The sequence below is a fragment of the Pelodiscus sinensis genome, chromosome 2 (genome assembly GCF_052426305.1).
Source record: "Pelodiscus sinensis isolate ZL-2025 chromosome 2, ASM5242630v1, whole genome shotgun sequence".
Classification (NCBI taxonomy): Eukaryota; Metazoa; Chordata; order Testudines; family Trionychidae; genus Pelodiscus; species Pelodiscus sinensis.
In genome coordinates this window covers 146,709,685-147,845,873 of record NC_143053.1, presented here as the reverse complement: position 1 = coordinate 147,845,873, position 1,136,189 = coordinate 146,709,685, and the positions used below count along the sequence as shown (strand labels likewise).

The 1,136,189-nt window shown below is 43.3% G+C and overlaps 10 protein-coding genes across 28 annotated transcripts; 5 read left to right on the top strand and 5 right to left on the bottom strand.

Annotated features, from left to right (window-relative positions):
- Positions 1–122,984: 122,984 nt before the first annotated feature.
- SLC9A3 (solute carrier family 9 member A3) lies at positions 122,985–204,616 on the top strand. Of its 3 annotated transcripts, XM_006113051.5 has the most exons (17): positions 122,990–123,968; positions 160,047–160,349; positions 167,063–167,223; positions 170,745–170,823; positions 172,431–172,608; positions 173,177–173,397; positions 177,505–177,707; positions 178,280–178,369; positions 179,800–179,870; positions 182,311–182,440; positions 185,730–185,845; positions 190,513–190,642; positions 191,144–191,320; positions 191,993–192,068; positions 194,424–194,531; positions 196,225–196,468; positions 199,280–199,419. In XM_006113051.5, the coding sequence occupies exons 1-17, from the start codon at positions 123,767–123,769 to the stop codon at positions 199,281–199,283; spliced, it is 2,493 nt and encodes an 830-aa protein (XP_006113113.2). In that variant the 5' UTR covers positions 122,990–123,766; the 3' UTR covers positions 199,284–199,419. The 3 variants fall into 3 exon arrangements, with proteins under 3 accessions (XP_089632590.1, XP_006113112.2, XP_006113113.2); XM_089776464.1 differs by lacking the exon at positions 196,225–196,468 and having other exon boundaries at positions 122,985–123,968; positions 199,280–204,616; XM_006113050.4 differs by lacking the exon at positions 199,280–199,419 and having other exon boundaries at positions 122,988–123,968; positions 196,225–196,472.
- A 12,032-nt stretch (positions 204,617–216,648) lies between these two features.
- Positions 216,649–279,957, bottom strand: LOC102445275 (uncharacterized). 3 transcript variants are annotated; one of them, XM_014581786.4, is made up of 17 exons: positions 279,668–279,957; positions 276,022–276,121; positions 268,402–268,470; positions 263,216–263,246; positions 259,427–259,486; positions 258,905–258,985; positions 257,275–257,411; positions 253,337–253,459; positions 246,890–246,932; positions 244,607–244,732; positions 240,353–240,482; positions 236,914–236,962; positions 235,751–235,819; positions 231,153–231,260; positions 220,103–220,199; positions 218,365–218,748; positions 216,649–217,500 (listed from the first exon to the last, which is right to left on the bottom strand). In XM_014581786.4, exons 2-17 carry the CDS (start codon positions 276,082–276,084, stop codon positions 217,421–217,423), a joined length of 1,650 nt encoding a protein of 549 aa, XP_014437272.1. In that variant the 5' UTR covers positions 276,085–276,121; positions 279,668–279,957; the 3' UTR covers positions 216,649–217,420. The 3 variants fall into 3 exon arrangements, with proteins under 3 accessions (XP_014437272.1, XP_006113115.1, XP_006113116.1); XM_006113053.5 differs by having other exon boundaries at positions 279,677–279,957; XM_006113054.5 differs by lacking the exon at positions 279,668–279,957 and adding an exon at positions 279,098–279,548.
- A 9,550-nt stretch (positions 279,958–289,507) lies between these two features.
- MSANTD3 (Myb/SANT DNA binding domain containing 3) lies at positions 289,508–322,667 on the top strand. 4 transcript variants are annotated; one of them, XR_012901822.2, is made up of 4 exons: positions 289,508–289,681; positions 299,684–300,132; positions 309,090–311,415; positions 318,117–322,667. XR_012901822.2 is itself a non-coding variant. In XM_075921553.2 (3 exons), exons 2-3 carry the CDS (start codon positions 299,715–299,717, stop codon positions 309,497–309,499), a joined length of 828 nt encoding a protein of 275 aa, XP_075777668.1. In that variant the 5' UTR covers positions 289,508–289,681; positions 299,684–299,714; the 3' UTR covers positions 309,500–313,299. The 4 variants fall into 4 exon arrangements, 2 of the variants coding, with proteins under 2 accessions (XP_075777668.1, XP_075777669.1); XR_012901821.2 differs by having other exon boundaries at positions 309,090–311,419; XM_075921553.2 differs by lacking the exon at positions 318,117–322,667 and having other exon boundaries at positions 309,090–313,299.
- Positions 322,668–330,406: 7,739 nt separating this feature from the next.
- On the top strand, positions 330,407–455,500 carry AHRR (aryl hydrocarbon receptor repressor). 2 transcript variants are annotated; one of them, XM_075921552.2, is made up of 11 exons: positions 330,407–330,563; positions 342,318–342,389; positions 350,355–350,533; positions 400,833–400,930; positions 423,991–424,080; positions 426,513–426,642; positions 433,746–433,879; positions 437,462–437,661; positions 443,101–443,210; positions 445,042–445,180; positions 450,792–455,500. In XM_075921552.2, exons 2-11 carry the CDS (start codon positions 342,328–342,330, stop codon positions 451,906–451,908), a joined length of 2,259 nt encoding a protein of 752 aa, XP_075777667.2. In that variant the 5' UTR covers positions 330,407–330,563; positions 342,318–342,327; the 3' UTR covers positions 451,909–455,500. The 2 variants fall into 2 exon arrangements, with proteins under 2 accessions (XP_075777667.2, XP_075777666.2); XM_075921551.2 differs by having other exon boundaries at positions 350,352–350,533.
- A 9,537-nt stretch (positions 455,501–465,037) lies between these two features.
- Positions 465,038–515,939, top strand: LOC102446317 (uncharacterized). Of its 9 annotated transcripts, none has more exons than XM_075921542.2 (17): positions 465,071–465,146; positions 465,374–465,453; positions 466,843–466,933; positions 469,342–469,410; positions 483,897–483,921; positions 487,517–487,555; positions 489,647–489,724; positions 493,037–493,173; positions 496,365–496,475; positions 497,977–498,007; positions 501,846–501,873; positions 502,571–502,595; positions 504,614–504,652; positions 505,589–505,690; positions 508,520–508,634; positions 512,866–513,702; positions 515,373–515,939. In XM_075921542.2, exons 3-17 carry the CDS (start codon positions 466,865–466,867, stop codon positions 515,429–515,431), a joined length of 1,764 nt encoding a protein of 587 aa, XP_075777657.1. In that variant the 5' UTR covers positions 465,071–465,146; positions 465,374–465,453; positions 466,843–466,864; the 3' UTR covers positions 515,432–515,939. The 9 variants fall into 9 exon arrangements, with proteins under 9 accessions (XP_006113121.1, XP_006113122.1, XP_006113120.1 ...); XM_075921543.2 differs by having other exon boundaries at positions 465,101–465,191; XM_075921544.2 differs by having other exon boundaries at positions 465,121–465,146; positions 465,377–465,453.
- Positions 515,940–526,100: 10,161 nt separating this feature from the next.
- Positions 526,101–549,963, bottom strand: PDCD6 (programmed cell death 6). 2 transcript variants are annotated; one of them, XM_075921550.2, is made up of 6 exons: positions 549,763–549,963; positions 540,108–540,169; positions 535,255–535,299; positions 533,153–533,305; positions 529,193–529,302; positions 526,101–526,625 (listed from the first exon to the last, which is right to left on the bottom strand). In XM_075921550.2, exons 1-6 carry the CDS (start codon positions 549,855–549,857, stop codon positions 526,527–526,529), a joined length of 564 nt encoding a protein of 187 aa, XP_075777665.1. In that variant the 5' UTR covers positions 549,858–549,963; the 3' UTR covers positions 526,101–526,526. The 2 variants fall into 2 exon arrangements, with proteins under 2 accessions (XP_075777665.1, XP_075777664.1); XM_075921549.2 differs by having other exon boundaries at positions 533,147–533,305; positions 549,763–549,957.
- A 1,554-nt stretch (positions 549,964–551,517) lies between these two features.
- EXOC3 (exocyst complex component 3) lies at positions 551,518–589,849 on the bottom strand. Of its 2 annotated transcripts, none has more exons than XM_075921541.2 (13): positions 589,707–589,849; positions 579,663–579,853; positions 577,561–577,780; positions 575,766–576,447; positions 569,003–569,120; positions 566,190–566,315; positions 561,872–561,972; positions 560,577–560,687; positions 558,743–558,893; positions 556,892–557,014; positions 554,865–555,026; positions 553,032–553,159; positions 551,518–552,236 (listed from the first exon to the last, which is right to left on the bottom strand). In XM_075921541.2, the coding sequence occupies exons 2-13, from the start codon at positions 579,804–579,806 to the stop codon at positions 552,065–552,067; spliced, it is 2,238 nt and encodes a 745-aa protein (XP_075777656.2). In that variant the 5' UTR covers positions 579,807–579,853; positions 589,707–589,849; the 3' UTR covers positions 551,518–552,064. The 2 variants fall into 2 exon arrangements, with proteins under 2 accessions (XP_075777656.2, XP_025035500.3); XM_025179715.3 differs by lacking the exon at positions 589,707–589,849 and adding an exon at positions 589,091–589,113.
- A 7,747-nt stretch (positions 589,850–597,596) lies between these two features.
- LOC102447295 (dynein axonemal heavy chain 5-like) lies at positions 597,597–888,110 on the top strand. Its single transcript, XM_014581788.4, has 77 exons — positions 597,597–598,127; positions 598,472–598,634; positions 606,259–606,347; positions 611,490–611,678; positions 611,782–611,856; positions 613,597–613,686; positions 618,325–618,396; positions 626,072–626,173; positions 630,980–631,166; positions 632,320–632,485; positions 632,581–632,674; positions 634,292–634,390; positions 634,838–635,019; positions 638,851–638,970; positions 644,342–644,543; positions 645,555–645,650; positions 653,312–653,485; positions 653,572–653,661; positions 654,268–654,423; positions 657,845–657,984; positions 662,882–663,033; positions 671,489–671,696; positions 672,512–672,599; positions 672,721–672,844; positions 672,972–673,135; positions 675,341–675,433; positions 677,366–677,569; positions 681,114–681,194; positions 681,273–681,677; positions 681,834–681,952; positions 682,592–682,728; positions 686,127–686,289; positions 687,398–687,509; positions 687,836–687,964; positions 690,201–690,400; positions 690,494–690,647; positions 694,551–694,817; positions 695,036–695,164; positions 695,575–695,790; positions 698,213–698,359; positions 701,423–701,595; positions 705,035–705,213; positions 716,619–716,806; positions 720,023–720,217; positions 732,014–732,148; positions 733,152–733,341; positions 735,783–736,000; positions 737,328–737,639; positions 746,171–746,260; positions 746,358–746,594; positions 747,097–747,264; positions 752,394–752,600; positions 755,249–755,578; positions 759,495–759,701; positions 759,800–760,042; positions 763,680–763,834; positions 765,694–766,358; positions 769,703–769,983; positions 772,048–772,263; positions 779,493–779,660; positions 792,885–793,103; positions 794,981–795,157; positions 803,078–803,272; positions 812,942–813,097; positions 813,744–813,926; positions 817,186–817,356; positions 818,340–818,718; positions 819,468–819,739; positions 822,524–822,688; positions 829,054–829,321; positions 842,196–842,317; positions 842,918–843,265; positions 848,005–848,193; positions 863,318–863,450; positions 876,211–876,419; positions 884,919–885,140; positions 887,354–888,110. The coding sequence occupies exons 2-77, from the start codon at positions 598,472–598,474 to the stop codon at positions 887,570–887,572; spliced, it is 13,962 nt and encodes a 4,653-aa protein (XP_014437274.3). The 5' UTR covers positions 597,597–598,127; the 3' UTR covers positions 887,573–888,110.
- A 4,720-nt stretch (positions 888,111–892,830) lies between these two features.
- Positions 892,831–917,097, bottom strand: CAVIN4 (caveolae associated protein 4). Its single transcript, XM_075921540.2, has 2 exons — positions 916,316–917,097; positions 892,831–895,927 (listed from the first exon to the last, which is right to left on the bottom strand). Exons 1-2 carry the CDS (start codon positions 916,721–916,723, stop codon positions 895,271–895,273), a joined length of 1,065 nt encoding a protein of 354 aa, XP_075777655.1. The 5' UTR covers positions 916,724–917,097; the 3' UTR covers positions 892,831–895,270.
- A 148-nt stretch (positions 917,098–917,245) lies between these two features.
- TMEFF1 (transmembrane protein with EGF like and two follistatin like domains 1) lies at positions 917,246–1,131,070 on the bottom strand. Its single transcript, XM_075921539.2, has 10 exons — positions 1,130,471–1,131,070; positions 1,004,259–1,004,368; positions 991,442–991,571; positions 980,026–980,052; positions 959,002–959,098; positions 936,593–936,741; positions 935,729–935,794; positions 928,864–928,987; positions 920,276–920,434; positions 917,246–918,452 (listed from the first exon to the last, which is right to left on the bottom strand). The coding sequence occupies exons 1-10, from the start codon at positions 1,130,718–1,130,720 to the stop codon at positions 918,368–918,370; spliced, it is 1,197 nt and encodes a 398-aa protein (XP_075777654.1). The 5' UTR covers positions 1,130,721–1,131,070; the 3' UTR covers positions 917,246–918,367.
- Positions 1,131,071–1,136,189: the final 5,119 nt, after the last annotated feature.

Here is a 1,136,189-nt window from a genome sequence, read left to right as displayed (position 1 = left end):
ATGAGACTCTGTGCTCCTTTCATAGCCCTGGTCTCAGGCTGTTCAAACTCAGCTTCCAGACGCTGAGCTTCAGCAGTCCAGGCCTGAGTGAAGCTTTCACCCCTCCTTTCGCAAATATTATGGAGGGTACAGCGCATGCCAATAGTCATAGAGATGTTGTCATTGTCCAGGTCCAGCTTCCTGTACAATCAACAGCAGCAGGCTTTCAAACACCCAAAAGCATACTCCACAGTCAGCCTGCTATTGAACTGCTCTTTACTGTTGTCAAGGCTCCTTGAGTATGGCTTTATGAGCTATGACACTAAGGGGTAGGCAGGGTTTCCAAGAATCACAATGGTCATTTCCACTTCCCTCACAGTGATCTTCTTGTCTGAGAAGAAAGTCCCCACTTGCTGCTTTCTGAATAGGCCAGTATTCCAAAAGATGCATGCATTATGCATCTTTCTGGGCCAGCCTGCACGAATGTCTGTGAAATGCCCACAGCGATCCACAGGTGCCTGCAGAGCCATGGAGAAATGCCCCTTGCTGTTAATGTACTTGGAGGCTTGCTGGTCTGGTGCCAGAATTGGAATATGTGTGCCATCTATTGCCCCATCACAGTTCAGGAAGCCATCCAAGCAGAGCCATCCACAATTTCATGTACATTGCCTAGAGTCACAGTCTTGCAGAGTAGGATGAGACTGATGGCCCTGCACACTTTCATTAACATGCGTCCAACAATCAACTTTCCCACTTCAAACTGATTGGCAACTGAGCAAAAGATGTCGGGAATACCCAGCTTCCACAGTGTGATCACCGCGTGCTTCTCCAGCAGCACGGCAACTCTCATTCACGTGTCCTTGTGTTGGAGGAAAGCTCAGCACACAATCCTATGAAAGTGGTTTTCCTCGTCCGAAAATTCTGCAGCTATCATTCCAGGCTTGCATGACAATGTGATCCCAACACTCGATGCTTGTTTCCTGAGCCCAAAGGTTGTGTTCCACTGTGCTCAGCACCTCTCTGAATGCCTCCTCATTGTCACTTTGCAACTTCAGGAATAACTTGGCAGAGCTCCCAGCCACTAGCCTCCCTGCCACCAAGCTCCTGGCTGGCAGGGCTTCCAGCTCCAGGATTCTCTGGTCCAAGAACATCTGTGGACCAGAGGGCATGTCTACACTACACGGAATATCGACACTGCCATGGCCAATATTCTGGGATTTGAATTAGTAGGTCTAGTGAAGACATACTAAATCGAACTCAGAGGGCACTCCTGTCAGCACTGATACTCCTGCTTCCTGCAAGGATTAAGGGAAGCTGATAAGAGTATTTGCTCCCATTGACCTCCCACTCTGTGGACAGTTATTTAAGATATGTTGACTCCAATTAACGTAGCTTGAGTTGTGTATCTTAGGTCGACCTTCTGCTCCAGTGTAAACTAGGCCAGAGAATCCTGGTTTAGGTAGTTGCAACCTGTAGTAGCAAAATGAGAAATTCTCCCAAAATAAACATCTAAAACATCTCGGCTGCGTCTAGACTGGCATGATTTTGCGGAAATACTTTTAACGGAAAAGTTTTTCTGTTAAAAGTATTTCCGCAAAAGAGCGTCTAGACATGCTTTTGCGCAAGAAAGCTCCGATGGCCATTTTAGCCATTGGGCTTTCTTGCGCAAAAAATTAAGGTGCCTGTCTACTACATTCAAGCGGCCAGTGTAGATTGCTGGCAAGCTTTTGCGCAAAATCTTGCCAGTCTAGACACACCCCTCTAGTATATTTGGAATGGCTAAAAGAATTGTCAGAATACAACTTGGATGGAGAAAAAAACTTATCATCAACAAAATGAGAAAAAATATACTAAAATTCAGTGTCATATGGATGCATTGATGTAATTGTGCAAAGTATACCTCGTGCATAATGTATTTCTAAACAAAATTAAGATTTTGCAATGAGTCTTTTATTAAATAATAAAGGAAAAGAAAACAGAAGCTAAAAGCAGAAAACAATAATCCTATCTGTTTGCTTTCTTCTGACCATACTAATGTCCTTAAATACAATGGGTTTCATTCTCCATTGGCTTACACTCTACCCTCTACATTTCTTTAATTTTAATGAGATAGTGTCAGGTGTGTATCAGAGCAGAATTTTTCCCTCTGTCTTCCTGCCTTTTGATCTGCTCTTACATTTTTTAACAATCTTGTTCACTAGCCTTTGTAAATGATTTTCCAAAAACATTTGTTCTGTTGACACTAGAAAAAGATAAGCTATCTAAGAAGTAATTAGCCATGGAATATTGCTTATGAGAGACCTATTTTAACTTTGGACTGCATTGATTTTGAACTGGATCAATATGATTCTGACTCAGCATATTTTTCTGATATATGAATTCAGCACAGACGAATGCTTATAAATCTTACTTTGTTTAATACCTCAAGTGAAGTTCAATATTAATAAATTTGAATTTGAGATAGATGAGATTTTGAAATTTTCAAAGTTGCTGCTTGATCACATTTTTTATTTCATTGTAAAAGAAAATCTGTATGTGACCATCTTGAAATGGCTAGCCTTTGCATCAGCACTCCCCTCCATCTCTTTCTAAGCAATGGTGGAAAGTGAAGTTAGACTACTGAAAATGGATTGCCACAACAGCTCTTTTATTCTTTTAGGGTACGTCTAGACTACAGGCTTCCATCGACAGAAGTTTTGTCGACAAAACTTCTGTCGACAAAGAGCATCCAGACTACTTCTGTCGACAAAGAGTATCCTGACCGCGGGACGGTCTGTCGACTGAAGAAGACACCCAGAAGTGCTTCTGGAAGGTCACAGAGGTAGCCTTAAAGCCCAGGCACTGCAGCATGCTCTCTGCAGAGACGCATGCTTAAAGTGATCCTCCTGGACAGCCGGTGCTCTGCTCCTGCTTCTGGCTTGCCTACCTCCTCGAGGGAAAGCAAAGCTGCTGCAGTTTTTTTGGCTCTGGTTGCCCTGCTTTCTCGGACACCACAGCAGTTTATTTTCTGGTTTGTTTATTTGTTTGCTTCTGTGTTTGCTTCTGTGTTTGTTTGTGTGTTTCTTTGGGTTTTGGCTTTTTTGGTTTTTTGTTTCTTTGTTTGTATTTTCGTCTATTTGTTTGTTTGTTTCTTTTGTTCTTTTGTTTGTGTGTTAACTTGGCTTTTTTAGCCATGGAGCCTGAGCTGCCCCTGGGCAGGCGATGGCCCCACACCGTGCTGCTGGAAGCTCTGCTGCATGCTCAGGAGAGCATGATGACCTTGGCGGCGAATTGGATTCTGAGCCCAGCTTTGAGCCCCCCGCTCAGGCTGCAGCCCTGCTGCCCTTGCCCCCCAACTTATTCCTGGAGAAGTGAGTTTGGAGGCTTGACACCAGTTCGGACTGGTGGAACCGGCTAGTACTGCTGCAGTGGGATGACGACCAGTGGCTCCAAAACTTCCCCATGGAAGCTCTGTGTCTGGCTCGTCCCTGCCCTGCAACACCAGGACACCCACTTGCAGCCCGCCATCCCCCTGGAGAAGTGCGTCACCATTGCGCTGTGGAAGCTGGCCACCCCTGACAGCTACCGCTCCGTGGGACATCAATTTGGGGTGGGGAAGTCTACCGTCGGGGCTGTCTTGATGGAGGTAAGGCACTTTTGGAGGACAGTCCAGGGGGGTGGGCGGAGAAGGGGGACGGTCAGGCACAGGGACCAGGGAATGGGGTGAGAGTGGTGGAAGCCTTCCTGGCCTCAGTGCAGGAACCATGGAGAGGTTGCCCGAGGGGGGGACTCTGGGAGCGGAGAGGTGGGAGGGCACCTCTCACCAGCCCATGCAGCTCCTCCCATGTCCCCTTATGTGTGCTCGTGTGTGTCTCTTTCTGCAGGTGGTGACGGCCATCAATTCCAAGCTGCTCCACAGGACCGTCCGCCTCGGAGACCACGTTTGTGACGGGTGGTCAGGCCAGGCACACGATGCCCACATGTTCAGGAATGCGTACCTGTACCGCAGGCTTCAGGCTGGGGCATTCTTCCCAGAGAGGAACCTGGCAGTCGGGGATGTGCAGATGCCTACGTGCAACGTGGCCGATGCAACCTACCCTCTCGTGCCCTGGCTCATGAAGCTCTACACCAGCCACCTGGATGCAAGCAGGGAACTGTTCAACTCCTGCCTCAATAGGGCTCGCTTCCAGGTGGAGTGCGCCTTCGGCTGTCTGAAGAACAGGTTTAGGTGCCTGCTCATGTTGCTGGACATGGGGGAACCCAACATCCCCGATGTGGTTGCAGCATGCTGTGTGCTGCACAACCTGGTGGAGAGGAAAGGAGAGGCCTTCCTCCCTGCATGGGGGACATGGGCTGATGCGGAGGGGAGGCACTTTGAGCAGCCCCAGACAGCTGCCATCCAGCAAGCCTACCAGCTGGGTGGGCTTGCAAATCCGAGAAGCCCTGAGGGAGCAATTCTCCCATAGAGACCAATGAGTTTCCCCAGAGCCTTCCAAATGTAGGATTGCCCCATGCCCCTGGTGCCTTCCTCCCCAAAACCCTTCCTGGCCCCACAGTCACACATTCTACTCCTTCCTCACACACCGAGAACAGAGACAGGTGTGAGTGAAAACATTTCAACTGTTTATTGCACTGTTGATTTTTTTGACAAAATAAAATAAGAAACGTTTTAGTGCAGAGAAAATAAATAACTCTTTTTTTCAGAGAAAATACAAAACTGTTTTGTGCAGAAAAAATAAACTGTTTGTAAACAAAAGAAAGTGCTTCCCTCAGTTACTGTCACTGGTGGGAAGGGGGAATGTCAACCAGGAAGAGGGGAGGGAAGCTCAGGGCTGAGGGGGCTGCCTGGTGGAAGAGCCCCTAGCAGATTGGCTCCAGAGGCCTTCTCGCCTCTGGCTGCATGTGCGGGCTGCCACAGCAGGGGGCTGGGCAGGAGGTGGGGCTGGACCTGGGTCTGGCATGGCAGAGGCTGAGAGGGGAGCAAGGGCTGGGGGGGGCAGGCTGAGGAGGAGGGGCAGGACCAGGCACAGGACCAGGGAAGCCCATGGCCTCCTGGATTACTGCGCAGATGTCCCTGCGCTGCTGGGCGAATTCAGCCAGCAACTGCTGGCGCCACTCGGCCTCTGCCTCCAGCCTCCTCTCCACTGAGTCCTGCATCCTTTGCAGGACTCCAATGTGCTGGCGCACCAGGTCCAGATAGGTGCGCCAGTGCCACTGGGTTCCCTGTGGCCTGTCTGGGTGGTGGGGCAGCTGTGGTGCCCCCCTCCTCGTCAGCTGGTACGGCTGTGGAGGACAAGAGGGAAAAGTCGTCAGTCATGTATGCTCACCCTTTCCTTGAGAGGGCATGCCCTCCTTCTGGTCAGCAGGCAGTGCCTGTCCTAGGGTCAGAGGCTACTCATGTGAGTCTAAGTAAGGCATGGTGTGGCCTGGCCTGCAGCCACGGCCTCCCTGGAGCCCAGGTGTGCAGGCCATCATCCTGCCCCCCCTCACACACACCCAATGGCCGAGCAGCGCAGACTAGTGTCAGGCCACGGTTGGGGTTCCTGCAGAGTACTGAGAGGCCTGCGGCTGTGAGGCAATTCCAGCGTCCCCAACTCATGCCTGCCCCTGACATCACTGTCTGCAGGAGCAGGTGGTGCCTAGCAGCTGTGAGAGTGCAGGGGTATAATGGCCCTCCATGAGGGGGGCCATGGGTGTGCCCCCCTTCCTCCCAGGCTGTGATCAGCATGACATGTCACAGTACTGTACTGTGCACTTTGCTCCCGCCTGCCCTGCCCTTTGTGTGTTGGACCCTCACAGCACTCACCTGATGTTCCCTCCCCAGTGTCCGAAGTTGCCTGGGAGGCCTCCTGCGCCTGGGCGTCTGGCTCCTGGGTGCTCCCTGCACTGTTCTCCTCCACCTCCTCCTCTAGGAACTCCGGGTTCTCAGGCTGCTGTTGCGGCCACTGCTGAGCAGGGATCTCCAGCCAAGACTCCACCAGCTGCTCAGCAGGCAAGGGTTCCCCTGGCCCCAGGATCCTGTCCAGCTCCTCAAAATATGTACAGGTGTGTGCCGTTTCCCCAGAGCAGGAGCTATGCTCACGGGCCCTGTTGTACCCCTGCTTGAGCTCCTTGACTTTGGCCCTGACCTGCAGTGCCGTGCGGGGGTGGTGGCCTTTCCTGGCCAGGCCATCAGCCATTCGACTGTAGATGTCAGCGTTCCTGTGCCTGCTCTGAGGGAGCTGAAGAGCCTCCTCCTCGGCCCACAGCTCCAGGAGGGCTTTCGTTTCTGGCCCTGACCAGGCGGGTGCCCACCGTTTGGTGCCCCTAGCTTCCCGGGGGGATGAGTCCCTGGAAGGGCCAGGGGGGTCTTGGGGAGCTTGTCCCTGGGACATGGCTCACCACACAACAGAGCTCCGCCATCAAGGTCCTCTCTGGAGGTGGCTTGTTGCCAGAGTGCCAATCCTGGGTGCCTGTGCCTTTTAAAGATGGCTGCAGGCAGGAACAATAGTGTTGATAGCTGTGGCAGGAGTGTCCACCAAGGGTTCTTCCTGGAGGCCTTTTCTGTCAACACAACTTCTCCCCTGCGTCCACACCTGCCTTTTGTCACCATAACTATGTTGACAAAGGAGTTATTCCTCGTGGAATGAGGTTTACAGCTGTCGACAAAACTGCTGAGTTATGTCAACGTTATGTTGACATAATTTGACGGCAGTGTGGATGCAGGTATAGTTTTGTCGACAAAACCCTGTAGTCTAGACACACCCTTAAAGACTGCTACCACATTTATTTGACTTACCTCTTTCTCTGTCTTTTCAAAAATAGTTGCCCAAAACCAAAGTAAGGACTTAATCTAGCCCCACTGATGTCAATAGGAGATTTTCTGCTGACTTTAATGGGTATTGGATCAGTTTCTAAATTATGGTTTAGTTCTGTTGTCTGTTGATAAAATCAAGGTAGAGAAGACAGTGCTGAACACTCAGCTTTTTCTCAGCACAAGCAGACAAATAAACTTCTGTATAGGGTTGGATCTTGCTTCTGTTAAATTCAACAGGTGCTGAATTGAGCCTGTAGGGTGAAATGTACACTGAGCTAAGTATCATGAGTAAAACTGAAATAAGCACAGGTAAGTAAGGGTGAAATAACCGTTGGTGCAGCATGTAGGCAGAGACCATGGTCAAGATACAATGGCTTAATGTGTAATTATGTTAAGGCACAAATGAATGTATAACACTCTTTTTCTTTATTTTAAGGAACTCCTGAGACATGGTTTTTTATCTGTGTGTGGAAAGCTAACCTTAGGAGAAAGTAAGAGATGAGGTTGTCAGAGGTATAGTTACAGACAAAAAAATGCTTCCAACCAGCCGCATGCAACAGTATTTTCTCACAGTCAGCTGTTCTGGCGTCAGGCATTTCTCTCACAACTCTCATTATATTCTTTCAGAATTAAGCCCTTATTCAGATAATGCCCTTATCACCCTAGAACACCTACCATTTGAAGACAGATGCCCATGTGTATGTATATATTGACTTTCTCCAGGACTTTGAATACCTGTTATCAGAGGTTTTAAAAGATCTTAGTTATTGTTCTTCCCTTGTCATTGTTCTTGTACGTTTTTTTTTTAAATAGCCCTTTTTATTTATTAACATCTACCTATGCTTTGCATATCTGTAAACTCTTCTTAAACATTTTGGGCCTGATTCTCCTTTCATTTACATTGGTTTTTGTTCCACTATAGGCAGTTATGTTTTCCCTAAGAATTGAAATCAAATTTATGGAGGGGGTTGGAAATTGGACGATTACTAAATTGACAACACTGTATGTAACTAGGTGACACAGGACATTTGGGGAGGAGGGTGCAGGCAAATCCCCTTAACTGAAATGGAGTTACTTCTGCTTTAAGTAGCGCAAGTAGAGGAGAAATCAGGCCTTTTGGCTACCACATCGGTGCTTTAAATGTGACAAAAGATCCAGAAGTCGTTTCACAGGTGCATGTACTGAAGTAAATTTGTGAAACTATGCCTTGCTTGAATATTGGGGCAGTTTGGTTGCTGACTTTCTAAGGAATATTTTGGAGAGGGGCTTTTTCTCTTACTTTTCTCCCATGACTCTGTCTTACATACTAGAAAGCAACTGACCGGCCACCAGCATTACTTAACTCTCCTAGGTAGGATGAGAGAAAACACAGAACATTACACACAAATAAAACAGAAGCACCATTGTTAGGCTTGCTACTTATAGTCTGGATCAGATTCTTTATTCTTTTCTGGCTGGCTTGTGCCACAATGGGCATTGAGCATAGCCCTAAATCAGTTTAACCAGCCATTCCCCAGCTTAGGCCCTAACCAGACTCCCACATGGAGCTGTCCCCATAAATTGAGAAAGATTGATTGGAAAGAAGCTGTCAAGGAAAAATACAGGAACTCCTGCCATAGTGAGCTGTTTACTCTTTCAGAAATATGTACATTCCATTCCATTCTGCAGATGTCAGCGGTGTTAATTAGAATATAATGTTCTCCTGCTTGATAGAACTAGTTTATTACTTTTTTTTAGTTGACATCCCTGGAGCTCTCAATGCCTTTTAAATGGGTTGGTTCTTTTTGGACAATCAGCAGGAATGCCTGCTGCACTTAAAGGCAACATACTTTATAAAGTCTGCATGACCTTAAAATAGGCTTAGAACATAAATCTGAAATCTAAAATAACCAGAAGTGTCTCTTTCCTTATCTTGGAAAAATATGTAGAAATAAATGTTCTTTATCAATTATAATGGTTAGACTGTAGGTAGGACTAGACCAGGGCTGGGCAATAATTTTTGTAGGGGGGGCACTTCACAATTTTCAGAAGTGGTTGCAGGCCAACCCAGAAGGGGCAGGGTTTCAGGTGGAAGGGGCAGGGCCTCGAGCAGAAGGAGCAGGGTTGAGAGCTACCCTGTCTGGAGCTTTGCTTGGGCTGGGGTCCCTGCCCCCTGACTTCTGGCCAATGGAAGGGACCTGGAGCAGATGGGAGGCTGCTGGGGACTAGCCTCCTCCAGGAGTTGTCTAGGGTGGATGCTTAGAATTCACATAAAAGGGCTCGCAGCTCCTGGCCCTGCTGCTAAACTGTTGACTGACAAGCGCAAGCCCTTTGAATAGAAGCAGTTGAAAGGGCTCGTGTCTCCCGGGCAGCTCCCAGGCAACACACTAGCAGCAGGGCCACGACTTGCAAGCCTTTTTAAGTGCTTCTATTTAATGGACTCGCATCTTCCCCACAACTAAATGCCGGGCAATGCATTGCCTGGCAGCCAGGGGGAAGATGCAGGCTCTTTAAATACAAGGATTTAAAAGGGCTCTGCATGTCTCTGGCCCCCAGGCAATGTGCTAGGGAGCGGGGCCAATAAATGCAATGCGGGCCGGACCAAAGACCTAGGCTGGCCAGATCTGGCCCATTAAAAGGTTTTTGCCCACCCCTTGACTAGAATGTCCTTGGTGCAAACAACACTCTCAGTGGAGGAATTATGGTTTAATGTTGGATAGTCATACAATATATAGATTTGAAAGGCTCAAAACTGATCTTTTAAAAATGATTTACAGTTACGAACAAACAGATTATACAGCTTTCTAATCAAAGGATGCAGTACTAGAATCTTAGAGATTTAGGGTCAATTCCTCAACTTTTGTACATGAGTGCAGCAAGACAGACAGCCACCACAAGCCCTGGGGCAAAGTGGGGGAGGGAGGGAGTCAGCTCCACAGCCCTGGAAGGAGCAGGGCCTCAGGCAGAAGGGGCAGGGCCAAGGGCAGTCAGCCATTAGTGCTGCCCAGACCATGGCAGCTCCCTCCAAGATCTCAGAGCTTCACAGAGCCGTGCTCTAGCAGCAGTACAAAGGGGCCAGAGCTCTGGCTGCTGCTGATGCTACAGAAGCAGCAGTGGTGGTGGCAGGGAGATCCAGGTCCTTTGAATCTCCAGGCCCTTGGGCAATTGCCCCCTTGACCGCCTCTGTCAGAGGCCTGCTTGATTGTTCAATGGAGTGATTCAAATTAATACCAGCTGAGGTTGGTGCTCACCCTTTGTTTCTCAATTATTCCATAGAAATGTTTGATTCTGGCTGATATCTTCTGTACAGCCATTGGGGTGAAAAGTTGGAGATGAATGAAGAGCCTAGAATAAAATGAAGAACAATGGGATTCTTATGAGAGAACAATATGAAAGCAGTGCCTAATTTTAAAAAGGTGCTGGGGTCAAGCAACTTTTTTACATTCATAACTGATGTAGCAAGCCCAGAGGTGCCGGGATTATGAACTGCCAAGCCTAGAGGTGCCAGGGCTCAGCCCTCGCACAAATTAAGCACTGTATGAAAACTTTACCATAGCTTTAAAATAGTGAAAAATAAACTGTTTAATTTCAGACTTTAGCTCAGAGCATATAATATTTCAGGGAAACATTCATGTAACAGGGAAAATTACAGGAGGGATATCCAACTTTTACTAGTAATATTCACAAGCAGTTTACAAGTGATGTAATGTGTGTCCTCAGGGTGTTCCTCTTTGGAATTTTGCATTTCAAGAGTTCTTGTAGGAACAAACAGAAGCTACTCCTAGGCTGACTTTTTTTGGATGGACATCTGATGTCAAAGCTTTAGTCAGCACAGAAAACAAAACATTACTGAATCTACTATTAACCACAGTCAGTTATGTTGCAATAAGGTGTTAGAAATCAAATATTTGTGGAAAAAGAATGTTTAAAATTGTTAGCAAACACAATGAATTACAAAACATTGTGAAATAGCATGCAAATCATACTCCAAATTTTCTGTCATTGATAATAATTAAAATAATCTGATAATCAATTCTGTGAATACTTGAAGTAGCCATGCACCAAACTGGATCCAAATAAATACAATCAGAAAAATGTCTTATAGATTATGAAAATGGAAATATTTTACTCCAGTATCTTCTTGTCATCAATCAATTCAAAATATAGCAGAGTATTCTGAAATTAACTCCATCCCAGGTTTTTCTGTTAGCATTTTGTAAAATGCAGCAAAGTTGACTCTGAAGGTCAAATTAGAAAGCAGCAGGCACCAAGTGAACAAAATAATATAGGACCAGATTCTGTGTCTTATTCCATGGGTAGCCCTATAGACATCAATGCAACATATCTGATAGTGGTTAACAGTAGATTTATTAGTGTTGTATTGTGTGCTGATGAAATAACTGACTTTAAATGGGACTACTCAATGAGTAAGATACTACTCAGCGTGAGAAAGGATTTTAGAATCTCTTGGGAGGCATCAATAAAGTGATTCAATTCTTTTTAAATGCATCAAAAAAGATGAGAAAAAGTCAAAATTCTTCTTGTGACTATAGTTCAGAAACACTTCATCTTAAACAATACGCCTTTGAATGTAGAGACTGAGTACACAAATTGTACATAGAAATGCCGGATAAGCAACAAAAGAATCAATTGCATCCACTGAGAACATAGAAGCCCATTTAAATCATCACCTTGATGAAATGCATATAACATTTACCAATGCCTACAAAGGGTTTTATACCATACTTTTCAATTAATTGACGATAACTCACAGGGTGAAACTTATGTTTAAGAAATAATTAAACCAAATGTGGACGAAACTGATAAGGAACTATTCAAAACTCCTATTGCATAAGACAAAATAGGAGAGTAAAGAACATGGAATCAAATAGGGCTTGATCCTGTGCAGACTGACGTCAATGACAAACCTGTCTTAGAATTCAATGATATAATGCTTAAATCTATAATGACTAGGGTGTGATAGTTTTGCTGTCTTCAAAGCATATACATATTTATTACTCCCAAATTAGCTATTTTATTTAATAAACTTATCAGGACATGAAATGGCCTATCTTGACGAATCATCTATTCCTGTATTTTAATCTCGTGTAAAAAGCCAATTCTTTCCCGTTCATTCTGCCTGAGGTTTTTTGTAATAAATATTGGTAAAAATATTTCATCTACCACAGAATTTTAGGTATTTCAATAGATAATTTACTATAAACATTAATTTATGCAGATCAATCAGGTCTTAATAGGGGATAACATACCTCACAAATGATAAGAAATATAGAAGAGACATTAAATTTCATACTGATACCTCTAAACACAGATAAAATACTTGACTGAGTTGGGTAAAGCTTCCTTGAACAAGATTTTAATTAGGCCTTGGCCCATGATCCACGATTCTCAAGGTTTGGGGTTTTTTTCATAGTACAGATGACATTTTCACTAGTATAATGGACCGCTCTCCTCCCATTCATGATTGCAGAGCTTTGCTAGAACAACTACAGAACATGTTTTAATGAAAAATTTGTGTTAGGGAAATATTTAATATATTTCTTACACTGTTTTAATACAATTCAGTGGAGATAAAGAGAAGGAGCTGGTGCTGTGTGGCCATCTATTTGCCAACAAACAGCAGTTGCTGTGGAGTCCACTATTGGAAACTCAATTTGGGAACCCCAGACCCAGGATATCAAGTGAGAGTGTATGCAGATGATATTTTCTCAATATGGAGTATGCCCGCCCGAAATTATATCTTAATTGAATGTAGTTGGTAGAGACTGAAGACTAAAAATCAATGTTGCAACATCAGGAATATTGAACATTATGTCATCCACAAAGCACCATATCCTGTTTGTTGTATTTTCTCTACAAACATAACTCCCATTGTCTTCCATGGAAGATTTTGCGTTATGAACATTTGACACAGAAAAATAAATACTCATAGATTAGATTAGTCTATCTATTTATCTATCTATATAAATATAGATTAGATATATAATTTCAGAGATTTGCATATCTGTCTGTGTGTCTGTCTGTGAGTCCGTTTGTTCATGAATGCCTAAATGATAAGAGCTAAGGCCACCCAATTCAGTATGCAGCTTCCTCTTACCTTAACTTAAATCAAGGTCAGGGTTTGGTTGTGCCAGGAAAATGGGAAGTGCCAGGAACAGGACTGATTTCCAGAGCATGGAAAAGGAGGAAGTAGAGATAGGAGGAATGTGATACTCACTGTCACCACTGCAGCAAGTGCAGGGGACAGCTATATTGCAGAGTGACCACTGAGGGTAGCCACACCAGTAGGAAACTGGCCAGCTGGGAGTGGGGCTCTGCAACTAAGCAGGTAAGTGGCTCCTCTGCCCCACAAAAAGTGCCAGGGGGAAGCACCCCCAGCTGTCCCAGCTCTAACTCCCCCCTCCAACCTTGGCTTACCCCTGGCCTGTGGAGCCATGTGATCCCCATCCCTGTGAACAGGCTGGGGGCAGAGCCAAACCCTCCCTCTCCCCCAGACCAGCTGCAGGGTAGGAGTGGAGGTCCTGGAGACTGGGGCCACCCCAGAGTCTTGCCCCATCCCCAGACTAGCTGGTGGTCCAGAGAGTGTGCTGCAAGCCACAGCCACTCCCCTGGAGCCTCCTCCTCTTCCCCCGGACAAGATGATCACAAACTTCCAATCTTAAACTATAATCAACACTCATGAGAAAATGTAGACATTGCCTAGCATTTGATTAAAGTGGTTAGTGTCTCTTTAATGCACAGTCCCACCTGCAAGGCTGAGGAAGATGCACCAGCTCCCTGAGGCATTGAGCCTAATATAGTCACCCAGAGCTCCAGCTGTTTTGTGATCCTTTGGAGGCATCCAGAACACACTACTTTCAAGGCAAAGCTCACTCTGCTGGTGGTCAGGGGCAAGAGCGGAGGGGAGGGGGGAGAGAGATGTAATCTGGTTCCCTCCCCCTGTAATTTTGGGAGGCTAATTCTAATGTTAGCTTTGTAGAGTCCTTGTCCTCAGGCAAGCACAATGAACAGATTGTGCCCTACGCTTGCATGAGGTCTACCATCTTGATCTACACACCAGGCCAATCTCTCACCACCACCACACCATCACCCCTATGGCCACACTGTGAGTTAGAGAGCCACGCCTCACTATGTGTGGCCATAGGGGCACGTCTACACAGCAGGGCTAAACTCAAAATAAGCTACGCAACTTGAGCTATACTAATTGCGCAGCTTAAGTAGAAATAGCTTATTTAGACTTTTGGTGCTGTCTACACCACAGTTATTTTGAAATAGAGCGCTCTTCCCTCGACTTCCCTTACTCCTCATGAAATGAGATTTACAGAAGTTCAAGTAAGAAGCCAGGGTATGTGTACACTACCACCCTAGTTCGAACTAGGGTGGTAATGTAGGCAACCGGAGTTGCAAATGAAGCCCGGGATTTGAATTTCCCGGGCTTCATTTGCAGCTCGCCGGGTGCCGCCATTTTTAAATGTCCACTAGTGCGGACTCCGTGCTGCGCAGCTACACGCAGCACGGACTAGGTAGTTAGGACTAGGCTTCCTATTCCGAACTACCGTTACTCCTCGTGAAACTAGGGTGGTAGTGTACACATAGCCCCTATTATTTCGACATTATTTTGAAATAATGGGCTTGCTGTGTAGATGCGCACTGCATTATAACATCAATTATTCTGAAATAACACTGCTGTGTAGTCATAGCCTTAGTAGACTTGTCTTATGTAGATTCAGAATAGAGGACATGCTCCATTACATATTCACCAGTGTGTGGTGTGATGAGTTGGATCACAGAGGTCTCTGAGACTGTCACCCAATGTGCTAATCATACCACTGACCCCAGCCTATCTGCCCTCTGGGGTGCCCCATTACTCTGTCCTGGTAGGCCAGAAGCTCTGGTCACCCCCAGTCAAAGCACAGAAGTGGGGCAGCTGTTGCCCCAACAGAATAACACAGATGCTAAAACAGCTCAGCTCTGGAAGGGTTCAGCTATAGGGATTTGACAGAACCAGGACAACAGCCCCAAAGAGACCAAAACTGCAAATAAACACATCTTAGTCTGTATAAAAGTTTTACACAGGAATTTTTAAGTATTTGCAAGTGAAAACAGACATATTAAAGTGAGTTATTAAACCAAAATAAAAAACCATGGCATTGAAGTCCAATATATTAAGGGTGCATCTACACTGCACCGTTATTTTGAGATAACTACCATTATTTCAAAATAACAATGTGAGTGCCTACACAGTCATTCCATTATTTTGAAATAATTTTGAAATAACGGAGGGCTTATTCCAAAATATGTAAACCTCATTCTACAAGGAATAAGGCCTATTCCGAAACAGCTACTTCATAATAAGGCATGTGTAGATGCTCCACTGCTGCTATTTCAAAATAGTCCCTCATCAGGGCCTTTCTAACTTATTCCTCCCTAGTGCCTCCTGGGGTTCTAATTTGAGATAGCATAGAGAAAAAACAAAACCATTTACTGATTGTTATCTTGAATGCTGGGTCCTTAAATTCTTAAGTACCACTAATGGCTCTTACTAAAAAACCTATATTACAAAACAGGTTTCCAATTAATATTTCTAACATCACATACAAGAATGATATACACACAAAAATAGAATATACACATTCAGCAGATTGTAACTTTAAAATATGTCACATGGTGCATTTTGTCTAAAACATCTTTGAGTATTGCATATACTGTATTGCAAGCTAATTTTCATAAAGCATAGGAGATATAACATGTGGCGCTAGGACATATAAATGGAGGAAGGTTTTCTGTGTCCTCACACAGAGATCTTCCAAGGGGTATGTCAACTCATCTAGAGTTCATCTACACAGCAACATTATTTTGAAATAACTTAGTCCACATCTACACAGCAGGCAGTTATTTCGAAATAATGTCGAAATTCCATCAAGCTGGAGGACTTCTTACTCTGACCCCTGTAACCCTCAATGTACGAGGAGTAAGGAAAGTCAGAGGAAAAGTCCTCTATTTCAAAATAAGTGCTATGTAGACGCTCCCAGTTTTGAAATAAGCTCTGTTGAAATAAGCTACACAATTGACATAGCTCAACTTGCATAGCTTATTTCAAGTTAAGCCCTGCTGGGTAGACACACCCCTAGATATTTGCCACATTTTACAACAGGCTACATAAAAAGCACTAATGCACTCAATACAAAATGAAATTTCAAATGAGTTGTTTATACTGCCCTGTATACTGCACACTGAAATGTATGTTCACTATTCCAGTTCTCATTTTATCATATAATTATAAAATAAATCAAAATAAACAATTTTTCATTAATATGTGCTGTGAAACTTTTTTTGTACTTTTATGTCTATTTAAGAAAGTTTTTAAGTGAAGGGAAGTTTCGGGTACACAAGGCAAATCAGATGCCTAAAAGGAGTACAGTATTTTGGAAAGGTTGAGAGCAACTGAACTACTACACCCAATAGCTTAGTCATTAAGATCTTTATCTGTGCTCTGGGAGATTTGTGTTCAGATCTCTGCTCTACCTCTTTTCAAGCAACAACTTGAACTTATAATACAGTCAGATCTTCAACACACATAGTGCAAGCATGCACACATGCACATGCAAAACACCATTAACTTAGGCTATGTCTACACTGCAGGTAAAAGTCGAAAGAAGATATGGAAATTACAGTTTGCAATTTGCATATCGTTTTCCACTTTTCTTCCGAAAGAGGCTTCTCCGATATTTGGTCTGTCTAAACGGGGCCAAATGTCAGGAAAAAACCCTCTTTCGGACCATCCCTTCTTCCTCATAGAATGAGGTTTACAGGGATGCCAAAAAACGCCTCTGCTTTTCCAAAAAGCTCTGAAGTGTAGACATTGCTATAGGCACAGGAAGATTTTAGATGGGATGTTCAGACTTGGTGGTGGACAGAAATTCACAGAAACTCATGACAGGAAGATTTTATCTGAAGTATGATTTGACTGGGGTAATAAGCTCCAAATTGAGCATATAGCCAATCTGATCTATACACATATGCATGCAAATTTCAAGCTGCTATTCCTTGCTTTATATGGTTAAATAGTCTTTTGTCCAAAGTCTTTTTTTTATGGTTCTTGGCAAAGTAACATAGTAATCATAGTTAATGCAGGTTTTGAAAGAAAGGGAGTGAATCAGAACTTTGTTATAATGTGAAGCAAGCACAGGATAAAGTATTTGGATGTTCTGCCAGTTTTATAAAGATTGTCCTTAAATTTAGTTTTAAGATAATAACAGCTTTCATAGCAGGGGTTGTTTACTCTCCTTCTATAAGGATTTTACAGCAAATGTATACAAGTGAGAAAGGCTACTCATTGAATTGAAAACCGGTATTGTAATTTCAGTGCATCAGGACTTTGGTTTTTTTATATTAACATCACTTCACAGCAACCTGCAGCTCTGGCCAAGACACACACATGTTTTTCAAGGCACTATACAAACAGTATTTCCCATAATACTTTGCAATGTCGGCCATTTGTAGTACTATTCCTTTATACAAACAGGGAAACTATGGCTATGTCTAGACTCAGAGCTTTTCCGGGATACCTCTGGTATCCCGGAAAAGCTCTGCTGCATCCAAGGAATGTGTCCACTTTTTCAGAACAGTTTCCAAAAAAGTGGATGTGTTCTTCCGGCATCCCTGTCTTCCTCTCAGTGAGAGAAATAAGGGATGTTCCAAAAGAGGACTTTTTTCCCAAATTTGGCCTCATGTAGATTTCAGAAAAGCTTTCGGATAAAAAGCAGAAAAAGATACGCAAATTGCAGTTTACAATTTGTGTATCTTTTTCCAACTTTAATCGGCAGTCTAGACATAGCCTAAGACAAAAAGAGAGAAAAAGGCCAGAGTCAATATTGCTTGAGAGTACGTCTACACAGCAGCGTTATTTCAAAATAACATAGTGCATGTCTACACAGCAAGCCATTATTTTAAAATGATATCAAGATGGAGGACTTCTTACTTTGACGCCTGTAACCGTCATTTCACGAGGAGTAAGGAAAGTCAGATGAAGAGTGTTCTTCCTTCGACTTCCTGCTATGTAGACAGCGCCAAAAGCCGAGTTAAGCTATTTCGACTTTAGCTATGCTATTAATTCAACTTTTGCCCTGCAGTGTAGACGTGCCCTGAGTGACCTAGAAGATCAACATCAGACTTAGAACTAAAAATTCCAAAATGGCCTAGGGAATAGATCAGCGAACTGGGGAACCTGGATTCTATACCCATCTCTGCCATTGTCTGCTAGGTGATCTGGGGCAAGTCACTTAATCTGTCTGTGCTTTAATTTCCCATCTGGAAAAGGAGGATAATTGTACTTTTTCAGAAAGCTCTTTGAGATTTGGTGAAGAATGTGTTATGTAAAACAGAGGTATTATTATTTTCTAATCCTGAATTTACTACATCATTAAGCCCTGATTCACAATCCCTCTTCACTTAGTGTAGTGGTTTATGCCAGGAAAAAATAGGTGAAAATGCTATATTCTGGCTTGGCCGTATTACATGCCTACTTTACACATTGCTGGGAATGACTGCACAAGGTGCTGAGTTCTAGTGAATCAGCTGCTATGCAATTTGCCTAAACAACATAGTGAATGAGCAGTAAAGCCCAGATTATCAAGTTGAAGTCCTCGTCCCATGGCCTTTGCTTGTAAACCACATTGCTTTTCAGTGAAGCCCCATTGTTGGGAAACTGACTTTCTTGGATAAGATCTTCTGTATCACCTTTTTCAGTTCATCTCAAATGTGAATAAGGAATCTGGACATTGGCTGATGAAGCTCCTTATCCTGTAACTCTCTCTCTTTCTTTAGATACTAGCTATCCAGCATCATCATCTCCCCTGAGAAGTGAGCAGTTAATTCTGTGGCATTGCTGTGCTCTCTGGGATTGGGTTGAATTCAGCTGAACAACAAATGATTATTTAGTGAATGCTGTTAATTTGTTGTAATCTGAGGGCTGCTTAGAAAAGCTATTGGGGAGACCCACCCATCCCAGAAACAACTTGAAAGGGGATTACCTAGGTCATATGTATGTGTTCTGGAAAGAGTAAAAAGAAACACTTGTAGCATATATGTAGTCCAGCATAGAAAAACTCATTCAGCCTAATTCTCTGTTTTGTGCCAGTGTATCTCCATTGACTTAGTAGAGTTTTTCCTGATTTATTCCTGATCATAAGACGTTGAGCGCGAAACTTCCATATAGCATCTATAGCAGCTTGTAATGAGCTGCATATCAACAACAGATACTGTGCAACCTCAGCACAAAATATGTCGCCAAGGATTACCATTATGCACTACGGTGCTGGTGCACTTGATACTGTTTCTTGGAATAGGAGTATACATGTTCTCTAGAAGATTGCACCCTAGCAGATTGTTGTGGTTCATAGCATAGATATAAGTAAGGATGTTAAGAGGCAGGTAATTGGCTAGTCATGTAGTCAATACAATTTGTACTGACTACATGATTAATCAATAAGGGAAGCCTCAATCTGAGTTCATGCTGGGTCCAGGACCGCTGCAGCTCTGCATTTGATATGTAGTAAGAGCCGTCCATTTAGTACTATATTTAAAATGCAGAGCTGCAGCCGGGGTAGCTCCTTCACGGCAGCAGTCCCTGTCAACAGCGGCTAGGGCTGGCTATAAAGACAGGCTGCTCTGGTAGCAGACCCTGTCTGCCAGGGGTCCCAGCTCACAGCTGAGATCCCCTGTGGACAGGGGCTGCTCCGTGGGATGTGCAGCAGCCTCTGTTCATGGTGAGCCTGGACCCACCACAAGCAGAGGCTGTTTCGCAGCAGCCTCACGTGGCCCCTGGCCCCCACTCTGCGCTGCTGCCACTGATAGAGGCAGCAGCATGGGTGGGGGTGGGGGAGGCAGGCAGCACAGCAGAGACTGGCTCCTGCTTTCCTCCCTTGCTGCCTCTGCTACAGAGTAGCAAGATGGGAGAAAAATGTGAATAATCAAGTAATTAACTTGACTAGTCACTTACATCCCTAATATAAGGAGACAGTGTTGTCCACTAGTAGGATTAGGATTCTCTTCCTGCCCCTGAGGTGCTAGGTGATAGTGGGCAAATCATTTAAGTATACAATGCTTCAGTTTCCCCATTGGCAAAATAGGGACAATACTGGCATTCTTTATAAAGCACACTGAGGTCTTTGGATGAAGAGAGCTAGAAATTATTATTAGCTACCAGCAAGAGGCCATCCCCTTAGTCATGGCTACTCCTCCTTTCCCCTCCTTCATACCTACACAATGAAAGGGAGACGTAAGCCCATAGTGGGACACTTTCAAAGTTAGGCTCCTAACTCCCACTGACTTTCCATGGGAGCTGGGCACCTAACTGCCTTTTATATCTTTGAAAATCTTCTCCATATTGTGTATAAAGGGGCTGAGGAGAAAAGATTTGAGTTTTTGAGCCACAATAAACTACACGGGGCACAGTGTGTCCAAGAGGAATGATTATATGTGGATTTGAGAGCAATGCTTAAGAAAGACTAGAAAAAAAAAACAATAAGGAAGACATTAAATTAGATCTGATTGGCTGGAAGAAATGTAATGACACTGGAATTGGAAAATATTAAACAAGATAAAACAAAGCCCATAAAATAATCCAAAAAGATAAATAAGAATAAACAGCTAAAAATATCTTACTTTAATTTCAGGGGCACTAAAATAATATTTGGAATCCTGTCAGATCATGTTCCAGGAAACAGTTATCAGTCTGGTCTAAAAAAAGAGAAGACAGGAGGAGGATTAAGGAGACCTAAAAATAGCTGACACCATAGAGCACACTGAATGATAAATAGGAGATAGGCACAGGGAAAAGTAGTAGTCCTATTGGATTGGGTAAGGGAATGGAATTTATTTCTGACTGTAAAATTGGGGTTTCAGAGTTTCGTTGTACCAAATCCATTTCTTGCTCAATAATGTTACAGATGGTCTTAGTACATTCCTTTTCTCCAATGATGGGTTTATGGTTTTGTAGGGGAGTTTCTACATAGTATGTTGAGAAATTCTGAATTGAATAGGTCTTTCACTGATGAATTGGATATTTGTCCTCAGTCACCTCTGTCTTGCACCTTGTATAGTTGTCACGTGCATGGCTATAATATGCTATCATGCCAGAACAGTAGCATTTTAATGCACTTTGCATGGGTGTTAACGATTACGTAGATGCCAGGCAATGCAGAATCAGGCCCATAGACTAGTATGAAACACCTTTTGTTTTGTTCCTGGTATCATAAGAAATGTGACCATCTCAGATATAAACTAGAAAGATATTGTAAAGGGGAGACATATTTTAAATAACTTTTTGTTCTTGGCAGATATGCAGTTTATATTATGAATTTAACATTGTGTATGCTGTTGTTTCTGATGCGTCTTTTGACTTGTATCGAAGGAACTTTGGATTTTTCATACAAAAATGAGTCAACACCTGTTGATTCAGTGGCAAGTAAAAAAGTCCCAGAATGCATCTAGCTAACTGCAATAATGTAAATTTGAGGGAAATTCCTTTCTGAGCCCTGCAATTGAACAGTTTGCCCTATAGCATGAGATCTGATTATTCTTATTTTAGTTTGCTGACAAGCATGAATGTTGTTAAATTTCATACAATAAAACTGAGTTGTATAAGGACTAATTAAAAGTATTTCACTCAGTGGCATCCTTTGCCAGTGTAGTCTTCGAACTGACTAACTACATATCCCATGGAGAATTACAGTCCACTTTAGTTCAGCATTTACAAGAATCTGTCAGTTACAATGACCAATTTCTGCAAACCCTAAACAACCGCCTTTTCATAGACTTATAGAATACTAGAACTGGAACGGACGTCAAGAAATTATCAAATCCAGTCCCCTGCCCTCATGGCAGGACTAGGCACTGTCTAGATCACCCCAATAGATGTTTATCTAACCTGTTCTTAAATATCTCCAGTGATAGGGAGTCCACAACCTCATAGGCAATTTATTTCAGTGTTTAACCTTTCTTTTTCCTAATGTCCAACCTAAACCTCCTTTGCTTCAATTTAAGCCCATTGCTTTTGGTCTGTCATCAGAGGTCAAGAACAATTTTTCTCCCTCCTCCTTGTAACTCCCTTTTAGGTACTTGAAAACTGCTATCTTGTCCCTCTCAGTCGTCTCATTTCCATACTAAACAAACCCAATTCTTTCAGTTGTCCCTCATTGGTCATGTTCTCTAGACCTTTAATCATTTTTGTTGCTCTTCTCTGGACCCTCTCCAATTTCTCCACATCTTTCTTGAAATGTGGTGCCCTAAACTACACAATACTCCAGTTGAGGGCTGATGAGTGCAGATTAGAGTAGAAGAATGACTTACTGTGTCTTTCTCACAACACTTCTGTTAATGCATCCCAGAGTGATATTTGCTTTTTTATTTAGCTTGTGGTCTACTATGACCCATAGATCCACGCATAGTATAGATGGGCTGGTTTTCGATCACTTGGTTGTCAGCAACAGGCATCAGACTGCACCATGGTGGTGCATCAGAATAGTGGCAGCACAGCCCTCTTCACTCAGCCGATTCTGAGTTTCCACAGCACCTACATGTAGTGATGCTTCAGACAATTGAAACAATGTCAAGGGGGAAAAAGCCAGAAGGAATCTATAAGGCACTTCAGAATCCCTCATTATGCTGTCATCTTGGCATTGCAAGGACCTAAATATAGCAGTATGTTGTATTATGGGATAGAGGGAAAAAATCTGTAAATATTGGAGACTGGTGCTCATTTCATAACTTGCATAGTTTGGCTTTTCATTCTGTAGAAGAAAGAAGCAAAGAAAGGTACTGGAGTTGTAGTTGAGGAGGGGGAGGAGAAGAATGAAGCTGATAATTTATGGTTTATTTTCCATGTTATGCTTTTGTTACATGCTTAATGCTGCTGCAATTTTGTAATTTGAATATTCTCTATTGGCCAAGATTTTTTTAACAAGCCAAGGAGCACTTGGTGCAGGCCTGGAGAAGGGAGTGTGGTAAAGTGATTATAAGCCACTTGTGCCTGCCAAATCCTGGGGACAGTGAGCATTCATTCAGTCCAGTTCCTAAATTAAAATAGTCTGAGGTCTCCTCTAATTAACACCAGTAGTCAATGGCCTCTAAGAGCAAGTCTAGCAGCCAGGGATCAGGGGATATCCTGGTGACACTTCCTCTCCTGGTTATGCCCCTTAAATGAGTGGGCAGGAGTGAGATGGCTTCAGGCTGCTGTAGAGGCTCTATGATACTCAAGGATTTCCCTGACCATCTTTCAGTGGGGGTTTCCACCAGATACCTTGCTGTTTTTTGCCACCACGGCAGTGTAAAGCAGAGCCAGCTCATCGGGCAATCAGGGCTTCATACTGTACCCTAAAGCATGGTGGTTGCTTGCAGTGAAAAAAGAAGACACTGTTTCTTCCTTTATTTCCATAGGGTTTGCAAGCAGAGTAGTGCAAAACATCTTGTACCCCAGAATATGGTCCAGAATCTTGAACCATATAACACAACAAAAGTCTTCACATTATACCTTATATTGCTTTAGGCTGAGCTTTACCACAGATTCTAAGAGTTAAGCACCCAACTCCCATTGAAAATCAGTGAGATTTGTATGCCTAACTCTTAGACTGTTTTGAAAATCTCGGTCTTAAACTATCACTGCAGTCGTTATAAGTTAGACACCAAGGAATCTCTTTAAGACAACAGCTTTGTAGATTTAGCTACATTCACTATTGTTCATAAACCTGAATTAATGGCTATCAAAGCAAAAAATTATCTCATATAGGCTAGTTAAAATATCCAAAGAATGATGGAAATAATTAGGAAGAGGAAAAGGGTGTATTCAGTTCTTTGGACTCAAAAACATTGTCAACACTGGGGAAAGAAAAAAAACAATATATTTAGCAAGAGTGAAGAATAGAGAACTAGGAGGTCATGAGATAACGGGAGTAATTTAATGCAAATGTCCTAAATAGTTTTACTAGATAAAAATCCCAAGGAGGGTGCTCTCTACAACAGCAGCATACCTCTGAGTCTTAGCTCCCTCCTCCACATTAGTTGGACAGAGGCTTTAGTTCATTTCAGGATATTCATAACAACAAATCTCAGCAGACTACAACAGATTTCATATTATGGTGGGTTGGGGTGTTTTTAAGAGAGGCTGGGAAAGAAGAATTTAGGTAACTGAAATTCTGAAAAATCTTTTTTAGGCACAAATATGATGCTGGAGGAAATTATCATAACACAAGATGGGTTTAGCAGGTCCAGGAATTCATTGGGTCATTCATTTATGCAACTGATTAGTAAGGAAGGGTCATTCGGGATTAACCAAATCAAATTGAGGCCTTTATTTCTAATCAAAATGTGGGTTCCTGTAGAAGAAATGACAGCTTTGCTTTTCTTCTTGTTTTTCAATGTATTGTGAATTTTATATTCCTTAGAACAGGGGTGGACAAAAGGAGCTCCATGGGCTGGATCCAGCCCGCCAAGTGGGTTGATCCAGCCCGCAGAAGCTCTGCTGCTTCTCTACCCCCAGGCCAATTTATCCGCTCTGCCAGGAGCACGTAGCACTTTGAAGTGCCTCGTGCTCCTCGCAGGGCAGAGGTAGGGTGGTGGAAACTTTGCGTGTTCCTCCCGCCCCCAGGACAATCAGGACTTGGGGCCAGCGGAGCGTGTGAAGTCTCCTCCCACCCTGCCAGGAGCATGCAGCACTTCAAAGTGCTACGTGCTCCTGGCAGGGCAGAGAAAACTTTGTGCACTTCTGCCGCCCCCAGGCCAATTAGGGCCTGGGGTGGGGGAGAGTGTGAAGCCTCTTCCCACCTGCCAGAGGCATGGGTGCTTAGTGGGAAAGGGGGGGACAAAGGGACTCCCCTATCCCCAGACCAATCATGGTCTGTGGGTGGGGAAGCCCAGAAGCATCCTGGCCCTGCCCCGCCCCTTCTGTTTTAGGCCCTGCTCCTTGCAAGGTGGCCTGGGGCCACTTCAAAAAAATTATAAGTGGCCCCCAGCCAAAAATGATTGCCCACCCCTGCCTTAGAAGATGACTTAATAACAGTCTCAGCTCTGTGTCAGCCCTTTACGGTTCACATTACCTGGGTGAGAATTCCCTCAGCACAGGCACTGAGGCAAACAGACGGCTTTCCAAGGACCCCTTGCTTAGTGATGGGCAACCTGTGGCCTGTGGGCTGTAGGGGGTTCTGTGTGTGGCTCACGAGGCATTTTGTTTACTGTTGCCCATGCTCAGGGTTGCCAGATTCCACTGGTTTCTGTCTGCGTAGTTTTTTCTTATTGGTATTACTATAGTGACATCCATGTAAAGCACGGGCACGTGAAGTGAGGTGCGTGCTGATTGCATACATCATTGACTGTAAGAACTGGGTGCTCCCTCTGCATCCAATCAAAACGCTGCTACAGTTCAGTCAGCACACTCCACAAATTCTAGGTACACAAGCACCATTAGCAAAACTACCCTATCCCGAGAGGCTGTCTTGGTTACAATAATCTTGTGGCCCACTGAGATGAAGGAGGGCCACTCATATAGCCCACTCATTAGCCTAGGTTGCCCATCTCTTCCCTTGCTAGACCAAGCGTAGGGGGAGGTACCTGAGCCGGGACAGGGTCACGGTGCTTAATGCTGAAAATCATAGAATCATAGAGTCCTAGGGCTGGAAGAGACCTCAGGAGGTCATCGAGTCCAGCCCCTGCCCAAAGCAGGACCAACCCCAGCTAAATCATCCCAGCCAGGGTTTTGTCAAGCCGAGACTTAAAAACCTCTAGGGATGGAGATTCCACCACCTCCCTAGGTAACCCATTCCAGTACTTCACCACCCTCCTAGTGAAATAGTTTTTCCTAATATCCAACCTAGACCTTCCCCACTGCAACTTGAGACCATTCCTCCTTGTTCTACCATCCGTCACTACTGAGAACAGCCTCTCTCCATCCTCTTTGGAACCTCCCTTCAGGAAGTTGAAGGCTGCTATCAAATCCCCCCTCACTGGTCTCTTCTGCAGACTAAATAAGCCCAAATCCCTCATTCTCTCCTTATAGGTCATGTGCTCCAGCCCCCTAATCATTTTGGTTACCCTCTGCTGGCCCCTCTCCTATGTGTCCACATCCTTTCTGTAGAGAGGGACCCAGAACTGGACACAATATTCCAGGTGTGGCCTCACCAGTGTCAAATAAAGGAGAAGAATAATTTTTCTAGATCTGCTGGCAATGAAAAGATTCGGGGCAGTGCCGTCATCTATAGGAGAACATTTCAGGGTGACTGGTGGAATTTAGACAGGCCCCCGGGACTACCTAAATTATTCTGGAGGCCATCTCAGTCGCCAGAGCAGCTCAGAATTTCTGTGCTACAACTTTGAAAGGCACAGCAGAGAATCTCACCCTTGGCAGACTGGTTTCCCCTCTTCAGTGCTGCCAGTTAACTTCTGTGCCAACACTCAGTAATGCTAGGTCTGCGCTCACACAGTTCTGTTGCTGCAGTTCAGGCCCAGCATTCAACACAGCTGATACTCCCATCCTGGACCTTTGAGCAGCGGCTTCCAGTCATGCTAAATTCTGCCCAAAGCTATGCCCCCTGAAATATATTAGTGCTCAAGATACCAGGCCACACCATGCACTGCATAAAGGGGGATAGGGCAGGATGGGAAAAGTATAAGTAGGTTAAAAAAAGCATTAGTTATGTTCATTAAGTATATGGTCCACCAATGGCTATTGGTCGAGATGGTCATGGAGACATACAATGGGGGGTCCCTAACCCTCTGGCTGCCCGGAGATGGGACTGGATGACAGGGGTTGCATCACTCAATAATTGCCTTTTCCTGTTCACTCTCGCTGAAGCCTCTGGGGCTGACCACTGTCGGAAGACAGGATACTGGGCGACAGGGACCATTGGTCTGACCCAGTATGGCCATTCTTAAGTCGTTCCGTGAAATCATTTTAATGTAAGGAAAGATTCTGTTTGCTACTGATTAATTATCTCACGCAGCAAGTGACTCAACTCTGCAGCCACTGAAACAAGAAAGGTGAAAGTTTTGGTACTTGATAGAGCAGGACCTATTGGTATTTGTCTTGTTTTGTTAGAACAAGTGTTCACAAAATTATGTCAGATTTACACTTGGTATAGCTAAAAGCTGTTGTGTTTTAACAGCATGTCAGCTGTTTGTGGTTAACTTTCGAATGGACCCTAGAATTAGCCATGACCCAATGACACGATGCGTAATGATGTCCATGACTGTCCTTGTCTATAGCAAATGTTTAACTAGGTTACATCTACCTTGAGCCGGAGGTGTTGATGTATTTAGCAAGAATGAAGAATAGAGAACCAGGAGGCCATGAAATAACTAGAGTAATTTAATGCAAACTTTGAATACCCACATAAGTATTTCTGAGTGGCAGCTGCTACAGGGCTTGCTGTTTCTCGCTTTGTTTTTATTTAATAGCGACACACTGACAGACACTTACTTCATCTGCCTTGCAGATATCTGCTACATCTTGCTTGTCAGACATGACCTTTGTTTGAGTGGTTTGAGATGACTTGCATCAACCCAACTTTGATACTTGCCCCCAGGCAGCGGAACAGTTAACAAAAGCAGAGCCACCTTTGACTTACGGTAACAATAAATAATTATCTCAGTGATATTTTCATTAGCCTGCCTCACACTTTAGCTCAAGCAAAATGTGAGATAAAGATGATTTTGAAATATTCTCAGCAGCATTTAAAAACCACAACACGTGCAAGTGGCCAGCCAGAAGCATGTATTTCAGCGCACTACACTCGGAGGTTTCTCTATGCATGCAAGGGTTAATAGCTCTGGACCTCCTACATGAATTAAGCTCAGTCCATTAATGGACTGTCCTTTGACCTTTACATTGGTAATATGTGAATAATTTGTGCAGGGGAACAAATCATGGTAGTTAAACAAAAGGGCCTTTCAACAAACATTTTGATTCCCGTAAATTCGGCTTGGGAAAATTAATGTTAGTCATCCGGTACACTAGTAAGTATTCTTTCAATTAAATTCTTACAGAGTTTTAGCTTTATTGCCTACTGCCTAGGGCAGAGAAAATTCAGAGCAAGGTCAAATCCAACACATACATTGATCTGAAGGTCTCCTATGCCTCCGAGCTGCCATATGTTATTTTGACAACAGGACTGCCAGAAATGCAGCTATATGCAAGGCTATGCATATCTATAAAAAGCAGATACATCACAAATCGTGTAAGATCCATAATAATGGAAAAACTATGCTATTGATTTGGTAATATGGTTGATTTAGAAAGCAAATGTTAGTTCAGAATATTTCTATTTTGATCATTTTAACTCAAGTTCTACTTGCAGCACATGGCTCTATTGGTATTAGAAAATGGCCAAACAAAGAAAAATTGCCCTTGCTGATATTATTCATGCCTTCTTTTAATGTTTGATGTTGAACAAATGAATGAGGAACTTTCAGTGGTCCAACTGGTGAATGCTGTTGTCATCCAAACAGTGATCTGTTTTTTTCTACATGAGTGTGTGGGACAATAAGAAAAATGCTGATTTTAAACATGTGCTCTTGAAGATCCTTATAAAATAGCCAACTGTAGAACACACATCATTATATAAATACATATTGGTTAGGAATATTAAAACCAGCAGAGTATGCAATCAGTTAAATCAGAACATTGTACGGCTCTTTAGCTGGTCACTTTTCCTACTATAAATTCTCAATAAATGAATGGAATTCTATGAATGTGTAATCGAGCTTTCAGGAAGCATGGAAAATTAATAGATCAATCACACTAGCATATTCATCTCTAATCTGTTTTTTATAACTGTGGACATGTTTGCGTTACAGAAGCCCACATATTTCTTTTCCCGGTGTGTATACTAAGAGTTATGATGTTGGTTCCACCATCAATTGCATTACGTGCAGTACAGTGACTCACCAATTTGTTCCAAATAGGGAGTTTTTTTATTTTTTTCCATCTCATTTCTATGGGGTAAGCCCACTGAGTTTATGCTGACTTCCATTTTTTTCCAATGTATTTTTCATTCATGATTAGAGGCTTGATTAGCTCTTTGGTCAGGCACTTACTATTAAACTACAATCACTCTTAGGAGTTTTGAAATCTGATTTCCTAATTTCCTTGTCAATGTCTTAAACTGCTGTTCCACAATTGCTAGATTATCATCCAAGGCATAAGCACTGGTTTTTTTCTCTCATGTTGTACTTAAAATGCCCTACACTTTTATGCTAGTGTGAAGACATGTTTTTCAGCATGTAAATGCAATCCTTGATAATTCTTTTTGCTCTTTATAAGGGGGATTTAGCAAGATTGTCCAATGCAATGGTTGCTTGATTGCAATTATTTGAATACATATAGTTCCTTTCAAAATAAAACTAGTATACTATGATGTTGGTCAGATAACTAAGTATTTGTGCCTAATAAAATACTTTGATTTATTGAGCACTGCTACAGTAATTTTGCAGTAGTTGCTTTGAGGGTCATGCATACATGTAATTGTCTATTAAGCATGCTTTCTGTAGGCATTGTAAAAAGTGCTTGCAAAATGAGTAATATGATAGCCTGGTAAGATACTCTTGAGAAACTGCTGCAATGATCAACTTCTAATCTCAATTTTTAGCTCTCCTTAAGCAGTGTTGTATTTGATACAGTGTGCTTTGTCACTGCTTTCACTGCATCTTTTTAACTACCATCCTTGTGATCATCTAGTTTGACCTCATGCACATCACAAATCATAGATCCTCACATTTATTCTAGTTCTTACCATCAAGTGACCTGAGCTCCATGCTGCAGAGGAAAGTGGAAAAACCCTCAGGGTACATCTAGACTACAGGCTTTTGTCGACAGAAGCTTTGTCGACAGATACTGTCGACAAAGCTTCTGTCGACAAAGAGCGTCTAGACTACATTCAGTTCTGTCGACAAAGCAAGCTGCTTTGTCGACAAAACTCTGTAGTCTAGACACAACCCTAGATGCAATAACACCTTCTGTCGACAGAACTCTGTCGACAAAAGGCGTTATGCCTCGTAAAATGAGGTATACCAGCGTCGACAAAACTGCTGAGTTCTGTCGACGTTATGTCAACAGAACTCAGCGGTAGTGTAAACGCAGGTTTAGTTTTGTCGACAAAAGTCCACTTTTGTCGACAAAACCCTGTAGTCTAGACACACCCTCAGGGTCTCTGCTAGTTTGACTTGGGGGAAAATTGCTTTCTGACCCCAAATATGGTGAGTAGTTAGACCCTGAGCACATGGACAAGACCCACAAGCCAGACACATGGAATTCACTGTAACTTCTCCATCTAGTAACACTGTAATTTCACCAACCACTGAAGATATTTGCTACTGGCAGTCACCGATGACCCATATGCCACTGAACAGACCATCCCATCTATGAATGTGTCAAGATCATTCTTAAAGCCAGTGAGGTTTTTTGCCTCCAGTATTCCCCATGAGAGGCTGCTCCAGAACATCACTCATTTGATGGTTAGATACCTTCACCTAATTTCAAGCCTAAATTTGTTTATGGACAGTTTTATCTGCATTTGTTACTGTGCCAGCATTGGCCCTTAACTGAAATAACTCCTCTCCCTCCCCAGTGTTTATCCCTCTGATCTATTTATAGAGAGCAATTCTATTTCTCCTTGAGGTGTTTGTGCTGGACTGGTTTCTGGTGACTTTGCTGTTTATGTTTTGTGTTTTGCTTCTTTAAAAATATGTGTAGAGCAAGCTAACCTCGACTACACCAACAACTGCCTTTCTATGCCCCTTCTGATCATGCTGATGGGAAAGGAATGCAGGAGACCTGGAGCAGCTGCATCCAGGGTTTGTTGCCTGAGAATGAGGGCTCCAAATGGAACATGGAATTAAATAAGCTGCCCACAGAGGCATCCTACCCTAATGTTACTTGTTCCCAAGAGGGGAAGTGGTTGTCATTGGGGAGGGGAATAGCAGAGTGGCAGCAGGTGTTGGCTAGGTACTTCCTGGCAACTGAGGGCTGTGAGGAATGTTGGAGGTGCAGGGTCTTGCTCCTTCTATGGTCATACCTGTACAAAGTGGGTGTAAAATGTTTATAGTGTGTGTAGCATTCACTACACAAGACAGTGGAGAACTGGACCAGGAGGTAGCAGTATTTGCTGCTGTACAAGGGTGGAGAAGCAATGGTAAGTGCTGCTTTCTCTGCTACTTCACCAGAGGCCTCCAGCTGGCTAAAGCAAACTGAATATCAACCCTGAGACTTCGACTTTATTTGGGACTGACAAAATGCCACAATTCATGGATTTATTCAGGTTGTACAGAACCCAAATGCCCCACCCTTTCATGGAGGTCAGCTGGTGATGTCGTTAAGTGTCCCAGCCCTGCAGAGTTTGCTTATTAAAGGTCTGATCTGTAGCCCGTTAATGGGAGCCCTTCCACCACTTCAGTGGCTTTGGACCAAGTCCTCTATGACTCGTCATTGATTAGGATCTCTTGGCCTAAGTGCATTACCTTTTCCACACTTTTAAATAGCTTTAGAATTATTGCTTAAATAAATATTTAATTTACATGTCACCGCCATTTATTAATGCCACCAATGCTGTTTTAAAACAATCCATCATATTACAACAGACTTGGAGATTGTAATTCCAAAGTACAGTCCCCACTATCAGAGTGACCTACCTATTAATTCTTGCTCTGTACCTGCCAAAGATTTCAAAAGGCTAGTAAATGTCAACCGCCGACTAAGAGGCTCTCTGGTTTTTAGCAACCTGAGGTGCCTGTTCCTGCTGAGCAGGTTGCTAGTTACATTGTATCAGCGCACAGGCAGTATTGTCGCTTGTGGTCTAAATTCTATGTGCTGTGTGTACATTTCTTTAAATACATGAAATAGATTGGCTCAAGGGACTGTTAGTTAAATACACAGGCTGGATTATACCCACACCCAACTACCAAACCTCTCTGTCATGCACCTTGTAGCAAGTGGAGAAATAGCCAGAGAACAGAACTGCCCTGACCAAATTCCTTCCTTCCCAGAATGCACTATGTGAGGAGAGGGGCAGGGGAGTGCAGAACCAGTGGCTCTTACTCCATGTCTGACAAGGAAGGCTTTCTGTGCCAGTGGCTTTTTCCATGGGGCTAATCCTGACATGGGCCCTCAACGTAGAGAAGGCCATAGTTGTATGCTCTAGGTGTGGGATGCGTCAGGTTAACAGAGCTGGCCTTGCTTAGGCACACTTCTCAAGCACTCTGCAAAGGGGCTGTACATGGGGGAATTTGACTGCAAAGGATGACATTGCTAGCTAGACTAAAAAGTTCTCTTTTTAATTGATATAAAGTTTAGCTGCACAAAGTGACCATATTGTTGCCTAAGCTCACCTGGGAACCAAGCTGAAGGAACTCTTAGTTCAGAGGGTTTGTTTCCTTAGGCCAGGGGTGGGGAATCTGTGACCTGCAGGCCAGATCCAGCTTGCAGTTTCTTTTCATCCAACTTCTGGTAAGTCCCCATGCAGCAGGCGGGAAGCCCTGAACCTCAACACCCCCCATGCAGGGCTGGAACTGTGAGCGTGTGTCCCTGCAGCTCGTAAGCAGAGGGGAGGCTCTGTGTGCTGCCCCTCAAAGCAACACAGGCACTGCAGCTCCCATTGGCCAAAAATCATGACCAATTGCTGGGGCAGTGCCTTGCATGTGCTGGCAACACATACTGTGCAGAGCTGCCTAGCTCCTCTGCCTAGGGGCCAGACTTGATTCATAGACTCATAGACTCATAGACTTTAAGGTCAGAAGGGACCATTATGATCATCTAGTCTGACCCCCTGCACAGTGCAGGCCACAAAATCTCACCTACTCCTCCTAGAATAATCCTCTCACCTATATCTCAGATATTGAAGCCTTCAAATACTTTGAAGACCCCAAGATGCAGAGAATCCTCTAGCTGTGATCTGTACCCCATGCTACAGAGGAAGGCGAAAAACCTCCAGGGCCTCTGCCAATCTACCCTGGAGGAAAATTCCTTCCCGACCCCAAATATGGCGATCAGCTAAACCCTGAGCATGTGGGCAAAACTCATCAGCCAGACACCCAGAAAGTTCTCTATAGTAACTCCTATCTTCCCTCCATTGACCTCTTTTCCACTGATAATGAATGGTCAATTAGTTACCAAGATCATGTTATCTCATCAAACCACCCCCTTCATTAACCCATCTAGTTTAATCTTGAAGCCAGATAGATCTTTTGTCCCCACTACTTCCCTTGGAAGGCCGTTCCAGAACCTCGCTCCTCTAATGGTTAGAAACCTTCGTCAAATCTCAAGTCTAAACTTCCTACTAGCCAGCTTATATCCATTTGTTCTTGTGTCCACATTGGTATTAAACTTAAATAATTCCTCTCCCTCCCTGGTATTTATCCCTCTAATATATTTAAAAAGTGCAATCATGTCCCCCCTCAGCCTTATTTTGGTTAAAGTAAACAAGCCAACCTCCTTGAGTCTCCTTTCATAAGACAGGTTTTCCATTCCTCGGATCATCCTAGTGGCCCTTCTTTGTACCTGTTCCAGTTTGAATTCATCCTTTTTAAACATGGGAGACCAGAACTGCACACAGTATTCCAACTGGGGTCTCACCAATGCCTTGTATAATGGCACTAATACCTCGCCTAATACATCCCAAGATCATATTAGCCTTTTTCACGGCCATGTCACAATGGCGGCTCATAGTCATTCTATAATCAACCAGGACTCCGAGGTCCTTCTCCTCCTCCATTACTTCCAACTGATGTGTCCCCAGCTTATAACTAAAATTCTTGTTATTAATCCCTAAATGCATAACCTTACACTTCTCACTATTAAGTTTCATCCTATTGCTATCACTCCAATTTACAAGGTCATCCAGATCTTCCTGTATGATATTCCGATCCTTTTCTGAATTGGCAATAGCTCCCAACTTCGTGTCATCCGCAAATTTTATTAGGACACTTCCACTTTTGGTGCCAAGATCAGCAATAAAAAGATTAAATAAAATTGGCCCCAAAACTGATCCCTGAGGAACTCCGCTAGTAACCTTCCTCCAACCTGACAGTTCACCTTTCAGTATGACTCGCTGTAGTCTCCCCTTTAACCAGTTGCTTATCCACCTCTCACCTTTCATATTAATCCCTATCTTTTCCTATTTAACCAATAATTCCCCATGTGGTACTGTATCAAATGCCTTACTAAAGTCAAGGTAGATCAGATCCACTGCATTTTCTTTATCTAAAAAATCTGTTACTTTCTCAAAAAAGGAGATCAGGTTGGTTTGGCACGATCTACCTTTTGTAAAACCATGTTGTAATTTGTCCCAATTGCCATTAGCCTCAATGTCTCTAACTACTTTCTCCTTCAAAATTTTTTCCAGGATCTTACATACTACAGACGTCAAACTAACAGGCCTATAGTTACCCGGGTCGCTTTTTTTCCCTTTCTTAAAAATCGGAACTATATTAGCAATTCTCCAGTCAAATGGTACAACCCCTGAGTTTAGAGATTTATTAAAAATTTTTGCTGATGGACTTGCAAGTTCACGTGTCAGCTTCTTTAATATTCTTGGATGAAGATTATCTGGGCCCCCCGATTTACTCCCATTAAGCTGTTCAAGTTGGCTTTTACTTCGGATATGGTAATATCTACCTCCTTATCTTTAGTCCCATTTGTTAACTTACCATTATCCCTAAGCTCTTCATTAGCCTCATTAAAGACTGAAGCAAAGTATTTGTTCAAATATTGGGCCATTCCTAGATTATCCTTAACCTCCACTCCATCCTTAGTAATTAGCGGTCCTACTTCTTCTTTTTTTGTTTTTTTCCCTTTGCAAGTTCTAACTCTACCTGACTTTTAGCCTTTCTCACTTTATCCCTACATGCTCTAACCTCAATAAGGTAGCTTTCTTTACTGATCCCTCCCATTTTCCACTCCTTATATGCTTTCTGCTTTTTCTTAATCACCTCTCTGAGATGCTTGCTCATCCAGCTTGGTCTAACACACCTGCCTATACATTTTTTCCCTTTTCTAGGGATACAGGCTTCTGACAGCTTCTGCAACTTTAACTGAAAATAACTCCAGGCCTCCTCCACTTTAAGATCCATAATTTCTTTAGTCCAGTCAACTTCCCTAACTAATTTCCTTAATTTACTAAAGTTAGCCCTTTTGAAATAAAAAACCCTAGTCTCAGATTTATTTTTGTTTATCCTTCCATTTAATTTAAACTGAATTAGCTCATGATCACTCGAGCCAAGGTTGTCTCCTACAACCATTTCATCTATGAGGTCCTCGCTACTCACCAAAACCAAATCTAAAATAGCATCCCCCCTTGTTGGTTCAGCAACTACTTGATGCAGGAATTCATCAGCTATCACATCTAGGAAAATCTCAGCCCTATTATTATTACTAGCACTTGTTCTCCAGTTTATATCTGGAAAGTTGAAATCTCCCATGATTACACAGTTTCCATGATGGCCACTTCAAGAACAGCACAGGGACAGGGCAGCCAGGGAACCTTGCTTAGCCCCTCTACAGCATGAACCTGGAGTGACCTGAGGTAAGTGCCACTCAAGAGGAGCTGTACCCTGAATCCCCTCCTGCACTCCAATCACCTCCTGTACCCTAACTCCCCAGCCCTGAGCCCCTTCCATGACCAAATTCCAGCCCAGAGCCAATACCCCAAACCTCTCCCACACCCAATCCTGAACCAGTTCCTGCATGCTGTGGAGACCATTGCATATTTAGCTAGAAGCCATTTTGTATAACAGAAACCATTTCAGCTTCTCACTTTAGCACATAGACCAGAGTGAACTTTCTATCACCCCCATGTTACAAGCCAGACAGATGTGCTATTGGAATGTGTTAATTGGGCTGGTTGAGAAAGGAGATTCATTCCCTAATACCTGCCCGCCATCTTGCTGAAAATGCTTTGTTTTTCTAAGTTTAATTGATGATTTCTGTAATAGGATGCCCTGACGTCAGACTGTTTGGTCAAGGGTATAAAGATACTAGGATTGATTGTATTAGCAGCCTTACTGGGCCCAGCTCTGCTGGGACCACGTTTGGCTCACTTTGCCTTATTGATCAATAAAGCTATCTGTTTAGCTGCCTAAACGGAGTGAGGCCTTTGCTTCAACAACACCAAGCCACTTGATCCAAGCCTGGAGCTCTGTCCTGCACCCGAAATCCCTCATTCCAAGTCCCATCCTAGAGAACAGCCACGGACCTCACCCCAACCACCCACCTCCAGCCCAGAGCCCTCTCCCACACTCTGAACCCCTTATTTCTGGCCCCACCCAGGAGCTTAGGGGAAGCCCTGAATCTCCATGCTCCCTTGTGAGGATGTATCTGGTTGCAACTGATTTTTTTCCAGTGAGTCAATGGCCCCCCTGACTTAGGAATATCTGGTATGTCTGAAAGTGGAATTCTAGACGATGGGTTTTGGTCCTTTATTTCCCATGACCTGGGAGCCTCTTAGGCTAGGTCTACATGGGTATGTCTACACTACAAAGTTAGTTCGAACTAACGGACGTTAGTTCGAACTAACTTTCCTAGGCGCTACACTAGCACTCCGTTAGTTCGAACTAGGTAAACCTCATTTTACGAGGATTAAGCCTAGTTCGAACTAGCTAGTTCGAATTAAGGGCTGTGTAGACCCTTAATTCGAACTAGTGGGAGGCTAATCCTTCCCAGGTTTCCCTGGTGGCCACTCTGGCCAACACCAGGGAAACTCTTCTGCCTCCCTCCCGGCCCCGGAGCCCTTAAAGGGCCATGGGCTGGCTACACAGTTTGTGCCAGTTGCAAGGCTGCCAGCACCCGTGCCAGCACACCCTGCACCTGCCACACCATGAGCCAGCCTCCCGAGGACACCCAGCCCTCCACTGCTCCCCAGGACCAGCCTGGCGGCTCCCAGGAGCCTGCCCGGGGGCGCAAAAGGCGGGCGCCCGCTTGGTCAAGTGCGGAGATCGTGGACCTCATCGAGGTTTGGGGGGAAGCCTCCAATGTCCACGATCTCCGCACTAGCCACAGGAACGCGGCCGTCTACAGCCGCATGGCTGCCAGCCTGGCCACCAGGGGCCACCAGCGCAGCCGGGAGCAGATGCGCTGCAAAATCAAAGACCTGCGGCAGTCCTACTCCCGGGCCTGCCAGCCAGGGGCCGACCCGGAGGCCTGTCCCCACTTCCACGCCCTGGACCGCCTCCTGGGGGCTCATGCCGTCCCTGCCCCCCGGGACGTGATAGACCCCGGAGCAGAGGGCCCGCTCCAGGAGACGGAGGAGGAGGAGGAGGACACCGAGAGCCAGGAGCCTGCCGCCAGCCTGCCCGGGACCCGGGACTCCCGAGGCACCCCACAGAGCCGCTCGCCTGTGTCATCCGAGGCCGGGGAGGCATCCACCTGTGAGTACCATCGTGTTCCCTTTATGTGTACGGGGGCTGGGGCGAGAGGGAGCCCCGGGACCGTGCACCTGGGCCTTGCCCACCAAGGAGCAGCAGCTGGGGATCCTGCAGGGGCCCTGGCCTTGCAGAGGGGAGCTGGGTTTCACACACCTGGGCCCCTGGGGTAATTGACCGCTGGTCTTGTTGCACCACAGCTGCAGCACCTGGGCCTGCAGGGCACACCACACCGCCTGCAGCAGCTGCCCGTGCCCGGGCAAGCAGGAGAGTCAGGAATGAGGAGGAGTACCAGAGGCGGCACCTCTGGATCATGGATCACCAGCTCCGCACCCAGGACCACTGGGTCCAGGAGGACCTCAGGCTGCGCCGGAGGAGTCTGGAGGCCCTGGAGGAGCAGGGCCGTGCCCTGCGAGGCCACCTCCAGAGCCTGCTCGACCGCTTCCCATTTCCTCCTCCCCCTGCTCCCCCTGCTCCCCCTGCTCCCTCTCCTGCTCCCTCCACACACCCCGTCCCTCCTGCCCCCCCTCCACAACCATTTCCCACCGACGCCCCCAGACCCGCAGTGTGGCGAGACGGGAGAGGCAGCCGGACTCCCACCCTTGAGCTTTCCTTTCCCTTCCTCCCTTCCCTCCCCTTCCAGCTCCCTCGTCCCAGGTTTCCCCCTCTCCTCTCCCACCCTCATTCCTCCCTTCCACCACCCAGTTCTGTGAAATAAACAGACATTTTTGTTTCAAAAACAGGTGTCTTTATTTGACAGTACGTAGGGAGGGGAAAGGGGAAGGGGGGGGAGTAGGGTGGAAGAAGGCCCCAGTGGGGCATGCAGGGAGAGGTCAGTCCTCCTCCTCCACCTGGAAGCTGTCCCGCAGGGCTTCCCGGATCCGGACGGCCCCCTGCTGGGCTTCCCGGATGGCGGCGATGCGGGGCTGACCATAGTGTCCAGCCATGCGGTCAGCCTCAGCCATCCAGGCTGGCAGGAAAGCCTCCCCCTTTTGCTCACACAAATTGTGGAGCACACAACATGCAGCCACCATGGGAGGGATGTTGTGCTCGGCCAGGTCCAGACGGGTGAGGAGGCATCAAAAGCGGGCTTTCAGTCGCCCGAAGGCCCCCTCCACCACGATGCGGGCCCTGGTCAGCCTGGCATTGAAGGCCTGGCGGGAGGGATTGAGGTGCCCCGTGTAGGGCTTCATGAGCCAGGGCTGCAGTGGGTAAGCGGCATCCCCCACCAGGCAGACGGGCATGTCCATGTCCCCGACCCTGATGTGGCGGTCGGGGAAGAAGGTCCCGGCCTGCAGCCGCTGGCACATGGAGGAGTTGCGGTACACCCGGGCGTCATGTGCTTTGCTGGACCAGCCCACATTAATGTCCGTGAACTGGCCCCGGTGGTCACACATGGCCTGCAGGAGGATGGAGAAGTACCCCTTGCGGTTGACGTAACGGGACGCCTGGTGTTCTGGGGCACGGATGGGGATGTGCATCCCGTCAATGGCCCCACCGCAGTTGGGGAAGCCGAGGGCGCCGAACCCCCGGATGACGGCGTCCGGGTCGGCGAGGCGGACCACCCTGCGGAGCAGCACCCGGTTGATGGCCTTAACCACCTGCGGAGAGAGACACAGCAAAGCGCCAATCAGTGGGGCGCCCGGGTGGCTGGAAGTGTTCGTGCCCTGGCAGTGCCCCGCGCTCCACTCCCGGTAGCAACCCCGCTGGTGGCATGTAGTACGGCCGGGACAGACCGACCCCTCCGGTGCGGGGCGCTTTCGCCTCCTCCCGCCCCCCCTTTGTCCCTGGGGCAGCCCATCCCCTCCTCGCAGACCCCCTCCCCCCTGGCTCGGTGGCCGACGAGTGCCATACCTGCATGAGCACCACTCCGACGGTGGATCTCCCCATGCCGAAGTGGTTCCCGATGGATCGGTAGCTGTCCGGCGTGGAGAGCTTCCAGAGGGCGATGGCCACCCGCTTCTGGAGGGGGATGGCGGGTCTCATGCGAGTGTCCCTTCTGCGCAGAGCAGGCGCGAGCCACTTGCAGAGCTCCAGAAAGGTGTCCCTCCTCATCCTGAAGTTCTGGGTCCAATGTCGGTCCTCCCAGCGCTCCAGGACGATGCGGTCTCACCAGTCGGTGCTGGTGTCCAGACGCCAGATGCGGCGGGGCACGCCGGTGCCGGGGCGCCGACGCGGCTCCGCCACGGCCCCCAGGGCGGCCAGGCGGAGAGGCAGGGGGCTGACGTGCACCAGGTGGTGCCAGGCAGCCTCGATCCAATGGTGGCAGGCTTGCAGCAGCAAGTCCAGAAACTGCACCAGAAGGTGCAGGGCGAGCTGTGGCTCCATGTTGCCACCTGCGGCGGCCCCTCCGAAGGGAAGCACCGACACAGACGGGCACAGAGACCGACGCTTTGCTGTCCCTCGGCGAGGTTGGTAAGCAAGCAGGAAAAGCTGAGAACCGGCTGTCCGGGGGGGGTCCCTTTAAGCTCGAGCCTCAGATAGCCTCAGACAGCAGCCACACAACGCAACTACTGACCTGATGCCCTGCCAGAACCGGTTTCAGCCGCCCTTAAATGCCCCCCTGCGTCCAATCAGTGTGGACTTGCTAGTTCGAATTAGCAAAACGCTAATTCGAACTAGTTTTTAGTTCTAGACGCGTTAGTTCGAATTAGCTTAGTTCGAATTAACTATTTCAAACTAAGTTAGTTCGAACTAGCGCTGTAGTGTAGACATACCCTATTAGGGGGCAATGTTGAACTTAAGTACACAACTCCAGATACATGAATAAAGAAGCTGGAGTTCACATACCTTAGTTCAAATAACTACAGCATCCCCACTGCAGGAGGTTGACGGGAGAAACCCTCCCATTGGCTGCCCTTTCTCCTCAGGACCTGGTGGAGTACTGGAGTCCATGGGAGTGTGATCAGTGGTTGATTTCTGATCCATGACATCAACCCCCAGGAGACTGATCCCCACAGCAGCAAACTCCTGGTATGTGTAAGCAAGGCCTTAGACTTTGCAGCTGTGGCAGTTTCTCTTTGTTAGTCATTGCTTCTCTTCCTCAAATGAACCCAAGAAATGCCCCGCTCCACTTTACACAGTAGCCTCTGCAAGTCTTCTTAGCAAGGGGGGAGTTGTAGACCATTGAGGAGCATCACCCTAGTTGCTATATGCCTGATACGCTGTCTTTGGCTAACAGGTGTGGTGAGTCAGGCAGGAAGAGGCGATGGGCTATTTGGGTATATTTACTGAAGTTTTCCTCATCTCCCTCTGGACTGATGGTAAGTGGACTGTCTCACAGCAGTAATGTAATGGGGAGTTCACCAGTCAGAGGGTATGTCTACACTACAGCACTATTTCGAATTAACTTATTTCAAATTAGTTAATTCGAAATAAGCTAATTTGAAATAATGCAGCTAAACACAAAAACTAATTCGAAATAGCATTTTTCTAATTCGAAATAGCGCATTCACATTGAGTGGACCCTGAATCGAAGGTAAGGCTGGCCAGAACCAGTGCCGGCAGGGCATCAGGGTCGGACTTAGTGTGTGGGGCTGCTGCATCAGGCTATCCGAGGTCTGTGCTTAAAGGGACCCTACCCCATCCTGGACAGACAGTTCACAGGTTTCTCTGCTTGCTGGTCTGCCTCACTGAGGGACAGCAAAGCATTTGTGTCTCAGAGTGCTCTGCTTGCTCTCACTCAGGGCACCACGGCACTCTGCAACATGGAACCAGACCTGCCCCTGGAGACTCTGCTGCGTCTCGTGGACACATTGCCAGCAGCCTGGCTGCACTGTCTGCAGGCTGCCATCCGGTAGGACCATTGAGGGGCTGTCAGGATCCAGGGGGCCCTGCAGAGAGCTTCTACCCTGAGGAGCGCTAACAGTCTCCCTGGTCTGGCCCACTGGGGGCTTGTGCCCCATTCCTCCCTCTCGGCCTCCCACTTACCCTTCTCTAGCCCCCCCTTCCTGATGTCAAATAAAATGCACTTTTGTCTCAAAAATACAAACTCTGTTTATTTAACAAAACTGGGGGGGGATGAAACTCTGGGGAGATTGGGAAGGGTGGTGGGAGAGGAGGAGAAAGGGTGGAAGAGGGGAGGGGGAAAACTTGGAGGAGGGAGCTGGAAGGGGGAAGCAAGGGGAAGAAGGGGGAGGGGAAGATTAGGGATCAGGGGTGGGGGTCTCACCGGGCCAACCGCCTCCCAGCACCGCGGGGGAGGGGGCCTTGGTGTCCCGAGGAGGGTGTGGAGGTTGAGGTGGGGGGTGTGGAGGTTGAGGACGAAAAGGTGGGGGGGCAGGAGTGGGAGGAGGGACAGTAGCTGGCGGGGCAGCAGGTGCGGGACCAGCACGGGGCAGCATGCTCTGCACCAGGGCCTGTAGATGGTGACAGATGGCACGACCCTGGGCAAGCAGCTCCTGCCGGAACTCCCGTTCTTCCTGCACCTGCTGCTCCATGATCCGGGTCTGGGCTCACAGGACCTGCAGGTGCTGCTCTCTGTACCCCTGCTGTGTGATGCTGGTCCTGCTGAGGCTGCGGGTGCGGGAGCATGTTCCGGGTGGGCTGGTGCAGCCCGGCACAAGCAGCCGGTGCGGCTGTAGAGAAAGAAGAGAAATGGTCAGGTCCCCCTGGGGACATAGTGGATGATGCCCAGCCCTCCATGCAAGGTGAGAGTGACCGTGCCCTGCACCGTCAGAGCCGATGTGCTTGCGCAGAGGCCATGGTTGGCATGTCTGGCTCTGCCTGGGAGTGGGAGCTGCCCCGAGACCACACCCATGCCCCTGTGCCGTGTACAGTGCGGCCGGGGCAGAGCGGGGGGGAGGAGATATCCCCTGCCCCTGTGTAGAGGGGACGTGTGAAGGGAGGGTGTCCTGCTGTGTCCTGCCCCGAGATCAGGAGCATGTCGGGTCTCTTCACACCCATGTATGGCTATCTGGCCACAGCCCCTGTGTGGCATGCAGCTGGACCCACCTGCCCAAGGGTGGCACGGCACGTGCCAGCACATGCACAGGTGGCTGCGTAATCCGTTGGAGGCATGGCCCACGCATGCAGTCCCTGTTCTCCCTCCCCCCCAGGTAGGGGACAGTGCTGGCACTTACCTGGTATGGCCTCCCTGGATGACCCTGCCGACTCCAGCACCAGGACAGCTGGTGGTAGCCCCTCTGCTGCGCCCGGGTCAGGGCCCTCAGCTCCTGGCTCGCTGCCTCCCGGGCTGGTGCGGACCACCCCGCCCTCCAGGATTCAGTCAAGGGTGGGGAAGTAGGGGCAGGTGCAGCCCCTGCTGCAGTGCTGCCCCTGGTGGCCCTGGCATACGCCTGCCTGAGCTCCTTTATTTTCAGGCGCACCTGCTCCTGGTTGCGCCTGTGTCCCTTGCAGGCCATGGTGGCCGCTATGTGGCATTCCTCCAACTGATGAGGAGATCATGGACATTGGGGGCCTCCCTCCACACCTCAAGGAGGTCCATGATCTCCGCAGCAGTCCAGGCGGGCGCACGCCGTCTACAGCCCCTGGCTTGCCCCGGGCACTGGGGAACTGGGTGGGGGATACTAGACTGGTGCTGGCTGCCCGGCTCATTGTCTGGCCACTGGGTGCAGAGCTGTCAGGGCTGGCTGTCTGCATGCAGGCCTCTGGCTCGCACATGCCCAGTGGCCAGACTCTACCTCTTTAAGAGCCCCGGGGCTGGAGGAGAGGAGAGGAGTTTTCCTGATTGGCCCAGAGTGGCCACCAGGGCTTCCTGGGAGGGCTGGAGGCCCCTTATTTCGAAGTAAGTATCTACACAGCACTTAATTCGAATTAGCTATTTCGAATTTAGCATTTTTCCTCATAGAATGAGGTTTACCAAATTTGAAATAAGCATGTGTAGACGCTATTGAAGTTAATAACTTTGTAGTGTAGACATACAGGCTGTGTCTACACTGGCCACATAACCCGTAATAGCTATGGAAATGAGAGAAGTCAGAATAGGGAAATGCACGGGGGATTTAAATATCCCCCGCGGGATTTAAATAAACATGGCCGCCGCTTTTTTCCAGCTTGGGGAAAAGCCGGAAAAGAGCGTCCAGACTGGCGCGATCCTCCGGAATAAAGCCCTATTCCGGAGGATCTCTTATTCCTAGGAATATTGCAAGTAGGAATAAGAGATCCTCCGGAATAGGGCTTATTCCGGAGGATCGCGCCAGTCTGGACGCTCTTTTCCGGCTTTTCCCCAAGCCGGAAAAAAGCGGCGGCCATGTTTATTTAAATCCCGCGGGGGATATTTAAATCCCCCGCGCATTTCCCTATTCTGACTTCTCTCATTTCCATAGCTATTACGGGTTATGTGGCCAGTGTAGACACAGCCACAGAGATGTATGTCTTCTTTAATTTCTGACATAAGTAATCATAGGTGGGAAGGGCTCCATCTGAAACTAATTTCTTTCTAAAGAAAAAGAAGAAGAAAATCATCCTTGTATGAGTTCATTTCTTCTTCTCCCTACTCTAGAGCTTTCTGAGGCACAAACTCCATCACATCCAGGGAGCAAGTTTTCTCTTCTGCTTTTTTTTTTTTTGAGGAAGAGCAAACATGCTCTCTCAGGGAACCCTGTATACCTCCTTCTACGAGGAATAAGGGCTTCTCGGAAGAGGAGGCTTTTCCGCCATTTGGCTCCATCTTAATGGGGCCAAGTGGCGGAAAAGCCTCTTTCAGAAAAGCAATCGGAAAAAAAAACTATAGTTTTTTCCGAAAAAAGATTATAGTGTAGACCTAGCTCTGGTTTTATGCTGCATGGGTGATTTAGCTCTGGTCTACACTAGGGAGTTATTTTGAAATAACTCGCCTTATTTTGAAATAACAAAGAAGTTACCACAACCACACTACCAAGCCTATTATTTTGAAATATAGGGCTGGTTATTCGAAATAATAACTCCTGCTTTCCTTGGGAAGTTACTATTTCAAAAGAAGTTATTTTGAAATAATTTCCTGGTGTAGACGTGCCCCCACACAACTTCCCAGTCCCAGAATAGTTCAGCACTTCCCATATGGAGGGGTGATTTTGTTTTCCTGCTAACTGAATACCTCCAAAGGCTACATATTTTTGCTAAATAGTCCCTAAAATTGATAGTGAACAACATGTTTTACTGACTGATGACTTTTTGGCCTATGTAAAATGAGCCAATGGTTCCAAATACAGCTCCCGATGGGCTGGAAATCACAAATCAATATCAGTTTCCACTGATTGTCATCTCTGTTATTTTAGACACCAAGAATTAAATGAGCTATAGAGATTGAATTATTTACTCTCCCCTACTACACGCCATGAGCATGGGCCTTCCAAAAGAGCTGACACTGCACAACTGGGACTGTGGCATATCCTGGGGATAAATACTGGATGTCAGTCAGTAGAGCTGAAGGAATCCTCAGGCCTCTTGGATTACATTTAAAAAATACTAGTGCCAACAGCATTCGTTTATTTCAGACTTTATGCAGAGAGAAAAAAGAGCATCTATTTTCTAAATTCAGATTGTGCTGCAGTGCCTTGGGATTTGATTGTGTCCTGATCTTACCTGGCTACACAGGGGAGTAACGCCCCATGCTCAAGGAACTGCCCGGCCATCTAGTTCCCTGTGGCCTGGATGTGGTGGGGGAGAATGGCAGCTGTGCACCTGATACTCCCCTTTGCCAGCAAGTGGTTGGGGGAGTGGAAAGAGTTTTGGTTCTTACCCCACTTTACATGCTGGCAGCAGGAGCGCTCTCCCTTGAGTCACTATTTATTCCTAGACTTCCTTATGGGGTGGTGCAATGACACGGGTTGAGACTAAAGGCAAAATCTAGCCCTTGATGTCATAGGTTTGTTTAGTAATCCTGGGCTTACCACTGAAAAGGCCGAGAAGGAGTTTCATCCATTGAATCAAACACAGCAGTCTTTTGTGTTTGTGTGTTTTGCACTAGAGAGAAAGCAAAGAAGTATGGCATTAAGCTGCATTCCTTTCTAACGGGTGCAAAGTCTGTGTCACATGGCTCCCACTAGCCAGCTTGCAACTCTTCACAACCCTTATGAACAGAAGTAGTAAACAGTAATCTTAACTCATACCCATTGATATATGAATAAGGGGGGAAGCAGACGTCATTAATTGTTTTGAGATCATTACTAGATACTGTAGTAACACAAGGCTTTGACAAACTCCTCCTCCACTTCAAACCCTCTCACTTATAACAGGTGTCCTGCATTCTCTCAAAGAACTTAGGACCCAGCAGTGAGGACAAGTCTGGAGACCTCCTGGAAGAGAACTCTAACCTCCCAGCGCTGCATCAGAAGCTAAGGGCTGCAGAATTAAGGAGCATACGAGACAGTGCAGCCTTATAAAAGAGAGAGCCTAGGGGAAAATAACTTCTGAAAGACAAAAAGGTTAAAAATTGAACCACAAGCAAACTAGAAGCTAAGCTGTCAAGGCTGCATAGAAGGAGAGCTTCCAATTAAGCCAATGTGGGGTTCTAGAAAAGAAGAGAACCAGTTCAAGCAAAAGACATTCCTCCCATTTCTGTTAATGGGAGCAGAGACACTTAATCTGTTTTTTTGTGTGCTCCTGGCATGGTTGGCATGTTGTCCAGGGAGTCTAGCAGAAAGTGTCATCTCTGAAACCAGCATTCCAAATATGGTGTTTGAAACCTCCCAAGAGACATTAGAGAAAGCTGTAGAAATAAGCAACAGCAGCAGTGGAAGCAGCAGCCAGGGATACCAGATAGTCACCTTCGATTGGCTTGCAGTTCATGTGCCTTTTATTATTACATTCTGGATCCTAGTGGCTGCCTCATCTCTAATTGGTAAGTACTCTTGACTAATTAAAGTGTATTTGAATATTATGCATAGATAGTCAAAAATACAGGAAAATGCAGTTTTTTCCTGATCACTTTCATGAACATTCCAGAAAAATCAGTTGCTTTATTAGCTGACTAAAAAACTACAAAAATGTATCAGAAAAAAATGCAAAAAAAAAATCATAAGACAGAGATGAAGGGTTGGAAGAAACCTCAAGAGGTCCTCTAGTTTAGCCCCTTGTGCTGAGGCAGGACCAAGTAAACTTAGACCATCCCTGACCAATGCTTGTTCAAACTGTTCTTAAAAACCTCCAGTAAGGGGGATTCCACAAACTCCTTGAATTCCTATTCCAGAGCTCAACTATCTTGATAATTAGCTTTTCCTAATATCTAGTTTAAATCTCCCTTGCTGCATATTGTCCATGAAGTAATCCACTCATAGAAAACAATTGATGACCATAATCTCCAAAATGTGTTCTTAGTTGTAGTGCCAGGCACACAAAGGAGTCATGAAGTAATGAACGGTATGAGAGCTATGCAGTTTCCCTACTCTGAAGTGCCACTGTTATTCCCCCTTTACAAGCAAAGGAAATTCCCTGTAGCTCAGGAGCCTTGAAAAGGCAGAGGGTAGAGGTTCCTCCACACCTTTCTGTTAGCCTGTGGATAGAAGAGACAATAAGAGAATCCTTCCCACCCCCAGGAGCTTGGTACGGTGAGGGAAGGGAATCCCAACAGCCGGAATGGAGGAGGAAGGGATAAATGTTGCATGATCAGGGCATGACACTGGCACCATAGGTGATCTAAGTGTAATTGGTCCTGCCTCAGCAAGGAGGACAATGATCAATGAGTCTGTGTGAGGATGGGAATTTTGTGAAACTATTTGTTTCCAATCTTTTTAAAATATATGAACTGCTTCAACAAGAAAATATGTGAATTGCTTCAACAAGCCGGTCCAAAAAATGTTTGTTTTCATTACTTGTTTTTTACATTGAATTGCATCTTGTAAAAATGGCATATAAGTAGCAGTACATGTTTTTACTCTGGTAGCACCCAGAGGCCTCAATCAGGAATAGGTCTCCTTTATGCTGCCAACTGGATAGACAGAAAAAACTAAAGATGCCAATCTAGAGAACTACATAATTTGAAGTCAGAAGTATAGTGCCAGTGTGCCACAGCCCAGTGATGTGGGTATGAGCCATTCTTGTGCACTCATGGGCCCTGGCTTTGGTGTTAGCATCTGCCAAGCTTCACCAGTGAAAATGTCCTGAATGATGGTGTACTGGTGATTTCAGTACTTGCTAACACAGTTGAGTATTTCCTGCTGTGAGGAAGTTTCAACCGATGTCATAAATAACATTGACAAAGGGTATGTCTAGACTACAGGCTTTTGTCGACAGAAGTTTTGTCAACAGATACTGTCGACAAAGCTTCTGTCGACAAAGAGCGTCTAGATTACATCCAGTTCTGTTGACAAAGCAAGACGCTTTGTCGACATGACAGTGTAGATGCAAAGGACAGTGTAGATGCAATAACACCTTCTGTCGACAGAACTCTATCGACAAAAGGCGTTATTCCTCGTAGAATGAGGTTTACCAGCATCGACAAAACTGCTGAGTTCTGTCGACATTATGTCGACAGAACTCAGTGGCAGTGTAGATGCAGGTATAGTTTTGTTGACAAAAGTCCACTTCTGTTGACAAAACCCTATAGTCTAGACTCGCCCTAGGTTACATTAGTGATGGCTGGTTTCCTGGGCTCAGTGCCAGAACAGGAAATGTCTTATTTGGTACCATCTGCCCTGGTTGAGTTTCACTTGTCTTTCCTTATTTGTGTGATTCATCTAGTGGGAGAGTAGCATCTAATGATTGTGGTTTGATCCCATGCCAAAAAACAGTTCAGAAGTGTGAGGTGCTGGGTCTCTTGTTGATGTTTATTATGTATTGTTTAATTTACTGGAGGGATTAGGTCCTGATCCCCTTGTGCTCAGTTCTTTACAAACATGGAAACTGCTTTCTTGAGGTAGACAGGATATCAACTGTTCTTCAGCAAGCAGAGATTAACCCCTTGATCAAAAACTCTTCCCTGGACTTTAACAACCCTGCCAATTATAATCCTGGATTAAACCTGCCCATTGGAGGGAAAGTTACCAAGTTGATAGTGGAGCAACAACATTTACAACTAGATTCCACAGGTTTCCTAGATTCTGGTCATGCAGAAACTGTAATGATATCAATGTCCAATGCTCCACTTCTAAGCCAAGCTTTTCAAAGCTATCTAAGAGATATGATGTCCAGCTCCCATACAAGATTAGCCTTGAAAAAACTGCTGCTAGTGCAGTTCCATTATGACAGTTAATGGAGTCATTCTCAAGTCATTTTCCCAAGTTGTGTTATGTGTATATTGTGACATTTTCTATTTGCTGGCCCATACAGAAGATTTATCGTAAGTGGTAAAAGCTTATGTTTTTAGATTCACAAGCTAGTCCCAGCTGAATGTGATTGATTGTGTGTAATACTATATATACTATTGTGTATGTGCCTTTGAATTCCCCTTTTTTAAAACAAGTTCCATCTATCACCTGGAGCATTGACCTAAGAAGAAGAAATGCTAAAGTATGTCATGAACACCAACCAGGCAGGCATTCTACTGCTTATGTAACCTCAAAACCTACCTCATAACTTGTTTCAAATATCTAAAATCAACTCTCTGTAAATATTTGTATTATGTTATCAGTATGTATACAGTTTCTCCTTCAATGTATTTCCTTATATGATAAATTAAGACAATGTATAATCACTGTTTTTGTTATCATTGCATCTAGTAATAAAAAGGAGTTAAAAGGTAACATCCTTTTTGTCTTTCCCTACACTCTAACACATAGGAATTAATGGTACAGGGACACTTTCAAATATTTCCTGTTTAAAAACATCATCAGCTTTAGAGGCGCTTTCCTGATTTAAATTAATGCTACTGATTCTCTGATACAATTTCTCCTTTGATGTAATATGTCCTACTATGAAGATTATATTTTATATTTTATTATAATCCCTCTTTATCTCTCCTCCCAAAACATTTTAATTGGCTTTATATAAGCAATTTATTACTACCTTCTCCCTCTTATATCAACTAGCCATGTCTAGGTTAATTTAGGCTACATTTATACAGGAAACTCACAATTTGTAGATTCACTATTCATGATTTTGTGTATTCATGGATCTCTCCCGTCCCCAAGCCCCACCCCTTCCTGCCACCAGCCTGCCCTGCCTCCTATTGTACCCCTTTCCCCAGTCTTGGGGGGAGCTGTCGCAGGTGGTAACAGAGGTCAGGGCTCTCCCACACACACTCAGGGTATGTCTACACTACAGCGCTAATTCAAACTAACTTAGTTTGAAATAGTTAATTCGAACTAAGCTAATTCGAACTAGCGCAGCTAGACTTAAAAACTAGTTCTAATTAGCATTTTGCTAATTCGAACTAGCGCATCCACACTGATTGGATGCAAAGGCGCATTTAAGGGCAGCTGAAACCGGTTGTGGCAGGGCATCAGGTCAGTAGTTGCTTTGTGTGGCTGCTGTCTGAGGAGGCTATATGAGGCTCGTGCTTAAAGAGACCCCCCTGGACAGCCGGTTCTCAGCTTTTCCTGCTTGCTTGCCTACCTCGCCGAGGGACAGCAAAGCGTTGATCTCTGCGCCCGTGTGTGTCGGTGCTTCCCTTCGGGGACGCCGCCACAGGTGGCAACATGGAGCCAGAGCTCCCTCTGCACTTTCTGGTGCAGTTTCTGGACTTGCTGCTGCAAGCCTGCCAGCTATGGGTGGAGGCTGCCGTGCACCACCTGGTGCACGTCAGCTCCCTGCCTCTCCGCCTGGACACCCTGGGGGCCATGGTGCAGATGTGGCAGTGCCCGGGTGCCGGCGTGCCCCGCCGCGTCTGGCGTCTGGACACCAGCAGCGACTGGTGGGACCGCATCGTCCTGGAGAGCTGGGGAGACCAACAGTGGACCCAGAACTTCAGAATGAAGAGGGACACTTTCCTGGAGCTCTGCAAGTGGCTCACCCCTGCTCTGCGCAGAAGGGACACTCACATGAGGCCCGCCATCCCCCTCCAGAAGTGTGTGGCCATCGCCCTCTGGGAGCTCCGTCGGGAACCAGTTTGGCGTTGGGAGACCCACCATCGGAGCAGTGCTCATGCAGGTACGGCACTCACCGGCCACTGGACTGGGGGCGATGGGGGGCTGCAAGGAGGGGATGGGCCACCCCAGGGAAAACGGGGGTTGGGAGGAAGGAGGCAAAAGTGCCCCGCCCCGGAGGGGCTGGTCTCTCCCGGCCGTACTACATGCCACCCGGGGGGGGGTTGCTTCCGGGAGTGGGGCGCGGGGCACTGCCAGGACACGAACACTCCCAGCCACCCGGGTGCCCCAGTGATTCATGCTTTGCTGTGTCTCTCTCCGCAGGTGGTGAAGGCCATCAACCGGGTGCTGCTCCGCAGAGTGGTCCGCCTCGCCGACCCAGACGCCGTCATCCGGGGGTTTGGCGCCCTCGGCTTCCCCAACTGCGGGGGGGCCATCGACAGGACACACATCCCCATCCGTGCCCTGGAACACCAGGCCTCCCAGTATGTGAACCGCAAGGGGTACGTCTCCGTCCCCCTGTAAGCCGTGTGTGACCACCGGGGACAGTTCACGGACATTAATGTGGGCTGGTCCAGCAAGGCACATGACGCCAGGGTGTACCGGAACTCCTCCATGTGCCAGAGGCTGCAGGCCGGGACCTTCTTCCCCGACCGCCACACCAGGGTCGGGAACGTGGACATGCCCGTCTGCCTGGTGGGGGATGCGGCCTACCCCTTACAGCCCTGGCTCATGAAGCCCTACACGGGGCACCTCAACCCCTCCCGCCAGGCCTTCAATGCGAGTCTGACCAGGGCCTGCATCGTGATAGAGGGGGGCCTTTGGGCGACTGAAAGCCCGGTTTCGATGCCTCCTCACTCATCTTGACCTCGCAGAGCACAACATCCCTCCCGTGGTGGCAGTATGTTCTGTGCTACACAATTTGTGTGAGCAAAAGGGGGAGGCTTTCCTGCCAGCCTGGATGGCTGAGGCTGACCCCATGGCTGGCCAGTACGCTCAGCCCCACACCGCCGCCGTCTGGGAAGCTTAGCGGGGGGGGCGTCCGAACCTGGGAAGCCCTGCGGGAGAGCTTCCAGGTGGAGGAGGAGAACTGAACTCTCCCTGCATGCCCCACTGGGGCCTTCTTCCACCCTCCCCCCCTTCCCCTTTCCCCTCCCTAACCTCCCCTCCTAAGTAATGTAAAATAAAGACACCTGTTTTTGGCAAACAAAATCTCTTTTTAGTGTACATAACTGGGGGGGGGGGAGGAGTGAGGGTGGGAGAGGGGAGGGGGAAACCTGGGAGGGGGAGCTGAAAGTGGGGGAGGGAGGAAGGGAAGGGAAAGCTCAGGGTTGGGGGTCAGGCTGGCTCTCCCATCTCACAGCACTGCGGGTGCGGGGGCCTCGGGGGGGAATGACTGTGGAGGGTGGGGTAGGAGGGATAGGGGGGCGGAGGAAGTGGGAGGGGGAGCAGGAGTGGGAGGGGGAGCAGGAGCAGGGAGAGTAGGGGTGGGAGGAGGAGCGAGAGCTAGGGCAGCTGCAGGAGCTGGAGCAGGAGGAGGCAGGAACCTGTCAACCAGGGTCTGGAGGTGGCCTCTGAGGTCACGGCTCTGCTCCTCCAGCACCTCCAAACTCCGCTGGCGCAGCCGAAGGTCCTCCCGGACCCAGTGCTCCTGATTGCGGAGCAGCCACTCCAGGAACCAGAGGTGCCGCCGCTGGTAGTCCCCCTGGTTCCTGGCTCTCCTGCTGGCGCGGGTGGCTGTTGTAGGCGGGGTGGTGCGCCCTGCAGTCCCAGGTGCTGCAGCTGTGGTGAAACAAGAGCAGCGGTCAATTCTCCCTGGGCCCAGGTAGGTGAAACCCAGCCCCCCTCTGCAAGGCCAGGGCCCCTGCATGACACCCAGCTGCTGCTCTGTGGTGGGCAAGGCCCAGGCGCATGGTCCCTGGGCTCCCTCTCCCCTCACCCCCTCCATACACATTAGGGGAGCATGATGGTACTCACAAGTGGAGGCCTCCCCAGCCTCGGACTACACAGGTGACGTACTCAGTGGGGTGCCTCTGGGGTCCTGGGTCCTGGGCAGGCTGCCGGCAGGCTCCTGGCTCTCAGCATCCTCTGGCTCCTCCTCCTCCGTGTCCGGGAGTGGTCCCTCTGCCCCGGGGTCAATCACCACCCGGGGGCATGGCCGGCGTGAGCTCCCAGGATGCGATCCAGAGCCTGAAAGTGAGGGCAGGCCTCCGGGTTACCCCCTGTCTGGCAGGCCCGGGAGTAGGACTGCCGCAGGTCCTTAATTTTGCAGCGGACCTGCTCTCGGCTGCGCTGGTAGCCCCTGGCGGCCAGGCTGGCAGCCATGCGGCTGTAGACGGCCGCATTCCTGTGGCTAGTGCGGAGATCGTGGACATTGGAGGCTTCCCCCCAAACCTGGATGAGGTCCACGATCTCCGCACTAGATCACGCGGGCGCCCGCCTCTTGTGGCCCCGGGCAGGCTCCTGGGAGCCGCCAGGCTGGTCCTGGGGAGCAGTGGAGGGCTGGGTGGCATCGGGTGGCTGGCTCATTTTGTGGCAGGTGCAGGGTGTGCTGGCACGGGTGCTGGCAGCCTTGCAACTGGCACAAACAGTGTAGCCAGCCCGTGGCCCTTTAAGGGCTCCGGGGCCGGGAGGGGGGCAGTAGAGTTTGCCTGGTGTTGGCCAGAGTGGCCACCAGGGCAAGCTGGGGAGGGCTAGCCTCCCACTAGTTCGAATTAAGTGGCTACGCAGCCCTTAATTCGAACTAGTTAATTCGAACTAGGCGTTAGTCCTCGTAAAATGAGGTTTACCTAGTTCGAATTAAGCACTCCGCTAGTGTAGCACCTATGAAAGTTAATTCGAACTAACGTCTGTTAGTTCGAATTAACTTTGTAGTGTAGACATACCCTCAGTGTGGGGACTGCTGCACTGCTGTAATGCTCTAGTGTAAAATTAACGAGTACCTGTGGCACCTTAGGGTATGTCTAGTCTATGTGTCTCTGCCTACCGAGACACGTAAATTAGACATACCGACATAGTCAATGAAGCGGGGATTTAAATATCCCCCGCTTCATTAGAATAAAAATGACTGCCACGTTGTTCCAGCTCAGCTATTTGTCTGCACGAAGTGGCAGTCAAGACAGGGATCGGTCGGCAAAGAAAGCCTTTGCCGACTGATGCCTTATGCCTCGTGCAACAAGGTTTACATGATCAGTTGGCAAAGGCTTTCCTTGCTGGCCAATCCTCGTCTTGACTGCCGCTTCATGCCGACAAACAGCTGAGCCAGCACAACGTGGCGGCCATTTTTATTCTAATGAAGCGGGGGATATTTAAATCCCCGCTTCATTGACTATGTCGGTATGTCTAATTTCCATGCCTTGGTCGGCAGAGGCATGTAGTCTATACATACCCTTAGAGACTAACAAATATATAGAACCCTGAGCTTTCACGGGTAAAACCCACTTCATCAGATGCATTGGAATGGAAATAACAGAAACCAAGATATTTATATAAACAGCAGAAGTACCACCTGTCAATTGTAGGACGTGTGTTAATGAGGCTAACTAATTGGGCTGGATGTGTCCCATTTATAGCTTTGGATGTGAAAATGCAGATGTTAAAGGCAGAAGAAATTGACTTTGTAATACGCCAACCAGTTAATGTCTTTATTAAAGCCCAGGGTAACAGTGCCAAATTTGTAGATAAAACTCCAGGTGGAGGAACGATGTACTTCAAGGCAGAGCAGAGAGAAAGCACAGCTATTGAGTCCAGGCACTAATCAGACTGATGAATCAAAGCCCTTGCATGGAAGGAGCTGTATCAGCTTCAGCCAAATCCTTATGGAGAAATATGGCAGGTACTATGTCGCGAGAATCACAGGTCTGATGATGCATACCCAAGGGGGGAAAGACAGAACCAGGTGGACAGTTTTAGCAAATAAAGGATATTTATTTATGACAGTGATTAATTTATAGTATTTATTCTAAGATTTTTAATAGACCGTGTTAATAATGAATTTACAGTATTTATTATATTTATTCTACGATTTCTAGTTAAATGTGTCAGAGATATAAGGATGGGAATGGCAAGGGGAATAGTCTCTATTCTAACAATATCCAGCTACACTAATTAAATAAGAGTGATAACTACAAACTCTATGTACTACCCAAAACAACTACAACACTAAGCTTATACAACAAAGAAAATCAAATCATACATTTCAACTTACACAGCACACGGAACATTTCACAGATATCGGTTCGGTTGCGAAGGCCTTGGTTACTCTCGAGAGTCGGGGGAGGTGGCTGGTCGGTTGATCAGGGCGGCAGCGCTTTGAAGTATACGGGAAGGCACACGCATGGTGGTACGTGTGTTGTGAAGACCTCCTAGAGTGAACTGTGCGATAGGTACTTATCCCCAAATCTGCACATCGCTTTCCCGCGCTTGCATATTACCATATATGGCCCAATGGTCACCAAGTAGGGGGTCTGTGTCCCAGAGGTTGAGCCGAAACTGTGCAGGTTTCCCAGGTAAACCCCGCAGTTCTCACGCCAAGGTGACGGGTGGGAGAGTCTGAGGCTATTTTCCCCTTTTCACACCTTCCCTTTTTCTAAAGGCAATGGTATGCAGGAAGGGTGCGGCCGGTTTCTCCTAAGGAGTACTGCAGCCCCCTATAGCAAGAGAGGCCTGGCCAAACTTTTTTACTGGGGGAGCAGTTTTTTTTCTAACAACTGAAGCCATTAATAAATTGAGCTTCCCAAACTTGACTCATGCTGAACCTATGAAGACACATTCTGCCAACTGGATGATCTCCTATATGCTAGTGATCATCTCCTAGTTCTACCAGCTTTAAGGCTGCTTTGTACTGATGATGTAGGGGAAAAGTGGCATAATGTATGGGAAAAGCTTGGATCCGCATATATTTTTAGGGCGTATTTTTCCTTAAAGAAAATAACTATGTTGCTACTTTTTTCTTCAGACTTGCAGAAAGAACTGAAACTGTTCCTTGCATTTGGTGACATGCCAAGCTGCAAAGAGTAACAAGGAATCTTCTTTCAAAAGCACATTGTTCACTGTCCACTGAAGTGGTTTCATTTCCCAATTAACTATTTTCTCCTGAAGCTTTTGGGAACTGCTTACTCTAAAAATTAATAATAATTATTATTATTAATAATTAATAAAGACTGGAGGGACTTTCAGGGAAGAGTCCACACCAGCAATGCCTCTTTAATAAGTTAGTGAATATCGAGATTGCTTCCTGGCAAAGGATGTTGTGTCACACTGTTCTGATTTGAGCAATATGTTCTTCAGCAAGGGATTGCTTATGCAAGCTGAGTTGCTATCAGCATTCTGGCATAGTCTCTGTAAGGAAGAAATCCTATTCTGTGTCCCACATATTTTAGGTAGCACTTAATGAAAAAGAAAGACTGTGATTTAGTGTGCAGAACTGGAGCAATTATTTGAAATTAGGGTTGGCAAACATCTTGAGGAAAAAAATGTTCTTGGGCTTGTGGTATCTGTAACAATGGCTTTTCAACTCTTGTCAAACTTCCTCCCTTCACTGAGTACTCCATTACCTGCACTTTTCCCATTTCAGTGAATTCATTGCCATTTAAACACGAGGTTAGGGGATGTGCCTAGCTCTAGTATGCAAGAACTCAGTACAAAACAGGCAATAGAGAACACTGGAAAGAGAAATTAGAACTGGCAATGCTGAATGTAACAAGTCAAATGGGTTGAATCAGGAGCCTACATGCTATGCACACCTGTGCAGTCTGGAGTTCAGTCTTTCTGATATTTTTTTTACACACAGCTGCTATGTATGAGAATTTCTTACAGTTTTCAAACTCGATTCACAAAAGGAGTCCAAGTCTCTAGCTCTCAGTCTAGGTGTCTAAGTCCAAAGTTCACATATCAAATCCCAGTTCGGTAGCCACCTAACACTGTAAGCTTTTAAAGTTTTTTTTTTATGATAAACATTAAATAAAATAGGCAATTTCAGTTAGTCTGTTATCATATGATAACTCCACCCCGGTGATTAATTGCACAAAAATTGATCTATTTACAACTTTGTTTATTAATAATATAATGATAAGAAAGGAAAAGTATTCACCTCTGCACTTCACTCTTTTCTTAATTGCTGAGGATAAGTAAGTGATCTACAGTGTCATTAGAGTTGATACTTCCTAACTAATCAATGGTTGAAAGGGCCACAGCATTTAATACATGTTCTGGTTTTCATTTCACTATCTAAGAGAAACACCTTAAGATACTAAAAACACTATGCACTCTTTTGGGTGGAATGTAGAATACATGTACTGTGCACACCCCTAACATAGGCTATAAATACCAGTGTAAATGGTGAGGCAACACTTAAGTGAATAAAAATATGCCTGAACCCTTTGGGTGTGTACCCAACCTGGCTCACTACATGCACAACCAACGTCTCCTGTGTCCATACTGCAGTTTTTAGGAAGTGTAGTATCCTTTTGATAATCCCTCCACAGTGAAAGACTCTTGACAGCTCCCTGCTGCTGATCCTTCTGCACTACAGGTGTGGACCAGAGTGTGGACACAGCATACTTTTCACTGTGGCATATAACTACACATAATCTACATGCCATTGCCAATGGGGCGCAGTATCAACTGAAGCTTTACAGATAAAATCATGTGAAACTGTTCTATGCCATTGCGCTACTTGGTGTTGCAATCCTTGCAAAACATATAAAGTAAATGAGATAAGGACCGAAAGTACTTGTAAACCAAATGGCTGACTATTTAGCATGGCGCCGGTGTTTCAGAAACCTGTGCAGGGCAAGGATCTGTGGCAGCGGGGAGAGCGCCACTCCGCTCCCACTTCTGACCTCAGCCTAGCCCACCCTCCAATTTGCCATGGCTGGGTCACCCCACCCTGATCCTACTGTGGCCACCCAAAGCTGCCACGGTGGGGAAAGAACCTTTTTTTCCTCAGAAAAATTAAAAACCGCCGATACTTTCAGCTACTAACAAACAAAATTTCAGTTGAGAAATGGCACCACCGTGCTTCATGGGAGTTGTCATTCAGATGCCTCATGACATGCATTTTCTTGTCTGAACCAGGCTTTGTGGCCAGACTTTATCCCCTCTTGGTGTCTTATTACTGATCTGCTATAGTGCATCATGGGAGTCCCTACCCCGGTGCATTATGGGACAAATAGTCTAGCTGGGGAACTCAGTCTGTAGACAACATGCGGCAGCAAACTACAGTTCTCATAAGTTACTGCAGCAACAGTTCTCTACATTTATTTATTTATTGGCTGAAATTTTTCAGTTTTTAACAACAGTGGTAAATAGTACCATTGATTCAGAGTTCATAAAGTTAGGCATGTGTGGGATTGGGAAGAGGAGGCATATGTTGTAGTCAAGATTCATGACAGGCTCTTTAACCAATGCACTATGTATTGAGGTACCTAAATATCAGTATCACTATTGGCATGAGTATCCACACATTTCTGACATTGGCCAAAATTTTCAAATGTAGATTTGAAACACAGGCACATATGTGTGAAAATCAGGCCATGTATATAGTGCCCAGCTATGGATTTAGGAGCCTAAATGCAAGCTTTTAAAAAAATATTGGTTTCCACTTTTAGCATACTTTTATATATGCAACCTATTTTATCTATGTTCAGTGTTCTTTTTACAGTTTCAAGTTACAGTTTTATTACTTGTAATATAATCATATTTTCTTTTTGCTCTGATTCTCCGAAAGCCCTTTGCAAACATTAATTAGTTAAGCCTACCAATGTCCTTATTAAGGTAGATAAGTATTATCCCTATTTTACAAATGGGAAATGGAGGCACAGAGTGGGCAAATGCCAAATTTTCAAAGGTGTTTGGGCAAATAGGAGCCCAGTGGGATTTTCAAAAGTGCCTAGCTCCCTAATGGCTGTAGTCATACTTTTGCCTAATGGGAGCTAGGCTCCTAACTCTTCTGAAAATCCCATTTGTTGTCTCTCCAAGATATTTGGCACCTAAATACTTTTATAAATATGGCCCTAAGTAACTTAACTAAGGTCACATAGCTAGTCATTGTGAGAGCTGGAAAGAAAACCCTAGTTTTTCACCCTTTTTGCTATCGTCACCATTTAGATACATGGCCTATCTTTGATTACAGCCAGTCCCTGAGTTGCGAACGGTCGATTTACGACCATTCGCAGTTACGACCAAAGCTGTCGTAAATGGCGGACCCCAAGTTACAAACGCGACCTGCACTTACGAACAGCGCAGTCGCGTGTAATTCTATGGGGTCCAACTTACAAATGAATCGAGTTATGACCAATAGCTTGGCCCATAACCGGTTCGTAAGTCGGGAAGAGGCTGTAGTCATACTTTTGCCAAAATGAACATACATTATTCCTTTCATATTTTCTCATAAATCACTTTTTTCATTCTTATTTGAACTGAAAAAACATTTCAAAATCATAAACCTGTAGGTCTGGAAGGGATGTTCAAAAGTCATGCAGTTCATGCCCCCACTTGTTGTGGTGGAACCAACTATACTTAGACCATCCCTGACAGGTGTTTGTCTAACCTGTTCCTAAAAAATACCAGTGACGGTCAGAGCCATCCCTACCCAGGCTGGTGCCCTGTGTTGGGGGAGAAGTGTCAGGGGCAGAAGTTGAGGGGTTGCCAACTGTCCTGGCCTGAACAAACTGGACACAATTAACTGCAAATGTATTCAATCCATTCGGTCCAGGAGAGTTGGCAACCCTGGAGCGGGACAGGGAGGGAAGCAGGCAGGAGTCATGGGCAGCAGTGGGCAGCCCAAGCATAGGCTGGAGGAGAAGAGAGTGGCTACACTGCTGTCTAGAGAGAAGCAGTACTTTGAAGGAGCACTGCTTCTCTCCAACCTCCAGTTGCGCAGCCACCCCCTGCTCCTCCAGAGTCCTCCACCCTGTATTTGCTGATCACTGCCTAGTGAGCAGGGGTGGGGTGCACCTGTAGGTGGCATGGGGATGGAGCTAGAGGCTGTCAGGGCCCCAGCACTGAGCTGGTGGTATAGGGGAGACTGGGAGCTGCTGGAGCCCCAGTGCTGAGCTCACAGCAGGTGGGTGGTCATCTACGTATATCTAGCCTAGGGCACCACTAAATTCGGGGCACTAGTGTGGTGTCCCAAATGTAGTGGCATCCCATGCAGCTGCATGTGCTGCCTATGCCTAAGGATGGCCCTCATGATGGGGATTCCATGACCTCTCTCATTCACCTATTACATACTTAACTATTCATATAGTTAGGGTAGAAAATTTTCCCAATCTAAGCTTCCTTTGCTGAAGGTTAAACTGAATATTCAGCTGATTACCTCTTGCAGACATGGCAAACAATTGATCACTGTCCTCTTTGGCTATGTCTAGACTGCAGGCTTCTTTCGAAAGATGCTCTTTCGAAAGCATCTTTCGAAAGAGCATCTTTCGAAAGATCGCGTCTAGACTGCACGCGGATCTTTCGAAAGAAAAATCCGCTTTTTCGAAAGAGAGCACCCAGCGAGTCTGGATGCTCTCTTTCGAAGATGGCCTCTTTACATTGAAGAACGCCTTCCTTCAAAAGAGGAGCTTTCGAAGGAAGGCGTTCTTCCTCGTGAAACGAGGTTTACCGCCATCGAAAGAAAAGCCGCGTTCTTTCGAAATAATTTCGAAAGAATGCGGCTTGAGTCTGGACGCAGGGGAAGTTTATTCGGGAAAAGGCTACTTTTCCCGAAAAAACCCCTGAGTCTGGACACGGCCTTTATAATGGCTCTTAACATACTTGAAGACTATTATCAGTTTCCCTCTCAATCTTCTTTTCTCAAGACTAAACACGCCCAGGTTTTCTAAACCTTTAGCCATTTTTGTTAACCTCCTATGGATACTCTCCAATTTGTCCTCCCTAAAATGTGGTGCCCAAAACTGGAAACAGTCATTCAGCTGAAGCCCCAGAGTGCTGAGTACAGCAGGATAATTACTTCTTGTGGCTTAAATAGAACACACCTGCTAATGGCTCAGATTCAATTTGTGATCCATTATACTGCTCAGATTCTTTTCAGCAGTACCATTTTGTAGCTGTGCATTTGATTTTTCCCTCCTAAGTATAGTACTTTGCCTCCATCTTTATGGACTTTATCATGTACACTTCAAACCAATCCTCCAATTTGTCAAGGCCTTTTTTAATTCTAATCCTATCCTTCAAAGTGCTTAGTGTAATCTACACATTTCATACGTGTGCTCTGTGTTTTCATTAATGGTTTGGATAGTGGAATAAACAGTCTAGAAAGACCTAGGAAGGACCCCTCTAGATATGACCTCCCAGTTTGATAGAGAACTATTGATGAGAACTTGAATGTGTTTTTTCCCCAACCAGTTATCTTATCCACCTTATACCCCTATGGGTACGTCTACACTGCCACCCTAGTTCGAACTAGGGTGGCTAATTTAGGCATTCGAACTTGCAAATGAAGCCTGGGATTTAAATATCCTGGGCTTCATTTGCATGTTCCCGGGCGCCGCCATTTTTAAATGCCCCATAGTTCGAACTACCTGCCCGTGGCTACACGCAGCACAGACTAGGTAGTTTAAATTAAAGCTCCTAATTCGAACTACCATTATTCCTCCTGCAAGGAGCTTCCATAATCACCCTGTACCCAGAGGTCACAAGGACAGGCTCAGGGCTTCCAACTCACAGCAGAGTCTTGCTGTGGGCTCGTTGAAATGAAGCCATGGACTGGACTGGACCTGGCCTATTGGCCATAGTGTCCCCACCCCGTTATACATTGTAACCTATTTCAGTGCTGTTTAGAGGAACTCAGATTTGAACTTTCCAAGTATTTCCATTTGAGCAGGTGCATTGGTGCATTACTGGCTTGTTCAGGCTGTACTAATGTAGCAGCCAAAGTGTGGACGTACCTTTAGATTTCATGCAGCTAGGCTACGGTGGCCAGATAGTAAGTGGGAAAAATTGGGACAGGAGACAGGGAGTAATAAGCACCTATATAGAATACTGGGATCATCCCTATAAAATTGGGACATTTGGTCACCCAAAGCTAGGCACAGGCATAGGCAAATCTAGGAGTGTTGCCACAGCAAGATGTCCTCAGCTACCCAATAACTGCGGGAATCACCAAGGAATACACACCAAACCCTGTTGTGTTTCTATTAGAACAGTAATAAGCACCCGTAGACTAGAATTAAGAAATGTTTATCTAGATAGACACATAGAAACAGATTATCTGGTGTGGCTGAGGTCTGCTTGGGAAGGGAGAAGAGGGAATATAAGGAAGGCAATTTCACCTCCTAGATTCTCTGCTTGGCTCCAGTTCTGGTATTAGTGAGAGATGCTTAGCAGCTGATCCAACCCTCCACCAGTGGGTTATGGTCACCAAGGCCACCTACCAATTGGTGGTACCGGGGGCATAGAATGTCCTGGCTATGCCACTTTCTCCCTACAAAGGCAGTGGTTGCAGAAGGGATGGCACAGGACCTACCTTGACTTTATATCCATTGGGGACTTCCCAACAAAAGATGCAGTTTCTATTCCCTTTGCACCCTTCACTCTGAGGAGCTGGCCAATGATTTGTATGTACATCATTGGGCTGGAAAATATATTTCCTGGAGCAGAAGGTGGGAGGAGGGAAGGTCTCAGAAGAGGTAGTGTCAGTGCTCTCATGCTCTCAGTGAGGAAGTTGGAGGTGAAGCAAGTTGATAACAAGTAGGTCGCTGGCGCTTCCTTGTCTCCTTTATGACCTAATCTGGCCCTAGATGGCAAATGCAGCAACAAATGAGGCTGAGCAGTGAATTCTAGTTTAAATGTGCTCTCAGTGACAAACATCCTGTTTGCGCATTCCCTGGCAGTTGCTCGATGGCAATCTTCCAACAGGCCCTTCCAGATAATCAGTGAATGACTTTATGAATGAACAGGGCTGGACAGTTCTAAAGGCAGTATTTTGCATGTGCTGTGGAGCTGAATGCAAATGTATGCAATGAAAATATCAACTGGAAACTCTTCACAAGAATCATCGTGGAGGATTGTCTCCAACAGTCACCAGTATCTGGTTGTCTCATAATACAATTTCTGGCATAAGTGTGTAAGAGGGAAACGGAAAACATATTCTCCCCCCTCAATCTCTGCCAACATTTCACTTTTCTCTTTGTCCTTCTCAATGTAAGTTTTGGCCTGTCTGCAGCCTTTTCAGACTGATGTCCAATATTAGATAATTGTCTAATATTTGTTGTATTGTACATGCACATACATGCACTGCTTCATAAGGAAGACCCTATGTCTCCCCCTTGAGAGACACAGTAAAGTACTTAGCAGAGCTGTTAATATTGCCTAGCGATTATTGTCCACGCCACCCAAGAATGCCCAGACAGTCAAAAGGAGAAACTCTGGGAGGAAAACATTCCAAAAATAATTTTGGGCTAGAGAGTCAGAGGAACTGAAATAAAAATAAACAGAATAGAGATGAGGCAAATCTCACCTCAGGCAGAAATAGAGGTGTGGATTCAGCATTAAATCTCTGGTAAGTAGTGTTAATAACTGGGAAATAAAAGATTCCGACTGCATCACAAATGTGGTGGATATAATGGTTCTTTGCTATTAGGTTATACCTTCCATCTGATAATCTCAAAATGTCTTATTAATATTAGCAAGCAAGTGTCATTTTATCCCTATGAGCGAGGCAGATAAGTAGCATTATCCACATTTTGTAGCAGGGAAAACTGAGCCAGAGGAAAGTCAGGTCATTAGCCAAACATCACAGCTACTGCATGGTTTTGTATGCTGTTGTTAGTCTTTATCCTAAGCCTGTATGTGAAACGTGGTCCAAATGGCTCATGTGATTTCATTTAAAGCACTGCCCTTTTCAGCCTCTGCTATCGGAAGTAATATAAGGCGTTGATTTCTACAAAGCAGGAGTTCCAGTTGTAAGTGTTATCACATGGTTTATATGGGCCATGCTATCTCAGGAGCAACCATTGATTTCAGAGTTTTGCATTTACTATCTCTATGTACCCAATTTTGAAGCTCCTAAAATGCAGTAGGCTGATGCTGATAGATTTCCAAACACATTGCAAAATGTATTTGCCAAAATGTTCAGGTCAGGTATAGGGCAGTTTGTTCTCTAGCAGTACATCCTCTGGGATATAGACAGTCAATGCAGCAGGGCCAACAGCCATCGTAGTCCCCAGGGCAAGGTGTGTGTGGAGGGGCCAGCTCCATGCCCCAGGAGGGGTGGGGCTAATGGAGGAAGGGGCAGGGCCGAGGGGAGTCAGCCCTTAGCAATGTCTAGACCGCGGTGTTCCCCTCCCCCTGTCTTCAGAGCTGCATGGAGCAGTGCTCCGGTGGCAATTCAAAGGGACGCAGAGCTCCCAGCTGCCACCGCTACCACAACAGAAGCAGTAGTGGCTGGGAGCTCTGGGACCCTTTAAATTGCTGGACGCTGGGGCAATTGTTCCTCCTCCCCATTGGGAGGCCTGAGTCCATGGCACTTTTTAAGGGCGCCTTGGCTCACTTAAAGCAAATGTTCAGCTCTTGAGCTAGATCCTGTGCTCCACTTAGGACTGAATCAAGAATTGCCTCTGCTTGTATGGGTTCCAGATCCAGCTGCTCCGAGAATCAGTCATTTAAGTCTCGGCTTAACAAAGCCCTGGCTGGGTTGATTTAGTTGGGGTTGGTCCTGCTTTGGGCAGGGGGCTGGACTTGGTGACCTCCTGAGGTCTCTTCCAGCCCTAGGATTCTATGATTCCATAAGGTGTCAAGAAACTTTATCTTTGCATCCCGTCCTGAGGTGACGTGTACCCAGTCAATACGGGGATAGGTGAAATCCCCCATTAAGATTTAGTTTTTTTAGTGGTATAGCCTCTCTAATCTCCTTTAGCATTTCACAATCACTATCGCTTTCGTGGTCAGGTGGTCATTAATATATCCCTATTGCTCTATTCATGTTATTAGAGCATGGAATTAGTATCCGTAAAGAGGCTGTAGAACAATTTTGTTCATTTAAGATTTTTACGTCATGGCTATGTCTACATTGAAGACTTCTTGTGCAAGAACAACTGTTCTTGCACAAAAACTTGTGGAGCGTCCACATTACAAGCCCGTTCTTGCGCAAGAATGTTTACAGTAGATCGTCAGAAGAGAGGGCTTTTTGCACAAGAGTTATTCCTCTCGCCATGAGCAATAAGCCTTTTGCACAAGAAGGCAGTGTGGATGGGAACAGGGGTTTCTTGTGCAAGAAACCCCTATGGCTCAAATGGCCATCAGAACTTTCTTGCGCAAGAGAATGTCCACGCTGCCATGGATACGCTTGTGCAAAAGTACATCTCTTGCGCAAAAGCACATGGCAGTGTGGACGCGCTCTTGCGCAAAAAGTTCTTGCACAAGAAGCCTGCAGTGTAGACATAGCCCATTTGATTCTATGCTTTCTCTCACGTATAGTGCCATTCCCCCACCAGCATGACCTGTTCTGTCCTTCCGATATAAAACCCTGGTATTACTGTGTTCCATTGATAATCCTCACTCCACCATGTTTCTGTCATGCCTGTTATATCAATATCCTCATTCAATATGAGACGCTCTAGTTCACTCATCTTATTATTGGGACTTCTAGCATTTGTATATAAGCACTTTAAAAACTTGTTAGCTATCTGCCATTACCTGATGTGATTGAACAGAGGTCTTTTTCATTTGACTGTTTCTCATGAGATATTACTCAAGTTTTATGCAAATTTGTTGTGTGACCCTGGGCAAGTTTCTTCACTTTTCTTCCCAAGTTCCCCATCTGTAAAAGGAGATAAGGATATGCACCAACCTTTGTAAAGCATGGAAAATTCCTGAGTATTGATGATGCAGAGCTAGCTGACTACAAAATAAACAGACAGTTATCTTGTGTGCCATACTTAAAAGGGCAGTTGCTAGTATTAAAACATCAGATGCGTGATTGCATTTTGGCAAGAATACATTTAGTAAGATAGCAAAAGCATTGTACTGCATCTTGGCATCTGAGCAAGGAAATGGCATATGAGGAATTATCTTTTTCTGAAGTTTCCTGTCTGAAACTTGAGTCAGGACCCTGTAGATCTCTAACTAGTGAGCTAAAGAAGGATCTGAATTAAAGGCTCCTGTTAGAAACAGTACCTCTGACATCTTATAAGAAGCCACACTGACAGCACTGCACTTGTCATTTGAGGTCTGATCCTGCTCCAGTTCAAACCAGGGACAAAATGCCCATTGATTTCAGTGGAAGCTCGATTAGTATACACAGCCCTTGTGTATACATATGTGTCTATGAGAGAGAGAGAATATTAAATCCTGAACTGCCTCATCTCTACTTTCTTTAAGTACCCATGGATTCTGTAATTATTCATTTGGGGATGCATTATGCACATATGTTTGTTCAGGTTGGTTTGACTATTAGCTTTATACCATTAAACCTCAACTGGAGTATTGTGTCCAGTTCTGGGCACCGTATTTCAGGAAAAATGTGGACAAATTGGGAGAAGGTCCAGAGGAGAGCAACAAAAATGATTAATGTTCTTGAAAGCATGACCTATGAGGGAAGAGTGAAAGAACTGGGCTTGTTTCATTTGGAAAAGAGAAGACAGAGAGGAGACATGATAGCAGTTTTCAAGTATCTAAAAGGTGGTTAAAAGGAGGAGGGAGAAAAAATGTTCTCCTTAACCACTGAAGAGAGGACAAAAAGCAATGGGCTTACATTGCAGCAAGGGAGGTTTAGGTTGGACATTAAGAAAAACTTCCTAACTGTCAAGATGGTTACTCACTGGGAAGAATTGCCTAGGGAGGTCATGGAATCTCCTTTATTGGAGTTTTTTAAGAGCAAGTTGGAGAAACATCTGTCAGGGATGATATAGATGGTGTTTGGTCCTGCCGTGAGGGCAAGGGACTGGACTTGATGGTCTCTTAAGGTCCCTTCTAGTTCTAGCATTCTATGATTATGAAGAGTAATCATAGAATGTGTTAGCTAAGGTTATTGTTGGACAAAGCATTCAGCATTGCTCACCCTGGCTAAGAGTTAGAGCTCTGCCCTAGTCGAAAAGTCTTCTTTCCTTTGTCCTCTCCAAAAGTCCCTCTCACCTGCACTCTGTGGAGCACAGGCAGCTCTGAGAGACTGCCTCAGAGATTGTGATAATGGTATGTGTTATAATGAACAGTTATTCAGATTAGGGATGTGAAAGTGTAAATGTGTACATGGTTAACCAATAGCCAGATTAGGGATGTAAAAGTGTAAACATGATTGAACATAGCCTCCTCTCCCCCACACACTGCTGCCTCTGTATCAGAGGCAGCAATGTGGGGGAACAGGCGAGAGCCAGTATGCGTAGGGGAGCCATCCTGCCACCCTCCGCCCACAGAGGCAGCAGCATGAAGGGAAGAGGCAGGCAGCTCTGCGGGAACCACCTCCCTCACACCCTGCATGTACATGTGTAATTGCTGAAAACTTCAGCAGGTACATGTTTACCTAAATAAATGCATTTTAACATTCCTAATTTAGATCCAGGGGCAAGTGTTCCATGCTGAGTTTTCTCCCAGTTCCTTCTGTTGTGGGGGAGGGATTTTACACACCCTAACATGCTGTGCCCACAAAACTGCTTGGATCCTGAGAGGATCAGATGAGGCCAAGGCCTTCAGTGTCGATATGCCTCCGTACTGGCTCTGCATTCCCTGTGTAGCAGCTCCAAGCAAACTAAACCCAGAAATCTAAGTGCACGGTGCATGCTGGAGGAATAAATGATAGCAGCCACAGTCCCATTGTCTGGATGGATGGATACCAAGTGCAGTCAGGTTCAGTGTGATAAGTGTCTAGTATTTTTTCTTCTCCCATGCATGGTCAGGAACTATGGAGCTGCTTGGGGGGGGGGGGGGGGAGGAAAGGAGGGCAAACTCATACAGGTGAGTTCCAGTCCCAAGCAGCAGTCCATGGGAGCAGACTCTATTGACACCACACTACATCAATGGGAGTTAATTCAGAATGGCGGCAGACAAATGGGGCAAAATCCCAGCCTCCATCTTTGTGTACAGGGAAGGATGAGTGACCCATGTCACAGCAGTCACTGAGGAGGGTTCTTTCCTTTCAGATAGGCATTAGGCTTCCATGGTTGTGGAGCCCAGTTTGGTTACCCAGTTCCAGATAACTGGGTATATGGAAGAGGCAGGCTAGTCTTAAGCAATTTTCTCTAGGTCACTGTCATGGCTCCTTCCCTACTCTGGCATGATAAATGCAGAAGTGGGGGGCAGCAAGTGTACCCCAAAACCTTATCTACCAGGCTTTGGTATAAAACTTCCCCCCAAAATCTTAAAACCCTAGGTTTTGGGAATAAAACTTCCGCTGCCACCACCCAAATATTAAGAACGAAATCAGGGGAAAGATCATTTGGAGAGTCTCACCCCTAAAATAAAAATCAGGGCACACAATTAACCAATGCCAGGTTAATAAAAAAAAGAGAAAACTTTTATTATTACAACAATATTCCTGTTGCAAGCATAATGACTAGACGGAAAGGTAACAAAATATACTCATGGAGAAACTCCATGGGCCTAGAACTTAGTTACAAAGAAAAGCCAAAACATCTTTTAAAAAGTGCACAGACATCAGATCCCATACCCAAACCATAACACAAGAAAACCTAACGGATGTATCTGCATTTTACCCTACTTACAGAAAGTGAAGAATTGTTCCTTGGAGAGAGAGAGACATGTTTGTCTCTCTCTGTAGCTACAGAGGAACTCACACAGATACAAAGGAGGGAACAACCCAAATTCCTCTGTCCCAGTTTGAAATTCCTACCTACATTCCTATTGGCCACTCCACCTGACTAGGTGTAGTTAACCCCTTAGTCCCCAGGCTGCTGGCTAACCCTCATAATCATGACAGTCACTTACTGAGTCATAGAATCATAGAATGCTAGGACTGGGGTAGTAGAAGTCAAGGAGGCTATGCACTAATCTTATCCATGTTCCCTCCTTTCCAGCAATAAGGAAGGAATGACTCTTCCTCATGCAAATTATAAAGTAACATTTTATAAGATCACCTACTTATATAACCCAGCTGGTGTATTAAAACAAAATCGGACCCAGTAACAACTGTGTTTAAATGACAAACTATTGCCAATGATTTTTAAAACAAGACGCACTTTTATTGGTATAATGAGACCTCAACAAGAGATTCCTGCTAAAATTCACATAAGCTGCAGAATTAATCTTTACATACCCCCTGTCAGAATGTAGACTAATGACGTATGTAAAAAGAAACAAAACAAAACACAAATGCAAAGGTGGAGCATATTTAATTTGAGGAAACAAATGTCTATGTCATTGCAATTTTCAAATACATTAATAAGTCTGTACAAGACTGATCAAATACATGAAGTAGAGCTGTCCTGAGAATGACAAATCCATTTTCCATGAACTTTAAAAGTTTCAAAATTAGGTTTTGTTCTGCATTGGAACAAAAACAAAATGTTCTGAACATTTTTGTGAAAGGATATGCTGTTTCAACAGCTGTTTTTTAATTGAAAATCTGAGCTATTCCATTAGATGTGTGTGCGTCTCTCTTTGGTCAGAAGTTACCCGAGAGCCTTGGACCAAAAACACTTTGTTGACACTAATACATCTCCATAAAGTGTTTCGCAATTTCATTTAATCAAAAATGTTCCATACAACTCTGGTGTGAAAGCATTAGACAGAGGATGTGGCAACAGCAGCTGGTAAATACTGGTGTATGTTTAGAACAATCTGTAATCTTACATTAATAAGACTTTTCTTTACTACATTGAATCTTTACTGAGTTTTATATCAGGAAATTCTCATTCCAGAATTAAAAAGCCTTTTTTACAGGTACATTGACTGGTAGTTTAGACCCAAATTAGACCTACTTTAAAATGTATTTGAAGTAATTATTTTAAAATAAGTTTTGTTTGCCAGGTACATTCCACTAATTTGTGAGTCCATGCATGGAACTGTGCAAGTCCAGCTCTGATTTATTCTGGGTCTCGGTATGACCTGCCTGGATTGTCACAAGGTGGAAGCTTGAGACTTAAAAAGCTGGTGAGGAAAGCTTTGAAATGGACATGTGCTCATGCATATGTACTCTGGCTTGAACTGCCCCCCCTCCCTTAGGTGATCATTCATTCATTGAATGAGATGGTTAGACATGATAATATGCTTAAAACAATATTCAAAATATATATTGTTAACCAAAGCAAAAACGCTAAAGTAATGCAGAAACCAAACAACAAAAGTCCACTAGCAGTGCAAATAACATTAGACAGTCTATAGCAAATCTAGAGCAGAAATCATCACATAAGATTACACAAAAATACCTCTCCCCAAACGAAGGAAAACACTCACAAACTTTTTTCTCTGTTTTCTTGACATGACATTCAATTGTGCTAGAGTGGTGGATATGGTATACAAATGCGAGAAGTATGGGAAATAAGCAGAAAGAACTGGAAGTGCTAATAAATAAGTACAATTATGACATTGTTGGCATCACAGAAACTTGGTGGGATAATACACATGATTGGAATGTTTCTATAGAAGGGTACAGCTTGCTCAGGAAGGATAGACAGGGAAAAAAGGGAGGAGGTGTTGCCTTATACATTAAAAATGAACACACTTGGAGTAAGGTAGAGGTGGGCGTAGGAGACGGGAATTTTGAGAGTCTCTGGGTTAGAGTAAAAGGGATTAAAAACAAAGGTGATGTCATGCTAGGAGTCTACTACAGGCCACCTACCAAGGTGGAAGAAGTGGATGAGGCTTTTTTTAAACAACTAACAAAATCATCCAAAGCCCAAGATTTGGTGGTGATGGGGGACTTCAACTATCTAAATATATGTTGGGAAAATAACACTGCGGGGCACAGACTATCCAATAAGTTCTTGGACTGCATTGGAGACAACTTTTTATTTCAGAAGGTTGAAAAAGCTACTGGGGGGGGAAGCTGTTCTAGATTTGATCCTAACAAATAGGGAGGAACTGGTTGAGAATTTGAAAGTGGAAGGCAGCTTGGGTGAAAGTGATCATGAAATCATAGAGTTCACTATTCTAAGGAAGGGTAGAAGGGAGAACAGCAAAATAGAGACAATGGATTTCGGGAAGGTGGATTTTGGTAAGCTCAGAGAGCTGATAGGTAAGGTCCCATGGGAACTGAGACTGAGAGGAAAAACAACTGAGGAGAGTTGGCAGTTTTTCAAAGGGACATTGTTAAGGGCCCAAAAGCAAGCTATTCCGATGTGTCGGAAAGATAGAAAATATGGCAAAAGACCGCCTTGGCTTAACCATGAGGTCTTGAATGATCTAAAAATAAAAAAGGAGTCATATAAAAAATGGAAAGTAGGACAAATTACAAAGGATGAATATAGGCAAACAGCACAGGAATGCAGGGGCAAAATTAGAAAGGCAAAGGCACAGAATGAGCTCAAACTAGCTACGGGAATAAAGGGAAACAAGAAGACGTTTTATAAATACATTAGAAGCAAGAGAAAGACCAAGGAGAGGGTAGGCCCACTGGTCAGTGAAGAGGGAGAAACAGTAACAGGAAACTTGGAAATGGCAGAGATGCTCAATGACTTCTTTGTTTCGGTCTTTACCGAGAAGTCTGTAGGAATGCCTAACATAGTGAATGCTAGTGGAAAGGGGGTAATTTTAGAAGGTAAAATAAAAAAAGAACAAGTTAAAAATCACCTAGAAAAGTTAGATGCCTGCAAGTCACCAGGGCCTGATGAAATGCATCCTAGAATACTCAAGGAGCTGATAGAGGAGGTATCTGAGCCTCTAGCTATCATCTTTGGAAAATCATGGGAGACAGGAGAGATTCCAGAGGACTGGAAAAGGGCAAATATAGTGAGTGCCCATCTATAAAAAGGAAAACAAGAACAACCCAGGAAACTACAGACCAGTTAGTTTAACTTCTGTGCCAGGGAAGATAATGGAGCAAGTAATTAAGGAAATCATCTGTAAACACTTGGAAAGTGGCAAGGTGATAGGGAACAGCCAGCATGGATTTGTAAAGAACAAATCATGTCAAACCAATCTGATAGCTTTCTTTAATAGGATAACGAGTCTTGTGGATAAGGGAGAAGCGGTGGATGTGGTATACCTAGACTTTAGTAAGTCGTTTGATACGGTCTCGCATGATATTCTTATCAATAAACTAGGTAAATACAACTTAGATGGGGCTACTATAATGTGGGTGCATAACTGGCTGGATAACCGTACTCAGAGAGTAGTTATTAATGGTTCACAATCCTGCTGGAAAGGCATAACAAGTGGGGTTCTGCAGGGGTCTGTTCTGGGACTGGCTCTGTTCAATATCTTCATCAAAGATTTAGATATTGGTATAGAAAGTACGCTTATTAAGTTTGCAGATGATACCAAGCTGGGAGGGGTTGCGACTAATCTGGAGGATAGGGTAATAATTCAAAATGATCTGGACAAATTGGAGAAATGGTCTGAGGTAAACAGGATGAAGTTTAATAAAGACAAATGTAAAGTGCTCCACTTAGGAAGGAACAATCAGTTTCACACATACAGAATGGGAAGCGACGGTCTGGGAAGGAGTACGGCAGAAAGGGATCTAGGGGTTATAGTGGACCACAAGTTAAATATGAGTCAGCAGTGTGATGCTGTTGCAAAGAAAGCAAACATGATTCTGGGATGTATTAACAGGTGTGTTGTGAGCAAGACACGAGAAGTCATTCTTCCACTCTACTCTGCGCTGGTTAGGCCTCAAGTGGAGTATTGTGTGCAGTTCTGGGCACCATATTTCAAGAAAGATGTGGAGAACTGGAGAGGGTCCAGAGAAGAGCAACGAGAATGATTAAAGGTCTAGAGAACATGACCTATGAGGGAAGGCTGAAGGAATTGGGTTTGTTTAGTTTAGAAAAGAGAAGACTGAGGGGGGACATGATAGCCGTTTTCAGGTATCTAAAAGGGTGTCATAAGGAGGAGGGAGAAAACTTGTTCATCTTGGCCTCTGAGAATAGAACAAGAAGCAATGGGCTAAAACTGGAGCAAGGGAGGTTTAGGTTGGACATTAGGAAAAAGTTCCTAACTGTCAGGGTAGTCAAACACTGGAATAAATTGCCCAGGGAGGTTGTGGAATCCCCATCTCTGAAGATATTTAAGAGTAAATTAGATAAATGTCTATCAGGGATAGTCTAGACAGTATTTGGTCCTGCTATGAGGGCAGGGGACTGGACTCGATGATCTCTCGAGGTCCCTTCCAGTCCTAGTATTCTATGATTCTAAATCATCCCTTTGCAGAGCACAATTAAGAGTTTGGCTGGCCCTTTTTACAATTCAACACTTTGTCAATTGGTTTGCTGAGGAAACCCTTTTTTCCGTGTTTACTTCACATAAGCTCAGGACTGTGATGACTTTTTAAAAATGTTTCTTATCTTTTGGAAATGTTCTTTTCAGATATTCACAATTGCCCCACTTGTCTATCAGTCACTATATTTTGTACACAAGGTTGAAAGCTCAGCTTTTCCTAGTTGTCCATAGAGTAAGAGAACTTGCGATCTTAAGATTTTCTGCTCGCTCTGGTTCAAAGCAGCTGGCCATACTCTTGCATTTCTTTCAAAAACATAATCCTTACCATGCACTCTTAAAACACAGCTTCTTTTTTTTTTTCTGATGAAGCCCCATTCATGATATAAGGGCTCTACAGGATGGCATTCTCTCCAATATACTAACATCTTGGAAACATACACTAAATACAGGCAGTCCCCGGGTTACGTACAAGATAGGGACTGTAGGTTTGTTCTTAAGTTGAATCTGTATGTAAGTCGGAACTAGCGTCCAGATTCAGCCGCTGCTGAAACTGACCGCCAGTTCTGACTTACATACAGATTCAACTTAAGAACCCCAAGCTTCCCCAAGTCAGCTGCTGCTGAAACTGATGAGCGCTGATTCCAGGAAGCCTGGGGCAGAGCAACTCTGCCTGGGGCTTCCTGTAGTCAGCGCTGGTCAGTTTCAGCAGCGGCTGACTTGGGGACGCCTGGGGCAGAGCAGCTGGGGTGCTGCTGGTTGCTACTCCTCAGCGCTACTGGACCAACCCAGCAGCACCCCAGCTGCTCTGCCCCAGGCGTCCTGATTCAGCCACTGCTGAAACTGACAAGCAGCGGCTGAATCAGGACCTGGGGCAGAGCAGCTGGGGTGCTGCCGGGTTGGTCCAGTAGTGCCCAGAGCGGGTGCTGCAGGACCAATCCGCAGCGCCCCAGCTGCTCTGCTCCAGGGTCCAAAACAAAAGCCTGGTCTGCTGGGGGGGGCACACTATCCGCGCCTCCCTCCCCCCAGCAGACCAGGGACACGGGGAGCAGAGCAGCAGCGGCAGCGGGGTGCCGCGCCTCTGAGGCTTTGCTCTGGCAAAGTCTCAGAGGTGCGGGACCCCCACCCCCAACCCCCGCGGCTGCGGCTTCAGTCCCGGTTCCTGTGGTCTGCTGGGGACGGTCCCCAGCAGACCACAGGCACCGGGTCTCAAGCGGCAGCAGCGGCGGTTCCCGCGCTTCTGAGGCTTTGCTCTGGCAAAGCCTCAGAAGCGCGGGAACCCGCCCGGTGCCCCTGGTCTGCTGGAGACGGTCTCCAGCAGACCAGGGGCACCGGAGCAGCTTACGAACGGGGCTTTCTCACCCTGCAGCTCACAGGTAGCAATCCGCTACCTCGACCTCCGGGGCGAGAAAGCCCCGTTCATAAGTAAGGATCCGACATAAGTCGGAGCCGCGTAAGTCGGGGACTGCCTGTACTGTATTTTTTGCTTATCATTTTGTACACTGCTATATAGACATATTGATTTATTTCCCTCTTTGTGTTTCATACCTGAGGTTAAACTATTTGGCTACGTCTACACTGGCATGATTTTCCAAAAATGCTTTTAACGGAAAAGTTTTCCGTTAAAAGCATTTTTGGAAAAGCACGTCTAGATTGGCAGGATGCTTTTCCTCAAAAGCACTTTTTGTGGAAAAGCGTCCGTGGCCAATCTAGACGCAGTTTTCCGCAAAAAAGCCCCAATCGCCATTTTCGCGATTTGCACAAATGGGCTTTTCCCCGAACAGGAACAGCACAGTATTTCCGCAAGAACACTGATGATCTTACATGAGATCATCAGTGTTCTTGCAGAAATTCAAATGGCCAGTGTAGATCGATTTTGCGGAAAAACTTGCCAGTCTAGACACAGCCGTTTAGTACATTTTTATTTAAAGGGATATTGACACGTGGTTTAAGCTCAACATTTACAACTTTTTCAAAAAACTGAATGGCTTAAATTTTCAAAAGTGACAGTGAATTTGGCACCGAGGGGTAGCCATATTAGTCTGTATCTGCAACAACAATGAAGGGTCCAGTGGAACCTTAAAGACTAACAGATTTATTTGGGCATAAAAATACTAACAGATGTGAATTTAGGAACCTCCATTTTTTGGAGGGGGCACCCAGCTTGACACACCTTAAAGGTAGTAATGCCTAGTGAATAGGCTTCTTGTCCTGGCTTAGCCACTGGTCTAGGATATGACTTTGATCAGTCTTTGTCTGTGCCTTGGTTTCCCAAACTGTACAATGGGGATAATGATATTGCCCTTGTTTTGTAAAGTGCTTTGAGATCAACTGGTGATAAGTGCATTGAGGAGGCAGGTATTATTATTTGATGATGATGATGATGATGATGATGATGATGAAGGGGCCCAGATTTTTAAAGGTGCTTAGCATGGTAATTTGAGAGGAAGATGAGTATCTAATCCTAGTCAACTTTGAAAATCTCAACAAAGATCTTTGCCCCAAAGGGCTTATGATCCAGCACAGATAATAATGATGGAGCTCTGTTGTTAATTAGCTGTATTGTGTCAGTAACTCACACATATTGTTTGTTTTGTTTATTAAAACTGAATGGTAAATTACAGTGTATTATAATGTGAGCTTGGCTAGCGATTTGTGATATCAGGCAAGAGACAGAGACAGGAGTGGATGATATGTGGGGGAACACTTGACTAAAAAATAATATACTCTGCCATACTAGTTTGTCAGTCATAACTTGTAACAATTGGGTTGTTTCATTTTAATTTTGAAGCACATGTTGCCAATTAGGTTTACAGAGACAGTTTCTAACTTAGGATACAGAATAGCAAACCTTTTAAGTTACATGATTAATTTGTAATGCAACTTATTATTACACCTAGGTGTAATAATACTAATACTAATAATAGTCATTCCATGCCTCTGATGAAGAGGCTTCCTGTCCACCTGGCCTTTGGGAGCCACGTTCACAACAGTGACCAGAACGGTCACAGTGGGGTATTGTGGGACAGCTTTTGGAGGTCAGTACCAGTTGCTGTAATCTACATAGTGTCTATGCTGACACTGCATCAATCTAACTACTTAGAGTGTGACTACACCACTCCAAGAGGTGATGGTAAGTCAACACAGCAGAGCATTTACGAGAGCAAATTTTAAGTGTACACACTTTCGCAGCTCGATTGATGTAAGCTGCTTTGCATCAATCTAATTGTGTAGAGTAAACGAGGCCTAGAAATTATGCAGCGCTGGAATTGCTGAAGCAATCGTTTCTTTATATCTGCTATGGGAGTGCAAGTTGAAAGGGAGCATCTTTAAGCCTTTAAAAGCAAGCACCATGTTCTGTACATAGAGATTTGATCAGTTACAATCCCCAGGAGACTCTTCTGAAAGTCATGAGACACAGGAATCCCAGACAAGGCAATGCCATTTGGGCTCTACAGAGAGAAGGAAGCTGTATTGCACACCGTGGGAAATGATGGCATTTAATAACCAGTGTCTACTGCAGAAGATTAGTATCTGGGGTATGAGAAAACCCCAGAACCAACTTTCCAGCTTCAATTTGTTTCCAAATCCTTGGTATATATGAGAAATATTAATGCTAACAGCTAATAACTAGACATAGCAGCTGATGTGTGGCCCAGGGTAACACAGGCTGGTGTTTAATTTGTCTTATGACCCTTTGGGTCAGGAAAAATGTTTAAATTGTTCTTGGTTAAAATGCTTTCTACAGTAGGTGCACCATCATCTGTAATCTGATACCTTCCTCGGCACGCTCAATAAATGGCAGATTACCAAAGACAGGCTCACCAAGACTATGGAGAAACCTTGCCCCCACTTCTGCTCCCCATCACCCTGAACTCCCTTCTGTGGCCTTATCCCTCAAGCCCACCCCATTCCTTGCCTCTTAACCACAGCGTCCTTCTCGCTAGGGTGTCCTCAGCAGTCAGCCACATCACCCACCCACAAGGCCTTGCTTTTGTATTAAGAATCTATCATGAGGCAGCTGCACTAGACTCAATCATGTAAGGAAGGAGAGAGGCTGCCGTGAACCCGAACCTTCTGCTGATACTGAAGGGTTGGGGAGGTGCCTCATGCAGGAGACAGGCACAGCTGTGCCATTTGTTTATGAACGTTTAAGAGCCAGATTGCTTGGGTGCACCCACAAATGCCTCCTCGGATGTGTGTGCATGTAAAAACCAAGCAGAGCCAACGAGCACTTTGTTTTGTGTTTATATTGAATGATGTGTCTTTGTACTGAATATGTGGTTGCTCCTGATCCTCCGTAATACAGCATCCCTTTCAATACTCATTCCTCTCATCTATCCACATAGCTGGTACAGAACCACTGTTGATTCCTTCCTATGTAATAGTTGAGATTTTACAGCAGATTTGGGGGGTGAAGGTGTCCCATGTCTAAAGTGTATTACAAAGTAGGGCTGTCAACTGTTTAATCACATGTACCAAAACACCCTTGCCCTATGCTCTGTTCTACCCCCCCTCCAAGAGGCTCCCCCCTCCCCCCACCCCCTCATTCCATTGCTCAGTCTCCTCCCACCCTCACTTGCTTTCACCAGGATGGGGCAGGGAGCTGGGGATGCAGGATGCGGGCTCTGGGGGAGGGGGGTCAAGGCTGGGGTAGGGATGCAGGGTCTGGGAGGGAATCTGAGTGCAAGAGGGGGCTCAAGGCTGGTTCAGGGGATCTGGGTGGGAGGTGGTATGGGCTCTAGGGTTGTTAGGATTAGGGAAGGAGGGCTGGGATGCAGGATGTAGTTAGAGTGCTGGCTCCAAATAAGCAGTGCTTAACTCAGGCAGTCCTATGTCCCGGTTGGTCCTGCTATAGCTTATTCCCCTTTCCATGTAGTTACAAGCTACGCAGCTCTAAGTACATTGAGCTGACTGAGGCTGCACTACAAGAGGGTGTACTGATATAACTAGATCAATAAAAAAACCCATCCCTTTAAGCATACCAATATAATGAAATCACTACAATTTTTGCATAAACAAGGCTTAACTCAACATGCTATATTTTTATGATGCACTATCCTGGCTTCTTGTATGTGCTCCATTGCTTGCTAATTGACAAAATTCAGTAGTTTGCACTTTAGACCCTGCTCATTATAAGTAATTAGCTAGTTTTTACTGTCCTTGTCCTGCTGGAGGAAAGGAACACAATGCTGCATTAGCAGAAAGTCTGTATTACCATCTGTGTCCAATGTGTATAGTGAAGTGTACTGTACAGCCATTGGCGCCATCTACTGGTGGAAAATGTGAACATGAACATCATTCTTGTGAAAAACTTAAAAAACAACAGTCTGGTAGCGCTTTAAAGACTAACAAAATATGTATATTCCCAGATATTAATAACTTTCACTTTTTTCTCCAGAAACCCTAAATATGCCCCACACTATAGAGACACATCTATGAAAATTTCTCTGCGTTGACAAATTTTTGGTTTAAAACTCCGGTGTCAAGTTCAACCAGAAAAGAAAGAAAGGAAAAATGCCTATCCACGGCCAAAAGTATGACCTGATATCCTGTGATAGGAGGACCCCGCCCTCAACATTTTTTATTGTTGCTGGAGAATTTGTAGGTTAACTCTGTGGAACTCCCAACCTCTTCTATGTGCAAACCCCACACTCCAGCAGAAGAAGAATGATCAGTAATGCTGTGTAAGCTAAACAAGAGGTGCATTGTTGAATTTGGCCCTAATGTTAGAACACTTGAGGCACTGAAAATAAGTAGCACTGATCTCATTTCTCCATAATCTGCATTGGTCGTTAAACAGGTGTTAAGAAGTCAAAACTCCAGAGTTGTAAACAATCGGACCACAAAACGCTTCCCCGTTTAACTGGTCCCTTTTCACCTTCTTTGTTATTACAGTATCAAAATTTAATTAACTTCCTGGTCACCTTTGAGTCTTCCATGCCAGATAAGACCTGGATTTCTAATGTAAAAACCACAATCAGGAAAATAAATCTTGCAAAAGACTTTCAGCCTCTCTTCACACCATAATGAAGCAAAACAAACTCCACACGCCCATTTCCACCTCATTGTGGCCTCAGATGCAAATCAAAATATACTTTCAGACCATCTTTTGTTCCATAACATTATCGTCACACCATGATTTCAACACTTAGGGCTAGATTGTGCCATTAAGTGCATGCTACACAGAGTTGTAAGGGAGGATAAGAACTTCCTTATTCTACTTGGACCTAGAGTTAGGGCAGAAATAACATGCTGTGTAACACTACTATAGAGAAGGTGGATGGAAAGGCAGCAGAACCTTGGTGTCTGCAATGTGGTGATTGGTACTGCGGATCTGGGCTGAGAGGTATCCTAATTTGCATATGGTATAGGCCAGCAGCAGATTACAATCTATCTTCTTGGAGCAAGGGGGAAACAGTGAGGGAATTGTGTCTGTGAGGAGTGTATCTGTAGCACAGTATCTTGCAGTATTCCTATTGCTTATCCAACATCTCTCACTCAGAGCTGTGCCTGAAGGCACCATTTATTGTAGTCAGATTATGGCTAGAGGCCCATACCCTGAAAAGTAGGAGTTCGGGGACTAACGCTGTGAAATATCTGTCATTCACAAAATAGGACACAATTGTCATGTACTATCTGAAGTTGCACATACAAAGAACTCTTGTGTTCTGACCATCAGTTTTTATTAAAAAGATAACTTAGGAAAAAAGAAATCATCCAAACCAAGTTACTTTATTAAACTGGTGTTCTCATCAAGTACCCGAATACTGTACATAGCAAAGACCATGAACCAAAACCAAGAATGGTAACAGGAACAAGGAAAGATAAGAGATAAAAAACAAGCAAAGCATTTATAATCCAAGCAAAACATTTCTAGGGAATTGAAAGCTTTGTATGTATCAATAACCTGAGTTGATATGGAGGGAGGCTCTCCATCCAGATGCAATATGCAAATTCAGGCATTTAGCATTTATATAGCATTAGGCAGTGATTAAAAAATCAATGGCAACATTCCCATTAATTTCAATGAGATCAGGATTTCACCCAGGGTCTGTCTACACTAGCCCCCTAGTTCAAACTAGGGTGGCTAAACTAGGCATTCGAACTTGCAAATGAAGCCCAGGATTTAAATATCCCGGGCTTCATTTGCATGTTCCCGGCAGGCGCCATTTTTAAATCCCCTTAGTTTGAACTGACTGCCCGCGGCTACACGCGGCAGTCAGAAGTTAATCCGAACTAAGTCCTTAGTTCCGAGTAACTGTTACTCCTCCTGCAATGAGGTATAACAGTTAATCTGAACTAAGGACTTAGTTCCGATAAACTTCTGACTGCTGTGTGTAGCCGCGGGCAGTCAGTTCGAACTAAGGGGATTTAAAAATGGCGCCCACCCGGGAACATGCAAATGAAGCCTGGGATATTTAAATCCTGGGCTTCATTTGCAAGTTCGAATGCCTACATTAGCCACCCTAGTTCGAACTAGGGGGCTAGTGTAGACATACCCCCACAGTGCATCTAAGAGCTGGTACATATAGAAAGAGTTCCAATTAGGATGGCATTTCAAAGTGACAGGCTTGACATGCTATAGTCAGATGCTGCTCAAAATTGGTTACATCGGTCATATTGGGAAAGGCGCAGTCCACAAAGCCTAGTTTCATGTCAATAAGCAAAACTAAAACATATTCTCCAAATAGGATTTAATCTTGGTAGATGGCATTAAATCACCAACCTGTGCTAGAAATCAGATTTAAATATAGTTTTGAGCTCTGTTCAGGACTCAGCTTTCTTAGTTGCAACAAGTCTGTAAGTCCCCAAGCTGTTTTATTGTATTCTCAAAGTTCTCAATCGCATATCATAAGAGAGGTTTTTATTACTTTGCAATAGCTACCTATTTCTAGTGATGTAGATGAAAGATGATCATTCATACTCACACATGACACTACTATAAGGCAGACACATATGAAATTACTAGACAATTGTGATCTATGGAAATGTTTCCCCACAACTTCCTACAGAGCTACAGTGAAGTGGCATACAGGGAAAAGGGCATTCTCCATTAAACTTCCGTGGGAGCCTATGCAGCCTGCAAAAATAAATGGGTGCTGTGCACCTGCTGATCTGTCACCATCCCAGAGCAGAAATGAAATGGAAAGGAGACAGAATCTTGGCTTTACCCCATCACACCCCATCATGGCAGCCAGCAGAGCATAGGATGGGCATAGAATGGTATATTGTTGCTGAGATAAAATGGAATAATACAATTGTTATCACTTGCAAGATGTGTATTATTCCTCAAAGGCATATCTCTGAATCACAGTGCCTCTCAGGATTGCTGCTGGATTGGAAGAATATACACACCATCCTTTGCTCAGGGCAGCCGAAGTACATGGGCACAACCTAACTTCAACAGCAGGTCCCAGGCTGTATTTGTGGGCTTAAGTGCATGCAGTCGGCCATGGAGAAGATAGTTTCATTTTCCAGTGGTCCTTCCCTCTGCTAGTAACCCCAGATGGTGGTTTGGGGCAATTGCTCATCTGCTGCACAATATTTCAGATGTGGGTTCCACATGTCTGTTTTATTTTTCCCTTTGTTCAAGGTTTATTTAAGGTCATGGAGTGCAATGCTGAAGTACATTGGGCTTGTGGTATTAACCTGTAGACACCATATACTTTTAGAGCCCATTTTCATCACTGTCTTTGTTTTTCCACTGCCTGGTTGAAATTTGGGTTTGGACAAGGACAAACTAGCTGGATATTAACCTGACCAAGATGAATGATGCTGGGGGGCGACGGAAAGTGGGGAGGCAGGGTGTGTGTGAAAGAGAGAGAGTAAAGCAGATTGTATCCTTCCCCCATTATTTAGAAAATTCCACCTTTTATCAAAGAAGTCTTGATTTTGGGCTGTTCTTGAACTCCTGATTCTCTTCTAGATTTGCTGGTGGCTTTGGTAGCTAATTATGTGCCTTAGTGTCTGTTCTTCTGTGATTTGGGTCTTGCCACAAATGCTGGCTAATGAGTATTTGTCAGATACATTATCCCATGCTGATACTTGCCTGACTGATTTTGTTTCTTGCAGGATTTGACCAGTTCTATCTCTACTCTAATACTATTTTGTAGTCTTATGAATACATTCTAATAGTGCTATTCTTTACATAGGTTATTCAATACATGCTTTTTTGTGACATCTGACCTGCTCTCCTTTTGCTATGATTTTTGTGGATTTTAAACTGTGGATCCCTGCAATGCAATTTACATGGAGCTCCCCATTAACAATGCAGAATGTGACTGCTGACTTGTGTGCAGCCTTTGTGGTAGGGAACATAGGCAGCCTGAACTCAACTGGACCGGTTCCCTGTTTGCTTCTGGGTGCCATTCCGTTAGGTGATTTTGATCTACAGAGCCCGGAATGGCTTGAGGCAATGTGAGAAAATGCCTCTCTCCTTACCTTCAGCAGCAGTTGTAATCAGTTGGAGCTCTTCAGCTAGACGTCACTACAGATAACTACGTGGAGGGAAGGAGTTGGCTGTGCATCCACTGGGGAGAGCCTGTGATTCTGAGGTTTACATTTCCCCACTGATGTGAAGCGGTTAGTCTACAGCTGGACAACCAAGAGACTTGCTGGGCCTCAGGGCTCTTCTTAGGGCAGAGGTGGGCAAATACTGGCCCATGGGCCAGATCCAGTCTGCCAGGGTTAACCTCTGGCGCGCCCCCACATTGCTGTATTTAGCTATGTCTCTGCAGGTACGGGGATCGCTGCTCCCATTGGCCACAGATCACTGTTCCAACCAATGGGACCTGCGATCCCCCATACCTGCAGATATAGTGGCAGCAGCCCACCAGAGGCTAATCCTGGTGAACAGCCACCATTTTATTGCCTACTCCTGCCTTAGGTGGATGTGGGGTCTAGGGCAAGTCACCTGTATGGGGTGCCCCCTTAACATTTTTTATACAGGTGAAATCAGGTGAACTTCCAGGATGAATGCTGCCTGCTAAATGTTAATAATGCCCAGCTGAATAATTATAATGTTGTATTGTAGATCTTTGTATAATAATAATGACATTCATATCATTGTAAAAACTTCACTGATCATAATCAGTGTCACACTGTTTACATTCTGAATTCCACCTTTCTGGACTTCCTTGCAGCAAACTCTGTAATCCACATTTGACGCTACTTCCTTCTGAAGTCCAACCAGCCTCTCTTGAGACATAGTTGTCTGCATTTTTAATCATTTTTAATTTGGAAAAGCTTCTTTCCCCTGAAGCCACAGCGACTGGGATTGACAGCAAACTCTTGTATGCTATTGCTGTGTTTGGGAAGACACCATCAAGATTTTTAAGAAACTGAAAGGCTTGAAGTGCAATACTTGTTCCCTCAGGGATGAATTCTTGTAGCACCCAAAGCTATATTTTCTCCATTTGACTCTGTGTTTGCTAGTGCTAGCTGTTATATGTTAGCTTGGGCTGTGCTAGAGTGCAGAGTTGGGATTCACTGGAGCCTGGAGGAGCAGCAGAGTGCAGGCATGAGAAGTGCAGGGTCTGGGGGTGCACAAAAAGAGCTGGGGGTGCAATGTCTTCTTCACCAGAACCCCCAATATTTCTCCTCTCCCTTATTACCCATTCCCACTTATCTCCCGCTCCACAATCCCCTCGCCCCACACCACTCTCCTTCTCATTTCTCCACTCCTGTGGCTTCTAATACTGGTCCCTGCCCAGGAAGCATTCACATGCCTAATTTGCCATCCCCCTCTCCCCAGGATAGATTACATTCTCATAAAAATCACCTTGCCACCACCCATGATTCACAAATTGTAGCACCCTGCAGGTATCTGTTCCAAACTCCCTTTGGGAGTTGTGATTGCCTTTTCCTTCGTTATCTTATCTGGCAGTGGGGCGAGTTAACATCGCCCATCTCAATGAACTCTGTCTGTGATTCATCCAGATAAACTCTCTGTTTATCAGAACAGAAGGAAACAGGTTTGGGGAGCAGCCTGTTACTCAGGCTTGGTCAAATGACCCCACATTTGGATCACTCGTGCTAAGCTGCATATCCAGGAGGCAGATTTCCAAGCAATCAGAGCATTCAGAAGTTAGAGCACTTGGAAAGGTCCAGTGTTAAAGCTCATAAAATGATGGGAGTCAGTGGAAACCCTCTGCTGTTTGTCTGTAATTTGCCAGTGGTGCATGGTGGTGGTGGTGTGGGTCTGCAGGCCTTGGTATTGCAGGGAGGGGAACCCCAAAGCTGGAGCCTGCTGCTGGAGAGCTGAAAAGACAAAGAGGACCCTGAGGCAGGGGGCAAGGACCCCCGACACCCAGTGCTGGGAGAGGGAAGAAAGGGCAGTAGAAGGGAGGCAGTGTGGGGCACTGGGGGACACCAGTTTTGGGCTCTGGGTGAGGGGTCCTGATGGAACCTGGCTGCTGCAGTGGGAAGGGCCCCCCTGGACTGTTGGAGGGTCCCACTATTGGAAAGAGAAGGGTGCCTCCCTCCAAGGCAAAACCCTGGAAGGCCTGGGGCAGGGGCAGGCCAGGTCAGGCTGCCTTGCACTGGCTGCTGGAGTGGCACTAGTGTGGCGGAGCACCAGGACCCCGTGGCACCCAGCAGGCAACTTCAGCTGCCCGAAAAACAGAAAAATTGCCGACTGAGCATCTTGAGCCGGGCCGGCTGAGGGCAAACAAAATAAATATATGCTGGGTGGGGATAACCACTGCTGCCGGCACCAGCCCCTTCCTAACCTCCCCCCTGAAATATGCAGCCCCCAAAACTCCAGGCCTGGAGCTGTTGCCCCACTTTGTCCTATGGTTGTGCTGGGCCTCTGGGCGAGATGGGGGTGGGGACAGCTCTAGGCCTGGAAGAGGTGAGGCCTCAGGTTCAAGGGCCAGGGTGGGGTAGGTTCCCCTAGCTAGCCCTTCAGTGCCACCTGGAGTGTGCTGCTCAGGGCTCCAGAGGAGATTTAAAGGGCCCAGGGCTCTGGTCACTGCTGCTTTCAGGATAGCAGCGTTGGAGGCCAGAAAGCCTGGGCCTTATTAAATGGCTTGGCTCTGGGGCAGCTGCCTCCTTTGTTTCCCCTCCCCCATTGATGGACTTGGTCTACAGGATACAATGTGAGAGAGATCTCTTTTCCTCAGGCTTTTACTTGAAGAGGTAGGGTGGTCAGTTGCTGTTTGTTTTATCTTTGGGAATAGCTTTTCAACTGGAGCATATTTGTATTAATGTGTATCTACTTTCAATACAGTAGCTGAGTACATTTTAGAACGCAAATAACTATTACTAATGTAAGAGTAGATGCCATAGAGCTCCCTGAAAAGGGTAATTACCTCTCCCACTCATGCATACTACTTTCAGAGATTCCCAGGGAAAAAAGCTGTAGGTTGTGAACTGGTACTTTCATCTCCCTAGTAAATAATATACTGACCTTCAATCCATGTCTCCATGAGAATAATCCATGGAAATAGCAATGTCCCTAGTTCTGGAAAATAAAAAGGTGTTAAAAGTGTTAAAATATTATGTACAATAGTGGTGGGCAAGAGGGAAGAATTATACCTTGAAACAGTTTGTGCAGATTGGTCAAAAGTATCAGTAAGCCCAACAAACAGGGGCTGTTAATTGTCTGTTAATGCATTGCTCCTTAAGATGGGGTATCTCTGTATACAACACATAAACAATTTGTTTAAAGGTGACCCATCCCACAAAAATCCTTTCTAACAAACATGAAGTAAAAGCAGTGCTTTTTTTGTGATGGTATTCCTCAGTATGTAGTACCAGCACCTCCAGATGCAGTACCGGCACCTCCAGTCAGAGCTCAACAATTTTTCGCCTGGAGTACCGGTACCTTTTTTTTTTTTTTTTTAACAAAAAAAGCACTGTGTAAACGGAATAAAAAAGATCTGCTACCTTCACTGTGAGACTAGAATATCATTGTGTCAGAAGGGTAGCCGCGTTAATCTGTATCCACAAAATCAGAAGAATTCTGTGTGGACATCTCCTGATAGTCAAACTGACAGATTAGACTTTTATATAGAATGCCTCTGCAGATATACACGGCCTGAATTTGTGAACCAACAGTACCCCTTAACCTCAGCCACACAGAACACAATGCCATCCACAACCTCAGACACAACTCTGACATTATAATCAAAGAGGCTGACAAAGGAGAAGCTGTACTCATCATGAATAAATCAGATTATGAACAGGAGGATGCTAGGCACCTATTTTCCTCTGATCCCACTGAAGTATACCAAAACAACCTACACCATCTGCTCAAGAAACTCTCTCCAAAAGCACAGGAACAAATCTGCACAGACATACCCCTAGAGCCCGGATCAGGAATATTCTATCAGCTACCCCAGCAACCCAAGATCCATAAACCTGGAAATCCTAGATGCCCCATCATCTCAGGCACTGGCACTCTTACAGCAGGGTTATCCGGCTATGTGGACTCTCTCCTCAGACCCAATGCTACCAGATAGCTCTTAGCTATCTTTGAGACACCACTGACTTCCTGAGGAAACTACAGAGCACCAGTAAACTTCCTGAAAACACCATCCTGGCCACCATACACGTAGAAACTCTCTACATCAATATACCACATGAGGTTGGACTACAAGTTGTCAGGAACAGTATCCCCAATGATGCCATGGCATACTTGGTGGCTGAGCTTTGTAGTTTTGTTCTCACCCACAGCTGTTTCCAATCTGTGTCCAGTCAGTGACACTGCTATGAGTATCTGCATGGTCCCACAACATGCCATTATTTTTATGGCTGACCTAGAATAATGTTTCCTCAACTCCCATCCTCAAGCACCCTTCCTCTACTTATGCTATATTGATGACATCTTCATCACATGGACCCATGGAAGGAGGCCTGTAGCGAGCTTCCCGCTCCGCCACAGTGCCACCTGCCGTCGGTTCGGGGAATTAGATCGGCCGGCAGGTGGCGGGATCCTTTCAGGACACTGCCCTCCGGCAATTTCCACAACAGCCTGAGCTTTTCCGCCTTCCAGGGGAATGTGGATTTGTGATAGGCCGGTAGGCCTTCGGGAGGCGGCTCCTCCGCCTCCAGTACAGTGGGGGATATGCCTGCCTTACTGGGTTACCGTGCCCTAAAATAGTCCGGGCGGGCGAGTCTCTTCCCGGCCTTGCTTCAGGTCGGGACAAGAGGTACTAGTTCGCGTGTCCGGCCTTGCTCCAGGTCCGGGCCGCAGAGGAATAAGTTCACCACCAGCAAGTCTATTATCGCACAGTTCTGGGCAGGGCACCCATTCTAGTCCTGTCCCTTTAAGAGTTCCCGCCCGGCGCGCGGTCAGTCCCAGACACACCGTAGGGATCCCACGCCCTCGAGCAGGGTGGGCAACAACTACAGTCTATAAGGCCCGGTCCTCGGGCAGGACGGGCCAACCAACACATCAAGCCAAACCCAGGCCCTAGCTCCAGGCAGGGCAGCAAACGGTGGCCAAGCCCTGAGGCAAGGCAGGGCTACAAACAAACACCAGTCTGTAGACGCTCCTCACTCAGGAGCAGGGTCGGTATGGCACCTGCAGCAGCGGTGAGGGGGGGTATGTCTACACTACCCCATAGTTCGAACTAGGGGGGGTAATGTAGTCATACAGAGTTGCAAATGAAGCCCGGGATTTGAATTTCCCGGGCTTCATTTGCATAAAGCCGGCCTGCGCCATTTTTAAATGCCGGCTAGTTCGGACCCCATGCCGCGCGGCTACACGCGGCACGGACTAGCTAGTTCGGATAGGAAGGCGTACAGCTAGTTCGGATAGGAAGGCGTACAGCTAGTTCGGATAGGAAGCCTAATCCGAACTAGCTAGTCCGTGCCGCGTGTAGCCGCGCGGCACGGGGTCCGAACTAGCCGGCATTTAAAAATGGCGCCGGCCGGCTTTATGCAAATGAAGCCCGGGAAATTCAAATCCCGGGCTTCATTTGCAACTCCGTATGACTACATTACCCCCCCTAGTTCGAACTATGGGGGTAGTGTAGACATACCTGGGGAGACTGCCACCTGGTTAGGGGCTAGTGGGGGGGGGGCGCAGGCCCACCCACCTCACTGCGCCCCGGCCCAGGGGCCCTGAATGCAGCAGTGCAGCTGCGACTGGCTCAGCAGGGCTCCAGCCCGTAACTTGCTGGCCACGGGCCATCTCGGCCCGGGCTACCCCTGGGCCACTTCTCGTCTCCCCCTTCCCAGGTACTTGTAGCTCCAGCAGGTCCGTCAGGGAGTCGAGGCACTGTCGTCCCCACAGTGTCCAGCCGGCCCAATCCAGGGGTCAAGGGGTTGGAGCTCGGCAGCGTCCGCACGCTCGTCCGGCCCGGCGTTCCAGTACCCATTGGGGGTCCAGCTGGTCCACCAGGACGGGTCCGTCCTCTGGGTCCACGGGTGGTTCTGCTGGCGGGCTTGGCCAGGCCTCAGTAGCCTGGGCAGGGAAGCCTTGGCCGGCCTCCAGGGAGGCAGCTTAGGGCGGCCTAGCCCGGGTCTTAGCCTCCCCAGGCAGGAGCCCCAGACAGGCCTCCAGCTCCTTCAGAGGCTGGGCCCTGACTGAGCTCCCCGGCAGCCTTCTTATAGTCCTAGCCCCGCCCTTTGACTTTTGGTCAGGTGAGGGGGCAGAGCTAGTCTGGGCCTAAAATGGCTCCCCGAGGAGTTCCTCTGCCTCCGGCTCAGTGGGTGGCCACTCTACCCCACTACAAGGCCCTTGAAGAATTCCACAGGGATTTCAACAACCTCCACCCCACTATCAATTCTGCCTGGACCAATCCACACAACAGATCCACTTTCTGGACACTGCAGAGCAAATAAATGATGGTCACAAACACCATCCTATACCAGAAACCTATTGACTGTTTTACTTACCCACATGCCGCTAGCTTCCAACCAGGTCACATCACATAATCCACTGTCTAAGCCCTAAGATACAACCACGTTTGTTCCAAACCCTGAGACAGAGCTCAACACCTACAAGATCTTTATCAAGCATTCTTAAAACTATAACACCCAGCTAGGGAAGTGAGGAAACAGATTGACAGAGCCAGATAGGTACCCAGAAGTAACCTACAACAGAACAGGCCCAACAAGAAAAATAACAGAACATTACTGGCTATCACTTACAGTCACCAGCTAAAACCTCTCCAGAACATCACTAAAGATCTACAACCTATCCTGGAAAACTATTCTCACTCTCGTAGGCCTTGGGAGACTGGCCAGTCCTTACTTACAGACAGGACTCGACAAACCATGGCGAAATCCACTCACCAGCCCCGCACCGCGCATGCACCAGACCCGCATTGCGCATGCGCGCACTGCCAGTGAACAGGGTGAACGGCTGAAATCTACTCGCCACGGGCGAGTAGATAAATGGATTTGTTGAGCCCTGCTTACAGGCTACCCCCCAACCTGAGGCAAATACTCACCAACAGCCCTACACCACAGAAACACTAATCCAGGAATCTATCCCTGCAACAAACACAGTTTCCAAATCTGCCCACATCTCTACTCAAGCAACACCATTATATGACCTAACCACATCAGTCATACCATCAGTATTCACCTGCACATCTACGAATGTGAAATATAATATGCCGTCATGTGTCAGCAATGCTGCTCTGTCATTGGCCTAACCAGATAGTCTCTATGCAATAGAATAAATGGCCACAAATCAGACATCAAGAATGGTAACATACAAAACCCATCAGTTGAGCACTTCAACCTCCCTGGATACTCAGTAACGGATTTAAAAGTGGCCATCCTTCAACAAAAAAACTTCAGAAACAGACATCAAAGAGAAACTGCAGAGCTGCAATTAATTTGAAAACTTGACATTGTTAATGTGGGTTTGAATAGGGACTGGGAATGGCTGGCTTACAACAAAAGCAATACTCATGCTCCAATACATCTGTTAGTCTATAAGGTGCTACAGGACTACTTGTCCCTTTTACTAAAACAATGTTCCCTTTCTTGCTATTCACACCTCTTCATCAACTGTTCAGAGAGAGCCACACCTACCGGGACTGAATTGGCCTCTTTAGCACTGGTCCTGCACCTGATAACGTAACTCCCTTATTTTCATCTACTATTTTATGCCTGTCTCTATATTTTCCACTCCATGCTCCTGACAAAGTGAAGTTTTGTCCACACAAGCTCATACCCAAATAAATCTGTTAGGGTATGTCTACACTAGCCCCCTAGTTTGAACTAGGGTGGCTAATGTAGGCATTCAAACTTGCAAATGAAGCCCAGGATTTAAATATCCCGAGCTTTATTTGCATGTTCCCGGGTGGGTGTCATTTTTAAGTCCCCTTAGTTCGAACTGACTGCCTGCGGCTACACATGGCAGTCAGAAGTTAATCCGAACTAAGTCCTTAGTTTGGATTAACTGTTGCACCTCATTGCAGGAGGAGTAACATACCCTTAGCATTTAAGATGCCTCATTGTTTATTTTACAATATCATTGTTATTAAATGATTACATGTATTTCTAGAGAATTTGCCACAGATTCTTCATCTTCATAAATCTCTATTAAACAAGTTACAGGGACTGACCCAGTTAGCGGTAGTATTTATTGCATAATTCTTTAATTGTTAAGCAATGACGGTAACCAGTTGTGCCTGTATAGCTGCAATATGGAATTTGAAAGAAGTGGGAGGTGTTGACAAATTAAAACTCTTGTACTAATAAACAAGTTTGTTTTTTAACTATTCTTATTATTGGTCAGTATCGTTTTACAATTAGATAGTATTGATTTCCACTCTGCCCAGTGAACCAGGCTGAACTCTCCTGTGTAATCTTTACACACTTTTTCTTGGAAGGACTTTGATTACCAGAAAGGAAGTCAGCACTGAGAAATTACCCTTAGGCCAAATTATTCTTCCTCTTCTCATCCAGGTGTCGAGAAATAAACTAGAGAAAACTAAAGGAAACCAAACCTGACTTCATATCTGAAACCTACTTGGCCAGTTGACCAGTGATGAAAGTTGCAAGTCATGGAAAAAAGCAAAGATTATATATCAGCTCTGCTGCAGGGACTGCCATCTCACAGCTGACAAGACAGCAACCTCAGAATGAGGACTGTGGTCATAATTTTTAGATGATGAAATTGAGACAACAATATTTCACATGGACCTTCTTTCTCTGTATCATTTTCACCCCCACTCAGGCAGGAGAAAATCAGTGTATCTGTAAGGATGTTCTTTGCTACTGCAGTATTGAATAAACTGTAGTGTATTAGGCTATGTGCTACAATCCAGTAAGGCTATTTTAGCACACTTGAGGGCGAATACTACTAAAACGTCTACAAACTCTCCAAAGAGGCAAATGAGCTTTACTGCTCCCTAATTGCCCACAAGAGTGGTATGTTAAAACAGTAAGCTATCATTGTAATTTGTAAGGAGTTTCTTGATCCTGCTTCTAGGCTAAAGGGCCCCGTAGGGAAGTCTGTGATCAGAGCCAGCTGGCAGAGAACGAGCCTAGGGTAAGAATGGTTGAATTGCACCCATCCATTTTAGGGAGTTAAAAGCTGAGTTGCCATGTCTTCATTGCTCTTTCACTCCAAGTAGCTAAGGGTATGTCTACACTACCCCGCTAGTTCGAACTAGCGGGGTAATGTATGCATACCGCACTTGCTAATGAAGCCCGGGATTTGAATTTCCCGGGCTTCATTAGCATAAGCGGGGAACCGCCATTTTTAAATCCCCGCTGCTTCGAACCCCGTGCAGCGCGGCTACACGGGGCTCGAACTAGGTAGTTCGGACTAGGTTCCTATTCCGAACTACCGTTACTCCTCGTGAAACGAGGTGTACCGGTAGTTCGGAATAGGCACCCTAGTCCGAACTACCTAGTTCGAGCCCCTTGTAGCCGCGCTGCACGGGGTTCGAAGCAGCGGGGATTTAAAAATGGCGGCTCCCCGCTTATGCTAATGAAGCCCGGGAAATTCAAATCCCGGGCTTCATTAGCAAGTGCGGTATGCATACATTACCCCGCTAGTTCGAACTAGCGGGGTAGTGTAGACATACCCTAACTCAGGTTAGCTAACCTGATAACCTTAATATCATACCCCCCTCCTTTTTTTTTTGCATCCATCCACACATAAAATTAAATGATCTAAATGAGAATTTGTCCAAACATTTAGCATCACACAAATGCAAGCAATTACTTGATGTGAGTATCAAGTACAGATGCACCAGAACATGAGCTCCAGAACACCGGGGGTACAGTATCTTGTGTATCCTACATTAGCACTATCTGCTATCCTCCCAAAACACCACAGTCTTTGCAATATAACCTAAGAACATATTTTAAAGTATTTTTTCAAAAATTTTATTTTTCTATATACATGCGAAATATCTGTCTCCTTGTTTCAATTATTTTTGCAGCTGAATGTTTTCTTGTGGTAGAATAATTTGTGTGATAAAAGATGGCACACTCCAGGGATGTATTAATACAAGGGAAAATGGAAACCAAAAAAGGCCTCAATCTACATTTTCTGTTCTCCAGCACTAAGTATCCAAAACTTCCAAATCAGACAATGTATTTTTCTGCCGCCTCCATGCATTTTTTCTAGGATTTTTACTGTTTGCTATATGTGTTATTATAATGCATATTAATAAATGCCATAGGCCATAACCTCAGAACCTTAGCATTATTTCTGTCCCTTCCTCTCACTTCTGATACCTAGGAGTATCACTAATAAATAAATGAACATGTGTCCAAATACAAGACATAATTCTGAGCTCACATACAATGATGTAAATAAAAATAATTCCAGTGAAATTAATTTGATCAAACTGGTAGGAAGACACAATCAGACTCCCACTATCCAGTTTTGCATTATCAAGTACAATTTTAGCTTTTAAAATTGCATTACTTTAGCTGACTTGACCTGATAAGAAACTGTAGAAAAAAATGTGTGCACTATGGAACTTAAGGGAGAATGGGTGGGTGGGAAGGGAGAGAGATGAGGAGTTTGAAGGGAGGAAGAGGCCATCCAGTAGTCAAAATTCACTTCTGGTGGCTCTTCAACATCATCCTTACTGAAAAAAATATGAGCTGTACACTCAGTTGCCATATGCCCTCATTCATTTCTTTAAACCTTTCCAAAGCACTTCATCCTTATCAGCACCATTGTTATCATCACAGAGGTGATTAGATGGTCTGCAACCTGACAAGGATGTGAAAAGGAGGAAAAATCTTCAAGAGCATTAACTGAGGTTTCCAGTGGGAAAAGTTGTTATGTGAGAGCCAGCTTTGAATACAGAAGAAAGTCAAAAGTCCAACCCTGCAAATATTTAGGAACTACCCAAGTGCTTTCTACTCACTGATGTCAGCGGAAGCTCTCATAGTGCAAAGCAGTGCTCCTGGTAGTGTTTTCAGGGTTTGACCTGGGCCCTCTGATGTCATTAGTTCCTAGTAAAAGAGCTTTCTTTTTAAATGAAGAGGAAAAAAGGGAGTTCAGTACTGTAAATGTAGAGTAAGCAATATTATAAGCCTTTACAACAAAGGAAAGGTGGGAAGAGAACATGACATTGATATATCTTATCTCTGAACACATTGTTTTAATTTATGTCCAAAAACAAAGAGCAAGTAGAGTGCAATTTGCAGAACACTGGCATTTAACAGAAACTGGTAGTACTGGGGACAAAATAAACTCAATAACTGTTTAATTAGTCAATTACATGTGTCAATTATATGTGAATACCTGGAGTAAAACTGCCATGATGATCCATGCGTTCCTGACTTCTAAATTGGGTCACTGCAATGTGCTTCAGATGGAGCTACCCATGAATACCCAGATGCTACAACTGATGCAGAATGTGGCTTCTCTCTGACTTGTCAGTTTTAGCTATGGGGAACATATTAGCTCTCTTCTCTGACAACTGCAACAACTCCCTACTTGCTTTCAGTGGGTACGCTGCTAGTCTAGAAAAAAACATGTATATATTCTTCCCCATTTGTTTTAACCTACACTTTTGCATCTAGTCTTACCTTTGGGTTTGTTTACATGGTATAGTTGCATCAGTTTAATTTAAATAGTTTTTTGAACTGAGGTAATTAAACTGGTGCAAACACCTTTATATTTCTTTAAGACTGGATTTATTCAGTCTAACTTAAACCACTGGGAACAAATTTAAGCTAAAGCACAAGGAGCCATTCTTCAACTACAGAGTATCCACAGAGGGATTTACAATGGCTTACCTAAACCAGTGCAAGTGTGTATGTAGACCCTGGCTTCAGATTGTAAGCTCTTTGGAACACAGACCCTCCTTAACGTATATGATTGTATGGCCTCTAGCACAATGGGGCCCTGAACTAACTGGGCTCTTCCCTGTTACGAAGAAGAAAAAAGAGCAATTTAAAGTAGTGACTATCTACTTCTCTTTCTATCCTTCCCTTTCCTTTCCACCTCCATCCCCCACCTCTTCCTCCATGAGCTCTCATAACAAGGGAGATCAGTCAGGGGCTTGAGCTAACAGTCTCCAGATTTCACACTTTGGGAATTGGTGGTTAGCTGCTCTCACGGGAGAGCCCTCAACTCTGTTCACTCCTTTTGAGGCACCAGGCATTGGCCACTGTTGGAAGACAGGATACTGGGCTAGATGGGGGATTGGCAGTTGAGAGTCATCAAGACACCCCCTGCTTACCACCAAGATGACATCTGAGACTGAATGGTGGGAAGAGTCAAGTTCAAGCTAGAAGACTGCCTAGATTGTGATCAAAGATAGTTAAAACTACTCTTAGGGTAAGGAATTTCATGTAATAAGTTTCTTAGAATATTACACTTAACTGGCACGTTTTGTTTTAGTTTAGTTTAGTAACTTACTTTGATCTGTCTGTTATCACTTGCAACCACTTAAATCCTGTTTTTATACTTAATAAAATCACATTTGTTTATTATTAAACCCACTGTAAATAATTGTTTCCTGTGGGTGGGGGAGACAGCTGTGTATCTCTCTCTTTCATTGATAAAGGGGGTGAACAAGTTATGAGCTGTGTAAAACTTTTATGCAGCCTAAGATGGACTTAGCTGTGGTTTTGGTCCAGGTTGCTGTGTCCAGTGCCTGTAATTGAGCCTTCCCAGATCTGTGTTGTCCTTTGTTGCTCTGCTGTGAGCCCAATTCTGTGACTTTACTGGGTAATACCAGAACTTCTGGCTCAGCAGGCCAAGGTGTTGGGGCACCCCAGAAGGCAGGTAGGTGGGCATCAGTGGCATGATCCGCACATGAGGGGACAGCCCCAAATGGACTTCTGTGATCTAATCCATCACGCAGCCTTTCTCCAAGGTTTTTACTGGTCATTGGTATTAAACAGGTGTTAACAAAACCAAATATTTGTAAAGAGTTTGACTAAATCAAATTCCTTCCCTTTTCATTTCTTCAGCTGTCAGTTTCTTGAGATGTCTTAATCACACTTGTTCTAATCTTTACTCAACCTAGAATGTTCCAGGGTGGACAACATTTGAATTTCTGATGTAAAAACTAGCAGGGAAAAATACTTCTTTGTTCACTGAAGAAAGGAGGTGAAGGGATGAGAAGAAGGAGCAAAAGCTAACTTTTTTTTACGCAATCTTTAATATCTAACCTGGCCAAAATATTAGCCCAACCATTAAATATGCTGCTAGCTACCTCCCTGGATATAAAACAACCACTTATTTTTTGTCATGAAATATAAACCTGTATCATTTTTTTTAAAACAGTGCTGTAACAAATATTTAAATGGCCACATTGGAAAGTATGCATATTTTTTGTCCTAAATTACATTAGTAAAGATCATTTTCAGAAAAAGATGTAGCTCTTCCGTCTAGTCAACAAATACCTTTCAGAATAAGCTATATAGTGCTTTCGTGAATGGAATCTTGCTGCTGTTGCCTGAGCATTTCAAATATGCCAGATAAAAATGTGATTACTAAATCATAATATGTAGGAGGCAAAAAATGTTTTGTACAAGTAAGGTGATCTCTTTGCCAAGTGTGCATTCCCCATTATCCTCTATTATCTTTGGATAGCTAGTCACTGTATTCAATTTCTTAAATCAATACAATTTACAAAGACCCCCCACATGGGAAAGGAATGACTGGGATTAGATTTTGCCTTGTATTTGATATCTGAGACATTACTTGTGACTTTAAGGAAGAAAAGATCTTAGCAGTGGCTTTCTTGTTGCATGTATTAGCTTATTAAGATTAGAATTTGTTGAAGTGTTATCAGCTTGCAAGATAAAGCAACATATTGGTTGATCTACAAAATAAGATAAACAACATGTAATTTCCAATGAAAATACAAATAATTTTATATAACTGAACAACTGCAGAGATTATTTTTTAATATTGCTCTGGAAATCCAAGCCTTCAGCTGGTACGGTTTCTTGATTGCAAATGATTAGGGATTTGAGTCACAACCAGTTGAATCAGTGGGAAGCAGGCCCTACTTTATTACCTTAAAATATGAGATTTTTAACGTCACTTTTTATGACATTTAAAACTTTAAACTTAAATTAACTGTGGTCTTCTTCAAACTTTGTAAGTTTCATAGTTATTGAGGTTAATCAGACTGAGAGAAGACTGAGCAACTTAATCAGTTGTGAGGGACTGTGAGGAACTGACTTAACCAAAATAATCATAGAATCACGGGGTTGGAAGAGACCTCAGGAGGTCACAGAGTCCAACCCCCTACCCACAGCAGGACCAACCCAAACTAAATCATCCCTATCAACTGGTCAATTTGATAGCAGATGAAGTTCAGTGTTGATGAATTCTAAGTAATGGATATTAGAGGGAGGGGAAAAAATCAGAACTGTCATACCCTTCACTGGGTTCTAAATTAATTCTATCACCATAGGAAAGGGAATGGAGCATCACTGTGGACAACTCAATAGGTAGCTGCAGTCAAAAAAGCAAATGATGCAAGGATGTGTAAGGAATGGCACGATGAATAGTATGGAGAGTATTATAATGGCATTGCATGAATTCAGCTTCATCTAGAATAGGGGTTCCCAACCTTTTTCGGTCCCCGTGCCCCTTTGGCTTTTAGTAAACCTTCCCGTACCCCCTATTCAATATGAAAGGAAATAAATTCTAGACTCTAGAATCCACAACATTTTTCACTAACACTACTACTTTTGGAATATTTCAATTAGGATAATCTAGTTATTTACCAAATATTCCCCATGCCCCCTTGATAAGCTTCTTGTACCCCCTGGGGGTACGCGTACCCCAGGTTGGGAACCGCTGATCTAGAATATTCTATGCAGCACTGCTCACCTCATGTCAAGAAGGATATTGCAGATTAAGAGAAAGTTCAAAGAAAGGTGAGGAGAATAACTAGAGGCCTGGAAAAACTCCCATAAGGAGAAAATGGAAAGATTGGGATTGCTTATTTTAGGAAGAAGGCAAATAAGAGGGGATGTGATAAAAGTACATACAATAATCTCTCTCCTCAAGAACATTCACTAAGCTTTTGTGCTCATTCACTCTTATAACACAAGAACAAGGGCATATTCAATGACTTTGAAAGGTGGCAAGTTCAAAGCAAATACTTTTTCCACACTGTGTATAATTAGACTATGGAACTCAAAATGCCACAGGATGTCATTTATTGAGATTCAAAAAGGGATTGGTCATTTATATAGGTAACAAGTATATTAGTTAATGCTAACATATACATGCTAATATAGACAACAAGTTTAACAAGAGTGTTAAAAGGAAGATAAATCCTCATGCTTCAGGGTTTAAACCAATCTCTAATGATTAGAAATTAGAATAAGAGTGTAATGGACATTACTCTATCCCATTTCTGCCTTCTGTGGGATTTGTAAATCTTTCCCTGATGCATATATGGACTGTGGGTCTAATCTGCTATTGCAATTTCTATATTTCTAGCTTATAAGAAATTAAGCTTTTGAAATTGTTTCCTAAACTCACAAAATGGATCACTTGAGAAAGTAGCACATTATAGCCCAGTTCCTCAGCTAAATAAGTGTCAAAATATTTGACAAAACAGTTTTAGCATAATGATTTAATCACAGAATCAGAGAAATTAGAGATGGGAATGGCACTGGGAGTCATCTTACACATCCCTCCCCAATGCTGGGTTGTTCCCAAACAATGCAATATATTCTTGAGTACTCTACTCAGGAGACCTATACACTTTTGCTTTTTAATCATGGTGTCTTTCAGAAAACACCAGCCTTGTCCTTCAATGTATCTTGCACATTTGGAGTCCAATCCCTCTAGGTGCTGAGGAACTTCAATTCCATTGTTTGTTTTTTTTAATTTCACAAAAATATACTTTCCAAAAACCTATTTTCATTGTACTACTGCAGTATAGCAACTTATTCCCCATATTACATTCAAAAAAGCTGGTGGTGTAGCACCTGGCTTGCCTGTTACTTGCTTACACTTCTGAGCTACTTTAGATATTTACATAGTTCTCATCCATATAACATCTAAGGCTATGTCTACACAGCAGCGTTATTTTGGAATAACTGATGTTATTCCAAAATAAAGTCTGTGTCTTCACTACAAGCAGTTACTTCAACATAATGTTGAAATAATGGCGAGCTGGAGGACTTCTTACTCCAACTCCTGTAACCCTCATTTTACGAGGAGTAAGGGAAGTCAGAGGAAGAGTGCTGTTTCTCGGACTCCCTGCTGTATAGACAGCACTACAAGCCGAAATAAGCTATTTTGACTTAAATGACGCAATTGAAGTAGCTCAAGTTGCATAGCTTATTTCTGCTTTAGCCCTGCTATATATACAGGTAGTCCCCGACTTACGAATGGGTTACATTCCAAACACCTGGTCATAACTCAATTTGGTCGTAAGTTGGAAATACTCTTAAACGCGCTGCCTGCACTGTTCAAAAAACTTGATGTACATGGTTCTCAACTCGAAAATATTATAATGGGGCTAATGGGAGGTTGGTTGTCAGTACAGATGGTCATAAGTCGGTGTGTTCGTAAGTCAGGGTGTGGCTGTATGTGCCCTTAGTGTTCAGTAGCTTTCTGTCTATTAATAACAAATGGACTGTAGATTGCTTCTCTCTCTGTTCTGTGGCTGGATTCTCTATTTCCTATCATAAACTTGACCTTTGTATCTCCTGTTTTTAGCTACTCCATCAAGCTGTCTGTAGCAACATTTTCAACCTGAAATTCTGCAGCCACATTCTCAGATTTATGGGGCAGCCAAGCTGAAATTCTGTCCCCTGATACCATCTTAGATGGCTATTATGTGTAATTGTGGGTTTATCCTGGGACCCAACTGTATCCTGTATACTATGTTGTAGATTTGAGTCAGTACAGGTTGAACCTCTCTAGTCCAGCACTCTCTGGTCCAGCAACATTCATGGCCTGGCATGATTTTAGTTAGCCAGATGTCCATAAACCCTTGCTCTATACGAGGTGTAGCTGTTTTCTGTAGTCCCATAAAGTTTGTTTACAGACACCAGTCCTGGTTCTCGGTGTTCTATGCTATTATTTAGCTCTAATTGGGTATGCCTACACAGCAAAGTTATTTCTAAATAACAGCCATTTTTTCGAAATAACTTAACCAGTCTCTACACAGCCAAACCGCTAATTCGAAATTAAATCGAAATAGCAGAGCGCTTATTTCAAAATTGGCAAACCTAATTCCACCAGGAATAACACCAATTTCGAAACTGCTATTTCGAAATAAGCACTGTATAGATGCTTATTTCAAAATAGGGGGCCTCCAGCCCTTCCCAGGGTGCCCTGGTGGCCACTCTAGACACAACCAGGAAAACTCCTCTCCTTCCCCCTCCCGCCCCGGAGCCCTTAAAGGGGTAGACTCTGGCCACAGTGCCTGTGACAGCTCCAAGCCTGCCAGCCCAGAGCCAGCAGTCGCTGCACCTGACCCAGTGGCCCCAGCATGAGCCAGGCAGCCAGTGCCAGTCAACCCTCCACCGCTCCCCAGGACCAGTCTGTCAGCTCCCAGGAGCCTACCAGGGGCTGGAAAAGGCAGGCGCCTGCTGGTCCAGTGCAGCGATCAGGGACCTAATTCAGGTTTGGGGGGATGCCTCCAATGTCCATGATCTCTGCACTAAATGGAGGAACGCAACCGTCTACAGGTGGATGGCTGCCAGCCTGGCCACCAAAGGCCACATGCGAACCCAGGAACAAGTTTGCATGAAAATAAAGGCTCTGCAGCAGGCCTATGCCAAGACCACAGGGGGCATCTCCCAACCAGGGGCAGACTCAGACCCCTGCCCCTATTTTGATGCCATGGACCAAATCCTGGGGGGCAGGATGGTCTGTGCCCCCCAGGTGGTCATTGACCCTGGGGCAGAGCTTGCTGCCTCCTGCTGCTCCAGCCCCTGCTGCCTCCCCAGCTACCGCTCCTTCTCCCACTTCTTCCTCCCCACATCCCCACACTCCAAGAGACTCTGAAGCCACCCACACCCGCAGTGCTGGGAGACAGTTGGGCCAGCGAGACCCCCAACCCTGAGCTTCTCTTCCCCCTTCTTCCCCTTGCCTCCCCCTGCTAGCTCCCTCCTTCCAGTTTCCCCCTCCCCTGTCCCACCCTCCCCTCCTCCCATCTCCCACCTTCTTTCCCCAGTCTCACCTCAGTTTCATTCTCCCCCCACCCCAGTTTTGTTCAATAAAGAGGCTTTGTTGTAATGAACACATGTGTCTTTTATTGTACAGCAGGAAGGGGGGATAGGGAGGGGTAAGTGGAAGGACGTGAGGGAGGAATGAGGCACAAGCCCCCAGTGGGGCACACCAGGGAGACTGTTACTGCCTGCAGAACCTGCTTCCAGGCTCACAGCAACACATCCAGGAGAAGCACCAGAATGCCCAGGGGCAGCTCTTGCTTCATGTTGCAGAGAGCTGTGGTGTCCTGAGTGAGGGCAACCAGAGCATGCAGAGAAAAAAATGCTTTGCTGTCCCTCAGCAAGGTAGGCAAGCAAGTAGGGAAATCTTAGAACAGGCTGTCTGGGAGTGTCCCTTTAAGCATAGGTCTCAAATATCCTTAGGCAGCAGCCACACAAGATAACTCCTGACCTGATGCCCTGCCAGAACTGGTTCCGGACGGCCTTACATGTGATTCAGCATCCTATCAGTGTGGATGCGCTATTTCGAAATAGCAAAATGCTATTTTGAAATGCATTTTGTGTCTAGACGCGTTTTTTTCGAAATAAGATATTTCGAAATAACGCTGTAGTGTAGACATTGTTCCTAGGTGCCCAGTAAGCAGTGGGGTGTTGGTAATGCTGCTGGACAATTTTGACCTCCTGTAGTTCGGCAAATTCTCTGGTGCGGCACCAGTTAAGGTAACAAGAGTGCCAGACTAGAGAGGTTCAACCTGTACTGTGTAGGGATTCTCTCAGTCTCAAGGTTCATCCAGTGTAGCATTCTCGTTCTTATAGGATTCTTGAAGTAGACCAGGCCCTGTGTTTTAAAAAGATGGCCTGACCTTATACTGCCTTTTCACTTTGTCAGAAGCTACTCTCAAATTTTCCCTAGCAAAAGTATGAACGTTTTCAGTGTTGGATTCTATATTAGTTGGTTTCTATATAGTCCAAATATTCAGCTCCCTTTGTTATGCTTCAGAGACTTCATACAAGGATTTGCTAGGGTCCTTAACTCAAGCCTAAGCATGAGGTTACGTCTACACTGGCCCCTTCTTCGGAATAGCCATGCTAATTTAGAACTTTGGAATAGGGAAATGCGCGGGGGATTTAAATATCCCCCGGGGGATTTAAATAAACATGGCCGCCGCTTTTTTTCCAGCTTGGGGAAAAGCCGGAAAAGAGCGTCCAGACTGGCACGATCCTCCGGAATAAAGCCCTATTTCGGAGGATCTCTTATTCCTACTTATTCCTATTCCGGAGGATTTCTTATTCCTACTTTCCCCTTGCCTCCTCCTGCTAGCTCCCTCCTTCCAGGTTTCCCCCTCCCCTGTCCCACCCTCCCTCCTCCCATCTCCCACCTTCTTTCCCCAGTCTCACCTCAGTTTCATTCTCCCCCCACCCCAGTTTTGTTCAATAAAGAGGCTTTGTTGTAATGAACACATGTAGGAATAAGAGATCCTCTGGAATAAGGCTTTATTCCGGAGGATCGCGCCAGTCTGGATGCTCTTTTCCGGCTTTTCCCCAAGCCGGAAAAAAAGTGGCGGCCATGTTTATTTAAATCCCGCGGGGGATATTTAAATCCCCCACGCATTTCCCTATTCCAAAGTTCTAAATTAGCATGGCTATTCCGAAGAAGGGGCCAGTGTAGACGTAGCCGAGGAGTAGCTATCAAAAAGAATGGGATATACTGGTCCCAGTCCCTTTGGTTCTGTTCTACAAAGGTAGCCAGCTGAACCTACATTCTGCATTTGACTGATCCCTGGTTAAGTGAGCAATCCAAAGTGTTCTAAGGTACAGTATATAGATCCAGTTAAGTAGCATCATTAGATCATACCATTTCAAGCACAGATATAAGCTTATACTGCAATACATACATTTGATAGGTCTGCTTTTCACTACCTTCATGATTATATTTCACACTCTCAAGGTAGTACAGTCCAGGCATTGTAAGTTGAACTTTCTTCTATGATTCTGAAAAATGTCGCCAATGACCCTGAGCATGATTTCTGATTTTCCAAATTTTATTTGTGACACACGGCTTTTATACACATGGACACATGCTCTATACTAGATAATGAATCCTTGGTACTCTCTGCAATATTTGTCAGACTGACATATGTATTTGTATTTAATGCAAAAATATTATGGCAATGCAGTGTCATTGTAGAGGCTTACAATACATGCAATAAGTCAGAAAATCCAAATGTCTCACATTAACTGCTAATTGGCCTTCCTGTACATAGAACTGTGCTTTATTGTACTGTATATGGCATCACATGTCAGTGTCTTATGTGCAATGTGGCTTAGTCTTACGTACAATGTGGCCACCATAAGTTAATTGCCTTATGTTAGTGCATTTAAAACGTCATCTATCACCTCACAGCAACATAGTTTATTGCATTAAATGCCACTGGCATTATTTAGGAAATTAAAACAAGGGGGAGAATTGTTGGGAAGGCAAAATAATAGACTCAGACTCATAGACTTTAAGGTCAGAAGGGACCATTATGATCATCTAGTCTGACCCCCTGCACAGTGCAGGCCACAGAATCTCACCCACCCACTCCTAGAATAATCCTCTCACCTATATCTCAGATATTGAAGCCTTCAAATACTTTGAAGACCCCAAGATGCAGACAATCCTCCAGCTGTGATCCGTGCCCCATGCTACAGAGGAAGGCGAAAAACCTCCAGGGCCTCTGCCAATCTACCCTGGAGGAAAATTCCTTCCTGACCCCAAATACGGTGATCAGCTAAACCCTGAGCACGTGGGCAAGACTCACCAGCCAGACACCCAGAAAGTTCTATATAGTAACTCCTATCATCCCACCATTGACCTATTTACCACTGATAATGATTGGTCAATTGTTACCAAGATCATGTTATCTCATCAAACCATCCCCTTCATAAACCCATCTAGTTTAATCTTGAAGCCAGATAGATCTTTTGTCCCCACTACTTCCCTTGGAAGGCCGTTCCAGAACCTCACTCCTCTAATGGTTAGAAACCTTCGTCTAATCTCAAGTCTAAACTTCCTATTAGCCAGCTTATATCCATTTGTTCTTGTGTCCACATTGGTTTTAAGCTTAAATTATTCCTCTCCCTCCCTGGTATTTATGCCTCTAATATATTTAAAGAGTGCAATCATGTCCCCCCTCAGCCTTCTTTTGGTTAAGGTAAACAAGCCAAGCTCCTTGAGTCTCCTTTCATAAGGCAGGTTTTCCATTCCTCGGATCATTCTAGTGGCCCTTCTTTGTACTTGTTCCAGTTTGAATTCATCCTTCTTAAACATGGGAAACCAGAACTGCACACAGTATTCCAAATGGGGTCTCACCAATGCCTTGTATAATGGCACTAACACCTCCTTATCCCTACTGGAAATACCTCGCCTAATACATCCCAAGACCGTATTAGCCTTTTTCACGGCCATGTCACAATGGCGGCTCATAGTCATCCTATAATCAACCAGGACTCCGAGGTCCTTCTCCTCCTCCGTTACTTCCAACTGATGTGTCCCCAGCTTATAACTAAAATTCTTGTTATTAATCCCTAAATGCATAACCTTACACTTCTCCCTATTAAATTTCATCCTATTGCTATCACTCCAATTTACAAGGTCATCCAGATCTTCCTGTATGATATCCCAATCCTTTTCTGAATTGGCAATAGCTCCCAACTTTGTGTCATCCGCAAATTTTATCAGGACACTTCCACTTTTGGTGCCAAGGTCAGCAATAAAAAGATTAAATAAAATTGGCCCAAAAACTGATCCCTGAGGAACTCCGCTAGTAACCTTCCTCCAACCTGACTGTTCCCCTTTCAGTATGACCCACTGTAGTCTCCCCTTTAACCACTTGCTTATCCACCTCTCAACTTTCATATTAATTCCTATCTTTTCCAATTTAACCAATAATTCCCCATGTGGTACTGTATCAAATGCCTTACTAAAGTCGAGGTAGATTAGATCTAGTGCATTTCCTTTATCTAAAAAATCTGTTACTTTCTCAAAAAAGGAGATCAGGTTGGTTTGGCACGATCTACCTTTTGTAAAACCATGTTGTAATTTGCCCCAATTGCCATTAGCCTCAATGTCTCTAACTACTTTCTCCTTCAAAATTTTTCCAAGACCTTGCATACTACAGATGTGAAACTAATAGGCATATAGTTACCCGAGTCATTTTTTTCCCCTTTCTTAAAAATAGGAACTATATTAGCAATTCTCCAGTCAAATGGTACAACCCCTGAGTTGGATCCTGGTGGTCTATAACACACCCCAATCACTATCGCAGGGGAGGATCTGATAGTTTTCTTTCTCAATGTGATTTTTGCCCAAACAGACTCTGTCCTCTCCATTCCATCACTTTTTATTTCTTTACAATCTACCTCATCTTTGATATACAATGCGACTCCACCACCTTTACCCTTATTTCTGTCTTTCCTAAATAGCACATACCCTTCAATACCTGTACTCCAGTCATGCCTAGTATTCCACCATGTTTCTGTTATTCCTATAATATCTGGTTTCACTTCCTGGACCAATAGCTCTAGTTCCTCCATATTGTTACCTAGGCTCATCGCATTAGTGTACAAACATCTTAATTTTTGCTGTTTGGTCTCACTTACATTCTTTACCCAATTTGGCACGGATGTTGTACTTCCAATATGACCTATTAGACTAGTATCCACCCTACCCTTTCTCATGTACATTCTTCTACCCCCAGCTATATCCTTTCCTACTTCATTTTCCTCCCTCTCAGTGTTAAAATCTGGCGTAGAGATTACCTGGCCATCTCCCAACCGTCTCCCCCAAATTCCTAGTTTAAAGCTCTCTTAATCAGTTGAGCCAGCCTCCATCCTAGAAGTCTATTTCCCTCCCTACTTAGGTGAAGTCCATCCCGAGAGAACAGTCCTCTGTCCATAAATGCCTCCCAGTGACCATACATCCCAAAGCCCTCCTTATAGCACCACTGCCTAAGCTGTCTATTGATCATCATAATCCTGTCACATCTTAGTTGCCCTTCTCTAGGAACAGGCAGAATCCCACTAAAGATCATCTGAGCCTCAATTTCCTTGAGCGTCCTCCCCAGTCTAGCATAGTCTCCCTTAATTCATTCCAGCGAGAATCTAGCCGTATCATTTGTTCCTACATGAAGGACGATCAATGGATTCCTTCCTGCTCCCTTAATAATCCTCTTCGACCTCAGTTCCTTATCCTGTATCTTAGCACCTGGCAGACAGCACACCCTTCTATTCTCTGGATCAGCTCTGGTTACAGGCCTATCTATTCTTCTCAATAAGGAGTCCCCAATCATGTAAACCTGCCTTTTCCTAGTGACAGTGAAATTCTCTGGTCTATCTCTTGCTTCCTCTGGCTGCAAGTCCTTGCCTTTCCTGTTTTCCCTTGTAATCCTCTTTAACCCATCCTGTATCCTCCTGATGCTCATTATGGGTGTTGTCTCCATTAACTCTTCCCCTTTATCTATGGGACTAGCCACTCTTCTCTTCTTCCTTACCCTTCCATCTTCATTATCTACCTGCTGTACCCCTTCTTCATTCTCCAACTCCACATATCTGTTCTTGAGCTCTATTTTTCCTTCACTTACCCATCTGTTCCTCTGCCTGGTTCTCTTAGTCACATGCTTCCACTGTCCATTTTCTTCACCCAGCAGTCCTCCCTCTGAGGCCCTTGATCCTGCTTCCATCTGCATATCTAAACTTTCCCCTTCAGCCACGTCATGCCTTTGCTCCATCATCTGCTCAAACCCTCTTCTAAACTCGACCAGAGTTTCCACCTGCATCTCCAGTCCTCGGATCTTTTCTTCCATCAGCTCTATCAGGCGGCACTTCATGCAAACCAAACTCCTTTCAGGTACCCCCTCCAGAATCATGTACATACCGCAGCTACCACATCCAATCATCCTCCTTGTGTTCTCTACTACTTGGGCCATGGCCACAACTGCCTCTGTGTTTTATCTACTTTCTCACCAAAATCCTATTAGTCCGGTGAACACAAAAACAAACCAAAACACCCCCTCCACAGCAAAAACAAACCCCAAGCAAATCCCAATATCCAAACTCCCTTTACAAACTCCCCCTCAAAGTCCCCTGTTTACAGCTCTGTTTGTTGGCTCCTGTGCCGCTGCAGCTATCTATCTAATGATAACCAATGCATTTTTTTGTGTGTACCATTAAAATGTATGTCATTGTGCAGTGTAGTGATTCTCTATATAGAATAGGTCTACTCACAAATTCACCTAGAGATACATGATAGTCACGGAATAACTAATAATTTCAGAATTTAAGCATAGGTTTTCACTACTGCTCTTTAAATGGGACACTCTTAGCTAATACCAGCTGTGCTCCTAGTAACTGATAGACTTAATGAGAATCTCAAATAAACAAGGAAACCTGTAAAGAAATCTATCTTCAGTTTTCCAGAGAACAGGAGATTGATTAAGATACTAAATTCTTATGAGTCAATGCCAGGGTCCTGGGCAAGGTGTATGTGGGGGAATGGCTCCATGTTCTTGGAAGGGGCAGAGACTTGGGTGGAAGGAGCAGGGCTAGGGACAGCCAGCCCTCAGCATGGCCTGGAGTGTGCCACACTGTACCCCACCTCTTCAGCCAGCCCCGAGAGCCTCCTGGAGCACAACATGTGGTGCTCTGGCAAAGATTTATAGGGCCCAGAGTTCTGGTACCTGCCACTCTTGAGTAGTGGTGTTAGTGGCCAGGAGCTCCAAAGCCTCTTGAATCACTGGGCCCTGGGGCAACTGCCCCCTTGCCCTCCCCTCCCTCAGTGGGCTTGGTTAGTGCCCTTAAAACAAAGAGGCAGAGTCTGTTTTCTATGCACAGCATCTTTAAATGTGGAGAAGCTCCTTACCCGATATGTGGCAGATGCCATTTTTGTTTCTTTTCAGATGCAGAATGATATAGAACAATTCTCTCTGGTTTCTGTCTTTCTCTGTCTTTCTTTCTCTCTCCCTTATTCCTGCCCGTGGAGATTACATATTTGTTTTGTTTTTTTTGTTGTTTTTCCTTAATCTGAAGCAAAGTCACCTGAGTGTAATTATATATAATTTATCTTTGTATCTGGGAAAGAACAAAGTGATAGGACAAGGCTAGGACTGTAAACTCAGAAAGAGACCAAAGAAAATGGAGAAGCACTAAGTTTTCCAGTCAAAAAGAAGAACAATAAAACAGCAAAGTAGCTCTTTTTGTTAATAGGGAACGTTTCCAGTTTAATTAAAGGGGGGAAATAGGAAGCATACAGAATGTTCAGAACTGTATTTTTATGCTAATGTTATCAAAAATAACAGCACAAGATCTTTTTTCACAGCACTAATGGGCCAAGGGACAGCTGCAGTTCTTAAAAACTGATGTTCTCTTACTGGGTGAGATAGAGTAGAAGGAATGAACCGAAGTGCCAATCAAACACGGTGTAGTAGAATAGGGGCTTGGCTCTCTACTGCCCAACAGCACATAACAGTCATTTACACACAGATTTGCAGGGAGTACACAGTGCTACCAAGGTCCAATAGTAATGTTTTACACCCAATTTGCATAGCTCAAAATGGCTACACAAAATACAAGGCAGTGAAGTTGTAAGCCCTGGTATGTTGCGTCTAAATACCAAAATAGAAGAAGAAAATGTACAATATCTGAATTTCTGCCCTGACTTGAAAAAGCTTGCCACTAGCTTATTCTTGATAACTTTTTAAACAAAATCCATCATTACTATGTCACTGTTTCTATGCTCTCTTTATTGCACCGTTACATTTCTGAGTCTTTTGTCTGATAGAGGCAGGATACCATTTATTAATTTTATTTTCAGTTGAGATGCAGGCCAATACAAAGGAACTGCATGCTGTGTTCACTCACAGAAACTTTGCTTTTGTTCCTTCTTGAAAGTATAAGATTGTTTGCTGTGTCTGCAAAACATAACAAAGAATTCTGGGAAAGAAGGGTGGGAGAAGATGAAGCGATCAAACAAAAAAAGGAAGAAAAAAAATAGAAAAGTAACATGGCCAATTGTATAAATATCAAAAGTTTACTAAAGGAGGATGAAGAATTTGGATAATATTTTGTCAGAAAATTGAGCTTTCAAATGCTTTCAAAGATTTTGGTTGTTGAGCTCTCACTGAAGCTATGTCTACATAGCAGTGTTATTTCACAATAACTGATGTTATTCTGAAATAATAAAGAGCGTGTCTACCCTGCAAGCAGGGGCGGCCCGTGAGCCTAGGCAAACTAGGCAGTTGCCTAGGGCGCTGCTGGCCCGGGTGCCCCGTGATGATGTCACGGCTATTGACGGCCGTGCACGCGGAGGCACTGATAGCTGCCACAGCCGGCCTCAGGCTGCTCCTGCCTGCAAGCCATTATCTTGAAATAGTGGCGAGCTGGAGGACTTTTAACTCCAACTCATGGTAACTCTCATTTTACGAGGATTAAGGGAAGTCAAAGGAAGAGTGCTCTTCCTTTGACTTCCTGCTGTGTAGATAACGCCAAAAAACGAATTAAGCTATTTCGACTTAAGCTAGGCAATTGATGTAGCTCAAGTTGTGTAGCTTAATTCGACTTTAGCCCTGCTGTGTAGATGTGCCCTGAGAAAAAAGAATAAGCAAAGCTCCTTAACGAAGGCTGATGCTTTTTCCAGCTGGCCAGAAGTGAGACATATGGACAAACATTCTTACTGTTAAGACAACTGAGGCATTGGGGAATATATTTTTGTTGCTTATAGATTCCCTGAAGAGACTGTTAAGTAGAATGTTTATTTCTGAGGAACTTAAAGCATTCTATAGGAGAAATTCATGAAACACACTAGACTAGCTCCTTATCTAAACTAGTGCACCCATCAGGGCTAACCATAGTGCAAGAGAATCCCCACATAAGAGGGTTTTTTGCTAAAATTCATGGATGTAGACTGGAGCTATTTGGAAAAAGAGGTTTATTTTGCAGAAAAGTAGTGAAAATGAAAAAAAAATCTAAATTTTCCATAGGACGTTTTTATTATTCAGTAGAAACTCAAATGTTGAACATCAATGCCAAAAACAAATATTTTGGCCAACATATTTCAATTTAGAAATTATGTAATACTTGTCTCGTGATCTAGTTCTTTATGGCCAAGCTTGCTGATTTTACTACCTGTCCTATGACACTTCACAAGTGATGTCAGCTTGGGACAATGGTACATAAAGAAAAATGGAGACAGGAGGCGATCAAACTAAAACTCCCATGAAGTACTCTTGTCAAACTTTCAAATAAAAATATAATATTCCAGTTTTTGGCCAAAATATTTTTGTTTTCAGGTATTTTTTAAATGCTTTTATATTTTAAACCAAAATATTCATTTAACTGAAACCTTAATTTTCCATTGGAAAACAGTTTTGATAGAAAAATGTTGACTATCTCTATATACAGATGTGATAACTGCCATTTTCACTGAATTAGGGACCTCCAGAGTTAAAACCAAATACAGCTTTAGCTAAGGAGCTGTGGCTTTCTAGCTGGAGTCTGTAACAACTCTCCGTGACCTCTATGAACCAATAATGTGGGACAGCTGTAAGAAACCCTCAGCAGTGCCTTACAAAGACACAACCTTAGTCAATTTGATTTTAATTTAAGTTATCTTGATGCAAAATTCAGAAAGGAGAGAAGTCTATGGAGTTCCAGACCGTTCAGTGGTATATAGCTATCCTAGGAGAAATCTGGACAGAAATGTCTAACATGTACAATGTGTTTGGTATGGTTTGAAACAGCTCAAAGAGCTAAATACAGCCTGTAAAGAAACAGAGTCAAACTGGGTTCTATTTGACCTCCAAATCACACAGGGCCAACTCTGTTAGAGTAACAAAATCAATGCCCTGAGATTAAGCTCAAATAAAAACCCACATATTATCACAAATATAAAAAATTCACACAAGATCACATTTTTTATAGTTTGTCCTAACCCAGCAATAGCTAGTGTGGTGGTTCCCAACCTTTTTTTTTATAAAGTACCCCTTTAAATATATATATATATATATAAGTACCCCCAGTACCTACAGTTTTCAGACACACACAAAAATGTTCTACCATTGCAACACATTTGTTTAAACAACTTAATCATAGCTGGGCAGGCGATGAACTTTTTGAGTGTAAAAAGTACAAAAATAATAAAGCGCTGTAAAACTTAAAACAAAAATTCAGTTTTCTCCAAATTTCAGTTGTGTTGACGTACCCCCTAGACTTCTCTCATGTACCCCTAAGGGTACTTGTACCACTGATTGAAAAACACTGGGCTAGTGAGTGAGCCACATGAGTGGCCCTCCTTCATCTCAGTGGGCCGCAAGATTGTCATAACCAAGACAGTCTCCTGGCACAGGATAGTTTTGCTAACTGCATTTGCACACCTAGAATTTGCAGTGTGTGCAGAGGGAGTGCACGGCTCTCAGTCATTGCTGTGTGCAATCAGCACGCACCTCACTTCACGTGCCCTTGCTTTATGTGTGTGTCACTTTAGTAATATCAGTAGGAAACAAACTGGATGTGGATGGCTGGAAACCTTTGTGTGTGGATGGAAACCTGTTGAATCTGGTAACCCTGCCTGGGGTAACAGTAAACAAAATGTCTGGCAGGCCACACATAGAACCCTGATGGGCCCACCACTCTTCTAACCCTATACTGGGTTACCAAATTGCTACGTAACCTGATTTAGCTACCCCAAAATGTAAACTATGTGTAAACATACTTTTAAACATAGTGGATAGCTCTGTATGTAGAGGGTCAAAAATGGCGGAAGTGTCAAATGTTTCTTCTATTCCTTGCTATTTGGTTGCTCAATCTGGATTATTGGCAAAAGCTCCTAAACAAACTGTTTTCTCTTACAGACAAGGAGTATTTTTTTCAGCTCCAACATCAACCGTTCTTCACAAATAACTAAGCTGCAGGAAATTCTGCTTGATTTTATTAGTTCATGTCCTACTGAGAGAACATTACAAATTCCCTTCAAAGTATGTACAATGGGAAACCAACCCGTCCAGCCTGGGCTGCATACGCAATAGAGCCGGAGGGGCAGCGATGATTTCCATGAGATAACAACTCGTGAAGACTGTTAAAAAAGATGAAATGCATCCTTACACGTAGACACCACTGCAGCCTGTACTGTCACTGTTCCGTGTGCAAATGAGTATGGCCATTTCTAAAAGACCATGACCGTCTCTTTCCATAGGTGATTTGTGGTAGCACTTTGGAGGAGTGTCGCCCCTCTGTGCCCCTGCCAAAATTGTGGTGGTTAAATAGGGTGCCCCCCCAAAACTGCTCCCTGTCCGAGGAGTGGCCTTCCCTGCTCCCCTTCCCCCACAGGTACCAGCCACTCCTGTCTCTTTCAAACATTCTCTGTATTTCTGTGTATTTTATTTCAATTTTAAGAGAAAGCAAAGTTGGAAGCATGTACAGGATAGAATTATTGCTGACTTCCTACAGACTACCCCTCTGATACTTATCCTAAAGGCAGATCCTCTTTTACCATTCTTGAGTGTGCAAGGAGCAAGGGTTGCTCAGATCTAGTGCCTACAGGAGTGCAATCATCCCAGGAGGAAGGAAAAGGTTTGCCCCCTTCACACTTGGCCATCACCTTGCGCCTCCCTGCACACTGGCCCACAAAACTGTCTCCGTATGCCTGGGAACTCAAGCTACACAAAAGGGTACAGAACATTGTTCTGGCTCCCACTGCTTTCTCCCAGAGGCATTGTTTCTGCTATACTCAGGCACCCCTCCAGCAGCTCCCACTTAGCTGCTGTATCTCACTTCCTCCCAGGACTACTGAGCTGTGCCTTGCAGGCAGGTTCCGGTCATTAAAGCTTGGAAAGAGTTTCAAAGTGGCTTACTTACTGTGTGGGTGGGTTCTTATTTTGATAGACCAGATTAAATGAATAGCTGCTCTCTGGAATTTGTGGGGGCTATGTTTTTACCACCCCCAAAATATAACTGAGCATGAGACAGCAGATTAGAAGATATTTACAAAACATAGGCTCAGTTCAGACGGGTACTGAATCCGTTTGTACTGATGTAGGGCACTAATGTTCTAATGAGTTTCAGCCTCATTTTCACCCTATAATTACTCTGCTACAATCACTGCTTTCCTTCCCTTGCTGTTATTTTGGATCTAAAAAATATATGAAGCTTTAATTTTAAATAGTAGCTCCAACCAGGGCTGGCCTCCTAGGACTGAAGTGTGTCCAGATTGTGTGTCCAGACAAACCAGATTGTTGAAGTTAATTATTAAAAAGGACACTGTGAAGCTATTCCGCTGACTTTAAGAATCTGTTTTCTCATGCTTGCTTATTACAATCCCTTGGAAACCTGAGGTTGTTTATTGGTGGGAGGCTTACTAATGGGTTAGGTCCATAATAGGTTAGGGCTTGTATCCTAGATATATGTGCTGCAGCCTGCAGTCTTTGGAACATCATGGTGACAGCAGGAACGGAAATCAGATCCTCCCAATCTCTTAGGCTATGTCTACACAGCAGCGTTATTTCGGAATAACGTGAGTGTCTACACTACAAGCCCTTATTTCGAAATAATGTCGAGTTGGAGGACGTATTATTCCTACTGATGGTAACTTTCATTTCATGAGAAGTAAGGGAAGTTGAAGGAAGAGTGTACTTCCTTTGACTTCCTGTTGTGTAGACAGCACCAAAAGCCGAATTAAGCTATTTCTACTTCAGCTACGCAATTGACATAGCGGAAGTAGCGTAGCTTAATTTGACTTTAGCCCTGCTGTATAGACGTTAAAAAAGAATCTGCAAACTCTTGAATCAGCATGAAAGATCAATCATACATTTGCACTGCTACTATCCAGTAGAGGGCAGCAGTACACATTCACATTAGTGTGTTCATTTCTATATTATGGTGAATCAGTATCCAGGTGGTATCTAGTTTCTTCAGATAAACCTAAGTCCCTATCCTGCACATAAGGACATGGTTAGCTTTACTACTGTGAGTAGCACTGTGGATTTCTATGTGGTAGAAAAGATAAGTATGTGGCAGACTGTTTGCAGGATCAAGATCTTAATTATCACATTTCATCTAGTTTCCCAAAAAAGAAACTGCTTCCCTTGAAACTTCACAAGCTACATCTCATCTTAGGGTCTGAAAACTCTGAGGGAAAACCAACAGAAAAGGAGTTTTAAAGTTATGGGCTACGTCTACACTGGCATGATTTTGCACAAATACTTTTAACAGAAGAGTTTTTCCATTAAAAGTATTTGCGCAAGAGAGCGTCTACACTGGCATGTGCTTTTGTGCAAAAGATGTGCTTTTGCGCAAAAGCATCCATGCCAGTGTAGACGCTCTCTTGCGCAAGAAAGCTCCGATGGCCATTTTAGTGATCGGGCTTTCTTGAGCAAGAAATTACCGTTGCCTGTCTACACTGGCCTCTTGCGCAAGAATACTTGCGCAAGAGGGCTTATCCCTGAGCGGGAGCATCAGAGTATTTGCGCAAGAAGCACTGATTTCATACATTAGAACGTCAGTGTTCTTGTGCAAATACTCTCGGCCAGTGTAGACAGGTGGCAAGATTTTGCGCAAAAGCAGCTGCTTTTGCACAAAATCTTGCCATTGTAGACACAGCCATGGTGTTTCCAAAAAGTCCCTGCAGGATTATTTTGAAAAATGACACGTTTTTGGGTTCATTGTCTCTCTAAAACATCTAGGCCTACAAATTCAATTTTATTTTGTTGGCCTTGCTGAGAAATGCCTTATAACTTTTGTAGGGAATGAAGTGGGGAATTACAAAGATGTATTATATAAAAATCTCATGACTGAGTACACTGGCATACACCATGCCAAGGCTAGCACAGAAGGGACTAGGCTAGAGACCTAACAAAATAGATCAATGATATAAGGAGAGTCAGAGGAGACAGTCCCTACCGGGAAGAGAGAACTCCCTTTGACTGCCCAGCCAGGAAGAAAAATCAGGAAGCAACCAAGGCAGGGACAAAAGCTGGGGAGCTGGGCATTGATCGTCTTGCTTACACTGGAACTACACCCATTCATTGTCTTTGTAAGTTAAGGGCTGTTTGTTTTTCTCATGACTAAAACAAGTCGTTGTTCATTTGCTGTTTGCTCCTTTTTCTGGCTAACCTGAAGAATACTCAGGGCCTGATTTCTTATCCATTGGGCCAGTTTGGCAAGGTACCTGCACAGAACTGGAGTGGTCTGTGAGTGGCAAGTTTCAGTATTCATTTCCCCCTGGGTTTGCAATTTTATTCTGAACCTCTGGCTATGGTTTTGGCCACATGACCACACCGTTTCTTTCTATAGAGCAACTCTTAATTTTTAAACTGTTATAAATCTAAATAGACTTGCCACGCTCTCCAGGCTATGATGCTCTCTCTGGCTAGTTTTATATAATATTCTGTTATCCTGAGCCACATACAGCCTGGGGAACATGGAAAGAGGCAGGTACTCATGGGGAAATGGAGCAAGGCAGACATTTGGAAGGGGTATGCAGGGAAGCATAGGAGAGTGTGGAGGACTAGAATGAAGATAAATTGGAGGGGCATATGGAAGAGTGGCATACGCCTGTCCTCAGTGATCTCAGAATTGATGCCAGGAACTGGGGAAGAGTGCAACGTGCTATAGGTGACCTGGGGAGGGAAACTGGAGGATGCAGGGCACCAGAAAGCATGTACTGAAGGACAGGGAAGACAAGAGAGATACTTACACTATAAGCTGTTTGGGCCCAGGATCATCTTTTTGTTCTGTTTGTACAGCACCTAGCATAATGAAGGGGTGCTAATGTTCTAATGAGTTTCAGCCTCATTTTCAGTGCAAAATTGCTCTAGACTATGACTGTGGTGCCACAATGCCACCACTACTGGTAATAATATTGTGGATGGGAGGCTAAGGAAAGATGGGTGAGTCCTTGAGTAACACTTTGTAAGCCCATATTTTTTTTTCTAAATATAAAACTTGAAGCACTTGAAGAATTTGGTGCGAACAACAGCCTCTCTTTTCTCTTCCCCATGCCCCAGATATCCCATGTGTATAATTTCTTCTGTAGGAGGGAAATCTCAGGAGGGAGACTCATATGGAAAGTAAGTGCAGGGCTTCCCTCTTGGATGACATCCTGACTTAACCATTAGTTGTTCATTTAAAACAAAATCAAACAAAACACTGCATGGAATGACCAACCACAAAGCCTCTGATTTATTAAGAAGGGGGAAAGGTTAGAACAGTGTTGCTTAAACTGTGTTCGGTGTGCCACGATGCAGTTGGAGGTGTGCTGTGGAGAACAAAATGTCAAAATGGCTGCCCTTAAAGGGGCAGGCATCTTTTTTTTTTTTTTTTTTTTTGCTCAATAATTTCCCCCATGACCCTTTTTTTTTCCTCCCCCAAAAAAAAATCCTTGGTGCGCCTCATAAAAAAAAATTATTGCTTGGTGTTCCTCGGTCTTAAAAAGTTTAAGAAACACTGGGTTAGACGTATGTTTCAGTGGAGACCAGCTAAAACTCCCCACCCCCTTCCCAGCTTTCTTTTAAAAAACAATATCTTGAAATGCACAGGTAAGGAATCCTGTCAGTTTCCCACTGTTATATCCTCTTCTACCCCCTGTCTCCCCACTTGACACACACCTCTCGACCTTAATTTTGCTCTTTAACCCTTGAGGAATAAATAGCAAAGGTCAAAATAAGACAATACTAAGATTATAAAATCCCTTTTTCATTTAAGGAAGTCATTTCCAATGCTAAAGTACAGCTAAAGTAGAGCAACAGCTCTACTATAATTAAGGTTAAGTACTGTACTGCAACATTACTCATTGCAAACTAACTGTCAAATTCTCTGCAAGTGCAAACTGATGCAACCAATGGAGCGGTGCCAATTTTAGTTTCTATTGTTTCATAATATATTATAAACTGCAAACTTGCACACTCTGCATTCACTTCTACATACCTATCCCACAGTAATGTTTCAGAACATCAAATAAATTCCAATTTTATTCTTCTATTCCATTACCTATAGTAAGAACTTTAACATAACTTAATGAATTCTGAGACTGTATTTCTTTTGAATTGTTTACCAGTTATTTGATAAACATATAAAATCATTGTATTTCCATTATGTTACATAAGGCTGGGCATAAAGTGCAAGTTATGGTTGGTAATGACAAGTGATGAAGGCTTATGTTACTGCCAGGGTCTTTAATAGTTCATTTCCAACTTCTTGTAAGTGTTGGAGGTTTTGTTTTTAATTCAGAGCATTGTCTGGACTCCAAGGCATGAAAGGGTGCATGCCCTTATCCTACCTGACACTGCCCACAGGGCCACTTCAGAGATTTATGATTGTGTGGGATTGAGCCAGATGTGGAAACTTCACCATATAATATTTGTGTAACGTCATCAGCTGTGGTTTCTCTGGATGGCACAATCATCTTCAGTAGAATAAGAATTGGATTATGATGAGAAGGACTCCACAGAAACACATTTTAACCTTAACTCATCAAAGTTTATGTGGAAATAAATATATAAAAGGTTATTAACTGTCATTTTCCAATATTATAAATGTAGTGGGGCGGACTGGCCGCTCACTGAGCCGGAGGAGGAGCAACCCCCTCCGGACGCCATGTTGGGCTGAAGCTAACCCCGCCCTGTCACCGGAAGCCAAGGGGCGGGCCCAGGACTATAAAAGCCCAGGCAGCAGCCTCAGTCAGGGCTAAGCCTGCCAAGCGGCTAGAGGCCTCTCCTGGACTCCCAGCCTGGGGAGGGGGGACTGAGGCCTGGCCGGTGCCTCCTAGCGGCCGGGGCCCAGAGGCAGACTACCGGCTCCCTGCCTGGGGAGCGGAGGCCCAGCATAGCCAGCCTACCTGCCCAGACGCAACGGCGGAACCACAGGGCCAGCCCGAGCCTGTACCCCAGCGCCTGCCACGGGACCGGGAGAAGCGGCCCCAGCCACGGCCTCGGCTACCTCGACCGAAGGCGCCACCAGGAATTTCCACGGACCCTGACCCGGAGGCCTGGCTCGACCGCCCAACCCTGCCAGCACCTGGAGCCCAGCTGAGCCCCCGTGACCTGCAAGCAGCCACGGATTGGACCAGACCGCCCCAGTGGGATGAGAGTCTCCTGGACTCCCTGCCTCCACTGCCCGACACCCAGATACCGCCCAAGGGGGAGTACGGAAGTGGCCCAGGGACAGTGGGGGCTGTTAAAGGCGCCTAGGCCAGCACGTTTCGGGCTGGAGCCCCCGCTGAGCCAAAGCAGCCTGCACTGCTGTCCTAGGGCCCTGGGCCGGGGCGCAGTGGAGTGGGTGGGCCTGCGCCCCCCTCTGCCACCCACGTATTGGGTGGCAGCCTCCCCCCTCGCCACTGCCACGGGCGATCCGCCTGCACCCCTCCTGAACAAGGAGCTCTCTGACTGTGTGTGTTGGTTGCCACGCCCTGAACTGAGGGCCTGGCCGCTCCCTACAAACTGAGTGTTTGTCGCCACGCCCTGAACTAAGGGCCTGGCCACCGGTTATAAACTGACTGTGTTGGGTTACTGCCCCACCCAGCACCAAGGGCCTGACCACCCCTTATAAACTGACAGTGGTGGTTTGTTGCTGTCATACCCTGAACTAAGGGCTGGACCACACCCGGTGAACTAACGGGGCCGGCCTTAAAGGGGCAGCGCAGTGGGGCGGACTGGCGGCCCACTGAGCCGGAGGAGGAGGAACCCCTCCGGACAGGCAAACCGACTACAGTAAAGCTATTGCTTCTAATCTTGCAAACCCATTAAACTATCAGATATTGTGTGGTAAGTTATTTTATGGCAAAGATGGAACAGAAATGCATGTTACCACCCATTGATGACAAAGAATATTATATAAAACTAGCCAGAGAGAGCTTTGCCCAAAGGGTCCCACAAGAACACATGTGCAAAGTTAACTCTGATATTTCATGATTTAATGTTGCAGTTAAACTTTCTCTTTGCATTTAACACAGATATTGTGTACATGTGTGCACACACAAGACATATGTATTGAAAGACTAATTTAGCAGGTTTACATGGGCTGTAGGTACCTACATGCTTATCAGGTAATTCCTGTACCCTGCCTGTTCCATTCTGGCTGACAAGAATGCTTATAAAATGCACAAGAATCTTGTTCTTCAGAGAGCAGCTATCTTTCCTATTTTAATATGCCTCAGTTTAGGAGAACAGTTACAGAGATGGGACCATTCTATCATAAACACACCTAACCCCTGTCTTTTGTGTTGTCAGCTGCTGTGTTGTGTATGCATTTTAATAATGCTGTAGTAGACCTTGTTTTGTGAATCTTTCATGAGCTGGCAATTACATAAAATAATAATAATAATTAACCCAGTAACTCTATGTACTTCTTGAGCAATTTACGCCAAGGAGTTCAAAGATTCTGATAAATGTTAATTTTCACAACATCCCTTCAAGGTAGCTAAGAACTATACCCATTTTATAAATAGATATATATGGGCTCTGTCTTCTATGCTATAGGAATATTTCAAACAGTTTTCCTGGCTGCTAACACTGATTCATCTCCACCAGTGTAAAACCCACTGGTACCCCTCCTGTGGATTGCCCAATGTCTGCTGCCACCATGTTCTCTAATGCTGTGGACTAATGCTGTGGACAGCAAGCCAGGATGCTTAAAACACTGGTGTCCATTTTTAAGGCGATGTTTACTCCACAGTGGCACAGCTACAACTCTACAGCTGTGCCATAGCACCATAGAAACCATGTAGCATAGACATTTGTCACAGTGATGAAGGGGAATGGAGGTTCTGTCACTATAGTTATTCACCTGTGATCAGTAGTGTCAGCAATGGAAGAACTCATTTATAGACCTAGTGCTGTCTACGCAAGGACTCAAGTTGGCTAAGCGACGTTTCTCGGGAATGAGCCATATAACTAGGAAAACATAACTTTTAGATTTAGATGGCGAACTGATGTTAACAAGTGGGAAATGCTCTGAAAAAATTTGCTTGGGCCAGATCTATGCAAAACGTTAAGTTGATGCAGATAGGTGTCTCAAGAATGTGAAAAATCCACACCCCTGAGCAATGTTCCCTCTAATCTTTTCCATCCATGTGCAGATTTTTTCCACCCATATGCAAAATAAATTTTGTTATGTACATCAAGGCATGTGTGAATGTGCACCACCAGGAGAAGTACAAACTTAGCTGTAGGCGCTCTGCAAATCAGAGAGGCAGCATCTAAATCTCTCATAAGCGGTCGCACAAGCACACAGCTTACAGGGAACACTACACCTGAGTGATACAGGTAAGCTGACCTGAGTCCTGGGGTAGAGGACATTAAGGCCATGTCTACACTACAGATAAGATTGAAGCAGCTGTAGTCAATCTTCTGGGGTTCAAATTAACATGAAAATGTTCTCGGAGAGAAATTTTTTTAGACATGCTCTAAATGGCCCCAGCCAGTCAGAGCACAGGGATTTTTTGTGCTATGGGATGTGTGAGAGGTAACTGCACAGCTGGAAGTCAGTATCCCTTCAGGATTTGTGTAGATCATTTCATTTAAGTATAATACAAATTAGAGCCTTCCATTCTAGGACATATATTACCTGGAAAAGGGGCAGGGCATACAGATTGTTTGCAAAAGGACTTTCTTACTTTGAAAATGCACCCACACTAGGGCTACATCTAGACTGGCATGATTTTCTGCAAATATTTTAACGGAAAAGTTTTCCGTTAAAAGCATTTGCGGAAAAGAGCGTCTAGATTGGCATGGACGCTTTTCCGCAAAAGCACTTTTTTGCGGAAAAGCATCCAATCCAATCTAGATGTGCTTTTGCACAAAAAAGCCCCGATTGCCATTTTCACGATCGGGGCTTTTTTATGCAAAACAAATCTGAGCTGTCTACACTGGCCCTTTTGCGCAAAAGGACTTTTGCCCGAACGGGAGCAGCATAGTATTTCCGCAAAAAGCATTGATTTCTTCCATGAGCTCGTCAGCGTTCTTGCGGAAATTCAAGCGGCCAGTGTAGACAGCTGGCAAGTTTTTCTGCAAAAGCAGCTGCTTTTGTGAAAAAACTTGCCAGTCTAGACACAGCCTAGGAGTTTTCCTTGATAGTTAGACATTGGCCTTTGTAACAAAACAACTTAGACCACAGTACTGATAGGTAGGAGTTTTTCCTTGGCTCTGGCATTGACTTTCTATATAGGCCATGTCTACACTACAGATAAGATTGAAGCAGCCGCAATCCATCTTCTGGGGTTTGAATTAACGGGTCTAGTTAAGGTAATTCAAACTGAGAGGGCGCTTCCGTCGATGCCGGTAGTCCTGCTTCCACGAGGAGTAAGGGAAGTTGATGGGAGAGTGTGCTCCTCTTGATCTCCTGCAATGTGGATGGTGCCAAAACTGGAGGTAAGCTACTTCAACTTCAGGTACGCAGTAAATGAAGCTGAAGTTGTGTATCTTAATTTGAACTTATCCTCTAGTATAGGCCAAGAATTCTTCTGCCAATTTAGCTGCCACCTCTCGGGGAGATGGATTAACTATGGTAATGGGAGAACCCCTCCCATTGCTGTAGTGAGTGGCTACACTGTAATGGCACAGCTGCAGCTGTACCAGTATAGACATCTAAATGCAGGAATAACCTTCATCTAGGCAAAGTTTAGATGTTAAAGTGACATTCCCAAACTCACACAGCTTAGGTCTACACTAGGGGATAAGTTTGAATTAAGATTCGAATTTTGGTGCCGTCCACACTGCGGGAGGTCAATGGGAACACACTGTCCCTTCGACTTCTCTTACTCCTTGTGGAAGCAGGACTACCGGCATCGACGGGAGCACCCTCTCAGTTTGAACTAGCATGTCTTCATTAGACCTGCTAATTGGAACTCTAGAAGATGGACTGCGGCTGCTTCAATCTTATGTGTAGTGTAGACATGGCCATAGTAAGTCAATGCCAGAGCCAAGGAAAAACTCCTACCTATCAGTACTGTGGTCTAAGTAGTTTTGTTACAAAGGCCAATGTCTAACTATCAAGGAAAACTCCTATGTGGGTGCATTTTTGAAGTAAGAAAGTCCTTTTGCAAACAATCTGTATGCCCTGCCCCTTTTCCAGGAAATACATGTCCTAGAATGGAAGGCTCTACTTTGTATTATACTTAAATGAAATGATCTTCACAAATCCTGAAGGGATACTGACTTCCAGCTGTGCAGTTACCTCTCACACATCCCATAGCACAAAAAATCCCTGTGCTCTGACTGGCTGGGGCCATTTAGAGCATGTCCCTGTCAAATGTGGTCTAAAAAATCTCTCTCCAAGCACATTTTCATCTTCCCACTGGCCACATTTTTCTGGTCACAGGCTTACCTGGATCTGGCCCCTGAGACTCAGGGCTCTGCCCCCAGCATTAGGGCACCCGCGCTGGAGCTCTAGTCTCCCTGCTGCCCCACCGTGGGATGGAGCACACAAAATCTACTAGCCTGAGCCCTCTTAAGCTCTGGTAAGGGGAATGTGGGGAGTGTCTTTCTCCTTCTCAGTTGGGGGCCAGTCAGTGAGGGTTTTAGGGTTTTGGTTTTTTTTGCTTCTCACTTGTGTGTGGCCCTCAAGTGATTTTTCTGTGGATCAGAGGCCCCCGACCCAAAAGAGGTTCTCCACTCCTGCTTAGCATATCTTTGAGAAGAGGCATATCATAACCAGGGCCAGACCGAGCCACTCCTGCGGGCAGACAGTTGAATTGCACCCTGGGTTGGAGGAGGGCAAATGCGTGGCCCCGCCCCCACCCAGTGCATGGGGGTGGGCGCATGCAAGGCCCTGCCCCAGCGCAGGCGTGAGGGGGAGGGCGCGTGGAGCTGGTGGCAGCAGGACGCATGTGCCAGTCCCGTCCCAGCCCAGCTACCGCCGCTGGTGCACAGTCCGGGGCCACCCGTGCGGGCCGAGCTTGGCCGTGCAGGGCCCCATGGCCACAGGGGGAAGCGCGCTGCTAGTCGGCGCTGTGGGGGTTAACGCGGCCCCCACCCCAGGCGGCTGCTGCAGGGTAGCCGCTGAGAGCTGCTGCACCCCGTGATCCGGGAACGCGACGCCTGATGTCAGCTATCCTTACAGCTGCCATCAGTCGCCCCCCATAGATTGGCGCCGTGGGCAGCTGCCTGGCTAGCCCATGCCTTAATCGGCCCTGATCATAACCACTTCAGTCCTACTCTGTCTACACTGCACTTTCCTCAGTAAAACTATCCTGCTGACGAAGCCCTACTTCTCACTGGGGTAGTTTTATTTTGTCAGCAAGAGAACGCTCCCCTGCTGTGCTGACAAAGAGCAGCTGTACTGTGTACCTGGCTCTAAAATGTGCAGTGTGTAGACAGCCTTATTCAGATTTGCTGCTTCAGAATGGTCCAGCTGTAGAGAATCCCCCATAGCTACCTCACTCAACTATTTAATAGAGAAGTGAGGAGACATCTGTAGGACTATAGCTCATACAAAATGAATGTCTCCTGGCTTGAGTTGAGGCCCTGGGCAGCAAAAAGGTAGAAAAGCAACTTCCACCATAATGCTAACTCCAGTGAGCCTTTTGTTTGAGGAAATACTGGCTAAAATCAGCCTTAATGGCCTTTGATCTCCAAGTTCTGTAGTTTAACATAAGATTATTATACCATAAAGAGAGACACCCTTAAGTTAGCATTTAATGTATTTATTTATTAATTATTGTACCATAAAGAGACACCCTTAAGTTATCATTTATTATTTTAAATCATCAATATACTGATTAACAGGGCATTTTGCTGGGCTTTTTCCTTATTTTCCTCAGTGCGTCAGTTGAACAATGAGTATTTTTAAAGCCCTTTCAAATTCTCACACTTCTTATCTCATGGGCATTTCCCGCTGCGGTGTGACAGTTGTGAGCGCAGAGCACAGACCTGCAGCACTCTCATTCGCCACGGGAAGGGACTGGCCGTGTTTCCCCCCCCCCCCCCCCCCCCCCGTTCCCGAGCAGGCGCCCCAAATACTTCAGTCGCTTCCCGGTGCCTGCGGAAGGCAGGGCGGCGCTGCTGGGAGGGAGCGCGGGGAGGGGCGCCGAGGTGAATTTGCTTGGCACATGCTGCTTTGGTTGCAATCGCTGGGAGCGCGGCGCGCTGGCTCGCCTGGCTCCGACTGCCCAGCCCAGTACGCACAGTGCGAGCCCTGCCGGGCGCGCTGGGGAGGGGATCCAGCAAAGGTTATCGGAGGGGTGACCCCAAAGGGCTTCACGATGTAATCATAAAAAAGAACAGGCAAGGGGAGGTGAAAACAACCCAAGCCCGGGCGGGATCTACCGGCAGCCCGGCCTGCGTGCGCTGCGCCCCGGCGCGCCTCTGGGGCGCAGCCGGTTCTGCCCCTAGGCGGGGGGGGGGTCCCCTGAAAGCGAAGCCAAGCCCCCTCCCCGGCAGGCTGTGTGCAGGGGGGAGGAGGCTGCGAGGACAGAGATTGGCCCGTGGGGAGCGATCCGCCCCGTGCTCTTGGGAGGGCTCGGTGATGCCCCCAGAGCGGGGGCTGCCGGGCCTCTTGCATCCCCTGCTGCCCCCGCTGCCCAGCCCCAGCCATGCCCGCTTGTGCTCGGCGCTGCCCGGGGAGTGGCCGGGCGCAGAGTCCCGGAGCGACGGGGACCCCGGCCCGCGCCGCTTCCTCCTGTCGGGCTCAGCCGCCTGCAGCCTCCGCGGGCGCGGCGCGGGAGAGAGCAGCGTAGCCCCGCCTCTGCCGGCCCGGGAACAGCCCCATAAAGGCAGCTGCCGGCGGGCAGCGGGACGGAGCCGCAGCATCTGCCCGTGCGCAGCGTGTGTCCAGAGCCCTGCCGGCTTGCAGAGGGGAGGCGGCAGCCGGCCCGGGGCGGGGGGATCACAGAGCGCCTGGCCCGGCCAGCCGAGGGTGCGCGGTGCAGATGAGCTGGGAGATGGGACAGGTGCCCCTGGCCGAGGGGCTTCTGGCTCTTCCCACAGTCCTGGCCCAGGAGAAGAGCTCGGGAGAGCATACAGCTGGCAGCGGACCCCACTCCTTTCAGATCGTCTCTTTCAAATGGCATCATGTGCAGGAGCCTTATATCATTGCTCTCTGGATATTGGTGGCCAGTCTGGCCAAAATCGGTGAGTCCGGAGCTCTGCGGACATCTGCGCTCTCTGAGCTCCCCAATTTAAGTAACAGAGGCTCGTTATCGCCTGCATTGGTCCCTTTTCAATACACAGGGGGTGCTGTGTGTCTGTCTGCTTTGCCACCTTGCTTTCTGAACAGGGTCATCCACAGCGTTCAGCAGTGGGGTTTGGGCTAGACCAGGGGATTACTAGGTCATTCTCAGCAGCTAGGACCATAGCGTTTGTATCTGATGGTTGGTTCATGAACGCAGTCTTCTTCCATTGGTCCCGGGATAACTAAGCCAAGTAGGAAATAGGAAATCGAATTTGGTTATCTATAAAATGACAACCCTACCTTAGGGTATATCTTCCACCTCCGATAACTGGCAACGATGTTATATAACGAACTTTACATAAATATTGCAAACCTGGGTATTTGGAGTGCTAGTAACTTCTGCTCTTGGACTTCAGTGTTGTATTACCTGGAGGAGAATGCAAAAGTGCAGCTCTTTAACCTATGTGGAATATGGGTCAGTTTGTATGTTTTGGTTAATTACAAGCTATTGTTTTCTGATCCATGTGACTTTTCTGAAAGTGTAACCTCTTGTCCATATTATTATCACTAATGCCTAAGTGATTTTAAGTATGTTTGCTGGTGAATGACTGGTTAGCTGAAACTTATTTAGTACCTTAGTTCTGTTTGTCCAAAATTCCTCAAAATAGATCTCCAAGTTGTGCTGTAATCTTAAATATCTTACAGTGATGATTCATGTCCAAAACCACACTGAATGTAAGGGCCATTGGCTAGTTGAAGGCCCATTGCATTTTACAGATAAATTTCCTTGTGTGAAGGTGCAAACTGCATTCAAATCCAAACAAAACTGTTTCCATTAATATTTTCTTAAATGAATGCAGGATATGAATGCCAGTTTCAGTGTCACTTTTTAATACAGACCTAAGTTGGGAGCTTCATCTACCTGACAGTGTGTATGTAAACTGAAGAGCTCTGTGAGAATAAAGTTATGAAACATATCAAGAAAATGTGTCTGGATGGTGTAATTGCCCAAAGAACAAGATACCTACATTATCTATAAAATGTAAAAGTTTTGATCTAGTTGACTTTTATTGACAAGCTGTGTCAATTTGAAGAGACATAAAACTGCACAGTGACTGTTATTCAGGAGTCTTGAGTACTTTTTGACTCTGGAGAAACAAAATCAGTGATGGGAGAAAGGGGTGTAAGCAAAAGAGGAACTACACTGGCTGCAGATAAATTCAGAAATTATAGAAATGCACTCATTGGCAGTTTGAGCCTCTTTTTTGGTGAGGAGGGTGTACTCAACTAGTAACATATTTTAGGGTTGTTGAAGTTATGATCTGGTTTCTGTGTATATGTACCTCTGCTCTCTACTGAAAGGAATCAGTGCTGTACAACTCTATCTTCTAAATCTAAGCTCTATTCCTCTAATAGCTAGTGAGGATTCTCCTTTAGCATAGTGGTAAAAGCACTTTTGTTACACTCTCATTTTCAGGCAGAGGCAAACAATTCAGGATCTGCATCGGGCTCTCTTTTTAAAAATTTTTTTGGAGCTCTCTTCACTGCTACACTGATTCAGGCTCATTGCTGGTGTCCAGTGATCCCAGATGTTTCCCTTGCCTCTCTGCCCGAATTTGTAACTGTTTCACTTGAGGTGGTCTCTGAAGAGGCTCTGAACAACAACTGTGTACTATAAAGCACTAGTAGCATATCTAGTGCAGGTTTGGCTGCTACCAACAGCCGCCAATCAGATGAGTGAAATGCGGAAGTGACCACTGCTGATTGGTGCAGACAGACTCAAGGTGTCTGTTCTGGCTCAGAAGGGAGTCGAATAAAAAGGATTAGTTTTTGTTTGTTTGTTTTCAGAGACAGGGTGAGTGAGGTAATATCTTTCATTGGCCCAATTGTTGCTGATGAGCTCTTCTTGAGGTCTGGGAAAGGCACTCAGAGTGTGACACCTGAATACAAGTTGGAACAGATTATTTTAGAGTAAGTAGTTAGCACCTACTCTAATGGACCATTCAAAGTTTGTTTGTTAGATCACCTCCAGCCCTGACTAAACAGGGCTGCTAGGAAAAAAGGGAGGTAAAAGGGTTGTGAATGTTGCTGTGCAGGGCTTAAGAGGAGGTGGGGAAGAGAGAGGAAAAAGGCTAAGGGGGAACTCCCACAAGAAGAAAGGAAAATGAAATGCAAGAGACACGGTGCAGATTTTCTGTCCTACCGTGCTTCTTTCTTCATAGCATAAAAAGGCAGCAAAGATTAACTGAAACCTCCTAGCCGAGGATACCTCAGAATGGTGGATTCTTGAGCAGACATGGAACTGGCTGTGATGCTTCCCTCCCTAGGGCTCTGGGGCAGTGGCCATGGCAGGGGAGATGGGAGAAGCATTTTGGGGGTGGATAGAAACCAGGGACATCTGGTACTGAGCATGGAGAGTATGCAGCAAGGACAACCCAGAGGAGGCATGTGGGGGCACCCCATTTAGCAAGGGGGGCACTGCATCTCCTGCTGCCACAAGTCACCTATATAGATACAGGGGCTGGAGTACAATATGCTCCAGCAAAGCTTAGATGGTGTGTGGTCCCTAGGGGCTGTTCTAAGCAGTTTGGGGCTATGGGTGGCCGGAGAAAGGGGGAGTCTTAACAGCCCCATCTGCTGTACCCAAACACAGCAGAGAATCTTGGCTTACCTTAACCACAGACAGCACAAATCTCCACTTTCTGCTCTGCAGTCTTGCACAGTGGTTTTGCAATCAGGCCTGGTCTGTACTAGAAAAGGTTTGCCGGCATAGCTAAATCGGCAAACCCTCCCAGCATAGACTCAGCCTACACCAGCCAAAAAGTGCTTTTGCTTATATACATACACTGGTTCCCTGAGCACAGTGAGTAGCCTGCCAGTGATAGCACTCTTGTGCCCGTGTAACTGCTTCTTTTACACTAGAGCTTTTGCTAGTATAGAAATGTTGCCCCCCCCAATCATATTCTTAACGGACATTGCTATACCCTGCAGACATTTCTAGTGTAGCGCTGGCCTCAATCTCCACCATTGGCAACAGGAGCAGAGGGGGAGAAAACTCTCCACCGTTTTCCCGTCACCAGCACCTTGGGGCTCTGCTCTTGGCTAGTGCCCTGGCTGGTTTGATGCCGAAGTTAAACTCAGAAATATTAATACTTTGTTTCCCACATTTTTGAACTGCCATTTGAAAGAGTTTGGGCACTCCCTGTGCAGGAAAGCTGAGATACAGTATTGTCCCAGGCATGGCCCACCTGCTGCCTGACCTTGGGACATTCAGCACCTGCCAGCAGAGGAGGAGTAAGGAAAACAGCTGTCTGTTCCTGACCTCCTCACCCTCTTTCTCCCTGGTGCCCACCCTCTGCCTCAGTTTCCCTAATGCCCTTCTGCGCCCTCAGCACATTACTTACTCCATCCCCATGCCCATCCCTCCTGTCAACCCCTCTTCTCCCAGCACCCGCTCCTCCCCTCTCCTCTTCCTCCCTCTTGCCCCCATTGTCCCTCCCCTCTTCTCTCCCAGCATCACCCTATTCCCTCCCTTCTTCCACTCCCACTGACACCTCCTCTCCCCCCTCCTGCCCTTTCCCTCATTGTTTCCTCTTGGCCACCTGGTACTTGTCTCTCCTCCACCCTGCGCATGAGTGCCTTCCCCTTTCTTCTCCTGTCCTACCCCTCCCCCCTCTCCTTAGCACAATACCCTTCCTCTTAGTTCTCCCCCTCCCCTTCTCTCAGCTTCTGCCTTTTACATGGAAAGCAGTTTGCGGTGGCTGGAGCGGGGACCATGGTGCTATTTTTATTACTGGGGTCTAGCCCCAGAAACCCCTGTGATCCCGGCCCCAGCTGCTCCCGGGGTGGAACCGGGTGCTGGGACTGGAGCAGAGGCTACTCACGGTGCTATTTTTAGTACCACGGTCCCTGTCCCTGCGGGCTGCCTGGCTCCAGCTGGAGTCAAGTGGCAGCAGCACACAGCCCATTCCAGTGAGGCTGTCCCAGCTGGAATGTGCCTTGTGAAGCTGCCGCTTGACTCCAACTGGAGCTGGGGCTGCCCGCAGGAACTGGGACCGCAGTACAGGCAGTCCCCGGGTTACGTACAAGATAGGGACTGTAGGTTTGTTAAGTTGAATTTGTATGTAAGTCGGAACTGGTACATATTGTAGGGGAAACTCTAGCCAAACATTTCTCCAGAGCTCAGTTTTATTCTCCCACACCTCACTTCCCTCAGTCCTTTATTCTCAAGCTGAGGTGTCTGCTGAGAAAAGCCGCTCCGCGTCTCCCTGGTCTGCTGGGGGGGGAGGGCGCTAGCTTTGCGTCTCCCTGGTCTGCTGGGGGGAAGCAGCTAGTGCGGGGTTGCCTCACCCCGTTTGTAATTAGGGATCCGATGTAAGTCGGATCCATGTAACCCGGGGACTGCCTGTGCTAAAAATAGCACTGTGGGCAGCCTCTTGCTCCAGTCCTGGCACCTGCTGAGCCTGAGCGCACCCCACCCTGCAGCATCCCAGCTGGGCTCCACACAGCTCCTGCTGGGGCTCCATGGCCCGGAGGAGGAGGAGGCAGTGCTGCAGGATGAGGACCCCATGCAAGAGAGGCAGTCCAGCGGGGGGAGAGAGGGGCCACACGCCACCAGAAGTCAGCCCAGATGCCTGCAAGCAAACCTCCAATGGAGCTGCCTACTGGGGGGGGAGGGAAAGGGGGAGGAGTCTGAAGCTGCTGCTCTGCGCGAGGAGCAATGGCATGGAGCCATTTCTTGGTCGCGTCTTCCTGCAAGCTGGTGTCTCCATCAAGTAGTGAAATGTCCGGTGGGGCTTTTCGGGATATTTCACTATTTGATGGGGCACCGAGACAGAGTATTTAAATTCAGGACTGTCCTGGAAAAATAGAGACGTATGGTCCACGTATCCATAGGAGCCCGCTACAGAAGACTGCCTGGCTGATGCGTTGTAAATTCGATGCATCTCTCAGCTACTCTGGCTCCATGCCCGTCCCAGCTGGTTGTGCATTTTTTGTTTTTTTGTTTTTTTCCTTTGAATGTGTCAGCCAACTTTGTGGTCTTCAGCAGAGCATGAGCTGTGAATGTAACTGTAACTTTTGTTATCAGCTAACTCACTAAGCCCTGTAGTCCTAATTGAACCAGTTACTTCCAGTTGAATCCCTTTGACCTTAAACTACAACTTCAGTTACAATACATGCAAAAAAAAAATTCAAAGTTAACTTTGGAATCTAGAATTCTGTTAAAAATGGGGGAGGAGGGAGGGAACTCATTAAGGAAGTCTTTATCCAGTTTGATTTACCCAGTTTTTTAGCTTCCCTACATAATACCCCAGTCCTGTAAACACTTAGGCTGTGTCTACACTGGCAAGCTATTCCGGAAAATCAGCCGCTTTTCTGGAAAAGCTTGCCAGCTGTCTACACTGGCCTCTTGGATTTCCGGAAAAGCACTGACGATCTAATGTAAAATCATCAGTGCTTTTCCGGAAAAACTATGCTGCTCCCGTTCAGGCAAAAGTCTTTTTCCGGAAAACTGTTCCAGAAAAGGGCCAGCGTAGACAGCACAGTAGTGTTTTCCGCAAAAAAGCCCCAGTCGCGAAAATGACAATCGGGGCTTTTTTGCGGAAAAGCGCGTCTAGATTGGCCACGGATTCTTTTCCGGAAAAAGTGCTTTTCCAGAAAAGCGTCCTGCCAATCTAGACGCGCTTTTCCGAAAATGCTTTTAACGGAAAACTTTTCCGTTAAAAGCATTTCCGAAAAATCATGCCAGTGTAGACGTAGCCTTAGGCTGTGTCTAGACTGGCAAGTTTTTCCGCAAAAGCAGTTGCTTTTGCGGAAAAACTTGCCAGCTGTCTACACTGGCCGCTTGAATTTCCGCAAGAACACTGACTTCCTACTGTCTGAAATCAGTGCTTCTTGCGGAAATACTATGCTGCTCCCGTTCGGGCAAAAGTCCTTTTGTGCAAAGCTTTTGTGCAAAAGGGCCAGTGTAGACAGCTCAGATTTGTTTTGCACAAAAGCGCGTCTAGATTGGCATGGACGCTTTTCTGCAAAAAGTGCTTTTGCAGAAAAGCATCCGTGCCAATCTAGACGCTCTTATCTGCAAATGCTTTTAACGGAAAACTTTTCCGTTAAAAGCATTTGCAGAAAATCATGCCAGTCTAGACTTAGCCTTAGTTATTTCAGGAGTTTGGTTATTTCGAAATAAATTATTTTGAAATAATATTTCAAAATAAGCTATTCCTCTTCACAAGCAGGAGTTATTATTTCGAAATAACAAGCCCATTATTTCAATATAACAGGGTTGCTACTGTGGACACTCACCTTGTTGTTTTGAAATAAGGGGATTTATTTTGAGAACTCCGAAGTGTAGACATGCCCTTAGGTACTGTCTACAATGGGGAGTTTGGAGTGATCTCCCACTATGCTGTAGCTCTTTCAGTACTAGCAAATGAACCAGCTGTGGATGTTTGTACTAACATATTGTCTAGACTTATTGTGAGGGAGAGAAAAATGCAGAGGAAGTATTCTTAAACTGAGTGGTTAAAAGTTTTAAAACCGGAGTTCCTGTGGAGAATTTCAAATATGTCAAGAGATGGGTTAGGAAAGAAGCTGTAAAATGCAAGACTCCAATAGCTCTAACTACAGTTTAAGCTCCCAGGCAATATCTTGGTCACAGGAGTAATTACCCCTCCCATCAATGTAAACAGTCAAAACAAAAATCTTTTCATTCTTAAGTTTTTTTTTTTTTCTTGGCTTTGTGGCATTGAGACCATTTAGTTTTAGTGACAGCCGTGTGTTAGTTAACTAAAGTGATTAAGTACATTGTAAAACCAAAACCCAAATACAAAAGAATAATTATGGTGGCCATTCTCTACCTTCTTCTCAGTGCCCTGTCATCAGCAGACAGTAATACTGAAGAAAAGGAGGTCACCATTAGCAGAACCAGTTTAGGATTTGGGAGTGTGCAAGTTAAACAGGGAAGAGATTAGTGAAGAGGATACTTCCAGAGGATGGCAGGGGAAAAGATACAGCATAACCATTGTGTCAGCCTTCATGTTCATTAAGTTCTGTCTGAGAAAGTGCTGAGAAGGAATATGGTTTGCATTATAGCCGGTAGGGTGTGACTTTTGCTCAAGGGCTGCGTCTACAGTGGCCCCTTTTTCGGAAGGGGCATGCTAATTTTGAAAGTGGGAATAGGGAAATCCGCGGGGGATTTAAATATCCCCCGCGGATTTAAATAAACATGTCCGCCGCTTTTTTTCCGGCTTGGGGAAAAGCCGGAAAAAAAGCATCTGGACTGGCCCGATCCTCCGGAATAAAGCCCTATTCCGGAGGATCTCTTATTCCTACTTCAAAGTACTACTTTATTCCGGAGGATCGGGCCAGTCTAGACGCTTTTTTTCCGGCTTTTCCCCAAGCCGGAAAAAAAGCGGCGGACATGTTTATTTAAATCCGCGGGGGATATTTAAATCCCCCGCGGATTTCCCTATTCCCACTTTCAAAATTAGCATGCCCCTTCCGAAAAAGGGGCCACTGTAGACGTAGCCCTGTTGGGCTGCATTGTTCCATCTCCCAATACTAACATCTGGGAAGTGGCTAACGAGAAGCAAATCTTGTAGTCTTTATTTTCCCTCCAAAAGTGATGAGCACCTGGAGCTCCCTTAACAGGGTCTGAAGTGGCTCTTCTCTTCTATAAATAAAACCATAAATGAGGTTTTGCTCTGGCAGGGTCTTCCATCAGCTCTCTAAAATAGCCACGTGGTTATCTAGAAGTACTTGAATTTGGGATTTTTTTCTTCAGTTTGGTAAGTCACTGCTAGTTTCACACAGCTTATTGTACTGTAATAATTATTTGCATTGCTATTTAGAGTAGTTGTTTTAGCCTAAAGGTAATACATATTTGGCTTTTAAAGAATTACCTTTGCACATGAGAAGTTCTGTATTTAAACTTTTTGAACTTTAGAGTAGTCGTCCAGTATTTCTAGTTCAAGGAACTGTGTTTACAAGGCCTTTGTGTTAATTTACATACTGTAAATGGATGCCCACGATCACATTTTGTTTCCATCTGACTAATTTAATACATTCAAGAAGAGGCAGTAACACCATTTCCTTTGCGTTTTTTCCCCTTCTTCCTCCTCCTCCTGTACACACCCGCCTTGCAAATTAGAAGTCTTAATTATTTACAGTAAGGAGCAGGGTATCAAGGCAGCATAGCTCTACAAGATTCAGATTACATCCCACAGATAACACAGCAGATGCAAAGTAGTAATTTGTGTGAATTAAGTAAGGTGGACCCAATGGCATTTAAAGGCCTGCTCTGAATTGAATACAATTCAGGTATGCATAACTAAGGCAGAATCTGTGCCATGAGTTATTTTCTGCTTCCTGTATATTTAAAGGGATTTGTGTCCTTTAAGGAACAATGGAATCTTTTTTTTTTTTTTTTTTTTTTTTTAATCCTGTAGTTTTGGAATTACTGAAGCCATAAACTTACTGGCTGTGTCTAGATTGGCATGATTTTGCGGAAATACTTTTAATGGGAAAGTTTTTCCGTTAAAAGTATTTCCACAAAAGCGCGTCTAGATTGGCAAGCGCGCAAAAAGTGCTTTTGCGCAAAAGAATCCGTGGCCAGTCTAGACGCGATTTTGCGCAAGAAAGCCCCAATTGCCATTTTAGCCATCGAGGCTTTTTTGCGCAAAACAGTTCTTCCCGGTCTACGCTGGCCCTCTTGCACAAGTATTCTTGCGCAAGAGGGCTTTTTCCTGAGTGAGAGCGTGAAAGTATTTGCACAAGAAGCACTGATTTTGTACATTACAAAGTCAGTGCTCTTACGCAAATTCAAGCGGCCAGTGTAGACAGCTGGCAAGTTTTTGCGCAAAAGTGGCTGCTTTTGCGCAAAATCTTGCCAGTCTAGACGCACCCACTGTGGTTAGAGCTGAAGCCACTACTTAGAATGATCTGCAGATTCACAAATTGTCCACGGGTCTCTGGCACAATAATGCAGCAGACCACAGAGCTTTGGTAACTTTTCTTCAGATACAGGAAGTCCCAGGGTTACATCAATCCGACTTACGTCGGATCCCTAGTTACGAACGGGGGGGGGGAGGGCGGCGCAGCTAGTGCGGGGTGCCTCCCCCACTGTCGCTGCCTCCGGCGGCGCGGGGGGCACTTCCCCCCAGCAGACCAGGGAGACGCGGGGGGGGCCCTTCCCCCCAGCAGACCAGGGAGATGCGGAGCGGCTTTTCTCGCTGCGGAGGACGCGGGCGGCGGGACCGCTGAGACGCACTGCGGTCCCGCCACCCGCATCCTCCGTGGCGAGAAAAGCCTCTCCGCGTCTCCCTGGTCTGCTGGGGGGAAGCGCCCCCCGTGTCGCCGGAGGTGGCGACAGTGGGGGAGGCACCCCACACTAGCTGCGTCCCGGCGGCGGCATTTCCAATCAGGCGGCGCTGAGGGAGCCCGGCGCACCCGGTGCATTGTGGGACTGGGCTGGGAGTCCCATTCCCGGGAGGAGGCGGAGGGAGGGCGAGGAGCGAGCTGGTAAGAGGGAGACCTGGGGGGGGGGGGGCAGGTGGGGAGATTTAAAGGCAGCAGCTTGAAATTTAAGTTGTCCCAGAGCCATGTCTATCCGCAGCCCTCAGCGCTACACTCAATGGAGAAATGCTCGTTGCAGTTTTTCACCCTGTAGATATCCCTCACTTGTGTTGCTATTCCCTGTCCTTGGGTTTATTTTGGGTAGGTACCTGGTCCTGTTCTGAGACGTGCCACCTGACAGGCGGTTCAACTGGCGCTGCCCAGAGCACCGCAGGGGAAGCGCCCCCCACACTGCGGGAGGCAGCGACGGTGGGGGAAGCACCCCGCCCCACCAGCTTTGGGTCCATTGGCCCCACAGACGCCCCTGGGCAGCTCCAACACCCCCCGCTGTCGGCTGGAAGGAGGGTCTTGAGAATAAAGCTTGAGAATAAAGGACTGAGGGAAGTGAGGTGTGGGAGAATAAAACTGAGCTCTGGAGAAATGTTTGGCTAGAGTTTCCCCTACAATATGTACCAGTTCCGACTTAAATACAAATTCAACTTAAGAACAAACCTACAGTCCCTATCTTGTACATAACGCGGGGACTGCCTGTATTCCTTTGGAAGCTGGGGCTTTGAGGGGGCAAAGGACAGGAATCTGTGGGGTTTCCTTTCATTGGTTAGTGTGGTGCAACGGTTCTCAAATTTTTTGAGCTCCGGAGCCCTTTACATGTGTAAAAATTTATGCGGCGCCCCAGCAGTCCACTGATTGTATGTGTTGTACCTATTCATGTTTCCAGTTTGTCAAACTCACGGAGCCTCTGGAGCTGTCCCAGGTCTCCGCGGAGCACAGTTTGAGAAACACTGGTGTAGTGATTTATCTTTGAGATTTGTTTAATAGAGGAAGTGGGTATTTGAATTTCTATACCTTAGATTGAATGCTTCATCCCTATGTCACCAAAACTGCAAAGGACCAAGAATGACAAAAGCCATTGGGTTTCACTATAAAAGTTATTTAACTGAATGGTCTGGATTTAAATTAAAATCCTTGCCCCCATTTTTACATTGCTTCACTTGGAAGCTGCTGATACCTTGATCAATGATTGCTTAGGTTTTCTGTAGTCTCTGGAAATTCCCTTCTATTTTATGCTGATGTGCGAGGCTTTAGTTTCTCGGAGGAGTATTCCTTGAGTGTCAAATATTCATTCCTTTTACCTAATACTGCAGAACTAGTGTTGGTTTGTGGACCTTTCCCCACTTCTTTGCTGTTTTGGTAGTAAACCAGTGTACCAAATGACTGTGCTGCATTGTGATGCTCATTCTTTCTAGAGATACCAAGAAGAGGCTCTGTACTAAAGGTAAAATTGATTTTCACAAATAGCAAAGCCGTGGCTGCGTGTTAAACTGTTTCTTCACTATTTTAAATCCATTTGTAGTCTGACTTGTAAAATGTTTCATGCCAGCGAAAGCAGTGACTTGATACTACAGTTTTCTGCAAAGTAAAAGCATGGTAAAGTTATAAATACTGAAGCTGTGATCTCTCAAGGATGAGCCAAGATGGAATGTAAGATATCAAGTGGAAACATTTTTAACTAAAGCCTGAATATTTAAATAATACTCAAGGAGAAGGAAAACTGGATAACTTTTAGAAGGGCAAATGCCATCAGCCAGTTTTGAAGTAGGTGGGTCTAATGCAGGGCAGGGCAAAATATGGCGTGGGGGTCAGATCTGGCCCATGGACCATGCTGCCAGGACCCTAAGGCACACAGCTGCCGTGGTTTAAAGTGCAGTCTGTGCGGCTCTCTGATCTTCAGGGAGGAGGAGGCTTCCTGAGATCTCCCCGCCCACAACCTAATCCACAGATCCTATTGGCTGGAAACAGCCAGCCAATAGGAGCTGAGAGATTGGTCTGGGGGATGGGGGCAGCACAAGCCTCTCCTCCCTCCAGGAGCTGAGAGCCACATGGAGGGAGCAGCCTGCAGTTTAAAGTGATCAGGGCTGCAGCATCTTGGGGGTGCTACAGGGCTGCTGGCTGGGAGATACTTATGTAAGTGCCTCCCAGCCAGAGCCTGCTTCTGACACCCTTGCCCCTCCCACACCCCAACTTCCTTCCCCAGGTCACCATCCAAACCGTTTGCATGCCTCAGCCCCAGTTCATAATTCCCTCCCAGACCTTATACCCCCTTCTACACCCCACCCCAGGTCAGAATCCTCTCCTGCATCCAAATACTCTCACAAACCCTGCACCCTGTTCCCCTGCCCAGGTCACCACCGAAACCTCCTGCAGTCTGCACCCCCTTTTCCCCTTCTCCCAGATCACAATTCCCTCCCAGACTTTGCACCCTCTCCTAGAGCCCCTCCCCCAGGCCAGAATCCTCTCCTGCACCCAAACTCCCTCCCTGACCCTACACTCCAATCCCCTGACCCAGGTCACAACCCCATCCTTCTCCCAAACCCCCTCCCAGACCTCACACCATCTCTTGCAATCCAGTTCCTTGCCCCATGTGCCCTTCTCATTACCTCAACTCCTTTGCTCCCTCCACTCTGCAACAGAACATGTATCTTTTAGCTCTGGTTAGCTGAAGCAATTGGAAATTGCTGAATTGCTACTGTGTTGAAGTAGACAGTGGAGTGTGCGGTGTCGATTTTTAGTAAATGGTTATCCGTTTAGAGTAGTTCTGCTAAATGATTATTAGTGAGGGGTGGGATTTTAGTAAAAGTGAGACTGGTTTGTAGCACTGGTTCTTTATTTGCAAGTTATTGCTTCTTCTGTGCACAGCTAGCCTATGCTCCATTGGAAAGAGGTAAGAATGCATGCTTATTTCAATGTACATTTATGCAATACTTTATTCCTGCCATGACAGGTGTTATAGAAAAACTGACCAGTAGATTTAGATTGACAAATACTTGTTTAAGTGGCAGGCACTGTCTTTCAAACACTGGGTGTCCACATGCACAAAATACCGTGCAATCAAATAAAACTAGTTGCATTCATTTAGCTGTGTTGATCAACAGGAAAGAAGAGGTAGGAATTAGAGGCAGGAGAGAGAAAGAAGGGATACATGAGAACTTGTTCTTGTAAATACAATGAAATGTATACACGGCAATAAAAATTGTGCTAGTGGGATGACTGAGAGATGGGAAAAGAGAGTGGAGAGCAGTATTTGAATACCAATTTCCTTAAACTTAGGACCCTTGAAAATAAATTCATTTATTCACTAAAAGATTTATTTCTTAATTTGCTAATAGAAAAAGAAGCACAAGTTGGCCTCAGTCATTAACATTTCTGTAGTTTACTCCAGGGACCTTATCATAAATCTTTCTGTGTGACATCTGTAAATATGGTTATGAATTATGAACTATTAACATGCAGCAGCATTACCGGATTTCTGCCTTGTGATCTACAGCGTATTAAGAAGTTAGGCCAGTTTCTATGCCCATTTGACTTTTCTTTGAACAGTGCCCAAGCTTGTGTGTTTTACTACGACACATGTGCTAGTCAGGAATGTTTGCTGCTACTTTTTGAAAGGAGCTGAAAAGTGAGCGTGGCATTTTGCCTTTGCCTGCAATGGGCTAGTCTTCTCTGCTCCCTAGACCACACAGGCAGTCAACAGCTCTCATTCCCTCTAATGCTATGCTAAGGATTGCTTCAAATCAGGAAGCTCCCCCCCCCCCACCCCGGTCACCTGCAGCCTTATGTTAGTTTGACATTGTTTAGGAGATTATATTATTCATCACTTATTTGTGAACATGAAGCATTTACATCACAGGAGCGAAAACAACACTCTGAGCAACTCTGAGGTATCTTCTTATGTGCTAGGAATTGAGTTTGCAGTGTGTTATTTGCTCTTACGTCTTCTGTGCATTTTGTCAGAAGCTTTTAATGCAGCACACTAAGGGCTAGTCTACCCTGAAAAGTTCCATTGGAATACTGTGTCTCTTAGAGGTGAGACAAATCCATACCCCTGAGAAACTAACCCCCATGGAGACAGCTCTAGGTTGATGGAAGAACTCTTCTATTGAACTACTTTTTGCCTCTTATGCCAATGGAACTTTTGCTACAGTTAGTGATAGGAAAACCCCTCCTGTTCCTGTAGTTAAGTGTCTACACTGAAGTGCTACAGAGGCATGCCACTGCTGCTGTGACCTGTAGCCTATCAGTACAGGCACAGCCTTATATGACCCAAGACTTTTCAAGATAATTAGGAGGGGTTTCCTATAAAACTAGAAAGGTGGCAGCTAGTCACAGATATGCTGCCACATAACAGAACCTGATTCTTGCTCCCTGGTGTTCAGAAAGCTGTACTGGTGACCAGGTATAAAAGGCTGGGTAGCGAGGATTGACCATACTACTTTCCTGTACATGGAATGATAGTGACACCTGGAGAAAGGCCTACAACCCTTCCAGTACTTTATTAGAATTACAGGCAGTCCCCGGGTTACGTACAAGATAGGGACTGTAGGTTTGTTCTTAAGTTGAATCTGTATGTAAGTCGGAACTGGCGTCCAGATTCAGCCGCTGAATCTGGACACCAGTTCTGACTTACATACAGATTCAACTTAAGAACCCCAGGCGTCCCCAAGTCAGCTGCTGCTGAAACTGATCGGCAGCTGATTCCAGGAAGCCTGGGGCAGAGCAACTCTGCCTCGGGCTTCCTGTAGTCAGCCGCTGGTCAGTTTCAGCAGCGGCTAACTTGGGGACGCCTGGGGTAGAGCAGCTCGGGTGCTGCTGGGTTGGTCCAGTAGCACGGCCACTCCTCGGCGCTACTGGACCAACCCAGCAGCACCCCAGCTGCTCTGCCCCAGGCATCCTGATTCAGCCACTGCTGAAACTGATCAGCAGCGGCTGAATCAGGACTCCTGGGGCTGAGCAGCTGGGGTGCTGCCGGGTTGGTCCAGTAGCACCAAGGAGCGGTGCTGCAGGACCAACCGGCAGCACTCCACCTGCTCTACCACAGGTCCTGGGCTTTGCTCCACATCTCCCTGGTCTGCTGGGGGGGGGGGGCACTAGCTGCGTCCCCCCCCCCCAGCAGACCAGGGAGACGGGGAGCAAAGCGGCGCAGGACCCGGGGCCGGACCCGCGGCCGCTTCCAGATCAGCTGATCTGGAAGCGGCCGCGGGTCCGGCCCCGGGTCCTGCGCCGCTTTGCTCCCCGTCTCCCTGGTCTGCTGGCTCCCGCAGCAGACCAGGGAGACGGGGAGAAGCTTTTCTCGCCCCGGAGAAGGCGGGCGGCGGGACCAGGCGTCCCGCCGCTCGAGTCCTCCGGGGCGAGAAAATCCCCGTTCGTAACTGTGGATCCGACATAAGTCGGATCCGCGTAACTTGGGGACTACCTGTACTTAAAATAACATGGCAACTCCAAAACAGGTTAGTAAACACTGAAATGAGCTTAGCAATAGATAAATATCAACTACCTGCAGTTAAATGAATAATCTTTCAACCATGCTATACTTCTGTCTTCAGATGGGAACACCGTGGCCTGATGGAAGAGGGTGTTACTTTTCAGCTCTTGCATGTATTAGTGCTGTAAAAGGGCTGCCCACATTTGCCATATCTCTTGGTTTTCATTACTACACAATAGCTGAACCCTATTTGCAATCCTTGTGTTCCCAAGCCTTTCAGAAATATAAGTACACCTTGTTTTCATACCTTGAATTTTTGTACTGTAGAAAAAAGGTAATTAAGTGAAAAGCTATAGCTTTCTCTGAGCCAAAGCTGTTCATTTTGAGCACATCAGAGCCAAGTTAAGCCGTTTTAATTCTCCAGTCTTTCCTTCAGAATATAATGTGTGGTTTTCCTCTCTCAAAAGCATTGTCTTCAGATGTGTTCTCCTTCTTAATGCTTTCTGGAGTGCCACCATGAGGGTACAAGGATTCCAAAGCCACTGGCAAAAGCCTGAAGCTTCCTTTTCTTTATGCATGCTTCAGAAAGAAGGCTTAAAAACAAGCTGAGATAAGGCTGCCACTGAACTTTGAGCCTTTGCTATGCCTAGGTACCAAAGCATAAATGTTGCCTGAGCCTGGTGTTGAAGTCAATAGAATGTTGGCTCTCGTTTCTTTTGGTAAACTCCCATCCCTGTGCAGCCCCACTGGAGCTAGCAACATTAGGAGTGCTGATCGTTTGCATAGGTGTTCTAAACACCACAACATGTAGGCCTTGCTGACTCTTCTGTTAAACGGTCCTCCAGATACTGGGAAGTATTAACGTATGCTGTATGGATTAACACAAGCATATTGTATTCCTGTCGTACAAATAAATCCAAGGGACATAGCTGTCAACAAGCTTGCCTCATATTAGTAACATATATTCCCAGTGTCATGTAACTTCACGTAAAGCCAAATTCTACATGCATTTCTGTGTATACAATTCCCACTGACTGACCTCTGTGGGCTTTGGTATTTAAGATGAAAATCTGCATCAAATACTGAAACAAGGAACCTGCCTTAAACAAGGGGGGAGAAGGAGAAGGTGGACAAGTAGATATATCTGCTTGCTTGTTGGGGTAGGCTAGGCTCTGGCAATGCAAGTGGCCTACTGAACATGCAGATTCATTGGGAAATACAGCCAAAACCTTCCAGATCTCTTGACATGCATTCGCCTTCCATTCCTCTCTGCCAGGACTGGCAGCATATTCAGGCATTAGTATTTCAAGCAAATCAGTGGAAACAGTAGTATTGTATTACGAGAAACGTGAATCCTGCAGTTGTTCAGAACATTTTCTGAAGTAGAAGAGCAAAGTTTCCTGCACATTTTTATCTAGTCAGGAGCTTGTCACAGTGTCTGAATCCAGGTCTTGCTGTTTTGGACTATGATCGTTTCCAATTTGTTCAGAACTCATTTTGCCATGCACTGAATTTAGAACTAGGACCATTTATAAACATTTCAGACCTGTCTTTTCACTCCTGATTTGTCTTGGTGTGAGTTAGTCAGCTGCCATTTGCAGAGTAATGTCATTTACCCACTGGGGCAAATAAACAGAGAATCAGCTCCTTTCTGTAATAGAATTCCTGCAAATTCAAGTTGTCCTTTGTAGTTGGAAGATCATACCAAACCCTCACGACTACGATCCTTTATTTTCATAAGTTAAAATGAAATTCTTGCATTTCCCTGAAATTGAGTGAAAACACAAACCCTCTATTTTGAGGGATGTGCTTAATGTCCCTCATCCCATATCAACACAGAATAGGGTTACCAACTCTGACTGAAGCTATTCCAGGAGATTGTTTTCCCCCCAGGATGATGTAATGTCATTTCTTAAAATATCTTACAGATTGTACCTCTATAAACAGAGGTGGGGGGAGGCAGAGAGAGGAGAGAAGCTGGGAACTGGCACATGAGGAGCCGGGAAACCCAATGGGGCTGCTGGGTAAGGGGTGTGGCTGGCAGCAGGGGGACCAGAAATGACCTCCCTTGGTCTAGCAAGATCCCTCATCCCAGATCGGTCGGGTCTTGAGGGAGGTCCAACCTGTGTTATAATCCCTGGGATTGCTTTCAGTAATGACTGGGAGATTGATGCTGATTCTGGAAGATTCCAGGCCAGTCCTGGAGAGTTGGTAACCCTAAGATAGAGTCCACTTTTCCTGTATTTAGGAAAGTATCATTATGTTTGAATATTGTACGACTTTGTGCAATTTAATAATTTTTTGTCCCTCCTCTATGAAGCATTTATGGGGTACTGTCCCTTAGAGAAGCTAAGAACTGTCTTGTATTTTTCATACACTTGTCTTTCCTTTCATTGACACAGATGATGATCCTACTCCAAATTCTTTTTAGCTGTCTCTTTCTTGAAACTAGCCAGAGCTAGAGGGTTTAATTTGTAAGCAGCTTCAAATAAAGCTTTAGTCAGTTTTTCTTTTTTTTTCTTCATGCTGGCTGATAAACTCAAGTTTAGTTCCTTGCCCGCTTCCTATTGTGTACTTTCTCATCTCCCAAATACGTATACGAGGAAATAAGTAGCAGAGCTCCAAAGCTGGGTCTGAACTACAGAGATGATACTTGCATTTATGTATGTCAGCACAGCTATGCTGGCATAGTCTTGTAGTGTAGATGCAGCCTGAACCAAGAGAAGGGTTTTTCCACAGGGTTGCATCACCACCACCTCCCTAACTGAGGGAAACTAGGTCAACGGAAGCATTCTTCCGTTGACATAGGTGTGTCTTCATTGGAGATTAGATCAGCACCGCTATGTTGGTAAAGGTGTGGTCTGAAGTGGCTATGTCAACCTAACTTTGAAGTGTAGACCAAGCCAATGTAAATAGCCACCTATCTGCCCTTCTCTCCCCTGCCGTGAAACCCCATAGCTATTGTCTGTGTACCATACTACATTTTGCAACATAATGACATTGCTGAACTTACTGTTCTTCCTGTTATTGTGTCTGCGTTCTTCACCTTTCTGTGCAAGACAATGGAGGAGATGTAAGAGTTAAGTTAATAAATTACCTCATAAGAACAGCCATAAGTAAGTAACAACACTGTTCAAGGGCATTCAAGAATAGCATTGTCTCAGAAATATTTGGAACAAGAAATTAGAAGTAAAGTGGGCCACACACTGCTCCAGCCTGCAGGAAAGTAAGACATGCAACTAGATCTCTGAATGAGAGGGTGCGGCGTTCAAGCAGTATCACCTTTTCGGGTGGGGGAGGGGGATGCAGGCCAGTCAGTTAGGGCGGCAGATCTTTAGGATAGGCAGAGACTAACTCCATGTGTTCCAGGTTATTGCCACATATCATCCTCACCTTTGCTCAGCTGCTGACCTGCTCCCTCCTAGGGCATCACAGTGGCTAAGAGTTATGGGGTTATTTGCCCTTCTCCCACATGTCTGTGCTCTGTCCCCTCCAAGAGGAATAGGATAAGGTAGGCCTTCTCACATTGTAAGCTGGGACGCCAAAGTAGGTCGCAATCCCATGTTAATGAGGTCACCAAGGCTGGTGTTAGACTGGCTGAGACCTAGAATTGAAGTAAGCCAGAATCCAAGCCCTGCTGCCCAGGGCTGAAGCCCTTGGGTTCAGCTTTGCCCCTCCACTCCTGCCCAGGACAATGGAGCTAGGGTGTGCTCAGGCTTCAGTAGCCCCCTGCCCTCTCCCTCCCCGGATTTGTAGTAATTTTCGTTGTCACAAGGGAAGTCACAGTACAATGAAATTTTGAGAGTTGCTGGTATAAGGTATAGAGGGTGAATAACTGAACTGTCCACAAGCATTAACTACAAGGAGAATGTCTACCCATCCTAATCAGGCCTGCTTCCCATCTCCTGATGCAGCTGTGAAATGCCAGCCTTTGCATGGAGCAACTTCAGTGGTCCCTTGGAGCCATGTGGGAGTGGCCCACAAAGAGTTGCACCTTGTGTGTGTGTGTGGGGGGGGAGCATTTAGTTTGTCACTCTGCACAACATGTGGTAGAGGGGAGTGTGTGGCCTAAACCTAAACACGATGAGATTGTTTCACCTCAACCATCAAAAGCAGATCAGTTGCACACTGTTGGAACACAGCTGAGGTTTCTCAAATAGTCATTCAAAAGCCTATTCATCTAATATAATGAAGGTGTACCTGATGTGGAGAAGGCACAATTTTAAATGGTCCATCAGTGATTTTTAAGGCTTGTAATTTGTTTGCTAGCACTCAGTTTAGGTAGAATCAAAGCACACACGTTTTCTTCAGCTCTCTTCTATTTGAATAATCAAAATAATTTGGGTTAGAGCTGTTGATGGGTGGACTAGAGGGTTGCTTTGAATGAGCCCACAAAAGTTTACACTGATTACCTGAACTGAAGATGCTCTTTTCAGATCTCATTGTAAAACTGAATTGGATATCTAATGAGAGGAGGCTTTCTTGCAGTATTTTTCTGCTTCTGCTTGGGTCAGAAATACCACGGGAACAGGCGAGGGTTGCCAGGTGTCCAGTATTTTCACCTCCTGTCTGGTAAAAAAAAATTTCAGAAAATACCGGACACCTAAAATGTCCAGTATTTTCTGATTTTTTTTTTCCAGCCAGGAGGCGAAAATACTGGACACCTGGCAATCCTATGACATACTCAGCAACCGGGCCCAGCCCCAGCTCCCCACCACCACCAGGGGAGCTGTCTTGTGGCTGGAGCAGAAAAACAAGATGGCCACCAGCAAAAAAGCCTCTTCTTAAAGGGGCTATGCTGATTTTTTTTTTAATTTTTTGCTCAACAACTGTGGTCTACCCCTCCCCCCTTTTTTTTTTTCTCAGAAGAATTTTGTTTTCCGGTGGCTTTTTTTTCTTTTTGTGGGGGAGGGTGTTCGGTATTTTTGGTTAAACCATCTGGCAACTCTCGGAACAACTGTTTTTGCCGTGTCTGCTTCCCATGAGATATAGGAAATCTGCAGATGTGTGGAAATGAGAAATAACTGGCAACGTTTATCTGAACTCTTTAAAAAACCTAGCAGTTTGTTTTTGATTTCGAGCAATAGCCATGCGACATTGGTCAGTTTCTCGTACTCCCCCAGCTAAACTTGATGGGCCTGATGCGTCTTTCACTGTCATGGATGTAAATTGGGAATAACTCCAATATAGTCTAAGGACTATATTGTAAAACCAGTGTATGAATTTGGCTCATGGTTTAGAAGGCAGCTTTCTCCTATTGACATTATGCTTTCTGTGCCTTCATAAGAATTACTCTGTAGAAGATCCTTGAGCTCTCTTGCCAGGAGTTGAGGTGATTTGTGAAGTAAAGTACTGTTAATACTATGAAACAATTTCATCTTTAATTATTGCACATTAACCTCATACTTATGGCTGACCAGATCTTCTCCCGCAACCAACCAGAGGAGCTGGGTTTATCTCTGGAGAGTTATACTGAGGCTGGAGTGGGCAGAAATGCTGTCCTATCCCATGCCTTGGAGCAGCATTAGGGTCAGTTGGTGGCAGTTCCTGCAGCCCTGATGCTCTAGTAGCCCTGCTGCTCCTGCACTCACAGTGGGAAATGAGCTGGAGTAGCAGCAGACCCTCATGCTGCCCTGCAAGCCCCAGGGTGTCAGGAAGAACAAGGCTGTCCCATACAGAGTTGAGATCTGTGGTACACCCGGGTGGCAGGATTTTCTGCACTGTGATTTAGGGGGTTCTCTTAGGTTGCACAACTTGCCTTTACATTAGAAAAGCTGCTTTTGTCCCTGACCTAGTAACTAGCTTCCATGCAATTCCTTATTTAAATGAGCAAAAGACATCTCGAAGTTAAAGCATACACAGGGTGGGACATCGGACACCTTTCTAAAATGTACACAGAACGGAGTGGGTTAACTCAGAATATCTTTGCATTTTTATTTTAATTGGCTCCTTAAACTATATTTCAAATCATATTAATTGTTTTTATTAAAGATAAAGCTAGAAAACTTGCTATTTAAAGTGATTCAACTAATGTACAAATTAGTTGTAATGATAATTTGAAGCCAAAAGGGTTGCTACGTATAACTTTAACAGAGAATAAATTCCACTTTGTCTTAAAGTACCTGAATGTCATTTTAATTTGTATTGTAAGATCAGCTGACGCATTTTTATGGAGACCTTAGGCAATCATTGTAGTTGAAAACTGCCTTGCTGCTGAGGCTATTACCACTAATAATGCATAGTTACTGCAGACCTTTTAACATTAATTAGAAAGGTTTGTAATAAAACCAAAGACTTTTGTTATCCACTGGCACTACAAACGAGCTATAGCACATAATGCTATTTAGCTTTTTTTCTCTCTTTCTTCCAGGAGCTTCCAGAATACAGTAAGCTTATTAACTGTCGCTGTCTCACTTATATTAACGGTCACTTAAACACTATTGAAAAGGACAAATATTATCTTGAGCAAAAAGATTTGTCTGCATTCCTAACACCTTTGTTTTGGAACTTAAAACTGGTTGTTAATGTTATGCCCATGGCCTTGAACAGGTCAGCCTAATTCCTGGTGTAACCATGATGATGTTGATGGAAGAATTCTTCCATCAACTCTAGCTACACCTCTTCGAGAGATGAGTGCTTACATCAACGGAAAAACCAGTGCGGGTGTCATCTATACTATAGCAGCACAAGTGCAGCACCATTGCTGTTCTGGTGTAGCTGGTGTAGCGACTGTTGTGTAGACAAGCCTTTCCTGTGGTATCATTACAACAGGACAACTCAGTCAGTGAAGAACTACTCACCGTAACAGTGGCAATATCTGTCCCAGACAATTTAAACCTCATCCTAATCTTAAATGTTCATAGGAGTAATGGTTGCCTAGTCCCACATCCATTGGCATTTGACTTGGGGGTAAAATGCACGTGTGGCCTTCAAAATCAATCAGATGGGACCTTGACCTGCTGATCCTAAAATGTTTGGTCACATTTTTAATTGTTAATGTATTTTGTTAATTTGTTCACCCACAGAGATCAGTGACCCAAATCTTCAGTGTAATGAGCTCATTAAAATGCTGTATGCATTTTAAATCGTGATCAAAAGCATGTGGCAAAGCATAAAGCCCTGATAAGCTGGATAAAACCAAACTCTAACCAGTTCATATAAACAAGTCTACTATAAAGGACTTCATATTTAGCTGCCATAAACCCCATGAGTGCTAAGGTAGAGAAATGCTCAAGATTTAGGATTACTATTTATTATTTGTCATTTATATTGTGGCAGTATCCAATGACCAAAATCGAAATTAGGAACTCCTTGTACTGGCTGCTGTAGAAAACTATGAGATGGCACAAATTCTGTCCCAAAGAGACATGAATATAAATATGTATTACTTTTAATAAAAGTGTGACCTGTTGATTGACACAGGGGTTGAGTACTTGTTTAAATACAATTGATTAGGATGAATCAGCAACATGATTTTTCTTCAAGGATATTGTGTCTCAGCATACAGGAAGGTCAAATTAGTTCATAGAGTTGGGGAAGTAGGAAGAAAAGATCCAAATCTACCAGCAAGATTATACTACCAACCTCCTGATCAGGAAAAAATGAGTACACAATGCTGAGAAAGATTAAAGAAGCAACTAAATCTAAGAAAGTGGTAATAATGGGTAACTTCAACTACATGTGTATAAACTGCTCAAATGTCTCCTGGGGCATAATGTATAGAAACAGTTTCCTAAAACCTTAAGTCTTTGCTTTTTTGAAACAGCTAATTCTAAGGCACACAAGAGGAGAAGCTGTTCTTGACTTCATCCTAAAGATACCACATATAAGTTGGTTCCAGGCAACTAGAATGGTTCCAGGTTCACTAGAGTTGAGCTATAATAGTGACCATGATAGAATTAAAAAGGACATCCTTGGGGGATGGGCTGCACCGAAGAGTAACACTGTGATGTTAACCTGCAGAAGAAAAGTTTAAGTCAGGAAGGAGCTAGTGAGAAAGGTCCTAATGTCAAAAATGCAAAAATTAAAATCCAGCAATCCATAGGAAATAAGACATGCTGCAGACGGAACCTCGCGATCTATGACTTTATGGCAGGCAACCCCACCATCCAGTCCTATTCATAAACTTATCAACCACCATCTTAAAACTAATTATTTTCCCTCCTTACTGTTGTTGGAAGGCTGTTCCAGAACTGCACTCCTCTCTGAGCACTGGTCTACACTAAAGGGGAAAGTCAACTTAAGATGCGCAACTTCAGCTATGTTAATTACATAGCTGGAGTCAAAGTATCTGAAATCACGTTTTGGCACTGTCCACACAGTGGGAGGTTGACAGGGGCACATGCTCCCTTTGATTTCTCTTCTCCTGTTGAACAAGATTACCAGCACTGACGGGAGCACCCTCTCAGTTCGAATTAGAGGGTCTTCACTACACCTACTAATTTGAACCCCAGAAGATCGACTGTGGCAGCTTTGATCTGCTCCGTAGCGTAGATAAGCCCTAATGGTTTTAAAATATATTCTTGACCATTTTATAGCTGTTTGTTCTTGTGCTAACACTGTCTGTTAGCTTAAATAGCTGTTCTACTCCCTTATGTTTACCCTCTCTGTGTATTTATTAAAAGCATTCTTACCTGCTCTAAGGCCTGGTCTACACTGAAAATTAGGTCAATATAAGACGCCTTGCATTGACCTAATTGTGCTTGTCTCCCACTGATGTGAGTGCCCTGTTAAAGAAACACAGCACCACTTCCCCAGTGACACTGAGCCATAGTCTACATATTGAGGTCGGTCGGGTGACCATCCATCCTGTTTTTACCACGACAGTTCCTTCTTTAAGATCTCCCAGCATCTTGACTTTTTTAAAGAAAAACGGACACGTTATCCCGTATTTCTCCTGCAGCTGGGGTGGGAAGGGAGCAAGCACTGGCAGTGCCCCTTTCCCGCTGCAGGGCTGAAGCCCCAAGTGCACACTGAGTGCATAGGTCCCCTCCCCCCACTGCAGGTGGTGCCCCGAGCACCAGAAGCCCTGCCCTTTCATGTGAAGCCCCGAGCTCTGGTAGACCCACCTGCTTGGTGTCCTGTATTCAGTGTAGGGAAATACGGTCACCCTAATACTGAGTTACTTATGTGGATTCTAACAGTCCTCCAGTAGCTGTCCTACGATGCCCAACACGGACCTCTCTGTTCACAGCCGTGACCTCTACTGCCTGAGGGTCACTCAGACGGTGGAAGGCTTATCTTTCTTTTTACAACCCCATCCATTTTTTGAAATGCCTTTTCCTGATTCTTCAGTTAGGTGTGCACACCTAGCAGCTCTCCATTGTTGTACAGAGCTGCCCACACGTTCCAGACATGCTCCAACTTGGGGCAGACAGATACTGGGTCTCCTGGCTCTGTGGGGAGAAGATGCTGTGTAAACATAGTTATGGACCAGCTGTAGAAGCAAGGTCATCTACAAGCAGGTTGCACAGGGGATGGAGGAGAAGGGGTATGAAAGGGACTAGCAGCAGTGTCACATGAAAGCGAAAGAACCGCGTCAAGTGTATCAGAAGGCCAAGGAGGCCAAGATCTGGTACTGAACCACAAAGATCTACATGCCTTACTTGGCAGAGACCCTACTACTAACCTGCAGATCACCATGAATACCTCTGTGGATCCCAAGCTGAAGGCCCTTGAAGTGAACAGTGAGGATGAGGTGTAGGAGGATGAGGAACATGCAGTCTAGGGGTTCACTGTTTGAGCCTCCATCGCCGTCTAGTCAGTCCCAGCAGTTGAACACGGGTGAGCCCGATGCAGGGGAAGGAACCTTGGGTAAGTGTAATTTTATTTCCCCTTATAGTGATGTACTGATGGTGCCCCTCCACTTATGGTGCCCCTTCATTAGTAGGACACAGCTATTGACTTTCCATTAATTTATTCTCTCTCATGAGGTTGCTGTGCCACAAAAAGAGGTAGTGTTGTTCTCTGCTTTTCATTGCACTGGAGAGTTAGGCAGGATAGATCAAGGTGCTCCTTGAATCCTTCCAAGAGAGCTCAATGAAACTCCATGGAGGTGCTCTGCAGTCCTGTCCTGGAAGCTTCTGTGGATGGCAGCCTTACTATTTCCTTCATAGTAGGGCACATTCTCAAGCTAGTCAGCAATAACTTTGGCCAGCTCCATTGCAGTACATAGGCTAGCAGTATATGGGCCTGGTCGACTTTCGGAAGTAAAACAGCTACTCTGCTGTGTTTGCCTTTGTCACCCTCAGGAGTGAGATATCAGCTAAAATCACCACATGTGGAAAATGGTGCCTGTATTCAGTGCCATTACTCATAGTTTCATGCAGCTAAGTAATTTTCAGGGCTCGACAAATTGCTGTATCTACTTGCCCGTGGCGAGTAGATTTCAGCCAGTCGCCCCATTCACCGGCGCTGCGCGCATGCACAGTGCCAATCTGGCACATGCGTGGTGCAGGACTGGCAAGTAGATCTCACCACAGTTTGTCGAGCTCTGGATAATTTCGTCCTCATTTTCCTCAAAACCTCCCTCTCCCCCATCCCTCGCCAGTCCTATTCACCATAGCTTTAGGAAAGCGAGTTCTCAATCTTTATTGTCACTTTCCATTATAACTAGACTGACAATGGTACCTTTACTTGTTTTGTCTGCAGCAGGTGTCATTGTGGCCTTAAGCAGTTCAAGTTCCACTTCCTCATCCATGGAACCCCTGAGCCAGATTGGGAGGAGAAAGAAGAGGACTCAGGATGACATTTCACTGAGATCCTGCCAGCCAGTGCTGCTGCCAACCATGAACAAAGGGCCCGGAGGGTGAACCGTGCAGGCAGCCTCGAGAAGGAAAGGAGGCCCAGGAATCCCAGCAGGAAAAGGAGAGGGAGATGCACCAGGACATAATGCTCCAGCAGCAAACACAAATGCTGCAGACTCTTGTGGACCTAAAAGTTCAGCATTCTCAAGCTCTCGTCCATCTACTGTCCCTTGAGAACTTAATCAGCTAACTAGGTGTCAGGACAGGGTGCTCCCCTTCAACATTACACGTGGCATGAGCGATTGTATCTCTGCCCCTAATACTCCATGCTGGGGGCCATTAATTACAACCACAGCTTCACATACACCGAGAGCCACAATTGCTGTATGTGTAGGTAAACTATTTTCATATTCTTTCTCCTTGTTGAATTAGGTTCAATTTCTATATAAAGTTTTTGATGTATTGGTTTTCAAATTGAACTCATTTTGTGTGTGTGTGTGTGTGTGCGCGTGTGCGCGTGCACTGGTGTTGTTACTAAATAAAATTGTGTTATTTGGGAAATAATTCATCCTATTTGCTCACAGCATATGCTGCAGAGTGTCTGTCACTTCAGAAAGCGCCTGCTTACTTGTTACTGGACCGTGTGACACCATTCACAGGATTAGTGACCCCACAGTGTAATGAACGTAAATGTACAGCAAGCACCACACAATTACTTTGCTGGTCCCAAACAGCAGGGCCAGGCAGAGCACAGTATGCCACAGTGCATTACTGCAGCTCGCTGTTCAAGTGTTCTTTCGAAGCCTGCCTGTGTTGTATCGCTCTGCATAGACCTCCTCTAATAGTACTTCTGTCTGGCTGTTCAAACTCAGCAGACAGCCACTCCAACTCAGCCCTCAATGCCAGCAGCAATCCCCCCTCTTTGCTTTGCAGCTATCATGAGGAACACAGCAGGCAGGCATAATTTTGGGGACATTTTTCTCTATGCAATCTAATCAGGACTGAAAGGGACCTCGAGAGATCATCTAGTTCAGTCTCTAGTAACTCACAGCAAGACTAAATATTATCTAGAGCAGGGGTGGGCAAAGGGACCTTCATGGGCTGGATCCGGCCCGCCAAGCCGATAGATCCAACCCGCAGCTGCCCTGCCACTCCCCCACCCCCAAGCCAATTAAGACCTGGGGACAGGAGAGTGCATGAAGTCTCTTCCCCCGCGAGGGGCACACAGCATCAGAAGGAACCATTGGCTGTTTTAAAACAGCCAGCAGCTATGTCTAGCCACCATGTGCCCTTGGCAGGGTGGGGACAGGAGACGAGAGACTTTGGGCATTCCCCCCACAGCCAGGCCTGACTGGCCTGGGGTGGGGGGAGTGCACAAGGTCTCCTTCTGCTGAAGCACCTAGAGGGAACCACTAGCTGTTTTTAAACAGCTGGCACATCTCTCTAGGGGCCGGAGAGGGGCAAAGACTTCACATGCTTTCCCACCTCCATGCCAATCAGCGTCTGTGGGTGGGGGAGCATGAGAAGTCTCCTGGCCCTGCCCCTTCTGCCTGAGGCCCCTTCAGGTGCAGCTGGGGGCCACTTGAAAAATTTGTGATGTGGCCCTCTTTAAAAAATTATTGCCCTCCCTTGATATAGACCATCCCTGATAGCTGTTTGTATAACCTGTTCTTTAAAATCTCCAGTAATGGAGATCCCACAACCTCCCTTCAGTTCTGTGATTCTATGTAGAGTGGAAATGAGACGAGCCAAAAGGGATTTAGGAAAGCAAATAGCCTAGAAGATAAAAATAAATAAGAAATTATTTAAGTATGTCAAAAGTGGGAAGCCTGAGAGAATCACTGAGTCTGCTGGGCAGCCAGGGAAGACAGGAAGCCATAGAGAATAACAATATTAAAAAGAGCCTTAATGACTATGCAGCGTCAGTCTTCACCACAAAGGAAATTGAGTGAATACTTTTTTTCCCCCAGATGATTAAAATAAGGCATGCTCAGAGTCTGAGGCTACGTCTAGACTGCAGGCTTCTTTCGGAAGAACCTTTTTTTGGAAGAGATCTTTCAAAACAATTTCTTCTGAAAGAGAGCGTCCACACACAAAAGCACATTGAAAATGCAATCTGCTTTTTCAAAAGATAGCGTCCACACTGAATGGATGCTATCTTGCATTGAAGCTGTGATTGCTATGGACAGAGTGGGCAGAGTGGCCACCTGTGCTTTTTCCTCTTTTCTCTTTTTTTGAAAGAATTCTGTCTTCCCCATCCACACATGCTTTTTTCCAAAAGAGCTCTTTCGGAAGAAGACTTCTTCCTCGTAGAAAGAGGATTACCAACGCCGGAAAACCCCCTCTGTTCTTTCAATTTACTTTCGGAAGAACACGATTGCAGTGTGAACGTAATTCAGGTTTTGTCGGAAAAACAACCATTTTTCCAACAAAACTCTGTAGTGTAGACATACCCTGAGTTGTCAGAAGAATTGTCGCTGAAACAAACGGATAAAGTAAATAGCAGCTAATACCTAGGATCAAATGATATATCTAAAACTTCTAAAGGAATTTCAGACTGAATTTACAAAGCAGCTAACAAAATTACTAATTAAAACTGATTACTACACCAGTGGGTTGGAGGGTAGCAAATATTACACCTATCTAAAACTGTTGCAAATTCTCGCTACTACTCAGAAAGCCTTATTTCAGTACTAAGTAAAATATTCTAAGCTCTGGTCTACACTAGGGAATTGTTTCAAAATACCACCCAGCCCCCTTATTTCAAAATAATAAGTGGAGGGGCCACACTGCCAAGCCCATTCTTTTGAAATAAGGGGCTGGTTATTTTGAAATCTGTTCTCCTGCTTTCCTTGGGGAATAATAGATATTTTGAAATAGCGTTAGTGTGGATGCTCCACTGCTTCTATTTCGAAGTAACTATTCCCTAGAGCAGGGGTGAGGAACCTTTTTTGGGTTGGGGGCTACTGATCCATAGAAAAAAAATCAATTGGGGGCAACACACAGGTGAGAAGCAAAAAACAAAAACAACCCAACCCCCCCAAAACCCTTCACTGATGTGGCCCCTGAATGAGACGGAGAAAGACAGTCCTCTCGCACACCAGAGACCTGGAGGACCTAGCCTTGTAGATTTTGTGTGCTCCAGCCCCATGGTGGGGTAGCCAGAGGGCTGAAACATCAGCACAGGTTCCCCAATGCTGGGGGAGCCCTGAGCATCAGGGGCCAGATCCAGGCAAGCCGGGGGCTGCATCTGGCCCTCTGGGCTTGAGGTTCTCCACCTCCGACCTAGAGTCATTCAAAGTAATTACTCCCCAGTGCATTCTGGGGCTCTAAGTCAAAGTAGCGCATCCACAATAATGGAGCCTGCCTCAGACTAATTCCAAGGCTCTTCCATAGTGGGGACACGCTATTTCAATTTTGTTACTTTGGGAGTTATTTCAAATTTGGTTATTTCAAAATAATTTTCTAATTTAGTCATTCCCTAAATGTGGATTAAAAAAAGAATGAATATGATAGAGACAGACCAGTATGGCTTCTGTAAAGAAAAACATAATCTATTTATCTATTATGATTCTACAAGCAGTTCAATAGAATAGTGGATAAAGGAGTGCTGGCTGATATTAGTGTATTTGGACTTTCAAAAAGTCCATTATAAGAGGTTATTAAAGAAGCTATGTGAATGGGCAGTGTGCTGACAACTGAAAGTCATGACAGATGAAAAGTTTGAAAAAAATAATCTGAAATGCTCACTGTAAAATTAATTCAGGAGACTCAGGAAAAAGTATCCTATGTTCACAGCTCAATGAAAATATTCATCCAGTCAATGAACAGTGGCAGGTTAAAAAAAAAGGCAAACAAGGGTTAGCACATAAAATAAACAGGACAAAAATAATACTAAAGATAATAATGGCATTATATAAATCAGTGGTGCAGCCAGAGCTGGAAAACTATTAATTTCTGGTCTCTGTATCTCAAAGATTGTTAAGGAACTGAGAGGTCCACAGTCTGTCAATAAAAAATATCAGAGTCACGGACAGATTATTATATAAAGAATGAAAATTGGAGTAGTTTAGAGAGGAGATGATTAATGGGAATCATGATAGAGCTATATGGAATCTTACAAAAAAGAGACAACAGGTGCTCCTATTTAGTGACATTTGATTTAGAATAAAAGAGCAAATGAAATTTGTGGAAGACACTGCTGCAAAACAGCATGGAGGCTAGGAGGCTTCAAAGAAGGATTTCCAGTTTATAAAGAACAACCTCACATATATTAGATGAGATAATAAAAAGAATATAAACCTCAATGCTTTGGGGGATTAGCTGTTCAATAGCTGATATTTAGGAAGAATATTTCTTCATGGAGTTTCTCTGCACCTCCTCTCAGCCATCTGCTGTTGGACACTGTCACAAGCAAAGGGTCTGATTCTCCCCTCTTTTGCACTTTGTGGAGTAATTCACATCTATGTAAAGAATTGCTAATCAGAATGGTAGCATTTGGCTCTCGCGTTGCAAAACTGTGAATGATTACACAAGCTGCAAGACAGTAGAGAATCAGGCCCAGGGTGGGCCTGATCCAGTATTGCAATTCCCGTGTAAAAATATGGAAGTCAAAGCAGAAGAGACACAGTAACTGCACACAGCTAGTGCAACGCTAGACTGACAGAACAGCAAGTTAAAAAGTTAGTAGAGGGGTGACTCGCTAAATGTTCATAAATCAATTTTATGTTCATATGAACATTCTGTGAACTACTTAAAACTTGGGCCTGAAAAATGGGGATAAATATATTGCAAAAATCAATTTTCTTATACAATTCCTAGCACTTTTACTTTTATGCAAAGATACATGAAAATAAATGGTTTTTAAACTTCAAAAAATGTTTTTTGCAGATCCAAGGTTTTGATTTTAAGTTAGTTCTTATTTTACCTGCATCAGTTTGCTTCTATCTATTGCTAACAGAATATTCTCCATCATGCTTTTGATAGATGGCTGAAATTATTATTAAATTAGTAAATATTTATATAGTACCAAAAGGCCCCAGTTGGAAACGGGGCCCCTATGTGTTAGATGTGGGACAAATGTAGAAAAGTGAGAACTTGTCCTGAAGGACATACAATTTAAAGAATATGACATGCATCCTGAAGAGAGTGCAAAGGGGAAGAATTTCTGTACTATTTTAAAAAATACTAAAAAGGGTATGAAATGGCAATATTTTGACTTTTTATATGTATTTTGGTAGTGAGGAAACCTTGTTACAATTATTTTTAGGAAAAAATAAAATGAGAAATATGACTGTGATTGTATATCCTGTAAAATCTTACTTCTATCAGGAAAACCTTCCAACTTGTGTATAACTGATATAAGATAATATTATTGAGCTATATTAAGAGATTTCATGCAAGACTTCCTCATCAATGCCTTACCAAGAAAGTAGAAGATGGTATCTGAAGAAAAGTTTGATCTCAGAATATGTAGGGCTTGATCCTTCACCCAGTGAATTTAATGTCAGTTTTGCCTGTGGCTTCAGCCAGAAACAATAGATTTAATTATAGAACCCAATCATTCAAACCTTTGTTTAATGAATGAAAACTATGGTGTTCATTAAAAGAGATCAGTTATGGCCGAAAACCTACATTGGGAAGATTGGGAAGGTTTATCCTTAAATAAACTTTTATTTGTAAGTGAAGGAAGACTAATATTAATAGGGATTGAAAAGGGCAGTCGTTGAATATCATCTCCTCTTTAGTTACTTTGTCATTTAACCATGTCCTCTGAGATATAGTTAAACCAAAGAAAAGTGCTAACAGGTTAAATTTCAAAAGATCTGTCTGAGTGATTTGCTGCAAAACCATTGCAAACTATCTTAGAAAGCAGTGAACAGTGTGTTAAAGGTTAAGTTCCTTTGCAAGTTTCCATCTGCATAATGCATTCTTAAAGTATGATTAAAATAGCAAATCAAAATATTCTTAAGAACCGTACCTCTCCATCAACTGCTGGGAGTGAGCGACCTCCCCCCTGACTGAATTGGCCTCTTTAACACTGGTCCTACACTTGATAAGTAACTCCCTTCTTTTGATATGATAGATATATAATATCCCTTCCTCTGTGATTTCCACTCCACGTACCTAATGAGGTGGTTTTGACCCACAAAAGCTTATGCCCAAATAAGTCTGTTATGCTTTGGTGTCACAGGACTCCTTGTTGTTTTTACAGCTACAGACTAACCTCTCTGAAACGTAAGAACTTAGTATTTTACTTTCTTTTTTAAGCCTGGAGACACTGGACCCACCTGGAACTTTCCACTGCTTGTTTGATTTTTGTCAACTAATTTAAATTTCACAGTCCCTTTCCACCCAAAGAAGGTGTGGGGGAAGCAGTAACCCTAATGTACTCTGTGAGATCGTCATAGATTTTTCTTTCTAGAAGGCTCCTTCTCTGATGCTCAGTGTGCATTGAAATACAGTTTAAACACTAGCCGGTCAAACCCTGTTTAAGCTGACTTAGGCCATAGTGGTTTAGAAGTGGATGTTTAACTAGTTCAGCAAATACCATTCCTAGGCAAAGTAGATAGGACCTAAATTATCACCATGAAAATTCTAGGAAATCTCAAGAGTTCCATGCATACTGTGGCATCTCCCATGCAAGGGGCACTCTTGCAATATGATTTGAATTTTTGTGCCCTAAACCTGGTTTGGTGCCAGATTTCACCACATAAAGGCCCTACCATAGTGGAGCCGGGGGCATGTTTGCATTATGGGTGCTACAATGGAACAGCTACAGCACTTGAGTTTTGCTGCTGTAGCCCTATAGTGTAGAATGTAGAGTGACAAAAGGGGGGTTTCTATTGATGTAGGTCAGTGGTCTCCAGCCTTTTTAACCATAAGATCACTTTTTCAATTTAAGTGCAATGTAATATCTACTTCAAACCCAAATGCCCTTGCCCCACTTCCTTCCCACCCCTTCTTTGAGGCCCTGCCCCTGTTCCACCGCTTCTCTGAGGCCTCACCCTACTCACTCCATCCCCCTTCCTCTCCCATCCTCACTCACTTTCACCAGTCTGGGTAGGGGCCTTGGGGTGCAGGCTCTGGTCTTGGGTCAACGGGTTTGGAGTGTGGGAGGGGCTCCAGGCTTAGCCCGGGTTGGGGTACAGGAGGGGTTTCAGGGTGCAAGCTCTGGGAAGGAGTTTGGGTTCAGGGGGACTCACGTCTGCGGCAGGATGTTGTGTGTAGGAGGAGGTTCAGGGCTGGGACAGGGGTTTGGGAAGCAAGCTCTGGCTGGGCACCATTTAACAGAGATGGCTTCCGAGTGATGGAGCAGTAGTTTAAGGCAGGCTGTCTGTGTGGAGGCAGGGTACAGAAGTGGGGGGAGAAGGGACACCCTGACATCAGCATTCCCCCTCTTCTCCCTCCCACACCCTGCACAGCAAACAGGAGGCTCCCAGGGGGCAGCTCCAAGGCAGAGGGCAGGAGCAGCATGACAATGGGTGGAGGGGCAACTGAAGTGCCAGCATTTGATAGCTTTGAGAAGGGAAGAAAGAGAATCAAACCTGATGCATTTCTGCAGTCACTGAAAGACCTAGAACAGGAATAGAAAAAGCAATGAGGCATTGTAGCTTGCTAAAGCCAGCATGGGCAAATCAGTTTTACACAGAATAGAAACAGATGCCAATGCTAGCATTTAAAGCAATACTTCAAAACAATTTGCTTTCATTTTATGATAGTCTGCTTGTGACTTTAAATCGTAATTTCTTTTTCTAGTCTCTTCCTAAGATTAAGGAGGTGCTATTCATGCTTCTTCAGAAACTGTAAGGGGATACTTGCAAAGTATATTAGCTTTATTGTGAATCTCATGGCTAAAGATCCAGGCAACATTTTTAATATTTGCTAACTAATGTTTGCTATTTTTGTTTGTTTCATTTCCAAATTTTACAGTGTCCTGGAAACTAGCACTTGTTTTGTACAACATTATGTGTTTAGAAGATTGTAATTTGGGTGTTAATATTAAAATGTGAAGCTATGATAAAAGTAATTTTTCCATCAGTTTTGGGTGACATCTAATTTACTCTAAACAGTTTTGTCAGCATAGCTGTCAGTTAGGAGTGTGAAAAAATCCCATCCCACCAATTTAGCTATACATGCAAATGCCCTAGCTGGTATAACTTATTCTATTTAGGGAAATTGTATAAGTTCTATTAGCAGGGCTTGACAAATTATGTAATCTACTTGCCCATGGCAAGTAGATGACAAGCCGGCACAGCTGGCGCCGTGCGCGATTAGTATAGCTAGGTTCCTACCAAATTTACGGTCTATTTTGGTAAATTTCACAGTCACAGGAGTTTAAAAATGGTAAATGTCATGTTTTCAGATATTTAAATCTGAAATTTCATGAAGTTGTAATTGTAGGGGTCCTGACCCAAAAAGGAGCTGTGTCGAAATCACAAGGCTATGTGGGATTGTGGTAGTGCAACACTTTTTTCTATGCAGTTGCTGGCAGCAGCTTCCCTTCAGAGCTGGGCAGCTGGAGAGCTGTGGCTGCTGGCTAAGAATCCAGCACCGAAGGCAGAGCTACTGCCAGCAGCTGTGTTGAGGAATCAATGGCATGGTATGGTGTTATCTCCCTTCAGCAGCCACCACTCTCCTGTCCCCCAGCTCTGAAAGCCATAGGGCAGAAGTAAAGGCAGCGTGGGTGCAGAATTGCCACTGCTGCTGCGGGCGGGGTGCATAGCGGAGCACATGGCCAACATTACAACCAGCCGTCTCCAGTTCCCTCGCTATGAAGCCAGCACAGAAGTAAGGGTGGCAATACTGTGATTCTTCTAAAATAAGCTTGTGATCCGCTTGCAAATCCCTATTGGGTCAGGACCCCCAATTTGAGAAACGCTGGTCTCTCCCCTGAAATCTGTATAGTACAGGGTAAAAGCTCACAAACGGCCAGATTTCATGGTGTCTGTGACATGTTTTGTATGGCTGTGAATTTGGTAGGCCCTGAGTATAGCTATAGTGGCAAACTTTTCCAAGTGTAGACAAGGCCAGAGTTTCAGAGTCCATGAAAGTGACAGAACAGAGAGGTGAACACGAAGCACAAGCTAACCTACAGAGATCCATCAATGCATCACAGTACTTTAACACAGTTGTTGAACTGCTGAATATCTATGCAGAATATTTCAGTGAATGTTCCCATTGACTTCAGAGCCCTACTTCTGAAGTGTAAGTAGAGCTGTCGGACCTTCATGCCAGGCCTTATGAAATGAGTGTATTCCCTTTATCTCAAGTTGCAGTAGATCCTGACATACTGTTAGGGGGAGATAGATTAGGTTAGTGAGCTATTAAAACGGTATGACATTTCTGGATTAAACTGGGTGATGTGAGGCATGAGGCCAACTCTATGTCTCTAATTGCCTGAAAAATGCAGTAATTGTCCAGAAATGCATAGTCTGAAGTGTGGTGTTCTCATGACATGGCATTTGGACAATTGGCCAGGGAAACAAGACTGAGACCTTCTAGGTGTGAGTATGAAGGCAGATACTGCAGCTAAGTTCCAGTCGTAAAGTCTAAAACCATTGCATGATATTGAAATACTCTTGGCATTTTTCTCCTTGGCATTGAGAAACTCATATAGGTCTTGACTTGACTCTGTCTGTCTTATTCAGATTCCATAGTATCTTCCTATGGAAGTAGACTATCGGGTTTCTTGTGTAGTTGAGTATTATTATCCATGAGTATGCGTGGTACATCTCGCTCCTTGATCATTTAGGACTATGGTGTCCTATCAGTTCTGAAATGAACTAGTCACACTCAACCATCCAAATAGCCACATCTTGCTGGTGGCTAGCGTGCTGGACATCACAGATCTAGGATTAGATTTTTTCTTGGGCTGTATATCAATGCAGGAAAATAATGGGGAGCAAGACACTTCCCTTGCCTCTCCTTCACAACTTCACTTTGGATTTGCAGCCCTCGGTTCTGTATGCACAATAACAAGTGGTCTATGTAACCACTTAACTCACAGACGAGGTGGAGGGGAATGGGAGAAGCCCTGACTCGACCTCTTATGCCAGCCAGCAGCATGGGAAGTCATGGATTCTGTGACTTGTGCAACCTCTGTGAAAAAATAATTGCCTTACATATCACCAGCTCAATTTACAAAAGGCAAAGACCTGGACTGCTCCATTTATCTTCTAAACAAACAAAATCAAGTTAATTTAGAATACTCACACATGACACTTAGCTTTAGTACATGGCTGTAAGCTATATGAGGCAGCAGCCACTCATTTGACATGTCTGCTATGTGCCTAGCACACTTTTGGATCCAATATATGGAACATTGTTGGTTTTTATATTCTTGGGGCAAACCCTGAAATTCATGTTCAGGCAAAACTCCTATTGATTAGAACTGTTGTAACAGCTGTCACTTTATGTTTGCATTTTGATCCTTTCAAGTTTTTTCTCTTTCTTTGCAGTTTTCCACTTGTCCCACAAAGTCACCCGTGTGGTTCCAGAGAGTGCTCTGCTGATTGTCCTTGGCCTCTTCCTGGGTGGTATTGTGTGGGCAGCAGACCACATTGCCTCCTTCACCCTTACACCAAACGTATTTTTCTTCTACCTGCTGCCACCTATTGTCTTAGATGCTGGATACTTCATGCCGAACAAATTGTTTTTTGGGAACCTGGGTACCATCCTTCTGTATGCTGTAATCGGGACTGTATGGAATGCTGCCACCACAGGCTTATCTCTCTATGGTGTCTACCTAAGTGGAATCATGGGTAAGCCTGATTCTCAAGAGAGTCACTGTCAATTAAAATGGGTACTGGCTGATACATTAGTGGTGCATGACAGATAATTCCTTCTCACAGAAAAACACAAAGTATTAAATAGAGCTGGTTGGATCCTTTTCAGGTGTTTGTACCCTGCTCTTCTGAACAGACAGAGCAGGATACACACGCCACCCTACCTACTGACACACCTCACTGGAATGAAAATGCACGTGTAGACATAATTCCATGTTAACAAAAATATTCCCAAAAGGTTTCTTTTTGCAGAACGAATCACAGAAGTAGAATTATAATAGAGATGTAGCCGTGTTAGTCTGGTCTTGCTGAAACAAAAGACAGGACTATGTAGCACTTTAAAGACTAAAAAGATGGTTTACTAGGTGATGAGCTTTCGTGGGCCAGACCCACTTCCTCAGATCAAATTGTGGAAGAAAATTGGCATGAAAATGTATACCAAAGGGATACAATAAAAAAAATATACCTTTTGGTATATATAGTCATGCCAATTTTCTTCCGCAATTTGATCTGAGGAAGTAGGTCTGGCCCACGAAAGCTCATCACCTAATAAACCATCTTGTTAGTCTTTGAAGTGCTGCATCATTCTGTCTTTTGTTTCAGAAGTAGAATTGTCCTTCAATCCACTCTAGTATTAATCAGCATGCGCCCTCTAGGTTCATTTGTATAATAGGTCACTGTTTCAACATTTAAAGTGAGTAACCATCCTGCTAAGGTGAGATTGAAGACCCATAGTACCAGGTGGCATTTGCAAGGGTCATTCTGCCTACATAGTACTGATGAATGTGTGAATGTTTCTGGGCTGATAGGAGAAGCATACATAGCAGCAGCTATTGCACCATTTTGTGATGGTGTGGTAGCACCGGGTTCATGCCACTAACAGCTCAACACTAGGAAATCAGACCATAAGGGGGAATGAAGCCATGGCTGCACTGCTGTTCAAATATGTCTCCTGCAGAGTGTGTAGCGCATCTACCTGTTCTCTGACTTCCTCATACCTACTACTCATGGAGCTTGACCACTGGTTTTGGATACCTTTTGCAATGGGTGGGGCAGAAATTTTCTTATCCACTCTCACAGGAGCAAACAGAGGCAATCTGGCCCAGTATTTTTACTCCACTAAATAAGGTCTAAAGTGAACTTGGATTTTAGAGAAGGGAGAACTTGGATTTTTTAAATGTAGAGGGTCACAAATAGCTCAAAGGTTGCTTCCACCAACCAGAACAGGGCAAATAACAGAATTTGGGGTTCTGCTTTTTAAAGTAGTGCCTGGGGTATAACTACTTATTTTCCATTAAATATAATGGAAAATGTAGCTTAATTCCCTGCATTGCTTTGAAAAATCACACCTCGAGGTCTAACAGATTAGGGCCACAAATTAAGTAGCTGTTGATTTTTTTAAGTTTATTGGCATGATTGAGTGAATCAATACATTTGCATCTGCAAAATTTGAGGATTTTTTTTAAATTTGGCCCAGATAGATCTGATTTTAAAAGGCAAGGCAAGTTGTGAAACCTGTGTGTCTTTCAAGGTTTTTAAAGTTGGTCAGGATCTGTTTTGTTTAGTTTCTCTAGTTAATTTAATCTAGTGTGTCTCTGGTGCTTATCACTATGGTGTCTGAGTGCCAAAAGTGATAGTTTTCTCAACAAGAAAGTCCGTCTTTAAGAACAGGTGGGGAGTTTTGATTGTTTGGAAGAATGTACTTTTGCTCACCTCAGGGCCTGAACTTTGCAAAACAGAGATAAGCAGAGGGCAAATGAACACAAGAAAACTGCCATTGTCTGAGCAACAAGAAAGAAAAACTCAAAAGCAGGTCCACAGGCCACCTGTATGGTGATCTGGCAACCTCTGAGAAAAAGATGTGCCTTGCAAAGGAGTGCTGGAAGGAAGGAATTTGTTGCCTCTAAGGATCTGGTTCCATGTATTTATTCAAAACTTGATTAGCATTCTGACAGGTTTACGCTGGCTTCTGAGGTTACAGTAAAGCTAGGCAGCCATCTTGCTAGGATTTGAAAGCCTGTTGACCATTTCTCGCTTGCCTACTATTGTTCTGGGTGTTTGTGCTAAGGTTTAGTGCTGCTACTTAAAAAACGCATTATTGTGAAGCTAAAAGGTTGAGATCGCCTTACCTTGTTTTGCAGTAGACTTCCACTCCCAGGTAAACAAAATGGGTTTATTTTTGCACTGTTTGTGGGGGTGGCTAGCGTGTGAGATACCTTATCCCTGAACTGGATAGAATGTGACTTGATCCGGTCCCATATGTATTTGTGATAGGATTACCCTTTTAGTGGCCAGAGGCCTACAAATAGACTTTAAATCAAACAGCATTGTCAGATTTAGGTTAGATCTGTTCCACTTAATGCATTTATAGGTCTTGTACTCGGCATATGTTCAGATACTAAAGAATCATAGCCTAGTACCTTTCTCTCTGCCAAGAACAGAAAGTTTTTAAACCTTCTTGATTGTGCAAGACTTATAACATCAACCAAGCATCAGCCAGGCACTGTTGGCTTCCCAAGTTTGTGGATGGCCTAAAACAATGATTCAGGAACTGTGAAATGCCCTGATGCCTTCCATGAGCTCCAGCGAGGTGTAATCATATAATGTAACAATTCTACTTTAAATGCCGCAATTAATTATTTAAATGATGCTCATTGCAGCAGCTGGAGTGGTGAAGGTGTTAGGATTTAAAGTCCACACCAAGATGGGAATGGGGAGCTACTGCAGGAAAGGAAACGCAGTGGAAAGAAAAGAAGACACACACAAGACAGTAGAGGGAATCCAAAAAAACAGCAAGAGAAGGATGGGGAAGGAAGTGAAACAAAGGGCAGCAATGGTTGTAGTCTTACTTATCAGGATATTTTCTCAATGGGTGATGCTGAATGGGACAATAAGATGATGGCTAAATGAAAGTATTATTGATAACTGGGACTAGTAATTTGTTACAAATAATTAAACATTTTGAAAATTGTTTCTGTTTTGCAGGGCTTGTAACAGAGCAGTTAAAGAAAAGGTCCTGACATTTTAAATCAAAATTTGTTTTGGAACTGTTATCAAAATGACTTGACTAATGAAGAATTTGGATACATGTTCTGCAAAGGCAGTTAAATTATGAAAAATTTGGGAGAAAAGGAAACACTTAAGACAAAAGTTTGTTTTAAATAAAAGGCCATTTTCAGAAACTTTTTCTCTCCCCCCCTTCCCCTCCCATGTTCAAAATTGTAACTATCTGCAATAACTAAAAGTTGAGTTACAATAGAAAGGCCATATTTTCCCCTTTATCTTTGTGCAAATCTCTCACTGACAGCAATGGGAATTCCACTGTGGACTGAGGGTAGGTTGTATAGTCATAAATGTTTTCCACAAACCTTAAATCACAGTTTAAAAAAAAGGGACTCAGCTCTTTCTGTTAAATAGGTTTGATTCCTACAGCCTGCAACAGCGTATGCATCACAGTCAACTGTAAATAATTGGGTCTGATTGCTTAAAACGTTTACAGTGAGGCTGCACTAAGCAATATATAATGCACTGTATGCACTATATACTTGATAGGATGATGTATTATGTATAGCCATATACTATTTGATTCTTTTTCAGTTCTAATCTCAATTATGGAAAAGGCCACAGAAGCTTATCCCTGATTCAGATTAAGTCACTCGCAAATTAGAGATAAGTGGGACAGGAAAAGCTTACATGATACAAGCTAACCAGAGGATTAAACCCAATAGCCATATACTGATACATAAGAATAGAGTGAAGACTGGATATGGAACCTACTGAGAAACCCAGCTCTCCCATTCCAGCTTCTGGGGGAGGGAGGGAACTGGATTCTTATTAGTTCTTGAAGCCAGGTTTGGGGATTTTACCTCTCATGTCATTCTCTGGAGAGTAGTTTCCGGGGGGTATTTTGGGGTTATTTTTTGTTTGTGTTTACTTCACATTTTATTATTGAGGTGAACAAAAATAAAAGTTTAATATCACTGAATGTGCGGATGTGTATCCATTGAAGAGCAACATCAGATGAACTCTAGCTCCTTTGATAGATGACACTAATAACTGATTAATTCTGATCTAGTTCCCAGTACGTGAGCAGTTCCTTTGAACCGGATTACCTAGATTTCCATTTAAATGAGTAGAAATACCTGTTAAATATCATTCAGTGTCCTTAGTTAGAAGTTGTATAGTTTGCGGAAGAAGAGTATAGAAGAAGGCAAGAAGATCAAAACAATAATAATGAAAAGTACTTTTGGAAGAAACATAACTTAAATGTTACACTAAATGCTCCCCACCAACCTTCCACACTCACAAGGGAAAACCGGAAAACCAATCCCAAGTCATGCTGACTGTTCTCGCCCCGAGTCATAAAACTATCACTCACACCCTTTGCTAGTTCTGGTTGAACTACATGGACAGTGAATTCCCACTTTTATGAATTCCAGTTATGATGTCCAGCAGTGTAGACAAGGTCTTCATTTCCAGGTGACTTCCACGGTGAAAATTGTTCTACAGTTCTTTAGTGACAATGCATTGAATTGGAACATATGGGTTGGAGGTTCGGTAGCCTAAGTAAAACTCAGGTTTAGCAATCCTACCTCGCTTGACACTATTTTGTAATAGTTGTGATGTGCCCTAATCATCCCATCAGTATTTACTCACTAGCTTTTGCAAGTTCTTAAAGAATGTAGCTGTGATCATAATTGGTAACATATAAAAAAGATAAGAGATGTAGGTGAGCCAATCCATTTTGAAGGCATTTGTCTTAAGTGCTATGATATCCATAGTTATTGCCATTGAACTATCTCTTTCTTAAACACAGCAAAGAGAGCAAGAATGTTACAGGATCTTTATATGGAGTCAGGTGCAAAGGCTGTTTCAGAATTTTCTGCCAGGCCTGAAAATATTTTGCCACTGATGCCACCCTGCTACCCAACCACTCAATCCCTCCCTCAAAAAAAACCCGATTCTAATCCCCCACACTCACCGCCGCTCTGTGTAAATATGAATGAAGATGACTCTTGCCATATTAAAATAGAGTAACTATGTGCTTCTGAAAGCCAGGAATGTCTCTATTCCCATCATCCTTATCAGCTTTACATAAAGTTATATTAGCTTGCTTGTTGGGGATTGAATGGAGAGATGGTTTCTACTCCTCTTCCACCTTATTGGCTGCTGCCAAATGGGGATAAATGTTGCTGGTACTGTACCCACCCACCAATTTGGGGTCCTACTGCTGGATGAATCTTTCCATGCATTTTGTAACAAACATTTGAAAGTCAGTTCCTCCTTCACATAGCTGCCAATGCCTGAATATTCTGGGCTTTACAAGTTACCTCCATGCATACCCCCCTAGAAGGAGCGAGCCTATGAGTCTGGATGAAAAGTGCCTGCACAGCTATGCTACACACAATGCCATGTCAAAGTCATAGCTCTTCAGTGTTCACTCCCAAACCAATATGTCAATTCTGTCCCCCTCACCTCCAAGCAAATAACTGCTGATGCACATGTACACCAATTAATAAGCTATGGTCTTCTGTACTTTGCCGTCTAGTAAACCGATTCTGGGCTCTGCTCTGATTCTCCCACAGGAATTTTGCACTCCCTGCAGTTAATACTCCCCAGATTCCAATTAATTAATGCCTCTGCCCATTTGTACAACTTCTCTGGAGTTGCAGGGTTCTGGGATATGCCAAGAGACTCTTAGCGGGAATATCAGCTTTCTCTGCTCCTCTGTCTTCTTCCTCCCTCTTTGAGGACAAATACTTCTGGCCACACTTTTTTCCTGCTCTTTTCCCACCATCTGCAAAAAGTAGTTGGCTCTGCCTCTTCATACTCTGCTTCTCCCTTCCCTCCTGAAAAAGAAGCGCACTTCATGGGGCTCCTCTGGTCCCTGTCCACCTCCTTAACTCTTACGGAAGGATCAGGGCTGCTCTGCCCCTATTGTCCTTCCTGCTCCACAGCAAAGGAGTTCTGGGCAACATTTCTAGTCTCTCAAGGCAAGCAGGCCATTTGGCTTTTTAAACAGCATGAGTCATCAAACACAACAGAACAGGGGCTTGAAGCCCTGCATGTCTGAAGTGTTAGTGATGCCATCAGTACAACTCTGATCTCACAACTTGACAAGTACGTGGAGGAGGAAATTATTTTTAAGTATTTCAATTTTAAAATGCATTTAAATGTCATTTCTAAGGGTTTCCAATATTTTGGTGACCTTCCAATATGAGAGACTTACTTCACGGTTTCCTGTCCAGCGGGTACACTCAGAGCCTATCTGCTTGCAGAGCAGACAGTGTTTCTTCAGCATGAAATTAAATTGTTTTTATAGAAGGACTAAATGAAGTTAATTTCCTAGGAGAGAACAAAAACATTAAAATAAATGTAGCATTAGTCTGATATCATAATCAATTTTCTTGAGGGTGCCCAAGCGTGCTCTGCTTACTCACACAAAATTCACTTTTGCTTCTATGGGAGTTTTGTCTGAAAAGGAGTTCAGAAAAGTGCTTTAATGGCAAATCCTGCACTTAATTACATAGATGCAACTCCCTTGAGTTGATTCTAAGTAAGTGAGAGAAGAATTTGGCCTGTAATGTAAAGAATGTGCTATTAATTTAGGGCTGATTGCTTCAGGACCATAAGGAGATCCATCTTGCTGGTGGTGTTACATATATAAGCTTTTTGCTTTGTTTCCATAGGCCATCTCAACATTGGGCTGCTAGACTTTCTTTTGTTTGGCAGTCTGATAGCGGCGGTCGACCCTGTGGCAGTCTTGGCTGTGTTTGAAGAAGTTCATGTCAATGAAGTTCTGTTTATCATCGTTTTTGGAGAATCTCTGCTCAATGATGCTGTAACTGTGGTAAGAGGATTTCATATCCAAGAGTCACCTCAATTCTGGAGGATTTATATATGGAGCTAATATATTCACCATGGAATAAAATAGCATGTTGTCTGTGGCTATCTGCTCATATGTCAGCACACAAGTTCTACTAGCCTAGCTTGTCTTCCTTGTTTGCAGACATTTTGTTGCAAGTATTTATTGCCCGAATATAAAGTGGTCACATAATATGTTGCTATTCCCTGATTGGATAGGTATAACTCTTAAAACTAGGTTTCTGATGCAAATTCTTTATTTGCCATTTATAGATATGACTACCATGATTTACTAAAATTATTTCCAGAGTCTTAGGGATATTCTCTGACAGCTCTTTGAGGTGTCATTTGTCCAACTTTGTGTGTTGGTGTTTTGTTTTGTTTTGTTTTCCCTTCCCTCCAGATCCTAACTGGTCTGGGAACGGGGAAGTGGCAGGGGCCCACTTAGTGGGCTGGATCCAGCCCACCGAGGCCCTTTTGCCCACCCCTGTTCTAAACACTTTCTTAGTTGCTTGTTCCTGTCATCTTCTCTTTTCTAACTTCCATCACTATTTATGTGATGGCTTTTATGGTTACTACTGAAAATGTTGCTTCTCAGTGGCATTCATTTATCACAGATGACAACAGTTGCAGTGCTAGCAGCTCTTCTGATTTTATTGTGAGTCTTTCAGCATGGGGGTGTGGTTTTTGTTGTGTGTGGTGTCGTGGTTTTTTTGTTTTGTTTTTTTTTAAAGCCCCAGCTTTGAGAATACCAACTGTTCCAACATCAGAACCTCCCATTTCATTTTTAAATAAGTGTCTAGACTTGATGGTTTAAGGGGAATGTCTTAAAATGTGACCCCAGTAAATCATAAAGACGTAGACATCAAAATGCAAATAAAAGGAACCTAAAATGCATTGTTTTTAAAAACTGACTATTTTTTAATATTTGGGGATGGCAATTGGGTATCTATATCTCTGAGGACTACAATGTAGAGCAGTAAGGGTATGTCTACACTACAAAGTTAATTCGAACTAACAGACGTTAGTTCGAATGAACTTTGATAGGCGCTACACTAGCGCTCCGCTAGTTCGAACTTAATTTGAACTAGCGGAGCACTTAGTTCGAACTAGGTAAACCTCATTTCACGAGGACTAACGCCTAGTTCGAACTTACTAGTTCGAATTAAGGGCTGTGTAGCCCCTTAATTTGAACTAGTGGGAGGCTAGCCCTCCTCAGCTTTCCTTGGTGGCCACTCTGGGCACCACCAGGGAAACTCGTCGGCCCCTCTCCCGGCCCCGGACCCCTTAAAAGGGCATGGGCTGGCTACGGTGCCTGTGCCAGGTGCAAGCCTGCCAGCACCCAGCCAGCAGACCCTGCACCTGGCACGCTATGAGCCAGCCACCCGATGCCCCCCAGCCCTCTGCCTCTTCCCGGGACCAGGCTGGCGGCTCCTGGGAGCCTGGCCAGGACCGCAAGAGGCGGGCACCCGCCTGGTCTAGTGCAGACATTGTGGACCTCATCTACGAACTCCGCACTAGGCACAAGAAAGTGGCCATCTAGGGCAGGAGAGCTGCCAGCCTGGCCACCCAGGAGCAGGTTTGCATGAAAATCAAGGTGGTCCACTGAGACCCCCGACCCTGAGCCCTGAGCTTACAATGGCCGTACTGGGTCAGACCAAAGGTCCATCTAGCCCAGTAGCCTGTCTGCCGACAGTGGCCAACCCTAGGGACCCTGGAGGGGATTGACCGAAGACAGTGACCAAGCCATTTGTCTCGTGCCATCCATCTCCAGCCTTCCACAAACTTTGGGCAGGGACACCACTCCTACCCCCTGGCTAATAGCACTCCATGGACCCAACCTCCATGAATTGATCTCACTTCTCTTTAAACTCTGTTCTAGTTCTAGCCTTCACAGCCTCCTGCAGCAAGGAGTTCCACAGGTTGACTCTTTGCTTTGTGAAGAAGAACTTTCTCTTATTAGTTTGAAGCCTGCTACCCATTCCTTTCCTTTGGTGTCCTCTAGTCCTTCTATTATGGGAACTAATGGAGAACTTTTCTTTATGCACCCTCTCCACCCCACTCATGCTTTTATAGACCTCTATCATATCCCCCCTCTGTCTCCTCTTCTCTAAGCTGAAAAGTCCCAGTCTCTGTAGCCTCTCTTCACATGGGACCTGTTCCAAACCCCTGATCATGTTAGTTGCCCTCCCCTCTCCCAGCCTCTCTCTTCCCCTCTCCCACTTCTTTTTCCCAGTCTCCCCCAGTTTTGTTCAATAAAGAGAGATTCTATTTTTGACCACACGTGTCCTTTATTTTGTACATCAGGAAGGGGGGCTAGGGAAGGGTAAGTGGAAGGAGGTGAGGGAGGAATGGGGTACGAGCCCCCGATGGGGAGGACTGGGCTGGCTCTGCGGGCTTCTCGGGGTGGAAGTTCTCCTGCAGCCCCCCGATTGACCCCTCTCCCCAGATGGCAGCCTGCGGCAAGTGCAGCCGGTCTGATGGCCGAGTGCTGTGATGTTCCGCGTGTGGGCACTCAGGGCACTCCAAGCCAGGACTGCTTTGCAAGTGGGGAACCCTGAGAACTGTCTGTCCGGGGTGGGGGTTGGGTCCCTTTAAGCACAGCCCTCGGCTAGCCTGAGACAGCAGCTCCACGCTCTAAGTCCTCATCTGATGCCCTGCCGGCACTGCTTCCGGCCATCCTTAACCTCGGCTCAGGGTCCACTCTGTGTGGACATGCTAGTTCGAATTAGCTAAACACTAATTCGAACTAGTTTTTAAGTCTAGCTGCGCTAAGTTAGTTCGAATTAGCGCTGTAGTGTAGACATACCCTAAGAGACTTATAATCCAACCTAGCTAGTTTAAATTATTTCTGTAACATCTCATCACTAGCCCTGTTCCTGTAGTAATTAAAAATAATTCTCCAAATATTGTCCTCAATTTCCAAAGCACAGTGTTTAATTTTTGTCTGGAGACCCATTTGGTGTTTGCCAAAGTAGAATTCTCTGCTTTGCTCCAGCCTACATTTTAATTAAATAAACGGTATTCTGAAGAGCTGAACTGATGATCAAATTATTTTGCTATTAATTTCTCAGAGATATATTGTTGGATGCACCAAACCTAAAATATTTATTTTTTAATCACACTAAAATCCCTGGCCCAAATCACCCTCTGTGCTCGAATGATAATTATAATCCATTAAATGGCAGACTTTATCATGATTAAAAGACTTTAAAAACTTCTCTTAAGTACTGAGCTGCTACACTGATAGGCTCTATGGAAGACCTTTGGATACATAGCTAGACAAAAGAGTCCAGTCTTCAGATAGCTATATTGTACAGATTTCATACTGATCATATTTTGGCCTCTTGTTGTTTGATTACGTATTCTCCAGTTGTCTGCTTCATAATAAATGGATTTTTTTATCTCAGTCTAACAATGTCAGGATTTCCCAGCCTCATACATGTGGTGATTTGGATTGGCTCGATTCAGGGAACAATTGCTAAGAGAAGCTACTTTGTCTTTTAGGTGCTGTACAATGTGTTTGACTCTTTCGTTGCAATGGGAGCTGATAACGTGACTGGGGTAGACTGCGTAAAAGGCATTGGTGCGTAGAATTTAATTATATGTTACATCATTGATAAAAGTCTGCAGGACTGTAACAATAAATCATCGTAACCCTGGCACATTATGGCTTTTTCAGAACCTTTTCCTTCCATCTCTCACCCTGTGGTTCTGTGGCACACCCTGGAAGAAGGAACCCTGTGACCCCCCTGAACGGAAGTTATGAGTGTTGGGTTTGGCCTCTGAAATCTAGGCACTGATTAGATTAGAATCAGTGAAGACTACCTGACCTGAAAACTAGGGTTATTTTCTTTAGTAGGAGGGCTATTTATATATACACACACCCCATCTGTTTTAAATAATCAGGATTGGACAACGGTTGCCAATCAATGTTGTCTACGATGTTGCCGTTCTTTCTCATTCTAAGCATAGGGAAACACTGTATCTTTGTGTTAATGGTGACCCAAGTACAGTAGACTTCCGATAATCCGGCACCCTTGGGACCCAGGTGGTGCCGGATTATCAGAAATGCCTGACTATCAGGAGGTACTCTGGCAGGGGCAGGTCTCGTCGGAGGGGAAGCGGGGGAGGGGGCGGGGGTGTGCCAAACCCTCCCTCCTGCTGCAGGGAGGCAAAGCCTGTGAGCAGCGGAAGGGGAGAGGCGGCGAGAGGCAGGCAGCTGCATTCAGGATGTTCTAATCAGTTACACTTACTCCGGCTGGATCCACAGCTGACAGGCTGTCAATCTACCTTTCCTCTCTACTGCCTGGAGGGGGGAGGGGGTGAGGCGGTGGGAACGGGTAGATCCGCAGGTGACAGGCTGCTGCTGAAACTCACAAGAGATCATCCCTAACCCCCTCCAGGCAGTAGAGAGGAAAGGTAGATTGACAGCCTGTCGGCTGTGGATCCAGCCGGAGTAAGTGTAACTGATTAGAACGTCCTGAATGCGGCTGCCTGCCTCTTGCCGCCTCTCCCCTTCCGCCGCTCGCAGGCTTTGCCTCCCTCCAGTAGGAGGGAGAGTTTGGCATACCCTCTCCCCCTCCCCTGCCGACCCCTACCTTCCCTTGCCCCCCCTCCTCCAGGCAGTAGAGAGGAAAGGTAGATTGACAGCCTGTCGGCTGTGGATCCAGCCGCAGTTAATCAATTACACTAACAACTTGAAGCAGCTGCTGGAGCACTTCCGGGTTGCAGTTGGTGCCAGACCATCAGGCGTACCGGACCACTGGATGCCGGACTACCGGAGTTTTACTGTATATCACTTTGTATGTGGTTTGAGGAAAATTTGTCTTTTACAGAATAACGGGAAAATTTGTTTGCTCAAAATTCCAGGAATTTGTCACATCTTACTGTACTGCCCTCTGACAATAAATGACCTTGTTTCCCTGAAAACAGTGAGAATGCCAAATACATATAAAGCACTCAAAAGTAGTAAAAATGTGGTTAGTGGGCTTTTTTTTTTTTTGCCAGTTAGCTGAATTAAGTCTCAGAAAGATAGGGTTCTAGCATCATCCCCCAAGATCATTAACCATTTGATAGGAAGGCCAGTAATAGTTAAGCCACTTACATGGTGTAGATTTTTTTTTTGTTTTTTTCTTTTTTTTTTTTTTTTTGGTAAGAAATCAGTATAATTTACCTTTGTCCTTGTTTCAGTGTCTTTCTTTGTGGTGAGCCTGGGTGGAACATTTGTTGGCATTGTCTTTGCGTTCCTACTGTCGCTGGTCACTCGCTTCACCAAGCATGTCAGAATCATTGAACCTGGATTTGTGTTTGTGATCTCATACCTCTCCTACCTCACAGCAGAGATGCTTTCTCTCTCTGCCATCCTGGCGTAAGTCTTGTGTTTTATTGTTTTCCCTGGCAATGCTGGAGATGGAATGTGGTGTTTAAAATCAGTGAAATGTTAGATTTAAAACAGAGGGAAATTAGAGAATACCACAAGAGGAAAACTAAAGATTTGTTCTTAAAACCATGAGAGCATAAATAAGCAATGGGTTACAGCTCTAAAATACCATTGCCAATCAGCCAAGAGCACATGAAGTGAGATGCGCAATGATTGCACACAACAGTACATGTGAGCTGTGAGCTGCCTCTGTATCCAGTCAGTGCTGCTACACGTTCATTTGGCACACACCATAAATTTTAGGTGTGCAAATGCAATGAGCAAAACTACCCTACCTCAGGAAACTGTCTTGGTTACAACAGTCTTGAGGACCAGTGAAATGATGGAGGGCCACTCATGCAGCCCGTTCACTAATCTAGGTTGTCCATCACTGCTCGACAGTATTAATTTAGATGCATTTATTTATTTCAAGAATTCTTATAAATTACTGATTAGAATGATTTTGTCTGTATGTGGCAACTATTATAACTCAAATAAATGATGAACTTCTTTTCAGGATAACTTTCTGTGGTGTCTGCTGCCAAAAATACGTCAAGGCTAATATTTGTGAGCAGTCTTCTACCACTGTGAGGTACACCATGAAAATGTTGGCAAGTGGCGCTGAGACTATTATATTCATGTTCCTGGGGATTTCAGCTGTAAATCCAGCCATCTGGACTTGGAACACAGCTTTTATACTATTGACTTTGGTCTTCATCTCAGTGTACAGAGTTATTGGTAAGAAAAACTGTCATTCGATTTTTGCAGGGTTGACAGAAAACATATTTGCATGCTATGTGGGATCATGGCACTTAGAGAATAGTACTTTTTGGCATGCGCTCATAGATTTTAGTAATCTCCAGTGACATTGTTAATCCTCCTGGTTGGTAGGGGAATAGGTTATTTAATAAGTATCATCGTTGGCTAGACAGTTTTAATCAGATGTGTGGGAAATGACACCTGAGTCACTCAAAGTCTAATTTGCTGGCACTAGTAAATCTCTACATCAGATGGACTTTATGCTAGAGCTTCTCCCTAAACAAAAGGCTGGCGCTTTTTCTCAATCATCTCTTTAGCCCTCTTCTGTTAGCCCTTTTACTTCCATAATAGATTACATTAAGCAAATGTCTCAAGCTTGAAGCCAAGCATAACATGGTGTTGTAAAAACTGTACACAATTATAGCTCCTATCCAATTGTGTACGGTACAAGTGGTTTCTAATGACTGGTGAGAGAGGAGAAGCAGCACTATTGCACCCATTCAGCATACTGCAAAGCTACCAGGATTAGCTGTCGTTTTATTGGCACGAGATAAATGATTCACTTTCAAATAGGCCAAATTGTGATTAATAATGTGCTAGGGTGTAGCTTCTGTTCAAGTCTGCACTATTTAATCCATTGTTCTGGTAAGTGGCAAAAAAGACAGCTATGTAAAAGGATAAAGTCCTCTGAAGTGGAATGTGCACGTTCACATACACTGACACCCAGGAAAGAAACATAACCTGGCTCAGGTAGGCTTCAAACACCTGAAATGAATGAAAATACAAATAAAATCCTACAGCCAGATGGCTGCTCCATTTTAGTTGGAGCGTTCTGATACGTGAGTGGGGAGGGACTAACTTTATGTCTTTCCAGACAGCATTCTGCTTAGCAAATGGATACAGTTCAATTAACTACCTCTCCTAGCAGCCATCAGGATTTGTGTGCCACTTCAGTGAACTGTTGTATCTTTGGCTGTCAGTGTTTTTGAGGTAATCCTGGGTGACTAATGCAGTTGCTGCTTTGGTGGAATAGACACAGGGTCTTTCAGTAAGAGTCATCATCAAGAGCTAAAATAACATTTTAAAAAAATCAACAATGACAATAAGAGTCAGTGAAATAAATAATGAAACTGGACAGATGATTAAAAACAGCGGGGATCTGGTGATATCGGGCCTTACATAATTACAGCTCATGTTCTCCTGGAGGAACTGCAGTGGTGACCTGAATTTCTTAACAAAGATCCCTCCCACCAGTAGGGGTAGGTCACAATCTGCACCCCTGAGTGGAGGGACTATCCCAGGGAGAAATGCACAGAAGGGGAGGGACGCCTTCTTTTGCCGGCCTACCACAGAAGGGAGCACACAGTTGGGTTGCACTGTTTGTGGGATGATGCAGCAGTCACTTTCTCTACACAGCTGGAAGCTCCATGAGGCTGAGGGATACACCTCTCCCTGGACCCCAATCTAGAGTGCTGATGTAATACCACAATTTAGCCCCTCCCCCCCCCCTCCCCAAAGCACATGGGTACACAGTCAAAAAATCTGCAGGATAAAATGTTAATGGTATCACAGTGCCTCCCCGAATATACACCGTTATAACATCACTGTCTTCTTGCAAGTAACAGAGGAAAATATCATTAGTCATTTCTTACTGCTCTGTTCTGCTCTATTCTTCCTCTGTTACATTTCAGATAGCACTGCCTAGGAGGCCAGCCCGACTAAATAATAGCAGTGCATTGCGTTCCCATGAAGGGGTGTGAAATAAGGTCCTTATGGACTGTGGCAGTAGAGAGAGTCAGAGGGTATGTCTACACTACAAAGTTAGTTCGAACTAACGGACGTTAGTTCGAACTAACTTTAATAGGCGCTACACTAGCGCTCCGCTAGTTCGAATTTGAATCGAACTAGCGGAGCGCTTAGTTCGAACTAGGAAAACCTCATTTTACGAGGACTAACGCCTAGTTCGAACTAGCTAGTTCGAACTAAGGGCTGTGTAGCCCTTTAGTTCGAACTAGTGGGAGGCTAGCCCTCCCCAGGTTTCCCTGGTGGCCACTCTGGCCAACACCAGGGAAACTCTATGCCCCCCTCCCGGCCCCGGACCCCTTAAAGGGGCACGGGCTGGCTACGGTGCCCGTGCCAGGTGCAAGCCTGCCAGCACCCAGCTAGCAGACCCTGCACCTGGCACGGCACAGAGCCACCCACCCGATGCCCCCCAGCCCACCCCCTCTTGCCGGGACCAGGCTGGCGGCTCCCGGGAGCTTGCCCTGGACCGCAAGAGGCGGGCACCTTCCTGGGCTAGTGCGGACATCGTGGACCTCGTCCACGATCTCCTCACTAGGCACAGGAAAGTGGCCGTCTAGGGCAGGAGAGCTGCCAGCCTGGCCACCCAGGACCAGGTGTGCATGAAAATCAAGGGGGTCCACTGAGACCCCCGACCCTGAGCCCTGAGCTTACAATGGCCGTACTGGGTCAGACCAAAGGTCCATCTAGCCCAGTAGCCTGTCTGCCAACAGCGGCCAACCCTAGGGACCCTGGAGGGGATGGACCGAAGACAATGACCAAGCCATTTGTCTCGTGCCATCCCTCTCCAGCCTTCCACAAACTTTGGGCAGGGACACCACTCCTACCCCCTGGCTAATAGGACTCCATGGACCCAACCTCCATCACTTTATCTCACTTCCCTTTAAACTCTGTTCTAGTTCTAGCCTTCACAGCCTCCTGCAGCAAGGAGTTCCACAGGTTAACTATTTGCTTTGTCAAGAACAACAACTTTCTCTTACTAGTTTCAAGCCTGCTACCCATTCCTTTCCTTTGGTGTCCTATAGTCCTTCTTTATGGGAACTAATGAAGAGCTTTTCTGTATGCACCCTCTCCACCCAACTCCTGCTTTTAGAGCCCTCTATCCTGTCCCCCCTCCGTCTCCTCTTTTCTAAGCTGAGAAGTCCCAGTCTCTGTAGCCTCTCTTCATATGGGACCTGTTCCCAACCCCTGATCATGTTAGTTGCCCTCCCCTCTCCCAGCCTTTCTCTTCCCCTCTCCCACCTCCTTTTCCCAGTCTCCCCCAGTTTTTTTTCAATAAAGACAGAGTCAATGTTGGAAGAAACGTTATCTTTATTTTGTACATCAATAAGAAGGGGGGCTAAGGAAGGGTAAGTGGAAGGAGGTGAGGGAGGAATGGGGTACGAGCCCCCGATGGGGAGGACTGGGCTGGCTCTGCGGGCTTCTGGGGGTGGAAGCTCTCCTGCAGCCCCCCAATTACTCCCTCTCCGCAGATGGCAGCCTGCGGCAAGTGCAGCCGGGCTGATGGCCGAGTGGTGTGATGTGCCCAGTGTGGGCACTCAGGGCACTCCAAGCCAGAACTTCTTTGCAAGCGGGGCACCCCTTAGAACTGTGTGTCCGGGGTGGGGGTCGGGACCCTTTAAGCGCAGCCCTCGGCTAGCCTGAGACAGCATCTCCATGCTCTAAGTCCTCCTTTTATGCCCTGCCGGCACTGCTTCCGGCCATCCTTAAGCCCTGTTCAGAGTCCACTCAATGTGGACTTACTAGTTCGAACTAGCAAAACGCTAGTTCGAACTAGTTTTTAGTTCTAGATGCGTTAGTTCGAACTAGCTTAGTTCGAATTAACTAATTCGAACTAAGTTAGTTCGAACTAGCGCTGTAGTGTAGACGTACCCAGAGATATGGGGTTAAAATCTTGGTCCCACAGAAGTTAGTGAGATTTTCAGTGGTTATGGGAGAGAGTACCAGAGTGCAGGCCAAAGCCAGGAAGTCTACACAGCAACGAAACAACCCTGCAGCCTGAACCCTGTGAGCCTGAGCCAGCTGCAGGTCTTCCTTTCCTGTGCAGAAATGAAAGGGGATAGCACTCCTGAATTAATCCTTCTGTGCAGCATTCTGAGCAGGGATGCTGATTGCTGGAGAGAGCTGCATCCATTTCCTCTGTTTGGAAGTGAGGGGGAAGATCGCAGGGATGTAGGACCTTAGAATGTACCGAAAGGAAGAGTAATAAATGTAACAGTTTTTAAAGGAAGGTAGTTAATCCATTCCTATTACACCTGCGTGAGCCTGTGGCCTTTGTTCGTATAGGTGTCGTGTTACAGACATGGGTTCTAAACCACTACAGAGTGGTCCAGCTGGAAATAATAGACCAAGTGGTCATGTCGTATGGTGGACTCCGGGGAGCAGTTGCTTTTGCTCTAGTTGCACTTCTGGACGAGAAAAAAGTGAAAGAGAAAAATCTATTTGTCAGCACAACTATCATCGTTGTGTTTTTCACCGTTATATTCCAGGTAATTCAATTACTTGATTCCACGTCGTAAAAAGAGAAGGGGGTCCAAAAGGTATTGAGATGCCCCTCCGTTTAAAGCAGGCGAGAGGGACTGAGCCGAAAACATAATTGGCCTTGTAATTTTAGTAATGAAGGATCCCATTTTATGTTGTCACGTGGCACCACACGGGACAAAACACAATTTGCTGTGTGCTAAAAAATGTTCAGCCTCAAACACGGCATATTAATAGAGCTCAGTTTAATATGTGAGCAGGTATCCTTCTCATCAGTTGAGTAACGAAGGGAAGCAGTTTTTTACTGGTCATTACGAATATTAAACAGCTTTGCCATAGGTACACTGACACATGCTTTTAAAGGGTCTTAAAAGGGATAGAAAAAAACAATTCTTTATGAAGTCACCATTTTGGGATAAATAAATCAATATTTACATAAGTGAAGCTAAACTGATGGATACCAGCCGAGGGTCTGGCTCAGATTTATAATTTTCTTAGCATGTCAGAATTTCACAACAGATTGAGGGTGTATTTATAGTCTTCTGAGATTTTTTTAAGTGTTTGTTTTCTTCTTATCTAGGGTTTGACGATCAAGCCTTTGGTACAGTGGTTAAAAGTAAAGAGAAGTGAGCACAGAGAGCCCAAACTGAATGAGAAACTACATGGCAGAGTAAGATTGAAACTGCACTATGCACTATCGTGGGGGGTTGGGATTTGATAGAAATGACTGGGGCTGATCAAAAACCGTAAAGAAACTTTGTGGAATGATTTCCCCTTTTGATGAAAACAAATTTCAAAATTAAAATACGTAACCAGCTTTATAAGTACTGCACTGGCTTGCCCTATTATTTATCCGTCACTTTTTGCATTGCTCTATAAGATGCCCAGCTGGCAAAATGTTTACTTCCTAAACCTTCTGGGGCTGAGAGTGCTGTGGAAACAACCTGTTCAGCCTTGTAGAGCAGAAGTACTCATCCTTCATCTGAAGGTATTAGTGGTAGGGGCTTGACTTTGGGCAGTTAGGTTGAACATATGAAAAGAAGTTTATTTTAAGAACAGAGCTCAAACTCTTTATATTGATTTATTTGGGTAAGGAACAATTATTAGGTAGGCAATTATGAGAACATATAACATGCACATTACATAAACAGTAGCATATAGGCCAGTGAACATGCTAATTTATACACCAGTAAAGATAGATTTCTAGAGAGAGTGACTGTTGTACACATCTGTATGCCTTGCACCTTTGTACTCCTAGAATTTGAAGGACTCTTCACGTTCAGATCTCTTGAAATTCACCTTTAGAATAAAGTCCTAACTCACTTTTATATAACTCCTTCCTGTACTGAATATTTTCATAGCATTCAAAGCCAGCAAGGACCATTAGATCATCTAGTCTGACCTCTGGTATTTCACAGGCCACACATTTTTCCCAGTTTAACACTGTATTGAACCCAGTACTGAATGCTGTCATGATTGCATCGTTCTGGTAGTTTAAACCTAGAAGTTACTTGATGTGAATTAGTAACTCTCAACAATGTTTATTTTGCAACAATGGACAAATTATACAACGGGGAAAGTTTACCACTTTCACATGTTAACAGACTAATTCAAGAACAACTAAGGACAAAGATTTGCCCAAAGTGAGTGTTTTACAATGATCATAAAAGAGGATTGGTACTCACACTACACTGAGGGAAATACTCTCAGAGTATGGCAAGGAGCCAGAAGCAACAATGTGAAACTCAGCTGATTTAGAGAAACATGGCTCATACACTTCTGATAGCAAAAAGGAAGGAGATGCCAAAGTGGGACAGGACAAAGAAGCAATGAAAGTGATAGTTAACAAATGAGGTCCAATTCTCCTCTTTCTTAGACTTGTGTAAATCAGAAGTAGTCAGTGGACTTCACTATTATAGAACTGGCATGGGAGGAGAATAAGGACCTGGATCTCTAGGAAATTGAGACAGGAAGTAATTCTATTGGCATTCAGAACATTGTTCTTGATAGACACCAAATCTGACCCCATATGAATTAAGCTATTTTATAATTAATGTCTTTAACTTCAACACAATATTCAATGTATGGTTATTTTCATAGGCTTTTGATCATATTCTTTCTGCTGTTGAAGACATATCTGGACAAATCGGACATAATTATCTGAGAGACAAGTAAGTGGTGTTAGCCACCCTTATTTTACTGAACTGAGATATTTAAGGCAATGGGAATGTATTAACATACCAATAGTTTTGCTTACGTCTGTCTGATCAGCAAAATGGTATTTAAGAGCTAAATAAATGGAGACTGGTTGGGTGACACTGGTCCCTTCTTCCCCTCACTTCCCACTCCCTGCATTTCTGGAATTAATCACACTAAATAAAAACTATATTGTTGCAAAAAAGTGTATTGCTTATGCAATTGGTAACAATTTAGATTATAGAACAGGATGGATTTTTAAATTCTAATGTACTTCTCAACATTGATGCAGTTTATTTACACTTTTGCATTCCATACATCCTAGAATATGAAACTACACTGGATATCTTCATTGATTTCATCACTGAGAGACGCTAAGGGTGGTTCACAGTTATAAACACCGTTGCCCTCCACTGCTCTGTTATTTCCTGGCGAACCAGTTTTGTCTATTTTGGATAGGAAATCCCCATTTGTAAACAACAATGTTTAGGTCTTTGAGGCTGTTCAGGTGAAAGGTCTGGGATGTTGCCACTATCTTTTTAGTTTGTAACACTTTAAGCAGTTGCTAATCCCCAGTGGATTCAGGGACTGTGAAAATAGTGGCTGGCCACCTCCCACCAATGGAACCTTTTCAGTGCCACACCCAAGACCTGGAATTAATGTCATTATCTGTAACTAGGCATCTGAGCCTGCATAGAATTATTCGAGGTGACCCTTTGTACAGGATTTGAACTGAACACACAATTTTTGCCCTTCTTGTACCAACATTAGGAACTATTTTGGGGTAGGAGAGAATGTTAATCTGTTCCAAATTGAAACTCATAAATGTTGCCTCGTGTCTATTGTCTTGAACAATAGGATCTTCAGTTTCCAAATATTTTCACAATTTCATTTCAATTATATGTAGTGGATTATAAAGCAGGTGCTCTGATACCATAGCGATGAGCAGACTTTGAGAACTAGAGAAGGGAAGGAGAATAAAAGGAAAAAAAAAAACAATTTAAACCTGGAAATTTAAATTGTATAGAGCTACTTGAGGATAGGAAACCCTGTCAGTCATGGGTGTAAAGCCAACTCTTTCCTTTCCCCGCTGTTCAGGTTAGCACTGCTGGAGTCGAAAAGAGAGAGACCTTGAAGAGAACGGAAGTTTGAGAAGAGCATTGTCCACACCAGTTTCTGAGGGAATCTGGAAATTCTGTAGTGAATTTGTTCCACCATAATAGATGGCAGTTGTATACCTAAGATAATATTTAACACTCCTGAGGGTAGACACATAAAGAGAGATCTATGGTCGTTTATACAATGACATTTTTATGAGGGATCTCATATATAGAAGCCATTTTCCCTTGGGTAACCAGGAATCCTGTCCTGGATTTTGGGTATTAGAAATGAAATTTGGACGCTGAGGAAATAGAACTTTTCTTCAAATTTGGCATATTGACTATGATGGTGATGAAGCTGAGGCGTTCTAACATCGCAGGCCAGACAGAGCCTGATCACTGTGATGGATCAGGGTCTCCCTGAAAAAGGAGGAAAGGCCCAACTTTAACCTAGATTCTTGAGTGAGCAAGATCTCCTCAATTAAGTGCAAGCTCAAAGATACTGAGAACAGGCACCCCCTCGATATCTGAGAATAATTCACTGGAGTATGCAGGGGCTTCTCAGTGGGGCCAACCCATAAAATATTTAGTGAAAAATCATCTATTACTGGAGGTAAATCCTTTTACATAGGAGGAAAGAGATTTTAACTTCTCCTGTGAGATTTCCTAAAAGCTCTAAGGTGAGTCTACACAGGACCTGAAACTCAAAATAGCTTATTTTGAAATTTGGTGCATCTACACAGCACCAAATTTCAAGATAATGTGCTATTTCAAGACATCACTTAACCCTTATGGAATGAAGATTACCAGGATGCTGAAATAGCGCTCCCTTTATTTAAAAAAAATATTTCAAAATGACAGGCTGCCTGTGTAGACACGGGGTAGCTATTTCAGGATACCAGAGGTATCCCAAAATAGCTGTGCAGTGTAGACATACCCTTAAAGCTAATAGGCAGAAGTAGAAAAATAATTTGGCCTTATTCCCTGGTGTATGGCATGTCCTTTTGATTTCAAAACTAAAAACATTGTGTTCTCTAATCACAAAGCTCTTACTGCTTTTGTTCTGCAGCAGCTGTGCCTCTCAAAAGATTGTTGTGAATTGTGTAACTCCATATAAGACTTTTCGAAATGTGCTTTCGCTGTTCTTTACAGATGCACTTACCAAATGCACTTCACTGTGTTTATTATCCAGCAAGGTGTCTAACAATGCTTAATTCAAAGGAATAGCTGTTCAAGCTAAACTAAAAATTGTTTAAATTGATTGCTGCTCTTAAAATTGTTTGGTTTTTTTTTTGTTTGTTTGTTTAAATCACAGATGGTCTAAGTTTGATCGAAAAATCCTCAGTAAAATACTGATGAGAAGGTCAGCTCAAAAATCAAGAGACCAGATTCTTAATATTTTCCATGAGCTCAACCTGAAGGATGCCATAAGCTATGTTGCTGAGGTACTTTTAAACATTGTATCTTATACACTGTAACATCAATATTTCTTTGTTTTAAATATTGCAGCATTTCTTAACTTTCATGTGTTAGAACCAATAGCAAATCTACTTGTGTGGTGAAATGGAATTTGAAGTACTTTGTCCCATTATCACCAGTTTATGTGATTGTAGTGCTCAGAAATCAGAGTTTGGATAGATAGTGAGGATGGCAGTTAAAGACAGAGAGACTCCCGGAACTAGCCTCAAGGTGGAATTTATTCTTGTTGCCAAATGAACAACAGGTTTGATACAGAGCTGTGTTCTGGTCTCTTTGTTCATCAGCCTCCAAAAAAACTAACACCAAAACATATAAAATAGTTTTGCCACATCAGCAAATTCAGTGTGACTCACTGGCAAAATCTGAAGTCTTTTGCAATGGTTCTCAAGCTTTTTCATTTTGTGAGCGATATCATAAGAGAACCATCTTCTCTTGGACCAATTCTTCCTGCTTTCCCACTTATTGGTTGGTTCTCTAATTGTTAATTGTTTAATTCTATGAAACACCGTATAGGACTCCAGACCCCACATCTCCAAACAATAGGACTCTCAAATTCCTGCCAGTCTCTGAATACCAGCAAGCCAGAAAATCTTCTTGTTTTCACCAGCCTACCCCTGGAATCTTGATATTGAGCAACAAGGATTTGTTGATTCACATTCCCCCTCTCCCCTTGCACATAAGCAGTCTTCAACTAATAGCTACAACCAACATTCCCTCTAATTTTTTCCATCCGTATGAGGAATAAATTTTGTTGTGTGCTGAGGCATGTGCGGATGTGAACTACCGGTAGAAACACAGGCTGCCGGCTGTGGGTGCTCTGCTAATCAGCCGAATGGCATTTGAGTCTCTCCTGGGTGGCCTCCTAACCACTCAGCTTACAGGAAACACTGTCTACAGTTGCATCTAGACAGAGCTCATGTCAAAGTGTCTCGTTCTAGTTATCACAGGCAGAAGTGGTTCCAGAAGCATGATTGTAAATGTCCACAAAGGTCATTTTTTACCTATAACCTGAAATATCTGTAGCCCCATTTCATGTGTTTCAGTGATGTGGGTGTCATTTAAAAACATTTCATGCTTCAATTAGTAATAATTCTAGCAGTAATGTCATTGTGAACCTCATATTCAGGTTCCTTAAATATCGATTTCCATTTCACTTTAATAGGTACGTAGGTTTTTTCTATTTTCAGATGTCACGGTGATTTTTCTACTGCCATGGAACTGTTACAAATTGTGCAGAAAACAGATTAATATAAAATTATGCACAGGGAGGGTATTGCATGGAATATAGGTTTTCTCCACCATTGTCACAGGCTAGCCTCCTGAGTGTGCCTGATTGTGTCTTCCTTAAGGCACCTCTAGGGATGTAAGTGACTAGTCAACTAGTTGACTATCTGATAGTCGACTATTCCCTCGACTAGTCGCTTCTTTCCTCCCCTTCCATTTCTCCCCCCCCCCACACACATACACACTACCTCTATCAGCTTTTTAAATGCCTCTATCAGAGGCAGCAAGCTAGGGCGGGGGAGAGCAGGAGCTGGTGCTGCGAGGAGCTGGCTTAAAAACTGGTTCCCCCGAGCACTGTCTCCATGCGGGGCAGGGAAAACAGGGGTAGCAGGGACTGGATGGAAGCCAGGAATCAGCTGATTCCCCGTTGGTGCACAGTCTCAAATGCTGCACTTCTGCTTTTTAAATGTATTAATCTTCCAGCATTGTGCACCAGGTGCACAGGGGAGACCCATAGTGAGCCAGGACATCTGATTCCTGGCTTGTGCCAGTTCCCCCCACACCTCTGGCTGCACTTCTGCTTTTTAAATGTATTAAGAGCTGGCAGGTTCTTAATACATTTAAAAGGCTGGTACACAGCGGGGGGACCTGCCGGCTCTTAATACATGTAAAAGGGAGAGCAACAGCGGGGTTAGCTTCTGGGGCCAGGAGCTAACCCCACTGTGGCTTCCCTGTTTATCTACTAATTGAGTAGTCGATGGAAGTTCCATCCATTAGCTGGTTAAACTAAATTTAACATCCCTAGGCACCCCCAAGGCTTCCCTCCTCTCTGCGTAGCTGCTGGGGATACCTTTTAGTCCCTCAGCTGTATTGTTAGTTAATTGGCTTCCTCTGCCAACTGGCGGTTTTTCAGTCCGAGCTCAATTAATATAAACTGGTAGAAATATGAATAACAAGATGTTGAATTAGCTTCTGACCCAGCACACACTGTTACACCCATGGTAAGCTTTCTTGATTCCATTGCTGTGCATAGACATGACAAGTGGTCCTGATAGAGCTATAGCTTACAAAATCACAATGCATTACCTTTGCTCTTAAGAATAATGTACTTCTATGAGTGTGGCAAATATTGTTCCACAGGTGTTCTCTTCACAGTTCCTTAAAACATAGAGTCCAATCCAAGTTTTCTGTGCTGCAATGCAAAGCCATTGGAGGGATTGCCCCTTATTACCTGAGAAATTCTTCTCCTTCTGGGAGCATGTCTTCACTCAACAGCTACCATCCACCAGAACAATGAAAATGTCAAATAGGGGCAGTGGTGAAAATGGGAAACAAAAGTTTGACAGGAATTCACTTTTGTATCACCACTTGAGAACTGATAGTAAAACTCACCTTTAGTTCCTCTTACATTCATGTACGTACATTTAATGATTAACCAAACATTTGACTCTTTCCTTCTGGGAAAGAAGAAAACTGTTACGGTCATATTTTGGAAGGTGTTCAGTTAGCAGAGAGGTGGGTCCCAATATAAGAACCTGGATAGGTAGATGTTTGCAGGTGACTGGCCAGGTGTTAGATGAAAAATTACATCCATTAGTGGAAGTAATCCTATATAGGGGGAAAGGGAATTCAAACTCTTGGTGACTCTCACTGAAGGCTTTTAAAGGTACAGGGATGCCATTTGCAGAAGATGAGGAGAAGGCCTATAAAATTACTTGAAGCCTTCAAATTAGGGATATTAAGTGTGACTTAAATGGAATGGCTTTGGGCTGGCCCTCTGTACTAAGCTGAATTTTGCCCCAGGAAAATAAACAGCATGGAAAAAAGAGCGAGAGAGAGACTTTATTCCTGTTATAAAAGAACTAGGGGAAAGTTGTATTTGTGTCACTTGCCTAGAGAAACTTCAAAAATGATGCTGTCTTTTCTTATATTGTTCAACTTAACCTTAGGTATATTTGTGTTAACATCATATACTCTGACTTAAAGCCCTGTTGCTAAGCTGTAGTGTACCTTATTTCTTTCTGTTAATAGGGAGAGCGTAGAGGTTCCCTGGCTTTTATTCGTTCTTCAAGTACTGACAACATGGTCAACGTGGACTTCAGCATTCCTCGACCAAGTACTGTGGAGGCCTCTGTCTCCTGTTTACTGTAAGTTACCTTTTGAGGGAAAGTTTTCATTTAATGTTTGAGTTATATATGATTAAATACCAAATATGGTGTTTACGCCAGTACAAAATGGGTGCAAAATTCTCCCACGCTGTCTTGGTGGCTTTCACTTCAGAGACTGATAGTGATTTTCAGCAGTGAGAGGTACCTCACACTATTTTGTCTTTTTTTTTTTTTTTCTATGCAGGTCTATTTTATTCTTCAGGTAAAGGCATTACAGAAAAAACATTAAGAACAATAAAAGACACTACATACATGCTAATAGGGGTTTGCCCCAAGCCTAACATGGGCTCTGACAGGAACAGTCCTTCAAACCCCCACCCCAGGGGATTTCATGTGGTTACAAGCTCACCACAGCTTCAGCTAGAACAGCCCCTTCAGGGGCTTCAGTAAATCTAGTCCTTCCTGCTCTGCCCAAAAGGGCTGGGGCCCTTGATAGACTGGGGGATCCTGTCTATGTGCTGTATTAGGAAGAAGTTTACCACCAAGTTGCTTATTCCAAAATCCTTCTTTGGGTCATGAAGAATCTAGTTGGCGCTAGGATATGCTTCCTCTCCAGCAGGTGGCTTCAAAGCCTGATAACAAAGCAATACATTAGCATCTTCCACCTACTAGAGCAGAGGGGGGCAAATTATAACCCACAGGCCACATCTGGCCTGCAGGATCCTTCTCTCTGGCCCCTTGAGCTCCTGCCTGTGGAGGAGGCTAACTCCCAGCCCTTTCCCTTTGCCCTCCTCTCCTGCAGCCTCAGCTCTCCGTGCCACCAACACCAACCCTCCAGATGGCGCGACTGTGAGCTCTGGCCAGGTGGCATAGCTGCAGTGTTGCCTGCTCAGGTGCTCCAGGTGGGAATCAGGGGAGGTTGCATGGAGGATTGCATAGGGGCGAGATGTTCTGGGGGGTGCTCAGGAACGGGGGAGCAAGGGAAGTTGCATAGGGGCAAAGGGTCCCTGGAGGGTAATCCGAGTTGGGAGCAGGGTCATTGAATAGGAGGAAAGGGTCCAGGGAGGCAGTTGGGGTGGGGAATAGGGATTTGGATAGGAGGGGGGCAGGGCCATGCCTGGCTGATTGGGGAGGCTCCCCTAGCCTTTCCTACCTAGCCCTCCATACAATTTTAGAACCTCAGTGTGGTCCTCAGGCCAAGAAGTTTGCTCACCTTTGTATTAGGGAGTATCTATAATTTATCAATCACCCATACAGAATTACATTTTTAACAAAGTGCACTTCCAAAGCGATTAACCCTAATTCTGCACAATTTAGCCTGATTCAGTAAAGTTTCTTAATTTTGTAAGGTTTGTCCAGGATATTACATGACATTCTCAGTCTGTCAAGCTAGCATATTATATTCACTATGTATTTCAAAGGATCAAAGAGGAGAATTTCATTATCTCATTCTTGAGAGTTTAATGGAATACATTTTATGACATGAACGGGAATATATAAAGTTATATCTGTAACCAGAAAAATGGGAATAGCAAGTATGGGAAGAATGTTTTTTTTTTCTTTGCAGACTTCAGAAGCAGTTAATTGATTTTACACAAACCTTCCAAACTAAAATCTCCTTTGGTTAGAGACCACGCATGAAAATTTCAGTCCTAAGGGTGAATTTTTCAGAAAGTCCCGGTGTGTAAGAATGAGAGCTTTCTCATTCATACAGCTTTGCATCCCTCTCTGAAGCCAAAGCTTTGTGTGCCGAGCCACAGAATCCACCCTTTATCATGGAATTGTTAAGGGTTCATATTTTTAAATGTAAAATTTCTTTTCCTTCTTAAAGGAATTATGAGCTCTATTCCCAGGTATGCCCAGCATCTTATTTCACTTCCATTATGTAAAACACCTGTAAACAGGCTACAGCCTGCCAGTTAAACCAGATTTATGACTGCTCTGAATTGCAGAGTGGTGCCTGGTTGGAATGTACCAATATTGCTGGCCCTGTATTTATAACAGACTGCCATTGGTAAACTGTGTTTTTTACTACATTAGCTCCTTTGTTAGTAAAACTTTTGTAGAGGAGGAAAAAACACACACCTCAATCAATGTAGGTCTCACCAACAAAAGTGCTAGTGTGGGCTGTCCCCCAGAAACATGCTGCTAATAGTGCTGGTTGAAAAAAGGTACACACATTGCTTGAAAAATGTTATTGGAAGAAAGTGTGTGGGGGAGGAGTGTGTGAGGGGAAGTTAAATGGGAAAATAGTGGTTTTTCCCTACAACTTAAAAAGCAACAGCTTCACAAAATTTCATAATTGTTGGAAATTTTCATTTTGGAAAAAAATGACAAATGGAAAATTTCCACACCCTCCCCCTCAAAAAAAATCTGATTTTTGGAATTCCGTGTTTCAGCTCAGACTCTTCACCAAAATATGCCAGACATCGCTAGCTGTTACTGTGCTTATCCCTGAATTCCAAACTGCTTATACTGTGGGCCAGGCACTTCTACCTTTACTTGCACTGAGCATTGTCACAATTTCAGAGTTAGCTGTATCTTTGATACACTCCCCCCTATGCTCTTATTCAAGGTCACTCATGTAAAGTTTCAGGCACCGATCCTCCATCCCTCGTGGGCTCACAGACCTGAGTCTCACTCACTCCAGAAGAGGCGGTTAGGCTCACTGTCCCTCTGTGCTTCGGTGTGATTTTTTTTTCCGCAGCAGATCTGACTGGGATCCAGCATCAGTGGTTCACCTGTCTTCAGGGACTACAACAGTGTATCAGGAACCAACCAGCCTTCACAAAACAAAATACATTTATTCTCAGAATAAAAGCATTACAGGGAAAACATAAAACCCACAAAAGTTCCTATGTGCATGTCAGCAGCTTACCAGAGGTCCCCCATTAATGTCGGGCCCTAGTAAGCCAAGATAATTGCTCTACCCTCCCCCTCCCTTGGACAGAGGATTGTGTCTGTTTGCTGGATGAAAAGAAGGCCCTGTGTTAGTTCCCACTCAGCCTTTTTATACCCAAAGCCCTTTCTTGGTTTGAGTCTCCAGGACACCTAGTTTGAACCAGTATATGCAAACACCCCAGGGGATGGTGTTTCTCTGGAGTTGTTTACAGTCCCAAGCATGATCACTCCATCATGTTAAGTTCCTGCAGGAGCTGTGGTAACTCTCTCTTAACTCTCCCCCACAATCAGACAAACATAACTCATAAATTTAGCACAAAGATGCTGTAAAGTCTGTCACAAGTAGGACCTTATTTTTTTATATAGATCCATTGATTTCAGTGCATCTACTCAAGGAGTACTTGATCAGAATAAGGATGGTAGTACTTAGCCTCTTCTGACCCCTCCTTACCAGCTGCCAAAACGCCCAGCTTCCCCTCTGATAGCTTCTATCCTGCAGTTATGCATTGTCAACACAAACATCTGTGACATATGAAAAACATAGAGGGCAAAAAAAGTCTAATACTATCATAAACCACACAGAAGAGACCACACCAATTATCTTTGTCATATTGAATTCCAACAAATTTCATTTTCCTGGAGTTGACACCACATTTCCCAGCTGTTGCACAGGCATGCCACAAAAGCTAATATAGAGATATGCAGCACAATATTTGTCCAGCTTGCTGCAGAATACATGGGTCGTGCCTATGGTATTTGCTAGTAGGCGACTTCCAGAGTTTTAACCTCAAGTCATCTTATAACCCTCTAGGAAAGAAAAATACACAGATTTGAGACACAAATGTTGCATAAAATGTATTGGGATAAATATGTGATGCAATTACTCATAAGGTGCAGATTGGTCTGACCACATTTCTAAATGATCAAGAAGTATCCAATTTGTGGGTAAGAAAATGAGTGTGACTAATAGCATTGTAATGCATGATCTAAATAAGTGGTTCCCAAAATTTTTCTGCCAAGAATCCCTTTGGCATCTGACTAAATGTGCTAGGACCCTTTCATTTTTTATACCTAAGTTTCATGTTGTTGTTATGCTATTAGTTTAGTTAGTTATGACACCTACAAAAATACACACACACACAGTTTAGCTCAGAGGACTCAGGATTCCGGTGCTCAGGTCCAGCTTTGCCATAGAGTTCTGAGGCCTTATCGAAGTACCTTCATCTGAATTTTTCTTTCTTCTACGTGGGGGTGTTACTTATGAATGTTACGAGTCTTGAGATGTGTGGCAGAATGTTCTGATTGAGCAAGTGCTGGTCCTACTAGAATGTACGGTCCTCTCATGCACGGTGTGTGAGAAGCATGATGTCCATGCAGCTAAAGTTCCAGACTGCTATTCTGGTGGATTCTGGTCCTGTCTCAAGAATATGGTGAACCACCCAGAGGTATGGGGACCCTACTGGTTGGGGACCACTGAGCGACACTGATAGATGTAACAGGAAATGAAGCAAACAGGCTGAAGTTTCTAAGATAAAGCAGATGATCAGTCAGTGCTAAATTGTGACAGGTTTGTCATTTAACTGCTTTTCCTGGCCAAATTACACCACCACTGACATCACTGCTGAATCTGACCGGAGGCTACCACAAGAGTTGTGCCTACTTACTCTAGATTACATTTGACCCATGATGCTTGTTTCTCATCCCATCCACAATTACCTTTGTGTTTAAATATATTGCAGTGTATACTTTTCCCCTCCAATTGGAGATTTAGAATAATATTTTTGTATTTTAATATTCTGCTTTAGGAGAGAAAAGGCCAGCTCCGTTTGTCTTGATATGCAAGCGTTAGAGCAGAGGAGAAGAAGTATACGAGACACAGAGGACACAGTCACTCACCACACCTTGCAGCAGTACCTTTACAAACCCAGACAAGAGGTGAGAGCACAGTTGTGGCTAGTACCATGTTTTCATTTGAAAGCTGGAAGAAACTAAATGCAGAAAACTGTTGCAAAACTCAAAATTAAAGGACAAATTTAACATTAACGGAAGATGGGCTCTGATCCTGCAAACAGGTTGACAGTCTTTCAAGCAGTCCTTACAGCATAAGTAGTCCTATTGACTTTGGTGGCAGTACTCCCTTGAGAGCAGATTGCAGAATTGGACCCCATATCTGTTCTGCTGATCATAGAAAGTCTGAGCTGTCTGATGCAGACCTGTTCCAGCCTGTGTGTTTAATCTGAATGATTTTCAATCAATATTTTTCAAATTACCCTGCTTGAGGGTAAGAAGGAAATAATTAACTAGCTGAGATCCTGTTAGCATGTTGACTTGTAATTAATTGGGTTTTTTTAATTGATTGGTTTTGGCAGTTGCCTTGGTGCTGGCCCCCAGTTCATTCCTGTGTACATAAATATTCTCTTCTCTTCCTGGCTACAGCACCGACATCCGTACAGTCGGCATGAGATCATTCAGAATGAAGACGAAAAACAAGATAAGGAGATTTTCCACAGGACAATGAGGAAGCGCTTAGAATCTTTCAAGAGTACCAAACTAGGAATAAACCAGCCCAAAAAGCTCAACAAAAACCACAAGAGAGACCGGGGCCAAAAAAGGGTAAGGAGCGTGCACATAGGGCCAGGTCTCATCTGTCTCTTACTCAGACAAAGAGCCTGGTGCTTTAAAGGATCCATTGCTGAGGAAGCATAGGGGAGTTTCAGCTCCCAGCATTCATCTCTTCCCTGTGGAAACTCCTTAGAGAGGATTTTTGATCAAGACCCAAACCCAGGGTGAGATGAGTCAAGGGGCAGCACTGAAGGTGTACAATCTTGTGGCATGTACTCACCAGCTCCCTCTGCCTTGTGCGCCCTTTTTTTGGATGTGAGGGGACTCCAGGCCTAACAAACATTTGTGCCAGGAGGGATGGCTTGTGTCTCCATGGAAACTCAGAGGAGCTGATGGGTTGAGAAGAGGAAACTCCAGGTTCTGCATGGAGGAAGGAGGGACAAATCCAACCTGCCCAATTGCAAAAGGAGTAGGAAACTCTGCCACATGACAGTGATGAAGATGGGTGTCTGTACTAACATCAGTGGGAGTTCTATGCAGATACTTAATGGGAAAATAAGGGATTAAAATATCTAGGCATGATCACTACAGGGCTATTCCAGTCTTATGTGGGTGAACTCCAATTCATGGGTTGAAAGCTTAGAAATCAAGCTCTCTGTAGCCACAATGGGTATTGCACAGCTCTCATTGTCTGAAGTAATTTGAAATGTTTTACTTTTTCAGAGAGCTAGTAATGCCATACCAAATGGAAAAATACCATCAGAAAATCCAGTGCAAGACTTTACTTTGAAGGACAAAGGTAATTGCATTATCAAACAACAATAGTTAACCAGGTGTTTTAATTGGCTTGTATTTTGTTGGAGTAAGAGTGTTCTTGTGAAATTTCACGACAAGAAAACAAATCAGTTGACATTAACACATTACTAGTACCCGTGTCACATTTTCCCCCTCTCTGCTGTCATGACAGTAAATCCTATCCTACTACATCAGTGACACTATTACACCTGCTTAAAACAGATGTGTTTAGAAGGAAGTCATGAGCGTTAAAAAATATATATATATATTTTCAGGGACAACTTGATGACAAGTTGAATTTGAATTATTTTATAACTAACAAAAGCAAAGTTTAATTTTAATTTTTCAATCCTAAAATTAATTGAGGCCACCCTAAAGAAGACCACAACACAGATGGAATCTCAGCTTTTGAATTATAACATTCCACAGCTAACTCTTTGTGATCCAAGGGGGTATGTTTATGCCCCATCATGACTTGCCAAAGTATCTTGTAAACATCAGTACTTTCTCTAAAAGCAGAGCAAGCAGACTGGCACAGGAGGACAGCATAACATGTACATGAATGGAAAGTCAAGCACCAAATATTGTGCTATTACCCTAAATGTAATTCCAATGACTCCAGCCCCCTAGCAAATGTAACTTTGGGCCTGCTAGCCTTGACTGTGTCCTGAACAAAAGAAGGAAAGAAAAAGCCCTGCACTTCTAATTTTTGCGTTTAAAGAAAAGCATCCTTTGATTTGAGTTTCAGCTGTCTCTTTGCAGGTGCTGTGACATTTGCTGGAGTTGGTCTGCTGCCACCTGCCATGACAAATTATTATATGTGGTTTAAAAAGCATGGAGCTAAATTCTACCCATGCAACCCTATTGATTTTAAGGAGGGCTGTGAACTATGGGAGAAGTGGGAGGTGTCAGAATTTTTCCCATACCTTTTAAAAAGGCATAGCTTAGGTATGGGAGGTAGAAACTAATGTCTGCAGGGACTCTGGGCTCGTGTATTTGTCTATCAGTTTGTTAGCATTTACTTTTATTGCCAGAAGCAATGTATTGGCTGGATAGCAATTATACTTTTGTAGCACCTTTGATCTCTAAGTGTTTCCCAAATACTAACTAATTATGCCTTCCAACACTCATAGAAGAGTTGATAAGGGATATTATGTATGGCAATCATTTCACCTGCTGCTGATATGGAGCTGCCTCTGCGGGGAAACACAGCAGCTTTACATAGTACTTTAGATTGAGAGATTGAAAAGGACGTCATATCCAAGTAAACTGCACCAGGAGTGTAGATTGGCAGGAATGAATTAACCAAGTTTAGAATTATCCAGGACATTAGTATTAATCCATTTGTGAAAATGCAATGGGATGCTTAATCACCCAAGTTGTCAGGACCTCAATTTTGTAATCCATTTAAAAGAGAGCACCTTTAGCAGCACACTGACCCCTGATACTATGCTTGGGCTTCCTGTCAGCACCAGGTAGTGAGGAAAAGGGCCACTTTCTGCAGTTTGTAGTGACCCAATAAACTATCAATTAGATATGTACAAAATTTAGTTATACAGGTACGATTGCCTTTACCCAGAGTTATGTTAAAGATTTACTATACAAATCTTTGATAACTATACTGGCATCAAGAAGCGACCAAATACAGGCAGTCCCCGACTTATGCGGATCCGACTTATGTCGGATCCGCACTTACGAACGGGGCTTTTCTCGCCCCGGAGCTCACGGGCGGCGGGTCGCCACCCGTGTCCTCCAGGGCGAGAAAAGCTTCTCCCGGTCTCCCTGGTCTGCTGGGGGGGGTCCAGCAAAGCCGCTGGACTCCCCCAGCAGACCAGGGGAACAGGAGCAAAGCCGCCCAGGCGGCGGGGGTCCTGCTGCCTGGGCGGCTTTGCTCCCGGGCAAACGAGCAAAGCCGCCCAGGCGGCGGCTTTGCTCGGGTGTCCCTGGTCTGCTGGGGGGGTCCAGCGGCTTTACTGGACCCCCCCAGCAGACCAGGGAGACAGGAGCAAAGCCGCACAGGGGTCACGCCTCGGGTAGAGCAGCTGGGGTGCTGCCGGGTTGGTCCTGTGGGAACCTACCGGGCAGCGCCCCAGCTGTTCTGTCCCAGGCTCCAGATTCAGCAGCTGTTGAAACTGATCAGGCTGATTCCAGGAAGCTGGGGGCAGAGCAACTCTGCCTCCGGCTTCCTGTAGTCAGCCCCTGGTCAGTTTCAGTGGCAGCAGCTGAATCTGGAGCCAGTTCCGACTTACATACAAATTCAGGATACGTAACCCGGGGACTGCCTGTAATGTTTGGGTCAACTCTTGTATGAATCTCTATTGCTCTTTGATTTTTTTTTTTATGTGGATTTTTCTTCCAGATGTGGAATTTTCTGATCCAGATGAAAATTATGAATCTCTGCATATGGACAAAGGAGTTGACTTCTTAGCCAATGTCACGAAGCAGAATTCCACAGATGCTATAGCTGGTAAGAAAATAGATCATAAATGCAGAAGTTTCTTCAAATACAAAGCAGTTTTGTTTAATAGTTTTCTACTGAGGATATTGACAAAGGTTGTGATCATGACTGTATAACCTGGTTGCCAAATGACTAATCCCTTCTAGAAACAGAAAATTTATTGTAGTGTTGCCCTGATTTTTCAAAGTCCTCCAATATTCAGCTTTTTTTTAATTGATTTCTGTGCTGTCAAGAATATATACATCAGTTTGACTCAGATATGTTTTCTTCACACACACTCATCATATTGAATGTCTCTCCCAAAAATTACAGTGTCCTGGAGCCCACAACAGGCAATAGTCAGTCCTGGACTAGTGTATGTTTAAGATCTAATACCATTGTAGTGACCCCGCAGAGCTAGAAGCAGGACCTTTCCATCTCTGGAAAGGGGAGATTTCCAGTGTGTAGGGGGCAGGGGGGAAAGGGCACAGCTCTTGTGTCTGTCTCTGGGGAATTCAAAGACATCAGATTTTAAAACTGACATGTTTATGTCTAGAAGAAGCTGTTTCAGGTATTGGTTAAGGTAATAATGTGTTGATTTTCCCTCTAATCCCTGTCCAGTTGGACTCATAGGGTATGTCTATACTACCACCCTAGTTCGAACTAGGGTGGTAATGTAGGCAACCGGAGTTGCAAATGAAGCCCGTGAAACAAAGAGTAACGATAGTTCGGAATAGGAAGCCTAGTCCGAACTACCTAGTCCGTGCCGCATGTAGCCGCGCGGCACGGAGTCCGCAGTAGCGGACATTTAAAAATGGCGGCACCCAGCTATATGCAAATGAAGCCCGGGAAATTCAAATCCCGGGCTTCATTTGCAACTCCGGTTGCCTACATTACCACCCTACTTCGAACTAGGGTGGTAGTGTAGACATACCCATAGATAGTAGTTTGCTTTCTGTAACATGAGTCATGTGAAGGTGTGGGGCAGTATAAATGCTTCTATTAGCATTCATTTGACTATAACCAAACACAAAGATATTTCTGATGGTTCTGACCTGCTTCTCCTCTCGCACATATTTTATACTAATGTAATTCCACTGACTTCAGTGGGATTATTGATTTGCAGTGTTGTCAGAGAAGAAGTAGATCTATCTTTTTATATACTCTTACTATCTAGATTTACACTAAAAGTTCTAGGAGACCGGGGAGGCAAATTCACCAGTATGCCCTGATTTTTTTTTTTTTTGGTGCCACTATAGTGATGCCAAAAATCCATAAAACTGTCATAATGGGCTAGTTAATCCAGGCTTGCATCTCCTTTGCATTACAGGAGTGATGCAAAACAGCCAAATCATGCTGGTGAATCAAGCCCTAAGTATCACTCTTTCAAATATGTTTCCTTTTTAAACTGATACATTTAAAATAAATTAGAACTGAGCACATTTGATGTGATTGATTTAAATCCAGCCTGTTAGTTTGGATAAATTGTGGATTTAGGTTTCTCTGTCTGCAGACCCTTCAACCATAACTGCCAATTATAGTCTTTTTGTTTTTCAATCAACCAAGACTTTTAAAGCAGCAAAATGACCAGCAGTAACCGGGCGTGTGAGCAGAAAGCTCTATTGGTTTGTTATTTCATAATGGCCATATTCCTGAGCCAAGCATCCTGTTTGCTGCCAATTATTTTATTTTCAAACTGAACTTATCACTCAAACTTTTGTAGGAATTGATAACCCAGTATTTTCAGCTGATGATGAGCAAAGTGTCTACATGAAGTTCCCGCCGTGGTTATCTAATGAAGATACTGTAGTACCGTCACAGAGGGCCCGAGTGCAGTTACCATATTCTCCAGACAACTTCAGACGGCTTGCCCCGTTTCGCCTCAGCAATAAGTCCGTAGATTCCTTTTTGCTAGCAGATGGCCCAGAGGAACGACCCAGAGCTTTCCTCCCAGAAACAACACATATGTAATATTTTAAAATTAACCTTCATATTAATTTGTAATCAATCTCTCTCTCTCTACCCATGCCACCTGACAGCTCTCCTTGTCTCTTTTTGTCTTTTCAAGTATTTTCCTATCTTCCTATTCCTTGATTTTTCTGCAGCGGAACATCTGCTGTTCGTCTCCAGTTTGAAACTGGTTCTTTAAAAGAAAGTTGCTCATTTTTAAATATTTAGGACAAAACCCCTCATTGGTGTAAATTATCGTAGCTGTCTGGTCTACACCAGACCTTTGTTTGGGTTTCAACCTTCCTTGATATTTTAAAACCAAAAACATTTCATGTACTATTTGTCTATTGGATAGGATAATCAAACTATTTATATTGTGGGCTCAATTCTGCCCTCTCCTACAGTGATGAAACATCTGATGGAGTCATTTCACATGAGACTGATTTCAGATTTAACCTGATACTTCCTATAATGATAAAGTGTTCTCTCCAGTAACTTCAAGCAAGGTTCATCTTTGTTATGTATTTGTACACTGCCTGGCTCAGTGAGAATGGGTCATTTAGGAACAACTGCAATATAACTAATAAATAGTACTAATAGCCACATCAGTGCATTGCTTTAGGTAGAGTTAAAAAATCAAGCAGTTTGCTGTGAACATTACATTTACTTTGTATAGAGATGACTTTGTAAGGGGCAACACCTTGGGGAAATTAGAGCCCAGATTTTTATTCGAACGCCAACATTAATTTCACCGTAAGAATGGCCATACTGGGTCAGATCATTGGTCCACTTAGTCCTCTCTTTTGGCAGCAGCCAATGACAGATACTCCAGAGGGAACGAACAGAACAATCATTGAGTGACCCATGCCCTGTCATCTAGTCCCAGCTTCTGGCAGTCAAAGGCTATGGACACCCAGATCATGGGGTTGCATCTCTGACCATTTTGACTAATAGCCAGTGATGGATCTATTCCCCATGAAATTACCTCATTCTTTTTTGAATCCATTTATAATTTTGGCTTTCAATATCCCTTGGCAATGAGTTCCACAGATTGACTGTGCATTGTATGAAGAGGTACCTTGTTTAGGTTTTGACATGAGTTTTATGTTGTGTAGATAGATAAAAGCCTTTCCTTTTTTTGTAAACTTCAGTATTTTGATGTAGTAGCTCAATTCAGTAAGTTGTCACCACTACAAGTTATCGCTTCAGATCTGAATTCAGTCACATGTGGAATATTTAACGTCACGTTAGTCCTCCAGCACAAAATCAGCCGCGCCGTTTGCTACATTTCTGTAATTGGCACAGCCATTGCTGTAAATGAGATGGCTCCGATGCAAAACTTAGGGCAATGCAGATAGCAACAAAACAAAATAAAAAAGTGCATGGTCTACAGTGTAAAATCATTAAACACAAAACCTAGTGTCGTCTCTGCATTAGTGATTTAATTGTTTAGATAACTTGAGGATGCTTCCAGCAGAGAAAGGGAGAACCGTATTCTCAGGATTTATTCAACTCAAGTCATGGCTGTTACAAAATGAGTAGAAAACACCTTCCTATTAGTATTGTCCTGAAAAATGTATATAAATATTTAGAACTTGATTAGCATGTGCATTCACTCTAGTTTCATGCCTTTTGAAGTGATTACTAGCCACCTGAGTTTAAAGGAAACCTTGACTGCAGGCTGTCGGAGGCTCTGAGCAGTGCAGAATCCTGACTGCAGTGGAGTTTTGTCGTCATCTGAAATGCAGTAAAAAGAGAAAGTTATAGTTCCCTTTTTTATGGCTCCTGTCTTATGAGGAAAAGTGATACATAGCCTTTAGCTAGTTCCAGATACTGAAGTATGATGTGTCATTTTCACCAGTGGAGTAGAGTTCAGCTATCTTTTGGTTGTGTGTTGTGTTTAGCCAGCTAGCACTTATAAATCTTTTTATTATTTCAAAAAATATTCGTTTGGAGTTGTTTCCAGATGAATGAAATAGTACTGGAACTACTGTGTGGATTAAGTGTATTATAAATGGAATCCCAGAATGTAAACACATCTTTAACACTCACAACACTTGTCTAAATTGACAGTATCTGCAACTTTCTTTTTCGCTGAAAATATTTACTTGCATCATATGACACTGACTTCTGTTGCTTATGACTTTCTAAACTTTTATTAACCTTTGTCTTTTCTTCCTTTCTGTCACCTTGATTGGTATGGATTTTAGCATTTAGAATAGTACAATGGTATGTAAAACAGCTTCTTGTGCAGATAAATTTGTGGGGTATGTTTTCAGTCACTGCTGGATAAAAATATCTTGTTAAATGGGTTAAAACAAGTTTTAAAAAGAGTAAGTCCAAGCAGCCTCATCTTGTTGTAAAGACCTTACAATGATCCTTTTAATTGCATTGTACACCGTAAAGCATTCCCAGGTAAAATAGCATTGGAATCCAAATTATTTAGAATTCCTTAGCTGATCCTTACAACTCAGTAGTCCAAGGCAAGATTTGCTTATGAAAACAAATACATGTAAATGGCCACATGATGGCACCATCACCTAAGAACTTGGAACATGGTGATGTACTTGACAAACTCTGGGTTAAATTCTTTCTTGGCTTCCTTCTTGGACAATTCCATAGGCTTCAGTAGGGTTATACAGGGTGGGAGTTGGGACAGAGTTAAGCCCACTGGCTCTGAGAACAGATTTACATTCCTAAAGATACATTACCTTCAGCAAAATAGCAACAGCAAAGGGATCAATCTGAAACCAATGTTTCAAATGAAAATCAAGCTTATAGAAGAAGTCGATGTTTATATACTTCTGTGTTCAATTTTGCCAATGTAGGTGACACGAGCCATAGCACTGCATTGACAGGATATTCTGATGAGAATCTGCCGCCTTGGGAACCTGACCAAGCAAAACAAAATGCCTCTCTTTCAGAGCAGTCCCTCCACTTCGTTCCTTCTTGCCTTCAAAGGCCGTGGGCACAAAGCTGTTCTTCACTGGAAAACCGAGGAAATACATTTCTTTCTACTGTTTCAGAGCACATACCATCTTATGACCCAAACCTAACAGAAGTCTCTTGGAAAGCAGTCTCAGACACAAATAACGAAGCACCTGTAAATTCAGGATATTGTTCTGAAACAAGTTATGAGCCAGTGAATTTGCAACAAGACAGTTCTGTAGATATGCAAGAGAGGCTGGTGGAATCTAACCCGAAGGAGAACCGCGAGAAGAAAACACTGTTTAACGCACAAGTCCACTATAGATCTGCTGCGGCCAGACGTGTACAAAGCCGACGCTCTTTTCATAGACCAAAATCATTGCAACATCCCAAACTTCAAAAGTTAGCATCTCTTCCGTCATCTTGCCACATCCCTCCACATTCTCTGGAACAAGAAGAAACACAGCTTTGAGCCTTGACTTACCAAAGAGAAGAAAAGTGTAGTGACAGTGGACAGCATCTTTGGAAGAAGAGAGAGCAAGAGAAACTTTTTCTAGTACTGTTTCTTGAGAGAAAGGAAAACCCATCAGAAACACAGGGGTCTACTTGTCCACTGGACACACACCAGTAATTCCTCATTCACGTTAAAGGGACTTATGTGGTTGAATCAAATTGATAACTCTGCTTCCTCCTTAGACTGTTACAAAGATTAAATTGTTTTCTGAGGGCTATTATGGAAAGATTTTCAAAATGGAAACTTGTTTGATGTTGCTTTTCAAATTAAGAATAGCTTTATTATGCCATTTAGTTCCATAAAACACCATTAAGGCAACACACTGCAGCTGTAACAGTAATAAGGCAGACCAATATTCATGCTGCGAGGAATTCCTATATATGAGGCCAATGGTTAAGTCTCTTGCTTGCTAAATCCATTCTGGTTGAAATAGTTTAGTGCCTCTTTATTACATGTGCAATCTATAGAAGAAATACTGTCCTATTGTGGAATTTTTGTATATTGTGAAACGCTAAATTAATTGTGGAATTTTGATTCTGTATTGTAAATTTTTGGGATGAGATCTTACCCCCACTGAAGTGAATAGGAGTCTAGCTGTGCATTTCAGTGGGGTAAGGATTTCAGCCAGTGGTGCTGGAGATTAAAGAAGGTACAGAGATAAAGTAGAATTCTAATTTACATGGTCCTAAACATCTCATTTATGTTCTTAATTAAGCTGCTCTTTTTCAAATAGCCACAGTCACTTAAAAGGCACAGGTGATTTATTTGGCTATTTATGCGTCTTCCAAAATATCTGTTAAATGTTCCTATTTATACATAATCCTCTCTCTGGATATTTTTGGCACAGTGATTGTCTCAACTACTGTCATCTTCTGTGTCCTTTGACACATTGCTTAGGTGCCATGATGACTCAGGATGTTGCTATTTCTAAGTACTGTATGCTGACATTTTGGCTATACTGTATGTATATATTTGTAGATGTTAGGAATTAGAGTTTTTACTTTCCATGTTTATGCTAAATGATGCTCATTGAGATTATACCAGGTCTCCTCTCCTTATAAACCTGATCCAACCCCCTCTGAAACCAGGGGAAGTTGTATTGGTCGCTGTATGAAAATGAAGTACAAGTGAAAGGCTCTGAGGACTTTATATTTCCATGCAAGACTTGAATTAACACTGCAAGTCAGGCAGCTCCCTGCTTAGTTTTGCAGCTTCGTATTTAATTTGTTCCTCTGTATGACATTATATTCGGCGTAGCCCCAACTGTGAAACTTTGAGGCAGATCCTTAGTTGGTGTAAATTGTCAAAGTCCCATGAAGTCAAGTTAGGCGTGTCGGAGCTTTTAAAAATCCCCTTAGGTATCTAGCTGCATCTTTAGGCATCTAAATACTTTTTTAAAATCTGGCCCTATGTGCCTGATTAACTTATGTAAATGGGGCTTAGTTGCCTGAATGATCACTTAGGCACTTTTTAACCTTATCGCTAGAGTTCAGATGTTACTTCAGAGTCTGACCCAAACATTCAAAAGTGGCTTCTAATTGTGGGTGCCTCCCTGCTTGGATGTCCAATTTCAGACACACTGGACACCCCAAATTTAAAATCAGTGGCCACTTGTGGAAATGCTGGCCCTGTATCTTAGGCCTTTTAGCGAAGCCTAACAATTGTGCTAGTGACAGTGCTCAGATAGTATGATGATGAACATTGTATAGAAGCCCAAATAGATCAATTACTTATTCAGTAGGGGCTGGATCCCAATTGCCAACCCATTTTACTCAAACCATCAAGTAGTTCTCTGTTTTCTTTGAGTCCTCCTCTAGCCCAGTATTGACCACCTCGCCAGCCATTCTCATTCTGAATGGGGAATAACATGTAGCTTGGAATAAAGTCCTTAGAAACCATAGGAAGTCTAGGACCTAGATGTAAGATTTGATGTCAATGTAATTTTTTGTGAATGGACTAAATAATGATGGATTTTTATTATTGTTTTGGTGAAGGGGAAAATATTTTGTAACTGTAGTTTGTGGATTATTATAATAGGAGTGATTGCTGGAATTCTGCTCATCCCTGTGATGAGACAGGTGGATGTTTTTTGAAAGCAGTGTTTAGACTGACCCATTATACAGCAGAAGAAAAACCCTTTGGACCATATTCTCCAGTGCCTTGCACTTAGAATAATTGATTACACCCACATAAAATTGAAACCCTAGTTAACCAAGTGGAGAATTTGGATCTCATAGCATTTTATACCTGCCTTGCCAAGGTGTAATTGACTATGCAAGATACTAGGCAATGGAGAATCTGTTCTTTAGTCTGAATATTTTTGAGCTGCTTAGCACTGCTCTGCTGAGACAAGAGCCACTCCAGGCTACGTCTACACTGCCGGCTTTTTGCACAAGAAGCTTTTTGTGGAAGAGATCTTCCTCAAAAAACTTCTTGCGCAAAAGTGTGTCGACACTACAAAAGTGCATTGCAAAAGCGATGTGCTTTTGTGCAAGAGCGTCCACGCTGCATGGATGCTCTTGCACAAGAAAGCTCTGTTTGCCATTAACAGAATGGCCGTCAGAGCACCTGTGCTTTTTCTGATAGGCTGTTTTTGCGCAAGAAACCCCTATTGAGCATCCACATCACATCTTTTTGCGCAAGAACTCTTGCACAAAAAGGAGTTATTCATGGTAGAAAGAGGTATACCTACATCGCAAAAAGTCCTCTGTTCTGCCATTCTATTGTAAATTGTCTTGCGCAAAAACACGCTTGAGGTGTGGACGCTCCATTTTTGTGCAAAAACCCTGTAGTGTAGACATAGCCACCAGGCTGGCTGATCTGGCCAATGAGGCTATTTGCATCACTGGAATGGAACAGAGCAGTCAGGACATTCTGGTGAATTGGGCCCCAAATTTTAGGGTATTTTTTATAGTCCTAGAAAGGCCGCAATTGTTGTGTCATATCCCAGCCTAACGCCTAGGCATGAACAACATAATAGGTCAGATTCTAGGTCCTGATGCTGGGGTCCCAGGAAAAACATCCTTTTTCTATTACCATTGTGTAGATATCCTTGCTGTGTTGTAGCAGTAAGGACTGGAGTATCGCACATTGACACTATAAGAAGGCCTGTACGATAGGCTACATTTTCAAAAGTACTCACACACGATCTATATGCATGTCAATGCATACCTACAAATCCTGATTTGCCTGTTGGTGCTTATGCAATTGTGAGCACTTTTGAATAGGCAGTCTTATAAATTCATGTTGTCATGTCCTGTTCTAACAAATTGATACTGCACACAATTAGGATGCATAAACAAAACTGCCTGTACAAAGACAAAAGTAACTGAAAAAATAGGAGTCTATAAGCTTTGAGTGGTGCAGGCGGTATCCCCAAAATAGTTTGCTGTGCTATTAAAAAAAATAGTGTCAACAGAATTTTATCAATGTTTATATAAAAAAATCTAAATTCTCCTTTCTCCTTGTGTGTACTGATAAGGGAAACCCTCTTAGTGTAGATACAGCTTATATTAGTTCCCTGAACAAATAAGCTACAAAACCAGTGCCTTTGTGAAGGCCTTTTTTCACCTACCGAATGGACATTGCTATACATACAGGAAAAGCTTTCAAGTGTAGACCAGACCTTACTCTACTGTAACTTCACTGACTTCCATGGATTTACTTCTGATTTACCACAAAATAAATGAGGAGAAATAGGCCCAAAGAGTCTATAGTCTGTCTCCTTTCAACTCCATACCTTCCTTGTGCACTTTTGAGTTATAAAATAAATCCATTTGATGCAGATATTGAACCAGATCACCAGCAGATACAAATTGGTGTAGTACCATTAATTTCAATGCAGCTACACAAATGTATACCAGCTACAGATCTGGTGCTATGCACTATGAATTGTGTTTTCCTGGCTCTTTTCACTTTAATTTCATAATTGAGCCTTCACAATTTAAGCAAATATTTAAACCATAAAGTATAAATAAGAGGTCTGATACCTTGCACCTTGTCTAGTCAGTTTCATCTGAGCAAAATGAGTGTAAAATGCTGCCAAGTCAGGGTGGATTTTGTCTAGTAATAGTGACTTCTCAAAGTGCGAAGCAGTGAAGAATCAGTCTGTAAGGACCAGCTTTTCAGGTGGTGAATCCTCCTAGCTCTATTGAGATTAGCGGAGCTGCCAGTGGTTTACACCAGTTGATAATCTGGCCTTATAAATATGTTCTGTCATAGAAAGATGGATGCTTTGTAGTCTGTGAGGAATTCCACAGATGCTATTTATTGAGTATGTATCTATGGCTTACTTTGTTGTACAAAGATAGAATCCATAAATATTTGATAACTTTTCTACAAATTTTGCTCCACAGAGAAGATTTTTTTATGTTTATTATGCTGCACTATTAAGCAATAACCTATTAATGTTAAAAATAGGAAGAGTGTAGTCTGTATTAAGATGTATTCTGTCTCTCTGAGCTGTGAAGATACTTGTATGAAATGCTATTTTACAAATATATGATCTAATCATTTTATGTAATACAAGTTGGAAAATGAGGTGCCTTAAAATGTCACTCTCCGGACAGTTTCTGTTTGGAGAGTTTGTGTGCACTTTCCAAACAGTATTCCTTCTTATATTTTTAGTAAAGTTGCTCTATTAAAATGCCTTTATAAAACTGTTTTAAAAGCACATTATGATGAGAACTTTGGCAATAAACTGTATGACTTTGGTGTAATCATGCTACAGTGGCAAAACTGATTTATTTAGCAAGTCCATCTCTGACAAATATTTACAAGGACACTCCAGCATTACAAATAATGTACTGAAACCCAGCTTCATTGTGCTGGCTATTTAAAAGCGTATACTTTGCATGCGCCACTGGTGAGAAGATTGCAGCTATTGTGATGTAGACAGATATAATCATGTAGCTGATTCTGCTCGAATCTTTTGATCAAATGCATGAGAAATAACTGATTCACATCTCTAAAAATTGTCTATTCAGTTTCAACAGGGACATGTTAAAGGCATTTAAACTTAGGTACCATTTTGACTTCTATCCTTAAATTGAAATATTTTGTTTCAAAAACCACTTACAACTTCAAAATGGGGGCAATGAGTCCGCAGTAGTCCTGTAGTGTAGAAAAGGACTTGAAGTTATAGAGGATGAGAAATGGACCCTGTGTCGATAAAGTGATGCAGTTTCAAAAAAAAAGTTAATAGCATTCTGGGCTGTAGTAACAGGAACGTCATATGTAAGACACAGCCTAGGAGCTAATGGGACGTGCCGGCCAGTTCTGAGATCAGAGTGGGGCCAGGGCAGGCAGGGAGGAAATCCTGCCTCAACTGCACTGTGCTATCAAACTCTTAGTGGCTTAAAATCTCTGGATGGCTTCAGGAGTCGCTGGGAGCCCAATTCTTGACTCCCAGTGAACCCAGAAGGGTTGGTGACCCTCTTTCCCAGTGCAAAGGTCACAAGTTTAATTCCAAATGGAGCCACTAGCATAAAAAGTGTGAGAAACAAACACTGCCGTAGTGAACAGGTACCTTGCTAACTCAGCCTCCTTGTCCGCTGCGCCTCATGCTAATTCACCCTCCTTTGCAAATAAGGGCTCACTTAGCTGAAGGGAATTTATGTCACAATAATAATTCTACATTTGTAAAGTTGCACTTTTGCCATAAAGAGATTGCACTAAAGCACTTGTATGAGGAGAAATGAAATAGTATCTTGCTTATCTTTATTTACAGTGCAAATATTTGTCATAAAAACAATATAAAGCAAGCACAATGCACTTTATGCCGTGTTGTCTTTGAACTCGATATATTTGAAAATATAGAAAACATCAAAAATATTTAAATAAGTGGTAGTCTGTTATTACGAGTGTGATTAAAACAGCAATCAATTGCAATTTTTAAAAACATAGTGATTGTGATTATTTTTTTAATTGCTTGACAGCCCTAATAAAAATCCAAGCAACTAAAAGCCGCAAAATAAATATTAAAGAACATTTATAAACTTGCATTGCCGCTATAATATGCAAACACCATAGGTGGAGTCCTGGCTCCCCTGAAATCAATGGCAACACTTCAATTGATTTTTAAGGAAGCCAGGACTTACTTCACCCCTTTTTCTTTTCAAATGCAAGAAAATTCTCTCTTGCTCCATGCTTCTGCTGTGAACCAGGGTTGGGGCACTGGGATTTCCCTCACCCTGCCCCATGGCTTCCAACAGGGACTAGGATAGAGACACTGGGTATTCCCCCATCCTGACTGACCAGCGCTCCTATTGGGGACTAGAATCAGGGTGCTGGGGGCTTCCTCTGCCCATTCCACACCTGCCAAGGCTCCAGATTTCCCATGAGCCTGCAGTGGATTTCTGCTAAGGCATCCATTTTTCTGGAGCCCCCACCTGATCAAAGCCCAATGACATGGGCTTCAGGACCCGTTGGCTAATCTGCCACTGCCTCCCTACCCTTTATGTGGAGGAGCAGAGAAGAGTGGATGGGCCAGCTTTACATCACCTGATGTGTCAGAGGAATCTTGACTTCATATGCAAAGTGCTTGTGAAGGAGGGCGTGTACTGCCCCTTTAAGGAACAGGCTGACATCTACAATAAAGCAGCCTGCATGTCATCAAGAAAACTCCTTGCCCAGCCCTGGGAGAGGGAATTTAAACAGGAAAAGGGAACTGAGCAGGACCGAGGGGGCTGGAAACCATGTAGGCAGTGGGCTCTTGGCTCTCACAGGGCTGAGTAGCTCAGAGATTTCAGCTGTTGATTTTAAGGTTGGGAGCTCTAAATCATGGCCCTAATGTAAGGGCCTTATGAATGGTTAATACTACTCCTTCCCTGAGAGTTTTTAAAAAGAGCAGGCTGGTTTTGTTAGTTTGTTTTGGCTTCTCCTCACTTGGCTGTTATAGTACGGAGCCCTTGTCAAGTCAAGTCTCTCGCTGTGTAATCTGCCCCCAATGGAAACTGGCTAAGAGAAATTCTTTGCCAGGACATTTTCATCTGGAGCCCCTGAAGCATGCTGTGAAGCTGTGGTGTTAGCCGTATTTGCCTGACGTTACAGTTGGCAAAAGTGCAAGGGGAGCATTCTGGGCCCCAGTGATGCCCATGCCACCAACTTCCTGTAATGCCTCTGCCAAAGACACTTGACTGTTACTCTTGCAGGAAATAGAACCTATACCTGCCCTTAATGGGGCATGCAGCAGGCTGGGTTGCTTAACCCAATCCTAGAGTTGCCCTTCACTTTTGATAAGTAGCCTGGGGCTGCTTGCTCATCAATTAAAATATTCTTGGATTTTTTTTTTCCATTGACTGAAAATCGTATTTGGTATTCCAGTGGTGTCAGTTTCTGAAATGATTTACTCTTCCTGGCCTTGACGGTGCATACCAAACTCACCTTGGTTTGTCTGTTGTGATCTAACATGACTTTGCAGAGCTGAATGAGAAATGCAAAGAAAAACCAGACACTTTTGATAAAATCGTCAGAAGCCATTTTCGTACATCACTGTTCAAAACCCCAGTCTGGTTGTTGATTAGATGTAATTACATTATTTTTCTTTTCTGGAGTTACAGCAGAGGATTAAAATCAGCCTTACATTTCCAAGCAAAATTCCATTATATGTGTGAAAAGGCTTCTATCCTGCTTTCCAGAAGCTAAGGATGCAGAACTAGAGCCCTGTAGCTCTTAAGACCTACAGACATCTTCCAAAGGCCTAACTCTATTAACCATCTCCTCTAAATGGCACATCATGTACTTCCTGAGATGCAGTGGACTAGAGAAAAACATGCTCACTCAGGACTGGTCTACACTGAGGCTGTGTCTACATTGGCACCCCTTTCCGGAAAAGGGATGCTAATGAGACACTTCGGAATTGCAAATTCCGTGGGGGATTTAAATATACTTTCAAGTAGGAAAAGGGCTTATTTTCCGCAAGATCCCGTCTAGACTGGCGCTTTTCTCCGGCAAAACCCCGAGCTGGAAAAAAGCGGCAGCCATGTTCATGCAAATGCCGCGGGGGATATTTAAATCCCCCGCAGAATTTGCAATTCCAAAGTGTCTCATTAGCGTCCCTTTTACGGAAAAGGGTGCCAGTGTAGAGACAGCCTGGGAGTTTAGGTGGAACTTAGCTGAATTAGGTAGATTTTCTAAACAGTGAGTCCACACCACCAAGCCCGTGTCATCGACTTAGAGTGCCATTAAAGTTGATTTCTGTGCTACTACTTTCACAAGGAGTAACCACTAAATTCGACCTTGCCTGAGCGACATTCCGATAGCGTAGACTCAGTGCTTTAAAAGTCAACATTCTTGGCCTCTGGGAGGTGTCCCACAATGCTCCGTGATGACCAGTCTGGTCAGAACTTTCAACACTACTGCACTCCAGATGAACAGGAAAAGCCCTGAGAAAATTTGAATCTTATTTCCTGTGTGGCTAGCATGGTGAGCAGACTGCAGAGCAGGCAGCACACCTGACCATGAGTTCAAGTTCCATGAGACAAACACCAGCAAGGAGTGTGCAGGAGGTCCTGGGCCTCATTTCTGTCAAGGAGAGGAATCTGTTTGCATTGAACTACAAACCAGTAAAGGGCATGCAGATGACTATGCCAAGATCGTAAGGGGCACGAAGGAGAAAGGCTACTTCAGGAATGCCCAGCAGTGCCACATGAAAATAAAGGAGCTGAGGTAGCCGTACCAAAAAAAACAAAGGAGGTAAATAGATGACCTGGAGCGTCACTGTAAACGTGCTGCTTCCACAAGTAAGTGCATGTGATCCTAGCTAGGCCATGGATTCCGCCCAAGACACTCGGGCAGCAGTGAGGAAGACAGCGTGGTGCAGGAGGAGGAGAATGGTCAGCAGTCAAGTGGGGCAATCAATGTTTTGGGACCTTTTTAAACTCTGGAGACGAAGCCCTTCTCCCGGGACATCTCACAGCTGGGCACTGATCCCAGGGAGGGCACTTCTGGTGAGTTCACATTTTTTATCTTGCTACAAGAGGGTAAATAAGGCAATTGGGTATGATCTGTGGTGGCCACTGTACCTACACTGGGGGGGTTCCCAGGATAGCTTGTTATTGTGTCTGGAGAGGGAGCGGGAAGCCTCTCTGCACGTCTCCATAAAGCTTCCATACAGAGAGTCTTTAATTCTTCTCCCCAGGTTTCTGGGGAGGCGGCCTTATTCCATCCTCCACACTAGGACACCTTCCCACATCAAGCCAGCAGTAAGTGGTCTGGCGTCATTGCAGCACAAAGCAGTGCAGAATAAAGTCCAGGTTTCTGGCCACATTCAGTCAGAATCTGTTCCCGATCACTGTGTGAGATCTGGAGACTGGTAGCTCATATGGCAACCTGGGTGAAGCAGAGGAAGCTCTCAGCTGGTATCTCTGCAGTAAATCTTCCGGCCTTTGTTTTCTCATCCCCAATGAAGCATGGTGTCAGCCTCTGCCTTGCCCTGCCACCATGCTCAGACGCCCTCTCATTTCCCGCCCGTTTGCTCGCTCCCGCAGCAAGGAAATTTGCACTCTCCTGGCAAGAGGGGGTGCCGAACACATGGGTGCCACATGAGCCCCTGCTGTGTCCTATCCCCATGCCTGGACCCTTCTCCCCTTCCTCCCACTTGCTCGGTCCTGTGGCAAGGAAAAGTTTCATTCTCCTGGCAAATGGGGCGAGGGAGGGGAGGTGCAGAACACATAGGCGCTGTGTGGGCCCCTGCCCTGCCACCATGACCAGACCTCCTCCCCCCTCCCGCCTGCAGGCTTGTGCCTTGGCCTGTCCGTTCCCATGCTTGCCACCAGTTGCTCCCCTTCGAACTCTGAGGTGTATCTGCTGCAAAGTGACTCCTTAAAAGCACAACTGTGGCCTTGTACATGACACATCCCTAGTGTCTTTAGACAGACTTGTTCTAACAGATTAGGCTTTACACTCTACAATGTAGCCCCTGTAAAGTCTGCTCCACGGAATTCATTACAGCAGGAAAAGGAGTCAGCCTGCTGCACTCTCCCCCAACCCCACCAGCTCGCCACCTGGCACAGGTGAAAATGGACTAGGGAAGAGATGCTCAAGGTGCAAATGCAATCCACCAATTTGGACGGGGCACGAGGAAGTGAGTGGAGGAATACACTGCTGGAGGTGATGTGTGCAGAGTGTCAGGAAAGGAGTGTGTTCAGGGACTAGGAAGTGAAGTACCATGGGAGAGTGTTATCCTCCATGTGATGGATTGCATGGCAGCATTCCAGGACTCCTTCCTGAACAGGTGCCCCCTCTGGCCCGTACAAACCAACATTTCCTCCTCCCCAGGTTCTATAGCCTTTTCTCCCATGGGTCTAGAACGCGGGGGTAAATGGAGGAGGGGGGCAGGAAAGGGCAGCTTCACACTCAGCTCCCAGGGATGCACTGTGAACAAAAAGGCTGTCCTCACAATTGTGAGCATCATCCCTCCAAGCTCTTGCCCTGGATTCCTGTTCTGTCACTGCTCTGTGTTCCCTTAATAAAAATGCATGATTTGTGCACAACAGTCTCTTTATTGCCTGTATTGAAAGGGCAGGGAGGGTACAGGCAAGCACACAATGCAGGGACACGTCATTGAGAGCAACACTTGTGACTCAAAACAGGCCATTCATAAAACTGTCTTTCAAAACATCTCTGATTAGTGCTGCCCCTCGCTGTACTCTCCTTATCGCCCTGGTGTTTGGCTGCTCAAAATCCCTGGCTAGGCACTGTGCCTCAGTAGTCCACCTGTACAGATACGTTTCCCCCTTGCTCTCACAAATATTATGGAGCACACAATGGGAAAGTTGTGTTTGCTGAGGTCCAACCTAACTAGCAAATTGCAAAACCTTCCCTTTAAATGCCCAAAAGCACATTATATACCACCATTCTGCTCTTGCTCAGCCTGTAGTTTAACTCCTTGCTGCGGTCCAGGCTGTCCGTGTATATTTTCACAAGCCATGGAAGCAAGGGTTAGGTTGGGTCTCCAAGGATCACTGCTGGCATTGCACCGTTTCCAATTATAATTTTCTGGTTGGGGAGAAAAGTTCCAGATTGTAGCTTGACAAAAGGGGGAGTGCCTAAAGATGTCATGCACCTTTCCCAACCATCCCACAGTGATGTCTGTGAAACAGCCCTTGTGAGCCACAGGCCCCTGCAACACCATCCAGAAGTACCCCTTGTGGTCTATGTATTTCTTAGCAAGGTGGTCGGGTGCTAAGCTGGGGGTGTGCAGTCCATTTAGCACCCCATCATAGTTAGGGACCCCATCATGGCAAAGCCCTCCATGATGTCCTCCAAGTTTCCCAGAGTCAGTACCCTCTGTAGCAGAAGGGCCATCAATTGCCTTGGCTACTGGGCTCACAACAGTACCCACTCTAGATTTCCCCAACTCCAAATTGATTCCCAACTGACCGGCATTTCAGGCTTCTACAGGGCTATTGACACTTGCTTCTCCACTCATTCTGGAATTCTTGCACTTCAGGGCAGGGGAAAGCAATCTGCAAAGTTCCATGAAAATGGCCTTACACATGCAAAAGTTTTGCAGCCACTGCTAATTGTCCCATTCCTGCATCACAATGTGGTCCCACCAGTCTGTGCTTGCCTCTCAGCACCACAATCAGCATTTCACTCTGTCTAGAGAATTGAATACAGGCAGCATTTGCAATTCTCTCAAGTGCCTTGCAGGACAGTATGTTCATGTCCTCTTAAGATTTGTCTTGATTCTGGCAAAACCTGGATATGCTCTGGGCATACCCCAGGATTAGGTGCACCCAGCTTAACCTCACCATCATAAAGTTTTGATGAGAAACAACATCCATGATGCGGTCCATGCTCATGCTGCTATGGCATCTGCACCGATAACCAGCAAGAGGAAAAAATGGCACGACTGGGCTGTTTGCCATTCAGGAAGATGGGGGAAAGAGTGCAGTAGGGGCACTGATGACGTACTCAGAAACACCTGCTGCAAAGTTTTGGTCCCAGCATGCCCTGGGAGCATAACCCAGAATGAAAAGGGGTACAGTGAATTGCTCTCAAATTCGATGGTAGCCATTGATGGGAATGCGAAATTTGGAAGTATGTTGCATTCTTGCACACACAGGGAACATGTACTTTTGACTTTACAAAACTGGGTGCTAAAAAGTCAGTCTTAATAAATTCGAACTTATCTCATAGTGTAGACATGGGCTCAAAAATATTGGGCATGATCCTGTGAGGCACTGAGTCCTCACACCCTGATCCAAAGCATAACCCTTGAGTACGTAGTCTTACTGAAGTACTTTATTGGATCAAGACTAGAGTGTTCAGCACCTTGCAGTTCATGATGTTCGCTCCTATTTCCATCAAGTCAATGGCAAAATCTCAGGTGTCTGAAACTACCACCAACAAAAAATTACATTGTGTGGTTATTACAAAATGCACAGACGAGTCAAATCACTAAACACACATTGAAAGAATAGCATTACAAGAATATATGTGCCATGAAAGAAGTACCAAATAGTAATAATGGCAACAGTACAAGTGAGATGCGTGTGAAAGCAACACTGAAGATTGTCCCAAGCTAGAGAGAGACTGATAAGTTGTGATCTGCAGGATAGAAGTATCATCCTGGGGGCAATAATCCTCTTCTAAAGCTCTGCGATCAATGACAACTATTCCTCCCTACGCACGTCTCAATTGTACCACACCTGCACCTGCCCATTGACTCTGATCTGCCTCCCTCCCCCCACAGCACATCAACTTCTGGCTCATGCCCAGGGTGTCCCAGGAGAGAGCCAGGGACATTAAGAGCAGCACAGCCCTCCTCAGATTCACCATCGCTCTCCCGGAGTTTGACATAGTCAAGGCAAGCCTCTAGTGGCTCTTTCTGGAGGGCACTTTATCACAGGGGCCATGATAGTCTGGAAGTAGATCTCGGGGGGGGGGGGTAAGTCTAAACTACTCCCCTCCCCCCCCCGAAGGAGGATATGCAAATTCATTTCCCTGCTCTTGGGCCACTAGAGGGTGATGCAATTCTAGCCGGAGGACTTGGAACATGGCTCTGAGCAATTTGCAAAAGCCGTGTGTCCTTCTGGGTTTAGGTCTTCAGAAAGTTCTTCTCTGGGAGCAGAGATTCTTCCTCTGGACGGAGCACGAGCCATCCATGACTCCCTTGCTGCATGTCAGTCAGGCTGGGCTGGTGCTCGCCTTATTTCTTCTGGGGGAAGCCCAGCAGCTGAAGGGGGACAGGTTAAGCAGTTACATTAGACTCAGGAGATGGGAGTGGAGCCCCAGGCCTCATTGCCATCCTATCACCAATCGCTGGCTTGAGAGCAAGCAGCCTGGTGGGAAATGAGGGTCCATGCAGGTGCTACTGGAAAGGGAGATGAATTCACCTCCACCGGGAGGGAGGCAGCTTGTCCCGAGATGCTCCAACCCAGCTCTTTAAAGGCTAATTAATTACAAGCATTACCTGCTCCTGGACTGAGTCTCTAACAGGTTCTCATTCCTCTGCAGCAAGAGGACATCATGGCCAACGCGATGCACCAGCTCTGCATGATCCAGCACTTGTGCCAGGTGCCTGAGGGGCTTTGTCTCATTGGATGCCCTTCCATATTCAGTAGCTCCCACTCCCTGCTGCAGTCTCTGTCAATGAGGGGCTAGAAGGAGCAGTGGAGCCTCCCAAGCACTGACAAACTCTCTCCTCTCTGTGCAGCAGGGTCTTTCCCATTGCCTCCAAAATTCCTTCATCTGGGGCATCAGCTCTTCCCCTCATCTGCACTCTCCTCTCCTCTTTCCTTGGCCCAACCTCCTCTGCACCCAGAGCTCTCCCTGCCCAGGAAACTACAGACCGGTCAGTTTAACGTCTGTCCCAGGGAAGATAATGGAGCAGGTAATTAAGGAAATCATATGCAAACACTTGGAAGGTAATAAAGTGATAGGGAATAGCCAGCATGGGTTTGTGAAGAACAAGTCATGCCAAACTAATCTGATAGCTTTGATAGGATAACGAGCCTTGTGGATAAGGGAGAAGCGGTGGATGTCATATACCTAGACTTTAGTAAGGCATTTGATACGGTCTCGCATGATATTCTTATTGATAAACTAGGCAAATATAACTTAGATAGGGCCACGATAAGGTGGGTGCATAATTGGCTGGATAACCGTAGTCAGAGAGTTGTTGTTAACGGTTCTAAATCCTGCTGGAAAGGGATAACAAGTGGAGTTCCTCAAGGGTCTGTTTTGGGACCCGTACTGTTCAATATCTTCATCAATGATGTAGATATTGGGATAGAGAGTACGCTTATTAAGTTTGCAGATGATACCAAACTGGGTGGGGTTGCAACTTCTTTGGAGGATAGGGACATAATTCAAAATGACTTTAGCAAGTTAGAGAAATGGTCATAGGTAAACAGGATGAGGTTTAATAAAGAGAAATGCAAAGTGCTCCACTTAGGAAGGAACAATCAGTTCCATACATACAAGATGGGAAGCGACTGTCTAGGAAGGAGCATGGCGGAAAGGGATCTAGGGGTCATAGTGGACCACAAGTTGAATATGAGTCAACAGTGTGATGCTGTTGCAAAAAAAGCAAATATGATTCTAGGTTGTATCAACAGGTGTGTTGTAAGCAAAACTCGTGAAGTCATTCTGCCGCTCTACTCTGCACTAGTTAGGCCTCAGCTGGAGTACTGTGTCCAGTTCTGGGCGCCACATTTCGAGAAAGATGTGGAGAAATTGGAAAGGGTACAGAGAAGAGCGACAAGAATGATTAAAGGTTTAGAGAACGTGACCTATGAAGCCAGGCTTCATGAACTGGGCTTGTTTAGTTTGGAAAAAAGAAGATTAAGGGGGGACATGATAGCGGTTTTCAAATATCTAAAAGGGTGTCACAAGGAGGAAGGAGAAAATTTGTTCCTCTTGGTTTCTGAGGACAGGACAAGGAGTAATGGGCTTAAAGTGCAGCAGGGGAGGTTTAGATTGGACATTAGGAAAAAATTCCTAACTGTCAGGGTGGTCAAATATTGGAATAAATTGCCAAGGGAGGTGATGGAATCTCCCTCTCTGGAGATATTTAAGAACAGGTTAGCTAGACATCTGTCAGGGATGGTGTAGACGGAGCTTGGTCCTGCCTTGAGGGCGGGGGGCTGGACTCGATGACCTCTCGAGGTCCCTTCCAGTCCTATTATTCTATGATTCTATAATATGGCACAGAACGGTTTTTGTGTCAGGGCCACAGCCCTAAGCCCCACTGAAGCTCAGCGATCCCCACAGATAAAGGCTCAGTGCTAGCTTCATCTTCTGTCCTTTATTCTCCCCTTGGCCCCTCTATAGAGTCTGAGTGTGAAATGAAGAGGAGCCTCCTACCCAACTGTCTTCCAGGCCCTTGGATCTGTGTCAGCTTCCCAAACAGGTGCAGTCTACAGCTGATCCACCTCAGAGCAGTAGGAACAGGCTCACCTGATCCTATCAAACCAAGCAGTGTTAGATCTCAAAGAGGCTTAGATGAAAGACTCCATTCCTTCATGGAGGGAAGAGCCATTTTATTCCTCAGGGTATGTGGGTCTGTTGGAAGAGAAATGGGATCCCTAATTCACTGTCTGGCTGGGAGTTTCCCCGCCCTCTGAATCACAGCCTTAGGATAAAGACATCTCCATCAATGTTTCAGCCTTGTTTTGTTCCTAGGAAGTAGCTTCCTAGAGATGTCCTGGCACTTGACTCCTGACAGTGTTTCTGACAGGGGTCTCCAGCCCCTCAAGCGTGAAGACAGCATCATGCAGTCTCATTCACATGGCATCTCCACTCTCCAGCTCCACTTCCCACAGCAGGACAAATGAACCCTTCAGCTCACAGAATATGGCTTCTTTGACCTCCTTCCGATCAGCATAGGGGTTTCTCCTGCCCCCTCACCTCACTTGTCAGCCTCTGAATGACGAAGGGCCTCAATGTCAGAATCACCAGAACAAGAACACTCCCAATTCCAGCCAGTGGGGCCCATGTGTACTCAGCCCCTCTGGTAACCTGTTCTGAAATGGGGAGCAAGGGCCTCAACCCAGTAACTGTAGGCCTGATCAAAGCAGGCCTATAACAGGGTGCTTTTCTCCCCCGCCCTGCACAGCCTTGGGCTTAGCAAAGCTGATTACAGAATGAGCCTTACCTGAGAAGCACCATGTACCTCCTTCTAATGGGCCACACTGAAGCACTAATAAAACCCAGCTGGGCTGAAAACTGGAACAAATCTAGCTGCTAGATACAGGGCACTGGGCTGCTATCGGTATCAGAGTGGAACTGGACTCCTCTACTGACTCCAAAGGAGGTGTTTATGTTCCCAGAGAGTGTTACCAAGCTCAGCAAGGAGGCTGGAGGGAAATCAGAAGCCCCAGTGAGGACACAAGGACTTCTTTCTGTGTAAAGTCCTCTTTGAACTTTTAGTGTGAGAGAAGCTAGGTCCCAGAAAAATGGACTAATCGTGGTGATCTGGCTGGAGGCTGAATTACCAGACAGAGAAACTGCCATGGTGCTGGAGCAGACATTAATGGGGGACACTGGCCCAGTGAAAGGGCTGTGATTTCATGCCTGGCTGCTAGGGGACACATAATGAGGAAGAGATTCATTTATGATTGGCATAGTTGGGAGGATTGAATTCCCTGTCATCTCTGAAGGAAGTCTTGGTTGCTCTATCCCTCCAATCAAATCTATCAAGGGACTGAACTGGTCACTGGCTTTCCCATTTCTGTTCTAAGGATTGGCTAAGCACCCAAACAGGCCTGGGTGTTTTTCCAGCAGCTTCAAGAAAACTAACACATATCAGCTACTTAAAATTTTTATTATAAATAAAAATGTCTTACAACTACTAAAAAGATACTGTGGTGAAAACTTTTCAGAAGCCTACATGATGTGTGGGGTTTAATAATATGGAGCCTTAACGTCAACAAAAACACTAACATTTTAGGTATTTAAACTAGTTTTGGGTTTTTTACTTAATTGTTAATGAAAGGTGCTTCCCACAGCTCCTCTTGGATAAAAATGGTGAACTGGAGCCAATGGAAGCCATGAGGTTCTGTGGCTGCAGAGCCTTTAGATAAACAAAGCGGAGCAGCCTGTTAGCAGCTTTCCTAAAGCAGACCCATGGCCCACTTTGAGAAACACTGATACAGATGCTCTTGAATCAAATTAGAATTATAATTGACCTAGAAGGGTCAAGGCTGTATATTCTACTCCACCAATGCAATTTCTCTAGTTATGTGTATGAAGAATTAAGAAAAAATATTAGCTCTCCTGTATGTAAAACCCAAAAGCTCTCTGACCAAGATCTAGCAAACCATTTTTAGGGATAGTTTTCAAAAGTGATAATCTTTAAAAAAAAAAAAAAATAAAACATGGCATCAACATTACAGTCTCTTTTCAAAAATACAGACATTCCAGCTATTGGAAGAAATAAATATCACATACAAAACTGCAAAAGCAAACTATTACTCTGGAGTTACAAGTAATATTGTAGAGAGTTTAAACACACTGAAATTAATTGCATGTAAGTGACAAATCTTCAGTTTACACATTACAATATTACTTCCCCGTATCACTGCACATTGTAGTTGTTTCGTGCTCTAATAGTCCCACTTTCAGTTAAGATCCTTATCACATTTGGAATGTCCATGCCTTTAATAAAAAAGGGAGAAGAGAAGATTATTAGCAAGTTTTCAAATCAAATTCTTCTAGTGATGATTAATTAAAAACATACATACATAAATGTACTGATTAAACAACCAGATATTTTCATTAGTTTTGGAGGATTTCATACTAAATGAAACACATTTATACATATTTTATTAGAATTGTCTCAGGAGTCTTAGTGATCAAAATGGTACCAAAATTCCAGATGCAAACAGAAATTATTTTAGGCTTGGCGATGAGAAAATCTGCTTGTGAGGGGGAAGGTAACTGAAGAATTGGATATAGAGATGTAGGAGAGTTCAGAAGCTGGGACTCTTATCAGGAATTTAGAGTAGATGAAAATACATGCCTCCTGATTCAGAGCAAATTTCTGAAAATATTACTGAGAATGAGTAGACATGTCCTTAAGAAGTCTACAAATGCTTCTTATATGCAATAAATCTCAAACCCTAAAAATAACCTATTACCACCATTCAGGTTCTCTTTTTTTAAAGAAGGCATGCTTCATTGTAGTCAACTGAACCTTCATGATAGGAAAAACTGTAAACATTAATAAGAGATTACAGGAAAATATTCAAAAGCAATAAAAACTAAGCTCCATTTAACATTTTCAAACAACAAACATTTCTTAGGGATAAAGGTTTAAATAAAAAAATAAAATAAAATAAAATAAAATAAAATAAAATAAAATAAAATAAAATAAAATAAAAAGATGACGATAGTGTTAAGACAATATTGTCTCATCAACCTCTGTCCTTATAAATCCATAAGATACCTTTTGTCTGTAGAGCCCAGCTCCACTTCACAAGAGCATTTAAAAAATTACTATAAAAAAATTAAGCAGATTACCTCTGAAGGCCGTATTTGTGGCTGCTATTTTTTGTAGAGTTGCTCTAACCTCAGTAACATCCATATTTCTTACACTATTGAAAAATTCAGTAGTGACATCATTTTCACATGATGTTCTCAAAGAGCCAGTTAGAGAGTTTTGGCGTGCGTATCTTTCAGCAGCAGATGAAAATCTTTCATTAGACGTTGTGTTTTGAGAATAGGAGGGATATGGCTCTTCAGTAGCAGAAGACCCATGTTTCCTTGTAGCATGGTTTTTTGAAATGTTCACTGACTGTGAATCCCTTTTCATGAATGTTCCAGTAACATTAGATTTTGCTGCTCTTTTGTCATATGGCTGTTGTGCAGGATGCTTCCTGCTTGACACATAATTAGATGAAAATCCTGCAAGGAAAAAATAAGTTACTTCCACTATGAAATTAGAAAGAAAGAAAGAAAGAAAGAAAGAAAGAAAGAAAGAAAGAAAGAAAGAAAGAAAGAAAGAAAGAAAGAAAGAAAGAAAGAAAGAAAGAAAGAAAGAAAGAAAGAAAGAAAGAAAGAAAGAAAGAAAGAAAGAAAGAAAGAAAGAAAGAAAGAAAGAAAGAAAGAAAGAAAGAAAGAAAGAAAGAAAGAAAGAAAGAAAGAAAGAAAGAAAGAAAGAAAGAAAGAAAGAAAGAAAGAAAGAAAGAAAGAAAGAAAGAAAGAAAGAAAGAAAGAAAGAAAGAAAGAAAGAAAGAAAGAAAGAAAGAGATCACAGTTGCAAAACTTCATACACTGCAAATAATTCCAAGTTTTACTAATGACATCTTCTTAATTGAAAATTTCAGATGCTATACTTCATAGGAAATGTCACCTGTCAAAAAGTTACATAAAAAGGAGATGCACTGGAATTTCTGGATATTTTTTACTTATTGGTATGACTGTGTGACTCCTATCAGACCAATTGGGTATGACAAAAAAAAGACCCTGTTAGTCTCAAGAACGAACTTTCCTAGAGAAACCCAATGTCTTGTATTGATATATCAGGAGGAAAACCATGGAAGCTAAGAAACTGCCGTGTTCAGCTGCTGGAAAAAGGGAGATTGAATTCATCTAACTACACTGGCTAAGAAATCAATTTAGTTAATTCTACAATTTTTGTGAGTAGACTGGATCTGAGTCTAGTCTGTTCCTGTTTGAGGGGAAGAGAAAGGGGAAGAAAAGATTATGAAACCTTCTTAAATCAGGACTATGGCATCAAATATCATGGTCTTGTTTGCTTGCATGCAATGACCCAGCCTCATCAGTCCTCCTGGAAGTGCAATCCTACTGCCTGCTCTCCAGACTAACACATTTAGATGCTGTAGATGAAGTAATTAGTCCCTATCAATTCAACAACAGTTAGGACATTTTAAGTTGCAAATGTTTAAAATGCATACATTGTTGTACATATAAAGACTAGCATGTGCTTTCAGGAAACACAGAAGTCTTCCATTCATTTCCAGTGGGTCAATATAATGACCATAAATTTAAGAAGTCTCATAAATGTCTACATTTAAATTTATTGTGTGAACAGCCTGTATTTTCTGATTGGTCAATATGCCTTCCTATATCTATGGAGAAATAGAAGCCTATTAATCTAAACTACTCAAACTCAATCATTTAGAAACTCTGCTTCAGTGAGGCAGAAAAAAAATCTAGAAGTTTTCACAAGACTCAATGTGAGGGTTAAAATATATTTAAAGAACATAAATGGAGTCTTAAATTCTTAACATTTTACCAGTGTTAGAGTCAGTAATATCCATCGAAGTCACATCAGATCGTTTTGTAGAACGTTCATTTGTTTTTTCTTGTTTTGATTCAGAATTTAGAGAGTCCTAAAAGTTTTTAAAAAATCGCACATGTAACTTCAAACTATCAACTCTTAAAATTAGGTCAACAGAACTATTCGCAAGAGAAGAAATAGGAACAATATCTTCAACAAAAAACAAATTCCACATTGACCAGTTAAATAAGTAACAGTTTACAAAAAAATACATCTAAAAAATTGTTATGCTATAGTAGAAAACATGTTTTTTAGGGACAGAACATTTGCTTTCACTATGTGCTAGTCCATGGGGGAGGGCACTTCACAAATTTTGGAAGTGGTCGCTGGCTACCTCTGAAGGAGCAAGGACTCAGCCAGGAGAGGACTTGTCCCCTCTAGAGACTTCACATGCTGCCCCATCCTGCCAGAACATGTGGGTAGAGGGAAATGCCAGCTGTTCTGAACACTGGCAGTTTTCTCTGGTGCCATGTGCTCCTCGCAGGGAAAGGAAACTTCGTGTGTTCCCTCCCCACACCCAGGCTTCGACTGGCCTGCGAGCAGAGGAGTGGCAGGGCAACTGTGGGCTGAATCAAATGGCTTGGCAGGCCACATCTGGCCCACAGACTCTAACTTCCCAACCCTTGTGCTAGTCCATAAAACCACACTAAAGCATCCATTTCTCCAAAGAGTCATGTTCATGAAAGCAAGAGCTTTCTGAAATTTGTGATTTCCAGTTGTCCAAAGTACCCTGGGGGATACCTTGGAGTAATGTATTAGGGACAAGATGGAGGCCCAAAAGATCTGTTTTATTCTTGCTTTTGACACAGAGCAGCAAATTAGGATAATATATTTACCAGACTGCTGTAATCCTGCAAATAGTTGATTACATACAGAATCATAGAATACTACAACTAGAAGTGACCTACAGAGGTCATCAAGTCCAGTCCCATGCCCTCATGGCAGGACCACATACCATCTAGATCTGTGGTGTTCAACACGCTAGCCACTAGTCACGTGTGGTGGCTATTTGGTTGGCTGAGTGTGGGCAGTTCGCTATAGTATTAACCACTGTAGTGGCTACTGCTTCAGAACTGGTTGGATACCACAGATCTAGATCATCTCCAAGAGATGTTTATCTAACCTGCTCTTAAATATTTCCAATGATGGAGATTCCACAACCTCCCTAGGCAATTTATTTCAGTGTTTAACCATTGTTAATGTCCAACCTAAACCTCCCTTGCTGCAATTTAAGCCCATTGCTTCTTGTCCAATCATCAGAGGTTAGGGAGAAAAATTTTTCTCCCTCTTTGGTACAGGCAGTCCCTGGGTTACGTACAAGATAGGGACTGCAGGTTTGTTCTTAAGTTGAATCTGTATGTAAGTCGGAACTGGCGTCCAGATTCAGCCACTGCTGAAACTGATCAGTTTCAACAGCGGCTGAATCTGGATGCCAGTTCCAACTTACATACAGATTCAACTTAAGAACCCCAGGCATCCCCAAGTCAGCTGCTGCTGAAACTGATCAGCGGCTGATTCCAGGAAGCCCAGGGGCTTCCTGTAGTCAGCAGCTGGTCAGTTTCAGCAGCGGCTGACTTGGGGACGCCTGGGGCAGAGCAGCTGGGGTGCTGCTGGGTTGGTCCAGTAGCGCCGCCGCTCCTCGGCGCTACTGGACCAACCCAGCAGTACCCCAGCTGCTCTGCCCCAGGTGTCCTGATTCAGCCGCTGCTGAAACTGATCAGCAGCAGCTGAATCAGGACTCCTGGGGCAGAGCAGCTGGGGTGCTGCCGGGTTGGTCCAGTAGCGCCAAGGAGTGGTGCTGCGGGACCAACCGGCAGCGCCCCACCTGCTCTACTACAGGCCCGGGGCTTTGCTCCAGTCTCCCTAGTCTGCTGGGGGAGGGCGCACTAGCCGCGTCCCCCCCCAGCAGACCAGGAAGATGCTGAGCAAAGCCGGAGGACCCGGGCGGGATCGCGGCGCTGATCTGGAAGCGCCGCGATCCCGCCCAGGTCCTCCGCCGCTTTGCTCAGCGTCTCTCTGGTCTGCAGACCAGGGAGACGCTGAGCAAAGCGAGGAGGACCCGGGTGGGACGCGGCGCAGATCTGGCTCCTCTCCCCCCTTCCGCCCCAGCAGACCAGGGAGAGGCAGAGCAGCTTTTCTCGCCCCGGAGGACGGGGGCGGCGGCGGGACCGGGCGTCCGCCACTCCCGTCGTCCGGGGCAAGAAAATCCCCGTTCGTATCCGCGTAACTCGGGGACTGCCTGTACTTGAAAAGGGCTATCATGTCAGGCTTCTCTTTTCCAATTAAACTAACCCAATTCTTTCAGTCTGCTCTCATAGATCAAGTTTTCTAGACCTTTAATCATTTTTGTTTTTCTTTCTCCACATCCTCCTTGAAATGTGGTGCTCCAAACTGGACGCAATACTCCAATTGAGGCCTAATCAAGTGCAGAGTAGAGAAAAGAATGACTTCTTGTTTCTCTCTCACCCTTCTGTTAATGCATCCCAGAATCATGTTTGCTTTTATTGCAACAGTTTCACACTGTTGACTGATATTTATCTTGTGGTCCACTATGACATAAGAACATAAGATCTCTAGATCCTTCTCTGCAGTACTCCTTCCTAGATAGTCATTTTCCATTTTGTGTGTGTGAAAGAAAGTGTTACTCTCATTGTGCAGTAACAGAGGTTCTTTGAGATGGTTGTCTCTGTGGGTGCTCCAGTTTAGGTGTCTGGGTGCCACTGTGCCTCTAATTGGAGATTTTAGGTAGCAGTGCCCTCAGTAACTGTGCATGCAAAGCAGACAGCACACAGAGTGACGCTACTACAAATGCAGTCAACCGTCCCTTCAGTTCCTTCTATGCCCCAGAAAAAAACATCTATGTGTAAAGCAGAGGGGAGGAAGGGCAGGTGGTTGAGCACCCACAGGGACAACCATTTCAAAGAACCTCCGTTTCCGCACAAGGTGAGTAACCCTCTCTTCTTCTTTGAGTGCCCCTGTGGGTGCTCCACCTTAGGCAACTATGGATCAGTACCCGGGATTGGAGGCGGGTGTTTCAGTATCATGCACAGTAGCTAGGATGGTATGCCCAAACTATAAGTTGAATGCTATACAACTAAGCTGTAGAAGCTGCCATGGCCCGCGTAAACTATGCATAGCTGCAATGGAGGATCTCGGCCAAAGATGGAGTGGGCTAGCCTGATGTAAGTCCACTATCCACCTGGTTAGTCTTTGGGTACAAATTGGCATGCCAAGGGATCTCTCTCTAGTGAAAATAAACAATCTTGTGACTTGTGGATTTGTTTAGTCCTGTCCAAATAAAAGGTAATAGCCCTGCAGGGATCCAAAGTGTGCCATGAAGCTTCCTTATCATCAGTGTGAGGCTTCAGAAAGAAAACAGGTAGGTTTATAGGGTCATTGCAATGAAAAGAAGTCGGGACCTTGGGAGGAACTTTGGATGTGGACAGAAAACCACTCTGTGCATGTTATAAAGAGAGGGTCTGCCATCAGTGCGCCAATTTTGCCCACCCTCCTGGCAGATGTGACAGCAACCAAGAAGGTCACCTTCATGGAAAGGTGGAGCATGTTCCATGTTGCCATGGGCTCAAATGGTTTATGAGTGAGCGCCTGAAGCACTAAATTGAAGTCTCAAGCTGGAACTGAGGTTCTCGTAGGCGGGTAGGTGTTCTATATACCCTTCAGGAAAAGCTTGGTTGTTGGGTGGGTGAAAACAGATTTGTCATTGATGGGTGGGTGAAAGGCTGTTATGGCAGTGAGGAGAACCTTTAGGGAGCTGAAGGAGAGGCTCGACTTTTTACCTTTAGCAGGTATTCCAAGATGGTAGGTGTGGTACTGCTGATGGGTTCAAGCATTTTTGTTTTGTCCAAACAGAATCTTTGCCACACGTGCAGGTAAGATTTTCTGGTTGTTAGTCTGCGACTGTTTGATAGTATTTGTTTGACCTGATTGGTGAATGTTGTTTCTACTAAGTAGAACCATAGAAGAAAAATGCCCAAAGTGAAGTTTTTGCAGGCATGGGTGATGAACTCAGTTGCCCTCTTGCATCAGGAGATGAGGGAGCAACGGGAGTCACCATGGCATTCTCTTGGACATCTGGAGCAGGTAAATGTACCATGTCTGTCTGCACCAACCTGGAGCAATAAGGATCACTGTAGCTGCATCAAATCTTATTTTGTTGACAACTTGATGAAGGAGTGGAACTTAGGGAAAAGCAAAGAGAAACAGTGTGTTCCAAGTTATTATGAACACGTCACCGAGAGAGTGCATGCCAATGCCCGCATGCAAACAATATTGTGGACATTGGCTGCAAACAAATCCACTGTTGGAAAGCCCCAGCGGGTAAATAGTTGATGGAGGACTTTGGAATCCATTTCCCATTTGTGATTAGAATTGAAATGCCTGCTGAGGTCATCCCCAGTGAGATTGTCTTTGCCTGGTAGGTATGAAGCTTTCAGATGAATGCTGTGTGCAATGCACCATGTCCAAAGTCCAACAAGCTCCCTGAATAGGAGGTAGGATCTGGCACCTCTCTGTCGGATGATTGATTGATTGATTGTCCGAAAAGATTTGTACTGTCTTGTTGTGTATGAGGAGCAGAAAATGCTAGCATGCATAAAATACCGCTCTGACCTCTAATATATTTATGTGCAGGTTGGCTTCCTGTGGAGACCACCATCCTTGAGTTTTGAGAGAGTCTGAATGTGCTCCCCAGCCAAGGAGAGGTCCATTGTGATAGTCATGGATGGGGGTTGTTTGTGAAAAGGTACTCCAATGTGCATGTTTCTTGGGACTATCCTCCAATCCAAGGATTGCTTAACCTTGACCGGGATCGACACTAGTTTGTTGATATTATGAAAACGTGGTTTGTATGTAGTTCTCAGCCACTGCTGCATAGGTCTCATGTTCAGTCTGGCATACTGTACTACTGAAGTGGCTGTTGCCATGTGCCCTAGCAACTGGAGGCACATCCTTGCAGGGATCTGTGAACTGGATCAAACCACGGAGACGAGGTCCTGTATGATCTGGAACCTTTGTTGTGGCAGAGAGACTACAGCCTCTACGCAATCAAAGTGGGCTCCAAAAAATTCTATTGTCTGAGCTGGCTGGAATTTGCACTTGAGCAAATTTATCTGTAGGCAGAGGGTCTGGAATAGTGACCTGGTCAGGAAAACTGCATCTTCTGCTTTTTGACTTGTGTATGCTCTTATCAAGCAGTCATTGAGATATGGAAAAATCAAGACCCCTTGTCTGCAGAGACAAGAAGAGACCACAGCAAGCATCTTGAAAAGACCCTTGGAGCTATGGAGAGTCTAAATGGAAGCACTGTGTATTGGAAGTGTGCTTTGCAAACTGCAAATCTAAGGAATTTCCAGTACTCCGGGTGGATTGAGCTTCCTGTGATGGAGGATCGATCTCCATCCTCCCGACTTCTTTGCTGCGAGGAAGTAGTGGGAGTAAAAACCTTTGCTTTGTAGCAGTGAGGTACAGGTTCTATATAGGGATGATAGCTATTGGGTAACAGAACAGTCAACTAACCGCATGAATTCTCAGTGTTTAGTCGACTATTCTGTAGTCCCAGGGGTGGGGCCAGCCCCACTCCTGGGGAGCCCGTGCTGCTGCCTCTGTAACAGAGACAGTAGCGCAGGGTGCCAGATGGAAGCCAGTCCGCAAGGGTAGCCAGTTTTAAAACCAGCTCCGCATTCGGATCAGCTGCCTGCCACCCCATGCTCCTACCTCTGATAGAGGCAGCAGCGTGGGGTAGCAGCAGCCCCTGTCCATGGGGGTCCAAGCTCCCCGCAGACACAGGTTGCTAGGGGAATGGAAAGCAGGAGAGGCTGCTGTGAAGCAGCCTCTGTCCACAGCAGCCAGGGCTGGCCACAGCCAGAGGCTGCTCTGGCAGCAGCCCCTGTCTACCACTTACCCCCTCCTTGATGCCTCAGTAGTCAACTAGATGAACCAATAAGCCTAGGCTTATCGGTTAGTCAACTACCTGCTTACATCTCTAGTTCTATAGCCCCACATGGAGCAGGGGAGGAGAATGCCCTGGTGAGATGGGTCCCTGAAGAGGGATGGCGAGGGAGGTTGAGAAGGGGCATAGATGAAAATGGAATACAGTATCCACCCTTTATAATGTTCACTATTCATCTGTCTGTTATGACAGAGGACCACTGGGGGCAGAGGAGTGCTAGATGTCTGTGGATTACAGGTTGGACCTCGCTGATCTGGCACCCTCATGACCTGACTGGTCCTGAACAATGGGATTTGTTTGTCTGACAAGGTCCCTCCCCTCATGGCCATGCTGCCACTGGGCTAGGGCTCCAGCCTGCCCCAGCTGCTGCCTAACCCCCCCCCCCCCCCCCCGGAGCTTTCCCTGGCCCTGCTGCTGCCAGGGCCAGTGTGTCACGGCTAGAGCTATGCAATTGGGGCAGAGCTCTGCAGCTACCTGGCTCCGCAGCTGGGGTCAGAGCTTTGTGGCCAGGGCAGAGGGATGGGAATGGAGCTCCACAGCCCAAGCCAGAGCTCCCTGTCTGCCGCTGGGACTGGAGTTCCCTAGCCGCTGGAGCCAGAACACAGCCGGAGCTATGCAGCCAGGGCTGGGGCCAGAGTTCCCTGACTACTGCTGGGGTTGGAGCTCCCTGGCTAGGGCGGGAGGTCAACAGCTACAGCCAGGCTAAAGCTCCCAGGCTTCTGGGGCAAGGGAGCTCTGCTGGGGCCAAAACTCCCTGACCTGCCATCCGTCCCACTCTCCCCCACACATACTCTGGGCTCCCAGCTGAGTCGCCAGTGCCCCTTACAGTGCTCCTGCTCCACTGCCAAACCACTCTCTTCCTGGGCTCTGTGGTCCAGGAACAAATGTGGTCCCTGCCAGACCACGGATGTTGCCAGACCAGGAAGTCCCAGTTAAGGGAGGTACAACCTGTAGTTGGTGGGGATGTGGTTGCCTTAAATGAAGGGGTGTTACCAGACGCTCAACCTGAACTTCAAAATGTTTGCCTTGAAGTTGAGAGTTGAGAAGGGGATGGTCAGGAGTTTGTCTCTTTTTGGTTTGATGTTTCCTTCTGTTGTCATAGTGCCTCTGTGGTTGACTAAAAAGTGTTGGTTTATATCTGTGAATAAAATATCTTCCCTGCTTACATTTTATTGCAAGGACATGAATGGCAAGCATCTTCAATGTGGCACAAGAGTCTTTGAGTGGAGGGATACATTGGTTGTATTCGCTAACAACCTGGAGCCTTGAAAAGGAAGATCCTCTACCAGGGCTTGTATTTTACAGGGAAACCTGGACAGATGGAGCCATGAGGACCTTGTCATCACAACAGCTGTAGCAATGGAGCAGGATGCGGTATCAAAGGTAACAAAAGCAACTTGTAGATCCACGCATGAAATTAGGGCCCTTTCATTTATGTTGGTTCTGAATTGATCACTTTTTTCATCTGGAAGGCTTTCAATAAAATGCGATAGTTGCTCGAAAATGTGGTGTGTATATTTTGCAAGCATTGTGGTATAGTTGGAAATCTGGTGCTGAAGAGAAGAAGAGGAATAGGCCTTCCTCCCCATGAAGTCAAGGTGTTTCCACTCCTTATCATAAGGTGTGGTTCTAGCAGCATTCGGTTTTCCCTTCTAGTTAACTGCATCTACCACAAGGGAATTAGGCAATGGGTGTTAGAATGAAAAGTCTGCACCCTGTGGTGCTATTTACATTTTGACCTCTTACAGACCGGTGAGAATGTTGCTGGTGTCTACTAGATCACTTTGGCAGGATCCATAAAGGCCAGGTCCATAGGTAGTGCCAGCTTAGTGGATGGGGAAGTGGTGCAGTATGCTAGTTAACTTGTACTGGGTTTCAGAGATACTCACTACAGAGACATCCACCATGACATCCACCCTCTTGTAAAGTTCTTGGAACGATTTAAAATCGTCTCCTGCTGTGAGAGGAGGAGACATCAGGGTATCATCAGAGGAAGATGCTGATATATGTGCTGGTGGAGGTGAGGAGGCAAAAGTTTTCTTGTCACTTGAACATGGTTCATCCTCCTGATATGCAGATCTATCAAGGAAGGATACAGACATAGCCCTTGATGGAACAGAGGGAGGTGCCTGAACTTCTACTTCCTGTGATTGCTGGACTCTGTAGGGTGCCCAAGGGTCTCAGTAGGGCCAGTTGGCTGGCATTGGTACTGGGGAGGACAAACCACTGAGATGTCTGACATTGAGGAAGAGCCTGCTGCTGAGCCTGTTTTGGTGACGAATGCCTTGGTGTGTGGGTACCAACCAGAGGTTCCTCCTCTTCATCACAAGATAACGGCAATGCCAAGCTGGCAGGAGTGGAAAGAGTGCTTCTGCTAGATGTGGGCATACCATTAGTGATGAATAATGGGGCTGTCAGCATGGATGTTTCTCTCAGCTCTTCTGCCATAGTGAAAAGCTACAGTGCCAGGGCACCAGTGCCAAGGGTGGCACAGATGCTACTTGTGGTGCCAATGGTGGTGCTTGTGTTATTGTCGGAGCCGCATGCTTGTGCCTCTTCGGAGTCGGAGGGGGCATAAGTGTAGAGGGTGCCAAATGGGACACCCGCTTCTTTAGCGCCAAAGTTGAGTTGGGGGTGCTGACTTGCCCTTGGTACTGACAAAGGCTTAAGCTGAGTCGGATGGTGCTGGTGGCACTGATTTTGACTTTGGGAGCTTTTGAGCTCACCATGCTAAGGTTCTTGGACCCTCGGGGGGAGTCAGTGCCTGACGGTCCCAGTACCAACCTGTCCAGTACCTTAGTTGAAGTCGGTACAGGGGGTCTCTTAGGTGTTTGACCCTGTTTTTTTTAAAGGGAATCAATTCCGCTTCAAGAATGGGATCTCTTCCTTGGCTGGTCCCTAGTGCTGGAGCTTGAAGGAGCAACTTTCTCAGACATGGCTAATGGAGAGGGCTGCCCAGGTGGAGTTGAAAGTTCCAGGTCTAAAGCTGACCTCATGGTGTTTCTGAGGGAGAGAAGTTTCAGTTGCAACTCCCTGGCTTTGCATGTGAGAGCTGCTAACTGTTTGTAGTGCTGGCAGTGGGCGTTAGAGTGTGCTTGCCCCAGGCACCAAACACACTGCAAGTGCTCTTTGGAGATGGAGATTGACAGTCTGCAAGACAGGCAATGTTTAAAGCCTGGAGCACCTGGCCTCCCAGGAAGAAAAATATTGTCAAGGCAAATGGCTTTAACAATAGAGATTTTTTTTCTAACTACCAATAACTATTTAACGGTTAAAAACTGTAAAACAATACTGTAATACACTAAACTACATTAACTATAAACAAGAAATAGGAAAAGTTTTGAAAAAGTTTAGAGGGCAACTGTCGGTTCTGACAGATGTTAGCGGTGGCAGAGAAGGAACCGAAGGGACGGTTGGCTGCACATGCATTGTAGTAACATCGTGCGTGAAATCTGCTTCATGTGTGCAGCCTACCAAGGGCACTGTTACCTGTAATCTCTGACTAGAGGTGCAACGGCGCCCAGACACCTAAGGTGGAGCACCCACAGGGACACTGCTTGAAGAACTGACTGTTCCTTCCTAAGTGTAGTACTTTGCATTTCTCCGTATTAAATGGCCTAAGGTAAATAGGATGAAGTTTCTCCAGTTTCTCCAGATAATTTTGAACAATGACCCTATCCTCCAAAGCACTTGCAACTCTTCCCAGCTTGGTATCATCTGCAAACTTTATAAGTGTACTCTCTATGCCAATATCTAAATTGTTGATGAAGATATTGAACAGAACTGGTCCCCAAACTGACCCCTGCAGAACCCCACTTGTTATGCCCTTCAAGCATGCCTGTGAAACATTAATCTGAGAATCGTTATCCTTATAGTAGCCCCATCTAGGTTGTATTCCCTAGTTTATTGATAAAGTCACGTCATGCCATATGAAATGCTTCACTAAAGTCTAGGTATCCCTGTCTACAGCTTCCCCATTATCCACAAGACTTGTTATCCTATCAAAGAGAGCTATCAGATTGGTTTGACATGATTTGTTCTTTACAAATCCATGCTGGCTGTTACCTATCACCTAATTATCATACAGATATTTGCAGATGAATTATTTAATTACTGACTCCATTATCTTTCCTGGCATGGAAGTTAAGCAGATTGGTCTGTAGTTCCCTGAGTTGTTCTTATTTCCCTTTTTATAGATGGGCACTATATTTGCCCTTTTCCAGTCTTCTGGAATCTGTTCTGACTTCTATGACTTTTCAAAGAGGAAAAGATATGTAACTTGACTCACGCAAACAGTCCCACAAAAGGAACTACTCATATGAGTAATGTTATGCACATCATTAAATGTTTGAAGGACTGGACCTTAATAGTGTGCATAAAGTACTATAAAGGGGCTGTGCCCTTTGCTCGCTAAGCTTGCCTATCCCCCTCTCCCTGGCTGCTTTTACTTCACTGAGAGCCAGTTGACACTGATGACATCATTCTGCCACCCAGCAGGAACATTCTGTCACCTGTCAGAAAAACTTTTTTTTCTATGTAGAGAGAGGTATGAGGACATTATTAATAATAAAGCCAGTCCTGGCAAAGACAGGAGCAGGATTTATGATGTTCTAGCTTTAAGCGCTACTCTTTATTTTCCAGCTCATATTGTTTTAGGCACCACCAGAGGTATCACTTACAATTATGTACTTTTAAGCCAAAATGGATTTCAAACTTTCACAAAAGATATAATAAAGAAAATGTAGCACAAAATTTCAAATACTTTTTTTTTTAAATAGCCCCCAAATCAGGTAAGCAGTCATAACATTTGTTAGAATACTTCAAGCACTTCTCTATTCAGCATTAAAACAGGAGCAAAAATTTTACATTTTACCATACTATCCTGACTACAAATCTTGATGACCAAAATCTGCAAGTTGCACCCATGCCCATTCTGTTTAAGCATGAATACCTTATCCGTACTCTTAAAAAAAATCTATTGGACAGGTTACAGAAGTCAAGATAGATTCAATCATATACTAAAATATACAAAATTACTTTTGTTGGTGTAACCTGTTGTCGATATTTCACCAATGCATTCGTAAGACTCTGTGTAACCTTTAGGATAAATGATGCATCATCTTCACTCAATATCTCAAAGCTTTTCTGGAAAAAAGGTAAAACACCAAAACATATTTTAAAGACAGAGACAATCTAATATTTCATCTATGGCATAAATAAGCTATTAAAATTTGCTATTACAAGTAAAGTGATTAGTAATCTATTTCAGTTTATATAAAAACACCTTTAAGAGTCCCTATTGGAGTTCTAATTTTTACATAGCAAAAATTTATACACAAATCAACATATTCAGCAGCTTTATCATTCTCCAACTAAAAAGCCCCACAAAGTGAACATAAAAATATTTACCCTCACCAAACATACAAGTCTCAGCCCCTTCATTAAGAACTCAAGTGTATAAAAGAGTCTTGAAGCAAACCCCAAAGGTAAACAAGTGCAGGCTATTTTCAGACCAACAGAAGTTTGAATTCCAATGTTAGTATCCCTCATAAAAATTCCCCAATCAGCATCTTCTCCTAAACTGAGAAGATTCCAGCTTGAACACCTTAAATGATCAAACTAAGGCAGTACTGCATGCAGAAAGAGGCAAGTCCCAAGATACTCGGGGGCTCCTCCAGGCTGGTCCTCTGTGGGCAGTGGGGCAGGGAGCTGTTTTGTCCGGCCGGGATTCTGCTGCACCATGGGGAGCAAGGCTTCTCTGGCCAGCCAGGGTCTGATCATGCCACAAGCAGGACGGAGGTTGCTCTCAGCCCTTCAGTTAACTGGTTACCAGGTAAACATTTCAGAAAGGTTAATGATTACCGGGTAATGGGTAATTTTTTACCTTCTTAGTGGAAATCACAAAGTTATTAATATATCAAATAATTTATCAATGGAAGTGTAACAATTGAAATTATTATAAAAACAAACAGTAGTTGTTCTACTTAAGTTTGCATCACTATTTTTCATAGAGGATCCTATAAATAAACAGCAACTAATAACAAACATACAAAATAAATATTTAGTAAAGGGAAACTAGTTGGTACAGATGACTACAATTAGTGGATTTATTTTGAGCTAATGAAATTGTGATAGTGGTGACTAAGGTTATTATAAATCATATTAAAATATAGATTGCTAGGCAGGTAAGATGGGATATGCTCCTCTAAACAGCACTGTATATTACTAAAAAACTAGAGTTTCACACAAAATTTATGCAGTCCATATTTTTCCCAAATAGATTATCTGAAAAATAAGCATACTATATTTTAATTAATGCATGTAAAGAGGTACATGAACTCAATCAAACTAAAGTGGTAAAACTCAACAATGGAGATAAGTTTATTTTTATCCCAGAAGCTAATAAACTGGAGACTAAAGAATTTGCAACTGAAAGCTAAAATCAACAAAAAAGCAAGGAAAAACATTAGTAGGTGACAAAGAAAAACAGAAATTCTGTAATGAAAGAGGCTAATTCTTAAATGAAAAAAGAGCTTCTTATTTAAACAGCAGAGTATCATGGTAAAGAATGGTTAGTGGCCATCAAGAGCAATTCCAAAGCATGAAATTCAAACTATAGAGATGCCTGATACAAGAATGGATGAGAACAATAAGGTATTGAGATCAATTCTCTCCTAGCAAAACACTAAACAGCCTACTTTCCCATTTTTTCCTGCTACTGGGCAGAGAAAGTTTTCTGCACAATCTTATGCAGGAGGTAAATTCCAAGACTGACCCTTGTGCAAAGGATTTGCTAAGCAGAAAACTACAACTGACATCAGTTCCTTTCCCACTCCATTTCCATTCACCTGACCCAGAAAGGGGAAGGGTCCTGGACCAGAAAGTGGCCAGGCTCTATTTTAAAGCAGCAGTCATATGTATCTGCTAAACCCTTAGCATATATAAGTACTGTTATTAGACCCTCCCTCAGACTTTTCTTAAGTTTAAATATACCTAGTTTTAGTGCTTGCCTTTGGACTCTCTTCACATCTATCCTAAAGTGTGTGCCCAAAACTGGGAACAGTACTCCAGTTGAAGCCTCACCAGAGTCAAGTGGAGTGCATCGTACATACTATTATACTCTTGTTAATACACCACAAATTATATTTGCTTTTTTTCACCTGCATCACATTTCTGACTCATAGTGGATCACCAAACTCATTATAATCTCAAAACTCCTTTCAGAAGTACTACTGTCTAGCCAGTTGTTCCCCATTTTGTAGTTGTACATTTAATTTTTCCTTCTTAAACAAAATTAATCTTATTGATTTCAGACTAATGCTCCAATTTATCTAGGTAATTTTGAATTCTAATCCTGTCTGGTGAAGAACTTGCAATTTCTTCCATTTTATAGTTTGTCTACACAGCAGCGTTATTTCAGAATAACTGACAATATTCTGAAATAACAAAAAGCGTGTCTACACTACAAGCCTTTATTTCAAAATAAAGTCAAGCTGGAGGACTTCTTACTCCGACTCTTATAACCCTCATTTCACGAGGAGTAAGAGAAGTTGAAGGAAGAGTGCTCTTCCTTCAACTTCCTGCCGTGCAGACAGCGCCAAAAGCCGAATTCAGCTATTTCAACATCAGCTATGCAATTAATGTTGCTCAAGTTGCATTGCTTAATTTGACTTTAGCCCTGCTGTGTAGACATGCCCTTGGTGTCTTCTGAATATTTTATAAATTTACTCTCAGACTACTCAATTACCCAAATGATTAATGGAAATATTGAATAGCACCAAACTCTGTCTTGACAGATTTCTGCAGGAACCCCTTCCTCAACATATCTTCCCACCTTGACAAGGAATTAATGGTACCTACTCTGAGCATATTAGTTGTGCACCCATCTTATAGTAATTTCATGTAGGTAACACTTTCTTAGTTTGCATGTCAGATGGGATTGTGTCAAAAGCTTTATTAAAAATCAAGATCTCACATTTAATGCTTCCCTCTATCCATTAGGGAAGTAAACCTGTACAAGAATGAACTTAGGTCAGTTTGGTATGATTTGTTTTTGACAAATCCATGTTGATTTATTATCACACTATTATCCTCTAGGTGTTTACATATTAATTACTTAATATCTTAATCCACTATCTTTCCATGTATCAAAGTTAGGTTGTCCATGTCCTCTCTTCCCTTTTTAAAGAGTTACTATATTTGCTCTTGTCCATTTCTGTGGGACTTCCCCATGAGTTCTCAAAGATGACTGTTAACAGTTGTGTGATTTTTCTAGCTAGATCCGTAAGTACCGTCCAGTTAATTTCATCATGATAATTGAGCTTACAAATGTATCTTAATTGTGAGCTCAACTATAAAAAAAATTAATAAAATGGTCACAATAATCTTTATCAATAAATTTGATAGGAAAAGGCAAAGAAGTGAGATAGACAGATCGAAATGCACCTCCCCACCCCCCTTGAAAAAAGCCGTACTGAAATAACTCAGGGTTTGTTTTAAGATCATGCCTGGAAATAAGAAAAGTATGTGACTGAAAAATCAGTGAATCAAAACTGGTGTGTCAAAAATTGAGTAAAAGAGGACAAAGAGACTTTCATCATGGCTGCCAGGTCCCACTGTGTCATCACTATCACACTCTCTCTCTCAGACACACACACTTTTAGGTTTTTAGGTTTCTCTTTAACAGCTCCCCTACAATATGTACCAGTTCCGACTTACATACAAATTCAACTTAAGAACAAACATACAGTCCCTATCTTGTACGTAACCCGAGGACTGCCTGTATATCAAATGCTGACTACTGGAACAGGGACAGGATCACATTAACACCTTTGACTCTCTTGGCCCATTTATTCAATTTAAATTAATACAACAGCCTTGCTGACTTGAATACATCAAATGTATCTAGATATTTTTAACCTGTTCTTTCCCTGTTCTGGCTTAAGATCATTTCCTCTTGTAAATATTATGTTTATCCTCATGTCACGATTAACATTTTCAGTGAAGATTAAAGCAAAATAGCAGGCATTAAACACTTCAGGCCCTCACGATGTTGTCCATTATTAGTTCTCCTTCCCTGTTAAGCAGTGAACTTATACTTTCCTTCGTCTCTCTTCCTCTTAATGTACTTTTGGATCTACTTCTTACTTCCCTTTATGACCTTTGCTAGATGTAATTCATTTTATGCCTTAACCTTCCTGATTTGTCAATACGTGCATGTACTATTCTTCTGTACTCTTTAGCAATCCATCCATGTTTTCACTTCTGTAGGATTCTTTTTTAATTTTCAGGCTATTAAAAGAGCACCTTATGCTGCCATATTGGCCTCTTACTGTTCTTCCCATCTTTCCTTGCTCTTGGGATAGAGTTTACTGTTTTACCTATGGTCTCTGAGAAACTGCCAGCACTCCTGAAGTACATTTTCCCTTCGATTTTCTTCCTATCAGAATCCCAGTTCAAATTTTTGTTCAAAGTGTAACCACCATACATAAACAATGTTTTAAATTAACAGACTACTTATATTTTACATTCAGTATATTTGCTGCTTTTCAACTATAGTCAATCAACTATTAACTATATTAAATATTTCATATAATATTCCACCAATCTTGGCACACAACAAATTTAACACCTACTAAATATCCTAGCAGCTCTTCATTGCTAGTGAATTCTTCAGAATCTTCATCATCAGTTTTCTCTTCAACCTGTAAAATCAGATTTAAAAAGAGTCTGAGGATCTCTTGTTTGTATGAGTTAGATCAGTGATGTCCACCCTTATTACACAGGAGGGCTACATAAACCTAAACAGAACCTCGTATGGGCCAAACAGATTCTACATATATTAATAAGTTTTAAAATCACCTGTACTGATTTATATTTTAAGTTCAGTTTTTTCATATGTATTTAGATAGTTTGTATGTACAGTATTGTCTATTTACACTCTTGTGTAAACTAAAATTATGTAAAATGACAATGAAATAGTAATTGGAATATTGTGTTGAAACAGGCTGCCAGCCTTATGAGATGCTCTGGTGGGCAGTGTACAGCTCACAAACCATAGATTGGCAATTAAACCCAATTTAGGCAATTAAAATGAAACCATTCTGTTTAACTATACACCGTAGCTAGAGTTTAGTGAAGCATTTTTACTATTGTGCCAGGTCAGAAGCGCCTCTTTATGGCCTCTGCAGCAAGAACAGCTGGGGTGAGGGATGCATGTCCCCCAGCTGGGGGACAGACAGAAACAGACACTCTCTCAAATATATAGTAGGTAGCAGTCCCTTTCTCCACCCATGCTCCCTGCTGCTCCAATGGGGATATAGCTGTCCCTGTTCCCATCTCTGGCACCCTTCCTGCCCTGCTGTGGTCAATATACAATATAACTGTCCCTACAACCAGAGTCCTCCCTTTGATATAAGAAACAATCACATTTCAGGCACATCCCATTGTCCTGGCACAACTAAACCCTGATCTTGCCATAAGTTATGATATGAGGAAGCTGCATTCCAAATTTGGTGGTCCCAGCTCTGATTGTTTAGAAGGAGTTCTTGAGAGACAGACTCACTCACAAACTCTCTCAAATATATAGTAGATAGGGGAAATAGTAAACCCTACTACAAAATATAAAAACAAAATGTTTTCCTATAAGAGTTATTGCCTTAATGTAACTTGCTGCTATTGCATATGCCATAATACAAGTCTGAAACATTCTTATCCATTTTAGCCAAAGAAAAAACTCAGAAAGGAAACATGGGATTATTTTTAACTGAAATGATCTTCTGATAGATCAAATACTCACCTGGTCTGTCGGGTCTTCACCTTTTGATTCTTTGCTGTCATCACACCTTCTGAAATACAGAGTGTACACATATATAAAGTTCAACTAACTAATTTACAGAAAAAGTGTAGTCAGTCAGTCAATAAAATGACTATGAACACAGTGAATACAAAAGCCTGTACTCAATCTAACACTTTCTGTCCCGTAGGCATGGCATGTTCCACTAATTACAGTAGACAAATCTAGTGCTTTCCTAATTCAAACCCTTCTTTGTGTGGCACCAGCTTTTGAATTAAATAAATAGATATTAATATTAATCTTAGTGCTTTGTACAGCAAGCATGCTAACAATACAACACAAACCAAAAAAATGAAGGAAATTCAAAACTACATCTGGTAATCATTTCTATCTTTTCTTTCCCTATCACAATTTTAGTATCTATAAGAACTTCATATTTCCTAACTTGTTATTAAAGTTATGATATGGTAGGAATTGCAAAGTTATGACAGATACCCATCTCAGAATCCCGCAATGTAAACCTAAGTCTTGGAGTAGACAGATGATTGAGTAACCTGAATTGGCAAATACTTTAGCTGAGACTGTCCATTATCAGTATATCTGTTGCTGGTATCAAAGGCCTATTTCCCTCACATGCATACTTTCTCTAACAATAGTTATAGTTTGGGCAAAAATGAGTAATTTGATTAATTATTGGGATACAATTAGAGAGAGCACATATACCTGCTAGTGGAAGACAAGATCTGGAATACACATGTCCTGACATCATTAAGAAACTGATTTATGCATATTTTTGTACAAGAATGAAATGTAATTTATAAAATAAAGGCTGAAATCTTCAATTTTAAATTCACAGGTCAATATTCTTAAATGATATCAAACAAAAATTTTCAGTGTAGCAGTAAAACTGTAAAGTTTTTATACATTTTATTACATAAAATTAAGGCCTTTCAAATAGTTTGTTTTATATAACAGCTTGTGGAGTTGAGACATTTTTTAATATAAAGTTTATGGTTATAAATTGGTACAAAATAAACGTAATATGTAGGCTACAGAGATACTGAGTATATAAGTGTAGATTTATATAGGTAAGGTTAGTTAGTATCTGTATTGCTTCTGCAAATTCACACTCTTCTAGATCAAACCCACCTTTTGCAAGTCCCGGAACCACCAAAGTTATTGTGAGGGGCCGTGCAGATATCACCCTCAGATACAAGTATTCTAGCCAGCAATATAAGAGACCCATGATTTCAATCAGTTCCTCTCCTCCCTGAGATCTAGCTAAGAGTCCAAAGAAGCATAGAAGGAAGGTGAACCAAAAAATGATGAGTTGAGGCAACACACACAGTGTACTCCAGGCTAATAAATATAAGAACATAAGAATGATCATACTGGGTCAGACCAAAGGCCAATATAATTCAGTATCCAGCTTCTGACCGTGGCCAATGCCAGGTGTTTCATAGGGAATGAAAAGTACAGGTAATCATCAAGTGATCCACCCAGTGCCTCTCATTCCCAGCTTCTAGCAAATAGAGGCTAGGAGCACCATCCCTACCCAGCCTGGCTAATAGTCATTGTTGAACCTATCCTCTATTTATTTAGTTCTTTTTTGAAGACTGTAACAGACTTTTCCATGGGTTGGCTATGTGTTATGTGAAGATATACTTTCTTTTGTTTGTTTTAAACCTGCTAGCTATTAATTTCATTTGATGACCCCCCAGTTCTTGTGTTATAACACTTCCTTATTTACTTTCTCAACACTCATCATGATTTTGTAGATCTCTATCAAATCCCCTCTTACCTGTCTCTTTTCCATACTGAAAAGTCCCAGTTTTACTAATCTTTCTTCGTACAGAAGCTATTCCATATCATTAATAATTTTTCTTGTCCTTTCTGGAACCTTTACTAATTTCAATACATCTTTTTGGAGATGGGGATTAATATAGAGGTGATATGATATTTTCTGTGTTATCTATCCCTTTCTTAATGATTTCTAACATTGTTTGTTTTTTTCTGCATGCTAAGTGGATTTTTTCACAGAACTATCCACAATGACTCCGAGATCTCTTTCTTGAGTGGTAACAGCTAATTAAACCCCAATCATTTTATATGTATAGCTGGGATGATGTTTTCCTATGTGCATTATTCTGCATTTGTTAATACTGATTTGTGTCTGCCATTTTGTTGTCCAGTCACACAGTTTTGTGAGACCCTTTTGTAGCTTTTCAGTCAGCTTTGGACTTTACTATCTTGAGTTGTTTGGTATCATCTGCAAATTTTGCCATGTCATCACTGTTTATCCCTTTTTCCAGATCTATGAAACACAGCACTTAGGAAACCATGTCATGGACCAGGACCCCATTGTGAGAGATGTACTGTATTTGTATAGTGCTGAAGTATTTGCTCTTTTACAAGACTGTCTCTAGAGAGCCACAGTAGGAGATCAGCAATCTCACTGAATGAAGGAAGTTAGAAATTCCGAAGTAGATATTGTAAGAACCTTACACCAAAAAGAGACTGAAGGTCGACCTTCCACAAATATACATCTGACTTTGCTCCAGTTTTAAGAGGACAATATTGAATGAAGATGTAAACTGAAAAGAACAGTATAGAGTCAAGCTCTGGTGATAGCTACTATGTTAACAGAATAACCTTTAAATCCTTCTGGCATTGGAGCGTTTTCAAAGCTGTCTTGGTGCTATTTATGAAATTGCTGGACTGAGATAAGTTCTCCTGAGTTTTTTTTAACGTGAGTTGAACTGGAATGATTCCCATAAGGGTTTGGTACTGCACAATAAATTGACATTTTAACATGCAACTAAGAAAGCCAGAACAGTAGAGTTCTGGTTTAGATAAAATTTGAATGCTATTCTGGATAAAAATTTGAATTGAGAATTAAGCATTGAGTAATATTTGTGAAAACACCCAAAGAGAAGATCATCAATCAGGGCCTCAATTTAGATCACCTTTCTGGCTAACATGACTGCAACAAGAAAAGTGATTTTTGGTCAATTGAAGGATCAAATAGAGGGTTCCTGACCATAATAGATAACACATTCAAATTCAATCAGCTTGATTTAACAAGTGTCAAGGATAGAAACTGCAACCCCATAAGATAAAATGTTACAGCTTGATAGGAGAAAAAACCTGATGCTCCTTTAAACCCACAGCGGTAAAAAGCAATGAGGTTGTTTTGGTTCTTAACCATTGGAAGTGTGTGTCACCAAGGGAACGAGAGGAATTAAGGACATGGACTATCTTAATTCTCAGTTCAAACATGATTGGGCCTATGAGCTGGCACACGCGTCCTTTAACAATTAAATGCTTTTAAATAGTTCCTGACCTCATAAGGCATGAGATTATTATACGGTGGATTTGCAGATGCTGGTCTTTTTGTAATTTTCTTGGAAAAGTAAAGTTTTTAGAAAAAAAATAAATTTACTCAGTCTTGTCGGCTTTGCTGTTTTCATTAGCTTTATTGCCTTTGCTGCTTTCATCAGTATCTAGCTTTTCAGCTGGTTTTAGTTCTTCTTTTTGTTTTTTTTCCTGTTCATCTTGAGTATCCTTTCTAGCTGCAAAAAATTAAAACAAGAGGATATATTTGTTAACAGTTTTCATAATCAAATTTTTAAAATAGCATTTTATTGGCATTTCCCTACATTAAAATAAAATCCAAACATCAATTCTCCACTAAAGTTTAAAATCAAGTCAAGTGCGGCAATCCAAACATTATTGTTTCTTTTTCAGCAACAACGGAGCCATGTTGCACTTCTTACATTTTATGGTATATAGCAAATACACAGTAGTACATTAAGGAGTGGAGGGGGAACAATGGGGGTAGGTTGCATGGCTCCGGCCCCCCCTTTGGTGAAACAACCAGATAACAGGAACTGAGAGATTGGCCTGTGGGATGGGGGCAACACAAGCCTCTTCCTCTTCCTGGAGCTGAGAGCCACAAGGAAGGAAAAGCCTGCAGCTCTAAGTGATGTAGGGCTGCAGCAGGCAGGGAGCCCAACCTGCGCCTTAGGGGTGCTGGCCAGAGAGGCTTGGGAGTTTCTAGGGGTCCCAGCCACAGCCTGCCTCTGGCACCCCTGCCTCTTTTGTACCCCAACTCCCTCCCCCAGGTCACCATCCAAATCCTTTGCACTCTCCTACTCTAGGTCACAACTCCCTCCCAGGCTCTGTAACCCCTCCCCCAAGCCAGAATCTTCTCCTGCACTCCAATCCCCTTACCCAGGTCAACCCAAACCCTTTGCAGTCTGCACCCCCTTTTCCCAGGTCACACCTCCTTCCTTCACCCAAACTCTCAGATCTCTCACCATCTCCTGCATCCCAGTCCTTTACCCCATGTGCCCTTCTGAACCCAGCCTCCATCCTAGACCCCACACCCTCTCCACAGAAAAGCGCAGCCCTTGACCTCTTTCCGAAATCTTGGCGTGGCCTCTTGCCAAAAATTATTGCCCACTCTTGACTTTGAGGATCATCCTTGCAAACACAATGGACAGGAATAGAGTGGAGAGGAGAAAAGCACAAGAAAAGGAGAAAGATATGCAGGAAGGCATGCAAGCGCTTCTCAAGAGGCAGACAGACACTAAGGAGACTCTTGCTGACTTTCAGATTCAACGGACCTGTGCTCAACTTCCTCTACAACCCACAGAGAACTGAATTTTAGGACCTCACTACATATCCCTTCTCTTCCCTCTCTCCCCTGTATTCCACCCAGACATTCAGGGCTGCTGCGCTATCTAGGAGGTATTCACTCCACCCCACAGGAAAGTCAAGACAATAACAGACATGTATATATCGATCCGTGAGAGAGACGGTGTCTTTGTGAAATGGAAATTATTTTTCTTTTCCCTTTCAAAGGTTCTTTTCCTTGTATTTATAAAGTTGCATTCAGTTATAAATATGTCTGTTTGCATGGGTTTGGAATAAAAGTCCATTTATGGATAATTAATTTATTTTTACAAGTTCACAGTGTATTCTGCCTGAATCTGAATCTGACTAAAAGAGAATGGCACTAACTGCATTTACAATGCTATATTAAGACACATACAAAATTCATTAACAGATTCATACTGGGCTGCAAAAAAGCAATGCCACGCAGACACACACATTACTGTAAGCTCACTATTAAAATGGCTCTTCAAAACCTCCCTGTTCCATCTAGTTCCCCACTGAGCTTTTCTTACTGCCGTAGTACCTGGCTACTCAAAATCAGCAGACACTCTACCTCTGGTCCTGCAGGCCAGTGGAAACTTTTCCACTTTTGCTTCACAGATATTAGGAAGCACATAGCCGGCACCTATAACCACTGGGATACTTTTTTCACTGAGGTCTAATCTTATGAATAAACAGCGCCAGTGGCCTTTCAAACAGCTGGAGGCACATTCAACTTTCATGCAGCTCCAGCTCAGCCTGTAGTTGAAGAACTCCTTGCTGCTGAGTTGCCTGGTGTACCACATCATGGCTGTGTCTAGACTTCAGGCTTCTTTCGAAAGAGCCTCTTTCGAAAGCATCTTTCGAAAGAGCCTCTTTCGAAAGATCGCGTCTAGACTGCAGGCGGATCTTTCGATAGAGGAAATCCGCTTTTTCGAAAGAGAGCACCCAGCGAGTCTGGATGCTCTCTTTCGAAGACGGCCTCTTTACATTGAAGAACGCCTTCCTTCGAAAGAGGAACTTTCGAAGGAAGGCGTTCTTCCTCGTGAAACGAGGTTTACCGCCATCGAAAGAAAAGCCGCGTTCTTTCGAAATAATTTCGAAAGAACGCGGCTTGAGTCTGGATCCAGGGGAAGTTCTTTCGAAAAAAGGGTACTTTTTTCGAAAGAACCCCTGAGTGTAGACACGGCCCATGAGTCACAGGGGTAAGGGATAGGCTGGGTTTCCCAAGATCACTACTGGCATTTCAATACCCCAAGAGTGACCTTCTGGCCTGGAAAGAAAGTCCTGTTTGCAGCTTTCTTAACAGGCCTGTGTTCTTAAACATGAGTCATGTATCTTCTCTGGCCATCCTACATGGATATCAGTAAAATGACAGCAGTGATCCACAAGTCCCTGCAATATCATAAAATAGTAGCCCTTTTTGTTAATGTACTCTGTATAGGGTGTTAAAACAGGGGTATGCAGACACCTATTGTCCCACTGCAATTTGGTAACCCCATTGCTGCAAAACCATCCACTATGTCCTACACATTGCCCAGAGTCATAGTTCTTCAAAGAAGAACATGATTAATGACCCTGAATACTTGCATCCCAACAATCCCCACAACTCCAGATTGTACTGGTAAGTCAGAAATCAAACTGGCATTGCAAGCTTTCACGCAGTGACTGCCACTCGCTTTTCCAATGTCACTGCAGTACTCATTTTGGTTTCTCTGCCTCAGAAGGCTGGGGCAAATTCAACAAACACTTCCAGGAACATGGCCTTGCATATCTTAAAGTTCTGCAGCCATTGCTTGTCATAACATTCCTGCATAACAATGAGATCTGACTAGTTAGTGTTTTTTTCTCAGGCCAGAACCAGCACTGCACCATCTGCAGAAGTTCCACCAATTCTAACAACCAGCATAAATCATTTATTTTCTATGTCCAACAGAAACTCTGCAAAGACTGCAGGATTAGGTGCATTGTGCTACAACACTCATCACAATAGTACAGAGCTGTGAAGAAGCCATGCTTCTCACAGAGATGACAGAAGCAAGTCTTTTGAAAAAGGCATGAAACATTATTGGATACAGATAAAATTATGGGAAGGACAAAACTGCTTTATGGGACATTGGAACTATGTTCTCAGTCATCCTGTGTAATTCGTTCGATCTATGAGGCATTGCAAATCCTGCCCAAAGCACCCTGCCAGATGGCTGCAAGCTGCACTGAGGGACAGCTATTCATGATTCACTGCTCTCTGCTTCAATGCAAGTGTTGACACTGATGCTTTGCAGCATGGATTTACAAAAACAATTTAATTACTGGGATGGCTGTAGGTCGACTTAATGTGGGTCAATTTAATTTTGTAGTGTAGACTTGCCCTACTTTTTTTTTTTAAATTTAATCCATTACTCAGTCATAAGTCCTTGAATCAAATAATTCTTACAAGTCTATCTTGTAAAACTGGGTAGAAGTACGGACAGACTAACACACAGCTGTTCTACGTATTTCTTCATATGAAGCTGTGATGGGGAGTCCAGCCCACACAAGATTGGAAGGGGATAAGATGGCCACACAGACCAATTAACTTCACAGGCTGCACCTGGAGAAAGCAGGCAAGCAGCAGGAAACTAATCAAGAGCAGGCTCAGCTATGCAAGAATATGTGGGGCCTGAATAAAGCCAGATAGCTAGCAACAGACGAGCTGCTGGGAAAGGTCACAAGAAGGTAGGCATCAGTCACTCCTCAGGACAAGAGAGGAGAGTATTGGAGCTGGTACACCCAGAAGGAGAAAGGGAACCAGATGTGGTAGGACGTAGTCCTGAAAAGGAGAAGTGAGGGCTGAGAGAAGAAGGCTCAGAACTGCTAGGCTGAGAGTCCCTGGACTGGAACTTGGAGTAGAGTCCTGGACTGAGTTCCCCTAACAGTCACTGAGGGAGTGGCACCATGGGGCAGAGAGAAGGAAGATTCACTGGGTGGTATGAATTTCCAAAGGTTAACAGTGCATTATCAAATTGAGTTTTTTTAAAAGCATGTTTAAATCTCTTACCTTCAGAAGGTAGACTTTGAGCAGATTCTTGGATCTGTTTAGGCTTATCAGCATCACCTTCTGCCTTTTCTTCTTTGCTAGTTGAAGGATCCAAAACCTGAACTTTACCTTTTGAATTGTAGGTATCTGTATAAGGAATGAAAAAAAGTTTCAAACAAGCAAACCTGTATATAATCTTAGGTTGGAATCTAGATTGATAAAATTTTGGTTTCTGCTGAATCAACTACTAGACAAAATGGACAAATTCACTAACTAGCCCACGGAACACAAGACACCAGAAACCTAAAACAGTGGTTCCCAAAACCATGGTTCCCAAATTATTATCTGTGACCAATCAATGATCTACTGAATACTTAATGGCTATATCAGTTGTTTCCCAAACAGTGCTCCATGGAATCCTGGGGTTGCGCAAGAACCCAATCACTCTCCTCCCCCTCCCCCCCCCCCCCGAGCTGCCCAGGGCCACCATTTTCAAGGGGCCAACGTGGTGTTAGCAGTGGGCCGGCATTATTGGGGGTTTTTTGGGGGGGAGGGGGGAGTTGACCAGTTTCTCCCAGCGTTTTTTTTTTAAAGGGTTCCGTGGCCAAATAAAACTGGGAAACACTGGGCTATATGAAGAACTGACTGGTCACACTTTCCTCACAGAATTCACTTATTAAATTGCAGTGAGGACAGATACAATATTATTTTGCCATGCAAGGGGGTTGCGCCACCTGCTTTCTACACTTACCAACTCCCCTCTTGGCCAGGGAAGGCCTGGGACTGAGCCCGCTCCAATTCTTTCTCCCCAGATGCCAGGGATTTCCTGGGGCCAAAGATGTCCCAGCCCCAGCTCTCTACCTCTGCCCTGCTTCCCCCCCGCCCCAGCCCCAGCTCTCTGCTCTCCCCTCCACACTCCCAGGCAGGGCTGTCTCATGACATGCCAGCCTTAGCTCTCCCCTTCTCTCCCCCCCCACCACCAGCAGTCAGGCTCAGATGGCGGAGAGGACCCAGCCCTAGTAGCTCCTCACCAGCAGCATAGCTGGAGCAGCCCACATGGAACAGCTGGCCCCAGCAAGCAACTGAGGGCAGAGGTGGGACTGTCGCATGCAGAGTGATGCGATGACTTCACATTGTCATCCCACAGGGATTTTTTTATATATATATATATATATATATATATATATATATATATATATATATATATATATTTAGAGAGAGAGAAAGAGAGAGAGAAGCAATTGCTAAAGTTGCTTCCAAGGATTTTTGCAAATGCAGTAAGAAGAAAGGTGGTCCATGATATCATTATCAGACAAGAGAATCCATAAGATTCTCTATTAAGAAGTAGCTCATGAAAGTTAAGTTTAACTGCTGTTTTTGCTCAATTGCTCTAAGGTCTGGCTGGTCTCCACACAAACTTGCATCAAAATATCTAAACTGGTTTTAATTAATATTATTTTTTTGTTATTTCTGTGCAAGCCCGTGTACGGACACTTACTTTGGAATAACAATGTCTTACTTCAATTTGGTTTATGTCAGGTTTCTACTCAGCATCTTGGAAGTCTAGACATATTGCTACGCCGACCATAAGTCCCAGATTTTCCTGGACAGTCCTGATTTCAAATATTCTGTCCTGTTGTACCCATAAACCACGGAAATGTCCCAGATATTCCATTATTTCAGCAATATTTCAGCAGGGAAGGGGAGAGAAAGCCCCAAGGCTCCCCGCTGGATGCGGCTTATGGGGAAGAAGCACAGCTAGAAGCAGCTATGCATGTGGCCACTCTCCCTTCCCCTCCTCCAGCTGAGGGACCTGCAGCGCAGGGATGTGCTTCTTGGAGGCTTTTCTCACTGCTCTGGAAACTGGCCAATAGGAGCAGTGGGAGGCAGTGCCTGGGGCATGGTGTTGTAAGCTGCATGAAAGCAAGTGGCCCCCTTTCCCCTCATGCCCAGACTTCTCACCTCCAGCCTGCTCAATCACAGCCCTGCCAAGACCCTCACACCCACAGCCCGCTCACTCATTGCCTCCACCGAGACCCTGAACTCCTAGCCTGCTCACTCACCGCCCTGCTGAGACCCTGCACCCCCTACCCGCTCACAAATCAGATCTTTGTCAGATCATGTGCCCTGCCTTTTGGTTAGGAAAATATGGCCACTGTACAGATAGCAAACAGTAACACTCCAGACTATCGACCTATTGTAGCAGTGCATGCTCAGGCAAAACTCCCTTAGATGTCAACAGACCTTGCACCCAAGTCAAGACTGCTGGATTTAATCTTATATAAACATGCAAACAACACTTACATTCTTGCCATTTTCTCTTCAAAACAGGAGGATCTGTTGCAATCTAAACATAAAGCCCATTTATATTAGCACAACTTTTTTTAAGGACACATTTGGTTAAACTTCTAACTAATCAAACTATTTATCACCTAACTAACCAAAATAATTAGTCTTAAAAAGGGACATTACCAGCGTACAAATATTATACTCACAGAAAACAACTCAGTGGATTTAAAAGTGATTTGTGCACCTAATTTGCTTCATGAAACTTATTTCCTACAAAAACAAAGTGCAGAAACTGCAGAGAATCCTGAAGGAAACACAGATATCCACAACAATACAAATAATTACTTATTGCTATGTTCAAACAGAGGAAGATTGCCTACTTTTAACCAGTTCTTAGAGACAGACTCTACTTATCCCCAATCATGGACTGCATCATTTGAACTGCATGTGGCTGGTGCAATCTACAGGTAGTCCCCGAGTTACGTGGATCCGACTTATGTCGGGTCCCTACTTACGAACGGGGCTTTTCTCGCGAGACGCGGAGCAAAGCCACGGAGGACGCGGGCGGTGGGACCGTGGCGCATCTGGGCGGTCCCGCCACCCGCATCTCCCTGGTCTGCTGGGGAAGGGGGGGGGCGCACAGCTAATGCCGCCCCCCCCCCTTCAGACCAAGCTTTTCTCGACGGGGAGGACGAGGGCGGCGGGACCGCTAAGACGCGCCGCAATCCTGCCGCCCGCGTCCTCCGCGTCGATAAAAGCCGCCCCACGTCTCCCTGGTCTGCTGGGGGGGGCCCCCCAGCAGACCAGGGAGACGCGGAGCAAAGCCGCAGAGGACGCGGGCGGCAGAACCGCGGTGCGTCTGGGCGGTCCCACCGCCTGCGTCTCCGTGGTCTGCTGGGGGGGGAGGGCGCAGCTAGTGCACCCACCCAGCAGACCAGGCTTTTCTCGACGCTGGTCAGTTTCAGCAGCGGCTGAATCAGGACGCCTGGGGCAGAGCAGCTGGGGGGCTGCTGGGTTGGTCCCACAGTGCCAAGATGCGGCGCTACTGGACCAACCCAGCAGCCCCCCAGATGCTCTGCCCCAGGCGTCCCCAAGTCAGCCGCCGCTGAAACTGACCAGCGGCTGACTACAGGAAGCCCGAGGCAGAGCTGCTCTGCCCCGGGCTTCCTGGAATCAGTCGCTGATCAGTTTCAGCAGCAGCTGACCTGGGGACACCTGGGGTAGAGCAGCTGGGGTGCTGACAGGTTGGTCCCCGCAGCGCCGAGGTGCGGCGCTGCGGGACCAACCCAGAACCCCAGCTGCTCTGCCCCAGGTGTCCCCAAGAGCAGTTGGGGTGCTGCCGGGTTGGTCCTGCCGCGCCAAGGGTCGGCGCTACCAGACCAACCCAGCAGCACTCCAGCTGCTCTGCCCCAGGAGTGTCCGATTCAGCCACTGCTGGTCAGTTTCAGCAGCGGCTGAATCGGGGACACCTGGGGTACAATATGTACCAGTTCCGACTTACATACAAATTCAACTTAAGAACAAACCTACAGTCCCTATCTTGTACGTAACCCGGGGACTGCCTGTAATTAACAGTATGCTGTGTTGTAGTGATCTTGGACCCAGGATATTAGAGACATTAGTCTACACTGCCGGTTTTGCTGGCAGTGAGTATGCAAATGAGATTCAGATTAGCATATTCCTGCACATCATTTGCATAATTTATGCACGCTGTTTTTGCAGAAAGGGTTTTTCCGGAAAAAAAGTAGCATGGACTTTTCTTTTTGCACAAAACCCCCTTTTCCTACCAGATCGGTAAACCTCCTTTTTTGGGTTTTGCCATAAGGATGTGGCAGGAAAAGGGGGTTTGGTGCAAAAAGAAAAGTCCATGCTACTTTTTTTCTGCAAAAACCCTTTGTGCAAAAACAGCGTGCATAACTTATGAAAATGAGACATGGTAATATGCTAATCTGCTCCTCATTTTGCATACTCACTGCCAGCAAAACCGGCAGTGTGGACATAGCCATGATGGGTGAAGTAGTATCTTTTGTTAAGCCAACTCATGTTCAGAGATAGGAGCTCTTGAGCTTGCACAAAGCTCTTCTTCAGAAGAACTCTGTGTAAGGTCAAAAGCTCATCTATCCCAATAACAGAAGTTCGTTCAATAATAGATATTCTCTCACTAACTTTTTCTCTCTAACTAAAAGTATCTTTTAAAGAATTCACACACTTCATCTCCTATCACCTACCCATTCATGAAGGTTCCAGGGTTCTCAGCTACTACACACAACTTGCTCCTATCTATGTTATACTTATGATTCTGAGGAAAAATGAAAAGTGAGAGGAGTGTGTAAATATTCTGAGTCTGTCTCAATGAATTCCAATTATAAGTAACCTCCATTTCTCCTTCTAGTTGCTTCTGAATATTTCCATTCACAATATAGACTAGCAAGTATAAAAGCAGGTTGGGCTAGCAGAATTAACTGAAAATTAATTGAGGAACTGCTGTGCTGAATCTGAGCATCTGATTTAGACTCTACAAAACATTACTCACTGAAGTTTCAGCCTGGAAATAATTTCTAAGATCTGTGGTTATAGAAGCTCAACAGCCACAGTCTTCAGAGAGAAAGGGAGTAAGCTTCAGTCAAGACTGCTAGAAAATGGTGACAGTGTCTCAGACATGTGGCCTAAGGTTTCACCTTGTAGTTGCCAAAGACACTTGGTTTGCCTTTAAAGCTTGTTTTGAAATTAACCCTCTTTGTTGATAAGATTTTTGAGGATATTTTAGCAGGTGATAATTTCTTTTTTGTTTTGGAAAAGAAAACAAAGAAGAAGGAAGCTGTCTTTGGTACCTAAATACTCCAGGTTTTCTGCTGGGTGACTGATAAATGCCCAAAGATCTTGCTATACACCTTATTTCTTTGCTCTTCATCTGGTACTAAGCAGATTTTCTTCCGCAAGGGGAAGGACTTTCACTTCAGTTTTAACGTCTGGGGCTACATCTGATTACTTGAGCCATGCATACCTTTGGGAAGAAGTCTAAGATGCAACAGCCCTGACCAGAGTCCAAAGCAGTGGTTTCCAACCACCAATGATGGCTCTTGAGCAGTGGCGACTGCTGGAGCTCAAACTGGTTATTTGTGGTGGCTCAGCTCCAGCAGTGACAGCGGGGCAGGAGGTGCCTCCCTCACACTGCCAACAGCCACTCCCCCTGCAAGATGGCTGATTTTGCCAGTGGTAGTGCTGGGGCTGAGGCGGTGGAAGTGGAGTAGGAGGAAACTCCCGTCTCCCCTGGGTAATGGTGACTGGCTGGGGCTCCACACTCCCCTCTCCCCACCCATAGGGGCACAAGATGCGCTTGGGGAGGTAGGAGGTGCAAAGTAGGAAGCACATGTGCAGCCAACAGCTGCTCCTCCTGACGGAGCACAGTAACAGCCACACTCCCTAAGGGGGTAGTCTTGCTCTGGGAAGTGGTGGGGTGAAGGCAAAAGAGTGCTGGATGAGGGCATGATAGGGTCACAGGGCAAGAGGGTGTTGGCATGGGCTGAAAGAGTCAGAGGTCAAAGGGCACGGGGCATAGGGATGAGGATCAAAGGATATTTAGCATTGGAGAGCAAGGGGCTGGTTGGGGCTAGGCAAAGAGGTAACATTTTATTTGTATACAGTAATTACTTGTTTAACACGTGCCCGCTTAACATGTTTTCACAATAGCATGATTTTTTTTTTAGGGAATGTTTTTCAAATAACACGACCCTCCCCAAAATAACACGAAAATAATCAAGTAGCAGACTCCTTTGCACGGCAGTATAAGTTGGGGAAAACAGTGGTAATACTCATGAGTGAATGAATACACATAGTCACAGCGCTTCTCCGCTCACTCATGTGTTTATCTTTGTGTTTTAACAAACTGTCGCTACTTGTGTTGCTAGTTATCTTGAGTTGCTAGATATCTAATGTTGACGTTGATGACCCAGCACCAACAAAAAACTGACTTTCCCACCAGTACCTGAAACGCAACCCCCACTTTTTCCAGATTCATCCTATTTTTCTGGCTCATCTTGGTTCAGACTCTTTCAACATTTGCTCAGTCCTGTCAATTTTGAGCACTGTACTTGATTTGGTGATTCTATCTCTTTTCTCTTTGGTTTTATGAGAAGCAATCCCATTCCAGGCATATCCCATTTTCCTGGCACAACCAAACTCTTACGGTGCTTCAAGTTACAAGAGGAACTGTATACTGATTTTAGTGGTCCTAGCTCTTACCATTTAAAAGTTCCTGATCACACCAACAAACTCTCTAAAACACATAGACTAGACAAGAAGACTTATCCAGTGTTGGTCGGGTCCTTCAGGGCAGGGGATGTGGTGGCGGTGGTGTTGCAGGAATCAGGATTGAGGGGTGAGTAGGGGCATAGGTCAGGGGCAGGAGGTATGGGGGGGTGAAGGAGTCAGGGTGAGGGGGGTGAGGAGGAGCTCAGGGGACTGGGTGCAGGAGTCAGAGCAAGGGGTAAGGAGGTTTGTGGGGGGGGCCTCAGGGTAAAGGGGTGGGGGCTCAGAGTAGGGGGTGGCTGCTGCCTTCTCCCAGGGGTCAGCCCAGATCAGTGGGGGTCATGCACCCAACCTTCTGTTTTTTTCTCAGGAAGGCCCAGGCTAAGGGCTGCACTGGCTGGCCAGCTGCTCTCTGTGGGCAGCCTGGGGTGGCGGGGGCCATGATGACCAGCCAGTAGCTGCCTTCTGGGACAGGCCAGAGTGATGTGGGCTATGCTGTTGGCTAATGGCTGCTCCCCACTGCAGGCCTGGGTGTTGGGGACCAAGCTGCTGGCCAGCGGCTGCTCACTGGGGCACTTGCTGCCCCCATGTGGCCATTCTGGGATATAACTGTCCCTGATATCACATCCCTCCGTTTGCTGGGAAACAATTACATTCCATGCACATCCCATTGCCCTGAAACAACCAAACCGGACCTCACTTTAAGATATGATAAGAGGAAGCAGCATACCAAATATGGTGGTCCTGTCTCTTACCAACCCCCAGCTCTTTGATTAAAAAAAAATGCAGCTCCTAGACTACTCAGACCAGCTGTTCTGCACAAGGTGCCCCAGTGCCTGCTCACAGCCGGCCGCTCTGCACACGGCATCCCAGCGCGTGCTCATGGCTGGCTGCTCAGTGCATGCGCCCCAGCTCCTGGAGGGAGAAGTGCGTGGCAGCAGCGGCTCTGGGACCCATGCATTAGGTTAGAGTCGGGGGGAGGGAGGGTCTGGCCCTGGGGGAGGGGTGGGGATTGGGTTACAGCAGGAGGGCTGGGAGGGTAAGGCGTTGGTTGGTTGGTTGGTTGGTTGGTTGGTTGGGAGAGAGGGGTCTGAAGTACCTTAAACGCAAAGTCTTCTGATACAAGTCTCTCCCTTATTGTTTTTGAACCTCTCATATTTGCAGTCTGGGACAGGCACTTCAAATTGTGCTAATTTACTTCTCAGTTCAGTTTAATTTTAAAAAACTCACAGGACATAATGGGGCAGTAGTGTTAAATTTAAAATACATGGTCGGGATGCTTTTTTTTTTTTTTAAGTGTGAGAATATTACTGTATCTTTAAAGGGTTGGGTTTTTTTATTTGATGTTTGTTCCGTATCACGTTCTCTGAAGATCTTTGGACTGGCCATACATTTTTTAAGTGACTAGAGACTTTGTTATTGTTTTTTGTCCGAAATGTCCTGTAATGTTATTTTTATCAATACATTTTGTGTACTATATCTATATCTATCTATCTATAATATGTGGCTCTTTGCACTTTATCTACCGCTATTCTGGCTTTTCCTCTCTAACTGGTTGGCCACCCCTGATTTAGGAAGAGTTCTTGAACAAACAGACTCATTGATGGACAGACTGACAGATGCACAGTTTCTAAAATATATAGTAAGATTTGCTCATGGGCATTGAATTCTTTAGAACAGTTATGAAGAATTAGGGCAAGCAATCAAAGCACCTCAACAAGAATAAACAGATTTTCTTGACATATGTAAAATACATTTTTGTATGAACAGCAGTACATGAAAAGTTATGCTACCTAATTGCGAAAGAGTGCATATGACGCAGAAATTTCAGTGCCATGAGATTCTTTTTCTTGTAATACTTATATTGTTCATGACAGCAGCATGCTTCTGACTTGCTGAAATGGAAATATCTCAGTCTCTATTTTACTGGATAGAAAAGGACTAACCAATATACATTTTTTGTTATAGTACACTACACTGTGATTAATAACACTTCTGTGGACTTTTGAAGTGTCATACACTTATATAAAAACAGATTATGCAAGCTAAACAGTAAATAACAGAATACTAGCTCCAAAAGAACATTTGAAAAATGAACAGAGCATTTGTAATGTAAGCAATGATCTACAATGTTAAGAAGAGAGTTGGCCCACCATCCCATAAATAATGACATCAGTATTTTTATAAACACATAGGCATTGAATTTTTAATTACCTTTATTTGTTTTCTTCCCTCTTTCTTTTCAATAACTGCTGCAACTTCTTTAAGCCTCCTGTTCAGTTCTGAACCTCGACCTCTAATTTCATCAGATTCTACTATCTCAGGATAATGTTGTTTCTAAAAATAAAAAGCCACCCGTTCAATAAATTCTGACTTTCTTAATGATAAAATACAATTTCAACTTTGCTTTTTTTCTCCTCTCAGGCAGTACAAGCTGTTACATAGAATATAGTTTACGTTTTTTCTATTTGGATGAAATTATAAGCAAAAATCAGAAGCAATTAACTACCAGTGAAGGAAAGCTAGACCAATAGATAAGAGTGCTAGCCTGGGAGTCAGGAGACACAAGTTCAATTCTCTACTCTCTCACATACTTTGTCTGGACCTTGAGAAAAATCACTTGATGTCTGTGCTGGTTCCCTGTCTGTAAAGTGGTGATAATAGTATTTCCCACTGTACAAGAGCATGTGAGAATAAATATATAAAAGACTGTGAGGTGCTCAGATACTACCACAATGAGTACTTTACACTGTTACATTTGACATGTTCAACAATTGTCATGAAAACCCTCTTTTTTTCAACTACAGTGAAAGCTTGGGGAATGTGAGTTGCCAGTTAATTGAGTATGCCGGATAACAAAGCTTATTGCTGTGCCCCATCTCCTATGGCCGAACTGACTCCCTGCAGATTGAGGCAGGCTGCGGGGGAAGGAGGCAGCTGATGCTGAAGTGACCTGGCAGTGCCAGCTGTCAGAAGCCCCGCAATGGCCGCTGGACAGGTTCAAGTCAGGCGCCTGCACCTGAAGATGCAGCAGTATGGTAGATTAGAACAACACCTCTTAAAGTATTCTAGTTAAAATGTGCCGGATAACAAAGCTTTCACTATACTTATAACTGACAACTTGTCTATTATTTAAATCTAAATTTTAAAAAAAATGCTTTTAGGCTAAATATTCCTCTCTTAATCACTGCCTCAGATTATTTTTAACTTTGAGCAAATACAGCAAATATGCTTTTGAAAATGAGTTCAGTAATACAGAGTTTTGCCAATCTTAAAAAAGGCCATCTTTTCAAAAAATAACTGTAGCAATTCTGAGATTTGAAAGTGGAAAAGTCCTGATGTTACAGCTGCCATTTCCCTGTGAATCTTTTCAGGTTTAGGTAAATGATAAATCAGGTTAAAAAAAAATATCACCATTTACACATATAAAAAGGGAACTTTTTAACATGATGTAAAAAAATTGGATTTAGAACTATTTTTAAAATAGTGAGATGATAAAAGCAATATTTTTCCATCATGAGAAATTAATGATTTACTGAAGCTATATCTACACTACAGAGTTTTTGCCGAAAAACAGCTGTTTTTGCGCAAAAACTCGTGAAGCGTCCACACCTCAAGCACGTTTTTGAGCTAAAAAATTGAAAGACCAGAGGGGGCTTTGCACAATAGGTAATCCTCTTTCTATGAGAAATAACTCCTTTTTGTGCAAGAGCTCTGGTATGTGAAACACAGATAGGTCACTTGATCATGTGACCAGCTCCAGCTTGGGAGACACTAGGAATATAAAAGTGCCATGAGGGTGTCTCCATCTGGTCTTCAATCTTACTCCTGTTTCCAGATGCAGCCTTGCTAGGGACAGAGAACCGGGAAGGATCACTGACCCATCCTGATACAGGATGTACACCAGAGACTTTTAAACTAGCAGTTGTGATATCTCTGCTAAAAGCCTGCATCAAGCACTTGGCGATTGATGTAGGTAATGTATTCTCCTTAACAGTCTTAGGGTACGTCTAGACTACATGCCTCTGTCGCCAGAGGCATGTAGATTAGGCTACCAGACATAGTAAAATGAAGCGGGGATTTAAATAATCGCCGCTTCATTTAAATTTACATGGCTGCCGCGCTGAGCCGACAAACAGCTGATCAGCTGTTTGTAGGCTCAGCGCGATAGTCTGGACGCGCAGGGGTCGACATCAAAGGTATTTGTCGACCACCCAGGAATGCCTCCTGGGATGAGGTTTACCTGGGTGGTCAACAAATACCTTTGATGTCGACCCCTGCGCATCCAGACTATCGCGCTGAGCCTACAAACAGCTGATCAGCTGTTTGTCGGCTCAGCGCGGCAGCCATGTAAATTTAAATGAAGCGGCGATTATTTAAATCCCCGCTTCATTTTACTATGTCTGGTAGCCTAATCTACATGCCTCTGGCAACAGAGGCATGTAGTCTAGATGTACCCTTACTCTCAACCTTTTATTTATTCTATTAAAAAACCTTTAGATTTTAGATTCTAAAAGCTTGGCTCAGCATGCTCTTGTGGGTAGGATCTAAAGTGTAAATTGACCGGGGGCTTGTGGTTGGTTCTTTGGGACCAGGAGGATCTGCTCGGAGTTGATGAGATCAGGTTTTACAGTCTCTCACGTATGTAAGGCCCGGGGCTGATTGTGGCACAGGGAAAGCTGGGGTGTCTGAAGGGTTTTGCTTGTGAGGCTTCCTGCTGGCCGGATTGGCAGCTGAAGTGCTGTGTGTGACTGGCTTGTGGCCTATTTTGGGAAAGGTCTCCAGTCTGTAAGCAGCCCTAGTTTTGAGCCATTCATCCTCAGCAGACGCCCTCAGCGGTGCCCAGACCCAGCCCAGTCCGTCACAGGCTCCCTGCTGCGTCCATGGTCCAGATCTGGCATCTTGGCAGGCCTCATCTGGCCCATGGAGGTTATTCTGTCCAAGCCTGGGATAGAGTCTTGAATCTTTTTAAAGAGCTGGCCATGGACAGGTAGAGGAACATAATTTCACGTGTGAAAAAACACACCACTAGAACATTCACACTTTCTATAAAAATATGCAAAGAGCTGATACCAATCCAAAAAGCAACATCTGAAATGGCTAGTGCTTATTCCTACCAGAAGTTCTTTAATCGACTCATCTCTTCATGACTCAGAAAAACTGAACCATGTGTTCTCTTGTAGAATCAGTTCTCATTTTGGCCATTATTGCCACCACTAAACTCATGCAAGGAAGAAGTAAACAATATGTGTTATGCAGAATTATGCTTCACACCTCTTAATTCAACTGAAAAGAGAGAGTGCTAGTTGGTCTCCTTTCACAACAGAATCTTGTAGGACCTACAGCACCAGGAACTCCATTATGTTCTTCTAGGAATTTTTCTCATTGCTATGAAGTTAAAACTCAAATCCTCTGAGAAAAATATTTCTTCCTTGACCCTTGTGAGCTTTATATTGATTACTAGAAACTACTCTTCTAGCCAGCAATGACTTGAGAACTGCATTCTTTCCCATCTTCCACTCAAAATGCTGGTGTTATACGACAATCTGCATGTGCTGATTTTTTGCTGATGTTTGTGTCAATGTCACTTACTACAAGGTCTCGTTGTACCGATGAAGAAGTTCCACCCAACAGAAGTTAAATGTTTTGAAGGAATCAAAGGCTGGACATTGCTTTAACTCCACAGATTGACTGCATGTACTAAGGATGTAAAAAAGGTTAACTGTTTACCCAGTAAGCAACAGGCTTACCAGAATGCTAACTAGGCAATCAGTTAACCAGACAGGCTGGGTGGTGGGATCCCAGACAGGTCAGGGCACAGGCAGGGCCACAGTGGCACCAAGCAGGGGTAGGTGGGACCCAAGCCCCGCTGGCAGCCATGTGCCCGCAGCATCCATCCCCACTGTGCACCAAGGAGGGGGATAGGTGGGGCCCTGGCAGCAGCAGCACCAGCCCCAACTACAGCTGCAGATCCAGCTCTGGCCATGCCAGCAGCCCTAACCACAATGGAACCCTCAGATCCAGTCCCAACTGCACTGGCCAGCACTAGCAGCCCTGACCCCAACCCCACCAGCAAGTAGGTGCAAGTAGAAAATTTTCCACCCAACCAATATTCTAAAGAACACTTACTCACTTACTCAAAAACTCCTTACCAGATATGCCAGTCTATGTTTAGAGCCATAAACATGCATGAACATGTTACACATTCCTGTTTGACAGTGACATAGCTGACACTCATAGAGAAGAATGAGATTATCTTTTGACCGGTATTCAATTATATAATCAAGTCCTGTGTACAGAAGACAGAGATATTTTACAATTTATTGTTCATCAACAGCTCACACATGAAAAACAAAACAAAACTTCAAGCAAACATTTGTACTTTACTAGGTATTAAACAAATTGGCCCAAGATTTAAAAAACTCTCTATTATAAATACCTCAAAATTTGGACACCCAGCTTAAGACATTTCAAAACCACTACCTGAAAATGTGTTCTTTTTAATTTGCCTCAAGTTGTAGGGATGTTAGATAGCATGCAATTGAGCAGTTGTGTAACCGCTTGAAATTTTAGCAGTTACATGACTATTTGATAGTCCCCAAAGGTGGGGTTGGCAGAGACAGTGTGCTCCTGGCCCCATGCCCAGGGAACCCCCTGCCATCCAGAGCTGCTGCCTCTCTATCAGAGGAAACAGTGAGGGGTGGCAGGCGGGAGCCGGTCTGTGAGGGAGCCAGTTTAAAAACCAGCTTCCCGTGCAGACTGGCCCCCACCTGCTGTCCTCCACTGCTGCCTCTGATACAGAAGCAGCAGCACAGAATGGCAGCAGCCCCTGTCCATGGGAGTCCGAGCTCCACATGGAACCAGAGGCAGTAGTCTGTCCGCAGTGGGTCCTGCCATGGAGCAGCCTTTGTCCGCAGCGAGCCCAAGCCACCGTGGACAGAGGCTGCTTTGTAGCAGCCTCCTCTGCCCCCCCTCTAGGCAGGCAGCACCATGGAGCTGGTGCTGGGGGCCAGGCTTTTAAGCCGGCTTCCCCCTTAGTACAGGTTCCTGCCTCCTCTCCTCACCATCTGTGCTGCTGCCTCTCTATCAAAGACAGTAGCACGGGATGAGGAGGCGGCAGGCGGATTTGGTGCTTGTGAGGATCTGGCTTTTAAGCCAGCTCCTCTTGAGCACTGGCTGTCACTCCCCCACTTACTGTCTCAGATACAGAGGCAGCAAGGAGGGGGAGTGTGTGAAGTTGACAATATTAACTGATAAGCCTGGGCTTATTGGTTAATCATATAGTCGTCTACATGTTGACATCCCTATTAAGTTGGGCAACAAAAACCTGAAGTATTCAAAAGTTACTAGTCACTTTTCGAAAATGTAAGACAGTCCTTTACTTTCCTCTATGTTCAGTATAAATAGATTTTTTTCCTCTCCAACAAAGGGAAACTAACAGATTTGTATAAAAATGCACTTTTCTATTAAAACTCATCAACTAGTCTAATAATAACCATAGAATCATTTAGTCAAAGAGTAGCTTCTATCATATACCCTTACTTTATTTGTAACCTGCACTCTCATCAGACACATGGCCAACCTAATCAAGAATAAATATGCAAAGCGAATTCCAAGGACTCATCAGTAAGATTCACTTACATACTGTACCAGCAAGACACCTAATGTAAAATTGCATACGGTTTACTTAATTTCATACTTACGAATGTATAAATTCACTCAATCACTCTAGAAACGTAAACATTGCTGGTATATAATTACAGCATTTAAAAAAATGCTCACCAAGTGCAGGTTCTGTTTCTTTACATGTATTAAGCTGCTCTTCCAAGGTTTGTCCATGACATTTCTCTGCTTCAGTCTGAACTATGAAACAAAATAACTTTATTAAAATGTGATTAGTTTCCTACACCAAAGCAATAATAACCACACATTGTGTACTGTTATATACTTTAATACTCCCAAGAGTTGGGCAAAATTTAGGAAATGAAGTGGTGTTCTCTACTCCATCGATGGATTTAAGTTTACTGACAAATCCAAACCCAATCCCTGCTCTGCAATGCTCTTTAGGAGGCACAACAATAAGCCATTTGATGTTTTGAAGTGTTATCCCTGAACTCCCACCCACTCACACTCTCTTCTCTTGCAAGGAAGATACTGTAAAGTATTAAAGGGGGAAAACAGCATGAAAGCAAATTCCCCAAACATCTGTTAACTTCCAGCATCATTGACTCTTAGAGGACATTAAATCTATTACATCAGGGCGCAGTGGTTTGTGCACTATAGCTAATAAGGAAATTAACTTACCATAATCAGGAAGTTTTTTAGGTGCTTTTGCTTGATCCTCTACCCCACTCACAGTTTTAACTTAAAAAAAAAAAGGGGGGGGGGGGGGAGAGCAGGGTAAAAATGTATGAACAGAGATTAGAATGTAAACTTGAGAAGACCCCAGTCAGAAAGACTGGACATGCACCATGTTTAAAGGAAGCAATGTGAGCTTCTTGTTGTTGTGTAAAGCAACAAATTATATTACTTTAATCTTTGTGTATCAATCTTTGTGTATCAAGAGTTAGATTTTGCTTGCAACAGATGACACACAAACATTAGTCCCAAAGAACTGCAATAAACCAACTTAATGCTGGACAATTTAATGAAGAGATCAAGAAATTACAACAGCTATCAAGTCACCAATTTTACAATAAATTAAACTCATACCAAAATATTAAAATTATAGCAGACCCCTTGAATAATGAAAATCTCATACACAACCCAGCCTGGATTGAGATTCTGCTACATTAAGCTTTAAGTTCAGAACTTCATACCTACTTGAAGACATTAAATGATACAGCGAGGGGATCTGGAAAGAGCTCATCTATCTATATTTTAGAGTGTCTATGAGTCCATCTGTCTGTGCCCCTGTAAGCCTGTTCGCTGAGGAATTCCTCCTGAACTGCAAGAGCTAGGACCACCAAATTTGGCACCAAAGTCAGGGTTTGGTTCTGCCTGGAAAATGGGAAGTGCTGGGTATGGGACTATTTTCGAAAACATGGAAAGGGAGGAGGCAGAGAATGAAGGGACATGAAAGGGAGGGGCACATAAAGGAGGAATGTGATATCGAGAGTGGAAACTGGGGTCAGCTACAGCATAAAAAGAGTGGTCAGGAGGGCTGGAGGCTTTGCCATTTTGTCTGCCTCCATACTGGGTAAGGAGCCCACCTGGCCCAAACTTGGAGCCTGCCCTGCTGTGGAGAGCCTCCAGGCTGGGAGGGGGCAGCCCTCAGAGCCGCACGTCCCGAGAAAAGCTTGCAGGCTGCAGGAGCGGGGCTAGAGGGGGATAGTTGGAAGGGAGAAGCCACAGAGCCTGCCCCCCCCCCGACAGTCTGCAGGCCGGGGGGGGGGGGGGCTTGAAGAGGGAGTAGCCCCCGGAACCTGGACCCACCCCAGACATCCTGTAGGACATGGACGGGGAGGGGGGCAACCCACTGGTGACTGGGGGCAGCCCCCCAGAGTCTTACCCCGCCCCAGACAGCCTGTAGGGTGCACAGGGGAAGAGTGCTAGAGGCCAGGAGCAGTCCCCCAAGCCTCATCCCGCCCCACTCCACCCCACTCCACTCCCAGATAGCCTGCAGGCTGCAGGGGAGAGGGGTTGCTGGAGGCAGCCTCTGGAACCTGTCCCTGCCAACAGCCTGTACGAGTGGGAGCAGCCTCCAGAGCCTTGCCTCTACCTCAACAGCCTGCAGGCCACTGGAGGGTGGGCAGCGGGGAAGATGAAGGCTAGGACAAGCCTTCCACCAACATGCCTGCAGCATGCCCCCTCCACCAACAGGCTGCAGGATGGGGTGGTAACTGTCCCAAGTAACGCCCCCCTAGAGCAGCTGTAGGCCACTGGGGCAGGAGCAGGCTAGGAGCTGCCCCCACAGACAGGCTGCAGGCCGGGGCCAGCTGGAGGCTGGGTCTAGACCACAGAGCCCCAACCCTCACCTGACAAGTGCTGAGAACTGGATTCCCCACTTTGGGCAGGGGCCGCCCTCCAGGGAGTGCAGCCCTGGTCCCTCAGGAGGAGCTGCTGGCAAGGGAGGACTGCTATGGTCCCCTGTAAGGAGCCTTTGGTGGACTGTGCCACCCTCACTCCCACAGGTGGCCCCGGTAAGTCCTCCCCACCTCCCAGCCTCCTGTCCTGAGCCCCCCGCCCTAAGTTCTGTACCTCCCACCTACCTTGACTTCTGCACCCCCACCTCCTCCCTGCCCTGAGGCCCTGCCCGGAGGCTCTACCCCCTTTCTTGAGCCACCACACACCTCCCTACCCTCTGTGCTAAACCACACATCCTCTGCCTTTCCTTACTCCTGAACCCTCACTCAGCCTTCATTTTCTTTTATTTTTAAAAGATAAGAATAATTAAAATAAATCATGTGCATTTTTCATTTACTTTCAAACATCCCCTCTCCCTCCAAAAAATACTTGTTAAAAGACCCAAGCAACGCCAGGTACATCTGCTAGTTAATTTAATAGAAAAGAGCTCTCTTATGGCATAAGGGTAGACCACAGTGCTCCAGGTTACCCTTCCATTCACAAGGGACTGCTTAACAAACCATGGGAATTGATTAGAATAGGTTATATAGACAAGCCCTGAAAAAACAGGCAAGATTCCAGGACAAAGAAGAAACCCTGCTGACTTCACTCCCTCTGCAAAAAGAAGCAAAGCAATGTACTAGGCCCCTCCTTCAATATAATCATACATTGCAGAAGTTTTTTCTATTAAAAATGCAATATTTAAGACGACTTATTTATTTTGCCTACATGAAAGACGACAATGGTATAGATTTAGAATATACAATGTATCATTTATTCATGGATCTTTTCAGTCAGAAAAAGGAGCAGATTGAATGGAGAGAAGCAGGGGAGTGTTAGCTTATTCAGAAATAAATTCTCAGAGACAACCAACCCCCCAGTTGGGAAGAGAATTGCCACAACTCCTCCCTGAGGTGTTCAGTGAATAAGTTCTGTGAAATATGGTAAACCAACAAGCTTTGTGATGCTTGCATCTGAAATAAGTTCTCGGCTAACATGGAATAACAGGATAAAAGAAAAAAGAATTAAAAGAAAAGAAAAAATGTCCAGTGGTGAGGGCTTTGTGCTGTGGAACTTTCTTCAAACAATGCAACAAAAGCCCAGTATATAAAAAATTAAATTGGACATTTAAATTGAGCCCAGAAAAATGCACTGGAAAATACAGGCAGTCCCCGAGTTACGCGGATCCGACTTATGTCGGATCCGCAGTTACGAACAGGGCTTTTCTCGCCCCGGAGGACGGGAGCGGTGGGACGCCCAGATGCGCCGCGGTCCGCCGCCCCCGTCCTCCAGGGCGAGAAAAGCTGCTCCCCATCTCCCTGGTCTGCAGGGAGACGGGGAGCAAAGCCTTGGAGCACGCCCGCAGAGTTGCTCTTCCCCAGGCTTCCTGGAATCAGCCACTGATCAGTTTCAGCAGCAGCTGACTTGGGGACGCCTGGGTTTCTTAAGTTGAATCTGTATGTAAGTCAGAACTGGCGTCCAGATTCAGCCGTGGTTGAAACTGATCAGTTTCAGCAGCGGCTGACGCCAGTTCCGACTTACATACAGATTCAACTTAAGAACAAACCTACAGTCCCTATCTTGTACGTAACCCGGGGACTGCCTGTACCCTGTATCAAAGTGTACAACTTTAGGGTTAAGGATATGTAAAATGACTTAGGTCCTTTCCACCTCTGAACTCTATGAAATACAACACTGTTATTTCTGTTAAAATAATCAGCAGTAGAATAGCTATCATTTGGTTTAAAAGTTAACCCTCCACAAGTAATGAATTCAAACCTCTTCTATCTATTTCTCTAGTGCAAACCAAGTCTCAAAGTCATCCCAAAATCATTAATTACAATTCTACAGCCAAATCTATACCCCCACTCCATACTAAAGCAGTTAGTTAAACTGATTTTTGCAAGACTACTGACTTCTACAGGACGTGACCTAAAATTAAAATTATTAAAAAGGCCATTCATAGTTTTGTACAGATGTTAATAAAGCACATCTACCCAAAGCAAAAAGTTAGACTTTAGCACTTACCAATGCCATGGGACTTTAGAGCTTCTTCAACCTACATTGATGAGAAAAAAACATACTTAATGTTTACTTAGAAATTCAATTGTCTGATGGACAAAAGATCATTATTTATATAATAAACCAATTAGATTAAGAGTTACACAAAAGACGATTATTCAAAATGTATAAGGAATTTTTTGCTAATAGATTAAAAAATACATCATTTTCCTATCAAGGTGAATAAAAGTCATTTAAAAAATAATAAACAGTTTTAAAATATAAATTAAATGCAGGTTTAAAAAAAAACCTATTTAAAACCGTACACCTAGGTTAAGGCCTAAACTTACTACAAGTTGGACCTCCCTGGTGCGGCTCTCTCAGAACCTGACCAGTTCCAGACAGAGGAGTTTTCTGGACCAGCCAAGGCTGGGCGTGGGGAGGGGAGCGCCAGCCTCTCTGCTGGGCTCCTCTTCCCAGCTTCCTGGTACCACTGCTCTTAGCCCCCTGGCTGTGGCAGCCCTGTAAACTCTGTGGCCCGGCGAGCTCTGCCGGCCCCAGAAACTCTGTTGGCAGCCGTGTAGGCGTTTGTGGCCCCATCAGCTGTGGACTCTGCAGCTTCCTGGTCCCGCTGGCTGTGACTCAGCAGTCTCCAGCCCTGAGGACTCCAGCAGCCCCACCAACTTTCCAGCCTGACCGGTTGCAGGCTCCGCTGCCCCACTCTGCTCCCAGACACTGGCAAACTTGTCTACTGGACTACAGAGTCCCAGAGCACAGATTTTCCTAAATGGTAGCAGCTACGATCACCAAATTTGGTATGCAGCTTCCTCTTATCCTAACTTATCTCAAGGTCAAAGGTTTATTGTGCCAGGAAAATGGGATGTGCCTAGAATTCAATAGTTTTCCACTGAAACAATAGAATGCTGGGTAAATCTAGTCGTAAAATAATATTAAGCAATACATGTTTACTAACAATTTCTAAAGAAAGATAGACTACAGGCAGTCCCCGAGTTATGCGGATCCGACTTATGTCAGAACCGCAGTTACGAACTGGGTTTTTCTTGCCCCGGAGGACGGGAGCGGTGGGATGCCCAGATGCGCCACGGTCCCGCCGCCAGCGTCCTACGGGGCGAGAAAAGCTGCTCCGTGTCTCCCTGGTCTGCTGGGGGGTTCCCCTCCCCCCCCCAGCAGACCAGGGAGACGCGGAGCAAAGCCACGGAGGACCCTGGCGGCGGGACCGCGGTGCGTCTCGGTCCGCCGCCCGCGTCTCTCTGGTCTGCTGGAGGGGAGGGGGGGGCGCAGCTAGTGCATCCCCCCCCCCCCGCCCTCCAGCAGACCAGGCTTTTCTCCGGACGCCTGTGGTACAGCAGCTGGGGCGCTGCCGGTTGGTCCCGCAGCGCCGCTCTGGGCGCTACTGGACCAACCCGGCAGCACCCCTGCTGCTCTGCCCCAGGTGTCCCCAAGTCAGCCGCTGCTGAAACTGATCAGCGCTGACTACAGGAAGCCCGAGGAAGAGTTGCTCTGTCCCGGGCTTCCTGGAATCAGCCGCTGATCAGTTTCAGCAGCAGCTGACTTGGGGACGCCTGGGGTTCTTAAGTTGAATCTCTATGTAAGTCGGAACTGGCGTCCAGATTCAGCCTGTTGAAACTGATCAGTGGCTGATTCCAGGAAGCCCGGGGCAGAGCAACTCTGCCGCGGGCTTCCTGTAGTCAGCCGCTGATCAGTTTCAGCAGCAGCTGAATCTGAACGCTAGTTCCGACTTACATAGAGATTCAACTTAAGAACAAACCTACAGTCCCTATCTTATACGTAACCCGGGGACTGCCTGTACTGAACTCTGGTGAAAGTCACCAGAGCACCTAGAACTAGAACTTGTTGCAGTACTAAGACAGCTATTCAGAATAGGAGCCTCTTCTGCAATTACAGAAAGAATATTTTCTTCATTTCAGTGTATTCAAGTAATTCAGTGCAATGTCTAGCTCATTCAAAGTCAAGAAAACATTTGGGAACTGAAAAAGCAGGGGAGCTTCTTTGCCTCTCCAAAGCCATGGATAAAAATTAGATGTAAGAAGAGAATACAAGTTCCAAAACTTTGATTGACACCTTACTAGAAACAGTCACTTCAAGTTACTAACTACAAAAAAATACCTCTTTTGTTTAATAAAACAATTAATTTAAAATGCAAGACATATTTTAATAACTTTTTCATATTTTTTCCTATGTATATAGGATGTTTAAGTTAGTTTTATTTGATTTTTTAAAGAGCTTTTTTGTACATTTTTAGGTAAACTTGCACTTCCACCCATATAGAGCTTGACACCATTTACAAGTAAATTAATCAGAAATACATAAATCACCTATTTCTTACACAGTAAAATGTAAAAATTAAGACTATATTGGGGTGGGGAACTTCTGATGCACCGGCCACATGTGATTCATCAAGGTTAGCCTGCCAGATAGTTTACCTTAACGTCCACATGTACAGAACCCCACAACTCCCAGGAGCCATGGTTTCCTGTTTCTAGCCAATAGGAGCTGTGAAAAGTTGTGCAGGCCAGGCCACAGCTTCCTGTAGCTCCCCTGAACCAGGAATAGTGAACTGCAGCCATGGAGAGCTGTGGGCAACCATGCCTGAAGGCGCTCAGGTAAACAAAGAATCTAGTGCCTCACTAGCAGCTAACCCTGATGAACCACATCCTGCCCATGGGCTGGAGGTTCCCCACCCCACTACATATACAGGCAGTCCCCGGGTTACATGGATCCAACTTACATCGGATCCCTACTTACAGACGGGGTGAGGCAACCCCGCACTAGCTGCTTCCCCCCAGCAGACCAGGGAGACGCGAAGCTAGTGCCCCCCCCAGCAGACCAGGGAGACGCGGAGCGGCTTTTCTCAGCAGATACCTCAGCTTGAGAATAAAGGACTGAGGGTATGTCTACACTACCCCCCTAGTTCGAACTAGGGGGGGTAATGTAGTCATACGGAGTTGCAAATGAAGCCCGGGATTTGAATTTCCCAGGCTTCATTTGCAAAAAGCCGGCCGGCGCCATTTTTAAATGCTGGCTAGTTCGGACCCCGTGCCGCGCGGCTACACGCGGCATGGACTAGCTAGTTCGGATTAGGCTTCCTAATCCGAACTAGCTGTACGCCTTGTGGAATGGCGCCGGCTGGCTTTATGCAAATGAAGCCCGGGAAATTCAAATCCCGGGCTTCATTTGCAACTCCGTATGACTACATTACCCCCCCAGTTCGAACTAGGGGGGTAGTGTAGACATACACTGAGGGAAGTGAGGTGTGGGAGAATAAAACTGAGCTCTGGAGAAATGTTTGGCTAGAGTTTCCCCTACAATATGTACCAGTTCCGACTTACATACAAATTCAACTTAAGAACAAACCTACAGTCCCTATCTTGTACGTAACCCGGGGACTGCCTGTATTCCTTTTAAAGCAATATTTATTTATTTAGTGTATCCTCTTGGTTAATAAAAAGAAATATTAAATTTAGATAAGGGCTATATTTAGTTGCAAAACAATGTTTCAATGGTTATCAACCAATATGAATCAACCTCTCTTTAGGAATATAGCTAAACAGTACAAATGAAAAATACAATTAAAATTGATTTTTAAATCAGTGTTTCCTGCTTGTCGATTTAAATTACTGGTAAAAGTCTGTTACTTAAATTGTTCTATTTAAACAATCCATGGCATTCTATTACGTCATCCTCATTGAGATTAATAAATATCTGCATTTATATTCGATCTTGCTTCATGCCCTTTGCTGATTCAAGCATGAAGCTCTGAAACATATTTTGGGCTAGATTTATAAAGGGAATTTGGGTACCTAAATCCAATATTTAGGTAATGACATTCACAAATCCTCATCTCAGCTACTGTAGGTGCTCAAACCCCTAAATATTTAAGATTCTGCTAATGGGTATGCACAAAGCTGTTTGGGTATGTCTACACTAGCCCCCTAGTTTGAACTAGGGAGGCTAATGCAGGCATTCGAAATTGCAAATCAAGCCCGGGATTTAAATATCCCACGCTTGATTTGCATCTTCCCGGCTGGTCGCCATTTTTGAAATTTACAAGTCCGGACTAACTGCCCACGTCTACATGCGGCAGGGACCTGGTAGTTCTAAATAAAGCCCTAATTCGAACTACCTGTTATTCCTCCTGGAACGAGGTTTAACAGGTAGTTCGATTTAGGGCTTTATTTCAAACTACCGGGTCCCTGCCACGTGTAGACACGGGCAGTTAGTCCAGACTTGTAAATTTCAAAAAATGGTGACCGGCCGGGAAGATACAAATCAAGAGCGGGATATTTAAATCCCGGGCTTGATTTGCAATTTTTAATGCCTACATTAGCCTCCCTAGTTCGAACTAGGGGCCTAGTGTAGACATACCCTTTAAGTCCAGATCCGATCCTACAGTTAAGAAGTAGTTCTGATCCTTTGCTCATATGCAAGTCCTGATAAGATACCCAAACTAGGTGTTTCCCCCCACAGGCCCTGATAAGGTGAATGCCCTTGCCTAGCCAATGGGCTATAATGGGTGGGTAGGTGAGTGGTTCTCTCTCCCTTCCCACCCCCCAAGAAAAGGCTGTTCTGGCTTATGTGCCTAACTTGAACAAAGAGTTCAGGTCTGAGAATTCCAAATGCACATAGAAACCTAAGGCCCAGATCAATGGGAGTAAAATGCCTAAGCACTGCTGTGAATCTTGGCTCTAAATCCTGCCCCTTTCCATTTGCATTTCACTTCTGGCTAGCTTATGTGGCATCCCACTCAGTTTCCTTATTTCTCAGCATCCCCATCTTAGATGCCAAGGCTCCCCATGCGTACAGGGAGAATTAAGCACCTAACTTGAGGCTCTGAATTCTACTTGTTGACAGGCATCTAGGAATTAGGCACTGCTACACTGAGTGTTACAATGTTTAAATCCCCTTTGCCCTTACTAATCCAGAGAGTGGTACAACTAGATCAACATAACCTTCTAAAAATATCATTGTTATACAAAAAAGTTCTGCTTTACTGTACGTAATAAAACAGTGAAGAAAATTCTAAACAAAATTTTAGATGCTTTGCTAATTTTACATATTTTAGAATATTTATTATTTTTAAAAGAGAAAATAGTGATTGCAATCCTACTCATCATCACTGTTTAACGTAGCTATCGACAAAATCTGACACACACAAAAAACTCAAGTCTTACCGTCTTGTGTTTGTATCCAAGGAAATGAGTCTGCAAGTTTAATGCAGAAGCACACGAGATTTTGCAAATCTAGGTTAAAAAGATTTATAATTATTTCCATAATACTATGCAAGCAACAGAAAAATACTATAATACTAGAAAATGTTACTAATGTTTAATATAATCAAAATATCTCAGTTTAATAAACTCCAGTTATACCACTAAGATTGTATAGATTGATTTCACAACTGAAACACAACTCCTCTGATGTCAGATGGAACAGCAGCCAACACTATTCACTGGATACCAAAGAGGAGGATCTAAGCACTGTCTTTCATTTAAAAGTCCCTCTCCATAGCATAAGATAGCTTTGGGTGCTCCCAAACTCTTCAAAAACATTCAGCTGTAGTGCACCAGAGTGTACAGTCTGATTAAGAGATGTATAGAAAGGTGATCTTCAAAAAGATGATCAAAATAAAGAACACAAACCTCAAGCTCTCAAGAAATTTGAAATCTCTGACCAAGAAGTGTAGTGTCTCTCTTCTGTTGTGCAAGTGATAGAAATGTAGCCGTGTTAGTGTGGTGTAGCTAAAGCAAAATACAGGACTATGTAGCACTTTAAAGACTAACAAGATGGTTTATTAGATGATGAGCTTTCGTGGGCCAGACCCACTTCCTCAGATCGGAGGTTTTTTTTAAAAAAGCGGCAGTCTAGATGCGGATCTGTTGTCAGATCCTGTAAACATCATTTTTTGAGGAATACAGGATCTGTTGAAAAAGGCTTTATTTTCGACAGATCCGCATCTAGACTGCTATTTTTTTCCGGAAAAAAACCCCTCCATTTAAAAAAAAAAAGCGGCAGCCATGTTTATGCTAATGAGGAGTGAGATATTTAAATCCCGGCTTCATTAGCAATTTCGACGTGCTTGATTTGCATCCCTCTGTCGACAGAGGGATGCAGTCTAGACGTAGCCCAAATGAGATTCCTTGGGGAGAGATATGGGGGATAAATATCTCCCTGCATCATATCTGATTCTCCATATTCCCTGCCTTAGCTCAGCTCCCCTTCTAAGCAAAATAGCCCTACACTACGCAAAGGCTTCTTATGTTCAAATTTGAAGAAATTAAGTTTAAAAAAAGATTTTATATTTGGGTTTTTTATACTTTGGCTTTGGTTCTGTGGTGAGGCGCAGAGTGCATACTCACTGCACAACTACCTTCCGTTTTACCCATGTCCCTTCCTAAATTAGAAAACCTCTCCTGTCCAAACTCACATAACACTCAGCTCCACCATTCCACAGCATTCTAATCTAAATATTCTGGAGGTGGGATTCTGTGGTGATAATTTCCCCCTATCCTGTAATATACAGTTTTCTGGAGCGTAGTTGGCTGGTTTGACACATCATCCATCTTCTTTCTCCAGGAGGCTGCCAAGGAGGGTTCACTATCCCCTGAAATCCATTTGGCAGAGAGGGCCTGCAAAGGAAGAGCCCTTTCCCACTGAGCAAAGCCGTTACTTGCAACCAGACTAAAAAGTAGGGCTATGGTTCTACCTTTTATGGGTAGACCAATGATTCTCTAACTCCCAGAGTTGGTACTTTCCCCTGATGGCAAGTCCTCACAATTCACAGGCAAGAGTTTCTCTCTCATGCTCTGCCTATTTTATTTATTTATTTATTTAAAATATTTTTACTCTGCCTCTCTATTTAAAATATCTGAGGTGATTTACAACATTTTTAAAAACACAATAAATAAAGTAAAATACAGGACCCCAAAGGGGGGGGGGGACATAAAATCTGCTGAAACACCTCAAGAGGAGGGACACACACAACTAATATCCTCACCACCTGCCTAATGCCCTCAACACTTCTGCTGACCTGACTGCATGTACTTCATACTCACAAAATCCTGCTGCCTCTCAACATTGATACTGACTTCTATTTATTAAGCCTCCCCTCTCCTACTTCCTCTCACCTCCACTGCCCCTTCACTTACCTGACCCTTTGCCCAAAACCAGTCTCTTTTCCCTCATGCTCACTTGGTGTCCACCATAGCCTTTGTCAGACAAGCACTATTTTACATAGTCTGACAATTTCTGCACTACCTTGTCATCCAATGCACTTCAGTTGCTTTATAATTCAGTTCTGTTACACCTCCCTTCTACCCCATCCACAAATCCATTTGCCCGCCAGCCACCACACATTCTCCCATCTCCTTCCTCAAGTCCTGAATGCCCATCTCCCATGTCTGCTTTCTCACTTCCACCCCACAGGAACACGAGACTCTTGCTATCTCCTTTCCTCATGCACTTTACGACTTCCATTTATCCCCATCCCTTCATGACACACACTCCCAATCATCTCTCTCCAATGTTCCCCTGGGGTATGTCTATACAAACACCAGAGATACGAACTGTCTGATCAAGCATATTATCTCGTTTGGAACTGGAAGTACGCAATCAAGTAGTATAGGCAAAAATACTGTGCAATATTGCATTAAATATAAACTATTAAAAATAAAATAAATTTAAAAAAAGATTTGACAAAATTAGAAAACTTTCTGTGCTTCTTTCATTTCAATTAAAATAATTAAAAGCAGCATTTTTCTTCTGCATAGTAAAGTTTCAAAGTTGAATTAAGTCAATGTTCAAGCTGTAAAATTTTAATGGAACCACCATAACCTTTGTTCAGATTTACAAACATTTCAGAGTTAAGAACCACCACCATTAGCAAGGTGTTTGTAACTCTGAGGTTCTACTGTACTGCAACTGGAGGTGCAATTGCAACTCTGGTATATACCTGCTTTAGCTTTAATCTAAGTTACCAACAGCAATGCCTTCAGCATGAGCTAGAAACAGTATTCCAAAACCAGGATTCCAAGTGCCCTTATAAAGTCCCACTGAAGTTCAGCACTGCAGCAGCATCATATCTACAGGCAGTCCCCGACTTACGCGGATCCGACTTATGTCGGATCCGCACTTACGAACGGGGCTTTTCTCGCCCCGGAGCTCACGGGCGGCGGGTCGCCACCCGTGTCCTCCGGGGCGAGAAAAGCTTCTCCTGGTCTCCCTGGTCTGCTGGGGGGGGGGTCCAGCAAAGCCGCTGGACCCCCCCAGCAGACCAGGGACACCAGAGCAAAGCCGCCGCCAGGGCGGGTTTGCTCGTTTGCCCGGGAGCAAAGCCGCCCAGGCGGCGGCTTTGCTCGGGTGTCCCTGGTCTGCTGGGGGGGTCCAGCAGCTTTGCTGGACCCCCCCCCCAGCAGACCAGGGGGACAGGAGCAAAGCCGCGGAGCATGCCCGCAGCGGGACAGCCCAGGCGTGCTTGGGCTGTCCCGCTGCGGGCGTGCTCTGCGGCTTTTCTCCCCGTCTCCCTGGTCTGACCAGCAGACCAGGGAGATGGGGAGCAAAGCCTTGGAGCACGTCAGCAGTGGGACAGCCAGGGAGACGGAGCAAAGCCGTGGAGGACTTGGGAGGTCCCGCCACCCCCGTCTCCCTGGTCTGCTGGGGGGGGGGGGGGGTGCAGCTAGTGCTCCCCCCCCCCGCCAGCAGACCAGGCTTTTTTTGCCTACCCTTGGGGTAGAGCAGCTGGGGGCTGCCGGGTTGGTCCCGCAGCGCTGCTCCGGACCGACCCGGCAGCACCCCAGCTGCTCTGCCCCAGGCGTCCTGATTCAGCCACGGCTGGTCAGTTTCAGCAGCGGCTGAATCAGGACGCCTGGGGCAGAGCAGCTGAGGTGCTGCTGGGTTGCTCCAGTAGCGCCGAGGACCCGTACTGTTCAATATCTTCATTAATGATGTAGATATTGGGATAGAGAGTACGCTTATTAAGTTTGCAGATGATACCAAACTGGGTGGGGTTGCAACTTCTTTGGAGGATAGGGACATAATTCAAAATGACCTTAGCAAGTTAGAGAAATGGTCAGAGGCAAACAGGATGAGGTTTAATAAAGAGAAATGCAAAGTGCTCCACTTAGGAAGGAACAATCAGTTCCATACATACAAGATGGGAAACGACTGTCTAGGAAGGAGCATGGCGGAAAGGGATCTAGGGGTCATAGTGGACCACAAGTTGAATATGAGCCAACAGTGTGATGCTGTTGCAAAAAAAGCAAATATGATTCTAGGTTGTATCAACAGGTGTGTTGTAAGCAAAACTCGTGAAGTCATTCTGCCGCTCTACTCTGCACTAGTTAGGCCTCAGCTGGAGTACTGTGTCCAGTTCTGGGCGCCACATTTCAAGAAAGATGTGGAGAAATTGGAAAGGGTACAGAGAAGAGCGACAAGAATGATTAAAGGTTTAGAGAACATGACCTATGAAGCCAGGCTTCATGAACTGGGCTTGTTTAGTTTGGAAAAAAGAAGATTAAGGGGGGACATGATAGCGGTTTTCAAATATCTAAAAGGGTGTCACAAGGAGGAAGGCGAAAATTTGTTCCTCTTGGTTTCTGAGGACAGGACAAGTAGTAATGGGCTTAAAGTGCAGCAGGGGAGGTTTAGATTGGACATTAGGAAAAAATTCCTAACTGTCAGGGTGGTCAAATATTGGAATAAATTGCCAAGGGAGGTGGTGGAATCTCCCTCTCTGGAGATATTTAAGAACAGGTTAGATAGACATCTGTCAGGGATGGTGTAGACAGAGCTTGATCCTGCCCTGAGGGCGGGGGGCTGGACTCGATGACCTCTCGAGGTCCCTTCCAGTCCTATTATTCTATGATTCTATGAGGAGCCGCGCTACTGGAGCAACCCAGCAGCACCGCCCCAGGCTTCCCCAAGTCAGCCGCTGCTGAAACTGACCAGCAGCTGACTACAGGAGCAGCTGACTTGGGGATGCCTGGGTTTCTTAAGTTGAATCTGTATGTAAGTCAGAACTGGCATCCAGATTCAGCCGCGGTTGAAACTGATCAGTTTCAGCAGCGGCTGACGCCAGTTCCGACTTACATACAGATTCAACTTAAGAACAAACCTACAGTCCCTATCTTGTACGTAACCCGAGGACTGCCTGTATACAGACTTGTGATAAACAGATGAAAGCTTGTAGCTCGGGTAGGCATGCATGATCTGCAATCTCAGATACAACTTCAGTGTAGACATATCCTTGTTTGTTTGTTTGTTGGTTTGTTTGTTTCATCCAGGGTATCATCAGAGGATAAAACTATATCTATAAAATCCTCAAAATATCCTTAAACTTGTAGGTGTATCTTAATGAAGACTTAAGACTAACAGAATTGAGCACTTCCATAATTTCCCTCTTACATCCAAACACACATGACATGCATGACCACCACACTCAACCTTAAATATTAACTAATGGTATTTGGGTATGTGTAGCAGTGTACATGTATTAAAGAAAGACTCTACAGTTAGGTATTAAATCACTGCAGATTCCAGACACATGTGGCAACTTAAAGAATCTGTAGAGATTCATTAAAACATTCATTCATTCATTCATTCAAACATTTTCCTCTCTTCTGACCTTTAGAAGCAAAAAGATATTATATCTAAAAGGAGATTATGCACAAAGTCTATAGTCAGAAATAGCTGGTCTAATAGTGTTGGATTCCCATTTTAATAGAGGGGAAAAAGTGACAAGCATCTGCACAGGAAGATCTTGTACTGGCACAAGCTAGAAATATGATAGGTAGGGTATTATCAACAACATGGCCCATTTTGGTCAGTTTCATGCCCACAAATTTTTTTTAAAAAATGGTAAATTTCATGATTTCAGGTATTTAAATCTAAAATTTCATGGTGGCATAATGACCCAAAAAAATAACTCTGTGTGTGGACAGCAGAGTGGTCACAGGGTTATTGTAAGGCATGCCTTAGCAAAACACCCTCTGTGGGCTGGATCTGGCTCGCAGACGCAGCAGGGAGACTGGGGGAGGGAGGAGTGGTGGTTCATGGGCTGGCTGCTCTTGCCCCCAGCACAATCCCATTGTCTGGTTTCTGGCCTATGGGAGCTACCTGTTTGAAAAACAGGCAGCACGTGAAGCACTACTCCCCCTTCTCCTCAGCTCTTGTTCAAAGAGCACATAGCCCTGCTGCCTGTGCAGGGGAAGGGCAAGTTCCTACCTGAGAAACGAGCTGGGCTGCTGGCCAGGAGTCTCACGGTTAAGTCTCAAAGCCAGAGCCTGCCTCTTCCTAAACCTCCTCCATTCCTACTCCTCTACCCCACATAAGTCAAACCCTCCTCCCAGACCCTGCACCCCAAACCCCTGCACTGTAATCCCCTGCCCTAAGTCACAGCCCACACCCCTGCACCCTGCTCTGCACCCCAGTCTCCTGCCCTGGGTCACAGCCCCCTCCTGCCATAGGTCACAACCCAAACCCCTGCACCCCAATCCTGTGCCCCAGGTCACAACCCTCTCTGCCCTAGATCACAACTCAAATGGCTGCATTCCAATCCCATGCCCCAGGTCACAACTGCCTCCTTCACCCAAACTCCCTCCCAGACCTCACAGGTCCTCCTGCACCTGAATCCCTTACCCCAGGGATGGGCAAGACAGTCTACATGGGCTGGATCCAGCCCGTCACGCTGGTGATCTGGCCCGTAACCTTTCTACCACTCCCCCTCCCCCAGGCCAATTGAAACCTGGAAACAAGGAAGTTGGCAGTTCTCTCTAGGCACTGAGGGGCAAGGGGCAAAGACTTCATGTGCTCCCTCTGCCCCAGGCCAATCAGAGTCTGAGCGCAGGGGAGCACAAGAAGCCACCTGATCCCACCCTTTCCGCCTAAGGTCCTGACCCTTCCAGGGCAGCCCATGACCACTTCAGAAATTTGTAAAGTGCCCCCCCTCCAAAAAAAGTATTGCCCACCCCTGTTGTAGGGAGAATTACGGTACTGCTACCCTTACTTCTGGGCTCCTGTTGGCAATGACCCTGCCTTCAGAGCTGGGCAGCTGGAGAACAGTGGATACTGGCCAGAACCACATCTCTGAAGGCAGAGTGACTGCCAGCACCAGCACAGACAGATGGCATGGTTTGATATGGACTTCTGTGCTGCTGCTTGCAGAGCTGGACCTTTAGTCAGGAGCAGCCACTTTCCAGCCACCTAGCTCTGCAGGTAGCAGCACAGAAGTTAAGGATGGCTATTGCTAGTCTTACTTCTTCACTGCGGCTGTTAGAGTGATGCTTTCAGACCTGGGCACCCAGCAAACAGTCTCCACTCTCCACCCACCCAGATCTGAAGGCAGCACAGAATTAAGATTGGTAATATTGCAACCCCCCTAAAATAACCCTTTGAGCCCCTGAAACTCCCTTTTGAGTTATGACCCCCAATTTGAGAAATACTGGTCTTCCTCATGAAATCTGTATAGTATCAGATAAAAGCACACAAAAGACTGAACACAAAAGTCCAAATTTTACTGGGGGGAGACACACCAGATTTCATGCTCCACAATGCATTTTTCATGGCTGTGAATTTGTTAGGGCTTTAATGATAGGGGTTACACCAGTAAATTACAAAATGGGGGCAAGGGAAGAGGGGTTCCCAGAACCTGGATACTAGTTGGGAAAATCACAACCCAGATGCTGCCACAAGCCATTTTAAACCTAAACTTCCAAAACTCTTTGATTTTACTCTCAAACCCTTCAATGATGGATAAAAATACATTTTGTCAAAGGCCCTTAATAATATGATGTACTCACATTGCAGTAGAAAGGATGCTGATGCTGCTTCTTCTCTTTCTTTACCTCGGGTTCGGTGTCCATGTTTAAAGTTTAAAAGAGATGAAAAGTACTAGAAATGCTACAAAAATATATATGAAGTATTACTTTAGTTGGATGCAAGACACAAGAATTCTTATTTAATTTATTGATACATGCATATTTTAAATGTTTGTGTTTTTGGTGGTTTCTTTTCAGTAATCTAGATGTTGAACTTTGAATTTCCAGGCTAATTTATTGTGTTTTCTTAAGATTAGGCTTCAATTGGGGATGGGAGAAGTGACCTTCCCCAGAGCGCTGCCACCAGGCATAAAATATACATATAAACATGCTCTGCCAGGCTTCTAAAGTTTTATCTTTTCAGATATATGTATGGACAGAGACAGATTAAAGCACAAATACAGCCATGTGTTTAGAACCCCAGCTCCAGAATCTAAAACAGCATTTAAAAAAAATGATTCTGGTCCTCACAGTTGTGAAGAAAGAGGCAAGGGGGCGGGGGGAAGCATCAGGGAGCTGGTCCTGCGGGAAACCAGCTTGTAAGCCGGCTCCTCTCACATATTAGCTCCAGCCTGCCCTCCTCATATTCCACACTGCTGCCTCCCTATCAGATATGGGGGGGGGGGGGAAGGGAGCAGATCTGGTGTGTGGAGAACCAGCTTTTAAACCAAATCCTCATGGGAACCATCTCCTGCTCTGTTACAAAGGCAAGCTGTAGGGAATGCATGTAGCTGACAATATTAACTGATATACCCAGGCTTATCGTTTAATTGTGTAGTCACCTACATAACATTACTACTCCACACCGCCTCCACAGAAGTGCAACCCTTGACCATTTGCCAAAATCTTGTAATGGCCCTCCATTAACAATTATTACTCACCCCTGTACTTGCCCAAGTATTATAATCCTGGGCTAGGAAGCTCACTCTTTCTTGCTCAAAAATGCTACATACATGCTCACATCTAACACCAGAGCAGACCAGCTCACATTATCATCAGTTCTACCAATGTTTCCAGTAATCTGTGTGCTTGTGCAGCCACTCAGGAACAATTCAAATGCTGCCCAGCTATCCAGCAGAGTGTCCACAACTAGTTTGTTTTCTCTACTCTACTGGATGGCTGTGCTCTGTCCCACCTCTTGCTGGGGTGAAGTGCGTAGTCTCCAAGAGCAGTGGGTCTGGGAGATGAACATGCATGGAGATGCCACAGTCAGTTCCCTTCTCAGAGCCATTGTCTCAGGCTGTCTGCAAACTTGAACATACCCTGCTGCAGTGATTGCCCTTAAAGCAACTCCGTACCACCACCTTGAGCTCTTGTTTCATACTGCAGGTACTACACAGCGCTAGCACTGGACTCTGTATTTCTCATGTCTCAGTGCATGTAAACAATTATTCCTCAAATAGCTAGAAAAAATCCACACATGGATGGAAAAAATTGTCCCTACCATTATGGGTATCTGGGAGGACTCAAAAGAAGTTGGTGTTATGCACTGTACCTTAAAGTAGGACTCCCATTTTAATTACTTGATTATCATACACATATTTCTTGCCTTGTAAGGTATTTATGAAGAGTCATGATCTACTGAACTCATTGTTCTGGCAAACTATGCATACTGTTAGGCTACGTCTACATTGGCCCCTTCTTCGGAAGGGGCATGCTAATTTTGAACTTGGGAATAGGGAAATCTGCGGGGGATTTAAATATCCCCTGCCGGATTTAAATAAACATGTCCGCCACTTTTTTCCCGGCTTGGGAAAAAGCCAGAAAAAAGCGTCTAGACTGGCGCGATCCTCCGGAATAAAGCCCTTTTCCGGAGGATCTCTTATTCCTACTTGAAAGAGAGGAATAAGAGATCCTCCGGAAAAGGGCTTTATTCCGGAGGATCGCACCAGTCTAGACGTTTTTTTCCGGCTTTTCCCCAAGCCGGGAAAAAAGCGGCGGCCATGTTTATTTAAATCTGGCAGGGGATATTTAAATCCCCCACGGATTTCCCTATTCCCAAGTTCAAAATTAGCATGCCCCTTCCGAAGAAGGGGCCAGTGTAGACATAGCCCTATTGTGTATGAAGTTATGAGATTTTCCTTTACTGTTACTGAAATATGTTGTGAGTTTGAGAGAGGCCCACTACCACCTTATAATTGACAACAAAGGTGACCCATATTCAAACATGCATGAAGAACCCATCATGAGCTACTGACCAGCAACAAAAATGCTGGAAAGACAAAGACTTCAAACTAAGGAGACCGGTCCCAGGCTGAGGAAATTCAGCCTGTGTATTAAAGACTGCAAAAGAATGCAACATCTAGTGGGATCAGAAAAGCTGTTTGATTCAAATCTTGCTTAGTCTGATAACATTTAGAATTTAGACTGGATTTGCTTTTATTTCTTTTGTAATCATCTTTGTCCTATATGCCTACTACTTATAATAACTTACAATCTATTTTTCTGTGACTGACACTTATTTTTATTTGAATGTTTTATCCTTAACAGTGAGTTTGTCTAAAGCGATTGAAGAATCTGCTCAGATTACATTGGCTGTTGCATGCCCACTGTTCTCTGATGAGGTGATTTGCTAGTGTTTGTCTCCATGTACCCATTTGTGGCATAGAGAGCATTTATGCAACTTAAGTGCTCCTCTCCCTGCCATGACTGAGTGATAACAGCACTTGGAGGATTTTGTTGCTTCTCACTGTCCAAGCATTATGTGAGAAAACCCAGACTGGAGTTAAAGGAGCACAGCACTCATAGTCCAGACTGTACCCAGGGACTTGTCACGCAAAGAGACAATACAAATACAGAGGTTAACTGGTAAACCAATAAGCAGTAGGCTCATCAATATGATTACCCAGTAACCAGTTAGCCAGCCAGAACAGCCCCCCTACCCACAGCTGTGGCAAGCCCCACCAGCAGGCCCCTGCCCACCATGGTTAACCAGTTAAGTGATATGATTTTAATTGTTTAACTGGTTACTATTGTACTGGGTTTTTACCAGTATCGCTTCCCCACCCCATTCTGAGCAAGGCAGGCCAAAGTGGCACCAAGAGGAGCTGTCACTCACTGCAGAGCTTCCTGTGATCCGAGCCCTGCACATCCCGACAGGCGCGGAAACCCACATCTGTGGCCAGGGGTGCAAACGTTGCACCTGCGCAGGGCGCCACCTATCGTCGGCTCCCTGCCCCGCCGGCGGCATCAGCCTCTCCCCGGGCATCGGAGCCCGCCACGCCCGAGGGAGGGGCCGGGCGATGCCGAGCGCAGGCGCGCGGGAGCGACGGGGAGCCCAGCTCCCGGGGAACGCGACAGCGACCCCTCCCCCTTAGCTGCAGGGACCGCGGGGGTCGCAGGGCAGCGCATCAGCCCCCCCGCCCCCCGCCAGGCCGGGCTCGCGGCCGCCGCCCATCACCGCGCAGACCCCGGCCCCGCGCGCGCCGCGACCCGCTCGCCCAACGGCCTCTCGCCGCCGCCGGAGTCACGTGACGGGACGCGGCCCGGGGGGGGGGGGAGGGGTCGGCGAGGCGCCGGGACTGGCCAGGATGGCTCGTTCTGTGGAAATCGCGCGGGGGAGGGGGGAGTCCAGGCGCCTCAGCCCGCCCCCAACGGCGCGTCTGTCCCGCCGAGCCCGCGCGCCCACCTGGCTCACCCCGCGCCCCTGTGACGGCTCTTCGGGCCGCCGTCGCGAGAACTCCATCCAGGACGCATGCGCCTGGCCCCTGCGTGCTGCGCGATAGGGGCCGGGTCTGGCCGTGCGGGATGGAAACTCCGGGCCGGAATCGCCCTGCCGGGCGAAGGAGCCGGATCCTCTCCTCGCGCTGCTTTGCTGGGCGGGGCTCCAGTGACTCAGGCGGCCCGGGCAGCAGCGGGCACCTCTCCCCGCCCCTGCGGCGCTGCGCAGGGATGCAGGGAAGCCAGGCAGCGCCACGGGCCTGGGATTTAAAACGTACCCTGCGTTCCTGGCCTGTGTCGTACGGGTCCTGCTGCCGCTGGGACCACGTCAGGTGCTTTCCTTCTGCCAACCGCAACTTGTCTAGCCCGGAGCAGGGGGCTGCAGAGGAAACTTTCAAAATGTGAATTCAACGTGCTCACAAATCAGGCAGCAAAGCCAAAGACCCTTTCTGTTGCCATTCACTGGGCTTTTATTAGCTGACAGTTCGTCCTTGGTTCTGAATTTTAGATAGGTAAGATGTTTTTGGCGCACAATCTTTGGTTTTTGAATGATTTTAAGGTGGCCGTTTTTTAATGATGTATAACAGCGGTTCTCAAACTTTTTGGGCTCCAGAGCCTTTTACATGTGTCGAAATTTATGCAGAGCCCCAGCGGTCCACTGATTATATGTGTTGTACCTATCGATGTTTCCAGTTTGTCAACCTCGCAGAGCCCCTGGAGTTGTCTCTCCGTGGAGCACAGTTTGAGAAATACTGATGTATAAAATGTTTTGGGTTTTGTCATTATTGTTAGTTATTTTCCTGCTTATGTTTTAACTTATCAAGATCATATTTTTAAGATTAAGGTCTTGTCTACACTATACAGTATTGTCACCAAGCTTCAGGTTTCATTAACAAAAGAGTGAAGAGATACATCCAACAGAGCTCCTCCCCTGATGTAACTTTTGCTACACCAGCATAATAAGGTCACCTTTGCGACTGGCATAGAGCTTTTGCAACAAAGCTAAAACATAGTATAGATACTGCATTTGCTTATGTCGCTTCCAGGAGGTGTCCCACAAGCCCATCATGACCACTCTGATAGGCAGTTTCCACTACTCTACTCTGCAACAATATAAATAGCAAAGTGACCATCCCCTTTAAAGCCCCAGGAATTTTTGAAATTCCACTTATTTGCTCAGAGTGGACAGCACACATTTCATCTTCCCAGCTGACCATGCTGGCTTTCCACAGCAAACAAGTTGTACAGGAAGTCCCCGGGTTACGTACAAGATAGGGACTGTAGGTTTGTTCTTAAGTTGAATTTGTACGTAAGTCGGAACTGGCGTCCAGATTCAGCCGCTGCTGAAACTGACCAGCGGCTGACTACAGGAAGCCCGAGGCAGAGTTGATCAGTGTCAACAGCAGCTGAATTTGGACGCCTGGGACAGAGCAGCTGGGGCGTTGCCGGGTAGGTCCCCGCAACTGTGCCTCGGGCTTCCTGTAGTCAGCTGCTGGTCAGTTTCAGCAGCGGCTGACTTGGGGACGCCTGGGGCAGAGCAGCTGGGGTGCTGCCGGGTTGGTCCAGTAGCGCCGAGGAGCGGCGCTGCGGGACCAACCCGGCAGCGCCCCAGCTGCTCTACCCCAGGCATCGTCAGCGAGAAAAGCGTGGTCTAGTGCGCCCCCCCCCCAGCAAACCAGGGAGACGCAGGTGGCAGGACCGCCGAGACACGCTGCGGTCCCGCCCGCATCCTCCACGTCTCCCTGGTCTTCTGGGGGGGGCTTCCCCCAGCAGACCAGGGAGACGCGGAGCAAAGCCGCGGAGCACGCGGCCAGTGGGACAGCACGCGGCCAGTGGGACAGCACGCGGCCAGTGGGACAGACCAGACCAGCAGACCAGGGAGACGTGGAGCAGCTTTTCTCACCCCGGAGGACGCGGGCGGCGGGACCACGGCGCATCTGGGCGTCCCACCGCTCCCGCCCTCCGGGGCAAGAAAAGCCCCGTTCGTAACTGCAGATCCGACATAAGTCGGATCCGCGTAACTCGGGGACTGCCTGTACATTGGAGTTGCTGGATCTGTTTCATGTGGGGAGAGGAGGCTGTTCAGTTGCAGTGTTGATCCTGTCATAGGAACTTTGATATCAATGAGCAGATTGTCCATGGCATGGAAGAGGCATACAGCAGTGCTGTACTAAGATTAAGGAACTGAGGCAGGTGTACAACAAGGCAAGGGAGGCCAGCCATCACTCTGGTACAGGGCCAAAAACATGCCACTTCTACAAGAAGTTGCATGCCATCCTTAGCAGCAACCCAACTTCCACTGCCAAAAATCCTGTGGATATTTCAGGATGACTATAATCAGCGGAGTCAACCCCAAGAACAAAGTGGTGGACAAGGAAGTCAAGTTGGAGGAGGATGTGGGACAAGTGCCTGGCTTCTCTGGTGGCATGGAGAGCCAGAACCGTTTTTTAACTCTAGGGCTACGTCTACATTGCGCTTTCTTGTGCAAGAACATATGCAAATGAGGTGCGGTGATGAATATCGCAGTGCCTCATTGGCATATTTAATGAGCTGCCATTTTTGCGCAAGGGGCTTTTGCTCTAGAAGGAGCAGTCTAAACTGCTCCTTCTTGCGCAAAAATCCCCTCTTGCGCAAGAGCCGTTCTGCTTGAAAATAAGTGGCAGAACGGCTCTTGCGCAAGAGGGGAGTTTTGCGTGCTAAGGAGCAGTGTAGACTGCTCCTTCATGTGCAAAAGCCACTTGCGCAAAACTGGCAGCTCATTAAGTATGCCAATGAGGCGTGGCAATATTCATCGCCGTGCCTCATTTGAATATGTTCTTGCGCAAGAACGCCCAATGTAGATGTAGCCTAGAAGTGTCTAGCCCAGGGATGATGCATGGGAGAGGGGCATGAAGAGTCAAGCTGTTGGTGAGTCCGTCCCGTCCATTGGATGTTTTGGGGCAACCATCCTGGGAAACCCAGTGGACTAGCAAGAGGGCTGTAGAAAAAAGGCCTGCTTCTGCACTCAGTGGCGGTGGAAAGTGAAGCAACCTGGTCCCAGCCCATTCCGCTCCCCCAGCTGTCAGTTGCATTGCTCAGGGGAGGGGGTTTGTTAATGCACACGGACATCTCCTTGGAATCTTCCTCTGGGAAACAATCCTGTAGATACTCTGCTGAAGGTTCCATAGCAAAGCTGCTTTGTTTCTTTCCTGTTGTGAGAAACATTGAGATCCTAATCCAACGATTACTTCTGGAGGAACTATAGTAGCACACAAGTGAGCAGCAGACAGACCTGTTAAAGCTGCACGTATGCAGGTGATGCATTTTTGCACCTTCGGTTACCCTCAGTAGTGTGGTTTCAGGTTTGATTACCCCTGCCTGTGGAAATCAGCGCCAGTATCCAGAGTAGCTTCTCCAGGGACTTGTGCTGATCCCCTTGTGAAACCACCCAAACCTTTTGTGCCTTTTTGCCCTCTCCCACACCAGGCCAAACTCACCAGATTTAGTGCTTTGGCCACCCTGTGTGCTTGCCTTGGGAAAGTGAGGAAGGGCTGTGTGTATTTTGTGATTCAAGGCCGAGTGCGCAAATAGTACTGACTCTGTACAGTATATTGTTTCTTTTGCTTCTTTAGGGCTGCATCTAGACTGGCATGATTTTGCGCAAAAGCGTTTGCTTTTGCGCAAAATCTTGCTGCCTGTCTACACTGGCCGTGAGTATTTGCACAAGAACACTGACTTTGTAATGTACAAAATCAGTGGTACTTGCGCAAATATTCCGACGCTCCCGCTCAGGGATAAGCCCTCTTGCGCAAGTATTCTTGCGCAAGAGGGCCAGTGTAGACAGCCACGTTCATTTCTTGCGCAAGAAAGCCCGATGGCTAAAATGGCCATCGGAGCTTTCTTGCGCAAGAGAGCGTCTACACTGGCACGGATGCTTTTGCGCAAAAGCAAATCTTTTGCGCAAAGGCACATGCCAGTATAGACGCTCTCTTGCACAAATACTTTTAACAGAAAAACTTTTCCATTAAAATTATTTGCACAAAATCATGCCAGTCTAGACGCAGCCTAGCTGTGCCCTAGAGGGATAACTCCTACCTACTGGTGGAACACCTCTATCATAATTGCTTCAAACATCAATCTGGCCAATAGTGGGCATGATGAATGGAGAGAAACAAAAAACTAGAAATGGATGGCCTGGAGATGAGACTGAGACATGAGTGGATCATAAAACTCCTGGGAGGACCAAACAGAGATGCTAAGATCCCTGATTGTGGTACAGGCAGAACACATCTGTGCTTGATTCTTCTTGAAGCAAATACAGAACTTCCCTCCTTGCCTTCTCAAACTCCCTTCCCCCTCCCTCACATGTTGTTCTCACATTCCTGGCCCATTGCAGTATCCTGCGGTCCACCCCTATGGACATTCTCCTGGACTTTCATGTAGCTATGAGATCCTTAGTTCAGAGAGTGGTGATTATGGTCATGTGCCTTGTAAGAAATGTTAATCTGTGCATTGCTGTTTCATGATAAATAAAATCATATAGAGTGGCATTCAACACATTTGCAGGCTACCATTAATGCTCAGGCCAGAATCATTATAGTGGCTCCCCAAATGGCAAGGAAAGAATGCCTTAATTACAGTAAGATATATTACTGGGACTTAGTATCAAAACGCTGCTACAAAGCCTCCCCGATTCAAATAGCCACCCCCGCTCCCCCTCCCTGAGGCCCTGTCATGGCTTTGGAGTCTGGCTGCTCAAAATTAGCTCCCAGGATACCCAGCTTAGTCCTCCATCAGTGGGAAAACATTTCCCCCTTTGCTTCCTAAATATTAGACAAAGCACAGCAGGCTGCTATCATCATATAGGCACCCAATCCATGGGTCCCCTCCAGGCCTCAAACACCCACAGAAAAAATAGAGGGTAATCAGCACCTAGGATCCAGAATTTAAGTGGAATGTTACAAGTTCTGTGCTACTAACAACTCTGCCAGTGGCGCAGGGAGTTTGTTTATAAACAGAGGCAGGATGGTTAAGATAAAATGCTTCTCATTAAATTAAGGATTATTAGATGATCCCAAAAACATTGCCAGGCATTCTAGTTAAAAGATAGGAAATGAATAAGAATTACATTGTACATATTCAGAATGGAAGGAAATAGTGGTGTCCCCAAGGTGATTTACTACCTGTGCTGTTCAACATATTCATGAATTATCTGCAGATGATACAAAACTACTCAAGATAGTCAAAACAGACTGCAAAGAGTTACAAAGGGGTCTCAAAACTGGGACATTCAGTGTTAAATGCAAAGTAATGTACCTCGCAAAATATAATCTCAATTATACATACAAAATGATGGTGCCTACATTAGCTGTTATCCATCAAGAAAAATCTTGGTGTCATTTACAGAATTCTGGAAGCACGGTTTCCCCAAATACACACACTTGTTCAAAAGCACCCATTGGCAATACAAAAGTCAGTGCCTATGGCTATGACCATGAGAATATTTTCAATGAGATCTAATGTGTCAGTGACCCTATAATCTGTCAAATATATATTCTGTGGTCATTCTGCATGTGCCAATTCTGTTGTTGATAGGGATGTCAACTTGTAGTCGAATATATGGTTAACAATAAGCCTAGTCTTATCAGTTAATCTCATTGACTACATGCATTTCTCTGTTTGAGAGACAGCAAGGAGGGGGGAAGATGGAGCTGGGGTGGGGAGCCGATTTAAAAGCCATCTCTCTCCAGCACCAGCTCCAAGGTGCCGCCTTCCCCTCACACTGTTGCTCTATCAGAGGTAACACTGTGAGGGTGGGCAAGGTAGGCTGCCGCAAAGCAGCCTCTGTCTACAGCAGGCCCAAGCTCCCCAAAGACAGAGGCTACTCTGTGGGAGATGGAACAGCCTCTGTCTATGGGAAGCTCGGGCCTGACGGGCTGCTGCTAGACCAGGCTATGTCCACAGCCATCCCAGGCTGCCACAGACAGAGGCTGCTTTACAGCAGCCTCTCCCGCCCCGCAGTAGCTCTATCCGTGGGGAGCTGATACAGAGGCAGCAGCATGGGGTGACAGCAGCCGGTCTGTTTTTTAAACTGGCTCCCCTCACAGACTGGTTCCCGCCTGGCACCACGTGCTGCTGCATGTGATACAGAGGCAGCAGTGCAGGATGGCAGGGGGTTCCCCAGGATTTGAGGCAGAGCGCACTGGCTGCCAGTCCCATGCCTGGGGACTATTGAACAGTGGTGTGACTGAAAAGAATTCATGCAGTTACACAATTATCCGATATCTAACATCTCTAGTTGTTGAAGTGGTCCTTACTGCTGTCAGGGTTTCTGGTATATGGCTTCATGAGCCATGGGAATAAGGGATGGGTGGATCTCCTGGGATCACTATGGATATTTACACTTACCCTGTTGAAATCTTCTGGTCCAGAAAGTAAATCTCTGCATGCAGCTTTCTATATAGGCCAGTGTTCCTGAAGATGTGTGGGTCATGCACCTTCCCTGACCACCCCTCATTGATGTCAGAGAAATGATTCTGGTGACCCACCAGCACCTGCAATACCTTAGAAAAATAGAAACCTCAGGGGGTAGCCGAGTTAGTCTGTTACAGAAAAAAAAAACCAAATAGTCTGGTAGCACTTTATAGACCAACAAAACATGTAATGGTATCATGAGCTTTCGTGGGCACAGCCAACTTCTTCAGATGACCAGAGTTCTTCAGGTAACTCTGGTCATCTGAAGAAGTGGGCTGTGCCCACGAAAGCTCATGATATCATCTACATGTTTTGTTAGTCTATAAAGTGCTACCAGACTATTTGTTGTTTTTTAGAGAAATAACTTTTTCTGTTGATGTACTCTGTGACAAGATTGTCTAGGTTCAAAATTGGGATATGCTTGCCATCCACTGCCCCACCACAGTTAGGAAATCCAATTTCTGCAAAGCTATTCACGATTTCCTGCACATTGCCCAGAGTCACAGTTCTTTGTAGCAGGGGGCGCTTAATGGCCCCACATGCTTGCAAAACCCCAACCTCCCACCTGTAATTGTTTGAAAGTTGTTAGCTTCCACACAGCGATCACCACTCACTTCTCCACCATTAGGAGTGCTCTGATTTTGGTGGCCTTGCACTGAATGGTGAGGACGAGCTCCGCACACAGTTCAAGGAAGGTGGCTTTGGGCATAAGAAATTCTGCAGCCGCAGATATGCTTGTCATCCCATAGCTGCATTACAATCTGATCCCACCACTCAATGTTTGTTTCTTGATCCCAATTGTGATGGACCACCATGCGCAGTGGCTTTGTGAATGTCAATATCAATCCTGAATTATTTCTTTCCACAGCAGAGCAGGCAGCACAGATTCCTGTTCAAATTTGAAGCTCATGAAAGACTGCAAGAACAATGGTGGTATGTTCATAATGCTTATCACAGTGCTGGTGAGCAGAGCAGGAGCCAAACCACAGAAAAGTTTTTAGGACAGTTGAAAAATGACATGCAATGCAGTGGGAAGCCCCTATAGTTACGGGATTAATATAACCACATCATAGAGGCAATTATCCCATTCCCATGATGCGCTGCAATCCATTCCCAGAACTCCTATCAGGAGAAAGTAGTGATTTCCACAATGGGATTGCTACCCATGGTGCACTCTTTCTGTTGGTGCTAGAGTGCCAAGAGTGGATGCGTCCTGCTAACACAAAGAGCATTGTGTGCACATGCACAAGTGATATAATTACAATGGTTTATGATTATTGACAGGGCTCAACAAAGTATTGAATCTACTCACCCGTGGTGAGTAGATTTCTGCCGGGTGCCCCGTTCATTTGCGGCGAGCGCATACGCAATGTGGGTCTTGTGCATGCGCAGTGTGGGGCTGGCGAGCGGCTTTCGCTGCCGTTCATCAAGCCCTGATTATCAACATAACTTAAGTCAACTTAACTCTGAAGAGTAGATAAGGCCTTCGTCTGTTCTTCCCTGAGTTTGCTAGAGAATCTCTTTTTAAGTTCAGATGTAGACGCATAGCTCTCCCAGCTCGATTGCAAGTTGAAAGTGGGGAATCTTTCACAAAGGTTTTCTTTTTCCAAAATATAAGGACTTGTGTAGACACAAAATGGCACCCTTTTAGACCTGTGTGTAAACATGCTAATGTGCTATAAACTATATTTAAATAACTTTAAGAGTATCCACATACAAAATCGCACCAATGTAGCAAAATTAGTTTTAAAATCACAGCTTCCATTAAACTATTCTAATCTAACATTCCCCTTATACACCAGAGCCTAGGGGGGACCACACTAGTGGATTTTGTGTACTTGAGCCCCATGGGGCGGAGGGGCGGGACTGGAGTGACAGTGTGGGTTCCCCAATGCTGGGGAAGGGTGGGAATCCCTGAGTCTCAGGGGATGGATCCAGGCAAGCCAGGGACTGCATCGGGCCCCTGGGCCTTAGCTTTCCCACAGGCATGTGGGATGTGCCAGATTGAGATGTGCCAGACAGGCATGGACTTTTGGGATAATAAGTGGGGGAAATCCCTGAGGAGTGATTAATGAAAATTGTACAACTCTGGTTACGCAAAGTGCAGCCTTTTGAAGCTATGCCATGAGAAGAAAGTTATTGACTGATGATTACCTGTTCCTGGAAACTGGAGATCAAAGGTCTGAGCTGAATAAAGAAACAGCTAAACTGTCCAGTCTAGTTTCATGTTCAATTAAGAAATTCACATAGATTGTAACCAAGAGAGCACACCTGTCCCTCATCGAGGTAGGCAAGCAAGCAGGGAAACCTGAGGACCAGCTGTCCAGGGGGAGTCCCTTTAAGCACAGGCCTTAGATAGCCTCAGGCAGCAGCCACACAAAGTAACTCCTGACCTGATGCTCTGCTGGACCTAGTTCCAGCCAGCCTTAAATGCGATTCAGCATCCACTCAGTGTGGATGCACTCTTTTGAAATGCATTTTGTGTGTAGATGTGTTATTTTGAAATAACTTATTTCAAGATAACGCTGTAGTGTAGACATACCCTATTCCTTTTACCTGAAGAAAAAGAGCAGTTTGCTTTATGAAGGACGATTGGCAATTGTTATAGCCCCTGGAGAAAGTTTAATCACGGATGCCGAACACTGGGGAAACCACAGTGAGGTGCAAAAGGACTGTAACTACAATTCTCCCTTTGTAGAGAGAACTACATGGGTGTCCTCTTCCCAAGAAGGGAAGCTGGAAACTTTAAGAGGGTGCCTTAAAGGAACATCAGGAACAGGACTAAAGGGGGAGGGCAGTCAATGCTGAAACAGACAAATCATTCTAAATAGTTTGATTAAACATCTTGTTCGCCTCCCACCTACCTTTCATTCTCCTTGGGATGTGATTTCACTACTTCTCCCATCCTCCAGGCTCAGCACCTCAGAATTTCTAGGGGAAGAGGGAGATGGTGGTAGAGGCAAGGAAATGGAAACTGCGTTTTCTTTATCTATTAAAATGTCACAAGTCCCCTCTCCCCCTTTTTCAGGTTATCTTTGAGACTCTTCTAAAATGAAGGATGTTACACCTGATATTTTAGAGTGTCCTAGAACCTGAAACTTTATTTTTCCCACATCAAACCAAATTTTCCCTCCTTTTCAAGTTTACAAGTTGGCACATGGGATACAGGTGGTCAAATCCCTAAAAATAACACTTGAAAATAACATCCACCCATCCATCCACTTTGGATCTTCCTCGAATGGAACATACATGAAATGGATTCCTTTCATTTTGTATCGCTCTGAAGGGCAGGAAAATCCAGCTCGGAGTTTGGTAGGAGCTGAAGGAGTGGTATCTGACCTGCCGGCAGGGAGGTAAAGAAGGAAAGAGGCCCATCCCCGCCACAGTAACGGAGTAGGGGGAGGGGATTAGATTGGTAATCGTGGTGCTTTGTTAAGAGTCCAGAGAAATCATTTGGGCTGTGCTTTGGTATCTAAGGGTGGGGTTATTTTTACATATACAACAGAGCGAGGCCTTCCTGGGACTTGGGGTAATAACATGAACATTTTTCATTATTTCTGCCATGGTTTATGTTCCTGTATTTGTGTATCAGACGCAGCCTGTATGCATGCATTGGGTGGTGCATTCTTCTTTGTCAGGCTAGAATCTGTTCTCCGTTTCCTTTAACTAGAAGAAAAAAGAAGGAACCAGCAAGGGAATAAGAACAAGCTCTTAGTGCTTGAGATGTCCTGATGCATGAAAGCCTGGTAGGATTTATATTTCTGTCTATCCTGAAAAGAGACGTCAGGCAAACATTAGAAATAATAACCTGCATCTGTTACCTCTTGCCTTACACAAACTGCTTTTGATATCCTCCATAACTAGTAGGTTGGGTTGCTTTAAAAAAATGCATTTTGTCAGTACAGGAATACAAACAGTTTTAGGCACTGTAACTATTTCATTATCGTCTTATATTTAACAACCCACAATAACTATTAACACTTTGTATTAAAACAGATAAGATTAGAAAAGAGATTTTTTTAAAAACGTGATTTTAATGTTAATGTTATAGTTCATGTATAGATCTCATTCTGATTAGTAATGTATGTTTAATTACCAAGTTTTTAAAGACAAGTGTGAATTCACATAGTGGAAAATCTACTTTTAGCAAAACCAGCTGTACTGTCTCACACTGTGATCTTGTTACATCTCAAACTAGACAGGGTCAGCCCTGGGTGCTAGTTGGATGGGAGATCTTTGAGAAACCCAGATGCTGTAGGAAGTGGGACAGTGGGCTGTTGGAATTTCCTTCATTTGAATTAAATGAAAGTGTAATAACCTTGCTGCTTTGGATCATTACAAATCCCATGCCATTTCCCCCCACACTCTAAAAACAATGGTTTTAGCTGTGGTGTCATGATCAATGTCTAATTCTGATAATTACACTATCTACTCTCATTTTCTGTTTAACTTAAATTGGATACATTTATTCTTTTTTCTGCTTAACTATTAATGTCTTTAATGTCGCTGTGTGGTGTTAAATGAATTTAACTTTACACCCCAGAGTTGGCTGCAGTTAAATAGTAGATGATATCCATATATAGTATAGTTTGTGGTTAATGAAAACTGAAGATAGGGTTGAGTAAAGCTTTTCATTCTAATTCACTCTTATACTGCTTATAACTTTCTCAGAAAAGTGTCTTTTGAAGCTGAAATTGTCCATCCTTGGGTTCAGCTTGAAAGTAGATTTTTTTTAAAGGTACTCATGAAATTGGTGCAGATGTTGGAGTTAGAGTACTGTGAATGTGTGCATAAAATAATACACACCTGCTTTTATCCTTCTCTCTGTGTGTAGCTTTTAAAAATATCATAATTCTCCCAACCTACTTTTGCCAGCATATAACGCAGAAACAGACAAACATAAAAAGTTGAACATTTTGTTCTTTCCAAGGTAAGTTGAATGAAAATAGCATAGTATTTGAAAATAAAGGCTTCCCCATTTGCACAGTATGTAATTCTTAATCCACTAATTTGTTTTAATGCAAAGTATGTATTGTTAGGCATACTGAAATTATTTGCTGCACATTCTTGTGACTAAGAGGAATTTGTGTGGGAACAGATAAGGGTGAGAGAATACTTTAGTTCTTTGTTTCTCAGGATTTATCATGTAACAGGTTTTTTTTGTACCTGCTTGTTCCCAGATTGATTCTGCTGGCTGCCTTGGGACATCCATAGAAAATTGCTTCCAATTCAACAAAAAAAATCCTACTTACTAAGTTACTTAGGACATGTCTACACTAGGAAATTATTTTGAAATAACATTTTTAAGTAACACCCAGAATAACTATTTCAAAATAAGCTTAGTGCCCAAGGAAAGCAGGAGTTATTATTTTGAAATAACCAGCCCCTTACACCTCAAAATAACAGGCTTGGTAATGTGACCGTATTACTTGTTATTTCATAACAACTCCCTAGCATAGACTAGGGATGCTAGCTCTTGGGTAATAGAATAGTCGACTAACCACATGAATTCTTAGCGGTTAGTTGACTGTTCTATAGTCCCCGGGGGCAGGGCCAGCAGTCAGTACAGTCCAGCCCCACTCTTGGGGACCCCTTTGTCACCCCATGCTGTTGCCACTGTATGAGAGGCAGTAGTGCGGGGTTCCAGGTGGGAACCAGTTTACAAGGGGAGCCAATTTAAAAACCAGCTCCCCATGCAGACCTGCTGCCTGTCACCCAGTGCTGCTGCCTTTGATAGAGACATCAGCCTGGAGTGGCAGCAGCTCCTGTCCGCGAGGGTCTGAGCTCCCCACGGACAGAGGCTGCTGGGTGGGGAGTAGGGGAGGCGGCCGTGAAGCAGTCTCTCTGTGGCAAGTCTGGGCCCACTGTGAGCAGAGGCTCCTCCAGCAGCAGCCCCTGTCTTCTGGGACCCCCACAGACAGGGGCTGATGCTAGAGCAGCCTCTGCCCACAGCCAGCCCAGGCCACTGCAGACACGGGCTGCTCTGCAGCAGCCTCCCCTGCCTCCTCCTCCCACGCAGCTGCATCTGACAGAGGCAGCAGCACAGGGCGGGGCAGGTGGCACTGTGGAGATGGTGCTGTGGCAGGGGAAACAAGCTTTTAAGCCAGTTTCCCCAGGCAATGACTTCTGCTTACCCTCCTTGCTGCCTCTGATACTGAGACACAAGGGGGGGAGGAAATGCATGTAGTCAATAAGAATATCCGATAAGCTTAGGTTTATTGGTTAGTTGATTACTCACTTACATCTCTAATGTAGACCAAGGCTTAGAGAGCACTTATATGGTCCATGGCCCATACACGGCCTATACATGGAAAGTATTTTTTCCATGAGATATGGGCTATGGGAGTTTTTCCGCCCATCCTATGGCCAAAGAGCTTCCAGACGTTATTCCACGCACATAAGGGACAAATGTATTGATGTGTCTCACTGCTACTTCTTCAAACATCAGATCTTTTGATATCTCAAGGCACTTCTTAATGATCTAATGGCTGGAAGTGTACCTCAGCATATTGAAGAAAGTGGATCAAGTATCTAAGAGAAGGTACTTCAGAGTTCCTTTGTGATGCATTTAGTCATTAGTGATCTCAAACATCTTTTGGCAGTCTCCTTCCTTCTTGGGGTCAGGCCATGACCCTGCCTACTCCATAGGGCCATAGGCAAACTATATGTATATGCAAAGATCTGATTATAATAGTAAGTACTAGCAGAAATACCCGGCATCAGCCAGGGAAAATATAGTAAAAGGTGTGTGAATGAATTACTTTATTTAAATTAACATAGCATATTTTACTGGAAATAGTTGTCTTATATATTACTTTAAGAAATTAACACCGCTAGTGATGTGCTTACAAAATGACAAAACCCATAGGGTCCCTTTTCTCAATCCCCACAAATCAGGAAGGCCCATCTTCTCTTAAAGACTCTATGCAAACCAATGCCTGCAGCCTCCTTGCCAGAAGCCCTGAGAAATGGAGGGGATGTCTCCTGAGCTCTGCAGCAGCAGCAAATCACTGCTCCCCAAGTAGCCACTCCCCGAGTGCCTTCAGTGCACGCTCCATGGGGCAACCTGAATGGACTTCCTAGCGGCAGCTGGACCAGTTGCATTGATCAGAGAAAGCAAAACACCTTCAGATCAGGTGCAGTTAATGGTATCTAGATGATCAGAACATACAGCAGCTGAACGTACCTGTTCTAATGAGAATAGGCTGTTCTGAGTGTACCGTGTCCTCCTCAGGGTCCACAGTGCTCATAACCTCATCCTCCTACCCACCTCCTCTGTACTGTGAGCTGAATCCTGCAAAGTGCATAATGCCTGTGGCACTTGCTGATAATGCACACAGCCCTGCCAGGAGAACGTACGCAGCCCAAAGGAGGACAAGTGGTGGGATGGCTCGTTTGGGTGTGGGGGGAGGGAAGCAACTGTAATTTCCAGAAGGGGTTCAGTCAGAGCCCGGCTGCTTGAAGATGTTAAGAGGCTGTAATAGCTGGAGGCTTCTCCCAGCCACAATTAGCAAGGTTAGACCCCAGCCAGCATCATCCACATTTGGGTCTGTCCTGGAGACCTGCTGGTGCCCTAGTATAGGGGAGGTTGCTGATTCTCTGCCCCACTGTAGCCTCTCCCCCATGGGCTTTCCCTTGATGGTGCTGCAGGTGCCCACATGCTTTATCCTCTAGGATCTCGTAGTTGCAGTTTATGTGATACACTTAACAGAAGAGTCCACCAAATGCCTATGATCAGGTGCTACTAAAAGCTAATTATCAGTGGGCCCAATTGAGGTTTGGGGGAACCAATTTCAAGATATAACCAATCCAGTGATTTAAGTTAGGAAATCAGGAGCATCCATGCAAAATGTTGTGTTTCTAGCTCTTACTGTTTCGGAGATGTTTTGGAATTATCAGTGGGCCCAACTGGGGCTCTGGGAGACCTGGAGGAATTGATTTCTAGATATAACCAATCCAGTGATTTAAGTTAGGAAATCAGTAGTACCCGTGCAAAATGTGATGTTTCTAACTCTTACCGTTTTGGAGATCTTTCGGGACAAACAAACTTTCAGAAATATTTATAAGATATGTGTGTGAGAGAGAGAATGAATATGTAAGCTCTTTGGGGCAGGGACAATCTGTCTGTTATGTATTTACACAGAGCTTAGTTTCTGGTCCACGATAAGGACTCCAAGGTGCTACCACAATGCAAATAATAATATTAGTAATATGCGGGGCTTGCCGAACTGCGGCAAGCCCCGCTTGCCAGCTGCACTGTCTGGCAATCTGCGCATGCGCAGATCGCCCGAACCCGGCTCTTCTGGGTTACAATCTACTCGTCACGGGCGAATAGATTGTATTATTTGTCGAGCCCTGGTAATATGTATTGGTATAAAAGGTTTACATGTAAGTTTTTCAGATAGTGACATTATTCATGAGTGGTTGAACCATAACATCATTTACGTTTCATATGCTGATTGTACAGTTTTAGACACCTGCAAAGTCAAGTACTTGAGTTAGAGTGAATCCAGATTTCCAGGTATCATTGGGAAAAAGAAGTTAAAACTACATTATTTAAAAGAAATTAAACACCTCTCTAAAGTGCTTAGCTTTGCAAGTTAAATGGCTTTTCTAGACATAACATTGCCATGCTTTGATCATCTGATACCTCTGACTTTTCAAGAGCTAAAAGCAAGTGCATCATGGCCCATTAGAAAATGGAAAATCTCCCTTTGTCTCTCATCCTAGTTCTTCAGGGTTGTAAGCTATTGAACTTTAAACTTGTCACACTGGTATCCCAGGTGCCAACTTCACAGGTTCTCCAGAGTTGGAGCACCCACAGAAAAAATTAGTGGGTGCTTAACATCCACCAGCAGCCAGCTCTTCCCACTCTTTCCCAGTGCTTCCCACCCACCTCAATCAGCTGTTCTGTGGAGTACAAGAGGTGCTAGGGGAAGAGGGAGGAGCAAAGTCAGGGCATGCTTGGGGGAAGGGTCAGAATTAGGGGGAGGAGCAGGGCAAGAGCAGGAAGAGGAGGGCAAGGGGTGGAGCATGGGGGAGGAAACGGAGTGAGGGGCAAGGTCTGGAACTGAGCAGGGGTTGAGCGCCCCAGGGAAAGGAAGAAGCTGGCACCTGTGAGTGGTATAGGAATGAATATTGTCCAACCCAGACCTCAGTAAAATTTTCTTGGGGGAGGAAGGGGGAGAAAAGCCACACTTTGTTGCTAAGATTTGGTTTTGATTTTGAATGCTGTTTGAAGCTGCTGAGCCTAGTACTATATTAGACTAAGTCCTAGGTAAGATGGATGAGTGGGCAGAGTGCATTGATTTTTTACCTAACAGCAATTACTAATTTCTAATGCTGTCTTATAGGAACATTGATCTACTCATTCCTAGTTTGCATCATATCATCAAGATGGCAGTTTCTTCACTTGTTCTTAAATTGTTTTTCCCCATTATATTGAAGAAACTTTTAAAGCAAATACATTTGTCTTTGTGTTCCATATAGCAATTAGAATACCTGGTTTGCTGCACTTCTTGGGTTTCTTTGTACATAGAGTATGTGCATTGCTAGGGTTACAGATGCAGAGGAATTCCTCTGTTATCAGTTGGGGAGACCAGACTTCCACAGGGAAAAAGTGTACCTCTGCCATAATGTGCGTCAGGGAGTGTCACAACAGGGCTCTTCCTCATCTGCAAGACACTCATCTCTGTCTCTTCTACTGCTTTTTTCCTCCTTACGAAATGAAAAATCAAGATGTAAATGGCCAAATAGGAGGAAGCAGTATTTTCTCCATCTGTTGTCACTGTGTTCTCTCAGCCCCAGCCTCTCCACTGTGTTCTCTCAGCCCCAACCTCTCCACTGTATCTTTATTCCCTGACATTGAGTTTATTTTATTTCCTGTTCACCTTGCTACATTTCCTAGCTCATAGTTTGTTTTTCTGTTTTGTCCCTAGGTTAGGATACAGTTCTCTTTCTAAGGTTTCTGTTCTTTTGATTTCATTGATTTTTTTTTTTGTATTTCCTCTTTGCATTTTGTATCCCTCTCTTGATATTTGCTCATTCCTCCTGTCACTCAGTCTGAAAATATGAATAAATCAGTTCTCTCTGCTGAGAAAGGAGAAAAGAATAGCTAGCTGTAAACTAGATTTGAGGGAAAGTGTTTATTTAGGGTGGGGAAATGAGGAATAACTAGGATTTAGTGGGATAAAATGAAGAAAGGAAAAATTTTAGGCTGAATGTCAGGAAACATTTTTAAGTGAAATGTATTGCATTTTGGAATGATCTCCTAAGGGAAGTAAGAGAAGCCTCACTGCACTGGACAAAATACTAGAGTGCGTGTTGCACAGACAAATACTGGGTTGGCTCAAAGACTTTAACATGAATATATTAAAATGTATTATTTTAAAACATGTATAAGGCTAGCTGCCATGAAATGACCAAAACAAAATAGTGAATATATCAAACAGTGAATTACTCAAAACTATGAAACCAGTGTCACAAAAAGAAAAAAAAAATCCCCCACTTCAGAATGTCCCCTGCCTCATATTCTTTGTTTTTCTAGTACATTTTACATGCACATGAGGTGGTTTCAGAGATGTGTGGAAAATTACATGGAATATACTTGCACAGTCCTACTAGCATTCCGTCCTGGTTGCATACACCACCCAACCACAGAATTATCCAGTGGGTTCCTGATCTGCAGGATATAGTAACAAGGAAGGGACTGCAGAAATGGTGCTGGCACAGGGGCAGTGTTCCCTGTAAGTTGTGCAGCTACTCAGGAGAGTTTCAAATGCTGCCCAGGTAATTAGCAGAGTGCCTCCAGCGAGGTGTTGTTTCTACTGGCAAGGTACATTCACATGCCACGGTGCACATAAAAATTATTCTGCATGTGGATGGAAAAAATCTGCACATGGATGGAAAATATTACAGGGAACATTGCACGGGAGGTGTAGATGGAGCAGAAGCCTGCCTTCTCCTGGCCATTACTGTAAGCAGCCTCTGAAACAGGTCTTTCTGCTGCACTCTTGTCTTCCTCCCTCAGGTGACCTTCCTGTTGAAGGAACTGCACTGCAATGAAAGTTTCTTCAGACTGTGCCTTTTAACTTGTTGTGAATCCTTCTCCCTCTGGAACAAACAACAGGACTATGTAGCACTTTAAAGACTAACAAGATGGTTTAATAGGTGATGAGCTTTCGTGGGCCAGACCCACTTCCTCAGATCAAATAGTGGAAGAAAATTGTCACAACCATATATACAAAAGGATACAATTAAAAAAAATGAACACATATGAAAAGGACAAATCAAATTTCAGAACAGAAGGGGGATGGGTACCTGCATCCTGCTTCAAAGGCCTTTTAAGACTTCACTTGAAAGAGAATCCTCTGAACTGTCATTCATGCTTAAATTCGACACTCAAGTTTGAATAAAGACGCTAATTATCTTACCCATTACAAAGATAGCTTCCCCAATTATCACCTCTAATATCATTAGCTCAAAGACATTTACCTCCCCCCCCATCCCCCTTCTGTTCTGAAATTCAAGCATTCAGTGTTCTAGAGGGCATAACACTTCTGGAGGATCCTGAATGGCGAAGGGATATTTTTGCCTCAAGTTATCAGGGGTAAGCCAGCTGTGTGTGTTAACTAGGTTTTTGAAGCTTATGGTGACTGACTGACACATCTACAAGGAGAATGAACTGGTGACCTACAGAGTAGAGCCCAGAAAGTATGCCTTGCCCAAAAATGTCTCTCTTATCTGGAGTGCCTAACATAGGAAAAGTTTGCAATGGTCAGCACCTAGGGTTGTGTGAAAATATATGAAATCAACAAGATGCTGTGCTTGCTTCCATGTGGATTACTGCTTCCCTGTGAACTACTGCATTCATGCAATTACCCTGGTGCAGCTATGGCTTAAGAGACAGCCTGCTTGGGCTACAGCTGTCTATAGACTACATGCACCCTTCCCCCCCAACAATATAGACTCTTTTTGCTGTACACGTGGATTATATCCCTATCACAGGGGAAAAAACACAACAATGCTGCCAACTTGTCCAACATTTCTTGGTCATTATGGAAGCTGAACATGGTGCCTTTGTCACACCAGAGATTTACCAGAATCTGAGTGGTAGCACTGAGCTTGGCAAAGGATTTCTTGTCAGTCACATAGCTAACACATGAGATGGTTCACTCTGTTTCTAGCTCAGAGATTGGAATAAAAGGAAGGGTTAAATAATGAACACCCAGACTTGTGCTTGAGGGATTACTTCTGTTTCCTGGGAGTTGATTGACTAGTTATGGGATAGAGAGGCCAAAAAACACTGGCCCATGGGCCAGTGGAATATAGTTTTGGTGGACTTCCAAGACATGAGTCTGGGAAACCAGACCCAAGCTCAATCTATGCTGTAAAATGATAGTTTGGACAATCTGTCTGTCTTGGACCCACCCACAGTGTGTTCTAGGTCCAGGTTCTGCTGGCTTAGTGACCTGAGTCAGACAAATTTGTGTGTGGATGGAAGAATGCTGACTTCCATTGCAGTGTAGACATATCCTAGCCCTCCCCATAAATGCATGCAAGTTTACTGGTTCAAACCCTGTGTCATCCCAACCTTGTGGTATTTTTCCAAGTATCTTTAGTCCTCCAGTATGGCTTTCTGTAGAATGGCAGAATTAACTATCCTATAATATTGCAGAATGAAATAAGACTGTGTGACTTAGAACATGTGTGTGTCGGGGTGGGGGAGATGTATTTATTAAAAGAAAATTACAATAAATGAATACATTTCAAGACGTGATCAAGTTTCAAAAAATCTTAGGACTATTTTTATAAACATTATAACAAGCCCAAACCATAAATGGGATATTAAAATGTATGCTATTATTATAAAACATTTTTACATTGGAAAGGTATGTTGAAAAGGGGAAAGAGACCAATTCTCAATCAGCAATGACAGAACAGAGACAATTTTCTTAAAGTGCTGCAGGTAAAATGTATGTTACGTTTTAGAGAAAACTTTATAGCTATTACTAGATTAAACAGCCTGAAAGAGGCTGTGTAATCCTTTCAAGACTAGATTTTAGACATTCAGCCAGCAGTTATGCAGTAATATTTTAAAACCTCATTTGCTGGAAAGGAGGGGGATGGCGTAAATATCCCTTTTCAATTAAATTATTTCTGTAGGTAAAACACTCTTATAAAGACACCTAGTTATTTGATGCTGTGGAACAGAGTGTGGCCTATGTGGCTTGCCAATCTCAGTCAAGGTGGGAAATTGATCCTGTATCACGTGCTTGTTACATAACAGTTTAGCAAGGTGTTGTTGCAGAAAAGCTGATATTTATTCTGTAGATAACTAGACAAAATATTCAGGTGTTCTCAACATCTTATTCATCTAGGGTATCCCTAAAAGAAGGCATAAGAGCATAAAGCCTTGCAGAATTTAGAAATTAAGTGAAAATATAATTTTGGAATCCTTTTCTGATATACAAGTATTTGATGTTAGAATGCACTACCAATCCTTATTTGTTTTTACATTTTGTTTTCATAGGATTTTTGGCTTCCCGGAGAAACAGTAGAAAATGCAAAACAACGAAATAATAAAACCTGCTAAATACTTCTCAGAAGTGGAAAAGAGTGTGCTGCTTGCATTAGTTGAAAAATACAAATATGTTCTTGAGTGTAAAAAAAGTGACGCAAGAACTATTGCATTGAAACAACGTACTTGGCAAGCACTGGCCCATGAATATAATTCTCAACCTAGTGTATCACTACGAGATTTCAAGCAGCTGAAGAAATGCTGGGAAAATATCAAGGCACGGACAAAAAAGATAATGGCACATGAAAGACGGGAGAAAGTAAAAAGAAGTATTAGTCCTCTTATTAATACTCACATCATAGGGAAAGAGAAGATTGCCAGCATGATGCCTGAGCAAATGTACTTTTTACAGAGTCCGCCAGAAGAAGATTCTGAATATCAACCTGATGCTTCTAACCAAGGTATAAATGCTACTATAGTGATCCAAGTAACACTGTTCTAGTTAAGGGCGTGTATGCATTTTCATTATTTATTTTAATTTTAGAGGAATTCAGTTTAGCCATGTAAGGGCATGTCTACACCAGGAAATTATTTTGAAGTAACTTATTTTGAAATAATAACTCCTGAAATAACTATTTGAAATAGTGAGTCCACACTATAGGGAAGCCTCGAAATTAGTCCGAACCAGGCTCCCCTAATATGGACTCGCTACGTCGACTTCGAGCCCCAGGAAGCACTGGGGCATAATTACTTTGAATCACCCTAGGGAGTAGTTATTTCAAATTAGCTGCTGCGGAGTGACTATTTTAAAATAAGTGTTATTCCTCATGGAAAGCAGGCATTATTATTTTGAAATGACCAGCCCCTTATTTTGAAATAACAGGCTTGGTAGTGTGGACGTTGTTTGTTATTTCAAAATAAGAGGAGTTATTTCAAAATAACTCCCTAGTGTAGACCAGGGCTCAGTCTCTCTATAAAATTGTATTGCTGACAGTTCAAAAAGTAATTTCACAGCAAAAATACTGAGAGCTCCTGTATATTTCACTAGATACACAGTAGTAAAATCTGATTATTTTACAAGTGTGAAGAAAACTATATTTTTAAGTTACGATTATCATTTAAACCAGTGGTTCCCAACTGCCAGGCTGTGGACTGCTACTGGTCCATGACCTGCTGGCTGCTGGGCCGCGGTGGCTGCCGAAGCTCAAGACGGCTGTTCATGCAGCTCAGCTCTGGCAGCCATAGTGGCTGAGGTATGGCAGGAGGAGGTGGAGCAGGAGGCCCCTTCCCCCCTCCTCCCTCTGCTGCACTTGGGGAGGAAGCAGGTGTGAAAGAGGAGGGAGCACGCACGCTGACAACGGCTGCTCCCCCTGCCTGCACAGCTGATTTTGCCACTAGGGCTGAGGTGGCAGAAAGAGGAGGCGGGGGGAAGAGGCGCCTTCTCCCCCTCAGTAATGGCAGCCTGGCTGGGGTTCTGTGCTCCCCCCTCTACCCACGGAGGTGCAAGACGTGTTTAGGGAAAGAGGGGACGTGAAGGAGGAGGGAGCATGCGTGTTGCCAACAGCCACTACCTCTTTCCGTGTGGTACTAACAGCCACGCTCCATAGGGGGGCAGCCTTGCTTCAGGGGGTATTGGGGGGCAAAGGGATGTTGGGTGAGGGCATGGTGAGGGTCACAGGTAGAGGGTATTGGCATGGGTACAGGGGTCAGAGGTTAAAAGGTCAAAGGGCATGGGGCATAGGGTTAGGGGTCAAAGGGTGTTAGGCATTGGAGAGCAAGGGGCTGGGTTGGGGCTAGGCAGTCAGGCAACATTGTATTTGCATATTTGCATATTCAGTATTTGCATAAAGAATGTGCAAATGTGAACATAAAATATTACTGGTCCACCAAAGGTTTGTGAGTGGGTTTGCCGGTCCTTGGCATAAAAAAGGTTGGGAACCACTGATTTGACCTTTCCAGATGTGGAGAGAGCCTCTGTTTCCTGATAGCCATCACACAGCAGAGGAAGAAGAAAGTCCAAGAGGCATTCCAGATCCTTAACAAGCATTGTTTTGTTTGTTTGATCACCAGCTTTTTTTTTTTCCACCTGCAGCAAGTTTAAATGCTATCCTCTGTGACAAGAATTCCCTATGTGCCTCTTTGCCCTTTTATTTTTTAATGAACTCTTAGCAATATGTATTTTAAAACCCACAAAACTTTTCACATCTTTTTTCTAGACAGTAACTGCAATGGATTAAATCTATTCTAACCATACTTAAAATAAGAAACTCCCCTACATATCCCACACAGGAGATAATATAATATCATGACAGCATGCAAATAAAATAATGGAAAAACCAACATTCTAAACATGAGAACAGTTCTGCTGGGTCAAATTAATAGTCTGTCTAGCCCAGTATCCTGTTTTCTGGCAGTGGCCAACGCCAGATGCTTCAGAGAGAATCAACAGAAAAGGGCAGTTCATTGAGTGATCCATCATGTGTCATCCAGTCCCAGAATTTGGCCGTTAGAGGATTAGGGATATCCAAAGCATGATGTTGTATCCCTGACCATCGTGGGTAATAACCAATGATAAACCTATCCTTCATGAACTTATCTAATCATTTTTGGCACCTGTTACATTTTTGGTTTTCACAACTTCCGCTGGCAATGAGCTGTACAGGTTGACGCTGCAATGTGTGAAGAAATACTTTAGTATGTTGGCTTTAAACCTGCTACCTATTAGTTTAATTGGTTGACCCCATGTTCTTTCCTGTCTTTTTAATTTCGCCTCATATGGTAGCTGATCTGTATCTGTAATTTTTGTTGCCTTGATGTTGTCTATATCTGTATTTTCCCCACTTGTAGTGTGTATATATATATTTTTTTGTGATAGGGTGACTAAAACTACATTCCAAGTGTGGGCATACCATGGATTTATATTGGGACATTATAATATATTCCTTTTGTAGTGGTTCTTACCATTCAGTTAGGTTTGGGGTTTTTTATTATTGTTGCACATTAAGCAGATATTTTCAGAGAACTATTCACAATGACTCCGAGATCTCTTTCTTGCGTGTTAACAGCTAATATAGACCCCATCATTTTATATGTATGGTTGAGATTGATAAATGCAAAGTAATGCACTTTGGAAAACAACGTTAAATTTTATCTGCCATTTTATTGCCGAGTCACTCAGTTTTATTAGATTTCAGCATCCGTTTTGTATTGAATTATCTTGAGTAATTTTGTATTGTCGGCAAACTTTGCTACCTCACTGTTTACTTCTTTTTCAAGATTAGTTTCTGAATATGTTGAACAGCATTGGTTTGAGTACAGATCCTTGTGGGACCCTGCTATTTATTTCTCTCCCCTGTGAAAATGGGAAAATTAACCATTTATTCTTATCCTTTGTTTCTGATCTTTTTTAACTAGTTTTTGATTCATGATAGGTAGGGCCCTACCAAATTCAGTCATGAAACACATAACTGTGTGAAATCTTGTATCCTCCCGGGAAATCTGGTGTTTTGTGTGCTTTTACCTTATGCTATAGGTTGAACTTCTCTTGTCTGGCACTCTCTGGTCCAGCAACTTCTGTAGTCCGGCATGATTTTATCTGGATGTTATCTGGATGGCCACTTATGGGTGTGACCAAGTTTCCCACAGCCTCATAAAGTTTGTTTACAGCCAGCAGTCTTGGCTCTCAGTATTGTGTGCTGCTATTTAACTCTAATTTACCCCTAAATGTCTTCTAAGAGCCTAATAAGCAGTGGAAGTGTTGGTACTACTGCTAGACAATACAGGCAGTCCCCGGGTTACATGGATCCGACTTACATCGGATCCCTACTTACAAATGGGGTGAGGCAACCCACCCCACACTAGCTGCTTCCCCCCAGCAGACCAGGGAGATGCGAAGCTAGCGCCCCCCCCCCCCCAGCAGACCAGGGAGACGCGGAGCGACTTTTCTCAGCAGACACCTCAGCTTGAGAATAAAGGACTGAGGGAAGTGAGGTGTGGGAGAATAAAACTGAGCTCTGGAGAAATGTTTGGCTAGAGTTTCCCCTACAATCTGTACCAATTCCGACTTACATACAAATTCAACTTAAGAACAAACCTACAGTCCCTATCTTGTACGTAACCTGGGGACTGCCTGTATTCAAGTTTCAGAGGGGTAGCCGTGTTAATCTGGATCTACAAAAGCGACAAGGAGTCCTGTGGCACCTTAGGGTATGTCTACACTACGCTCCTAGTTCGAACTAGGAGGGTAATGTAGGCATACCGCACTTGCAAATGAAGCCCGGGATTTGAATTTCCCGGGCTTCATTTGCATAAACCTGGCACCGCCATTTTTAAATCCCGGCTCGTTCGAACCCCGTGCTGCAGGCTTCCTAGTCCGAACTAGGGGGAAGCAGGCTTCCTAGTCCGAACTACCTAGTCCGTACCGCGTGTAGCCGCACGGCACGGGGTTCGAACGAGCCGGGATTTAAAAATGGCGGCGCCCGGTTTATGCAAATGAAGCCCGGGAAATTCAAATCCCGGGCTTCATTCGCAAGTGCGGTATGCCTACATTACCCTCCTAGTTCGAACTAGGAGCGTAGTGTAGACATACCCTTATAGACTAACAGTTGTATTGGAGCATAAGCTTTCATGGGCAAAGACCCACTTTATCAGATGCATGTAGTGGAAATTTCCAGCGGCAGGTATAAATATGTAGGCCAGAATAAGGCTAGAGATAATGAGATTAATTCAGTCAGGGAGGGTGAGGCCCACTTCTAGCAGCTGATATGGAGGTGTGAACACGAAGAGAGGAGAAACAGCGTCTGTAGCTGGCTAGCCATTCACAGTCTTTGTTTAATCCTAAAATGATGGTGTCAAATTTGCAGATGAACTGTAGTTCAGCAGTTTCTCTTTTAAGTCTGGTCTTGATGTTTTTTTGCTGCAGGATGGCTACCTTTAAATCTGCTACTGTGGGTCCAGGGAAATTGAAGTGTTCTCCTACAGGTTTTTGTATATTGCCATAACTAATATCTGATTTTGTCCATTTTACGTAGGGACTGTCCAGTTTGGTTGATGTATATAACAGAGGGGAATTGATGGCATATATTACATTGGTAGATGTGCAGGTGAATAAACCAGTGATGGTGTGGCTGATCTGGTTAGGTCCTGTGATGGTGTCGCTGCTGTAGATATGTGGTCAGAGTTGGCACCGAGGTTTGTCACATGGATTGGTTCCTGAGTTAGCGTTACTGTGGTGCGGTGTATAGTGGCTGGTGAGAATTTGCTTCAGGTTGGCAGTGGGTGAGAACTGGCCTGCCTCCCAAGGCCTGTGAAAGTGAGAGATCATTGTCCAGGATGGGTTGTAGATCACTGATGATGCATTGGAGAGGTTTTAGCTGAAGACTGTAGGTGATGGCCAATGATGTTCTGTTGGTTTCTTTCTCAGGCTTATCTTGTAGTAGGAGGCTTCTGGGTACATGTCTGGCTCTGTTAATCTGTTTCCTCACTTCCTTGTGTGGGTATCGTAGTTTCAAGAATGCTTGGTGAAGATCTTGTAGGTGTTGGTCTCTGTCTGAAGGGTTGGAGCAAATGCGGTTGTACCTTAGTGCTTGGCTGTAGACAATGGATTGTGTGGTGTATCCAGGATGGAAGCTGGAGGCATGAAGGTAGGCATAGCAGTCGGTAGGTTTTCGGTATAAGGTGGCGTTTATGTGACCATCACTTATTTGCACCATGGTGTCAAGGAAGTGGATCTCTTATGTAGACTGGTCCAGGCTGTGGCTGATGGTGGGGTGGAAGCTGTTGAAATCGTGGCGGAATCCTTCCAGAGTCTCCTTCCCATGGGTCCAGATGATGAAGATGTTATCAGTGTAGCGTAGGTAGAGAAGGGGCATTAGTGGACAATATTAACCTCCCATTGTTCAGCAAATTCTCTGGTTTGGCACTACAGGCAGTCCCTGAGTTACGCAGATCCGACTTATGTCAGATCCGCAGTTACGAACGGGGCTTTTCTCGCCCCGGAGGACGGGAGCGGTGGGACGCCCAGATGCGCCACGGTCCGCCGCCCCCATCCTCCGGGGCGAGAAAAACTGCTCCCCGTCTCCCTGGTCTGCAGGGAGACGGGGAGCAAAGCCTTGGAGCACGCCCGCAGCGGGACAGCCCGGGCGCGCTTGAGCTGTCCCCCTGCGGGCGTGCTCCGCGGCTTTGCTCCCCATATCTCTGGTCTGACCAGCTGCCCACGTGCTCTGCGGGTTTGCTCCGCGTCTCCCAGGTCAGCAGACCAGGGAGACGGAGCAAAGCCGTGGAGGACTTGGGCGGTCCCGCCACCCCCTTCTCCCTGGTCTGCTGGGGGGGGTGTAGCTAGTGCCCCCCCCCCCCCCAGCAGACCAGGCTTTTCTTGCCTACCCCTGGGGTAGAGCAGCTGGGGTGCTGCCGGGTTGGTCCCGCAGCTCCGCTCCGGACCAACCCGGCAGCACCCCAGCTGCTCTGCCCCAGGCGTCCTGATTCAGCCGCTGCTGGTCAGTTTCAGCAGCGGCTGAATCAGGACGCCTGGGGCAGAGCAGCTGGGGTGCTGCTGGGTTGCTCCAGTAGCGCCGAGGAGCCGCGCTACTGGAGCAACCCAGCAGCACCCCAGCTGCTCTGCCCCAGGCGTCCCCAAGTCAGCCGCTGCTGAAAATGACCAGCGGCTGACTACAGGAAGCCCGAGGCAGGGTTGCTCTGCCCCAGGCTTCCTGGAATCAGCCGCTATTCAGTTTCAGCAGCAGCTGACTTGGGGACGCCTGGGTTTCTTAAGTTGAATCTGTATGTAAGTCAGAACTGGCGTCCAGATTCAGCCGCTGTTGAAACTGATCAGTTTCAGCAGCGGCTGACGCCAGTTCCGACTTACATACAGATTCAACTTAAGAACAAACCTACAGTCCCTATCTTGTATGTAACCCGGGGACTGCCTGTAGTTAGATTCCTAGGTTGCCAGACAAGAGAGGTTCAACCGGTATACAGATTTAATGAGAGAGGCCAGTGTTTCCTAAACAGGGAGCCCTGACATGAAAGGGAGCTGCAGAGGGATTGCAATCTTATATTTTAGTGGGGTTGTGATATTGCGAATTTTAATTCTGCACTGACTTCAGAGCTGGGTGGCAGGAGAGTGGTAGCAGCTGGCTACAATCCCAGTGTTCTGCTAGAAACAGTTCAGAAATAAGACTAGAAATACTATACCAAGCCATTGTCTGCACTGCTGCCTTCAGATCTGGGTGGCCAGAGTAGCTGTGTCCAGACTCAGGGTTTTTTTCGAAAAAAGTAGCCTTTTTTCGAAAAAACTTCACCTGCGTCTAGACTGCAGCCGCGTTCTTTCGAAATTAAATCGAAAGAATGCGGCTTTTCTTTCGACGGCGGTAAGCCTAATTCCATGAGGAAGAACGCCTTTTTTCGAAAGTGCTCTTTCGAAAAAAGGCGTTCTTGAAAGCAAACAGGGCTTTTTAGAAAGAGAGCATCCAGACTCACTTGCTGCTTTCTTTCGAAAAAGCGTCTTGCTTTTTCGAAAGTTCCGTGTGCAGTCTAGACGCTCTCTTTCGAAAGAGGCTTGCAGTCTAGACATAGCCAGTGTGTTGGTCTAGCTGTGTAGGCAGCAGCGCAGAAAGAAGAATGGTAATTCCATAGCAGGTTACATACCACAGTTACTAGTTTTGCACTTTAGTTTTTGAGTTCCTTCAGAACACGAGAGTGAATATTAGCTAGTTTTTGTTACTATTTACTTATGGGTGTCAAGTGATTTTAAAACTCATGATTGATCCCACTGTAAAATAATAATAGAAAATTATTTATTTAAACATTTTTGGATGTGTTCTACATTTTCAAATATTTTTATTTTAATTACAAAACAGAATACGAAGTGACTGTTGGTTGCTTGTCACTGAAAATGAAAAAAAGAACCAAGTTTAATAAATGGCTAAAAAAGTCATATTATTATAAAAAGTGTATGAAGTACATACACGTTACATTTAGAGAGAGGGAAGATCAGGGGAATCAGCCTCTGATCAGTTTCAGCAGCAGCTGACTTGGGTACACCTGGGACAGAGCAGCTGGGGTGCTGCCGGGTTGGCCTCGCAGCGCCAAGGGTTGGCGCTACCAGACCAACCCGGCAGCGCCCTAGCTGCTCTGTCCCGGGCATCTGGATTCAGCTGCTGTTGAAACTGACCAGAGGCTGACTCCAAGAAGCCCGGGGCAGAGCAACTCTGCCTCGGGCTTCCTGGAGTCAGCCGCTGATCAGTTTCAGCAGCGGCTGACTTGGGGACACCTGGGGCAGAGCAGCTGGGATGTTGCCGGGTTGGTCCAGTAGCTCCAAGGAGCGGCACTGCGGGACCAACCCGGCAGCACCCCAGCTGCTCTGCCCCAGGCGTCCCCAAGAGCAGCTGGGGTTCTGCCGGATTGGTCTCGCTGCACCAAGGGACGGCGCTACTGGACCAACCCGGCAGCACTCCAGCTGCTTTGCTGCAGGCGTCCCCGATTCAGCCGCTGCTGAAACTGACCAGCAGCAGCTGAATCAGGGACACCTGGGGCAGAGCCGGACTATTGGAAGGGGGGGCTATGAGGAGTCTGGGGTGGCATCCCCCTCCCACTCCAGACCCCTCATCGCCCCCCTTCCGATAGTCCGGCAAATCTGATAATCCGGCACCCCCTGGGTCCTAAAGGTGCCGGATTATCGGAAGTTTACTGTATAACCTTTCTAAAAAGAAAAAAGTTGACTGCAATTGTTACCTAATATTTCTCTGTACAAAGTGAGCTGTTTGTTTTTGTAATTGTTAATATTATATTTATAGTAAGCTGTTGGTGCTGATCTGTAAAAGTATGCTTATTTCTAAAGGCATTTATTCTCAGTAGTGTTTTGTTGAACAAGGAATCTGATTTATTTCATTGGCACTAATAAGGCCCCTCTCAAGGTAAGGGTGATGTAATGTGGTTCTAAAATATATATATAAATGGACATCGCTGAAGTATACAGGAATGGTGCTTACCCAGTAAATAACATATTAAATCTTTGGTTTAGTGTAGGCTGTACTTCCTAACCTCAGCTACAATTCTAGAAGAAACTTAAAAAACAACTAATAGTTTTGCAGCACCTTAGAGACTAACAAAAAATGTAGATGGTATTGTGAACTTTCATGAGCACAACCCACTTTTTCAGATGAACTAACTTTTTTTTAGTTACAGACTAACACAGCTACCTCCTGAAACTTTTGAACAATTCTAGAAGAGAGCTGAAAGATCTTACCACATGCAGTGCCAATATTTAAAGGGAATGAAAAATATTTAGATAACAGTGTCACCTGGTGGCTGTTACATTACGTTACAGAAGCACAAGTTGTGCATACTGATAACTGTTATTCCTTACACAATCAGTTTGAAAAAAGAGGTATCTTATGTTTTTTTGCTGTTTTTTTTTCAGAGTCATTTGCTGTCTCAAACAGAGAACTGTGTGATGAAGAGAAAGAGATAGTACATTTCCCAATATGTGAAGGCACATCCCAACCTGAGCCCTCCTGTTCAGCTGTCAGAATAACAGCGAATAAAAACTACAGAAGTAAAGCTAATCAAGAGGGTGCTTTGAAAAAGATGCATGAGGAAGAGCATCACCAGCAAATGTCCATTTTACAACTGCAGCTGATACAAATGAATGAAGTACATGTGGCAAAAATACAACAGATAGAAAGGGAGTGTGAGATGGCTGAAGAGGAACACAGAATAAAAATGGAAGTGCTAAATAAAAAGAAAATGTATTGGGAGAGAAAACTGCAAACCATCACAAAAGAATGGCCTGTATCATCCTTTAACAGACCCTTTCCTAATTCTCCCTAGAATTTATGATGAGCAGAGAAAATCTGATTGAGCACATTCTTACTAAGGTGTATTGGCAAGAGGGTATATTAAAATTAATGTAGTGTGACAGAATGGGTGTTCAGTTAATAGTGAACACATTTTGACTCTGATAACATCTAGGAATACAGATTGGATGGGTCTAATATGGGAACATTCTATAGTTCATGTGTGGGTGAGCTCTGAAAGTAAATTGTCTCTTATTTGAGTTTCGGTTACGGACAATAGTACTTGTGAATTGTGAGCATAACGTTTTTTCCTCTCTCAACTTCCAACTGCCCTTTTTAAATCTAGGAAGTCCATGTAGAACAGACACATACCCAAATTTAGGGTATGTTTAAAACTTTGGCTTTACAACTGTACATTTTTAATTATTTTGCTTCTTTCTAGCCATTTCCTCCATTTTCTGGTCGAAGGCAGGGGTTGGAGTCGGTCTTTGTTCTCAAACTTCACACGCAGATATTTGACAGGCAGTAACCCAATTGCTGTAAAGACACAGAGAAAATCCCCCCTTTGTGTCTCTATCTTTTTTATTTATTAGTATTATTATTTATTATTTATTTTATTATTCCTCCTCTGCAACAGGTAAGTGAAAATTAAGGAGCTCATGAGGAGACAAGAGGACCATTCTAGTAGGTAATTTGCAGGGAAAGGAAATTAAAACCTCCACCCAGCTGGCGTATTTAAGATGGTGGTTGGGGCCTGACCTGCTAGCTGCTAGGGCCATAACTGTTGGAAAGAGGTAAAGCAGAGGATATTTTCCCAGAAGCAGCTACTTTTGGCTGCCCTCTCTCAGTCCTGTCCTATCACCCAGATATATATGCAGGGATTAGAAGTATGTGATGGAAGCATGAGACTGCAGCTGCTAGAGAAAGAAACTAGCCCCTTAACTGCACAGTATGCGCAGTGACATTCTGTGGATAAAAGCTTTTCTGCTGCTTCAAGTAGCTCTTAAGAAGCAGGTGGCTGGCTATCTAGGCAACAAAAAATTTCTCCCAGCAGCCCACTAATGGATTTGGATCTAGCTCCTAATTAGAAGTGAGATCAATTGTGGATCCTCTTGATCTTTTCTTACCAACTCACCATTGTTCATAGAAGTCAAGACAGATTTTCACTTGGTGCAGGGCTCTAACATAATCGTTCGGCCAACGTCTGTGAATCCTGTCTGCTTGGCTTTGTCCCAAACTTCAGCCCAGAGCAACCCCAACCTCTGTTGTCAACCAGGGATTCCTGTTGTCTTTATTTACTTATATAGAAGCCTTATTTACTAGAGGCCTCAACAGAAATTGGTGCTACACATACACATAATAAAATATTACCCCTGCCCTGAATATTTTAGTCTAAATAAGACAAGGGCTGGGAAATGGGAAATATGAAACCAAGGGTAAAGTATTAAAGTGTACATTTTAGAACAAATGTAGAGGTCCACTTTAAAGGATCTTCCTCTATCTGAAAAGGTGTCCTGGGGGGAGAGGCATTTTAAATAAGTGACAAAGAATGAGCAGAAAATCCCTTATTTTTTTACATTATTCAGTTATAAAATTAAGAGTTGCATTATTTTAAATGTATTTTCCCCACAGATAATGGTTAAGGGGGAAATCCTATATTAGCAATATTTTTCAAATGAAAACAAATTTTGAAAGGCATCGTCCTCTTTCTCAATTGTGTTCCACCTCTTCTCTGGATTTCCTTCCTGCTGTGAGCTTTTGTATTTATTTTTCTCTTGGTTACGTCTCCCTGCTGCTGTTGCATACCTGTAGGCTTTGCTGCTGTCAGTCATAACAAGCTGCCTACAAGATCGTGTTGGAAGTGAAGAGAGTGGTGCTTTTTCAGTGCTGCTTCTCCTGAATGATAGACAAAATCAGCCCGGGCAGAGATGCAGCAGGCACAAATATACAGTAGGTATGAAATCTAAAGAGGGTAATTCTGTTGGGTAGCAAAATCCCATTCTTTAGTGTGGATAGACTCCCTCTTCTGGCAATTTGACTGTAGAAAGGAAACAGTGGGAGCACAAGGTGCTAATTCTCTTGGCCTCCACAATGTTAGAGTGTGGGACAATAATCTGTGACTCAGGATATGGGGAATTAAATAGTAGAAATGGGGTTGAGGACAGCAAATCTTTGGTGTGAGGTCTTGAGTTGTAATTTAAGTAGTTGTGTGTATGTATATATATGTGTGTGTGTGTGTGTGTGTGTGTGTGTGTGTGTATATATAAAAATGAGCTTTCGTGGGCAATATCCATTTCCTCAGATGACCAGAGGAGGAAGTGGGTGTTGCCCACGAAAGCCATAGTCTACACTAGGGAGTTATTTTGAGATAAACCCTCTTATTTTGAAATAACAATACCATTATTTTGAAATAAGAGACTGGTTATTTAAAAATCTGTACTCCTGCTTTACTTGGGGAATAAGCTTATTTTGAGAAAGTTATTTTGGGAGTTATTATTTAGAATTTAGTTATTTTAAAATAATTTCCCAGTGTAGACATGCTCTAAGGCAGTGGTGCGCAACCCGTGGGCGGTCATTGCGCTTCGATCCAGGCAGCCGGGGGCTGGGCCTTGCCATTGGCGGCCGTGTGGCCAGTGGCTGGGCCCAGCAGTTGGCAGCCCCCCCCAGCGCAGCACCTAGATCTGGCCAGCCAGGGGCTGGACCCAGCAGTTGGCGGCCCCTGGGGCACAGGGTCGCAAATCAAAAAAGGTTGTGTATCACTGCTCTAAGGTGCTATAGGACTACTCATTTTCTAAGTTATAGACTAACACGGCTACCCCTCTGTGGTTTAGGGGATAAGGATGCTTTGAGTGGAGATGGTGATGGCTCATTCATGCATGCAAAAAGGTGGGATGGATAAGAATATATATTAGGTACATCTACACAGCAACAATATTTCAAAATAACGAGCGTTCTTTTGAAATAACTTAGTCTGTGTCTACACAGCAGGCAGTTATTTCAAAATAATGTTGAAATACTGTCAAGCTGGAGGACTTTTTACTCCGACTCCTGTAACCCTCATTGTATGAAGAGTCAGGGATGTTGGAGGAAGAGTGCTCTATTTCAGAATAAGTGCTGTGTAGATGCTCCCAATTTCTAAATAAGCTACGCAATTGACGTAGCTCAATTTGCCTAGCTTATTTCAAGTTAAGCTCTGCTGTGTAGAGAAACCCCTAGTGTCTCACTGACAAGGTCTTTCCCATACTGCTGCTTGCTAAAAACCACTCAAAACTATACAGCATAGTAAATAGATAAGATAACAGAAGGTGAGGAAAAGAGACACCATGACAGTTGGGAAGATAACAGGATTGAAAAGAGAATGTAGATTTGAATGGGATGGACCTAGGAGACAATACAGTATGTTCCAAGGAAATAGTGATATCTCCTCATTTCTAACTCTTTATGCTGGTAGCCCTGCTTATGAGAGACATTGTTTTTATTTTTATATTTCAAAGAAATTCATTTAAATTATGCATATTTTCAGATTGGATATACATTCTTATAGCCTTATTCACAGAGAGAAGTTCTTGTATTAGTTATGAAACCAAAACGTACAGCATTTAGTGTGGGCAAGAGGGCCTTTGAATTTAATTACTATTGCAAAAAAATATAGCTGAAAGATTGGAAAGAACCAAGACAAAGAATTTAAGGAAAGGATCGTTAGAGTAAGGGCACGTCTAGACTACATCCCTCCGTCGAAAGAGGGATGTAAATGAGCCCGATCAAAAGTGCAAATGAAGCGTGGATTTAAATATCCCACAGTTCATTTGTATATTTGTGTCTGATCACTGTTTCGAAAAAGGGTATTTTGAAAGTGAAACTGCAGTCTAGACGCGGTTCTTTTGAAAAAAAAAAAAAAAACCTTTTTCAAAAGAACTCATACTCATTTTTTCAAGAGTACGGGTTCTTTCGAAAAAAGTTTTTTTTTCCCCAAAAGAACCACGTCTAGACTGCGGTTTCACTTTCAAAATACCCTTTTTTGAAACAGCAATTAGATGCGAATATGCAAATTAAGCACAATATTTAAATTTGCACTTTCGATTGGGCTCATTTACATACTCTTTCGACAGAGGGATGTAGTCTAGACATAGCCTGAGTGTTATGCCTAGGGACCAAGTATGAGAACCCTAAAATGTCTGGAGACATTGCAATACAGCCACCCACACTTGGATGAGATGGATCCAGCTAGACTTATAGAATGATTATTTCCTGTATTGACTTTACTGAGTACTTTGTCTAGACTAGTTTTAAATGACTTGAGTGATGGGGCTTCCACCACTTAGCTGAGAGATTATTATCTAATAAAATAGACCTTAATACTAGGAATTTTCCCTTGGTACTAAGCTTACATTTTCATTTGGTTGGCTCTGTCCTCTTCAGTCCTAATATATATCCCCTTGGACACTTAAAGATGTTCCTCTCTCTTTTTTTCTGGCTTATATCCTTCATGTGCTTTTGCATTAATTATTTCCTCCATTAGCTGTTTGGCCAAGATTCTTAAGTTTTTTCTTTCTAAACCTTTTCTCATAAGTAAATTCCAGTAGCTCTACACTATTTGTCTCTCTTCTCTGAATTTCCTCCAAATTGTATTAAGGTACTCAGAACTGAACATGATAGGCCAAAATTTTCCCTGGTTTAGCTCTATGGACAATGAATTATACCAGGGAAGCATTTAGCCTAGAGCTACAAGTGCAGTCTGCTTGTTGATACAGAGAGGAACTGTCATTTCCCTGGCTATGACATGATGCATCTGCTTATACTGTCTAATATCACACTGGCTTTTTTTATTACCGTATCAAACTGGAGCTCATCTAGTTTGCTATCCACTCACGTTGCTGTTTTCTGTCTTTGGCTTGCATCATCTCAACCAGTGTTCCCTCTAAACTGCAGCTTCACAGGTGATTAATCAACTCTGCCGAGTCAGTCAGCTCCCTGCATGGAGGAGCCGTGAACCTGACTGGGCGGGGCTGATTAATCACCTGTGAAGCTGTGCTGCCACACAGCTTAGAGGGAATACTGATCTCACCCCAAGTTCTGTGAACAGAGTTGACCCTCCGTGCACAGATCTTCTCTTCCCTCGAGAAAAAGTGGGCTCTTCTTACTGCATGGCACAGTCACATACACGCTTTGTTAGACACCATGAGAGGCACTTCGGGGATGGGGCGAAGGAAGTAGGGAAGACCGGGCAAGCTAAGAGAATCATAGAAGAGGGTAGAGGGAAATGTTTCCATTCCAGAGCTACAGAGCTCAAGCAGGAAAAAGTATGGTCCCCCACTATATCTCTTCAGCTGAGTCCTCCCTCAGGACCTCAGCTGGTTCAGAAGCAGTCTGTATGGTTGGTCTTGGCTTTCCGTTGATGCTTGGGGATCCACTGTGTTTGATGTGGGCTCAGTGCCCTTTGCCAACTTTCCCTGCCCATAGGGTGATGCGGGAGGAATTCCCATGGAATAATTCCCATGGAAAGTTCCTCCTGTAGAGCCCTGTTCATAGGCCTTATCATGCAAGGGGAATAGTCTCTTTTTCCCCTAATATCTCTAGGGCCTGTGATCTTGTTTTTTTTAACCTTCCTGGTGCTTACGGCCAGTTTTTCCTCACCAGCTGTACTGACACAACGTTCATTTGACTACTCCATCAATTTTCTGTTTAAAGAACAGGCTATAACAAGGCAGTTCACTGATTTAGCTATATTAGAGTCACTTTTAAAGTTAACCCTTCATCTTGTTTTAAGAGCCCACTGTATGTCTAGTATTTCTTTTTTCCTGGTATTCTTTAGAGTTCTTACTTGATGAGTTCTTACTTTATTTAAGAGCAGGTTAGATAGACATCTGTCAGGGATGATCTAGACGGTACTGGGTCCTGCCATGAGGGCAGGGGACTAGACTCGATGACCTCTCGAGGTCCCTTCCAGTTCTAGTATTCTATGATTCTATGAACCAGTTTGGGTACACTTAACTCATTCATTTTTATTTTTTCCTTCAACCCTCAATTGTCTCTCTGAGATTCATCCTTGGCCCAAATTTCAGTTCCTACGTGGTGCCCTAAAGTAAAGAGGGAGCTAGCATTTCCTGCTATAAGGGAAACCTCTGTTTGACATAAAGCAGGCATAGCCAGCTCTATCAGCATCTACTCTTTCCTTCCCACTATGTAGGGTATATGTTGGAGAAGGGCCAGGAGTACATAGTACTCTGGCCAATCACTGTCCAGTGGAGTGGTCCTCATAGAGCAGTGGTCTCCAGCCTTTTTAAGCCCAAGATCACTTTTTGAATTTAAGTCAATCCAGGATCTACCTCAAACTCAAACACCCTCCCCTGACTCCTTCCCTGGGGCCCTGGCCCTGCCCTACCTCTTCTCTGAGGCTCCTCTCTGCTCATTCTGTGGCGATGGGGGACAGGGGTGGGGGAAAGGGGACACTCTAACATCTGAGCATCCCCCTCCTCAGTCTCCCCCACCCTGTACAGCAAGCAGGAGGCCCCCAGGAGGCAGGTCCAAGGCAGAGAGCAGAAGAAGCATAGCAGTGGAGGGAGGGGCAACTAAAATACCAGCACTTGATAGCTTCCTGGCCAAATCAGTCAGGATCACCTGTCAGAGGCTCCAGGATCTACAAGAAGATTCTGATCTACTGGTTGGTGACCACTGCTATAGAGCAGGGCTGCTCAACTTTGGAAGTCCCAGGGGTCACAATGATACTCCTAGCACATTCCTAGGGCTGCAACTTAAGTGTGATTGCATATACATGCAAATATATATGCAAATAGTTTCTTTCACACTGACAGGCATGAATACAAAGATTAAGGCAAGACTACACAACACACAGGCTCCATTTAAGTCAGTTCTGCTGATATTAATAAAATGCAATATTTACCCGATTTCCACCGATATGACAGCACTTTTAATGAGTAATGACAGTCCAGGAATGTAACTTACTAAAATGCATATCAACAGAAGACAATTATATTGACTACTTTTTTTGTTTTGTCTTCCACCTGCGGGCCGTGTGTTGAGCCCTGCGTAAATCCAAACTACATCGTGGGCTGCAAACAAACAGTCCGCGTGTTGAGTAGCCCTGCTATAGAGGATGGCTGCAGCTGACATAATTTAGATCAGCACTTAGACTGCTCTAAATTAAGCCAGGACCAAAGCAGTTCCTAGCAGCTCTAGGACTAGGGGAACTAAAAGAAAGATTCAGAACCACATTTTTGCTTAAGTTCCATTCCTCCTTTCTTGTTTTTGAATTTTTAGTCTCACATTTTGAACAATTACTCTTAGAGTCATGTTGATCACTTTTTGGGTATATATTTTTTTCTTGATTAATGTTTTATTTTTGTGCCAAACTGCTAAAGTCGGGTCCCGTGGTTTCATACATGTGGTTAACTTATTCAAGGATGTTTTGTATGTGTCAGGCACAGATAATTTCAATTTGAGTTTTTTCATGCTCTGTGTCCTTACTCCATGGAGTTCCTGCTCTTTGTCCTATTATCAGACTGTTTCACTGTACATGCCTTGCTGTAAATATTTTGGATACCATCCATTTTTTCTTCTTTCTGTCTCCAGTCAGATATTGAGAGGTAATTACAGTACTTTATAATGTGAGTGTTAATGCATTACTAAAATGAATATATTTAGATTAGTAAAACAAACACAATAAACATTGTAACATAATATGAAAAAGGTTAACGTGATTTAAGACATTTTATACAAGGCAGACGGTCAATAATTTTGTAGGATGAAGAAAACTTGTTGCCAACTGTAAAAAACAAACTACCAATTTTATGCCAGTAGAAACATACACAGTTCTCTTTGCTCTTCCAAACTCATAGAATTAATTTGGTGTTTTTGAATCTGGGTGATTTTGCTTTTTATTATTTTTTTAACCATGGAATTGCATAGAATAAGTCAGTTCACTTACATGTAAAGCAAGTACGCAGGGGAATGTAGACTTTATGACCCAATAAAAGAGCAAAAAATAAAAAATACAGGCTGTGACCCCGAATGTTTTATCATTGTAGTGCTTTCTGCCATATCATCATTTTGGTAGCATGGAACAAATTAAGCATTTGCTAGGGCAAAAGAATACAGCAAATAAGAGAAAGATCTCTTTAAAAGCTTTTCAAGCCAAATTACTATCTTACTATTTCAGTGCTAGTGAGACTGGTAGTCAAACCTCAGAAGCTGTGATGTTCTGTTTGTTTCTAATTGGATATTCCTACAGAATTTCAAATACTTAGACACATTTGTGTCTACAGCCTTCTCACAGTCCTCTGCTTCCATCCTTCATTGCCTCTGAGTCTTCTCTCTCTAGTTGCAATGTGGTTTATCTTCTCCATGGTAAACTGAAGTTCTTTCCTCTAGTGCCAGCAGTTTATTTTTCAAGGGAGCTTGTGAATGGGTCACATCCCCCACACAATATGTCCTCACAATATGGTCTTTCCTAACAAACATATTCCCAAAGTTTGTCTTTGTTTATATTTTTTATTTTAATTTGTATAAAATAGGCATTGACCATACCAAACAAAGCCCTGGATCAGGAATACAAATAGTTGCAAAGAGTTCATCACAGATAGTTTTCTTAGCTTCTTCTCAAACTGACTTAATTTTGTGGTTTCTCCTTGCAGGACTTCCTGTATCTCCTCCTAGCTTTCCTAGAGCCATCGAGCGATTCCTGAGCTGATTATAAAGATACCCATCTACTCTGGCTCTCAATGTAAATCAGCTGGATTGCTCTGCACCTACACACATGGTCCTACAACATGAGACATTCTCGGATGTTGAAGGCTCCCCTTTCTTCACCCTCCTTCAAATAGCTTCCCTTTGACAAGATGGACTACATAGCCCTTATACCCAGCCTCTGATCAACTTTTGTTTGGTGTTCTAGGCACCAACCCTGTTCTGATAGTAACAGCAACAGTTAGGCTGCCAAAAGTGCTAGACCTTTCCACTTATCCCAAATTATACAGAATGGAAATTCTGTATGTTTGATGTTTGTATGCCCCAGAATGCATGTTGTGTGCCAAAGTGATGTGAGATTTCTCTCTTGTAGTTGGAGTCCAACAGACAGGCTGCCTAACGTGTTGGGCACAACAATCAAGGAAAGAGAATGAGAACAAGGGCCTATAAGACAGTTATGGGAGATAATTTGTAGTGTTGATGGGGGGCATGCAGATAGGGTCACACAGGATGATGAAACTAATAAAAAGCAAACAGTATCTTTGTCCAGACTTCTGACTGATCTTGAAGAAACTTTTAAAATAGCTTCCCTGCTGAGAGCAGGCTGGAAGAAAACTTGAGAATTCTTTCCCTTAGAAAAATCAGAACGAAAGTAGGCTAGCTTTTAAATAGTGATTATTTGTTTAGCTACATTATACATCCATTTTCTTAGTTGTGTGTTTTGTTTGTTGTGCATTATAGACATACTACAGAGTGGTTGTATTGCTCAGTTCCTAGCTCTCGGGGTAACAATTCACATTTAGCCATGCTTGTCATGAGGGGAGGACAGAAGTGGGTTCACACTGCATATAATTTGTTGCTCCTCATTCCCATCTTTGAACCCTTCTGAGAGACCTAGAGCCCGAAAGTTGATGTTAAATGCCAGGTTATAATAATCTATTATTTGTTCAGCATCAGCAAGATAGTAAATACAGTGATGGAATATAAAACCACCAAGATCCTGTTATTCTCTGTGAGGTCTTGAATTAAAAACAGAAGTAATCATTCAAATATCCCAAAGTAATAATCTCTGAACTTGATGAGCTCCTCTGTTTGTTAATTTTTGTCTACCAAAGACACTTGATCTGAGAAGTTTGAACGATTATATCAGTGAAAAATCCTAAATGTTTGCTAAAGATCTTTTGCATACTACCACATCCTTATATGCCACCCATTATGTTACAAATGGCATGGGGGGGGGGGGGGGTTGATAGATTTGGTGTTTTACACAGAACTGAATTTCCCCTGTGAGGGAAGTCATCATCTGTGCTTCCCTGATGGAAAGTAGTGTTGACCTAGCTAAAATATGCTGTGGGAAACCAGGACATCCAATCCAGTTATTGCCCCATTTTAGTTTTCCCCTCCAGACATATTTGAGACATTTGTTTTGGTTCTTAGACCTTCTAGTCTTACTTGGCAAGGAGTCTAAGGTTTTCCATTATTATTAATTATTATTATTTTGTTATTTTGACTGATGGTTTTGAGACAACTCTTACTCTATTTGTTTTTAACACTCTTCATCATGAAATGATACTGATCTGACTCCATGCACTATGTGGAGGAGATGAGATTCCTTTCAGCTACCAGATCAATGGTGGTGGGTAATCCCTTGTAAGCCTGGAGGCCTATTGTCCTACAGGGGTCATTAAATATGTACTTGAGTTTGTTCATCTCACTGATAAAGTGCATGGTTTGAGGAATTATGAATAAGCTACTAGCGCCTATATCTCTACTACTGTCTCTATTACTGTCTCATTCTTTCTTAGTACTCTATTTTTTTACTTCACTTTCAGACTGAGTGAAAGACAACTGAATATTGCTTGCCTGTCAGTTACACCAAAGTAGCCCCCCTGAAGCCAGTTAGTTTGTGTGGAAAATAGCTAAGAACTGAATTTGTCTCACTGCTGTTAATTATTTTCTACTACATTTCCAGAGGTTTCTGGGCACTAAACAATTATGTTTATTATAAAGCAGTTTGAATGAAACTTTTCTAAACCTCTACACCTATTACAATACAAAGTATACAGACTGCACTCAAGTAATAACAATAGCAATTACTAAAGATTCCATTAGAGTGAGAAGTACAATTTTAGGTCACTTATATTAATCCTATCATTTATCCAATACCTAGTATACACCATGCTTTCATTCCCGTTATTGTGTTGGCAACTGTCATTGAAGTAGACATACTCTAACAAGTGTCAGTGTTTCAGGACGAAATAAGGAGAGATCTGGTCTTTTCTTCCTATTTTAGTTCCTGATTGCAGCATTATTTTAGATCCCTACTGAAAAACAGCCAGTTCAACCCACAAATGCAAGATATTCAGGTTTCAGTTCCTGCAGAACCAGAATACATCAGCCTAATTAACTCTTTTATTTTTGTTTGCTTTTTGCCCTTCTAATAATAATGCCAGTGGGTTGGTTTGTGACAGAGCAGTACCCAGCTTCACTTGCAGAGTTATAGGTGCTGAGCTTTCATGGACTTCGGTTGGTGGGGTGTGTGTGCTCAATTCTTTTGAAAAGCCGCCATTTCAAAACTGTGATTAAGATTTTCAAAAGTAATATGAGGGTATGTCTACACTGCCTCCTTGCAGGAGGAATAACGATAGTTCGAATTAGGAGCCGCGGGCAGGTAGTTCGAACTACGGGCATTTAAAAATGGCGCCTGCCCGGGAACATGCAAATGAAGCCCGGGATATTTAAATCCCGGGTTTCATTTGCAAGTTAGAATGCCTACATTATCCACCCTAGTTGAAACTAGGGTGGCAGTGTAGACATACCCTAAGAGATTTATGCTCTCAGTTGCCATTCAGTTTTAATGCAAGTTGGGGCCCTACTACTCTTAGGCACCGTTGGAAAATTCCACACAACATGGACCAAAAATAATCCATCATGTTCAATGATTTTTGTTTGTAATTTTTATTTAATTTCTTTTTGTGATATTTGAAGTGTCCTGTGACAAACCAATGAGAATCACTTAATAATAATCTGTTAGGTGCCATATGTTTTTATGGAACTATTTTTACAATACTGTGTATGCACATGAAGAAAAGCAAGAATGCATTGGGGTGAACATTTTGATCTGTTGCTGTTGCTGTCAACACTCGTAGTACTATAGAGCTACAGTAGGTTGGCTCCTTTTTAAGAAGGGTTACCTTATCCCAAAGAAATCAGCTTTTCCTTTCACGTGGCAATGACTCAGGGTGTTATTGAAGGTTATTGATAGTGAGCAGTTCTTTCTGCTTTCAATTTGTTTTATCCTGCAGAGACTTACCTTATTTCACACCCATGTTTCACCAGCTGTGGAATTTCTTTGGTCCTAGGGATAGCTGTGCTCTTTTAAAATCAAATGGTGCACTTTTGACTGTGCTGGAGGTACTAGAGAACAATGCAGTGATGACTTGCAAAGTACTGCCAGCCCAAGAGCCTGTGAATCCCAAGAAAAAACTTGAATCTAGGTGCCTCACTCTTTAGTGCTTCTTGTACAACTGGTCAAACCATCAGGTAGCCATTTTTAATTTACACTGGGTGGTATTTATTATATAATATTAACATCTGTTATATTTTAACAGTGTATAAATTACATTGTACAGTGTTTGTGCTTCTATATTGGTGAGTGTCTAATACAAAATTAGCATTTAAGTACTGGCCTATTTGTAATAAAAATATCTGAAAATGTGTAAATTCTTTCTGATACTATGATTTTAACAGAGTATTAGATGATATCTCTTGTGGTCTTTGTCTTTTATTGAAGATGCAATGATTTAAAAAAAACTACACTGTAACCTATATATTATTTATTGGACCAAAACCTTTTTTGGCCCAAAGTTTTTCATTGGGCCAGTCAGAATTTCGTAATACAGCTGCTTCTGTTGTCTTATCTATTTGTAAAATATAGGGTTAGTATTTTAGTACCTCAAACACCACCAAAGCTATTTCTTCCCCTCACAGAATTAGTGTATGTAGGAAATTTTGAAAGCAATTTTTAAAACTTGTTACGCATATATTTTTAATTGCCATAACCGGGGAACTTGTACTTTATTTTTTTTTGCAAATGTGAGAAACCGAATTTTTTTATTATCTTTATTCTGTAGCTAGTTTTCATGGCAAAATTCATTGTTTTTTTCCATAGAAAAAGTTTTTAAAGGGGACAAAAACTTATTTTTCAGTAGGGCTCTAAAATGTATACTTTGTAATGGTTCAGGATATAAGAAATGTATAAGAAATAACACGAGGAAGCAATTCAATAACTGTCATCAGCTTTGGAGATACATATACTGTATGTCTGAAACTCAGCATTTGTAAGGGTAACTAGCTGTACATTTTAGTGCCTTGTTTATTGTACAATATGTAATCATAAATTACTGAACATAAATAACTAAATTTCTGACAAACTGTACCTACTTATTGTTAATAGGAAAATATATTCACAGAAAGGTCTCAATAAATCATCAACTATTAAGAATTAATTTGGTTCATTTTCAGACCACTTTTTTATATTTGTATTCAAATAATGTAAATTTCTTTGGTGCATAACTGTTGTTCTTCCTAATGTTTAGTGTTTGAGAAAAGTGACATGCTGACGTTCCTGTCAGCCAGAGTCCACAGAATCTGTGATGCACAGGCAGAAGGAGTGAAAATATCCCCAATGCTCCCTTCTCCCAGCCTCAACATGTGCCTTAACCTTTATTTAGAAAGGCTACCTCGAGGGTGAAGAGGTTAATTCAAACTCAGTGCAGATTTATAATGAACATTAAATTAATGTGCATGTATGCTTATCCCATTCAAGAGTTATAACTAGAGATGTAAAATCCCAGTTAACTGACTTTGCAGGCTCGGGGCACCCTGCACTGGGGCAGGCTGCCAGCTCCCAACCCCCATGCAAGGGTTGGAGCTGCCACCAGCTCCCAGCCCGCACGGGAGCAGCCCTTGTCCATGGTGCGCGGCTTCCCATGGACAGAGGCTGCTCTGGACCTGCCATTGACAGAGGCTGCTCCAGACAAGAGCAGCTCTTGTTCACAGTGGGCCCCCTGTAGGGCTGGAGCAGCCTCCTGCCCGTGGCAGGTGGGGAGCTGCACCAACCCCTATCGGTTACCGGTTAACCCAGGGTTTCTCAAACTTTGTGATACCACGACCCCCTAAAATGCTAAATGAATGTGTGTGACCCCATCCCCCACCCTCACTGCCCTGGGTCGCTTCCTCCCTCCTTCTCACCAGACTCCTTGCCCCTCTAGGGTTCCTTCAAGGCGTGTGCGGTCCTCAACGCCCTTCCTGCCTGCAGGCTCCTTCCCCCTCTCTTTCTCCTCTATGCCTCTTTTCCGCTCTGCGCCTCTTTGGTTCCTTCTCTCTCTCTCTCCTCTCCTCTCCTCCCCTCCATCCTCCACTCCTTTCCTGTGTCTCCTCTGCCTCCTCTGACCTCCGCGTGCCCTTATTTACCTCCAGGTCCTCTGCCCCGACCCAATCCCCTAGCCCGCTGCCTGAGGGACCCCGCCCTCTCCCAGCTGGGGAAGCGTTTGGTCGCCCAGCAACTGTGCCCCAGCCGGCCCCTCGCACATCCGCTCCTACACCAGCGCCGGCCTCACTCTCCCGCCACCTTGCCACCTGCTGCAGCTGAGCTGCGCTCCTGGAGTCCCACAGTCCCAGCCATGTTGCACGGCTTGCCAGCGGCTGCCTTCCGCTGCCCTGCTGCTCTTTGCAGCCCGAGGGAGAGGGGTCGCAAGTGAAAAACTGAATCCAGCTGCGATCCCCCCTCTAAGTTGCTCTTGATCCCCCTGGGGTTTGTGACCCACAGTTTGAGAAACGGTGAGTTAACCAGAACTAGTAACCGGTTACCCTTTCACATCCATAGTTGAAACATACAAACTTCAGTCTGCTTCAAATTAGAAAAATACTGAGCATATTAAGAAGGGTTTGACTGACCTTCAGGCTTTGTAAAACAGAAGTCAGTAGTGGCTTTTCCCTGAAAAACTGAACTGAGGTCGATTTCAATGAGTACAAATGGAATTACATTGCATTGAGGCTGTTACAACATTCCTGTTTCATAGACACCAACTTTTCCCCTTATTTTTAATTACAGAAAAGATTTACTGTAAGTAATGGAAGAGTGTTTTCCTAAATATCATTGAGTACATTCCAGCAGTAGTGCTGCTCAGCTGGCAGTTGATTCTAATCACGGTGCCCCCTTGCAGGGTGGGGGCAGGGAGCGAGAGACTTCACATGCTCCCCCTCCCCAGGTCCTGATGGAGTTTGGGGCAGTAGGGGGGAGCATGCAAAGTCTCCTCCCACTGCCAGGGGCACGGACGCCTGGAAGGAACTGCCAATTGTTCAGAACAACCTGACCCCTAGGCCTACTGCCTCACAAGTGTATCACTCTTGTGAAGGAAGGGTAAGGAAGCTCTGGCCAGTCCATATCTGGAACGGAAGCTTGACCTGTTAGTAGCAGCCCTGCAAGCTATCTTGTACACAAAGTGCACAACAATCTGTGCAACCCAGCAGTGCTAAACAGACCCACTCTTGTCCCCTGCTTTGCACTCCAGCTCTGCTCTCTGGCTCTGATACCCTGAGATGAATGGAGTCGGGAAGGACAGTCTCAGAGAGCGGATGGACAGATGACTAGGTAGGGGATGACAGCTTGGAGGGCAGCTTGGGTACATGCACAATGGAAGGCACTATGGTGGCCAGGCAACAGAACAGGACTGATGGAAGAAGCCCCCTCAACCAGTCTCACCCTGGCAGGGACACAGCAAGAGTGAAGGGGCTGCCTAGCCCTCTTCGCACCTGGGCTGCTGCTGTCGGGTTGCCATCCCAAACACAGAGAGCTGTCCCTGGCTGTCAGTCTGGCTCAGCCATAGCTATGTGGCCATCAGCAAGGAGGAGGGGGATTTTTCACCCTGGTTCAAGCCCAGGCCAGCATGTGCAACCCCATTAGTGAGTTTTCTACAGGTTCATCTGCAGAAACATTATGACAATTGCTTTCTCTAGATAGTCAAGTGCAACTATTTGCTCAGTGCTTTGCCGAGACCATGACTGACCTGGCTGGACTAATCCAAGGACCTTGCTAAACTATCCAATGAGTAGTGTACAAAAGGTATACATTTAACCAACATGAGCTTATGGCCCACACTTATTGGGAGTACATTGGGGATAACTGCAACCCCTGATACATATCATGAATGGAATTCAACAAGTTACATGCACTGATCAGTGTAGGGCAGAAACTCACTAAGCCAGAGTAGTGTGCATACAGAGCCAGACATCTAAGGTCATCACAGACTTTTTATTGTTTAAGCTCATATGGCCATTCCTCCTGTGGCAATAGGCTTTGCATATGTATAAGTGGGTCTCATTATTTCCCTTTTTTTCTGAACTAATGTCTGCAAATGGTTTCTTTTGTTTCTAGTAGGTGTCTGTGTAACTTTCTGTGTTTCTATTTGCTATCTCATTGCACTGGATATTTTGTAAATTTTGTAAAACTTCTTTGCTATGTAAAACCTGCATATATATTTACATTTGCTCAAAGACTATAATGCAGTTTCCCCTGCACCTGTGAGCTATTAACCTTGTTAGCCTTTGTATGAAGGGAATACAGGTGAAGGATGGTGCTGGGAGAAGAAAATATATGCTTTAGTTAAATACAGGCTACATTTTAACACACACAAGTTATCAGGCTTAATATATGGCAACTGGAGGAAATGCAGTGGCTTATGATATATGGGAGACCACTCTAGATGATATATTGGTCCTTTCTGGTATGGAATTCCATGAATCTAAAACCAACAAATTACACAAAGTAGATGGGAACAACTTGTTGCTCCAGAGTGCTAAATACAATGAAGATGGTAGAGATAACTATAGTGAAATTAATAACTGATCTCAGGATTAGTACTAGATCTATGCACTGCTTCAATTCCAAACAAACCCTCAAAATGGGACATTAGTCATGCAATGGCTGAGAATCGACCATCTGGATGGTGGTCAATTTCATCCTTAGTGAGAAGATAAAATGCTCTCTATTTCTCTCTTACCCCCTGACACAGAGCTAGTGATAGATGAAATTACATGATCACAGACATATTTTTCAAAGGTTGTTTTCTGATGCTCTGTCCTGTTCTGGCCAGCAAGTGGTAGCAAAGAGCAATCACTATTCAACAAGTGTGTACCTTTGGGCCTGACAAGGAAAATATCTTTCTTATCTGAAACTGAAATGAAAGTGAAGTCCAATGTTTATTTATGTAATTAAAATACACCAGTCTATCTGAGCATACACCACAAAAATTAAAATTAACAATCCCTGTATGGTTGTGTTCAAAGCCTGGCATAACTTTACTCCTCCCAAATTATCCTCCTGTGTACTGTCATGTCGTCCCTGGTGCCTTTCATTCCTACAAATGTTGCCAGCCTTAGTGGCCCATTTGTCTCATTCTCTTAGGGCTGGTCTACGCTACCTGGGCAGACTGATCTATGTTACGTACTTAGATCTACTTACCGAAGTGTCTTCACTGCAGTGCATCAACAGGAGACATTCTTCTGATGACATTTGACTGTTAACTTCTTGTTGAGGTGGAGTACTGGCATTGACTGAACAGCTATCAGTGATCAATTTATCTTGTCTATTCTATAGTCAATAAATCAACCCCCATTGGATTGCCTCATCGATCCAGTCGGTAGTGAAAACAAACCCTCAGACATATTTCTTGCACAATTGTCTCCTTGCTTCTTCCAAGAAGCTCTTTCTGCACAAAATATTTACCCAGTGTGGAGTGTCACAAGGCTTGCATCTCTCTCTCTCATTCATTTTGACATCAACATAAAGTTACTATGAGATGCCATAATCCCACTGCCAACAGTATGCAGATAATATCCAATACCCATGTTTACATATTATTCAAACCTGATGTTCACCCCATCTTCCAGTATGCCAATGTCCTGACAGAATTTAGAACTTGTTGTCTAATGTCTTCCACTTTGTATTCAATAAAGACCTAGTAAGAAGCAATTGTTCAGATAAAAAAAAATCACTTTCAAGCCATGATCAAGCAAAGGATTAATCACAATGATTGAAATGTTTGATTTTATACCCAATATAAAAACATCATGGGCTCTTTGCCTCAAAAGGAAGCCTCATCCTGTATTTGTCTTACATTTTCCCTTTAATTCTTTGAAATACAGTTTATTTCTATCTCTAGAGTCAGAAAGATATGGAACCAAGAGCTTAGGAAGCTAATTACAGCAGGCATATGTGAATGGACATTAATAACGCTCAAAAGTTGTGATTACAGAGAATAGTGTGATATCAAAGGGCACTGCATTTCTGCATTAAACATACATATCTTCTTCTTAAAATGATATATTTAGTTGTAGAGAAGAACAATGGATTCAATCAGAATGTGAAAACAATAGGGAAACTTGGGACCAGTTGAACTAAAAGAGCATAGCACACGGTGTAATCAATAAATCAAGTGCCAGGTATGGTTATTCTTCTTGTCAAGTCACATTTTTTCATGCACATATCCAGATTCTTTATAGTTTATTGCTGTACCTTTTCACCTCCTCAACACTAAGTCAAGATTTGTTATACTTCAGTCTTAGCCATTCTGGCAAAATAAAATTCCTTCCCATTCTAACAAAAGAAAGAAATAGAATGAAGGAGAAAGCTGCTCTTTCTACCATCTGTGACTTTGCTAAAGAAACTCATGCTCAGGGATTTCAACACAGCTGATAACAATTTCTGAATATTTTAACCATCTGTAAAAAATGGGTTGAATTTGGGCTGTCCAAAAATATCTGTAGAAAAAGGAATTTTTAGTTCATAAAAATGCCATTTAGCAACCTGTGGCTGGCAGAAAATCTGTTCTGCTAGTACTTTTCAATGTAAGTAGCCTTACCCCACCACCTCATGACTAGCAAAGATGTGGGACAGAGGAGAGGAACCGAAAGGGGGAAGAAAGCTTCAGAATCCAGCATTTGACCCACGTCTTATTATGGCTACAAATAAAGCAGAGAATGACTTATTTAATTATGTCAGTAAATTACTGACATTATTCAAGAAACTAGCAATTTGCTAGAGCACATAACTGCCCTAGCTTTTGTCAAAAAGAGACTGATGAGATAAGAGACTCATTACATAAGAGTAATGATGTCACAAATGTGATTTTATGGTTTAACCCAGTGGTCCCCAACATTTAGAGGTTCCCGGGCACCCGGGGGCGGGACCACTCACGCGCTGGGCGCCCGGGGGCGGGGCCGCGCGTCTGGGAGCATGCCAGGGAACTGGGATGCTCTTGCACCCGCATGTGCCCTAGGGTCGGGGCTCGGGCCGCCCGAGCGCCTTGCGCCCGGGGCCGAGGCCGCCCCAAGCGCCTTGTGCCCAGGGGCTGGGGCCGCCCGAGCGCTGCGCACCCGGCGCCGGTGCATGTCGAGCGCCTGGGGCCAGCGCCTCCCGTGTGCCACGGGCGGGGCCGGCCCAGGTTGTCAGCGGGCGCACACAAATGCCCTGGCGGGCGCCATGGCACCCGCGGGCACCGCGTTGGGGACCACTGGTTTAACCCTTTCTCTTCTAGGACCTGACCTAATCCCTTCCATCCCCTCATCCCCAAATGGACAGTCCATCTATGCAGGTATTTGCTCTCAGGACAAGAAACCATGAACCAGTGACTGATAAGCAGCATCTCTCCTAGAAACAATAAAGAAATTCATCAGCTACAAGCTAACAACATAGACACGTTGAAAAATATATGCAAAGAGACCATTAAGAGAAGCAAAGGCTATTTGTAAAAACTTATTTTTTAAAAAGTCTTGTTAGAATCTGTGTTTAAAAAACCCCAATGTGCTTTCTTTACTCCATAAATAATTGGAGATGTTTGTCCTAAATCTGTATGACCATGCAAAGCGTGGTCCCTTATCAATAAATCCCTAGGATTTGGTGTTGGGCCTAAAAGAACTAAAACAGTGAGTTGTTAGTAGCACTACCCCTCAAGATGATAAAGAAACATAGCTAAAAGCATGAAAAAGAAACATAGCTAAAATGTGAAAAGGAAGATAAATTTGTTATAAACTATGTGCAAAGACATCTCTTAAGGAAAAATAGCTATTTGTTTAAAAAGAAAAAGGCTGTTAGAATCTAGGTGTTAACCAAATTACCGATATGGGTATGTCTACACCGGAAATGAAGATTTGACTGTAGCACAGATTATACTAGTTTTCACCTAGCTAACACAGATAAATCATCCGAAGAAATGGGTTGGCCCATGAAAGCTCATGATACCCTCTACATGTTTTGTTAGTCTTTAAGGTGCTGCAAGACTATATGTTGTTTTTTAAGTTTTTCCAGTTACAGACTAACTCAGCTACCCCTCTGAAATAGATAACAATAGTTGTGTAGATGTTATGGCACAGGCCAGCCACCCAAGTATGTATCCAGAAAGTCCCTAGTTAAAACTGTGTATCTGTTAAAACACGAATTGTAGACAGTACATCAAATTATACCAAGTCAATATCCTTAAAACAAATTCTAATACGTCTAATAAGGAGCATTTTGTCTTACTTTATCTAACTATCCATCTCGAATTTGTTTTGATTGGGTGTGCCAGCACAGTGTATGGCCACTTACTGACATTTACTGATACAAATCTAATCCTTCCCGCCTGGTAACATAGATTCATCTAATTACATCGATTCACGTCACTGAAAAAACCCGGGGAGCCAAGGCGGGTGAGGGAATTTCTTTTACGGGTCCAATGTATGTCGGCGAGAGTGTCAGGCTTTGGAGCTGCCCAGAGCTCTTCTGCTTGAACAAGAGCTCTGGTAAGCGAGAGCGGGGAAAGACGTGGCCTGACCCGCCTTGTCTCTCCCATACCCTGGGACCACAGGGCTCTCCCGCCCCAGCCCACTCAAGCGCTACAGGAACATCAGCGTGCGGCTGTCAGGGGCTGACTGGCTCCGGCGAGCGAAGCGCAGGTTCCTTCCACACAGACCCCCAGTCCCAGGACAGTGTCACGCGAGGGCACGAGCCGGGGCAGCGGGGCGCGCAGCACTTACAACACCCCGAGCTCCGGGGCTCGCTCCGGTCACTCCGGAGAGAGGAGCCGCCGGCGGCAGGACCCCGTCTCCTCCCGCCGGGGCCGCTTCCTGGCCCCGCAGCGCCCTCTGCCGCCTGCGCGCCGGGCTGGGGATCGCGTGCGAGCGGGGAGCCCGGGAGGCTCCGCTTCTCCCTCCCTCCCCCGCCCGCCACCTGAGTCACCCGGGGAGGGGCGGCCGCGCATCCCCCCCGCCCCGCTGCCAGGCGCCCGCAGCGCCGGCTCAGAGCTTTGCTACCGCTGCGCGGGACTGCGCGCCCGGGACCGCGGCTCTTGCTTTGGGTGAGTCGTGGCCTCCGACGGCCTCTTATTCTAAAGGCAGCAAGTGTCAGGCGAGGGGTCGGCAGGGACGCCGGGGCAGGCGCAGAGCTGCGCTCTCACCCCCCAGCCCGCCCAGCCCCCCTGCAGGGTCCCCGCTCGCGGTGCCCTTGCCCGGCGGTGCGCAGCGCGCTCGGGGCGGCCACTGGGGCTGCCGAGCCCTCGGGCACGCAGCGAGTTGCATTCTGTGAAACTCCCGCGCAGAGCGCCCGCATCGGGACAGCCCGGGACCCGGAGCCTGGGAACATTGTCCTCTGTGCTGAAAACTAAACTATAAGACGTGAAAGGGTTTCGCACTGGCCCGTTTGGCTCCCCAATTTGACTTTCCCCGGCTTCTCCCTCCGGAGATTTTCACATGAAAAGTTCATGAAATACAGTGGAGTGACTATATTCAAAATGAAATACATGAAAAAAACAAATAGGCGATTATATTCTGGGCCAGTCAGAATTTCCCTTGATAAAGCCCTGTTCTCCACAACGGATAATTTAGATCTAAAAAGTCGGCCGGCCGGAGTTTCAGTTTCGTGTAAGGGAAGGCGGGTGGGGGATCCCAATACTTTTAAAGTTTACATCAGTTTGTTTTGTAAAGTGGATTTTTTTGCAACTTTGGGTATTAAGGAAAAACGCAATTTAAGGGCTACATTATTTAGAAAGCCATTTCTCTGAATATGGATACCAAAATGTTAGGCATTTATATAATTACGATTTGGTTTCTAACAGTTGACTTGCTAGCACACTTGGCGCTAATTGGTAGTAGAAAGTCTCAGAAGAGACTGCAACTGGATTGAAATAAAAACTGAATTATTCAGTTGGACCCAGAAGTAATCTGGCCAGAAGAATGTTGAGGCACCTTTGTGAGCCACTGTGGAGAAGAAAACAATGCCACTATCTGTACCTAATTGTTTGCAGGATATAGGGCTTCACTATCCCCAGCTGTCAGTTACGCACGTTTGGACTTTATAAATGCACCAATTTTGTGTGCAGTTAAACAAAAGAGGCCTAAAGATTGACATAGTCAAACCATCAAAAAAATCTGTTAATGCACAATCAGGGTTGATAAAATAAAACCCCTTTAATAAAACTCTACCGATTCATGCAGTACCCAAAAACGTAGATACTAGAGAAATTAGGAAATGGCCGGCTAAAGTTCCAATAGCAAACCCGTAAAGAACCACCCTTATCCTTGCCCATTTTGTAATTTCAAGCTGATAGTGTGACCAGACAGCCAATTTTTAAAGGGGAAATCCTGTATTTAAGTCCTCCTGCAGGTGTCCTGACTTTTTCTTAAAAACAGGCAAAGTGTCCTGAATTTTCTGTCTCTTCCCCCATCAGTACTGGTGGGTACTGTTGCTGGCCAGATCCCCGTTTGCCAGCGGTGAGTGTGTGTAGGAGAGCCAGTGGTTTTCAATGGGGATGGGTGTGCGAGACTGGTAGTGGGGCAAAGATGCAGTGCATGGGGCTAGCTCTTCCTCTGGCTGATCCATCAGCACAGCCCACATTAAGTGCTGCTCTCAGGCAGCAGCGCCCTGCTACCGTCCCATTTCTAGCCAGAACTCGCCGTGAGCTGCGGTGCTGATAAGTGCAGACAGGCACCAGACGGCAGAGTCGCCTCTGCCATCTACTCATCAATCCTTGACATGCTCACCCTCTCGGTTTTCTCTCCCTGCTTTCCACCCCCCACTGCCACTACTCCTTCATATCCCCTTGGCAGGGTGGGTCCCATTCCCAGTGCAGTGTCAAGAAGCCCTACATATGCCAGAGGCCCTCACAACACTGGCACAGGGACCCTCTGTGCTCCTTGGATAAGCTCTGGTGTGGGAAGGGAATTTGATTCCAGTCTGTTCACACCCTAACCCTGTAGGCTCCATAGAAGCTCCCGAGCAGGGCCTTATCAAACACCCCATCTTGGGTCTTGCATCCAGTGTGTGTGGAGCCACTGCATCCTCTAAGCACCCTCAGATTCACTGAGCCTGAGTGCACGATCACAATGCATCCTTAGGGCTTGACCCCTTCTTGCTCGCACTGTAGGCAGGAGACAGGAGGTAGCTGGGTTATGCTAGTGGCCAGCAGCAACCTGGATTATGATAGTGGCCAGCACAGTGTTAGCTGCCTTTCAACACTGTGCAGGAGGAACAGACTAGCTGCTTCTAGCCCATAGGGGGAAGAAGAAAGATGAGCTCTGCAAGGACACAGACTAGTTCATCCCCCTGCACGCACACACACCCTGCCCCATAGCTGGAAGCAGCTTCTGTCTCTTCCCCCGTGCACAGTGCTGAAAGGCTGCTGCTGGCTACATTCTGGGGTGAATCCTGGCAGAAATCGAGGAAGGGAGCTATGTGACCCTCTGTGCTTCTATGTTGCTTTGGAAAGATAGGGTGCCACATATCAGGAGAGGTGGTTCTGTCTTGGGGACGCAGTCAAGCATGGAAGGTGAAGAGCACTGGGCAGGGAGAGTCGGTTGATCAGAGTGAGAGAAAGATATGGGGGATGTCTCCCCCCGTAAACACTACAGTCTTAAAAAATAAGGTAAATAGAAAGAATCTTATTACACAGTATTTCTTTTTAACAGGAGCTCAGTCAACTTGATATTAATTTGATCATTTGCACTGCATAATTCTGATTGTTGCTGAATTTGCTTGAATATGAGTAATTTTACTAGGTGTCCCGTATTCAGTATAGGGAAATATGGTCACCCTCAGCTGAGACCTACTTCTTTCATTATCACATCAATTTTATCTCTTCGTGCTTATGTATGTATCTATCTATATAGTCTACAATACATTTTTTTCATTAAGTGATTATATAACTCATTCATTGTCAATGTTAAGGTCCAAAGAGAGATTATGGGTATCTGGAATCTGTAACTGGGATAGTGGGTGAGTACTTGATATCTCCAGCCTGCGTGTATTGAATTGAATAAATTGAAAATACAGGAGGAGTCTCTGGCCTGTATAGATAGAAACAGGCCAAACTTGGTGGCCAAACTTTAATTGAGAATGCTAGGAATTTCTAATAACTGAATTTAAAATGCAATGTTGTTTTAGCTATGACGATCTCAGGATATTAGAGAGGCAAGGAGAGCAATGTAATATCTTTTATTGAACCCACCTCTGTTAGTGAGAGAGACAAGCTTTTGAGCTTACACAGAACTCTCCTTCACGTCTGGGATATAAGTCAGAGCGTCACAGTTAAAAAGATGGGTTCCCAATTTTTTTTTTTTGCTGGGATCCTCTTTGAAAGTATTTCAGCTTAATACCATGCCATCCTTATTTCTGCTCTACTGCATGTAGCAATGCTGCCTTCTAAGCTGAGTGTCTGGCCAGCAGCCGCTGCTCTCACAATCCCTCACAATTGTGGTCTTGCGATGTCCTTTTGCTTTGGGACCCCCGGTTTGAGAAATGCTGTGAGATATTTACTCATGCTAAACAAACACATATTTCAAGGGACCATTCAAGATAAAGTGGCCTTTACTTTCTTCTCTGTGCTTGGAGGGGCATTAAGAGCAGAGAAGCAGTTGGATAGGATTGTTAGGAGGCTATTGATTGTTGTAATAATACACAATAAATCCAGTATCTATTCATTCCATGGTTTTTCGTGTCTAGCAAAGTTAAGAATGTAAGCTCCCAGGCTTGTCTTTTGAAAGTGTTGTGCAGGTTTCTTTTGAGGATGAGAACGTGTAGGTCAGATATCGAACAATTGCTTTGTGAAAAGTACTCACCCCAAGGTAATATGGTGTTTTTGTCTTTTATCATTTAGTTCATTTAAAAGTGTAGTGATTGTCCGGTTTCATCCACGTAATTTCTGTTGGAGCATTTAATGCACTGGATGAGGTACGCCTCATGTAATGATAGGAATGTTTAAGACCCATGGATCTTGAAGGTGTGTTGTGGGTGGTGTTGATCACTGTAGCAGTGGAAACATGTCAGCAGGTTTTGCATTTGGTGTTTTGGCAGGAACTGGCACTGCTATGAGTTGGCAAGCCTGTTGTGTGCGGGGCTCGTTGCTTCTGAGCTTGGAGAAGGTGAGGATGTTGTTTGAAGATCAGAAGAGAGGGTTCAGGAAAGATTTCTTTCAAGATGAGGTCTCAGTCAACTATGGGTTGTAATAATTTGATGATACCCTGTTTGTGTTCCAGCGTGGAGTGGTGGTAGGTGACAACTACAGGACTACAGGTGTATGATCAGAGGGGTTTTTATTTTGTACTGAATCCTGTTTTTGGGCATATTTGGGCAGCCTATTGCATGATGAGATCTACTTCTCCAGTGGAGTGTCCTTGTTTGGTGCAGATGGTTTTGAGTATATGAAGGTGTGTACTCTGGACTTTTTCCTCAAAGCATATTCCATGGTATCTGAGTGCCAGGGAGTAGATTTCTTAGTGAGTTAGGAGTGGTCACTGGGTCTATGAAGGCAGTTGTGGTTTCTTGTATATAGTTGTCTGAAGGGTTCCATTCATGGGCGTCCGGTAGCCTAAGAGGTGGAAGGCTTTGCCTCCCCAAACCACCAGGCATGACACCTCCCACACTCCATCCTCAGAAAACCTGCTGTAGGCATTCTGGGGGTGGAGTGTTGCTGCCACTGCACCCTCCCTCCCCATGCTCTGGGGGGCTGGGAGGCTGCCCCCATGCCCTCCCTCCCCAGAGCTTCAGGGGCTGGGCAGCCTGCAGCCATGCAGCCTCCTTCCTTCCTGGTGCTCCAGGGGTTGGGTAAGCTGCAGCTGCACGGCTACCGCCTTTCCTGGTGCTCCAGGGGCTGGGCAGGCTGTGGGGGGAGGAGGCAGATGTGCACCCCTGCCCATTTATTCCCCTCCCCATAGTGGGGAGGGTACACTTAGCATGCTGCTCCACCTCCTCCCCTCCCTGAGGTGAGAGTGGGGCCTTAGCAGAGGGGACGAGGCTGTAGGCAGGGCTGAGGGCCTGCTTCCCCCAGCCCCAGCTGCATCTACCGCCCATGATTCCATTGTTGAAGCTGATTGTGGTATTTAGGAAATTGATGTTGGTGTAGAGTGTTTCAGAAAGTGTTTAATGGATAGGTGGTGGTTCTTGAAGTTGTCGTGGAAATCTGTGAGGGAGTTTCAGTCATCCATCCATCCATCCATCCATCCATCCATCCATCCATCCATCCATCCATCCATCCATCCATCCAAAAGACGAAGAAAAAAAATCAATGTTTCTCAAGTTTGTCATTGGTTTCATGGTGTATTTTCCCAGAAATTCTTCTTCAAGGAGGCCCAATGAAGAGGTTTGCAAATTGTGGAGCCATCCTAGTGTGCATGGCTGTTTCCATGGTTGGATAAAGTGTTTGTTGTTGGGATATGTAAAAATTAATAGGGGTCTGGGATAGTGGTAAGGGGTCGGCCATAGCAGGCATTGCCCTTTGAACGTGTTTTTCCCCTTTGTCCTGGCAGCCTTGAAAGATGGTTGCACTGAACAGTGTCTTGTTTTGCCTTCGCACTTGTGCTGTAAAAACACTTTCAGGGTCAGAGTTCTTTCCCCTTCATATAAGCTGCTAATTAAGATAGCATGTAATGCTGATTTAACTAAAAACCAGTAAACAACAAACAGGGAAGGGTATAATTGTATTCATCACCTGCTTTTTAATATTAATTGTTTGAGAGTTAACATTACTAAATAAGGTTTTAGGGAACATAGTAATAGATGTGTAAATTAACATACTAAAATAAATAAAAGGATATAATTGGTGCCAGATTGTTACCACTCAGAACATTGTGCTGGGGGTCCGAGGTTTACGTGCGTGGGCAATAAAGCAGTTCTATATACCGCATCCGCTACTGGGTCGCCTGTTTCTTCTCTAACATTTGTTTCTGAATATTAAATTTTTAGGGGTGAGGATGAGTTTGGCAATTTGCTTGGGGTGGATATCTGAGAGTTGTCCATTATCTTGTAAATATTTAAGGCAGAGATGTTGGTGTATGAGGAAGTGCTGTCTATGCTGGGAAGGATAGTGTCCTAAGGGAGGTTATTAATTTTGTGAAGTCTGTGGAGGAAGTTGTGTCCTGGAGGAAGCTGGTCCTTTGTGTGCTGAGTGGTTTGAGGATGGTTTTTGAGTGCTGATATTCCTATAGCAAGAGTGCCATGGTCAGATATGATGGGTCTGCCTGGGTTCCCTTGCTTGTATATTTTGGGTAGCATGTCTAAGGTCCATGGGTTGTATTCAGCTTGATGAGTCTGTAGAGTCACTCTTGGACTTGTTTGGGGAAGAGTTTGTTGATATCCTTAAACTCCTGGCTAAATGTCTGCGGGTCTTCTTTGAGTTCTTTATAGTAGGTGGTGTTGAAGAGTTGTCAGTTTGACTCGTTAACATATTTATCATGGTTGAGGACTACAATGGTGCCCCTTTGTCTGCTGATTCGATCACTTTCTGGTGTTTAGATTTCTGTGGTTGTATGGCTGTTCAATCAGTGGTGGAGAGATTATGGTAGATGTGATATTTGTTAAGGATTTTGCAGTCAGTTTTTTTTTTTACTGAAACAGTTCTCTTATGGTTATCATTGAGGATATGTAAGTGTGAGTTGTGTTGTCATTATTGTGAAAGAATTATTTGAAGTGGAGACAGCAAAAGAATTCTTTTAGTTATTTACATATTAGTATGCCATTAGGTTCTATGCTGGGGCAGAAGTTCAATCCTTTAGAGAGCACAAGGATATTTACAGGACTGTCTAAATTATTTCAGTTTAAAAAAAAGAAGAGTAAAGAAGAAATTTCTTCTGCATTCCTCATTGACAGATGGTGATAGCCCCGTCCCCATGCCAGGCTCTCAGTGGTGCCTCACCTGCGAGGAGTAGATTCTAGGAATGGACAGACACTCTCATAGTGTCCGATGCCTGGAAAATTCCATGTCCCTCAAAAATGTTCCCTCTGTCACCAGCTAAAGCTGAGGCCTTGCAAGAACCAGGCACAGAGTCTCTGTCTAAAGCGCCTGAACCATAGGAGAAGTCTTTGAGGAACAGCAGGAAAGGGTTGAAGATGAAGCCACTATCTCTCAAGCCAGATTCTCCTCATCTTCTTCCTCTAAACCAGGGGAGGGCAATAGTTTTTTAAAGAGGGCCACTTCACACATTTCTGAAGTGGCCCCAGGCCACTCCGGAAGGGGTGGGGCCTCAGGCGGAACGGGAGGGGCCAGGAGACTTCTCATGCTCCAATGCCCACAGACCCTGATTGGCCTGGGGTGGGAGAGTATATGAAGTCTTTGCCCCCTCTGACACTCAGCACCTACAGAGAATCGCCAGCTGTTTTAAAACAGCTGATGGTTCTCTCTAGGTGTTGCCGTGGGAGGAGACCTAGTGCGCTGTCCCCACTCCGAGGCCAATCAGGGCCTTGGGGCAGGGGAGCTGCCTGCCCCCACTCTGCCAGGGGCACATGGTGGCTAGTGAGAGCCGCTGGCTGTTTTAAAACAGTTGACCATTCCTTCTGATGCCGCACGCCCCTGGCGGGGGAGGAGACTTTATGCACTCCTCTGTCTCCAGGTCTTCATTGTCCTGGGGGCGGGGGAGCGGCAGGCCAGCCACAGGCCAGATCCACCAGCTTGGTGTCCCAGATCTAGCCCATGGAGGCCCCTTTGACCACCCTTGCTCTAAAGAGTGCTGCTTAAATTGTGGCATACATACTTCTGTGTGGGCAGACAACAATGATTTTAAGGCCCAAAAAGACCATTAGATCACTTAGTCAGACATCAGCTATAACACTAATTATTACATTTTACCCAGTTATTCTTGTATGACCCCAAATAACTCATGTTTGTCTAAAGCATATCTTGCAGAAAGGCATCCAGTCTTGATTTCAATTCATCGAAAGATGGAGAATTTACCTGTGCCCTTAGTAGTTTGTTCCAATGTTTTGTCATTGCACTCTTACAAAGTTGTGCCTAATTCCTAATGTGAATTTGCCTGGCATCATCTACTAGCCAATGATTCTTGATATGTTTTTTCTAACCAGTTTAAAATGCACTTTAGTACTTAGGTTAGTTGACCATCTAAACAGAGAAAAAAAAAAGAGGATGAGTGGCACAGTGTAAGGCCATTCTCAGGCCTTTGTGACAAAGATTAAGTGCAGCTCTTTAGCTTCCCCCTGCGCATGCATAGGGGAAGGTCTATAAATAAGACCCTACCAATTTCACGGCCATGGAAAACATGTAATGGACCACAAAATTAGCCCTTTTCCCATATAATCTGATTTTCTCCTTGCATAGCTGCTCTCGGGGTGATCAAACCCAGCTCCCCCAGCCTCCCCCTGCTGCAGGTACCTCTGGTGCTAGGCAGCAGCACCAGATTCCTGCAGCTGGAGGAGGTGTGAGGAGTAGGGCTGATCTCCCCTGCTACTGGGAGCACTTGTCCTTTTCCTATAGGGCTGTTGTGTGTGTGCGGTGGAAGGTGGGGAGATCAGATCCACTTGGAGTACCTGTTGGGTTCCAACTACTATGGTACAAGCCCTGAAATTTCAGCTGTAAACAGCAGAAAATGTAAAATTGACCAATTTAAATACCTTATGGTTGTGAATTTGATCAAAATGTACCATGAATTTGATAGAGCCCTGTTTATAAGAGTGGATAGTTGAGATCCAATGGGGAAGGACTTCTGCTCTCTGGCTCTACAGGCCTCAAGTGGCCTAGATTGAACCCCACACTGTTATTTTTCTGTTTAGTTTGGATTTATACTGAACTTTAATTGACAGCGCCCTCTAGAGGTACCCTCCCTTCAGTGGTCCAGCATAGGGACACAGTCCCAGGATTCTGCCTCTCCTGGCCATCACCTCTCTCGGGTGGAGACACACATAGAGTGGCTTGTTGGTCTAGGGGCATGATTTTTGCTGTGTGTGTGAGAGGTTCTGGGTTTAAATCCTGGACAAGCCTTGGAGTGCTTGGTTTAGAAGACTGGAAAAGGGCAAATATAGTGCCCATTTATAAAAAGGGAATTAAGAATAACCCAGAGAACTACAGTCTTGTCAGTGTAACTTCTGTGCCAGGAAAGATAATGGAGTAAAGAATTCATCTGCAAACACCTGGAAGATAATAAGGTGATAGGTAACAGCCAGCATGGATTTGTAAAGAATAAATCATGTCAAACCAATCTGATAGCTTTCTTTGATAGGATGATGAGTCTTGTAGATAAGGGAGAAGTGGTGGATGTGGTATACCTAGACTTTAGTAAGGCATTTGATATGGTCTTGCATGACCTTCTTATCAATAAACTAGGCAAATGCAGCTTAGATAGGGCTACCATAAGGAGAACCGTTCTCAGAGAGTAGTTATTAATGGTTCACAATCCTGCTGGAAGGGCATAACAAGTGGCGTTCCACAGGGGTCTGTTTTGAGACCAGTTCTGTTCAATATCTTCATCAACTATTTAGATATTGGCATAGAGAGTATGCTTATTAAGTTTGCAGATGATACCAAACTGGGAGGGATTGCAACTGCTTTGAAGGATAGGGTCATAATTCAAAATGATCTGGACAAACTAGAGAAATGGTCTAAGGTAAAGAGGATGAAGTTTAATACGGACAAATGCAAAGTACTCAACTTAGGATGTAACAACCAGTTTCACACATACATAATGGGAAGTGACTGTCTAGGGAGGAGTACTGTGGAAAGAGATCTAGGGGTCATAGTAGACCACAAGCTAAATATGAGCCAAAAGTGTGATGCTGTTGCAAAAAAAGCAAACATGATTCAGAGATGCATTAACAGGAGTGTTGTGAGCAAGACACAAGAAGTCATTCTTCCACTCTCCTCTGTGTTGATTAGGCCTCAGTTGGAGTTTTGCATCCAGTTCTGGGCACCACATTTCAAGAAAGATGTGGAGAAATTGGAGAAGGTCCAGAGAAGAGCAACAAGAATGATTAAAGGGCTAGAAAATATCTCCTATCAAGGAAGACTGAAAGAAGTGGGCTTGTTTAGTTTGGAAAGGAGAAGACTGAGAGGGTACATGATAGCAGTCTTCAGGTATCTAAAAGGGTGTCACAAGGAGGAGGGAGACAAATTGTTCTCCTTGGCTTCTGAGGATAGGACAAGAAGCAATGGGCTTAAATTGCAGCAAGGGAGGTTTAGGTTGAACATTAGGAAAAACTTCCTAACTGTCAGGGTGGTTAAACACTGGAATAAATTGCCTAGGAAGGTTGTAGAATCTCCATCTCTAGAGATATTTAAGAGCAGGTTAGATAGACATCTATCAGGGATGGTCTAGATCAGGACTACTCAACTTTGGAAGCCCCAGGGGCCACAGTGATACTCACAGCACATGCGGAGGGCCACAACTTAAGGGTAGTTGCATATACATGCAGACATATATGCAAATATATGCAAATAGCTTATTTCACACTGATGGGCATGAATACAAAGATTAAGGCAAGACTTCACAACATGCAGGCTCCATTTAAGTCAGATCTGTTGATATTAATAAAGTGCAGTATTTTTAATGAGCAATGACAGCACTTTTAATGAGCAATGACAGTTCAGGAATTTAAATACTAAAATGAAATGCATATAAACAGAAGGCTATTATATTGACAATTTTTTTGTTTTGGCCCCCACTCATGGGCCGCATGTTGAGCTCTGCATAAATCCAAACCATACCACAGGTCGCAAATAAACGGGCTGCGGGCCACATGTAGCCCACATGCTGTGTGTTGAGTAGCCCTGGTCTAGATGGTACTGGATCCTGCCATGAGGGCAGGGGACTGGACTCAATGACCTCTTGAGGTCCCTTCCAGTTCTAGTATTCTATGATTCTATGATATCCCCAGGCTACACAGTTCCCTGCCTTAATCATGTCCAAGGACACCTGCTTGCTCTCTCGCCAGAAACAGTTAACAGATGAGTAACCTTTCTGCCAGGTGGAGCTAGCAGCAGCCAGTACTAGGTTCAATATCTAGGGATGCCTTTCCATTGATCAAACACAGAACTGGCTCGAGTCCCAACTCAGTAACCTGGGAAATTTACACACTACCCTAGGGTGCCCCACTCGCAAGCAGAGTCTGAGTATAGAAAAGAAACTTTCAGTAAAAGGAGGGAGGTAACTTGGCATTAATTTGGGAAAGCTCTGTTGGTCACTTGTCCAACTTGTTCAAAATAAGCATTATTCCTCATGGAAAGCAGGAGTTATTATTTTGAAATAACTAGCCCCTTTTTCAAAATAACAGGCTTGGTAGTGTGAACATTCCACTTGTTATTTCAAAATAACCTGCTAGTGGAGACCAGGGCTAAGAATGTAGAAGATATTACATGTGATTACCTGGACAAATTCCAATTTGAGTAATTGCATGCTGCCAAGCACAGTTTCAGTAATGGAAGAAATTATTCCTGTATACTTCAAGACTTGTGGGATCTTCTTGGAAGGTGATATATATTATTATTACTGAATCTAAATATATATTGTCCGGGAGATTTTTTTAATAAAGGAAGAAAGAAGCCTAGTTCAGGCTCTCTAGTAAACAATATGTATTTTATACTCATTTTTATATTACTTTGTAGCAGGTTTAATTTAAAAAATATGACAATTAAATATAAACTTCAGTATTCTAATAACATTAAACTAGGAAACTGGATGAAACCTGACATGTCTTTCTTAACTAATGTCACTGTGACTTTTAGCTTTACATAATGTTTAAGGAATGAGTATTGGCTTTAAACTGAATCTCCTGGGGTTGGTCATTTTGTGCAATGGTATGAAACACTGAAAACAAACCACCTGTTGCTTTTCTGTTTCAGTGCCGGGACGATGATCCCACCAGGGGAATGTCTGTATGCTGGGAGGAAAAGGAGGAAACCCATTCAGAAACAGTTAAGTATCATATTCATTATGAGCTAATTATGTCTCCCTCTGTGTGAATGTTTTATAGGGGAGATAAGGCTCAGGGAGTCCCTGCCTTCCACAGTGCACGCACACAGGAAAGGCTTAATTTGTCTCCCCACAGTGGGAGTACAAGCTTGGCCGGATGGCTAGTTTATCCATCAGTGCTGATTGGCCCCCAGAAAGGGTGCATCTGGCAGAGCATGGGGGAGGCTATGACCCTTCCCTTTGCCCTGCGCCCCACATAGGTTGGCTATGAGTAGGGAATACCTTTGCACATTTTAAAACTTGAACAAGACCTGCCTTCCACAGCATTCTCCCCACATTATGCCTTTCAAAGGACGCAGTGTCTCCTGACACCAGTGCCCTGGTAACGGCCTTCTTAACTTTCCCCTAATGTGGTGCAGCCCTGTATGCAATATAATGGAACAAAAAATGTAGGGAATGGGAGTTTGAAAATTGAAAATATCACGGGTTACTTTAACTAAATGAAACAATGAACAGGTGAGTGGCACTTTTTGACTAAAGTATAATTTTTCAGGTAGTTATTTTATCAGATCATTTTCATTGTAAGGAGACTTGCGCCTACACTTTATGAAAGGATTGCAGGAACAAAGCCCTGTAAAGTAATGGGATGGCTTGAAATGCAAGGAGAGAAAGGTCATTGTCACTCAAATATGAAATGGTTTCCAGATGCCCCAAACTACTCAGTTAAATAAATGTTTTTTATTATAATGATCCATGCATCTTTTGTGTTGTACCATGTAATTGTAAAACCAAATGTATTTTTGGTATTTTTCAGAGTTATAAATATGAATAGCATTGATGGGCATGGTACTTAAGTGAATGATGAGATGGTCATTAAAATGAAGATCCCTATTTCCAGTTTCTCATAACATCTGAAAACTACACCATTTGGACTAAAATATTATGTTTAGTCTACAGGAGAGCATGCTTGAAGCTTTGAGTAATATCTAATGAGTTGTTTTGGAGTTAGGTGAACATTTAAAATAAATCTCTTGTTTCCATTTAGAAAAATCTTGCAAATACAAATACATTGTGGTGGATAAGAATTTTAATGTACAAAAATAATGAAATAAGAAAATGATGGATCCCACAATTATACTGTAACTTGGCTCCCAGACACATAATAATTTTTTCTACTGTGAACTTTTTGTGTTCCGATCCTATAAGTATGAGCTCAAGGTGACCACTTACACACATGAAGTTAATAGGTGCATGTCTGTTTGCATGGTCTGGACCTTCATTTCAAGAGGCAAAATTACAGTTGCTTGTAATTACAGTAGAAGCTTATAACTTTTAATTTTGTGGATCCATGGCTTCCCTAGAGATTGATATGCTATCCAAAGGTACAGCTGTATGACTGACTTAGATTTTTTTTAAAGTGGATGTTCAGATAAGTAAGAATGCTACTCTACTAACAGAGGGAGTAGATGTTCTCAGGGGTCTTTGGTGAAATCCTGGCCTGCGTGTAACCATTAATGGTAACTGATAAGTCCAGGCTTATCGGTTAATCATTTAAACAGTTATACTATTACATCCCAGAGGGTACATCTAGACTACAAGCCTCTTTTGAAAAAACCTCTTTCGAAAAAGATCATCTAGAGAGCCACAAGACTTTCAAAAAAGCGATTTGCTTTTTTAAAAGAGAGCACCCAGGCAATCTGGATGCTGTCTTTCAAAATAGCCCTGTTTGCATTCAAGAACGCCTTTTTTTGAAAGAGCTCTTTCGAAAAAAGGTGTTCTTCCTTGTAAAAGCAGGTTTACCGCTGTAGAAAAAACTGCTGCATTCTTTCGATTTAATTTCGAAAGAACGCAGCTGCAGTCTTGACGCAGGTGAAGTTTTTTTTAAAAAAGGCCACTTTTTTCGAAAAAACTCTGTAGTCTTGACATAGCCTAATTTTACCATTTTCCTTTTAACCCCCCTCCAAATCCCCCCCATATTAAAAGAACGTTATTGAGGATGCAAAATCAACCATTCAAAAAAGTAGGGAATGTCAAATTTACAGCTGCCTTTACAAATTTAAGAGACAACCTTAATTTGGCCTCTATCTATGTGTGCATTATGGCAGTCTAAAATTACTTGATTCCATACTGTTTTTTCCACGGAACCCCTAATGATGGATTTATAAAGGAGGCAGAATTAAGAATTCTTGACTATGAAACCTAACTAATCTCCTTTTAATATTGTTGTTTGTGTGCAAATATTTATTCTTTTGAGAAAAGTATTATTTTAGTTGGGATGGTTTTGATTGGGCAGGTTTTTTTATAGTTGGGTTTTAATTTTTGTTTGACCATCTTAATTATTGTAGTGTGCCTTGTGTAAAAAGCATATTGTGGGCCCTACTAGAGAGGTTGTGTGCTTCTGCTGCAGTGTTTGGAATCTGTAAAAGGCTAGAAGAGAATTCCTCCTGGGACGCATTGTGTACTGTTGCAAGATGACCTGTAGTATTTTCTAACCTGTTATGAGTCATGGCATGGTGGGAGGAGCTGGCTGGGATGTGAGGGCCATAGTACAAAGCACTACAGAGATTCTGTGTAATATCATATCACCAGGTGTTGCAGCCCTAGATATGCGAGCACCAAAGTAGCATAAAATCACTTTAACTCCTCCCCCCCCCCCCCTTCCATGGACTGTGACATTTGAATTGCACTTCCAAGAAGAGAAGGCACATAATCTCAACCCTTGAGACTTGAGCCCATCTCTCTTCAGTTCTGCTAGTCATAATTCTGGAATCACTCAGCAAGGGGTTGTCAGGTGTTTGGTATTCACCCGGACAGGCCGGTATTTGTGGGCTCCGTCCTGTAAAAAAACCAACAGGAAATACCGGACATGTGAAATATCCGGTATTTCCTGTTTCCCTCGGACGGAAGCCCGGCGGGGACAATTTTCCCCTGCTGCGTCTGGGAGTGAGGCATACAGCAAAGTCATAGTGAAGGGGGGCAGGAGGGGACACTTGCCAGGTGCCATGCTAGGGGGGCGCCGGGCGGGGGGGGGGGGAGCAGAGCGCACACTGTTGTGGCCCACATGACCAGCAGAGACCCGGGAGCTGGCCACATGATGCCTCCCTCAACACCCGCTGTGGCCAACCCGCGACTCGCAAGTTGCATGTGCCGTTTGCCTCCCAAAAGTGCAGCTCGTGAAGCCACTCCTATGCCCCCCAAATGGTGCCCCCCCCCCGCTGGCTTCCCCACTGGCCCCCAGCTTTCCTGTGCTTACTGGGTTGAAAATGTGGGGTTTCAAAAAATGGTGCCCAATGGCAGCCGTCTTAAAGGGGCAGCCTCCTTTAAAAACATTTTTTTCTTAACAACTTTGGTCTTCTCCCCCCTTTTTTTTTTCCTCGACAGAATTTTTTCCTGGTGGGTTTTTTTTGGGAGGGGGTGTTCGGTGTTTTTTTGTTAAACCATCTGGCAACCCAAAGGAATTACATTGTTTATCACAAAGGGTACATCTATACTGCAACACTATTCCAAAATAACTTCGCATCTACACAGCAGGCAGTTATTTTGAAATAGTGTCAAAATACTGTCAAGCTGGAGGACTTCTTACTCTGACTCCTGTAACCCTCATTGTATGAGGAATAAAGAAAGTTGGAGGAAGAGTGCTCTATTTCGAAATAAGTGCTGTGTAGACGCTCCCTATTTTGAAATAAGCTATTTTGAAATAAGATACTCCATTGACATAACTCAATTTGCATAGCTTATTTTGAGTTAAGCCCTGCAGTATAGACTCACTAAAAGGTTGCAGTACTTTTACCAATTAACCCTTGACTCTCCTCCCATTAAACTTTCCCCCAAAACCTCTTTTGGATTGAAATTTCCCAAGCTTTGTCTCAAGTCTGATATGACATTTTGGGAACATTCATAGTAAACTGACAAAGCTATTTGAGATGTTTGACTTGAAAAATTAATATATTCTTATTTATTTTTAAAAATCGCCTTATTTTTTGTGTTGCCAAATCAGAAATGAAAAATGGCTTTATCCTTCCACCTTGTACCATTGGTCCTCCCTGAGAACTAATAAAGAAACAAATTTGAAAAGCTACAAATAGAAAGTTCCATTCTGGCATCTTTTATTAAGCATCATTGCATATGACAGATATTAAAATCTCCGTAAGACTATCCTATGGATATTGCCATATCTAAAGAAAGGGGCAATTATTTTCTGAGAAGATAAGCCTGACTGTAATCCCTGCCACTGCTGATGCAGAGTGCAACAGGTGCGAGTAAATGTAATTTTTAGGTACCTGGAGGGTTCTTGCTTTTGGCAGAAGAGCAATAACTCCTCGTATTATTCTCTGGCCCTCCTGAGCTTGCTAGTGCAGAGAGACTCTTTCCTTAACCATCTTTTGTCCTATCAGGATTCCTACATGTGCTAGTACTTTCATGTACTGTAGTGTTCCTGAGTACACCCACTAGATGAAACAATTTCCCTCTGCATCTCCACACCTGCCCCTACCCTAACCACGCATTGCAGGAATGACTAAAAAGTATTTTGGACATGCACTGGAAATTGGGGACAGCACATCTTTATCCCATTACTCCTGAAGTAGAGCCATGGACAGAAGACCTTGCCTCATCTGTTCCCCATTCTTGGGAGCATGCTGTCTTTTTCACCACTTGTTCCAGGTTACAGCCCTTGAATAGGCATGAGAAAAAATGTTTTAGAGCAGTGGTCACCAACCAGTAGAACAGGATCTACTGGTAGATCTTGGAGCCTTTGATAGGTGTTCCTGACTGGTTTTGCCAGGAGACTGTCAAGTGCCGGCACTTCATCTGCCCCTCTAAGACTGCCATGTTGCTCCTGCCTCTGCCTTGTACCAGTTCTGGGAGTCTCTTGCTTGCTGTGCAGGGCACAGGAAGAGGAGGAGGGGGTACTGATGTCAGGGTGCCCCTCCCACTACCCCAGAGCAAAGAGGGGACATGGATGAAGAGAGTTTTCTTGCTGCTTTTGGGAGTGGTGCAGGGCCAGAGTAGGGGTGAGCCTGCCTTAGTCCCCTGCGCCACTGCCAGAAGCCACCTGTAGTAAGTGGTGCCCATCTGGAGCCTGCATTCCAAACCTCGGCCCCAGTCCTGAACCCTTCCTGCACCCCAAACCACTGCCCTAGTCTTGAGTCCCCCTGCACCCAAACTCCCTCCCAGAATCAGCACCCTGAACCCCCTACTGCAGCTCAACTCCCTGCCCCAGTCTCAGCTCAGAGCCCGCCCACACTCCAAATCCTTTAGCCCAAGATCAGAGTCTGCATCCCCTCCCCTGCACTGCAGCCCTCTGCCCCCAGACTGATAAAAGTGACGGAGGCAGGGAGGGAAGATGGAGTGAGCAAGGGCAGGGCCTTGGAGAAAGGGCAGGAAGGAAGTGAGGCAAGGGTGTTTGAGTTTGAGGTGCATTCTGGATTGTGCTTAAATTCAAAATGCGATCTCATGCTTAAAAAGGTTGGAGACCACTATATTAGAGGAAGGGGTAACAAGGACCCAGTTTTGCTCAAGAACAGCAACACATAAACAAGACGTGTGCATTGCCAGTGCTTTCCTCCTTCCCACTGCCAACGCTACTTCTACAAACCCCAGCTGCCCTCTCTCTGACACACTGCTGGGGGGAGGGCTAGCTCAGTTGTTTGAGCATTGACTTGCTAAACCCAGTGTTGCGAGCTCAATCTTTGAGGGGACCATCTGGGGTGAATCTGTCAGGGATGATACAGTAAACTTCCGATAATCCGGCACCTTTAGGACCCAGGGGGTGCCGGATTATCAGATTTGCCGGACTATCGGAAGGGGAGAGCTATGAGGGATCTGGGGTGGGAGGGATGCCACCCCAGGCCCCTCATAGCCCCCCCTTCCGATAGTCCAGCTCTGCCCCAGGTGACCCCGATTCAGCCGCTGCTGGTCAGTTTCAGTGGCTGAATTGGGAACGCCTGCAGCAGAGCAGCTGGAGTGCTGCCGGGTTGGTCCGGTAGCGCCGACCCTTGGCGCGGCGAGACCAATCCGGCAGCACCCCAGCTGCTCTTGCGGACGCCTGGGGCAGAGCAGCTGGGGTGCTGCTGGGTTGGTCCCTCAGCGCCACTCCTTGGCGCTACTGAACCAACCCCGCAGCACCCCAGCTGCTCTGCCCCAGGCGTCCCCAAGTCAGCCGCTGCTGAAACTGATCAGCGGCTGACTCCAGGAAGCCCAAGGCAGAGCAGCTCTGCCCCGGGCTTCCTAGAATCAGCCCCTGATCAGTTTCAGCAGCGGCTGAATCAGGACGCCTGGGGCAGAGCAGCTGGGGCGCTGCTGGGTTGGTCTGGTAGCGCCAACCCTTGGCACTGTGAGACCAACCCAGCAGCACCCCAGATGCTCTGTCCCAGGTGTACCCAAGTCAGCCGCTGCTGAAACTGACCAGCAGCTGACTCCAGGAAGCCCGGGGTAGAGCTGCTCTGCCTCGGGCTTCCTGGAGTCAGCCGCTGGTCAGTTTCAGCAGCGGCTGAATCGGGGACAGCTGGGGTGCTGCCGGGTTGGTCCCGCAGCCCCGAGGGGCAGCGCAACGGGACCAACCCAGCAGCACTCCAGCTGCTCTGCCCCCAGCTTCCCCGATTCAACCGCTAGTCAGTTTTAGCAGCGGCTGAATTGGGGAAGCTGGGGGCAGAGCAGCTCTAATGGTCCGGCTGCCTGAAGCACTTCCGGGTTCCTGATGGTGCCGGACTATCAGGAGTGCCGGACTATCAGGAGTGCTGGACCATTGGAGTTTTACTGTACTTAGTCCTGCCAGGAGGGCAGGGGACTGGACTCAATGGCCTCTCAAGGTCCCTTCCAGTTCTATAAGGTAGGTATATCTCCATTTAAAAAAAAAGAAATGGACCATTGGCAAACTCTTGGGAAGGCATTTTATAATGGTTGGGATCATGGGTTTGTCACTAGCTTTAAAACAAGCAAAAAACAGAAAGTGGCCCAAATTCTGCATTCACAGGTGGAAGTTCAATGGCATCTGCTTATATATGTCCAAGAGCAGATTTTGGTTCACTAAATAAATGTGTGTACAAACTTTAGCATTTTGTTTAATTACTGAGACTGCCTTGCACATTGGCAGAATTGATATAGGTAGCACTACATATATTTAAGGGGAATGTACTTACACATTACCTCTAAATTTGGCCCTGTGATAATCTAAATTGGTATAACATATTCAGTGAAGGGATTTGACTCAGTGTAGGCTTCTTGGGTTTGCTTAGACTTGCCTCTGAATTTAGTCCTCCTATTTGCTTGATCAATCCCCCTACATTCACCTTCTTGATGCAGGCTGTTTAGCCTTCCAATCTGTCAAGGGAGTGTATGCAGAGGCTGCATTATTTTCTAATGATAACATATTTATTGTAATACATTTGCAGAAGTGAAAAGTGTTGTTTATAGCAAAGTGGATTATGCATGTTTCCAGCCCTATGTGGAGGGAATGTGGGTTACCTGGGATCTGCATCCCAAATAATGAAGACATTAGGGGGTAGGAAATCCTTCATTTTTGTTAGGAAAATGAATGTGAGTGCACCAGGAAATGTCAAGAATGGTATAAAAATCTTAAAAGAGAATGTAAGTATTTAATGTGTTTTGTAATTGTAAAGGTAGTTGATCCATTCTATGTTTTATGCTGTAGGAGAACATACTACAATCCTTTTGTCACCTGAGATCATTAGAGAGGAAAATCTTACACTCTTATTTGTTGCTTCATTTGCCATTGATGACTGCATAATTTTGTTAAACTAAAAGCCTTTCTTCTCTGTTTCAGTAAATATGTTTAGTATAATGGGGAAGGCAAATGAAGAATGGCTACATTTTAAATAATTTTATGGATTCTTTAACCTAAAAGACAGTTTAGATGTTTCTGTAATTAACTAATAGCAAATAATATATCAGTCTCCCTGTATACAGGTGTGATGGATGATTAACAATATTTATTCCCACCACAGAAGGCCTGCCATTGGGAATGAAAAGTCTAATCCTTCAAAGAGGCATAGAGACCGTCTGAATGCTGAATTAGATCATCTGGCCAGCCTCCTTCCTTTCCCACCTGACATAATATCTAAGTTGGACAAACTTTCTGTCTTGCGTCTTAGTGTCAGCTATCTCCGAGTCAAAAGCTTCTTTCAAGGTAAGTCTCTTAATCTCAGATGTATCAGGGAGGTTAAATGGATAGTGTTAACTTAAACATTTTTCCACTTCTTTGCTTTGTGCATAGGACACCACTTGGAGTATAATCAGTTCCGTCTGTTATAGGTTTTTCACACAATGATGGGCTAAAGATGTATTTTAGAAAATAGGAATGCAGTTGTAAAACCACAAAAAATTGGCAGGGAGACTCAGAGGCACATTCAATAGCTGAAACTACTTTGTTTTTTCAACTGACTAGATTTCAAGGTGATAATAACCTTTTAAGTATGTTGTACTAGTTAAGCCACACCTATATGGTGACATTATCTGCATTTAATGAGTGCACAATGGGAAATAGACCTGGATGAAGGGCTAAAGGGATCACTTTCTTTCAGAAGTGAAATCTGAAATCTCCTGTGTTGACTAAAGCCATAATGGGCTACACTTTATTTCTGTAGTTGTCTGGCACACTGTATAATCAAAACCAAATGTGTACGTGTGGATGTCGATAATAAGAATTCTTCCAAATTTGCCGACAGTTCTAGTTTCTTCTGTTAATGAAGTGTTTGGGTACTTCACCATCAGAAAATATTACCTATAGAAGTTGGAATATAACAATGTTGGCTTGCCAAGAAATGTTACTTTATTTCTTAATTTTAAGAGAATGTTCCTCTGTTGCCTGCTATTCATCAAATTCTCTTCTACTACTTACAGTAAGTCAATGATGAACAAACTAAGAAGTGGACACCAGTGGGTGCTGGATTAATTATTTTCAGCTGAATCTTCGAGTTCCCTATTACATACCAGTAGACAACTGCTTCTCTTTCACCCTAATTTCTTTCTATTCCTAGCTGATTTTAATTTTATATTCTGGCAGATCTTTTTCTGGGACTCTAAGGTGCCTGAGAAATACCAAGTTAATACCACTTCTATTGAAATCATGGCTGATTATGTCAGGCATTGATGGTCATGAAAGATCTATAATAGCCCCGATCATCATCCCGTACTCCAACCTTACGTATAAAGGGGGAATCTTTGGCATCTTCTCTTAGCAGAGTCTTCTCTGTGGGATCATGGTGTCTGCAAATGGGGATGGCATGGAGAGTGGCTGGGCCAGGAGAAGGAGCAGGTGGATTAGGTGTGGTGATTAGCAGATGCATACCTTCCCTCTCCCCTTCCTTCAGAGAAACCTCAGAAGGTATTATGGCACCAAACCATCTCATGTTTTCCACAGAGCTTCCTCCACAGGTGTTTCAGGGCAGGAAGGTAGAGGTTTCAGAGTCAGTGAAGTATTACGAGACCTCTGCATGGCTCTGCCAGATTTGAGGGCAAGGCAAACCTTGCACCGTAAATGGTCTGATGTGGAGGGAATCTTTGTGCAGATTTGCTCTCCCATGATCCTTTCTGGCAGGTTTCCAGCACAAAGGGATGATCTTGGTCATTATTTTATTCCTGGTGGTTGGAAAACCAGGAAAGATCATTTAGATAAAAGTAGTTTTGGAAATCGGGAAGGGAAATAGCACTCCTTAATAGGGTTTTAGTTGCTTTGTATCTGTGTGTTGCCTGATCTGCAAAGTCAGGATGCCACAGACCTAGGAGTTAATATAAATAGCACAACCTTATTAACCAGAGAAGTATTGTATGTATAATGTTGACAAAGCTCTTTGGGGATAACTTTTGTGGGTATAAAAGGAAATCTATTAAATTCAACAGGCAAGGAGCATTTGCAGTTAAAGACTTGCAAAAGTATATTACCTAATATGTGACAGCTTTTCTTAAGTGTCACATATGAAGGAGAGAGAAGCAGTCTTTCAGATAACTGGATCCCTAGCCAATTAGGATTTCATGGATTAGCACCAACACCTTGAATTCCATCCCCAAAACTGTAGGAATCCAGTGCAGATCCCAAGGCACTGGTCTAATGTGTTCCATGCATGAAACTCAGCTTAATAATTGGGCTGTAAGAGGCTACAAAGCATCAGTTTCTGGGTAGTCTCAATGTGTTGTCCCGTAGAGAATGTCCTTACATCGGGCTAATTATGAGATGACAAAGATTCATATCAGTGTGTTGAGGTCCACACTGAAGAGATGACCACACCAATATCACCTTGCACAAGTGAAGTAAAGTGCCCTTGACCATGGTGGCAATGGAGTATCCAGGCTCTAATAAAAGGTGTAGACCATGCACATCTGTTATAAATGGCAATTGAACTCCCTCCATGTGGGACACTGATAAAATCTGTGCCAGTTCCACCAGATGCTTATCTTAACCCACTAATATTATCATGGTATTATCCAAATTGAGTTACAGGCAGATGGTCCCGTTCCCTGCCCCAAGTTCAGTATAGATATTATGCTGTTATTTTCTTCCTTCCTTCTTCTCTCCCTCCACCAGCCCCCCACCCCGCTAGGATGGAAATATAGACTTGGCCGTCACTTGCAAATTGCATACGTGGCAAAGATCAGAAGGGACCTATTTCAGCAGGTCCACTGACCCCTTTTAGGGACTGCAGGTGGGGGCTGACAAAACCTCATGACTAACTGTACCAAAGGTTGATGATCGATCTAAAAGACGCAGGAATGTCACTTCTCCTTTGCCCACCGTCAGAGCAGCTAAACCAAGCAGGGACTGCCTTTTTTGTGTGTATCTGTACCAAGTGTGGACTCTCAACAGCTGAGAACTAACATGCTTTCCTCCTCCTCCCCCGTCCCCCATCTGGAAAATACTGACTGGCTTTGCTAGCTCTGAACCCAATACTTCTCTTGGTGATCTTCAGCAGTTTAGAAGGACAAAGATCCATCTCACAGGTTGGAACTTGATCCATCTCACAGGTTGTAGCTGCTATAGCACCTGCAAAATCGCAGTGAACAATGCTGATGGAAAACCAAGCAGAACAGTTTACTTGATTGTCCCTTTGAGACGTTGCTCTGTTTCATGGCAGTAGACAGCTCAGTTCAAATTGGAGTGGTTTTCTTGGCAAAATAACATGCAGATTTGTCATGCAGTGAAAAATTTGACTCTAGCTGAGAGGAGGCAGCATGGATTCATTAAGCTTTCAGCTACTCTGGATTGTGCTGCCTGGGCAAGGCCTTGCAAGTGCTGTGCAATGTTTCCTCTAATCATTTCCATCCATGTGTGGAATAATTTTATGTGAACCAAGGAATGTGTGAATGTGCACCAGTAATAAACAAAAATCTAGCGGTGGGCATTCTGCTAATCATCTGGGTGGCATCGGAATCTCTCCTGAGCAGCAGTACAAGTGCACAGCTTATAGGGAACACTGGGTTGTGGGGGTGGTGAAGAAACCTCTTTGCCTCCTGTAGAGTCATGGTATCTCTGTGTTGCTGTCGGTCAAACTTAGCACAAAACTGATGCCATCATGGCTCTTGTTATCTTTGTTCTCATGTTGTCTGTTGCAGGTCATCAGTGAAGCATAGTAACCTGTATGGGCAAAGCTGATGGAGAGGACATGTATGGGCCACTGTGTAGCTAGTGAAGAAGCAATGGTTATTCTATAGTCCTGTCTATCTATTGATAGAGGACTCGATTCGATGAACATTTGCCCTCATGACTGCACAGAAGGTCCATTGGTTTTGTCAGTCTCAGAGAAATGGTTGTCAAAACAAGCCCTCTGCCTCATCAGGTTAGGAATCCTCCAGCTTGAAAATGAAGGCGAGAGTGGTCAGTCCATGACAGAGTAACAACAATTTCTCCAGACTCTTCTCTCAGCCTAAACACCAGATCTCCAAGAGCATGAACTGAAAGCACAGAAGTACAAATGGCTGTAGGAGGGATGTGGGTGAGGGTAGAGCAAGCAAAAGCTTCTGTTGGGGCTGTTCCCAGGTTGAAAGGTTTCCCCAAATCCTCACTCCATTGAGACTACTGTTTCCACAATCAGTTGCACCCTGCTCCTGCTTGCAGGCTGCCTGCTCATTCTAAACACTTGGCTTTGTGCCACTCCCACAAATCAGCATAGAGCTTGCTGGAGCCCCTGCCGCCTTTCAGGAAATGGTGGAATGGCTGGAAAAGAAGGACCAGTGCAATTACAATCTGTAATTGAAACACTAAAGAGCCAGTTATAAAAACACACTCTAGATTGGAGGGCAAATCTAAATGCACTTTCTAGATATTTTTTTTTATTAGCCATTTTTGAAAGGTGACATGCGAAAAAAGAAACCTGGGTATTTTTCCTATCCTTTCTCATACCTTTATTATATATAATAAAGACTTAATATATTTTTTTTTATAAAAGAGAAGGCTGTGTGTGTTTACAAGAAATGGCAAGCTGCGGAGGGGCCGGGCCAAACTTCAGGGACATGGCATCAGACACTATGTTCCAGATTGAAACCAGAGGTGTAGCTGTCACTCTTATCCTAAAAGCAACATCTTCCTTCTTCAGTTTATTAGCAGCCAATTGCCCCTCGCACCCCAGTTTCCAGAGTGCCCCTTTCTCTTTTTGAACCCACTCAAGCACTTTTGTCCTCTTTCTCCATGCCTACTGGCTTTACCTTCCTGTCACTTGAACCCACAGTGGACAAGATCTGCCCTACTCGTTCTTCTGCTGTCTCCAACACCCTCCTGCCTGAAACCATAATGGGGATCTGTGAATACCACCAGTATGTAGCCTTTCTTTCGTCCCAGCATGGTGGGTGGATTAAATGCCTCTAAAACGTTCCTTGAGACAAAGAAGATCTCACATACAAGGGCCATCAAAAGTTACCTGCATTCCATGTAGATTTGGTGTCTACTCACTTTTGTTATTATGAAAACTCATTTACACCAGTAATAGAGTACAACGCAATTGTGGTAGCAGAAATAGTTGTGTATCCAAAAGGAAGAAATCGCCATCACTTTCAGCTGTCTGCATGAATAAGTTTTTTGTGCCTGTCATACAATGTCTTTGCCACACTTTGTGACCTATATTAGGGTCTGGCAGGTAAAGAGAGATACTTAATTACCTCTTTTGGTAGCGGGATTGAGACTCTGAAGACTGGAATAGGGGAAAGAGCAACTGGTTGCAGTATGGTTGATGAAGGCCTGAGATACTGATCTTTGCATAAGAACAATAGCTGCTACTTAGGTTTAGCATTGTATTAGATTCCAGTTCTTAATAGTCTGCTGATGTCTGTGGAAATAAATCAGAATTTGATTTTTTTTTAAGTAAAATGTTTAGTAACAAAATCTCACTTCCCACCTTCAAATAAACAGAACAATAGCAAAAATTCACAACGTTCAGGCCATCAGTTGACATAGTTTAGGCCAAAGGGAAAGATAAATCATAATTGTTCTATTTTTTAATTATTTAAATTAAAGGCTGTTCCTAAATGGGGAGGTGTTTCAAGCACCATTGAGGACACAAGTAATGAAAACGGACTGAGACACAATGCTACAGGACACGGTGATGTTAGAAATATGGCCTAATAAAAATAAACTTGGAAAATCAACCTAGAAGTGCAAGCTAATTCATGTGGGAATATTTAATGTAAAACAATGATGTGCTGTTTGGGGGGCGGGGGAAGCAGAGGGGGGAGGAAGAACCTGGAAAACAGGAATGAACAAAAGCTAAATGTAGTTCTTGGCCTGTGTGCAGAGAGGGATCATGTCACAGAACAGGAAGGTGATAGTCCCTTTCTCTGTAAAATCAGTGTGACTGCATCTGGAATACTGCGGTCTGTTATGAGCACCTCCATATTGGCAGCATGTTAGTGCAGCCGGAGGGAATTGGAATAAAGGCATATAAATGACTAAAGGACAGGTGGGAGGGGGAAAAAAAGTATAGGAATTAAATGTGTATCGCTTGGGTATAACAATCATGTATTTGCATTTAAAGGAGGGAATGATTTTAAAGAAGATAAATTGTTTCAGATAGATCAGTGGAGAAAGTGAATAAAGGTGAATGTGAAAGGATGAAGGTAAATAAAATTTAGCTGAGAATCCCACTGAGTTCTGTTACTGAGCAATATTCTTACAATCACAGCAGGATAGACATGTGATGTTAAAACTAGACTGCAGAAAGCACTGTAATCTACTACAGTAAAAGCTGTTATCCGGCATGTTGGGGAAATGGTGGGGGAGGTGCCTATTAATCAACTATTCTGGTTAACTCAGTTATGCTTTACCAATGGAATAACAATTTTTAAAGAATTAGAATACAATAAAATGAATGAAGTATAAAATAGTATACAGGTACTTTCCAATCCACTAGCAGTAGTGTGTGGCACTCCAGAATGATTGGTTTCTTGAAGCACGTAGGGTTAGCACATAGGTTGCATCTGACGAAGTGGGTCTTTGCCCACGAAAGCTTATGCTTCAACACTTCAGTTAGTCTATAAGGTGCCACAGGACTCCTCGCCGCTTTCACATAGGTTGAGTTTTCTATGCAGTTGGTTATCTTATGACACTACATATTACTGTGGGCAACACATGGTGTACACCCAGATCACTAAAAAATAAACTTAACACTAAAACTATAGTGAACATAGTTTCTCTTTTGATGATTCAGAAGGCATTTCAGGATCTTGCAGTGCCCTACAATCATCCTTATCAACATCAATTATCACTGTAGAGGTAGAAGGTGAAAGAGATTGGGCTGAAACTTTAATGACTCTATATCAGATCCTGGAAGCTATTTTCTTGAATTAATCTCTGATATCATAAGAACAGCCATAAGAACAGTCAGACCAATGGTCCTTCCAGCCCAGTATACTGTTTGCCACTAGTGGCCAATACCAGAGGCCCAGAGGGAGGGAACACAACATGTAATCCTCACATGATCCCTTCCCTGTCACCCATCTCCAGAGAAACAGAGGCTAGGACACCATTCCTACCCATCCTGGCTAATAGTCATTGATGAATCTAACCTCCATGAATCTATCTAGCTCTTTTTTTGAACCCTGTTAAAGTTCTAGCCTTCACCACATCCTCTGGCAAGGAGTTCTAGAGACTGACTGTGTGTTGAGTGAAGAAAAACTTCCTTTTGTTTGTTTTTAAACCTGCTGCTTATTAATTTCATTTGGTGACCCCCAGTTCTTATATAGTGGGAATAAGTAAATAACGTTTCCTTATTCACTTTTCCCATACCAGTCATGATTTTATAGAGCTCTGTCAACTTGCTTACTTGTCTTCTACCTTTTTCGCATAAAAATAGAGTGCAGAATGTACAATTGCCTAACGTGCTGGGTAGCGTACCAATCCCAGTTACTAGACTGAAGATTTGTATTGGGAGATTTCAGAAATGCCAGTTAATTGACTTTTCTGGTTAATTAAGTGCCAGATAACAGAGAATCTTTTACTGTACATACACAGGCCTGTCTTTTAATTTTTAAAAAATGTACATTTAAAATTACATGCTATAGCTGGAGTTTATCAGTAATATAACAATTTATATACAACACTGAAGTTCAAGCTGTAACAATTTGACAACTTCTGCATGACTTCTCTTCGACAGCTACAAAAGCTTGTATGCAGACATGTTTAGTCACCACTAGGTGTCCTTTCAATAACTGTGCCTAATGTAATACAAAGCCATATATAGTACAAGTGTTCTGTTTTTATAAAGTTCAGTAGCCAGTTACCTGGAGCAAGTACACAATATTGATTTGAAGAAAGAAAATAATTTCACAGATATTTAGAAATTAAGAGAGTGAAAATGCTCATCTAATCCTTTACCAATGACCACACCAAGTTAATTGCCTATTGCATATAAGGCAAATAACTTGGAGTAACACTTCTGTGTTGCGTTAAATTATACAAGCAAAAGTTGTAGTTGCGATTCCAAACTTTAGACATCACTGTCACCACAGATTTTCCTGGTATTCAATTTAACTTTTTCTTTTAACTCTGCCACACCATTCCTGTTTATATCTCCTTGGATTACAATATAATTCCTCCATATTTAGAGTGTTTACACTCTTCAAATATCTGTCAACAGTTGTCAGCTTTCCTATTAATAGTTCTCCCCCCAAGCTATACATAGTTAATATTTTCAGTAACTCCTCAGAAACATTCCTATCTGATTTGCAGCCATATCACTGCAATTTCACCAGATCTCTCTCACAAAGGAACACAAGGCTGGCTAGTGCTAGGTTGGAAGAAACCAAGATGTGATTCAGCACCTTACCTCTCACTTCTGGATCAGCATTGAATCAATGCTTTGAGTGCTCTAAGCTGCTGCTGGTTGATGCCATTTTTCAGATAATACTTATAGCCCTGACCCTTATGACTTACGCACACTGAAATACTTTATTTAATGAGTTGCAGCACCAATTCCTGGCTACATTCCAAGTTAGCTAATTGTATTCTGCCTTTCTGAATTTTTCTATCACTTCATTTAGGTCAGATATTCTGGGTGACCTGTATCAAAAACATATTGTAGTTTTGTTGTTGCCACTATAATGGTATTGTTTACCACTTCGGAACTGGCTCTCTTTTGTTGGTGGGTTAAATGATTCCCTATATATGTAGTTTGTAATTCTGTAAAGTAATCCTACTATTCTTCACATAATAACAGTATTTTGTCCTTTCAATCTAGGTCTCTTAAGGCCTTTTAGAAACATTAATTTTAGCCTGTCAGTACTTCTGAGGATGGTATTATGATTCCCATTCTACAGAAGGGGAGCAGTGGCACAATGAACCAATGGTTGATTCAATAACAATCTACAGAACTGATTTTCAGTTCCCTGCTGCTAACCCCTAGAATCTGCTTTAGAAATTGTTTGGGGAGGGGAGGGGGGAGGAAATGAGAGTGTTCCATCACTCTCAGTTCTTTGGCATCAGTATTCCCATACACAGAAATTCTTACTAACTGGTGCTAAATATGAAGCTTTAGCTGAGAAACTTTAAAGCCTTTAATATGGATCATTTTTCTTTTGCAATATTGAAGGAGCAGGGATACCTTGTAATACTTCGGCCCTTTTGCAGTTGTACTGCATTTCAACTGGTACGCTGTTGCCTCCTTTTGTGTTTAATATTCTGAATATTAATAGGATCTACATAAAAGTTAATAGTTCAATTTTTAAGAATCACCCTTACCATATTATTTTGACCAGTCACATTTATTCACTCATCAGCTTTAGTCCTGCGTTTACTTGGAAGGCTGAAAATTTGATATATGCCAGCATGTGAATTCACACAGAACATCACAGGATGGTGAATTAAGTATGGGAATAAATGCATTAAATTTGTTTGCAAAGTTCTTACTGGGTCTTTGTCCAAGCTTTCCCAAAGTTTATAGTTGTTTAGAGTGAGGCTTATTTTTTGTTTGAAACATAAATAAATGCTCATTACCATGGACTTCTGAGATGAATGTCTCCAAAATATGGGAATATTTGGATGTGGTTTCTAGTTCATGCACAACATCAATTAAACTACTTCAGAGTAGTGGTGCTGTGATGTATTTGGAATTACCTGTAATAATTTCAGAACACTGTATCTCTATCTGGGTATTGCGATGTTTACTGTATACATATTCATACATATATGGGGCTGTTAGGATTGTCAGGTAATGTATACAGAAGTGTAAGGAAGATCCAAATATGCACTTTTCAGCAAAGACCTGAAGGACAATGTAAGAGCCATTTGTTTGATCTCGTGAGTGCAACTCCCTTTTGGGATTGCCTGACAGGTTTTCCAAGAAGTCAATCAGTCTTTGTGAAGGGAAGGGGAAATCCAGGCATGGGGGGGGATTAAAGAGATAGATACTCTCTCCAAGTACACTCTGTAATAGAGAGAGGCAGGATTTTGAAACGGAGACGCCGGAGCATGCAAAGGAAAGATGTCTGAGTATAGTTAGATTTAATGGGGTCCCCATCAGGAGGATGTTTAGATTCTAGGGAAAGACTGATATACAAACAAACTGTTTTGTTGTTTTAAAATTGTCTCTTGTTAGGTTTTAAGATCAACTATACTGCTTGTGAGGTGGATGGATCACAGAGCTCAGGCTACAGCCCGAGCTCAAAACATCTATGTCACAATTAAATAACCCTGTATCCAAAGTCCTGTGAACCCAAATCAGCTGTCTCTGGCCAGCTGTGGGTTTTTAATTGCTGTATAGACACACCACTTGTAATAAATCTGGTTGTCCTCTTCCCATCAGTCCTCATGCCTTTGTTCAGATGGGAACTTGTAGAAGTCCAAAGAGATGTGCAGAATGCTTTCTGTTTACCCTGTCTTCTACACAGGACAAAAAACAGAACAGAAATACACAAAAGGGAAACAAGAAGAGAGATGTGATCACACACCAAGGCTGGCTAACCTGTCTGTGACCCTCTAAGGCGAGAAGAGAGAGTAATACATAGAGCCTTGACTCTGAAGCTCTCTTTGATTGTGCTATCCCAGCAAGGATTTTTCTCTACATATTTTGCTATTGGCTTCCCTGCTTAAAATCCAAAAGTACCTATCATATAAGATCCTGGCACCGACACTATGGCACTCTTTATACTGAGGTCTGCAAGCTCCCAGAATTCTCTGTGCTCCTGTAGAGAAGAAGCTTAAGGTTCTGGCATTGCTGTTGGCTTCCCCCCTCCAATGCTGCTCCTCCGAAAGCACTTATGGGGCTGGGAGGCAGCGAGAAGAGACATCAGGGCTCCTTGCGCCCAAGTCACTCCCCACTTGGGTTGCATAAAGAAAGGCGAAAGGGACCTGCATGCCTGGAGTGCTTGCTGTTGTGCTTTGCTCCCCCCTCACAGCCCTTCAGGGGGCATGGAGGAACATTGAGAGGGAGAAGTATCTGCGTGTCTCTGCTCGCCTCTTGCCCATGTTCCTGCACTGGGAAGAAGTAGAGAAATCTTCCTCCCCCTCACCTTCCGCCGCCCACTCCTGCAAACATACTGTACTCCCTTTGCAGGCTGGGAGTAGTTTCCAACTCTGCATTGGCAGCACACACCTCTGTGCTGCTGTGTAGTGCCCCCTTGACCATGGCACCTCTGGGAGATTGTCCAGAGGGCCCATCCTTAAGGCTTGCCTTATGGTTACTGGAATGGGGGTGATCTCTGATAAGTTTCTTAACAGGCATCTAGGTTCTTTTCTTACTGTATTATTCCTTTTCTGAGGTTGTCTTTCATTGGAAATTGGATTGAGCCCTGTGTTCCCTGTAAGCTGTGCACTTGAGTGGCCACTCAGGAGAAATTCAGGTGCTGCCCAGCTGATTAGCAGAGCACCCAAGCTAGGTTTTGTGTTTCTACTGGTGAGGTACAATCACACATGCCTTGGTGCACATACAGCATTTATTGCTCACATGGATGGAAAAGTTTAGAAGGAACATTGATTGGGGTCTTCTGAGAAGGGAAAGAATCAGAGAATTTTCCCCATTTGGCATTATTCCCAGTACCTCAATTACTTAATCTGTTCCCACTTCGCCACTTGTTTCATTTAGGTGCAAGTTCTTTAGATTAGGCTTCCCTGATGAGAGTTTGTGGTGGTAGAGAGAAGGGGGTGCTGTATAGGGAATTGTGCTTTGTGGTCTTAGCTATTTGGATAGGCTAATCTTTGCAATACCACCTCAATTCTCAATAGGGCTGCTTATTAAGCTGGGGGTTTCCTCTCTCCTCATATGATCAAGGTTCCATAGTGGGGATTCCTCTGGCTCTCAGGCTATCCTAGGAAAGCCAAGAACAGATTGTATCATTTTTATCATTTTCACCTAAACCCTGATTTGGGATTGCACAGATTCTTTGCATTCTGTGTAAATATGCTGCTGTTGGTATGAAAGATAAAATTCACGGTTAGGTAAGATCTGCTATTTGGATCTATACACTCAAAGAAACAAAATAAGATGTTTTTTTTCTTACTGTTTTTAAATTCATTGTAATTCATTTGAATTTTATAAATAGTCATTTTTGGTTTCATCTGAATCCTGTATTTTCAATTTTAGCCCCAGCATGTGTGTTTAGTTTGGAAGCCTACATTACTAGGCTTAAAGCTATTAGTCTGAAAATGAAAAGAACCTGGCAGGTAGCTTTGAATATTTATTTAAAATAAATGTTTCTTTTAGCCTAGAACATCTTCTACAGACATTTTAAAGACTGGCGGTATTATGGATTTCCCAGGGGTGTCTCCTGCAACTGAGTAAATGTGTAAATTCTCTCACTAAAGAGAAACTCATGACTTTAAAATAAACAACCCAACCTGAAACTTTGGCACACATGTTGTATTTGTCCACATTAATAGTTTATTATGGTGATTATTAAAGTATGACAGTGTATTTAAAATATATACATTCAATAATCTCCACAATTCAAGAAAAATGTTTATAGATTGGAGAGGTTTCAGAGAAGAGCTGTTAGAATGATTAAAGAACTGGAAAACATGCCTTAGCAGTGGTTTTCAAACTTTTTTTTTGACTGCATGCCCCATTTCAAATAATATACCATCATCTCAGTCATCATATGCCTGTGATTAGATTGTCACATCTTTCTTAATAAAGTGCATTGTCTGCTAATACAAGATTTTTCTCACATATGCCCTGCATATGTACCCTTATTGGGACTTGTACCCTAGTTTGAAAATCACTGCCTTATAATGATAGACTGAAGGAGCTCAATCTGTTTGTTAAAACAAAGATTAGTTTAAGTGGTAACTTGATCACAGTGTATAATTACCTGTATGAAGAATGAATATTTGATAAGGGGCTCTTCAATCATGCATGATCCCAATGACTGGAAGTGGAAGCTAGATAAATTCAGACTGGAAATAAAGTGTACATTTTTAACAGTGGGGGTAATTAATTAATAATTGGAACAAATTACCAAGGCTTGTGATGGTTTCTCCACCACTGGATTTATTTTAAATCAAGGTTGGATATTTTTCCATATTCTGTAGTCTGGTGGCAGGCAAGATGGCGAGCCCCAATCCTGCTGGCCACTCTCTTGGTGGTGTGTCTGTCCCAGTGGTCACTCTGCAGTATAGCTCCCATTCCCAGCACTTCCCATTTCCCTGGCACAACCAAGACCCTGACCTAGCTTTAAGTTGGGATAAGAGGAAGCTGCATACCACATTTGGTGGTTGTAGCTCTTACCGTTTAGGAAGAGTTCTTGATCAAATGGACTCAGACAGGCCTACAGACATTTCTAAATATAGAGATAGATAGTTGTATTCATTTCCATGACACCATAATAAAACAAAAAAGGAAACCTTGTTTTAAGGAGTGTGTGTGATGCATAAGTAAATCTTTGAGTCGAGTCATTATCTGATTAACTGCTATAACGTTACGTCAATGGAAATTATTATGTGTCAAGAAGGCTGGCTGTGCAAACTCATTCCGGAAAGCTTGTTGGTTTGTTCCCGAAGAAGAGGCTACTCACCCCTTTCCCCTCACATATTCCTTTCCAAAGAGTAGATCGCTTCAACTTTTTGTTTTCCTTGTTGCCTGTAGAAGAACAGTTTTATTATAGCAGAGTTCCACTTTTTTTCCTCCTCACAGCTCTTTGGCAAATCATTTGCTTCAAATAACAAAAGAAAGTCTGACAGATTCTGCTACACCACCACACCCGCACAGCTGATGGCATGGAGTGGGGGGCTCTCTCTTTCCCCTTCTTCAGACTCCTGGGAGTGGGTTGGAAGCACTGCCTGTGCCCTAGTTACTGCAAGAAGGTTGTAGGCTCTACTTCCTCCTCTTGACTGCTGGAAGGTGGAGATTTCCTTCCTTCAACAGTAAGTGTGCTCTGACAGGAAACAGGCCTGGGTAGGTCACAACTCTAGTTGAGTGCCTCTTCTTGGCCACTGACCAGACTCCTGTGATGAGATCTAACTGCTGAATCGCTGGGTGTTTTAAGCCTCCAGAGTCTGAATGTGGTTTAGGCACTCCCTCTCTCTTGGGCTACGTCTAAACTGAAGAGTTAAATCGGAAAAAGAAACTCAATTTGTGCTATTCAAATTGTGTATCTTTTTCCGATTTTTATTTCAAGAGAGGCTTTTCTGAATTTTGGCGCATCTACATGGTGCCAAATTTTGGAAAAATCTGCTCTTTCAACACATCCCTTATGCCTTGTAGAATGTGTTTTACAGGGATTGTGAAAGAACGCGTCCACTTTTTCAAACTTTTTTTGGAAAAGCAGACGCATTCCTTGGATGTGGCATTGCTTTTCTGGGATACCGCTGGTATCCCAGAAAAGCACTGCAGTCTAGACATAGCCCTGGTGTCCCTAGTCTCACTCTTGGAGTGCAGACCCTTTGTTTAGCACCACTCCCCCTGAGAGCTGTGACCATGCAGCCCTCAGACTCCTTTTGTAGCTATTCATGTGATCAGTGTAATGCGTGGAATGCACTGACATTTTGCACAGGATTCTAAAACCATTACTCTTTACTTAATCACATAAGAAAGACACAGATCTGTACAAAATAACATCCTACACACATTTCCCTTCCTCCATTTCCTCATCACTCCAGAGCATTCTTTGGGGTGTGGTCAAAGTCATTTGTAGCCCTTGTATTGCATAACTTGTGTTCTCAAACATGAAATCCTCTCTCCTGAGGTCACGTTTTCTAACCTTGCTGATCTGTCCCCTTCATCTTTCCTGCCAAAACTCAGTCTTCCCTCTGGGAGTCCTTTTTAAACTCCTGGGCTGTGTCTAGACTGGCATGATTTTTGCGGAAATTCTTTTAATGGAAAAGTTTTTCCGTTAAAAGTATTTTTGCAAAAGAGCGTCTATATTGGCAAGTGCCTTTGCGCAAAAGCATCTGTGCCCAGTATAGACGCGGTTTTGCGCAAGAAAGCTCCGGCAGCCATTTTCGCCATGGGGGCTTTATTAAGCAAAAAATTCCTGTCCCTGTCTACACTGGCCCTCTTGCACAAGAACACTTGCGCAAGAGGGCTTTTTCCCGAGTGGGAGCGTCAGAGTTCTTGCGCAAGAACACTGACAATCTTACATTAGACCATCAGTGTTCTTGCGCAAATTCTCGCGGCCAGTTTAGACAGCTGGCAAGATTTTGCATGAAAGCGACTGCTTTTTTGCAAAATCTTGCCAGTCTTGACGTACCCCTGGTTTGTCACTTCTGTCTGGTTTGTGTGTTTCCCCTCTCTCTCCACTTTCTTCCTCCCTGCAGATATGTTCTGCCAATTCCAGCCAACTGTTTGTCATTCAGATGTTTCCACCTGATCAGGCTTTGAGTTCTAATGATTCTCGATTGTCCCCTCATTCTCTTACTTATTGACACAGCTTTTCTGACAATGGTGGATATACAGAGGCTGCCTGTGATACAGCAATTTCATAATAATAACTTTACCGTGTCAGCCAGAATTTATAAGTTGAACAGAAAGAGTCCCAAGTCATCATGTTAGTCTCCAAATCTCCATGTATTGTAGGAGAGAAGTTTGTCTGAGCAGGGCTGAATTTCCTTTGAGTGAGCCTAAGTCCAGGAAGGGTAGGGGGACTCATGATCTGCACAAATTCCCCTTATCTGTGAATAGCAAGGGAATCTTTTTGAGCCAGTGGCAAATTCTGAAGCTGCTTCCAAATTACCCTGGCTATTTCTGTACTCGTGGAATAATGGCAGAGAAGGGGCCTTAATTATAAATAAATGTCAGGTTTTTTTATGGTACTCCTGTTTGATTTCAGACTTCAGTAAAGTATATTTAATTATTCTGAGACTTTAAGCAGGCTGAGTACACTTTTACTGCAGCTCCTTTTTCCGTTTGTGACCTACATAGCAGTTTTATGAATCCTTGAAAGTTAATTGTATAGTAAGCTGCATCAGTGATAGAGGAGATGACCATTATGCGAGTCAGAGTGAAAGTGTGTCTAGACTACAGGGTTTTCTCGAAAAAAGTATTTAGAAAAACTTCACCTGAATCTAGACTGCAGATGCGTTCTTTTGAAAGTGAATCGAAAGAACGCGGCAGTTTTTTTCGATCACAGTAAACCTCATTTTATGAGGAATAACGCTTTTTTTTTAAAGTGCTCTTTTAAAAAAAAAGCACTATTGAATGCAAACAGCTTTTTTGAAAGAGATCGTCTAGACTTTCTTTCGAAAAAGTGGCTCACTTTTTTTTGAAAAATCTGCTTGTTTAGATGCTCTCTCTTTCGAAAGAGGCTTGTAGTCTAGATGTATCCTAAGGTATACTTGCAAAATAAGTGTTTGATATTGGGAGAGGGCAAAAGAGGGTTTATATCAATCTGAATATTCCTGATACCAGAATTAAAAAAATTTGCAGGTTTGGGCACCCAACGATGCTTTCTGCTCTAGACTTCTCTGTGGAATTCACAGCTTCATGCTCTGTTTCTGTTTTGGTGGGTCTAACACAGTGTTAGTACTCTGTGGCATTACACAGGAGACTATTACTCATTTACTAACGTTACCAAATGCACAAGATAATATAGACCAGGGCTACTCAACATGTGGCCTGTGGGCCACATGTGGCCCGCAGCCCGTTTGTTTGTGGCCCATGGGGCGGTTTGGGTTTATGCAGGGCTCAACATGAGACTTGCGGGTGGGATCCTTTGGACAAGGCCTCCACTGGGAACATGTTCCACAATGGCGAGGCATCTTCCAGGTGGGGTGAGCATTGAAAGGCGCAAGCGGAAGGGCTGGCTGAAATAGACAGGTACAGGGTGTCGGCATTTCTAGCCCCCAGGGAGGAGGTGTTAGGAGTGCCACGCCATTGTGGAAAGTGCTTTGTATTCATGCCCGTCAGTGCTATTTGCGTATATATTTGCATGTATACGCAACTACACTTAAGTTGCAGCTGTTGGCATGTGCTGTGAGTATCATTGTGGCCCCCGGGACTTCCAAAGTTGAGTAGCCCTGATCTAGACTGTTATGTTGTCAGGTTTCATAAGCTAAGTGATGTTGGACCTGTTCAATACTTGGCAGGCCTGCCAACGAGGGGAGGGCAAAAGGTGTAACTGCTCCAAGATCCCATGATTCAAAAGGGCACAGGGCTCCTGACCACTATCACCACTAAAAGCTCTTGGCCCTTTAAATTGCCACCAGAGTTTTGGGCCCTTTAAATCACCATTGGTACGCTCCAGAGCCCCAGGTGGTGATCCCTAGGCAGTGCAGAAGGGCTGATGAGGGGGAAGCTAGCACCAGCCTTGAGCTTTCTGCATGAGGCCTTGCCCCTTTCAAGAGCATGGAGCCTGCCCCCGACCTGGACCAGGGATCTGGCAATTCTGTTGCCCCTGATGGTACTTGATAGGGCACTGAGGAAAGGACTCTCTGGAACATATGCAACCTTGTGCAGTACATTGCAATTGCTGTTCCTTCTCCTGCAGAGCTGTCTTTTGTAGTTCTGGTTGCATTTCTCCTGCCACCTTTTTATTGTCAGGTGCCTTTATGGTGAGCGGCTCTATAGGTCTCTCTTGTGACATTGGACTTAAAAACAGACAACGAAAGCATAGAGCAGAAAATGTTGGGGGAGGGGAGGGTGTCTTTGGCTATCAGGGAGTTTTAGCTACTAGGACTGTTACTAGCAATGGCAGGAGTACTCTCAGGTCTATGATCGTAGAAACAATGGTGGCTGATCTACACAAATGTTCCAACCAGTACTGGGAGAAGTCCATAAAATACTCGGTGTTAGAAGCAGCAACTAGGCCTGTTTTTCCCATTGCTCTTCCCCTTGTATAACCATTTACAATATTATCTTTCCAGTTTTGTAACAACTGACACACTTTGCACATAATTTGCACTGGTGAAAAGCACTTTCATGGTGCCACGAAAGAGAGAATCTGACCCAGTGAGTCCAATATCAGTGGTGAAAGAATGTCACCCTCTTGCTTGTGCTCTTACATGAGTCTCTGCTAGGGCAATGTGCTTTTTCACCTCCTCCACTGAAGCCTCCTGTTAGCAACCTATAGATCAAATTATGTTTGTATTTATACTGATGTACTGGAGTACCTCCATTATCTTACCGATTTAACTCATTTTCCTGTCTAAAGAAGATGGTGGATGTCAGTGTGGGATGAAGAGCTAAATAGCAGGCTGGTGATATCTCAATCCAGATGGCTTTGAAAATCAGGGGGTGGTTTTGGGCCATCCAATAAATGTTTAATTGCAAAAGTTCAAAAAGGCTATTAGCAATAATATTGCCCTAACAACTGCTGCAAAGGAAAGGAGGCAGGATTAGGAAAGCTTTGTGTCAGGCATGCACTCTGATTTGCTTTACACCTGTTTTCAGTGTAATTAGCAATCACCATGTTGGAAGGGAAAGTGTTTCTTCACTGTCAGGAAAATGATTTAGTTTTATTTCTAATTTTGAATGTAGGTGTGTGTTAAGGAAATGCAGTATCTCTAGAAACCATAGTGGCTACATCTAGACTGGCATGATTTTCCGGAAATGCTTTTAATGGAAAAGTTTTCCATTAAAAGCATTTTCGGAAAAGCATGTCTAGATTGGCAGGACACTTTTCCGCAAAAGCACTTTTTGCGGAAAAGCGGCCATGGCCAATCTAGGCTCGCTTTTCCGCAAAAAAGCCCCAATTGCCATTTTCGCAATCGGGGCTTTTTTGCGGAAAACAAATCTCTGCTCTCTACACTGGCCCTTTTGCGCAAAAGTTTTTCGGAAAAAGACTTTTGCCCAAACAGGAGCAGCATAGTATTTCCGCAAAAGCACTGACAATCTTACATGAGATCGTCAGTGCTTTTGCGGAAATTCAAGCGGCCAGTGTAGAGAGCTGGCAAGTTTTTCCGCAAAAGCAGATGATTTTGCGGGAAAAACTTGCCAGTCTAGACACAGCCAGTGGGTATTAGATAGGCAGAATATAATTACACCAGGCGATGAAGGATAATGTTGTGGCTCAGGACCTTGGTCCTCTTCTTGGCTCTGCTGCAGAGACACTTTGTGATTTTTGGCAAAGGTATTTACACCTCTCTCCATTCTATGGTTTCCCCACTTGAACATATTACTTTCTAAGAGGAATTTTGGGAGGACAAACAATAACATTTGAAGTGTTTTAAGATCCCCCAGTATAAGTGCAATGTATTAAATTCGGCTTGCAGTGGAGGTAAGATCACTTTGATTCAGAATGTACCATTTGCCTTGCTAGTGGTAGAAACATTTTTAAAGGGGAAACGTGGACAGCCAGATCTAGTGGTTAGAGCCAGAGACCACAGTCAGGAGTTAAGTCAGCTGGGACAGGATACTGGGAGATCAGCAGCAGGAGACAAACTGGAGATCAGAACTCCAAGTCAGTAACCAGTGAGGCTTGGTCAGGGTCAGGAGACAACCAGCGATCAGAACTGCAAGTCTGAAATCAGGAGCCAGGCCAGGTCAGGCTGCCAGGAAGTCAAGCAGCAGGAGGCCCAAGGTGCACAGTCTAGTTATTCAGACTGCTTCCTGTTCCTGTTGCTGGCTTAAGCGGGGCTGACAAGCCAGTTGGCCATTCTGGGGTTCTGCCAATGGGACATCAAGAACAGAGGCTCAAACTGGGGCTGCTCTTCATGGATCATAGGCCTGCTATTGTCAGCAGGCTGCCAAATGGAGGGTTAAAGCATGTCTACTCCCGTGGACCTGGGTTTTACCAATGCCAAAGTTCAGTTGAAATGCCGCATATTGAGGAAAGGTCGAGGTCAAGACGGGTGGTCCAAAGGGGTTTTAATAGTTCTGTCTTTGGAGATTCAGGTTCCATTGATGAGATTTGATTGTTTTTGTAACTGATGACCATGTGTGTTTTTTATTTGGTGAAATATACCCAATGTTTAAGACAGACGTGTTTGAAATCTAAATTAAATACACTAAACAAACATAGTACATACAGGCTGTGTCTACACTGGCATGAATTTCCGGAAATGCTTAAAACGGAATACTATTCCGTTTTAAGTTTTTCCTGAAAAGGAGCATCTACATTGGCAGGCTGCTTTTCCGGAAAAGCCCTTTTTCCGGAAAAGCATCTGTGGCCAATGTAGATGCGCTTTTCCGGAAAAGAGCCCCGATCGTCATTTTCACGATCGGGGCTTTTTTCCGGAAAAGACTACTGGGCTGTCTACACTGGCCCTTTTCCGGAATAGTGTTCCGGAATAAGGACTTATGCCCGAGCGGGAGCAGCGTAGCTTTTCCGGAATAGCGGCTGATTTTGTACAGTAGAGCATCGTTGCTTTTCCGGAAATTCAAGGGCCAGTGTAGACAGCTCGCAGCTTATTCCGGAAAAGCGGCTGATTTTCCGGAATAAGTGGCCCAGTGTAGACACAGCCACAGTGAAATGTGGCTAGTACATCTGTGGACAATCCCCCAAGTTGTACAAAAAGATCTTTAATGACTAGGACCTCTGTTCACATCTCCTAGTGCAGTGGTTTTCAAACTACGGGTTGCGACCCAGTACTGGGTCGCAAAATGTCAGGCGGTGGGTCTTGTTGCTGCAGGGTGGTCAGGTTACCAGTGGGAGTGCTAATGAAGGCTACCTGCCTGTCTTGGCACTGCGGACTGCACAGGCCTGTGCAGTTCGAGGTGTGGGGAGTAAAGAGCGCACAGGGCTCCACACACTGCTTCTGCACCAAGCATTAGCTCCTCACTCCAGTGGGCTGGGAACCAGCTGCAGGCTGCTTCTGGGGCACAGAATTGTCTGTGGAGGCAGGAAACCTGCCGTAGTACCCCCACTGCACCACTGACTGGGAACTGCTCAAGGTAAGTCTCTCCTGCCACACCCCCAAAGCTGGAGCCGCCCCCCCCCCCCCCCCCCCGTTCTCCCCCATTCCAGCCCCACTTTGGAACCCACACTCTAGTGAAATTATGTTGGGTCACAGGCATCAACAATTTTCTTCAACTGAGTTATGAGGGAAAAAAGGTTAAAAACCACTGCTCTAGTGTGTAAAGTTGGCAACTCTAGCTGCACATTGCCAGCTTAGCAGTTCAGTGAAGCACTGATTTGGTGCTGATGTGGGAGAGAGAACACTATCTAGAGAATTGCAAGCCCCATTTCCTGGATTACCAGGTTTTCCTTGGGCATCTCCCATCCAAGTACTGAGCAGGCCTGAACTTGCTGCACAGCTTGTAGTGGATATCCATGGTTATTATTGTGCTGTTTCTGCAAGTGTGAGAACTTGAAGCTTTGCTTCATTGTCTTCACCCAAACCTTTTGTTTTACCAGAATGGGCTTTTTGCCCAAATTCTCTCTAGAGCAGGACTTTCCTGGCAGACTGCCTCAGTTAGGCTGTGTCTAGACTGCATCCCTCTGTCGGCAGAGGGATGCAGTCTGGACACAGCCTGAGAGGGCTGGTTTTCTTTCTGCCCTCTTCCTCGATGGAATTGTTCCTTTTACATTTCCCAGTCTCCTCTTCAGCAGTTGTCTTCATCTTGATTACAGGGCTTTAAAAAAACCGTACACTTGTGACAAGCTTCTGTGTACAGTGATTGGCAGTTTGCTACTGAGTTGTCACAGTAAGACTTGTACTCTGCCTCCACTTGAGTAAGAGAAATGGACAAAGCAATTCCAGTTTGCTGTTCTTTCTTGAAGTAGGGTTAGGGACAACTGGAAGTTAGGTTCAGTGATTTTTATAGAAAACTCATTTACTGAAACCAGAATATATATTTTATATCACATTGTTCATTGGCTGGATGTTGTGGCTCCCTCCTAACTTGTCCTAAAAAAGAAGTCAGAGAAATAATGTAACTACAGTGACCTCTGGGAGTTCAGTGTCACTGCAGCTTTACTGCTATAGACAGTGTACAACTTCTGTCCAGAAAATGAACTCTGAAGAGTGCCGAAGGGTAGTGCCCGAAGTCACACTGCTGATTTTAAAGGTGTTATACGTTGCCCTAACGATCCCTACAGAGATGTAAAATGTGTCAGGAGGTTTTCACTACTGGGACATATCAAGCATGGCTGGTGAGCAAATCCTCAACCTGATATTATCTCTGCTTTATAAGCTACTAATTCATCATCATCGGCAGAGAGAGACTACCAACGTTAGCAACTATGTCAATGACAAAACTGTGAGCTTGCTTCCCGATTAATATGGTACTTGTTATGTACCTGAGCATTTCTCAAGTGCTATCACTGTGGTACCAGTGGGGGAAAAACTTTGAATGTTATTGGGTGGGAATAGAGCGAGACAGTGAAAGAAGCTTTTCTATGATATTGTACTCAGTTGAATTCAGAGATGTTATAAGTGTAAATTTGGCCACTAGAGCTATGAACATTAAGAGTGATGAAGAAAAAAATTTAGTCCTAAAATGGATACACAGAGAAGTGACCGGTTCCTCTATTAACTGGGAAGGCGCAAAGCACTTTTGTGGGGTGCTGAACATACTCCGCTCCCACTGGATTCTGTGGAAGAGGAGGGCAGCCTTTAACAGTGAAGATAAAACTCCAGTGTTTTTAATTTATAATGTCCCTGTTTTTCTCATGAGGATAATACCTTGCTTTGGGGCATGAAAACTTTCCCCCACATGTACTAATGTGCAAGAAACATTCTAAGTCTGTCTGTCTATCTAGTTATTCTACACCATTTTTTCTTTATTTCAATCTCAGCCATAGTGTTGCATCAGCATATTTCCATTTAATTATTGTATTCATCAGTACATGATACATTATCTTAGGCTATTTGTCCACTTAAGAAATGTTTCCATAACAAAACAGTATGTGTATTTTAACAGGCCATTCTCCCCTATAAAGTATATGAAGCTGAACTGATCTAGGATTATTTTTGAATAAAATATTTGGAGAAAAAATATCGACTTTCAGCGATAAGAGTTTTAAATCAACATTTTGAAATATAATAACACACTGAGGATAGTGTGTTCTATACCAGATGTTGAAATTCTCTGGGGAGCATTTCAGATGTATGTAAGGTGATATGTAGCGGCTTAGAAACATAGAGCTGATAAGAGAGCTATGAATTTGTAAGTTGATTAGAAAAAAAATCTAGAAACTTCCATGCTTCCTCTTACACTTGCTCTAAACCCTCTCCTTGTTCAAATCCTAACCTGAAGACCCATTCCTGCCACAACTCCTACAAGATATCTTCCAGTTAATGATGGGTAGATTGAGGACCAGATGGGGCTAGTTGGTAATTTATATATAATTATACCTTGCATATATAGAGAATATATATTTGATTGCATTCTCTTACCTCCAGCTTTGATAGGTCGCTTGCCTCCAAAGGCTTTGGTAGTGCAGTGAAGCATGCAAAGCCCTTCTCAGCCCTGTGGCTTTCTATTCATCCGAGCTCCATGGTGAGGTAAGGGTCTGCATGCATCTTAATGCAGGATCAGGGACTTAAGATTTTAGGGCAGGAACTACTCCTTTTTAAGTGTTTGTATAATACTTACCAGAATTTACTCCATTTCTAGCTTGGACCACTGGGTTATAAATATTAAGTAAGAATTAAATATTTAAAACAATTAAAGAGACAAAATTAGCTACCCCAATTTAAATATAATATAGAAGTTAGCTGAGACATTTTTCAGTGATGGAAACATTCTAAAATTAGAACTGTGTGGACAGATACCCTAAGGAAATGATAAATTTGGCTAAATAGGCTGCGGATGAAATTTATAAATAGAAGAAAAATGTAGAAAACAAATGTGATCCAAAATGCCTAAAATACACCTATACTGCCCAAAAGAAAATGAAAGACAATTTACAATTCTAAATTAGCACTAATATCAAGAAAAAATATGGGAGATATTGGAAAACTGGCCCTAATCCACCAAAGATGTATGCACATGCTTAACATTTAGATATAAGTAGTCCCAAGACTCAGAGTGCATAAATCTTTGCAGGATTGGAGACAGAAAGTAAAAGTTCTTCTTGGTTAACCCCAACTACAGGAGAAATACCACTGTTAATGGGTAACGGCAAAGCATATGTGCTTCCTATTTTGGATAATGATTGTATTATTAATTGAATTTTGTGAACAGTCTATTTATAATAGTGATAGACACTGTATAAAAACCTGCAATATGATATATTCAATACAGGTTTAAAAGAGGGGATTGATTAAAAGCAGAAATGGGATTGCAGTAGAATTTTAGACAGTAGAGAAAATAATTCCATATTTGGCAAGGATGCTGTATATTTGTGAACTTTCGCAAAAGATATTACCACCTTCCCATGAAGGATATATGAAGTGTTTTAAAGAACTTGAATATCGATTTTAATGTAATGTAATGCTGTTTTACACTACATTTTCATTTATACAACTATGATTCCAAGATTTTAGAAAGTACTGAATATCAGTTGATAGACAGGAATGCATTAAAACTGTAATCAGATCAAGATTGTATTATAAAAGGGAAATCAACTGAATATAAACCAAGAAATTAACTTGATAGAGATAAATTTGAAGTGTACGGACTCATCTGATATTACCTCATTAAACACAGAGGAAAACTGGAATTTTAGCAACATGGAATTTTCTTTTCAATACACTTAAAAAAAATGAAGCTAAGCCTAACATACTAAAATGGAAATAAGTACAGTACTTTACACTAAACTACATGGGCAAAAATAGAACTAATTAGCTATTAAACAATCTAAACAATGCAGCTTGTTTGTAGTTTTGTTGCTTTGATAGTCCCAGAATAGTAGACACACAACATGGGTGAAGTAACTTTTTTTTTTAAAGACCAAATTCTGTTGATGAAAGAGGCAAGCTACTCAGAGCTCTTCGTTAGTTCTGTGAAAGGTACTCAGAGTATGTCTACACTGCAATTAAAAAACAGTGTCAGGCTTTTGCCAGATGACTCAGGCTCGCAGGTCTCAGACTAAGAAGATGTTTAATTGCACTATAGATGTTTGCACTTAGGCTGGAGCTCAGGCTCTAGGATCAGTGAGGTATAGGTCTCAGAGCTGCGGCTGCACCAGAGCCCAAAATGTCTACATCACCAGAGTCAGTTGGCACAGTCCGGTCACAGGGTTTCTCTCCCGTCCTGCCCCATTAAAGCAGGTTCTCTCATGGTGCCTCATGCCATGATACAATCTCTGGTAGAGTGTCCTTGTTTGGCGAAGGCAGTTTTTTAAGTGTGTTCAGGTGCATACCCCCGACTTTCTCCTTAGAGCATAATCTGCAGTATATGACCTAGTTGTAAATAACAGATTTATTGGAGTGTTTGAGGTGGTCATTGGACCTATGTGGGTAGGTGTGGTGATCTGTTGGTTTCTTATATATAGCTGTCTGTAGGGTTCCGTTGTTGAAACAGATGCTGGTGTCCAGGAAGTTGATGCTGGTGTAGGAGTGCTCTAGAGAGAGTACAATGGATGGGTGTTGGTGGTTGAAATAGTGGTGGAAATCTGAGGGTGTTTAGGTCATCTGTCCAGAGAATGAAAATATCATAGATGTAGCTCAGGTATATCATTGGTGTCATGGCACACTTGTCCAGAAATTCTTCTGCCAGGTGGCCCACAAAGAGGTTGGCATATTGGAGAGCTATGCTAGTATCCATGGCTATGCCCATGATTTGGACAAAGTGTTCGTTGTTGAATGTACAGTTGTTATGGGTGAGGATGAAATGGATGAGTCTGGCAATGTGTTTGGGGTGGATATCTGAGAGTTGTCTTATAGATATTTGAGACAGGCAGCAATGGTGTCATTGTGAAAGATTGCTGGTGTACATGTATATGGAGGCCACCCACAAAAAAATGTACAGAAGAAAACCCACAGATTTCTAACTGCACATTCTTTGCTGTCACCTGCCACCCAAAACGGGAGACCACAAGGGAGATCATTAAACAATTACTACCTATTTTTTTTAATATCCTGAATGAAAATTCTGAATGAAATCACATCCTGAATGAAATCTTTCCCAAACTCTTTCTTTTGTTCTTCAGAGCAAACCCCCAATCTTATCAAGTTCATCATCCGAGGCAAGCTCCCCACAGACAAGGACCCTGCCATAACAGCAGATACAAAACTTAGACCTATGTCACTTCTACATTGATCAGTAATCCCCACCACCCACTTTTCCAGATCCATAGGCACTTACACATGCCTATCACAACATGTAGTATCTTATCCTGTGTACTAAATGCCTCATTTACAACTATGTGGGTGAAACCAGACAATCACAACACTCTCTTGCTTGAACTCACACAAAAAATGATGAAAGACAGAAGAACCATTTCACCAGGGGGTGAGCACTCTTTCCTTCTCTCCACCCTTGAAGGGCTCTTGAAGGGTAGAAAGCTAGGGGCTGGGGAAATCAGACCCTTTCACCTGCTGGTGATTCTCTTTTTGCATGGTTTTATGAGAAACAAGCCCATTCTAGGCACATCCCATTTTCCTGGAACAAACCTTTACATTGCTTTAAGTTATAAGAGGAAGCTGTGTGCTGAATTTGGTGATTCATGTCTGAACAGACAGACAACTCTTTCTTATTTATATATATATATATATATAGTAGATTAAAACAATCTGTAACCCATTAGCCACTTTTTTTTTGTCTTATGATCAGAGGTGTTGATGGGCCACTACATGCACTCTGTCTCTCTAATAGGGTTTGCAGAAGTATTTATTATTTAGACTGTGGAAAAATCCAATACATGTCAGGTGGCCTCCAAACATTTAATAAGATGTAGTCCCTGCCCCCAAATAGCTGACAATCTAATAACACAGCCATGTATTATATCATGTATTTGATTAATTTTGTTTAGTGGGGGTGCTGAAAGACATTGAACCAAACTGTAAATAAATCCAGTCTCTTTGGGAAACCATTTCAAACCAGCAGACACAGCCGCAACCCCCACCACCTTAGTTCCAGCACTTATACTTACCAATGTATGTTTGTATTCAACTTTTTAATTAACTAGCATAATTTATTGTCTTCCTCCTCCTGTTTACCTTGGTGATTTTCCTTCTTTAATTCTGCGTCAATGGCTCCTGAGTCTATTTCCTTCAGACTATGAGGAATTTTCCATTTGTTTTTTTTCTTAGATCATTTTTCTTATCTACCTCCCCTTTTTCTTGGGAGAGCTTTTCATTTCTGATTCAGTCTTGCTTTGGATCATCTTGTTCTCGCTCTACTTTTCCTCTTCACCTCCTTTGCCCATGTTCCCTGTTTGCTTCTCTCACTTCCTCTTTCCCCCTCTCTCCTACCCCAATGTTCTTCTTCAATCTCTTCTCCAACTCTTCCTTTCATTCCAGACCTTTTCCCTCATTCATTTTCCCTTTATTAAGTGAGGGCTAGGGGACCATATATGATTTGAGTGGAGTCAGGCAGACTTCTTGACCTTTCTGCTCTATATGAGCCTATATATTCCTCACCTATGTGATCTGAAATGGTGAAGGTAGTTGTCCTTCTCATGCTTTCATTGCATGAGCCACAGGGAAGGAATGCACCTTTCCTTCCCTCTCTTACATCTTATTCCTACCTTAGCTTCAAGACAATGAGAATTGTGGCAGCAGAGTCAAGGATTAAATAATGAATTGTCAGCACTTCTGTCTCATTAGCTGCTACTGTACTGCTGAGTCATCTCTATAGGTTTCATGCTACCACCAGCATTTTCAGTCTTTTGTGACTGATATCATGGTCCAGTCAGTTCGTGACTCAGCTGTCCTGATTGATGCTCTTCCCACTCCTGTCCCCCTGGCAGTAATGGGACTGGTTCCTGCACAGCTGTTTTAGATTGTGATATTTGCCCTCACCAGGGAAAAACATGGAAGCAATTTTTTAAAGTTATAGACTTAAATGTTGAAGGACAAAGCAAGATTGTAAAGTGATAAGGACTTTGTGATCCCTGCTCTTCCTACACTTGCCCTCTGGTTGAAAGAGTTTTGAAACTACCTGTTCTCATCAACACCTGCTAGCAGGGAAATGGGAAGTTGGTAGCAAATTTAAACTTTGAACTAGTCAGGAAGTTCAAAGTTTCTGTCTCCACAGCAACTAACTGCACCTTGCTCCCACAGATTATTTTATTTTACTGGCCTAGCAAGCCCTCTTTATACCACCTTTGTGTTTCACCCATACTGAACTAGCCAGAGGCCATTTTGGCTCTGGAACAGCTTAGAAGACCATGAGGAGCTCTCCTAACCTTTCATCAATTGCCAGTGTTCCCTGTGGATCATCCTGGTAATAGGGAATAAATTGGGCATAGGAATGCCTCAGCTCTGCCTCTTCCTCCCAACATCCCTCCTCTCCAGCATTATCTTGGTGTCAACTGGGGAAAAATCTGTCAGTAAATTTCCCAGCAGGACACTTTTTAGAGCACCTTTAATCCAGCAGATAGCCAAGTGGACACCTATACACAGGGCCCTAAATGTTGTTCTAGCTTCAGGCACATCTGGGAGACTTAGTTGCAGTGAAACCCCAACCTATTTTTAAACCATTTTTTGTACTGATTTCCCTCCCCTCCCTTCCCCATTTATTGCCCTGTTGAAACTCCCTTCCACTTACCTGTTGCAGTGAGGTCTGTTTGTACTACTGTATTCTATGTACTGCAGTACAGGCAGTCCCCGGGTTACATACAAGATAGGGACTGTAGGTTTGTTCTTAAGTTGAATCTGTATGTAAGTCGGAACTGGCGTCCAGATTCAGCTGCTGCTGAAACTGATCAGTTTCAACAGCGGCTGAATCTGGACACCAGTTCCGACTTACATACAGATTCAACTTAAGAACCCCAGGCATCCCCAAGTCAGCTGCTGCTGAAACTGATCAGCAGCTGATTCCAGGAAGCCCGGGGCAGAGCAACTCTGCCTCAGGCTTCCTGTAGTCAGCGCTGGTCAGTTTCAGCAGCGGCTGACTTGGGGACGCCTGGGGCAGAGCAGCTGGGGTGCTGCTGGGTTGGTCCAGTTGCGCGGCCGCTCCTCGGCGCTGCTGGACCAACCCAGCAGCACCCCAGCTGCTCTGCCCCAGGCGTCCTGATTCAGCCACTGCTGAAACTGATCAGTAGCGGCTGAATCAGGACGCCTGGGGCAGAGCAGCTGGGGTGCTGCCGGGTTGGTCCAGTAGCGCCAAGGAGCGGTGCTGCGGGACCAACCGGCAGCGCCCCACCTGCTCTACCACAGGCCCCGGGCTTTGCTCCACGTCTCCCTGGTCTGCTGGGGGGGGGCACTAGCTGCATTCCCCCCCCCCCCCCAGCAGACCAGGGAGATGCAGAGCAAAGCCGCGGAGGACCCGGGGCCGGACCCGCGGCGCTTCCAGCTGATCTGGAAGCGCCGTGGGTCCGGCCCCGGGTCCTCCACGGCTTTGCTCAGCATCTCCCTGGTCTGCAGGGAGATGATGGGAACTAATTGGGCAACAGCTACTCAAGAGAGAGATCTTGGGAGTCATTGTGGATAGTTTTCTGAAAACATCCACTTAGTGTGCAGTGGCAGTGGAAAAAAACAAATAGAATGTTAGGAATCATTAAAAAAGGGAAAGAGAATAAGACAGAAAATATCGTATTGTCGCTATATAAAACCATGGTACGCCCACATCTTGAATACTGCGTACAGATGTGGTCACCTCATCTAAAAAATGATATATTGGCTTTGGAAAAGTTTCAGAAAAGGGCAACACAAATGATTACGGGTTTGGAACAGGTCCCATATGAAGAGAGATTAAAAAGACTTGGACTTTTCAGTTTAGAAAAGAGGAGACTAAGGGGGATATGATAGAGGTCTATGAAATCATAACTGGTATGGAAAAAGTGAATAGGGAATAAGTAAATAACTTTTCCTACACTATAAGAACTAGGGGTCACCAAATGAAATTAATAGGCAGCAGGTTTAAATCAACAAAAGGAAGTTTTTCTTCACTCAGTGCACAGTCAACCTGTGGAACTTCTTGTCAGAGGATGTGGTGAAGGCTAGAACTTCAACAGGGTTCAAAAAAGAGCTAGATAGATTCGTGGAGATTAGATACATCAATGGCTATTAGCCAGGATGGGAAGGAATGATGTCCCTAGTCTCTGTTTCTCTGGAAGTGGGTGACAGGGGGAGGGATCACATGAGGATTATCTGTTATGATCCCTCCCTCTGGAGCATCTGGTATTGGCCACTGTCGGCAGACAGGATACTGGCCTAGATGGACCTTTGGTCTGACACATTATGGTCATTATTATGTATGCTCTTATGCATTAAGAGGTTATGAAGCACACAGATTGTGGATCGTGGACATAGATTGTTAGGGCTGTAAAAGAAAATTGAGGAAATTTAAAATCAGTTGGTAACTGGAATAATCGAGGCTATGAGGCATCCTGATTTCATTAAATTACATTAGTAGCAAATTATTTTCTTAGAATTGAAAGACAATCAGTAGAAATGTGTAAGTGTCAGAAGTCCTCCTATGGATACCTTTTAAGCAAGGAAAATGTGTTACACAGTACCAGAAAAAGGATAGTGAATTCTAAAATACAGGGATTACAAATAATTTAAACTAGTTTTTTGCAGCTGCTGTAGTTTATTCCTATTAAAATTCCAGTTTAAAATATTTAATGCCTTGAATAGACATTTGTACATTAAATCTTGACCTAATGGGGAGAGAATGGATACAATTCTAACTTTTATAAGTGTAAGGCAAAAAAAAAGTTTTGGTTGGTTTCTAACAGTATCCTAACTCCAGGAACAAAAAACAGGACTATGTAGCACTTTAAAGACTTAACAAGATGGTTTATTAGGTGATGAGCTTTCGTGGGCCAGACCCACTTCCTCAGATCTTCCTTTGATCTGAGGAAGTGGGTCTGGCCCACGAAAGCTCAACACCTAATAAACCATCTTGTGTGTCTTTAAAGTGCTACATAGTTCTGTTTTTTTGTTTCAGCTAGACCAGACTAACATGGCTACATTTCTAACACTAACTCCAGGAGTCTGTCTTGAAAATCTACGATGGTAATTCTTGTGGAAGGGAACAGACTAAAGGGCACCCAACTGGAGTAGAGCTTGGGATGAAGAAAATGTTGCTAAATGTGCCAATTCCATTAATTTGCCTGTCACTGGGTGACCTTGTCCCAGAGAGAGCATGGCTAACACACCGGTGCATCATGAGCTCACATGAATTTGGTTGAAAAAAGGGCACCTGACCCCAAAAGAGGGACCAGTAAGTCAGCTGCCTGGGAGAAGGAGGTTGGCAGGAGATGAGAGCTGCCAAAGCCATAAAATGGTTCCTGAAGGAAGGCTGAAGTCCAGAAAAATTAAGAGGTTTGCCATCTGACCTCCCCAAGCTGGAGAACCAGGGCTGAAGGCCAGAGAGTGGGAGATGTCAACTGGTTCTAAGCCAAAGAGCTAAAGCCAAGGGCTGGAGGGGTTTGAAGGCAGGGGAGCAGTGGAAAGGCTTACCCACCACGTGTCACCATGCTGGAGAGCTGGCTCCTGGGGAAAAGTAAGAGGACTGGGGGAAGTGAGGGATGCTCCCTTGGTGAGGATTATCTCCCAGGAGAGATACTGAGAGAGTTCCTCCAGTTTTGGGACTTTTGCTACAGTGTACTTGCATTAGGTTTAATAATAAACCGATTCCTGAGAGGGGTACCTAAATCTTGGGTTCTCTGAAAGGGGAAACTGAGGCAGGGTGCTGCCTAACCATCCCTGACCTTGAGGGGCTGCACCAGATGCAGCTAAAACTGTTATACTGCTCATACAGGCTTTCTGCCCACTGTCAGCATAAGTTCTTTCAGCGGCTGACAGCTCTGGCTGTCGATCATGCTGATCACATTGAATATAAGTGATTATATTTAAGAGACTATTGCTCTCCCTACATTGATTCCTGCCTGGTCAGAAACCAGATACAACATAATTTGTATTTAGTCTTGATTAAATACAAGTATAATTACTGAAGTTACAGTAAAGATTCTGAAGTGTGTGTGTGATTAGTTGGGGTCCTGTTAGAGTTTAAAACTAGAGTCCATGCTATATTCATCCCTGCTTGTGTGGTTGTGGGTGTTTTCTTTCAAAGCTTTTCAATTCAGGTGAAAAACAGTGTTCTGAGATGTAATTTCATTATCCATCTATCAGAGGCAGAGTGTTTCCAGTGTGTTTACTGCACCACTTAGAGATGCTGTGTGGGATGGGGTTTGTTATAGTGGAAATGGGTAGGGAGAGCAAAAGACCTTGTGAAGCTGATGCATGGAAAAGCAGCCAAGCCTGCTAGCATACACCCATTCATGTGTCATTTTTTAAAAGGCAGAGTAATGCAGCATGATGCTGATGTATCTGTTTCCAGTACAACTGAAGAAAGGAAATGGTCAACTTAATTAAGCATGTGCATTAGTAGTTCAGACTCATAACCTGGTATGTAGCCTTTGAAGTTGAGCCTTGCTTTAAAAAGAGCAGACCCAATCAAGTTTGTAGATTTACAGAGGAGTTGATGTTAAAATCTTTTTGAATGCCATTTGCATGGAAAACTGTAGCAATAACACACAGGGTAGTGAAAAATGACAGAAGACATGGTAAAATTTTCAAAAGCTCTTCAGTGACTTGACTTAGCCTGTGTCCTATTTTCAGATGTGACAGTGGATATGTCTACACTGTAAATAAAAATTCATGACTGGCCCATGTGAGCTGACTGGGGTTCAGGTTAAGGGGCTGCGTAATTGTGGTATAGACACTTGGGCTGGAGCTTAGACTCTGGACCCTCCCACCCCCACCTTGTAGGATCACCGAGCCAGGCCTGCCACTGGGGAGGGGCAACGTGAACATCTGCTCCAGAGCCCAGTGATCTAAAAGTGTCTGGGGCTTTCAGCCCCTGCTGCTGCTACAGTGGCAACAGCCGTGGCTAGAGTCCCGGGCCCTTTAAATTACTGCCAGAGGACAGGGCAAGGCTGAAGGGCTGGCTGCAGGAGACTAGTCCCCAGTCCCATCTCTTCCACCAGAAGTCCCCACCCATTCTGGGGGCCCAAAGCTGGCCACCTCCCACCTTTCCCAGGGCCTGGCTAAGTCTGTGGCTATCCTGATCAGGTTCCAGTTGGTGCCTGAATGTCTACACTACAGTTAAACAGTCCCCTGTCCTCAAGCCTTGTGAGCCTGAGTCAGCTGACATGGCCCAACCACAGGTGTCTAATTGCAGTGTAGATACACCTTTAGCTACTGAGGAGTCTTAAGTCACATTGAGAATCAAAAGAATATATGGTCCAATGTTCCAAAGCCACTTTTAAAAATAGGATATAGGCTCCCAAGTCACTTAGGATCTTTTGAAACTTTTACCCCAAAAGTTAAATTGCTAACGATGATAATCCAATGGAGCAGAAATTATTTTCATAGTGCTGCTATAATATAATCAATGGAAATTTATTTACTTTACCTCAGTAATAAAAGGCACTTCAGCACAGTCTTAGCTATAATTTATTGTGTATCGTGTTTGTTTCAGTATTTGCAGTGACTTCTTAAAATAACTTAACTGACAACCTACAATAGCATACACGAAATAGACATGGATTTTTTTTAACACCTATAAACTATTTGAATCAATATTTGAAAGTCTCCAGCATGCATTTCTTAAATGCACTTTTGACCAAGGTGTACTTTTTCTTACCGGCACATTGTTATATCTGGATAGAACTCCAAAGTATCATATTCCTTCTGCTAAATGTTTAAACCAAATCTAACAGCCCATGACACATCCTTCAAGTGGCTCATTTTGCTTACATGTGTCTTCTTTACATCTGTTTCAGTAGAGAGGATGTACTGCCTCTTCAAGAGGTTTTTGTGAACATTTATTGTTATAGTAAACTCCAGTAGCCGGGGCTTGCGTGACTGCAACAGACTCAGTTGTGACCTCAGAAAAGTGGTTATGAAAGTGATCTCTTGATCAGTGGAACAGAGCTCTGCTACATGGCAGACCAGCAATGCATAAATGAGCCTCCTCTCTGCAGCTCTGCCCCACTAAGAGAAAATTTCTTTGCTGTGTACTTTCTACTCCTCTTTAGGCATAAGCTGCATATTTAAAGATTCCTCTTCAAAAACATCCTTCTGAGAAATAATTCTACTTCAGTCTTGTGCATTTTCTATAGTTCTTTCCCCCATTCTTTAAGATCATTTTCTTGAAAACATGATCTTTTGCTTTTCTGTTGTAAGCTTCTGTGGCTTATTTTCCATCTGAAACGCTTCTTCAGTATAATCATTTCAACAGCAAACTACCATGTCAAGCCCTGAGAATTCTGAGTTGGATTTTAATTTCATGTACACCAGTACAAGTCAGGAATAAACTCACTGAAGTCGGTAGTATTACTCTGGTGCAAAAATAAAGTGAGGCCAAAATTACAGGTTGAACCTTTCTAAACCGGGACTCTCTGGTCTAGCAATGGACCACAGATGTTCCAGGACCAGAGAGTCCCTTTGGAGGGCTAATAGCTGGGAGCCCTGCAGGTTGGCCGTGCAGTGGGCTGCTGGCAGCGAGCTGCCTGGCAGGGCCAGGAGCCCAGCATGCCCCAGTGGGGCTGCCCAGCAGGGCTAGGAAGCCTGGCGTGCCCCTGTGCGGCTACCCAGTGGGTCTGGGAAGCCCAGTGGGGCTGGTAGTGTGGGTGGGCTGGCGGCAGGAGGAAGAGCCATCAAGGAGGCAGGTGACCGGGCCAGAGTTTGGGAGGACTAGTAGCAGGGGGTCCAGAAATGACCTCCCCTGGTCCAGCAAAATCCCTTATCCGGGACCAGTCAGGTCCCGAGGGTGCTGGACCTGGGAGGTCCAATGTGTATTTAGGAAATGCGGTGGGGGGATGATGTTGATGATAAATGAGATATGATAATACTGAGATGCAAAATATATAGGAATCACAGATGAAATCTTGCTGGTGAGGGAGTGGCACTGTATGTGAATGAAACCACAGTGTGAAATATAATGAAAATCTTAACTGGGTATAACTGTACCATAAAATCTCAGTGAATACAAATTCCATGCTTAAATATTAAAAGTGTAGCAAAAGGAATATACTACTGACCACCTGACAACAACGGTGACAGGGACTGTGAATTTCTCAAGGAGATTAGAGAGGATAAAAAAGAAAACCCAGTGGTGGTGGTGATGGATCAGCTATCCTAAACTAACTCAGTACATGTCACCTCACCATGGGATGGAGAGAGAACATTTTTAAGCATCGTAAACGACTGCTTCTTGGAGTGGCTAGTTCTGGCATCACCAAGGAAAGAGGTAATTCTTGATTTACTCTTAAAGATCACCAAATGAAATTCACACAGCGCACATTCAACCTGTAGAACTCCTTTCCAAAGGATGTTGTGAAGGCCAAGCATTTAATAGGGTTAAAAAAAGAACTAGATAAAGCTCATGTTAGAGTAGGTCCATCATTGGCTATTAACCAGGATGGGCAGAGATGATGTCCATTGCTTTTATCCGTGAGAAGCTGGGAATGGGAGATGAGGGATAGATCACTGTTATGTCCATTCCCTCTGGTGTACCAGACATTGACCACTGTCAGAAGACCCGATACTAGCCTAGATGAAACTTTGGTTTGACACACTATAGCCATACTTATGTTAGTGGGGAGATACTCTGCACCTCCGCTCCCATTTTACTTAACGAGCTCTCCAGCATAGACACTGGACTATGTGAAGAGGTTATCAGAAGTGGTCATACACGAAGAAATTAAAAGTTAAGTTTCTCATAGTTGAGCATCTCTCATATGCCTAAACATACTTTCTTTTTCTGATATTTCTGTTTAAGACCCCCCATTCTGTCAAAGCATTATATGCCAGGGCAGACTGTTGTTCCTTCGAGGCCATGCCCTTCCATGGGATTCCAAGTGGAAAGACGGTCCGCCTGTGTGGATCGCTTTTCAGAATTAGACTGTAAATGTGTACCTTGATATATTCACGATTCTGTTATTGAATGTACACCATGAAATGTTCAGAAACTGCATGACCAAATTAATGTTTCCAGTAGCTTTTCTATTTTACTTTCCCGATCTGAGCATTTAAACTCACAATTTTAATGTAAAATTTTTTCATGTAATTGTTATACTACTTCGAAGATATCACTGAGCAATTTAAAAAAACAGCCCTGAAAACTATTGTTAAAAGACTACAAAGCTTTGTATAAGGTGCTATGTAAAGAGAATTAATTTCACTAATATCTTCTCACCTCACTTATTTAACTGGAAAAGACTTTTTTGAGGAACTGCTTTCAGACAGATTTCCCCCCAACTAGTGGGTTTCATTTCCTTCCTCCACTGAGCTCCTTACACAAGTTACAATGTGACATTCTCACTAGACAACTGTAACCAAGAAAGATCAAAACAGATCTTCTCTCTTTCCATCTAAAAACAAAGTGGCCCATACTGTACTGTGAGCTCATCAGTTGCTGTACAATAGTATGGCCTGGCATCCATCTGATTGAAGAGCAAGATTTCTGGAACAAAGGAGTGTCTTTCGTTCCATAGTAGGATGTGGGTTGCTCTTAATAAAGTGTGCTGGGAGGCCACGTGTCTGCATCTTTGTCTTTAGAGTTCCTACTATATTTTGATAGCTAGAAAACAGTATTATAAAGAATTGTTCCTATGGTATTTCTGCCTTTTAAGTTAGATGAAGCCAGTAACAGAGTTTTTTGTATAACCTGTGCACATCTTGTGCTCTCTGATCTCAACTTGATTATTTTAAATGAAAATGTTTATTTTATGTTAAAGGCTGCCTTTATCCTCACTAATGCTTGTCTTCTGGTTATGTTGTTGCTCCTTTCTTTAAAATATAATGGATAAAATGTCTCCCTCTGTGGAGTTACCAGGTTTGAATTTAGATCTGCATCTTTTCATACACAAAGGAGCAAAGAAGAAGAATACGTGGCAGGAATATTTTGAAAGCAGTGGAAGGAAGGAATGAAAGTCTGAGGTGATTCTCTGGTGACCCTGGTCTGCATAAAAGGAACCAAATCCAGAAGAGACATACATGTCACACCAGTAAGAGTGCTTTGACTTCAGCAGGCCAACTAATGCCTTACTGGGAAAGGTGAAGAGAAAGTGAATCACAGTGGGGGTTTTTAATACTTTCTTTATACGCTTTCTGAATTGAATGGATTTCCATATCTGATTTTGGATAGGTTGAATTTATTGCATTCCCTAGTTTTTGAGCCAAACTGAGGCATGGAGTAAGCGAGTGCACTTCCACTGAAGAAAGAGGAACTGAGCTTGGCTACGGTAGGGCTGAAAATCATTAGGTATTTTTCAAGCTAGACCTTTATGTCAGCATCCCCTTATTTTTGCTGTCATGGTATGCAAAAGTGAGAATTCCCTGCTCTCATTGCTTTAATGTGATACAATCAGTTACAAAAACACTTGTTACTGGACACATCAGACTTTTCTCTTTTTGCCATTTGAGGAAAAAATATGGTATGGTCTGCTTTTATTCAGTATTTATTACACATATATTATAATAGGCAATTAGTTGGAAAAAAAAGTCTATCACAAATGCAGACAACAGCAGACCAAGAGTAACTATTATTGGAATGATGTCAGATTGGCAGGAGGTCTCAAGTGGAGCTCCGCAGGGATCAGCAGCCCTGCTCTGGCTCTGATGTTGTTTATTAATTACTTGGTTATAGGAATAGAGAGAATACTGATCAAATTTGCAGATGACACAGGGGTGACTGGTGAGGAAGGACACTGGAGGGGGCACCAGCCATGTGACTGTCTCCCCATATGACACCTCCCTGTACCACTCCTACCTAAGGAGAGGGCTGGGACAACTCCCTCTCTGCACTGGCCCTATCCCTATCTCGACTCTTCCTGCCCTTGCCCTGTTCCTGCTCAGCCCTCTTCCCCGCCTCTGCTGCACCCCTTTGTCCAAGCCACCTCCCCCAAGTGATGCGGTCTGGAGATTAGCAGCGGTCTGGAGCCAGCAGCAGAGTTTGCCCTCCCCCACCCTGCACTTACCAGCGGGGGATGGGGGAGGAAGGGAATGGAGCATGGTGACTCTAGCTCTCTTTGCTGCCCTTGCTCCCGGCTGCATTGCTCCACTTCCCACCAGTGAATGGGGAGGCTGATGCCACCTCTTTTCCAAGTGATGCAGCTGTGGGGAGTGGAGCTGCATTGCTCTGCTTCCCCATGCCACTGCTGGTGAGCCCTGCTGTGGTCACTAGCCCCTCCCTCCAGGCTAGTCCCCTGGGCTGCCCGGAGGCTCTGGCCTTGCCCGTCCCTCCCACGACATTTGGGGAGCTATGTGCCCATTTGGGCCCCCTCACACATTGTCCTGGACAAAAAGCTGGGGGGGGGGGGAATTGCAAACAGTTTGGAGGATTGAGCTGTAATTGAAATGGATCTTGGCTATAGACGACAAAATGAAACTCAGCAAAGACAAATGTAAGGTGCTACACTTAGGGGAGAAAAAACAAATGCACAGATACAGAGTTGGGGAATATGTGGATTGGCAGCAGCAGTGCTGAGAAGGATTGTGAGTTGTGGTGGATCACACACAGACATAAGAGACAATATGATGCAATTGGTTTTGGTTGTATTCCCAGGGGCCTAGCATGTAAGTCATAAGAGGTGATAATACTGCTCCACTTGGCACTGGTTAGGCCTCAACTGGAGTGCTGTGTCCAATTTTGGTTGCCAATGTATAGAAAGGATGTAGAGAAATTGTAAAAGATCCAGAGGTGAGCAACAAAGATGATCAAAGGAATGGGGAACTCAAGCCATGTGAGCAAAGGCTGAAGGAACTGGGTGTGTCTAGTTTGTAAAAGAGGCGATTAATGGGGGGACGTGATCGCGGTCTGTAAGAACCTGAAAAAGATGGAGAAAAATTGTTCTATCTTGCCACAGAGGGCAGGGCAAGAGGCAACCGGTTCAAATTACAGAACAGCTGTTTTAGATTAAATCTCAGGAAAAGCTTCTGAACTGCAAGAACAGTTGGACAATGGAACAAACTGCCCAGGGAAGTCCTTGAAGCTCCTTTACTGGAGATTTTCAAAAGGAGGCTAGATTAACCATCCCATCCAAGATGCATGGTTGACACAACAAATCCTGCCTCTTGGCAGGGGGCTAGACAAGATGACTCTTGTGGTTCCTTCTACCCCTATGGTTCTATGAGCAGTTTTTCACTTGTATGAAATAATTATGAATTATTCTTTCATCATACTTGTATTCAGTCACACAGGCTTAGTCATGGCGTTCTGATTTCTGTTACTATTACTATTGCTGCTGAAATACTTTATTTTGTCCATTTCACAGACATTACTCATTTTCCTCTGTCTTATCACCAATAGAACTTCAGTGAACAAGGTCCTAATGGTACAATGAGAACAGTACATGTGGATCCTTGTGCCAATGCAAAGCCAACTGAGTTCAGTGGAGCTTTATATGAGCAAAAGGGCTCGCACTATTCTAGTTATGGGTCCGGGCTCAAAAAAAACGATGTAGCTTAGGAACAATGAAATATTTCGAGCCATGCTGAAAGAATGGACTAAATTCTGTGATGCCAGAGCAAATGCTGAGAATTCAGAGGAAATGGAAAGATTAAAGTCATTATTTTCTCCACACATTTTAAAACTGGTGTGTATGTGAAAAGTTGCCCAACAGCCCAGCAGAATGACCAGTGAGCCCTGCTGGGTAACTTCCAATGCCATTTTTTTTGGCAGGGACAACCAGGAGGAATGGGAAATGCTCAGCAGCGCTGATTACCTGACTGCTAAACCATGTATGCCTCCATACCTCAATCTGAATGTGCAAACATAAAATGAGTGTGTAACCTGATGATCTCACATTCAGACAAACAGGGAGTAGGATGGCAGGTCAGATGATGGGGAAGACTCAGAGCCAGGAAAGTTAAAATGGCTCAGTAGGTAAAACCTGAATTATCGTAACTGGTTTAAACTGTGTTCTGGTGCACAATATTGGGGGAGGGAAGGAGTGGAACATAGAGAAGCTTCAGTGAAAATTATAATTTTCCATCCTGATTTCTCAAAAATAGACAAACATATTTTTTTACCATACGTCCTAACTATTTACGTAAGTCACCTCTGGACTGACAGCTTCAAGAGTAACTTCTTCAAAAGTCTGCAAGAAATTCGTGTGAAGTTAATGTGCCTCCTTGACCATCACTATAGTGTGTCTAACATCATTAGAGTATTTATGTTTCTTTTGCACAAAGTTGAGCTTATGTTTCATGGCTTGAAACAGAGTTTAGTTTAAACTGTTCTAGTGCTTTTAGCAAAAACGGTGTACGTTGGTTTTCACACGCAGAGGTTCATTTACTTTAGAAAATATTGCTTTTTGAAAAGTATAAATAATGAGTTGTAGTGTGTTATGCTCATTGAGTTATAAAAAGATATTAATACAAAACTACATTGTTTGTTTGGTATGAGTCCCGGGTTGTGAGCAAGAAGGACAGGGAGGTGGGTGGAGTAATCTTTGCTGTGAATTCTCCTAAAAGTCACAGTGCTTCTCCTCAATGAACTGCAATAAAACTAAAAATAAGCATACTGTTTACAATGTTTTCGATTACCTCATCTCATTGCAACTCTCTTCCCTGCATATTCTTATATCGTTGCAAAAGAGAGACGAGATTTCCTCCATGATCCTCCCCTTATAGAGCCCAATGTGCTTTCTTTCGCTTTGGGCTTGGTTCACTCCTTTGCCTTGCACCTTTTGCCTGAATCTCCAGTGCTGTGCCTTCTGACTTCATGCCATGTCACACCCAAAGCCCCAAGTTCAACAGCTATGTTCTTCTGCCTGACCTGACCTCCTTTCAGTGGAGTCAACACTCAGATCAAGTAAGACTAGTTAGCAGAGCAAGTTGTTTTAGGACAGTGTTTCTTAAACTGAGTTCCGTGGCACACTGGTGTGCCGTGTAGAACAGAATTTAAAATGGCTTTTTTTTTTCTCAACAAAAATCCTTGGTGTTCCCCATTTAAAAAAAAAATTGTATGGTGTTCCTTGGTCTTAAAAAGTTTAAGAAACACTGTTTTAGGAGGTCAAGATGAAGAACATGGAAGATTTCTGGAGGTGTTTGGAGGAGGGCAGGAGTTGCTCCAAACAAGAAACTAGCCCCTTTCCATCTCCTTAGTGCTGGAAGACCTCTCTGACCTTTAACATTAGCATCCTCTCTGTCCTCCACAAAACCTAGCACTCATCAGCTGCTTTGGGACTGAGGGTACTAGAAGAGGTGCAGAAATGTATACTTTGCCCCTTATGATGTTTTATACATGAACAATTTAATGCATTCTAAAGCGTTCTATGCAAATAGACAAGACAAACTAGACAGTTACTTTACACTGTTTTCTTCATCAGAACCTATTTAAAAGCCTCCCCCACAGTGGAATATAACTAAACCAATTGTTTTGATTTGTCTTTCCTCTAGCCTTTTCCCTTCTGTTTGTAAAAAGAAATTTACTTGACAGAAATATTCTTCACCTTTTAACTTGCCAGTTTTCCCCTCTCCCTAATGAATGGGAGTTATTTGCTGGTTCTTTACTTTAAGCCACATTTCTTTTTTTAGGCAGTTTCCAGATATCTGATACAATATATAATGAGGAATTAGGTTCCATTACATGAAGGCTTAACCTTCACGAAAAGCATTCAGCGCTTGCCAGGAGTCATCAATATTTAACAGCTGTTGTTATTGTGAAATACTTCATAGGGTAATGTGGCTTGTCTGCTTGCACGCAATGGTTTGAACAAGAGCCAGGCCACTGTCAGATGCAAGGAAAGATTGACAGCCGGTTAGATTGCGTGACAGGGAGGCTCTGGTTAGTCAGCAGTCTGCTTTTACCAAAAGGCCTGGTCTCCCCCTAGTGTGGTTTTTGAAAAGGAATGCTTCAGCTGGGGAAGGAAGGGGAGCAAAGGGTGGAGTTTCAACTGAGTAGGTGGCCCTGTGCCCAACTCCCGCCCATATGCCGTGAGGCTATCTGTGAGCTCTAATCATGCAAAGCTGTGGGGGGCAGAGAGGAGGGAGGGAAGCATACTGTAAAATGGCTAGAGGAGAATATAACTGTCAGAAGATGGCATGTCTTTGATACCCCGTATACATGGGAAACACATTAAGCTCTCAGTAATAATGAGACGAATAATTTTGAAAGAAAGAGGGGAAGAGATTTTGAAGGAAAAGAAAGTTCAGTATACTGAATTGGTACGTTAAATAAATGCCATGCTGCATTTAAACTTGAAAGGGCAGACACACTTCAAAGAGTCTCTTAAGAAGAAGCAGGCTAGAAAACCACTAAGTGGGAAAGGACAGCTTTGTGTTATTGCTAGCATAATTTCATCTCGCAGGCTGGTGGGCCCTTCTACAGTACAGGCAGTCCCCGGGTTACATGGATCCGACTTACATTGGATCCCTACTTACAAACGGGGTGAGGCAACCCCGCACTAGCTGCTTCACCCCAGCAGACCAGGGAGACGCGAAGCTAGCGCCCCCCCCAGCAGACCAGGGAGACGCGGAGCGGCTTTTCTCAGCAGATACCTCAGCTTGAGAATAAAAGACTGAGGGAAGTGAGGTGTGGGAGAATAAAACTGAGCTCTGGAGAAATGTTTGGCTAGAGTTTCCCCTACAATATGTACCAGTTCTGACTTACATACAAATTCAACTTAAGAACAAACCTACAGTCCCTATCTTGTACGTAACCTGGGGACTGCCTGTACTGTACTCCATATATCAGGCTGTCTGAGAATGGATTTTGTGAGGTGATTTCTTTCCTGAAACAGTCATGTAAACTCTGAGTTGTGGCATTTCAGAAAGAAAAGATAATGTTCAGGAGTTATAATCCCTCTTCTTCATGTTGCATGTGATTTAACTTTTAATATGCAGTCTGTGGAGTATAATCCTTAGTGGTATGTGTTCCACATCAATAGTGAGACGAATAGTCCTGTTAGGCTGCGTCTAGACTGGCATGATTTCGCGCAAATACTTTTAACAGAAAAGTTTTTCCGTTAAAAGTATTTGCGCAAGAGAGCATCTAAATTGGCACGGATGCTTTTGCGCAAAAGACATCTTTTGCGCAAAAGCATCCGTGCCAGTGTAGATGCTCTTTTGCGCAAGAAAGCTCCGATAGCCATTTTAGACATCGGGCTTTCTTGCGCAAGAAATTAATTTGCCTGTCTACACTGGCCCTCTTGCGCAAGAATACTTGCGCAAGAGGGCTCATCCCTGAGCGGGAGCGTCAAAGTATTTGCGCAAGAACCACTGATTTTGTACAGTACAAAGTCAGTGTTCTTGAACAAATACTTGCGGCCATTGTAGACAAGCGGCAAGATTTTGCGCAAAATCTTGCCAGTCTAGACTCACCCTTAGAGTTTATGTAAACCAGTTTAAGAAAATTTCATGCTCAAAGTTCTCTCTCTTCTCTCCCCTCCCTCCTTCACCTCCCCCATTCAGTAGGTTACACCCTTGGGTCTAAAGAGCAATTCATATGTATAGAAAAGAGATGGTGTTCAAGAGGCAAAAGAACATATAGTTTAATCAGGCTTTGTGTTTTGAGTTCTCTTTTTGGTCAGCTGAGATTGAAATGAAATTACGATCTGCCTACCATATGGGGTGGCATTATGCTTGCATCCACCCAGGAGGTATGGTCTCTCAACTATTCATGGGGTGCATTACTCTACTGCTATAACTTGAGTAGGGGGAGGTAAGGCAGATTCATGAGAGGACCTGGAGAGTTGCTTTGGAGAAGGTAATCTCGTTGGTCTGAAAAACATGTTTTAATGAGCATTGAGGTTTATATAACTGTAAATAAAATAGTAATGTAAATCAAATATGTGACTTCTGGGATAAGGGACAAAACAGAATGATTCATGAGGACAGTTTTTAGTAAGTTTCTCAAGAATTTGGAACTAAAATGCTTTTCTCGCTTTTCTCCCCTTTAACATGTTCAAGGACTTCAAGATTTTATTTTTCAAATCCAGAGGTTCAGAGGTCTATAAATAGATAATGCTAGTGCCAGAATGAGATACTTTTCTAGGAGATGAAGATTTGGATGGATTTACTCTCTTGCTGCCTCTAATTTTAAATTTTCTAACTTATTTAGAGCAATTTAATTATTCATGTCCCTCCAATCCACTAATTCTTCTGGTAGAGGTGGGTAACTTGTGCTTAAAGAACAGACCATTATAACTAAACTGTTGCCGCTCATTACTTAAAACATTCAATTAATCCAAAATTATCAGTCTCTCTGTATATGGTGGAGTGTGCGAGGGGGGGGGGGGTTGTTTTTTGTTTTTTTGTTGTTTTGGTTTTGTGCTACCTCATTTGTCAGTCTTGGCTTTGTATTCTTTGGTTTCCTCCCTTTCTTGCATTTCTAGACCAAGAACTAGTACTACGTTCTCAGATCTGAACAATCCTTCATGAAATCACATTGGCTACTTCTTGTTCATTGCTTTCTTCTTTTTCAGAAAAATTAAAGTCTGTATAGAAAGGTGCATAAATTTGGGCAAGTCAGGTGTGAAAGTGTAATTAGGCATCATTCCATCTCAAAGACATATTAGAATTGGAAAAGTTGCAGAGGAAGGCAACAAAAATATTAGGGATGTGAAACAGATTCCATATGAGGAAAGATTAAAAAGACTGGGACTTTTCATTTTGGAAAAGAGATGACTAAGGCTGTATATGATAGGTCTATAAAAATCCTGACTAGTGTGGAGAAAATGAATAAGGAAATGTTATTTATCTTTTCGCATAATACAGGAACTTGCGGGTCATCCAGTGAAACTAATGGGCTGCAGGTTTCAAGCAAACATAACAAAGTATTTCTTCACACAGTGCACAATCAGCCTGTAGAACTTGTTGATGAGCATATAGTGAAGGTCCAAACTCTAACTGGGTTCTGAAAAGTCCTACACAAATTCATGGAGGATAGGTCCATCAGTGACTATTAACCAATAGGATAAGGCAGGGCTACTCAACTTTGGAGGCCCAAGAGGCCACAATGATACTCACAGCACGTGGTGTGTGGTTGCATATACATGCAAATATTTATGCAAATAGCTTCTTTCACACAGTGCCCTGGTGCTCCCCAAACCTCCTCCCTGGGGGCTAGAAACGCCAACACCCTGTACCTGTCTGTTCAGCCAGCCTGCCCGCTTGCGTCTTTCATGCTCACCCCACCTGGGAGATGCCTCGCTGTTGTGCAGTGTGTTCCCAGTGAGGGCCATGTTCAAAGAATCCCACCCGCGGGCTGTGTGGTGAGCCCTGCATAAACCCAAACCGCACCGTGGGCTGCAAACAAATGGGCTGAGGGCTGCATGCGGCCCATGGCATAAGGGATCCAACCACATGCTCTGGGTGTCCTAAACCTCTCAACTGCCAGAAGCTGGGACTGGATGTCTGGGGATGGATCACTTGATAATTGCCCTGTTCTGTTCATTCCCTCTGAAGTAGCTGGCCACTATCACAGACAGGATACTGGGCTAGATGGACCACTGGCCTGACCCGGTATGGCCATTCTAATGTTCTTCAATAATAGTGTCTTTTATTAGTTTCCAGTCTTTCCAGAATTGTGGATACTTCCATAGATTTCACTGGACTTACTGGAGTTTGTAATCCTCTGAGTTGTTGCCTGTGTCTCATGTGTATGTCACTTTTGTATATCAACATAGCTTTTCTTATTTGCATCGTCTTTTGCTAAACAGCTCCATCTTCTGTTTTATTTTGTATGTTGGAAATAGATAATTTGTGCTAAGCAAAAGCTCCCCCTCTGTCCACTTCCAACCTAATCCAAACAGTTGCGTCTTTTCACGGACAGCATTTCCAGGCTCCATAAATCAAAACCCCACTTCTTGACACTGCTGATACCGCCATCAATTTGCCTCCAGTAACATTCCCCCTTCCCCACCCCTTCTATTGATCTTGGTATTAAGTAAAACTCCAACAAGGTTTAAATTCTGGATTCCTCCCTCATCCTTGATTTGTATTAAATCTCCCCAAATCTTTTTCCACATGCACAAGATCAAGAGGATTTTTCCCTGGTATTCTTGGGGCACAGTTTTGTTCTTTTGGTTACATCATTTGTCCTACATCCATGGAGGCTGCATGCTATTTATCACATTTGGCCACATGAGTCTCAGAACAACACTCTCTCTATTAAATCACAAACCAAAATCACTTCCCTCTTTCTCTGTAGTGATTCCTGTTCAATTCTTACTATTCAGTCCTTGGTAGAGCTGAGTGAATAATGGATTTTTTTTATTTCAAAAATCTGAATCTGGAAAAAAAATGAACACCTTTTAAAATTTTTCATCAAATTGAAAAGTCTCAACTGAATCCACCAAAACACTTCAAGTTGATCTGAAACAATTATTTGTGTGTTTTTTTTATCAGTTTAAAGTCAATCAAAACAGTTTTTTCTTGGGTTTTCATTTTGATTGGGCTGTTTCAGCTGTTTTCACCAGTGTCCCTGTAAGCTGAGTATTTGGAGAGCTGCCCAGAAGATATGCAGATGCTGCCCAGCTGATTAGCAGAGCACCCACGCCGGCAGCGTATGTTTCTATTGATGGTGCACATGTGCACATACCTTGGTGCACATAACAAAAATTATTTTGCACCTGAATGGAAAAAAAGTAGAGGGAACTTTGTTTTTGACCCTTCTTTGTGTGTGTGTGTGTGTGTGTGTGTGTGTGTGTGTGTGTGTGTGTGTGTGTTAAATCTGGCACTTTTAAAACCAAAAAGCAGTTTCAAATGAAAGTCAAAACAAAATGTTTCAAAATGGTCAAAAAAAATAGTTTGACTCAATTTTTTTTTAAATATTCCCAACTGAAACTTCATCAGATTAACCTAATATTGGGAAATACTTTCAGACCCCTACCGATATTTATTTTTCTATGTAAAATTTGTCTAAAAAAATTGCCTGACTCTAGTCACTGATAAGTCTAATCTGTCCATTGCCATCAGCTGGGCTCCTGAAAAACCAGAGGTTAACTCTTGCTTTGTTTACTTGTTATTCCCAACAGGGTAATATTTTTAATTTCTCCTTTATACTCTATAATATGTCTTGCTCTTCCTCACAAAGGCTCTTCCTGTCGGCAGAGGCATGTAGATTAGACAGATCAGCAAAGGCAAATGAAGCCGCAATTTAAATGATTGCGGCTTCATTTACATTTACATGGTTGTCGCGCTGAGCCGACAAACAGCTGATTAGCTGTTTGTCGGCTCGTGCGCTAGTCTGGACGTTCCCCCTGTCGACATCAAAGCCCTTTGTCGGCAGCTCCGTTATTCCTCGTGGAATGAGTTTTACCGGGGCTGCCGACAAAGGGCTTTGATGTTGGCAGGGGGAATGTCCAGACTAGCGTGCGAGCCGACAAACAGCTGATCAGCTGTTTGTCGGCTCAGCGCGGCAGCCATGTAAATGTAAATGAAGCCGCGATCATTTAAATCACGGCTTCATTTGCCTTTGCTGAACAAACAAATCTACATGCCTCTGCCGACAGAGGCATGTAGTTTAGACGTACCCTGAGACTCCATATTTGCTGCCTTCATCAGTGATATGCTGTCATCCGCATTAGCTTCTCTTCCGAGCTCCCTGTGCATTAGTAATTGATCCCTGCGTTCCTGTTGGGATGGTACCACTTAAGGATTTTACATTCATATTTTATTTTAACACAGTGCCTTCTCCCCTGAGGGGGGAGTATATAGTGATGAGGAAGTGATTTTGATCCAAGTACAGGGAATGGTTTTTGCTTATTGACATAAGGAAGGCTGCCCTGGCTGCTGCTATGGGTCTGTTTACATTTTGAGGCACTGTGTACAATGTGTTATGAAACAGTGGGTGTGGCCAAATGTACGTGAAAGTGAAATGACACTATAATATTTTATATTTGGATATGTAATGAATTCTAGATGGATGGTGAAACAAACATCTCTTGTGCCTCTGCTGTATTTGTGCTAACAAACAGGCAGGGAGCCATGCTCTGCTCAATGAAATAAAATCATGCTTTCCTCTTAAAGATGGAGCTAGCCCCAGTGGAATGTTTGACAATGCCACAAGAACCCATAAAAATAAATCTTCATTTCCTCTTGCCATTCCTTGTCTGTCCTTTAACCCACATAAAGGTAATGAGCCTCTGTGCAGAGAATAACGAAAATGTACTTTTGTGTGCTAGGAGAGAAATGGGATGGAAGCTCTGCTTTCAGAAATTGCAGTTACAGCTTCTCTGTAACACTCAGTTGCAAATGGAATTATGGCAGACCTTACTAATCATAGGTGCAAGCTCAGTTGAGCAGGGGCATGAAAAAAATTCATGTAGACCAACACAGACGACAACAACCCATCCCCTAAAAATGAGCACCTGTCCAGAGGCATAAGAAGTTTAACATCCATGTTGCACAATGGTTTACGGGGTTGAAAACATGAAATCAGGGTGGTTGGAAGTCTTTCATTGAAACTCAGTCTCAGTCCTGTTTCATGGGCCAGGTTTATACTAATGGGGAAGGGTGACTTGGGATAAGCAACTCCAGCTACATTAATTACGTGGCTGGCGTTGCCATATCTTAAATCACGTTTTCATGCCATCCATACAGCAAGAGGTTGATGGGAGAAAACACTCCCATCGGCATGCCTTACTCCTCATGAGGAGCAGGTCTACTGGGGCCAATGGGAGAGCCTTCTCAGTTCAAATTAGCAGGTGTTCATTAGCCGTGCTAAATCGAACCCTGAAAGATTGACACTGGCAGCATCGATCTTCTGCATAGTGTAGACATGGCCATGTAGTTCTGGGGTAGTCTAGTATGTTTCCCACAACTCAGGTGAGGAATTCATTATCTATACTTGAGATTATAATTGAGGAAATTAAGAGTCCACAGTATCATCAGCAGTAAATGTTCATAATCTGAAGAATTCAAATTTCTTAAACTTCCACTACTGTGCAATGTTCCCTCTAATCTTTTCCGTCCACCTGTAGATTTTTTTTTCCCATTCATGCGTATATCCAGGCATGTGCAAATGTGTACCATTGATAGAAATAAAACTTAGCTGTGAGCATTCCACTAATCATCTGGGCAGCATACGAACCTCTCCTAAGCGGCTGCACAAGCTTCCAGGGAACACTGTTACTGTGGTTCTGCGTCATCATTATATGTTATGAAAAGAGAACTTGCCTCTTGACTCTTTACAGATCCTCAGGTTAAGGGCCAGATCTGAAGTCTATTGTAATGAGGAAAAAGCCCTCCAATAGACTGAAAAATGACAAAGGGTGTAGTCCAAAAAGTACTGTTAAATCCATGAACATTTTTAGTCAGTCAATTTTTTTACTCTGGGGTCTTACTAAAAAAAATCACATCTAGTTGTTATCGCTACATTTAGCAAAGAGACAGGTAACATTCCAGGACTTATATATGTTATGAAGAATTAATTAGATTCTTTCATCCCTATTTTGAAGTTTTTAACCCATTCCTGTTACTACAGGCTCATGCAGGGGTGCTGAAACAATGTTTATAGTGTGCTTCCTGAGAGCTACTGAACCAAACTGTAAATCTTGTATATAATGAAATCCACTTCAAGCCAGGGGGTGCGGCAGGACCCCCATGACCCATAGTTTAAGCACCTATGAGTTGATTGGAGTTGATTATATGAAGCTACTGCTTTGTGTCCACTTAGTAGCAGTCCCTTCTCAGTGTCCCTTTGCATCAAAAGAGCAGAACCAAGTAGTGTATTTCCTTGCAGACTGAATATTAGAGAGACGTATGGTATGTTTTAACAGAGGTGAACGTCCCATCTCAGTAAGCCATCATGGCTGTTTCAAGAAGATCCAGGTCAAATAATGAAAAGCCCAGCGGTGATAATGAAGTTGAATCTTTAACTTCATTACTTATTGATAGAATCGCAAGGTTTGCTTTGCACGCTGTACTCCCTCAAATGATCCAGAGTCTCTTCTAGCAGATGATGGGTTTAATCAACTCTGTCTTCTGGATGTCTCTTCCACTCTTCTCAAAACTCAGAATGCATCTGAAATCATCACTCTGTCAGGGATTCAGCTGCATATTTATTCCAGAAGGGACTTAAATCTGATTATCCAAAAATATTTCAGAAACAATAATTACAGCTCATAAATGGGAAAAACGGTCAACCAAAGTAATCTCCCTGTGTTTCCATCAAGCCTCTTGATAGTACCAGAGAGAGCTTTTCAAAGTTTGGCTTCAAATTTGAAAAAAGGCATTTCAGGAAAATGCATGCGAGTCTGAGAGTTAATCTCAAATTCTTAGAAGTGAGGGGGGCAAGATCATTTCATGCCAAACAAGAAGTCAAAACAGAAAATAAAAAACTTATATCATGTAACCCTTCAGAATATCTTCTGAATACTATTGCCACTAGTTATAATTTTCATAACATGTATTCTTTTATAAACAAAAGCCGCTTGGCAACATGTCAGTTATCTTTTCTGCTACTTTCCTATGTTTTTGTTTTTGTAAGTAGAGTATAATAATGGAAAAACACATTTGGTAAAAATAATGTGATAGGTATAATGACCATCAAGGAAAGAACTTTATATAAAAACCATCTGGGCTGTAAAATATGTGTTTCTTTTCCTAGGACCAACAGTAAGTTTTAAGTAACTAAAAGTCCTCACCAGTATTATTTATATTGTTAATTACTTTTTTTCAACAGCCATCCAAGAAAAACATTGTAGGAAGCAAGTTGGTCACACAATAAAAGACTACCAATCCAGTGAAACTACTATACCAGAAGGTGGACTCCTGCTAGAAGTGAGTGATAAATGCTATCATTTCTGGTTCTAAGACAATGCATGCAACTCAATGATATGCAACTCAGAAAGTACTGATGCATATAATAAATAGGTCCCTACCAAATTCACAGCCATAAAAATGCATCTCTGACCACAAAATATGGTCTTTGTGTGCTTTTGCCCTATTCCAGATGTTCTCAAACTGAGATCCCCAGAGAGGGTGCTCCAGGGGGTCCATGAGTCATGTTGAGGGTCACCAGCCTCATTGATCCAACTCCTCTCCCTCCCTTCCAGCAGCTCTTATACATCTTGGCACAGCTGTTCAGCACCATGCAGGAGGCACTGGGAGGGAGGAGCCAGGGATGGGGGCACTCAGGGAGGGGGACAGAGAGGTGAGAGAGAGGAAAAGAGGGGCATGGTGGAGCAGAGGTGGGCCTTGGGAGAAAAGGTGGAGTGGGGAACACCCCTGGGCAAAATTAGAGGTCAGCTTCAGAATCCCCCCAAAATTGTAAATAAAAATGGGGGTACTCAGGTTGCTCTGATTTGAGAACTGCTGCTCTACACTATGCAGACTTCACAAGGGAGACCAGCGTTTCTCAGACTGGGGGCCCTGACCAAAAGGGAATTGCAGAGAGGCTGCAAGGTTATTTAATGTCTGTCATCATATTGCCACCCTTACTTCTGTGCACTCTTCTGAGCTGAGTGGCTGGAGAGCAGTGGCTGTTAGCCAAGTGCCCAGCTCTGAAGGCAGCACCCTGCTAGCAGCAGCCTAGAAATAAGGGCCAGGAATAACATACCATGCCACCCTTACTTCTGCTTTATTGCCTTCAGAGTGGATGGCTAGAGAGTGGCGACTGCTGACTGAGGGCCCGGCTTTGCAGACAGCAGTGCAGAAGTAAGGGTGGCAATACCACGCCATATCAGCCTAACTTCTGCACTGCTGCTAGCAGTGGCTCTGCCTTTACAGCTGGACTCCCAACTGCCCAGCTCTGAAGGCAGCACCACCACCAGTAACAGCACAGAAGAAAGGATAGCAATACTGCACCCTCCAATAACCTTGCCACCTCCCCACGACTCTTTTTTGGGTCAGGACCCTACAATTGCAACAATGTGAAATTTCAGATTTAAATAGCTGAAATTGTGAAATTTGTGATTTTTAAAATCCTATGACCATGAAAATAACCAAAATGGACCATGAATTTGGAAGTGCCCTAATAATACATTTCAGTTTGACTGCAGATACACTCCAAATGCTAAGAATAGCTTTTCTCCAGTTATGAATAATCTGCCTACTGCAGTGGGCAGAGGAGGCTTATTCTTATTGGATTGATCAGTGACATTTCATATGGTGGCTCATCAGCTGGACGATGATCAGCTGCATGTGAATGTGTGGAACTGGTTTCAGTGGTAGATGACATTAATGGGTGAAGTTTCTCTAGTATTTATTGAGAACATGTATGGAATTCCCCTGGGGACTGATTTTTAGCACAGATTTGCTTCGGATACAATGGATTGTAGGTTTTGCTGTTGACCCAAATTGGCATTATTAAGTGTAGTGGATGAAAAAAATTTAACTTCATTGGTGCTCTGCAGAAACAGCTAACGTTCCTTTTCACTGTAGTGGCTACTGTGTAGTATGGAAGGTCATGTGGATCAGGCCATTTTATCTGCAGTTGTAAGATCCTCACGGCTTGTCAAGAAGTCCTTAGGCTTTCCTTGTCATGCAGACATTGTACAAATGCTCACAGTTGTTCCTGGATTTGTATAAGCCTGATTATTTGATTCGGAGTACCTTTTTGTATACTTGGTATTGTACAAATGTAAAAAAGAGATGTTCTCTGGCTTGAGATGCTTCCAATCTAACTTTATATATACACACACACACACACACACACACACATACACACAGTACGGTATAAAATACATATTGAAGGTCTCAATTTCAAGTAATTCTTTAAAATATATTTATCATGCTGCCTAAATAAATTATACTGTTAAGTGGATCAATAATAGAATGACTCACAAAAGTACATTTTAAAGAGGGAGGTCAGCTAACCTAGAGGGTCTAGTGGTCCCTCAGTTCTCTTGTTAGAAAATGTGTAGAAGGCTCCTTCATTAGCAGAAAAAGACATAGCCAAATCTCTGAAAATTAAGCTTGAGGCGCTCTCTCGCGCTCTCTCTCTCTCTCTCCATGCATATATAATGTATTATGAGCCTGATCCTTTGAAGTGCTGGGAGGCTACAGTTCCCATTAATTTCAAAGGGGAGTTGTAGGTGCTCAGCATCTCTTAGGATTAAGCTTTGTGTAGGATTTCAGTGTGACTTTATGGAGTGTGGGCTCAGTAAAGAGAATTACTTACCAGTAATTGTGTTTGTCATCTCTTCTTTTCACCCATACTGCTTCTTACTCTATGCAGGGTATTGGAGTTGCTCATTTTTCCCTATGTTTTTACTTTTACCTTCCCTTATCTCCCCTGCTTTCTACATTCCCCAGGAGAGAAGGGGGGGAAATCTCTTATGAATACAGTCAAAGTATTTTATTAAGAAGGTTCTTGGGGTGTTTGTTTGTTTGTGGGGGTTTTTTCTTGTGTGATCTTCTCTATTCTCTTAGCTCTGAGACGCAAGTGGCTTGCATCCTGTAATGAAGTTTAACCTTTGACTTCCAAAAAGTTTTCCAAGTCCTGCAGTTTAACAGTTTTACCTTCTACCTTTTCGTATTGCTGCTGTAAGGCTGTCCAGTCACCACATCGTCCTGGTATTTATTAATTAATGACATTGTCAGTTTGCTCATTACTGTGACATTCTCCATCCACTGTATCCCTTCTGTCAAAAGTGAAAGTTAGCAGTTTCCAGGCCAGTGTTATAATTTCCTTCCTAATTAAATTGGCCCCAGTAATAAGACATCACTGGCAGACTTGGTTACTATTCCCACTTTAAAAAAAAAAACCATAAGATTTAAGGAAGCAAAAAGGCAGTGATCATCCAGCTGAAGTTTTGAATCAGACTCCAGAAGGTTAAAGGCAGAGGCACAACTGATTAAAACAGAGTCCCTTAGCTTGTTTTCCCCTACATATTTTAGAGTGAGCCAGAATCTCTTTACAAATACCTGACATTCCAATGTTTCCAATATTTTTTTGGTAAAAACACTTGCAGACGTCAGTTCTGTAATTCACTCCATTCTGTTATTAGAGCATGTGGGGATAACCCTGCCCACTCCCGGTGTTCTCTGACATTTATTCTGCCACCAGAGGAGAGCAGCTTTGGAGGCATTTGCTTTCAGTACGCTGGGGTAATGCAGAGTGAGGCAACCTCACACTGCTTCATACTTTGGAACTCATTAGTATGTCTCAGTGAGCCTTAAATTTAAAAAACAACATATAGTCTAGTAGCACTTTAAAGACTAACAAAACATGTAGATGGTATGAGCTTTCGTGGGCAAAACCCAGTTCTTCAGATATTCCAGTTATCTGAAGAAGTGGGTTTTGCCCACAAAAGCTCATGATACTGTCTATATATATATATTGTTAGTCTTTAAAGTGCGACTAGACTATTTGTTGTTTTTTAAGTTTTTCCGGTTACAGACTAACTCGGCCACCCCTCTGAAGCTTTTGAGCCTTAACTTGTTTGTGTTGCCATATACAGTTGAACCTCAGTAATTTGCATTAATGGTGGAGAGGCTCATTATGAAATTTGTATATTAGCTGGTAATGACTCAATTCTGCCACTTTCTTTCATATTGATTTGTACCTTATTCCACCTTTATTTATTAAAATTCATAAAACAGAGTTAGCAGCTATCAGTTTCTGGGCACCCTTAGGAATTATTTAAAAATCACAAATGATCATAGACAGCAATAACTGATGGAAGCTGACAATAACATGCCCCTTCCTCAGCATTATGTCTTAAGTAACATTCCCGTCGCAAAAGCTCTGAAGATCAACATATAAAGGTTATTTCAAAGCAAAGGGGTACAGGTGGTACCTCGCCATAGCTTTCAACTGATGAAAATAAGCCTACTGCTAGTTCCCGGCCTTAATTTATATGCAGTTACCTATAGCCAGATTTTCAGACTAAGCCTCCAGGCATGTTTTACCTCAGCATTTAATTTTGTTGGTGGGTACAAATGCTGCCTATTTGACATTTGAGAAGGTGATTTGTGGGGCCTTTTGGATTGTTTGATATTTAACAATAACCAAAGGTGCTGGAAGTAGGGCTGCGGGGGCCACATCTACACTGCAGAGTTATATCAGAATAAACTATTCCAGAATAGTTATTCCAAAATAGCTTATTTCAAAATAGCATGTCTGCACTGCAGGGAAGCCTCAAAATTAGTCCTAGGCAGGCTTCCTGAATGTAGACATGCTACCTCGATTTAGAACCCCAGAAGAATAACTTAAAATGGCCCTGGTGAGGGGCTATTTCAAAATAGCAGAAGTGGAGCGTCTGCACACACCTTATTTCAAAATAGCTGTTTCGGGAGAGACGTTCTTCCTAGAATGAGGTTTACAGAAGTCAGAATGAGCTGTCCATTATTTTGAAATTATTTCAAACTAACAGAATTGCTGTGTAGATGCTCGTATAGTTATTTTGGAATAATGGCCGTTATTCCGAAATAACTGTGTGGGGTAGATACACCCGGGGGTTTCTGCAGCACCCTCTGACTTGAAAAGGTGTCCATTATACACAGGGTTCACAGTTTGGTTCAATGGCTCTCAGCAGTCCATACTATAAAAATTGTTCCAACATCCTAACAGTAACAGCATTTGTGCTGTGGGTTATTTCCAGGGCAAAAATATTGACACAATTTAAGTAAAGGAAACCCTTGTCATTCGCAGTGGATGCATTCCTGGCACCACTGTGAATGGCGAAATTTGCAAATGCTGGGAGCACAACTCAGGGGCCGGCAGTGAGCTGGTGGGGGAGTTCACCTCAGGGGCTGGTGAGTTGTGGGGAGCTCCCCACAGCTCCCAACCTCTGCCATCTCCCTCAGGCTGGGACGAGCGACTCCCATGAATACACGGAACTATGAAGAGCAATTTCACAAATTGCAAGGGTCTCCTGTATAGGCACCAAATAGACCTTAAAAATGGTGGCTTTTTTTGAAAAAATTAGATCCTTAGGCTATATCTACATTGGCGAGTTTTTGCGTTAAAGTATTTGCGCAAGAGAGCGTCTACACTGGCATGTGCTTTTGTGCAGGAGGTGTGCTTTTGCACAAAAGCATCTGTGCCAATGTAGATGCTCTCTTGCGCAAGAAAGCTCTGATGGCCATTTTAGCCATCGGGCTTTCTTGCGCAAGAAATTCATGTTGCCTGTCTACACTGGCCTCTTGCGCAAGAGGGCTTATTCCTGAGTGGGAGCATCATAGTTCTTGCGCAAGAAGCCCTGATTTCACACATTAGAACGTCAGTGTTCTTGTGCAAGAACTCCCCACCAGTGTAGACAGGCAGCACGCCAATGTAGACAGAGCCTTAATATTTTTTTTTAAACTCTAGATTACAGTATTAAACACAGTTGTGGATAACTACTCTGGGCCTCGCCCAGCCCCACTAGGGGTGCCAGATGGCTTTGCAAAAATACCGAACACACTCCCAAAAAAGCACTGGGAAAAATTCTGTTGAGCCCCAAAAAAAGAAAAGGTGCTACACCTTTAAATGGCCCTGCGCTCCTCACTCCCCTGCCAGATGTAGCAGGGGAAAATTGTCCCCGTCGGGCTTCCGTCCAAGGGAACCAGGAAATACCGGACAATCCACACGTCCAGTATCTTCTGCTTTTTTTTTTTAACTGGACCGGGGACCCGAATAACAGACAGTCTGGGTGAAAACTGGACACCTGGCAACCCTAACCCTCACTGAAGTCCCTGTATCTTTCTATCAATGTAAATGGGATCTGGATAAAGCCTTTTGGACACAATCCTGAAATCCTTAGTCAAAACTCTTACTGAAGTCAAGGGGCCTTTTGGCAGACTGAAGACTCCAGGATTTGGTTGCTGGCAAGTGAAATTTATTTTACAGGCATTATTGCAATACTTGAAAAATGACTGTGAATAATATGATTTCTCCAGTCATTTATTCGTCTCACTTCAAAATAATGTGCCACAGCACAAGGAGACGTTTCCAGGTGGTGTCTACTAATATAATCCCAATTAGAACTTAAATTAACGTATTTTCAAATTTCATTCCAAGATGAGTTGAGAAATAATATAGTAGAAAACATACCATTGGTGCTGTTCTGCACTTTGTGTAAGGAAATAACACAGGAAACCTTTTTCCTGTATTTTTTAAAGTGTTAGTATAATTCCATTTCCTCCTTCCAAACTTTGTGTAATCAGTCCTTAATAAACTCTGATCATGAAAAAAGTAGCCTAGTTTAAACTTTAGCCTGAGTGCAAGAAATGTGTCTTCCTGGTTTTTATGTAAATACAAACTTAAAATAAAAGAAGATGTAGGAGTCAAACACAAGTGGGGGATTATTAGGTTCAGGCTGTGGAGGGGGAAGGAGTTTGGAACATCAGAAGTTACTTAAGAGTTTGATGGAACCCTCATGGAGAAGTTTACCATCTGTTATGATCATGAATTGCTTTTCAACTTCAACAAATGTTGACATCTCCTGACTTCAGTTTTAGGAGAACATACTTTCACTAGAACAAATCCTGCACTACTAAGGTCACTACTTCACCTTTGCAGTATATTGTTTTCAAATGTGGCAATCAAAACATTTTCAAAATAGTATAGTTATATAAAGTTTTCATAAACTATGTGGGTTTCTTAAAGTTTAATACCACTTTTAAAAATTTTCACTAATTCTCTTGTCTTCATTTCCTTCGGTTGTGAAGTGTATATTTCCTCCAATAACACAGATGACATAATCTGATCTGGCTTCAGTCGCTGGGGATGATTTATGGAGCATATAGCTATGAAGGACACATATAGATTGGGGTCAAGAGAGACTAACGATCTTCTGTTGCACATACATTTACTTTCTGTGTCTCTTCAGCATTGTTTCTCATTTACAATTAGTGGCAGACCGAGTACAAAGGATCTTTTCAGTGTTTGTGCTCTTAGGGTACGTCTAAACTACATGGCTCCGTCGACAGAGCCATGTAGATTTGTTTGTTTGGCAAAGTCAAATGAAGCCGCGATTTAAATGATCGCGGCTTCATTTAAATTTACATGGCTGCCGCGCTGAGCCGACAAACAGCTGATCAGCTGTTTGTCCGCTCAGCGCGCTAGTCTGGACGCTCCCCTGCCGACATCAAAGCCCTTTGTCGGCAGCCCCGGTAAACCTCATCCCACGAGGAATAACGGGGCTGCCGACAAAGGGCTTTGATGTTGGCAGGGGAGCGTCCAGACTTGCGCACTGAGCGGACAAACAGCTGATCAGCTGTTTGTCGGCTCAGCACGGCAGCCATGTACATTTAAATGAAGCCGCGATCATTTAAATCGCGGCTTCATTTGACTTTGCCTATGTGTCTAATCTACATGCCTCTGACGACAGAGGCATGTAGTCTAGACACAGCCTTAGTGTCCAAACATACCCCTTTCTTAGAATTTTACTTTATTAGTTATCTAAAAACAATAACACAACAGACCTTATCCTACATTTTCTCTAGGAATTTGGCTGTCTGTAGGACTTCTCTTCAGCACCTCCTTTGTCCTACTTCCCTTTCTCTGGACAGTCACTCCTTCCTCTTAAGTATAGGACATGGGAGGATAAAATGTGGCCCGTGGTCCACATCTGGCCTGCCAAGCCACCAGATCCAGCCCTTGAGAACCTCAGACAGGCTTCCTCTCTACTTCACCCCCATGTGTTGCTCAGAGCAGCTCTCTGAATGCTGAGAGCCTGGGGAGAGGGGAAACATGCTTTGCACACTGCTCCTCCCCCAGCATAATCTCGCAGCGTCCATTGGCTGGTTTCTGGCCAATGGGAGCTGTCTGTTTGTAGGACAGACTGCGCAAAGTTAGGGTTGCCAGGTGTCCAGTATTCTACCAGACAGTCTGGTTTTTGCACCCTCTGTCCAGTAAAAAAAATTCAGAAAATACCAGAAATGTGCAATGTTCTGTATTTTCTGTTTTTCCGGCTGGGTGCCGGACAGAAGCCTGGCGGGGGCGGAGGGAGTGGTTGGGAGGTGGGGCTGCGATCGGCGCTGGGAGCCTGTGGTAGTGTGCAAAAGCCTGGTGGGGGCAGGGGGAGTGGCTGGAATTCCCAGCCACTTCTTCCCCCTCCCCTCCCCGGCCCGGCTTCTGCACATAACCACAGGCTCCCAACACTGATCGCAGCCCCGCCTCCCAGCTGGGAGCCTGTGGTTGTGTGCAAAAGTCGGGCGGGGATGAGCAGGGTCGAGGGGAGTGGCTGGGAGGCGGGGCACAATCGATGCTGGGAGCCCTCAGCTGATTGTGTCTGAGGAGAAGTGATGCCTCGGGGAGGAGGAGAAGCCCTGTCCCTGCTCCTGAGCGCTGTTCAAGCGCGTTGTGGCGCCGTAGTCCAGGAGAGAAGCCTGCAAGTGCTTTATAGTTGCATTTAGGCGCCTTCCTTGGGCTCTCAGCCAAAACTGACTGGGGTGGAATTTCTGCTTCTTCCCACTGGGACACCCAAAGACCTGGCTATGGGGGAGTCACCTTCCTACCTATGGTCACCTTCTGCCCTCCTCCCCCCCGCCCCGCCCTGCCATTGTGTTGCCCCAGGGTCTGCCTCTCTCTGCTTTGGGTAGCAGGCAGCTGCTTTGCAGAGCAGGCTCTGCTGCCTCCACCTTTGTTCCCAGCTTGGTGGCTCTTGGAAGTAGCCACACAGGATGTGTGTTCGGTGTGGGTGTTTTTTTTTTGTTTACTCGACACATTTTTAGCCCGTGTGTTCAGTATTTTTTGGAAGACAATCTGGCAACCCTATGCAAAGTACCTCTCCCCCTTTGGGCTTGCAGTGTTCATTGCTGCACATGGCCCCTGCAATTGGTATGGAAGGCAGGGACCCAGACCGAGGAGCCTGCTGGGCTGCTGGCCAGGAGCCATCCAGGTAAGCAACTTCTGGCCAAAGCCTGCCACTAGCACCCAGCCCCTCCCACTAATCCTTCTGCCCCCCCCCACTCCTAACTCCTCCCAGCCCCTGCACCCCAATCTTCTGCACCCCTTCTACATTCCTCCTCCAGATCACAACCCCCTCCCAGACCTTACACCCCAATCCCTTACCCCTTATCACACCCTGGATCTGTGCACTGCCTCTTGCCCATGGTCACAACCTCCTCCCAGGCCTCGCACTCCCTCCTGCACCCCTCCTGTAGGTCAGAATCCTCTCCTCAACCCATAGCCCTCCTGAAACCTGCACCCCAATCTTCTGCCCCAAGTCACGACTACCTCCTTCACCCAAACTCCCTCTCAGATCCCACACCCTCTCCTGTAGCCCAGTCCCTTCCCCCAAGCTCCCTTCTGAACCCAACCTTCATCATAGATCCCACACTTCCTATATTAATATCAGGGAAGAGAGCAGCCCTTGGCCACTTACCAAATTCTTAGAGTGGGCCTCCAGAAAAAACTATTGCCTATCCCTTGTCTAGGATGAAATTAAGGAACTGTACCTGCTGTAATTAGTCAACAGAACTTCTCCATTTTTTATGCAGTCACCTTGCCACACTTTTATAATGGATTTTAACGTAGTGTTCCAAACACATTATTCTATTATTTTTTAAATATTTCTCTGCCTGACTGCTATGTGATAGCCCCACACAATCAACAGGGGAAAACTACTAAGATAAGTGATTATTAAAAGGGAAATAATTACACTGGCTAAACAAAAAGCGTTGTCAAATATACACAAGGAAGAAAGAAATAGTCGTTATTTTTCTATAATTTCATTCAGTTAAAGCAGTCACTGGTATTTCCCATGATACTAACAAGAAGAAAAGATTCAAGCAGTAGTATAGTTAAGGTGCATTCCAGTAAATTAAATTAATTTGCCACACCAAAACCCTGTAATCTGCTCAGAGTTTATAATGTGCATAAAAGAACATTACAAGATCTAGCTTCCTTTTAACTGACTCTCTTCTGGTATTGTTATGAAATCACAACACAATTGACGGTTAGCTTTTTAATTGATCTTACATATTTGAACATTTGATCTGCCAAATAACCCTTTTCCTTTCTTCTCCTTCCTCTTTTTTGCATATTAGCCTGTCATTTCCTTTATAGATTTTTAACTTTGAATATATTTACAGAGAAATCCTTGAACTTCTGTGCACCATATGAGCTCTACTTCCATTCTCCTTTCCTAGTCACATGCTCCTGTTCTGTATCTATCTCAAACCAAACTGTTCATCACCCAAAAATTCACCCTGACTCACTTTTCACAACTGCTTCCTGTTTCAGCTTTCATATTACTGGAGCATTTGTGGAGAGAATCCAGAAACCATGTATCCTCCTTCACTATAAACGTATTCTCTCCTGTTTCAGCTTCATTACTGTCTTTCCCACAGTGGACTTCAGAACCTACATCTCTCAGTAGCTGTTCTCTCCATCTGTTACATTTGAACAAAATGTCATGGGAGCAGCAAGGATGTTCTCTGTACAGTTACTAGGGCTGGTCTACACATAAACTTGCAACCAAACAAGGAAACCAGTTTTCACATTTTTTTTCTTTTGATGCAAGTCTATATGTGAATGCTTGTTTCAGAATAAGTGAGCAATTTTGGAGTAGATAAAAATTATTTAAGTAAAAAGAATAGCTTTTTAACTTACATTATTTTTCTCTGTGTTGCTAGTTCTTTATTTTCTTATATAATTTCATGTTGTAAAAGTGGATATTTTCAGTTTCTTTATTTAATTTCCTAATTGTTAGTAGAATATCAGATTTTACATAGACATTTCATATTAAAAATGTTCTTCTGTATCAAATAAGACAAATTAACATCCTTAGTTATGAAACCAATACAAACACACCATGTTAAGCCAACAACTATATATAACTAGCACCTCCTTCCAATAAATGCAGCACTCACAATTCAAGAAAGTTGATATGGTTGCAAGCACCCTCAGAGAATTGAAATAACAGGACTCTGTAGTAAATAACATGAGGGTTTTTTTTAACTCATGGATTGTAATTATGTTTAAAGCATTATTTTGTGAATTTAATATCAGTTGGTTAATAACATCTTTTTATAGCTATACAAAATTGTATTTTGTTAATATAATGAAACTTTTTCAGTATTAAGAGCAAAGTAATTTCGTTTTGTAGTGACGATTTTGTTACTTAGGATTTATGAGATAAAGTTTTGAAATCTATTCAAAGTCTGTTTGTTTGTTTTCCCTTACTTCTGTTCGAATAAACTTGAATAAGATGCCTGACAGGGTTGCACTGATTAGGGAAAAATTAGGGGTAAAGCAAGCACAATAAGTATGATAAAATATACTATTCCTTAATAGTCAAAGTGAATTCATTGTGGGGTAAGAGGACAGATCAGAATGAGACCTCCTTAAAATATCTGTCTACTGCTCCACTCCCAGAAACTTTTGCAAAATTAACCTCATCCAAATTGTTACACTTCTGAAGTCTTAGGAGCAGAAAATTGGGTATAAGAATTTCCACGTTCTGTTCTAATTCCACTTTTCTAAAGAACTCTACAACTGAGCCACTAATGGAAATGTGTAACCAGGCATCTTCCCTAATCTGTTCTACACACACAGTCCAGAAACTAAGTCTGAACTCTCCCCTTCCTCAGGTTTGGCTTTTAAACTATAAAGCAATGAAGTTCTACTCCAACCTTATGCTTAAGCTTTACAGCAGTAGCCGCAGCTGCATTTGCAGCTTCCAGGATTCTTGTCTGGACTATTCAACCCACACTCTCTTCCAAAAGTTTCACCTCCTCTATCTTGTATCTAGATTGGCTAATGAGCCACCTGCCTTCCCAAGCCTGCATAACCCACTCTGCTCTTTCCCAGCAGACACAATAGCTGCCAACAGGTTTTATAAATTCTGCTTTCCAACTACAAAGTCTCTTCGATAGCATTAAGACAGCCCTCACACTCTAGTTTTCCTTACACTCCATGACACTAGAAATTGACCCCCAAAAGTGTCTGATGCTTTAGTGCATCCTGTTGATTACATTATTGAGCAAAACATGGAGTATGTTGATTTCTTTAAAAAAAAATCTTGCAGAAATATACTAGTAATACACATTAATAATTACATTATTTGAAAAAAATAAGACCTGAAGCAGACAAATTGGTACCAGAAATTAAAACGGGGGGGGGGGGGGGGGGAGGGGGAGCTGCAATTCCAAAAGTGCTCTAGAACAATGGTTTTCAACCTTTTTTTTTTCATTTGTGGATCCTTACAAAAATTCAAATGGAGGTGCAGACCATTTGGAAATCTAAGATAGGGTCTGCAGACCCTCTCCCCAGCATCTGCAGACTAGGGTGAAAACCACTGCACTAGAATATCACTATCACTATTCTAGAATATCACTGGTATCTAAATTAAAGATGCTGTTCCACTGGGCTCTTGTATGTCTCAAAGTGGAAGCGTATATGGAACCTGGGGCCAGCGGGGGACTCAGAGTGCCTAGCTAGCCCCGGGCTCCATGCAGCAATTCAGTCTTTGAAATACACAAGAGCCGGTGCTGGGGCTCTTGTCTGTTTCAAAGACAGAATGCCACTGGACACTTCCAACTCTGAAATGTAGCAACAGCCAGGTGTGCTCTTGCTACATTTCAAAGCCAAAGCGCCCTTATCAACTAATTAAATAGTCGATGGAAATTCCATCAACTATTTGATTAGTTGATTATTCTAATTTTAACATCCCTACTCAGGGTTGCATTTTTTTATATTGGACAAACTAGCAGACTTAGTTGGTGTTGCCTGGGTCCTTCCGGGCAAGGAACTGGCAGTTGGGGGGGGGGCAGGTCTCACAGCTGGGTTTTGGAGACAGGGGTGGGAGCAGTGCAGGAGGCTGGGGGCAGAGGGTTTTGAGAGTGAGGGTTGGGGGTAAGGAGGGGCTCAGGGCAGGTTGTCTCATTTGGCAAGGGTCTTTTCTCCTCCGCCTGGGCCTCCCCTGGCACTGTGGCCAAAGGCTAGGAGAGGGGGAAAGGGTCTGGGCAGGGAAGCTACTTACTGATGTGCTCACAGGCAAGATGGCAGAGCCCCAGCCTTGCTGCTTACTCCCTCCATAGTTCAGCTGCCCCCAGTGGACACGCTGCAGTATAGCTCTTACCTGCAGGTTTGCTGCCCACAGAGGCCAGTTTGAATATCACACCCCTCCAAACAGCCCTTCGCTTTCCATGTTATGGAAAAAAGTCCCTTTCCTGCACTTCTGGTTGTCCTGGCATAACCAAACTCTGATCTTGCTTTAAGTTAGGAGAAAAGGAAGCAGCATGCCAAATTTAGTGGCCCTAGCTCTTACCATTTAGAAGGAGTTCTTGAACAAATGGACTCCGACAGACACACAGACCAACACACAGTATATATAGATTATTGAGAAGAAAGTTGAAACAGTGAGACTAGCTACAGAACAATTAAAGGATAAAATTAAAACACATTATTGCTTCAGTGTTTTTTCCTGCCTGCAAATATAACACCTGTTTCTGAGGAATTCAAAGCAGAAACAACACAAATTATTACAGAGATTGTTTAATTCTTTCAAAAATTATAGTTTGAATGTTGGTATAGTATTTGTGCATGAGCAAATAATGTGAGAATTGAACTTTCTTTACCAGAAAATATAACAACAGTTGACAATGAGGAATAACACAAATTATAGTGTTCTATTCTTGGAAGAGCTCACATTAATTTGTATACAATCATATTGATTATTAAGGAGTAGCAAGAAGAGTGCATAAAAAACCTGTCAAATGTTAATGTGCACTTGTGATAATTGCATAGCTAAATGACTTGTTACACATCCAAATAGCCATTTGCACATCCAGTTACCATGATATACATGCAATAAGCCTTAACCTTTTCAAATGTCTCAGCACAGTATTATAACAATATAACCATGAACTATAATATCAAGCCTAATTGCATAAGTGTGATGTTTTGGGGATCACCTAGCCCAGAAGGGGTTCTGTTATAACCTTCCCTGTAATCATAGGGGCTACGTCTACACTGGCCCCTTTTCCGAAAGGGGCATGTTAATTTCACAGGTCGTAATAGGGAAATCCGGGGGGGGATTTAAATATCCCCCGCGGCATTTAAATAAAAATGTCCGCTGCTTTTTTCCGGCTTTTAGAAAAGCCGGAAAAGAGCGTCTACACTGGCCCCGATCCTCTGGAAAAAAGCCCTTTTCCGGAGGATCTCTTATTCCTACTTCGAAGCAGGAATAAGAGATCCTCCGGAAAAGGGCTTTTTTCCGGAGGATCGGGGCCAGTATAGACGCTCTTTTCCGGCTTTTCTAAAAGCCGGAAAAAAGCGGCGGACATTTTTATTTAAATGCCGCGGGGGATATTTAAATCCCCCGCGGATTTCCCTATTACGACCTATAAAATTAGCATGCCCCTTTCGGAAAAGGGGCCAGTGTAGACGAGCCCAGGGTGTCTTAATGCTGGGCTGTTTTCATTCAGAGCCGTGATACCTGAAGCCTGCCCACAAGCACAAGGTCTCAACCTCTCTTTCGCCAGCCTACTTATTTTTTGCATGGTGACACCAACAGCCCTTCCAGTCCCAAGTCTCCTCAATTCTGCCCTCCTTGAGTTTTTAAAGTACAAAACACTGGGACCATTTCCCTCTGATTCATAACTCCTGAAGGCATGAAACTAGCTTACTTTGGGAGTCATACTCCACACAATTTGCACCCCAGAGACCTGCTTGAGGGTAAAAATAAATGAAAAATGTACTTTACTAGAAAAATCACAGATGCAAAAATAAAATAGTAAGGAACAGTGAGTTGCCTAGAAAATACACACGTTCAAATTTTATAGACTCCCTTTACTACTACAAGTGAACGTATTGCCTCTGAACAGTTTCCCAGTGTAACCTTAGTCAGAGATGGCAGTCAGTGTTCATGGACAGCATCTGCCAAGTGACTGTCCCTTAACTTGTAGCAGCTCTGTAGTTCCAACTGCTTTTATTTGTAATGGTTTTCAGGATGGTTTTTTTTTTCCTTCAGTCATTTTAGATAATCAAAGTGAGGAAAACTCACTCCTTTTTTAGTTTTCCAAGACAGGGTTTTTTTTCAGTTTCAAGTTGTCACTGCTTTCCATTAATTCTAATGGTCTCCCATTGTCTTGAAGGTGATTTTGTTTTGTGCAAACAACAGTTTTGAGATATGCCCCTTCCTGTCTGATTGCCTCTTGGCCTTGATGTAGCACACTTACAATTGTAAGAGGTTTATATATACATCATAAACTGTATACATATCTCAAATGGCTGTTGGTTCAATACATTACAGGCTTTCATAAGAGACTTTCCTTGATATATTTTATAGCAAAATAACATTGTATACAATCAGTTGATTTAAATGCTTACAACTGGTGTTTAAACCTTCTCTTGTCCCTTTTGGTATGTCTGAACACTGACTGTTAACTGTTGTCCAGTAGAGCTTCCTACATTCACTTCCTATAGTAAATCATGAGTAATTCATTACACAAAGAGAAGAATTACATTCTCATGGGAAAACAACAAAATAAGCTACTCCACAGAGCAAAAATTTGTGGTAAAAATAACTTGCACCTAACAAAATGTGCCATTTCACCAATCTGTATTGGAGTGTTTGAAATCATCCATTAATAATTCTGTATCAATAGATTTAACAATTGCCTTAATCTTGCATTAACCTACTGAAATCTTAATTCTTGCTCTTTGGTGGGGGCCTGTAGCATAAACTACATTCCAATTTCCAGTATCTGGTAATTTGTACCCCCTATACTGTAGACTTTTTCCCTTTGCCCATCTACACAATGCAGCTTATCAATTTCTGGAGTGCGCTATGATGTTGCGCCGCTAAGTACAGTTTTACAAGGTGTTTCAAATTAGTTTGAGTATAGACCTTGTTCTCAGCCTCATTGTGGGTAGACAGGTTGTTTGTTCTATGATAGTGTCTAAGGCTGTACCAGGCAATGTACATACATAGTAAGAAGATAGCCCCTTCCCCAAACAGATGATAATTACTAAGTGAGTTCAGGTTGTTTCAGAAGATCATGCTGAATGGATGAGGAAGGAGAGGAAGGACAATGGCTTGGATCTATGGTTTTTCCATCATGCCATCAATGGCTTTTCCCTCATGCCCTGTTCTCTCTGTGACCTGCTCTGTATTTGTGCACGTTTGTAACTAGGGAGCACTATAGCCCATTGACTTATACTTTCCCATCACATTTCCAAGATGCCGATTACGCCTACTCCCTCTTGACAAGCTCTCACATTCCAGCTTCCTCCCTGAATTCTGATGTGTAAAATAACACACACACAAACAAGTATTTCTGAAGTTGGGCCAATTCCCTTGTGATAGTGATGTGATGGCAAAACATGGGATAAATGAAAAAAACTTTGCAAGTTACATTTTTCCTGGTGCTCACTCCCTTCTGGACAGTGCTGGTCGCCTGTCCAAAAGTAAATGTGAGGTTCAGGGTCCAAACTCTTCCCCAGCTTCATTATTTCAAGAGATGTTTGAAAGGTCAGCATTGACTGACCTTGCTCTGAGCAATGAATACACTTGGCCGCTAAGCTTCAATGCACCACTACTCTTGGGGAGCTGAGAAGTTGTACCTGGACTGAGTCAGATAGGAAGAAACAAGGAATACTGGGTTTTTTGGGGAAAAGAAAAGGTAGCATAGAAGAGTGAGAATACCTTTTGTCCAGTGCTGAAATCCAAAATTTGCGAGAGTAAATCCAACCTAAAAGTTTTCCCTTATCAAAGCAGCTGGTATGCATTTATTTCTTTGTTCAAATCCATTGCTATGCAAAGTTTTGCCTATGAAAAAAATACAGTATACAGTATTCCTTGTCCATAGGCTTCACCCATAAAGCATCCCATGTGTAAATGGCTTACATGTACAAAAGCACAACAAGAAGTGTATTATGCATCAACGCTACTGTTGGCTACAACGATGGAAATGCATGTCTGCTTTTTTTTTTATGCTCTCTTTTGTATTTCCTTGTACACAAGGCAATGATTGAAACTGTTTATAAAGGACACAATTCTGCAACCCCTAATCATGCAGGACAGTATTTGCTTGTTCAAGTAGCCCCTTTGAAGTAACTTGTCAATATGGCATATGTACACAAATCTTTGGAGTGTTACGGATTATCCCACTACTCTGGCAAAGGGAATGCTTTGATGTCACAACACACAGTGATGTATCTCTGAATAGTCTTGTTATGTTTCAGCCTGATGTCAGAGTTCTTAGAACTTGATTTTTTTGGCTTGTAAAGAGTAACTTAATTAAGGGTTATAAAATGATTTTGTGTAGGGTAATTTTGAATTTTAAAAAACACAAGTAGAAGGGAACAGACATTCATTATGGTACAAATTACAAAGACTTGCTGCATCTTCCCAGCTGTATTCTTAAGGAGACATTATGATGGAGACATTTAGGGATGAGTGTACCTCTTACAGAAGCTTACAATTCAGATCATCAAAGAATAACTCCTCTCTCTATCTGGTGCAAAGACTATCCACAAACTGCAAAATGAAACAGGTCTAGATGCATTGAAAGCCAACTGACTCTGGAAATTTAGTATCCTTGTTGCGTGACTTGAAAATCTGTTCTGAGCAAGGCATGGCTTCAGGCCTTGACTATTGTACTTCAGTAACCATAGCAGAATGGTCTCTGGAGATCACAGTGTTAGTGAATTTTCCTTTATTTCAAGGAAGAGTAATAAGAGAAATGTGGCTTGGAACTGATCTTTTTTTTTTTCTTATTTTTATTATGCCATGACCTTGACCAAACTATCTTTGAAGTATTTGCTGGCTCATTCTCTGTTATGGGACCAGAAAAAAACATCAGGATATATAAAGGATCTTGCCAAAGGAAGTTCTATCTTCCTCAAAGTATTTGTATTCATTCCCAGGGAGAACCTTTTTATTAATAATGTTTCTTAAACCTAGTAATGGACGAGGATGATAACTTTTATCTCAAAGCTCCTGTGGGCACCAAAGTAACAGTGAACTTGCTTTGAACTGACATAATAATTGTTTTTTGTTTAAGTAGCAGGTGCAGCTTTTCGTGAGTACATAATTGGATGTAGTTGTTTTTAAAAAGAACACAACCCATAGTTCAATGCCAAGCCCTTTTTTTCCATTTGGAAAAAAGTGATTTCATTTTTAATGTACAATGTAAGAAACATGAGTTGCTTAAACAAACAATGCCAAACACAAACAAGTGTTTGCAGTGCATAGTTAAGTCTGTCTCACATGTTTCAAGTTTTAGCCTGGATTAGAAATTCCATCTGTCATTGAATCCATATGGTTTACCAAATGGTGTTTTACAATCACTTATTTTTACAGTTTAGACACTAAAGTTGTGTTTAGCTGTCACTGCTCAAATTTCTACTATGAAACCTTTTGAAAAAGTAAATATGCTCGAGGGTTGAAAATTGCTTTGGCAGGCAATTGAATTATTATTGATGAATCACTATTACTGTAGTAGGTAGTAAACACAGGTTGGACAAAGAATTATAGAATGAAGGTCTTTGAATGTTTCTTTTTTCTCTAAAATCTAAGAGCCAGTTGGTAGCCTTTCCTACACGTCTACACGTTCCTGTAAGGTGCCCCCTTATTCTCTGATGCCAGCTACCTACACTTTGGGTCACTGCCTGGACGCTGTGCAGTTTCCATAGGACTGCTATATTCCCTTTCACACACATGCAGAAAGCAGCAGGCAAAATGGGGCAGGGATTGGGTGAGCTCCAACATTCCAGCCTGTGCAAGCAGATTGCTGGTGTTTCTGGGCTAGAACTGCAATGGACTGCCTGTACATTTGTACTGAGTCCTCTCTGCTATGCAGAATATGTCTTCCCATCGAGCAGAGTTTTAAAATAACATTTTTAAAAATCAGCCAAAGACCTGGTTTTCAGTTTTAAAGTTTTGCTCCATATTCAACTGTTGTTTTTAGTGAGTGTGGGTTGTATGGCAGCTTTGCCAGCTAATGTAAGATTTTTGTAACATGGATCTTGAGTTAATCACAAATAACTTTCCTAACATGGAATTAGGGTTGCTGCTGCACAACAGTGTCTACCATTCCCTGTATTCTTCTGGAGCGTGTAGCTTCAAAATGCTAGGCTCAAACATGAGGAAACCAGGAGATACTCTGGTAGGTTTCCCCTCAGAAACTAGAGAAGAAGGTAGATGTTACAAAAAAGAATAACCCAGGGCAACTGCACTCTCCACACATCTGCACTTCCCCGCTCTGTGCCAGCTCTACACAAATAGATACATCCTTGAAACCCTCTCCTGAACCTCCTGCATCAACTCCTATCCCATGAACACCTCCTCCAACCCCCCATCTCTCTGACCCACACACGCACACACTTACACTTGCCCCTCTTCCCTCCCACACTTATCTCATCTCTCCTTACACATTCATATGCTCACGTAGGGCATGTTTACACAGCAGGGTTAAAGCCGAAATAAACTATGCAACTTAGCTACGTCAATTGCCTAGCTTAAGTCTAAACAGCTTATTTGAGCTTTTGGTGCTGTCTGCACAGCAGAAAGTCCGAGAGAGAGCACTCTCCCTCTGACTTCCCTTACTCCTTGTAAAATGAGGGTTACAGGAGTTGGAGTAAGAAGTCCTCCAGCTTGACAGTATTTTGACATTATGGCGAAATAACTGCTTGCAGTGTAGATGCCGACTTATTTCAGAATAACATAATTTATTCAGAAATAACACTGCTGTGTAGATGTTCCCCTCATCTCCTCCCACACAAACCCTTCCTACAGCTCCAATCCCACCCCAGTTTTTAGAACAATTAGCAGTAGCCTTTCCATGTTTCCTAGCTGTGGAGTGAATTGGAAATTAGTTCTGCATTTTAAAAGCATACTTCAGTCTCTTGTGTAATACTGTGCCAGGCCTATATGTGGCAATATACTGGGTGCCGAACATTCCTTACTAATCTGAATAACAGTTTCTTGATCGATAATAATAAAGTTTGAGAAAATTCCAACAAGATAAAGTCTACTACTACCTAGCAGGCTGAATACCCTGATTTTCCATGGAACCTCCAAAAAACTCGGAATTAAGGGTGCTCTGTTTCTTGCAGTATTATGCTCTCTGTTTCATAGTGATTTGAGGTTTTGTATATGCTTTCCCAGATGTGGGCTGGCAAAATACCACGTTTTTCTTGAGCCAGATGGTAAGATCATCATTTCTAGCTATCTCGGCTAATGAATAGTTGATGAGACTAGGAAGTTCTTTTCAGTGTACACATTATGAGCATAGTCACCTGCACAGAGGAGCTCACATAAATGCTCCATTTACCTTTGTGGAGGTTTTTAGTCTGGAGGTTTTAGTTAAAGAGCCTGCCAGATGTTTAAAATGTAATAAAATTCCTGACATCACATCATTGGTGGTTTCACTGCTGCAAAGGAGAATCAAAAGAGACAAGATGCCAAAAACCCCTTTCTTGTCTTCATCTGAGATTCTAAATGGATGTGACTGAATACCATCCACAAAGATACTCCAGCATAAAGGAGAGGAAGTCAGAGTCCTGACACTTATGGCATATTTCTTGTGGCATCTAGACCAATGCCTTGTTTGCAGTAGAAAATAGCACCATTTCTGCAATTGGTTTTGCTGGAAGGTGAGCTGTGGCGAAACTAGTGGTCAGCACCCATTCAGGAAGCCAGAGGGAATGCCTATTCTGAGCAGGGATTAACTCTAGTTGGCTAAACTGGTGCTGACTACAGTGAGTAGTCCTGCAGCACCTTAGAGACTAACGAAATATATAGATGGCATGATGAGCTTTCGTGGGCACAACCCACTTCTTCATATGAATGGTGCTGACTACAGTTTGTCCTTTTTTTGCCTTACAGCTAACCTCTGGCCAGCATCAGTTCATCTGGCACTGTGCTATTTTCTAATGTAGACAAGACCCTAAGGCAGGGATAGTGAGGAGATGGATCATGGGCCATATCTGGACTACCAGACACTTTTGAACTGATTCCAAAAACTTTTTTATTTAATTTGTATATATTATTTATGTATATATGTATTTATTTATTCTCTGGAGACTGGACCTGGACTATACCTTGGCCAAGAAATTTGAACCCTGACAAAAATAATTGACTACCCCTCTCTAACTGGACCTCTCTCTAGACACCCATTTCACATATCTTTAAGGCACTCATAGCAGGTAGAAACTGCCATTGGAGTAAAATGTTCAGGGAACTCAACATGTGCTGAGGTTTTCTTTTAAAAATCTGACCATAAATGTCACAAAGCACTATTCAAAATCTCACCCTCATGGGAACTGAGCGCTTGGGAACCTGGCCCCACCATGCAGGAGATTTAATAGGCATGTCCACTGTAATTTGCAAGGGGAATGATAGTAGCACTGCCATATATCTCAGCTTGAATTTCAAACAGTCCCAGTGCTTTTAACAAAATTATATACAAACTATATTCAGGGATCAGTTAAACTATTTGTGACATACAGTCCCTCTGTGGTGAAAAAGTGTCATGGAGTAGGGGAAGATAGGCAAAATTAGACAAATCTAGATTCATATGTGCAATGTGAATGTTTGTGTAATGTACTTCATTTATATCCATTCTTATTTTTATACTTGTCTTGGGTACCTTACCTGGCATAATATTAATATATTAATCTCCATATATTGTCTTCTTTACTGTGTTTTGATTTGTGATATCAGTGCTTTAAGTTCTATAGCTTAGGGCTCTTACTTTAAATTTTCCTTACTTTATTTAGATAAATATGCCATATATGGCATAATTATCTAAATAAAGTAAGGAAAATGTAAAGTAAGAGCCCTAAGCTATAGAACTTAAAGCACTGATATATATATATATATATATAGTTTGCTAAAGTTTTTGGAAAAAAAGGCTACATTTTAGCATACAACAGCAGTTATATGAGTAGTAGTACAATTAAAGTGTTTCCCGTATAGTTATTTGTATGATTAGAGGGTTTTGTATTCATTTATCAAAATATATATTCCAAAAAATTAGTGGAATATAGTAAGTTTTAAATTTAAATAGGTGTCAAGTAATTTGCTCATGTCATTAATCTTCCAGTTATATGAATTAATAGTAATTCCAGGTATCATAAAGATTAACCACATTGTTATTACGTTTTAATTAGTCTCTGTATTAAGTGTAGCCAAAAAAGATAAGTTTTTTTTAAAAAAAAAGAAGAGATCATAGGTTCCAGGTACACTATATATAGGGAAGAGAATGGTCTTTGCAGAAAAGTTATGAAAACTACCACAATATATCTGGGGGGGAGATTAAAATGATATCTTCACATTGTGATCAGCAGTGGGAAACACATTTAATATCAATCATTGTATTAAGGCCTTAGGACTGAAATAATTAAAATCCTGCTATTACTATCCAGATGTTATATATTTTTGGCAATACAGCTGTGATGTTCAAAACCTCTGAGCTATTTAAAAGCCTAATTATATTTGAAACTATTATTGCCTCATGTTGATATACATGAATTACATTCTGAGTTAGGAAAATTAATCTTCATACATCAAAATGAGAAGATACACCTATGTGCTATTTTCCCTTTGCATTTGATAAATAATATTTGATTAGCCCATCATTGTTTAGTCATGGATTCTGCTCCTTTTGCACTGAATAGCAACTTCATGTCAGAGTCCTATAAATATCAATGGAACTTGCTCACTGTAAATGTGGAAGAGTCTAGTCCATATGATGTAGCAGATGAATCAGCGGGAGTACTGATGCTGCCTGTTAACCTCATGGTCATAGGGCTCTATTTTAGTAAAGCTAAATAAAATTAATAAATGTCTATTCTAGCAGCACTTTTGTTTCTCTTTTCTAGTATGTGGTTATTCCATAATTGAATGCTAGGAAAAAAAAGCTTTAATAAATGTCCTACCAATTTTACTTTTTATGTGTGAGCAAAATAGTCTTACTGACTTGTTAAATGTTTTATTTTATCTCCCTTTTGCCAGTCACTAAATGGCTTTGCATTGGTGGTGAATGCAGATGGAATGATATTTTATGCTTCCTCAACTATTGCGGATTATCTAGGCTTTCATCAGGTAAATATATATTAAAAATACTTAGAATGTTTAATGTTGTACCATTTGTAATGACTTCTTTTGATAAGCTCTCTTAAATCACGTACAATACACTGTTTGGACATGTGCCTTTAAAGTTGACTAGATATAAACTATAAATGGAAGAAAGGTATATTTATGGCACATGTCCAAACAGCAATTTCAGACTGGGATATCACACTGTAATTTTCCTATCTTTTTTACAATTCAGGTGAATGTGTATTCTATGTAATATTCCAGGAAGCATTTTGAACTAATCTGTTAATGTGAATCTTTGGTTAACAAAGATATGAACTGTTACAAATAGAGAATATACCTCTAATGCCTATAGAAATGTATCCCTTCCATTTCACATTTAGAACAAGCATATCTGTAATAAATGCAAAAACTATCTTAATGCAACATTGATGGATATTTTGCACATGCACAAAAGATAGGAAATTAAGAATGAAGTTTGAAAAGATCCTCACTACAATATTGTAGATTAAAACAAAAATGAAATAGGTGAAAGTCAGGAAATTCAGAAGTAATATTCTTTAAACAGTCTTAGCTCTTCATTCATCCAACTGGGATATAGAGGTAATTACAGCCCAACTCAGGGTATGTCTACACTACAATGTTAGTTCGAACTAACAGACGTTAGTTCAAACTAACATTCATAGGCGCTACACTAGCGCTCCGCTAGTTCGAATTTAAATCGAACTAGCGGAGCGCTTAGTTCGAACTAGGAAAACCTCATTTTACGAGGATTAAGCCTAGTTCGAACTAGCTAGTTCGAATTAAGGGCTGTGTAGCCCCTTAATTCGAACTAGTGGGAGGCTAGCCCTCCCCAGGTTTCCCTGGTGGCCACTCTGGCCAACACCAGGGAAACTCTATTGCCTCCCTCCCGGCCCCGGACCCCTTAAAGGGGCACGGGCTGGCTACGGTGCCCGTGCCAGGTGCAAGCCTGCCAGCACCCAGCCAGCAGACCCTGCACCTGGCACGGCACAGAGCCACCCACCCGATGTCCCCCAGCCCACCCCCTCTTCCCGGGACCAGGCTGGCGGCTCCCAGGAGCTTGCCCGGGACCGCAAGAGGCGGGCACCTTCCTGGGCTAGTGCGGACATCGTGGACCTCGTCCACGATCTCCGCACTAGGCACAGGAAAGTGGCCGTCTAGGGCAGGAGAGCTGCCAGCCTGGCCACCCAGGAGCAGGTGTGCATGAAAATCAAGGGGGTCCACTGAGACCCCCGACCCTGAGCCCTGAGCTTAGAATGGCCGTACTGGGTCAGACCAAAGGTCCATCTAGCCCAGTAGCCTGTCTGCCGACAGCAGCCAACCCTAGGGACCCTGGAGGGGATGGACCGAAGACAGTGACCAAGCCATTTGTCTCGTGCCATCCCTCTCCAGTCTTCCACAAACTTTGGGCAGGGACACCACTCCTACCCCCTGGCTAAGACTACTCCATGGACCCAACCTCCATGACTTGATCTCACTTTCCTTTAAACTCTGTTCTAGTTGTAGCCTTCACAGCCTCCTGCAGCAAGGAGTTCCACAGGTTAACTATTTGCTTTGTCAAGAACAACAACTTTCTCTTACTAGTTTCAAGCCTGCTACCCATTCCTTTCCTTTGGTGTCCTCTAGTCCTTCTTTATGGGAACTCAGGAAGAACTTTTCTGAATGCACCCTCTCCACCCAACCCCTGCTTTTAGAGACCTCTATCCTGTCCCCGCTCCATCTCCTCTTTTCTAAGCTTAACAGTCCCAGTCTCTGTAGCCTCTCTTCATCTGGGACCTGTTCCCAACCCCTGATCATGTTAGTTGCCCTCCCCTCTCCCAGCCTTTCTCTTCCCCTCTCCCACCTCCTTTTCCCAGTCTCCCCCAGTTTTGTTCAATAAAGACAGAGTCAATGTTGAAGGACTAGGGAAGGGTAAGTGGAAGGAGGTGAGGGAGGAATGGGGTACGAGCCCCCGATGGGGAGGACTGGGCTGGCTCTGCGGGCTTCTGGGGGTGGAAGCTGATGGCCGAGTGCTGTGATGTGCCCAGTGTGGGCACTCCAGGCACTCCAAGCCAGGACTGGTTTTCAAGCGGGGCACCCCTGAGAACTGTCTGTCCGGGGTGGGGGTCTGGTCCCTTTAAGCGCAGCCCTTGGCTAGCCTGAGACAGCATCTCCACGCTCTAAGTCCTCCTCTGATGCCCTGCCGGCACTGCTTCCGGCCATCCTTAAGCCCTGTTCAGGGTCCACTCAATGTGGACATGCTAGTTCGAATTAGCAAAACGCTAATTCGAACTAGTTTTTAGGTCTTGACGCGTTAGTTCGAATTAGCTTAGTTCGAATTAACTAATTCTAACTAAGTTAGTTCGAACTAACTCTGTAGTGTAGACATACCCTCTGTGAATATACTGTCTAAACATTGTTTATAATAATTATTTCAGACTGATGTAATGCATCAAAATATATATGATTATATTCATGTGGATGATCGCCAAGATTTCTGTAGACAACTACACTGGGCCATGAATCCCCCACAACTGATGTCTGGACAGCAACCGCAGACTGAAACAGGTGGGTTTGCATAATCATAGAGGTGAAAGGAATCTTGAGAGGTGATCAAGTACAGTCCCTGGATTCATGGCAGGACCAAGAACCATCTAGACAAGGGGTAGGCAACATTAGGCCCGTGGGCCGCATATGTCCCGCCAAGCCACTGCACTCAGCCCACGGGAGCCTCCCCATGCCTGCCCCATGCTCAGAGTAGCATTCTGAATGCTGCGAGCCTGTGTGTGTTTGTGGGGGAGGTGGAGAGGGGGAAATTGGCTTTGCACACTGCCCCCGCCCTGAGCATAATATCAGAAACCAGCCAATGGAAGCTTCCTGTTTGCAGGACAGGCAGTGTGCAAAGTACCACTCCCCCTCAGGCTCACAGCATTCAGGGGTATGGAAGGCAGGGATATTATGGAAGCGTATGAGCACTTACCAAATTCTTGGATTGCTCCCCCATCAAAAATTATTGTCCACCCTTGTTCTAGACAGGTGTTTGTCTAACCTATTCTTAAAAATCTCTTATGATGGGGATTCCACAACCTCCCTAGGCAATTTATCCCAGTGCTAAACCATCCTGAAAGTTAAGAAGTTTTTCCTGTATTCAGTAGAGATACAGGAGTTGCCATAGTGAATAAAAATCAGTGATCCATCTAGTCCAGCAACCTGACTCTGATCATGAAGTATTTCCAGATCCCTCAAAACAAGTTGCAAAAATTCTCAGAGTGGACAATTACAGCATGATGAGTCGGGGGCAGGGTGTGTGTGCTTCTTCCTAATGCTTGACAGTTAGAAAAAGGTTTGTGACTTGAAATGTGAGACATTACTTTTATTTCACCCTGTCAAAGGGGGCTTGTAGCCTATAGGACTAACCTGCTTGCTTGCCTCCTCCCCCTTGCTGCCTCTGTATCAGGGGCAGCAAAGGGCGCAGGGGGCATGTGTGTAGTCAATAAGATTAACCGGTAAGCCTAAGCTTATCTGATAATTGTGTAGTCATCTACACAATGACATCCCTATTTATTATAATAAGTTTCAGTAGGTTTACATTGGCAGATTGGTTGTATTGCAAGGGTCTTACAGGCCTCATAGTGTATGTTAAGCTAAGGCACAGCTAGCATGCACATGCCTGGAACCTTTCACCCAGCTAGCAAAGTCAATGCACATCTATTCAGGACTTTTCACTTAGATAAAGCGACCTTCAATGGCACAGGAGCAGGGTTACTCAATTTTGTAAATCCAGGGGGCCACAGTGATACTCACAGCACATGCCAAGGGCTGCAACTTAAGTGTGGTGGCATATACATGTAAATATATATGCAAATAGCTTCTTTCACACTGACGAGCATGAATACAAAGATTAAGACAAGATACACAACACACAGGTCCCATTTAAGTCAGTTCTACTGATATTAATAAAATGCAATATTGCCTCGATTTCCACTCACATGATAGCACTTTTAATGAGCAATGATGATAAGTTGTGATCAGTGGTATAGGAAAAAGCCACTTCACCATCAGAAAAATTGGAGAACTACAAATAAGGAGAAAAGGAAACATCCCCTACAGAATATGCATCAAACTGAACAACATCACCGTAACATATTATAGAAGTGGCGGCCAGGGCTGTCTTTAGGCATACACGGAGTATGCAGTCGCGTAGGGCACCACACTTTCTGGGGCACCACTCTGCCGGCCCGGCACGGAGGGGAAGCATACACATGTGTTCTCCACCTGAGCCAGTAGGGGCACTGCCAGCTCTTACGGCCCTGCCAGAAGACCCCACCGGGCTGAGAGACTCCGTCGAGGAGGCCGGCAAGCTGACCCTGGCTGGAGAAGGGAAGCTGTCAACCCGGGTGGCAGCGTTGGGAGGAGCCGGGGCTGAGCTGGGGGGGGGGTCACGTGCGGCGAGCCGGAGAGGTTGGGGTCACGCGTGGCTTGGCGTTGCAGCACTGTTTTTAAAAAAAGCCAAGCTACGGCTTGGCAGGAGATGCACCAAGCAGGGCGCGGGGGAGCAGAGCCTCGCTAGAGGCAGGACCAGCCATATTGTGATGGGCTGGGGCTGCGAGCGCCGAGTGGCCCAATTCCGGCTCTGGCACGTGGCCCAGGCTGTGGAGACTTCTGGGGCCCGATTGCAGCAGACTCCAGCCCTGCAAACGGGAAGGCAGAAGGTAAGCGAGGGCGAGGGCGAGAATAGGGGGAAGGGATGAGAGAGGAAGGTGCTTGTGCTGATGGGAGGGGGGCAGGTCAGGAGAAGAAAGGGGAAGGCACCAAGGGGCAGGGGTGCAGGAGAGACTAATGCTCGGGGGGAGGACAAGTGGAGACAATGAGGAAAAGGGCAGGAGGGGAAGGTGTCAGTGAGAGGGAGAACAGGGTGATGCTGGGAGAGGAGAGAAGAGGGGAAGGGCATTGGGACCTAGAGGGGGAGATGCTGGGGAGAAGGCTTAAAAGAAGGGGTGGGCATGAGAAAGGTGGGGATGGAGCAAGTCATGTGTGAGGGCACAGGGAGCAGGAGGAGAATGGGGGCAAAGAGTGGTGAGGGGCGGGCATCAGGGAAAAAGAGGGCAAAGGGGGCAAGGCAGTAAGGGAAGGGGGAGGCACCAGAAAGGTCCAGGGCTAAGGGAAGGTGCAGGTGCCAGGGGATTCTGGAGGTGAAGCAGAAGGGCAGACACCTGCAGGGGAGAGACCAGCACCAGAGGAGAGAGGCTGGACTAGTGTGTAGAGGGAGGTGTTAGAAGAGGGGATGAGGAGGGGTAGGTAGCTCACATGAACAGAGTGGGGCTACTGGAGGAGTGGGCACAGGGGGGAGAGAAGGGCTGGTGGAGGGGGGCAGCTCTCAGGAAGGCTGAGGGCAGTGTGAAGGGCAGGGGTCAGGACAGCAGAGGAGGGTGGGGGATTGGGAGCAGCAGGCACCAGGGGAACTGATGGAGCAAGGGGAGGAGACATGGCAGCAGAGGAAAAGGCAGAGGTTTATAAGATATTTATTAATAACTTGGGTGCCACAGTGGCACAGCCAAACAAGCCACATGAACTCAGTACTGGTGCACAACACAAAATTCATTTTGCTCATGGGAGGAAACTCTGAGATGGAACACTTTCTCCAGCCTCTCCACCCCCGAGTTAATGTCACACACAGTGGGTTAATGCAATGGCAGGATAGTTGCATGAGAGGGGTTTGGTGGGGGCCAATCTAATCCCTATTGGTAGGAGGATGGTGGGAAAAGTCCTGGGGGGGGTGTCACATCACACCTTTTACTTTTGGTCATGTGTCCATCTTGCCCCGAGAGTTGTTGCCTCCAGAGGCGTGGCTAATGGGGTCAGGGGTGTGGCTAATGGGGGGTCAAAGAGTACATTTAAAAAAATTCTTTGGGTGCACACCCTAATGAAATGTGCTGCGCATGCCTATGACAGGAAGTCGTAGAGCGTGTAACAGCAGGGCTGGGTCCTAGAGAGCCGAATGCACTGCCTGCAGCACGGTCTGAGGGAAGGGGTTGGATGCTGGGGTTTTTGGGAAGGGGAGGGAGTAGGGGTGGAAGAGCAAGTCAGGCATAGGGGCACCAGTTTAATAATCTTGCGTAGGGCACCATAAATCCTAAGGACAGCCCTGGTGGCAGCCCAACGTAGGGGTGGTAGGAGGAGGAGATACAGTCCTTGGGAGGTCCCAGCATGATGGCCGCTGGTGATGATAGGGAAGGTGAAAGTGATGAGGAAGATGATGGCTAACACCTCAGGTTGCGCTAGAAGGAATGATATGAGTATATGGCATGGAAATCTAGATGTACATTCCCTGTCTGCCTTATGAAATTGGGCTTTTTTTTGACTGTGCATTTACAAATATAGTTTGTGACTTGATATTTACAAATATAGTGTATTAATACAAGAGCTCCTATAAGTGTGAGTGTTGCAATTGTGCACATCAGGGTTCCTAACTACAGAATAATTAAATACTGGGCCTGATCCTATGACAAAGGACCTGTCAACCCTCAAAGTGGTAACTGGGCATTCACAAGTAAGCTTAGATCAGGCTACATTAACCAACATATCAAGATTTCTCTCAGCTACAAAAATATAACACGTAGAAAAAGGTTTCTGAACACTCTTACTACAGCAGTATTGCTTTGTGCCGTCATCCCATTTGCTTTCTCACGCTAAGCTATTGCATTAAAAAGATCTCTGAGTAGATGCTGCATTCCATTTCCCTTGATTCAGTGCTGTCCCAGCATGGTGTTAGGGCACCCTCTGCTGTTTAGAGGTGCTCTCTATCAGCTGGAGCATAAAACAGAAATCATGACTACATCTAGTCACTAAAGATCCCTGTCTATAAGAATACAAGTGGGACATGAACTCAAAAAATTGAGCCATGTTCCATCTCTGATGACTACGTTCCGTCACTTCAAATTCCCCCTGCAATTTTATCAGGATAAATTGTTATTCATTCCTCCACAGTTAGTGTCACTGTGCAATTTAGGGCTGTTGAATAATTACTGCATTTCACATCACAGGGTTCTGCATTGTGGTGGTAAAGTGATCCCCCAGCAAATGTCAGTTTAAATTTAAACACTACATTTTGGGGCTCTTTAGCATAAAAGTATCCACTATTACAACTATTAATAAGTTGCACTTTTATGATAGTAAGCCTTCCATTAAAAGACTTCAAAGGATTTTATAAATGGGCATCCCAGAGAGACAGGTAAGGTTTTTATACCCATTTTGCAGATGGACAAACTAAGGTATGTAAAGATTGTGACTTGGCTAAGTTAGTAGTAGTGGTAGTAATAACAGTCTCGGTAAATATAAAGCTGAGGCTGAAAGTTTAGTACCCTTTAACTACACCATCTTTATCAATAATATTTGATTAATGAGAAATACTAGAAAATCAGAACATTTTCACATACATTTTCAACTCTAGGCTTAGCTTAGAGTTGCCACACCTGCCCACCTTCCAGTTACAGACCACAGAACCTTCTCAGCACATGAGATCTAACAAGCTTGTTTATTTATATATATCCAGATAAAAAAGTAAGAACAATTTTTGTTAAGTGAAAAAATATTCTTTGTTCCCAAGGCCTAAAACTTCTAGAGGAACTGAATACTCAGAACCCCAGTTTAAAGTCAGTAGAAATGGTGAATGCTCATCTCCTTTGAAAAATCTGGTGCCTCAAATTGGGCAAATGGAAATTGGAGTCACGCATTTCTGAAAATTTTGGTCACACTTTCTCTGTTCTCCTTTTTAAACAGTGGCGTTATGTTGTTTACTATTTCACAGAATGACTCATTTGAAAGAACCAGTTTTGTTAAGTTCTGCCATAACTGGGGTAAAATGTAAGAAGTCCTTCAGACCTTTTGTAAATGTACAGTACACCACACTGCTGGCAAAATGTATGTACCTTGCTGAAAGCTCATGAAACATTAATAGGTTTCCCAGATATGTAGGAAGAACCTTGCAAGCAGCACCAGTGAAGCAGGAGGTCACGGCTGACTTTTAAATTCTGAGAATTTATGCAGGGCTTGTAACTTTAACAGCAGTCCTCATGAGGACCAAGGTTTCCACAGGAGTTCTTGCAGTCTTTGGAGAAGTTTGTAAAAACATGTCCCTCCTGTATGGAGGAAATTACCCTCAATGAAATAAAAGGCACCAACATTTAACAAACTGTAAAAACAGAGGATGGACATTAATTAAATTTGAGCAACACTGTTTAGAAGTTAGCAGTGATGAACACTTCGAAATTTTGTTCTGGATATGTAGAGCAGAGCAAAGGTGGGCAATCATTTCTGATGGGGGGGCCCACTCCAACAATTTGGTAAATGGTCAAGGGCCACACTCTTCTGTGATATTAGTGGAGAAGGTGCAGAGTCTAGGATGGAGACTGGGGGCAGAAGGGAGTTTGGGGTAAGGTATTGGGGTGCAGGCGGTGGTGTGAGATCTGGGAGGGTGTTTGGGTAAAGGAGGCGATTGTGACCTGGGGCAGGACTCAAGAGACTGGGGTGCAGAAGGGGGTGCAGTGTCTGGGAGAGTTTATGGGTGCAAGAGAAGATTCTGACCTGAAGGAGGGGCGCAGGAGAGGGTGCAAGGATCTGGGTTGTGACCAGGAGTAGAAGATTGCGGTGCTAGGGGGTTGTGACTTGGAGGAGGAATGCAGGGGATTGGGGTGCAGGGTCTGACAGGGGTAGGAGTGTAGGAATGGGACAGTTGGGGGGGATGGAGGAGCTGGGGTGCCAGAGGCAGGCTCTGGTTGGGAGCTGCTTACCTGGGTGGCTCCTGGCCAGTAGCCAAGCAGGTTGTGCAGTCCGAGTCTGTGCCTTCCATGCCCCTGCAGCAGTTGTGGGAGGCATGTGTGGCTCAAACACTGCAAGGCTAGATGGGAAGGGGTACTTCGCCTGTTGCCTGTCCTGCAAATAGGCAACTCCCATTGGCTCGAAACTGGCCAATAGGAGCTGCAAGATTGTGCTGGGATGGGGGTACTGAACAAAGCCTTTTCCCCCTCCCCAAGGCTCACAGTATTCAGAAAGTAGCGTGCAGGGCTGGGGCAGTCAGGGAGCCTGGCTGAGACTCCTGCAAGCCAGATCTGGTGGCTTGTTGGGCCAAAAATCCGACCTATGGGGCATATTTTGACTACACCTGCAGTAGAGAATTTCCCTAAGTGTCAGAGTTCACACTTCTAGTGAAGTACTTGTGTTTCATTTGAGAAATGCACACTCCAAAAACTATTAAGTAGTGAATGCTTTTCGAAAGAACTCAGGAGGCACTAGCTGACCTTTGGATGACTGGTGCCTGTTAGCTGTGCCAATAAGCATCTTTGCCCGATGTTCTTCCTTTTTTTGTCTCTTTTTATTGGGTAAGTCTAGCAAGCCAAAAGGAAGAACCTCTTTTGTGTTAACGTTAATTTTGCTTAATTAAAAAACCCCCACAAAATCAAAACATATGGGAGATTAAGCCCCCCAGGCAAATTAACTTAACCTATTACACAGCCATTGTTTTGTCTTGTATACCTAGCAGATACTAATATTCATGATTGAATATTCACTACAAAATATTCTTTTCAGCAATTTCTTTAACTATGTATTCCAATATGTACGATTTTAATTCTGGATTCATATAATCTGACATACGTTACTTGTGTTCTTTGTAGGAGAAGAATATATTCTTAGTAAGTTGTTTAAGGCACAAGAGGGTGACAGCATGTCAACAGATTATTCTTCTTTTTTAACTCGTTGTTTCATCTGCCGAGTTCGCTGCCTTTTGGACAGTACTTCTGGTTTCCTTGTAAGTATAATTGTGTGAAACAAGCTGTGGTCGAGTAACACAAATTTAAATACTCAAAGGGATAGCTGTGTTAATCTGTAATTTATTTTAGGGTATGTCTAGACTGCATCCCTCTGTTAGCAGAGGAATGCAGATTAGGCAGGTCGACATTGCAAATGAGGCAGGGATTTAAATATCCCACGCCTAATTTGCATAAAAATGGCTGCCGCATTTTGCTGACTCAGCACTTTGTCGGCAAAAAGTGGCAGTCTAGAGGGGGCTCTGTTGAGAAAGAAAGCCTTTTTTGACAGATCCCTTATGCCTCCTGCTAGGAGGTTTACAGGATCTGTCAAAAAATGCGAAATAGGCATGCTAATGTAGCACTTGGGAAGAGGCAAATCCGCGGGGCATTTAAATATCATGGCCGCCGCTTTTTTCCAGCTTGGAGATAAGCCGGAGAAAAGCGTCCAGACTGGCGCGATCCTCCGGAATAATGCCCTTACAAGTAGGAATAAGAGATCCTCCGGGATTTGCCTCTTCCCAAGTGCTACATTAGCATGCCTATTTCGTAATAGGGGCCAATGTAGCCATAGCCGTAGTGTATTTCCATACATACTATCACATGAATAATACTTTTCTATATTCAGTTTAGTCCTTACCTGATGTGTCCTCTCTTACTCCATTCCACAAACATAAATATGATGACCAATGTCTTCACCTAGCAGAAATTAGAAGAGAAAAAGACCACCCTGGTCAGTCTTTTTATACATCAGCCTAGAAGTCTCTCTTTTCTCCTTTCATCTCCCAAAGGATCAAGGATGAGGAGTTAAAAGACCAGCTAATAAGAATTCCATGGAAATGCTGTGGTCCAAGATTTCCTAGAGCACTGGACTCAACATTTCTGGTTAAGTGAGGAGAGTAACCCTGTTTTGCAGCAGCCCCTAACAAAAGATTGCTTGGTCTGGCCCATAACAAGAAAATCTCTCCCACAATTTCTCCTTCCTCTACAACAAACTCACCCTCTCCAGAATCTCCATTTTTCTACTACTAACTGACACTTTTTCCTTCCAATTAGAGTGTGACAGGTGTCTGTGAAACTCTCCTTCTGCTTTCACCAGTCCTTGCATTTACAAGCAAACACTCTCCTTCTCCTCTAAGTCTTCCCCCCAGGTTATAGGACCTCTCACACCAAATGACATTTTTTCACGGCAGTCTGAATTTTCACTTATTTTCCCTAGTATTGACTCAGGAGATTCCTGTGTGGCTTACTTGAAACAAGCCCTGCATTCTTGTCTTCGCTTTCCAGTTCTACATCCTCAGAACTCTGTTCCCCCAGATAATGCACAGAAGTATTTTTTAACACATTATTAGACAGTTAGGCTCTTTGCTAACTATAAGGCGCATGCTTCTATCCTCCTCCCCCCCATACACCTTCCCTATAGAAACCTCTTCCTTAGGTTCCTTACATGGCATTTAAGATAATCAGATATTTGAATGGGAAGGAGACCTTCTCTCAGAAGCTAATACTGCACCTTCTTGTGCAAGAGCTGTTCTTCCTGAAAAAATGAGAAAGAACAGCTCTTGTGCAAGAGGGGGGGTTTGCGCAAAAAGGAGCCATCTACATAGCTCCTTTTTGCCCAAAAGCCTCTTGCGCAAAAACGGCCCCTAATTAATTATTCAAATGCAGGGCTGGCCCACAACATTTTGGCACCTGAGGCAGGGGCCTCATGCCCCCTCACTTGGACCAAAACTTTGAAAGGTCTCTTGAGCCCTCCTTTCTCCAGCACAGCACTACTATCTCTGTGCATCTAGAGCAGAGAGAATACATATGCACCAGCAGCAGACACAATTTTCTACACTCTGGGTCCTAGTGGCACCCCCCTCTCCCCGCTTCCTCCTCCCCTTCGCACAGTCTGGCACCTGAGGCGGCCACCTCATGGTAGGGCCGGCCCTGTGCAAATGTATCACGGTGATATTCTACTCTGCACTTCATTTGCATAAGCTTTTGTGGAAGAAGGGTGCAGTATAGATGTTGCCTATGGTAGAATTTTCAGGATATTATCATTTTAAGGTTATATGTCTGTTGGCAGAAGATTTGTTTCATTTGTTGTACACTAAACAAAGAACTTGCTGAGGAGGACATTTATGAATATACACAAGGAAAAGAAAGAAAAACAAGGGACAATATTTAAAATTCAAAGGATCAACTAGGCTACATCTAGACTGGCCCCTATTACGAAATAGCCATGCTAATTTCCAACTTTGGAATAGGGAAATTCGCGGGGGATTTAAATATCCCCCGCGGGATTTAAATAAACATGTCCGCTGCTTTTTTTCCGGCTTGGGGAAAAGCCGGAAAAAAGCGTCTAGACTGGCGCGATCCTCCGGAATAAAGCCCTTTTCCGGAGGATCTCTTATTCCTACAAGAGATCCTCCGGAAAAGGGCTTTATTCCGGAGGATCGCGCCAGTCTAGACGCTTTTTTCCGGCTTTTCCCCAAGCCGAAAAAAAAGCGGCGGACATGTTTATTTAAATCCCGCGGGGGATATTTAAATCCCCCACGGATTTCCCTATTCCAAAGTTGGAAATTAGCATTGCTATTTCGTAATAGGGGCCAGTCTAGACGTAGCCCTACTGTTTAGATTGTATAGTCTTTGGGACACAAACTGCCATCTAGTATAAGTTTGTACTGTGCTTGGTACAATGGGGTCAGCCTGGCTGTGGCCATGAGATTGGACTACAATATAAATAATAATAATAAATACTCTCCCTCTTTCATTTTGTAAAGAGCCTTTTAAAAGGAAAACCCCATATCTGAAAGACTCAAATAACTTTGTGGAAGAGAAGAGTCAGTCAAGCTGTGTCTAAACTACATCCCTTTTCTCAAAAAAGGAATGTAAATTAGAACTTCAAAATTGCAAATGAAGCTGGGATTTAAATTTCCCGTGCTTCATTTGCATAATGTTGGCTGCAGTTTTTTTCGAAACAGGGCTTTTTGATAGAAAAACGGCAGTTTAGACGGGAATCTTTCAAACACAAAACCCTTTTTCGAAAGATCCTGTACTTCTCAAAAAATGAGGTTTACAGGATCTTTCAAAAAAAGGTTTTATTTTCGAAAGATCCCCATCTAAACTGCCATTTTTTATCGAAAAGCCCTGTTTCGAAAAAAAATGCCATTATGCAAATGAAGCACAGGAAATTTAAATCCCGGCTTCATTTGCAATTTCAAAGTATCTAATTTACATTCCTTTTTCGAAAGAGGGATATAGTTTAGACATGTCCTCAGTTATAGGTGATAACTTCCAGAGTCTTTTATTAAAGTTCAACTTGGTTTCTTCTTAAGGTAAAATGAGACACAAAAAGACAAGAAGAGAAAAGGAGTAAGAGATAGAAAAATACAGATGTCTCTTGGATGCCTGTGGTCCACTTACTGCAAGGCCATGGGCATAGTATATGGCACATTTAGATACTTTTGCATGGGTTAGAACTGCTAGAACATGTCCAATATCATTTGAACATTATGGTCTATAGTTAATATTGCTATTTTACGTGGTTTATACATTGAATGCTTATGATAATTTTATTCTGTTCCTTTATATAACAGACAATGCAGTTTCAAGGTAAACTGAAGTTTCTCTTTGGACAAAAGAAGAAATCCTCCTCAGGAACACTAGTACCACCTCAGTTGTCCTTATTCTGCATAGTGGCCCCGCTCATGCTCCCTTCTGTGACAGAACTGAAGATGAAAAGTCTGCTTGTAAAAGCAAAGCACCGAGCTGATGAGGAAGCCACAATGGATACAAAGTATTTTCAACTGAATTTTCATATTTGTCATTACTTACTGGGGATTTGTATTTATTAAACATGTAAAAAGCCCAGTTTATTCTAAATACCCTATTCTAAATACCCTTCCCCCACCCCTGTTTAAAAACTCTTAATGACATGTCTAGCTTCTTTGGATATTTTTGTTCTTTCTTTGCTATTATTCAAAATATATCACCATAATAAATACTTGTGTTGGATGTAAAAGTGGCAAATAAAAATATATCCATTCATCTGGAGGGAGTTCTCAACTTGCCACAATTCATAGCTTGGTTACCTTTTAAAGAATCAACCTGTGGGCAAACCTTAGTAGCAAACTAAGGATGGTGGTAGGGAGGGCATTTGAACACTAAATGTGCATGAATGTGCATCGGGATGCATGTGAGGGAGAGGCAGACCTGATATACACTATAAAATGTTACCATACTTGTGTATGAGCACACTTGTCAACAGTTGTGTTACTTGACCTGGTGCTGAAGATGATGTAACAATCAGTGTAGACTAGGAATGTAATAGTATAACCGATAAGCAAAAGCTTATCGGTTAATGCTATAGACTACACACATTTCCCCCCTCCCCCTTAAACCAGTAAATGTTTTAGCAGTCTGGCCAGCAGCCCAGCTCAGTTCTGGCTCACCCCGGGTTGGGGACCTGCCCCCGCTGTAGCTCTGCATTTAAAGTGTATTAGGAGCTGGGCAGGCAGGCAGCCTGGCTCAGTTGTGGTTTGTGCTGGGTCTGGGAGCTCAGACCCACCCCCTGATACAGGGGCTGCTGCAATATGCTATGGTTCATTGCGTGCAAGACTATCCGAATCTAGCTCTTAGCATTGTTTTTGTGTGTGCTGTATATATACTATGCACCCATATGATCTATTGCTAGCAAGTTTACCACTTGATGTCATTTTGACAAGACCGTGGAATTGCTGAAAAGTTGAAGGTGATAACAGGATATGAAATAACTGATCTGTAGATCAGTAGTTGGAAGATAGCCCAGGTTCCTTGCCAGCTTTTCAGCAGCCTATTGAAATGAGTTCGTAACCTCAGGCCAGTTCTTATTAGAAAATGGTTTATAGCACAAGTGTTATTGGCAATCTGAGCAGAGGTAAAGATGTAATAGTTTTGTGGAATTAATTATCCTTTCACCTCTAGGGTCCTCCAATCCAGGGTGGAGGCACATTTGCATGGCAATGTGGGGATGTTTACACAGCCAATGCCGGTGTCTACATTCCTGTTAATAAAAAAGAACAGGAGAGTATGTTTTCATGCACAGTTATCTTGGGAGACTGGTTCTGGGTTAGCTTGGCTTGGGTCTGAGCAGCCCCACAGCCAAGTATTACCCATATTACTGTGTCCTTTTTCTTTATGCACTTATGTTGCATGTTTGGGATATATTCCATGGTTCTTTGTACTGAGTTTCTCAAATGCAGTTATTGTGGCTATATGTGACCACTAGCGGTTTCTCTTGCAACCACAGGCTTCTGGGTGATAATTGGCAAAGGCCTCTGTGGCCACCAGTAGTGGCTGGCTCCTGTCCCCCACCACTCCCCTGGAGACACAAAAGCTGGAGAAACAGACAGCCAGTGGGAGTTCCCTATCTTCTTGGGAGGGGTGGTGACTGGCTTCAGTCTTTGGATGGCAAGTGACAAGAATCCAGCCATGGGGCTTCAGGCTCTGTTCCCAGGATGTGCAGTGGCAGGTTCTGGCCCTGATCTCCCACACCCCACATCACCCCTGGCTCCCATTGCCTCCGTGCCATCCTCCCCACCTAGGGTTTAATTTGTCCCTGGGCTTTCCAGGACTACGTCCTCTGTGCAAAGTAATATTTGAATGTTTGTTAATATTGCTTTTCACAGCAGACTTATGAGCTGTCAAGTCTTCAAACAACCAAAAAAGCAAAAGAAACAACAAGAGAAAAGACAGGAATATGCAGAACTCCTTATTTGTGTTTCTATTCCATTTAGATCATGAGAACAGACACCTGCACATTATTTTTATTACTGAGTCTGCAAAAAATCCTACATAAAAATAATGATTTGGACATGTATATATGCATATGTGTATGTTTTTCTTCAAGTTTTAAAGTATTTTAGGGAAAATAGTCAGAGCAGCCAGCAGTAAGAGTTGGTGGCCACCTAAAAATTTGTTATGAGAACCCATTTAAGATTCTTTCTCAGTCTATTGTGTCAACATTGGGAGAACTTGCCTGTCCTTCGGGGGAAATGTGGGAAGGCACTGGAGGACTATAAGCACTGAAGTGACTGTAGACTGTGTCTTCATTGCAAAGTGAGCAAGTTTCTCATCAGGGCTCTAACTTGTATCCCCAGCCAAGCAAATCAGGCCTAACTCAGCTCCAAAACTTTGTTAAAGGGTTTTCTCTGCGGATGCAGAGGGTTGTCTAAAACCCAAGTAACAGCCCGAGTTAACTGTGCAGTGAATACATAACCTTAGAATCTCGTGTAGTCAGTTTGGCATGTTTCACAAGCTCTAAAATGCATTTAACAATAAAGACTGTGATTGATCTACTGTAAACTAAGTAATGATTCTTGCTACATATTGAAGCCCATTTGCTTGCATTTATTTTTAATGCTAGTACTCAGCTATCTTGGGGCTGCATACAAATCTCATGGAATAGAATAGAAACATTACTATTTATTTCAGTCCAATCTAAATATTGATATCCCAGGAAATAAGTACTGAGCAGAATATTCATATGATCCATGACTGACAAATGTTTAATTTCATTGCTCTACAGCCAAAATGCTTCTGAAATAAATGTAGTCAAACTTTACTAATTCTGGGTCACTGAGAACGAAATGATGCTTAAAATTGTTGATTGGCTCTAGTTTTCAAGATATGCTATTTGTTCAGTATATACAACACTTGACTTGCGAATGGTGGAGAATAAGTGAGTTATAAAGGGAAGGGATCTCAATTTAAACCAGAAATGACTAAAATACATCTTTGACTGGATCTATGAATAAATCTATGGGTTTGGACAGTACTTGCTTTTTAGGCAAAACAATGAATGATGCAATCTGAAGCTGGTATTGCATCATACATGATATGAATTGCATCATGTTATTCCTAGAAGTCATGGGTGATACAATCATAACGAAGCTTACATCACTCTGCTGAACAAATTGCCCTATATCAGCTCTAGAAATCATACAGTGTCATGCTCTCTTATTTGTCAGTGTTCGATTTTGCAAAGGGACACATTTCTGTTTAGCCAAAGTGAGCAGAGATGCCTCATATTTGTGTGAACAGTGCAGATAACTTCTGTTATGTTTGTGGTGAAGTGACTTTTGCATCACAAAAGCGCAGTATAACCACTATGGTTAAGAAAGCCTATCACCTTTATTTTGGCTGCAAAATTGGAGATCAGGACAAGAGGTGGGCCCCACACGTATGCTGCAACACTTGTGCAACAAATCTTCGCCAGTGGTTGAACAGGAAAAGGAAATCTATGCCTTTTGCAGTGCCAATGATTTGGAGAGAGCCAATAGATCATACCAGCAATTGTTACTTCTGCATGGTGCCTCCAGTTGGGAAAGGTGGGTCAAAGAAGAAAAAGTGGACTGTGCATTATCCAAACATTCCATCAGCTATACACCCAGTACCCCTCGGAGAAGGACTGCCGGTTCCTGATGCACCAGAATCATTCTCACTTGAGTCAGACGAGGAAGAGGAAGAGGATGAAACTTCTGGTCCTGAACCATCAATGTCACAGGACCCACATTTTCTCCCATCCTCCTCCTCTGAACCACACCTCATAACACAAGGTGAACTGAATGACCTTGTTAGGGATTTGGAACTACCCAAGAGTAAGGCAGAGCTGTTGGGCTCCAGACTACAGCAGTGGAATCTCCTGGCAGGTGATGTTAGGGTTTCCATGTTCCGTGACCGTCAAAAGGATCTTGTCCCATTCTTCTTCATGGAAGGTGATCTTGTAGCCTGCACCAACATCGATGGTGTGATGGCTGCCCTCAACATCGTTCACGATCCAGATGAGTGGAGACTGTTCACTGATTCATCGAAGACGAGTCTTAAAGCTGTTTTGCTGCATAATGGCAATGTTTTGCCATCAATTACAGTTGGTCATGCAGTCCATATGAAGGAAACCTATGACAACATGAAACAACTTTTGAGGTGCATAAACTATGACCAACATCAGTGGCAGCTTTGTGGCGATTTGAAGGTTGTTGCTCTCTTGCTTGGTCTGCAGACTGGATACACAAAGTACTGCTGTTTTCTCTGCGAATGGGATAGTCGTGCAAGAGATTCCCACTACATCAAGATAGATTGGCCACTCCGACAGTCATTGGAGCCTGGGAGGAAAAGTGTTCAGCATCCACCACTTGTTGAATCAAGGAAGATTTTGTTACCACCCTTACACATCAAGCTGGGTCTGATGAAGAACTTTGTCAAGGCCATGGACAAAACACAAGCAGCTTTCAAGTACCTCCGTGGAAAATTTTCAAGGTTAAGTGAAGGTAAGATAAAGGAAGGTGTCTTTGTTGGTCCTCAGATTCACAAACTTCTTCGAGATGATGCATTTGACCATGCACTGCGTGGCAAGGAAAAGCCGGCATGGAAAGCCTTCCAGTTAGTGGCGATAAATTTTCTCAGAAACAACAAGGCACACAACTACAGGTTGTTGGTGGAAAACCTCCTCAAGGCATACAAAAGCCTTGGTTGCAACATGTCACTAAAGATACATTTTTTGCACCCTCATCTAGATTTTTTTCCACCGAACTGCGGAGCAGTGAGTGACGAGCACGGTGAGCGATTTCACCAGGACATTGCATCAATGGAGAAACACTATCAGGACAAATGGAGCCCATCAATGCTTGCAGACTATTGCTGGACAGTGACAAGAGATGCTCCATTTAATGAATACAAGAGACAAGTCAAGAAGCGCCAAGTAGACACTGAATAGGACTAAACTATGTACATAATAGTTTTTTGCCTTTTGTTTCATAATAAATTTTATTTATATAACCCTTTTGCTGATTTTTAAAGTGTTACATAAACAGGACAGGTGAAATATTATCATGTAAAGCAACCATAAACACATGAAAAGACCTAGGTTTACAATTTATTATTAAAACTCTACTATCTACACCATAGACATAGACGTAAAATGTAAAAACTTAAATATCTTGGAAACAGTAGCCAATCAGTTGTTTTAATTGTCATATTTGAATTCAGCACATCAAAATACATAATAAATAGCACATTTTATCTCTGAAGCAGGCGACTTCTAAAAAATTGTAGACCAGTGTTTTCATTATCCCATCTTCAGACCATAACTACTATTAGTTGGTTGCTAGTTTGAAAGTCATGTTTTATACAGTTGAGTTGCCTTTAGCTGTATTGTCATTCACTGAACAAATATTTTCACATTATCTGTCCTCTGCAGTTCAAAATCCATTTCAGGCCTATGTGAAACAGAATTACAAGGAAGAACCAGTTACCATGAGGGTGCAGCTTTCTCTAATGTGTTACAAAGTGCTGAAAACCAGGCCAAAGGTATCAGGTCATAATACTGTAATGTTGCAACATTGCCAGTTTTTGGAAGCAACCTTGCTGTTTCCCCCCGCCATTTAAGGTTTCCATCTTTTGGTCCCAATTTCCCATTGGCTGTTGTTGTGATATAGATCAACCAAATATGACATCATATTGACCCTATAGTCTAGCCATTCTCTAGCTGAGATATTAAGTGGGTTTTCTAAAAGCTCCAGCACCCAGATTCATACAATTACATGTACAGTAGGCAATGCCTCCATAGTGCTCCCTGGGAAAAGGATGGACATTTCTTCTGCCTCAATTGCCAGGGCTCAGCCTTTTGCTTGTGCAAGCTGAGGAGCCAATCCCCCTTGTGCGGGAGAAGGTTAAAATAATCAAAACCAAAAGTCAGTATGCTTCCGCACCCATGAAAGGCCTTTGGGAAGCTGAAAAGTATCAGCCCTTCTCCTTTCGGGGTGGGGGGAGGCTGGTCAGCTCTCAAGTTGTTTCTCCACTCTTAAATCCCTGCTTCTAGTGCCTGGAGAGCTCTGGGGTGCAAACTTGCTGGTACCACCCAGGCTGCACTGAGCAGGGAGTCTTCTTTTGAAGCACCCACCCTGCTCCAGGCTTGAAATTCCTTATGGGTGGTGGGGTTGAGGCTGATTGTGCCCAGAGGTGCTCTTTAGCTCTCTGCTGAGTGGGGTTGGGGTCTGCCCCACCATAAAAGACTTAGCATTCATTAAAATAAAGGGAGGTTTCTCCTGGTTGAAGCAAAAAGCTTGAAAATGTGATGTGGAAGGACCTTAATGGCACAAAACGAGACAGCAAATATAAAGAAATGCAAATGTATTCGATTTTTATTAGGCTTATTTGTTTGTTTTGGTAAACTGGCTCATGATTTCTCAGTGCATGGGGCTTGTGGTACTGTGAGGATCTATGATCTGCTGTAGCTGTCTTTTACAAATTGGCAGGGTGTTTGGTATAAAATGTAAGAATTTAGTAATTCTCTTTGCTGATTTTTGAGTTATTTCTCCTGAAGCCATTCCTTCTCCCTCTTCTCTATTCAGATAACAGTATTAACCTTTTCATTGCACAGGTTTTACACTTGAAGTCATACTTTCTTTAATACAACTTCTCTATCACAGCCATTTTCACTGTCTAATTTCTATTGAATCTTTTATTATTAGACAAGCAAAAACTAGACTGAACTTCTGATACTGAAAAATCTCACTAATTTAAGTATTTGAAAACTGAGCCTGTACCGTAAAATCTCAAGTATAATGCGCACTTTTCCCCCGTTTTTTTAGCATCAAAGTCAGGGTGCGCATTATCTGTAGGAGGGTTTTTTTTTTCAGTTTTAAACTCACGCTCGGCAGGCATGAGCTGGGCGGGGGGAGGGGCAGGCATGAGCTGGGCGAAGAGGGCGCCTTCCCCCCCCAGAAGGTGTCAGCTCAGTGCGCGGGCAGCTGGACGGGGGAGGCTCCACTGGCAGGCGCAAGCTTGGCACACAGGCAGCTGGGCAGGTTTCCTTCCTGTTCCTTCCCTCCCGTTCTCCTGTATAATGGATGCGTATTATACATAGGAGTCTGTGTTTTTCATGATTTGAAGAGTCTAAACTCAGGGTGTGCACTATAATTAGGTGCGCATTATACTTGAGATTTTATGGTAATCTTTTTCCCAGTGTGCATTCTTTCCTGCAATTTGCCTAGTTAATCTTAGCCATGACACGTTTTGATTTACACTCTTCTACATAATAGATATCAAGCATTTTTGTGACTGTCTAGTAGTTTATTAGGTTTATTAGTTGAATATTAAAATTGTTTGCACTAGAATATATTTTCTTTTAATTTTATAGCAAACAATGGAGAAAATGGCATTTCTTTATTTAAAGTACTAACAAATGAAGATCACTGGGTCTGGCTACAAACCAATACTCAAGTTCTGTACAGGACTGGCTGTTCAGAATATGTCATTGCCTCACAGCAAGCTCTAAAGTAAGTATATCTACAGTTTCCTGTAGTTCTGAGAGATAGATACTCTTCAGAAAAGTAGGACTTTCAAAAGCCTTTACGTGTCTTAGGAGCACAAGTCCTACTGAAAGTCATTGAGACCTGTGTTCCTAAAGTACATAGGTGGGATTTTCAAGCATGCCTAAGTTCACTAGAGACCTCACTTTGCCAGTATAATTTATGTGAGAAGTACTAAGGCCTGGTCTTCACTAGACCAGGAAGGTTCAGTTTAAGATATGAAACTCCAGCTATGTAAGATGTGTAGTTGGAGTCAGTTTATCTTAAGCTGAGCTTTGGTGGCATCCACAATATGGGAAGCCAACAGGAGTTTCCCTTACTCCTTGCAAAAGGAGGTGTACCGGACACCAATGGGAATTGCCCTCAGAGTTCGATTTACAGGTATATGCTAGACCTGCTAAATCAAATGCCAGAAGATTGATCTCCAGAGCATTGATCTTCCAGTAAGTACAGACATGTCCTCTGGTACTACTGTCATGGGTACTAGTGCAAAACCCTAAGATGGATGACTACTGAACTCACAAGCCCTTTCAGTGGGCCTTACTCCATACGGTATCTGTATTCTTCAAAGAGGCAGTTCCTAGAGGTGCACAGATCCTATGTCCACAGTAGGTTGGTTCATTTGGCAGCAAGAAAAACCTCTCATGGAAGCCAAAATAAGGCCCTTAACAAATTATCCCTACCGTAGACTAATAGGCAGCTGATGGGAAGGAAAGTTCATGCAGATATACATTCTACCACTTGACTTTCACAACGCCCAGTTCTTAAAACCTTTATTCCCCCGTGTTATGGTTTCAAAACAAGTGCAAGTCAGGTCAGCTCCAAACTACAGTAAATCTCTTGTGGCTACAGATTTTGGGATGATACTGGCCTTCTGTACTATGGGGAACACATTAAAAAAAGAAAAACCCGATCATGGAGGCTCTTCTCAGCAACCAACAGAGTGTGCTGTCAGAGGCCTCTGCTGTCTCGTCATTACTAATTCCTTGATAATGAGTCTAGTAATATTTGGGAATGCTCTTTATGGTTAATGTCTGAATAATGATGTCAGTGGCAGGGATTACAAAGTATCCTTGATTCTCATGCTTTCAACATTTACTGGGATGAGGTAAATAGAGAATCGTGTGTTCAGTGAAAAAGGGGTAGGTTCCACTGGGATTAGACTGTGTTCATTTTAGGAACCCGTTTCTTATTACTATTGATATAAGCCTCCCTATTCACATGTTCTTTATTATTTGGTCAGCATGTGCCCACAGAACTGTACATAGAAAGATTGCATCCTTTCTATGCAGATCTCCCCACTTCTCCACAAAAAAGACTCAGCCATATTTCTAGCACAGTCTCTTGCACCCTCAGGGATCTTACAGAGGCCTCTCTGAAGTCTGTTCTGAAGGAGATAGTGAGTAGGTGAAGTGGGTGCAGGGAACTGTATTTCAATAGCATTGTTGCCTCTTTTTGACTTGCACAGCTAGTCATAGTTTGGGGCCCTGGAGAAGTTCCAATTAGAAGTACAAATAGCTGGAGTTTGGTGTTTCCTTTGATGCATTCTTGTTTATTTACAAGAAACATATGAAGTCCTGCTGCTCTAAATTCAGGTGGGAAAAAACAACAAAAGGAGCAATTTCTTAGATGACAGCTCCAAGCCTCATAGCCAACATACCCAAAATATCTCTCCCTCCTTTTCCCTCTCTCCCTCCCCTCCTTTCCCTGCCCCTGGGGTCATCACACTGTGCTCATGGTCTTTTGCTTAGCTTTGTTGCTTTTTGCCTCTGTCCTTCTCTCTGTTCTCACCTGTCTTCAGTTTCTTTGTGTTCTCCCTTCCCACATGTTGGCATGCACACAATACTCAGCAAAAAGCCCCTCTGCCCACATAATCCTAAAACTCCTAGGTCAGTGGTCCCCAATGCAGTGCCCATGGGCACCATGGCGCCTGCTGGGCCATTTCTGTGTGCCCACCAACTGATCGGGGCCGTCCCCGCCCCCAGGTGTGCAGTGCATGGGCTGTGCCAGCCCCGGGAGTGTGGCGTGTGTGGCGTATGGGCGTCTCCGCCCCTGGGCATGCAGCATAGGAGCAGCACTGGCCCCAGGCACAGGGCGCATGGGCGCTGCCAGTTCCTGGGCGCGCGGCACAGGAGTGGCACCGGCCTCGGACATGCCGCGCATGGGCTGTTCTGGCCCTGGGCACGCGGCGTATGGGCGGCCCCACCCCTGGGCATGCAGCACAGGAGTGGCGCCAGCCCCGGGAGTGCGGCGCATGGGTGGTGCCGGCACCAGGCTTGCGGTGTGTGCATGGCCCCGCCCCCGGGTGCCCGGTGCATGAGTGGCCCGGCGCCCGGCAGCCCCAAAAGGTTGGGGACCACTGTCCTAGATGGTCTCTGTTAGACCTTGTGTCATGGAATGTGGCTCCTCTCCACCTTCTCCCCACAGAAACTGCATGGACTTACAACAGTATGAACTGTATCTTTCTGTGCTTTGGGTGTTCCAGAGTTGGGAAACAGGAAAAGAGGGAGTGGGTCTCCAAAGAAGTAGCTCTTGTCTCTGCATATGCCCCCCAAAAAAATTTAGACACCTTTCTGCTATAGGGAGTAGATTCTAAAATCGTGTCTGTGAAGTGGGAAACCCTATCTCCCCCCAGGGACTCCCTCTCCTACAATCTCCTGCCATCTGTTACGCCAGTCCAGGGAATGAATTGGACCATTACAAACCAGATCCAAGGTGGCTTCTCTTCTTGTTCAAGTTTCTATTTTGTGGGCTTCTTTATGTGTAGTTCCTTTCATTCATGGGTGCCTTAGTTACTCAGTGGATAGTTAAATACCTCCACTGAGCCTGGTAATCATGTGAAACAGAGTATCAAGAGCATTCGTCCATGAAGTTCCATTCTTACTCTCCCCTAGCTAGACCTGGGGGGGGCCGCAGAAGATGCCCACTGATGGGTTTTTATATTTTGTTCATCATGGCTTGCATCTTTGCTTCACACCTGCCTTGTCGAACTGTGATGTAGCTTGCTGGAAATGTAAAATCTTTTGCCATAAGATGGCATTCTTTTCCCTATTATCCTCATATTTATATACAAATAATTTGTTATAATGTTTTTCTTTATTATTGATTTCTGAACAATCACATTTTCTGCTATATTTTCACATTGAATGTTAGCTCTCCCTGCCCCAGTTTTCACTGATTTCTAAAAGCTGCTGTGGATGCATCGTACTTGTCTTTTTTCTTGAGATATTATTTCTTCAAGAAAGTAATATGTTGTGTTTTAAAATTTTAAAATCTGAATAATACTTAGTAGGGAGTTGAAAGCAATATTCTAAGGCCCAAAATGCTGACACTTCTTCTCTCCCATCTTAATCTTTGTCAATTGTAAAGTAACAGTTTCAACATTGAAACAGCATGTACTCCCCCTACTGGAGATTCTTGTATTTATAGGCTGAGCCCATTTTCTCAAAAATTACATGTACAGTAAAACTCCATTAGTCCGGCATCCAATGCTCCGGGACTCCTGATGGTTCGGCACCATCAGGAACCCGGAAGTGCTGGGGCAGCCGGACAGGCTTCCCCCATTCAGCTGCTGCTGAAACTGACCAGCAGCTGAATCGGGGAAGCCGGGAGCAGAGCAGCTGGGGTGCTGCCGGGTTGGTCCCGCAGCGCCGAGGGGCGGCGCTACGGGACCAACCCGGCAGCACCCCAGCTGCTTTGCCCCAGGTGTCGGGACTCAGCCGCTGCTGAAACTGACCAGCAGCGTCAGTTTCACCAGCAGGCTGAATCCGGACGCCTGGGGCAGAGCAGCTGGGGTGCTGCGGGGTTGGTCCTGTAGCGCCGCCCCTCGGCGCTGCGGGACCAACCCGGCAGGACCCCAGCTACTCTGCCCCAGGGGTCCCCAAGTCAGCCGCTGCTGAAACAGATCAGCGGCTGATTCCAGGAAGCCCGGGGCTGAATCGGGGACCCCTGAATCTGGGGCAGAGCAGCTGGGGTGCTGCGGGGTTGGTCCCGCAGCGCCGTCCTTTGGCGCTGTGGGACTAACCCGGCAGCACTCCAGCTGCTCTGCCCCAGGCGTCCCCAAGAGCAGCTGGGGTGCTGCCGGGTTGGTCCCGCAGCCCCGAGGGGCAGCGCTACGGGCCCAACCGGGCAGTACCCCAGCTGCTCTGTCCAAGGCGTCCCCAAGAGCAGCTGGAGTGCTGCTGGGTTGGTGCCGTAGTGCCACCCCTCGGCGCTGCGGGACCAACCCGGCAGCACCCCAGCTGTTCTATTGCAGGCATCCCCGATTCAGCTGCTGCTGAAACTGACCAGCAGCGGCTGAATCAGGGATGCCTGGGGCAGAGCCGGACTATTGTAAGGGGGGGTTATGAGGGGTCTGGGGTGGTATCCCTTCCCACCCCACTCCAGACCCCTCATAGGCCCCCCCCTTCTCATAGTCCGGCATATCTGATAATCCGGCACCCCCTGGGTCCTAAAGGTGCCGGATTACCGGAAGTTTACTGTATTAAGCTAAGTGACTAACTTCTGAAACCCTCTTGTGTGAGCTCTCTTTTAAGTTTCTAATTCTGATATCCACTTTTCCCCAAACCATTTTGGCCTATACCTTAAATAGCTTGGATTCAATGTCTTACATCTTTCCTCTCTGATTAATCTAAGGCCCAAGAATTATAATCCCTATTATCCAAAAGTTAAGACCAATTTTTGATAAATGATTATTAATTTTGTGTACTTCAAGTGTAGCTAATGAGAACTAAGGGATCATAGCACCTCAGAAACTTAGGCAAAAGATGTCTCAAGTTGAACACATGAAAATGGGGACTCCCAAATTAGTGAATGTTTGGGATTATTAGTTTAAACACCAGCAGTGAAAGTAACTTAACATTTCTTACAGGTACTGTCCTATTGCAACCCGGGTTCTTGTCAGCTCTTTAAATAGTTTCCTGCTGGCTTTTGCCACAGCTTGGCCTACTCTTCCCGGAGCTGTGCACCGGGGTACACCCTTTTACTTTCTCCGCTAGACACTTCCTCTAAGTGCTTTTTTCATCTCCTACAATAAATTGTTCAGAAAAAGAACACCTCTGTAGCTCTCAATCAAGCCACTTGAATCAGAAAGTTCTTGATGATTCCTAACTTTGTAATACGATTTCATTTTAACTACTGTGAATTCTGTTTTATTCCACACTATTGAAATCATATTTCTGCCCAGAATATTATGGTGATTTTTTTTAAATAAAAAAGATATCAAAAGGTTACTATTGTACTTAAGGAAATGGTAAAATGTACACCAAAAATTGAATTAAATTAAAAATGCATACAGAAGTTTAAATGAGAAGGTCTTGCACTCTGTGTGTGTGTGTGTGTGTGTGTGTGTGTGTGTGTGTGTGTAATACATTATAAAATAATGTAATATAATATAAAGAATATATCGACATGGGTATGAAGTTCCTACATTACTCATGAGAGATGAATTATCCAAATCACCCCAAACAAATATTAATGAAACCCCTGTCACAGCACTCCATTCTGTATGGGCAAGACATGTTGTGGAAAACATTTTTGAAACATTTGACTGATTGACATTTTCTCTCTCTATTGAAAGGGAGGAAGATGTGCACCTGAAGGTACCAAAGAACATCACAAGTTTGAAAGGACACAAGGACGCACTTACCTATAACTGTGCCATTGAAACTTTGGGACAGATGAAGCATCTTAACTGGACAAGTGTAAAAAATGCACAAGACAGCATAAAAGTGAAGTTTGAACCTAATACAAATGAAAAGTGTTTCATGCAAGAGGGATCTCTGAATTCTAACACATTACTTTTAGGTGTCCAAAACAACTGCAACACGAACAGCATTTGGACTTTAAAAAATTCATCAAATTCTTGTTCTGTAAATCAACGTATCAATACATGTCCAAGCAGAAAAATTGGACCATTCTGTAACAGAGATCAAAATCTTTTAAATTTAGCATCAAACTTTCCTTCCCATTGGGGTACTACAGAAAACTGCCAGTCTTATTCAGGCTTGCAGCAATTTACTGGAGAAAACTACACTACAGATCCTGTCAAATTACAACGTCCGGTGCTGTATCCAGAAACTTTGTACGACACAGTATTTCCTCTAGATATGCCCATCAAAACTGAGTATGATTCTGACTCTGAAAATGTAGCTGATAGCTACACAATGTCACAAAGTCGAGTCTGGGTGGATGAGAATGGTACGGTGAAAAAGCAGCTGACTGGCTACCCTAATACAATGCACCTTAAAACAGAATCTGACCACAATGAGCAGTTGTCTCCTTGTCAAAAGCCAAAGAACTGTGTTTACACACCGCACAATTGGCAATGCATTGTAACAAATCATGCCAACAATATGAATATAAACAGATCATGTAGAGGGTTACATAATAAAGAGATGGCACAGGTTTGCCCCCAGAACTCTGCATATTTGGAAAGCATCCATGACTTTCAGCGTACTGAATTCTACAATCAGTTCTATAGCGCCAATTTGGTAGACGAGAAAGTGCAAAATAACCAGTTTTTAAAGATGCAATGTGAGTTTAAAAATCCCTCCTTGGTTCACACAATCAAGCGTGAACCCTTGGATTCTCCACCATTGTCTGATAATGGGCAGGATGGACTAGAGATGATCTTCCCTGATAATGCACCTGGTCCTGTGCCTCAGGAAACAACGGAATGTACATTTTTACAATAGATTTTGTAGTATCTGGAATATTTATGAGATTGAAAAACAAGCAGTTTTATTTTATCTTCCTGTTGGACTACATGAATAATTACAATTAAAAACCAAAGGGAAAAGATTTAAAAAAATATGATTCTCTCTAGTGATCTTTGGATATGGAGCAAAGTAAAACCACAGATACCATGGCACAGTGCTAATTTCAGGTCTAGCTTCCCCTCTTATCTGTTGTATATAACTATATCTTCCTTTTGCCTTTCTTCTATTGTTTATGGCATGATGTGAAGTCAATGGCAAAACTCCTATTGACGTCACTGAGACTAATCCTTTTATCCTGTTAATCTAATGTCTTTATTTTTATTTTCTCCAGTAAAAGGGACCAGCACTGCCTTATCCACATATTAATTTAATCAGCTTCAGGCAAGGGCTTCTCGAATCATAACTGCTTAATTTAAAGGAAGACCACTGTAGTGAAAGACTCAAGGACCACAGTCCTGACAAAGAGAAGGCCAAGGGGCAAGCTGATCACAATCTCTAAGTACCCACATGGGCAACACATATTTAATAATGAGCTCTTTAGTCTAACAGACACAGATATAATGTGATCCAATGGCCAGAAGTCAAAGGTAGACAAATACAGAGTGGAAATAAGGCATACATTTTTAAACAGCGAGATTAATTGACCATTGGAACTATTTTTGAGGAGTCCTAGTGAATTCTCCATAACGGGTCATTTAAAATCAAGTTTGGGTGGTTTTTAGAAAAGCTCTGCTCTCGGAATTATTCTGGGGGAAGTTATATGATGCATGTTATAAAGGAAGTCAGACTAGAGGATCACAGTAGTTCCTTGAAATCCATGAACATGTTAACTCAAAATCCGGTCACCTTTGAAAAAACAAACTACAGTTATTTTTAGTTACTGTATCTCTGCCTTAGTTGCCCTGCCATTTTTTGTTATGTTTTAACAATCACATTTCTTATGTAAAAAATATTAATCTCTCCCCTCTTGCTGTTTGAAAGAGCCACATATAAAACAGGAATAAATGACTAATTATCCATTTATACAGATAGTGACACGCAAAGTGTTGTTAAATGTATACACTCACAAAAATCATGTTACTTGTCACATTAATAGGAAAAAAACCCAAATAAATGTTTTTAATGTGATGATGTCCCTTCAATTGTTCATGACACCATCCTCTGACTGCATGACTCGTGCTGGTCTTCAGTAATTATGGGAACAATTTTTCAAAAGCATCTAATATCTGCAGTATGATAAAAGATCTGCTGGCCTAGATCAGCTGACCTTGAGCTTGTGGAACTTGGGCTGCAGAGCTGTAAAACTGTAGTGTAGATGTTCAGGCACATATTGTAACTTGGGCTCTGAGACCATGCAAGAGAGGTAGGTTCCAGAACCCAGGCTCTCGCCCAAGGCCAAACATCTACACTAAAATTCTTTACCCTGCAACTCAAGTCCTGCAAGTCTGAGGCTGCTGAGCCCGTCTCTGCCACGAGTATTTTATTGCAGTGTACACATGCCCTAAGTCGCTTAGGATATGTCTACATTACAGAGAAGATTGAAGCTGCCGCTGTCAGTCTTCCAGGGTTCAAATGAGCAGGTCTAGTGAAGACACACTAATTTGAACTGAAAGGGACGCTCCCGTCGATGCCGTGAGTTCTGTTTCCATGAGGAGTAAGGGAAGTCGAATGGAAAGTGTGCTCCCTTCAATTTCCTGCAATATGAACAGTGCGAAAATTCAAGTTAAGGTACTTCCATTTCAGCTATGCAATTAGCATAGCTGAAGTTGTGTATCTTAATTCAATGTTATCCCGTAGTGTAGACATACCCTTATACCTTGAGAAAATTTTGCCCTAGGTCGCTTTCATATAGAAGGTTGCTGAGTTAATTTACTTGTACTGGAGATAATATAATACGATCTACAACTTCTGTTTTGTTTTCATAGTTTGCCTCCTGCACTATTGTTTTTAAATTGCACTATTTCAACTTTAAATCACTTGCCCATATATAAAAGGCATATTATGAAGGAAATGTGTAGATGTATTTATGATTTTTATAAAGCTTAAACTTTTTTTATTCAAGTGTTGCAACTAAATAGAATGTTTTCATTTCAGTAACTGTTAGTAATGGTGAGATTGTCATCTCTTAACAATCTGGCCTGAGTGTAGGGCAGTGTGTAGCTGCATTGCTCTATAATACAGCAGGGACGTTATGGTAACTCAGCTTTCTAGATGCTGCTCTCTGCTGCATCCCTGATTCTCTCATCTGCAATACAGGTGGACTACACAGGGAAATAAGGGGCATCGTGGGCTCCCTTATATTCCTGCACTGGCACAGACAGTGACTATCTTGCCCTTTTACTCTATGCTTGCAATAACTATAATACTATTTTGGGACTAATTCAGAGACAAGTCTAAAGATGGCATAATCCATACCACCATCTGGGTCTCAATGTTTGTTTCCTAAATTGAGAACCTAATCCCACAACTTGTTCTGAACATACCTCTGCATCCACATGGAGCCCGACTGAAGTTACTGTACTTCTGGGTGACCTCTAGGATCTGTCATATGGAACAAGTTTGAAGACTGGGACTAAAGGCTTTTTTTAGGCTCTGTTTGATTAACTTACTTAGACTGTCTCCCATTTATTAACTCATACCCTGCCTAACATATCAACTCTGAATTTGACCCATTAGACCTGATTCTCCACTGCCTTGTACCTTGGTTAGTATTTTAAATCTGTGTAACTTGAGCATCAGTTTTACAAGGTCAGAATGGTAGCATTTTACACTTACTTTGCTTAGATGGAAATGACTACAGAAAGTGAAAGGTGGGTGAGATCTCTTCTAGGGGACCAACTGCTATTGGTAAGAGAGAGAAGCTTTCGAGCTACACCACTCTTTTTCTTTGTGTACAGTAGAATCTCAGAATTATGAACACATCTGGAATGTAGGTTGTTTGTAACTCTGAACAAAACATTTTGGTTGTTCTTTGAAAAGTTTACAACTGAACATCGACTTAATGCAGCTTTGAAACTTTATTGTGCAAAAGAAAAATGCTTTTAGCCATCTTAATTACCTTGTCAAATCTTTTGAAAATTTTTCACCTTTTTTAGTAGTTTACCATGGTAATATATGGTACTTGCTTTTTTTACTCTTTGCTGCTGCCTGATTGCATACTTCTGGTTACAAATGAGGTGTGTGTTTGATGGATCCGTTTTTAACTCTGGTGTTCATAATTCTGAGGTTCTACTGTAGCTTGAATACTTGTCTGTCTCACCAAGAGAAACTGGTCCATTAAAAGATATTACCTCACTCACTTGTCTATTATCCTGGGACCAACACAGTTACAACTACAATGCATACAGAAGGTGCATGACAGTACAGGATCAAGGCCACAGAGACTGAGTGTAAGGGAGTCTAAAATAGTGTAATTCACATGCTGAGAGGCCAGGAGATGGTAGCGTAGCAAGAAAAACAGCTCAAGAAGGTTTATGAATGTGTAAGTTAAATTAACTTCAGGCTCCTATGTGTGTAAACTTCATGGCTACGTCTACACTGGCCCCTTTTCCGAAAGGGGCATGCTAATTTTATAGGTCGTAATAGGGAAATCCGCGGGGGATTTAAATATCCCCCGCAGCATTTAAATAAAAATGTCCGCCGCGTTTTTCCGGCTTTTAGAAAAGCCGGAAAAGAGCGCCTACACTGGCCCCGATCCTCCGGAAAAAAGCCCTTTTCCGGAGGATCTCTTATTCCTACTTTGAAGTAGGAATAAGAGATCCTCCGGAAAAGGGCTTTTTTCCGGAGGATCGGGGCCAGTGTAGGCGCTCTTTTAAAGCGGCGGACATTTTTATTTAAATGCCGCGGGGGATATTTAAATCCCCCGCGGATTTCCCTATTACGACCTGTAAAATTAGCATGCCCCTTTCGGAAAAGGGGCCAGTATAGACGTAGCCCATCAGTTTACACTTGGTGATTTGAGAGAGAGTCTAAAGTAGAACCTCCTTACATTACCTTACATCACTTAAATTTGCACCACTGGTTTGCTGTTGAACTGTTATCAGATATCTCACAGAAACTAGATATGGTATTTATCAATGGGATTCTTTCTAATGTAAATCTTCAGACATGCAGCAATCTTAACAAATTGGTCTTTTATCCTATCCATGGACAGGGAGAAGTAAACATGACAGCTAATACACAAAGATCAGTTTCTTGTAAGCTATTGGCATAAGGAATGATTTGCAAATAATACATGCAGAGAGACAATAAAAAACAAATTGAGAATTCCTCACTATGGGAGTGTATTTGCATTTGATGTGCAGATATCTTTTCTGTCACAACTGATGGGAAATTACTCATTCATCAAGCACAGAGTACCCTAGAAGTTGGTTTCTGATATCGTTGCACTCTGGGACTGCCACTGCTTTTCTAATAGAAACATTTTGAAAGATTACAATTTCAAGGATCCAATGAAAGTTTGATTGCCAAGAAATATAAAAGGCAAATCACTCACAGTTTACCTATTATTAAAGAATGCTTTACATATAACAGTTTTAAACTATGCAGCTTTCTTCCGTTGATCACAGTCTACTTCACTATTTTAGAAGCCATCTTTGGAGAAGTGTTATTTCTAGCAGCATTTGCATGTTGTTTCTTAGAGCAGTGGTTTTCAACCTTTCATTTGCAAACCCCTGCATTTCAAATGGAGGGCCAGATCTCTTTGGAAATTGAACCAGTGGGTCATGAATCCTTATCATAGGAGTCTTAGACCAAAAACTGACTGAACAAAATTCAACTATTAATGTTACATGTGCTCAGTGCAGCATCTGACACTGGGTTTTGATCTGAAGATGGGGGGTATTGACATATTTTTGATCAGCCAGAAAAATTGAATGCCTTTTTTGGGGAACTGAAACTTTATTTTCATAGTCGCTTACTGCAGACCTCTTAGACATAGTCTGCAGACCCACAAGGATGCAGACAATCGCTGGTTTAGAGCATTAGAGTAACTAAGGTGTTTGCTTTTAGTAGAGGGGTGGGTTTTTTTTGCCTTTGATCTTGGAGTTTTTCTTTAATGAGTTGGTATTGATATTCCCATATCCACCATTCTAACCTCTGTGCTGGGGAGACTCCTTTTATGTTTATTTTGAAGTCAGTCATAAAAACTTCTTGTTACATATGAAAAGTCTCTAGACAAATCTTTGGCTGCCATGAACTCAGAGTACTGACTTCAGGATAAAGAGAGTTTTCCTCATCCTGCTGTTTACTTGATAATTTCTGGGTTTATCTTTGTCTAGTAATAAACTTCATCATCCTGAACCTGTCCAGAGAAGCTAAATGCAAAGGATTTTTCTCCTCAATCTCATTTTTAGATTACCTGAATTTGGATGGTATAGTGAGCCAAAGGGGTCTGGAGGTGCCTCCCTTAGGGTACGTATACACTGTGGGACAAAGTCGAAATAAAATATGCTACTTCAGCTACATTAATTGTGTAGCTTAGTCAAAGTAGCTTAACTTGGCTTTTGGTACTGTCTACATTGCAGGAAGTCGAAGGAAGAATATTCTTCCTTTGACTTCCCTCATGCCTGGTGAAATGAAGGTTACCGGCATTGACAGGAGTACCCCACTCAGTTCGAATTAGCTGTCTTAATTCGACCACTAATTCGAACCCTGGAAGATCAACAGCGTCAGCTTCAATCTTCCTCTGCAGTGTAGTTGTACTCTTAGAGGGCATATTGCTTAATGCTCAATCAGGGGTGTCTCTTAAGATTGTTAAAGCTCCCCTTGAAGGCCTTATCTTTACATGGGATTTGTTTCAGCCATCTGTGGCCAGTCACCGGGGTAAGTGCAGTACTGCAAACCCCTAAGGATTAAATCTTTATAAACCATTATTTATACCATTGTTATTATCATGGTTTTAAGCAGAGTTAAATTCTACCAGTGCAAACTGTGATCAGGGGTGGTCTGAGGCAGGCTGCGTCAGCTGGCACCCCATGAGGAACATGCGATTGGCGCCCCCGCCTGCAGAGCCCTCAATGGCATGACGTTGGCCTGACATCATCATCGGGCGCCCCGTTGAAGGAGGTGCCCTAGGCGATGGACGAGTAGGCCTATACTCACGTGCCGCCCCTGACTGTGACTCTTCTTATCTATAGTAGGGGGTTGCACTAGTGCAGTTATATCAGTGGTTGAAATTGAGGCAAATCTCCTGTGTAAATAAGACCATAGATAAAGTCCTTTTACTTTACAGCCCCAGACCACAAAAAAACCAGAAACTCATTTTGAAAACTTGGGGAAAAAATAGGACTTTGCTGCTGGAGGTTTCCTCAGTTTGGAGATTTGAGTATTTCAGATGGCAAAATGGAAGGTTTGGGCCCAAGTTCTTATAGAAAAGACATCTTCTTAGAACCTATTTTAGACATGCTAATGAAAACCATGTTTCTCCCCTTTAAATACAGATAATTAAACTACAATGTTAGAAATTGAAACCTGAGTGTTGAATCTGGATCTAATGGGAAGTATCTGAAACTTGCATAACTGCAAATAAAATGTTGAGGGCTGAGCCCTGAAATGTTGAGATTTAAACGATCTGTCCAATCTTCATTCAGATCTTTAGCACTGACATTACTAGTGTAGAAGGCAACAAGCAGGAAGGAAGAAACATGCCATAGGGTGAAATGCAACCTAAGCCCTCCCTAATCTGTATGTCGAAGCCATACCAGATCTTTGGTAGCACACAGATGTTGGGCTGGACCTCCACTCAGGGCCAAATTTCACTTGCCATAGGTATCTCTTCAGAAGAGATGTCACAATGATTTTTAACCACTACCTTGAAATAGCTTCAGATAATACTTTTCAAGGCTAGTGAATACATTAATTTCCTTGTGTGAGGAAAAGCTACATCTCACGCAAAGTGTTATTGTAAATTAAAAAGAATGGGAAACAGCTATTTTATTTCTGTCCTTTGCTTTTCTTAAAATGAAAGTTCAAATTGGAGATGGAAAACTTCTCTATTCTGATTGATTATGAGGGGAAAAGACTAAGGCAGATCTTGTAGAAAATATCTCATTGGAAACATTGGACTTTTTTTCTCTCTCTCAGGCCTTGCAAGGCTGTTTGTGAACTTAGATGTGTGGAGATGGAAGCAGATTTCAATAACTTACACATTAGGAGGAAGAGGTAGAGACTTCTGCAACTAGTCAAGCTAAGGCAATAGGCACAGAGTTTTTATTTACTTGAAGTAGATTGAAGGTCGAAAACTCCCACCAGGTCAACATGTTCCTGGTCAGTGCCACTATACTGCAAATATATTTTTTTATATAGCTTGTTTATATACACAGAGTACATATCACTATTATTGTAAATACTTCTTCATATAACATTGTCATAAAACTTCTGTAAAATAAAAAATAAACAAAATGTCACGTCTCTTCTTTCTTTTGTTCTCTAGTCTCTCCCTTTTCTTGATCCATCTGGTCTTCTTTGTTTTCAAAGACCATGCTAATCTTGATTTTTAGATTTTTTTCAGATCTTTGTTCTCCCTTCTTTTTCCACAGACTTCTTAAAGTGTGATTCTGTTTTTCTCACCCTTTTTATTTCAACCTGAGTTGGCTCTCTTTACACTTATCTGCTCTTACTTAGGACTTGTCTCCACTATCAGTGGATCAACACTGTGATGACCGATCCACCAGGGGTCAAGGTAGTGGGTCTAGCAAAGACCCGCTAACTCAGCTGCCAAACATGCTCCTGTTGACTCCAGTACTCCATGGCTATGTCTACGCTGGCGGCTTCTTGCGCAAGAACATTTTGCGCAAGGGTTCTTGTGCAAGAAGTCTTGCGCAAGAAAACATCCATGCTGCCATGTGCAAGCTGTGCTTTTGCGCAAGAGCGCCCATGGCAGTATGGACACTCTCTTGCACAAAAAAGCTCTGATGGCTATTTTAGCCATAGGGCTTTCTTGCGCAAGAAATCCCTGCTGAGCCTCCACACTGCCCTCTTGCGCAAGAGCTTCTGCCAAGAGGGCTTACACCTGTTAAAAAAGAGTGTAGCTCTTGCGCAAGGAGCCCTCTCTTACCACGCTGTACTGTAAATTTCCTTGCGCAAGAGCGGGCAGGCAGTGAGGATGCTCTGCTGATTCTTGCGCAAGAACGGCCATACTTGCGCAAGAAGACACGAGTGTAGACATAGCCTATCAGAATGAGAACTTAAGGAATGTCAAAAGGAAAGCTTCTATTGACTCAGCATAATGTAGACACCACAGTTAGCTGACCGAAGCTATGTCAACTCCACCTATGTTATTCACATTACTGAAGTTACATAAAGTAGGTTGACTTAAGCCTGTAGTGTAGACTTGCTTTAGTGTACATTTTGTTCTAGACCTACATCTTTTTCTCTTTTCCCCTGACTCTACCTGTCTTTCTCTCTCTCCCCACGTCAACCTTCTCTAATTCTGTTCTCAATCTCTCTTCATCCCAGTTTTCTACACCATTTTTGCTATTCATCCCTGCCCACCTTTGTTTTACATCTTCTCAATGTTCATCTTTCTTTATGCCTTCCCCAGCTGCTTTTCTCTGTATAACCATGTGTATAATCAATTGATCTACCTCAGCAAACTTCTTGAATCTCTCTCTTTAGTTATCTGAGAATTTCTTCTGAAGTGACAGTATTAGACTAAGATTTATATTCTTCTGTTTTGCATCCTTATTTTGACATTGTTATTGAACGACATTAAACATGTACATAAAAATCATGTAAAAGATTTTTAAAAGAAAAAAGACGAAATCAGTGGAGAAAGAAGTATTTTTGAAGAGAACAAGTTGGCTGTGTCTAGACTGGCAAGTTTTTCCGCAAAATCATCTGCTTTTGCGGAAAAACTTGCCAGCTGTCTACACTGGCCACTTGAATTTCCGGAAAAGCACTGACGATCTCATGTAAAATCATCAGTGCTTTTCCGGAAAAACTATGCTGCTCCCGTTCGGGCAAAAGTCTTTTTCCGAAAGACTTTTGCGCAAAAGGGCCAGTGTAGACAGCATAGTACTGTTTTCCGCAAAAAAGCCCCAATCATGAAAAAGGCGATCGGGGCTTTTTTGCGGAAAACCGCGTCGAGATTGGCCACAGACGTTTTTCTGCAAAAAGTGCTTTTGCGGAAAAGCATCCTGCCAATCTAGATGCGCTTTTCTGAAAATGCTTTTAATGGAAAACTTTTCTGTTAAAAGCATTTTCGGAAATTCATGCCAGTGTAGATGTAGCCGTTGTGTTTTGGACCTTCAGATATATAAACTGGGCACTAAAGTGCACATTTTGCTTCAAAGTGTGCCATGCAAATTTCAATAGATGTCCTGTCTAAATTTCATGGCCCGCATAAAGCACATAAATATCTTAACTTGTTATTAATATTTTGGAGTACAAGCTGATGCCAAAGGCAACCCTGTCTTACAAAACTTTAAAATGGACCTTAAAAGTTAAGACAACAGGACATATTAGTAGGAATGGGGCCAAATTTAATTTAAATAACATGCTTTTCAGCATATGCACATAAACAGGCATTAGGGAGTTATCTCTGGTTGCGTGTTTCACATCATTCAGCTAAACAAGCAATCCCCAAGAAAATGTGACCAGGAACTTTATTTAACTATGTAATGATGCTTGGACTTTATGTCCATTAAGCACTTAATGAGTTACAATGAAAATTACATAAGATACTTGGATCTGTGACCGTATAAAGCTCGGCAATGCCACCATTGGGTAAGTGTGAGCTAAAATTGCTAACCCATTCCTTTATTGTTCATAAATTTATAAAAGAAAACTCTACCCCATTCAGCTAGGCAACATAACATTTCAAAAGACATGACAGCTTTTGGTATAAATTAAACGAGACCTTTATGCAGCATTTTCTAAAGTCATGTGCTTCTGAAATAAATAAAATGTGTTCAAAAGCTTCAGAGGGGTAACTGAGTTAGTCTGTAACTGGAAAAATTTAAAAAAGGAACAAATAGTCTTACAGCACCTTACAGACTAACAACATGTAAATGGTATTATGAGCTTTTGTGGGCACAACCCACTTGAGTAACAATATTTTTGAATATATACCCGGGAATGGAAATCATGTGTGTATCTGAAATAAGCAAAATGTGAGGTGAGCACCAATACATTATGGAATGCAGAATGCATGTCTGTAAAATAAGTATTTCACAAATTAAGACAGCAATTAGGCACAGTGGCTGATTCTACTGTCTTTAAATGTAGTTTAAAAATTGTTGCATTTAATAACATTGAACAAATTAACAATGATTTGCACAAAAATAAAAAGGTAATACAAAATCAGGTTTTTGACATATAGGTGCAGTCTCAAGTACTTATGATTTTCAGAAAGAAAAGGGGGATTTAAGGCAAAGTTTGATTTACAAACAGCTAGGCTCCCCCATATTCTGACCACAGAATTCACTATGAAATCCATTCATTGCCCATAGAATTGTATTCTCTAGAATCCAAGATTTTACTACAAAATTAACTTTCTAAACTTTGTGGTTACAAAGAAAATCTTGAAAACATGGAGTTATTGTAAACTGAGGTAGTGCTGTCTTCCTCATTATGTAGCTTTAATCAATAGCCCTCAGAGGCATAAACTGTCTTGTGCATCTCATATGGTTAATCTTGAAATTTTAGGATGAACATTTAGATGTCAACACTGTTGAGTATTTCAACTGTTGATTATTTGAGAAGATACATTCAGACAATGTATTTATCCAACAATCTCAACTGTTAGGAGTAAAAAGTCTCAAATGACCCCTATACCAGTGTTTCTCAACCCTTATTTAAAAAAAAAAAGTATCCCTTTAAAAACAATTTTGTAATTACCCCCAGTACCTACAGTTTTCAGAGACAATATTTTTCTATTGTTGCAACACATTTGTTTAAACAACTTAACCGTAGCCGGATAGGTTATGAAATTTTTGGGTGTAAAAGTAGGCAAAAATAATAAAATGCTGTCAAACAAAACAAATATTCAGTTTTCTCCAAATTTCAGTTGTGTTGATGTACCCCCCCAGACTTCTCTACTCATACCACTGGTTGAGAAACACTGCCCTACACAATTGTCAAAACGTCCAGAGTCACATTTATGACTTCTTCTTTGCAGTTTGCACTATATCTCAAAAATTGTGTTAGATGAGAATAAAATAAATATAATTTTATTTCAAAATAAATAAAAGTGCTGTTGACCTGGACTTGCATTATTCATCTTTATAATTAAGTACTTAGAAACCTTAGCAAGCAAGAAAATGTATATTTCTTTATCTTGGAATTTTCTTCAAAAAATTTTTTTTATTAAAATGAAGTTACTGTATTTTCTTCATTTTTCTAATACAGGTGCACCAGAATGTAATTTTGTATTGTTTTCACATTCCGCTTTAAGAGCTTTGATGTATATTTCTTAAATTATAGTTTCCATTTAATAATGTTTAGAAATGTATATAAGCATTTAATATTTACTTTTAAATGAAAATATATTGATTTTAATATATCTTTCTTTTCTTTCTAAAGAATAAACAGGTCTACTGACAAATTAGTAAACCAATAGCTTTTACTAAGTCATTGTTCACCAACCAGTAGATTGCAATTGAGTGATCAATCCTAGGACGTCTCCTAGTCAATTGTGATCTGCACTTGGCAGGCTCCCAGCCTGCCCCAGCCACTTATTGCCAGCACCCCCATTCCACCTCCTGCATCCCAAGCCCCAGAACCTGAGCCTGCGCCCTGCACCCCAGTCCCTCTTCCAAGCCCCAGCCCAGTAAAAGTGAGGGTGAAAGAACAATGGAGAGAGGAGGAATTGAGTGAGTGAGCTGGGGTTTTGGGGGAAAGGTGGTGCCTCAGAGAAGGAGCAGGGAGGGCAGATCTTGGGTTGTCCTTAAATTCCAAAGTGATCTTGAGCATAAAAAGGTTGGGGGAACATTATACTAAGCAATAAATTCAATGTGCACAATGGCAAGATGAATCTCAGACATCTTTGTTGCCTTTCTATGTCTTGACAGGGAGCCAAGCCATGTTTGTATACCAGCACATACAGCAATCCACATGGACAGTTTGACAGTGAAAACACAGACAACATAATAGTGATAAAGTTAAACACTTTCTAGGGAAATAGCAGCAGCAAGATGTGTATGCAAAATAAACACTGTGGTCATAGAGTTGCCAGGTGTCTGGTATTGGCCCGGACAGTCCGGTATTTGTGACCTCGGTCTAGTAAAAAACCCCAGCCTAACTGTGGACAATAGGGTCCTGTGAGCAAATCAAATCTCTACTTGTTCTTCATACATTTAAAAAGCAAAGGCTCTGGAAGTACAATAAGCACTTCTATGACGCTGGTATGTGACTGGGAAATTGGAAAGATCATTGATCTCTGACAATTTTCCAGTAGCCACAATACATTGAAAATAAAATAAAAGCCACAATAACTCAAAATCAGAACTGTCTCTGGAAACATTCTCCTGCTCATGTCACACTGAATTGAGGCCTAAATCCTACAGTACAACAACAGACATGGATAATGGACGGAGAAACCAGTGACAGGCCCCTCAAACACATGAGGTTGGGCTAAAATCATGGTTCTGGGTTCTTTTGCCTTTTTTGGAACCGCCAGGGATCGCATTTGCCAGCTTCCCCCCATGAGCACAGAGGCTAGAAACTCCAGAAGATGAAGCTGAGACGCTCCCTTAGAACCTAGCAGGGACTTCAGCCGCCAGGTCTGAGGAACACGCCGGGTCCGACGTGACTGGCGATTAACTGGGCAGCGCTGGTCACTGCCACACGCATCACCCGGACGCGTGTCGACTGGAGGGGGCCTGGGCCCCTCCCCGAGGAGAGCAGCGCAGCCCCCTGCCCTGGGCTGCAGGGAGCAGAGCCCGGCGAGGAGCCCGCACTGGCCACAAGCCGGCTGGGCGGGCCCGGTATCTGCTCCTGCCTCACGCGCTCTGGCCGCTGCCTGCGGCCACAGACAAACCCACTTGCGGGACCTCGGGCTCCCCCGGTTGAGCTCCCTCGCCTCCTATTGGCTGGGAGAAACTCCCTCGCCTCCTATTGGCTGGGAGAGACGTCTTCTCTTCTCTTCCTATTGGCTGGGAGGGAGTCTTGCCGTCAGTTCTTCTCCCCGACCTTTTCTCTCGCGGGCTCGGCTGTTAGGGGGCGGAAGTGACGTTTCGAGCCGGGGTCCCGGATGTAGTGGCGCATTCCCTGAGGTGCTGCCGCGGTTGCTTTCTTCGGGAACGTTCCGGTGCCGGCCGGTGAGGGAGGGGGAGGGGCGGGTGAAGGTTCCGGGGCGGCCCGGTCTCTGCGCGCGCTGGTGGGAACGCGAGGCGGGTGGGGGTGGGAGGAATCCGACGGGGGGGGGGGGGGCGGAGAGAGGACGGGGCGCTGCGGCCTGGTGCCCGTCTCGTTGCTCACCGGGGCGCTTGTCTCTTCGCAGCAGCCACGTTCCTCGCCGCCGCTTCCGCCTCACCGCTGCCCTGAGGCGCCGAGTCCTTCGCGCGCCCTCTCCCGCACCTGGTGACTATGGCTTTTGTACCGGGTGTAGCCCCGGGCCTGGAAAGGCGCCTCCTCTCCCCCCCCCCCCCCATGTTGTTCTCCGCGCTCATAACAGCTGCCCGCTCAGCATCTCCTGAGGCCCGAGATCTCTGCCCCCATCCAAATGCTCTGAAACGATACCTTGATCCCAGCCATGGCTGGGTGGTGAAAAGCATCTTCGTCTTTGCTAGCGAGCCAGTCAGCTCGCTTCCCCTTGCTACAGGGCAAGGAGGTGTCTGCTGGGAGACTAGTTAGTGTGGGTTTCCGCGAAAGGATAATAATGCTTGTTTCTGGCTAACCATCACACACTAAAAATATTTCAAATCTAATCATTCAGTGTACTGGTGCATTGACACTGTTAATGTTTCTTCGTTGAGAAGATCAGATTGGTTAAGATTCGTTAATAAAGGCTAAACTTGATAACGCTGAGTAATAGTGGTGTTTGCAAATCGTTGCCTCAGTTCTAATATAGAAGAATGTGTAAAAGGGTTGGAATAGAAAAGAAAATAGAGAGCATTATAACTTTCCACTTGTAATTTGTTTTTCTTCCTTGGGTTTGAAAGCTGTCAGCAGTTGACAGTTATGCAGATGATCATCTTAGTGTAACACATGCCTGATGGTTTTATTCATGTCAGTAAAACAGAATAAAATACAGATAAATTGACAAACCTTTACATGAAAACAGATTGTGAGATAGACAGATATCTATATCTGTCTATCTCACAATCTCTATGGTGCCTGTTTTTCTATGAGAGAGAATGAACCAAAATACATTTTCAGCTAGTATAGAAATAGATAACATACTTTTTCTAGTGGGCAAACTAAGAATTTTTTATATTGGAATTAACACATGAATGATAGGTACCCACTAGATCATCAGTTTAAACCGGTTTTTATTAGTTTGGCCACATTCAAAGCTGCACCACTTTTAACAAAATAGGTTTAACTATCACATTTAAGTAAAAAACTGGTGCATCTTCTGCATTTAGAAAAGTCTTATATAACAGAAGTAAGTGTGATGACAGCAGTCAGGCATTTTAAAGAAAATGAACTGCTGTTCTTTGTCTCAGTTTGTAAAAGATCATAAACCACAAAGCTATATAAATGAGTAGAAGAAGTCTAAGATAGATTCAGTGAACAAATAACATAACATTGCTTTTAGTAGCTTATTGGATTTTAATTTAATCTATTCATCTATGTCTTTGTAGTAAATGCTTGCATAATGAAGACCACTGTAGAAAATATTTTTAGTTTGTGTTAGAGATTCTATTCAGATGTTTTCTTGAGTTAGATATCTAGTAATAGATATCTAGTAATAGTTTTAAGCTGAAAAAATGTGCAAATAAGATATGAATTCATTGTTTTTTAAAGTGCTTTGGTCCACTTTTACAAGATGAGTACCACCAATGATGACGAAGTTAAACCTAAACAAGAACCTGAGAAAAAGATATTTTATTGTGAGGTGAGTGGATTTCTTGATGGCTTTTTAAATTGTAGTTTATATAGCATAGATTTGTGTGATCTAGTGATTACATCGAATTTAATTTAACTCCTTAGTTTAAGTGTGTCATGCAGTGCAATATAAAGATCTTCACTTGCTAGCCAATAGGGGTCAAAGTGCATGAAACAGGTAACTTCATTAATGTGGATGATGCTGGTAGCATGCAAGAGAGCCAAAAAGTAAACACAAAATTAGACATGACAGAAGTTGCAATTAAATGTTGGTCTCCTCCCCTCGCGGTGTTGAAAAAATCGAGAGTGTTGAGAGCTTCTAGTTAGGCTCCATATTTACTGTATGAACTTAATACCCTGGTTCTGCTATCTACAAGGAATGTGAATGGTTAACTGGTAAGCCTCACCCTTAATGGGTGAAGTTTACTGGTTTGGGTTAACCATTGGGGGCTGGAGCAGCTTCCCACGTGCTGCGGACAGGGAGTTGCTCCAGCCCTGCGGGGTCTGCCACAGGTGGAGTGCTCCAGCCAGCTGAAGAAGCCCCTCTCCGTGGTGGAGGTGGCTGCTTTAGCCCATCTGTCCACCTCTGTAACCAGTTAAACATTACTTTTAACTGGTTAACCAATTAAACGGGATTTTTCATCCCTACTGCCCACCATGAATTTATTTCTTCAGGTACTGAATTAAAGTAACCTGTGATCAGTGTTAGCACGGTTCATTTCCTCCACATTAGGAAATAGATCTAAGATGGCTTCTCCCCTTTCTGGATTAAGTCATCCATTTAATAATATAGGGTCCTTTTTGATACTTGTACCCAAGTTACTTCAGGAGAAATTGTAGATAATTTGTTCTGTCTCTTTCAAGGGTAAGTATGACTCAGATTCAAAAAGTCCACAGTTGACTTGACTGCAAGATTTCCTCAGCAATGTTTCTGTGAACTCTTGAATATTAGAGAGTCCACGAAGTCATCTTGTGTTCTCCAAACTTTTCGATTTAATCAGATAAGAAGCCAGCACAGAAAGGCTCAAAGGTTTCAGCCTCAAGTTACCCAGAATAGAGTCCTGGTTGTGTATTATTTGTGTAGTATTAGTGTCCATATTGACTACAGAATCCTGTGCTGTCTTTTAAACCTTTCAAAGTGTCAAGCTAAATCCAATAAATTGATTTTCCTAATTTTTGTGAAGTATTTACATGTTTTCTACCCCTCTAATGTAGGGATGCAAGCGACTAGTCACTACCTCTATCGGAAAGAGGAAAGGGTGTTGGGGGGGGGGGACTGGTTTAAACTGGTTTTCCCCCCTCCCCTCCAGCTCTGTTGGGGGTCAGTGGCGGCATTCCACCTTTGACATGTACAAGAGTCAGGACTCCCCTCTAGCCTCGGATTCCACATGGCGTTTCAATCTTTGAAATGTACAAGAGTCCCTGCTGGGGCTCTTATACAGTTCAAAGGCAGAACACCATGTGGCACTTCCGCCTTGGAAATGTAGCAAGAGCTGGTCAGCTCCTGCTACATTTCAAAGCGGAAGCATCCTTATCGACTAATGAGTAGTTGATGGAAATTCCATTGACTATTCAATTAATTAATTTAAATTTTAATATCCCTGCTCTGATGGAGTTTCTTGAGTGAGAAATCACCTCTGATAAAATATCTGCATTGGGAGAGAGAGATCTAGCATATGATACGCATCCGGCTGTGGGAGTTTTAGAAGCAATAAACACTAGTCTCAACTGTCCCCTTTTTCTGTTTGTTTGATCTGGTGTTATGAGAGGAGTTCTGCTATCTCTGAAGAGAGCAGGAAATACTGATAGATTTGAGGTCTTCCTTCAGTCATGGTTTTTGTGCTGACTTTATATTGGTGATATTCTGAGATTTTGTATCACTATAGTGGTATCACAGCCCTTCTTGTTTATAGCTTCTTCTCTATGCTCTTTGTGTCATGTGATCATAGATTCATCAGACTAGAAGGGACCTCGAGAGGTCATCTAGTCCAGTTCCCTGATGATCTATTTCAACACTGACCACCCACCAATACTCCATAGAACAGTGTGAAAACTACCGAATTAAAAAGATGCTGTCAAAAATTAGGAGGTGAAAGGAGAGCAAATCCAAAAATGATTTAATTGGCAGAATTAAAAAAAAATAGATACGTTTACACAGTTCTGGTACTATTTTTTAGTATCTTCACTTTCCAGATGTCCAAGTAGACTTAATGTGATTAGGTTATGTACTGCTTGTTATCTTGCTTTAAATTTCTCACACAAGCCTTCTTCAAATACATTCTTCACCAGTTTCTTAAATAATAAAATCTAATGAAAAGAACTTAATACATAACTGTAGACCTACTTGCTGTGCTTGCAAAACCCTATTTTTGTGTTAAAGTTGACCGTAGCGTAACCGAATGTAATTAATTTCTTTAGATCTGTAAAGTTCCATGTATGAGTTCTATAAGCCTTCAATCACACTTCCGTGGAGCAAAACATAAAAAGGTAATGTAATATTTTTTTAACGTCTTAAGAATATCATGCTTCTAAACTTTCTGTAAACTTCTTATAAGTAATTTTTAAAAGGTTTTGAATCTTTAATTATCTGCAATTCAATTGCTTTGTTTCACCATTTTATGTGAAAATGAAATCCCTCAAAAATTCTCCAATGCTGGTATTTTGAGCCTTTTTCAAATATTGTTAACATTGTTAAATACACACAATACACCTCCGTTTTTTGAAACTCAGGTATTCTTGCAATTTAACTTTTAAGTGAAGTTAAAGTATATGTATTTTGAATTGTGTGCTGCAACTGCAAAGTCTGCTTTCTCTTTAATTTAAAAGGAAAATCTGGATTAACTCCCTGGCTACATCTACATTGGCAAGATTTTGCACAAATACTTTTAACGCAAGAGTTTTTGCGTTAAATTATTTGCACAAGAGAGCGTCCACACTGTCATGTGCTTTTGCGCAAAAGCATCTGTGTCAGTGTAGATGCTCTCTTGCGCAAGAAAGCTCCAATGGCCATTTTAGCCATCGGGCTTTCTTGCGCAAGAAAATCATGTTGCCGGTCTACACTGGCCTCTTGTGCAAGAACAGTTGCGCAAGAGGGCTTATTCCTGAGCGGGAGCGTCATAGTTCTTGCGCAAGAAGCACCGATTTCACACATTAGAACGTCAGTGTTCTTGTTCAAGAACTCCCCGTCAGTGTAGACAGGCAGCATGTTTTTACGCAAGTCAGGCGCTTTTGCTCAAAATCATGCCAATGTAGACACAGCCCTCTGGTTTCATACAACTGGCCAAGTTTGGGGAAAACTTAAGTGTGATTAGAAATAACTAACTTTAGTTACAAAGGACCATTATTTTCAATTTTTACATAAGAGTTTAAATATAATGAACTTAAGTGAAACCAATAATAGGAATGTTGCTGTTGTAATTTGATACCAGTAGGAAGTTACCTACTAGAAAGTATTGTAAATCAGAAAGAGAGGTTTCAAAATGATTAGGCAAATTCTACAGTTCTTGTATGCAGTCTTTTTCAGCTAATGTAAGGTTAGCAATCTTTATACTAATAGAACTTCAATGGCTGGTACTTTCTTCTGCTGTTTCTACCTAGTGTCTTCAGACTGCATTCTTACCTCGTAACAAGAACTGACTCAATGAGGGATGCAATCTTTGATACTTTTAATGACCTTTTCTCCTACCTTTATTATGAGAAGTCAAACATAATATTTTGTAACTCACCTGGTCTCTAGCTGTCTCAGAAGTGTGAGGCTTCAAATTGTTCTTAATTTTGGGTTTTCATCATAGAACAGGCCAAAAAACCTTTAATTTAGAAAAGATTCTCATATCCAGTTGGGAGACTGTCTTTTCTCAAAGAATGGACTTTATGTATTACAGCTTCACAAATTGAATGTCCAACTTAAATGTTGTCCTTCACCTCCTTTCCTGGGTTTTAATTTTATTGAGTCAGTTGCTCATTAGTAATGACAAAAATGTTGAAAGTGAAATAAATTGAGATTGCTGTACAGAAAATCTCTTAAATTTGCTGATACAGTATTACTACCACTAAAAAAAATCACTATGAAAGAATAACGCTGAGGGAAAAGATTAAAATACTGAAATAATAAGACTTTCAACTTCCCAGCAGTTAGTGATCTGTTACAAATGTCTCATTACTTGAGTATTACTTAAAATGTGATTTTAAAATTGAGCAGTAATGAAATCTGGATGGAGAGGTTAAGATGTTACCTAGACATTATAGGGACCCCAGTTTATTCCACTGTGGACTCAGGTCAGGACCCTGGTAATTTAGGAACTCGATCATTTCCCGTCCTAGGCTTGGTTCTTATCCGTCCTGGGTTCAGTGTGAAACCTGGTTAGTTTAAATATTCATCCTTAGCTGTCCTGGGCTCAAGGGATTGATCTTCTGCTTAACCTTTTCCTAGTGAAACAGCTTTACATGGTAATATCCTTAACCTATATTGATCAACAGAATACACACACTATGCATACAGTGCTCACCACTCTCAATAAACAGAACAATTTTTTCTTGTTTGGTGACTGGATCAGATTGTCTGGGGCTCCAGCTTTTGTCTGGTAAGGGTGACAGAAGATGATGGTTTTGACTGCTCTGATATTAGGCTGAGCTCTAGAATTAGGTTCTAGAGAACTTCCTTTTGGATCCCAGTTTATCTAGTTAAAATTTGGGTCCTATCTAGTATACTTTAACCAATCATTTTAAACTAAAGTACTACAAAACAATCCCAGCCCATTATGAAATAACCCTTTAACTAATCCTAGCCTATAACCCCCTATATACAATAGTTGGTTTCAATGTTGTGAAACCAGTTTACACAGCAGAGAGAGACAATTAAAAACTAGACAGGATCATATGGATAAACCATAGGAAAAAAGAGAATTATGGATTTCACAGTTGTAGCTGTTGAGTAGTTTCTTGCCTGACCAAATGTTATCAAACAAAGTTTTCTTTAAACGTCTTGAAATCGGTTTATTTTTCTGGTGATGGTGTGTACTATAAAGACAGGAGCATCTTCTTAGCGGCCAGAAATTCAATCCCTAATACAGTAGACTTCCGATAATCTGGCACCCTTGGGACCGAGGGGGTGCCGGATTATTGGATATGCTGGAGTATTGGGAGGTCCTCCGGCAGGGTGCTGTGACAGATCTTCCGGGACCCGCACTGCGCGGTGGGGGGTCGGCAGGGAACGGCGCGGGGAGGGGCAAACCCTCCTCAGTGTTGCGGGGAGGCGGTGGAAGCCTTGCGCAGCTGGCTTGCATGCGGAGAAACTTGTAAGAGGCGGCAGCAGAGAGGGGGCGAGAGGCAAGCAGCTGTTTAAGGCGGGCGGGCAGGGGTGGAGGGATTGGCGGGGACCACTGTATGCCGAACAATTGGAGTTTTACTGTACTTTTTAGGCCACTGCTTGTGTGACTATGCTCATGTTTACCTTCAAGCATGTGGTAAAGTTAAACAAATGTCCCTTCACAGGGTTGGGGCTTTAGTGTTCTATTCTAAATACAAGGCTGTTTGACCTACCTTCTTGTATATGTATTGTAATGGATGGTGGAAAGTGGTATTAGTTGCTCTTTTACATCTTAGTGTACTCCTGTCTCTGCACAACTGTTATTTTCAAGTAGCACAAAAGGAAGTTCATTTCAAAACTCCAGTGTAGACGAGAGTATTCAGCTACTAATGGGTCTGTCTGGGTTATCAAAATGAAGAAAAAACATGCCCATTCTTTCTTTGCTTGAACTCTCCTCTTGTCGGTGGTTTGTTTGTGGAATATGGAAGAGCCAGTTTCAGTTTGCTTGAAATGTGAGAGCCACTCGCTGCCTATTTGACACTATACTTCATTTCATTCTAATCGAACTAATTGTCTAGTTGCATAACTTCTGCTCCCAACCACACTCCTGTCATTTACTCTTCTGGTTTACTCTTTTGGCCCCACTTTAGTTGTCACTAATCCTTAATGCTTTACTTATGAACCATCTTTTTCCCTCATACCCTGCTTGTTTCTAATGTGATAACTCTTTTCTTTCATAAAATCATTAATCATGAAATCAGTACTTTGCTTGCTTTCTAATAACACCCAGCTTTTCCCTGGCTTACCTCCAAAATATGTATTCCTTTGAAAAGCCTTTTCTCTTTTCCCTAGGCAGACCTGTGATGGGCAACAAGAGCAGATTTTGGCTGCTGTGGGAGAGATCACAGTTTTCTTTTTACCCTCCTCCAGTTTGGGGGATAGTGAGCTAACTTGTGGCAGTTGATACTCTGTGTTGACTTACAATATCACAGAAACATAAAACAGAAAGAGATCTCAAGAGGTCATCTAGTTCAGTCCCTTGAACTCATAGCAGGGCTAAATATAATCTAGACTACCCCTGACAAGTGTCTGAAGATTTTTAGGAGCAGGTTAGACAGTGATGGAGATTTTGCAGCAGGAAATGTATTTCACTGCTTAACTTCATTGACAGGAACTTATTCCTTATGTCCATCCCAGATCTCCCGTGCTGAAACTTAAGCCCATTGCCTCTTGTCCTGGTTTCAGATGTTGATGAGAACAATTTACCTGCCTCTTGTAACACTCTTGTGTACTTGAAAACTGTTATCCTGTATCCTACTCTGTCTTCTCTTCTCCAGACTAAGCAAACCCTATTCTTTCAATCTTCCCTCCTAGGTTATGTTTTCTAGATCTTTATGCATTTGTGTAGCAATTTTCTAGACTTTTTACAATTTATCCACATCTTTCCTGAAATATGGTGCCCAGAACTGGACGTAGTACTTCTTGTGTCTTGCTTACAACACTCTTGCTAATACTTCCAGAAACGATGTTAGCTTTTTTCCCCCAACAGTTATAAACTGTGTGCTCATATTCACTGTAATCCCCCAATCACTTTCCACAGTACTACTACTTAGGCAGTAATTTCCCAGTTTTGTATGTGTGCAATTGATTGTACTTTCTTAGTGGAATACTTCGCATTTGTCCTTATTGCATTTCATCCTATGTACTTCAGACCATTTCTTTGTCCAGATGATTTTGAATTTTAATATTATCCTCCAAAGCACTTGCATCCCCTTCCAGGTTGGTATCCCTTGTAAACTTTATGGCTGTGTCTACACTGGGCCACTTATTCCGGAAAATCAGCCGCTTTTCCGGAATAAGCTGCAAGCTGTCTACACTGGTCCTTGAATTTCCGGAAAAGCAACGACGCTGTACTGTACAAAATCAGCCGCTATTCCGGAAAAACTATTCTGCTCCCACTCGGGCATAAGTCCTTATTCCGGAATACTGTTCCGGAAAAGGGCCAGTGTAGACAGCCCAGTAGTCTTTTCCGGAAAAAAGCCCCGATCGCGAAAATGGCTTTTCCGGAAAAGCAGCCTGCCAATGTAGACTCCCCTTTTCTGGAAAAACTGAATAGTATTCCATTTTAAGCATTTCCGGAAATTCATGCCAGTGTAGACACAGCCAATAAGTGTGCTTTCTATGCCAGTATCTAAATTATTGATGAAAGATATTGAACAGAATTGGACCCATCACTGATTCCTGCAGGACCCTGCTTTTAGTTTGACTGTAGACCTCGGGTAACTAATCTCTGGAAATGGTTTTCAACCAGTTACACAGCCACCTTATAATAGCTTCATCTAAGTTGTATTTCCCAAGTTTGTTTATGAGAAGGTCATGAAAGGCAGTGTCAAAAGTATGGATGTTAATGGCTAACCGGTGGGGGCTGGAGCAGCCCCTTGCTTGCAGTGGGCAAGAGGTTGCTCCAGCCCTTTGGGGTGTACTGCAAGTGGGGGAAGTTCCAGCCTAGCTGGGGCAACACTCATCCACGGCAGGCCCAGGACATGCCGCAGGCAGGGGCACTCCAGTTGAGCCAGAGCAGTCCCTGTCTACAGCTGTGGGAGAAGAGGCACTCCCACCCTGCCATTTAATTGGTTAACAGGTTAAACTTAACATGTATCAGGTTAACTAATTAAACAGGATTTTACATCCCTAGTCAAAAAGCCTTACTAAAGTCAAGATATACCAATCTGCCACTTTCCTTCCATACACAAGGCTTGTTACCCTGTCAAAGTTATAGGTTGTTTTTACACATTTTTTTTCTTGACAAATGCATGCTGGCTGTTACTTTTCACCCTTTTATATTCTAAATATCTGGAAATTGATTGCTGAATTATTTGCTCCATTATCTTTCTGGGTTCTGAAGTGAAGCTGCCTGATGTGAAACTTCTCAGGTAGTTCTTACTTTCCTCTTTAAAGTTTAGCACTTTATTTGCCTGTTTTCCAGTCCTTTGGAATCTATCTAATCTTCCATGACTTTCTTGAGGATAATTGCTAATGGCTCAGATGTCCCTTCAGTCAGCTACTTGTGTATTCTAAAATGCATTTCATCAGATCCTGATGATTTAGACATCTAACTTGTCTAAGAAATGTTTAACTTGTTCTTTTCTTATTTTACCTTATCCTATCTCATATTATCTGGCATTCATTTTGTAAGAGATCTAACTGCTACAAAACTTTTTGGTGAAAATTAAAAAAAAAAGTCAGCACTTCTGCCATTACTATATGTTCTGTTACTGTCTCTCCCCCCCCCCCCTTAAGTAAAGGGCCTATCCTATCCTTGGATTTCCTCTTGCTTCTAGTGTGTATATAGAATATTTTCTACTAATTTGTAGAATATTTTCTCCCCCTTTATGTGTTTAGCTAGTTTAATCTCACTTTGTGCTTTGGCCTTTCTATTTTTGTTCTTACATTTTTGTGTTTAGCTCAAATTACAAAGGATGAATATAGTTTCCACTTTTTGTAGGGCTCTTTGTCGAATTTCAGATTATGGAAGATCTCCAGGTTACGCCAGGGTGGTCTCTTGCCCTCTGGATTTTTGTCTTTCCAGTGCAATGGTATAGTTTTCTCTTGTACCTTTAATAAGGACTCTTAGATAAACTGTCAACTTTCTTCTGGTATAAGTTATTCAGAAAGGAGGCTTGGATTTAAAGTGCTTTCTCTCTTAAATATAATGCTGTAAGCATTCTTTAGCAACCAAAAGGAATCTAGCTGTTTTCTTCCAAGTATTTGTCATAACCTGCGTGATTGCTAGTTATTTTTTCTTTAAATCTTCCCATCCAAGGATAGAATTTATAAGGAAATGTCTGATATCATATTGTATATGCTTAGTTCTAGTGCTTGTAATTGGTGTTTCCTAAATAGATAACATTGCTTAAAATGCCTGGCCATGCCTCAGTTCTTCCCCTGAGCTGGTAATCAGTTATAATAATTTTTATTTCTCTCTTTTGTGAATGAAATATATATATTTTTAATATTCTGTCAAAATGGAACTGGAAAGTGCTTCAGTTCAGTTACTGGCTTTGGCTTCTGAGAATCAGTATTACAAGGCTGGACAGGGTTCTGTTAGCAAAACCCTTATTCAGCACTCAACAGGCAGACTGATTGTCTAGATCAAGGCTACTCAACTTTGGAAGCCCTGGGGATCACAATGATACTCACAGCACATGCCAAGGGCCGCAAACTTAAGTGTGTGTGTGTGTGTGTGTAAGTAATATATATAATATGCATGCAAATAGCTTCTTTCACACTGATGGGCATGAATACAAACACAATGCTCCTGCGCTTCTGGCACCTCCTCCCTGGGGGCTAGAAATGCCGAAACTTGTACCCATCTGTTCCAGGCAGCCCATCTACTTGCATCTTTCAGTGCTCATCCCACCTGAGAGACGCCTTGCCGTTGTGGAACGTGTTCCCAGTGGAGGCCTTGTTCAAGGGATCCCACCCATGGGCCGTGTGTTGAGCCCTACGTAAACCCAAACTGCACCAGGGGCTGCAAACAAATGGGCTGTGGGCCACGTGGCCCACAGGCTGCGTGTTGAGTAGCCCTAGTCTAGATCATGACACGCAAAATTCACAAAGGAAAACTGAAGAGTTACAATTCCTGAGGTGACGTCCACATCATGTACCACCAGTTGTTGGTTCTAGATGCCAGAAGAAGAATACTATGTCTCCACTCCATTTGCTTTGGATTTGCATAACAGAATATGGAAGAATCTATTAAGGGATAAGAATTAAAATAGCAATAAAAAACCCAAACAAACCTGTAGGCAAGAAAAAAATGCTCCCAATCTAGATTTATACTAATGCTTCTAATAATCCATTAACTGTATGTTTCATTGTAGCTTTTATAAATGTTATGCCCTATTAGTACTTACTATTTCATTGTATCAGCCATTCTTGATGGAGAGGACACCATATTAATGTCACCACATTTTCTTGCCTAATTGTCGAGGCAAAAGTCAATCTTCAAGTGAGCAACACAGTGCCAGGTATTTGGGGCAGTTGCCTGATAGTAGCTAGGTTCTGGATTAAAGTAAGTAAATATTCCATTATATCATAAGATGTCCTGTCAGCCATAGTCTGTTTCCATTCTAGTGCCTGAATTTGCATATTGGTATTTTCTTGAAAGTTCTCGTCTTAGCATCAAAACTTACTGCTAAAACATCCTGAATAGTGGAAGAAACATAGAGGGTAGTAAACTTTGGAGCCAGTTTGGAATGTGATGTATATTTCAAATGTGGAAAACAGAGAACCTCTTTTGGACTTAGGCCTAGTCTACACCAACAAATTACATTGATGCAATTACGTCAGTCAGGGGTGTGCAGAGTTCATAGCCTGGAATGATGATGTAAGCCAGTCTAATTCTTGGCATAGGCAGCATTAGGTCAATGGAAGAGTTTTTTCCATGGTCCAAGAGAGGCAGATTATTTAGACTAACAGGACAACTTCTTCAGTTGGTAGAAGTAGCTGCTACACAGAAGTGTCACAGTTACTGCAGTTCTGCTGCTGTAGAGTTTCAAGTGCAGATAGACCTTGAGTGGTGAATACTCATGACAAAAAGTGAGAAGGTGCAAGAAAATTCATAACTGATCCTGCTTAGGCAAGCTGATCAGTCTTCTCAGTTTTTCCTTCTGGAAATAATCCTTGTCAAACTCAGCAGTTTATTCTGCAATTAACATTTCTAGCTTCATCTCTTAGTGAAAATTCCAGACAGATTTATTTTCTGGATTGTGTAGTTAGCTGAAGAATGCATTTTAACTATGGTGAATACCAAGTGATGCACTGAAACTTAGCCAGTCCTCTCCAGACATAGGAAGTTCTTCCACCACTAACCCAATACCAAAAGTAATGGAGTTCTGAAGAAAACCTTTGAGAACTCTGATGAAACATTTGTGTGTCCTCTTTTTATAGGTGATTTGCATCTTAATATCTAACATAACTGCAAAATTATTCTTTAAGTATAAAGGTCTCTGTAGTCTAAGGAGCTCATATAAAGTATGAACTAAGGATTTTTTCCTGTGTGGCTTGGTCCTAGACCAGTTGTCCCAGACTTTTTGGCCCATGAACCATCTGGATAAATGTAAACCTTTCCATGGACCATCAGTTGCTGATGGAAACTCACCGTTAATTATGCTCAAGCCATTTTGCTAGTGCTGCAGCTAGGGATAATGGTTTAGTTTAATTATTAACAGATTAAGCATTTTAACTTTCTCATGTTAATTTCTCAAAGTTAATTTTAAAGCAAGTAACATTTATTTTCAACACCAAGTTTCAATGTTTTCTTTATTTATAGTAGGGGTGGGGAACCTTTTTTGGGACAGGGGCCACTGACCCACAGAAAAATCAGTTGGGGATCACACAAGTGAGAGCGCAAAAAAAAAAAACCTACCTCCCAAAACCCCCAACACCCGCTGATGTGGCCCCCAAATGAGACACCTCACTCCTCTGGTGCTCCAGCCTCACGGGGCAAAGGGAAGGGATAGGGAGGTCTGAAGTTCAAGGCTTACCATAGACCAGATTTACTTTTCTGGGGTTCCAGAGTTAGTGGATTTTATGGCTCCCTTTAGGCTCTTGGATAGAAACAAAAATGAGGGGGTTCAGTATGTGGGACGGCTTTTTGCAAGTGGGATAGGGATGGATGTGCAGGATCTGGGAGGGAGGTAAAGTGTAGAAAGGGGAGAGGTTGTGAGGTCTGGGTGGGTGGAAGGGTGCAGAAGCAGACTGAGAGTAAGGTGTCTGGCCATGGGGAGAGAGCAGGAGCATGCTGGGATTAGGCCGGGGGGGAGGATGAAGGACCCGGGGGGAGGGGAGAGAGGATGTTGGAGCAAGCTGGGTGTGTGTGGTCTTGGTGGAGGCAGAGGAGGAGGGGATTGGAGTGTGGAGGTCTGACCATGAGGGGGGACACTTACCTGGCTTTGTGCTCCCCTTGCAGTAGGGAAAGCCTCAGGTGTCACTGCACTGCTGTTCCCCCAGCAGGATGGGGAGGGGAAGAGAGAGTTCAGTACCCCCTTCCCCATGCTGCGTGGAGCCTGGATAGCCAAGAGGCTGGAGCACCAGCTCCACTTCCTGCTCGGAGGGTGGGTGAGGGGAGGGAGGTGAAGAAAGCTCCGCTTTAGAAAATGAGATGGGAAGAAGATATGCAAATTTTGATACTTTAGTGTAGTCTAGATGAGCCCTCAGAGTGGCTGTGGTTTGCGATTCCCAGCCAATGGGAGCTGCGTAAGTGGCAGCCAGCAACTCCCTGTGTTTTGTTAATTTTCTCCTTAATTAGTCAAATGGGTCATTCTGACTCTACCCCCTCTTGGAAATTCAACTGAAAATAAGGTTTTCATAACTCATTACTTCTACAAACTGACGTTTCAGATTTGTATCTCAAAGGTTTCCTTCCCTTGATATGTCAGTACTTCTGAAATAAAGGAAGCTCTTCTCCACTCAAGTTGGAAGGAGAGCATTTGTCCCCTACCTGAAATAACGTGTTTTAACAATATATATAATAAAGATTCACAAGCCTTTAAGGATTCTATAACCCCACTGACTGATGGAGTGTTTTAAGAAAGAGTGCTGTCACATAGTAGCTAGAGAGTCTCTTTAAGAGTGAGTGCCTTCCCTTTTTAAAGGGAAATGCTTTCCCACCCTTTTTAGAGCTGTGTAAATCATCTGTGCTTTGCTATAGTTTTCAGAGGGTACAATTGGTGGATGTTTCCAGACTTCAGAGGGTGCTAGTAAAGGTAGTCTCTCACAATCAGGTGTTTACCCTGTCCCAGTTCCTGAACTAAGTCTCATTACTTTTATTGTTCGTATAAAGGGTGTTGAAAATAGATTTTTATACTTTTATTACATATTAATTTGTCCTTTTTTGAGTCTCTTCATGCCAGTTTGGAAATCCCATCCTGTTTGTGATGTAATGTGAGTCATGAATTACCCCACCTCTCATCATAAAACCTTGGTTAGTTCCAGATCTAGTTTTAGAATAAATTCAGATTCTCCCCTCTATAGAACTATTTCACTGTTGTTTGAGAAGTTTACAACTTGGCACATTCAGCTAAGCATACATGTTTATAAGTGAGCGAAGTTCTAAGGATTTTAATTTTGTTTTCTGGCTCTATTTGCTCTTTGGAGCCTCTCTGATCTACTATCTGGACTGGCATATTCTGGAACTTGGAAAAAATAGATTAGTTGGTAAATTGCACATTTTAGAAGCAGAGATGCAGTTGAATATAAGCTCCAGCAAAGTGTTCAACAAAGCTTTTGATAATCATGTTTTGAAGTTACTGTTCATCTCCTGTTTAATGCAGTCAGTTATTGGATTATTGATACAAAATAAAGTTTCTAGTATCTTGATATGTACATATGTTTAAACACAGAAATTTCCAAGTTGTAAAAAACTGAAAAGCTTAGCTTTTCGTGTTAATTGAAAATGATAAATAAATTAGGAAATACTTAATTTCACGTGTTTATTTTGTATCGCATCAGTGACCTCGAACTCTGCCTAATTATCCGTCTCTACATTATTTCTTGTAACATTTTAAGTCATTCTTTCAGTTTACTTCTTTAAAAAAAATTAAAAGTCCACTACAGAAACCTGCAAACTCCTTTGGGATTCTAGGCTTTCTAAGGTGATAAAGTAACAGTATCTAGCTTCAGTAATTTTAGAGATGAGGTTCATCAGGCATATGGTAGTCTAAACATTGTATGTGTGATTGGGATGGCCAGAAGCCGAGGGTCGTTGTACAAGTTTTCCAAAATGAATAAATTCACAATTGTCAGACAGATACACCCATTGGTTTTATTTCTGTTGTGTGGATTAATGAAAAAGCAGTGACTAAATAGGTAAATATATAAACATGGATTTAATGTAGCATGACACTTTCAAAAAGGAGACTTTGATTTTAGCCACCTGTATGCATGACTATATTTAAGTCTTATGTTTTCAAGAATAACTGAATCATGAACTTGGCCATTATACTAACCTGGATTAAAAATATACTGTAATGTGTATGTTTTTACTAATACTTTACTTTGTAACCAGCCTACAAAAGAGTGGGGTACTTGATGGAAGTGTCTGACCACTAAAAGAGAGAGGTCAGACCTTTGAGGGAGCCTTGTTCAGATAGAAAGGGGAGGCAATGATGGTTTTCACCTGCCATGTGTATTTGCTTGTAAGATGTAGTGCATCATGTTTGAAGAAGAATCAGTTTTCTTTTATTGCCCGCCCACTTCTCTGGGGATGGAGTGGAGTCTGCCATTTCTTCACCTGCTCTCGGGATAGTCTGTGTTAGGTGGGGCACTGTATGAGAGAAACGGTGTTCCCCTGCTCTAGCACCCCTCTGTGGAGCATAGATGAAGAGGCTGATTTCACTCCATCCCTGGAGGTGGTTTCCTTCGCCCCCCCCCCCCCCCCCCCCCCCCCCCCGGGTACATGTTACAAATTGCACATTTCATGCTCTCTTTATATATCCATGAATCTGTGGGATTGTGAAATTCCTTTCTTCCCTGTCCCCCAGTGGGCTCATAGATTGGGAATCCAAAGGCAAATGTCTCCCCTCTTCCTAAAGAGAGAGAACCTCTAGGGTTCAAGACTCTGCTGCCACTATCAAACCAAAACTACTTTGTCTCAATAGAACAGTTCTCTAAGTGGTGGAAAAGGTAGAGGGAGGAGGAAATCTTATTGATGAGAACATGTTTGCATATTTGATATTTGCAATCACAACTTCATTCTTTTGGGATGGCCTTCCAAATGAAACCGAGCACACTAGATAACCATATTAATCAAATGTTTTCAGTGACACTAATCGTGATGAAACGGTTGGTAACTTAAATACCAATGTTAGGCTTCAGTTTACTACCCCATTGAAATGAACTTGGGGGAAATACACACTTCTGTTCTGGTGCTATTATGTTGTTCCCAGCAGCTCTGTATCTATCCTCTTATGTTCTGAAGGTTATCTGCACAACCAAAAGTGCTTAGAAATTTCTGTTAAAGAAAGCTTCCCTTTCATGGAAAATCTGAGGGTTATTATGGAAGAGATCTTAAATAATTGGAATTTGAAGCATTTCCACATTTAATTCTGATCTTGCTCTAAGGTCATTTAAAATGTGCTTATTTGGTAAGATTTAAATAAAAAGATGAGTTGTCTACTTATGTGTATGAAATGTAGTGTTTTGTAAGTGAATATGTACTCTTTTAAAAACTAGCCTATGCACTGTGGTACACTAAGTGCATGGGAGGTTTGAACCCTAAAAACAGCAGTTTTTGAGTTATGGCTTCTCAAAGTTAGATATTTTGTTAAAAATCACACTTCTCAGAGCCCTATAACTCGAAAACAGCTGGAGCAATTTACTTCCAGCTTCCTGTAAGAAATATTACCTGTGGCCTGAGATTTTACTATGAGACTTTTCAGTTCCAATGCTTTTTAAAAGAAAATTTGAAAGGGGTCAGAAATAGGTTGAGAGATTCATTCTCACCTGTGGAGTCACTTCCCTGATGCTAATGCAAACACTAATCAAAACACAATCAAGGGAATAAGCTGACTGCCCAGAAGTGACCCAGAAGAAATTCCCCCTCATGTACAGCACTATATAATTGGCTATGTGCATTTTCCACCTTTCATTGAAACTTCAGATACTAGCGACTACCATGCTCAAGACACCAGGCTAGAATGGCATATGGTGTTATCTGTGATTCCAGTGTCTCTATCTAGATGCGAGACTTACTCTTTTGCTATTGGGCTTAAGCTGCACTGGTCTGCAGTGATACTGCCAATCTCATTGTTTTCTTTTATAACAGTATTTTGGTAATTTTCAGATACTCTTTACTATTTGTGTCAATTAGAAAATCTCTTATTGAATTGTCAAAACGATTGGCAGCATCTGCTCTGTGGCACTTGAATATTTCAGATGTGCCATTCAAACTCTTCCTCTTTTTGGAGTGCTCTGAACATACAACTGCACCATTGACATAAAGATATGTTGAATTGTTTCATTTCTCAAATTGGTGACTTAAATAGAATATTAATGACTTTATTCTTTATTGCCTGGGAAGACCTAGCAACAGGTCAATATTTAATCAATCTTGTCCATTATCTTGAAGTGGAAATTTCGATCCATCCTCTTCCCATCTGTCCCCAAAAAACACTTGTGATGGATTCATTTGATGAAAACTGCTTTGCCCGTTCTTTGTGTTATGGTCAGAATGTTAGGAAATTGGTTAGCCAGAGGATTTTGCCATATTAACCCAAAATGTTGATTTTTGGAACTACAGCTTTTAATAATTTATGAGCTGCATATATGCAAAAATCAAGGTTTTGTGTGGCATCCCTGAGACCAGTCTGTCAAGCCTGAATCATCTTTAAGACTTGATCCCTTTCATTAAAGTAATACCAGGGTTGTCTTTGTTAACCCTCTGGTATTGCTTGTTATCAGCACTTCTTTGTCAGCACTTCCAGCTTTTGCAGAAAATCATAAAGGCTATATACTTTTTACTGTATAAAAATGAAAAAGTTGGCCTTCATTGTAATTCATCTGCAAAAGCTGTGTTAAGAAAGTACAGTTTTTCTTTAAATGATCTCACATTAATGATTTTTTTTCTTATTTTATTTTGGGATGATTTGCATCTTCATATTTAAAGAAAGAGAGAGCCATGAATTCTTTCCGTAAGTATGACCTTTTTTTTCTTCCCCTTCAAGCTTTCATAGGTACTATCAAATTGTAATTTTTAAATGATTAAATTGCTTTTTCAATACTTCAGCTATTGTTTGCACTTACTGCATTTTTGGTGGTTTTGCTTATTGTGCAAATCTGTTTAATGCAGTTTAGTGTTACAACACAAAAATCATGCTGTAGTGAACCAGCTTGCATCTTTGAGACCTTAAAAGTAAGGACCACCAGATAATGACACTAATGAAAATGGGTAAAGGAAACAGACATTTTTATTATTTTTGTGTTGATGTAAAAACTGAAGTAGCCATGACTACTCTTCAGATGAATTTATGCTACTTTTTCAGTGATATGCAGTGAGCTGACATGGAGTTTGGTATCCTAATACAAGCCATATTTCAGTTCTGGAGCAGTTTAATTCTTACTTGCCTTGAAACTTAATTAAGCATTTTTCACGGTTGGAGAGGAGGGATCTGGGTAAAAGGATAACTTGTAGCCTTAAATTATTCTGAACTCAAGAGTATTACTTACATTCAAAGGAAAATCAAACTTCTTTGTCATTGTGTGTATCACTCTTTAATTGTGTTTTGTGAACAACTCCTGTTCCATTCACAATTACATATATATCATCTTGCTTCCCATTCATAATCATGTAGCAAGCCTGTGGCCATCACTGTAGTTTCTTGTATGAAAACTTTGTATAAAAGTAATGTATTGAGCTTTTTTTAATGTGGGTTAGCAGATGGGAACAAGTAAAAGTACGTAGCAGTTTGTCTGATCACACTGTTCTATGGACCACAGCTTGCGAGCTTCTGCCTCTCTTCATATATCCTACTTATGAAAACTTTTTTGTGGTTCTCTTCTCCCTCTTCTGCACTGTATGTGTGAACAGAGAAGAAATACATACCTTTGTGTACCTGTCAGTTAACAGGAATGTCAGACTTGTAAAACTAGTGCCTTGCTAATCACAAAGTAAGAGCTGCAGATTTTGAAGTCGGGCAGAACACCAGTTTTTAAGATTTAATAATAGGCACGTTACTAAGATATCCTTACTTTTGTCACTTGTATTAGTAAACTGTCTAATATCTTAAATAGTATAATGATGCTTAAATAGTATAATGATGAAATGAAGGAGTAAAATAAATCTTGGCACATCCTTGAAAATTTTTTATTATGTTAGCAGTTTACAAAATTTGTGAATTAAGCTAGGTCCTCCAATTATCATTGGAAAATAATTGGTTTCTGTGGTAATTCTGTTATAGCCTGTTCTTACAGGTGTCCAAAGTTATGCAGTATGTCTGGCTCTTCCATTTAAAAAAAAGGTTCTTTTCCATCTGCGTTTTTAAGAATTTTGATTGTGGTTTAAAGACTTCTTTGTCTAAACTTGTAGTATTGAAGTATGACATACTTTCAGTTTAATTAAAGTGACTCTAGGGAAAGTTTTAAAAAAATCCTAATAATTTCAAAGGAAACCAGCTTGTGAAGGAGCACTTATGGTAGGAAAAAGGTGAAGGTTTTCAACCTCTGAGTACTTTTGTTTGCTTCAGATATTACGTTATAAGTTTTGTCCTTTCAGCAGTTACATGCAGTGCAGCAGCCAGCTCGCCGGGAGCTGGTGGGGTGCTGGGAGCCAGCTTAAAAGCTGGCTCTCATCATGCACCAGCTTCTGCTTGCTACCCTGTTCCCCGGGGAGCTAGCTGCTGCCTCTGTATCAGAAGCAGCAGTGTGGGGCAGTAATTGTCTCCCGGCTCCCTCCGCAGACAGGCTCCTGCCTGCTGCCCCTCACTGCTGCCTCTGATACAGGAGATCCTCAGGAACTGGACTGGGAGCCACATGTAACTATTTGGATAACTGATAAACTCATGCATTTTTACACTCTTACATCTCTAATGGTGGGTACAGGGGATTGGTGCAGAGAAGAGTGTATTTTTGAACCAAGGATACAGGAAGTTCTGTTAATAGCCTATATACTTAGCACTTTCATATCCATGAAGACGCAAGCTCCTCAGAATGTATGCGTTCAGTGTAGACACTCTACATGAACATATGCTCTCATGAGTTTCCTGGCGCTAGTCCTTCTGACTGTTTTATGCTGGCAGACAAGAAGGGATGAGAGGCACCAGTCTTCACAAAGATGCCTGCCTCTTGTTCTGTAGAGATGAATTTAACTGGCGTGAAATTTTCAGTAAAAGACACACAGCTTTCAGAGAGGGGAGTGTACGCTAGTCAGTAATGAGTAAATTGAATGGATGATTTATTCTCGTATTTAAGAGTTCAGAGAAATCATAAGAAATGTTGGTATCCTCCTAATATCCATGTCTGTCAAAAGAATTCCACAGTGTGTTGTACTTTAAAGAAATGGAAGCTTTGGGAATGATGGTATGGAAGTATTAGCTTTTTTCCTGATTTGGCTGTCTAGAGAATGATCCAAAGAGAAAAGTATGGTCAATATTAATAACTGTTCCACAGTGGCCAAGAAGACATGAGTTTTCAGTACCTAAACTTTCAGTTGAAGGGATTTGCTAAACAATTGTTCAGGCTTGCACCCAGACCTCAGTCTGGATAACGAGACAAAACCACTAATTTGAGAAGCTACTTTTCAAGCAGTTTCAACTTTCCCAAGTTCCAGAAATGAACTCTGCAAATTGAATTTACTCCTGGATCTCACTTGTTTTCAAGAAGTAGTTAAGAATTAACCAGGTTTCTCCACATTATATGCACACCATATTTCTTACAGAGGCACCACTTGTCAGTTGATATCAGCATAATAAATGTCAGTACTGGAACAGAAATCCTAGCTTTCAGCACAGTATTCTGAATTTAGAACCTTTCCTACTTCCTGGTTCTATAAAAAGGCTTACTTTTCGAGATCAGCTCTGCAGAAGAGACTTTGAACTGGTCTATGTTCTTTTATGCTACATCCCTCATCAAGGTCCTTGAAGTGTGATCAAAACATTTGTGCTCTTTTCACAAAGATGAAATGCCTTCAGAGCATCCAGTCTTCACTCCTAAAGTAAACACTGTCTGGTTTAACTTGCATGGAAAAGGCTTGAATGAGTGGGATGCAAGATTAAATCAAAATATTAGGTGAGCCAGTGATCAGGAAATGTATTCGTTATGTAGCAAAAAAATAGAACATGGAGTTTGCCCTAATTGATTATATTGTAAATTGTGTAGCAAGGACACTCCCCCTTTTTATTGCCTAGCACAGTGGGGCTTTGATTCCAATTGTGATTTTTTTTCAGAGCTCCCATAGTAAATATTAAATGACGGAAGTAATAGGAATAGGAGTAAACCATTAATGAATTCTTGTAGTTGTTTTTTTCAGTCTTTGTGATCCATTATTTGATACTTCCCCTGCCTTGCAAAATAATGGAAATTTGTAGATGAACATTTTTTTAAAAATTAATGAAAATACTAATTAAAAAACACACACAAACCCCCAAAATGGAACAATATTGTTAATGAAGCTAAAATGAAAACATTAGGTATATAGAATAAAGAGAGATTCTTTAAGCCTGTTTTATGTCCTGTGTCTGTTCTATTATGTGGAAAAAGGTAAATAACTGTCTAAATAAAATATTATCTTAGGTGCTCCAGCTCCAGTGGTATATGAAACACCGAGACCAGGTAAGAAAACTGAATATAAATGAATATATATTTTTTTAATGCTCAGAGTCCAAAGTTCATGAAGACAGCCTTGAGTTTTAGTATAAAAGTGGAATTGTTTCTTCCCACCAAACAGTTTGACCATCAGTGCTTCATGCAGTGGCAAACTTCCACAATTCAGGAATCTCTGAAGAAGATAACAAAATGAGACTTTTTATTGACCACCACCAGAAAATAAACTCAGTAAAATAAAAAATAATTACTAGAGAGCTATGCATTTGGTCTTCAAATTCTTCTTCTACTGTTATGTCATGTACACTTGTTCTAGAAATCGCTAATATTGAGCATCTCCAAAGCGGGGCGAGGGAGAGAACTACTCAGTTTTTAGTAGAAAGTGAAATCTGATGATATCTTACCCATGTGCAATGATTGAGCCCTTTGTTAAAGCTTAAAATGGATTTCCTGAAACCATCTCCAATGGAATGTTTTAGAAACCCCAGTAAAAAAAAATTAGCCACAAGAATATAACAGAACCCACAATAATTTTGTTATAACATCAGATGACATTTTCTAACATTGTAAAAATGGAATCTGAATAAATTTAAGTTAATATATGTAACTGCTTAAATAAAAGTTTATAAATATAGTGTATTCTCCTGGTTAACAAAAGGAAACATCAAATTTTACATAAAAGCTACGTATAGTTATAAATCAATGAGATTCAATTTTTCTTTAGGAAAATAGCTAAAAATACAAATGCAAAATGTGATCACAATTGCTTATTTTAAATCATGATTAAAATTGATCTAAATAAAACTATGCTGATTCACTGAATATTTCACTGTAACTCTGTAAAATTAACAAGTTGATTTTTATAGTAATGCTGAATAAATCTAACTATGGAAACTCCATTATTAAGGAGATCCATAATGTCAGCAAAGAAGAGAAAATATTTTAAATATAGCATTGATACCTTTGTTTTTAATGGCTTTTTTTTCCATTATATGAGATACTCACATCATACAGTTACTCAGATGTAAATCTGTAAAATAAGCAACAAAATTGTTGTCTAGTGACAGAGCATTATGTTGATTTTTAGAAGAATCAGTTTGAATTTTGATCTTAATCTCTGTCCAGTAGAGCCTGAATGTACTACTGGAAGGGTGTGCGTGTGGAGGGGGAAGAAGGGGGGTGTGTGTGTAAGTTTTATTCTGTGTGGTGTTTTTTATGATGCAAGGATGTCTAATACAGACATCTTAAAATGATTGTATATTTAAGCACTGATTAAGGATATTTTCTCAGGCCAACATATCCAGGACAGAGTAAGTGTTGGTTTATTTTGGTCCTTCCCTGAACAGTTTCATTAATCCTAAGTGAAGTTAGTGTGGAAAATCTTGAAAACTGCTGAGGTCTTCCTTTGCTAGGATTAGGGGTTCTATCCCTAACATCTTAGTTCGGTGAAACCTAAACCTCTTAAAAATCCTTTACTGGTGCTTTGATTTTGCTGAAGAGTTTTGTAAAAGACAACATCGTCTCTTAACTTTGTTTGCAAATGATTAATGTGGGTGTGTTAGTAACCTATATTGAACTCCCAGTTTTTTCAGGCACAAAATGGGATGCCAGGATAAGTCTGGATGATAAATTTTAAAAATTGATTTTTTTTTATTGACTTAATACTGTGCATTTGAACACAGCTTATAAGGAAAGTGGTTTCCATTATAAACTAATATTTTTCAATATTTGATAACTGAAATTCACTCTGACCCATTCAAAAATCTTGACTAGTAATTCGTTTCATCATTCAGTCATATGAAACTATATGCAAAATATCAGAGGGGTAGCCGTGTTAGTCTGAATCTGCAAAAGCGACGAGGAGTCCTGTGGCACCTTATAGACGAACTGAAGTGTAGGAGCATAAGCTTTCGTGGGCAAAGACCCACTTCGTCAGATGCATGCATCTGACGAAGTGGGTCTTTGCCCACGAAAGCTTATGCTCCTACACTTCAGTTCGTCTATAAGGTGCCACAGGACTCCTCGTCGCTATATGCAAAATGTGCAATAACTTATGGTATTTGTAGTTTGTCTAATATGTGTTTGTTTTGTTTACGCTAGTTAAGAGGAAGCTTACGAAGGACATAACCTGCTTGAAGGATTTTATGAAAGATCCCAAAAGAGAGGAACCTCTAGTTGGTATGTTTTGTATTTGTGGTTAGACAGCTTCCCTTTACTTAAGCTTCAATGGCCAGTGTAAGTTAAATAATATATTATATATTAGATATTGTTTATCACTTTTATATAATCCACATTTAATGTTGTTTGGAAGATATCCAATAGCAAATATTGTATTACTTGCTGTGTCAGTGTGAGCTTTTCACTCTGAAGATAGAACCTATTCTGGGAGGCTGGGAAGTTGTTTGGCCTTTTAGCAATGCAGCACACCATCTCTAGAAAAACACATTGAACTCCACATGCCAGTATTCTTTCTGTGGTCCTTCAGGAGAAAATCAGATGAGTTTCTTTCTGATGGCCCAGAATTTTCTGCATGATTGTTTTGCTCTTGGGATGTTCCTGAGATCATCTTTTGGGATAAATTACAGAGCTTTTCTCTACTTGAATGTTTTTTCTTAGGCTGCCATTTCCTATTAGCCAATTTCTTCCATGATCCAAGCAAGTGCTAGCATCTTTGAAGAGTACATTGAATTGAATAATAGGAGTTCTGGTGTAAGCAGTAGGTGTAGTCAGTCAGGCATTCCCGATGGATTCCTGACAGGTATTCTGCTCTATCTATGATGATTAAACTTTTGGCTGGGTGTGCATGTGTGCTCCCCTGTCTGCTGCATTAACCATGCACAATTAATCAACACCACAAACTGAGAGCCCTCAGAGACCACAAATCAGATAAGGATTGAAAGCACCCAACCAGGTTTATTGCCAAGCAAAGTACAGTAATAGTTATCGGTGAACAGACTTGCTGTTGCACTGCTATACATATGTACACCATGACAATGGACTAACTCGGTCAATATTATGGGTCAAGCATTGCCCCCTAGGTCAGCCAATGACCACTCTTTGGGGCACACTTGTATACTCTGGTACAAACAAGTCACACATCACTCCTGACCATATCAGGTTGCTACCTTGTGTTGCCTAGTTATCACCACTTACCTCTCACACAGGGGGTTCAAATACTATACATCATGCTGTCAATTTAGACCCTGTCCTGAACCTGTGTTGGTATACTCTTGTTATCTTCTGGGGGGGGAGAAGGGGGTGGTGATACCAAGATGTTCTTTAATGAGGTGTTCTGTTACAACCCCTCTGGAATGTGCTTTCACCCTGTGCCCAGTACCTTTTAAGTATAAGTATTTATGTAATATTAACCCTGTTCTTGCCAACTTCTGTGAGCAGGGCTGCCTTTTGCTCACAACTTAACTTTAGCAAAGTTTTGACCATTGCTGTCGAGGCCTCATACCTGGCCTGTGATATGTGGGTTTGTTTCAGGTCCTCATCTTACTACAGTAGGTTTCCTCTGTGGATCATTACTTTTCCACACAGGGTCTGCTCTTAACTGATTTAATGGCACTCCTGAGAAGTGCAAAATATGGATTACCCACATGGTTAGTCCTGCAGCAATTCCCAGTATGCCTGGTAGCTTACTGCAACCTTATGTGATATTGGTATAGAATATATGCTCAGTGTTGGGGGTTAAACTGAGCTATTTTTCTAAATAGTGGGGTTGAGAGATTACTTCCTGTCTCCCCTACCTCTAAACCCAACTAGTCTCAGAGAGTGCAAGAGTTCAGGTTACCATTGCAACCTTAATTGTCACCTGTACACACATGCATCATCATAGTCTAAACTATGTGATAACATACTATTCTTACTTCTGATCACTGCATCATCCATTACACGAGGTGAATGGTACTTGTTCAGTGAGTAGTTTCTCAGTATCTTCTTGTTCGATATGTTGCCTAAACCATTATTTAGTGTACATTCACTAATCAATCATTGCTGTGAAAACAGAATTGTTTCCTCAGAATCTTTCCTCTAGCACTCAGATGAGTGCTTCACTATTTATTTTCTCTTTGTGGGATGAAGTATTATCATTTCCACATTAGTGATGGGGAGCTTAGAGGCACAGAGAAGTTAAGATCCTAAATGTCCATTTGTTCTTGGTGTTCAGTTTGAGACACTTACGAACTCCCGCCCCGCCCCCCCAGAGTGCTTAGCATTATATATCATTGCACAGGTTCTAAATATAGCTCCCATTGGCTTCAGTTGCAGCTTGTGAGTCACTTCTGCAGATCAGAAACCAGGGTTTCAGGTTGGACACACAAGGTATATCTACACTACAGCATTATTTAGAAATAGTTATTTCAAAATAAGTTATTTCGAATTAATGGGTCTACACACAATGCATTTCGAAATAGCGTTTTTCTAGTTCGAAATAGCACGTCCACGCTGAGTGGATGTTGAATCGCATTTAAGGCTGGTTGGAACCAGTTCCGGCAGGGCATCAGGTCAAAAGTTGCCTTGTGGCCAGTAGGGCACCCTGGGAAGGACTGGAGGCCCCCTATTTTGAAATAAGCGTCTATACAGAGCTTATTTCGAAATTGGCACTATTCCTTATGGAATGAGGTTTCCAATTTCGAAATAAGCCTTCCGCTATTTCTAATTAATTTCAAAATAACAGAATGGCTTTGTAGACGCTAGGAAAGTTATTTCAACATAACTGATGTTATGTTGAAATAACTTTGCTGTGTAGACATCCACAGAAAATGAGATAAAGAAAGAACTGACCATGTGAAGGAATTTTGGTTTAGGTGACCTGCTGAGCATCATGTAGGAATTCTATGGCATAGGCGAGGATAGAATTCAACTCTCCAAGATGACGTTCCTATTCTTTCCCGTTCTTCTAGTCTATACAATGTTGATTCATCCCCAGAATCATGGTCCATCTTGTAATTGAATGAGGCAGGAATCCAGAGGGGAAAATAGTATGAGAGATTATATGGTTAAAGATTGCATGGATGTTCATAAAGGGGCTGAGTGAAGATCACACAGACAACTTTAATTCTTTCATTTCCTTCTCTCTTCTGCATAGATCATTAGAATAAGGCAATGTTGATGGGGGAGATCAAAATATAAAAATTACTGATAATGCTGAAGTGTTTTCCCTGTACCCCCTGCTTTTTCTTCTGGTTGGATATTCTTAAGATTCTAGTTATGTGAAATACTGTGACAGGAAGTCTATCAAGGCCAAAACTTTTACTTAGACACAAGTTATTACTGGTAAAAATTGAAACTTGAACTAATAAATATTTCCAGTAAGAAATCTAATCCTTACTGGGTGATTGTGAGGAAATGTAGAAAATACCTAAAATAGATAAGTATCTTTTATCATTGGTTCATTGCTTATCTCTACACAGCTATAATAAAACTATATGTATTTAAAATTGCCTGTGTAAAAAAGTGTAAGTATTGTAACTTTTGATTTTATAGGTTTAGAACATGTGGTTGAAATCAGATTTGAAGGGAGGAAAGAGCCACATTATGAATGCAAACTATGTTACTTTAACACTGAGATGGCCCCTATGATAGAACATCTCTGTGGCTATAAACACAGAAGAGCATATCTTGTAAGTACAATTTTTATGCATTTAAGTCAGTGCTTAAAGATTCCATTCCATTGTTCATGAGTGTTCTTTTGTATAAACAGTTTATATTGCAGTAACTCTGAGGGGCCTCATTATGAACTAATAATAATAATAATAATAATATAAGGAATCCAAATAAACTTGAAGATATAGCAGCATTTTTACTTTTGTTACTTCTATAGCCATTAGAGTTTGCTCTGGTAGTTGGTAATCAGGTAGGGAGATTTTATGTCCCAACTGCACTAGGAGTGGCAAAGGTCATTGCCATCTAGTGATGGCCAAAGTGAACAAGAGGTCATCTGCTTAGTAACTCGTTAAGAGAATCTTGGGCAACTGAGAATCTTGAACTGCCTGTATATCTGAACTTGTGGTTTCTTGGACTCCTATCTGTGGTGACTGAGTGTGTTCTGGCACAGGCTGTATTTAGATGATTAGTGTATGGCGATGAAGCCCATATATTGTTCCTGATTCAATTTAGTTCTATTTACTTCTCTTATTACAATGAACTTGTCATTTTAACAGGTCAGACTTCCAAGAGTAATCAGTAAATCTGTGTATTAAACTAGGGATGTTAGATAGTGAGTAATAGAATGGTTGCGTGACCGCATTAATTCCTAGCAGTTAGTCCACTATTCTGTAGTCCCCGGGAATAGGAACAGCAGTCACTGTGCTCTGGCCCCACTCCTGGGGAGCCCTCCGCTACCCTTGTGCTGCTGTCTCTGTATCCGGCAGTACTGTGGGTCCAGCACAGCAACACTGGACTCCCTGCTCCACCCAGCGAACCCACACTCCTTTTGCTGGCCCCTGCCAGGAAATCTAATCCTGCCTTCTGCTGTATTGGGCAGCAGCACAGTGTGCTAGGCAGGAGTACATCCATGAGGGGAGCCAGTTTAAAAACCAGCTCCCTGCGCAGACTTGCTGCCTTCTGCCCTGCGGACAGAGGCTGCTGCGGAGGAAGAGGGAGTGGAGCAGGCTGCTGTGAAGCAACCTCTGTCTGCAGCAGTCCTGGCTAGCCACAGACAGAGGCTGTTGTAGCAGTAGTCCCTGTCTGCCGGGGGGGGGGGAGGGGAGAAAAGGGGGTCTGAGCTCAGACCCTCCGTGGACAGGGACTGCTGCCGAAAGCCTGTCTCTGTGGGGAGCCTGGGCTTGCTGTGGACAAATGCTGTGGCAGCAAGATGGGTTTGGAAATATAAGTAGTATACTAGATTAACTGATAAACCTAGGCTTGTTGACTACTCTTTGACCTCTCTATGGGTGTGTCTAGACTACAGAGTTTTGTCGACAAAAGTGGACTTTTGTCGACAAAACTATACCTGCGTCTACACTACCACTGAGTTCTGTCGACATAACGGGTTTTTGTCGACAAAGGGTTTTGTCGACAAAGCAGCTTGCTTTGTTGACAGAACTGAATGTAGTCTAGACGCTCTTTGTCGACAGTATCTGTCAACAAAACTTCTGTCGACAAAAGCCTGTAGTCTAGACGTACCCTATACTAAATTGGCTTCTGGATGTAAGTGTCTTTTTTTTTTTTTTTTTTTTTTTTTAACCCATAAGTGGTATAACACTAACTTGTTTTTAAAACAGTTTTTCTGTTGCTTGAGTAAGGTCTTGCTCTCCGTCAATAATGTGAGTTCTAATACACCAGTGACTCTATAGTGTAGTGATTTGGGGAGGACAGGACTACCCAAGTGTGGAAGAAAGTGGATAAATGTTCATAAAATGTTCCAATAACTTTTAACGAATTTTAGTGGGTAAACAGACAAAGACTGGGTTAGTCTTAAAAAGTCTTGCTGTTATAACACACAGGCTATAAAATCATATCTGGTAAATCAGGAGGGTAGGGTTGGAAATGAATGACCCAAAATTAGTTATTGGAAACTGCTTAATAGACAAACTAGTCAGGGATTGGGTTATTTTGTCCATACCTTCTTTTTGAGGTCCTTAAAAAAACATTTGAGGGAGGATCATATTGGCATTAGATGGCTGGAGAGTCAGTGGCTATTGTGATTGTCTCTAATATCTCTTGGGCCAACCATATCCACTGAGAGACCGTCGGGCCTTCAAAGTCCAGATTCTGATTGATGTCCTGAGCATACTTGGCCAGAGAGAGGGATCCAAATCACATTGTCCCCTCCAGAAGCTAAATCCCAAGCACCACTTGGTGTGTGAGATTTTGATTCTGGCTGTCACTCTTTTGCATGTATGTTATATTTGTTTTTCAGCTTATTTTCCCCTCATCTATGGCTTTTTGTCTTTAAAAAAAAAAAAAAAAGTCTAGATCAGATGACTAAGAACTCCACCTTTTGCAATATTGTGAAGAGCCTGGGCCCATAGAAACGGCTATAAATAAAACTCTGAACATCCTGATGCTTGTACAATTTCTGAATAGCTGATAAGACTGTGTTGGGCCTGTGTTTCTCTAGTAGTGAGGTTGCCAGTAAGAGTCAATGCCAAAGATAGAAGCTTGCATTTTCTGCCCATTTTGGCTATTATTTTCTTTCCTCTGTTAGGTGTGTTTAATCGTCTTTAATGAAATAGCATCAGACTTTTAAGAACAACAGTTCAACCCATTTCAACTGTTTTTTCTTCTCCTTGCACCCATAGAAAAAAATGTCTCTGCTTACAGGAAAAAGGATTAAGGGATTAAAATGAAATGTTAAAATGTTGTTAAAATAAAAGCCTTAATATGCTGTATGTCAAATTTTTGTTTTTTGTTTTTGCAGTAAAAGGTTCAAGATTTTTTTAGTGGTGTTTGCCATGGGACTAAGCTGGCTGAAGTGTCTCTACTAAAACTCCTGAAGCATGTCACAACAGCTCCCTCTCTTAGTCCTTCAGAGCCAAAGCCTGGTGGCCTTTAGGACCGTGTATAAAGCATGTTTCTTTGTTCAAATGTCTTACATGAGTTCTGTTTAATGTTAAAATTCTGTAGTGATAAAAAGTAATGAACATTTGTCATATTAAATCACAATTACGTTATGCTAGAGGAAATGTAGGTCCACAGTGTCTAAAATCTTGCTGTTTAGTTTTCTCTGCCATGGAGCCCAGGGTCAGTTGCGGACTTCCCAGCTGATTCTGGACTCTGTGTGGCAGGGGAAGTATTGTAAAGTTTTTCCAAAAAGCATGACTCGTCAAAATTAATAATGAAATGGTCTCCCAACTTTTTTCATTGACAGTCTGACAAATTTCCAGAAAAAATGAAGAAAAACGCACAAGAGGACAAAGTCTCATTTCTCAGACGGGTAGCAAGAGAGATAGAAAAGACGGAAGGTTTAAAAAAGTATAAGGTAAATGAGATAAATTTAAACTAGCAACTGAATTTGTTCTTTGATTGTATATCTAAGTTTTTGGTAACATTGACATTAGACCCTATTAAATTTTTAATTTTAAGAAGTAATACACTTTATTTAATTTTGCAAAGTGCTTTCAGAAAGCATACTTCTTTCTGAATTAGTATTTCACTTAATGTTTGTCAAAAAATCAGAAGAGGGAAGATGCTTTAAAATTTCATCAAAACATTTTTTCTGTTTTTTTGCAGAAATTTAGAACTTTTAGAATCAGAAAACATCCAGCCAGTCCTGCTTTCAGTGATAAATGTTGTGTATATTATAGGTCTGTCAGTTCACATGCGCTAATGCCTGCGATTAAAGCAGAGCAGAATTAATGCATACATTTTTTTAATGTATTAATTGCAGGTGTTAATGCTGCACTGCCCCTTTGAAGTGCCACTCTTGTGCTTCAAAGGGGCAGTGCAGTGCAGAGCCTAGGATCAGCTGGGGTCCACTGCCCCTTTGAAATGCATGGAGGCGGTGTTTCATGAACGGGGATCAGCTGTGCGGCGACTGCCCCTTTGAAACGCTGCATCCATGTGTTTCATAGGGGCAGCAGAGCCTGGAGTCAGCTGGGGACTGCCCAGCTGATCCCAGGCTCCATGGCAGCTGCCCCTTTGAAATGCCACAGACAGTGTTTTAAAGGGACAGCTGCCATGGAGCCCAGGGTCAGGTGCGGACTTCCCAGCTGATCCTGGGTTCCCTGTGGCAACGGAACCCAGGGTCATCTGGGGAGTCCCCAGCTGACGCTGGGCTCCACTGCCTCTCTGAAATGTGCAGAGGCGGCATTTTAAAGGAGCAGCTGCTGTGGAGCCCAGGGTCGGTTGGGGACTGCTCAGCTGATCCCGGGCTCCCTGTGGCATTTCCCCAGAACCCAGGATCAGCTTGGGAGTCCCCAGATGACTCTGGGTTTCACTGAAATGTCACACGGAATGCCTTGTGCTGCCCCTTGGAAATGCCGCCCCAGCGATTCAAAGGAGCAGCACTGCATGGAGCCCAGGGTCAGCTGGCTGACCCCAGGCTCCATGCAGTGCTGCGGCGTTTCAAATGGGAGGCTCGCGTGATTAATTGTGCAATTAATTGTGATTGAATTTTTTTAATCTCTTGACAGCCCTAGTATATTACATTAAGATACATAGTGGTAAAGGGTCGAAATTACTTTCATGTTAAAAGTGCTCAGAACCTGATGAAATTCTTGAATCTCAAACTTGATTCTTACAGAAAACAAGTGCTAATTGTAAAGGTTGCTGCATGATAATGTTATCATTAGTTTTAATATAAAATTGTGGTGCAATAGTTATTGGTAAATATAGGTATAATGAACCAGATTCTGTGGGGGTTCTAGTTTCTGCTGTGCACAGTAGAGGAATTGGATTGTGGGGAAACAACCGATACTATTTATATCTAAGCAAGGAACTCTAATCTAAATAAATCGTGGGTTTTTTTCTTTTTTTTCTAGACTGAAGGTTATACAAGACCCAGTATACCTTGTAAGTTTATGAAATTACATAAATATAATTTTTAATATTTAAAGTAAGACTTCAAATAATGAATATTTGAACCTATGTTGAGATTATAGATAGCCACAAAAGTTAATGGTTACCTAAAACTTGTGTAAAATTTTTGGAGCAATAGCTTTCGTGTGGAGCAGTAATTTTGTTTTTGTTTTTTTTAAATTCTCCAGTGTTTTAACTAGATGTGCAACAGGGATGTTAAATGCATGTGTCTTTGTAATCATGTAACTAGTGACTTTTTCATTGTTTGCATGTTTACATGCGGGGGGAACGGAAGGCAATTCAGAGGCAACAATGCAGGAGGAGCAGTTGGTTCTGCGGGAGCTGGTATGTGCAGAGAGCTGGTTTGAAAGCCTGCTCCCCATGTGTATTGGCTTCTGCCTGTGTCCTCCCCCTCCCCCCATGCTGCTGCTGCCTCTGTATCAGAGGCACCTATGTGGGAGGAGTGGCAGGGGGAGGCGGCTCTGCAGGCTGTTAAGCTGGCTCCCTGCAAGCACCAGTTCCTGCCTGCATCTGCACGCCCCTGCTGCTGCCTTTGTGGGAAGCAGCAACATGGAGGTGGGGGCCTCTGTGGGAACTACTAGCTCCTGCCTCACCCTCGTGTTGCTGCCTCTGATACAGGTACACCGGGGTTGGCAACCTTTTTCAAATCAAAGAGCCAAACTACATCAAAATTCAGAACAAATGGTCAACAAAGAGCCAGTATAAGAGTGACCATTTTGCATGACTGAAAATATACAACTTAGTATAATTGATAATTGACACGAGTAATAGCATAAATGAAACACTGTACTCATAGACTTTAATGGTGGTGCTCTGCTGCATCTTTTTGTACATATTTTTGAAGTTTAAATCATAATTGGTCAAATTCAGGTTCATGCATGCATTCAAGCCACATGAGTAATTGCATGTTTTTAAAATTTTGAATTTTTCATTTTAATTTAAAAAGTTGCATGTATTTTGAGAATGACAAAAGAGCTGTATTTGGCTCGAGAGCCATAGGTTGCAGACCTGTGGTGTATACGAATATATGTTCACGTCCCTGATGTGCAATATGCAATGTTGTTGTGTTGGTTCCAAGATATTAGAGAGAGACAGTGGGTGAAGTAGTATCTTTTAGGACCAACTTCTGTTGGTGAGAGAGACAAGCTTTCGAAGATCTCTTCTTCTGGACTGGATAATATACTTGGTGACACAGCTAAATAAAAGTGCAAGTAGCTAATCCTGTTTAATTTGTATTTAGCTGTGGCACCCTTGAGTACTGTTCCCAGAGCTGAAGAAGATCTCTAGCTCTCAAGCTAGATTCTTTCACCAACAGAGTTGGTCCAATAAAAATTACCACCTCACCTACCTTGTGTCTATTATTTAAAATCATAATTAGTAGTAATTGTACTCATCAACTCAACCAAAAAATGTATTTCAGTGAAAAATGCAGTATTATGTCATTGTTTTGGAATAAGTTGATATAACTTTCTCTTTATGACTGAACTAAATCTATGTCTACATCAGACACTGCTGGAGGTGGTGTATAAGATATGTAGCCATGAAAAACTCACTGTGCAGTGTATAGCTGTACATGTAAGTGAAAGGCTCTGGCTCACTGGAGACCTTAAGAAAAGGCTGAGCCTTTCCTCACTGCTGGAGCTCTTCATTGCTCTTGGAGTCTTTCCCTGTGGCAGGGGAAGGCTCGAGCAATGGGGAGCCAGTGTTGACTCTCTGCTGTTAAAAATAGCAGTGTAAATAGGAAGGCACACCCTGGGCAAGTAGATGGCCATGTAGGGCATGTACAGTAAACTTCCGATAATCCAGCACCTCTAGGACCCAGGGGGTGCCGGATTATCAGATTTGCCAGACTATCGGAAGAGGGGGCTATGAGGAGTCTGGGGCGGGGGGGATGCCACCCCAGATCCCTCATAGCCCCCCTTCCAATAGTCAGGCTCTGCCCCAGGCATCCTTGATTCAGCTGCTGCTGGTCAGTTTCAGCAGCAGCTGAATCGGGGATGCCTGCAGCAGAGCAGCTGGGGTGCTGCCTGGTTGGTCCGGTAGCGCCGCTCCTCGGTGCTACCACACCAACCCAGCAGCACTCCAGCTGCTCTTGGAGACGCCTGGGGCAGAGCAGCTGGGGTGCTGCCGAGTTGGTCCCGCAGCGCCACTCCTCGGCACTACCAGACCAACCTGGCAGCACTCCGGCTGCTCTGTCCCAGGCATCTGGATTCAGCCACCGTTGAAACTGACCAGCGGCTGACTCCAGGAAGCCCGGGGCAGAACAACTCTGCCTCAAGCTTCCTGGAGTCAGCTGCTGATCAGTATCAGCAGCGGCTGACGTGGGGACGCCTGGGGCAGAGCAGCTGGGGTGCTGCCAGGTTGGTCTGGTAGCGCCGACCCTTGGCGTGGCAAGACCAACCCGGCAGCACCCCAGCTGCTCTTGGGGACACCTGGGGCAGAGCAGCTGGGATGCTGCTGGCTTGGTCCTGCAGCGCCGCTCCTCGGCGCTACTGGACCAACCCGGCAGCCCCCCAGCTGCTCTGCCCCAGGTGTCCCCAAGTCAGCCACTGCTGATACTGATCAGCGGCTGACTCTAGGAAGCCCGAGGCAGAGCTGCTCTGCCCCGGGCTCTCTGGAGTCAGCTGCTGGTCAGTTTCAGCAGCGGCTGAATCAGGACGCCTGGGGCAGAGCAGCTGGGGGGCTGCCGGGTTGGTCCCACAGCGCCAAGGAGCGGCGCTACTGGACCAACCCTGCAGCACCCCAGCTGCTCTACCCCAGGTGTCCCCAAGTCAGCCGCTGCTGAAACTGATCAGCGGCTGACTCCAGGAAGCCCGAGGCAGAGCAGCTCTGCCTCAGGCTTCCTGGAGTCAGCCGCTGGTCAGTTTCAGTAGCGGCTGAATCGGGGACAGTTGGGGTGCTGCCGGGTTGGGTCCTGCAGCCCCGAGGGGCAGCGCTATGGGACCAACCCGGCAGCGCCCCAGCTGCTCTGCCCCCGGATTCCCCAATTCAGCCGCTGGTCAGTTTTAGCAGCGGCTGAATCAGGGAAGCTGGGGGCAGAGCAGCTCCAATGGTCCGGCTGCCCAGAGCACTTGCGGGTTCCTGATGGTGCCGGACCATCAGGAGTGCCGGACCATCGGAGTTTTACTGTATTTGATTCAGACTCCTGCTCTTCAGTTGTCTTTACTTTCCTATGCCCTGTCTTACCATTTACACTGACACTTATACCAGGGCTAGGGGGCCTACTTGTTTCCATACTCTACATAATCTATTGAAAGAAGATGAAGGGTGAACCTCGAATAGAAAAAACATGGGTTCTTTACTGAATCTCTGCAATTACTTTAGTATGCTAACAGTTGTCTAAATATCATTGCAGCTGAATATTGCAAATATTATATCTTTAAAATTAGCTTAGTAATAAAGTCAGAAGTAAAGATTTGATCCAAACACATTTATGTAATCTGGAACACTGATGTGACACATTCTGAATAAAGCCAGTTGTAGGCAGACATTTCCAGGTACACTTAGTAGTCATCTGAAGAAGTGGGTCATGTCCATGAAAGCTAATGATACCATCTACATGTTTTGTTAGTCTTTAATCAGACTATTTGTTGTTTTTTTTAAGTTTATCCTAATAATAATATAAGAAGGAAGATGAATTTGGCTGATGGTGACAAATGTAATCAGATGCATTGGCGTAATGAACAGGAGCAGTGTTGAGGAGTTCTAAACTTAACTAAACTGGGAGTGTAAATACTGAAATTATATTATAATCAAGTTTCAATGATACAAAAATGCCCATTGCTCTTGCTGACAACTTTTTTTTTCCTAGCAGCCTCATCAGCAAAGAAAAAATCAAGGTGAGGAAACCTCCAATAAACTACCACAGGAATAGATTTATTACTATCCTATCCCCCTACATTTGAAATGATTAAATGGTCATTTATTTTGTTTCTCAGACCATTGCTGTTTGTCTAAAGAAAAATATCCTGCATTTTTGTATTGTCTTATTCAGTTTTTTCTTTTGTGCAAAACTTTGTTGATCATCAGTTTAGTTATGGATTTAAATGACAATCTTATTTGTATAACTTTCTGAGGTATTGCACTCGCTGAGTCATTTAATTCAGGAAAACATTTAATACAAGCAAACAGAAAAACTGCAGTTCATATCTCCGAATAGTCCATCACTCCCAGTACTGGCATTGGTTGAGAATGTGTTCCAGAGGTGGCACATAACCTTAGTAGATTACCAGCATAATTGGGACATTTTTCTTCTCAAGGAACTGCTGTTCTGTGAAGGAGCTTTTAGTTACTTGTGTCTGTGTAAACAAAAGTGTTCTTGGACTGTTTTGGTGGCCTTATCGTGGTCCTATATCCCAGCATTGAATGTGGTTCTATAGATGGACTGTATGTTGAGATGTCTTTTGTGTTAGCAATTGAGGTCACTTGGGAAGTTGAAATCTGTATGCAGGGTGGCCTAGGTAAAATTCTAAAATTGTTTTGAAATAACCTTTATGTTGTTGCTTTAACAACAAAACATTCTTCTTTTTATTCTAGATGGGAAGATGATTACAAGTCTGAGGTAAGTGATAATTTTGAAATGTGTCATAGATATGTTTCTTTGTTCTTGTTTTTTGAATGTTTACTTGTGTTTTGACTCTCATTCCCATTTTAGTGATATTGTATCCTACTTTATATATACAATTTAGTGAAATAACGTAGAGTAGCAAATCTTCATATGTTGGTAAGAGATGCTTACTACTCTTTGGAGGAAGGCAAAAGGATGGCAATTAGTTTTGTGCAGAAAGCTTTGTGTCTCTACCCTGAGCCAAAAGGCAGTCAGCTTCTGCTTCCTCACTGTTCCCTCTAAATCAAAGACCTTCTATACTGAATAATTAGTTAAATCTTGAATTAACAGAAGAACAATAAAAATCCTCAGATGTTTTTCAGAGATCCACCCCACCAGAATATGATCTTGCTTCATGTCTGGAGATCCTAGGTGCTCCAGCAATACAAATAATTAATATATATCAATGATGTCCCATAGTAGAAATCCTGAAATGCACTAGACTCCAACAGCTTTGTCAGCCTTATTTTGATTAAAACTTTGATGCACCCTGCTGTAAAGCAATGGGTCTCAACTTTTCCAGACTACTGTACCCCTTTCAAGAGTCTGAGTTGTCTTGCTGTCAGCCGACGGTCAAGGCAGTGTGTGTGTTTCCGAGAAAAGGTTTAATGTCCGTGTCTTTACTGCTAGGACTGGGGTCCCGTCGCAGAGGGTAGCCAGCAGGCCAACAGACGCCCCTTATGACCGGCTGAAGTTCTTTTAAATTGTGCTTGGTTCTGTTACAGCAAGTGAAGGAGTCAGGTTAAAAACTTAAACAGTTACAGGGGCGTCTGTTGGCCTGCTGGCTAACCTCTGCGATGGGACCCCAGTCCTACACTTGCATACCCCAAGCTTTACCTCACTTCAGAACTACCTGTTTACAAAATCAGACCTACTGTTACTGAAAAATCACTTACTTTTTCACTTTGTGTGTATGAAATATTAGTTTGTGCCGACTTCACTAGTGCTTTTAAGGTAGCCTGTTGTAAAACTAAGCAAATATCTAGAAAAGTTGATGTACCCCTGGAAGACTTCTGAGTACTCCTCACGAGTATTTGTACTGTTAGTTGAGAACCATTGCTGTAAAGACTCTGATTCTTCTGGAATTTGGCTCTATGCATGACTTCAGGCCAGTGTTGATACTTGGGCTGTCTTAGTTATAACCCTTTCATTTTAGGGACGTGAACAGGTAATTGGTTAACCGGTTTCCTGGTAAGGGTGATGCTTACCAGTTAACCAATACTTGGGAGTAGCCTCCTGCCTGCAGCCCACTGCAGACGGAAGGTAGCTCCAGCCCTTCATGCGGGCCAGAGTTGGCATCCTCGTGTGTAGGGAAGGGGATGGGAGCAGAAGCCAGCCCCCCATGTGGAAGGGGGTGGGTGGGAGCAGGGTCATTTTATCTTGCTTTGGTATATGTTCCTGTAGTTAATTTGTGCAATTGGATGTTAGGAGTAGAGCCCAGGTATCCCTCCTCTGTCACTGACTCGATGACCATGCGCAAGCCTCTCAGCATCACATTATATGTATAAAATTGATATTATTACTCTGTCCCTCACAGGTGTTGGTGGTTTTTTTTGTATCATTCTTTGATACTCCTGAAAGAAAAATGTTCAAGGCAAAGTACATCCTTTTAGTATTTCACCTTAAGTGTATCAACTTACCAATAATAGCTGTGACATTTGAAATAAAATATTCAATATTTAACAATAAAAGACCTGTTCCCTCATAGTCAGCATAACACAGGAATGTAATTGCTAAAAGTGAAGAGGTTTTCAGGAACCCTATATCCTGGGTGCTGAAGTACGTAGTCCAAAATACTTATATTGCAGTTGTTGCTATATTTATATTAGTAATAAGGGCCTAGGATTCTAATTAATTGCTGTAAAATATTTTCTTCCCTCAAGCATTTGGTTGTTAGTGTACTATGATGTTTTGTAGAAGAACTATATTTAAGCAGTGTAATCAGTTCTTGTGATGTTTTTTTCCCCCTACAGAATGATCCAGTTCAAAAGCAGAAAGCCTTAGAATATTTGGTATGTAAACAAAGTATTTTGCTGGGCTTTGCTATGTTTTAATACTGGCTTTGCATTAGTTCAGAAAGATTAAATCTTGCATGAATCACTGGGAAGAGTATTTCACCATATCTTGAAAGATTGGGCAGTTGCAGGATAAATAAATCCTTTGTTTGCTGTTGCTTGTAACATCATATATTAGAAGTTGAATTTGGACTGCTTCAGAGTTCAAAGAAACAAAACTTGGTGTATCTACTTTTTAGAACAGAGATTTTAACATTTGCTAAAGTATTTTTTAATAATGTTTAGTGTCTAAAATGTTTTCAAAGGAGAATATTCATGAGTAATTATGGACTGTGATTTGTTTAGGTAAGTGTATTCAGAAGCTCTGAGAAGAAAAGTTTACTTACCTAGTTTCTTAAACAATTTTGGAGAAAGACTTAGGCACCTGTTTCATCCTGTCTTTTTTACTGTGGAGCTCTCTGGCTCCCCTACCACTCTTTTAATTCCATTTTGTCCCAACTATATAACAAGATTTGAATAATGTCATTCTGCATCCTAAAATGTCTGAGGCAAGACGAAACTGTGGAAACAGTTACCAGTGTGGATGAGTCCCCTCTTTATTTAGATTATCTGGTTTAGTTATCACTGGGATTTGAAGTCTGTTAGCATCCAGTTTGTAAGTTCTTAGCCACTTTTTTTTCTTTTTTACAAGCAAAACTTCACAAATTACACCATCCAGCAGCCAGGGATTTCATCTGCTACTATAAATCTAATTTCCTTGAATTTTTTGTTCAAGTACTCATAGGACTTCCTTTGAATCCATCTATTTTTGTTTTCATTTCCCAAAACTCATGAACTACTTTGGGAAGTCCATTTGAGTATTTGAGATAAATGTTCTTAATTATTGTTTGGAACTAAACCTTTTTGGATGTATGATTATTTTTAATTTGACAGGAAACTTTTCGGGTCACCTCAGACAAAGAAGCAACTGTGGTAGTTAGTATTACACAAGAACTAACAGAAGCTTTGAAGATCTTTTGTAAAAAGAAAGCAGCTGTAAGTAATCTGTGTACTTCAGTGACTTGTCCTGTAGGGCATGTCTACACTAGGAAGTTATTTTGAAATAACTAAATTTGATTTAATTACTCCTGATTTTTGCAGAATTAAAATAGCGTGTCCCCGCTATGGGGGAGCCTTGAAATTAGTCTGAGGCAGGCTCCGTTGTTGTGGACATGCTACCTCGACTTAGAGCCCCAGGAAGCACTGGGGAGTAGTTATTTTGAAATAGTGACACTAGAAGCTCCACACTAATGCTATTTCAAAATAACTATTTTGAAATCATCATTATTCCCTGAGGAAAGCAGGAGCACAGATTTCGATATAAGCATCCCATAATTTAGAAATAACAGGGTTGATAGTGTGGATGCTCTGCTTATAAATTTGACCTAAGGGAGGTTATTTCGAAATAACACCCTAGTATAGACCAGGGCATGTTGTGGTGGTCTATTGCAAGGGTTTTCCCATTGATCTATCCCCTTCTCCTATTCACAGTCATGTAACATCCCTACAACAACTATAGCAATTGGCACTAGGGATGTAAAATTTCATTTAATCAACTAGTTGGTAGATTTTTCCATCGACTTGTTGATAAACGGGAGCGCCGCAGCGGGGTTAACTCCCAGCTCCAGGAGATAACCCTGCTGTAGCTCTGCCTTTTAAATGTATTAAGAGCCTGCCAACTCTTAATTCATTTTAAAAGGCTGAAGTGCAGCCGTGGCACCTGATGTGAGCCAGGAATCAGCTGTCTTGGCTTGCGCTGGGGTCCCCCTCCACTGTGCCAATGATTTTTAACTTAAGAGCCTGCTTCTGCTTTCCCGGCTCCTGATTTCCCTCCCTTGCTACCTCTGATAGAGGCAGCAAGGGGGAAAGGTGACTAGTTGTTTATCCCTAATTGGCTCAGAAATTAGGAAACACGTTCAGATATAAGTAACTATATTGCAGTGTAAGTGTGCTGGTTTTGAGAACTTAATTGCACTATTTTTTCTTTCCTTTTTTCTTTTTATTAATTACTTTTCCACCTTCCATTTGTCCTGGTTTTTCTCCCCTTTCCATGTGCTTCTCTGCAGTTGGTCTCCTTTACCACCAGTGCATGCTTCCATGTTGCCTAGTTGTTGTTCTCCCACCACATCACTTTCCTGCTATTTAGTTCCCTTCTGTCTTGGATATATTATTCAACCGCTTGGTGTTTTCCCCTAAATTATACTATTTGACTGCTTCATTCTTTTCTCCCCTGGACATGTGGACAGTTCTCAGTGGCATTCAGCTCTGTTCCTGCTTGAGGCTTTTGGCTTTAAGAATAACTTCAATTTCTTCTCCTATAGCAGCAGGCTGTAGTAGAGACAATCATGCTGGCTACTCTTCTATTTTTGTCTGCTTCTAGATAGGGACCAGTGAAAAACAATTACACGGTACTTGTGAATTTAGCATAGAACTGTGATTTTCAACAAGAAGCAGGCATCCCTACTTTCTCCCTGTTGAGGCAACAACTGTTTGGGGGGGGGGGGGGGTTAGCAAGCTGGTCCCATTCTGTGGAGAGGGGGTTAGGTGAGAATGTTTCTCATTATATGGCACTAGATGGTCTACTCTGGGCAGAGATCAGGGCCTGGTTTCACTCTGTTTGGCTCCCAACCAGGCGGCTGCTGCATCTTGTCTGGCTAATTGGAGGGGAAAAGAGGGCAGTTCTGGCAATGAAGTGTTTGGGAGCCTGGTGAGCCTACACACACTGGCTTCTGCAGGTCTATGGCTGATGCTGCAGGAGATGAATTCATCCCGCTACCATAGCTAACATTCTAGCCCATGCTGCCACCACTTGGAACAAAAGGATCAGTGTCCGATCAGTATGCTGGCAGGAGGACAGGGATTGGGGCAGGGGGGAGGGAGGGAAGGACACTGGTCCTTGTGTCTCACATACACAGGGAAAGAAAAAGGTCAAAGACTTAAATTGTTTGATTTTTACTTCACATTTATGGCTAATTCAAAACTCAGGTTACATGAGAGGATGCCATTGTTACTTGCATTGATAGTTGTGAGCAAAATAATAAGCAAACTTGAGCAGCACAGCGAAACATAGGATTCATTACTTAAATATAGGTTTGCCAATGAAAATGTATTGGCATTCTATGGGAAAGGTTGCTATTTTTTAAATGTTGAAAATAGGGATGTGAAGGTATAACCAGTGCTTTCTTTGTGACGGTATGTACTACTGGTACAGTGTACCGGCACCCTTTTTTATGGGAGCAGTCACGCCGCTTTCCCCCGGCACAGCCCTCTGCCGGCCCTGGGAGAACTCGCACTGCGCTGCTTTCCCCTTGCACAGCCCCCAGCCTGACTCCTTCTGCGGGATCAGCAAGATAATAAATTTGCTTTTCGCTTATGCACATACGTATGTTGACATGATATAGGAAGAAGGGCTGGAGAGGCATATTTTGAATTTACTTTCCTCAAGAAATAAGTACCGGCACCTTTTTTTTTTGGGGGGGGGGGGAAAGGGTAAACAAAAAACGTCTGGAGTATAACCATATAAGCTGTTAAACCCAGGCTTATAGGTTAACGTTCACAGTTACATGCAGGCCCCCTCCCTACTCCTGGGGAGCCAGCTGCCATGCCACAGAGTCTATATTGGAGGCAGCAGGGAGGCAGCCAGATCCCCGAGAGCAGGGAGGCAGGTGGGAGCAGCTGCTGCCCTGAACTGTTGGTGCGGGTAACTAGATAACTGCTGAAAATCTCAGCAGTTTACCCAAATACCTGTTTCTGGTATCCCTAATTGAAAAGTAAAAATGTCTATTTTTAAAACAAATACCATGAAGTGTGCTTTTGTTTTTCTAGATTAATTATGCCAGCAGCCTGAGGCCACTGATGTCAATATCTCAAGATGAGTTTTCATCCGGAAAAAACATCCAAAACCCATCTAAGTCTTATGGAACTTACAAAGGCAATTCAGGTACTTTGGAGGGTGTGTCTGCCAAAATATTCTTTATAAGGTGGATTTGAATCTCACAACATGCTATATAAGCATTTAAAAATATGCTACTCTGCTGCTAGAATGCTGTGCTTTAGAAATGCTTTGCGATTTCCATTTGCTGTCTGGCAATTCAAGGAGTTTTGTGTTTTAATCTGTTAAGTTTCCTGATTAATACAGACTACCTGAGGACCTGCCCATCTCCTTGGGTGGTACCAAAGCAGCTGAGATCAGCTGGGGATACTAGAGCAGTCATCCTTCTGATTTTGATGTTAGGATTTCTTCAGTGAGTGATTGGTCTGCCATATTCTCCAACAGCAGAAATAAATGTAGCAGAACCACTAAAGGGCAGAGTAAGATGTATGCCTCCCAACTTGTGATCTATTCTAAAATATTTTTCCTCCCCAAAAATGGATTAAGTTATGTGATCAACCACTATAGGAAACAAGTATGAGTGGTGCTATACCAATCTGTATGTAAAAAGAGAATGCCATTACCATCCTTTGTCTATCTACTTGAACTTGTCTGATTTGTGGAATGAAATTTTGGAGCTGAAAAAATATGTACTGTAATTGATTCCTCTGCATAAGAAAAAAATTTCCATTGCATAGGAAGCATTGCAAGAAACCACTCTGACTTAACCAAGAAGTCTTCACTGATCTAAAACTCAAGAATCCTATAAAAAGCGGAAAATAGAATAAAGTATTAATATAAACAACACATAGGTTGGGACAAAATTAGAAAGACCAAGGGCACAACATAAGATTAAATTAGCTATGTGCTTCAAGGGTAACGAGAACATTCCACAAATACATTAGACGAAAGAAGACCAGACAGAGTAGGCCTATTACTCATTGGGTGGAAGGGCAGAAACAATAACAGAAAATGTAGAATGGCAAATGCACTAAATGACTTTTGTTTCAGTTTTCACTAAAAAGTTTAATAGCAGTTGGATAATGCCTGTGAAAATGAGGTAAGATTAAAGGCTAAAATAGGGAAAGAAAAATAGGGAAAGAACAAGTACAAAATTTTAGACAATTTAGATGTTTTCATTTACCTCAAATTATTTGTCCAGCTTGTCCATATCATTTTGAATTTTCATCTTGTCCTCCAAAGAACTTTCAGTCCTTCCCAGCTTGGTATCATCTGCGAACTTTATAAGTGTACTTTATGCCATCATCTAAATCATTGATGAAGATATTGAATAGAACTGGTCATAAAGCTGATCCCTAAGGAACCCCAGTCATGCATTTCTAGCATGACTGAACCATTGATAACTACTCTGTGGGATTATCCAATCCATTATGTACCCACCTAATAGTTGCTCCATGTAGGTTGAATTTCCTTATTTTGTTAATGAGAAGGTCATGCAAGACTATATCAGAAGCTTTACTGAAATCTAAATATATCATATCTGCCGCTTCCCACACTATCCACAAGGCTTGTTGCCTTAAAAAAAAAAAAAAAAAAAATCAGGCTGGGATGACAAGATTTGATTTTGTCAAATCCATGCTGATTGTTACTTATCACTTCAGTATTTTCCAGATGGTTGCAGATTGATTTGTTAAATTATTTGCTCCATTATCTTTCCTGGTAAAGAAGTTAAGCTGACTGATCTGAAATTCCCCAGGTTGCCCTTATTTCCTTTTTTATAGATAGACACTACATTTGCCCTTTTCCAGTCTCATGGAGTTTCTTCCATCTTTCATGACTTCAAAGATAATAGCTAACAACTCAGATATATCAGCTCCTTGAGAGTATTTAAAAAGCATTTCATTAGCCCCATGTAACTTGAAGACACCTAACTTGTCTAAGTAACTTTAATTTGTTCTTTCCCTATTTTAGCTTATGAACCTCTACCCCATTTTAACGGGCATTAACTTATATGAGGCATCCAAATCACGGTCAACCTTCTTGGTGAAAATACTTAGGCCTGCCTTTAGTGCAGGGCACTGAACTAGAAGACCTCTTCTTGAGATCCCTTCCAGTTCTGTGATTCTATAAATCAAGTAAATTAAGCAGCAAAGTTTCAATCTGATGCATATAATTAGCTAGAAGTAGTAAATTTGTAACCTGAAATATTTTGGAGAAATATGCAAAGTGAAGTGGTTAATAGAAATCAGAGAAAAGCAGATTCTCAAAAGCACCATTGAAAACAGGATACTTCTAAAAACCGAGAAGAAAAGTCTCAAAGCTTTTTGAGCTGCAAATACTTTAAAATAAGGTTTGTATAATATTTTATTCCTTATGTTGTGAAGATTTTAATTTTGTAAAATGTCTTCCTCGTTTTTCCACTTTAAATGCAAAAGCTATCATACTTTCATATTTGTATTATCCTTCATTTGAACATAATACTGTTAACGAGACAGCTTACCCAGTTGGTCTCAGCTTTTTTTCATGGATTTGTGTCTTTTGGGAAGGGAGGGGGAGGAGTAGCTGGTGCTGTTACTGTTTTTGTTTGTGGGGGGGAGGGGTTGAGTCAGGTTTACTTATTGGGGAATCTTTGATTTTGTCTACACTTTGTTGCTTTAATGCAACAGTGCTGGGAGAGAGCTCCCCCGATGCTTTAAAAAAACATCTGGATGAGAGGCATAGTTCCCAGGCTGGGAGCATATCTAGAATCTTGCTGTGCTCGGAGATGTGTAATTTTTCACACCCCTGAGCAAGAAAGTTTCGGTGCAGTAGCTTGTTTACATTGACAAGCTACTATTTGCTACCTAGATTCCTCATGTGGTACTAAACCTATTTGTGGGATATGTCAGAAAACTTATTGGCATATGCTGTTTTGTCCATTGATTGTACATTGATACCTTCAATGTTCAGACATGTATATGAGAGTGCACCATTCAAATAGTCTTTAAATAAAAACCACTTTACTCTTATGTCTATAATTAATGCTGTCTTCAGTCATTCTCTGCAAGGGCTTGTCTACATATCCAAATGTTACTGCTTTAAATATACTTGAATAGTTAATGGAAGAATACCCTAGCATGGATTAAATAACACCAGAATAAAAGGGAATAATACCAAAAGGGAAGAGGGGAGTAAGATATACCAATATCAGGCATCTTTATAGGGATAGAATTGTATCTATATAGGGATTATATTAGGGATGTAAAGGACTAGTGGACAGGATAGTCAACTAGTTGCTTCCCCCGCCCCCCCCCCCCGCACCCACTTTCCTCTGTCAGATAAAGGCAGCAAGGGGGGGGAGGGAGAAAAAGGGGGTATTCAAAGCAGCAGCACTGCAGGAACCTGGGGTCTGCTGGGGAGTGACCCCAGGCTCTGTGCAGCATTTCTGTGGAACACAGGGTCAGCTGGAGAGTCCCCAGCTGATCCCGGGCTCCGTGGGGTGCTGCCGCTTTGAAATGCCATGCGGAGCCTGAGATTAGCTGGGGAGTCCCCAGCTGACCCCGGGCTCCGTGGGGTGCTGCCGCTTTGAAATGCCATGCGGAGCCTGAGATTAGCTGGGGAGTCCCCAGCTGACCCCGGCTCTATGTAGCATTTCAAAGTAGCAATGCTGCATGGAGCTGGGGGTCCAGGGTCCCTGCAGGTGCTTCCGCTTTGAAATGCACAAGAGCCCCCTCTGAGGCTTTTAGGCACTTCCACATTCCTCCTTTGAAATGTACATTGACTGGTCATGTGGTAAATGTATCCGTATTTAATATCCTTAGGTTATATTAGTATAGCTATATTGTGATTTTAACAAAACAAAAACATACCCATAATCCTAATTGAACAGTTACAGTCATACCCATAATCCTAATTGAACAGTTACAGTCATACAAATGTGATGTGTGGACCAGGTCAAGTAATTAGGTACTTGGGCACAACTGAGAACTACTTTCAAGGAACAGTTAAGGAAAATGCTTATCTGTCCTGTGAAGATACTATGTTTAATTCAGATGTTTGTGACTTCAAGTGATTTGACTAATTTTGAGTCCGAATCATTCACCCACTTTCCTTCGTTAATTTAATTTACAATTTATTACAAACCTTGGTGAAAAAGCAACAGAGGGTGGTGGTTTAACATTTTCCTGCCAAATAGGTAACAAGACAAATTAACTATTTCAATTTATTAAAAACACTACCCTAAAATATAAAAGTAGGTAAAATTACAGGTTAGCTTCCCCTCCTCCTCTGGTGTTTGACCAACTTCTAGTGTCGAAAGCTTTGTCATTTTATTTAGGTTTACTTGCGTGTGTCGTTTCAGGAAATACTAACCGGAATCAAGATTTTTCATCTCAAAGACTGGAACAGGCACAATTTACATCCCAATTAGATGCAAACGCTTCTAATTCATTCACCACTGCCAGTTCATACAGTTACCCAAAAGGTGATGGATCATCCTCATATGAACTAAGACCAAATGATTCTGCAACAGTGGCTCCTCTTAATAATGCATTTGCCCTTCAGACTGGAGGCTTTGCTACTGGAATCAGTGAATGGAAGAAGCAATTCAACCAATCTGCTTCGGTTAACTCCCAGTCCACTTCAGTTCAAGGCACCTCTCCCTATTTCACATATTCAGGGAGTAGGTATTCAACAGAATACAAGTCTAATAGTGATCAAGGAAACAAAACTACAGCACCTGATAACAGAATGGCTTATGGTATTGGAGGTACAAACTGGAAGAGTCCAGGAGCATTTACAAATAAAAAGCATGTACCTGACCAGAGGTCATCCTATTCTGCTTCCTCTACATATCCTTCATCTGGAGGATATTCAACAAACTATCCTTTACAAGGCTGTTCATCTTACTACAGTGGTGGGTCTGCAAATTCCACTTCTTCATCAAGAGGTGGTTCTAGTTGGTCAGAAGAATCGAGACATCAAAAATCAAATTTCAAGCCTGATTCTACCTCATTCCGTTCCTCATCTTCTGTTCACAATTCATACAGAGATTATCAGCAAAACAGAGAGTCAGATAAGATGTTTGAAGATGCTAGTGCTCTTACTCCCAACGTTCTGCATAGATCTCAAGGACAGGATCTACCTTCAATGACCAGAAAGCTCAAGCAGCTGACTCCATATTATCCAGCACTTCAAAGTAAGATTGTGAAGTAATTTAATCTTAGTAAAGCTTTCTTGGCATAGTTGTTCTGTGGCCGGCTACAAAGCAGTAGTAAAGGTTCTACCTTGCCAAGAGCTGAGATGGAGTGTTCAGTTGTGGGGACACTTTGGGTTGGCTTCCCTTAACAGCACATGTTTGCAGTTAAGTATTAGCATTAATATTGCTCTGAAGGGAGCTCATTTTAACTGTTCTGAGGACTGATCTAACTGGTCATGTGGTTATGGGGAAAGTGATATAATGACATGGGGGAGAGATTTGCTCTGGGCCATGTGACTATCCAAGTTCCAAATTTCATAAAGCAGCCGTGTGCTTTAGACTCCAGCAACTAATATCACAAGGGTTGCTGCTAGAGAGACTGAGTAAAAATAACAGTTGGATTGGGGGGGAAGTCTAACACTGGAGATGGTAATAGTAGAGAGTAGGGATGTAAAAGTTTAACCAATAAGTATTAGCTTTACTGGCTTGTTTACGTGGTAACCAATTAACAGGAAGGCCAGGCCCAGTAGGAGCAGCTCCCCATCAGCAGTTGGGCCGAGCTGGAAGAGCCCCCTGCCTACAGCAAACCCCAGCTGCAGAGACCTCTTCTTGGAGGACCCCTATAGCAGGACTCCAGCTGCTTTGCATCACCCCTCCATGGTTAACTGATTAAAATTGTATCATTTAACCAGTTAACTTTTTAATGAGCATTTACATCCCTATTAGGGAGAAATGCAAAATGTGCATCTCTCACACTTGGGGGGGGTAATAATTTTCTTTAATAAAATATTTAAACAGCCAATTTGATTCTAACTGCTGTTTTGAGTTGGTCATTTGTCATTATTTTGCATTGATATCTAGACAATAGGCATTATGAATTGTAGCTTGTTTTAAATGTAGAAAAATATTACATTGTATAAACGTATTTCTAGAACATTTTAAGGCAGAACTGAAATCATATATAACTGGGACATCATCATGTTGGTGAATTTGCCAGACCTTTAATTCTTAATTAAAGTTAATCCAGATCTTTAATTTTTAGTAACTTTCCTAATTTTAAGAGAATAGTCTGCATTATCTATCTGCCATATTCATCTCTACAAAAACGAGAAGTCCTGTAGCACCTTTAGGGCATGTCTAAACTACATTCCTCTTCTGAAATTTACAAATCTCGCGCTTCATTTGCATAATTGCACTAGCACTTTTTCGAAAAAGAAACCGCAATCTAAATGGGGTTCTTTTGAGGGGAAAAAACAAACCCTTTTTTTTCAAAGAACTCGTACACCTCAAAAAGGGATTTTTTTCCGAAAAAGTGGTCTCACGCAATTATGCAAATTAAGCACGAGATTTGTAAATCCACGCTTCATTTGCATTTTCGATCAGGCTCATTTACATTCCTCTTTCGGAAGAGGAATGTAGTTTGATGTGCCCATAAAGACTAACAGCTTTATTTGGGCATACGCTTTTGTGGGAGAAGACTTCATCAAATACATATGTTTACCTATGCAAGTTTATGCCTAAATACATTTTAGTCTGTATGGTGCAACAGTACTCCTCATTGTTTTTGCAGATACAGACTAACATGGCTATCCCCCTGAGACTCATCTATTCAGAGTTGCATAAAAATGATAAATTATTTATTTAAAGGGTTTTTTTCTTTTTTTCATCAGAAATCAATATTGAAGCATTAGTCAAAGTGCTAATTGAAAGTAGAGAAGTAAGAAGATAAAACAGCTGAATTGGAACAGATGAACAGAACACTGAAGAATTTTCACTTCTGGTTTTTAGGAAACTGATCATTTAAGTTCTGGATGTGTTTTTGTGTTTTTTGGTTTTTTTTTGTGTGGAGGGGATAGAGTTTATGGTTTTAGTACAGTAAAAATGTAGTTGGAGCACACGTTGTCATGAAGCTGAATATATTGTTCAAATACTTTTATGCATTTGTTAAATATTTTTAATCGATTACATTGAAAACTCTTGGTTTTTGAGGGGCTGGCTAATATTAGTTTCCGCTTGCCAAAAAGGTTTGTATGTTATGTATAATTCATTTAGAAAGATTGTTCACTGAAAATAAGAGTTCCATTGCATGAAAAATACAGAAATGTGTTACTTCACTTATAAACCAATGGTCAATTCTAATTTTAGACTGTATAGAGAGCTAGGAAACTTTTTAGAAGTGGCAATACTAATTTTTTGGGGGGGGAGGATGGACACAATAAAATGACACATTTCTCCTACTGTGGACTCAGAATGTGTTCTTAAATAAAAAAAAAATGCAAACAATTGATAATGGAAAAAAATAACCAATTTATTTTTGTATGGGTATAGTTATTCAGTAGGGACTGTGGGGTGTGTTTTTTTTTTTTTTTTCAAATCACAGTAGTTATACCACTACAACCCAAGTAAATAATACCCAACCCCGTAATTTTTTTATAAAGTGTAAAAGAGCATACATATATGGAAATGCAGCCAGAATTACTTTGTACAGAGTAGTATTTTCTGTTAGGAGGCTCCACTGCTGACCCAGTCGGTGCTGCTAAAGGAAAAGCTTTCCAACAATTGAGCATATGGCCTGCACATGCCTGATTGGAATCAATGTTAACAAATACTCTAAGAACAGTAGTTCTTCAAGTGATGTCCCCGGGGGTGCTCCACTGTTGGTATCTGGCCTGTTCTGGTGCTGCAGATTGGTGTTTTTTAGCAGTATATGGTTGGGCTGCACATTCATGGTAGGGGACACACGCCATTCACGCCTTTGCAATTCATGTGCGTGACCCTACTCTCCTCAGTTTCTTTGTTACCCTCGGTCACACATGGAGCTTCATTCCCTCTCTTCAGTTATCTAAAGTTAAGAAATTGAGCTGTAATTAGTTATTAAAACTATTCTCCTGTTCATATTAGTTGCTAGTTTAAAAAAAAATTGTTCTCACTACATGTAAATAGTTTTAAATGCTCCTGAGGGACAGCACACTATTAGCATAGGCCCGACGGGAGCCCTTTTGGGCCTCTAATTTCTTCAGAGGGGAAAAAAAGATATAAGCACTGAAAGAGCCAGCAGTGGTAACAAACGCCAAGACAAAGACCGTAACCCTACCTGCCCCCCATGCAAAGTCGAGCAGTAAGCTATTTTTTTTTTTAAAGGAACAAGAGACAAAATACCCAGCTCCCCTGGATTTAAGAAATGCAACAAATGTCTTGACCCTATGCCTGCCTCAGATGGACATGAGTCTTGCATCCAATGCCTGGTTGAGGCGCACATTCCTCAGAAATGTGTGCACTGTTGTAGCCTTATGGCCAGAGCCCACAAGGACAGAGTTGAGACTATGCATATTACTCTTCGACAAAGCTCTTGAACCTCAGACAAAAAAGGTGAACAGTATCAACCTGAGACTGTCAACAAGCAAAAGAAATAGTCAAAAGTTCCCCTTCATGTAAGCCACCTATGAAAAGGGTCTCTCCAACCCATTCCCTACCTCCAAGGATCAGCACGGGAGATATATCGGGCATCTCTGGCACCGGGCGTCCCAGTGTCGCATCAGTGGTAAAACCAAAAATATAGGCTGCAAAGACTGTGGCACCAAAGACTTCCAAGGCCCAGGAACTAGACCAGGATATGGCACGGCTGGCACTGAACAAGACCTTGATGCTGACAAAATTGAGAACTAAATCCGCTAAGCCCTTGCCTTGCACGCCAAGCCCAGAACCAGTGTCCTCACCACCAGCAATTATTCCCCCTCTATTGGCACTGCACTCGGCACCACAGGCAACTTACTCGAGCTGCTGCCATTCTTCCCCGTGCAGACAAGACTATGACATGCCAGTGCTGACTTTGGAGCTGTGAAAGCTCCGAGGCGCCTTTCCCACTCTCCTTTATCTGCTTGGGATTCTCCCTGTTAACCAGTCACCAGTGCTGTCTCACTACAGTGACTATGATGATAATCGCAGGATTGTGATCTCATCTCAACATTTCTTTCCCACCAGAGCGCTCATATCTGTCAGACCGTGGCCATGGTGTTCCCATCATTTGCCGGGGGTATCTGGACTGGTCCTACAACCCTCATTATCCACCTCATTGAGCTCCATATCATCAGTGGGTGCCAGAAGGCAGCATTTGACGTCCCTTTAACACTGGTCCATAGGTCGATACCTACCTCTCATCATTCCCCTCCTCCAACGGAGGACCTAGAGCCTAAGGAGGGACAGATTGCTGAGGATGCTGATACTGAACAACTGTATGTTTTGCCAACCGATAAATTGTCTTCCTCACCTAACAAGGCGGTTATCCTGGACAATTCATCTCCTACAGATGGCTTGAAACAATTTCAGGACTTATTCAAAAGGGTTGCGATAAGTCAGGAGGTAGTTTTATCAGAGGCGCAAGAGAAACAACATAGCTTGTTAAAGAATCACCAGCCATGGGTGAAATCTAAGATCATGCTTGCGATTGATGAAGCAGTCATGGAAGGAGTGGATGAGATTTGGCAAACACCAGCCTCAGCCCCCCCCCCCCCCCCCCCCCCCCCCCCAACCAACAAGAGAGCTGATAAGAAAATATTTAGTCCCCTTGAAGGTCATGGACTTAGTATTTCTCCACCCTCAACCAGACTCGTTCGTGGTGGTAGAACATAGGTCCAATACCCAGCAAAACAAGACCACTATCCATGATAAGGACCATAAGCGATTAAACTTGTTTGGTAGGAAAACATATTCCTCCTTGACACTACAGCTTCAGATAGCCAATTACACTGAACTACTGGCCAACCATGATTTTGATAATTATGCTAACGTGACAAAATAATGCAATGTCCTCCAGATGAGAAACAACCTATTCTGAAATCCATACTACAAGATAGTTACCACATCCCTCAGAGCATTGCAGATGGTGCTTGAATCTGCTGATATAGCTGCAAGAGCAGCAGTGACATCCATAGTGATGAGATAGTCATCGCAGGCATTCTGAAAACTTCAAACCAAGGTTGAGGACCTTCTGTTTGATAAGGACAAACTCTTTGCCATAAAGACGGACAAGGTCCTTCCTTCCAGCAAAGCCTTTCACTACCCTATGCACATTAAGAATGTGCACACCTCCAGGAGGTGTTACACTGCCTGTTAGAGGCTGAAAGATTTTTCTTACTCCAGGCAACAACAAAGACCCTTTTAACCAGTATTTATCCAGGGCAAGAAACCAATGTTGACAGACTTCCAATACCCACTCATCAGTCCTCCCAACAGCCAAGTTTTGAGGCTTTAGTCGAGGGCCAGTACAACCTCTCCCCTCCTCCAGTGCCTTGCAAACACATGATTTTTCACCATAGTTTGCGCCCTTTTTAAAGCAATGGGCAGCAATTATCACAGACCATTGGGTCCTTGAGATCACGAAATGTGGATACTCCATTTCCCTTACCTCCTTTACACCAACCTTCCCACCCTTCCCGTCCCTCTTGAGGGACCTCTCTCACAAAACGCTTCTACGTCAGGAAGTGGATCACCTCCTACACACGGGCTATAGAGAGGGTACCCGATCAATATCAGGGCAGTTGGTTTTCAAACTACTTCCTTACAGAGAAGAGAACGGGTGGTTGGAGACTGATCCTCAATCTTTGCCAATTAAACAAATACCTTCGCGAGCAATGGTTCAAAATATTCAGACTCACGTCTATCATTCCGGCAGTGGATGAGGGATACTGGTTTGCAGCCCTCAACCCTCAGTATGCTTATTTCCACATCACCATACACCCATCACACAGATGTTTTCTCAGTTTTACAGTCACTGCAGAGCATTTCCAATACCAAATCTTTCCTTTCAGACTTTCTTCTGCCCCCAACTTTCTCAAAGACCCTGGCCAAAGCATACCTATATCTGAAAGGTATGATTTTTCCTTACCTGGACAATTGCTTCGTACAAGGTCCTTCTTGACAAGCCAGAAAGGATGTGCTTTTTTTTTTTTTAACCGAGGCTCTTTGAATCTGTCAGCCTCATTATACAGGAATAGAAATCCACCCTATGACCCATGCAATCTTTAGAGTTCATAGGAGCTGGTCCGGATTCCATGACCGCACAAGCATACCTTTCAAACCAGCACTTCAAGCTCCTTATGGCATCGGTTTTGATCATGATGTCCAGTCCCATCATGAGAATATTAACTTGTCTCTGCCTCATGGGCCATAAGGCCGCCATAATATGTCATCCAACATACGTCTGCAGTTTCGGTGCCTTCAGTGCTGGCTTGCCTCGGTGTATTTCCCTTCCAAACACCAGGTGCGCAAACAAGGTTTCCCCCCCCCCCCCCAAGGTACTTATTTTGTTGCGATGGTGGATCAGTCTAGAGAACCTTCTTGCAGGTGTCTCATTTTACCAGACTACCACAGATGCTTCTCTCCTTGGATGGGGAATGCACCTGCAACACCACTTCACTCAGGGCAGATGGTCCACCCACGAGTCCTAGCTCTGTATCAGCCTGCTGGAACTCTGCACTGTGTGCAATGCTTGCAGATGCTTTTTTCATCACATCCGGGGCACTACGTGGTTACACTGTCAGTGAGGATGTGAACCGATGTGGAACTTGTGTATCCACAATAATATTAATATCATCGCATCATACCTCCCTGGGGTCAAGAATACTACCGTGGACCCACTCAGCTGTCATTCTGCATAGACCATGTGTGGGAAATTCATACGCAAGTCTGACACAACCTCTTCCACCAGTGGGGTTGCCCAGCTGTAGATCTGTGACACACCAGAACACCAAGTGCTCCTAATATTGTTACAGGATGGGCATAGGTCCTAGATTGCTGGGAAATGTTTTCCTTATCACTTGCTCGCCTCTACTATGCTTTTCCTCCGATTCCACTCATTCCGTGGTCCTCTGAAAGATCGAGTCAGATGATCCCTGAGTCTTCCTTATAGTGCCAGAGTGGGCCAGGCAGACCTGGTTTCCCTATCTTTATAAAAATGCCTTTCCAACCTCCTTACCTACTTCCAAACTGCCCAGATCTCCTCTCTCAGAATGGAGGCAACTTTCTCCATCCTTAACATCTGGAAATGCTATATCTGATGGTGTGGTTTGCTTTGGTTCTCAGAAGTGGAGAAAAATCTCAGAACAAGTAAAGAATATCTTACTCAAGAGTAGATGACTCATAATATGTATTTCTATAAATGGAAGTGCTTTACAGTCTGGTATGTAACCAGATTCAACCATCTACCGTTCCTCTTCATCTGATTCTCGACTACATAATGCATCTGAAACAATACGGTCTCTCAGTTTCCTCCCTGAGTACACCTCGCTGTGCTGGCAGTGTTTCATTCTCTAATCGGTTCTCAGTTATACTCAACAAACTAGACCACCATTTGTGCCCTTGACCAAATGCTTGCTTTTTCTATTAATGACAAAGACTGTGTTTTTAATAGAAATCACATCAGCAAGGTGAGTTAATAAGATTGCCGCTCTCACAGCATCATCGCCCGAAACTATATTTCATAAAGATAAAGTTGTCCTCTGACTCCACCCCTCCTTTTTGCCTAAAGTCTGTTCAGACTTCCACATTAATGAGCCTGTTGTCCTACTAGCTCTTAACCAAAGCCTCATGCTTCCTGAGCGAAGGCTACTCTGCATACCTTGGATGTTCAGAGGGCATTATCCTTCTATATCGACTGGAAAAGTTATTTGTTTCAGTTGCTGAGCACGCTCGGGGAATGCCACTTTCATTGCAGCATATTTCCAAGTTAATAACATGTTCCATCTAATGCTACTCCCTTCAAAGAGGCCACTCCCTGGATCCCCCATGGCGCACTCCACACAGGCTGTAGCTGCATCAAGAGCCTTCCTGAAGGGAGTCCCATTTAAGGACAGCTGCTGTGCAGCCACTTGGTCATACAACCACATTTTCATGAGACATTACACAGTCTCCATATGAATGGAGACAAGTTCACCTGGTTCCAAGGTAGCCCTTTCATCTGCACATAAGCATTAATCTGAAGCCCACCTACCAGGTTTTGGGTACTGCTGTGTAGTCACCAACAGTAGAGCCCCCCTGAGGCCATCACTTGAAGAAGAAAGTTACCTTGTGCAGTAACCGTTCTCGATTGCCTGTGGGTACTCCACAATCCATCCTTCCTCCCCTTTTCTTCGGATTGACATTCACACAATAGGGCATACTATTGATAGGGCAGGCTATTGACGGAAACTGAGCAGAGTTGGGCCATGCATGCAAATTGAAAAGGTGCGAATGGCACGTGCCCCCACTGCGCATGTACGGCCTGACCAGATACTGCTAAAAAAAAACCTGATCTGTGGACTGATCTGTGGTACTGGGCCAAGCCCGATGCCAACAGTGGAGCACTCAGAGGGGTACACATCTTGAAGAACCATTGTTACTACACAAGGTAACTTTCTTTGCCAGGAAGTATGTTCAGAGCTTGCTTTGCCACTTTGCTGAAGTAAGGAAGTGGGACTTGAGGACTGCTCCAGAAAGCCATTACCTTGTTTTGCATTGTTGGGGTTAGGTAACTTCAGGAAACAGTAAATTCATCTTTCAGATTTGAAATTGTATCTATCTTTGCTGGCAACTGGTTGAAACACTATGGCATAATGGCTATAGTCTATTACAAAATTCACTTTCAGGAAGGGGTGCAATGTCTGGATGAAATTTAAAAATCTTTGGTACCAAGTATTTTGTGGTTCACATGATGGGTCATGGTCATCTCCTTTCTCACTAAACAGTATGTTGAACATTATTTGATTTTTGTGTGTTCCCCAATGCCAGCTCAGAATCTCTCATGTTTGGAAGGGTGCTTTGTCATTTGTCCAGCCATTCAGACTTTGGGATTTGACTTGCCATGTCACTTGTGGCCTTTGCTAAATACTGGCCAGTATGTGCAGCCTTTCTATGCATGAGGTCTGTGTGGTGACCCACCTTGTCAATGTGATCTATCAGTCAATAGCATATATTGTCAATGAGTGCCAGCTACTCAACCTTCATGGTGACTTTAAGGCCTTTCATGCTGGTGATGAAACTGGTGTCAGTTAGCTAAACAAACACTAGAACTGCTGCTGTTGCTTGGTCGTTTGGATGAGCCCTCTCTCTTGCTAGGGTGAAAAGTATTTGGAGGAGGCAACCAAAAATGCAGCAACTGTTGACTAGATTAAAGTGAAAGAGAGCAATCACCACCAGTGGAAGCAGAGGAGAGAGACTTGTGTACAAGGAAGAAGAAAGCACTTTTTCAGTCCATGAAGTTTACAAACTAGCTTGGAAGTACACAGGTGAAAATTAGGTCTGCTTTACTTACACAGAGTATCACAGTAAGTCAGTTTAATTTTTAATGTGGCACTTGTGTTCATGATGTGAAACAAGTATGTTTTTCTTGTCATATGGATGGTGGTGAAGAAGCCAGTTAATTGTTCTCCTGGGTTGACTTAATTTCTTTTGGCAGCTGTAGATATGTATTTGACTATTGCTCAGTAGCAGTTTTAATAATGCTCTCCAGCTCAAGCCTCAGTGAAGATGACTTGCCCTTTTTGTATCATCTGCATATGACACACAGCACAAAATGATTTAATGCTGTGCCAGTGAAAGGATATACATAGCAATATCTCCATAAGCAGACAGCATGCAATTTCAGAGATGAATGCAGCTTAGGAAAAATGGGTAAATATTTGCTTCAAAAAAAAAGCAGAAATAATTTGATATTTTGGGGGTGGTCATAAAATTACTGTCTTTGGGAATTCTGCTTTAATTGCCTGCAATTCTCTCACTTCCTGCAGCTGTTATTGCTGTGTAAAGGACAGGGACAAGCTGCCAGAGCCTGAGACCCTCCTTTAAAGCTTCTAGTCCTGTATTCAGTTCATAGCCTGGAGGCTTGAGACAAAACACTTGGGCTATGTCTACACTGGCATGATTTTCTGCAAGAACTCGTTTGCGGAAGAGGTCTTGTGCAAAAACTCTTCCAGAAGAGTGTCTACACTGGCATGTGCATATGTGCAAGAGATGTGCTTTTGCACAAGAGCATCCATGCCACTGTAGATGCTCTCTTGCACAAAAAAGTGCTGATGGCCATTTTAACCATAGGGCTTTCTTGCACAAGAAATTCATGTTGCCTGTCTACACTGGCCTCTTGCACAAGAACAGTTGCGCAAAAGGGCTTATTCCGGAGTGGGAGCATCATAATTCTTGTGTAAGAGGCCCTGAACCTGTGACCAGTGTAGACAGGCAGCAACTTTTGGTGCAAAAGCAGCTGCTTTTGTGTAAGATTGCACCAATGTAGAGACAGCCTTGGAAAAAGTCTTGCTGGCATGATATTAAGACTGACCTTCCTTGAATTAGGGGGGAGGGGAGTGTGAAATGCTGGTATCACTGGGCAGTGTACACTCCATCAATTAAGCACAAGTTCTCACAACTGATAGTGTACCATATCCTCCACAGAAGCCAACATTTGTTGAATTGTGTAGGACAATGACCACTCTGAAAGTGGCTTTCATTTCAAATAGGGGGGTTTCTACTGTTCAATAGGACCTATTGAATAGCTGAGTGCTTTTCTTCATTTAGCTATAAAAAAAGCACCCATATATGCTACAGCTCTTCCATAGTTGAGCTCTTTGCACAGAAGACAGCAAAGACCCATGGGATGGGTGCCACTAAAGCTGAAACTTTTAAATTATAGCAAAGGTTCCATGTTGGATCAGCCCAGTAAATGGTACTTTCAGCTCATTCTTGGGTTATTCTACCCCAGCTAATGATACATTGTAACTGAACCACTCCAAGCTAAAGCCAGGCCTGTAGGGTCCCAGCTTCTCATACAACTGCCACCTGCAGCTACAGCAGCAGGCAGCTGCCCATCCAGCTACCCAGAAAAGAATGATCAAAACCAGCTTGGAAAAGGCTTTTGAGGGCTGGAAATCTTAAAGCAAGATGTACCTGCACTCTTTGCCCTCTCCAACTGCAGGAGGTGCTAAAACTTTTACAGATTTTCCAATATTGGTCTCACTATTCCAAACATTCCTAAGCTTGCTGTTAACCTAAATTGCAAAATGCTATTACAAAATATTTATCCACTCAAATGCTTCAGAGGGGTAGCCAAGTTAGTCTGTACAGAACAAACAGTCTGGTAGCACTTTAAAGACTTAAAACGTGTAGATGGTGGTATGAGCTTTTGTCAGCACTGCCTACTGCAGATATAGAAGTCAAACATTTATGTATCATCTTGATATGATAAACAGCTTGTTTGGCTTAAGCCTATGACCACCAAGACCAGATCAATGTACTGAGAATTTTTTTCCATTGACAATTTTTGTCCATTGGTCTCATTTGTGTAGTACTTAATCCCCATCATAAACGTACAGGAATAATGCTTTTTGAGGATACCTGAGTATTGCCCCAATGGCTCCTCTGACAAGCCCCCACTAAGCTGTAGTGAACCTTACTATTAAATGCCTCTGAAGAACTTAAATAGCTCCTGCAGTAAGTTGCTAATGTACAGCTGTTATTTGTCCAAATTTATCCTGTAGCAACACTGTGATGCATTTGCAGAAGTTTCATCCTCCCCTATCAGTAATGCAAGAAGTCCCATAGTGAATTTGAGGCAGCCACACCCAGGCCAAAAAACCTACTCTTTCCTGTGTTTCAGTGACAGTATGAGATTACCTTCAGACCACCGTCACTCTGTTCCCTGAACATCTCCATCCTAAACAACTGCAGCCCTGAAACTCCAATATTCTCATTAGGATGTGGCTCTGTTGATTCCCCTGAAATACTGGTTAAAGGTCAGAAACAATATATTTTTCTTTGCAGTGCGGGAAAGGTGAAGAAGTATGGCTTCACTTCAAATTAAGAATTCCAATTTTCTTAGTGCAGAAATTGTAGAACCCAGAATTCCACCTACAGTATCCAATCGGGGCAGCGGGGGGGGAGGGGGGGGAAGAGCCATTTCCCTAACTACCAAACTATACTGCTAATCCTCCATCTGAAGATAAGCTGTGCAGAGGCTCTACTGGTAGCTCCAACTAAGACTAAAGCCAGTTGAGAAGGAATGGGGGCAGGGGGGAGAGAAGGGTGGTGGTTTCACAGAGCTAGATAACTGCAATTGGTAGCACAAGAAGGAGAGTACCTGTGTGCCCCAACCTGAAGTGGCCCTCCCATATGAGCTAATCAATAGAGAAAACAGCTGAAAATAGGTCAAGCATAACAAGGAGCAGAAGTTAAAAGGCTGCAATTCAAACCCATCCATGAGTAGAAAAGGACTAAGGGAACAGACAGTTGCTGGCTACTGAGCCTGGAAGGAAGGCAAACTTGCACCTCTTGCTGAGGATGTCATTCAGTGGTGCAGCACACCTGAGGCACAAGATTCAAAGAGCAGAGCTGTCTTTGGAGAAATATCATTAGGCACAAAACTGGACAAAACAGTGTTGACTGTCTGATGTATTTACTGTTTTAAATTCTGTATTAAAAATTAATACATTAAATCCTTATAAAAAGTAAGGCACGTGCAAACCCTGTTGTGCAATTTGTCTGACCACTAAGTCACTTGTAATTAACAAGCATTATTTTAATTTTGTATTTCTAAAAAAATATTTTTCCATGCATGATAATCTGGAAAAAAATTAGCACTGACATCACAATAATAAACTTTGCACTAACAAGTGATATGGCCATTGTTGCTACAGTAATATAACATAAAAGCTAAGCAGCTTGAGTACAAAGATTCTGAAGCTGATGGCATACACAATTGAAGAGAACGAAACAATATTTATAGTCATATTCAGTAAGTGACACGATTTGGCAATTCCAGTCTTTGTAGCGCTAATGGCCAATCTCATTTGCACTGCTCACTGTCATACAATGCCAAAGACCATGGTAAGATATTGTTCATAAGACACTTGAATCCAGCCATCCTGATCAGTATCGTAGCGCCTGAATACATCAGTCAACCTCTGGAAAGAAAGAAAACGTTACTGAATAGAGAGTGTTTACAAGTAGTACATGTGTTTCTCTAAACGGGGGTTCTGGACTGCATTTCCAGCAAGGACAGATTCCTGAGCTTTCCCCAGGAGGATTGGGAATTTGCTCTTGGCTGGTGGCTTAATAAGCTTTCCTCTTACTACCCAACTATGGCACACCATTGTTTGTACATAAATAATTCAATATGTATGTATTGTATACGTTTACTACTCAGCTCAATGAAATTCAGCACATATTTGCCAAGAAATTTAGGGGGGGAAATTACTTTTCCACTGGACAGATAAGATCCTCATCATGGTTCAACGAGCATCTTTACATGCTTGAAAGGTCATGTGCTACACCAGGGATTGGCAACCTTTCCAAACCAAAGAGAGAAACTACAGCCAGTCCCCGGGTTACGTACAAGATAGGGACTGTAGGTTTGTTCTTAAGTTGAATCTGTATGTAAGTCGGAACTGGCGTCCAGATTCAGCCGCTGCTGAAACTGATCAGTTTCAACAGCGGCTGAATCTGGACGCCAGTTCTGACTTACATACAGATTCAACTTAAGAACCCCAAGCCAGCTGCGGCTGAAACTGATCAGCGGCTGATTCCAGGAAGCTCGGGGCAGAGGCTTCCTGTAGTCAGCCACTGGTCAGTTTCAGCAGTGGCTGACTTGGGGACGCCTGGGGCAGAGCAGCTGGGGTGCTGGGGTGGTCCAGTAGCGCCGCCGCTCCTCGGCGCTACTGGACCAACCCAGCAGCACCCAAGCTGCTCTGCCCCAGGCGTCCTGATTCAGCCGCTGCTGAAACTGACCAGCAGTGGCTGAATCAGGCGCTGGGGCAGAGCAGCTGGGGTGCTGCCCGGTTGGTCCAGTAGCGCCCAGAGCGGCGCTACGGGACCAACTGGCAGTGCCCCAGCTGCTGTACCACAGGTGTCCGGAGCAAAGCCGCGGAGCACGGGGGCAGCGGGACAGCCCAGACGCACCATGGCTGTCCTGCTGCCCTCGGGCTCTGTGGCTTTGCTCTGCTTTGCTCCCCACCCCCCTGGTCTGCAGACCAGGGGGACGGGGAGCAGAGCGGCGGAACACACGGGCAGTGGACAGCCCAGACCCGTCTGGGCTGTCCGCTGCCCGCGTGCTCCGCGGCTTGGCTCTGCTTTGCCCCCCGTCCCCCTGGTCTGCAGACCAGGGGAACGGGGGGCAAAGCAGAGCCAAGCCGCAGAGCACGCGGCCAGCTGACAGCCCAGACACGTCTGGGCTGTCAGTTGACTGCGCGCTCCGCGGCTTGGCTCTGCTTTGCCCCGTTTACCCCCCCCCCCCCCCGTTCCCCTGATCTGCAGACCAGGGGGACAGGGGGCAAAGCAGAGCCAAGCCGCGGAGCACGCGGCCAGCTGACAGCCCAGACGCGTCTGGGCTGTCAGCTGAGCACGCGCTTCACGGCTTGGCTCTGATTTGCCCCCCCCCCCCCACCCCGTCCCCCTGGTCTGCAGACCGGGGGGGGGGGGGGGGGGGGCAAAGCAGAGCCAAGCCGCGGTGCGCGTGGGCAGCGGACAGCCCTGTCCGCTGCCCGCGTGTTCTGCCGCTTTGCTTCCTCTCCCTGGTCTGCTGGAGACCAGAGAGAGGAAGGGCCCCGTTCGTAACTGCGGATCCGACATAAGTCGGATCCGCGTAACTCGGGGACTGCCTGTACATCAAAATTCAGAACAAGTGGCCAACAAAGAGCCATTATGGAAAACGCTCATTTGCATGGCTGAAAATATACAACTTAATATTATTGATAACTGACAATCATTTCTGCTGTTATTAATCATAATAGCAGAAATGAAACGTACTCAGACTTAACAGGACTTCTGCTGCTGCTGGGGGTGCAGGAGTCAGGGTTGGAGTGTATGAGGGGTTCGGGGCGGGGAGCTGGGGGTGGGCCCTGGGGCCAGATTACCTTACCTGGCTGAGGCTGGTCTACTACACCTGGGCAGCAGTGGCTGGATGAAGGGTTGGATCACGGCCTCACCTCCTACCTGTGCCACAGCAGCACGAGGGCTACTGTCAGCCTTTCCTGCAGCCAGACAGGTGCCAGACCGCAGGGCCTGCTCCAGGACTGGGGCCAGGGACAGGATGTTGTGTCCACATAAGGGCTTGGCCTTGATTGGGACCTTGTTGGCCAGGCTATTGCAGTAGTTGTGGGGGCTGACATGGCTGGGCAACGTTGTCTGCCCCAGGAGCAAACATGGAATCTCTCACTCAGTGACACTAAGTCACTGTTCGGACAAGCAGCACTCAAATAAGGGGAGAGGCGGAGAGTATTTAAGACATTGAGGTCTGTCATTTTGCACTTATTTGTATTTTAGTAATGCCAAGAGGCTATACAGCACATTAGCAATCAAGATCAAGCATTAACATGTCAACGTTGATCAGCACAAGAACATTTTATAAGCGCAGCAATCCTAGGAAGTACTACTTTAGTCATGTCAAATTAAATTCCTCATCCAGCTTATCCTTCAACTCTCCTTTACAAATCATGGCTTCTCATTTTGACATTTGATATATTTCTTCAATTACCTGTAACACAACACAGCACTGAATAAAGTCATCAAAAGCAATTTGTCCTCTTCCTTGTCTGTCAAATTTCCGAATAAGGATATCGTAGAATTGATCAGACAGTCGATATCCTTGGAAGAAAAAGGATTACATGACCAAAGCTGCATATTTTATACAAGAGCATTGCATTGTAACACATAAAAGCAAAGGTGCATTAGTTATGTCGAAAAAGATATTAAGCAAATGTAAAAGTGGTAAAACAGTAAATCAAACTAATCTATTGAATGAGAAAGTGCTCCAATATAAAAAACATGTCAGGATTAAGAACATGATAAAAGAATGAGTTGTAAATGAAATACTGTAACTAATTTTAAATGGTTACATTGTTAGAATGGAAAGTAAGACACGTGGTTAGGGCTGTGCTCAACGTTTTGAAATTAAATATTTTAATATCCTTTTTTCAATTCAACAAATTGTTGTCCTCTGCATCACAAGAGAATGTGACATAAGAGGATGGCACAAGCTGTTTCCAAATGCCATTTTCTGCTGAAGTCACCAATTCCGATTACTGCAAGGTGATACAAATGCCATGATGGAGCAACTAGGAAGACTAGATTTGTTAATTACACAGTGAATTATTTTCAACCAATATTTTGTTGTCTGAAACACTCCAGAAACCTGATATTTTAACAAATCTCACTTGTAAGCTCGTGAGACTTAATACTTCATGCTTTTAACAACCCCTTTTATAATGAGGTCTGAGAAGTATTGTCAGAAGTGGACAAATTATTATCCCATTTTACAAATGAGGAAGTGGGGATAATGTTAACTATTTGAGAAGAATTACTTAGAATATTCTGAGGCCAGGTCTACAGTAGGAGGCAAAGTTGAATGAAGGAACTCAACTTCAGCTATATGAATAGCACAGCTGGCATCAACGTACCACAGCGTCCCCACTGTGTGTGGGGGAAGGAGGAGCAGGGAAGCCATTGGGAGATGCTCTTCTGTCCACTCCCCTTACTCCTTGCAACCCAGTGGAGTACTGGAATCAGCAGGAGCATGATCAGCAGTCAATTTAGCACATCCTTACTAGACCCGCTAAATTGATCCCCAGGAGATCGATAACCACAGTGTCCATCTCCCAGTAAGTGTAGACAACAACTAAGGGCTTATGTAAAGTAAAGAGACCCTCAGGCATTTCTAGTAGAAGCTCTGTCAGATACAGAGAAAAGCTCTGGAATATGTTCTGCTACAGGAGGGTTTCCCAACGTATGGGTCGGGACCCAAAAATGGGTCACCATTACTATTCAAAAGGGTCACCAAGTGTCTCCCCAGGTGGCTCTGCATCCTCTCTTCCCCCCGTTTCTGAATTGCCTTGGGTCACCAAGTCTTCCTGAATTGTCAAAATGGGTCCCCATCTGGAAAAGGTTGGGAACCGCTGTGCTACAGCCTAAGAGTACAATGGAAGAAGTGATAGTCATTTGCATACTATAAGATCCCTTTGACCATGTGGAAATGAGTTTACTGTAGATTTTCAGATGATATAGGGAGTAGCCCATTTGATAGTTTCTATACAGCTGCTTAAAGAGGAATGGCTAGAACTGACATCTTTAAAAGTCACAAGGATCATTTATTCACTTCTGGAAGAGGCAGTGAAGAAAGCTTTAGCAACATAGACACTTTTGTTAACTGTAAATACAGCTGATAAAATAGCCAGCAGGAATTAGCAAAAGGAAAGTCCAGAGCTTCAACAGTTATTTGAAAATAGGCACAATTAAAATCTTCCTAATCTCAGTAACGGGCCTGATCTGAAGTCAGTGTGTGACTTCCCATTATTTTCAGTGGACTTTAGATCAGGCTCACATACTAAATGGAGTTGTGCTAGAATTAGGGATGTTAAAATTAGATCAATCAACTAATCGAACAGTCGATGGAATTTCCATTGACTATTTGATTAGTCGATAAGGGCATTTCCACTTTGAAACGCAGCTAGAGCCCGCCTGGCTGTTGCTACATTTCAAAAAACAGAAGTGCCATGAGGCGTTCCACCTTTGAAATGTACAAGAGCCCCAGCAGGGACTCTTGTGCATTTCAAAGCAGAAGCACAGCGTGGAGCCAAGTCAATGGGGGACTCCCCACCGGCCCCAGGCTCCAAGCAGTGTTTCAATCTTTGAAATGTACAACAGCCCACACTAGGGCTCTTGCAGCGTTCCATCTTTGAAACATACCACTGTGCCCCTGCCACGAAGCTGGGGGGGAACCGGCTTTTAAGCCGCCGCCCCCCCGGCACCCACTCTTCTTCCCCCTTGCTGCCTCTTTCTGATAGAGGCAGGAAGGAGGGGTGGGGGGGGAGGGAAGCAACTAGCTGATTAGTATGTCGATTAGTCACTTACATCCCTAGCTAGAATATCATTAAAATAATCTTCGAGTTGTTCCATCTCAGAAGAGTTCACCCTTTCCATGGGAGCAGGGATAACTCATCCCCTTCCTCTTTTATGCCCAACCCCTTTAGCTAGGCTTCAAGCTGCTTTACATTCTAGCAGTTCTGAGGTGTACATAATAGGAAGGCCCCCTACCGTGAAATCTGGTCTTGTGTACTTTTATCCTATTCTATATAGATTTCACAAGGAGAATCCAGTGTCTCAAACTGGGGATAAGGACCCAAAAGGGAGTTGCAGGGGACACCCCAATGTTATTTAGGGGGATTGTGGTCTTGGGAACATTAATTTTGTGCAACCTTCAGAGCTGGGTTACTGGACAGTGGCAACTGTTTGCTGGGCACCCAGTTCTAAAGATAGCACCATGCCAACAGCACAAAAGTAAGACTAGCAATACCACACCACATCCTTACTTCTGCACTGGTGCTACCATCAGAGCTAAGTTCCTGGCCAGCAGCTGCTATTTTTCCAGATACCTTTCAGATTTAAATAATTAAAATAATGAAATTACTAATTTTAAAAATCTTATGACTGTGAGATTGACCAAACTGGACTGTGAATTTGGTAGGACCTTAGTAAGATATAGTAATTTGAACTAAATTTTTTAAAGCAATGGATCTAAATTGATTTGATTCACATTTTAAAAAGGAATTCAAATTACCAAGACAAAGTGACTTCTTTATAGCAGCAGAGTCTTTGTTTTCAATAGGTTACATATGTAAAAGTAACAGTACATATAAAGGTTAAGAATGTATAATCAAAGCAGATATTTGTAGAATACAGCTTATCAATTACTTACTATAGTTGAATGACAACTATCACTGGAAATGTATAGGTGCCTCAAGTATCCATGAGAAGGAAAAAAGGTTATTTCTTCAATAACGATCTTTCCTTGCAGGGCTGTAGTGTCCAACCAGCTCTGAAGTAGTAGACACTATAGTGTCAACTGCTATAGCAAACTAGCCACACTCAACATGCCAAATAGCCACATGTGGCTAGCATGTTGGATACCCCAGTTGTAGGTAATTAAATGTATTCCTTAAAGATCTAGCCAAACTTTAAAGCCTAAGAATGCCTTATGACCAGGGCTCGACAAACCGTGGCAAAAACCACTCGCCAGCCCCGTGCTGCGCATGCGCGAACCGCCGGTGAACGAGGCAACAGGCTGAAATCTACTAGACACGGGCGAGTAGATAAGCGGATTTGTCGAGCCCTGCTTATGACCAATGGCAGAGTGAACCACTGATTAACGCATTTATACCTGAAATACTGGTAAAACTTTCTGGGTGTTTATTACAATTTCGCATACATTTCTTCCCATTAATTTTTTAATTTTACTCAGCCGGAAGAGTTAATCTGATCTGTAAGGTGCACAGGGCACAGATGTCAGAAGCGTCACATTCCACCTCAATTATTCCTTACAATTGATTATCCCAATTTGTTGCAATTGCGAAGTGACACAGCCTTAAAGAAACCACAGCCTCTCTCTTGACAAAACCAGCAATTATATAGTAAACTATAATTATAAATAAATTACCAAAACCTGTTAGTGCTTGCTTTAGTTCATTTTTGTCAATCATTCCAGAATTGTCTCTATCATATGTTCGAAAAACATTCTGCCAATCTGAGACATACTTCCAGACTCCAGAAAATTCATTAAAATTCACGCCACCTTTGTTCTCTCTGTCAAACATGGCTGAAATAAACATAATTGAAGAATTAATAACAGGAAACAATACTATAATCTTTAGTAAGATTTTGTCATCTTTAATAAAGAGGTAGGCTAGACTGGCTGAAGAGATGGTAAACAAATAGAGGCAAAGAGGATTTGTGAAAATAGTGCTGAACTTGAGAGAAGTGATCACTGAAGTAGACAGGAGAGGAAGTGACAAAATGTCAAAGTGATGAAATGACAAAGAAAGGAGAATAGGGAAGAACAAAGGGAGTAACTGAAAAAGGTAACATGGAAGAGCAATGGTGTGACAGTGAAGTCTTAAGCATCAAATGGATCAGTGACAGATGAGCATGAAGATTTTGTTCTCCAAGGTGTTGCAAAGTAAAGCAGGGTAGAAAATCCCCACGAAGGATTCTTTTGTATTCTGACAATCTGCAATGGAAATTTCTGTGACTTGTTACAGCTATAATAAAAAACTTTAATTTTAAAATATATATATATATATACAGTGAGCCCTCGCTACTTCGCGGTTCGACCATCGCGGATTCACGACTTCGCGGACTTTTTTCATTACATTATGTATATACGTGAATCCGCGATGGTCGAACCGCGAAGTAGCGAGGGCTCGCTGTATACATGTTAAATATGGTGTCCCTACTTCGCGGATTTTCAACTATCGCGGTCGGGTTTGGAACCTATCTACCGCGATAAACGAGGGTTCACTGCACACACACACACACACACACACACACACACACACACACACACACACACACACACACACACACACACACACACACACACACACACACAGTTAAGGCTACGTTTTGGTCACGGATAGATCATGGACAATACAGAAAAATTAACCAAGAGTCACCTGTCTATGACTTGTATTATATACCGCCCCATGAAGGGGGGAGGAGAGGGCAGGCGCCCTACCCTGCCTCCAGCCCCCCCCCCCCCCCAAAAAAAATCCAGCAACATCTTCCTCCATCATCTCCTAGGTAGAAGCATGGCCAGAGGCTCCCTCCCCCACCCACTCTGGGAGTGACTAAACAGCCAACAGAGCATAAGGGACCATCTGAAGGCAGGGAGGTAGGATGTGCTCTGGAGTTGCTTGGGAGGTAGGGCATTCAGCTGGAGAGTGCAGGGTGGTGGGCTCGATTTCGCCCACCCTGGGAGCCAACATAGGCTGCCCCAGGGATGGAGCTGGCTCCTGCATTAGGAAGGCAGGATAAGTGATGCCCTAACAGTAAGCAGGTGGGGTGGGTTCTAGAGTGGACAGAAACCATGGCTAATGGGAGCTGTGGGGGTGGTACCTACAGGTGGATGCAGTGCATGGAGTTTCCTGGCTGTTACAGCTTCCGAGGAGCGCCCCCTCAATGTAAGCACTGACCTGAGTCTCCTCCCTCCTCCCACACCCAAACTCCTGCTGCTGTTGGGTTGTGGAGTAGTTGTGGCCAGAGACCGCCTCAACAGCAAACAATGCGGTTGGCTGAGGGGCTGTCTGAGCCCCAGGCCAACCACTGCAGACACCAGAGGTCCTGGGGTGGCAGGGGAGGGAAATCATAGAATCCATGACTTCTGTGATCTGAGAAGTTAATAGCTACAGATACATATTCTACTTATATATAGTCATTAGTATATTTTTCTATAGGTTTTCAAAACAGACAATGTGTCAGAAGGTCTTTGACTTTATTTTTTCCTAATGAGCAGTTTTTGGAATGGGGTTAAGGAATGTGGAACTGAAGCTTATATTAAAGATTTTCATAGCATTCCACATTCTACAACATACTTTCAGTTTACTAGTTTCAGAAGGGTGCCCGTGTTAATTTTTTCAGTTTACTGTTAATCTAAAATGATGTAATTAAAGTGCTGCAGCATGTAAAAACCTTAGCCATCAGCTGAGAATAAAAATGTGACTTAAAAAGACATATCCTGAATATGTAACATTGTACAGTTGTACTTACACAGAATTGACCTGACAGTTGCTGGATTAAATGGAGTCCATGTTCCTGAAACATACAGAAAAGCAGCATGGTGAAGCTTTAAGACAAATACGAAAAACAACCCATAGATAAACCACCCAAAAGACAATCTCGCTAGAAAGTGCAGAGCTAGATTGTGTGGAGGCAATTCAAAAATAGGGGTGTGTCTCAGTGGTATCTAAGGTTGTCTTCATGTACAGTGCAGCTGTAGTGCTTTGAAGATGATGCTACTATCCCTATGGGAGAACTTCTGTTGGTGGTGTTAATCCATCTCCAAGAGATGGCAGCAATATCAACAGGAGAAGTTCTCCCATTGACATAGCACTGCCTACACGGAGGGTTAGGTCACTAATCTGCTGTACAATATACTGATAATAGCCTCTATATGAAACGTAGGCCAGTCTACAGTAATCTGGATTTCTTCTAACATTTTATAACTTTTGCATACTAAGAGGAAAGTAAAAACTCATTCTTCAAGTTGAGAAACCATAGCAAGAATCAGGAAGGCACTTTCCCCTCTCCTGTTGCCCAAGTGGTGAGATAGAGTTAAGGTGAGGAGGGGACATGTAAAGAGAGGACAATATTTTTGCATCTTCATTTGAAGTACTGGCAATATAAAATCTGGATTTACAATCTCATCCATTAGGGTTAGTTATATGCACATAGTATTTAACATTAAAAGAAGAATGACCAGTAGAATCTTTTGCGAAATACAAAACAAATAGGGATTTAGTCTTTCAAGTGCTTTCCTTTATTTTAGAGAAGAAACCATAGTTTTTTATCCAATGAACTTTCAGCCTGGCATCAGAACTCAAACTTTATATTTATTAGCTTTATATGACTACCTTTGATAAAAATTTGATTTGAGCATGCATACGAGCTGTGATTTAAAAAAAATGCTCTTAGTTTTCACCATATTTACTACATTACTCCTCATGGAAATCACAAGCAACATTTGACGTTTTCTAGTTACCCATAGTCACTTTAAATGAAAAAGTATCTTTCCAAACTTGTCTACCTCAAGAAGGAATTAACACATTTCATTCACATTTCCTCATGTTCTGTAAGTCAATATCTAGCAAGAGAAGTTTAAGTGACTAGTGTGGAAACAGAGTGAAATATAAAAGTCTAGTTAACCAAATTATTTGCTATTACAAACACAAAAGCAATTCAAATATGTAAGCCTCGCACACATCATCCCCTTCTCATCAATTGGCAACTGAGAGCTGCAGCTCTGATCTAAATTTCCTGCAATGTTATATTCCTATTCTGCCAAATATTACAAAGCCTTCTCACAGACAAAGTGATGACCTGATGTTAATGTAAATAAGCAGGGGAAAGCTTTCAAAGTGTATAAAGGTCAGCTGAGAAGAGCAGTAGAGTAAAAAAATAGTAGCCTTGCAGTTCAGCGTTCTTGTGTCTGAAGCAGAACAGGGTTTTCTGCCACTGTCCAAATAGACTCACAGATCACAGTTAAGTCTGAGTGGGTTACAACCCTCATAACAGTATAACATACATTGTCCTTTGTTTCTAGACCTATGGCTAAGTGTAAAATACATTTCTTCCATTGTGAACTTAGTGAAGCAGGGTTTTTTTTCTCCACACACCTATTCTAGGAAGTCCTTGCCTTTACGAAAACATTGTTCTAACTTCAGTTAAACCTGTGCCACATACCAACTGGTATCTTAGATTTGTTGACAAGCATGCCCTAAGATGGCATAGGCCTAAAAGGTTATTCCCCTTCAGAAAGAACTCAACATATTACAGTTCTTCCCTGTTCCAGCACCTGGGCCATAATTCCAATATGTCAGGATAGTAATACTGCAAATGGAAAGTTTTAGAAAAAATTCAACTGTTTGTGAAAATTAATGGGAAATTAGATCTAGAAGTGGAAAAGATTTGACACATTTGAGACATGTTTCTTATACAAGTCCTAGCCACTCAGGAAGAATTGTCCACACTGACAGGACTTATATCACTTGTGTGTGTTTGTATAAACCAGTGTTTCTCAACCAGTGGTAGGAGTACTCAAGAGAAGTCGGGGGCGGGAGGGAGGGGTATGTCAACACAACAAATGGGAGAAAACTGAATTTTTGTTTTCAGTTTTACAGCACTATTATTTTTGTACTTTTTACACCCACAAATTTCCATCACTTGCCTGGCTACAATTAAGTTGTTTAAACAAATGTGTGCAATGGTAGAAAAAAAATGTGTGTGTCTGAAAACTGTAGGTATTGGGGGGTACTTATTTATTTTTATTTTAAATTTATTTATTTATTTATTTTTAAAAGGGGTTTATAAAAAAGGTTGAGAAAAACTGGTATAAACTAAACAACTACATCAATTTTCCAGGACATTTCTTCTTACAGTACTGGAAAGAATTCAAGCAGGTCACATGCTTCTTGAAACATTGTGCAAGAGACATGGAAGGTGATGAGGTGGCCACTGAAATTGGCAGGACGACACTTCTCTTTCATTATAAGCTTATTATAGAAGAGGGTGTATTTGCAGTTTAATAGAAAGTGAAAAGAGCAGCAACCCAAGCCATTATTTCTATAGAATTAAGGTTCTCAATATGCTTTATGACCAGTTTTCATTCATTGCCAGTAATATGCTCAGTTATGAGGATGGCCTTCCAAACCTGAACCAATGCCATACTGACACCCACATCTGCAGACAGCAGCAATAGTTGTTACTGCTGTTCAAGAGCAACAGGATGGTGAAAAACACTCTTCCCAGAAAAATAACTCAGTTTTTTCTCTGGTTCTTTTTCTTGAACTCATTGTGATTTACATAAACCCAACAACATAAAAATGCCCATACATCCTATATTCTAACAGCTTCAGAACACATGAACAGAACAGGGCAATTTATCATTTGATATATCCCGTTATCAACTCCCAGCTTCTGGCAGTCTGAGGTTTTGGAACAATAAAAGCCAGAGGATGTGGTCCCTGACCATCTTAGCTAATAGCCATTGATGGATTCCTGGTCTTATCTAATTCTTCTTTGAACCTATTTATATTTTCCAACATCCCCTGGCAACAAGTTCCAAAGGTTGACTATGCGTTGTATGAACATGAACCTCCTATGTTTGTTTGAAATCTGCTGCTTAATTTAATTCAGTGATCCTGCTTCTGATTTGAAAGGGAAAACGACACTATTATTCTTTCTTCACATCAGTTATGATTTTACAGATCTTTATCATATCCCCTCAGTCATCTCTTTCCAACCTGAACAGTCCTAGTCTTCTTACTCTAATATGGAAGCTGTTCCATAATAATTTTTGCTGCCCTTTTCAGTACCTTTTCCAATTCTAACTAGGGATGTAAGTGACTAATTGGGTAGTCGATTAGTGATTCCACTAGTCACTCCCCCACCACTTGCTGACTATCAGAGAGAGACAGCAAGGGGATGGGAGCAGGAGCCGGTGCTGGGGGGAGCAGAGCAGGGGAAGTAGAGGTGCAGTGGGGAAATGGCACAAGCGGAGACTGAAGCAATCCCTGCTTGTGTTGGTCTGACTACCATGCCTCACCCTTTCAAATGTGGCAAAAGCCCCGTGGACATAAAAAAATATGGTGGTTGTGTAATAATGAAATAGGTCACATGGGGAATGAAGGATAATTGGAGGAATTTAAAATAGAAGGGTTAAGCAAACATAGGTTCTCAAAAACTCTTTTGAATAATGTTTTGAAGCTCTGAATAAGAGACCCAAATTGCTTCAGATTCTCTATTTTTGCCACAATTTTAAAGTTTCATCCTTTTAAGCAGGCCATTCTTTTAAGTGGGGGAAAAGAATACGATCTACCTAATGTGTCACCTATTATATCAGGTAATCACATTTATTTTGCTTTTAGTCAGAAGAAATATAATAATGGCTTTTTGTGCTCAGCAGTAAAACCTGTTTCCTAGGTATATTCTAAATGAGATGATCAGTAATAATGTTTTGTTCCTGCTAGTACTGCAGCCCAGAATGTGATTTGACCTCACTTTCACCACAGCCCACACCCCTTGTACAGGGATTCCACATGAAAAGAACTGGGGATGCTACTCAATACATGTCTTTTAGATGTTTCAGAAAATGGCATTAAATTACCAAAAAACTCTGGCCACTATACTTAGACACCCAAGATGTACGAACAGCACCACATGATCAGTCACCTATAACTTAGGCTTGTCTACATTTGAAATGCTGCATGGGACCTGAGGAAGAGCTCCTCTGTAGCATGGAAGCTTGTCTCTCTCACCAACAAAATTTGGTTCAATAAAAGATACTTCCTCACCCACATGGTCTCAGGAAGTTCTAATGACAGACTGGGGAAATGCTGAATAAATGGCTATGGAAAGCACACTCCTGAGAACACCCTCCTTCTGTAAAGTGCAGTTAATTTTGTCTCCGTTAAAAATCATCACTGACCATTAGACCTTTCACCGCCTTAATTCCCTGTTTGCATACCATGATACAAACAAGATTACTGCACATGCAGCATGACAGGTTGGAAGCACTCCTGTACATTTTTCCTGGAATACTTATTGATCCTGCTTAAAAAGTGAAGGGCATATTTACAAGCAATCTATTAATATACATCAAAAACCTAACGGAAAATGTTTGAAAAAAATCCAGTTCCTCTTTAAGGTCTGAAAAAGGATACCTTATGGAGCTATGAATTATACATCTCATCGGTCTTTTTTTGTCTTTTTTTTAATTCACTTCTTACTTGATCTTTCACTGTAGGATTGCTCCTTATTGTATGATCAGACTTTCAGTTTCCTTTGTTCTTAGAATAAATATACATCACGTAATCAGAGAATTTTCTTGGCTGTCTCACACTTACCATTGGATAATGCCTGCTGAAGTTCACTGTCAGATATTACTCCACTCCTGTCTTTATCAACCCTGAAAACAAAATACAAAATGTAAAAGATTTCTCTTTAAAACGTATAACTTAAAATTATTTTAAATGAGCACATTTCAGTAATAGTTTGAAAACTTATTCTGCAAAAATTTAAAAAATGATAAAAATGATATTAAAGACCAGATCCAGAAAACATTTAGGCCTTGTCTATAATACAGAGTTTTGTTGATAGAAGTCAGGTTTTGTCAACAGTGGAGGTGTACACTACTGTTCTTTCCACCAACAAAACTCTCCTGCTTTGCCAACAAAATAAAACCACTTCACTGAGCAGCCTACAGCTTTTGCAGCAAAGTTATATAAAAAAAAGTGCCAATGTGGATACTGATTAGTTATATCATTTATAAACGTCCTACAGGTGGTATCCCAGAATACCCATTCTGACTGCTCTGGTCAGCAGTTCAAACTCTGTTACTTGGCAACCAAATACACAGGGATCCACCCCTCCTTGCTTTAAAGGTTCAGGAATTTTTAAAATTCTGTTTCCTGTATGTTTGGCATGGACAGCTCATAGCACATCTGACCATGGTGGCACCATGAATCAAATGCTTGCCCATTTGGAGTAATCTGGAGCTGTTGGATTTGCTGAGTAGATGGGGAGTGGAGGCTTTGCAGTCCCAGTTCCAGCTGCAGGAACATCTATATCTGTGGTCAGATTTCCTGTAGCAGGGTGGAAAAGGACTATGAACAGGACATGCATCAATGACTTTCAAAGATTAAGGAGCTGAGGCAGGTTTACCAGAAGGCAAGAGAGGCAAACTGTTGCTCTGATTCTGTGTTGAAGACCTGCTGCTTTTATAAGGAGCTGGCTGCCATTCTTGTCTGAGATCCCCATCTATTAAGAACCCCATAAATTTTCTGGCAGGGCTAGAGAGAGTGGACAATGGAATCAACCCAAAGCTGTGGGCCAGGAGGCCAAGTTGGAGGATGAGATGGAACATGATTGTCCAGTATCTCATCTTGACTCCAAAGGGTTTGCGAGCCAGTCCAAGCAATTTGTCTCTGGCAAGCAAGACTGAGAAGGGAGCTCTAGCAAGTGATTTTTTGAGTTGACGCTGCTCATTCCCCTTTGCAGCACATCCAGACTTCACAGAAATCCTCCAGAGGTCTCTAGGAAACTTTCCCGGAGAGACTCACCAATCCTCTCCTTGTTAGAGCTGCTCTGTTCCTTCCTCCATTGTACGAAACTTTCCTGTACCAATTGGCAATCACTTGTATAGGGCCCAAAGCGGCACTCAAGTGCACAGCCTAGGGATCCCATCTAAACACATGCATCCAGGAGATGCACCCTTTCAGTGTTCAGGAATGAGATCTTAGCTACAATGATATCTGGCTGTTGGAAGTGGGGGTAGAATGTACAGTTTTGTCTTGCCTGCAATGAACCCATTACAAAAAACACCTAAACGCTTTGCTCCACCTTGAACCCTCTTCCCTCCTTCCTCCCCCCGCAGGCTGAATTTATCTTGTTTGGGGCATTTGCTGAGCTCTGAGCTTGCCAAGAGACAGTGGAAAAACTCATTAGTATGTAAAAAGAGATATAGTTTACTAGAATGTTTCAATGCTGTGAGTTCACTAACAATCATGCTTCCGTTTTCTGCTTCTTGTGCTCCCGTGGATGTGGCCTTCAGGGGAACCTCTACACATTAATGGAACACCTCTACCCAATAGAAAGAGACCAAGGAGGACATATTTTGAGAGGTGCTCCAGTCCTCGGATGACAACAAGCAAGAATGCAGGGAAAAAGATTTTTTTATGCTCTCCCCCTAACTCCTCCCACACATTCTTTTCAACTTCCCAGCCTGTCTTGATTTCTCATTCACTCCACCCCTTCAGCCAGGTTCCAAGGTGAAAGCTAGAGTGTAACTTAGGTGAGAGCCAACTTAGGGTTTTTAATAAAAACAAATAACTTCTCTTCAAGATCACCAATCTTGATCTCCTACAAAGGATGGCTACTATGGAAAATAATAGAGTGGCATCTGGATAATTTGCAGACTACAAGTCACAGTCTAGAATCATTAAAATTGTCACAAAGCAGAAAGTACGGTATATAGAAAAACATTACTGGTGCCTACGATCAAAATGGTACCCTGAAGCCTCCCTGATCTGAATAGCTCCCCATTGTGTGTCTATAATTGAACTGCTATAGGGCTATGTCTGCACTAAAGGGGAAGGTCAAATCAAGATACACAACTCCAGCTATCTTAATTATGTAGCTGGAATCAATGTACCCTGATTCGAGTCTCCCCTCAGTGGGAGACCGAATGGAGCAAATGCTCCGGTCGGCTTCCCTTACTCCTTACAGAAACAGGAGTACTGGATGCCGATGGGGGAACCCTCTGAGTTTGATTTAATGGGTCTTATCAAACTGCTAAATCAAACTCTGGAACATTAATCATGGCAGCAACCATCTTCACTGGAATGAAGACATGGCCTTCGCCTGCTCAAAAATCAACTACTAGGTGTGCCTCCACATTCTGAGCCAGGGGAAGCTTGGCACCATAGTTCCCTCTAATCTTCACAGACGTGCAGCTGCCTAATAAGTTCAGCACAAGGGCTCGGAGATCCCCGACAGCGCATTGACAAAGCTAGTGGAGAGGCACATGGCACCTGGCTCCAGCAATGAGCTGCCATGGCGGGGGGGGGGGGGGGGGGGGGAAGGAGGGGGAAGAGGAGAGAAGCTCCTTCTTCCCTGCTGCACAGACGTACCACCATAGCTAGGAGAGAGACATCCCTTCTCCAGCCCAATCCAGCCTCATCAGAGCTGCCAGAGGCATTTCTGGCCTGCTCCAGAGATGCTATAGCGAAAGAGAGCTGGAGGAGCTCATCCCCAAAACCCCGATCTCATCCCAGATCTTGCACCCCCGAGCCAGTCTTCACCCCTGCACCTCTACCCTATGCTGCAGTCCCGAGTCCCCCTCGAACTCCAAACCTTTCATTCCTAGCCCACCCACCAGAGCTCTCATAACCCAACCCTGAGCCTTCCCCCTCACACTGTGAACCTTTCTGCCCCACCCCCACAACAGATTATCTGTGTGCAGAAAAATTGTGTTGTGTTCCAAAATGGAGGGGATGTGTCATACTTCATCTCCATATTGATGCACATAAAATCAAACATTAGAGGGACCACCACTTGGCATTCAGTCTCATGAATATTATGGCATGCACAGCAGATTGCTAGGACCATGTGAAAATTTTCTTCATTTAGGTCTAGCCTGCTATTAAAAGCATGCTGGTGCTGCCTTTATCAGCCAAATACACCTTCTACGATCATCCTGAACCTGCTCAGCCTACTGTTGAAGTGCTCCTTGATGGCATCCCATTTTAGGCTTCAAGAGCCCTGGGAGGATTAAGGAGTAGGCTGGGTCTCCCAGTATCATTATGGGTATCTCAACATCCCTGACTGGAATATTCTAGAATGGAAAGGAAGTCCCTGCTTGCAGCTTTCTATACAAGCCAGTGTTCCTAAAGCAGTGGTCCTCAACCTTTTGGGGCTGCTGGGCACCTGGGGGCAGGGCTGCTCATACGCCGGGCACCCAGGGGCGGGGCCGCGCATGCGCGGAGCTGGTGCCACCCATGTGTCGCACTCCCGGGGCTGGCGCCACAACTGTGCTGCAAGCCTAGGGGTGGGGCCACCCATACGCCGTGCGCCCAGGGCCGGAAGAGCCCATGTCCCACGTGCCCGGGGGTGGGGCTGCCACCGCCCATAAGCCAGCTCCTGTGCCACGCACCCGGGGCTGGAGCCAGCTCCTGCGCTGTGAGCCCCAGGGCCAGAACAGCCCACACACCACGCCCATGGGCATCGCGTTGGGGACCACTGTCCTAAAGATACACCTCATACACCTTTTCAAACCTCCCTGTGTTGAAGTCAGTGAAATGCCCATTGTAAACCACAAGTACCCCTTTCTATTAACTGAGATATGCATGCCATTTATTGCCGTGCTGCAGTTAGGGAATTCCATTGCCATAAAGTCATTCTTTCTTTCATGCACATTTTCATGAGTCACAATCCTTTACATCAGAATTAGATTAATGGTCCTACATACTTGTCTTAATGGAGCCCAATGGCCTTCCCAAGTAGGAATGTAAACTCCTGGTTAACTGGTTAAACAAAATGTTTAACCAGTTACCCAACTTACACTCTGCTGGTTAACCTGAACCAGTAAGCCTCAACCTGTAAGCTTCATTATTAATGGGTAACCATTCACATCCCTATTCCCAACTTCAAACTAATTTGCAACAGTTGAGTCTGGTGTTGCCAGTTTCTACACCACAATTGCCACATGCTTCTCAACCAAGAGGGCAGCTCTCATTTTGATGTCCTTCCATTGCAGAACCACAGTTCTAGGAAAGTGGCTTTCTACATCTGAAAGTTCTGCAGCCACTGCTTGTCATCCCAAACTTGCATAAAGATGCAATGCCACCACTCAGTGCTTGTTTACTGAGCCCAAAAAGCAATAACCTGCTATGTCAAGCCTGGGCAAAATACGGCTTCCCAAGCTACAGGATCCGGACCACAGAGGCAGCGGGGAGTCTCAGGCAGGCTCCCCAGCTTGCCCCGCAGCCTCGCACGCCATGCAGAAACACGGCTGCAGGGCTCCATTTCTGTTTTAAAACTGGAGGGTAGGGGGGAAATTTTAGGAGCCATCCCCAGCACATTCCCATTGGCCGGTTTCTGGCAGAAACCGGCCAATGGGAGCTGCTTGTTGGAGTAATAGGCAGCCAAGAAGAACAATGCCCCCTCTCCATGGCTCAGTTATTTATGAAGCACATGGCCCAGCAAGCAGGCAGGCTGGGAAACATTTTAAGCTCTGCAGGAAAGCAGGTAAGTTTGGCAGCTGACACAAGTAAGTCTCCTGGCCACAGCCTGCTTCTGGCACCCCAACTCTCTGCCCCTGCACTCAACATACCCAAACCCTCTGTCCTTCTCTTACACCCACACCCGCTCTCAGATCTGGCACCCCAATCTCCTGTCCCAGATCACATTCCAAATCCCTGCACCCCAGTCCTTCGCCCTAGGTCACAACCACCTCCTTCGCCCAAACTCCCTCCCAGACTCCATTCTCCCTCCTGCATCCCAGTCTCTTACCCCCAAGCTCCCTTCTGCACCCAACCTCCATCCCAGACCCCGCACCTCCTCTATTAATATCATGGAAGAGTGCAGCCCTAGACCACTTTCCAAAATCTTGGAGTGGCCTCCCCATCAAAAGTTATTGCCCACCCCTGCGCTATGTGCAGCTGCTCCACAAACGCCAAAACTATGCTGGTGTTATTTTTTTTCCAGGTCAAGCAACTCTTGATTCCTGGTCAGACTGGGTACTCATGATATACTGCATAACCATCACGAATGTGTTCAAAGCAGTGATCACCGACAGTGGAGAGCAGCGTAGGTTCTATCCTTTCAGACAGAGATGGCAGGCATGCAGCGAACGGGGGCACTGAAAAAAAGCCACGAAACGCAGTTAGAAGTCTGGGGAATGATGGAATGAAAAATAATGCACCATAGAGCACCAAGTGCAGATCTACGATGCACTACAATCCACTCTGTTTTCCCACCGCTCCTAACTGCAGAAGGTGGCGAGTTGCACAGTGGGACAGCTACCCACAGTGTTAAAAAGTTGTGTGTCAACAACTCTCACTGTTTATGAGCGCCAAATGTGGATGCATTCCCCAAGCCAAATGAGCATTGTGTGAACATGTACAAGTGACGTAGTTGAACTGCTCTTTGATCATGAGAATAACCTTGCTCAACAATCTCTGTATCATAGATAAGGCCTTATGCGCATGCTTAATTTGACTGGCATGAGCAGTCCCAGTGAAGTCAGAGGAACTACTCACAGTAATAAAATCAAGCATAAGTATTTGTAGAATTGGGGCCTAACAAATGTTTTCGTATCTTGCTTACTAAGACAAGAAATCTTACATTCTATAAAGCCATTCATTACAAAGCTTATTACATAAGCATTTTACAGGTATCAAATATTTTACAAGCATAAATCTAAAGCTTTTTAGTTAAAAGTACAAATCGCCAAAGGAATAGGAGGAATAGAAGTAAATACAGTGAGTCCTCAAACTTACGATGCCCGACTTATGCCAGACACTTTAGGATGCTTTTTGAATGACTGCCTGATTCAACCTTGGAATACTTGTTTCACCCTTAGGAGGAAAGCCAGCAGGGAGAATAGCACACGTCACATGCTGAATCTCAACCAATCAAAACCAAGCAAGGCCACCTGGCAACAGGCTAACAAAGCCGTGGAAGCCAATCACACAAGCAAATGCAAGAGATCCCCTCCCTGCCCCATTCATTATAATACAAAAAAATTATTTACATGCAATTCTGTAAAAAGCAAGCCCAATTCTGCATACTACATTGCCCAACATTCAGCCCAACCTGACTTAAGACATCCCCATCGCTGTTCTTTGTACTTCAAGGTTTTGTTTTTTTCTTGTTTTTTTTTAAATGGCAGAAAAGCATAAATCTGGTGCAGGTGATGTTTCTTCTAAGAAATGAAGAACAATTATTGTGAAAACAAAAATGGATATCACTAAGAGATCCAGATAAAGGGCAGACATCAAATGAAATCAGCAGAGCTTTGGATATCCCAACTACTAATGTGAAAGAAGGCTGCAGCAAACCACTGTCTGGAAGAGCCCCTGCCGCAGGACCCCTCAGCAACAGTCCTCCAGGGTTAAACAATCAAAATTATATCATTTAACTGGTTATTTTTTTAAATGAGTATTTACATTCCTAGTTGAGAAACTGTTTGGCTGGAGAATCAAAACTAACACTGAGCTCCTGCAAGCTTAGGCATAATTCAGGAAAGGCAAAGAATCTTTATGAAGAGCTAAAGAAACAGGGTTTTACTCATGAGCCCCTGAATGCAAGCAGGGGCTAACTGATGCATTTTACAGCCAAAGTCAGTTTGCACATCAGATGAAGCTGCCAGTGGTGATAAGGAGGTACCTCAGTGCTTCTCCTGACACATTGGCTAGAATCATTGAGGAGGGTAGCTGTTATGCATGCCAAGTTTTTAATGTTGACAAAACTGGGCTCTTTTGGAAAAGAATTCCATCACAAACTTACATAGCCGAAGAGGAGAAATGCACGCCAGGGTTCAAAACTGCTAAAGATAGGTTCACTCTTTGCTCAGTACAAATGCTGACGGTGACTTTAAACTCACACTCTTGCTTATTTATCAGCCAGAAAACCCCAGGGCTTTCAAGGGATATTCCAAGGCATTTCTCCCAGTGATATGAAAATTAAGTCCTAAGGCATGTGTCAACGAAAACGTTTGAGGATTGATTAAGTCATAATTTTGTGCCAAGCAGCTATTGTAGAAACAATTTTAGCACTGTTAACCCTCAAAAATACTCCCAGAAAGGTTTCAACATATACCATGCAGTTAAACAATGCTGAGGCATGGAATGAGTTGAAAAAAAAAATCCAATTTTGAATGGTGTTTGGCAAAAATTGTATCCTAACTGTGTGTGATTTTCAAGGATTCACAGACACTGCTGAAGAGAGGACCCAAGGAGTTGTTCGGACAGGCAAAGCACTCACCAGAAGATATGAGTTGCTGGCATCACATTGTGAAGAATTAACTAATGAGGATGTCAGTGAGGAGGAAAAGCAGAAGGTGGCAGAGGAAGATGCATTCACTGCTGAAACTCCTGCCTCAGCCAACACTTCAAATTTGAAAGCTGCCATGTCCCTGTTTGAGGAATATAACCTCATTATTGAATGCAGTACACCTGTGAATAGGGGCATATTCAATATGTACTGCTGCTACAGAGATATTTACAAGAGAAGAGTACATCTGTCCAAACTTCTTTGGACATTTTAAGACTTTACAGAAACCCCCGAATTTAAGTTTAGCTGAATGCTGTTTTGGTACATTAATAATCTATAATAGGGAGGTTAAGATGCATATACTTTTCTTAATCATGTAGCTTATAGAATTAATAGACACACACTCGGTTAATCATTTAATCAGCTACGCTATTACATCCCTAATCTATAATTCAGCAGTTCTCAAACTTTTGGGATCTGGAGCCCTCTACATGCGTAAAAATTTATGCGGAGCCCCAGCGGTGTGTGTTAATTGCATCAGTTCTAGATGATTCTCAATTATGCTTTTGAAGGCTTTCCAGTTTGTCAACCTCACGGAGCCCCTGGAGATGTCTCACGGAGCCCTGGGGCTCTGCAGAGCAGTTTCAGAAACACTGCTATAATTCATTTAATACAAATATCTAGGTTATTATTGTGAAAATGGTATTTCAAGCCATGGTTCAGGAACCAATTCCCTCTTTTTTCCAATTCCTACGGAAAAGTGGTCTCATCTTACAACATTTCAGCTTACAATTATTTCCTCAAAATTGCATTGTATCATAAGTCTGAGGACTCCCTACACACACACACTTATAAATGAATAGGGAAAGGCACTGGTAAATGACAGAAAAAAGCAAATATAGTTCGGATATACGTTACAGAAGAGAATGAATTCAACAATACAATATTTAAAATGAATGTAAAAACCTGAGTAATGAACACTGAAGCAGAGGAAAAGAAAAGCCAGGGAACAGATGAAAAACTCATATTACAAGCAGATGGAGCACTGCAAGTACTGAGAGTGACCTTTGGAGGAAAAATAATCAGTAAGTAATCATCCCCTAATCAGAGGTTTTGGCATAAAAAGCTTGACATATTATCTAACAACACCTATACGGCAGGAGTCTTAGAAGATACTCCTCTAGCACCTCTGCAAGAATGAAATACAGTGGGGGAAATAAATTAAGGCTTTTTTCAGGATTGCTCTCCTCATCCCCAAAATAAGGATTAAGCCCCAGGCATATTGCAGTGTCTCCAGGAGCTGCACATTGCCCTACATGCTCAGAAGCCTACCTAACCCTCTGGCTTTGTAACGCTACTCACACCTCCTTCCCTTGCTGCTAACATCAGACACTGTCTGTACACAGCCACTGCAGACAAGGGATGTAAAATCCTACTTAATTAGTGAACCGCTTAAATGTTAAATTTAATCGGTTGAACGATTAAATTGGTGCAAACTGGGGGAGTGGAGGGGAGCTCTAGCAGGGCATAGGGTTGCCCGGGGCAGCCTGGGTGGTTAACGAGTTACCTAACCGGTAAACACAATGCTTACTGGGTAACCGGTTAACCTTCACCATCCCTGCTGCACGCCCCCTTCAACCAGGCGGGAGCGGCTTTGCCTGGAACGGCCCCGCACGGGCAGGCACCGGACTGGTCTCTATCACTGCCACGGGTGGAGCCGCCTCCGCCCCAGGGCTGGGCTGGAGAAAATGACCTGGGGACCGTGGCGCTGCCCCGGGCGGGGCCGGCCAGGAGGAGGGAGGGGCGGCGAGAGTCAACTGGGGCGAGGGGGGGCGCAGAGACACAAGGGCGGCTACAGGGAGCGGATCCCTACACCGCCCCGGCAGAGGCCCCGCGGGGCCGGGGCGCGAGGCAGGCTGAGGGGAAGGGGGAGGCTCGGGGCGCTTGCCGTGGGCGGGGGCAGCCGGGCAACGCCCCGCAGGGGAGATCGAGGCGCGGGGCTCTCACCTCTGGAACACGCCCCACAGGAAGTTGGGATCTTGCATGCCCGGGGGGCCGCCGCCGCCGCCGCCGCTCGGCCGATACTGGTAGCCCGCTGCCATCGCCCCGCTCGCAGTAGCGACAGAGCTCCCCAACGGTCACGCGTCCGCAAGCTGCTACCTCACTTCCGCTTCCGGCCCTTCGACTGCAGGGGATCACCTGACTGAGTAGAATTGGGAGCAGCCCCGCTCCGCCCTCGGGGATTCCACAACGTCCCTTCCCCCCTGCCCGTGGGGATTCCAAGAGAAACGTCACCCCCGGGCGAATCTTTGAGGCGCAACGGCTCTAACGCAACTGCCACCTGGGGGGAGGGGGGTTTGCAGTGCGTGTCCGCGCGCTCAGCCCTGGGCATCGGCTGCCGCAGCCCCGGGACAGACCGCGTGCGCTGAGGGGCCGATGACCCGTCTGCCCGCGCTTGCCCGCTTGGGGAACAGGTGCCCGTGTTTGCCGAAGGGAAAGGGAGTCACGCGCTGCCCCCCAGCCCCCGCGTGGGGCTGTTGCTGGTCACTGGACCCCTCCCCCGTCGCCGCGCAGCTCGCTCTTTACCTACGGGGAAGGCGCGAGCCTTTGTCCCTGGTCAGCAAGACCAAATGCTCAGTTCTCAGGAGAGGGCGGCCAGGCGGGACGGGCTGGGTTTGAAAATTGGACATCTGGGGCTGAACGGACATGCAAGGGCCCCTGCTGTGCGCCCGACACACCGAGCACCCCTGCCTCCAGCAGATCCTCTGAGCCTTTGGGCTAGGGAGGTGAAGGGCTAGTTGACTATCCAGTAAGCAAATGCTTATCAGAGTCACTCCCCCCCCTTGCTGCCTCTGCCAGACCGAGCAGAGGGGGGGGGGGGGGAAGAGAGAGGTACTTGGAAGCAGCAGCACCACTTGGAGCCCGGGGGTTCCATGCAGCACTGCCCCTTTGAAATGCCTCAGCAGCATTTCAAAGGGGGCAGCACCGCCCGATTAACTAATCAAATAGTTGATGTAAAAATGCATCAACTATTCAATTAGTCAATTACACAATACTTAACATCCTTACTTGGGCAAGCACAGCATCAGTGACCCCCTGGGTGCTGCAGACAGTGAGTTTCATTTCTGCAGAGTGGGCCTGGGCAGGCTTCCACAGCCACATTCTTGGCCTCCGGATGCCTGGGCTAGTTGCAGAAGGGCAGACCAGCTCCTCCCAAAAGGCTGCTTCCTGTAGGGGGCTTGGTGCTTTAGGCTGCAAAGCAGCCACCCCATGCTGGCCAGAAAACCTCAGAAATTCCTGTGAATCCCCCTATATCTGCTCTGCCATATCTAGACACATGCTTGTGTGAGGTGGGACACACCTTTAGTGGCAATTGCTGGCTGGCTGGCAGGACCTTCTCAGGGTGGCAGGCAATGCCACTTAGTATTGGATAAATATAAAGAATCCAGAAGCCATTGAATAGGAACACAAGAAACAAAATAAACCAACTTGGGGGAGAAGAGGTTGATGACAACTACAAAACCAAAAGGTGACAGGCCAGTCTGTTCAGCTAGCCATAGAGCTATTGCCAGCTGCCAGAAGCATAAACCAGTCAAGCAGGATGAGCCAGCCAGTTCCTGCCACAGGGCAATATTTTGTTTTCCTTCCTTTTTTGGCACAGAATTCACCTGGAGTACTGAATTATTAATCCCTTTTTTGGCATTTAAACCTTCATAGTTACAGGACTTAAAAGGAAGTGAATCTATATAGGTTCAAAGAACATAGTGTTTAAGCTATAACATTTTATTTAATTTAGCATCTGGCAGTGCTTAATATACACTCCGTGGAAGTCAAATGGATGAAAAAATATTACTGTACCTTAGGTATTAAATTCTTTCATTTATTCACCCTAGAACCAAATTATATACTAGCTAGTTCAGTCATTTTATTAAGCCATTTTTGAATTTCATAATTAAATTTTCTGAAATAATTTTACATCAAAGTAAATACACAAAGTAGTAGGTTAAGTAATTGTGAGAAAATATATTTGTTGATGGTGCCTATGGCTGTAACACATCAATAGTCAGTACAAAGTACTCTGGCCATCAGAAAATTTAATTCTTCAAGCAGCCATGCTATTGATTTCTACAGCTGGTTATTTCCAGGATCTTCATTACAGCTGTCAGCACCAAACATTTTAAAAAACGTATATCTAGTAAGTAACATTGTATTAGGTGTCCTTTAAAGTGACATTGCCAAATTTGCCTTATAACATTCAAATATGTTGACCCCATACCAAAACTGACACATGAACTCAAGCTTATCACAGTTACTTAAGAAGTTTTGGCACACTTAGTGTAGGAACGGTGATTTCTTTAAAAATTGGCACATAGTTAGGATTTGGTTGGCTTGAACCTTGGTCCAGAGTTTCAATGATGGTCTGTTTCATGTCCCTGCTGGCATCTCCTCTTACTGTCAGCAAAGCCGCAATGTGGTCATCTCTGCCAAACAAAAGTACAAACCAGAAATGTCAGTACAAGTAATGAAGCACTTGTCACATTTTCCTTGACAAAATATGTTAGATCACAAATCTTCTAGTGTCCCCTCTCCCCGCCAACATCTTTTCATTCAGTGCCAGAATACCTTGGTACTTAGTCAGACTTCCAGGCATTCAAAAATTGTGCTCACAGGTTAACTTTTCAGTCTCTTCATGAAGAATTCTCACTTCGAAACTATGATATGGGTGTTGTGTAATACACTATAACCTTTGTATTCTGGGTGTGTCTAACTCAGGATCCTGGCAGGCTCAGGTGGATGTGGCTCTGTATACTGCTGCTTCTCCTCTCCCCCTGATGAGGGAGCAGCAGCCCAGCGACATATTCTGCTGGAGGTTTTTACCCACTGCTCCCATAGCGATGGGGGACACAGAGTTCCTGGTAAGTGTCCTGCCCTCATCCCGCTCCTTTCCTGGCCTGTCACAATCATTAATCCAACAAACCCTGTTGCACAGAGTTGCTGGGTTAAAGAGATTCAGTTGTATACATTTGTTCTATATTCCCAAAATATGTCCTTTCATATGCCAAAGTACATACCCATCCACACCACTATCACAGGTGTTAAATTATTAGCATTTTATTATATGATCTTACAAAAAAGTTGATTAAACCATACAATCGAAAAAAAACCAATAAAGGATATATATACCCCACACAAGACTACTCTCTGTAACCTAGGATTAATCTTAAAATAATCAATACTGGTAAAACTCAAAAGCTAAGAAGTATGAATGGTATTACCTGATGTCTGGGTATTTACTAACTAATGTTGAGACTTCCAGATAAAGCAATGAAGGATCAGTCAGCTTGATAACTTCTGCAATGGCTACAATGATGTCACAAAGTCCTTCGGTGTCCTCTCCTGATCCCTATAAATTGAACAACAAAAAACATAGTCCATAAAAACAGCCAGACTGAGTCAGACCAAAGGTCCATCTAGCCCAGAATCATCTAATAGTGGCCATGCCAGGTGTCCCAAGGACCAGAAAACTAGCTGCTGGTTGCTCTTCCCTGCTTAAAGGCTGGGGAAAACATACTATTGCAGCTCTTCCCGATTAAAGACTACAGCCCTAACTGCTGATTGACTTGCCCTGCTTAAAGGCTGGGGACATAGCCTACCGCAGCTTGGCCAGATTGCAGGCCTGAACCTTAACTGGTGGCCACCCACCCTGCTTAAAGACTAGGTGGATAGATAGCTGCACTTTGTCCTGGTCACCAGCCACAGTCCAAATTATGTACAGACCACCCACCTTGAGGGATGAGCCCCTCTTGTGTGTTGTTAATTCCCCCTTCCCCCTACTCTTTTTCTGATCTGAGAAGGCTCTGGCAGATGCAAATTGTAGGGAGGCATGGGTCCCCTCAGATGCCAATGCAAAGGGATGACTCTGCCAACCTACAAGAGCCAATAAGATAGTAAGTCAGAAAATATCAATCTCATTCTTAATGATTTCCAAAATTCTGTTCACTTTTTTGACTACTGCTGCACATTGATTGGATGTTTTCAGAGAACTATCCCCAATGACTCCAAGATGTCTTTCTTGAGTGGCAACAGCTAATTTAGACCCCATTATTTTAAGTATATAATTGGAATAATGTTTTTTCAATGTGCATTACTTTGCATTTATCAACACTGAATTTCATTAATGTAGATCTTGCCTCAGAGTGTTACAGCTAACTGCAATGTGGAATGGATAAGGAGTCAATATGTTGCAAGAGACCATTCAAGTGTTAAATGCCCACCACAGGACAATGTAGGATTAGTGGACTACAGGTTGTTGTAATGAGTCATAAATCCACTAAGTGCCCTAATTACAACTATGTGAATGAAACCAAACTATCACAAGGCTCTTGAATCTACTCACACAGAAAAGTGATTAATGATAGAAACACCCGGTCGTTCAGGGGCAAACACTTTCACAAAACAATAACACCATAGTTGACCTGTCAGTCCTCATACTCAAACCTGCACAACACCTTCAAAAGATGAGTTTGGGATCTGAAATTCATATTTGCTGGCTACAAAAATCCTGGGCTTAATGAAGACACTGGATTTATGGTTCATTATTATAAACTGTAACCCACTGATCCTTCTTTGTCCTATGACTGTGCAGGTATTAAATGCCCACTTCACTCTGAATGGTCTCTAGCATCATATGTGACCTCCTTCTCCATCCCAGCTGTGAACTCTGAGTACCTATCCCAGACCTGACAAGGACCTCTGTGTAAGCTTGAAAGCTTGTATCTTTCACCAACAGAAGTTGGTCCAATAAAACATAATACCTCAGCCATAATATATGGTAAGCTTGTGCACAACTGCATTCAGCTAAGAAGTTCAACAATACAGCTTAAATTCATGCTCAGAATTCCAGAAAGGATGCAACAATGCCCAAGAAAACTTAAAACAGAAAATAGAAAAGAAGTCTCTTCAGACCAATTGCCACATTTGAACACTTTGCATATCATGCTTTAACCCAGAATTAAATGCCTTTATATATCTTTAATTTATTTTAATTGTGCATTTCCAATCCTTTATTAATAGATTAATAGAACATAATTGGAGGGTAAAATACTTACAGCTGCTAACTTTTTAAATAGAAATCTGAACTGGTCTGCTTCTTTGATCATTCTTTCTGCACCTTCTTTTCTCTCTTCTGCATTCTTGAAAGATATACGTTTTAACATAATAGCCCTGATGTATTCCACAACCACTCTACGATGGGCCTCAATAGTCATTTTCTAAGGAAAAGAAAGATTAGAGTTGTACCAGGTAATTTAACAAATTACAGATCTGTACAGAATTATAATCAGACTTTTAAAATGTGCTTCTACTTTCACAAATTGGTCAAGGTAGCTTTCCACGACAAGTGACTGCAGCAGCAGTAAAAGATTCTTGTAAGTTTTAAAAGGCTGCTTTTGCTAGTGGGGAACATTATAAACAGCTGCCGAATGTTTGGATCAAAATCTGGTTTCAGATACACAGATGAAAATCCAAAATAATGCCAGTGAGTTGCACAAAGTTGTTCTAGATTTACATCAGATTAACAGAGATAAGAATCAGGCCTTTGTGCCAAAGGAAGGGCCAGATACTGCTAAGGTGGAGGCAGTGGAAATAATGATGAATGTGGACTGTTTAGAAACTCAAAAACTCCCATGGAATGATGTAAATAAATGACAACTTAAGAGGAGCTTTATACAGACCCTACTTATTCTCTCCTAAACATTTACTAACGGTTTCCACAAATGGATAAACTCAGTGTCCTCCAGACTATTGGTGACAAGGAGGTAAAGTGCACTGTGTCTTCAGTGATGAAACGTCAGATGGTGGTTTTGAGAGAACAGATGACAGTAAGGGTCTGCTGGTTATGAAAAGCTATGTTGGCCCAAACCTCTTACGATGAGATGGTGGCTAGAGTTGTCAACAAGGGACTGGGGAGGGAGGCAAAGGGATCAGCTGTTCAGGTTCCAGCAATTTAAAAGGGCCTCAGACTCTGGGCTGCGGCTCCTGCTGCTCCTACTTCAGCAGCAATGGTGGCTGGTAGGGATGTAAGGCTACTGGTTAACCTTAACCAGTAAATATCATCCCAGTAAGGGTTAAGTTACCCGTTAACCATTTAATCATTCACATTCCTAGTGGCTGAATCCCCAGGCTCTTTAAATTGCTGCTGGAGCCCTGTGCAGCGGTGAGATTTGGGTGTCCCTAGTCCAACAGAAGGTTAAGATGCAAAAATTGTCTTTACTGGGGCTAAAAATCATTTATCAGAAGGACTCTCTGACCAGTCTCTTCTAGTCTCTTGAGCCTGAAAAGTAAGGGAGGCATAGACTACACGTAATTAGGGTCCTTATTCCAATCATACCAAATTATTAGAGAATGCATCAGATTTTATATTCAGTGATTTTTCCTAAACCCTGACTCTGTCAGCTTCAGACATTTTATTTTGATAAAGGAGGAAAACTCGGTAAAATTATTTTAACTCCACAAAACTGAATTAAAATTAAATTGATTGAAGGGAAATGTCCAAGCACAATATTTAAAAGTAAAAGATAAAAAGTAGTTTTGAGCTACAGTACAAGCAGCAGTTCAGAGATCCATCAGCATATAGAAAAAACAGGAGCTGAGTTGGGACATTATACTATAGAATTCCACTCTCAGCAGGAGGTGTATGGCCTCAAGTAGACTGATTGCTTTATACTGGTTCTGGAATTTACAGAACATGCAATTCCAAGGATGTACTGTAGATGCACAACTTTAACATCAAGACCAAAATCTGTCTGCATGTATATTTATAGACACATACATATATACACACACAATATATACACACAGAGATATATAGATTCATTTTACTATTTTACTGAGTCCAGATTTTCACAATATTAAATTCCTGTTCACGTCATGGGTTAAATCCTTTAGACCTAACCTTCCTTAGGAAGAGTTAATAGGAGTCTAAGTTAACAAAGGAGACATGAGAAAATTAGGATTTAGACTTTGTTATAGTTTTGTTTTTACTAATAAGCAAATTGTTATTTTTTCTCAATTACATAAATTAACAATATAGTCAAAACAATCTGACTTGATACTCAGAGAATTGTTAGCAAAATACCTTTTTATAGGGTTTTTTAATTCTTGCAAAATCATTGAAATAATCCTCTACAGTGACACAGATAGTGTCCACAGCATTAGATCCAATCAGCCACTTCTTTGTCATCAGCTCATTGAGATGCGGCTGAAAACAACAATGAAAACTAATCAGAACATTTTTGAATGATGCCTATCCCCACACTTCCATCAGATCTTAAAATTAAATTCAGAACAACAACAGGTAACAAAGATTATTCCATAAATGTAGACCATTTCTAAGTCCTTCATATGAAAGAAGTAAATACATATGCAAATAAATTATACTGGCAGTAAAAAGTATACTATTGCAATGTTAGCTTAAACTATAGTAAGCAGCTAACTACTGATTATAGTGTTTGCTTTGTGATAATCTACTGACAGTTTTAAGGCATTTACTATGGATAAGGTAACTGTGGTATTGTGCTCTAAATAAACACAGAGATGAAAAGAACAAAAATTATCAGCCCAAGATAACTGTACCTTTTAATCATTTTTATACTTCAGTATTATTTGTCCTCTCCTGAATGAGCCATGATTTACTACTACAAATTCCTCCTCTGTCCACACCAAAATCAGTGATTCTTTCCCGACTACCTCTACCCACTTACTATCTTTTGCCTCTGAAGTCTTGATTCATCATTTTCCTCACTAATAAAATACAGTATCTTCTAAAGAATTATTCACTCTCATATGAATACTGTGAGTGTTCACATAGGGAGTCAAAAAATTGTGAGAAGGGGCATGCCTGGGGAATTCTATGGGCAATTGCTAGTATGGAAGGAGTTCATTAATAAAAAAGGCCTGCTTGAACAGCTCCTAAGGTTTATAAAAAAAAAAAAAAAAATTTACGTGAGCCTTCCATGATGCATGGGTACAGCTTGTGGTCAAAACACTTAGGCTATGTCTACACTGCCGGGTTTTTGCGCAAGAAGTCTTTTGCGGCGCGCAAAAGCACGTTGACACCTCAAAGCACATCGCTTTTGCGATGCACTTTTGCGCAAGAGAATGGCCATCAGAGCACCTATGCTTTTTCAGATAGGCTCTTTTTGCGCAACAAACCCCGTAGAGCATCCACAAATGCCTTTTTGCACAAAAGCTGTAATGCAAAAAGGAGTTATGCCTCATAGAAAGAGGTATACCTACACCTCAAAAAGGAGGTATACCTACACCTCGATTGACTGTAGATTTTCTTGCACAAAAATGCGCTTGAGGTGTAGATGCTCTGCGGGGTTTTGCGCAAAAACCTTGTAGTGTAGATGTAGCCTTAGAGAATATGGAAGTCACAAGTGCTATTGCCAGTTTGTTGCAAAGCAGCAGAGCTACACAGCCCTAGAGGAATCAACTCTTTTTTTATTCTCCATGTTTTTATTTAAAGAAAACCCATCACATTCCAAGGGAAATATTATACAAGAAAGTATGTTAAAGATGCATGTTTCAGAACCAAAAGTTAGGAAATGCCACAGTTAAAGATGCAGACACAACTTTATCTCCTTCTCCAACATGTGCTCAATACAGTCTCACTTTGTGATCTTAAGTTATTTCCCAAATAATGAAATATATTAGCCTTTGTTTTCCCTACAACTAGTGACACTCTAATGTTATATCTATATGCTAGACACACTGTCTCCTCAAATCATTTGTGTGAAGTATACACAAATCTGTATTTTTACATAACATACTACACATATTTATACCCTGCACTGGTGAGGTTGTTGACATATTGCTAACATGCAATACAAAAACCACTCAAGCAGCCAAGATAGATTATTAATTAACTACCTTATTCCCGAATATCATAATAAAAAGGCTCTTTTTGGAGGAAAAAAGTTCCAACCTCTAAATCCATGAAGACTTCATCTAGCAGGCTAGAGCATCCGTCCTTGGCAATGGTATCTAAAATTACATCCATGTTTGCATGGCTGCTTGACAATCCCTCTTCCATTTCATTTTTCAAGTATTTCCTTTTCAAACTGATTATAGATTCTCTGTGATAAACAATAAGATTTTTCAGCATCCAGTCTGACATGTATAGACTAGTACACTGTTTTTCATTGTTATTAAATTGCATTTGTGAACTCGTGTATATGCGTGAATGACATTGGGCAGTATTGTTTTGGGAGGATGATGGTCTTTGTAGTTTGCCCTGGAGGTCATTATTCCAGCACCCAGCTATGTCCCTTTAATGGCCAGCTTAGCCACTGTGTATGTGTGATACTCTTCTACAGATAGAGGCCTGGAGGGCCAAAGAACTGGTTCTGAGTGTTTGAGTTCCTTGAGCTCTGAAGTAATAGGCAGGTGGGATATCAAGCAAACAAAATATGGTATTGGCACCAACATTTAGACCCTCTATTTTCTAATTTTTTTTACTAGAGTCAGTTCTCAAGAAGTTGGTTTGTCAGAAGTGATTCCAGTCTTAGATTCATGCTGTGAAATGCAAGACTGGTGGATAATATGCCAACTATGCATGATTTAATTAAGGAGAATGGCTCATTTTTTGTGTATATTATTGAAATCTCATTGTAGCTGGGCTAATTTGGGAACAGTTTGCACTGGGCTGGTACATAGTATAGCAGGAATAAAAGGGGAATTGATAGGGAAGAAACATAATAATGCTTTTTGCATCCACTCTGAGAAGTCGAAGGTCTCCTACCCCAAAACTGAACTGAATATAGGATATTTATCTTTCATCTTTGGGACAAATCCCAGGCTGGAGATAAAGTTGTAACTTCCCTCCTATACTACAAAATCCTTGTGTGTTCTAATAAAATTCCTCACTACAGCATTTTCAGAAAATGCAAGGCTGACAGTGCTCAGTGACTTGAAAAAAATCTACGAAGAATTCTTAGAATCATTTCAGATTTTCCTGGCACTGACCACCATAGGCCTATTACAGATGGTTACATATAATTGGTGGCTCTTTTGATGTAATATTTGGTCCAAAACTGGAGATTAGAAAGGTGAAAATTAGACCCTCCTCATGGACCTTTATCTTCTGCATTTTGTGATGGGGAACCTATCAGAACAAGAAATAGGATTTGATGGTCTTCAAAATGTAACAAGTGGAGAGTACTACTAAATATCATGAGGAATTATCTTGTCTCTCTTCCAGATCAACCTATCAAGCATGTGGTAAGACTGTATGATAATAATTTATCTTCAGTCACTACAATGGTCTGTACACATCCTTTTCTCCAGCTTTGCCTATACAGGTCACAATGGCTTACGGATGAGTTATAACAGTTCAAGTTTAAGACAAAACAGCTAGAATGCCAGTGGCAGAAGCCAGTGACTAAAGCTAATTGATAAAGATGTCTTTAAATTCTCATGCCCAGGATCAGAAGTGCAAAACAAAAATTATATTTCTTTCAAAAGATGTGCAAAGTCTTAGTTGGTAGTTTTATTTTGAATGTAGACAGCTTGATTAGCTTGAGCTGCTTTTGCTTAGTGGCCAATTTAATTTCACTTAAATGATTTGGTATCTGCCTTTCTCCCTCTGCATTCAGCTGAAATATCTGAGTTGAAGTTCCCTTTGTATAAAAAAGAAGGAACAGCTAGAAAGGCATCCTCCAAGAGGGGCTCTCAATTTTGTTTTTTATATGTATTATAAATTGAGATGAATAAAAAAATACTGATTTTTTTTACAATACTATATAAATGTGCAAACTTACTTAAAGGTCTGACAGTTGTTGATTACTGCAATCATATATTGAACATAGCACTGAGGATACTGACGATTTTTTAGGTGCTCCTCTTTATAAAACTGGGCCTCTTCTTTGTACCTATGGAAAACCCAAAACATGGCATTAAACAGATGAAAAACTACACAACTCTAAGCCAAATACCCACTTATAGCATGAACATGTACTGATAATTTGTGTCAAGCTGGTTGGTCACATAGTATTGGATCACCTCTGTTTCCAACTGATTCCATAGGTCTCTAGGGCTATGTCTATGCTACCAGGTTATTTCAAAATAAACTTATTCCTCTTCATAAGGAGGAATTATTATTTTGAAATAAGCCCATTATTTTGAAATAACAAGTTTAGTAGTATGGATGCTCACCTTGCTATTTTGAAATAAGGGGAGTTATTTCAAAATAACTCCCCAGTGTAAAAATCAGCTGCGTACAAGAAGGATGTGCCTGCTTAGCCACTTCTATTTAGAACCAGCTGATCTCAAAAACTTGACCACCAATGGGATTGGAGCTGCTGCTCACCAACAGAACAATAGTCCAAGAGGAGTAGGAAGGAAAAAAGTCAGCAAGGTAATATAGCCAGAAGAAAAAGGAACAGGTAGCATATCTGGGAGAGGATGGGGACTAGGTGATGGGGAAGCATGTACTGTATAAACAGGGCCGGACCAAGCCATTCCAGCGCCCCGGGTAAACAGGATAAATGCGCCTCGGGTTGGGGGAGGACGCTTGCGTAGCCCTGCCCCCGCACCAGGGCGTGGGGGAGGGCGCATGTGCGGCCCCGGCCCCGCCCTGCGCATGGGGGAGGGTGCATGCATGGCTCTGCCCCCACACATGGGAGAGGGTGCATGCACGGCTGTGGCCCTGCCCCCGCCCGGCGCATGGGGGAGGGCGCACGGAGCCAGCGGCAGCAGGACGCACATGCCCGGCTCAGCCCAGCCCTGCTACCGCCGCTGGCGTGCAGCCTGAGGCCACCTGGGGCAGGCTGAGCCTGGCCGTGCAGGACCCCGCAGCTGCGGGGGGGAAGGAGCTGCTGGCCGGTGCTGCGGGGGTTAACGCGGCCCCTGCCCTGGGCAGCCACTGCAGGGTGGCCGCTGGGAGCTCCTGCAGCCTGCGATCCGGGAGCCAGGCACCCCCCCATAGGTTGGCGCCCCGGGCAGCTGCCCGGCTAGCCCATTCCTTAATCCAGCCCTGTGTATAAAGAAGTAGAGGTGGGAGTATGGTACAGAGAGAAGGGAGGATTAAGAGACCGTAGAGCACTTTTTATTTTACCTTGTCAGAAACGAACTCATTTGCTGAAGACAGAGAAGCAGTACCTTTGTTTTCAAATCTTCACTTATCTGAGCAGCCACCTGAAGATTCTGTTCAAACATCTAAAGCAAGAAATAGCTTAGTTAGAAAAATAGACTAATAGCTGGAAATAGTGACACTAATGTGGCAGGATTCCCTACAAAATGCTATTTGGAGACGTAAACTAGTGGGAGATCCCCAGGATTTTTTTAAAATTAAAACCGCACAATTTCTCCTCCTGGTTAATCCAAAGAACAGAACTGGCCATTAATTTAATAGATAAATTCTTGTCAGGCATCCACATGTCTGATTTTTTTTAAATGGTACTGAGAGGCAGTCAGATATTTTTCATGGATGAAAGCACCACTCCTTCCATCTCCAAATCAATGCTAACTGGCTTTTCATTGTGGACCAATGTTTTTAAGGCAGCTCCTAAAGCATTTCTACTGAGGCTACTGAACAATTAAAAAGATTAATCATTAATCGCCTTGTAATGGAATTAGGGATGTTAGATAGTGGGTAACAGAACAGTCAACTAAACACATGAATTTTTAGGGGTTAGTTGACTATTCTATAGTCCCTGGGGGCAGGACTGGCAGCCAGCACAATCCAGCCCCATTCCTGGGGAGCCCCCTGCCACTCTGTGCTGCTGTTTCTGATACAGAGGCAGCCCCTGTCCGCGGGGAATCCGAGCTCCCCGTCGACAGAGGCTGCTGGGGGCAAGAGGGCAGGAGAGGCTGCCACAAAGTGGCCTCTGTTCATGGAAGCCGGGGCTGGCCATGAACAGAGGCTGCTCCAGCAGCAGCCTCTGCCCGAGGTGAGTCAGGGCCTGCTGCAGGCAGAGGCTGCTTTGTGGCATCCTCCCATTTCCCCCAGCATCGGCTCCTGCTCCCCCTCTCCCTTTGCTGCCTCTGATTCAGAGGCAGCAAGGGGGGGAGGGGAAATGCAAACTGTCGAGAAGATTAACCAATAAACCGAGGCTTATCAGTTAATCATCTACTCAACTACTCGTTCACATCCCTAAATAGAACACAATTTATTTAAATATATGCATATGGCTTTTTTCTATATTTTCTGAAGAAAATTGACAACCTTAATTTCTACCTATTCCTGCAAGTGCAGGAGATAGCTTGACATCAGGGATGCATCTTGTTCTGAAACACTAACACTGTACAATGCTCAAAACTGGCACAAGCTGACAACGCTCTAAAAATGTGGGGAAAGAGAATCGAGAGAAGACATACAGCTGAAAACAAGAAGGGAAATAGATTAAAACCTGAGAGAATGTACATCTTTATGCTGCCACGTTTCTGAAAGTCTTTCATTGTTGTGTTGGTAGTGGGGCTGCTCCACTGATGCTAGTAATGGTTACAGTGCTAATGTAGAGCAATTGTGAGCATTTTAACTATTTGTCTCCTAACCATGCTCAGAACCTATAATGAGAACTGGTAGTAGTACAAGTGAGAATCAATTTGATTAAAGCAGTGTGGATGAGGTCATGGAGACAAGGAAAAGAAACTGGGAAAATAATCTCTTTTGTTCCCTTTAGATATTTTCCAACCACTTTTAAAGATAACCTGCAAAATTTAAAAAAAGTGGGCTTGTGACTTTACTTTTTATGGTTTAAAAAGATCGTTTAAAAGGCTCTCTACCCCATAAAAAAAAAAGGAAAGGTTTTTCTACTTTTTTAGTATTAAAAATGTCAGAAATTTCAAGACTTGCCTTCCCTAATTTTTGCTGATTTCTTTGATGGTTCACATGTGAAATAGTGGGAGCTCTTAACTGAAGAAGCATTTAATGAGTGCTGGTTTTGGATCCTTCAAAGAGAGTGAGCTTTTCTTACAAGTGTTTTAGGTCCTAGCTACCACAGGAAATTTTCACTGACGTAGCTGTCCTGGTGTAGATCTCTAATACTGATGGAGTTTACCAGTGTGATTTCTTCAGTAGCTTCCTGAAGTAAGTGACATGGGCAGTTTTCCACAAGTGTAGAAACATCCACATTAAGAATTTAAATAGAAGTCAATTATAAGAGTAATTACTTCAATGGAAGTTTCTCTAAAATAAATAGGGTCTTAGTTAAACATGTGTTAGCATAAAAATGGCAACCTCCCCCCACTTTTAAACTGTCTGAATAAGAACAATTTCTTTTTTCATTCAGGTTTTACTTCCTTGATATCACTGAGGTAAGAAACCCACTAGTTTGCCAGTCAATTATATCAGTGTTTCTCAATCTTTTTTTAATAAAGTACCCCGTTTTCAAAAAAAATTATAAATACCCCCCAGGACCTACAGTTTTTAGACACAAACATTTTTTTCTACCATTACAACACATTTGTTTAAACAACTTAATCGTAGACAGGCGGGCAATGAAATTTTTGGGTGTAAAAAGTACAAAAATAATAAAGCGCTATAAAAGAAACAAAAATTTAGTTTTCTCCAAATTTCAGTTGTGTTGATATACCCCCCACGCTTCTCTCGAGTACTCTTAAGGGTACTCCTACCACTGGTTGAGAAACACTGAATTATACTATTCCACAACTGATAAAACTTGACTTTCTAATGTTAAAAAAAATCAAAACAAGCTGTAAAAAGAACAGCATCTTTTTTGTTTGTTTGTTTTGGTGGACCAAAGCGGAAAGAAGGAGACACTTTCCATGTCCTAACCTTTAACACATACCCAAACCTTTTAAAGGTCACCTCTAATTTTGTAGAGTGCAAGAACATTTCTGTGTGAACCCTGGCACAATCTTTTTAACATTCTATTTCATTCTTACCCTTACATAACATTCTTTAGATCCATAGTCACCAACCAGCCGATTGATTGCGGGGGCACTGCCAGTTGATTGCGAGGCAGTATTCCCAGCCCTCCCAGATCCTCCCCACTCCCAACAAGGAGCCTGCGCTGGCACTACAACCTCCTGCAAAAATAGAGCTAGCTCTGGCTTCTTGCGGCATATGGAAGTCCCGTGGCTCGGCGCCAGATCCGGAGGAAAAGAAGGGAAGACAAGCAAGGGAAGGAAGGGAAGACAAGAAAACACGTACTCCTTCCCTGCCCACATGCTTTCTTGTCTTTCCTTCCTTCCCCATGCTCTGGGAAGGAGAAGGAGGAAGTTAAGATGGTGGTGCAGGATCTGGAGTAGCTGGATTTCTTAAAGGAGCCTCATCTGCACTTCTTCCAGCACTGCCTGCAGATCCTGCCCCAGAGATCCTTGTCCCTGGAGACCCCCAGGTACCAGCTGAGCTGCTCCTGCTCCCTCTCCTCTGGCCAGACCCCCACCAGCACCATGCTCCCTGGCCAGACACCCACCAGCACCTTGCCCCCTGGCCAGACCCCCACCAGCACCTTGCCCCCTGGCCAGACTTCCCAATGGCTACAGCGTACATCTGGCTGCAGCATCATAACACACCTGCACCCTCTGCCCTGAGTCCCTCACATCCCCAAACTCCTGCACCATCCACATCCACATGTCTGTGGACTGCTCAGCACCCAACCCTTCACCTGACCCCAACACTCTCCAGCCTGGAGCCCCCTTCCCGAGCCAGCATCCCCTTCTCCACCTCCTCCTGCACCCAAATTCCCTCCCAGAGCTTGCACCTCTCACCTGTACCCACAACCAAGTCCCTTATTCCCACCCCAAGGCCCGCACCTCCTCTCTCAACCCAGTAAGAGTAAGAGCTGGGGACAGCAAGTGATAGAGAGGAAAGGAGTGGAGAGCGCAGGGCTTCAAGGAAGTGGTGGGGTCTTGGAGAAGGGATGGGGTAGATCTTGACTTGCCCTGCCATTTAAAAAGTGTTCTTGGTAGTAAAAAGGTTGGAGACCACTGCTTTAAATTTTTCATAGATTTCAATTGAACAAAAATTCAAGGCAAAAATAGGAAAGATGGATGCTCTTACTCAGTATTGTCTAAGGATAATAAATGAATCTTCAGTCAGTTCTTAAAATATAGTTAACATTTAATAATATTGTACTGAAAAGGAGGTAGGTAGCAGGCAAAATACCATCAGTACAGCAGAAAAAAGCTGAAGAAAATCATGATGGATTCACTGATGTTTCTGGATAGTTTTACATTCTTAGGAGAGAAACATGAAAGTGTTACAAATATTCTGAATGTGCATTCTTCCAGCTCAAGAGACTGTCACTCCTCTAAATAAGCATCTCATATGAGAAAATAAAACCAAATCAATGTATATTGACATAAAGAATCTGAATTTCAAGAGTTTCCCAGTTTCCTTATTTTTCTCCCTGCCTCATTTTTTCCTTTTTTTTTTCCTTCAGACTTTTTTTAAGATTAACTCATACCTGAAAAACAATAGCTGGGAGTGTAGTCTGATAGTACCCATCTTGATCTGCTTCTGGTTCAGTTTCTTTTATCCAGTCTTTTTTATCTGTCTCCAGTGCTTTTCGTAGCCAACCAATGATGTTAGACTGCAACAAATACAATTAGTTTAAAAAGAAATAGGAAAAAAGAAAAGACAATTATTTGTACTCAAAACAGGAAAAACCCCACTATAGCCTTCAGATTAATATCCCTTTTCATAATTAAAGCTATTTTAATCGATATGGAAAATCAGTTTTCATTCACTCTAGTAACTACTGTTATAACCATCACTGCAGTATTAGATGCCATGTACAAAATTGAGAGTTGTACAAAGTATGCACAAAAAGGTCAATACTAAACTAAATCACATTTGGCCATAGTTTGGATAGGAGATGTCTAAAATTAAAAACAAATTATATGTAATAGCTAATATGAAACAGTTTTGGAAGAGAGATTAAATCTCATGCTTAAACCAGTGTCTAGTGAAAGTATTAGGAGGCAACAATGTGGGGACGGACTATAGATTGAACCTCTTAAATCTGGGACTCTCTGGTCTGGCAACATTTGTGATCCACCAGGACCACGGATGTTGCTGGACCAGATGGCACTGGTGCCCGGGAATGCAAGCCAGTCAGAGTCCAGCGGAGGGGCGCCCCACCATCAGATGGGTGAGCCCCAGCCAGGCAGGGCAGCAGAGGGACCAGCGAGCCCTGTTCCTGCGAAGCCCCATCCCAGTGCAGCAGCCATGGGTTGTGGAGCCCCATCCCTGGGAAGCCCCAGGCAGGACAGAAGCAGGGCAGCCATACAGCTCCATCCCTGAGAAGCTTCGGCTAGGTGGGGCAGAAGCGGGGCCACAGTGGCTGGGGATCTCCATCAAGTACTGCAGTGGAATCTCTGTCATGAAACAATGAGGAGTCCTGTGACACCTTCAAAACTAACTGATTTATTTGGGCATTAGTTAGTCTTTAAGGTACCAACCATAAGACACCTTGTTTTGACAGATACAGATTAACACGACTACCCCTCTGAGATTTATCATGAAAGTGCAATTTATAAATATAGATTTTTTTTGTTCATAACCGCACTCCAAACAAAAACAGTGTAACATTTTAGAGCTTATAAATTGGAGCATGAAAGGGCATGAATGTTTAGCATATCTGGCACATAAAAACCGTGCAACACTAGCTCCCACAGTGCCATGCAAATGGCTGTTCTCGCTTTCAGGTGACATTATCATCTCACAAATGAAAAAATACTTGTTTGTCTTAATGATTGGGGGAACAAGAAATAGGACTGGATGGACTTGTATGAGGTCAACTGAAAAATACCATTTCTTTTGTTTCTTTCTACAGTGCAAATATTTTTAATAAAAATAATATAAAGCAAGCATTGAATTTTTGTATTATCTGTTATAATTGAAATCAGTATTTGAAAATGTACAAAATATCCAAAAATATTGAGAATACCAATTTAAACTGGCATTCTATTATTGTTTAACGGGGTGATTAAAACTGTGATTAATTGCATCTATTTTTATATCTAAATTGCTTTGGTGTTAACTGCATACATTAACTATCATTAACAGCCCTTTATAAATATTATATTCTAACCATTTATGTCAATTCGGGAGTCAATAAATTACAAATGCCACAATGGCTATTTCTCATACTAATACAGGCAGTCCCCGGGTTACGTACAAGATAGGGACTGTAGGTTTGTTCTTAAGTTGAATCTGTATGTAAGTCGGAACTGGCGTCCAGATTCAGCCGCTGCTGAAACTGACCAGCAGCTGACTACAGGAAGCCCGAGGCAGAGTTGCTCTGCCCCAGGCTTCCTGGAATCAGCCGCTGATCAGTTTCAACAGGATGAATCTGGACGCCAGTTCCGACTTACATACAGATTCAACTTAAGAACCCCAGGCGTCCCCAAGTCACCTGCTGCTGAAACTGATCAGCGGCTGATTCCAGGAAGCCCGGGGCAGAGCAACTCTGCCTCTGGCTTCCTGTAGTCAGCGCTGGTCAGTTTCAGCAGTGGCTGACTTGGGGACGCCTGGGGCAGAGCAGCTGGGGTGCTGCCGGGTTGGTCCAGTAGCGCCCAGAGCGGCGCTGCAGGACCAACCGGCAGCGCCCCAGCTGCTCCACCACAGGCATCCGGAGAAAAGCCTGGTCTGCTGAGGGGGGGGGGAGGGAGGGGGAGGCATACTAGCTGCGCCCCGCCCCCCCCCCCCAGCAGACCAGGGAGATGCGGGCGGTGGACCGAGACGCACCGCGGTCCCGCTGCCCGGGTCCTCCGCGGCTTTGCTCCGCGTCTCCCTGGTCTGCTTGTCTGCTGGAGACCAGCAGACCAGGGAGATGGGGAGCAAAGCCTCTGAGGACGCCGGCAGCGGGACAGCCATGGCGCGTCTGGGCTGTCCTGCTGCCTGCGTACTCCGCGGCTTTGCTCCGCGTCTCCCTGGTCTGCTGGTCTGCAGGCCAGGGAGAAGCGGAGCAAAGCCGCGGAGCACGCGGGCAGTGGGACAGCAAACCCCGTTCGTAACTGCGGATCCGACATAAGTCGGATCCGCGTAACTCGGGGACTGCCTGTAACATCTATGAAGCATATGTAATCCTGTGTTTTACTGAAAGGCAGCCATGAAATCATCTAACTGTTTTTTATATATAATCCATTACAACCAATTAAAGCGTAAGAAAAAGTCACAAGTTTTCATCTAATAAACAGCATTTTAAGAATTTAGGTACAAACACAAGGTGTCTTATTTTTATTTAAAGTAGTTCACAAGTTTGCTGTTACTTACAGTAAGTGTTGACATGTACTTGCTGAGAAGCTGATCCACCACATTTTGTGAAATTAAAGGATCTAGGGAATTTATATCTACTTCTGGGGCCAGGTCCAAATTTCCCATCATCTCTGTGCTGAATTGAAAAGATAAAGCCATAATTTGCAAATGAAGAAAATAAGTTATACAAATTTGCAACTTTTTTCATATGACTTCAACAGAGGAGTTTCCATTATTTACAAGTCTCTGAAAATTCTTAATCAATCCGGTAAATATATGTATTGAAGTATAAAGAAACCTCAAAACTAGAACTACTATTTGGTGAACCAAAAATACTTAAAGTAGTAATTAACTCACACAGATATATCTTTAATGTAGAAAGTCAACTTCTATATCCATTTCTAAATTATTTTTATCTAGAACTTTTGAGTGATTACTCATTACTAACTTTATTTTATACATAAAAAACAAATAACTGTGATAACTATGGACTCCTGACAGTCATTTAAACTTCATACAGTAGACAGAGAATGTAAACATTCTAAAATTTAGTCCCTGGGAATAATAATGTAAACAATTAAACATAATCAGCGCTTTAAGTACAAGCAGAGTACAGACACCTATCACATTAGAAAAGAAAGAGTCAATAATGAACATAGTCAACAATACTGATCATTTTATAGTTTCGTTAAGCAGCCATAAAGTTAACACCATAGTACTTTAAAAGTACACAGTGAATACAGAAGAGGAGACAGTACATTTACACGTTGTTACAGAACTAGGTATTCAGTGCAATAATTGTACTACAGGTTGGACCTCCAAAAATGGGGACTCCCTCATCCAGCAATATTCATGGTCCAGCACGACCACGGATGTTCTGAACCAGGGAGTCCTGTCTTGGAGCCCCAGTGGCATGGCAGCCCCAGTAACGGGGCCGGGGACATGGCAGTCCAGGCTGCCAGAGCCACAGCAACATGGCAGCCCAGCGGGGAGGTGAAAGGGGGGAGGCAGACTGGGGGGCCAGTGGCAGGGGATCTCCCCTGGTCTGGCAAATTCCCTCATTCAAGACAGATCAGGTCCCAAGGGTGCCGGACCAGAGAGGTCCAACCTGTATATGCCGTAGTCACGATGAAGATCACCTTTTTGTAGGCGGAAGAAAGTAGGGCAACCCTAACATATAAGTCATTTAGCAAGGGCAAAAACAAAAATTAAAGATATTAAAGCAAGAAAAAAAAAGTGTATGTGCACATGACTAAAGCCACAAGTCCACCAACGCATCAGACAGTAGCAGCAGCCCTTCATCTTCCAAACCCTAAAATGAAAGTAGCCAAGCAAAGTGCACACTTCCATAATCATCTTATTACAATTATGAAAGGGGTTCTAATGTTTGGAAAAACTTTTTAATGTCTTTTGTAAGTTGTAAATGAACAAATTAAAAATAAGGAAATAAAAATCCCTAATGTGTAAACATAAATGAGCTTATATTAGGGATAAAAAAGCCATTTAAAAATGTGACTGTGTAACCTCTTTATACACAGAGTGTACACAAGTGAAGCTTCCCTGTGAAAGTGAAGCCAGGAGCTTCATTGCAGACTCTGTAGTATAGCTGGTCCCGCTCCCAGGGAGGCTTCACTGCAGGCTCTGCAGTATAAAAATTAACTTACCAGTTAACTGTTTAAATGGATACACTTTTACATCCCTAAGATGTATATGTGTATTATATATAAATATACATTTCTATTATTTCCGGTTCACTTTTCTGAAGATAACCAACATATCCTCCTGTTCCCAGTTCCACCTCACTGGCCTTCTAGTTCACATATATCCACCACTGAGCTAGGAGGAGACTTTCTTCATAAACAATGACTATTTTACATAGCTCAACATCACCAAGACAATTTATAAATCTGAAGTGATGTCCAAACTCTACAGATATCTCTTTGCTCACTACTGAAATGCAGCCATCTCTGATGTGAAACACTTCAGTTCCAACAGCCATTGCAACACGAATTGCAAGAATTCAGAGACACCACAAAGAACTCCTTTATGCAACTGAAACCGTAGGGACTAATTTACACGGGCAAAGTGTAATTACTGAAGACAGAGGTTGGCCAGGATACATATCTGTTTCTAGCCATGCTCTAAAGAAACATGTTAGTAACCAGGACTTTAATTATAGGTTCAATTTAAAAAAAAATGTCACAAGAAACAGCATTTCGTAGCACCATTCTAGGGAATTGCCTCAACATTAATTCAGGGGGAAGAGTGCCAACTGCCATGTTACCAACTACCACAGCCAGTTGCTCCTAGATATGTTCTAGGCCTGTCTACATCCCTGTCAGACATAACTAAACCAGCCTGAAAGTCCTTTTGTAGACACGCTAGGTCAATTCTTCTATCAGTCTAGCTCGACCTCTCAAGGAGGGGTTGACAAACTTGTGTGACAGAAAACCCTTTTCTTCACTGTATTAAGCATCTACAGTAAAGCAGTGTAGCTGAAGTATTGCAGCTATGCCACTGTAGTGTTTGTAGCGTAAACATTTTTTTAACACTACAAGCTAAAAACCACTCACCAACGATAAGCAGGAACTTTCCATGGGAAGCACTTAGGCCATCAATTTCTGCAGAAAAGCATCCCTTCAGGGCAGGAATTGTTTCTTTCCTGCTTATGTGCATTACTTAGTCCTAATTGAGGTCTCTTGGTGATACTATAAACTTTTACTAATACATTTTAAAATGTGCCTTGTAGGGATGTGACTAGTTGACTACCCAATAAGCCTAGATTTCTCGACTACTCACATTCCCCCCCCATTTGCTGTATCAAAGACAGCAAGGAAGGGAAGCAGGAGCCTAGCTGGTGCTAGGTGGCTTAAAAGCTGCTTCCCCCCAGCACAGTCTCTGCAGTGCGGCCTGCTCCCCATGCCCACCCCTCATGCTGCTGCCTTGGGGCGGGGGGCAGAGAAGAATGCTGCAAAGCAGCCTCGTGCTTTTTAAAACGTAGGTAAGAGCTGTGCCGGGCTTGCTTAGACCCAGCTCGCACTGGGTCTGGGACCTACCCCCACTGCAGTTCTGCTGTTTAAATATAGTAGGAGCCAGGCTCCTACTACATTTAAATTGCACAGCAGCAATGTGGGTAGTTCCTGGATCCAGCACGAGCCATGAAGAGCGCCTTCCCTTATCAACTAATTTGTATTGACTACATGATTAGCCAATTACCCACCTCTTAACATCCTTAGTTCCTAGCCCTTATAGTTGTAAAGTTAATATTCCAAATGTAGTCTATGCAGTGATATCTTCCTGACCATTCAGGCGGTCTGCCTGAGGTATTTTTCAGAAGCTCAACATCTTGGTATCTAAGCACTAATCCACTTACCTTTGCTGCTGCCCAGAGGTTTCTATGGCACTGTATGATTGAAACATGACCATTTAGATCATTAATATTGCCACTGTTGCAGCTGCAACAAATATTACACAAATTATGTCATGTAAGTTACATGACAGTGGAAAAGTCACAATCTTACAAATATGATTATCCTCTTTACATGTAAGTATCATGCTTGTATCTAAAATTATTAATATTGACTATGTACCAGTATTTCAAATGCTTTCTGCTCCTCAGGTAACAGCCGTAAGGTAATTCACACATAGTCTGGCTAGCACATTGTGAATGAACTATTTAAGATGATGGCCCAATTAAAGAACACAGTAGGCCATAGAAGAAGCTTGTCCCTATCTGGTGAGCATTCCTGTGGACACTTAGCTAGAGTGTAGTAATGGCTGCTCCTATGAGTCATCAATTTATGCAAGGGCAGGTGATAAAACAGAGATTCTCAAATTTCACTACACCATGACCCGCTTCTGACAACAAAAATTACTGCGCAACTCCAGGAGACAGGACTGAAGCCTGGGCTGGCCAAGCCCTGCAGGCTCAGGGCCCCACTGCAGGAAAAAAGCTTCAGCCCCAGGCAAGGGCATTAATCTGAGCCCTTCTGCCCAGGAGTGAAGCCTTTTGGATCCACCTTCTGACTGGGTGGCAGGGCTCAGGCTTCATCTATGGACCCCCGCAAGTGTAAGGCAGCTCTAATGATCACATTAAAATGGGGTCACATCCCACTTTGGGGTCTCAACCCACAGTTTGAGAACCTCCAGACTAAGTCTTGTGACCCTGGACCAGGGGTGGACAAACTACGGCCTGCCAAAAGTTTTCCTCTGGCCCACCATAGTCTTTGGCCAGACCGAGAAGAAAATATCATGTGGCCTAGCTGGGCAGCTCAGGCAGTCTGCTTGTCTTCTGTGGCCCAAGCTGCACTACTCCCACAAACAGCCAGTTGCCACTAGTGAGTGTGTTTCTCTGTGCACCCCTGGGGAGCAAGGGTCTCTGCATGCTGCTCCCACTCTAAGCACCACCTCACAGCTCTCATTAACTGGTTTCTCTGCCTGTCTGAGTGCCCCATTGAGCCGCTGGTGAGGAACCACCTATGGTAGCACCTCTCAGTTAGGGTTACCAGGTAACAAACAAAATACCAGACACACTGGCCAGCTGGGAAGGGAGCGGGGTTGCCCGGGAGGAAGGGGGGGACTGGAGGGGAGGGGACAGGAAGCAGAGCTGGTGGGGGAGAGGATCGGGGGCTGGTGGGAGATTGGGGGGGCAGTCGACAGAAGCAGAGTTGGTCGGTGGGCGGGGGGGAGGGTGGAGCGGGGATGGTCGAGGGAAACTGGGGAAGGGGGGCTGGCCGGTGGGTGCAGGGCTGGCCGCGGGAGCTCAGGAGGAGAGGAGAACTGGCCGCCGGAAGCCACCCAAGTAGGAATCTGATTTTACTAACAGTTGTGTCCAAAAGAGGCTGGGCTTCTGACCCTGGCATTGACCCTAAATCTCACTGCTGACTCCCCTTTATTTTTAACATCAACAGTTTATTAGTAAGTGTCTGATAAAATACACATTTGGATTTAGGCCATGGCATGCAGTCACGATGAGTATCTCTAGGGCATTTTCTATTTAGCAGTTGGTTTGGCTGTATAAAGAAATAGAACCAGAACTCCAGGGATCTCTACTCCTTAAAAAGACAGTTCTGAAAGACAGCCAATCTATAAAGAATTAAATATTTATTTGAGAGAAAGTGATTTAAGCCTTTTAATTCACTCCAAGCCTCACTTAATTTCTCCTCTACTTAGACATAAATTCAATTCAAAGACAGCTGCTATGGCACCTTTTGGGAAAACAAAATAAACATGACTATTTTAGAATTCCTTTTTTCCAAATTTCATAGAAGCACCACACATGACCTTTTCGAGATTTGTAAGTTCATCTCCAGTGGGAAAAATTTACCCATTTCTAACCAAGATCACTGGCAGCTAATGTCAAAATTGGGTGCCTTCAGCATGCACGGGCACCCTCTTTAGCACTTCTTTACATTCAAATACACTACTAGAGTATACAAGAATCAGGACATTAATTTAAAAACTTTTTAGGTACGAAGAGTATGAACAGCCCCCTGCTTGTTATAGTCGTTTTTTTGTTTTGTTTTTTTGTTTCTGTTTGTTTGCAAGGCAGACAAACTACAGCTTTCCAGACAAAATGCATCCTGGACCTAATCACAAAAAAAATCTGCAGTGTAAATATATTTCATGCTTATTTATTGTCAAATATTGCTGAATTACAGATTTAGACTAGACCCAAAGAAAATAATAGCAAAACCACACATCTAGCTATAAAGAAAACAAGTGTATAAAAGTTCAAAGCTTCAGTCAATGCCAGCTATTGAGAAGAGTTAAGTCCAGGAGAATGGTATTCATACACCATGAGGCAGGCACCACAAAACATGCATAAACCTAATGGTTTTGCCTGGAGACCTTTATATAACTAATTGAGCAAGGAATCAATAACCCCACACCTACATACTGGTAAAGACAGTATTTGCCTTTCAAACTGTTGTTCCTAATTACTATGTTGTATGATTAAGACTCTTCTAAAAAAATCAGATGTGTTTGATGCTGTCCTGACATTACCCACACCACATAAAAGAAAACCACAAAGAATATTTATAGTACCATAGGAAAAAACTTCTGGGCAAAAATTCAAGCCCCGCCATGGAGAAAATTTCAGTGGAAAGTTATCACATTCTTTTCTGTATTGCAGTAATCATCACCCGAAACTCAAACAGCCAGAACCCTTCCTGAATGTGAATGCAGAAAGTAGTTAACCACACACATTTTCTGGTACTGTCACCAATGTCCAAAATGTTGGTCAAATATGTAAACTTTACAGAAAATGTTTTCAGTAAACTTAAATGTGAACATAGTCCATTTCACTCTAGAAAATACTTCACTAAATCTGCAAAGATTTTTTTTCAGATTAGTACATGCAAGTAACTGCATCACAGCAACAGAATGCTAAACTTACAAGAAATACGAGATAGCAAACATCACAACCAAAGCCATTTTAAGAAGCATTAGGCTTTAGCCAGAGAGCTTGCAACAAAGAAATGCAACAGCAACACTAAATTAAGATTACACTGTTTTCTGTTTAGAAAGATATCCCTTTTTCTATTTCTTAAATATATGACACATACCACCAAAATCTAAATGCCTAACGACATATAATTCTGCACCAAACATGATACAAGCTCTACAAAAAGTACTTCTAGGTCTATCAGTGTATAATATTGCACCAAATTAATTACACCTTGCCTCTGTATACAATCCAAATAAAACATATTTTACATATCTACTTATTTGAAACTATCCCTAATAAAACACTGTAAAATAAATAAATTGACATTACCTTTGATATGTATTTAAGACCCAGGTTAAAAGGCTAACAATCTCATTTGCTTCCAGATCTTCTAAAGCAAGATCCAGCATGCGTGTGGACAAAGCCTGGTGATACATGCTCAGTAATTTTTTGAAAATGTCATAATGTGGGGGGAAACACTGAACCATTAGATTTTTGGCCACTAGCAGATCATCAAGGACATATTTGCGTATGATTTCCAGATGGCGCACAAGCCACATTTTGTCAGATTCTCTAGTATCTGCTTGAGTGCCTTCAATCCTGGTAGTTACAGTTCTGTCCAAAATATTAAACATTTTTTCCTTCCATTTCTTTGGCCTGCCAGGAGGAATAAACCCAGTTTGTTTTTTCCGGTCTAGCATGCGCCTATCTATTTTTTCTTCCCTCTCAATTATCCTGACAACTGAGACAAGCAAGGTTGGGTCTCGCCGAACAGTAACTAGAGATCTTTGAACCACCATCCAGAGTTGTTTGGAAAGCTCCTCTGAGAGTTTTTGCATATCCCCAAAATAAATATGAATAAGATTCATGTCATGGGTGTTCTTGCTATCCATACGGTACTGCTCATACATTAGGTCATCACGAGAACACTCTAGATCCATCAACTTTCGATGGGCTTGCAGAAGTTCTCCTTGGTCAGTCAAATCCTGAGTCTCCCTAACTATCTCTGGCACTGAAAAATAAAGACAAAAAGAAAAAAATAGTAATACGGCACTATTAGAATACACAAATAAATGTTACAAAACTATGAATGTATCAAGAGAGACTGTAAAACAAGAGCAGAAAATTACTTCTATTTGTTATCCTTGTTCCCCTAAGTAATGGTTCACGGACATGTTCAAGAATTGCTGCTAACCATGTTTAGGTTTTTAGTTAACAATGAGTAGTCCTGTACCACTTTAGGCTATGTCTAGACTGCAAGCCTCTTTCAAAAAAGAGCGTCTAGACTGCAAGAAGTACTTTCAAAAAAGCAAGCCGCTTTCTCGAAAGAAAGCAGCGAGTGAGTCTGGATGCTCTCTTTCTAAAAAGCCCTGTTGGCATTCAAGAACGCCTTTTTTCGAAAGAGCACTTTCGAAAAAAGGCATTCTTCCTCGTGAAATGAGGTTTACCACCGTCGAAAGAAAAGCCGCATTCTTTCGATTTAATTTTGAAAGAACACGGCTGCAGTCTAGACGCAGGTGAAGGTTTTTCAAAAAAAGGCTACTTTTTTCGAAAAAACCCCTGAGTCTGGACACAGCTTTATAGACTAATGAATATTAGTATCTAAGGTGGTACAGGGCTACTTGTCGTTTTCTAAAGTTGCAGACTAATATGGCTACCTCTCTGAGACTTTATATTTTTAATGACTGTTACATCTTTAATCATAATCTTTATTTTGATTATAGGCTACTATATCACTGATTTACAGAATCATAGCCAGCAGAAGGAACAACATTTATTTTTGTTTAAAATACCCTTAAAGCTGTATGAATAGTGCAGTGTACTCACTATTTCCTATATCATCAATAATTGGGATCTTCTTGCACCTCAAGCAAAATGAATTCCCTCCAATAAACTCCCCCTAACAAACTATGCAATTCCACTGAAGTTACTGAGGCTGCACAAACATAAACAAATGGAAATGAGCCTGGGTAAATGTTAATTTAAATTAAATGTTTCTTAAATTAATTAAGAAAGAGAACTTAAGTTCAACCTTTTTTTTTTTACAATGAGATAGTCTTTAACGCCATTTGAATATACTTTGTCAATTTGTGATTGTCAAATCATAAGATTTGTGTTGAATTACCTGAGAAGATATTTTTGAGGTTTTCTACAGCTGCTGCCAGCTGGCTATGTTGGACTACAGCATCCTTAACATCCTTGAGGTTTTCTATGGTGTTAATACTTTGTCGCCAGTCTTTATTGACATCTATCAAAGATCGCTGTATGTCCTTTACGTCATTCAGTGCATTATGCAGTTGGCTTAAACCAGTTCGTACCCCATCCAACTGTGACTGGATTGCTGCCTATGAAGAGAGTTATTAAATTAACTTACTATACATTAACATAAAAATAAGATATGTTTTATTTTCAGCTATTCCACCAGTACCTTATAGTTACACACAAGAATGGTCTTAACTGGGCCACCTAACTTACTATCCTGTCTTCTGACAGTGGCCAGTTTAGCAGGTATGAACAGAACAGGACAGGACAATTTATTGAGTGATCCATCCTCTGTCTTTTCACTTTCAGCTTTTAGCAGAGATTTAGGGTTACCCAGAGCCTTATCTTGGCTAATAACAACTGACGCACTATCCTGCATGAATATGTCCAAGGGTGCATCTACACTGTAGTGCTTATCTCAAAATAAGCTACACAAATATTTCAAATAGGGAGCATCCATACAGTACTTATTTCGAAATAGAGCACTCTTCTTCTGACTTCCCTTATTCCTTATACAATGAGGGTTACAGGAGTCGGAGTAAGTAGTCTTCCAGCTTGACAGTATTTTTACGCTATTTCGAAATAAATGGCTGCTGTGTAGACATGGATTAAGTTATATCAGAATAGTGCTAGTAATTTCAAAATAGTGTTGCAGTGTAGACATACCCTAATTCTTTTTTGAGACCAGTTATACTTTTGGCTTTGCAACATCCCCTGGCAATGAGTTCCATAGGTTCACTATGTGTTGTGTGAAGAAGTACTTCCTTTTGTAACTTCATTGGGTGACCCGTTTGTGTACTATGTGAAAAGATTAAAAAAACCACTTCCATATTCACTTTTCAAAAACCACTAATGATTTTATAGACTATCATATCTCCCCTTCCTTATCCTTTTTCATAACTCTGACTCCTCCCTTAGATGGATTATTGAAACTGAGATAAGAAATTCTTGTCGGTTCCTCTCCCTTGATTATTAGGATACTGGATCTTTGAGAAAGGGGAACAAAGTTGTGAAGCTCCATTTTCAGTTCTTGCAAAAATCCTTCTATCCCAACCTTCTGCTAGGGATGTGACAGTAAACGAGTAAACGGTTAACCAATGAGCCTGGGATCATTGATTAACCCTCACGGTTACATGCAGGCCCTCCCACCCCGCTGCCTCCGTATCAGGAGGGAGCCAGATTGCTGAGAGCACCGGCTCCCTCTCTCCCGCACTGCTTGTGGGGAGCTGGCTCCCCCTACGAGTAAGTGTGTACCTACTGAAAATGTCAGTGGGTACATGTTTACCAAAATAAACAAATTTTAACATCTCTACCTTCTGCAGATACAAGGAGAATAATTAATACTCTATGTTTAAAAAGCCTTTTGGCACTAAGAGATATTCAGAGGCATATCATAAAATACTGCTGCTTAAAATAATTTAAATTTAACAAGAATACAACAAATTCATATTTAAACATTTAAATAAAGGCAAATAGGAAAAGGATATTCCAAGCCTTCAAACAGAACGCAGGTGCCTTCCCCTTCCTGAATCATACATATTACACTCCTTAGAATTTGGAGGCATCACTATAAGTAAAGTAAATTCAGTAAAAACAATCTTCAAGTTTTACTGAAAGATACCAATTCCTAATGATTATAATGGAGCTTTGTTTGCATAGATGTTGAAATACATAAGGAATAGAGTGTGCCTAGTGGTGAATTGTAGCAGTTGTGGGGCTTGAGGAGATTCATGGTATTTGAGTGATTATCTAGACAGAAGCAAAATGAATTATGAAGTTACAATCAATAACGAAGTTACAATCAATATACAGCTTTCATTCATGCAAAGCTTGGCACGTATCGTGCAACGGTTTTTTTGAAATACTGATTGTATTGAGCAAAGACTAAAGTACAATCTGAACAGAAAATAAAGATTTCTCATTTGTTCTGCTCTTTGTTGATGCTGAGATCTATTACTTTCATACCTTTAGTCGAGCTTCCACTGAGGCTTTCTTACGAGCTTCCCTCCTACGGTACTGCTCCACTTTATCCAACTGGTCAGGTCGCTGAAGCATTCCAGCTACTCTCTGTACAGCTGTTGCAACTGCTTCCCTGTCTGTTTCCTCCATTGTTGAGCAGTGTCTCAAAATGCATGAGCCTTCATAATTTAACAGGTCTAAATAAAAGCATAAAATGTTTAGAAAATCTATTTCAATTTTATAGTTACTTTATCACTTTGGAATAAAAATGTCTAATACATTACTTAAAGAAAAAGCCAGTTTTGGCAACAAGCGCATAACAATCTTGATACCATCACTATTATAAACATTAGTAAAGTAGCAACAAAATATTTAAAAATACGCATTTTATTGCATTGCTCTACTTCAAGCATTTCCCTTGGTTAATAGTTCTTCCTTAAATGTTGCTATTCAAATTGCTCTAATTAAGTCTGTCAACAATTTGATTACAAATCTAATATTTTTTCCTTTTCAAATCAGGGTTAGATTATGCACCTAGAGTGGATGCTAAGGAGGAAATGAGAGGCAAATGAGGAAGAATTGTCTGTTCAATGGCCAGATAAAACAACTATTCTTATTCTTGGAGGGCTACGACTGCTCTGACCTAGCACCCCAGGATGCAAAATCATGCAGAGCTCTCTCTCATTCCATTGGCATCAGTCTAGAGTGTTTCATGAGGGAGGGGAGAAACAAAATTTAAGACAAAGTCTAGAAATCTGGAGATTGCATACAAATTACATAAATCATCTTCTTAATACATATTTTACAAATGTGCATCTGTCAGTCTGTGAGTCCATTCAAGAACTCCTAAACAGTAGGAGCTAGGACCACCAGGTTTGGTATGTAGCCTCCTAATATTGTAACTTTAAAGCAAGGTCAAGGTTTGGTTGTGCCAGGATAATGGGATGTTCCTGGAATTCAATTATATCTCATAAAATGGAAAGGGAAGGATCTTGCAGGAGGGAGTTATTCTGCAGAATAACCATAGGGGGCAGCAAGGTGCCAGAGATGACAACTATAACCTCATTGGGCCAGGAGGGACCAGTGGTGAAGAAAGGCATAGCTAACTATTACATATTTCAGAGAGTTTATCGTGTGTCTGTCTGTGTGTATTCCCCTTCCCTCAGCTGTGTCCACTGGAGCTCCAGCAGCCATAGACAGGTGGTTTTCACCTGGTCCCAAGCTGCTGTGGTGAGAGAGGGCTGGGGGTGTCCTCGCTCTTCCTGGGGCAGCGTGTATACTGAATCCTGCATCCCTAGCTCCACTCCAGAGCAATGATTTAAATGAAGAAAAACAATCAGTTAAGGACCCAGATAAATCTTCTAGTAATTTGTATACTAAACGGATGAATACTGCCCATGTGAATAGTGTTTTATATTTACAACTCCTACAAGTCTCCTCATAGTCAATATTTATCCAAGGTATCCTCATAGTCAATATTTACTCCAGTGATAGGTATGCTGGAAAAGTCAGTAAGAAATAAATAATTCCACTAGGGATCTAAGTACACTAGAGATGTAAGTTCTAGTGAAAATGAAATACAAGCTAAAGTTAAACACTTGAGTGTGCAATGTTTAAGAAGAATCATTTTTTGACAAGCTAATGGAATTCCTCAGACAGAAATGTGCTGTGCTAGCAATCCAAAGAAAATGCCATGTTATCTCCTAGGCACAGGAGTAGGCCTATCTGTCCTGGTTCAGTCAAGGGTCGGATAACAGTTTCAGACCATGAGATCTGGCATCACTGGGTACATCTACACACAGATGAAACCCTCCATCCTTGCCAGGTGAGAGAGGTTAGGCTCCAGCTCCAGCCCAATCATCTGCACAGCAATTTTTTTCAGGGCCAAAGCCTGAGCCCTGCAAACCTAAATCTGCTGACCCAAGCCAGCCATGGTTTTTTTTATCTTAATGCTGATGTACCCTTAGACACTGTCTCCATGCTATGTTCTCATATCACCTGCAAATCAGTTACCCTGGTGCTGCTCTTCCACAGCAATAGCTTTTATTCTGAAGTCCATCCCTTCCTCCTGCATACAAAGGAGTGAGAAAAACTCTACCCTCAATCACACCACAGTCTCTATGGGTATGTCTACACTTACACTTTCAAGAGAGGGGATGCAAATGAAGACATTTGAAATTGCAAATGAAGCGGGGATTTAAATATCCCGCGCTTCATTTGCATACTCCCATTATGGAGCTATTTCGAAATACAAAACTCAGGTAGATGCGGTTATTTCAGGAGAACACCCTTCTTCCGAAATAACCGAAATAGCCTCGTTTTATGAGGAATAAGGATTATTTCGGAAGAAGGGTGTTTTCCCGCAATAACTGCTTCTACACCTCATTTTGTGTTTCGCAATAGCGCTATTTCAAAATAGCGCCATAACGTGATTATGCAAATGAAGTGCAGGATATTTAAATCCCAGCTTCATTTGCAATTTCGAATGTCTTCATTTGCATCTCTCTCTCGAAAGATCTACAAGTGTAGATCTATTTGGAGAGATCACCTGACCGCAAATGGAGGGGAAGAAACATTTTATTACGCACACTCCAAAACTTAGTTGAGACGAGGGCCTGGTCTTCACCTAAAACTTAGGTTTTAGTTATATTGCTCAGGTCTGAAAATTGTCATGTGTGATGTAATTACCTAAACCCACTGTAGACACAGTTAGGCTGACAGAATAATTATTCCATAAACCTAGTTATTGCCATTCGAGGGAGTGGATCCACTGGTGTTAGAAAAATGCCATCTATCGCCTTAGATAGTATCAACAGTACAACAACATAGCTGGAGCATTTGTAGTGTAGACGTGCCCTAGGAGTGGGCATAGAATTGCATCTCAGCTCCCATTTCCTAGAAGTTATTTTTCCTCCAGAAGATATGGACCTCTGTTGGACCACAAGAAAGGGCACCTAAAGAAGAATGCTTTAATGAATCTGAGATAAAACAGTTTGCCTCCATCCAAAGACAGGTGGGGCAAGACCGGGATACTTGCCCTCTTGATGTCAGCAGGGACAGATACAAGTCTACATTGATAGGCAGGTTTCACATACTTCTTGGTCTCTATTTTATCAAAAAGGTGATGAGTATTTTCTTGAACTTAGTGATCTTCAATTCTAAATACTTGGGCATCTGAATCATCAGCCACTTAAACTTCTTCAGTCATCAGGACACATCATCACAGATAAAAAGTAAGGGTACCATCAGGATAAGATACAAATTCCTGGCCAGCAGGCAAAGATTTTTTGCCATTGTCCACAGCTTCATCTAATTTTGACAGGAATGGCTCAGTGAATCCCCAACCTGTAGGGTCCTGGAGATTGACATTATTGGAAAAACCAAAGAGCTTTCAGAACAGATAAAACAAGAACCAAGACATCTGATCTGCCCATGTGCTCCCTGAATCCATGATTAGTTTCTTCTTCCTTCTCTGCAATATCACCTGTTCCCCCCAGTAAATAAATCATCTGCTTCCTCTTAACTCTTATACTTGAGAGCCAGGAAATTGGACAATGTTGGAACTGAATAAGCCCATCAGAAACTGCTCTCCACAGTCTCAAATGCCTCTTCCTAGCTAACTTCCCCGACTCTGAAATAGTTGACCATGTTGCTTCTCTTCCTCTCTTTCTCTAACAACTTCTCTAACTACTCCTTCAATGGATCCTCCTTATCTACCCACCAGCTTTCTGTGGGGGTTCTACAGGGCTCTGACTTTGGTCCCTTTTCTTTTCTTCTTCTGTACCTCACTATGGACTCTCATCTACAAAGAAGTTCAATGACCATCTCTATGCCAATGAATCATATATCTACCTTTCTACTCCACAGCCATCTCTGTCCATACTAAAATATCAGCCTGTCAGATATCTTCTTATGGATGTCTATTCCTCAGCTCAAACTAACCATGGTTAAAAGAGATCTCCAATTCTTCCTCCCCTCCCAAACTCTTCCTGCTACTTTATTTCTCAATCACTGTGGACAATACTATCATTCAGCCCATCTCTGCTTTCTATCCATTATCTTCAACTCAGTCATCTCTCTAGATCCTCATATCCAAATGATATCTAAATCCTGATAATTATTTTTTCATAACATCTGTAAGGCATATTCTCTCTCATCAACCAACATAGTTAAAACTCATTATCTCAGGTCTTTACTATTGCAATATCTTTCTCTTTGGTCTTGACAGATGCACTCTTGCCCTGTTCATATCCATTCAGAAAACTGCATCAAAGATCATTTTTCTAGACCATTAATGTGATCACATCAACCTCTCAATCCCTTTACTGCAGTGTTTCTCAAAGTAGTCTGTGGACCCACTCTAAAAAAAACTGCTACCGGGCCACTCCACTTTGTTTACTTACCGGCTCTGCAGTCAAGAAGCCTCACAGCTCCCCTTGACTGCAAACGGGTGAACCCCAGCTAATGGGAGCCACGAGGCTTCGTTGCTGCAGAACCGGTAAGCAAACATATCAGAGCGGCCCAATAGCAGCTCTTTCAGAATGGGTCCACGGACTACTTTGAGAAACACTGCTCTGCTGGTACCTCCTTTTATACTGCAAACATGAGTCACTTGGATGGACTTTCAAGGCCCTTCTTGGCCAATCCCCAATCTACTCATCTCATTTACTATGGAGGTGTCCACACTTGCCTCTGACCCACAAGTTACTGTGACTTCAGCTCAGTGAACTTACGTATTTGCTATCCTACTATTTCAGTTTGATATCTAATTTCAAAACTAAATTCTATACAGGCAGTCCCCGAGTTACGCGGATCCGACTTATGTCGGATCCACAGTTACGAACGGGGATTTTCTCGCCCCGGACAACAGGAGCGGCGGGACGCCTGGTCCCGCCGCCCGTGTCCTCCGGGGCAAGAAAAGCTGCTCTGCGTCTCCCTGGTCTGCTGGTGGGGGCGGGAGGGAGAGGAGCCAGCAGACCAGGGAGACGCGGAGCAAAGCGGCGGAGGACCCGGGTGGGACCGCGGCGCTGATCTGGAAGACCAGGGAGACGCTGAGCAAAGTGGAGGAGGACCCGGGCGGGACCACGGCGCTTCCAGATCAGCGCCGCGGTCCCGCCCGGGTCCTCCTCCACTTTGCTCAGCGTCTCCCTGGTCTGCTGGGGGGGGGGGAGGGAACGCAGCTAGTGCGCCCCCCTCCCCAGCAGACCAGGGAGACGTGGAGCAAAGCCCTGGGCCTGTGGTAGAGCAGGTGGGGCGCTGCCGGTGGGTCCCGCAGCACCGCTCCTTGGCACTACTGGACCAACCCGGCAGCACCCCAGCTGCTCTGCCCCAGGCATCCCCAAGTCAGCCGCTGCTGAAACTGACCAGCGGCTGACTACAGGAAGCCTCTGCCCCGGACTTCCTGGAATCAGCCGCTGATCAGTTTCAGCAGCAGCTGACTTGGGGATGCCTGGGGTTCTTAAGTTGAATCTGTATGTAAGTCGTAACTGGCGTCCAGATTCAGCCGCTGCTGAAACTGATCAGTTTCAGCAGCGGCTGAATCTGGACGCCAGTTCCGACTTACATACAGATTCAACTTAAGAACAAACCTACAGTCCCTATCTTGTACGTAACACGGGGACTGCCTGTAAACTACTGAATTACATGGAATACTGCAACTGTAAAAAGATTTTTAATAGTGCACACCCTGGATCTGAGTTCAAAATGTTGTAAAATATTATACACACTCATTTCTTGAATTATGAAAGTGCTGGCTGAGCCTCCACAGTTCCGGTATTATTGAATTTTGCACTTAAAGCAGGGTTTGGGGTTCTTTGTATACCAAAAAGACAGCATATTAAAAACTACACCATTTACTATTTGGCTGTGTCTAGACTGGCAAGTTTTTCCGCAAAAGCAGTTGCTTTTGCAGAAAAACTTGCCAGCTGTCTACACTGGCCACTTGAATTTGCGCAAGAACACTGACGATCTAGTGTATGATTGTCAGTGTTCTTGCGCAAATACAATGCTGCTCCCTTTCAGGAAAAAGCCCTCTTGTGCAAAAGCTTTTGCGCAAGAGGACCAGTGTAGACAACTGAGAACCATTTTGCGCAAAAAAGCCCTGATGGCGAAAATGGCGATCGGGGCTTTCTTGCGCAAAACCGCACCTAGATTGGCACGGACGCTTTTCCACAAAAAGTGCTTTTGCGGAAAAGCGTCCGTGCCAATCTAGATGCTTTTTTCCGCAAATGTGTTTAACGGAAAAACTTTTCCGTTAAAAGCATCTGCGGAAAATCATGCCAGTCTAGATGTAGCCACTGAGTATAGAATGAATATTCTAATAATTTACAGGTAAACCCTTTAATTAGTATGAATTAGAATTAATTTAAAACATGGGTACTGTAAAGGGATTTAGTACCCTGACATTTCTAATCCCAAATGACCTTGATATAAATTATCTTAATAATGGATTAACACAGATTCTTCAAATTTCCCAGGTTTTTAAAACGCTCTGAAATCTTGCACTGAGAATACATTTGAAGTTTTAAGATCATGTTTGCCTTCGTCCTTCAGAAAGAAAGTTTATGCATCAGACTTAGTGAACAATAATCTTCTTCAGATAATGCCACCAAAAAGGTACTTTGCAAAATGCTTACTAGCAGCAAACTAGCATCTTACTAGCAGCAAACAAAGAATGCCAATGACACCATTCACCAGCAACTCACAGGGTTGCTCTCTACCTCCTAACAGTATCAGAGGCTACCATCTTCTGAGTAGGCTGGCTTCACTTCTATTGAGAACATAGGAGGAAAAACCTAATTTGAAAGAGAGCATCTCCACGAAGGGTAACCTGTGGCCCCCTGGCAATAATAGAAGATGGCAGCCATTTTGACAGAGCAATTTTTGGTAGGATTTATCATGACATTACTAGGGAGGAGGAAAGAGGAAAAAGATCAGTGTGTCTTTTAAAAATAAGTTTAATCAGCAACACAAATATTTTAAATAATCATACAGTTATTCTATTCTATTGCTATAGGATAAAGTTAAGATTGTTTGAGAACCCAAACTGCATTTACATATTTTAACATCTTTGAATTTCTTTTAAGTTTAATCTTAAATGTGAGTTTCTTGACATTCTAATTTTTTAATAGAATTACAATATCCCTGTATTGTATTTTACCCTAAATTACTGATGTAGAATCATAGGATGGAAGGGACCTCAAGATGTCATCTAGTCTAGTCCCCTGCACTCATGGGAGGATTAAGTACTACCTAGCAGTCTTAACTCCATCCTATCAGTTTTTCTCTGTATTATTATTAGTATCTTAGATCCTCTTGTTTCTTATCCACTTCCCCTCCCCATATTCTAAGACATATCTATTCCAGGAAAAACCTCAGTATATCCTTCTGATATTAAAGGGAGGAAACCACATTTGCTCAATATACTTCTCCAACCCTTTAAGCATTTTGTTATTTCAGAACATTTTAAGCAGATATGTAGTACTGATTTGAAGGATATATGTCAAGTTTAACATTTTTGAAGGTGTTTATTTAAACACAGAAAAATAAAACCAGACAAGTATATACTCTCATACCGTCACTAAAAACGTCTGCATTGCATCTGAGAGTGAATCTCCCAGCCCAGTTCCAGCTGGAGCTGCAACATCAAAGAAATGGCTACACAGCTATTTTTAGCACTACAGCACCACCCCTATTATCATAAGTCTCTGGACCTGGCCTGAGAAATTCGCTCTCAGATGCAGTTTAGTGATTCCCTATAATGCCTAATAAATTCTCAAATCATCCAAAGACCAACACCTAATGTATAAATTGCATGACAATACACCATCGAATTTGTTTCTGCATTATTAATAAAAGCAAATTATTTCAGTGGCAAATTCATAAAGCTGGATCTTTGGTCATGGTGGCTGTATAGACCAATGTGGGAGGTTTGGAGCTATCTTCTGTGAGGATCATTAACACTTTCCATTGTGAAAGGAGGGTACACCAACCCTTTGAAAAGGCACTGGTGAGACTCCTCTTCAAGGAAGCATTTCTTGACTTTAACAGTCTTGTCAACTACCACTCTGTCTCTAAACCCCTATGTTAAACAGATTATATTAATAAATGGGGCTTTCCAGACTCATCTCAATCTGATCATCAGTCCCTACAACCTTAATGTTAAGCATGGATTTAGTATAGAGATGTTTTCATTGATTGTTGACAATTTCCTCTTGGGACAGACAACAATCAAGTATATACGATCAATGTGCTGGCTTTATAAACAAATTATATAATTTGACAGCATTTGAAAAATTCTTTTATTAGTTGCAAATAAGGCCTATTATGTGCTAAGGAAGAAGGCCTAAGCTATTAATTTTCTAAGGAGCTTAAACGTTAAGTTAAAAAATAAGGTTTTCAGATTTACAGCTGTCAGGGTAATCTTCTCAATATGAAAGCATTAACCCATGATGTGTTATCTTTCTGAGTTTGTAGACAAACAAGCTCTGGTGCCTTTGTTGCTCTTCATGATTTTCCCAATCATCTACAGAGTGAAATTAACAAGTCTGATACTACATAATACTGTAGATGCAGCAAACTAACAAAAACCATGTCAATTTCACTTAGCTGTTGTTTGGAAATCATGAGAAATCTTGGAAGCAGACACTGGCACAATTACTCCATCATCCTCTGCACCCTAGTGAGGTGAGAGCTTGGACTATGAAAATTAACACTGAAATTCTCTCTCTGATTGGACTTGAACAACAGTAGGGAATTTCCAGCCACTGACATCTTTCTGTCCAACACGACATCTCAGCAAGCCCCTTTAAAACCACATGGAGCACCTCCAGCTCCAGAGTCAAGCCTCTTGAATAAAAGACTGATGCAGCTGCCAGAATACCTGTTTTTTTTTCCTGCTAAACGGGACAAGCCGTTTAAAAGCATTTATATTTAAAATAAAACATAGAACTAAAAAAGATACAATCAATATTATGTTGCTTGGATACAGTATCACACTACCTTTCTGTTTTCTGAATTTTTATACCATAAACATATTAGGGAAGCATTACTTCTCCCTATATGTTTGCTCAGCACCTACTACCAGAGAGAGGCTTGATAGGGACTGAGGGCCTCAGGGACTGTGGGAAACATAACACAGATTTCTTGATATTCTGTTTAAAAATTTTACCGGTGTAGTGCTCAATATGGAGCTAATACAGCTATCTAAATTAATAAGTTGTAAATACTTGTTTAAAACAAGTTTGTCCAAACTGAATTATGAGGCTGACATTTTTCAAGGGGCAGAGAAAAGAGGAGTTGGAGATCACAAAACTGGAAAATATGAAGGAGAATTGGGATTCTGTAATGAGAGTTAAGAAAAAAAGAGAAGAAAGAAAAGTAAAAAGACTGGGTAGGGTCACCCTTCCCTTCTGTGCTTCAAAAGAGGCTCCTACCTAATGCACAGGTGCTTCTGGACAGCTGCCACATCAGGGAAGTAAGTAAAAGGGCAAAATTTAAAACAGCGCCCCACATTGAACAGGTTTGATATTTCGATTCTGTAGGCCGTGAGCAATGGGGAGTCCTTCAAAGGTTCTCTGGCTTCTCTTCTGCACTGGCCTCCGCGAATCCTCAAATTGACACCAGACCCTCCGGTCCCCCCCCCCATCAGTAATAACGCAAGGAGCCCGGAACGTAACTCGACAGGATCCCACCCAGGCCCAGCCCATCTGGCCCCTCGCCCTGTGCCCGCACCCCAGCAGCACAAAGAGGCCCCGAGATGAGCTAGGACCGGCACAGCTTCCCCCCCCCCCCCCCAGGGTTACGGCCACGCTCGCAGGGACGGGAACGGCTGCCCCGCGCAGTAGCTGCCAGAGCGTCGTGGCAAGGGGGCAGAAACCAACCCCCCCCATCCCACCTGCCCCTGCCAACCTGCCCCCGCCCCAACCTCTCCTCGGCCAGGGCTTCCCGCAGTGCTCGGCCCCGCGCTCCCAGAGCCCGGCCCTGCCCGCAGCCGGCGCCCCGCGGGGACCAGGCGGAGCGACACCGGCCTCGAAGGCCGCCACTTCGTACCTGCGCTGCCAGCTCCCAGGAAGTCACTGACAGGCGCGCAATGCGCAGGCGCCGCCCTGGACGCCGGAATGGCAGAGCGACCGCCCGGCACCTCGGGCTCACTGCGCAAGCGCGAAACCAATTCGCTCTCCCTCCCGCCCCGCTTCTCATACTGCGCATGCGTATTATCCTCTGCCAGGCCTTTCCTTCCCAATTCCCCATTGCGCCTGCGCTGATAGTCTTCAATGCTGTGTCCGAGCGAGGGGCGTGGCGTGGCGTTCGCCCTTCCCTACCCCCTGGTGGCGGGGCGGGATTCGAAAGCGTGTCCTTGGGAGCTGCTTTTCCCTGGGCTGTCAGCCTCTGTGCGCGCAGCTCCCGGGCAAGACACATTTGCCAGGACTTAAAAATCTTTAGGGATGGAGACTCCACTAGGGAACCCATTCCAGTGCTTCACCACCCTCCCAGTGAAATAGTTTTTCCTAATAGCCAACCTAGACCTCCCCCCACTGTAATCTGAGACCATTGCTCCTTGTTCTGCCATCCCTCACTTCTAGGAACAGCCTCTCTTCATCCTCTTTGGAACCTCCCTTCAGGAAGTTGAGGGCTGCTATCAAATCCCCCCTCACTCTGCAGACTAAATAAGCCCAAATCGTTGAGCCTTTCCTCATAGGTTATGTGCTCCAGCCCCTTAATCATTTGGGTTACCCTCCGCTGGACCTTCTCCAATGCTTTCTATAGTGGGGGGCCCAAAACTGGATGCCATACTCCAGGGCTGTGTCTAGACTGGCAAGTTTTTCCACAAAAGCAGCTGCTTTTGCGGAAAAACTTGCTAGCTGTCTACACTGGCCGCTTGAATTTCCACAAGAACACTGACTTCCTACTGTCTGAAATCAGTGCTTCTTGCGGAAATGCTATGCTGCTCCTGTTCAGGCAAAAGTCCCTTTTGTGCAAAGCCTTTGCGCAAAAGGGCCAGTGTAGACAGCTCAGATTTGTTTTGCACAAAAAAGCCCCGATCGTGAAAATGGCGATCGGGGTTTTTTTGCGCATAAGCGCGTCTAGATTGGTACAGAATCTTTCTGTTCTGAAATGTGATTTGTCCTTTTCATATGTGTTCATTTTTTTTTAATTGTATCCTTTGGTATATATATGGCTGTGACTATTTTCTTCCACTATTTGATCTGAGGAAGTGGGTCTGGCCCACGAAAGCTCATCATCTAATAAACCATCTTGTTAGTCTTTAAAGTGCTACATAGTCCTGTATTTTGTTTCCACAAAAAGTGCTTTTGCGGAAAAGCGTCCGTGCCAATCTAGACACTCTTTTCCGCAAATGCTTTTAATGGAAAACTTTTCCGTTAAAAGCATTTGCGGAATATCATGCCAGTCTAGACGTAGCCCAGGTGTGGCCCTACCAGTGCTGAATAAAGGGGAATGATAACTTCTCTAGATCTGCTGGAAATGCTCCTCCTAATGCACCCTAATATGCCATTAGCCTTCTGTCCTACCAGGGCACACTGTTGACTCATATCCAGCTTCTCACCCACCGTAATCCCCAGGTCCTTTTCTGCTGAACTCCAGAAAACTGGAAATGTTCAGAAATCATGAGATTATGTAAAAATGGGTTTTCATTTGCTTTTTGAGCCTTTAGGGTGCATGGGGATCATACTTTGAAAATTTCTCCACAACCATAAGGGCTAGACACTCATTTTTCCTTTGAGAATAAAGGCTGAAAACATCGCATCTTTGTTTGACTGTACGAGCTGGGGCTTTAAGGCAAACAATAATTATTATGAGACTCATGACAAAATAATGAGCGTTGGCAACACTGCAGACGGTTTCTGCCCCCTTCCACACCAGACCCAGTTCCACCAGACTCCTTAGCCTAGTCTACTAGTCTACTCCTTTCCCTCCCTCTAGTTCAACTTTTGTCCCTTCTTTGAATCAGGCAGCTCCCTCCTCCTCATTCCCTACTTGCCAGCTGATCAGTGGCAGATTTAGAGTTAGTGAGGCCCAGTGCTCAGCTTCCTTTTTGCCCCCCTCCTTCTATATTATAAGTAATAAGAAGTAAATGAAAATAAAGTGAGGCGCCTTGATTGTTTTTGTAGTCTAACTTTTTTTTCCACAGACCATTTGAAATTTGCTGAAGGTCTCGGGTGGACCACTTAATGATCTTTCCAAATATTGTTTGTACCATTCGCTAATTACTGCAAAGTGCTTTGGATAAGAGTGCTTTATTTAAAAAAAAAAAAATCTCTGTGGCTGCAGAGGACACCTTCAGGTGCCCCAGTGGCCCTGCATTGGCTGGCCTGAAGAAGTGGGCAGAGACCCACATGTGCTTTACCTAAAGGTGAGGGAGGCATAGTGCTATCAGTCATCTGAGTGCTGCCCCTCTCCCCGTCCTGGGCTCTCTATCCCCTGGCCACTCTCCCCCTTGCCTGCGGGCAGCCACCACTCACCAGGTGGCATCCAGCAGCACAAACACAGGCTGGAAGGCGTTAGAGATCACTGGGTAGATGCACAGCTGGCGGCCAGAGAGAAGCAGCGCTTTCCCGCTTCAAAGCACCGCTTTTCTCTGGCCGGCTGTGTGGCTCTTCTGAAGCCTTCCAGATCATGTTTGCACTGCTCACTACCTTCTGACAGCTCACCTGAGGCTGCAGTCTGCAGGTGGGCCTCCCTGCTCTCTTGCTCTCCCCCCCACCCAGCCCTTTCTGCAGAGGGACTGGCCCCCACTTCCCTGCAGAGTGGCCACCCCCTGTGTGGGGGGGTGTTGGATCTGGTACTGGACTGCCCAGCCCAGGAGGGCTCTGTGTCATTGGGAGGGGGCATGCCAGGGTACGGTATGTTTCATTTAAATCCACCTCTGCAGCAGATGAGTCATTGAGAAAACAAGGAGAAGCACTGGACATTCCCTGCTTTTGATGGCTGGCTCCACCCAGCCCAGAGCTACCATTACAGGAAAAATGTCTTTGCCGTTGTAGACCTAAGGCTAGAGCAGGGATGGGCAAAATACAGCCTGTACAGATCCAGCCTGCCAAATATTTGAATGCAGCCTGATGCTACCCTGTCTTCTGTGGTCCCATACACTGCTCAAAGCATCCGGTTGCTGGGGCAAGCATGTGTATCTCTGTGTGGTGCATGCTGCTTGCGGAGAGGATTCTGTGTGCTGCACCCACCTCCAGCACAATCCTCGTAGCGCCCATTAGCCAGAAATCAGCCAATGAAAGCTGCAGGCTCAGTGCTTGCAGGTACATGCAGCACATGGAGACCTGCTAGCCCCTTCTCCCAAGGGGCGCACTGCCCAGAGACACACACTGACCCCAGCAGCCAGCCACTTTGAATAGTGTGTGGGACCGCAGAAGGAAGGGAGCCTATCCAAGCATCCTGATGGGCTGCCGCCTGGCTCTGTCTCCAGTAAACACTTTCGATTCCTAGCCAGAGCCTGTATCTGATACCCTACTCCCTTCCACACTCCCAACATCTTGCCCCAGGTAAAAACCTCCTACTGCATCCAAGCTCCTTCACAAATACTGTGTTGTACTTATTAGAAGCACACAGGATCTTTTTCAGGGGGAAGACAATATGCCACATATATTGACAATACAACAGGAAAAGTAGCATATGCATCCACACACACAGGTCTAGCAGATGATACTAGTTACTAGTCTGTGGTAACTCAAATCAATCTAGTGGCCAGTTAGATTGAACATGAGTGAGGAGCTGGGTTCTGTTGGTCATGATCCGAAGTGCCAAGGCAGGACAGAACCCAAAGTTCCATGGCAAGAGCACCCCATTTTTATACTTGTCAGTTCCCTGGATCTCTTGCGCATCTCTTTGCACATCTCTTGCACAAAAGCACATGCCAGGGTAGACGCTCTCTTGTGGAAGAGTTTTTGCACAAGAACTCTTCTGCAAAAGAGTTCTTGTGCAAGAAGCTGCCAGTGTAGACGTAGCCAAGCTCTTGTGTTTTCCCCAAAATGAAATCACACCACACAAGGACTCACAAACTAAAGCAACCTCCAGCCACTAAGTTCAATAATCCTTATGTTTTAGGTGAGGGTTTATGGAGAACTTATCCTTACTTATGTTAATTGAAGGGTGAGTTCACAGTCATGAAGAGGTCTGTGATTCATCCAGTCATTAATCTCAGTTTAACAGTACAAGGCAGAAGAAGAGAAATGTTTTGGGGGGATGTCCTAGATTAGAACCCCTTGGTCAGATGACCCCAAATTTGGATGGCCTTGTGCTTCCATTAAGGATATCAAATTTAAAAGCAAATTTGAGTATCTGTTTGGATTTTAGAGCACGTAAAGAGTTGAGTTTAAAGTGCATAAAATGTCAGGGATGGAAACTCTTTAGCTATTTTTCTGTACTTTTGTGCATGGGCAGTGTAAAAATGTACATTTTCTTAAATACTGTTCTCAGTTTGGGTCCCCCAAAGAATTACTGTGTGCCATGCACTAGCTTGGGTAAAACTCAATATACTTGGACCATTTTCTCTTGCATCACATCAATAATACGATGTATATGAGTACAGAGGGGTGGACTAGACAATCTCTTGAGGTCCCTTCCAGTCCTAAGATTCTAGCTGGGGGGGGGGGAGAGATTTAGGAGGGAAAGCTACCTAGAATCTCTTTTTAAAATGGCTATTTTCTGGGCTTATGCTTCCAGAAGCCAGGGCTCAAATTACATAGGGCAGTTTGTTGCAGTGAAAGACAATGCAGAGACTGCAGCAGCAGTGGCAGAGGCACCAGCCAGAGGTCAACAGTTTCTGTGACTGCTGTCAGTAGCAGAGGCATTGCTCAGTGCTTCCCTGACATTTTCAGGGGTGAGACGTGAACCCATGTAAATTCACCATGGAATGCTCAGACTTATATAACCTCAAACTCTGATGCTGACAAACTAGGTGCTAGCTCTTGCCCAAGCTACAGATACTAGCTAAGAACTAACAAACTAATAGCTGGAGACCAGACTAGGTTACCTGCAGATTAGTTTTGCTCAATTAGTATTATAAAAGTATATAAAGTGTTTAGATGATATGCTTGTAAATTACTGCATGTGTTAATCTCACTTGTAATGAGATTACAAGTGCATCTGATGAAGTGGGTCTTTGCCCACGAAAGCTTATACGCCAATAAATCTGTTAGTCTATAAGGTGCCACAGGACTTAGAACATAAGAACATAAGAATGGCCATACTGGGTCAGACCAAAGGTCCATCTAGCCCAGTAGCCTGTCTGCCGACAGTGGCCAGCACCAGGTGCCCCAGAGAGGGTGGACTGAAGACAATGATCAAGCGATTTGTCTCCTGCCATCCTTCTCCAGCCTCTGACAAACAGATCATCTGAAGAAGTGGGCTGTGCCCACGAAAGCTCATGATACCATCTACATGGTTTGTTAATCTATAAAATGCTGCCAGACCATTTGTTGTTTTTTAAGTTTATCCTGTACAGACTAACTCCGCTACCCCCTGAAGCACGATAACTCTGTTACTCTTAGGATTTAGATAACTAATTTGTGTGTATGTGCCTGCTTGCTTTAATCTGTAAATAACTTTAATTTCTTTTTTCCTAGTTAATGAACCTTTACACAATTTATTACAGGATCAGCTATGGGAATTATATTTTATGTAAGATCTAGGGTACCAATTGATCTGGGGGTTATTGATCAGTCTTTTGGGATTGGAAGCAATCTGAGTATTGTGTGATTTTTGGTGTTAGTGATGATTTATCACTAAGTCTGGTCTGTCATTGTAACAAGATAGACTGGAGAGTCTATGGGGACTATCTGTATCTCTATGGTAAGACTGTTAGGGTATGTCTAGACCACATGCCTCTGGCAATAGAGGCATGTAGATTAGGCTACCCAGCATAGGAAAATGAAGCGGCGATTTAAATAATCGCCGCTTCATTTAAATTAAAATGGCTGCTGCGCTGAGCCGATCAGCTGTTTGTTGGCTCAGCGCGCTAGTCTGGACGCTCCGTGGTCGACATCAAAGGCATTTGTTGACCTTTCCGGTATGCCTCGTGGGATGATCACCACTTCATTTTCCTATGCCGGGTAGCCTAATCCACATGCCTCTGTCGCCAGAGGCATGTAGTCTAGACATACCGTAAGTGAGCAAAGAGTTTACATTTGTTACTGCCTTGGTGAAATTTAATTTTAGAACACACCAATAGTTTGGGGTGTCTGCTCTGCTTCTTAACGGTTTGCCGTGAGGTTGGTATTCTTGCTTGTGAGACACTCCAAACAGCATGACAAAGACAACCAATTGTGAGAGGAGTGCAGCAGAGGGAAAGGAGAATGGCAAGTTAAAGGGACATTTGACCATTGGACTTTCACACCACAGGGGGGTAAGGCAAACTGTCCAATGTATTTTGGAGTGGGTGTTTACTTATGGTTTATATGCTTTTAAATTGCTGTTGCAGTGTTTTCCCAAATTAATGTGGAGTCCCCCTCAGCACTTGCAAGTGGTGAAGTGTTGTCTCTTAGGGTGTGTCTAGACTACATGCCTCCTTCGACGGAGGCATGTAGATTAGCCAGATCGGAAGAGGGAAATGAAGCCGCGATTAAAATAATCGCGGCTTCATTTAAATTTAAATGGCTGCCCCGATCTGCCGATCAGCTGTTTGTCGGCAGATCGGGAGAGTCTGGACGCGATGCCCCGACAAAGAAGCCTTTCTTCATCGACACAGGTAAACCTGGTTTCACGAGGCTTACCTGTGTCGATGAAGAAAGGCTTCTTTGTCGGGGCATCGCGTCCAGACTCTCCCGATCTGCCGACAAACAGCTGATCGGCAGATCGGGGCAGCCATTTAAATTTAAATGAAGCCGCGATTATTTTAATCGCGGCTTCATTTCCCTCTTCCGATCTGGCTAATCTACATGCCTCCGTCGAAGGAGGCATGTAGTCTAGACACACCCTTAGAGGCACCTAGAGGGTGATATTTAGTGTTCCCAGATTACTGGATGGAGGCTTGAGCCATTTCTGCTTTGCAATATTAAGAGGAGCCCCTATATATTGAACCCAGCCCTTGTTCTGCCAACATCACATAGCTGAAGGGTTACAGGTAATACATTTAAAACAAATTACAAATATCAGATACTAGAAGATATACATGGCATTGCCCAGGTCCTTCAGGACAGGGGGTTGATGGTGTGGGGGGTGCAGGAGTCAGAGCAGGGCCTTGGGAGTGAGGGGGGCAGGGCAGGACGTTAGGAGTGAGTGTCTGTGTGTGGGGGGGTGAAGGTTGGGGGTGAGGAGGGGCTCAGGGCAGGAGAGTTGAATCATCGAGGCTTTCTCTCCCACCCCAGGCCAATGCCCCCCCCCCCCGCCAAGGGTCTTCTGTCTCCCCTACAGCCTCCCTGGCTGCCAGAGGCCATCTGTGTCTCCCCAGCCACCAGGGGCTTGCCTCCTTCCTCTGACACTGCAGCCAACGGTGTGGAGCAGGGGAGCTACTCACCCGGTCTGGTGGCAGGCAAGATGGCAGAGCCCCAGCTCTGCTGGCCACTCCTTTGACAGTATGGCTGCCCACAGTGACCACCCTCAGTACTGCATCCTTCCTCTCTTTTCTCTCTCCCTTTCCATGTTATGGAAAACAGTCTCATTCCCAGCACTTCCCATTTTCTTGGCATGACCAAACCCTGACCTTGCTTTAAGTTAGGTTCAGAGGAAGCTGCAAATCAAATTTGCTAGTCCTAGCTCTTGCTGTTTAGGAAGACTTCTTGAACAGACTCAGCCAGTCAGACATTTTTAAAATATATAGATAGATTGTCAGTTACAGCAGCAGTACCAATAGCAAGCAATAGAATATATTTCATACCCATCTCTAAATAGACTTGTCAGGGCAGAGAGCAATGGAAAAATATCAAGTAAAAGTAATTGCTAAATCTTTTTTTTTTCTTGAAATGGGTGTTTATCACATAGTACACAGCACAGGCAATTGCATAATATAACCTGAAGGGAATACAAAGCATTTGCAGCTCTCTGGGAGGTTATTTTTAAGAAGAAACATTTCATTGCTGGGATACTGCTAACGGTGCCCTCCCATGAGTTGGTGTACAATTCCACTGTGTGTATGTATGCTCCATAGCAACAGCACATTAGCAAGTGAGGAGGCTCAAGGGAGCTGTTTGTTTGGTGGTTTCCTTTCTCTTATCGAGAAAATTAAATTACATGACAAGAACTGATGGGCAATAATGAAATGAAAACTTCCTCAGAAGGCGCAGTGTGGAATGGGGAGAGACCAGGTGTCTCCAGGGCTCTGGAGTTTTAGCTGGGTTTACAAGGGTTGCCATAGCAGCTGTGGAATTCAGAGTTCCCAGGAAGACAGCAAACTCAAAAACAGGCTGAGAGGGAACATCAAGTCTCCTAGATCTCTGTGCCCCAGGCTTCTCTTCAGGACCTGCACCTGCACTTACAGTAGGACCTTGCACTCTCCCAAAAAGGGTGAGTTTCCAACTCCAATAAGAGACAATAATAACAACTTCCAGGACAGTTGTATTATGAACAACTAGAGAGGGGCATTTATTATTTTGCAAAGTGCCAGCTGAGGTTGCTTTGCAAAAATTAACTGAATCTGTAAAATCCTGAGGTGGGAAGCAATTGGATCAGTGGTTTTGCTTAGTCCTAGTCAAAAGTCCCCTGTTCTGTAGCGTTGGATATATAAATGGAAAAAAGCTGACGGTATAGAAAAAGGGCCCCTTTCTTTAATGTTACTAGGACAGTTTGTGAACTTCACTGTCCAGCTGTCAGTCACTCATTGCCCTAGGTTACTTTGTGTGCTGCTACAGATGGAGGAGGCAGGGGGACATATGCCTGAATCAGGGGGAGGTCAGCTCAACCCTGCTACTCCTGAACCTGCACAGCAAGAAACAGATCAAGCAGCAAGAGGAGCCTCCGCTGCCTCCAAGCCCGACATGGAGCTCAGTCCGCCTCTCATCACTATCAACAAAGGTAGGGGAGGAAATAATAGGAAATGTTTTATATTGATGCTGTCTGGGAAATGCTTTTCTAGGAACAAAGAAAGTCACTCACTATGATAGCCTGGGAGGGAAAAGGAGGAGGAGCAGGGATGGAGTGTGAGTCAGGTGATTTATGGTGTTTCAGAAGTGTGGGGAGGGAGGGAGAGGAGTGTCCCGCCCCTACTGCTCCCATTTCCTCCCAGCATTTTCAGAGTGCTCTGAATCAGCTGATTTATGGCATTCAAGGTGTGGAAGAGAGGTGGAGGAGAATCAGCAGATTTCTGGGGCTCCAGAAGTGCTTGGAGGTGTAGGGAGGAATAAGTGTGGGGCTCCAGTGCCTCAATGTGTGAGAAGTGTGGGGGAAGAGAGAGGATTCATGGGCCGCAGGTGGAACTCCAATGGGCTGCCTGCGGGTTGCAGGTTGCCCACCACTATTACAGCTTGACTGGGCTCCAGCTATCCAGAATGGGCTGTGCTTTACCCATATTTCTATATGCTAACCAAGGATTTAAACTGTGTTTCAGTTGACTAATAATCCCTACTGTTGGACCACACTGGCTGAGCAGCACTGCCGATGCTTATGGAAGTGCACTGCTCCCTAAGATTGTACAAATCTCCCTCTGGGGTCTGTCCTAGTGTGACTCACAGAACAGAGCTCCTGGTGTGAAGCAGGAGTGCTTAAGGCCTGGTGATCCAGCCTAATGAGGTGCTGAAACCATGTGGCTTACCCTGGAAAAAGAGTGAGGCCCCTAAGGAGTCTGGCATGCTGAAGGGGTCCCCCCAGAGATTGTCCCAAAGCTGAGGTCACAGCACCACTTCTGTGGATCTGTGACAACGTTACTGAGCATTTTCAATTAAGTGATAAAGACAAAGCGAGTGCTTCTTTAGGAGACATGAGTAGCAATATTTAGGAGTTCTGATAACTAGAGCCTTCTGTTTAGAAGAGTACAGAACTCAACAAAAGTAGCAACTGATTCATAGAACTAGATTAGCAAAAAAATGTTGGCAAGATAACTAATACTATGGGGTAATTGAATATGCCAGTGATAGGCATTACTGAAAACCTCTATGTATAAACAACTGAATTTCTATGAGAAAGAAAATACAAGTGTAGTTCTTGGTCCATGAACTTGAAGGGGTTCAAAAGTAATCTGACCAGTTACAACCCTCTGCAAGAGGTAGTTTCACATCCTAGTGAAATGTGTGCATTCTGTTGTAATTATAGTAATCTTCATACTCCAGTTATTCCATATGTGTAAGTTATTAAAACATAGCTAGGAGTTGGAGGCTTGCCAAAAAGATGTAAGATCAATGATGAAAATTTAGATGAAGAAATATCAGAGAAGTCTTAGAGGCAATAGTTAAGTAGGAAAAGTGACGAAATTCTAGGGTCTAATGGCTTTCCAACTTAATTTAACAATGTATTTAAGAAGTATTAGTGGATTCTTTAATACTGCTATGCATGGGCAGTGGGTGAACGTGCCCTTGGGGAAGCTAGCCTCTGGCCCTTCTCCCTCTGCTCAAGCCTCTCCCCCTTCTGCTTCCTTTTCCCTGCTGGGGCCCAGAGCACCTCCCCCCCACTCCAAGCACTGGGTGGGTGGGTAGGTGGTGCAGCTGCAGCAACCCTAGCCCCAGTGGGGAGGGGGCAGTGAGGCTGGAGTGACCCCAGCATGGTCAGGCAGGTGGCACAGCTGGAGCTTGCTTCATTGTGGTTTCTGATTGTCCTTTGATCAGACACATTTGCTGGGAGCCTACCAACATTCTCCATAACAATATAGTACCGAATCAGGGCCTCAACATCCAAATGTCCTTACTGTCAGCCACGCTCACAGACTCTTCCATTCCACAACAGACTCCATGTCTACTCCAACACAGCCACCTAGTATGCACCCAGATTTTCACAGACACGCACAAGATCAGGGCAGCTGCACCTGTATGTTCCCTCAGTGGTCCAGCAAGAACACCTCACTCTCAGGCTTCCAGCTCCCCTGCCATTGCTTTTCTGGGATGGAGAACTGTGTCCCTGTCTCTCCTGACCAGTACCTTGTATTCACTGTGTTATTCCCAGCAAAGGAGGTCTACCTAAATAAGTCTTCTTGCTTCTCCCCTCAGTTATCACACAGTTTTTCCTAAGCAAGAATATGCTATTCTCAAGGTAAAAGCACTACAGATTAAAAACATTAAAACAATAAAAGAACCTTTACCTATGCTAATAAGATTACCAGAGATCACCCTCCACATCCTCTCCAAGCCTCTGGTCAGAGTGTCAGTTCTTCCAACCACTCCCTATGAATCCTTTCCCCCGCTGAAGAATAGCGATCTTGTCCATTTGCTGAATCAGATCAAAAGCACTGAGACTATTCAAAACTAGTCCATGTATCCAAAAAGCCTGTCTTTGCTGGTTCCTGGAGAATCCAGTTTGAACAATATATGTAGGTTGACCCTATTCCCCTATGTGGAATACAGGACACCTGGTAAAATTACTGGTATTAAAGTGAGTTCAGTGGCAATCAATCAGAACTATGCAGTACAAACATTCAAATGAACATCAAGTTGACCATCCCCTGTTGAAAAGAAATACCGAATAGCTGGAGTCTTTTTGTTTACCTTCTTATTTTTAAGGTTTGCACGGAGAGGGGTCTCTCCCTCTCTCATGCACACAAAGATGGAGGTGGCTAACCAACCCAACCCTCTCTGCCCACGGCTCTACACCCTCCATGCCTGGCTGGGCCTCAGAGAGAGACCCACCTCTCTTGGTACCTGGTGCTGCATCTTCTCAAGGAAACGTGGGTGCATGCAGGGTCATAGCTACCCCCAACACAGATTTCTGAGAGGATTCACACCAGAACTTGGCCAGCAGCAGCCTTTCAGCACTGGGCAGGAGAGAAAAGACAGGAGCTGCTTCCAGCCACAGGGGGTGGGAGCTAGGGATGACTTAGCCCGTGTCTTTGCAGGAATCATCTCTTCCCTCCTCTCTTCCTCACTCCTCTGGGGCTTGAATGGAGCTTGTTCTTTCTTGCTCACCTCCAAACTGCTGCTGACCACTGACATGACCCAGCCACCTCCTGTCCTCTGGCTAGAGCATGGGCAGGAAGGGGTTAATCCCCAAGGCTGCCTTGTGCATCAGAACCAAGGGAACCTGACTGCAGGGGCTTCTGTCAACCCAGCCAAAGAGGTGGCTCAGCAGGGGAGGGCGCCTAGGAGACAGAACAGCCCCAAACTGCCTAGGTGTAGGACCTAGGGCAGGGTCAGCAAGTGCAGAAAGTGCTAAGCCCTGGCCCAGGGGGATGCTAAGGAACCTGCAGGGTCAGGGCACAAACAGGTTGAAAATAGCTTCCTTCCCACCACTACAGAGCTTAGGTGATGGGTAGAAAAGCTTCCCCTGACATCGCTGTGCAGGGCTTTGGCACATGCAGGGACTGGCTCCTCCTGGTCAATGTCCCAGGACAGAGGATCTTGAGCTTTCCATGGCTGCCAGCCTAGCTGGGAGGAAGGAAGGAGAAGAAGGAGCCTGTCAGTCAGCTGTTGGTAGGCTGAATGATCTGACCAGGGGCTGGTTCTCTGCACAGTGCTGGATACAGTGAGGAAAGGGTGAAAGGGAACAGCAGGGAGAGGACAGTGGCCAAAAGAAGGCATGCAGCAGGGACTACATTGATGGACCAGAAGCAGAAGAGGCTGGTTCTACACAATGCAGCTTTACCTGACAACAGGCCTTGCACATCCACCCCATCATCAGCCACTGGATCCCCATCAGCCACTGCTGGTGGGTGGGCAGCTGGCAAGTATGGAGCTGGCCAACAGTAGGACCTACCAGTACTGATGGGAGAGGAGAGAGAAAAAATACAGGACAATTTGCCCATTTTTAAGACAAAGTAGGAGGGCTTAAATAGGGGTCTTGCAGGAGGGCTTAAATAGGGGACTGTTTCTTTAAAAATGAGACTGCTAATCCCCTTAAATCTACCTGAACCTCTCTAGGGGAATAAGAGCTGATAACTGAAAGAAATACATTTCATACACCATTCTAGAGCAGGTACATATTATTTCACAATAACACTTGAACAATTGCATTTTGAATATTATGGACCCTCAAAGTATTAAACTTAATTCAATATATTGTAGGACATTGTTCATTTATCATGTTAAGGTTGTGTATTAATGTAAGGAAAAGGATTGGGCATTGAGGATTGTTGTGTGTTGAAACAGAAAGGAACTTTTGTGGCTGAGGAGTCTGTGAGGATATTTGTGTGGTAAGGCAACAAAGTGGCAAATGAAATTTAATGTTGATAAATGTAAAGTAATGTACATTGGAAAAAATAATTCCAACTATACACACAATATAAAGGGGACTAATTTAGCTACAACTACTCAAGATAGAGATCTCGGAGTCATTGTGGATAGTTCTCTGAAAACATCCACTCAGTGTGCAGTGGCAGTCAAAAAAAGCAAATAGAATGTTAGGAATCATTAAAAAAGGGATAGAGAATAAAAGAGAGAATATCTTATTGCCTTTATATAAAACCATGGTATGCCCAAATCTTGAATATTGCATACAGATGTGGTCACCTCATCTAAAAAAGATATACAGGCAGTCCCCGGGTTACGTGGATCCGACTTACATCGGTCGGATCCCTACTTAAGAACGGGGTGAGGGAACCCCGAACTAGCTGCGCCCCCTCCCCCCAGCAGACTGCCGAGACACGCCGTGGCGGTCCCGCCACCTGCATCCTCCATGGTGAGAAAAGCTGCTCCGCATCTCCCTGGTTGCTGGGGGGGGGCCCCCCAACAGACAAGGGAGACGCGGAGCAAAGCCGCGGAGGACGCGGGCGGCGGGACCGCGGCGCGTCTCGGCGGTCCTGCCGCCCGTGTCCTCCGTGGCGAGAAAAGCCGCTCTGCGTCTTCCTGGTCTGCTGGGGGAGCCGAGACGCGCCGCGGTCCTCCTGACCCCGTCCTCCGCGGTGAGAAAAGCCTGGTCTTCGGGAGGGAGGGGGGCGCAGCTAGTGTGCCCCCCCCCCCAGCAGACCAGGCTTTTCTCGCCGCTTCAGTTTCAGCAGCAGCTGAATCAGGACGCCTGGGGTAGAGCAGCTGGGGGGCTGCCGGGTTGGTCCCACAGCGCCGAGGTGTGGCGCTACTGGACCAACCCAGCAGCACCCCAGCTGCTCTGCCCCAGGCGTCCCCAAGAGCAGCTGGGGTGCTGCCGGGTTGGTCCCGCCGCGTCAAGGGTCGGCACTACCAGACCAACCCAGCAACACTCCAGTTGCTCTGCCCCAGGCGTGTCTGATTCAGCCGCTGCTGGTCAGTTTCAACAGCGGCTGAATCTGGACGCCTGGAACAGAGCAGCTGGGGCGCTGCCGGGTTGGTCCCCACAGCGCCGCACCTCGGCGCTTCGGGGACCAACTTGGCAGCACCCCAGCTGCTCTACCCCAGGTGTCCCCAAGTCAGCTGCTGCTGAAACTGATCAAAGCAGCTCTGCCTCGGGCTTCCTGTAGTCAGCAGCTGGTCAGTTTCAGCAGCGGCTGAATTGGGGACACCTGGGGTACAATATGTACCAGTTCCGACTTACATACAAATTCAACTTAAGAACAAACCTACAGTCCCCATCTTGTACGTAACCCGGGGACTTCCTATATTGGCATTCGAAAAGGTTCAGAAAAGGGCAACAAAAATGATTAGGGGTTTGGAAAGGGTCCCATATGAAGAGAGATTAAAAAGAGGAGACTAAGGGGGGATATGATAGAGGTCTATAAAATCACGATTGGTGTGGAAAACGTGAATAAGGAAAAGTTATTTATGTATTTATTTATTTATTCCCACAATATAAGAACTAGGGGTCACCAAATGAAAATTAATAGGTAGCAGTTTTAAAACAAACAAAAGGAAGTTTTTCTTCATACTGCACATGGCCGGCCTGTGGAACTCCGTGCCAGAGGATGTTCTGAAGACTAGGATTTTAACAGGGTTCAGGAAAGAACTAGATAAATTAATGGAGGTTAGGTCCATCAATAGCTATTAGCCAGGATAGGTAGGAATGGTGTCCCTAGCCTCTGTTTGTCTGTAAATGGATGACAGGAGAGGAATCACGTCATGATTACCTGTTGTGTTCCCTCCCTCTGAGGCATCTAGTATTGGCCACTGTCAGAAGACAGGATACTGGGCTAGATGGACCTTTGGTCTGACCCAGTATGGCCGTTCTTATAAGGTATGTAAGTGGATATTGATGCTGGTAATTTCCTACATTTTTAATCATTATGTTAAAAGGAATGCATTTAAGCAACCTCATGTATGGGAATATTACATCCACTAGGGACCAGGAAAAACATATAAGACACAGAAATATAATTCTTGGACAATAAAGGCTGCTTTATCCAGAAATTGGAATTAAAAAAATAGCCAACATAAAAAGTTCACAGAGTCCTTTTAACTTTTACTGGAGCACAATTTTAGTTTACGTCTGTGTTATTTGTCTGGAATCATGCAGTGGAGAATTCTTTCACATCAGTGAGATAGAAGATTGATGAAGCAGCAGATGTATGCTTTTTAAAGAGAGCTCTTGAGTGGGTAAAACATTTTCTGTCAACATCAAAGCAGAAAATTAGATTCTTCTACTAAACTACAACTCCCATGAAGATCTGTGTAGGCATTTAGAATATTTTTTATTTTATTTTCAGTGGCAAGTTTTTGCCTGATAATATTAGGTTTTCAGCCGGAATTTTTTTCATATTGACTGAATTTTTTTAAAATTTACTTTCATTAATTTTTCCACTGGAAAAATTGATTATATTCCATCTATCTCTAGATAGCACATACTTGATGTATCTCAGGATCCTAGACACACACATTCACTCACTATTGGAAAGCAGATTTTAATATTCATGATAGCATCAAGAGGCCCAATCAGGATGTACCAAGGCTTCATTGTTCTAGATGCTGTACAAACATCTATGGAGACACAATCCCTACCGCCAATGAGCTTGCAAGACAAGTGACATACAAAAGGCGGTGGGAAAGATTTACAATGAAGTATATACATTTACACATTTTCAATTTTCTTCTTCTAATAATTATAAATGGTCCAGTTCCACAAACATTATTTTCCTTGAAGAGCACTGCACTCCAAATTAAAAGTACTGCCTACAGAGTAAGGTACAATTTGAATAAGGGTAGCAAAATCAAGCCCAAAGGTCTTGATTTCATAGAAGTTCTGTGACAGAGATCGGTCTTGAGGAGAGCACTGACATTTTGGACAAGTTCAGGGAAAGATTTGCATTCTTCTTGCTTGTTTTATGTATGCTTGCGAAGCTACAATTAGTAGCTTTCAATTAGTATCTAACAAAAAAACCCCAGATGATTGTGCATGACAATCGTACTATTGTGCATGACAAGTGGTACTATTTTGTGGTTAAATAGATAGTCAGTTTGACTTGCACCAAGGAAGGAACCACTAATCTATACTTTCCAGAATTGTCCTGAGTTCCTTTTCAAAGACAGATGCTTTATAGCAGTGTTCTTGTCATCACTTTTGATTGCTGGTGTCAAAGATGCCCTGTATCTGTATTGCATATACTGCCAGTTCATATGAATAACTACAGCTTGTCATTCCTTTATCATTGATGGTGAAGCAAAGGGCCACAGGCGTGGAGGTGCTTCTAAGAGGATCCCTGAGCCAGGATCAGCTATAACAGTGTCATCTCCAACTGCTGCTTTTTCGGCAAGTGATTTCATTTCAGTATCTCACCACCTAACTTTTATCTCTCATCTATAAAAACTTTTCCTTTACAGATAATGCTGGAAGGGTTTATTGTCAAAATGCAGTTGCTAAATTTGTTACAGACTGGAGGTGCCAAGACCCTGGTCCTCGAAGATATTTACGTTAATTTCCTTTGAAATCAATGGGAATTAGGCACCTGCATACCTTTGAGGATCTGGGCCTAAGTGCCTTTTGTGTGGTGCTGAGTTCTTCAACCTCTGCCAACTGCAATGAACAGCAGGTCCCAGGAAGCCCTCATGGCATGAGCAAAAGCAGGCCTGTTATTTTCTGTGATTGTTTGTTTGTTTGTTTGTTTGTTTCACTGGTTCATTCCCTTTCATTGTCTTTGTAGTTTAAAGGTAATTTAGGAAGATTTGACTAAATATTTCACTCAGGCCATGTCTAGACTACAGGCTTCTTTTGGAAGAAGCTTTTCCAGAAGAGATCTTCCAGAAAAACTTCTTCTGAAAGAGAGCATCCACACTGCAAAAGTGCATCAAAATAGCGATCTGCTTTTTCGAAAAATAGCATCCACACTGAATGGACACTATCTCGCGTTTCAGCTGTGATTACTATGGACGGAGTGGCCACCAGGGCACCTGTGCTTTTTCCTCTTTCTTCTTCTTTTGAAATAACTCCCTCTTCGCTGTCCACACACGCTTTTTTCCGAAAGAGCTTTTTCGGAAAAAGGCTTCTTTCTTATAGAATGAAGATTACCAATGTTGGAAAAACCCCTCTGTTCTTTTGATTTTATTTTGGAAGAACGCAATTGCAGTGTGGACATAATTGAAGTTTTTTCGGAAAAATGGTCGTTTTTCTGAAAAAAACTCTGTAGTGTAGACATACCCAAACAGAGCAAAGGAAGCTTACAATATATTCCAGATAATTCAGGTGACAGGTGTATCCTCCTTCTGCTTCCAATCATGATCTGAATAAAAATGTCAGTATGTGGTACACCTTCTCAGTGTCACAGTCCTTTCCCAGAAAAGAATATAAAAATATCCTACAGCTTGATCAGCAACATTACTATCTAAAGCCTAAAACTGATAATATTGGATCAGTCATATGGTATGTAAAATAAACTTTTATGCAAAAGATATACTGTAAAACAGTTCTATAACAGTGGAATTGTCAAAAAACCAACAAAGCCTAAATAGTGTGTGTGTATATATATATATAAATTATGCTTAATTAGTCACTTTATGTTAATTATGCTTAATTAGTCAACTTTCATCATGGGCATATTGTAAAACAAGAAAATCTGTTACTGGCATGGAAGCCATAGTTGATACATTGGTAATAGAGGTGGCTCCTGTGTGGATCAGAAAAACATGGGACTGCTTGGTAACTCACTATTTACACCCTTTCCTGTGTCCTGGGCTCAGAGAGGTAAGAGAAATGCTTCTGAGAGTAGGAAAGGATGTTTAAAAACATCAGGACAGATTTTCGTGTGTGCAAGATTAGAGAGTAGGGGCAAAAATGGCTTTAGGCCACATCTATGCTCCCCTATTCAGTGACAAAATAGGGGTCAACCCAATCTCTGAGGCAATTAAGAGCACACTAATGGCTGCTGTAATTTGTGCCTGACTGTCCTATGCTGGTCCATTAGCTGGGGATTGCTGCAGTAAAAGGACACTGTGGCCACATCACATTTTTCCCAGCCTTGCCTTTTGCATTGGGAATAAGGAGGAAGGGAGTTGTAAGAGCCACTAAGGTAGCCCCAAACCCGCCCAGGCAGTCTCCTGCAAATGATGGCAACTTTCAGGTTGGTGTTTAAGATACCTGTATGAGGGTATGTCTACACTACAAAGTTAGTTCGAACTAACGGACGTTAGTTCGAACTAACTTTAATAGGCGCTACACTAGCGCTCCGCTAGTTCGAATTTAATTCGAACTAGTGGAGCGCTTAGTTCGAAATAGGTAAACCTCATTTTACGAGGATTAAGACTAGTTTGAACTAGCTAGTTCGAATTAAGGGCTGTGTAGCCCCTTAATTCGAACTAGTGGGAGGCTAGCCCTCCCCAGCTTTCCCTGGTGGCCACTCTGGCCAACACCAGGGAAACTCTATGCCCCCTCCCGGCCCCGGAGCCCTTAAAGAGGCACGGGCTGGCTACGGTGCCCATGCCAGGTGCAAGCCTGCCAGCACCCAGCCAGCAGACCCTGCACCTGGCACGGATCGAGCCAGCCACCCGATGCCCCCCAGCCCTCCCCCACTTCCCGGGACCAGGCTGGCGGCTCCCGGGAGCTTGCCCAGGACCGCAAGAGGCGGGCACCCGCCTGGGCTAGTGCGGACATCGTGGACCTTGTCCACGATCTCCGCACTAGGCACAGGAAAGTGGCCGGCTTGGGCAGGAGAGCTGCCAGCCTGGCCACCCAGGAGCAGGTGTGCATGAAAATCAAGGGGGTCCACTGAGACCCCCGACCCTGAGCCCTGAGCTTACAATGGCCGTCCTGGGTCAGACCAAAGGTCCATCTAGCCCAGTAGCCTGTCTGCCGACAGCGGCCAACCCTAGGGACCCTGGAGGGGATGGACCGAAGACAGTGACCAAGCCATTTGTCTCGTGCCATCCCTCTCCAGCCTTCCACAAACCTTGGGCAGGGACACCACTCCTACCCCCTGGCTAATACCACTCCATGGACCCAACCTCCATGACTTGATCTCACTTCCCTTTAAACTCTGTTTCAGTTCTAGCCTTCACAGCCTCCTGCAGCAAGGAGTTCCACAGGTTGACTCTTTGCTTTGTGAAGAACAACTTTCTGTTACTAGTTTGAAGCCTGCTACCCATTCCTTTCCTTTGGTGTCCTCTAGTCCTTCTTTATGGGAACTAATGAAGAACTTTTCTGTATGCACCCTCTCCACCCAACTCCTGCTTTTAGAGACCTCTATCCTGTCCCCCCTCTGTCTCCTCTTTTCTAAGCTGAGAAGTCCCAGTCTCTTTAGCCTCTCTTCATATGGGACCTGTTCCCAACCCCTGATCATTGTAGTTGCCCTCCCCTCTCCCAGCCTCTCTCTTCCCCTCTCCCACCTCCTTTTCCCAGTCTCCCCCAGTTTTGTTCAATAAAGACAGATTCCATTTTTGAACACAATTGTCCTTTATTTTGTACATCGGGAAGGGGGGCTAGGGAAGGGTAAGTGGAAGGAGGTGAGGGAGGAATGGGGTACGAGCCCCCGATGGGGAGGACTGGGCTGGCTCTGTGGGCTTCTGGGGGTGGAAGCTCTCCTGCAGCCCCCCGATTGCCCCCTCTCCCCAGATGGCAGCCTGCGGCAAGTGCATCCGGGCTGATGTCCGAGTGGTGTGATGTGCCCAGTGTGGGCACTCCGGGCACTCCAATCCAGGACTGGTTTTCAAGCGGGGCACCCCTTAGAACTGTCTGTCCGGGGTGGGGGTTGGGTCCCTTTAAGCACAGCCCTCGGCTAGCCTGAGACAGCATCTCCACGCTCTAAGTCCTCCTCTGATGCCCTGCCGGCACTGCTTCCGGCCATCCTTAAGCCCTGTTCAGGGTCCACTTAATGTGGACATGCTAGTTCGAATTAGCAAAACACTAATTCGAACTAGTTTTTAGTTCTAGACGCGTTAGTTCGAATTAGCTTAGTTCGAATTAACTAATTCGAACTAAGTTAGTTCGAACTAACTCTGTAGTGTAAACATACCCAGACTGCTTTATGCTGCAAGTTCCTACAAACCAGAGGATTTGTTCAACAGAATGAATCTTTATTTTCCATTTTCCTGAAATTTTGTATTTTTCATATAAAATTAGTAAAGGTTTGCTAATTATTCCAAAATTTCTTCTTTTGTCTGTATGGGCTTTTCTCTTTCCATTTCTAATATGGTCCTTCTTTGAGCTACGTCCTAAAGCCTAGTTAAACATGATCCATTGAGAGAGGAGAGTGAGACTGATGCTGATTTTTCTGTGGAGATTCTGACATAGTCCGTATTCTTTATGAAATTATGCTTATGATATTAATATGACATAACTGAGATGTGCTTTAGGCAAGATAACCCATCATTGGAAGGGTTATGATGTATTGACTATGATTATTCTATTTGTATGCATGTATCATTTTTGTATTTGAAGTTAACAATGTTGACAGATGTATCTGTGCTTCAACGATGTGACTTTGAGTGATGCCCACTGCTAACACTTCAAGTACAGCAATAGAAAATCCAGACAGGGCTGATGGCCCATCAGCAAGGATAATGGGTTATGTGAAGGCTTGGGCTTCTTGCAGATGCTCCATACTCTAACTGTCTCATGGATGCTGTGATGTTACAGAGTCAGGTGATCCAGTCACCTGATACTAATCTCTGTCTTGGATTGCTGAGCTGCTCCCTGGGATGTAGGAGGAATCAAAGAAAGGATTCTTACATTATGCAGATTTTATATAAGGCAGGGGAGAAAAGCAATGAAGATCTTCAGTTTGCTTTTCTTCTGCCTCCCCATCCATAGATATTTGAAAACACCTGGGAACAAAAGTACTGGAACTGAAAGGGGGAAAACTGCTGGACTCAGGCTAGAAAGATATCTCTGGCCTATGAAGGAATCTACCTAAAACAATATTTAGGGTGTAGAACTACTATTCGTAATCATTTACTTCAGTAAATCAAGCTTAGTTTGTGTGATTTGCTTTATTTTCACAGTAAGTTTCTTTGTACTGTGTGCTACCTCTTTAACCACTTAATATACACCTTTTGTAGCTAATGAAAATACTTACTGTTTATAATATAACCCAGTTTATGTAATTTCTAATGAGGCGGGGGAGGGACAGAAAGTTGTGCACATCTTCTTCCACACCGAGGGAGGAGGTTAATTTCATATAATTTTGGGTTTGCACGCCTAGAGGTGAACAACTTGGAGCTGTGGCAAGTCCCTTAAGCTGAGCTTTCCTAATGCTTTTCTCAGTGTCTGTATCATTCTGCAGTGGGGTGCAGCCCTGTCTGCATGTACGGTGGAGGAGGCATGCAGGTGTGACCTGCTACCATCAGATCTTCTTTTTCAAATAATATTTGACACTGGGTTAAATGCAATGGCATATGCTCCTTAAATTTTAATGAAAAGAGGGCTGAAAAATAATATAGTTTTTAATACATTTTTATCTTCTAGCCAAATGGGAAGAAAAATGTAGTTCTATCCAATGAAGCAAAGAAAGAATTGGCCAAGCAGGCAAAAGTTATCAAGGAGGAGAGAAGAGCTCAGTTAGATGACAGACACAAGTATATGATACTAAGATTAGCAGATGGAATAGGCTTAAATGAAGAGGAAGTAGAAAACTCTATTATTTCTGACGAAAAGGTAATATATATTTTATATTTATTAAATATGTGTCCTAAATTGTCATACATCAAACTAGTCTCAGAATATTTTATAATTAACGAGCACCGTAATTTTGTTTTAGTTTCAGCTTGTAGGAGAATTCTTTGCAGTGAGTGGGCTTAAAAAGTTACTTTTCTTTTACCAAGATGGATGGCAGGTATGTTTATATCATTACTGTTGCAAATAGCAAAGTTGGATTAAAACATTTTTTGAAAAGGCAATTGAGTATCTCAGAAAACTCAGAAAATCTTAGAGAATGTTTTCTTATGTATACATTTGTATTTAGAAATCATAGTTCTAATTCCTCTCCCTTTGAAGTCACTGGCAAAAATCCCCATTGAATATAGTGGAAAAGGAGCAGGCCCTCTTGGGCCTTGGGTATGACTATTCTTAATCTCAGTAGAAAACAGAAGACTCAGAAATGGCAAAAAGAGGAAGTTTATTCAGATTTCAAAAGGGATTGACTGTTTTCTTTGGCAAAGGACGAAAAAATTGTTCACTGTGATAAGGGACTCAAACATTAGGGAAACTAATTATGAAAACAGGAGAATTGGACCAACTCTTTCATTCTTCCTCTCCAGTCTGAGCCATGCTCAGCTCTCGTGACAGAAAACCTCTTATTCAAGAGAGCAGGAAAAAAATGAAAAATGAATCCATTCCTGCTAAATCACAGTGGCTGCATGTTCTTCTCCATTCCATACTCTCAAGTAGGGTAAAGGAGCAGACTAGTCGTGGAGACAAGATAGGAAGGGGTGCCCCTGTTCCAGGTTTCTCCCTCTCTGAATGAAGGCTGGTTGAGGCACCCCCATTAATAGAAAAGGTCAAGTCCTCAGCTCCTACTAAGGTGATTTTGTGATGCCACAGTAGCACAAAGGGACCTTAAAATTGGCCTACAGAGGCAATGGAGGATTCCTCCAGCTTATATTGGCTTTCCCTGAGTCCCTTCATGTCGCCCAATGCAGGGGAAGCATATTGAAGCAAGAGGGGGCATTTTGGCACTGTGAAGGGGTAGAACTGGAATGTGATGTACTCCACTGATTCCCTATCAATAGAATGGTCCCTTGGAGATTGTCCTGGCTGAGGTAAGATAGAACAGCCCTGTTGCTGCTCTGACTGGTTCTGGAGGCTGATTGGACTCTTGCTGCCCCCAGGATAAATAGTAAAGGTAACTTAGCCTTCTTTGCCTCCTCACCTCCTCAGCTGCCTTCTGTTTACTTGGTGCATTGTAGGTTTGTCGGGGTTGTTTTGGGCAGCAAGAATACTGCTGGGAAGCAGTCTCTATCTGGCATTACCCCCTGAGGGATCTGGTGAATTTCAGAGCAGAAATACACACAGAAGTAAATTTTACTCAGACATTAATGCTTCTTCCCTTTTTCAGAAGGATGGGAAGGCAGTGTGTGCAAGCACAGTAAAGGGAGACAGTGACAGCAAAGCTTTTGTGAGAGCTAAGTTTTCAGAGAGAGAGAGAGATGAAAAGATTCCCTTGCACTTTCTTCAAGATCCTTCGGGGTTGGACAGTAAATTCTCCATGGATCCAGAAGCTGTGTAAAGCTACATAGCCATGGTCTCTGCTCTTTCCATGTGGCTTTGAACAACATAGTCGCATGAAGGAGGCTTTCCTAAGAATCATTGCAAATTAAGTTTTCTGACATTTTTTTTCTCCCTCCTCCAAGTGTTTTCAGGGGAACTTTTAAACCAATTGCAGAAGGCTGTGATTGTGCACTTGTTACTCAGATAAAAGTGAGCCAAAGATAATGTCTGGGCTGGTGGATTAATCTCTGATTCAGAATAAACTATAGTTACAATTCATACATTTCAAGTAGCATGAATCAGTAATGATTAATTATTTCCTTAGAATTTGATTTTAGTAACATCTTATTTATAATTTAATTGGCAGCAAAAGTCAAATGTTCCTTTGAGGACAGATGGGTCTTCCCCCAGTTCACTTTTGCAGAAGAAGTTATTTATTACAATGGGTTCTACTGAGGTATGATCAATGTATTCCTTAGATTACATTTATGAATGCTTTGATGATGGAAAATATGGTATACTGGCAAGTGCTAACTATGGTGCAATGTTAAAATAGCTTTATATAATTGTTATATATACTAGCATCTCCATAATTGCAAGATCTCCCACCAGATTATAAACTGAGATGGTAATTCTACAGGAAAGTTGACCGAGTTCATTGTCAGGAGAGATAGTCAAATAATTCACTGCTAATAGTATTGTAAGTGTTGGCTGTTTAAAACAAATTAGTGAGTGTAACTTACTATCCAGTCGTCATCTAGTTTAGAGAGAGCCCACCACAAAAATACATTTTTTTGTTCTTTAAAATGTAAGTATTTTTGAGTCTGTATATTTTAAAAGATAAAAATTATGTGTATTTTTCCAACAAAAAGCTTTTAGTTTTGGCTCAATCCTACTCTACATAGGGAATTCCACCCATATCACTGTAATATTTGTACATCTTCTAGTGACATGTGGGCTCAGCCTTGAGTAGTTTTAATAGACAGCTGAACAAATTTATGAATGCAGTTGTGTGATGAGGTTGCTTGTGATGATAGGGGGCAGGATTCAACTGCTCTGGAGCTTACTTCTAGTTTGTCTTATGTTCCTAAAGTTCACACTGCAGGGTTTAGGCCTGCCACTGGCTGGAGTCAGGAACAGATTGCCCCGAGATATCCTGGGAGGAGGGTTTTTTTAATCTTTGTTTTCCTCTGCAGCACCAGTGATGGCCACAGTTGGAGTTGGGACATTGTGTGTGGTTGGCCAGAGCTCTTAGGTAGCACAGAATTTTTTTCTCTCTCAGGTGCTTGGCTGTCTGGTTCTTGCTCTTATGCTCAGGTTCTAGGACAGATTCTCAGTGATCTTGAGGGAGTGTTTGTCTGCAATGTCACTTGGAAGAACTATCTGGCTATATCTCATTTAACCATTTCCATGCCATTGTGGGGGTACTGGTGTATCTCAGTAGCTCCTATTCTCTGCCTAATTCTAATCTCCCAGGGTATGTCTACACTACAAAGTTAATTCGAACTAACAGACGTTAGTTCGAATGAACTTTGATAGGCGCTACACTAGCGCTCCGCTAGTTCGAACTTAATTCGAACTAACGGAACGCTTAGTTCGAACTAGGTAAACCTCATTCCACGAGGACTAAGCCTAGTTCAAACTAACTAGTTCGAATTAAGGGCTGTGTAGCCACTGAATTCGAACTAGTGGGAGGCTAGCCCTCCCCAGCTTTCCCTGGTGGCCACTCTGGCCAACACCAGGGAAACTCTACTGCCCCCCTCCCGGCCCCGGAGCCCTTAAAGGGACACGGGCTGCCTACGGTGCCCGTGTCAGGTGCAAGCTTGCCAGCACCTAGCCAGCAGACCCTGCACCTGGCACGGCTCAAGCCAGCCACCTGCTGCCACCCAGCCCTCCCCCTCTTCCCCGGGACCAGGCTGGCAGCTCCCGGGAGCCTGCCCAGGACCTCAAGAGGCGGGCGCCCGCCTGGTCCAGTGCAGACATCGTGGACCTCGTCCACAACCTCCGCACTAGGCACAGGAAAGTGGCCATCTAGGGCAGGATAGCTGCCAGCCTGGCCACCCAGGAGCAGGTTTGCATGAAAATCAGGGTGGTCCAGTGAGACCCCTGACCCTGAGCCCTGAGCTTACAATGGCCGTACTGGGTCAGACCAAAGGTCCATCTAGCCCAGTGGCCTGTCTGCCGACAGCGGCCAACACTAGGTACCCTGGAGGGGATTGACCGAAGACAGTGACCAAGCCATTTGTCTCGTGCCATCCATCTCCAGCCTTCCACAAACAGAGGCCAGGGACACCATTCCTACCCCCTGGCTAATAGCACTCCATGGACCCAACCTCCATGACTTTATCTCACTTCTCTTTAAACTCTGTTCTAGTTCTAGCCTTCACAGCCTCCTGCAGCAAGGAGTTCCACAGGTTGACTATTTGCTTTGTGAAGAATAACTTTCTGTTATTTGTTTGAAGCCTGCTACCCATTCCTTTCCCTTGGTGTCCTCTAGTCCTTCTATTATGGGAACTAATGAAGAACTTTTCTGTATGTACCCTCTCCACGCCACTCATGCTTTTATAGACCTCTATCATATCCCCCCTCCGTCTCCTCTTTTCTAAGCTGAAAAGTCCCAGTCTCTTTAGCCTCTCTTCATATGGGACCTGTTTCAAACCCCTCATCATTGTAGTTGCCCTCCCCTCTCCCACCCTCTCTCTTCCCCTCTCCCACCTCCTTTTCCCAGTCTCACCCAGTTTTGTTCAATAAAGAGAGTTTCTATTTTTGACCACACGTGTCCTTTATTTTGTACATCAGGAAGGGGGGCTAGGGAAGGGTAAGTGGAAGGAGGTGAGGGAGGAATGGGGTACGAGCCCCCAATGGGGAGGACTGGGGTGGCTCTGCAGGCTCCTCGGGGTGGAAACTTTCCTGCAGCCACCCGATTGACCCCTTTCCCCAGATGGCAGCCTGCGGCAAGTGCATCCTGGCTGATGTCCGAGTGCTGTGATGTGCCGAGTGTGGGCACTCAGGGCACTCCAAGCCAGGACTGCTTTGCAAGCGGGAAACCCCCTGAGAACTGTCTGTCCAGGGTGGGGGTCGGGACCCTTTAAGCACAGCCCCCGGCTAGCCTGAGACAGCAGCTCCACTCTCTAAGTCCTCATCTGATGCCCTGCCGGCACTGCTTCCAGCCATCCTTAACCCCAGTTCAGGGTCCACTCTGTGTAGACGCGCTAGTTCGAATTAGCAAAACGCTAATCCGAACTAGTTTTTAAGTCTAGCTGCGCTAGTTCGAATTAGCTTAGTTTGAATTAACTAATTCGAACTACGTTAGTTCGAATTAGCGCTGTAGTGTAGACATATCCCCATAGATTGTAATACCTTCGTCTCATTTCAGTTGTTTGGTTTAGTGTGCGGGTGCTGGGTGCTGTTGGTGGCCTATGATATACAGGAGGTCAGGAGGTCAGACTAGAAGATCTAAGGTCCTTTCTGACCTTAAACTCTGTGGCTTTGTCAGCAGGAGCCACATGATCACATAGTATACAGCTGATTAGTACGGGGTAGATTGACACCCTGGTTTGTCACAAACTAGGTGTTTGTGTAGAAGAGTCATCAGAAAAGGCAAGTTAAAAATGTGTGTTTTGCAGTAGAGCAAAGAATGGTGAGGTTTGTGATGATCTTTAGTTCCTACGGAAGTTTACACCACGTTCTAAACCTTGAAAGTTCGGTCCCTTGTGCAGATGAGCGTTATCAAATTGTAGAAAGTCCTATTGTGCCTAAGGAGTTGAGTCATGGTCCTTGTTCTGGAGCTTCAGTGATCTTTTAAATATGCTATGCCCAGGCTGTTGAGTGCCTTCAGGATAAGGACAGAGACCTTGAACTCGGCTTAATGTACTATGGGAAGCCGGGGTAGGGCCTATGTTGCTGAGGAGATGCACTGCAGTATTCTGTACTAGTTGGGGCTTCTTAATGAATGATGATTTCATGCCCAGACATATGGCATTGCTGCTTTCCAGATCAGAAGTGGCAAAGGCATATAAGCTAAGGTCATGACATCCACTAGTATGGGGTGGAATACAACTGGGGATTCCTAGAAAGCGTTACTCATGACTACTGCTTTGTGAGAACTGAGGGTCAGCGAAGAAACCAAGAGCACTCATAAACTGTGGATGTGTCCTTCAAGCAAGGGACACTGCACTATGGTTGTAATTTTCAGAGTGCTTTCCTCAATTTACCATATAAAAAGAAGAGGGACAAATTACAGAAGGGAGAGAAAGAAGTGAAAACAAATCCCAGAATCCAAAACCGTGTTAGAAAACTGAAGGGTTTTTTTGTATCAAAAAGACTATATCAAAATGTTATGTAAACTAATTGAACAGAATTTGCATTAAATTTTTCTGACAGAAAAATAAAGGATTTAGACAAAATCATAATTTTTTGCAGATTTTTTTTGACAAAACCACATTTTCTGACAGAAAAAGATTGTGTGCAAATATTTTTGACCATCTCTGGTTGCATATCTGTATGTGTCTAGCACAGTAGGGCTCTCATTTTTGATTGGGGTTCCTAAGTGAGACCATTATATAAATACATTAAAAAAGGAGATTATTCAGATTTATAAGATTTTCATTTTATTTTAAAGCTTGGTTGGCTATAATACTTTTAATTTATCCAAATGTTGTCTGAGAAATTGATAGTGATGTTTGCCCTTAGTTCTAATGCACCAAAAAGGAAAAAAATATGTTTGACATTTAAAATTGTATGTGGATTAGAAAAAATATACCTCTAGGAATTCTTTTAATTACATAAATGTAAGGAAAGAATATTCCAAAATGGCTCCTTCTGGCCTAAAAATACAATGAATACAAAAGTACTTGAAACGGTTGAAAATTTAACATTTCCTGTTATGTTCAGTGAATTAATGCCAGCTGAGCAACAAAACTGTGATTGATATTTGAGAACCAGGCATTTGCATGTATGTGTACAGTAGACTCAGTAAATAGTCCATTAAATATTTTCAAGAACTTGATTTTCTTTATAATTTTGTTTTCCACTCTTTCCAATCTGTTGAGTGTATTGTTTTTACTTGTAAATATTATATCTGTCTGTTTTACAGGCCTTAACAGGAACATGTGCATTTTTCCTACGGACTACAGATAAAGCAGTAACGACAACAAATATTTCTCAGGTCAGACAACAATCATGTAATATTTAACGCTTGCTTAACATTTTGGACTTGACTGCAAACAGGATCAGCAGGCAGTATATGCTTGCAAAGGGCTAGTAGGATATGTTGGAATGTCCCTCCATGATCTGGAAAAGATATTTACAACCTGGCAGTGTTCAATGTGAATAATTATTCAGGATTTATGCACATGATTTATGGCTAGGTCTAAATTACAACTGTTTTCCGGAAAAAGCAATTTGCGTAGCTTTTTCTGATTGCTTTTCCGGAAGAAGTTTTTCCACCATTTGGCTCCATCTAGATGGGGCCAAATGGCAGAAACGCCTCCTTTTTCAGAGGAGCTCTTTTTCCTTGTAGAATGAGGTATACAGGGCTCCTCAAAAGAGCGTGTTTGCTCTTCTGCAAAAAAAAGTGGAAGAGCAAATGTGTTCCCTGCACATGGCAGAGTTTTTCTGGGATACCTCTGGTATCCCGGAAAAACCTGCCAGTCTAGATGTACCCTATGATAAATGAAGAGGTGATGACCCCGCTCATGAGTAAATTCCCTTATTTTCCAATGTGAAAATGTAAAATTCAATAGTGAAAAATTTAAGAGTCTAAATCTGAAGACTTAACTCATATGATTAATTTTTACTCATGCAACTAACACATATGAAGTAAATGGGGCTGTTCCTATGGCTAAGGGTTGTGAGATGAGGCCTAAGTCCAGAATCATAATTAGAAGACTAAGGAAGGATACTTGGGATTCAAACCCAGGGGCCGAAGCAGACTCAATATACCATTGAGTCAGTGAGACACTGCGTTTAATGGTGAGCAAGGAGGTCAGTATTAGGGATGTGAATGGGTAACAAGTTAACTGATGCGCAGGAGCAGCCACAGGCAGGAGGCTGCTCCAGTCTCACCAGGCTGCAGGCTGGGGCTGAGAACCAGCAGCCCTACAGGACCAGGAGCCAGCAGCCGGCAGCCCCAGGGGGCTTGCATCCACAAATCCGGCAGCTTTGCAGGCTGGGGGCTACTCTGACTGGGCTGAGTCAACCCTGGAGATCCTGGTTAATTAGTGAAACATAACTTTTAACCAGTTAACTAATTAGTCCTCCAGACAGCAGGACTAAAGAGAATTCTGATGGACATAGCTATTGAAGCTAGTGAACTTAGTCTTTCTAAAAGAAATATACATGCATACCAGCAAAGGTGTTCACCTTATCCAATACACTATTATGCAGCTTATCAAGACATTTTCAGCAGAAAAACGGAGCTGAGGACGCTTGGCATAACTCAGGATTATATTCCTCCCCCCCCTCCCTTCTGATTTCAACAGGACCATGTTGCTGGCTCTAAGGCCCTTATTCAAAAAACCATTAACTTGTGTTTAACTTAACCATTTAAGCATAAAATTCAGTCAATTCCTGTTCAGAAAAGCACTTACACTTAGAATTAAGCAAATACTTAAGTGTTTTGCTTACTCAGGGCCCAAGTTAGCAGACAGGTGAAATTGAGGCTTTGTTTTTCTGATAATTTTAAATTGTCACCACATTCAAAAACAATTTACAATTAATTAATTGTTTTTGTTTTTGGAATAAAGTGGTGTGACTGTTTATTTGACATTGTTTAATGTCTGCATCATCTTGAATCTGGGTGAATTAAACATCTGTGCCCCAATCCTGCTCAAGCATGTGTTTAAATTTAGCCTCATGTGTGGTCATCCTACTAATGTGAGTAAAAGCTACTCATGTGTTTATATGTTTGCAGAATCAAGTCTTGGTAACATCAAACACAAGTGTTACTAACAATTGGCTGCAAGCCGTGCTTTCCTCTACCCACTGTCAATTCAAGTTCCTTTGCAGCTATACAATCAAATTATGCAAACACCAAATTGAACAGATGCATCTTTTAAAACATTAAAAAGCAGATATTCCCTAAAACTAAAGATAACATATAATCCAAAGCATATCCCTGCCCCATACCGTAAAATACAATTTAATATTTTCAGAGATTTGGAGAGGTTGTCATTTTCATGAAACACAAAGGGAATCCAAACGTGTCAAATTTAACATTCAAGAATAAAAAAAGAGAGTCTGAGTCTATACCCTTCCAAACTATTGATACGTTTATTTATGGAAAAGCTGATGAATGCTGTTGCCCAGTTTCTTTCCTCTTTCATCACTAATGGCTTAATGCCCCCCATCTATGGACATTATGAGTGGTCCAATGTTGCTGCTGGAGACTCCAGGACTAAGTCCATCCATCATCTCAGGCTACCAGATTTTCTGCTTTTGGCAGAAGAGCAAGGTGGTGATTCAGTTTCTCCCAAACATTTTTTTTTATTATTTTAATTGTTCATTTTTGCGCAGTTGTGATTTATAATCTTCCTTTCTTCCTTGACCCTCCCCTGGATGGGGTAAAGACCAGGGTGATGGTTGCAGCCACGTGAAGCAGGCACTTCACCACCTCCCGTCTAGACTCCTCAGCCTCCACTCAGGCATGGCAGAGCTGTCCTATAAACACTGGGCTAAATCTAAGCGGTGTTCCCCATGTGAGGTAGCGTTTACAGTTCTACATAGAGTTTATTATTCTCCACCTCTTCTCTGCCAGCCGACCCTTGCAGTGCCAGAGTCAGGTGTCCCCACCACGTTCTAAAAAAACCATGACTCCAACGTGAAAAAGCCTGACCAGGAGTTTCTGAGCTTTTGGGCAGGGAATATAAAATGAAGAGGATGCTAGCTGGGCAGCTCCTCGCATAAGTTCTGCAACAGACCTGGCTAGAGGGAGAAACATTACTGAATGGATCTAAGGTCCCCTCCCCACCAAGTACTGAAGTGAGTACTTGACTCTCAGGAAATTTAAAATTCAGGGCTCCTACTCTGCTTCTCTTCTGCCCACTATGAATTGGAGGATTCTCATGGTGCTCAGGGGTGCTGCAAACCTCAGAGACTTTGGGTCACAAAAAGCAAAAGTAAGCGTGTCCCTCACAAGGCAGCAATTACCGTGAATTAGTGAATATTACCCGTGTGTTATACATGTTTTACAAATCCTGCTCCCCTCCCCTTCCCCGGGGTATACATGTCCATATATTATATAAATTGATTGTCACTCCAGGAGCATCAGTTCCCCTAAGCATCTTTGCCTGCCCCCCCATTAGAACTGGGTTAGCTCCGCTGCAGGCAGGGCCTGACGAGCTTCCAGCGCGTCTGCTCTGCCTTTCCGTTCTCCCCACCCAGAGGAGGGTGGGTGGTGCCTGACTGTGGCTGCGTGGGGTGCGCCTGGGCATGAGCGTGGCTCCCTTCCTGCAGGCCGGCTGGCTCGCTTACAGCAGGATGGCCATTGCCTTGTGTCTGCTCTCTACGCACTGGTGTTCAAGTGCCCAGGGCTGCTGCAGAATTCTCTGCGCGTTATACACGTCCATGGGCAATTTATTATTATTTTTACACAGGATAGAAAAACCTCAGGTAGTACAAGGGTACGGGTTATACATGGACGCGGGTTATATACACTAATTTACAGTAGTATTCTTAAAAGAACAAGTGAGGTGAAGATCAGGGGTTAAACACCTTCTCTGTTGCCTTCCCCAGAAGCAGTGTTTGCTGGGGCTTTTCTGCTATATTTGGCTCCCTGTGGTACATCTGGGTTTGCAGAGAAGCCTGGCCTTCTTATGCAGCCCTACCCTCAGTCTGCAATGTAGTTGAAACTGTGCCTGACAGGCTTTTATCCCAAAGACTCTTGCTTTGTCATGGACCAGAGCTCAGGTCAGGTTCAGGCAGCAGTGAAATAGGATTTGTGCCTTGTGATCGTCAGCCATATACCCTTCCTCTGACAAGGAAAAGAACTGAGAAAAATCTCTATCTGAAAAGCAGGGAAAGGTCTTCATCTCAATGACCCCCTTTCATCTGCTCCACAGGCTGGCTCCACAAGCAAAAGGAGTATTCGTGGCAGGGTGTGACCAAAACAAAGGGACACAGAAGTGCACCGTCATGAGATTATAGCAGGGTAAATGAGAAATTACTAGCAAACCCGAGGGAGCAGGCGGGAAACCTTTCAGGCTCCCAGAGGCTACTTCCACAAATGAGTTATTTTATCCATTACCCATCCTTGGCTATATGGTCTTGAGGTCATGTTGAATAGCATGTTACCTCTGCTCTTAAAAAGCCAGGAGAAGTAACACAGATGTGCCACAAACTGCCCCACAAAACCAGCTGTACTCTTCCAAGACAAGATGTCAAGAGCATGCCCATAAACCATAAAACTGATTCCACACTGCGCAGCAATTTGAAAGCTTCAGTTAAAGCTTTGGAGATCAAAGGCTTTTCATATATTCAGTAAGTAAAGCCCTCTTGGTATAAATTAGTGACTCATCTATTTCTGTTGTTATGATCATGGCTTGCAGTGAGACCTCTCAGGTCAAACCCTTGATGTGATTTGTGGTGTGCAATGGTTTCCAACTTGATGAGTACAAAGAAGCCATGTTACACTCAGAACAGCAATCAGTAACCCTAAACAGATACCTTTTGCATCCAAACCCACAGGTGTGGAAACATTTGAGGACACAGTAGAGACATTAGTAACAGAGGCTGAGTCTACACTGTAGCTTTTTCTGATCACTTTTCCGGAAGAGGGTTTTTCACCATTTGGCCCTGCCTAGATGGGGCCAAATGGCAGAAAAGCCTCCTCTTTTGGAGGAGCTCTTATTTCTCATAGAACGAGGCATACTGGGCTTCCCAAAAGAGCGTATTTGTTCTTCTGCAAAAAAAGTGGCTAGGATTGGTCAGGCCTTGTGTTGGCTTCATTTCTGAGTGGATCTTTCAAACTATCCTTCTGAGGACATGAGACTATGCAAATGATGCAATGCAGGTGTCATTCTCAGATCATATCCAAATATCCCTTTCGAGTAGGTACGAACAAATAGGCTGAGAGGCAACCCAACTGAAGGAAAGTAACCTACTTTCCATTAGGTGTTGGCTTATGACTGAGACACGTATATTTATATTCCTTCCAAAACTAGGGAGTAGCCAGACATTACACGTCTCCATGGCAAAGAAAATAGTTTTCTGAGCAGAAAAGAATCTACAACCTTTCAAGACACTTCACATAAAGTATACAGAAAAGAGGGAGAGTTGATGTCCTTCTTGCCATCCTCTACTGGCTTTGAAGGCACTTTGGACTTGCTAAATAGCCAAGAGCCCCCTCACTGAACCTTTCAAAAGCTTCTTGAAGCAGGAACTTCTTCATGTAGACCAGGACAGGAACATCTACACTTACCATTCTGGGCATCAGAAGAGAAGTGTAGTTCAGTATGGAATCTCCATTAATCTCTGATACAGTTTGGTATCCAGACAGAACTCAACTGAGATATTTCATTCACTGATCTGGTCAAATTTACATTTCTGGTGTGAGGGAAAACAAAGCTCTTCAGGGCAGGGATCTCTGTTCCCTCTAATGTTTTCCATCCATGTGTGAAATAATTTTTGTTATGGGCACTGAGGCATGTGTGGATGGTGCACCAGTAGAAACACATGCAGCCAACTATGGGGGCTGTGGATGCTCTGCTAATCAGCAGGGCGGTATTTGACTCTTTCCTGGGTTGCCACTAAGTGCTCAGCTTACGTGGAATACCGGCAGGGACTGCATCTGTGCAGTCCTCAGTAAAACGGTGTTTTGGCCTGCAGCTGATACAGTACTATACATACAATAATTATAGTAAAGTTCTGCTTGGTCTCAGTTACAGTAGAGTTTCTCCAGAATAATCAGATTCCTACTACCAAGCACTAGAGAAACACAGGTATCAGCCCTAGCAGTGATCTGTGGTAGGAACATTGTTCGCTTCATCTGAGTATCATAAAATGTCATGGTTAATCTGAATGGGTACGTCTAGACTACAGGGTTTTGTCGACAGAAGTTTTGTCGACAGATACTGTCGACAAAGCTTCTGTCGACAAAGAGCGTCTACACTACATTCAGTTCTGTCGACAAAGCAAGCAGCTTTGTCGACATGGCAGTGTAGACGCAAGGACAGTTTACATGTAATAACACCTTCTGTCGACAGAACTCTGTCGACAGAAGGCGTTATGCCTCGTAAAATGAGGTTTACCAGCGTCGACAAAACTGCTGAGTTCTGTCGACGTTATGTATAGACGCAGGTATAGTTTTGTCGACAAAAGTCCACTTTTGTCGACAAAACTCTGTAGTCTAGATACACCCAGATTAGACAAGCCTATGTCTAGTCATTCTAGTCTCTATTACTTCCCCAAAGCAGATTTTGGAATTAATTCTTGTATCTCTACAAGAATCATGCTGTTGTTGAAACGGTTGTTCTTATAGCATTTTGTCCATGGTAAGTTCTTTGCAAAATTCTTACAAAATAGTTCTGCCTTCTTTTTGTTCTAGGCCTTGATACTGATTTGATAGATTGTGACATAAATGAGCAGTACTAGTGCTTTGAAGATCTGGCACATGGTGTGTACATGTGAATCGTACGCTCTTCATCTCATTCCAGCCAAAATGTCCTGGCCTTAGGGACTCAAAATTGCTTCAGGCAAGATGTTAAAATCTTGAATCAGATGACATGCTAAGCATCAGGAAAAGTATTTGCCAAAATTCCTTGGACCTTGGAGAAGTGTATGAGTCTCATCTGAGAAAGAGTTGCAAAATAAATTTCTATTTCTTTGCCGAGGCATCCTTTAGTAGGTAGGTGCTGCTAGGTTGGTTCCTTCATAACTCCTTAGTGTACAAAGATTTTGCTTTATCTATGGGGAACTTCCATTGTAGCTTGTAATTTTACTATAAGAATGAAAATACTGCTTATCTTTCCCCCATTACTCCTTTGGGGGTACCTCCTGTTAGTGATGAATGAGGAGAAAGGCTGAGCAACAAACTGAGAAATTTCTTACCTGATGATTTTATTTCTGGCAATAGCTTCTCTTTTGAGTTCAGTTCACCCTGGTTGTCTTGTGTATGACCAGAATACTTTCTGTTCATTAAGATTAATGCATCTAACTCTCTTAAAGTTTGTCATGGGACTCACTCATTAGTGTGGCATCTCCTGCGGGCCGTCATGTGGATTAGCACTGCTGTATGGTGTCCTCTTTTTTGGTGGTGCCTCGCTTGTCATTGTCACCACTTGCAGGCTGCCCTGTCTGAGGTTGTTACCTTCCTGCGGCTCTCCAGGAACCCAGTCCTCTCCTTTGGGCTTCCTGCAGCAACTGACCACCTCTGCCCCTGTAGCTCTTTTTCTATGAGCCTGTTGGACCCTTATTGGCTCCTCCTTGTAGCCTCTCTTAGGTTGGCTGCTCTCTGTGCAACCTCCATAGCCTACTTTTAACACGTTTTCTGCCAGTGTGGTGCAAGTTATAATGCTAATAATTGGTTACTGGAGTATGTTTCTATCATTGGAAGAACTCTTCTTGGAAGAGTTGAGCTGAAGGGGGCAGCTTAGTTCTGGAGCCTCCAGCAACAACAATGGTCTGCCTTCAAACCCCATAGTTGGAGGCCATAAACACATTAGTGATGAATGACAAGAGAAGCAGCTCACAGAATATTACTAGGTAAGAAATTTCTCATTTCTTTAAAATTTACATTATAGTGTGTGTACACCTGTCTTAAATGTTACCGAAGTTCACTCAGTAGGTCACTAAACTGCAGAAGTTTCATTTAAGTACATTCTGTTAATTATTTTTTCTCCCCAAAGGAGGTAAATTTTGGCATGTTTGATTGTACTAATGGAAGTATCCTTCAAGGTCTGGAATTTTTCTTGGCCCAAGTCATGGTGCCAGCACTTAAATCCCAGCAGGTAAATAATAAGTATGTTTTCTTAACTCATTTTAAGTTTTGTCTAATAGCTGTTGCAATCTCAGTTGTAAATCAAATGAGCAGAAGAGTCTGTCAAAGAGAACAGAGAATAATATGAAGGTCTCTAGTAGGATATGGTCAGGTCCTGACATTTTTATCTGGGAGTCTGAAATCAATATTTCATGTTCATTTTTCATATTTAAAAGTATCATGACTTAAAAATAGCATAATGAGGTAAGAATGATAAGGCAAGAGAATAACTGTGTGAGTGATGCGAGAGTAAGCCTGAGTAACAAGAAGGGTCAGTTTCTCTGGATTGCAACATAGCTAGGCCCAGGTTTGAATCCAGAGATGTGTACAGTTAGAGGGTCTACAGCACTTTAGCACAGCCTGCAAGCAGTGTTCCCTGTGGCCACCCAGGAGAGATTCAAGTGCCGCTCAGCTGATTAGCAAAGTGCCCACAGCTGGCAACATATGCTTCCATTGGTGGTGAACAGCCACACATGCCTTGGTGCACATTACAAATTTTATTCAACACATGGATAGAAAAAAATTAGAGGGAACATTGCCTTCAAGCCCGCACCTACTGGTTTTGTGGGGCTGTCCAGGGGTCTTGATTGAATTTGTTGAAACTGAAGATGGGACCAAACTCAAACCGAGCATGTGAATATCCTCAGATGCTGGGTTTGAAACTAAAACCGTATTTTGGAGCTTGGGCCTTGTCCAGGGGCGGACTGGCCCAGCAGGATACCGGGAATTTTCCAGTGGGCCATTGGCCAAAGGGCCGGTTAGTGGCTGTTGGAGGAGGAGGGGGAAACCCGGCAAGCCACTCCTGGAAGTGGCTGCTGGAGTTCTGGCTCTGCACTGCCCTTTCTCCCCATCCCCCTTCCCCACTCCAGAGGCGTAGCAAAGTGGGGAGGGCGCCAGGCTGGGGTGGGTCCGGGAGCTGGTGTCCAGTCTCATTCAGTCTGCATCAGAAGCGGGGCAGACACTGGCCGGGGGGGAGGATTCCTCCTCTCCAAACTCAGCCCCTTAGAACAGAGACGCGGAATCTCCTGGCTCCGGGGGGGTTGCTTGGACAAGCAGCCCAGTCTCGTTTCCCTCACTGTGAGGCAGTGACCACAGAGCCCTGCTGGGCACTGGCTGCAGAGCATAGCGCTGCCTTTCTCCAGCCCTCTGGCCCACCCAGACCCCTAGGGGCCTTCCTCACGTGCCTGTGTCCCCTCCACCCCGGCTGTTTCCAGTGGCAGACACGTCCATAAAAACCCTCTGGCTGGAGAGGAAAATGGGGGAGCCCAGAACATTTCCAGACACGTCCCATGAGCCAGTCGGTGCCAAGACTCCCGCAGAGGGGATATAGGGTTGGCAGCGGGATAAGGGGTAAATCAGAGACTTGTGCAGGATCCGGACTTCTGGGGCCCGATCACAGACTCCAGCCCCGCAAACTGGAAGGCAGAAGGTGGGGGAGGAGAAGGGAGAGAAATAGGAGGAAGGGATGGGAGAGGAAGAGGCTTGCGCTGACAGGAGGGTGGTGAGGGGGTGGGCATCAGGAAAAAAGGGCAAAGGGGGCAGGGGCTGTGAGGGAAGGGGGAGGCACCAGGAGGGTGCAGGGGTAAGGGAAGGTGCAGGTGCCAGGGGATTCTGGGGGTGAAGCAGAAGGGCAGACACCTGTAGGGTAGGGACCAGCACCAGAGGAGAGAGGCAGGGCAGGTGTGTAGAGGGAAGTGTTAGGAGAGGGGATGAGGAGGGGTAGCTCACATGATCAGAGTGGGGCTACTGGAGGAGTGGGCACAGGGGGGAGAGAAGGGCTTGTGGAGGGGGGCAAGACTCAGGAGGGCTGAGGGCAGTGAGAAGGGCAGGAGTCTGAGTCAGGACAACAGAGGAGGGTGAGAGGTTGGGGGGCAGCAGGCACCAGGGGAGCTGATGGAGCAAGGAGAGGAGACATGGCAGCAGAGGGAAAATGCAGAGGTTTATAAGATATTTATTAATAACTTGGGTGCCACAGTGGCACATCCAAACAAGCCACATGAATTCAGTACTGTTGTACAACACAACATTCATTCTGCTCATGGGAGGAAACTCTTAGAGGGAACACTTCCCCTGCCCTTGAGTTAATGTGACGCACATTGGGTTAATGCAATTGCAAGATAGTTGCATGAGGGGATTTGGTGGGGGCCAAACTAATCCCTATTGGTAGGAGGATGGTGGGAAAAGTCTTTAGAGAGGGGTCACATGACACCTTTTACTTCTGGTCATGTGTCCATCTCTCCCCTAGAGTGTTATCTCCAGAGGCATGGCTAATGGGAGTCAGGGGCATGGTTAACAGAGGTCAGGGGTGTGGCTAATGGGGGTCAAGGAGTAAAGAATTTAAAAAAAATTCTTTGATGTGAAAAAGTGGGCTGTTCTCAACCCATTTCCCGGGCCTATTTTGATTGCCAGTCCGCCCCTGGCCTTGTCTCTAGTAGAAACAGATTCCCTCCCCTTCCCCCCCCCAGTTTCATTAGAACCATGTAAGAGGGAATTTTGGCCACCACTCCACATCCACACTATGCTGCTTGTTTCCTTTTGCCTCATCCACGCAAACTCCCGTTGTCTTGCCTTCCTTGTCCTTGTAGCACACCGTGTCCTTTTTATCACAGTGAAGTACTGTGTCTGGGTTTAGCAGGGACATAGCAGGGAGACTTGCCAAAGCTTCAGCCCCTGCAAAGTAATTTGGTGTCACGTGTTCCAGATGCTGCTCTTTTGATTTCCTTTCATACTGAAGTAGAGAGAAAGATTAGTATCTAACTTCCTCCCCTTAAAGACAGACATTGTACTGAAGTAAAGCCCCAAAAGTCACCTTGAGTGAGAGAATTCAGAGCAACATTTTATTTCCACTCAAGTCTTTTTTGCTCGTTTGTCTTCTCTGCAGCCTTTTATCTCATCTCCCAAGGCTCTGAGAGAGGGCCAAACCAGTTACAGTCAGAGGCATAGATGTAATTTTCTTTACAATTTTGTGTCCTTGCCATAATGCTTTGTCAGATGGCTGACTCTGATACAAGACAACTCCATTCTGACTACCAGTATAAATACATAGACCTGCTAAGCAGTGTAGCCAACTCTCATGATTTTATTGTGACTCTCACTATATTTGGTGTTTTTCTTATAACGTCAGCTGTTAGAATCAAGAGATTTTATGAGACCCTCAGCTGTCCTTATGTAAAAAATAAGGTTTTTGCTAGGACTTTCATTTAATTGCAATTAACTCATGGGATTAACTCAAAAATTAATCACGATTTAAAAAAGTAATTGTGATTAATCACATTGTTAAAAAACAGAACGCCAACTGAAATTTATTAAATATTTTGGACATTTTTCTACATTTTCAAATATATGTATTTCAGTTACGACACGGAATATAAAATGTACCATTCTCACTTTATATTATTTTTTATTACAGACATTTGTAATGTAAAAAGGATAATAAAAAATAATTAGTATTTTTCAGTTTGCTTCATTCTGAAATCTCTTTATTGTGAAAGTGTAACTAACAAATTTAGATTTTTTAGTTACATAACTGCACTCAAAACCAAAACAATGTAAAACTGTAGTGCCTGAAATTCCATTCACTTGTACTTCCTGTTCAGCTAATCGCTAGGACAAACAAGTTTATTTACATTTACGAGTGATAATGCTGTTGCCCACTTCTTATTTGCAGTGTTACCAGAAAGTGAAAAGAGATATTCACAGAGCTTTTGGAGCCAGCATTGCAAAGTATTTATGTGCCAGATATGCTAAACATTCGAATGCACTTTCATGCTTCAGCCACCATTCCAGAGGACTTACTTCCATGCTATAGATGCTTGTTTAAAAAAATGTATTAATTACATGTGTTACTGAACCCTTTGGGGGAGAATTGCATGACTTCTATTCTGTTTTATGCACATTCTGCCATATATTTCATGTTGTAGAAGTCTCAGATGATGACCTGTCACGTGTTGGTCATTTTAAGAACACTTTTACTGAAGATTTGACAAAAATACAAAGAAGGTACCAATGTGACATTTCTAAAGATAGCTATAGCACTTTTGACTCAAGGTTGAAGAATCTGAAATGCCTTCCAAAATTTGCCAGGGATGAGGTGTGGATAATGGTTTCAGAAGTCTTAAAAGAACAGCACTCTGATGCAGAATCTATGGATTCTAAACTACCAGAAAAGACTCTGTTGGCTCCCTGGGGCACTTTCTGTTCTGGCTTTGGTTCCTTTCTTGGTGACACTAGTTCATTTTAGAGTCCCCTCTGCAGTCCTCTCTGGTCACACCCTGGAAAGTCGTGTACTCAGACACAGCTTGTCATTGTTAACCTTCATGATTGAAGAGCCCACAGCAGATTGGTCATGAGGCCTGGTCCTAGCAAGGTGGGGTCTCAGCAGCTTCTCAGCAGGAGCCTGCAGCATACAACAGTTCTCCTTCTTGGTCTGCCTAGACTGATCTGGGCTGCTCCCTTTTAAGTCAGTCCACTCGAAGCATGCCCAGTAGGGTCAAGTGTCTGTGGCTTTCTGGGTCCAGAACTGCTCCTTAATCCTCCTCACTTCCCCACTGCAGGGATTGTATACTCTGTCACACTGACAAACATAAATTTAATATGCCTATTTAAAACTAGGCACGCCAAAGCATTGAATAATATATTGCAAAGGGTCCTGTAGTGGCCAGATGATTTGATAGGAAAGACTTATCTCTAAATTCTGTGAATAAGCAATACTTTTCTAATAAAATGGTAACTTTGTGTTTTATATGTTTTCTTGCACGAATCATTTCCAAATAATCAGCACTGGGGAGCTGTAAAAGATGGCTTGAAGAATAGCCAGATACAAGACTTTCTGTTTTCTGTGGATAAATTTGTGGGTACCTTGTCATCAGCAAGACAGATTTTAGAAGATAAAATTCAGCTGCAGAAGGTGGATATTGAGAGTTACCTCAACAACTTGCACAACCCTTCTGACTACATAACAGCAGGTCAGGCATTCTTTAAAGGAGAATCTTATGTGTTCCAAAGCAAACATGGAAATGAGACTATTGATAGGAAGAGAAATGTTCTGTACCCTCTGTGCTTTCAGCTAAAATTTCATTTGAAAGGTTAATTCATATTCTTCCTTAGAGGTATTTTTCTTCTGCTGCTTGATCTTAGAAGTGGAGTATAATTCCATGTTTATACCCTTGAAAGTTACAGTGATGTGATGAATTCAGTACTAGGACCATTCAGTTCTGCAGGGTGCAAAAAGCTCATTAAGATGTGTTTGGAGAGGATGGCATAGAATGGGAGATCAGCTGCTACATATGGAATGCTCCTTACTTTTGTTGGTCCTCAGACTGGGTACATTATGGCTTTCAGATCTATGTATTGGAAGGGGGCCTAGATGTAAAAGAGAAGGGATGACTTGGGGTATGGCCCCATCTCTCCAACAATAATTTCTCTTTCCTGCCCTCTTTCCTTGTCATTACCTGATGTTTCCGCGTGAAATAATGTGGATCCAATCAGCATAATCCATTTCCCGTGCTACATACTAAAGTCCCCTTAATGGGTATGTTTTGGGGCAGGCACGAGTAAAAAAACCTATGGCAGCAGGGTTGATAATGGGTTCTGAGGCAGTGACTAAGTGCCATGCTCTCCAATGGAGGGCACAAGATCTGAAAGATTTGCCTCTGGATGTCAGGGAAGCTGCAAGTTTGCCCTGGTCACAGTACAGAGGGCAAACCTTGCATTGTCCCTCCAGATGGAACACTCTGAAAGACCTTTTGTTTTGAAACATGTAGCACTTCCTGGTCCCTGTGTGGATTGTTTTCCACATTGGGGACAATGTGGCCCTCTAACTTCACTGGAGAATGAATGGGAGGAGATGGCAGGGAAGGAGAGAATCCTTGCTTAACCACAAGTACAGTTATTAACTAAACATGGTACATTAATTTAAGTTGTTAGACTTGGCATTTTAGTTAGATATGAAAATCCCACATGACAAAATTCAGCAATATTCCAGTGCCTTTGAAGTATACATCAGCTTGCATCCAGCCTGGAATCAGGCAGTGAAAATTCTTCTGCAGAATATTTAAATCTGTGTATATTTCTTGGCCTTTATTAGTAGAATGCACTTTTTGTCTTGTGATTCTAAAGGCAATAACATTGACCTCATTGAGAAAGCTGAAGGAGTGCTAATGATATGGATCAAACAGATTGGACAAATTTTGGTAGAGAGTGAACAGATGAGAAAAGAAGCGGATGACATTGGCCCATCTGCTGAACTGGAACACTGGAAATCAAGGATGGCATCATTTAACAGGTTAAAGCGTTGCATTATTCTTCCTGGTGGCTAAAAGACAGTTTATTTATAAATGGAAAGTCAGAAACAAAATAAAATGTATTCTCTTTTTAAAGCCTTTTAGATGAGATCAAGAGTCCAAGAGTAAAGAAAGTTCTAAGTATTCTTCAGGCAGCGAAATCAAGACTATTAAAGCAGTGGAAAGAACTGGTAAAGACAGTGCTTTTAATAGAAATAGTTTTAAGTCAATTAAAAGCATGCTGCTATGCTTATGCTATACATGGAAATTAACCCACCTAGCTAATAATAGTTTGGGGATGATGCTTTTTATGTATTGAGGTTTTATCTCTCTTTGATATAAACATGTAATACCGATTCTCATGATTTGGAGTCAAGTGTATATATTGGGAGCCAACTCTATCCCATACATTGCCAGTTACACAGATACCTAAATACCTGTGGGATTGCTAGGAATGGAATAGAGGAGGTATTGTCTACAGGCTCAAACTAGTTTTACTCAGGAGACTTGATGCATCAGACATAGAGACAACTCTGATCCTAATTTAACAATGCAAAGTGTAGGCATTCCAGAATAAAACAGACTCACAAGCCATGTGTAGATGACCTGAGATTCAGAAGTTGCTGAATGCACAGATAGATAGATAGATAGATAGATAGATAGATAGATAGATAGATAGATAGATAGATAGATAGATAGATAGATAGATAATGGGCAAAAACAACAGATCTACAACCAAAATCTTCTACTCCTTAAAGTGTGGATCTACTTTGAGAATAGTCTCTGGAAAAATGGTACCTTATTACACAACTAATCTTGATGTGTGCACTCAGAGTAATTTCTGCTGACTTCTGTGGTAAAAATAGTATTTGATCTGTTATCCCTGCAGAGCCAACACCTATAAGAGACAGTAAGAGATTCTTTCTGTGCAATGTCAACAGAATTATTTATTAAAGTTTAAATCAGTCAGACCTGTATAAGCTGGTATAGATACACAGGTATCACTGAGGAACTACTTTATTAATGTGATAATGTATAAGATGGGAAGAACCCAGATATTTTAGAGCTTGAGCTGGTTTTGCAGGCCTGGCAGTTAGAAAAATAAACTGTCTCTGTGTGTACATTGAGAACATTCAATATTGCCAGCACCAAGGATTTGAATTTCATGAGTCAGGTTTCCAAAACAATGATATTAGCTAAAAAAAAAAGATAAGATTTTACAAAATGATAACATTGTGCGCTATTTGTTTGCGTCCTAATTTTTGAGGCTTCGGGGTTTATATTTTCAAGTTTGTTTGTTTTTAAATTGTGAGGGATAGAAATAAAAGTGAGATGAAATTCCGTTGAAATCCCATGATTTCAGGATCTGGGCCTTTAAGGACAAGACAAAAATACCACAAGTCTTGTGATAAATTCATGATCATTGTCCACACTATTTTGAAAAGACTACAACTCAACTGAAAAGCAATAAACTTAGGACTCCATAATACCATTTTACACTTACTTTTCAGAGTAGAACTTGCAGTTTAATCATGAAAAAATCTTTCAGTTTAATCAGCGAGTTTTTCCTAAACTGGGATGTATAGTCCTGTCCAAAAGCTGCTGATTACCAGGCAGAAATTATTAAACAACGATCGGGGCAGATCTTTCCAATTCGTACTCAAACAAATTGTCTCATGGATTTAATTGTGAGTATTTTTATGAGGAAAGGTTTGCAGGATTCAATCCTGTTCTTTTAATACATGCATTGGAAAAATATGTGTGACAAACATAAATGCTATTCATTTTAGTTGCCTTTTCCCTTTCAGGATGGTAATGTAACAAATGCTGCCAATGAAGCTAAAGACAATGTAAAATATTTATATACACTGGATAAGTTCTTTGGTCCACTCGGTAAAGCCTCACCTGTAAGTTTTTATTTTTTTTAAATAGAGCATTTAGATAATATGAATCTTAGAAGAGAAAAAGAGAGCTACCCTTTATTATTTCCAGAGGGGGAATGACTCTCCCTTTCCATTTTCAAATGTAGTGCTCGTACAGTTGTTGAATTGAATGTATAGACTTTGAATAACCCTTGGGAAGTGGAAAAATACTGCTTCTCATGTTGCATACATCTGCCATTCCAGATGCTAATGCAGGGCCAGCAACAAATCAGGGTGATATTCTCCCAAAGCCACTCACAACTGCTGGTGCTGAAATGAACTGCCACTGATAATAAATTGGGGGAACCCGTGTAATATGATCATCCCTTTACTTCCTTGCTTGTATTTCTTTAAGGTTTGCAAGAGGTTTCATATTTACTAGTTTTTAGGAAATTTGAATGACTGATTTTTCCCTTCCTTTTTGTGTCCTAGGCAGCAATGGTGGAACATATACCCAGCTTAATGAGCAGTATTCGTATGATCTACAGTACATCACCATACTATAATACATCAGAACAGATGACTTCTCTTCTCCTAAAAATCACTAATCAAATGATTAATACATGCAAGATATTTCTGAGTGAAGGTGTTTTAAAAATCTGGGACCTGGACAGGTAACATGCTATTTCACTAGTTTTGTCTTCTTATTTAGTTAAGACTAATAGCAAATTCATAAGTTAAATATGAATGTTATTGGAAATTAATACTTGTGTAAACCCTGATTGAGCCAAGCAACAAAGTTTTAATTTTTTGAGCACATGAATGCTTCCATCACTTCAGTGAGACTTCTCAGAGTGTATAATGTTCAGCACAGGGTTATAGTTTATACTGTGTAGATTGCCATTAAATGCAAATGCAACAATTAAAAAAGCTATTATTTTGTTATCAGGATTTTCTTGACACAAAACACACTCAGATGGAGGAAACTAGGAACAAAGGCTCCTCGGAGAGAAAGCCCTAGGGACAGGCAATCTGAAAAAGGTTAAGCTTAGGTATATGCTTTTGAAGTTAACAATAAAGACAAACTACGAAAGGAGTAAATTTGCACCATATTCAGTGTGGGTGTGCACTCTACAAGAAACAGAATGGGAATTCCACCTGCTTGAATGCTATTGTTCTGCACCAATTGCTACAGGGATTCAGTGTGGTGAATGTTAATGCTGCCAATGTAGCTTTTGATCTACGAAAGCTGGATCCGCATTAAGCTTGCAAGTGAAGTTCAAACGCACACTGATTTTTTTCTTGAAGACGTCAGTTTTGTTCTTCCATGCTCTGTTATTTCCTTTATATTGTTCGTTATGGCTATTATTTGTTGTCTTTTGTCTTCTATTTAGATTGTAAGCTGTTTGGGTCAAGGACCAATTTTTTATGCTATGTTTGTACAGTGCCTAATATAGTGATATTGACCGTTAGGCACTGATGAAATTACACATAAGAAATAATAAAAGGGAAACAGATCAATGGGGGCAATAAAAGGAAATTATGAGACAACAATGATTAGCATGGTAGGCTATGGTCTGAGTACCAGCTGCCTAAAGGGGGCTACGCTGTGTGTGTGGGGGGGGGGGGGGGGGAGTTTCTAAGAAGGTATGCAAATTGCACTTGTATTTGCATATCTTCTTCCGATTCTTTTTCTGGAAGAGAATTTTCCGATATTTGGCCCATCCACATAGGGCCAAATGTTGGGAAAAAAAACCCTCTTTTGGAAGCCCCCTTATTCCTCATAAAATGAAGTGTACAGAGGTCTTCCGAAAGGGGGAGGGGTTTTGATATTTGGTCCAGTGTAGATGGGCCAAATATCAGAAAATCCTCTTCCAGAAAGAGAATCGGAAGAAGATATACAAATGGGAGTGCAATTTGCATACCTTCTTTGAACCCCGCCCTCCTCCCACAGTGTAGCCGTACCTTAAGTGTGGTGAAGTTTTTTGAAGCATCATGGCAAAGGAGCATTTAAGGAGGAATTTGAAGGAGGACAGGGAGATGGCTTTATTGATGTTTATGGGAAGCTCTTCCCATGAGTGGTTGCAGCACAGGAGAAAGCGCAAAGAAGGAATAGGGATTAGAAATTAATATTAGTAATAGGAATGAATGTTTAGTTCATTGCAAGCTGTGCAGTGTGTCTAGTGTGACTAAAAGGCCAAAGGGCCCTCTTCCAGAATTAACAGAGACTCACACCTTGTGCTTATGGGTGACGAAGAGACATGAAGATAGAAATGTAGCCGTGTTAGTCTGGTGTAGCTGAAGCAAAATACAGGACTATGTAGCACTTTAAAGACTAACAAGACTTTAAAGAGACATGAAGTATTCCCCCCCCCCCCCCCCCCAGGGACCTCTTTGTGGGAGGAGAGGATTCAGATGAGTGAGCTGAATCCAATCACTAGGCACAGGAGAGTCCAGTGGTTTTATATGTTAAATGGTGCATGGGAGCCTTGCTTTGTGAGAGATGGGGCAGACATCACATCCTTCCCCAATGTTAATAAAGTTGTGGCCTCCTGCTTAAATCCGTCCCTCTGTCTATCTTCGTTCCCCTACATGTACCGAGCAATGGGGTGTGCGATTGCATTTCTCATGGCCAGAGAAGAGGATGTTGCAATAGTGAAGACAAGATGGTGAAAGCCTGGATGAGAGTTTTCTCTGTGTATGGATAGAAGAGACTACGTTTTAGAGATCTTGTGCAGGAATTAACAGCAAGATTTAGACACAGTGTGGATGTGAGGATCTAGAATGAGGAGCAAATCAAGGATGACACTATAATTACAGGCATAAGGGACATAAAAGTAATTCATGCTAAAAATTTCTTGTTGCTCTTTGAGTGTAGAAAACATAATTACCTTTCATCAGCACATTACAGAATATTGGTTTGTACACTATGAATGAGGATAAGATTTTGTTATTTTTAGTAAAAGCCATGTACAGGTCATGGGCAATAAATAAAAATTCAAGGGAGCCCATGACTTGTCCGGGACTTTTTCTAGAAATAAAAGGGGGGATGGAGGTGCCAACAGCCAGCGCCTCAGTGTCAGGTAAGGGGGCACAGCTCTGGTTCTAGGCCCTGGCCAGCGATCCAGCCCCAACCCCAGATGAAACAGTGGAGGGAAAGGCGCTAAGCGGGAGGGATGAGGAACAGCAGGGCACACTCACAAGGTCATGCAGCCCTGACTCCCAGCCCTGGCTGTAGCAGCGCACAGCCCTAGCTCGTGTGTGTGTGTGTGTGTGTATGTCTGTCACAGGGCTCAGTTATAGAGTGGGGCACAGTGCCTGTCTCTATTGCTGACCGGAGCCAAAAAGGGCAGGGGGCAGAGCCCTGACCCAAGCCAGAGGCAGAGGAAATGTGCAACCCCCACCCCAGCCAAAGCTACGGGGTAGAGGGAACACACAAGCCTCTGCCCCTGCCACAGCTGCAGGGCATGGGCAGATACTATTTTAGTCCCAGCCACAGCCTCTGGGGGAGAGTATGGTAGCACATAGCTCTGGCTTCAGCTGCCGATGCCTGAAGCTGTAGAAGTCATGGAGGTTGGGCGAATTTACAGAATCCGTGACTTCCATGGCCTCCATGACTAAATCATATCCTTAATTATAACGAATGATCATAAAGAAAATTATATATTAATTTTATTTATGATCATTCTTTATAATTAACATACTTGAACAATGTTAATTTCTTATTCGTTCTTTATTCACTTGTTCGTTTGCAAATATCTGAGACTCAATAGGGTGTATTCATGAGGTTTTAATTTCCGATTCCTTTGCTCTGATTCACATTCTGGAAATAGAGGGACAACATCCTAACAGAATGATGATCTTTACAACTAATTGACTTATATACGTAATAACAATCCATTATTTAAACCTAAAGGGACAAATATAGCCTCCCTTTGCTCACTATTTCATCCATAGTAATTATGTCAAAATCGGTCAAACTATTGCAATGAACTGACTGGACCCAGGCTGTGCCCTTGGAAATTGTGACTTTCTAGAGGTTCACATTTAAAGAAGACAAGAAAGTTATCTGACATTTGATCCCACCTAAGAAGAGAAGAATCCAAACATTCTTGGAAACAAAGACATATTTGTAGAGGGAAAAGGTACAGGAACTGAACAGGCTACATGATGTATGCAGTTCCTACTTGGCCTATGCTAGGTAGGTTAATAGGGCCACAATTTGGTCCAATAACAGTAAAACATGAAACAAAACATTTAAAAAAATCAAAATTCTATCTTGCAGAACAGTTTAAAAAGGAACATTTTACATTAATCCTCTTCACATTTTGAATGATGTAGTTATATACATCCATGTACACATTTCATCAAGTTACTCTTTATAATATTAATACAATATATTCCAGGTACTGGACTTGATAACATGTCTATGTAGCTGAAATGTTCAATGATTATAATAATTTATGTAGCTGTCTATGGTTATGTTTGTCTTCTGTTTTTCTTAGGCAAGAATTATTAAAGAGGGTACAAGAATGTATTTATCTCAATGAACAATATCAGACATATTTTCAGAGAGTAAGGGAGAAGCTAAAGGAAAATCCAAGTGATCGGCAATTTGATTTCAGGTAAATCGTTCATTCCATCCTGAATCAAATCTTGTCCATTTACATCTATTATATATTTTAGAGAGTTTATCTGTTTGTCTGTTTGATCAAGAACTCCTCCTAAACTGTAAGAGCTGGAACCACCAAATTTGCTATACAGCTTCCTCATATCATCACTGAAAGATAGGTAAGGGTTTGGTTGTGCCTGGAAAATGGTATGTGCCTGGAATGGGATTGCTTCTCATAAAACCAAACAGAAAAGAGCAGAATCACCAAATGAAGTACAGTGTTCAAAATTGACATAAATGAGCGAATGTTGAAAGAGACTGAATCAAGATGAGCCAAAAAATAGGGTGAACTTGGAATAGGATTGCTTCTCAATAAGCTTTACAGAAAATAGATAAAACAGATATATTTGGAGTAGTGTTCTGTTTTAGCACATCTAAATCAATGCTTAAGGTTTGAAAACTAGAAGAAAATGTTATTGGAAACCAAATTGACATTAGCTCTTTTTTGTTAATACACAGTGAATGCTAAGCATTTATAGAGATGAAGAAAAAAATGCAGTTGATAGAATTCCCATTTTAAAAAATTAGTAAAAAAAAGAAAAGAAAAAGTGTAATAATCTCTTTTTAAGAAATTTAAAAAATTAACTTCATAAAAATAACAGAATATTTTTTAAAAATACAGTCATTTGAATAAAGCATGTACATTTTCCTTTTATTTACAAAAAATCCACTTAATTGAGTTAAGGACCTGAGCAATGCCAGGTAAATCTATTAGGGTACGTCTACACTACAGCGCTAGTTCGAACTAACTTAGTTCGAATTAGTTAATTCGAACTAAGCTAGTTCGAACTAGCGCATCTAGAACTAAAAACTAGTTCGAACTAGCGTTTTGCTAGTTCGAACTAGCGCGTCCACACTGATTGGACGCAGGGGGGCATTTAAGGGCAGCTGAAACCGGTTCTGGCAGGGCATCAGGTCAGCAGTTGCTTTGTGTGGCTGCTGTCTGAGGCTATCTGAGGCTCGTGCTTAAAGGGACCCCCCCTGGACAGCCGGTTCTCAGCTTTTCCTGCTTGCTTGCCAACCTCGCCGAGGGACAGCAAAGCGTCGGTCTCTGTGCCCGTCTGTGTCGGTGCTTCCCTTCGGGGGGGACCGCCGCAGGTGGCAACATGGAGCCACGGCTCGCCCTGCACCTTCTGGTGCACGTTCTGGACTTGCTGCTGCAAGCCTGCCAGCAATGGCTCGAGGCTGCCTGGCACCACCTGGGGAACGTCAGCCCCCTGCCTCTCCGCCTGGCCGCCCTGGGGGCCGTGGAGGAGCCGCGGCGGCGCCCCGGCACCGGCGTGCCCCGCCGCATCTGGCGTCTGGACACCAGCAGCGACTGGTGGGACCGCATCGTCCTGGAGCGCTGGGACGACCGACAGTGGACCCAGAACTTTAGGATGAGGAGGGACACCTTCCTGGAGCTCTGCGAGTGGCTCGCCCCTGCCCTGCAAAGAAGGGACACTCGCATGAGACCCGCCATCCCCCTCCAGAAGCGGGTGGCCATCGCCCTCTGGAAGCTCTCCACGCCGGACAGCTACCGATCCGTCGGGAACCAGTTCGGCGTGGGGAGATCCACTGTCGGAGCGGTGCTCATGCAGGTACGGCGCTCGTCGGCCACCGAGCCGGGGGGGAGGGGGGCTGCGAGGAGGGGATGGGCCGCCCCAGGGACAAAGGGGGGGGCGGGAGGAGGCGAAAGCGCCCCGCACCGGAGGGGTCGGGCTGTCCCGGCCGTACTACACGCCGCCAGGGGGGTTGCTTCCGGGAGTGGGGCGCGGGGCACTGCCAGGGCACGCACGCTCCCAGCCACCCGGGCGCCCCACTGATTGACGCTTTGCTGTGTCTCTCTCCGCAGGTGGTCAAGGCCATCAACCGGGTGCTGCTCCGCAGGGTGGTCCGCCTCGCCAACCCGGATGCCGTCATCCGGGGATTCGGCGCCCTCGGCTTCCCCAACTGCGGGGGGGCCATCGACGGGACGCACATCCCCATCCGTGCCCCGGAACACCAGGCGTCCCGGTACGTGAACCGCAAGGGGTACTTCTCCGTCATCCTGCAGGCCGTATGTGACCACCGGGGACAGTTGACGGACATAAATGTGGGCTGGTCCGGCAAAGCACACGACGCCCGGGTGTACCGGAACTCCTCCGTGTGCCAGCGGCTGCAGGACGGGACCTTCTTCCCCGACCGCCACATCAGGGTCGGGGACGTGGACATGCCCGTCTGCCTGGTGGGGGATGCCGCCTACCCACTGCAGCCCTGGCTCATGAAGCCCTACACGGGACACCTCAATCCCTCCCGCCAGGCCTTCAATAACAGGCTGAGCAGGGCCCGCATCGTGGTGGAGGGGGCCTTCGGGCGACTGAAAGCCCGCTTTCGATGCCTCCTCACCCGTCTGGACCTGGCCGAGCACAACATCCCTCCCGTGGTGGCGGCATGTTGTGTGCTCCACAATTTGTGTGAGCGGAAGGGGGAGGCTTTCTTGCCAGCCTGGATGGCTGAGGCTGACCGCATGGCTGGACACTACGGTCAGCCCCGCACCGCCGCCGTCCGGGAAGCCCAGCGGGGGGCCATCCGGATCCGGGAAGCCCTGCGGGAGAGCTTCCAGGTGGAGGAGGAGGAGGACTGACCTCTCCCTGCATGCCCCACCGGGGCCTTCTTCCACCCTACCCCCCCCTTCCCCTTTCCCCTCCCTACCTACTGTCAAATAAAGACACCTGTTTTTCCAACAAAAACGTCTGTTTATTTCACAGAACTGGGGTGGGGGAGGGAGGAATGAAGGTGGGAGAAGGGAGGGGGAAACCTGGGACGAGGGAGCTGGAAGGGGAGGGGAGGGAAGGGAGGAAGGGAAAGGAAAGCTCAGGGGTGGGAGTCTGGGTGCCTCTCCCGTCTCGCCACACTGCGGGTCCGGGGGCGTCGGTGGGGAATGGTTGTGGAGGGGGGGGCAGAGAGGACAGGGGGTGTGGAGGAAGCAGGAGCGGAAGCAGGAGGAGCAGGAGGAGCAGGAGGAGCAAGAGGGGGAGCAGGAGGAGCAAGAGGGGGAGCAGGGGGAGCAAGAGGGGGAGCAGGAGGAGCAAGAGGGGGAGCAAGAGGGGGAGCAGGGGGAGCAAGAGGGGGAGCAGGAGGAGCAAGAGGGGGAGCAAGAGGGGGAGCAGGAGGAGCAAGAGGGGGAGCAGGAGGGGGAGCAGGAGGAGCAAGAGGGGGAGCAGGGGGAGGAGGAAATGGAAAGCGGTCTAGCAGGCTCTGGAGGTGGCCTCGCAGGGCACGGCCCTGCTCCTCCAGGGCCTCCAGACTCCTCTGGCGCAGCCTGAGGTCCTCCTGGACCCAGTGGTCCTGGAGACGGAGCTGTCGGTCCAGGAACCGGAGATGCCGCCTCTGGTAGTCCTCCTGGTTCCTGGCTGTCCTGCTTGCCCGGGCGCGGGCGGCTGCTGCAGGCGGTGTGGTGCGCCCTGCAGTCCCCGGTGCTGCAGCTGTGGTGCAAGAAGACCAGCGGTCAATTACCCCAGGGGCCCAGGTGTGTGAAACCCAGCTCCCCTCTGCAAGGCCAGGGCCCCTGCAGGATCCCCAGCTGCTGCTCCGTGGTGGGCAAGGCCCAGGCGCACGGTCCCGGGGCTCCCTCTCGCCCCAGCCCCCCGTACACATAAGGGGAACACGAGGGTACTCACAGGTGGACGCCTCCCCGGCCTCTGATGATGCAGGCGAGCGGCTCTGTGGGGTGCCTCGGGGGTCCCGGGTCCTGGGAAGGCTGGCAGCAGGCTCCTGGCTCTCAGAGCCCTCTTGCTCCTCCTCGGTGTCCAGGAGCGGTCCCTCTGCCCCGGGGTCAATCACGTCCCGGGGGGCAGGGACGGCATGAGCCCCCAGGAGGCGGTCCAGGGCATGGAAGTGGGGGCAGGCCTCCGGGTCAGCCCCTGGCAGGCAGGCCCGGGAGTAGGACTGCCGCAAGTCTTTAATCTTGCAGCGCACCTGCTCCCGGCTGCGCTGGTGGCCCCTGGCGGCCAGGCTGGCAGCCATGCGTCCATAGACGGCCGCATTCCGGTGGCTAGTGCGGAGATCGTGGACATTGGAGGCTTCCCCCCAAACCTCGATGAGGTCCACGATCTCCGCACTTGACCAGGCGGGCGCCCGCCTTTTGCGCCCCCGGGCAGGCTCCTGGGAGCCGCCAGGCTGGTCGTGGGGAGCAGTGGAGGGCTGGGAGCCCTCGGATGGCTGGCTCATTGTGTGGCAGGTGCAGGCTGTGCAGGCACGGGTGCTTGCAGCCTTGCAACTGGCACAAAGTGAGTAGCCAGCCCGTGGCCCTTTAAGGGCTCCGGGGCCGGGAGGGGGGCAATAGAGTTTCCCTGGTGTTGGCCAGAGTGGCCACCAGGGAAACCTGGGAAGCCTTAGCCTCCCACTAGTTCGAACTAAAGGGCTACACAGCCCTTAGTTCGAACTAGCTAGTTCGAACTAGGCGTTAGTCCTCGTAAAATGAGGTTTACCTAGTTCGAACTAAGCGCTCCGTTAGTTCGAATTAAGTTCGAACTAACGGAGCGCTAGTGTAGCGCATAGGAAAGTTAGTTCGAACTAACGTCCGTTAGTTCGAACTAACTTTCTAGTGTAGACATACCCTTAGTAATTTATAAATACAGAATCAATGTAGGTTCAGACTAACAGGTGACTTTAACATTTAGTGAAAATATAAGCATGTTCTAGGTCTGATCCTCCAGTCTTTATTCAGAAAAAAATGTCGATGACAAGTTTTGCTAGAGTTTGTCAGAGTTTTGTTACCTATATAGGCCCAAAGGGATTTCGATTGAACTAATGCATGTATTTAGAAGCTTCAGGGGGTAGCCAAATTAGTCTGTACAGGATAAACTTAAAAAACAGCAAATGGTCTGGTAGCACTTTATAGACTAACAAAACATGTAGATGGTATCATGAGCTCTCGTGGGCACAGCCCACTTCTTCAGATGACCAGAGTTTCAGAGTTAAGCATGTTCATAAGTGTGCTTTGGATGAGGCTTTTAGTCATATTCCCAATGAATCATCACTACAGAATAAGGCCTTCAGCCTGCAGTTTAGCATTACAGGATTAAATTGTGATATTCTGCAAAATGTGGCATAAGAGGAGGTTTTCTTTTAAATAAAACAATTACAATTAGGACCAAAATTGGCACATGTAGGAATTAAGCATTGAGTACTTCATACTCAGTAAAAATATTTTACTTGATTCTTCACAAATGGAAGTGTATTTTAGACAAAGAGAAACATTGTACAAGCACTGCAAGAATATATTTGAATCTCAGAAATTCTTGCTGTATGTTTTATTCAGTATGTTTATGATAGTCCGTCTATTGCCTTTTTTTCATTAGTGAAAACTATATATTTGGAAAATTTGATGCATTCTGTAAACGCTTGGAAAAGATTTCAGATATGAGCAATATCATGGAAGGCCTTTTAGAACTGCAGAATATAAAAATAGAAGGTATTGAAAAGATCAATGCTCATTATGAAACAATTGCTACCAACACCAAATCAAAAACCTATGATGTTCTGGATCACAGGAAACAAGAGGTAAATAGGTCAGAAATAATCAGAAATGTTAAATACTTGTGAAAATCTAAATCAGTGACCTTTAAAATATGTGGATTTTATAACAATATACGAAAGAATGATTGATTGTAAAATTTATAACAATATATGTATTAATTTGTTTATAATTCTCACATGTTCCTATTTTATTAATACAATTTTCGGATATTAGGTATTCACAACTGGCAGTTGCACCAAGATAGGTAAACTGGTTGTGACTGACAACTAATGGCCCATTGGTGCAAACACTTTTTCTTGAAAATTAAAAAACAAAAAAATCTTGAATCACATCTGGAAAACCCTTAATCATGCATATAGTGATTCTGAAGTCAGTGGGACTACTTGTATCAGTAAGGATTAGTTAGAGGTGGAAGAAATGAAGAAAAAGGCCCCCCCTAGTTATCACTTAGGTGACTATTTTATGTGCAGTGGTAAAACACAGAGATCAAGATGGATTGATTTAATAGCAATTCTCAGACTGTTCCATTGAAGAAGTTATGCTTGTGTGGGAAGCTAGTGTGACTACTCCCATATTTAAGGCCCCAATTTCTTGAATGGAGACTCATATGCTTTGCTAGAGCCAGACCATAATGACAACCATGTGAAAAATATTTTGACATATTGCACTGCCCTTCTTCCTTGTTTCTACATTCTGAAAATTGCCTTTCTGTTTCAGGCCCAGAGCACTTCTGGACTGTGCTCTGATGTCCGTCATGTTTGTTGTGTGATTGTCCATTGAAAAATCATATTTGGATGCCTCTGGGGTTTGGGGCTGTTTCAAGATCTCTAACGGCTGTTATATCTTTTTCTGGTATTTCTACATATGAAATGTTTGAGGGAGGGTATACTGTGGACTGCCCGTGTCTAGTGGTGAGAGCCTCTTGTGAGATGATGAATGCCACTAACTCTCATAGAAGTCACTCAGAATCTCACAAAATTAATTACATCATATAGCCCATCTTTGTTTTTTTTGTCTCCTCTCCCCCTTTTCAGTTTGAGAAAGACTACCTTGAATTTAAGAATCAAATCGAAGGTCTGTACCAGTCAGTAAAAGAATTAGTGGATTCTTGGTTTGAGAAATCTTTAACTGTGAGTAATTCTGCAAGTAAAAAATTCTGACAACTTCAGAAGTGCTGGGTACCACAAACACTACTGAAATCTCTGCATGCTGCAGGTGCATAGCATCTTTGGAAATTGGGACACAATGCTTATTCAAACTTTTCAAATTCTGTCAGAAATACTGGACATTTAAATGCTGATAATTGTCAAGTGCCAATTTCCAATTCTGTCCTTTCTCACTTCTTTTGTCCTTCTCATCTTCCCCATTTTGTCTAGTCTTTCTCTTTTTTGCTCTGGCTCTTAGTTCTACTGATGCCAACAAAATAGCAAATTGCTCCTCTTGGAGCATCTGTCATTATCTCTCTGATTTACCTCACAGGCCCTGGTTTCTCTCTGCATCTCTAGATCTATTTTTGCTTCCTTTCTGTGCTTTCTTTCTGCTTTCTACTCCAGCCTACAATTTGCCATTGGTACCCACTCTTGTGACTTCCACTCCAGGTACACTTCAGAAATGCTCTTCTGAATATAGTGCATGCAGGTTGTTTCATTTTTATGTCATATGCAAGGCCAACCTCAAATTAATGTTCTTGTGATGCTTCCAGCACCATCTGTTTGTAACTCAAGTAAAAAAAAAAAACCCCACCGTATATGATTATTAGTAATTTGTTTGCTGTAGGTTCAAAAGTGTAGTAAGCCCTATTGGTCCCAGGATATTAGAGAAACAAGGTGGATGAGGTAGTGTCTTTTATTGAACCAACTTCCATTGGTGTGTGACAAACTTTTGGTGTAAAAGATGCTTTCAGAATTACAGCAAAATGCAAAGTGGTACAGATTGTTTAGCATAAGTAGTTAGCACATACTTTAAGGGACCATTCAAGGTAGAGTGCCCAGTTAACATATCAGCAGTCATCGGACAAAAAGAGGGATTTAGTGTGTTCCAGATTGTTCGAAAAAGCTATGCATCCAGTGTGTCTGTTGAGTCCACGGTTTTTAGTGTCTAGTAGAGTAATGAGTTTAAGCTCCCTCACTCATCTTTTGAAAGTGTTGTGCAGGTTTCCTTACAAAGGGCCATCATCCTCCAGAACACAATTGATTTCATCCCCAAACTTTGCACTACTGTATTGGCAACCTATTTCAGAACACCATTCTTGCCAACATGGATGCCATTTCCTTATACATCAACATTTCTTACAATGACATCCTGCCTCAAATATCTACACAGAAGTGGACAACTCTCAGATGTTCCCCATGGACAAGTCACCAAACTCATCCATTTCCTCCTTACACATAACAACTGTACATTCAACAACATGTCCAAATCATAGGGATCAGCCATGAGTACCAGGATGGCTCCCCAATATGTTAACCTCTTCCTGGGCCACCTTGAAGAAAAACTTCTGGACAAATGCACCATCAAACCAGTGATCTACAGACAACTTCAATAATCATCACCCATACTTCAAACTCTCTCTAGAACACTCCCACACCTGAACATCACAATCAACTTCAACAGTGGAGCCCTACAGAATAAAAGAAGGCCAGTACAAGAAACTCTGGATCATTGCACCTACTTTCATAGATCTAACAACTACTCCCCAAACACACCAAACAATTTATTATCTACAGCTAGGCACTCAGGTGCCATAGAATATGCTCCGAGGAGAAAGTCCATCTTCACTAAACAAGGATACTCCACCTGAAGTAGATCACATCATAGAATGGACCACACAAATAACTGAGAAACCTGCCTAAGTACAGAAACAACCTGCCCTGCAACGACACACCTTTACTTGTCAACAATCTGTAACCAACTAACCTCCCTCTTTTTGTCCTATGACTACATAGGTGTAAAAAGGCACTCTTTCCTGAATTGTCCCTTACTGTTATATGCCAACTACTTATGCTAAGTAACATGACCCTGTGACGTAGTGGGGGTGCTGTCTGCTTTGTAACCTGGGGTTCCCCTGTGCTGTGATGTGTGATTCCCACTAACTCACCCACATATGTATTGGCCCAGACACCAGGGCCGGCTTTAGGAAGTGCGGGGCCCAATTCAAACCGTTTTGACTCCCCCCCCAGGATTTTTTGTTGAGCAAAAAAAAAAAAAAACCACCAACACAAACCACAACCACACACAAATATCACATCAGAAGCAGATCTGATCAAAATGTACATTTAAAAAAAATGCCATGCTTTATTATGCAAAATTATACACAAAATTAAATCAGTTGCCTTAAGTGTAGGTCAAATATTTTCAATTGCAAACTATCCTATTTTTTCAATAAAATTTAATTTTTAAAAAGTTACCAGAGACCATTGCAGATTTCTGTTACATAAATTTACTTTTTAAATAGCAAAAATGGAGTCTTTGTTAAGAAAGTGTCAGTTCTGTGGTCAAGTTCCAGTCCTTAGTGATTTCAGCACCAATGCTTTCACTAGGTAATATGGTACCTCACCACACCATTGCCTCCTTTGCACTGCCCTTCAACACATTGCCTGCATGTTGAGTCCAAGGTCAGTCTACACAAGATTTTATCAATGATTTTTGCTCAAGCGATCACTGAGACAAGACAAGGACTCTCAATTGATTCTAGTCAGCTCTGCCTTTAAACACTGGGGCTGTGTCTACATTGGCATGAATTTCCGGAACTGCTTAAAACGGAATACTATTCTGTTTTCAGTTTTTCCGGAAAAGGAGCATCTACATCGGCAGGCTGCTTTTCCGGAAAAGCCCTTTTTCCGGAAAAGCGTCTGTAGCCAATGTAGACGCGCTTTTCCGGAAAAGAGCCCCGATCGCCATTTTCTCGATCGGGGCTTTTTTCCGGAAAAGACTACTGAGCTGTCTACACTGGCCCTTTTCCGGAACAGTGTTCCGGAATTAGGACTTATGCCCGAGCGGGAGCAGAATAGTTTTTCCGGAATAGCGGCTGATTTTGTACAGTAGAGCGTCGTTGCTTTTCCGGAAATTCAAGGGCCAGTGTAGACAGCTTGCAGCTTATTCCGGAAAAGCAGCTGATTTTCCGGAATAAGTGGCCCAGGGTGTAGACAGCCCGGATGTAAAGGGTCAGATATAATTGAGGATTCCCAAATAGACTCTACACCACCAGAAATAAAACCTGTTTCCATCTTCTGTGACTTTCAGTTAGATGTGACAGTTGATTAACAGATGGCAGTAGATAGCTCATTCAGACCACTGGCTGATAATAGTTAGTCACCCTGACCGGTCATTAACCAGAGTCATGGACTCACCCTACTCTCCATTGTCTCTATGATTCTCTGATGACCTATGACAAAAAAGGAGGGTGGAAAGGGAAGCTGAAGGGAGAGACCTCTCTAAATTCACCAATCAAAGAGCAGTATTGCCAACCCAAAAATCACAAGAAACGCCTACACAAAGATATGAGACTGGTCTACAAATCATAAGATTTTTTTAAAAATAAAACATGTTGAATTTTTATTGGCCTTTTGTTTGAGTATTTAGGGTTCATGTTTTAAAGCGTTCTTCCTTAGCTGTAAGGCCCAGAAGTATAGAGAACTTTTTTTAAATGGAAGCTGAGATTCCTACATAATCAATTGACTCCAGGTCTTTAGAAAAACACCAAATGTTTTGAGACTCATGGTAAAACAATGGAGGAATTCTTGTGAGCCCATGCTTTGCCCACAGTATAAATAAAAAAACAACAACAACACACACACACACACACACACACACACACACACACACAAAATCTTCTCCACTAAATATCCTAATGAGATACTGCAAATGAGGAACGGAATTCAAATGAGGAAATGAGCTCCTGATATGACCAGGTATCAACCTAGTTCATATTTGAGATGGGTTACCAGGAATCATACACGACAATATGAAATCTTTCCACTCTCAAGTCAGCATAGTCACAAAACACCTATAATTTTGATCCATGCATTTATTGGATAGTGAAAGAGAAAGGAGGGGAATTAGTGTAGATAAATGTTCAAATTAAAAAAAAAAAAAAAGCCTGAAGGAATTGGGACTGGGCTCCTACATCTCACATTCAGAACTGACTAGGACACTTATGACCAGATTTTCAAAGGTGTGTAAAGATCAGATAGATATCTTTGAAGATCTGAGTTGGCAACTGTCTCTTCAGGAGCTTAATTACCTTTGAAAATCTGAGCTTAGATTTCCAAGTCCAATTTTCAAAAGTGACTTTAGTCACTCAAGTGCTTTTGAAAATTTTAACTGGGGGCCTAAAGAGACAAAATTAGACAAAAGGCAGGAGATATGGTATTCCTTTTAAAAAGGCGTGACATCTATTTTTAACTAAATTTTATATTATTTTTCTCCCAGGGGCAACTGACCCTCCGGCCCCCTCACTACGCCACCCCCCCCACCTTCCTGAAGATCTATCATCTTATGCATTTGCAAGATCTGTGAGAGCTGTCCCATGACTCTGCAGTTAGTGTCTGCCGGCTTCTGGGTGGTGTCTCAATGCTGCCACATTCACCTCCAAAGAGGGGGCTTCCCAAAGCAGGCCCTTGCTGCAGACCCCCAAGGCATCCACAGGTCCAGTCGCCTTTCAATGGGCCCACTTCCCAGGGCTCATTGATCTTGGATCTGGATTCCATCCCCTCTCCAACCTTTGCAACTGCCCAGAGGTGCTCACCTTCCGCCTTATCCATTCTCACCTCATTCACCCAACAGAGATAGTCTCTGCCTCACTTGTCCTAGGGACTATTCTACCAAGACGTAATACAAAGTTTCCATGTAAAAGGACTCAATACAAAGCTAAAAACTTCAATGAGAGAATGATTAATACAGAGATGTGTCTACATCTGCTGCAGGGAGACACCTCTGCCTGCCTCCACCCCTCTCCCCCCAGAGTCTACAGCCCTATTGCAAAGCAGGGGAGTGGAAGGAAAGAGGCTGAGGCCCATCAATGGGACTAAAGCAGTCATGAGCAAGCCACGCCCGGGAGCCATTCTCCTGTCCATTGCTGCTGCTGTGTTGCTTCAGGCACGCTGAAATGCAGTCACCTCTAGGGTGGGCTGGACAGCTGTTTAACACCTGCACAAGGTTTCAGGCAGGGGACAGTGCAGGCTGCCTTCCTGCAGAGCCCCCATCAGAACTACTGTGCCCTCCTGGCTTAGGAAAAGAATAAACAGGAGGATTGGAAATTAACCTGCCCAGTCTCACGTCCCCTAGGCAGGGAATGAGCCATCTACATTAGGCCCCAGCTGGAGTATCATGTCCAGTTCTGGGTGCCACATTTCAGGAAACGTGGAGAAACTGGAGAAAGTCCAGAGAAGATCAACACAAATGATGAAAGGTCTAGAGAACATGAGATATGAGGCAAGGCTGAAGAAATTGGGCTTGTTTACCTTGGAAAAGAGAAGACTGAAAAGGGACATGAGAGCAGCTTTCAAGTATCTAAAAGAGTATCATAAGGAGGAGGAAGAAAAATTGTTCTGCTTGACCTCTGAGGTTAGGATGAGAAGCAATGGGCTTAAATTGCAGCAAGGGAGGTTAGGTTGGACATTAGGAAAAACGCCCTGCCTGTCAGGGTGGTTAAACACTGGAATAAATTGCCTAGTGAGATTGCGTAATCTCCATCACTGGAGATATTTAAGACCAAGTTAGACAGATACCTGTCAGGGATGAGCTAGGGCAACTCAACTTTGGAAGCCCCAGGGGCCACACTGATACTTACAGAACATGCTGAGGGCCTCAACTTAAATGTGGTTGCATATGCAAACAAATATATACAAAGAGCTTCTCTCACACTGACAGGCATGAATACAAAGATTAAGGCAAGACTACACAACACACAGGCCCCATTTAAGTCAGTTCTGCTGATATTAATAAAATGCAATACTTACCCAATTTCTACCCATGTGACAGCACTTTTCATGAGCAATGACAGTCCAAGAATTTAACTACTGAAACACGTATCAACAGAAGATCATTACACTGACTACTTTTTTGTTTCAGCTCCCACTCGCCAGCCACGTGTTGATCCCCATATAAACCCAAACTGCACCGCGGGGCACAAACAAACTGGCCGTAGGCAGCATACCAAGTTATTAATAAATATTTTATAAACCTTGACCTTTTCTCTCTGCTGCCATGTCTCCTCTCCTTGCGCCATCATCTCCCCTGGTGCCTGCTGCCCCCAACTCCTCACCCTCCTTTGCTGTCCTGATTCCTGCCCTTCTCACTGCCCTCAGCCCTCCTGTGACCTGCCCCCCTCCACCAGCCCTTCTCTCCCCCCTGTGCCCACTCCTCCAGTAGACCCACTCTGATCATGTGAGCTACCCCTCTTCTAACACCTCTCTCTACACACTTGCCCTGCCTCTCTCCTCTGGTGCTGGTCTCTCGCCTGCAGGTGTCTGCCCTTCTGCCTCACCCCAGAACCCCCTGGCACCTGCACCTTCCCTTAGCCCTGCACCCTCCTGGTGCCTCCCCCTTCCCTTACTGCCCCTGCCCCCTTTTTCCCTGACACCAACCCCCTCACCACTTTCTGCCCCATTCCCCTCCTGCCCCTCTGTGCCTTCACACATACCTTGCTCCATCCCCACCTTTCTCATGCCCACTCCTCTTTTCAAGCCTTTGCCCAGCACCTCCCCCTCTAGCTCCCAATGCCCTTCCCCTCTCCCAGCATCACGCTGTCCCCCCTCCCACTGACACCTCCCCTCCTGCCCTTTTCCTTATTGTCTGCACTTGGCCCCCTGGCATTTGTCTCTCCTGCATCCCTGTCTCTTGGTGCCTTTCACTCCCCCCACCCAAGCCCCTTCTTCTTCCACCCCTCTCCCTCTGCCTCCTCTTCTACGCCCAAGCCCCTTCCCTTCCCCCGCCACTGCCTCCTCTGTCTCCCCCCGCTGCCGCCACCGCATGAGCATTCCCTACCTTCTGCCTTCCCCCTTCCAGGGCTGGAGTCCGCGCTCACGTCCCAGAGACCGAACCCGGGGCCAGAGAGGCCCCACAATGTGCTTCCTAGAAGTTTCAAAATCCTGGGCCATGACGTCATGTCACGTCATGTCACAGCCCAGGCGTCCTCCCCGCCCATGCGCAGTGCAGCAGGTGGTGAGGAGGAGCCGCGCGCGGCAGGGACATTTCGGGGTCTAGGGAGAGGCTGGGGCCCGCTCCGGGCAGAGCCAGGGGAGAGACCCATCTCCGCATAGTGGTGGAGCAGGGCCCCGGCTCTGTAACTCGCCGGCACTTCCTGGTGCAGGGGCGCAGGGACCCCTTAGGCATGGGGCCCGATTCGGCTGAATCGGTCGAATCAGCCTAAGGCCGGCCCTGCCAGACACCTAGTCCCAGCCTGAGCAGAGGCTCTTCCCAGGGGAGAGAGACAAAGGAAGGGAGGTGGAGATGGCCACCTGGCTGGGGGGCAGGACCTGGGAGCTGGGCAATTTTTTGGCTGGGCAATCATGAAGAGAAGAGACGAAATCGAGTACTGGGGGTTGAGAGGCCTGTGGACCCCTACCCGAAGGGGTCTAAGGCTGCCGGCCCCCTAGCTTGAGTGTGGTTGGTCTTGCCACACTCACCATAGCGTCAAGAAGTGGAGTGACCTGGCCCCAGCCTGCTGTGCTCTCTCAAGCCTGGCTCTTAGCCGCATTCCTCAGGGGAGTGGGCACACACAATGACAACTTATTAAGCTATTCTGATCTTGATGGGGCATTTGCTGCAAATCTTCAATCTCTCTTTTTAGACAGAACAGATGTTGGCTCTTCTGATAAAGTTTGAACACACTGGAAAAGGCAATATTGATCTTACTGAGAAATATATAATCGTCCTTCAGCGATACAACCGAGATTTAGATATGGTTCGAAAACTCTACCAGAAGCAAAAAGAAAATCCACCTATCCCTCGTAATGTACCACCTGTAAGGATGAAACTAAGGCAAGCAAAAAAAGATCTTTACCCTTTTCTGTTAATGAAAACATTAACTTAAATTTTGTTCCATTTCAGGTAACTGGAAAGATTATGTGGGCCCGGCAGTTGTTCAGAAAAATAGACTATCCAATGAAATTTTTCAAAAAGAAGACTGCACTTTGGAAGGTTGGAAATTAATTGGGGGGAATGCTAAATTGAGAAAAAAAAAGACATGCCGATAGCATAGTTTACTGTTATCTCCCTTATATCTGTTCCTCTGCACTTTCAAAGGCATGGCCCTTGATTCTAGTAGCAGTTCCTATGCTTGGTGACTCTTGCTGCTGCCTTCTGGTGGCAATGCCAGTTCCCTGTGTGACTCATCACACCTGTTTCCCAGGTACCTTCTACTACTTGGTCCTGGTAGGTGACTCTTTTTGTCTTCACCTGGGCCTGCCCCACATTGCCCTGCACTGCAGACCATTGTTTTAACTTCCCCAAAAGAAACAACCCTTTGTGAAATTCCACATGCCAAGTCTCATTGCAGTGTCACATTGTTGTAAGTAAGGTTGATAAAAATGAGAAAAGGAGTTTCAGAAGGTTTTTATAAAGTTTCCTAATTGAATTTTAAAATATCTTTCTAAGTTGTTTGGCATATTTGATCTCCAAAATAGTTTGGCCTACAAACTCCACACTTGTTTGGTTTCATTGACCATCCTGAAGAAAGGCCTGGTAGACACAATCTAATCTATTATGAGTGCAACATAATAAAATCAAATTTCTTGTGGTTTGTAGACTCCAGAAATGAAGAAGGTTATTTGGAGCTATAACAAAATGGCTGCTGTTCTTTTAGAATTTGAACTTCTTTATCACAGAGCATGGTGCAGGTTTGCTGAGCAAGCTAAGAATGGGCTGCGTGCTTCATTACTTGTCAGACATCCAGAAACTAAGGTAAAAAAGATAAAAGTAAAATAACAGTAAGGGATGAAATTTACTTATAATTAAGATTGCAAAATAAAGCACTCCAATATTACTCTGTGTGTGACACCCTAATTCTGCCCCTTTAGGTATATATGTTACAAAACAGATTTTAATTGTTTGATTGCATAATAGTTTTTCCCATAGGATACCTGTCACATTTGGTGGTGGATAGGTCCATCAGTGGCTATTAGCCTGGAATACAAGACCATGCTCTGAGTGTCCCTAGTCTGTTTGCTAGAAGCTGGGAATGGATGGGAGGGTGATGGCATGATGATTACCCGTTCTGTTAATTTTCTCTGAAGCACCTGGCACTGGCCACTGTCCAAAAACAGGATAGCGGACTAGATGGACCATTGGTCTGACTCAGTAAGGCCGTTCTTATGTTAGTGCACACAAGGAACGATACTCAGAGAATGTTATAACTAGCTGATTTTTTGTCCTAATGTTTCCATATGTAGACCCCATGCTTTATGTATTATACATTGTCAAAAACCTGCCTCAAATATGTAATTATTAACTGTCTCATGATCTTTCCTATGTTCATTAGCACTATACCTCAAAAACTTCAGTGAATTTGAGGTCAGAACTACTCCGTGAGATATGAAAGTAGTATCCTTACTTTATAAATAGGGATTACAGCACAGAGGCTGTGTCCAGACTCAGGGTTTTTTTCGGGAAAAGTAGCCTTTTCCCAAAAAAACTTCCCCTGCGTCCAGACTCAAGCCGCGTTCTTTCGAAATTAATTCGAAAGAACGCGGCTTTTCTTTCGATGGCGGTAAACCTCAATTTACGAGGAAGAATGCCTTCTTTCGAAAGTTCCTCTTTCGAAAGAAGGCGTTCTTCAATGTAAATAGGGAGTCTTCGAAAGGGAGCATCCAGACTCGCTGGGTGCTCTCTTTCGAAAAAGCGGATTGCTCTTTCGAAAGATCCGCCTGCAGTCTAGACGCGATATTTCGAAAGAGGCTCTTTCGAAAGATGCTTTCGAAAGAGCCTCTTTCGAAAGAAGCCTGCAGTCTAAACATAGCCAGAGAGATCAAGTCCAAAATATATAATTTTGAATGCTTCAGTGGTTGGAAATCCCCCAATTAAGATACCTAGAACCTGACTTTTTAGAGCATTTTATAGCACTTTACATGTTTAATGCACTGTACCAACATTAATCCTTGCAACATCATTCCTCTGCAGTAGCTATTATCCCCAGATGGAGAAACTGAGATGTGATGTTAGAGTGATTTACTTAGAGCCACAGAGAGATTTAATGACAGACTCAGAATTAGAATTTAAGTTCTCCTTATTCCCACCCCTATGCACATTTCTCTGGACCACACTGCCTCATCTGCACCTGCCAAGCAGCTCTTACTGATTTCATTTGCATTTGTGAGTCCTTAGCTCTTTCGCCTATTAGACCTTCTTTGACCCAGGTTGGGCAATGCAGTGGTCCCTCACTCTCAGTGGGAAAGGAGGTCACTTCCCCTCACCAGGACAGGCAACAGTAGTTGGGCTCGGGCCCCAGTGGCTGAGGTTGAGCAACAGGCAATGCAGACTCCTGGCTGGGGTGAACAACAGTTAACAGTCTGGAGTGCTGGTCCCTGGAGTGAGGCAGAGCAATAAGCAGTCTTTAGCCCAGAAAACCTAGCTAAGTCAGACAGCAATCAACAGTGTAGAGCCCACAGCCTCCTGGCTGGGGCAACCAACAACCAATGCACAGGCCTTCCGGCCTAGTGTGACTGTGCTGCCAATCCCCAGAGGTGGGGTAGTGGCAAAGGGGTAGCCCAGGACTCTATTAGTGGCAGGTGGTTCTTCTACTGGGTTGTTGGGGAAAATTAAATATGGTGCCTTACTTCCTGGCAGAACAACTGGACCAAAGTCTGGTTCCCCTGCCTTGCTTCCTACCGCACTTAGTAGCATTACTCTGTTAAACTGGGGCTCTGTCTGGTTACCTCACAATTGGGTAGTGGCCACTTCAGCCACGCTTCAGGCTCCTCATTCTCTTCAGTCTGTAGTGCACTGGTCTGCTCAGCTGCTAGTCCAGGGTCTTAAAGAAGGCTTGGCTCCTTAGAAGAGACGTCCACTGCCTTCCTTAATGCAGCTGCACCTGAACTGCCAGGCCCTCTCTATATACTTCCTGCTCCTCCTGGTATTTCTGGAAAGATAGATGGGGTGGGTTTGGTTCTGGCTCCAGGGCGGGTGTAATGGTCCTTCGCTCTTAAGTCTGGAGGGAGGCCACTCCTCCTCACTACAGGTATCTAGAGATGAACACACAATTAATGGACACTGGTCAAAATGTAAGGGACTTGCCCACATCATTTATGAATTCTGTGGCAGAGGAAGAGATATGATGGATAACATAAATTGTAACTATTGGCTGTGTCTAGACTGGCAAGTTTTTCCGCAAAATCAAATGATTTTGCGGAAAAACTTGCCAGTTGTCTACACTGGCCTCTTGAATTTCCGTAAGAACACTGACGATCTCATGTAATATCATCAGTGTTCTTGCGGAAATACTATGCTGCTCCCGTTCGGGCAAAAGTCTTTTTCTGAAAGACTTTTGCACAAAAGGGCCAGTGTAGACAGCACAGTAGTGTTTTCCGCAAAAAAGCTTCCGCAAACACAGTAGTGTTTTCCGCAAAAAAGTGCTTTTGTGGAAAAGCATCCTGCCAATCTAGACGTGCTTTTCCGAAAATGCTTTTAACGGAAAACTTTTCCGTTAAAAGCATTTTCGGAAAATCATGCCAGTGTAGACGTAGCCATTGAGTACCTGATTTTCCAACCCTACCTTTAAGAAAAGAAAAAAAGCAAAACCACATCCAAACTTTATTATGCCCAAATGTAATAACACCCTCCTGCCCTCCACTTGCAAGATAAGGCCTTCATTGTGGTTATTCTTGAGTTTTTGACATAAAATTAATTATTTTGCATTTTATTCTGTTTTTGCTCAGATAGCTCAAAGGCTGCATATTGCTAAAATATAACTTCTTATGTTAGTTGCTGATGATAAGCAATGGCTCTTGTGTAATTAGAAATTATACTGACTATGTATATTTTCTAGCTTAATATGTTTGGGGTTTTTTAACTACAGTGTATGGAAAAAGAAGACTGTTCTAACCAATATTTTTATTCAAATGATGAGAATACAGTGGAAGAGTCACAGCATAATGAAGTCAGTGGGAGCTGCTGGTTGCTCAGCACTGGGAAAATCCAGTTACATTACAGCTACCTGAGCATGGGTTCAGGTATCTAAATGTAGTCACCCATTTTCAAAATATTGGTCAGTCTTCTGTACTACGCTTTTTAAATTTTTTCAGAAAAATCACACTGCCTATGTCACCACCAAATGGTCACCTGGTGTTCACTGTTTTTCCCCCCTCACCTCCTGTTCTGATGTGTGAAGGAATTATTTGTGAATTTGGATCCTATGGTTCTTGAAGTACTATGTGAAACAAAATACCTGAAAAAAATGGATTTTGAAGTTCCAGACGTTGCTCTTGGCATGTGGGCAGAAGAAGAACAGATTAAAAACCAGCAAATGAAGTTAGTGAACACTTAATTTGATCTTTATCTGTAAATTTTCTTTTGGGTCTCATTTCTCCCTGCTGTTTTGGTCATTTTAAAAACTTTTGAGTCCAATGGAGTTTAAGTACATTGCCTCCCTCTTCCTTAATAGTATTTTCCACAATTTAGTGGTCTATAGTTTTCATCTCATAAATAACTGTTCATTAGAAAACATGAATACTCTTTTCTTATTCCTTTTCCTTAAAGTCCCTTTGAATCCTTGCAACCATTCCAAAGGGAAGGGCATTCATACATATGCAAATCTCCATAATTTTTGTAGCACATTAGGCCAAAATTATGCTGCATTGATGCTGGAATTATATAACACTACTCTCCTCTTTCTCTCCCTACTAATTGTCCTTGTTATAATCCAGGTGCAGTATCGTATTGTCAATATGCTATTCCTTGAATTGCTTATTTCTTTATTTTGGTGAAAAATCAGGTTTTTTTATGTTGCCCCCAGTTTGTCATCTTTTAGCATATAGCGTTTTCTGTTGACAATGGATAACTACCTATAGAAGTTGTTTGGGGGAAAGCTGGGTATTTTGGCAGCTGGGAAAGGGAAATTGGGATTTTTCTTCGCATGATGGTCTGTGTTGTATTCTGCTATGGATTGTATTCTGCCATGCAATCAGAATTGGAGAATCTGAAAGTGGTATCCAGTGCTCTGCATTATACACTCTGGTTCACTTCATGCCTCCATTCAAGGAGATAAAAAGTGGAGCAGACTGACTTCCCCTCCACTTCTTCTTTACTGCTGCCTGGTCAGGGTTGTAACATTTTGTGTTTCTAGTTTTGGCTTAGTTCTGCAAAATAAGAATTATATGTAGTTTTATAAATAATTTGAATAAGTTTTTACAGTTTCATGATGGCTGACGACAGATCCTTCTTATTCAATATTGCACCAGGATAAGGTTTCTGTGCATCTATGCCTCAAATTCACTCATAAAGTTGACTCACCACTCAAAGAAGATGAAGTTCTTTGACATGTGTGATTCCTATCTCTAATCCACTATTTACTTTCCTTCCCCTCTGCTTCAGATCTTATCTGACTCATGGTAGAGAAGAAACTGCAGAGGCAGTCAATCTGCCCCATCTTTTATTCTCTCGGATGGCAGCGCAAGGTGAAGCAGGGCACATGGCTGGACCAACAGACACTGCTTCCAAATTCCCAGCGCTGGGTGCCTGGTGTGCATGTGTAGTAACTCACTGTAGAATACAGATAGGGACTGTACAGCTCAAAGAACCTGCACTTACAGATCAGTAACCTGCCCTTTTGCCATCCAACAGGGTATAGCAGACACTTTTTGTGTTCCACACTCAAGAGGCTGTTGGAACTCTTTTCATAGGGGAGGGGATGCATCTATTCTTACACCTTCCTCTTTTGGGCTGGAGCAGATGCACCTTTACCTTAGCGCCCCATTCGTTGACAGCAGCTAGTTATCTTGCCCCAGCATCGGTACATCAACGATGGAAAGAAATAGGGTTATTCTGTAGCCATTTGAATGGCCACCTATGCATATTATTCATTGTTCTGCCCATAGGTCATGCTATATCAGTTGCTTGTTGTCACAGTCAGGCCCAATTTCCCTCTGAGGACCGATGCTGTCTGTTATGAGTGGATCCAACTGCTAGATCTCATGTGCTCCTAAGCACCCTGCATTTGCTCAGTGACTAGTCACATTTTCTAGTTACAGATCTTTGAAAAACAACAAAATCCTGAATGCCACTCCCCAAGTTTGTTCTTACCCCTCCTGGGAGTCCTCAGCATCCTTCAGTTGCCCCTCTTAGCCTGTTTTTGTTTGTTTGTTTGTTTGTTTGTTTGTTTGTTTTTTGGAATGAAGTGGAATTCTAGCCTCTTGCTCTGAGAAGCAGCCACCTTGTAAAACTCTTGTCTCTCTTGGTTACCCTTTTGCTTTCACTGGAGAAATTCCTGGCTCCAGGAGCAGCCCTAGAGGAGCTGCTGGCAACTGGCACCGTAGGCAAAACGCGTGATCAGTGCCCCCGCCTCCGAAGCCCTCAACAGCCGTTTATCTTGGTGCCCTAGGTGACCGCCTAGGTTGCCTGTATTGACGGGCTGCCACTGTCTGGCTCCAGTCCCACTTCCATTGAATTCTGTGTAGAGAGTGAAAGGCCCTGTGGCTAGAACTGCCTGGTTCTACTAGGGATGACTAATTCCATGTCTATGGCCATAGATTGCTTTGTGCTGGTTCCTCAGATTAGTTATACATGCAAGTAGTTGTCAAGCCTTCACTCCAAAATGGATGCTTTATTCACAAGGAAGTTGCAATACCACATGAGGATCACCATAGGCACTGGCTTCCTGCAGTCATAGAATCATAGAATCATAGAATAATAGGACTGGAAGGGACCTCGAGAGGTCATCGAGTCCAGCCCCCCGCCCTCAAGGCAGGATCAAGCTCCGTCTACACCATCCCTGACAGATGTCTATCTAACCTGTTCTTAAATATCTCCAGAGAGGGAGATTCCACCACCTCCCTTGGCAATTTATTCCAATATTTGACCACCCTGACAGTTAGGAATTTTTTCCTAATGTCCAATCTAAACCTCCCCTGCTGCACTTTAAGCCCATTACTCCTTGTCCTGTCCTCAGAAACCAAGAGGAACAAATTTTCGCCTTCCTCCTTGTGACACCCTTTTAGATATTTGAAAACCGCTATCATGTCCCCCCTTAATCTTCTTTTTTCCAAACTAAACAAGCCCAGTTCATGAAGCCTGGCTTCATAGGTCATGTTCTCTAAACCTTTAATCATTCTTGTCGCTCTTCTCTGTACCCTTTCCAATTTCTCCACATCTTTCTTGAAATGTGGCGCCCAGAACTGGACACAGTACTCCAGCTGAGGCCTAACTAGTGCAGAATAGAGCGGCAGAATGACTTCACGAGTTTTGCTTACAACACACCTGTTGATACAACCTAGAATCATATTTGCTTTTTTTGCAACAGCATCACACTGTTGACTCATATTCAACTTGTGGTCCACTATGACCCCTAGATCCCTTTCCGCCATGCTCCTTCCTAGACAGTCGCTTCCCATCTTGTATGTATGGAACTGATTGTTCCTTCCTAAGTGGAGCACTTTGCATTTCTCTTTATTAAACCTCATCCTGTTTACCTCTGACCATTTCTCTAACTTGCTAAGGTCATTTTGAATTATGTCCCTATCCTCCAAAGAAGTCGCAACCCCACCCAGTTTGGTATCATCTGCAAACTTAATAAGAGTACTCTCTATCCCAATATCTACATCATTGATGAAGATATTGAATAGTACGGGTCCCAAAACAGACCCTTGAGGAACTCCACTTGTTATCCCTTTCCAGCAGGATTTAGAACCGTTAACAACAACTCTCTGACTACGGTTATCCAGCCAATTATGCACCCACCTTATCGTGGCCCTATCTAAGTTATATTTGCCTAGTTTATCAATAAGAATATCATGCGAGACCGTATCAAATGCCTTACTAAAGTCTAGGTATATGACATCCACCGCTTCTCCCTTATCCACAAGGCTCGTTATCTTTTCAAAGAAAGCTATCAGATTAGTTTGGCATGACTTGTTCTTCACAAACCCATGCTGGCTATTCCCTATCACTTTATTACTTTCCAAGTGTTTGCATACGATTTCCTTAATTACCTGCTCCATTATCTTCCCTGGGACAGACGTTAAACTGACCGGTCTATAATTTCCTGGGTTGTTCTTATTCCCCTTTTTATAGATGGGCACAATATTTGCCCTTTTCCAGTCTTCTGGAATCTCCCCTGTCTGCCATGATTTTTCAAAGATCATAGCTAAAGGCTCAGATACCTCCTCTATCAGCTCCTTGAGTAATCCCCAATGGTGCTCAGACTCCTGCTCTGCTCCAAGCATGGCACTCTCCCCACCCCATCCCTTCTTCCAAGCTCCTACCCTGCCCCTTTTCACCCCCACTTCACCCTGACCTGTCTTTTCCTACCCAGGTCTGCCCCCTCTCCTAAATGTGCCCTCATCCCTGCTCGTTGCTCTCCTCCCCCAGCATCTCCTGCATGCCATGGAATAGCTGATTGAGGCAAGTGCTGGGCGGGAGCAGAAGTTGATCAATGGGGCCACTGGTGGGCAGAAGGCATTTGAGGGAGAAGGGAAAAGATTGCTGCAAAGGGTGTTAAGCACCCACGAATTTTTTTCTGCAGCACCCTCAAAATTAGTGCCTATGAAAGCCACATCCCAAAATGAAAGTTATAATCAAAATGGCATTCACAAACAAGGTGAAGTTCACAATTTGACTCAAACATACTGCTCGCCCACTCAATCTGTTTCACTGGTAATAAAGGTCAATTACACAGATTTTTTTTTAAAAGATGTGTGTCATTTCCTTCTCCTTAATGATGTGTAAAGTGTCGGAAAGGATTTTTGTTTTGTTGCTATTATTGAGAGTCTTAGGGTAAGCAAGGCTATTTTGGGGTATCAGAGATCCGAAATAGCTACCCTATGTCCAAGGAACATGTTTGCTATTTCGAAATAATTTTTGAAATAACGGACACGCTATTTTGGCATCCCTGTAAACTCCATTTCATGAGGAATAAGGGGTGTCTCGAAATAGTGCTTTATTTTGAAATTTGGCGCTTTATAGATGCGCCAAATATTGAAATAACCTATTTTGAAATAAAATCTAAATAAGATATGCAATTTTAGAGTGCAGCCTAGACATACCCTTAGTTTCAGCAAGTCAGGGAGAGTTTCTAGTTTTGGATGTTGGTCCATATGGATTTTTATTAATTAATATTGCATATGTGCACAGATCTATGTGTATTTTATTAAATAAGTTGAAAGAAATACATAAATGACTGCCAGCATTGAAAAAACATGATGGTATCTTGCAGACTTCAGGATCTTTTGATTGATTACAAAAAGTTTGTAAATGGAATTCCTACCATTCTGGAGCCACTGATGAAGCCATTTATGGAACAAATTGAAGAAACCCTTACTCCAGGCCTGACGCATTTATCCTGGACTTCGTCAAGCATTGACAAATGTATGGACCTTTGTTATTTCTTATGTGAATCATATAGTAATAATGGAAACACCTATTGGGTCTTCTGATCCATCCTGTTGTCAGAAGCCATGGTTCTCTGCAGTGCACACTGAAGTTTTTTCCAGTACACATTTACATGTTGGCTACGTCTACACTGGCCCCTTCTTCGGAAGGGGCATGCTAATTTTGAACTTGGGAATAGGGAAATCCGCGGGATCCTCCGGAAAAGGGCTTTATTCCGGAGGATCGCGCCAGTCTAGACGCTTTTTTCCGGCTTTTCCCCAAGCCGGAAAAAGAGCGGCGGCCATGTTTATTTAAATCCCGCGGGGGATATTTAAATCCCGCGGATTTCCCTATTCCCAAGTTCAAAATTAGCATGCCCCTTCCGAAGAAGGGGCCAGTGTAGACACAGCCTAGCTGCCACTGCCACTTTTTAGGGCATGTCTACACTGCAGGGGAAAATCAAATTAAGATACGCAACTTCAGCTATGTCAATTACATAGCTGAAGTCAAAATAGATTAATTCGGCTTTTGGCGCTGCCTACAAAGCAGGAAGTCGACGGAAGAACATTATTTCTTTTGAAATAATGGCTTGCTGTGTAAACATGCATTTTGTTATTTTATAATAACATCAGTTATTCCAAAATAACGCTGCTGTGTAGACGTACCCTCACAGGGCTAAGAAAGGAGGAAGAAAAACTTGCTCAAACACAGCCATGCATATGTGCAAAGGTAAGTCACAATCTTCCCCATAGTATTTCCTTTAATAGAAAGATGGAATATTGTTCAAAATAAAACTACCAGGGAGACAAGCTTGTAGAATAAATGTATTGCTTGTACCATATGAGCCTTGCTTTTCAGAAGAAAATAATTAGGGGTTTGGAATGGGTCCCATATGAAGAGAGATTAAAGAGACTGGGACTTTTCATCTTAGAAAAGAGGAGACTAAGGGGGGAATATGATAGAGATCTATAAAATGATGACTGGTGTAGAAAAAGTGAATAAGGAAAAGTTATTTACTTGTTCCCATAACATAAGACCTAGGGGTCATCAAATGAAATTAACAGGCAGCAGGTTTAAAACAAACAAAAAGAAGCTTTTCTTCACGCAGTGCATGGTCAGCCTGTGGAACTGCTTGCTAGAGGATGTTGTAAAGGCCAGGACTTTAATAGGGTTCAAGAAAGAACTAGATAAATTCATGGAGGTTAGGTCCATTAATGGCTATTTGCCAGGATGGGTAGGAATGGTGTCCCTAGCCTGTTTGTCAGAGGCTGGGAATGGGTGACCGGAGAGGGATTACTTGAAGATTCCCTGTTCTGTTCACTCCCTCAGGGGCATCTGGCATTGGCCACTGTTGGAAGACAGGATACTGGGCTCGATGGACCTTTGGCCAGCCCATTGATAGGCTCTTGCCAAGCCCCGATCTAGTTGGAAGTTCTGTGTAAGTCCATCTCTGGCATATCTTATTGCACCACTGAAGCCTTTGGCACCCATGTGATCACCGACCATGCCATAGCATTCCTGGGTAAATGAAAACTAAAAATTACCCAGATTCCAACAAGTTTCACCACATTGATGCAGGATCCACATGTCTGCCTGTGACTTAGTAGCCTAATTCCCATTTTCAAAAGAGATTTAGGACCCTTTTGAAGGACTCCGTTAGATAGGATGTCTCAGGTTGTGTAAGGGTATGTCTACACTACAAAGTTAATTCGAACTAACAGACGTTAGTTCGAATTAACTTTGATAGGCGCTACACTAGCGATCCGCTAGTTCGAACTTAATTCGAACTAGCGGAGCGCTTAGTTCGAACTAGGTAAACCTCATTGTATGAGGACGAAGCCTAGTTCGAACTTACTAGTTCGAATTAAGGGGTGTATAGCCCCTTAATTCAAACTAGTGGGAGGATAGCCCTCCCTAGCTTTCCCTGGTGGCCACTCTGGCCAACACCAGGGAAACTCTATTGCCCCCCTCCCGGCCCCGGACCCCTTAAAGGAGCACGGGCTGGCTACGGTGCCTGTGCCAGGTGCAAGCCTGCCAGCACCCAGCAGACCCTGCACCTGGCACGGCTCGAGCCAGCCACCTGATGCCCCCCAGCCCTCCCCCTCTTCCCGGGACCAGGCTGGTGGCTCCCGGGAGCTTGCCCGGGACCGCAAGAAGCGGGCGCCCGCCTCTTCTAGTGCGGACATCGTAGACCTCGTCCATGACCTCCGCACAAGGCACAGGAAAGTGGCTGTCTAGGGCAGGATAGCTGCCAGCCTGGCAACCCAGGAACAGGTGTGCATGAAAATCAAGGTGGTCCACTGAGAATCCCGAGCCTGAGCCCTGAGCTTACAGTGGCCTACTGGGTCAGACCAAAGGTCCATCTAGCCCAGTAGCCTGTCTGCCGACAGCGGCCAACCCTAGGGACCTTGGAGGGGATGGACCGAAGACAGTGACCAAGCCATTTGTTTCGTGCCATCCCTCTCCAGCCTTCCACAAACCTTGGGCAGAGACACCACTCCTACCCCCTGGCTAATACCACTCCATGAACCCAACCTCCATGACTTTATCTCACTTCTCTTTAAACTCTGTTCTAGTTGTAGCCTTCACAGCCTCCTGCAGCAAGGAGTTCCACAGGTTGACTCTTTGCTTTGTGAAGAACAACTTTCTGTTACTAGTTTGAAGCCTGCTACCCATTTCTTTCCTTTGGTGTCCTCTAGTCCTTCTATTATGGGAACTAATGAAGAACTTTTCTTTATTCACCCTCTCCACCCCACTCATGCTTTTATAGACCTCTATCCTATCCCCTCTCAGTCTCCTCTTTTCTAAACTGAAAAGTCCTGGTCTCTTTAGCCTCTCTTCATATGGGACCTGTTCCAAACCTCTGGTCATTGTAGTTGCCCTCCCCTCTCCCACCCTCTCTCTTCCCCTCTCCCACCTCCTTTTCCCAGTCTCCCCGAGTTTTGTTCAATAAAGAGAGATTCTATTTTTGACCACACATTTTCTTTATTTTGTACATCGGGAAGGGGGGCTAGGGAAGGGTAAGTGGAAGGAGGTGAGGGAGGAATGGGGTACGAGCCCCCGATGGGGAGGACTGGGCTGGCTCTGTGCGCTTCTGGGGGTGGAAGCTCTCCTGCAGCCCCCTAATTGCCCCCTCTCCCCAGATGGCAGCCTGCAGCAAGTGCAGCCAGTCTGATGGCCGAGTGCTGTGATGTGCCCAGTGTGGGTACTCCGGGCAATCCAAGCCAGGACTGCTTTGCAAGCGGGGCACCCCTGAGAACTGTCTGTCCGGGGTGGGGGTCGAGTCCCTTTAAGCACAGCCCTCGGCTAGCCTGAGGCAGCAGCTCCACGCTCTAAGTCCTCATCTGATGCCCTGCCGGCACTGCTTCCGGCCATCCTTAACCCCGGTTCAGGGTCCACTTAATGTGGACATGCTAGTTCGAATTAGCAAAACGCTAATTCGAACTAGTTTTTTAGTCTGGATCCGGTAGTTCAAATTAGCTTAGTTTGAATTAGCGCTGTAGTGTAGACATACCCTAACTTACATGCCCCTGTGATAATTTAGACTGTCTTACACTGATCTGAAGAAAAGATCTGTGTAAGATCAAGAGCTTGTCTTTTTATCAACAGAACTTGATCCAATGAAAGATATGACCTCATCCACTGTCTTTACTTACATTGACTCTTTTTAATCTACTAAACACCTGTTCACTCAAAGTACAGAGGTGATGTTATTTGCTGATGAGCCTGAAAAAACTGTAAATAAAAATAGTTCCCACCATAAAAAGGACTCCTCACCCTTTTTCTTCTTAAATATGTTGTTTACTATTATGAAATAATATGTGTACCAAAGTATCACACAGATTAGAACAAGTCTTTTCAATCAAGGTTTCTATGGCTTTTGGAAAATAATTAGAAAGTGAAGTAAACAGTTAAAATATATAGATCAAATTCTGCTGTTAATCCAGAGTAATTCTACTGAAGTTGCAATGCAGTCAATGGAATTACTTGAAATTTATACCAATGTAACTCAGAGAAGAATTTGGCTTGCCAGTCTGACACTGTCTAGCTAGCATACATAATTCTTTATTGATGATAGAGATTCTCTAAGGCCTCAAATTTCTTGTTTTCTCAAAAGTTTATAGTGAGTGCTAGCAATTCATGTATATTTAGGAAGATACTTATTATATAGTCTAATCCCATTTTAATGGTATGTATCTTCATGAACAAAGCATAGTTGTTCACATTCGCTTTTTAAAATTGGAGTAACAATTTGTGCGTTTTTATAAGTTTGCTTCATTCACTCCATTAGTATTATTTTGATCTTTCTCTTAACTAACTTACCACAAGGAAAGTATTAATAGTTTTAAGAACTGCCTTTATGATATTATTTCTCTGTGAATAGTATGCTAATTGACTGGCTGACCTGTTAAGTTGAAGGAGATGATTTCAACATGGGAGGGCATAATTTTGAGATAGGGGTGGTAGGGAACTATCAGAAAAGACAGTCTGATTTTTTGATAAAAAATGTTTTTTAACATAGGCTATGTATCTTTAAAGATCACTGTCCACATCTAGTTTCAAGCCATTGAGGTAGCTACACATGATATGGAGGTTTCTATCCAAATAATCGTTTAAAATAATGAAATGTACATGCTCTAAACATACTGTGCACTGCACTAACCTAGAGGGATGCACAACCCCTGCCTCAAAAGCATGAAACTGGTTAACAATACAATAATGAGTGTTCCAAATGTATAAATGTAAAGGCATTAGGTGGAATTAGTATATTGCAGTTCTACAACAAGCCAACAGGCTATGCTTGTGGATCATTTTTCAGTTGAAACAGATTGATATATGGTTTTACTCTGTTTTTTATTAAGCAGAAATAACAAAAAAACTCTAAACAGCGAACTTCGTTTTGCACTTTCAGCTCAAAGGATTTTTTGCTGCTGGTTTAATTAGTACAGTAACACATTATCACTTATTAAGAAAGATGTTGCAAATATTATTTAAATTAATAATTAAACATTTGTTACTAACTCCCACCTCCCAATCCAAAGAATGTTAATCTAATAACTGCCCTCTTGATACCCTGCAGTTTGAATATTTGGAACGTAATTTTTTACTGATGCATTCATATGAAGTGCTCTGTTTGGTCTTTGAGTCAGCTTTCTTCTAGGCAGCTTATTTATGTGTCTGTTGAGCTAATAGTTATAGAAGGGCTATGCGGGTGGTTGTTGGTGGCCTTGCTGTGGCTAGAAAGAACTGGAAACAGGGATTAGAATATTTCCTGGAAGTGCAGGTTTTTCCTAAGTAAGGATAAAATACTTTCTGTTTGTGTCTAGCTTGGTAGAAGTTAAATGGGGGTTTTCAAAGTCTTAATTATACAGTATATTTTGTAACTGGTTCTTTATAAAGTGCATCTTTTGTTTCAATACCAATTTGATCATTTTAAGTTTTTTCTTTCCCTTCTCTCTCAGTGCAGAATCTCTTTACTAAAACTCTGCCATCTTGAACTAGTGTTAGGATAATTTTGGACCTCAAATCAGCAAGCAGGATTTGCCACTTTAATAGTGCCCCCTGCTAGCTGATGAAAGGCCTTGTCCTGATTTTCATTTGTGAAGAGCTAAGTGCAGGCAACTCCAGCTGATTTAAATTAGAGTTAAAAGTACTCCTTACCTTTCTGGTTTTGTACCATTACAGAGTGGCAATTGTGAATTGCTCAGGCTCTGTGCTTTGTTGCTCTGCAGGTGTATGGCACTTAGGGCTTGTCTACACTACAGAGAAGTTGACCCTCTAGAGGTTGATCTTTTAGAGTTCGATTTAGCGGATCAAATGCAGACCCCTCCCCCTAAATTGAGCACTGAGGGCAGCCCCAGCCAGGGTCCTGTATTCCTCATTTTGTGAGGAGCAAGGGAAGCTAACAGGAACATGTGCCCCCATCAGCCTCCCGCAGTACAGATGCTGTGGCAGCTTGGCTTAAGGTAAGTCGAATCTAGCTATGTGTTCTGCATAGCTGGAGTTGCCTACCCTAAACTGACCTGCCTGATCTAATGTAGACCAGGCCTTATTTCCAAAGGCATTAGTATTATGAGTGCTGTTTGGCTTCCTGACTTGAAGTGGTTTCCATCATATATAAGGCTTCCACTTTGGTTCAATGGCTCTTAGCACCAGTGTTCCCTGTAAGTTGTGTGCTTGTGAGGCACTCAGGAGAGAGTCATATGCCAGCCATCTGATTAGCAGAGCGCTCACAGATAGGTTTGTGTTTCTGCTGGTGGTGCACATTTACACATGCCTTGATGCACATTCTTTCCACACACAGATGGAAAAGATTAGCGGGAGCATTGTTCAACACCCCCACTATACAAAGGTTTCCTGCATCCATGCTCTATCCTCAGACTCAGAAGATTCAGCAATCAGTCCTCCCTTGGCATATATGCTGGTCCTCTTCCCTACAGCTCATCCCAAGTAGTTGAGTGTAAGAGGAGCTTTGCTTCACCCACTCTGTAAGGGTCCCGATTCTAGATTCTTAAAGAAACATTGACTGTCTCCTACTCATTCCTGGGCCCTCTCTACCTCTGTCAAAACTTATTGTTTACTAGGTCTCTGCAGGGTGGCTGACAGACTTTGCAGGTCCTGGGCCAGGGGATGGGATGTGTGTGGGAGTGCTAGCCCTTCAGCACTTCCCAGGGCTGCCGTAGCCACTGTATTGGTGGCTGGGAGCCCCAGGTCCTCTTCAATTGCCAGCCAGCCCCTGGGGCATCTGTCACCTTTGTCTCTCCCCCCCCCCCCACAATTGACAGGCTTGGGTCTTCGCATACATGAAAATGTCCCCAAATCTTAAAGGGCTATGCCAGGTGATGGGGGTGGGTAAGCTGACCCCAAGACATTGCTTCCTGTAAGGGGGCTACTCAATTACACTCAGCACCTAGGTACTTACAATTTATGTATGGGCACATACAAACATGAATGAATTTATCCTCCTAATATTCCTGTGAGGTAGGGAAGCATTAAGTTCTGCATTTTGCAGATGAAGGACTGAGGCACAGAGGTCAGGCAAATTGCTGAAATCAGTGAGAGCAGTGGGAGGTGAACCAAGATGTCCAGTGTCAGTCCAGTGGTTGGACTCCAAAACCATTCTGTACCACCACCACTCACTGGTGGGGGAAGAATCATGTTCAGTTTAATTAATGACATCCTATTCCAAATAGAAGTGGGATTCCTAAAACCTATCTGGAATATCCCAAAATTATTCTAATGTGAATCATTAGATAGGAGTCTTTTCTAAAGAAGGGTTTGAGAAACAAAAGGGAAAGGGGTTAAGGATTGCTTAATTTACATGGATGCTCTATAGATAATGGGTTGACTCCTTTGTCCAATTTTTTTCAGGAGTGAAGGTTAACCCTTTGTTGATTCTGGATTCCAAAATTAATAAATTAAATAGTTCTGACAGTCAGCATAGTTCACTTTTGAACTATTGTTTGTAAGCAATAACTTTCAGTTAACAAGAGTTTTCCATGTTAAATACAATCATTTCCTATTTCAAGTATTTTTCCATTAAAATGTTTGCCCACTGTTATTACATTTTGATAGATCAGATACCCCAGCAATCCTTTTTTACTCAGAGCAGGAAATATTTTTTAGCAATTCTAGTACTGGTGTGGATAAACTATAACTTTTAAATTATGACCTCAGTATGTTTATGAAGGGACATGGTGTTGTGATTGCATTTAATGTATTTTATGCGATTTTTTTCTCTTCTTCATTATGAAAAAGTACAAAAGACTTTTTAAAAACAAAAATATGTATAGTACTTGGCTGCAAACCAATAGTTTTTGGATTAGAGAATTGGGAAGATAAATGTTTAAAAAAGAATGAAAAGTTAGAGGGAAACTCTACTTCTGGGTCTCTGAGACCATGGTCTGGCATGACTTAGTACTTGCAATGCTTGTAGAGGACTCAAATCAATTAGATCATAAATCTGTAAGAAATTCAGTGGCATAATCTACATACTAACTTGCCTTGAGGAATTGTGCCCATAAATTGCCTTGGCTGATGAAATGCTGAATGTTACTGAATATTTTAGAATGGAATATGGTGTAGATCTGATTTTTCTAAAGTAGGTGAATGTGTGAAAGATGAAATATCTTTTCAGTGGTAAGATCCCTTTTATTTCTGGTGTACTGTTATTGAACCTTTCCATTAGATATTGTCCTTTTTAATATAATACTTTTAGAATATTAAGTGTTCCATTATGCCCTTTTCTTACAAATCAGTTTTATTTAAAGAGTCAGATGCACAAAGACCCATTAGGTCTTTAGTTTCAGGCATGTAATGCAGTATGTAATCAGTAAATAAGTTTCACATTTACACAGATAACTCTTTTGTTTTCCTGTATAATCTGGTATTTTAAAAAGTGATTTCATGTGCTATATTTTGCAAGTTCTCATTTTATTTTCTGTTTACTTAGTCCTCGAGAAAGTTTATAATTCCCTAGAAGACGTGGGGCATATAGTCAAAGAAGCTTCTGACACCCTGGAATGTAGAATTGAAAGGATTCTGAGGGATATGTCAGACATATCTCTTGTAACTCTGCCTGAAGATGAACCCATTGAAGTACCTGCTTTCCTGGAAAGGACAGAAAAACTTACCGCTGCAGCTGCTGAAACTCTGTCTCAGTAGGTTTACTCATGTGTGGTGTGTGTATAGGCCCTAGTGGTAGGATTTAAAATAGTATGATTAGCATTTTAATCTCTATTGTAACAAGACCAAACTGAATTCTTCTTCTGAACTTTTGACAACAACATCTATAGGCATCTTAAATACTACAAAAATAGAGCATTTCTATTATTTCATTCCTGTTTTGTTTGACTATTATTTACTCTCCTTTCCTTTGGTTAGAGAACTTTAGAGGAGCCCATTATACAGGCAGTGACAAATAAGTTTTCTTAATGTTAACTAACTGATTTAGGACTAGAAGATAGACTCTTTCACTTTCCAGGTACTGCATATAATATTTTGTTTAGTTCAGTTGTGTTCCACTGAGACACATACAAGTGTGCTTTGCATATCAAAATGCCTCTCTTCTAGCCTACAATAATTTTGTATGTCTTGGTTTGTACATCTGCATAGCTTTCTGAATCATACTGATAGGCCCAACATGGATAAAACATATGTCTATGATTGCTTATCAGAGTTGGGAAAAAAGCCCCTGTCCTCTTTAAAGAATCCAGAAGATCTAGCTATGCTGAATATATTGCAGTCTTCAAAATAGGAAGCTGAAAATATCCCCAGGGTATTTTAACATCTGTTGATTATTTGATAGTATGTCCAGGCAGTAGGAATGAGCTGAACTGTTTAGGTATGCCTCTGTATTCACCCTTTACTATAGTTTGTTCTGAAAGCCAGAGTGTTAATAAGTTTTCTTCTCTTTTGGGCATCTCCATTTCTTTTATGGTGGTTATGTTCTGAAATCCATAATGTTCCATGGTAGACAAAGCCAGCAAGTGGAACGTTCCATGTATGAATTGATAGACATTCTGAAGCACAGATTGAAACCAGAAGACAAAAGCAATCTGCAAGTAAGACCTAAATTGCAAATAATTATAAAACATTTCTTAAGCTGCCCGTAACTCATTTATGAAATATGAATTATCTGGAGCCTTTTTATTTTGTGTTTACTGTTTCATTGTGACTTTTCAGGATTCATTTGCCTGTGGACATCTTGATACAAAACAGAAAACACGCTGCCAGGAATGTCTGTCTTGTAGTTACTATAATCTGATGGGTCAGCTTTGTCAGAAAAATACTGACTCTCTAGTCAAATGTAAGTTTTTCATTTTTAACTAGACTTTTATTTTTTAATTACATGACTTGTTTTTATAATAATGTACATTTTTCTGAACTTACTGTGGCCCTATCTATATTTTTTCTAAATTGTTCTATTTATCTAGGCACCAAAATGTCTTTAGATGCCCTAAGGTGTCGTGTACATGTTCTCAACTCTAAATATCAGATGACCAGGTTTATAAAGGATGAAAGAGTTCCACTATTCAAAGCTGAAATTCAGTTGGCCATTCCAAATATTGTCCTGAGACCAAGTCTTGATGATATTCAGGTAACAACAACAACAAAAATAAGTGCACATCACAATCATTCTTGGTATCACATACTTATGTAAATTACGTTTTTTTAAAATGGTGTGTCTGTATAACCTTAGATAAGACTAGAAATCAGAAAAATACACATACATTTAAAAAAAATCAATGGTACACAAGATGTCCTTTTGAGAAACTGGAGCCATCAATCAAGCTGGTATATTGATCAATAAAAACAATAATTCTGCTGGAAACTTAACAACTCTCATCTATGATCCTCTAAAAAGGAAAACATTTCAAAGAAGTTGAATTCAAACCAAAGAAGTGGAATTCAAAGCAATCAGTAAAAATATAGGCTGTTCACATTACTTACAACTCCTGAAGAAAAATAAAATTCAGTGCCCATATCAGTGTGAAATAACAGCTATATATTAAAAGCTTCAGAGAGGTAGCTGAGTTAGTCTGTAAGGGTATGTCTACATTTGCACCCTAGTTCAAAACAAGGATGCAAATATAGGTGACTGAAATTGCTAATGAAGCGGGGATTTAAATATTCCGTGTTTCATTAGCATAATCTCGCTCCTGCGCTATTCCAATCGCCAGCTGATTCGAACCAGGAAGTGTGCTCTGGGCCACGTTAGTTCGAATCAACCCCCTTGGTTTGATTCAAAACTGTTATATAAATCATTTTACATTGACTCCGGAAACAATTGCTTATAATGTGACTGGCAGCCTAGCAACATTTTGTACTGCCACTCCCTATATTAATCTTAGAATTCTCAGTCAGATTTAATTTGCAGCCTTTGTGGTCTGTTACCAAGAAGGCAGACAATTAAAAGTAAATTTAAATACTGTAGATAGAAAGGGTGGTATGTTGCAATCATTTGTACAGCTGCAACTGTATGTAACAAGGTTGCCAACTTTCTAATCGCACCAGACCAAACACCTCTTGCACTACCACTTCACCACTTTTCCCAAGGTCCCAACCATTCCCTGTCCCCTTTTCTGAGGCCCTGCTGCCTGCTAGCTCCATCCCTGCTTCCTCAATCACTTTCACTGGGTTGGAACAGGGGGCTTGGGTGTGGGAGGGGGTGAGGGCTCTGGCTGGGAGTGCAGGCTCCAGGTGGGGCCAGAAATGCGGGGTTCAGGATACAGGATATGACTCTGGGCTGAGGCAAATAGTTGGGGTGTGGAGGGAGGTGAGGGCTCTGGCTGGGGGTGTGGCCTTTGGGATAAGGCCAGGGATGAAATGCTTGGGGTACAAGAAGGGTCTCAAGGCTGGGGCAGAGGGTTGGAGTGTGGGGCATATGTGAGGTGCAGGCTCCAGGAGGCAGTTTGGGTGCAGATGGAGGTATGGGATCCTAGTGTTGTTTAACACAGTTCCCAGGAAGTAACTGCCAGATTCCTGCAATCGCTAGGTGCAAAGAGTTCCTCACTGCCCTCGTGCCCACAGGCACCACCTCCACAGCTCCCATTGGTTGCAGTTCCCAACCAATGGGAGCTGAAAAGCTGGCACTTGGGGCAGTGGCAGCATGCAGAGACCCCTGGGCCTAGGGGCTTCAAGGACCTGACAGCTGCTTGAGGGAGCCACTTGGAGCCAAGCAGCTCGGAAGCCTGCTTTAGCTTCAGGCCTCCCTTGCTCCACCAACTTTTAACAGCCTGGCCAGCAATGCTGGCTGGAGCCTCCTGAGTCGGTTTTCTACTAGGCATTCCAGTAAAAAACCAGATGCCTGGCAACCTATATATAACTGGAATAGCACACATTTAAATAAATATTCAGAGGCACTCTATGATGGTTGTGGAATAAGATTAAATGAATTGCGCACTTCCTCTGTTTATTACTCTTAAAGAGGATATCATATAATAATTAAATCACAATGTATTACGGGACAAAATTAATGTTTGTAAAGCTCTTTTAAAACCTTGGCTAAATGGCATAAGGATTATTAGTATGTGGCTTAATCCATGTGTTAATTAGATTATTTTTGTAATGGATTTAACTTTGTGCTGCTGTGGATAGGGTGTTCTGGAACACCCCTTTCCTTTTTCAAAGTATAATAATTATTTAATAAGCCCTATAATATCACTTATTAGAATATAAGAATGCTAAATAGAAGATTATAAAGGTAAAAGGTTTGTTTTTCAACTTCGCTATTAATCAAATGGATTTTTTTTAGTGAAGACTGGCTTTTATGGTGTTTAAGTGAATGTGTTACTCTTTTCAGAATGCTGTAAATAAAGCAGTAAATATCATATTATCTACGGCCAGAGATATCCCACAGTGGAAGTTTGCTCATTTACATCATAGACAGCAGCAGGTAAAGTATATTTTTAGACAGCAACAGATTGAATGTTTTTTACAATTTAAATTGCTTAGAATATTTAAAAATGAATGTTTAAAGAAATGAAATACTTGGGATTTACATTTATAAATTTCCTACAAAATGTTATGTTTACATTATTTTTTTGACTTGTAATTTTGGATTTTTTCAAACATATATTGAGATATATTGTACAACTTAGGCAAACATGTTTTTATGTAAAATCTTTACATTAAACAATCAGTTAAATGTAAGACATATTCATTGTTGGTATGCTTATTGACAATATTTTCTATATTAAAAGTGGCACTAGTTTACAAAATGACTTTTTTACAAATAATGTTAGAGTGTTAGTGCTATAGAAGAAAACTAACACCATCTGTGTTTTATTATGCAGCTAATTATGCATAATAAAACATTATTGATCTTCCCAGACAAAAACAGCATTAATATGGCATTAAGGTTGAAAGTACATACTATCAGTAATGTAAGAGCATTACATGGATGTTGTAATTGTCCTAAAACAAGCACTACAAATCCGGGATAGTCAGAGTCAAGATTAAACTTAAACAATTCCATACTTGTAAGGGTATGAAAATGCACAGATAAGGCATCCAAAGAACCTTAAAATTCTGCCTTGTAATAATGCAATGCAATAAGAATAAAAATTGTAATTAATACTCTTTTAGTGACGATAGTACATCCAGTAGGCTATGATTAAAAAAAAATCTGGGGCTGCTACTGTAATATCTAGGTGGCTCGGGCCTGCAGTGTCATGCCTTAAGTCAAAGGAAAAACTTGATTGAGGGTTGTCCAAATAAATTCTCTATCAGTGTGACCATCAAAGAGGGGAAAGAGCTAGCTCGAATTCCAGGAAAGGGAAAGAGAAAGTGCGTCATTTCCATACTGGTTATCTTAAAAGTGGCTTTGTAAAAATGGTTCCTTTTTATTCAGCAGATCTGTTCACTGTGTGAGGTTAGCGATATTGCTGATTTCAATGGCAAAAATTAAGTATTGACTGCTTTTTACTCCTGTTAGACCTACATCATGAAAACAGCTAAGAGAAGGATAGGATTCAACTTCTCTTTATGCATCATCAGAACAGAATTGTTTACTGTGTTCCAGTTACCCCTTTGTAGCTTACAGAAACTTGTATATGCAAGAAGAAAATAACTCAGTTTTGCTCTCAAAGCCCAGACAGGAATTGCAGTGCTGGCAGTTTGGGGTAAACTCCTCAGCTACGTCTAGACTGGCAAGTTTTTCCATTAAAAGCATTTGCGGAAAAGAGCGTCTAGATTGGCACGGACGCTTTTGCGCAAAAGCACTTTTTGTGGAAAAGCGTCCATGCCAATCTAGACACAGTTTTGCACAAGAAAGCCCTGATCGCCATTTTCACCATCGGGGCTTTTTTGCGCAAAACACTTTTTAGCCGTCTACACTGGCCCTCTTGTGCAAATACATTTTGCAAATACATTTGCGCAAGAGGGCTTTTTCCCAAACGGGATCAGCAAAGTATTTGCTCAAGAACACTGACAATCTTACATTACATCGTCAGTGTTCTTGCGCAAATTCAAGCGGCCAGTGTAGACAGCTGGCAAGTTTTTCTGCAAAAGCGGCTGCTTTTGCGGAAAAACTTGCCAGTCTAGACGCAGCCCTCCAGTAATGTTAGCTGTAAATGCAGCACCTATAATAGAGAAATCACTGAGAGACAATAAACATGGAACCCCACAAAACCATTTTTACAAGGTCACCTTTAAGAATAGAACTATAGTTCAATGATGCGATGCAAATGAAGAGCAAGTGGTTATTCATGAGAGGATTTTGGTTTTTTTTCCAATTTTTATCCGCGCTCGTCAGTTACTCATTCTTGTTGAAGAATGTCCAGGAAAACTACTGGGTACAGGTTTACTCTTATTTCATTTATGTCAGATGGAGCAGGCTGCTGCCATAGAGCTGGGTGATGAGAGCAAACTCAGCAAGATGGTCACACTGAGATCTTTGGACAAACAAATCAGTGAACACAAGGATGTGAACAAAGTTATGATTCAGCTCACCACAGTAATTTCATCTCTGAAAACTGATGCAGCGGATATTTTGAAGAGCTTTGCTAAGTTCTCCAGCATCTGGATTCAGGTTATCTGTCTATCCATCTAAACCTCTTTCCTTTTATTGCAGAATATGCTACCTTTTACTAGGTTAAATGATCTGCTTTTGGTTATATTAATTAATTGTGTTTCCTGTAAACAGTACATGATTTTGCCTGTCTCATATTTTTTTCCCCTCGAACATTTTCTAGGGGCAATAGGTTTATCTTTTGTATTTAAATGATTGCTATAGGTTAAGATTTTACAGTATAAAGTTGACATCTCAGCCCTAATGCTCCCCTTCCTTTCTTTCTGACCACACAATTCACTGAAGAATTGTTGTCAGAAGAACAAGGTGGGAGGGTAAAGTATTACCTTCTGTTGGTCAGAAGAAGACAGAAAGAAAACCGCAATGTGTTGGTAACACAAAATCCACTCTGAATCATTCTGACAACAGCAGAAGAACTCACTTCAGGAATGTGCCTCAGCTGTGCAGAAAGCAAAAAGAACCAGCTTCTCCTCCACCATTGCCTCTGGGAAATCAGAGCCTGCAGAGATGTTCCAAAGAATGAACTGGCTAATCCTCACTGAATGCATAAATGAGGCCTCAGACACAAGCACCAGCTGCTGCAAGGAGCTTTCATCCAACTTCACAGAAAGGGTAAAGTGCATATAGGAAAAACAAGCCAGGACTGAGGATTCCAAAACAGAACAGAGTCCAGGGTGATGGGTGGGTTTTTGCTCTGAGGTTGACCCAACCACATACTTGTTGAACTCTGAGGAATGTCTTGGCAAGTAATAACTTCTGACAGATCTAGGCACCTCCTGATTAATGAAAGCTAGTGCAGGGAAACGTTTATCGGTGCCTCCTGTAGTAAGGACAGACTACCAACCCTTCATGCTAAAGAACGAGAGAGTCTTCCTGATCTTTGCACATGATGAATGTCATCTAACTACTGGATGCGTCTAACCTTCCCTACTAAACAGTATCATGGAGTTCATTGTGACAACCAAGCTTCAACAATCTATGACATCTGCTGGCATCCTGTACCCTTCTCACTCGGTCAGACTTCAGACCAGGGCTCGCCATAGGGACAGCTCTACAAGTCCCTGCCTGGGGAGCTATCTCATGGAGACGGATAGGGGCTGAACTTCAGTGATTACCCAACCATTCACCAGCCTTTGACAAAGCTGGCCATTGTCATGCTGCTGCATTTACAAGACTTGAGAGATTAAATGATGCCGCTCTGTAATAATTTCAGTCATTCCTCTCCAGTGATATCCCAAGAGTTTCGAATGGCAGCTGCTCTTTATCCACAGGGGCACTTATAGATGGAGCTCTGCAGCAATCAGTGCATCCCTCTTCTTCAGCGTCTCTGTCAGGCCTTTTGTGCAATTCGTGAGTTACCTTGGTCTCCATAGCCAACAAAACACAGGTGATGCTCTGCTATCTGTCTTCTCAGCAGATGCAAGAAGTGTAATCACAAAGGGTATGTCTACACTACTCCGCTAGTGCGAACTAGCGGGGTAATGTATGCATACCGAACGTGCAAATGAAGCCCGGGATTTGAATTTCCCGGGCTTTATTTGCATAAGCCGGCCGGCGCCATTTTTAAATGCCGGCTTGTTCGAACCCCGTGCCGCGCGGCTACACGTGGCACGGGCTAGATAGTTCGGACTAGCAAGCCATTCCGAACTATCTGTACACCTAGTCCGAACTATCTAGCCCGTACCACGTGTAGCCGCGCGGCACGGGGTTCGAACAAGCCGGCATTTAAAAATGGTGCCGGCCGGCTTATGCAAATAAAGCCCGGGAAATTCAAATCCCGGGCTTCATTTGCACGTTCGGTATGCATACATTACCCCGCTAGTTCAAACTAGCGGGGTAGTGTAGACATACCCAAAGACCTTACAATGCCAGGTACAAATTAACACTGGGAGAAAGATCAGATAGTTTGAAGTGAGCCTGTACTAGACCAAAAAGGGATCTGGGTGTGAGGATGGAAGTGAAACTGCAATTCCAACTTGGACAGAGCCCAACAACTAGCCTACCGTATTTTCCGGCGTATAGGGCGACTGGGTGTATAAGACGACCCCCTATCTTTTTAATTAAAAGATAGGGTTTCATCTTATACCCCAGCGCCCCTCCGCCTCCTTTGCTCCCGGTGTCCGTGGTCTGCTGGAGATGGTCCCCAGCAGACCAGAGGCACCGGGAGCAAAGCCGCCAGGAGCGCCTGGGCTGCCCCCCCCCCCGCCGGAGCCCCTCCGCGGCTTTGAAAGCCTCGGGGGAAGCCGGCGGCGGGGCATCCCAGGCGCGCATGGGCTGCCCCCCCGCCGGAGCCCCTCCGCGGCTTTGAAAGCCTCGGGGGAAGCCGGCGGCGGGGCATCCCAGGCGCTCATGGGCTGCCCCCCCGCCGGAGCCCCTCCGCGCCGCCGCGGAGGGGCTCCGGCGGGGGGGCAGCCCATGCGCGCCTGGGATGCCCCGCCGCCGGCTTCCCCCGAGGCTTTCAAAGCCGCGGAGGGGCTCCGGCGGGGGGGCAGCCCATGAGCGCCTGGGATGCCCCGCCGCCGGCTTCCCCCGAGGCTTTCAAAGCCGCGGAGGGGCTCCGGCGGGGGGGCAGCCCATGAGCGCCTGGGATGCCCCGCCGCCGGCTTCCCCCGAGGCTTTCAAAGCCGCGGAGGGGCTCCGGCGGCGGGGCATCCGGCGTACAAGACGACCCCCGATTTTTGGGGGATGATTTTTAACTTCAGAGGTCGTCTTGTACGCCGGAATATACGGGTACATAGGAAAAGAACATCACGCCAGTGCTATCGTTAGTATCTCCTTCCACTACGCTGCACTGCATGCTAAATGATCTAGTCCTGAACACGCCCAAGTCTTATATTAGAAGCTGTAAAGTGTAGGTAAAACATACGATTTCTGGGGGAAAAAAAGAATGTAGATTTGTTCAGCTACTGATAAGCAGCTATGAACTAGATTTTCAATGGCATGAAGATGTTTTAAGTATTGGTAAATATGAGTTTTTTCTGCAATAGTGGGTATGGAAAAACTAAAAATTCCTGCCATACTTTCAATAGCTTGATTTCAAACTCCACAGAAATATTTGCAGTAGTGACCTTTGTCAGTTTCCCTCTGACAGATACAGGAAATTAGATTCAAAGGGGGCATGGGGAAAACGAGACAAGACAGAAAAACAACACAGTTGAAATGATTTATAAAATTTAATGTAGACCTTAAGCTGTTGAGACAGAGACCATATCTTCATTTATGTTTGCACGGAACCTCACCAGTTTACTATAAAAAGATACCTGCAAGTCAACAGATACCCTTTTCTATCCACAGGTATCCGCATCTGCAGATATGCATGTGGATATCTGCAACTCATTTTTGCAGATTCAGATACAAATTTTGTATCTAGAACCCTGCAAATTTGCGGCTATCTACTTTATATCCATGGGTATTCACATTTGTGGTTATGAATGCAGATGTCTGTGACTCATTTTTGCAGCTATAGATGCAGATAGAAATTTTGTATCCACGAAGAGCTCTAACTATAAATGTTAAACAATAATGCAATTCTTCATTTATGTAGGATCCAGAGGAAAAAGTAAAAGAGTTTCTAGAGACTAACCCAGTGATGTCTGAATTCCAAACTCAAATGAATTACTTTTCTGTAAGTATTGCCTAAAATTCTTCTGCTGCTCAGAGAAAGTTATAGTGCAATGAAGTTGATAACTTGTTCTATTCTTAGCAATTAGAAATCCAAATCAGAGAATTGCCAAGTCATTGCATATTGGAATCAGTGGATTTTGCAACTGAGTCTTTGAAAATGGCCTTAATTCAGGAATGTCGTTTGAGGCAGAGAACATTTGGATTAGCTTTAAATAAAAAAGCTGCCATGGACATGGATGAAATTTACACATTCATTGACAATCTCAGCAAGCGATTAAACAGGCCAATCAATGATCTTGATGATGTCCGAGGAGCAATGGAAGCTCTAAAGGAAATACGAGAGGCTGAGATTAAAATTGACATGACAGTTGGACCTATAGAGGAATCTTATGCTTTGCTACATAAATACGATCTACTGTTTAAAGATGGAAATGCAGAACGAGTGGATGGGTTGGCATATGCTTGGAAGAACCTAAACACACAGGTATGTAGCTTTGTCACGTCTAGAGTTGGCAAAATACAGGTATTCTTGTCAGAATTTTTTGTGCCACATGACTGGAAGAGAACTAGTTTATTTTAAGTATTCTCTTATTTCAATTTCTCCTGATTATTTTCTTATATATATCTATACTTCTGACAGGTATTGAAGATGCAGGATTTACTGCTTAAAGTGCAACCATCCATGAAAACAGACTTACTGAATGGTATTAAAAAGTTCCAGACTGATGCTGTGGAATTTTACAAAGACTATAATGAAACGTGAGTGAATTATGGTATAGTCCAGCATTATGTTACATTAGTCATTGTTCCAGAATGGCACGTATAAGGCCTGCTCAGTCACATTGCCTGAGCCATTCAAGTTTACTATTAGGAGCATAAATCAAATACTTTTATGTATTTACTTGATTGTTTAATTTTGTCTCTGGCTGTAAGTGTTGTAATCTTCTCCTTTGAGTGTTGTTTGCTTTCTCTGTTGTAAGTGTTTCCCCTTGTTTCATGAGGAATGAAAGTGAAAATCTCTTATATTTTAATTAAAGGTTAAAAGCAAAATAAAAATTATTGTAAAGTGATAGAAGCAAAATAAAACATTTGTAGAGCTTTTTGGTTCTCAATAACTTTAGATGCTGGCAGTTAGGGTGAGTTGTATCACCAAAAATGTAGGGCTTATCCTTAAGAAAGTCCTGGCATCTGATGTCAAAACATTAATTATATATTTGGTCATTTTTATGATAAAGTTAAATTATCAGGAAAAAATCCCTTATATTGAAAAAATATTTCATAATGTGTGTGTTAGGAGTGTTTTCTGTTTCTTTAAACAGTAGTTCTGCTAATGCTCTTTGGAAACCTGTACAATTGGTACTATTGTATAAGTGAATTTGACTATGTTGATTTTTGCAGAGGTCCTGGTGTGGAAGACATTGCTCCCTGGGAAGCAAGTGATAGATTACAAATCTTCCAAGCCAAATTTGACGAACTGTGGCGGAAGTATATTACTTTTTCTGGTGGGGAAGAATTATTTGGTCTTTCTGTTACAGGTAATGATGGTTCAGTTGGAATTCAAAATGTCACAAAATAAATGTCAGGCAAATAATATTAACCAAGCACTGGTGTGATTGCTGGCTGGCTGGTAACTATGTCCATTAAGGTTTAGTTCTTAATCGTACAAAGAGCTACTCAGATATTGTCACTGGACTATCATGTCAACATTTGCTTTTGTAATCTAGAGGTCTAAACAAGTATCTAGAGAATGTAAAAAATTATGGATTTTAATTATCTCTATTATCATCATCTTTAATAAATCTGTGGCCAATTAGAACCTCAATATGACAACAAACTAGAACCCAGGATAAAACTTCTGCACATGAACTAAAATTAAAGGAAAATTATATCCAGTTCTGCAATTGGTGTCCAATTCCAAAGTAGTCCCTTGGGGCTGGGGGTGACTTATGTAAAAATAATTAAGACCTAATGATCCAAGTAGATACGTACCGGGAAAAGTGCCCGGGTGCTTTTGAAACCCTTCTAAGTGCCTATCTGCAACTTTTAGGTACCTTTACAAGGCTTTGGGTGACTTCAAAGGTGACTTTAAAATACTTTTGCCCACTTCCCTTAGTTTCACAAAGAGGAGTTGTGACATACTTGAAAATCTTGGTCAACATCATCAAAAGAGACTTTTATTTCCAATTACAGATGGCTTAGAAAACCCTGTAGAAAAGTGGAGTTTAACCAACATTCCATTTGACAGAAAGAAGACAGATTTTGTTTGAGAAATAGAGCTCCAAATGGGATGCAACATGATAGGTTTTTGTTAATATAAGGGTATGTCTGTGCTGCAATTAAATAAATGTAGCTGGCCTTTGTCAGCCAGCAGACTGGGGCTTACAGGGCTTGAGTACTTGCTTGAGAGGTTAGAAATATGTATGCATACCTGTCCCCTTTCTGGTGCTTGTTGGTGTGAAAGCTTTTCCATTTCAAGGACAGTCCATATTATATTATACCTCAATTCCATATGAACTGAGGGTCGTATTTTCTAATACCATGTAAAGTCTAGCTGCTAACAATAAAAGTAAATTAATTTGTTTCTCTACTTAAAATGGGCATCTCTAGGAAGCTGGCATTTTGTCTTCAATAATTTCCTCCCAAAGCTATCTTATTTCTTGACACAACCGCCTTTCCCTTTTCCTGCAACCTTCCAAAAAAGTGCTTCCCTATAGCAAAAATGTGATGTCTCTCAGCTGAAGTGCAATGCTATCTAGACAGTAGTTTATAAAAAGTTTTATTATGAATGATACAAATTCAAGATGTTTATCTTCTTTCCCATACAGAGAACCACTCATCCAGATCCATTTCTTTGTCCTACCTGTAATTCCTCTCCCATCTTTTCATCTAAGTTATTTTATCATTAGCATCCTTTTCAATCAAAATTGGGTATTTCTTAGAATTGAAACCATTTGTTCCTCCTTGCTCCTGTACCAACTCTTCAAATGTTGTTAAAAGTCTAGATAGAGCAGACTCATTGGTGTTAAGACATTCAATCACCCTTTTTAGCAATCTCTGAGCAGAAGGGCTCTGCAGGGAGCAAGTCTAAATCTTTAGTCAGGTTCTTAGACTATTAATCTGATCCTGAGTAAATACCATACAGTGCAGTATGCTAACATTTTATTCTAACTTTACCTTAAAAAAAAAGAAAAAAATGTGCCTGCATATGGCAACTTTGACATCTAAGTTTAAACAGTATATTTTCCTAGGGAACTCCAAAGCACTTTAATAAAAAGAGTGACATTTTCAAAATGGGGGTCATTGCTAAATGTTTTTAGCTGTCAGTGTGTTTTATAGGATCTTTTAAAAGGTTAACATTCAATCTAAACTACTTTAGTAACTGATACAAATTTGGGAAGAAAATCTTTTAGTTTCCCAATGACATTGGTAGACTCACTCAGTACTTTAGCTGCCTTTTGCAACATGAGTTCAAGTACAAAGTCATGTGTTGAATCTCCATAATATGGCTATGTTTATGATATAAAGAAGTGGCAATACACTGTCTGAGGAAACTGAGTAATTCAGTGATGGGCAAGCTAGGCTTTGATCTCAGTGGGCTGCAAGACTGTCATAACCCAGACAGTCTCCCAGCAGAGGGTAGTTTTACTAATTGTACTTGGGTGCCTAGAATTTGTGGGGTGTGCTGACTGAACATGTAGCAGTGCTTTGATTGGATGCAGCGGGAATGCATGGCTCTCACAGTCAATGTTGTGTGCAGTCAGCCTGTACTTTACTTCATGTGCCCTTGTTTTATGTGCATTTCATTCAGAGGCAAGTGGTGATGGGGACTGTGTGGGGGGGGGGGGGGGAGGGAGGGGGGAGCAGGTACCAGCCACCTGGTTCCCCCTTTCTGGGGAAGGGTTGGGACAACCCTCTTCTGCCTCAGGCCCTATCCCTCCCCATCCCTGCTCCACCATACCCTTGCTCCACTATTCCCTGCCCCTCCTCTTCCCCCAGCTGACATTACCCATGGAATTGGTGGCAGCAGGACTCCATACCACCCCTTGCACTCACTGGCAGCAGCAGGGAAGGTGCAGCAAGGTGCTAAGTGGGGTGCTATTCTCCAGCTGCACTGCTGCAGGGGAGGGCCAGGGCTGCCTCAACGCTTCCTGGCAGGTAGCAGCGTGGCCAGAGAGCAGGACAAGCAGAAGCCATGTTGCTGAACTTTCCCCCTCTCCGCTGCCCGTGAGCACAGGACAGTTTGGCAGCACAGACTCCTGCTGCCAGTGCAGCCCTGCGAGTCCTCCTGTGAGTCCAGAGAAAGCCCAGCAAGGCAGCCCCAGCTTGTGCTGCTCTCCGGCTGTGCTGCTCGGGTGCCTGCTGGGGTGTGCGGAAGCAGTCCTGCCCCTCCCCCAGAGCGCTGCAGCTGGGGAGCAGCATGAGCGGAAGCTGCTTTGTGGCATCTTCCCTGTGGCTGCTCGTGAGTGCAGGGGCACAGACTCCTGCTGCCAGCACTAGTCCTGCTACTTTCCCTGCCGGCTGCTGGCTGGCCCTGCCTGCCTTGCGGATGCACGCGTCCCCTCACGCAGTGCCCATAGTGCCACTTTAGTAATACAGGTAGGAAAAATGCTGCACAGATGGAAGCCAGCAGAATCTGGCAACCCCACACATGGCAAAATGTCTCTCAGGCCGCACATTGAACCCCGATGGGCTGCATGCAGCCAGGTTGCCCACCACTAGCATAATTACCGTGGGCCAGATTTTGATGCTCTTGCTCAATGGGACTGTTTGGGGGGCTACTTGAAGAGTATTCACTACTCATTGTGAATAAAGGTGTCAGAATCTAACCCTTATGATTATTAAATCTTCATTTAAAAAAGACATGGATTTTAATTTTTGGACAATTTGAATCTAATAAATAATCACAGTTTACTTCTTTTACAATTTGGAATAGAATATCCAGAACTGCAAAAAATAAAAAGGGAGCTTACGTTGCTTCAGAGGCTGTATGGACTTTACAATTCAGTTAATGCTAGTATCAGTGGATACTATGAAATACTTTGGAGTGACTTGGACATTGAAAAAATTAACAGTGAGCTTGTGGATTTTCAAAACAGGTAAATGCTTTAGTATATGTTGAAGTTCATGAACATTTCTCTTCCATCTTTCATTCATTTATGAGCGCCAGTCCTTCAGGGAATTTTCTGAACATGCCTATGCATTTCCAACTTTGGCTTTATCTTATATCCAAGAGGCAGAAATTTCAGACAGAATAAGGCAGAAAAATAAGCACAGCTCCTGCATGAATATAAATCCATTGAAAACAATAAGATAAGTAATAGTCACCATGGATTTGTCAAGAGCAAATCATGTCACACCAACCTAAGAGTATTTGCGGACAGAGTAAGAAGCCTTGTGGATGAGGGAAAGTGGTAGATGTTGTATATCTTGACTTTGGTAAGGCTTTTGATACTGTTTTGCTTGACCTTCTCATAAACAAACTAAGTGAAGCTACTATAAAGTGAGTGCATAACTGGTTGAAAATCTGTTCCCAGATAGTAGATATAAATGGTTCAGAGGTCATGCTGGAAGGTCATATTGAACGGGGTTCTGTTCTGAGTTTGGGTGTGTTCAGTATGTTCATCAATGATTTATATAACGGCACAGAAAGGACACTTATACAGTTGCAGATGATTCCAAGATGAGAGGGATTGCACATGCCTTGGAGGATAGGATTAAAATTAAAAAACATCTCAATGAACTGGAGAAAAGATTTGAAATAAACCATGCAGATAGGAAAATGAAATGTGTATACAAATGGCATAATCACATTCTGTAAATCAGAATTTTTCTAACATTTTTCATACCCCCACTTTGTGTAAGATTTAAGATTTTTGTGTGACTATATAATGGTGGTTTCAACAATGATCTATATGGTTATATTTTAATCAAATAAGGTCAGAAGGACATATATAGTTTCATTTTTAATACAACATGCCTCAGAGATGTTAACTCTAATTCAGTGAGGTTTACCTTAACTCAGCAAAGCTTATCTTAATTCCATAAGGGTTTTTCAGTATACAATGAGATGTTTTCCCTCTGTCAAAGTCAGGCATTTTATTTGCAATCTTTTTATCCACAAACTGAAAGGTGAGATGATGATAATTGATATAAAAGAAGATGAATTATGGGTGTATCAAATCTGATAGTCCGTTTTCTTTTTAGGATTCGTAAATTGCCTAAGGCTCTGAAGGAATGGCAAGCTTTTCACGACCTGAAAAAGAAGATTGATGATTTTGCTGAGAGTGGTCCTTTGCTGGAAATGATGGCAAACAAAGTTAGTTCATCATAGTACTTTAAAGATAAGATTAACTTGAAGATCAAAATTATGTTGTTATATGTATAAGATGCTTTCAACCTTTCATTTATAAAAGATCAAAGCAACTTTATGCATAATAACATTTGATTAGGATTAGTTACAGATAACTAAAACCAAAATACTTCACAGTTTGATTACATGAATGGTAATTCCTTTAATGAAATGGAGATTGAGATGTTTCCCAGTGTGGAGCTGTTTCAGTGGAAAATTGCATACTATTTTTTCCTAAAAATAATACTGCTTTTAAAACATTATTGTTCTCTAATTCCTGTGCATTTTTCTAGGCAATGATGCCAAGACATTGGGAACGAATTGCACAAGTAACGGGACATAACTTTGATGTTGTCTCTGAAAGTTTCTCTCTAAAGAACATAATGGATGCTTCATTATTGAAATATAAGGAAGATATTGAGGTATACATGCCTTTTTTGTTGGTATTTAAAGGATAGCTTTGAGATCTGGAATGCCACATTTTTAGAGTCCTGCATTCCTACGTAGCTTAATAGGACAAACAAATTTGACTTGTTGAGTTCATTTGGAGACTAGAATTTGGCTGGTAGTAGCTAAAATGGATAGCTTCTTTCCTTTGATCATGGAGCAGTATAAAAATAGATGGATGGTATAAAGCTAATTCTTGTAAAGAATTCTTTCTTCTTATTGTTAGGCTAATTTACATTCTGGTTTTAGACACTCCTTATTGTAATTTTGTTTGCCTCTAACATCATACAGGAGTCAAAGTAATTGGTTGTTATAGGCCTGAACCTGTAAGGTGCTGAGCAACCTCCGCTCTCAACTCTGTAAGAGTGGAAGGTGCTTGGCACTTTTCAGGATCAAGTCTTAGATCAATATATTGGCAGTGGTTTGGATGAGTATTAAAGGAGGGCAAGATTATTGTATATTTCAATCTCCAGTATTTCACAGGAACAGAAGAGGATGGTAAAAATTAGACTTCGGAGATATGCACTCGGTGCAAACCTATTACCTCTATGTTTATTGGGCAGGGTTTGCCCATCAATATGTCATAGTGGACCACAAGCTAAATATAAGTCAACAGTGCGATGCTTGCAAAAAAAGCAAACATGATTCTCGGATGCATTAACAGTAGCGTTCAGAGCAAGACGTGAGAAGTAATTCCTCTACGTTACTCTGCACTGATTAGGCCTCAGTTGGAGTATTGTGTTTGGTTCTCGGCACCACATTTCAAGAAGGAATTGGAGAAATTGGAGAGGGTCCAGAGAAGAGCAACACAAATGATTAAAGGTCTAGAAGACATGTGAGGGAAGACTGAAAGAATTAGGGTTGTTTAGTTTAGAAAAGAGAAGACTGAGAGGGTACATGATACCAGTTTTCAAGTACCTAAAAGGGAGTTACAAGGAAGAGAGAGAAAAATTGTTCTCCTTGATCTCTGATGATAAGACCAGAAGCAATGGGCTTAAATTTCAGCAAGAGAGATTTAGGTTGGACATTAGGAAAAACCTCCTAACTGTCAGGGTGGTTAAGCACTGGAATACATTGTCTAGAGAGGTTGTGGAATCTCTATCACTGGAGATATTTAAGAGCAGATTAGATAGACATCTATCTGGGATGATCTAGAATGTACTTAGACCTGCCGGGAGGGCAGGGGACTGGACTTGATGACCTCTCGAGGTCCCTTCCAGTCCTAGTGTTCTATGATTCCATGTTAAATTTGCAAGGTCTGGTAACTTTTGCAAAAGCAGAAAGATGGCACAAAGGAGAAACAAAAGTATTTTTAACTTGTTATATTGTGAGTTTGTCAGCCAAGAGATTAGCCCTTAAAAGTCTATAGACTAACTTGTCTTGTTCTTCAACAAACCTTCACATGGAAAGTGAAAAACTAAGCCAAACACTCTGTATAGATGCATTCTACAGGTGTCATGATTATTTATGATTATCCTTGTGGAAGGATAAGGAACATCACCCTGCAGTCAGGGGGCTGCCTGGAATCTGTAATGATTGGTAGGCCAACTTGGTGGCTTTTGGGTGACCTACACAGAGTGTCTACTTTACTCCTCTCTGACAACATGGGCGTTTTAGTGACTGAGCTGCCACTGGTATCTCCAAGGGGCAACAGAAGCTGCAGATATGAAGGTAATTTTGCTGTGAGCTGTTACAAGGTTTTCTTCTGACAGAAAGCCTAGCAGAACAACTCTACCCTCCTCTGGGTAGCTGTGTCCTTGAGCTTTTGCCAACTCCCAGATACACAGTGTTCACACAGATGCTCATTTTTCACACAGAGGGGCTCATGAGGAGACAGACCCTCCCATTTTGTAAGATGTATTGCTTAATTTCACATCAGTAATGCACATTCTGCCTGTCTCCAGCACAGAATGGAAAGGTATAGTTCATGTACAGACACAAATTCTGCCTTCGGTTGTGATTGTGAAAGTCCAATGACTTCATTGAAATGTGACTTGCTAAGTGTAACTGACAACAAAATGTGGCCTGTAGAACAGGTGAAACATATTTCAGTCTTGCCATATAGTCATTTTGAACTATTTTAATTTATTATTCTTAGCAGGTACAATTTCCTTTGAACTCTGAAACTGGCCCATGAATTTTAATTGTTTTGATAACTAGATATTACATGAGCTTCGGTGTAATAAAACACAGTACCTTCATATTGCTTAGGATATCTGCATCAGTGCTGTTAAAGAAAAGGATATTGAAGCAAAATTGAAACATGTCATCAGTGAGTGGACTACTCATGTCTTTACATTTGGCCAGTTCAAAACCAGAGGAGAACTGCTTCTGAAAGGCTCAGATACTTCGGAAAAGATAGCTCTGATGGAAGATAGTCTCATGATTTTGGGATCCCTCATGAGCAACAGGTACAAAAATGAACACAAGAATATATTGTATAAATATAGCCAGTACCAATAAGATACCATAATCTTATTTTTTGCCCCCTGTTCATTTAACAGGTACAATGCACCATTCAAGCCCATTATCCAACAGTGGGTCCAGAAATTGGCCAACACCACAGAAATAATTGAAAGTTGGATTACTGTACAAAACCTCTGGATTTACCTTGAAGCTGTTTTTGTTGGTGGAGACATTGCCAAACAGCTGCCTCAGGTCTGTTGATTTACAATAGCAATGTATGAAGGCAAGAGGTTAGCTAAATCACGATACCTTTGAAATAACAAGAAGTCTGAACTGAGGAACTCTAATTGTGCTGTACTGTGCTATGGAAAAATTACCATAGATAACTTCAGAGGGAGCTTTCCGAGAGTGAGATCTGCAGGGTTGGATTCTTAGTCCTGGTCTACACTAGGGATTTATTTAGAAATAATCCCCCTTAGCTCGAATTTATAAGCCGAGCATCTATACTACCAAGCCTGTTATTTTGAAATAACAGGCCGCTTATTTCGAAATCTGTATGCTCCTGCTTTCCTCGAGGAATAATGCTAATTTCAAAATAGTTATTTCAAAATAGCGATAGTGTGGTTGCTTCAGTGCCGCTATTTTGAAATAACTACTCCCCGGAGTAATTTGAAATAATTACTCCCCAAAGTTTCCTAGGGCTCTAAGTTGAGGTAGCGCATCTACAGTAACAGAACCTGCATTGGACTAATTTTGAGGCTTCCCTGTAGTGGGGACATGATATTTCAACTTTGTAAAATCGGGAGTAAAGTCAAATTTAGTTATTTTGAAATAGTTTCCTAGTATAGACATGGCCTTAGGGCTAGAATCATAACAAACCAAGACACCTTTTAAAGAGAAAGCTGAGTTGCTTACCCCAGTTCACCTTGTATTATTCAGCTATTATAGCACATATTGTTGGAGGGCTAAATTCTGGCTAATGCTATGATGTTGTGATCCCTTAGCTTGCCAGAAACCAGCCCTTATACACCTTATTTATGCACTCTGTACTGCTAAGAGCTGAAATAACTCTTTTGCAGGAGGCTGTGCACAGGGACATTGCTAGGCCTAGACAGCCACATAAGTGTATAAATATATATGCGTGTGAGTGTGGCTCTTGCCGACTTTTCATCAGGCCTTAATCTGTTATGCCATCTTGTGATGTCAGCTGCAGGGAACTGAAGGACTGACCTCTCTCAGTTATTTTGGGCGAGTCAGAATCAGAGCAATAAACTTCCACTACCTGCTCCTGACTCAGCTGGCAGGTTTACATGTGTGCCAGCCAGTTAGAATTTGGCACGTGGTACGTAGGATCACCTGCTGTTAAAAAATGTCAGAAATATGTAATTTAATAAAAACAGTAATATTTTAAACTACTGCATTTACTTCAGGCCAAAGACATTATAATTAAATATCTGCAGTTTCCATTCTCCATAACCCAGAACATTTTGTGTAGTGATCAGCTAAAACCTTCTTAGCTGTTCATTAAGATTACAATAAATTGCTCCTTAGGTCTTACAATATATTTATAATAGAGGCAATAAGAGGGTTTTGCAGATGAGTAAACACCACATCAAAGCTTATGCTTTTGATAATTGCGGAAGCCACTTATTATAAGTGTACTGTATGAATGTTATTCCCATTGTGCTGTGAGAAGAATAAAAAACACACAATATAGTTCAGAAAACAGTTCTTTTCTTGCCTTTTGAGGATTTGAAATTTCAGCTTCCTTCACTTACGATACTTTGTGCATGGGTGATAGAATCATAGACGGGTAGCCTGTAAAGGACCACAAGAGGTCCTCTAGTCCAGTTCCCTGTACACATGGCAGGACTAAGTATTGTCTAGGCTAGCAGTCTATGGCCCCCGGGGAGCCCACAAGCTGTTGCAGGGGAACCACGGAGCTCTGCTGCTGAAACTCAATGCCCCGAGCTCCAGTGCTCACCACATGAGGCTGAAGTGGAGAGCAACTTGGGGCTGATTCCTGAACCCCAGCACCACCCCTTCAGGGCTGAAGCAGGGAGCAGTGCAGGGCTAAAGCCCTGAGTTCTTCCCCTGCCCCTCTTTCCTCTGCAGCTGGGAGCAGCACGGGGTTGAAATCTTGAGCTTCCCCTCCCCACACACTACTGCAGCTGGGAGCAGGGCGGGACTGAAACGCTGAGCTCCCCCGGGGGTGGGGGAGGGGGCTGAAACCTGGTGCCCATGGGTAGAGTTGATGGGACACAAGGGTGTTGACCCCCCCCAAATTGCAGAGCCTTACTCAGAGTGGGACAGTCCTGAGGGCAGCCTCGCCTCCCCAATAATCTCTCCCCCAGCCCTGCGAGGGTCCCACGCTCTGACTAGGTCCTAGATGGGAAACTAGAGCCAGGCAGTGCAGGGCAGCTGCACCTCTGGCTGGTGATGCCCTGGAGCGGGCAGCTGTAGCATTTCCCTATCTGCTGCCTGGGTTTGTGACTGCCTCTCAGCTCCCAGCCTTTTTGCTCATTCAGCTGGTCAGAGGTGCCTGGGCAGCTCCAGGCCCTGCAGAGTAGCTACTGGCACAGAGCCCCACACTGGTGGGTGACCAGCTAAGAGGAGTCCTGAGGAGATGGAGGTGGCACTCTCTCCTTGGCACTGTGCAGAGCCAGCTAAAGCCCCACAAGCCTTTGCCCCCTCCCAAATAGAAATAAACTACACCTACGCCAAAGGGTCCAGAATCCTGATCCCGTTCTTCTCCCCGACCCTGGAGGTTTCCTAGCATGTTGAGGAGAATCTCAGAAAGAAAAAGGTTGTGAGCCCTTGCTCTAGACCATCCCTTCAGTCATACTCCAATAACTGTGTAACATTGGACCAGAAAATGAAGAGCTGTGATGAGGAAAAGTCTCATAACAGTGCGTAGAAAAGCTGTGATGTGAATGGCAACAGTGTCACATTGTCAGTAACGCTTTGTCATTTGGAGAGGACGGCGCTCTGTGACTTTTCTGGTCAGAGATGGATTGAAATCTTATTGTATAGCCACTTTGGTGATGCCTACCACTTGGTAACATAAGGCAAAAGACACTGCTGGCCCATCAACCTGGTGCATTTTTGTGGCTCTGCATGAGTTACAAAGGTGCTCCAAATCCATTCATGTGCTCTCCTCTTTGACAGCACAACCAACAAAGTGAATATTAAACTTTTATCTTGCCTGATTATTTTCTTTGTATTATATTTATTACTGTGGTACCTAGATGCCCTAGTCACAGGCCGAGACCCCGTTATGCTGAGTGCTGCACAAACACAGAATGCAAAAGTTGACTCTGTCCCACAGAGCTTCCAATCTTTGGGTGTGTCTAGACTACCTAGTTTTGTCGACAAAAGTGGACTTTTGTCGACAAAACAATACCAGCGTCTACGCTACCGCGGAGTTCTGTCGACATAACGTCGACAGAACTCCGCGGTTTTGTCGACGCTGGTAAACCTCATTTTACGAGGCAAAACACCTTCTGTCGACAGAGTTCTGTCAACAGAAGGTGTTATTGCCTGTAACGTTGCGTCCAGACTACGGAATTCTGTCGACAAAGCGGCTTGCTTTGTCGACAGAACTCCATGTGTCTGGACGCAAATTGTCGACGGAAGTTTTGTATCTGTCGACAAAACTTCCGTCGACAAAACGCGGTAGTCTAGACGTACCCTTAGTAAGAGACAAGAGCCTACAGATGGATACTAATGGGAGGAGTCCAAGGAAACAATGCGGGTCAGCTTGATAGGCAGTGGTCTCAGCATCAGCAGCCTAACAGTTGAGTTTTTTCCCAGGCAGCACAGCAAAGAGTTTTAAGGGGAATGGATGATAATGGAGTTTTAAGAGTTTGAAGGACAATAATGAGGTAGTTTGGCAGATGTTTACAAGAAGTGCTCCCAAATATGAGGAGCAACAATGGGAGGGAACACAATGATACTTGTTAAAAAAATTAATAAGTAGACAATGGAAGCTGGCAGCATGGTTCAGGTGTTCTTGATAATCCCCTACAGATTATGCATCATGGTGACGATCACCCATAGGACACACTGATACCGTCAAGTCACTCACAGGATACTTTATTTTCCAGCATTTGGGGAAGCAACAGGACTAGTTAATGCATTTTTAATGTGTTTCAGGAAGCCAAAAGGTTTCAGAACATTGATAAATCTTGGCAGAAGATTATGCAGAGGGCTCATGAGACATCAAACATAGTACAGTGCTGTGTTGGAGATGAGACATTGGCACAGCTGCTACCGCATTTACTGGAACAACTGGAAATATGTCAGAAATCACTAACGGGGTATTTGGAAAAGAAACGATTAGTATTTCCCAGATTTTTCTTTGTATCTGATCCTGCACTTCTGGAAATCCTTGGTCAGGCATCAGATTCACACACTATTCAGGTACAAATTATGTAGCAATAACCCACTTCGTAGTACAAATAATTGAGTGGAATAGGTGATAAATGATTTCCCTTTGTTACTGAGTTGACCTAAGTTTACTTATTTGAGGAAAGATCCATTTAGCCTCGTAAACCTACAGATTTGGATACAGTTTTAAAATAATATTGTAAATCGTTTCATGGATCTTATTTGGGTCATCAGGTGTTTATTTATTCCAGGCACATTTACTGAGTCTGTTTGACAATGTTAACAGAGTGGGATTTCACGAAAAGAACTACGACCAGATTTTATTATTTGAATCTCAAGAAGGAGAACAAGTCAACATTACTGAACCTGTTCTAGCTCAGGTAATAGAAGAATATATTATGCTTTTTTCATTACTTGCTCTAAAGCAAATCTGTGTTATAAGGGGGCCGTCCCACTTCTCTGTACCACAACATGCATCTATTTGAGAATCTGACTCAGAGACACTTCAGCTGCTGGGGAAAGTGGTTTTGCATCTTCCAGAAGGAGGATGGAAGTTCTTTGGTTGCTGCAGATGATACATTTGAGTTGTCTCCCAAATAGGAGCAAGGGTGCTAAAATCCACACTCTTCATCTGTAAGAACAGATCACTTACAACTGGGGAGGGGTGTCCTGTGAGGATGAGAGAATACAAAAATGGGAAATGGGAACATCAGACCTGGGGAGAAAATGTCTTCTGTGGAGTTTTTGCTGGTTTGGAGCAGTTAACTTTAAAAGTGTTTTTTCCCCCCAGGGTAATGTGGAATTCTGGCTGGGACAGCTGCTGAATGGGATTAAGAAAACAATCCACTCCATCATTAGACAGGCATCTATAGCCATTAGTGATTCAGGATTTAAGCTGTATGACTTTCAGGCAACGTTTCCTGCACAAATAGGTCTTCTGGGAATTCAAATGATTTGGACCAGAGATGCAGAGGACGCTCTCAACAATGCCAAAACAGACAAAAAGGTTGTACTCAGTTAATTAAAAGCATTGTTTAGATCAGCACACACTGTGCAAGTTAAAAAACATAAGGTAGAGATGACAATATAAAAAGGAAGCAACTAGAGTGACCTGTAAATGCCTCCATGTTGCTATGTACAGTGATGATACCACCATGGTGACAGCAACCTTCAGGCATGCTCTTTGCACTACTGTGCTATCTGCTCTGACAATTGGTAACATGGGACCAATCCTTACCAGGGGGTAAATCAGTATCTCTTAATGGCAAGACGCTAAGCTGAGGGTCTGCCTTATCAGGTTTGTGCACCACCTGCTTCCATCCACTGTCCATATTGGTGCTGAATGCGGAGGGGAGGAGGCACTGCTCAGAATCTCTGATGCTGTGAACTAGCGAGGAAAGAAACATGGAAGAAAGTGATCGAAGGTCGATCCTCACTTGCTTTAAAACTAACTTTAAAACAGTTTCTAATGATGTATCCCCTCCCCCATTCTTGTCAGTGGCTACAAGCATTGAGAGGGAACAGTAGGCAGTTGGAGGGGCAAGGGAGTATCATTTTCTACCATAATCTCAAAACTGGTTTGGGGGAAGTGAGAGCCCCCAGTGTGGGGAAATAGTGGTGCCTCTCTTGCTGCATGGAGCTTCTTTAGGGAATGGCGCTAGAATCATGCTAGAATTGGGCCAGGGGGCGCATGGGAGCAAGTTTGACGGGAGTTGGTTGCATCTTATGCCCAAGAAAGATGCTGCCAGCACTGTGGGTGTGTTTGATAAGTGCCTTTACTCTGGAACTAATATGGAGGCAGTGCAGTGCCACCGCCTCCCCAGCCGCCCTTAAGAGCCACCCCGAGTGCTCTACGCAGTGGTCTGGCAGCAATCTTAGGTCTTAGAGCTCCAGTCACCACTGCTACTGCAGTAGCAATGATGGCAGCTGAAATCCCTGGCCCCTTTGAATCACTGGGCCCTGGGGCAACTGCCCTCTTTGTCCCACCTCACCCGTCAGCAGGCCTGGTGAGAAGGCAAATCAGAGGAGAGCTCAAGAGTGCTAATACACCAGTGTGAGTAACATTTAGTAGGACCAAGCTAAGAGCTAGTAACACTGTCCTACAGTGAAAATAAATACAGGCAAAAGCTAAAGAAAACAGTCTACCATACTGTGATGTTACTGACTGAAATTAAACCAGACAAGCCTCTCGAGTACAGGGAAAATACTTTACAAATCCATTTTTCTATTTCGTACAAAGCCAAAAAGGGCATAGACCCTTGTTCATGTTGTTCTATGTTTAAGAAGAACCATACTTCATTGATAAACACAATTTCTTTTTGTTAGTGTGTTTCCTCCTTTACAAATTATTTGTAGTTTTCCTCACTATGGCTGTGTCCAGACTCAGGGGTTTTTTCGAAAAAAGTAGCCTTTTTTCGAAAAAACCTCACCTGCGTCCAGACTCAAGCCGCGTTCTTTCAAAATTAAATCAAAAGAACGCGGCTTTTCTTTCGATGGCGGTAAACCTCATTTCACGAGGAAGAACACCTTCTTTCGAAAGTTCCTCTTTCGAAAGAAGGCGTTCTTCAATGTAAATAGGGCTTCTTCGAAAGAGAGCATCCAGACTCACTGGATGCTTTCTTTCGAAAAAGCAAGCCGCTTTTTCTAAAGTTCAACGTGCAGTCTAGATGCTCTCTTTCGAAAGAGGCTTGCAGTCTAGACATAGCCTATATGTAATAGGCCTGGATCTGCCAATCTCCAATATGATCATCCCTTCCTGTGCTCAAAGCAGGAATTTACATGAGGATCATGCACTAGTTTCAGTGCTGCAAAATACTCCATCATCCCCAGGCCTGTCAGAAGCCCACTTGGAGTTATTGACAGGATCTAACTTATACTGTCACAACTGCAGAATCAGAGCCTCTATTATAGATGCAAGAGCTCCTAGTATTCTATTCCACCATTTCTTACAGCAGAAATAAAGTAATGGCTCACAAGAACAGTTACTTCAGGCTCATTTAAACTGTCCCTTACACCAGTTTTCTCCTCTGAAAGCTACCATGGTTCTGGGGACAGAGTCAGAATCTCAGCTTCATCTTTCCCAGAAGTGAACATGTTGGTTGGCTGAAGTGTATAGTTTAGGCTGAAGTCCGATGGCTTAATTGCTTTTGAAGAGGACTCAAAGCAATGGAATCTGCTAGCATAGCTCCCTTGGCCCATGTATATTCCCAGTAAAGTCACTGGGACTCCACAAGGGCTCTGGGACTATGCTCTAGTAGTTCTTGATTCAGGATTGCAGCTCTAGTTAATACAAAGTGAGGCTAGAGCACAATGTAACTGAAAGAGGGGCTGTAGATGTGTGACTGTCTGCAACTGTTCATCCTCTAGAGACAGAAAGAGCAAAGGGTGTTTGTATTAATATAACCGTGTTCTCTTGCTGTGTGAGAAAGGTCATGCACTCAGCAAATCAGAAGTTTCTGGACCTTTTAAATGAGTTGATTGACATGACAACACGTCATCTGACAAGCATGGAGCGCACAAAATATGAGACTTTAATCACTATTCATGTACATCAGAAGGATATCTTTGATGATTTGGTGAGTTTTTTTAAAGAGAGCTCTCTAACTGAAAAACATTTTTTTCCATATATAAAATAATCTAAAAGCAAATGTCACATTTCTTTGCTTTGTTTAATTCTGCTGTCAGTACTGTTGTGTGGTTGCATGCTATCCAAGCTTGTCTTTTCTGGCTACATATTAACAGATTTACATTACAAATAACTTATTTATTTGCTGTGCTGGATTGTTTGTGGGTGAGGATATTAACTTAGTCACCAAGAAAAATGTAGGTTCTGATCCTGTAAGGAGTTGCACGGGGGCAGACTGCAACATCTGAATTGCTCCCTATAGATCTCACTATTGCTTTCTCTAGGGGCTGCAATCTCTCCATATGAAACAAATTGCAGTCCTGGGGGCCTTAAAAACATAGGGCATGGGCAGCTGGTATATTAGTCAGGGGAAGGCACTGCCTTCCCAAACTGCCAGTCTGGCCTTGCCCACACTCCTTCCCAGAATGCCTTCAGCAGGCATTTTGGGGGGTGGAATTTTGCTGCCCCCGAGTGCCCACCCTCCCCTGTGCTCTGGGAACAGGGAGGTTGAGGCCACATGCCCTCCCACCTGCCATCCCCCTGGGGGCAGGGCCTCTTCAGAAGGGGCAGGGTTGGGGGCTTGCCTCCCCCAGCCGTACCTTCAACCACTGCCCAGGACATAGTGGCTACGTCTAGACTGGCATGATTTTCCGCAAATGCTTTTAACAGAAAAGTTTTTCCATTAAAAGCATTTGCAGAAAAGACCGTCTAGATTGGCACGGGAGCGTTTCCGCAAAAGCACTTTTTGTGGAAAAGCGTCCGTGCCAATCTAGATGCGGTTTTGCGCAAGAAAGCCCCAATCGCCATTTTCGCCATCGGGGCTTTTTTGCACAAAACAGTTTTTAGCTGTCTACACTGGCCCTCTTGCGCAAAAACATTTCCGAAAAAGGGCTTTTGCCCGAATGGGAACGTCAAAGCATTTGCACAATAAGCACTGATTTAGGACAGTAGAACGTCAGTGCTTTTGCGCAAAATCAAGCGGCCAGTGTAGACAGCTGGCAAGTTTTTGCGCAAAAGCACCTGCTTTTGCAGAAAACTTGCCAGTCTAGACGCAGCCAGTGTGAATTTTTGGCTCCACTCAAGTGATAGTTTTGACATTGACTTCAGTGAGGTCAGAGTCTCACAACATACAGCTTAAGAATCCAATCCTGCAAATAGAGCTACACGCATAGATCTTTACTCCCTTGTGGAATCTCATTGACATCACAAGGCTCCACACGGGTGGAAGGGTGCACGTACATGGATCAGTTTGCAGGGCTGTCGTCTTTCCTTTTTGACATGATTGCTTTTCAACATACAAGAACTGTTTATGTTAAGGGGAAAGTACTGTTGACCTTACCCTGTGATTCACAATTTAAAACTATACATCATCGGAGTTTTTGAAAAATATATTCCCTCTTAGTATTAGATGTATGGTTTGTGGTTTTCCAGGCCTTGTCTCCACTTCCTGATTTGAGGCGAGGGCTGCTAGTAGATTAAAGAAACTGGTTTTCATGTATGTTGAGAAGGAAAGAAAACAATAGCTTAAATTGGTTTAATTTTAAAAATTTAAAGGCATCAAACTCTTCCGTATGGAAGACAATATCAAAGCATAAGACAATAATTAAGAAATTGGAAGCAACAGCAAAAAAAGATGGAGGAAACATACTGCATGCTGATAGCAGGAATTGAGTGGTATATATATTGTTTAAATGATTTATATGTTGTGCAGAGAGAAATAAGGATAGAAGAATATAGAGAACTAATATTGATAGCTAGAAGTCAAACTGCAAAGTTCTGTATGATGCCCAAGGATTTTCCTGTCCACATGATTTTCCATTAATTTTTACTAGGGGGCTGTGCCCCCTGTTCACTATGCTTACCAACCCCAGCTCTCTCCCTGGCCACTGGGGAGAACCGGGCTGCGGACTTTGCTCTTTTCCCCTGGGGGCCCAGGCTGGCATGGCCAGATGTAAGCAGGAGTAGGGAGAAGGGGCCCAGGCTGGCCCAGGGGATGAGGTGGGGGGAAAGGGCCCAGGCTAATGCCAGCCCAGCCAGTTCCGGGTCTTTCCTCACAGCCTCTGGCCTGGCTTCCCCCCACCCAATCCCCAGGAGGTTGGGCCATGCTGATACCATGGCGTGGGCAGGCCCGGCTCTCTCCCCCCCCCCCCCCCGCCTCCTTGACCACCAGGCAGGGCCAAGGCTGCTCCTGCTCCCCCCACCCACTGCAGCTGCTGAGGAGGGCTGAAGCCTTGTCAGGCCCCCAGGTCTTCTCCTGGCTTCAGGGGAGGAGAGGGGGGAGGGAGGGCTGATCTGAGGCCACGTGGCCCCGCACTCTCCTCCGAGGCACTGGGGTACTGCTCCAAGACCTCACATAGCCCCGTGCTTTCCTCACGGCCGCAGAGCACAGGAGAAGGGGAGGAGGGAGGTGTGGTGCGGCAGCCTAGCACTGGGAAAGAGGAGGGGGAAGGAGGAAGCAGGCGGGACTCAGAGTGATGTGTTGACTCTGTTGTCCTGCAGGAAAAGTTTTTTCTATATAGCGAGGGAGATGCGTATTTTTGGATGTGTATTTCATATTGATTAATTCAATGTCAAGTATTACTAAAGTCTGGTGTATATTAAACCTTTGGAGATCGGTTTAACCTATTGTGTTTTTTCTGCCCTGGGGATGGAAACGGAAAGTGGGCACTTTGAGATATGTCACTTCCTCCTCTCAGATTTTTAATACGAAAACAATGAGGAGTGGCACCTTTAAAGATTAACACATTTATTTGTGCATATGCTTTCATGGGCTGGAACCTACTTCCTCAGATGAATGAAATGGAAACTTCAGTTTGGCAACTACATATACACATGCAAAAATGGGAGTGTTACAGTACTATGTGGCGGACCAGTGCTAACGGGTAATATAACACTCCCTAGCTGCCACATGAATCCTCCTTGTTTTTGCAGAAGCAGATTAACACGGCTTCCTCTCTAAAATTTTTATTAAAGTATGTCACATCTACACTAATGGTTTTGTACTTTAATACAGGTCCGCATGAATATTAAATCTCCATCTGACTTTGAATGGCAAAAACAGTCCAGGTTTTACTTTATTGAAGATGCAGACAAATGCATTATTCAAATCACTGATGTGGAGTTCAGCTACTGCAATGAATACTTAGGCTGTACAGACAGACTCGTTATAACTCCTTTAACGGACAGGTAATCATATAAGGCAGTGCTTCTCAAACTTTTTGGCCCATGGCCCACCCCACTCAAAGCAGGCCTTTCTGTGGACCACCAGCCAACCACCCATGATGACAAAATGAGTGCAGGAGAGGGTGGGGGTGCGAGGTCTAGCCAGGAAGTAGAGTGCAGGGGTGCGCTGGGGGTGGTTGGTCTGGGAGAAAGGGAGGGCGCAGAAGCATAATGTGAGTGGGGAGAGGCTGCGGGAACGTGATGGGGGTGCAAGGTCGGGGCAGGAGGGAGGTGCTTACCTGGCACCATATCTCCTGCTACTCCCCGGTCCCCCCCCCCACTGCTCCCATTGGCCGTGATTCCAGCTAATGGGAGCAGCAGGGAAAGCCTCCAGGCGAGCAGTTTCCTGTGCTGCCATTTCCCTATTTGAGGGGAGGGGGCACGGCAGCACACAGAGCCACTTCCTTATCTCGCAAGCCAGATCTGGGCTGTGAGTCTCATCCCCTCTCCCCAGCAGCAGGAAGCTAGCCCTGGCGCTCCATATTCATGGGGTGGAGCATGACTGGAACACCAGCATGGGCTCCCTGTTGCGGAGGAAGAGGAGGGTCAGCCCTAAGCCTGCAGCCCACCTGAAAGATGGTTGCGGACCACTAGTAGTCCACGGACCATACTTTGGGAATCAGTGATAAAAGGAGTAGGGCTGTCAATTAATCAGTTAACTCATGTGATTAACTCAAAAAATTAATTGTGATTACAATAATTAATTGGATTGATCATCGTTTTAAGTGAATTGTTAAACAATAGAATACCAACTGAAATGTATTAAATGGCTGTGAATGAAATAATTATATTTGAAAATGTAGAAAAAGAATTACAAACGCAGAATACAAAATGTTCAGTGCTCACTATATTTTTAATACTAATATTTGAAATGTACAAAATAAAGGAATAGTATTTTTCATTTCACTTCATACAAGTACTATAGCACAGACTCTTTATTATGAAAGTGCAGTTTACAAATGTAGATATTTTTGTCATATAACTGCACTCATAACAAAACAATGTAAAACGATAGACCTTACAAGTCCACCTAGTCCTACTTCGTATTCAGCCAATTGCTAAGACAAACAAATTTACATTTACAGGAGATAATGCTGCCCACTTTTTATTTACAATGTCGTCTAAAAGCAAGACATTTACTTGCCAGATATGCTGAACATTCATATTTTCCTTTGTATTTCATCCACCATCCCACGGGATATGATCCACGCTGAGGACACTCCTTAAAAATATAATGCATTTGTTAAATTTGTGACTGTTCTTCTTTGGGGAAAATTGTATGTCTCCTGCTCTCTTTTGCCTACATTTTGCCATATATTTCATGTTATTGCAGTCTCAGATGATGGCTCAGCACATGTTGTTCATTTTAAGAACACTTTCACTTACAGATTTGTCAAAATGCAAAAGTACCTGTGAGGGAGTGAAGAGAGTAGGGCGTGGCATCACAGGAGTCAAACAAAACCTTTTGGCCCAGCTAGCCCCACCCCACTCTACCTGTAACCAGTGCCAGGCCTGGAGAGAGGATAAAAGGAAGGAGCCTGGCTCAATTAGGGGCTGACCAGCAAAGAGACAGGAGCGTGGTTCTGCAGTCTTCAGAACCTGAGCCCATCCATTTGACCAGCCACAGGAGCAAGCAAGCTTCCAATCACACCCCCTGGGGAAAAGGGGGGAACCTACGTGGAACCCTCACTGAGGTGGGGAAAATTTGGACTCTTAGGTCCTTGCCCCAAACTTAAGGACTGTACTCAGATAGTAGGCTGGAATTCCTAGGCCTGGGGCACCAGCAGCATGGGTCTGCATTCCTTTTCTGCCAGCTAAATCCGGGACATAACCACTAGGCTACCTTGCTGCCAGGGAGATCCGAGCATTGTACCATTATGAGATTTCTAAAGATAGCTACAGCACTTGACCCAGGGTTTAAGAATGTGGAGTGCTGCCCAAACTCTGAGAGGGACAATGCATGGAACATGATTTCAGCAGTATTAAAAGTGCAACACTTGGATGTGGAAACTACTGAACTCAAACCACAAAAAAGAAAATCAGTTTTTTGCTGGTGGCATCTGACTCAAATGATGAAAATGAACATGCCTTGGTCTTTACTGCTGTAGGCCATTATGGAGCAGAACCTGTCATCAGTATGGACATATCTTCTGGAATGGTGGTTGAAACATGAATAGGCATTCGTCAGATGACATTGTAAAGAGGAAGCAGGCAGCATTATCTCCTGCCAATATAAACAGCCTTGTTTGTCTGTACAATTTGCTGAACAAGAAGTAGGACTGAGTACACTTGTAGACTCTAAAATGTTACATTGTTTTATTTTTGAATGCAGCTTTTGGTACATGATTCTACATTTGTAAGTACCGGTTGAACCTCTAAAATCTGGGGCTCTCTAGTCTGGCAATATCTGTGGTAGGACCATGATATTGCTGGACCAGAGAGGCCCCGCCGGCCAGGTTCAGAAGTGCAGCCTGGGCTGGGCTGGCAGTCGGGAGTGGAGCCCCAGCCGGGGCTGGAGGCGGTGGGGCCAGAGGTCAGGAGCGCGGTCCTGCTGAGGCTGGCGCAGTGGGGAGTGAAGCCCCACTTGGGGCTGGCACGGTGTAAAACACAGCCTGTCAGGGCAGGCGTCGGGGAGCTCAGTCCCACCCAGGACTGGAGTCAGCAGGGCTGGCAGCTGGGCACATAGCCTGGGCCAGTGCCATGATGGAGTACATCTCTGGCCAGGTTTGGAGGCAGTGGGGCCTGTCAGGGCTGGCAGGAAGCAGCGGCAGGAGCACAGCCCCAGCTGGGAGCAGAGCCTATAGCCTGATGGGAGCCTTGACCTTCCCTTGTCTAGCAAACTCCACGGTTTGGGACTGCTCATGTCCCGAGGGTGCTGGACAAGGGAGGTTCGACCTTTACAACGTTCAGGATAAAGAGATTACGCTACAATACTTGTGTTAAGTGAATTGAAAAACACTATTTCTTTTGTTTTACAGTGCAGATTTTGGTAATAAAAGATGGAATGAGCACTGTACACTTTGTATGCTGTGTTGTAATTGAAATCAATTTTAAAAAGGAGAAAACATCTAAAAATATTTCAAAAATGACATTCTATTATTGTTTAACAGCACAATTAATCACACCATTAATCATGATTAATTTTTAAATTGCCTGATAGCCTGAACTAGGAGTATAGCATCCACTTTGGGGACAAAATCCTACTCCCATCAACATAAAGAAAAACCCACATTTGTCACCTAGTACACACCAATTTCTATTAACATGACTGTGAGTTACCAAACATGTTGTAAAAGGAAGAAAATCCTTTTCCTCTCTCACCCCCAGTTTTGTATAACTGTTACTATTGATTGGGCAAATAACAGTGAAGAAAAATTAACGGTGTTTTTCAATCGGTCTCCAGATGTTACATCACATTGGCTCAAGCTTTGGGAATGAGTATGGGTGGTGCTCCGGCAGGACCTGCAGGGACTGGGAAAACAGAAACAACTAAAGACATGGGCAAATGTCTGGGAAAATATGTTGTTGTCTTTAATTGTTCAGACCAAATGGACTACAGAGGCCTAGGTCGTATTTATAAAGGTAAGACACTGGTCTGTTTGTTAATTTTAAACGAAAAATGCATTTCTGTGTGGAATGCTTTTTGTGACTGAGACTGAAACAGTAGAGCAGGGGTGGGCAAGAGAGCCTCCACAGGCCAGATCCGGCCTACCAAGCTGGTTGGTTGATCCAGCCCGCAGCCGCCCTTCCGCTCCTGCCTCCCCAGGCCGATCGAGACTTGGGGATGGGGAGTGCGTGAAGTCTTCTCCCCCTGCCAGGGGCGCATGGTGCCTAGAATGAACCGTCAGCAGTTCAGAACAGCTGGCAGTTCCCTCTAGGTGCTGCTTGCCCCTTGCAGGGTGGGGCAGGGCCAAAGACTTCTTGCAGTCAGGGTCTGTGGGCAGGAAGCACAGAAGTGTCCTGGTCCCGCCCCTTCTGCCCGAGGCCCCAGCATCCTCCTAGGTGGCCCTGAGGCCACTTAAAAAATTTGTGAAGTGGCCCCCCCTTTCTAAAATTATTGCCCACCCCTGCTTTAAACAGTTCCTTCCACCGACTTTGAATTGGGGCTCCATGGCAACTGGTGGAAGCACTGAAAGTTACCTAATGTGCACACTGGTGTGTGAGTCTGATTCTCATTTAGTCATGCTGATGTAAATCAGGATAATTCCACTACTATCAATGTGGTTATGCAGTCATCCAAAGAGTAGAATCAAGTCCAGTGCTTTCACATTCAGCGTTGCTGAACCACGGAGATGTAGCATGCACTCCGAGTCCCCTACCCTTCCCCATTCCACTGCACATCCCAATGCCGAGAGACTAGCAAGAACTGTTTCATTTGGGTCTCTTGCAAGGCAGGACAGAAAAATAATGCTAGACTGCCATGTCAGAGACTCCTGTAAATAAGAACATTTATCTGTTCATGAGTGAGTTTCACACATGTGCTAGGATGTATTTGTTTCTTCGTTTTCACTTTGATGACATTGTCCACAGCTGGTGCCGGAAGGAATTCATTTCTGAAGGGATTCTTTTCTGTGCTCTGTTGGTTTATCTTCCATCCCTTTTCATCCTTTCCTTTATTCTCTTACCTTCCTATTGTCTCTATTTCCCTTTTCAACCCACTTGTGCCTTACCCTCTCTTGCTCTTGTTTGTAATTAATTCCCCGCTTTTCCCATTTTCACTAAACCAACCTTCTCTGCCTTCCATTCTGTCTTTCCTTCTCTGCTGTCTTCTCCTTCTGGTCACTTGCTCAAGTCTCTCCTGATGGATGATTGCTCCTCTTTCCTTCTGCTTCCCAGCTGCTTCCCTTTCTTTCCTGAGTACTTCCTGTCTCACACCTGTCCTCTTTTTGTGTCCCCATCCCCTTTGCTGTACTTCTTTGCCCCTTCATATGTCCTCCCTCCCCTTTACTCTGTCCACTTCTTGTGAGAGCTACAAAGTGAATTTTGCAAGAACTCTGATCAGTGAGTACAAACAACTCCAGAATTCAGAAGTTTTCTCACAAGAGATAAAGCAAAACTGCGGAAAAGTGCCAAGACATTGCCTGGGCATACTGGCCCTCTTCAAACTCTAAACTCTTATTACTTCCCATGATGAGCCTAGCATAGCTCTGACATTTCAGAGTCAGTTTCTGCATCAAGCGAGGGATGGCTTGCATAGATAAATGTAATGAGTCTGGCTCACCACCACAGCACCTTCTGCTGGTCAGTCTGGGAATTAGTTCTGTTCAGCTGAGTGCGCTGATTTGTGGATGGAGTCTCGTCCACCATTACTCTGCTGTCTCCACCATTTGTAGGATCTGGACCCTCATCACCTCCAGACCAGGGGATCCAGCTTTTCTATAGCTCACTGTCTCCCCCTTCTGGAGGGCCAGCAAGTCTGTGTCCTGCCACTTGTCTGAGCAGCGAATTGCAGGCCCTCATCTAGCCCCTTGCCTCAGGGGCAAATTACAGTCTGATTACAGTCCTGTCTCATCATTAGCCAGCAGGGTGCAGCCAGCTGCCTTTTTCCCTTGACCACTTGGCCAGTACCTCTAGCATCTTCTTGGCACTTCCAACACAGCCCTCGATCTGGGAGTGGTTAGACAAGAACTTCCTGTTCCCCACTACTCTACCCAGTACTGATGAATCTAAGGTGCTTTTCTAAGCTGCCAGCCCTTCTCTCTTGGGGGTCAGGGAAGTACTGCTCTCTGTTCTGATGAGCAGCCCTTTATATATGGACTGCTCCAGCAAGCCATCTCCTGATTGGCTCCATAATAAGACACCTTCTCATTGGCCGGGGTTCTGCATAGCTGCTCCAACCATGTCTTAATCCTGCTTTCCCCTGTGTGGGGCAGCCACCGCATCTCTGCAAGTTCATAGATTCTGTTGTGCTTATTTTGAATCCTTACTCCAGAGGTGAGAAACCTTTTTTGGGTAGGGGGCCACTGACCCATGGAAAAATCATTTAGGGGCTGCACACAAGTGAGAAGCAAAAAACCCAAAAAAATCCAAACCAACCACCTCCCCCCAAGCCCTCACTGACTTGGTCCCTGACTCAGAAGCAGAAAGACACTCTCCACATTCCCCTTGCACACCAGAGCCTAGGGAAGGCCAGGCTAGTAGACTTTATGTGCTCCAGCCCCATGGTGTGGCAGTGGCAGGGCTGGAGCGCTAGCACAACCTCCCCAATGCTGGTGGGGAGCTCTGAGTCTCAAGGGCTGGATCCAGATAAGCCGGAGGCCACATCCAGCCCCATGCCTGAGGTTCCTCAATCCTGTCCTACTCAATCAACAACTGTTGGTTCTATGTGCTGTGCCTCCAGAACATAAAAATCACCTCAAATTCCAGCTGGGTTTTGAAATGTGACTTTAATCCATTATTTCTTGTGGTTCTTTGGTCACAGAGATCCCCTCAAGACTGTCACTTGATGTTGCCTACTTGCCCTCTGGAGTACCCCACCATGCTGTCCTGCTGAGCCAGAACCTCTGATTTCCCCCAAGCAATGGTACAGGGTTGGGGTCACTGCCCACAACAGAGCAACACAGACACCGAGATCCACTCAGCTCTGGGAAAGCTCATTTAAAAGGATTTGACACAACACCCAGGTGCACAGCCCCAATGGGACCAGAACACCAGATAAATCTATTATAGCCTGCATACAAATTGTATATAGACCCAGCTCATAACTTGTTCACTCACTTTATCAGTGAAAAAGAGATATGCTCAGATGTTGTCCGCCTTCCCCCAAGGTAATAGTTATTTACCCTGGGTAAATAATAATAAGCAAATGTGATTTTATTAGGTATAAAAAGTAGGATTTAAGTGTCCGCAAGTGATAACAAATAGATGATATAAGCAACAATAAAACAGAACACACCAACTAAGCTTAATACTCTAAGAAACTTGTTTCATGCAATTCCTTACTCTAACAGTAGTTCTAATCATCTCTTTTCACCAGCTAGGCATTCTCCTAGCTTGGACCTGATCCTTTCCCTGTTAAGTCTTGGGCTTTGTCTACACCAGTGTTGTGCAACCCATGGGTCATGACCCCCAAGGGGGTCACAGATGTCTTCCTAGTGGGTTGCAGCGCTTAGATTCAGCCAGCTGGGGGCTGGGCCCGGCAGTTGGTCACAGATCAAAAAAGGTTGCGCACCACTGATCTACACTATCCATCTTTTAGCAACACGGTTGTGTTGCTAAAAATCAGGCAGTGTAAACACAGTTTGTTGGCACTTTTTCTGGCAAAAACTTTCACCACCTACCAGGAGCTTTTGCTTTGTTGGCAGGAGAGCATTTTTGAAGATGTTCTGAAGGTATCCCTTGAGAATGGACCAGATATAGAGTGATTGCTTTGTGAAAATTGTTTGTCCTTAGGTGATAGAGGTGTTTTTCTCTTCTATCATTTTTCTGTGTGAGCTCATTCAAGAGTACAGTGATTGCTTGGTTTTACATAATTGTCATTGGGGAAATTAGTGTACTGGATCAGTTCACCACAATATGTGATAGGTATGTGTAGGACCTGTGGATCTTGAAAGGTTTGCTGTGGCGTTATTGACAATCATAGCACTAGGGATATGTCTGCCAGTTTTCCATCTGTTGTTCTGGCAGGGGCTGCTTCTGCGTTGAGTGGGTTAGTCCTGGTCTAGGGTAGTGTTTCTCCAAGTGGTCCATGGACCGACTCTCAGAAAGCTGCTACCATACTGCTCCGGTTTGTTTACTTACTGACTGCAGCCACAGAGCTTTGCAGCTCCTATTGGCTTCAGTTCACTATTTGCAGCCAAGGGGAGCCGTGGGAAGTAGCAAGGCTCCATGGCAATAGAGCCAGTACATAAACAAATCGGAGCGGCCTAATAGCTGCTTTCTCAGAGTGGATCTGCAGACCACTTGGAAAAACACTGGGCTGGGGGAACTTGCTTCTGATGATGAGAGGGTGAGGGTGGAGAGTTGTTCGAAGGCCAGAAAAGAGGATTTGGGACAGATTTCTTTCAGGATACTGTTCCATTCCAAAATATGGATTGTAAGTGTTTGATGATACCCAATATGCATTCCAGTAGGAGATGGACAGTGACAATGAGGTGTGGTCATAATGATTTTTTTTTATCTTCAAGCAGGTTCTTTCAGGGTATTTGATGGCCAATTCCATAATGCAATCCACTTCTCTAGTGTATTGTGCTTGGATGGTGAAGCTGGTTTTAAACATGTTAAGTTTTGTATCCTGGACTTTCTCCTTAGAGCATACTCTGTGGTATTTGAGTGCCTGTTGTAAAAGGGATGCCTGTTTGGGATGGTTAGGAATCTGTGAAGGTAAGTGTGGTATCCATGCATTTCTTGTAGACAGCTGTCTGTAGGGTTCCATTGCTGTAGCTGATTGTGGTGTCCAGGAAGTTGATTCTGGTGTGGGTGTAGCCCAGAAAGAGTTTGATAGACGATTGGCAAATGTTGAAATCTATGAGGGAGTTTAGGTAGTCTATCCAGAGGATGAAAATATCATCGATGTATCTCATTGGTTTTGTGGTGCATTTGTCCAGAAGTTCTTTCTTAAGTCGGCATGATCTTAACCATGACACTGGATTATTTCGCTCCTTATCTCATATAGCCTGATTATCTAATTACCTCAGTCAGTTTTTTGGGAACTAATCAGTAATGGCTGTGAGATCAGAGAGGAGGTTCACCTGGTCATTCCCTGCACTCTATCACCGGGTTTAGTCTTGGTTTTCATTTGTTTCTTTCAATTGTTTTTTTACTCTGCATGAAATAACTGCTGCTTCTATACTTGATTCAAGCACTGTTGTTATATGCTGCATGAAGGTGCCGGAGTATTTCGTAGTAATGCATATGGCTTTTGTGTTCTGTGAGGTTGGCAGTTCACATGCGGTGCTAATAGCAGGATTTATACCTTGTGGCTCCTCTTGGGCATTAGCACTCAAGCAGTTTGACATCCTCGCTTTCAGTTGCTTACTCTGTGATCTCTTTCTTCATGCCTAGCCCTGCTTCTCTCCCAGATGGGCTCATAGGCCCTATCAGACCTGTTTCTCTTCCTGGTGCAGCCAGTCATGCTGGTTAATTGGCCCTTTTTTCCTATTCAGGATTTGTGTGGGGATAAACTCCACAGCATTTGTCCTTTTTTTCCACAAGTGAAATTATTTTGCAAGGACCCGATCTCATTGGGAGTTGTAGAATGCTTAACTCCTCTGTAAATCAGAACTCATTTTTAGGCACGCTCAACTTTTCCAGCAGGTGGCATTACCAAACAAATGATTATTTCCTTCCAAAGGGGGGAAAAAAATCTGGCCAGAACTGAATTTCACCATTGTAAAGACAAAGTCATTTTAAGATAATTTCATATACATCTTACAGTATGCATTAATTACATCCAACAGCATACACTTATGTTAAATAATTGCATGTTTTTTCCTGTTATTTCACCAAAGTGCAAATATTTCAGTTAATAATAATTGTTGCAAAAATTGTTTTTAGAATGGAACCTGGTATCTTGCAATAAAAACATGTTACTGAAAGCAGAAAATGTGGAGGCCAAATCCATCCCCAGCATAACTCAGTTGTGTGACATGGATCTTAGAAAATGCATCAAATTCTCAATGTTTAGACACAGGAAAAATACATCAGGAAGGGGTCCGATCCTGCACCGCTGAAGACAATGAACATTTTTGAATGGCTTTTAAAGGATTAGGATTGGATCTTTAGTGCTCTGAGTATCTTTTCTCCTCAGTCTATTAAAATCTATTACAGTCTGTTCTTCATTATGGCAATATGGTATCTGAAAATATTTTAAATGTAAAAATTAGATCTGTATGGATTGTGTAATATCTATAAATTCTCTTCATTTAGGGTATGAATTTTATTAACATTCACAGATGTTACTCAGGGCTAATTTAGGAAAAGATTACTACTGTTACTGTTCATAGAGGATTGCAGTTCATGTGGAATCTGTGTATTGCTTACCCAATCTCAGGTATCAGAATTCTGGCTTCATTTCCACTGGTGTAAATTTGAAGGAACTCCACTTTGTTGGATTTCCTGCAAAATTATACCAATATAGCAAAGAATAGCATTTTACCCTGGAACTTTGTTGTTTTGTGCTAATTACTGTAATATCACAGCGTGAATAGATATGTTGTTATGGTGAAATATAGAATTAAAATATTAGATAGTTCCTTTCATATTGTTTCTGTACTGCTGTTATTCCAGTCTCCAAGAATTGAAGAGTATTGGGTGGGTTGTGATAGCTGATGTAGTCACAGCCCTAGAAGGGAAAGAGAGAAAGGGGGCTAAGAGACAAGAGATGGGAGGGCTTCTAAGAGGAATTGGGGGAAAACTGAGAATAAAGCAGACATAAAGAAACACAATAGAGGGAGAGGAAGAAGAGACAAGGAAAAAAGACCGACAGAGATAATAAAAAAGGGAGAAAATTAAGACAGAAATTGCAAAACAGGAGAGAAATAATGAAAAGGAAGGAATTAGCAAAAAGAAAATGAAACAAAGGGGAGAGACAAAAGGGCAGATCAAACAAAATGATAAACCAGAGGCATGCTTATTGTTTCACAGTACATGAAGATGCAGTAGTTTAGCTACCTTTGGGAACTGTGTATTAAATATCATAATGTCCTATCATATTGCCATAATGTTTCAAGATTTCTGCTCCCGATGGATATGAAGAAGGTCAAAGAGATGTACTAAATGAAATTCTAGGAGAAAACACTTACCTTCTTAAAAACATACTTGTAACTATCCAAGCAAAGATGATAATAGGAATCGGGAAGCAAAATGTCATTGTGCTCTTTAATGCAAATTTGTCAACAAAACCAGTGATAGTACCAATCTGATTGTGGAGAAGACATTAGAACTCACATGGATACATGGGTCTGCTGGTTCTCTGTTGTCACAGTGTATTCCTATTAATTACATTATTCACTTGGAACTCCCTTTCTCATTCTCCCATGTGTAATTGTGGATGGACAGAACCTTTAATTAGGACTACATAACACCATAGTTTTTACATATTACTTATTAATAGAGTAGAGGCCAGTGCAGAGAGACAACATCATTTGTTTTCAAAAATTTGCTAGTGGATGATGCAATCTATATTGCTGTATATTGTTCTTAAACATAATCCAATTACTCTATAAAGGTCTGTGCTATTGTATTTACTTGCAAAGAATCAATAAAATAGCCACTAAAGCTGTAAAATGACCCTTTTCACATATTCGCAAAAGCCAAGTAAGAAAAAAGAATTCAGCCGAATAAAGGAATGGCCTGGATTAATCACCGTGCTCCCCCAATTTACACCACTATATCACCATTAAGATTAATGGAATTTTGCTGATATAAAACTAGTGCAGCACTGTTGTGATGGCTCTGTTAAGTATTTTAAAAAGCATTAGAAAAGAGTTAGCCTATCACGTGGACAAACTAAACAAGACACAATGAAAGTACTGGCTTGTCTCCCTTCCCTAGGTCCATACATGGTAAGGACCCTCCCTCCATGCAAAGAGCTCCCCTCTCTTCCCAGAAGGAGGCTCAGCTACTCTTTGGCATGGTTTTCTTTCACTGCAGGCCCTCCACACATGTGGACCCTAAGGAGGCCTGACTGTAAACCTGGGGGGAGAAAACAGGGCATGCCAGAATATCACCTCATGTCCCGCTTTGTGGAGAAACCCTGGAATAGGTAATACATTCCCAACCTGTGATACGTTTCCTACAGACTCTTAGGGTTGCCAGATACTTTAAAAAAATACTGAACATGGCAGGAAAAATATTGGTTGAGCAAAAAACAAAACAAAACAGGGGACCAAAGTTGTTGAGCTTAAAAAAAAAAAGGCACAAAAGAAAAAGGCACTGTGCCTTTAAATTCCCACGCTCACCACTCTCCCCACCCCTACAGCGGAGAAGGAATGTCCCAAGTGGCTTTCCATCCGAGAAAAACAGAAAATACCGGACATTTAAAATGTCCGGTACTTTCTGTTTTTTTTACCGGACAAAGGCTGCAAAGACTGGACTGTCTGGGCCAATACCAGATGCCTGGCAACTCTACAGACACTCGCTCTGAAGTCTGAGGTGCTACTGTAGCAAGGGTGATTCCTTGACAGAATGCTTGACAATGTGACAAGGAGCAGCCTGCTGGGGCCCAAAGTTGTTGTAGAAGTGTTGGGCTTCCATGTAGATCTGCCAGATTTGGGAATGGGCTTGTGGTCTTTTGTCAGCCCCTCCTCTCTGGGATGCTGTGATGAAATCCTCACAAAGATTTCTTCCCATAAAGTTGCCCACCACAGGTTTTAATGCCAAAAGGAAAATCTTGCACAAAGAATGCAATTTGTGTGCAATCTATATTAACATATTGTATGTGTTTCTGTAAATTCATGTACACAAAGAACTGGGTATTTTCTGTTCCTTGGCATTCTGTGGAAAAACTGCTTCTGCAAAATCTGTAACGTCGGCCCTTGATTTATTTCATCTGTGCTGCAAACATTGGCATGAAAAAATCTGAGGACCCAGAAAATAGTATAGTTCAACATCACAAAGCAAGTAATGTGTATTGTAGGACATGTGCTTAACTGATAAAGGGCTTCTGGCTAGAGTGAGGAGGAGCAGGGCATTTTTAACCCTTTTTTGTCCCAATCATTTATAAGACTGAGTTTTATTTCTGTTACATTCTTTTTAAAGAGCTCCAGTACAGACATTAAAATAAATTCTTAATAAAGAAAAATGTGTCCTGACAAAGCCAGTGTTATCATATCTCATCATAGTTTTGTTAACATAGATGTGTGGGACATAAGTTTTTTATGTCCCATGTAATCTGGGTCAAGTTAAACTTAAATTCTGCAGCAGGTCCCTGTATTCCTCAGCACTTCAGTGTAGCAGATGAGAAATTCTGAAGCAGCTTTACTTTAATTAAAAAGGAAGAGTTTAAAAAAATACCAAAAGGAAAAATATATCCAGTATAAAATCCCTGTGCATTTTATTTTGATATTCAAGTCAATTTCCTTTCCACTGTCTCGACATTAATGCTTTCAATACCCTGCACATTTCTGTACTGACCATGAGTAAGGGTATGTCTACACTAGCCCCCTAGTTCAAACTAGGAAGGCTAATGTAGGCATTCGAAATTGCAAATGAAGCCCGGGATTTAAATATCCCGGCCTTTATTTGCATCTTCCCGTTTGGGTGCTATTTTTAAATCCCCTAAGTCCTTAGTTTGAGTTAACGTTTGAATGCCGCGTGTAGCCGCGGTCAGTTAGTTCAGACTAAGGAGATTTAAAAATGGTGCCAGGATGGGAAGATGAAAATAAAGCCCGGGATATTTAAATCCTGGGCTTCATTTGCAAGTTCGAATGCCTACATTAGCCTCCCTAGTTCGAACTAGGAGGCTAGTGTAGACTACCCTATCTGTTAAATGTTCTTAGAGTTGATGCTGGAATATTAGACAGTTGAGTTGGCGTATTTGGGGTTTTGGACATTTGAGGTTTTCAGAGGCATCTTGGCATTGTGGGATGAATATATTAGCTGGATGTTTCTGCTAAATGTATCAGCAGTAAATAGTTTACAGAGCTGACATTTAGGCCTTGATTCAGGAAAATACCTAAGTATGCTTTTAATCTAGATCTTTTTAGGAAAGTATTTAAGTAAGCACAAGCTTAGAACTGAGCACATTCTTAAACACCCTGACTGAATAAAAATGCTCTCCTGTGTCAGGTTTTAAATTGTAATTTTAGATTTGATCGTTAGCTATCCATTCATATGGATAGGACCACTCAAAACTTGCCAATATCGTTTCAGTCTCCCTCCAAGAAGACAACCCTACATTGATTGAGATTTGGCTTGTGTTTGTCAAGATTTTATTTTCATAAAAATAAAGGCTAGAAAAAATTAAATGAAAATGTAGATTTTGGAGGGCAGTTCCATGGGAAGGCCTGGATAATATGCCATCTGTATGGTAATGGAGGGAAAACACGGGCCCTGTCTGTTTTCGTCCTATAGTGTTTGCATGTTAGGGAATTTTTAAATGGTTCATACCCTATAAAGAATATGAAATAATACTATATTACAGAATGTGCTGTAAATAGTCTTTCAAGCAGAATATCCCCATTCTGTGTTTTCCCTTCTTGGTTATCATAACAATCTGCCCTCTGTACCTCATCCCCTCCCTCCGCAGTCTGTCCAAAAGGATGCCACCAACGTCACCTCCTTCTCATCTCTTTCCCACTCCCCCATCTTAAATCTTTGTACTGGCGGGTTCTTCTTCTGCTGCTGCTGCTGCTGCTGCTGCTTCCTCTTCTTCTGCAGCTGCCTGGCCAGAGCTGACCCCACCCTCATCAAGGGGGCTGGGCCTGCTGTGCCACACCACAGCCGGGCTGGCATGGCCCCCCACCAACCCTTGTTTAATCAGTTAATTGATTAAATGGGATTTTACATCCCTAGTTAGTTCATCAGGAGGAGAACTTATTTTCTATTCAGTTTTTGCTATGTGCATTGATTGCTATAAAAAAGATGAGTACTGTTGTGGTGTTATCAGGAGCACACTAGTATATAGATGTGTTCCCAAGCTTTACTTCAAGTGGATCCCCTCCAGCTGAACGTCATGCATCCCTGTTCTTGGCTTCTGGCACTATTGGGTCTCTGTACTTGGAAAGGGCGTTGAGTCTTTATTTTACCCATAGATGCAGTATATAATATTTACAGAGATCCCTGTAATGTAATAATGTAGCTGTAAAAGCATAGAATGCCCTGTGAAGGTGTTCATACATCTGTGTTATTAAGGAATGTTTGTCTGTGTGGTTCTAATGGGTAAGCTGATTTGTTTTAAGTTTTTCCTCCTTATGTAACGGTATGATCGTGTTCTCTTAGTTTTTCTCATGCCACATTATATATCCAAAATATACTGTACCTTATGTATAGCCTGATGTATTGCATTTAACACAATTCTTTTGGTTTCCCCTTTCATTTTCTCATAGGTTTAGCTCAGTCGGGTGCATGGGGCTGCTTTGATGAATTTAATCGCATTGAACTTCCTGTTCTATCAGTAGCTGCTCAGCAGATCTATATTGTACTTCAGTGTAAGAAAAATAAGAAGCCTCAGTTCATCTTTACTGATGGTGATGTTGTGGACATGGACAGAGAATTTGGCATATTTCTGACTATGGTATGTGTGTGTAACAGACATAGGTAGGGCCCTACCAAATTAATGGCCCTGAAAAACACGTCACAGACCATGAAATGTGGTCTTCTATATGTCTTTACCCTACACTATACAGGGGAGAAAAGCATTTCTCAAATTGCAGGTCCTGACTCAAAAGGGCTGCGGGAGGGGGCAGGGTGTCGCATGCAGTGTTCTCTGTAACTGTGAATATGTGCGACTGCCCAGGAGAAATTCAGATGATTTCCTGATGATTAGCAGAGCACCCACAGCTAGGTTTTGTGTTTCTATTGGTGGTGCACATTCACACATGCCTCAGTACACATATACTACGTATTCCACACGTGGATGGAAAAAAAAATCTGTGCATAGATAGAAAAAATTAGATGGTACATTGGTCACAAGGTTATTCTGGGGGGATTGCAGTACTGCCATCCTTACTTCTGAGCTGTCATCAGTGCTGGGTGGCTGCAGGATGGCAACTGTTAGCTGAGCATCCAGCTCTGAAGGCAGCTCTGAAGGTGGCAATAACAGATCATGCCATCCTTACTTCTGCGTTGTTGCTGGCAGTGGCTCTGCCTTCAGTGCTGAGCTCCTGGCCAGCAGCCGACACTCTTCAGCTGCCCAGCTCTGAAGTCAGCACTGCCACTTGCATCAATGCAGAAGTAATGGTAGCTGTACTACAACCTTTCCTGCAATAACTTTGTGACCCGCCCGCCAACTCCTTTTTGAGTCAGGACCCCCCTATAACAACACAATGGCATTTCAGATTTAAATATGTGAAATTATAAAATTAACCAAATTGGACTGTGAATTTGATGGGAGTCTAATCATAGGACAGATTCCTGTTTTCTTTCCCCACAAAAACAGACTTATGGGCACCTTATGGGCCAGATTTACACCTTATTCTCTTATAGGCAAATTTTCAGCACTCCCCCTCATACGTCATGTGGCCCTGCCTGGAGCCACCCTCCCCATTTGGCCCTGTGCCTCTCCATTCACCCTGGCTGTGTCTACACTGGCACCCCTTTCCGGAAAAGGGATGCTAACGTAGCACTTTGGAATAGGCAAATCCGCGGGGGATTTAAATATCCCCCGCGGCATTTGCATTAATATGGCTGCCACTTTTTTCCGGTTTGGAGATAAGCCGGAGAAAAGCGCCAGTCTAGATGTGATTCTCCGGAAAATAAAGCTTTTTTCTTAGGATCTCTTATTCCTACTTTCAAGGAATGGTAGTGGGTGCATTCCATACTTTCAAGTAGGAATAGGAGATCCTCCGGAAAAGGCTTTATTTTCCGGAGAATCACATCTAGACTGGCGCTTTTCTCCAGCTTATCTCCAAGCCGGAAAAAAGCGGCAGCCATGTTAATGCAAATACCGTGGGAGATATTTAAATCCCCTGCGGATTTGCCTATTCCAAAGTGCTACATTAGCATCCCTTTTCCGGAAAGGGGTGCCAGTGTAGACACAGCCCCCGTGTGTTCTGCTCTGCCTCTAACATGGCTTCAAGTAGGCTGCTGTGACTTTTCAGTTAAGGAAAAAATGCTCCCACCACCCATCTGCTAGCTATTTGCCACCACCCGCCAGACAAATCAGCCTCAGGCAGCTCAGGCTGTTCTGGTGCCAAGTAGCCTCTGAGGAGCAAAAGGCAGAATTGCAGCACCTTTACTGCAGAAAAAGTAATTCTGCCTCCCTCAGATAAGAATTCTGAACATGCTGCAAATGTCAACTAAGGGGAGGGAACATGACATGGGACAAGTAGCATATGGGGCATGGGTAGAGGAGATCAGCAGGCACCCACCTTCCTGACATCTCTGAGCAGTGTGGCCAGCAGCAGCAGGGCCCAAAACACCTCAACTCACAATTGCTAATCCCACCCCAGCAATGGACAGCTAAAAATAGCCCAGTTGAGCTAGAAAAACACTTACTTGGCAATCTACCATGCCTACTGTGCCTAATTGGAAATCTGGCCCTGCTTTTGGGGCTATTTGTATGTTGTCAGTGGGACTACTTACTTATATGAGTAAAGCAATCAGGATTTGACTGATGGCGTAGGTGGGTTCATAAATAATATTGACATCCTCTGTTATCCTTATCTCTAATAGGAACATAGGAATTGCTGTACTGGATAATAGTTATATTTCCATCAGGGTGTTTTGTTTAATTGGATTTTGAAAACTTGTCAGACTGAGATGAAGCCCAAGTACTAAATGTTGGACCTCCCTGGTCTGACACTCTCAGGACCTGACCAGTCCCAAATGAGGGAATTGCTCGCCACGCCCTAATGCTCCTGGCTCTGCTACTGCCCCAGCCCATCATCCCTGCCTTCAGCCCCCCTACTGCCAGCTCCAGCTGGGCTGCCACCAGCCCCCCGCCCTAGCCAGGTTGTCAGCCCTGCTGTCTCCGAGTCTCACTCCAGCTGAGCTGCCAGCCTCACTGCCAGCCCACGCCTTGGAGCTGCTGGGCCACAGCTCCAGCCCCAGCCAGGCTGCCACAGGCTCTAGCCCTGGCCCTGTGCTGCCAGCCCACCCGCCACTAGACTCCCTGGGGCTCTCTGGTCCAGGAAGATCCATGGTCTGTCAATGTTGCTAGACCAGAGAGTGCTGGTTTTGGGAGGCACAACCAGTACAAACAAGAACAAAAAAAGGACACGCTTTGTTGGCTCTCTCATGACCCACTATAGTCTGTCCCATCAACCCCTCTATCAGAATTTAGAATTTTTGGTGTCACTCCTTACAGTACTTGGGGTGGTGCAAAGCTGCCCAAGATTCAGTTTAACTGTCCAGTGGAGGATTCCTCTAGGGTTGGATAGCAGTGCACACTCTCTGCCTGCCAGCGTAATGGGCACAGGAACAGAGGATCATCAAGGTGGCATAAGCACTTTAGTTTTCCCCTCTCCACAGCTGTGCTAAGTGCTCCTCAGTCATAATTGAAGATGGAGGCGTTTACTTTAAAATTGTTTACTTTTAAAAACATGAATATTACTGTGATTTGCCAAAGCAACACATTTACTAGACATTCCTGGGGTCTCGGAACATGGGAGTGAAATTGCATCAGCTGCCGTATTTTCAACAAAATTGTATCCTGGTATGTGAGCGTACACTGGTTGTCACATTCCAGCACTCACTTCTGTGTTTATTCAAGTAATATCCAGAAAAAAATACACCTTCTGCTCACACTGTGTATTGGATAATTTATTATTTTGCACCCTGTGTCTTTCAGAACCCTGGTTATGCAGGACGACAGGAACTACCAGAAAATCTAAAGATTCAGTTTCGTACAGTAGCTATGATGGTGCCTGATCGTGGAATTATTATGAGAGTCAAACTGGCAAGTGCAGGTTTCCGAGACAATCAGATCCTCAGTCGAAAATTTTACACACTCTACAAACTTTGTGAAGAACAGTTATCTAAACAGGTGAAGCAAACATTTGCCTAAGAAGCAAATATAGAGAACTTTCAGTGTGTGCTATTTAAATTTCTACCTTTTTGGTTAGATTCACAGCTCAGAATGTACAAGCAACTGGATCTTAAATAGTCATGTTATTCTAATTTTCCAAGTACTTTACATACTAAGAGAAATTTGTAAATTTGGTGGGGGGGGGGGGTGTTTCATTTTTTAATTAAAAACTCAAGCTTTAAGGCAGGAGTGGGGAACCTCAGGCCTGGGGGCTGAATGCAGCCCCCAGCTTGCCTGGATCCAGCCTCTGATGCTCAAAGACCTCCCCAACTGCAGTGTTGGGGAGCTTGTGCTGGTGCTTCTTTCTTCCTGCTGGAGCACACAAAATCTACAAGGCTGGGCCCCCCTAGGCTCTGGTATGGGAAGGGAATGTCTTTCTCCTCCTCAGTTGAGGGCTACTTCAGTGAAGGTTCAGGTTCAGGTTCAGGGGGTTTTTTGCTTCTCATTTTTGTGCATCCCTGACTGATGCTGTGGGTTAGTGGCCCCCAACCCAAAAAACATTCCTCACTTCTGATCTATATAGAAGTTGCTGAATTCTGAGTTTTCTGCCCACTAGGGGATCTTAAAGGCATATCTAGAGAGAGGAGATGTGAATAGGGGTTATGTCTACACTGCATTCCTCTTTCAAGAGAGGAATGCAAATGCAGCTGAGCGAAATTGCAAATGAAGTGCGGATTTGAATTTCCCGTGCTTCATTTGCATAATTGCATCCGGGTGCTATTTTGAAATACCCTATTTTGAAAAAAAGAAACGCTGTCTAGACGTGGTTATTTCAAAAGAAAACCCTTCGTTCGAAATTACCCTTACTTCTTATAAAATGAGGTTTAAGGGTAATTTCGAAAGAAGGGTTTTCTTTCAAAATAACCACATCTGGACAGCGTTTCTTTTTTTGAAATAGGGTATTTCGAAATAGCACCCGGACGCGATTATGCAAATGAAGCACGGGAAATTCAAAGCTGTGCTTCATTTGCAATTTCGCTCAGCTGCATTTGCATTCCTCTCTCGAAAGAGGAATGCAGTGTAGACATACCCAGGGAGACAAAGCACAAACGAGGGCTATATCTACACTAAGGATCTTACAGCAGCAGAGCTGTACCACTACAGCTGCATTCTTTGCTTTATGCCAGTGGGCATGGGCTCTACTACCAGCATAATTAAAGTACCCCCAACGAGTTGCATTAGCTATGTCAGGGGGTAAATGTCTCCTGCCAACACAGTGCTGTCCACGTCAGCACTTTTGTCGGTCAAACTTATGTCAGGGAAGAGGGGTGTCACACCCCTGACAACAAAGTTTTATCACCAGAAGTGCTAAGGTAGACAAAGCCTAGGTGTCCTGCAGTTTGGGATCCACTGAAAATAGTCCTATTAGTCCAGACTGACCTCTGCATTATTCCAGTTCTACTCCGTGGTATCTTCCTTGACTTCACTGAAGTTATCTTGGCCTACAACTTGAGCAAACCAGAGGTGAATCACACCCATTGTTTAAGAGAAAAGAAATGTAGAAGTTGGGATTTTTTTCTCTCTCAATGTGTTAACTCTTCCACCCTCACCTCCATCCCCAGACTCTATAAACTGCCTGGCCTCATTATTTCTGACATTAGTCTGATTTTTGCTTCAGGTTAATTTCACTCATATAGCGGCTCTCTGTGACAGATTGATTTTCTGAAGGGTCATGTCAGCTGCTAGCTTTCCTGTATTGTTGCTAGAGGGTCTGCCTTGTCTGTGAACATGGTTTTTGAGCCAATACAAATTCCCATGTATTGATCCAGCATCAGTGGTAACAATTTGCATATTGCTTACAGTTCTTCTTCATCAATCCAGCCATCTGTTCACTTTTTGCTTTATGGCAGTCCCTTTGAGGTAACCAGACTCTGTTTTTGGTAGAGATATCTTCCAGCACCTAGGGAGAAAGAGCAGGTGTTGTGGGATGAGAGGACTTGTCCCGGACAAACTCTGTGCTAACTACAGATTTATCATGAGGTTTAGAAATATTGTGTGTATGCACCATTGCCTGGATCAGCAACACAGTTGTCTGCAGAGATATTGTATTGGGCATGGGCTAGCCTGTTTCCCCAGGGTCAATCTCAGTGGGATGTTGCATTGGATTTTCTTCTTGATTGAATGGGTTATCTGTATTGTTTTTGTTAGTTTCTGATCTGAACATAGTTCTCTCCACCATACGGGGAGGAACATTCACAGTCATTAGAATGGGGAATTGTATGTGGAACAATATTGAATTCACCCCACACCTTGCAAGGGATGGGTATTGTTTTTCAGTGTGAGAGCCTCCTGGCATTTTTTGAAATGGCTACCATGTCTTAGTGGTTATTTGGCTGGGTCACCTGTATGTTGGGAAGGTTGCTTTGCCAGTTCCCAGTGATGGCAGTCTGTTCAGTATCCTTGTCAGGGGTCTGATGCAGTCTCTTGATCAGCTATTGATGTTAGCTGTGTCCTAGGTGAAAGTTCCTGACAGGACAGTGGCTGTTCACTCCCTGTGTGTCCTGTTTGTTGTACCTGGGGTATCTGAGGGTATGTCTCCACTGCTTGGCTTTTGGCAATAAGGCCATGTCGACACAGACCTGTCCCTTAGAAGTTGGCATGTGTGAATGCTGTTTGTCGGCCCTTTTGCCAACATTATACTTCTAGCCTCCTCAAACAGCTTTTGCTTTGTTGGCAGTAGAGTGCTCCTTCCAACAAAGCAGTGTTCATACTTGCACTTGCCGCAGCAAAACTTTTGTTGGTTTTTTTTGGGAGGGGAGAAGAGTGTTAAACACCTTTGAACAACAAAAGTTTTGTCAATCAATCGCAAGTGTAGACATAGCTTCAGTTCCTCACACTCCAGAGAGGTCCCTGTGCGCCCGTGCACTTCGTGTATGCATTGTTTACTGACGACTCCTTGGTAGGCCTTCTGGACCTACTTTTAGCAGTGTGAACTGTTGGCTATTGAAGAGATTTGTTCCAGTCTGTCCATTCCTTCTGGTGCTTGGAAGTGCCTCCATCTGCTGGCTCATTACAAGCTTGTCTTGCCTGTACATAACAATCTCCTTCTGTACCAACGTGCTTGTTTCAGGTAAAGTGATGGATTAACTTGAGGGACATGCTGGAGTTCTTATGTACTGCTTGTTTTAGGTTGAGGAATAACAGTTTCTCTGGATGAGCATTGTCAAGTTTTGCCCACTCTCTACTCCTATTTCAGTTTTCCTGTAGTAAGCCTAGCACACATGTATACTGGGAGAGCACTGGATCGTGTGATATGTGGAGGGGATTTACTCAGCTTTCTAAATAGTTTACTTGCTTGTTACAGCAAAGGAGGGAGTTTAAACACCATCAGTCAATAGCAAGTGTAGACATAGCATCAGTTCCTTACACTCCAGAGGGGTCTCTATGGGACGGTGCACTATGTGTGTGTGCATCAGTGTGAATCTGTGTTATCCCCACTGGCAAGCTTCTGAATATCTCCTGAATACTCCAGAACAGACACTTGTCTTAGGAACCAGACCACAAAGAGAAGAGGCCAAGAAGAAGGCTGAACATGTAACCAGATGTTGTTCATCTTTGTACAATTACGAAGGGGTAAATGACACCAACCTCACAATAAAGACATTCAAAACAAAACCTAAAGGAAGAGACAAACCAAACTTGGATAAAGCACAGCAGGTGTGTAGCCCACAAAGTTGTGCTGCCTACAGAAAGGTTTGTCACAAGTTTGACAGTAAAATCTCTATGGCACAGTTTGCAAACCAAGATGCTGAGTGCCTAGAAAAGGGCAAGGAAAAATCCTGAATCTGGGCAGTTTATTCCTACTGCTGGTGATTGAGGTAAAGGAAAAACCTGGGGACAATTTGCCTAAAGCAACCCTGCTTTGGAAAGACCTATATAAAGCCAAGAGGAGTAGCTGTCACTGAATACTGGTCTATCATTACAGCTTTTTACCATTGTACTGAAAAAATACCTCATTCACAGAATATGAAGTGCTGAACAATCTACTGAAATATGCCCTAGGAATACAAAAATTATGCTCTAGGAATATGCTCAAGTCTATCACCAAGGAAATTTTGATCATTATAAGCTTGTAGTTGAGGGCTTTTGGGAATTTGAAGGAGAGCATCATATCTGACCAGATCCACAGGTGACACTGGTTGTGTGAAGGTGCGGATATATAAGTCCTTCATGGTATTACACAGGCTTGAGAATACCTTTACCAGAAAAAAACTGAAGACAGAACCTGTGCTGAGGAACCTATCCACTTGCATTAATAGAGCCTTGAGACCATAGAGAAAAAGAATGACACTTGACAGATCTGTTTGGACATACAGAACCTGATAAAGCAGTACACAGATAATACAACATTGTAGCCACCACATAGGATGTCTGCAGCCACTTGGTATTCAATACTGTTTTCCCTATCCTTGATGGAAAGCACGATTACTGGTAGATAAAGCTGAACAAGCCTGTTTACACCATCAGCACTCCATGTGGAAGAGACCGCATTTGGCATCTGCAAGTGAGCTCTTTCAGCAGAAAAATGAAAAGACCTTTGGGCATATTCAAGGAATTAAAATTATAGCATAAACAGTAAGGCCACATAACCTAATCCTCCATCAGATGATGGAAATATGTGAAGATTGCCAAGTTCAGTAAAGCACAGACTAAAGTTCTGTCTTTTCAGGATTTTTCAGAGGAGTATTATACGAAATTAAACCTCAGAACTATGTATGCAAATCCCTGAATACGGATGTTAATGTCAGTCAGTCTCAGAGAGACAGAGAATAATACAGTTAATTAGTGAACAAACATTTAATACATCCACAAACATTTGCAAAGAGTATTTGGAATACATTTGAATAGCTTCTTAAAAAACTATTCGGTAGTAAATGTGTTGATGCTCTTTATACTGTTCCCCCACTTTGTATCATATAATCATATATATAGTAGCCCAGTGTATGTGAGTCTGTAACGCTGATGTACACGGCCACGCCCCCTGCCCATGTACATCACTGCCCTGCCCCCCCTTTCCCTCCCGCCATGGCACTGAGTGCTGTGCCCCTCAGCCGGGCCGCCGCAGGGGAGCAGCGGAGTGCACAGCACTCAGCTGAGCGCCACGGCGGGGGGGGGAAGGGTGGTGACGTACATGGCCACGCCCCTGGTGCCCCACCCCTTCTCCCCCGCGGCGGCCCAGCTGAGCACGCAACACTCAGCTGAGCCGCCACGGAGGGAGGGGAAGGGGCGGTGACATATATGGCCAGGGGGTGGGGCCATGTACGTCACCTCTCCCCCTTCCCTTCCTGCTGTAGCACTCAGCTGAGTGCTGCGCCCCTCAGCCGGGCCACCGTGGGGGAGCCAGCGGCGCAAGGAGCCATTTGGGCTCCCCGTGGAGGGAGGGAAAGGGGAGGCGGGGCGGTGACGTACATGGCCCCACCCCCTGGCCATGTACATCACTGCCCCTCCCCCCTCCCTCACGGGGGCCCGGCTGAGCAGGCAGCACTCAGCTGAGTGCCATGGTGGGAGGGGAAGAGGAAGGGGAACGAGGGTGGGGAGAGAGAGGCAGGAAGAGGAGGAGGAGAAGAGAAAGGGAGAGTGAGAGGCAGGAGGGGGAGAAGAGAAAGAAAGAGACGGAGAGAGAGGCAGAAAGCGAGAGAGGCAGGAGGTGGAGGAGAGCTGAGAGAGAGAGGGGAAAGCAGTAGGAGGAGGGGGAGAGAGAGAGAGAGAGATGGAGCAAGAGACCGGAGGCTCAGGAGAGAAGACCAAGGTGGAGGAGAGACCTGAAAATCCCATCTTATGATGGGCTAATTGTCTAGTATATCTAATAGTTTTCAACAGAACAAACTTTTATTGTTTTATTTTTATACCTTATACGAGATGCCCAGACCTATTCCCTCTGATCTTCTCAGAGGTAATTTCTGACTCTCTGTAAGACAGCCTTGAAACGTTTGTATGTGCCCCCTGGAATCTCCAGGGCCCAAAGAAAATGGCAGCCTCATGGCTCCCCTACAAACTCCTCAGAACCCTTTTGACAAACAGATCCTTACAGCCAGCAGCAATTACAGTTCTTGAGCCAATAGCTCATCTTAGTTTCCAGCAGGATGGAGAAGACTGTATCAAACTAGTACAGGCATTGGGATGCAGCCTCCTCTGCCTGGCTGTGTCTATACTGGACCCCTTTTCCGGGAAAGGGATGCAGATGAGACAAGTCGGAATTGCAAATGAAGCGGGGGATTTAAATATCCCCCGCTTCATTTGTATAAACATGGCTGCCGCTTTTTTCTGGCTTGGGGCTTTGCCGGAGAAAAGCGCCAGTCTAGACGGGATCTTTCAGAAAATAAAGCCTTTTCCGAAAGGTCCTTTATTCCTGATTTTAAGAGGAATAAGGGACCTTCCGGAAAAGGCTTTATTTTCTGAAAGATCCCATCTAGACTGGCGCTTTTCTCCGGCAAAGCCCCGAGCCGGAAAAAAGCGGCAGCCATGTTTATACAAATGAAGCGGGGGATATTTAAATCCCCCGCTTCATTTGCAATTCCGACTTGTCTCATCTGCATCCCTTTTCCGGAAAAGGGGTGCAGTGTAGACACAGCCCCTGTGTCCATCTCATCTTCAGAAAAAGGTGAGGTTTCTGAGTCAGATAATGTAAAGCTTTAACAAGGTACTCCAGAGAGATTTTCTCTCCTGATTTCTTTGACTATCACCCCAGAAGGATAATTGCTAATCTTGCTCTGGACCCATCAAAAGAACCAGAGGGGACTCAGATAACAGGAAAACATCAACCTTCTAAAACTGAAGCAGAGTCCGGTCATCCCTCATTCGAATAAGTGATCCAGAGCAGAACAGGAGGCTCCAGATAGACTGAAAAGGCATTGTGAACAGAAACCTTGGCTGTTCATAGCTCATATAAGACCAAAGCAGAACTCATCAGCCCTACTCTGCTTACTGCTACTTTGTACAATGATATGACGCATAGGGATCTCAGCCTGACCAAGATTATACATGAGACTCCTTCATACCCTGCAATGGGAGAATTCCCTTGCTATGGTGCGCAACATTCAGATTCACTTGTATGATGGATAGAAGTACACGCTGAGAATCCTGATTCCTCTTTTCTCTCCACACTGTGTAATATGTTGTCAAGTATTGGACGTGGGCTCCATATTTTAACAGCTCCAGGGGAATGATCACCCCCCAAAAAATTCAGGAGCATAAACGTCCTTGGCATAAAGAAAACCACACTATCCATTACTGGTTTACTCAAAACTTGGGGGAGAATGTTCTTATCCAGCCAGACAACACAACAATGGCATCCACACCACCAACAGGGAAAAGCAAATCATGAATCAGTGGGCAGAGCAATGCCTGGTTTCAATAAAGGCAACACACATAAAAGAAGCGAACATCTAAAAGGCAGACTTTATCAGCAGACTATTGTTGGGCCCAGCAGAGATTGAATGATGTATTCACAAACTTTGCATCTTGCACAATCCACAGGAGAACCTGTTTGCCATGAATAAAAATACAAAATCTCTTATGCATTTCATAAGATGTAGATTCAAACTTCATGAAAACAGATGCTATTACTCACAGGTAGCCAAAGGTAGCCTTTAACAGGAAAAAAATACAGATTTTGTTTTTAAATTAAGGCATAATATTCAGTAACCCTCAAACCATTTAAGACTGTGAAACTCCAACATGGTACCTCTATGTTCCCCATCCAAACAATCTGCTCCTGCATTAGGACCAATCAGCCAACATTCAGTAGTGCACTCCTCCAACCAGCCCAGGACAATTCAAACTGAAGCACAAGAAACTGAAAGGAAAAGCTTTTCCTTTAAAGGCAATCAAAACCATGATCGCCTTTAAAAGACCATCTCCTTACGAAGCTTGTATAAGAGCGGAGAGAAAATTATTCTTATTGCGTTAGACCTGAGTGGTTAGCCAAAATTTGGGGTTTGCAGGTTGTTTCTTTTAGGAAGAAAAATTGATGATGGAGAGTGAGGTATTTCTTTAATGCAATCCTGTTTATTTTAAAAGCATCTACAAAGTCTTGTGTCCCTCAGTGAAGCGGAAATCTCATAGGAGTCAGATCCTTTGCTCACTGATCCATGCCTCTGTCCATTCAGTACTTTGCCCAAAACCTCTACTGCACCAGCCCAGAGGAGCCGCTGCCTGGTCATGGTGGTCCCTGCCAGCTCCTACACCCCCACACCCTTAGCCCCTGCTCTGAGTCCCTCCTCACCCCCAGCCCTGTGTCCTACACTGTGCCATGAGACTCTCCTCCCCAGTGCCCTGCCCCCTGAATCTGCCACACATCTAACCCTGACTCCTAAACCCCCACACGTTCTCAGTTCCCTCCTCTGAATCCCTCCTCACTGCCCAACCCTGATTCTAGCACCCCCACACAATGACCCCCTGCCCTGAGCCCCTCCTCACCCCAACACTGACTCTTGCACCCTCGCACCTCCAACCCTCTGCCCTGAAGGACCCAAATGATACTGGGTAAATCTTCTAGTTTTGTAATATTTGGTGCAACCCCTCTAGTTTTTCTCAGCATGGGCTTCTCCCACCTACTGCCCAGGTAACACCCCCCCCCCACACACACACACACCATGATATCTCAGTGTAAGGGGTAACAAATGGTGATAGGATGTCAGAAAATAATGCAAACACACCCAAGGTCAGTCTGACCTAGAGGATAACCACTGACTAGATGATGGAACATTGTCTGCAGGGACATGACCAAACTGGGCTTATTGGGGGAAACAAGCCAGGGACAGGAATGTATGGTGACAGTGCAAGGTTCCTTCTGGCTGTAAAGATGTTTTGGGATGAAGAGGAAAAGAACAAACTTTCCAATAAGCTCCAGCTGCTTTCTGACATTCCCGGAAATGGAAGCCAGTTGTAAAAATAGCAGGCTATTAAGCCAGGGTTATAATCATTTTGTATCACCAAAGTGGTACAGAGCAGCCAGAGTGTACCAGAGCATCTGGCCCAAAGCCCCTAGCAAGTTTTTCTGTTTGTTTTCTGGTGATTCTGACAGCATTTCTGCAAGCTCAGTAAGGTAATCATCTCTGCAGTGACCTCACATGGAGAGTATCAGAAGTATTGTCCCAGTCTGCCTCAGAATTCTGCTGAACATTTCACCTAGGCATATGAATAATGAGCACAGTATCATACTTCAGCATTAAAGTATCATTATCCTTCCCTGACATCACAGGAAATTATATTGCCATCTTCTTATACTAAACCCTTCTATGCTAGAACATCACCTTTGCACAGTCTGGTTGAACACAGGGCAATCCTAATATACATAAAACCTATAGAAGCTTTGAGAAAATTCATATCACTGTTTGTGGTAGTTCACATTAAATGTAAATTACTTAGGACCTCAGTGTAATCAAATGTATATGAAGGAATTCATGAGAGAAGCTTATATGTCCTCAGATCAGCCGATTCCGGAAAAAACATCTTCCACAGTTAGATCTACAGCCATCTTCTGAATAAAAAGAGGTACGGCCATATCAGAACAAATACAGACTTAGTATGTATATATCTGCAAATGCATCCTTCAGGAGAAGCTTTCCAGGCAATGGTTCCCAGATGACTTCCAAAGTATGGCTATGTCTAAACTACAGGATCCCGGAAAAACTCTGCCACGTCCAGGGAACATGTCTGCTCTTCCACTTTTTTTTTTTTGCATAAGAGCAGATGCGCTCTTTTGGAAGCCCCGTCTTCCTCCTTCCTTGAGGAAGAAGGATTCTTCCGAAAGAGGAGGTTTTTCTGAAATTTGGCCAAGTATAGATGGGCCAAATTTAGGAAAAGCCTCTTCCGACAATACTATTAGAAAAAGGTATGCAAATTGTGGAGTGCAATTTGCGTACCTTTTTCTGATAAAACATTGTAGTCTAGACTTAGCCTCCCTGAAGAGAGGAGATATTCTAATCTAGCTAATATTTTTTTCTCTCCTTCCTTTCTTATTTTTATTGATTATGATTTCTCAGCTGTGAGAAGTAGAGGCGATCCCTTCCCTTAGAGTGGAAACTTCTTGTCTGAAAGGCTACGTCTAGACTGCAAGCCTCTTTTAAAAGAGGCCTTTTCAAAAGATACTTTTGAAAAAGCCTCTTTCAAAAAAGAGCATCTAGACTGCAACCAGTATTTTTGAAAAAGCAAGCCGCTTTTTCGAAAGAGAGCACACAGGCAGTCTGGATGCTCTCTTTTGAAAAAGTACAGTTTTCCATGGTCAAAAAAACTGCCGCATTCTTTTTATTTACTTTTGAAAGAATGTGGCAGCAGGGGAAGTTTTTTCAAAAAAGGCCACTTTTTTGAAAAAAAACGCTGTAGTCTAGACACACCCAAAAGTTCCTTTCTAAAAATTGCGTCTCCAAAAGTTCATCCCACACAGAGGGAGAAGGGACATTCTACCACATCTGAACACTGTTTATAGTTAGTTGTTTAAAGCCTTCTTTTAAAGCTATAGGAATATTATTAGGTGGGTTGCTAATCTTGAATCTATTTGTACAATTTTGAAAATACTCAGCTGTACATCAAGCGGAAAAGGTGTGGCCTGAGGGACACAGTTTTCATGGGCGTAGTACTTCAGTTGTTCCCAGAATTCCAGCAGAGGCCAGCACCAAGCAGTCAGGACTAGTGCAGATGCTGAGCCTTCACAAAGATGTTATTGGATAAGAAATGATCTTTCAGCATTTTCTCTTTTGCACTTAGAATTACTTTACTTCTTTCTACCCCTGTAGTTGCTTCTTTTTGCCTGTCTTTGCTCTGCTGGGTCGACATTTGCAATTAATTGTGTGCTTTCTTTCCCCTTTAATAATAATAAAATGGTAATAATTTGCCATTCTGTACCACCTTTCATCTAAAGTCCCAAAAGTGGGCATTTGTAACTGCAGTATTGGTATTACTGTGCTACTTCATTTTAGAACAAAGGAGTGGCAGCATGAGTTGTAGAGGATTGTGTCAGGAATGTTTTCCAGGGACAGCCAAGAATATTTTGCAGCTTGTAGGATAATTCTGTTCTGCCCTAAATTAGTTATGTGGGAGAGTTATTCTAAACTATCACTAAAGTAATTCCAACTTACTTCACAGCAGTTTAAAGCATATTTAAAGCATATATATATATATATAGTATTTTGAAGTGAGGGAGGTAGTGAGTGATTTGCATGAGCTCTCAACCCATCAGCATCACAACAGTTTGTGGCTGCAGGACTGAATCTTTTGATGCAGAGAAGGCTTTCATCCACATATGGTGCTTTCCTTTCACTAGTTCATTCTACAGCAAGACAGGACCCACAGCTTTCAGTTACTTGCACAGCTGAGAAGCTTGCAAATACTTTTGTATGTGTGTCATTCCTAAAATTGGGCAATAAAAAATCTGGATATTGACTCCTGAGTTTGTTTACCTATTGTTGAAGACACTAAGCAGGACATGGGTGATTTTATTTGCAGTGTCATATATATGTCAAATCCTGGCCCTTACACAGTCTGTTAAGTATCAAACTTTGATTTTATTTGCTGTGGCTTTGTGTTACAACTTTAGGTACATGTAATTGTGTTTGTTATAATTGGAGCTATGACAATGAAAATAATTTACAGAATCTGATACCAAGAAAACTTTTACTCTTGTTGTAAGGATGAAGAACTGTGAAATTTTATTGAAAGGCTGCTTCTTAAATTCATTTAATTTTCAGCCTTTGTTGTGATTTTAAAATGCTTAACCTCTACAGTACTAATTGTGTTCATGCTTTTGTTTTAAAGGTTCACTATGACTTTGGATTAAGAAATATTTTATCTGTTTTAAGAACTCTTGGATCAGTAAAAAGATCCAATCCCAATGAGCCAGAAAGAACAGTAGTGATGAGAGTTCTACGGGACATGAACCTCTCCAAGCTGGTATTATAACATTGGCTACCTTCACAAAATACTGTTTGAAAACCTATTATATGTTACTATATGTGTTGCAATGATTCTACTGCTCTTTCAATGTTTGGAGTATCAAAGTGATGGTGCTCTGCACTCATTTTTTCTTTTTCTTTTTATGAAGAGAGGACAAGACTGCATATCCCTCCCCTCCCCCCCCCCCCAAAAAAACCTCAGAGACTTCAAGTGAAGGAATAATAAAAAGAAATCTCATAAGATTCTTGAGGAAAATCTAACCTGATCTTCAGATTACTTTTATATAGAGTGGAAAGGAAAGCAAACAGAAAAGAAAGGGAAAGACCTCACTGAATTAACATTTCATCTTTCATTTTAGATCCATATTAATCCAGAATTCCAATTTACACTAATACTTGGCAATCAGCCTATTCAAACATCATAACAACCAGAATGACTTTACAGTGAGTGGGTTGTTTTGAAACAGCTGAAGAATACTTATCCATTCTATTCTCTTCCTCCACAACCACCATCACCCTCTTCTCTTCAAAGAGCTCTTTGTTTTTCTATTTTGCTGTAGCTGGAAGATTATAATGTGTGTAACCTCTGCGAAAGTACATAAAGATCAGATTCACAATTAACTGTTATTTAGCTAATTCATGAACATTTTTAAACCAAAGTCTAGATTTTAATGTTTTACAAAGGAAAAAATTAGACTTCTAGAGAAGTAGTAAGGGGAAATATAGCTTGTTTGTCTAAACAATAAATGGATGGAGAGTTTTATAAGAATAGTACAAAAAGGTAAACATATACAAGATCTTTCAGTGAATATTTAATTTAGAAATTTCTATCTATGGGTGAATTGCTTGAAAGTAATTTTAATAACATGCATCCACTCAGAATTTTCACATTTTGGAAAATATATCAGTTTTACTGCTGTTATTTAAATAACATATTCTTACAGATTGTTTGTAATTACAATAATAATGAATTGGTGGTTTTCCCTATTTTTAATTGGCAGGTAGATGAAGATGAACCTTTATTTATGAGTCTGATTAATGACCTGTTCCCTGGAATTACTCTTGATAAGGTTGGGTATCCTGAGTTAGAGTCGGCCATTCAGAAACAGACGGAGAAAGCAGGGCTTATTCATCATCCTCCATGGATTCTTAAGCTTATTCAGCTGTATGAAACTCAACAAGTCCGACATGGTTAGCATGCCAAATGAGGGCCTCATACTCCAGTATAGCAGTGAAGGCTTTTACATTTATTTTCTGCAGAGTGTAGATTTTGTTAATTAATAATGTGTTTTGAAACTAAATAGATGCAATTTTTAAAGCCTCATATGTATACTTTTCATGAGAAAATTGTTAAGAATATTTTAACAATAAACAAAAAAATCCCACCTTGTCCTCATAATATTAACATTTAGCTTTGCTATTGTATGACTTTTTATGGGAAATCATCATGTGGCCTTGAGAGGAAACAAAGTTTCTAAGGAGAAAATTAATAGGCAGAGCACAGATTTTATTTTCTCCTCTTCTTGTCAAACTCAGAACAGCTGATTTTGCTCAATATTCAGAAATAAAAGTAAAATTCAGGAAGAGGCTAATTGTGGCTCTTTTCAGTTCAAAAGGTAAATGTTTCCTATAGTTATGTGCATGATAAAATGAAGAGGCTGTGAATGAAACTGTCTTGAAACCTTAACCGTAATGGGTACTACTACATGCCTATTGTAATTCCAAACACCTTTGGGACTTCTCTGTTCAATGTTGATCACTTCAGTTGAGGAAAGATGGAACAGAAATTGACCCATTCCATAGAAGGGTAGTAAAAACAGTGGTACAGCCAGATTTAAAAATTATGGGAGACTGCAAACACCAGAATTACTTAGCCTCGAAAGGAGAAGAGAAAAAAGGAATTTGATAAAAGTTGTCAAGATTTATGGAGGGACTTGTGAAGGATGATCCCTTTTATAATTTCCCATGGTACATGAATCAGGAATCCCTAACTTAAACTATTACCCTGGTCCATTTAGAACAAATAAAAGGAGATATTTCTTCAAAAGGAATATTTCAATCTGTAGTCTTTGTTGTCTCACAAGGTCAGTTCAGATGATATGGCTGGTTTAAACTAAAGAGCTGGATAATGGTATGACTAATAATGGGTCTTCTTGGTTCATTGGTCTAATGCAGAATGAATTATGTGGCCCATAAAGTACCTCTTGGGGCAATACCAGTGTGAGGGCCAGGAAATAGATCCTCAGGATCCACTGAGGGCACACAGAGCCTGCTGTTCAGTGCCTCCATATTGGGACTGGGCCCCTGAAATTCTGGCCTAGCTCCCTAGTAGGGCAGCTCCAATGGAAGCTGTGGTATGGAAGCAGAGGCAGGCACCACTGGAAAGTTAACCTCACCTTCACCTGTATTAACTTTCCACTGCTAATTTTATAAGATGAAAAGGAGACAATACATATTCTCTTAGCTCCAACTCCTTCCAATTCCCTCACCATTCATGAATCTTCAGATCTATGAGACCTCTCCAGGAGGCCAAGAGAGAAGTAGGGAGCAGTGCGGTAATTATTCCCTTCTCCTACAGGAAAAGAGGGAGATCGGTGCATGTTCAGAGACCGCTGGGTGTGCAAATGCTGAAGGCATGCTCCGTTCTCTGGGCCTGTTCTAAAGCTCAGTGAAGTCAGAGTAAAGTCTATCACTAACTGCAATGGGTTTGGCTCAAACTGTATGTTCCTGATATAGGACTGGGTCTTGCACAGTTCTGAGCATCTCCTATGAGATATTAAAAATATAAAACTATTCTTTTGGAGGGAGTCACAGGCACTTTGCATTATGCATGAGTCCATAAAGTTGGTCAGAAGCTCTATGCTACTAAATCTCGCCATAACTTTGTTTCTGAGATTTTCAAAGTCACCTATGGGATTCTGATGCACAATTTCCATTACAATGAATGGGAAATGGGTGTCCAGATCCTCTAGATGGCTTAGAAAATCTCAGCCCAGATTTCCCATCTGCTTCCAGATGATGTCATTGTTTCTTGGCACATAGCTGTATTGATTTAATAGAAAGTAACTGAGTAGGTTCATCTATAGCCTAATTTTAATGTGTAGCCGAAGAGCTCAGGAGGCAATATGAGTATAAACTGATGAAGGAACGAGTTTGTCTGTTACTAAGAAAAATATATAACAAATATCTTCATGCTTTATGCAACTATATGTTTTTGTTCCTTGTACTCCAGGAAGAAAAGCTCAGTTTTGTATATCACTTGGAACAACTCTTTCCTGTAAAAGATATTTTAAAATGATTGGTTTTGTTTTTCACCAATCAATTGAGTGTCACCACACATGAACATCAAAAGGCAGATGTGTTTTCCAATTAGAAAAAGGAAAAGAACTGCCTAAGGGAAGATGTAGAGCCACATTAGCTTGCCTAGCAGAATGAATCAGGCATTTATGAAAGCTTTTAATAAAACATTTTACAAATTTAATTTTAGTCAACATCAAGAAAGTGGAGTAAAAAACATCTTTTTAAAATTTAGTTTTGATTTAAGAAAAAGCAAGATTCCAATACAATGTATCGTTAAATCGAGATCTGACATTTTGGCATTTTATTTTAAAACAAGTCTATGTTGTTTTAAGGTATGATGGCTCTGGGTCCGACTGGTGCAGGAAAGACAAAATGCATTAATATCTTGATGAAATCAATGACAGACTGTGGCACGCCTCATAAAGAGATGAGGATGAACCCAAAGGCAATTACAGCTTCCCAGATGTTTGGTACTCTCGACGTTGCTACAAATGATTGGACAGATGGCATTTTCTCTACTTTATGGAGAAAAACTTTAAAAGCAAAGAAGGTAACTAGATATTGTGTGTTCTGACAGCCAATATAAGCATTTAATACTGTTTCTATATTATTACAAAGAAACACATCCCTTTCAATGCTTCATTCATGTAAAGGATTTGTTTTGATCAAATTGTATCCTATTTGAGAATATATTTTTAGCTGCTGTTTGTGTCTGAGGGTGTGTCTACACAGCATCCTAAACTTGAAATAAGATATGCAATTTGCGGTATGCAAATTGTGTATCTTATTTCTAATCTATTTCAAAATAGCTTATTTTGAAATTTGGTGCATCTCCACAGCACCAAATTTTGAAATAATGTGCTATTTCGAGCTATCCATTAACCCTCATGCAATGAGTTTTACAGGGATGGCGAAATAGCGCGCCTGTTACTTCAAAAAATATTTTGAAATAATGGGCGGCTTGTGTAAACACGCAATAGCTTTTTCAGGATGCCTCTGGTATCCCAAAATAGCCATGCAGTTTAGACATACCCTGAGTGACTAGGAATGTACACAGGGTTACTCTGAGAATATGCCATAGAATACTCCCTCTCTCCCCCAAGCAGAAACTTGAAGTTCTAGGTCTGGAGATCTGTAGGGTTTTATTTTCTATTTCAACTTCCGTTCATCGTGAGTCCTTCCATTCTTTTCAACTCCCAGTGCAGACTTGCAGTGCTTTAGTATAGAGACAAAGGGTATGTCTACACTACCCCGCTAGTTCGAACTAGTGTAGACATACCCAAAGAGTGGGAATCTCTCTCACCCACATTTTACATCAGTGCCACTCCAGATCAGTAATTATACTGGAGCAATGTAATTATAGCCATGGTTGAGAAAAATTGTATACTGATTTTTTTTCTCTCACCTCACACCTGTGGACAGTGTTGTCACAAAGCCAGAATTATTATGATAGTTCAATTATGTTTTTATTTAGGTCTTGGAAAAAGTATGATATGAAAGAATTAGGTATTTTTTATTAAGGGATTGTGGGCTTCTTCCTGGTGTCACTGAAGTTCATGGAAAAAGTTTTCATCTGCTTCCATGAGAGCAGGATGAGAGCATATGGCTGCCATGAGGAAAAGCAGCATCATTCTGTTTGCAACAGCTGAAATGAACTTTTTGTCACTTTGATAAAAAAAATATTTGACATGACACACACTAATGAAGTGAGATTTCAAATTACTAGATAAGTAAGGGGGAAAAGAAATATTATAATTAATCTCAAAGCAGTCAGTACCCAAGCAGATAATTTTCAAGTCAATGTTTATAAAAAGCAATGTATTCTCAACAAAACTATGTTTGATCATAGTATTTACACGTGTACATGTATATTTTAGGGAGAGCATGTATGGATAGTTTTGGATGGTCCTGTGGATGCAATATGGATTGAAAATCTGAATTCAGTTCTGGATGACAACAAGACTCTTACTTTGGCGAATGGAGATCGTATTCCAATGTCCCCAAATTGCAAGATTGTTTTTGAGCCCCATAACATTGACAATGCTTCCCCAGCAACAGTATCTCGTAATGGGATGGTTTTCATGAGTTCTTCAGTGTTAGATTGGCGGCCTGTATTAAAGGCTTGGTTGCAAACTTTGCCTGCTACCCACGCTGATGTCCTATGGAACAGCTTTAACGGTGTATTTCAGGTACTAATGCAAATCTTACGATAAAGAATAATTAATTTCAATCTTTTTATTTAACACTTCTGGATAACTTAACATTTTTCCTTACAGTCTACTTCAGTTGTTTGTCACTTTTATTTATTTAAAAAAAAGGAAAAACTGACTTGAAGGTTAACAAAAAGGCATAATGCAGACAAAGAAAGGGGCTATAACAATAGCTAACATAGTCTGAATGAACTGATATTAGATGGATAATATGGCCACTAATTTGAGTGGTGGGAGAGCTTTTCCCTTTGTTTTTGTTTTTAAAATCTGCTGGTTGGTGGAAGCAAATTGTTATTTCCATTTGATTATTTTATGCTGCAGGCTGGCAGTATTAATTTATACTGCTTGGTGACTAACACTGTTTTTGGTATTTTAATTATCACTTGAGTGCTCAAGAGGTTCTAAATGGGCTTTTTGTTTGTCTTGTATTTAAATAAATAAATACTTTAGAAAAAACAAGCCACATTCATCTGTATTGAAGCTCCATTAACTTAAATTGTAGCAGGGATGAATTTGATCCATCAAGTGCATATTCTGTAGGGCCTTAATATATTGTTAGATCAAATCATGCTGAATCCTAACTGACCAGAGGGAAAATTCAGAATGCCTTTCCTTCCATATAAAAAATACAAAATGCTGTGTAACCCTCTACAAGATATTCATGAACGATGCAAAGCCTGGGAATGTATTAATCTCCGGGGACAGTCCTACACATTACAGTGGATATATAATAGTTTTACATGTAATATACCATCTCTGAAATTTAATTTTCCTTCATGGAAAATTACTATTGAAAGTTAATGCTGTGTGTTCTTTTTGCCATTGTTATTTTCTTCTAATTTCTTTAGTTGGCATTTGTAGCACACTGAAATTGATCCTTCCCTTTCCTTCTCTTTCCTTTCTCATTAGCTGTCTCTTTTGCCAATTCTCCCTCTTCATTTCTTTCAGATTTCATAGTTGTTTTTCCCTCTCAATTTACCACTTTTTCATTTTTGTTGGATTCTGTGAGGTTTTTTGCACTGGCCTTTTAAACTGTCATTGAAAGAAGTGTATATAAATATGACAAAAGCAATGACTAATAGCTAAAATGCTAACAAATGAAATAGAAATATTTAATCTTAGTGTCTTCCTGTTTACATTGAAACCACTTCTGGCATTATATTCATTTTGCTCTTGCCTCCAAAAAGTAACAATCAGACTTAATATTTCATGCAACAGCAAGAAAGGTAATTCTTATAATGAATTTAAAAATATGCTTCCAAAATCATATATATTTGGGTCAATTTACTGCTTCCTTCCCATGATCTTCTTTTATATTTTATGTTATAGCTTGTTCTGAAAGAATAATAGCTATATTTAAAATATCCAAGCCTGAAGCCGCAGCAATAAAGTTAAGGAGGAAAAAGTATATTTTATTGGTTGTATGAGAGATGGAAAAGCAATGAAATATAAAGTCTGTTTCCTGCTGAAGGCTGTTTTTGGAGCTATCCAAATGTAAACCAAAGCTGTCATACTGTCAGGTCTCCTTTCACTTTTAATGAGCTATCTTTGCTTCTTAAATAATGTGGGCGATAACAATGATTTTACAGATACTAATTCCATATACAGATGGTTCCTTTTCTTCTTACTACTTTTTTGAATATATGAAAAATTGGATAAGTAAAGTATGCCAGATAACTTTATAAAATAAAATAAAGTATCGTAACAGCAGCAGGATTATTCACATTAGCCCCAATATCGATAAAAACACAAATATAAATAGCTTATAAATAGGTAATATGCAGAAGAACAGTGTACATAATGCTAAAGAAAGGAGATATACATACCAGGGATAGAATTGGTCTTCCGTTACCACTTTTACAAAACCATTTAAATCAATGCAAATTGAACTAGATTTGGTTCTAAATTAGGCAAGGGATCAAATGCAGAATTGACAATTGGTTTACAGGGAACAATCATTTCTGTGCTTATATAACATTAAAAATCAGGATATAAGGTAAACACTATACATGAATGAAATCTCTGGACCAGTTCATAATCAGAAATAAGAACTGTGAATGAGTTGCCATATTATTTTGTTGGGCACAGATGGCCTGTCAATTTGTACTAAACCATAATGTAATGGGGCTGCCAAGATGAATATTTTTATAATTATTATCATGATAATGTTCTCTTAGAAGACCAAAAATAACACCTATATTTTAAATGTTCACTATCAAAGGATCCCAAAATACTTTGCTCTGCAAGAACCACCTCACCCCTAATGAACATACCATGTGGCGTGGAATTGCATCAGCTATTTAATACCAAACAATAGAGGTGGACAACAGTTTAGGTCATGAAGTGAATAATATTATGTACAATATCAGTATGAAACAGGAACATTTATTTACTTATGTATAAAATATACACAATTACAAACATTCAGCTTTCTATATCAAATATGATATAAAGGCCAAAAGAAAAGCGTTATATGTCTATCTAACTCACACAAACTTATTAATTGAATCAAGATGATCTTTAAGGTCCCTTTTTTCCATAGGAGTTTTTTTCAGTCTGGCTACCGGACCCTCTGAAGTTGCTTCAAAATGCTAAACTTTAATATCCACAACTAAAATCCTACCACTAAGGTTTGTGTTTCCTCTCTCTCAATGATACAGCCTCCTATAAATGATAAAGTTGCTTCTTTGCAAGAGGTAGTTAGCTGGGGGAGTTCCTGGACAATGAAGTAATTAGTGAAATCCCACAAAGGATCCACAGTTCATGGTATTAGTTCTTTGTCAGAGAGCACAAAGCTGTAAAATCTTGTCTTGGTTTGATGTAGGCAACTTGAGCTTCGTCATTTTTCTTGCATAATCACACTTAGATACAGAGCAAGTGTCATACTGGATCAAGTTTCATCTCATTTGGAGTCCTGTCTCTAAAAGTGGCAAAAACCAGATACAGGCAGTCCCCGGGTTACGTACAAGATAGGGACTGTAGGTTTGTTCTTAAGTTGAATCTGTATGTAAGTCGGAACTGGTGTCCAGATTCAGCCGCTGCTGAAACTGATCAGTTTCAACAGCGGCTGAATCTGGATGCCAGTTCTGACTTACATACAGATTCAACTTAAGAACCCCAGGCATCCCCAAGTCAGCTGCTGCTGAAACTGATCAGCGGCTGATTCCAGGAAGCCCTGGGCAGGGGCTTCCTGTAGTCAGCCACTGGTCAGTTTCAGCAGCGGCTGACTTGGGGACTCCTGGGGCAGAGCAGCTGGGGTGCTGCCGGGTTGGTCCAGTAGCGCCAAAAAGTGGTGCTGCGGGACCAACCAGCAGCACCCCAGCTGCTCTACCACAGGCCCGGGGCTTTGCTCCAGGTGTCCCTGGTCTGCTGGAGATGGTCCCCAGCAGACCAGGGGCACCCGGAGCAGCTTTTCTCACCCCGGAGGTTGAGGTGGCGGGACCGCTGCGCTCTGGGCGGTCCCACTGCCTGCGAGCTCTGGGGCGAGAAAGCCCCGTTCGTGAGTGCAGATCCGACGTAAGTTGGATCCGCGTAACTCGGGGACTGCCTGTATTTCAGAGGAACTTGTAAAAGCAGTGCAATAGACAGATCTGAGGTGATCTGCTCCCACATTAGATCTCATCCTGATCCCTAATAGTTGAAAACTAGCATTAACCTTAGAGTATGAAGTTTAATCTCCCATCCAAAAAGTTTGTTAACATTAACTATTAGAACTCTACTTTTGTTACTAATATAAATCATAGAATCCTAGAACTGAAAGGGACCTCAAGAGGTCATCGAGGCCAGACCCCTGCCCTCACGGCAGGACCCAGTACCATCTACATAAGGGCTACTCAACATGTGGCCCATGGGCTGCATGCGGCCCGCGGCCCATTTGTTTGCAGTCCACGGTGCGGTTTGGGGTTACGCGGGGGCTCAACACGTGACCTGCAGGTGGGATCCTTTGAACATGGCCTCCACTGGGAACACACGCCATAATGGCATGTCGATATAATGGGCTTCTGTTAATATGCATTTTAGTAGTTAAATTCCTGGACTGTCCTTGATCATTAAAAGTGCTATCATATGGGTGGAAATCGGGTAAGTATTGCACTTTATTAATATCAACAGATCTGACTTAAATGGAGCCTGTGTGTTGTGTAGTCTTGCCTTAATCTTTGTATTCATGCCCGTCAATGTGAAAGAAGCTATTTGCATATATTTGTATATATATTTGCATTTATATGCAACCACACTTAAGTTGTGGCCCTCATCATGTGCTGTGAGTATCATTGTAGCTCCCGGTGCTTCCACAGTTGAGTAGCCCTAATCTAGACCATCTCTGGTAGATGTCTATCTAACCTACTCTTAAATATCTTCAGTGATGCAGATTCCACAACCTCCCTAGGCAATTTATTCCAGTGTTTAACTACCCTGACAGTTAGGAAGTTTTTCCTAATATCCAACCTAAACCTCTCTAGCTTCAGTTTAAGCCCATTGCTTCTTGTCCTACCCTCAGAGGCCAAGGAGAACAATTTTTCTCCCTCTTCCTTGTAAAACCCTTTTAGATTCCTGAAAACCGCAATCATGTCCCCTCTCAGTCTTCTCCTTTCCAAACTAAACAAGCCCACTTCTTTCAGTCTTCCTTCATAGGTCATGTTCTCTAGCCCTTTAATCATTCTTGTTGCTCTTCTCTGGACCTTCTCCAATTTCTCTACATCTTTCTTGAAATGTGGTGCCCAGAACTGAACACAATACTCCAATGGAGGCCTGATCAGCACAGAGTAGAGTGGAAGAATGACTTCGCTTGTCTTGCTCACAACACTTCTATTAATGCATCCCAGAATCATGTTTGCTTTTTTTGCAACAGCGTCACACTGTTGACTCATATTTAGTTTGCGGTCTGCTATGACCCCCAGATCCGTTTCTGCAGTACTCCTTACTAGACAGTCGCTTCCCATTCTGTATGTGTGAAATGGACTGTTCCTAAGTGGAGTACTTTGCATTTGTCCTTATTAAACTTCATCCTTTTTACCTTAGACCATTTCTCCGGTTTGTCCAGATCATTTTGAATTACGACCCTATCCTCCAAAGCAGTTGCAACCCCTCCCAGCTTGGTATCATCTGCAAACTTAATAAGCGTACTTTCTATGCCAATATCTAAATCGTTGATGAAGATATTGAACAGAACTGGACCCAGAACAGGCCCCTGTGGGACCACACTTGTTATGTCCTTCCAGCAGGATTGTGAACCGTTAATAAGTACTCTCTGAGAATGATTATCGAGCCAGTTATATACCCATCTTATAGTAGCCCCATCTAAGTTGTATTTGCCTAATATATTGATAAGTTCATGAGAGACTGTATCAAATGCCTTACTAAAGGCTAGGTATACCACGTCCACAGCTTCTCCCTTATCCACAAGACTTATTATCCTATCAAAAAAGCTATTAGATTGGTTAGACATGATGGCTGTGTCTACACTGGGCCACTTATTCCAGAAAAGCAACCGCTTTTCCGGAATAAGCTGCGAGCTGTCTACACTGGCCCCTTGAATTTCCGGAAAAGCAGTGACGATTTACTGTAAGAAATCAGCTGCTTTTCCGGAAAAACTATGCTGCTCCCGCACGGGCAAAAGTCCTTTTTCCGGAAAACTGTTCTGGAAAAGGGCCAGTGTAGACAGCACAGTAGTCTTCTCCGCAAAAAAGCCCTGATCGCAAAAATGACGATCGGGGCTTTTTTCCGGAAAAGCGCGTCTACATTGGCCATGGACGCTTTTCCGGAAAAAGAGCTTTTCCGGAAAAGCATCCTGCCAATGTAGACGCTCTTTTTCCAGAAATACTTATAACGGAAAACTGTTCCATTTTAAGCATTTTCGGAAAAAGGTGCCAGTGTAGACACAGCCGATTTGTTCTTTACAAATCCATGCTGGCTGTTACCTATCACACTATTATCTTCCTGGTGTTTGCAGATGAATTCCTTAATTACTTGCTCCATTATCTTTCCTGGCACAGAAGTTAAACTGACCTGTCTGTAGTTTCCTGGGTTGTTCTTATTTCCCTTTTTATAGATGGGCACTATATTTGCTCTTTGCTAGTCTTCTGGAATCTTTCCTGTCTTCCATGATTTTTCACAGGTGATAGCTAAAGGCTCAGATACCTCCTCTATCAGCTTCTTGAACATTCTAGGATGCATTTCATCATGGTGACTTGCAGACATCTAACTTTTCTAAGTGATTTTAACTTGTTCTTTTTTTATTTTATCTTTTAAGCCTACCCCATTCCCACTAGTATTCACAATGTTAGTCATTCCTTCATCATCAGACTTCTTGGTGAAGACTGAAACAAATAAGTCATTAAGCATCTCTGCCATTTCCAAATTTCCAGTTACTGTTTCTCCCTCTTCACTGAGCAATGGGCCTACCCTGTCCTTGGTCTTCCTCTTGCTTCTAATATTTTTATAGAAAGTCTTCTTGTTTCCCTTTGTGTCTGTAGCTAGTTTGACCTCATTTTGTGCCTTTGCCTTTCTAATCTTGCCTCTTTATACCTTTATTGTTTGCTTATATTCATCCTTTGTAAATTGTTCTTGTTTCCGCTTTTTATATGACTCCTTTTTGATTTTTAGATCATGCAAATCTCCTGGTTAAGCCAAGGTCTCCTGGTTAAGCCAAGGTTAAGTATGGTCTTTTGCAATACTTTCTATCTTTCCTACACAGTGGAATTGCTTGCTTTTGGGCCCATAATAATGTCCCTTTGAAAAACTGCCAACTCTCTTCAGTCATTTTTCCCCTTAGTCTTGCTTCCCATGCGAGCTTACCTACCAGCTCTCTGAGCTTACCAAAATCTGCCTTCCTGAAATCCATTGTCTCTGTTTTGCTGTTCTCCCTTCTACCAATCCTTAGAATCATGAACTCTATGATTTCATGATCACTTTCACCCAAGCTGCCTTCTACTTTCAAATTCTCAACCAGCTCCTCCTATTTGTTAAGATCAAATCTAGAACAGCTTCCCCCTAGTAGCTTTTTCAACCTTCTGAAATAAAAAGTTGTCTCCAATGCAGTTGTCTCCAATGCACAGAACTTATTGGATAGTCTGTGCCCTGCTGTGTTATGGATAGTTGAAGTCCCCCATCTGTGTTTTGGATTATTTTGTTAGTTGTTTAAAAAAAAGCCTCATCCACCTCTTCTTCCTGGATAGGTGGTCTGTAGTAGACCCCTAGCATGACATCACTCTTGTTTCTTACACCTTTTAACCTAACCCAGAAACTCTCGACACATCTGGTTCCTATGTCCATCTCCACTTCAGTCCAAGTGTATACATTTTAATATACAAGGCAACACCTTCTCCCTTCTCAAAAGGTGAACCCCATCCCTGCTTAGCAGTTCTTCTTGGAATAGCATTCCGTGGTTGAGGAAGCCAAAGCCCTCCTGGCAACACCATCTTCGCAGTCAGGCATTCACCTCCAGGATGCACCTGTCTCTGCCTGGGCCCCTACCTTTGACAGGAAGGACGGAGGAGAATATCACCTGTGCGCCAAACTCCTTCACCCATACTTCCAGAGCCCTGTAGTCGCTCTTGATCTGCTCAGTGTCACACCTTGCAATATCATTAGTGCCCAATGTTTAAGGCCTTTTTGAATCTTGCTAAATTATTTACCTAAGCAACTTTATATGGCAGCAAGTTCTATAGTCTATACATTCTCGCATGGGAAGCAAGACTAAGGGGGAAAACGACTGAAGAGAGTTGGCGAGTTCTCAGTTTTGAACTTGCCATCTTTTAATTTAATTGAATTTCTACTTGTTCTTGTGTTCTGAGACAGGAAACCTGATCTACATTCTCAATACCATTCATATTTTTATATACTTTTTATCATTTCCTCTTCTTATTTCTCCAGTTCCTATGTCCAAACAAATTATCCAAATCAATGATCAACTCATTTCAACTATCTTGCAACCTATTTTCTTCCAGTGTACTGAAAGCATTTAAAATATAGTAATAGAAATTTATTTGAAGTACTTTATAAAAAATAGTTGTGTTTCTCCTCTCACATAATTTTAAACCACGGACATTATTGTAGTTATACTAGCAAAAAACCCAGCATGAGTGAAAGGAGAATCATACTCAAGAAGGCAAGAAGCGACACGAATGAATGTATTGCTATAGCAAGCTCTGTGATCTTATCTTCCAGCCAAAAATGGCAACAATAAACGTGCAGAACATATATGGCAGCTCCCCAATGTAACTCAAGAGCACTCTCTGAATAGTTCCTTCTGAAGATTGCTTTATGTGGCCATTATAAATAATTTCATCGATGATGATACATCAAAGTTACCAATTTAGGGATGTTTACTAATAGTGACTTTTTATGTTTAAATCTGAATGTTCATATTCACAGAAACTGAAGTGATTTGTACGTAAGGCACAGTATAGAGTGATTGAACACTTGTATTAAAAATAAATCATAGCATTGATTTATGAGATTTTTTGACTGGGTTTCTTATACTCAAATGAATATAATGTTTTCCTTTTCAGGATCTAATTGATTTTGTTTTCACTGCGGTGACACCAAAAATGCCAGTTTTAGAATGTATGTACATCAAACAAGCTATTGACCTGCTGGAGGTAGATATGACATCAGGTTATCTGTCTCTCATTTTGTTATTTGTGCCTAGATATTGTTCAGAGCAGGCTATGGTTACACATTGTGTCCCTTTTACAGGGTTTATTGGCAGACAGAAATGAGAAGCAGCCCAGCCAGGAGCATATAGCTCGCTTGTTTGTTTTTGCTATAATGTGGTCAGTAGGAGCTCTTCTGGAATTGGATGACAGAGTGAAAATGGAACTGTTCTTACAGAATCATTCTGCAAAACTGGAACTTCCAGCTGTGAATGGAGAGGAAACAATGTTTGAGTTTGGTGTTAGTGATTATGGTCAGTGGGAGCACTGGTCAAAGAGGGTTTGTATGCAGTAATATTTTAATTCTTTCTTATGAGAAAGCATGATAAATATAGTTCACAAGAGAAACCACTATTCACTCATAAAACTTGTAATTTAGTTTGGAAAATTACACCTAATAAATTACTATAATATTATTTTTTGAAGGAATTTTTCTCCCTCCACAAATATGTTGGGTCAGGGATTGAAAACAGGAAATGGAAATAGTTTGGGAGAACAGAAAAAAAATCTCTAATGCCTGTCACCATAATATAATTAAGTTTCCTGATAAAAGAATGTGGTAGTCTATATAATGGACATGTAGGGTGGAGGGAGTGAAAATGTCATCTCTTTTGCACCATTCAAGAAAGCAGGGCAGAGTCCTGTCTCAATGCTAGCAAGCACTCTAGTTTTCAAGAAAAAAAGCTTTTCAAATACTATGTTTGTTTTTGTGCTCACCATGTGGTGCTGTGATGGCTCTGAAGAAAATATCTCACCTATTGTATATATTGTTTCTATATCAGGTACCTGAATATGTTTATCCTAAAGATTCAGTGCCAGAATATAATTCCATCCTAGTTCCAAATGTAGACAATGTCCGAACAGATTTTCTAATGGACGCTATCATGAAGCAGGGGAAAGCTGTTCTACTGATTGGGGAGCAGGGCACAGCAAAAACAGTTATGGTTAAGGTAAGTAGAACAGAAAAACATTCTCCCATTGTCATAGCACAGTATCAGTACAAAATAATTGACGTGGTCACATGTGTTACACTAAAATGATCAGGTTACAAAATTTGACTAAATGCCTACCACATTAAATTACAGCTATTTCTATTGAGACATCTTGCCCAGTACACACAAATTGTAGTTCAAAAAAAGATACATACAGTAAACTTCCGATAATCCAGCACCTTTAAGACCCAGGGGGTGCCGGATTATCAGATATGCCAGACTATCGGAAGGGGGGGGGTATGAGGAGTCTGGGGTGGGAGGGAGATGCCACTCCAGACCCCTCATAGCCTCACCTTCCGATAGTCCGGCTCTGCCCCAGGAGTCCCCGATTCAGCCGCTGCTCGTCAGTTTCAGCAGCGGCTGAATCGGGGACGCCTGCGGCAGAGCAGCTGGGGTGCTGCCGTTTGGTCCAGTAGCGCCACCCCTCAGCGCTGTGAGACCAACCCGGCAGCACCCCAGCTGCTCTTGGGGACGCCTGGGTCAGAGCAGTTGGGGTGCTGCCGGGTTGGTCCCGCAGCGCCGAGGGGCGGCGTTACGGGACCAACCCAGCAGCACCCCAGCTGCTCTGCCCCCGGCTTCCCCAATTCAGCTGCTGGTCAGTTTCAGCAGCATCTGAATTGGGGAAGCCAGGCACAGAGCAGCTCCAATTGTCCGGCTGCCCGGAACACTTCCGGGTTCCTGATGGTGCCGGACTATCAGGAGTGCTGGAGCATTGGATGCTGGACCAATGGAGTTTTACTGTAATAGCTATCATTTTGCTAGGCACGGTCCCAAGACCATGACGTAATCTTTAGGAAAGTTCCCTTTTTTCAGGTGTTGTCTTCTGATTTCTCATGAAAAGATAGATTAGAAAGCTTGATAATACACTGCTTCTGGGCGAGAACATTTCTTATATTCCTATCAGTGCTCGCTCTATGGCATATGCATGAGCTATCCTTTTGATCCTTTACCCCAATATTATTTGTCCACATTGCAAAGACTTTGTTTGTAAGCTGAGAAAGGCAGAGATCAACACTTTTTTCTTCACTTGGAAATTTTTCAGAAGCTGAGTCTAGTAGTTCTTATCCGTCTTTATTTACTAACAGCAAATCGTATACTCATTTTTTTCAGTAAGGAGAAATGCAAGAACATTACTTTTAAAGTACCCACTTTTTTCATGTGTAAAGTGTTCCTAGTTAGCTTCATCATCCATGTACAAAATGTAATAACTTAAATACATTTAAATACTCCCAAGTTATTGATTAAGCTCTAATGCACTTTCTGGCTATTCTGCATCCCCATAAATGTGCATTTTAAGACCCATCTTAAAGTGGTTTGTACTGATACCAGTGGCAATTAATACTACTTTTTCAGTTCAGCTGTTCATGCCACCATGCTTGCCAATATAATGTCAATTTCTGTTTCTGGCACCTGCTGGGAAAACTATTTTAGCAGCATGAAAGGGAGTGGTATGGATGGTGGTCCTAATATTCTACATACTGGATTTCAGCCATATGCTAACAATATCCAGCCACTCCCCTCCCTAAAAATATTTAGAAGGTATTCCCAGCAGTCACTTCTAATCCATTCTAAACTGAAAAAGAGTATCACCTCACAGAGGGAGACATAATTTTTAAAAGCACCAATATGCCTTCAGTCTTATTTCTGATTAAAGATTACAATAAAGTGCCTCTTCAAATAGTTCTCCTCCTCTTCTTTACTCACTACTTGCATTTTATAGAAAGTAATTCCTTGTGGTCAGGAATTGCCAAATATGTACAATTGGTTTCCTAAAAAGAAAACAAAAATCCCCAACCACCTTTTTAAATGGAAAATTTCCTGAATTAAATGGAAAAATTGGAAAAGTTTTCCGGGTGACTACATAGTAATATATAATAGTAATACTGGAGGCCCGTCTGCAACCTTTATATAGCTATATTGTATAGCTATCCTATATTGGGAGTTCTACTGTACTAAGGCTGTGTTTAAACTACATCCCTTTTCTTGAAAAAGGGATGTAAATTAGACACTTCGATATTTCAAGTGAAGCCGGGATTTAAATTTCCCACGCTTCATTTGCATAATGGTGGCCGCAGTTTTTTTTAAAACAGGGCTTTTTGAAAGAAAAACGGCTGTTTAGATGGGGATTGATCGAAAATAACACCCTTTTTTCAAAGATCCTGAACTCCTCATTTTTTCAGGAATACAGGATCTTTAGAAAAAGAGTTTTATTTTCGATCAATCCCCGTCTAAACAGCCGCTTGTCTTTCAAAAAGCCCTGTTTCGAAAAAAATGCAGCTGCCATTATGCAAATGAAGCTCAAGAGTAGAAGGCCTCATTTACACTGCTGTAACGGAGTGAAGAACCAGGGCCAGAATCCAGTTATTAATCTGGCATTGAGAGTTCCTGTCCAGTAAGTGTGAGAAATGATACTTTTTAGCGATATGACTTCTGCAAACAGGAAATATCAGCAGACCCTTTTAAGTCAAAACTATTTCTTCTAGATATATTTGAGCTCTAATTATTAGAGCTATAATTATTCTTACCATGGGAAGATTCAGAAATCTAGAATTAAACACAGTAAGATAAAATTTCTTCTGATTGGTTCTTGTATTTGTTATGTTACACAAGCTATTATTAATATCATAAGAAGAAGGATGGCAGTCAAATGCTCCTGTTAACCAGCTGCCTGTGGTGTTCTTCAAATACCCCAGCTATGGGTGTTTCAGGAACACCTTCTTTTTGTGTCTTCCTCAGAAAAATTGCTTCTAAAAGGCAGCACTTCTGAAAGGGAGATTCTGGTTTTGGGCAGTCAGCAAAATCAAGAGCCTAATGCTGTTCACCAAAATATCTTTTGGGAGATAGAAAATTGATTTAGCTGATTTTCCTTTCTGAAGCATCTCAGTAGTTCTGTTCTAGGTCAGGTAGTTATTAAATCTGACTAATAGAAATGCAGAGCTCTAAGTATTCTTAGTGCTGATGTTCTGAAATTGGAGAATTTCCATTCAACCCTGTTATAAATGTAAGAATTTAAATTATGGTTGATATCTTTTATCCTTATAAACAAAGTGAATCTTTTAAAAATTGTTCAGTTAAAAACACAATTGAAAATCAACAAAACATCAGAAAACATTTTCCTCAATGTACCTGTCTGATGTCACTTGACTTCAGACTTTGTGGATTTCACCCTTGGTACAGTTGGTGATGTTACAAAAACCGAAAGCCATGCAGAGAGTTGAAGCACCATGGTAGTTTAAGGTGATCATCAACATTAGCAAAAATGACGTATTTCTGTAAACCCAGGGGTTTGTAGGTAAAAAGCTTTCAAACTTTAACAGAGATTCTCTGCATTATCAGGAAAAGAGAAATATCATAGAATCATAGAATCATAGAATAATAGGACTGGAAGGGACCTCGAGAGGTCATCGAGTCCAGCCCCCCGCCCTCAAGGCAGGATCAAGCTCCGTCTACACCATCCCTGACAGATGTCTATCTAACCTGTTCTTAAATATCTCCAGAGAGGGAGATTCCACCACCTCCCTTGGCAATTTATTCCAATATTTGACCACCCTGACAGTTAGGAATTTTTTCCTAATGTCCAATCTAAACCTCCTCTGCTGCACTTTAAGCCCATTACTCCTTGTCCTGTCCTCAGAAACCAAGAGGAACAAATTTTCGCCTTCCTCCTTGTGACACCCTTTTAGATATTTGAAAACCGCTATCATGTCCCCCCTTAATCTTCTTTTTTCCAAACTAAACAAGCCCAGTTCATGAAGCCTGGCTTCATAGGTCATGTTCTCTAGACCTTTAATCATTCTTGTCGCTCTTCTCTGCACCCTTTCCAATTTCTCCACATCTTTCTTGAAATGTGGCGCCCAGAACTGGACACAGTACTCCAGCTGAGGCCTAACTAGTGCAGAATAGAGCGGCAGAATGACTTCACGAGTTTTGCTTACAACACACCTGTTGATACAACCTAGAATCATATTTGCTTTTTTTGCAACAGCATCACACTGTTGACTCATATTCAACTTGTGGTCCACTATGACCCCTAGATCCCTTTCCGCCATGCTCCTTCCTAGACAGTCGCTTCCCATCTTGTATGTATGGAACTGATTGTTCCTTCCTAAGTGGAGCACTTTGCATTTCTCTTTATTAAACCTCATCCTGTTTACCTCTGACCATTTCTCTAACTTGCTAAGGTCATTTTGAATTATGTTCCTATCCTCCAAAGAAGTTGCAACCCCACCCAGTTTGGTATCATCTGCAAACTTAATAAGCGTACTCTCTATCCCAATATCTACATCATTGATGAAGATATTGAACAGTACGGGTCCCAAAACAGACCCTTGAGGAACTCCACTTGTTATCCCTTTCCAGCAGGATTTAGAACCGTTAACAACAACTCTCTGACTACGGTTATCCAGCCAATTATGCACCCACCTTATCGTGGCCCTATCTAAGTTATATTTGCCTAGTTTATCAATAAGAATATCATGCGAGACCGTATCAAATGCTATCCATCCCTTTGGTGTGCCTCATTCTCACAATTGCCCTTTTTATCTTCAGAAAAAGAAAAACGAGTTTAAGATTTATTTGCATTATGTCTACATCGGGGTGAAAGTAACTTAACATTTCTTACAGGTACTGTCCTTTTGCAACCCAGGTCTCTGCCAGCTCTTTAAATAGTGCGCTGGTGGCTTTTGCCACAGCTCAGCCAGTTCTTGTCGCAGCTTCACACCAGTGTGCTCCCGCTTATTTTCACCCCTGGCGAACATCTCAATATAAGTCTACTTTTGCGACATTTGAAAACATCTGTTAAAACCCTGTAAACTTTAATACTATACATTGATTATGAGTTATTGGTTTTTTTAAAATTTCAGAATATAGGCTCATAATGATTGTCGTAAGTACGCTTCTGTTAATATTTTAAACTAAGTAAAGTAGTTGCTAATGGTTTTTGGTTGCTTCTATCTATGGGTACCCAACATGAGATACCTTATTTCTGATTTTTCGGATGGACTGAGACTCGGTATCTCTCAATGACTTCACCTAGAATTGTGGGTGCTCTGCAGTTCTGAATTACATAAAATATGTTTATTTTATAGGGTTATACCAGCAAATATGATCCTGATTTTCATCTGACAAAGCGCTTAAACTTCTCTTCTGCTACTCTGCCAAATATGTTCCAAAGGAGTATAGAAAGCTACATAGATAAAAGAATGGGCACTACCTATGGTCCTCCAGCTGGAAAGAAAATGACCATATTTATTGATGATATCAACATGCCTGTGATTAATGAATGGGGTGATCAGGTGAAAAAATTGTTACCATTACATAAGGAATAAACACAAATGTTTCATGTGTACCTAAAAGAGAAGCCAACTTGATACAGAGATGTTTTTAAGGCTTTGCAAATATTTGAAGGAGAACTGAAAATCAATATTTCTTGCCGGGTGTGTTTGCAATAAACGTCAGCAATGGGGCATTTTGACTAATATTCCCTGCCATTTTTAGCAATGGTTCCATGGAACGAGAGTGTTTTATAAACTGTAGCTGTAGACCTGTTCTGAACACTGTAAGACAACACAGAGCGTAAATGCCAATGGGCACCCAGAGTACTGTCAGTTCCAGTATTTCTCCTTATTTTACTACTCATGGTTCCAGAGAACTGAGCATAGCAAGAGTGCTAAATACTAGACTGGAAAATGGCATTTGTTGGATAATAAATAACTCTGTGCTACTTTTCCTCATAACTGATGAGATATGGTCAGAATAAAGTGCTGCAAATGAGCATCAAGCCATTTGATAACCATTGTAGCTTTTGGGCCTTTCATCTCAGTTACCTGTAGTACTTGTGGGGTTTATGAACTGCCTGTGCTGAAAGTAAATGGGAAGTAAAACAACCGTTTCTATTTTCTACTGAAACAGCTATGCTTATGTCAATAAGGACAGGGAACATGAGAATCCAGCAAGCAATCACAGCATCTTTCCTTCCTGATCATCCAGACTTTAAAGCATAGCTCTCATTGACTGCATGCCAACATGATAGTTTAGACAGGCATTTCGGTGCCTAGGTATTTACATGAATTTTCAAAAATTAAAAAATAAATATTTAATGTGTCTGACCTTTCTGAAAGCTTGTTCCCAATTCGATCACTCATGCATAGGGGCCAGCAGGCATCCTGGCTAAGTCTTTACCTCTGAATCTGTAGCTCTGTGAACCCCAGCCAGAGTCCTGCAAACTTTGTAGATCTGGTTTGGAAAGTTAAGATCGCCTCAGTTTCCTGCGTGCTTTTCCTGTGGAAGTAGAGTTTATGCATCATGGACTACTTCCCTGCCTTCCTGTTCCTATCCAAAGCTCATGTTTTGTCATGGTTCCCCCTATCTTCCCTTCCAGCCCCTCCAAACATGTCTCTCCCACTTCCCAAAGCCCCTATTTAGCCATCCCCATTGCTGAGCTAACCACCTCCACTCACTCATCAGTTGTCTGTTGCAATCACCGTATGAATGTGTCTCTCTCTCTTCTCTCTCTGTCTCTTCTTGGGCTACCTCTTCAGCTGATGCCTCTAGTACAGTGGTTTTCAACATGTGGTTTGCGACAGTCTTGCATGTAGGCTGCGTACTCGGCCCTTCACTGCAGCGGGGAGCCTGCACTGATGCTCCATCCCTGCGTTCCCTCCCCCTGCATGGTTGGAGTGCAAGCACCAGCTTCCCACTGGAGGGGGGAGCCTCTCAGGCAGGATCTGGCTCCCGGGAGCAGGAAGTGGCTCCGTGCACTGCTGCTCCCTCTTCCCCTGGCTGGAGGAACAGCAGTGCAGGAAACCATTTGCCTGGAGGCTTTCCTCGCTGCTCCCATTGGCTGGAATCATGGCCAATGCATGTAGTGGGTGGGGGAGGCAGTGCCTTGGAGCATCAGGCGGCACAGAACCAGGTAACTGCTCATGCCCAGGCCCCACACCGCTATCCTCCTCACACACTCCCCTTCCACTGAAATCCCGCACCTCTCCCTGCTCATGCACTCGCCCTCCCTCCAAGACCCCTACCCTCAGCCCACTCCTGCATCCTCTCTCCCACCTAGACCCCCATCTCTACCCTGCACCCTCCCTCCCTCCCTTAAAGGTGCCCCCACCTCAGCCCATTCCTGCAACCTCCCTCCCATCCAGTCACCCACCCCACCCTTAGTCCACTCCTGAACCCTACCTACCACCCAGCCCCCTGCCCTCAGCCTGCTGCTGCATCCTCCCTCCTTCCAAGACCCCCCCATCGTCAGACCGCTCCTGCAGCCAACCTCCTGGCCAGACCCCACACCCCTACCCATCCTGCACCCATTTTATCATCATGGCTCACAGGCTGGTGGTCCACAGAAAAGGCTGCATTGAGCAGGTTGAAACACAGGCCCAAAAGTTTGAGAACCACTGCTCAAATATGTGGCTGCTGGCTCAGTAGTGAATGAAGATGACTCTGAACCCACCTGCACCTTATAAGTTAGATGGTACCTCACCCATGAGATGCTTAAAATTTCCTAGGCACTTCTCTTTTCCGTCCTCTTTCCCCTTGCCCCCATTCCCTAGGCTATGACTATAATACATGCATTTTTGATGCAGCTAACCCACTGTATCTGGAGCTGTTGGTCCCTGCTAGCATCCTGTATAAATATTTTTGAGGTATTTGGAAGAACAGTAGGTGTTAGTTAAAGTTCTTAAAGATAGGTTACTAGATATTTTTGAAAATTCCTGGGCAAGTAATACATTACATCTGCCTAAGTGGGCCAGAACATTTGGAATATCTTATTTGGGTTTGTTTGTTTTTTGTTACTTTCCTGAATGTTATTAAATTAATAACGATTCATTGCAAAGTACTCTGCCTTTTTCTTTTGCCTGCTTATTTATTGTATTGGAGATATGGTTTCTGTTGGACTGTCAAAAATAATATCTGATTATTCCCTTTATGTTTCTGTAAGATCACCAATGAGATTGTAAGGCAGCTGATGGAGCAGAATGGCTTCTACAATTTGGAAAAGCCAGGAGAATTCACTAATGTGGTTGACATCCAGTTTGTAGCTGCCATGATTCACCCTGGAGGAGGTCGGAATGACATTCCTCAGCGCCTGAAGCGTCAATTTACTGTTTATAACTGCACCCTACCCTCCAATTCATCTATTGACAAAATATTTAGAACACTAGCTGAAGGCTATTTCTGTGTGCAGAGAGGCTTCCCAGAAGAAATATGCAAACTTGCATCAGCATTAGTACCTACAACTAGAAAAATCTGGCAAGCAACTAAAGTAAAGGTAAAAAATGTGACTATTGGTAACAAGTCTATACTTCTGCCATGAAATGAAAAGATAGCACAGTACCTGTGGAATTTCTGCTATAATGATAATCAGTGTTCACAGAATCTGTCTATTGGAAAATGAGATGGTGGTATTATTTAATTTAATTTAATTTATTTATTTATTATGTTATTTTATGCTAGTTGTGGAAGCCCCTGAAAACCACTCAGGTAGGACCCTATTGTGTGAGATGCTATGGAAAAATCTGGTAAATATAAATCCCTGTTGCAGAGAGTTTAAATTCTAAATGACAAAAAATTGCAGGTGGAAGAAATAAACAAGCAGGACAGAGGGCAGGATGTGACAACAGAATAATAGGGGCTGAGCAATTCTTAGCTGATCATAAGCAATAGTCATATCTTGCCATCTGTCTAGCTGTAATCAAATTGTATTTTATATGCATTTTTGAGATAATAATAGGAGACCCAAGTAAGTAATTAACAATGAATAATTTATCATATAAGTGTTGCCTCTTTTCTGTACATGAACTGCCTGCAAATAGATTATGACATTGAATTTGTTTATCTGAAATTCTTCTTAAAATTCTTCAACAAATAATTGTTGGTTTGCAGAGTGTTTGTAAATGATTCAATATTCAATACAGGCAGTCCCCGGGATACATCAATCCGACTTACGTCGGATCCCTAGTTACAAATGGGGGGGAGGGGCGCAGCTAGTGCGGGGTGCCTCTCCCACTGTTGCCGCCTCTGGCGGTGCGGGGGGGCGCTTCCCCCCAGCAGACCAGGGAGATGCGGAGCTAGCGCCCCCCCCAGCAGACTAGGGAGACGTGGAGCAGCTTTTCTCGCCGCGGAGGACGCGCCACCTGACATACTGTAGTTAATTTCACTATGGAACAAGACACCAGCCAAAAGGGGGCACTCCAGAGTGGAAAAATTAATTTCCTAGGGAACAGCAGGAGCAGCAGGCAGTGAGACCCATTGTGTTACAGTCCCCACCTTGGGAGCAGCAGCTCTTTCCCTCTTCAGCACTAGAGCTGCAAGTATCTTGTTAGCGTCACGTGAAATTAACAAGTCCCTTCCAGCCTGGCAGAGGTGAAGCTGAAAAATTACCCAGTGGTGTGGGTGGGCAAGAATGGGAAGGAGCAGGACAGAAGGGAAGAGGGGATAAGCCCCAACCCCACACCCTGGCTGGAGCGGAGCAGGGTAAGCCCCAAGGGGATGGGTCCGGTTGCAAAGTAGGTGAGTGGACAATGAGGACCCACCTGTGGCTAAACTCCTGTTCCCAACACAGAATTTTTCTTTAAAATTAATCCTGTGGATAAATTCACACACACACACTTCACAGGAAGGGATTTCCATTTTCTGCTCAGCAGAATACAACAAGGCTGTGTCTACATTGGCACTCCTTTCCGGAAAAGGGATGCTAATGAGACCAGTCGGAATTGCAAATTCCGCGGGGGATTTAAATATCCCCTGTGGCATTTGCATTTACATGGCTGCCGCTTTTTTCCGGCTTGGGGTTTTGCCGGAGAAAAGCGCCAGTCAAGACGCGATTTTCCGGAAAATAAGCCCTTTTCCGGAAGATCCCTTATTCCTACTTTCAAGTAGGAATAAGGGATCTTATCTACTTTCAAGAAGGAATAAGGGATATTCCGGAAAAGGGTTTATTTTCCGGAAAATCGCGTCTAGACTGGCGCTTTTTTCCGGCAAAACCCCGAGCCAGAAAAAAGCAGCAGCCATGTAAATGCAAATGCCATGGGGGATATTTAAATCCCCCGCGGAATTTGCAATTCCGACTGGTCTCATTAGCATCCCTTTTCCGGAAAGGGGTGCCAATGTAGACACAGCCCAACAGCTTTGATTGTATCAATATTTCACTGTGCTCTCCAATGACTATTGATTACACTTAATACCCATTTCACTGAACCATCTGTAGCAAATTCTATTTGGAACAGTAATATGCATTGAATAAACTTTTTTTAGTTATATAAAACAAAGATTCTGACTATTAAATGAATAACTGGATCTTTCAGGTACCCCAAAAGGAAGATTTGGATATAGCATGAAACACTGAAAATTATGATCAATTTTTAATTAAAATATCAACCAAAAAAACCTTCATATCAAAACAATATGTGTTTTTCTTAGAATAAGGAAGTTGTATGAGAATCAGAGTCTTTTCCACCTAACTACAGTTCCCCGTCCCCCCCCAAAATATGTACCAGTTCCGACTTACATACAAATTCAACTTAAGAACAAACCTACAGTCCCTATCTTGTACGTAACCCGAGGACTGCCTGTATAGCATTCAATATCCATGCTATATTGGCTAGCTATTTACATTCCCTGGTACTGTTTCTGTCCCTTGCACTAATGGTGAACTTAACTAACACATGCAATGGGAACGGCAGATTTTACTGTATAGAATGTAATTTAAACTTCATTTCTGGCAAATGCTAAAATATATTTTTCTCAAGTTTTAATTCTAATAACGCTTGAGTACTCAAATGTTCACAGCTATTGAACATGAAAAGGCCACAAACCCAGTTGAATCACAGACTGTTTTTGAATTTGCATAGCCAACTCTAGTTGTCATGATCATTGTGGGCCAGTAGGGTTGTGACTGTGACTTGAGGCCTGGAGGATGGGGGTATCGAATGGGGATGAGGAACTGTCCATTTTATCTGGGCCTGAGGAGAGATACAGAGGAGCAGCTTGTAAAATTTTTTATAGTAAACAAATTATTGAAGAAATATATCCCTTTTATCTGTCAGTGAATTATCTAAGAAGAAACCGTAGTTTTTACAGATTTGTTCATTGTTCAAAATTGCTCAATACATACATTTTATATAAATTTTTGAATTACGAATCATTGATGTTCAGTTTGCAGCAGTAGTCCATTATTTATGTTCAGGATTTTTGAGATCTGTGATTGATCACCAAAGTCAAATAACATTTGTTTTTGCTCTTTGATTGGCTAACGAAATTGTTATAGACTACTCTACTTCCCCCTGAATTAATTTAGTTAATCACTAAACTAATTTCATTTTCTATTCAAATAATATTGGTTAGTAGCCTGAAACTTGTTTCTTGGGAACATTCATTTGAATAAAATTTCATTCAGATGAATGTTCTTAAGAAGCAGACAAAATAGGGGGTGCATGTCTCTGAATTGGGATAAAGTGTTTGTAAATACTTTCTCCCACTATTTACCCCACTCTCTGCAGAGGGAACTGTGCGTAGGAGAAAACAGAAGTGTATTTGTGAACAATTTGAACTCTAAAATTGCTTAATATAAAGCAAAAAGGCTAAAGATATCCATTGCCTTAGATATATTTAGAAAAAGATGGAAAAGGATTACTTTATTTTTAAAGTTTTTTGTTTAAAGAACACGTCAACCTTCATCTTCTTCTGTGCTTTTTTTCCTCCTCTCTATGCTCCCTCATTTGCTTCCTCTTCTCTCTCTCCCCATTTTCCTTCATCTCCTTGTACTCATGCTTGTGAACTGAACAAGTGTTCTCAAAAAGAGAGACAAAATCAGGGGAAGAAGGAAAAGAGGAGGGAGGAAGGGGCCAAGAATTTCATCTGTTTTGAGTGAGACCTTTAATTCCCTGGTTGTCTGAGCTGTCCAGCCTGCACTTCATTCCTCATTATTATGACTGAAGATTTCTGGAGAAGCTGATGCCCCACACATATGTAATTTAAGAGCTGATCATCATCCTAACTTTGTTTTACTTTCCTATGTTAACTATGTTTTAAATATCATGAATGAGTTTCTGCCTTTAGTGCAAATTAATTTTTAATTTGATTTTAAAAATTCAGTGTTCCTTTAATACTACATGGATAATTATTAAAGAACTTTTTCAGTGTTTCTTAAGTAGTTATTTGAATATGGATGTGACATTGTTTTGTAGATGCTACCAACTCCAGCTAAATTCCATTACATCTTTAATTTACGAGATCTCAGTCGTATTTGGCAAGGAATTCTTACCATTTCTGCTGATGTCTGCCGGAACACCAGTGTTTTAGCTGCTCTCTTTCATCATGAATGCAGTCGTGTTATTGCAGATAGGTTCATCAACCAAAATGACACAGACTGGTTTGAAGATATGATGAAAAAGGTAAAGCAAATGAAGCTCAGTATTCACTTTGACGGGGGCTGACAAAAAACACAACTGTGATGGTAATATACCATGGTTGGCTTTTTTTTTTTTTTAAGATTACTTCTGAAGATCATGATCAAGACTTACTAGGAAATGACTGCAAAGAATTATACTTCGTGGATTTTTTGCGTGATGCCCCAGAAGCCACAGGGGATGAACCTGATGACATAGAGTTAGAAGCACCTAAAATTTATGAGTCTATTTCATCCTTTGATATCTTGGCTGAAAGATTACAGATGTTCATGCAACTGTACAATGAAACCATCAGAGGAACACATATGGATTTAGTATTTTTCAAGGTATTGGATTTTCTGTTTGAGAATAAAAGTAAAAATAGTTATTATTGAAAGTGACCCAATATACAGCCCTTTCTTTGTAGATTTCTCTTTATTTAACAATGCATGGATTTTATATGGTCCTGCCAAGACTGTCAGTGAAGCTAGACCAAACTTGCCAATTCTATGTACTAAAAGGACTCCTGTATCTCTTACAAACCAACCATATAGGATGTCACCAGGCTCTGCTGCTGCCTCTGCTCACACAAGTTACTGAATCACTTTCCAACTCCCTGTCCCTACCTTCTTCCTGCCCGAAATTCCAATGCAAAAGCTTGTTGCATCCACTGAGAACATCTCTTCACTGAGAGAGAGGTGCAGTTTGACTTCTATATTGGGTGGAGTAGCTCCAGTCAGGCCATCAGGGCTGTGCATATGGGAGTGAATTCCATGCTTATCCACAGGGGCACCATTTCAGATTTGGAGGGGGGAATGAAACTTTAACTGTGATTCCAGGGGCTACTTAGAGCAACTGAAAACTCTGTTGTTGCAGATAACAATTTAGAAATATCTGACAGGAGCACTGTATATAATTCCTATATCAAAAAAATGTAAATTAGTATTAGACCCACATGGTTCTAACACTAACATGTTCTGACAGTGTATTGCAAGTCCCTTAAGGAACACTGGTAAGGTTTAAAACTAATGTATACTCATCTTCAGATACACTTACTAAAGTCAGAAAGGACCATCATGATCATGTAGGGTCTGAGTTCCTGCACATTGTAGACCACAGAACCTCAGCCACCCACTCCAGTAATTGACCCTAAACTCTGGCTGAGTTACTGACATCCTCAAATCAAGACTTCAAGTTACAGAGAATTCACCATTTTACACTAGTTTACACCTGCAAGTGGCCCCCAAGATCCATGCTACAGAAGGTGGTGAAACACCCTCCCCAGTCTCTGCCAGTCTGACTTGGGGAAATTACTTCCTGACCCCCCAAATATGATCAGTTAGACCCTGAATATGTGGGAAAGATTTATCAGGCAGATACTCAGGAAAGAATTCTCTGTAGTAATTCAAACCTCTTCCCATCTAGTGTCCTATATCCAGCCCTTATGGACTTTTGCTACAGGCAGTAGCCAATGGGCCACACCCCCTGTCATACTGGCAAGCCTGTCATACTGCCACCTCCATGAACGTATCAAGCTCAGTCTTGAAGCCAGTTAGGGTTGTTGTTTTTTTTGCCACCTCTGCTCCCATAGGGAGGCTGCTCTAGAACGTCACTCCTCAGATGGTTAGAAACCTTCATTTAATTTTGAGCCTAAACTTGTTGTTGGCCAGTTTATGTCTATTTGTTCTGGGGTCCACATTAGTGCTTATCTTAAATAACACCTCTCTCTCCCTGATATTTATCTCTCTGATGTATTTATACAAAGCATTCACATCTCCCCTCTGCCTTCTATTGTTTGACTAAACAAGCCAAGCTCTTCGAGTCTTTTCTTGTAAGATAGGTTTCTCTTTTCCCAGGTCATCCTAGTAGCCCTTCTCTGCACCTGCTCCTGTTTGAATTTTTTTTTTAAAACATGGGAGATCAGAATCACACACATTAATCCAGATGAGGTCACACCGGTGCATTGTATAATTGCAGCAACACTTCCCTACCCCTGCTAGAAACACCTTCCCTGACACATTTACCATTAACCTATTTCACAGAAGCATCACAAGGACAAATCATAGTCATCCTGTGATCAATCAAAACACGCAGCTCTTTCTCATCCACTGTCACTTTCAAAAGATAAGTCGCCAGTGTATAGTAAAAATTCTTGTTGTTAGTCTCTAAATGCATAACCCAGCACTTTGCACTATTAAATATCATCCTGTTTCTGTTACTCTGGTTTACAAGGTCATCCATATCTTCTTGTATGGTATTCTGGTCCTCTTTGGTATTGGCAGTTCCTCCCATCTTTGTGTCATCTGCCAATTTTATTAGTATACTACCTCTTTTTGTGTCAAGGTCTGTAATAAAAATGTTAAATAAGATTGGTCCTAAGACTAATCCCCGAGGAACTCCACTAGTAAGCTCCATTCAGACTGACACCCATTGTAGTCTTTCCTTTAACCAGTTCCTTATCCACCTTTCAGTTCTCACATTAATCCTTCTCTTCTCCAATTTAGCTAATAATTTCTCATGTGGAACTATATCAAATGCCTTTCTGACATCCAGGTATATTAGATCTACTGCATTTCTTTTTTCTAAAAAAAACCCCTAATCTTCTCAAAGAAAGATATTAGTAACTTTGGTACCATCTCAACAATACTTTCTCTTATTTAGGCTACTTACTTTTTGCAGTTCACTAAGCTTGGAACAGATCATTTAACTTTAGGAAACATTCTAACAACCCTTTCTTATCTTAATCACCTGTTAATCATTCTGCTTATAAACAAAATTCTGACTTGCATCAAGGACGCAAGCTACAGCACCTCTTCTGCTTTCTCTGCCCCCATTTTCTCCATAGACTTCTTGCTGTCTGGGGGTAGTACACTTACAGTCTAGGTTTTGATTTTATTGGCCAATGTACTGACACCATCCTGTCCTTTGTCATGTCCTCTGCAAGGGATGGCCCTGTTTCCTAGGGTATGAGTGCACGGTTTTGACCATAAGTCAAGCATGATAAGATGAACAGAAGTATGGGTGGCAGGTGACCCTCTGCCTTTGGCCCCCCCCCCCCACCTGAGACCACGCCCTTCCACACACCCTGAAACAGGTGTAGTCCTGAGGGTCCTCTGTGATGGGAGGAGCTCCAGCCCACCCCCATCGCCATTCTGGGCCACTCCCTCCATACTGGGCCACAGCTCCCAGCACCGTGATGGCCCACTGACCCAGACCCCTAAGTGCCCTGCCGAGTCTCCTCACTTGCCCACCAGACCCTCCCACTCACCATTGGCTCACTGCATCCTTCTCTACTGCCCTACCACCCAGAAGGAGGGACAGGACTCCCCTCTAGGGGGCGGTGGAGTAGAAAAATTTCCACGACAGAGAGATGCCCCAGCAGATGACGATGGGGGCCTTGGGGAAGGGACAGAGCCACCATGGCCCATGTGTCCAGTGGTGAGTTGGTGGCAGCTGCACCAGGTGAGGCCTAGCCTTCCTTGGCCTAGTATACCTGCCACCCATGAATAGAAGGGGTTATTTTATTTATTGCTGTCACCATTCCGGGCATAAAAAACATATTTAATAGCATACAAATACAGTGCTCCTTTTCTTTTCTGATTTAGAACAAGCTGCTGGTTAGAGAGGTTGTAAATATTTCTCCTCAGAGACCAGTCCTTAGGAACCACACTAGGTTTCCTCGCTGTCTCAAATCTATCCTCAGAGTTTCAGGTCCCTTTGCTCCCCCGAGTGCAGCACTACATTTGACAGGCTTTTGTGTGAGCACGAAATAGGGATGCTCTTTCAGGGTCAGCTCTTCTCCCTTTGGAGTAAATGGGAGCTTTCAGATTGATTTGATAGGGCATTGGATTAGGCCTTTAGTGGACACTGGGTAAGGATCTGGCCCCAAATGAAGGTAGTCACTAACTGGTCAGTTACTACATGAAGACGATAGACAATATATTTTCATCTTTACACCACGTTAATAATGTTTTCTTTATGCAGGATGCAATGATCCATTTGGTTAAAATATCCCGAATTATCCGCACTCCAAAAGGAAATGCCTTGTTGGTTGGCGTGGGTGGATCTGGAAAACAGAGTCTGACCAGATTAGCATCATATATTGCTGGATATCAGAGCTTTCAGATTACTCTAACAAGGTAACACAATGAAATATACACAGACATTAATGTATTGGTTCCTTACTCTGCTATGTAAATTAACCATTCACAATTAATTTCAAATAGAACAAAATATTTCAAGCACTGCAGCCCTAATTATAAACTACATTTTTCAACCAAAAGTGCACACTGAGATGCTCATTTGGCAGATGGCAGAACTGGATGGAAGTTCTGTTGTCTTAATAATACACAGAGATATGGTAAAAACTTTTGGCAAAAAGCCTTTCTTCTTTTATGTGATTCTGGCACTCAGCATTTCCTTATAAAATCCTATTTAAATCCTGCTTCAAAAATCTCTACTTTAAAATGATCAGACTGAATATTTCATTAGATCTCTCTATGCAGTATCACCTGTAAACAAAACTTTGGGAGAAAACCTTGCACCTGAGAAGATGCTGGGAACTATACCCAAGGGAACGGGAAAAAAGATACATCAGGTCCCTCTAACCTCTCGGAGAGGTAGGAAAGAAAGAGACAGCAAGAGGGAGATGGGGTAGACTAGAGGCCTCACATCCATGCCGAATACAATATTTCAGCAAGTTTCAGGGATGAATACATATTATGGTGATTAATATAAGACAAATTACTCTTACAACCATAGTCACTAGGGCCATGTCTACACTACGGGGAAGATCAATGCTGCCGCAGACGATCTTCTGAGGTTCAATTTAGCAGGTCTAGCGAAGACCTGCTAAATCAAACTGAGAGGGTGCCCTCGTCGGCACCAGTACGCCTGCTCCTCATGCTACCGTCAACCCCCCCACTGTGAGGATGGTGATTTAAGATATGTCAATTACAGCTACATAATTAACATAGCTGGAGTTGCGTATCTTAAGTCAACCTTCCCCTTTACTGCAGATGTGCCCTAAGTGTAGACTAAACTGATGGACTGCTTCAGGTGCCCTTCAGCGGCAAAACTGGGAATAGCTATAGAGCAGTGTTAATATTGTGAGGGAATTGCAGCAGAACTTAAAAAGCATTTTCTGTGTTAACTTAACCTTGAACCAGAAATTTGTTATGATGTGCTTATGTTTTAGCTATGTGCACATTACAAGTATTATTTATTACTTTGAGAAGTCACCTTAGAAACAAAATAATTATTTAAAAGATGAACTGCTGATAAAGGAAAGGGGAAAATATTAATTTCAACTTCCATTGGTTAATGATACAGTAGATTAAAAAATACCAGTTTAGTCACTATTGATCTTGAGCCATCTGAAATGAACAGCAAAATGAATGTTGACTTCATATGGACAATATTTTTACATATTTGATGTGTGAACAAGCTGAGTCCCTCCTCTATTGTCAACAGAGCACATAGACCCCAAGCTAGTGTCTGGACTCACCCTTTTGGGAGTTTGGCATAATTGTTAATTCAAAATGAATAATACAACATAACCCTCAGCCTAAACTTCCACTTTAAGCTTGAATGTTCCAAAGGCTTTCCTTTAAGGATCCTCTTGGTTCTCACTCTCCATTGCCCTAAAAGACAATTCCTCATTCTTTACATCTTGTTGAGAAGTACTGTAATTGGATCCATTCTCCAGTATGACTCAACAGTAATTATCCTGAATCTTAATGAAGGACTTTAGCACCTGTGTCTTAGTGACACAATAATGAAGTCTCATATTCCTAGACAGGGTCTTAGTCTTGCCAACCTATTAAAGAATGAAACCCCATTAATTTCAGTGAAGTTGCCCCATTTTATGTCCATGTTGAAATTGTCCAATTAATTTCATATTTATACATTTTTACCTAATTAGACTGAGCCAGAAAATATGAAATTGTTTCCTGATATTTATTTTGTTTTGTTCATCTTTAACACTTTCCTACTTTAGAACGTATGGCATTAATAACCTTATGGATGATCTAAAAATTCTGTATCGCACCGCTGGACAGAAAGGACAGGGTATTACCTTTATATTCACAGACAATGAAATCAGAGATGAATCTTTTCTTGAGTACATGAACAATGTTTTGGCTTCAGGTGAGGTTTCCAATCTTTTTGCACGAGATGAAATAGATGAAATAACACAAGACCTGATATCTGTGATGAAGAAAGAGTACCCAAGACGTTCTCCAAGTAGTGAAAATCTGTATGACTACTTTCTTACTCGAGTTCGCAACAATTTGCATGTGGTTCTTTGTTTTTCTCCTGTTGGGGAAAAATTCAGAACTCGTGCACTAAAGTTTCCAGGTTTGATTTCAGGATGTACAATGGACTGGTTCCAGCGATGGCCAAAAGATGCTCTAGTAGCTGTTGCACAGCATTTTTTAGCTTCCTACAAAATTGAATGCACAGATGAAGTAAAACAAAGTGTTGTTAACACTATGGGGACATTTCAAGATCTTGTAGCTGTAAAATGCATTCAGTACTTTGAACGATACAGGCGTCAAACATTTGTGACTCCAAAGTCTTATCTGTCATTTATCGGTGGCTACAAAACCATCTACAGAGAGAAATTTGCTGGTGTGGGAAATTTGTCTGACCGCATGAAAACAGGTACAGTGTACTTTTTTTCAAGAGCTATGTACATTATAGTATATGTAAGAGTAAAGAGATTGCATTACTGCCCTAAATGCAAAAGTCAAATCACCCTTAGCAATAGAGTCCAGAGTCACAACTGGTGCCTCCATTTTAGTGTGTGTGTGTGTGTGTGTGTGTGTGTAATAATATCTTTTTGGCACAAGAATTTGTTTTATGTACAATTCTAAAATTTACGTATTTATTTTTTTAAATGTAACAAGTAGTCATAATTTTGAAATCCTTAAATTTACAATCAAGTTCATAAGTAATGATTATATCCCTTTTAGTACACTGCTGTAGTTATTGTTTCTACCATACGCATAGTGTGCTAGCAGCTTTTCAGATCATATCAGAAACACTATCCTTGCACCAAAGAGTTTGCATAGACAGGGCAAACATAAAGGAATGGAAGAACAAAAGGGCTACATAAATGAGATCACATGGTTGTTTCTATTGGTGATATATTGTTAAGTTTTTTATTATCAATACTTTATTTGGGATGAAGAAGCAAATATTTGTTGCGGTATAAAGCAGAGGCTTGAGAAAGGACATGAGAATATGAGAGTAGAGGCGATGAGAAAGGGGATATGGAAGGCAGAATGATGAAGGGGAAGTCAGAGAATGATGAAAAGCTTGGGAAAGAGAATCTTCAGAAGCCCCCTGCACTGCCATTTTGTTCAGTCTTAGGGTATGTCTACTCAGCAGGACAAAAAGAGCACTCTTCCTTCAACTTCCCTTACTCCTCGTAAAATGAGAGTTACAGGAGTCAGAGTAAGAAGTCCTCCAGCTCGATATTATTTCGAAATAAAGGCTTGTAGTGTAGACGCACACTATGTTATTTCGGAATGTGGTGCTGCTGAGTAGACGTAGCCTTACTGTCCTGTGTGCTTCCTGGAGGTTCTGCTGCATTTTGGCTTTTCTGCAATTGTGGGTATGGGCAAGATTTCCCCCCTGTAGGATAGATCAGTGTAAGTTTCCAATCCTGGTCAGATTGCTATGGATAAAAGATGGAGTGGGACCAGGATTAGTCCCAAATGAATAGTCTCTTTTTGTATATAACATTCCACTCTCAGAATTTGCACAGCTTGATGTATCCTTTAGATTTCTCAAAATGCAGAACATGTCAGAGACAATTATTATTTCTAAAACTCTTATGTGCTGGATGAAGAATTAATGGCTTTGATACCACTAAAACCTACATCGCAAAATTAACATTTTTATGGAACTGTAGTATACCATTAATAGTTACTCTTTTATACAAAGAATCTGAGTCACAGCATTTCGGAAATTACCCTGTTTGTATAGATTTAAATTAAGTGAGCTCTTTTCCATCAGCAAGCCAGCAACCATAATTGAGTTTCTGGTATGTTGTACAGTGTGCTCATAAACACTTGGAATTTTTGCTTCATTAACTTTATATGTTTTGTAGACTACAAGTGAATTGTAAATTGATATTAATTAACAGATAAGAACCCCTTTTGTTCGTTTTAAGTTAAAACTGCTACTGTGGATGTATGCCAAGGACTGTTACTGCTAAAAAACAAACAAAAAAACCCAACCCCAAAACTATTTAAAAGTATTGAAAGTACAACCAAAGGAAGGTAGGCAAATATTCAAATACATTCATAATTAATAGTCTCTTAAATAAATGTATCCAGGTAAAATTTCCAAAATCAAGCTTAACTCCCAAAGTTCAGCATTCATCCAAAAATCTGCACCTGCACATTTTATCTCAGTACTGGCCAATGACTCTCATAAACAATCTCCCAAACATTTACAAGGTTTACAAATCCAACCACAAGCCATCCTCCAGTTTACTTACCAGACACCCGCTATCTTGCTATCTACATGCCAACTAGAGATTCCCCTGTCCCTTTCCATGCATGCCTTCAACCCTCTATAATCAAGATCAACACTACATTTTCTCAGGCCACTATTGTGCAGTGATGCAGAAAACCCAATCTATTTGATCCCTTTCTGTACAGACTGGACATCTTTTTACAGGTGTCCTCTCCATCACCCTGTTATGAGTGAGTTCCCCCACTCAGACAAAGACAATGGACCGGCTCTGTAGTTGGTTTAAATCTACCTAGCTCCACAGAGGTCAGTGGTGATACACTGGTTCGCAGTAGCTGAAGACCTGGACTCACACAACAACTCTCAGCTAACCCATGCAGCCTACAGGCCTCAGAGTAATGTATTCATCAGATTAGTCCAATACATTAATTGGATACCACAGAGAAGAGGAGAGAATCTGCCCCTCTGCAGAATGTGACACATACTCTAATGCAGTCTATGACTTCATTGTTGCTGAAATAGGGAGGGTGGCTAAGGGCTTGATCCTCAGTGTGCTGAGCACTCTCCATTCCCAGGTAGGCTGCCGGAGAAGAGGGTGTTCAGAACCTCACAAGAATGTCCAGTACCTTAAAGGAATTCTGAGCACCTCGCAGAACTGAGCTGTGCAAACATACCCCTATAGAAAGCCAGTGGGTGGCTACACAAATGTAGAATTGTCCTTGTGTGGAGAGCAAGCAAAGCAATGGTTTTGATACGTCCATTTATTTGTGAGGGGGTTTTACACACACAATTTTTTGTTTGTTTGTTCCTCTCATTGTTTGTTAAATGAGCCAGTTCAGAGCTCAGGGCCACACTGTCTGTCTCCACCTACCCCTACCTCCTTCCACATTCCCATGTAATGCTGCTCTTAGGAACTCAACATGATCCCCTGAGTCTCCTGAGTTCCCCGAGACTACAGGCCCCTCTACTTTACCCTGTTCTCTGGAGCTTAGGAGCAATCCAATGAGTTCCTCTTTTCCATGTTTCAAATGGATTTATAAGGTGCCTGTCAGATCTTATGACGTTTATGAGTGCACATCACGCTACTAAATTTTAATGGTTTTTGAAAGTCTCTCTTCATGTTTCTGTGTTAATATTGAAAGAAATGTCTGTTATCTTGGAAGAGTGCCATTCTATAATGGGGTCTGAGAGCTTCATGGAATTAAAAACCAGTTCAAATAAAATAAATACCTAAAATTAATAATCTAAACCCATATTTAGATATCTGAGCAAATGCTCCAGAGTATGATCCTGATGTCCCCTATTCCACTGAAAATCAGAGAGTATCTGTAGGGAAATAAATGAAGTAATGCAGGTGTGAAACAGGTGTAAAATAAATGAGATCAGTCTTCAGGGCACTTACTCACGTTCCTAAATATGGGTTTGGATGAGTGATTGTCGGCACTGAAGTGTGAACATTTAGGCTTAACCCTCACTTTTTCCTGATGCATAAATGCACCATTATTGTAATTTGATTTGAACAGGTCTTGCGAAGCTCATGGAAGCTGAGTTTTCAGTAAACCAGCTGTCCAAAGAACTGGCAGTAAAAGAGAGAGACTTGGCTGTTGCTTCCAAAAAAGCTGATGGCGTTTTACTGGAAGTGACTCTGAAAGCCCAGGCTGCTGAAACGGTGAAAATGCAGGTCCAGAAGGTGAAAGACAAAGCACAAGCCATTGTGGATGAAATTGCCATTGATAAAGCAGCAGCTGAGCAGAAGCTGGAAGCTGCAAGGCCTGCTCTGGAGGAAGCGGAGGCAGCACTGCAGGTCAAAATTGAATTGGTACAATAGAAATGCATGCAGAGAATGAGTGTGATGACACCTATAGCATTTAATTATGTTTGTCCATCTTCAGCAAGGCAAGTCAGAATACTGCAAATGCATGAACTAACAGACTCCAGTCACCATATCACTTGTGAGTGAGAGAGATTGATTGGAGACTGCCGCTGAATAAGCCAGACACCTTACACTAAACACGATCACATTCTATCCTCTGGGTTAGATTGAACCTAGCTCAGCACCGGACCCCCGGGGTGAGATGTAAAAGGCTGTTTCCTCAACTTGCACTCCTACGCAGTGGCCAGTTACAATGTGTGTTCTTCCACATGGCAGACAGCAGAGGTCTCTGGCACGGGATTGCTATTGCCTGTAGAGAAACCCTACAGACTGGGACAGGGAGCAGAGGAGTAACGGTGGACAACGCCTCTTCCCCTGGCAGGCAGTAGAGATAGGCTTCCCCAGAGTGTACTGTATAGCAGATGCTGCTTTTGTAGGCGTTCCCTCAGCACACTTTGGCTGATTTTTCAATACACTGCACTATGTGTAGACTGCTGGGTCACACCTATTCCACACTTCTGTAGTCATTCTCCTCCAGTTTTGCAGTGACAGTTATGCTGGCTGGCTCTATGCACTGAGGTATAAACTCAAAAAGGGAAGCAGGTAGCCCCAAAGGGACATCATGTGCAAAAATGTACAGTGTGCATTGATTCTCTGGCTTGGGTCTAGTTAAAGCAGGTAGATGTAAATGGTGGGTGTGATCTAGAGTAGCCAATAGTCTATTCTCACCTCAAGTGCAAAGCTCAGTGCTATTCTCCGTGCCTGCACTCTGTTCAAGTCCCTTGGGGAGCCATGTTTCCTTTCATATTCCCCAAAATGTATTCCTGTTTTGTGTAAGATTGATGCTTGGCCCACGGTCCATGGATAAAGCAGTCTATTTTCCTTTGCATGGTAGGGAGAGTGTCAGATAGCCAAGGAGCAGGCTCAGACTGGAGCAGGAACAGGAACAGGAACAGGAACAGGAGCAGGAGCAGGAGCAGACTGAGGTGCGGGGAGTCTGTCAGAACTACCAGGAAGTTGGGAATTTTCCCAGCTAGCTAGCAACATTGAGCTGGGAGTTTCTGCTTCCATTAAGAACCTAAATCCCTACCTGGGGCCCTTGCTTGTGGTTTGGCTGGAACTTGGGTGATTGGCATGTGCCTATCATAAGGCCCAAAGGCAATTGCCTCTTGTGACTCACCAGCTCAGGTTCAAATACAACTCATCACAGGACCCACCCACACTCAGCCTGTACAGATGGAGACACAGACTGTAAAAGTAACTCAGGACTAGAGCTGGTTGGAAACTTTCCACCGGAATAATTGGTTGATGAAAAATGCAGTTTCTGCAAAATCAAAATTTTGAAAATTTAGGTTTTATAAAAAAATATTTGATTTTCCATCTAGAGAACCAAACCTTTTAGTTTCAGGTCAGTTAATCCTGAATTGGAATATTTCATTTTGCTGAATGGACCTGAAATATGGCAAGATTCACTAATCCGGGGGGTTATAAGACTCCAGTAAACCACTGCTGCAGACAGGAGAATGAACTGAAGAGAATAGGGATTTTGGCTGCAAGTCCTACACTTTGGTTCCTCCCCTTGCAGAAAGGACGTTTTACCTTAATTTCCGCATGTTGGAAGCTAAAACTATTGGAGAACCAGGTGTACTAGAACTGCCTGCAAAACTGCAGCTGCGGTACTCACACTATATATGCAACTTTGAAATAAGTCAGTCATGTATTCCTCAAACACAGTGCTGCTGGGAGGTGCCGCCAGTGTACAGCACTTCATTATCATCTCCACTCTTTGTCATAGATGCTGGCTTAGCCACAATCTTGTCCTTTATGTTTAGATGGAAAAGGCTAAAAACATACACTACATTTTGAATTTTAATTTGATTATGTTGCATTTGAAGAGACGTTGGTTCCTGAGAGAGGCCTTCATTAATTCTCATGCACTTCAGTTTGCAAAGGGTGGATGCTTAAATTAGACAGTCATTTTCTTTAATTTTTCAGACTATTAAACCAGCTGACATAGCTACTGTTCGCAAATTGGGAAAACCCCCTCACTTGATAATGCGGATCATGGATTGTGTGCTACTTCTGTTCCAAAGAAAAATTGATTCTGTGACAGCTGACCCAGAACGAACATGTGTAAAGCCATCATGGACTGAAGCTCTGAAGCTAATGAATAATTCAGGATTTCTTAGCATGCTGCTTTCTTTCCAGAAGGTAACCAATAAATTACATCATTATTCCTCATAACAACTCCTATAGATCCACACGAGTCTGCTCTCTGTGTTTATATTATGTATAATTCATAGTAGTTGTAGTTCAAAACATTGACCTTATTAAAACTGTTTTGGCCTTTTTATAGTTCATAGCTTTCTATATTTGTACATAATTTACATTCAGTGTTGTAAGTAAACTCCTTTCTTTTTCTACCCATTATTTTTGTAGTCCTTTCTGCAGAAAAGAATTGGATGGCTCAGGAGCCAAGCAAAAGGGTTGTGTTGTTAGATGCAAATGTCCCAAGCAGTTGGTCAAATTCTGAAGACCTTACTCTGGTTTGATTCAGTTCTCATGTAAGCAAACTCCTATTCTTCAATGGGACTTTGCCTAAAAAAGAACAGATTGAAATTTGAGTGAGGATTGCTGGATCTAAAGTATGTTTTTGGAACAGGTCACAACATCCGACCATACCTCTGATGTCACAGGGTTGTTTGCGTACATATATGTAAGGTCTCGTCTATGTTAGAAAAATGTACCATTCTAAGAACTATTTGGTCATCCTAAAAAAACTTGTGCAGTGCTTCACATCTACAACAAAAGTGTGCCAAATGGTCTGTGTGTGTTCCTTGGACCATTCTGCAAGTATAAGAACTGATTTACTCGTAACTCTTTCACTTTGAACCATGTTTGTGCCAATGTGGATAGGGATTTCTGGTGTTCTAGCACAAATTGTTCACGTAGTCCTTCCACTTGTGTTGCAGTGCACCAGTCACTGCTCAGATGCCTGTTCTTCATTTTCTGCCTTCTACTGCACAGAGGTCAGCTTGGCTGGAAGCCACTTCCTTATGGAACTATCTCTGCGTACACAATGGAGGTCTGCTGTGTGAGCTATTTTGAGAGCAGACAACTTCTGCTAACAACAGATCTGCAACAGCTTCTTCTCATCTCACAGCAATGTTCAAATATGCACGCTCCCAGTTGGGCAGAGGCCAACATTTGGATCTTGACTGTGGTGTGAGGAGGAAATCTAGAAGCAGCATGTGAGAAAAAACATGCAAATGTACAGCTAGATGTCGGAATGACTTTTTTGAGTTCGATATAAACCAGAGAAGCAGTCAATAACAGTAAAAATTAAAAGCCTGAAAGTCCAATATAAGATAATCACAACTACTCTGGGTCTTGGCAGAAAATCTGCCCTTTTTTACAAGGAGCTGATCTGGATTCTGAGGACTCACCCTTCACCTAACCTGAGGTGCTGTTGGACAGAAATGAAATGCCAGGTGGGATGATTGTCTGCAGAAAGGACAGTGTCAAGGAGTTGGGAAGACCCACATACAGAGGAGCCAAGCCAGAAGCTGTGGGAATCACAGAATCTACTTGCCGGGAACCAGGATCCTGACACAAGTGCACACTTAGTAGACCTGAAAAGATTTTAACCATCTCATACAACTGCACATCCACTAATGTGATATATACAATGCTCCTCTTACATGCATATTGGCCAAGCTGAATAGTCTTTGCGACAAAGGATTAATGGACACAAATCAGATATTCAAAATGGTAACACACAGAAACCTGTTGGGGAACATTTTAACTTGCCTGGGCACTCACTAATGGATCTAAAAGTGACTATCTTCTTACAAAACAATTCCAGGAATCAACTAGTGAGAGAATTTGCAGAACTAGCCTTCATATGCAAATTTGATATTATCTCGCACAGCCTGAACAAAGATAAAAATTGAATGGGCCATTAAATTCAACACTCAAATGACATCAAAAATTAAGTATTGGGCATTTACTGCCCACTCTATTAGCCTCATTTAGCGAGGACACTTTAATTGACAGGGTTTTTTTTTTCCTTTCTCTGTGCCTCTTGCTCCATATTTGTCATCTAAAGAAGTGGGTTGTGCCCAAGAAAGCTCATGATACTATTTATATATTTTGTTAGTCTCTAAGGATATGTCTACACTAGCCCTCTGGTTTGAACTAGGGAGGCTAATGTAGGCATTTGAACTTGCAAATGAAGCCCGGGATTTAAATATCCCGGGATTTATTTGCATGTTCCCATCCGGTCGCCATTTTTAAATGCCACTAATCTGGACTAACTGCCCGCGGCTACACGTGGCAGTTAAACGGTAATTCAAACTAAGTCCTTAGTTCGAATTACCTGTTACTCCTCCTGGAAACCAGAGCCAAGAACCAGAAGCCCAGCCGAGGGCCAGAAATAGAGTCAGAAAACAGGAGGAAGGCTGAGACCAGGAGAAGGCAAACTGGAACACAACTGGAAACAAGGCAGGAGCAGAGCTGGGGCAGAGTGGGAACAAAGCAGGAGCAAAAATGGCACAAGTCTGTTAGTGAGGCATGAACACGGCTGATGCAAAAGAGATCACAACTGTGGGCGAGTGCGTTGAGCAACTCTCCGAGGTCTGCTGCTGGTCTTAAGAGCAGTCCTTACAATGCTACTCAGTCAATCAGGTGATCTGGTCAGTTAAAGCTACAGTTAACTGGTTGATCTAAGGCCCAACTGCATACCCTCATTCCTGACACCTCCATAACCAGCCAGTTACCAGGACTCTTAAACTGGCATCTTTCCTAAGCTCTAATCACTAAACGCAAAATTGAGAAAAAAAAATGAGATTCAAGACAAAAAGGTCTGATTAATCACTCCTCTCTTAAGTGAAATGCCCAATGAGTTGTCCTGTTTGTTGCTTATTAATCCGTAAAAGAGATGCAAATTAGACATATCGCAATTGCAAATGAAGCGGGGATTTAAATCCCCCCCCCCGCTTCATTAGCATAAAAATGGCTGCCGCTTTTTTCCGGCTCGGAGCTTTGCCGGAAAGAAGCGCCAGTCTGGATGCGGATCTTTCGGAAAATAAAGCCTTTCCCGAAAGATCCCTTATCCCTTATTTTAAGAGGGATAAGGGATCTTTCGGAAAAGGCTTTATTTTCCAAAAGATCCACGTCCAGACTGGTGTTTTTTTCCGGCAAAGCTCCGAGCCGGAAAAAAGTGGCAGCCGTATTTATGCTAATGAAGCGGGGGGGATTTAAATCCCCACTTCATTTGCAATTGCGATATGTCTAATTTGCATCCCTTTTACGGAAAAAGGATGCAGTCTAGACACAGCATATATGTTCCTAGAGGTAGTTGTCAGTGCATTTAACTTTACTGCAAGGAATCAGAAGAACTTCTAGGAGAATGTCTGAATTCTTGTTGTAAGGGACATTGGCAAATACGTTGGAAACGTCTTCTATTTTTGATTAAGTGATTTTCCTACCTTCCTCTTTCTTTACATTGAATTTCTGTGTTAGGGTATTGTGGCAAAGCTCCAACTATGCCCCATGGGTCCTGCATGTCTGGCTGATAGCATTTGCCCTGGAGGCTCACTGTGACCTTCCACGTAGCCCCTTACCCTTTACTAGAGGCAAGGGTCACAGCCTACTGAGCCTTCTCATCACAGGTTCGTCTGTATTACAGAGTGAAACCCCTGCATAATCCTAGTCTCCCCTTTCAGGGGCATGCTCTGAGGTAGTGTGGGGAGGTTGTGGGGGAACCCAGGCCCAGGGCCCCTGGGCAGTGGGCGCGTGGCACCTGATTGATGTGTACGGGATGCCGCACCCCCAGGCACGTGGTGCATGCGGAGCCCCACCCCTGGGCACTTGGTGCATGCGCGGCCCCGCCCCCAGGCGGCAACCTATGGGGGAGCACCTGATGCAGCACCCCTTACCACTTCAATTAGGTGCCCCCCATAGGTTGGCGCTCCAGGCAGCTGCCTGGCTAGCCCTCCCCCCCTTAATCTGGCCCTGTCCAGGCCCACCCACTACTCTGGGTTCTGGCCCAGAGACCCTAAGGCAGTGGCAGCAGACAGGGTTTCCTTTATTCCTAGTCTTGCCACCAGTTCCCTAAATGATTCCTCCTCACACCGTCTCTCTGGTACCCCGACAAATCTGTCCTGCCCCTCCACACACTCTGCCTTTTCTCACCGTCCTCAGCTTCTCACCTAGTGCACCTACCTCTTCACTCTCAGACCTGGGGCACCTTCTCTACTCCAAACTCCTCTCAGCTCTCAACTAACTGCAGAAGAGCTCTCTATAACTAGTCTCAACTGGTCTTAACTGACTCCTGCTGCTCTGATTAGTCACACCCAGTTGAGTCCCGTAACCTCTCAATTGTTTCCAGGTGCTTCAGTTGGCCTGCTTGATTCCAGAAGCTTTCTTCTGGTTCTGGGTTACCCTGTGTTAGTTCACCCTGGGTACAGAGACTTACTTAATCAAGGGTTAATATGCTTTTTTTTCTACCACTCTCCTGTACCATTCTGGTCTGACCCTGTCACAGTATATAGTGGTGGGGAAACCTCATAACTACTGAAGTTTTGAATTGGCTACAATGCTCATCTGAACTATTTGATCTCTCTCTTACTTTCTGAGAGATTTCCATTATTGCCTGGTTTTGTCACAGCCAGGAATGTCATTTGGGGTCCCAGATGGATTTTAGAGACATGCATCTACTTAAAAGCAAAATCATTAACTGACTCTTTAAGTGTCTAATTAGAGATTTAGGTGGCTTCTTATTCCACCTATATCAGTTTGCTAAGCCCGAAAATGGAATAGGAAGAAATAAAATCTGGATACTTTTCAAATGTCCACATTTCAGCAAATTTTCCTTATCTCTTTTCATGACTATTTTGTAACCTTTACAATAGCTAGAGATCTGTCAGGACCAAGGCAGGCATTTTTGACAACTATCTTCAAAACAAAGCTAAATTACTTTTGTGCTATGAAAAGGAGGGCAATTTTTAGATTCAGTAAAATATACATAGAGGTTGAACCTCGATGGTCTGGGACTTTCTGGTCCAGCAGTATCTGTGATCAGCAGGACCACATTTGTTGCAGATCCACAGAGCCCCAGCCAGGAGAGGAGCAGGGAGCTTGGTGCTGAGGCTGGCAGCGGAGCCAGCCAGGGGGCAAAGAGCAAGCAGTGTGGAGCCTGGTGGCCAGGGCCAGGAGTGGAACCTGACCTGGGGCATGGAACCTGCCTGGCAGCTGGGGCTGGACCTAGCAGTGGAGTTCAGATGCAGACACAGAGCCTGCCTAGCGGCCAGGGTTGGAACCGGACCAGCAGCACAGTACAGCCAGGGATGAGGTGCCTGACTGCTGGGGCTGACAGCCTGGGGCAGGGAGCCTAGCAGCCAGGATGGGAACCAGACTGGCCAGCAGATGAGCCAGACGGGGGTGTAGAGCCTGGAGGGGAGTCTGGCTGGGGCCACTAGGTGAGCTTGGACTCCATCAGCAGAGGGGATGGAATTGATCTCCCCGGTACGGCAAAATCCCTCGTTTGGGACCTCTCAAGTACCACGGGTGCCACCAGGGATGTCCAACCTGTACTAATACATTTTCCGTAAAATAAAGTTTGAAACATTTAATGCTTCTTCAGTACTTAAAACAGCCATCCCTAAATCATGTGTGCTTTACCAGCACATAGTATATTGTTTATGAGGTTGGTTTCAAGTTTTTCAAATATTTAAGTAATGACCACTTCCATCATCAATCATCATCATCATCATCATCATTTTTTTATTGGTTTGCCTTTTGATGCTATGTATAGTTTGTGAGAAAAATTGGAGTAAAATAATAAAATGGAAAGTTGAAACAAATCACAATTAAAATGTAGGATCAGCATCAGTATTATCAGCAATCCTTTTACTGCCAAACAGGGTTTTTGAGATTATATCTCTTTGAGGGTACAGAGGGGGCCATGGTGCAGTGTGGGGCTGCAGGAGGAATTCTGGCTAACTGTGGGGAGAAGCAACTCCACCACTCATTCCAGGAATAAAAAGGTGCACCCTGCACATCCCTCCACACTGGTAGGTTTGCTAGTAAGTGTGAAGAGTGAGTGTGGTCATAGCCTGGCTTTACCCATCATTCCCTGTACCTTTGGGACAGCCAAGAAGAGTGTGCTCACTCTCCAGTCAGACTGTAGCTAGCTTTTGCACAAGTATGAAAAGCATGAAGAAAGCTCCTTGAAATCTTCCCTCTTCCTTGTGCATCCATATTGAACCAGGCCTTAATAATTTGCTTTAATTATTTGTATTCTGTTCCCAACGTCAAACCTACTCTGGAAATCTGACAGATTAATACATTTTTTTCAACACACTCTGACACTGAATACAGAGAAAAATTCTAAAAGAAAATAAAGACCATAAATGTATCACTGTAAGACAGGTGTTACATTTTTTAAGTCATAGGTAGATAAATTCTCAATCATCTGTCTAGAGCAGACCCCAAGCAAAACTCTGACTAACTTAATCTTATATTGATACAACCTAGATTAAAATAAAACAGTATAGCGTACCATATTCCAATACTGAGTGAAATATAAACCCAAACACAATATTCTGGGTGCAACAGTGATATACATGATTAATAATACTAAATAATAGAGATTTTAATATATACTGGTAGGTTTCAGGAGAGAAACCGAAGCAGAGGAAAGAATGTGTGTGTTTGGGAAGTCAACTTAGTGCATTTGGAGAGCTATTTGGAGAACTGAAAAGAGGACCTTCAATTAAGTAACAAACTGAAAGGAAAAATGGAGGCTGCATGTGGTTGTTCCTGTCTGCTCTATTTTTTTGGAAATGGCGGATCTTTTGGTGATCTTAGAAAAGAAGACATGAGTAGTTGAAAATAATATAGTGAGGGTACAAGCTATGGTAGATAGTGTGTGTGTGGAAGAAACAAGGGGGAAGATGAACTTGGGACTCTCAGTGATAGAGAGATAGTGCATACTTGATGTGTGCTGGACATGTGATCAGAATGGGAGAACCCAGCAAAGAAAGAATGGGAGAAAGAGGGCAACAATCAAAGACATGGCAGACTGAGGATCTGATGGAATGACTCTGTCAGGAGAAGTTTGAAGAGAATACAATGGAACGCCAAGAGCTGTGAAACCATACCATGGACTGGCAGGAATCATGAAGAACTGTGGGCACTTCCTGACTCATGTAAATGGAGAAAGGAATTGAGAAGTGAAATGTATAATGGTAAATCACTTTTAAAAAAATATTTTTTGAAGAACAATATTTTGCAGTCATGTTTTAAAAATAAGTATGATTATGGTCATTGTAAAGTTATTATTTTGGTAAGGATTATGTCATGAATGTTTGTCTAAGAATTCATTGGTCATATTCATGAAATTTAATTCAAATATATATTTATTTTTTATTTAATAGGATTCAATTACAGAAGAGATTGTGGAACTGCTACAACCTTATTTAGACATGGAAGATTATAATCTGGAGACTGCTAAAAAAGTTTGTGGGAATGTAGCAGGACTATGTTCATGGACACAAGCAATGGCATATTTCTACAGTATTAATAAAGAAGTCCTTCCCCTTAAGGTACTTCATATATTTATTTTCCACTAATGAGAGAGAGGTTAAAATGCTAAAACACATGAGTTAAAATAACACTAGCAGTCTAAATAATTAGATGGGTGAACCAGAGTGCCTTGTATTGAATAAGGATATTGATATAATAGACATCAAAGAAACTTGATGGAATGAGGATAATCAATGAGACGCAGTAACACCAGGGTACAAAATATATTGGAAAGATGGAACAAGTTGTGCTGGTGGGGAGTGGCAATATATGTGAAAGAAAGTGTAGACTCAAATGGAGTAAAAATCTTAATGAACCAAATTGTATCATAGAATCTCTATGGACAATAATTCTATGATCTAATAATAAGAATGTAGCAGTTGGGATATATTACCGACCACCTGACCAGGATGATGACAGTGACTGTAAAATGCTCAGGGAAATTAGAGATGCTTTAAAAATTAAAAAAACTCAATAATAATGGGGGATTTCAACTATCCCGATATTGACTGGGTACACGTCACCTCAGGACAAGATGCAGAGATAAAATTTCTCAATACCTTAAATGACTGATTCTCGGAGCAGTTAGTGTTAGAATCCACAAGAGGAGAGACAATTCTTGATTTAACCTTATATGGCATATAGAGTCTGGTCCAAGAGGACAGGACAGCTTGGTAATAGTGACCATAATATAATTAGATTCAATATCCCTATAGTGTGAAAAAGACTTCAGCAGCCCAACAATTTCAGAAATGAGGACTACACCATAATGAGGAAGTTAAACAGAAATTAAAAGGCATAGTAACAAGAGTGAAATCCCTGCAAGCTGCATGGAAACTTATTAAAGAAGCTATACAACTTAAATGTATACCCCAAATTGACAAACATAGTAAGAGAACAAAAAAAATGCCACCGTGGCTAAACAGCAAAGTAAAAGAAGCAGTCAGAAACAAAAGGGTTTCATTTATAAAGTGGAAGTTAAATCCTAACGAGTAAAATAGAGAGAAGCACAAACTCTGGCAACTGAAGAGTAGAACTATAACGAGAAAGGCCAAAAAAGTATTTGAAAAACAGCTAGCCAAAAACTCAAAACATGATATCAAGGTTTTAAGTACATCAGAAGCAGGAAGCCTGCTAAACCACTATTGGAGCCACTGGATGATTGAGATACTAAAGAAGCACTCAAAGATTATAGGCCTTTGTGGAGAAACTAAATTAATTATTTGCATAGGTCTTCAAAGCTAAGGATGTGAGGGAAATTCCCAAAGCTGAGCCATTATTTTCAGGTGACCAATCTGAAGAACTGACCCAAATTGATGTGTGATTAAGTTTTGGACCAAATTGATAAACTGTACAGTAATAAGTCACCAGGATCAGATGACATTTACTCAAGAGTTTTGAAGGAACTCAAACATGAAATTGCAGAACTATTAACGGTAGTCTGTAACCTATTATTTAAATTAGCCTCTGTACCAAATGACTGGAGGATGGCTAATGTGATACCAATTTTTAAAAAGGGCTGTAGAGGTGATCCTTGCAATTATAGGCTGATAAATATAACTTTAATCCCATGCAAACTGTTTGAAACTATAGTAAAGAACAGAACTGTCAGACATATAGATGAACATAATTTGTTGGGGAAGAGTCAACATGAATTTTGTAAAGGGAAATCATGATTCACCAATCTACTAGAATTCTTTGAGCTGATCAACAAGCAAATGGAAAAGGGGATCCAATGTGTATAGTGTACTTAGATTTCCAGAAAGCCTTTGACAAGGTCCCTCACCAAAAGCTGCTAAGCAAAATAAGCTGACATGGACTAAGAGTGAAGGTCCTCTCATAGGCTGATAACTGGTCAAAAGATAGGAAACAAACGGTGGAAATAAATGGTCAGTTTTCACAATGGAGAGACGTAACTAGTGGTATCCCCCAGCGGTACATAATGGAACCAACCCTACTGAACATATTCATAAATGATCTGGAGAAAGGAGTAATCAGTGAGGTGTCAAAATTTGCAGATGATACAAAATTACTCACGATAGTTAAGACCCGAGCAGACTGCAAAGAGTTTCAAAAAGATCTCATGCTGGGTGAGTGTACAACAAAAAGGCAGATGAGAATCAGTGTTGATAAATACAAAGTAATGCATATTAGAAGACAGATCTTAGAGTCATTATGGATAGTTCTCTGAAAACATCCGCTCAATGTTCAGCGACAGTTAAAAAAGCAAACAGAATGTTGGGAATCATTAAGAAAGAGATACATAATAAAAGAGAAACTGCCACATTGCCTCCATATAGATCCATGGTATGCCTGCATCTTGCATACTGTGTGCAAATGTAGTTGCCTCATCTCAAAAGAAATATATTGAAATTGGAAAAGATTCAGAAAAGGGCAACAAAAATGATTAGGGGCATGGAACAACCTGCCACATAAAGAGAGATTAATAAGACTGGGACTTTTCAGCTTGCAAAAGAGATGATTAAGGAGAGATATGATAGAGGTCTATAAAATCATGACTAGTGTGGAAAAAGTAAATAAGAAAAAGTTATTTATCCCTTCGCATAACACAAGAATTAGGGGTTACCCAATCAAATTAATAGGCAGCAGGTTTAAAACAAGCAAAAGGAAGTATTTCTTCACACAATACACATTTATCCTCTGGAACTCCGTGCCAGAGGATGTTGTGAAGGCCAAGACTTTAACAGGGCTCAAAAAAGAACTTGAAAAATTCATGGAGAATAAGTCCATCAATGGCTTTTAGTCAGGATGGGCAGGGATGATGTACAGAGCCTTTGTTATTCAGGGCTGGGAATGGACATCAGGGGATAGAACACTTGGGGTATGTCTACACTACCCCGCTAGTTCGAACTAGCGGGGTAATGTAGGCATACCGCACTTGCAAATGAAGCCCGGGATTTGAATTTCCCGGGCTTCATTTGCATAAGCGGGGAGCCGCCATTTTTAAAACCCCGCTGGTTCGAACCCCGTGCAGCGCAGCTACACGGGGCTCGAACTAGGTAGTTTGGACTAGGCTTGGAACAAGGAACGAGGTGTACCGGTAGTTCGGAATAGGAATCCTAGTCCGAACTACCTAGTTCAAGCCCCGTGTAGCCGCGCTGCACGGGGTTCGAACCAGCGGGGTTTTAAAAATGGCGGCTCCCCGCTTATGCAAATGAAGCCCGGGAAATTCAAATCCCGGGCTTCATTTGCAAGTGCGGTATGCCTACATTACCCCGCTAGTTCGAACTAGCGGGGTAGTGTAGACATACCCTTGATGATTACCTGTTCAGGTCATTCCCTCTGGGGCCTCTGGCATTGGCCACTGTTGGAGAACAGGATACTAAGCTAGATGGATCTTTGATCTGATCCAGTATGACCATTCTTAACTACTCATCACAGCTGAAATAACTAAACTATATACTTACAAAGAGACGATGTTAAAAGAGCACTAAAGTTGCAAAGTGAAATACTTAAAAGTTGGAAAAGATCAGAATTAAATTTGCGTATACAACTTGAATTCAGACTCTGGTACGTAGACATTGTAATATAGACTTTAACTGCATGATCACATCTATTTTTTAGAGCCCAGCTTCTCTTCTCCTTCACTCTGGGCTTTAGCATGGACGGATATTGATATTACAATGCCATAGTGGCTCCCTGCTGATTGGCAGGCCCCAAGTAAAGACGTGAAATGGGTACGTTTTACCAGTGCCCATTCTAAGGGAGGGGCTCAGCCAGAGGCCACAAGCCCATCACCACGGAATCATAGAATACTAGAACTGGAAGGGACCTCGAGAGGTCATTGAGTCCAACCCCCTGCCCTAGTGGCATGACCAAGCACAATCTAGATTATCCCTGATAGATAACTATCCAATCTGCTCTTAAATATCTCCAATGATGGAGATTCCACCCAAGGCAATTTATTCCAGTGTTTCAAAACCCTGACAGTTAGGACGTTTTTCCTAATGTCCAACCTAAACTTCCCTTGCTGCAATTTAAGCTCATTGCCTTTTGTCTTATCATCAGAAGCCAAGGAGAACAATTTTTCACCCTCTTCATTGTGACACCCTTTTAGATACTTGAAAACTGCTATCATGTCCCCTCTCAATCTTCTCTTTTCTAAACTAAACAAGCCAAATTCTTCCAGTCTTCCCTCATAGGTCAGGATTTCTAGACCTTTAATCATTTGTGTTGCTCGTCTCTGGACCCTCTCCAATGTCTCCACATCTTTCTTGAAATGTGGTGTCCAGATCTGGACACAATACTTCAAGTGAGGCCTAACCAGCAAAGAGTGGAAGAATGACGTCTTTTGTGTACTGCTCACAACACTCCAGTTAATGCAACCCAGAATCATGTTTGTTTGTTTTTGCAATAGTGTCACACTGTTGACTCATATTTGGCTTGTGGTCCATTATGACTCCTATATTCCTTTCAGCAGTACTCCTTCCTGGACAGTCACTTCCCATTCCATATGTGTGAAACTGGACAAAACATATATTTAATTAATGTGTCTGGGGGCCAGGATTGGGGCCTGTGTTGTTAGTCTCCCGTGGGCCTAGTGAAAGGTTGTTTCGGGCTTGTTGCTGGGAAGGGCAATTGCAAGGAAATTCCTGCTCAACCTCCAGAGCCTTGGGATGGAGCATCCTCTGTTTAGTTTATATGCACAGTCTGTGAGAACCTGGAGCATGATGAGTGCAAGTGGAATCCTTGGTGAATTTAGTTGCCAAACTCTAACAAATCTCTCCTGAGCATATGAGAGATCCCTAAAGGCTTACTTGGACAAATGTGGGTGTTTTTTCCCTTTGACGGTGAAAGACACATTCCTTATACTAGTGTGCCTTTGTGCCTAATTTCAGGTCCCTGCTCTAAAGCATGGAGATACTAGAGCTTCTCAACACAAAATCTGTATGAACTTTTTACAGCAGGAAAAAATTTCCTTCATCTCTTCTTGAGAAGTGTCTGGACTGTTATTGCTTAAAAAATAAAATAACCAGACTGAACAGTTTAAATTTGGCAAAGTTAAAAGACAAACAAGTTATTATAATGGAAAGTGGTGGAAAAGTTAAGGGTCACTCTCTGGACATCCTACAATCCTAAAGTTGTAGTTGCAAGGAGGTGGTATGTTGTCAGCTTTCTTTTTGTTGAACATATAGCAGTGTTGATATTTAACAGGAATCCCTATTGGCAAGGTCAGGGAGTCAGCCTCATTGCACTCAGTCTGCACTGCCAAACGTCAGAACTCTGCTACGTATTTGGAAACTAGCCAGTGTTCTTGCTGTAACATTTGAGGTGTGGTTTTGGCTATGTAACCCTTCTGCCAGTTGGAGTGGAAAACAAAAAGGGTGGGTTCAATACCCAGGGGATTCCTTTTCAATAGTATTAACCAAAATTGGCTCTAGCCCCCATCGAGTAACCTGAGAAAATTTTACTCTACTCACTAGGTGCCTTGAAAAGGCAATTCTCTCCCTCTCACAAGCACAACTGAGGTAGAAAGAGTTTCTTTAATAAAAATAATCTAGCATTAATGTGAGAAAACAGCACAAGTAATATTCATAAGCATAAGAGCATGAGCAAGACACCCGCCCCAGAGCATGCTTGACAGTGTCCTTTGCTTCATGTTCTTGAGTCCAATACCCAAGTTCTCATTATATGCCCCTCACCCTACAACCTGCTCACACTTGTTTTGCCAGGTCGGTGCAGACCAGTGCTCAGAGGTATATCTGCATGAATCCTCCTCCTGCCTTAAGCGGGGGGCATGTAAAAGCCACCATGCTCGCTTCACTTTCATGGCTCCAGCCAACTGCCTCCTCGCTGTTCCTGCTGGCCATTCCTGCCAGCTGCTTGCTTGCAGAGACCTTTGCCAGCCAGTCTCTGAGTGATGTTAGCTCTGTGTAGATGGGGCAGAAGCCTGGTTGTTCCACAAAGTGATTTCAGCTCTCAGTGATTTCCAGCTCTGGGCATAAGCACAGCCCCACCACAACTGATTTTGAGCTCTGATCAAGCATTAAAATAACAAAGAGATTCCTAAGGAAGCTTATTAAGATTTCTTTGAACCATGGAGAGAAACAAATTAGACCAGTCCAGCAAGGACCTGTGGGGAGGGTTTACAGCCTCCTGACTAAGATACCTGTCTCCACTCTTCTTATTTTCAAAGGGCCCAGGCATTCAAGCCCCTGGCTTAATGATGTTCTTTCAACGGAGGGTGGCACCCTCCTTTGAGACAAGTTAAGCACTGTCCTGCTTCCCTGTATTCCTACATAATTACAACATTGGTAACCGTATTTCACTACCTCTGCATTCAATGCTTAGGTGATCTGTAACCCAGCACCAGCCAAAGTTGATCACTTTTGACGCCGCTCTATCTGCTGAGTATGTAAGAAGAGCATGAGCAAACTCTATTTACATAAACACTTAAAAACCCTCTCCTCCTCCATGCTAGCTGTCAGGGAAGCATTCATTCGGACCCTCCTTAAGCTTGTGACTTGGGTCATCATAGCTTGAACCAAGTCCCCAGATTGTCCCAGTGGACTTGATTATTCCAGGAGTGGAAATGCTCAAGCCACGGCCTCCCTGGGAAGCAGGCTGATAATTAATCCCATTAGGCTTGGTCAGTGGAACACAACTGTAGACAGAGAAGAAATATGAGCTGACACTGAATTCCTATGGAACTTGTCAGGTAGGGGAAGCTTGGACCTATGAGGAGCAGGGGTCAAAGGTGGGGTGGCTAGACCTTACACAACTGTATTCTGTGGCTGCAGGGCAGCAGCCTCTGTACCTGCCAGTTCTTGCAGGGCTCCTGTTATCTCTGTCAGAGAGATATGGACCTTTCTTGAATCCATGCGTGCCCTGTCAGCCCATTTTCCTGTTGTTTGTGCTTGAGCTACTCACACTGTCAGTGACCAGGACATGGATGGTCATGCCCAGTGGTTTCAGCAGCAGTCAGGAATCACAGACCAGGGCTAGATCTGGAGTCAAGGGCCAGGCACCAGAGCCAATGGTCAGAGTCCAAATTAGAAGTCAGAAATCAAAGCTAAGGGTCATAATCAGAGCCAGAGGCCAGAGCTAAAGTCAGGAATTGCAGCCAAGAATCAGTACTGGGTTCCCTGGAGTGAGGTAAAACTGGGAACAGGAATGGGAACAAGTAGGCAAAAGAACAATCACAGCCTGGGATTTAGGCTTGGAATAGTTCCTGAATTGCTCTTGCTGCTGTGCTTAAAATCCAGTCGCCTGGTTCTTTTAACCAGTCGGGTGATGCAGTCAGGCAGGCAGCCCTCGTCAGGCCAGCTGTGCCCGTTAGTTTGACTAGAGACTGATGCAGCTGCAGGCCCGTTTCCAACCCAGCTCTGCTGCAGGCCCTGACACCTAGGCTATGTCTAGACTACAGGGCTCCATCGACGGAGCAATGTAAAATAGTTTATTCGGCATAGGCAAAGAAGCGGGGATTTAAATAATCCCCGCTTCATTAAAATAAACATGGCCGCCGCGCTGTGCCGACAATCAGCTGATCCGGCACAGCAGGACAGTCTAGACGCGCCGCGGTAGACAAGGGAAGCCTTTGTCAACCGCTCGTTTTCCGAGGCATATCGGAGTGGTTGACAAAGGCTTCCCTTGTCGACTGCGGCGCGTCTAGACTGCCCGCTGTGCCGGATCAGCTGATCGTCGGCACAGCGCAGCGGCCATGTTTATTTTAATTAAGCGGGGATTATTTAAATCCCCACTTCTTTGCCTATGCCAAATAAACTATTTTACATGGCTCCGTCGACGGAGCCCTGTAGTCTAGACATAGCCCTAAGCTCCCTGTTCCAGTTGATCTGATTAGTTTTTTTTCTACCAAAGTCATACCTCTTTATGTCGGATTGCCTTTTGGCTCCAAGCACCTGACTCTGGTGGGCGGGGGACGGACGGACTGCAGCTCTCTCAAGTGTTCTCACTGTCTCGCACTCCTTGCCTTTTAGATGTCATGGTGTGTATTTTCCTTGCTTTTTCTCCACTATAAAATAATTGCCACCACCAGCCTGGTCTGTATGATCTGCTGTATGCCTGCAGATGTAGTTGAAATAGCTACTGAAGTTCTTGTTGACATTGCTATTCCCCGGAGGTTGAATTAATAGAACAACAGTGTGCTCTTTTTTTGTTGACATGAATCAAATTTGCGCCTCTAATTCTCTGACGACAGATCTGTGCCTTTTAGGGCCCACCAGACTTCATGCTGTATGTTTTATCACTCTTGGCTAGGGCCAGCTCCAGACTATATGGTGCCCCAGGCAACTAGTGTCTTTAGCAACCCTTCCCCCTTGTTTAAACTTCTGAATACCTTATATTTTACTGCATTTGTAGATGATTTCAATGACTTTGATGCACAGTTTGCATGCATGATTTATCCCTGTCATATAAGATGATACATTTGTAAGCTAGAATCTGTAAATCTGTATTTATTTGTGCCATATATAAGCAAATAAAAATGGTTTCCTCTAAGCTTCTAGAAACTTTTTTTAATTTTAAGAATAACTGAAACTTACTAACATCAACAAATTGAATTGTGCAGTAATGTCAGATGGGCCAGTATTATACAGCACTGAAGTAGGTGACAATCTTAGAATGTTAACCATAGTCCTTAAGTTCAAAAGGTTGCTTTTCTTGCTTTTGTCCTTGCAAACTGTCAGGCTATGTCTACACTTGTGGCTTCTTGCGTCAGAAGTATGCAAATGAGGCTAAGCGTGGAATATCCCCGAGCCTCATTTGGATACCTAATGAACTGCCATTTTTGCAGAAGAGGCTCTTGCGCCAGAAGGAGCTGTCCTGCCCCTTCTTGCGCAAGAAAAGCCCTCCTGCACAATGCCGTTACGCCAATTATTTTCAGGAATAATGGCATTGCACAAGAGGATTTTTCTTGCGCAAGAAGGGGCAGTGTAGACAGCTCCTTCCGGCGCAAGAGCCTCTTCTGCAAAAATGGCGGTTCATTAGGTATGCAAAAGAGGCTCAGTGATATTCCACGCTTAGCCTCATTTGCATACTTCTGACACAAGAAGCTGCAAGTGTAGACATAGCCTCAGAGTGTCTCAGAGACCCAAAGCACAGCCAATGGCATTTTGAAGAGATAAAACAGCCATTGTCGATCGAAGATATGTTTTAATCAGCCTGACTTCAAAAAGCTGCATTTTTGACCGTGACCATCAGCATGAACAGAACCCTCCCACTTGCTGCCTCTGATTGATAGATCCACCTGCCCCCACCCTGACCCCCACACTGCTGCTGCTGATAGAAAAGCAGCAGTACAGAGGTTGAGAGGGGCAGGAGGGAGCCAGTACAGGGGGAGCTGGCAGAGCCTTTTTCCTTCCTCTCCTCCACGCTGCTGCCTCTAAAAGCAGCCCCTGTCTGTGGAGGGTCCAAGCTCCCCATGGATAGAGGCTGCTCTGGCTCAGACCCCCATGGCCAGGGGCTGCTGCCAGAGGCAGCAGTGCAGGGTGGCGGGCAGAGTTTTTTAAATTGGCTCCCCTTGCGAAACGGCTCCCACCTACCACCTCATGCTGCTGCCCCTGATAGAGAGGCAGCAGTGCAGGGTGGCAGGAGGCTCCCTAGGAGTTGGGCTGGGAGCGCACTGGCTGCTGGCCCTGCCTCCGGGGACTATAGAATAGTTGTATAACTGCTAAAATTTGATGCAGTCACACAACTATTCAATTACATGCTATCTAACATCCCTAAGTGAAGGTCCATACAATTGTTCAAGAGTGTTTTCCTATCTGCCTGCTGTTTACTAAGGTCATGCAACCCTTCTCCTCTTCTCCCAAGTCTTTTCATGGTATTTCAATCGTCCAAATCTTTTTTCGGAAGAAACTTAAGCATCATCAATGAGTGAGCAAAAATACTTGCTATTGAATTTTTCTTCAGAGCTTCCCATTACCTCATCTCTGCCCTCATAACAGTTTTGTCTCTTCTCCCAATAAATATGAGTTTCTTTGAAGACAGGCTCAACTTCTAAGCTTCCCACCATTTCTTTGGCTACAATGATAGCATCTTCAAATCCGTTGTTTCTGTAGGCCACAAAGAACTCAATCATCTGCTCATCAAAGAAGTAGTAGTCATGACGTCCATGCCTTGCTTACAACATTTACTTAGTGATAGAAATGTAGCCGTGTTAGTCTGGGGTAGTTGAAGCAAAATGCAGGACAATGTAGCACTTTAAAGACTAACAAGATGGTTTATTAGATGATGAGCTTTCGTGGGCCAGACCCACTTCCTCAGATCAAATAGTGGAAGAAAGTAGTCACAACCATATATACCAAAGGATACAATTAATTGTATCCTTTGGTATATATGGTTGTGACTACTTTCTTCCACTATTTGATCTGAGGAAGTGGGTCTGGCCCACGAAAGCTCATCATCTAATAAACCATCTTGTTAGTCTTTAAAGTGCTACATTGTCCTGCATTTTGCTTCAACATTTACTTAGTACAGGATATTGTGCCAAACTACAATTGAGACCAGAAATTTGAAGTCAGTGATCTGGCTTCCCTGGCTTTGCACCTTGTGCCAGATTCCAGCCACAACTTTTCCATCAGTACATCATAAACTTCAGTCACTTGGTACATCACTAACCATATGCTGTCAATGAGCTTCTCCCAGAAAGTGTCACTAACAGCTTCATGACCGGATTTGTAACATTGTCCATAAGGATGTTCCACCTGATAGTTGATGCCGAAAAAAGAAGTATATCCTCTGTTGTACGCCAAAGAAAAATACTGTATCTAAAGAGGATGACGCTTCATCTGACACAACCAGGTTGAGGGAATGGTAAACACAAAGAAAGCTCTTAGATTAAGTGCAATGATCCTTGCCTGGATGCCACCATTTCTTCCCTTTGGCTACATCTACACTGGCCCCTTTTCCGGAAGGGGCATGTAAATTTCACTAGTCGTCGTAGGGAAATCCGCGGGGGATTTAAATATCCCCCGCGGCATTTAAATAAAAATGTCCGCCGCTTTTTTCCGGCTTTTAAAAAAGCCGGAAAAGAGCGTCTAGACTGGCCCCGATCCTCCGGAAAAAGTGCCCTTTTCCGGAGGCTCTTATTCCTACTTCAAAGTAAGAATAAGAGCCTCCGGAAAAGGGCACTTTTTCCGGAGGATCGGGGCCAGTCTAGACGCTCTTTTCCGGCTTTTTTAAAAGCCGGAAAAAAGCGGCGGACATTTTTATTTAAATGCCGCGGGGGATATTTAAATCCCCCGCGGATTTCCCTACGACGACTAGTGAAATTTACATGCCCCTTCCGGAAAAGGGGCCAGTGTAGACGTAGCCTTTATGTTTGTTCCATTATTGTAGCCTAGGCACAACAGTTCTGAAGCTTTATTTTGTTCTTATTCAAAATGCTTATAAACAGTTCTGTTAGGCCTTTCCAGGAGAATTGTCCACAGACTAGACCGGAAACAGCCCTCTCTGTCTTCATCAAATCTTACCATAAATGATGCCTTTTCACTGTAACCAATATAGGGAGTGCACTCCATTATAGCAGCATAGTACTTTGCTTTGCTGAGCTGCATCAATATGTTATCAAGCATCTTCCTTCCCATAAGGTCAGTCAATTTGTTTTGAATTGATTTACTGCAGTAATAGTCCACAGCTTCTTTACAAACTGCTCAATATAGGTGTTCATGCATAACATCATTGTATTTCCCAAGGAGCTCTACTAGACCGAAGAAATTACCGTTATGTTCAGTGAACAACGTACCCAACAAGCTCTGGAAGGCCAAATTATTTTTTGCAAGGAAGAGAGTAATTGAGATTGGACACTCAAGCACGTTCCTCCATTCCTGGGTTTCTAGAGTAATAACGCTTTGGTTTTCTGCATTTATGCATTTATTTAACTTGAGCCTAGACTCAATCTCCATCTATTTGGGGTAGGCCACAAAACGGCCAAGGGACTTGTCATGCTGCTTCTGAGCATCAGCTAATTGATGCCACTAATTGTGCTCTTAAAGCACATGCAACAATTTGGTAGTCTTGTGAAATCTTTTGCAACAAAAACAGAGCATGTTGCCAATTGATTTTAAGTAAACTAGCCAGCACCCTGTTGCCTGGATTCCTGACCCTAAATCCTGCCTTGCTCCTAGGCGAAAATCTTGAGATATACACACTTGTCTTTTCTTTTTCACAAGGATTTCACTAACTCAAGCAAGGGAGTTCACTGGATATCAGCATATTATAATCAGAATTAAGGATAAGATAAGAATGTTCTTATCAGAGCCCTGTGTTACAAACTAGTTCTTGTTTAGACTGTTCAAAGAGTCACCCTAATGGTGTCAATGTTCTATTTGTTTATTGGCTTGGGCAAGGGGGACTTTTTATGAGCTAAATACTGGCATATTTTGACAGAAAATTCATGACCACTTCAGAAATCTTGTAAGCAAAGGAGTATAGAGTTAAATTATTAACTGATTAAAGAAGATTAGCTGATTAAACAAGATGCTCATTAAATTACAAAATAACCAGTTCAACAGGAAACAATCCTTAATTATAGATGTGATTTCCTTTAGTAGCTCCTTGATTCTCTACAATTATCTATGTACTCAAATAAACTTATAATTCATTGAATAAACATCAGTTTTATCTGGTAGGAATGCACCAATTATGAGCTTAAATTTCAATGAGTCAACGTTAGTAATTACGAATTAAACTGGCAAAATGTTGATTGGAGTTTAGCCCCCAGAAGAGCAAAAATGCATGCTCTGTGTGACTGGTACATTGTGCTTCCTTTTAGTTTTATCACAGAAGTAATTGGGAGGAAAATGTGTAATTTCCATAAATAGCTGTTCATAATTCAGAAGTCACAGTTGTTGTTTGTTCTTGCCCTAAGAAATTACTAAAGTTTGAATCTTGGGTATGATACTGAACAGATTGCCTAAAATCCCTAGTGTACAGCTGTTTCATTATGGCCCTCGAGTTCCTTGCTGAATTGGAACTGTTGAAAATGAAGATGCATTGTATGATTAACTGATCAGCCTGAAGATACTAACAAATCAAAGCAGTTTAATATTGTGCCCTACTACTTAATGTTGTGATTTCTTGTCAGCAGGAACTAAAATTTTAAAAAGAAACTACATTCAAATGCTGTGGTTTCAAACAAAGCATTGTATTAAAAATAATACCTACATACTGTACAGTACAGTATAGTAGCATGGAATGAATGCGGTGAGTTAGAACTGTCAGATATCTGTGATTCAATATTTTTCACTCTAAATTATTTGTAGGCAAATCTAGCATTGCAGGAAGCAAGGCTAGCAGTTGCCCAAGATGAATTAAATAATGCACAGAACCAGCTCGATGAGAAACAGAGGGAACTGGACCAAGTACAAGCCATGTATAATGCTGCCATGCAAGAGAAACAAACTTTACTGGATGATGCTGAAACATGTAGACGGAAGATGAACAATGCCACAGCCTTAATTGAAGGATTAGGTGGAGAAAAGGTATTGATGCATCTAAGCAGAGATCTGGCATAAATTAGTTGCTTTGAGTACAATCCATAACAACAATCAATAGTGTCAAATAAATTCACAGATATTAATTAACCTCTATATACTGGAGTGTGAATATTTTTATATTTTGCCTGTTAATATGGCTCTTTTGTATACACAATTATATTCTGATTCTGCAATTCATGTTGGGCTAAGGGTTTGATTTAAGCACTGGGTGCAATACTGGCAAAGCTTTACAGGACCAGGAAATAGGTCTTTAATTCAACATTTGAGTTAAAATACTATGAAAGGAATTGTTCTTTTTTATATATAAATAGTAGTTTGAATAGTAGTTCAAAATATTGCCTAAAATCCCTGCAAAATGTTTACAGTTGCAGGAATTTAAAAAAAAACAAAATTCTTAAATATTCTCCATTCTTATGCAACATAAAAGAGCCCTTTTGAAGTTATAAATGGAGAGAACTAGATTGGCAATAACAAACTTGTTTCCAGGTTGAGTATGCTATATTTTAGCCTGGAGGCAAATTGAGTGGCTATTTTTTAACCAAAATAAATAATCTCCATAAATACATCTTTTATCAAACTAAATTTGGAGTTATAGGTTTGTCGTGTGACAATTTATTGCTCACAGATGTTATTGTTTTCACCCAGTAGAAGAATAAGACCTGGTAGCACTTCAGATCTTTAAAATGTTTTGTTTTCTGTTCAGAGTGTATATCTGAAAATAGACTATGAGGCACATTGCGTTTACCAGATTCTGTGTGCTTCCAGTAAACATTGAAAGTATATTTTGAACCCAAAAACATTTTAACTATGCTACACAGTGACCATTTTCCTATATGCTTCGATCTTGAAGTTGCCTTTTCCTGTCAGGTTGAGGGAATTGCATTGATAGCCTGACTTCAGAGGCTCATGGAAACCTGAACCTTTCCAGCGGCCTCTGAAAGATGCTGTTCCTTATCTGTTGATCATTTGCTAGCATCTTATAATAATTATTTGGGTGAAATCCTGGCTTCAGTGAAGTCAATGAAAGTTTTACCATTGATTCCAGTGGGACTAGGATTTCATCGTTTGTCCTTCACTTTGATGAATTGGCTGCTTGGTGCTTTTTCCTCTGGGTTCTTCACAAGTCACTCTATATACAGTGGACTTGTGACCACTGAAGCGGAAATAGACAGCTGGACCAGCGATAGTGCAATTCTTATCTAACCGATTCCATCATCAAGTATATGATGTGATGATTTAATCACATGCTGTGGCTGTGCAGGAACAATAAAGAAGTTGTTCGCCTCCACCATTGCACCCAAACTCGAAGTTTGAGGAGAAAAAGCCGTCCTTAATGTTTTCTAATGTGTTTTAAATGTATATGAAAAGTGTTGGAATGATTTGGCTGCATATTTTTATGCCAATATATAAATTAAAAGAGAAAATCTGAAATGGTGGTGGCAGTTCAGCATGGTGGATTTTCATGGGTCTTGAGCTGTAAGATGATCCTTCAGGACCTGTGAGTCTGCCTTATTTTCAGAGACTGACAGCACACTAAGGGAATACACACAGCCTGGTCCTGCAGCCTTTGCTCAGGCAAAACTATATTTGGCTTTGAGGAAATATAGAGTAAAGATTGTAGGGCCCAGCCCACTGTGCGTACAAAACAAATGAGAATAGAAATGTCATAACAAAAGAAAGTAATTTAAACAAAATCATGTAGAAAGCTTCTTAGTCTTTCAGAATAGAATATTTTAACCCACCATACTCTTGGTTCAATTAACAGTAGAAATATATGGGGAAAAGAATAGATGCTTTGATTTGAACTTCAGTTGAGTTTTGTGCCCATTTAACAAAGTTCTTTACAATATTTTAAAATGTAGATTCGTTGGACAGAAAGCAGCAAAAATTTTCAAAAGCAAATTATTCAATTAGTGGGAAATGTTCTTCTAGCCACTGGATTTCTTTCTTACTCTGGACCGTTCAATCAGGAGTATAGGAACTTGTTGCTCCGTCTGTGGAAGAAAGAGATGGACCGAAATAGGATTCCATATAGTGACGTAAGTATTCCTGTATTCTAGAAAATGATACATTATATTGCCCCGCAGAGAAATACTGTTAAGAACATTTCATTCTTTAACAGAGAAATCTTTTAAAATGTTTTATGGGCTGTCATGTTCCATTTCCTTTTTTAAAAATAAAAATAAAAAATGGCAAATATGCCAATGTGAAAAAATCTCATTCAAAAATCCTTTTTTTTTTTTTTATTTCAGTCCATCATACATCCTGCACATAATCACATAGTGGAGTTGGCAGATTTAACCAGGTTACTTTAATCTGAGAGCCCCTTATGTTAACATTTCTGTGAATCACTTCATCTATATCTAGTATTTAGTGTCAGTAAAATAATATTTTAAAAAAAGGAGCCTGCTCCTACTCCCATTCAAAACCCTGTCAACATATATGGGGTGACTATTTCCCTAAACACCAGCATGTGGTGTTTTCAAGGATGTGTCCATGTGCGTTTTGCTGAAAACAATGAGTACATGTGTGTCTCAAGGACTTCCCATTAAACGGATTACCATATGCTTGCCAGAACTTTTCAGGGATTAAGCCATCTCTCTGCATTTGTCCTTTAGCCCACACTCCTTTGTCAAACTCATAGGATGGCATGTAGGAGAAGGAAGGGGCTTGTTTGGCTGAGGAGAGCAGAAGTTTCCTTCTGTTACTCTCCCAAGCACATCTTCCTGTTGCCACCAAAACCACCCCCTTTCTGTTGTTACTCACTGTCCCTCCCACCAACATTAAAAATCTGGTCAACCTAGAATCACTTATTTTGTTGTTATGATTGTGAACTATAAAGCTGTGAATATCAAGGAAAGATTCAGATGAAAGCTGCTTTTATTTGTTTCATATTTCTGCCACATTCTGTCATGAATACTTTAACCCATTGTTCCGACAGATAATTAAATTGTCAAAGCAATCAACTGCTCACTCACAGAGTAAAAAATTCTACAATTTCCATTTGGGATTATTTAAGTATAACATTGGGATCATGGAGGTTTGCTAGAAAACATGTGTAACATGGAACTGAACAGTTTTTCTGTTTCTCAGATTCTACGCTGCATTTTTAATCTCAGTGTAGTTTGTTTGATTTTACGTCTTAAAGTGTCATGAAAATGTTCTTAAAACCAATGATACCATGGTAACTTTTGAATAGAGAAATGTTATTTTTACATTCACATACTTTAGAAATTGGAAAGTAAGTGCAGATCTAATCCTGTCCCTCCGCTTTGTCTACAGACAGTTGTAACATTTTAACTAAAGACATGATGTTAAGCTGATTTACTTAAACCAATATAATTTCCTGGTCACGGACACTCTTACATCAGTGTAAATGTGGCTTATATCAGTTTGGTTTGTTTCCCTTTACAGGATTAAACAGACATAGATTATCCACACACAAGGTTGCATTGGTTTAACATCACACCTTTTGTTAAATTGGTGCAACTGTGTTCTTGGACAAGGCCCTCTCCTGCAGACACAGGGGAAACAGAGGTACTGTGGCTCAGAATGTAGGGCTGCAGGAATCCATGAGTCCATAGATGAGTCTGCATCCCAAAGAAGCGCTTGTTGTGACCATTTGTAGTACAGTAATTCCTCATTTAACTATAGATGCGTTTCTGAAAATGTTCGTGCTAAGTGAAAATGTGCAATGTGGGGTCAATTTTCCCATTAAAAATAATGGAAAAGGTTGGGGTTGTGTCTCAGGTGGTGGTGGCAAAGTCAATTTTTTGTTGGAGCTGAGTCGTCAATGTCAACATTAGATATCTAGCAACACAAGATAACAAGCAACACAAGTTGCCGCAGTTTGTTAAAACACAAAGATAAACACAAGTGAGTGGAGGAGTGCTATAACCACGTGTATTCATCTACTCATGTGCATTACCACTGTTTTCACTAACTTATATCACCGCACGAAGTAGTCTGTCACTTGATTATTTTCGTGTGATTTCAGGGACGATGGTCTTATTCGAAAAAGTTCTCTAAAAAAAAACTTGTACTATTACGAAAACGTGTTAAGTGGGCACATGTTAAATGAGTAATTACTGTATCTCTCATGGGGATGTGGACCAGGGCACGGCTGCTATGTGAATCTTCCCCTTTTCCTCCCCTACTATGTACGTCAGGACATGCTAGGCTTGTGGAACCTGCTCCAGTCCTTAGGCCAGCGCTACTCAACACATGGAGGCCTGCCATGCGGCCTGGGTTTAGTTGGGGCTCAACACACAGCCCACTGGTGGGATCCTTTGAACATGACCTCCACTGGGAACATGCTCCACAATAGCGAATCAATATACTGGTCTTCTGTTGAGATGCATTTTAGTAGTTACATTCCTGGACTGTCATTGCTCATTAAAGGTGCTGTCATATGGATGGAAATGGGGTAAATATTGCATTTTATTAATATCAGCAGAACTGACTTAAATGGGGCCTGTGTGTTGTATAGTCTTGCCTTAATCTTTGTATTCATGCCCATCAGTGTGATAGAAGCTATTTGCATATATTTGCGTGTACATGCAACTATACTTAAGTTGCGGCCCTCGGCATGTGCTGTGAGTATCACCGTGGCCCCCGGGGCTTCCAAAGTTGAGTAGCTCTGCCTTAAGCTGTGCGAATAGCCTGGAAGCAGCTTTACTGCTATCCCATGGCCTGGAGGAAGGATTCCTCATGACCCAAGAGGCAGGATTTGGGACATATTTACAGAGATCATCTTGCTCGATACTCTGCTCCTATCTCCTTTTACTTTGTATGAGAGCTACATATTTTTTGTCTGTTATTAGGGATATCAGGCACATCAATGGCTGTTACATCCTGCCCATTCTCTAGCCATGCCCAGCTCAAAGAGGCCCATCTCCAAACACTCATTGTCAAAAGGGTCATGTAGCCTTACTTGCCTTTAGACCATTCGCTAAGCTTCTTACTGTCTGGGAGTGACAACGTTTGAATATGGTGACCTTAGAGAAGGAGAAATTAATGACCTGTAATTCTGTTTCTCTAGAGTTATTCTGACTACATTTTTACTCAGCCACCTTCCCTCACAATCAGAGGGTTACCTTTTTAAAGTTTCTATGCTGATCATTATTTTTTCCATGTTTGACAGGCTGGACATAGACTGTCACAATTAGTATGAGGTTTCAAGTCATAACTGACTATTCTGCTTAGCTTGCTGTCCTTCAAAGACAAACAAAATTTCAGTGAGTGTGTGCGCAATACAGTTTAAAAATATTTTTTCATTGAATTCAGTGTACATCATAGGCAGTAGATTAATAGCTCTTTCCCAACAAGAAAGAACACAGATTTATAACTGTGTGAGGTGCATGAGTCACTTGGACACCCATTTTCAAATTGGAATGTGTAAATATACACAACTGACCCCATAGTTAGACACCTAAATAAGCGGTCTGAGTTTCAGAGTTGCTGAGGCCTCCAAACTTCCTAATGAAGTCCAAGAGTTGCAGATGATTGGAACTTGTAAATGTCTGTTCATCAAAATGTCTAAATATAGATTTAAGTGTGTAATTTTAGCGGCATCCACCTTTGCAAAGGTAACCATTCACTTCTTTGTGCCTCATGCGTCCCAGCTGGAAAGTGAAATTATAAAGGTTACTCTGCCTTTCCAGGCTGTTCTGCAGCTTTCTTTGTTAAAATGCTTTGATGTACTCAGACTGATGGCACCTAAGGAATGCAAATAGAATTAACCCTTAGGTCTTACAGCCACCCCTGTTGCTCACTCTCATGATTTTATCAGCTCCAAGTCAGTGTCCCACCTTTGCTCCTGCTGCTCAAGATACCGCTGTAGGCCATGCAGGCAGGTGATTTGTTCCTGCTCCAGGTCCTTGCAGGGTCATCTGTGGTGGCGGCTCTTGAGGGGTCAGGAGGATGACACTGGAGGTGGTGAATGCACCTTGCTCACAGCTAGTCCAGCTGTGAAGAAAAGTGAGAAGGGCGGTCATCCCAGGAGACACTGTGCATGAAGCCTAGTCCTCATCTCTGAGCCGACACCGAAAGGTCTCAGTTCAGACAATTGTGATGTGCTTTGAGCAGGCCATCTGTGGCCTAGACAGTGAGCACAGTCCTGCAGGGGCACAGATGTCCCAAGGGAGCCTGGCTACCCCCACACCCCAGGGACAAACAGGTGTGGGAAGGTGCCAGCCAGGCCAGGAGCCTGCAGGTGGGATGAGGCGGCTGGATTTCCCTCCATGCCCCTCATATGCCGAGTCCAGCCTTGGTGGCATCCCACAGGGAGAGGACTTGTATCCCTTCCCTTTGAAGGAGAAGAGGGGAGGGAGTTGGGGGAGGTGTGTGTGAAACAACAGACGCCGCTTGCCAAGGAGGGTGGTACTAAGGTCCCTTCCTCTTCCTCCCCCTGGCAGGTTCCCATGCAGAGGCTTGGTGTCCTCTGCCTCGTTGCAGTTGACCGGGAGCAGTTGTTACCCCAAGAGAATGTTACCCCAAGGGTGCCCCATGTGCGGCACTGCTATGTGTGTCCATGACCCCAGCCTCCTTAGTGGTGGCTTGTGGTGGGAAGGTGTCCCACCACGGAGTTGGGAATAAGGAAGGCCTCTCCAGGAACCTTGTAAGCAGGAGAGAAAGGTTCCTCTGTGGCAGCTTCATGTGGCTGTCTGCTCCAGACTGGTACTCCATTTGTGATCCCCAGGCCGAGGAGGCCAAGGGAGGAGCGTGCAGTCCCTCACCACCTGCCATCTACCCCCATGTGTGTGTAGGGAAAGTAATGGAACTCAACTGATGGTTCTTCCCCAGCTTCATCCAAACCTGAGGTGACATCCTGGGAGTGGGGTACTGACTCCAGGGATAGGATGACTTCCTGGCTGGCAGCCATCGTGTCCTGGCTGGCCTCGTCTTCCTCCTCCACCTCCTCCTCTTTCTTATGCACAGCTCCACCATCTGGGAGGCTCACGATGAGCATCTCCAGGCCAGAGTCCACGATGAGGGCCTGGGAAGGGACCAACCTCCCCTTCCAGGATGTGGTGCAGCTGCTCATAAAAGCGCCAGGTCTGGGGTGCTGCTCTTGAGCGGGGATTGCATTCTCTGGCCTTGGTGTAGGTCTGCCTGAGTTCTTTGATTTTCATACACACCTGCTTCTAGGTGCACATGTGGCCCTTTTGGCCCAGGCTGGTGGCTATCCAGCCATACAAATTGGCATTCCTGTGCCTGGTGGGGAGATCCTGGAGGTTTGCTTCATCTCCCCAGACCTCAGTGAGATCCAGGATCTTTATACCAGACCAGGAAGGGGCCCTCTTCTTCTGCCCCTGGACAGGGGCTTGGGAGCTGGCTGCCAGCTCACTAACAGCCCTGGGGGGTTTGATGGGTGCATTGGGGTCAGCCACTGCTGCAGAAATGTATCCTGAAGTGTGTCAGAGGGCAGTCAGGGCCTGCATTGAGCCACCAAGAGTTTCCCCTGTGGCTACGGCTTTAAAAACTGCAAGGGAAGGGAAATTATAGAGTTTTGAGGGATGTGGACAGAATGACAACCAGGGCAGCTGCCAAAAGCCCTAGAGGCCAATTATTGTGAAATAAGCACAGCTGTGCCATCCACACTCACCTTATTTTGAAATGACTATTTTGAAATAGGTGTTATTCCTCGTGAAAGGAGGTTTTATTATTCTGGAATAAGAAGCCCCTTATTTCAAGATAATTTTGAAATAATGGGCTTGTTGTGTGGAAGCTCACCTTGTTATTTTGAAATAATGCTGTAGTGTAGACATGCCCAGAGTGAGTTAGTGAACTGAGAACAGAACTGAAGGCAAAGTATTACTGCAGTTTAATCCTGACTTTGACACTGACTCTGTGGAACAAGTCAAGTCACTTAGGGTATGTCTACACTACAGAGTTAGTTCGAACTAACAAACGTTAGTTCGAACTAACTTTAATAGGCGCTACACTAGCGCTCCACTAGTTCGAATTTAATTCGAACTGGCGGAGCGCTTCGTTCGAACTAGGTAAACCTCATTTTACGAGGATTAAGCCTAGTTCGAACTAGCTAGTTCGAATTATGGGCTGTGTAGACCCTTAATTCGAACTAGTGGGAGGCTAAGGCTTCCCAGGTTTCCCTGGTGGCCACTCTGGCCAACACCAGGGAAACTCTATGCCTCCCTCCCGGCCCCGGACCCCTTAAAGGGGCACGGGCTGGCTACAGTGCCCATGCCAGGTGCAAGCCTGCCAGCACCCAGCCAGCAGACCCTGCCCCTGGCACGGCTCGAGCCAGCCACCCGATGCCCCCCAGCCCTCCCCCTCTTCCCGGGACCAGGCTGGCGGCTTGCCTGGGACCGCAAGAGGTGGGCACCCGCCTGGGCTACTGCGGACATCGTGGACCTTGGCCACGATCTCCGCACTAGGCACAGGAAGGTGGCCGTCTAGGGCTGGAGAGCTGCCAGCCTGGCCACCCAGGACCAGGTGTGCATGGAAATCAAGGTGGTCCACTGAGACCCCCGACCCTGAGCCCTGAGCTTACAATGGCCGTCCTGGGTCAGACCAAAGGTCCATCTAGCCCAGTAGCCTGTCTACCGACAGTGGCCAACCCTAGGGACCCTGGAGGGGATGGACTGAAGACAATGACCAAGCCATTTGTCTCGTGCCATCCTTCTCCAGCCTTCCACAAACTTTGCCAGGGACAACACTCCTACCCAATGGCTAATACCACTCCATGGACCCAACCTCCATCACTTGATCTCACTTCCCTTTCAACTCTGTTCTAGTTCTAGCCTTCACAGCCTCCTGCAGCAAGGAGTTCCACAGGTTGACTCTTTGCTTTGTGAAGAACAACTTTCTTTTACTAGTTTGTAGCCTGCTACCCATTCCTTTCCTTTGGTGTCCTCTAGTCCTTCTTGTGGGAACTCATGAAGAACTTTTCTGTATGCACCCTCTCCGCCCAACTCCTGCTTTTAGAGACCTCTATCCTGTCCCCCCTCCGTCTCCTCTTTTCTAAGCTGAAAAGTCCCAGTCTCTTTAACCTCTCTTCATATGGGACCTGTTCCCAACCCCTGATCATTGTAGTTGCCCTCCACTCTCCCAGCCTCTCTCTTCACCTCTCCCACCTCCTTTTCCCAGTCTCCCCCAGTTTTGTTCAATAAAGACAGATTCCATTTTTGAACACAATTGTCCTTTATTTTGTACATCAAGAAAAGGGGCTAGGGAAGGGTAAGTGGAAGGAGGTGAGGGAGGAATGGGGCACGAGCCCCCGATGGGGAGGACTGGGCTGGCTCTGCGGGCTTCTGGGGGTGGAAGCTCTCCTGCAGCCCCCCAGTTGCCCTCTCTCCCCAGATGGCAGCCTGCGGCAAGTGAAGCCGGGCTGATGGCCGAGTGGTGTGATGTGTCCAGTGTGGGCACTCCGGGCACTCCAAGCAGAACTGCCTGTCCGGGGTGGGGGTCGGGACCCTTTAAGCACAGCCCTCGGCTAACCTGAGACAGCATCTCCACGCTCTAAGTCCTCCTCTGATGCCCTGCCGGCACTGCTTCCGGCCATCCTTAACCCCGGTTCAGGGTCCACTTAATGTGGACATGCTAGTTCGAATTAGCAAAACGCTAATTCAAACTAGTTTTTTAGTCTGGATGCATTAGTTCGAATTAGCTTAGTTCGAATTAACTAATTTGAACTAAGTTAGTTCGAATTAGTGCTGTAGTGTAGACATACCCTTAGCCTTATGTTTTAGGGTGCGTCTACTCTTCAAAATAAAAAAACCAAAAACATTGCACTAAGTCTCATCGTTCAGATGGGGCTTATGCTATGGGACCAGAAATAGCAGTGTGGCCATTTCCATTTAGGCTAGAGCCCAGGCCCTAAAACTCAGCAAGGTGAAGCATGTTTGCTTTTTCAGCAACTTTAGCTTTCAGTGAGACATTTTGAATAGCAGCACACGAACAGATTATAATTTAATCACTTAATCTTTTTATGTTAGGATCTTAACCTCATCAGTATGCTTGTTGACAATGCTACAGTTGGTGACTGGAACCTCCAGGGTCTTCCAAATGACGACCTTTCCATTCAGAATGGCATCATTGTCACAAAGGCATCTCGATATCCTTTGCTGATTGACCCACAAGGTCAAGGAAAGATCTGGATTAAAAATAAGGAAAAAAATAACGAACTCCAGGTACATTCTTTCTTTAAGACATTTTTCATCTCTGTGTCATGTTAACTCATTGCTAGTAATATCATAATCAATGCAAGTTAATTATACACCACCATATACTGGCTGTCCACTGTGGTAATTGAAATCAAGTCTTTGTTATTTACTGCCGGTGGTGGAAAGATGTACAGATTTCACATATATTATACCCTATGGGAGAGGATGATATAGATGAGATAAAATGAATTTATCCTACCCCTTTGACCATCTCACCCATACTCTATAGTCACTGCTCCGTCCTCTTTGGGATTTGGAACTTATGGTAACATTACAGATCTCTGAGATCTTCATACAGATGCTTGGTTCAGTCAGCTTGTCATGTAAATGTTTCCTTTCTGTTGCACAGCTTCCCTCCCCATTCATTTTTAAAGGTTAATGCCCCCTCAGCAATGGTCCAGTGGTGTTGCTGGAAGCTAATCTCTGCCCTTCAACTCAGGACACCAGATTTTCTACTTCTGGAAGTGTGACAAGTTCACAGTCCAGTTACTCCCAACTGTTTTGTTTTTATCATCTTTGTTTGTATTCAGTTGTTTTCTGCAGTTGCAATGTATAACCCTCTTCCTCCTTCTCCTTTTCTGGATCAGGTAAGTAGCAGCAACATGGTTTCATTCCCGTGGACCTGCCACTGCCAGACTCCTCAGAATTGTCCTGCAAAGACCTGGCTTAAATGTAAGCAGCGTTCCCTCCATAAGGCAGCACCTATGGCTGCTCTAGAGAGAGGATTCTACCCTGCCTGTTCTCAGGGCACAGGGCTTGGAGTCAGACTGATGTGTCGGTCCTTGCCCTCCCGCGTGAAGCCATGGCTTCAGGGCAGAGAATTCCACTCAGGGGTTTTGAGCTTTCAGGGAGAGAGCCTAAAAACAAGGAAAAAGCTCTCTGGCCAGCTCAGCAGGTAAGTCCCACAGTGGAGCTGTGTTGCTGAAAGGTGTCCTCTACTCCTTGGGGAAAGTAGCAGCTCCCAGTTCCCTTTTCTCCCACTATGAATTGGAGGAGTCTCATGACACTCAGGCTAAGTACTACAAACCCTGAAGAATCCTAAAAAGCAAAAGCAAGTGTGTCCTTCGCAAGGCAGTGTTAAATATTGTTAATAGACAAGTGGGGTGACAGTCAGGGGGTATCCCCTTCCCCTGTGCCTTCTGCCCTGAGGTGGTGCTTGCTGGGGCTTTTCTCCTACACAGAGGTGGTCCCATAAGGCTTTCTGCCATGCTCACTGACCCCTGTGCCCTGGCAACATGTCTGGGCATGTGGAGAAGCCTGTCTTTCCTGTGCAGCCCTGTCTCAGGCTGCAGCCTACTGGGAATTGTGCCTGGCTGGCTCTAAGGCCAAGAAACAGGGAAAGGGGCCTCCTGCTCTCCACCCTCTCCCCGCCAAGGCTGGCTTTGCTTACAGGCCATAGGAGCACTGGGCAGTCTGTGCCCGGAACAGAGTCTCTTGTGGGTTACACTCCTCACAAAGCTGCACCTTCAGGGGATTACAGGGAGGTCAGAGAAATTCCCTTCCCATGATCAGATGATCCTGACTGACCGAGGAAAGCCCTGAGTGGTACAAGGTTGCTGCTGTAATACTTAGCTGGGTGTTAGCTAGCCTCAGGGAGAAGGCCTTTCAGACTCCCATGTCAGTTAACAAGCTTCTTCAACAAACTATGTGTACGTACCAGTTCCCTTCTGTGGTGGCATGGTCTGATGTATTCATTTAGATGGAATATGTGCGCTGGAAGTGTTAACATACTCACTCTCCAATGTCAAACAGTGTTAAACAAGGTCTGGGGCTTGATATATGAAGACCTCAGCCTGCTTAATACCATGGTGAACACACTATTAAAACCCTTTTATCTGTTTATTAAAGATAAAGAAAAGAAGGAAAAGCAGAGCATTTGAAATGTAAAATATTCAATAAGGCTTTCATTTTAACAACATCCTTTGTTCTCTTTCTCTTTAGCCGAAGAGAGCTTTTAGAAGGGGAGGAAAAAAACCTTGTTTGACAGACTCTTAGATGATAACAAAGATGGCAATAATTCCCTTTTGGGAAAAAGAAAAGCTAGCTAAGACGGTTGTAACTGTTGTTGTTGCTGCTGTTGTTGTTGTTAAAAGTCCAATTCCTGTTTCATCTCAGCTATGTTTGGGATTCACCTGAAGCCAGCAGAGATGGCAGTGTCATTTGGGTTCCTCTCTCTCTGGCCCAGTCTGGTCAGAACGTGTCTCGGGATTAGGATAAGGAAGGTCCAGGATCCCAGTACACAATGTGGGTGGCAGCTGTGATTGCGAAACTCACTCCAGTGGGGCTAATTTTTCTCGTGAAAATCTTTCTTTAAGGAAACTGTTGTGTGGTACACCCTGTCACCCTTTGAGATGGGAGGTAAGGGTGTTAGAGCCCCATGGCTCAGTCCAAATTGCTATCCATACCTGTAGGGTAGTATGACCTAATGCTGGTGTCAGTGAGGCTGCTTTTCTTAAGCTGGGCTGTGTGTGACCCAGTGACCAGCATCAATATGGCTGCCCACCTCTTTGTGGCAGTATTGACCCATGGCCAAAATCAATATAGGTTCCTACCTCTACGGGACATTGTGGCCTAGCAGCCAGTGGAGGAGTGGGCTATCATCCCTAACAAGATAAAGATAGAAAGCATGTGTGTACAAGAGCTCACAAGTCCTGTTCAAGACTCTTCCTTCTGATCCAGCCTTTACATCCAGACTCTTAAGTGGGTGTTAATAGTCACAGCAAGGCACAAGTTGCATGTTATGCATCAAAACCATGCATAGACAACATGCCAATCAGTACCCAGTCTAGAAAAACAGATCGCGTTGTAATTGAACAGCTGCTGGAAAGCATTCATAGCATTTAGTTCTTCAAAAAGCAAGTGGAGCTTTTGATTTCAGTGAAGAGAATTGTACACTTGGGGTACGTCTAAACTACATGGCTCCGTCGACGGAGCCATGTAGATTTGTTGTTTTGGCAAAGTCAAATGAAGCCGCGATTTAAATGATCGCGGCTTCATTTATATTTACATGGCTGCCGCGCTGAGCGGACAAACAGCTGATCAGCTGTTTGTCCGCTCAGCGCGCTAGTCTGGACGCTCCCCTGCCGACATTAAAGCCCTTTGTCAACAGCCCCGGTAAACCTCATCCCACAAGGAATAACGGGGCTGCCGACAAAGGGCTTTGATGTCGGCAGGGGAACGTCCAGACTAGCGCGCTGAGCGGACAAACAGCTCAGCTGTTTGTCGGCTCAGTGCGGCAGCCATGTAAATTTAAATGAAGCCGCGATCATTTAAATCGCGGCTTCATTTGACTTTGCCTATGTGTCTAATCTACATGCCTCTGACGACAGAGGCATGTAGTCTAGACACAGCCTTGAAGATCAAAACAGACATGGCTCTGGCTGTAAAGATTTGAAAAGTTCCAACACTGGATTGCATCATTCATCTCTTGAGAGGTCATCAGTGGTTAGGATTGCTAATGCTATGCGTTAGCTTCATCTCTTGTGGATTTTTCAAAGCATACCTGCTGCAATTCCCACAGAAAATATAAAACCATGTACTTCATGCAATGCAAAATTAGGTATCATTCTCAGGTAACAGTCAGTTATTGTGGGCATGTAAGTGCAAACAACATGCTAAAAGCCAACTCAACTTTCACTTTTGAGTCTTGCATACTCACAATGGAAGCAAACATAGTTTGAAGACAAATTTCCAAATGCTCAGTATGTTTGTCTGTGACAGGAGCCCCACGGTGCAGCCTATGACTGTTCCCCATTAAGTATCCAGCCTAGACTGTCTCTTACAGTGCTTTGCTAGTGACAAGCAGCAAACCTCTCCAGGTGCAGTTATCTCTCACCATAACTATATATGGAACCCACACACAGTTAGATTGCATGAATACTCCCAGAGTCACCCAGGGTATGTCTACACTACAATGTTAGTTCGAACTAATGGACGCTAGTTCGAACTAACATTCATAGCCGCTACACTAGCGCTCCGCTAGTTCGAATTTGAATTGAACTAGCCGAGCGCTTAGTTCGAACTAGGAAAACCTCATTTTACGAGGATTAAGCCTAGTTCGAACTTACTAGTTCGAATTAAGGGGTGTGTAGCCCCTTAATTCGAACTAGTGGGAGGCTAGCCCTCCCCAGGTTTCCCTGGTGGCCACTCTGGCCAACACCGGGGAAACTCTATGCCCCCTCCCGGCCGCGGACCCCTTAAAGGGGCACGGGCTGGCTACGGTGCCCGTGCCAGGTGCAAGCCTGCCAGCACCCAGCCAGCAGCCCCTGCACCTGGCACGGCACAGAGCCACCCACCCGATGTCCCCCAGCCCACCCCCTCTTCCCGGGACCAGGCTGGCGGCTCCCGGGAGCTTGCCCTGGACCGCAAGAGGCGGGCACCTTCCTGGGCTAGTGCGGACATCGTGGACCTTGTCCACGATCTCCGCACTAGGCACAGGAAAGTGGCCGTCTAGGGCAGGAGAGCTGCCAGCCTGGCCACCCAGGAGCAGGTGTGCATGAAAATCAAGGGGGTCCACTGAGACCTCCGACCCTGAGCCCTGAGCTTACAATGGCCATCCTGGGTCAGACCAAAGGTCCATCTAGCCCAGTAGCCTGTCTGCCGACAGCGGCCAACCCTAGGGACCCTGGAGGGGATGGACCGAAGACAGTGACCAAGCCATTTGTCTCGTGCCATCCCTCTCCAGCCTTCCACAAACTTTGGGCAGGGACACCACTCCTACCCCCTGGCTAAGACTACTCCATGGACCCAACCTCCATGACTTGATCTCACTTCCCTTTAAACTCTGTTCCAGTTCTAGCCTTCACAGCCTCCTGCAGCAAGGAGTTCCACAGGTTAACTATTTGCTTTGTCAAGAACAACAACTTTCTCTTACTAGTTTCAAGCCTGCTACCCATTCCTTTCCTTTGGTGTCCTCTAGTCCTTCTTTATGGGAACTCATGAAGAACTTTTCTGAATGCACCCTCTCCACCCAACCCCTGCTTTTAGAGACCTCTATCCTGTCCCCGCTCCATCTCCTCTTTTCTAAGCTGAACAGTCCCAGTCTCTGTAGCCTCTCTTCATCTGGGACCTGTTCCCAACCCCTGATCATGTTAGTTGCCCTCCCCTCTCCCAGCCTTTGTCTTCCCCTCTCCCACCTCCTTTTCCCAGTCTCCCCCAGTTTTGTTCAATAAAGACAGAGTCAATGTTGGAAGAAACGTTATCTTTATTTTGTACATCAATAAGAAGGGGGGCTAGGGAAGGGTAAGTGGAAGGAGGTGAGGGAGGAATGGGGTACGAGCCCCCGATGGGGAGGACTGGGCTGGCTCTGTGGGCTTCTGGGGGTGGAAGCTCTCCTGCAGCCCCCCAATTGCCCCCTCTCCCCAGATGGCAGCCTGCGGCAAGTGCAGCCGGTCTGATGGCCGAGTGATGTGATGTGCCCAGTGTGGGTACTCCGGGCAATCCAAGCCAGGACTGCTTTGCAAGCGGGGAACCCCTTAGAACTGTCTGTCCGGGGTAGGGGTCGGGACCCTTTAAGCGCAGCCCTCGGCTAGCCTGAGACAGCATCTCCACGCTCTAAGTCCTCCTCTGATGCCCTGCCGGCACTGCTTCCGGCCATCCTTAAGCCCTGTTCAGGGTCCACTCAATGTGGACTTGCTAGTTCGAATTAGCAAAACGCTAATTCAAACTAGTTTTTAGTTCTAGACGCGTAAGTTCGAATTAGCTTAGTTCGAATTAACTAATTCGAACTAAGTTAGTTCGAATTAACATTGTAGTGTAGACGTACCCCCCGGAATCAGAGAAAAGCATCAGCCAAATCCCCCAGCTCCCCACACTGTTGCTCAGGGATACACCATTTTGCACTACATCCTTTATTGTTCAGTGAAAATTTATTAATTGGTTCACTATTTCATCAATGGAAAGAGGACATTCACTAGCTGTTGTAAACCTCAGCAGATTTACCAAATACTGCCCGAAAACTCACTGATAAAGATAAACAGCAAAACAAATTTATTGGTTAAGAAAGATATACTTTAAGTGATTATACGTAATAGACATAAAAGTCAGAGTGGTCATCAAAATAAAATAAATACAAGCACTCAGTCTGAACCTTAATCTTTATCACACTAGACAGTATTTAGATCAAACAATGTTTTCATTACACTGGGTCTTACAGTCTTTAAGAAACAGGTTTCTCTTTTAACCTGGGCCAGCCTGTCAGTTGAAATTTTTTGTCTTCTCAGCATCTTTGTTACTTGCAGCATAAAGGTGCATCTACACTGCACCCATAGCTCAAAATAAGCTATGCAATTTGAGTAGTGCAAATTGCATAGCTTATTTTGAGTCAATTTCGAAATACCTTATTTTGAAATTTGGCGCTATCTACACAACACTTATTTCACAATAAATGGCTATTCTGAAATGTCCCTTGCTCTCGTGGAATGAGGTTTCCAGGGACGTCAGAATAGTGAGCCTGTTAGATTTTGAAATAATGGGCATGCGCAAAAGATGCAGAATAGCTATTTTGGGATACCTCTGGTATCCCGAAATAGCGCTGCAGTGTAGACGTAGCCCAAGTGAGGCGAGGGGAAAATCCCAAGAAGGGGTCTACTTATGTCTTAGGCCATGTGCTTGGCGAACATAAGTTCAGACATGTCTGATGGGCATTATACCAAAGTGACTTACTGCTAATAATTGAATGCTGGTGGGTTTCTACAGCTTTGGAAGAACTATATTGTTGGCCTGACCTGAAGGTTGGAGCTTAGTCCTGGAGCTTCCAACAACACCCGCCTATGAATTCCATAGTTAGGGGTTATTAGCCCATTAGTAGTGGATGAAGAGAGAAACTGCTAACTGAAAGAAAGTTATCAAATAAGAAATTTCTCATTCTCCTCTGCAAGTGTGGAATTTTTACCTCCCGCCCAAACTCTACTGCTCCAGTATCCAAGATGAGCAGTGGTGCAATCCTGCATGTTTGATGGATTTAAAGTCCAATATCTGCTTGAGATGGATTATTGAAAAAGTGCTACTGAGGCAGTAAAAGGTACATGAGGATTGCAATTTTATCACATAACCGCAATTTAGCACAGGGATCTCCCATCACTATGAATGTGGTGAGTAGTATACTGCCCTATAGATCCTGTCAAAATGAAGTTAATGGATGAGAAAAAAGACTGATAGAAAAGATATAAATATCCTGGGTAATTATGATGTCCTGGGTGTTATGACTTAAACCCTGATCTTTCTGTAGTGCTCATTGACCCCCAACAGAAGGCCATATCACGTAGGGAGGGAAACCAATAGGATTTCATAATAGGCTCAACACCTTAAGTCACTGCTTGATAAATATCACCACGCTTAAAAACAGTGAAGAAAGACAGCTACAAGCATGAAAAAATAAAATGAGAAAAGAGGAAAAAAAATGGTATAAAATATCTGCAGAGACCTGCCATGAAAAAAATGGATGTGTGTGTGTATACATTGAGCTACACAAATTGCGTAGCTTATTTCTAGATAGCCTATTTTGAAATTTAGTGCTGTCTACACTGTGCCAAAGTTCGAAATAGAGTGCTATTCCAGCATCTTCCTTATTCCTTGTGCAACGAGATTTACAAGAAGCTGGAATAAGATGCCTGTTATTTCAAATCTTTTTTGAAATAATGGGTGTGCTGTTAAGGTATGCACAGCATTATTCTGGAATAATGGACATTATCCCAAAATAGCACCGCTGTGTAGACATACTCGAAGTGTTAACTAATTTACTTCTATGTGTTTTAGCTAAGTAGGAATTTACCAGTTCTCTGAGATCCTAATTATCTAGAGAGGGAAGCCAGTAACATTTGGCATATGACTCAGAACTGTAACCCAGTTCCTGATTTGTAAAACCACATGATAAAAGAACTGCAGCTAAAATAATGAGAAAAGCTAGAGTGTAAAAAGAGAGAGATTTAAAAAAAAAAAACTAGAGTACTGAAAAAGAAAAAGGAACATTTATAGATCGACACCTCACCGTGGTTTTCCACAAGACTAACTGAAAAGAAAATTGTAAAAGATGGTCATTTATAATGACCCCTTTTAAACTTGTGATATGAGATATATATTTATTACACATTTGTTCTTAGAGGGCAAATATTAGACTTATTTAAAGATGAACAGAATTGTTGATATCCTTATATAAGTATTAAACGAGAGGAAGCAAATATAACGGGCAAGGGAATGCATCACAGCTGATTCATTATAGGTTCTGCGTTCCAGAAGGTATTCATATTGATTTTGTAAAATTTCCATCAAATTAATTTTAAAAGTTAATTAATCTCATTTGTCCCATTTTTCGTTAAATACATCTATTGTTAATCTAATAGAGGTAGTGAGTTACTTTTGTTCTTTCCCCTCCACCCTCTCATAGCCCAGAACCTTTCACAATTCTGGAATTTGGGCTGCTCTTAGGGTTGCCAGCCCTCCAGGATTGTCGGACATCTTTAGGAATTAAAGATTAATTTTTAATTAAAGATTATGTCATGTGATGAAATCTCCAGGAATACATCCAATCAAAATTAACAGCTGTGTTTTGGTGTCGTGTAGTCTGGCCAGGTGGCCATGCGCCCCTACTTGCTGCCAGTAGCAGACATGGTGGTTTCTTTGGCTTTCATCCTTCATCCTTCCATTTCAACTTTTCTGCCTTTGGGGCTGTGGCAAACAGTGTTCTTGCTCCTCAGCGTTCCTCCTCCTTCTCTGTCAGTTAACCTGTTGAAAACCTCCATGGTAGCATCTCCCTATGTAAGGTTGGCTTTACAGTTAGAGGTCATGGGGTGAAAAGGGTTAGGCCAGATCCTTGGATGGGTGAGTTAGGGTATAACATCACATCTGGGACATTGTCATTTCCTTTAGGGTTGTTGTGTTTATCTAATTTCTTAATCTCATTTCATCCATCAACCTCATTTTGACAGAAGCAATTGGCACAGTGTCATGGTGATTTTATATATACTTTAGTATTCACAAGGGTAAAAGTATGATCATATATAGTAGCAATCTTTTCAATTATATAAAGCTTTATACATATGTACTGCATTTCTAAACATTTTAATTGAGAAAGTATAAAGAAAGATGCTAGGTAACACTTAGTCCTGTCTCAGTGCAAGACTTATCAAGGTGCATTCCAGTCCTGCAATTCTATGATTCCGTGTCTTCTAGGCAAGGGGTTTCTTCATTTAACTGTTTGTGTATCATAGTGTCACCTGAAAAAATACAGTTTAACAAGCTGGGCAGGAACTGGATTCTATTTTCATCCAAAGACTGAAACAGACTCGCGTGCAATTTAAGAATGATAAATAAATTGTGACCAGACGATTTAATATTTCGAGATTTGGGAAGAAATTTGATCTTGTGACATGCTGAGTTCCTGTTGAAGTCAATGGCAATTGATGGCTTTCCCCACCACTTCCCAATATGTGGCCCTGATTATCCACTGTAGCATTTCTCTGCCTCAGATAGGTGTTGTGAGGATAAAGTTAATCATATGCATGAGGTACTCAGATACTACTATGATGGTAGCAAATAAAGTAGACAGCAATGAGGAAATGCAAAGGGCCTTTCTTCGTCCTTTTATGTTGATCACTGTATAAAGCAAGGCTATATTTTATCATAAGTATATCTTCATAGGTTACATCTCTGAACCACAAATACTTCAGAAGTCACCTAGAAGATTGTCTCTCCCTGGGAAGACCTTTGTTAATAGAAGATGTTGGAGAAGAACTCGATCCTGCTCTTGATAACATTTTGGAAAAAAATTTCATAAAATCTGGCTCAACTCATAAAGTAAGATGAATTTTGAACATGAAAAAATAAAAGGACAGTGACATAGATATCTGATATCAGCTGGGGACTAGACACCGCAGCAGTTGGCACCTTTGAAATGTTTAAACAGACAAACAGCTATCACTTATGTGAACTGTCAAGTTCATATGCAGAAGTGGATTTTGCCCATGAAAGCTCATGATACTGTATATATTTTTGTTAGTTTCCAAGGGTGCCGCTACACAGCACCGTAACTCGAAATAAGATACGCAGTTTGAGCTACACAAATTGAGTATCTTATTTCGATGCAATTTCATAATATCTTATTTCATCATTTGGCACTGTCTACACAGCACCAGATTTCAAAATAAAGTGCTATTCCAAAACGTCCGTGACTCCTCATAGAATGAGGTTTACAGGGATATTGGAATGGCGAGCCAAAAATAACGGGCTTGTTGTGAAGACTTGGGATATTTTGTGTATCCTGAAATAGTGTTGCAGTGTAGTCATACTCTAAGGTGCCACAGGACTGCTTGTTTTTACATAAATTAAATAATGTATCTGAATTGGTCTGATTTTTCTTTGAGAGATCTTTGGAAGAAATAACTGTTTATTGGAATGTCAGCTGTTAAAAAAAATGAAATATATAAATATATTTTACTTTCAGGTAAAAGTAGGTGACAAGGAGGTAGATGTAATGAAGGGATTTACTCTATATCTAACAACTAAATTGGCTAATCCTGCCTATACTCCAGAAATCAGTGCAAAAACAGCTGTGATTGATTTTACTGTTACCATGAAAGGCTTGGAAGATCAGCTCCTTGGCCGTGTCATTCTCACTGAAAAACAGGTAAATGCTGATCTTTGGGTTAGTAATATTTCAATTTGTATAAAAGCCAAACCCAGACCAGTGAGAAGCAGTGTCACTGCCTGCCCTGTAACTCTGAGAGCCTTAAATGCTCTGCTGTGTCTCTCATCCTGGACTCCGACTAACAACTATGTGATTCCTTCAGTGTCTATGCGCTGTGCAGGCCTGGTTCAGTGCTGTGACCCCAGCAGTATGCCTGTAATGTATCAGTCCCCCTGTGGTTACAACCAGCCTTGATTACTGTTTGCAGGATGACCCCCCCTAACATACTCCCTGTCCCAAATGTCCTGCAAACCATATACCCTGATGTGTCCAGCCTTTTCCTAGAATGCTCAGAGCAATAATAAGCTTTGTTACCCTTTTAAAAGGACAGAACTACAGGCCGTTGCTTTAACTGGTTTAACAGTGGCTTCAATTCAAATACAAACATGGGTTGGTTTAGAATGAAAGTAGAACAAGCTCATTAACAAAAGGACGTAGGTTAAGTGATACCAAATCGAAGTGACTGAAGGAAGAATAGGTTACAAAACAACAAAACCAAAATGAATCTGAACGTTTAAAAAATGAATTTGTTACATGAAAACAGGTTCCTGAACTGAAATCCATTTTGCGAGCCCAGGCCTGTCTCTAGTGTTTGAGGAAATATAGCATGGGATTTTCAGATGTGCTCATCTCTGGCCTGACTGTGTCCGTTGAAGATCCTGTTGATTCAATTGGAAAAAGAGTTAGGCCAGTGTAGAGTATTTTTGAAAATCCCATTGATAGTGTTTTACTCTCTCATATCAACTCTGTGAAGCTTGACAACATAATTTCTTACCTTCTTTGACCTTTTCTAGTCATCTCTGCTTTACCCCCTTCATGGTTTAATTGACTGCTTGTTGAAAGTTTATCAGTCAGTGCCTTGCAAACTGGCACTGAAGAATATTTGGTTAGTGCTAGCGCTACCTATTGCATTGGGATGCAGTTATGAAATGATAAACATTTATTAAACCTCTCCCTTTTTAGCAGATAAAAGGCATCCCTCCTCTTTCAAGAAAAGATTAATGTTCTGCCACAGAAATGCAAACCAAGGGAGCCCTGATAATGATAAATTAGTTCAAAGAAAAGACAAGGCAGGATCGGAGAAACTGAAAAACAGGCCTCCTGTTATAGTCAGGAAGGCAAGTACACAAATAATGACCTACAGCAAGAGATTAAAAATGAAAGAAAGAGCCCTGACATTCTTAAAGGCTACTACAGTAATCAATACAATGAATAATCAGTGGAAGTTGTATTCTTCTCAGCTTAGAAAGATGTTGCTTGAAACCACTTGGGGTGTTGATAATTATAGAGGCACCTTTTGCTCCATGATAGCGAAGTGCTGGCACTACTTCTCTTCTAAGATGCTATTTTTTGATATTATAAATTGAGGTGGCCATAAAAATCCTTTGCAGGCAGAAGCCTAGCAAATAGGGTATTAATTCAGGAGGAAATGGGGGGCGGGGGCAGAATTATATGACAGTTTTTAAAGAGACACATTAAATTATTAAATATGGAATGAATGTTGTGTATTCAGTTGAATGTAATGATATATTTAAAGACGAACACGTGTAAGTACTCTGCTGAATTAGGGCCTGTTACAGAGTGCTACGAGATGGAGCTTCAGCCAGCTCTTTGGGCACTATTAGCAGCAATAACAAGGCCTATGTGATCAGAGAATGCCTGGTTACTAAGAAATTAATAAGCCAATAAGTCCATTAACATGCAAGTGATATAAAAAGCATAGGCAGGAAGTGCTGGAGTGGGAGGGCAGGTCCGGGTAAAGGGAGACCTCTGTGTACAAGAGACTCCTTGCTCAGGCAAAAGGGGATGATGAATGTAGTGTATGACTGTGACGTAGTGGGGGTACCTGGCTGGTTTCTATGCTGCTGGCTCTGGGGTAACCCCCACTGGCTGCCGTGGGTACCACAACCCAGCAAAACAGGATGAGTCACTATGCAAACCAGTGGCCAGACACCCCCCATGGAGAGGAACAAAGGAAGGGGGAATGCTGCCCTGGCTGGGGGGCAGGGCTGGAAGGGAGTTAGTTAGTTGCTGGCTGTCTGGGAGCATGGAGGAGACAGCCTAGGGAAAGAGGCTGGAGTTTAGGGGCCCAGTCTCCCCCATCTCAAGGGGGCCTGAGGCATCCTAGCCCAGCTCTGTGACCAGTTTACATCTGTGCTGTGCTGTATCCTGGAGAGGCAATAAACTTCCTCTATTCCACCGGCTGGTGCGGTCTGTTTGTGCCATTTCGGGGTGCAGGAGACGGGGGACCCCCAACGCGCCGTCACAATGACACTGTAAATAGAATTGCTGCATGGGACCATAATGGGGTGGTGCTTGATATAACACAAAGTATATAGCAATGTGGTTACAAAACAGGTGTTAAAGGCCATTTGTGCAGGAAAAAAGGAGTAAAGGGCTACAAGAACTTCACAGGACCCTACTGTATAATTCACATTTGAGAGCACCTCTCCCTAGGCTATGGAAGCTCTGTGCATGGCAGCGCTGAGCTTCTGTCCTGGGCTTATTAGGCAGCTTTGTGGCTGCACAGCCATGCAGCTTAGTGGGATCCTTAGTCAAGAGAGTATTCCAGTAGCTGGGCCCTTCCTGGCCATACCCCAATGCAAAGGAACTCTAAAGGTGGCCACTTACCCCATCTTTGGGTTTGTATTATGGCACTGGAGCAACACAAATCAAATTAAAAGGGCTGAAGGCCTTCTCATTTTCCATCTTTGTGTAGAAATATAGACATTTCACATTGTATAAATGTTCGTCACTGGAGCATCTTCTGCTTTATAATATGAGGGAAAAACTGTACTTAGCTAATCCAAAGAATAACAGAAATTAGAAATGGAATGGGGCATCTATCCAATTCCCCTCCTATGCAAGATGAATGCCTGCCCTACATTTTCCAGAACTTTCTCCAGTCTAATTGTAGCTACCCAAAACAATGTATCTTTTACCATAGCTTCATAGACTTTTTTGTCAGGAATTGTTTCTGCTCCTCAGCCTACATTTTCATTAATCCTTATGCTCCTTTACTCAAATAAATACAGTTTGTGTATGCAGCCTGTTTGAACATAACATTTACCAGTATGTGTCTTAGAGAGACAGTAGAAAAAATCCTATTCTTTCTGTCAAGCATGAAATTATGCATTTTCTGCGTGGGTTTAAGTAGTCTTTGAGTGAATTTTAAAGATTCTAATGTTTTCTTCTACAGGAACTGGAGGCAGAAAGAGTCAAGCTGATGGAAGAAGTGACATCTTACAAGAGGAAAATGCAGGATCTTGAAGACAGTCTTCTTTTCCGTCTAACCAGCACCGAAGGGTCTCTGGTTGAAGATGAATCTCTGATAGAAGTCCTCAGAATCACGAAAACAACTGCAGAAGAGGTGACTTTTGAATAAATTCAGATACATACTTTGTTATTTGGATATTGTCTGAACAGACTTGCCTCTCCGTTTCTGTTCTGCATTTTATAGTACTGCATAATGTTTGACTTCATAACAAATAGTAGGTCTGGTAGGTTTTAACTTTAATGAATAAAGACCAGTAAATGCCAGATTCAGCAGACACACTGAAATTGGCGAAAGAACCATCAGTTGATAAAGCTGGCACAAATGCAGGCTCCCTCCTTCCCTCCAGCATCTTGTACCTATAGGGACTGGGTGCTACCGGCCTGGCTGCAGTAGCAAAGAGAGCCCAGGAGCTGCTTACTCACTCCTAGGAGAGCTGAGCTGCAGAGGGCTCCGTACATGTCCTCCAGAGATGTTGACATGAGATCCCTGGAAGCATAAGGGTTGTGGGGGAGAGGAGGGCTGTGGTCTTGGCAGGGCAGAGAAGAGACCTCCCCAGCTAGGACTGCAAGGGAGGGAAGAGACACACGAGCCCCTGGCAGGATCCATTCATCAGTTGGGGTGGCTTCCCGTGTCTGGGAGCTCGTCCTTATCCTCTCCTTCCTGGCAATAATGGCTGAGGGTTTCTGCACTGCCTGGCTAGGTCATAGCTTCTCACGCCCAGCTGCAGAGATCAGGTATCAGCAGCCCCACAGCAGCACAGGGAGCCCTCTGCAAGCATGCCTTGCATCCTCTAGAGAAAATACAACTCTGCCTGGCATTATAAAAGAATGCTGAGTGGGCAGTATCAAAGCATGCTGTGCTTGTGCAAACACATGTGAAGACAGTGCCTGCCCTGAAGCTCTTACAACAAGCACTGCAAGGGAGGGAAGAGACACACAAGCAAAGTAAAGACACAACAAAGTAAAATTTAAATAAAAATACTGTTTGATTCTTAATCAATGTCTTTCTTTGTATATTTGCCTTATAAATCACAAGTGACACAACTTAAACTGCATGGTCTTTCAATTGATTTTAAGGTGAGTGAAAAGCTAAACACTGCAGCTGAGACAGAGGTGAAAATCAACACCGCACGTGAAGAATATCGTCCAGTTGCTTGTCGTGGCAGCATTCTTTATTTTCTAATTGTGGAAATGAGCTTGGTAAATGTTATGTACCAGACGTCCTTACGACAGTTCCTTGGCATTTTTGATCTATCCGTGGAAAGATCAGTGAAATCTCAGATCACAGCCAAACGAGTAGCCAACGTAATTGAGCATCTCACTTATGAAGTATACAAGTACACTGTGCGAGGGCTATATGAAAATCACAAATTCCTCTTCACATTGCTCATGGCACTGAAGATTGACTTGCAGGCCAAGAAAATTTCTCACAATGAATTTCAGACCTTCATCAAAGGTAATCTCTTGTACTATGTTTCTATTTAATTATATCCATGAGGTGCCAAACCAGTATTTTGCAATATGTATACTAATTATATTTGGTGCCTTCCATCCAAAGATCTCAGTGTGCTTTACAAACATTAGTTAAGGATTCAATGGTGGTCTCATTAATCTACTAGCCTGGGTGGAATGGTGGTGCAAGCAGGTGCTGTGCCTTCTAGAGTGCAAGAAAAGCTTGATCATTGTACTGCTGTTGACAAGGATTCAACCTGTGCTTCCTCATTCTTGGCCAAGTTTTCTGGTCTAGACGAAGGAGGATGTGACTGTTCCTAGATCTTCTCTCCTACTCTCGGGGCATTCATGCAGCACTCTCGTTGTAAGGCAATTATTCCCACTTTGCAGATGAGAAAAATGAATTGTGGAGAAATGAAGATACCAGGCCCGTGGAATGCTAAGAGCCTTTCACTTTCTACTCTTCAGGAGACATTCCACACTTCAAAGTCATGCCCTAAGAGCCCAGAGCTCTCGATTCCTCCTCCTGCATGTGAACAACAAGACCATCTTTTCTCCCCTTCCATTTTGTGGGGTTTGGGTTAAATTAAATCCTTCTGAATTAATGATGTTTTGCAATGCAGTTTTGGGAGCCCAAAGCTCTATTTGCAAATTCCGTAAGATTGTTACCACTAAGAGTTAAGTACGTTGTTGACTCACAATTTCTTGGCTTAAATAATGAATGCTTTCTTTATCATGCTTTTCACGTTTCAGGAGGTGCAAGTTTGGATCTGAACTCTGTACAACCGAAGCCAAAGAAGTGGATCCTTGACATGACATGGCTCAATCTTGTACAGTTATCTAATCTGTACCCTTTTAACCAGCTTCTGGGGCAAGTTACAAGGAGTGAAAAAGCCTGGAAAGCCTGGTTTGATGAAGAGACACCTGAAGAGGCGCCTCTTCCTGATGGCTATGACAGTTTACTGGACACATTCCGTAAACTGCTCCTTATCCGTAGCTGGTGTCCTGATCATACCATTGCTCAGGTGAGGAAGAGGAATTGAATGCGTGATATAACCCATAAGGTAGGGGTTTTGATAGGGATGTTAGATATTATGTAATCGAATAGTCGTGTAACTGCATGAAATCTTAGAGGTTACACAGCTATTTGACAGTCCCAGTGGTGGGCCGGCAGCCAGTGTGCTCCTGGCCCCACTCCTAGTGAGCCCTCTGCCACCCCACACTCCTATCAGAGACAGCAGCATAGGGTGGCAGCTCCCCATGCGGATTGGCTCCCACCTGCTGCCCCTGTCCGCGGGGGTCCAAGCTCCCTGCAGATGGAACCTCCATTTGTGGGGAGCTCAGACACACCCCTCCTCAGCACTGGCTCCTGCTTTCCCCCCTCTTGTTGCCTCTGTAGGAGGCAGCAAGTGGGGGGCAGGCAGGTCTGGGGAGCTGGCACACGTGGGGAGCCTGCTTGAAAGCTGGCTCCCCATATTGGCTCCAGCCTGTCTCCCTCACCCTCTGCACTGCTGCCTCTCTATTAGAAACAACAGTGTGGCAGCAGAGGGCAAATGGATCTGGGGCTCATGGGAAACCGGCTTGAAGCCAGCCCCTTACGGGCACCAGCTTCCACTCTTCCTCCTTTGCTGCCTTTGATACAGAGGCAGCAAGGGGGAGGAATGCATGTAGTCAACAAGACTGATCGATCATCCCATTCTTATTAGGTAATCATGTATGCAACTACACAATGACATCCCTAATTGTCGGTACAAGTTTCTTTGGTTTTCCCACAAAATATCTGGCAGAAATCAAATTGCCTGTTCTGAATGTTTGGAAATATTTTATGAATCCTTTTTATATAGCTGGTTATAAGAAATTAAAAAGGAATCTGCATTAACATTAATTATTTTGTTAGAACTATTATATTGCTTTATATACCAGGAAGGGTTACTGGTCTTCCACACTGGCACAGCTATACAGTACGGTTCTGACATTTGACATTTTGATATAGTCAAAAGACACAGTCTCATTTCTTCACATAAACTGTGGAAAGAAAACTCTCTGGTTTGAACCTCTGGAAGGCACATTGCAAATATGGACCAGACCAACACAAAACAATTTTCTTTTCTTTTTTAATTACCATCAAACTGCTTAATCTGTTGTTTGTCATACCCCTTCCACTCTCACTCCAAATTCTATGTCTGGAGCCGGACTAAAGAGTATTATCACACTCTCCTTTCCCATCTGCCATTAGTCCAGCTCTTACAGAAAGTTTTGGAATAGTGTCCCTACCTCATCTAGAGGTCAACTTTTTTAGGGATCTTTCCTCAAGTAATACTGCAAAATTTCTACCCCTTTTTAATCTCTGTTTGCCCAGCGTGTCATAAATCACCACATGGAGTAGGCAAAAGCCAAGAGATTATCTGTGTGAGTAGGAGGAGTCTGAGGAGGGGAGCTCTATTGATCACAATTGCTCCCAGTCGGTGAACCCTCATTCTGACGGGGGAAGGAACTCTGAGCCTCACTAGCTTATTGTGGCCTTTGCATCCACCAAGACTCTTCCAGAGACAAGTCAACAAAGATGCATCCATCCTCTTCAGTGTTTGGAACCTAGCAACTGGTTTTGTCCTCATTGATCAGGCATTCTTTGGGGAATAAATCTCCTGGCCCAGAAAAAAAAAAGACTCTTGCATTCTCAGTTGTATAACTGAACCATTTGGCAATGAGTCTGACATTCTTTCCAAATCTTCCTTCCTTCCTTGAGGAAGAACTGGGAACTCTCAGAAATGTTCTCCTCCATTTCCCAGCCAATGGTAAAGTGGAGGATGACGGGTCCAGATTGTAATCATATCATCAAGATATTCCAGAATTTCCAGTCTTAGAAGGGATGAGCATCACTGCATTTTCCATGAAAACAAGGTCCTGTGGCATACTTCAGTAATGTTCATTACAAAGCTAAACTCTTTATCCCATGCGTCTTAGGAGAGCATTGTTCCTTTGAAAAAAAGAGCATGGCACATGCTAGGTGTGAGAGGAAAAGTTAAAATATATTTTAGTGGAATTTGAGCAGTTAAGCAAAAATATCTTTATTCACTTCCTTTCTACCTATATTCTGGGGTCTGAAAACTTCTAAATCTTCCATTGCCAGTTGGATCAACTGCATCACCCAAGTCTGCACAGCTGTTGATAGACCAACTGTAGAAAGGTTCAGATTCGCCTACTGTGCTTACTAAGTCACATATCTTGGACTTGGGGAGAAGTTATGGTCTATAATGAAGAATGTAGTTCACTATGAACCCACTCACACCCAGCATAAGTCCTTCCAGTTGCTTTTGTAATGGAACTCCTCAGTATTCATATATATATATATATATATACTTACTACACTTGAAGAGGCATTCCTGCCAAAAAGGTTGTATTTTGTATCCCAATCAGAATTTACTCTTTCAAGTTAGCTTTGGGAGTACTCCTGTGAAATGAGGGTAAAGGAGACATGGACAAGGCCTGGAACATTATGGATAAAATCTGAGCTGCCTCCAGTATTTGCAGGAGGAGAGGTGATGCCCATATGTCTTGGACTAGGAATAGGTCAGTTCCAGAAAGGACACCATCAATTGAGAAATTTTCCATTTAAACCTATAATATTTGAAAGATTGTAACTTGAGCATAGGTTAAATTGAAAATTAAAGTCAGATCAAGCTCCTCCATCCATCCCACAATGGTTATCCATGAATTGTTCCTCAGATGTTAATAGACATTGGGTTTGCGTGTGGGTAGGGGTATGCAAATAAGAGTATTTAATGTGTATTTGGAAATGTTTGTTGCAGGCTCGGCACTACATTGCCGAATCTCTCAGCATGAAATATGCAGAAGGATTTATTCTTGATATGGAAGCAATGTGGTCTGAAAGTGACTGTCGAACACCCTTGACTTGCTTTTTGTCTATGGGGTCTGATCCCACTGAAAATATAGAGCGTCTTGCAAAATCAAAGGTATTATAAATTGTGTTTAGTAGAGCAGTGTGAACAGTGCTTAAAATTATTGATGAATATGTTGTTGATTTAGACATTGAATTTTGATTTGCAGTGAGCTTACCTATTTTTCACTTTTCATATGCATGCATATGAGCACATTTTGGTTAATGCCACTGTTTTTGGGAAATAGATTTTGTGTCTATGAGAAAAATGGAAGTGTTAGACTGGCTTTTACCAGTCTGTTTATTCAAAGAGACAGCTGTTTCTGTGCCAGAAAGCTGTATGAAGTGCCTACTTGTAGCAAAAGAGCAGGGCAGGTGGCGTATATTGATATCTGTTGTTTGGTGTAGGAACTGTGGGCAGTTTCAGTTGGAAATAGAACAATGCTTAATTAATCCAGCAGGTGAACAGGTTTGTAAAAATGTTCCTCAGAAGCCTGGCTGATGCTGTGATGTAGAGGGGACTTTGGGGAACCAGACTTGCCTTTCTTAACTAGAACTGTACACATGCACACACACGCGCGCGCACACGCACACACACATACAGACTCTATAGTGTAGCAATGTTCTGGCCATGCCCCGTGAGACTTGTGCTACTGGCAGGTAATATTACCCTCAGAGACTGGCTGTGGTCCTATACACAACCCCTTTCTCTTTACAGGAGGCAGGGTCCACAGCTTAGTGAGCCATACTCATTACAGGCTAATACATGGTTTTGGGGTGAGGGCTCCTTGATAGTCCTGGTCTCCCTTCTTGGGACCGGTTCTGTGTTGGTGTATGGGGGGAAGGTTTGGGGGGAACCTGGGCCTGTCCACTACTCCAGGTTCCAGCCCAGGGACCCTAAAGTAGCAGCAGCAGTGGTTGTTTTTCCTTTGGACTTGGCAGCTTTTTCCCTGGGCCACTTTCCCAAACAGCCTCTCCAAAGTGTCTCCTTCTGGTACCAGTTAACCAGCTGTCAGCTGAAACACAGCTTCTTCCTTTTTCTCCTTCCAGTCCATCACTCTTTGTTTTCCCCCTCTCCTTGTCTATGGGAGGCCTTTTAAAGCAACTCCACTGGCTGTAATTGGCTGTGGGTGTTAAGTGACTTGCTTGAGGGAGCAATCTAGTCAATTATCCCCAGGTGTTTTCCTGTCTTCATTTTATTGCAGCAGGCTTGAGTAGTTTACTCTGGAAAGAGAAAACCACTTATCTAGTGCCCTGTGTACCTGCCTTCCAGAGTGTGGCATACTGCTGGCTTCAGTCTGTCACAATAGTTGCCAATTCATTTGTATCAGTAGTTGCAGTGAAGGATGAAAGACAAAAGGAAACTGGAGGCCATACCATTCAATCTGTTTGCTAGGTAGATACAGGAAAAATTGTTTACCAAAAGCACAACATTATTGGAAATGGTTGTGGCCTCTTGTGTATGGTTCATAATGTAAGATATAAACATGAATTTACCAAGAAGAAATTTTCACCTGAATAACAAACCCCCACTGTGCTTCCTGCCTACTCAAGAAAACATGAGACTTGAGCAAAAATTTTCAAATAAAGATGTGCAATGTCATAAAAATGCTGGACCACCATAGATCCCATTAACTTCATTAGAAACTGGGTGCTTAGTACCTTTGAAATTCTGGCCACTGATCTTTAAGTGCTTAATATTGCATGGATCTAAGAGTCTATCTCTAGGAACTCAAGTTGGATTATGTTGGGCATCCAAAAGAATTTATGGTCTAGGAAGCCAACACACAATCTCTGGGTGGAGGAAGGGAGGCAGCTGGAGTGAATGGGGTGTGTGTGTTGGGGGGGGGAGGTATGGCACCCATCTTCTTTGTTCCATTTTTTATTTTTAAATAGTGGTTGTGAACACACCCTTGAGGCAAGAGCTAAGATCTGTATCTTTGTTGTAAGCAATGCATTTGAAGGGGTAAATTGAATACCTCAAAGATACAATCTCAAAATTGAAAAGATCCAGACCCTTTAGTGTGGATCTTCCAACTATCACTCTTGTCCAAGGGCTGAGGAGAAGACTCTCTTCCTTGAACTCCTAAAGGTCCTTACTATGCTCTGACTGGATCACCCAGATCAGAAAGGGGTTCTGTCACATCCAGCTCATTTTTTTTTTCATGCTGTGCAGCTTTGGTCCTGATCCCTGACACTAGTGGCCTGCCCACAAGCACAAGGTCTCACCTGGCTTTCACCAGTGTTGTTACTTGTTGCACGATGACACTAACATGCCTTTCAATCCTGCGTCTCTCTAAATGTACCCTCCCTGAGTTCTTAAATACAAGACACTCAGAGTTTTTCTCTTTGGTTCATAACCCTAGGAGGTGTGAAACCGTCCTCCTGGATATCAGCTCCACACAGTTTTGTACAACAGAGATTGGCTTGGTGTAGAACTAAACAAGAAGTTTATGTAATAGAAAAGCCACACATTCAGAGATGAAATAGTAGAGCAAACTTATACAAGTTACACAGAAAATAAACATAAGGGTGCATTCTCAGGCTTTACACTTCTATGTTAGTTAAATCCCTTTTCTAAAATATTCCTTATTCTCTATTGCCTTTGAACAGTTTCCCAGCATACAACTTAGGCAAAGGAGGATCCAGCATTTCATGAACAGCAGCCACTAAGTCACTGCCCTTCAGTTTCAGGATGCCTTTTACTTCAAACTCTTTCCATTTTAGAAGGGTTCACAATTTTCTTCCCAATCAGTCTAATGGCCCATCATTTGTCTTTTCCTGGGTTGTACAGTGCTAGGTGCTTGGAACTACAGGTTGAACCTCTCTAGTCTGGCATTCTCTGATCCAGCAACATCTGTGGTCCAGCATGATTCTCTGGTCCAGCAACATCTGTGGTCCAGCATGATTTTGTTTAGCTGGGTTTATCATGGGTGTGGCCAACTTTCCTGCGGTCCCATAAAATTTGTTTGCAGTCATCAGTCCTGGCTCTCAGTGTTCTGTGCTATTTATTTAGTGATTATTTACTCCTAAATGTCTTCTAAGAGTCCAACAAGCAATGGAAAGTTAGTAATGCTGCTAAGCATGGTTATTATGCTTTCTTTACTTATTTCCTTGTGCCAATACAATAAAACTGTGTAACAAAACTAACACTTTGTTATGAAGAGAGCTGATAAGCCTTGGCCAGATATAGGCTTTTATAGGGTGTATCCATACAGTCATATGTTATTAAGCAGCATTGCAGGCATTGTTCCATTTATTCATCTCAGGAAAATAAAAATAAGACAAGACCCAATCGCTACAGTATTGACATCCTGTGGTTCTGCAAATTCTCTGGTTCAGCATCCGTCAGGTCCTGAGGGTGCCAGACCAGAGAGGTTTAACTTGTAGTCTCATCTGGTTAGGGAGGCAGCTCATCCCTATCTAACCACCCTCCTCCCACAGGAGTAGAGTGGAACTACACCTCAGAATATGAGTCCAATCTTCTGTAAACACAAATACATAAATTCATAACCCCAGTCTGTCTGCATATCTCATAATGACAATCAACTTGAGAACACTGCAAGCTTTCCTAAAAGACTTTGCTCGACATACTTTTAGGCTGCATCTAGACTGCCAAGTTTTTCCACAAAAGCAACTGCTTTTGCGGAAAAACTTGCCAGTTGTCTATACTGGCCGCTTGAATTTGCGCAAGAACACGGACGATCTCATGTAAGATTGTCAGTGTTCTTGCGCAAATGCTATGCTGCTCCCATTTGGGCAAAAGCCCTCTTGCGCAAATGCTTTTGCGCAAGAGGGCCAGTGTAGACAATGCGGTATTGTTTTGCGCAAAAAGCCCCGATCGTGAAAATGGTGATCGGGGCTTTCTTGCGCAAAACCGCGTCTAGATTGGCACGGACGCTTTTCCGCAAAAAGTGCTTTTGGGGAAAAGCATCCGTTCCAATCTAGACGCTCTTTTCCACAAATGCTTTTAATGGAAAAACTTTTCCGTTAAAAGCATTTGCGGAAAATCATGCCAGTCTAGACGTAGCCCTATGGTATACACTGTATATAATCAGATGATTCAGTTGCTTATTCTTTGGTGTTCAACCCTCACTTGTTCTCCCCCAGGGGATGTCTGACTATCACAAGGATTCCTGCATTTTACCCCAAATAGTTCCTGATTAAAATAAATCAATATTGTCATACAGTAAACATCCCAATAACCAGGTCAACATGGAAGTATTCATAAATCACTACAGAGCTGCTCCAAATCTATCACACCCATAAGATGTTCCAAAGCATAAAAAGGTGTGACGTGCTTGGGATACAACCTAGACTGTGAGACTGATGAGTCCCCTCAAAGTGTTCAGCCTGGGCTGTTTCTCACAATGCTACACATGTGACAAACAGTAAACCCCTCACAGCACCATGATTGCTCATCCATCAGCATGTAGAGGCAGATGCCCAGCTGAATCTCTAAGCCACTCATGAATTATATATACTACAGGGAGACCTCTGTCAATGTCTCTAGTCCCCAAGCCTTGTCTTACGCTGCTCAAGACCTTCTCTTGAACTGTGCAAGCTCATTAGTTAGTTTGCCACTTCATCAAAAGATAGTGGATGGGCACTAGCCTTTGTAATCTGAACAGATTCCCCAACCACTTCAGACTAACTCACTGGTAAGAATAAAACATTAAAATAATTGTACAGAGTTCAGAAAGATAGACTTTGAGTGATTATAAGCGTGAGGCACAAAGGTCAACATTGGCAACATAAGAAATAACAGCAGAATTGCGTCTAAATTCTAACTTTAACAGACTGAGCAAGTGTTGAGTCAAAAAGCTTTTCTTACCTAGCTGAATGTTCCAGGCACTTTATTGTTCTGAATGTACCAGCTGGATTGCCTTCTCAGCCTGGGATCGATCTCCCCAGTTCTAAGTCATTGTCTTCTAACCCCAGGTGTTGAGACGGGGAAGGAGAGAGGCTGAGAGATGATGTCATTGACTCTCATTTACACTGGCTCTCCATTTCCTAGAAAGATCTGTGCTGTGGCATGAGATTAGGTAGCCCTCTGAGGAGTCTCTGGGAGAGTGGATTCTTTTTGATAGCGCAGCCACACATTTGGCTGGTCCTGATATAAATCTGTCTTGTCAGTGTTAGTTGTTCCTTTGTTGCCCTGAAAAGCTAGCTGTGGGCATTTCTCACTTAGCACATATTTCAATAATAAACCTAGAGCAATGCCTCATAACTTCACAGACAATGATAGTACATGCAATTCAACATGGGTATGTCTACACTACCACCCTAGTTCGAACTAGGGCGGTAGTGTAGACATACCTCATGATATTAACATTCAACTGATCAAGAATTTTTAAATGATACCTCACGAGGCATATTACATACAAAACATATTCTAATCATCTTGCAGTGGTGAATATGGGGACTTGAAGGTGCTATTTTGAAATACAGAGAGTCCAAAGAGGAAAACACTAAGGGTACGTCTACACTGCAGGCTTTTTGCGCAAGAATAGCCGTTCTTGCGCAAAAACTTGCAGAGCGTCTACACTGCATGCGCGTTCTTGCGCAAGTAAATTTACAGTAAAGCGTCGGAAAACAGGGCTTCTTCTGCAAGGGCTTCTTCCTCTCCCCATGAGGAATAAGCCTTCTTGCGCAAGAGCTCTTGCGCAAGAAGGCAGTATGGACTGGCAACAGGGTTTCTTGTGCAATAAACCCATATGGCTAAAATGGCCATCAGGGCTTTCTTGCACAAGAGAGCATCCACACTACCATGGACACTCTTGCACAAAAGCACATCTCTTGCGCAAAAGCACAAGGCAGTATGGACACGCTCTTGCGCAAGACCTTTTTCACACAAGAACTCTTGCGCAAAACAGTTCTTGGGCAAGAAGCCTGCAGTGTAGACGTAGCCTCAGCGTCTACATACCCTGACCATAGAAATACATGGGACTTCACCGGGGGAGAAATCCAACAGGAAACTGCTGGTTACATCCAATCCATGCTTCCCTTGGGTTGCTAGTTTTGGTTGGGCTTATTCCTGGAGGTATCCTCACATGATGTAACCTTTAATTAAAGATTAACCTTTAATTCCTGAAGACTCTAGGATAATCATGGAGGGTTGACAACCTGGTTGCACCACAGAAAGGCTTCCACAGAGTTGTAGGAAGAAGTGCAGGAAAGGTAGGCATTTCATGGATCCTGCTGCAATTGTGTTCCTGCAATTAATTTCCTCTTGGCTTGTGGGGGAAGAGAGGTGCAGGGGACCCATTTGGAACCCATATTTTCAGAGGAGTCAGCATTAGTGCAGCAGCATAGGTTGTGCCCTTACCTTTTATTTCTTTGTCTGTTAGCTCTATAAGCCCCTGTGGCATCGTAAACATAATGATCAACACTAAAAATCATTCTAAAGAGATAATAAAGTATTTACTTTTTTTCTTACAGAATATTTCTTGTTGTGCCATTTCAATGGGTCAGGGCCAGGAGACCCATGCAAGGCGCTTATTAAATCAGTGTATGCAAGATGGAGGATGGCTCCTTCTGCAGAACTGCCACCTGGGCTTAGATTTCCTTGATGAATTATTGGACACCATCGTAACAACGGAATCTATGAATGAAGGTTTCAGAACCTGGATTACAACAGAGGTCCATTCAAAATTTCCTATTAATCTTCTGCAGTCATCTATCAAATTTACTAATGAACCCCCTCAAGGTAAAAAAGAAATCATTCTGTCAATAGCTGATTTTACTGATTACTGTATGCTGCTCGATGTTCTCCCTGCTCCTCAGGTAACTACATGCAACCCCGTGTGAAGCAGTTTCATCATACAGGAAGCATGAAACTGTTTTTGTGAAGATGGTCATAGTTTATTTTGGAACACAGACTATTAACAATCTTCTATAATAAAGTATGAAGAATAGTAGGCCAAAATCTGCAAGGTGGAGTGCTAAAAATGGATGCTTATAAGTGTAGATTTTGAAGCCTAAAGAAATAGTTTTAATGTCAGATGGATTCCGAAAAAATACCCAACAACAAAAAACATGCCAGGAAAAAGTAAGTTTGTTGAGCAAAAAAAAAGGAAAAGGACCCCGAGAGGTGTTAAGCAAATCAAAAAAACTGTGGCCCCTTTAAAAACTTCATGTGAGGCTTTTGGCCCTAACAGGCTGCCAGCGGCTGCCCGCCATCTTGCCTCCCTGCACTGGGCTGGACAACTGTCCTGCGGAACCCAGGAAGCACTAGGGTTGCCGGCTGCCTCCATATTGAGTCGGACATCCCGGGATTTTCGCCTCCTGGCCAGGAAAAGAATCAGAAAGTATCGGACGTTTTAGGTGTCCGGTATTTTTTGAATTTTTTTACCAGACAGGAGACAAACATACCAAACTGTCCGGTTCAATACCGGACACCTGACAATCCTAGTGGGGCTCAGCACTCGAGCAAATCAGGTCATGCATGTAAATGCTTAAAAATAAATGTAGGCGCCTAACTTTTGGCAGACAAAACTGAACATTTTGGGAATAATACGTAGATGCACTTTCTCATAATGAAATCTTTTCGAGTGAGTGGATGTTTGTGGAACTTGAGGCTTGGTTAGAAGATTAGTATCTTTCCAGAAACACAGCTCATAAGTATTCCAGTTAGTCCTGGAATATTTCAGCTTCCAGGGTATTTATGTTCATTATAGTTTACCTCCTGATGCAGAGTGGCAGTTTCATTAGAGAACAAAATTATGTTCCTGTTTACTAAAAACTTTATGGTGACAGCAGGTGGAGCCCCTCTCAGCTCTGAACTGAAACTACACACATGAAACTAACCCAATTGTTTCCACATAGATGCAAGCAAGAAAGACTTCTGCAACCATAGTCTTTCTCTCTGCTTGGAAGGGGAGCTGACATAGGCGTGCGCAGCACATTTCATTAGGGTGTGCACCCAAAGAATTTTTTTTTAAATGTACTTTGACCCCCATTAGCCACACTCCTGACCCCTGTTAGCCACGCCCTTGACACCCCCCCATTGGCCACACCCCCTGACTCCCATTGGCCACACTTCTGGAGGTAACACTCTGGGGGCAAGATGGGCACATAACCAGAAGTAAAAGGTGTCATGTGACCCCCCTCTAAGGACTTTTCCCACCATCCTCCTATCAACAGGGATTAATTTGGCCGTCACCAAACCCCCCTCATGCAACTATCCTGCAGTTGCATTAACCCAATGTGTGTGACATTAACTCAGGGCCAGAGAGTGTTCCCTCAGAGTTTCCTTCCATGAGCAGAATGAATTTTGTGTTGTGCACCAGTACTGAGTTAATGTGGCTTGTTGGATGTGCCACTGTGGCACCCAAGTTATTAATAAGTATCTCATAAACCTCTGTATTTTCCCTCTGCTGCCATGTCTCCTCCCCTTGCTCCATCAGCTCCCCTGGTGCCTGCTGCTCCCCAACCCCCCACCCTCCTCTGCTGTCCTGACTCCTGCCCTTCTCACTGCCCTCATCCCTCCTGAGACCTGCCCCCCTCCATCAGCCCTTCTCTCCCCCCTGTTCACACTCTTCCAGTAGCCCCACTCTGATCATGTGAGCTACCCTTCCTCATCCCCTCTTCTAACATCTCCCTCTACACACCTAACCTCTCCTCTGGTGCTGGTCCCTCCCCTGCAGGTGTCTGCCCTTCTGCTTCACCCCCAGAATCACCTGGCACCTGCACCTTCCCTTAGCCCTGCGTCCTCCTGGTGCCTCCCCCTTCACTCACTACCCCTGCACCCTTTTTCCCTGCTGCCCACCCCCTTACCACCCTCTGCCCCCATTCCCGTCATGCACATGCCCTCTCACATGCCTTGCTCCATCTCTCATCCTTGCCTTCCTCATGCCCACCCCTTCTTTCAAGCCTTCTCCCAGCACCTCTCCCTCCCCCCTCTAGCTCCCAGTGTCCTAACCCTCTCCTCTCCCAGCATCACCCTGTCCCCCTCCCACTGACACCTCCCCTCCTGCCCTTTTCTTCATTGTCTGCACTTGGCCCCCTGGCACTTGTCTGTCCTCTACCCTGTCCCTTGGTGCCTTCCCCTTTCTTCTCCTGACCTGCCCCCTCCCCTCAGCACAAGCCCCTTCCTCTCCCAACCCCTTCCTCTTATTTTTCCCCCTTCCCCTCCCTCCCCTCCGTTACCTTATCTTCGGCTTCTGCCTTACTATTTGCGGGGCTGGAGTCAGAGCCGGCCTAAGCTACAGGCCGGCCGGGCTCTAGCCCGGGGCGCCTCAGGGGCACCGCGCCATGCTGCCAGGCCAGGCGGGAGCACTCCCGGGCACCTCAGGGGTGCCACGCGGTGCTGCCATGCTGGGCGGGGGCATTTCGAGGTGCCTCAAGGGCACCGTGTCGTGCTGCTGTGCTGGGCGGGGGCGTTCTCGGGCACCTCAGGGGAGCCGCGCTGTGCTGCTGGGCCGCGCGATGCTGCCGGGCCGGGTGGGGACCAGGGTGCAAAAATGGCTCGGACTAGCTGGCCTGAGACATTAGGGTGTGCCTGGGCACACCCAGCACACCCCGTGCACACACCTATGGGAGCTGATATGGCCAGGACTAGTTCCAGGAAGACTACCCGCAAAGTAACTGCGCTGACTGGAGTCGGGGTGTCCCAGGACCAGACGCCAGAGCTGCCGTGGGAGAACATGACCCCAGTGGCTTTTACCTTTGCATGGGGAGGGACAATCTGGGATCACCAGGGATGTAATGTGAAAGGGAGCATTCTGGCCTACTCATCTCATCTAAATTAATTTTGTTCCCAGGGTTTGGCTTTATTGGTACTTCAAATACTAACAATAATAAAATCATAAACCTCAGGATAAATTTTCTCCCTCAGTTTGGCTGTTGCCAGACGTTTCCTGACATAGATCCCAGTTTCCTTTACCCAGAGAGTCACTTGGCCCTTCTTTATGTGGAAGTAGTAGTTAACAGTCACACCTGCCAGACTGAGTCAACTCAGCAGGAGTCAGCCATCACTTCCCTGATGGGTCCCAACCCCACTAATGGAAGCACTCTGCAGAAGTGCTACATTTGTTATAGAGATGATACTATTCCTAAACATGCATTTTTCTGTCTGTATTCTGTGCTGAGAATGAAGGAATGATTTATGCCAAAAAATTAAAAGGGATCTTTATACAAATGTTCACATATCAAAACAGGAATTTTTCACACGTATTTGCTAATTTGGTGGGCTGAATCTGAGTTTTCTTGCCAAAACTGCTAACATTGCACCCAGGAACAAATCCCAGATTTCTTTACATTTGTCTCAAGGTAACAGTTACGATTGTCACACATACCATTCTTTTGCCCTCAAAAATATCACATGTGGTTTTTGCAGAAAAGAGAAATGAATAAATGAATTGAAGGCAAACTCTCTCACTTCTCATAAATTTGGCAACTTTTTACATAATTTCACTGTGGGGTAGTTTTTTTCATACTGCTCTACTTGGCAGCTCCATTATCTCTAGTCTCCTCTGTGCTAAAAAAGACACTGGCACAAATGAACTAAGCAAAAGGAAAGAGCAGAGAATCAGACTGAAAATGGAAATTCTTTTGGCATCATCACATCTTATGTCACATGGATGTTTTCCTCCGCTGTGCATTAATTTGAGTTTTGTTTTGCAGTTTTTCCATGGTTGAGTTCCTGCTTTTCACTAGATTTCATTATTTTAAAAATATAAAACATGGCATTAAAATGTAGAGAAGATCTTGAGCGAGTTGCCGCTTGCAGCCTTTTTGCAATTTTTTTCAGCATTACATCCTTTTTCAAACCTCAGCTTCAGGCTCAAAGCCAGACTGTGCCTAGGGTTGCCAGGTGTCCAGTATTCTACCAGACAGTCCATTCTTTGTGCCCTCTGTTCGGTAAAAAAATTCAGAACATACTGGATGTGTGCAATGTCCGGTATTTTCTGTTTTTCTGTCTGGGCACTGGACGGAAGCCTGGCAGGGGCAGGGGGAGTGGCTGTGAGGTGGGGCTGTGATTGGCGCTGGGAGCCTGTGGTAGTGTGCAAAAGCCTGGCGGGGGCGGGGGGAGTGGCTTGGACTCCCAACCATTCCCCCTACCTGGCTTCTGCACACAACCACAGGCTTCCAGCGCTGATCGCAGCCCTGCCTCCCAGCTGGGAGCCTGTGGTTGTGTGCAGAAGCCGGGAGGCGGGGAGTGGCTGGGAGCCCCAGCCACTCCCCCCCCGCCCTTGCCAGGCTTCTACTAGAAACCAGAGCGAGTCCCAGGCTGGGGGGTAGGGCCACGATCGGTGCTAGGAGCCTCTGGTTGCGTGCAGAAGCCGAGCGTGGGTGGGGGGAGTGGCTGGGAGGCGGGGCGCAATTGGAGCTGGGAACCCTCAGCTGATTGTGTCTGAGGAGAAGTGATGCCTCGGGGAGGAGGAGAAGCCCTGTCCCTGCTCCTGAGCGCTGTTCAAGCGCGTTGTGGCACCGTAGTCCAGGAAAGAAGCCTGCAAGTGCTTTGTAGTTGCATTTAGGCGCCTTCCATGGGCTCTCAGCCAAAACTGACTGGGGTGGAATTTCTGCTTCTTCCCATTGGGACACCCAAAGACCCCGCCATTATGTTGCCCCACACGTCGATATCGATTTAACCGTATCGATTTAACTCACAGGGGCAAGGAAAGGGAATGGGGGAGGGAAAGTAGTTTACAGGTGGTAGTTTGCAATAAATCATACATTATTCAGCCCCTTCCGCCCCCAGATTTCAAAGTATTTTACAAAGGACAGAAAGTATGGTTTTATATCCCCATTTTACAGATAGAGAAACCAAGATATAGTGACTTGCTCAAGGTCATTCAGCAGGTAATCACTGGTCTCATGATAGGTGCTTAGCAGGACTAAACAATACAGCAGTGTCAGTGTATAGGGAGCCTTAGTGGTGACTCTCCTCCCACCTCTAAGAGCCTTCTAGGAAACCTGGAGAACCAGCCTACCCTACTGAACCCTGAATCCTGAGGGGGAGTTGTGAAAGAGGATGAGGTAAGCCTGATGCAGGGGAAGGAACCTCTGAGAGGTATGAAGCTTGCTTTGATAGTTCAGGGATGCAGCTGCTTACTTTATATATATATATATATCTACCTACACACATACTCATGCTATCACAGATAGTGAAATAACCAATAGTAGAATTGTTGTCTGCTTGCCAATAGTTAGGCAGAAGGGGTTCAGCACAACAGGTTGTTTATATGCACCAAGAGAGCCCATGAAGTCATCACAGAGAACTCAAAGAAGATTGAGAGAGTCTGCAAGCCTCTCACAAAAGCCTGCCTTATTTTTTCAGTGGGCATCATTTCAGCACTTAGGCTATCAGCATACAGACCCAGTCTACAGGTAGATGCCTGCAGGAGCTGTTCCCTCTCAGCCTCTCCTGTCTTCAGGAGTGAGACATCAACTGAAATTACTATTATTTGTGGAAAAATGTTGTGGAAAATGTTATCCTTTGTCTAGCTTTCATCTTTATCATATCTCACAGCGCTCTTTTAAGGTAAGGAATATTTGGCAGCTTTATCCAAAAAGTCTGGCTGCCTAAATCAAGAATTTTTTAATTTAATTTAGGATCTTGATATCCATAATGAGCGATTAAGAAGATGAAGATAAGACTTACCAACAGGAAAATAAACAAGAGTCACCGACACCTTCAACCTCAAGTGAAATAACCTCCTAAGAAAAGAAAAAGAATATGCCAGTACAATTCAAACTGGGAAAACCACTTTTCTTGGGTTGCCATGGATCTGAATGACAAATTTAAAGCCAGCTGTAAAATGTGCAATGCATCGTTTAATGTAGCATATGATGGCATTAAGGCATTAACACAACATGCTGACTTTCATAAACATGTGAAAACTGTGCAAGCTGCTGCTGCTTCCCAGAGAATGAGCTCTTTCTTCATCATCAAAGACAGTTCACAAAGTGACCACGTAATTTTTGCTGATTAACTCACATTTACCATGGAGTGAAGCATCACATCTCTTTTCTTGCTCAAGACTGTAGTGTCAAAGTTATGAAACAAGTACTTCAAGATTCTGAAATAGTTAAGAAAATGACAGCTAGATGCACAAAAACTTCTGCTATTGTAAACAATGTTTTATATCCTTTCTCAGTTGAGCTGCTTTTAAATTATTTAAAGAATTGCATACCATTTTCGGTTGCCACCAATGCATCTAACAAAGGAAACTGCAAATTCTTTCCTGTGGCTGTACAGTATTTCACACCTCAAGAAGGACTATGCTTAAAAATCTTAGATTTTTACGAAAGTGCATTTGAAGATTGGTAGTCCATAAAAGATCGATTGTGTTGTGTGCTGAATGAAAAAGGACTATCGTGGACAAATATTTCAGCATATGGCGCAGACAGTGCTGCAGTGAATTATGGTGTAAACACTTCAGTTTTTCAAAAGTTAACTAAGGAAGAGAATTATATTATTGCAGCTCACTGTATTAATCACATTTTGCATAGCTGTGCCAAATATGCTTTCAGAGTTCTATCTTTTGACGTTGAAAACTTAAAAGTGTTTGCAGAATTTTCAGACTCAGCTAAAAAACAAGAAGATTTGAAAGAATTTTTTGAATTTTGTGAGGTTGAGTTCCACGAAGACTTGAGGTACATTCCAACTTGATGGCTTAGTTTGTTTAATGCAGTTGAGTGATTGCTGTTGAATTGGTGACCACTAAAAGCTTATTTTCTGTCACTTGGCTCTGACGACTGCCATGTGGCAATATGGAATATTATTTCTGATCAGGAAGACGAAATGGCAAGGGATGAACAACCAAATTTTTCTGAGCTGTATCTTTATTTCACTCACTTTTTCATGTCACAATTCCATGATACATTGCTCAAACTGGAAAACCAATTAACTTTTTCTTTTGACCTTTATTTGATCATGGAAAATTTCCAAAATTCCTTGAGAAAAAAAATTGATGATAAATTTTTCGGTATGAAAGTTACATTTGCATTGCAGAAGGACTATTTACCAGGTCATGTAGTCAATAAATTTATCTCTGAAGCACTGAACACAAGAGCCCTCAAATATCTGGAGAAGTGGTTTCCTTTTGAAAAGTTGCCATATCGTGCTCTGTGTACTTTGAGTTTGTCTAATTGTGAGAAATCTCCTTATTTTGATGAAGTAATTCAAATCTGAATGTTGTCATCCTGGAAAAAAGAGCTCCCTCCAAATTCTCTTTATGAGGAACTTGGTGTCTTGGACATGATGTTCACTTCTTTTGAGGGCACAACATCTCTTGATAAGTGGAAATATTTTTTCAGCAAAGAACCTGCTGCTCCAAATTTATTAAAACTGGTTCAATATTGTGTTTCAATTCCTGTGTCAAATGCCGGTGTGGAAAGGATTTTTAGTGTCATGGGTAGTCTATGGACTGATGAACGGAATAGATTGAGTGCTGACTCAGTAAAAAGTGAAGTTTGTGGTTTTTACTTTTACTTGTCTGGAAGTCAAAGAAGAGTTTTTGAAAAACAAGAAATTGATAAAAACTGCTCAATCTAATGCAAAATATATGATGTAGGATGTAGACTGTTGATTGTTAATAATAAAGTTAAGTATTAAACATAGGATGTGTGTTTGGTGTGGGTGGTTTTTTGGTTTTTATTTTTTGCTCGACAGATTTTTAACCTGTGTGTTCCGTATTTTTTGGGAGACCATCTGGCAACCCTAACTGTGCCTTTCAGATCAAAGCACACATGGAGGCACTACAGAGACTTATCACTCCAATGAGCCTTTCTTATGCCCCGGTTGTGCTTCCTCCAGCTCAGGAGAGTGCAGGCGTGGCAATCCTGGCTGATGTCCACACCGGGGGAGAGGGAGAGGCCTGGTAGGAGGAAAGACTATTAATGCCTTGTACCCTTTGCACACATGTGCAATGGCCAACTGAACTCCTCTGTCGAGGAAACTACAGAGAGGGGAGCAGAGTTTAGTCAGCCAAGTGTGGGTACCCAAAGGCATTTTGCCAGCACAGGGAAGGATCATTCAGGGCAGTGCACAAAGGCTTACCCCTTGCTTGTTCCTTAAAAGAAGCCACTTGCCAGCCTGCCTACTGCCTGCTCCTGGGATAAAATGAGAAAGAAGCTGACCAGGCCCTGTCAATGGCCGGCAGCAATAATCAAACCTAGGCTTATTTGACTGCAAGATTGGCGGTGCTGTTTTCCATTTCTTTAGTCCTTTTTCTTCAGCTACCAGAGCACTGTGCAGTACTTTGCCTTTCATTTATATGTAGGTGTTGTAGCTTGCTTCAATTATTGAAGTCAGTGGGAGTTGAGAATATGCATCCAAGGTCAAATTTGATCTCTCAGTCATTTAAGACTCTTACTTCACTATTTAACTTTCTGGTGAGTTAGCAAGAATTCTAAACGTGCTTTGATTCTGTTTGGTTTGATTTACAGAGTAATCCCAGATATTTTCACTCACAAGGGCAGCTACCCAAGCTTCTGGTTTAGGTTTCTCTTTGATGTTTTTAATATTCTGCACCTCTTGTAGAGCATTTATCTGTATTCAGTTGGGCAGCCTGGTTCTTTTATAAGGCATGTTGGAGCCAGTCTACAATTTGTTTTTAACAATATTCAGCAATGTGCTGTGGATAATGACTTAATTTTGAATGAAATGTAAACTGTTTCAATGTTATTCAGATCTTGTCCCAGACTGCCAGCCTACTGGGCTATTAAACAATGGCTCCCAACCTTCTTATACCGTGGACCGACAAATCCATTCACAAACTTTTGGAGGACTGGTAACATTTTATTTGCATATTTATATAATAAATATGCAAATAAAATGTTACCAGTCCTCCAAAAGTTTGTGAATGGATTTGTCGGTCCACGGTATAAAAAAGGTTGGGAGCCATTTATATAATAAATATGCAAATAAAATGTTACCAGTCTGCCAAAATATGTACCCCAGCCCCAGCTCCAAGAGCCTCTGTGAACCACTGGCTTCAGCTTTGGCAGCCGCTGTGGCCCAGCAGCCAGCAGTTTGCAGCCCAGCACCAGTCCACAGACAGGCAGTTGCTGTTAAATACTGTAGTTTGTGAACATTTGCCTTGGGTATGTCTACACTACAACGTTAATTCGAACTAACTTAGTTCAAATTAGTTAATTCGAACTAAGCTAATTCGAACTAACGCATCCAGACTAAAAAACTAATTCGAATTAGCGTTTTGCTAATTCGAACTAGCATGTCCACATTAAGTGGACCCTGAACCGGGCTTAAGAATGGCCGGAAGCAGTGCCGGCAGGGCATCAGAGGAGGACTTAGAGCGTGGAGATGCTGTCTCAGGCTAGCCGAGGGCTGTGCTTAAAGGGTCCCGACTCCCACCCCGGACAGACAGTTCTCAGGGGTGCCCCGCTTGCAAAGCAGTCCTGGCTTGGATTGCCCGGAGTACCCACACTGGGCACATCACAGCACTCGGCCATCAGCCCGGCTGCACTTGCCGCAGGCTGCCATCTGGGGAGAGGGGGCAATTGGGGGGCTGCAGGAGAGCTTCCACCCCCAGAAGCCCGCAGAGCCAGCCCAGTCCTCCCCATTGGGGGCGCGTGCCCCATTCCTCCCTCACCTCCTTCCACTTACCCTTCCCTAGCCCCTTTTCTTGATGTACAAAATAAAGGACAATTGTGTTCAAAAATGGAATCTGTCTTTATTGAACAAAACTGGGGCAGACTGGGAAAAGGAGGTGGGAGAGGGGAAGAGAGAGGGTGGGAGAGGGGAGGGCAACTAAAATGATCAGGGGTTGGGAACAGGTCCCATATAAAGAGAGGCTAAAGAGACTAGGAATTTTCAGCTTAGAAAAGAGGAGACGGAGGGGGGACAGGATAGAGGTCTCTAAAAGCAGCAGCTGGGTGGAGAGGGTGCATACAGAAAAGTTCTTCATTAGTTCCCATAAAGAAGGACTAGAGGACACCAAAGGAAAGGAATGGGTAGCAGGCTTCAAACTAGTAACAGAAAGTTGTTCTTCACAAAGCAAAGAGTCAACCTGTAGAACTCCTTGCTGCAGGAGGCTGTGAAGGCTAGAACTAGAACAGAGTTTAAAGGGAAGTGAGATCAAGTCATGGAGGTTGGGTCCATGGAGTGCTATTAGGCAGGGGCTAGGAGTGGTGTCCCTGCCCAAAGTTTGTGTCAGGCTGGAGAGGGATGGCATGAGACAAATGGCTTGGTCACTGTCTTCGGTCCATCCCCTCGAGAGTCCCTAGGGTTGGCCGCTGTCGGCAGACAGGCTACTGGGCTAGATGGACCTTTGGTCTGACCCAATACGGCCATTGTAATCTCAGGGCTCAGGGTCGGGGGTCTCAGTGGACCACCTTGATTTTCATGCACACCTGCTCCTGGGTGGCCAGGCTGGCAGCTCTCCTGCCCTAGCCGGCCACTTTCCTGTGCCTAGCGCGGAGGTCGTGGACGAGGTCCACGATGTCCGCACTAGCCCAGGCGGGTGCCCGCCTCTTGCGGTCCCGGGCAAGCTCCCGGGAGCCGCCAGTTTGGTCCCAGGAAAAGGGGGAAGACTGGGGGGCATTGGGTGGCTGGCTCGATCCGTGCCAGGTGCAGGGTCTGCTGGCTGGGTGCTGGCAGGCTTGCACCTGGCACGGGCACCGTAGCCAGCCCGTGCCCCTTTAAGGGGTCCGGGGCCAGGAGGGGGGCAGACGAGTTTCCCTGGTGTTGGCCAGAGTGGCCACCAGGGAAACCTGGGGAGGGCTACCCTCCCACTAGTTCAAATTAAGGGGCTACACACCCCTTAATTTGAACTAGCTAGTTCGAACTGGGCTTAATCCTCGTAAAATGAGGTTTTCCTAGTTCGAACTAAGCGCTCCGCTAGTTCGAATTAAATTCGAACTAGCGGAGCGCTAGTGTAGCGCCTATTAAAGTTAGTTCTAACTAACGTCCGTTAGTTCGAACTAACTTTGTAGTGTAGACATACCCCTTGATACTTCTGATTCTCCGGTAATATCCCTAGAATATATTTTGTAAATGTTGTTAAAGATGGCGGATGACACTGCTTTTTTTTCTTCAGTGTTATGAAAAGAACATTTTCAGGCTTTATCAGTTTAGGACCTAGCCATTTACTTTACTGTATTTGAAAACTGCCTTTAAAAATTCATCCTGCAGTATTTCTGTCCCTTTGTGCAGATTTGTGTTAGGAAGTCTTATCAAATGTGGATACCTTAGAACAACATCAGCTGGATACTCATCTTGTCAGTTAGGTACTGATATAAATGGCCTTTTGGGTTCCTAAAGGCCAAATGTGGACTTTTGATGTCTTGTTAAGGCCAGGGGTTGAATCACAGCCAAAGGAAATTTTACCACTGACTTCAGTAGGCCTGGATTTCACCCTATGGTTTCTTGGTTAGCAGAATATATATAACTATATATTTAACTTTTATTTGTATTTACATATCTACAGTCACAGCTAATATTTAGAATCTGATTAAGTGTGAACAACTGTTTTAAGATTCCCAAGCTTAATTTAGGCTTGGAGCATCATCATCTATCTGAACTTAGGCTGCAGTGTTTCAGTACTCTCTTCCAGCACTTATAAAGATTGGCAATGTCAACACAGAATTCATATTTTTATAATCCAGGGAGCAAAAAGTTATATTTGAATGCTCTTAATATCAGCCTACTATGTGATTGCTGTGGGCCAGATAATATGCAGTTATAACAAGACTTGGAAAAGATTCAGCCTTTTCATTCATGGATATTAAAATGCTACGCAGTGGTGGGTAAATAGCACTAGCCCATTTAATCATCCAGGAAATTGAGGTGTGGCGAAGTTAAATGATTCGCCTAAGTTCACACAGTAGGTCAGTGACAGAGCTGAGAACAGCACTTAGCTCTACAGACTCCCTGAGCAAGCATACCTCACTGCTTTGCTTAAGTCGTGGTATCGCTACTCCTATCCAAAGATGTCCTTTGTTTCATTTAGCAGAGAAGATCACACTTTAAATATTTTAAATAAAATTAAAAAACCTTTCCTCTGATGTGCTAAATAATATTTTAAGTTATTACATAAAAACAGAAGCCATGATTCTGCTGCTGAAGATCATGATTAGCATTAGATGATTCTTTATAGACTATTAAAATGATTGATCCCTCCTCCAAAGAGAAAAATAAATTGTATGAGGACAGATTCATGTGTGGACAAATGTATATTTTAGGTTGCTAATGTTTAAGTATTGTAATTAGAAATGAGCTTCCCCTGCAAAATTTAGACTAGGATCCTGGTTTCAAACATGCCAAGATTTGCAGTGTAGGTTCAACCCACTTTAAAAATAGGGGTTTTTTTTTAAATCTGCTCTGGAGCTGTTTCATTTTATAGCCAATGTATTGATTTAAGCCTGTCTCTCTAAGCATAACATCTAACAAATAAATTGACTAGGAATGTATTAAGATGAATAAGTAGGTCAGTGTTTCAAAATGGTTGTTCAGAATAGAAAAGAAATCATTCTCTGTGTTGGGATAGTCATTTTTTATAGAAGGCAATCTGCTACAACACACACAAATCAATCTTAAAACTCCAAGATATGGATGCTATACATTTTTTACTACACATTTTAAACTGTGATTTTCATTTTATTCCTTTTTTTAGGTGTAAAGGCTGGTTTAAAGCGTACATATTCTGCTATTTCTCAGGAACAGCTGGAAGTGAGCAATATGCCACAGTGGAAACCATTGTTATATGCGGTAGCATTTCTACATACAACTGTTCAGGTTATTAATTAACTGTCTTACAATTATACTATAAGCCATATGTAATCAATGAGAATAATAATTAAGAGCTTGAAAGTTTGGTGAATATAAATAATGCGGTGGGCAAAAGGGTCATGTAAAATGAAAACAGCCAAAAAATCTCACACGTCCCCTAGTCTGAAACATGCCCCCTGATAGTGATCATATGCCTCCAGCATGGGAAGAAAATGGATAATATACTCCTCCACTCTTGATTAAAGATCTTTTCAGGAATTGAACAGATGGCTGTCATTGAATTTTTAAGAACAATTATACAAATATTTCTATTCGGTCATTTGTGATACCTGCTGCTTTTCCTCTCTCTTTCTGTTATATTAAAAAAAACGATTCCAGATAATTAATTCTGGGGCTGATTTTGTTCTCACACTAGTATAAATCAAAAAGAGTTGTATTAAAGTCAGGGGAGGAAGCACAGTTAGAAAGAAGCTCAGTATCCCTTTAATTTCCATTGATGGTGAGCGGGTGATTGGATTTAAAGTATATTTCACAGATGTTTTTACATGTAGAATATTTACACAATTATTACTAAATGTCACCCTTCTAAACATTTTCCTCCATTAGGAAAGACGAAAGTTTGGTCCACTGGGCTGGAACATCCCTTATGAATTTAACCAAGCAGACTTCGCAGCCAGTGTGCAGTTTATTCAGAATCATTTGGATGAGGTTGACCTTAAGCGTGGGGTGAACTGGAGCTGTGTTCGCTATATGCTTGGAGAAGTACAGTATGGTGGCCGTGTAACAGACGACCTTGACAAAATGTTGCTAAATACATTTGCCAGGGTGTGGTTTGGAGAAAGTATGTTTACTGACAAATTTTGCTTCTACAAAAGTTACATTATTCCAAAAGGCAAGACAGTTGAAGACTATCTCCAGCACATAGACCAGCTGCCAATGGTCGATACACCTGAGGTAAAAATGTTTGCCGTTTTAAAGCATTAAAAGAGTTATACTGATTAAAGAGCTAGACTTTACTAACCATACATGTATGGAACAGGGCAGAATTCAGACAAAAGACTTTATGAAAATGCAGACCCACCAATGGGTGGGAGGGGCAAAGGGGCAGTTACTCCGATTCAGTGGCAGCAGCCAAAGCCCCAGGCTCTTTAAATAATTGCTGGAGCGCCACACTACATGCTCCAGACAGCACTAACATGTAGGGGGCGGGGGGAGGTGTTGTGCTCTGGACAGTGCTGAGGGCCAGTTGCCTTCCGCCTCGCCCCTTCCAGGAGAGTGTAGCCAACCGCCTTCTCCTCTCCTTGTTCAAGGGCCCACAGAGGCTGTCGACTCCACTTTGAAAATGAAAACAATTGTTCTCACTTAACAAGACACTATTATCATCTGGCCCTGTTTTATTTTGAGGACAGGAAGTTGTTAGTTCAAACCGAAATAAAAATGGATGTTTTGTATCTCTCTTATTAACTGTTCATAATGCATATACTATTATGTTTATAAATGCCTCTGAAGATAACATTTATTGGAATTACAGTGCACTGAATATACAGACTTGTTTCTGAGACAATTTCATGCACCACCAGCATGTGCTAAGTAATAACATGGAAGGACTTTGTACTTGTAAAACTAAACTGGCTCTTTATCAAGAGATATGTTTGCAGAGATTTTGCAATTGCAATAATCTTTCTGGCCATGTGCACACAGATTGGTTTCCTGCCACCTTTCCAAATTCTTCCTCCCTGCACCAAGACTCCTCCCACCATATTCCATGAAGGTTGCTACAGGGATTGATCCATGAATGCCTTATCTGTGCTGCTGTTTTTCTGTGCTAGTGTAGCTGTGCTGAGGTAGCTACACCGGCACAAATCTGTGGTGTAGTACTGTACCAGTGGAAAAAATGACTGACACTAGTGTGACTTCCACTGGTTTGAAAATGAGTTAAACTTAGTGTAGTTTGTCCGCAGTGCCATTTGTCCTCTGCAAAAAGCCCATTGTAGGGAATGCCCGAATTTTACTTTGTAGCGATGTAATCTTGCAATTGAAGATTCCTCTTCTAATTCCAAGAAAGGAAACCACAGAGGTACTTCCAAACATACACCATGGACTACTGGGATTCTGCAAAAGAGCTTCAAAAATATATGACATCGTCTGAGTTCTTGAAGGGACAGACAGAAGCAACTGTGGTTTAGCGCTGGATAACACATCTCTCTAAAGTTATTGGGTCAGATCCCCAAAGTCCATTCATTTTGAGTGAGATTCTGACACAACATCTGTTCAGGAGTCTCATTTCTGCGTCTTAGGTTTTTAATGCAACTCCCTTAGCCCTGGTGTACACTAGGGAGTTATTTTACACTATCAAGCTTGTTATTTTGAAATAACTCCTGCTTTCCGCAAGGAATAAAGGTAATTTCAAAATAGTTATTTCAAAATAGTGATAGTGTGGACGCACCGGTGCCACTATTTTGAAATAATTGTTCCCCAGAGACATTCAAACTAATTACTCTCCGGTGCTTCCTGGGGTTCTAAGTGGAGTTAGTGCGTTCACATTAAGGGATCCTCCCTCAGACTAATTTCAAGGCTTCCCTATAGCATAGACACATTATTTCGAAATTATTATTTCAGGAGTTATTTCAAAATAAGTTATTTTGATGTGCACTTTCCCTGGCTGAGTTTAAATGCTGCTCTCCCAACATTCCCATGGATGCATTTTGATCACAGTCACTGAACCAGGTCACCCCAAGAACTGTATCCCATCTCCTTCAGCTCTTTTCCAGATCTCAATTCTGGCTCCTGCACCTGTGTTTCCGCTGTGTTTTGAAGCCTGCTTTAGAATGTGAGGGGTTATTTTCTCATTATTTTCGTGCCTGCCAATCTAGATTTGTGTACTTTTATGTATGGAAGTTTTGCCTCTTGCTTCAGTGGAGTACGATCAGACCCTGAATATGCAAAGATCTCTTTCTCCTTCAAAAGGCTGACCCAGATTCTCACAGATCACCAGGAAAGTGACAACTGCCTTCTGTCTCTACAAACTCCTTTTGAATTGCTGTTGGAACCCTTTGACCTTTTAAGCGCAATCTTCTCTGATCCAAGAAGGATGTTGTATTAGTCAAGACAGTATAATTTTTGTTTCTTTCTTTCTCCATTTTTGCTTAAGAAAGACAGATTGAATAAATCTGACTGCTGTATCATTGCTGTTTTGATGAAATTTAGCATTTGCATTAGTAAATCAGAACAAACACTGTCTTCTGAAGCAGGCTATTGAATTCAGAAATCCCTTTGAAAAGCACTTAAATTTCAGACAGGAGGGTCTGGAGTGTTTACAGATGGATGTGAAATTCTGTCAGTTGAAAAACTAAGGGCACAATTCTGTATTCCTAATGCACCAAAACTCCCCTTAAACTGGGTTTCTACATTAGTATCTGGCAGGATGGAGGACTTTGTGCTGCCCCAGGATAATATGACTGTGTTTTCTGTTTCTTTTTTCTTTTCCCATCCATGCACAAAAGTGTACATAGGAACATAACTAAAGTTACTCCAGGAATGAATTTAGCCCTCAGTTTAGTGCTGTATTTTACATACACAATGGGATACATTTTTTCTTGTTTTTAACTAGGACAGAGGCATTGCTACAAATCCATTATAACAAAAATGAAGCTTTTCTATTTTTAAAATGATAAAGGTGATGTGGCTCCTGCCCACCCTATCCCAATTTCTTTCCTCAGAGAAAATCTCATTCTCTTCAACAGAGATAAAAAAATCATGATCATCTGTAATTTCCATCATTGCCAATACAGTTGTAATACCGTGCATTGTCTCTTTCATATATTTTTAATGGTTCTAAGTATGCTGTTCATATTAACTATACAAGTGCTATCTGTGAAATATGTTTTGAATCCTACTTGGAGCCTAATTCAGTGGGATTTGTGTGCACACACAGTGTCTCCAAGCAGAACTGGGTTTATTACACTTTCAGGGCCAGATTCTCAAATGATGTAAACCGGTGCAGTTCCATTGACTTTGATGTACTTACACTCCCTTACATCAGCTGAAGATCTGTCTCTGAATGGTTAAAGTTGCATGCATAACAATATTAAACTTAATCCATTTATGCCTTTTATTCTTAGAGTAATTAATTATTGATCATTAGAAGTGTCATGTGTACAGTGGCACGTACAGAGCTAAACAAATTATAGTGTAATATATGTAAGAGTAACAAGCAAAATCGGAGATTTCTTGCGTCAAATGTCTGGTCATTGGATATACAATCATCCACTGCTGGATCAGTGATTTCAAGTGGGTTGTTAGAGACAATGAATAGCTATAAAAGGACTCTGTGAAATGAGCTGGTGTTCACAGTCCAGTTCCTGGTGGACAAGAACCACCATCCAAATGAACTGTTAAAGACTTACTGATAGTCTTAGCAAAAAATACAGTGACTGAATGAGCATGAAATCTGAACTGTTGTTACCTTTTATGGTTTCTGTCTAAGTCAGGACTGATGCAGGGGAGGGCATAGGTCACTGCTCATGACACCCATCTTTGGTTGTGTCTACACTGAACCATTATTTCAAGCTAATTAGTGTTATTCTGAAATAACAATGTAAGCGCCTACACAGCCATTCTGTTATTTTGAAATAATTTCAAAATAACGAGCAGCTTATTCCGAAATCTGTAAACCTCATTCTATGAGGAATAACTCTTATTCTGAAATAGCAATTTCAAAATAAGGCATGTGTAGACACTCCACTTCTGCTATTTTGAAATAGCTCCTCACCAGGGCCATTCTAATTATTCCTCCCCAATGCATCCTGGGGCTCTAAATTGAGATAGCATGTCTACATTAGGGAAGCCTGCCTCAGACTAATTTTGAGGCTTCCCTGCTGTGTAGATGTGCTATTTTGAAATAAGCTATTTCAGAATAACTATTACGAAATAGCTTGTTTCAAAATAAGTGTGCAGTGTAGACATACCCTTTCAGACCAAAAAATTAAGTATCACAGCCCAGGAAAAAAGACTTAAAAAGAAACAGCTGAACTTAGCATGCATATCCCAAATATATCTCTGTCTATAACATCTGTATGAATGCTTTCAAATATATATAGAGGTTTGGGTTTGATTTTTATTGTCCATGTTTCAGAAACCTAATCCACCAGCACTACTGCTAACAAATAAATTAGAGAAGAGACAAAATTAAAAAGGAAGATATCTTAGGGGACTCAGAAATGGAAAATGGTTGAAAAATAATGACAAAGGAAACATCACAATTCTAAAATGTATGACTTACACAACACCATACACGGGCTTAGCTTTCACATGACTAAGATATTGAATTAGCCAATACTGTAGTCACTAGAAACTTTCCTGTTAAAGACTGGCTCAAGGAAAGCATTTTCTGAAACAAATGGAGGTGATTTGGCTGGTTTTAGGAGGTGCTCATTCATTAAAGGCTTAAATGTTAGAGTTTTTTGGAGAACTTGAGCCAGATGCTTAGCTGGTTTATATCAGTATAATCTCATTGACTGTAATGAGGCTGTGCTGATTTGCACCATTTAAGGCTCTTCTCCCTTGTCTTTTTCCTTTGTGTTGTCTATTAACTGATTTTTCTAAAAAACAACCCCAATATAGTATATTAACAAGAGCACTCTATTTTTAAACATATTTATTAATGTTTTTTCTTCTTGTATTTTTATATTAAGGTATTTGGACTTCATCCTAATGCAGACATAACTTATCAGACTAATATGGCTAATGAGACACTAAGCACAATAGTTAGCATTCAGCCTAAAGATAGTGGCAGTGGTGGAGGGGAAACCAGAGAAGCAATGGTACAACAGCTTGCTGATGAGATGCTGGAGAAGTTGCCACCAGACTACATCCCTCATGAGGTACAAATATATGCAGCAAGATATGCTGCATAGATATATATGAATTATTTACAGATGTCATACTTGTAAAAACACTTCTCTGTGAAATTTTTGTTTAACTCACATGTATTTTAAATAATTAGTAAAATAACTTGCACTTGATTAAAAGGGTAACTGTTCTGGTTTATTATCTAAAGTGTATGTACATCAAAAAGTTACATATGAAGAGGGTAGGGGACTGGACTCGATGACCTCTCGAGGTCCCTTCCAGTCCTAGTGGTCTATGATTCTATGATTCTAAGAGATATTGTTTAGTTACACAGGATTTAAACACTAACAAGACATTCTGTCTGGAAGTAGTGGTGAATCTTGCATTTGTGTGTGAATAAAAGATAGTGGATATTATTGTTATTACTATTTTATGGTATTACAAGACCATTTGTATATACTAGAGATGTAAGCAACTAGTCGACTAGTTGCTTCCCACCCCCCTTGCTACCTCTATCACAGAGAGGCAACAAGGGGGAGAGCAGGAGCCAATGCTGGGCAGAATCCGGCTTTAAGCCAGTTCCCCCCAGCACTATCTCCACGGGGGACAGAGGAGGCAAAAGAACAGCAGGGAAATGGTACAAGTGGGGAAATGGTTCAAGCCCTGCAGGGCTCTTGCACATTTCAAAAGCAGAAGTGCCACAGGGAGCTCCCACTCCCTGTGGACAGGGGCTATTACCACCAAGCAACCCCTATTCACAGCAGCCAGGGCTGGCCACAGGCAGGGGCTGCTCAGGCAGCAGCTCCTGTCTGTAGCCAGCCCTGTCTGCCGTGAATAGGGGCTGGTGCTGGAGCAGGGCTGTCTGCCATGAACGGGCTTCTGGACTCAGCATGAGCCGGAACCAAGCCGTCCCGGTTCACGCTGATCGCCGTGCCTCTGCATTTTAAATGGAGTAAGAGCCCAGTGGCTCTTAAAATAAAGCGCTTCAGCGCAGGTGGCTCCGGAGCTGGCACAAGTCAGGACTGCTCAATCCTGGCTCAAGTTGGCTCCTGGAGCTATCCCGGCTGCAGCTCTGCAGAGCGGCGCTTATCGACTAATTGTATAGTCGATATAAATTGTATCGACTATATGATTAGCCAGATAATCACATTTAAACATCCTTAGTATGTAGCGTCATAGATGTGGATGGCTCCTTATGTAGCAAGCAAAAGCAGGATCTCACACCAAGGAGGTTTGCCAGCGTAGCAGATGACTAATGGTGAAATAAATGTAGAGCAGAGCTTTTCAGGGCTCATCTAGATGAGTTTTAAATGACTGAGGATGCGGTGTGAGTAGAGGGACATGAAAAGAGCTGGAATAGTAGGCAAGGAAGAAGAGGCTGTAAAGAAGAAAAATGTGTTTCGTGAAGATCAGAGCGAAGTTTGTGTTAGTTAAGACATGACCAAGAACTCTGGCAGTGGGAATAGACAGGAAGGGATAGATTCTAATTGTGATGTGACTGAATGAAGAAGCAAATGGGTTTAGCACGAACACCACTCACTGGATTTCAATGGTATTTCTTTCCACTCACTGGATATGTGGTTGTGTTACCAGGTTCCCAAAGACTCCCACTTTTTAGATGGGGAAAAAGACAAACATCCAGTGGTAGAGCCCTTGTCTTCTTCCGTATCCATCTGGGGCAGCTATCTGATCTGAGCACGCTGGCTATCAGAACAAACAGACCTAATAGTGTATGCCTATAGTATATGCCTAATAGTTTCCCTATAGTGTATGCCCCTTCCTTTATTGATGTTCTCCCATAGCCCTTGAGATAAGTAGAACACCACTCCTAAAAACAGAACTTAAAGTATCTCCAAATAATACTATGACCCTCAACCCCATAGTCATCCTAGTAATATTATTAAGAAATGAGTATGTCACAATTATGATGAATTTTGTACAAGATGCATCATAATTATGCCATAATTTGGCTGTCATATAAGAAGCTGCCGGCTTCTTATACAACAACCACACTCTGGTCTCTACCAGCGTTGGTTACTGTTAGCCAAGTGACTTCAGATCTCCAATCCTGAATTTCTCCAGAACCATCTGTTCTGAAGTGCCCACCCAGGCCCGGCCAAAGAGTTTGTGGGGCCCGAGGTGGCGTGCTGTGGTTGGCTGCACTGCATGGCTGGGCGGCTCCCAACCAGGGAAGTGAGCAAGCAGCTGGGTGGCCAGGTGCTGGGCAGTGCAGGGCCCTGAAGGCGTGGGGCCTAAGGCAACCACCTTGCTCACCTTGTCCTAAGGCTGGGCTTGTTCCCACCCATCTCCTGGAACACTCAGAGAAAAAATTATGTTCATGTGACCCTTTAAAGAGAGCTCCCTTCATCCTACACGTCTATGATTCTGTGAATACCCAGCAACTTGCCACATTAACTGGAGTGAACAATCATTTCAATTCAAACCCCACATTGGTTTGATTTAGGTTAAAAATAAAACAAGTTTATTAACAATAGGACATAGGTTAAATGATATCAAACAAGAGAAATTAAAGTAGAGATGGTTACAAGCAAATAAAAATGAAAACACGCATCTAAAAGTCTAAAACTTACCAGCAGGCTATAGCAAGCACATTCTTTAAGGTAGTTTCACTCACCGATTACTCTGGGCCCAGAGTGGCTGACTGTCTCTTAGAGTATGTCTATGCTACAGAGTTTTGTCAGAAAAACAGCCATTTTTCCAACAAAACTTGAGGAATGTCCACACTGCAATTGTGTTCTTATGCAAGAAAATCGAAAGAACAGAGGGGTTTTTCCGGCATTGGTAATCCTCGTTCTACGAAGAAGAAGCCTTTTTGTGAAAGAGCTCTTTCGCAAAAAGGCACGTGTGGACGGGAAAGACGGAGTTCTTTCGGAAGAAGAGGGAAGAGGAAAAAGCACAGGTGCCCTGGTGGCCATTCCATCCATAGCAATCACATCTTACATGCAAGAGAGTGTCCATTCAGTCTGGATGCCCTTTTTCGAAAAAGCAGATTGCTTTTTGATGCACTTTTGCAGTGTGGACGCTCTCTTTCAGAAGAAGTTTCTTTAGAATATCTCTTCTGAAAAAAGCTTCTTCTGAAAGAAGCTTGTAATCTAGACGTAGCCTCTGTCAGTACCTTCCACAGAACCACAAGGTATGGTTCCCTTGTTGTCTTTGGCAAAAGGTAATTTAGGGGTTCACCGATCCTCTCTTTATTGCTGCTTCTTTATGAGAAACTTTGAAAAGCATATTTCTTACAGTTCATTGACTCTGGGGCTGCAGTCTCCATCCCCCATTGATAGTTCGATAATTACACCCTCTCCTTGTTTTCTTGATAGCTTTTGTTTATTTAAGTAAATATACCTTCCTTATCTCTGTCCAGTCCTGCTAGGGGAAAGGGAGCAGAGGGGGCTACTGCTTCAGGGACTGGTGATTCAAAAGGGCCCAGGGCTCCTGTGGCAGCAGTGGTGGATGGCGCCCCAGACCCTTTCAATTGATGCTCGAGTCCCACATGGCTTGCTCTGGACAGTGCTGAAGGCTGGGTGGGGGATGATAGCTCCCATCCCCACCCCTTCTGCCCAAAGCCCCACTCCTCCAGGGCATGAACCAAGGGTCCCCCAACCTTGCCCAGGGGGTGGCAATTATGTTGGCCCCCTCGTCTCTGCCGGACGACTACACTGGGTTAAATCAAAAAATACAAGTTCTTTATGATCCATACATGCTGAGTCTCCAATGAACTTCTGAGCTTTGATGGTTCTGTTTATAGCATATTGTAAATTACAATTCCATTGTCACTGATCACCTTGCTTCGTATGTATTTGACCTGAGCAGACCTGTTTTGTTCAAATTCACACTTCAAAACTTCATATCAAAGAACATCTGTAACTCCACATGCAGTATCATTACAAATACACTACCATGATGCATTTCACCAGTGTATTACTGGTTCTCAAATGATACCTCACAACGCATATTTTGTACCAATGTCTGAATATAGGAGTGCTTATGGTCACACACGGTCACTACTCTTGATTCATGGTAATGGTCAATTTCCTCTACTGGAAACTAAAGTATTGTGTTACTTGTGGGCAACTCCATAAGGAGCATACATGACACTGTATAAACAATATGAGCTAGTATGACTGTGATTTTAGTTGTTTCCTTTCTTAAATTATCATATTGCATGTTAATTGGCCTCTGTTTACATTCCACTTCACAAGCCAATTGTGATATAAAATATATACAAATAGTAAGGAAATATTTTTAAATGGGTTTGCTTTAATTAGTGTGTTTCATCTCAAATTGGGCTATTTTTAACTAACGGGTTTTCAGATTTCCTTTCTGTCAGTCAGGTTGGTTTCTTAATGTAGTTCTAGAATAGGGATCAGGAAATCAATGATCATGTTGTTTGATATAGACCCTACTGCAAAACAATCAATCATGGCTCAAAATTCATGAGCTTTGTCATGTAATTAACAATAATTTCCAAGAATTGAACTGTACTGTAATTAGCAAAACTTACAGGAGCTCACAATTTGAGTCTCATTTCAACAATAACAAAGACAAGGCAGGTTGTGAATTATGTCATTAATTCAAAAGCCTTTTGTAGTGGTGTGCTTGATGCTCAAGACTGAGTGTTGTGAATGCAGCTAGGGATGAATTAATACAGTATCATTCTTGCATTGATATGTTTCATTGCTATTATAAAATATTACAGATGTTTGCATTTTTGAAAAAAAATGTGTTTCTTAGAAGAATTCCCAAGCCGGGGGAATTGCTAGCTACTATAGTGTTGTGTCAGCATCTCTATAATTGTAGTTGAGGGGAGACTCTTGTTTTAAGCCTTTCTTTTTAGAGTCACATAACTGTGTTTATTTATTTATTTATTGAAAACTACCCCTTGGAGTGAAATTACCTAGACTTGTTCTCATCTGGAAGAAAATGTTTTGGTACAATTTACTAAAATGCCATGTTAAGTTATCTGAGATGGGAGGAAAGGTGTTTTACAAGCTAAAAAAATGTTTTATTTTGTTTTTAAAGGTCAGATTCTCCATGGTGCCTCTTATATTTGAAGTGCTCTTCTTATATCTAGTGTAAGGGAAAACAGTGAGTGGTACAAAGAATTGTTCCTTTGGCTGTTTGGGCAAAAGGAGATATTTACTGTGAAACTCTTAAAAAGGCAGAGGCTGTTTGCAATTCATTTGTGAACAGAAAAGAGGACATTATTCACAAAATAAATTATCCATAGGAAACTATTCTCCCAGCTCTAATGTTAAATGCTCTAGTACTAGCAAAGAAAGAAAGAAAGAAAGAAAGAAAGACATTGACTCATTCTGTTGAATGATCTGTAAAACTTGAAAGGACTAGAGTAATATGTTGGCACCTATTCCTTTTGACAGCCCTTCTGTAAAAATCCTATATGCATATGATTAAAATAAATGAATAACCTCACTGGTAGTTGCCCCCAAAGGAAAAAAGCATCTGACATTTAAAATGGTATTTTCCCTGAAGATAAAACCTTAGAAATGGAGGCTGTCAAGGCATTTACTCACTTGTCCTATCAAGTATCATCACTGAAATGCTATACTTTTCCTTTTTAAAGAGGAATGCTGCTAGATACACATTATGTCATTACAATAGCCTCACCTTTAGAGCTTGTCTACATAGTGAAGTTAGTGTGGAGAAAGCTAACGTATGAATTTCAAGTGAACTAGCTACTGTTGTATTATTTTAAATGGAATAAATAAGCTAAAGATGTTAACATAATCCAGTTTCATTGTCCAACAGTAAATAAAGTCAAACAAGGTTTAGGGTTTGATATACAGAAATCTCAGTCTGCTTAGCACCATGGCAAACACACCATTAAACATTCTTTTAACCATTCATTAAAAATGCAGAAAAGAAGGAAAAATGGGTATAGCATTTGAAATACAAAGTATTAAGTAAGACTTTTATTTTTACAACATGCCTTCTTCCCTTTCACTGTAACTGGAGAGAGTATTAGAGGGCAAAAACTTCTGTGTATGACAGTCTTTTAGATGGTATTAAAGATGGTAATAATTGCTTTTTGGGGAAAGGAGAAGTTAGCTGAGATGAGCAGGAGCTGTTGTTGCTGCAATCGTTAAAAGTCTGATTCCATTTAATCTCAGGTCTGGGGATTCAGCTGGTGCTAGAAGGGGTGGCACTGTCATCTGGAACTTTCTCTCTGACCCTGTCTGAACTGGACATCTCTCAGGATTAGGACAAAGAAGGCCCAGGGCCCAAAAACCAATGGGAGTGGCAGCCATGATGATGAAGCTTGTGGCAATAGCCTCTGTTTTTCCCTATGTTTTTTCTTTCCTCCAAAGTCATGCTCTTAAAGGACCCAGAAAGGGTGTAGTGGGGGAACAATCCATCCCCTTATTATTTTGTTCACCAATTAGGCCTAATCTCCAACATACCACTTTTAGTTTATTCATTTCCAACCTTTTTTTTTAACCAAGCATGATTTTAACAGTCCTTGAATGGTCTTTTTGTTTGGTCTAATTTAGTCTGTCTGGGTCTTTTGCAACTGATTAAATATTCATTATTGAAAGCAACTTAATTTACTTCTTCTTAACATTTATTATTTTAGGTTATTGTAACATTTTATGAGCTTTTTCATATACTTTTCACAATTACATGTACAATTAGGGCAAAATTGTTGGCCCAGTTATAACAACATTACTCCATATTAACTCAGGTTGTAAACAGATGCTGTGCACAAAGTGTGCCTTTTTTGCTCTTTAAATTATTCCATTTTAAATGTACAAAGCTAAGCTGCCTGAGGGCATTTGAATGTCCACTTAAGGTGTTAGGCCTGGCCAACAGTGGGAAATTAGGTTGATATAATTATGTGCGTATTATAACTATATAAATTGCCTTTGGAGTTTGTGCAATCTCCATCACTGGAGATTTTTAAGAACAGTTTTGACAAACATCTGTCAGGAATGGTCTACACTGCAGTTCTCAAACTTCATCGCACCACAACCCTCTTCTGACAACAAAAACTACTACATGACCCCAGAAGATGGACTGAAGCTTGTGCCTGCCCAAACCTCACCGCCTTGGGTTGGGGAGGCAAAGCCTGAGCCCCATCGCTTTGGTCGGGGGTGGGGAACAGGCTCGGGCATCAGCCCTGGACCCCAGGAATCTAAGTCAACCCTGTTGACCCCATTAAATAAGGTCATGATCCACTTTGGGGTCCCAATCCACACACTGAGAACTGCTTGCTATATAATACTTAGACCTACCATGAGTGCAGGGGACTAGACTCTTGAGATGACTTCCACTTCTATGATTCTGTGTTGTTCAGGGCTGTGAAAATCCAGACTCAGAATGAATGAAGCAGTTAAACCAACCTAAGGCCCAGTGTAGACAGTGCCAGGTTAATGAGAGAATTTTTCCTTAGACTTGCCACGTCCTCCTGGCAGTTGAGGGGGTAGATTACCTATACCAACTGAAGATGCTCTTCCATCAGGAATAAGGGATCTTTCGGAAAAGGTTTTATTTTCCGAAAGATCCCCATCTAGACTGGCGCTTTTTTCCGGCAAAGCTCCGAGCCAGAAAAAAGCGGCAGCCATGTTTATGCAAATGAAGCGGGGGGGTTTAAATCCCCACTTCATTTGTAATTGCGATGTGTCTAATTTGCATCCCTTTTACGGAAAAGGGATGCAGTCTAGACACAGCCGTAGTGTTTTCACTGAAGTGCTACAGTGACACAAGTGTAGACAAGCCCTTATGGTAAAACTAGTGTGATGTAAAATTAACATCCTAGTTCCCTGTGCACACAAATCGTTGGTGTCTTTTAAGAAAAGCACAAATTAGCATTTAATGGACTTTTGGCCTTAGCAAACTAGCATCCACTGTATTAGGCTGATGTTTTATTTTATTAGAATTGTGATTCTATCTTCTATTGGAAGAAACAGATTGATTTACTAGATTTGCCTTGCTGTTATCTTATATCAGAGGGGTAGCCGTGTTAGTCTGAATCTGCAAAAGCGACGAGGAGTCCTGTGGCACCTTATAGACTAACTGAAGTGTAGGAGCATAAGCTTTCGTGGGCAAAGACCCACTTCGTCAGATGCATGTAGTGGAAATTCCAGAGGCAGGAATAAATATGCAGGCCAGGATCAGGCTGGAGATGATGAGGTGATCCAATCAAGGAGGATGAGGCCCACTTCTAGCAGCTGATCTGGAGGTGTGAATTCCAAGGGATTCACACCTCCAGATCAGCTGCTAGAAGTGGGCCTCATCCTCCTTGATTGGATCACCTCATCATCTCCAGCCTGATCCTGGCCTGCATATTTATTCCTGCCTCTGGAAATTTCCACTACATGCATCTGACGAAGTGGGTCTTTGCCCACGAAAGCTTATGCTCCTACTTCAGTTAGTCTATAAGGTGCCACAGGACTCCTCGTCGCTTTTGTTATCTTATGTAATCAACTATACGATTAATTGACAAGCCTAGGATTATCGATCAATCTTCTTGACTACACATATTTCCTTCCCCTCTTGCTGCCTCTGTGTGTATTAGCTCCTGCCTATCCCCCTCACCCTCCTCACTGCTGCCTCTCTATCAGAGGCAGCAATAGGAGGAGCAGGAGCCAGTGCTGATGGGGAGCTAGCTTTAAAGCTGGCTCCCCATAAGCACCAGATCCTCCTGCCCCTGCCCACAATCTCTGCACTGCTGCCTCTGATAGAGAGGCAGCAGTGAGGAGGGTGAGGGGGATAGGCAGGAGCTAATACACACAGGAAGACAGTTTTCAAGCCAGCTTCCTACGTGCATCGGCTCTGCAGACCCTTCTCCCCCCCCCTTGCTGTGTGTGGGGGGGGGGGGGTGCAGGCTGTTGCTGGGGGTAGCCGGTTTAAAAGCCAGTTCCCCAAGCACCAGCTTCATGCTGCTGTTGTGCCGGCAGAGGAGGCTGGCCCCAAAGCAACCCCTGTCCGTGGCTAGCTCTGCATCCCACGGAGCAGCCTCTGTCTGTGGGGAGCTCAGAACCCCACAGACAGGGGCTGCTGCCACCCCGTGCTGCTGCTTCTATATCAGAGGCAGCAGCACAGAGCGGCAAGTGGCCAGTCCTTGAGGGGAGCTGGTTGTAAAACTGGCTTCCTTTGTGGACCGGTTCCACCTGGCACCCCGCTCTGCTGCCTCTGATACAGAGGCAGAAGCCCTACCAGGAGTAGGGCTAGAAGCACACTGGCTGCTGGCCACACTCCCGGGAACTACTGAATAGTCATGTAACTGCTAAAATTTTATGTGGTTACATGACTATTCAATTACACTATATCTAACATCCCTATGTAGCGCCCCCTCTCCACCTGGTTACCTTCTTTTAAAGCCAATCTCCTTTCAGGTTCGGATGGATAGGTCTGGGTTCTTCTGGATCCCGCCACCCACTCAATTTTATTCTTTCTGATTGATGTACTTGGCGGTGCCTCCACCCCCCGCACTCCTTCCTAGCAGGGTCACCAGGGCAGCTTGGGAGGAAAATTCTAGCCCAGGATAATCCCCACGTATTTGCCAGATAGTTGGAGACTCCCAGAAAATAACACAAACACATACACTATAATAAACACAATTATATTAAACAGGAGACAATTATAACAGAACAGGGTAAAACATTATTTTTAGGGTCACCGGTACCCAGCAACTGTGAGGTTAGTGTCCTGTTGGTACGCGTACTTTGTTGGGGCCCTTGATGACTGTTGACCACACAATCCTTCTCTGCAGTGGTTTAGCAGTGGAGCTGACTAGGTCCAGTACAGCCCAAAGGACTCACAAATGGGAGAAGGCAGCAAATCCCTCCACAGTTTAATATGCTGCAGGTAATAAAATCCCCAAACAAATTCCCTGACTGACTAACTAAAAATTGGTGCACTCACACACTCCATGAATGACCTCAGGTTGAGAGATGACTCAGTCTCTGCAAAGGGCTGCTCTCTTCTCACCGGGGTCCTCTTCAAGCAGGAACCAGGCTGCTTCAGTCCCAGGATTTCCCCTCACCGTGAAGGGGTGCAGGGCTCAAGATGCAGGCCACACAACTGCACCATAATTCAAAACTATAGCCTCCCAGCCCAGCATCCAGACCCACACAGCAGGCAGCAGCCCTGAACTTGCTGCTAGAGCCGAGCTGACCATGCGGTGACTGGTCTCACCCAGGGAGCTGGGGAGCCAACTCCGCCTGGCTGGGGAAGCCTCCCAGCAAACTCCACAGCTGGGAATCAACAGTGGAGACATAAACCCAGCTGAGGGATCCTGCCTTCAGGTCCCTAGAGGCCAGTTCTCAGGGGGAACCCTGCATGCAGGCCTGGGGCTTACTAGCTCCCACACACTCAGTCCTCCCCTTTTCCTGGCTGGCTCCAGACTCCCCTCAACAATGGTCTCTCCTTCCCCCTGGGAGGGGCATCTCACTCCCCATGGGTTGCCGGGCAGACTCTGGCCCTGGTAGGGAGCGGGAGCCAAGGCAAACTCAGAGCCTCTCCCTGAGCTGCCAGCAGACAAGGCCCCGGGAATCCAAGCAATCTCCTTGGGGGTTACACCTATATGTAATAGTAATTTTCTATCAGTACATGCTACCAAATTAGTAGTGGAAACTGATTTTTCTGGGCCTTTTCTGGCAATCAAATGGCCATGTAGGTATCTGGATTTCAGACTTCGTTTTGGTACCTAGCAACACCCAAGTTGCTCTGCAACAACCCCACCATCAGAGGAATGACATAACTTTTACAGGGAGTCAAGTCCAAGCTACCTTCTTTTAGAAAGAAGTTAGATGCAGTAGAGGAAAGGGACAGCACAAAAGGAGAAATCAAATACAGGCAGTCCCCGGGTTACGTACAAGATAGGGACTGTAGGTTTGTTCTTAAGTTGAATCTGTATGTAAGTCGGAACTGGTCCAGATTCAGCCGCTGCTGAAACTGACCGCCAGTTCTGACTTACATACAGATTCAACTTAAGAACCCCAAGTCAGCTGCTGCTGAAACTGATCAGCCGCTGATTCCAGGAAGCCCGGGGCAGAGCAACTGTGCCTCGGGCTTCCTGTAGTCAGCGCTGGTCAGTTTCAGCAATGGCTGACTTGGGGACGCCTGGGGCAGAGCAGCTGGGGTGCTGCCAGGTTGGTCCAGTAGTGCCCAGAGCGGCGCTGCGGGACCAACCAGCAGTGCCCCAGCTGCTCTGCCCCAGGGTCCACAACAAAAGCCTGGTCTGCTGGGGGGGGGGGGGGGAGACACAGCGGTCAGCCACCTCGACCTCCGGGGCGAGAAAAGCTGCTCCCAGTGCCCCTGGTCTGCTGGGGACCGTCTCCAGCAGACCAGGGGCACCGCGAGCAAAGCCGCAGCCTCGGCGGGGTGCCTCGCCTCTGAGGCTTTGCTCTGGCGCGGGACCCTCGCCTCTGAGGCTTTGCTCTGGTGCAGGACCTGCCGCCGCTGCGGCTTTGCTCGTGGTGCCCCTGGTCTGCTGGAGACGGTCCCCAGCAGACCAGGGGCACTGGGAGCAGCTTTTCTCGCCCCGGAGGTCGAGGTGGCTGACCGCTGCCTGCAAGCTCCGGGGCGAGAAAGCACCGTTCGTAAGTGTGGATCCGACATAAGTCGGATCCGCGTAAGTCGGGGACTGCCTGTAGAAGGAAGTTGGTCTTTACAATGCAGAGCTATATAAACAAAACACATGATTGCACAACAAAGAGTTTTTATTGTCATGAGTTTAAATGGTTGCATTACACAATGAGAAGCATAGCCATAGTGACTTCTGTAAGTGCCACTATCATCTCTATACTGCAGCATTAGTTACAATATTTTATGTATTCCACTTATGTAAGAAAGAGATTTGGGGAATAAATGCCAGTAAGGTGGATTTTTTTAATTTAGTGTAATATTTTCAAATGTATCTGAGTAACTGAGGTTCCTAAGTTCCATTTTCCAAAGTGTCTACGGGTATGTCTACACTACAAAGTTAATTCGAACTAACGGAGCGCTTAGTTCGAACTAGGTAATCCTCATTCCACGAGGATTAAGCCTAGTTCGAACTTACTAGTTCGAATTAAGGGCTCTGTAGACCCTTAATTCAAACTAGTGGGAGGCTAGCCCTCCCCAGCTTTCCCTGGTGGCCACTCTGGCCAACACCAGGGAAACTCTATTGCCCCCCTCCTGGCCCTGGACCTCTTAAAGGGGCATGGGCTGGCTACGGTGCCCATGCCAGGTGCAAGCCTGCCAGCACCCAGCTAGCAGACCCTGCACCTGGTACGGCTCGAGCCAGCCACCCGATGCCCCCCAGCCCTCCCCCTCTTCCCGGGACCAGGCTGGCGGCTCCCGGGAGCTTGCCCAGGACCACAAGAGGCGGGCACCCGCCTGGTCTAGTGCAGACATCGTGGCCCTCGTCCACGACCTCCGCACTAGGCACAGGAAAGTGGCCGTCTAGGGCAGGAGAGCTGCCAGCCTGGCCACCCAGGAGCAGGTGTGCATGAAAATCAAGGTGGTCCACTGAGACCTCCGACCCTGAGCCCTGAGCTTACAATGGCCGTCCTGGGTCAGACCAAAGGTCCATCTAGCCCAGTAGCCTGTCTGCTGACAGCGGCCAACCCTAGGGACCCTGGAGGGGATGGACCGAAGACAGTGACCAAGCCATTTGTCTCAAGCCATCCCTCTCCAGCCTTCCACAAACTTTGGGCAGGGACACCACTCCTACCCCCTGGCTAATAGCACTCCATGGACCCAACCTCCATCACTTTATCTCACTTCTCTTTAAACGCTGTTCTAGATCTAGCCTTCACAGCCTCCTGCAGCAAGGAGTTCCACAGGTTGTCTCTTTGCTTTGTGAAGAACAACTTTCTGTTACTAGTTTGAAGCCTGCTACCCATTCCTTTCCTTTGGTGTCCTCTAGTCCTTCTTTTATGGGAACTAATGAAGAACTTTTCTTGATGCACCCTCTCCACCCCACTCATGCTTTTATAGTCCTCTATCCTATCCCCCCTCAGTCTCCTCTTTTCTAAACTGAAAAGTCCCAGTCTCTTCAGCCTCTCTTCATATGGGACCTCTTCCAAACCTCTGATCATTTTAGTTGCCCTCCCCTCTCCCACCCTCTCTCTTCCCCTCTCCCACCTCCTTTTCCCAGTCTCCCCGAGTTTTGTTCAATAAAGAGAGATTCTATTTTTGACCACACGTTTTCTTTATTTTGTACATCAGGAAGAGGGGCTAGGGAAGGGTAAATGGAAGGAGGTGAGGGAGGAATGGGGTACGAGCCCCCGATGGGGAGGACTGGGCTGGCTCTGTGGGCTTCTGGGGGTGGAAGCTCTCCTGCAGCCCCCCATTGCCCCCTCTCCCCAGATGGCAGCCTGCGGCAAGTGCAGCCGGTCTGATGGCCGAGTGCTGTGATGTGCCCAGTGTGGGCACTCAGGACACTCCAAGCCAGGACTGCTTTGCAAGCGGGGCACCCCTGAGAACTGTCTGTCCGGGGTGGGGGTTGGGTCCCTTTAAGCACAGCCCTCAGCTAGCCTGAGGCAGCAGCTCCACGCTCTAAATCCTCATCTGATGCCCTGCCGGCACTGCTTCCAGCCATCCTTAATCCCGGTTCAGGGTCCACTTAATGTGGACATGCTAGTTCAAATTAGCAAAATGCTAATTCGAACTAGTTTTTTAGTCTGGATGCGTTAGTTCGAATTAGCTTAGTTCGAATGAATTAATTAATTCGAACTAAGTTAGTTCGAATTAGCGCTGTAGTGTAGACATACCCTACATGTGCAGCTACACAGCACTAGAAATAAGATATGCAATTTGAGCTATGCAAATTGTGTATCTTATCTCAAATCTATTTGGAAATACCTTATTTTTGAAATGTGGTGTGCCTACACAGCGCCAAATTTCAAAATAACGCACTATTTCAAGCCATTCCTTATCCCTCATGGAATGAGGTTTACCAGGATGGCAAAATAGCGCACCCATTATTTCAAAAATATTTCAAAATCATGGGCAGCTTGTGTAGATGTGGGGTATCCCAAATTAGCCGTGCAGTGTAGACTTACCTTACATCAGTTAAGACTCTACCCTTAACAGAAAAAAAGAACTCTGCCTTCTAAAAACTCTACCCTAAACAGAAAAAAAATCTATAAAATATCACTAAAGATTTTCATCTATCCTATTAGATATATATAAAATACTCTATACAGTGGTGCAGTCTGAAGAATTCAGTGATATCTGTATACCCATGGTGGCTTTACTTACCTTTTAATGCAGTTACCTAGACTTAGCATCCTGACTGAGGTAGGTGCTTTTAAAAAAAATCTCCCCAAATATTTACATATTTTTATATATCCCTCTTAACAATAAAGGCAGGCTCCCTCTCACTTTAATTCTACAGGCCCAAAAGAGGGAGAGAAAATGCAGTTAATATATTTTACAAATATATAAAAGTTTCCTAAAGATAATTCTTCCATACACTAGTATTTTTAAGGCTATTATTTGGGACCTAGCAAAGATACAGGAGAACCTCAGAGTTACAAACATTTCAGGAATAAAATGTTTGTAACTTTGAACAAGGCATTATGGCGGTTTCTTTCAAAAGTTTGCAACTGAACATTGACTTAATACAGCTTTGAAACTTGACTGTGCAGAAGTACAATGCTGCTTATAACTGTCTTAATCTAAACGAAACAAGCACGGAACCAGATTCCTTACAATGTCAACTCTTTTTTTTAACCTTTCCCTTTATATTTTAGTAGTTTACATTTACCACAGTTCTGTACCGTATTTGCTGCTTTTTTTTTTTTTTGTCTTGGACATGTCTGACTGTATTTCGAGTTCCAAACGAGTTGTGTGATTGATCAGTCAGTTCGAAACTATGGTGTTTGTAACTCTAAGGTTAGAGCACAGAAGTAAATGCTGTGCCCCTTCCAAAAGCTGGCAATCTCCCCTTCTTTGAGACAAAGCTCCTTTTTACTAGGCCTGATGAGCTACAACATACTAGACCAGAAAGCTGGCACAGGATGAGCACTGACAATCTGTTACTTTGTCAGGGGTGGGAAGGTTGTAAGGGTTTTTTAGGTACAATTTTAAAAAATACCTTTGTGCTTTTCAAATTGTTACCATATTTGTAGATATGTGTATTGCTATATAGCTATAATAGCTATGTTTTTTCTAAACTCTGTTTAGGTGAAAGCCCAGTTTCTAAAGATGGGAGCAATTCAACCCTTAAATATATTTCTACGTCAGGAAATTGACCGTATGCAGCATGTTATATCAAGAGTTCGTACAACATTGACTGATCTCAAACTGGCCATAGATGGTAAGTGTATAATCTTAGCGCTTTAATTTCTAAAGGATTATAACAATATTACAGCACTAACATGCTCCCACATCTACATTGATTTATGGTGCTCTGGTCCTGCAAGTCACTGTGCACTGCAGCACTGATACGCCCACTTGAATCCCACTGAAGCCAGTCCATCTTTACAGAGCTGCACTGCGTGCCTGGCTATGTCTATACTGCTAGGTTATTTCAAAATATTAACTTCCAGAATAACTATTTTGAAATAAGCTTATTCCTCTTCACAAGCAGGAGTTGTTATTTCGAAATAGGCGTGGTAGTGTGGATGTTTACCTTGTTATTTTGAAATATGGGGAGTTATTTCCAAATAACTACTCAGTGCAGACATGTCCCCATGTGCTACAAATTGCAGGATTGGGGTCCTAAAATGTATGCCAAAATGATTCAAACTGAGCCTTAATTTTATAGACCTAAGAAGAAGGCTAGTTACAAAATTACATAATAATTAGCAGGCAGGCAGTGGCATTCTGCATGTTAGGGATGGTAGAACTTAGCTGAAGGTAAGAGATGAGCAGTAGTGGAATGAAGGCTTATGATGCTTTCGGTTTTCTGCTTCCAACCTCCCATTTTGACCATCTGGCACAATGCTTAGATTGAATGAGAATATAAAACCAGACTCCCAAAAGAAAAGCCTAAGAAGGGTTTTTTTTCAGTACATGGAAGTAAATCTTGGTGTCATCCACAGATTTTATAAGAGCACTATTCATTCCATTATCCGATTCATTCATGAAAATATCGAGTAGTACTGGACCCAGGATTGATCCCTGTGGGAGCCTACTAGTTAAGTCCCCTATTTGTTTTTGTCAGCTTATTGTTTTGTACTTGTATGGAAGACTCTTGGAATTGCCTACTTCATGCAAAGTGAAAGCCATACAGTAAGTTCTAGATGTATGTGTCATGTGCGCTAAGTATTTTACATAGTTATTTACACTGTTAGTAGGGAGAGATCTTTTTCCTGTTAACTTATTACTTGAGAAAACTGAAATCTTCCCGAAAGTCCTTACATAAACTTATAATAAATTAAAATTTGCTTTTGTAGCTGACTGGGTCTGAGTGATTGTTCCACAGACATTGTTATATTAACAGTGTTAGTAAAATGTATATACCTGTGGAATACATAAATGACAAGACCTAAATGGAAAGCAAGAGAAAGAAAATTAAAGTCAGTGTAGACTTCAGAAGTTACTGTCATGTTCATTGTGAAAAAACTCTTAAGATCAAACACACCATTCCATTATAACGAAAGTGTTGACCACCCTAATATTACAAAATTAATACTACTGCTGCTGGAATATTTTTCAGGCATAAATTTATGCCAGGGTGTAAAGCTTGAGAAAAATGAGTCAAAGTTTCTGGGAGATAAAGCAGTGGAGGTTCAAAACAAGGACACCTTGCTGACAAGTGTAACTTAGAAAAAGCTTACTTTGGAAATCCCACACATGATTAATATGTTGCCTTAGCTGAGTACTGGTGCCTTTTGCTAGTCTTTATAGGTTTCAGTTGCAGATTTAATATATATTAAAAGCCTTTTCAACATATGTTTTGAGCTCTGCAACGATCTATCTAATGCACACTGGCTAGTATGGTAGCTTCGGGTGCCTCTTAAATACCACATTAGTGTCATATGTGTTTCCTAAGCTGCACTATCATAATCCTGAAGTATCCATGGCCCCTTGCAGACATAATATAAGTTTATGTGCCTGATAAGTACCTTGTGGAGTTCCTCAGATGTGTAGTTGTCGAAGCTGACATTCATCTTTACAAAAAATAAGACGAAGTATCATGTTTCAGTCAATAGGCCAGATAGCCAGGAGGAATGATAGCTGAAGGTAGGGTGAGACTGAATTCTATTCCCACTGTGATTCCAATGAGTCATAATGCTTTACATACATTACACATGGCATTTTACAAACATAGTTTGGTTAGATCAGAAAAGAACATGGTAAACTAGACATATAATTTTATCTCCTCCATTTTACAAGAGGAGAAGTTGGAGCTCAGTGAGCTGATCTTGCTGTGTTAGCAACCAGATTAAAAGCATTGTTTCCTACAGTGTAGGATCCTATTGACTTCTAATGACTGGCTGCAAAGATGAAAAGAGCTCTAACACTGCTAAAGATAATGACATTTTTGTTTAACTCAGATGATGGGGGCCTGTGCATTTGAATGGAAGAGTTCTTTGTTCTCTCCCCCATTGATTCCCACAATGGCTATATGGGAATCACATAAGGAGTCATCCAGGTATTCCTCTTCTAGAGGATAATTTTATTTGGGGATGTTTGGGAACATTCAATAAAGCATTCATAAAATGTGGTAATTGGAAAATAAACGTTTTTTCAAGGGGAATAAAAGCTAATGTGTTTTGTCATCTCGTAACTCAAGAACATTTTGTCCCAATAATTCCTAATTTCCATTCTTTTATTCTTCTTATCCAGAGGTAGGCTGGCTCCTCTGATTATCTTTTTCAAAGATACTTTTGTACATACTCCCTGAGTTTCCAATATCTGAGTTATGAATATCTGCACATACAAACATAAGTTCTCCTGCAGCCTCATGGGAGCAGGCAAGAGGTGCAGGTGGCAGTATGTTGTGCAAGTGCTGGCTAGAGGACTCCGGAGGAGCAGAGGGAGGCTGCGCTGCCAGGAGAAGTGGCATTTTTAAGGGGAATCTGCTGCTGCTCTCTGGCCACCAGCTGCACTGAGTCCTCCAGCCGGTACTCACCACCTTCTGATGTGCAGAAGCTGGGCACAGCCCATAGGGAGGAGAGAGAACAGCCAGGTGCCCAGAAGCGCCCTTCAGAATCTTCACCGATTGGCCTGGGGGCGGGAGGCACTCCTCCCGCCCTACCCCCACCCTGCGAGGAGCATGCGACACTTCAAAGCGCCATGCGCTCCTCACAGGGTGGGAGGAGGCTTCGCACGCTCCCCCACTCCCAGGCCAATCAGGGCCTGGGGACGAGGGAGTTGCGCAAAGCTTCCTTCGCCCTGCCCCCACCCTGTGCGAGTGTATGGCACTTTGAAGTGCTGTGCACTTCTCGCCGGGTGAGGGGAGGGTGGAGGGCGCTCCTCCTGCCCCCAGGCCAATCAGGGCTTGGGGATGGGGGAGCGTATGATGTCTCCTCCCTCCCTGCGAGGAGTGCTAGGTGCTTCAAAGTGCTGGGTGCTCCTTGCAGGGCGGGAGGAAGCTTTGCGCACTCCCCCGCCCACTGGACCCTAATTGACCTGAGGGTGGGGGAGCGACAGGGCCTCTCCGGGCCGGATCAACCCACTTGGGAGGCCAGATCCAGCCCGTGGAGTCCCTTTTGTTCCCCCCTGTTCTACTGGCATGGTGTGGCATGGCTCTCTCTCTCTCTCTCTCTTTCTCTCTCTCTGTGTGTAAATACATATTATATTGTTTTATCATCTTTCATCATGATAATGTGTGGGCATGTAGCTTTGATACCTATGCTGATACATTTTCAAGACAATCTGCAAGGCTAAATGATGTGTGATTATTATTTTTTCAAATGACAGCAGTTTTATGGACTAGAATAAATAGCTATTGTGGAGAATGCATCTCAGTTTACCTTGGTGGTGGTAGCCTACCTGGCTATATCCAAGGAGGTTGTTGGGGATGGGCAAAACAAACAGGAGACAAAAGAAGTGTGAAGATAAGATACAGGATGTGAGAATACCAACAGTCCTTGAGGGAACTATGGAGGAAGTTATGAAGTGGGAAGTGCCCCTGCTTAGCTCCAGCCAAGCTGGTAAGCTTCACTCTTCCCATGCCCAAGTCCAGGATCGAAGTGGGCACTTAGCCATTTAAAGAAATCAGGCCTAGAAAAGAAAAAGAATTGGGTGTGTTGCCATGAGCCACTCAGAGAGCACATTCCTCTCCTGGAAGGGATGCAAGGAGGGACAGAGAGCATACTGCAGCGGGGCAGTCTGCTTTTTCTAGCCTAGAAATGGCAGTAAGTGGGCTGAATAGAACTTTTCAAAGAACGATTAAGAGTGAGGTAAATTTGAGTATAGGCTTTTGTTGCTTTTACCCTTTGCTCTGAATCCCGTGTACCTTTGAGTGAATGAATAAATATGGCTTTGTTCTGAAGCAATTGTTTGAGAGTCACACTCATCAGCCACTGTCACAGGCTCCCAGAGCAAAGGTTTTACAGGAGCAGAACTTGTTTGGGCCTGTTGGGTTAACATGGTTGGTTCTGACAGGTGCTGGGTTGCTGACTGAGCCCTCTGTCACGCCAGCTCCCATATAAGACAATAAATTAGAGGTGGCTGGAGTAACCTGGCCCTAATTGGGGAAGCAGAGACAGCTGCAGCTGACTTTGCCTGAGGCTGTAGAAAAGCCTCAAAGGCAGGACGCCAAGGGGGGCAGCAGAAAAAAAAAAAAGGAAAAAGGCGGTGAGTGGCAGCAGGGAAGCAGCCCTGCCTGCACATGGTGAAGGGCCAACTGTACATGGTGAAATGATGGTGGAAACAAGCCTATGAATAAGCTACACCAGTGTTTACTAACCCTCAAGTGCCTTTATGGACCTAACAGAGACACAAGCGAAGGGCAGGGGCTGCTGTGATCTGCTTTGCTACATTAGTAAACACAGCGGCTGTAGCCCAGAGAGGCTTGTGGTAGGAATGTGTGGCTTCACCCAGATGAGGTGAAGGTAGCAAAATCTGTCACTTGAGGGGTGCATGTCAGAGACACAAAAAGGTGTCTAAAGCACAGTTTGGTAACCATGACAACTATTTATGTGCGCTATCAAAATATAGGCACTAGAGGCTTGATTCTCCTTTCATTCACATGGGTTTTATCTTTGTATAACTTCCTTGCTTCAGTTATAGAATCATAGAATCATAGAATTATAGGACTGGAAGGGACCTCGAGAGGTCATCGAGTCCAGTCCCCTGCCCTCAAGGCAGGACCAAGCTCCGTCTACACCATCCCTGACAGATGTCTAACTAACCTGTTCTTAAATATCTCCAGAGAGGGAGATTCCACCACCTCCCTTGGCAATTTATTCCAATATTTGACCACCCTGACAGTTAGGAATTTTTTCCTAATGTCCAATCTAAATCTCCCTTGCTTCACTTTAAGCCCATTACTCCTTGTCCTGTCCTCAGAAACCAAGAGGAACACATTTTCTCCTTCCTCCTTGTGACACCCTTTTAGATATTTGAAAACCGCTACCATGTCCCCCCTTAATCTTCTTTTTTCCAAACTAAACAAGCTCAGTTCATGAAGCCTGGCTTCATAGGTCATGTTCTCTAGACCTTTAATCATTCTTGTCGCTCTTCTCTGTACCCTTTCCAATTTCTCCACATCTTTCTTGAAATGTGGAGCCCAGAACTGGACACAGTATTCCAGCTGAGACCTAACTAGTGCAGAGTAGAGTGGCAGAATGACTTCACGAGTTTTGCTTACAACACACCTGTTGATACAACCTAAAACCATATTTGCTTTTTTTGCAACAGCATCACACTGTTGACTCATATTCAACTTGTGGTCCACTATGACCCCTAGATCCCTTTCCGCCATGCTCCTTCCTAGACAGTCGCTTCCCATCTTGTATGTATGGAACTGATTGTTCCTTCCTAAGTGGAGCACTTTGCATTTCTCTTTATTAAACCTCATCCTGTTTACCTCTGACCATTTCTCTAACTTGCTAAGGTCATTTTGAATTATGTCCCTATCCTCCAAAGAAGTTGCAACCACACCCAGTTTGGTATCATCTGCAAACTTAATAAGTGTACTCTCTATCCCAATATCTATATCATTGATGAAGATATTGAACAGTACATGTCCCAAAACAGACCCTTGCGGAACTCCACTTGTTATCCCTTTCCAGCAGGATTTAGCACCGTTAACAACAACTCTCTGACTACGGTTATCCAGCCAATTATGCACCCACCTTATCGTGGCCCTATCTAAGTTATATTTGCCTAGTTTATCAATAAGAATATCATGCGAGACCGTATCAAATGCCTTACTAAAGTCTAGGTATATGACATCCACCGCTTCTCCCTTATCCACAAGGCTCGTTATCCTATCAAAGAAAGCTATCAGATTAGTTTGGCATGACTTGTTCTTCACAAACCCATGCTGGCTATTCCCTATCACTTTATTACCTTCCAAGTGTTTGCATATGATTTCCTTAATTACCTGCTCCATTATCTTCCCTGGGACAGATGTTAAACTACCGGTCTGTAGTTTCCTGGGTTGTTCTTATTCCCCTTTTTATAGATGGGCACAATATTTGCCCTTTTCCAGTCTTCTGGAATCTCCCCTGTCTTCCATGATTTTTCAAAGATCATAGCTAAAGGCTCAGATACCTCCTCTATCAGCTCCTTGAGTATCCTGAGATGCATTTCATCAGGACCTGGTGATTGTTGGATTGTTCTTTATTTACATCTGTGATGGATAGAAGGAGTGCTGGCCAGCACCTGGTGACTAAGGGGTTAAACTCAGGTTAAATCACTTGATGGTGGCACTACCCCCCAAAGTCAGTAACTCAGGAGGTGGGGGAGTTTGTAAGCAAAGCCTATAGAGGCAAGGTATGTAAGGTCCCTTGCAGGCCCCAATCTTCTGCACTTGTAGTGCCAGAGTGGGGATCAGCCCTGACAACATCTATGCACATGAAAAGAGAATCAGGTTTGGAAACTCCAGGCCTAGCTAATGCCAAAGTTTAAGAACCCAGCCACTATTTCAAGTTGCACATCTGGATCTTCACCTTCCTAGCTGAAGACAAATTCTTCCAAATGAACAGGTTCAAAATTGTGGTCCAAATCCAAAACTTCCCATATTTCAGGATATCCAGATCCAGCTTTTTATAGAGAAAGGTGTGAGCATAAATGGTAACAAGGGATTACTATTCACACATAATTAGGCCTGCAGGGATTAAATTTGTATCAGTAGATGTCAGTGAGTATCAATTTCACTGGACACACACAAATAAATGACAAACTAATTCCGTCTACAATCAAAACTTACAGCTAGGCAAAATAAGAAAAATGCTGCTTAACTCATGGGTTAGATTTAAGGACATTTACTTTATACATTTTGATATGTGACATTGACAATTTGTGTTTTACCCGTTATAAAGCCTTAACTTTTTGAATTTCATTGTCTGCCATCATTAAATAATTGTTCCCACAATTGTGAGAATTTAAATAGTGCTTAAACCCCATAATGTCATGCAACTATAAAGATTTAAATTGCTAAAAATTTGAAAAATAAGCATATCTTATCCATCAAAATGATGAAAAAAATGAATTCTGCCAAGCCTTCAGATAAATAAACCGAACAAAGCTTTCATTCTCTTACGTGGTGAGTCACTGAAACCAGAGCTACAGATTAGTATAAATGTGCTAGGATGTAGCTGTGCAGCTATTTAACATAATTACTTTAATTAGCAACTAAAACTATAATCTCGTTCAGTGTTGAATTGCATACCCATGGGAGCTTTACAGTGCCTCTTTCTCTGCACAGTAGTTGGAAGCATTTGGAAAGGCCTAAAGAGGCTACTCGACAAGCTGGGGTGCTTTGTATGTGTGCCTGACTCAGCTCCGCGATGCTCTACTGCCCTTGCCAGTGTGACCACAGCTACCCTGCTACTCATATTTTCCCTAGCTTGAAAAGAGCTAGCATGTGTATGTATGTGCAAGCACGGAAATCATAGTGCAGACATCAGAGTGAGAGAGGCTAGAAACCTGCCTTAAAAGCTCCGATCTATGTGCAAGATGGTTACAGTACAAATTATTTCAGAAATATCAAAACGCCCCTTCCGAGCACTTTAAATGATGTGACCTTTAATCTGTCATCTTAATATGGGCTTCATTGCACGCATGAAAGGGAACCCGACTACATAAAATCCAAAAATAACTGTTATAAACAGCAGGCAAGTGAAGTTCATAGAACATTTCAGCCAGTCACATTACATTCATAAAATGTTCAGCTAGCCCCGTTACAGTGGACTGCTTCCCGTGTTCTATTAGTTACATAGCAGAAATGTATGGTGTTTCATTAGTCACTCAACCCACCCCGTGTCTGCTTTCCAGTCCTTGTTATCTGAGTGTTCCTCTTCTGGAATAGATGGATCTTGCCCTCTCATTTGGTAATTAATTCCGTTTCTCCTCACTGTTTTAACCAAAGCATATGAGCTGCAGGAATGCATAGCAACACCCACAGATGGCATTCAGTCTGCCCTGGTGCTGGAACTCAAGTAGTATATCCTTGCTGCCAAAGCTCACGCCCCCTCACTCACACGCCCTCACTCACATAGCTAAGGCCAGGGCAATGAGCACATCTTCTTAGCCTCTACAGCTCTTTTGTTAAGCTTGTTTCATGTTTGTTAACAGAAGTCCGGTTTGTTATTTTCAGCGGCACTCATGAGTCATTCCAGAAGGACATTTGAAATAGTGTTCCAAGATGTCGTGGCAGACTCCTTGGTCCACACTGCTCTCTTGGGCTATGTCTACACTGCGACGCTATTTTGGGATACTGGAGTATCCTGAAATAGCTATCCCGCATCTTCACAGCAAGCCCATTATTTTGGGCTCTCTATTCTGACGTCCCTGTAAGTCTCATTCCATGAGGAGTAAGGGACGTTTTGGAATAGTGGGCTATTTCAGAATTTAGTGCTGTGTAGACAGCACTAAATTATGCAATAAGCTATTTCGAAATAAGATCAAAATAAGGTATGCAAGTTGCGTAGCTCAAATTGCATATCTTATTTTGAACTACAGTGCAATGTACACATAGCCTTGGGAGTCTGTCACATAGTGCACTGGGAGCAGAGTCTGGGTGTGTCCTGCTAACTAGGAGGCTATAGCACAGGGAACTACCTAATGGGGGTAGAGAGGGCATAGCTGGCTCCCCCTGTCACAGCCCCTGGTTGTTGGTTGTGTCCGCATGGGGAGGAGGAGTGCCCAGAGAGCAATGAACTCTAGCTAACTTCTGCTGGCAGAGGGTCCATTATGGTCCCTTATACTTTTCTAATCTGTTTTCCATACTCATCAGTGTATTGTTTGAGTGCATTTTGTGGTGCAATTTACATCAGTCATGTGTGGGTCTTTCTTCTCCCTCACCCTCACCTTAGAAGGAGAGAATTGTGTGCGCAGAGAAATGTTTTTGGTGCTTTTTTGTAATGTAAATTCTGCTGTGTTTATGTTAGAGGAGGCCAGGTTGAAGAAATGACTCTTGAATGTGGAGAAAAGGTGGTGAGGTTTGTGATACTCTTGGGATGATTCCTGGAGGAGTTTGTTCCATTGTCTCCGACTGAGAGAGTTCTATCTCCTTTACAGACAAGCTTTACTTTTAGTGGCAGTGGAGTGAAGTTGTTAACAATGGTCTTGATCCCAGAGCATTAGATTATCTTTTAGATATTCTGGACTTAGGCCCTTGAGCACCTTCTAGATAAGGACTAAGAACTTGAACTTGACTCAATGGTCCACAGAAAACCAGTGTTGCTGAAGAGATGTGCTGTAGTGTTCTGTACTCATTGGAGTTTCCTAAAAGCTAGCAGTTTCTTGCCTAAGACAGACAGGTAGCAACAAAGACAGGAATAACTAAGCCAGGTCATTGTTTTCCAGAGAGTGATGGAGCCTTACAGCCAATTGTAGAAAGTAGAAAACACTATTCATGGATACTGCTGTCAGAGCTTAGTGTTGGCAAGGAATCCAGGAGTACACCTAAACTATGGAATAAGTTTGGTTCCTGGACACACCACTCATTTTCTCACCCCTGGCTAGTCAAGTTTTATCTATGTGAACCAGAGAATAGTGTAAGAAAGAGGTTTCCACAGTGTGAACCAAACCCGAAAACAGCAAGAATCTGCCGGATCATTTGCCTTCCCATTCAGTTCACCTTCCTTTCCCTCCTGTGTACAGTTCCACAGGCCATCTCCTTCCATCTGCAATGACATACAATCCCTGTGGTAACTACAGCAGTTGTTTATATTGAAATATCATTGTAACTTGTATTGTGGTGATATCTAAGGGTATGTCTACACTACAACGTTAATTCAAACGACCTTAGTTCGAATTAGTTAATTCGAACTAAGCTAATTCGAACTAACGGATCCAGACTAAAAAACTAGTTCGAATTAGCGTTTTGCTAATTCAAACTAGCATGTCCACATTAAGTGGACCCTGAACCGAGCTTAAGGATGGCCGGAAGCAGTGCTGGCAAGGCATCAGAGGAGGACTTAGAGCGTGGAGATGCTGTCTCAGGCTAGTCGAGGGCTGTGCTTAAAGGGTCCCGACCCCCACCCCGGACAGACAGTTCTCAGGGGTGCCCCGCTTGCAAAGCAGTCCTGGCTTGGAGTGCCCGGAGTACCCACACTGGGCACATCACAGCACTCGGCAATCAGCCCGGCTGCACTTGCCGCAGGCTGCCATCTGGGGAGAGGAGGCAATTGGGGGGCTGCAGGAGAGCTTCCACCCCCAGAAGCCTGCAGAGCCAGCCCAGTCCTCCCTATCGGGGGCTCGTGCCCCATTCCTCCCTCATCTCCTTCCACTTACCCTTACCTAGCCCCTCTTCTTGATGTACAAAATAAAGATAACGTGTCTTCCAAAATGGAATCTGTCTTTATTGAACAAACCTGGGGGAGACTGGGAAAAGGAGGTGGGAGAGGGGAAGAGAGAGGCTAGGAGAGGGGAGGGCAACTAAAATGATCAGAGGTTGGCAACAGGTCCCATATGATGAGAGGCTAAAGAGACTGGGACTTTTCAGCTTAGAAAAGAGGAGACGGAGGGGGGACAGGATAGAGGTCTATAAAAGCAGGAGTTGGGTAGAGAGGGTGAATACAGAAAAGTTCTTCATTAGTTCCCATAAAGAAGGACTAGAGGACACCAAAGGAAAGGAATGGGTAGCAGGCTTCAAACTAGTAACAGAAAGTTGTTGTTCACAAAGCAAAGAGTCAACCTGTGGAACTCCTTGCTGCAGGAGGCTGTGAAGGCTAGAACTAGAACAGAGTTTAAAGGGAAGTAAGATCAAGTCATAGAGGTTGGGTCCATGGAGTGCTATTAGCCAGGGGGTAGGAGTGGTGTCCCTGCCCAAGGTTTGTGGAAGGCTGGAGAGGGATGGCACGAGACAAATGGCTTGGTCACTGTCTTCGGTCCATCCCCTCCAGCATCCCTAGGGTTGGCCGCTGTCGGCAGACAGGCTACTGGGCTAGATGGACCTTTGGTCTGACCCAGGACGGCCATTGTAAGCTCAGGGCTCAGGGTCGGGGGTCTCAGTGGCCCCCCTTGATTCTCTTGCACACCTGCTCCTGGGTGGCCAGGCTGGCAGCTCTCCTGCCATAGCTGGCCACTTTCATGTGCCTAGTGTGGAGATCATGGACGAGGTCCACGATGTCTGCACTAGCCCAGGCAGGTGCCCGCCTCTTGCGGTCCCAGGCAAGCTCCCGGGAGCCGCCAGCCTGGTCCCGGGAAGAGGGGGAGGGCTGGGGGGCATCGGGTGGCTGGCTCAATCCGTACCAGGTGCAGGGTCTGCTGGCTGGGTGCTGGCAGGCTTGCACCTGGCACGGGCACCGTAGCCAGCCCGTGCCCCTTTAAGGGGTCCGGGGCCGGGAGGGGGGCAGACAATTTTCCCTGGTGTTGGCCAGAGTGGCCACCAGGGAAACCTGGGGAGGGCTACCCTCCCACTAGTTCAAATTAAGGGGCTACACACCCCTTAATTCGAACTAGCTAGTTCGAACTAGGCTTAATCCTCGTAAAATGAGGTTTTCCTAGTTCGAACTAAGCGCTCCGCTAGTTCGAATTAAGTTCGAACTAGCGGAGCGCTGGTGTAGCGCCTATGAAAGTTAATTCGAACTAACGTCTGTTAGTTCGAACTAACTCTGTAGTGTAGACATACCCTAAGTTCCAGTCAGAACTGTGGTATAGTGGGCTAGTTGTTTTATTTATTTTAGGTGTCTTTTAATACAATTTAATAGCTCAAAATATGGAGGACAGACAGCTCATTGTGCACCAGCAGCAAGTACTCCACAGGGCAGAGGCTGAGAACCTCTGGCTAATAGAATATTGTGCAAGTCACAGTGAAGTTAATTATTTTACAAGCACTAAATGCTAACCTTTTAAAATGGAAACCACTGCCAAAGAGAGAATACTTGATGTATCCCTGCCATCTCTTTACTGTTTCATTATTTTGGTAATGAAAATGTATAAATTTACCTGTAACAAAATAATTGCAATGTATATATTCTCTATCGATACATGATTTGAATGTAGATGACATATACAGTATACAGCTCTATCTCATAGTGTGAAGGGAGACCATTAATTATATATAATTATATATATATATATTAAAGGGAGACCACTATATATATTAATGGTCTTCCTTCACACTATCAGAGAGAGGGATAATATATATATATATATATATATATATATATATATACACACAGTTCATCACATTTAAAAACACCATGTCAATACAATGAATAAAAATTGGGGGAAGGGAAAGTTGTTTGAAAAAAACTCTTTATTTTTTCACTTAATATCATAAGAAATATCCTTTTTTCATTTTTAACTGTGGGCTGAGACATATGTTTGTTGCAATTAATTGCAAACTGATAAAACTTCATTTGAACAGTTGTGTAATTAAGGCACAACAAGAGAGCTCCTTTTGGTTTTAGTAGAATCATAGAATCGTACATTGCTTAGAAGTTTTAATTGCCTTTGGAAGCTGGGGAGAAGTTCATTCTGTAACTGTTTTATTTACAATTCAGGAACCATTATTATGTCAGAAGATTTGCGAGATGCTTTGGATAACATGTATGATGCCAGAATTCCAAAGCTTTGGTTCAAGATTTCCTGGGAGTCTGCTACTCTAGGGTTTTGGTTTACTGAGCTTCTTGAAAGGAACCAGCAGTTTAGTAGCTGGCTGCTGGATGGTCGACCAAATCAATTCTGGTTGACAGGATTCTTTAATCCACAGGTAAGGTTACCAACTTAGTTTAAACATGATATTTTAAATCTTACGCAATAACTGCTAAATGGTAAACTTGAGGAAACTTCCAGCTATCTTGGTTTTATTTATGTCCTGAGTTAAACAAACCCTAAACCTTAAGGATGACAGGTTTATTAGACCAAAATATTGTTGCTGAAATAACAGGAAGCAGCACCATCAAGTTATGATAATAGAAGGTACTGAAATAGGCTCAATGTCCTTCTGCACATTTCAACTCCTTACTCCCTTTTTCTTTCTCTTTCATTCCTCTCCTTTCCTTGCAATAACAGTCATTTGCTTGTCGTTCATTTATTGAAAGCTCCCCAGAAAATGAAATAATGACAATTAAAAAAAATAAGCCTGAAAAACATGGACTTCATGGGTAAACTAGGACTTGCCTATGAGCTCTATTGGGCCAGTTCCATAATGTGGAGTTATTTATTATGTCAACAGCACCTTACATTGTGCTAGGCAATTTACAGAGAGATGAAGAACACAGTCCCTATATTGCATATCCTGACATAACAAAAAGAAAGGAGACAAAGGGTGTGTCTAGACTACATGCCTCCTTCGACGGAGGCATGTAGATTAGCCAGATCGGAAGAGGGAATGAAGCCGCGATTAAAATAATCGCGGCTTCATTTAAATTTAAATGGCTGCCCTGATCTGCCGATCAGCTGTTTGTCGGCAGATCGGGGGAGTCTGGACGCGATGCCCCGACAAAGAAGCCTTTCTTCATCGACACAGGTAAGCCTCGTGAAACCAGGTTTACCTGTGTCGATGAAGAAAGGCTTCTTTGTCGGGGCATCGCGTCCAGACTCCCCCGATCTGCCGACAAACAGCTGATCGGCAGATCGGGGCAGCCATTTAAATTTAAATGAAGCTGCGATTATTTTAATCGCGGCTTCATTTCCCTCTTCCGATCTGGCTAATCTACATGCCTCCGTCGAAGGAGGCATGTAGTCTAGACACACCCAAAGAGAAGGACTGAGAGTGGAAGAAGGGGGAATGAAGAACTCACACCTTCATCATGTGGCTGCTTTGGAAGGATGCAACAGATATTTCCAAGAACTGTGACATCTGGAAATGATGGATTTTGAGAAGACTTGGGTCAGCATGTGGCCAATTTTGGAGAACCAAGTTATTTTAAAGATGCATCTTTATTAATAGCAATGGATGTTAGCAATGTAAAGGTTAGCTGATGGAGTTGCCCAGAAGAGAACAATTAGTGATGGAGATAGACGTGGCAAATATTCTCCTGTTTGAATATCTTCGGGTGCGTATCAGGACTGACTGTTTTGGAGACTAAATAGTCTACTCTCACAATTTTATACTGCCGGGATCCTGTCCTACAGAGCTCAGAATACAAGATATAGGAGGCCCATGGTAAACTGTGACAGGATATGTTGGGTTCAAAGAAGCTGTTATAGTTTGACAAGTGATTTTGTGCAGAATACTCAGAGTCCATTACACGCACTTTAAAATGTCCCTGAATTGTCATTACCCTGTCTGATCAGTTGCTCTTTCATCTACCTTACCATTGCTGCTGTTAGGGCTGATGCACTATTTTTGGTAATGGGAAATGAGGTGTAAAAGCTAGTGCTTGTCTGAGGAATGGTTAGACAGCCCAAACTTCATATTGTTTCCTGATATCATCTTCACTTAGCACTGCTAAATTTTTGCACTAAAAGAACAGACAGTTTTTACTCTGGCCTTATTCATTGCTTTTTGTTCATGCCTTGGCCTAAGGACAGGTTTGCCAAAATGGGTATTCTACTTGTTGGCTCTGGACAGCTGGATACCTCAATAAGAAGCCAAGTAATCAGAATAAAATGTCTCCAAACAAGCTGGGACTTAATAGACCACAACAACTCAGGAAGAGCCTGCAGAAGTCTGCAAATTTACCACTATACAACACACATTTGTAACACTCTCTGTACTTGGAAAGTTTACAGAAGAATCACTGAATACTGTATGTTTACATGACTTTAATGTTCATTTGTGTCAGCAATTACAAACATAAAAGTCAGAAGCTTATTTTTGTATTGCCCATACCGCTGTCGAGTTTTCCGTCGGTGAGACATTTTTTTCTGAACAGCAGGCATCCTGCTAAATTCTAGTGTGTCACAGCATTTAAATTAGAATGAATAACATAGTTATTCATTTAAAAAAATCAGTATTATAGGGATCCGAGATTTAGAAAATGAATTCCCAGCTACAAAAATGGGCTCAAAGGGATAAAGAATTAATATTACTGCCAAAACTGGCTTTTTAATAACTTATAAAATAGTCAAGAATACCTCTCATTTGTATAGCTCAAAAGTGTATGCCTTATCCCCCTCTGTATAGACTTCTCTCTTCTCTTTGCATCAGTGTATTGATGAAGGCAATGATAGTATGCTCTTGTATTAAAAATAGAGGGCCCAATTCTGTTATGACTTACACTGGTTCTAAACTAAGGTAATTTCAGTGACTTCATGGAGACTTCTGAATTATATAGCTGTGACCAGGATCAGGCCAATATGTGAAAGAAACCCAGTTCCTTTGAATCTACACTTTCCTTTTGTAGCTACACTTTTCTTTTGTGTCTGCATTGAGCCCAGCAAACCGGCTTAAGTAAAATGAGACCTGACCTGAACCCTCACCCATCCCATGAATTAATTTAGCACTACATCTTTTTGAGAAGTCTGAGAAAATGTGTTTAAGAGAGAGTTTACAAAATGTTGGCACCTTTCACACATCTTTACGCCTCTAGGCTACAGCTAGAAAAGCAGTACCCTTGCTTTAGTGCACTTTCAATACAAGCTAGTATGATGGCTCTGATTTATTTTTGTGTTTAAAATAAATCAGTTATAATGTGAGTGATCAAAAATACCCAAGCACTGCTTTCTGCTGCAGCAGGATCTTAGTGTTCTGGAAAGGGTTCTTCTGCCCATTCACCAATGCACACTTATTTCTGCAGTAACGTAATGTTTTGCAGGCATAGTTGAGAAATATGAAATAAATCATAATGGGTGGCCTCCCACATTAGCTGAGTGAGGTGAAGAGGAAAACATGTTTATTATAACATTAAGTGTAATTGACTACCCTCTATCACATCAGATTCCCTAGTTGTCTTGTTTCTCCACATCTAAAGACTCAAAGTTAGATTGCATTAGTTCTTGGAAGGGAAAGAAAACAAAACTCCTATTCACATCAGCAGCCTCTAGTGAATATGCTGAAAGGCATGCAGATGTGTGTGATTAAATATCTTGCCCTAATTCAAAATCTGAATGAAAATTTAATAGACCACTAGAAACTGAAACAAAACACCATGAGAATGTCAATTGTGTTACAAGAGAGAGAGAAAAGCAGGATAACGGAACCCACTACTATATTACACTGATGTGCACCTGATTCCTCTTGCTTCACCGTCAGTAATGGTAGAATCGTGCAGCCAGTCCTTTCAGTCTCAGCCCATTTCTTCCATTGACTAGGATTCTTTCCAGTGCACCGATCAGTGTTATGAACCCCAATGTAGACAATGAACAGATCCTGCCATCTTTGTGATAATAGCCAGTCTCTGCCTTCTGTTTCAGGTTGTTCCTAATGGATGGCTATCCTTCCGTTCTTATGATTAAGAGTTATTTTTTATTATTGTATTTGTTGTTATCACTATTTCTTTGTTTGCCAAGTATTTGAACCACTTTCTACTTATCTTTTTACTTACCATCCTCCCCTTTCTATGTAGCTCTTCTCTGTGCTTTCTTAGTTTATCTGGAATATGGTACCTCTTTGGGGCCTTCCAAATAAGGATACTTGGCTTTTAGTTTTATGGGTTTCAACCAGGAGAGTTGTCTTTCCAACAGCTTTCAATGACCAGGCCAGACCTCAGATATTGACCTTGCTGCAGAAACGGACTTACATTTTTATCATCTGACTCTTCCCTCCTCCACCACCTGTCTTTGGTGTATGGAAGGACCATCATTGTATGGTCTGATTGTGCTGCACATAATTGATTTAGTTGACTCCTGAAGCTTGATTCTGTTGTGCATAGCAGCAGGAACTGCCAAAGCTATTGAAGAAGTCACAGTTTTAGGCCCATTTCTTCCATGTGCTGATGCTAAGGGGTTTTATGGGGATAGCTTGCGAGGCCATCTCCCAACCTTCCAGCTTTATCAAAGCTAGGAACTGGCACTAGGAATAAGGAATCCATGATTAATGTGAAAAGGCCTGCAGCCATACCTCTTATGTGCTCTATTCCCCCCAGTACTCACAGACAGGTGGCTTCCGTACCTGTTTGAACCAAGATGCTGATGATTTCTTTCTTTGGAAGCAGGACCAAGCATAGGGCTCAATGTGATCTACTGCACCACAATTTAAAGAGTAACAGTCCAAACCTGGCAGTGTAACACTCCCTAAACACAAACCAACACAGCCAGCACACACAACAATCCACATCAAACATAGTGCATCACTATAATACCTCCATTTACCTCTTGTACAAATCCTCACATAGTACCTCACACGCAGCCCAGCCAGTGTTCACCATCACTTCAAACATCACTCTGAAGACTAGAGTGTCTGTTGACTCAGTGACTATGTCTAGACTGCATCCCTCTGTCGACAGAGGGCTGCAAACCAAGCACATCGAAATTGCTAATGAAGCAGGGATTTAAATAACCCGGGCCTCATTAGCATAAACATGGCCGCCGCTTTTTTCCGAAATGGAGCTTTTTTTGAAAAAAAGCTGGTCTAGACGCGGATCAGTCGAAAATAAACCCTTTTTTGACAGATCCTGTATTCCTCAAAAGACGAGGTTTAGAGGATCTGTCGAAAAAGAGTGTATTTTCGACAGATCCGTGTCTAGACTGCTGTTTTTCTTTTTTCACAAAAGCTCCGTTTAGAAAAAAGCAGTGGCCATGTTTATGCTAATGAAGCGTGGGCTGTTTAAATCCCTGCTTCATTAGCAATTTTGACGTGCCTAATCTACATCTCTCGGTCGACAGAGAGGTTTGGTCTAGACACAGCCAGTGTGAAGTGATGTTTACAGCTACAAGAGTCTTTTTTTTCTAGACAAGTGCCAAGTTCAATAATCACTGGGATTTGGAATCTGTTCCAATCCAGTTTTTAGCATCTCAGCCACATTTGATTTTTTTGTACACACGGCTTTACAACTGACACCTGTGCACCAGCTAGAGCTTTCAGCTGCCAATAGTGAATAATAATCATGGGCCAGGTCACCCAACAGTTTCTAGAACTCCCAGTGAAGATCTTTCATTGCTTCCAATTCCATGATGGCCTCGTTTCCTCTCCCTGACTGACACTCCCAATAGGCATGTTAAGGACTAGTCGACTAGTCAACTATCTGATAAGCAAATGGTCATCAGATAGTAAACAGGATAGTCGACTAGTCACTTCCTCCCCCCTTTCCTGCCTCTAGCAGATAGAGGGTACGTCTACACTACAACGTTAATTCGAACTAACTTAGTTCGAATTAGTTAATTCGAACTAAGCTAATTCGAACTAACGGATCCAGACTAAAAAACTAGTTCGAATTAGCGTTTTGCTAATTCGAACTAGCATGTCCACATTAAGTGGACCCTGAACCAGGCTTAAGGATGGCCGGAAGCAGTGCCGGCAGGGCATCAGAGGAGGACTTAGAGCGTGGAGATGCTGTCTCAGGCTAGCTGAGGGCTGTGCTTAAAGGGTCCCGACCCCCACCCCGGACAGACAGTTCTCAGGGGTGCCCTGCTTGCAAAGCAGTCCTGGCTTGGATTGCCCGGAGTACCCACACTGGGCACATCACAACACTCGGCCATCAGACCGGCTGCACTTGCCACAGGCTGCCATCTGAGGAGAGGGGGCAATTGGGGGGCTGCAGGAGAGCTTCCACCCCCAGAAGCCCACAGAGCCAGCCCAGTCCTCCCCATCTGGGGCACGTACCCCATTCCTCCCTCACCTCCTTCCACTTACCCTTCCTTAGACCCTCTTCTTGATGTACAAAATAAAGGACAATTGTGTTCAAAAATGGAATCTGTCTTTATTGAACAAAACTGGGGCAGACTGGGAAAAGGAGATGGGAGAGGGGAAGAGAGAGGGTGGGAGAGAGGAGGGCAACTACAATGATCAGGGGTTGGAAACAGGTCCCCTATGAAGAGAGGCTAAAGAGACTGGGACTTTTCAGCTTAGAAAAGAGGAGACGGAGGGGGGACAGGATAGAGGTCTCTAAAAGCAGGAGTTGGGTGGAGAGGGTGCATACAGAAAAGTTCTTAATTAGTTCCCATAAAGAAGGACTAGAGGACACCAAAGGAAAGGAATGGGTAGCAGGCTTCAAACTAGTAACAGAAAGTTGTTCTTCACAAAGCAAAGAGTCAGCCTGTGGAACTCCTTGCTGCAGGAGGCTGTGAAGGCTAGAACTAGAACAGAGTTTAAAGGGAAGTGAGATCAAGTCATGGAGGTTGGGTCCATGGAGTGCTATTAGCCAGGGGGTAGGAGTGGTGTCTCTGCCCAAGGTTTGTGGAAGGCTGGAGAGGGATGGCACGAGACAAATGGCTTGGTCACTGTCTTCGGTCCATCCCCTCCAAGGTTCCTAGGGTTGGCCGCTGTCGGCAGACAGGCTACTGGGCTAGATGGACCTTTGGTCTGACCTAGGACTGCCATTGTAAGCTCAGGGCTCAGGGTCGGAGGTCTCAGTGGACCACCTTGATTTTCATGCACACCTGCTCCTGGGTGGCCAGGCTGGCAGCTCTCCTGCCCTAGACGGCCACTTTCCTGTGCCTAGTGCGGAGATCATAGATGAGGTCCACGATGTCTGCACTAGCCCAGGCAGGTGCCCGCCTCTTGCGGTCCTGGGCAAGCTCCTGGGAGCCGCCAGCCTGGTCCCGGGAAGAGGGGGAGGGCTGGGGGACATCGGGTGGGTGGCTCGATCCATGCCAGGTGCAGGGTCTGCTGGCTGGGTGCTGGCAGGCTTGCACCTGGCACGGGCACCGTAGCCAGCCCGTGCCCCTTTAAGGGGTCCGGGGCTGGGAGGGGGGCAGACGAGTTTCCCTGGTGTTGGCCAGAGTGGCCACCAGGGAAATCTGGGGAGGGCTAGCCTCCCACTAGTTCGAATTAAGGGGCTACACAGCCCTTAATTCGAACTAGCTAGTTCGAACTAGTCTTAATCCTCGTAAAATGAGGTTTTCCTAGTTCGAACTAAGCGCTCCGTTAGTTCGAATTAAATTCGAACTAACGGAGCGCTAGTGTAGCGCCTATTAAAGTTAGTTCGAACTAACGTCTGTTAGTTTGAACTAACTTTGTAGTGTAGACATACCCAGAGGCAGTAAGAAGGGGGGGAAAGGGGATACTTCAAAGTGGCAGCACTGCACAGAGCCCGGGATCAGCTGGGGGCTCCCCAGCTGACCCCAGGCTCCGTGTGGCATGCCAGCTCTGAAATGTACAAGCGCCCACATAGAGCCCAGAGTCAGTGGGACTTCCCACTGGCCCTGCAGTCCACGCGGCATTCCAATTTTGGAATGCTCAAGAACCCCCACTGGGGCTAATAAATTAATTGCTAACATCCCTAACTCCCAGCCTGCTAGTCTTACCCCCTTTCTATATTCCATCCTTTGTTTCATACCTATAGTGCTCTGTCTGGCATGTCTTCCACTTCTGTCCATCAAAGCCTCATTCCCTCTATTCCTTGAAATCTGGTCTTGAAACCTCCTTCTCCCCAGGCTCCCTCTCTCACTTCCCTGAACCTTTGTTTTATTCTTCTTGTGTCTCAGATTATAGATCTTTGGGACAGAAATGAATCTCACGGTGTCTCTAAATGCTGCCTCATTTACTGTGCTGTATAAATGAGCATCAAATGAATAAAATATAATAAAATAATGTAGTATAGCTTTGCCACGCGCCATTAAGCAGGGACTGCATTTCACCCTGGTGAGGGCTGCATTTCAGCAGGGGATGATTTGAATCCTGTGCCAACTTCCTTTGTATTTAAATGCAAGTTTGTAAAGTGCTTTGGCATCCTTGTGGGACGAGAAGTACTTTTGCAGTGTAAATGACTAATGATATTATTCTTGGAAAAGCAAAGCTGTAAAGCAGATAGTGAAATACTAAAATTATTTGTGGCCCACCAATTGCCTGTGTTCAGAAATGACACAAACACATTAAATTAATCTGGCATATTTGTCAGATCTCCCTCCATCTGTCCAAAGTATCTGTAGCTGTAAAGTATGTCTGCTAAGTGGTATAACTTCTGATATGTTAAATTAAGTTTAACTGCTGGAGGCTTTTTGGCATCCGCATCCAAATAGCAAATACATAATGGTGCATAGCACTGTGATTATAAATGAAAGCAGTTCGTTTAACTAGTGCACTTGAGTTCCTAAGCGGATGACATGTCATATGGCATGCAGTGCTTCTAAATCATGCTTATAACTATGTAAGAAACAGTACTGGGGAAATGGCTACAGCTCAAGCTTTCCTCTTAGCTCTCTATTTAACATTGTTTTATGACAGGGATTCCTAACGGCCATGCGGCAGGAAACAACACGCTTGAATTTAGCCAAAGGCTGGGCCCTCGACAGCGTTATTTTACACAATGATGTCACTAGAATGATGAAAGAAGATATTACCAGCCCTCCTCCTGCTGACATTGGCGGGGTGTATATCTATGGCCTTTTTCTGGATGGAGCAGGTTGGGACCGTAGGAACATGAAGCTCACAGAGTCTGCGCCAAAGGTGAGTGTCAGACTGTCAGCAAAGGGCCTGTGGCACGGTTACAGCATGTTAAATGAAACCCGGTTGGTAGGGAAACGTTCGGCGTGACGCAGGCAGTGTTTGCACAACATATGTTTGGTGGGATACCGTGCTACCTGGGGGACATGAATGGGTTGATAGCAGCTTCATGCCTTTCAGTGTGCAAAAGCCAAGCTTGCAGGCAGCCCCTCAGCTTTCACTCCCCAGAAAGGTAACGGACACTTCACACAAAGTGCTGCGCTTTGGAAGAAAAGGCGAGCACACAAGCACCTCTCAACTGGCAGAGGCGCTTTGGCATGTGCATGGCTGGGCCACCCTCTCAGCCATGGAAGCTGGATCCAGGACTGCCTAGGGAGGGAAGGATAAATGTGGAGAAAGGGTTAGAACAATGACACTCCATTGTGAAGAGGAATCTTAGAATCTCACGTGGGGCAGGCTAACTGGGGCAGGCCAAAGTCGTACTCCCCTGCTTCCGGGAGCCGCAGGCACATCACTATATAGTAGTAATGCCCACATGTAGTAGCAGCACCTCCAGTCAGAGCTCAACAACTTTTCCCCTGGAGTACCGGCACCTCTTTTTTTTTTTAACAAAAAAAGCACTGCCCGCATCCATCTCACGTCGAGCTCTGGGCCCATCAAAACTTGTAAGCAAAACAGGCTAGGATATGATAGATGCCACTGAGGACCAAACCATCGGAATCATAGAAACCCTTGGCATTTTTTCCCCAAGTAGATGTGTTAGCTCATTCATCTAAAACAATTGCCTCTGTGATATCAGCGGTGTGTAGTATTATTCAATTCCCACCCCAGACTCCTAGGCTGCATCTAGACTGGCATGATTTTGCGCAAATACTTTTAACGGAAAAGTTTTTCTGTTAAAAGTATTTGCACCAGAGAGCGTTTACACTGGCACGGATGCTTTTGCGCAAAAGCATCCGTGACACTGTAGATGCTCTCTTGCCCAAGAAAGCTCCGATAGCCACTTTAGCCATCGGGCTTTCTTGCGCAATAAATTAACTTGCCTGTCTACACTGGCATCTTGCGCAAGAATACTTGTGCAAGAGGGCTTATCCCTGAGTGGGAGCACCATAGTATTTGTGCAAGAACCACTGATTTTGTACAGTACAAAGTCAATGTTCTTGCACAAATACTCACGGCCAGTGTAGACAGGCGGCAAGATTTTGTGCAAAATCTTGCCAGTCTAGATGCAGCCCTAGGGTTCCTGTATTCTGTGAAATGTTGCCAGCGGTAACTACATTGCAGTCATGGTTAGGGAATTATTGATGGGCTTGGTAAAGCACTTTCACCTCCCACTGGGTGAAACCTTTGTGGTTGTGCCAGCCCACTGTGACGTTCTGTGTTCATGGTAAGAGGTGTACCCCGTGTGTGCCTTTCCTGACTGACTGAAACAACTGTTTATAATCTTCTTGTAATCAAGCAATGCCATACAGTTGTGCCGCAGACCCTGTGCCTGACTGTGCTCAAGCTGGATCTTTGTGTCAGATAGTTAACTGTAATTTATAGTGAGGGGTAAATCTCAGGGACTTAGATCTGGCTTGGATCAATACCCAACAGGCACCTGTTTGCTCTTTGAAGTGCCACTGCTAGCAAAACCAGCTAAGGCACGTGGGGCTGCTAGTGGCGGCTTCTCTTTGAAGCTCCATGATTGCTGACTAGCAAAGGGGAGAAGGGAAGGGAAAGCCTGAGGAAAGCTAATGAAAAGACCTGGAAGCAAAGGAAAACGGCTCCCTCCCCCATTCTCCCCATGCTCCTTGGCTCTTTTCCGGTCCCCCCCTCCTCACTGCCTTTACCTCCCAGCTCCTCCCAACTCCACAGACACCCTGGGGCTTTGACTGGACTGAAAATAATTTTGGGATAGTGCCCGGCTAAGCAACAGCATCAGGCTGATACTCCCTGCTGCCCCTGCTCAGTCTGGCAAAGCATCTTCCCAGCAGCACTGCTGTAAGCACAGAAGCAGCAGAAAAAGTCGTGTGTGTGTGTGTGTGTGTGTGCGTGTGCGTGTGCGTACACGCGTGTGCACACATCATTCCCCTTGGTGGCCCCTGCAGTGCTCCATGACTGGCTGTCCCCTAGTGTGCGGTTGTCTGTGACCACCATTTGTTAAATTGTTCATGGGTTTCAGTGGCCCTGGAATGGCTCTCTGAGTGGTTTGTTTTTGTTAATGTTCCCCATAGGTGCTCTTCACAAGTCTTCCTGTTGTACACGTGTATGCTATCAGCACCACAGCACCCCCGGACTCAAAGAAACAGCCAGGGGGCTTGTACTCCTGTCCCGTTTACAAAAAACCGCGACGCACGGACCTGACGTACATTTTCTCTTTATATTTGAAAACAGTGCAAAACCCTGACCACTGGACTCTGAGGGGAGTTGCACTACTCTGTGATTCCAAATAGCACGGTGGCAATAAGATCCAATAGGAGCTGGGCCAAGGGCTGTCAGGCTTTAGTTTTATTACATAACCGTGTATATGTCTTTCCATAGACAAATGGGCAATAGCAAATAATATTTGTAGGGACAGCTGTATCTGTGTGTTGATTTGTGTGATCTGTTCACAGCAGAAATCATTAAACATGTTTTATTTGGGAACATCAGCCAGGGAACCTTCAAATCTGTGACATGGAGAACAATTATAGGTGTGAAGTCTAGTTGCATTTAATATATGCCCATTGCTGCATAAATTAGCTCATTCTACTAAAATACTCTAGTGCACTGTCAAAATGTATATTCCATTAAAATACCTCTTGCTTGAAACGATTGTTCCAGCTAGATTGGAGAATGATTCCTTATAGATATTATTTCCTTGTCAAAACACTGTTGTGCTGACCGGCATTGGTGATTGCAGTGATCGCAAACCATTATAAGAGTGGGTGTGAATACGTGCTTCAAATAACATAACTTTCAGGACAAGTCAGTCACAAGTCCCCTTTACCCTCTAAGACAAAAGTGTGTGGGGGGGGGGGGGAGGGGGAGGAACAGGAATCTGCCCAGGCTTTGTGGGCAGAGGGATTTTGCTGGGTAAGCTGCATGTGCATGTACACAGAACAAAGAGAACAAGCAAGCCTCAAAGGCAGGAAGAAAGCCAAGCAGTTGCTTTAAGCACAGAGTGAGCCAGGAGAAGCCTAGAGGAAGATTCTGGGTTTGGTGCCGTCTGAAGAGGCTGCAAGCGAAGACAGAATCCTGTTCTTTTATATTTCTTGTAAACAAGACTGCAGCCAAGAAAATACCATCTCCATCATTGATTTCTGCTTCTAAATAGAACATCTCTAGGGACCTGAGCTTTGGCCCCTCAATCCAAACAGGGACAAGGGCAGAGGTTGATAATTATGCAGTCATGTTTCAGCTCCAAGTGCGCCATCAGCTGCAGCATGACTGAAGAAAGATGGCACGATAGCCAATCATCTTGGAAATGCACCAGCTCACAGCAAGTTTGGCTCTCTGGCTACAATCACTGCTTTAAACAACTCAGATGGCAGTGTAGGCTGCCTCTGGGGAGAGACATTTGGCTGAGCTGGCAGCTAACGTTTTGGAAAAATATGAAAAAAAGATTTGGTTTTTAATTTTTAGAAACATTTGATTAATGCTTAGTGACTGGAAACTGAGATGTGAGGTTCTTTCACTACCCTGCCCCACCCACTTCCTTTCTTTCCCTTTCTTTTTTGTGCATTTTTTTCCATTGTCTCCTTGCTTTTATAATAATAAAATTAAAAGGCCATGTACCATAAGATCAAATGTATGCACTAAAAAAGGCATGCTTAATTTGCATGCAGATACTTCTGATTTCATATGTAAAGTGGATAATTGTGCATACACATAGACACATCTGCTGCTTGACCATTACCTCTTCTGTGGTAGTTATAGCGGTCACGCAGAAATGCAAGCTCACCTCACATGAGAGCGTTTTCACTGAAGAGTGTTGCAGTTTTCTAGCCTCTTTGTTGCTGCTGGTTCCTTGGTCTTATACCTGTTTTTTGCACCAGTATTTGTGATAAAAATGAAAGGAACAGCAGCTGGCATTCTAGAAACTCCATCCAGAAATGGCTGCAGAGTTTGTTATTTTTATTAGTAGTGTGTGCAGCTTCCATGCAAAGCAAAGATGGGAGTAAATTAAGCTTGGTTTGAAAACAAGGCTACTACTGGCAGAAAAGCGGTATGACTTTTTTTGCCAGGATCGTCTCAAAGGAATAGGCATTACTGTTGGGGCCAATCTCCTTCTCCCTCCTTTCTCTCGCTCTGTTTTTGTGCAGATACCTTTGATTTTTCTGCCCATTTAAACAGTGAGCCTGCCCACTGCTCCAGAAACAGGGTTCAGCTTTTCACACAGTTGGTTTTATTTTATATTTAGTAGTTGCAGGACTCTTACTGTCAGGAGGAGTAAAATTCACTTCCACAGCTAGCACCGAGTGTCAGACTTGTTCCTGGAAAACAGAGGACAGGCTGTGCCTCACGGGTCACAGGCTACCCTTGATCTGTGCACAGAACTCACTGCACACAATTCCCAGGAGACGACAGACCTAAAAGAGACCACACTGTCAAAAGGCTCACCACTCCTCCCACCTGGAGTGCAGCTGCTTGCAGCCACTAACTTCAATAGGCTTTCAGGGTATGAAAGTGATATAGGCTCAGGCTTTAAGAGCATCATTTTGACTCTTTGGGATACTACGGAAAAGATCAGCGAGGATGTTAAACAGGACAAAGCTGCTGCAGTCCAAGCAATTAGTATTTTTTTCTGTGTGAGAAGTAAATAACTTTGATAGCTTACTGAGCTGCAACAGTCTTCAAAATACTATTGCTAATACACACTGTTAAAATGAAGAGTACTTTGAAACATTCTTTGCGCAGCTCAAAAGCTCGCGTCTTGCTATACAAACATCGCTTCTAACAATTGTGATCATTGGATAGAATTTCCATGTAATGAGAACAATAAAGCATTTCATCCTAATTATAGCTCCCCCCCCCCCACCTTGCTTTACAGAGTTAAAATGAAATTAGAAATTAAATAGCCCTTTTAAAAAAAATTATTCCCCAGCGCCAGCCCTCGGGAAAATGATGTTGGCTGCCCAGTGTAACCCACACACCTAGTATGGTTCACTGTCCCATGCTGTAGCACTACACCACAGCAACAGCTAAGAACCTCTACAGCAGGGCTCCTCAACTTTGGAAGCCCAGGGGGCCACACCGATACAGCACATGCCAAGGGCCACAACTTAACTGTGGTTGCACTTGCAAATAGTTTCTTTCGCACTGATGGGCATGAATACAAAGATTAAGGCAAGACCACACAACACACAGGCCCCATTTAAGTCAGTTCTGCTGATATTAATAAAATGCAGTATTGACCCCATTTCCACCCATATGACAGCACTTTTAATGAGCACTGACAGTCCATGAGTTCATCTAACTTGAGGGAATAATCAGGGTCATCCGTAGGCTATACACAGTAACATTAAACTGGTGCCCCTTTGCCCGATGGCAGCTGGGAGCAGGGGACACAATGATTTTTTAAAAGATGAGTTTTTTAAATCTTCAGCAACACACTAATGAAGTATTTTAAAACAATTTTTAAATTCGGGCCCTGTAAACTAACACACTAACTTCAGACACTGACAGTAGATACCTGGAATTGGCAAATGCCTGTTGAACGGCTTCATTACCTCTTGCATGGCTCTTTCACAGGTTCAACGTTCTGCTAATAGATCTAGCAAACTTTTTCACTTTTAAGTTAATTAGAGCCTCTTGGGAGGAAGCAGAGTCACAGAACAGGGATAGGAAGAGGCAGGTGGTGCCCCAGATTTCCTGGTGCCCTGTGCAACGGTGCATATGGGTAAGGACGACTCTGGGAATAATGAAAGAATCACCCAGTTTATCTTTCCTTTGATTTTTCCCCCCAACACTGCATATTCTTTTCTTTTCGTGATTGCTGTTTGAGAGAGCTCATTTTGTGCCTCTGTGATTCAATTTTTATGTAAAACGCATATCAAAAGAAGACCAGTGTATTGACTACATTTTTTATTTGGTTCCCACCCGCAGGCCACATGTTGAGTCCCGCGTAAACCCAAGCCGCACTACGGGCCGCATGCGACTCGCGGGGCCGCATGTTAGTAGCCCTGCTCTAAAGCAGGTGCTCAGAGCCAGCTGGCTTTATAGCTCAGGCTGTAGAGGCTCCTATACTAAGCTCCAGAAGTCCCATGTTCAAATCTGCCTGCTCCAGAGGAGAAGGACTCACAACCACAGACTGCAGAGGTTGATGCCTTATCCATTAGACCAGTGTTTCCCAAACAATGGGCTGTGGCTGGGGAAAAAAATGCCAGGCCTCAGTGTGGCTACCGGGAGGGGGACAGAGGAGGTGGGATGAGGGGAACTAGCTTCCGGGAAGCAGGGCTGTCCCACGGAGATCAGGGTGGGCAGGCAGTAGAAGCAGGGTTGAAGGTAGTGGGGCTGTCTGGTGGAGATTGGGGAGGGCAGGCAGCTGAACCAGGGCTAGGCAGGGAGGAGGATGGGGGAAGCAGGGCTGGACAGGGGCAGCAAGGCTGGTGGGGAGGTAGTTGGGGGAGCAGGGCTGACTGGGGGAGATTGGTGGGGGGCAGAAGGAACCAGCTGCTGGAAGCAGGACTGGACTGAGGAGAGCGGGAGGAGAAGGTGGGGAGAGCAGGACTGACCTGGGCACCTATAGACCCTGGCAGACGAGTGAGTCTGGCCGGGGATTCCATTTTGCCCCGACCAGACTCACTTGTGTGAACTGCCTGGCAGGTAAACACACTCAGGCAGCGTGAGCACATCTACCAGCCAGGCAGTTCGTGGCTAAGGACTGATACACCTAATAATAATAAAATTTACCTAATTAGAAAATACCAGACATTTTATATGTCTGGTAATTTCTTAATTTGTTTCCCGGACAAAACCCTCAAATACCGGACTGTCTGGTACAAAACCGGACACCTGACAACCCTACCCCTCCATGCACCCTTCCTCCTAGCCAGATACCCTACCCCCAATCTGCTCCTGCTCCCGCCTCCTGGAGTGCCCATGCGGCGCCGGGTCCCCCAAGCACTGGCTCAGGCTGGGTGGAGAATGCAGCTGCGTGAAACATTGAAAATGTATTCAGTTTTCATTCTTTTTTTTATATGTGTTTATATTTTTGGGCTTCAAAAAACAGTACTGAAAAAAAAAAACGGGCTCCAACTAAAGTAAAAAGTTTGGGAAACCCTGATCTAGCCAGCTTTCTATCCCTCTTACAGTCCATTTATCCAATCCATATTCCCTTAACTTGCTGGCAAGAATATTGTTGGTGACTGTAGCAAAAGCTTTGCTAACACTGGCACTGCGGGCTTTGGGAGGATCGGAAACAACTTATTTGAATATTCATCATTTGCTTAATGAATATGCAAATATGTAAATGAATGTTACCGGTCCTCCAAAAGCTCGTGAATGGATTTCCTGGTCCCTGTGTCAGAAAGTTTGGGAATCCCTGCACTAGACCACTGGAAAATCCACCCCACTTCCTTACCTTCAGCTGATGCCAGCTCCAGAGCAAGGCAAGTTGGTTGTGGCTCCCTGAGCACAACCAGCTACTGCAAGTATGACAGCATGTACATTGCAGTAAGACAGCATGGACTGATAGCTTTAAATATGTATTTAAGAAACAGCCTGAGGCTCCGTTAGGGTGTTTTATTGTAGGATAACAACACCTCACACAAAATAGATCACAGACTATGGAACATCATAAACAGCCACTATTACATTGCAACAGCGATATAAAGAACAAGAAAAATATTACATGATTACATAGCTTTCAAGCTAAACTTTCAGAGCACCTTCCATGTGCAATGAGGAATAGTTGGAGGTTTTTTAATAGTTTGTTATTACAGTGTTGAAATGTATTTACAATAGATTTTATGCAAACGTAATTCTCCCTTACAGTGTGTCATGAAATCATTCAACCCAAACTGGCAATATGCATCTAATATCAGGTCTTTGCCGTGACATTTCTATAGTCTATCATTAAGCCCTTAGAATCGGTGTTCCACAGTTGCCATAGCTAATTGAACATTCAGATTCTAGGTACTAAGGTCTAAATCACAGGACTGGCAGGCAAAGTATTGGAAATCAAACTAATTGTGCTTGAATGACAACTTGAACAGTTAGCCATGAGTCCTGGGGCACTGTTTGTCAATCTAAAATGTTGGATGGTAAATAAACTCATAGGTGTCGTCAATATTGTACAAATATCAGAGATCTAATATTACATAAATACTAAGGAAACATCAAGTAAACTTAACCAGAAGAGACCCATTAATCCATGCTTCTTTTGCCAGTACAATGGCTATGTTTACTAACATATCTCATTTCAGGGAATGGCTCCCTGTCCCCTTACTGCTACAAACACATTGCATTTCATGCTCTTAAAGACACTGGCTGTGTCTACATTGGCCCCTATTCCGTAATAGGGATGGTAATGTAGCACTTTGGAATAGGCAAATCCGCGGGGGATTTAAATATCCCCCGCGGGATTTGCATTTTCATGGCTGCCGCTTTTTTCCGGCTTGTAGATAAGCCGGAGACAAGCGCCAGTCTGGACGCGATCCTCCGGAAAATAAGCTCTTTTCCGGAGGATCTCTTATTCCTACTTGAAAGGACAATGTAGACAATGTAGACAAATCCCTTGAAAGTAGGAATAAGAGATCCTCCGGAAAAGAGCTTATTTTCCGGAGGATCGCGTCCAGACTGGCGCTTTTCTCCGGCTTATCTACAAGCCGGAAAAAAGCGGCAGCCATGAAAATGCAAATGCCGCGGGGGATATTTAAATCCCCCGCGGATTTGCCTATTCCAAAGTGCTACATTAGCATCCCTATTACGGAATAGGGGCCAATGTAGACGTAGCCACTGTTTGGTTTGCATTCTCTGTGGCCGTGACTGGTTAATAGAGCTGATAAGAAGGAAACAAAGAACTGGCTCTGGATTGGCCTGCATGTCAGTAGTTTTTTATAGAACTGATTTTAATTGTTTAGAACCACAGCAGAATGCTGAAAGTGGAAAATACAGTGGCCCTTTTATCTCAGCAGCTACCTTTAAAAAAACAACAACAAATCAACAACCTGTTTTTCCTCCACTCTGTTGGTGGCAATTAAATCTTAAACTGTTTTCAATTTTATGTGACAGGAGCAGAGAAACAAATATTAATCAGCTCTGGCACAGAAAAGGTAAATGTGCCTGCCTTTCTCATAATTCACTTTAATCCCACATTCCTGTTTGTACTGCTCTAGTCTTCCATCCCCATATATTAATTTTGTTTCTCATATTGCTAATTTATACCATCGCCTTCCTCAGTACCAACTGACACTTGTACTGACCTTTGCATAATACACATATTCTACCAGTATTCTCCATTACCTCCTAATTTGCCAGGGATTAATTTGTCCTATAGCTTTTAATATGCGGCTGCTGCTTCAGAAAGTGCAGCTCTCAGTTTCATCAATCCCCCCTTTCAGAAATACCTATTATTCACTTCAGATAACAATTCTCAAAAGTCTATCATCTTGGCTGCCTTTTATCACCTTTTCCAAAGCAATAATTTCCTCCTCCTGTTATTTCAGTGGACAGCCCAAAAAGAGTAGCAGCAATTCTTATAGTCTTCCCTTATATATATATATATATATATATATATATATATATATATATATATATATACTTGTTTGCTTTTTGATGCTGGCATGAGATAAATGGAGCTGTTCTTCGGATGCCACTGTGCATAAAACTTACGAGAGCAGGAAGGCTATTATGTGCCTTTTCCTTTTGTTTTAAAATATACAAGGGGTTTCCATCTCCCAGTGATGTGCAAATGTGACTCCCAATCGCATTCATTGAAGTTACATGTCCACATCAAGAGAGATGAGACCCTTCATTCTCTTTATGTGACTTTGCCTAGTAATAAAAAGGCAACAAACACATTGTCTGTGGCACGTACACACATTAAAACAGCACCAATATATTTTTCTGCTATAACAATCAGAAGTTACACACAACTCTCAATCTGCCCAAGTAAACAAGTACTATGGGTCTCTCATATTATAACACAGAATACTCTACTTGATCATTTATGCTGGTTGCTTGAGGTCCAACAGAAGAATGTTATCGCCTCCTTCCTCCTTTGCCTCCTGTTTAAGAGCAATTTTTTCAGGGGTGAGCACGACTTTCTCTGTTGGCGGAGAAGCACCTTTTGTTCCGCTGCCTTTGTCCTTCTTTACTTTAGTGATCACTTCTGTGTAGGAGATCTCTTCTGTCACTGGTTCTTCGGCCCCACTCGCTGAGACTGCATGCACGCCGGCTTCCTGGATTCCTTCTTGTCCTTCAGCTACTGTTCGTTCTTTAGCTTTCTTATTGAGCTTGAATGTCTCCTTTGTTGGTGCTGCTTGTGAAATAGTTTTCTTGAACCGTATCCCTGATTGTTTCAGCCTCTCTCCTGACTGCCTTATTCGCTCTCTCCTCTCTGGTGTCACTATTCTAGTTCGCAGTCTGTCCACCTTCTTGCCAAAATTTTGTCTGGTCTTCTGGATATTTTCCCTTGAAAATGCCTTTTTGATGTTATCTATGCGTCTCATGCCTGATTTTTTAAATCTGGATGCTCTGCCTTCTTCTATGTAATATTCTTCATCCGAAGAGAGGTCATCAGGTGGGAAGAATTGCTCCTCCAGGTTTTCACCTCCTGTCCTGTCTTTGATTACAGACAGAGAAGACGGGCATTCGGTTTCCTCCTGTGAATGAAAACATAAAGACATCTGTCTGCTAGTGTTTTAAGAGAGCTGAGCAATTAAGCATGTGGGCTTTTTTAGCTTCTTGTTTATAGCTAGAAACAACAGAGGTATAATAATGCTGCACAGGGAGCTAGGGAAGTCTGGAAAGCCTATTGCCAAGCTCTGGGAGACAGACCCATAGTCTCCTATAGACAACTACCTAACCTCAAGATGATTCTTACCAACAACCACAGGACATACCACACTAATACCAACCCTGGTACTTTCCCTTGCAACAAACCCCGTTGTCAGCTTTGTCCACATATTCGCTCTGCTGACACCATTATTGGGTCTAACCAAGTGAGTTATAAGATCAAGAATACATATTCCTGTGCCTCCAGAAATGTAATCTATGCTATTATGTGCCGAAAGTGTCCGTCTGCTATGTACATTGGACAAACATCTCAGACACTTCGCCAAAGAATCAATGCCCACAAAACAGACATTAGACAGGATCACAAAGAAAAAACAGTTGCTTGTCATTTCAACCAGAAAGGACACTGTCTGAATGACCTACTCACCTGCATCCTACTTCAGAAGACATTCAAATCTGCACTTGAAAGAGAATCCTCTGAACTGCCATTCATGCTAAAATTCGACACTCTCCGCGGAGGCCTGAACAAAGACTCCAGCTATCTTACCCATTACAAAGATAGCTTCCCTAATTATCACCTCTAACACTATTAACTCACGGACATCTACCCTTCCCCACCTCTGATATCATTAACTCACAGGCATTCACCTTCCTTCCCCCCCCCCCCCCCGCATCCCCCTTCTGTTCTGAAATGTGATTTGTCCTTTTCATATGCGTTCTTTTTTTTAATTGTATCCTTTGGTATATATGGTTGTGACTATTTTCTTCCACTATTTGATCTGAGGAAGTGGGTCTGGCCCACGAAAGCTCATCATCTAATAAACCATCTTGTTAGTCTTTAAAGTGCTACATAGTCCTGTATTTTGTTATTGCCAAGCTATGTGATCTCCCAAGAATCAACGGGAGTGGCAATTCTCAGATTTTTGCAGCCTCTGCTCAGTCCCATAGCTGGTTAGGGAGAAAGCCTTTAATGGCTGGTTCTATTCCAAAAAGGGATGAACAATGTAATACTAGCATCAGTGTGGCTCACGTTTATTGGGCCTCAAAGGCCTGCAGCTCAGAGGTGATAGCCCAGCTGACAGTGATAAAGCACGTGTTCCTATGCACCAGCCCTTCTAGGCTGAGACCCGAGAGTCAAGCTGGGTTTTTGCCTTTTCACACATCACTGGCAATGAGCGTTGTGCCAGTCAAGTTGGGCCTTCACTTCTGTTAGCGTACAGGCTTTTTGGTCAGCCGGCCAGGCCTGCCAACAAGGGCGGGTAAAGGAGGCAATTGCCCTGGGGCCCTGTGATTCTAAAAGGCCGAGAGCTCTGGGCCACCACCTCTGTTGCATTAGTGGCGGTGGCTGGAACCCCAGGCTCTTTAGAATCACTGCCGGACCACCACGCAGCATGCTTCAGAGCCCTGGGCTGTGCGCTCTGGCTACCTCTGAGGGCAGGTGGGGAGAGGAGGGAACATCATACAATCCAAAAAGCACTGGTGGCTGGCTGCCCCAACCCTGCCCATCCTGCCTGAGGCCTTGCCCCTTCTGGGAGCATGGAGCAATCCCCCTCCACACACACAGATTGCCTAGGGGCCCGGAGATCCTGTAGGTTCTCGTGCAGCCAGCAATTGCATTTTGGGTATGACTTTTGGATACTTTTATACTATTATGTGTGAAGAACAACGAACAAAGACCATGTGTGCATTGCTTCTGTCTGGCCAGCTGGTGGTGATAGTACAATGGGAAGGGCTAAGGGCTAGAACGAAAATGTTACAGGGTTTGGTGGGAGTGTGAAATAGGAACGTACAGTGAAAGGCTGCCTGGCTTTTCTCTCAAGCAAAGGTCAAGCAACCAGTTAGGATAGGCAAAAGGAACTGGGGAGGGTAGAAACGTAAGAAACCCTAAAAGCCCCCAAAAGTCCCGGCCTTATCCAGAGCACAACCTCACTCTTTTCGCCGCCCGGATACAAAGAGGATGGAACAAAGACTCCAGACTCCCACCCCTCCAAAATGGAACATGAGCATAAGTTGTAAGGCAGTGCTGGGCAAAGTAGACTAACGAGCGGACCTCATAAGTGGCCCCGCTTCATCTCAGTGGGCTGCAAGATTGTTGTAATAAAGCCAGTCTCCCAGAAGAGGGTAGTTGTGCCAACTGCGCTTGCACACCTAGAATTTGCGGGGAATGCAGCTTGAATTGTAACAGCACTTTGGAAGCAGAGGGAGCGCATGGCTCTCACAATGCAGCGTGCAATCAGCAGGCACCTCACTTCACATGCCCTTGCTTTACATACGTGTCACTTTTGTAATACTGGTAGGGAAAAAAATTATGTGGACAGAAACCAGAAGAATCTGGAACATTGAGTGTGGACAACAGTGAACAAAATGTCTGGTGGGCAACACATGAAACCCCAATGGGCTGCAGATTGCCCACCACTGTTGTAAGGGATGGGACTGGGACATGCATGGCAGGTACATTTGGGCCTGCTAAGGAGGAGGAGGTGGGAAAGAGAAGGGGGACACAGGCAAGGCTCTGTGGCATCAGGGCCGGGAAGGAAGATACTTGGAAACATACTGCACCGGCGTGTAGCGCTAGTGTGGAATCCATTGTGTAAATAGCTGCCATTTCATGTAGGCGAGAAGGTCACGTAGTTTGAAAATGTGAGAAAGTGAAACATTTTATCATGAAAGAGAATGTAATAATGCAGAAAGTTTGCCCAGTAACAAGCATGCGCAGAGTGATAGTTTGTTATGTAGCTCCTACTATAAGAGGAGTTGTAGTTGTATTCTAAGGTAGAACACACTTTGGTGGGTTCTTGCTATGTTGCAGCATTTCTAAATAAACTATTCTCCGTACCTTTTACTGAGTGTAAGGCTCGTTTCGACACTAGGGATATACTTGCTTGGAGCTAACCCCAATAAACATCACATTGCCTGCACTTCGGCCTTCTAGTCGTCTGTTTTTTGTGATTGTGTGACAAGAACAAGGGGAGGAGGAGGAGAAGGGAAAGTTCCCTAGCAGCCTCCACACAGCCTCACTGACTCCATATGAATGCTTCGGTATTACCGGTCTCCCCTCCAGCCTTTCATTAGGCTTACACAGTTGTAGCTAACTGGAACTTAGTAGCAAAATCTGTTGATGCACAAGGAGGAAGAGAATCCATCTCAGACCCTCCAAGGGCAGATGGTCACTGCAGCTAGCCCTGGTGACTGGCATCCAGACCTAAGCTCCTAGGTCAGCCTAGCCTGACTGCAGGTGATCTTTCTCTTTGTCCACCTGCCCATGTGTAGCCATGGGTATAACTTGTATCCACACTGCAAAGGTAGATCTTCAATGGGAAGTTGTTGAGTGGAGCATTAATTGCCTTGGTATCACTGCCTGCCATGTCCCAGGTATTGCTAATTTGAACGGACTGTTAAATACATAATCTAGAGATGTGTCCTGCTAACCATGTACTAAGCAGTGACACTAGTTGATACAACACGTTTACTTTACAACTTTTGCCTTATTTCTCTGTTGTCTGATCACTAAGCCCCATCATGGAACGTGTGGATCAGCCCGCCAGAGTCACATTCTGGCTGGTAGTAGAGGACATATTGCAAAAAACACAGAGCCAGTAGCAGCTGGGAGAGGGAACCCGCCACCCCATTCTTACCCCAGCCATCGCCTCCTCCTGCACACAAGCAGCGTTGCACAGAGACTGCTCAGACTCCCCAGAGAGCAGCTCCTCACAGCCTCAGGCAGAAGGCTCGGCTTATTAATATTGCTTCTGCCTAATATAGCATTTCCCATTTGTGGGATTGTCATGGCCGATTTCAGGAGTTTGTCAGAACGTGGCCCGTAACTTAATAGTTTCTAAATACCATAGAAGTTTGAATGAGAGAGGCCTCTGGTGGCTGGATGGCTGGTGAGCAGGGCTCTGGCCAGTGGCAGGACCCACCAGTGCTGATGGTGGGGAAAGGGGAGAGCAGGCTGATTTGCCCACTTTTTTGAGAAAGTCGGGACATCGGTAGGAGGGCTTAAATACAGGACTGTCCCTTTAAAAATGGGATGGTAAGTCACCCTTCTGATGTGGAGAAAGATGCTAAGAGCCTGATCCTGTTCCCCCTGATGTCAAAGGTAATATTCCATTGATTGCATTAGTGCGGGAGCAAGCCCTAAACTGGGTATTGCCTCCCACCCCCATGTTCCCGTGAAGAAACTAAACCATTTGTCGGTGGAAACAGCAGGATGTGGCAGTAGCAGTAAGGCGTCTGCCTGCTTTCCCCCTTCTTCCATCAGCAGGCGCACGAGGCGATGGCTTGCAAGGCAGCCAGAGCAAATTAAAAAGGGGAAAGAAAAGGAGGGTTTTTCCCGCTCAGAAGGGAATCAATGTACTTGCCTCCTCCAAGACAGCTGGCTTGCCACCGTGATAGGGGCTGAGTCACAGAATGCTCGTGCAAGCCAATGGGAACTACCCCAGGCTCAAAATTTAGCCTGTGCTTGTGTCCGTGCTCAGCACCTCGCCAGCGCAGGCTGCACATAAATACCATTCGTAGGCACTGAGCGGTGACAGAGCATTGCACTGGCATGAGAGATGCCACACAACTTGGTTTTGCAAACTGGAGAAAGAGCCGGTGTGTTATTTGCCCTACTTGTGCAGTAGTGCATGAGCTCGTCGCTGGACCCCTCTAGGAATCCCTCTGCACACCCGTGGCGCTAAGACTGCGTATATAAAACACCATTAGGGTGGGCCTAGCTTTAGAGTACCTCATTCTACTCTGAGCATGTGCAACACCAGCTCTCAACAGCCATGTACAGCTGGTGGGGCTTCAGGTTTTAAGGTCTGGTCTAACAGCGCAAAGCAAACAATATGAAGCTCACTGTAGCCATTGTGGTCATATCCAAATTGATGTCCCCATGGAGAGTCATATTACAAACCTGATGTTTATAACCTGAAACCATTCCCTCCAGCACACCCTGAAGTCTCCATAGCTCCTGGGGGTACCTGCTCTTTTCTTTTCCATTTAAATCAGGGTTATAAAAGCTGTACTTTGTGCATGCACCAAGGACTTTGCAATTACATCTATTAAAGGTCTGCCAGCGTCCTCTTGGGTCTGTGGCTGTGTATGCAATTGAGGAAAGCCGCTAGCCAGTGCTGCCTTTTTCTCTTGGTGAAGTTCCTAACGAGTCCTATCTTCTTCCATGTGCTATAGAAAGGGGTGCCTGGAATGAGACAAGGGCTCCTGCCTCACTGATTGCACATAGCGGGGGTTATAGAGCAGTCTCGTGCTGTCTAACAAGGACGAGAATGGCTTTGTATCCCCATTTGTTTTCTAATGTGGGAAATTCCATGCGTGTGTAAGTCAATTCTCAACTTTGTCTTCCATAACTTAACTAGCCTGAACTCCTTAGGCATCTCACTGTAAAGCAGGTTTTCCAGATCTCTGATCATTCCTGTGTCTCTTGTCTAAACCTCCAATTTTTCATCAGCTTTTGAAGCGCAGACACCAGACTGGGACACAGTATTGCAGTAATGGGCTCACCTGTGTGGTAATACAGCTTAATTCCTGCTCCATGGTACTCCTTTGTTTTTAGATCTAAGGTGCACCAATGATCTTTGAACATAGCTTCACAGTGGGCATGCATGTTCAGCTAGCTATCTGCCATGATCACTAAATCCTTTCCAGAGTCATTACTTTCCAAGTTACTGTCCCTTTTCCAATCCTCTTTGCTTTTAGATATATGACTTTGCATTTGGAAAAATTAAAATACACATATGTTTGCATCCAGCTTACCAAATGATCAAGATCACTCTGTATAACAACTGGACCTTGTTACTTATCACTCCATCAATCTTTGAGTCACCTAAAAATTGTATTAATTATTTTATATTTTCCTCCGGAGGACTGAGGAAAATAATAAATAGTATTTGGCCAAGATTCCTGCAGGACCCCACTTAACATTCCCTATCTGATGATCCTTTCCCATTAAAAATTACATTTTAAGATTAGCAGTTAGCCGTTTTCTAATCAATGTAATGTATGCAATAGTGATTTTCTACAGTGCTAACTATGTAATCAGAATGTCAGACAGAATGTTAGACAGTATATTTATAGAGATCTCATTATCTTTATCACCTAAATTTGTAGTCTCATCTGGGGATATCATGTTTGACAAAACCCTATTTCTCATAAAAAGCATATGGATTTGCATTCATGATGTCACAGAACCTGACATCTTTATTGTCTGAATTCCATATCAGATCTATTGTTTTATCAATGTCGTGCTTAACAGGGATGTAAGACGGTGTGACTCACCGCTGCGGTGCCTCGTGCTGGACGCTTGGGGGAATTAGCTCAATTCAGCCCTGGAGTGCCCCCTTCTGGCTGGTGTCTAGCCTCCTATTACCTGATTATTAACATTCTAATGGTTCTGCAACCTTACATTTTGACCCATGTCCCTCCCTGGGTCCCTACTTGACCCAGGTGGCTGAGAACCTGCACACCTTTGGGGTCCAAGCCCTGGGTTAGTGCAATCTGTGTTTCTATGAAGCCAAACTAGATAAGCCCCATCTCTCTATAGAAGCTAGCCAATGTCCCACAAAACCCTCTTCCTGACACCACTTACCTAGCTAGTGGTTCAATTCCAGATGTTTTCCCCAGTGCCTGGTTTCTAAAGCTGGTCAATTTTTTTTTAATGAATAGGGTTTTTTCCCCATTGAAAAATGGATTTACAAAAAAAATCGTTCCAAAGTTTTTCAACAATTTTCAGTTTTGTAACTGTTTTGCCACTTTTTAAATACAAACTTTTATCAAAAATATGTTATCAAAACAGATACTATTTACAGAATAGATATGTGAGTAAATGAAAAACACTGATAATCATTTCAATGATGACTTGATAACATAATTCAATTTAAATGACAAAAATAATGAAACATTCATCCATGTTTCCAGGGAGAAATGGAAATGACTTGAAAACAAATTCTAAATAGGTGTACTGGGTTTGTCATTCAGAGCCCAGACTGCGTTTGCCAAGCTAGCAGTTCAAAAAGACCCTCACTTTCTTTGTGAACACCTGATCCTGAAATAATTGAGACAACAGCATGAAATGCCCCAAAGCCATTAATTACGGTCACTTTTCAAAACTAAAACGCTCAATAAACATGACTCTGCCACTTATTTCCCAGCCTCAACTAAAAATGTAGGAAACAATGATGAAAAAGTACAGAAAATAAAAAACAAAAATAATAAATTGTGCAACATTCTCTCAGCTCAAGAATCTATTTTGAACAGTGTAATGGCCAAGATAAGACAAAATACTCTCAAGCTCCTCAGAGTAGGAACAATCCTATACCAAAACTTAAAGCAAAGTAATGGGCCAGTGACCAGTCACCATGAGCCCTCACAATGGGGGAAATACTCAGGTGTAAATGGTTTAACAAACACAAATGGGGTTAATAAACCACTCCCACTCCTGAAGTGGGCGCACAAATCAGCTAGTAGGCAGTTTGGTGCCCCTCTTGTTGGCGGTGTAAAAGAAAAAGGCCTAAAAATGTTTGAGATGTTATCAAGAAAACCAAAAATACCCTCACCCAGAAGGCCTGCTCAAAGTAATATCTCAGCTAGGAATTTACATTTTAAATTGACCATACATTATTCAAAGCAAAGCCCGAAATAAATATCTCAAACACCCCATCACCCTCATGCCTATTAATATACCTATTAACCAGGCAGCCAGCTGGTTTACAGAAATTACCAGAATAACCCTTCCAGTCACCAAAGAGTGTCGTTAGCATCACACAATTTATGTTACTGCTAAAGCCTCCTTGTAATTAACTCTTCAGTCAATCCTTAACCTCTGGTGACTACCCAATTACAAAGCATCCTGTCACTGTGTAAAAGTGTCACTCTTCCACTGCAAGCATGGGACTAAGTCTCAAGTGATCCCTCTGTAGTTTTGCAGATGTGGAATTAAATTTCTGCTGTCAGACCAAATCTGTTCAAATAGAAGCGAAATAGGATTATTTCTCAAGGGTACCCATGGGAGTTCACCCCATAAAGTACGTGATGAATATACTGTTCTGCACATAAAACCAAAAATATGCCATTCTGCAGCCACACATACAGCTGGCATGTAGAATTGTTCTTACATAATGAAAAGGTTCTAAGGGTGGCCAGCTCAGTAAATCCCTCGTTTTGCTTACATAAAGCTTCAACTACAGGTTGTACCTCCCTTAACCAGGACTCCCCGGTTTGGCAACATCCATAGTCCAGCATGGACCATGGATGTTCCTGGACCATAGAGCCCAGGAAAAGGGAGGGCTGGCAGGGGGGCAGGAGCCCCATAAGGGGCATCAGTGACTCAGCCAGGAGTACAGAATGTGGTGGGGGGCGGACAGATGGCAGGGCAGGGAGTTCTGGCCCCAATGGAGCTCTCTAGTCCCGGTAGCCTGGCAACAGCTGTGGAGCTCTGGCCCCGACCAGGGATCTCCCAACCTAGCAGAGCCAGGGAGATCTAGCAGCCGGGGAACTCCAGCCTCAGCCCCAGCAGCAGCCAGGGAACTCTGGCCTGGGCGCACTGGTCCCATCCCTCTGCCCTGGCCACAGATCTCTGGCCCCAGCTGAGGAGCCAGGCAGCTGCGGAGCTCTGTCCTGGCGGTGCAGCTCTGGTTGTGGTGCTCCGGCCCTGCTAGTAGCGAGGCCGGCAAGAGCCCCAGGGGGCTGAGGCAGCAGCGGGGCCAGGTTGGAGTCCTAGCCCACTAGCAGCATAGGCCAGGAGGGAAGGGACCTTCCGTGGTCCGGCAAATCCCCTTGTTCAGGACCAGCGAGGTCCAACCTGTACAATCCTTGTCCCTTAAATTCTGACAGGAGCTTAAACAGGTGTCACCTGTTTAACCCAAAGCACATGAATGCTCTCAGTGTTGTTGTATTTCTAAGGATATTAGAGAGACAAGGTGAGTGAGGCAATCGCTTTTATTGGCCCAACTGCTGTTGGCAAGAGAGACAAGCTTTCCCCCGGCTTTGTTTACACTTGAAAGTTTAAAGTGCAGCTGCGGCAGCCCTTTAAAGTGTGACCATGGCATGAGCACCAGGAGAGAGCTCTCAGTGCTTTATTTAAACCACCTCCACAAGAGGAGTAGCTAGCGCTGTGTGTGTGTGTGGGGGGGGGGGGGGGGAGTAGCAAGTGGTGTGTGTGTGTGTGTGTGTGTGTGTGTGATTTCACACCCCTGTGACTTTCATTGGGAAAAACATCCAGTTTTGGTGATAAAAAACTTCCATTCCTATGATAGCCTTTTTTCTTTTCCCTTCCCTTTATTATCAACAATGTAGATATCACCCCTGCTTTTTCCAGTTTTATTGGCCTCCAGGCAGTGACCCACAATGCCCATGCTGACTACCCGGCTCAGCAGTTTTAACTCCATCACCCTACAGCCAGGTAAACAACAATCCATCCTTTCCTCTTGCAAACCCTGGTGATTTTAAATGGCTCAGTGTAAGATGGTCTTCCCAGGTGACCATGGCTGGTTATTGCACCAAACGCCTTCTTGCTTGGACCATCACGGAGCTGCTGGATCTGATCAGTGTGTGGGAGAGAGGAGCCTGTGCAGTCCCAGCTGCACTTGACATGTAGAAATTGGAACCCCAATGGGCACATTTTTTTAAGCTTGTGCAAAAAGGGCTCTGTTCAGGACACTTCTCAGTGTAGAGTGAAGATAAAGGAGCCGAGGCAGGCATAGCATGATGTGAGGGAGGCAAACTGTCATGCTGGTGCTGCACTGAAGACCTGCTGTTTCTATAAGGAGCTGGATGCTATTCTTGGTGGTGGTCCCACCTCCCCCACCAAGAGCCCTGTGGATACTCTGGAGGGCATAGAGACAGCAGACAGAGGACCTAACCCAAAGGGTGAAATTCTTGGTGAAGAGGTTGAGCATGCAACTATGGCCATAGGAACATTACCCCTCAGTAAGGTCTAACCTGCCACAGAGGCACCCCCAGCTTTCCTTTAATCTGCCAAAGGCACATTCGACTGCCGTGACCTAGTCAGCCTGTTGTTAAAATGCTTATTGCTGTCTAGTTGCCCTGTGTAAGGTTTTAGGAAAACAGTCCTGTAAGAGGTAAGCCAGAGTCTCAGTATTACTAGGGGCATTTCCACTTCCCCTCTGTAATCTTGTGGTCTGGAAAGAAAGTCCCTGCTTGCAGCTTTCTTTGAAGGCCAGTGTTCCTGAAGATGCACGTGTCATGCATCTTTCCACTCCACCCCACACTGATGTCTATGAAATGCCCATGGTGATCCACAAATACCACAGAGAAGAATCCCTTCCTATCGAGGTACTCTGTTACAAGGTTGTCTGGTGCTAAAATTGGAAAGTGTGCCATCTATCACCCCAACACAGTTAGGGAAGCCCATCTCTGCAAAGCTGTTCACTATTTCATGCACATTTCCCAGAGTCATGGTCCTTCATAGCAGGATGCAATTTGTTGTCCTGCACTCTTGCCTTAATACAGCCCCAATGGTCAACTTCTCCACTTCAAACTGATTTACAGCCAATGGGTAGCAGTCTAGATTCACTGGACAGCAATTGCCACACACTTCTCTGCCGAAAGGCAGCTCTCCTTCTGGTGACCTCGCACCACAGGGTTGGAGCCAGCCCAGCACATGCTCTGGGAAAGTTGCTTTAGCATCCTAAAGTTCTGTAGCTACTGCTCTTCATCCCACACCTGCATGACAGTGTGATTCCACCAATCAGTGCTGGTTTCCCTAGCCCAAAAGTGACGGTCCCTACCTCATGGAGCTGCTCTGATAGTGCCAAAAGCAGTGCTAAGTGGATGCCGTCCATATCCCAAAGACTGTCAGGTGCCATGAGTCTTCCTCTGTCAGTAACTTCACAATTAACTGCACTGCCATGTGTCATGTCCTCTTGAGCATGGAAGAGAAGTGCAGGATCCCTCCCTTGGATCCCTCCCTTCTCACTGCACAGCAAACAACGGCAGTTGAAAAAAAATGTCACGAAAGAAATTTGGAAACCAATGGAGATCAGGGACAGAAAGCAGTGCATGATGGGATGCTTAGCATGGTCCCAAGATGCACCATGTTCTGTTCTACCTTCCCAGGATGCCTAGTGACAGAAGGTGTCACCAGGCACTGTGGAATACCTACCCACAATGCATTACACTGTCGATGATGGTGCCTTCAGTGTGGGTATGATTTGTAAACAGGGGAAGCAAGTGTGAACATCTTTTGTCAATTTTGGTTTTGTCAATTTTTCTGTGTTGACATGCGTTTCATTGACAAAATTCGTAGTGTGGGCTAGCCCTGGGTATTTTTTCCAGACCTGCAAAAGACCTCTGTGTACTTTGAAAGCTTGTCTCTCTCACAAACAGAAGTTGGTCCAATGAAAGCTATTACCCTCACTCATCTTATCTCAAGAAATCCAGTCTACTCTCTCATTATCTGTCTACCAGGATTCAATAAGAACACAGCGAGCAAGAAGTTAGACAACTGTGCAAGGTCATTCGGAGCACCTCCCATCTCATCCACTCCCTGGGATGGCTTCTCAATGATGCAAAGGCCATGCAGCTGCACAGGAAACTGTGTATTCCTCTGAGAGAATTAGGCATAATCTAAAGTTTGCTAAACAAGCAAGCCCAGTGAATGAGGACCTCTAAAGGAGTTCCCCTTAGGAGGTTTTATGCTGAATGGGTGTTAGGTATGTAAGGGTTAGCTGGTTACCTGGTAAGCATGCACCATACTGGAATGCTTACCGGGTTAACCAAGGCCCGGTCGGAGCCACCCCTCCCCCCCAAACGGTATGATGGGCTCCGCCCAGCCTGGGTAGAGCAGACCCCGCCTATGGCACGATGCAGCAGGCTCGGCCTGGCCCAGCTGGGCTGTTCCAGCCCTGCTAGGCCAACAGTGTTGCACTGCAGCTGGGGGCGAAGGGGGACTCCAGCTAAGGGGCCTCAGAATAGGCAGCCCTATGAATTTGTCATTATTAGCTCAAAAAAAAGCAATTTCTTAGCCAGTCTCATTTAAATGTAGATACAAAGAACATCTGCATGTGTGGGAAGGGACCAAGGCAGGGAACCCAGAAGGTGCTATGATAGAAGAGGACACTTGCTAATGATCTGCTTTCGGTCCTGGCCCACAACCACAAAAGGCAGGTTCTTACAAATGAGAGACTGTTGGAAGAGACACAGATCTACTAAGTATACCAGCGTGCTGCTGCTAACCACTAAAAGTCTTGCAACATGATGTTGATGAGCACAGCTTTTCCTAGTTCTGCAAATGTGCTGTTTTGAGCAACTTCAGTCCTAAAACACCAATGGAAAAAAATGATTTCAGGCATCTTCACTGGCCCATAGAGTTTAATCATAAGCTTCAGTTACAGGGAAGTAGAATCCATTCCTCAGTGTGGGGTTAGCACAAATGGATACGCAATGAGGAAACTTTTATAATGATCAGCCAATAAATTCCTATGATTTGGAGAAGTGCCAGGAGAAACGGAGAGTGATCTTCTAGCTATAATATGCTGGTGCCTTCCAGGCCAAACCCAAACAAAACTTTGAAAACGGGTCTCATACAAATGCAGATTAAGATCAGCTGTTTTCATCACTTCATTTTCCTAGATCGGGAAAGTCGATGTTGGCTTTTGGATGACCACTAACTCGCCCTCATTCATATCATCAGGAGACCAGACACTGCTTACACTGCTTGAGAAACCACATGGGGTTAGGTTTATACTCCCATCTGCACAGAGCCCATGAAGTTCATAGCGATGAGTTGCCTTTTAGGGATATAAACGATCAGACTAATCTCAGCTTTTATTCCCCTCCATTCAATCTCAAGCTTCCTTCTTTGTAATCAGAACGCTGAAAGGGTAAAGTTATTCCTCTAGGACTGATGGGTTGTAACTGCTGTATCCTAAAGAGTGCAAGTTAGTCATGGTTTCCCTCTCTGCTTCTGGAGAGCCAGAGGCCAATTCATAAATGTGGGTGACAGGACCCAGAAAGGCCACTGGTGACTCTCAGGCTCACACACAGCTGAATGAGGTGGCTACGCTACTAATCAGTCAACATGGCCGTTGGTCACAACAGGTGCAGTCCACTCAGAAGTATAAACAACAAGCTGATTTATTGGACTAAGCATGGCCCTGAAGGCAACTCCTTTGCTATAGCTCTGCTTTGATACTGATTCTCTCTGTGGTTTTAGCTAACAATTCACTTTTCTTCCTTAGTTTCCCCCTCTGTAAAAAATGGGATTATAATAATCACCTATGCCACAGAAGCAATAGGTAGAGTAATTGGTTAAAGTTTGTGCAGAACAATATAAGTGCTAAAATGTGCTAGAATGCACAATAAACCCTTCAGTGATGGGGCCAGCCTGACACCACATTCATCAGTTTCTTTAGACCCTAAACTTTAATTTTTCAAGGATGTTACTTGGGACACCTCAAAAGCATCACCACCATGTCATCTGGGTGCCATCCCTGTGTCCAGCCAACCATGTACAACCCACTGAGCTGCAACAGGATTTTGATGGTGACCTGATGATTCTACATCACATTTGTATTTTTATTTCTAAAAATGTAAATCGAGTCAGGAAAGTTCGGAGCGTAACCCAAAGAATCAACTCACTAATCCTCTTCCCAGTTCTAGGCCCTAGCCCTGTGTGGTATGTTGTGATCATGGGGGAGAGGAATCAATTATGATGTGGTACTAGTTTTTTGGCAGGCCAACTCAAAACATGAAGGATTTTATTTTAAGAATGCTCACTTTGATTGACATGTGAAAATCAATAGCCATGAATGAGATCCTGAATTCCTTTCATAGGACATCTTTTCTACTGGACTTTGTACCTTATTCCTGAAATAAAAGATATTACCTCAAGCACCCAGTCTAAGCTTTTAAGCTTACAGCTTCTAAATTAAAACGAACACAACTCACCTGATGTAACTCTTAGCCCAATTAGAGAGTTCCAAGAAATGGGGAAAAAAAGGAACAGATTCAAAATGAAACAAAGCATACTCACATCCACACACACATACACAATAATTCCATCTTTTAATTATGTACTCACAATGACTAGAATAGTCAAAAGCCACTTTGATGCAGACAAATGCGTTTCTCTGGTCTATTCCTCAAAACTGTCTTAGGCTACTGGTTATCTATACATGCCCATTTCCTGTCATGTGCCCTTCCATCCTATACTACAGGTTGAACCTCTCTAGTCTGGCACCCTTGGGGCCTGATCAGTTCGGAACCAGAGAATTTTCCAGACCAAGGGAAGTCAATACTGTCTAGCAGCATTACCAACACTTCTACTGCTTATGGAGTTGTTAGAGGACATTTAAAGCTAAGTAACAGCACAGAACACTGAGAACTAGGACTGGTGACTGCAAACAAACTTTGTGGGTCTGCTGGAAACTTGGCCACACCCATGAAAAGTGGACATCCAGCTAATTAAAATTATTCTGGACAATGGATGTTTCTAGACCAGAGAGTTCTGGACTAGGGAAGTTCAAATGTACTGCAGTTCCAACAGACGTACTGCACTCCAATCTAAGCTAAAACTGTGACTATCTATGACAACAATCTGGGTGGCAGGGGTACCTGGCTGCCTCTCTCTCCATTACATGGCCTTCTTCAAATTTAATCATCAGTGCAAAAATATTCCCACTGAGCCTCAAACCTGCTCGAATGGAGTTTGGAAAGTTTCCATTCCTATGGGATGTTTGAGGTTAAGCCAGCAAAAGAATATGCAGAAGCTGCTTTATTTCCAGCCAACCAGATCCAAATTACACTATGCAATTTGCTAGACTGAACTTCCAAGTGTTTTCTCAGCCCTAATTATACCAATGTCTAGTAAATCTCCCCTTGTTCCCATTTCCCTAACTCTCATGGCCAAAAGATTAGCATTAGGTCCCTATTCAGCATCAGGGCTCTTTTTTGTGTGCTGGATGAAGGGATCCTGGACAATCATTTCTAGGTCACCAGCTGCTAATCTGCCTCTATTAATTGTTGTAGCAAAACTATTAATTAAGACAAATTAATGGGGGCAATTTTCTCTGTTTTCACTTTACAGATAAACTCCTGTGCTGATTGACAGAATCCATTACAGAAATAAAAACTCAATGACCCAAAGCGGTAAATCACACGACCCTCATTACATACTGGCCTTCACAATATCCCTAATGACTCTCAGGCAAAACTCCACTGCAGAAGAAGTCTTCCCTTCCAACATCCAAACTTGCTAATGAACTCCGTTATGGTGCATTGCAGTTTACAGTGCCAGAGAGTAGAAGTCCCAAATTGCTTCAGTCCTTGTCCATCCTTTTTTATTGAAATTTCACACCATTATTGCCTCGGTGGTGGTTTGAGGAGTGAGTTGCACTAATGTGCCCATATCAGTGTAACAATACAGGGCCATGCCCCTGGCGTAGCAGTGCTGCACAAAGTGAGGTTGTAAAGTTTCAAAGCACTCCTAGCAAGTTCCTCATCTCTAACACTCTCGGAATGGGGACAGTTGTCACCCACGTTAAGCACTGCATTTCAAGAGAACTAGCGCATTTCCCCCACCCCTCAGCTACTCTCACCAAGCACAAGACAAAGGGGATAAGAGAGATTTCCACTAGTTAATGCACGCGCATGTGTGTGTGGGGAGGGGGGGAGTAGGGGAGGTGGACTGAGGCCTTGTCTACACTAGAAAGTTAAGTCAATGTAACATCACTTGGGGCACTGTTCCCTCTAATATTTATGTCCGTGTGCAGAATGAATTTAATTATGTCCACCAGTATGGAGATGATGTGTGACACATCACTGCTATATGGGTGCATATAGCAAAATTCATTCTGCACATAGATGCTCTGTGGCAGGGGTGGGGCCGAGTGTCTGAAGGGGCTCAGGGTTGGGATGCAGGGTGAGCTGAGGGCCCTGTCTGGGAGTGCAGGCTCTAGGGTGCAGTCAGAGATGAGGGGTTTGGGATGGGAGAGGGCTCCGGGCTGAGACAGAGAGCTAGGGTGTGTGTAGAATCTGGAGGGGGGGGATTTCAAGTACACGTTCCCCTGAGAGTGAAGACTCCCCCCAACCCTCTGTCACTGCAGCAGCTGTGGCCCTGGAGAGAGGTGTCTCTCTGCTGGCTGTGTCAGCTGCATGCTAGGGCTGGGGTATGGGCGTCTTTCTGCTAGCCATGGCAACTCCATGTCGGGGCCAGCTGCAGACAGAGGCGGCACTTTGTGCTTGGGGTGAAAAAACTCTGTATGGCAGCCCTGTGCGCCTGCACTGGCCTTTGTAGGCAGCTGTGTGGCATAGAGAGAACTTAAGACAGGAGTGTGCAAAAAAATCCACTCTGAGAGGTGCAGTTAAACCAATTTAAATCCCTGTGTAGACAGAATTCTTCTGTTGACCTAGCTACTGCCTCTCAGGCTTTGTCTGCACTTCAGGGTTTTTGCACAAGAAGCTTTTTGCGGAAGAGATCTTCCGCAAAAAGTTCTTGCGCAAGAGTGCGTCCACACTGCCATGCGCTTTTGCACTAGAGTGCGTCCACACTGCATAGATGCTCTTACGCAAGAAAGCTCTGATGGCCATTCACAGAACAGCCGTCAGAGCACCTGCACTTTTCCGAATAGGCTCTTTTTGCGCAAGAAACCCCTATGGAGCGGCCACACCTGCTTTTTTGCACAAGAGCTGTAGTGCAAAAAGGAGTTACGCCTCATGGGGAGAGGAATAACTCTACCGGCAAAAGCCCTCTGTCCTGTCGATTTACTGTATTTTTTGGTTTTTGCGCGAAAACACACTTGAGGTGTGGACACTCTGCCGGTTTTTGTGCAAAAACAGCTGTTTTGGCACAAAAACCTTATATTGTAGACATAGCCTAAGAGAGGTGGATTACCTTCAGCAATGGGAGAATCCCTCCTGGTGGCATAAGCAGCACCTACAACACTGAAGTGCTGCAGCCAGGCTGCCGGGCTGCTGTAGCATTTTAAGTGTAGAAATGCACTAAGAGGAATCCACTCTTGCTGTAGCTGAACTAAGCAGGAGTGGGAAATGAAGAGTGAAAAGAGTAATTCAAGATACTGATTCTGTTCCTGAATATAAGAAAATCAGATGCTCTCTGCAAAGGCTCCTTTGTATGAAAAGCATAAGAACGGACAATAGAAGTAGCAGTAGTTGTCTTGTATGGTTCTGTGTAAATCTCTGGTAGGACATTTCCACCTCCTTTCTCATGAACTATTTGAAATAAATGACAACAAACATGTCTGAGGGGAAAATAAACAGCATGGTTTGTATTGAATTAGACACCTCCCCCCCAAAATATTTTCAGAAACATTGACAATGTTGATGCTATTTAAATATCTCATACGATGATTAAGAGTGACAGCAGTGAAGCAGCATCCCCCAAGTGGACGAAGGATTCAAAGATGCTTATTTCCTCCAGCAATGTGATTATTTATAAGGAAAATCAAAGAATATCTACATTCCTGCCTACCATAATAGTGCAGCGTTAGAGCTATTAACGCAGCCTGCAAAAATTTAAAACAAGCACTTTGCCCTCATCACCTGCTCAGGCTCAGCAGGGTCACATAAGCATGAGAGAAGAATTTGACTCACTGCCTCTATCTAATAAGATTTTATGCTATCAGCAGTTTCCACCTGCGCTGTTTCCATTGCTACCCCAAGTTTGGCTATTACTGCCTCTTACCAGAAATCAAGTAATTTAAAAGCTCATTTGGAGCTCAAAACACTTAAGCACATGAGTAACTTTTCTCAAATGAACACTCCCAATCACAGACATGGGTCTATTCACATTTAAAAAAAAGGTATCTGCGTGTGTTCATGAGTATTTTAAAGCATACGTAATGAGGAGGTACACAAACAAAACTTTTAGGGTCCAGTTTTATGTTTCTAATTAGGTACTGAGCAGCCTCAGTTCCCACTTCTAGGGGAGTCGAACATACACTGACAACTATCTACTTGGAATCAGTCTGGCTCGCTTGGTTGGTACTAGAACGATAAGTATGGCTATAGGCTTTATGGAATGTTTGTGAGTTGCTGAAGGCATTAATCTCACTCATAACATCTGTATCCCACATTACAGGGTAATACCTGAATGTTTGCACTATAAGCCTCCATAGCTGTGCAAATCACCAGACAGGAGACAGACATTAATTACTGTCAAATGTTGGTCTCCTACAGGAATTATGTCCTGCCTGACAAGAAAGGCCCATTGATACCAGATGGACTAGAGTGGAACATTTAAGAAGACAACAGACTTTGTTATTTACTCTCCCCTCTATGGAGATGAATCTTCCAAATGAATCCTTCCCATCAGCTGAGTCTGCAGCTCAAAGCACATGCAAAGAAGGGGATAAAAAAACCCTAACAAGGAGGAGCTGTGTCTTTATGATGCTTGGATGCTGGGGTGAAAAGATCACTACAGGTTGGACCTCTCTAGTCCAGCATTCTCTGGTCTGGCAACATCCATGGTCCAGTATGATTTTAGTTAGCCCCATGTCCACTAATCATGGGTGTGGCCAAGTTTCCCGTAGTCCCATAAAGTTTGTTTACAGTCACGAATCCTGGCTTTCACTGTTTTGTGCTGTTATTTAGCTCTAATCTACCCCTAAATGTCTTCTAAGAGCCCTGTAAGCAGTGGAAGTGTCGGTACTATTGCTAGATAGTACTGAACTCCTGTGGTTTGGCAAATTCTCTGGTTCGGCACCAGTCAGGTCTTCAGAGTACCAGACTAGAGAGGTTCAACCTGTAGTTTTAAGCAAAAAAATCCACAGTACATAGCATGAGTTAGCCCTAAGGACATACAGCGCTTGTTTATTATATAAACTTTTATTACTTTTTTGAAATTTAAGATTGGAACTCTTATTTCCGTTTCCTATATAATCAGTCTTTTAAACAGTTTATTATAGGATTGTCCACAAGCGTTTTCTTGACCTGGGGCAGGGGTGGCCTGTGAGCTTAGGTAAACTAGGCAGTTGCCTAGGGCGCCGCTTTCCTGGGTGCCCGATGATGATGTCATGGCCATTGACGGCCGTGCAGATGGGGGCGCCGACCGCACCTCTACCTAGGGCGCCAGCTGCCGCAGCCGGCCTCGGGCCACTCCTGACCTGGGGTAAGAGATTAATTCTTTGTGACTGGGATTAACCTGAATACTGCTGTGCTACTTGGAGTGAGGAGCCATCTTGCACATGTACACCAGATTGGAGTACACAAAGGGATGGTCTGTTACTCCATGTTATGACTGTTAGAGGGCCTGCGGTGTTTACACTGTAGAATTGGTTGGTGAAATCTAAGTACAGAATTTGGGGTCTTGTGCCCCACTTGCTAGCTGTCCACCTGGACGATGAAACCCATATTCCTGTGCCATTGCCGGATAGCTTTTCAGAGCATGCTTAGAACTTCACAGGATCCAATCCTTAACATCTAGTGTTGTAGCATTTTCCAAGGAGCGTCCTAGCCTTAAAACTCCCCTTGCACAATTAACTTTATTGTATTTGTACGATCCATGAGCAAGAAACTTATTTTCAAGAAACTTACTTTCAGACAATAAGGGCAATTGCTACTTCTTCATTTACAAGGACAAGTCTCAATATAAAATACCCTTATTGTAAGAAAAGTAAGTGATTTGTTTTTGATCCTGCAAAACATTACTCATGATAGTATTCCTTAGTTACCATATTGCCAAAGAACTCAGTGGGACTATAGACTAAAGGACTGGTTGTGTGACAAAGGGAGTACAGGTCCGAGCGTAATTTTGACTATTCGTTCCTATGAATTGAGACCAAGAAAAACTCATTTCACAGCTACCAAGAACCTTTATAACTTTGCAAATTAATTACACTGCACTTGAAAATGAGCATTAAAGGAATGACTACATTCTGGAGCCTCCATAAATAGTTTTGTTGTTTGGACTTCTACCTAATATGGTGAAAAAATAACAGATGATTGTCAGGCATGACTAGCATGACAAGATTTACAGTGCCTGCCTCATATTACCTTTCACATTGGCAACAAATAGTCCTTGCTGATCTGCAGTTAATCTTACACTCCTGGCTGAGAAACTAACCAACACTAATAATAGACTCTGTCAATTGCTATCAGGGAGTTCACATTGAAAGACACCGAGAGGCAGAAATCAATTTTAAAGAACATATAACACAACTCTTTCATTGAGAAATCTGTTACCTGTCTTTTGGTTTGTTAAACAACTAGTGTTTCCCAAGAACTATCAAGGATGGGGCAAAATTTCAAAGGTAAAATAAATTAAAGTGCACACATACCTGGTAAATTACAACCCGAAATTTGTTTTTTCTCAGCATTTCCTCTTGTTTTGCTTCAACCTTTTGCACATTAGCACTCTGCTTTTCCACCCGGGCCCTCACTTCCTTAACGTGGGAACTAACTTTGCAGGTTTTCTCAAGCAACTTGTTAACAGTGTAGCCTGTATTGCTGTGAGTCTGAGCAAGCTTTAAAATATCAATCTGCATAGTCTTGATAGCATTCTCCATTTCTCGGTGTCGCTCTTCTATTCTTTTCTGGCTCTCCTGTACACTATGTACAATGTTGGCCACTTTATCTAGGACTGTCACAATTGTATATGCAGCATCTTGCTCTTCATCTTCTGTGACATCTGAGAGCCGATTTTGGTGAATTTTGTCAGCCTCCGAGGTCACTTCATGGTGATCCATTGTGAGTGTGTTCAGTCAGCGTTACAGGAACTGAAGTATAAATGCTTCCCACGATGACTGTTCAAATCATAGGGGAACAATTCTGGAACCCTTGCGAGAAGCTCGACAGTTGGCCTCAGAGATGTTCAGAGTGGGGTGTGAAACTCCACCTCTGGAGGTTGGTCAAATATTTATAACTACAGACAATCCCTCTATGATTATTTGGATACTTTTTGCAACATGACACCTCTAAAATTAGGAAAGCAATGTCTGGAATGGAACATACATGTAAAGGGTCACACTTCTGTAGCAATGAAGTTATTAGTGTTAATCTGGGAAAGTTAAGCAACTTACTAATTAAGCAGGCAAGCCAAGTGGCATATTTATTTAAGATCTACTGTTGCTCTCATTTTAATGAAGTGATTTCCTTTGGGGGGGAATTCAGGCAGTTTTCAAAAGTAAGTATATTTAAACCAAAAGGAGCAGTCTTCAAATCATGGCAACAACATCAAGTAACAAATAAACACACTAAACCAGATGCAATATAGTGAAAACATTGTATTGTGACATGCTTTTTCAGTTAAAATGTTGAAAGCATTTTTTATTGAACAAATTATTAAATCCCACATGCAGAATTCTGAAAGCCTAAACTACATGTTAAACAGCCGAACACATCCTACTCACATTTTATCTCTGGATCTTTTAAACAACAACTAACAGTCTATTAATATAACTATAACCAGCAGACTAATTTGGATGGACTTTATTTAGCTCTTGAAAATATTCTATACAAGAGCACTAATCATCAATTAACTTATTTTTTTTTAAATCACAAACACTATACAATCTGTCTTGTTGGTGTTAAAACATCTATTGTCTTAAAAAAAGTTTAGTAAGTATTAAAGCAGTTTTAACAGCGATAAAGTAGGCTTTATTCCAATCATGTGAGTTTGATTATTTAAACACAGATTTTACAATACCAAAATCTACTAAGACCTACTTCTTTTGGAACAATGCCATTTGCTTTTCTGGGTAATTTCCCAGATTATGAAATTATATTTTTACTTTTTAAAAATAAAGTGTCAGAATTATTTATGAAGACGGTAGTGCTTAGACCCAGCCAATACGTTTTATAAATATGTTACAACTACACACATACACAGCTTCACACTTCATGCGATAGGCAGTATCTAAAAAATCAGTTACTAACTTTCAAAAACATTTAAATATCTACGGTATTTAAACACAGTGTCTCCTAGTTTTTCGTAAGAAAAGTAAGCTGTAAACATCTTTACCTTTAGTTCATGCCTTGTTTGCTAGGTAATGTGGGGTTTTTGTTGTTGTTGTTGTTGTTTATCTACAACCATTGGTGAAATAAGTCTGTGTTCTCAAAAATATTACATTCCATGAATAAAGCACAAATCTACTATATAACCATGTGATACAGATGCAGAAAATGAACTACTGTATTCAAAAACATGAAAGGAAAATTACTAAGCCAGTCCTTAGCTGTTAGAGCTGATGCTTTCAGAATACAACAGACCAACAGTGCTACACTAAAAATGTCCAAAAATAAGGCCTCTGAAATAAATAGTTCCATTCTTTAAAAAAAGATATAATAAAAATGTACATCACATGGTCAATGTAGGTATAAAAGTCATCACATTAAACCATCCTGGATGATGTATCTGAAGTAAAATGGCCTAGGTTTTGCTTCTGTCGACGTCCTCTGTTGTTTTTAGGGCATTTTCTGTATTTTTTTTTAAAAAAAAGAAAATGTATTTTAATCTCATTCTGCATATTTCAAACAGCATTCATGATTTTACTTTCTTCTTTTAACCAAAAATCTCAATCTCGATCAGCATCACTTTCATGTGAATTTGAAGTTTGATCCTGCAAGGGCTGAAAGCATGCTGGCCCTGATCACACAAAAAATGTAAGCTTGTGATTAACCCCACTGATTTAATTGGAACGCCTCACAAGCGCAGAGGTGAGTACTTGCTTAAGAGCTTTGTTATATCCGGGGCAAAGTGCTTAGTGCCTTACGGGATCAGGTGCCCTGATAAGAAGATTTGGACCTCCCTACAGTTATCTGTGCCTTTGTCAACTCATGTACACAGAACTAGCTCTTAAGATATCTCAGAAACTTACCTCAGTGCAAAATTCAGCTGCTCCCTTTATAAGGGGCTTGTCACACAGACAGCAGGTTGCACTGGTGCTTTGCAGACAGCACTCGCTGCATATTAATTTCTAGGCGGAGTTTAAGGTGTTGGTTTGACGAATGAAGTCCTAAATGGTTAAGCAGCCAGGTACCTGAGGAATGCACCTCTCTCCATATAACAGCACCGCTCTTATGACCAGTGGAGGGGCCTGAACCATCTCATCGTCTGGTGTGGGGAAGGGGCCATGGTGTTTGTCAGGAGATATCTTCAACTCTGGAAGTGGTTCCCACTTTGGTCTGACCCAGGGGTTCTCAAACTTCATTGCACCATGGCACCCTTCTGACAACAAAAATTACACCACCTCCTCAGGAGAGGGGCACTAAAGACTGAACCTGCCCAAGACCCTTTGCTCTGAGTGGGAGAGGCCAAGGCCAAAGCCAAAGCCAAAGCCAAGGCCAAAGCCCACCCCCCCACACACACCATCCGGGGGGGGGGGGGAAGAGGGCAAAGGCCAAGGGCTCCAGCTTCTGTCCTGCATGGTAGGCCTTATGCTACAGTCCTGGGCTCCAGCCAATCTAAAGTCAGCTCTGGTGACCCCATTAACATTGGGGTGACAACTCACTTCGGGATCCTGACCCACAGTTTGAGAACCATTGGTCTAATCAGCTTGGGCTCTTCTGCAAATTTTATGTTTTCTCCTCAGCTTTTGGCACAGGGATTGGTGAAGGCGAACAGAGCAGCTAGCACTGATTTGTGGATTAAGGGCTAGTTTATTATCCTGATTATTTATTTTTTGTTAAGCACAGAAGCACTGTGTAACCCAGAGGTGGTCAAGATCTGGCCCGCAGGCCGGATCCAGCCCACCAAGCTGTTTCATCCAACCCACAGCTCATCCTGCCTTCCAGGGATGGGGGTGAGGAATCAGGGCCTGGGGACGGGGAAGCGTGTGAAGTCTCCTCCCCCTGCCAGGGGCACGTGGCACCAGAGGGAACCATCAGCTGTTCAAAACGGCTGGAGGTTCCCTCTAGGCACTACACATCACTGGCAGGGCAGGAGGGAGAGACCTCCCATGCTCCCCGTCTGCTCTTCCTCCTCCCACCCCTCCCACCCCCAGTGCCTAGAGGGAACTGCCCCTTTTGGCTGAGGTCCCGCCCCTTCCTCCTAAGGCCTTGCCCCTTCCAGGACTGGGTCCTGACCACTATCAACATTTGTGAAGTGACCCCCCCCACACAAAAATTATTGCTCACCCCTGGTGTAATCAGTCTGGACACATTAATCATTCTATATTTGATCATTGTATTTTTTTAGAACTTGTGTTAAACATATGGATGGTCAAGTTCCTAACTACATTTATAATAAATCACACATAAAGAAAAATCAGGGGTGTTACACTGTTTTTGTAACTACCTACCTTGTTATGCACATGACAATTGCAACTATAATGGCAATCTGTACAGCTCCAATTATTGCTGCAATAAGGACATGTGTAAGCTTTTGTCTGCTTGGGACAACATAAAGAATACTAAAGTCTGTCTTTTCACAGTGCTGTCCAGTATATCCTGATTCACATCTGAAAGAGACAAAGATTATGTCATGAAATATGAGTCTTATCAATAGGCAAATCATTCTGCAGATAAAAGAGTAATCTGAGGGACAGGGTAGGAAGTAAATGAAAACCTGGGACATAATGTAAAGGAGGAAGGATGGTACAGAGAAGGGATAGGCAACAAGATCGTAGTGATTTGCCAGAGGTAGCCCCAAGATGGCCACTGCTGCTATATGTACTTGCGCCTTTGCAGGTACGGGTACTTGCAGCTCCCGGTCACTGCAGTTTGTCACTCCTGGCCAATGGGAGCAGAGGGAAATGGTAAGGACTGGGACACTGCTTTCCGCAGCAGATCCAGCCCATGGGCTGGAATTTGCCCACCACTGTTATAGAGAGAGCAGGAGAGAAACCCACTTGTCACTGCTACTTCAGTTACCTCAGATGAGATTTGAAGGCAAGAACAGCACAAAGGATTTCCTGTGAGATTCCTCCAGTTCTGAAAATGAATGAAGCGAGCAGGCATGTGCCTGTCACACAGGGCATGGGAAGGGTATGTGGAGCCCAAGGCTTTAGGCAGCATGGTTTTTCCTTTTGTGGCGAGAGAGAGGCACAGAATGGATGTCCTCCACTTTCACAGAGGACAATTAATTTTGCTTAGGAAATCTCCCTAGGCTCTGTGGGGCCAGTTCAGCAAAGGGAGGATGTATATACTTCAAGAATGTGATTTCAGTGGGATGGCTCATGTGCTTAAAGTTAAGCACGTGCTCAAGTCTCTGTGGATGCAATTACATAGCAGGGCTTAACTCAAAATAAGCTATGCAAACTGAGCTATCCAAACTGAGCTTATTTCGAAATTGGGAGCGTCTACCAGCAGTTATTTCAAAATAGAGCACTCTTCCTCTGACTTCCCTTACTCCTGAGGGTGAGGGTTACAGGAGTTGGAGTAAGAAGTTCTCCAGCTTGACAGTATTTGAGCACTATTTCAAAAATAACTGCCTGCTGTGTAGATGTGGACTAAGTTATTTTGAAACAATGTTGCTGTGTAGATGTACCCTTATTGAACTGGGGCTTGAGTTAGGAACAATAAACAGAGTTGATAAAACAAATGGGTGGAGGATCACCAGAAAACTCTGTCAGGGACTAGGGTGTATGGAACTGAACAGGACAATAGGGCACAAATCAACAGATAACGATGAGGAACAGTGGAGAAAAACAGATGTAATATGACTGTTAGAACTGAGCAAATCATGTAGAGTTTGGTTTGTGTCACTTACAGGAACAGAATCATGGGTGACACAAAGGGGCGGAGGCGAAGGCGGGAAGGGCACATATGTGGCCTTTATATAAGGACTGGCACCAAACAACACTACCCACCAGCTCTTAGTCTGGACTCACCAAATGCCCAGTAGACCAGAAATGCAGCCTGTAGATGGTAGACAAAGGCCAGGCTAGTTCTCCAGAAGACTGCACAGAAAGGTCAGGAAGGGCCAGAACCACCCTGGCTCACAAGTCAGATGATTCTAGGACCTTTCCAAGCACACCCCAAGAGCCATGCAGGAGACTAGGGCAGTAACAGGCAATAGGCAGTGTCCAGGCAGGACAGAGTGCCCCATCAGAATCTCACAGAAGCAGGACAGACTTGGCCTACCTGAGCAATGCCCATGTGGGAGTCCCTGGAAATTTGGGAGGGGACTGAAAAAGTTGGTAGGTGGCAGCGCAGGAGCACTTGTCTCTACACAGCATCCTTCCCAAGCAAACCAGCTGATTTCTCAAAGTCAAATTCAGTGGCTGTTTGTGCTGATCAGAGCAACACAAATTTTCCATCCACGTGGGGCACAGCCCTAGAGAAGAAGCCAACGAGAGCACACTCCTGAATGAGCCATGCTGCCAAGGGGAGGGAGGCTGCAGAACACAGAGAGGAAAGCACCGTGCGGGATGCCCAAATTAATGGACCTCGTGTCCCCTGTGAGTTCTGCAGTTAACAGGTCCAGGAGGCCCTGCTCCATGCCTCTCTATGCAGGCAGAGCTAAATCAGTAGGGGGTTGGAATGCTACAAACAGAGAAAGGAATCTCAGCTTTCACATTACAACATGAACGTGTTGCTCATTTTCCTGGTGAAGTTAGCCTTGAAAATGAACTGATGTAAACATCTCAGTAATACTGAATTCAACAAGCAATTGGCCTCTACTTTTGCAGCAACAGGCTGGGAAGGAATTAAAGATACATGCACACACACACACACACACACACACACACACACACACACACAAACACCCCCACCCCAACGCCCCTTATTTAAACAGAGTTAGTTACAGTAGGGCATTTCACATAGAGAATCATTCCAAGTCACTCCCAAATCCATCTCTGTGCTCAGTGAAGTGACTGTGGAGGATAGGAATTAGTTACATATGGGGAAGCAAAAAACTGTTCAGGGGGAGAGAAAATGCGCTGGATTTTCAGTGCTATGAAACCAATGTGTTCTTGTGAATACATTTTCTTTATCTATGGGTTTTCTCTGGGAGACATGTGGGTTCACAGATTGGATATGTACCAATAAAAGCAGAGTCATTAAGAAAAAGGATCTACATTATTTCAGATATCATTAACAATGGATGGGAAAGAAACCAAGATAAATATATGTACATTTACAAGAAGGAAGCAAATGACACATGAACCTGTTTGTGCATTATCTAGTAGGAAGAAAGGAAAAGAACAGATAACGGATAGAAAGCTAAGTCCTTATTTGCTACCTTGCTTTTGACTTCTTTAAAGAAGATAGAAGCCATAGTAGGCTTAATGCAAGAATCGGTCTGGAAAGCTGAAGAAATAAAGTGGAATCAAGAAAGTAGAGGATAAAAAATATCCAGATAATCTGAAAATATTCAGATCAAAAATTTGAAGTACAATGAATGTCACTCTAGAATACTAAAGACATTCTCAACACTACGGAGACAGTTGAAAATGGTTTTTGAGAACTCCTGCAGAGGCAGTGAGATTGTGGAGGACTGGAATAAGGCAAAGAAAGTATGGATTTCAGGAATGCAATTGGTGGGTGAGGGGATGAGGTATTATAGACCAAACCTCTAATCACCTGGTAAACTAGGAAAGCAGTCCATTTTATAAGCACTTGCTGGAAAATGAGATGATAAATAGCTGGTAACATGGGTTTATCAAAATAAAATTATGCCAAATTAAATTAATGTATTTCTGTATTAAAACAACAAGCAAAGGCTCAGCTGTGTATTGCTGGCACAGCCCTTCCCTAAGAGGTGGCACAAAACTGCACTGTCCCAGGGGGAGTATAAGTAGGCAGAGCTCCCAGCTGTGCAGAAGCAGCATGAGTACTGCTAAATCACTTGATAGGGTGCAACCGAATATCCCTCACATGATCAGACAGCTCCACTGGCTGGTGAGAAGCGTGTGAAATCATAGTCCTCTCTCCTTCCGTGCCTCTGCAGGGATTCTAGGCATCGACAGGCACTGGGGACTGCAACCATGCCTCACTGCTGTGTAGACTGCACAACACGCCAGGAGACCATTTGCCACCACTGTACATCCACTTGTGTAAGGTGGAAATGAAGACTCTCTGTCATTTATTTTTCTCTGTAACTCCTTGATATTTCAGAATTCACCATCCAACTGTCAGGACTAACTTGTGAAAATGTACACATTTCAGTAGCAGACATAACTCCTCCACTGTGCATAGGCTAAGAGTTGCACATACACATAAGTAGCACCCACAAAATTCATAGTTCATTTTGATCAATTTCATGGTCATAGGATTTTAAAAATAAATTTTATATTTCAGATATTTAAATCTGAACTTTCATGGTGTTGTTAAGTGTAGGGATCCTGACTCAACCAGGAGTTGTGGAGAAGAGGTTTCTGTAGGGGGGTTCTGAAGGATCAGTGTTCCCTGTAAGCTGAGTGCTTGGGCAGCCACCCAGGAGAGATTCAAATGCCATCCAGCTGATTAGCAGAATGCCCACAACACTCATAGCCAGCATCCTGTGTTTCTACTGGTGGTGCACATCCACACATGCCTTGACATACATAACAAAATTGATTCCACGCATGGATGGGAAAAATGAGAGGAAACATTGGTTGCACTACTGCAACTCTTACTTCTGCACTGTTGCTAGTGGCAGCATTTCCTTCAGAGCTCAGAAAGCTGGAGAGTGACAGCTCCTGGCCAGGCACCCAATTCTGAAGGCAGAGCCACCTCTAGCAGCAGTGCAGAAGTAAGTATGGCATGGTATGGACTTGCCACCCTTACTTCTGCACTGCTGCCTGCCAGAGCAGCCCCTGTCCAGGGTGAGCCCCATGGAGCTGGAGCAGCCCCCCTGCCTGCGGGAGGCAGGTAGCTGTTACAGCCCCCACCGGTTAACTGGAACAGGCAAGCATTGCCCATTAAAGGTGATGCTTACCAGTTAACCAGTTAAACTTTCATATTCCTAAGCCACATTTTGTAGAGTTGCCAGATGGTTTCAACAAAAATACCGGACACACTTGACATTACATCACAATCTACATTACATCTTATTTAGAAAATACCGGATATTTGTATTTTCGCATTTGTGTTTTCTCAATTTGTTTCCTGAACAGAAAGCTCAAATACTGGACTGTCCGGTTCAAAACCAGACACCTGGCAACTCTACACATTTGCATCAGGACCTCCAGTTTGAGAAACACTGGTCTCGCGCGTGAAAGCTGTGTAATATAGGATAAAAGACCAGATTTCGCAATGACACCAGATTTCATGGTCCATTATGTGTTTTTCATACTCATGAACTTGGTAAGGCTCCATGCATCGCTGAGTAAAAGAGAGCTTGTATGCATCAGAATTTGCACACAGGCAAGTCAGGCGTGCACAAAGGTAAAAAGTCCTTTTGAAAATCTGTCCCTTGACATTTGCCCACCATGTTTCTCTTTATGCAGAAGAAAGGACAAATGCTTAACCAGTATTACTAGTATGTGATTAGTGGGACTCTGTGCTGGTCTTTTAATGGTGATCACTCTGGTTCCAATGAAAATAGGAAATGAATATTACATGCAAATATGAGAAAAGGAATAACCAAGAGGCTAAAATAAAATTCAGTGGAGAGTACAAGGTTCTCTGAAAAGTTAGGGTAGGCGAGTTGTTCTTCAGTAGCATCCAAATGGAGGTAGCTCTCATGGGTCCAGTACTTAATACTGTTTAGTCTTTTATTTATGTCTGGGAGGATAGAATTAAGAACATACTAATCCAGGCTCCAATCCAGCACAATATTCTACACAATTCCGGCTTCTTTGTTATCAGAAGCATTAGACGGAGGCATAATAAATGTGCCAAACATCAGCATATTGTGAAAGCGCTCCTACAAACGGCAGCTTGATTCCTGCTAAAGCAAGAGAGAGTCTCACACACTTGCTTAAGAGGATGAAAATACAATGAAAAGGTTATTGTGTCCCAGTAATGGGGGAAAAGGTCAGAAGAAAGGGAAAATAATGATTTGTAAAAGGCTATGTTCCCAGCCATGCTGGCTATGAGGGGGCCCTCCCTTCTCTCCTGGTTACTATAGCACTTTCAAGGATCAAAGTAGGAAATATATTGAATTCTAGCAGTTCTAAAAGTGATATTATGGAAGAAAAGTAAAGCAAAGAACTACAGAAAACAATAGATCCATCAGTCACTAGTCTGAAAAAACCAACCAACAGGGCCCAAATACTCAGGATAAAAATTCTTCAATGCTCTTTGCTCATGACAACTATGCCACCACCCTCCACAAAAGAATAGTGGCCATTTTTCTTCAAATACACTCCTCGATGAGTTCCTACTTTAGAAGAAATAGAACTGACTTTACTTGAAAACAAAAGAAAGTGGAAAATTCACAGATTTTTGGAAATGCATAATTTCAATTTTCAGTAGTATTCTAAGTTGCCATACTTTACTGAACAGACAATGAATATGGTTTTTTTTTTTAGAAAATAATATTTACTCTGGCAGAAAACAAAAAATAAATGGTTAAAAGTAAAACACTGACAAACTACAAGGAGTTTTGACAAGAGCAACAGATAATAACCCAAAGGAAATGGAAGCTTCCGGTTAATTTGGGACATGATCCCACTGAGGTGTTCCCCTCCGAGTGACTATCTAGTGCATAGTCTAGATGTGAGTCTCGCCCACATACGGTCTCCAGAGAAGTGTCTACCCTTTCCCTAGAAGAAGTCAGGCTTTGGAACTGGTACATCACAATCCACATCACTGTCCCAGCCACAGATTTTTTCAGGTACCCTAAACTCCCTAGCAGATAGACAGCCTGAGCAGCCAGTTTCTATAGGGAGGAAAGGTCTTATGCCAGTGTCACTCTGTGTGAGTGTTAACATTGACTTTTCTTTGTTTATGCAGACACTGAGTGCTGATAGGAGATGCAGCAGGAACATAGTTGCTCACCTGACATATTTGCTGAACTAATATACTCGAACCAATCATAGAGATATGGGGAAACTGTGTAACCCTGATATCTAATTTGGCCTCTGTGAATACTCTGGATGCTGCTGCTACTCCAAGGGGAAGGGCTCTGAACCAGAAATGTTCCTGGAAACCAAACAAATTTTCTCTTGGATGAATGTCCACGTTTAAAGCAATGAACCGCATCCCTTCCTGTAGAGAGAGGGCTATTGATGCTAGTGTAACCATCCTGATTCTTTACTTTTGATTAATGATGTTGTTTAAAGTCCAGAATGGGTCTTCACCCTCCATATTTTGGGGGGGAGCCTAAGAAATAAGGAGTATCAAACCCTCTCCCTTCATACCGAGTCAGCATTTGTTCTATTTGCTCTTGTAGGAGGAGGGAGTCTATCTCCTGTAGAAGAATCATCACCTCATGAGAGTGGTTCCTGAAAGGAGACCAGCATGCGAGGCAGTGAGGAGGGAAACCCTGTAGATAACACTTGATGGATAATTTCTAAAACCCACCTGTCTGTTGTGATAAGAGTTCCAATTGTGGTTGAAAAGCAAGAGGCATCCCCCAAAGGTAAGGGGGGTAGAGAAGTGTGTGGTAGTAGAGCGGGCTAAAAAATGAGGCTTCTGAGCTCTCTGTTGTTTACATGGGGCCTGGCTAGACATTGATGTCAAAAAGTCTGTTGTGGGGGCAGCCTTGTCTTAATAGACCTGCTTCAAGTGTTTCTTTCTTGGGGCCGGCGTGCAAATTCCTAGGGAGTATAGGGTTGACCTTGAGTCTCTCAACAAGTGTAGAGACTCATTTGATTTCTTGTTGACATTCAGCCTGTGAAAAGGCAGGTCCTACACGGTGTTCTGAATCTTCCTGAAGAGCCCCAAGGAGTGAACCTAAGACTCATCACTACACCCAGGGCCAAGCCTCTGGATCCAGTGTTCGCTGTGTCCACTGCCACTTGAAGGAAATATTTTGCTACTAACATGCCTTCTTCCATGCAGGTCTGAAATTGGGTCCATTCTCGGGGAGAAACATGTCCTTAAAGTTGGCCAGCCTGGAGTAATTGTTAAAATCATGTTCTGCTAACAAGGCCCAATAGTTTTCAGTACAGAACTGTAGGCTCGCAGAAGAAAAGGCCTTTGCCCCCCCCCCCAAAAGTCCAGCCTCTTTGAGGAGATACTGTAGTCTTGCTCACTGCATGGGGTTCTGTCCTGACAGCCACCAAAGTGCCCCTGACCCTCAATTCCTCTCACTCCAATTTATGATAATATAATATCTTTGTGGCAAATGACAGCAACTGCTTACACAAAAAAAGTAACAAAAGGAAAGAATTGTATTTGTAGGTGTTTTTAGTGGGATCATATGACCAGCCAGTTTCCTTCAATTCACCAACACTGTAGACGGCTGGCAGTTCAGGGGCCATTGTTTGAGAATCATTAGGTTAGACCAGGTCTACACTAAAAAGGAACAATTGAATCAAGACATGCAACTTCAGCTACATTAACATAGCTGGAGTCGACATTCCTTGATTCGAGTTTCTCTGCCATCCCACAGCGGAAGGTCAATGGGAGCGAATGCTCTCGTCGGCTTCCCTTACTCCTCACAGAAGCAGGCGTACCGGCTACTGACAGAGAGGCCCTCTGAGTTCAATTTAGTAAGTCATAACTAGACTCACTAAATCGAACTCCAGAATATCCATCGTGGCAGCGTCAAACTTCTATTTAGAGAAGACATAGCTTAAGGATGATATCAGGAGAAGCATGGGCATGTTTGTCTCAAATGAGGGTAATGGGATGGAATAAAGAAAGGGAAAATTTGGTCAGAGACTTTTCCATCCCAAATCCCAAATATCCACTTATCTACAGCTGCCCCGACACTTAACTATCCCTGGCTTCCGCCTTAGGCGCCACCACCCAGTGAACTACCTCCCTAGACATTCTGCAGTATTTTCCCCTCTATCAAATGCCTAGACACAGGACCCTGGTTTTATGAAGCTGCTTATTCATTCTGACTTACCGGCAGGAAGCCTTCTGAGTGGAATAAATGAATTCGCATTTTCCATGTATACAGTAACCATTGAAGCTTTCTGAACAAGGTATGTGATTTCCAATATAAATGTCTTCTCTTTGATCACTGGCATCTTGAAAACATACACAAATAGATTTAGTAAATATACAAAACAAACACAAATATAGCATCCTTCCAAAATCTTCTGTGGTGACAGGACTAAGAATTAAGAAAGCACGGGCTTAGAGCTTAAGTTTCACAGAAGCCTGGGTACCATGCTGTAACTAAGTATTTTTGCACCCAGGACAAAATATGAATTACGTGCCATCTCTCCTTCAAATTAAAAAATATCTCAAGTTTACAAATTTTTATTTATCTTTACTTCAAGAAAAATCAACAAAATTAATTAGTATAGTAATATAATAAACATATATTTAAAAACATATTTTACATAAATAATTTAAAAGAAGTCAATAAATAAAATGTGATTCGTAACAAACAATAATATAAATAAAGGAACATATATATAAATGACAAAATAATTCTAATACTTATTCTAAAGTTACTTTACGTGCCTTTAGCATGGCAAACTCATCAGTTATATCACTGGAATCTCTTATTTGGGATAGTTCATGCTCAATGGAGAGAACTGACAGTCCTGATAACCTGAGAGACTTTAAAAGCCTTTCAGCATGCCTGTTTCATTTCGTGTCAGGCCTTGAGACAGGCTCGTGCAACCTGGGACTTAGGTTAGCATGCATCACACTCTTGCAGCTTTTTTTTTTACTTTTTGTGTCTTTGCACCCCTGATTATAGAATCATAGAATACTAGGACCGGAAGAGACCTCATAAGGTCATCGAGTCCAGTCTCCTGCCCTCATGGCAGGTCCCTGTACTGTCTGTAGACCATCCCTGATAGACATTTATCTAACCTACTGTTAAATATCTCCAGTGATGGAAATTCCACAACCTCCCCAGGCAATTTATTCCAGTGTTTAACCTAAGATGCACCTGGGGCGAGTGCCCCACTTGTCCCGCCCTTGTTATAGCACTGCTTATGTAATTTAGCAGCACACTCAACACCAAGGCTGATAGGAACTTAAATTTCTTACAGGTATTGTCCTATCATAACCCAGGTCCCTGCCATCTCTTTAAATAGCACCCTGCTGGCTTTTGCCACAGCTCAGCCAGCTCTTGTTGAAGCTACGCGCCTGCTTACTTTCACCTCTGTCCAAGGCTGAAAAATTACCCCCTTAATGATCACTAAAACTGCTGTTATTGTGGGCTCCTTAAGTTGGAGAACCTTCTGGACAAAGAATCAACATGTTGTAAAGGAGGGGCTGAAGTTCTGTCCTGGGGTCTAGGAAAACAGCTGGTAGCCAGCCAGGCAGAGCACTTAGTTTGGGGAAAGCTGTGTCATCCATCCTTTCCTTCTGGCAGCTCAGAAAGACAGCTAAAGAGTTTTTAAAAATGTGTAACAGCAGCTGTGGGAGTAAGAGGCAAAATAAAGCTTGATAAAGCCCTAATGTGACTTGCTCAGTCACTGCTGTTGAAGGAACCACGATAGGTGTCCTAGAGCAGCGTTTTTCAAATTTGAATTGTGGGACCACCTGGGTAAGTGGCAAGCGGGCCTGTGACACTTTGTTCACTTAACATGTCTGTAGCCATGGGCTCTGCAGCTCCCCTTGGCTGGAAATGGCGACCCATAGCCAACGGGAGCTGCAAGGCTCAGTGGTTACAGACACACTGAATAAACAAAGTGGCGCAGGCCCATCAGTGGCTGGCTTATCCTAGTGGCCCTGCAACCCAAGTTTGAAAAATGCTGTCCCAGAGAAAGATGATGATAGTGAGGAAATGTTCCAAATATTGAAGGAACCTCAAAATACTCTTTTGTGTTTCCACAATATTTCCACAAATTTGTTATTATTAAAACCATATACTATACGCAGATCATTGTCTCTCCCTCTTTGTCCCTGTGCAGTGAAGTGGGTCTGAGCAGAGAAGTTTGTCTCTGGCTCTCATTGTCTCTAAAGTTCAGGGATCTTAGGAAATGAGGTTTTGTTTCAGGCTCATTTCTGGACATAAAGCTGAATCTGTGGCATCATGGTCATTTCCATGGTAACAGATTACAATGTCACAAACAATTATAACTTAGTTGCAGTGAAGCAAATGAGAAACTGGACTCCGAGGGAGACAGCTCTCATAGAAGCACAGATATCTGAAATAATAGTAAAAGGAAGAAAGAAAGTGACTGGACAAGGCAACTGGTGTTCGTATAACTGTTTTCCTTTTTTAGTGTGCTCCAGGATAAACATACACCTGAAATCAGAGATGGAGAGAACAGGAAGCTTGCTGACTATATCATGCCTCAAAAAATGAATAGAAAGCTTATTTGCACATTTAGAAAGAGAAAAAAGTTTAACATTAATATAAGAAACATACAGGGACCTGAAAATCAAAGGAAATGTATAATAAGCATTCTCTTCTTTCTAGAAGGAACACAGTTACTTAAATTAGTTCAATATACAAAATAATTGACAAATAAACAAAGATGGTGAACAAAATTACTATGTTATGCAAAATGCACTTCCCTACAGAATGCAAACTCCTGTAGGCAGGGTCCCTGCCTTCTTGGATGCCTGAAAATTGCTACTTCACACATATAGTGCTATACAAATAATAAGGAACTGCATTATTATTACTCAAGAAAACTGTACCACCTGCCAGCCTAGCTTATAAATGTAAGTATTATCTTAATAACATTGATATTTATAGCATTTCTTATCCAAGGATTTCAAAGGAAGTCGGCATATACTAACTCTTCAGGCTGTAACTTCTTCAGTGCCAGAACGGAATGTGTCTTTTTACACGTCTAACACAATAAGGCATCAATCCGGATTGGTAATAATGAAAGGCAGAAAATAGGAGCATGAAAAGAAAAAAATACCGGTAGTCAGGACCGGATTATTTACAGGGCTTTAGGATCTACAGCCCAGGATCCCGGGCTAATGAAGACTACAACCGCTAAAGTCCCTGAATGCTGAGGCTTTACCTGGCAGAGGGTGAGGGGGGAAGTGGTATTGTCATTCCCTCTGCCTCCTCCTCCTCCCCCCAGCTGGAGCCGTGTGCATTGCCAATAGCCTTGCAGGCTCCACCCACACCTTGTCAATTGGCAGGAAATCATGGACAATGGGAGCAGTGGGGGTGAAGGTGCCTGCAAACACAGGGCCACACAGAGCCACCTGTTCCCCCTAGGAGCTTTGCCAGGTAGGCATCTCAATCCTTCTGCCCCCCTCCTGCACTCCCACCCTGCTCCTGCATCCTACCTCCCACGCAGGCTCCCTTCCCTCTCTTGCATCCTACCTCATGCCCAGACCTCATCCCCCCCACCCTCAGCCCATTCCCGAATCCAACCTCCCACCCAGAACCTTGCCTCCCCACTCTATGGTAGCTCCCTCCCACACACTGAACCCCTAATTTCTAGCTCTACCCCAGAGCCTAGGAGGCTCCACTAAATCTATTAGTCCCAGGCCCTCAGAAGAAGAGTTAATCCAGACCTAGTGGTGATGTGAGCAGTTCAGCTATTGAGCTTTCTAGAGAAAAATCTCTGTGAAAGCATCCCCTTTACAATGTTGGTGATTCCAATGCTCATTGCTGCAAACTGTGCCAGGTTAACTAAAAATAATCACAACGAGAGTGATCTGAGCAGGCTATTAAGTACATAAACCCCAAAGGAGCATCTGAAGGCATCAAGATGGACTAGGAGCATGCATCGTTGTCAAAAACCGAACAGTGAGTGACAAAGTCATGACTGGAGTCCACTGTTCAATGGTTTAGACACTAACAGAGCTCTGAAGAAAAGCAAGACAGGTTTACAAAAGAAAACTAAAGGACTACAGTGAACAAGAGATAATGAAAAGAAGAGAGGGCCAAAAAGGACAAAATCTGATAATAAAGAATCTGGAGGCGAGAGAGAGATGAATAGGAACAAAAGAGGAAGAGAGACCAAAAGGACAAAAGAGAAGGTAGAGGGAAGAGGAAAAAAAGCAAAGGAGCAGGCAAGATAGACAAAACCAGGGAATGAAAATGGAGAAAAAGAGAGACATGGGTCAGAAAGAGAATACAGCAGATGCAGAGAGCACTTGTTAAGACGTTAGGATAGGCAGAAGAGGTGGTTGAAAAATATTTAGAGCTCTGGATTAAAAAGAGAGAGACCTACAGGCACAAAAGACAAAATGCTGGAGCTTCTGAGAACAAAGGTGTGAAACCAGAGAGAAGAGCCTGAAAACAAAGACAGAAGAGAACATATGAATAAATTCAAAGTTATAAAAGTCTCCCTTTGTCTAACATCAGCTCCTGGGGGCAGCTACAGGGTTAAGACTCCAAGGACCTTTATATTGACCCCTAGTAAGTTGTATGGAGGCTCTTGGAATACAAAGGTTCCTCTTGAGCACCTCAACCTTTCCCAGCCCATCCAAGGTGGCCTACCCATATTCTTTCACAGACCCCTCCTCCACCTCCTTTCCTGCAATAGAGTGGTTTCTCCTCCCCCTTTCTGTCCCTCTCCTGACTACCACAGCAGCTGTTCACTCAGCCCCACTCCAGAATTACCAGAACCTCTCAGTAGCCATCTCTCTTGTCAGCAGAATCATTCTGAACTTCAGCCTATGATGGGGCTGGGCCTGGCAGTGCCGGGAAGCAGCTAATAGCAAGAGTGTGGGGGTGGAGATTATGAAGTTGTTCCCAGAAGAGATGAGGTGGGGTCAGCTGAACTCAGGGCAGGCAGGCCTCTTGGCTTGGCTCTTTCCCTCAGCAGACTCTGACCAACCCTCCTCCTCAGCACACAGCTTCTTCCCCAAAGCCTGCAAAGTAGCTAGCCCACAAGTGGCATGTACCTCGGCACAGGCCAGTTTTCTGAAGGTATCACCATCTCCACAGAAACATAGGCTTTTGCAAGGAGCCTGAGAAAATCTAACTAGTCTAATGGTACATATAATCTCTCTGTACTTCCCTAAGGATTTGCTAGAGTGCCACCTAGGAAATTATTAGCTAAACTGAGGGAGATGGGGTACAGTATAAGAACTCAAAGCTGGACAAGAACTGGCTAAAAGAGGTAACAGATTGTGCTGAAAGGTGAACTACCATACTGGAGTGAGGTTACTAGTGGAATTCCTCAAGGATCTGTTTGGGGACCTATATTCAATATTTTCATTAGTGATCTTGGCACAAGAAGTAGTAGGCATGTACTAATGAAATTTGCTGATGACACGAAGTTGGGAGGCATTATCCAAACAGAGGAGGACTGGCATATCCTAGAGGAATAATTAGATGACCTTGACTAAAGTAATTGAAATGGAATGAAATGGAATAGTACAAAGTGCAAAATCATGCTCTCAGGGCCAAATAACAAAACTTTCTGTGATGAACTGAGAGGCTAAGCAGTCGTAAGTGACAGAAGGAGAAAAAGCCAGGTGAATTAGCTGATCACAGCCTGACTATGAAACACCATTTTGACATGGCTGTGAAAGAGGGAAATGTGATCTTAAGAAGTATCAGGTGAGATATTTCTAGCAGAGCTAGAGAAGTATTTATGCGATTGTACAAGTCACTGGGGAGACCTTCTCTGGAATGCTGTGTACAGTTCTAGTCAGCCATGTTTGAGAAAGGAGTTCAACCTGGAATAGATGCAGAAAAGGGCTGTTTTGATGATCAAGGAAAATGAGGGCATGTCTTATGAGAGGAGCTGGAAGCTTGTTTAGCTTAGCAAAAAGAAGGCTGAGAAGGAGCATAACTGCTTTCTACACATACCTCTGGCGCTTGGGGATAAACCCTAGAACACGTAAAAGGCAATGTTCCCTCTAATCTTTTACACGTGTGCGGATTTTTTCCAGCCATTTGCAGAATAAATTTTTCTACATGCACTGAGGCATGTGTGAATGTGCACCACTAGTAGAAACAAAATCCTAGCTGTGAGCGCTCAGTTAATCAGCTGGGCGGCATTTGAATCTCTTCTGAGCGGCCACACAAGCACACAGCTAACAGGGAACACTGGTGAACGGCTACTGAAATTAAAGGACAACATTGGCACAAGAACAAATTGTTTTAAACTTAAGATAAATTTTGATAAATGTATGAGTGGCTTATAAAATAAGGTTGCCTGTGATCACAAGGCACTGTATTTGACAATTAAGGTAGTCTCTTCCAGTTCTAATTTCCTACGCCCATCATTTCTTGCTAATTCTTCTCATAAATGTTCCACATGTACTCGCTCACTCACACAATGCTGCACATTCTGTACACAAGCAAAACAGTAATACACATGCTCCCTTGAATTCAGTAACTTTCTAATTAGATTGTAAGCTTTTCTTCTCCCTTTCTTCTTGTCACTGCATGGTGGCATCTAAACTATTTCAAATTTAACATACACAAGGTCCTAACAAACAAAATAACACATGCAGCATCAGCAGATCTGGCCCATCTAATTTACATGGCTAAAAATCTTTTTAACAACATGGCTCATCTACAGTAGTTCAACAGGTGCAACAAGTACAGAATCTGGTGGTTATTCAGAAGTGAACAAGGGAGGTGAGGCAGTGGGGCCTGTGCCACTTTACCAAAGTCCCATTTCTACCATCTTCAGCCAACTAAAGCACTGGGGGAATGCTAAACCTATGCCCTGCTAAATACAGACAAGAGTTTAAAGTATCTTATGAAAACATGCCAGGCACACTCAGAATAGTCATATCTCCTGCTCATCAGAGATGGGGTGACGGTGGTGAAGGAAAGTCACTGTTTGTTTCTTTCCTAGTTGCAAAGCAGATGAGAAAAGTGTCTTGGGAGAATGTAAAATATTAGCAAAATACTAGTACATTACCTTTCACATCTGGCCGATACTGCATTCCATCATCTTTCTTTCCTGCTGAGCTGGTGTCATCTGTTTCTATAAGATAAATACATAAAAATACATCTGTTTAGAAGTGTTTATTTCCAGGCCATTATGCATTATTGCAATGTAAGAAGTTGATTTTTGAGAAAATAATGTAGCTACAGTCATGCTGTCTCACTGATTTTTTTTTCTGTTATATAGTTAGTTAAACAGCACCTACAGAGATTGCACCAGCTTTTCATTCAATTCTGGGTGCTCTTCCAGGTTTTGGTTTTATGTTAAAAAGCCTTTTGTGGAGTGATCCAATGTATTTTACAGACAGCTTCTCTTTTGTCCTTCAGCAGGACAGTTGAATTAGTTCAGACTCTCAAGTTTACTGAATCTAGATGTAAATGTCAGGGAACTGGTGGCAGGACACCCTCAGGTACGGAGGGAAGGCCCTAAACCTCGTAACCACTGGTGCTCATGATTTTTATATGTCAGCACTCCTGTGCCTAAAAAGCACGTAGATAAGTATTTGCAGGGTCTGGGCCCAAGTGTGTTGCCAAGTTAGGCATGCTGGAAAGCCCTATCTAGTCATTCAGGCTGTTGTGAGCAGGGGACTTGGGTGTATTTTAAAGGGATGGAGCTTTTTTAAGGTGTTTCTGCTGTGACTGATTTCATGTACATTTAGACTACTGCTCAGATATATTTTTTAAATACACACATTTTTTCTCAACTTAGATCATAATGATAAAGACATAATCTACATACAACACAGGCAAATTACAAAAATTAAAAAGAACTAAAGGGTATAATTGGGCCCTAACTGCCACCAGATACAGTTCTAATAAAAATTAAAATGAGAACTACCTGAGCAGTGTCCAAGGTGTCTTATGTCAATCTGTTCTTGCCTCAAACACGATGCTTCTCGAACAAAACATGGATTGTTGTAAGAACTTCCATCAGAAGCACATACAGGATTAAAACTGTACCCACTGCAGTCTATATTACATACACACCTGTTAATAAAAACATACAGTTAAACACAGTTAAATAAAGTTGTGTCTTGACAAACACTATTTATACACTGGCACCAGCTCTAACACATGGGAGAAAAATCTGTTGTGCATGGAGACCAAAGAATTTGCTGCACTACCAGATTTTCAAACAAAATGTATACAGTTGTGAATAGAAACTACTGTGCACCCATCAACATTTTGTGAATATTTTTGCAAATTTTTAAGGACAATATTAAGTTTTGATGGGCAGTGTAAATCAGGGAGTGACAGTAAGTCTTTAAATACATTATCACATTGTGTTTTTTCTGCAGAACCTATGCCTCACTGAGCTATCGGGATGGAAAATCTGAAATGATTAGGCAGCCAATTCAAAGAAAAATAATTGGCATATTCTGCATTATTTAAATGAGAAGACCTATGCCAGACTAACCACCAGTGTAGACAGTGCTAGGTTAACAGAATAATTCTTCTGTCGACCTTGCTACTGTCTCTCAGGCTAGGTCTACACTAAGGTATAATTTCAAATTAAGATACTCAACACCAGCTATGTTAATTACGTAGCTGGAGTCAAAGGGTATTTGTTATTACAAATACAGCTGTTATTTTGAAATAACTTTATGAGTGTCGACACAGCCAAACCGCTATTATGAAATTAATTCGAAATAGCGGAGCACTTACTTCGAATTTGGTAAACCTCATTCCACAAGGATTAACGCCAAATTCGAAATAGCTATTTCGAAATAAGTGCTGTGTAGACACTTAAATCGAAATAGGGGGCCTCCAGCCTTCCCAGGGTGACCTTATGGCCACTGCAGCCTCAAGCAAGAACACTCCTCTCTCTCGCCCCTCCCCAGAGCCCTTAAAGGGGTTGACTCTGGCCACAGTGCTTGTGCCAGCTCCAAGCCTGCCAGCCTAGAGCCAGCAGTCACTGCTCCTGACCCAGTAGCCCCAAAACATGAGCCAGCAAGCCACTGGCAGCCAGACCTCCACCGCTCCCCAGGAGCAGTCTGCCAGCTCCCACGAGCCTGCCAGGGCCCGGAGAAGGTCGCCTTTCTGGTCCAGGGTGGAGATCATGACCCTTATTCAGGTTTGGGGGGGATGCCCCCAATGTCCATGATCTCTGCACTAGACAGAGGAACGCGGCCGTCTATAGCAGGATAGCTGCCAGCCTGGCCACCAAAGGCCACATGCGAACCCAGGTGCAGGTTCGCATGAAAATCAAGTTGGTCCAGAGAGACCCCCGCAATCCTGAGCCCTGAGCTTCCCCTCCCCCTTCTTCCCCTTGCTTCCCCCTTCCAGCTCCCTCCTCCCAGGTTTCCCCCTCCCCTCTCCCATCCTCTCTCTTCCCCTCTCCCACCTCCTTTCCCCAGTCTCACCGGAGTTTCATTTCCCCCCCCCCAGGTTTTGTTAAATAAAGAGAGTTTGTGTTCATGAAAATACGTGTATTTTATTTTACATCAGGAAGGGGGGTTAGAGAGGGGTAAGTGGAAGGACGTGAGGGAGGAATGAGGCACAAGCCCCCAGTGGGGCAGACCAGAGAGGCTCTTAGTGCTCCTCAAGGTGGAAGTTCTCCCACAGGGCCTCCTGGATACTGACAGCCCCCTGATGGACCTCCCGGATGGCAGCCTGCAGAAAGTGAAGCCAGGCTCGCAACAACGTGTCCACGAGCAGGGGTGGTCCATGAGCCTAGGCGAGCTAGACAGCTGCCTAGGGCGCCGCTGGCCCGGGCATCCGATGATGATGTCACGGTCATTGACGGCCATTCAAGCAGGGGCGCCGATTGCGCCTCCCAACCTAGGGTGCCAGCTACTGCAGCTGGCCTCAGGCCGCTCCTGTCCACGAGACGCACCAGAGTGCCCAGGGGCAGCTCCGGCTCTATGCTGCAGAGTGATGTGGTGCCCCGAGTGAGGGCAACCAGAGCATGCAAAGACAAAATGCTTTGCTGTCCCTCATCAAGATAGGCAAGCAAGCAGGGAAAGCTGAGAACCGGCAGTCCAGGGGATGTCCCTTTAAGCACAGGCCTCAGATAGCCTCAGGCTGCAGCCACACAAAGTAACTCCTGACCTGATGCCCTGCCGGACCTGGTTTCGGCCAGCCTTAAATGCGATTCAGCGTCCATTCAGTGTGGACACGCTATTTCGAAATGTATTTTGTGTGTAGATGAATTATTTCAAAATAACTTATTTTGAACTAACTATTCGAAGTAGTGTAGACATACCCAAAGTATCTTAAATCAAATTTTGGAGATATCCACACTGAGGGAAGTCATTGGGAGCACACTCTCCCTTCAACTTCCTTTTCTCCTCATAGGAGCGGGACTACCAGCATAGACAGGAGAGCCATTTCAGTTCAAATTAGCGTGTCTTTACTAGATCCGCTAATTAGAACCCCGGAAGATCAACTGCGGCAGCTTCGACTTGTTCTGTAGTGTAGACATGGCCTCAGGGAGGTGGATTAGCTATAGGGAAGGGAGAATGGCTCCTGTCAACATAGGTTGTGTCTGCACTGGAGTGCTATTGCAATGCTGCAACTATATTTCTGTAGCAGTTTAAATGTAGACCTACCCTGAGTAAATGACTCATTAGCACCAACTGGTCAATCAAGTTAGAAACTCTGGGTGAAATACTGGACCTACTGAGGTCAACTGGAATTTTGTCACTGTTAAAGCTAAGTGCCACCAGCTTTCTGACAATACCATAGCCCTGCTAGTACTCTCATCTGAATAATAGGAGTTGACAACAGGCTTGAGGTTTTCCCACCAAAACACCAAACAGCCCCCACCCAAAAAAACAACCCAAACCCTTGGCAGATGAGCAATTGTTGAGTGCTATCCTCAGGAAAGAATGGAGGAAGCCACTCCAGATAAACTCCACATACTCATACAGGAATCACAAAAATGTCAAAAGAACCATGAGTGAAATCCTGGTCTCTCTGAAGTCAAACACTGTTTGCCATTGCAGGTCCGTACACAGAGGTCCGTCACATTCAGTGGCTAGCCATTTGGGCACAAGGACCCAGTAATGAGAAAAAAAAAGCTAATCAAGAGAATCTCCAACACAGCAATGGATCCTTTCTTGAATAATGGGGTTCACTTCTGAGTGAACTGGTCACTTTCACAAAATCTTAGTATTTATTAGAGTATTTATTAGAGTACCTTTTATTTTTTCACGAATCCTGGTCTTCATAAGACTGTTTAGCCAGTTCAAGAGCTTCACTCCTGAACTAGCTGATAATGATCTTTTGCTTTCATGAGGCCCAGGTACTTTATGATACACTTGTGTTTAAGATGACATAGGAGCAGTGCTCTTCAGTTGACTGAGTGTACTCTTCATGAAGAATAGTAACCTTAACACAGAAGCTGTTGCCTTACCAAAGATCTTCATTTCAGCTCAGATGCCACCTGGCTAGCTTATTCTTCATTCACCCATGTTCGCTCCCAATTCTGGGAGGAACCTTACTGGAGATATAAGTCAAAAGGAAATTTTCTTCTTTTCTCCTAAACTGCTCAAATAACTTGCCACATTCTATGTCAGAAATGGAAGTAGCAGACTTTAAAAAAAAATCTCCACTGGTTAACTGCAGTGAATAAGGATCCAATTAGGATAAATAATCTTAATAGAAGTATTTCTTTGTGAATTAGCAACATAATTACATAACCTACATTATCACAATTTTTTTTTACTTCCTACACTTTGTAGTTTTGAAACTATGGGCGCTCAGAGTCATGCAACTCAGATTATTAACTTGATTTTTTTAACTGTGTAGAAATCAGAAACTATGTAATGGATTTACTTAAAAATTTAGGCTTTCCTCAGGTTACATGCTGAAAATTTGGGGCAGATGCATTCTTTTAAAAATACTGAAATCCTACCTTAAATGCAAAATACAACCACGCCTTAACTGGTCTTGAAGTGGCTCTGCCATAATATCATAGGTGTATCAGTGAGTCCTGGGATTATGTGGCTTACAACATGCTATCTAAAAGTACCTGGTTGTAACATAGCTCTGTAAGAGCTTTGGCTCAGTGAAGTTTTTCAGAGTTGATTTGAAATAATTTTTTAAAACTTTTAAACTTTGACAGACACTGATCATCCAGTAACCTGGAGGCCCATCATCTACAGAAATTTATCCATTTGCTTGAGTCCACAGATGATCCATTCATTCAAGAACAAGCCTTAGTCACTCTGAGCAACAGTGCTGCCTTCTCTGTAAATCAAATAAGTCATGTTCTAAAGAAAGCAATTTATTTCAAAGTGATCCAGTATAGAAAAAGAGACAATATTTTGCAGAGGAGTAAATCTGGGAGTGAGAGCCAGAAACTCCAATGTTCGAATCCTAAGTTAGTGACTATCATGCAGAACCTAAAAGGTATGTAGGTGTCCAATTCCCACGGATTTAAAAGGGTGTTCGGTATCTAAATAACTGTGAGGATCGGGACCAACACGACCTTGTTTAAGTTGTTTAATCTCTCTGCCTTAATTTCACCATCATTACAATGGATATAATAACTACTGGGCTGTTATGAGTATAACTAATGTTGGAATCAGAGCTTCATATTTTCAAAGTGTTATTACATATGTGCATTATCACTAACAATTTTATAATGCAAACTGAAGAGTTTGACCTGAGAGCTGCTGAAGATCACAACTGCCATTTTCTGGCCTTAAATTTGTGAAGTCTAACCCCTCTGTTATGAGGATATTCCTTTGACTGGGAATTCAATATGGCAAATTTCTTTGGAAAATGCATGTTTTCCAGTACCCACAAAGGGTTATTTCAAGCTTCCACACTTTTGTTGCTGAGGTGTTCCCCGTAATTGTAAAAATAGTATCTCAATTATTCTGTCTTCTAATGAGAAACTAAATTACCATTTCTTATTAAAAATCTTTATTCCCTCCTCCCACATACCCACTAAGGCTACTAGGATGCCATGAGGTCCTGAGATATTTTTCATAAGGAGAATTAAAAGTGTTGTTGAGTTTATTTTTGGGAACGAGGAGGTAGGGTTTTGGCAGGCGGAGTAATATATTTTAAAAGATCATTTTAAGGTTGTAAATGTAAGGAAAAGAAGCTATATTTTAGAAACCGCTAACCATAATATTCAATCCCGATTCTGCAAACCTCTATGCTGAAATCTTACTGAATCCAAAGGGGAATTTTGACTGAGGGCATCAAAGACTGGGCAAGCTGTCCATTTAAAATTAATGTGTACTCACTATCGCTTGTCTGAAGCACGTTGGGCATATTTCACTAACCAATTCTGACCGCAATAGAGAGACTTTGCTCTTTTCAGATATTAGGCATATTCTAGCCTCAAATGTTTAAGCAGGGCACCCACTGATTTCAATGGGAATATCCAAACCAAAATATGACCTGTTGATTGCTTTTTCTTATACTAAAAAATATCAATATATAAACAAAAGGGGTTTTTTGTTTAAATAAATAAATAAAAAATATCAAATAATTGTTTAAATTGGATTAAGCAAAACATAACTGATACCTCTTGCCCATTCTAGAAGTGAGCAAAACTTTCTTAATTAAGAGAATTTTACAAGATTTGAGAATTTTAGGTGTGATATTGCAGAAACATGTATCCCATTTGTTCTTATTTTATCTATGAAAACATATCTGGCAATAAAGGAACTAGGTACTATAAATTTCAGGCCCATACACAGTGGAGGTGAGAAGGGTGTGAACACACCACCCTATAGTCCCCCAAGCAAATGTGCTCCAGCCAGCTGGGGAAAGTCTGGGGCTGATTTCTTCCCCCCTCTACCCACCCACAGGAGCAAGGCCAGGGACAGGGCTGGGCCTCACTCCTGGGAGCAGGGGAATCAGCTCCAGCTTTCCCCCAGCCGGCCAGAGCATAGGGGAGAGAAGCTTGGCCAGTGTGCCACTCCTGTCTGCCCCCAGCCAGCCAAAACTCACTTACTAGGAAGACCATGGATGGGTGTGTTCGCACCCCGGTGGTCCACATTTACAAAAAAAAGCACCCCCCACACAGAAATTCCTGCGTACAGGACTGCACTGAATCTAACAAAGTCAGGACCTAAACCCCTTTTGTTTAGCAGTATAGAAGTGAGCAACCTGATCTTAGGGGGAGGAAAAGAAAACTATGGACACTTAATCTTCAGCCACCCTAAGAGAAGATCAAACAGCACAGCTAGTTTCTGTACTACACCCTGTTTTGAAACTTGATTGATGGGAGGGAGAAGGGGAGGGAAGGAAACTGAGGAATCCAAGTATTGCAAGAGCTGCTTCACATTAATCTTCTCATCAGTTTTAACCAAAAGGTTAGAAAGAGGTTAACCACATTAAATGGTCCATATCAAGAAATAATTTCTAGAACATGGATGCAGCTCAGTGGGATGCGCGTGTGTCACTGACTGGAACCTTGTAAATATTGTTTTCATGATGCAAAGGAAGGAATAGAATCCATCTTGTTTTCTCTTAGCTGTGCTGGCTCTGCAAGGTTAACAGGACTACAGAACAGAAAGAACTCTCTTTTATCACTGAAGTCAGCACACAGGACTGAATACACACAAGGAGCAGATTTGCTAAGTAAAAAGGTTTTTTTCTCTTCTTTTTAGAGTCAAACTCTTTTTTTAGATCTGTGGTAATTTTAACTCTAAATGTGTTTGAACTGTGTTTGAAAATTTCAGACACTGTTAATTCATATTGTTAATTAAAGACAAAAGTGTTTAATTTTCTGGGAAAGAGTGGTATAATTAGTTTAAATATCAATATTAGGTGCCTATAATTAATAGGAAATGACATCATATTCCTCATCTAAGTGTACTTTCCTGTATAAAACTAAAACCAGCAACAAAAGGTTTAGTAAAATCATACAGCATGTCCAATCAGTGTCAACCCTGAGTAGAGCTGGTTGGTTTTATCAGTGGATAAATTAGATCTCCCCTACAGATCCCAAAGCATTCCAAGTCTCCTTTAGGTTTCTGGGCTTCAAGATGTCCATGATCTGTTGAAAGTTCAGGAAGCTTTTAAGAGTAGAAAGAACAAAGAAAAGATAACACTGGAGGCTTGGATTTGGGGCTGGCTTGTCTGAGATGCGGATCTTTCCTCTAACAGGTCATCATGCTGAAACCTTCTGAGACTTGCTCAGCTCAGAAATTTGATTGCATTTTTGCTGGACTGGGTTCAGAAAAAGCAGTGTTCATGATCCATTTCCAGCAGCAATAATCTACTTTAGTTAATCATTTATTGCTTGGTACACTTGTTTATAAACTTACAAGGAAATATGGCAATTAGGACTGTCAAGTAATTAAAAAAAATTATGATTAATCACACCGTTAACCAATAACAGAATACCATTTATTTAAATATTTTTGATGATTTCTACATTGCAAATGTATTATTTTTATTACAACACAGAATAAAAAATAAATGCAAAGTGAGCATTGTATATTACAAATATTTAAACTGTAAAAAATACCAAAAGAAACAGTATTTTTAAATTCCCCAATTACAAGTACCATCATGCAATCTCTTTATCAAGAAAACTGAAAGTATAAATGTAGAATTATATACAAAAAAATAACTGCATTCAAAAATAAAGCAATGTAAACCTTCAGAATATGAAGTCCACTCAGTCCTACTTCTTGTTCAGACAGCAGCTCAAACAAGTTTGACAACAATTTGCAGAAAATAATGCTGCCTGCTTCTTGTTTACAGGTCACCTGAAAGTGAGAACAGGTGTTCACGTGGTAGTGTCATAGCTGGCACTGCAAGATATTTATGTGCCAGATGTGCTAAAGGTTCATATGTCCCTTCATGCTTCAAGCACCATTCCAGAAGACATGTGTCCATGCTGATGATGGGTTCTGCTGAATAATGATCCAAAAACAGTGTGAACCAAACCATGTTTATTTTCATTATCTGAGTCAGATGCCACCAACCAAAGACTGATTTCATTTTTTTTTATTATTTGGATTCTCCAATTTTCACACTGGAGTCTTGCTCTTTTAAGACATCTGAAATCATTCTCCACACCTTGTCCCTCTCAAATTTTGGAAGACACTTCAGATTCCTAAACCTTGGTTGAGTGCTGTAGCTATCTTTAGAAATCTCATATTGGTACTTTGTTTGTGTTTTGTCCAATCTGCTCTGAAAATGTTCTTAAAATGTATGGCAGAATGTGGGTAAAACAGAGCAGGAGGCATACAATTCCTCCTTCCCTCCCTCCACGGAGTTCAGTCACTAATTTAATTAATGTGTTTTATTTTTTTAATGAGCATCATCAGGAAGGAAGCATGTCTTCTGGAATCATGGCTGAAGCATGAAGGGGCATACAAATGTTTAGCATATGTGGAACATAAATACCTTGCAATGCCAGCTACAAAAAGCGTGAATGTTTTTTCTCAGTTACAGGTGACATTGTAAATAAGAAGCAGGCAACATTATCTTCTGTAAATGTAAACAAACTTGTTTGTCTTAGCAGCTGGCTAAGCAAGTAGGATTAAGTGGACTTGTAGATTCTAAAGTTTTATATGGTTTTGGTTTTGAGTGCAATTATGTAACAAAAAAAATCACATTTGTATGTTGGACTTTCATGATAAAGAGATTGTACTGCTGTACTTGTATGAGGTGAATTGGAATATATGATTTCCTTTATTTTTTCACAGTGCAAGTATTTGTAATAAAAATAATAATATAACATGTACACTGTATATTTTGTAATCTGTGTTGTAACTGAAGTCAATATATTTGAAAATGTAGAAAAACATCCAAACTATGTCATACATTTAATTTTGGATTCTATTGTTTAACAGTGCAATTTAAACAGTGTTTAATCACAATTAATTTTTTAAAGTTAATTGTGTGATTTAATTGTGATTACTCGACAGCCCTAATTACAATTAAACAAAATACACAAGAACAGCAGATGGATAGTGCATTATGGTACGAATACATTAGGTGAATTAGCAGAACAGGGTGTTACGATTTCAACTAGGAAGATAACCAAGTGTATTAAAGTTAAATGAAGGATTTTTCCCATTTGATGTTTCTTCCCCTGTGAAGAATCCTTCTCAAACAAAACCTGAACCAGGAAAATTTGGATTTCAGAGTGACTGTTCTGCTCATTTCGGTATAGTAAAATCTCCATTTGCTTTTGTGATCTCCTTTTAAAAATTCCTTTATGGCACTGAGAAATTGAGAACGAGAGAATTATTTTTCAGTTCCAAAATGCTCCTTGTGTCCCCTAATCTCCCAATACGCCCTTCCTCCTAGACTCCAATACCTGACTCTACTCACCCTTGAGCTTAGCAAAGAAACAACCCTCAATTCCCCATGATCTATTCTATCTCTACCTTTCAGCCCATACCCAGGACCAATTCATTAGCTCTCGAATCCTTCCTCCCTGCTCTGATTTCATGCCATTGCCCTTCCTATCCACTACAAATATTTACTCACCTCCAGTAGTGAAGTTACTGTCAGTGAACAGAGTGGTTAGGAATTTGTCCCATAAAGGGTATGTCTACATTTCAGATTTTTTTTTCTGGAAAAACGGCTGTTTTTCAGAAAAAATTTCACTTACATCCACACTGCAATTGCGTGTTTTGACAAAAAGTCAAAAGAAAAGTAGGGTTTTTCTGACAGCTGTAAACTTCTTTCTATGAGGAAGAAGCCTATTTCTGAAAGAGCTCTTTCGGAAAAAGGTGTGCGTGGACACGGAAAAGAGTTTTCTTTCGAAAAAAGAGGCCTCCAGGAAATAACGCAGGTGCCCTGGTGGCCACTCCAAAGTAATCAGAACTCTATACTTCCTGTCTCCTGGCACCTCTTAAAGCTGCAGGCATCTTGGACAAGCCTTGTGACAGGAAGCCAGTCCCAGAGCAGCACCTGACCGTGCAGCTTTCCCTGCCACCCACAAGCCGAGCTATGACTGAGCCACAAGCCCCCTGAAGCCCTCCTGGCCCTCACAGGGAGAAGGACCAAGGCTCCCAGGACCCAGCCAAGGGTACTAAGCGTCATGCACCCTCCTGGTCTGGAGTGGAGATTCTGTCCCTCTCAGCACCGAAATGCTTAAATCTATGGACGCATGGCTGAGGCCCTGGAAGAGCAGGGTCACCCTGCCTCCCCCCCCCGCCATAGAACAGGTCTGAGTAAAGTAAAGGAGCTCCTCCAGGCCTATGCCAGGGAGCACAGCTCTCACTCCGGGGCATATTATCAGGAGCTGCACCAGATCTTGAGGGGTGGGGAAGCCTGTGTTGTCGACTCCAGCCTCAAGACGCCCGTCGTCGCCTGGCTGGAGGTTGCGGAGGAGGAGGAGGAGGGACAGCAGGGGCAGTATGAGGAGGACACGGCCAGCATGGTGACGTTGAGCCTGGAGCCAGTACCCCTGGGCCAGGACGTGTTGCAGGCATCATCTGATGGCAGTGAGGGATCATCAGATGAGTGTTCTCAGTGTTCCACATACACAGGGTGGGGGAGGCAGGCGCAGAGGGGATGGGGAGCTCGGCCTGCTTGCCCTGGACATCGTGTTGCAGTCTGTGCACATGGAATCACGTGCAGCACCAATGTGTGCCACACGGCCTCAGGAGGCAGACCGAGTACCCCTGGGATCCTGCACACAAGCTCAGGGGAGGCCCCACATGCATCTGGCACCAGAGGGGGCACGGCCTCCCACCACCACCCACCGCTGGAAGCAGGCTGAGCACAAGGGCACACGCACAACCCCATACACACCGAGGAGTGCCGCACATAGGCATGCCTACCCACGCAAGGCAACACTCGCTCCCACGGACAGCTCAGCCAGGCGCAGGTGTGTGTGCAGACCCCAGGAAGGGGCAGGCTGCTCCAGGTCCCTCTCCCGCCCATGGCACTGTGGCCGGACACTTCCCTTGCCTGCTTGTTCCTGGGGAGGGAGGGGGAGCAGGCAGCATGGTCCTCTGGGCACCTCGGGCTGCGCAGCCCACACATGGCCTTGCTCCCAGGACGTCCCCATCCTCTGGCCTGAAGACTGTTGCTCACTGCTCACAGAGGACGGCACAGCCTCAGGGACAGTGTCTGCATGGATGACTGACCACCTCTCCCTCTTAATTCTCCACAGCCGGACCAGCTGTCGCTGAGGGGCGAGACACACCACCCAAGGCAGCTGCCTGACCCCTAGAGGTCACCTAGTCCAGTCCTATGTACTCAAGTCAGGACTAAGTATTTCTACACCATCCCTGGCAGACAGAGATTTCACAACAGCAATTTATTCCAGTTCTTAATCATCTTGACAATTCCTAAGAACTTTTCCTAAGGCCCAACCTAAATCGCCCTTGCTGCAATGTAAGGCCATTGCTTCTTGTCCTATTATCAGAAGTTAAGCAGAACAACTTTTCTGCTTCCTCCTTTTAACAACTTTTTATGTACTTGAGACCTGTTATGTCCCCTCTTAATCTTAGCTTCTCCAAAGCCATTTTTTTCAATCTTCCCTCATAGGTAGGGTGACCATATTTTCTGAACCAAAAATAGGGACATATTAGCCATGCCTCTGATCCCATTAGCCACGCCCCAACCAGTTAGGCCCTGCCCACCTGCCACAGGAAGTACCACCCCTGGGGGTAGTATTTCCGGGATGAAGATGGACACATGACTGGAAGTAAAGGGTGTCATGTGAGCCCTCTAAAATATTCCTCCCACCATCCTCTATCAATAGGGATGGGTTTGGGCTCCATAGGAACCCCCCCCCCCATGCAACTATACTGCAACTGCATTAACCCAGGTTCGGGTCCAGACCTAGCATACAATGACGCTGCAGCACTAGGGGTCCAACCTCGATTCAAGATGAGATCCAGGATCCGAGACCTACTACTTTGCAGTGTAGATGCAGCCCCATTTGACTTAGGGCCTGGGAATCATCCAGAATTATCCCACAATTTCATGGGACAACTTCCTTAGTCCTCCCAACAGATGATGCTTATTAGTTCCAATTAACTGGTAATCAGAGGGGTCCCCATCTGCTGTGGACAGGGGACTGCTCCAGCCCAGCAGAGGGCCCACTGCAGACAGGGGTTGCTCTCATCCAGATCAGTCCGTCTGTGGGTTCCCAAAGATAGGGACTGTGCCACTGTCCGGAGCAACCTCTCTCTGTGGGGCGTCCAGCTTGCTGTGGACAGGGGCTGCTCCGAAAGGGACTGGGAGCTGGCAGCAGCCCCAGTGTGACCTAACATTAACCAGTTCACTGATGAATGGGACTTTACATCCCTAAGGAGATGGACTGCAACTGCATTTTTTCAAGTTACTGCAAAACTATCAAGTGCCCTCCGTTTCCACAAGCCAGAATGACAATACTGAACTAACCATGAGAATTACAGGGTGAAGACCATGTCACTAACTCTTACCAGCACTGCTTGAAAGGTGGGAATTTGGGCTATTTTATATGTAAAGCTACTGAGAAATATATATGTCAATACCATGATGGCAATGCCTATATTATGTAAAGAATACCTAATAATAATTGCCAAATGAGACCACTTCCCAACCTGCTTACAAAGGACCTGATCCAATTTAAACTTTAAACCAGGATTGGGCCCAAAGCAATCTGTTGATATACCAAGGAAGATCCAGTTAACATTTAGTAATCCTTCAAAAATATAAGAGACAAGTCATGAAAACCTTCTCTGCTGTTCTAGAATGTATTTCATTAGGTCCTGGTTACTTGAAGACATCTAACTTCTCTAAGTAATTTTTAATTTTTTCTTCCCCTATTTTAGCCTCAGATCTTACCTCATTTTCACTGGCCTTCACTATGTTAGATGTCCAATCACTACTAATCTTTTAAGTGATAACAGGAACAAAACATCATTTTAGTGCTTTCCATTTTCATATTTTCAGTAATTATTTTTCCTCCTCATTGAGTAATGGGCCTACCCATTGGGTCTTTCTCTTGCTTCTAATTTATTTGTATAATGTTTTCTTGTTATCCTTTATGTCTCTAGCTAATTTAATCTTATTGTATGCCTTGGCCTTTCTAATTTTGTCCCTACATACTATTATGTGTTATTTGTATTCATCCTTTGTAATTTGACCTGGTTTCCACTTTTTGTAGGACTCTTTTTTGAGTTTCAGATCATTTAACATCTCCTGGTTAATCCAGGACAGTCTCTTGCTATACTTTCTGTCTTTCCAATACAGTGGTATAGTTTGATCTTACATCCTTAATAATGTATCTTGGAAAAAACTATCAACTTTCTTGATCTGTTTTTCCCCTTACACTTGCTTCCCATGGGATCATACCTATCAACTCCCTGAGTTTGATAAAGTCTGCCTGCTAGAGATCCATTATCTTTATTCCTCCATTTTTCCCTCCTACAATCATGAACTCTATCATTTCGTAATTACTGTTGGCCAACTTCAAGCTGACTTCCATTTTACAATTCTCAACCAGTTCCTCCCTATTTGTTAAAATCAAATCTAGAACAGATTCTTCCCAAGGAGCTTAGTAATAACTTTCTCCATCAGTCAAGTTTTTTAATAGGACAAAAAGACTGTTATATCACCCGTTTCATTAGACTGCAGCAGCTCGATTTTACATAATTCATTTACCTGGCTCCACTATTTAATTTGCTTTGTTTTCCTATTAGTTTTACAATTTTATAAACAAGCATTCAGGAGAAAAGGGGAATAATTAAGTGGGATAATTCCTACTGAACTATATTCACCAAGAATAAAGAAACCGTGTTTATTAGGAGCTATGTAAATTTACTCGTCATAACCTAGAAATGCCACAACATTTATTTTATGGTGGCTGAATAAAGTAGAAATACGTTTAATGTCAATCATCATTCATATTGATGATCTAAATATCACTAAAATAGATTGATGGAAGACTTCTACTGCCTCTCAGGGAGATGTATTAGCTACAGCAATAGGCAATAGGAGAGTCCCTTCCATCAGTGCCGGAAGTGTCTACAGTGATGCGGTCCAATTGCACAGCTGCAGCTGTATTGCTGTAGCACTTCAAGGGCGGACAAACCATCAGTCACCTTCCTGCGTACCCTCGTCCTCCATACAAGAGGAGGGCATAATGGATCTGAGCATAGGCTGAATCCCCAGTTGAAGGCTACTGTGCGGTATGGCTGAGAGCCTTCTCCACACCCTCTTGGTTAAAATGGATAATCTTACCATACTGGATCCAAATAAGTGCCTAGTGATTAAAAAGTAGGATGGGAGGGCAGCTTCATTCATATAGACTCATTTAATAGAGTTGTGGACTGCTGCATTAAACCCATTGCTGTAGAATTTGTCCTGTTTCCTGCAGATTTAGAGTAGTCTGAGATTATAATATAATGGGCACTTAAACCCATGGTTTTAAGAGAAACACTGGCTTTATGGTCCATTACAACAAATTGAAACACATCCTGCCGCATGCTAACCCTTCACTGTCCCACAATTACAGAGCTATTAATTGCTCACTTCATTTTAAGTGGTCTCCTACAACATCTTATGCTCAACATTATATATGTATTTAGATTAGACACTCTGGTTATCTGCTCAAGGCCCAAAGAAGAGTTCTATGATGCCTGAAAGATTCCACCCACAAATGTTGGTCCAATAAAAGACATTACATCACCCCCATTATCTCTCTCATATACAAATATTCTGTATTTAACAATATGGTATCTGTAACCATATTCTGTTTGCTCATTCGAAGTTGAGATTGCTTGTACATGTGTTAATGTTATTAAACAGTAATTAAAACTTTTACAAAAAAAGTCTGTTTACTTCTAAAAATATATATTATAATTATCACCTATATATGAAATAAATAACAATAATATATTAGATTTCTAAGATCTTTCCTCAGCTTAATTTCTTTATGCATTACACAGTATACTAATTTGCATCCATCTGAACATTAATTTTCCAACTGTGGAATGTCGTTTCTGACAACCATCTGTTCAAACTTCACTTTTCTCTTAATCAGTCCACTTAACATTAAAGTCAACAGTAACAATCTCTGCAGACACATTGGAAGTTTTAAAGTGGTTTATATTTTTTATTTAATTTACCATGCACTTATACTACTTATGTTCTAACTAGATAACATTTCTGAAGCATGAAACAAAATGAAAAAATATAAAACATTACATAAAACCCTGGTTCTTCAAGCTTTGCATGTGCTTGCGAAATAAAACTGTGTTACAGTTCTGAATAGAGACCACCAGAATGTTATAAACTCTAATTTTAGTTAAAAAGCTGAATTAAGAGTTATTTCAAAACTTCCAGTTCAATCTCCTTAAACAGAATGAAAGTAATGTACCCAAAAGTTAGGAAGGATGCTTAATCCTGACCCTTTGTGTACTTTTTTGTCACCCAATATCCTCTCGATGACAACTAGCAGAGCGCATAGGGTGTTAGGGACCATCTGGGTTCACCACAAGTATGTCATGTAAGGTTTCTAATGGCAGCCTGTATTACATGGCTCATCATAAGCACTACAAGAGGTAGGTATGGAAAATAGGTGAGGCGTTAGGTATATATGCTAAAAATCATGTTCTTGAGATCTGTGGTTCAAAAAAGGTCATTCAAAGATAGCGTCCCTTGAGACAAGCTTCTTCAGACAGGAGCTGGGAAACACTTATCTCCATGTCTGTCCATTGTGTACTGTAAGTTTTATCATAGAAATCTATTAGCATTCTGAATCAAAAGCGAATTCGGAGCTTGTGGAGACTTTAGAAGAAAATTAACAGGAGAAAATAAACAGCATTGAGGGTGGAACCCTATTTTCAGGTGCAGATCAAAGGTTTGTTCTGGTCTATCTGAGGTGCAGTGACACAACTTGGCATCCTTCAATATTGCCAGTTGGCTTGATTTTATGAAAGGTTGATCCCAGCCATCCTGGCAGCAAATGTAGGAAGAAGGACTTTGGGTATGCTATTCTGCAGGAAAAGTATGAGTTAAGTTTAGGCTCTAGAAAGCATGTTATGATTTTTATTATATGTCACTATTTGTTTCCACTATTATTACTTTCCATCCTTTGAATCTCTGTTCTTTGACAATATATTTATTTTTGTTTAGAGTATAAATATATCTAAATACTGTGTTAAGTGGAGTGGTGATCCTGACTTAAATAATACAACTTGTGGCGAGTCCTTGAATGATCAAGATGAAGATAAACATTGAACAATGATCTCATTCAGTAAGCACTATGCATCCTGTACACCAAACAAGGCAACAATCATCTGGAAAAATTAGCATGTGATCATGCAATTAAAGACTACTATAATACTTACATACAAATAGGCCAAATCAGGGTTTCATGGGCAAAACAATTATTGTAAAATGCAGTTAATTAAGGTTGCAAAGTTTAATCCCTCGGTGCATGACAATGTTACAGGGATTTGACTTCTATAAATATGTAATAAATATGCTTTCACTGAGACTAGATCTTTTGAAAACCATTGAGCACTTTCCAATATAGATAACAAACAAACCTTATACAGAATTCTCCAGGCCTAACTAGAACAGATTATGTATGTCACTTTTCTCAGTAATGGTTTTTATATTTATTATTATTATTATTATTAATAATAATAATAATAATAAAGAAACTGGCTCTTTTGGCACTCCAAGAAAGAGCAAGCTTACTTCAATACCAATATATTTTATGAAAAGTGAAGTATCAGACAAATAGCATAAGCACTCCTTTTTAAATTGTATTTAGTAAGACATTTTTAACATGCTTAATATTTGTCCTTAACCTCTTCTCTAAGATGTGAAGAGTTCAAAATGACATCCAAAAATGCCCTAACTTTTTTGAACTGGAGTATGATTTTAAGTAAGGGTTATTTCCCTTCTAACATATCCCAATTAAGCTAAAAGGTATTAGTGTGCCTCAGATTAGGGACTTTCAAACAACTTTTCATTTCCTTCACTACACCAAACTCTGTTTAATGCATATACCTCTCCTATTATATTTCCCTCATCTCACCCGGAGCCTCAGCAACTATAATGCCAGTATTCACCATGGCTACGACTAGACTGCACGCCTTTTTCAACAAAGGCTTTGTCAACAGTAACTGTCAGCAAAGCCTCTGTCGAAAAAGAGCATCAAGATTACATTATGCGTATCGAAAAATCGATCCGCTTTTTCGAAAAAAGTGGCCAGATTGCCGGATGCTCCGTCGACAAAAGAAGGCACCCAGAAGTGCTTCTGGCAGGGCATGTGGGCAGCCTTTATTTCTAGGTGCTGCTGCCTGCCCTTTGCAGAGACGTGTGCTTAAAGGGATCCTCCTAGACGGCCATTGCTCTGCTCCTGCTTCTGGCTTGCCTACCTCCTAGAGGGAAAGCAAAGCTGCTGCAGCGCTTGCTCTGGTTGCCCTGATTCCTTGGACACCACAGCAGTTTATTTTCTGGGGTTTTTTTTTTTTTTTTTTTTTTTGCTTTTCACCTTTTATTTGGCCATGGAGCCTTAGCTGGACCCTGGGCAAGCGATGGCCCCATGCTGCCATACTGCAGCTTCTGGTGCATCTGAATGACTCTGTCATGAATCTCCTGCCCCATATGGACCTGGACTGCACCGAGGAGACCCTCCTCTGGGATTCAGGAGCTCTGCCCTTGCCCCCAAACTTTTTTGGGAACAGGCAGATTTGGAGGCATGACACGAGTTCGGACTGGTGGGACCAGCTCATCATGCAGCTCTGGGACAACGACCACTTGCTCCGCAACTTCCGGATGCGGAAGGCCACATTCCTGGAGATGTGTGCCTGGCTCGCCCCTGCTCTGGAACACAAGGGTACCCACCTGTGGCCTGCCATCCCCTGCAGAAGCGGGTCGCAATCGCCCTGTTGAAGCTGGCCACCCCCGACAGCTACCGCTCTGTGGGACACCAGTCTGGCATGGGGAGGTCTACCGCCGGGGCCGTTTTGATGGAGGTAAGTCACTGTCGGGGGACAGACCCTGCTGAGTGGGGGGGTTGAGAAAGGGGGACTGCCAGGCAAGGGCAAGAGGTAGTGGGAGATTGAGTGGCACTTGGAGGCTGCTCCTCAGCCACCACTGCACTGATGCGGGGGAGGCGGGCCTTCTGAGAAGGGGAGGGGCGGGTTGGGGATGGGGAGGGTTCTCCTCCCAAGCGCTTAGGTAACCTGTCTAACTCCTTGGTTTCTGTCTGTCTATTTGTCTCATGCTGCAGGTGGTGAGGGCCATCAATGCGGAGCTGCTGAAAAGACTGGACAACATCATTGCCGGGTTTGCCGCCCTTGGATTCCCGAACTGAGGAGGAGCCTTGATGGGACACACATTGTAATCTGCACACTGCCCCATCGAACAGCCCAATTTATAAACTGGAAGGGCCACTATTTGATGGTTCTGCAGGCCCTGGTCGACCACTGGGAACACTTTATGGACATTTGTGTCAGGTGGTTGGGGAGGGCACATGATGCCCACATATTCCGCAACTCCTACCTGTACCGCAGGTTTCAGGCAAGAACATTTTTCCCCCAGCAGCACCTTACACTCGGGGATGTGCAGATGCTGGTGTGCATAGTGGCCAGCACAGCCTACCCCAATGCCGTGGCTAATGAAGTCCCACACCGGCCACCAGGATGCGAGCAAGGAGCTTTTCAACACGCATCTTAGTCAGGCTCGCATTCAGGTGGAATGCGCCTTTGGCCATCTGAAAGGGAGGTTCTGTTGCCTCCTCACACACCTGGAGATGGGCAACGCAACATCCGGAGGTGGTTGCACCCTCCATAACCTGGTGGAGAGGAAACGGGAGGCCTTCCTGCCGGGATGGGGGACAGGTGCTGATGGCGAGGACAGGTCATTTCAGCAGCCCTGGACGGCTGCCATCCGCCAGGCTCAACAGGCTGGTGTCCAAATTTGAGAGGCCCTGAGGGAGAGATTCTCAGAAGGAGCCCACTGACTCTCCCCAGGAACTCTCCCAAGGGGGCTTTCGTCTGGCCCACCCCTGCCCTCACCCTCTTCCCATAAAGGATACATACACACCCGGTTTTCTTTGTACACAGACATTAGTTTTTTATTAGAAACACTATCAGTAAAGAAAATGTGCTAACTGTTAAAAAAAAATTCCCTGTGTACTGTTTAAATGTGTAAAGGTAAATCTTTCACTCAAAAATAAATAAAGATTTTTTATATAACTGAAATGACCTTTAACTGGGGTGGTAGGGGACTGAAAACCTAGAGGCGGAAGGGGGATTGAAAACCTGGAGTGGGGAGGGGGGCTCAAGTAGGCCACTGCTTCCCTGATCGCAGGGTCCTGCCACCTTCCTGTGTCCTGGCATCATCACGGCCTTGGGATCAAGTGGAGCGAGACCTAGTCCTGCCCTGGGTAGGAGGGGGGAGGGGAGGCAGCTGTTGGGCCTGTGAGGGCGGGGGAACTGGAGGCAATGGGGTGGGCGGACTAGGGAGCTGGAGGAGTAGGGGGATCAGGGGCCTGGTGTGCAGGAGGAGCGGTGCCCATGACAGGGGCAGGCAAGCCGAGCACCTCCTGCATTGTGGCACAGATGGTAGTGTGCTGCTGGACGAGCTCATCCAGCAGCCTGGTGTGCCACTCGGCCTCTGCTGCCGTCCTCTGCTGGAGGGTCCTGTCGAGGTCCTGCAGGGCCACAACGTGCTCCCTCAGCAGGTCCGTGTACACACACCAGTGCCTGCAGGTGCCACGGGTCCAGGATGGTGGTGGGGCAAGTGTGGTGCTCCCTTGTTGGTTAGAGGGTCCAGCTGTGGAGGAAAAGAGGAGGAGACAATCACTTTCTGTGTGCACCCCTGCTGTCCCCGAGGGCACGCCGTGGCTGTCAGGGGCTCTCCTTTGGACAGGAGACTCAGAGGTATTACACGTGACACCACGTGTGAGTTGGGCAGCTGCCTGAAAGCCTCACAGGGGCCCGACAGTGGCAATGGGACTAGCTGGCCCCCCACACTGTCAACCCGCCCGTGTGTGGTGACCCCTCAAAGCACTCACCTGATGTTCCCTCCCTGATGTCCACGGATGCCTGGGAGACATCTGGGGTCTGGGTCCCTGCTGCCTCCTCTTCCTCCTCCTCCTCTTTCTGGTGCAGCTCTCCCGCTGCTCCTTCCTGGTCTTCCTCCCTCAGGAGGGGTCAGTCCACGATGTGGTGGGGTAATCCGGACTCCACCACACGCAGTGGAGTCTGGGCTTCACCACAGCCCATGATCTGCTCCAACTCCTCGTAGTAAGGGCAGGTCCCGGGGGCTGTCCCGGAGTGGGAGCTCTGGTCCCGGGCTCTCGCATATCCCTGCTGCAGCTCCTTTACCTTGAGCCTGGCTTGTGCCATGGTGCAGCGGTGTTGCCCTTTGGTGGCCAGTCCCTGGGCCAGGTGCTCATAAATGTCTTCATTCCTGCAGCATGCCTGCAGGGCTTCTTCCTGGGACCAGAGCTCCAGGAGGTTTTTGATTTCTGGTCCTGACCAGGCTGGTGCCCACCTTTTGGTGCCCCTGGGTGGGTCCTCCCTGTTCCGAGAAGAACCAGGTGGGCCATGAGACTAGGACAAGGCTAACACGGGTGCTCTGGCTAGCTGCCGGACAGCAAGGCCTGCCTGGGTGCCTGTGCCTTTAAGAGGCTGCGGCCAGGAACCACAGAGGTGTTGAACCTGTAAAGGCTAGGCCTTTTTTGTCGACAGAACTGGCTCCCTGTATCCATACACACCTTTTGTCAACAGATCTCTGTCAACAAAGGCGTTCTTCCTTGTAAAATGAGGTTTACCACTGTCGACAAAACTGCTGTATTCTGTCGTCTTACTGTTGACAGAACGCGGCGGTAGTGTAGATGCAGGTATAGTTTTGTTGACAAAAGGCCACTTTTGTCAACAAAACCCTGTAGTCTAGACACACCCCATATAGCAGAAAATAAAGATAACTCCCTTCAGCACTGGTACACTAATGCATGACTAATTACTGTTCTAGAGTGCAAATCCTGATAATTTCTTTCTTCCAAAAGTCTAAAGGTCTAATATTCACATGATTCTGCGGAGTTGTCTCTTGTGTGGCAACATACAGCACAGCCCCCTAAGGTACCAAACTTATAGCCTAAAAATATATATTGTTAGAAGCAATATAAATATGATGTAGTGTAATCAGAGCCTAAATCAGGGGTAGGCAATAAGCGGCCTGCAATTGCCCTCCCCTGACCTAAATGCAATCCACTTTGCATATTTGCATGTGCACTATGGATGTTCTTCAATATTCCCTAAAAACTATTCCTCCCATGATCCTTTATTTTGAGTTTTGACAACTGACAGATATTTTTCGTTTTTATAAAGGAGAGGTTCCCAATGATGTGTTGCAGAGGGCAAATGTCACAGTGACTTAGCAAAAAATTATTGATTCAGATCCCCAGCTCAGCTCAATATTTTGATTTGAAGTTTATGTTAACAGAAAGGACAGCCTTTTGGAAATGCCTGCACTATTTTATGGGCTATGAGAGATAATAAACCTTAACTCAGAAGTAGACTAACATTTTCGTTATTTTTTAAAGATTCCTTATTCTTTCTTACCTGAATTTAAAAAAAAATAATTTAAGCTATTTTAATATATTGTTAGGCTCCTTTATTTATTCATTCATGTTTTAATAATGGATCTATAACCTCATTAATAGCCTAAGAGGAAATGTCCTTAATCAGAAATTCAATTGAAATACAATATTCGTACCAATAAAGTACAAACCATTTGTGAAGGTTTTAAAGCAGCGATGGGCAACCTAGGCTAGCAATTTGGCCATGAGTGGCCTTGATTCACCTTAGCAGACCACAAGATTGTTGTGACAAAGAGTCTCCCAGGATAGGATAGTTTTACACACTACACTTGCGTATCTAGACTTTGCAGGGTGTGTCGATTGCACCGTAACAGTGCTTTGATTGGATGCCGAGGAAAAGCACAGCTCTCACAGTTAATGTTGACTGCAATTAATATGCACCTCACTTCATGTGCCCTTGCTTTACGTGTATGTCACTTTAGTAATACTGGTAGGGGGAAAAAACACCCTATGTGGACAGAAACCAGAAGAATTTTTCAACTTTGTGTGTGGGCAACAGTAAACAAAATGTCTCATGGGCCACACACAGAACCCCAAAGGGCAGCATGCAGCCTTAGGTTGCCTACCAATGCTTTAAAGTAAAGCAGAAAATAAATATTTACAAGCAGCCTCTTGTTTAAATCTATTCCCATCCAATTCTACCGACGAGCCAGAGGATTTCACATATTAAGGTGCAAATAGAAACATTATCATGTTTTTACCTTTTTCTTTTTTAGTTTTTTGGAGCAAAATTTATTACTTACCCAACATTTTCTGCATCTTCATCACACTCAGCCCTGTATTTGCAAGCCCCACATTTGGAGTGCTTTCTGTGAACTTCAGTTCCAGATCCTTCATACTCTAAACAAAACAAGGCAGCATCATTGGAAAATGTGACTTTTTTTACATTATGCTATGAAACAGTCTATACAAATTAACTTGCCTTTCAACAGGAAAGCAGCTTGTTAGCATACCGTTGTCATATATTTACACTACAGTCATTAGCCTCCCTAGAATTACTTCTTCCAAAGCTGAACAACAACTAAGTTTGCTATAGAGGTGACAATGAAAAGACAGCACACAAAACCAAAACAACTGCAACAAAAACAACCATGCTTCATTGGCTTTTTTACTGCTTCTTTGTTGTTGCACCGAGTGATTTGTTAATGATTTTCCTAAGTTCTTTGAATCTGATATTAACATACATACTAGTTCATTGTAAGGAATAGCTAACTTTTATTTGTCACTAACACCACGTAATATATTTGCCTTTTAATGACACTTGACTAGTAATTTAGTGATGTTCAGCTAAAGACCATATACTTAGCCATGAAGAAAGAAAAAAATATTTTAATTGAAGTTCTGTTATTACAGACATAGTTCCATATAACTGCTTGCTACGTGTAATGATTTTTCCTCTGTACCCGAGGACAAATTTCCTGCCACTTTGTACTAGATTCTACTAAATTCTCATAGTGCCAGCCTTATTCATTTTCATGCTTAACACCATCAGCGGCATAGGACATACATAAAGATAATGCACTGCATCTTCTAAGACACTAACTGAAATGCAACTTCCTGTAGAAGGTACCAGTATATCTCCAAAGTTCTAAAGCATTGGTCCTACATGCAAAAGCATTATTCTTCTGGTTTCACACTGACATCACTGCTTATCAATCACATGGAAGGAAAATGAAGATCCATAATGTTCTGAGATAGGACAAACTAGAATGTGATAGATGCCTAATTGATATGATCGAGGCTATCAATTGATTTTAAAAAACCTAATCGCGATTTTAAAATTGTTAACCATGATTAATCTCATGGATAAGCAATAATAGAATACCATTTATTTTAAATATTTTTGGATGTTTTCTACATTTTCAAATATATTGATTTCAATTACAACACAAAACACAACGTGTAGAATGCTCATTTTATTTTTTATTACAAATATTTGCACTGAAAAACAAAAAAAGTCTTTTTCAATTAATCCCATACAAGTTCTGTAATGTAACCTCCTTATCATGAAAGCTGAACTTACAAATTTAGAATTCTTTACATAAAATAACTGTATTAAAAAATAAAACAATGTAAAACTTTAGAGATTACAAATCTGCTCAATCCTACCTCTTGTTCAGCCTATTGCGAAGACAAACAAGTTTGGTTACAATTTGCAGGAAATAATGCCACCTTCTTCTTTTTTATAATGTCATCTGAAAGTAAGAATTGGCCTTCACATGGCATTGTTGTAGCTGCTGCAGCAAGATATGTACATGTCAGAGGCACTAAAACTTCGTATGTCCCTTCATGCCTCAACCACCATGCCAGAGGACATGTTTCCATGCTGATGTTGGACTCTACTCAATAACGATCCAAAGCAGTGCAGACCAACATATATTTATTTTCATCATGTGAATCGAATGCTACTAGCAGTAGGTTAACAGTCTCGTTGGGTGGTTTGGTTTCTATGGTTTCTGCATTAGAGTGTTGCTCTTTTCAGATTTCTGAATGTATGTGCCACACTTCGACCTTCTCAGATTGTGGATGGCACTTCAGATTCTTAAATCTTGGATGAGTGCTGTAAGTGTTTTTAGAAATTACACACTGGTACATTCTTCCTGTTTTTTCAAATCTGCTGTGAAAGCATTCTTAAAATAAACATGTGCTAGGTCATCATCCAAAATTGCTATAGCATGCTATATATGGCAGAATGTGGGTTAAACAGGGCAGGAGACATACAATTCTCCTTTAAGGAGGTCAATCACAAATTTAATTAATGCATTATTTTTTTAAAAAGTATAATCAGCATAGAAGCACAACCTTCAAAATTGTGGCCATAGCAGGAAGTGGCATATGAATGATTAGCATATTTGACAGGAAACCCCATGCATCGCTGGCTACAAAAGAGCAATGTAAACACCTGTTCTCACTTTCTGGTGACACTGTACACAAGAAGCAGGCAAGCAGTATTTTGGTCAATATAAAGAAACTTGTTTGTCTTCATGATTGGCAGAACAAACATTAGGACTAAGTAGACTTGTAGCCTCTAAAGTTTTACATTGATTTGTGTAAGTACCGCTATGTAACAAAAAACCAAAAATCTACATTTGTAAGTTACACTTTCACGCTAGAGAGACTGCACTTCAGTACATGGGTGAAATGAACTGAAAAATACTATTTCTTTTGTTTACACCATAATAACCTAAATTTCTGTTTATTGATTCCAAATGAAAAATTTACCAGAAAAACATAATATGCAAACATGTTTCATTTTTCAAAGCTCACATTTATTCTAAACTACTGTCACAGCTTTCTTGCCTTTATTAGTGGCCAAGTTAAAGCTAAATATAAAATCTCCTTGAACCAAAAAAAAAACCCCTCATTAAAATCAAATACATTTTAATGTTAGACAAGTAACATAAATATAAAATTATCAAACAATAGTAAAGCTGTGTCTAGATCTGTTTTATAATTCATTTATACTTATGCTCAGTGCACCTGAAAAAATTAAATCTGATTTTATCTTTTTATGAACACTTTTTTTTTCAGATTTACAACTGAAAATAATGTTGCAGAGAAATAGCTAAAAATAATGTGGCTAATTCAATTTATTTTACATTTGGAGTTCTGCAGTTAAATTTTCAATCTCAATAATCTCTCTCTCTATATATAAAAAAAACTTTTCCTGCGGGATGACAGAGACATCATATGTCACTGTGTTCTGCTGCCCCACTCTCCACCCTCAGCCACATAGCCTCTCTCCTCCCCCGTGCGCTGGGGAGCCGCGTGGCCACCCTACTCCCTGTCCCTTCTCTCTCCCCTTATGCTCTGGGAGCCACGAACCACGCTGCCTCCCCCCTCCCTGGAGCTCCAGAGAGCCGCAGGAGCTACAAGGATTTCCCCCAGGGGTGCGGAGCGGGTGGTTTTGGATCTAGCAGCACTTCCTGGCTGCTCTGGCAGGACCCTTTGCCACAGCTTTCAGGGTGGGAACGAGGACTGCAAAGGCCCAGTTCCCAGCAGCAGTTGCAGCACAGCAGTGTGACTGCCTGGTTCCCCCATGACCCTCCCACACAAGATGGCGGAAGCCTCTCAAAACATGAGCAGATCCTGCAGGAGATTGAGAGCATGGACACGCCTACATGGGTCTGGGGAGTTGGGTCTGGGGGTCTGCAGACAGCAAGGGGCCCCCTGCCTGGCAACACCCAGGGGCTGGACAGGGCCCTACACTGACAGCTTTCCCCTCTGAGACACCCAGGCTCCTGCAAACTCTGTGGAGGCACAGCCCTTCAGTGGTTCACTCTTGCTGAGCCTCGGGGCCCTTGCGGCCCCTCAGGAAGGCCTCACCCTCCAGGGGCGCCTTGTCCACCCCTCTGTCCACAAAGCACTGCCCCCTTTCTGCTGGGGTCCCAGCTCCCCGCTTCCATGCTCCGGCTCCTGCCAGGGCCTTGCTCTTACACTGCACCCTGGCCTTGCAGGGAAGGGGTGCATCCACTGGAGCATTGGGGACAGGTCCCACACTGCTCACCTGGCCCTTCGGGGTGTAGTGCTGTCTGCAGCCACTTCCCTGGCTCTCTGGAACGGCCGCTCTGTGCTCCGGGCTCACCACGGAGCAAAGCTTCCCCAAAGGCAGTTCACATAGCATTACACAAACCCCAACAGTTTGGAAAGGCTGGGCTGAGCCCAAGCGAACAGCTCGATGAAATCATAGGAGGGTGCAGGGTGTGTATAGGGAGGTGCAGGGTGTGTGTAAGATGTATGTGGAGATGGGCAGTGTGGTAAGGGCAGGATGATGGGGGTGAGAGCAATATAGTAATGGAGGCAAGGGGATGGGCAGTGTAGGAGTGCAGAGGGGGAAGAGTTAGGGAAGGATGGGGGTATAGGAATGGAGGACGGAGACGGAGGTAGGGATGGAAGGAGCGGGGGTGGGCTGTGGGCCATGGAGCTTCGGGATAAGGACTAGCGGCTCAGATTACCCCACCAGGCTCTCTTACCACATGACCCAAATCTGGTTCTCAGTAGGGTGAGGAGCGTAAAGCTGTGCGCTCCCCCATGGTCCACGTTTCTTCATGGCACCATGTCGGTGTGGAGCATGTCCCACAACCCCCAGCGGGAGCTCGCTTGCCAGCAGGAAGGGCACATCTGGAGTGCTGCCACCCTGCAAGGATGGGCAGTAACCAGGCACTGAGAGCAGGAAATTCTCTCCCTACCTGGCCACTCACACGTAACCCAGCCCCTGCCCCTCGCTAGCAAGCTGGGTACCCAAGAGCACCCGGAACAAAGTGGATTCATTTGGCACTGGACCCCATTTTACTGATTGTGTTTGGTTTTGGTTCCCATGGGGCCCACAAACCCACAGAGCACAGCCTTTCCCTGTGCTAGCTGCCAGCAGAGGCTCCAAACTCTGCATGTGAACAAACTATTTTATTGGCTGGTGGGGCAGGAGCTGGCAGGAGAGGGAAGGGTGCTGAGGGAAGACTGGCTGGAGACTGAAGGGTGGGATGGGCCAAAAGGGGTTGGATAGAGGGGCCCATCCAGGTGTGTGGGGGGCGGGTGTGGAGAAAGGTGTGAGTGACTTGTGGTCATGGAGCACGCAGCCAGGCTCAGTGCAAGATTAACAGACTCTCTGGCTGCAAAAGCGAACAATGAGAGGGGGATTGGCGAGTGTAGTGAATAGGGGGCACAGTACCATTAAAGGAACTCTAACACTGTGATACAGTGAACCAAAAAAAAAGTTTAATATAATTTCAGTTATTAACCTGTCCCTGAGTCACACTGTCAATTTCTGTGGTTTTTACAAGTATATTTTCCAATTTTTAAACTGTTTTACTCTGTTCTGTTGCATTTTAAGGGACTCAAACAGGGAAAACCAACAAAACTGAAACAGTGAAATTGACTATACAAAACATTGTCAAAGATAAAGTTAGTACCAAGAAAAGTATTTTCTCATAGATCCGTCTCTTATCGTAGTTTTGTGTGCTACTTCTAACAATAGCCAGTTAAACAAATTAAGCTACAAGTGTAAATTCGAACTTGATGCTGCCCCTTAAATGCAGTGTGAATACAGAAGAGGAGAAAGCCCCCTTCCACCTATGCATGGCTTCTTGGACCTTGGGTTTAGATTGGGGTGAGCAATAATTTTTGACCAGGGCCACTTCAGAAATTTTTGAAGTGGCCCTGGGCTGCTCTGGAAGGGGCGGGACCTCAGACAGACGGGGCAGGGCCAGGACACTTCTGTGTTTCCCCACCCAACAGACCCTGATTGGTCTCAGGGTGGGGGAGTGCGCAAAATCTTTGCTCCCCTCCCTCAGAGAGAACCACCAATTGTTCTGAACAGCTGGCAGTTCCCTATAGGTACCTGCATGCTCCTCTGCTGCCCCCAGGTCAATCAGAGCCTGGGGAGGGGAGCACATGAAGTCTCTCCCTCTCTGCCCCCACCCTGCAAGGGAGCGCCGTGCTTAGAGTCAACCGTCAGCTGAGCAGCAGCTAGCAATTGACTTTAAGTGTCGAGCCCCTTGCAGGGCGGGAGGAGACTTAGCGCGCTTCCCCCCACCTCCAGACCTTGATTGGCCTGGGGGAGCAGGGAGCGGCAGGGCCTCTGTGGGCCAGATCAGGCTCACGGAGGCCCCTTTGCCCACCTCTGGTTTAGATGCAACTGCAACAGGAGGATTAGATGGAGAAAGAGATGAGTAAACTCCACTTTTTACTCATTGACTGGGCACAGCAGAAAAAGCATGAGGAGCAGTGGATGTAATAATTTATAGCTGGTATAAATTCAGAGAGGATAGATTGATAGATTATAGGGACAGAAGGGACCACTGTCATAATCTTGTCTGACCTCCTGTATAGCACAGGCCAAAGAACATCCCTGAATCAATTCCTATTTAAAATGATCCATGATTATAAAGTTTCCAGAGATGGAGACTCCATCAAATCCTTGGCAAATTGTTCCATGCTTAGTTATCCTCATTACTGTAAATCTGAATCTTATTTTTAGCCTGTATTTGTCTGTCTTCAAATTCCAGCCAGAATATTTTATTATGCCTTTGACTACTAGATTAAGAGTTTTCTATTATTAAATTTCTATTCCCCAGGTATGTATTTATAAACTGTGATCAATTCACCACTTATGCTTTTCCTATACTAAACAGGTTGAGTTCCTTGAGTCTTGCAATATATAAGGCATGTTTTCCAACCTTTTAATCATTCTCCAAACCTTCTCCAAATGATCAACATTCTTCTATCACAGACTGCAAGGCCAGAAGATACCAACTACAATAATCTAGTCTTTATCTCCTGTAGACTAGAACATCCAGGCCATAGAACTTCCCCCAAAATAACCCATAGAACTTCCCCATAGAACTTCCCCCTAGAGTACATATTTTAGAAAAACCATCCAATCTTAATTTAAAAATGGTCAGTGATGGAGAACACACCCAGACCTCTGCTAAGTTGTTTCATATCGCTAATGTGATATTTTCCACCAAGTGCCAGCACTGCCCCTCTGCCACGTATATTGGCCAAGCCAGACAGCCTCTGCACCAAAGGATAAATGGATACAAATCAGTATCAGGAATGGTCACACACATAAACCTGAAGGGGAAGGTTAAATAATGGATTTAAAAGTAGCCATTCTTCTATAAAAGAATTTCAATTCCAAATTACAGAAGGAGACTGCTGAACAGGAGTACATTTCCAAGTTCAATACTACCCATTTAGGCTTGAATAAAGATCGTGACTGGTTAACACACTACAAGAACCCCTTCCCTGCTTTTGATATTCACATCTCCACATCAAATGCTATAAACGGGACACATCTACACTAACTTAATTAGCTTAATTAACACTGGCCCTCAATTAATATATAACTTCTTTTGCTCTTATATATACCTTGGTTTCTGTAATTTCCACTCCCAATTCATCAGATGAAGCGGGTTTTACCCATGAAAGCTCATGACCTCATACATTTGTTAGTTTCTAAAGGCACGTCTACACTGGGAAATTATTTCAAAATGACTTATTTTGAAATAATAACTCCTGGAATAACTATTTTGAAATAGTGTGTCCACACTAAAGGGAAGCCTCAAAATTAGTCTGAGGCAAGCTCCGTTATTGTGAACACGCTGCCTCAACTTAGAGCCCCAGGAAGCAATGGGGAGTAATTACTTTGAATGACTCTGGGGAGTAGTTATTTCGAAATAGCAGCAGTAAAACATCCACACTACTGCTATTTCGAAATAACTATTTCAAAATAAGCACTATTCCCCATGGAAAGCAGGAGTTGTTATTTTGAAATAACCAGCCCCTTATTTCAAAATAACGGGTGTGGTACTGTGGATGCTCTGCTTGTTATTTCAAAATAACTCCATACTGCAGACCAGGTGCCACAGGACTACTCATGGTTTCTATATGGTTAATTCAGCTTTCTTGCAATCTTCTGGAACTTCCCCAGTGCTCCAATACTTACTGAAAAATCAAAGGTTCATGAAATTGGCCCTTTACAAATATCAAATATATATATTCCTGGTTTGGAATCTATTGTATTTGTTATGTGCAAACAGAATAAAGTTATGCGCACTGGTATCTAAGCTACCATTAATTTTTAGTTCTATGATCATTTTCTCTTCATATGTCAAGATGAAGTCTAAGCTAGAATTCCCTTATGCTGAATATAACACTTTATTGGTTAGGCAATTCTCATCTGTAATATTTAGAAATTCTCAGGATGTTTAATACTGGCAACATGAGGCCTCTAACATATGTAGGTTGGTAGAATTTTTTTAAATTTCAGCAGCTAATATTAGTGCTTATGTTTATCCATATTTTCCATTTTTAAATCACTTTATGTTTTCACAGTTGCAAGAAATTGTGGAGGGGGACAATTAAATGACAGTAGATGTGGTGATTCAAAAAGTGAAACTTTTATAAGTGTTAAAACATAAATTGTCAATATCACATATTAAAATATACATAGTAAATAGCTTTAAAACAAACTGTGCTACAATTTCTGCTATCGTCCATGGAAATATTTTTGTCCATTTGTGTGTGTTGAGTGAAATCAATGTTTACCAACATTAACTGATAAAAATCTAATCCTTTCAAGCCTAAGCATGTGGTACTCAGATTAAAGTTCCCAGTGATCGCAGAGGATTTTTTCCCCTTTGCACATTAAAGATAGGTGCTTAGGGAGCTGTTCTCTAGTGTGATTTTGTCATCTGTAGCAGACACCAATTAGTACCATATCTTGTGCTTTATCAGTTGGGACATTGATCCATAAACATTCAAGATCATTTTCTTCCACACTGTCAGTGACTCAAAAACAGGTAATGCCATTTTTGACCGAATGCCACTCTCCCTCCCCTTTTACCTAGTAGATCCTTCCTAAATGGGTTATAAGCATTCATTTCAACATTCTAATTGTGCAAATCAGCCTACTAGGTTTTAGTAATACCAACTAGATTGAATTTATATTAATAAACAAGCAATTCTAATTCTTCTTATCTCTCACCCTGGCTCCTGGCATTAGAGTATAAGCAATTCAAGAATTTCTTCTGTTCATATGCTGTGTTGTCTTGGTTAATTATGTTCCCTGTAACTTGATTTTGTGCTCAGTGAATGCTCACTTGTTCTCTCTTTTCACAGTTTTCTTTTGTTACAAGCCACCATCAAACATTCACACGCACACATACACCAGCCAAGGGTCTTTCTCTTGATATGTCTAAACTAGGGATGTTAAATTTCGATTAATCAGCTAATCTAGTAGTCAACAGAATTTCCATCGACTACTCGACTACTCGATAAGAGGGGCACTCACTATCCCACTGCACCTCTCCCTTTTAAATGTACAAGAGCCACAGGTTCTCTCAAAGAGAGAGAGGCAGCAGAATCCTGCATCAGTGGGGACCAAAGCTGTCTTCACTGGCATGGGTTCCCCTCTGTGCCTCTTCCTTTGAAATGCACAAGAGTCACAGGCGGCTCTTGCATGTTTCAAAGGGGAAAGAGCATCAGTGGGACTGTTGTAAGCAGGACTGTTTCACTCCCCGCTCGTGCCGTTTCTCCACTGCCTGCTGCCCCGCGGCACTCTGCAGAGATGGTGTTATGGGGGGGGGAACCAGTTTTTAAGCTGGTTCCCCCCAGCACAAGCTCGTGCTCCCTCCCTTGCTGTCTCTGATAGAGGCAGCAAGGTGTGGAGAGAGCGAAGTGACTAGTTGAGTAGCTAATTGACTATCCGATAAACATTTGCTTATCAGGTTGTCGACTAGTCGTTTACATCCCTAGTCTACACATCAGCCAGCCAACTCAGGCTCCCAGGGCTCAGGCTGCTTCATTGCTGTGTAGATATCTGGGCTCGGGCTGGAGCCTGCGCTCTCAGACCCTGCAAGTTGGAAGGGCTATAGAGATCAGGCTCTAGCCTAAGCCTAGAAGGCTATGCAGCACTGAAACAGCCCCATGAGCTTGAACCTGTTGGCATGGGCCAGCCACAGATTTTTCTTTGCTGCTGTAGACACACCATCTGAGTCTGAATGTCTCCTAGGGCTACCCCGGGTTGGTACAACATACACACCCACACCTTGCTCAGGCTTTTCCTAGTACAGGCAGTCCCCGGGTTACGTGCAAGATAAGGACTGTAGGTTTGTTCTTAAGTTGAATTTGTATGTAAGTCGGAACTGGTACATATTGTAGGGGAAACTCTAGCCAAACATTTCTCCAGAGCTCAGTTTTATTCTCCCACACCTCACTTCCCTCAGTCCTTTATTCTCAAGCTGAGGTGTCTGATGAGAAAAGCTGCTCCGCGTCTCCCTGGTCTGCTGGGGGGGGGCGCTAGCTTCGCATCTCCCTGGTCTGCTGGGGGGAAGCAGCTAGTGCGGGGTTGCCTCACCCCGTTTGTAAGTAGGGATCCGATGTAAGTCAGATCCATGTAACCCGGGGACTGCCTGTATTACAATCCAGGCCTATGAAACTGAAATATGAATAAACTGTACCAGAGTGGAGAGACTAGAGTTTGCAGTCAAGTGGTGGCCAATCTTTACATAACCATGCAGAAAGGACTGCTCTCTGTCCTGCATGCCCTGCTAAGAACAGAAGACTGTGCTCCTAATCCAAGGCCTGCTAAAAAGGAGCCCTACTTGCAAACAACTTATCTAAAAGGAGAATGTAAGTAGAGAGAATCAGGACTCTGTCACTCCTGCATGCTGACCATGTTGTCTGAGGCACCTCTGAAAAGGTGCATCTCCCATGGTGCTCCTGTCAGCACAACTAGGCTGTCTCCAAAATGCCTCCCACTGCATCTTCTTGAGGCAGTGTATTTCCGCAATGCCTCTTATTACAGGCAGTAGGTAAAGGCTACAATCCAGTGATGTGTCTGACTGACAAGATTATAAAAACACTACTATGATATCTTACTTAAGGCTCTGTTCTGTTTTGCAGTTAAATCAAGACTTCAGTCTCTTTGGGATGCTACACTGCACTCAGAAATGTGACTGCAGCATGTGTAGACATTCCTGAGCTGGCTTGGATCAAGCTAACTCCAATAACAATAGCAGCAAAACTGTAACAGCATGAGCTGTACAAGGCCACTCGTGACCTGGGTACATACTTGAGCACCTAGCCAGCATTGTTGCAGCTTTGCTGTTATTGGTTTATTGGTATTCAAGAGAGGTAGATGTAAGCTAGTTTGGGTATGTCTGCACATGCTGCAGTCACACTTCTGCCTGCAGTGTAGATATATGCCCTTTGCTTTATATGAAAAACAGCATGTTTATTCTGAACGTTCAAACCTTTAGCTAAAACTTGAATTTTCTGCTGGCTTATGAGCTTCTAGTCTTTGTGTAAGGAATGGTTAGCAGTGTGGAAGATCCTGTCCATGGCCAAACTGTGTGGCCAGTTTAGGAGCAGACTTTTTCTTTTCCACCCAAAGATCCACACCTCTTTGATTAAACATTCATCATTCACCATAAAATACCACACAGCAACCTTAACTCTGCCCCAGGAGGGAGCCAGCCATCTAGCACTCTTGTTTTCAATCACGAGATCACTACAGACAATGGCAGGACTCAGACATCTGCTCTGTTCAGTGCAAGTTAGGGGGAAGCAAGGAGTTTGAAAACTGACATGCCTACTGAGGCAGAATTAAGATAGGAGGGTGTTGTCTGGCAGTTGTTCTAGTGATGAGGTGTATAATTCAGGGTAGAGAAGTGGAAGGCATGTACTGTGAGATGCCTGCATTTTTCTTTTCCTTGCTCTTGTAGTTCTGTGTTAGGCATATTACACATATTACAGCGTCTTTGTGTATTACCATCGTCAGTTATGTCAGACAAAGTTAATATTTTGGTAGCATTCGATGAGTTTCCTCTAATTGCAGAAGAATCACCATAAAGAAAGGGTGGGGACCCTTGTTTGGATTGGGGGCCACTCACCCACAGAAAAATCAGTGGGGGGCCACACACAAGTGAAAAGCAAAAAAACTCCAAACCAACAACCCAACCCACAAAACAATAAAAACACTCCTCACTAAGGCTATGTCTAGACTGCAGGCTTCTTTCGAAAGATGCTCTTTCGAAAGCATCTTTCGAAAGAGCATCTTTCGAAAGATCGCGTCTAGACTGCACGCGGATCTTTCGAAAGAAAAATCCGCTTTTTCGAAAGAGAGCACCCAGCGAGTCTGGATGCTCTCTTTCGAAGACGGCCTCTTTACATTGAAGAACGCCTTCCTTCGAAAGAGGAACTTTCGAAGGAAGGCGTTCTTCCTCGTGAAACGAGGTTTACCGCCATCGAAAGAAAAGCCGCGTTCTTTCGAAATAATTTCGAAAGAACGCGGCTTGAGTCTGGACGCAGGGGAAGTTTTTTCGGGAAAAGGCTACTTTTCCCGAAAAAAACCCTGAGTCTGGACACGGCCTAAGAAGGAGAAAGCCACTGCTCACATTCTCCTCGCTTACCTGTGTGTGTGTGGGGAGGGGGGGCAGTTCAGTAGATTTTGTGTGCTCCAGCCTGTAGTAGGGCAGAGGGGAGCTGGTACACCAGTGCAGACCCCCCTAATGCGGGGGGGGGGGGGAGGATCTGAGCCTCAGGGACTGGACCTAGGCAAGCCAGGGGCCATATTTGGCCCCTGGGCCTGAGGTTCCCCACTTCTGCCATAGAGGAAGAGACTGCAGCTATTCCTGTACCCTTTTTCCACATGAGCAAGTTCTTGGGGCTCTGAAGGGAAGCTAAACAACTTCCAAATATTGGCAAACCATGAATCAACATATCAGAGTGAGGAGGCAGGCAAGTCACTATGCGCCCAGAAGAGTAATGAGTGAGGTGGGAGCAGTCCTTGCACAGTGAGGAGTGGACTCCTCATTCCCTGCCCCTCGCATAAGGGCCAGACATCTGTCTCTTAGCCTCTCTATGGTCCTGACTGTGATACCCTTACTCAGACTAGCAAGCACTAACATGAGATCAGTCACCTAGTGGATTCGCCGTCTCCAGCTCCTCTAACTGACACATTTTAGAAAGCTGCAAAACTTCAGTTTTGAAATGAATAAAATATAAAGCTTTTGAAAATTTTACTTTTCTGCAAGCCTGAGTGTCTGAGAAGCACGGCTAACTGTTGTGCCCAATGAGGGTAAGGAACAGATGGTAGGCTACTAAAAGCACATTGATACAGTATATCAATATATTAATTACGAAAAGCAATCTGCCAAACGTTCACCACAAGATACTTTAGCTACTACATTTCAGAGAGATTGGGAATTCAAAACAAATTATTTTAATAATAATTAACTTCGCTATCTGTATTGCAAGCATGTTATTTCCTCAGCTTGAAAGTCTGAATTGATCAGCTGTCGTCTGTCTAAAATTAATTTTAATACATAAAATGCATTTGCTTAGGTAAACAGACATCTGCTATATGTATATTTACACTGAAAGTGTAACAAATTCATTCTATGCCCATAGCAGGCATTTACAAATCTTGCCCCTCAGGCTCTAGAAGGTTTAAAAGAGTGAGTGGTACTAGGAATAAGGAACTTTTCACCTTGAAGTCAGTGATCTGACTCTGGCCTGTCTGATAACTCTTTGATGGGTTATCAAACACAGATTGGTGGTTTCACGACCTGTTCCTTGTGGATAGCTGGCAACAGCACAAAAACAACAGTACCAAAACAGGCACTATGGGAAGCCCTCGACTTGAGATGTGATTGATTCCCAGGGAAGCATCTCAAGTCGCGGGCGTCGTAACTCGAACCCTCATTTATGATAGGCGCCGTGCGCCATCCTAAATGTGGGCCGACGACGTAAGTCGGGGGTTTCTGGCGCCTTCCGCACTTACTAAAATGGTTGTAAGTGTGGGGGGTCGGAACTCGGGCGGTGGCAAGTCGGGGGCCTCCTGTACTTAGAATCTTTGCTGGCTGCCTTGGCTGGAACCAGAAGAGAAGCTATGGTGTACAGAGAAACAGAAAGAACTGCCTAGAGGGAACAAGCCCAAGAGGATTTCCCCTCATACAATCTATTGTCTGTCACTTTGGACCAACTAGCTATCTCAGCACATTTAAAAGGGTACCTGGAACCTGACCAAACCTCTAAGTTGGTGACTTCAGAACTGTCAGCACTCTCCAATCACCAATGGGAGTCTGAGAAAGCCTTCAAATAAAACAAGATTGAATAACCTGACTTCTTGAAGAAACTACAGAGCACCAGTAATCTTCCTGAAAACATCATCCTGGCCACCATGCATACAGAAGCTCTTTACACCAACATTCCACATGAGGTTGCACTATAAGCTGTCAGGAACACAATCCCCTATGATGCCATAGTACAGCAGGTGGCTGAGCTATGTGACTTTGCCCTCACCCACAACTATTTCCAAAATGGGGACAATTAATACTTTTAAGACAATGCCACTGCTATGGATACCCGCATGGCCCCACAATATGCCAACATTTTTATGGCTGACCTAGAACAACATTTCCTCAGCTCCCATCTCCTGACAGCCCTCCTCTATTTACACTACACTGATGACATCTTCATCATATGGATCCAGGGGAAGAATTCCACAGGGATTTCAACAATTTCCACCTCCCTATCAACTCACCCTGGACCAGTCAACAAAAGGGATTCACTTATTTGACACTAAAGTACAAATAAATGATGGTCACATAAACATCACCCTATCCCAGAAATCTACTGATTGCTACACTTGCCTACATGCCTCTAGCTTTCATCCAGCACACATCACATGATCTGTTGTCTACAACCAAGATCTAAGATACAACCAGATCTGCTCCAAACCCACAGATTGACAGGTAACTGCTTTAGTTGATAGATAGATATATACCGTGGATTCTGTAATTTCCACTCCAACTTATCTGATGATTAAGTAGGTTTTACCCATGAAAGCTCATGATATTATCTATTTGTTAGTCTCTAAGGCGACTAACAAATATATTGATGACCCTTTATTTTGTCTGACTTGGCTACAACTATCCTTTGTGCATCGCAATAAACAACTTTAACAACATGGAATTCAGCTGCACCCCCAAAAAGTTTTTCATTAAATACTTAAACTCATATCTCTGGTTATTATCCCAGGTGATAGGCCAAAGTGGGTGCTGATGAACTGGTATATTCAGCCACTGCATACTGCACTCCAGTCTGGGCAAGCAGTTCATATACTAAAATTCTCAATGTGTAGCTTGATGCTGCAATGAGAATTATAAGTGGAAGAATAAAATCAACACCCGTTCAAAGGTTGCCCACTCTGTCACATACACTCCCACCCAAAACCCAAACACACACACAAAGAGAGAGAAAGCATGCGCTCATGAGTACAATCAAACCACAGAATTCCTAGGCTAAACTTCCTAATTTCTGGGTACCTCCAGAACCTTCCAAAGACATATCTGAAACCCCACAAGCCTTTTGGGGACTGAGTTAAAGTTTGTAAAGTGTCCTCATTCCGTCCTGAGGCACACTGGGCAGAATTATAGGACAATGCTAATATCCCCAACAAACATCTGATTGATGCCCTCCCCCAAAATGGTAGTTCCTGGCTCTAAAGTACTTTCAGTGAATAAACACGGGATAATCCATCAGGCTACAAATACTGATGCTGCTTTCAGTCAGCTACAGTGAGTCACCAAGAAAGCCACTACTCACTGGGTTTTTTAAGTCAATTACAGAACTTTCATGAAGAGAACCAAACTAGTTAAGTTCTCCTTTCAATCATTCTTATACAGTCCCACAGACAGCACTCCTCCTAAAGCTACTGCAGCGAGTGCACACAACTGGCACTCTAGATAGAACTGGGAGCACTAAGTCCCACTAGAAATAACAGGTTTGGAGAAAAAAATATCCTGGTACGCAAAACCAAAATAACAAAAGCTAGCCATCCAGCTTCTACATAAAGATGGGCCATTCTAAGGATTCTATTTTCCTAATCAGTCTACTGGACCAAATTCTGCCAAGATATACTATTTACATAATCCCTTTGATTTTATTTTGTGGTAAATCAGGCATACTTTGGTCTTCTAGAATGAAAGAATAAGGACATGACTTTAAAACTGTGACTTCCCTTTCACTCAAGTGAAAACAACAGTAACAAATCATATCTATTGGAAGAAGAATATAAAACAATTAAGATGATGTGTTTTGCAGAACAGGAAAATATTGCTAGGAGCTGGGTGACATATGGTTATGCATTGAGTTAAAACCTTGTTAGGATTGATGGTTATGAATACTCCCTTCAATTAACATAATTGTAAATATAAATTAATCACCCCCACCTACTCCCAAGAGAAAAGGGGCTGAAAACCTGCCTAGGAGTTTTGGATTGTATGGGCAAGAGTCTGGTTGCTGATTATTGGTTTAGAAGAAAGAGAAGTGTAAGAGAAAGAGGGGGAACAGATCACACAATTAAATAGAGACAGAGACAGCCTGAAGAAATCCAAGCAGCAGCCTGTAAGAGTGTGACCTTGAGAGAAACTTAGACAAAGATTCTGGGTTGAGGGTACTGGCTAAAAAGAAGTGTGAGGCTGTGAAGTAAAAAAACAAGTTTGCCTATGGTTCTTCCTGCACTCGGTGAAGTAGGACTTTGTACATACCTGGTAATTAAACAAGATTGCATGGAACTAAATACCCAGCTCCCATAATAAATTTTGCCTCACAAATATCTCGTACTGAAACATCCCTAGCCAGGTCCCCAAACGTTAACTGACTGCTTGGGTCAAAAAGCGGTGACTCTGTAGTGTATAAAATTACAAAAAATCCTTGTTTTTATATGCATTCTAAAGAGTTCCAAAATCATCAGTTGTGGTATGAAATAAGCCAGTGGTCCCCAACGCCGTGCCTGCGGGCACCATGTCGCCTGCCAGGGCATTTATGTGCACCCGCCGAAACATCTGGGGTGCCCCCCACGGCACGCGGCACATGCGTGGTACCAGCCCCGGGCACGTGGCGCATGGGTGGCCCCTACTCCAGGCGCGCAGCACATGTGCAGTGCCGGCCCCAGGCGCGGGGTGCGTGGGTGGCTTCAGCCCCGGGCGCATGGTGCATGCCTGGCCCCGCCCCCAGAGCATGAGCAGCCCCGCCCCTGGATGCCTGGCAGCCACGAAAGGTTGGGGACCACTGAAATAAGCAATATTTTCAGGGATGAGCCTTATCAGTAACTAATGCTTTTTTCAGTGGGGCATAATGGCATCTTAATGAAATTTTCAAAACTGCTTTACCTTCTGAATTAACATCTCATGCTCTTATTAAAAGTGGCTTCAGACTCCAATAGCCACAAGTGATCTACACTTGAATTTCATAAATTCAATGAGCATGGTAAAAATAGCGCATTATAAGTTCAAACTTTAGTCATGAGCAAAACGGGTAATTTTATTGTGACTGCTGATATGTTGTGAAAGCACAAGAGACTGGAAATCGTTTATCCGAAATGTCAGAGGGCCACCTAGATAAGTGTGGCATGGCTGAAAAACAGGTGGATGATATGACTATCATTTCACTGTCAGGCACACTGCAAAATGCTACAACTCCTACTGCTTTATTCTAACATCTTGGTGACAGTAAATATGATTTGGCAGAGCGTCCAACAGAGAAGTTGCCTGAACTTTGGCCTTTTTGTGATACATGACAATTTAGAGAAACATTGTCTGAGCTAATCCACTGTGGAACAAGACTTTTTCCTGTTGTAAATCTGCTCTTCTGGCACAAACATCATTTTCAGATGATGCTGTTCTCAAGTAGAGGGATATTCTGTATTAAGTTACAAAATAACTAAGGAGTCTGTTTCTGTGTCTGGCAACTAAAATAAATCCATACATTTAAACCATACCAAGTGCTAGCAAACCTTCCAAAAAGGAGGAGGAGAGATCAGGAAGCCAGTATCTCGAAGGGGAATGCCATTAGCCAAGATAACATAAGATTTAGGTCCCATAGAAAGACCAAATGTGTAAGTAGAGGCCCTTAAGGCCCTTGAAGAACGTGGCAGTCATGGATGGAAACACAAAATAGCAGCCAAATGGACGTTAATGGATGACAGGCACAGGCCTTGTAGCTTAAGGTACAGAAGGTAGTCCAGGATTAACTACAGTGAGGCCCGCTTAGGTCAAATGCCTTTATTTAAGGATCAATACATAAACTATCTCTACTTTACCATACAGGTCACTCTAGTAGAGGAGCAGCCACCAACAGGCGTAGCAGCATGCTGAACGAGGGCTGTCACAGCCAAGCCAGTGCATGAGAATCACCTTTGATAACCTGTCCTGCTTGACCTTCATGAGGGCTCTGTGGATTAAGGGAACCTTGAGAAAGGTATACACAAGGGCCCTCAACCACAGGGGCAGAAAAGTAGCTGATGGAGAGCCTCTGTTGAACCCACAAAAGGAGCAGAGGACTTAGCATTTCCTTTTTGTTTCTGAACATAAACCGGTTCACTCGTGGAGTACCCCACCTGCAGAAGATGCTGACTACCTCCAGATGGAGGGACTGCTCATGGCAAGATGAGACGGTCCCGCTGAAAGATCTGTCAAAGCATTCCGGGCCCTGGGGAGGTATGCAGTTCAGAGATGCACGTTGTGTTGTGCACAGAAGTCCCATAGTCTGATGGCTTTCTGACAAAGAGCAGACAACCTGACTCCACCTTGCTTGGCGATATAGAACATAACCACTGTATTGTCCATCAGGACCTGGATCACTGTGTTCTTCAGGTGTGGTAGGAAGATATAGCAGCCCAAATGGACCACTCTGGGCTCCCTGACATTGATGTGTAGGGACCAATCGAAGTGTGAACAATGACTTTGCATGCTAAGAACACTTAAGTGGGCTTCCCACCCCAGGACTGAAGCATCGGAGATAAGGGTCACCTATGAGGACCCGCAAACAGCACTTCCTCAAGCACTGAAGCAAGGTTTTTCCACCATGCTAATGATGACTGACCATGGTCTGGGACCTTGGCTATGTGGTCCATGCTACGGGATATATACCAACACCAACCATGCCAACAGCGGCCTGAGGTGGAGCTGCATGTTCAGAGCCATGTAAGTGCAGGCTGCCATGTGGCCCCAAAGCTGCAGACACAGATGAGCGGTGGCAAGAGGGTGAGCTTGTACACATGAGATCAGGTCTGCCATGGTCCGGTACTGGGCCTTGGGGAGAAAAGCCCTGGCTTGGGTAGAGCTCTGTGTGCTGCACCGGGACTCAGGTTGACTTTGTTTAGTTTACCAATAGTCCAGGTCACAACAGAAAGAGCAAATCAGATTGAAATGACATTGTACTTGATCCTGGGATCAGCCTTTGATTAATCAGTTGTTGAAGGATTGGTAAATCTGCATGCCATTGTGCCTTAGGTAAGCAGCCACTAGTGCTATAACTTTGTAAAAACTCTTCAGTACTGATGGGAGGCCACAAGGGCAGTGCCATGAATTGAAAATGGCAGTGGTCCAACATATAGCAGATGGATCGCCTGTGCCCCGATAAAATAGAAATATGTATCTTTTAAGTCAGGGGCAGTGTACCTGTCTCCTGAATCTCCTTCTGTGAGAGCTTGATCGGGGGCCACACCACAACCTCGATAGAATTGGCTTTCTAGTCTACTGAGAGGTGGGCAAGCCCAACGACTGGAGGGCGATATTCAAGTCTCTAAAGTTGTGAAGATACGGATCAATCTGCTATGAGAAGAGTCCTGCCCCCTCAAACAGGAGATGCTGGAGGGTAATCTGCATCTTCTGGGACAGCCAGGAAGACTGTAACCAGGAACAGCACTTCATGACCACCACAGAGGTGACCATTCTGGCTGCAGTCTGTAGCATCCCGGGCCATCTAGAGGATGCCTCTTCACACTGATGAGGGTGAGTAGCTAAACTGGAAACTGCCTGTCCCTTCAACAACTGCCTTCAAATATAAGTGAGACAAGGAGGAGGGAAGGAAGTGATGGTGATAAATGACTGGTACTGGTTCTGGCCCAGGAATTTAGCCACAGGAGTTCAGCTATTACTACTCACCTGTTGGCCATAAGGATAGTATTGTCCTGGTTCCCTCAGAGTATATATATAAAAAGAAATGCTAACTCCTGACTCTGCATTAGTTAAATGTAGGGTTTAGTCATACAGCAAAAGAAAATAATCATTTTCCACAATAACAACTTTTAATGTAATTAGAGATCATTTGAAACAACACAGGAGTGTTGGATGCTTGAGGGGATTTGTATCCCAAGAGCAATGATTCAAATCTGCTCTAGGGTCAGCTGTAATTAAGACCTTGTCTGTGCTAGAGAAGCACCGCTGTAACTCTGTACTTGCTATAACACACCGTGCAGACTCATCTAGCATATCCTGAAAGATGTACTTTTCCCCATGCAGTGCAGAACTGTACAAAGCTAGCAATGGAATGATCAAAATGTTACGGGGTGCAAATAGATATCATGCCACAGTTTGTGTAAGTCATCACTGGATAGGTACAAACTTCCATAGACTTCTTCAAGGGCTGCAAGGACAGGTGTATTGTGTGAAATTGTTTGGTTGTCCCCATCTAGTTAGTAAGGACTGGGGAGGATACATGTCTTCATCTCCCCCACAACCATCCATATGGCACAAACCAGTGCTCTTCCTCAGTCTCACCAAAGATTGACTAGAATTGAAAATAACTATTAGACTGCTTTTTTTTATTTCTAGAACAAGGTGAAGATATTAACAGGCAAAGAGAAACTTACATTTATACCAGCAGCACTATGCCAGTTCTGTGAAAAAATAGTCATATGCAACAACATTTATTAAAGTACTTATTTTAAAAAAACTGATACCAAGCAACATACATGATACATACCTGAGTATTTTAAAAATGTATTCATAGTATGATAAAGGACAGACCGAAATGTGATAGACATTTAAAGAAAAATCTGTCAAAATAAAGAGTGAGGAGTTTACTATATTTATGGAGAGAGAATATTTTTTGAAGCTGAAACAAAAGGTGGTTTTGCAGGGATTTAAACAATACCCTGTACTGATTGTTGGAAATACAAAACAGCGACATTATCATGAATAAGGGAAGCAGAAAGTGAAAAAAGGCCAGACTGAATCCAGTGTCCAAGCTTGCTAAATACACACTGTAAACTAGTTGCATAAAATCCATATTTCTGGAGAAAAGAATAGCCTTTATGTATTACTAACACCACAGTGGATTTTTCTTACTGACAACAATCTAAAATTATTGGCTTTTCATAATTTACATGAGTATCCCTTTAACTAAAATAGACCTACATACACACATAAATGGACTACAACAGAAAATATGTGCAATTGTGACTGTGTACTTACCCCCTTCTCCTGATCCAGAACCATTATCTGATAAAGAAATAAAAGGAAAAATGTCACAACACTGTCCCAGGAATATCTATTTAAGAAACTGTCATTGCAAAAACATTATAGGATTATTACTCATCAGGAGCCAAATATAAAAACAATGTCTCCCATTATATAAGGCATCACTAGTAGAATTTATCCAGTCTGATCATATACTCTTTTCCATACCTGTCAAGGTAAATATTCTCTAAGGACAGCAATGTTTTTATGTGCTGAAAAACGCTACTTGTAGCCTGTAACTGCATCATTAAGGTTACGTCTACACTTGCTCCCTAGTTCGAGCTAGGGCTGCAAATGTAGGTGACCGAAATTGCTAATGAAGCGGGGATTTAAATATCCTGCGCTTCATTAGAGTGATCTTGCCAGCGCATTACTCTGCTCAACAGCTGATTCGAAAGTGAAAGTGCGCACTGGGATGCATTAGTTCGAACCAAACCCCTTGGTTCAAACTAACGTTACTCCTCAAAAAACGGGATGCAGCTACAGTTTACATTTTGAGTTACCATATTAGCTGCTCATCCAATCACTTTGTGTTCCTAAAAAATGAGGAGTAACATTAGTTCGAACCAAGGGGTTTGGTTCGAACTAACGCATCCCAGCACACACTTTCACTTTCGAATCAGCTGTTGAGTGGAGTAACGTGCTGGCAAGATCATCCTAATGGAGCATGGGATATTTAAATCCCCGCTTCATTAGCAATTTTGGTCGCCTACATTTGCATCCCTAGCTCGAACTAGGGAGCAAGTGTAGACGTACCCTAACAGAAGATGGTTCAATAAAAGATATCATTTCATACCTTTTTACTCTCATTTCTTTTTAAGTTATTTTTAAATTATAAAAGTGTCCAAGTTTTAACAATAATGTACAATTCAATTTTTGTAATCTGTTTAACAGTGACTACATTTGACTATTAAGCACAGCCCTAGGCGAGGGATAGTATGTAAATTGCATGACTCCAGAAGTAGCCTTGTGAGTCATTGTGACTTTTGGTATGTCTTCATTGCAGAGTTCTTCCCTCAAGCTACCTACACTAGTCTGTTGTTAACTACTCCCAGATGAAGTGGCCACACTGTGAAACAACACTGGAGCTGCACAGTAACACAAAGTGATTGGATGAGCAGCTAGGGTGTGTCTAGACTACAGAGTTTTGTCGACAAAAGTGGACTTTTGTCGACAAAACTATACCTGCGTCTACACTACCGCTGAGTTCTGTCGACATAACATCGACAGAACTCAGCAGTTTTGTCGACGCTGGTAAACCTCATTTTACGAGGCATAACACCTTCTGTCGACAGAGTTTCTGTCGACAGAAGGTGTTATTGAATGTAAACTGTCCTTTGCGTCTACACTACCATGTCGACAAAGTAGCTTGCTTTGTTGACAGAACTCAATGTAGTCTAGACGCTCTTTGTCGACAGAAGTTTTGTCGAAAGTATCTGTCGACAAAACTTCTGTCAACAGAAGCCTGTAGTCTAGACGTACCCCTAATGTGCTAACTCAAAATGTAAAGCGTAGCTGCATCCCACTTCGTTATCGGCTCCTGCATCAGCAGCACTGAAGCTTCCAAGCACATCCCCAACACACCACTCAGGTTGAGTTTCAAGTCTCACTTGACTCAAGAGAAGAGATTTCTCTGTGTGGACAGGATTTGGATTATGGCCAACACCCAAGTTATACCATGAGCTGACACTACAGTGAAGACACACTGCCTTCAGACACACAGTTCTGAGGCACCAATCCTTCTCTGCTACTTCCTTACTCCTTGTGGGGAAGGGAGAGGGAAGAGGAGAGTCATTTACAGATGGCCTATACCAACAGTAAATTGACTAACTAAATCAGTCATACCAGAAGGTGAGGAGGGGAGTAGAACCACTGCACCACTCATTTTCCTCCCACTCTCTGCACACTTGTTTAGGAGATAGAAAAGGTAGGTGAGTTAGCCCTGTTTCATTCTACACACAGAGACCAAAAGGGGGGTTCTTACTTCCTTGTATGAGCTTTTAGCCCAAGACAGAACCCCTCCCAATCTTGCTCAATTCTTTTTCTAGTTTGCTATATGTATTAAGAATTTTTTTCTCCAATGCAGGAATTACAGGGTGAAAGTCTACAGCATGAGGTCGCTACCGCTCATTAAAAATAACCTCTGTCCACAGGGCCTGCTGTCAGGAGTGGAGATTTTCCGGCTATTCAACTTACATTTTCCCTTCTTAATTCCATATTATTACTCCAAGTCTCACACTGGAGTCACATTGTTTAAAAAAAAACTAATAGAATAACATAAGGAAAATGTCTGTCTGGTATTTTCTTGACATCAGTAATGACCCAATTTCTTGAAGAGCAGACAGCCCTTGTGTAATGTTTAACTGTTGCACCATTGAACAGACAATGCGACATATGGTGCAGCATTGCTTGATTAACAAATTTGAAGGTAGCATCATCTGCATACATGAGCTAACCCCGTAGGCTTCTGTGGGGTTGTGAAATTGTGTGATGAGCTGATTCTGTACCTGTGACATAAAAGCTGCTAAAATCTGTCAAATGAACAAATGTTTAAATCTGAAGAAATCAGAATTACTTCAGTTGCAATAATCCCAGCATCACAGTAGCTGCTTTTCATAATCCACACAATTATTTCAAACCCTGATTCCCCATGGCCTGCCCCTGGCTCAGAAAGCCACAAAGGCAGCAGTATTCTACAAATCTGCTGCATGCAAACAGGACAGCAAGGCTCCCTGGAAAATATTCAGACATCCACTGTACTCTCTAGGGCTTCATTGAAACCCCCATGCAAGTGTGCTTCAAGGAAGGGGAGGGGTCAGGATATAATAATTCTGCAGCCTTGTGAATACACCAGATAAGATCTCTGAGCCCTTACATGGAAACTGGGCTGTACTGACGAGAAAGATAGTTCAGCCTGGAAGCTGTGGTAGATACTCTGCTAGCATGCTGTAGTCAGGGGGAGGAAGACGCCATTCTTTGGGCAACAGCACTCCAGGACCTAAGGGCAGGTCTATACTACAAGGGGAAGATTGATCTAAGCTATGCAACTTCAGCTACGCAAATACCACAGCCGAAGTTGACACACTTAGATCTAATTAAGTCTCCGACTTACGAACCGGTTACGGACCAAGCAATTGGTCGTAACTTGGTTTGTTCACAAGTCAGTCCCCATTGAATTACACACGACCGCGCTGTTCGTAAGCGCGGATCGCATTCGTAACTCGGGGTCCGCCATTTATGACATTTTTGGTTGTAACTGCGAACGGTCGTAAGTCGACCGTTCGCAACTCAGGGACTGGCTGTACTGTGGTGTCCTTGCTGCAGTGCGTCAACAGGAGGTGCTCTCCCATCGACTGCCCTTGTGCTTCTTGCTGAGACGGAGTACCAGAGTCGATGGGAGAGTGATTGACAGTCGATTTATCATGTTTATGCTAGATGCAATAAATCGACCCCTACTGGATCCATCACTGTCTCGTCGATCCAGGCCATAGTGAAGAAATGGCCACTCTGGCCAGGTGCAGAAGAGAAATTTTGATCCTCAGATGGTGTACATTCTTTGAAATCAAATTACATCAGTTGAGGATCTGCCTCAGAGTGTTTTCATTGGCAAGTTCTCAGTTGTAGAATCACAGCTTCACTGTTTGGTCTGACAAATCCCAAATTTGCTTATCTTCAGGCTATGCTGCAGGCTCATTTATTTATGTAGGCCATTCCGGGGGAATGAGCTGAGGAAGGTGAGGTTTTCTTTTTGAACTTGTGCAGGTTGTAGACTGGGACATTTTAAGGTAAGTGTTCCATATGGGTATTGCAAATGTTACCATGCCTACCAAGTTGCAATAGGAATATTATACATTAAAATGATGGCTTCTTGGTATTTTCTGGGAAGTATCTATGCTCTAGGGCGTGTCTCAGTGTGGCTGGTCCTTGGAAACTGAGCTAAAAGCTACTCATTAGATTCTGCATCTCAGCCTCAGGAGAGGAAAACTCTTCTCCCATCTGCAGTGACTCTAAATCAGTGTAATTATGTGCCTGAGGCCTAGAGACAAACCAGATTGTCTCTTACCCTCAAGAGCTTTGAGAGAATGTTAGGGTAGATGTTTTTCCCTATGTCAGCTGAGTTTTTAATGCTCATAAGTAGGGCTCTACCAAATTCAAGTCTCTGAAAAATGCACCATGAACCATGAAATATGGTCTGCTTCTTTCAGTCTGGCTGCTGTAGACTAGAGGATGTCCAAGTATTGCCACCTTAATTCCTGCATTGCCTTCAAAGCTGAGCACCCCAGAGAGTGGCAGCTGCTGGTTATGTGCTTAACTCTGAAGGCAGCAGTGCCACCAGCAGCAGTGCAGAAGTAAAGGTGGTACACCACGACCATGACTCCCCCCTTTGGGGCAGATATCTCAAATATCTGTTAGTTGTATTAGGGTATGTCTACACTAACCCCCTAGTTCAAACTAGGGAGGCTAATGTAGGAATTCAAAGTTGCAAATGAAGCCCAGGATTTAAATATCCCGGGCTTTATTTGCATGTTCCCGTCCGGTCGTCATTTTAAATTCCACTAGTCCAAAGTATCATGAGGAGTAACAGTTAATTCAAACGAAGGACTTAGTTCAAATTGCCGTTTCACGGTCACGTGTAGCCGCGGGCAGTTACTTTGGACTAGTGGAATTTAAAAATGATGACCGAACAGGAACATGCAAATAAAGCCCGGGATATTTAAATCCTGGGCTTCATTTGCAACTTCGAATGCCTACATTAGCCTCCCTAGTTCAAACTAGGGGGCTAGTGTAGACATACTCTTAGAGCACTTGTCCACAGGAAAACTATGCTAAAGCGTGCATAGGGGTATAGTGTTCTTGTTTTTCCTAAGCAAAAGAACAGTCTTTCTTGTAAACTCAACATATTGTAATTAGCCAGTAGATGGCACCTAAAGGAAGGATCAACAGCCTAGAGCAGGGGTGGGCAACAGGGCCTCTGTGGGCCGAATCCGGCCCGCTAAGCAAGTTGATCCAGCCCGCAGAGGCCCTGTCGCTCCCTCTGCCCCTAGGCCAATCAGGGCTCAAGGGCAGAGGAAAATGCATGAAGTCTCCTCCCACCCTGCCCCCACCCTGCATGAAGTATGCGATGTTAAGCACTGCACCCTCCTGGCAGGGCGAAAGAAGACTTTGCACACTCCCACCACCACCACCAAGCCCTGATTGGCCCTGGGGTTGGGGGAGCATGCGAAGTCTCCGCCCGCCCTGTGAGAGGTTTGGCAATTCTAAGCACTGCATGCTCCTTGCAGAACGAGGGGCTCAGCAGTTAAATCAACCAGAGCGAGAGACTTCACATGCTCCCTCTCCCCAGGCCCTGATTGACCTGGGGGCACCACTCAAAGTCTCCTTCCACTGCCAAGGGCATGGACGCCTAGAGGGAACCGCCAGCTGTTCAGAACGGGTGGCGGTTCTCTCTGGGTGAGCAAAGACTTTGTGCACTCCCCTACCCCCGACCAATCAGAACCTGTGGGAGGGAAAGCATGGAAGTGTCCTGGCCCCTCCCCTTCCTCCTGAGGCCCCACCCCTTCCAGGGTGGCCCGGGGCCACTTCAGAAATTTTTGAAGTGGCCCCCCTGGTCAAAAATTATTGCCCACCTCTGGCTTGGAGGGCCAAGAAGACAGAGGGTTCCATGACAGCTGTGAGGAACCCAAGAGCAGCCTCATTTTGGATGTTGGGGTAGAGGGCTCTGTGGCAGGAGAAAGGATTAAGCTGCTCTAAGTGTGGACATGCTTGAGCCTGGAAGAAAGGCATGTGACAGACACAGCTAGACTGGTCTTGGTGTGAATACTTTGGCCTCAGGCTTGTGTGCAGCCAAGTGTGACAGAGCAGTCATCGGTGCATGGGGTGAGGTGTTTTAAGAAGGAAAAGAAAATTGTATAATCCAATTCATTCCGCCTCACAAATGAAGACTTGCAGCAGCCATAGTGCAAACTGCAAGTGGGTGACACGTTTTAGAACTAAACTTTTTGCGTGGATGCTGAAAAATGCAGTTTCAATGGGTATGTCTACACTACAAAGTTAATTCGAACTAACAGCCGTTAGTTCGAATTAACTTCAATAGGCGCTACACGTACAAACCGCTAGTTCGAACTTAATTCGAACTAGCGGAGCGCTTAATTCGAACTAGGTAAAACTCATTCTACGAGGACTAACGCCTAGTTCGAATTAAGCAGTTCGAATTAAGGGCTGTGTAGCCACTTAATTCAAACTAGTGAGAGGCTAGCCCTCCCCAGCTTGCACTCGTGGCCACTGTGGGCCAACCCAGGGAAACTCAAAATGCTAATTCGAACTAGTTTTTAGGTCTAGATTCACTAGTTCGAATTAGCTTAGTTCAAAATTAACTAATTCGAATTAAGTTAGTTCAAATTAGTGCTGTAGTGTAGACATGCCCAATTTGACTGAAACATTCTGTGAATTTGTGTTGAATTTATTCCAACCACCTAATTTTTTTTTAAAAAAAGTCTAATTTTGAAATGTATTTCCATTTTATTCATTTTTATTAAATAAATAAATAAATAAATAAATAAAAAGTTCCAGAGAAAATGAAATATTTAATTTCAAACAAAATGAACCAGAATGATTTCCCCCCCCCCCCCCCCCCCAACTTTTTTGGTTTGCAAATAAAATTCCAAAACAATTCATTTCAGTTTGATTCAGAATTAATTGTTCAATTTTTGTCTGGCTATTGAACAGAAAAGGTGGTCACTCTCACAGCTCTAGTCCAACGAAAAAAAAGCTTCAACTTGCTACTACTCTGTCAGAAGAGAGAGGTTTCCACAATTAACAGGACACAAAATAAGTTTGTTAAGAAGTATGCCAATTTAGTCTCCTCAAACTCCCAGCAACAACAGCTCAATCCTCTTCCTGCTGTGTCCCACCCTCCAGAAGCATTGCTGCCTGCTGGCAATTACCCTTGATATTGATATGCCAGCAGGAGTTTTCTGAGAGGAATGCTTACAAGACTAATTGCCAGCAGCTGTGGGGACTCCAGCTGCCTAAACCAGGGTTTTAACCTCTGGTTTGCCAGGCTATGTCTCAGGACACGTATTCATAGAAAAATTTTGCAATCAGTTGATCCAAATTTGTGTCCTGTAGCCTGGTTTGGTTTTTGTGCTTAATTATAGATTGTGGAAAGCACGGCACATGATCAGAAGATGAAATGCAAGTAGCCACTGTTTACTCTCAAACCATTTATTTCCTAATGATAAAAATGGGACACTGCATTAGAGCAAATTTTCCCCACAGGGTGGCAGAACAATTTGGCCTTCTTATGAGGGCTTTTTTTTTTTTTACTTTACTTTCAATATTTGATGCTTTATAAGAATTTAATTAGCAGTCTCAGTCAGCTATAATAGATAGATTAAATGAAATGTAATGTCCAGGCTGTTTTCATGGCTTACTAAGGAGAAAAACTGGATATAAGAATTTCTTTTCACATATGTATTGCTAATTACATTTACTATGAAACTCCCATGGAAAGAAAATCCCACAAACTGTAAAATCTGGGGAATTCAGAATTTATAATAAGGTTTTGATTACTTCAAACTGAAGAATACCGGTTTAAATTAAAAGATGTCTTAGGAGACTCATTCTTCGCTGCAGCACAATGTGTCAAAAAGAGATAAAACTGAAAAAATACAATATTATTTGCTTTTAATTATGCAGCTAGCACGTTCTATTTTCAGTTTCGAAATCCCAGTAAAAGAAGTAGACTGTTTCTTCCAATAAATGTTATCTTCTGAGAGCTGTGAATTGAAGAGTACATTATATAAAAATATCAGTTATAGGTCATTGTGCGTGATTAATTTTGATGGGCATATAATACAAATCTGGCAGACATAAAAATCTTGGCAACAATCTATACATGCAGTGCTGGTTAATAAGAACACACAAGTTAAAATAAATCATGAACATTCGTTCCTTATTTAGGGGTTTGATTTCTTCATGACCCATAAAATGCAAATTAGCAAGTGAGTAATGTCCTCCAACCGGAGAGACAAGAAGCTAACTAAAAGCTTTGTGACTGTACTTCTCAACATTCTAAGCACCTGGGGCAACTTCTGTCCCCTTTTCATCTGCTTGGCACCAGCATCATCGTTGGCTTATCCAGGCAGTTCGGGAATCCTCCTGGGACAGGGAAACCCCAAACTGGCATGGAGGGACTTGTGCCAGCGTACCAGCGTGAATTTCACCTTCATGAAGAGATAGATCATGGATTTTTGGGAGTGGTAATCCATCTAGTGAATTGCACAGCCATGGGAGAGAATACCTGGCATTCTCAATGCAAAGAAAGGAGGTTTCACTAAACCCAAAGGCTTGTTGGTACTCTTATTTTTCAACACCATAGTGTTGGCATTAGCCACAGGGAGTTTGTTCTCCCAGTTACCCTGTGGGGCGGGGAATGTACTTCCCTTTCGTAGTTACTAGTCAGCCATGGTATAACACTGAGCACCCAGCAAAGGAAGGTAGGTACAGTCTTGGCGAGGAGGGATATCTTAGAGGAACATGTAAGTCCCTAAAGAGAGTCCTTTAAGAGAGTCATAGTTATTTCCATAGTTACTCCCGCAATTTACCCGCATTTCATTGAATTTCTTCACTTTGACATTCAGAGCACTAAACTCCTAATGGCATCTCAAAACAAAAAAAGAATAATCTCAGCAAATTCTGATGAGCTAGTTGAAAAGCAATGTGCATACGTGGAATTTTTTCTGATGTAATTTGAAGTTGATGTTTGACTGTATGCATTGCGCAGATCAAGAGAACAAAAATGTTCACCTACAATTACTTAAATGTTCACAAGGTAAGTACTCAGTATGAACACGATGAGCCGCAAAGGAAGGAATTTATGGCAGTATGATTCAGGATTTAATGGGAAAAAAGCAGACACTTAGAGCCTGGCTCTAAGTGAGAAGGAGAAGAAAGGAATATCTCCAAAGCACTGAGGCATATTCCTTGAAGTAGCTAAGTGAAGAAATGATTAGCAACCAGAGAGCTGAAGATCAGAGTGCTCTTAGCTGGACACAGCCCTGGGACAAACTCCATATGGTCTGATTCTCCTAACCCTTAAACACATCAGTGATTTTGCTTCAGTGCTCTAAATCCTCTTCCTCCACCCCTCTGTCTAGAGTATGCAGACTTGGAGCAAGGCTGGTAGGTTAAGAAGGTTGTTGGGGAGAATTTTACTTTTGTTTCAGAGAATCAGGGAGTTTTTCCTTAAGTGAAATAAAGGCAGCATTGATGGTTACCTATAGGTAAAGATAGAAGTTGGGAAGAGAAAGTGAAAGGCTCATAGAAGTATCTTCTCTCACTTCATTGTAGTTTCACCATATAGTTCAGTATCTCTGTCTGGTCTTTGACTGCCATTTAAGATTTCACCTCCTTAGTTCCATCCAGACATGGGATGTTTCTCCCATTTCTATATATTCTAGCCGAGACAGAGCTTTATCACCATTTTATATCACGTCTTCACACTTGGAGACAGAGCATAGACATTGCTGCAGGGTTTACTCCCCTAAATTATATGAAAATGGCACTGGATGACCCCACACATGAGTTTCCTACAAATCTGCTTTCTCTGTTTTCTGCTGTATCCATAGCAATACTGAGGAAACTAATGAGGTGTTAGATTGCAAATGCTTGGCCTTTTACAATTTGGCCATGTGCTTCTACTTTTACAATTTAGCCATATAATAATTAAATTTAATTATTTATTTAGACACAGATGCCTGAGAAAACCTCACATGGACCAGATATAGGTCAGATGTGTCCCCTAAGATTGAATTTTGGTGCATTAATCATGCACTGAAATCTTCTGAGATGGCCACCTGTCTGCATCCTAGGGAACTGGCCTCAGAAACTGAATTCTGCACACAGGTTCAGGAAATCGCTAGTAATGAAGTTGTCTTCTGTTCAAACCCTTTGTATAGAATTCATCCATATTGTTTTCTTTGATTGTATGCCACTAAAACATTATAGTACTGGAAAATAAAGCTATTAGTTTGATGTGGAAAAGCCTTGAAAATAGAGGTCTGAATGGGTTTGGGAAACAGAATATGAGGTGCCCATGATTTATAGCAGAGGTGGGGAACCTTTTTTGGGTTGGGGGCCGCTGACCCACAGAAAAATCAGTCAGGGGCCGTACAAAAGTGAGAAGCAAAAAAACGCACAAAAACAAAACAACCCCCCCCCACACCCAACCTCACTGATGTGGCCCCCAATGGAGGAGAAAAACAATTCTCACATTCCCATCACACACCAGAGTTTGGGGGGGACAAGTTAGTAGATTTTGTGTGACCCTCTAGGCTCTGGGATGCAGCCAAAATGAGGGGTTCAATGTGTGGAGGAGAGGGGGCTGTTGGGAAGCAGGCTTGGGGTGTGGGGTCTGGGTGAGAGAAAGAGTGAAGGAGTGGGCTGGGAGGGAAACCCCAAGCCTCGGGGGCCAGATCCAGGCAAGCCAGGGGCCACAGCTGGCCCTGGGGCCTTAGGATTCCCACCCCTGATTTACTGGTTTATCTGGTTCCTTAAATAGCCTAATGCAAAGCCACCATCATCTCCTGTTCATAGAGACACAGAACTGGAACCTGAACTCAGAAGCTGTTTGCTCCCAGGGAGGTTTCTGCCTCTAAAGGGAGAATCCAAAACTACTGAACCATTCCAGAGTATATTCCAGAAAGGAGTAATGGGCAAAAGGAAACAAGAAGGCACTCTCAGATCCTGTACTGTTAAAGATTAGAAAAGAGTTACCATCTTAGAAACTAAATCTACACAGTTGAGTCAGTCCCCTGAATAGATAACAACAAAGGTTTTAGGTTTTTTTTCCCATTTACTAGAAGGCTGTATTAGCCACTGATTTGCTCTGGTTCATGTAATTGTTTGTACATATATGGTTAGATCTGGCAAATGGATTTGCACAGGAACATGCCAAATAGCTCCATTACAGTGGGGCTGTATGCCGCTACAGGGATGTGCTGGTTGGATCCCTTTGCTGAATATAGTTCTAATTCTGTACATGAGTCATAAGGAGATGACTAACATGAGACCTACTCAATTTTGCATTAAGCATTTTAGGCGACAATCAAGTTTCTTCTTTTGCATGAAAAGTATTCACCAATTGTTTCCTAAGTTAGAACATTTTTTCCTTTTAAATATTTTTGATTAGCTAACATGTACAAGAAACCCTTTATCTTCTGGTGACAGTGTTTCACAATTAAAGGTAATCTGTGATTATCTGTGACTTCTATGTTTTTTTGAAAATTAATTCTGCAAAGAGCATACAAAATGAAAAGCATTTAATTAAAAAACCTTATTTATTAATGTTACATAATCATATCTTACATACCAGAATAACAAGGTCCTCTTGCTACCACTGTTATCTCTTTCTGATGCTTACAAGCAGCTCTCCTGAGGAAGCATTCATTTTGGTAAGTGTCTCCATTTGATCCACAAACAGGAATGTAATTTGTATGACACTAAAAAAAAAAAGTATAAAATAAAGTCAGTCATGTAATCACACATGAATAAATTTTAATACAATAACATCAATGTATAGCAAAATAGTCATGCAGAGAGGTAAACTGTCAGACTGCTATATAATAGAAAATTATCATCCTGTTTGGTTAAGAGTGACTTAAAATATCCTTTCAGAGGCAATGGTAATGATAGTCCATCTCTGTATGGGCTGCAGGGATTAATTTAGCAGGAAAGATTAAAAGAATTAAATATGTGTAGCTAGGCTGTAAAATGACTAAGGGGAATACAATAATCATCTACAATTATTTGAAGGGCAAAAACAACAAGAAGAGAGATAAGTTCTTTACGCTAAAGCAAGATAGTATAATTGGGAGTAATGTAATGAAATTGAGCAATGAAAATTTTAAGGTGAACTTCAGGGAAGATTTCCTCACTGCAAGATCATTTAGACTGTGGAAGTGTCTTTCAAGGAAGATGGCAAAAATCCCATCCCTTAAATATGCATACTCCTATTTATTATTTGAGCTTATTTGATTTAGTCAACATCTGTTATAATACTTTTGTTATATATCGCAAGATACTGTGAGAGATCATTTGAAAAAAGAAAAGACAATACATTCAATAAATTAATGCCTGCCATGAAAGGCAATGACATGGCATTTTAACAACAGCTATCCCATCCTAACAAAGACAGAGCAAATATCTCCCTAAGCACAGTGTACATAAAAATAATCTAGAAAACATATTGTAACCCCACTCTCCCCACTCTCCAAATGCCCTGGCAAATAAATACCAGCTCACTCCCCATCAAAACCAATGAAAAAACTCCCAATGATTAGTCAGGGCCTGATCCAACTCTCAGAGGGTGTGTCAACACTAGCCCCCTAGTTCGAACTAGGGAGGCTAATGTAGGCATTCAAAGTTGCAAATGAAGCCTGGGATTTAAATATCCCAGGCTTTATTTGCATCATCCTGTCCGGGCGCCATTTTTAAATCTCCTTAGTCCGAACTAACTGCCTGCGGCTACACGCAGCAGTTAAACGTTAACTCAAACTAAGTCCTCATGGAATGAGGTGTAACAGTTAACTCGAACTAAGGACTTAGTTCGAGTTAACGTTTAACTGCCGCGTATAGCCGCGGGCAGTTAGTTCGGACTAAGGGGATTTAAAAATGGCGCCCGGACGGGAAGATATTTAAATCCCGGGCTTCATTTGCAACTTCGAATGCCTACATTAGCCTCCCTAGTTTGAACTAGGGGGCTAGTGTAGACATACCCAGAGTACACCACTTTCTGATCTATAATACCACAAGGAAAACCAGGGACTACGGCCTCATCTGCTCACACTCACTGCATCTGTTTAACAACAGGTGTGATGCTAATAATCATACTCGTGCAAAAGGGTCTATACCCAAGGTTGCACTGGTGTAAATTTTATGTTGAGACGACCCCCCACCCAACATGCTCTGATGTCTGGATCAACTTCTCTGAGGACATGTCTACACAGCAGGGTTAAAATCTAAATAAGCTACGCAACTTCAGCTACATCATTTGCATAGCTTAAGTCGAAATAACTTATTTCAGCTGTTGGAGCTGTCTACACAGCAGGAAGTCTGAGAAAGAGCACTCTTCCTTCAACTTCCCTTACTCCTTGTAAAATGAGGGTTACAGGAATCAGAGTAAGAAGTCCTCCAGCTCAACATTATTTTGACATTATGTTGAAATAACTGCTTGTAGTGTAAACACCAGCTATGTTATTTTGGAATAACATCAATTATTTCGAAATAACACCGCTGTGTAGGCATGTCCTGAAATTACAGTTGTTCATTTATTTTTCGAATGTGAATGACTTATTTATTGAAATCACTTTTGGCATATGAGCAATCAAAATATTCCATTTTTAAAGTAATTTTATAAGAAATTATTCTTACTTCCCTGTCACCCTATCAAAAGTGACCAAGAATGTAATGAACTCCACACACATAGAAGCAACATGCCTAACTTGCTCTGAAAACTGCGCAAGGCATCTCTGCGACTTTATTTCACTGAGCAGCCCAATGACATTGCACCATGGCCTGTGAACCTCTCAGATCTCATGCTAAGTAGGGCTAAGGATATGGGAGAAGTATTTTGGAGAACTATATTTTCCAATGCCTATGTGCAATGTTCCCTGTAAGACAGGAGAGAGCAAGATATGGTCTGCGGATCATATTGGGCTGTCCAAGCCTTTCAATACATCCCACGCCCCACCCTGATGGGACTTTCAGGCACAGAGCAGCCCCACGGCATTCAGAGCGGCTGGCTGCTCCACATAGCCCTCCGTGCTGCACAACCCTGGGAGTTGGGGGGAAGAGGCTTCATGTGCTGCCTCTGTCCCAGCACAATCTCTCAGCTCCCATTGGCCAGAAACTCCCCCGACCCAATGCATGGTGCAAGAGAGCCACATGGAACAGCCAGCCACTTTGAGTCTGGGGCTGTGGCTGGCAGAGGGGGCTGCAGCAGGACGGAAGCCTGCTTGAGGGTTCTGCTGGGCTGCTGGCCAGGAGCCACCTAGGTAAGCACCTGGCTATAGTCTGCACCTGGCACCCCACCCCCTCCTGGACCCCATCTCATTGCTCCAGGTCACCACCCAAACCCTCTACACCATGCACCCCCCGGTCACAGCTCCCTCCCAGTCCCCTCCTACACCTCCTCCTCTGAGGCCAGAATCCTTTCCTCCACCCACATCCCCTCCCAGACTCTGCACCTCAATCCTCAACCCAAGCCCTATACACCCTCCTTCCCCCATGCCCCAGGTCACAATTCCTTCCCAGATCCCACACTCCCTTCTACACCCCTTCTCCAGGCCAGAGTCCTTTTCTGCACCCATGCCCCCTCCTGGACCCAGCACCCTAATCACCTGCCCCAGGTCCCAATCTCCTCCTTCACCCAAAGTCCCTCTCAGACCCCACACACTCTCCTGCACCCTTTCCTGAACCCCTACTCCAAGCTCCCTACTGCACCCAACCTCCATCCCAAACCCCACACCCCTCCATATAAAAGTGAGACCCTTGACCACTTACCAATACCTTGGCATGGTCCCCCATCAAAAATTATTGCCCACCCTATTTTAACCTGAGCATTTGGGTAGCCACCCAGGAGATAGGTACCACCCAAATGATAAGCAGAGTGCCCACGGCCAGGAGCATGTGCTTCTACTTGTGGTGCACATCTGTATAGGCCTCATAAAATTTATTCTGCACATGGATGGAAAATATTAGAAGGAACATTGCCTAAGTGTATTCCCCATGTTCAATCCACATGTTGCCGTGTACTATTTAAAAGCTGCCAGTTTCCACTGCCTTTCAGTGATACACAGATTGATGCTTGTTTTATATTTGTGTTTAATGCTTTGGGAACTTTGGCTGATATAAATGTCAATCATTTTTATTTTATTGAAATCCTGAAAAATAGCCTGTAAATTGCTCTGCAATGATCAAACCCTTAAACATCTTTATCAAAAGTGTAGCGAACATATCCCCCAAGTGAGCACAGAAACAAAACTATCCTTTTAAGGTTTACAGCTGCTGAATGTCAGGACGTCATTAAAATGAGCAAGGTCACTGAAAGGAAAGCACTGGAGAAATCCCCTAGCTACATGCATGCAGCCTCGTTTGCAAATGTAATTCTGGAGTCTTAAACTTCAAAATATCACCTAAACTCAATAGATGTGCTGGCTGCGAGAAAGAAAGAGTTGTTCATAGAAGGACTGAGTCCCCTGGCACTCTTCCTTCAAATGATGTTACATTCGTTTCAATGACATCCTTCTATTCGACAGCAAGTCATTTCCAAAGGGGCTTCCAAGAGGGGAAGTTATGATCCATTAAGTGCTTCAACTTCTAAAGGTTAAAAACTGAGAAGAAATGACACAAGCCTGGGATGTTGGTTAGTGGTTATTTCATTCAAAAGCTACACATTCAGGGAGAGAATCTCTCTCGTCGAGGAGCTTAACTAAGCCAGGAGAGTGCAGTGAGGAGATCAGGACTTGGTTCATCTCTCTGAACACCAGGGGAGATCTGTGCCAGCCATTATTTAAAACAGCTTTGTGGCTATTCTGTTTGGGTATGTCTACACTACCCCGCTAGTTCGAACTAGCGGGGTAATGTATGCATACCGCACTTGCTAATGAAGCCCGGGATTTGAATTTCCCGGGCTTCATTAGCATAAGCGGGGAGCCGCCATTTTTAAATCCCCACTGCTTCGAACCCCGTGTAGCGCGGCTACACGGGGCTCGAACTAGGTAGTTCGGACTAGGGTCCTATTCCGAACTACCGTTACTCCTCGTGAAACGGTAGAAAAGTGGAATTCTGAGATAAACCCTTTAGTTCAAATTAACTGTTATTCCTCGTGGAATGATATTTAAATCCCGCACTTCATTAGCAATTTCGATCGCCCTCATTAGCCTCCCTAGTTCAAACTAGGGGGCTAGTGTAGATGTACCCTGAGGTAGGGAGGGAAGGGGGCTGGGAGGGAGTAAAGTGGATCCACCTCCATCAGCTTTGCATGAGCTGAGAACTGTCCTCCAACAGGGACATTTTCAACTACAAGTTGAGCCTCTGAAATCCATCACTCTCTGGTCTGGCTCACCCATGTTCCTTGAGGACCAGGGATGTTGCTGGACCACAGAGTCTGTCTGGGAGCAGGGGCCACCCAGGACGAAGAGCAAAGCCCCAGCAAGTGGCTGCAGGTCTGGCGGCTGTGAGCCCCTGCTGGGCCGGTGGCTGGTAGCAGCAAGGTTGGCATGGTAGGGAGAGTGGATTCCAGTGGCCAGGGCTGGTGCCCCTATGTGGGGCTGACAGCCAGGAGAGGAGCCTTGACCTCCCCTGGTCCAGCAAAATCCCTGGTTTGGGACTGCTCAGGTCCCAAGGGTGATCTAATCTGTAGCTAGTTACACCCAGAGTTTCGATAGTTATGAAAATGCCAAGATAGAACAGATCTTTGAGAAACTGCCGCATCCCTGGAATAACGTCTGAAATTTTTATTAGCTGCTTCTCTTGCCATGCACGACATTTCAATTTTACATGCAGAACAGCTGAAGGGACACTGTCAGGCTGGTGCTGTGTGGTTGTTGTCTTAATAAGTCTTTAATTTGTGATAATTTGGAGGTGCCAGTTGCAAGTCCTTCATTAAGGCTGAGTTGAGTTTTTCACTTACAATAAGTATTCAAGCTCTTGTTACATATGAAAAGCACGTATGTTTTAGGCATTTCCTGCTGCTCCCCCAATTCCATTTCCTTCTTTTGGTGGAAACAGGTTCTACTGCTTGTAAATTCCTATGTGCTGAGAATAGCAACTTTTAAGTTCAGCGGTTAAGGTGAAGAGATGGAAATGTGCACCAACAAAAATAAAAAATGTACTAACCCTCTGAGCACTGAAAAGAAGAAGTTACTCACCTTGTGCATCAACGATGGATCTTCAAGATGTGTGTCCCTGTCAGTGCTCCACATTAGGTGTCAGTGCATCCTCTCACCACTGAGCAGAGATTTTTCCTAGCAGTGTCTGGTCACATCACGCTTGTGTAGTAGCCACCTTGTGGCGCCACTTACATCTGTTGACTGTGCACACCGTGCAGTCCCCCTCAGTTCCTTCTCTACCATGGTATCAAGGATATGGACACCAAAGTAGACGGGAGGAAGGAGGGTACTCGAGCACCCACAGAGACACATTTCGAAGAACCATCGTTACAGCACGCAGTGAGTAACTTCTTCTCCTTTATGTGCTGTCTCTGTGAGTGCTCCACGTTAGGTGTCTGTAGAGCAGTGCCCCACTGGAGGAGGGCTTTGGAGACACGGTTAAGCTAGAAGTGAAAGAACAGCTTGTCCCATTGTGGCTAAAGAATTAGGGCCATTTGTTATGGCATAGTGTCTAGCAAAAGTGTGCTCAAAGGATCAAGTTGCAGCCCTTCATATGTCCTACAAGGGTACATCTTTCAGAAAGGCTGTGGACATGGCTCTGGTGGAGTGAGCCATTACGTGCTGTGGAGGTTGCTTGTTGTGTAGAGTGTAGCAGGTATGTATGCATGAGGAGATCCACATTGAAAGCCATCAGGGTGAAATAGTGTCCTCCCCTGAACTGCTTGGCAATGAACAAAGAGAGTCTGGGGGACTTGAGGAAAGCTTGGGTCCTATCAAGGTAAACGTGAGAGCTCGCCTGGCATCCAGTGTGTGAAGAGATGCCTGTAAGGTATTGTTGTGAGGTTTGGGGAAAAAAAGGTAGGCGGATGTATAGGATCATTGATGTGAAATGTGGAGACCACTTCTCGTAAAAATTTTGGGTGGGGACATAATGTAATTTTGCCTTTTGTAAATATAGTAAAGGGAGGGTCCACAATATAAGATGTACCCATCTTGCCGATGTTATGACAATGAGAAAAGCTATCTTCACTGACATATGGAGAAGGGAGCAAGTGGGTAATGGCTCGAACATCAGTCTGGTATCCCAGGGAGATGATGGTTCCCGAATTATTGGGTATTAATTTTAGATACCAGTTAAAAATCATTTATAGATAGGCCTAACTCCCTGAGTTCAAGGAGATACTCTAGTATGACCGGGAGGGGAACATTGGTTGGCAATGTTGTATGTGTCTGTTGGCACCAAGTGAAAAAGTGTCTCCACTTGTAGAAGTAAGTTTTTCTGGTGGTAGGTCAGCAGCTATTTAAAAGTATCTGTTTTCATTCTGAACATCATCACTTGACATAATGGAATCATGGAGTAGCCAGGCTTTGAGATGAAGAGCTGCTGGATTGGGATAGGTCTATATATCGTGGGAGCGCGTGACAAGTACAGAGTACAAGACGGTTGAGGTAAGGGAACTGGGTCTGTCTGTGGCAGGTTGGGACCATACGGATGATAAGAAATCTCACTGGATTTTAGGAATCATTCGACTAATGAATGGCAGGAGTGAGAAAGCATAAAGAGGTGCTGTCTATGGAATTAAAAAGACATTTCAGAGGGATCCCCTGTTGGAGCCCGCTCTGGAGCAAAACTCATGGCATTTGTAGTTCATACGGCGGGCAAAGAGGTCGATGTTCGGTTCTCCTCAATTGTAGAATATTGTCTGGATGATTGCTGGGTGTATTTCCCATTCATGCTAATCCAAAAAGAGATGCTGTGGCCATCCACCATAGCGTTCTTTGCTCCGGGTAGGTATGATTCTAGGGGCATGGTGCTCTGGCAAAGGCACCAAAATTTTACCACTTCTGTACAAAGGGAGTGAGCTCATGCTCCACCTTGACAATTTATGTAGAACATATACTGTGTGTTGTCTTTGAAGATGTATATGATCTTTCCATATATTATAGGAAGGCCATTGAGAGCAGCTCTCAGTTCCAGAAGACTGATGTGAAGTTGAGCTTTGTGTGAAGACTATTTGCTTTGGATGATTTGCTAGTCAAGATGGGTTTCCCATCCCAGTAAGGAGGTATCTGTTGTGATAATATGAGATGGGGAGTCCTGCTGAAAAGAGACACCCTACATAATGTAGTGTTCTCTTTTCCACCATTATAGAGAGGAGAAGTCGTGCGGTGGAAGTGATAATCTCTTGTGGAGTCTGTCGTAAGAAGGGATATATACAGTGGTAAGCCAGGCTTGGAGGCAGACATATGGAGCCTGGCATATTTCACCACATATGTGGCAGCTGCCATATGGCTGAAGATAGGCACATACAGTAGTAAAAGGACTGAACTGAACTGTGGAGATTAGGGAGGCGAGTATGTCAAATCTGCCCTACGGAAGTATGGCCTCAGCTTCTATGGAGTCAAAGTAAGCCCCTATAAATTCTAGAATTTGAGTTGGTTCAAGAGTTGACTTTTGGAAGTGGATCTGTAGGCCTAAGAGTTGAAACAAACGCTATGTCTAGACTACAGGGTTTTTTCGAAAGAAGTGGCCTTTTTTTGAAAAAACTTCACTTGCATCTACACTGCTGCCATATTCTTTCGAAATTAAATAGAAAGAATGCAGCTTTTTTTCTACAACGGTAAACCTAATTTTACAAGGAAGAATGCCTTTTTTCCAAAGAGGTCTTTTGAAAAAAGGCGTTCTTGAACACAAACAGGGCTTTTTCAAAAGAGAGCATCCAGATTGCCTGGGTGCTCTCTTTCGAAAAAGCGAATCACTTTCGAAAAAAGTGGTGGCTGTCTAGACGATCTCTTTCGAAATAAATTTTTTCGATGATCTCTTTCAAAAGAAGCGTGTAGTCTAGATGTACCCCAAAAAATTGTTGTTTGTACCATGCATAGTGTGTCATAATGTAGTGCCTTGATTAAACAATTGTCAAAATAGGGGAAGACTATTACCCTCCAATGCTGCAACTACTGCTAGGGTTTTGGAAAAAAACCTCTGGGGACCAGAGACAAAACAAAAGGTAGCACCCAAGACTGGCAGTGTTTGGGGCTGACAGTAAAGCAAAGAAAGCACCTGTCCACTGGGTGGGTCATAATATGGAAGTACGCTTCTTGTACACTGAGAGCTGAGAACCGGTCTTCTCTAACACCATCTTGAACTTGTGATTTCATATAAATTTGTTGAGCCTCCTGAGATCAAGTACCTGTCTCCAACCCCCGGTTTTCTTTTGAGTGAGGAAATAATTGGAATAGAAACCTCTTTCCTCAATAAGGAGCCGGTACTCATCCTACTGCTCTGATTTGAAGTAAATGTTGCACCTCAAGACGTAATAGGTGTTTATGGGAAGAGTCACTAAAAAGGGAGGATGAAGGAAGGTTTGGTGAAATGGATATGAAGGCGATCAAATACCCAGAGTGGATGATCCCCAAAACCCATCGGTCCGATGTGATATTTGCCCACGAGTGGGGTAAAAAGGATGGAGGCAATGATTAAAGGGGTGGAGGAAAGTTGGTTGTGACTCTGGTACTGGGGAGAGGTCACTCAGACACTCAACCAATTTCTCAGAACTGTTAGCGGTACAGTAGAGGGTAAGCTCATTGTAGACTGTGACGGTATGTCTAAACTAGTTTACCCGACATAGTAATGAAGCGGGGATTTAAATAATCCCCGCTTCATTAAAATAAAAATGGCCACCACGCTGTGCCAACAATCAGCTGATCCATCACAGTGCAGCAGTCTAGACGTGGATCGGTCAACAAGGGAAGCCTTTGTTGACCGCTCTGGTAAACCTCGTTTCACGAGGCATAACGAAGCAGTGGACAAAGGCTTCCCTTGTCGACCGATCTGCATCTAGACTTCCGCACTGTGCCGGATCAGCTGATTGTCGGCACAGTGCGGCAGCCATTTTTATTTTTATTTAAATCCCCGCTTCATTAAAATAAAAATGGCCGCCACGCTGTGCCGACAATCAGCTGATCCGGCACAGCGCGGAAGTCTAGATGCAGATTATTTAAATCTGGAGCTATGTAGTCTAGACATACCCTGAATGTTGAGGTCTGCGCCATTGGAGGCATTGTTCTGAGTGGAATTCGAATGGTCTCTGCTGTGGTCTGGGATGAGATTCCCGTGGTCAGTGGTAAGGGGTGTACTGCTTATGATTATTCAGTGGGGTGTGAATACTAAGTGTCTAATCATGGCCCATGAAGCCTTCATGGCGTGAAGAACTTCATCCGTTTTGGTAGAAAAGAGGTGAGACTGGTTGAAGGGGAGGTCTTCCACATTCATCTGAAGGTCTTTTGGAATTCCCGAGACCTGAAGCTAGGAAGCCCTGCATGTCACTACTGCTGTTGCAGTTGTACGGGCTGTCATGCCCGCAACGTCCTTGGCCACCTGGAGGGCAATGCAGGATATTGTCTGACCCTCCTGTATGAGGGCCTTGGGCTAAGGGGAGGAGATCTGCTTGCTGCCCTGGTACATGGTGCTGTGTGGTGATGACTGTACAAGGACCAGGCATCTTAAGATGGCCAATGCATAGGGTGAGAGGGTGGCAGGTATGGCCACGGATGGCCATACTAGTGAGGGCCATAGGAAGGTCTAGTTGGTCTCTGTTCCCTTGGAGATCTGTGGTGGGTGGGTGAAGAGTGTTGGGAGGAAAAATGGCTATCCTGACCATCTGCTTTGACCTCACTGTTTGGTATGGAGAGAGCTGGACAAAGTGGTCACTGTTACATGATCAGTGCCGAGCAGCAGAGACTGCGGTACTGAAGAGATTTCTATGTCCAAGTGGTGAAAAAATTGAGTCAGTGCCAATGAGCACTTCAGCGTTGTATGCTTCAGTGCCAATCTGGTAGTAATGGCTGGTGCCGGGGGACCCTTGTTCGTCGGTACCAAGAAGGGTGTTAGGGCCAAAGCCAGTGCTGGTGGTGGCATGTCTGCACAGGTTGGCTTCAGTGCTGGTATTGTAGTTTTGCATGCTGGCTCAAAGACTGCCCTCTTAAGTGCCATTGACATTTGTGCCAAGACAGTACCAGAGGTGCTGGACTTGTCAGCGGTGCTCACTCTAGACCAGGTTGGCACCGCGGGTAGAGACCTCACCAGGAAAACATTTGATTTGAAAGAGTCCCGGTCTGAGGAAGAGAAGGCTTGCTTCCTCAAAGTAATGGAAGTCTCAACCTTGTCTTTGGACCTGGTTGTTGATGGGTCAGTGAAGGATCCATCTCTTGCTGGGTGGAGGGATTTTTCTAGGAGGATCATCGTCAGGTGCAGCTATCTCGCCAGGTCCTAGTCTTCATATTGCTGCAATATGAGCACTTCTGAAAAATGTGGCTCTTCCCAAAACAGCAAACACAAGAAGAATATCCATCAGAGATCAGCATGGCATTTCTGCGGGTGTCACACTTCTTGAAGCCAGGGGAACTGGGCATGACTACAATTAAGGGTTTTTTGTTTGTTTGTTTTTTTAAATGAGAAGACTTTCTCTGCATTTTTCTTTGTTGTTTTTTTAAGTAAGGGTTAGATTTAACTCTTTAGAACTAAAAGAAGAAAGGAGGGAGGGGAAAGGGGAAACATCTCTTCTCTCTCTGAAAAAAAAGGTGTGGGCTTTTTTTTTTTTTTACAAAAAAGGTAAGGAGAAGGAACAGGAAGGAATAAATGAATAACAAGATGATTTCTTTGCCTTTTAGGTAAAGGAGCAATGAATGCTAAGAGATCCATCTGCTGCCAGGGATGGTAAAGAGGAATTGAGGGGGACCACACCACGCACGCAGTCAATGCACAAGCGGCACCTGGGGGTGGTTGGTGCGACCAGACTCTGCTAGAAAACATCTCCAACCACTGGCAGGAGAATGCCCCAACACCTAAAATGGAGCAACCACAGGAACAGCACTTGAAGAACAGAAATAAGAGAATAAGCAATGACTGTGCAATATATGTATTTAAATCAGGCTACCCAAATATCATGCAATTGGTTTTAAAATAATGATATTTTAAAGTAATAAATGTTGCATTCTTGTTATTAGCTTTCTGGTTTTTGAGTCTTCAAAGGACACAGGTCACATTGGAAGGTTTTTTTCCACACAACCATTATTGTTAGAAGTGTACTTTAAAAAAAATCAAAGTTGATGTTCTCGAATGATTCTCAAGAGCTAGGGCTTTTGAGAAAAACACCGTAAGTATGAGACTTACAATAAGGTTGTGAAATTTGGCAACAATGCCAACTGGTCCATAGGATGCCCATTGATTTAGCAGTTTGAAAATAATTTTGTACTCTGTATCTAAGAATTTAGAAAGCTAAAGAAAGCCAAGTATCTTGCAATTGTTTTAGATTCTGGTGTTGCAAAGTTGACCATCTAGATATGGCATACCTTTACTAAAAATTTTGATTTGAAGAAAGGTAGATTTGAAGGGTATATTTGATAAGGGCAACCTGTAGCTTTACTCTCATTCAAAACAATGCGAGATGGTAACCTTTTTTTGAAAGAGGGCAATTCTTGGTAGAATTCTCTCAAGTAAAACATTATCCTTTGCTAAGGGAGTAACTTTTAGTTATGGAGAATAACAGGGGAAAATGAACAATAGTGCTCTAAAATTATTCGGCTGTAACCTGTGCTGAAGGTTTTGATGTGTTTTAATTATATGGTAAGTTTGACAAGTCTATGTTATTCTGATTGAATCATTAAGGCAAAAAAGTGGTCTGATGTAGGGTGATGAATGTTTTAAAGGAATTGTTTTTAATTCATTTAATTCCTAAAATAACGAATGGATTTATTTGTATGATTTTAGAAAAAGTATTCTAAACTTCAAGTCAGCATAGTAAATTTGGGGAGGATACACATAATCCCTCCTCCCTTGTAAACATCAGGTGTTCTCCTTCTTGCCCCAATCCCACAATGCAGAATATCCTAATGAGGCTGTGGAGGAGAAATGACTGAGAACATAGTCCCTTTAAGTCCACATCAGGGTGATTCACAACTTGTACCAGTACATCAGTGGTCCGCAACGCGGTGCCTGCGGGCGTCATGGTGCCCACCGGGACATTTATGTGTGCCTGCCAAGTGACCAGGGCCGGCCCAAGCCATTCTTGCACCCCGGACCCCGGGCGCATGCGCAGCCCCCGCCCCCGGGTGCCTGGCAGCCGCAAAAGGTGAGGGACCACTGCAGTACATATATTTAGAATCTGGAGAACATGTCTGAACAGACTGCATTAAGGTTTAGGAAGCTGAAACTTTAAAACTAACACATATCTCAGGGCTCCTAAAAATAGCCCAATATTTAAAACAACAGCAGATACACAAGTGCAAAGTCCTTACCTGAAACTGACATGCACATTTCAAGCCATCTCCATCTTCTTTACATACTCCCCCATATTTACATGATGATTCATCACACACTCTTACTTCAGACTCCCTTACATTTAGTTCTGTAAAAGGGGAAAAAAGAAAAATGATGTCTATAATGTGGTATGATTTATTTTTGCTATAATAATGTCAGCGTCATCTTTACACCACTAATTTTCCCACACAGCTTTTTTTTTTTTTTCAAAGTAGATAGTCTTGTTCCATTTGCTGTGTGCCAGTTGGCTAGCAGTCTGCTCCCAAGAGGTATAGCTGTTCAATTGGTACTGTAGGTACAGCTCCATTCTGCCTCATCACACAAACAGCTCCAGAACTGGCACACGCACTGCCAAAACAGTTACTGTCTTCCATATTCTCACGAGCAGTGCTTTCGCCAACCTACAACCCAAGGGGACATTCCCCAGACAGATAATAGCAGGAGTCAAGATACACACACAAAATATATAGACCATGTCCCCTCTGCCCATTCTACTTTTCTTGTCACAGAACCTGATGGGAGAGCCGTGCTGTGGATTTTAGCGGAGACTAGAATCTGTTCAGCAAACATCTGTCCTCCACTCCAGACCACATTACAAGCCACACTCTGCTCTTGTAGACCGAAAACCCTGTAACTATGTACAATATTAGTAGTAGGAGGAGTATTATGGTAGTACCTTGGAGCTCCAGTCATGAACCAGGACCCCACTGTACTAGGCACTATTCCATAAGGGTATGTCTACACTTGCTCCCTAGTCCGAACTAGGGATGCAAATGTAGCATACTGAAGTTACTAATGAAACGCAGGATTTAAATATCCCGCGCTTGATTAGCATAGTCGCGTCCGGTCGCCATTTTAAAAATCCACAAGTCCAAATTAACTCGCTGTATATAAACGCGGTATTCTGAAAGAAACCCCTTCCCTTGGATTAACTGTAGCATGAGGAGTAATAGTTAATCCGAGAGAAGGGGTTTCTTTCGGAATACCACGTCTACACGTGGCGAGTTAATTCGGACTAGTGGATTTTTAAAATGGCGACCAGACACGAATATGCTAATCAAGCACGGGATATTTAAATCCTGCGCTTCATTAGCAACTTCGGAATGCTACATTGGCATCCCTAGTTCGGACTAGGGAGCAAGTGTCGACATACCCTAACAGAATAAAGTGCTTACTCTGCAAAGTGAAAGCGTGACTGTAGCATTGATAGGAGTGCCCGTTAACTTTAGTGTAATTAGTGTGGGCAAGAGTAGCAGTGCAGATGCAATGACATGGGTGAGCAACCAGAGTACAAGCCCTCTAGAGACCCTGAGTCCCTGCTTGGATTGCTAGCCCAGGCCACTCAGTTTGCACTTCTGTTAGCTTTTATCTAGCTAGCCTAAATGGTAAGACAGAGGTAGGCCTACCTGTGTTATGATCACACCTTCATTTTGAAGTACAGGCATACCCTAAGTCAGGGGTGGGCAATAAAGCAGTGGTGGTTCACCACGGTTAGTCCTTGGGGGGCTGGCATCACTATATTTACCTGCCCCTCCACAGGTACAGGCAAATGCAGCTCCCATTGGCTGGGAACAGTGACAACAGGAGCTGCAATCACTGGTACCTGTGGCCATTCACGTAAATCTTGTGGTGGCGGCTCCGCAGAAATTAACCTTGGCGAACAGCCGCCATTTTTTCATCCACTCCTGATCTAGACCATCCCTGACAGGTGTTTGTCCCACTTGCTCCGAAAAATCTCCATTGATGGAGATTCCACAGCCTCCCTAGGCAATTTACTCCAGTGCTTAACCACCCTGACAGTTCAGAAGTTTTCCTCATGATAGGCAGTTTTCTCAGTGCACCAGCTGCCTCACTGTTATCAAGTTTCTTGTAGCCATCACAACAAAGAAGAGCTTTAGGGGGAGATTTGAATATTATTAACCCCAAACATAAACATGAGGTTTATGCAGGAGAGAGAACAATGAGGGTGGGATTACTTAACAAGCTCAGTGCTTAACTCTCCCTGAAGAAAATGGGAGTTATATCACCGACTTCAGTGGAAGCCAAGTAATTACAGCACTGTGTGCTTTTAAAAATCCCACTCTCACAATTTAGCTTGATAGCATTCCTTTAAAAGGAAAAGTGGCTTTCTTGCTTGGGGCTAGATTTGTGTTACAGACTTACAGAGCTGTACAGTAAGTAGTACAAATCACAAACACAGATCCATCTACACTTGTGTTTTTCAGAACTTTCTTTGGATAATACTTGGAAGCAAAACTGCATTCAGATAACTGGGCTGAATAAGAGCAGAAGTTAAAGTAGTACTTCACACTGTTCAGGAATTGTGAAATGCATGTGCAAGTTAAAACAAAATGGTTAAGATCATCATTTACCGGCCAATGCTGGTGGTAACCCTCCTGCTGAAATGTCAGTATTCAGCCACCACAGAGACAGACACTATATAAAACCAGAGGAGATGTCATCATTTGTGACATTGGCAATAAAAACCCAATAGAAAGAAATATATAGAACATGCTTCCATCATGCTTTGATATGAGTTTAAGAACAAAAACCATATTGCCAGACTTTCTAAGGTGGGTGGTATGGAACCGTGCATGTGCACAATATATGCTACAGTAATGTTACTCTAGGAGACAGCATGAGTCAGCATGCTTGCCTTGGATGTGGAGCAAGGAGATGCACACTCTGCACCTGGCACTAGCACCGACTTTCTGGGTGATGTGGGGCATGTCATTCTACTTCTTTGTCCACCAGGCTTCCCATCTGTACCATGGGGATAATTATATATACACCATCTTTTGTAAAGTGCTTTGAGATCTGCAAACCAAAGAGCTATGTAAGAACCTGATATTATAAGCCAAATGCTGAAGGGCCTTTGACAACCCCCAAATTAGGTAAACATGAACATGTGCATGTGTAATAACTTCACCTAGTTGTGATGCAGCAGCACAGAATTCTGCCTTGGGGAAAGAGATAGCCAAGCAGAGTGCAACCCCAAGGTGGGAAGGGTACTTGAAGCCACACGAAGGAACGGCTGGAAAAAGGTGAAGGAGAAGGAAGGAGGAAGGAAGGAGAAGAAGGAAGGAGATGCTGAGCTAGTGGGTGAACTGGAGCCTGGGTGGGAAGTCAGAGGATAAAATAAAATAAGAATAGGGAATAAAAGCAGAGGACTAGGAAGTGAGAAGAAGGAAAGAAGGAAAACAGGAAGGCTACGTCTACACTGGCACCCTTTTCCGGAAATGCTTAAAACAGAACAGTTTTTCTGTTATAAGTATTTCCGGAAAAGTGTGTCTAGATTGGCAGGACACTTTTCTGGAAAAGCACTTTTTCCGGAAAAGCGTCCATGCCAATGTAGACGCACTTTTCCGCAAAAAAGCCCCAATCGTCATTTTCGCGATCGGGGCTTTTTTGCGGAAAACACTACTGTGCTGTCTACACTGGCCCTTTTCCGGAACAGTTTTTCCAGAAAAGGACTTTTGCCCGAACGGGAGCAGCATAGTTTTTCCGGAAAAACAATGACGATTTTACATTAGATCATCATTGCTTTTCCGGAAAAGCAAGCGGCCAGTGTAGACAGCTCGCAGCTTATTCCGGAAAAGCGGCTGCTTTTCCAGAATAAGTGGCCTAATGTAGACACAGCCGAAAGGTTTCAGGACAGAAGAAAAAGAAAAAATAGACTTCCTGGGTATGTGAGCCAATGCTGTTAGAGAAGGGAAGAAGAGGGAAATCAACAGACTTACCATAGAAGTCTGAAGTGGGGAAACTGAAAGGAAATATAACTGGTGAAAAAGGGATTAATAAAAAAGATGCAGATAATCCTGGAAGCCATGAATGAAAAACCCACCTACAAACGACCTACATACAGCACTGGAACAGAGAGGCTACGTCTACATTGGCCCCTTTTCCGGAAGGGGCATGTTAATTTCACAGGTCATAATAGGGAAATCCGCGGGGGATTTAAATATCCCCCGCGGCATTTAAATAAAAATGTCCGACGCTTTTTTCCCGCTTTTAGAAAAGCTGGAAAAGAGCGTCTACACTGGCCCCGATCCTCCGGAAAAAAAGCCCTTTTCCAGAGGATCTTATTCCTACTTCAAAGTATGGATGCTTCAAAGTAGGAATAAGATCCTCCGGAAAAGGGCTTTTTTCCGGAGGATCGGGGCCAATGTAGACGCTCTTTTCCGGCTTTTCTAAAAGCCGGAAAAAAGCGGCAGACATTTTTATTTAAATGCCGCGGGGGATATTTAAATCCCCCGCAGATTTTCCTATTACGACCTGTGAAATTAACATGCCCCTTTCGGAAAAGGGGCCAATGTAGACGAGCCCAGAGTGTGACTGTGCAAACATTTATTGCCTGAATAGGTTCAAAGGTGCCCAATGGATAAGTAAGGGTCACTAGAGGAAAAAGCCCCACTTGTGGATAAACTTGGTGAAAAGAGGGAGAGCTACAGGAGCACTGAAGTGGAGCATTTAAGTGGAAGAGAAGCAAAGAATAGGACAGCAAGAGTGAAGCTGGAGTTACAGTCCAGGACTGGAAAAGTTAATTATTCTCTGAAGTGACACAGAATGTTGTACGGTGATTGCTTTTATTCTTGTTAATAAGAATGCACATGGCACTAACTGGACAGCATATACAAGCTCACAAATGTTAATGAGACGGTAATTTATGATTTATGATTATAAATAATAAGTCTTTGGCAATGTTCTATATTATTAATGCTCCAGATACAATCTTGGGGCTTTCCCTTATTAAGTTCTAAAAATTTAAAATGATCCTTTTTGTCTTCGTTTGCCTTCTGCCTCCCCTCCTAGTTAGCCTTGCTCAGTCTAGCCTGGTCACCACACGTGTTCTCAAATGATAACGGTGATGTTGTCTATACAAAGGGTGACCATTTCTATCACTGCTGTTACCTTTGTTACACAATTTCCATAAATCTTAGACAAAGTGCATCATGTAAGGTGTCAGTAGGAAAGTTACAATTTGCTAAGTACAATTCTTGTGTATATGCATGTATTATCTTTATCTCTGAAGTTACGAATATTGGCTATGTACCTGTATCTTAAACATGGTAACATCCTCCAGACAGATTTACATCAGGTCTAGATAGCTATGTATTGATGGCCTAATAAGGACACTCCACTCTCACAATGGCCCATTCAAGAAGAAACTCATCCTGCCCAGTCGCTCTTCCTATGGATGCTTCAGACAGGGAGGAGTCAATGGCCAGTCCCAGTGATTCAGCAAACCATGTGAGGGCATGTTATATACTCATGTGACACCCGACTGTATCTTGGACCGGTAACTTTACATACAAAGAAACTGCGGGCTTTGTTTCAACCAGTACATTTTCATGCATGTGGCCAAAGATAATAAACTACTCCAGAAATGCCTTCATTTTGCCTCTTTCCTGATCCCATTCTCTGGACTGTGGATTTACAATTTACAGGAGCATCCTGAATTAGGGATTGAGGCCCTTCCAATCTCTTGGATGTTCCCAGAGACACTTTACAAGCCAGAAGTCTGGTCCATAACTGCCACAAATCAATTATAAGGACTTTGTAATCATTTGTATGTATATGCTCTATTAACCATTTATAACTCTCTTTTTCTTTTATTACTAAATCTTTAGTTAGATTACTAAGGACTGGCTAACAGCATGCTATTTGGGTAAGATCTGAACTACATCTTGACTTGGAATAAGTTTCTGACCCTTTGGGATTAGTAAGAACCTCAAATATGGTGAAATGGGTTTTCAGTAACCTCTCACTATATTTGCTTTCATTGCCTGGATGGGAGAAAAGGTCTGCAATGCCAAAAGGAGACTGCATTTGGTTTCTGATTAACCAGAATGGTATTGCAGAAGCTGTTTTGTTACTGTCTTGGCGAATCTAATTAAAGAATAAACCACCAATTTGGGGGCTTGTATGCCCTGAGTGTGACATTCTCACCATAGTCCATCCCAGACAACTGGTCACAATAACATTAAGAATTACGTTAATCAGATGTGATTAATTCACTGTAGGGTCTGAGTTATGTGCAAGAACACTGCAGCAAGCCAAACTGGAAAGCTGCATTTCGCTCCTAAAGGAAATGGTCATAGTTTTCTCCTCATAAAAATGTATCGCATGAACATGAACAAACTCTGCAAATGGATTAAGAAGCAATGGTGATGTAATGCCCAAGAAAAGAATGCATCTTTTAATGGTAATAAATTACAAATAATATGATTTACAGAATAAACAATTACATAAATAAATCACAGTGGCAACAGCTTATTTTTAGGAATTACAGAAACTAAATACATACCGGCCTCAATTCTGAGTTCCTGCATTCCTGCGTTGGGCTTCCTGTAATTGGGGACTCTCTAGATATCTACTAAATCCATGGCATCAGCCAGAGAAGCCCCAATGATGCTTTAACTCACTCTTACTTACTGTGCCCCTCTGTGATGCTCAGATTCTTTGTGGGAACCCCCCTTATTCAGGGACCATTTCTAGTCTAACAAATTCAATGGCCATCTCTATGCTGACAACTCAGATATCTTCTTCTCTATCCCAGACCTGGGGGACACGGATCAGTGTTCATGTTACACTCTCCATCAGTACCTGGCCCAAGCTCGGGAAATCTAATGACCCAACCAGCAGACCAAATGTGGCGATAAATCCTCATCATGTGCCCCTTGAGACATGTAGTGCATACACTAAGAAGATCCCAGACCTGTTTCCTTCTACCCAACACTAACATATTGACCTGTCTCTTGGACTTTTACTTGTGGATATTTAGCTGCCTGACCAAGCTAAATATGGCTTAAAACAAGCCCTTAATATTCCTCCAATCCAAGCCCTTCCTACTATCTTTTCTTCAATGCTGGGGCCAATGCTGCAGCCTGGGTCTCATCTTCAACTCGGACCTCTCTCTAGATCCTCACAACCAGACTATGTTCTAAATTTTCCAGATTCTTTCTGTAGCACATCTCTGAGACATGACCTTGCCCATCCTCCCACAGAAAACTTTCAACCAAGTTTTCATCATCTTGCATCTCAATTACTGCAACTTTTTTCACTCTGGCCCGAGAAATGCATCTTGCTCTCTTCAGAATCATTCAAAATCTCACTGCAAAGGTCATTCCCCTAGTCCATCACTCTGACCATGTCACCCCTGTCTGCATCCCACCACTGACTTCCCCATCTGTTTGTATCCATCTCTTGGCTTTTACCTAGATTGCAAGCTGTTCAGGGAAAGGACGGTCTCTCTGCTAGGACAGTGCCTCGCATAGTGGGGTTCTGGACCACCATTCGTGTTTCTACGTGCTACATTTATACAAGCAATAAATAACTAGCATAGATTAAGGGGGTTATTGCAGAGAATAGAAAAAAGAATTTTCAGCTTAATTCTCTAAAGCAAATAGAAGTTACTTCAAGATCACTTCCCAAAGTGTAACCTTCTTCACCATTGTGCAAGCAGAATTTGCCGTGCTGCCCAGGAACCCGGTACCCCACACACTTTTACTTCTCCCAAAGTTGAGAATTCCACCAGTCTGCAAAGCCAGCTGAGTCCTTGCTCACTGGGCCCACCTTGCTCCTCCATACGTGGCTCTTTGGCTGATCCATGGGCTCTATTGCTTCCTTTCATAATATAATGCATTCATGGTGGGGGAAACTAAGCAAGCATCTCGCCATGGGGTTTTCTCAGTACTGATCTGTCAGACACTCTGTCCTGCCCTGCGGTACATGCCACTCTCAAACAACGTGTTGGGAGTAGGCCTGGTCTGGGCCATCCATGGGACAACCTTTCTATGGAGAAAGCTCTCTGGAAAAGATAATACAACCTTTTGTGGGTACATTCTGCAGGGCCAGAGAGAGGAATACACCTACTCTACCAACACCCAAACAAGAGGGTGCCCATCGCTGCTCCCCATGTGAATCCTTATGTAACAGGGTTTCAGAGAGGTCTCTCATTTCTGTGGAGGTAGAGGATCTCACTACCCATGAGGGAGGAGGTGTTCTGGGATGGGTAGGAGGGGATAAGCAAAGGAAAGGCTCCAGCAACCTACTGGGTTTCTGGGGGAGGAGAATAACTTCCGACCAAACCTATGTCTATCAACCATGTTTACTGCTAACCACTAATACCCTGAGAGAAAGAAAAGCGATAATTAAAAACTAAATTAAACAAAATTAAAAACACAAAAGTAAACTAAAGGAAACTCGCTCTCAACACCCCACAAAAATATCCCTGGAAAACAAGGGAAAGACTGAATAAAAAATTAGAAGCATGCTGCTTCATTTTAGGGGGCAGATTATATTTGTTTCTTTTGGTTTCAGTTCTAAGTAATGGTTATAAAATGTACATCAAGTGGGAAGGAGTATCATCAAGGAAGAAATTAACAGTTATTGCCCATTGAATGAAATGGAACAAATGGCCTTTTTCCAGTGCTCTATTATACACCTAGGTATTATGGTGACAGGCATTTTTCAGTTAGATTAACATTTCCGATGAGATGTTATCTAGTCCCTGCATCCATTTGAAAATGCAGGCAAGCAAAAGTAAAAATCAGAGCCCTGACATGTATACAATTACACCTGATGGAATCAAAAGTACTATAAGAATATGTGTTAGCCATAATGATTTTCACATCTATAGTACTGTATTCAAAAAATGAAAATCAATGTTAATGGCATAATTTAAAGGCTAGGAGAAAAGATGTCTGGTACATCTAAGATATGCTCAGCCTTGAACAAAACTCTGCAAATAAAGGAAGAGATAAAAAGATTTTCTGCAATTATTTCCAGAAGAATAGAATCATTTACCATCATATACCAGAATGGAAAAGAGTAAGAACATGTAGCATGCAATTTAGGATGATTTCTTGCATGGGTTTACTTAATGACAACCACAACTCATTTTCAAGGCTTTTAGTAGATGTAAATAACAGTACATATCAGCATAACTGATTGCTCAAAAAGGGTAAATAGTAATTCACCAAGTTCCAAAAGAAAAACATAATTAGTACAATTAAATAAAGCTTTCAAATTTATGGCTCTATTCATGACCAAAGACCTGAAAGGAGGCGTTAGAAATGACTTGTTAGTACTTGTCCTTTTTTAAACCAGTGGGGCTCTGCATGGACATAGGGATCAATCTGCAGAGATCTGGCTGTAAATCCAAGGTCCCTTCTTCCCCCTCCCCCCTCCTTTCACATAGTGGGAGTTTATAGGAATAAAAAATGTCCAAAAATGGAGTAAAAACTTCAGTATTTTGGCTCCACCTATGCAGCTGACTCGGCCAAATCACCCAATGATCCTAGAATTTCACGTTCTGCTACAATTCGTAGTGTATAAGTTTAATTTATTTGAGCATCTGCCTTTAAACTATGGTAACTATTTTCAGGCCCACCAATGGGAGGTGGGGGGCAAAGAGAGCAACTGCCCTGTGGCCCAGCTATTCTAAAGCAGTGGCAGTGGCTGGAAGCTTTGGGCCCTTTAAATTGCTGCTGTGGCACCAAGAGCAGCTGTAAGGACTGGGCAGAAAGGAGGGGGGCAGTGTGGTACATGATCAGTGGTGGGGCAAGACAGCTTGGGGGGAGCAGAAAGAACCCAAAAGTTCAGGATGACTCTGCTTCCTCCTTTTGCCTTCCCTTATAAGAGCAATGAGTGAGTCTGGTCCTGCTACACACACTCCCCTCACCATCCCTGGAACACGAGACCAGGAAAGGGAGGAGTTAATACCCTTGGAAGTGCTTCTAGGCATCTCTAGGAGGAGAGAGAAGACCCCACACACTGTGGCCTGGAAGAAAGGAGGGGGTGAAGAGCCCCTTGAGTTGAAGGGAGCAGAGCTGCATCTGGAGCAGAGGTCAGGTGTGCAGTGAGAGGGGGCAGAATTGATGTGGTGGTGGGCGGGGCACAATTAATTGCCAAGCTCAGGAGCATTAATGAATTAGAATGCTAAAATCACCTCGCCCTGCACATTTGGGAGAGTGGGCAATACTCATTTCAGTCTGTCACACGTGCCGAGGTTGGGGTGGCCAATATGAGTTCAAAAATCAAAGGACAGACCAAACACATACAATATAATAATGTTCATGATTGTGGAGAGGGGCAATTTCATGATTTGAGAGGGGGGTGATTCATTATTTTTAACTTTTGAGGTGGGTAATACTGCATTATGGAATGGTGGGGAGGATAAAATCCCAATGGAAAGGATTTTTAACACTGAACCATACGTAATATAATAACCAACATTTCTAACCTCTGAACTCAGGCAGGATCCTCACACATGGCTTCCCCTAACTATCTCAGTATGGTGGCAGGAGCAGTCAAGCAGGGGTGGGTGAGACCCAGATATAGTACAGGCACAACTTGGTTCTTCTCAACAGGTTCTTCTCCCAGCCTCCCTCAGGGCCTTCCAGTCCAGGAGGGACTCCTAAAACGGATGTCAGCAACTTGCCTCATTTCCTCTGGATCAAGACCCCTCTAAAGAGTGGCTGGTCACACAGGTACTCTCCAATCTGTAGTAGTCGCCAATCCCTGACACACAGAGGCAGTGTCTACAGTCTGAATTGATGTGGCCATCAGAAAACCTGAGTTACATAAATATGTATTCAAGTGAAAAAGCTTCCTGATCTGTCACAACCACCAGAACTGTTGCTGTTATTAGCAGTACTGTGCATTACTATCCAAACACATCAAACTTCTTCAAGAAAACCATTCCCCCTTCCATAAATGTGTAGGTCTTGTGACTCAGCGTGGCCAAGTCTAATGTCCCCCAGTTACTTTCTTCATGTCACTTAGCATTTGAAAACTTACTGATACTTCTGTTAGAACTTCCATAAGAAACTGCACTAGTCAAGCCATTCAAATCTGCTCCCAGCTGAAGCTTGCTATTCAAAGTCTCAGCTGAGAAACAAATTGTTTACCTTGTTTAATTTTTTCCAGATTTTGTTTTTAGACCCAATTAACAGAAAAATAGCACAAAAGTACATTTTCAGTAAAGGCTCTATTGTGACATAATAAGTACAGCCATTGTAAAAATGGTTGAGATGTGAATGGCAGTTTTGCATAGGCATTCTGCCTCTAGGGTCCTCAGGCAAGAAGCTTTCCTCCAAGGATGCTACTGGAAATTTGTATTACAGACCTGCTCTGACATCTGCTTTTTGAGGCTTCCCTACTACTAGTTCTAAGCCACCAGATGATGCAAGAGAAAAAGAGTGAGAATGCAGGGGTAGTCAATAGACTGCAGGCCACATTAGGACTGCCAGATACTTTTGAACGGACAGCAAAATAATTTTATTCACTTATTAATATTGTTATTATTTTTGCATTATTTTCTCTGGAGTATGGACCTTAACTATATCTTGATCAAGAAATAATTTGACAAAAAATAATTGACTGTCCCGGTGTAATGTGTGTGGATGTGAAATTCTGTCACCCTTGAATGAACCTTCAACCGTTCATGACAGCATCAATGGACCAATAAACCTTTGTTATGTAGCCTAATGCTATTCTAATGTGAATATATAAAAGGTTATTTCATAAGAAAATATACTGAAAAAATGATATTCCTTCTTCTGACATCCTTCTATGAAAAAACCTCTCATCGGGGAAGTACAGGAGACAAGGGTGGAGGGGGAATGTAGTATGTTCTACACTTCAATTTTTTTTCTATAGGTGTTCATTTCTATTTCAATGTGTCATTTACAAGAAAGTATACACCAAGGCTGCTGTTAAGGATACATGTAACTAGAAGATTTACCCGGCATTGCTCAGGGAAGGGGTCTGGGGATGTGGGGGGTGCAGGAATCATGGCTGGGGGGTAAGGAGGAGCTCTAGGCAAGGAGCTCTGTGTGTGTGTAGGGTACAGAACTCAGGGTTTGGAGTGAGGAGGGGCTCAGGGCAGGGAGCTGAGAGGATGGAAGATGCAGGAGTTGGCAGGGGCCATACTACCTGGTTGACACCTCCTCGGGGCTGGCTGTGGCCGCTTCAGGGTTCACACTGGCTGGGTGGTGGCTCCCTCAGCCAGTGGCTGGGTGTGGCTCTCCGGGGACTTCCTGGGCAATGGCAATGGCAGCACCGCCCAGGTGGCAGTTCCCCAGGGCTGGCCATGGTGGGAGTAGTGCTGTCCGGGTGGTGGCTCCCCAGGGCTGGCCACAGTGGCTGCGCTGCCTGGGCAGTAGCTCCCTGGGGATAGCTTGGCAGGGACAGTGCTTGTCAGGCAGCAGCTCCTTGGGGCTGGCCACAGCATGGGCCACATTGCCCAGGAGATGGGTGGGAAACTTACCTCCATGCCTGCCCCCTGCTGCCCAAAGGGGTTATAGCTTTCCTGGTCCCCATCCCTGTCCCCTTGCTGCTCCCTTGTGGTCATACAATATAACTCTCCCTGTTAGCAGCCCCCTCCTGTTCCATGTTGTGAAAAACAATCGCATTCCAGGCACATTTCATTGTTCTGGCACAACCAACTTGACCTTGCTTTAAACTCTTGACCTTGCTTTAAACTAAATTTGTTGGTCCTGATTCTTACCATTTAGGAGTTAGTCTGGATCTTCAGCAACACATTTTTTCCTAAAATTTCCTCCCTTGAAATTTGAAATTTGAATTTCCTCCCTTGAAATGGAACCCCGCTGCCATTTCTTTAGCAATCTGTTAATGGCACCTGAAATGTTTCTTCTCAAAAGGCTGAAGTAAGAGCTGTGGAGGGGAAGGAGGATTTATAAACCAGCTCTATCTCTTTGAGGAGCTGTTGCAGAAGCAAAGACCAATCACAAGTGGACTCTGAAAAGCAGCTTTCCTTTATAGGCAGCGTGAAATACCAGCAACAACTGAGTGTAAGAATAGCTCCTTCCTGGTGCCTTCAGCTTCTTTTAGAATAGAGAAATAATGTGTTAAAAAGCTCTCAATTTATTTTCTGAGGTAGAAATTAAAAATTGAAAATGATCAGAGAGGCAAAGGAGTTTTCTCGGAAGAAATTGGGAAGACTGATCCTTGGCTGAAAATATGAGGGAGCAAGCCTGGAAACAGAAGCCCCCCTCCTTCCCTGCCTTCATTATTGGCTTCAATTTTTTATGCCCACCAGCACTTCCCTGACAGCATAGCCATAAAGACTGCATTATGTTTCTCGTAGAAAAAGCTGAATTATGAGCCAAACTATTCCTAATTTAGCAATTTTCAAATATGAAATTAAACACTGAGGCTACGTCTACACTATGAGTTTTCTTGGCAAAAAAATATGCCACTGAGGGACTCATTTGCATGAGTCATGATCTCATTTGCATATTTTCTGCCAATCTGTTTTTTCACTAGGGTTTACCAACTGCTTGGTAAATTGAATAATTACTCTCACCATTACAAATGTAAGCCTTTTTTTCAGGCTGAATTTGTCTAGCTTCAGTTTCTACCTGTTGGCTCATGTTATATCTTTCTCTGCTAGACTGGAGAATCCATCATTAAATATTTGTTTCCTGGGTGGCTACCTCTAGACTCTAATCAAGTCATCCCTTAGACTTGAGGAGCTATCACCAAAAATAAAGTTATCACTAGAAGGCATGTTTTCTAATCATTTGATCTCATGGCTCTTCTCTGAATCCTCTCCAATTTATCAACATCCCTCTTGAATTGCAGATCCCAGAACTGGACACAGTATTCTTCCAATAGTGGTTCCACCTCTGGCAATGGAGATTAAATAACTTCTCTATTCCAACTCGAGATTCACCTGCTTATGCATGCTAGGACTGCATTAACTCTTTTGGCGCCAGCTTACTACTGGGAATTCAAGTTCAGCTGATTATCCATCATGACACCAGGTCCACATGTAGTCTAGCCAGGGAACTAGGCTCCCAGAAGAGACGAGAGCCATGGGGTTACTTGAAACACAACACCTACTGTACCGCAGTAGCATTTTTTTTTCATATTTTGTCCAACATTTTTCAGTGTTGGGATGTTTGTTTGGATAAAAAGTTAAAATTTTCACTGAAGTCAAAACACTTCGCACAAAAATATTCATTGAGTCAAAAACCCAGTGTTTCCAGAAAAAAAAATAGTTTTGACAGAAAATTTTCTACATGTCCTACTTTGTAGCCTTTTTTTTTTTTTCATTCGAGTTCCCTATTCCCTACATTTTCCCTACAAACACATAGATCTTCCTTTCTCTGGTTTCACTGCAGTGTTTCTGAGAAAAATGGTCTGTTTTTATATTTAGCTGTAAGTAAGCAGTTGACATGAGAGCTTTGCAGAAGTTAAAGTTTGACGCAGCTCAGCGTCCTGCAAAGGGCTGCAGTAGAACAGGCGATGGGACTCCGACAGCATCCCCCTTTGCAGCTGAGCAGTCACTAAGGCCAGCCCTTCTCAAGAAGCTCAGTTTAACTATGAAACATCACATCTAATGTTTGTTGTGCAGGAAATGAAAAGAAATAGAAGGGGAAGGAGGGAGAGAAGAATAGATGGGGAAACAAGTAGCTAAGAAGTGAAGGGCAACAAGAGCGAAAAGGAAAGGGGAAAATGAGAAGACAGTACAGAAGTTAACTGCAAACTGACAGTGATTTAAAATGACTGACTTTTTCCAATTATTTCTTCTCACTCTTCCACTACGAGAAAATAGTTCATAGGGGATGGATATGTTATAAGAAATAATAAAAGTAAAACATTTGTTTTAAATAAATTTAAACTTAATTGTAGAGAGCTATCATCTGATGGAATTAAGACACTCCAGGGTATATTTTATGGGTATATTAATCTACATTTTGGACAGCTGATGGCACTTGTTTGCTTCCAAAACACCCTTGCCATGTATTAGAGGACCAATAAAACTTGTCTCATGTCTTGAGGCAGTATTTAAAGCTCAATCAAGCAGACAAAACCAACACTATAGCATGGCTCTTGAAAAGGCTAACTGGGTGAATTAAAAAAGAATGTGTGAGGAGAAATATAAAATTACAGTCAGATCGATTGTAGATTACCCCATTGTATGTTAATGTTGTCTTCTAGAAGACATTTTAGAGACCTATTTAAAGTTTATTTAAACAAAGTAAAACAGAATGTACACACAGTACTAAAATAAATTTTAATCCCTGCCTATAATGGAAAAGCTGACTCTGTAAATGCTCCAAGGCTAGAACACCCACAGGAAAAAATGGTGAGTGCTCATCACCCACTGGCAGCCCCATCAGCTCCTCCCCCTACAGAACCTCCATCCCACCAGCAGCCCCACTGATCAGTGCTTCCCCGTCCCTCCCAGCACCTCCCTCACCCACCTCACTTCACTGTCCTTGCTTTCCATGCATGTCACTTTAGTAACAGTGGCAGGGGAAAAAAACTACACGGATGGAAACCAGCAGAATCTAGCAGCCTTATGTGTGGGCAACAGGAAACAAAACGTCTCATAGACCACACATAGAACCCTGGATAAACCGCATGCGGCCCACAAGGTGCAAGTTTCCCAGCACTAGCTTGGGATGAATTCTGCTCCCACTGCCAGTTCAAGGCCAATCCTCCCAACCAGCTCCTGGAGCCACAGTAAAGGCATTCTGTGGCCTTATGGCTGAGCTGACCTCCATAAGAAGTGTGATTTCTCCCTCCACAGGTTGGGGAGGAATGAATAATGGATCTGTATAAGCAGAGATCCATGGGTCCTGCTCCGCTTCTCTGTTCCTCTCACACAATCTTCTTCTGCCTGAGGGTACGTCTAGACTACCGCGTTTTGTCGACGGAAGTTTTGTCAACAGATACTGTCGACAAAACTTCCGTCGAGAAAGAGCGTCCAGACACATTGAGTTCTGTCGACAAAGCAAGCTGCTTTGTCGATAGAACTCCATAGTCTGGACGCAGTGTTACAGGCAATAACACCTTCTGTCGACAGAGTTCTGTCGACAGAAGGTGTTATGCCTCGTAAAATGAGGTATACCAGCGTCGACAAAACTGCTGAGTTCTGTCGACATTATGTCGACAGAACTCAGCGGTAGTGTAGACGCTGGTATAGTTTTGTCGACAAAAGTCCACTTTTGTCGACAAAACTAGGTAGTCTAGACACACCCAAAGAGTTCTGAGGGGGAGGAGTGAAAGGAGAAACAGTTTCTTGGTGCACAGGAGATACAAACCTGTACAGATTTGTGGCGTGCTTCCCAATGAAGGACCCTGATACCCAATGTCAGAAAAAGCAGAATTTGGCACTTTCTGAACATGGTACAGGAACCAACATATACAAGGCCTGAATGAATTATATCAGCCAACTCAATTATAAATTAAATGCTGCCAAAGGAGATGATACAATTTCAGTGTTCAATTCTGCAAACACTTACAATGCTTAACTTTATGCACACATGTAGAGCTAACAAAGTTAATGGGATTTAAGGTACACATTTGTACTTGCAATGCAGAACCATGGTCATAATCAAGTTGTTTAATGACTCGGCTTTTATGTAAATAATAACCAGTATGATGAAGGCCTCATTTCTGGAAAGAAGTATATAGCATTTACACATATTTTCTTAAGTTTCTAAAAGGCCATTTTATCTTCATATTAGAAAGCTTCCATTAAGTGCAGAAGAAAACATCAAAGTTGTCAACAAAAATATAAATCCATGCTTAATTATTACATTTGAAAGGAAGAAAATGCTAAAAATTACAACAGGGATTGAAAGCAGAAATCCGGACTGTGGGCTCTAAGGGTTTGTCTAGACGACGGAGCCATGTAGATGAGTTTACTAGACATAGGAAAATGAAGCGGCGATTTAAATAATCGCTGCTTCATTTACATCAAATCAGGTGTTTGGCGGCACAGCGGAGCAGTCTCGACGTGCCATAGTCAACAAGGGACAACCAAACAGTTGATTGGCACAGCGCAGCAGCCATTTTTATGTAAATGAAGCGGCGATTATTTAAATTGCTGCTTCATTTTCCTATGTCTAGTAAACTCATCTACATGGCTCCACTGAGGGAGCCGTGTAGTCTAGACATACCCTAAGTGGCTTATTTAAAAAGAAGTGCATACAATTTGCATCTGTATTAATAGAGTTACAACAAGTATTGTGATATCTGGAGGCTCTAGCTCAGAGGTCACCAACCAGTAGATTGGGATCTACTGGTAGATCTTGGAGCTTCTGACAGGTGATCCTGACTGATTTGGCCAAAAGGTTATCAAGCCCAGCACTTCGGTTGCTCCTCCCCATCTCCTGCCCTTTGCCTTGGAGCTACCCTTGCTCCTCCCCCTCCCCCTGGGAGCCTCCTGCAGGGCAGGGGAGGGAAAGGAGGGTGCTGATGTCAAAGGGCCTCCTCTCCCATCCTGTATCCTATCTCCGCAGAGCAGTGGGGGGGGGGGGGCACGACAGGGCTTGGGATGGACTTTGCTGGCTGCTTTTGGGAGTGGTGTAGGGCCGGGCAGGGGTGAGCCTGCATTAGCCCCGCTGCACTACTACCCAAGAGCCATCTGAGGTAAGTAGTGCCCAGCTGGGGCCCACATCCCGAAACCCTACCCCACCCCGTCCTTCACCCCAAGCCCCTGCCCCAGCTCCAAGCACCCCTGTATCCAAATGCCATCCCAGAACCTGCTCCTAGAACCCCCTCTGGTACCCCAACTGCCTTCCCCAGGCTGGAGAAAGTGAAGGAGGGTGGGGGAGAGAGGGAGGATGGAGTGAGCAGGGGCGGGGCCTCAGAGAAGGGGCACAAAGGAGGCAGGGCAAGAGTATTTGGGTTTGAGGTAGATCTTGGATTGCACTTAAATTCAAAAAGTGATCTCGTGTTTTAAAAGGTTGGAGACCACTGCTCTAGCGGAACTCAGGGCCCTGTTCTACTAGGCACTACACATACATATGTTGGAGATGGTATAAATAGACAAGACAAACAAATGGTGAGAGAAACAAAGTATTATTGCACCCATCTTATTGATGGGAAATTGAACCACCGACAAATGAAGTGACTTATCAAAGGCCACAAAGGAAGACAAAGCCCAGACTCAAACCTAGTCCTTTAAACACAAGGCTATCTTTTCTCTACTTCCCAACTTTTTTTTTCATTAAAAAGTATCCAAATGCCCATGCAAAAATTATTCAAAAAGCAGAAATGAAAAAAGGCTCCCAATATATGCAGTTGTCACTTAAGAGAAAGAGATAAGGATTTATGTTAAGTTGCTAATGCTAATAACTCCCTACTAAAGAGGTATGCTGATGTGTTAATTCAGCTTGTTCAATTTATATTCCATATTCAAATAGCTGATAATCACTGCTCAGAATTCAAACTGTGCAGCTGTGATAGGGCTTAATGAAGATAATACAATGCAAACACAACGGAGCATTTAATAGTTCTATTAGGAATAACCTCGTGTTTATTCAGAAATATACATTGTAAAAAATTGAACCTTGAGACGCAATTGTTAAGCTTAACTCACCAGAAGATCAAAAGTTAAATTAAAGTTCCATGATTATCTTGCAGGAGGAAAAGAAACAAAGAGAAAGACAAGATGGGTTCAGCCAGAGGCCATTTTTCACTGAGGAAACTGTCACTGTCTAGGGAGCAGTTGGGGATAAGGGGAGGGGAAGATTCATTGTTTTGTGAATAATACCACTGCTGGTCAGTTGCATTTGGAGTTTACTGGGAGAATTCCTGTTTGCTGAACGGTCTCTCTCATCTCTCTTTGCCTCAATCATTTGAGCTTTCTGGGTAGCACTGATCCAGCCCACAAGTGAGTCACAAGAGACATGCCACCACCAGAAGCCTTCAACCATCACTTTAGATCAGGGTGGTGAGTGGTTTTGGGGAGAGAGTTGCTAGATCTGCATTTAAACATTTCCACCATTTCTGCTGAGCAACACATGGAGAGTTTGCTTTTGTACATGATGCATATAGCAGTATGGCCACTGGTAGTGCTAGAATTTGTGGGGTGAGCCAATTGATCCGTGACAGCGCTTTTGATTCAATGCTGAGGGAGCGCATGACTCTCACAATGCAGTGTGCAATCAGCACGCACCTCACTTCACACATCCTTGCTTTACATGTGTGTCCCTTAAGTAATACCAGTTGGGAAAAACTACATGGACAGAAACCAGCAGGATCTAGCAAACCTGCATGTGGGTAACAGTAAATAAAATCTCTCGTGGGCCACACATAGAACCTGATTGGCCGCATGTACTCCACAGGCTGCAGGTTGCCCACCAATGGCTAAAAACCATCAAGATTGAAATCTTTAAACATATAAAATATCTTACTTAATCTTTAAATAGCAGAATTTGAAGAACCCATCTTACAAGCACTAAATATGAGGAACTATTAAATTCATAAATGTAAAGTTTCAAAGCTATTTCTGGAATATTCAGAATACAAACCAAAATTTGTTTTTTCAGGAATTGGTAATAAGAAATAAAGTTTATCTAACTCTACGTCAATATTTAAGATCTAACTCAAGTCAGTAGTGACTGAAACTATCTGAAGCTGTTTGAGTTGTTTATACAAGGAAACTTACTAAAAGTTTCTGAGAGTTGCAACCATCTGTTTAATTCTGCTGAAGATAGGCCACCAACAGTCATCAGCATTTTAACAGGTCAAAGAGGTCAGCTCAGAAGCATCTTACATGACAAGGTGTTTAATGCGCCAATGATCTATCTAGGCTCTCCTCATGCTGATAACACTAATGGCACTGAACTAGAGAGAAAATATAACGAGTATGAAATTAGTTGGTGATCTCAGTCCATTTCCAAATAAATGACCACCATTATTAACAAAATGTGGTATTTTGTAGACAATTTTGCCAGGACTGCCTAAGAATTTGAAGACATGGAAAGAAAAATCCCTCTATTACCTAAGAGATTCCTGGAGACTCTACAAAGGCACAAAATGATAGGAAAGCATGTGGAAATCTGCATTTGCTGCTGTTACCCATCTCTAAACTATTCTGTGTTCCAATTGCAACAGCAGTAAGTCCAGCACTTTGAGCGCTAAATTTACTTCCATTTTTGAAATGTTGCTTTCAGGAGGGTGTAGATACACAGCCAGTTGGCATTATGCCAAAAGTTTAGGAACAGGCAGGTTTGTGCTTGGAGTAGCTAGCACAGTGTCACTGCTGTCTATGCTACCGTGGCTACATTACTATTTTTAACATGCTAATTCCGATGGGAACTAGCAGGAGTATGTCTACATAAGGTAGGAATCACACTCCTAGCTCACTGTTGAAGGAGTTGGGGGGTGAGAAGGGAGTAAGGACTCTGGCTGGGAGTGTGGGATCCACGGAGGCCAGAGTTGAGGGGTTTGGAGAGCAAGAAGGGGCTCAGAGTTAGGGTGCCGGCCTGGGGAAGAGGGCTCTGGGAGGGAGTTTGAGTGCAGTAGAGGACTCCTGGCTGAGGCAGGGCGTTGGTGTATGTGAAAGAGTTCAGGGTGCGGAATTCTGGCAACACCTGCTGAGACTCAAATAAGCAGCAGCTAGGTCCCTCTGGCTCCTGGGTGCAAGGAAGCTCTGTGTGCTGTCCTCATATTTAGAGGCACTACCTCCACAGCTCTCATAGGTTCTGACCAATGGGAGCTGCAGACCACTTACGGTGGGGGCAGATTGTGGAGCTTCCCTGAGTCTAGGGGCTAGAAGGCCCTGGTGTCTGTCTCCAGGAGCTGCGCAGAGCCAAGGCAGGTCGGTCTGCTTTAGCTCTGGGTCCCTGCTACACCGCTGACTGCACTTTTAATGGCTAGTCAGTGATACTGACTGGAGCCACCAGGGTCCATTTTCAACTGGGCATTCTAGTCAAAAACCAGATATCTGGCAACCCTACTCGTCATGTAGATACCCAACCTTGAGACTCAACCACCTAGAGAGAGGAGCAGCGGCTGGTTTTGCCTGTTTCCAGGAGACTGCAAGACAAAACAAACATTTAGATATAAAAGACTGAGTTTATTCTGATACAAGGACATTCCTCCCTACAAAGAGATCTGACTTTTGGTCCAAAGGACTATACATCCGTGCAGAAAAATTGAACCTGTCAGAGTTCCCATATTACTTCTGCTATGTTTAGATCTTTGTATTGTTTTGTATGTTTTCTCTGTATCGTGCCTCTCAACATCTCTACTATTCAAACTGTTTCAGCACCCCCTCTCTATCTGCTTTTGTCCTTCAATAAACGTACTTTGCTTTCAAATTGATGAATGTTCCCTTGTAATGTCCGGTAAGCCACTCATTATTCTTCGGGAGGTGGGGGGGGGGGGGGGGGGAGAAGGAGATAAAACAGCAAGTGTGGAGGAAGTCAAATACATTGGGAGAATCACACTGCAACTCCAGGCAGCTGCAACCTGGTCTGGAAGATGAGCATGGATCCCAGGCCAGAGAGAGGTGACAGCTAAAGGCCTGAAACTACATTCCTTGAGCAGACCACAGAGAGGGTCAAAAGGTGCAGTTCTTCCAAAGTTGTGATAGTAAAACAACAGCATTCAGGATACGTGACCACTTATAATAATGGGGGGAAAAAAACTTAAGAGTGGACATGTGTCCATATCTCTACACATAACTCATTGTCTTGGAATTGTAAGGAAAATTGCAACCCCCCATGGTAAGAAACCCGTAGTACAGTAACTCATTTGACTAATGGAAAAGGAGGGTTTTAGTTTGGGGGATAGGGGAGCCACACTCGGTTTGAATCACACATAATGCAGGCACATATTCACATGCATCATTTAGATAATCCCTTTGTTTACACCAGATACATTAGATAGAGGGGACAGGAAGGTCTAGAGATTATTCCTTTTAGGGCCAAGCAATACTTCACAACTCACTTTTGAAGTCAGTTTCACCTGTCCATGTTTTTTTAATAAGCTAATGTTAGCCATTTCGCTGTCACGTGGCCCTTTTGAAAGGGAGTGAATTCTGTACATACAAGGCTTTTTGGAAGGAATTGCCAAAGCCTATAGAGAAGTCATCGCCACAGCCTGTGGAGAAGTCATCTGCTCCAAAGTTACTATTTCTGCCTCTGTAATATTTCATATTCTTCCCACAATACCCCATTACAGAAGTTTTGAGTCACATGGTCCATCTCAGTTCAGATCAAATACATAAGTTTACTGTCACAGAATGGCCTTCTGAAAGATTCCACAGTGAGCAGGGGCTATAGAGAAACTTGTATATTCTGTGAAAAGCCATGTGATGGCTCAGTACTGTGCCTGGCTTTCACCCATCATGAAGAAATTGCAGTATTCCAGGTTTAATGTTCAATTTTGTGACAGGAATTGCAATTTACTGATTGTTTTTTAGTTGATGTGCTATTAGCATATTTAAAGTCTTATCAAAATTGTTAATGCCATATTGTTTAGATACAGAACAAGTTTCCATTATATTTATCTTTTAAGATTATTAAGAAATATAAAGCAGAACTGGCCAGTGCTGGGGTGGGGGGGAGGTCACTAGGGGTGTTTTATAAATCACTCGTGTGACATGAAATTACAATATCTGAATTATGTGACTTTTGTTTATAATATTAACCTTTTCTGACATCCCCCCATGCTTTATGACACAAATATGCATAGCTCAAAGATGCTTGGGACAAATTGCCTCATGTAATCTATCAATCTTAGGCTGTGTCTAGACTACATGGCTCCATTGACGGAGCCATGTAGATTAGGGTTATAGGCAAAGGGAAATGAAGCGGCGATTTAAATAATCGCTGCTTCATTTAAATTTACATGGCTGCCGCGCTGAGCCGACAAACAGCTGATCAGCTGTTTGTCGGCTCGCGCGCTAGTCTGGACGCTCCCCTGCTGACATCAAAGCCCTTTGTCAGCAGCCCCGTTATTCCTCGTGGGATGAGGTTTACCGGGGCTGCCAACAAAGGGCTTTGATGTCGGCAGGGGAGCATCCAGACTAGCGCGCTGAGTGGACAAACAGCTGATCAGCTGTTTGTCGGCTCAGCGCGGCAGCCATGTAAATTTAAATGAAGCCGCGATTATTTTAATCGCGGCTTCATTTCCCTTTTTCGAATACATAAATCTACATGCCTCCGTCGACAGAGGCATGTAGTTTAGACGTACCCTTAATGTCATAATCTGCTGGGTCTGTATCTCTCATTTTGTTGTAGGTTTCATTCTTGTATGTAACATTAGACATATGGGCTATGTCTAGACTGGCATGATTTTCCACAAATGCTTTTAACGGAAAAGTTTTTCCGTTAAAAGCATTTGCGGAAAAGAGCATCTAGATTGGCACGGATGCTTTTGCGCAAAAGCACTTTTTTCAGAAAAGCGTCCGTGCCAATCTAGACGCGGTTTTGCGCAAGAAAGCCCCGATTGCCATTTTCGCCATCGTGGCTTTTTTGCACAAAACAGTTTTTAGCTGTCTACTCTGGCCTCATGAGCAAAAGCATTTGCGCAAGAGGGCTTTTTCCCGAGCGGGAGCAGCATAGTATTTGCGCAAGAACACTGACAATCTTACATTAGATCATCAGTGTTCTTGCGCAAATTCAAGCGGCCAGTATAGACAGGGCTTTAAACTAGGTTCGTCGGGGGACGGTGACCAAAACCCTGAGGGGAGTGGGAAAATCGGATACCGGGAAGAAATGCAGAGAGGAAGGGGCAAGAAAGGAGGACCCATGTTTCGAATGGAGAAGATAGGACGATCAACTGGTTACCTGAAGTGTTTGTACACTAATGCGAGAAGCCTGGGCAACAAACAGGAAGAACTGGAGGCCCTGGCCCAGACCAAGAAATATGATTTAATTGGGATAACAGAGACTTGGTGGGATGACTCGCATGACTGGAGCGCTGTCATGGAAGGGTATAGACTGTTCAGGAACAACAGGCAGGGGAGAAAAGGAGGAAGAGTTGCACTATATGTAAGAGAGCACTACGATTGCTCTGAACTCCAGTATAAAGAGGGAGAAAAACCTGTTGAGAGTCTATGGGTTAAGTTTAAAGGAGCAAACAACAGCATTGATGTTGTGGTTGGTGTTTGCTACAGGCCACTGAATCAGGTGGATGAGGTAGAAGAGGCTTTCTTCGGACAACTGAGCGAAGCTTCCAGATCGCAGGCCCTGGTTCTCGTGGGGGACTTTAATCACCCTGACATCTGCTGGGAAACCTATACAGCAGTACACAGGCAATCCAGGAAGTTTTTGGAGAATGTTGGGGATAACTTCTTGACACAGGTGCTGAAGGATCCGACCAGGGGCCGTGTGCAGCTTGACCTTCTGCTCACAAACAGGGAGGAACTAATAGGGGAAGTGGAGGTGGGTGACAACCTGGGAAGCAGTGATCATGAGATGGTAGATTTCAGGATCCTGACCAAAGGAAGAAAAGAGAGTAGTAAAATACACACCTTGGACTTCAAAAAAGCAGATTTTGACTCCCTCCGAGATCTGATGGGCAGAATCCCCTGGGATGTTAACATGAAGGGGGAAGGAGTCCAGGACAGCTGGCAGTATTTTAAAGAAGCCTTATTGAAGGCACAGAAAGAAACCGTCCCGACGCGTAGCAAGAGAGGCAAACATGGTAGGAGACCGGACTGGCTTACAGGGGAAATCCTTGGTGAACTTAAGCACAAAAGGGAAGCTTCTAAAAAGTGGAAACTTGGACAAATAACCAGGGAGGGGTTTAAATGTATAGCTTGAGAATGCCGGGGGGTTATCAGGAAGGCGAAAGCGCAAATGGAATTGCGACTGGCTAAGGATGTGAAGGATAACAAGAAAGGTTTCTACAGGCATGTTAACAAGAAGAAGGTGATCAGAGAGGGTGTGTGGCCCCTAATGGATGAAGGAGGTAACCTAGTGACAGATGATGTGGGGAAAGCTGAAGTACTCAATGCTTTCTTTGCCTCTGTATTCACGGACAAGGTCGGCTCCTGGACTTCTGTACCAAGTGACGCAAGATGGGATGAAGATGGACAGCCCGTGGTGGGTAAAGAACAGGTTAGGAACTATTTAGAAAAGCTAAACGTACATAAATCCTTGGGTCTGGACTTAGTGCATCCAAGGGTACTAAGGGAGTTGGCAAATGTCATTGTGGAGCCTTTGGCTATTATCTTTGAAAAGTCGTGGAGATTGGGAGAAATCCCGGATGACTGGAAAAAGGCAAATGTAGTGCCCATCTTCAAAAAAGGGAAGAAGGATGATCCAGGTAACTATAGGCCGGTCAGTCTTACCTCGGTTCCTGGAAAAATCATGGAAGGGATCCTTAAGGAATCCATATTGAGGCACTTGGATGAGAGGAAAGTGATTAGGAATAGTCAGCATGGATTCACAAAGGGCAAGTCGTGCCTGACCAATCTGATTAGCGTCTATGATGAGGTAACTGGCTCGGTGGACATGGGGAAGTCAGTGGATGTTATATACCTTGACTTTAGCAAGGCTTTTGATACTGTCTCCCACAATATTCTTGCCAGCAAGTTAAGGGATTGTGGATTGGATAAATGGATGGTAAGATGGATAGAAAGATGGCTAGAAGGCTGGGCCCAGCGGGTAGTGATCAATAGCTCGATGTCAGGATGGCGGTCGGTTTCTAGCGGAGTGCCCCAAGGTTCGGTTCTAGGACCGGTTTTGTTCAATATCTTTATTAATGATCTGGAGGAGGGGATGGATTGCACCCTCAGCAAGTTTGCGGATGACACTAAGCTGGGGGGAGAGGTAGATAGGCTTAAGGGCAGAGATAGGGTACAGAATGACTTAGACAAATTGGAGGATTGGGCCACAAGAAATCTGATGAGGTTCAACAAGGACAAGTGTAGAGTCCTGCACTTGGGACGGAAGAATCCCAAGCATAATTACAAGCTGGGGACCACCCGGTTAAGTAGTAGTTCTACAGAAAAGGACCTGGGGGTTACAGTGGATGAGAAGCTAGATATGAGTCAACAGTGTGCCCTTGTAGCCCAGAAAGCTAATGGCATATTAGGTTGCATTAAGAGGAGCATTGCCAGCAGATCCAGAGATGTCATCATTCCCCTTTATTCGGCTTTGGTGAGGCCGCATCTGGAGTATTGTGTCCAGTTCTAGGCCCCCACTACAAAAAGGATGTGGATGCTTTGGAGAGAGTCCAGCAGAGGGCAACCAAAATGATTAGGGAGCTGGAGCATATGACTTATGAGGAGAGGCTAAGGGACTTGGGTCTGTTTAGTCTGAAGAAGCGAAGAGTGAGGGGGGATTTGGTAGCAGCCTTCAACTTCCTGAAGGGAGGTTCCAAAGAGGATGGAAAGAGGCTGTTCTCAGTAGTGACAGATGGCAGAACAAGGAGCAATGGTCTCAAGTTGTGGTGGGAGAGGTCCAGGTTGGATATTAGGAAAAACTATTTCACTAGGAGGGTGGTGAAGCACTGGAATGGGTTACCTAGCGAAGTAGTGGAGTCTCCACCCCTAGAGGTGTTTAAGTCTCGGCTTGACAAAGCCCTGGCCAGGTTGATTTAGTTGGAATTGGTCCTGCCTAGAGCAGGGGGCTGGACTTGATGACCTTCTGAGGTCTCTTCCAGTTCTATGATTCTATGATAGCTGGCAAGTTTTTCCACAAAAGCAAATGCTTTTGCGGAAAAACTTGCCAGTCTAAACGCAGCCATGGAGTATGGAAAGCTTTATGGTTTTACATGTGCAAAGAAAAGCCATCAAGGGTGTTTGCAATGCTGGGATGCCACAATCTCTGGGCAATCCCAGGGTAAACAGCCTTTTGTCCTTTAAGTCTTAGCAGTGGTTGGTCCTGCGAAGTCATGGGGCCTCTCTAATTGGTAGGGGCTAGACAGGTAATTGCCATCTAAGGGTGGAATGCAAAAAGAGAATTTCCACCCAAAGTGGGAATTTATAAAACAATAGAGAGCTAGGAGTTTCTTTGGCGGGCACACTCAAGAAAAGTGAACCAGAGACCCCAGAGGAAGAGAAGACTTCCCTGGTTTTGGAGGAGTAGCTGGAATAAGAACAATTTTAGGGTGAGTAGGTAATAAGTTTGTACTGAGGTTTTAGTGTTAGAATTAGCTAAGTGTTTTCTGTTATTTTGAGTTTGTAACCTACTGTGCTCTGCCTGTTCTCACTTATAACTGCTTAAATCCTACTGCTTATACTTAATAAAATCAATTTTATTTACTATCAAACCCAGTGTAAATAACTGTTACCTGGGAGAGCAGTGTGTACATCCTCCTTTCGCTGTTAAAGGGTCTTACCTAAGTAATTCATTTGGGGTTCTGATTCTATTTGGGGAGGGGCATCCCAGGAAGCTGGCCCAAAATTGTACTTTCCTTGGACCTGAAGTATTTCAGTGTCTGTGCTCCTTCTCAGGGCAGCAGTGATCTCAGCTCTGTGCCTTGGATGGGGGAAACCAGGGAGCTGGCCCAGCGGGACAGGGTGGTGAGAAGCCCCAGAAAGTAAGAAGTGAGTGTCAGTGGCCTTTTCAGTACCTTGGGAAGCATCCCAAAGGGGTCTTCTGTGACCTCATCCCATCACACCTTTCTCTCTGCATTTTACCCACAAAAACTGATGAGAGCAGAATTTTGGTAACAGTAACCAGTTTATGGGCTGTTAAGATACATTTTTCTCTAACTGACATTTTTAATAGTCTTTGGTTAAATCTGTACAACTGATAGGGAATTAATAAGAATTTTTAAAAAGTAAATGATAAATGTATTCAGTGTAACAAAGCTGCTATAAAATCATTCTTTCTGCATGTAGGGACAAGTGAAAACTAGACTAAACTTTGCCACTTTTAACTGGCTTGAAAAGCAAGAAGCACAGAAAAGATCAAAAGAAATGGTATTCAATAGGATAAGGAATCAAATTCTTCTCTCTCACCATAGAGTTTTAGCCCCAGTCTCTGTACATCACTCAGCCGGACAGCTTTCTTCTAGACAAGGAAAGGGTTCTTTTAAAGAATGCAGCTAAAAGGCTTGGCAGCTTGGTTCAGAGTTCACTCATCCTTATCTGTGTGTTTCCTAACCCTTTGTAAGTATATGTGCACTGTTCCCTTCCTTCATAAATGGAAGTGACCTTGATAAATTCTCAATTTTATGGATAACAAAAGGCTGATTTATTGCAACTAAAACAATTGAAAAGATGCATAATGTGACTAACATTGAAATTACAAGAAAATCAAGATGCTTTGAAGAAATGGACAAAAGTATTCACAGCTGAAATGTGTGAAAAACACAGTTCAGAAGTTTGTACACTTAAAGTGGGTCATTTTCTCTAGAATTATCTGCTTGGTTTATCTGTGAGAATGAAAAACCATATAAAGACAAGAGAGTCAAAATTGCGTTATTTCTTTTCCACCTTATTCCCCATTACTCTTCCTTTGTTTGTCCTCTCCTTTTATTGTACTTATATTAACACATCTGACTTTAAAGCATGTGTACAGTTCTACTGATAATGCATGCTCTTTGGAATAGAGACTTGGGGTTTATCTGTATTGTGAGGCACCAGCTGTATCTACAGTATTTTAGAAGTAATAATGATGTTATAGGAAATGAATAAAAAACTTTAATATTAAACTCAGATTTACTGATGCTGTCAATTCTGCCTTGAAGCTGTAAATTCAGTTTGAAGCAACTGTATTGCACTTTGGCTGCAGACTGCCCTTATCACAACTGCAGCACAGTTTTAAATCAAATCTAAGCCCAAATTTCATTCTCAACAGCTAACGGAAGGATTGAGAATAAGTGGGAGGGATGACAAATGAAATAAGAATAAATTATATTAATAAAGACAAAAACCAGGCAAATATAACTGTGCTAAAATACCAATCTCATTAATAGTCCTAATGATCCTTAAGCTTCCCAAGAGTTGCATGTGAGTTAAAGTAGATTTGGAGATATTAACTATAGGTATAGAATGTTATATATTCTTCTCCATGCATGAATATACCTTATGCTGGCATTAACAGGAGTTGCAGGTACATATAACCCCAGTTACTGTATTAAAAGTTTCAAGGATAAATTAATTATTCTCACTCAACATTTTGTCCTTCACTTGCTGTTACATGTGATTTAAGTTTTCCTAAATGACAGCAGTTACTAAGAATTTAAATACAAATTCCCTGCCCCCAACTACCCATTGTAATATCTAATTCATTACATGGCTTTGAAAATAGAAGCCTTTATAATACTCAAAAATAAGGGAACTCTACTTCAATAGTCAGGTACTTATTCCAACTGGTTTGGATTTTTGATGTTCTGAGTTCTATAAATGATTTGATTTTATACACCATTACAATATATGCTTCCCGTGTGTTTGACATTTCAAAATTTCTTTACAAGACCAGGTATAAATTGTGTTCCCATCTTTTAATGGCATTTGTACAGAATTTCCACCGTTTGAATGATTATGTAGCATTAGAACACAGCTTTTATTATTTAAGTAAAACTTTCTCTCAGCGTTTACTTTCCAGTGTACTTTTGACAAAAAGTTTTCAAGTCTTTTGTACATCAAACCCAATGTTATATTGTTGTGATGATGAAATAATGAATTTTTCTAATATTGTAATACTTTACAGTTATATAAATAATCCTCCAAAACACTTTGCTAATTTTACACATTTGCACAAGAAATTATTTCACTCACCACTGATATGCACTTTTGGAGAATGCGACAATGATAGATTAAAGTAAACGGGTGGAACAGAGTCGGAGGCAGCAGGAGGATATACAGGTAAAAAAAGAAAAGGAAGACATTTTAAGAATGAGGAAAAATGATATATGTAACATAAGATATGCAGAAGAAGGAAAGAAATTACAGTGACTGCGGAGAAAAGGTTAAAAAATAGTTTATTTGTATTTTTTAAAGAAAAGACTTGACACACACAAATTGGGCATACTGCTAGTCTATGTAGCCACAAGCTAACACCACCACTCACATTCTTCCTATATCACTCACGTACTGTATTGTGTTTTGTGTTACTCTAGATTATAAACCTTTAGGGACAGGGACACTTAATATGGCTTGTGCAGCACCCAGGAGAGTGGGCCTTTGATCTGACCGCAGCATCTGGGCATTAGCACAAGACAATTGGGATTTATCATTTATATAAAGATAGTGCCTAAAGGCCTCAACCACATTTGCCCTCATTTTATTAGGCACAGAATAAATGTAACAGATGAGTCTCTGGGCCAGGAGTGCATCTAAAGTGCATTAGTAGGTATACAATATACACAGCGTACTGTCTATAGGCACTCACTCACTAAATTTGTGGACATACAATTTGAGTCACCATGGTCCTGACTTCCAAAGGTGCTGAATATTCATAGCTCCACTAAAAGTTAATGGGAACTGTACATAGAATACAAGGGGAAAGAACCTCAGTAGATTTTTTAGTCCAGCTCCCTACACTCAAGGCAGAACTAAGTATCAAATCAGACTATTCCTGGCAGGTTTTTGTCTAACTTGTTCTTAAAAACCTCCAATGATAGAGATTTCAAAACTTCCTTAGACAATTTGTTACAGGGCTTAAACATCCTGACAGTTAGAAAGCTTTTCCTAATGTCCAACCTAAACCTCCCTTCCTGAAAATTTAAGACCATAGCTTCTTCTCCTATCCTCAGAGGTTAAGAACAAAATGGCTACGTCTAGACTGGCATGATTTTCTGCAAATGCTTTTAACGGAAAAGCGTCCATGCCAATCTAGATTGAGTTTTCGCCAAGAAAGCCCCGATCGCCATTTTCGCCATCGGGGCTTTTTTGTGCAAAACAGTTTTTAGCTGTCTACACTGGCCCTCTTGCGCAAAAACATTTCCAGAAAAGGGCTCTTGCCCGAACGGGAACGTCAAAGCATTTGCGCAAGAAGCACTGATTTTGGACAGTAGAACGTCAGTGCTTTTGCACAAAATCAAGCGGCCAGTGTAGATAGCTGGCAAGTTTTGCGCAAAAACTTGCCAGTCTAGATGCAGCCTTTATGTATTTGAAAACTAACAATGTTCCCTCTTCTCAGTCTTCTCTTCTCCAGATTAGAACAAACCCAATTTTTTCAATCTTCCCTCATAGGTCATGTTTTCTAGACCTTTAATATTTTCTGTCACTTTTGTCCAGACTTTCTCTAATCTGTCCACATCTCTCCTGAAATGTGGTGCCCAGAACTGGGCACAATATTCCAGTTCAAGCCTTACGGCATGGAGCAGAGGGGAAGAATTACATTTCACGTCTTGTTTACAACACTCTTGCTAATAGGTCCCAGAATGATCGGGTTGTTGGGGGGGTTTTTGTTTTGTTTTTTGCAATAGAGCTATACTGTTGATTCATATTTAGTTTGAAATCCACTATATCCCTTTCCCCAGTACTCCTTCCTAGACAGTCATTTCCCATTTTTTGTGTGCAACTAATTGTTCCCTCTGCACTGGAGTACTTGGCATTTGTCCTTAATGAATTTCATCCTATTTAACTTCAGACTATTTCTCCAATTGTCTAAATCATTTTGGCTGTGTCTACATTGGCCCCTATTCCGTAATAGGGATGCAAATGTAGCACTTTGGAATAGGCAAATCCGCGGGGGATTTAAATATTCCCCACGGCATTTGCATTAACATGGCTGCCGCTTTTTTCCGGCTTGTAGATAAGCCGGAGAAAAGCGCCAGTCTGGACGCGATCCTCCGGAAAATAAGCTCTTTTCCGGAGGATCTCTTATTCCTACTTGAAAGTTCCCTCTGCACTGGAGTTCTTGAAAGTAGGAATAAGAGATCCTCTGGAAAAGAGTTTATTTTCCGGAGGATCGCGTCCAGACTGGCGCTTTCTCCGGCTTATCTACAAGCCGGAAAAAAGCGGCAGCCATGTTAATGCAAATGCCGCGGGGGATATTTAAATCCCCCGCGGATTTGCCTATTCCAAAGTGCTACATTTGCATCCCTATTATGGAATAGGGGCCAATGTAGACACAGCCTTTGATTTTTAACCCTATCTTCCAAAGCTCTTGCAATCCCTTCCAGCTTGGTACCATCTGCAAAATTTATAACTGTACTCACTATACCATTATCTAAATAACTGATAAAGATATTGAACTGAACTGGACCCAGGATCAATCCCTGAAGAATCTCACTTGTTATGCTCTCCCAACCTATAAACCTCTGGTAACTACTCTCTGGGAAGTTTGCCAGCCAGTTATGTGCCCACCTTAAAGTAGCTCTATGTAGGCTGTATTCCTCTAGGTTTTATGAGAAGATCATGCAAGACATTATCAAAAGTCTTACTAAAGTCATTATACACATCTATCACTTCCCCACATTCCACAAGACTTTTTACCCTGACAAAGAAATTCTATTAGATTGGTATGACATGATGTGCTCTTTGCAAATCCATATGGGTGTTACTTATCATCTTATTATATTCTAGATGTTTGCAAATGGATTCCTTAATTATTTGCTTCATTATATTTCCTGGCACTGATGTTAAACTGACTGGTCTGTAACTTCCCAGGTTGTCTTTGTTTCCCTTGTTATAGATTGGCACTATATTTGCCTTCTTTCAGTCCTCTGGTATCTCTCCTGCCTTCAATGAGTTTTCCAAAACAATTGCAATGGCTCATATATCTCTTCTGACAGGGAACCCTCTACCATACCTCAACTAACAGTACACATCTTATTATAGGATGTAAATTATCTAGATTGTCAATTCTATTCTAGAGCTGTTTTATGTGTTTCCTTGGCTCTTCTGTTACTCACATCTGGTACATGCCTTTAAATCTCAATATAGACAGACATTATGCTATAAATTATATATCTTCCCCTAACCTTCAGGCCCTGACAGAATTGTTGGTGGCAGAGTCTGAAGGGTAGAAAGCTATCTCTAAGTCAAACTGAGATCTGGAATAGCTTGGATTGTTTAGTCTCTCAAAAAGAAGGTTGAGAGAGAACATGATTGCTCTTTAGAAATATACGGGGGTACGAGTGGAAGTAAAATAGCAGGGGCCTGATCTATACTAGACCAGGCAGGTCAGCTTAGGGTTCACAACTCCAGCTATGCAAAATGCTGGAGTCGGCTTACCTTAAGCCAAACTTACCTCCACCCAGCAGGAGACCAACAGGAGCACATGTTCCCGTCAGTTTCCCTCACTCCTCACAAAAAGAGGATTACCAGATGCTAGTGCGGAGTTGCCCTCAGCATTCAATTTAGCAGATCTAGTATAAACTTGCTAAATCGAATGCTAGAAGATCAACCTCTGGAGCGTTGATCTTCTTGTAAGTGTAGACGTGCCCAGGGAGGGTAAAGAGCTGTTTATGCAAAGGACAATTATGAAGAGGATTCATTTACCACTAAGGGGCCTTATCTGGCCAGGTGCAGCAGCTTTATTTTGAGGGGACTTCACACGTTCCCTTCCTCCAGATCCCAACTGGTGGAGCCACAAGTCGCTTTAAAAAGAAAATGACTTTGCACACTCCCCTGCCCCTGGGTTTCAATTGGTCTGGGACAGAGGAGTGGCAGGGCAGGCCACAGGCAGGATCAAATGGCTTGGTGGGGAGAATCCTGACTGTGAACTGTATCTTGCCCACTCTTGCACATGTCTCTGATAAAACTATGAGAATTTTGGTATTGACTCAGTACCAATTCTGAATGAGGAGGTGGGCAGGTTTCCTTCCCCCACTCCCAGTGGGTCTGAAAGCAAAGCCACAATATGCCACTGAATGGTGTCGGGTTGTTGTATTCATGATAGAGCTACAGGTGGACCATCCTATTTTTATTTAATACCTGACTAAAAATAGTTAAAATGATCTGGACCTAACTTCAGTTTTGCAAATTCAGCATCCTTCAGAAAGACAATAAAACTGGTCAGAAAATGGATTTTGTTTTGTTTTAACATTGCAGATTTTTGACTAACTGAAAACTTTGACACATGAAAAGTTGTTAGCTTAAAACCAATGAAAAATGAAAGATTTTAGGCAATCCTGCCTCCGTGCAAAAATTTTCATCTGGAAAAAGTTTCAACATTGGTTTTCTAATTTAAAAAAAATCAAGGAAAGAAAACTATTCTGGGGAAAATTTCAACAAGCCCTACAAGATAGATTTAATTTTTATACTTTACGAAAGAGTAGTCTTGAATTTTTCCTTGATTCTTGTCAAAATGCTTTTCTTTATTTTAAACAGTGGAGCTTAATTTCAAGTACCTCTACTGACAAGGGATTTGTCAATCTGCCCTTGCAAATTTAATTAAAGAGATTAGCAATGGCTCTTCCAAATCTTCTCAAAGACTTGACTTATAAAAAGAGCTATCTATTTGAGTTGACATTATACCTCTGACCTCAAGTGAGGTCATGTTTTAGAATGAAATCTACTCCACCTGCAAAAGGAACAAGCAGGGCCAGATTAGGCTATATATTTTTATACCACAAATAAGGAAAATTATCCTTCCTTTCATATGAATTAATGAAAAATCATTTGACTAATTTTGTTAGGGAATACAAAGTTTATCCAGACTATATAAAATATGCATTTGCAAGTGTTTATTCCGATTTAATTATTGCTATGAAACAATGAATTGTTGGGATTTTTCTTTTACCGTACTATAAAAAAACAGTGAAGGTTCCCCAAAATGATGAAGGAAAGCCAGCACTCAACCCAGGTCCACACGACAATCACCTGCCAACTCAATCACAGGAAACATGGATAGTGCATGAGGCAGAAAGTGGTGTGTGCAATAAAATACACAACTGTATTTTGCTACAGATCAAAAGAAGAACGAACACACTAACAGTTAAGAAAATTTAAAACAAGCGTGAAGGCACTACGGATGTGAACTAGTCGATTATCCGATAAGGAAATGCTTATCGATAGTCAACAGGCTAGTTGACTAGTCACTTCCCCCCCTTGCTGCCTCTATCAGAAAGAGGCAGCAAAGGGGGGAGGAAGAGGAGTGGGTGCTTCAAAGTGGTAGCGCATGCTGGCCCCATGCGCCCCGCGGCATTTCAAAGTGGCAGCGCCGCATGGCTCAGCTAGGGAGTCCACGCTGACTCCAGACTCCACGTGGTGCTGCCACTTTGAAATGCTGTGTGCACCCTGAGGCCAGCTGGGAGTTAGCAAGGGGCTCCAGATGGCATTTCAGAATGGCAGCATGCACGGAGCCCGGGATCAGATGGGGACTCCCCAACTAACCCGGGCTCCACGCAGCGCTGCCACTTTGAAACACTTCAGTGGCATTTCAAAGGGGCAGCACCGCACAGCTCATCCCAGACTCTGTGCTGTGCTGCCCCTTTGAAACTCCGCCACGGCATTTCAAAGGGGCAGCGCTGCACTGAGCCCAGGGTCAGCTCTGTGCAGTGCTGCCCCTTTGAAATACCGAGGCAGCGTTTCAAAGGGGCAGCGTTGCACAGAGCCCAGGATCAGCTGAGAGCCACTGCTCCTTTGAAACACCATCAAGGTGTTTCAAAGCGGCAGTGCCACACAGAGCCCAAGGCATGGGCATGGCACTGCCACTGTGAAGTACCCCATCTTCGCCCCCCTTTGCTGCCTCTATCTGATAGAGCAAGGGGAGGAAATCGATTAGTTTACTCAACTATCCAATAAACATTTGCATCCTTAGTTGTGACAGCTGAAAGTTTGGATGGAGGGAGAAGAAAAATGACGTAGATGCTACAACCAGTGTCACTACAGGAAATGAGAAAGAAAATAACTTCCACATTCAAATAAATAATTGGACGTGCATTCACAAATCTCCCTATGCTCCCAGGTGTGTGAACCTGATAGCACATTGGTCTTAGTAGGAAATCACCAGACGTGCTGGAACAATGAAGACAGTTGCAGTTAAGACTAATTTCTCTCTCCTCACCCACTTTTAAGATAGAAGCAGAAAGAGTGGCATGAGGAAAATCCAGATGAATCCAAGTTAGGGGTGTAAGTGACTCATCTACTATCCAATAAGTAAATGCTTATCAGATAGTCGATTCGACTAGTTGCTTTCCCCCGCCCTCCTTGCTGCCTCTATCAGAGAGAGGCAGCAAGAAGGGGAGCAGGAGCCGGTGCTAGGGGGAACCGGCTTAAAAGTCCGTCTCTCTGGAGTGGGGGCAGGGGCAGGGAGCAGTTGGAAACTGGCAGCACTTCCGTCTTTGAAATGTAGCAAGAAGTGGCATGGCTCCTGCTCCATTTCAAAGGCGAAGGTGCCCTTATTGACTAATCAAGTAATCAATGCAAAGTGCGTCAACTGTTCGATTGGTTGATTAATCTAAATGTAACATCCTTAATCCAAGTTCCCTCGATGTTTGCCATTTTTTTGTGTCAAGCAAATGGTAGGACACAACCTGCACTATGCAAACTGCAAGGCTAAATGTTCCATTCGGCATTGAACATGCTATCTAATGATGGTAGAAAATCTTATGTACATGATGGAGGGGAATAGTTGGTTGGACGTGGTACAAAAGGGTTCTAAAGAAGGTAGGACTAAGCTTTTCATAGGCATTCAAACTGAAGTTAGTGCTGAGTACCATTTCTAGTCCAGAGTGACTCAAGACCATGGATGGCTTGGACTGTATTTTAGTGAGTGATACCCCAAATACATGTGTGCTCACCTGGAGCGCAGCTGCAGCATCACAGGATCAATTGATCAAAAGAAAGAAAAATCACTTTGCACATCACACATGCATTGAGACTTTCTAATGCTTATTTATCAACGCTAAGTTCAAAATCAAACTTTTTTCAAAGCAATGCAAAAATATTCATCTTCAGTGAGGATTAAATGTATATGGAATGGAACACTGTTTTTAAAAAAGGTAACTTTAACATTACTTGTGTGGAAAAACTGCATCTGAAAATCTTTTATCAAAAACTTTAAATATAATATAAATGATAATTGGCCTTTTGACTGAGAATAAACATAAAACAATTCATTCTCTAATATCATTCTTCCATGTGCTGTAGATGGCGTGTAGGATTTCAAATTGAAAGACAGATTGATATCTGACAATCGTGTGGGAGAAAAGATGTCCTGTCTCAAAATGTGGTGCTAAATTATGAGAATTGAGACCCCTTCTAAAGGCACATTTCTGTCCAAAGGTTAATTTGAGAGAGCCGTAAGTACCTGAAAAACAAAGGATATGTAATGAAAATGTCTCTTCAACCATAACCACTGCACTGCTAGAGAGATATAATAAAACTGCATGACATTTTGTCAGAAAAATTGCAGCAATATTGATCTCTCTTTTTCAACACTGGATCTTGCCTCCCTGAGAGAGATGTGGTTAACTTTTGACTCAGGAAACAAATCTACCTACATCCGTCAAAATGGCAGCTCCTTTTAATTACTGACCTTAGTGCTGTATCTAACCTTCTTCCTTTCAAGGACTTTCTGAAAGGTTTATAGATTAACTGTACCTATTCAGGGTTCATATCTTCACCCACCCCATTTTGTACCATATTTTATTCCACATCAAAGAGTTAGAATGGCCCTTTCAAGCAAAGTACAGCCATAAAATCTCCCAGGATATCTAACTTTCCATACAATATTTATGTTATCCTTGAAACTGTGTCAGGACGGAAGGCTAATCCCTGAGATCTTAAAATGCTGACCAATCACAGTTTCAAAAGACTAAAGGATCTCAGTGGGCAGGGCAGAGGATATGGGGGAGTGAGGGTAACCAAAAAGCAAAGAGTTGTGTGCAATTCTTAACCATTCAACAGCAACGATTCACCTCCCTAGTTACAATCAGGTTGCGGTCTCCTGCATGCATTATAGCTGAAGTGAAGTCTGAGGAGGAACTAGAAAGAGAATGAAATGGTGGATTTATGGATTTGGACATTTTTTAACATTTATGAGGGATGGCATTGGAGAAAACATGGATATGTTTCTCAGAGAAGCAGAGAGAGATAAGTGGAAATTGACATCAAAGGCAAAGAAAAGTGGGAGTCAATCTTGACATAAAATAACCGGGGCAAGCTAAATTGTGGAAGGCTTGCAAATAAAGACAAGTAGCTTCTGTTTGATGCGTTGGAAGATGAGAAGCCAAAGTAGGGATTGAAAGAGAGGGGGACCGAGCAGTTAGAACAACCACAAAGATGATCTTGTAGCCCTCTTTGGAATGGATTTGAAGGGAACAAACTTTCAAGCATTAAGACCAAAGTATAAAAGAATGCAGAAGTCAAAGAACAAAATAATATGGGCAGGGACTAGGGTTGACAGTTTTGGTTGGATGTATTTCTGGAGATTTCCTTACATGACACAATCTTTAATTAAAGATTAATCTGTAACCCCTGGAGACTGCAGGCTAATCCTGGAGGGCTGGCAACCCTCGCTTGGACAGGAGTGTGGCAGTATGAATACAGTAGAAAAGTTGGATCCTGGAAATGTGGTATAAAAAACAGAAGTAAGACACATCACCTGAATGTGTGGGTCAAAGGAAAGAACTGAGTCAGTGATAAAGCAAAAATATTATTGGCTTGACCAAGAGTATGGATGATGAAGTTGTCCACTATGGCAGTGTTTCTCAACCAGTGGTATGAGTACCCTTAGGGGTACTTGAGAGAAGTCTCAGAGGGGTACATCAACAGAACTGAAATTTGGAGAAAACTGAATTTTTGTTTTAAGTTTTACAGCGCTTTGTTATTTTTGTACTTTTTACATCCCAAAATGTAATCGCCCACTTGGCTACGATTAAGTTGTTTAAACAAATGTGTTGCAATGGTAGGAAAAAAATTGTGTGTCTGAAAACTGTAAGTATTGGGAATACTTATATATATATATATATTTATTTTTTTTTTAAAAGGTTGAGAAACACTGCACTATGATGCAGCAAGGGGTGGGGAGAGAGAAGGACTTTTGGTGGGACACATCAAGAGATCAGTTCTGTCCATGTTAAGTTTCATTTAATGATTGAAATGAAGATGGTGGAAATACTAGGTGACAGTTTAGACAGAGGGAGAGAGGTCTAGAGAAAGGGACAGATTGTCAATGATCATAATTATAGTGATAGTCAAGGTCATATATAGGCTTGGGTATCTTGTCCTCCAGTCTGGCTACTAGCTTGCATTTCATGTACCAGCTGTCTTCCAGTAAGAAGGAAATTATAGCCCATCCAAGCAGTTGTTTTCTCATCATCCCTATGAGCTACCTGGTGCACAGCTACATTCCCTCTGAAACCTCCATTTCCATGCCACATTTGCAGAGGAGATCACCCAAAGTTAGGAGATGGAAAGAAGGATGCCGAGGACTGAGCCCTGAGAGTTGCCCACAGAAAGAAAGAGGGAACCGCAATGAACAGGATGCTGACAGCAATGTAATTCGTTGAGTATTTAAACAAAAATGTCAGGCAGCGAAATGTTATGACATGTTAGCTGTGTGAGGAGGAAAAGAGAAAGAGTGATCAAACTGATGCCTTATAGACTATTTCCAGTCTCCCTATCAAAGTTGTAAGACAACTCAAGTAATACCTATTACCTTCCTATGACCAAGGAGTAGTCAGAAAAACCTGATCATTTTATTCTCATGGTTTCTTTATAAGAAAAACAAAGTTTGTAATGCCATCAGTTTGTAGGTTACATTTTGTAGTGAGGAAAATTGCCAGTTCTTGTATCAGCAGAGGATTATAAACCATATACTGGGGAATATTCCAATCAGTATAAAAGTAGGCCAGCCAAAAATATCATAAATAAAATATGAAGAAAAAATATCCTTATCATTTGAAGGACAAGACTTTGATGCTAGGCTAATAAAACAATCTTATTTTTACCTAATTGTGCAAAATTTACTGTGATAATAAGAAAAGAGAGCACAGAAGATTCTTTTTTGTGTAAATTAAATAGAGAGACCCATTTGTCACTTGATGCAGTTATACATATGGGATCTGATTCTGCCCTCATTCCTATCAGTGGGAATTTTGCCGTTTTCTCCAATGGGAATAAGATCAGACCCAGAACTCTTAAAATATTAGAAGTAAATCCACCATTAAGGTTGAAAGCTACACTTGGGGGAGGGTGGGAGTAAAGAAAGAAAACTGTTGAAATTACTTGAGGAATACAAATAGAACGGCTAAGAAGAAAGGGAAAAGTCTCTTTCTTCTTGTAACTACCGTGTTATATAGAAGGTTATTTTGTAAAACACTGGGAAGTTTCAGGGTAATGTCTAAGATTGTATTTTTCTTGGAAAAAATATGACTTCATCCATCTTGTCTCTCTAATAACCTTGGACCAACAGGGCTACAACACCAGTTCTCGAGTTAATGATTGTTAAGTAGAAATAGAAAGCAAAACATGTACTGCATTATCTTACACTAAAACTTTATAGATAACTAATTTTTTCACAGGAACACACAGCTTTTACTGAGAACCACCCTTTCAATCAATATTTATTTAATTTTTTAAAAGGACTTTTGTCAATAATTCACACCTTATTCAGATGGTTTTGTGAGATTTCATTACATTTGGAAAAGGGAACTCTTCATCTGAGCTTCACTCCATGGTGCCTAGTTTACGAAATATTTGTGAGTGCTTGCTGTTCATAGCACTGCTACACACAGAGATACTGGAAGCTGCTGAACTGACAAAGAAGACACCCACTGCCTCTTTGTTACCTCTGTGACGCAGTAAATTAAACCATGGAAAATCTGTCTTCATAAAAATTGCCTTGTCAAAAGCACTGGCTCCTCCCTGGATCAGAAAGTATAATACATGGTGTGCTTTTAAATTGGGGCTTTGCATTCACATTTAACTGCCTCATCTGTTAACTTTGTCTGTGAATAACAATGTCTGTTCCTTCATTATTAAAGAAAGCTAATATGCTAGCTTGATTTTGGTTTGCAATATAAAAAGTCAAATTGTATCCTCTGACTAGAACACCCACTGAAGTGACATATCAGAAAAGTGTGCATTTATCTGAGAACAGAATATGACTCAAAGTCGGCAATACTTTCTTGTACAAAAGTATAGCTTGTCTTGGAGTATCATACTATGTGTTTGTGAAACAATGAGTAGTCCTGTGGCACCTTAGGGCATGTCCACACTAGGAAATTATTTCAAAATAACTAAATTTCAAATAAATAACTCCTGAAACAACAACTCCCACTACGAGGGAGCCTAGAAATTAGCCAGAGGCAGGCTCCGTTATTGTGGATCCGCTACCTCAACTTAGAGCCCCAGGAAGCACTGGAGTATAGTTACTTTGAATTACTCTAGGGAGTAGTTATTTCAAAATAGCAGAAGCGGAGCATCCACACTACCGCTATTTCGAAATAAGCGTTATTCCTCGTGGAAAGCAGGAGTTATTATTTCGAAAGAACCAGGCCCTTATTTCAAAATAATGGGATTGATACCACGGACCAGAAGTTCCCAACCACCAGTCTGCAGACCGGTGGTGGGCTGTGAACCACTGCTTGCCGGGCCCCTGGACACTGGTAGGCCATGCCCTCAGCTACTAATGAGCCCCGACCTCTGGAGAAGTGTGCACCTGCACACAAAAATTTTTCCACCCACTCACTTCCCCGTGCAACAGCACAGTGAGTGGCACGACAGGCAAGTGCGTCAGGGGTCTGTGCAGGGCCTGCGTGTGTGTGTGGATCTGAATAGTCCAGGTCACCGGGGGAAGAAGGGGGTGGGAGGAAGGAGGAGTGTCTCACGCCTCCCAGGAGTGGGCCCAGCCTTCCCAAATGCAGCAAAGACCATTCCACAAGATCCAGAGCAGCATGCTATCCAGCCGTACAGCACATGCACGGAACTGCAAGTCTGCCAGTCTTTGTTTCTTTGGGGCCCTTCTAAGCCACTAAGCTGAGGCATCTCTCTGTTCATGGCTGCGGGTTGCGCAGGGCGCTGTGAGGCAAGGGAGAGCGATGGTGGTGGCTGCACCTCTGTCTGCCCTGTGGGCAGAAGGGATGGAGGGGCAAGAGCACCAGCCCCATCAGTGTGATCCCAATGAGCTCGGGCAGCCACAGCAACAAGCTGTTCTTCTGTTTCCCCTTCCAGGGGGGCCACCCAGGTTGGTAAGTGACAGTGCGAAGCCACCAGCCGAGCGCACAAGGCCGGGGCAGGGTTTCGTCCTCCAGGCTTGGTGGCACATTGGGTGGGCCTGCCACTGCATGGGCTGGGTCAGCGCTTGGTGCCAATCACAGAGGAAGAGTGAGGCAGGGGTTGAGCTCGCTTGGGCAGTGCTAAGGGGCTGGAGGTGGGGGAGGGCAGCTTGAGGGCTAATGTCCAGGCACGGGGCGGGGGGGGGGGGCAGTTTCTGAGGTAAAGGAAATGAGGTGTGAGGGAGGTGGAGAAGGATAATGGCCATTATAAAGTGGGCAAACTTAGAGAAGTGGTGGGCTTGTGTGTGTACAGATGCAATGCAAAATAATACGCGACCATTTAAAATTAATTGTCATAATGAATATGCAAATGTTTCTATGCAAGTTTGCCAAAAGCTTTTGAATGAGTTTGCCAGTCTGTGGTATAAAAGAGACTGAGAACCACTGGTGTGGACACTCCAATTATTTCAAAACAAGGGGGGTTATTTCAAAATAACTTCCTCGTTTAGACCAGGGCTTAGAGACTAACCAAAGTACATAATATCGTGCGATTTTGGGGGCAAAACCCACGTCCTCAGATGATGAGCTGGAGTGGAAATAACAGAAACCAGGGTTTTTTCTGTTATAAAAGATCCATGTCAATTGTAGGACTGGTGCTAATGAGGCTAATCAAGTGGGCTGGAAGTGTCCCATACTTAGCTTTTGATGTGAAAACACAGTGTTAAAGCAAGGGAGACAGGTTTTATAATGCAACATCCAGTTCAAGCGCAGGGAAAGTGTCAAATTTGCAGTTGAATACCAATTCCACGCTCTTTTTTGTAATTGGCTGGTGAAATTCCTTTGTTCAAGAATGGCTACTTTTAAATCCATGACTGAGTGCCCAGGCAGGTTAAAATTTTCCCCTACAGGTTTATGTGTGTTATCATTTCTGATGCCTGATTTGTCTCCATTTATCCTTTGTCATAGAGACTGTCCAATCTGTCCAATATATATGGCAAAAGGATATTGCTGGCACTTGATGGGATACAGCATATTAGAGAATGTGCAGTTGTATGAGTCCCTGATGTCATGTCTTATGTGGTTAGGTCCTTGTCTGATAGTGTCACTTGTAAATCAATGTGGACAAAGCTGGCAATGGGAGTTGTTGCAGGGGTAGGTTCCTGAGGTGTGATGTGTGGCTACTGGAAAGTATTTACTTCAGGTTGGGAGAGTTGGTTCTTTTAAATAAAATTTCATCCTCATTTTCTTATTAGTCCCCCATCATTTTATTTAAAAAATACAATACTTTTGCTGTAATCATAAGATAGAAAACTCAGTCTTTTTCCTGTATAAATTTCCCACTGAAATTGTAGACTAGTAAAATAAATGCTTTCCTCTGATTATTGTTAAATTGCTGTAGCCAGGCTGGAAAACTGTTATGTTTTTCAATATCCATCTTTTCTTGCTTCCATATCTTACAACCCAACTGCCAATTTGAAGTTTCATTCGCAAATCTCAATTTGCTTGTAAGACTAATCTTAGTACAGTGATATAGAAGATATCAATTTTTGGAACAGTGTTTCCAGACTGAAAATATGTTTTGAGTACTAGCAGCTGGGGATATAAAACCCCGATTAATCAGTTAACCAGTTAAACCTAATGTTTAACCGGTTAACTGATTAAGTGGGATCCTAGGCAGGGGACAACTCCAGCCCATGGGGCTGGCTGCCAGCTCCCAGCCCCATGCTGGGGCTAGGGCTGCCACTGTCTCATGGTCCTGCTGCCGCTGTCTCATGCGCCCAGCACTGGGCCAGCCAGGCTGACTCCAAGCACCAGTTAACTATTACCTGGTAAGCATCACCCAGTAGAATTACTTGTTCAAATCCCTATTAGTAGTATGTATTTCTATAATCTCCTATTCAGAAACAAGCTCCCCAGAGGTCAGGAGACACCAGACCCTGTCAGAACAGATGCAAATCCTGCAGACGTATCTTCAATGCTGTGATAATATACCCCACAATACACCTTTCAAGATCCATGGGTCCTACATGATTCCTAATGCACCCTGTGGTATACCTCATGCCCCAACAACTGTGTGGGTGAAGTCAGACAAACACTATGCTTGTCAATAAACTTATATAGAAAAACAACAACAGACAAACCTTGGAACTTAAATTCATAACTGTACTGGACATTAAAAACCAGGGGGGCACTGGTTTTATAGATCATTACAAGAATTTATATTCATGCTATTGCCTGCTAACCCTCAACTGACCAGTTTATTTTAAGTAGTTTTTTAGAGCATGTGCAAACCTCTTATACCTAACAGATTGTCCAGACCTGAAGCTGGTTCACACAAAAGATATTATCTCACTGCATCTCTCTCATAGCCTCCTCTCTGCGCCCTCTCCAATTTATCAACATCCTTCTTCAACTGTGCTCACCAGAACTGCACACAGTAGTCTACTAGTGGCCACAGTAGTGCCAGTTGCAGTGATAAAAACAACCGCTTTATTCCTACTCAAGATTCCCCTCTATATGCATGGAAGAATCACATTAGCCCTTTTGATCAAAGAGTCAACTGAAAGCTCCCATTCAGCTGACTATCTACCATAACCCTCAAATCTTTCAGAATAACTGTTTCCCATGATAGAGTCCCCAACTGTATCAGTGCTGCGTACATAATTTTTTTTTAAATGTACAGGAAGCCCTCCCCATACACAGGGTATACATTCTGGAGATAGCTGTGAATGCAGAACTCCGCAAATGGGGGGGAGGGAGAGAAGGGGGAAGGTGGAGGTGTCTGATACAAAAATAACACATTGTCCAAAATTAGCATTTTATTGCCTGCTGTTTCATAGTCAACAAACAACTTTAACTTCAAAGCCGTAGATTTCAACTGAACTTGAACACAAAGATAATACTGTATAGTCAACAAACAACTTCAACTTCAAAACTAATCACCCAAAACAGTTCTTTGAACTCATTCCCTGTATTGTTCCTCCTGAATGGGTGTTATCAGGGGTGGTTTCACAAAGGAACATTGTGATGGGAAGCTGTTTAGTCTTGTTCTTTAACTTCTTTCAAATTTCCTGGTATAGCATTATTACCGTTTCAATTTCCCTTTTAACTTACAGGCTCATTCCATCGAAGAATAATACTCAAATGTTTTGTCAGTGAGCTGTTCGATGCATCTGAAGAGATCAGCCAGTGTTTCTAAATTTAAATTGGGTTTTTCTGTCTCATCTTCTTCCCTTTCCTCTTCACTATTTATCATGAGTCCTGCGAGGTCTTCATCAGTCAGTTCCTCTGAATGGGATTCTATCTGTCTTTCAATCTCTAGATTCCTGCATATTTTCAAAACCCTCCCCTCCAACAACATGGGCCACTCTGACAATCCTCTTGATCTCTTCATTGACAAGTGGAAGATCAATGATATACAGAAAACTTCCGATAATCCGGCACCTTTAGGACCCAGGGGGTGCCGGATTATCAGATATGCCAGACTATCAGAAGGGGGGGGCTATGAGGGGTCTGGAGTGGGGTGGGAGGGGATGCCACCTCAGGCCCCTCATAGCCCCCCCCCTTACGATAGTCCGGCTCTGCCCCAGGCGTCCCTGATTCAGCCACTGCTGGTCAGTTTCAGCAGCAGCTGAATCGGGGATGCCTGCAATAGAGCAGCTAGGGTGCTGCCGGGTTGGTCCCGCAGCGCTGAGAGGCAGCACTACGGCACCAACCCCGCGGCATCCCAGCTGCTCTGCCCCAGGCATCCAGATTCAGCCCGCTGGTGAAACTGATGCTGCTGGTCAGTTTCAGCAGCGGCTGAATCCCAACACCCGGGGCAAAGCAGCTGGGGTGCTGCCGGGTTGGTCCCGTAGCACCGCCCCTCGGCGCTGCGGGACCAACCCGGCAGCACCCCAGCTGCTCTATTGCAGGCATCCCCGATTCAGCTGCTGCTGAAACAGATCAGCGGCTGATTCCAGGAAGCCCGGGGCAGAGCAGCTCTGCCCCAGGCTTCCTGGAATCAGCCGCTGTTCTGTTTCAACAGCGGCTAAATCGGGGACCCCTGGAGCAGAGCAGCTGGGGTGCTGCCAGGTTGGTCCCGCAGCGCCGTCCTTTGGCGCTGCAGGACCAACCCGGCAGCACTCCAGCTGCTCTGCCCCAGGCGTCCCCAAGAGCAGCTGGGGTGCTGCTGGGTTGGTCCCGCAGCCCCGAGGGGCAGCACTAGGAGACCAACCCGGCAGCACCCCAGCTGCTCTGCTCCCGGCTTCCCCGATACAGCTGCTGGTCAGTTTCAGCAGCAGCTGAATGGGTGAAGCCTGTCCGGTTGCCCCAGCACTTCCGGGTTCCCGATGGTGCCGGACCATCAGGAGTCCCGGAGCATTGGATGCCGGACTAATGGAGTTTTACTGTAATTGACAGCTTCCTTCCACAACTTCCTCCAACAAGCATTGATACTTGATTATTTTATTTCATCGATTGACTCCTTTGTGTTAGTGATGCAGAGGGTAATGTTGTAGTCCTTCCAGCAATTCCTGAGATCAAGCATTTCATCGGCTCCTACTGCATTACAAAACTGGGCAAAGGTACACCTGGTGTAAGAGGCTTAAGTAGCAATCATACCCAGTTGTGTTAGGTGACAGGAAAACCATTTTCACGTCAGGATGGGAAAATTGCAGAGTGCCTTGTGAGTGGTCTGGGGCATTGTCCAAGATGAGTAGCACGTGGAAGGGCAGCCCTTTGGATCATGGGTATTTTTCTGCCTCGTGCATTAAACTGTTATGGAACCAACCCAAAAACATATCAGCTGTGATCCAAGATCTTCTGTTTGACCTTCAAAAAACCTGGCAAACTGTGCTTATTCTTTTCCTTTAATGCCCTGAGGTTCAAAGTGCAGTAGAGCAACATAGGTTTCACCAAGCCGTCTCTTGCAGCATCAGCACAGAGGAGAAGGGTTAGCCTGTCTTTTGCTACCTTGAAGCCCAAAGCTGTCCTTTTCTCCTTGGAAAGGTATGTTCTTGTGGGCATCCTTTTCCAACACAAGGCAGTTTCATCTGCACTGAAAACTCGTTGAGACACATAACCCTTTTCTTCAATTTTAAGACACTTATGATAATCCTGTGCTGCTTTATGGTCTGCTGATGTTGATTCCCCTGTTAACTTCACATTATGTAAACTGTCCCTCTTTTTAAATTTATCAAACCACTCCTTGCTTGCAGAGAATGACACCGCACTGTCGTGACTTCCCCCCTCATCACCTGATTCTTGCACAAAATGCTTCCACTAGCTCAAAGCCTTTTCTCAAATTACAGCACCATTCACAGATACTTGTTTCTGTGCCATGTCTTCAATCCAACTGCTTCGTGCCTTTTCCATTTTTTCAGTGATGGGATCACGACTCACACATGACACCTTCGCACAAGCTGGCGCACTTGCAGCAATACTGCCCTTTAAGTTTTCTCCTTTTTTAAAATATAATGCATAGTAGACACTTCAATGCCACACATTCTACCTACTAAGGCTGCACTACAACCACTTGCAAACTTATCCAATAATTCATCTTTCTGACTTAAAATCATCACCTTCTTTTCCTTTTTAGCCTTTGGACCACTGTCTGCATGACTTGCTTTTCTTTTTGGTGCCATAATTAAGAAATAATATTTTTTTTACTAGAACGCACTGACAGAGCATCAGCACACTGCATCGTGTGCTAGTGCCAGTACATTGCGGTGCACTGTGAGGAGCTGAAACAACAAATGGTGAAACCACAGATGGTGAGATCTTGCTGTATATATTTACATTTAGCCACAGTAAAACATATTCTTTGTTCATGCCCAGCTTACCCAGCAATCCAGATTGCTCTGTATCAAGCATTTGTACTCTTCATTATTTGCCACCACCACCCCAAGTTTTGTATGACTTGCAAACGTTATCAGCAATGATTTTATGTTTTCTTCCAGATCATAAATAAAAATGGAGTAAGACCAAGAACTGATCCCTGCAGAACCCAACTGGAAACAGGCCTGCTCAATGATTGTTCCCTGTTTACAATAACATTTTGAGACTCATCAGTTAACCAGCTTTTAATCTACTTAATGTGTTCCATGTTAATTTTGTATCTTTCTAGTTTGTTAATAAGAACGTCATGCAGTACAAGGGCAAATGCCTTATGTAAGTCTATTACATGAATAGGCCTTAATCAACCAAATGCGTACTATCTTCAAAAAATATCAAGTTAGTTTGACAAACTATTTCTCATAAATATTTGTTGATTTGGCATTAATTATAGTTCCCTCCTTTATTGATCAAGACCTTTATCAGCTGTTCCATTATCTTGTCTGTGACTGGTGTTAAACTGACCAGTCTATAATTGCCCAGATCATCCCATTTACCCTTTTAAATACTGACAAAACATTATTTTTTCCAGTCTTCTGGAGCTTCCCTGGTGTTCCAAGATGTATTGAGCTCCTCCTCTAGCTCTTTTAAAACTCTTGGGTGCAAGTTATCTGGACCTGCTGATTTTAAAATGTATGACATTAATAGCTACTGTTTAACATGTTCCTGAGATACCAGTGGAATGGAAAGGATACTATATTATGATATGACCGCCAGTGTTCCCTCTAACCTGTGCAGCAGCACAGCTTCACAGGTGATTAATCAGCACCGGCCCAGTCAGTCAGCTTCATGCATGGAGCCCTGAGCCTGATTAATCATCTGTGAAGCTGTGCTGCCTAAGGACGTTAAGGACTAATCAACTACTCGATTCCCCCTCCCCCTTGCTGCATCTATCAGATAGAGGCAGCAAAGGAGGAGGGGAGGAGATACTTCAAAGCCGCAGTGCTGCACAGAGTCCGTAACCAGGCTCCATGCGGCACTGCCACTTTGAAATGCTGTGGCGGCATTTTATAGGGGCAGCACCACATAGCTAATCCCAACCTCTATGTGGCGCTGCCCCTTTGAAACACTGCCTCAGCGTTTCAAAGGGGCAGCGCCACACGGAGCTGACCCTGGGCTCCATGTGGCACTGCCATTTTGAAATGCTGCAACTCTTACACCCCTGGGGTCTTGTGCATTTCAAAGTGGAAGAACCTATGTGGAGCCCAGAGTCAGCAGGACTTCCTGCTGGCCCCAGGCTGCACGCAGAGTTCCACATTCCTCCTTTGAAATGTACAAGAGGCCCCAATTGTACATTTCAAAGAAGGAATGCGGAAGTGCCTATCGACTAGTCGATGGAAATTTCATCGGCTACTCAACTAGTAAATTACTCGTTATTTAACATTCTTAGTGCTGCCACGCAGCTTAGAAGGAACACTAATGATTACATCATTTGTTTTTTCCAAAATACAAAACAGAAATATTTATTAAACACTTCTACCTTTTCTGCATTATTGATCTTTCTACCACTGCCATCTAGTAATGGATCAATAACATCATAGAATTCTTTATATACTAACATACTTCTAAAACACTTACTGTCCTTCACTCTGATGGCCATAAATTTCTCCTTATGCCCATTTGCTTTACCTTGTCTACAATTACTAATTTTTGTTTATATTATTATTATTCACTCCTCTATCTTCCCTGTTTTCTATAATTTTATAGTGGCCTTCATTTCCCTGCTGAAACTTGGTTGGTTTTCTAACCAGTACAGTGTTCCTTCCTTGATTGTGGTTTTCAAAGTTAGGTTGTGGGCTCAACCAAGTAAGCCTCTAGTGAACCCATGATGCTTTGTTTATCTAAGTGTTCATAGCCACAAAGTCTCACCACTCCCATTGGCTGTGGTTTACTGTTTACAGTGAAGGGGAGCTACAGGAAGTGGCGGCCCAGGCCATGCCACTTCCTGTAGCTCCTATTGGCTGGAAAAAAGCAAACTGTGGCCAATGGGAGCTGCAAGGCTCTGTGGCTAGCGATATTTAGATAAACAAAGGATTGTGGGTCCAGCAGAGGCTTACCCTGGCAGGCCTGCAACCCAACTTTGAAAACTACCGGAGTGAAGTGTTCTTAAATTCCCAGTTATGATTCACATTATTCTTATTAAATTCTTCCTCCCAGATGACTTGCTTCAGACTTGTTTTCAGTTTTGTTAAACTGGCTCTTTTAAACCATCAAGTCTATATATTCCTGTTTTGGCCTCTATCCTGTTTGCATATTATAAACATGATTAAGTCATGATCTTGCACCTAAGATACCATTAATTTTGAGTCATTTGAGGCTCAGTCCTGTAAGATAAGCATTCTGTTCCCCAAGCCAACAAATTACTTCAGCAGAGGTTTAATTTTAAACAGCTAAGTCTATTGACTTCCATGCAAATACTCACATTTTTAACATTAAGCACATGGAATCATAAAAATGTAGGAGTGGAAGGAAACTTCCAGTCCCCTTCATTGTGGCAGGACTACTATTACCTAGACCAGGTGTGGGGAATCTAAGGCCCAGAGTCAGATGTGGCCCCTGAGTTGCCTCGTTCTGGCCCCCAAGGCTTAGGGCCTTCCCCAGACTGGGAAGCCCACACTGGCACTCCACCTTTTGCTATAGTATTACATTGTTGACTCATTTCGTTTATGATCTACTAGTATCCCCCAAGATCATTTTCTGCAATACTTCTTCCTAGACAGCCATTTCCCAGTTTGCATTTGTGCAACTGATTACTCTAAGTTTAATACTTTGTAACTTTCCTTTTTGAATTTCATTCCATTTAATGCAGACCATTTTTCCAATTTGTCAAGATCATTTTGAATTCTAATCCTGTCCTCCAAAACTCTTCCAACCCTTTGCCACTTGGAATCATCCACAAACTTTATGTGTCCTCTCTATGCCATTATCCAAATCATTTATGAAGATATTGAATAGAACTTGCCCCAGGTCAGATTCTGCCAGGACTCCATTTGATATGCCCTTCCAGCTCAACTGTGTACCCCTGATAACTCTGGGTATGTCTACACTACCCCGCTAGTTCGAACTAGAAGGGTAATGTAGGCATACCGCACTTGCAAATGAAGCCCGGGATTTGAATTTCCTGGCCTTCATTTGCATAAGCCGGGGGCTGCCATTTTTAAATCCCGGCTCGTTCGAACCCCGTGCCGTGTGGCTACACGCGGCACGGACTAGGTAGTTCGGACTAGGCTTCCTAGTCCGAACTACCGTTACTCCTCATTCCACGAGGAGTAACGGTAGTTCGGACTAGGAAGCCTAGTCCAAACTAGCTACTCCGTGCTGCGTGTAGCCGCGCGGCACGGGGTTCAAACGAGCCGGGATTTAAAAATGGCGGCGCCCGGCTTATGCAAATGAAGCCCGGGAAATTCAAATCCCGGGCTTCATTTGCAAGTGCGGTATGCCTACATTACCCCGCTAGTTCGAATTAGCGGGGTAGTGTAGACATACCCTGAAATAGTATCAAAAGCCTTACTTACACATGCTTTAGTACTTTGCAGGATTGGGACTAGACTACTCAGCATCTCACAGGCCTGAACCTTCACCATTTAAATTAATGAAGATATCATTTAATTTACTAACATAAAGTGACTTGATTCAATTTAAAATTATTCCATGAAAAAAGGAAATTTTAAGGAGTTTTGGGGGGAGAGAAAATTTAAAATATTATAACTGGCATTTTCTATTCATTGGGCATAGTTCTATTGTGTATTTTACATGGGTAGTGAAAAGACTAGTGGTATTTAGTTTTACCAACATGGTGGGGTGATGATTTTACATTTTCTTTCAGAGGTGTATCATTCTCCCTGTAAAGAGTGTTTTTAGCTACCCACCACTCTCTAAAGGAAATTTAGGTGAATGTGTGTGTCGATAATTCACTTGTGTTTCTTTTAAGTTTGTTTGGAATGTTTTATTTTAAAGTTTGCAGCTGATCTTTGACATAAAACACAAGTAAACTTTGAAAATAAACAGTAAGTTACAACTGAGGTATATTGGAAAGACTAAGTAGGGGAACCATCACTACTACTTGCTTATGTTAGCCTGGATCTGTGAACAGTTATTCTCTAGCAATGTAAAACTTGCACTTTTTACCAGTACCTAAGTCACTTAAAATGAAAAGGCATTTAGCTACAGTTTAGAAAACCTAAATCAGTATATTCAATATTATAATAAAGAATCTACACAGTTTTTCTTCCAAAATCCTTGTCTTGCTGTTCTTCATTGTCTGGTTCTTCCTTTCTCCTTGGCTTCCACACCACTTTATGACTTTCCTATGATCACACTTCTACTTTACATTTATTATTTTTCTTCCTTCTCATACTCTGGTTGATACCATTCCTTATTAATTGTTTTGTTCTGCCTCCCACTTGTAAAACAGCAGGAGCATTAGCTAAATGTTGTATTCACAGTGGCTGGTTTAGATTTCATTTTGGAAGCTACAGTAAAAACAACAGTAAGTAGATGACAGAACAGGCTTTCACAAAGATAAAAGGGAGAAACATGGAGAAAAGAGAACAACCAGTTCCAGGCAGTAGATAGCATTTAGAAACCTTTTAACGGTGCTTAGTGTGCATTTTCTGCACCAAGTGAGCAATTCCCTATCATGAAGGACTATATTTGTGACTGTGGAACAATGGAAATATCATACACATTCTTTGTCAGAAACAACACAGACATGGCCGAGGAACTCAGTCATTTAAAAAAGAAAATATTCCAAAAGAAAAGAAAAGAAAAGAAAAGAAAAGAAAAGAAAAGAAAAGAAAAGAAAAGAAAAGAAAAGAAAAGAAAAGAAAAGAACAATCATTTTCTTGTTTGCTTTTGATCTTAGCTTTGTAAAAATCAAAATTAACCCTAATTCATGCATTATTTAATTGCAAGTGTTATGTGTCTGACCATCACATACAAATTCAATCTATATCACATGAAAAATAAGCACAAGCACTATGAAAGCTGCAGAATTTTCTGATGCAAATCTAAAGCACTACCCATTGCTACCAAATTTTAAAGACAACAGCTAGTATTCCACTTATAGTGATAACAGAAAAAACTTCTAATTATACTTATACTGAAAAGATTAAATGGAACTAATCAAAGAAGAAAACTAATACTGACCAAGCTGCATTACCCATCCCATGACCATTGACGGAGTTTGGTGCATGCCTACTGAAACTCAAGAAGCCCCGAAAACATTAAAACCACCATGTGGCTGGTGAAAGCCAGTGAAGAACAGTTATAATCACTGTTAATGGAAGTGTTTCATTCTGAGAAGTGAACCTGCTCTTCTATTTGAAAGATATAAAAGACCACCCAATCTTCAAAAAGTCTACACTGTACAGAAGACATCTCCATCTCTTGCCCCATCTCCAATCTCAAATGTCAGGGGGAAATAATTGAGAAAGTAGTGACAGCCGAGCTTCAGCCAAAATGCAGCTACAGTTAATATCCTGGATGTTGTGCAATTGGATTTCAGACCAGCACATAGCATGGAGACAGCCCTGATGGGATATGTGTACAGATAATATTTCTGTGCTCACTCCACTATGCCTCTCAGCAACTTTCAACACAGTAGACCACAAAATGCTGACAGGACTACATGAGATTGTGGGTAGATGTTACAATGTTCTGGAAGCACCAAATGTTCCTTTCCCCCGTGCCTCCCATATGCCTCTGGGCCCATGCCTAGTACAACTCCTATCTCTCCCTCCCCAGAGATGACAGCAGCTTTGTAGCCTGCTTCCTTCAGTTCCAGACACCACCATGACTAGTATCAGTCTACAAGGACAGAACCTGAGTGGGGCATTGGGGGGATGCATCTGGGGGAGCAGGGTCTGCTAAGGCAACTCAATGGTACTGTGGATGGCAGGCAGTACTTGGACACTGGTTCTGGGAAGGGACTCTTGGTGCATCCCCCTACATCTCTGAGGGCTTTCTGCAGATGTAGCACTACCTGGTACTAGTCCCAAAGCCTTTTCTCCTGGGTACATGGGAGTCATCCTCACAGTGCGGCTGCCTTGCCACCACTGACAAACGGCCTCAAATACTGGAGGACCTCCTTCTTTGTGACGTGGAAAGAGGTATCTACTCCCCCTTCCGTAAGGGGTATCTACTCCCCCTTCCAAAACCTCACCTACTTCAATCTCTTCACCCTCACCCCTTGCCCCAACCTGCATTTTATTTATTTATATATTGTCTGTGTGTGTCAATCTGTGATTGCCTCTCACCCTGATTGTCACTGATGAACTACAAATTGAATTCAAAATGTTCAGTGTGCCAGAATGAAAGTTTTTGAAATAGGGTCTTTTGATACAGTTGAATCAAAACAAATTCAGAATATTCTGTTCCTAGAACTTTTTTTGTCCAAATTTGGGACAAAATGCAAATATTTTGAATTTTCACATGAGATTGAAACTGCTTCTCAGGTTCTTCTATCTTTAAGTTTCTATCTTTAGGCTTCTGGAAGTCAAGCCATACATCAGCAGCAACTGCAAGACTGTGGGTCAAATTCTACTCCTAATCACACACATGAGCCTCTGGTAAACAAGGAGGACAGAGACACACATTATCAATCACTGGGCTGCACTGCCTTGCCACCTGGGGAGCACAGTGTTTTTAATTCTGCTTCTCTGATTTATTTCTCAGCTAGATTAATGTTATTTTATGGTTTTCTCTTAAAAATGTCTGTATTAAAGAGAATTCTGGAAGGAGACACAAAAGAAAGCCCTCCTGTAGTTCACTCTCCATAAAGCAGAGCAAATTATGAAGCTCACAACAGACAACATATTAATTTGTTCAGAAAACTCTGATTTTATTGGTGCTCTTGGCTGTTTATATCTATATTAAGTGATCAAAGGAAATAGCGGTTATGAACATTATTAATCTAATCTCTCTTAATGCAAGATTTTCATACTCAATAGCATTTACATGTGCACATTTCACTAATACCCTCAAAATTATTTGATTTAATTTCTTAGAGACGTTCTTAACAGAGATAATTTAAAAAGAGGTATTTACTTCAAAGCTCACCCTATTGACTGTAGAAGTGGGTGATCAGCATACTGCTATCTCTATATATTTGTATTTCTTAATTTCAATCTTCCTCTGCTATCATTTTGTCATAAGATGTTATTTCAAGCTCCATAAGCCATTTTGAGATGCAGTTCGTAAGACAATCTCCAAAATAAAGCTGAACTCCTGCAATCTTGTATGCAGCAGTCCACGCCCAAGAGTAAGAAGTTTTAGTTGCATACTGTGTCTCTTCCTTACCAACAGCAAAAATTGCCTGTGTGATAAAAAGAAGGACCAGTGCTAATTTTCATGGATTACTTAAATCCTTAATAGCACAGAACCGACTCTCAGGATACACTATAAAATTTCAAGCAAGTAAAGAAAATCAAGAATTATTATTAGTCACTATGATGCAAGAGATATTAAAATACATTAGCATGAAAGAAGGCTGAAAATCTTAAAGGAGGAACTGACTACAAATCCACAGAAAAAGAAGAGGAAGTCACTAATGTGGCTTTAGGAGGAATTGCTCAAAGATCTGAGAACACAGGACAAAGGAGGTAGAAATGAAAGAAGACTATACAGGCAGCTAAGCCTTGCAGAAAAAAGATAAGAGCAGCAGAAAAGGAGAATGATTTAAAACTTGCTAAAGTGATTAAAGGGAATGAAAGGGCTCTTATAAATATACCCTTGGGGGAAGAAGCTATAGAGAAATTATTGCCATTAATAAATACGGAAGGATAAAAATTAGAGATGATTCTAAAATGACTGAGCACATGATTCCTTTTTTTTTAAAAAAATGAGCCATGAATAGGAGAAATAAAGGAAAGAAGTATGGGCAGTTGGGAAGTAATGAAGTTCTTGTAAATATTAGAGATGTAAAGGACTAGTCGACTATCCGATAAGCAAATGCTTATCAGATAGCCGACAGGATGGTCAACTTGTTGCTCCTCTCACCCTTGCTGCCTCTATCAGATAGAGGCAGGAAGGTGAGTAGAAGAGGGGGGTACTTAAAAGTGGCAGCGCCACGCGGAGCTGCTCTGTGCGGCACTGCCACTTTGAATGCCATGGGGACCTCACAGCATTTCAAAGCGGCAGTACCACCTGGAGCCCGGGATCAGCTGGGGACCCAGGTCTCCAGGCAGCATGCCAGATTTGCAATGTACAAGAGTCCCCAGCAGGGGCTCTTGTGCATTTCAAAGAGGAAGCACCGCTCAGGGCTCAGATTACAGGTCCTCTTCCTGGGTCCAAGGCCTTCAGGCTTTAGCCCCTTGCCCAGTGTAGTTCAGCCTTCAGTGATAGAACAATAGAAAATTTTCCAATAAAATCTGAAGCTCGGGGAGCAAGCTCTGATTTTTCCCATCTTTTTAATTTTTAAGAGAGAGGATTATGATTCACAGATCACAAATAAGAGATAATATTTAAAAACAGTTAATCAAATTCTGTAGGCATAGAAGAAGGCAGTACAGTCACACACAAAAATATGAAACAGAAGAGTGTCCAAATGAAAAACTGTTTCCACTCGCTATAATATTCATTACTTACTAAACTCTCATTTAAAAATACTTTTGTTTAAAAAAATGTGCAATATGATTAAATCAACTATTTAATTTTAAAGACAATGGTAAGCCAGTTAGTTGTTATAAACAGACACAGTGGTGAAACTCATGTGATGGGAACTCAACTCTGGAAATAGGGAAAGAGCCTCAACTCATAATTATCCTCTTACATATACACTCTTAAATTGTTGAATTATAACTTATTTTATATCTCCCAGAAATCTACTAGACACCTCACCGTACATATTAAAGAATAGGCTTCCCACCCACAAAGAACTTAAATTTCAATTTCAGAGACAGCACAATGAACACCACAACCAGTCAGGAGGAGATGCAGGAAGACGGGGGTGATAGCAGTAAGAGCACACAGTTATTAGTTAGGGCAGGTGCACATTACAGATGGATTTTTTTTTTTACAAAATCAATCCATAAAAAAATAAATAATGGCTCTCTTCCTGTGGTTGTCATGGAAGAAGTAGGCCTTAAGGAAGAATTTAAGTGACAAGGGTGCTGGCCTGGCCTCACAGAACAAGCAGTGCATGCCATAGATGGAGACAGGCCCCAATTTATGCAGAGAGGTGGTTGTGAAAGAAACAGATAAATGAGGCATCCAAAACATCAATGGCCAAGTGGAAAAACTGAAGGTGACACAATAAAAGACTAGGCTGGGCGTAAAAGCAGAGAGGGTGTTATGTGTCAGGCTTTGAAAACAAGGATAAAAAGTTTAAACTAGATGCAGTGGAGAAGGGGAGCCAGTGGCTGGATTCAGAGGGAGGGAGAACACAGTCAGAATGACAGGCAAGACAGATGATTTTGCCCTCTGCCATTTATATGGCTTGGAGTGGAGGGTGTAGGAGTCAGAGGAAGTTGCAGTAAGACAGAAAAGAAGCAGGGGCACAGATCAAAGTATTTCCTGTCTAACAAAGAGAAAAGATCAGATTTTAGAAATGTTTTGGAGCAAGAAAGACCAGGACTTCAACACAGCCTGGGTAGAGAGGAGTTAAAGATGGTGCTTGTGTTACAGGACCTGAGTAACAATGTGGAATCATATCGTAGTCCTGGAGAAGTAAAAGGGAGCATGATCTTTGCTGTGTTTACTGAAATTAGTTTCTTCCGGGACTTTAGTAGAAGCAGCCTGTTCCTACACGGAATCAACAGAGCTGAATACTCCTAGATGCAACAGGACCATTCACTAATGCTCCCTGGTTACACATAGAGAGGGCCTTGTTGAGAATCTTTGTCATTTATGAGTATGCTGCATTTTCCTATATTTGTATGTGTTGTCTAGTCTTGCTCAAAAAGAAAGAGATGTACGGTACATCTGCACATCCAAGTTATTTCAGAATAACAGTCGTTATTCCGAAATAACTATGCAAGTGTTTACACAGCTATTCTGTTATATCAAAATCATTTTGAAATAACAGGCGGCTTATCCCGAAATCTGTAAACCTCACTCTATGAAGAATAACCCCTATTCTGAAACAGCTATTTCGAATTAAGGCGTGCATAGATGCTCCTGTGCTGCTATTTCAAAATAGTCCCTCACTAGGTCCACTCTAAGGGTATGTCTACACTACCCCGCTAGTTCGAACTAGCGGGGTAGTGTAGACATACCCTAAGTTATTCCTCCACAGTGCCTCCAAGGCCTCTAAATCGAGGTAGCATGTCTACACCAGGAAAGCTTGCTTCGGACTAATTTTGAGGCTTCCCTGTAGTGTAGATGTGCTATTTTGAAATAAGCTATTTTGGAATAACTATTCCAGAATAGCTTATTTTGAAATTGATGTGCAGTGTGGATGTAGCCACAGTGATTTCAAAAACAAGAAAGAAATTAAGATTCAGAAAGAAGCAGATGTAGGACTTTGTGTGGGAGAGAAAAAGAAAGTCAGAAGGAGGGCATGATGTGTGATTGAGGATCTGGGGTTGAGTAAAGCAAGCTGTAGACCTGCAGTACAACTAAGTTAAGATGGAGAGTTAGCTGGGGAGACCCACCAAAAATTCTTTAGAAAAAGCCAAAGTGATAGAATGACTAACAGGAGAAGACAGTACTGTGAAAATCAGTCAGCAGGAAGGATCAGAAATAGGGAAGAAAGGTATGGATATTTGTGCCAAAAGCAATGGGGAAATCAATTAAGTTGAGGACAACATACAGACCAAGAGATATGGTCAGTTAAGTGGTCATCACACAGCTTGGTGACAATACTACAGTGATAGTGAGATGGCAAAAGCCATAGGAGTCTAATGGTGAAGGAAGAAAGAGAAGTGGTTGTAAAGGTTGTAAGGGGTCCAGGATTGATTCTTTCGGGGTTGGAAGCAACGTTCCTGCTAATCTTTTCCATCCATGTGCAAATTTTTTTCTATCCATGTGTGGAATAACTTTTTATGTGCACCGAGTCATGTGTGAATGTGCGCCACCAGTAAAAACAAGAAACCTAGCTGTGGGAGCTCGGCTAATCAGCTGGGCAGCTTGTAAATTTATCCTGAGTGGCTGCCCAAGCACACAGATTACAGGGAACACTGACTGGGAGGTGCCCTTTGTTTCTGAAAATGAAAGAAGCAGTCAGACGGTATGCTAGTATATTGTTAGCAAGGAGCCACAAGCTCATGAGAGGAAGGATAGTGTCAGAATGAGGAAAAGAGGTCAGCAGTGTAGGGGATATAGAGGTCCAGAAGTATTAAATATAAGACAACAGTCCAGAGATAGGGGAAAAAGGAAGCAAGGGTGTGAAACACAGGGAAAAAGAGGGGAGGCTGAGGAATAGAGGGTATGTCTACACTTGCAACCTATTTTGGAATAGGGCTACAAATGTAGGCATTAGGAATTGCAAATCAAGCCCGAGATTTAAATATCCTGCACTTGATTTGTATCTTCCCAGCCGGGCGCCATTTTTGAAATTTATAAGCACGGAATAACTGCCCGCATCTACACACGCCAGTGAAATGGGCGTTCAAAATAAAGCCCTATTTCGAACTACCTGTTATTCCTCCTGCAATAAGGTTTAACAGGTAGTTCGAAATAGGGCTTTATTTCAAACGCCCGTTTAACTGCCGCGTGTAGATAAGGGCAGTTATTCCGGGCTTGTAAATTCAAAAAATGGTGCCCGGCCAGGAAGGTGCAAATCAAGCGTGGGATATTCAAATCCCGGGCTTGATTTGCAATTCCTAATGCCTACATTTGCAACCCTATTCTGAAATAGGCTGCAAGCGTAGACATACCCAGAAACAGTGATAGGGTTTTGTTTTTTTATCTCTTTGAAGTAAACACAATCCTGCAAAGAAAGAGAGCTGGCAAGGTTTGGGAGGGAGTTGAAGTGTTGAATAGGTGATGAGGTTGCCGGCATGAAACTCGTTGAGGGTGGAGAAGAAGAGCTATTATGCAAGAAAGACAGACAAGGAGAGGAAACATTTTCAGTGGTGGAATTCTGTATGGGGTCTCAGTATTTTCTCTAGACGTACTCAGTAAAAACAAGCACTGGGTGTGAACTAGGGTTGGGTGTTTGGCACAGCCTGTGCTGTAAGAGATAGAGGAAAATTAGTCAAAGGTCAAAAAGAGTCTGTAAGGAAGAGACAAGAAGTGAATTGATGGAGCTGAGAGCAGAGAAAGGATGGTGTTGGGAGGTGCTTAGATGTCAGGGATGTTGATGGACTGGAGGTCGCAGAAGGGCCAGGTGGAGGAGTGGGAGCAGGGGGGAAATGAGCAGTGTTGAAGGAAATAAGGCAGTGATCAGAGGGAAGGAACTCTGTTATTGAAAGGTCAGAGGAAGACAGTCTTCCATTCTGTGGGGGTGGAATGGGTAGATATAAACTTGTCAGTTGCTCAGTATTTCATGACCTGGTGTCAAAGGGTAGCACACTTAATAGCAGAAGCAACTAAAATCCTATGAGGGGTTTGTAATTTTATGAGAAAGTCTTCCATCTGTGGTTTCTCAGTCTTCAATGGCTCTCTACATTTGCAATACTTAATTTATTTTCTTTATAATGAAAAAAATTAAAACACAAATTTAACTCTTTTATGATTGAACATAAAACATACGCCTGTTCCACTGCTAAAATTGGCATAATGTTGAGTGCTTACAAATTCTGATATAGCCAGGAAGTGCAATATTGAATTACTATCCTTTTGTATCTAAAATTTATTATTACTGCACCTTTAAATTCTTAATAAATTCCTATTTCATTTAATCAACATCTAACCTGGCCTTCAGTTTGGTACCTGTGATGAATAGCAAGCAATGACTGTGGCTTAGTGGATACATTTTTGCACCATAATTCCATCTATAATTTTGTACTGAAATTGATAGATACGTTAATCTTTTTAGATCTCTGTGATTTTAGATTAACTTTATTCTTTTATAAACCTAATAAAATAATAAATGATTATAGAGATGATATGTGAAGTAAGATACCGATTTTATGAAAGTGGTATAAAATAGAACAGCTCAGCAATATAAAAAAGGAGATCTACAAAATATGGTAAAACTCCAATTGTCCGGCATCCAGTGGTCCGACACTCCCGATAGTCTGGCACCAACTGGAACCCAGAAGTCCTCTGGCCAGCCGGACCATTGGAGCTGCTCTGCACCGCTTCCCCAAGTCCGCTGCTGCCGCTGCTGAAACTGACCAGTGGGGAACTTGGGGAAGCGGCGCAGAGCAGAGCAGCTGGGGTGCTGCCTGGTTGGTCCCGCAGCACCACCCATCACCCCCATGCTTGGCACCCAACAGCACCCCAGCTGCTCTGCTCCGCAGCTTCCCCAAGTCTGCTGCTCGTTAGTTTCAGAAGTGGCAGCAGCAGACTTGGGGAAGCAGCGCAGAGCAGCTGGGATGCTGCCAGGCGCCGAAGCAGGTGGGTGAGGGGTGGTGCTGTGGGAGCAACCGGGCAGCACCCCAGCACCCCAGCTGCTCTGCCCGCGGCTTCCCCAAGTCTGCCACTGGTCAGTTTCAGCAGCAGCGGACTTGGGGAAGCCGTGGAGCAGAGCAGCTGGGGTGCTGCCCGGTTGGTCCCGCAGCGCCGCTCAGGTGAGGGGTGGCGCTTCGGGACCAACCCAACAGCACCCCAGCTGCTCTGCCCCGCCACTTCCCCAAGTTGCGGCTGCTGCTTGCAGCCCCAGCTGGTCTGTCGCCCTCCTCCTCCCTGCAAAACTCCCTCCCCACGCCGCTCCCATTCCCCGCTGGCCCCCCCCCCCCCACCTGTCACAGCCCCCCTGCCAGAGTACCTCCTGATACTCTGGCATATCCGATAATCCGGCAACCCCTGGGTCCCAAAGGTGCTGGATTATTGGAAGTCTACTGTAGCTATGTTTGAAAATGACTACCCATTTAAACAGTAGAATAATAGAATCATAGAAACATGGAGCTGGAAAGAACCTCACCAAGTGATGAAGTCCAGCCCCTTGTAGTGAGGCAGGACCAAATAAACCGAGATCACCCTGATAGATGTTTGTCCAAACTCTTCTCAGAGGCCTCCAGTGATGGGGATTCAACCACTTCTCTTGGAAACCTATGCATAAGAATGGCCATACTGTGTCAGACCAAAGGTCCATCCTAGCCCAGTATCCTGTCTGCCGACAGCGGCCAATACCAGATGCCCCAGAGGGAGGGATCATAACAGATAATCCTCATGTGATCCCTCCCCTGTCTCCCATTTCCAGAGAAATAGAGGCTAGGGTTACCATTCTTACCTGTCCTGGCTAATAGCCATTCATGGACATAACCTCCATGAATCTAACTCTTTTTTGAACCCTGTTAGGGTACATCTAGACTACAAGCCTCTTTCAAAAGAGGCTTTTTCTAAAGAATCTTTCAAAAAAGCCTCTTTCGAAAGAGAGTGTCTAGATTGCAACCTCTTCTTTCAAAAAAGTGAGCCGATTTTTCAAAAGAGAGCACCCAGGCAGTCTGGATGCTCTCTTTCGAAAAAGCCCTGTTTGCATTGAAGAACGCCTTTTTTCAAAAGAGCACTTTTGAAAAAAGGCATTCTTCCTCGTGAAATGAGGAGTATCGCCGTCGAAAGAAAAGCCGTGTTCTTTCGATTTAATTTCGAAAGAATGTGGCTGTAGTCTAGACGCAGGTGAAGTTTTTTCGAAAAAAGGCTACTTTTTTCGAAAAAAACCCTGCAGTCTAGACACAGCCTTAAAATTCTAGTCTTTACCACTTCCTCTGGCAAGGAGTTCCAGAGGTTGACTGTGCACTGAATGAAGAAAAACTTCCTTTTGTTTATTTTAAACCTGTTGCCTATTAATTTCATTTGGTGACCCCCTAGTTCTTATATTGTGGGAATAAGTAAATAACTTTTCCTTACCAGTCATGATTTTATAGACGTCTATCATGTCCCCCCCTTAGTCTCCTCTTTTCTAAGATGAAAAGTCCAAGTCTTTCTAATCTCTCTTCATATAGGACCCTTTCCAAGCCCCTAATCAATTTTGTTGCCCTTTTCTGAAGTTATTCCAGAGTTTAATTATTCTTTAAGTTAGAAGATAGTTCTTAATATTTAACCCATAGCTCCCTTGCTGCAGATTAAGCCCACTACTTCTTGTCCTACCTTTTAGTGGACCTGAAGAACTGATCACAATCCACTTTGTAACAGTCCTTAACGTATCTGAAGACTTAACTGATCCCTCCTTAGTCCTCTTTTCTCAAAGCTAATGATGTTGAGGATTTTTTTAAACATTTCCTCATAGCTCAGGCTTTTTACACCTTTTATCATATTTTATTCTCTCTTTTGGACTCTCTCCAATTTCTCCACATCTTTCCTAAAAAAAGCACCCAGAATTGAACACCAGTACTACAGATGCAGCGAGGAGTCTTGTGGAACCTTATAGACTAACTGAAGTGTAGGAGCATAAGCTTTCATGGGCAAAGACCCACTTCGTCAGATGCATGACATCTTATATGCAACACTCCTGTTCACACTAGGCATGTAAATCATATGTAATTGGTTAACCAGTTAATGGATTAATGGGAAGGCAGAAGGAAAGGGGTAGGGGTTGTCAGAGCAGCCCTTGCCTGCAGGCACCCATGCCCACCACAAACAGAGGCTGATCTGTCTTGGACACCAGGGCCTGTCTGCTGAGGGCTCCACTGTGGGCTGGAACAACCCTTGCCCATAGCATGCAGAGGCCTGCTCCGGCCTCCAATGGTTACAGAAAGAACAGACAAGCATAGAGAGATGGTACATTTGTCTGAAAAGCAGTTTTGCTCATGAGACTTGGATCTGTCATATTAGGGACGTTGACTGTAGTCTCAGCTGTGATCTGATACAAACTCTCAGTTACCTTATTTGTAAAATGAGTGAATGAAACTTACCTACCTCCTAAGGTACAAATATAAGGCACTGCTCAATAATAAGAGCTCTGAAGTCCACAGCACTGATACCGGTCTGTGGAAACAGAGATGGTTTCATGCTTGCTCTCAACCAAGTTCACCTTTGCTAGAGCCAATGAAAGGGATGCTGGAGTTGCTGCCTCTTCTGGAGTTCTAGCTCAGTGCCTACACTGTAAGAAGGCTACTATAGAATGATCAGTGCAGTTGACAGGTAGGAACCTTGTGGGGATAGGGCATGTTCAGTGCAGAGCGTATTTATGTTAGCAGTAAGTCATTAACAAGCTGACAAAGTATAAATTAACTATGTTTAGACACTCATTTGGCCAAATCTGAGTTGATTTTTGTGGCCACAGAAAAAGACACTTTCCTGATTCCAAGTCCACATTCTTGCAAATTTCAAGCTCCTACCCCAAACCACGGAGGCTCTTGAACTTTTTAATGAAATAGTTGGAAAAAACTTTAATGTTATCAAAACTCTATTTTCCCCTTAACTTACTGTCAGAAATCTGTCAGTCTCCAAGAAGAAGCACCTCCATGGTGCTTTTCAGACCATGACATAGAAACAGAAATGTATCCCTTGATACATCACCCCCAGATTAGCAGAATAAATAGAGCCTATAGCGTTTAATCAGCAAAATTCAGTTTTCTTGTCAGTTTTTATTTTGATTTTGTTAAGGACAAGTTAAGTGTGGGGCAAGAAGAATTATTTCATTTGTTCCAGAAATAAATCCTCTTATCTTTTGCTCAATTTTTCTGCGTGAAGAGCTATCTCTATGTTCAGTATCAGTCTCCGTGTTCAGTTTCATTTTTTTAATTGAAGATTTAATTTCTGAAGTTCTGCTTTTAATACCAAGAGAGATAAGAACCTTACATTATTACTGTGTAAGAGGTCTTAAACTAATATGTTCTCTTTTTTCTAGGCTGTCAAAGAATTGCAGTTAACTCACGATTTTAATTATGATTTAAAAATTAATCATGATTAATCTCATGCTTAAATAATAGAATACCAATTGACATTTATTAAATATTTCAGATATTTTTCTACATTTTCATATATATTGATTTCTATTACAACGTGGAATACAAAGTGTACAGTGCTCATTTTTTATTTTATTACAAATATTTGCATTGTCAAAATGGCAAATAAAATAAATAGTATTTTTGAAGTACCCTCATATACTCTAATGTAATTTCTTAATTGTGAAAGCATAACTTATGAATATCGGGGGCTTTTTGTTACATAACTGCACTCAAAAACATAACAATATAAAACTTAATGTCTTACAAAGTCCATTCAATCCTATTTTTTGTTCAGCCAACAGCTAAGATAAACAAATTTGGTTATAGTTTGCAGGAGTTGATTTTGCTTGCTTCTTGATTACAATCTCACCTGAAAGTGAGAACAGGTAGTCCCAAAGCACTTTTGTAACCTGCTTCACAAGGTATTTACATGCCAGATATGATAAACATTCCTAAGCCCCTTCATGCTTCAGCCACCACTCCAGAGGACATGTTTCCATAATGATGAACTTGCTTGTTAAAAAATAATGCATTAATTAAATTTATAATTGAACTCCTTTGCAGAGAACTGTATGTCTCCTGCCCTGTTTTACCCACATTCTGACATATATTTCATGGAACAGCAGTCTTGGACAAAGACCCAGCATATGCTGTTGATTTTAAGAACACTTTGCATTTTGTCAGATTTGCTGTGAATGAAAATACCAATGTGTGATTTCTAAAAATAGCTACAGCACTGCACTTAAGGTTTAAGAATCTGAAGTGCCCTCCAAAATCTGAGGGCGAAGGTATGGAGCATGCTTCCAGAACTGTTAAAAGAGCAACACCTATATGTGGAAATTGCAGAATTTGAATGACCAAACAAGAAAATCAACTTTCTGTTGATAGCATCTGACTCACGTGATGAAAATGAATATGCATTGGTCCGTTCTGCTTTATATCATTATCGAGCAAAACCTGCAGAAGGAGGGATAGCTCAGTGGTTTGAGCATTGGACTGTTAAACCCAGGGTTGTGAATTCAATCCTTAAGGGGGCCATTTAGGGATCTGGGGAAAATCTATCAGGGATGATACTTGATCCTGCCATAAGAGCAGGGTCCTGGACTTGATGACCTTCCAAGGTCCTTTTGGTCCCTTCCAGTTCTATGAGATAGGTATATCTCCATTTATTATTATACTTGTCATCTGCATGGACATGTATCCTTTTAAATGGTGGTTGCAGCATGAAGGGGCATATGAATCTTTAGTGTATCTAGCATGTAAAATCTTTTGACATCAGCTATAAGGCTGCCATGTCAGGTTCACATTGTCAGGTGACATTGTAAACAAGAAGTGGGGCAGCATTATCTCTTGCAAATTATGACAGAACTTGTTTGTTTGAGCGGTTGGCTGAATAAAAAGTAGGACTGAGAGGACTTTAGTTCTAAAAGTTTTACATTATTTTATTTTTGAATGAAGGTTTTTTTGGTACCCAATTCTACATTTGTAAGTTCAACTTTCATGATAAAGAGATTCTACCATAATACTTGTTTGAGGTGAACTGAAAAACACTGCTTCTTTTGTTTTCATAGTGCAAATACTTGCAATCAAATATAAAGTGAACACTGTATAGTTTGTATTCTGTGTTGTAACTGAAATCAATATATCTAAAAATGTAGAAAACATCCAAACATATTTAAATTAATGATATTCTATTATTGTTCATCAGCATGATTAATTGCACAATTTTTAAACTGCAATTCGTTATTTTAATAGCTTGACAGCCCTATTTTTTTTCCTGTGTGAGGCCATGACTTCACTTCCCAGAAGATCGATGCTGCACTGGTCGATCTTCCAGCGTTCGATTTAGCAAGTCTAGTTAAGACCTGCTAAATCAAACACTGAAGACGACCCCATTGACGCCAAAACTCCTACTCCTTACAAAGAGTAAAGAAAATCGACGGGGAGCATTTCTCCTGTCAACCTCGTGCTGAGAGGATGGCACCAAAGCTCAGCCTAAGGTATATCGACTTCAGCACTGTTTCTTACGTAGCTGGAATTGTGTACTTTAAACCTACCTTCAGTGATAGCGTGAGCCTTGTATAACCCTCCACTGACCTTGATCCACTTAGGCCTAATCTATACTACATCCCCCAACTATCTAACTTTCGCAACTTCAGCTATGCAAATAGTATAGCTGAAGTTGACAAACTTGCTGCAGTATCTTCAATGCAGTAAGGTCAGTGGGGCACTGCTGCCCCATCGACTCCAGCTACTCTTCTCATCTTGGTGGAGTACCAGAGTCTATGGGAGAACAGTCAGAAGTCGATTTATTATGTCTAAGCAGATGTGATTGATCCACTGGTGGTCGATTTATCACTGTAGCATCGAACCACAGGGAAGTGAAGACAAAGCCTTACAGTTAACTACTTAAGTACATCCTGATTGATGGGCATACTGTTGCCATTTTTTTTGTAGTTACGGTACTCAGTTTTGTCTGAGCCATCTCTGTATGTTTTCAAGTTCTGCCATAAAGACATGTAATTAACCAAATTGTGCGGATAATAAATATGCTGAATTGAAATCAGATTTCAACATTATATCCTGTGTCTCAAACTTTTCATTTGAATATGTTCCTCTGGATAGGAAAGGGAGAGGTTGATGTGTCACTTCATATACAAATATCTTACCCTCTTCCACATTTCCAAGCTACCAGTAAGGGAGGAAAAAACAAAGAGAAAAAAAATCTAATTCATCCAGCTTCTATGACACAGAAATATAACCACAACATTTTAGGGCTGAAAATGCTCAAGTCATAAGGGAAAGCCTGACAGAATGGTAATGCTAAAGCAGGTCTACTCAACTTTGGAAACCTGGGGACCACGATGATACTCTCAGCACATGCCAAGGGCCGCAACTTAAGTGTGGTTGCATGTACATGCAAATAGCTTCTTTCACACAACGCCTCAGAGCTCCCGGAACCTCTTCCCTGGGGACTGGAGACACTGACAACCCATCTGTTCCAGCCAGCCTGCCTGCTTGCATCTTTCAATGCTCACCCCAACTGGGGTACGCCTCGTCGTTGTGAAGGCTGTGTTCCCAGTGGAGGCTGTGTCCCACTTGCGGGCTGCATGTTGAGCCCTGAGTAAACCCAAATTGCACTGCAGGCCACAAACAAACGGCCCACGGGCCACATGTTGAGTAGCCCTATGCTAGAGCAATGTCAGAGCCTAACTGAAGTCAGCAGTCCTTTCATTTTCCAGCCTGAATTTTACAAATTCTTCTTCCTTCCAGGATATTGTCAACTGGCCAAAGCAGAAAAGCAGCAACTGAACAGCAACTGTGTCCTGATTAAAATAAAAATGACTAATCCTTTCCTAACATACCTGTACTTGGGAGATAGCTTTGTCTTTTATCTGAAAATCTCAATACCCTTTACAAATATACAGTTCTCCTCACAGGTAGGTTATATTACTAGACTGATTTAACATGGCTCAAATGAGTCATGGAGACCTTTTCAAGACTGAAAAATCTGGTCATGTTGTTATACACGTGTCAGAGGGGTAGCAGTGTTAGTTTGTATCTGCAAAACCAATGAGGAATCCAGTGGCACCTTGAAAACTAACAGATTTATTTGGGCATAAGCTTTCATGGGCAAAAAACGAAGAAAACTAATGCCCAAAAAATGTGTTAGTCTTTAAAGTGCCATAGGACTCCTCATCGTTCTTACACACATTAATTCATTGCCTAAGGTTAACCATGATCAAGAAGTAAATGTCTGTGCAATGTAACAAACATTTGTAACTTGTCCACAAATAGCATCCATAATAGTGTTAACTGACTTCTATTAAATGGAGCTCAACTAACACATGCTACAGTTTGACTGAAAACCCCAGTTTAGACAAGATCAGAGATACTAAATCATTTGCACAAGAGCACACAATAAGTTAGAGGCAGAACCAAGAACAGAACGCAAAGAGTCTTGGGGTCCTGCTTTAACTGCTATACCACTCTGTGCACCTTGTAAGATGTCATGTTAGCTATTATTATTATTCTCTATGGGTATGTCTACACTACAAAGTTAGTTCGAACTAATTAACTTTCATAGGCGCTACACTAGCGCTCCGCTAGTTCGAATTTAATTCGAACTAACGGAGCGCTTAGTTCGAACTAGGAAAACCTCATTTTACGAGGATTAAGCCTAGTTCGAACTAGCTAGTTCGAATTAAGGGCTGTGTAGCCCCTTAATTCGAACTAGTGGGAGGCTAGCCCTCCCCAGGTTTCCCTAGTGGCCACTCTGGCCAACACCAGGGAAACTCGTCTGCCCCCCTCCCGGCCCCGGACCCCTTAAAGGGGCACGAGCCGGCTACAGTGCCCGTGCCAGGTGCAAGCCTGCCAGCACCCAGCCAGCAGACCCTGCACCTGGCACGGATCGAGCCACCCACCCGATGCCCCCCAGCCCTCCCCCTCTTTCCGGGACCAGGCTGGCGGCTCCCGGGAGCTTGCCCGGGACCGCAAGAGGCGGGCACCCGCCTGGGCTAGTGCGGACATCGTGGACCTCGTCCACGATCTCCGCACTAGGCACAGGAAAGTGGCCGTCTAGGGCAGGAGAGCTGCCAGCCTGGCCACCCAGGAGCAGGTGTTCATGAAAATCAAGGGGGTCCACTGAGACCCCCAACCCTGAGCCCTCAGCTTACAATGGCCGTCCTGGGTCAGATCAAAGGTCCATCTAGCCCAGTAGCCTGTCTGCCGACAGCGGCCAACCCTAGGGACCCTGGAGGGGATGGACCGAAGCCAGTGACCAAGCCATTTGTCTCGTGCCATCCCTCTCTAGCCTTCCACAAACCTTGGGCAGGGACACCACTCCTACCCCCTGGCTAATACCACTCCATGGACCCAGCCTCCATGACTTGATCTCACTTCCCTTTAAACTCTGTTCTAGTTCTAGCTTTCACAGCCTCCTGAGCAAGGAGTTCCACAGGTTGACTCTTTGCTTTGTGAAGAACAACTTTCTGTTACTAGTTTGAAGCCTGCTACCCATTCCTTTCCTTTGGTGTCCTCTAGTCCTTCTTTATGGGAACTAATGAAGAACTTTTCTGTATGCACCCTCTCCACCCCACTCATGCTTTTAGAGTCCTTTATCCTGTCCCCCCTCCGTCTCCTCTTTTCTAAGCTGAAAAGTCCCAGTCTCTTTAGCCTCTCTTCATATGGGACCTGTTCCCAACCCCTGATCATTTTAGTTGCCCTCCCCTCTCCCAGCCTCTCTCTTCCCCTCTCCCACCTCCTTTTCCCAGTCTCCCACAGTTTTGTTCAATAAAGACAGATTCCATTTTGGAAGACACATTATCTTTATTTTGTACATCAAGAAAAGGGGCTAGGGAAGGGTAAGTGGAAGGAGGTGAGGGAGGAATGAGGCACGAGCCCCTGATGGGGAGGACTGGGCTGGCTTTGCGGGCTTCTGGGGGTGGAAGCTCTCCTGCAGCTCCCCAATTGCCCCCTCTCCTCAGATAGCAGCCTGCGGCAAGTGCAGCCGGGCTGATGGCCGAGTGGTGTGATGTGCCCAGTGTGGGTACTCCGGGCAATCCAAGCCAGGACTGCTTTGCAAGCGGGGCACCCCAAGAACTGTCTATCCGGGGTGGGGGTCGGGACCATTTAAGCACAGCCCTCGGCTAGCCTGAGAAAGCATCTCCACGCTCTAAGTCCTCCTCTGATGCCCTGCCGGCACTGCTTCCGGCCATCCTTAAGCCCGGTTCAGGGTCCACTTAATGTGGACATGCTAGTTCGAATTAGCAAAACGCTAATTCAAACTAGTTTTTTAGTCTGGATCCGTTAGTTCGAATTAGCTTAGTTCGAATTAACTAATTCGAACTAAGTTAGTTCGAATTAACTAATTCGAACTAAGTTAGTTCGAATTAATGTTGTAGTGTAGACATACCCATTATCAGAATTCACCAGAGCAGTCTGCCTACTCAATTAATAGTTATAGACCGCTCTACCACAAGTTCCATAAAAGCAGCTGTTAGTTTAGTTACATATGACGGAAAGTTCTTTTCTTTAAAGTTGTTCTAAAGTCGGAATGAACAGTTATAAAGAAGGAAGGAAAGAGAACAATACCTTTTGAACAATAGTGTTGAATCTTTAAAGAGGGTATTAAAATGCTAATTCAAACACAATGTGCTTCTTTTTAATGTTATTCCAATTATTAAAAAAAACCTAAATTATAACTTTTGTATACAAGGGAGCCATGTATAATTAACTTATTCTCCTGGCAGGTTCATTCATCTATACTATCTAAATATTCACTTAAGACTAATTCCTCCATACTCTACATTATACTAATGTAAACTGATGAAGAAGGTTTGGGGGAGAAGGTTTAAACAAGCCTAGCAATCATTTGGTACTGTTTGGAATAGAGAAGATTTTATCTGGTTCATTATTTCAGTGGCAATTTAAAAAATCATTATTACCATTTAGGTGGAAGCAGACATACAGAGAATACTTATTTCACAGTCTTAGTCACTTCTAAGACACATTCTGCTACCAACATTTTAGGGTTGCTCTAAGAAGCAGACAAGGAACTCATTTATTTACCAGCAAGGATGTAGGAAAGCTGCTTCAAATGCAAAATCCCTATCATGACTTAGAAGTCAAAAATTCTCGTTACCTAGAATCATGGGGTGCAACTGTCAGACATCATCCCTATACTTCACCCAGATATTGGAAGAAATGGGGAATCCAATGTTAGGTATTTATGCAGATATCCTCTCCCCATGATTTGATCAGGTCAAGTTGTTTAAGGCTCAGCATTTGATTCTTTCCAGTGTAGAAGGGGGAAGCCATTGTGATCTGCCAGGCATATGCAACATTCTGTTTCCTGCCTGAAGACAGAATATACTACCAGTTGATAGCTATATTGGAAGAGAATATTTGTGATCCTGAAGAAGAGCTATCGATACTGCATCGAAGAAGCTGAAGAGTTCTTGGATGCAAAGATTTAGGCAACACACCATGACAGAGACAAAAGAAAGAACTGGCAATGATGTAACAGGAGAAAGTAGGCACTAGAAAAGAGGATTGGGAGTTCACAGCCACATAAGGAAAAAGAACCAGATGATCTACACAGCTATCAGTAAAAGAGGATGTGGTATTTGTGACCATCAGAGGAATGGGAATCAGAAGGAATTCTATGCTACTAAATGCATCCATCTATCAGGAACACTGCATGGCAAATATAGAGAATATCTCTGAAGATTCAACTGGACAAAAGGAAGAGAGACCTGCATGGGACATTCTAGAGGACCCACCTACATAAGCCCTCTCCAGCTGCAGGAATCTCTGAGGTTGCTGTTCAGATCCAGAGTTTCCTGTGGCAGGGGAAGGCACTCAGAAGTAGGTCCCCCAAGAGAGGCCATGCAGAAGAAGCCCAAGTCCTGTCCCTCCAAGATTCACAGCAAGGTACCCCCAGGCTGGGGTGTTCCCAGCAACCCTGGAAGATCAGATGTCATGGGGAAGGGCTTATTTCTCAGCCAGTGATATGTTTTTTATGGCCATGAAATTGGTAGAGCCCTAAGTATTGGTAAGACTATTACCAGGATACTGCATCCAGTTCTGGGGATCACACTTTGAAAGGGATGTTAAAAATTTGGAAAACCTGATGGAAGTTATTCAAAGTGTTTTACAGGTTTAGGAAGGTCAATGTACTGTATTCAGTTTTTCAAAGAAGCTTAAGGATTGACTTGATCATGGTCAATAACATGGGGAAAGATTTCTGATAGTAAAGGACTGCTTAATCTAGAAAACAAAGGCTCATCAAGATTCGATGGTTAGAAAATAAAGCTAAAAAAATTTGGACTAGAAATAAAAGTTCATATTTTAAAGTGAAGGATATTAACCATTGGAATAAGTAACATGAGGATGTGCCTCCTCTGTCAGCAGAAATCTTTACACCAAGATTTGATTTTTTTTAACATTTGCTCTAGCTCAACCAGAAATTATGGTCTTAATGTAGGAATTACTGGGTGAAGGTGTATGGCCTGTATCATGCAGGAGGTCAGACTAGACAGACATAATGGTCCCTTCTGGCTTTAAAATCTGTGCCATTTCTAAATTAATTTTTATGTGAATTTCTTCTATTTTAAAAGTGCTTTTTGAGGTCTTAAAAATAATTCCCCTCTGAAGAAAATGAATATATGATGCAAATGCATTTGGCTGCAGGTTATGATTTATTATCCAGCATTAATCTGAAATTATACTACATTGGAAGCTGTTTAATATTCAAAACTTAAAATCCTATTGTCAGAGCAAAATATTCCTACTATGGAGGAATGCTATGTTATGCTCTGCATAGCTTTTCAGGGGCAATTTTTAAAAGACTGGTTTTTTTAATTCTTTAAAATACTGTGCTAGATACGAGGCCAAGGATGAAGAAATACATAAAACCTTTCAAATCCCCTTGCTCTCTGAATGTGTCTTTTTAAAATAGATGGAAAACAGCAGTATTATAATAGCCACTGATTTTAAAGATGACTTTCAAAAGACAAAGAAAACATTTCTTCACCCCTCCCCCCCAGCCATTTGTTTACTGGGAAATCTTTAACCAACACTGCAACACTATAAAGCATTATTTTTCTTTTATTTTGTAAAGAACATGTACACTATCTAGTACCCATCACTATGTTTGGTTGGCAAGTGAGTCTAATAAATATACACAAATATATAGTGTCCTAGAGAGGGTTGGGCTATTTGTCATCTGAAGAAGTGGGTTGTGACCACAAAAGCTCATGATACTATTTATATATTTTTGTTAGTCTCTCTAAGGTGCTCTACAAGACCACTGTTGTTGTTTTAAGTTTTATCCAGTCATTAAAACTCCACATAACAGCACTGCAGTGTAGTCAGTGTAGTCAGAAAAAACACTATTCACCAAGATTAGTCACTAATGGGCATGTGGACCACTTAGGAGCATACTGAAATAATAAACAAGTCTATAAAAGGTATAGAAAAAGAGGTATTTTGCAAATTATTTCTTCAGGATAACCACTTATTTTACTTTTTTTAATATACAAAACATTTTTTTAAGTAAATTTAGTGAGTATCATATCAGTTTGTAGTGCAGCAAATAGCATTTGTATCATGCATTCTCTGTAGATATTTACCACAATAGATTTTAGTCCATAAATTACAGATATGTTTATACATATATTCATTTGCATGCAAGTACTGTATGTCATTTGAAGAATCAAGTATGGCACTCTCACTAACACCTAGGGGAACTGTGCATATGAAATGTTCATCCCATGAAGATGAAAGTGTATTATTGTACCTTTACCTTTCTCATTTTAGTGGAAAGCATTCCCTTCCCCATTTTTCCTCCTCTCTGCCTTTTAGTTTATTTGTGCTCCTGTGTAGAGCAAAAACAGCCACTTGAGTAAGGCCTGACTGGATCTGAATTTGTAGACAGTTGAAAGAGGGCAGCTGGAAGATCCATAAAAGCCCAAGTTGCCTGGGTACAATGACAGAGCATGCTGTATGACCAATATGTTTTAATGGGCCTTTTAAGATCATTAGAGAAGGCTGAGATACTGTTTTATAGATTCATCCATTTCAAGGCTAGAAAGGATTATTCTGAGCATGTAGTCTGACCTTCAATGTAGCAAAGACCATAAAAACTTCCCCCCTAAAATAATCTGTATAGAATAACTTAAAAAAACCATCAACTCTCAATTTAAAAAATCGTCAGAGATGTAGAATGCACTACAATTCTTAGAGGATTGGGATATTAGGATTACGACTTGTTGCTTGGTCAAAGGAGAGATACTGAATGATGTGTATTTTGATTTTGTACTTTTAAACAATGGAAAGAGTGCTCAGAGCCTCTATAAAGATGTTCTTCAATTATAAATGGAAACAAAATAAAGCTGTTAAATGAATACATTCCTTCTTTTAAAAAAAATCTCTTTGAAGAACATTATGTTCTCCTGTTGGTATGAACCTGTACCTGCTGTTATGTGTATTAGCAATAACTACCAATTTGGGCAACAATGGAACCTCTATTTAAAGCCTGATTCTATATTAATTGAGCTATAGGATCAAGTCCTCCACATGGGAGCTGTAACATACTCAGAGCTTCAGTAGAACAAGCACATAGGGGAACAAGTAACACACACATGGACTAGAGAATTACATACCATTTTGCATGTATAATATTTTTATATTTAAAATATTTTAAAGACAACAGAGTAACAGTCAAATAGCCTGGGCCAAGAGTAATCCGTGATTCCATGTATAAAGGACCAAGGCACAGGTTGTCTGATCTAGCAGTCACAACAGGGCTGATTTGACCAAATCAAGGATGCTCAAAGGATGGTAGTCAGTGAGCAGGGACCAGAGTAATTGCTATAGCCAGGATCAATAAATAGGAGTCAGGACTAGAGTCCATCTGAGGTCAGAAATTGGAGATCAGACAATAAGTTGCCATCTGGAATCACAGCAGACTATGAGTTGGGGTGGTTACCCAGACAACTTCCTGGAACAGCCTCCAGAGTTAAATAGTGATCATGTGCCAACCAGAAAGCGACCAGCATCTTGGCGGGCGCATGCACACAGGCCACAAGTTAACATAGTCCTGGACTCCAGCTCACATAGGAGACTTCAGAAGAAATGGGAAGCTGTGCAGAATGTCTGGAGGTGACCAATATGGCCCACCAACAGGACATCATAACAGAGCTGAAGCACTTCTAACCAGAGGAACCCCAGTTGAATATATAGGTGGCCACTGAAGGATGAGGCCCCATCCAATGTAGAGCATTTGAGACTTGCCTTTCATTTGCTCAGGCCGTTCCATCACCTTCTGGACTAATGGGCCACCCACCCCTGCCAAGCAGAGTGGTGTAGTAAGAAGAAGACCTAAAACATAAGTCAATGCAGCACATGCCTAATCTAAGGCTTGAGGCCTAGCTAACAATGGACAAAACATGGCTAAGTTATGAGCAAGAGGCAGGCCCCAGCTCACAGAACTTGGCACAAACAGGGCTGAGAGTGCGAAACACTAATTGGTAATAAGCCCAGGTGCAGAACAATAATTGGTACTGATCATAAGTGGAAAGCACATGATCTCACTAGCTCGTTAAAAAGACCTTGGTACTCACTCCTCACAGATACAGACTCAGGTTCAGGAAAGGGTCTAAAATGACAGCATGATGGATAGAGATGATCTAATCAAACCACAAGCTACAGGGTGATAGGTGGTATCTAAGTAGCGTCAGAGGGTGGTAACCTGACAATGTCAGAGGGTGGCAACCTGATACGTCAGCAGTGAGGCGTGACTTGATGTACCTGTATATAAAGTGGTGTCTTGGGGGGACAGTCTTAGGGGGCAGTGGAAATTTCCCACTGAGTCATTCCATTGTGGCAAGTCCATATGCGTAGCAGTTCAGTAGAGTCTACTGACAACTATTACTGTACTTCACTTTACAATAAACCTGGCCTGGCACCTTCGATCCTTATCTGGTTTGTGGTCTTTGGGGCTCTCTTGGGGTCTGCTGTGGAGACTAAGCACACAAGTCGACACGGCACACATCACTGAGCACACACGTAAGCGGCCTTCTGGTTATCATCATCAACGGAGCCAGAGACCTGTGAGGACGCCTCAGCAGTAAATCCTGACCGCCCTCCTGAAAACCTACAACTGGATTAAATCAAGCAGGTTTTGGTGTACTGCAGGGCTAAGGAAGCTGCAAGGCTTTAAGAGACAGGGGGATGCTTGGTGAGGTTCCTCACCATTCCCCTTTTCAGGATAAGGCACTGCTTTCTCAATCCTGGGTCCTGAGTGATAGACGGTGACAAAAATCAAAACAAGAGCAAAATAATGCCCGCCTGTATTTGTTGAGAGCAAATCATACCTCCCATCAGCTTCCGTATGATTAGGCTAAACAAGCCAAGGTCTTTGAATCACCTGTCATAAATAGGGTTTCCATTCTTCAAATCATCCTTCACCTTTTTCTGCAACTGTTCCTGTCTGAGTTCATCTTTTTCAAACAAGGAGACCAGAATTGCACACAGTATTCCAATGAAGTTTCACCCATGCCTTGTATAATGATACTAGCCACCTCCCTGTCTCAACTGAAAAAAATACCTCTCCTGATGCAACCAAGGACTGCATTTGTCGTGTTCATAGCTACATCACATTAGCAGCTCAGTCATCCTATGTTCAATCAGCACACCCAGGTTTTTCTCCTTCTTTGTCACTTCCATCTGATACCTCCCTTTCTTGTAGCAAAAATTCTCATGGTTAGTCCATAAAAATATGACCTGGCATTTTTCACCATTAACAGAGCGCTGCCAAATTCATAGTCATGAATAACGCATCACAGACTCTGAAATCTGAACTTCCCTCGTGAAATTTGGTCTCTTGTGCCTTTACATTATTTTATGGGAGAGACTGCAGGTCCTGGCCCAAAAGGGAGTTGCAAAGGGGTCCCAAGTTTATTTTAGGAGAGTTGCAGTACTGACAACCTAACATTTGTGCTGCCTTCAGAGCTGGGTGACTTTAGAGCAGCAGTGGTTGGCTGGGTGCCCATCTCTGAAGGCAGCACCCTGCCAGGAGCAGTGCAGAAGACAGACTAGCAACTGCTTCCCTGCCACCCTTACTTCTGCACTGCTGCCTTCAGAGCTGGGTGCCTGGAGTCTGGCAGCTGCTGACTGGAAGCCCAGCTCTCTTCAGACAGCAGCGCAGAAGGAAGGATGGCAATATCACACCATGCCATCTTTACTTCTGCGTTAGTGCTGTTGGTGACTCTGACTTCAGAGCTGGGTTCCCAGCCAGCAGTCACCACTGTCCACCTGCACATATATGAAGGCAGGGTCATCACCAGCAACAGTACAGAAGTAAGGGTAGTAGTATCACAATCCCCCTACAATCACCTTATGACTGCTTCCCCCACAACTCCTTTTTGGGTCAGAACCCCTACAATTACAACACCATGAAGTTTCAGATTTAAATATCTGAAATTGTGAAATTTAGGATTTTAAAAATCCTATGATCATGAAAGTGACCATTTCTATTGCTTCAGTTTACAAGGTTGTCCAGATCTTCTTTTATGATATTCCAGCCGTCCTCCAGAATCTAAGCTTTCATTGTGTTTTTTTAAATTACGTTTCTACTTCATTTTACTTACAAGGAAGATCTTCCAACCATGTAAAGAGTAAAAAACAATTCAGTGACATCTGTCTGTGTCATTCACAGTAGCTCTCAATGATTTGAACTGCCCTCATTCATATAAATAACTTAATGATGAAACCCAGTGATGACAGTTTGCGTATCATCTTTTTTAACTCTCTCACCACTTATTTTACCACAAAGTATCCAGCCAATGTGCGTAGACTACAATCCCAAATTGCCTCACACACTTCTCTGAATGCCAGAAGCCCTGATTGCCCCTTTACAACTGCCAATCATTCAATGATGTGCTGTCATTACAAAAATATGCAGCAAGTGGAGCGGAGAGCTACTAAAGCGGTGATTTCATAAACTTGAACTTAATATCACAATAAATAGCACAGGAGCTACTGTACTGATTGTATTATTCATTTTCATATTTATGCAACAAAACTTATTTTAATGTAAATAAAGCTGCTAAAGAATTTCCAGTCTGCTGCACAAGAGTGCTGGAAAACCAGTGGCCTTGCTGCATAATTTAAGTCCATCTTTCTGCAGACTACGTGGAGCCTTGCCAATAGACTGCCCTTTCATAACCTGCAGATGGAAGGCTTTCCAATACCTAGTTACAGTGGTACGCAACAGGAATTCATGTGTTTCTTTTTCATCTTTCAGACCTTTAAGCGTAACATGGCAGTTTTTCTTCCTTTTCTATCTTTCCCCTCTCCCCTGTCAGGTATAATGCATTTTTCTCCTGTTATACATCCTATTTCTGCTTCTTTCAACCTCTCTCAATACTCTTTGTTCAATCAACACCACTTCCTTTTTTTCCCCAGGAAGGTGTTATGATTTTCCCATATTTTCTTGTTCACCTTCCCCAGCTTCAAAGAATACATCCATGCAACCATCTTCATTGGCAGGCAACAATGGATGCCGCTACTAGTCTGGAACCAATGAAAAGTGTGTTGCTTCAGTCAGCTAGAGGTGAAGCAGTTACTAAAGAATGATGAAAGATTTACCATTAACTAGGGAATGAGTGGGTTGATTCTTTGCTCCAAACCTAGTGAAAGACGGACTTTATCAAATTCTGTTGCTCTGCCACCAGCCCTTAGTCTCAATATAGTTATTGATAAAAATAACTTCTTCAGCACAGAGAGGTAACTACTGTGTTAGTCTGTAACTGAAAAAATTTAAATTCAAACATAGAATCATAGTCAAGGATTTCTCACATGAGTAAGCGCTCTCCAGTATGAGGCTAGGTCTATACTACAAAGCAAAGTCGGAAAGCCCAGCGCTTCAGGCAGCAGCGCAGAAGGAACTGCAATTTGTGCATCTACACAGTGCCAAATTTCATAAAAACCTCTTTTGAGACATCCCTTCTTCCTCGTGAAACAAGGTTTACAGGGATGGCAAAAGAATGTGTCCGCTTTTCCAATTTTTTTTTTCTTTCAGAAAAGTAGACGCGTTCCTTGGACGCAGCATAGCTTTTCCGGGATAACTCTGGCATCCTGGAAAAGAGCTGCAGTCTAGATGTAGCCTGAGTAAGGAAGGTTTTTAAAATTTCACCCCAAAATGAAATTTTCCAACATGCGGATAAGGGAGAAGCAGTGGACATGGTATTCTCAGACTTTAGTAAAGCATTTGATATGGTTTTGCATGGCCTTCTTATCAATAAACTAGGGAAATACAACCTAGATGGGCTACTGTAAGGTGGGTGCATAACTGGCTGGATTACTGTTCTCAGAGAGTAGTTATTAATGGTTCACAAACATGCTGGCAGGGCATAACAAGTGGGGTTCTGCAGGAGTCTGTTTTGAAACCGATTCTGTTCAATATGTTCATCAACGATTCAGATGATGGCATAGAGAGTACAATTATTAAGTCTGCAGATGATACCAAGCTAGGAGGGGCTTTGGAGGATAGGGTCATAATTTAAAATGATCTGGACAAATGAGAGAAATGGTCTGAGGTAAACAGGATGAAGTATAAAAAGGACAAATGCAAAGTACTCCACTTAGGATGGAACAACCAGCTTCACAATACAGAATGGGAAGCGACTGTCTAGGAAAGAGTACAGCAGAAAGGGATCTAGAGGTCATAGTGGACCACAAGCTAAATATGGGTCAACAGTGTGACACTGTTGCAAAAAAAAAAAAAAAAAAACACCATCATTCTGGGCTGCATTAACAGAAGTGTTGTGAACAAGACACAAGAAGCCATTCTTCAGCTCTACTCTGCGCTGATTAGGCCTCAGTTGAAGTACTATGTACAGTTCTCGCCACCACATTTCAAGAAAGATGTGGAGAAATAAAGAGCAACAAGAATGATTAAAGGTCTAGAGAACATGAACTATGAGGGAAGACTGAAAGAACTGGACTTGTTTAGTTTAGAATAGAGAAGACTGACGGGGGACATGATAGCAGTTTTCAAGTAGCTAAAAGGGAGGGAGAAAAAGTGTTCTCCTTGGCCTCTGATGATAGGACAAGAAGCAATGAGCTTAAACTGCAGTAAGGGAGGTTTAGGTTGGACACTAGGAAAAAATTCCTAACTGTCAGGGTGGTAAAACACCGGAATAAATTGCTAGTTGTGGAATCTCCATCATTGGAGCAGGTTGGATAGACATCTATCAGGGATGATCTAGATGGTGCTTGGTCCTGCCGTGAGGGCATGGAACTGGACTTGATGACCTCTTGAGGTCCCTTCCAGTTCTGGTATTCTATGATTCTATGTTTAAATGATTAAATTCTTTTTGCTTTAGTAAATACAGCACATAAATTGATGTAATAATATAGCTAATACATTGTTACATGTTAAAAAGTTATCATCCAATATTTTGTTAGGGCTGCTGTCAGGGATGTAAAATTCCATTTAGTTAGTTAACTGTTTAAATGTCATGGTTAACCGGTTAACCACTTAAATGGGATCCGGCAGTCAGGGGCACACCGTGCTGCAGGCTGCTCCAGCCAAGCCAGACCTGCCGCACTGTGCCGCAGGCAGAGAGCTTCTCTGGCCAGCCCGGACCTATTTCACTATGCCACAAGCAGGTAGAGAGCTGCTTCAGCTCAGCCAGACTGGCATGCCCACAGCCCACGGCACAGTGCAGTGCTCCAGCCCAGCCGGGTCACTGATTAACCGGTAACCAGTAATCATCATTGGCTAAGATTGATGATTACCCATTAACCGGTGACATCCCTAGTTGCGGTTAGGAAACAATTCAACCACTTTCTCTTCTCTGACAAAAAGAGTATTATTTTGCCAAGAAGTCACCTTTTCAATGTTTAGTTACCCATATCTTCATCAACTAGTCAACTAATTCAAAACAACGCCCTTCACAGATATCAGAACATCACACTCACGTTGTTCTATGGAAACTGTTAATACAGTATCGTCTATACAAGATAAGTCAGTCAACAGGAATGTTTGTTTTGTCTTAGATCACATTATTGAGCAAATACTACAGGGCCAAATTCTGGCCAAACTGTCACAGCAGTAGGAATGGGACCAAGACATGCCTCTATAACATTATACTTCCAATCTGAATCACAGGCAGCAGCATAGGATGGGGAAGCAGCAAACAGGCTCTCCAGAATTGCTCCAGGGCATGTGGAGATGGGAATGGGCAGAACATATGCTGTGATGAGTATAGATCTAGTGCAATTTACTCCCTTCCTGGAGCAGTGGGGGGAACTGAGAAGACTATGGCTCCAAAAGTATCAATTGCTTTTCTGAGCTACTCTTAGGCAACGTAACAACATGCTGTTTACTGTGGATTCATGGTACAAACACAACTGAAGCCACATTCAAAAGCACTACTAAATGTAAATATACAGGGGGTTCCCCAAAACTCTGGTGTTACACCTATAAGCATTCATTTTTGCAATTTTTTCCATTAACATGCACTCCTCTGCTACTATACAAGAAGTTTTCTCTTGTATTAAGTCCCTATATCAATCTGATGTTATTGTCTTTCACTTTAAACCATATATTTTAAACCAAGGGTAGGGAACGTCAGGCCCGAGGGCCGGATGAGGCCCCCTGCTTGCCTGGATCTGGCCCCTGAGGCTCAGGGCTCCCCTTCTAGCATTGGGGAGCCCATGCCTACTGAGGGACTGGATCGGGTTGCCAGGTGTCCTGTTTCCTCCCGGACAGTTTGGTATTTGGGTCCCCCGTCCAGTAAAAAAAAACAAAACAGAAAACACCGGACATATGAAATGTCCAGTATTTCCTGTTTCCCTCGGATGGAAGCCCGGGGGGGACATTTTTCCCCAGCTGTGTTTGGTGGGTGGGGGCGTGAGGAATGCGGGCAGTCTGGTCGGGACAATTTTCCCCAGCTGTATTTGGCAGGGTGGGGATGTGAGGAATGCGGGAAATCCAGCGGGACAATCAATTTTCCCTTGCTGCGTCTGGCGGGGTGGGGGAGTGAGTAGTGTGGAGCCATTTTTTGGGGGGGGCTAAACAACTTTGGTCCCCCCCCTTTTTTTTCTCAACTGAATTTTTTCCCAGTGTTTTTTTGGGGAGAGGTGGAGGGGGTTGTTTGTTTTTTTTTGTTAAACCATCTGGCAACTCTAGGACTGCAACACACAAAATCTACTAACCTGGATCCTACTAGGCGCTAGTGTGCAAGGGGAACGTGGGGAGTGTCTTTCTCCTTCTCAGTTGGGGGCCACATCAGTGAGAGTTTGGGGGAGGGGAGGTTGGCTTCTCACTATGTGCAGCCCCCAACTGATTTTTTCCGTGAGTCAGTGGCCCCTGACCCAAAAAAGGTTTACCACCCATTTTAAACACTTACAGTAAATGACTGATTTTCTGAAAACTCCAACAATACATTTAAAATTGTAATTCTTTGGAAATGTTTATGCCTTTTGAAAACAATTATCCTATCTCTTCTGATGGGTACATGCTACAAAACTGAACTCTATATTATGATCCTCAAATCTCAGACAAAATGGTTAAATCTAATTTTTGCTAAGAATTGAGAACACCGCTTAGCATACTAAATTTTAGCCCAGAAGCTCTAGTGGTTGCTAAGATATAAGTCACTGAAGATCAGTATTTTTGAACAGTGTACCTCAGAACATTTATTCTTAGTAATATCCACATAAGACACAGAAATAAAATTATAGCAGCAGTGATGCATCTCTCCCTCATATACACCAAGACAAAAAATGTGTACGTGTAATTACACATGTACATACATATATACAATTTTTTATATGTTATTCTTACCAGTTTAATTTTATCAACACAATATTTGAAGACTGTAAAACTAAATAAGAATGCAAAATTAAGGGTTTTTTAAATTCAGTACTTCCGAAATGAACTTTCAAATATCTGTATTACCAACTTCATATATTTTAACATGGAATAAAATCAAAGGATGCTCATAAAATCCTGACAATATGTTTTCATCCTTTTTTACTTGCTTCTTTATTATTTCTTTTTTTTTAAAGGCAACATAATTAAAAGGCTATACAAAATAACTGACCCAAAGATTAGTTCAACAGTTATTAATTTTATTTTTCAAATTAATTACCCATTAATGACAAAGATAACATCAAAATAGTGTGCATTTCAAATCAGTGATAACTCCATGACAAAGAAATAGATAGCAGGTATTTTAAAATTCACTTTTTAATCTTAAATAACTACCAGTCCATTCCCTGATGATTATATCTAGCAGCATGTAGATCTTAGTTTAATTTTGAATTTAATCTCATTTTACTGCCCTAAAAAACTATGGGGTAGATTTTCAAAGATACAAATGGGAATTGAGAACCTGAGGCTATGTCTAGACTGCAGAGTTATATCTGAAAAAAGATACAAAAATTGCATACCACAATTTGCTTATCTTTTTCCATTTTTCAGAAGAGGCTTTTCCAAAATTTGGCCCATCAAGGCAGGGCCAAATTTTGGAAAAATCTCCTCTTTCAGAACACCTAAGTGTCTTACTTCTGAAATTCTTTCACCTAATGACTTACTAATAAAATTTACTATATTCTTATTTTAGAGTCATCTGACAACTAGGGTTGCCAGATGGTTGAAACAAAGAACCGAACAGCCCCCCCTCCCCCCCAAAAAAAACACCAGGGAAAATTCTGTTGAAGGGAAAAAGGGGGGGGGAGACCAAAGTTTTTGAGCAAAAAAAAGGACTCCAAGGACTTAAGCCAAAAAAAAATTAAAATAAAACAGCATTAAAACAGCATGTCCCCTTTAAGAGTGAGTGCAGAGATAGGAACAGGGGAGCGGTTGAGCACTAAGATCCAGAAGAAGCATTGCTTCTTTTGGCCAGCAGCCATTTTGTGCCAGCAGCCTTGAGGAACCAGGTAAGCATGGGGCTGGGGTTGGGGGACTGGGGGTTTTGGGTGCCAGAGGGAGGAAGGGAGTGGGGGAGGCCGGGCGCTGAGTGTTTGTAGGGTTGCCAGGTGCCCTGCATTTTCGCCTCCTAGCCGGGGAAAAATTCAGAAAATACCGGACATCTCAGGTGTCCAGTACAGGCAGTCCCCGAGTTACGCGGATCCGACTTATGTCGGATCCGCACTTACGAACGGGGCTTTTCTCGCCCCGGAACTCCCGGGCGGTGGGACCACCCAGATGCACAGTGGTCCCACCACCGCATCCTCCGGGGTGAGAAAAGCTGCTCCGGGTGTCCCTGGTCTGCTCGGGGTGTCCCTGGTCTGCTGGGAGGGGTCGCCAGCAGACCAGGGACACCCGGAGCAAAGCCACAGAGGCGCAGGGACCCGCCGCCTCCTCGGCTTTGCTCCGGGTCTCCCTGGTCTGCTGGGGGGGGGGGAAGGGCGCAGCTAGTGCACCCTCCCCCCCAGTAGACCAGGCTTTTGTTATGGACGCCTGGGGTAGAGCAGCTGGGGTGCAGCCAGGTTGGTCCTGCGGGGACCTACCCGGCAGCGCCCCAGCTGTTCTGTCCCAGGCTCCAGATTCAGCCGCTGTTGAAACTGATCAGTGGCTGATTCCAGGAAGCTGGGGGCAGAGCAACTCTGCCTCGGGCTTCCTGTAGTCAGCCCTTGGTCAGTTTCAGCAGCAGCGGCTGAATCTGGAGCCAGTTCCGAGTTACGTACAAATTCAACTTAAGAACAAACCTATAGTCCCTATCTTGTACGTAACCCGGGGACTGCCTATATTCTCTGATTTTTTTTACTGGACAGGAGCCGAAAATACCAGACTGTCTGGGTGAATACCGGACACCTGGCAACCCTACTGACAACTTAGAAATTACATGTGAAAATGTCTATAACCTAGTACTGATCTAACACCCGAAGCTTCTCTAATTGAAAGATTGGGCTCAACTTTGCAAGGTGCTGAGCACTCTGGTGCTGACCCAGCAATGCAGTTAAGCATGCAAGTGCCTGCCTTCAACAGACTATACAAATGCTGAACATTATGCACATACGTGTTTGTAGAATTAGGGACCTTGTCAGTCATTTTCCCTATTAGTTTAGATCTTTCAAAACAAGAAAAATATGTTTTAAAAATCAGACACAGTCAATGTAAAACCACAATATTGGTAAAGGCACTTGGGAGTAGGTGCAGTAGTCGAAACTATTTTCAACTTTTTTCTAAAATGACTAGATTTTGAGTTGACAGAATAAGGATGATAAAGAGCAGTTATTTGGCTAATCGTGTAGTCGATATAATTTGTATCAACTACATGATTAGTCGATAAGAGGCCGGGGCAGTAGCAGCCTCGGTCTGTAGCTGGGACCCCTGCAGACAGGGGCTGCTATCAGCGCAGCCTCTACTATCTCCTCCCTGATGCCTTTGATAGAGGCAGCGGGGTGGAGGTAGGCAGCACCATGGAAAAAGTGCTGGGCGGAAACAGCTTTTAAGATAGCTCACACCTGCACTGGCTCCTGTTTGCTTCTCCCGCCTTGCTGCCTCTCATACAGGTAGCAAGGTTGGGAGAGGGCGAGTATTCGAGTACTCCACTCGACTACGGCTGCCTGGTGTCTGGTTTTGAACCGGACAGTCCTGTATTTGAGGGCTCTGTCCGGGAAATTTTTTTTAAAAATACCCAACATAAAATGTCCGGTATTTTCTAATTAGGTAAGTTTTATTATTATTAGGAGTATCAGTACATAGTTGCGAATTGCCTGGCTGGAAGATGTGCTCACGCTATGTGTGTATGTCTACCAGTCAGGCAGTACACAACTACGTGAGAGCGGATGGAGCAGGGCGGGGTGGGGCGGGATGGAATCCCCAGGGCCGGACTCGCTCTTGCTTCGCCGGGACTATGTGTGGGATGGGCAGTGCCCCGGGATCTGCGTACGCCCGGATCAGTCCCACTCCCCGTTGGCCGATTCTCTCTCCCTGCTCCCATCCCCCAGACAGCCCCGCTCCCCCCAACCCCCTACTGGCCAATCCTACTTCCCATCAGCCGGTCCCCTCCCCCCCAATCTCCCCCGGCCAGCCCCGCTCCCCCCGACCAGCCCTGCTTCCCGCCAAACAGTTCTCCTCCCCATCCCCACCCCCCCGATCTCCCCTGGCCAGCTTCACTCCCCCCGACACCCTTCTGGTCAGACCTGCTTCCTGCCGGCCGGTCCCCGTCCCCCCCAAACCCCTCTACTAGCCCGGCCAGTTCCCTCCCTCCCCCCCCGCCAGCCCTGCTTCCTGCCAGCCAGTTCCCCACACACACATCCTCCCAGCCAGCCCTGCTCCCCTCTCGGCCGGTGTCCTGTACCCCCCCCCCCCCCATCTGAGATCAACTGTGTCCGGTATTTTTTTTAAGCCACCTGGTAACCCTGCACTTGACTACCCGATAAGCTTATGCTTATGCTTATCAGGCAGTCAAGTAGTCGACTACTTGTAGGGTTGTCAGGTGTCCAGTGTTGACTTAGACAGTCCAGTGTTTTCACCTCCTGCTCGGTAAAAAAATTCAGAAAATACAGGGCACCTAAAATGTCCGGTATTTTCTGATTTTTTCCCAGCCAGAAAGCGAAAATCCTTGGTGCTTCCTGGGTTCCACAAGGGAGCTGTCTGGCCCGGAGCAGGGAGACAAGATGGAGGACGGCTGTTAGGGCCAAAAAGCCTCAAAAGCATTTCTTAAAGGGGCTACGCTGGTATTTTTAGAATTTTTTTTTTTTTTTGCTCAACAAATTTGGTCTCCCCCCCCCCTTTTTTTTCCCCTCAACAAAATTTTTTCTCTGGTATTTTTTTTAGGGGGGGGGGAGGGAGAAGGTGTTCAATATTTTTGGTTAAACCATCTGGCAACCCTACTTGCTTGCAACCCTATGACAGTGTACCTTTAATTAATTTATTTTTCCGTTGATGTCTTTTAGGGCTGATAGTTTCACTTTGGAATATTTAGTAGGGATGTTAAAAGTCTGTTAAAACAGCGACCATGTGACCACTGAAAATCTTAGCAGTTACATGGTTACACGCAGTGCGGGCTCTGTAGTATGAAGCTTATTTAAGTAAACTTTATAGTGCAGAGCCAGCAGTGAAGCCTCCCGAAGATTGGGGCCGCCAGCCCCTGCTGACTCCATTCCCAAGGAGACAGACCAGCAGGGGGTGCTAGCTCAACTCCCAGGAAAAGAGTTTAACTGATAACATTAACTGATGAGCATCAGCTTATTGGTTAATTGGTTCAATTCTAACATCCCTGCCCTGTTAGCCTATTCTCCTCTTCTCTCCATGTCTTTATCCTGTCTCTCCTATCCAGTTCTAATGCTACTAATGTTGCAATTTGTCATTACTCTCGTCAACTCCACATTCCCCTTTCTGCAGCACCCTATTCAGCAAGTTCACTGTTGTCTATAACAGCTTCCTGCCATGCTCTCTTCTCTTATGTGATTCTCATTGCAGTTCATCTCTCTGCCCAAGGCCATCTTCTCTTCTGGAGAATTTCAAATGTCACTCACTCTGGCTATGGCTATACTGTAGCCTTCTTGCAGAAAAGCTTATGCAAATGAAGGGCAGCATGGAATATCGCTGTGCTTCATTTGCATAATTAATTAGCAGCCACTTTTGCGCAAGAGGCTTTTGCACAAAAAGGAGCTGAAAAAATGCGGAAGAACGCCTCTTGTGCTAGAGGGGTTTTTTGCACAAAAAGGAGCCGTCTACACAGCTTTCTGCACAAAAGCCTCTTGCGCAAAAGCGGCTGCTAATTAATTATGCAAATGAAGCATGGCGATAGTCCATGCCGTGCTTCATTTGCATAAGCTTTTCCACAAGAAGGCTACAGTGTAGCCGTAGCCTCTGAAAGCTGTGAGTGGCTAGTCCTTTTAGTCTCTCATCACTTCAAACATTCCCTTCCTTCCTCCTCTCAGGCCATTCCAACTTGTCTTTGGTTCCTCCTTTCAAGTTGCGGTTATCTATTGGCCTATCTGTTGTTTGGTCTTCCTTTGTCTCCCATTCTGATGACTGACTTGCCCTCTTTCCTGTTTCCTCAGTGCCCTATTCTGTTTTTAAGTAATTTCAAACTTCTCTGTACTTATTTTTACTGCTGAACTTCTCGACTCTTCTCCCTTATCTGTTTTGGCCTGACTCTGTCACTCACCTGACCTATCTTAATAATAAAACTGCTCTTTCTGACTTTTTACTCTCCATATTTCTTTGCTCTAATCACTGGTATTTCTCATTCCACATTGCTCACTCTTCTATTCTGTCACTGCTTTTCTAACATACTGCAAGTTAGCCTCACTTTTCCATTGCGTCTATCCTCAATGGATTCCATGGCACCTGCAAAGCAATCCCCTCTCCTGGAAAAAACCCATAGCCTGTGCTCTATCTGGCTACCCTGTCCAATTCAAACCATGACTGTCTCCCATATCTGCTACCTTTACCTCTATATTTAGACCAGTGGTCCCCAACATGGCGCCCACCAGGGCATTTATGTGCACTTGCCGAAATATCTGGGCTGGCCCCACCCCCAGCACACGGCACATGCGTGGTGCCAGCCCCAGGCACGTGGGCGGCCCCTACCCTGGGCGTGCGGCACATGTGTGGTGTCTGCCCCGGGCGCAGGGCACATGGGCGGCCCCTGCGCCGGGCACGCGGCACATACGCGGTGCTGGCCCCGGGCACATGGGGCATGCGTGGCCCCGCCCCTGGGTGCATGGCACGTGAGCGGCCACGCCCCCGGATGCCCGGCAGCCACGAAAGGTTGGGGACCACTGATTTAGACCACTGAGCATCTCATACAAGTCCTCAGAAAAATCCAACTGACTCTCCATTACAGATGTGTACTTTCTTCCCTCTTATTAGTAATCTCCCTAGCTAAACAACTCCTTTTCTATTCCCTCCTATATTGCTACCCATTGACAACTCAAGTCTTCCTCCTTGAGGGTAAGTCTACACTTGCTCCCTTGTTCGAAATAGGGATGCAAATGTAGCCAACCGAAATTGCTAATGAAGGTGATTCGAACCAGGATGGTGAGACAAAAAATGAGGAGTAACATTAGTTCGAACCAAGGGATTTGATTTGAACTAACACGTCCCGGAGCACACTTCCTGGTTCGAATCAGCTGGTGAGCGGACTGGCGTGCGGGTGAGATTATGCTAATGAAGCACAGGATATTTAAATTCCAGCTTCATTAGCAATTTCGGTTGGCTACATTTGCATCCCTAGTTCGAACTAGGGAGCAAGTGTAGACATACCCTGTTTCTCTCCTACATGCCTACCTTCTCCACAAGGATACTGCTGTTTTCTCCAGACTGAATCAGCAATATCCAAAAGGGAGGGAAACTCTATTCCCTCCACTGCCTTTTCGTCGCTATTACTCCTGATTACAATACTAGGGACATTTCTTTCTTCTCTGTCTCCTCCGTGATTTGCCCTCTGGCTCTTTCTCTTATCTTCAACATTTCTTTCTACAGCCCCGTCTTTCCTTCTCTTGTCAACATGATCTTCTTTCTTCTATCCCAATAAAATTCTCTTTTAACCCCAACTACATCCATCATTCTGACTACATCCTACCTTTTCCTGCTCAGTTCCTTATACAGTTGGATTGCATCACAACCTGAACTTCCTGTCTTCTTGTTCCCTCTCTATTCTCCATCTTCATTCCACTGAATCAGTTTTGAAAGACGATATCTGCTTCCTGAGCAAATAATACTGAAACTGCCTCTTTTCACACTGGCCTCCTCCTTAATCTGTTTCCTTCAATAAAGTCAGTCACTCCTGCCCCACAATATTTGAGCCTTGATTTACATGGCTCTGTACTTTTCCAATTCCCCTCTTACATTTTGTCCAATCTTTCATATTTACCTTTTTCTTTTAAAAAGTATCAGGACTTCTCCAATCCTCACTTGTAGAGTCTCTGTCCTACTCATGCATACGTACATATGTACATTCTGTCTTGGATCCATCCTCTTCTCACTTTTCATACTGAGAGAATTAGCTATTACCATGCTGCTGGATCCTAAATCTACTTCTCCACTCCTCACTTTCACCATCTTTCCAATCACAAATCTGCATTTGACCCAAAGATAAACCCTCTTTAATGTCTCACTATCACACATATCTCAACATGTATAAAAATCATCAACTTTTTCCTTCCCACCTTGTTTCTTTTTCCCTCTTTATCACCTTGTACCTCAGGAGTACCATGCTTCATTCCTCCACCCTTGTTTGGCTCTTCTCTCCCCACATCCAAGTTCTTGCTAAATCCTGTCATTTTCCCTCTGTATTCTCTCTGAAATACATCCTGGCTACGTCTAGACTACATCCCTTTTTTGTAAAATCTCCCACGCTTAATTAGCATAAAAATGGCTGCCGCTTTTTTTCCACACGGAGATTTGTCGGAAAAAAGCACTAGTCTAGATGCTGATCTTGTGGAAAATGAAGCCTTTTCCGAAAGATCCCTTATCCCTCTATCCCCGCTTCATTAGCCATTGTGATACATCTAATTTACATCCCTTTTACGAAAAAGGGATGTAGTCTAGACGTAGCCCCTTAGTTTTTCAATCCTGTTACCAAATTCCTGGACCCTACTCCCGGTGCTTTATTCTCCTAGGGTATGTCTACACTACAACGTTAATTTGAACTAAGCTAATTCGAACTAACAGATCCAGACTAAAAAACTAGTTCGAATTAGCGTTTTGCTAATTCGAACTAGCATGTCCACATTAAGTGGACCCTGAACCGGGCTTAAGGATGGCTGGAAGCAGTGCCGGCAGGGCATCAGAGGAGAACTTAGAGCATGGAGATGCTGTCTCAGGCTAGCCAAGGGCTGTGCTTAAAGGGTCCCGACCCCCACCCCGGACAGACAGTTCTCAGGGGTGCCCCGCTTGCAAAGCAGTCCTGGCTTGGATTGCCCGGAGTACCCACACTGGGCACATCACAGCACTCGGCCATCAGCCCGGCTGCACTTGCCGCAGGCTGCCATCTGAGGAGACGGGGCAATTGGGAGCTGCAGGAGAGCTTCCACCCCCAGAAGCCCGCAGAGCCAGCCCAGTCCTCCCCATCAGGGGCTCGTGTCCCATTCCTCCCTCACCTCCTTCCACTTACCCTTCCCTAGCCCCTCTTCTTGATGTACAAAATAAAGATAACGTGTCTTCCAAAATGGAATCTGTCTTTACTGAACAAAACTGGGGGAGACTGGGAAAAGGAGGTGGGAGAGGGGAAGAGAAAGGCTGGGAGAGGGGAGGGCAACTAAAATGATCAGGGGTTGGGAACAGGTCCCATATGAAGAGAGGCTAAAGAGACTGGGACTTTTCAGCTTAGAAAAGAGGAGACAGAGGGGGGACAGGATAGAAATCTCTAAAAGCATGAGTGGGGTGGAGAGGGTGCATACAGAAAAGTTCTTCATTAGTTCCCATAAAGAAGGACTAGAGGACACCAAAGGAAAGGAATGGGTAGCAGGCTTCAAACTAGTAACAGAAAGTTTTTCTTCACAAAGCAAAGAGTCAACCTGTGGAACTCCTTGCTGCAGGAGGCTGTGAAGGCTAGAACTAGAACAGAGTTTAAAGGGAAGTGAGATCAAGTCATGGAGGCTGGGTCCATGGAGTGGTATTAGCCAAGGGATAGGAGTGGTGTCCCTGCCCAAGGTTTGTGGAAGGCTGGAGAGGGATGGCACGAGGCAAATGGCTCGGTCACTGTCTTCGGTCCATCCCCTCCAGGGTCCCTAGGGTTGGCCGCTGTCGGCAGACAGGCTACTGGGCTAGATGGACCTTTGGTCTGACCCAGGACGGCCATTGTAAGCTCAGGGCTCAGGGTCAGGGGTCTCAATGGACCCCCTTGATTCTCTTGCACACCTGTTCCTGGGTGGCCAGGCTGGCAGCTCTCCTGCCCTAGACGGCCACTTTCCTGTGCCTAGTGCGGAGATCGTGGACGAGGTCCACGATGTCTGCACTAGCCCAGGCGGGTGCCCACCTCTTGCGGTCCCGGGCAAGCTCCTGGGAGCCGCCAGCCTGGTCCCGGGAAGAGGGGGAGGGCTAGGTGGCAGCGGGTGGCTGGCTCGATCCGTGCCAGGTGCAGGGTCTGCTGGCTGGGTGCTGGCAGGCTTGCACCTGGCACGGGCACCGTAGCCAGTCCGTGCACCTTTAAGGGTTCCAGGGCCGGGAGGGGGGCAGACGAGTTTGCCTGGTGTTGGCCGGAGTGGCCACCAGGGAAACCTGGGGAGGGCTACCCTCCCACTAGTTCGAATTAAGGGTCTACACAGCCCTTAATTCAAACTAGCTAGTTCGAACTAGGCTTAATCCTCGTAAAATGAGGTTTTCCTAGTTCGAACTAAGCGCTCCGCTAATTCGATTTAAATTCGAACTAGCGGAGCGCTAGTGTAGCGCCTATTAAAGTTAATTCGAACTAACGTCTGTTAGTTCGAATTAACTTTGTAGTGTAGACATACCCCTATTCTCCAGCATTCTTGCTTCTCCTTTCCCTCTTTCCACTTTGTTCAATAAGATAAGATATTCCTTCTCTTCTTCAATTTTACTCACCTCCTTGAATTCTTTCAGTGGCTTTCTCTATCATTTGGTGCCAAGTTCAAACTCCTCAATCTTAAGATTCTGCTCAATTTCACTCCACTTATCTTTGCTCTCATTTCATCCTAAACACCTCTCATGATCTGTATTCCTTCCCCAATTTGTATCCTCCTCACACAGTCAAAACTTTGTATTTCTTCCATGTCACCCCTCAGCTTGAAGTAGCTTTTTCCTTCTTCTGTGCCAAGTACCCTCCCTCTTCTCACACAAATCCCTCTTTAAAATCCACTTCTTTTGTGGACCTTCTCAATGCGTATTTCCTCTTGGGCAATGTCTCCACACCTCCTTGCATTTGTGCCGTTGTCTCATGTGTTGCATTCTTTTGAATTAGAGTGTAAGCTCCTCCTCATGGGCTCTCTGAACAATAATGAAACACACTAGCTCTCCGTCCACCCATTCTTATGACAGAACAATGCAGTGTCAGCAACAGAATATTTTTTCCCAAGGCTAATTCCTTTTTTATAAACTATGATAAGGATACCCTCCATGCTTATAATGCATCTTTAAAGTCACCTTCTTTCCTAGTGGAGAAGTGCTGGGATGACTTTCTCAGACAGAACTTTTTTTTTCTTTTGTGCTCATGAGCCAAGTTGGTTTGCATTATGCCGATGCAGTCTGAACAGGTTAGAAGTTGTTAATGTTTCTGTTACTTGTTTGATAAAGTAATTAACATCTTCCATCAAGACTGTTTACAGAAATGTTGAACCAGATTCTGGGAAAGAAAATTCTTCTAAGATAGAAGATTTTTATTTTCATATTCTTTGACTGATGGAGAATCCGACCATTCTCTTTTGTGAGCTCACACTTCTTTGGTTTAACAGTGGTACTTTTTTCAAATAATTATTTTCTTTTGTTCTTTTGGTTTTCATAAAAGACACGTTAAATAGGGCAGCTCCACCAGGTCAGTGCTCTACGCACTGCATAATTACTGTGCTATAAGTAATTGCAATACCACCAATATATGATTACACAGTGCTCACAGTACTTTTTGTTTGTCATGGATTCAACTACTTTTTGATATTAATAACTGACTAAGAAAACTCATTATATTAGCATGTTATTTTACAGGTTCCAGCTTCCTCCATACCTGCTTTTACATTTGAAGAAAGCTAGTATAGGTTGAACCTCTCTGGTCCAGCACCCTCGGGACCTGACTGGCTCCAAACCAGAGAATTTTCCAGACCACAGAAGGTCAATATCATCTAGCAACATTACCAATATTTTTCACTGCCTACTGGCTGTGAGAGGACATTTAGGGGTAGATTAGAGCCAAATAACAGCACAGAACATTGAAGCTACGTCTACACTGAGAGTTCTTTTGGCAGAAAATATGCTAATGAGAGACTCATTAGCATGAGTCATGACATCATTAGCATGTTTTCTGCTGTTTCTTTTTGCGCAAGGGGTTTTTGTGCAAAGAAGAAGAAGTGTGGACATTTCCATTTTGCGCAAGATCCTTATGCATGTCCTTATGCGAAAAACCCCTTGCGCAAAAAGAAACAGCAGAAAATATGCTAATGATGTCATGACTCATGCTAATGAGTCCCTCATTAGCATATTTTCTGCAGAAAAAACTCGCAATGTACACGATGCCTGAGAGCTAGGACTGGAAGCTATAAACAAACTTTATGGAACCATAGGAAACTTGGCCACACCCACGAAAAGTGGGCATTTGGTTAACTAAAATCAGTCGACAACGGATGTTTCTGGACCAGAAAGTTCTGCACTAGAGAGGTTAAACCTGTACTTGCATCCCTATTCTAGCCAGTATGAAGACAATGTATATGGTATATTTCCTTGTTTTGTTAAGCTACCTCTGACTGTTGCTTTTTACAAAATCAATACATTATTTACCTTATTTTTACATGTAGTTTTCCATGTTGCAAAATATCTCCACAACAAAGCTTTGGTATCTGCCTGCTCTTACACACAGATACTGAAGCAGTGAGAGACCAGGCAGGATTCATCTACTAGCAAATAGGAACAAACTGAAAACAATGACTAGAAATCTCTACCAAACAGGCACGTCATCAAAGGAATATTGGGAAATCAATGGGACACTTCACCACATTATCTAGAAATTTAATCCCTTTTTTTGCAGAAAAAAATGTACAAAATTTGCAAGGAAATTACTTTGGCTAGTTCACTGAAAAGATACCGATGCACTGCTGGATACACTGATGAGAAAACCATGACAGTCTCCAACAAGATATCTGTCATTTTACAGAAAAGATTCTGAAACTGATATTTTCAGTGAAGAGCAGTGAAATCCAGGGGATAGCACTGATTCACCACTGTATGGATTTCAAGTGGTCCTAGAATTAAGGAAGTGTGTGAAACTTAGACACTTGATCATGGAAACCATTTAAAAACTGCTGAATTTACAGAATAAATAGATGCCCTTTCTCGGCAAGGAAAGAGGTCATAATTTTTCTCAAAGAGGACTTTTTTTTATCTAGTGACTCTCCTGGGTTTAATTAGGACAGTAGTATAGAAACTTGACATTGGTTGTCACTGTATAATCATTTTAAGTGTAAGTCCCCCTTCTGACTGTTGGCAAAAAGTCACTTTTTATAAAGTGATTTAATATAGTGTATTATTTAACATTTTTTATTAATTTTTCTCCTGGAGAGCAAGTGAACTTGGTATTTTTGTTTAGCTCAATTATAGTCATCAGCAATGAGAGAAAATACCCAGCCTTTAGAAGCTAACATAGAAAGGAAAAAAGTTGTATATTATCAGCACATGTCTTTTGGGGTATGTCTACACTACAGCACTAATTCAAACTAACTTAATTCGAATTAGTTATTTCGAACTAAGCTAATTCGAACTAGTGCATCTAGACCTAAAAACTAGTTCGAATTAGCATTTTGCTAATTCGAACTAGCATGTCCACACTGAGTAGACCCTGAACCGAAGTTAAGGATGGCCAGAAGCAGTGCCGGCAGGGCATCAGGTTAGGACAGAGCATGGAGCTGCTGCCTCAGGCTAGCCGAGGGCTGTACTTAAAGGGACCCGACCCCCACCCCGGACAGACAGTTCTCAGGGGTTCCCCGCTCACTTGTCTAACTCGATGAGTGACAGCAAAGCATCTTGGCTTGCAGTGCCTTGAGTGCCCACACTCGGCACATCACAGCACTCGGCCATCAGCCCGGCTGCACTTGCCGCAGGCTGCCATCTGGGGGGTGGGTCATCGGGGGGCTGCAGGAGAGCTTCTACCCCGAGGAGCCCGCAGAGCCACCACAGTCCTCCCCATCGGGGGATCGTACCCCAGTCCTCCCTCACCTCCTTCCACTTACCCCTCCCTAGCCCCCCTTCCTGATGTACAAAATAAAGGACATGTGTGTTCAAAAATAGAAACTCTCTTTATTGAACAAAACTCGAGGAGACTGGGAAAAGGAGGTGGGAGAGGGGAAGAGAGAGGGTGGGAGAGGGGAGGGCAACTAAAATGATCAGGAGTTTGGAACAGGTCCCATATGAAGAGAGGCTAAGGAGACTGGGACTTTTCAGCTTAGAAAAGAGGAGACTGAGGGGGGATATGATAGAGATCTATAAAAGCACGAGTGGTGTGGAGAGGGTGCAGAAAGAAAAGTTCTTCATTAGTTCCCATAATAGAACGACTAGAGGACACCAAAGGAAAGGAATGGGTAGCAGGCTTCAAACTAATAACAGAAAGTTCTTCTTCACAAAGCAAAGAGTCAACCTGTGGAACTCCTTGTTGCAGGAGGCTGTGAAGGCTAGAACAAGAACAGAGTTTAAAGAGAAGTTAGATGAAATCATGGAGGTTGGGTCCATGGAGTGGTATTAGCCAGGGGGTAGGAATGGTGTCCCTGCCCAAAGTTTTTGGAAGGCTGGAGATGGATGGCACGAGACAAATGGCTTGGTCATTGTCTTTGGTCCATCCTCTCCTGGGTAGCTGGTGTTGGCCACTGTCGGCAGACAGGCTACTGTGCTAGATGGACCTTTGGTCTGACCCAGTACGGCCGTTCTTATGTTTTTATGTTCTAAGCTCAGGGTCGGGGGTCTCACTGGACCACCTTGATTTTCATGCAAACCTGCTCCTGGGTGGCCAGGCTGGCAGCTATCCTGCCCTAGATGGCCACTTTCCTGTGCCTAGTGTGGAGGTCGTGGATGAAGTCCATGATGTCCGCACTAGACCAAGCGGGCGCCCGCCTCTTGCGGCCCCGGGCAGGCTCCTGGGAGCCGCCAGCCTGGTCCCGGGAAGAGGCGGAGGGCTAGGTAGCAGCGGGTGGCTGGCTCGTGCCGTGCCAGATGCAGGGTCTGCTGGCTGGGTGCTGGCAGGCTTGCACCTGGCATGGGCACCGTAGCCAGACCGTGCCCCTTTAAGGGCTCCAGGGCCAGGAGGGGGGCAGAAGAGTTTCCCTGGTGGTGCCCAGAGTGGCCACCAGGGAAAGCTGGGGAGGGCTAGCCTCCCACTAGTTCGAATTAAGTGGCTACACAGCCCTTAATTCGAACTACTTAATTCGAACTAGGCTTAGTTCTCATACAATGAGGTTTACCTAGTTCGAATTAAGTGCTCCGCTAGTTCGAATTAAGTTCGAACTAGCGGTTTGCCTGTGTAGCGCCTATGAAAGTTAATTACTTTGTAGTGTAGACATACCCTTGGAGACTTATCCATAAAAATACCTTTCAGAATCTTTTCCAAGGAAATGAGGGTGGATATTGCTAATTCTATGGACCAGGTATTTCATCTTATGGCAAGTGTAAAAGCCCCGCACTTTAATCAAATGAGGATGAATTTGTACTAAATATTTTGGGATGTTAGATATTGGGTAATTGAATAGTCATGTACCGCATGAAATTTTTGCGGTTACACCTTAGGGGTGCGGCTGGCATGAGTGTGCTCCTGGCCCCACTCCCCACTCCTTCTGTATCAGAGGCAACAGTGCAGGGTGGCAGGTGGGAGCCAGTCCGCGAGGGGAGCTAGTTTAAAAACCAGCTCCCCATGCAAACCGGTTGCCTGCTGCCCCAGATATAGAGGTAACAGTGCAGGGTGGCAGCTCTGATCGAGGCAGCATGGGCGGGGGGGACGGGTGACACTGCAGAGACAGTGCTTGGGGAACCTGTCTGGGGAGAACCCCTTGCTGCTTCTGACACAGGCAGTCGGTCCACAAGGGAAGCTAGTTTTTAAACTAGCTCCTCTCATGGACCAGCTCGTGCCTGGCACCCTGCACTGTTGCCTCTAATGTAGAGGCAGCAGCGTGGAGTGGCAGGGGGCTCCTCAGAAGTAGAGAAGGAGTGCACTGGCTGCTGACCCGCCCCCACAGTCTATAGAATCATCCAGTAACTGATAAGAATTCATGAGGTTAATCGACTATTCAATTACCCGATATTTAACATCCCTAGTTGATAAGTGGGCAGTGAAATGCAGCAGGGGAGAATAGAAAGAAAAGGGGTGAATGCATGGTTAAGGTAATCGAATGCCACACCAAATAATTAGAGTCTCTCTCTGTCTTTGCCACAAAGCTCTTATGTACTGGTAGACAAATCACTTAAACCAAATTTCCACACATGGCCACTAAGGGGGTTTTCCTAGGTTTCTGAACAGGTTTTTTGTAAAAATCAACAACTAGAGTCTCATGCAGAAGTGCTGAGCACATTCAACTACAGCTGAAGGCAATGGGAGCTGTGTTTTGAATATATGAACTAGGGATGTGAAAGGTTAACCAGTTAACCTTACCGGTATGCTTAACCAGTAACCAGTTAACCATAGTGCTGGGCGGGAGGAGTGCTGGGCGGGAGGAGCAGACCCGTTCCCACAGCAGCCCAGTGCAGCAGGATCCTGGCAAGCTGGAGCAGCCCTTCTCTGCCCGCCTGACACCGTGGGAGCCCAGCAGGCCAAAGCAGCCTCCACCCCCCACAGCAGCCTGTTAGGGCGGGACCCTGGATGGAGCATCCCACTGCAGCAGCTTGGCCAGAGCAGCTCCCTCTGCCCCCTGGCAGGAGGATCCTCCACCTGCAGCAGACTGCCAAGACCCCAACCACACGGGTAGCTGGTTAAATTATTACAATGATATCATTTAACTGATTAACTTTTTAAATGGATATTTACATCTCTAACATAAAGCATTATAAAAATGCAAAGTGCACTAAAATCAGACCACAGGGCATCTCAAATTGGGCACCCAAATTAGTGGACGCTCTTGACAATTTTGACCTCAATCTCTGTACTTCAATTCTCGATCTATAAAATGAGGATAATAAGTCAACCTTACTTGACAGCAGTGTTGTAAAAATAAATTCATTAATGTCTGTGATGCCCCGAGATACTCTGTTGATAAGCAGCACAGAAAAGCCTATAAGGAAAATGATTAATAATTCTATATGCAATACATGATTTGAACTATGTGCAGTAAATAAGGCCTAAATATTCAATAAATATTCAACAGCTATTCATTTAACGAGCACAATCCATCCTATGGCTGATTGAGGCATGGGTCCTGTGGGAAAAAAAAAAGCATGTGATGATGTAATTACAGACTATCATCATAATTAAGGCTATGTTTTAGTCATGGATATTTTTAGTAAAAGTCATGGACAGGACACAGGCAGTAATGAAAAATTCATGGCCTGTGACCTGTCCATGACTTGTACTGTATACCCCAACTAAAATCTGAACCATCCGGAGGTACCATGGGGTGTGTTCCCTCTAATGTTTTATGTCCATGTGAGGAATGATGAGTGTCTCCATCTCTGCAGCTCCCATTGGCCAGGAACTACCCCCTACATCAGCTATGAGCCTCCAAACTGCCCCAGCAGTGGCCAGTGCAGCTGGCCCTTAAGCTGCCTGATCTACTGGGAGGCTCCAGAGTCAGCCACACTGGACGCTGCAGAAGTCAGAGATAACAGACAGCCATGGAATCTGACTGACCTGACAGACATGCAGCTTTAATCACAAGACTCCAGGATTAAGGTTGTACAAGCAACCATACGTTTGTCATTTCCTAGCTTTCGAGCCTTTAACTTTGCAACCGAAACACCTATTTTGATATAGGTATGTTTTTTCATTGTAGTTGTAAGGGCTGGTTTTTGTTTGTTTAAGGGAAAAGGTAAAAACATTCCATGGTGTGCAATAAGGATGTTAAGTAGTGAGTGAATGACTAATTGTGTATGCGATACAGTATGTATCGCATACACGATTAGTCGATAAGGGGCCACTGCAACTCTGCAGTTTAAATGCAGTAAGAGCCAGGTGTGTAGGTAGCCCAGCTCCTGCATTTAAACTGCAGAGCCGTGGCAGGAGTAGGTCCGGGACGTAGAGCAAGCCGGGCTCTGCCTTTTAAATGTAGTAAGAGCCACGCGGTTCTTCAGTCCCGGCTCGCACCATTCTGGCCCTCATCAGGTCCTACACTGTGCCTCTGCCTTTTAAATGTAGTCAGAGCCAGGCAGAACTGCAGTGCTCCTGCCTCCCCTGTCCCCCCCATACACACACATACTGCAGAGACGGTGCTGGGGGGAACCGGCTTTTAATGTGGCTCACCCCAGCACTGGCTCCTGCTTCCCCCCCTCCCTTGCTGCCTCTGAAAAGAGAGGCAACAAGGGGGAAAGGGAATGTGAGTAGTCAATTCAACTACCATTTTACATCCCTAGCGTGAAAGTGAGATATATCTCAGCATGAAGCTTAGCTCTTTTAAACTTCTGTTCTCCTTAAAGCAGAGATTGGGAACCTCTTTTGGGGTCAGATGCCACTGACCCACAGAAAAAAAATAATCGGGGGCTACACAACAAGTGAGAAGCAAAAAAATAAACCAAAAAAACCCTCACTGACAGAGCCCCCAACTGAGGAAAAAGACACTCCCTGCACTCCCCTTGCACACCAGAGCCAAGGTGAGGCCCAGCTTAGAAGATTTTGTGTGCTCCAGCCCCACGGTGGGGCTGCAGAGCAGCTGGAGCACCAGCGTGGGCTCCCCAATGCTGGGGTAATCCTTGAGCTTCAGGGGCCACATATGGCCCTGGGCCTGAGGTTCTCCACCCCTGCACAGAATTTGGAGCCTTGAAACAGTTCTCCATTCAGCTTTTCAACTAACATCCAAATATGTAACATTTTGAGATGTCTCTGATTAGAATTGTAACACATTTTATATAAGATCATTCATGTATTTGGGGAGCAACATGACATATGATCTAGACTGTAAGAAATAAATAGTAGCTAGAATAGCAAAAGCAAGAGTGAGTTTGAAGGCAATGGATAAGATCTAGAAAAGTAAAGCAATTAGCTTAGGAACAAAGCTCAGCATCTTGAAAATGTGTATTTAGCAGCATGTACGGATGCAAGACATGAGTGATAACAAAAGATTTGAAGAGAAGGATATTAGCGTTCAATAGGACTTGTTATAGAAAGATCCTAAGAATAGGATGGATGCAGAAGGTCACCAACGAATAATTATATAGGAAGATACAGCCAAAAGAGAACCTACTGCAGAAGGAAGTTACAGCTATTTGGGCATATGGGTCCAGAGTGACCTGGACAGATTAGAGGATTAGGCCACAAGAAATCTGATGAGGTTCAACAAGGACAAGTGTAGAGTCCTGCACTTGGGACGGAAGAATCCCAAGCATTGTTACAGGCTGGGGACTGACTGGTTAAGTAGCAGTTCTGCAGAAAAGGACCTGGGGATTACAGTGCCCTTGTAGCCAAAAGGGCTAATGGCATATTAGGGTGCAGTAAGAGGAGCACTGCCAGCAGATCTAAAGAAGTGATTATTCCCCTTTATTCGGCTCTGGTGAAGCCAAATCTGGAGTATTGTGTCCAGTTCTGGGCCCCCCACTAAAGAAAGGATGTGGATGCATCGAGAGGGTCCAGCGGAGGGTGACAAAAATGATAAGGGGGCTGGAACGCATGACCTATGAGGAGAGGCTGAGGGAATTGGATTTGTTTAGTTTGCAGAAGAGAAGAGTGAGGGGGGATTTGATAGCAGTCTTCAACTTCCTGAAGGGAAGTTCTAAAGAGGATGGAGAGAGGCTGTTCACAATAGTGACAGATGGAAGAACAAGGAACAATGGTCTCAAGTTACAGTGGGAGAGGTTGGATATCAGGAAAAACTATTTCACTAGAAGGGTGGTAAAGCACTGGAATAGGTTACCTAGGGAGATGGTGGAATCGCTAGAGGTTTTTAAGTCTCGGCTTGACAAAGCCCTGGCTGGGCTGATTTAGTTGGGATTGGTCCTGCCTTGGGCAGAGGGCTAGACTTGATGACCTCCTGAGGTCTCTTCCAGCTCTATGATTCTATATCTGCAGAATGAACAATGAGCGAAAAGTTAAGACCTTGGTATTCGGCATACTGGATGGTCCAAATAGGAGAGGCAGACCCAACAGAGAATGGGTAGATGGTATAGTAGATTGGTGCGGAGCTAGTCTACAGAAACTAAGCCACTCCACACTGGACAGGGAAAGATGTAAGGAAATAGTGAGGGAGGCATCGGACACCAATGGGGGTTGAGCCCATGATTGTTGTTGATGATGATGATTATAATTTGAAGCATACTTTGGACGGAGTTTTGATTTGTGTCTTAATGCATATGTATAAGAGAAATTAATTAAGGCTGCAAGGTAATAAGAGTTGCCTGTAGAAATGCTGGGGCTATACAACAAGATGCTGAAATCACAAAGTAAGAGTTAAAATTTGTAGGACTGTATTGTGTGTGAAGAAGCATCTTAACTGGATTTCCTGGGTTTTGTAGATTTTTTTTTTCTTGTAGTACTAACATTCTTTTCAGGATTCTTTGAGACACACTAAATTTTTGAAAATAATTATGAAGAGGGAAAAGGGAAATCTCTGTCTCTGGAGCACCTTTACAAAAAAGACCTCTAAATGTGCACTCAAAAACTATACCTTAGATCTTGAAATGGTAAGGCTTAATGATTTAAGCAACCTTAACTATAGAAAAATAAGCTCAGGAAACGTAGTTCCTCAAAGCACAGGCCTTAATGTTTATGCTGCTCTGGTCTCTCACACCAAGCATTTTTTTAAACAATTCACACCTCTTTAAAATTAAAAAATAAATAGATGGTAAAAAAACTTGGTAAGGAAATAAGACATCTGAATCTCTATTTTCTTTAAATATTTTATTTACATTTTAATTTAAAGAGCACCGAAGTACTACCTACACCTCACTTGACATAGCTAACAACGTACCATTTACTTTACATATTTTACAAACACTGTAGTATCATCCACATTTTAATGTGGTTAGAGAAACATATGCTAAGCATACTTATGATGGCTTCACTTGAGGGAATCAAGACCCTAGCCAGCCTAATCCAAAGTAAAGGATTCATCATATAAAATATCTTAAATTATTACTTATTTCACATAAAGGATGACAGTCCCTTCAATTTTTCCAAAAAATCATACCTAAGCTAATTTTAAGTAAGAAAATTAGTTCATGATATTAATGATAGCAACTTGCAAGTGTTAAATCCAGAGACATTGGTATTTTTACAAATTCAGATTTTACCCATTTTGTTTACAATGTCATTAGAATTCCTCATCTGACCTATAATTTAACCAAGTTTCACTGACTGTTCTTATAGTACATATAAAATATGCATACATGAAAATGTTGTATGACTAAAATCCTTTTCCAAATACAGGAGGAGGAAATAAGTAATGTTAGAGCTAATATTATTGAAACATGGATAGTCAGAACAGTGGTGGAGATGGATTAGATGTCTGCAAAATCTTTCTTATATATACTCATACATTTTAAACCCGGTCAACTCTTAAGGGCAGTTTTTGAAAGCCATAATTAAATAGTCAATAGAATCTAGAAAAGTAACAAAATAAGCAGTGATATAAATGTCAGAGGTGGGAGAAACAAGAGAAAAATAAAGGACAGACCACATTATTTAATGAATTCTAATGACTCCAATAAATTACAGAACAGAAAGAACAGATTTTATACGGTGTTTCTAGAAATGTTTAAGATATTATGCTTTTCAAACAAAACCAATGTTACTGATTAATTCAAAGCCCATTGAAACATATCTCCAGCCTATGCAGAAACTTGTTAACTAATAATCTAGACCAGTGATGGGCAACCTAAATTAGTGAACGGGCTGCATGAGCAGCCCGCCTTCATCTCATTGGGCCACAAGATTATTGTAACCAAGGCAGTCTCCCAGAATAGGGTAGTCTTGCTAACTCTGCTTTCATACCTAGAATTTGTGGGGTGTGTGGCTTAAACCAAAGCAGTGCTTTGATTGGATGCATAGGGAGCGCATGGCTCTCATAGTCAATGCTGTGTGCAATCAGCACACACCTCACTTCACGTGCCCTTGCTTTATGTGCATGTCAAGTTAGTACTACCTTGTCATGATTATGAGGGTTAGCCAGCAGCCTGGGGACTAAGGGGTTAACTATGTCCCTTACCTAGCCAGGTGGAGTGGCCAATAGGAATGTAGGTAGGAATTTCAAACTGGGACAAAGGAATTTTTGGTTTTTCCCTCCTTTGCTCTGGGCAGTTCTCTCCAGCTATTGAGGGGGACAGATACTATGTCTCCCTCCAAGAAAAGACACTTTCTTCACTTTCTGTAAGTAGGGTAAAGTTTAGATAAATCCGTTAGGTTTCATTGTTTTATGGTTTGGGTCTGGTATCTGCTGTCTGTGCACTTTTTATAAGATGTTTTGGCTTTCCTTTGTAACTAAGTTCTAGGCCCATGGGCTACGTCTACATTGGCTCCCTATTACGGAATAGGGATGCAAATGTAGCACTTGGGAAGAGGCAAATGCGTGGGGGATTTAAATATCCCCCGCGGCATTTGCATTTTCACGGCCGCCGCTTTTTTCCGGCTTGGAGATAAGCCAGAGAAAAGCATCCAGACTGGTGCGATCCTCTGGAATAAAGCCCTATTCCGGAGGATCTCTTATTCCTACTTGCAAGGACGCTTTTCTCCGGCTTATCTCCAAGCCGGAAAAAAGTGGTGGCCATGAAAATGCAAATGCCACGGGGGATATTTAAATCCCCCGCGCATTTGCCTCTTCCCAAGTGCTACATTTGCATCCCTATTCCGTAATAGGGGGCCAATGAAGACGTAGCCATGGAGTTTCTCCATGAGTATATTATTTTGTTACTTTTCCATCTAATCATTATGCTTGAAACAGGACTAGTGTGGTTTTCTCTTTTCCTTTTATTAACCTAGTATTGGTTAATGGTTGTGTCCTGCTTTTTACTTTAGAGGTGAGATTTCCCCAAATGGTCTCTCCCCTGGTTTCTTTATTAATTTGGGTGGTGGCAGCAGAAGTTTTATTCCCAAAATCTAGGGTTTTAAGATTCTGGGGGGAAGTTTTATGCCAAAGCCTGGTAGATAAGGCTTTGGGGTACCTGCTGGCCCCCACTTCTGCATTTATCGTGCCAGAGTGGGGAAGCAGCCATGACATACCTATAGGAAGAAAACTACACAGATGGAAACCAGCGGAATCTGGAAACCCTGTGCATTGGCAACAATAAACAAAGTGTCTCATGGGCCACATGTAGAACTCGATTGGTTGCCCACTATTGATCTAGACTCAAGAGCCAATAGTCCCATTCAGCCAGAATGCTTATCCTTAGGGAGAAATGTTTGTTTTCAAAGCTTCAGTTAATCTCTACTGATATTCTCAAAAGGATTTTTTTTTAAAGTCATGAATTTACAGTTGTGCTTCAGCACTAGAATGACCAGAAGTCCCTGTTTTTAAGAGACAGTCCTATATATAAGCTCTCCTGCAGGTGTTCTTAAAAACAGAGACGTTGTCCAGTATTTCTGTCTCCCCACCCCTTCATCAATACTGTTAGTTCCTTCAGCTGGCCATATCCTTGCTCCCCAGCTGCCCACCCAGCAGTAATATGTGGGGTGCGGATTCCAGGGGCAAATGATGAGGATGGCTGATAGGGTAAAAGTGCATTGCACAGGGCTGGCTGGACCTCTGATGGTCTATCAGCGCAACACCCGCTGCAGCTCGCTTTTGGCCAGCAGGCCCTGTTCCCCACTATTTCTGGCTGGCACTGGACATGGTGGCTAGTGAACGTGGGTAGCCACCAGGCTGTGGCTGGTTATGTATTGCCTCTGCTGCCCACCCATTGGCCCTTTTCACCAGTGATGGGTGACCTGTGGCCCATGACAGGTTTTGTTTATCATTGCCTATGCGCCTGGTTGCCAGTCTGCTGATTTCTAGCCACATAGGTTTTTTTCCCCTACTGGTATTGCTAAGTGACACGTGCATAAAACAAAGGCACGTGAAGTGAGGTGTGTGCTGACTGTGCACAAAACTGACTATGAGAGCTACATGCGCCCTTTGTATCCAATCAAAGCACTGCTGCGGTTCAGTTGGCACACCCCACAAATTCTATGTATGGAAACACACTTAGCAGAACTACCCTATCCAGGGAGCTTCTCATGGTTACAATAATCTTGTGGCCCACAAAGATGAAGGAAGGCCATTCATGTGGCGCCACTCACTAGCCTAGGTTGCCCATTGCTGCTTCATTTGCACCCCCCCCTTTCACTGTCTTCTCCCTGCTTTTCCTCTTCATCCCCCACACCCCTGCTGCTCCATATCTACACACACACACACACACACACACACACACACGGGCACATCCCACTCCCAGTGCTGTGCAGAGAATCAGCCTCTACTCAGAGTGTCAGCTCACAACAGTCCAGCCAGCAGGTACCTGCTTTCCCCTCCACTCCGAGGCCAGTGTCCTGGGAAAGCCCAAGATGCTCCGGCCGGGGCCAGTAACTGAGTCCTGCATGTGCCAAAGTCGCACACAGCACTGGAAGGAGGAAGCATCTCTGTTTCTTGGCTAAGCTCTGTGTCTTATTCTTAGTGTCTTAAGAAAGTGGCAGAGGGAAGCAATTTCCAGCCTGTTCACACCGCAGCCTTGCAGGCTCCACAGAAACAGCCCTGGCAGCGACGTAGCACTCTCTTAACCCCTACACACACTGGGTCCAGAGCCTAGGTTAGTGTAGGGCTTCTCCGTTCCCTAGATACCTTCCCCTGCTGAGCCACTTCTCTGACCAAATTGGCTGAAGCCCATGCAGTCAGGTTCTCTGACTCTGCGGTACAATGCATTTTTAGGGCTTAACCCCTTCTTTCCTACCTGTAGCCAGGGGACAGGAGGCAGCTGGGTTATGTCAGTAGCTAATAGCAGGCTGGAGGTGTTGGCTGCCTTTCAACACTATGAGGGCAGGAAGGAACAAGACTCTTCCGTCCCTGGGTGTTGGGGAGAAGAGATCACCTCTGCAAAGACTTGGGCCAGGTCATCCCTTCTCCTTCCCCCTCCTCCACAGCGGCCAGAAGCAACTTGCATCCTTTCCCTCCTGGCACAGAGCTGAAAGGCAGCTGCCAGCTACATTCTGGTGTGATCCTGGGCAGAAATCAGGGAAGATGGGGCATGTGACCCTGAATCCTCCCCACCACATGAACTGCCTCAGAAGACATGGCACCAGGTACCAGGAGAAGCATGTACCTTATGGGACCCAGCCAGGCATAGAGGGCAGATAGCAACTGACAGAGAGGGGAGAGCAGTTTGGTCACCCCACCATGTGAGAGGTGTGCGGGGTTGGGAGGGAGGGAAAGAAAGAAAGAAAGAAAGAAAGAAAGAAAGAAAGAAAGAAAGAAAGAAAGAAAGAAAGAAAGAAAGAAAGAAAGAAAGAAAGAAAGAAAGAAAGAAAGAAAGAAAGAAAGAAAGAAAGAAGTCATCTCTCCTCATGTGAACCCGAAAGCCTTAAAGACAAGAAGATAAATACGAAAAAAAACAACTACACAGTATTTATTTTTAACAGGGACTCAGCCAACTTGATGTTAATTTGAATGTTTGTATTGCACAGTTCTGATTGATTGACGTTGAACTCACTTGCATATGAGTAATTTTACCAGGTGTCCCATTTTCAGCATAGGGAAATGCGGTCACCCTACCCACCACAGACTCTGCATAATAAGAAATGTGCACCTGCCTCACTGCCCATTATAGTCACAGGTAATATAGTTAGCTAATTTCTAATTCTTGCAGTTGGTGGGCAGGCTGCCAGCTTTGCAAATAGGGAGAACTGACTGACTCCAACTGACTCAGAGCTAATGGCATCTCTAATTTTTTTAAATTCACTCACTGACTAGATAAAACAGCCAGACAGACTACACCATTGGTCCAGCTTCTCAGCCTGCAGGACCAGCATTATTTCAAAAAGGTCAAGTAGACGCAATTCTTTCTGGTACATTTGCTGCCCCAGTTTGCTCCCTTTGTGAGACTCGGTCAGCACAAAGTGAGTGGAAATCACCCCGCATACCTCCGTTAGGAATTCCCTCAGCATGTGGGAGTCTCTAGCAAAGGTAGGGCCAGTGCATCCTTCCCTGAACTCCTGCTACAGCGGGCAGCAAAGGATGAAGTCGCCGTTGGAGCACATGGCAATCTAGCTATCCACAACTGCCTTAGAGGGACATTTGCCAGCTGGTCTAAGTGAGCTGCTGTGCCCAGGCTTGGGGCATAGAACCAGGACACTTGTCACTAGTTCTCCTCTCTTCCTCATTTTATCCTTCCCTGAGCCACTCCTAGTGCCTGCATTGGAGAGTGACACCCCCCTTTGCAAGGTGCTTCCTAATAGCCAGACAAGTAATAAAAAGAAGCAAGCCTCCTTCCCCTTGTAGCCCGGGGAAGAAGTACAATGGAATTTAAGTGGGGGAAGGCTTGTCGATCTGACTAGAAGACTCTAGTTTTGACCTCCGTACCCCAGGTTACAATATTGGAGAACTGTGGAGTTCTATTCCTGGAGGTGGATCTGGGGATCCACAACAGCAGCCATACTCACAATGAGGATAGTACCAAATTAAAACAAGTTTTATCATGGTGTGTGTTAAGATGGCAAACAAAACAAACCATGCAGCACCTATCATACACATTGACTGAATCACCTCTGAGGGCAACAGTAACAAAAATCTGGTTATAGAATTTGTGCTTATCTAAGTATATAGGTAGAGAGTTACCTACTACAATACCATACTCACATACCCTTCTCCCCAAAGGTTAAGCGTGGAAGGGTCAGCCTCCCTCTGCCTGTGGGAATTTGGTGCAAGGTGGAGTGTGGAAAACTTGACGCAAATACTTAGACAGAACAAGTAAAGTGAAGCAAATAGCTTAAATGAAAGGAAGAAATACTTGATAAGGAAGGAAATAGGGCTGTGCTCGAGCCCTGAGCTTCCTTATTTCATAGCTTTTATCCCTCTTTTTGTGTCATAATACCCAGCCTCCAAATTAACCAAAAATAGATTGCTGCACCCTGAGACTTTGTGGGTACACCTACTTGACTGGATGGTGACATTGGGACATCCTTTGAATATGCATGAATAAAATCACCTGATGTCCCCTTGGACTCATTCCCGGACACAGAAAAAACGGTAACTTTGCGGTTGGGTACCAGGAAGCCTGTTTTCTCCTGTTTCCTTAATCCAAAATGTCAGTTAGCTGGGTCTTGCAGTTTTGGACTTATTTAGGTCCTCACAAGACACTCAGTCACAGACCGCAACTGTGTACTGACCCAACTGAAGATTTCATCATAGGGTTTTGCATAATTTCTAAAAGATATTAAGAACATTTAATTTTCTAGAAAGTATGTTAACACTTACTTATCACACTATACTACTGCCACAGCCAACTCATACAGGATAAGTCAAGTCCTGCAGGCCTTGCATTTCTGGCATTACTATTAAAATGGGATAGTCTAGGAAAAGACATGGCTTAGCAGGCTATACCCTGCACTGTAGCTAGTGGCCAGTGGGAGAGCTGCTGAGCATATGCAACAGAGAATGGACAGCAGCTGTTCAAGAGAACAACTGGCTTATGATGTGGCTTCTGGGAGTGCAGGGGAAGCAATAGGAAGCAGCTGTGCCAGGGCTCATTGAACTACTTCAAGGGGGGAAAAGAAAAAAAATTACACAGCAAAGCTCAGGAACTGTATTTGCAAGTCACAGTCAAGTAAACATTTTCTACTTGTATTTAAATACAGTTACTTGAGGGGGCAATACAGATCAGAGCCAAGAGGGCCACAAAAAGCCCCGGATAAGACTGGACATCTTTTAACAGAGTTGTGTATTTTCAACATGAAACACTGAACAGTTGAACGTAATAGTGAAGTATAGAGATAGCCAAATTTAGGCATTACAGTCATGCTTTTGATAGCAAGCCTAAGGGAAGAGAAGTGTTGGAGCTAGGAAACTGTCCTAGCACTCAGGAGATTTGGCTTCAATTCCACCTTCTGCTAAAGGCTTTCTATGTAACTGTGGGCAAGACAACATCTCTCTATATATATCTCAGATTCTCTATCTGTAAAATATGGATCCTTTCCTAGAGTTCAGGGGAGCACTGAGGTGCATAGACACTACACTGGAGTGGGAGACATATAGACCTAGACAGGTAGATACTGTTGCTACAAGGAATGCCTACAATTATTTTTTTCCATTTTATCTACTGTGCCTATTTGACAGCATTTTGGGCCTGATTTTTAGAGGCAATATGTTCCCATGGTTCCCACTAGTTTCAAATGGGAGGTTTGACTGAAAATCAGACCTTTCCTGCAGTCAGTTTCATTCTTCTATTCCTGTAGTCAGTAAGTTTCCCCTGTGCATGTGAATCACCCAACAACAGAAGAGAGGAATTGTTTAAAAAAAAACCTTGTGATTCTAAAACCTTCAAAAATTGATTGAGGAATTTGGGGTAAATGTGGTTCCTTAAACTACTTTTAATTCCCTTTTAAGGGGACTCAAGCTGACAGTGTTCCTTGAAAGTCCAATTATGTCCCAGACTAACTCTCACTCAGCTAGGAGTGAAGGCTAAAGTCAACAACCATGGGTTTGGTTTGGTTTTTTAACCAGAGGGCAGTGAAGAGGCCTCAAGGTTCTCACCTCCCTGCCTTCTTTCAATAAGATCTTCTGTGCGCTGTGGACATCACATCAGGGAACACCTGAAGCTCTCTGGTGTAAGACAAATGTAATTTTCCAATTTACTCCTTACAGATACATCCACTCCCTCCTCCAGAAATGGACAGATCTCTGAAATAGCAGCCAGGGATTAGCCCTTTCTCATCTGGCTGTCCTGGACATCTCTTAAAATCTCCAGCTAGGCACAGCTGCCTGAGGGTTTGGGAATGAAAAGTAAGAGCCAAATCTGGTTTCACCTGCTGTGGAATGAGCCTTTGATCTCCTAGCTACAGGGAGGACCACTACCAGTCTCCTCCCTCCATGCCAGAGGAGCTCTTGGATCTAGCATGTCATTGTCCCTCTCCCCCTCCACATATGCCCCAGAGTAAGGGATTAGGCTACTTCCATACAAGCAGAAGGAACTTGCTACAAAAGTCCCCTTTTCCAGTTCCTCATTCAGCATGAAATCAAAGGGCTACCAATACAGGTAAGAGTGGTCCTGCTTTCCAGACAGGTGAAACCAGTCACTGCTCCCCTCCCAACTCTCAAGTGACTATGGCTCTTTGGTGGGGGAGGTATTGTTTGTTCCAGGTCCCTTCCAGAGAGTGCAGAGACGTAGCATGGGGACCAGGCGTAGGGTGGAGACCAGGCATGAGCCTGGTGGCTCTTAATACATTTAAAAAGCAGAGACGCAGCATCTGGGACCAGGTGTGCACCAGGAATCAGGTGATTCCCGACTCATGACCAGTCACCCGCTATGCCTCTGCCTCCTCTGCCCCCCCACAGAGACAGTCCTCGGGGAACCAGCTGTTAAGCCGGCTCTCCCTGCACCAGCTCCCCTCCCCCTTGCTGCCTCTCTCTGATAAAGGCAGCAAGGGGTGGGGGGAGCGACTAGATGAATCTCTACTCAACTACTTATCAGGTAGTCAACTAGTCGCTTACATCCCTAATCTATGATATCTGTTCTGCAAAACAAATGTAAAGAAAACTTGTTAAACACCTACAATCACAATATTTTGACAAAAGCAGTAAAGATTTTTTTGAATAAAATTACCCTAGATCCCATGAAAGCATCTTTCCCATCTTGAAATCCACAAATTAGTATCACTAACATCTAAAATTTCATAAATTTTAGATGTTAGTGATACTAATTTGTGGATTTCAAGATGGGAAAGATGCTTTCACGGGATCTAGGGTAATTTTATTCAAAAAAATCTTTACTGCTTTTGTCAAAATATTGTGACTGTGTCTTGTATTGTGACTCTCAGTCCCCCGCTGACCCCAGGCTCCATGCTACGCTGCAGGCCACTAGGAGCCCAGGGTCAGCTGGGGACTCCCCAGCTAATCCCGGGTTCTGGGAAAATGCTGCAGAGAGCCTGGGGTCAGCTGGGAGTCCCCAATTGACCCTGAGCTCCACGGCAGCTGCCCCTTTGAAATGCGTGGAGGCGGTGTTTTAAAGGGGCAGTCCGCCACACAGCTGATCCATAGATCAGCTGTGCAGCAGCTGCTTTGGGGTTTCAAAGTGGCAGTGCCACTGTGCGGCACTGCCACTTTGAAGTACCCCTTCCCCGCTTTTGTTGCCTCTATATCAGAGAGGCAGCAATGTGGGGGGGAGGAGGATATCAACTGGTCGACTAGTCAAAAGACTATCCGATAAGCAAATGCTTATCAGATAGTCGACTAGTCTTTAACATCCCTACTCTGGATACCAAGATCTCCTAGATTCTAACCCTTACTGACTTGCTAAGTAACTCAGCAAGATCAATTCAGGCCTACATTTTCAAAAGTGTTCAATTCAAAGCACCATGAAAATGCTTCATTTGAAATATTCATGACTTTAAAACTGCTGAGCTGATTTTGTTCAAAATTGACTTGCATTGCACATCTTCAAATCCGGGCCCCCAATCATGCAAAGAGTTCTACAGAAGCAAACCTCTGAGCCCATACTGTACTCCTTGAAGGACCAGTGCCTTAAAAACCATGCCAAAACAAAAAGAATCTTGCATTTACTGTACCGTAACTATGTTGTATAGGAAATTTCAGATTGTATAATATATTTTATTAACTGGCCATTTATGATGATACAAAGACCATACATTAAGGCAAAAAAACAGGAGAACAGAGTTAAGTTTCAGCTTTTAACATAAAATCTTCATAACATAACATAAAATCTCCTGGATGCTCAACTATTTATCTTTGTGTTAAATTAACTCTCATTTTTTGTATATAATGCACAGTTCCTGATGGGGTTTATGAAGTAGCTAATATTGCGACAATATCACCTCTTTTGTGTTTGAGCACTCTTCTGTTATAACATAGTATCTTGTTTTGTTTTTAATGCCACTGTGCAATGGACTGCCAGCTTCATTAATTTTTCCATGGTAACACCCAAATCCCTTTCTTGATCAGTGCACTAGAGGATTGATTCTTTGCTCCCAGACTGATTTTTTTAACATTGAACTGCATTTGCCATCTGCTAGATAAATAATCTAAAACACAAACTCTGCATCTGGTTTCAGTGCTTCTCTTTATTTGCTCAGTCTACATTATCAATATCCCTTGCAAACTTTGGAGGTTGTGTTTTCAAGGTTTTCATGTAGATCAACTTTCTGTATTCTGAACGGAGGTCTAACACTGAACCTTGAGGTACTACATTCAGAACTTCTTCTTACTTTGATAAAAAATGTATACAGCTGCACTTTGTGTCCTGCTTTGAAGCTAGTTTTCTACCCAGAAGTTTTGATCCTTTCTATTCTGTAACTACTATAACAATTAATTTCTGAGGTTAAAAAGTGTCATCATTTAAGCTCAGAAATCGTTTTTAAATGGTCGAATGTAACCAAGACAGAACTGCACTTTCAACACAGAATTAACACAATTAATGAAGCTATTTTCAAAAGAAGAGTGGTATTCCACATGCAAACAACAGGAAAAAGTCTTCCATAATGGTAATCTGCTATTTTGATTTTACTCCCTTAAACTATAGCTCCCAAAAGGTACCTGTGTGGAAAATGTTCAGTAAGGAAGTGGAAACTCCATAAAAGTTTGTCTTTCAGAGTTTTCAAAATCCTCTGGGACAGAGAATCTGCAGAAGGACCAAGCCCTCTATCTGAAGACACTATGCTTCTCTTCCAGTGCATCGGCTCACCATTATACATGGAGTCCTCTCTCTCAGTCTTATTCTTTCTAAGGATTCACTGTTGGTAATTTGTGTCCTAGAAGTAATAATCGGAGAAGCACAACTATCCCGTCTTCTCTCAATATGTGCATCTCCTCCAATTATCAGGACTTATGATAATTAGCTTAATTCTAAACATGCTGTTACGCCCAAATTTTCAACAGTGTCCACTAGGGATGTGAACATGTAACCATTAACATGATTAACTGATGAGCATCAGTTAACCTTCATGGTTACATGCAAGCCTCCCCCCTGCTGCCTCTCTACCAGAGGCAGCAGCATGGAGGGGAATGAAGGCAGGAAGAAGCTGGTGCGCGTGGGCAGCTTACTTAAGATGGATCCTCATGAGTACCAGCTCCCATGGAGCTGCCTCCCCTCCCCTCCCACACACGCTGCTGCTGCTCCCACTCCCGGTGAGGAGCGTGAAGTGACTTTTTTCATTAAACCAGTTCCAGAACAGGATGTGAATCAGGATGAAGAGCAAATTTGCAGTCTCATCTCAGAAGAGCAATTTGTCCACAAACACTTTCCTCCCTCAAAGAACAGGTTGCTATTGAGCCTGCAGCAAACTCAGTGGAGAAAGAAGCTGCCCCAGAACCTGGTAAGTGTGTTTACAATGTTCTATTATAGTAATGGGTGGGATTTCTGCTCTAAGAAGTCGTGCAAAAGTGGCAAGACCTGGCTACCAGTGTGTGGCCGCTAACTGCTGATTGTATCATAGCCCTTTGGCGTTTCCCCTCCCTTGCAACATACTGAGTTCAAAAGGCAACTTAAAATTTCAACGACATCTGTAAAAGTCATTAACAGTTCAGTCACAAATGTTTGCTAGCGTCATGCTTTACTTTCAATAATAAGAAATTTGCCACTTTTTAATAACTCCTCCTGTGTCTATATGTGGCTCTCCTATAAATAGTAAACTGAGTGTGTTTGTTTGGCAGCCTGTATTCTATTGCCAAATCTAGTCTATTTCAGTGAGAGGTAGCCCATGCAGTCTGTCAGTCATAAATTCATTTATCCAAAGTACAAGTGGGTGTCAGGGTTTTTTTACCCCAGGACCACACTATGGTCTATGTGGAGGAAAGCTGTCAATTGCAGAAGGTTTGCATGCAGCATTAAGAGAATAAGACATGTATGAGCTAATGCAGCATCATGTTAATCTCTTGTGGATTCTGATCCAATCCTGGCTGCTGATAGCTGCAAATTTTTCCTGAAGCAGGGAGTCCAGATTAAGGATGTTAAATAGCGAGTAATTTACTCGTCGAATAGTCAATGGAATTTCCATCAACTACTCGACTAGTTGATAGGCACTTCCACACTCCTCCTTTGACATGTACAAGAGTCTCTCCTGAGGCTCTTGTACATTTCAAAGGAGGAATGTGGAACTCCACATGCAGCCCAGGGTCAGTGGGAAGTCCCGCTGATTCCAGGCTGAACAAGGCATGCCAGCTTTGAAATGTACTAGAGTTCCCAAGAGGGGATTCTTGTGCATTTCAAAGAGGAAGCACCTGCTTAGAGCCTGAGGCCAGTGGGAGACTTCCCAGCTGACTCCAGGCTCCGCATGGCATTTCCACAGAACCCAGGATAAGCTGGGGATTCCCCAGCTGACCCTGGGTTCCACGCAGCATTTCCCCAGTGCTGTGCGGCACTGCCCCTTTGCAATGCAGCCTCGGCATTTCAAAGCGGCAGCGTTGCCCAGGGCCCGGGTACAGGCTCCATTCAGCACTGCTGCTTTGAAGTACCCCCTCTTTCTGCCCCCTTTGCTGCCTCTATCTGATAGAGGCAGCAATGGGGGAAGGAATCAACTAGTTGACTGGTCTATCCGACTAGTCCTTAACATCCTTAGTCCAGATAGTCACACTGAAGGAAAAGGTGCCCTTTGTAGGTACCCATATAGCTGATTACTCTACTCCATTCACAACTGTGCTGTTTGCATACTTCATCTGCATATACTGAAGGTTTCCCGCACCAGCAACTTGGAGAAACATCTGCCAAGGGGGCACCACAAAAATAGGTGAAAGGCCAGAAATGACAGAAAAAGCCTTTTGCAGCAGGGGAATTATATTCCCCTTACCCCCCTCCATATGGCAATTAGTTAGGAAATTATTATGAACAGAAAAAAGGTTAAACTTACTATGGCCTCTGCACTTCTGTAACTGCAATTAACAAGGCAGTATCCAGAGACGGTATGAGGACTGAAACATTACCTTACACAGCGCTTAATTTGTAATGAAAGAGGTGCCGGCTGGGGCTCAAATAAATTTCTCTGCATTTCAAAGGAGGAATGCAGAAATGCTTATTGACTAGTACTCTATGAGTAAATTTCTTGATATTTAACATCCTTAGTTTCAAAGGAGCCAGCACTTGCAAAGCATTTCCTGGAAAAGGAATTGTGGTTAAAGGAGGATGACAGAGGTCAAGAGAGAGAACTGTTTCAGCATCACCTATCTATAATAGCTGCCAGAGCACAATCTCCTGTAGCATCCCCACACTACAGCACGATCACCCTCATTCCAGCAGTAGCTTGGACACCTGGCACATGCATTCAGAACTCACGAGCAGCTGGGCAGAGCAGCAATACCCCATGCACCTTTCCTTCTTTAAACCCTCTCCACTGGTAACCTCAACACCTCTTCCTTACCCCCAAATGAGGAGGAAGCACAGAAAGAAGAAAAAGGAGAACGAGAGATAATGGGCATGCAGTAGGAAGGGGATTGTGTCAGGTATTCTCTATTTCCTGCCCTTTGTTTGTGGGGTTTGAAATGGCAGCTACCCTGCCCAATGCCATGAGTGTTGTGCTATTTTAAGACATGTTTGCACATAGAGTGTGTTATGTTTTCGAGAAAGTTTATTGCCATCATTGCATCACATAAAACAATTGTGATTTGAGATAATACAGCTAAAAGCATGTTCAGGGGCAATTAAACATTAAGCAAATGCTATTCCTGTTTAGCTGGATATAGCAATTCCCATTTCAATATATTCTACCTATAAACCTATTCTGCCTCCCCCCACATTCACATCCATTATTCAGTATGCCACTCACACTTAAATTGCATGGCAACCAAGCCCACACCACTCCCAAGCAATCCCCCCTTGAAAAAATTAATGAGCCATTTTCCCCCACAAGCACATTTACACAGATAATATTCCTCCTCTTTCTTTGGGCCATGCAAGTACATAATGCGAGAACACAAAGCCTCCCTGACTTTTGCTATCCAAGTGCAACCAGCTCCTGCAGCAGTAACTGTACTTTCTGGCCGAGGGTGCTGATCCAGAAACCCCCCAATATCACAGATCCATTCAGGGGGAAATGGCTCACCTCTAGCTTCTGGCTCTGTTTCCAGTTGCTCAAGCTTCCTGTCACATGCAGGGCAGGCAGTCTAATTTTCCCACAGTGCATCATGGTTCTAGGGCTAGTGTAGCCACATTTTGTGTTGACCTTAGAGACTCTGGAATATAGTTAGTTTTGCTTCAGTCTGCCTGCTGCAGTGCAGTCACCAGAGTCACCAGGGTTAGAAAAGTCTTTAGGTAGGGTTAAAAAACAATGTAGGCACACAAGCCCTGGGTTCCCTAACATGGATCAGTTGACATGAGTACCACTAACCTAGCTTTACACTGCAGCATAAACATACTGTGTGGAAACCAGTTTCCTATTGCATCAAACTAGCAACTTTATGAATATAGAACTGTTGTCCTCAGAGGCGTAGCGAGGGTGTTATGTGCTCGGGGCTAAAGGCAAAATTTGTGCGTCCCTCCCCCGGCCACACAGCGGGGTCCCAAACCTGGCACATGGCTGAGCTTGTACTGCGCCTTCCCCCGCCCTCTCCCGTTTGGGGCTAGGCCCCTGCACGCACTAACCCGCCAGCAGAGATGGAGGAGGGTAAGGCTGAGGGTGGGAGGAGGCTCCAGCCAATGGCAGTGTGCCAAGTAGAAGCAGGCTAGCCAAGGGATGACAGGGGGAGTGGAGGGGGACTAAATTGGCACCCCTCTAGAGTGGGACCTGGGGACAACTCTCTCCTCCTCTCCCCTCCCGCTCCTCCCTAGCTACACCACTGGTTGTCCTAAAAGGTTATAGAGGTTACTAATAGAAGACCATTACTTTTTCTTTTTACTTAGCACTTAACACAAGCAATAAAAAACATATTTAAATTATTTTAAAATAAATGATGCAAACATTAGTAGATCACCGACTCCTTGCAGCATCACATAATAACGTGATATCTTCACAGAAACTTTACAGAACAGACAGGTGCTATCAAATCCCCATAATTTGGTATCTTAAAGGAAATAAAAACCACCATCACAATGCACGGGCAAACCTTTCTCCAAGCTGAAGTACTAATGCTGGTCCTAACATTCTCTAGCCAGGAGGTTCTAAGATATAGTTCTGTCAGCAAGAACTTCCTGTTACTAGTCCAACTGCTCAAAGGATGTCACTGAATGCTACTCCCCACTTAAGCAGAAAACATCTCTTAGCCTATTTTGTGGAGTTTCATATATTTTTCTCAAAGAAAAAAGGTGGCAAAGGAAGAAAATCTACTATATATTTGAGAGAGCTTATCTGTCTGTTTGATCAAGAACTCCTAAATGGTAAAAAGCTAGGACCACCAAATTTGGTATACAGCTTCCTCTTATCACAACTTAAAGCAAGGTAAGCATTTGGTTGTGCCAGGAACAAGGGATGTGCCTGGGATGGCCGCTTCTCATAAAACCAAACAGAAAAAAGACAATCACTACATCAAGTACAGTCCTCACCATTGACATAACTGAGCAAATGTTGAAAGACTGAACCAAGAGGAGTCAGAAATACAGGATGAACCTGGAATAGAATTGCATCTTGGGATGTAAAATTCCGTGTAACTGGCTAACCAGTTAAATGAAGTGTTAAACACTATGTTTAACCAGTTAGCCAATTAAAGAGAGGGCAAAGCTGAGCTGGAGCAGCCTCCCCACCACAGGCAGCAGCTGCTCCAACCTATGGTAGGGCTGCCACTCCCAGCCCACAGGCTGGGAGCTAGCAGCTCCATGTGGGGACCTTATGTTCATGGTGGGCCATGGATAGGAGACTACTCCTGGGTACTGGTTAACCTGTTCACATCCCTAATTGCTTCTCAATAAACTTTACAGAAAAAGAGGTAAAATGAAAAGTAGTACTCTGTTTTGGCACAGCTAAATCAATGCTTAAGGTTTGAAAACTAGAGGAAAATGTTATTAGAAACCAAATTGACTATTGCTCTTTTTTTGTTAAAACATTGTGAATGATAAGAAGTCATAGGGATGAAGAAAAAAATACCTTTGATGGAACTGACATTTTAAAAAAATTGCTAAAAGAAATTAAACAGGCAAATTTTAATAATCCTTTTAAGAAATCTGAAATAAAAATTACCTTCATAAAAATAATACTGTATTTTTGAAAAATACAATAAATCATATACATTTTCCTTTTATTTAAAACAAAAAGAGTTAATAATCCAAGCCATGCTGGGTAAATCTTCTAGTATTTTCATAAAAAGAGCTGCATTAGCTACGAACTCAAAAACTACTGATTTGCAAAACAATCTGCATATATAAATGGCATGTTCAAAACTGTTTTTACTTACCACCATCAAAATAACCTGTCTCATCTACTTGAATGAGTTTCCCAAGACAGAGGCTCTCTCTCAAAAAGATTATCATTGCACAGGGCTTCAGGGCATCAGAGCAGCCCTTACAAAAAATTCTATAGAGTTAATAGAAGTTACATGTTTATAATTTATTCCCTATTAGAATTTTTAAACCAATGTGCATATTTTTATAGTAGAAATATTCAGTATACAGGATTATGTTGATTATTTTTAATAGTAGCATCATTTTCTTACCTTATATAATACTATTTACATCATTTAATGAATGTATTTAGAGTAATTTACACAAAGCCTTAGTGAATTCTACAGAACTTTTCCATAAAGGGATACTCACACCTGAAAAGTGGCAAAATGCCCTCTGTAACCCTTTCTCACCTCACAAGATCTGCAGGGACTGACCAAAGGGCCTCAACACACTCATAAGAAGCCTTATAATGGGGAAAATAATTCTCTCTCTACTTTCCTTGTACTCAAAAACAGTTCGAGTGCATCTATTCAGCAGGGCTTAACTCGAAATAAGCTACACAAATTGAGCTGTGTCAATTGCGCAGGTTATTTTGAAATTGGGAGCATCTACACAGCACTTGCACTCTTCCTCCGACTCCCATACTCCTCATACAATGAGGGTTACAGGAGATGGCGTAAGAAGTCCTCCAGCTTGACAGTTTTTGAAATAACTGTCTGCTGTGTAGACACCGACTAACTTACTTAGAATTAACACTAGCAATTTTGAAATAATGTTGTTGTGTAGACATACCCCTAGATTGTGCAAACTTTCCCTAAAAACAGAGGCATGCCTAGAAAATGTCAGCTCAGAAGATGTACGAGAAGCTGAGGACAGGAGATGGATCAGAAACTGTTTTGCACTCATTGGTATCATGGGTTCTGCTGCTCTGACCTGTGGAACTGCTCCAAGATTTCATCATAGGAGTGGCAATGTCAGTAGCACCACTTGCAATGCTGACTGAATAATGAGGGAAACCAATAATCTGCTTGAATAATCATCAATATCATTATCTATGGGACTTGTAACAAGCGTTCAAAAGTCCAATATATACCATATTCACTCTTCCCTTTATCCACCGTTCTGTCAATTCAGAGAGCTAACAGATTACAGGCATAATTTATCCTTATATCAACAACAAAAAATTATCCAACACCCCGCGTGCATCCATTCCCGCCTCTCCTCTCCTTGTTTCTGGAGAAAAGGCAGCAGTGCGTGGAAGGCCAGATAGGAACCAGTACACACGGGGAGCTGACATTAAAAGCCAGCTATCCGCAAGCACCAGCTGGCACCTACCATGCCCCAACGCTGCTGCCTCTGTAGGAGGCAGCAGCACGGGGGAAGGGCAGGTAGCTCCCCATCCTTCATACCTGAGGTCCTGCCCCTTCCAGGAGTGCAGAACCACTCCCCACCTTGCAATTGTGTTGGCCTTCCTGCCTTCATGTATCCAATATTCGACAACTAAAGTAATTTTCAGTTCCTGCTGCTCTGACCAAGTCATCTGCGGTGAGTCTTCTCACAGGTTCCGTATCACTTTCCAAAAACTTTTCATCAGTACTTGATTGAACTACCACCTATACCACCAGCCCTGGTTCCTAGCTATGTTATACTTCTAGGCACCCTTTAATCGAGTGAAGTTAGAATTATGTAAATATTCACATTCTCCTACATTTAACAGAAAGGGAATCCTGTAAAAGGGAAATTGTCCTTAATTTTTCCTATTTCATTCAGTCAGCAACCTGAAGTTATAATACCACCTTCTTGTATATATCAGAAAGTCAAAATTCTGGGCAGAGTATGTGCTCTCTGAACCTCAGAGAAGATATCTGGTCTAATTAGAAATTAGTATGCATAGTTACATAAAGCCAGAATAATATCACATATACATAAGCCCAGTAAATATTACTGTGAAGGAGCAGCAAAGTGAACTACTTACTGGCAGGAACATGTCACTACTGATTAAATTCCCAAGTGCCGCCTTGATAGGAGCTAGCTATTGTAGGCACTACATGTAGCAATATCTATTGTTAAGCTTGTCTAACACTTTGCATTACATTTTTCTGCTTTCAATTACTAATAATTTTGTCACAATGTAACCTATGGGCTGAACTCATCCAGGCCTGACTTAGGTTTTTTATTTAAAGAAGTTGTTCCCAAGAATGTAGTTGATTGGTAAAAGGCCATTATGTCAAAAGTTGTACAACTTTTTTTTTAAAGTAGCACTACTGCCCCTGGGATTTAGGTTAAGAAGTTTTAATGTTGGCAGGGCAGGCAGAGAGAGGTCTCTCTCACTGTCCATTTGAAAAATTACTAGAGATTTGACAGTCAAAAATCACAGAAAATCACCATTTGCACATGCGTGGTTGAGTCTGTGTAACAGTTAATCATTCTACTTCCATATGTGAACTCTTGCCCTGCTACAGATACTCCTACATGCCAGTGAGCCTCTTGAAACATTTTGATCATAATACTGATGCTGATTTTGACATCAAAACAGCCTTTGACCTAGAGGAAGCAGCAATAAGATGGGAGCCAATATGCTCTCAATTTTAGCCATATTTCTTTCACTGACTGGGTTTAATGAATTCTCTGTATTTTCCAACCATTATTACCGATAAGATCTCACACTGTATAACACACTGATGAAAGAGGCAAGTATAATTTTCCCCATTTTACAGATAGGGGACCAAAGATGTTGCACAAGGTCAGTGTGGGCAGAATCATGAACAAAATTTTAAAAAAGCAGTCATGTAGCATTTTAAAGACTAACAAGATGGTTTATTAGGTAATGAGCTTTCGGGAGGCAGACCCATTTCTTCTGACCAAGTAGCAGTCCCAAATACCATTCTCTTACCCACACTGACTCTCAACGGGTATGTCTACACTTGCCCCCTAGTGCAAACTAGGGAGGCAAATGAAGCATACCGAAGGTGCTAATGAAGCACGGGATTTAAATATCCCACGCTTGATTAGCATATTCGTGGCCAGTCACCATTTTAAAAAGCCAGTAGCCCAAATTAACTCGCCGCGTGTAGACGCACTAGTCTGATCCAAAACCCTTCCCTCGAATTAACTGTTACTCCTCATTGCACGAGGAGTAACAGTTAATTCGAGGGAAGGGTTTTGGATCGGACTACCGCGTCTACATGCGGTGAGTTAATTCGGACGACCGGCATTTTTAAATGGCGACCAGCCACGAATATGCTAATCAAGCGTGGGATATTTAAATCCCGTGCTTCATTAGCAACTTCGGTATGCTTCATTTGCCTCCCTAGTCTGAACTAGGGGGCAAGTGTAGACATACCCTAAGGCTCCTTTTGCATATCTATCTTAACAAAGCACTGAGATTCTCAGAGGACTGAACGCTCTGAAAACACAAGTCATCATTTAAAAACAAAACAAAAATTGCTCCTGGTCTCCTATTCAAATCACTGAACTACACATCCTTCCTGTGATGATGTGATTATGTTACCACATAACTGAAGGCTCCACTGTAATTCAGTGGCTCTCAAACTTTCCCAACTGCTGCACCCCTCTCAGGAGCCTGATTCATCTTCCGTACCCCAAGTTTCACCTCTCTCCAAAACTAGTTGCTTCCAAATTAGATGTAAAAATGCAAAAGTGTAAAAGCACGCTATTGCTGAAAAATTGCTTACTTTCATTTTGTGTGTATGAAATTTTAGTTTGCACTGACTTTGTTAGAGGTCTTTTATGTAGCTTGCTATAAAACTAGGCAAATATCTAAATGAGTTGATGTACCCCAGACGACTTCTGCATACCCCTGGATGAGAACCACTGTTGTACTGCTGAAATGCATATAAAGAAAGAAAAGAATAATTAAGGATTTAGAAGTAAGAGGAAATAAAGGTTTCACTTAATTTTGAAGTTTCCTAACTTGTATGTGCTTTACTTTGCAACCATGCATTCTTTTAATGAGCTTTTGCATGGTGTTTACATAGTATGGACAATTCCTTGAGCAGAATACTCAAGAGAGTGAGAGGAAAACGAAGGGGAGTTCAGCCCCTCACAATCGTTAATTCCAAATGTACAGAGGGACCAGCAAAGATTCCACAGGAAGATGCTTTATCTGCTGATGATAAGATGTGGCAATAGCAGAGGGTATGTCTACACTTGCACCCTCTTTCAATAGAGGGATGCAAATGAAGACATTTGAAATTGCAAATTAAGCCAGGATTTAAATATCCCATGCTTCATTTGCATGATCGCATTAAGGTGCTATTTCGAAATGACACTATTTCGAAATAGAAAACGCGGTGTAGATGTGGTTATTTCAGGAGAACACCCTTCTTCCAAAATAACCCTTATTCCTCATAAAATGAGGTTTACCAGTTATTTCGGAAGAAGGGTGGTCTCCCGAAATAACCACATCTATACCACGTTTTGTATTTCGAAATAGCGCTATTTAGAATTAGCACCATAACGTGATTATGCAAATGAAGCATGGGATATTTAAATCCCAGCTTCATTTGCGATTTCGAATGTCTTCATTTGCATCCCTCTATCGAAAGAGGGTGCAAGTGTAGACAAACCCAGAATCTTGTCAAAAAGTTTAAGAAAGCGGATAAGTCCAATGTCAGCATTAGGCTGAAAGACATAATGATCCAATACAAGAGCAATCTGTTCTGGGTTTTCCAAATACTGACAGACACAAAAAGCAAACTAAAAAGTCCTATACATTTAAATAAATGTTTTACCTTAGGTTTTGGTTAACAAAGTGGCACCAGATAGTAAATACAATGAACCTCCACTATGAATGTAGTTGTAATCTGGACCACTCTGTGTAAATATACAGTAAACTCATTTTATGCAAGGAGAATCTTATCCGCTAAAAGTTAGGAGAGTTAAGCAGATTTACATAAGAGGAAAATTTGTCCCAGTGAGTTTTTGTTAATACTAGTTTTTATAAAAACTAATGTTGAAAATTGAGATACCACGGCTTTAAACTTCCATACTCTCTCACAGTATGGTTAACACAGCAAAACTGAATTAGCAGAGTTTTTTTAAGCAAAAACAATTCTTTCATATTTTAAAGTGATGCTAAAATCTGATGGAAACCATGTATACTTTTATAGTATTACATATGCCTCTGCCTGTTTTAACTAGAAATGAATCATTCTGAATAGCTCTGCCACAGCACACAGTTTTCTGTCAGTTTCTGGTTTAAAAAATGCTACTTGGATGATTGTTTCTATGGAATAATAATATACATTTCCCATATTGCCTTAGCAACTTCCTCAAATATATTACCGAGCATTCATAGTGAATCTCATTGATTTATCCATATGCTGTGGTATAATGACCCACATGTCTCTGCTGGGTACTGCCGGTGACACTGTAACCTGTTAACCTTTCTTTAAAAATAACCATCACATTCATGCGAATAGAATAAAAAGTCAAACAGAAATAGAAAAGCAGTACTTTGGTACGAGACCACATGTCAAGACTGGCTAAAATTAAGAACAAACAAGCAGCATAGAGATTTATTATATTGCAAAATTATTTTGATGTGGTTTGCTAGCTTGCAGATTTGATTGTCAACACACTAGCAGCATTAGCCAACAGTATAAAATGTAAATGTCATATGCTAAAAGGAAAAGTGTTACTGAATATTTATTCACTCATTATTTCAAAGCTGTTGTATTGCACAAGGACAGGACCCTGTGCAAAAAGTACAGATACCCACCTCCAAAGTACAAACTGCCTTCAATTCTCATCAAAACCAGTGGGAATAGAGGGCACTCTGCCCCTCGCAGGAAAAATTCAGCCCCTTGGGCAACCACTTTGCAACATTTCTACTAGTGATAATTCTAGAGTAATGATTCATTTTAAATTTCGCTACACATCGCAGATTGTAATAAGCAAAACCTAAAATCATTTTATCAAAATACTGAGGAAGACAAACGTTTTAAAGTATCCATAACCAATTATAACGTTGATATTGCTGCTTTCTTCTACTTAAAAAAATGTTCCATTGTTCAGTGTCCATAAAGAATACCGAAAATCGGAGTCCATAAATCCATGTCAATTGATAAAGGATTTATGTTAAACACAAACATGATAATGCCCATAGATACGTGTCATAGGCAGATGTCAGAAAGTATTCCGCTACCACGGTTCTAATAACGAACCACCTGGAAATGTTTTCTGTGGAGAGAGGGGAGAGCCCACAACTATCATCGGAACAACAATGAATCTACGTAGCAACCAGCTGAAGGGGTCAGAGGCTCGGTGTTCGGTCTGTATTTATAAACACAGAGGCGAGGCGGCTGTAAGGAGATTGAGCGAGGCTGTTTTAACAGCTTGCACTCACGTGGGCGCCTTTGGGATTTGCCCCTTTCCCAGTTTCTCACACCGGACGCTGGAGGCGGAAAAAAAGATTCGGGGTTAAGACCGGGATCGGGTGCGGTTTAATGATCCAGCGCGATTGGCGTGCACCTGCCGACACCCACAGCCAGCAGAAAGAAATCCAGGGGTCCACACACGGCAGCGAACTCCCCTTCCTTCGCCAAGGAAGCCTCTTTTGTCCGGGGGAGGAGAAAAATCTCTCCCCCTTGCCAATCGCCTTTTCCCCTTTATCAGCAAATCGCACCTTGGAACCGGAGCCCGGGCTCTTTGTTTTCAGCAGCACGTAGTAGGGGCAGGAGCGAGGGACTGACTGGCAGCCCCGCTCCCACCTCCGGCTCCACGCCGCCGTGTAAACACGCCGGGCACTGGCCCGCCCCGGTGCGCACCCCCCAGCCCGCACGTGGCCCGCGCCGCGGGGCATTACCTGAGCAGTTGCTGCCTTTCCCCTTGCCGCCGCCGCCCTGGCACTCGCCGCCGGGCAGCAGGTTGGACGCCCGGCCGGCGGGCAGGGCAGCCAGGGCGAGCGCCAGGAGCAGCGAGGCGCAGCGCCACGCCAGGGGGGGCCCCACCCGCGGCAGCAGCAGCAGCCGGGCGGCGGCCGGGCTCCCCGGCACCATGGCGGGGGCGCGGAGGCGGCGGGCTGGGAGCGGCGGCGAGCGGCAGGCCCGGAGCATCAGTCGGTGCCGGCGGCGGCGCTGCCCTGCGGGGACCGTCCCTTCTCCGCCGGGCCGGAGCCGCGCCTCAGCATCCCCGCCCCGCGCCGCCCCCGTGCGCCCCGGCCGGCTCCTGCCTCCTTTGTGCGCGGCGCCCACCCGCGCTGCTGCCACCGCTCCGGCTACAACAAAGGGAGCGGGCTGAGGCGGCTGCTGCCGCTGCGGAGGGAGGCGGGGAGGACGCACACGTGATGGCAGCCCCCCCTCCCGGCACCCACAGGGGAGGCGAGGGGGCTCCCTCCTCCGCCGGAGCTGGGGCTTGCCCCGGGAGCTCTGCTGGGCGCGGCGCCGCCTCGCCCGCCCGCCCGCAGCCACCGCTCCTGCCCCACGCCGGGCGAGGGACCGCCGCAGCCCCACCAGAGCGATGGGCGGGCGGCAGCTCCGTCCCCCCAGCGAGGCCACGGTGAGGGGCGGCGGCAGCATCGCCCCTCGGCCCCCAACAGCAGCACCCGCCCTCACTGAGGCCACAAGCCTTAGGGGGAGCAGCAACTACCCCTGCGGGCCGGGGGAGAGGGGCCCTCTAGCAGCCCGTGGTGCGGGGTGACCTGTGAGCTCTGGGCTCTGTGCCAGATCCCCCGGGCCAGCCCCACGCTGGCAGCTCCCCCGCGGGCTGCTTTGCTGCTTCTGCCAGGTTGTCCTGGGGCAGGCTGAGGAGGGGAGCACAGAGCCCCCTTGGGATTGTTTCTGATTAACTGGACGCTGTGTAAATTGTTACTGCACCTGAGCCTGGTTCGTGGGTCAGGAGCAATTTCCAAATCCCAGTCGGTATGGTGGAGAAAAACGGGGTGGCTGCTTGCAACGTGTTTTTCTCAAAACAGCTTCTCCTGGTAGCATTTGGAGTGGCTGGGAGAGAACTGTCCCTTGAAATCAACAAATACTCTCCCCTACATAAAGCTGAGCACATGGAAGTGTTTGCAGGGTGTGGGGCTACAACTTGCTTGCAAGCTGTTTATGAGGGTATACTGCTCTTAGCAGATGGACCTGAAGAGCCATGTACATTTGCAACACGGTGCACTGTTCTTATTACTGCTAATACAGGAATAACACAAAGAGGAAACATGTTCAGCAGAAGATTTTCACTGGACCAGTTTCAGCTATGATATACATTTGGTCCTAGTCCTTGGAAAAAAAGCAGCCTCTGTTCTAACCTTCCCCACGAACCATTTTGTTGCAGGGCAAGCAGCCCTTTCTCCCTATTAAGGTGTGCTTAGGGTGCTCCCACTGGTGAAACAACAGATTAAGTACTGTAACTGCAGGAAGGGCTAAGGTCCTACCCTTGCAACAAGCTCAGTGTGAGCCCAGGTCTGCCATGCAGAGGTCCCATGACAGGAATGGAACCTTAAAGTGGATTTAATCCTCCAGGGTGACAGACTTAAACTGAAAACCTCATACAACTTTAAAAAGGGCTGGCTACTGGTGAAGAGATAGGATCAATGTGACCAAGACTAATATATTTGATATAATTTAGCACTTTTCATCTTTCCTCATAAATCAGTCCTTCCAGACCATTAATCATTTTTGTTGCTTTTCTCTGAATTTCCTCTAAATTATGATATGACATAAATGATAGGACCAGAAGCAACAGGCTTAAATTGCAACCAGAGAGATGTAGGATATTTTCAAAGCAAGAGGTATTACTAGAAATCCTTAGTTCCCTTATCTCAAGATTATATTTATCATAAACTTTCTAACTGTCAAGGTGGTTAAGCACTGGAATAAATTGCCTAAGAGGTTGCGGAGTCTCCATCACTGGAGATTTTGAAAAGCAGGTTAGACAAACACCTGTCATGGATGGTTTAGGTCAGTGGTTCTTAACCTTACTGCATACACCCTTTTGGTTCTCAAAATATGTTCTCGCACCCCTTATTAAAAATCGTTGAAGTAGGTCAGTTTTAAACCTAAGATATATCATAAAAATCTGGCATGTCTTGCACCCCCCAGAAAGGGCATCTCACACCTCCAGGGGGTGCGTGCACCCCAGGTTAAGAACCACTAGTTTAGGTAATACTTAGCCCTGCCATGAGTGCAGGTGACTGGACCAGATGACCAGTCCCTTCCACACCTACAATTCTATGATTATCCACTTCTTTCAGTAACTGCATATATTGCTGGATGTGTCCAGTGGTCAATGAAAATTATTTCCAGGGGTTGACATATGATTTTGTTTGCATAGATTTGATTGTTGCAATTCTCTATTTCCTAAAACCTCTTCTGATATTATATCTGGAGTATAACTCATTCACAATTTACAACAAAGTAACATGTATTCTAATAGAAAAAAAGATAGTATATTAATCTGAATTCATTTTTCTTAAACTGGTTCACTCGATACATTTTGTATGTATTTGAAATTTCTACTTTTAAGGCCTGCAAAGATATAACTCCAATGTATTTGGCTAAACTTGAGCTGTCTTGCTCCAACAATTCTCAGCATTCTGAATCAGCTGGTTATTTACTTTGTTAGGAATATAATTTTGAGATAAGGGAACTAAGGATTTTTCTAGTAATACCTCTTGCTTTGAAAATATCCTTCATGTTGCTATCTGCAATTCTTAATCAAATATAACAGATTTAAAATGGCATGTTTTATTAATTTACCCCTCATTACTAGTTTAGGTAATACTTATTGGGTAATTAGCAGTTTGTAGACTATTCCGAGACACTTTTTGTCAAGGGTCTCTACATTCTTTTTGAAATGCATACATAATGTTTGTGAGCCCATATAAATATAGAGAAAGGGACTATTATTCTGAGGCTGTAATCCAAAATTGCAATGAAATACAGTGGTTAAAAAAAAGCTAATGCTACTCCATATCTAATTTTTCTCTAGCCTTCTGGTACTTTACCTCCCTAATTTTGCATAACTTTTTAAAGTTTATTAACAAATTCCATTAATATCCTCAGATGATTGTCATCAATATATGTTCAGTTTTTCCAAATATTCCTGCATGCTTCTTTTTGTCAAAAGGTATATTGACAGAGTCTTCATTATTTCCAAATTCGCCAAACCTCATCTTCATAAATATTTTGAAATAAATGAAATTTTACATAAAAAGGACAAATCACATTATGTTTGATGGGAATTATGCATAATGCTTATGAGTAAAAAAGCAACTAAGATATTATCATGTTAATTCATAACTACTTAGCAAAACCAAAAAACAAAAAGGGAGAACTTACATATCAACTTGCATTGTATTTAAGCTCAGTACAAGTTTTGTAGCATATTAAGTAGAAATATGAAGCTAAACACCAACCTCAGAACTTGATTCATGTTCAGGTTAATGAGAGATTAGGAGATGGGAATAACAACATTTCAAAATGATAATTTATTCTTATCATGTTGCTTCACAAAGATCCAGAAAGAAATCCCCAATCTTGTGGAAACCATATGCCTGTCCATTAGCATAGTAATGCACTTTTTCCAGTGGAGCAAGCCTGTGAGTATTTGCAAGCCAGGATTTATAAGCAGGATATTTATTAGATTTTCAATTCTTATTATGTCTCTTTTGGTGGATAATATAGGTAAATTGATGAATTTCCATAAACACTTGTCTAGTGTGAGTTCACTTATGTCCATGAGTATAAATATATTAGGGAAATGAACTGATTGGTACATCAGCCACCTGGCTTAATGTGTTTCCTACTGCCTTCCAACGGTTCCCAAAATGACAAGAAACATCATGTGCATCTCTGTGATATCTGCTATTAGACATCTGGTGCTTGTTGGTGAGATCTCACCATGAAACTTGGCATTTTTGGCCATTGTATGATCAGAATTGCATAGCCAGTTATAAGAACATAAGAATGGCCGTACTCGGTCAGACCAAAGGTCCATCTAGCCCAGTAGCCTGTCTGCCCACAGTGGCCAGCACCAGGTGCCCCAGAGGGAGTGGACCAAAGACAATGATCAAGCAATTTGTCTTGTGCCATCCATCTCCAGCCTCTGACAAACAGAGACCAGGGACACCATTTCTGTCTCCTGGCTAATAGCCTTTTATGGACCTAACCTCCATGAAATTATCTAGCTTCTCTTTAAACTCTGTTATAGTCCTAGCCTTCACAGCCTCCTCTGGCAAGGAGTTCCACAGGTTGACTACACGCTGTGCAATACACTAGAAGATTTATTCAGCATTGTTTGGGTGCTTAACTCAAATACGTTTTGTTTTTCTTAATTTAAATAATTGTTCTGGGGTGGAACTCGGGAATAAAAAGGTTGAGTATACAGACTGCCTAGGGAAGAGAGGACCAGCTCTCTCTCACTCCAGCAGCTTGGGGCCAGATAGAAGTGCCTGTTCATAGCTGCTGCAGCTCCAGCAGGCAGAGCCAGGGGAGGGATAGATGTCTCCCAGCTGGGGGACAGACAGACACAGAGACAAACAGATACACAAACAGACATACTCTCTGAAATATATGGTGATGATGACGGGCAATCACTCATTGCCAAGTATGATCATCTTCCCTTAGATGGTTGGGCCCTTAAATGGCTGATAAGAATGATCCTTGAACCACAAGTTCTATTACTGTGAGGACAGATATTTCCAGGTACAGCAGGAGGCTGTTGACTATGACTAGAAGCCAGTTTCCCCTTCCTCCTATGCCTCTTCTCTTCCTCAGCTTGTCGGTGGGCAAGTTCAAAATGCAAGGAGCCATTGCACAGGACTTCTCTCCATTTTGAGCAATCCTGGGCAAGTGTCTATCAAGGATCAAGGTCAATGTTGCATTTCTTTAAGTTATCCTTTAGCAAGTCCTTATAACTCTTCCATTGCCCTCCCACGTTATGGTATCCTTCCTTCAGCTGAGAAAACAAGATCTGTTTTGGGAGGCAATGGTCTCATATCAAAATAATGTGACCAGTCCAGCAAAGTTGCTGACAGATGATCATTGTCTCGATACTGGAGATCTTTGCCTTTTCCAAAACACTGATGTTAGTGCACCTATCTTCCGATTTGATCTTCAAGATCTTAAGGAAGCAGCGTTGGTGATATCACTTGAAAGTCCTTGAGAAGTGCCTGTAGGTTGTCCAGGTTTCAGACCCACACAATAGTGTTGGGAGAATGATGGCTTGAGAGACAAGAAGTTTGGTGTCTGTTTGAATGTCGTGATCTTCAAAAACCCTGAGCCATAAAGGAGCAAAGGCTGCACTAGCACAGCTCAAACAGTGCTGGATTTCTACATCTATATCTTCCTTGAATGAAAGACAACTTCCAAGGTAGAGAAAATGATCAACATTCTCCTGTGCCTCTTCATTGATTTTAATGGATGGGGAGTATGGTACCTCATTTGTAGAGGGCTGATGGAGCACTTTGGTCTTCTTGATGTTGAGAATGAGACCAAGACATGCGTAAGCATCAGCAAACACTGTGGCTACATCTAGATTGCATCCCTTTTTCGTAAAAGGGATGCAAATTAGACGTATCACAATTGCTA

Excerpts from the sequence above, each read along its gene's own strand:
- SLC9A3 (XM_089776464.1), top strand. The coding sequence starts at position 123,767 with ATGAGCTGGGAGATGGGACAGGTGCCCCTGGCCGAGGGGCTTCTGGCT. Across the intron at positions 170,824-172,430 it reads AGACTGCGTAAAAGGCATTG|TGTCTTTCTTTGTGGTGAGC; the intron begins GTGCGTAGAATT and ends TCCTTGTTTCAG. Across the intron at positions 185,846-190,512 it reads GCCTCTGTCTCCTGTTTACT|GAGAGAAAAGGCCAGCTCCG; the intron begins GTAAGTTACCTT and ends ATTCTGCTTTAG.
- LOC102445275 (XM_014581786.4), bottom strand. The coding sequence starts at position 276,084 with ATGGACACCGAACCCGAGGTAAAGAAAGAGAAGAAGCAGCATCAGCAT. Across the intron at positions 259,487-263,215 it reads TCTAAAGTCCCATGGCATTG|TTAAAACTGTGAGTGGGGTA; the intron begins GTAAGTGCTAAA and ends TTTTTTTTTAAG. Across the intron at positions 235,820-236,913 it reads GTGAAGACCCGACAGACCAG|GTTGAAGAGAAAACTGATGA; the intron begins GTGAGTATTTGA and ends CTGATTTTACAG.
- MSANTD3 (XM_075921553.2), top strand. The coding sequence starts at position 299,715 with ATGCAAAACAACGAAATAATAAAACCTGCTAAATACTTCTCAGAAGTG. Across the intron at positions 300,133-309,089 it reads ACCTGATGCTTCTAACCAAG|AGTCATTTGCTGTCTCAAAC; the intron begins GTATAAATGCTA and ends TTTTTTTTTCAG.
- AHRR (XM_075921551.2), top strand. The coding sequence starts at position 342,328 with ATGATCCCACCAGGGGAATGTCTGTATGCTGGGAGGAAAAGGAGGAAA. Across the intron at positions 342,390-350,351 it reads AGGAAACCCATTCAGAAACA|AAGGCCTGCCATTGGGAATG; the intron begins GTTAAGTATCAT and ends TTCCCACCACAG. Across the intron at positions 443,211-445,041 it reads TGCTGAAAACCAGGCCAAAG|CAAACAATGGAGAAAATGGC; the intron begins GTATCAGGTCAT and ends TTAATTTTATAG.
- LOC102446317 (XM_006113059.5), top strand. The coding sequence starts at position 466,865 with ATGAGTACCACCAATGATGACGAAGTTAAACCTAAACAAGAACCTGAG. Across the intron at positions 487,556-489,646 it reads ATATGAAACACCGAGACCAG|TTAAGAGGAAGCTTACGAAG; the intron begins GTAAGAAAACTG and ends TGTTTACGCTAG. Across the intron at positions 493,174-496,364 it reads AACACAGAAGAGCATATCTT|TCTGACAAATTTCCAGAAAA; the intron begins GTAAGTACAATT and ends TTTCATTGACAG.
- PDCD6 (XM_075921549.2), bottom strand. The coding sequence starts at position 549,857 with ATGGCAGCGGGCTACCAGTATCGGCCGAGCGGCGGCGGCGGCGGCGGC. Across the intron at positions 535,300-540,107 it reads TCAGCAGGCATTATCCAATG|GAACATGGACTCCATTTAAT; the intron begins GTAAGTGTGAGA and ends TGTATGTTTCAG. Across the intron at positions 526,626-529,192 it reads AGTGCTGTGTTGTGTTACAG|AGGTTGACTGATGTATTCAG; the intron begins GTAATTGAAGAA and ends CTTTCTTTCCAG.
- EXOC3 (XM_075921541.2), bottom strand. The coding sequence starts at position 579,806 with ATGGAGGAAACAGACAGGGAAGCAGTTGCAACAGCTGTACAGAGAGTA. Across the intron at positions 557,015-558,742 it reads AAGTCTTCATGGATTTAGAG|CCGCATCTCAATGAGCTGAT; the intron begins GTTGGAACTTTT and ends TGTTGTTTTCAG. Across the intron at positions 552,237-553,031 it reads AGTAAATACCCAGACATCAG|AGATGACCACATTGCGGCTT; the intron begins GTAATACCATTC and ends TTTGTTTGGCAG.
- LOC102447295 (XM_014581788.4), top strand. The coding sequence starts at position 598,472 with ATGGAGGAGGCAGGGGGACATATGCCTGAATCAGGGGGAGGTCAGCTC. Across the intron at positions 687,965-690,200 it reads AATATAAGGAAGATATTGAG|GATATCTGCATCAGTGCTGT; the intron begins GTATACATGCCT and ends CATATTGCTTAG. Across the intron at positions 732,149-733,151 it reads ACATGAACCTCTCCAAGCTG|GTAGATGAAGATGAACCTTT; the intron begins GTATTATAACAT and ends TTTAATTGGCAG.
- CAVIN4 (XM_075921540.2), bottom strand. The coding sequence starts at position 916,723 with ATGGATCACCATGAAGTGACCTCGGAGGCTGACAAAATTCACCAAAAT. Across the intron at positions 895,928-916,315 it reads TTCGGGTTGTAATTTACCAG|GAGGAAACCGAATGCCCGTC; the intron begins GTATGTGTGCAC and ends TTTCATTCACAG.
- TMEFF1 (XM_075921539.2), bottom strand. The coding sequence starts at position 1,130,720 with ATGCTCCGGGCCTGCCGCTCGCCGCCGCTCCCAGCCCGCCGCCTCCGC. Across the intron at positions 980,053-991,441 it reads AAGAGGACCTTGTTATTCTG|ATAATGGTTCTGGATCAGGA; the intron begins GTATGTAAGATA and ends TTTCTTTATCAG. Across the intron at positions 918,453-920,275 it reads ATTGTCATGTGCATAACAAG|AAAATGCCCTAAAAACAACA; the intron begins GTAGGTAGTTAC and ends AAAAAAATACAG.